The following is a 1,016,369-nucleotide window of genomic DNA, read 5'->3' as shown; positions in this document are numbered from 1 at the left end:
CATTCATCAAAATACTCACGCTCCAATAAACTCTGTTCTTCTGAATGAAAATCAAACATGATTCAAAAAAAAACTTTTTTTTTTTTACAAAAATGCCCTCAATTGTTCTCTATCAAGCATCTATTCTGCATGTATCTTTGTTTGGATTCCCTCCAAAGAAAAGTCAGGGGAAAAATCTTGAGTACAAGTAGCTTACTTAAGAAGTGATTCCAGGAAGCAGAGTATAGCTCAAGGGATGTGAGCCAAGGAAGAGGGAAAAGCCAGATGCTTGAAGGAGAAAGCCTTCAGTGTGGTCAGGAATCACCAACCACAGTTGGGTAAGGGATGTTGACGGGGCTCCAACTATGGTGACCGCCGTGGCAGATGCCTGAATTCCACCAGATGCTCAGCTGTGCACATAGTAGGCAATTGTGCTTCCCGAGTGAACATTAAAATTCTCTCCCTTTTATGCTCTCATGAAATTATGACCCTTATTTGTATCCTTTCCCAAGGTCGACCTTTAACCCAATCATTCATATACACATCTTTTCACCTGTACGAAAAGCTTCCTGTCTCCACTTTGCAAACACTTGTTTTGAACCCAATTATCTCAGTGCACTTCTCTCTCTTATGCACTGTCAAGGCAATTTACCTCAAATGAGCAAATAGCTCCAGCTCATGGCCCTTGCTTTCGAATCTTGAAAAAGAAACTAGGATATCTTTTTCAACCAGAGGGATACATCAAGAGTTTTTTCACAAGTTTTAAAAAATGTTTAAATTTTCAGATTCACAGTGTTATTTTATACATCTTTATTTACATAAGTAAAAATGAAACATGTCCCTTTGTATATTAGCCTCTTTTCCAATCAGCAAATTTGAGGGCAAGAAATTTTATCACAGAAAATTCTGTTGATTTTATATCTAGAGTACAATTGGCACTTTGCGAAAGAGAATAAAAGCCATATAGAAACAGAAAGAATCAAGCATTATCCCAAAATGTGAACCATCATCTTAAAACTCATTTTTATCTTTCATATTAGACAATATCTATCAAATATTCTTCTTTCCACCACATCATCTCCTTCTTATAACCAAGGATGGTTTATTAACCCCAATTTTGGGCAACTGTACCAATGTATTGATACCCAAAAGATTTTTCCACCGAATGGTGACTTTGTCAATTAACTGTCATTACCAAGAATGTTGAGGTGTAGACATGTGCTAGGGATTCGGAGACATCATTTCTCACCTTCTGTCATGGCCGAAGTGCCACATTTTCTAAAATGGAATCAACAGCCTTAAGTCTTCTGATGTGGACGTACAATATTGTCTCCTGTCTGATTCACATTTGTAATGAACCTGCTTTGGGACTGCTGGCAATAAAAGGGACATAATCCTTAAGTAGGTTTCAGAGAAGCTTGACTAATTTATGTGACAGGACTCAATCTCATGCGAAGGTTTAATGAGAACCTCAAGTTGTATAAAGTGTGCCTGGCATCTGCTTATCCCTCTGTCAGGAAGAGCAGAGGGATACCTTATGTGAAGAACATATATCCAGATTTCTTTAACTGATATGGATGAACCTAATAGAGAATAAGGGGAAAGAGCAACAACCACCAAAAAGACTAGTGCAGCAAAAATTGATCCATTATACACTTGCTGGTTATTGTAATAACCTCTGAATGTTCCCCAAAAGGAAAGCATGACATGGATAATGTATGTGCCTACTGCAAGTCATCTTCCAAGCATGAATGGCTGAAGGATTATAATTTCTTTTCACCAGATCATCATAGGTATCCCAGAGGTCATACAAATAACCAGCATCCTTTCATCCTAAACACTACCAAGCCAAGGTTGAGATATAAGCCTATTAAAATCTGGTTTAAAAAAGAATTTTATTGTGCTGGTGATTTCATCCATTAATTGCAGACTGCCTTTTAAAGCCTTCTGGAAAGACAAAGAGACCTTCAAATCCTTTCTCTGAGAATTAAAGCTTTCATTTAAGGATTCCAGATGGGCTGTATTTTAAGTATAAAAGTTCAAATACTTTTAACCACCGACAGATGAAAGGAATTTTACCCAGTTATGTTGCACAATTGCCACCCAGTAGTTCTTCAATCCTGGCCAAATTGAGCATCAATTTAAATTAGATTTAATCGTGGGACCCTTGACAATCACAATCAACACAAGATATTAGGGAGTTTAGGAAATGGGTCTATTAAATGACAATTAAAGCTGTCAGCCTTCCAGAGCTTATTTTCAGTTAATTTGATCCCTAGTAGACAGCCGCATTCAACTGCTATAAACAAAGAGGTCTGTTTGAAAGTGCAAGCTGAGATGGGAACTGGTTCCATAGAACCTTGGTTGATGGCGTGCTTCACTTCCAGGTTCGGGTGGCTCCATCTGTTACTCAGAATAAGTGACTTCAAAATAACTTCCTGTGCAACTACTGAAGTCCTCCTGAAAGTCCTGAGAGAGTGTGGGGAGTGGCTGGCTTTTCCTTTTTGTGTAAAGTCACATGGAAATTCTTTAGGGTCAGGTGCTCTCAGTCTGGCACAAATTAAATAGTGCTTTTACCTAGAATGTGCCCGAAATTGACTATGGAAAGTCTTAGATTATCCATACCCTTTAATGCAGTATTTTCACTTTCAGGGATTTATCCCAAAGAAACAGATATCTGCACAAAGAGTTATGAACAAGCGTGTTTGCTGCAGAATGAAATGAGGATAAAACATAGAGCAGGTTTAGTTTTGGCTGTTCCTATCACCCTATTCCCCTTAACCCTTCCAATAGGCCAGACCATGTTTCTCTACCTTGAAACCTTCTTCAGCGTCACTTCCTCCCAAGCATTTGCATGGAGAACCAGCCAAAAATTCCCAAGTCCTGGGCTTTTCTCCATCAAAATATGTCTCCTACCCCCTTAGGTTCATGCCCTCTGCAGTCTGCCCAGGCCAGAAAATTAGGTACATTTTTCTTTCTGAGATGTTAATGGATTTATATTACCTTCTAGAAGCAACATGTTGTATTTTAAAATGAGATCCTCCTGAAGACAATGCTGTCAACTCAAAGTGGGATTATAATGGGAATTTCAGTCTCCAAATAAACCCAGTAGTTTGTATGATTTAAAAGTCCTTTTCAAATACATTTTCAGGACATGTACATGTGTATATGTGTCTTACTCATTTTGCTTTCTTATGAAAAGGCATTCATGTTTATTATATTAATAGAGAATGTGGGAAACAAGAAAAAGTAAAAGGAAGATGAAAATCATCAATATTCCCTACCACACAGAAATGACATTTTTAACATTCTATTGTGCTTCTTCCCAGTCATAGTCATAGGCACTAATTTATTTGCTGGAGGCATGATTACAGCATATGTACAATTTTTGCATTCTTTTTTTCACTTTGCTATTTATTTGACAATTGTCAAAATAGCTTTATTCCAAAGACATTGTCAATGGGGCCATGCTACATGCTAGGTCACTTCAGTCGTGTCCAGCTCTTTGTGACCATATGGACTGTAGCCTGCCAGGCTCCTCTGTCCATGGGATTTTCCAGGTAAGAATACTGGAGTGGGTTGCCACGTCTTCTCTAGGGAATCTTCCCAACCCAGGGATTGAACCCATGTCTCTTATGTCTCCTGTATTGGCAGGTGGGTTCTTTACCTCTAGCACCACCTGGGAAGCCATACTTCATAGTAATTCACCCTTTTCTTCAGTCATTATTTTTCCTGCCAAGAATACTTTAAACATGTGGCTATTCTTTCTGGACTTCTTATCTATTACAACCACCACATTACCATATTTAACTGGTAAGTCAATTTCCCAAGATAAAAGCACTCAAATTCAGTTCTGGAACAGGAAAGGACTGAAATGAGTTAAAGCAACATGGATGCAGCCCATGCAGGACACTGGCAGGAAGTCAAGGTCACAGTCTGTCATCGGGGTGAGAGCCTCCAATGGCCACAGCAAAATATCTTCTTTTTTTCCCTCACCCCTCTCATCACTCAACTCAGCCATACCCACTTCCTTGTCTCCCATTTTAAAGGTGCAGGAAGACTTGGAGACTCATAGTTGCCTGTGATCTGGGTAGCACATTCACATTACTACCTGGGCTGTTTTTTTCCTAGTGTTGCCCCTGACCAAGTGACAAATGCTATGTAATCCTACTTGGTAACTGATAATCATTCTTATTACAGCTTCAGATTAAATAGAAAAAGTATAGCCTTTTTTTTTTTTTAAGGAAACAAGGTGGGGAAATCTAGCTTTGTTTTGAGTCAGACCAATTAGGCATGTTTTTCAAATAATGTTCAAAGAGGACATTAAAAGAAGAAAGGGATAGAAAGGGTGTGGAGAATTTTTTAGACCACAGTTGATTTGAGTGTTTTATTTGTAAATAGCATGTTATTTTACTAATGGAGTTGAATTACATTTAACCACTCTATAAACGTTGGTTTGTATTCCATTTAAACATTTTATAAAGAGCTTTTAGCTATTTTTGAGCAAGCAAGACTGCCCTGCCTATTAATAAACACTTAGGTGGAGTATCAGATTTCCAATAACTAACAATATGATTATCTACCCAGCGACTTGGAAAGAACTATATTCACATTGTCTTATGATTGGCAAGTTTGCTGCCTTTGACATGGAATACTAAGCACACAGCATGCTGAAACACTGGGGGAAGGGGCTCCTTTTATCTACCAGTAACTGCTAACCTGCCTGGCAACACGTGGGGTGCCCTGAACTGCCTTGTGAAACAGAACCTGCTTCTCAAAGGGGATGCAGGGAAATGGGGACATGGGATTCACCAGAAGTCAGAGCTTTTTCTGAAGTCTTGGCAGTTATGTGACTGTTGTCATTATTCTTATTGATTGCCACACCAGATCTGTTCGGCCTTGTAATAAAAACAGATAAAGGGGGTGACCAAATCAGAATAAAAATGAAGAGGGAGCCTAAATGGTTGAGAATATGCATTATTATCCTCATAAATGACCTGACAGATACACAGCCCAGTAGAATGAAATGAATGGTATGTTTCTTTTTACCATTGTCTTACATCAGGAAAAGTCTGAAGTGGTATAGAATCTCCATTTTTTAAACAAATAATCACCAATCTATTCTATGTTTAACAGACATCATGATTTATTTTTTCATGTTCTGTATTTCTCCATGAAGAGATACCTGTTAGAAATGTTACCATACATATACCCGCTAAAAGTATTATTCTTGTGCTTTCATTAATCATCTTATAGTGCTCTTGGAATGGAACTCATACATATTAGGGAACTTACTTATTGTGAAGTTCTTACCAAAATCTATAACTTGAACTTGATATGAGGAAAACACAGCCTCAAATTGATGGACTTTTTACAAAATAACTGAATGATATTCTTCAAAAGTCAGGAAAAATAAAGACTGAGAAACTGTCCCAGATTGGAGACTAAGAAATCAGGAAAACTAAATATAATGTGTAAACCTGGACTGGATCCTAGATCAGAAAAAGAATACTAGTGGTACAATTAGAAAAGTTTTTGTAAGGTCTATAGATTAGTTAAGAGTATCCTATGTTAGTTTCCTGGTTTCAATCATTAAACTAAGATTACATAAGATGTTAACATTGGGGGAAGTGAGGTGAAGGGTATATCGAAATTCTTTGTACTATATTGCTACATATTTTGTAAGTTCAGAATCCTTTCAAAGGAACAGTTAAATTTTTTTTAATTAAAAATAAATCTGAAAATCTAGGTAATTGGATTTCAGTGCATATCTGCAAGGAGTTGATGCATTTCTGAGAAAAAGAAAATGGAGATTTCAAGTTGCTTGCATTTACTTAAGATCAGTGAATAGCTTGAGCATCCTGGCATTTTAATTAAAGAGAGAATGAGACCCACGAAGGCAGAAAGACACACAGTGAAAGGCATCCTACAATGGTGGTCGGCACTGACAAAGCATTTCAGGACTTCCTCTTGGAGTCATACCAAGGAGGTGATCCCTGGCCTTGTCACAGCCATGTCTGTGCTGCAGAATCAAAGGCAGGCTTTTCTCTGATTGGTTGGGTCAGGCTGCTAATGAGGCAAAGGTCGTGGGTTGGATCCGCTCTCAGGGCCTGTGAGTGTCACTCTGCCTCCTGACATTTCTCTGATCACAGAGAGCCAGGTGTGACAGCTCTACAGCACCAGCACAAGGCTGGCTCTGCTGTGGAGAAATAATGAAGACCCACATCCTCCCTAAGGTCACCTTTAAACATAATAGGCATACTTGAATAGAATCCCTGTCATCTAAATGTTTCTAAAAATAACTGCACCAGGAAAGGGATCCCTTATTAGATTCACTTTCCCATATTTAACCTATAATTAGGAGACCTGGAAGGGTGAAGCTGATTGGCCTCCAATGCAATTCATAGACACAGAGAAATTCTTGAAAGCCACATTACCTCCTTAGCAGAAGCATGAGCTAGCTTTAAAGGTATGAGCTCTGATTTAATATCACTTGGGCAGCCACCAAAGAACATAAAGAATGAGGCTGGCTGACCTTGTTCCTGATGGACATTTTCGGTTTTCATGTTCCAAAAATTATTAAGAAGGGGCTTCTATCAACATGACTTTTCCTGAGTCTCTTGTGTTTACGAGGAGAACTTTCCTGATGTACTCACAATTTCTAACTGGAAGGTAAGCATGAAGATGGAAAAGTCTTCGTTTCAAGTATCAGTATGTTTTAGAGACAAAAGCAGCTAAGAAATTAGAACAGATTTAAGCATACGAATTGATCTCATTATCATGAGCAAATACAGTAATTAGAAAGAAAATTTACTTGTGTGTTAATTTTTAAGTTAAAAAAAAAATCATTTAGTGGGCTTTAGTCTCTTCTACCTACAGTTAGAAGAGCTGAATCTATACTAAGTAAAGTTATCCCTTTGAAATTCTTTTTTAATTTTTTATTGGAGTATAGTTGCTTCCCAGGGTCTTCTGTGCTGGCTCAACAGGTAAAGAATCCACCTTCAGTGCAAGAGACACAGGTTCGATTCCTGGGGTAGGAAGATCCCCTGGAGGAGGAAATGGCAACCCACTCCAGTATTTTTGCCTGGAGAATCTCATGGACTGAAGAGCCTGGTGGGCTACATACAGTCCATGGGTTTGCACAGAGTTGGACACAACTGATGTGACTTAGCACACACGCAGGTATAGTTGCTTTCCAGGTGGCACTAGTAGTAAGAAACTTGCCTGACAATGCAGAAGACATAAGAGACATGGGTTTGATCCCCTGGAGGAGAGCATGGCAACCCACTTCAGTATTCTTGCCTGGAAAATCCCAAGGACAGAGGAGCCTGATGGGCTATAGTCCTAAGGTGGCAAAGAGTCGGACAAGACTGAACAAACACATCCACATTCATAGTTAATTTACAGTCTTGTGTTAGTTTCAGTTTGTAAACATAAAATGGCTGGGTGACAGGGAAGTGCCTTTGAATGGCAGCGTTCCCGACTCCAGTGCTTTCTCCAGTAATAGGTGGATCTTCAGGTCCTCCCAGTATTTACTGGACAAGACGAGGTTTGGAAATGAGCAACACATACCAGCCCCCAAAAATCTTTTAAATCTCTCTTGCTGCTGCTACTAAGTCACTTCAGTCATGTCCGACTCTGTGCAACCCCATAGACAGCCTCCCAGCAGGCTCCTCCGTCCCTGGGATTCTCCAGGCAAGAACACTGGAGTTGGTTGTCATTTCCTTCTCCAATGCATGAAAGCGAAAAGTGAAAGTGAAGTCGCTCAGTCGTGTCTGACTCTTAGTGACCCCATGGACTGCAGCCCACCAGGCTCCTCCGTCCATGGGATTTTCCAGGCAAGATTACCAGAGTGGGGTGCCATTGCCTCTCCTAATATCAGCGTACTCAATAGATGGCAGGAAAATGAGCTGTTTCCCTAGGTTGAGACTTGTCCAAAGTGCCTCATGATAACAGAAATAAAATGAAAACTAGGAACGTATTCTCCATCTAAAATTTGTGAAACCATAGTGCACCTGGGCTGAGTAGAGCTGAAGACAGCTACAGAAATCAATGGTAGCAAAACCAACACCTGTGGAATAGAAGGGAGATAAAATCCCTCAAGACTCTGGAACCACTTGGTTGTAAATATTCTTAAACCAAGGCTTATAAGACAAAGACGCTAGCCCATATTATACTAAAATGGTTGTCATTTTTAAATGAAGCGATTCACATTCGGCCATTCCCTCTTGATTTGTTTTCCCACAGGCAGACCTGAATAGGCATATCCCTGTGTTCCTTTTTTATAGATTTTTACTGTCCCAAGAATAGACTAGTTTCACATTTCTATTGTCTGGGTCCTTTACCAGTACACCAAACATAAGGAAAAATAGTCCAAATTATATTCCTCTCTGGAAATAGTTATAAAAGTTTATGTCACTCCACATATACATTCTGCTAGGAGAGCTGGGAGAAAAAATTACCTACAACAAATTGGTCCATGAAATAAGATACAACATTGTCCCAGAGAAAACCAGAGAATATGTTAAAGAAAAAAAGCTGGTATGACACTTGCTAAAGAATGGTATGGGCAACTTTATACAGGACCACGGCAGTAGGTGTGGGGTCACTGCAGTGGGATTTTGCAGGAGGAGAGAGTGATCTGGCTCAAGTCAGAACACAACAAGAAGTAGGGGTTTTACAGCCAAGGAGTGAGGTGGGAGTGGTGGTCAGTAAATGGAAAATTACTACGAGGGAGGGCAATTATTGCTAAACTAGCCTACCAGGACTCTTGCTCAAGGCAAGCAATAGTGATCAGATGTCACCTGGGGGATGGTGGGGGTGAGGAACCCAATCAGATATCAAGGATGATCAGATATCGGGGATGGGGTATTCTGGCTAAATCAACTTAGCAGGACTCTTGCTAAAATCAGGCAATGTAAAGACAAACACAGAAGCCCCAAAGTTGAGGCTTAGTTAGGGAGAAGATTCAGAGGAGGCTGACTGAAGTTTGGTCAAGGAGAGACTTTGTCAATAATGGGAAGTTACCTCCTAATGAGGACCCAGCTTCCAGTACTACAGGGTGAGCCATGAGGACACAGGAGTCATGACTGCTCTTGGAAAGACAGTAAGAAGCAGTGAGGACCCCTATTCAGGGCTGAACAAACCCCTCCAAATAACTCGCTCAACATCTTTTCTGCCCATGCTTGTATTGGGAAATCATGAAGAATTTCTTTTCATAGTTTATTCTGCACATTTTCACACATTATCTCATTCAAAACAAATCATTTTACAAGTGAGATAGTTGACATTCAGAAGCCAAGGTGAGACTCAAGAGGCCAGGGTGGAGACACGCCCCAGCTTGCAGAGCTGTTCCTCCTCTCCCCATCTCCCGCGGGAGGAGTCTGTTTCCGACCGGCATCCTCATGAGGACAGGCCTGCACCCTCTGCGCATGCAGGCGCCTTAGATCACCTCTCTTTTTCTCTCAAAATTCACAGAATGAACATTTGGCCAAAGGGCCCCTATCAATCCTACCAAAATATCACCTCAAACTGAATGCAAAGCATCCACAGCTTCCTAAATGATCCTCTTAATAATTATAATGGCCCTGCTGGAGACAGAAGTAGTTTTGCAATCTTACTTTTAACCATGGTGACCTATCACCTAAAAGTTCACGTTCAGACATGAGCACATGCCAGGGGCCAGCATGAGGAACTCTGCCCATGGCAAAGGTCATGAGGAAGGAGGCTTGGCATACGCAAAGGCGTGATCAAGCCTCAGGAAACCCCCTGTTCCCGAGCATCTACCCCAAAACCAGAGTCTGTTTTATGCTCTCCCCCATAACCGCTTCTCTCGGAGGAGTAAACGTGCAGCTCCAAGGCAATAAAAATTCCTGGGCGTGACAAGAGTGTTTCAGCTTACAGACTCCTCTGAAGGTTATCTAGCCCATCTGTATAGGTTCATCCGGCCACATGTGATTGTTTACAGCCTCCCAACCTGAGAGGCACGAGATGTTTTAGACTTACTAAAGGTAAATTCTTTTGGGGAGTTAGAAATTATTAGTATAGTGGGTTGGTTAGGAATTATATTGGTAAAGGGTTTTTCATTTGTTGTGTCAATAATTGCTGCTAATTCCCTGCCCTGGGTGGGACAAGGATGTCTCAGGTCAAACCTCTCTGCTGACAGACTAGCTTGTATGACAGGATTATCCATACTGCTGCCACTACGCACATGATTGTTTACTACCTCTTAACCATAAACAGCACAGAGAGCTTTGGAGTATTTTGAGAGTCTTAATTAGCATAGGGCTTTTTCTTCTTGTTGAGTCAATGATTGCCGCCAGGCCTCCATATCCTTAGACACCTGGGAATATATTAATCAATGTATTTGGAATATAGAAAAGGAAATACAGTAGTTTTTAAGGTTAGCAATATTAGACTTTTTGAGTTAATGAATTTTCTCTTTTGTAATAGATCACTGTATTTTGTTATAAATCACTGTGTCCTTGCTATGTAAAAATGTAACTTTATCGCTATCTTGAGACTAAATAGATCTTAAGGGGAACATTGCTGAAAGGATTTTCATTTGTTGGGCTGATGTTTGCTGCTAAATCTCCATATTCCCTGCCCTTATAATGAATATAACTAGCATATAGGAGACATAAGTATTAACCTTTAAGCATATAGGAGAAATAAGTATTAACCTTTAAGATTAATCATGTTAACCTTGGGTTAAATAAATTCCTTTCTTGATTGTAACTCACTACACCCTCACCCTATAGGAATGTAACTTTATTTGGAGGGTGGTGCCTGGTTTAAGAAAAAACACCCTTGGAAAAAATAAGTTTTTTGGTTATCAGAAAGAAAGGATCATAAAATGTCAGCAGGTCTCACTCATGGCTAGAAGATGATGTAATATCCCTAAGACCTTTTTTTTTTAATACATTTATGTGAAGCACCTGATTTTGATAAAGGTCAGGACTGCTGACACCCACGTGACTCTGTATTCATCCCTATGTGTAACAAAAGGTATATAAGCAAACCCAAAAATAAAGAAATCGGATCAGTTTCCAGAAAGACTGATTCCCCCATGTCGTTCTTTCTTGCTCCTCGTTTTTCTGGCTGAATTCCCATCTGGAGCATGGATGCTATTCCACGTAATCCAAGTTATTCAGCCTCTTTTTCTCCACTAATCTTCCTACTACACTATCCGTTTCTAATCTCTCTATATATCTGTAATTAAATATGTATTTTTTCCAAGGACGCCGACTTCATCCCCACCTTCGAATCACCCTGGATCCACCGGGGCTGGACCCCGGCAAGCACATGCATTACATTCAAGCTTTGAGAAATCTCGAGAAGCATCAGGACTCCCTGATCAAGTTTTAGTCCAAGTGGAAAAACTCCACAACATTCAAAACTCTGAGAACCACTACAGTCCATCTGAGATTGGTTAAATCCGTGGATGCAGAACCCGCGGTTACAGAGGGACAGCCATACTTCAAAATGAAAACACCTGAACAAACAGCAGCTGAAAAAAGTTTATCTAAACTTTGTTTTAACAGAGCTTTCTGAGAATTCAGCTGCCAGAGAGAGAGAGAGAGAGAAGACTTACCCTCAGCACCTAGAGAATGTGAGAATCCACTGCCACAAATCCCCATCCAGGGACCTTCCAGCCAGGCAGGAGAGTGACCATTTGCACCAGCACCTGGATGAGAATTGTGAAAATATGTCACAAACCTTATCAGAACCTCCCACACTTTCCCACAGAAGCTCTGACCACTAACATGCCCTTATTATGCTGATAGCATATAAACCTTTACCCATGGCTGTTCAAAGAGATTCTCTTTCTAGAATGCTGCTGCATGAGTGTGCAATAACAGTTTCTCCTGTTACTCTGAAGAAAACTCCAGATTGTCAATTAATTCACAGGCCCCAACCACCACCATTCAGACCTCACTTGGTCAAGGATAAGTTTTCCTGCCAGGTCTCCAAAATCAACAAGCCACTGAAATGACCCTGCTCCCCCTCACCTCCACGATTCCTGCCATGAGAGAATAAACCCCAGTTTGTTTAAGCCACTATTGGTTGGATTTTCTGCAACTTGAAGCAGAAAGAAGAGCCAGTAGTTCACCCTGTTCATTCTTTTTGAGCCAAGACACAAGTGCTCACTCTCCATTCCCCAAAATGATGGGAAAACTCATAGTTCAGACTTGGACCCCAGAACAATCACAAAAGAAAGTGGAACCTTGTCTGGTCAGATCTATGTTCCAACTTCTATATATTGCTAATGTAGATCAGCTTCCCACACTTTTTCTGTGCACTGCTGCTGCTGCTGAGTCACTTCAGTCGTGTCCGACTCTGTGCGACCCCATAGAAGGCAGCCCACCGGGCTCCCCTGTCCCCGGGATTCTCCAGGCAAGAACACTGGAGTGGGTTGCCATTTCCTTCTCCAATGCATGAAAGTGAAAAGTCAAAGTGAAGTCACTCAGCCGTGTCCGACTCCTAGCGACCCCATGGACTGCAGCCCACCAGGCTCCTCCATCCATGGGATTTTCCAGACAAGAGTACTGGAGCGGGGTGCCATTGCCTTCTCCACAACCTATATCAACTCTGGATCAATCTGGTAAAATGAATAAGGCATTTTTAAAACACTGCCATGGCTTTCAAAAACCCCTTTATTGTTCAGAAAATGTTTAGTTTGGGGAAAAAAAGCAACTATGTGTTTTCATAATTAAGTGACACTCTTTTCCCTGAAGTCCTCAGTTTGTTGAGGGACATTTGGAGCTAGGTGATGAATGGTAGACAGAGAAAGGCTGAAAAGGCAGATCACCCAGAAAAGTTTCTCAAGAGGATCCCCCAGCCAAAGTCCTCCCCACATCTGCAGCATTTTTCAGTGTCTGGGGTTTCTAGTGGTCCAGCCTGACTCTTTGCAGCAAGTGTCAGTCACAGAGACACACAACGTGGCACCCACCGGCAGCCATTCCCTAACTTTTCGGGTCCCCACACATCCTCCCTTCTCCGTGGAGAAATTAGAGTCCTTGAACTGAATGTGTGTTTCTTCCAGAGTTAGCAGTAGAGGAGGAGGCAGAGGTGGGAGTGAGCTGAGTTCTAGGCAAGCGGGCTGAAAGAAGCAGGATGGAAGGATGGGAAGTAATGAGCGCCACACCCAGACCTGTGTCCCAGTGGGAAACATTCAGAAACTTTGAGAAACTGAACGGGAACTTGACTACAAAGCCCAAACCTTTAAATTAACCTGGCAGTTGGCAAGACTCTAATAGAATATTTTCACATTTTAAAAGCTCCATGAAAACTATTTGAATCTCAGTATCTTCATTCACAAAATAAAAGTATGGGAATAAGTGGGTCCTGAGATTCTCGAGGCTCTGAGACCTTATAATTGTATAATTGTCTTCATGAGAGGATTTTGGCCATAGCTTTTTCAAGTTAAATCCATATCTCTTTCAACAGCCTGAAGAAAGAAAGCTCATGAGCTTGAAAAAGAAATTCTCATATTACCGCCCCCCTCCTCCAATGGAATAGCTAGTGCATTTACTTCCAGCCAACAATTGAATCTCATAAATTAGCAGGTTCAGTAAATCTTTCTGTAAATTTTTTTAAAAAACACCCACCATGTATCAGAGACATGGACTGCATTCAGGATTCAAAGAAAGATAAGATACAGCATCTGCTTTCCTTGCTTAGCTTACACCAACAATTTTTCAAATATTTGTTCCAAATATTATTGATTAAATTAATGAAAAATTATTGTGACCCTGTAATAATTATTCTAAGGGGAAGAATCTTCCTTTTCGTTAGCACCACCTGACATTGTTAACATAAAAGAGAATTTTCTTATTCCTCTGGCTATTTTCAGCCTAGCACCCAATAGCCCATAATGAGGGTGTGGACTGCTGTCAGATGAACAGCAGAGCAGGGCATTCCTACCCATTCTGAATGCTTTCTTGCACAAACATGAGTAAATATGTTATGAAGGGTTAGGTATTTCTTTGTTGAAGTGTTCAGGTAATTTTTCCAAAAGCTGACAGAGGAGAGAAATGAGGGTGAAGGATGGGATCAATTACTATGCCAGTGAGCACTCTACTCTCTCCAACCTCAAAAGGAAGAGGCTCTTCTTTCAAAGGTGCCCCGCATGGATGGTCCAGTTTCTTCTCTTATTCTATTCTTCTTTCTGTCTCCCCCTTTAAGTTTCATCCTCACCTATGACCTAACATCACAGTCTCCTTCCTTATCTCAGGATATCCCAAATCCTCTAGCAAATAATTATTTGTTAGAATTACTGACTCTAGTCAGTTTGTTAGAAACTCGAGTCAATTTGTTAGAAACTGACTCTAGTCAGTTTCTGCTTCTAGGAAATTTCACAATTTTAGGCACCTAGTACATAGCAAAGCTTTCTCCCAGACACAATTTCTGTTGGTACTGAAAAGAGGGTTCCCTAGCCCCACTTAGGAAATGAGGAGCTCACAATCCTTGGATTTAGGTTGATGGTGAAAGGAGAGAAACAGTAGAGCTTTCTCTTGGGATTGAGGTGACTTTTATTCAAATATAGCAGCAATGCCCCCATCCTGAAAAGAAACATAAGTGGACTAACTTCCTTCCACTGCCCATGTGTACTTGTCCTAGTAGTATTACTTTAAGAGTGAGGGTTTACATTTATCCATCAGGCTGAGAATAAAGAGATATGCAAGCAGATATTGATAAACAGACAGGAAAAGGAGTGACTCCATTTAATGAGCGTGAGAAAGGCTTCACAATGTGATATTTAACTTCGCATATGAAGGCAGTTCACCAGGCACAGAGGTGGTATAAGGATGGAAATTCTGAGGTCATATTTTAGGCAAGGGAAAATATGAGCAGGGCACAGAGGCATGAATATGTCTGGTGTGTTAAAGACATTATTAAAAGGTAGTCATTCTAAGAGTATTTTGGGAATCGTAGACCTGTAGCTTCCTTCCTAGTTGCTACTCAATGAAAAGACTTTTGAAGGCTCAAACAACTTTTGAGAAATAACAATGGGAGACTCTGAGATGGTCCCCAGCTAATTTCATAAACATCCTTCTGATGTTAAATGAAGCTGTCTAGAGGATAACGGAAGCAGAGTCAAATAGGGAAGAACAAAGCCATGTGCACTGCTATTTGTACAGACTATGTCTCCAATAAAATATAAACTTCAGTTCTATCTGTCATTCCATGGCTTCTTAAAGTGAGTAATTCAATCTGACCCTTATTTTCCACAAACCAATTTAAGCAAAAAAAAAAAAAAAACCAACAGAAGTTACCATGGGGTTACTCCACAGGAAGCATGAGAGCCTGCAAGAATAAAGTAATTATAATAGAACAGGATAGCATGATAGAAAAGATCACTGATCAAGAAGAAAGACTGTGAAAAGTGCCAACAGAAAGGTATAATCCAAGAAATGAGAGGTGATGTCTAAATAGAGGCATCAGTGAAGGCTTCCTGAGGGAAACGGTAAGCTAGGTCATGAAGACCGGGTAGGAGTTTGACAGGTAAACATGTAGAAGGAAGGCAGTTCAAGGAGGAGCACCATGAGGTGGGAAAACCATAGCATGTGTAGAGTGTCCAGTGAAACTTCTGGAGATGATGAAAATACTCCATGTTTACACCACCCAGTACAATAGTTACAAGTTACATGGGGCTACTGAGCACTTTAAATTTAGTTAGTGCAACTGAGGAACTAAATTTGTCATTTAATATAATTTTAATTAACTTAACTAGCCACTGTGGAAATAAACAAAGACCAACCAAATGAGAACAGGCTAAGTCTTTACACAGAGTTCACTCTAACAAGGGAGTCAGACACTGTCAGTCTACACTCTGCATTTTATAGAGGCTCAAAGGCAGGCAGGGGAGCAGGAGAGCTTTATGGTGGAAAAAAGGGAAGGAAGGCCTCAGGTGCACCCTGACTGAAGGCTGTCAGCCTGGGGAAGGTTCAGGCATTAAGAAGTGGTGCAACCTATGTGGTTGGTTAGGGGTACACAGTTGGCTTTCTCTGATTTGTCCTATGCTGGAAATGGAGACAAAAAAGAGATAAACTGTCAGTTATGAGTCAAGCCCTGGTTTGGGGGCACTACTGTTGCAGGGGTTACTGTTCAGCTTCCTGGAGTGTTGCTGGAGATGGAGATCCAACTTTCTATAGCTCTGACATATAGACAACCAGCTGGTTACAGCAGATCATGGGCTGGTGTTCTGGGTTATCTGCTGCAGATGGTGTGTCAGAGTTCTATTTCCATATGTGGTCTTCACATCTGTATATGCGTTCTCTCACCACTAAAGGCTAGTGGCTGCAGCGTCAGATGGTGCAGTCCTGTAGCAACAAGAGATTGGCTTTGGTGGAATATAGGATGTTTTTCCAGAAATGGTAGAACATAAGGCTGAGAAGAGAGAGAGAGAAGACCAGAATGTGGAAACCAGGGTGCCAGTCCAAAGAATTTGTTTTGTTACATCAATAAAGTATCATGGGAAATTTAACAGCAGGAAGCTACATGATCACAGCTTTGTTTTATATGGATTAATCTAATTTTAACATGTAAAATGGAACTGAAAAAGAAGTTGCTGGAAATAGATCAACATACTTTCATAGTCCAAGCAAGAGGAAGTGAGGCTGCAGGATGCTAGAAACGTGAATGAAAAGAAGTGAGCAGGGGCAAAAACAATTTGGATGCACTACCTGGAGTTCTTGAAATCTGATTGGATATAATGAATTAAAACTCAAGAGGCTTCCCAATGACTTTTGATTCCAGAGTAGGTAGAAGATCATAGATCTTTTAAGGACTAAGAAAGTAAAGAAATAGCAAGGTTGGAGAATAGTGCAAAGAGAGGGAAAATGATGAGTTTGGGTTTCAGACTAGTCAGCCTCAAAAGACTGAAAAAAAATAAAAATTAGGAAAAATAAATCAGAAGAAACCAAAAGAAAATATACATTCAAACAAGAGAAAGAACCCCTGAAAGATTAATAAATAGATATGCCAATCAAAAATTACATTATTTAATGGGGAAGATCCCCTAGAGAAGGAAATGGCATTCCAGTATTCTTCCCTGGGAAATGCCATGGACAGAAAAGCCTGGTGGGCTACAGTCCATGGGGTTGCAAAAGAGTTGGATATGACTTAGCGAATTAACAACAAACAACAACATTCAATAAACAATTATGTTCAGTTCAGTTCAGTTCAGTCGCTCAGTCATGTCTGACTCTGCGACCTCACGGACTGCAGCACACCAGGCCTCCCTGTCCATCACCAAATCCCGGAGCTTACTCAAACTCATGTCCATTGAGTCAGTGGTGCCATCCAACCATCTCATCCTCTGTCATCCCCTTCTCCTGCCTTCAATCTTTCCCAGCATCAGGGTCTTTTCAAATGAGTCAGCTCTTCACATCAGGCGGCCAAAGTACTGGAGTTTCAGCTTCAGCATCAGTCCTTCCAATGAATATTCAGGACTGATTTCCTTTAGGATGGACTGGTTGGATCTCCTTGCAGTCCAAAGGACTCTCAAGAGTCTTCTCCATATCACAGTTCAAAAGCATCAATTCTTCATAATTCAGCTTTCAGTGTTCAGTGTTCAGCTTTCTTTCTAGTCCAACTCTCACATCCATACATGACCACTGGAAAATCCATAGACTTGACTAGACGGACCTTTGTTGGCAATTATGTATTCTACTTCAATCCACAGATTATGCTTAAGACACAGTTTTCAGATGGTCTCAATTAAATTAAGAGTCTGTTCAACATGAACAGTAATATCGGGAATTGTTTTGTTTTGTTTTGTTTTCAGATAAAAGACCTGATTTGGCTCTCTGTTCTGCTTAAGTTTTCTTAGTTGATTAAAACAAACAAATCTAAACAAATGTTCTTAGTAACATGCTCTGCTACTAATTAATACAATCTTTGTAAGAGGACTCCCACACTTTTCAAGAGATTGTAATCAAGGAAATACTAGTTTCACGGAAGAGACTGAGTGTTCATCAAGGCTTTGGTGTCAACTAGTATCTCCTCTTCCTGGTTAATCAGTTTCTTTTGGTTTATAGAAACATTTTTAAAAATTTTCATCCGATTGTATCACTTTTCTTGGTGCTTCTGTGGCAAAGGTAATTCTAATTCAAGCACACCAGCTCCCTGAGTAGGTGATACTCAACAACCAGGACCCTTCCTACTAGCCAGTTTCCTACAGCTGTCATCTTTCCAACCTCTCACATGGAAACTGATCAGTGAGGGGTCAGCTAGTTCAAAGGCAGTTGACAAGCCTGACAAAGATGCCCTCCTCCCAAATGACCACCACTGTGTGAGATCTCAGAAGCCAGAGAGTCTTCTTCAGTTCAATGCCACCTTTGATGTCCCTCATAAAAAGGGGTCATCCCTCAAATCACTTTTGCTGAATGAATCACTAAAACAAAAAAAAAGTGGGGGGGAGTCTGAAAAGCAAGGTGAAAAACTTGACGTACACTACATCCTCAAGGATCATTACATCCTTCATTTAAGTACTTGCTGAGTGCAAACTACAGGTCAGACAGCAGTAGCCCACTGCCTGATATACAGAGAGAAATACTATACAGACCCTGTCTTCCAAAAATACATTAAGTTAAAATCTTTCTTATCTGTGTTTTCATGTAAAGTTGACAACTTATCATGCTTAATTCCTATGCCATTTAATATGCAGCACTGCACTGCACTTATGCTCAAATTCTGTATTAAAAAAAAAAAACAGTGTTAAAGGATATCACTGTCACTTTTCAGGAATGCCAGGTCCTTTCTGTTTGTCAGCTCTTTCACTTTAGTGGTTTAAACAAGATGTGATTGAAAAGTAAAAACACAACTCAGCTATTTCATACTGAGGAAGTAAACGTGCTAAAGAACATTTTTTCTAGTCTCATAACAAAATCCAAACAAGCTAAAAATCAAATGCAAGTTCTTTGTTTCAATAATCCCCCTTAAAAAAGTGAATCTTTATAGACCAGACTATATAAGTTAACTAACATGAAACTTTCCAACTCAATTTATTCTTTAAAAAAATTTTCTATTGGAGGATAGTTGCTTCACAATGTGCTAGTTTCCGCTGTACAGTGAAGCGAATCAGCCACCTGTACACGTTCATCCCCTCTTCCATGGATATTCCTCTCATTTAGCATAATTCTCTGTGTTAACCAGTCAGTTCTCATTAGTTATCTATTTTATAGATAGTACGGTATATATGCCAATCCCAATGTCCCAATCCATCCCACCTCCTTCCCCCACTGGTATCCACACATTTGTTCTCCTAACTTCATCTTACCTTAAATCAAGATTCTTTCCAATATCAAACCAAAAAAAAAAAAAAAAAACAAAAAACTGGATATGTAATCAACTGTTTTCGAAAATACATAAAGGAAAGTAATTAAGATACACTGATGATAACAAATGCATAATAAAATTGCGGTCACTTATTTTCAGTTGCCTTTTCTTTTCACATCCTGAATATTTCACAGATAAAAAGGCAGTCATAAACAGGATTTGGTTTGAATCTATGACTATACATTTTTAGAGCAATTTTACTTATCACTCATGTAATATATGCAAATCTGGAGTTGAATACAGCCTCAGGTGTTAAAAGTCTTATTCTCAGCCTTAAGGAAAGTATTAATGAACCACAGTTCTGATTCCCAAAGCCAAAGTAAAATATCTCACTGCTGTAGTGATCTAGAAACCAGTAGTTCTATTTGAGTATTTTCAAAATTCCAAAGGAGCCTGTAAAAATGGATATCATTCTGAAAGCAATGATCCAGCACCATCCTCAGTGGTAAATTTTTCTCCCTGGGATTTTTGCCAACCTGGAAAAAGATCAATACCACATTCAGATAGATTTATTTCCAATAGATAAATAACCCACATATGGGAAAGTCACCTAATGCTACACCGAGCTCTCAGACTCCTCCTCATCACTCCACTCCCTCAGATCGCATTTATTGGAAGCAGAACAAGACTCAAGGAAGTCTCAAAGCCGTTGCGTGCCCCTTCTGCACACTGCTCTGTCCTTCACAGTCTCTGCTTCCTTACAGTCCATTCATATGAATAAATGCTTATCAAGCTTCCTAAAGAAACAGGTCAGCACTTTCAGGAAGCAGCATGCCTGATGAGGCCAAGAACAGTGGACACTGGGCTCATTCTTATTTCAAACAGACTATCTATCTGAAGGGTTCTGGCAAGCGTAATCATCCAACTCAGGCCAATGTAGTCAGAAAGGAGATTTCATCAAGACACACCACGGAGCTCACAGAATAGAATTAGGAAGATCATAAAACCAACCTGGAGGATATACACATGGAAAAGAGGCCCTCTTGCACAAGAAGGAGCTGTCATGAAAACAGTAACAAGGGGACTGGAGAAACAGCCCAGCACCCCCACCCCCTGAGACTGACTGGCCAGCTCACGTGGACCCTGATTCCTCTCAGCTGCATTAACTGTGAGCCCAAGCCAGGGTGGCTCTGATATCTGTACCAATCCCAGAAGAGAAGTACAGTGACAATATAAATACCCAGGACTTAAAATGAAAACTGACATAATGACCAGGCTCAGAACTGAAGCTGTCCAAGGCACAGAGAAGTCCAAGGCAAAATTAACAAAGGCTGATGATTCATAAACTTGCAGTAAAGAAACCCAGCTCTGCCCTTATCCTTGATTCAGTAGGGGTCCAGGGTTGTAGGTTCTATGGAAGTTAAAAGAGCAAATACTGAGAGGATGTCTGATTGGCAAGCGTTCTGTTGAGGTGGGATTTTTAGAGGTGGGAGATTTTCTAACTGGTCTTCAGGTACATGTGACAGTCCCTCGTTGGCTACAACGGAGAGGGTGGGGGGGCAAATGTTCAATTTTGAGGACATTTCAAAAGAGAAAGAATTGTTCAATGTCAGGGGCAGTGGGATTTCTATTCTGCCCATTATGTAGAACAAGACAGGATAGAAGGGATGGAGGGGTGCTTTTTTACAGCAATGGTCCTTGTGGCAAGCTGACTCCCAGGACAGGCATTTTCTCAAAGTTTAGGAGAGAAACTGGGTCAGGAACCAAGGGAGGCCCCGTGTGGCACAGATACAAACCAGAGAAAGCGGGTGCAGGGTAGCACTGACAATTGTTTTCCAGCAGTTTTCTGCCATCTCAGCTGAATTTTACTAGTCCAGCCGTAGAAACAGCAGCTATCCACAGAAGAGTCTGGGTTTTCAGATCTCCCAAACACAATATTTCCATCACTGGGATTGTGAGCTTCTGGTCATCAGAACTGCAGATTGCCTTTGCACTGGGTTTCCTCTATGCAATCGGACATTAAGAACTCTCTGACATGAAAATAAGGATGCTACACAGAACATGTGCTATGGACTAAATGTTTGTGTCCCTGCCCAAATTCGTATTTTGCAACCCTAATCACTTAATGGGATGGTTATTGGGAGGTGGGGCTTTGGGAGTTAAGCAGGATTAAATGATGTCATGAGGGTGGAGCCCTCTCAAAAGAAAGGTATTAATGCTCTTAATGGAGAAGGAAATGGCAACCCACTCCAGTATTCTTGCCTGGAGAATCCCATGGACGATTCATGAGAGACTGAATTGTGAATTCATGATTCATGAATAAATGATTCAACAGTCTTGAGAGAGACTGCTTCTCTCTGCTTTCTACCACTAGAGGACACAGCTGGAAGTCTGCAACCCAGAAGAGGGCTCTGAACAGAACTTGACCATGCTGGTGCCCTGGTCTTTGGCTTCCAGGCTTCAGAACTGTGATAAATAAATATCTATTGTTTAAAAATCAGTCAGTCCATGGTACTTCTTTTACAGCAACCATGACTATGTCACTAACATATCGGTAAGGCTACCATTAAAAGGCACTGGGCAGCCAATGAACCTGATCCAACAATACAAAATTATAAAATTGTTCTGCAAATTGACCCTACAGCACTGTGTCTTTCAAGTTAATAGCCTGCCCTCTATCATTTCTTCCTATACCACTGTAAGTGTATATGTGTGTTGTGTATGTGGGTGCACACTAGATTGATGATCCGGGTTGGAATGAATAAAAAGAAAAGAAAAAGAAAAACTGAGAAGTTCAGAAAACATCTGGGAAAAAGTCTGTGCTTTCTACATAGCCTGATGTAAATTTTATGTAAATACATATACTTTGCACCTTAATTTAGCTTTCAGTAAAAACTAAGTGATGACCATTACTTTTAACATTTCATTAGCTTTTCACCGTGTTCCTTATGAAATTACCTAGTCAACATTCTCATGCAAAATTTATCTTAAATACTTAGTACCAATCTCTTTGATTAAGTGCCTCCTAACAAAAGCAAAGAAGAGAAAAAAACATTGTTCACTCTGTCCACTTGTTTAAATTAAAATCAAACTTCTGGAGGAAAGAAGTATCTTTAATAAGATACTTATCACACTGAGAGCTTTAAACATCAAATACCACTGTGTATGAAATACCCACATCTTTGAAAAAAAGGACCAACAAAACCTTACCATGAATTCATCAGGAGTTAATACATAGTTTGAATGGTATTTGTATATTTTTTCTGATATTTTCTGGAAATGCAGAAGTGAATGTTAATTTTTCCAAATACATTTTATTTTGCTTATCAACAAAAGCTAGTTTGAACAAAGCAGCTTTTTGTTTTTTTCTTTATTAAACTCATACCTGTACACAAATTGCCCTTCTCATTTGTAGTTTTGGTGTTCTGATTACTGTTGTTTTTTCCTTCTTGTTTTGCAAGTCCATAATTTGATGGTTGCCTTGGTAATAGAAAAGTGGATTCAAACCTTCTCAAATGATAACCATCTCTATGCCACATTATATACTGGATTTCATTCAGGTGTATTCTCCTTTCTATTTTTCCCTTTGTGAAACTGAAATTTACTCCTTCCTTTGTCATCCTGATTTCCATTTCCTAAATACTTTTCTAACAGCCAGTATGTCTTTATTCTATTCAAATGAAAATTGAGTCCATGATTTTATATGCATTTGAAAAATACACATTTGCACTTGCTTTTTAACCAGTACTGTGACTGGGCACCACCTGCACAGACAATCACTCACACCTACTATGTCTGATAGCTACCCTGAGCAGGGATTTCAGGAGGACTAAGATCTGGGGTGTAGGGCAGTCAGGAACCACGGGGCTGGGGAGCACCTGGTGAACTCCATTGAGCCATTAGGCAGCACTATTCCTTAGGTTAGCAGTTTCTGCTGCAGTGGCTGGTCCAATCTCTCCCTCTTCTGTGGGTGATTGTGGAAAGGAGCTATATCTTATATGTAAAGCGTAAAGTCTCACAAATATAAAGAGACACCAGGTGTGGACTTGTAGTAAGGGCTGAGTACTTAAGAGTGGAAACTGTCCAGAGTCAGCGCTATAAATGACTCAGATTGTCAGCATACTAGATTGATGGAGTTACATAATTTTAATGCAGGAACTTCGGGTAATTTTACTCAGGAGTTTTTTTTCTTAATCTATAAGAAACCTATAGGAGATCCCTATATTTCAATAGATAAACTGTAGTGGGATCAAGCACTACTCAAATTATATGAAAATTTTAGGCTGCAAGTGTGTGTGTTTCTCAAAAAAAACCAACCTTTTTTTAAACACATTCTTATAGAGGCCTATGACAAACATATCTTCTCACAGCTTGCATTTAGTTTAGGTGATAAATTATACGGTTTTCCTACTTTTGACCAACAAAAGGATAAAAACGACTGATTCGGTCCAACCTTCCATTTCCACACAAAAGCTATCATGCTATTTATTATTTTATAGCAGAAACTGTCAAGACATAAAAATTTATGAGAAATTTATTTGAAAAAGTAAGTTGTAGTTAATAACACAGATCTGAAAACAAAGCAAAATTCTTTAGGCACCACTAAGATAAATATTTTAATTATCAATATCAGCACTGTTGCAAAGTTAAAACATATTCCTAATCATAAGAAACAACTTGCTTGTGGCAGTGGTTCTGGGATTAATTAAAAAATGAGGGAAGTCCACTTTGTCATTGCAGTTCAGAAATGTTATTCTTTCAAATATCTTTTTAGTTCAAGTTAACAGATACCAATTGAGCTTTGACCATATACCAGACACAGTACTAGGTTCTATGGGAAGACAAGGATGAACAAGGCCATAGGTAAGCCTTCAAAGATATTAGAGTCTAACAGGGAAGAAAAAAAAATACAAATAATGGACAAAATGCAATCATTCAAAGCACAAGTATTTATAAAGGAGTAGGTTCAATTGAAATGGGAAGAAAATTCACAATAACAAAGGCTTACTTAACAAGATTAAATTTTCTTTAAAACATTCTTAAATTTTTGCTCTTTACAAAAATATGAAATAGGCAGTTCAAAAACTAGAGGGTTTTCTGCAGAGTCAAGGGCCCAGACTTTCAATTGTTGATCCATCATTTACAGCCTCTGTTGCCAATGTTATCATAGACCTGGATGGCTGCTCCAGCTCTAGCCATCTCATCTGCATTCATGCCAGGAGAAAGGAAGGAAGAGAAGGAAAAACATACACATCCCCCCTTAAGGATTATTGTCAGAAGATACACATCTCACTTCCCCTTATATCCTATCAACTAGACCTAGCTCACATGGCCATACCTGGCTACAAGAAAGTTGGAACTGTGGCCTTTATTCTTAACATACATGTGCCTGGGTAACACTCATGTATTCTATTACTATGGAAGGAAAAATAAAGCTACTGGAAGACAATTAGTTGTCTCTGCAACATCTATAGTGATACAACTGGAAAGGAGAAGGTAAATCCTTCTCTGCTGACAAGAAAGGTGTCCAATAAATATTTCCAAGTGAAAAGTGACATTATGGAGTCATATGTCTATTAGCATCCATTCAATATTTTTTAAAATGATATATGTTTATCAGTGTCTGGAAAAAGTTCTGAAAGTAACACTTGCCATTGGTTTACTCTAGGGAATAAATGGGATTGAGGAAGGAAGAGAAGAGGAAATATATATACTTCTTCGATTTTTGAATTTTTTGTTAGACTGCCTTGAGACCTTGTATTCTGCTGTCATTTTAAAAACCAAGGGGTTAAAAAGAACAGGATACAAGGAAGAATGCAATAAGAGCTTTCAGAGTAAAATAGCAAATAACAGATGAAAGCCAACTAGGGATGGCTTTTGACTTAGGGTGGTTTTGAGTTTGCCTTTTAAAATAACAAGCTTTAAACTGGTACAAATTTGAGAAGAAGATAATCCTGTCATAGAGTAAAGCATGAGTTGATTCAGATAGTAAGGGATTATAACTGGTGTCCACTGCCCTGAATGCAGTTGCAATGGATTATCATGAGCAGGAAAACTGGAAAATGTATTGAAACAAGATTACAGAGTGCCTTGAAGGATTTGCTGAAGTTTTGGTTTCTACTCTGAAGCTGAAGGAACTTCAAAGATTTCCAAGCAAAGTAGTATCAATGACTATATTTGAAAAGATGATCTGGGCAGTAAATGGAAGGATATTCTGACCAAATGAAATATTGAATTTGGAAAGGCTAGTTAGGAGGCCTGACACCTCAGGTCCTGGATGGTGAGGTTCCATATTTGGTTAGAAGCCCTAGGAACTGGAAGGACTGGACAAATTCAAAGTATATTGGTTTTTATTTCCAGTATTGGGAAGATAGAGCAACAGTCTCGTTATCCACTTTGCTTTAGGAAGTGAAAGAGGAAGGTTGAGAAAAACACTCTGAGTAATTCAGAGAAATCTTGACGTTATTAACACAAAAGAAGAAACAGATTTATTTTTAAGGAGAGGTTTAATTCCACTTCGCATCTTTTCAGAACACAGGTTTGTCCTCAGGATGAAAGTAAGGACTAGAAATGCAGCTTACGATAATCTGTGGTAATACATTGATAATATGTACATTCAGAGGAGAGAACAGTGGAAGAGAAGTGGACCCAGAATCTTAAGAAGGAAGAGGGGAAGGGAAGGAAAATGAGCACAAACTTAGTCAGAAAAAGAAAATATTTCATTATGTTTATGAAAGCATTGATTCCACTAATTCTCACCTTTCTATGAGCTAGCAAAAACTATGCCACTTATGTTACAGGGAAGAAAATAAGGAGTAGGTCTTCATTCATTTAATAACCATTTATTAAGCCCTTATTAGACATGAGCATGAAGCTAGGCTCTGAGAATTCAGTGTGAGCAAGTTAGTCCAAGCTTCTGTTTTCATAATACTTATATTCTTGTGCAGTAAACAGTCAACAAAAAAAAGAAATAATGAGTTAGACAATCATAGTTTGAGTGCAATAAAGGAAACATGCAGAGTGATTCAATAGAGTACCTGGGGGAGGCTGCTTCAGAGAAACAACTAAGAGAAGTCCTCCTTGCAGAGGTGAACTTTGCCTTGAGATTTGAAAAATAAGGATGAAAAGAAGTGGCAAAAGTCATTTCACCCACAAGGTGAAAATAAGAGCTCATAACAGAAAAGGACCTGATGTGTTTAAGAAACATGAAGAACCTACTGTGTTGCTGCTTACTGAATAAATAGCAGAGCCTGGTGGTCTACAGTCCATGGGGTCACGAAGAGTGGGACACGACTGCATGTAGCAGAGTAAAATGAGATGGGATTGGAAAGATGAGATGAGCAGAACCTTGTAAATCATGGTGAATAGCCAGGGCTTCATTATCTGAAGGAAGAAGGAGCCAAGTGAAGGGTCTTAAGCAGGGAAGGGACATAATCCAATTCACATATTAGAAAAGGTCCAGGGTGGAAGATTCAGACATAAGATATAATGGGAGTCTGATTCAAGGTAGTGAACTAGGGACGGAGAGAAAAATAATTTGAGACACACTGAAGGTGAAAATTACAGGACTTACTATTGGAGAGAACAGAGGGAAGATAAAGAATCAAGGATAACTCCTATTTTTGAGGCTTGGCAACTAAGTGGATGATGGTACTATATACGGAGAAGGGAAAGACTGGGAAGGGGGTTACTTTGGGCACAAGGATGAGGGGGTGTAGGAATGGGTTGAGGAGATAGCTATCAAAATCTGCATTTTAGAAATATTTAATATTAATATTGGAATGACTATTAGACATTCAAATAAAATTGTCAAGTTGGCAGTTGACTACATATACAACTACAAATTTGAAATATGTTGGAATATAGAGGGATTTAAAATCTTAGGACTGGATAAGTTTATAGACCAGGAAGAGAAAATCGATAGAAAAGAAAATCTGACCAATAACTGAGTCCCAAAGTTGGAAACTCACTCTGGCCCCTTCTAAGAACCAGAGTCGACCTTAGCAATTATTTTACCTAGTCAAGTATATTGGGATGGATAAGGCCATTTTTTGGAACTTGGCTAAAGGGAGGTAGAATTATGAATATATTTAGTAGATTCAGTAAGCCATATTTCTGTGATTCATAGCCTCTTTATTGTATAGTTAATTTACGTTTTACCATCCCTATATAGGAAATTTTTACCATCTTTATATAGGAACAGCTTACAGGAACACTCTAATCATCCTCTTACTTAGAGATTCTATGTTGGTTGTTACAAGTACAGGTCAGTTGGCAATTATCATGCCCTACTTTTATCAGGGAAAAATTCCATGGCAATTCTTAACTTTTTCACCATCAGAAGGCATGTGAAACATAAAATGCTTCTGGAGTTCACAAAGTGTAACAAATTCTGGTCAGTTTTAACCTGACATTGAGCTACACAGTTCATGGGTGGTCATATGACAAGGCAACTATATAAAACATATGACAATGCAACTATATAAAAAGTAAGGACAAAGGGCTGCAACACACTTTAAGAACTTTAATAAGTATTTATAATACATACCTTGCACAGTTTATTCCCTTAATTGTTCTAGAGAAAAAGCTGCTGCCACATCACCTAATACTATTGGACTACTCAGTAGGTTGAAACAGTTATGAATACCTCATTTTGACTGTTAAGAATTTAAATGTAACAAGACAATGTCTCCATTGCAAAGTTGTTCAAGCCCTACAACCTAGATACATTGATAGTTTAAAGACCATTTTAATGTTGTGGAAGAGTTGAAAGAGAAACTTGAACATAAACAAGAAGCAAAAAAGTTTATTCAAAAAGTTACTTAAATGGATACATGTATATGTATACTTGAGACTCTCTGCTGTCCACCTGAAACAATCACAACCTTATTAATTGGCTACACTTCAATATAAAATAAAAAGTTTTTTTTTAAGTTACTAATATTCCAACACAGCATTTTAACTACAATTCTGAATGAAAGACATTTGTATCATCTTAAGAGAAATAACTGAGAAACTACACATTGAATTGAGCTTCATATGAAGAGTTCCTTCTTTTGTTGTCTTTAAATTTATTTAATTATAGAATTAAAAGGTAAGTCCAAGTAAAATTATTAATGGGCTGTGAAACAAAAACAATAAAGATGAGAGATGAAATCAATACAAATTATTCTAAAAAAGCAAATGGTAAAAAAATATATGTATATATCATACTAAGAGCAGTTACTTATTAGGAGGAAAAGATAAAGTTAGAATAGCAAAGAATAGGATTTATGTTGTTTGTTAATCTTATTAAGGACAAGAAGTGAATCTCAGTAGCACATTGGAAAGGAATTAAAGCTCTTGCTGATGTGAGGAAAAATACTAAGAATGTACAAGATAATATAAATCTCATTCTACCTCACCATGAGGAGGACACTGATGACAAATGGTTAATGAATGTTGTCATTTCACAGTAATTATAATTAATCACTCTACAAGAAGACTTGAAGTGTCATAAAATCTTACAGCTTAAATATGAAAGAAACTTGATTGAAGTTATGCAAGTTAGCCATCCTAAAACTTTATATGGTATTATCAATAATGATACAGAGCTGAAAAAAAAGTCACTAAGCTACACATAATATCAAACAATTTCTGTTCAACCAAAAGAAACAACTGCATTATTTTTCTAGTCACTGTCATATGAAGTGATGACCAAAAAATATCCAGGCAAAATTGTAGAGGGGAAAAAGTACTATGAAGGCATGTCTGAAAGCTAATTAATTAAAAATATGCTTTCTAAGAATTTTAAGATGTTTTTGGTTTATAAACATTTAAAAATTGTTGCAATTTCTCTTTCTGAATAGATACTTTCATAGTTAATTATGTATTTATAAATTTGTATCTTTTTACTTAAGACTGCCTCTACATTAGATAAGCACCATGCCACACACACCTGGCTAGACCTCTGTCTGAGGCATTTGAGAACTCAGATTTTGGATAGAGAAAGAGAAACTATGCCAAAAGGTAGGCACCTGTGCAAAATGCTCCTGGAAGTCAAGATAAAGGAAGAGATGTGTTCTTTGCATTCAGCAACTTGAGCATGTTGGTGACCTTGACAAGACCTGATTTCCTGGCATATGGGAGATGAAGTCATATTGGAGAAGGCTGAAGAGCAAATTGGCCACGTGTAATATTCAATTATACTGTGCTGGTTATTTTCTGGTTTTCTCTCTAGATCAATTTTCCACCCTTCCCTGCCTGGCTTAGTCTTGGGAGGCTGACTTTTATCAATAGTTTCACCAGCCCTGCCTGCTGGTGTCCCCTTGGGTGGACTAGTTAAAGGCCCTGGCAGAAAACTGAGGTGATAGACAGATTAACTAACATAATTATAGCAGTCATTTTGCAGTATATGCATATATCAAATGATTATATTGCATACCTTAAGCCTACACAATGTTGTACGTCAATTATATCTTACTAAACCTAGGAAAAATTGATTAAATCTGAGAAATAATTATTTCAATATAGAGAGTGTACTCTGAATGAAATTTCCGTGCTGATGTAGAAAGTCGCTTCAGTACAGCTATTAACACAGAAAAAGAAAATCTCACTGATCCATCTTTGATGTTTCCTAGCACTTTCTCTCTCAAGAAGATTACTAGAAAATGCCTATCTGATCATGTCACTCCCGTGCTTTAAATCTTTCACTGTTCTCCAGAGTGTTGGGAGTCAAGTTCAAATTTGCTGGTTGAATACACAGGCCTTTCATTCCCTGAATTCAGCCTACCTCTTCATCTTCACTTCTTGCTATTCCTGACCCAAGCTCTTGGGAGCAGCCTTTGCCACTACCTGTCTATTTCCTGAGCACACTGCGCTCTGCAGGCCTCTTTTGTTGACACACGTGTCAACAAAACACGTAGCTGATTCCTCAGCTACTCGGAATGCCCTTCCTCTTCTTCTTCCTTCAGTATTTATCTCAAGCATTCTCTCTTAGGGAGAACTATTTTTTACACTCCAGCGAATGTAAAAAGTACTTCCTTTTGATATTCGTATAGTCTCTCTCACATGAAGTCGTCATGCTTAACATTATAGCACTTACTCATCTGTTGATTATTAGCCTCTAATGATTTCTGGAGAAATTGTTCATTTTGATATTTCCAGCATCCAAGACAGACTCTGACATGTAGTGGCATTTAAATTTATGTACATATTGACTAAATAGATTAGAGGAATGAGGGAAAACTGCGGCGAGGAAAAGCTATGAGAAAAGACAAGACATGAAATGAAAATATTGGGAATATTTGTACTAGGAAAGACAGGATATAAGATAGCCCATTTTCACATATGTAACACATTATCACAATTATAAGTAGGCATATTAAAGGAAATGTGCTAGAATTGTGTCAAAGAGTATATTTAAACATGAAGAAACACTTTCATCATAACTGGGGCATATATAAAGTCTTCCTTTATACTTTTAAAAAATGCTATCCTTGGACTGGGATTGACATGTATACAACATTATATTTAAAATAGATAATTAATAAGGACCTACTGTATAGCACAGGGAACTCTGCTTAATATTAATAATAATTAAAAAAAGGATACATGCATATATATAATTGAATCACTATGCTATATACCTGAAATTAACAACATTATTAATCTACTTTGTACCAATATAAAATAATTCTAATGGTCTCCCTAGAAATAGTAAAAAAAAATAAGATGGAAAACCATCTTGCTTAATGGTTTGGGTAGGCATTTGCCTGGAGGAAAAATGGAAATATAGTCTCACATCGATTTAGAGTTGCACATATCAGCTAGTCCACCTGAGTCAGGATAGCACAGTGGTGGAGTATAGACCTGAGCACAGTTCTCATCCTCACTTCATGTGACTTACTATTAACTTATTACTACCTTACTACTTGCTAACTATGTCACTTTTATCATCACCAACACTATTGTTTCACATAGAAGGAAGTTATGATCCAGGAAGGTGCAATTACACCCAAGGTTCCACCTCAAACCAGCTATTCAGATATGCTTCCCACTACACTTTCTGTGACAGAAGGACTAGGAACCGAATACACTGAATGCTGCTTGGCTTTCACACAGTACTGAATACATAGTGAAAAACTGCATTAAGAATTCAAAACTGGAATCATGTAACCTTTATTAATAAAATATTTAAAGCTCTATTTTCATTAGGCTTATTTTTTTTTTTAACTGGAAAACACTTTTCTGATGATGGGTTATTTAAAGACTTCCTTTCAAAACCAAAAGGTTTAAACATTACTTCCTTATTTGAAGCTAGAATTTTTTGAAGGTAATTGAAAGTTAAATTGACATCAAGACCTCCACAATAGAACTAAAAAAGAATGTTGGCCATAGGGCTTCCCCAGTGGCTCAGAAGTAAAGAACCAACTTGCCAAGCAGGAGACATGCGTTCGATCCTTAGGTCAGAAAGATCCCCTGGAGGAGGAAATGGCAACCCTACCCAGTATTCTTGCCTGAATAATGCCAAGGACAGAGGAACCTGGCAGACTACAATCCACAGGGTTGCCAAGAGTCAGACACAACTGAGTAAATGAGCACACATGCACATACAAAATTTGTTACCTATGAGAAGCTTCATAGTTATTATTTAGAAAAAGCTGAGTGATGAAATGGAGGGTTTCTGCTTACACTTGGATGGCTGAGGTATGTGCTTGTTAGACAACTGTAGGCCCACAAATAGGCAATTTACTGTGTGTGTGTGTGTATATATATATATATATATATATATATATATATATATATATATATCTTTTTTGTTGAATACATTTGGAAATTGGTCCTTAGCTATCTTTTTAAATATCACTTTTACTTTAATCTTTTTTTCAAGGACAAAATGTAGGTAGAAGATGAAAGTTTAAAGGATTATAAATAAAAATCATAAGGATTCATGAAATCATCAATCCATTCATATTTATAGAGTTTGCATGCCTCTCATAGTTTTAAGATGATTATTTCACAGTCAGGGTTGTGCTTTCCTCTTAGTAATCTCTGCCCTCTAAAAATTCAATTCACAGTAATCTTTTTCTTCCTACATTGCATGAATTAAGTCTTCTCCTCCAGTGTGATAGATTTTTTAAAAACCTAATGACTAGGTGATTGCAAATCTTTTTGCAGCTATTATAAATAACAATGTCTCATTTCTGGGTGAATATGAAGAATTTGCACTGTGCTTGCTGTTTAAAATATCTTTTAAATGTCCACAATTGAATTAAAGCCTTATGTTCAATCATGAACCATGAAATTAGTTGGTATTACCAGTGTTCTGCAACTCAGCCCTTGAAAAAAATTAAATAAAAAGACTGCAATGCAAAATCACTGAGTCTCAACTAAAACTGGGTATTTGTAAATTGATACTTTATAAATGTATTGATTGCATCACTACCAAAGGACAAAAAACAAAAGAACCTCACCTTGACTGCATAATTCTTTATTTTAACCCCACCCACCCCCAATAAACCAGGTAAAGTTGATTTTTGTGGCAGAGACTATCACAAGATTATTTCTTTGTTTCAGTTTTTTTAATGAGAGCTAATATTATGTTTACATATAGTGTCTGTTTAAATTTTGGATGACTTTCTGACCCATTTAATCAAGTACTCATCATTTCACCCAAAGGATAAGATATTATATAGTGATCAAAATAATAGCCAAATAGTCAAACAGACTATACTGCAAGATCTGATCTGAACTGAAGCCAGCCCATTACTGTTGCACCAAGTCTTTACCAAATTTTGACTTAAAACAACAAGAGACACTACTTTTACCAGCAAAATGGATTTATTAGGGATTAACAAGGGCTAGAAAATGCAATTTATGGCAAATCACAGACAACTCTGGAGAAAAAAGGACTCTTTCTTTTATAATGGGTAAGGGGATTTGGGAGAGGCTTAGTATTATGAACAAAAAGCCCATTGGAGGAAACTGGGAGTTCAAAGTGTAATAGCTTTTCATTGGTTGAGTTGTGACAGGCTCTCATTGGCTTGGCTGTTGCTGGGCAAGGAGGAATTTTTCTTTTTCTCCTGCTGAGTGGTAATAGCAGTAACCTCATTCCAACTGGAGATGAAGATATTCTTCTTTTCCTGAAGGGTCTTAAATTGTTCCCTTAGTTTATGAGAGCTTCCCCTTCTGGCTTCCCAACTCCATTTTAAATGGGGTTTCTGATTATTAATTTTCACACCAAGGACAATTTCACTGTGTCAAGGGAAGTTGCCATGGTTTGGCTCTTTGCTACTCAAAGAGGTCTGCAGAATGCAGTGTTGACATCACCTTGGAGTGTGTTAGAAATGCAGAATTTCAGGCCCTTCCTCAGACTTCCTGAAGCACAATCTACATTTTAACAAGATCCCAGGTAAATCAAATGCAAGCTAAGGTTTGAGAAGCACTGATTTAGCTGATTAGCCTAAAGGTTTAAGTTTCTTCCCTAATTGCTTAAAATAATACCTAGGAAGAAAACTGAGCAATCGTTTTGGGAGAGAAATGCTATGGCACCTACCATCTGCAGTTTCAGATTTTACCTCATTTAATCTTCTCTGAAAACCCTGCACTTCAGTTCAGTTCAGTCGCTCAGTCGTGTCCGACTTTTTGCGACCACATGAATCAAAGCACGCCAGGCCTCCCTGTCCATCACCAACTCCCAGAGTTCACTCAGACTCACGTCCATTGAGTCCCTGATGCCATCCAGCCATCTCATCCTCTGTCGTCCCCTTCTCCTCCTGTCCCCAATCCCTCCCAGCATCAGAGTCTTTTCCAATGAGTCAACTCTTTGCATGAGGGGGCCAAAGTACTGGAGTTTCAGCTTTAGCATCATTCCTTCCAAAGAAATCCCAGGGCTGATCTCCTTCAGAATGGACTGGTTGGATCTCCTTGCAGTCCAAGGGACTCTCAAGAGTCTTCTCCAACACCACAGTTCAAAAGCATCAGTAGGTTTACTTCCATTTTTACAGTGAAGGAACTAAGTACCTTGTCAAAAATTACACAGCTAATAAATGTTGGAGCCAAGACTGGCTCCAACGAACCCCATGTCTTTTCCATTATAAAGCACACTACCCTTTACCTTATTCATTTTTAAATATTACTTAGAGTCATTAAATGTTTCCAATATAACCCTTAGATTGAACTTTATCATCAAAATCCATTTATTAAGCTCACTTGGTTAGTCACTTACAGTTTTGCATTCAGTGTCCAAGGCTCCCCTGTATTGGTCACATCTTCAGTATAGCAAGCTGAGTTGTTCATCCAGTCACCTAAAGTCCTTTATGGCATATATTTTCCCCTGGACCTCAGAAATTATCTTTTTTGGAATTTTATAGATACATATATTTTTCAAGGTTTATTACAGGTAAAATGATCTCTAATCTTATTTTCAAACATGGTGGTTAAAAAATTACATAGGAATCCAGCAAATGGTGCCCCACTAACTATGTAAGGTAAGAATTACTATTTTCTTTTTGTTTGGTAGGGGAAGTAAAAGAAAGTGAAAGTCATCCAGCCGTGTCCGACTCTCTGTGACCCCACGAACTATACAGTCCATGGAATTCTCCAGGTCAGACTATTGGAGTGGGTAGACTTTCCCTTATCCAGGGGATCTTCCAATCCAGGGACCAAACCCAGGTCTCCCTCACTGCAGGAGGATTATTTACCAGCTGAGCCACAAGGGAAGCCCTTGGTGGGAAGTGTGTGCCACTTAAGATAGTCCACTAGGGTCACTGTCATGCCACTGCCCATCATCACCTACAGATAAATTGTAATTCTGTCACCCATTGAATTAGTCTCTGGATCTGATGTTCAGAAATATGTGACACATAAGATAAGGTTTACATTTTAGAGACTTCCTCACCACATTTTCTAAGTTCTTTTCCTCTAGTAGCACTTTCTAGTACTAATTTCTATATCATTTCAGCTTAACTAAAAAGCACAACTGCTCGTAAATTATGTTAAACCAAAACCATTTTAAGAGAAGGGAACGGCAAACCACTTCAGTATTCTTGCCTTGAGAACCCCATGAACAGTATGAAAAGGCAAAAAGACAGGGCACTGAAAAATGCACTCCCCAGGTTGGTAGGTGCCCAGTATGCTACAGGAGATCAGTGGAGAAATAACTCCAGAAAGATTGAAGAGATGGAGCCAAAGCAAAATCAACACCCAGTTGTGGATGTGACTGGTAATGGAAGTGAAGTTCGATGCTATAAAGAGCAATATTGCATAGGAACCTGGAATGTTAGGTCCATGAATCAAGGCAAATTGGAAGTGGTCAAACAGGAGATGGCAAGAGTGAACATCAACATTTTAGGAATCAGCTAAAAGGACTGGAATGGGTGAATTTAACTCAGATGACCATTATATCTGCAACTGTGGGCAAGAATCCCTTAGAAGAAATGGAGTAGCAGTCAGAGTCAACAGAAGAGTCTGAAATGCTGTAACTGCATGCAATCTCAAAGAAACAGAATGATCTCTGTTCATTTCCAAGGCAAACCATTCAATATTAGGGTGATCCAAGTCTGTGCCCCAACCAGTATGCTGAAGAAGCTGAAGTTGAACAGTTCTATGAAGACCTACAAGACCTTCTAGAACTAACACCCAGAAGATATGTCCTTTTCATCATAGGGGACTGGAATGCAAAAGAAGGAAGTCAAGAAATACCTGGAGTAACAGGCAAATTTGACCGAGGAGTAGAGAATGAAGGATGGCAAAGGGTAAAAGAGTTTCACCAAGAGGACACACTGGTCATAGGAAACACCCTCTTCCAACAACACAAGAGAAGACACTATACAGGGACATCACCAGATGTCCGAATCAATACCAAAATCAGATTGATATCTTCTTTGCAGCCAAAGATGGAGAAGCTCTATACAGACAGCAAAAACAAGCCCAGGAGCTGACTGTGGCTCATACCATGAGCTGCTTATTGCCAAATTCAGAATTAAATTGAAGAAAGCAGGGAAAACCACTAGACCATTCAGGTATGACCTAAATCAAATCCCTTAGGATTATATAGCATAAGTGACAAATAGATTCAAGGGATTAGATCTGACACACAGAGTGCCTGAAGAACTATGGACAGAGGTTCACAACACTGTACAGGAGGCAGGGATCAAGACCATCCCCAGGGAAAAGAAATGCAAAAAGGCAAAATGGTTGTCTGAGGAGGCCTTACAAATAGCTGTGAAAAGAAGAGAAGTGAAAGGCGAGGAAGAAAAGGAAAGATATACCCGTTTGAATGCAGTCACAAAGAATAGTAAGGAAACATAAGAATGCCTTCCTTAGTGACCAATGCAAAGAAATAGAGGAAAATAATAGAATGGGAAAGACTAGAGAGCTCTTAAAGAAAACTAGAGATACCAAGAGAAAATTTCATGCAAAGATGGGCATAAAAAAGGACACAAGTGGTATGGACCTAACAGAAGCAGAAGATATTAAGAAGAGGTGGCAAGAATACACGGAAGAACTATACAAAAAAGATCTTCATGACACAGATAACCATGACGGTGTGATCACTCACCTAGAGCCAGACATCCTGGAATGTGAAGTCAAGTGGGCCTTAGGAAGCATTGATACAAACAAACTAGTGGAGGTGACGGTATTCCAGTTGAGATATTTCAACTCTTAAAAGATGATGCTGTGAAAATGCTACACTCAATATGCCAGCAAACTTGGAAAACTCAGCAGTGGCCACAATACTGGAAAAGGTCAGTTTTCATTCCAATCCCAAACAAAGACAATGCCAAAGAATGCTTAAACTATTGCACAACTGCACTCATCTCATACACTAGCAAAGTAATGCTCAAAATTCTCCAAGCCAGGCTTCAACAGGATGTGAACTGTGAACTTCCAGATGTTCAAGCTGGATTTTGAAAAGGCAGAGGAACCAGAGGTCAAATTGCCAACATTCACTGAATCATGGAAAAAGCAAGAGAGTTCCAGAAAAACACCTACTTCTGCTTTATTGACTATGCCAAAGTCTTTGACTGTGTGGATCACAACAAACTCTGGAAAATTCTTAAGGGAAGGGAATACCAGACCACCTGACCTGCCTCCTGAGAAATCTGTATGCAGGTCAAGATCAACAGTTAGAACCGGACATGGAAAAACAGACTGGTTCTAAATGGGGAAAGGATTATGTCAACACTGTATATTGTCACCTGCTTATTTAACTTCTGTGCAGAGTACATCATGAGAAATGTTGGGCTGGATGAAGCACAAGCTGGAATCAAGTTTGCTGGAGAAATATCAATAACCTCAGATATGCAGATGACACCACTCTTAGTGGCAGAAAGCAAAGAACTAAAGAGCCTCTTGATGAAAGTGAAAGAGGAGAATGAAAAAGTTGGCTTAAAGCTCAACATTCAGAAAACTAAGATCATGGCATCTGGTCCCATCAGTTCATGGCAAATGGGGAAACAATGGAAACACAGAGAGATTTTATTTTGGGGGGGGAGGTCCAAAATCACTGCAGATGGTGACTGTGGCCACAAAATTAAAAGATGCCTCCTCCTTGGAAGAAAAGTTATGAACAACCTAGACATCATATTAAAAAGCAGAGACATTACTTTGCCAACAAATGTCCTAGTCAAAGCTATGGTTTTTCCAGTAGTCATGTATGGATGTGAGAGTTGGATTATAAAGAAAGCTGAGCACTGAAGAATTGATGCTTTGAACTGTGGTGTTGGCGAAAACTCCCTTTGACTCAAGGAGCTCAAACCAGTCCATCCTAAAGGAAATCAGTCCCGAATATTCACTGGAAGGACTAATGCCAAAGGTGAAACTCCAATAGTTTGCCCACCTGATGTAAAGAAATGACTCATTTGAAAAGACCCTGATTCTGGGAAAGAGTGAAGGCAGGAGGAGAAAGGGATGAGAGAGGATGAGATGGTTGGATGGCATCACTGACTCAATGGACATGAGTTGGAGTAAGTTCCAGGAATTGTTGATGGACTAGGAAGCCTGTTGTGCTGCAGTCCACAGGGTCTCAAAGAGTCAGACACAACTGAGTAACTGAACTGAAACTAAAATGCTTATTGCGGGAGTAGGACTCACTCAGCTGTGAAAATTCATATTCTAGGAAGGCTGATGCCTCTGCACCTAAAGTTAGCTCAAAGTTCCTTTAGGCCAGCCAATCTAGATGTCAGAAAAGAAAGTTGGCTATGGATGAGAGCAAAGACAAGTAGAACCTATGGGAATAGTCAAATTGACTTGGAAAACTAGAGGCCATGTCTCTCACCAACTCCCACTTCAATGCTGTGGGTGACCTGCAAGGGAAGCCACTGTCTTTTCCCATAAAGAGGTATACACAGTTGGCTCATCTCTCAGGATCTGAAAGAATCACCAGATGTTGCTCCATTCCAACAAGATGAGCAGATAAATGACCTTGAACATTGGCCAAGGTGGATTGGCCCTTAATGGGTATTCAAAAAATTAAAAATGTAGTTTCTCTTTCACATCCACTTTCCAAATCTTGTGCTTAATGACTTTATAGACAATGTCAACCCAGGACCATACTGGAAAGGAAATTTCTGAGAAATGTCATTCCATATTAGGTGAATTGAAGCTGTAGAAGCCACTATCAAAAATCATTAACTAACTTTTTTCCATAAATCATCAAGATGTTTCACATACATTAATACAATAAAACTTTATATAGGTTTTCCCACAATGTATATTTTAGAAATTCTGGATCTGCAGGAAACTTTGTTGGGGGAAAATTAGGATTACTCAAAATACTTAATTAAATTCCATCACCCTCTCTAGATGTACAAAAATACACATTATTTTATGAAAGGTTCTGAGAAGTCTTGAGTCCTATTTACCATGTTTTCACCCAAAGTCACCCAAATTCATTTGTCCATAGAATCCTTTTTCACCCATAGTAACTTTTAACATCCTATACAAATAATCTTTCATAAAATAAATGTTAGAAAACACTGCCTTAGAGAGTTACCTAAAACAAAACAAAAAAACTTTTATCTCATATGCCAAATCTAACCCATTTGCAAGGTTCTTGAAGCAGGGAGGTTAGAAGATTTAGAAGTCTGAATGTAGGCTCCATGAGAATAAAAAAGACCATGATCATTTAGAAATGTCTATTCTAGCCATGGGCTTCCCACATGGCTCAGTGGTAAAGAATCCACCAGCAGCGCAGGAGATATGGGTTCAACCCCTGGGCTGGGAAGATCCCCTGGAGAATGAAATGGCAACTCACTGCAGTATTCTTGCCTGCTAAATCTCATGACAAAGAAGCCTGCTGGGCTACAGTTCACAGGGCCAAAAAGCCTCAGACATGACTTAGCGACTTGAGCACACATCCATGCTCTAGATATGAGAACTGAGAAAAATGCCAGGAGTGCATTTGCTAACATTGACCTCTGTGGTAGTAATTTACCTCAACCAGCAGTGAAACAGCAGTCTCAAGTTTACAACCAAGGAGGAAAACAGAATTCACATCAAACTCACAATGTATAGGTCATTCTTCTAAACTGGATTCTTATTCTGTTTCTTCTTTTGCTTATTGAGCTAACTCACATGGCTAGACAGACATTATTCTTGGATAACCTTTCATACCTGCTCTCATGAGACCATGTTTTGATTAAACCTATTTAAAGTTTCTCTGTTTAGTTATATCCATTAATAGAATAAATGTGTGTATCTCAAGTATTGATTTTGGACTGGTTTATTCTGAGCTATATTTTCACCAACCATTTCATTCTTAGCAACTCTTAAGTCAAATTGTTTCATTTATTAAATGAAATAGGCATAAATTATCTTCAACTATAATCAATGTCTGGAGATTAATTTTTGTGGTAATATTAATAATTAAAATTTGTATAGAACAGTACTATTTATAAAGCAATTTCATATGCTTTAACAGTTTTAGAGGTTACTTCAGATGTTTCAGACACTTAGAAATGCAGGTAAGCCTATCAAGAAATGTTTTCCACTTCAGTTCCCACATTTCAGAAATCTGAATAAGTCTAAGAAGATAAAAATATAGAGCAACTCTAGCTGAATGCTTACTTGTGCACAGGACAGTCTCCTTAATAAATGGATATTGCTTCAGAAGACTGAAGTGCTACAGTTGCCTTGTTTATTCACAGCAACACAACATTCTATTTTCGGTCTCATTCAAAGTGAACTCAGAAATTCCTATAGAGACTTGCACAATCAAAAGTGCTTCCTGTTGTCTACTACAGAAGTTGAGTTCATGATGAAAGCTGCTAGGTCAAGTCTCACACCAAGTAGAAATCTAACAATTTCACAAATATCTAGTTTAGCCACCCGTACAACAGATTCCAGTAAATTTTAATGTTCCATATTTAGCTCTGGATATCTAAGAGCCATTAAAAATTTAGAATTTTTAAATTCTAAATGAATTAAAATCACTAAATGAATTAAAATCACCATCATGAATTTAGGATCATGTTAAGTTTACTTAACAACTCATGGACAAGACGATCAAATATATCATCATTTATCTGTCTATGTATCACGTCAAAAAGCTGAATATTAATCAACTAAATGCTGAATAATTTCAACTCTCTCCATAATAACAAGAAAGGCTCATCTCAAGATAGCAAAAGTATTGAAGTAAAGAAATGTGTGGCAAAATGGCAGCCAAAAGTCTCCAGGGCCATGTATGATGCTATGAGAGGAAAATGATGGAAATTTTGCTGGTGTCATTCTGAGAAATATTCCTACACAGATGCTGTTGGTGCCCATATGTATGTGATTCTCTGGGTAAAGAACCTGCCTGAAAATGCAGGAGACACAAGGGACATGGGTTGGGTCCCTGAGTCAAGAAGATCCCCTGGAGGAGGAAATGGCAACCCACTCCAGTGTTCTTCCCTGGAAATCCCATGGACAGAGGAGCCTGGCAGGTTACAGTCCATAGGGTTGCAAAGAGTCAGACATAACTGAGCATGCATGCACACACAGTAGACCTAACATTAAAGTTAAAACTATAAAATACTTAAAAGAAATGTATGAAAGTTTTATCTCAAAAAAAAAGATTATCAAAAATAATAAACAGTAGTAGAAGAAAGAAGCAAAAATGAAAATAAGAATAACAAAATGGTGAGAGCTTTTGAACTAGGTGATGCAGGGGAAGGTTCATAAAACTATTCTGTTCATAAATAAATGCACATTTAAATACATTAACCCATACATGGTGAGTTGATTATCAACAAAGGTGCCAAAGGGAATGAATAATCTTTTCAATATATGGTAGTGGAACAACTAGATACATATATTTTAAAAAGAAGAACAATGCTTACTCACAGCACACAAGAATTATTTCTAAATGGTTCTAGACAGAAACATAAATTCCCAAACTATAAAGCTTCTAGAGAATACAGGAGAAAATTCATGCAACTTTTTCATCACAGAACTTCTTTGGACACAAAAAATATAAAGCACAAAATACTTCGGTAAATTGGATCTTATCAAAATTAAAAACTTCTAACCTTCAAAAGACATTGGTAACAAAGTGACAAGGAGGCACAAGACCAGAAAAAAATATCCTCAGTACATATTTCCAACAAAGGCTACACATATAGACTATTTAACAAATCCCATAATACAAACCTAGACAGCATATTAAAAAGCAGAGACATTACTCTGTCAACAAAGGCCCATATAGTCAAAGCTATGGTTTCACTAGTAGTTATATATGAACATGAGAGTTGAATCATAAAGAAGGCTGAGCGCCGAAGAACTGATGCTTTTGAATTGTCGTGTTGAAGACTCTTGAGAGTCCCTTGGACTGCAAGATCAACCCAGTCAATCCTAAAGGAAATCAGTCCTGAATATTATTGGAATGACTGATGCTGAAGCTGAAGCTCCAATACTTTGACCACCTGATGCAAAGAGCCAACTCACTGGCCAAGACTCTGATGCTGCAAAAGATAGAAGGCAGGAGGAGAAGCAGATGACAGAGGACGAGAAACTTTGATGGCATCATTGACTCAATGGACAGGAGTCTGAGCAAACTCCGGGAGATAGTGAAGGACAGGGAAGCCTGGCATGCTGAAGTCCACAAGGTCACAAAGAGTTGGATACAACTGAGCAACTGAACAACAACAATAATACAAAGGCCAAATATTCAAGATAAAGGGAAAAAGATCAGAATAATTACAAAAAGGACAAACAAATGACCAAAAGGTACATGAAAAGATATTCAAGAACATCATCATCAGAGAGTTGCAAATTAAACCATGAAATATCAATACAGTCACCAGAATGGCTAATACTGAAAATGTCTGACAACTGCAAGCATTGTTGAGGATATAGAGCAACTGGAACTTTCATGCACTGCTGATGAGACTATGAGGCAGTTTAACCACTTCAGAAAAGACTGTATAGTCTTTTCTTCTTAAATGCAAAACTCAAAATTCCACACTAGAAAAATGAAAATACATTATCAAAATGAAAAATTTTACATGACTGATTACCATAATTTTACTCATAACAGCCGAACTGAAGTAGTTCAAGTATCCATCAAACGGTAACTGGATAAACAAACTGGAGTATAGCTCTCAATGGGGAACTAGGGTAAGGCATAGATGGAACAATCGTAGAAAGCTGATAGCCATTGATGCTGGATGCTTGATGCATAGAGGTTCATTATCCTGTCCCATTTACTTTTCATATATTTGAAATTTTTCCATAATAAGTATTTTTAAAGTAACGTGGCAACCATTTTTCAGTTATAAAAATGATCTATTCTTTGATCTAGTTATTCCACTTTTGAAAAAGTTATCCTAGAAAATAATCAGAAAGAAGAAATAAACGAAATGCATGAAAATAATCATCCAGTCTGATTTACAATGTTGGAAAAATTGGGAAGACCCTAGATATACAAAAGCAAAGAAATGTTCAAGAAACAGTACTTTGAGAATATTATGCAGACTTACAATTCATTAAATTGAAAAAACAACCAACATTTATTGTGCACTTTTCATGTTCTAGGCCCTATTCTGAGCACTTTAATGGACTTAACTCATTTATTATGAATCATATGGAGGAAAAATAGTTTATTTAACAAATATTATCCACTATGTGCACCAGGGATGTCTGAGGCCCTATGAACTTAAGAGTGACCAAGGAAAAGTTTCTTTGGTCTCATGAAACTCTGATAGTCTATTAGAGAAAACTGAGAAGCAAATAAATGACTACAATAGAATGTAATAAGCATACTGATGAGGAAAACAAAACACATCTTTTGATTTAAGCAGCAAAATGAATATGTATGTGTAGTTCGCATATGATGACATCTATATAAGGGAATCAGGAGTAAAGAAAAAGGCTTGACTTCTTCACTTCAGTTCATTTCAGTCTCTCAGTTGTATCTGACTTTTTGCAACTCCATGGACTACAGCACACCAGGCCTCCTTGGTCATAACCAAATCTTGGAGCTTACTCAAACTCATGTCCATTGAGTCGGTGAAGCCATCCAACCATCTCATCCTCTGTCATCCTCTTCTCCTCCCACCTTCAATCTTTTCCATCAGGTGGCCAAAGTATTGGAGTTTCAGCTTCAGCATCTGTCCTTCCAATGAATATTCAGCACCAATTAGGATGGACTGGTTAGATCTCCTTGCAGTCCAAGGGACTCTCAAGAGTCTTCTCCAACACCACAGTTCAAAAGCATCAATTCTTCAGTGCTCAGCTTTCTTTATAGTCCAACTCACAAATACATACGTGAGTATTGGAAAAACCATAGCTTTGACTAGATGAACTTTGTTGGCAAAGTAATGTCTCTGCTTTTAATATGTTATCTAGGTTGGTCACAACTTTTCTTCCAAGGAGCAAGTGTCTTTTAACTTCATGGTGGCAGTCATCATCTGCAGTGATTTTGCAGCCCAGAAAAATAGTCTGTCACTGTCTCCATTGTTTCCCCATCTATTTGCCATGAAGTGATGGGACTGGATGCCATGATCTTGATTTTTGGAATGTTGAGTTTTAAGCCAACTTTTTCATTCTCCTCTTTCACTTTCATTAAGAGTTTCTTTAGTTACTCTTCACTTTCTGCCATAAGGGTGGTGTCATCTGCATATCTGAGGCTATTGATATTTCTTCGGTAAATCTTCATTTCAGCTTATGCTTCATCCAGCCCAGAATTTCTCATGATGTACTCTGCATAAAAGTTAAATAAGCAAGTGACAATATACAGTGTTGACGTACTCCTTTCCCCATTTGGAACCAGTCTGTTTTTCCATGTCCAGTTCTAACTGTTGATTCTTGACCTGCATACAGATTTCTCAGGAAGCAGGTCAGGTGGTATGGTATTTCCATCTCTTTAAGAATTTTCCAGAGTTTGTTGTGATCCACACAAAGGCTTTGGCATAGTCAATAAAACAGAAGTAGGTATTTTTATGGAACTCTCTTGCTTTTTCGATGCTTCAGTGGATGTTGGCAATTTGATCTCTGCTTCCTCTGCCTTTTCAGATTCCAGCTTGAACATCTGGAAGTTCATGGTCACGTATTGCTGAAGCCTGGCTTGGAGAATTTTGAGCATTACTTTGCTAGTGTATGAGATGAGTGCAGTTGTGTAATAGTTTAAGCATTCTTTGGGATTGGAATGAAAACTGACCTTTTCCAGTCCTATGGCCACTGCTGAGTTTTCCAAGTTTGCTGGCATACTGAGTGCAGCATTTTCACAGCATCATCTTTCAGGATTTGAAATAGTTCAACTGGAATACCATCACTTCCACCAGCTTTGTTCATAGTGATGCTTCCTAAGGCCCACTTGACTTCACATTCCAGCATGTCTGATTCTAGGTGAGTGATCACACCATCATGGTTATCTGTGTCATGAAGATCTTTTTTGTATAGTTCTTCTGTGTATTCTTGCCACCTCTTCTTAATATCTTCTGCTTCTGTTAAGTCCATACCACTTGTGTCCTTTATTGTGCCCATGGTACATGAAATGTTCTGTTGGTATCTCTAGTTTTCTTTAAGAGCTCTCTAGTCTTTCCCATTCTATTATTTTCCTCTATTTCTTTGCACTGATCACTAAGGAGGGCTTTCTTACATTTCCTTACTATTCTTTGTGACTGCATTCAAACGGGTATATCTTTCCTTTTCTTCCTCGCCTTTCACTTCTCTTCTTTTCACAGCTATTTGTAAGGCCTCCTCAGACAACCATTTTGCCTTTTTGCATTTCTTTTTCTTGGGGATGGTCTTGATCCCTGCCTCCTGTACAGTGTTGTGAACCTCTGTCCATAGTTCTTCAGGCACTCTGTGTGTCAGATCTACTCCCTTGAATCTATTTGTCACTTATGCTATATAATCCTAAGGGATTTGATTTAGGTCATACCTGAATGGTCTAGTGGTTTTCCCTGCTTTCTTCAATTTAATTCTGAATTTGGCAATAAGGAGTTCATGATCTGAGCCACTGTCCGCTCCCGGTCTTGACTTGCTGACCATATTGAGCTTCTTCATCTTTGGCTGCAAAGAATATAATCAGTCTGATTTTGGTACTGACTTTTTCAGGTGATATAATTATAACATGATTTAAGTTTTTATTTTTAATTCCTTTAATTTTGCTACACTCTTTTAAGTATAACAAAATGAAATCACATACATCAGATAATCAGTTTAGGAGTGTGAGAAGTTTATTACATAGTAATTTTAATGGAATTAAAAAAATATAATTAGCAAATCTTTCTCAGACTTCTCCTATTAATCAGGCTAACAGAAAATGTATTTATTTGCTCTGGTCCTCTATATACTGAATGTCTGATCTAGTTACTCTTCTAAAGTAGTTCTCAACCTGGCTCTGTATCAGAATCCCCATGGGAATTTTAAAAACCTAATGATGCCTGGCCTTTACCCAAGCCAATTAAATTCAAAACTCTGAAGAAGGACTTGCTGATCCAGGGGAAGAGCCACGGATCACTTCAAAAATTTTACTCAGGTTATTACTGAGTTCTTTCCATTCAGGATGTTTGATATCCATAAGCACTATAATTTGGACTGGGAAGATAGTTAAATTTACTAATGTAGACACTTCAAAAAGTGACTAAACAAAATATAAGCCTTCAATTCATTTTTCTGTATTCTAAATGTGTTTGCTCTGAGGAGTGTGAATTTCTGATGACTCACCACATACAAGGCAACAATGGATGCCACACAAAATTAAAAAAAGCAAAGTTACTTATTCCCTCCAAAAAGTATTTTCATCATTCCCCAATACACAGAATAGATACCACAAAGAAAGAGAATAGAGAATGCATGCTACCGGAAGTAAACATCAGAGCTCAGCAGGAGAGACAAGAGGCTAAAATGTGGATAATCCTGCTGCAGATGAAATGACAGCAGTAACAGTTCTCTCGGTCCACGTCCTTCCGAACAGCCAGTGTACCAACTTAGGCTCCCACACAAAGAACTGAGATGACTCAAAGTGGAGCTGACTCAAAGAGATGAACAGTGTCAATATTTCCTCAGTTTTTATGAGGTACGTTCTCTTCACACCTTGACTCTCCCTCCATAGGCTACAATGGAAAGGGCCTGTATAGCTGCTTATACTCTCCTGCACTTTGGTAGGTTGCCCTGGTAAATCTTCAGCAAGGACCATGTGGAAGGCAGGGATAATAGCTATTTAACTTGCTTGATACAGTACTTAGGACAGTAACACATGCATGTGGATACCTAATAAGCCATGGAGTAAAATTAGCGTAATTCTGCTCAGATTCCTGGTTTCATCAGCCTTTGGGGAGACAATGATAATTAGCTGAAATAGCTGGAGAATAACACTTAATCATAGAAAACCAATGCAGGAAAATTACCAAAAACAAGTTGTCTTTGCCTAAGGTACATTTGTATCTGGAAAAAAAAAAAAAGCTAAATTAAGCAACCGTGAAGTCCTCTAAGCCTTGTATCCTAAAATGTTGGGATTTTTTTCCCCTCCTTCTTTTAATATAATCACTGTAGGCAGATATTTGACTCCAATTTTCACCTGGGTTAAGATTTCCTCAACCTTATCAAATAATTAATGTGAGATTTGTACAGAAACCTTCACAGTTTATTTTACTAATTAATGTAAAATATAATTAAATGCACAGCAATTCTTTCAAAATGCTCAATTATTTCAAGTTTAGAGATAATCACTTTGTCTCATATACAGAGACCAATAATGTTTTTGATACACTAACTTGCATAATGTTCAACAAGGTAATTAAAAACAAAAGAAAAGAGAGCAAACTTTATCTAAAATAATGAAACCGTTTCAGCTGCTTGAGTTCAAATTAAGCACCTTTCAGAAAAAGAAAAGTATGATTAAATAAAGTGTATGGTTATAAAGTGTGGGTGGTTAGATACCCAGATTTGCAGAATAGTTACAAGCTGTGCTTTCTCCACCCTGAACAGCCCTTTAAGGCTTCTCTAATACTATTAAGGTGTCAATTAAAGGATAATTAGCTTCGTAGCAAAACTGATACTCAAAATAGAGAAACTTTTCCATGCATTTCAAAATATAACAATACTAAAACACAAACCCAAAGAATATTGGCTGCAATACATTTTAAATAGTTTTTCTTTTTTTAATTTGCATGCTGTCATTTTGTAACAATGACAATTTCCAAGGGCTGCAGCTCACCGTCCCCCACAGCGTAGGTGTGAGACTTCAGGGCTGTTTCTGCCTGCATGCTCCCTCCATCGCCAGGGTTGCATCTCCCTTTCTAAACAGAATGAGGGCTGGAGGTCCTGAATTGTTCTCATATTTCCTTTTACTTTTGGAAAATATTTAAGCAAGATTCATGTCTGCTTTAGCATAGTGGCTATGCCAAATTATGACTTCGATTCTGCCTCCCATTTGCCTTTTTTATACAATCTTTAATAAAGTCATATATTGCAAAGACTAAGCCAAGAAAGAAAAACAGACTGCTTGGGAGCACCTGTTAGTGCACTCCTCTGGGGTGAGAAAAGCAGAAATAGGAGGCACACTCACAGGGCTGCTAATGCTAGTGAACGGGTATGTAGAAAGTAAAATGGATTTCAGTAAGCCATCTGCCTTTGACAGAGAACCTGCGACCATGTCAGCAGTGAAAATCATCTGAGAGGTACAGGCTGAAAATCAGCTCTGTCCCCTCAAGAGCAAAGATCAGCACCGCTTTCTCTGCTACAGGTGGTTTAACTTAACCTCGCCCCCCCACCCCCACCCCAGGTAATGTTTTCAGAGTCCTATCCTCTTTTTCTTCGCCTTCACACATCCTTTTGCCTTTGAGGAATGAAATAGGCTGGACTACCTGAAGCCTGACTTTTAAAAGGAACGGATCTGAAGCGCCCTCTCTTTCTCTGTGTGTGTCTCTACTGTGTGTTGAAGTTCAAAAACACACACACTTTGTTGTTGAGGGATGGCTGTGGGGTGTTGTATTTGGTATATAAGGTATTGATTTATGAATGAGCAATACCTTGAACTAGGCTTGACAGATATCAGTCAAGGTGGAGCTGAAACCTAAAGCCTGAAGTAGCGGGACTGGTTCTGCAGAGCTTGCTCAGTATCTGACAGAGCAGCTGTGCAGAAAAAGTTCGGCAAGAACAAATGAATGAGCAAGTCAATGGATGAACAAACGAATCTACGCGGACCAACAAGTTAAATGAGGCGTCCATCACCACTTATCATTCCCACACGCCTACAGCTTTTATATACCTGTTTCTGCCCAGCTTTTCTTTTCCCTCTATAACTTCATCATAGACCCCTAGACTCCGCTTTTTAGCCTCATGGTTTCTCCCCAACTTTTCCTAAAACTATTCACCCACTTCCCCTAGGACCTCAAGGCTTTATGCCCCAGTCCACCTCACATACTGCCTCCAGAGAGACCATGTAAAGAGCTGATAAACCCCTGGCTTATTGGACTCAAATCACCTAAAATTATTAAGCCAAATAATAAATCATGGTCCTTGTGTCAAATTTCATCATAACAATTAATTTCCTCTCATATTACCCCATTTTAACTAGTCTAGGTTGCTTTATGAAATAATTTATTATTTTAGTATTTAAATAATGGTGGCTCTTATCTCCATAATCTGTATTCTATGTGGCCACCATTACTATATTTGAAATGCCAGTGTCCATCTGTTTCCTGGGAGATGATTCCAGTTCAGAGGGTGTCTGTATGTGGGGCTTCACAAAGCGTTCAGAAAACAGGATCACTCAAGTATTCAGTGGTGGGACATACACATGACAAGACAACTGTGAAAAGATGTACCTGACCTGTCTTGTAAGTAATGCATTGAATAAAAACCTTTACCTTGATTGAACAACTGTGCTTTGAGAAAGAATTTTTTTTTTTAATGTCAACCATCAAAGTCTTCAAACAATTCCACACCTCCCTGGTTCTCATTGTAATTTTCATCAGAAATCAAACAGGATAATCTACTTCGAGGCAATACCTTTTGCCTCAACAAATGTGATCAAAAAATGATATCCAACAATGATATTATTCATGTTTTGGGGTTAGTTAAGATTACTCAGAGGTGAGCTTAAGATGAGGAAAAAAAAAAAAAAAAAGAACCAGCTTCCTAGCTTGAGAATATACACTGCTTGTTCAGATAACTCAGAATTTTCTATTCTAAGCTTAGCTTTCACCTTGACCCCCATTTTCTAGCTGCTCCTTTTGCTGATAGCAGGAAGTGTCCCAGCCCAAGCACAAACATGATTCAGGCATGTATCAGCAAGCGTGGAGTTAGAGGGAAGCGTCCAGGGATTACTTGCAGGAATCTTTGAAGAGACACCAGCTGGAAACAAGTGGTGGCAACAATTAATTTTTAGGGAAAGTGGAAAGGAAGTGGGAGGGGTTAAAAGTTTATTCAAAGGTAGAGGCCAGTCATTGGACTAAAGGGAAGTACAGTGTCCATTATTCTCATAGTCCACGGGCCCAACTCACCAGAGATTCAGTCAAAGGACTATGAGAGGTGTTAAGTAGAAACAAGAGCTCTGAGTTTTTTTTCTTACAATTTTAATGGGCATGGAGAGGGCAATATTATCCTCCGTATCTGTGCCAGAAGCTACTAGTTGTATTTCTGGGTCAGGAATTGACTCAGAATCTTCAATAAAATAGGAATGACAAGAAAAACATTATTTTGCTGCACTTATTTGGCTCTAGGCACTGTGCTAAGTACTTTATGTACATTGTGTTATCTAAGAAGCATCAACAACCTCAACTTCAAGAATCCTCAGCTTCAGCCCAGGCACCTAGCACAGCTCTGATGTATAGAGCTCTGGTCAATATGGGAAGTCTCAATGGAAAGACATAGTCAGTGAACATCTGTGGCATAGATGCTGATTTGGGTATCTGTAAGAGTCATCCTCCAAGGTACCCCTCCAAAGTTCTCTCTCTCTCCTAGTACCCATACCCTTGTATAATCTCTCCCATGTAGAATGAATATAATTGATCTGTGAAACAAGTTGAATATTGGCTTTTCTACAATATTCAACTGGTTTCACAGATCATAAAAGACACTGCAGCTCTAATATTTTTTTCTTCTTTCTTGAATCATTTGCTCTGTTTGTAAGTCAGCTGCCATGAACACTCAAACAGCCCTATGGATAGGATATGTGATAAGGAACTCAGAGCTCCTGTCAAAAAGCCAGTGACAGATTGAGGCTTTCTGCCAACAGCCCTGTAAGTGAGCCATCTTGGAAGCAAATCTTCCGCCCCAGTCAAGCCTTCAGTTGACTTCATCTCAAGCCAAAACTTTAACCTTAGCCTCATTAGTGATCTGAAGCCAAAATTACCCAAACTAGCTGGATTCTTGACCATAAAAATGGTGAAAAGATAAATGTTTACTAGTTTAAGTAACCAAGTTTTGGAGTAATTTATTACATAGCAATAGATAATATTATTGATTGTGTTACTCTGGTACTTGGAAGTGGAGCATCAGAGTAACAAATAACTAAAAATATGGAAATGGTTTTGGAAAAGGCAGTGGACAGAAGCAGCAAAGACTCCAGAGAGAGTATTAGTGTGAGCCTCATGCGTGGTGAACAGACTACAAGTAAAAGTCAGAATGCCTTTGAGGAAGGTATGAGTCAAGGCTGAAAGGAGATGTACAAAAAATCACTGGAAACTGGAGGAAAAGGGATACTGTTATACAGCATCAGCAGTTTAGTGACACTACTTCCTGTGGTTATATAGGAAGCAGAAAATGTACCATGTAAAATGGGATGACCTAACCAATATCAATGAAGGTGTTCCTTGCCACTTATAGTGAAATGTAAGCAGAGAGAGAGAGAGATGCTAAAGGAAAGACAAACAAAAAGGAAAAAGGACCTTCTGGCTTTAGAAATCCCTAGTCTCTCCAGGTAACTGACAATGCTATAATTAAGAAATGGCTTCCAGGCGACGGTGAAGTCCAAGACATTTCCAGGAAAATATCATCTTATAGATTTGATGTGGTGCCTCAAAGAACTGTTCAGTCACACAGTAGAGCTTCTAAGAAACTTTAGGGTGGACTTCCTCAGCGATTTCAGCAGAAATCCAAGTTAGAGATGGACTTATCTCAAAAAAGATTTGCAGACATGCTTCCTGTCTAATAAGGAACATACAAAATTTTTAGAACAATTATTTTGGCAGAAACACCACTACCCTGGACTGAATGGGGCAGAAACAGCACAAAATGAAAAAGAAAAAAGGGTTTGGTCTTTCAAAATTCAAGTTGCAGGGATCAGGCTTGAAAGCTACACAGCTGCAAACCTGAGTTACCTCTCATGGAAAGTGATGAGTGACTCGGAGGGCAGAAACTAGAGCCTGGAGGGCAGATCCATGAACCACAGAGAGGTACAACCACATTCTAATCTAGTAGTTTCCAATACGTGCCAGGTTAGGTTTCAGGCCACTGGCACTTGTGTGCCCCCTGTTTTCTACCTTTTTAAACAGCAGTTTCTCTAGCAGTTACCTTATGTATCTCTCACCATTGTCTGGTCGGTGTGCTAGAGGGGAAAAAAAAAAAACAACTTGCCTCTTTAGGTTCATAAATGTTTAGATAAAGCACAATTGTACTCAAGGAGTTGTACTTGAAAAACTATACCTGAGGAAGTGCATCTATATCTGGGCATGACTTAGGTGATGGGATTCTGGACTTCAATCTGAAATTGTAGCTGGTTGAGATTGTAGGGGTTGCTGGGAGGCATGTGAGTGCATTTTGCATATGGAAGAGACATGAATCATCGGGGGCTAAAAGGCAGACTAGCTGTTGGCCTCCAAAGTGGTCCCCAATGTTCCCTGACTCATATATTTTATTTATGTGTATATGTATATGTGTGTTTGTGTGTGTGTGTGTGTGTGTGCACTTAGTCACTTAGTTGTGTCTGACTCTTTACAACCTCATGGACTGTAGCCCACCAGGCTCCTCTGTCCATGGGGAGTCTCCAGGTAAGAATACTAGAGTGGGTCACCATGCCCTCTTTCAGGGGATCTTCCCAACCCAGGGATTGAACCCAGGTCTCCTACATTGCAGGCGGATTGTTTACTGCCTATATACTGTCAATACCATATATATAGTACATATATATATCAATACCATATATAATATATATATCTCAATACCACATACATAATATATATATCTCAATACCATATATATATATATATATGGGCTTCCCAGGTGATGCTAGTGGTAAAGAATCCACCTGCCAATGCAGGAGATGCAAGATTCACAAGTTCAGTTCCTGAGTTGGGAAGATCCCCTAGAGTAGGAAGTGGCAATCCATTCCAGTATTCTTGCCTGGAAACATCCACGGACAGAGGAGCCTGGCAGGCTACAGTACATGAAGCTATAAAGAGTCGGATACAATGGAGCACACGTACACACACACACAGACACACACACAGACACACATAATTTAACCATTATAAAGGATGTACAGGGCACAAATTATACTTTCTAAAGTCTAAACAATCAATAATACAATAAATCAGGTTTTGATTTGTAGTGCTTGCTGATATCTACATATAAATGCTTCCACCATGACTGATTTCAAGCAACCAACATAATGTCACTGAATTCAGAGATAGGATGAGACTGATATATGCTATAGGTCACAGCAATATATTATTTCCACCATAAAGATGTAAAAGACCTAAAGAACCCCGAGGGCATCAATAAAGGAAAAATGGAGTAAGTGAGTACTTTTGAGGATTTATTATCTTAACTTTTAGTACATTTGTCAAAAATACATTTTACAAAGTTTAATTTTTAATAATGGTGTTTTTTAACAATTGGCTTGCAAAATTCTTAAATGTTAACAATTAGTTTTTAAAAGCAATAATGAGCCAGCTTCAGCTCACCACTGAACTGAGGTTCCTGTCAGCAGCCCTGCACATGAACCATCTTGGAAGCAGACCCTTCAGCCCCACTCAAGCCTTTGGATGATTGAAGCCCTACCTAATATCTCCATTGCAACCTCATGAAGAACCTTGAGCCAGAAGCATTCAGCTGAGCCACCTCTGAATGCCTGACCTATGTACTCTGTGAGATACTAAATGTTTACTATTTAGTCCACAAAATGTTGAGGCAATTTGTCACTCAATAACAGATAATAATATATCAGCAGCTGCTGCAGCCATGAGAGACATTGCCTCCTTGAAACAAAGGATTAAAGGAGGGAAATGGGGAGTCCCAGATAAGTAAGAGTAACATTTCATGGGGTACCCGTGGCACTTCTGTAAGTAACCCAAAACTATTTGAGATAAATTTATGAGGAATTGGAGTTTTTCCTGGATTGCATTTTAGTCTCATATTACCAATGAAGTAGCTGAGGCTCAGAGAAACTAGCAGATCTAAAAGCACATAGCCAATAAGCCAGTAAAAGGTTAAACCAGGATTTAAACCTAAATCTAAGTCTACGCTCTCACAGGGAGACCTTAAGAAGGCCACTAGTGTTTAGAACACTTTATTGTTTATGAATAATTCGATGCCCACCTAATCTGATGAGGGAAGGGATTATTATTTCTACTTTAAATTTTTCAAAATTGAGATTTGTATAACTATTTCAGAGCTGAAATGAGAAAATCTGTAAACCTCTAGTATAGCATTCCCAAAAGTTCATTTGAATATAAAATATGATCATGTGCAAAATTAAGTATTTAAATTAGGAAGTATAGAAAAACTGGAGAAGAAAATAGCAACCCACTCCAGTATTCTTGCCTAGAGAATCCCAGGGACAGAGGAGCCTGGTGGGCTGCCATCTATGGGGTCGCACAGAGTCAGACACGACTGAAGCAACTTAGCAGCAGCAGTATAGAAAAATAAAATTCAGAATTCAGGAGCCTTGTTATATTTTACTAGTCTTTGTAATTTACAGTTAGAGGCAAGGACACATAACTAAAGCAAGCCTCTATGGTCAATAAATGTAGACATTATTTTTTAAGATTTATTAAAATTTGTATTTGTTCAAAATCAAATTTCTTTTGGGCCTTATCCAATTTGACCCAGTACCTATAGGCTTCTACTAATTTGCATGATTGCCTCATACAATATTAAAATACTTCCAAGCTCTTTAAATTATTCCCTTTAATAGCTTTCTATACACAGTTAAAATGAACAGTAATATGGCTTTGTTTTCCAGATGTCATTTCATGTGCCTGAATAATTCTACCAGACTTTAGTGATTACATCAATACATGATAGCAAAGAACAAACACCAAATTTAACTTGGAACAATTTTAACAAATCCCATATCTGCTTTTCCTATTAAGCATTTACTGTTGGGTTTCCCAGGTGGCACAGTGGTTAAAAAAATCCACCTGCCAATGCAGGAGACACAAGAGATGTCACCTCAACCCCTGGGTCAGAAAGATCCCCTGGTGAAGGAAGCAGCAATCCACTCAAGCATTCTTGCCTGGCAAATTCGATCCCTAGGTCAGGATGATCCCCTGAAGAAGGGAATGGCAACCCACCTCAGTCTTCTTGCTGGAGAATCCCATGGACAGAGGAGCCTGATGGGCCACAGTCCACAGGGTCACAAAGAGTCAGACCTGACTGAGCACACATGTGCAGGCACAGCAGGTAGAGTGGTGGAAGCTCCATTAAAAAGACCTGGGAGTTGAAAGACTGGGATGTTCTCTGGGATTAAGTTTGAGGAACATAAACCAAATGGCCAGCCCTGAGAGGTGGATTGGAAATGTGATGATTAGAGCAACAGGATGAACTCAGAATCCATTCAGGAATACCAGAATGTGGCTGCAGTTCAATTAACATGAAGCGGGCAGAGTTTCAGGAAGGCATAAAAATGACTGCGGTCAGAGGAAATAACATCTAATCAACTATACTATAATTTGTAGGAGAGGAAGGTTTCAACAGAACAGTACAAGTCTTATCTTCGTAAGAATCTGGGGAAAGGGAAGTAAAGATTCAGTGATGCAGGAAAGTATGTAGGCATCAAATACATCCAGACAAAAGCTAGAGAATGGAACCCATTCCAGAAATAAAATTGTCCCCTCTTGGATTAAACATTCCAGACAGTTTGGTCTCAGTACCCCTTATAACTTTCAAAATTATTGAGGACCTCAAAGAGCTTTTTAATCTGAGTTATATCTATTGATATTTACTGTAATAGAAATTAAAGCTGAGAAAAATGTTTAAATGCAAAATACTTAATTGTAAATTCTTATTAACTGTCATAATGATATCATCATCATATATCATGCAGACTCTGGAAAATGCCACTATACACTCATGATGGAGAGTGAAAAAAGCAAATAATCTCTTAATATTGTTATAAAAATGTTTTGACTTCAGAGATGCCTTAAAGGGTCTCAAGGACTTGGAGGACACCCTGTGGAGTCCTGTCCTTGATGATAACAGTTAAACAATTGTCTGAGGGCACGATGACTTTCCATGTGAAACTTACTACAGGAGAGAAAGGAATGTTCCTTCTCCAGTCTACTTACCAGCCTTTTCCTCACCAGCATTCTGATTTATATGCCAGATTGGGGTTGACTAGCTTAGGGAAAGGGGTTTTTCTCAGAGTCTCCTCAACTACAATAAAACCATATCTTGATTTTTCAAAGTTGATAACGAACCTTTCCCTTTGTAAAGCTCAAATTCAATCTCCTCCTGAAACCTCACTGCTCAGGAATGTCAGAAATGCATTAGGCCACACATTCATAGTTAGGGAGCCACTGAAGAAGTTAAACGCACAAGCAAGGAGCAGTGGCTGCGTGGGGGCAGGAGGGCCGAGAGGGGCTACTCCATGTTCAATGTCAGGAGGGGTGGCGGTGAGGAGATAACCCTCATCCAAGGTAAGGAGCAGCGGCTGCACTTTGCTGGAGCAGCCGTGAAGAGATACCCCATGTCCAAGGTAAGAGAAACCCAAGTAAGATGGTAGGTGTTGCGAGAGGGCATCAGAGGGCAGACACACTGAAACCATACTCACAGAAAACTAGTCAATCTAAAACACTAGGACCACAGCCTTGTCTAACTCAATGAAACTAAGCCATGCCCTCTGGGCCACCCAAGACGGGAGGGTCATGGTGGAGAGGTCTGACAGACTGTGGTCCACTGGAGAAGGGAATGGCAAACCACTTCAGTATTCTTGACTTGAGAACCCCATGAACAGTATGAAAAGGCAAAATGATAGGATACCAAAAAAGAACTCCCCAGGTCAGTAGGTGCCCAATATGCTACTGGAGATCAGTGGAGAAATAACTCCAGAAAGAATGAAGGGATGGAGCCAAAGCCAAACCAATACCCAGTTGTGGATGCAACCGGTGATAGAAGCAAAGTCTGATGCTGTAAAGAGCAATATTGCATAGGAACCTGGAATGTCAGGTCCATGAATCAAGGCAAATTGGAAGTGGTCAAACAGAAGATGGCAAGAGTGAACGTCGACATTCTAGAAATCAGGGAACTAAAATGGACTGGAATGGGTGAATTTAACTCAGATGACCATTATATCTACTACTGCAGGCAGAAATCCCTTAGAAGAAATGGAGTAGCCATCATGGTCAACAAAGAAATCTGAAATGCAGTACTTGGATGCAATCTCAAAAACGACTGAATGATCTCTGTTCATTTCCAAGGCAAACCATTCAGTATCACAGTAATCCAAATCTATGCCCAAACCAGTTACGCTGAAGAAGCTGAAGCTGAACGGTTTTATGAAGACCTACAAGACCTTTTAGAACTAACACCCCCAAAAGATGTCCTTTTCATTATAGGGGACTGGAATGCAAAAGGAGGAATTCAAGAAACACCTGGAGTAATGGGCAAATTTGGCCTTGGAATGTGGAATGAAGCAGGGCAAAGACTAATAGAGTTTTATCAAGAGAATGCACTGGTCATAGCAAACACCCTCTTCCAACAACACAAGAGAAGACTCTACACATGGACATCACCAGAGGGTCAACACTGAAATCAGACTGATTATATTCTTTGCAGCCAAAGATGAAGAAGCTCTATACAGTCAACAAAAACAAGACCGGGAGCTGACTGTGGCTCAGCTCATGAACTCCTTATTACCAAATTCAGACTTAAATTGAAGAAAGTGGGGAAAACCACTAGACCACTCAGGTATGACCTAAATCAAATCCCTAATGATTATACAGTAGAAGTGAGAAATAGATTTAAGGAACTAGATCTGATAGAGTGCCTAATGAACTATGGATGGAGGTTCAGGACATTGTACAGGAGACAGGGATCAAGACCATCCCCATGGAAAAGAAATGCAAAAAAGCAAAAATGGCTGTCTGGGGAGGCCTTGCAAATAGCTCTGAAAAGAAGAGAAACAAAAAGCAAAGCAGAAAAAGAAACATATAAGCATCTGAATGCAGAGTTTCAAAGAATAGCAAGGAGAGATAAAAGCCTTCCTCAGCGACCAATGCAAAGAAATAGAGGAAAAGAACAGAACGGGAAAGACTAGAGATCTCTTTAAGAAAATCAGAGATACCAAGGGAACATTTCATGCAAAGATGGGCACAATAAAGGACAGAAATGGTATGGACCTAACAGAATCAGAAGATATTAAGAAGAGGTGGCAAGAACACACAGAAGAACTGTACAAAAAAGATCTTCATGACCCAGATAATCACGAGGGTGTGATCACTCACCTAGGGCCAGACATCCTGGAATGTGAAGTCAAGTGGGCCTTAGAAAGCATCACTACGAACAAAGCTAGTGGAGGTGATGGAATTCCAGTGGAGCTATTTCAAATTCTGAAAGATGATGCTGAGCAAGTGCTGCACTCAATATGCGAGCAAATTTGGAAAACTCAGCAGTGGCCATAAGACTGGAAAAGGTCAGTTTTCATTCCAATCCCAAAAAAGGAAATGCTAAAGAATGCTCAACTTCAATTCAGTTCAGTCGCTCGGTCGTGTCCGACTCTTTGCGACCCCATGAATTGCAGCACGCCAGGCCTCCCTGTCCATCACCATCTCCCGGGGTTCACTCAGACTCACGCCCACTGAGTCTGTGATGCCATCCAGCCATCTCATCCTCGGTCGTCCCCTTCTCCTCCTGCCCCCAATCCCTCCCAGCATCAGAGTCTTTTCCAATGAGTCAACTCTTCGCATGAGGTGGCCAAAGTACTGGAGCTTCAGCTTTAGCATCATTCCTTCCAAAGAAATCCCAGGGTTGATCTCCTTCAGAATGGACTGGTTGGATCTCCTTGCAGTCCAAGGGACTCTCAAGAGTCTTCTCCAACACCACAGTTCAAAAGCATCAATTCTTCGGCGCTCAGCTTTCTTCACAGTCCAAATCTCACATCCATACATGACCACTGGAAAAACCATAGCCTTGACTAGACGGACCTTAGTCAGCAAAGTAAAGTCTGTGCTTTTGAATATACTATCTAGGTTGCTCATAACTTTTCTTCCAAGGAGTAAGCGTCTTTTAATTTCATGGCTGCTGTCACCATCTGCAGTGATTTTGGAGCCCCCCAAAATAAAGTCTGACACTGTTTCCACTGTTTCCCCATCTATTTCCCATGAAGTGATGGGACCGGATGCCATGATCTTCGTTTTCTGAATGTTGAGCTTTAAGCCAACTTTTTCGCTCTCCTCTTTCACTTTCATCAAGAGGCTTTTTAGTTCCTCTTCACTTTCTGCCATAAGGGTGGTGTCATCTGCATATCTGAGGTTATTGATATTTCTCCCGGCAATCTTGATTCCAGCTTGTGTTTCTTCCAGTCCAGCATTTCTCATGATGTACTCTGCATATAAGTTAAATAAGCAGGGTGACAATATACAGCCTTGACGTACTCCTTGTCCTCTTTGGAATCAGTCTGTTGTTCCATGTCCAATTCTAAGTGTTGCTTCCTGACCTGCATACAGATTTCTCAAGAAGCAGGTTAGGTGGTCTGGTATTCCCATCTCTTTCAGAATTTTCCATTTCCACAGTTTATTGTGATCCACACAGTCAAATGCTTGGCATAGTCAATAAAGCAGAAATAGATGTTTTTCTGGAACTCTCTTGCTTTTTCCAAGAACCAGCAGATGTTGGCAATTTGATCTCTGGTTCCTCTGCCTTTTCTAAAACCAGCCTGAACATCAGGGAGTTCACGGTTCACGGATTGCTGAAGCCTGGCTTGGAGAATTTTGAGCATTACTTTACCAGCATATGAAATGAGTGCAACTGTGCGATAGTGTGAGCATTCTTTGGCATTGCCTTTCTTTGGGACTGGAATGAAAACTGACCTTTTACAGTCCTGTGGCCACTGCTGAGTTTTCCAAATTGGCTGGTATATTGAGTGCAGCACTTTTACAGCATCATCTTTCAGGATTTGAAATAGCTCCACTGAAATTCCATCACCTCCACTAGCTTTGTTCGTAGTGATGCTTTCTAAGGCCCACTTGACCTCACATTCCAAGATGTCTGGCTCTAGATTAGTGATCACATCATCATGATTTTCTGGGTCATGAAGATCTTTTTTGTACAGTTCTTCTGTGTATTCCTGCCACCTCTTCTTAATATCTTCTGCTTCTGTTAGGTCCATACCATTTCTGTCCTTTATCATGCCCATCTTTGCATGAAATGTTCCCTTGTTATCTCTAATTTTCTTGAAGAGATCTCTAGTCTTTCCCATTCTGTTGTTTTCCTCTATTTCTTTGCATTGATCACTGAAGAAGGCTTTCTTATCTCTTCTTGCTATTGTTTGGAACTCTGCATTCAGATGCTTATATCCTTCCTTTTCTCCTTTGCTTTTCACCTCTCTTCTTTTCACAGCTATTTGTAAGGCCTCCCCAGAGAGCCATTTTCCTTTTTTGCATTTCTTTTCCATGGGGATGGTCTTGATCCCTGTCTCCTGTACAATGTCATGAACCTTATACCATAGTTCATCAGGCACTCTATCTATCAGATCTAGGCCCTTAGATCTATTTCTCACTTCCACTGTATAATCATAAGGGATTTGATTTAGGTCATACCTGAATGGTCTAGCAGTTTTCCCTACTTTCTTCAATTTGAGTCTGAATTTGGTAATAAGGAGTTCATGAGCTGAGCCATAGTCAGCTCCCGGTCTTGTTTTTGTTGACTGTATAGAGCTTCTCCATCTTTGGCTGCAAAGGATATAATCAATCTGATTTCGGTGTTGACCCTCTGGTGATGTCCATGTGTAGAGTCTTCTCTTGTGTTGTTGGAAGAGGGTCTTTGCTATGACCAGTGCATTTTCTTGGCAAAACTCTATTAGTCTTTGCCCTGCTTCATTCCACATTCCAAGGCCAAATTTGCCTGTTACTCCAGGTGTTTCTTGAATTCCTACTTTTGCATTCCAGTCCCCTATAATGAAAAGGACATCTTTTGGGGGTTTTAGTTCAAAGGTCTTGTAGGTCTTCATAAAACCGTTCAGCTTCAGCTTCTTCAGCGTAACTGGTTGGGGCATAGACTTGGATAACTGTGATATTGAATGGTTTGCCTTGGAGACAAACAGAGATCATTCAGTCGTTTTTGAGATTGCATCCAAGTACTGCATTTCAGATTTCTTTGTTGACCATGATGGCTACTCCATTTCTTCTGAGGGATTCCTGCCTGCAGTAGTAGATATAATGGTCATCTGAGTTAAATTCACCCATTCCAGTCCATTTTAGTTCCCTGATTCCTAGAATGTCGACGTTCACTCTTGCCATCTTCTGTTTGACCACTTCCAATTTGCCTTGATTCATGGACCTGACATTCCAGGTTCCTATGCAATATTGCTCTTTACAGCATCAGACTTTGCTTCTATCACCGGTTGCATCCACAACTGGGTATTGGTTTGGCTTTGGCTCCATCCCTTCATTCTTTCTGGAGTTATTTCTCCACTGATCTCCAGTAGCATATTGGGCACCTACTGACCTGGGGAGTTTCTCTTTCCGTATCCTATCATTTTGCCTTTTCATACTGTTCATGGGGCTCTCAAGGCAAGAATACTGAAGTGGTTCGCCATTCCCTTCTCCAGTGGACCACAGTCTGTCAGACCTCTCCACCATGACCCACCTGTCTTGGGTTGTCCCGCAGGCATGGCTTGGTTTCACTTAGTTAGACAAGGCTGTGGTCCTAGTGTTTTAGATTGACTAGTTTTCTGTGAGTATGGTTTCAGTGTGTCTGCCCTCTGATGCCCTCTTGCAACACCTACCATCTTACTTGGGTTTCTCTTACCTTGGACATGGGGTATCTCTTCACGGCTGCTCCAGCAAAGTGCAGCCGCTGCTCCTTACCTTGGACGAGGGGTATCTCCTTACTGCTGCCGTTCCTGACCTTCAATGTGGGATAGCTCCTCTAGGCACTCCTGTGCCTGCGCAGCCACCGCTCCTCGGGTTGCTCTTCCAGGCCGCCGGCCCTGGCCTCAGGCTTGGGGTGGCTCCTCAGGGTCACCGCCCCTGGCCTCGGGCATGAGGTGGCTTCTCCCGGCTGCCCCTGACCTCGGACGCGGGGTGTCTCCTCCCGGCCACCACTGGCCTCAGACGCGGGTAGCTCCTCCAGGCCGCCACTGACCTGGGAGGCGGGGTGTCTCCTCCCGGCCGCTGCCCCTGACCTCATACGCGGGGTAGCTCCTCCCAGCCGCCACTGACCTTGGACGCAGGGTAGCTCCTCTCAGCCGTTCCTGCGCTAGCAGGAACGTAGCCTGGCACTCTGGGCCGCTGCCCCTGACCTCAGACGTGGGGTAGCTCCTCTCAGCTGCGAGCTGCCTGCGCTTAGTGTGCCGGCTCGCAGCCGCCTGCGCTTAGTGACTATCCACACAATTGTACTCATCTCACACGCTAGTGAAGTAATGCTCAAAATTCTCCAAGCCAGGCTTCAGCAATACATGAACCGTGAACTTCCAGATGTTCAAGGTGGATTTAGAAAATGCAGAGGAACCAGAGATCAAATTGCCAATATTCGCTGGATCATGGAAAAAGCAAGAGAGTTCCATAAAAACATCTACTTCTGTTTTATTGACTATACCAAAGCATTTGACTGTGTGTATCACAATAAACTGTGGAAAATTCTGAAATAGATGGGAATACCACATCACCTGACCTGCCTCTTTAGAAACCTATTTGCAAGTCAGGAAGCAACAGTTAGAACTGGACATGGAACAACAGCCTGGTTCCAAAGAGGACAAGGAGTACGTCAAGGCTGTATATTGTCACCCTGCTTATTTAACTTCTATGCAGAGTACATCATGAGAAACGCTGGGCTGGAAGAAGCACAAGCTGGAATCAAGAGTGCCAGGAGAAATATCAATAACCTCAGATATGCAGATGACACCACCCTTATGGCAGAAAGTGAAGAGGAACTAAAAAGCCTCTTGATGAAAGTGAAAGAGGAGAGTGAAAAAGTTGGCTTAAAGCTCAACATTCAGAAAACTAAGATCATAGCATCTGGTCCCATCACTTCATGGGAAATAGATGGGGAAACAGTGGAAACAGTGTCAGACTTTATTTTGGGGGGCTCCAAAATCACTGCAGATGGTGACTGCAGCCATGAAATTAAAAGACTCTTGCTCCTTGGAAGGAAAGTTATGACCAACCTAGATAGCATTTTCAAAAGCAGAGACATTACATTGCCAACAAAGGTCCATCTAGTCAAGGCAATGCTTTTTCCAGTAGTCATGTATAGATGTGAGAGTTGGACTGTGAAGAAAGCTGAGTACCAAAGAACTGATGCTTTTGAACTGTGGTGTTGGAGAAGACTTTTGAGAGTCCCTTGGACTGCAAGGAGATCCAACCAGTCCATCCTAAAGGAGATCAGTCCTGGGTGTTCTTTGGAAGGACTGATGCTAAAGCTGAAACTCCAGTACTTTGGCCACGTCTTGCAAGAGTTGACTCATTGGAAAAGACTCTGATGCTGGGAGGGATTGGGGGTTGGAGGAGAAGGAGACGACAGAAGATGAGATGGCTGGATGGCATCATTGACTCCATGAACGTGAGTTTGAGTGAACTCCAGGAGTTGGTGATGGACAGGGAGGCCTGGCGTGCTGTGATTCATGGGGTAGCAAAGAGTCGGACACAACTGAGCAACTGAACTGAACTGAAGCACTTATATACTCCAAGTTCTGTGTTCTCTGCTCTGTATTTTCTATAATATTAATTCCCACCCTGTGAAACAGGTCTTATAATCTTCATTTTAGAGATGGACAAACCAAAGGGTTAAGACATTACAAAAGATCATATTGGTATGTGATGAAGCTGGAGTGTGAAAGTGTTAATAATAACAATTACAATAATAAATAGCAACTGACTACATTCTGAGTGTGTTGAAACATTGCTCTTAATACTTTGTGTGTGAAGTAATTCTATAAGACAAATACTATGATTAATTTACCATTTATATTTGAGGAGACTAATACACAAGCAGATTAAATGAAATATGCAAGATCATACAGCACATAATTGGAAGAGCTGGAATTTGGCTGAAACCAGACAGTCTGACTCCAGGGCCCATGCTCTTAAACCCTACATTCCATTCCTCTTAGCAGTCTTGTTTAATCCCAAACCTATGCTCTTCTTAGCCTCTTATGCACTGTGTATGTTAGTCACTCAGTCATGTCTGACTCTGCAACCCCATGGACTGTAGCCCACCCGGCTCCTCTGTCCATGGGATTCCCCAGGCAAGAATACTGGAGTAGGTTGCCATTTCCTTGTCCAGGGGAGTTTGCTGACCTGGTGATCAAACCAAGGTCTCCTGCCTTACAGGCAGATTCTTTGCCATCTGAGCTATAGGGAAGTCCCAATGCACTGCCTCTCCAAAAATCTTCCAAGGAGAGACCTCACTAAAAGGTTCCCTCTCCTGGCTGCAGAGTATGTACTAAGGTTAATCAGTTACAATAAGATCCTCATCATAACATGAAGGTATATAAACAGTGTAGCTGTAAGTATTTAGAAAAAAATGCACTAAATATCTGTATGTTCTCAGGAACAAACTTGATAGAAAAATTAGGAGCCATTTTTATGGAAGTATTAAAAAATAAAAAATAACTACAGAATAAGAGAATCCTTGGTATGCCAAAACCAATACAGTATTGTAAAGTAAAATAAAGTAAAAAAAAAAAAAAGAGAGAGAATCCTCGAATCTCAGAATCATAAAGGTTGACTATGAATAGAGAGAATATTTAAATCTATGTAGTGCTTCAACTCTAGATTACTAAACAGGAATATATGGACTTTGGCCAATAGGAATAGTTTCAAGCACTCTTACCCTCCCTGGCCCAGGATATAAGTGAGCCCATTGGTCACCACTTTTAAACACCCATTTATTTCCTATGTGCTCTAATTCTGAATATCTGTAAAGTGGCTTAACTTTCTATTTAAGAGGGGAAAAAGCACATCACTGTTAAGAAAGAATTAAAAACTGGTTCTTAGGTAGTGAATTTTATGGATACAGAATATTTTTAAGAGTATGATTAAAATTGATTTTTTTAAAGATATATTTAACATATCACACCCTGTTTTCATCTATATGGGTATTTATTTACCCTACTGGCAACTTTGATGATGACTTAGCACTCTGAATTCCTGCTGACTAAAAATCCATTTCCATTAGCAATAGTTTAAGATTTTTTTACAGACATTTGGAGAGAAAGATGAACTTAGAAGCAATTCCTTTGATATTCTTTGAAAATTTCAAAAAGGAGGGAATTTGGAATCTGTTTTCAACTGGCAAATAAGTGCCAGTCAGAACCAGTTTAACCCTTCCCAACCTTGTGTGGCATTTAAGTACTCTTCTTCCAACCTAACTTACTTTGTCCTAGCTAGATAGACACTGGATTTTAGTGTTGATAAAGGGAGTTCAAGCTCCACTGTATGGATTGTAGTGCTATTCACATGTAGTCATAAAATCTCTCTCTCTCTCTCTTACTTCCCTTCAATATTTCATTCCTTCCCTTGCTCCCTTGAAGTTCTGGACAAATGATCAACTTGCCTACTGGTTATAAATCATTCTCCTATTTAGGAGGAGAAAGCTATCTTGGATTCAATTAAACCTAATTGCTCCAAGAGTTTCCTTATTATAAGCCATATTATCAAAAATTATTTAATAATGCTTTTAAATTACTTTACTAAAACACTGAAAAATATGTATGACACTCTATGGGACTTCCCTGGTGGTCCAATGGTACAGAATACACCTAACAATGCAGGTGAAACAGGTTTGATCCCTGGTCTGGGAAGATCCCACATGCTGCAGGACAACTAAGCCCCTATGCCACAACTACTGAGTTCACACTCTGCAACTACTGAAGCCCCTTGCTCCGCAACAAAAGAAACCACCGCGAGAAAGAGTAGCCCCACTTGCTGCAACTAGACAATGCCTGAGCGCTACGCAGACCCAGCAGAGCCAAATAAAAAAATAAAACAAAATAAAAACATGTATGTCGTTCTAGGCCACATTTTTTTATTGGTTCTATTTTTGGTTGAAATAGGTATGGCTGGGGGTAGGGAAACATTAAAAAATAGATTTTAGAAAAGAGAAGGACTATAGTGAAAGGACAACCTAAATGAAGTTTTAAAAACTAATTGGTACTTTATGTGTATTTGTGTGTCTGTGTGTGTGTGTGTGTGTGTGTGTCTTAGGCAATCAGTTCAGTTCAGTTCAGTTACTCAGTCATGTCCGACTCTTTGCGACCCCATGAATCACAGCACACCAGGCCTCCCTGTCCATCACCAACTCCCAGAGTTCACTCAGATTCACATCCATCGAGTCCGTGATGCCATCCAGCCATCTCATCCTCTGTCGTCCCCTTCTCCTCCTGCCCCCAATCCCTCCCAGCATCAGGGTCTTTCCCAATGAGTCAACACTTCGCATGAGGTGGCCAAAGTACTGGAGTTTCAGCTTTAGCATCATTCCTTCCAAAGAAATCCCAGGGTTGATCTCCTTCAGAATGGACTGCTTGGATCTCCTTGCAGTCCAAGGGAATCTCAAGAGTCTTCTCCAACACCACAGTTCAAAAGCATCAATTCTTCGGCACTCAGCTTTCTTCACAGTCCAACTCTCACATCCATACACGACTACTGGAAAAACCATAGCCTTGACTAGGTGGACCTTAGTCAGCAAAGTAATGTCTCTGCTTTTCAATATGCTATCTAGGTTGGTCATAACTTTTCTTTCAAGCAGTAAGTGTCTTTTAATTTCATGGCTTCAGTCACCATCTGCAGTGATTTTGGAGCCCAAAAAATAAAGTCTTAGGCAATGAGTGGCATCTAAAACACTGGACAGCATGATCAAGAGGATTCAATATGCAGATCATATAGACAATGAACATTTCAAAATTTTTAACTGAATTGGGTTGTGTAATTAATTATCCCAACAGCAGCAGCTGATAGACTCAGAAAAGAGTTCAAAAGAACCAGGATAAACATGCAAGAATTTATAAATAACATCCATCTGTTAATAGTTATATCTCATAGATGCAGAATATCAACACATGTTCCTCATACCAATTACTGTTTATCCTAAAATATCTCTCTTGCCAAAGCACCTTGATGAACAGGGATAGGAGACAAAGAGAGAGTTGGGAGGGAAGACACTTCAATTTTTTAGTTTGCAACATTTCTATAAGATGGTGTGTTTTCTTTTCTTCCTCCTTTTGCAACACGTTTGAGAGATTATCTTTATCTGAAATCATAGGGCCAATACCAAAGAATGAAGCAATGGAAGTCATGGGTCAGAGCCAAGCATTGTTCAATCTGTGATGTGACTCTGCTGAGAGTATCAGGGCTGCAGAACCCAGAGTACTCAGTGCAGGTTAATGACAGCAGTGCCTGAGAAAGAACCAGCAGCAGAAAAGGACAACGTGGGACCTCCAGAGAGCTCAGGGAAGCAAAAGATTTGAAACATGTTGACTTGATACATTCTTTCCTAAATCAGGGCTTAGACATCAGCTTCTGTTAAGTTTTAGGCCCATGGTCAAATAATTATCTTTAACTTGTCCCATTCATATTAGAACAGCATTAGTAGTGCCCGTTTTCTCCTACTGACCTCACAGGCACTGTTCAGAATAGCTGGTACCTGTGAAAAAGTTTAAGCAGGTAGATAAAAAAATACTTTTCTATCTTTCTCTCTTGAGTTGAATAGATAAATGTGAGCACCATGAGGAATCAGAAAGCTGGAATCCTTCTTCAAGGAGCTTATAGTCTAGCTGGGGAGATAAAATATTTAGTCATCTAAGGCTACATAACAAATTACCCCCAAATAAGTAGATCAACATTCATTATCTCACAGTTGCTGTAGGACAAGGAGCTGAGAGCAGTTTGGCCAGGTCAATCTGACTCAAAGTATCTGAGAAGGTTGCAGAGAAGACACCCACTAGGGCTGCAGACTAATCCACGAAGGGACTGACCGCTTCCAATCTCAACCACATAGTTGTCAGGCCTCCGGTTTTTGCCTGCTTGTTTGCCAGAGACTTCAGTTACCACAGGGCTCTATCCACAGATGGTCTGAGTAGTCTCAGGACATGGTAGTTGGCTTTCCTTGAGGAGTAGAATCTGAAAGAGAAGGCATCCAAGGTGGAAGCTACATTCAAATATCAGAAGTGACATACCATCACTCCTGCCATGGACTGTAGTCATACAGACCAGCTCTGATGAAATGTGGAAGGGGACCACACAAGTGTGTGAAAACCAGGAGGTGGGGATCGCTGGGGCCCACCTTGGAAGCTAACACGCATACATCCTTACAGAAGCACATGTGCAAGTTCAATGAATGATAATTCTGAGGGAGTGATTCTGAAAATAAATGCTGTGCAAGAACATTGCAGGAGGTTAGGCTAATCAGGAAGGGGTCATGGTGCTGACAGGGCTTCTAATAAGTCTTAAAGGATTGGTTTAGCATTTAAACAAGCAAACAGAAGCTGGGAAAACATTCCTGTCTCCAGGAAGATTACCTACAAGACAAACAGTGGAGGAACTAGGAAAGCCAGCCAAGTGTTGCTCTAGCAGCCTTCCACTTTGGGGGCCAAACAAGTTTTTTAAGAGAAAGTAATATTGACTTTTCTTGCCTAGACTTCTGATTTGTAACTCTTTGATGCTAGAAACTGTGACCCACTGAATCTTTTGAAAAATCATGTTTAGAGTAAAAAATGTAGAAGGAAATTTACATGGCATCAACTCCATGGCATCAACACATGGAGTACCTGTAACACCAAACAGGGAAAACTCTATGTAAGGTGTCTAATGCTCCCCACAGGTTTTGTATACTGCATCCAAGTGTTACCAGATGCTGAAAGAGAGGATTGTTTTTCAAATCAAAAATATCGCATCAAAAATGGGATTAATAAAACATTAATGGATTCTGATGAGCTGTTTTCACAGTGTGTATTATCTAGTGATTAATACTCTATCAATGAAATATTTCTCATATCATTTAGCCTCTTAATTTATGTAGATGTGAAATAAACAAAGGCAAATGATATATTTATGTTGGAGTATTTTTTTGTCTTTGAGGTTGATGTTTAATAGTGAGATAAGCACTCAACTCAGAAGCCCCTGCATTGTTCCCTCTCTTTTAGGGTGTGTGGGCCGTCTGTAATGAGCACCTGGATGCAACAGATGATGAAGGTAAGTCATATTAATAAGTCTCCTTTGAACTCTCATGGCCTGTACTCTGGTGATTGAGAGGAAGTGACTTGTTCCAGCTCCAGAGTATTTAGTATATTTCAAATGTGGTTCATTTTGCCCTGCACTATCTTTGTGGGTGTGGGTTGTGGCACTAGTGGTAAAGAACTCACCTACCAATGCAGGAGACATAAGAGATGTGGGTTTGATCTCTGGATCAGGAAGGTCCCCTGGAGGAGGGCATGGCAACCCACTCCAGTATTCTTGCCTAGAGAATCCCATGGACAGAGAAGCCTGGCAGGCTATGGTCCACAGGGTCACAACAGTCATACACAACTGAAGCAACTTAGCACTCATGCATACACAAAATACACATACCATAAAATTCACCATGTGAACCATCTTTAAGTGTAGAGTTCAGTAACATTAATCACATTACTGTGTAATAATTAACACAAACCAATTCCAGAACGCTTCATCAATTGAAAGTCTATACATATTACATAAAAACTCTCCAGTTACCCCCTCTCAAGCCCCTGGCAAACACTATTCTACTTTCTATCTATATTGAATTTGACTATTACAGGCGCTTCATATAAGTGCATTAGTTGACTTTTTGTGTCTGGCAAAATCACATAGCAGAATGTCTTCAAATTTTGTCATATGTCTTAAACATACTTTGACCAAGAAGAAAGTCAGAGTCCCTCTTGAGCATATGGCATTTGTTTTTATCTTTATGTGAGACTATATGTAGTTTCATCTCCTGTCAACGTGCAGCATGCACGTTATCTTAGGAGGGCTAAGGGCTGTATACTTTTACCCCTGAAACAGGAGAAGAGAAACAGAAATAGTTCAGCTGACATTGCTTCTTGAGGATGTGGGCAAGAACCTATGGGATCAGGATTAGTGAGAAGCAGGAGTTGGAGGTGAGGGGTTATGGGTATTTCCCCTGACCCTTCTGACTTCTACCTTTTTAACAGGCCCCTGAATGATCCTTTTGTTGTTGTTGTCATTAATTTTTTTTTTCTGGAGTGTCTATCTTATTACTACCATATGGCATGAACTGCTTCTAGTCTTACACATTTCCCTTCATTCATGCAATGATATAAAAGATTTTTTAAATGTTCAACCTTCATTACACTTCACTGCTTATGAAGATTTATGGATTTTGTTGCTATTAAATGGAACCAGAAGTTGTTTAAAATCTCAGTGTGTCCAGGCAGAAATGTTACTGAATCATTTCAAGACCTATGTGTGATATATTTCACAATATCAAATATATACAGATAGATAAATCACATCACACTAAGATCATTAATTGACTCATGTGTGTCTGTATGAGTGTGGGTATATGTGCATGTGTGTGACATAAATAACAATGGGATTTCTAGATGAATATGACAGACAGTGAGGAGAGAAAATGTCTCCTTGAACACCTGATGAGCTATAATCAGCAAACTGACCAATCTGATACTGTCCCTGTCTCAGACATCAAAAAAGCAGTCAGAGAGGTGTGATCTTTACAGTGGATGTCACCTCATGGTCCACAGCTGTGAAATACATAAAAATATGAGGAGAGGAAGGAAGCTTTTCAACTGTGTTTGAAGACATAATCTGGATTCTTTTCAATGTTCTTTAAGAGATTCAAGTAAAGCATAAAAACTCCTTTTAAAATAATTTTGGCTGTTGGACTACAATTTACATGTAATTCTATGCAGAGATGAGACCATGTGTAGCCCTAGCTAGTATCACAGTTACAAGCTACAGTTTCACTTTTTTCTTTCCATCAATAGAAACATCATTACATGGTCTTAACTGGGCACATTTTCAGTTCACCATTGCAAAGGAAAAAAGGCAAAATTCAACTAGTGGGATTACATCAAACTGAAAAGTTTATGCAAAGCAAAGGAAGCAATCAAAACAAAAAAGGCTACCTAATGAATGGGAGAAAATAGTCGCTAATCATATATCTGATAAAGGGCTAATATCCAAATATAAAAGGAACTCTCTTAACAACTCAACAGCAAAAAATAAAAACCCAATTTTAAAATGGGAAAAGAACCTGAATAGACATGCTCCCAAATAAGATATACAAATGACCAACAGGTATATGAAAAGATGCTCGCTCAAACACAATAGGATACTACATCACACCTATTAGGATGGTTATCATCAAAAGGACAAAATAATACTTGTGTGTGTCAATGTATGTATCAAACCATCACAATGTACACTTTAAATATATTACAATTGTATTTGCCAACATCAATAAAGCTGGGGTGGGGGAAGACTTCTCTGATCCCATGGCACTCTTTCCTTCCTCATTATAGCATTTACCTCATAGATAGTCTTCATTTAATAAACATCTCCTGAGCACCAATTATACATCAGTCAGTATTGAAAGTATGGAAGTACATCATTAAAGCAGACGAAATTGTTTAAATTGTCTAGTACTTGTTTGTGATTTTTCACAGGACTTGAAGTTCCAGGATGGTAGAAATATAATCTTTCCCGCTGGTATCTCAAATCTCAATGCTTAGCACTGGATTTGACGCATAGTAAATAGGCTCTTAAAATTAGTTTTTGTTTCATGAATATTACTGAATGACAAAAGCATGTCACTTTAGCATATAACAGAAACCTCCCATACTCAATATGCCGTCTTTTAGTTAAATTCTGCTAGCATTACAAATAAGCCAGTGACCACCAAAGACACATAAGTTTTCGCTTATAAGAAAAATTCAAACATGCTTGGTGTTGAATGGACTTGGGTGTGACATCAAAGGGGAAAAATGGATGAGGAATATCTTTAGAGAAAATGCACTTTATACCTTCTCTTCTTCCTCCCTTCTGAGGAATAAGCTTTGCAACAGCCAGCACACACATATAAAAGGACACCAAAATAAAACAAAAACAACCCCAAAACTTTCTTTGCATACAAATTGCATGACATCACATGGCATACATTTCTATACCCAAGTCCATATGACACCAAAGGCAAGTGTTAACATAGAAGATAGGCTTTGAAGGGACTTCTCTGGTGGCGGTCCAGTGGTTAAGAATCCACCTGCCAGTACATGGGACATGGGTTCAATCTCTGATCTAGAAGATCCCACATGATGCAGAGCAAAAGAGTAGCTCCTACTTGCTGCCAACTAGAGAAAACCTGCACACAGCAATGAAGACCCAGCACAGCCAAAAATAAATAAATAAATAAACAAATTTAAGAATAGCAACAACAAAAAGAAAATATGCTTTGGGCCTTGGGTGATTAATCCATCAGGTAAATTTTAGGTTCTAATTTCCCTGCAGTTGCTTCTCCCAGAGATGAAGATAAAAACTCCCCAAAGCCACCCATCCAGAGAGCCCTGCAATGGAGAGAGACAGGAAGCATTCCTTCCTGGCAACAAGCATCTACTTACCACTCACCAGTAAAAGTCTTTCCTTTTGGGAGCCTAGTTTTATTCCACATGACAATGATAGCACAGAAACCATGTTACATCCATGTCAGCTAGGCATACAATGGCTTACCCACACCCTTTTCATTTTTCATTTTAGTTTTCCTTTTCTTTTTTTTTAACTTCTCTTCTACCACCTTTGTTTAATGGACCCCCTGTGAGCTATTCATGAAAATTCTTTAAACTAGGAGGAAAACTGATTACTAAGATTTATGAGGTTGTGATGATTTATTCACCTCTTACGGAAAGAGGCAATCCATCACACTTTGAAAGGCTAGACAATCAAGTTCTGCCTGTATTTATATGATATCATAAAGCTGTTTTCTGGAAGTACAACTAAGCCACCAACTTAAAGATGATGCTGATTTGCTGTAGGCAGATATTTTGGACAAGAATATTTCAGAGGCCAGTGTATTTGCTTGCCATTGAGGATATTTTCAATGGAAAACAAGCCCAATAGTGGAATTACTTTGACTCAATATTGCCTGGCATTTAAATAAATTCATTTGGAAAAATGTTTGGTAGGCATCTATCAATACAATGGGACTAAGTGCTATGCTAGATGTAACAGGTTTCCTACCAACCACGGGCTCACAAGAATTCACAGTATAATAGGAAAGTGAAGTGAAGAAGTGAAGTGAAGTCGCTCAGTCATGTCTGACTCTTTGCGACCCCATGGACTGTAGCCCACCAGGCTCTTCCGTCCATGGGATTCTTCAGGCAAGAATACTGGAGTGGGTTGCCATTTCCTTCTCTAGGAGATCTTCCCAACCCAGGGATTGAACCCAGGTCTCCCACATTAATAATAGGGAAACAGATAGCTAGATAAAAAATTATAATAACACTAATTGCTAAAAACACAAAGCCAAAACTTGCCAAAATTGGAAAGTTCATTATTGTCTATATGAACCCGAAACCATGAGTAATGTCCATTTTTGACTGTTGGCATTAAAGGATTTTCAATCTTTTACAGAAGAAAAAATGATATTATAGGAAACCCCAAATATGAAAAAAAAGATCTACTTTTAATACATAAAAAGAAACAAGAGTGTACCCTTGCTTGTTTCTTTTTATGTATTGAAAGTAGATTTTTTTTTCATATTTTGGATTTCCTATCAAATTGCCAACATCCGCTGGATCATCAAAAAAGCAAGAGAGTTCCAGAAAAACATCTACTTTTGCTTTATGGACTATGCCAAAGCCTTTGACTGTGTGGATCACAATAAACTGTGAAAAATTCTGAAACAGATGCGAATACCAGACCACCTGACCTGCCTCTTGAGAAACCTATAAGTATGTCAGGAAGCAACAGTTAGAACAGGACATGGAACAACAGATTGGTTCCAAAGAGGACAAGGAGTACGTCAAGGCTGTATATTGTCACCCTGCTTATTTAACTTATATGCAGAGTACATCATGAGAAACGCTGGGCTGGAAGAAGCTCAACCTGGAATTAAGAGTGCTGGGAGAAATATCAATAACCTCAGATATGCAGATGACACCACCCTTATGGCAGAAAGTGAAGAGGAACTAAAAAGCCTCTTGATGAAAGTGAAAGAGGAGAGCGAAAAAGTTGGCTTCAAGCTCAACATTCAGAAAACGAAGATCATGGCATCTGGTCCCATCACTTCATGGGAAATAGATGGGGAAACAGTGGAAACAGTGTCAGACTTTATTTTTTTGGGCTCCAAAATCACTGCAGATGGTAACTGCAGCCATGAAATTAAAAGACTCTTGCTCCATGGAAGGAAAGTTATGACCAACCTAGATAGCATATTCAAAAGCAGAGACATTACATTGCCAATAAAGGTCCATTTAGTCAAGGCGATGCTTTTTCCATTGGTCATGTATGGATGTGAAAGTAGGACTGTGAAGAAAGCTGAGTGCCAAAGAATTGATGCTTTTGAACTGTGGTGTTGGAGAAGACTCTTGAGAGTCCCTTGGACTGCAAGGAGATCCAACCAGTCCATTCTAAAGGAGATCAGTCCTGGGTGTTCTTTGGAAGGACTGTTGCTAAAGCTGAAACTCCAATACTTTGGCCACTTCATGCGAAGAGTTGACTCATTGGAAAAGACTTTGATGCTGGGAGGGATTGGGGGCAGGAGGAGAAGGGGACGACAGAGGATGAGATGGCATCACCAACTCTATGGACATGAGTTTGGGTGGACACTGGGAGTTGATTATGGACAGGGAGGCCTGGCGTGCTGCAATTCATGGGGTCGCAAAGAGTCGGACATGACTGAGTGACTGAACTGAACAGGATAGGTATAAATGTGAGACTACTGGTAAAATTTCCCACCCCCCTCTTTTTTTTTACAGTGGCTCCTTGCTGGTTATCTATTTTAAATATAGCAATGTATACATGTCAATCCTAAATTCCCTAATGATCTCGTCCCCCGACACCTTTCCCCTCTGGTAACAATAAAGTCATTCTCTAAGTCGGTGAGTCTGTTTCTATTTTGTAAATAAGTTCATGTGTGCTCCTTTCAGAATTTTCCAGTTGTATGTACTATTCCATCTCAGACAACTCTTATGTTGGAAAAAAATCTGATAAATGAATTTTAACCGAGATGCTAATGGCTTGTAGTCTAAGATATCATCATACTGGAAATTTTTACACTAATAGAAATAAAATTTTACACTCTTAGAACTAAAAGCTTTAACTTACTATTATGAATTACTGGAGTATCAGCATTGCATGAGTTTCATCTCCAAATCTGAATACTCTGCCCTGATCTGTTCAAATTAAAATACTCTGACATTCACCAACTCCAAAAATCAAACACTGTTCTAAATCACATGCATGCAGAAATAAATAATTTAGTAGACTACTGCTTTTTATCTAATTATGTGTGATATAGAATACACAATAACAAAAAAAAAATAATACACAATAACAAAACCAAAATGAAAAATTTATATAAAACTATTACCATCAGAATTATGGTAATGACGGGAAAATGACTCAAGTTGTATTTTTTTAAAGGCCTGGATCATATTTTGCTTTTTATTTTTCCCTTTCACAAGAAAACTCAGAACTACAATAAAGTAATTTTTAAAGAAATAATATATTCACATCCTTAACTAAGCATATACTCAAACACCTCACCTGTGTATAACCACTGCAGGTCATGAGATTTCACTCTTTAAGCAGCCACATCCCAGATCAACAGCAAGCAGGCAGTCTGTAATTCCTGCAACTTCTGCTAAGGGAAAAAAAAATTAATAAATAAGAAGAAACTAATGGAGGAAACAGTGTCTTTTGATTTACTGAGCAGTCTTCCAAGTGCCATTCAGATCAGAATTTATACTAGCAGGGGTTTTAAATCACCCCAGGCCAGAGGTTATCTGGAAATCCCATTTTAGAATAAGGCAGAGAGAAGCTCTCTAATTTTACTGCTGGAATATACCAACTCTGGCCATCATACCTGGGTCAGGATTCTGGGAGGTGAGCCCACGGGTGAGGGAGGTGGGTCTGAGTCAAGATAACAACTTATAGGAGACCAAGACAACTTTCTAGCAAAATCAGAATTTTATAAGTGTAAATCAAGCGTCAGATTAAAGGCTTGGTCACAGAGGTGAAAACTGTACAAGATGTTGGGATGGCCCTCCAACCAGTAAGATGGGAGCGGGCCAGACATGTTGGGGGAAAACCTGAGGCCCCCTGACCTGCCTCATCATAATGTCCACTACTTGACTGTATGGGGTGAAGAAAGCAAGGACAGAGCAGATATAAACAGAGGAAATGCTTCCGAGCAGAAGATGTACAGCACGCACTTTTAAGAAAAAAGTATTTCTGAATTAAGATATGGAGTAGGCACTAGTGGGCGAAGGTTAGGATGCCCCAAGAGATAAAGAGTGAATGCTAAATTCCTCTCAACTTTGTTCAACAGATTTCAGTTCCCAAAGTGCCAAATTATTTTGGTTTCACTAAACTTAATCCCAAATGCAAAGCTTCAGTTCATTAAAATAGCAACACCTAACATTCTCTGCAGCTAATTCAGTTGGTTTCAAAACTTCAGCAGAGCCCTTTTAATAGTTTCAAGCAAATTACACATCAAAACTTCTATTGGGGCTGCCTAGCAACAAAGCTAATTGCATAACATAAACTCACTGCAAATTCTTAGTAAAACAGATTTTTATTCAAATATTAAAGTCTTTCTCCACAGAAATATTTTTAAAGGTATAATGTAGAAATAACATATAAAATATTCTATTAGACTATCATATACATGAAAAACATATGAAAAACTTATATATGTACAAAATCAGTTTACCTCTGTAAACTGCATATTTATCACAATTAATGCATTAATAAATCTGTTTACTTTCTTCCACCCTCTGAGTGGAAGCATTAGTTGCTCAGTCATGTCTAACTCTTTGGACCCCATGAACTGTAGCCTTCCAGGCTCCTCTGTCCATGGAATTCTCCAGGCAAGAATACTGGAGCCAGTTGCCATTCCCTTCTCCAGGGGATCTTCCCAACCTAGGGATTGAATCTGAGTCTCCTGCACTGTAGGCAGGTTTTTTACCAACTGAGCTACCATGGAAGCCTCAACCACCCCTTGCATGTTGTAATGTGTTTCCTCATTTATGAACTAGAGATGATTTCTTCTGAACCCATGAAGATGTCTTTATGGCATCATCCACGGAAGTAACCGTCCTGCTGGTTAGCACTACCGTCCTATTCATGGCACTGAGTTTGACAGAAGCCTTAAAATTAGCCATGCCAGACTTTCCTCTGTCTGACTTGTTCTTTTAGGGATGAAGAACATAGTCTGAGTTATTTTGGAAAAGCATTTGTTTACATGCTAAAAAAATCTACAACAGAAATCAAGAAGAATATTCATAGCCAATGTCACTGGACTATTTTTTACACAAGAACTAGGTAAATCCTACAATCTCATTAATCTTACAATCACTAATATTAATAGATAATCCTGTGGTACTGATTATGTCTCCATAAATATCAAATATATTTTAATGGCACGTTCATCATGAAAACATTAAAGTAAAAACCAAAATTTTATTATAGATTTCTATAGGAATGGTTCAACTGTGACTAGTTCTTGTAAGGAAACATTAAGGACTAGGTGTTTTTTCCTCTAACCTACAACATTTTCCCTCTAACCTACAATCATCCTTCCAATCCACAAGTTTTTGAAATTTGATGATAAATGACTAATGCCCTATTAAGTTACTGTGCTGAACATTCATTAGTGTTCAATAAATACTGATTATAGTTCTTTTCCTCCTCAGCATGCATCAATATCTAGCATTTTTATTTCATTTCTTACCATTCCCTTGAAAAATAATGATTGCAAATTATTTTATTCCACAGAGCTTCAAATACTTAAAAAACACGTTAGTAGAAAATCTGATTTTTTTTTTTTAAGTAAGCTTTAGAATGTAATGTATTGGTTTTCCTGTATACTTCATAATGACCTGTGGATTTGTTCATTCTGCCTATAATCATTTAATTATTTGTTTAGGCCAGTATGAAAGCTGCTCACTATGGTGTTTTAATTTATTGCCTCAATCTGTAGTAAAGATTTACAAGATAACCTCATCCTTTCAACCTGTCATGACTGATAAAAGCTTTAAATAATCTATTAGAGAAAGGCAATGCCACACACCTGAGTAATGCTTCACATTTTAGAGCCAATTTTTATATGCAGAATTCTGAAGACAAGGTGTTAATCATCCTTGTGACATTTCAGAAATCCCCAATGACTGACAACGTTTGGTGCTTAGTAAACTAAACAAGGCATTACTAAGACAATCATCAAAAATTTGCCTCAACTGTGAAGGACCAATCTGATCAAGAAGAGATACACCAGTTCTGGTGAAAATTCTAAGGAACCATTTTCAACCATAATAGTGGGGGTAATAACTGGGCTTAGGGATAAAATTGGAACTGGCTTAATATTTCAGAGCCATACCATTCAGTAGTGCTTAGAGAAACACAGCTACGGTGTTCAAAAGCTATAGAACTGAAAACTGAAAAGACAAAAAGTGTCTCTACCATTCTCTAAAGTTGAAACTAAACAAAATATGCAACACAAAGTCAAAACAGATATAAGCCTGCACAAATGGAACAAAAAATTGACTTTGTTAATTCCTTGAAGAATAATGAAAAAGGAGATCTTTGTAATCAAGAGAGAATTATTTTGTCTTTTGTTTCTTTTGTTTTTTGTTTTTGGTCACTGGCATGTTTTTTCCTGCAAACACTGCGGTGTTTCTTCCTAGGTGCATATGATTTAAGGACACTGAATGAGAGGAAGCAAGGTATTAAAACAGTTATTATAACAGTTACCCTAGAGAGGGTTCTAGGGTAAGAGCCTTCTTACTTTAGATTTGGTTTTAAAACCTGGTTCCATCATTTCTTTCCATAAGATTTTTAGGCAAGTGTATGCTTAAGAATTCTTCTGTAGAATAGGAATAAATAACAGCACTGTATCATAATCTTGCTAGAAAAACTGAGAGAAGGTACATAAAATTTTTAACATGGTAGCTGCTCCATCACTGATGCTCAGAAATAAATGGTAGCTATTATAATTAATAGCACTTTGAACATGTACATGCTCAGCAGAGGCTGATCGGATGGATAGATGGATGCATTGCTGAAATAAGAGAGTTGGAGACAGTAAGCAAACAGCTCAGTAGGTATAGACATAAACCCTTTGTTTACCGGCATTTTACTCTCTGGAAAGACTGAATACCAGAAACGCTGAACTAGAAAATCACCAGTCCAGCAAATCAATGCAAGAGAATTGGGATAACCAAGCACGTCAGTCCTTTCAGTTCTGGGTTATTGGTTAAAACTTTCAATTCACACAATGTTTTGAAATGTCATTTCATAGAAATCCCTCCACTCCTAGGAGTTTCCTCTTAGCCTCTTAATGTTGGAAATTTTAAATCTAAAAATCTATGAGACTGATAATGATATTTGTTTCATGTTCATTACAAAGCACTGACATTATTATTATCTCTATTTCTTAAGAAATTTAGAGTCAGAACTTTTGATAACTTGTCCCAACCCCATATCTAGCAAATGGTAGAGCCAGGACTCAAACCTGGGTTTTAAATCACATTTTAGTGCAATTGTATTCAATCCCTACTATATGTGTGGTGCTGTTTAGATATTATGGATACAAAGGTAAACAATATGCCACAGCTCCCCTCAAATGGTTTATGAATTAATATTTTTTTTTAAAAAGAGAGAAATACACTCAAAACCACACTAAGTAGCTTATGAAAACTGGATTCTGGGTCACACCCAGAGTTCTGATTCAGCAAGAATGGGATACAGGCCAGGAATCTGCACTTGTAAGAGGTCTTCCTAGGGTCATTCTCTCAGACCACACCTTGTTGTTGTTCAGTCACCAAGTCACGTCTGACTCTTCATGCTCCTATGGACTGCAGCAAGCACCCCCTGTCCCTCACCATCTCCCAGAGTTTGCCCAAGTTCACAGTTCAAAAGCACCAATTCTTTGATGCTCTGCCTTCTTTATGGTCCAACTCTCAGAACAGTACATGACTACTGGAAAAACCATAGCCGTGACTATATGGACCTAGAGACCACACCTAGACAAAGTTTATAATAGAGACAAGTCTAGGAACAGAAAGGGACACTTCTTGGGATGATGGCTCCTAAACTGAGGGTTGAAGAACCAGTGGAAGTTATCTAAACACAGAGTAGGGAAGAAGAGTGAAGCATTTAGACAGAAAAACAGAATTTATCAAGGTTTTGAGAGATGAAACTCAACACTGGGAAAATACGGCAGATAAAGTAAGTGAAGCTGTTCAGTCATATCTGATTCTTTGTGACCCCATGGACTATAGCCCACCAGGCTCCTCCGTCCATGGGATTCTCCAGGCAAGAATACTGGAGTGCGGTTGCCATTTCCTTCTCCAGGGGATCTTCCTGACCCAGGGATCAAACTGTATGCAGACTCCCACACTGCAAGAAGACTCTTCACCATCTGAGCCACCAGGGAAGCTCCATGGCAGTAAGTGTAACTAAATTAAAAGGGGGTAAAGGGGAAAGGATTTAGAGAAAATGAATGCAAATACCTAGGGATCAAGGTCCCATGGGAGTAAAATCCAGAGTTAGAGAATGTGCAGAAGGCCAGGGCTGCCCCAGGTGGACCTGAAACAAATGAGCAAGAGACGTAAGTTGCTTCCTCCCAAACTTCTGTGAATCTCAAATTGTGCTATAGTGAGAGTTGTACTAGTTATTCCTGAAAAATAATATTTCCCTTGGAATGACCTGTTTCAGTTAAAATGTGTCTCTAAGGAGGATCTGAGCCAAGTTAGTAGCAGGTTTCTATATACAAAACACATATTTCAAGATGAAACAGTGAATCTTCCCATTACACTTAAGTCAATACAAGTTACAAAGCCAATGAAAGTGCAGTAGAGGTGAGACCCAGTAGCTCTTAATCTTCTGTGCTTTGCTTTACCAAATTTGAAGTCTTTCCTCTCAGGTATGCAGAGCAGATGTAAAATCATTATGCCAGGCCTTGTCCTGCTTAGAGGCCTCCTACATCTAAACCATTATCAATATTCCCTGGGTTCTGTGTAGTAAGAGTTGGCCTTTTAGACCGAATCTTCTCCATTTCACCCATGGGGAATGACACTTGTTCTCCACAGTCTTTGGTTTGAAGAAAGTGGGTATAATAGGATGAACATAACCAGATGGATAAGAAAAATGACACAAAAACATGCAAGCTTGTAATGGGGCATAGTTATTGATCGTTGGAGAAAGACATCTGTCCGACCCAGAAAGTCAGAGATAAGTGTGGCTCAATTCCAGCAATCTGGGAGACAAAGAAGCAGCACATTTCATCAGCAGCCAAGGTTAGATTGCTCTGTCAGCCATGAGGGTGTTTCCATTATGTCCTACTCATGCAGGAAAGGGCTAGGATAGGAGAAGCCAGGAAGCAGAAGAAATCACTTCATGGCTAGTTGTTCCTATTTCTCATGGTATTTCCCAGAGGGACATCACTGGCTTTTACTTTATCCTGGACAATTCTTTCATTTGCAAGCTTTTCTCATTTATTCAAACATATTTGTTATCCCTGGCCCCTGCCTACTAAATGCCAAAAGTGACCCCAAAACTCTCCCTAGTGAGGATGAAATTCCCGTTAGGAGAACCACTAAGCAGATCTTTGAACCCTTGGAGAGGATCTTTGAGGTCATCAAGGTTCCACATTTCTATTTTGTAGATAAAGAAAGTGAACTCCATTCCAGATTTTATTAAGTAGGGACAAGCCTAGAACCTGATTTTCATGACTCTCAGGTAAACACTTATCCCCTCTATCTTGGTGCTGCCAGATTTTGAAATGGTTCCCTACCTTCCCACTGACATCTCTTATTTACACCATCTAAAACCTCTCTCTTGACCACAAGGAAAATGCAGATTTCTGACAACTTCTCTCTGTGGCAACATGTGCTGGCCTACTTTATTTCTTGAACTTAAAGTACTGGCTAGAACTGAAACTGATAGGCAAAAACTAGGCTTAGAGCTATGGGAAAAGCCAGACATCTTTAGATGGAAAGTGTAGGCAAGATTAATGGATCTTATCCTCATGAAATTTCAGGGTAAAGATAAAAAAAAAGAACTGAAAAGTTTCCCAAGAAAAAGGTGAAAGACAAATTTCTTTAAAGAAATAATAATCAGATTTACACCATAATTTTTATCAGAAATATTGGATCCTAGTAATAATAGCCAGTAAGCATTGCTATCAAGTAGGTAAGAAACAAAATCTTCAAATTGAAGGGAGGAGGGTGGCAGTGTTAATTTTTGAAACTAGAATTCTGTATCATTCAAAACAGGAGATAAAATGCATGCATATATGAATATATATTCAGGCATATATGCAATAAAATGTTCATCTGACATACAAAACAATTACCTCAGTTTTTTCCCCCCAAAAATGAGAAGTCTAAGAAAGACATTCAGCTCAGTTCACTGGCTCAGTTGTGTCCGACTCTTTGTGACCCCATGGACTGCAGAATGCCAGGCTTCCCTATCATCACCAACTCCCAGAGTTTACTCAAACTCATGTCCACTGAGTCAGTGATGCCATCCAACCATTTCACCCTCTGTTGTTCCCTTCTCCTCCTTCTGCCTTCAATCTTTCCGGGCATTAGAGTCTCCCTGGTGGCTCAGATGGTAAAGCATCTGTCTACAATGTGAGAGACCTCGGTTCGATCCTTGGGTTGGGAAGATTCCCTGGAGAAGGAAATGGCAACCCACTCCAGTACTCTTGCCTTGAAAATCCCATGGACGGAGGAGCTTGGTGCAGGCTACTATCCACAGGGTCGAAAAGAGTCGGACACGACTGAGCGACTTCACTTTCACTTTCACTTTCAGGATCTTTTCCAATGAGTCAGTTCTTCACATTAGGTGGCCAAAGTACTGGAGTTTCAACTTCAGCATCAGTCCTTCCAATGAATATTCAGGACTGATTTCCTTTAGGATGGACGGGTTGGATCTCCTTGCAGTTCAAGGGACTCTCAAGAGTCTTTTCCAACACCACAAAAGCATCAAATCTTTGGCGCTCAGCTTTCTTTCTAGTCCAGCTCTCACATCCATACATGCCACTACTAGAAAAACCATAGCCTTGACTAGATGGACCTTTGTTGGCAAAGTAATGTCTCTGCTTTTTAATATTCTATCTAGGTTGGTCATAACTTTCCTTCCAAGGAGCAAGAGTCTTTTAATTTCATGGCTGGAATTACCATCTGCAGTGATTTTGGAGCCCAAAAGAATAAAGTCTGTCACTGTTTCCATTGTTCCCACATCTATTTGCCATGAAGTGATAGGACCAGATGCCATGATCTTCGTTTTCTGAATGTTGAGTTTTAAGCCAACATTTTCACTCTCCTCTTTCACTTTCATCAAGAGGCTTTTTAGTTCTTCTTTGCTTCCTGCCATAAGGGTGGTGTTATCTGCATATCTGAGGTTATTGATATTTCTCCCAGCAATCCTGATTCCAGCTTGTGGTTCATCCAGCCCAGCATTTCTCATGATGTACTCTGGATGTAAGTTAAAAAGCAGGGTGACAATATCCAGCCTTGACGTGCTCCTTTTGCACTTTGGAACCAGTCTCTTGTTCTATGTCCAGTTCTAACTCTTGCTTCCTGACCTGCATACAGATTTCTCAAGAGGCAGGTCAGGTGGTCTAGTATTTTCATCAACAAAAGAGTTCAAAATGCAGTACTTGGATGTAATCTCAAAAATGACAGAATGATCTCTGTTAGTTTCCAAAGCAAACCATTCAATATTACAGTAATCCAAGTTTATGCCCCAACCAGTAATGCTGAAGAAGCTGAAGTTGAATGGTTCTATGAAGACCTACAAGATCGTCTAGAAGTAACACTCAAAAAAGATGTCCTTTTCTTTATAGCAAAAGTGAAAGTGAAATCTCTGAGTCGTGTCTGACTCTTTGCAACCCCATGGACTATACCCCAGCAGGCTCCTCCATCCATGGGATTTTCCAGGCAAGAATACTGGAGTGGGTTACCATTTCCTTCTCCATCATTATAGGGAACTGGAATGCAAAAGTAGGAAATCAAGAAATACCCAGAGTAACAGGCAAATTTGGCCTTGGACTGCAGAATGAAGCAGGGCAAAGGCTATTAGAATTTTGCCAAGAGAATGCACTGATCATAGCAAACACCTTCTTCCAAACAAACAAGGGAAGACTCTACACATGGACATCACCAGATGGTCAACACCAAAATCAGACTGATTATATTCTTTGCAGCCAAAGATGGAGAAGCTCTATACAGTCAGCAAAAACAAGACCAGGAGCTGACTGTAGCTCAGATCATGAACTCCTTATTGCCAAAGTCAGAATTAAATTGAAGAAAGTGGGGAAAACCACTAGACCATTCAGGTATGACCTAAATCAAATCCCTTATGACTATATAGTAGAAGTGACAAACAGATTCAAGGGATTAGATCTGATAGACAGAGTGCCTGAAGAACTATGAAGAGTAGAGGAGGCAGGGATCAATACCATCCCCAAGAAAAAGAAATGCAAAAAGGAAAAAGTGTTTCCTGAGGAGGCCTTACAAATAGTTCTGAAAAGAAGAAAAGTGAAAGGCAAAGTAGAAAAGGAAAGATACACCCATTTGAATGCACAGTTCCAAAGAATAGCAAGGAGAGATAAGAAAGCCTTCCTCAGGGATCAATGCAAAGACATAGATGAAAACAAAAGAATGGGAAAGACTGGAGATCTCTTCAAGAAAATTAAAGATACCAAGAGAACGTTTCATGCAAAGATGGGCACAATAAAGGACAGAAATAGTATGGATCTAACAGAAGCAGAAGATATTAAGAAGATGTGGCAAGAATACACAGAAGAACTATACAAAAAAAGACCATCAAGGCCCAGAGAAGCACGATGGTGTGATCACTCACCTAGAGCCAGACATCCTGGAATGCAAAGTCAATTGGGCCTTCGGAAGTATCACTACAAACAAAGCTAGAGGAGGTGATGGAGTTCCTGTTGAGCTATTTCTAATGCTAGAAGATGTTGCTGTGAAAGTGCTGCACTCAATATGCCAGCAAGTTTGGAAAACTCAGCAGTGGCCACAGGACTGGAAAAGGTCAGTTTTCATTTCAATCCCAAAGAAAGGCAATGCCAAAGAATGCTCAAACTATGGCAAAATTGCACTCATCTCACACACTAGTAGAGTAATGCTCAAAATTCTCCGAGCCAGGCTTCTAAAGGACGTGAACCGTGAACTTCCAGATGTTCATGCCGGATTTCGAAAAGGCGGAGGAACCAGAGATTAAATTGCCAACATTCATTGGATCATCAAAAAAGCAAGAGAGTTCCAGAAGAACATCTACTTCTGCTCTGTTGACTACTTCAAAGCCTTTGACTGTGTGGATCACAACAAACTGTGGAAAAGAAAGACATTAGTTTTTTTAATATAATGAAACTAACTCAATTTAAAACAACGTAATTCCTGGTGTGCCAGCTGCAGCACACACAGAATCCACTAGGCATGTGCATGAAAGATGTAAGAGAGCTCAGTGCAGGGAGACCACACAGGGTGAGCAGACGGGGTGACCTCTGAGTTTGTTCATTCACAAATGGCACCCCAGTCTACCTCTAAAGCAGGTTATGGATACAGTCACAGAGACGCACAAGTGAGGTTTAATTCTTGAAATTTTTGATGGTTTGAACTTCCTTCCCAGAAAACTTAAATGACAGTGGCCTAAATAATATAGGGATTCATTTTTTCCTCATAAAATAAGAATCCAGCATGAATGGAACTTAAGGTCATTGAATTAAGTGAAATAAATCAGAGAAAGATGAATACTGTAAGATCTCACTTGCATATGGAATCTAAAAAAGTCAAACACTAGAGACAGGTACTAGAAATGGGGGAAATTTTGGTTACAAGATGAGTAAGTTCTGGGGATCTAACATACAGCATGGTGAATATAGTTTACAATACTGTTTTATATGCTTGAAAGTTGCTAAGAGAGATCTTAAATGTTCTCACTATTTTAAAAAAAAGGTCATCATGCGGTTTTTGACTGAAGCATTAACTAATGGTACTATGGTAACCATTTCACAGTATATATGCATCAAATCAACAGATTTTACACCTTAAACTCATTATTTTATATGTCAATTATATGTGGGGGGAGAACATTCAAGCCCAAGGAATGACATAAGCAACAGGAGTCAGGTAAGCAGACTGGACAGACAAAGAGCAGGAATCAGAACAGCAGTTCTCAGCCTGTGGGCCTGGGACCTGGGGCTAAGCAGCTCTTACAAGAGGGCTGTAAGTCAAGGTATCAGACTCCTGGCAGACAGACTGAGTAGTACCCTTACACATAAATACTACTACAGTCACTCAAATGTATTAGGTTCCCTTGTGATTAGATAAATTCGTATGAATTTAAAAGAACTAGTAAATTCATTTTCAGTATCTAATCTTACACTTTCTCAACTAGTAAGTATTAAAATACAAATTCTCCATATCAAGAAGTATATAGGTTTTTTTTTATGGTTAAAGTGAGAATTTCATACTTTAAATGTTTGGAACTATTGTGTTAATAAATATTGGAGGTTTCATTCTCTGACAATGGAGATGGGAGAGGCAGTGTATATGAAGCAGCCCAGACACCACCGGCAGTTGAAGACATTTTTTTCTAACTAATATTTGGATTAAAGAGAAAATCAAATACAACATTTTGTAAAAATGTATTAAAAGGTTACATGTTAAAACCGGTAAACTTTGAAGCTTTTTCCAGGAAATACAAAGTATTAAAGTCGATGTAAAAAGAAAGGGACAACAGAGGATGAGATGGTGGGATGGCATCACTGACTGAATGGACATGAGTTTGACTAAGCTCTAGGAGATGGTGATGGACAGGGAAGCCTGGCATGCTGCCATCTGTGCAGTCACAAAGAGCTGGACATGACTTAGTGACTGAACAACAAAAACAATGTTGTCTTTAAATATAGACAACAAAATAAATAAATAAAAATAAATAAATATAGACAACACTGGAAAAGTTGATAAGTAGTTGTATGCTAGAAGGAATCTCTCTCAAAGAATAGATAATTATTGTCATATTTAAACTATTCCAGGAAATTGGAAAATATTTTTTCAAGACTAACATAAGCCAGATACCCAAACTGAACAAGAACAAAGTAAAGCATAATCTAATTATGACTCAAGAATACAGGATAAATATACAGTACTCTAAGCATTAATATATTAAATTCAGCCGTCTATTAAATATTAATTCACAACGATTAAGCTGGGCTTATTTCAGGATGTTTTAGTATTAGGAAAGTCTACATGAACAGATTAAACAAGAAAAACTCATAGATCATTCTGAAATATGACAAAAAACTTTTAGTAAATTTCACCTCACTTTCATGATGGAGGAATTACTAATTGATTGGGAAAATACAGGATAAGACACCATAAATGAATTAAATAACACTTTCAAATGAATTTGACTTTCCTTAATTATAGTAGTTAATGTGATAATAGGTGACTGGCAGAAGCCTTCAGGAAACTACACAGTGAAACATTAGAAAGGTTGCTATTAGTTTCTAGAGTAAAATAAAATGTTGTGTGCATCCAAAGTTGTGCTGGAGTTAAAAAAAAAATCCCCAATCTTAGTTCCTTACAACTACGTAGTTCTACTTTTCACACTTCAGGACAATCCCTTGTCAATTCCGACTTTGTCCCACATGGTATACGCGACTTCAAAACTCCACGTCTTTGTTATTTGTCAGAGAGATATTCCACACATGCACAAAGATATTTGTATAGATATGTTCACTGAAAACCCAAAACCCATCACTAGCAGAATAGTTTTCAAAATTATGGTAAATCCCTACTATGAATCAATAAAACTTATCTTCAGGAATTGAAAAGTTCTATGAATGATTAAGGAAAAGTTATACAAAGATACATAGAAAATACTAGAGGTCATCTCTGGGCAGATTGTAGAATAAGGGAATTATAATTGAGATGTTCTCTTTTCTTATTTTATACTTCTATGTTGTTTGAACATACTGTATAATAATCATATACTATTAATATATACTTATATTTCCTTTTTTTCTTAATTTCAAATATACTTCAAGTATACTACTGTATACTCACTACGATGGCTTTATCAAGTTCTTGTGTTTCTGGGACATTGTATTTTGGGGTTTTATTTTTATTTGTGGGGGTTTTTTGGTTTATTATTTGTCATATAAAAGTTTAAGACAAAGATAATACCTTTGTAGTTTATATTCTTTATTATTACATTATAACCCTCTATACCCCAATTAATTCCTTGAGATTTGGATTCCACATTCCAGAAAATTGTAGTATCATTCCTGTTTTCATCTTGTTTGCATTTGGTGAGTGTGTTTTGCCTCTTGTTTCCTTTGTACTCTTTTTTAGTTATTGTGGTGTGCTTCTTCCAGATCTTACAGAGCCTTGACTTTAAAAGTATAACTGAAGCCAGAAAGTTCATGGATTCAATGAAACTCTGAAACAATGAAATATGGTTCAAACAAGTTCTTTGAAAAGCTACATGCTTAGCTGGCCATAATGTCTTATTGGACAGATAAAGTAAGCCATCAGTGAAATTTTACATACTTGTTCTCTTTAATTGAAAGTAAATGTATACCCATTATTTAACTTGCCATTTTAAAGTTGAATTTATGTGTCAGCCTGTTTTCTAAGGAAGGAGAAGAGCTTTCCTAATATTTAAGGATTTGTTTTAAGAGTTTGAAGAATTGTTGATTTGTAAAGTTGACACAAAACTTCTTTCTATAGGAAACTATTTAAACTGTTTATGGTATAAGATTGTGTGTGTTCTATGATGTGGTACACCACAGCTGTCATAGGAGATTAACCTTAACCACCAATTATATCTCACTGTGATCTCAACAACTAGAGCTAATTAATTCTACTTCTTTAAGGGACTGTGCAGGTTACCTAAACACAAAACATAAAAATATTTTCTTCTTATATAAACTACCTTTAATAAAATACAAATGACTCTAACAGATTAAAAGATAAGAAAAAATATCTCAATTTGCCATGTCAGTAAGACTAGTATGATTCAACAAAAATGTAACATGTGTATCTTATGGGTTATTTTCAAAGAAACTGCAAAAGATGAAGACTGACAATCAGGAAAAAAAATTCCACAGATAGATCTAAACCTCTTTCACCTTGAGACTCACATCTGTTGCCAGGATAACTGAGCTGGAAGAAGTTCAAAAACTGTCTACCATACTTAGCAAAAATCTTTATCCCCATAGAAACTGAGACTTGTTACACTGAGTATGTCTCCAAGAGCAAGATAAAATGGTGAGCTAAGTCTCTCTCATAGTCCAAGCACCAGGAAAGACCTTAGAATATAGCAGTGACATGTGTAAACACTGCCCTCCTGAACTTACAGTTTAATATTGTTGTTTAATCGCTAAGTCCTGTCTGACTCTTTTGCGACCCCATGGACTGAAGACTGCCAGGCTCCTCTATCCATGGGCTTCTCCAGGCAAGAATACTAGAGTGGGCAGCCATTTCCTTCTCAGGGTGTCTTCCTGACCCAGCGATCGAATCCATATCTCCTGCATTTTCAGGCAGATGCTTTACCGCTGAGCTACCAACGAAGCCTTACAGATTAATATATTAATACTTGCCTGTTACCCTGCTTTTGCTGCCCAATTTGGTACCATTAGCTACACATAGATATTTAAAGTTAAATTTAATAAAGTTTAAAATCAGTCATGCTAGCCATATTTCAAGTGCTAATGGACAACATGATGACTATAGTTAATACTAATATGCCTCCTGGCTCAGAGGTTAAAGCATCTGCCTGCAATGCGGGAGACCTGGGTTCAATCCCTGGGTTGGGAAGATCCCCTGGAGAAGGAAGTTGTTGACAGAGTAGATCCTAAGAGTTCTTGTTACAAAAGAAAGAGATTTTTTTCTTTTTTTTTTTTCTAGTCATTTTATTTATTTATTTATTTTTACTTTACAATATTGTATTGGTTTTGCCATACATCAACATGAATCCGCCACGGGTATACACATGTTTCCCATCCTGAACCCCTCTCCCACCTGAGATGATGGATGTAACTAAACTTATTTGGGTAACTATTTCACAATATATATCTTAAACTTACTTACACAGTACTGTGTGTCAATTATATCTCAATAAAACTAGAGAAAAACAAATTTAGGACTTAACTAGAGGTAAGTCCTATCTATGAGGTGAAAAGAAAGGAAAGGGAAAAATCTATGAGGTATGAAGTAAAAAGAAAGGAACAGGAAAATCCAATTCTTTGCTATCTCTTTGTAAATTCTGAGACATTTAATACTGAAACACATCATGTAACTCTTGCTCAGCATCACCATCCCATGGTTATGGAGGAGGCCACAGTACATCTATACCCTTGCTAGAGCTATGAAAGAATTTCAGTATATTTAAAAGCGCAATACCTTGCATACAAGAATTGCATAATAAATATTTGGACAGTCCCTGAGAGGTGCCTATATACCTGAATTAGTGCAAGCTTCCAGTAATGTTTTTCTTTCTGAGCCTAGGTGATCTAGCCAGCATTTTACTCTACAAGCATCTGTCCATCCAAGACCACAGCTGCTCTTCATCTTTTTTTTATTACTATACCAGGCCATGCAAAATGAGCACAAGCAATCTCTCCTCTGTGTTACACTTAGGTAAGGTGGGAGGACCAACACAGCAGGGTTGCTGGGTCCTCTCCCCTAACCCATATGCCTTGTCACTGAGTCCGAGTCTGGTTATACTACCAGAACTCACAGGAGAGTTACCCTAGCAGGGCAGGGCCTTTGCCATTGCATCTTGCAACGTGACCTCTACTGCTCGACTCCCATCTTCATCTCCCAGCTCCCATTCTTAGACCCACCCAATCTGTCTGACATGAATGTGGGTCAAGTTTTACTTCTCCTCAGGAGGTTCCTCACCCAGTGTAAGTCTGACATTGATTGTATCCTATAATAGCTGCTGGTCAATTGTAATGTAGCTGTGTCCGTATAAACTTGGTCAGAATTGTTCATGTTGTGGTCCCTTGTGCTAAGTGATACATATTGATCAATAACTACGATGAGTTGAATTTCCATGTAAAATATCTTTAGGAAGTTCATACTATGATTCAGCTTTGACATGAAAAGCTGCTATATATGAAGGAAGGAATGGAAACAACAATGGAACACAAGTGTGAGCTTAGTAAAGCCAAACTTTGTCATTGGAAGAATGACTGAAGTTCTATATTTTATTGCAAAAAAACAATAATCAAGTGCTTTGTAGGAACTAAAAAAGAAAGACACCCACAACTAAATGAATCTGTGTTACATTCTGTTACTGCTGCTGCTGCTAAGTCGCTTCAGTCGTGTCAGACTGTGTGCAACCCCACAGACGGCAGCTCACCAGGCTCCCCCATCCTGAGATTCTCCAGGCAAGAACACTGGAGTGGGTTGCCATTTCCTTCTCCGATGCATGAAAGTGAAAAGTCAAAGTGAAGTCGCTCAATCGTGTCTGACTCTTAGCGACCCCATGGACTGCAGCCTACCAGGCTCCTCCATCCATGGGATTTTCCAGGCAAGAGTACTGGAGTACGGTGCCATTGCCTTATCTGTCTGTTACTGAGATAATGGAGAACTGACAATCACACCTAAGCAACATATGTGAAGGGAGAGGAAACTGCTCAGACCATCAGATGGGTGAAGGAAAATTCAAAGCAATGAGAGGTTGATGTGATTGGTTTGTGCATGCAATGGGACTAGCATTAAGGGACCCAACACTATTTTGTCTTCTAATTTTGAACAAGAACCACTTAACTTCCAATAAAAGTGATTTAATTGATAAAAACATGAAATTTAACTTAGACAAGTATAGAAAACCCTAGAGAAACTCCAGTATTCTTTCACATGCTTAGAAATTATATTATGAATATAATGAAATCAAGAAATCAAAATCATGAGTTTGAGTAACAAAGAGTGGTTTATTACTGTGTTGCTATGCTAAATTGCCAATGGCCAAAAGTTTGGTTCCACACTTAAAGAGTGTAAAGCAAAAAAAAAAAAACAAAAAAAATCTAGAGTAAGAAATCACCCCCCAAATAAACATCACTTCCCCCCCAAATAATTATTTGTGGCAGCTGAGTGATTAAATCCCATCAAAGAAACTCCAAAGAACCTAAGTAACCCATCAAGCATGTTAGTTCTGGATGCTTTCGAGATGTGTCTAGACAGTTCTAGCAAGAACAACAAAATGATAGCACTAAAACTGTTGGTGGATTGGAGAAAAATTCCAAAGAAAACAACGGAGTATTTCTTTCAAGAACTGTTGCATCAGCAAGGTTTCTGACATATGCATTTATGGATGTGATTCAAAAGTCATTTAGAAGAGTCAGACCATGAATGGGAAGTATTTCAGGAATGCTTTAACCAATCAGCTTCATTTATATTTCCCTTTTAAAAGGAACGAGTGACAAATTATTTTTTAAACTATGCTAAATAAGTCTAAAAGAGCTCTTCAATATACAAAATGTTGTTTAATTGGAAAGATGCACTGTGCCATGGTTTAATTTGAATTGTTTTCTCTAAGTAGTATATAAGATAATGGTGCACCTTACAATAGGTAGGACCTTTAATTCGATGAAATTCTATACACTTTTCTGCTCATTGCTTTTCTAGCTGGCTGTAACAGTTTAGACAGCCATAAGGACATACAATAAAGATGACCATTTCAGTGGTGAAAATTAAACCCCAGGCTCTTAATCCTGACTTTGTTGAGACCATTGCACTTCTCAGGGAATCTCCAGTGCATACTCTAAAGAAGGCTCATTCTCCTTCAGCACCAAAACACGATGTCTCTATTGAGCTCTCCTTAGGAATCAAGAAGAATGGAAATCTTTGATGACAAAGCAATGTAACGGCCCTTCACATATGCCACAAATACACCCAAGTGGCTGACATTTTTCCTACATTCAACAAGCTTTTTGGAGCATATTTACTATTGTCTAGATATTACAGTAGCCAGATCTCATTTTAAGGAAATTTAGTTTTGAAGTGATCTTGATGTTTTTGCCCCAATTGACCGTTTGTCAAAATATTAAGCCTTGAGATGTTTAATTAGAAAAGCATGTTTTCATAGTTTTATAATCTGTGTAATAAATATAACCATGTAAAGGCATAGCAAAACGTAGTCTTTCTTTCACTGAATGTCACTGTAGCCACAGAAGCAGCCTGCTGACAAGCCTGATAAGGCTATTTTTAGCATATCACCTTTTTAGAACATTTGTGATTGTTAATTATGACCATTTGGAGCTCACAGATGGTATATGAAATTGTAGTGTTCTGTTTTAGATAATGAGGGTGGTGATATAACAAATAAATCATTGTGAAACAAAAGGACAAAGTTGGTGCACAGCATGGTGTATTGGTTATTTATTACACACAGTACCTTGCCTGTTAACAGTGCTTTCTAGTTGATTTCTAGCCACTGTTCCATCTGCCACTCTGGTCTTCTCTTTACACAACTTGCTACCTCTCTACTTGTAACCTCTGGTCTCTCCTTTTTTGCAGCTCCTGAGTTCCTCAGCTTACATTTCAATGCTAAAGAATTAGACACAACCCTGCCAATTGAAATGATTTTCCACAGCCTCCAACAAGCAGTTTTCCTTCAGTTAGTACATTCTTCACCCCGGTTCTCTATGCCTTCTGGTCATTGCCAGTTACACTCCCACCAACAATTTCTCTACGTATAGTGATTATTTTCCTTTCTTCTGCCTATCAAAACTCTGCCAATCCTTCAAGATACACCTTAGATCCAAAGCTCTCTGCACAGCATGCACTGACTTCACAAACTGTTATCATTTTCTTCCTTGAATTCCAAGTGCAAACACAGTAAGTGCCACATAATTTTATATGAAATTTTCCCTGATTGTGTCTTATTCCCATGGAGGTCTTAGTTCAACCAGTTGACAAAGTTACGAACAACAGAAAGCCTAGATGCTCTTCTGTGGCTTCCTCCACCACACCAAATAAAGATACAAGTGAGACAAGGAAGAATCGGTGGTTAATAAACACCTGTTGAGTCTCTAATACAGAAATAATTTCCAACTGAATATTCAGAAGATAACACTTTCAGGTCCATTTTCTTAAGGTAGAAGAAGCTGAATCTAACAGCTGGTGTAGAATGTTGACTCTGATGATGTGATAAATAATCCCTCAGAAATTTACAATTCTGTAAACTGTCAAGGACCCCTCCAAGGTGTGCATCACAGGATCCTGAATTTCCAGGGCTCAAATCACTAATTTAATAGTTGGAGCTTTACAAGACCAAGGAGACTGAGCAACAGAAGGAAGGAATCTATTTGGGGGTTACCACTAGCAATTTGTTACAATATTCAGTGCCCTGTTCTGTATTGATTTGGGCATTTGGCATAGTGTTTCAGTTATATATTATTCACTTGGCATTTTGATATTTCTACTGCTGAGATAAAAGCCTCAGGAAAATGGTATACAAATTCGTATAATGAGATATAAAAAGTTACTTGATAGAAAATTATTAGGAGGTTTGATCAGTATATTATTTACATTTGGGATACTTAAATTCAGAAAAACAAGGTTTGCTATGAACTAATGTACATTTTAAAGGGAGGGAGGGAGAGAGAGAGAAGATAAAGGATCCATGTTAAAGAAGACAGGAAATCCAATCAATGAGAAGGAAAATAGCTTACAAATTAACTATTGCGTCCCTCTGTCACACTGTCTTGATATGTTATCTGTCTCAATGGCTCTGATTTTGATGGTAAAGGAAAGAACTGGAGCCTCATACTCCTCCTTGGGTGTCTGCATCCCTTTTGTGACAGTCTTTTATTTTGAACCTGAAGTTACAATGTGTACAAAATACTACGATGATAAAGGAGATGAAACTTCACTGGAAAGTTTAAATTAGATAGCCAAAGTGGCAAGTAAAGTCAGCATGGCTTCTGACCCAACAACTCTACTGTCCTAATGATTTCTGATACTTCATATTAGATCAGTGTTGCCAGGGACCTGACTTTCTAGAAAAGCCGTTGGTAAGAGAAGGTAGGGCTATCCAAAAAAGCGCCCTTTATACCCTCTTTTCCTTCTCTTGTTTTCTACTTTGACCTGTGTTGCTCCTATTTTTCTAAGTAGTGTGGGCACCTCAAAATAGAAACCGTTTTTTTATGTCTGTGAACGGATCTTACAATGTCTGTATTATGCTAAGCAAACTGAAATGCAAAATGCATACTTGGTGGTTGACTACTAGTTTGAGAGAAGTTAATAAATTATATGTATAAGAAAAAGAAGAAAGAATAATCTGACTATTATAAATCTAGTTACTTATGAACAATTCTCACCCAGAATTCATCCTAAGACACTTATTTGAAAACTCTTTGAGATTTTCCACCTCAGGGACTTTAGATAATTATGGAGATACATTAAATTTTAAGGTAGGTAGAATAAATTTTATTTATTTTGTTAATCCCCTGCCTCTTCTTTTTTCCTCATGTTAATTCTCTAACTACTCATACACATTTTTTTTACTCTTTTCAACATTCATACTTTCATTCAGCTTTCCAGAGACACTAGATGAACATCTAAGTTCTGAGCCCTCTGAATGCCACCAAGGATATAAACAAATAAGGCATGTTTCAGGCTACCCAGGTGGTGCAGGGGTAAAGAATCTGCTTGCCAGTGCAGAGATCCAAGAGACTCAGGCTCCATCCCTGGGTTGGGAAGATCCTCTGGAATTGGAAATGGCAACTGCTTCGGTACACTTGCCTGGAAAATTCAGAGGAGCCTGATGGGTTACAGTCCACAGGGTCACAAAGCATCAGACACAAATGACCACACAAACACAGAGTTTCTTAGTAACTATCAAGTAGCACATGAGAGAGTTTTTGTGCAACTGAATAAGGTTAGGACTGCTATTACAGGAAACTAATTTTGTGCAGAAGCGTTTGATAAGTCACGATCAACTAGAATACTACAATTTCCCATTTTATTCTTGCTGAATATATACTGTCACTCCAGTCATTCTTTAGAGGACAACATGCATGCATGCTCAGTCTCTTTATCATGTCTGACTCTTTGCGAATCACACAGACTATAACCCACCAGGTTCTTCTGTCCATGGAATTTTCCAGGCAAGAATACTGGAGCAGGTTGCCATTTCCTACTCCAGATGATCTTCCTGACCTAGGGATCAAACCCATTTCTTGCACCTCCTGCATTGGCAGGTAGATTCTTTACCACTGAGCCACCAGAGAAACTTTTTAGAGGACAAAGGATTCTATAAATGGAACAACAGGTGTGTGAATGTCATGTGTAATTATGTCCTATTAATAGAGGTTTCCTTTTCTATAAGATTTCTCATGATTGAGTGCTTGGTACATGGTTTGTTTTCTAATTATAATTAATCATTTTTTACTTGAAGGCATTCTGGTAACACATTTCTGCCACTATTTTTAGATCTATGACAAATCATATATTCTGTACTAACTCAGAAATGTTTTTCATTGAATAGCTCTCATCAAACACTGCTTGAGAGAAGATACAAATAGTCTCATGTGATCCCAAGGGTTGGCTTCACTTCAAAGAGAGGAAATTTAAGCCCATTATACCAACTAACCCATCAATGAGGGCTGCAGGGAGGGCAATCTTAGGTCTGTTGTAAAGAAGACATTTGCTGTTGTTTGGAATGGACTCTGACCCCAAAATGTCTCCTTATAGAGTCATTTATTGTTGATTTTCCTTCAATAAAAGATGATCTTTTATTTCTGAATTCCTTCCTGTTAAAATGTAAACAATACCGAAGAGATCCAAATTCACACCAAAGTAAAAATAATATCAACTGATGTCAGCTCTTACCTGAGAAAAAATTGTGTGATTCAACTGACTTTAAGAACCTGGAAGAATTTATCCTGAAAGGAGGAAAGGACAAACATTTGTGAGATGCTGAGGACACATTTCTCTTTATTTGCAATTTGCCAAGGATTGAGGCAGACTAGAAAGTTGGCAGAATTTTCACCAACGTTTTCAGTCTTAAAGTCCATCCTTCCACCTGCCAATGTCCTGACTTCTGGGGAGGGAGGCTTGCCACTGACACCCAAGCCACGCACATAGTCAAGTCCTTACAGGAACCACAGTTCACTGTATGTCTGCTTATGTTTAAGTCAAGGGTTTAGCGGAGTTTCTAAAGTTCAATCCATTATGCAAACTCAACTGTTCTCAGTCCAGTTACCTTTCTGATAACCCGGGAAAGAGAAACCACATCTCCTCAGATCTTTCCTGAATTCCACTAACACGTTCTGGGCTCTTCAATCTACAGAAGCACTAGAATATTTATTAAATGGGTGAATAAGTGAAAGAACAAAGAAACAAAAGAAGGCAAAATATGGTGGAAGCAACCTGGTAAGCAAATGGTTTGGGAAGCAGACAATCTGATTTAAATATAATCACTCTCTGTGACTGCTCAATAGCTATAAGCTTTAAATATCACTAAAGATTCTTCCTCTTTCAGATCCCTTCACTTGGTAGGACATACCACAACACTAGGAATGCCTCAGAGTAGTGAGGACAGTTGCATTAAAAAGTGTTGATTCTCACTCTACTTTCACAAAATGGTTTGGGTATAACTGTAGCATGACTGCCTGGAGGTTCCTAGCCTTCCTGCTTATCTCATTGAGAAGAGGATTATGTGGTGGTGTAAGGCATTATCTATACAACACTCCCGCTTCATTGTGTGTGCTTTTACCAGCTTGTGAAAAGTGAAAGCATTGCCATTATGTGGTGTTCTACGGGAAAACCTCTCTTTTCACAGAATACAGGTGTGTGGGTTTGGAACAAAGTAGTTTCTGCTGCACAAGTGGTGACTACTCCAAATGCCTTACGCTTGGATTTATCACACAAAGAACCAAGGTTACACTCTCCATAAAATAAAAAGCCTTTTTTGCCAGCTAAAGTTCATTCTATGCAAGCAGAGTAAGAGGGAATTTGATAGAATCATAGCCAGAACATTCAAGCAAAACAATTACTCTTGCCTGAATTATTCAGGATAAGGTATTTCTCCCATTAAATAATGGCTTTACCAGAGTAATTTAAATAGCCCTATCAGAATCTCTAAGTGAGAACTTATTTGATGAATAGAGATAAAAGACTTAAGAAAAGAAGTCTAATTTTTCAATTACTAAGGAAACATATAGTTAACTAAAAATAAATAAGATGTTGAAGCTCCCTTGAAAGCGGGGCGGGCGGGGGGGAACTAACAAAAGATACGGATCTTTCAGTATCAAGCAATACAGAATTGTTTATGGTCTTAATTTACCTGAAGAATCTTTTGCCTTCACTTAGAAGACTTTCATGTAGTTAAAATCAATCTCTTACACTCCCTTGGACCATTTTGGTGATTTTTGACATCCTACATATGCAAAATCATTTACTCAAAGTGACTAGAAAAGCGGAAAAATTAGAGTTTCATGGTTTACGAATTGGAATTTATACAGATTTTACAGCTTTGCTTTTAAAGAAAGGAAAATGTTTTCTGCAGTTAAAAAATCACTTCAACAGATGGACCTATCTCCTCTATTTTTATTTCTAGTTGGCTTACGGGTGAATTACCCTGGACATAGTTATAAATTTGAAATTATAGGAACTGCTGAGGGGTGATTTTTTTCTGGCTATAAAATACAATGAGGACACAGCTGCAGCATCTAGAAAGTAAGGGAAGCTAAAACCATAAAAATAATACTGTTTCTTCTTTGTTTTGGATGCAAGAGTAAGCTTCTCTGGTTTCCCATTATTTATAATGATTAATCTAAGGCCACATTCCCAGAAGAGTAATTAGCCAGTCAATTGCTTCAGTGTGAATCCAGCATTTCTGATTAAGTGTAACTTTACAATTAGAAGTGGCCAAACATTCAATAAAGCATAGTACAGTGTATCTTTTTATATTGAGGGAGAGAGGCTATGGGAGGAGGCAGAAAATATGATAGGAATAAGTGACTGATGTAACTCCATTGAAAAGAGGTATTAGGACAATTGTGAATCATCTACTGAATAGAAGTCAACACTGAAATTCTATCTATTTATCTTTCTATATATGTGCTTCTATATATGTCTGGTTTTTACATGTATTTGACCTGCTACTGCTGCTATATTTGGCCTACTACGTGCTCAATCTCTAACTATCTACTTCATACTTTATCTTTGGCAAATTTTTTTTTCATTAAGAGCTAACTCTTCTGACATTTGATATATTTCCCAACTTTCCTCACTATCTCCTAATCAACTCCTGTATATTGGTGTCAGTAGCAATGCTCTGAATAGGCATTTTCAAAACATATTAATCCTCTGATAAAATTCTTTAAGAACATATTCCCCAGTAGCCACAATATCTAGCTACAGTTCTTTCATATGAGGCTCTTCTTGGATTGGATTTTGCCTACCCTTCCAGTTTAATCTTGCTCCCTTTTTATGCCTTATGCTCTAGCGATACTAACAGAAATGGTAGTATTAGAAATATCTGTAGCAATAACAGTGACCATTTATGGAGCATCAATTACATGAGAGATAAAATATTAAATAGTTTATCTCATTTAATAATGTTTATAATATCACCACAGGGCAGGTATTATTATTCCCATTCTACAGTTGGAAGAAGTGGGGCTCTGAGACATTAAGTAACTTGTTCAAGTACCCACAGGTAGTAAGTAGCAGACCTAAAGTTCTTCTCTTACTCTCTTTGTTTTAACTTGAATAGGCCACAGTGCTTCATGTCCTTAGAGTTTTTCACATTTTCTTTTATCTTACTATGGTACCATTCCCTGCCTTGTTCACCTTGTTCACTTTAGAAACTCCTGCTCATTTTTTTAAGACTGTCTCTATGAAGATCTTCTTTGATCTGCCACCCTGGAAAAGGTAGTCTTCCTCCTTGTCTTCCATAGTTCTATCCCAGACATATGCACATATACACCCATTACTATACTCTTCACTATGCTTTATAATATTTATATACATATGGAAATAGCTATCTCTTTATTAAGCTGTGACAAGCCTTCATTAATCTTGAAACAACAAAAAAAAGCACTCAATAAATTTCCATTAAATTCATAGAGAAATGTATGTATTTCAGAGCAATCGATGCACTGTGTTGGTAGTCAGGCCATGGATCATCAGAAGAGTTTGTAAAGGAGAAGAGCACTCCAGCAGCTTTGTAGGCTGTGATCAGAATCATATGTGATTTCTGATATCTCTTGCTCTCTTCACAGGTTCATAGCAAGTCTGACTGCAATTTTTTTGCCAGCTCTAGGTTCTTGCATTATCTCATGCTTTTATTTAGATTTTCTAACACTGAATGGAAACAGTGACAGACATTATTTTGGGGGGCTCCCAAATCACTGCAGATGGTGACTGCAGCCATGAAATTAAAAGACGCTTGCTCCTTGGAAGAAAAGTTATAACCAACCTAAACAGCATGTTAAAATGCAGAGACATTACTTTGCTGACAAGAATCCATCTAGTCAAAGCTATGGTTTTTCCAGTAGTCAAGTATGGATGTGAGAGTTGGACTATAAAGAAAGTTGAACGCCAAAGAATTGATGCCTTTGAACTGTGGTGTTGGAGAAAACTCTTGAGAGTCCCTTGGACAGTCCATCCAAAAGGAAATCAGCCCTGAATATTCATTGGAAGGACTGATGCTAAAGTGGAAACTCATACTTTGGCCACCTGATGTGAAGAACTGACTCATTGGAAAAGACCCTGATGCTGGGAAGGATTGAAGGCAGGAGAAGGGGATGACAGAGGAAGAGATGGTTGGATGGCATTACCAACTCAATGGATGTGAGTTTGAGTAAGCTCCAGGAGTTGGTGATGGACAGGGAAGCCTGGTGTGCTACAGTCCATGGGGTTGCAAAGAGTTGGATACGACTGAGCAACTGAACTGAAGTGAACACTAAATACCTAAGAAATGTGCACCTGTTGGCTGGCTTCCCTCTCATTTTACTGTACTTGGATCAGGTGATCTCAATTCTAAGAATATTTTTTTAATCTGTCAGTAAACAAATATTTTTCACCTAATATTAGCTAGGGACAGCTAGATAAACAGAAACAGACAGAAGTCTTTGGTTTTTATGAAGCATATGGTAGTCTAGTAGAAAAAACAAATAAAAAAGACATTCTACAATTCCAGGTGCACTTTCCTACTTCTTTACTATATCTCCTTCTCCAGGAAGAGCTATGACTACACTTGGAAAATACAAAGCAGTTTAAATTTTGGCTAATTCTACACAAATATATCTATACTGGTGTTTTATTCTACACCATTATCAGCTTCCTGGGAAAAAAAAAGAAAGTAAGAAATAGGGAAGTGAAAAACAAATAGTAATATAACAGATCTGGTGGTGGTGGTTTAGTCACTAAGTCATGTCCGACTCCTGTGACCTTGTGGACTGTAGCTTGCGAAGATAACTTTTGTCCATCAGGTTTCCCAAGCAGGAACACTGGAATGTTGCCATTTCCTTCTCCAGGGGATCTTCCCGACCCAGGAATCAAACTCAGGTCTCCTGCATTGCTGGTGGATTCTTCACCAATTGAGATAACAGATCTAAACCTAATTATATCAATAATCACATTAAATGTAAAATGCCTAAACTCCCCCAGTTAAAAGGCAAGGATTATGTATGTTGCCAATACGAAATGTACTTTAAACATGAAGATACAAATAGGCGAGTAAAAAACAAAAAAAGAAATAGCATGCCAATTCTAACCAAAAAGAAAGCCAGAGTGACTCTGGTAATATCATTTATTACTCTCTTTCTCAGAGAAAACAGTGGTTTTCAGGGATAAATAAGGTCAGTTTACAATGTTAAAGCAATAAATCTCCAGGAGGACAGAAAAATTCAAACAAACTTCAAGATATATGTAGAAAAGCTGGTAAAAAAAAAATGCAAGGAGTAATTTAAAAATTCACAATTAAAAGCAGAGATTTCAATATCCTCTGACAATAACCAGGAACAAGGAGATTGAAAATATATCACCAACCAGCTGGCCTAATTGACACATTTAGAATATACCACTTAAAAACAATAGTATACACATTCTTTTCAAGTGTATAAAGAAATCTTACCAAAATATACCATAATCTGACTGTTAAAACAAGTATCAGTAAATTCAGATTATCCAAGTCACACAAAGTATGTTCTGTGTAAAATGGAATAAAAATAGAAATCAATAACAGAAATTTCTCTAGAATATTCCAAATATTTGTGAACTAAACAACATTTCTAAATAACCAAATGGATAAAGAATACATCAAATGGAATACAGAAAGTATTTTTTTGACCTGAATGGAAAGGAAAACACAGGATATGAAAATTTGTAGGTTGCCAATGAAAGAAAAATGTATAGTACTAGAACTGTGTATTAGAAATGTAGGAAGATCTTAACTCAATGACCTCAATGTCTATCTTAATAAACTAGAGGAATAAAGGAGCAAATGGAGTCAAAGTAAACAGAAGAATGGAAATAATAAAAATCAGAATGGAAACCAATGAAACAGAAAACAAAGAAAAAACATATTTTTGAGATCAATAAAATGAAAAAAAATATCTAGACAAATTAGGAAAGAAGTGATAAGACAAACATTACCATTGTCAAGAATAGGGGAGGTGATATCACTACTGATTTCACAATGCTAAAAGGAAAATATCATAAATTTAACAACTCAGATAAAATGGACAAAGTATTTGAAAAATACAATACCAAAGTTCATTCAAGAAGAAATAAACTGCATATTTATAGGGTTCTTTTCTTTTTCAATTTTTTACTGTGGTAAAATACACATTATCGTAAAATTTACTATCTTAATCCTTTTTAAGTATACAGTTGAGTGGAATTCAACTCTTTCATCTTTCATAATGTTGTACAATCACCACCATTCTTCTCCAGAATGCTTTCATCTTGCAAAACTGAACTCTGTACCCATGCAATAATAATTGACCATATCTCTTTTCCCTTACTCCCTGGCAACCATCATTATACTTTCCATCTCTATGATTTGGACTGCGCTAAGTGGAATCATACAGTATTTGTGTTTTTGTGACTGGCTTATTTCACTTAGCATAATGTCTCTAAGTTTCCTCCATTTTGTAGCATATGTCAGAGCTTTGTTCCTTTTAAAGGTACATTTATTGTATATACTGTATTTTACTTACTCATTTATCCATAAATAAACATTTAGGTTGCTTCCATATTTTGCTGATGGAAACAATGTTTCAATGAACACGAGTGTGCAAATATCTCTTCAAGATCCTGCTTTCAATTTTTAAGGGTATATACTTAGAAGCAGAATTACTAGGTCAGATGATAATTCTATTTTTAATTTTTTGAGGAACCACTATACTGTTTTCAACAACAGCTGCACCATTTTCAACTCCCATCAATAGTGCACAAAAGTTTCCATTTTTCTATATCATCACCAATACTTTTTATTTTCTGTTTTTTTAAAATAGTACCCATACTAATGGTTGTTGAGTTTTAGGAGTTCTTTATACATTCCAGATATTAATCCTGTATCTTAAGTATAATTTGTAAATATTTTCTCCCTTTATGTAATTGCTTTGTTGCTCAGTTGATAGGGTCTTTTGATGTACAACTATTTTTAATTTTCACAAAGTCTAATTTGTCTTTTGCTGCTTGTGACTGTTCTCTCCCAACAACTGGGCATGCACTATACTAGTTATCTGTCACTGTGTAATAAATTAATCCAAAATTTAGCAGCTAAAAACAACAAATATTTATCATCTCATGGTTCTGAGGGTCAGGAATCTGGGAATAGCTTAAGTATTGTAGTTCAGATTCAGGTTCTCCTTAAGGCTACAGCTAAGTTTTTGACCAAAGATTCTGTCATTTCAAGGCTCAAAAGGGGAGGACTCACTCCCAAACTTGCTCACTTGGGCCCTTTTACAGGACTGCCCCATGACACAGTAGCCAGTTGGCTTCCTCTAGAGGAAGTGATGCAACAAAGATTTATAGAGAACCTAAGATGTAAACCACAGTTTTTGTGTGTGTGTGTGTGTGTGTGTGTTTTTAATAAACTATCCTCAGAAGTGTATTTTATTCATGCTATATCCTATTTATGAAAAGTGACTCAGTAACTCCAATTCATATTCAAAGGGAAATGATTACCCAAGATCACAAATATTAAAAGGTTAGAGTCACTGCAGTTTACCTTGAAGGCTGCCTACCATACACACATAGAAGTCCTCAAATTTCACTTTTAAAAGGTCAAGATTTAAATAATAATTTCGACATTTGATTTTTCTAACTTAAAAGCACATCAGATGCCATTATTGCATTTAATACTGTGAATCCCCAAAATACTTTTTTAATTTTCTGAGCACTGGGAAAATCTGACACTAGATTTCCTAGCACACCTAAAATTTTAGAGCAAGTATTTAATTTAGGGCTGATCAGAGCAGACAATGTGATTTAAAGACATCAAGTAATTCTGTTGACAAAAACTGTGTATCTCTTATGATAACTTTTACAATTATATCCTCATTTTATTTGATCTGAAAGTCCTACTTTCAAGTCATCTGTTTCATAAATTAGTAATATTTAAGTATCTACCAGTAGCTAAGTTTAAAGCATTATGAGTTTAAAACATTATCATCTTAAAAAAAAAAATTTATCATCTTTGCCTTTAAAAACTTAAATTTAGTTAATAAAATATAAGCAGCAAAATAATGAAATGTAAGTAACATAGTAAAATAGTGGTGAAATATAAGTAACACCAAGAGGGAGGAGGGCTCCCTAAATGATCTTCAGCAGAGCAGTTCCTTTCTGCTTAAGAAAATAAATGACTAGAAGTTAATAAAAAATAATTGAAAAATAACTCTACCATATCTTTACTCTCCCTAGAATCACACTTAATTGGATCATGGAAATGGAAAAAAAATTTAACTAAAATAGAATACCCTTTCAGCAGGAGCAGTAGGCTGCCCACTACCACCAGGTTCATGAGTCCACGTGAGTTAACTCATGACTGTTCTACCACTGTGATGCTCAGTTACATAGAATGCCAGGAGAGCCAGCAACATCACTAGGATAAACATGCAAAAAAAGAGTCTATATTAATGTCTGTCAGTGTAAAACCAAAAGAGATGCATGTTACATTTCTTATGGATAAATGTGACTCTGTCCCTCCATTAGTATGAAACCTTTATTCTTCAGATCAACTAATCTAGTCATCATGGAAATACCATGTGGATATATGTCAACATCCTCTAAAAAACATAGCTAGTATATAGTAACTACAAGAAAAGATCCTGTGGCAACTAAGATTCATGATCTCTAATGCAAGTTCCACGTCAATGGATGGAGTCTTGGGCTGCAAGGACAGAGGAGCACAGTAAATGGAAAGAGTGAGGCAGGAGAGACGGAGGTTACCATCACTAAAAGTGACTTCTTTTACACACACACACACACACACACACACAATACCCTTCTAAAATTCAAAAAAGTTAAGAATAATCAACTATATTTCCCTGAACATAAATGATTTTATTTCTCATAACATGATAAATTTAAAGGGATTCAGAAATGCCCTTGAAAGGACTATTCTGCTTATCTCTATTTATTAAAGAGGTATAGAATCATTAAAATCCTGATCGACAAAGCAGATGTTGAGAACCATTCTCACTCCCATACCACTATACAAGACTGACCAATAGAGCCCAAGCAAGCACCTATTTCATAACACAACTCATACAAGTACCTCCTCTTAAACTGAACTGTAGTATTCTCACCTCAGCAGAGTACAGTATACTTAAGATTTTCTTTTTATATTTTGAAAGAATTTATCTTACACATCTTGACAGAGTGAACCCTTTTCTTGCGAGAGAGTAAAATAGGGAAAGTAAACTCATTATCTTTGTAATTACAGCTAAATTAAAACAACTTTATGTCAATTATCTGACCAGGATAATAACCTTCACTCTCTACTTCACTTCTACTTGCATGTGTAGCATGTCTGTTTTCCAAGATATAAAATTAAAAATTAATAAGTATTTAAAAACAGCTATCTCACAGGAGTCTATGAAAATGGGTGGAATTTAAGATAGAAACAATGCAATTAGCTGGCCTTGAATTTGGCTAGTACAGCTATGTTAACACCATAGCTTTTTCAAAACTGTGCCATGAGGCCTGTAAGCTTAGAGAGTACAATGCCCGTGACCCCGAACACATGTCACCTCAAGAAAAGGTCCTTTCAAGTCAGAGGCAATCCCTTCACTGCACATGACCAGTCACCAGTTACAGGTCGGCGGAAATAACAGTCTTCTGTCATTTACCAAAAATTCCTTCTATAATAAATCAGAAAAAATACCGAATGCCTGGAAAGCCTGATCAACTGAGCTGGAGGGTCTGTTCACATGGGGTTGTTAAACTCAGTGTTATAATGAATCCTGCTGTAAAAGCCTAACCTTAAGCAACATGTGCAGAAACTCTGTATCCCTTAATATTTAGATCAATCAGAAGTCCTAAACACCTCTGTTCCCTCCAACAGCTTGTCCTACAAATTAGCACTTTCTCTTAACCTACATACTACAGCAAAAAAAAAAAAAAAAAACACCTAGTAATATTTTTGAAATCATCCTTGGTTGGATTTGGTTGGATTAGTAAAAGCATTCCTAAGACTCTCTGAAGGCTGTCTTTACACCTCAAGCTTAGAAATCTTTTCATGCACCTATTAAGTTTAAGGCTGAATTGGGTGCTGGCCTCAACTCTGCATTAGAGAAGTATGCCTTTGACTCTATAACCAGGGATTTTTTTACCCTGGGGTTTTACAGGTATTCATTAACCCTTGACATTTTAAGCAAAACTTGGGATGTTTTCTGTGAAGAAAGTTGTTTTATAATAAAGAATTTGTTTGTTCTTTGTTCTAGGTTTCTGGCATGGAGCTTCTGAAACGGAATTTCCTGAGTGATGGCATTATCTTTGTTATTTATGAGCTCCTAGATCACCCCTTAGTTTACACTAATGAGATGACTCGGGATGAGAGTTGCTCACCAGAACAAATAGCCATATGACTGGGGCTTTAACCCAGCCTGACCTCTGAAGATGGAGGTAGGGCTAGAGAGCGAGTTTAGCCCTATGACAAGTGCTTCAATCAATCAAATTCATGTACAGAAGCACCAGTGAAAACTCTGGACATGGAGACTTAGGCAAGTTTCCTGGTTGTTGGTTGTTGAACACACTGATACATCAACATCCAGGAAGTGATGCATTCTCATTTTATTGGAAGAGGACAGTGGAAACTGTGTTTGAAACCATCTCAGCCTTGTCCCATGAGTCTCTTCAGTTGACAGGTCCTCACTTGTGTCTTTTATGATAAACTGGTTTAAGTGTTAACACTTTCCTGAATTCCATGAACATTTCTGAATTTGTGGCCAGTTGGTTAAAAGTACAGTTGCCTGGGAACCCCAAACTTGCAATGGACATACAAAGTGAGGACAGCCTTGTGGGGACTTGTGCCCTTAAACTTGTGGAGTCTGACGTTAACTCTGAATGGTTAACATTAGAACTGACCAGCAGTAAACTGGGCATCCATAAACTGTTGTCTGATTCCCAGAGGGCTATTTGGCCCAAACACTAGCATTATAAACCACTTCTATAGAGAGTCCTAAGAAAAGAGTTTTTCAAATGAAGGTAAAGTTCTTAAAGAGAGAACTAAGAAAGCTACACTAGCTATGAAGAACAGTCAGATGATTTCCACAAACTTGTAAAAGACTGGAAAAATGCTCCAGATGCTTAAAAGTCAGAATAAATTGTAAATCTTAAGCTTTCAAAACTGAGAAACAAAAATTTTAAAACTAGCCAACAAGTTTTCCCAAGGCAGAAAGTTCAATACCTAACTCCTAACTTCTATACCCAGCCCAAACTTTCCACCTTTATTCCTTTATCACCACTTCATCACCTGTTTCCTTCCATCTTCTCATTCTCAGCAAATAAGAACACTAGTTATTCAGGCATCAGTTCTGGAGTCTTCCTTGCCTCCTCTATTTTTCTCATGCCCCACAACTAAAATACCATCAAATCTTGAAAATGTATTCAATAGCAGACCATACCTCACCTTCCACTGCAGTCCCCAAGAACCTTACAGGGAAAGGGACAGTCCAACAAAGTAAGCCTATCACTTCAAGGGAAAAAAATTACAAAATACTCAAATATCTGACTTCTTCACTGTGTTGTTGCTTGCAGAGATGGTACCAAAAAAACAATGGCAAAGAAAACTGTTCTTAACACAAATCCAACCAATGGCACAAAACTGCACTATTGATCTGTATTTCTCACTGGCACACACTCATGGTGGGAGGGAGTAAGGGAGAGGGAGCCAGTTTTCACTTAAGAATGCCCTTAATGAATCACTATCGATTTTTAATTTTAATGTTATTAAATATCAACCTTTGAGTTCATGTTTTTGTAAGACTCAAGATGATAAAAGAGAAAACATAAATAAAATACTTTGTTAAATGCTGAAATACACGTGTGCAATTGTTTGTGTTGTAAGCTCACTAACCACTTTTTCCATGGAAGACCATTTTAACTTAAAAGAATAATTGATAGACAAACTATCATCATTGGTATTGGCTATTTGCAGGTATTTTCCTGAAAAATGAACAATGAGTTTGTCACTTTTCAAGGAAAAGGAACCACAGAAATTTGATGCCAATGATAAAATTGAAGATTATTTGGGGAAATCAGAATTTTTGAAAAGGCGTATCTGCCACTGGGGCTTGAGAGCTTCTGAATAGTTGAAAACTTTTTGATAAGACTGGTGGCAATATGAGTGAATGTGCTTTTTATATTATACAATAAAATGCATCATACTATTTTGGAAATCTGCATAACTCAATATTCAGTATTTTCCAAAGGACCACTTCATGATGTTGTCAAATTAGGCATGAATAAAGATGTATTCACAATATGGAACAGATCAATGAGTATTAATAAAACAGAGTACAAAAAGTTTGTTGATATAGTTTCAATAAAATTATATTGCTCAAATATATTTTGAATTGATAATTGAAAATAACATTGAAGAACTATTAACTTTTTAAAAATTTTGACCACATTCTGTGGCATATGGGACCTTAGTTCCCTGACCAGGGATCGAACTCCTGCCCCCTGCACTGGAAGAAGGAATCAGCCTCTGGATCACGGGGTAAGTCCCAAAGAATTATTACTTATAAACACTGGTAGAATATCAAAGAAGAATATCCACTATAATCTGAAAACACTTCCCTTTTCCAAGAACATATCTCTGCAAGAATAGATTTTCTTCATATACTTCAACCAAAACAACAAACAACAGCAGATTGAATGCAGTAGGAAATATGAGAATCTAACTGTCTTCTATGAAGCCAAATATTAAGGAGATTTGCAAAACTGTAGCTAAAGCAGTACTAATACTACTATCAATACGTATTCTACCAATTTTTTTTTCAGTTGTCTGCTTCTCTCTACTAAAGGAGAAGTTCTTTTCAAGCAGGAATTTTGCTAATTTTCTGCTGTATCCCCTGGTGCATATTAGGCACTCAATGTATACTTGCTGAATGAATGAATGAAATGAGACAGCATGAATATAAAGAAAAATGCCTCCAAATATTCTAAAAAACTCTAGCCTAACTTTGGCCACCTGATGTGAAGAAACTGATTCATTGGAAAAGACCCTGATGCTTGGAGAGATTGAAGGCAAAAGGAGAAGGGGTCGACAGAGGATGAGATAGTTGGATGGCATCACAGACTCAATGGACAGGAGTTTGAGCAAGCTCTGGGAAGCCTGGCGTGCTACAGTCCCTGGGGTTGCAAAGTCAGACATGACTGAGCGACTGAACTGAACTGACTGAATCAAAGAGATTCTTTGATGGTTAAACTTTAAATGTAATTTTAATTAATTTAAATTTCAATGCCCACATTTCTCGAGTGATTGCTGTACTAGACAGTGTAGCACAAGAATTATAGACCAGCCTCACTGGTAAGGGGCTTCCCAGGTGGCATACTTGGTAAAGAATCTGCCTGCCAATGCAGAAGACGCAAGAGACATGGGTTGGATCCCTGGGTCAGGAAAATCCTCTGGCATAGAAAATGGCAACCCATTTCAATATTCTTGGTTAGTGGCTACTGTATTGGGCAGTGTAGCACTAGAATTATAGACCAGGTTGCTCAGATGGTAAAGAGTCTGCCTGCAATGCAGGAGACCCAGGTTCAATCCCGAGGTCAGGAAGATCCCCCGGAGAAGGAAATGGCAACCCACTCCAGTAATTTCGCCTGGAGAATTCCATGGACAGAGGAGCCTGGTGGGCTATAGGCCATTGGGTTGTAAAGACTTGGTTACACCTGACTGACTAACACTTCACTCTTAAGATCCTTCAGAATTTCTAGTCTAGGACCACTGAGGTCATCCTCTATCTGCCTAAGTCACCTAAGGAGTTCATTTACAATGCAAACTCTATTTGCATTTTGATAGTGGCCTCTTAAAAATATTAACTGATTCAGGGGCATAGGAAACAGGAAATTTACACTGAACAAACCAAAAAAGTGGACTATTTCCAAATAAACATGAAGCTAGAATTATCATTAGGAAATAGAAACTTTTAATTCCACCACAATCTCTTTTCTCTCTGAATTCGTATTTACATCAATTTATTGATCACTATTTGAGCGAGAAAAAGTTTCTGGTTTATTATTTCTTCTAAATCACCCTTGCCTTTTAAAAAAAAAAAAAAACAACTGATCCTTTCTCTCTAATATTGACGCTTTAATGGATGAATTATTACTACTTCTCCAAAGTTAAAATTGATCCAAACATTTAAAATGTAAAAATCTATATATACAGTCATTGGACTGGAGACATGAAAACTTCTATACAAATGAAATAATTAAAAATAAATTTACCGGAGGTTATCTAAAACCTTATTTGGATATTCAGAGTAAGACCTAGGGCAAATCTTTACAAAGAATGTAAATCACATTCCAAAAAGTTGTAGTTTGTCCTTATAAAATATGTACATACATATATAGGTAAATGGATAAATCCAAATAGAGAAAATTTTAAATCCTTTATGCAAATGGTAGAAATATACCTAAAAATCATAAGATGAGAAGACCTGGATATCTTAAACACACAAGCAAAAACACACAATACTAAAGTTGCTTGCTGCTGCTGCTGCTAAGTGTCCGACTCTGTGCGACCCCATAGACGGCAGCCCACCAGGCTCCCCCGTCCCTGGGATTCTCCAGGCAAGAACACTGGAGTGGATTGCCATTGCCTTCTTCGCTAAAGTTGCTTACATAAACAGAAATAGTGACATAATAAAATAGCATACTGTCTTAACCCATTGTTTGTTGAATACACGGGTGGTTCCTACATGCCAAATTAGCGGGTGATCTGTTAGCCACTCAGTAGTCTATCCCATTGCTTCCCTGGAGGTTTACTGCTGCTATGGCTACTACTACCGCCTCTCCCACTGGGAGCTCCCTTCTGACTCCCACAGTCTATTATCCTAATCTCCCCTGAATCTACAACTTTGGAGTCAATTTGTCAGCCTGCATGCTCTCTGAAAGCAATAACTGGAGACAAGGAAGTATATTGGGAAGGAATATAAGGCCAACAAGCATTTTCAGTTGAGCTGAGGCCACATAGGGCATTGCTGGCTGCCAGAGGACTTTGAGATGTTTGACATGTTTCTGCAGAAAGAAAGTCCTCATGCAGGGACTTTCCTGGTGGCCCAGTTGTTGAGGCTGAGCCTTTTAGTGCAGGGGTAGTGAGTTCAGTCCCTGGTCTGGGAACTGGGGTCCTGCAGGCCTCAGGGCCAAAGGGCCAAGATGTAAAGTGGGAGCAATATTGTAATGAATTCAGTTGGGACTTTGAAGATTGTCCGTATCAAGAAAAATCTTTAAAAAAAAGAAAGAAAGAAAGCCCTCATGCATACCAATCAGATTGTGTATTCATATTTCTATATCATTTGTCCAGCAGTGTCACTATTTTTTCATTGAGCACTCTGATTAAAAATAAAAAAGTCTTTACCCCCTAATGTCTGTTGATCCTCACAGACCCAAGGAAATAGTAATGGTTATCCCATTTTACAGAAATATATGGAGTCTAAGAACCATGGCTGAAGACCCCAAGCTAGTAAAGGGTGAAGTTAGTTCACAAGAGCAAGTTGGAGACCTGGAAATGTCTTTCCTCCTCTACGCAGATTATCTCATCACACAGATAAAGTGCGTGGAGGTCATTAGAGGTCATCTAAATATTGTGCTTCATTCCCTCCTGCCTCATAGTCTGCCTACATGAAGAGAAGGAACAGCTGGGTTAATTCCTAGGCAGCAACACCCAGGAGAGCTTTCGACAGAAGTCTAATTTTATATGAAAATGCTACAAGATCACTTACAGCAGAGACATCCTCCAGATGAATCCTAATCTTAAAGTGAACAGATCAGCAAATTATATTCATATTTAAGGAAAGAGGTCCTGTAAAGACACGCCCTAAAATATGCCATTACATTTCTCTGGAATGTGTTCAGGAGGTGAAAATAACTAAAAAAATCGGCTAGCTTTCCTTATCACACAATATTCCCAACCATCTGCTGCATGTGCTTATGAAGACAGAGCTCAGTGCTTAAAATTCTCATCAAAGAAAATGTGAATAACCAGTTTACAACCTGTGAGGAAAAGGGAAAAGAATGCCTCCTTCCCACTGCCACAAGTTCAGATTCACAGTTAACACGTGTAGTTGTGGGTGGCTGTGCTTGTTTCTTAAAAGAAGATAATTGCACACACCACCAAATAACAAAACAAAAGGAGAAAATGTGTGTGGGAGGTGGGAGTGAGTTGTTAGAATAATTTAATTACTGTCAGGTGGTTTTCAAGCTGCACTAGGGGGAAAAAAAAGCCTAAACAAGATCTATTACCCAGAAAACAACTTGAGCTACCATCTCTGCTCATTTTTATCAAACGATCCCAAAGGTTTTCAAGAATTTGACAAACTTTAGGTAGATATATGAACCAGTTGCTACTTGCTTTGAATGCAAAGATAGGTTTAATTAAGGCCTTAAAGGCCAATAATGTGCAATCTATTCTATGACTATTAACAGTGTTTTACACACTGGTGAACACTGGGACCATTACTGATAAAAAACAACCTTCTGGCTTCCTCTGAACAGTATGTGTGACTCAGGCTCATATAGAAAGTGAAAGTGAAGTTGCTCAGTAGTATCTGACTCTGTGGCCCCATGGGCTGGAACCCACCAGGCTCCAGGAATTTTCCAGGCAAGAGTACTGGAATAGATTGCCATTTCCTTCATATAGAGACTCTGGAAATTTATTACCTATTTGTGTAAGGTCCCAAGCTTTGGGAAGGGGGGAAACTCACCTTATAGGGATGATAGGGAAAGTGAAAGTGGCCACTACAATAGGAAAGAGAGGCTTTAAAAAAAGAGAGAAAAGACATGTCTCCTGCAGCCTAGCTCAGACCCATGGCTTCTGCCCTGCTTTAATGGCCTTAAGCTTTGAGGATGGCACTGAAATGTGCCACAGGTAAAACATAGGCAGGTATGGTCTGATTCCTGCCCTGAAGGGGTACTTCATGAGGCGCGTCATGCTTTGAGAGTTCAGAGGCCAGAAGAGGAGGAACACTGGGAAGAGAGGTACCCATGTGCCAGAGACATACACAGCTATGAGCCCCTGTAACAACAGTATTCCACGCTCTGGCAGTGGCCTAGAGCAGGTATCAGTGTGGACATGATAGAAGATTCTCTAGGACAGTGACGAAGATTGCAACAATGCTTTGGCGAACTCAGCAATGGACAGTCGTGGAATAGACAAGACCTGACATGGAGAGAGGTAACTGCATCATTCAGGACAGGCTTCATATAAGGAAGCATGGTAGGTTGATCCAAATAATCTTTGGAATGACAGTCATACAGGTCAGATGAAAGAGTCCTGAACCTGGGAGTACTGGCTTGATGGACTGCCCAACTCTCCCCACACCCTCTCCTCTGCTAGCTCCAATCACACACTCCACCTTTGCCTCAGAACTTTAAATCTGTTGAGGATTAAAACAAATACTCTGTGAAATATAATAAGCATACCTATCACTGTTAGCTGTCAACAGGATCACAAATGTTGACACTGACCATCAGAGTATTGAATGAATATATCCTTGAAAATAACACAACTGGTTATAAGGAGGTCTGTGAGCAACTCTGAGTGAACAGAAAATTACTACTGTCATCTTGACACACTACAGGGTTAATTACATACTATAAAAGTCAATAATTGTACCATTACAGTTACTAAAATTCAAATGGCGTCATTTTGTTTGTGAATCATTGGATTAAAGATATTAGGGCCAGTGAATTAATCTTTGCATTCCTTCCTTTAGACATAGCACAGCCAAGTGCTTGTTTACTTGGCATGCTCCGTGTTACTCCAAGAGAAGCACTTGGGCTGAACTGAGTCCCCTGGTTACAAGTACGTCATCAACCACACTTAAACCAGGAAATACAGGGCTCTCAGGAAGTGCACTTGATAATGAAGCATAGAGAGCCCAAATTAGCCAATAATCAGCATTACTCTTCATCCTGAAATGATGCAATCGTATTTTACAAGGCGGGCTAGCATTGGAGATCAGTTTGGTGAACATATAGGAACTCTTTCCTAGGTTTGTCACCAGTTTGTATGGTTTTAAATAACCAGGTTTAAATGACTTCCCAGTGTATCAAACTTTTCTTTTTCAAAATCTCAGAAACAGCCCATCAGTAGCAGAACTCATAGTTCATATGGGTGGCAAATTTAACTAGGCTGTAAGATCTTTAATGCTAGGAACAATGTTTTATCCTTTCTTATATGTAGTAAGCACAACACTTGGTACTGAAAATATTTAATTAATGTTTGCTAAATTATTAACAGTGAGAATACTAAATGATGAATGAGCTCTATTAGTCACTGGCTGATTGGACAGGACTTCTTATTGTCATCTGGCACTACTGAGCACAGGGATGATGGGAATGACTAGCCTAAGATAGTTTACAGAATCACAAAAGCCCATGTGGCTTCCTAGAGCCCATCTAAACAGGACTAACTCAGTAACACACACTCTTCCTACCAACATGGAGAAAAATAGCTTTGTTAGATTCTAGGATTTTAAGGCCCACTTATTTCAGGTTACTTGCTTTCGGCAGGTATTGCATAAATACCAAAGAAACAGTGCTAAAAGTAAAGAGATTTTCTATTTTAATTCCTAGAAAACTCATAGATAGTATTATGTCTTGTAGTGGATGAGTACAGCTGGATTCTCTTTATACTGAAAAGTGCACAGCAGACGAAGGTACTGAGGAATCATTCCCAGAGAATGACAGAAACCTGTTTTTTTCCCTGATTTACAGTCTGACACCTGAGTGACTCTTTAAAGAAAAAGCATCTAGACTTACCTTTAGCAAACTGTTAATTAGCATGTAGGCTTGCACAGGCACTGGAATGAAAAGAACTGGGTTTTAGATTTCCCACTTACTGGCTATACGACCTTGGGCAAATCACTTGACCTCTCTGAACCTTGGTTATTATAACTATTCCCATTTCTCAGCCTTCTTTTAAGATCCAGCTGAAGCCAGGTATGTTCCTAGAGACTCCAAAGCCATAAAGAAATAAAAAATGTTATTCACTATTGTTTTCATAGATGTCTCTTTCTGTACATATAGAAGGCAAAGATCTATACTATAGGAAAATACCCAATTTAAAAGCAGTGATTCAGAGAGATATAATTGCAAATTGGAAGTGAATTCCAGTGTGATGGAGTGACTGAAAATCAAATCGTGGATTCATCCAGGTGTCCAGAGACATCACTGCACACCAGGAAGGTAATAATGTCTTTCTACACAAGTCTGTTTAAAAGACAAAAGAATTTGTCTCTAAGTTCTGGTGCCTCCAATATCACAGTGATTCTGATACCCTGAAATTAAAAGTGGCATTCACTCAATGTCTACCATATGTATTTAATTTTTTAATTTAAACTTTAACACATATCTATCACATAGGCAATTACAGCTTTTTATTCAGGTTTTAACATCTACTTTTAAAACTTTCCAGATATACTTGTGTAAGAAATATTACTGTTGGTAGAAACAAATATTAATAAAAGGGCTCGAATGTCCAAAGTGTAAGACACTGCCCAATAACAGAATTCCAGTGATTTTATGCTTTCCTATAAACCCGTGTGCCTTCTCTATAAAATAAGCAATTTTTCTGACATTCTTTAATGGCCCAGTTCCTCTAGTCATTAAGGGACACATTTTTTTAATGAATTTTAGTACTTTTGTATTTATAACAATGGTGTATTTTACGGTGGTATACACAGTTAGCTTTTCTTTTTTTTTTTTTCCGAGTTTCTAGTTAACCTTTCCCCTGCACAGTTGAGTTGCTGCTGTAAATTTGTCAGAGAATCCTTAATTTTCTTTTCTCCCTCATCTTCTTTTCCTCCTTGCGTCCTTCCGAAAATCATCATGACTCTCCTGACACTGATGCGGGGGAAACAGATGGCGCCCTAGCTCTCCTCTCAGGGCTTTATCGAGCTGCGTCTCAGAATCCACACAGAGGGAGGAATTTAGGTCCCAAACACATTTATGCTCCTCTAAAGATGAGGTAACGTCTCTCTTCTGCACCGAGATCAGACCGAGGCTTATCCACTGAGGGGGTCCGGTGAGGTAGAGGGTTGGATGCTGTGTTGGGCTCCTCCCTGTGAGCAGTCGGTCTCCATGGAGACAGACGCTCAACAGAAGAATCACGACGGGGCCAGGTGGGGACCAGAAGCAGCAAAGGGAAACGCCAAGAGTCAACAGATTGGGAAAAACAAGTAACTGAAATGAGAGACTCAGTCGTTTGGGTGGGAGGATTTACCTTCTAGCTGATTTTTTAAATATTTCGTCTCAAAAAAATAAAATAGACTAGGTGAGTAAAACTAAACTTTTAGTTGTTAATTACAAATAATTTCCTCAGGGTCAGAATGTTTTTTATCATTTCAGTGTTTATCATTGTAGATCTGCTCAACTTTCATTAAGCAGAATTAGTGAAAAAGTAGTTGATCATGAAAACTGTTGCTTCCACTTGGCAAATAATCACATTCCCATTTAAAACCCTCATCAAATTGCACACACGATATGATCTATTAAGCTCTTGGCTTTCTCTAGCATCTCATTAATTTCAGAGAGTGATTTCTAATGATCACATTTCAGAAATTGTCAAAAACGTTTTTCTCCTTTTGTTGCCTGTCACCGAGTGAGAACAATCTTGGAATGACACCACACGTTTCAACATGCCTTTTCATAATGAGTCTTTAGGGGGAAATTCAACTTATGAGAATTAAGAAAACAGTCTGCTACTTCCCATAACATCAAAACCATAGGAACATAGCTTTGCATGCATAATACCACATGACTATAATGCCACCGATGGGGGTGGTTGTATTCTACATAGATTATGAGCCTTTGCTGCTAGTCAGTTTAAATGCAGTATTAATTGCGCTTGCCAATATACACAAAGTCACTGACTACCATATAATTTGTCACTATTTCTAAGAACTAAGGAATAAAAGGGAAAGGTGAAAGGTGAAAACAAATTCTCAGCTTTGCCTCTCGACAATTGTATGCTATGGATCACAAAAAGCTAATGTACTCAATCTTACAACTTCTAAAAAGCAGGAATACATTCATTTTATTACTTTCTGCCACCACTCAGGACTAACCTTAGTTATTAGTATTGTTTTCAAAATAAAACAGTGAATTATAATCACTGCAGGAGAAACAGACTAGTCAAATATGTGCATTTATCTAAAATCCTTTGTCCTTAGAGACCAAAAATGACTCACAACTTGGGACTTGAACAGCAGATGTGACAGCCAGTGTCACAGGAGCCAAAAGTGAAGTGAGAGCAATGGTCTCAATCTCATTCCCTAGGGGATGCTTTTTAAAGAAATGTCCTTTGAGTTTATGCCAGTCACACAACACCTTTTTATGATACTGCAATGTTGTTCTGTTACATTGTCAAAAATCCTTGGAAACAGAACAAACCTGTGATATTTCAAAGATATTTCAGAAAGACCTAATAACTCATTTTACTTATGAAATACTTGAACAACCAGGGCAAGAAAAAAAAAAACAAAAACGTGTTCAATGTTACAGTTTAACTCATGATTATCAAAGTCAGTTCTTCTGTAAGATCTGAATCAAGTGAAAAAATCCACATACCCCAAATATAAGGCTTTTGCCCACCTGAAGTTGCATTTGAGTCAACATAGATTCTGACTTCCCTCGTAACTCAGATGGTAAAGTCTGCAATGCAGGAGACCTGGGTTCAATCCCTGGGTCGGGAAGATTCCCTGGAGAAGGGAATGGCAACCCACTCCAGTATTCTTGCCTGGAGAATTCCATGGGCAGAGAAGCCTGGCAGGCTACAGTCCCTGGGGTCCCAAAGATTTGGACATGACTGAGTGACTAACACACAGATTCTGACATTATTTCCAGAAGAACCCTATTAAACCTACAATTCTATCATCAAAAATTAAAGAATTAAATTATACTAGTAAAAAAAATGCTTAGCTAAATGAAGTTCCTTGAGGAAATATGATGAGGACAGATACAATAGGTAAAGAAATATTGAGACTGAGAGAGAAAGATCAATCTGGCATTTTTTAAATACATATTATGTCCCTGCATTCTATTTTTGAATCCTCACAATAAATTATTATTGCTCCCATATTACAAGTCGATCACACAGACAGTGAGGAGCAGAGCCTGAATTCTAAGTACACTGATGAGTGAGTAGAGATGGTGGATGAGTGGAGAGGAGTGTCTGGAGATAGTTCACTGTACGAGGAGATCCTAGGACAGTTGGGAGAGTAGTAGGTGTCAGAGGACAAAGTTCCAAAGGCAAAGTTCACCAAAGAAGTGGTTCAAATGGACATAACAGAATCCTAACACTGGCTCTACTTTATTTCATAATCAAGTTTAAAACATTTGAAGGATTTGGGGAGAATGATTCATACAGAGGAAACTATAAGCGCCCTTTAATGGTCACATTCTTCAAAAATAGTAGTAAAATGCTGTTGCGGAGTTATTGCAAAAATTAAGTGGGCTAGTGCTAAGTGTGGTGAGGGTGTATATATAAGTGTGGTACATATGAGTGTGTAGGCATGCACATGGCAGTGTAGTATGTATGTGAATAAGTGTGGTGTGGGGGGTGCGTGTCTGTGTGTGCTGTGTCTGGATCTGTGTATGTGTGATGAAGCACATTTAACACATTATTACTGATACTTTATGATCCTTTATTTACTCACCTGCGAAAACAACTGACTACTTGAACCCTCTATCGACTGGGAGCCCTGCCCTTCAGAAAATGAGCACAGTGTTGCTGACTGGGCTCCTCTTGAATTCAAAAGGGGTACCAAAAAATGCCCAGTAAATCTAATGTTTCCTATAAGCAAATTTTCCACATTCTCCAAGAAGCCCATTTAATACTTTCTCATCTGTTTTCTGACCTCCAATATTCCCAACTCACTCTTTTAACTGTTGACTTCAACTTGTATTTCTCTGAGAAGCTAGATATAACCACATAGGAATTCTCTCACATTTCCAGCATCACCACCTACCCCTGCTGCTACCTAAATGCTCTACCTTTCTTCCTGTTTGTTATATTACTCATTCTTTCGCAGTTCCTTTGCTGGTCACACCTTAGTATGAATAAAAACAAAAATACAATATACCAAGATGGATGGGATGCAGAGGAAGTAGTACTCAGAGGGAAATTTATAGCTGTAAACACATATATTGTTTAAAAGATCTCAAATCAATAACCTAACATTATAGAAAAAAATATTATTAACATATACTAGGAAAAAATGTATGTCAACAGTTAGATAACTTGGATATATTAAAAACAACTGAATTGAATATTTTAAGTGAGTAAGTTTTCTGGTATGTGAATTATATCTTAATAAAGATGTTAAAAAATAAGTGTGAAAGAGTCCCTGCACAGGGCTGAAGTGAAAGAGTTGTTCAATATCTGATAAGTTATTAAATGCAATTCCTTGCCACGCCCTCCCCCTCATCTTACACTTCTGCCACACCAAACAACCAAAAGGCCATATTGTACCCCCATTACTTTATCTTTCTTTCAACTTGAATTCTTTGTCCCACCCTTTCCACTTCATGAACCCCCAAAGCCTCACAGCCGGGTTCCAACCATCTCCTCTGTCGACACTTGGGCAAAACTCCCTGCTTTTGCAGTAACTGGCTGTGTAGTCCAGAAGTGATTTGTTCATTTATTTATCTTGCATATTAGACGGTGAATTTCTGAGGGCTACAACTTTGACTTTTCCAACATAAGTTTCCATGGCATCTAACTCATAGTACATGCTCATTAAATATTTACTAAATAAATGTACCACTAAAACAGCCACATGGACTGCTTGTAAGTCATTGTTTATATGAAAAGAGTCACATGGACTGTTTGTAAGTCACTGTTTATCTGTTGAGAAAGGTTTTTTTGTTGGGCCAACTTGGAAGCAAAAAAGTAAAAGTAGATACCATGCATCCAGGGAAGGTGTTCAAATGATGAGCAGGCATTCCAGATTTACCTGAGCGTGGTTTCAGTATGCAGGAGAATCCTGTCCTCTCTGTGTCTGAATATACAATGCTGTCAAACTGTGGAATATGAGGTAAGCTCAAGGATTGGCTCCATCAGAATGAATTATGTTCTGTCTTTTGGTTATACTCATGAAGTTTCATTGCTTTCAAGTACTTCTTCAAAATTATTTTTAGTATATTTTGATCTATCAAAATTTCTTTTGGTCTATTGTACTAGACTAATTTTCTCTGTCATATGAAAGTGTCATCATTTTTGGAACTTAGAGGACTCAAAGTTTTAATGGGAAGATTTAGTCCATCTTTTAAAATATGTTTTTTAAAAGTATACTTTCTTAGATACACACTGTAGTTAGATTTTCTTGCTCTATAATTGACTTCTCTGTCTTGAACTTATTTTTGCTGATGGTTTTTTTTTTCTGTCCTTGAAACAATATGATACTATAACTTCACCTGCCTGTTTATAAGGGTTTTCAGGTGCAGCAGCACACCTGCTGAGAAAAACTGTTAGCACATAAGGAAAAGTGAAGTGGACAGCCTTGCCTGAGAGAATACAAGCAATTTTGAATGCATGAAAAGATCTGAATAAAATGAGAAGCAACATAACCTGATAGACCCATGGTCCAAAATACACTAAAACAAATTTAAAAATCACTATTATAAATTACTCTGGAAAATATTCTACAAAAGTCAGTACTTTGAATCTCACATAAAGGCACCTTACTGAAGCAGGAAATGCCCAGGTATTAAAAGAACAGCAGCAGCATTCTTTATAGACTAAAATGAGGATGTACTAGAAAGCAATCTTCAAATCCTACTTTTCACAAAGTCAAATCCATTTTGCAAAATTTGAAAGTTTCTAGAAGCAACCAAACATTAGAGCAAGGATTGCTTAGGGTACCAATTCTTTTACATAAAAAAACAATGAAATATGTTGGTTCTTGCCTACATATGCAAGAAATAGAAACTTGAAAAATTAAAGTTCTGATATGATCAGTCTTATCTAATTAGTGCTATAATTATTCCTGATTTTTAAATATTCTTGTCACTTACTGATTTCATCTTGGCAAAAGGAGAGCACTAGTGTGGTAGAGTAGGGTTCAGAAACCTAGCTTCAATGCTGGCAATATCTAGTTGTGTTCCCATGGATAAGTCCTTTCATCTTTTTGAGTTTCAGTTTTTTCTATTTAAAAAATTAAGAAGTTGAATAAAATTATTCCAATTCTGGTTGTGTGACTAAAATTAATTATATAAAATGAAATATAAAGCATAGTCTGGAAATAAAAGCAAGATGAAAATTAAACAAAATTTAAGGGAGGAAGATTTGACTTAAAAAGACGAATAACAACATTTCATTTATTTATTGTCACACCACTGTCTATAGATAAGATTGGTGTCAAAGATACAAAGTAAGAAGAATGTTGTAACTTTAAGCAAGAAGAACAAATAAACTGCTGATGGAATGCCATCTCTACCTGATTGGAACAGAATACAGAGGAGCCCAAGGCCAAGTCTAAGTTCAGTGGGAAAGAATGCTAAGATTTATTAGTAATGTCTATCATAGACTCAGTAAAAGAAGTAGCATATGCAAGATAGTTGCCATTACATAAGCTGTAAAATGATATTTTAACCAAGTATAGTACATACCTGTTATTTGTGTTTCAAAAAATGCCTGAAGACTTTAGGACAGTCTCTATCCTCAAATAACACAACAGCATATAATCTGTCACATGAATTACAGTAAAATATAACTTTAAAATGTAAGTATCTCCTCTCAGGCCCTAAACTGTTCTATAAGAGTTAAGCAGAAAAGCTAGTTGCAGCTACATGCCCTCCCCATTGTTATTCATCTTTTCTGTAGTAGTAAGAGTTCTGGAAATTTATTTGGGAAATTTACCCTACCACTCTAGTGCTCTCCTTTTGCCAAATAAATGCTCTGTTTCTCAGCCTTTCTTGCAGTTTTAGATGGGGCTGTTTGGCTAAGTGCTGACTAGTGAGATCTGAGCAGAAGTGATGTGACCAACTTCCGGGCTGTACCCTTACCTTTCCTTCCAAAGGCAGACTGGGTGATGGTGAGCCATGGATGGGGATGAAGATAAGGTGACACCCTGAATCACTATATCAGCTAGCTATACACTTCTAGGGAAAGTTACTCATGACAGAAATAATCCTCTATCTTGCTTAAAGCCACTATAATTTCAGATCTCTCTTAGAGCAGCCAAATTCATAACTTAACTATAAAATAGTTATAAAATAGTAACTTTGGGATAAGAAATGTGTCTCATTGTGGGAAATGTGATTCAGGAGAAACCATACCCATTATGTGCTTATTTTCAAGAAGTATCCAAGAAGGTGAAAGTTGCAGTGCAGCTACCCAACATATTCTTACACGGGTTACATGGGTCAAATACAGCCAAGCACCTGCTTGTAAATAAAGTTTTATTGGAACACAGCCATGTTCATTTGTAATTGCCTATGGCTGCCATCTGAACTACAATAGCAGAGTTGATTCATTCTGACAGACACCATATGGTCCACAAAGATACTTACTATCTGGACTTATACAGAAAAAGTTTGATGGCCCCTGTCTTGAAAGACGTTAGCCACACGAACTCTAAACTAATTTCAGATACCACTTCTTCTTATTTCCATATGGCAGTTTGTCACATATACGTATTAATATTCAACATCTTTGTTTCAGTTTATCCAGATACAGTATTTTCTGTCAAAGAACTATTTCCCCTCTTTCCTCTCCCTAGTAATTATACTTCAGTGCCACTTATCCCCAGGACCATTTTTCATGAAGAGATGTTATTGCTTCACAAGAATTAGTGCATCACAAAGGTGAGTAAGGAAAACCAGTGGGATAAGGCACAATCTTCTGGTTGTTGGCTCTATTCACTTCCAAATTTAGTGACTGATGCCCACAGTCTGGTCTCACTACGTGTAAGTTCAAGTTCACTCTCTGATCTCAAAGACACTTAGAAACAGTGACTTTTTTTCACTGTTAAAGAAAATATATCTAAAATATTAAAAAAAAACAAGACTGTTTACATTAAATCTAATAATGATATGGGTCTATTTTAGCAGAAGTTTTAGAGATGAGCCAGTGTGAGTTTTCAAAGGTGAATCTGACTTAAACAGAATTTCAGATGGAAAAAGAAAGTGAGGCCAATGAAGTAGCATATGCTGCATTTATCTCAACAGCAGTCAAATAATCAAAAAGAAAGAACATGATTGCATTTCTAACTGCAAATTAAAAACCACACCTGTCAAATTAGGCATCCAACTAACAGTGAAAAGTTTGTAATGCTGGCTCTAAAAATGCTTGGTTCTTGAATTCATTCTTTCAATATATTTTTAATAAGAAAAATTGAGTCAAACTTCAGGCCATTGAAATATAATGAAGACTTTGTAAAAAAGGATCTATAGATCAAAATTAATAAAAGAAATTCATTTGGTGTATGTGTATAAATCCACATATAAAAAATACATCATACCTATATTTTAAAAATATATTTTAAAATTAAATTTATTTTATATACCCATCATCTATAACATGCCTGTCTTAGTACCTATGAGATTTCAAAATCTAATTTGTAAAAATTTATTTTAAGAAAACCCAAGGTTGTGGGAAGTATAAAATGTTTTAAAATTATAGTTACACATATATTTAGAACATGTACTAATTTTATTACCCTTATTATCTCTGAGTGTGTCTAATATAGTAGCCACTAACCACATGTGGTTCCAAGTGTTACTGTACACTTGAAATGTGGCTAGTTCAAATTTAGATGGTATAAAATACATACTGAATATTGAAAACTTGGTATAATAAAAAATATAAAATATAGTGTCTCCATTTTTACATTTTGATTATATATGGAAATAATGTTAGATACATTGAATTCAATACATTGAAAATTAATGTATTTTTTAAATATTTTTAATGTAACTACTGGAAGAAAATTATATACATTTTACTGTATCTCTATGGATCTTGAGTATCTCAGAGTACTTTCTTCCTCAAAGAAAATTATCAGCTTTGGGTTTCTGAGAAACCTACTACCATAACGCTGGCAATCAGTAAATGTAAATTGTGTACTGGATATTTCAATGAGATTAAACAATAATTTTGTCTAACTGTGAAATATGGATTTTACTTTAAGGAATCTATTAAGAAATACAGAAATAAAATGTCCAAATTCTATTGTTCTCCTTGCTTTTTTTCATTTTAATTTTATTAATTCCAGAGACAAGACTATGTTTGCAGGTAGAGTTAAGATGTGGTGTTAGTTATAAGTTGGGAAGGAAACAGATGACTAAAAAATTATTTGAATCAATGAGAAAATGATGCCCAGGTGAGATACAATAACTAAACTTAGGATGAAATTTGACCTAAATAATCTCATTCAAAGAACAAAAATTTAGCACCTAACATAATTAATTTTTCTATTTATTGATTGATTGCACTTTCACAATCAATCTAGGATACTAGCTTGGTACAGATGGAGAAAAGGCTTGTATGCAAAAACATATGAGATTCTTAACTGATATGCCCTCCACGGACAATCAAGTAATACTATATAGGACATGAATTCTAAAACATATTGCAAAGTACTTTTTTACTGTAACAGCTCTAAAATGCTGACTCACTTTCCTGATCATCTAATTTTATCTTAATGAACTTTATTCTTTATTCAATGAATCACTATTCTTGTAAGGTCTTCTGCATAACAGAACAGAATGTGACAGCTAACAGCATGTACGAGTGACAGTGCCCACTGCCTCTAGCCCTGTTGTGTTGAGTGATTTTCTCAGGATAGAGATACTTGACCCTGCAGAAACACAGTCCTTTGAATTTTCTTCTAAGGCCCACTTGAAAGCTATCTCCCACTGCTCTTTCGATGTCAAGTCTTGCCAAGAATAAAAGTGCTGTGTCACACAATCCATCAGTTCTTTGTCTCCAAACAGATGAAAAGTCCTTGTTTTCCCTTCTAAGATGTCAGGGAATGAAAAGAGAGAAAAGTAATTTCAGTGCCCAGAAGTAGACATGCCTGTGTGATCATTTCCGAACAACACCAGTTGCTCCTAAAGTCAACAGGGGGACATGAAGTGCAATTCTTCTGTTTTTAATTCTCTGGTGAATTAAAAAACTTCACTTCTCTTGAAAAAAATCCATACTTTATTTTTAATTCAGTGAGAGAACAAAGACAAAAGAAACTGTGGTAAATGTTTAGAACATGTATCGTTCATTAACAGGGATCGTGATTACAGGAAAAACAACCCTCCCTCCTTAAACTTCCAACTTAACCAACCTACAGCAGGATCTTCCTACCATGCCTGACATGAGGGCTTTTCATATTTGCTCTTTCGGAGGTGAGAAGAGTGTTTGCAGGAGCCCTGGGGAAAAGTACAGTTGGAAAAGACACAACAAATAGAGAGGACAAGATAGCCTAAACCAGACTTACGGACTAGGTCTAACCTTTCTCAGAAAGGGATGAAAATGTTTTTTTGATGAAGAAACTTATGAGACGCTGGATATAAATTTGAGTTTATATTGTTAACAAGGGAGAGAATATGACTCCAACAGAGTTCATGATATGACCAGGTGCTAAGACGTGGTGAAGCCAGCCAGGGCGGGTGGTGTGTTGTTTGGTAAGATTATCATCAGTGATAGCTGAGAAAGTGAGCACGCATATGAAAAGTACCACATTTACCTATTTCCTCTATCTATATCACAGTCTTGTCTTCACTTTCTTCCTCATTTTCCTGCCATCACAATCTTAACTGCAATGTCAACATAATGCCTTTTTAAAATCTGTTCATACAAACACTTTTGGTGCGCATGATGGGTGTGCATTACTGTTTCTGTCACAACCTTTGTGCAGCAATGAAGCTATAGGATAAGGATGAACAGCAGCCAGAAAGTGCCCACCACCCCAGCACAGCAAATGGGTTGCCAGATGCAGCCACTGTAGTCAGCAGCTTCCCTCAGCTAAACTGCTGGGGTACCTAGACAGGGAGAAGATTCGAAGTCTTGATCAAGGCCACTAGTGAGACAAAGCTCAGGAAACTCTGAGGAGGGACTGGGGTCACCAACATGTTCATGCGGCCTCCTCATTCACACACAGAGCTTGGAGAAGTCAACACACATTCAGATCACATGCAACTTTTCTCCCAGAGAATGACAGGAGTCAACAGAGCAGGAAGTAAGAATCTCTGATCCCAGAAGTGATGTTACTACTACATCTTTGTAACAGGAAGGAAGGACAGAAAATAAAACTGGTTCCAAAATTTAGATTAGGATTTTTTTATTTGCATACTTCTTCAATATTTATCTCATATTACTCAGTAGATGCACTCATGAACTTAATAGATTTTTTTTTGAAACTGAATTATATTTTAAATTCTCCAGGGAATATCATATTGAAAGGAATCTGCAATAACATCCCTTAGCAGCTCAGACCCTAAGGAATCTGCTTGCCATGTGGGAAACTCAGGTTCAATCCTTGGGTCAGGAAGATCTCCTGGAGAAGGGAATGGCTACCCACTTCAATATTCTTGCCTGGAGAATTCCATGGACAGAGAACCTGGTGCACTACAGTCCATAGGGTCACAGAGAGTAGGACACAACCGAGTGACTAACACTTACTAAAACACCACCTACTAAATGCATCTGCTTTGTACAATTGTACTTTTACATCCTGTTTTCTTGAAAAAAAAAATTTCTAGCAAATTCACAATATTTTCATTCAGTTCAGTTCAGTCGCTCAGTCATGCCTGACTCTTTGCGACCCCATAACTGCAGCATGCCAGGCTTCCCTGTCCATCACCAACTCCTGGAGCCTACCCAAACTCATACCCATTGAGTCGGTGATGCCATCCAGCCATCTCATCCTCTGTCATCCCCTTCTCCTTCTGCCCTCAATCTTTCCCAGTATCAGGGTCTTTTCAAATGAGTCAGCTCTTTGCATCAGGTGGCCAAAGTACTGGAGTCTCAGCTTCAACATCAGTCCTTCCAATGAACACCCAGGACTGATCTCCTTTAGGATGGACAGGGTGGATCTCCTTGAAGTCCAAGGGATTCTCAAGAGTCTTCTCCAACACCATAGTTCAAAAGCATCAATTCTTCGGCGCTCAGCTTTTTTCACAGTTCAACTCTCACATCCATACATGACCACTGGAAACACCATAGCCTTAACTAGATGGACCTTTGTTGACAAACTAATGTCTCTGCTTTTTAATATGCTGTCTAGGTTGGTCATAACTTTCCTTCCAAGGAGTAAGTGTCTTTTAATTTCATGGCTGCAATCACCATCTGCAGTGATTTTGGAGACCCCAAAATAAAGTCTGACACTGTTCTCATGGTTCCCCCATATATTTGCCATGAAATGATAGGCCTGGATGCCATGATTTTAGTTTTCTGAATGTTGAGCTTTAAGCCAACTTATTCACTCTCCTCTTTCACTCTCATCAAGATACTCTTTAGCTCCTCTTCACTTTCTCCCATAAGGGTGGTGTCATCTGCATATCTGAGGTTATTGATATTTCTCCTGGCACTCTTGATTCCAGCTTGTGCTTCCTCCAGCCAGTGTTTCTCATGATGTACTCTGCATAGAAGTTCAATAAGCAGGGTGACAATATACAGACTTGACGTACTCCTTTTCCTATTTGGAACCAGTCTGTTCCATGTCCAGTTCTAACTGTTGCTTCCTAACCTGCATACAGGTTTCTCAAGAGGCAGGTCAGGTGGTCTGGGATTCCCATCTCTCTCAGAATTTTCCACAGTTTATTGTGCTCCACACAGCCAATGGCTTTGGCATAGTCAATAAAGCAGAAATAGATGTTTTTCTGGAACTCTCTTGCTTTTTCAATGATCCATTGGATGTTGGCAATTTGATCTCTGGTTCCTCTGCCAGAGGAACCTAAAACCAGCTTGAACATCTGGAAGTTCATGGTTCATGTATTGCTAAGGCCTTGGGGACTTAATATGTGCCAAGCTTTGAGCTACATCCTCTGATTTCCAAAGTGAATAAAACACAGTCCTTGTTCTCAAAGATGTTATGGATTCTCAGAGAAGATAGTTATGATGCCATGTGGGAAAAACTCAGCACTAAGGAAGAAGTGATTAATTCAGCAACAGCAGGGTGAAGTGTGGAAAGCTGTATGACTTTGAAGCCAGGTATTAAAAGAAGGATGGTCAAAATTTTAATATGTCAATCAGTTAAGGGAAGAAGTGATATCCCAAACATAGAAAAAACATGTACCTGGGGCAAAATGGATGAAGCATACATAAATAAGACCTATGTCAGTTATCCAACTTCCTGTGAATTTACAATTATTTTAATTTTTTTACTGTTTTATATGCTAATACTCATATGTATGAATATGCATGGTATTTAGGAAAAATTGCAAGTAATACTGGGGGAGGGATTGAGATGGGAGAAGGTGGGACAGGTAGCTAGGAATCAGCTTGTATTGCAGAAAAGTAAAGCTGTGAGCAAGTTGAAAAGCCTTGGAACATCAGAAATAGAAGATAAAAGAGATAATTTTAGGATAAAAGCAAAATTCTTTGTTGATTCTGGTAAAGAGAGAGAAGACGTAAAGAGAATTCTAAGACTAAGGTGAGAATTCATGTCAACAATCACTGTAGAATATTCAAGGAAGCATTTATAGTGAAAGATGATGAGTCCAATTTGGAACTATTGAACTTGAGTCTCAAAACCCATCACAAAATGAGATTGGAATTCAAGAACAAAGTCTCAAAATGTGCATTTCCCATGTTGTTGGAGAATATTCAGTTGTACTATAGAAGATAAGGAAACAAATGGGAGAGTCTGAACTCATAAGAATTGTTAAATATAGTTCATATAAATTACAAAAAAAATAGGTAAAGCTTATAGGATATGTTATATATACATAATAGGCAAGCAAGTAATAAGTAAGCAAGTTGCTCATGAGAGATAGGTAGAACTCATGTGCTATGTTAAAATACATGGCAAGTTAGCAACCTGTAAGACATGCCAACAATTGATTAATAAAATAAAAACCATGATAGAATAAACAAGATTGTTGTTTGGAGGTGGAAAGGAACAAAAAGACCAAATCATGCCAACTCTAGGATGAATACTATGTCAGCCTCAAATTCGGTCATCCATTGGTGACATCTAGTATGTCATTCCGGCCCCATTTGTACTCTACCCCAGATGACTTGAGTACTCTACACCTATTTAGCAGGCTGACAATTCACTGTGATGTCCAAATGTCATTGGTCTTGAGTGTCTCCAATAAAACAAGTATATATCATGGCCCAGGATTACTACCTGTGAAGTTCCACCTCAATCATCAACTCTGGTCCTCATAAGCACACTATGAGCAGGGAGGACAGCAATGGCAAAGAGAGACAGAGAGGAAAAGAGGATACGTGAGCCTTGTGAACTCCAGGTCTTAGATACGATGGTCCTTCCATCTGCTTGTACCCTAATCTAAGAACGTTTACTTACTCTATCTCTTTACCCTTGATATTATTGTGTGTGTTGTTTATTTAATAAATCCTGTGGCCTGTGATCCTTTCTGCTCTATGACTTCTAAGATACCATGCTTCAGGCAATTCCCTGGGGGTCTAGTTGTTAGAAATGGTTGCTTTAACTGCCAGGGCCTGGTTTGATACTTGGTCAGGGATCCCACAAACAACCCGGCACAGCACAAAAAGAGAGACAGAGAGACAAATAAGATAGCATGCTTCATAGTGTACTTGTAACATTCAAGGTCACTACCCATAGGTTAGGTCTGAGCTAGAGTGTTATAGTGGAAAAGGCAATGGCACCCCACTCCAGTACTCTTGCCTGGAAAATCCCATGGACGGAGGAGCCTGGTAAGCTGCAGTCCATGGGGTCGCAGAGTCAGACACGACTGAGCGACTTCACTTTCACTTTTCACTTTCACGCATTAGAGAAGTAAATGGCAACCCACTCCAGTGTTCTTGCCTGGAGAATCCCAGGGACGGGGGAGCCTGGTGGGCTGCCGTCTATGGGGTCACACAGAGTCGGACACGACTGAAGCGACTTAGCAGCAGCAGCAGCAGCAGCAGAGGGTTATAGTCATTGAGGTGGTTGAAATAATCCAACTAGACCCCAGTTACCTTGTTTTAACACAGTTTTTTGATGTATGAAAGCTTTCAATACATGGAAAATAGCATGATGCAAAATCAAGCCTCCAGCATTGAAAATACATTGTCTCTTTTTATATCTATTTCTGAAACCTAATGTAAGCCCTTTGAGGGCAAAAACCATACTCCATATATCTTTGTTTCTCCATGCATGGGTGTGTGCTAAGTTGCTTCAGTCTTGTCTGACTCTTTGAGACCGTACAGACTGTAGCCCACGAGGCTCCTCTGTCCATGGGATTCTCCAGGCATGAATTCTTCCCTTCTCCAGTAGATCTTCCCCACCCAGGGACTGAACACACATCTCTTAGGTCTTCTGCACTGGCAGGCGGGTTCTTTACCATTAGCACCACCTAAGAGGCCTTTGCACCTCCATACCTAGCCTATTACCAGTAACACTGCAGATACTTAATATGTTTTGCTTAACTGAAGAATAGGTTACAGTGCCTTTTCATAACTTGAGCATTCACTTACTGATATTTATATGTTGACTCTGACAAAGTTCATCAGTACAACAAAAAGCAATTTTATTAACAACTGTATGGATTAGATCATTTATCCAGACAGAGACTGTCATGGGAAAATACTGAATTCCTCTTGGGCAGGACTGACAGAATGAAAATGACTTCAATGACACAATGGCTCAAGACTCCTGGACTGATGAATCTCAACATTGTTTTCAACAGATTATCACAAAGATCCCAAATCCTCGATTCATTGTCAAAGTAAGCTTGCAAACAGAATTTGAGATTGTGGGAATGTGGAAAAGTAAACTACATGTCATATAAATTGTTTGCTGAGGCATAGTACAGCAGAGGGGTGATGCAAGTGTCAGGACAAGCCAAGCCTCAACACATGAAAAAGTAAGAAAGAGAAAGAAAAAAATATGAAAGTCTCCTTGTTCATTTATCTGAGGTGATTGTTAAACTGAAGACACATTAGATAAATTATGGTTCTTTCATACAAGAGAATATTTTGTAGCTGTTGAAAAAGAGACAAAAACCAATTTACAAGACAATATAGAACAATCTATCAGATAACTGGTTAAACAAAAGAATCAAGGTAAGGGTAAGTTTGTATTGCATGTTAATAGTTTGTGTTTAAAGAAAACAATGTGGATAGACACTTGTATATGCATAAAATTTTGTTAAATGATAGACCATTTATTATAGTCATTGACTCTAGAAGGGGAGCTGATAATTTTGAAATGTAGCAGAAAGGCTTGTTTTTTGTTTTTCTGTATTTTTAAATTTTGGTAATTTTACATGTACATTTTAAAGAAAACAAAAATAGAGAAATATAATTAAAAATAAATATTTTTAATGACAGAATGTATGGCAAAACCAATACAATATTGTAAAGTAATTACCCTCCAAAAAATAAATGTTTTTTTTTTAAAAAAGGGGAAAAGAAAATGCTTTTCCATCAAAAATACCTGGAGGGTGTTGTGCTTAGTGAAATAAGTCAGACAGAGAAAGACAAATACTCTACATGATCACTTATATGTAGAATCTAAAAAATAAAATGAACGAATGTAACAAAACAGAAATAGACTCAGAGAGAGAACAAACTAGTGGTAGGGAATTAAGAGGGACAAACTATCATGTACAAAATAAATAAGCTACAAGAATAAACTGCACAGCACAGGGAACATACCCCACATTTTATAATGATTTGAAATGGAGTATAACCTTGAAAAATGTTGAATCACTATATTGTACACCTGAAACTAATATTTCAACTATGCCTCAAATAAATAAAGCCTTAAAATATGTAAAACTCAATACAGTAAATAAATATATTTCTATCCATATTTATATCTACAGCAAACAGTATTTCACTGTGCAGTGGAAGGTTCTTCATTTAGGATTTTCTAAAACTCCCCAAACTGGATAAAACACTAATTTCTAATTATGTTGTATATTTTGAGTACTTTTCTTTCAAGTTCATATGTCACAAGAAGCCATTAACTCACTAAGCCCTATTCAACACTTCAAGGTTCCAGTTTAATTGATTTCAGAAATTTCACAAATTTTAATCTATGAATTGAATTCTTTAGAATTAATTTATTTCTTTAGAAAACCTTTCTTCACAATAGGAGGTAGACAGTCCCATTAAATTCAAATTGTGAGTCTGACTCTTCAGAAACAAGATAGAGAAGAAAATAACAGATAAGCACCTTGGTTTCTTCTCTATAAAATAGAAAAAATAAAAGTAGCCTGAAAATACCTATAAAATCCACAATGGATAATAGTTGTGACTAACACAGCTTAAGGCCAAATGAAGATATGCTGGTTCTATATAAATTTATGTCAGAAAACATGATTTTATTGTCTTAGTTAAGTAAAAATGATGCTTGGTGATGGGTACTATCCTTGTATCATGGCTTGGCAAACATCTCTCCCAAATATTATGATTACCTGTCTGAATTGGAAATGGCTCATTTCCCAGTGTATTCACAATTAACTGTTTCCATCTGCTTTGGTAAACAAAATAACAAAATTGTTGTTCAAATTACTTACATAGTTTTAAATTTTAATTCATTTAAAATGGATTTCTAAAATGTAGGTTTGTTTAAAAAAAAGAAAAGAAAAAGATACATACTATATATTTACCTTCCTGTGATGAAAAACTTGAATTAGGATTATAAAGATATTAAGATATATTTGGGAGAGGAAGAATTAAATCTATCTTCCTAAGGACTGATATAAAACTAATTTTAAAACAATTCATCACCGTTTTCAGTGAGAGAGAGAGATTTAAGACACCGGCCCACAAAGCACAGGGAACTTCACCCCATCTCACTAACCAGGTTAGTGACCCCTTGCTTTGAGGACTGGGAAAGTTCAAGTTTAAGCTACATCCTCAATCCAATCCTGAGAAGGTGGACATGTTGGTGAAAGTCCCTATTTAACAAAAGCAACAGAAGGAGGTGAAGAAAAGTGTTTCTCTTCATGAGCCCTAATACTAATTACATAGGTTCCTCATGCCTCTTATCAATCTTCCACAAACCTGCAGGCCTTCCCTAAAACGTGTTAGGCACTGTCACACCTTAGGGTGAAGACATTCATACTGTTTCCTTTCCCTGAATTCATTCTCCTCATTCCTATCCATCTTCTCTTCCCCTATTGTTGCTATCTTATGTATCTTTGAGGTCATCTAGAATATTCTCTCCTTTTAATATCTTTCCCCAACTCTCCACTCCCACAGGAAAGTAAATTTCCTGGCACTATCAGTTGCTCTGTGACCTTGGGTAATTGAGTCTCACTGTCCTCATCTATAAAACAGGAAAGTTGTTGTGCAGTTGCTAAGTCATGTCCAACTCTCTGTGACCCCATGGACTGCAGCACGCCAGACTTCCCTGTCCTTCACTACTTCCCAGAGTTCGCTCAAACTCATGTCCATTGAGTGAGTGATGCCATCCAACTATCTCAACCTCTGTTGCCCCCTTCTCTTCCTGCCCTCAAGCTTTCCTAGCATCAGGGTTATTTGCAATGAGTCAACTAATAATACTACTTAACTCTTCAGGGCTAGAGTGAAGATTAAAGCATGCAGTATTACCTGGTTAATAAGTGATATTTAATAAATGTTACTTTCTTTCTCGACTCTGAGACTGAAATTGAATTAATTTACTGTGTCTTTGTTAAATAATCCTGGAACCAAGAATATTTTCCTTTGCCTATGTTAAAAAATATTCAGAAGCAAAAATAACTTTGCTCTTTCCTCCAGGAAATATTTGTTCCTATAAGATAAAACTATGAGTCAATTCAAGTAGTTTACATATCAAGACAGAGTGCTCATCAAGACTCACTCAATATCCTCAATTCACTGTGTGCTTACCAACCTGAAACTATTTTATCAAAAACTCTGGACACTGGTAGTTTGGCTATGTTTAATAAACTCATTTGATCTGGGTTTGATCCCTGGGCTGGGAAGATCCCCTGGAGAAGGGAAAGGCTACTCACTCCAGTATTCTGGCCTGGAGAATTCCATGGACTGTATAGTCTATGGGGTCACAAAGAGTTGAACACAACTGAGCGACTTTCACTTTCACCAAACTAAACTTTGCTTAGTCAACAGGTCTTTTTGGAGAACTGACAGTTGACACCTCTTTTTAATTGTGATTCAGTTGCACTTTGCTTAAACTTCTGCTGTAAGCACTATGTTGTAACTTCATTGTTGGTTAATTGTCTGATGATCTGCCTTTCTTTATAAAATGGTAAGCGTTAAGAAAGCAAGGTTGTGTCTTTGTAATGCCAGTGCTCATCATCAGTGCACCAAAAGGTAAGTAGGAAAAAAACAAAACAAAACAAAAGACAGACATATTTCCTCAAATGAATGGATGAATGAAGGAACAGCCATCCTTGAAGTCACATATCCACTTTTAATCCATTAACCTAGTTGTTTCACCCAAGGCTTTAATCTGGCTTCCAGTTAGACCCAGCCAAGGGGAAGCACCAATTAAGGGTCAGAACATGCTAGCAGAACAGGGACCAGGTACTTATTTCCCCAGCTCCCTGCTCCCACGTCACAGTTGCCAGAGGTTGCTCTACTAAGACCAGAGCTCCTCCTCAGGTACTTTTCTTTTAGCTATATTGCTCCAGGTTCTAACAGTCACTTCCTTCCCTTTGCCCCCACAGGCCATGGCACAAGTAAATACCCCTCCTATTGATTGCCTTCACCATCCTTCATGGATTTCCTAATCCTAGTTACACCCTGGAAATGAGACCCTTCGTTAAATCTTCCTCAGTTACCCTATATGGGTGTGCTGTCAGTATTACAAGAAATCCTGACTGATGCATCTTCTAGGGATAGGGATCACACAGAAAGAGGTACCACCATCGAGCTGATACCTCTCGTAACATAAGAAGTAGTAAGTCTGAGTCTACCTAAGTAACAATGCCAGGACTCCTTAGAATGGAGACTTGTGGTTCTGGAAAAGCTGTTTTCATTTATGTCTTCTGGGAACTAACCTGGCCCCTAAACACTGAAATCAAAGAGTGCCTCTTAAAGTTGTTTCTGGGGGAAAAAAACTTCCCCTCTGAACCTTGGTGAAGTGGTTTTAGGGCAGTAAAGGCCATTATACTTAAGCAAAAACAACTGCATCAAGCTATAACATTTGTGCTGAGTGGTGAAAACCATTCCAGTAGCCTCTATAGCATACCTGAATTATGAAAAGAAAAGCTAAGAAATAAGAGGTTTGATCTCTTCCCCTCAATTCAAAAATTACTGAAATCTGTAATCCTATTAGGAAAAAATCAACAGAATAAGCAGACTTCTCTCACATGCAGAAAGAACCTGAGATTTACTCTGATTTTTAGTTGAATTTGATATGTACTACAGTACATAGCAAAGCCCTTCTGTAAACTAATACTCAGGAAAAGAGAAGATATTTGAAATTGGAAAAAAATATCGTATGTTTTCACTGGTATATCGAACTACAAGTCCAGGTATAAATCTTTTCAGCGCTGTCAGGCCTAGAAAGGGGGGAATTATATAATGGAATATGCAAGAGGAGGGCTTAAGGTCCTTATACAGATGCAAGTTGATTAAAATTAGCACTTCATGAAATTGCTTTTTTTCCCCTACTAGATGAAAAGTGATTCTAAGTGGGACAGAGCTATAAAAGTAAAAAAGTCCTCATTTTTCAATCTACACTAAAGTTTCTTTCCATGTGTGACCTTATTTGGCACTTTAACCTAAGACTGTAATACATGAAGAATTTTAAACATTTGCATTTGCTTATTATGGTTCTTATGAAAAACTGCCAAGATTATCTGAGGGCAGAGAAACTAGCACAGTAGAAAGAAAATTCAAACCCCAAGCTTAGGACTTACACAAAGCCACATAGTGTGTTTAAGATTTAGTCCTAAAGTTGCTGAGAGGATCAGATAAGAGTACATCTACATAGCACTTCTAACAGTGTCTGGTGCTGTGCACATGGCAACTCAGTAGCAGTTACCGTCATGATCAGTGTCCATGAGTGGCATAAGATTCAGAGGCAGTGCTGTCATTCAAGTCTGAAAACTTCGGCAGTACACCTATGAGGCAGTAGGTGCCTGCAAAGAGTTTCTAACTGTGTACATATACAAATAACTTGACTCAACTTGATTTGAAAAGAGAAGAAGTTACAGTCTAGCAGGAATTTTAACCAAAATTGAAATTCCCCTTGGATTGCTGATTCAGATCTGTTACTACCAAAATACTGCAGAGCCTGTGACATGGTAGTGCTGAAAAAAATCATCCTTAATGACATAAAGGGCCTGTTTTAAGACTACTTGGTTCCATTAGATTTCCAAGGTAATACAGTCTTCTGGGTGTCTTCATATTATCAAGTTAACTGGTGCACCATCCTACTAGGGTTGCCAATCACCCCTGAGTACCTTTTATCACATGCTTGGGTTGTTTCTATTTAAGCGCTCTCTGTTCTGCTGACTCACCATCCTCAGAAGTGCATGCTGCCTATTACTGACATTTCTGAGAGATACACAAATTAGACTGAAGCACTGGCAATTAATATTTCTACTCTTCTCTGCATGACATATACAATATTATAAGTGGTACTTTTCTTTTGTAGAAATGAAATTAAGTTACAGAAAAAAGATAGAGTTTTTCAGATCAAAATCAATGACAGGCACACTTTCCAGACAGGCTTATAACGGAGAAGAAAAGACTAAAACATAATGTAGCACTTTTTTTTTTTTCTCTCTCCCCAAAGAGCTTAAAGCAGGAGGTGGAATAGCATCTATGACATTGTATTATTTTTTAAAATCCCTAAAGGAATATAATAATTATTTTATCACTTAAATGTCTTTATTATTTAAAATTAAACAACATAATTTATGATTCAAAAACTGTGTTATTAGGAGCCCCAAATTTATTGGCCATGGTAAAGGCCAAACTTTTAGAACCATACAATGGTTATTATGCATGGTTATTGCACAGCATTTGACCACCCAATGGTTACATGCAATAATGCCAAAGTTCTGAAATGGCATCTAAGCCCATACCTGTTAGAAGCTTCCCTCTTCACACCCTTCTCTCCAAGGGAGACAATACAAACTCCATCATCTCCCTGTGCCCAACCTTGACACCAGTCCTCTTCGCTACCTTTATATCCACTCAAGTGTCACTTCTATAAGTGTTTCCTAAAAGTGGTAACACTCCTCTTTCCCACTTCTTGCTTGATTCTTAGCACTTTCCATCATTTGACACTGTCACACATCTCAACACCCAACAGTCTCCACCTAGCATGTAGACACCTGTTGCTTATAATCTATCTCCTTCTACTGCCCTCCTCTAGGGGATCTTCCCAACCCAAGGATCAAACCCATGTCTCCCTCATTGCAGGTGGATTTTTTTTTTTTAACTGTCTGAGCCACCAGGGAAACTACTAGAATGTAAGGACCATCAGATATTTTGCAATGATTTGCTTATTGCTATACTCTTGGGCCCAGTACAGTGTCTAGCACAAAATACATGTCAAATACTTTTGTTGAATGAATGAGAGAGACCTTCCCTTCCTGAGAGTAGAAATTTACATTTCTGTGTAAGTTCCCTGGGGCCAACTACAGGAGAAAATCATACTCATAAAGTTAAAAAATTACAAAATGAGGAAAAAGGAAGGTTGCTTGTCCTGTTTCACTGTTATACTGAATCATTGTTTCTGATAGATCCATGCAGGGAATATTTAATTTTCCATGGGACTGTACCTCTGTCATATCATTTACTGTTAATTAGGGTTCAGATGCTACAAAGTTAAACTGTGACTATCAGATTTTTATCTTATAGAAATTAAATGATTTCTGTGCAGAAGAAAATAACTCCAAAGATTATACCTTTATTGCACTTTATAAAACAATTTTTTATCTACCTGGAAATCTTTTTTTTTTTCTTTTTTTCATTGGCTTTAAATGCACTGTGCCTAAAATGCATTTTGAACCAGCTTTACCACTTGTCTGGTTCCCTTACCAATGAATTAAATAAATCTTTTACATGCACTTAGTCCATATCTGTATGAGAGTAATATTTTAAAATTTTAAAGATAACATTTTGGGAGTTTGTGTGTGTGTGTGTGTGTGTGTGTGTGTGTGTGTGCCGGGGGGGTGGGGGGTGGGGGGGTGGCAGTTGTCCTATCACAAGATTCCCAAACATATAATAGAGATCAGGAAAAAAGCAATAAATCTGGTTTGCTGGCATATTCATTTCTTTGTCAAGTTGTTTGCAAGCTCAAATCAGTTTTTTAAAGTATCCACTTGTGTTTGTGATTTTTAAATTTAATTCTGACCTATGGCTGATGTTGCAGAACTGGAGAGTCAAGCTATTTGTCCAGCTGTTTGTCATTGAGAACATCTTTCCCTCTTGTTTGGCTTCCCTGGTGGCTCAGATGGTAAAGCGTCTGCCTGCAATGCAGGAGACCCAGGTTCGATCCCTGGGTTGGGAAGATCCCCTGGAGAAGGAAATGACAATCCACTCCAGTATTCTTACCTGGAAAATCCCATGGATGGAGGAGCCTGGTAGGCTACAGTCCATGTGGTAGCAACTTCACTGAGCGACTTCACTTTTCTTTCCGTCTTGTTTGGAGAAGGAAATGGCAACCACTCCAGTATTCTTGCTTGGAAAATCCCATGGACGGAGGAGCCTGGTAGGCTACAGTCCATGGGGCTGCAAAGAGTTGGACACGACTGAGCAACTTCACTTTCACTTCCCTCTTGTTGCCTGAGACTCAAATATGTAACTACACTTGGCAAGTATTAACAAAATAGATTATAAAACCTCACAAAGGAGCTCTGTTCTGATTGTGTTATAAATAATAATAAACCTGTACAAAAATCTAACATTACCAGAATTCCCAGAAAGTAAACTAAGCTTCTATACTTTAAATATGTTATCATTCATTTCTTAAATCCACAAACCAACAAATAGCTAACAGGAAAACTGCTTGCTTGGTAAAAACCCAAGTTTATGTAACCAAAGAGAATCCTTGGACATATTAGACTTGTTTGACCATTTCAGTTTAAAAGCAGCTATATATCTTCTCCCTGACTTTATCTATGTAGACTATAATACAAGAAAACATTTCACAATAGATTTCTATTTTTTTTCACATGAATAAATAATTTCATCTGAAGTCCTCAAAACTCCTATGTGTTTACTGATCAGAAAGACAACATATTTGACATAAAATTTGGGGTTATAAAAACATAAAATTATTTAATTTAAACAAGTTCTGGTAACAAATTAAATTATAATTCTGATAATTAAATCTGTTTAATGTCATCAGTGATTGTGTTCTGTAATATACCAATTTACACATAATATTCAAGATCTTTAGTTAACATTAAGAACATAAGATAACATTAAATTTACTTAATTCATAAATAATCTTTGGGTATCTGGATAATTTTTAAAATTTTGTTGAAAGTGATCGTGAAGTCACTCAGTTGTGCCCGACTCTTTGCAATCACATGGACTGTAGCCTACCAGGCTCCTCCATCCATGGGATTTTCCAGGCAAGAATACTGAGTGGATTGCCATTTCCTTCTCCAGGGCATCTTCCCAACCCAGGGATCGAACCTGGGTCTCCCACATTGCAGGCAGACACTTTACCATCTGAGCCACCAGGGAAGCCAAATTTCGTTGAAGTCCAGCTGATTTAAAATGTGCTAATTTCTACTCTACAGCAAAATGATTTAGTTACACATGGATAATTCTTTTCTGGGGGTAATTTCTAATAAGATAAAATATTATAACATTTGTCAGAAAGCATAGTTTTATATGTATACATGTGTATATATTGTATGAGAAACACTGAATAATACAACTTTAAGGAAAAGCCCACTGCAATATAAGCAGAAGCAAAGATTACATATATGTGTGTGTGTATATATGCAACTCAAGTTTGGGACATATATGTACTCATACGTATGTCTGTGTGCATGCATGCTTAGTCCTATCCAACTCTTTGCAATCCCATGGACTGTAGCCTGCCAGGCTCCTCTGTCCATGAGATTTCCCAGGCAAGAATACTGGAGTGGGTTGACATTTCCTCCTCCAAAGACCTTGTCGACCCAGAAATTAAACCCGGTCTCCTGTATCTGCTGCACTGGCAGCAGAATTCTTTACCCCTGAGACACTTCAGAAGCTACTCTGTTAATGAGGGACCAAATTTCCCCAGACTTTAAAATGGGGAGAAAATTCAAAGTGTTTTTTACACTTAAACTGACTTTGGTGTTTTCCAGAGGGTCCTGGGATTTCCCAGGTGGTACAGTGGTAAAGAATCTGCCTTTGAGCCATAGGGTTCAATCCCTGGGTCAGGAAGTTCCTCTGGAGAAGTAAATGGCAACCCACTCCAGTATTCTTGCCTGAGAAATCCCATGGACAGAGGAGACTGACAGGCTATAGTCCACAGGGTTGCAAAGAGTTGGACACAACTAAGCACGCATGCACACTTGGAAAATCACAAAGATCTGTTTTGCTTTAACTCATGTATTTGCTATTGTCACTGTAACAAGTCACCACCACTTGTCTTAAAACAACACAAATACAACCCCCCTTACATTTCTGGGAGATCAGAAATACAAAGCAAGGTTCAATCAACTAAAATTAAGATGTTGGCAGGGATGGTTCCTTCTAGAGGTTCTGAGGGGAGACTACATTTCCCTTCTTTTTTTCAGCTTCTAGTGCCCACCCATATTCCTTGGCTTATGGTCCCTTCCTCCATATCCAAAGCATATCACTCCAATCTCTGTCTCCATTATCACACCACATACTCTTCTCTTTTATATAATCCTTATGATAATACTGGTCTAACTCAGATAATGCAAAACAATCTTCCATTTCAAAAACCTTAATTTAATTATGTCTGGAAAGACATGTCTTTTATGGTAACATATTTTACATTAGATATAAAGATCTCTGGGAACCCATTATTCAGTCTAGCATACCTTGTAAAAAGAGAACCAGAAATAATTAGGTAATCTACTTGAAGACCATGAGCCTGTAGGCCCCAGACCTAGTGGAGCCTGAGGATTGATAATGTTAACCCTTCTGGCAATGCCCTGTTACCTCACCATCAACCAAGCAGAGAACTGTTAAGGAACTGATCACACACCTAAGACTCTTCTCCCTCACCTTGTCTTTTAAAATGCTTCTCTGAAACTCTTTGGGGAATTCAGGTAATTTGGGCATCAGCTTCCCTGCTCTTCTTGTGTGGCCCTTGCAAAAAAACCTTTCTGCACTCCAAACTCTGACTTTTTGGTTTGCTTGGCCTTGCTGTGTATTGGGTATGTGATCTTGGGTTCACAATATCAAGAAGGAGAACCCTTGATGTTCTGACATATCTCTGCCCTGAGACACTTTCTTTTGTTCTCTGTGAGATAGTCTATCTTTTTTAAGCTCTGAAGGCAAGGCTTGCCGACAACTGAAGTCATCTTAGATTCCTTAAAGGCATCACTGAGAGGTATGCAAATATATGCAAATAGAGTACACAACAGAGTAATTAAAATAAAATCTAGTAGCCTTAAATAGATACCAAATAATAGTCCTAGGAGAGGCAATTAATTCTATTGTTTACAACCACTCCCTTTGTTAGCTGATCTTTTTTTTTTTTCCCCAAATGAAGAGATAAATCACTTTCTTTGCTTCTGTGAAAGAAAAACAAAAAACATTTCATTTATATTCTGCTTCATTTTTGTCTAGAAAAGCATAGCCAAACAATGCCTATTAATAAGAGGAAAAATAACTCAGAAATGGACAATGGCTTGGAAAGCTTTCAGAGTCTGGCCACTGCTCACATTTTAGCCTCATCTTATTCCCCACCCCCTTCTCTCAACTCTCAGCTCCTTCTACATGGAAATCCTGGCAATTCCACCATCCCACATGCAACCAGTCCCCAACCAAAGGTTATTCCTCCATCAGAAGACAGACTACATCCCTGCCTTCAGATGCATACCACCCAGTCAGGGAAAGATACTAAAAAAGCAGGTAATTATATCATCCAGGATGCTAAATGCAATCAATGCTGGAGATGCAGAGTGTGGTGGAGGTGTGAACTGGAGCACCTAAAAGAGGAGGAAGGACCGGTCAGTGAAGAGCCTGAAAGATGTTACACTTGAGCTGACTAAAGGAGGTATAGGAAGCAAGTCCTAGTAGAGCAGAGACCTAGAATACAGGATCTAAAAATCTGTATTTGGAACAACTACTCAGAGTTACGGGGGTGAAACATCAAGTGTGAGGCCAGGAGAGACAGGAGAATGAGGCTCCAAAGGCAGAGCAGCCAGAGTTTGAGGCCTGGGTTTGCCACTACTAAAAGATGAACTCTGGTGCGTTCAAAGTTCAAAGCTTATTTAAGCAAGGGCTTCCCTGGTGGTCCAGCAGCTAAGACTGCCTGCTTCAAATCCATGGAGCCTAGGTTTGATCCCTGGTGAAGGACTGGGAAGCCTGGCATACTGCAATCCATGAGGTCACGAAGAGTCAGACATGACTAAGCAACTGAACAACAACAACAGGGAACTAAATCCACGTGCCAAGGACTAAAAGATTCTGCATGTAGTGAGGAAAACTTAAGATTCAGCATGCCACAACTAAGATCTGGGGCAGCCAAAAAATTATTTTTTGAAAAAGTTTATTTGAGCAACAATAAATTCCGACCCAGCAGCACCAAACCAGAAGTGGTTAGGAATGTTCTACCAACAGGGACTGGGCAGAGACTTTTATAGAGAAAAGGCAGAGTAAGGAAGTTATTGACTCTCTACAGCTTATGGGAGTAACTATCCATCTAGAGTGGAGACCACCTGTGTACACCTTCACAGAAGAAAGGAGGGGCCAAGACTAAAGGGGCCGGTCTCTAGTTCAGAGGCTGCTACTGTAAAACCCAGGTGGCTTCAGTGAAATAAGCGTCAGTGGACAAGAGAGGGGGGCACATTTTAAAGATATTAAGGATGGAGAGAATTAACTGAATTGATCATAGATAGAGAGTTGGGATGAGAAAATAGTCAATGTCACTTCCCAGTTGTCAATGGCAAAGCCCTTTGCTATGCTATGCTAAGTCACTTCAGTCGTGTCTGACTCTGTGCGACCCCATAGACGGCAGCCCACCAGGCTCCCCAGTCCCTGGGATTCTCCAGGCAAGAACCCTGGAGTGGGTTGCCATTTCCTTCTCCAATGCAAGAAAGTGAAAAGTCAAAGTGAAGTCGCTCAGTCGTGTCCGACCCTCAGCGACCCCATGGACTGCAGCCTACCAGGCTCCTCCATCCATGGGATTTTCCAGGCAAGAGTACTGGACTGGGGTGCCATTGCCTTCTCCAGGCAAAGCCCTTTAACGAATCCCAAATAATAAAAATAGGTTTCGGGTAATAAAGTCAAGTCTAACCGTTACCCCCACCCCACTCCTCCGCCACCCCTTTTCCTTTATGCTTAGTTCCACTGGCTCATAAGGTGGCAGTGCAGAGGCTGAACACCTGGAGCTTCAGACCCAAGTTCCTGGTATGAGCCGCCTGGGCTGCACATCACCTCGGGGCATGTGCTGCTGCTGCTGCTAAGTCGCTCAGCTGTGTCCGACTCTTAGCGACCCCATGGATTGCAGCCCACCAGGCTTCTCCGTCCATGGGATTTTCCAGGCAAGCGTACTAGAGTGGGCTGCCATTGCCTTCTCCTCAGGGCGTGTACAAGTGCCTAAAACAGCCCTCAGGCAAGATGGCGGCAGGCCACGCGCAGAGAGGCTGCGCAATCCTGGAAGAGAGGCGGGAACCACACAGCGGGGCGCGGCCCAAACCCCACACCTCTTCGCTGACTAGACCCCCGAAAAGCCGCCCTGCCCACCACCTGATGCCACGGCAAGAGCGCGTTTATGCTCACACCTCTCTATTCTCTGATAAAGACTGCTTCTGAACTGAACTGAGTCTCATTCTGTGGGTGGGCTCGAGTGACACCAGACAGGCTGACTCGTGCAAGGCCTGACTTGGAAGAACTGCTAACATAATTTTCATGCTTGGCAACTCTGTAGGTACTGGTGTCCACAATGAAACGGGAGCATGGGAATAGGATTTGGGGTTGGAGAGATGCTGAGTAGCATATTAAATGCACTGAGGAAAAAAAATGCTTGATGAGCAGAAGGCAGGTAGGTTCTGGCACATGGATGGTCACATGGAGTATTAGTGTAAGGGGATATGGCAGTAGGGGAAAAAGACCCCAGAAGAGGCTAGCTGGCAGCTGGGCAGGGGGAAGAAAAAAGTGATGGCTGAAGTAGGACAGTGACAGCATGGATTCAAGTGACAGATTCAAGATATATTTAGGAAGTAAATTGATTTTGTCCCCTTCATTCTTCAACCATTCAAACATTATTCATGAGCCCAAGACTATGTTAATTGCTTTTATGGAATGAGTAATCACAAGCTAGAAAAATTTGGATGCTGAAGACTTTGGCATGTATTGTTAGGGTCTTTTTTTCCACTCTGATGTCTAGAACCTTCTTAATGTTCATGCTAGAAATACCCAAAAAGAGTATTCCAGTCTCTTTATTTTCTGGGAGTAATGGAGGTGATTTACCCAAGTCACTTAGCTAATTGACAGAGTAGAATTAAAATCCTTCTGGTTTCTAATACGGTACTGATCTCTCAACTTGGTGTGTACTTATAAATATTTAAAACAGCCTTCTAAAGATACACAGAATGTCAGAGAAGCTACACTTTAAACAATCCATCCTTATGCCCAAAGGTACATTAGAACTAGAATCATGAAATTAATAGCTATTGATACTTACTCACCCAAAATCAATACATTTCTTGGTTAAGATGAGTGGTTGTTTTTGGGTATAACATAAAGAGATCGGGGAAAGCCCAGTGCACCTGAGTGCTGCTGACAGATGGAGACAGCATGCTGGGAAGGCAGGGGAGCCTGCAGCTGGACACCGGGGCTGGGGCCAGCTTCAGCCAGGCCAGAGCTTACGACTCACGTTATGACCAGCCCTGGGCAGGGGTGGAGATATGAAATTAGTAACTGAGTCCATGAATTTAAGAACCTCAAATTTGGAAACCTTCAGGACATCCAGGTTCCTAATCCAGGTCCCCATATTCTAAGTGTTCTGTGACTTTGGACCAACATAATTTTTTTAAAATTTTTCAAAATTGTTGTTGGGGTGTAGTTGCTTTACAATATTGTGTTACTTTCTACCGTATAGCAAAGTGAATCAGCAATATGTGTACATATATTCCCTCTTTTTTGGGTTTCCTTCCCATTTAGGTTACTGCAGAGCATCGAGTAGAGTTCCCTGTGCTATACAGTAGGTTCTCATTAGTTATGTTTTAAACAGTAGTAGTGTATATATGTCAATGCCAATATCCAAATTCATCCCACCCCACTGTTCCCCCTTGGTATCCACACATTTGTGCTCTATGTCTGTGTCTCTATTTCTATAAAAAAGATTGTCTATACCAATTTTTTCAGATTCCACATATATGCTTTAATATATGATATTTGTTTTGCTCTTTCTGATTTACTTTACACTGTAAAATTGATTAGCCATATGTGAATGTTGCACAAGTAGAATTGTGCCGCAGAATGTGATACTCTAAAGAAAACCTATGACCAAAATGGTGCTCTGGCCCTAGACTGGAAGTAAAAATACATGATGTATATAGGTTATAAGAACCCCTAAAACAGGTCATGTTTATTCAAATTATTTTATTGTGAAATGAAAAAAAAAACAAGCCGACTTACTAATATAATGAATCTAAATTGAAATGCCACATTCTTTATGAGCCACTGCTACTTTCAAACAGTGTTAAGAACAAGTGTTCACTAAATGCATTCCTTTTAGAAGCTGTCTTAATGTGGAAGTGAAATACCATATACACTCACCATTTCCATGGTAACTATTTTCTTACTAAATGGAACTAGCATAATCAGCATTTAAGACCTTCTATTTCCTGAAATGTTCATCTTATGTGAATGTCTTTATATTCAAGTTACATGCAGTATCTTCCTGTTTTATTTTCTTCTTTTAATTAAACCTAATTTTGTTCAATGTGGTGGCTCTCTAGAGGAAAAATAATGTGGTGTATTTGTTGCTCTATTGTTTATAAGAGATTCCTTTAATATTTTAGTGTTTTCTAATAAAAACTGACATATTTCTTTTTTTCATAATGTTGAAAATTCAGAGCTTCTTTAAAAATAATTCAGTCAATATATGTCCTGGATGTGGTGGTTAAACACCACAAGAAATGTTTTGTCTGTGTTAAAAGATTATTTTCAGAAAACATAGAATCATGTTTCTTATAAACATATGAAAATAAATATGTGTTTAAAATGTTTATTTTACTCATTATGTGAATCTCTCTCCATGACATCTGAGTCTTATTTTCTACTAGGTCTCAACCTTTAGTCCTTGATGAACCTGCATAGCCCAGTTTTACCAAGAATCCATTTAGAATCTCCATCCTTGATATCTGATAACCCTGGCCTGCCTTCAAGAATAATCTTGTTAAGTTGGTTTAGAAAGAATCCCTCTACCCTTGAAATCCACTCTTAGTAAATTTTCATTGTTCATCTGCTCACTCAGCTGTTTGGCTATAAATTCCCAGCTGTTTTTGCTGTATTTGGACTTTCCTGGGAGCTCAGATGGTAAAGAATCTGCCTGCAATGCAGGAGACCCCGGTTGGGTTCCTGGATCAGGAGGATGCACTGGAGAAGGGATAGGCTACCCACTCTAGTATTCTTGAGCTTCCCTGGTGGCTCAGCTGGTAAAGAATCCACCTGCAATGTGGGAAACCTGGGTTTGATCCCTAGGTTGGGAAGATCCCCTGGAGAAGGGAAAGGCTACTCACTCCAGTATTCTGTACAGTCCATGGGGTTGCAAAGAGTCAGACATGACTGAGCAACTTTCACTCATTTGCTGTATTTGGAGTTGAGCCCAGTATCTCAATAGTCTTCACATTTATCACAATAGTCCTGAAAAAAGTCTTCCTTACCATTTGAACAAGTATAAGCATAATTTTTTTTCTTTAACTCAGACATGTTATAACCAGTTCAAAGGAAAAATAAAAAGCACAAACTTAAGGAAATAAAGGAATAAAATTGTAAATGGTGACAAAACTGGTTTCTTTCAAGGGGCAAGGAAGTCTCATAGACAAGACAGAGTTTACATATCTGCCAATTACCTACAGTTTACAAACCCTGTAAAATAGTTCAAAGACAACATTCTAGAATTTGTTGCAGAGCAACAGGAAGATAGCCAGGAAGACCGAGAGAACTTAATTTTCCACCAAAGTATAATTTTTATTTCTGGCGTTGTGTGGTGACCATAGACAGCACAAGTCACACTGTAAATTTCTTTCACCATCAGTTTTGTAATCATACTTTTCCAGAACCCTAAGCGTGGCTTCTCACAATTTGAGCTGAAAAACAATTAACTGTGACAAAGTAAGAAAAAAGTAGATATTTAACTCTTACAGGTCATCTATGAAGTGCAATCTATACACTTTTGAGAAGAATCCAGTCTATTGATAATCCTTATTTAAAAGCCCATAAATAATCACTCAGTATGGCCAATAAATGTATAACATAGATTAATATTCTCATTAGTAAATACATCTTTTGAATTTTAAGAAAAATACATTAGAAGGAAAATAGAAACTAGCTAGATAGAAAAGAAAGTGCTAGAGAGATTAAAGAGTTCTTAATTCGTTGAAATAATTATATAGCTTTCATGGCAGTTTTTCATACTGTCTTATTTAAACTGTTTTAAAACATATTTTGACCCTACTCCATTCAGTACAGTGGTGGTGCATGCTCAGCCACTATCATGTCTGACTCTTTTGCAACCCCATGGAATGTAGCCCACCAGTCTCCTGTACATGAGACTTTTCATGTAAGTATAGTGGAGTGGGTTGGCATTTCCTCCTCCAGGTGATCTTCCCAACCCAGGGACAGAACCCACATCTCCTAGGTCTCTTGCAATGGCAGGTAGATTCCATCGAGCTACCTGGGAAGCCCCTGTCCAGCACAGGGACTGTGTCTATCACCATGGTCTCCTCCACAGATCTTAGTGCCTTGGACATATTATATGTTGACTGTGGGACTGAGCTGAATGCAACTCAATGAAGGCTTCTTTGTGTATGTAAAGTGCCATTTCCCAGGCTTTCTACAGCCCTAATTTAATTTTTAAAATAATTTTAGATAATACTACTATCATTTATTGAGCACTGATCATGTGCCAGGCTGTGTGCTAAGAGTTTTTACACTTATTATTTCATTTAATCTCTGAAACAACTATATGAAGTTATTATCCTCCTTTTACCAGAGATATAATGGTATTAGGTTTTATTGTTGTGCAGACCTACCCAAATATACACATGCATTTTGTCCTCTGCACCATCATCATCTTTCTGGGATTAAAGCCAGTTTTCTTACCCCCATTTCTAACCTCTGTGTTCTGGGCCATTAAAAAGTGCGGGTGTGCACATAGGCAATTTGAATGGGGCTCCACAAAGTGTTAGGCTTCCCAGGTGGTTCAGTGGTAAAGAATCCACCTGCCAATGCAGGAGACTTGGGTTCGATTAATGGGCCAGAAAGAACCCCTGGAGAAGGAAATGGCAACACACTCAATCCAATGGACAGAGGAGCCTGGTGGCTACAGTGAATGGAGTCACAAAGAGTCAGTCATGACTTAGTGATTAAGCAATGACAACCACTAAATCTTGGGGTGTATATTCTGCTGAGTTATCTACAGGCAATTATAGACACCTGTGGAAGAAGACCCTCACACCCAACTGAGGAACAGCTCACCATATGCCTCAGCTCAGACACTGTGAAGTTGTCATCTCAAATGTAGGCAGATTGCAGGCACTGGTCCATCTTTCTGAAAGCAGAGGTCACCAGGTTCTCCTCCTTCTAGGCTCACTAACCTCCTCTAAAGACAGAACACACACCCAACTCAGGCACAACCCAACATTCTTCTGATCTACCTGGGCCATAGCAAAATGAGTCTTCATCCTTTTTCTAATTAATTGTTATGGTACCAACATCTCTCTTGATTTTTTTTCTAATTTTTATTTTTACTTTATTTTGCTTTATAATACTGTATTGGTTTTGCCATACATTGACATGAATTAGCCACGGGTGTACATGAGTTCCCAATCCTGAACCCCACCTCTCTTGATTTTTAAGAAGCATTTATTTTTCACTCTCAAACCAGCTAAGTTCTTGAGAAGGAAAAACCTTAATTTTAGAAATGCACTCTTCTGATGTAGGCTTCAGAGGTTGTTTTAGAATTCAAAAACTGAATAGGCTTCTTGTGCCTTCATAAAAGAAGCAACCATTTGGAGGCCTCTGACTGAGTCTCAGGGGTAGGGAAGCATTTTCTGTTAAAGGCCAGATAGTAAATATTTCAGATTTTGTGGGCCACAGAGAGTCTGTGTCACATAATCAGCATTTTTTTGCATAACCTTTTCAAAGTATAAAACAATTCTTAGCTCCATTGCTTCTGTAAGTTCAAGGGATTCACTTTCGTGATCTGAATTGTAAGAAGAGATGTGTTCAAGACAATTTGTTTGTCTATTTTTCTCTTTTGAGCTCAAATCAGTTAAGAATGTCATGCCCATTGGGAAGTGAATATCTGAACTTGTGAGTTTTGTATTTCTATATGTATGTTTGACCCATGGCTGAAATTTTAAAACTCAAGCTATAATAAGCTCTTTTTCAAACATACAAATATTATATATCTTTTCTGAATCTTTATACATCTATAATTTACAATGACCTTTAAGTGTTGAGTGAGTGTGCAAGATTCATAAATTAGATAACAAAGTCTCTCCAATTAAAGGTACTCTATTGTAATTGACTTATAGGGATAAATGGTATTTATATAAATGAATATTACTAAAATTCTGAGAAATCAAAGAAACTTATCTTTTAATAATTTCAGTGAGCTAAAAAAGGCATTCTTAATGAAATTAACTGAAATAATTTAAGAATTCAAGTTCACATAATTTGGATAAGTTTTTGCAAATGAAACTAATTTAATATTGGTTTGGTAAAAGAGTTATATCTTCTCTGGGATATCATCATTTAAGAATCATACAAGATTACATCTTTAGTTTACTTGGGTATGTTCTTCTTACATTCATACAGGCTTACTTATGGAATCAGCTGCTGCTGCTGCTGCTGCTGCTACCGCTAAGTCGCTTCAGTCATGTCCGACTCTGTGTGACCCCACAGACAGCAGCCCACCAGGCTCCCCTGTCCCTGGGATTCTCCAGGCAAGAACACTGGAGTGGGCTGCCATTTCCTTCTCCAATGCATGAAAGTGAAAAGTGAAAGTGAAGTCGCTCAGTCGTGTCCAACTGTTCGATACCCCATGGACTGCAGCCTACCAGGCTCCTCTGTCCATGGGATTTTCCAGGCAAGAGTACTTGAGTAGGGTGCCATTGCCTTCTCCATGGAATAAGCTAGCACTACTTAAATAAGCTAGCATTACTTCTGAGGAAATATCAATAGCCTTAGATATGCAGATGACACCACCCTTATGGCAGAAAGTGAAGAGGAACTAAAGAGCCTCTTGATGAAAGAAGAGAGTGAAATAGTTGGCTTAAAACTCAATATCCTGAAAACTAAGATCATGGCATCTGGTCCCATCACTTTATGGCAAATAGATGGGGAAACAATGGAAACAGTGACAGACTATATTCTGGAGGGCTCCAAAATCACTGCAGATGGTGAGTGGAGCCATGAAATTAAAATAAGAAAAGCTATGACAAACCTAGACAGCATATTCAAAAGCAGAGACATTACTTTACCAACAAAGGTCCATCTAGTCAAAGCTATGGTTTTTCCTGTAGTCATGTATGGATGTGAGAGTTGACTATGAAGAAAGTTAAGCGCTAAAGAAGTGATGCTTTTGAACTGTGGTACTGGAGAAGACTCTTGAGAGTCCCTTGGACTGCAAGGAGATCCAACCTGTCAATCATAAAGGAAATCAGTCCTGAATATTCACTGGAAGGACTGATGCTGAAGCTGAAGTTCTAATACTTTGGCCACCTGATACAAAGAACCAACTCATTTGAAAAGACCCTGATGCTGGAAAAGATTGAAGGTGGGAAGAGAAGGGGACGACAGAGGATGAGATGTGACGACATGATGTGATGACATGTCACTGATGTGATGACATGAGTTTGAGTAGGCTCTGGGAGTTGGTGATGGAGAGGGAAGCCTGGCGTGCTGAATTTGCAAAGAGTCAGATAGGACTGAGAGACTGAACTGAACTGAGCATTATTTCTACTAACTGTTTAAGGTTTTGAATAGTGTGAATTTGTGTTTAATCAAATTAAATCACTGTTCTAATAACTATTTCAACATTAATTATATTTTATAATATGTCAGCTAAATGATAGCTTCCAAGATTTTTAGATAATTTAAAATCTTGCACTGATATTAAATTGAATAAATTAATGGATATTCATTAAATACCAGATCATTTCTAGGTAAGATGGAATACTGACTGAAGCATTAATTACTAAATGTAACTATAAGTTTATATGCTTTTATCTCTTATTTTTTGATGGTATGGAGAATCTATATTTGGGGTGTTTTATGAATGTTTTCATATTTTTCCACTTTGAAAACCTGTACTTAAAGACTATATAGGAAATAGGAAGTTACAGAGGTTCAGTAAATGGGAATTTTACTCATCCTGGTCAGAGATGGGCATAGTTTGATAGTTTTGTTTATAAAATTTTCAAAAAGTTTTATATCAAATATTATAATAATATAAAACTAGACTTTAGTTTTCTGTTAAAATGAAAAAATTTGTCTTGGATTATTGACTAGGTCTTGATAAATAGTCATTAAAGTTTATTTTTATCTTCTGTCTAGATAGAAAAAATTCTGTAATACAGACTCATTTTCACAGATTATGTTTATTATTTCCTTGATTATTCAGGAAAACAAATGTTTCTCATTTAGGAGAAAGTTAAGGTTCTTTCCAATCAAGTTACCTTCCAGGCTTACTTTTAAAATATTTTATAGTCACTTTGGTATTTAAGCATCCCATGATCTTAGATAGCCAAGTATCCCATAATCCTGGTTCAAAAAAAAGTGAAAGTGTTAGTCACTTAGTTGTGTCCAACTTTTTCTGACCCCATGGACTGTAGCCTACCAGGCTCCTCTGTCCATGGAATTTTCCAGGCAAGAATAGTGGAGTGGGTTCCCATTTCCTCCTCCAGGGGATCTTCCTGCACGAGGGATTGAACCAGGGTCTCCCACATTGAAGGTGGATTCTTTACCGTCTGAGCCACCTGGGAAGCCCATTCTGGCTCAACCAAGCATTCAAATCTAACAACTTTTCATATCTTGCCTTTCCAAAATTGAAACCTAAAATATATCTTTTTAATATATATATTTCATTGTGGATAAAGAAGATGTGGTTAAAGAAGATTCTTTACCCACTTATCTGTGGATAGTCACTTAGGTTGCATTTATATACATAAGGTCTTCCCAGGTGGTGTTAGTGGTAAAGAACCTTCCTGCCAATGCAGGCAATGTAAGAGATTCAATCCCTGGGTAGCAAAGATACCCTGGAGGAGTGTATGGCAACCCACTCCAGTATTCTTGCCTGGAGAATCCCACGGACAGAGGAGCCTGGCAGGTTACAGGCCATAGGGTCACAAAGAATTGGATATGACTGAAGCAACTTAGCATAGCACACAAGGGAATATTATTCAGCCATGAAAATAAATCTTGCCATTTTCTACAGCATGGATGGACTTAGAGATATTATGCTAAGTGAAATAATTCAGACAGAGGAAGACAATTTCCAGTCCTCTTCTTCTGGCAGGCTGGGAAGATCCAATCATCTAATTACATGTTTAGTTTCTCTGGAAACCAGGTCCCATCCTTCAAGAATCACTTCATTAGCACAAGGAGGAGAAGGGGACGACAGAGGATGAGATGGCTGGATGGCATCACTGGCTCGATGGACGTGAATCTGAGTGAACTTCAGGAGTTGGTGATGGACAGGAAGGCCTGGCGTGCTGCGATTCATGGGGTCGCAAAGAGTCAGACACGACTGAGCTACTGAACTGAACTGAACTGAAGATGTGGTTGAAAGGGGCTTATTGTGAATAACAGAACATTCTCTTCTCAGCCTTATCTCTAAAGAAATTACAAGTGTTTGGAAGTTTTGTGCCGGGAACCAGGGACAAGATCAAATATATGTCTCTTGTATGTAACAATATCACAAGGTGTGAGACAAAACTTTAGCTGAAACAGTTCTAAAAGGTACAATGAAAATATATGCCAGAGGCCACTTCAAGTAAGGACAGTTGATATACTTAATTACTCATACATAAATGACACTGCTCTTCAAATCTTTTCTAAAAGAATAATACGTATAAATAAATAGTATTAGGAGCAGGAGCAATCTTCAATTAGTCCATCATTTTTAATGATATAATAGTTTAAAGAAATGGTAATGGTAATAGTTTAAAGAAAAAAACAAAGAAAGAAATACCCCAGAGCTATGCATTATTTAGTTAACAAAACTTACTATGACAAAATATGTCTCTTTGACTTGATGATTATTCGGGGCTGGTTGTTTTTAAGAAACAAAAGCATCTCCTCCCATTAACTGCCTGAAATAATTCATATAAAAGGCCTGTTCCAGAAAGAACTATCAGCGCAAAGTACTGAAACATAATATGAACTAGGTGTGGCACTGTAGGAGAAACTAAGCATTTTGTTTGCTCAAAGTGTTATATCTGCCCATTGTCTCTGTGTGGCCTGGAAATCATTTGTTTGCCAAACATTTGCGTCTTTCATTGCCAACTAAGAAGTATCACTTGTCATCAGGCTCTTCAAGAATAGAGTGCTTAGCCACTGCAGTTGCTGACCTTCAACACACTCTGAAAGGTGTTCAGGGAAGAGGTCAGAATGAAGCACTCTGTAGTCTGGGAGAACAGGCCTTCAGGTAGATATTTTCAGATTTATAAGCCCAATATCTTAGATCTTCTCATATCCAGAAAAGCAGGAAAATCATGAAAGGAGATATCTGCTCTTCATGACTAGCAGTAACATTCTTGTGACTAGCCTCAGCCTTCTGCCTAAATGTGTGCTTAACTACATGTACACGCCCTTTACTAAAATCATGTACATAGAGACCTCCCCCAAGATCTCCTCTGAGCAGTTCCTCAGAGCTATCTGACAGGCTTTCTTCCATGCTTTTTTCCTCAACTTGCCCCGAATAAAACTATATTCACAACTCTTACATTGTGCATGTTTTTTTTTAATAGACATCATCTTCCTATAAATTGTCTCCCTTCCCTTTGAAGTCCCAAACCCCTACCTGCTTCTCTTTCTCTCAGATGGCATAGAAGCTTCAGTTGCCTGGCCTGCCTTAGACTCATATTCTTATGGAGCCTCCAAACATAAATAATTAATTTTATTTTCTCCTGTTGATCTCTCTCACACTCACTTAATTCTGACCAGCCAGATAACCTAGAAGGATAGAGAAAAGTTTTTTCCCTTCCCCACAGTGAGCACTTTTGAAATATAGTGGATAGTAAAATAATGGGAAAGTGAAAGTAAAGTCGCTCAGTCATGTCCGACTCTTTGAGACCCCAAGGACTGTAGCCCACCAGGCTTCTTAGTCCATGGAATTTTCCAGGCAAGAGTACTGGAGTGGGTTGCCATAAAATAATGGGAGGGGAACACTAGAACAGCAGAATGGTTTTCCCAGGACTCTGGAAAGGCCATAGGGCTTATTAGGAAGTACAGTCTACAAGTGAGTAAAAGGTAATGGAGTGAATTACCAAAGGTAGCAAATTATCAAAGGAGACAACAATTCTACGGTAATGCTCTCCATTTCACGCCTTGAACTAAAACCCAGCCAGCAAATGAAATAAAGTGAGCAGGAAGATCCTAGGAATTGACATTCAAATAAGCACTCCAGGCAACCCACACTGAATTCTGCCAGGGGAAGAATGTTTGGGGTGCTTATTTGCATGTTGGTTACCAGACAGTTCTTTCAGTTCATAGCCATTTTAAGACACTCATTGTCAGAGCCTGGGAACACACTGAAGTATCTGAACAAAGGGGAACTGGCAATGAGTTCTCTTATGTAACCCATAGTAGTTTGCTGTTGTTGTTTAGTTGCTAAGTCCTGTCTGACTCTTTGCAACCCCAAGGACTGTAGTCTGCCAGGCTTCTCTGTCTATAAGATTTCCCAGACAGGAATACTGGAGTGGGTTGCTATTTCCTTCTCCAAGGGATCTTCCCAACCCAGGGACTGAACCCAAGTCTCTGGTGTCTCCTGCACTGGTAGGCGGATTCATTAACACTGAACCACCTGGGAAGTCCATAGGAGATAATATGTCTACATGTTTATCACGCAAATGGAGCAGCGCCTATGACCACTGGACTCCTGTTAAAGAAAAGAGCTCTGACCACATTGACTTCTGTTTCCGCCTTAATCTCTGTATTCTGATGCTGTGGAGCCTCTGAGTTCCCTTTCTCAAAAAGAGTAATATCTCAACTCTGCTGTTATTGCATCCGCTTTCTATTTATAAAGGGTGCACTTTAAGAAAAGCAATGCTTCTTTCTTTAATCCACAGCAATATTTATTGCGTCAGGGGAATTCCAGTTTTGTCCTTTGGTAAGTTCACAGCTATCAATTTAAACAGGCAAAGCAAATGCATTTTCTCTCCTTCATGTGAAAAAGGCTGTTGTTAACAGGATTCTGTCACTGGCAACTATAATCATTTTAATTATTTTAAAATAAATAAACAAATAAAAGTAAACACTAGAAGATAATCTTAAAGTCAAGAGACCACTCTAGACATTTCTCTCTCCAGGCATCTTTGCAATCAGCACCATTCAGCTTCCATCATCACTGTTTTTTAAGTGCCTACTAAGTACTAGTTGTGGTTAGAGTGCCCACCTCTGCCCTTTAGTCACCAGTACTCACCAGAATAAACACACAAACAGGTCTGTACAATAATTACACTCAATAGTTTCTAAATCGCGTAAGTCAATACAGTATTCTCTTTAAGGAAAGAGTACCAGGAAGACTATAGGTTGCATGATGATGAAGAGAGATGCAATCCAGGATGATGTGCTTATAAGCAGGATAGAAGAGCAACAAAGATAACATCTCTTTCCTTTGGACTAAGGGGATGCTTTATAATGATGGCCAGATTTTTGCAATGAATGCAAATGAATTTGGACAGTCCCCAGCTGTTTCTATCCCTTTGGTATGTATAAGGTGAGTTCTTCTGAAATGTGGTCTTAAGAGTAGAATAATTATTTTAGGTATGCTGGTATAATGGACTTCATTAGTCTCATACTCAAAGCTCATTTCAACATTGATCTATTATAATACCAGCTATACTCAGAGGATCCTCTGAAGTTAAATTCCAGTCACTTTTACTAGTGATACTCAAAAGACAACAATGGTGTGTCCTCTCGACCTCATAATCAAGGACTGTGAAGAGAAAATACATAAAATTAGCTCAACAGATCATATGATGATTTTTTTTATGCACAGTGACTGCAAATAGCTCTTTGCTAAGGGAATCCCTAGCTATGTGTATGTACTGCTTTTAATCCTACCTACTTCCTTTTAGTATGTTAGTTGCGCTTCACGCAGGAGAAATGCAAACATTTTTTTTAGCATGCAAACAACAGTAAATCACCTCTTTTCTCAGTTTTATAGCTCGATGCAAATATTTAACATTTATCTCATGTTTCTTATTATCAAAGCACCTGCTATCATGTGAGAGAAATAGATTTTCATTTTAGTCACTATATAGAGGAATAAATCAAGATAAAAAGAGAAAAATAATGTTGAATATACATAAGGTCTATGATGGGCTTCCCAGGTGGCTCAGTAATGAAGAATTTGCCTGCAGATGCAGGAGTCTTGGGTTCACTCCCTTAGTCAAGAAGATACCCTGGAGAAGGAAATGGCAACCCACTCCAGTATTCTTGCCTGGAAAATCCCATTGACAGAGGAGCCTGGTGGGGCTATAGTCCATAGGGTCACAAAAGACTTAGTGACTAAGCAGCAACAAGGTCTACGACACAACTGAAATCTGAATTCAGAATTTCTAATGTAGATTCTTCTCATAAATGTAGGTATAGCACACAGAATTTTTGACCAATGAAAGCCACAGAATGAGGACCAACTACTTAGTGGAAAGTGTATATCTTGTAAATGTTTTATCAGTGTCTTTTCCCAGAAATAATTTGCTTCTATATTCCTCACAAAATGGCCTGAATAGAATAACTAATAACATAATTACTTAAGACCTTTGAAATAGTTGAAGAGAATCTGAGGAATGTATTAAAAACTCTGTCCTTTTTATGAGTATCATTACTATAATTTGATTATATATGGAGTTTTATTGAGCATTATTAATCTTTATTAAATGCTAAGACAGGAGATTTAGATATTTTTAAAAGTTATCTTAATGTTTGCCAGGCCACAAAAACTACTGAAATGTCAGGGTTTTTAAAATGTTGATGGTAATTAGAATGAGTATGTGTTTAAATCAAAAGAAACAAAATTTCTACAAAGCTAATATCTTTAAATACTTACTAAATATCAACATATTGAGCAATATTAAATCATTTCTTGGAGGTGAGTTGTTTATTGAGGAAAAAATCTAATCTAAGATACTAACCATTTAATTGTGGTATCAAATCAACTCCTTTTTTAAGGCAAAGTCCTGCCCAAAGTCACTGTAATTTAAAATTCTAGAGAGAAATCTATCTTGACTGAAAACTACACTGTTCCACACATCTTATTTTGTAGAAAATACATCTTAAATTTTATAGGTTGACTGGAAAGCAACATGTTCATGAAATACCTGGAGATAAATGACTAGAACAAAAATATGGGTTTTACTATCATATATCAAATAAGTAGTGGGCTTTGACCGCCTTTTTTTCTGATTCAAAATTTTAGATACATTTCAATTCAACTTTTATTGAAATAATCATTTTCTCTGCTTTATTTTGGTTGCTTATCATTGCCAATATTTCTTCAGATGACAGAAATAGGACTTTATAGACAAATTTCAAAAGTACTGGAGAAATGAGATGGTTGTGGATCTCAGAGAAAGCATCAGAATTGAACAGCATGAAGGGATTGGGTTGGGAAAGAAACAAGGAAAACTGAACAAAGGGACATGTCTTAATCAGAGCACATTTAGAAATGTGAATTTACTAAAAGTAGCTTAAATAAAGAGGGATCCCACAGGTTCCAGAGAATGAAATCTAAGTTCACACAGGGCTGGGAGTCTGAATGAAGATGAAGACCAAGATGGCTCTGCATCTCTCAAAGACACATGGCTTCCCTCCATTCTGCTTCTCTGCTCTGGCCTCTAGTTTTCTAGCTTTGTCTTCAAAACTATTGATTATTCTTTCTTCAATCATTGACAGGCAGGTAGTTCTGGTTCTCCATGGTGCAGATTCTTACCCTGGTTCTACAAGACAAATTATTTCAATAACTGATCTTCCTTCGATTCTGATTGCTTCAGTTCCTGAGCCTCCACCTCTTGCAGTCAGCTCTGGTCATGGGGCCAGAATCAAACGGTGATAAGGTTGCCCCATCTGGAACCTGTCTGAAGCAATATTTCTAAAATGAGCGTTAGGAAGGTATGAAATGGCCAGCGTCTGTATGCTATGGAATAGAAAAAATCTTGGGCATTTGTAGAGAAATCGTCACTTGTTTATCAGGCTATATTGTTGTCTTGGAAGGCTGAATTTGAGACCAGGCAGTGAAAAGTGGAAATGATGGGATCAGTGTTACAAAGTAACAAAATAAATTCTGCATGAAATCAAAAGCAGGAGTCTTTAGAGAATGTCCATAGCAATATAGAATAGAACATTATCCATAAGTTTGTCTTTTATGTAGTGTAGAAATGGAAAGGAATGTCAACAATTATGTCTTGAAAATTTTAAATCCTTATATACTGTGTTAAGAAATTACTATTTATAAAATACCATAAATACAATAAATAATAGTATTTCTATTTATAAATGATTAAATGTGGGTCAGAGAGAAGGCATTCATGATGAATATTCATAGATCCCAAACCAATCTGTTGTCAGGTATAAAAAAAGAACTTAAAGTCTGAATCTCTGATCTCTCCAGGTTACTATATTTAATATACTTATGAAAATGAGTCAATCTCTCACATATTTGATACACAATTCCTTAAATGTAAAAAGAAATAAAACTCTTTCTAAATAACAAAATTAATAAGCCTTTAGAGTTTGGAACACCTTTACTTAGTATATGAAATAATCTACTTATCAAACCAAGAGTATGTTTACTTCCCTGTTTTACCCAGCATTCATTCAGAGCTAAAATGTTTGATTAACTCTTCATCCCAATAGTTTCAGTAATAAGAAATTAATCTGGGATAGGTATGTTAATGGAAGATCTGACTGAAGGGGGCTTTATCTAGAACCCTTTTCTCCAGATCTATGGCTTTAAAATTTCTTTGATGTTTTATGTATTGATCTAGTATATATACATATAAATAAGTTTATATAATATATATATACAGTTTGCATGTTACAAATATGCATGTACAATAGAATGTACAGTTGGCCCTCCATATCCACAGGTTCTGCACCTGCAGAGAACCATCTGTGAGGGGCTTGAGCATCTGCTTAGTTTGGTATCCAAGAGATCCTGTGGCCAATCCCCTGTGGATACCAAGGGACAAATGTGTATAAAATATGTATATACATATGAAATAAAAATGGGATTATTTTGGCTGCACAGTGTGGCATGCAAGTTCCCTGGCCAGGGATCGAACCCACACCCCCTGCATTATGAGCAGAGTCCTAAACACTGGACAGCCAAGGAAGTCCCTGAAAAGGAAATTTTACAAAGTATTACTTATTCTGTCTATAGGCAATATTCTCTGCTATTTCCATTATTTTTCTTATTCTGTTTTCTCTTTTAAAAAACACTGGTCACAACCCACTAAATTGTTTTCACAAGCCATTAATGAGTTTCAATCTAGTTTGGAAAACATTTCTCTAGACCAATTAAATATTGTACTTTATTTCAGGCTTCTTCAATTAATTTGATACATCTAGAGATAACTGTGTCATTTACGAAGGTGATAGCCAAGACCAATATATGACACATTGGTCTACCAACCCATAAATGTTCTACCTAGTAATCCATGCAGCCTTTCTCTTAGCATGGTGGTGGCACTGCACATTGCAAGGCATTTCCTTTATCTGGAGAAAATATCTATTTTTAAATGTAAGAAAGAATCCCCATGAAAAAAAAATCTAAATCACACAATACATCTAACAGAAAGTGATTAATGGGATTGGTTGTTAGCATAGTCCAGCTTACTTCCCTCAAAAAGTGTGAGTAGGACCTCGAATTCATCTTCATTAATATGTTATCACTTAGCAAGGTGTTCTAGAGATGCACTTGCTAGTTAGTAATTAATCAGAAAAGCCTCTAGTGATAATGGCAGAACGCAGAATGAATGGGTAGATTCGCCCTGAATAGAGAAAGATTTCCAACAATGATACCATAGCCTTAAAGACATAAGAACAAAGGCTTTTATGAAATCTGGATGAAATGATGGATTTTTAAAGACACACCCCTCCTCAGAAACAGGTTTAGTCTCATTACACCAATAATGCCCACTGTTCCATATCACCTCCCGCTCTGGCTCATATATCCCTAAACTTTCCCTGTCACATAATATACTGGTTTATCCTTCAAAATGTTCATCCTGACTACAATTAATTATTCTAGCCTTATTTGCTTTATGTCTGCCCTTCCCTCCAGACTAGCTAAGTCAAGATGGAATTCACAATGCCTAGCTGGGGTGGGTACCACATCAACAGAACTCAACAAATACTTAGTGAATAAATGAATGAACAGATGAATGAAAGTAAGTGAATATTTTATAACATTGATTATCACATTTTTTCTGCCTTGAAATAAGGAAGAGACTAACAGTACTAGGACATGTGTTTGTGCATTTAATAAAAAGCCCATTCCCTTCCTCTTATTCACCCAAGCCAAGAACTCTTCAGTTCTGTTCATCTTTTCTCCCTTGTATTTCATTCAGCTAATGTTTACTGAGTTCCTGCCGTGGGCCAGCAACTATAATATCTCTCTAATCCATCTGTTCCTCTCCATTCTGTGTGCCACAGTCTTACCATATCTCCCCTGCATTATTGCAGTAGTGTCTTAAATCTTCCCTGCATTCTGTCTTAATAGTGATCTCTCCAAACCTATTCTACACATGGCTGCCCAAGTCATCTTCCTGAAACATATGCTATTCCCTAGCTCAAAATCCTCAAATCCAAACTTCTAAGTCTAACATACAAAGCCCTACCTTTTTCCCCTAGGTTTATCTCCCTGACATCAATTCTATACTGATAGAACAACATTTCTGTAATACTTTGCTGAATGCCCCATCCAGTGTCATCACTCCATAACTTTGAACATTCTATTCCTTCATCTTGAAATAACTTTCCATTTTCTTCACCTGACATATTCATTCTTAAAGATCTAATGCTAAGTTTCCTATTAAATCTTCCTCAGTCCAACAACCCTTCACAGCCAATTGCACTTCTAGGGCACTGTTCTTTTTTGTTGTTGTTCTTCTCACTCATTTAAAGCCCACAACAACATCTATTAAATTTTACTGTTATTTTATCACTAATTATCTGGGAAATGCAAATCAAAACCATGATGAGATATAACTCACATCTGTCAGAATCAGTTCAGTTCACTTAGTCATGTCCGACTCTGCAACCCCATGGTCTGCAACATGACAGGCTTCCTTGTCCATCACCAACTCCCAGAGTTTACGCAAACTCATGTCCATTGAGTCGAAGATGCCATCCAACCATCTCATCTTCTGTCATCCCTTTCTCCCTCCTTCAATCTTTCCCAGCATCAGGGTCTTTTCAAATGAGTCAGTTCTTCCATCAGGTGGCCAAAGGATTGGAGCTTCAGCATCAGTCCTTCCAATGAATATTCAGGACTGATTTCCTTTAGGATGGACTGGTTGGATCTCCTTGCAGTCCAAGGGACTCACAAGAGTCTTCTCCAACACCACAGTTCAAAAGCATCAAGTCTTAGGCACTCAGCCTTCTTTATAGCCCAACTTTCACATCCATATATGACTACTGGAAAAACCGTAGCTTTGACTAGATGGATCTTTGTTGGTGAAGTAATGTCTCTGCTTTTTAATATGTTGTCTAGGTTTGTCATAGCTTTTCTTCCAAGAAGCAAGCGTCTTTTAATTTCATGGCTCTAGTCAGCATCTATAGTGATTTTGGAGCCGTAAAAAATAAAGTCTGTCACTGTTTCCATCATTTCCCCATCTATTTGCCATGAAGTGATGGGACCAGATGCCATGATCTTCGTTTTCTGAATGTTGAGTTTTAAGCAACTTTTTCACTCTCCTCTTTCTCTTTCATCAAGAGGCTCTTTAGTTCCTCTTTACTTTCTGGCATAAGTGTGTGGTCATCTGCATATCTGAGTTTATTGATATTTCTCCCAGCAATCTTGATTCCAGCTTGTGCTTCATCCATCTTGGCATTTCACTGATGTAATCTGTATATAAGTTAAATAAGCAAGGTGACAATATATAGTCCTGACGTACTCCTTTCCCAATTTGGAACCAGTCTGTTGTTCCACGTTCATTTCTAACTGTTGCTTTTTGACCTGCATACAGATTTCTCAAGAAGCAGGTCAGGTGGTCTGGTATTCCCATCTCTTGAAGAATTTTCCACAGTTTGTTGGGATCAACACAGTCAAAGGCTTTGACCTAGTCAATGAAGCAGAAGTAGATGTTCTTCTGGAATTCTCTTGCTTTTTCTCTGATCCAACAGATGTTGGCAATTTGATCTCCGGTTCCTCTGCCTTTTCTAAATCCAGCTTGAACATCTGGAAGTTCTCGGTTCACATACTGTTGAAGCCTGGCTTGTAGAATTTTGAGCATTACTTTGCTAGTGTGTGAAATGAGTGCAATTATGTGGTAGTCTGAACATTCAAATTCAGCAGTGGCCACAGAACTGGAAAAGGTAAATTTTCATTCTAATCCCAAAAAAGACAGTGGCAAAGAATGTTAAAACCTGTCAGAATGGCTGTCACCAAAAGAACACTAACAAATGTTGGTGAGGATGTGGAGAAAAGGAACTCTTATACACTGTTTTTGGGTATGCAAAATGGTGTAACTACTGTGTAAGACAGTATGGAAGTTTCTCAAAAAATTTAAAATAGAACTACCATATGATGCAGCAACATATACACACACAATGGACTACTACTCAATCATAAATAGGGGTAAAATTTTGCCATTTGCAGCAATATGGATGGACTCTAAGGGCAGTATGTACATGAAATAAGTCAGACAAAAGACAAATACTGTATGATATCACTTATATATGGAATCTAAAACTACAACAAACTTGTGAGTATAACAAAAAAGAAGCAAACTCATAGATGCAGACAATGAACAAGTGGTTACCAGTAGGTAGAGGTAATGTAGGGATGAGGGACAGGAGGCATAAACTGTTGGATATAATGTAGGCTTAAGGAGGTGTGGTACTACATTGAGAATGTAGCGAATATTTTGTAATAACAAATGAGAAGCAACTTTTAAGATGTAGTTTAAAACATTTTTAAAAAGTAAAATAATAAGTACATTTTTGCTGTTATTTACATGCCTATTTTTGCCTCATCCACAAGACTTTAGAGTGCTCCAGGAGGAATATTGGTGAGTATGAAGATCTGGGTATAAACCCACTTTTCTACGTTTAGTACCTATCACAGATGTTGTCCATCAGATTCCACAGTTGCTCGACACTGTATCCAATTAAGCTGGTTATGCAAAAAAGAAGCTATTATAAGGTGCAAGGCAGATAACATGCTAAAAGGGGATTAAAGTAGGTGATGAGTGAACAACTTTGCAGTTCCTCTCCCATAAATGCCTAATAAATGATAAGGAGGAATGAACAGATAGAAGGAAAAAATAAAAGGGCTATAATGGTGGCAAGTGTAAAGAATCCACCTGCCATTGCAGGAGATGCAGGAGAGGCAGGTTTGACCCCTGGGTTGGGAAGATCCCTTGGAGTAGAAAATGGCTTCCCACTCCAGTATTCTTGCCTGGAGAATCCCATGGACAAACGAGTCTGACAGGCTACAGTCCCTGGGGTCACAAAGACTTGGACACAACAGGGCAGCTGAGCATGCTGGCACACAATTATTATCTTAACTCCTCCATATTGCTCTGTTTAAGCAATTCAAATTTAGCTTTTAATTAACAAAATATAAGATTGTTTCTTCAAAAATATTATTTACTTTCTTCTTTTCAGGCGGTTGTTTTGTTCTGTTTTTAGTACATCATGATTTCTAAATTTTTCTACTATTACATATGTTTCTTCTAGTTTAGCTTGTGATTGGAACATACTGCATTCTTTTTCATTTGTACAGGAACATGCACCCTGTGATTATAACAACACATACTGACTCTGACTAACAATAATAACAATAAAAATCTTTCGTGTGAAACCATAATTCCAAATTATTTCTATCAGAAAAAATTGAACATAATTTTGATTTCTTTCTGAATTTGAAATCTTTATAGCACATTGATGACAGCAATTAAGCTACCTATTTTAGGCATATTAAATATAGAACTCTTTTGTAAAAACTCACCAGTCTAAACATTCTTTTTTTTTAAACCTGTATTTAAGTTTTTGTTTTCCAAAGATCAACCCCCAAATAAGCAATCTTGTAGTGAGTTTCCAACGCGTGGCTTTTATACACCCAGATTGAGTTTCTAAAGATGAAAGTATGTTTAGTGATAGAACTTACTGTATCCCAATTCAGTCGTTGACTCACTGCATAATACAAGTCTTTCCTGTTGGCTCAGATGGTAAAGACTCTGCCTGTGTTGTGGGAGACCTGCCTGGGTTTGATCCCTGGCTCAGGAAGATCTCCTGGAGAAGGAAATGGCAATCCACTCCTGTATTCTTTCCTAGAGTATTCCATGGACAGAGGACCCTGGTGGGCTATAGTCCATGAGGTCACATATAGTCGGACGTGACTGAGCGACTAACACTATGTCCTATGTAAGATATAGTACTCTGTTTAAGTACAGCAAGTGAACTACAGGAAGTGTTAGAGGTTACGAGGATAAAACTCTGGTAGATGAGAGCTGGGTGAATTCTTTTTTATTACAGCAATAATAATGTGAAATCATTTCTAAACAGTACTTTGTAATTTGTAAAACAGTGCTTCTGTTATTAAACAATGCTCACATTTCTGGGAAACAATCAGGTATTTCCATTTTGAAGATGTGGGAACCGAACTGAATAAGTAAAACACAATTTGTATGTTGAGCACATACTACATGCCAGATGCTGTGTTAGGAATGATGCTCAGCACAGCACAGTTACAGTATCTGCAGATAGTGCAGAGGCAGCGTAGTGAATGTAATAAATACCATGATAGGAAAGTACAGAGTAGAATAGAGTGGTGTAGGGTAGGGTAGAAGCATTAAAGTAGAAAAGATGCACAAAATCAGCTCTTAGCCCAGACTTCCAGTGAAAGTGAGAGTAACTCGAAACCAGTGGTTCTCATCCAGTGGCGGTTTTATTTGCATCCCCACCTGTGGGACATTTCCTAATGTATCAGGATATATTCGATCATCTCAAATTTTTGAAAGGTGGGAAGTACTACTGGTTTCTAGTGGCTAGAAGTCTACCTGCAGTCCTGTGGAAAAGATTATTCAATCCAAAATGTCAATAGTGCTGTAGCTAAGAAACCTCGACCAAGGCTGAGCTGATATACAACTAGGAGTTGACAAGTGGAGGCAGAAGGGGAGGAAATGCCAGGAGTGGAGAAACGACAGAGAATATGTTCCAAGGGTGAGAAACACTTGTGTGAAGGACCTCCACACTGGCTTGTTCACCATTTTTAAAAAACTGTCATAAAATACTCATAATGTAAAAGTTACCAAACCACTTTTAAGTGTACAGTTGAGTGACATTAAGTACTTTCACACTGTTGTGCCATGATCACTACCATTCATCTCCAGAACCTTTCATCATCCAAATTATAATTCTGCACACAGTAAACAACAACTCCCCATTATCCCTTCCCACAGCTCTGGCAACCACATTCCACTCTTTGTTTTTATGGATTTGACTGCTCTAGGTATCTCATATAAGTGGAATCAGACAGTAGTTGTTCTTTTGTGTCTGGCTTACTTCACTTAGTACACTGTACTCAAGGTGCATCCAGGTAGCATGTGTCAGATTTTCCTTCCTTTTTAGGACTGAATAATATTTATGAATAGATCACATTTTGTTTATCCACTCATCCGTTCAGGAATACGTGAGTTGCTTTCATCTTTTAGGTATTGGAAATAATGCTGCTATGAACATATGTGTACAAGTATCGGTTTGAATCCCCACATTCAATTTTCCTTTGAGTATATACCTAGAAGTAATTCACTAATTGTTTTTATGTACCAATTAATTGTTTTAGGACTTAGTATATGGTAAAAAATACCAATGACTTCTCTTATCATGAAACCAATTCTAGTGAAGGAAAGCAAACACATGAACAAGGTCATTTCAAAGAGTCTTATCCAGGAAAGAAAAGGAGACGATGTGGAGTCGAATATGACTGGAACTTAGCGTGTTAGAACCTACGAAGGGAGTGGTAAGAAGGAAAGGTGGTAGAAACGTTACAATGCAGGTAACCCAGGTAAGGATTCTCTATTTCATTTTATGTGCAGTAAAAAGTTCAGAGAAGTTAAATGAATTGCCCAAAGTCTTATAGCTAATAAATTCTACATGCCTAACCTTACAGCAGCCTTACTATACAGATTTCCTATGAAGCTGCAGAATTGGATGAGGGTACATGTTTGTCAAACACCCCCTGGAGAAGGAAATGGCAACCCACTCCAGTATTTCTGCCTGGAAAATTCCATGGACAGAGGAGCCTGGCAGGCACAGTCCATGGGGTTGCAAAGAGTCAGGTACAACTGAGCAACACTTATCAAACACAGCACCCACACCCTGCCAACCAGACGTCTGATCTTCTCCATCTGCTTTCATGACTTTCTCCAGAATCAAGGCCATGAATGGTCAGAGGACATTTTAATGTCCTACTTACCCACATTCATTCTGTATCCAGCTTTGCTGCTGGTAGTCCTCTTTGCTTTTATAAAGAGATATTCTACAAGTATAAGATAAAATAGAACTGATTCTAAAAAGAAATGCCATACTTTCCTACAGCCTAGCTTTGAAATAAACAACCATTATTCAGTTCAAAAAAATCTGCATATGACCTGAGTAAGTAATATTTGACAAAATAAAGAAGCATTCTGTTGAACAATAAGAACACTGTTTCTTCTAACCCTTGCTTTCATTTAAGGTCATGTGCAGATTACATAAATATTACATGAAACCTGTTTTGCAAGGAATCACTGTCTATGTTGATTTATAGAGACAAAAGTCCATTGGCAGAGTCTACCTTTTCGAATACCACAAGCTTTTATTTTCTAACAAGAGGAAAACGCGACTCTTATTGGGTAAATGGAGCTATTCTTTCATGTAGGATTAAAACTTTAACAGTTTATGTGTACAGTTAACATTTATCAAAAGTTTTCTTGTGTCAGGTGACAAGATGTGTTGCAATTTGGTTTTTAATCCAGATCTCATTGAGATCTGGAAGAGCAAAATAATTTATGACACAAAGTTTGTATCAGGAAAAGAGAGCATATTTTCTTTTTCATTCTCATTTAATCTTTTGCTGTAATGTGAGCTATTATGGAATTAAATAGTGAGTAGATACGTTTAGCCTTAAAAGTGTTTTACAAAAAGAGGCCAATTTTGCTGAATATATTGCTCTGTCAACAAACGGTTGCTGAACAACTATTATGTATAAAACACTTTAATAGGTGTCATTTTTAAGAAAAACACTTTCCTACATATATCAGCTGATTGGTCTGGTTAAGGGAAAACCAAACACCCTGTGTGAAAAGATTTAACATGCTTTAGAGAAGTTTTGGAGAAGGAAATGGGAACCCACTCTAGTGTTCTTGCCTGGAGAATCCCAGGGACAGCGGAGCCTGGTGAGCTGCCATCTATGGAGTTGCACAGTCGGACACGACGGAAGTGACTTAGCAGCAGCAGCAGCAGCAGAGAAGTTTTACTTTATTATTTTAAAATCCCATAATTACTGCCAGGGGACCTCTTATTTTTATCATTTACAATTGACCTCAGATAAAGTATTTTGTAAATACGTTACTTAATATAATACCACAAGAAGTAATAAGGTTCTTCATTGTCTTGCTTTTCACATAATCTCTTTCTGCCTCTCTGGTAAATTCCTTAGCTCTTGTTTGCTTATTCAATATTCAACACATTTTTATTGTATCAGGCACTGTGCTTGACATTGAGGATACAAAAGTAAAGAAAGAACACGGTTGCTCTTTTGTGAAGTTGACAGTCTGTTTGGGGAGACAAGTAAATAACATGACAGGTCAAGTAGAGGTTACCATTGGGACACGGTAGGAGCATCACAACCAACACAGGGTGGAGAGATTGAAAAGTAGAAATGGCAGGGAAAACATCCCAGAGGAAGAGACATTCATCTCATCCATAAAGAATTCTCCACAGCCTCATCACTGCTAGAGAAAGAATGGTTTTTAATGCAGGTTTCAAACCCAGTTTTATGTGACTCCTTAAATCATTCCACTAGGTACCCATTATCCCCAACTGATTCATTCTTGAATTGGTCTTGCTTCCTTAATTTCATTACTTGATGAGTTTGAAGGGGCCCTAGCAATTGTGCCTCCCAAGCTGTAATGTTATTAATTTTCTGTTGCCTTTGTTTTAGGAGTGAATTTCATTTTCCAGTGAAACTGAAGCACTCTCCTGAACTCCAAGTGGTTTATTTAGTACCTGAATCCTCTTCCTGAAAAAGTGAAAGTTGCTCAGTCGTGTCCGACTTTTTGTGACCCCATGGACTATACAGCCCATGGAATTCTCCAGGCCAGAGTACTGAAATGGGTACCCTTTCCCTTTTCTAGGAGATCTCCCAACCCAGGGATCACACCTAGGTCTCTTGCATTGTAGGCAGATTCTTTACCAGCTGAGCCACAAGGGAAGCCCAAGAATACTGCAGTGGGTAGCCTATCCCTTCTCCAAAGGATCTTCCTGACCCAGGAACCAAATCGGGGTCTCCTGCATTGTGGGAGGATATTTTTACCAACTGAGCTCTCAGGGAAGCCTCTTCATAGCTCTTGCCAGGTTCTCCCACACTCATTCCCACTCTCCTCAAATATCAAAGTGCCTATTTCTGGGTTACTTCCATTATAGGATGGGCCCATTCTCCAATTCAGACAGAAGTCATAAAAACTGTATCTAGTTTCACATATCAAATTGGACCCCAGAAAACAAACACCATTTCATGAGGAAGGCAGCCAGCCACACCCCCATGAACATTGTGATCCAGAGGCACTGCAAGCTGTCCCCTCATTTGGGTTGAGGATTTGTATCAGTAAGTGTTGTTTAGTTGCAAGCGACACAAATTATTTCAGCATCTTTAATTAAAGAAAAGAGAAAACACATTGGAAAGAAGCTGAGTAGCTCACAGAGCAAAAGGAAATTCTAAAGAACCAAAGTTCAGAAAGGCCAGAAACCAGAGCTGTTCTGAGCATCTGATGCAGCAGGAATGAAAAGACAATCTCTCCAGGTGGGCATCACTGGAATGAATTTACTCTGAACACATTCTGCAAGACTTCAAGCCTAGAGAAAAGGCATCAGGTTGGCTAAGCTTGGAACATGTGCCCACCCATTGACCACAGGAAGACAACCATCACTATTAACTACATGCAATAGAAGAGGGGATTTGATTTAGGTCATTCCTGAATGGTCTAGTGGTTTCCCCTACATTCTTCAATTTAAGTCTGAATTTGTATATAAGGAGTTCATGATCTGAGCCAGAGTGCTTAGATCTGATAGACAGAGTGCCTGAAGAACTATGGATGGAGGTTTGCGACATTGCACAGGAGACAGTAATCAAGACCATCCCCAAGAAAAAGAAATTTAAAAAGGCAAAATGGTGTCTGAGGAGGTCTTACAACTAGCTGAGAAAAGAAGAGAAGCTAAGGGCAAAGGAGAAAAGGAAAATCATACGCAACTGAATGTGGAGTTCCAAAGAACAGCAAGGAGAGATAAGAAAGCCTTCCTCAGTGATCAATGCAAAGACATAGAGGAAAACAACAGACTGGGAAAGACTAGAGACCTCTTCAAGAAAATTAGAGATACTAAGGGATGGCATCTGGTCCCATCACTTCATGGGATATAGATGGGGAAACAGTGGAAACAGTGTCAGACTTTATTTTCTGGGGCTCCAAAATCACTGCAGATGGTGACTGCAGCCATGAAATTAAAAGACGCTTACTCCTTGGAAGAAAAGTTATGACCAACCTAGATAGCATATTCAAAAGCAGGGACATTACTTTGCCAACTAAGGTCCGTCTAGCCAAGGCTATGGTTTTTCCTGTGGTCATGTATGAATGTGAGAGTTGGACTGTGAAGAAGGCTGAGCGACGAAGAATTGATGCTTTTGAACTGTGGTGTTGGAGAAGACTCTTGGGAATCCCTTGGACTGCAAAGAGATCCAACCAGTCCATTTTGAAGGAGATCAGCCCTGGGATTTCTTTGGAGGGAATGATGCTGAAGCTGAAACTCCAGTACTTTGGCCACCTCATGTGAAGAGTTGACTCATTGCAAAAGACCCTGATGCTGGGAGGGATTGGGGGCAGGAGGAGAAGGGAACGACTGAGGATGGGATGGCTGGATGGCATCACGGACTCAATGGACATGAGTCTGAGTGAACTCCGGGAGATGGTGATGGACAGGGAGGCCTGGCATGCTGCGATTCATGGGGTCGCAAAGAGTCGGACACAACTGAGCGACTGAACTGAACTGAAGGGAACATGTCATGAAAAGATGGGCACAACAAAGGATAGAAATGCTATGGACTTAACAGAAGCAGAGGATATTAAGAAGAGGTGGCAAGAATACACAGAAGAACTATACAAAAAATATCTTCATGACCCAGATAACTTTGATCGTGTGATCACTCACCTAGAGCCAGACATCCTGGAATGCAAAGTCAAGTGGGCCTTAGGAAGCATCACTATGAACAAAGCTAGTGGAGGTGATGGAATTCCAGTTGAGCTATTTCAAATTCTAAAAGATGATGCTGTGAAAGTGCTGCACTCAATATGCCAGCAAATTTTGAAAACTCAGCAGAGCCCACAGGACTGGGAAAGGTCAGTTTTCATTCCAATCCCAAAGAAAGGCAATGCCAAAGAATGCTCAAACTACCACAAATGGCACCCATCTCACATGCTAGCAAAGTAATGCTCAAAATTCTCCAAGCCAGGCTTCAACAGTACATGAACAGTGAACTTTCAGATGTTCAAGCTGGTTTTAGAAAAGGCAGAGGAACCACAGATCAAATTGCCAACAACCATTGGATCATCGAAAAGGCAAGAGTTCCAGAAAAACAGTTATCTACTTCTGGTTCATTGACTACACAAAGCCTTTGTGTGGATCACAACAAACTGTAGAAAATTCTTAAAGAGATGGGAATACCAGACCACATGACCTACCTCCTGAGAAATCTATATGCAGGTCAAGAAGCCACAGTTAGAACCTGACAAGGAATAACAGACTGGCTTATTTAACTTACATGCAGAGTGCATCATGTGAAATGCCCAGCTGGATGAAGCACAAGCTGGAATCAAGATTGCCGGGAGAAATATCAATAACCTCAGATACACAGATGACACCACACTTATGGCAGAAAGCAAAGAGGAACTAAAGAGCCTCTTGATGAAAGTGAAAGAGGAGAGTGAAACAGTTGCTTCAAATTCAACATTCCCAAAACTAAGATCATGGCATCTGGTCCCATCACTTCATGGCAAATAGATGGGGAACAGTGGAAACAGTGACAGACTTTATTTTGGGGGGCTCCAAAATCACTGCAGATGGTGACTGCAGTCGTGAAATTAAAAGATGCTTACTCCTTAGAAGAAAAGTTATGACCAACCTAGACAGCATATTAAAAAGCAGAAACATTGCTTTACCAATGAAGGTCCATCTAATCAAATCTATGGTTTTTCCAGTAGTCATGTATAGATGTGAGAGTTGGACTACAAAGAAAGTTGAGCACCCAAGAATTGATGCTTTTGAACTGTGGTGTTGGAGAAGACTCTTGGGAATCCCTTGGACTGCAAGGAGATCTAACCAGTCAATCCTAATGGAAATCAGTCCTGAATATTCACTGGAAGGACTGATGCTGAAGCTGAAACTCCAATACTCTGGCCACCTGATGCGAAGAACTGACTCATTTAAAAAGACCCTGATTCTGGGAAAAACTGAAGGCAGGAGACAAAGGGGATGACAGAGGATGAGATGGTTGGATGGCATCACCGACTTGATGGACAAGAGTTTGAGGAAACTCTGGAAGTTGGTTATGGACAGAGAAACGTGGTGTGCTGCAGTACATGCAGCATCACAACTGTGCTTTGAAGAATCATCCTCTTCTATTCAGTTCAGTTCAGTCACTCAATCATGTCTGACTTTTTGCGACCCAGCAATGGAAAGAGGGATTAGCTAACATGTCAATTAACTACTGAGAGTTGGTATAAATATAGGGCATGACTTTTCAAGGTTGCTCTAAAAGATAAGAACACACAGAATTCTTTCCATATAACAAAAGGATTTGTTAGTGCCTTTTGACTTTATAAGTCATGCCCTATATTTATACCAACTCTCAATAGTTAATTGACATGTTAACTAATCCCTCTTTCCATTGCTGGGTCACAAAGAGTCAGACACGATTAAGTGACTGAACTGAACTGAATAGAAGAGGAGTGATTCTTCAAAGCATAGCTGTGATGTTGTTACCACCAGGAGGGATAATAGACACTGAGCTGTAAAAAATAAAAATTTACACTATAGGAATCATCTTGTTGCTGGGTGAATTCTCAGAGCACCAGTCTTGTGGGTTCCTAATCTAAACACTTCTCTCCACTGTATGAAGTTTTGGCATTCCTTCTAACCCATTCCACATGGGTTCCAAAGCTTTCAACATATGAGCATCAGGAGTCTTCAAAGAAATAAACCTCAAATAAAAATTAGAAATTAGCCTTCAATTAGAATAAATAAATTTAAATTTAAAAAAATTAACAATGGAAATAAAACCATCTTTTTCCAGAAAAGTCATTTTTTAGTATTAATCATGTAAATAACAAAAAGAGCACACTAACATATCCTTTTGTTATATGGGAAAAAAAAAAGAATTCTGTGTGTTCTTATCTTTTAGAGTAACCTTGAAAAGTCATGCCCTATATTTATACCAACTCTCAATAGTTAATTGACATGTTAACTAATCCCTCTTTCCATTGAGCTAAGGATTTTTTTGAGCTATTTTCCTACTTGCACTTTTGAGATTCCTCCATAAACTGTCACATGGCAACACTTTAAATTACACTGTTTCACTGGGCTCTCCCCATTAACCACCATGTGAGCATAGACATCTTGCGGTGTCAGCTCATTCTGTCTTCCTATCTTTTTTTTACAAAAAGGCAGAAAATATTAAGAGCTCATTTCTCATCTTGATCATCTCTGAGTACCTAAATGTTGGTCTTGATGACAATCTTCGGAGTGGAATTTTTCAAGACTTGATATGGAAGGCCTGATACATATCACTATGACAAAGTTCAATGTGGATGATTCTGAAGAAGATGACAGTAATAGCAATACTAACAGATGATATGATGAGCCTTTATTGTTCACAGGCTCTGCCCTGAGTACTTCACATGCATTATGCTTCCACACTGGTGGGAATGAGCTGGGAGAGAGAGAGAAGCACAGGAGAGAAAACAGATTACTGCTGGAGCCAAGTCCCTGCATAGATGGAGAAGGGAAGGAAAAGAGGATCCAGAGTTCAAGTGGAAAAGCTTCCTCAAAAGGAACAGGGGTGTCCATCCATTATAACTAAGAGACTGGTTGATTTGGTTTTAGAAAGATGAAGCAGTTGTCTTATGATACCTTCTAGCTTCTCAGAGAAATGAGGAAAATGGTAGAAGAGAGAAAGGTGGGTAGTTACTGGAGGTCTTAGGGAAATGGCAGGCAACAGAGCTGCTACTATTAACTTTAGCAGAAATAAAAGACTGTCACAATAATCTGGAGAAGAGGGGGAAAACTGTAAATTCTAGGTGGAACAGCAGAAGATACTCCTGAGGTCATGCTTAATTTTTAGAAGATGATTCTGAGTTCTCACAAAACAGGCTGGAGCAGGGCAAATAGAAACAATCTTCTGTGAATAGTTCAGCCCTACTTCTACAACCACTGTAATAGATGGACCTTGAAAGAAAAGGATTCCATGTGTTTTTTACTCAATCCCACTAAATCCAACAGTTAAAGAAGCAACACCATACACTTCTTAAGATAAGGTGCACCTATCTTGTTCACTGCTCTATCTCCAGTGGTAGGCAAAATGCCTGAAATGGAAGAGGAGCTTGATAAATATTTTATCAATGAGTTGATGACCACATAGATGGATGAATGAATAAGGAATTTATGACATTTTATTGATCACAGTCTGGTCGTGGCAAAGGGGCTTGCTTAACTCAATGAAGATATGAGCCATGCTGTGCAGGGCCACCCAACACAGAGGGGTCATGGTGAACATTTCTGACAAAACATGGTCCATTGGAGGAGGGAATGGCAAAACATTCAGGTATTCTTGCTGCGAGAACCCCATGAACAGTATGAAAAGGCAAAAAGATATGACACCAGAAGATGAGCCCCTCAGGTTGGAAAGTGTCCGATATGCTACTGGGGAAGAGCAGAGGGCGATTACTAATAGTTCTGAAATGGTGAGGTAGCATCACCAACTCAATGTATATGAATCTGAGCAAACTCTGGGAGATAACTGAAGGACAAGGGAGCCTGGAAAGCTGAAGTCCACAGGGTTGCAAAGAGTTGGACACAACTTGGTGACTGAACAACAACAACAAATTGATAGTCCACATTCATAGCTTTCCTACATAAAATTCTATTGCATGTCCATAGCAGCGTCATGCTTGGGTTTTTCCCAAGCTGCTACTCAGAAACCAGAGGAAGTCCTAGTAGGATTTTTTTTTAACAAGAACTAAAAATGAAATAAAAATTATATATTATCTGTAGATATTTATAACCACCTAATATTCCCCAATGTACTGGAATAAGTGTCCCTCTTTATCACTTGCTGGTTTAATAGGAGAAATATTTTAGTACTAAGCTCTCCCATGAGTCAGAAGTCTGCTGGAGTTGTCACTCCATGTATATTCTGCTCTCTCAAAGAAATTATTCCAGTTGAAGTGGGAATTCCAGTCACATAACTACTCATAATGTTCTCTGCTTACTTGATTCAACATCTTCAACTGGAGTTCTCTTTTGTACCATGAGAGTACCTAATGTTCCCCTTGGATCGCTCAAAAGAGTCCAGAATTCCCTTCTAATATGCCTAAAATTCTATCTATACAACCAGAGGCCACAGGTGTTGCTGCTGCTGCTGCTGCTAAGTCACTTCAGTAGTGTCTGACTCCAGGTGTTGCTACAAGATTTCAAATAGGTGTCCTCTTTTAACATCCTTACCTCCCCTTTCCATATAATGTTTGCAATGGCAGAAACTCATCCTCAGAGTATGAGCCTGTGTCTTATTTGATACCGTCAGCACTTAGCATGGAATCTGTTGAAGGAATAAACACATGATTGACTAATGACTGAATACTGAATTATTCTGAGTGACCTACCCCAGTCACTGGAATTCGATCTGTCCTCCACGCTGCAGGAGAGGCAACAACACTGAATGCTTATCTCAATGCCTGTTCTACCTTCACAATATAGAATTAAACATCTTTCCCTTAAGAATTAGCAAAGTAGTACAGTTGTCCTCTTAGTCCTATTTACTCTCACTAAGCAGAAAAATCTAATCCCTCAGGGAATTCAGAGTCTAGCATTGACTGTTTGCTTTCAACTAACAGAGAGTAAATACATTCACTGTTTCTCTCAAACTCTACTACCTCTAAAGCCTACTTTCAATTTTCTTGGAGCTATTCCTTACCAATAACTTTATGGCATCTCCTGTACACAATTCCTCTTTCCAGCATTTTCTTCTATAGATTACATTAAGTTTGAAATGCTTTTAACTGAATTCCCGGGGATGTGTGTAAGTACAAAACTTGGCAATTGTGTCTAGCACTACTCCTTTGTAATAGTTTCAGATATTCTTCACTTTTACTAATATTAAAATTAAAAATAAGTATTATCTAGCCCCAAATTATAAAATCATTAAAATGATCTTATTTGCTGTTTAGTTCAAACATGGGCCAAATTCAAGACTCTTCCTATAGAAGTAAAGTCCCAGAGGACCAGATTATAAACCAGTGAAGGCTGACTCTGTTCTAATATTCAATTTGCTTTGATTTGGGGAAAAGCATGTAACTTTCCTCTCATCTTTTTTTCTATATTGAAAATAATGCATTTTCTTACTAACTGATAAAGATGTGTTTTGATTGGTGAGATGATAGCTCTTAATCATATTAAGTATCAGATTACTTAACCAGTAATGGCTTCTTGGCATCTCCGACACACAGTTCTTTTCTCAAACATTTCCTTCTAGGGAGCCTACATTAAGGATGAAAAGCTTTTAACTAGGTGTGCAGAGAAGAGAGGCAGGCTTTTAAATCATTTATAGAAAGGGATTAATAACAAACATTTTTAAAACATCCATAATTAAAACAATTCAAGCTCTAGGAAAAAAAATAATAACACTCCATTAGGGAGAGAGAGAAGCAATAAGCCAGTTCTGAGCCAGTGTCTACAAGCCAGGCCTTCTCCAAGGGTTCTGTCCACTGCTTTTTTCATTTGAATTCTCACAACAGCCTATTAACAGTGTTAGTAGCCCCACAATCATAATGAGTACCACACAATTGTACTCATATCATATGCTAGCAAAGTAAAGCTCAAAATTCTCCAAGCCAGGCTTCAACAGTACATGAACTGTGAACCTCCAGATGTTCAAGCTGGATTTAGGAAAGGCAGAACCAGAGATCTGTTGCCAACATCTGTTCGATCACTGAAAAAAGCAAAAGAGTTCCAGAAAAACATCTACTTCTGCTTTATTGACTATGCCAAAGGCTTTGACTGTGTGGATCACAACAAACTGTGGAAAATTCTTAAAGAGATGGGAATACCAGACCACCTGACCTGCGTCCTGAGAAATGTGTATGCAGGTCAAGAAACAACAGTTAGAACTGGACATGGAACAACAGACTAGTCCCAAATCAGGAAAGGAGTATGTCAAGGCTGTATATTGTCACCCCGCTTGTTTAACTTATGTGCAGGGTACATCATGAGAAATGTCAGGCTGGATGAAGCACACACTGGAATCAAGATTGCCAGGAGAAATATCAATAACCTCAGATATGCAGATGACACCACACTTATGGCAGAGCGAAGAGGAACTAAAGAGCCTCTTGATGAAAGGGAAAGAGGAGAGTGAAAAAGTTGCCTAATACTCAACATTCCAAAAACTAAGATCATGGCATCTGGTCCCATCACTTCATGGCAAATAGATGGGGAAACAGTGGAAACAGTGACAGACTTTATTTTTAGGGCTCCAAAATCACTACAAATGGTGACTTCATCCATGAAATTAAAAGACACTTGCTCCTTGGAAGAAAATCTATGACCAACCTAGACAGCATATTAAAAAGCAGAGACAGTACTTTGCCAACAAAGGTCCATCTGTTTAGTCAAAGCTATGGTTTTTCCAGTAGTCATGTATGAATGTGAGAGTTGGACTATAAAGAAAGCTGAGCACTGAAGAATTGATGCTTTTGAACTGTGGTGTTGGAGAAGATTCTTGAGAGTCCCTTGGACTGCAAGGAGATCCAACCAGTCCATCCTAAAGGAAATCAGTCCTGAATATTCATTGGAAGGACTGATGCTAAAATCCTTTGGCCACCTGATGGAAGAACTGACTCATTTGAAAAGACCCTGATGCTGGGAAAGATTGAAGGTAGGAGGAGAAGGGGATGACAGAGGATGAGATGGTTGGATGGCATCACCGATGCAATGGACACGAGTTTGAGTAAACTCCAGCATTTGGTGATGGACAGAGAGGCTGGGCGTGCTGCCATCCACGGGGTCACAGAGTCAGACACGGCTGAGAGAATGAACTGAACTGAACTCAGTAGCCCCACCTTATATAGGGTATAGGCTAAATCTTTAAGACACCTAGCATACTATTTTAATAAAAACACAACTAAAAATCTAAACCTATTGTTTGCATACATAATGTTGGTAAGATTTTTGTATCTCCTATCATCAGAAATTGCTTCCTAAATTCTACTACTGTGGCCCAAAGCCAGGTGGCCCACAGGAAAGAAGGAGATATGATATAGGGAAAGCCACTATCAGAAAAGGACAGGAAACTCAAGGGGTGTGTGGAAAGGGGAAGAAAGACATGGAAAGGGAGGAAAGCAGTTACACAACCGACAGGAGTTTCCTCAACTTTTTGCTCCTGTCTCCCCACACCCTAGTCCGAGTCAACATGCCAGTGAGATCCCAAGGGCAAAGCCAAAAGCAGAGAGACTATTTTCCCCATGCTACATTTGTAGCCTTAGGTAAGTGACTACCCTGGGACCTCCCTGTCAGTCCAGTGTCTAAAACTTTGCCTTCAAATGCAGGCGGTGCAGGTTCAATTCCTGGTTGGGGAGCTAAGATCCCACATGCCTTGTAGCCAAAAACTAAAACATAAAAATAGAAGCAATATTGCAATAAATTCAATAAAAACTTTTTTTTAAATGGCCCATATCAAAAATACCTTTAAAGGAAAGAAAAGGGACTACCTCTTCAGTGCCCTCAGCACCCCTCTTCTGGGGAAAGCCCCAGGAGCTGGCAGTGGCCACTTCGCAGAGTTAAGCTCAAAGTCCGAGTTAATGCCTCTGGGTTGTGTTTGGCTTCCACATAGTATGGGAAAGACTCAGAAGTGCCTGCAAAGTAGCAGAGAATTGGACCAGGAAACTTCCTGGAGGGAGTTGCTACAACAAGGACAAAGTGATCTCATCACCAGAAAGACCCAGGAGTTTGGAAACTCAGCTGGGATCCCCCAGCAGAAGGGGACCACTGAGTCCAGGGAAAAGGTCAGCAGCAGAGACCACTAGTGGAAGTGTGGCCAGTGAAACAAGGGACAGCATCAAGGCACAGGTGATTAGGGAGCCAGGAGGTAACAGAAGGACGTCCACAGAGCCACGAAAAGGACAGTCACACAGAGGGAAGAAGTCTAAACATTTATCTACAAGCAACAGCCTTTTCAATCACTTATAGAAAGGAATTCATAACAATTTTTTTTAAATCCACAATTAAAATAACTCATGCTCCACACGCAAAGGTGGCTCAGTGGTTAAGAATCCACCTGCAAATGCAAGAGCTGCAGATCTATGTCTGATTCCTAGGTCTAAAGAGCCCCTAGAGTAGGCACCCCACTCCAATATTCTTGCCTCGAGAATCACATGGACAAAGGAGACTGGCAGGCTACAGTCCGCGGGGTCACAAAGAGTTGGCCACAGCTGAGCACACATGCAATGCCAATGCCACAGAGACACCACACCAAACAAAATATGGAGTTAAACCAGAAGCCACAGAGAACTCACTCCTGGCAGTTTAAGACTTTCTCTGCAGCACAAAAGGGTTCATGACACTGATTAGATCTGTTTCAGGAAGTAAAGTGTTGAGGAACCAAATTACTTTTTCTTTGCACATTTCAGTCATGGTATGAGTAAACACACAGGCCAACTACAACATGATTACAAAGACACAATGCTCAGGGCACTGTGCTTTAAGTGTGTGTGTGCAGTCGTTTCCAACTCTCCGTTACCCCATAGACTGTAGCCTGCCAGGCTCCCCGTCCATGAAATTTTCTAGGCAAGAATACTGGAGTAGGTTGCCATTCCCTCCACCAGGGGATCTTCCAAACCCAGGGATCAAACTTGTGTCTCTTGCATCTCCTGCATTGGCTGGCAGATTGTTTATCATGGCACCTCCTGGGAAGCCCTGCAGAGGGCACGACTGTCCATAAAACAAGGAGACCCCCCCCCCCTGGGATTTTCCTTCTATCCGCTGATATCATGTCTTCAGACACTTAAGTCAAAGCCAAAAAATAAATACATCCTCGCCATTTTCCTATAGTGTCAGTTTCAGTTAGAAAAATTTATTCTCAGTTCTGTGGTCTTAACATACCTGGAAGTGAGACTTTACCATAGAAAATATTTTCTTTGAGATAACATTCTAGAGAGCCAGTCCTTCACTTGTATGCCACCAAATTTGATTATTATGTAAACTTTATTTTTGTTTCTAGTCTAAGTGCTTTATATAAAATAAAATGTTGAGTTAAAGGGATTATGATGCAACAGACAGGACTTCAAGGAAAAATATTTGGAATGGAATAGTTACCATTCAGTCATGACTAGAGGAAGAGTGTGTGTTTGCTAAGATAAGTGAAAATTTTGCAATGAATATACCTGGGACAGGATATTGTTTTATTCAAATTGTGACATAGAGTTAAAGGTTAAACAGGTACAAAGAAAGAAATTGTAAATATTTTTTATACAGCCATTTGCAGTAGCAACAAAAATATAATGGATTTAGGAATAAAATTTTAAAACTTTATTGAAAGAAATTAAAAACCTGAATAAATCAGAAGATAAACCATGTCCATGTGTAGAAAGAGTCAGTTTTGTCAAGATGCCCATTTTTCCCCATATTAATTGGATACTTCAATGCTATTCCAATCAAATTCTCAATAGTGTTTCTCATGGAATATCACAAGCTGATTTTAAACTTCTATGGATATGCAAAAATCAAGAAGAGTCAAGGCAGTTTTGAAGAAAAACAGATGACAAGACTCATAAAACCATAATAATTTTTAAAAGGTGTGATAATGGTGCTAGAACAGACAAATAGATCAATAAAACAGAATAAAGATCTCATAAACATATCCAAATATATGGATACTTGATATACGGCATTCTGATCAGCAAGGAAAGAACAGACTACTCAACATACAATACTGGGTTGTTATTCGAATAGGAAAAAATGAATTGAATTGTTATGTAACAATACACAAAAATCAATTCCAGATACACTGAAACCCTAAATGTGAAAGGCACATTTTAAATCCTCTGGAATAAATTGTGAGAATATATTTATGATGTCAAGATAGAGTAGAATTTCTGGAATTAGACATACCAAAAGAAAGGGGAGAGACAAAGACGAGCTAAAAGAAAAAGATTGAAATATTTGATCACATTAAAATTGTATATTTCTGTGATTCAAAAGTTACTGTAAAAAAGTGAAAAGACATGTCACAGCCTGGAATAATATATTTGCAATGAATATAACTGACAAAACATTTATAGTCATAATATATAAAAGAATTCCAATGTTGATAAGACAAACAACCTAGTAGAAAAATGGACAAATGTATTATTAATAAATAGATATGTCAAAAAAGGACACTCATAGTGCCAGTAAATATATAAGATATGCTCTATCTCACTAGCAATCAGGGAAAAGCATATTAAAACCATACTAAGGTACTTTTTGGGCTTTCCAAGTGGTGCTAGTGGTAAAGAACCTGCCTACCAATGAAGAAGACATAAGAGACACGGGTTTAATCCCTGGGTTGGGAAGATCCCCCATAGGAGGGCATGGCAGCATACTCCAGTATTCTTGCCCAGAGCATCCCATGGACAGAGGAGCCTGGTAGGCTACAATCCGTAGGGTCACAAAGAGTCAGACACTAAGTGACTTAGCACACATGCAAGATACTTTTCGTCCATTATATTACCAAAACCAAAAAATCTGACAAATCAATAGATGACAAGAATGTAGAGAACCACGATGTCTCATTTTCTGCTAGTAAGAGTACAAACTGAAACGACAGCTTTGGAGATCAATTTGACAACACCTTGTCAAATCAAAGATGCACATACACTATGACTCAGCATTTAACTCCTGTATATCACAGAGAAGCTATAGGAGTATACAATGGAGACAGATAAAAGAGTCTTCATTACAATATTACAAGAGCAATAATTTGGAATCAATATAGATATGCATTAACAGGTTAATGAATGAGTAAATTATAATATATTTACATAATATATTAATACAGCAGTAAAAATGAATTATCAGCTATATAACATAGATAAATCTTAAACAAATATCATTGTGAAAAAAGCAAGCTGTAAAAGCTATGTACAAAGCTTAATAACCTAAAACAATAATATATAAGTATACTTTAAATGGGTGAATTGGATGGGATGTGAATTGTATCTCTCAATAAAACGGCTTTTAAGAAAGTATGTGTGTGTGTGTGTATATATATATATATATATATATATGACAGAAAGACAAACAGACATGAAAATAATGAACACCAAAAATCAGGATAGTGTCTGTGGTACTTTGGTATTTCAAGATAGGACTAGATGTCAAAAACCTTTTAGGGAAAATGGCTGTGAAGGATGAAGGAGAAGAAGCAGGAGTATCAGGAAAACCCTCCCACTCCAAAGCAAGATTGGTACCTGCGAAAGGAGACAGGAAATGAAGAAGGATCAGGTGAGAGAGATTCACCTGCACCAGGGATGTTAAGAATGTCGTGGCAAGGCCGATAAGGAGTCCTTAAGCCAGTCACCTTTTATGGAAATTTTGCAACAAAGAGAAACAAGCCTGAATCTGTGTCCCCACCATGTACAGTCATTACTGGGAGCACCCCGGGGGAATTAATACAGCAGTAAATTCAGAAGAAAATCATCTAAGACCATTATCAACTATGTTTCCTGCAGTAGAGGAAATGAGTATCCCAGTTATCCTGGTGCCACATGAGCTACCTCTGGGTTCAGGGGTGGGAACTGTGATCCAGAAGAGAGAAAAGAAAAGCTCTAAGTGTGTTTGTAACATTTTACTACTAAAGCTGAGCAGTAGGGGTGTAGATGTTCACTATACTGGTCTCTTTAATTTGAGGGGCAGGGATGACGTAGGAAAAATAGGAGGTTAAGAAGCTGAACTCTCACATCCATACATGACCACTGGAAAAACCATAGCCTTGACTAGATGGACCTTTGTTGGCAAAGAAATATCTCTGCTTTTTAATATGCTATCTCGGTTGGTCATAACTTTCCTTCCAAGGACTAAGTGTCTTTTAATTTCATGGCTGCAATCACCATCTGCAGTGATTTTGGAGCCCCCAAAAATAAAGTCTGACACTGCTTCCACTGTTTCCCCATCTATTTCCCATGAAGTGATGGGACCAGGTGCCATGATCTTCATTTTCTGAATGTTGAGCTTTAAGCCAACTTTTTCACTCTCCTCTTTCACTTTCCTCAAAAGGATTTTTAGTTTCTCCTCACTTTCTGCCATAAGGGTGGTGTCATCTGCCTATCTGAGGTGATTGATGTTTCCCCCGGCAATCTTGATTCCAGCTTGTGCTTCTTCCAGGCCAGTGTTTCTCATGATGTACTCTACATAGAAGTTAAATAAGCAGGGTGACAATATACAGCCTTGACGTACTCCTTTTCCTATTTGGAACCAGTCTGTTGTTCCACGTACAATTCTAACTATTGCTTCTTGACCTGAATATAGGTTTCTCCAGAGGCAGGTCAGTGTGAAGAAAGCTGAGCACCGAAGAATTGATGCTTTTGAACTGTGGTGTTGGAGAAGACTCTTGAGAGTCCCTTGGACTGCAAGGAGATCTAACCAGTCCATTCTAAAGGAGATCAGTCCTAGGTGTTCATTGGAAGGACTGATCCTGAAGCTGAAACTCCAATACTTTGGCCACCTCATGTGAAGAGCTGACTCATTGGAAAAGACCCTGATGCTGGGAGGGACTGGGGGCAGGAGGAGAAGGGGACAACAGAGGATGAGTTGGCTGGATGGCATCACCGACTCGATGGACGTGAGTTTGGGTAAACTCCGGGAGTTGGTGATGGACAGGGAGGCCTGCTGTGCTGCGATTCATGGGATCGCAAAGAGTCAGACACAACTGAGCGACTGAACTGAAGTGAAGAAGCTGATAGACTGGATTTACACAAGGCCTTCTCTAGAAATTTGCTATAGTGTGAATTAACAGACCAACAGGACTAATGGATAAAAATATTACAGTCTTCTTGATGCTAATCCAACTTATAGGGAAATTTGGAAGATTAAAAATAAAACAGGGAAAGTTGCAGGGGAAAATGTCCCTATGTGCTGACTGGGCCGAAAGGGAGGAGTTAGCTTTACCTAGGAGCACAATAAGTTTATTCACCCTTGAAAAGGAAAGACTGAATTTATGGGAAAGCTGAAAGTAGAAGAACAGATTCTGTGGTGGGTAGGCAAGGAAATTCTTAATGACTGCTTTCATTTTCTCAGTAAAATGAGAAGTGAGCTGATCAGTTGTGAGTGAGGAAGAGGAAAGTGGTTTAGGAGGTTTGAGGACACTGAAATTGCCAAGGAGTCCCGAGGGCTCACTTGAGGTTTGTGGTAAGAGATTCAAAATGATACCAGTCAGCAGAGCTGTGTGCTTTCTATCAGCCATAAACTGTTGCTCATGCAGTTGGCTGAGAGAACGGAATGTTAGATTTAACTAAAGCAAGGTTTTGCCAGTAAAGTACAATGAACAGACATAAGGTGGAGGACTTTGAAGCTGCAGGGAAAAACACTGTTATATGATGGACTACAGGGAGTGTGGATACAGTATCATTTTACTCCTGTTTCCTTTCCTTTGTATTTTCTATAAACTGGAAGTTAGAGCTAAAAGCTTGATTAGTTTCAGTTGAGCATTTTTGGCAAGAATACTTTGTAGGTGATGCTGTGAATTTCATATTGCATATCAGAAGGCACATAATATCTGGTTGTCCTACTATTTTTGATGCTAAGATTGAGCTCTGTGAGAACAATAAATAACTAAGGTAACACCTTGCAAATATCCCATTTTGAATATGTAAATCTCTTAACTGTGCCTGAGAAAAAGTCTAGTTATCAAAAGTATGAAGCAAGCACAAAAGTTTGGAGAACTGCTGTTTGAGAAGGTTACAGAATTTTTGACATTGAAGGACTCACAAGGCAGGGTTTTATAGTCATTGTTAGAAGCACAAGACCTCAGTGTGGAGAAAATTGTGGACAGGAAGAAGTTATGCATTACTTTATCCCCTTCCATTACTCTAAGCCTGAAACTAAATGACAGCTAGACTATAGATCGTTCCCCCCAAAATATCCCTGGATAGTCTAAGTATAATTTTGTAACACTACTGCATGCTGGCAAACAAACTAGTTTTTGGATTGCATCTGAAAAACAACATCAGATGTTGTAGAGGTTCCTGCTGTTTTTTGTAAAAAGCCTGAGAGGGCAAAGACCAAAGAAAGAAACATAATTAAAATGCATTTTTATATAGCATGTCAAGAAACTCACTGAGAAGTAGCAATGGTTCCTTCAATAGAGAAACCTGTCAGCATTCATTTGGCTAGCATAGATAGCAAATACTAACTTGTGACACATATTTCCTGATTTTAGAATTTTGCCATTGAGCAAGAAAAATTAATTTAATCAATATGGTATAGAGGTTTTCTACCTGCTAACAGTGATTATCTGAAACTGAAGTAGTCTTTTCTGACCTTAAGGGCTGCCTGATCCTATTGGTATAGGTACCTTGTCAACTGTCAGGCCAAAGACACCCAGAGTCCCTCTTCAACCAAAGGCCGTATTCAGGGATTGTCAAGATTACTCACATATAAGTAATTTTGAGTACAATTCAAGCCGGTGCTGTTTTTGTTCTATATTCACTGTATCATATAACACTAACACAGGTTGCATCTGAGCCTAGAGGAATCATTTCTAAACCCAACTGCATTTCTGAATCACCAGGGAGCTTACAAAAATCACAAATTCCAAAACCTCATCTGAATCTGATCATACTGAAAAATATATGAAGGTGGAAGCCCAGAGCAGAATCTTCTCTTTTAGTGGAACACACTGACAACGAAGGTTTTCACAAAAATGAGATAGTTTAACTCTTCTTTGCTTTTCTCACCTGTAGGAACTCTGGCTAATTATCAGTTCAGTTCATGTACCCTTTGATCAGATCGTTTAGAATTCCCAAGGAAGATTTAGTACTCAGAATTCCTCTTCAAATGGAAACTGCTCAGGTGTCTTGAACAGCTAAAGGGAATTCTGTTAAGCTCAAACCTTTGGTGCACTGAAAGGCAAGGGATATTATATATGTTTTTAAAAATGAGATTTTAGATTTGACTTTTCTTGGTCACTTTGACTTAGGCAGATTCTTTAAAAACAACATATACCTGGATTTATTGTTCCATCCCAACTTATTGCTCTCTGTCTCTTGATAGGTAAATTCAGTTTGTTCAGACTTATCTTGAAAAGTAATATAGTTCATTTTACCTTCTATCTTCTTTATGTTTTTACTTTTATCCTGTGTGATTTTCTTTCATTCACTGTTACATTTATGGTCTGCTTCAGTTATTTTTATCCCCCCCCCACCTACTAACATTAATTTGTAAATTCTCCTATGCTTTAGAAAGGCAGTGCCAAAGAATGCTCAAACTACTGCACAATTGTACTCATCTCACATAGAGTAAAGTAATGCTCAAAATTCTCCAAGCCAGGGTTCAGCATTATGTGAACCGTGAACTTCCTGAAGTGCAAGCTGGTTTTAGAAAAGGCAGAGGAACCAGAGATCAAATTGCCAACATCCGCTGGATCATGGAAAAAGCAAGAGAGTTCCAGAAAAACATCTATTTCTGCTTTATTGACTATACCAATGCCTTTGACTGTGTGGATCACAATACACTGTGGAAAATTCTGAAAGAGATGGGAATACCAGACCACCTGACTTGCTTCTTGAGAAATCTGTATGCAGGCCAGGAAGCAACAGTTAGAACTGGACATGGAACAACAGACTGGTTCCAAATAGGAAAAGGAGTATGTCAAGGCTGTATATTGTCACCCTGCTTATTTAACTTCTATGCAGAGTACATCATGAGAAACACTGGGCTGGAAGAAGCACAAGCTGGAATCAAGAGTGCCGGGAGAAATAACAATAACCTCAGATATGCAGATGACACCACCCTTATGGCAAAAAGTGAAGAGGAACTAAAAAGCCTCTTGATGAAAGTGAAAGAGGAGAGTGAAAAAGTTGGCTTAAAGCTCAACATTCAGAAAATGAAGATCATGGCATCCAGTCCCATCACTCCATGGGAAATAGATGGGGAAACAGTGGAAGCAATGTCAGACTTTATTTTTGGGGCTCCAAAATCACTGCAGATGGTGATTGCAGCCATGAAATTAAAAGACGCTTACTCCTTGGAAGAAAAGTTATGAGCAACCTAGATAGCATATTCAAAAGCAGAGACATTACTTTGCCGACTAAGGTCTGTCTAGTCAAGGCTATGGTTTTTCCAGTAGTCATGTATGGATGTGAGAGTTGGACTGTGAAGAAAGCTGAGCGATGAAGAATTGATGCTTTTGAACTGTGGTGTTGGAGAAGACTCTTGAGAGTCCCTTGGACTGCAAGGAGATCCAACCAGTCCATTCTAAAGGAGATCAACCCGGGGATTTCTTTGGAAGGAATGATGCTAAAGCTGAAACTCCAGTACTTTGGCCACTTCATGCGAAGAGTTGACTCATTGGAGAAGACTTTGATGCTGGGAGGGATTGGGGGCAGGAGGAGAAGGGGACGACAGAGGATGAGATGGCTGGATGGTATCACTGACTCGATGGATGTGACTCTGAGTGAACTCCGGGAGTTGGTGATGGACAGGGAGGCCTAGTGTGCTGTGATTCATGGGGTCGCAAAGAGTCGGGCACAACTGAGTGACTGTACTGAACTAAACTGAACTGATGACATAAAAATGCAACAACTATTACTTCCATCAAAGTGTTTACCAACATTCTCCCAACTCTGGAAATAAAACTTGAGATTGCCTTTACCTCCCACCTCCTTAGCCCTGCACTCAACATCTTTCTGGATTTTGCCAAAATAGTTCAGAATCTCAGCTGAAGGCTGTCATTTAGTCTTCTATTACATGTACATGTATTTTCCATTTTAAAGTTTACTTAGCACTTGCATTGTCATTTTTCAGTAATATGATCAGTATCCATTGATGTAGGTAGATAACCATTGAGGTAGACGGATAGATAGGTAGACAGTCAATTGACTTTATTTTATTCTTGTTAAAAGAAATATTTATATTCATCATAATTACTAATATCTTCCAATTTTTCTTCATTACATAATCTATTGATTGAAATCAACCTGAAAATTCATTGGAAGGACTGATGCCAAAGCTGAAGCTCAATACTATGGCCACCTGATGTGAAGAGCTGACTCACTGGTAAAGACCCTGAAGCTGGGAAAGACTGAAGGCGAAAGGTGAAGAGGGTGGTGGAGGATGAGATGGTTAGATAGCATCACTGACTCAATGGACAGGAATTTGGATGAATTCTAGGAGATGGTGAAGGACTCGTGTACTTGGCATCCTGCAATTCATGAAGTTGCAGAGAATCAGGCACAACTTAGTGACTGAACAACAACTGAGTGAAATTCATTCTATTTTCCTTGTTGGCAGTTTTCTTTCCTAAGAGTTTTCTTCAGATAGTGTTCATGTCCTTTAGTGGCTCTGTAAGATGAGCAATATCTTATCAATATATTTAAAGCTTAGATCACAGTCTAATTCTCCCAAAAGATTATCTTTCAGGTTTCACTGTAGCAAATGGAAATCTGATGCTAACTGCCCTTTCTCTGTGAGTAATTTTCCTTGAATCTAGAACTAAAAGATTTTCTCATGACTCCTGAAATTCAGAAACTTCATTAGAATAAGTCTTGGTGTGCCCAGGTCTTGTAAATCCTTTCAATATATGATGTCAAGCCTTTTTTCCACCTTTTTATAATCTTAAGGAAATTTTTCTGTACAAATTAATTTTTTGCTCTGCCTTTCAATCTAGATATTTTCCACCATTTGGGCTTCATTCACAAGTTAAGCTTCCTGAACCTATCTTTCAAATCTATCCTAATTTTTATTTTATTTTTCTCTGCAGAGTAAGATAGTTCCTTTGTTTATCTTCTATGTATCTCTCAGCAGCAAATTATTTTTTTTCAGTTCGTTATTTTTTGTCCCTCTCCCTTCAGTTCATTTTTAGTTTTGGAAAAATTACAGAGTTTTTTTTTTTTAATGCCCATAAATGTCCTTCCTATGATCTTATTGCCTCTCTGTGAAGATTTTCATTACTTTTTGATAAAAGTTTTTCTCATTGTTCTATTGGTTCATGTCATCTGGTAACTGAGCTTGGACTTCTTCTATCAGGTCACTGTAGCCGTTAAAGAAGGGTATGATTTTTCTTTGCCTTCTCTACCTCCAAAACATACTCTAATAAGTCACTTCCCACTATCCCCACTGCTAACACCCTAGTCCCACTCATCATCATGTCTTCCCTGGATTTCAGCAACAGCTCTGAACTGTTTTCAGCCCTGCCATCCCCATAGCAGCCATCATGATCCTTTTAAATGTGAAGTCAGATCATGTAACTTCTTTGCTCTTTTTTCTGCAAGGGCTTTCTATTTCATTCAGAGTAAAAGCCTATAAGGCCTTACAAGGGCTGGACTGGGTTATTTCCCTCCTCTCCTATTAGTCTGCCTCAGTCCTTTGCTGCACCCAGAAGTGAAGCATCCTTGCTTATCTGAAAGGATACTAGATGAACTCCTGTGTTAGGGTCTTTGCACTGATTGTCCCCTCCTCCTAAAAAGCTCTGGAATCTTGGCTGATTCTCTTACCAGTTTCAATTCTTTGCTCAAATGGCATCTTCCCAATAATGCCTGCTCTAACTACTCTATTTAAAATCACAACTCACTCTGCCCCATCACAATACTTTTATCCCTTTTACACTATTTTATGTGTTCTATTTGCATCTTTACCATCTTACATGCATTACATATTCCTTTTGTTTATTATTTATTTTTAATAAATGAAATCATACATAAATTATCCTGCTAGAATGTAAGCTCCATGAAGTCTAGATCTTTGTTTAATTCACTGATATGCCCAAGTGCCTATAACAGTTTCTGGAACACACTGGATTTTTAGGAAACATTTGTTAAATGATTATCAAGTAAATTATTTTTAAAATTATTTGCTGTCCAAAATTCATCAGTTTCTTTTTAGGCCACTTGTTTTTGCTGCTGCTTCTTGTGCTATTTATTTACCCAAATATCTGACAGTCCTGAGACATCTATTCATATTTATGAATGAAGGTAGCTGGAATGGCATATCCCTGCAAGTACAAAGGTCTGTTTCCTTTAATGGGAGGCTGGCTGCAAGCAAGTCTTTCATGGAGGTGCTTGAAGATAGAACAGACACTTATACTTGGACCACACCCAACCCCCAACCTCTCTGATCAAGCTAAAATGGTAAGGGCTACATCCTTTGTGCCAAAACCAACCCTACACCTCAACAGAGCTATTAATGTCTTTGATGTACAGGTCTTGGAATTTAGTCTGAGGATAAACATGAGATCAGGAACTCTGCATATTGATGATGGAGGAAAGTAGGAAGGATGGAAGAGGGAAGACTAGCACACCTGTTTTGAAGATGTCCTTTCCACTCGTCATTTCAGTGGGTCCTTCCTGGCACCTTTCATTCTGTCTGCATGCTTGTTTCCAAGACTCTCAGTGAGGAACCATTCTTCCTTACAAGGGATAACTCTCCACTGATGACCTCAGTGCACGTGTGAGATGAAATGCCCTCCTGTCCAATTTATTCCTCAGAATAATCCCATCATTTTCACTCTTTCAGAAATCCTCTGCCAAATTGCTTAGTATTTTGATGACCCAGCCTACATCACCTTCTTCACAGCTAATCATTACTCTATTCCCTTTTATGTATTTTAATTAGCACTCTGTGCAATTTACTTAGAGATGTGAATAAAGGAATATTTAGACCTGGATATATCTTGATTTAGACCAGGAATATCTTGAACCAGAGGCCAGATGAAACTTTGAGGAAACAGTACAACTTCTTAGGAAGAAGAGAAAACATTTATCTAAAGTAGAGAAAATCCTTAAGTTTTGCTTCTGGTTCTTTTTCTTTTTTTTAATTCAGATAAAATTACATTTAATATATTGAAAGTTAATGCTTTTAAATATCCAAGAAGAAACTCCCCATGTGCACACTGGAGAATGCAGTCACTATGATTCCTAAATCATTCCTACACAATAGATGATGGTCATAGTCCATTTCATTTTCAGAAAGATGGATGGAAAGATATGGGAGGTGACTAAGGACTTAGAGCAATCCTACCAATCATCTACATACTCCATAGACACGTATCTAATGTTTGTGTCATACAAATTCACAAATCTGGTTTATCTTAGAATTCTATAAGGACTATATAAATCTTTGACTTTAATACAGTCTTTGTATTTGCAATACCCAAAAGACAATGACAAAATTGATTTCTATAACAAAATCAGCCATTTAAAATTAGGATGTATTTTATCCTTGGCGATAACTACAAAATGATAAACTGACAGCTTTTTAAATGTATGTCAAATTTCTTTTGTGATCACCCAACTGAAAAATATTTCTAAATGCATTCCCTGGTGATAACTGACAATGACTTTAGTATTCTCAAATCTTTGATTCAAATACATCAGAATTCTAAAGAAGTACATTTCAGAATAAATTTCTTAAGATAAAAAATTCTTATAGGCTTAATTCATTCCAATAGTTCAACTGCTCTTTGTTTCCCCAGGTTAATTGTAAAGCAGAATAAATACAAGCTGGATTACATTACAACAAAAGTGATACAGCAGCCTATGATGTTATACATGAATAGTTACTGCAGGCACAGTCTCTCTAGAAAAAGCACACTTGTTACAGTGAAGATAGAGTCTGCTCTTGAAAGAGAATGAGAGGCTCTCCAAGTGATAATTTTACAGTGTTTCTTCAAGGCATTGATCTAAATTATACTTACCTTAAACCAATAAAATGAAATGGCAATGTTCATTAACAAAGTAGGTGACTGCCTACATGGTTTAATTTGAAGGTTGCTCTGAGCTCTCTCTATTAATGGGATGTTATAGTGCTTGGAATCCACAAAAATCTGACCTATTCTTTGAGATTTTCAGAAGGATCCTAGAAAATGCTGAAAAAGTTTCTTGGGAGAAAATAAGGAGCTTTGAGATAGGAGAATCTGAAAGGTCATGCAGGCCTGATTTTAGATCCAATTATTAGGCAGATAGGGCTTTCCTGATGGCTCAGATGGTAAAGCATCTGCCTACAATGCGGGAGACCTGGGTTCAGTCCTTGGGTTGGGAAGATCCCCTGGAGAAGGAAATGGCAACCCACTCCAGTACTCTTACCTGGAAAATCCCATGGACAGAGGAACCTGGGAGGCTACAGTCCATGGGATCGCAAAGAGTCAGACATGACTGAGTGACTTCACTTCATTAGGCGGATAATCTCCAGCAATAAACTTTCTCTTCCACTTAACACTATTACAAATAAAAAAAATCATTCCATCTATCTTAAGAAAGGAAGAGAATTTATTTTAAATTCAGTGAAGTATCATAGGAAACCAAGAAAACACACCCAACCAGAGGCCAGAAGACGGGCTGACTCCAAGGTAACTTTCTTTGTTGCTGTTGTTGTTGTTTTTTTTCATTTTTATTTACTTATTATGTGGGTGCGCCAGGTCTTAGTTGTGGCAGCAGGATCTTTGATCTTCATTGCAACATGCAGGATCTTTAGTTGCCTTGCATGCGAACTCTTAGTTGCAGCATGTGGGAATCTAGTTCCCTGACCAGGGATTGAACTGGGACCCTGCAATGGGAGCACAAGTCTTAGCCTTTGGACCACCACCAAAGTCCCAGCAGTCACTTTTTTTATCTTCATTTCTCTCACCATTTCTGTGCATCTTAGAACACCTCTGTCATTCTCCTTCGTATTGTTCAGCTTCTCTATCCATCTTAAACACAATCATAATGGACAGCTTCCTCTTTAAGCCTATAGATCCTTAAGTTAGTGACTCTCTGCTGGATTTGCTGGTTACCTGCCCAAAGAATATCAGATGGTCGCAGCTCATCTTTTCAGGCCAGACCATCCACTCATGTCTCTGGTCATTGGCAAGCAATAAGTGGACCAATCTTGAGCCAGGGGTTCACCTTGACCCAATACCTGCAGCCAGGGGGAGCATGGTCACACAGACAGTAGGTCCATCCAAAGGGGCCAGGTGGCGGGAGATGAAAGGCTGGTATACATTCTGCATCTTATTTTTTTTTCTTCTGTAAAAGATGGGCAAGTAAACTGTTCCATAAATTTCCCTTGGGATTGAGGTACTTCAGACATTTTTGTTGTTCAGTCACTAAGTCAACTCTTTGTGGTTCCATGGACTGCAGCACACCAGGCTCCTCTAATCCTTCATTATTATCCAGAGTTTGCTCAAATTCATGTCCATTGATTTGGTGATGCCATCCAACCATCTCACTCTCTGCTGCCCCCTTCTCCTTTTGCCTTTTTACTTAAACAAATAATAGCATGTTGAGAATAGCACATTGTCCTTCAGAGCTTCTCAGCAAATGCCACTAGCTTAATTCACTTAATATAGTTATCACTGATGGTGACTGTCTTCAAATTTGATCTTCACTGCAGTGTCAACATGTATAAGCAATGGGTCCAGAAGATATAGACAGTACCTGAACTCTGAGGACAACTTCTTGAGATCGATTTATGTAAAGCCTCATATTTGCAGAACATTTTATAGTTTACAAAGTGCTCTCTCATAGATGCCATCATTTCATGCAGATTCCCTTCCAAGGCCTATGTAACTATTTCTGCTGCATCTCCTTTGCTCTGAGGCCAGAGTTCTGCTCACCAGCTCTGCTGGTGCTACTCCTTAAGACAGAAGGCTGCCAGGCATGTGATTCATGATTTGATTTTGATTATTCAAATGATAAAAGAAATTCCATAGGTGGTACCAATGTTAATGGAAGAAACACTCAGGATGGGCATGTTATGGGAAGTTAGGAGGGTGGAGAAGTAGTGGCCCAATCCTCCAGTAAAAGAGAAAACTAAAGAGATTAATATAGTTCAGAAACTATCTTGTAGTTTTTTGATGATCCAAAGCTCAAGGGGTTACCTCTTACCCTTCCTTATTTCAGACTTCTCAGTATGTTTCATTGATGAAAGTGAAATAGGAGAGTGAAAGAGTTGGCTTAAAACTCAACATTTGAAAAACTAAGATAATGGCATTTGGTCCCATCACTTCATGGCAAGTAGATGGGGAAACAGTGGAAACAGTGACAGACTTTACTTTTCAGGGCTCCAAAATCACTGCAGATGGTGACTGCAGCCATGAAATTAAGAGATGCTTGCTCCTTGGAAGAAAAGTTATGACCAACTTAGCATATGAAAAAGCAGAAACATTACTTTGCCAATAAAGATCTGTCTAGTCAAGGCTATGGTTTTTCCAGCGGTCACGTATGGATGTGAGAGTTGGACTGAATATTCATTGGAAGGACTGATGCTGAAGCTGAAACTCCAATTCTTTGGCCACCTGATGCGAAGAACTGACTCATTTGAAAAGACTCTGATGCTGGGAAAGATTGAAGGTGGGAAGAGAAGAGGATGACAGAGGATGGTTGGATGGCATCACTGACTTGATAGACATGAGTTTGAATAAATTCCGGGAATTGGTGATGGACAGGGAGGCCTGGTGTGCTGCAGTCCATGGGGTCGCCATGGGTTGGTCACGACTGAGCGACTGAACTGAACTGAACTGAAAAATCTTGGATAATTATTATTATATTTGCATCACTTCAGAGGTTTAAAATACAGCCTGATACAATGGGGAAAAGATACTTTCTTCAGCAAGTGACGCTGGGAAATTTGAACAGCCCCATGTAAATCAATGAAGTTAGAACACACCATCACAGCATACACAAAATAAATTCAAAATGGCTTAAAGACTTAAATATAAGACAGGACACCATAAAATTCCTATTAGAGAACATAGGCAAAACACTCTGACATAAATTATAGCAACATTTTCTTAAGTCAGTCTCCCAAGGCAACAGAAATAAAAGCAAAAATAAACAAATGGGATCCAATCAGACGTACAAGCTTCTGTACAGCAAAGGAAGCCATAAACAAAACAAAAAGACAGTCTATAGGCTGGGAGAAAGTATTTGCAAATGATGTGACAGAAAAGGGCTTAATTTCCAAAATATACAAACAGCTCATAGAACTCAATAACAACAACAAAACAAACAACCCAATCAAAAAATGGGCAGAACAGCTAAATAGACATTCTCCAAAGGAGACATACAGATGGCAAGCAGACACATGAAAAGATGTTTATCATAGCTAATTATTACAAACATGCAAATCAAAACTACACTGAAGTACCACCTCACACCACTCAGAACAGCCATCATTAAAATGCCTACAAATAACAAATGCTGGAGAGGGTGTGGAGAAAAGGGAACACTCTAACACTATTGGTGGGAATGAGAGTTGATGCAGCCACTATGCAGAACAGTATGGCATTTCCTTAAAATGCTAAAAATAGAGTTACCATATGATCCAGTAACCACACTCCTGGGCATATACCCACAGAAAATAATAGTTCAAAAATTACATGCACACCTGTGTTCATAGCAACACTATTTACAATAGTCATGACATGGAAACAAACTAAATGTTCATCAACAGATGGACAGATAAAGAAGATATGGTACCTATATATTGAAATACTACTCAGCCACAAAAAGAATGAAATAATGCCACTTGCAGCAACATGGATGGACCTAGAGATTATTATAATAAATGAAGTTAGGGAAAAACAAATACCATATGATATCACTTATATGTGGAATCTAAAATACGACATATCTATGAAACAGAAACAGACTCACAGACATAGAGAATAGATTTGTGGTTGCCAAGGGGAAAGAGGGGTTAGGGGAGGGAAGGACAGGAAGCTTGGGATTAGCTAATGCAAACTAGTATACATAGGATGGGTAAACAACAAGGTCCAAGGTCTACTGTATAACACAGGGAACTATATTCAATATCTTGTGATAAACCACAATGGAAGATAATATGAAAAAAATGTGTGTTTGTGTGTGTGTTTAACTGAGTCACTTTGCTATACAGCAGAAATTAAAACAACATTTTAAATCAACTAAACTTCAATAGAATTTTTTTTAAAGAAAAAATAGCCTGCAATCTGTCTTACAGCTATCTTTAAAGAAACAGGTGCCCTGCAAACGGTACCTGCTTTGAAGACTCATCACAAATTAGTCCTTTCCTCCTCTGTGGGTTCTTCCTATTTAGAAAGAATCACATATAATTGGTCAGTCAATTGTATCTAGGATTCACCTTTAAATATGAATTTTAGGGAAACAGTATAAAAGCAATCTAATAGCAACTTGTGTTGTATGCTTCTTATCAGATTCTCAGTTTCCAGACTCATCAAATATTAAAGTTCTTGGAGCAAAACCCAACCCTCCAGAACCTGAAATATTTACCTGGAATTATACTCGGAATACAAAGAGCTAAGACAGGAAAGAAAAACAAAATACAATCACAACAGTCTGTTTCTCCCAGAATGTGTGTTCTGAAAGAGGAATGTCAAGGGGCAGTCAGATGGAACCTGCTTAGCCTATCTCTTGTTCTCCAGCCCCTTGGACTATCCCTGCCCTTGTGCAATGGTAGCAACTGTTAAATTACCACCCACTACAGGAAACCCTTCTCTGTGCGATCATGACTAAGGAGAACACGATCTAGTACTGCCTTTGCCCTTAGAGAACCAGGTGACTTGCATTTCTTATTTAACCTCTTGATCTGCTTGTCTTAAAATGAGGTCAGACAGTCATAGCTGATCTGCTTACTTCAGTAGGCTGTTTAAAGTATAAAATAGGATCATATATGAAACGCTATTTTGAAAAGATAAGAATTGCTAGCAAAATGAGAAATGCAGTGAAGGTGGGCTATTTTTGCTCAGAACCCAAACAGTAACATTATTTTTGATCTTATCCACTGAAAAGCAGCCTCAATCTAAGTAATTTTCTTTTCTTGGATTTAAGCAGTTTGGGAAAGAATGTGATGTGAACATTCTGCCACCATCATCCCACCTGACCTCTTTAGGCATCTGCTGACACTTTTCTCAACACACTGGTGGATCCTATTGACATTTTCCTCAAAGCCCTTTTGGCTTCTGACCACAACCAAGTCCCAAAGTCAATGCCACACGTTTCATGGTTTTCTTACAGATAGCCATCTCCTATATCTATTTATAGGGAGTCAAATCATAATATGTGTAAGCCATTACACACAAACACATACCACATACACCTGCTGAAAAACTGTCCTTTCATATTTTCAATTCTGCTGCCTACATTTCCTAATACTAAAGGTTCTGAATCCCTGACTCTGTTCTTCATACTTCAGTGGCCCAGTAGCAAGGGACCAAATTCAAATTTTAAATATATCTGCCAGATTATAGTGTTCTTCTATGACTACACATATACTGATAGGCTAGAAAAAAGTGTCTTAATCAAAAGCAACTGCCTTAACTGCTTGGAAGAGACACCGTTGTTGTTTATATTTTGAAAAACCAATGCTTCTTTCAATATAAAAAGGCAAACAAAAGCCAGACAAGCAAATCCAAACCCTGATACCAGATCTTTATTCACAGAATGGCATATAAGTGTCCAATGCCACTGTAACTTCATTGCAACAAGATGATGTTCAAATTATTAATAAATTTCCAAACACAGAAATTAAGGATTAGAATTAACTGCAAATGCAAGTTTATAGAAAAAAAAGTCTATAAATCTTAATGGAATTCTCCAAAAAGGTCATTTAAATGATAAAGTTTAGGGTTTCCCTGTGGCTCATGGTAAATGCAGAAGACAGAGGTTCAATCCCTGGTCTGGGAAGATCCCACATGCCATGGAGCAACTAAGCTCATGGGCCACAACTATCAGGCCTGTACGCTAGCGCTCAGGAGCCTTGACTACTGAAGCTCGTGTGCCCTACAGCCCGTGGTCCACAAGAAAAGTCACTGCAATGAGAACCTCGCACAATGAAACAAAGAGTAACCCCTGCTGGCCCCAACTAGAGAAAAGCATGAGCAGCAACGAAAACTTAGCACAGTCAAAAACGAAAAAGACAATTAAAAATTTTTTTTAAAATTTAGAGCTGCTGCCCTTTTAACAGAATAAACACTGAAGCCTAACTAACTACACCATCTGCAGAAGTTAGAGCCTCTACAAAGATGTGTCATCTATAAGTCAGACACCCAATAATTACAGAATCCTAGAGGTCGAATGAATTGAAAAATCCCTTAAAAGTATTGAGACAGACAGTACAGGTGAAATGTATATACTATAAGAACCAAACACACAACCTGGCAAGTTTAAGCACTGTAAATATTTCAACTGAATCTATTTCAGTTGTTACTGAAGGGAAGCCCAGGTGGGTAAGAGGTAAAGAAACTACCTGCAATGAAGGAGACAAGGGTTTGTCTGGGTCGGGAAGATCCCCTAGAGTAGGAAATGGCAACCCACTCCAGTATTCTTGCCTGGAGAATCCCGTGGACAGAAGAGCCTGGCAGGCTATACCCCATGGGTTCGCAAAGAGTCAGACACAACTGAGAGACTGAACACACACACACAGTTTTTACTGATTGAAAGTAAATATTTCAGATAAAATCCTGCAACAAGAAACACTCCCCAATAATTTAGAGTATGCAGATTAGCAAGCACATACATTAAACACACAGTAACAGCATCATAGAAGTAGGTAGTAGCACTGAACTTTAAGAAAAACTAAGTTCAAATCCCAGCTCAACCCCCTACCAGCTGTCTGACACTGGAAACTTCATTTAACTTGTCCAAATATCCAACTTCTTACTTGGATAGAATGGGAATAATAGCATCTCATCACATATTATGTAGGGTTATTATAAGCATGAAATCAAGTGAGATAATTTTCTGGAAAGAAAAACATAAATCCAAGATATCACTGTCATTGTTATTACTGTACCAGTATAATTTTACTCTTCAAGTATTCTGAAGAGTAGGTTTGGAAAATGACAGATTCAGCTGCAATATTAAAGGGAATTTCAACAGAGATAAGGACATTCATACATTCTTGTAAAATAGTTTCCCAGAGGTATAGTATTGTAATGTATCAGTCAGTTCAGTTCAGTCACTCAGTCATGTATGACTCTTTGCAACCCCATGAACTGCAGCACACCAGGCCTCCCTGTCCATCACCAACTCCCGGAGTTCACTCAGACTCACATCCATCAAGTTGGTGATGCCATCCAGCCATCTCATCCTCTGTCATCCCTTTCTCCTCCTGCCCACAATCCTCCCAGCATCAGGGTCTTTTCCAATGAGTCAACTCTTCGCATGAGGTGGCCAAAGGTACTGGAGTTTCAGCTTTAGCATCATTCCTTCCAATGAACACCCAGGACTGATCTCCTTCAGAATGGACTGGTTGGATCTCCTTGCAGTCCAAGGGACTCTCAAGAGTCTTCTCCAACACCACAGTTCAAAAGCATCAATTCTTCGGCACTCAGCTTTCTTCACAGTCCAACTCTCACATCCATACATGACCACTGGAAAAACCATAGCCTTGACTAGACAGAACTTTGTTGGTCAAGTAATATCTCTGCTTTTTAATACGCTATCTAGGTTGGTCATAACTTTCCTTCCAAGGAGTAAGCATCTTTTAATTTCATGGCTGAAATATACATTGCAATTTATATTGTGATGCAATTTATGCATCACTATAAATCAGATGAAAGAAAGTGAAAGTGCTAGTTGTTCAGTAGTGTCTGACTCTTTGCCACTCTATGAACTTTAGCCCGCCAAGCTCCTCTGTCCATGGGATTCTCCAAGCAAGAATACTGGAGTGGATTTCCATTTCCTACTCCAGGGGATCTTCCCAACTCAGGGATCGAACACACATCTCATGTCTCCTGCACTGGCACTGGCAGGTTCTTTACCACTAGCGCCACCTATGAGTGACTTAGATAAATCAGATAGAACAGATACATTTTGCACTTAACACAGTAAAACTTTCAGAGTCCATGCAGTTTTCATTGAAGAATTTTGCTTAGGACTTATAGGCAAAAAACTCCATAGTAACCAAGTAGAGAGATTTATAACAATGACTTTAAAACCATCCAGTGACTCACTAGAAAATTTCCTCAATTCTGGAACAGTTTTGCAAATATTTTTTAATAACCAATAAACTGCCTAAGCTGTAAAATATAAATCAGCTTAAAAGAGGCAGATATAAATAATTTTGAAAAAAATTAAATATGTGTCACCCAATTCACCATAAAATAACTTTCTGAAAAACATGTAGAGGTTTTAAATATAAAAGGCTAAATCACACATCAAGATACCTTTGCAATAATTAGACATTTTATTTTTCTTTTTTTTTTTTTTTTTAACTATAATAGCTTTTATTACTTTAACTATCAATACTTATAGACTCCGAGGAAGTTGCAGAAATAGTACAGAGAGGTCCTGTTTACCCTTTACCCAGCTTCCTTCAATAGTAACATCTTACAAAATTATATAGTATACCATCTAAACTTAGTTCTAAATTTTTTTTTAAATACAACTGTTCTTAAAATATAAATGTATAATAAACTCAATACAATGCATCATATCTCACAAATAAAACCTGGAAAGTTTAAAAAGACAATACATTTAAAATATCCTTTAAACTCAAAAAAATTTCAATATAAAATCCCCCCAAACTCCCTTTAAAGTGTTCTCAACTCACTATAAAACTTAAAACAACCTATCATTTTTGTAGATGTATAGAAAAATGTTCAGTTAGATACCAAAAGGTTCAGGATATTGGGAGAGACACACAACGCCCCCAACACACAAACACAACTCTGCAAAGTTTAAACACACAGAGTATTGTTTCAAACTAAAAGCTTATAATAAACCAACTGAATAGAGTCCTCCTTGCTCTGTTGAGAGGCAATTCTGGAGTCTCAAGATTACCGAATTAAGTAAGGTTATAATTTGAATATGTGCTGATCGTAAGCATACTGGCAATAGTAGAGACAGTGCACAATTTTTAAGCACATGGTAATAAATAATATGAAATTACTGAGCATTATTTGTTAGGATGTCTGCTTATATGTGCATGTATTTTTGCATGCCTTACATAAGTTTCTCTTATCATTTTCTGTCCTTTCAAACACAAAGCCAAGTTGACAAATACTTAAAATCTTCATTCATAAAAAAAAATTAGCAAAGAAAAGAACTGTATTTATTTATATTTTACATTGCTTAAGTTGAATAATTACACGTTATATGTTTATGTTTCAAAAATTGTTTTAAATTGAAAAATTTTACACAATAGGAAAGCTACATCCTGTGCACTAGGAAGGTAAGACACTGTACCAAATTAAGGAGTCTTTAAATACTTGAAGTCATGGTTAATTTTTTTTTCCTTAAAAACATATACCATCATAGTCATGTGTAGGAATAATGCAAAAAATAAATTTTACTTACTGCTTCTGTATGTATTGGGTGCACTGCAAAAAGTAAAGAGGCAATCATACTACTCTGGTTATTCAGAAAAAGTCTGCAGACTTTAAGAAATATCACACTAACCACAGCATGAAAAATCATATTTAGGAGATGATATGACATTGGTGTTAGTTCACTGAACAGATAATTTAAGCGAAATGTCAATACTGTTAAAGGACGGTAAGACTTGTGGCTTCTCTCCTCAAATGTTTTTCTCTTTCTGGCCTAATTCCTGTACATCCTTCAGATTTCACTTCAGACATAGGGGTCCCCCAGAAATCATTCTGAAATAAAGTTTTTAAAGGTGTAGATGGATGCAGGTCTTTATTATCCAGTATTGCTGAAACATCGTCAAAAACAAAACCACAAAACAGGCTGTTCCAATAGCAAACAGCAACCACACCAACTATTAAGGTTACTTCTTTGAGGTTAATATCAGCCATCTTTTCCATAAGCACCTGTGGACAGGATCTCACGCCTTCACTTCGTCCATAACACACAGTGCAGGGAACTCGCGCGGGAATCTAGACATTTTATTTTTCATAATAAAATGCTAAACTATGAAGCATGGTTTCCTAGTAACAACAGTAATACTAGGTAAATAAAATAGAATTCAGCTTCCAGCAATCAGCAACCATTCAGCTTCCAATGAGAGGTTGAAATCACATGGATGCCTGCTTTTTCATTTTCATTATCATAAAAATAAAAAAAAAGTAATTGACTTTCTAGTTGTAGAATTATTCTTTCAAAATTTGTAGGAGACATCAAAGAGGTGCCCAGTGTTCCCTGGACAATCTTGATCCTTCCTGGTCAGTGTGTAACTACACTCAACAAGGTCATCCTTACCCAATATGTGAAGGAAGAAGCTTCCAACATGGCATAAATTTTGAAGGACCAAGACTGATCTCATCTCTACTCACTGAAGTCTGAATTTCCACACTTGGAAGGAATCTGTTTTTGCTTGACTGGAGCTCTTTGCTTTGCTTTTTTTGTTTTTTTCTTTTTCTACCTTTTCTGAAAGATGTCTCTTTTTTTATTTTATTGCAAATATTCCCATATGCACCCTGGTGTCTCAAGTATAAATCTTTGACCAAATCAAAGGCTAGACATGTGAAAGAACTGCGCAGAAACAGACAGAAACTGATAACATCTTCCTTCCTGGAAGATCCCTGTTTTTGGTTTGTGTCATTTGTCTATCCCACTTCCTTATAGTCAAGTGCTTATGAAGTATAATCTAATTCCTAGCTAAGGAGTAAATGCTGAGTACTCTAGGCTAATTATGGTAAAAACCCTTGCTAGTGACTACCTTAGAAATGGGTATGTGGTATAATCTGATCAATGAAACATTAGATAGAAGTCTACTCTGTAGATCTCTTCACTGATATATAAAACAAAAAGACACAGAAAAAGATATGCTTTTATAGTAGAGAGTGTTTTGCCCAGGTGCAATGCCTGGAACTTCTGCAGGTATCCTGTGACCAAGAGGAACAATATCCTAAAGATAAGCCAGCATAATGAAGATGGTAGGACATAAAGAGGAAAAGAACTCAGATCCTTTTATGTCAATGAACTGCTGAATTAACCAACTCTAGTGAGTGAGTGAGTGAGTGAGTGAGTGAAGTCGCTCAGTCGTGTCCGACTCTGAGACCCCATGGACTGTGGCCTACCAGGCTTTCCGTGGGATTCTCCAGGCAAGAGTACCGGAGTGAGTTGCCATTTTCCTTCTCCAGGGAACCAACCCTAAAGCTGCTTCAAATCTGGGTTTCTTAAGATAATACATATCTTTACCATTCAAGTCAATGGAATAGTATGCAAATTTTCTATTATTTGCAGTCTAAGAGCAAATGCAAAGTTGCATTCTAACTACTGTAGAACTTCTGTCAGAGCAAGACAGATGAGAAGTCTCTTACAATATCCTTGTGGATTTGATGGAGAAATGTGGATTGGAGGACAATTTTATTCAATTGACTGAATTTAAAAAACCACTTATTTGAAACTGAAGGACAAGAATAAAAGAAACAAAATTGAAAAGTTAATGGAAACTATTGAAGACCAGAAAAAATCTGAGTCCAGCCCCAATAAGACAAATTATTAAGAAACATTTTAGGAGGTTGTTTTGTCTCCTAAATGAGCCTTTTTCTCCTTCATTTATAACTTGTTCATATATGTGTGTTCACATGCACAAATGCACAACCTAGTGTTATAGATGGCCGGAATATTTCACACTCTTCAAGACTTTCTTTGCAAGAACACAAACTAGCTTTAAACAATAATCACTGTATATTCAGTTACTGTAGAAATCACCAATAGCCCAGACAGAGCAACTCTGTACTTTAGCTTCTCTGAAAAGTCCTGTGCCATGATGATGGCAATGCATAATAAAATACTTGGAATTAAAACCTAATCTCTATATAATTTTCTTGTCCTTCAATAGTCTGTTTATTTTACTTTCCAATGCCTTCTCCAATTCCACCCCATGTTCCCTTTTACTAGTCATGCTCATAAATTTGTTAAAGCATGAGATGTAAGATTTATGCTAATTCTTAACTGTACAGAGCTAAATATATATTACATGTTTTCTAGAAAGCTTAACAATTCAAAGCAATCATATGTGTTCAGAATAAAAGTGATATATTCACTTTGTTTGAGAGTGAGATAGAGATGTACTGACTTCAGAATACAGAGAAGAAACCAAAATTATGACCTACCAAATCATACTTCAAACTCAAAGACCCATTCACTGAAAGTGAAAAACTGGCCAATAAAACCATTGACTAAACAATAAAATTCATAATACTTGAGCTTTATTTTGATATCACAACAAGGCTTCAGGTTAATTCCTCCACATGAATGAGCTCTTGGTAAATATTCTCTAACCTTCTCAGTTAGAGCTAGTTGTAAAATCAAACTGAGAATCAATGTGAAAACTGAAAATTCATGTATGAGCCTTAGAGAAGACAAATTTAAATATTAATTTAGAATTTTGAAAATGTGACTATGAGCACGTGAGTAGTTTTTTCATCTAAGCTTAAATGATCCAGTCAAGAGGTCACCAGTTTCTACTCTCTGACTCTAGTGACTCTAGTGACCACTTCCTTGTGTAGCTCTAAGAGAAAATTATTTATAAGAAATACGGTGTTCAGAGTATCCAAGATAATAGCCTCTCTATGTCATGTCTTCTATGATTTACAGGAAATTTTCGTGTTGGTACCATGTGTTATGTACAGGAAAAGGAAGAATGAACATTGTATCAAATCATATGTATATATGTAATGGATTATAGGAAAGTTTCAAGTACTAAAATTTAAAATTCTATTCAATAATAACTCACTAAGCACACATTCTATGTAATGTTATATATTTTATGCTATGCATTGATTTTTTTAAAGTCACATTTATCAGAGTCCTGCACTCAAAATAATCTTGTAACATCCTCGTAAGGGAAGTATAATTGAATGGCTAAGAAAAGTGAAATAAGCTAGTCACAGAAAGATCGATACTGTATAATTCCACTTACATGAGGTATCTAAAGTAGCCAACTCTAAGAAAATAGAATGGTGCTTGCCAGGGGCTGGGGGATTGGGAAATGAAGAGTCACTGTTCAATGGTTCATGAAGTTTCAGTCATTCAACCTGAACAAAATCTAGAGACCTGCTGTGATATGGTGCATGTAAGTGGCAATACTATAAACTTACAAGTTTGTCAAGAAGACAGATAACACATTATATGTTTCTAAACCACAAGAAAAGCAAACATTATGGAAACATGAAATTTCTTTTTTATAGAAATAAGAAATTTGGATAGCCACAAAAAAGAAACTTTTAATTCACTCTGATTTTAAAAACACACCACTCACAAACTTCAATACTTTAGTGATTAAGCATTAATGAGATGCTACACAGTGTACAAATGATTGCAAAATGTCACTGATTACTCTCCACACCTAGGAGCATCTCTGGTTCAAGAGGATGGGCTCTGGAATCAGTAGAGATGGCGCTGAATCTCACCTCTGCCACTTGCATCTTAACACAATAGCTGATGAGCGAGGACAGGGGACCTACGGAGTTTGTGAATCTGGGTTTTAATCCCAGGTATACCACCTTGCAGCTCTGCATGACCTGAAAAAAGATACTTAATCTTTGTCCCTCCATCCTAGACTGGCCTGACAATATTTCTATGATGACTAAATGAGATAATGCCCTTAAAACAGTGTCTGGCACTGAGAAGTCACTCTGTGCATACCATTTGTAATGCCACATGTTCTTAGAAAGGCTTTTTACAACTCTGCAAATTAGAGCTTCAGGATATTAGAAGTAGGATAACAATATCCAACTCATTAAGGTGATTGTTAGGATTAAATAACAGACAAACAATGGCTCAAAAAAAATGGCAGCTTAATATACCTTGTTGTTCAGTTACTAAGTCATGTCCGACTATTTGCAACCTCATGGACTGCAGCTTGACAGGCTTCCTTGTCTTTCACTATCTCCTGGAGTTTGCTCAAATTCATGTCCATTGAGTCAGTGATGCTATCTAACAATGTCATCCTCTGCCGCCCTCTTCTTATTTTGCCTTCAATCTTTCCTAGCATCAGTTTTTTTTCCAATGAGTCAGCTCTTGGATCAGGTGGCCAAAGTACTGGAGCTTCAGTTTTAGCATCAGTCCTTCCAGTGAATATTCAGGGTTGATTTCCTTTAAGACTGACTGCTTTAATCTTCTTGTAGTCCAAGGGACTCTGAAGAGTCTTTTCCAGCACAGCAATTCGAAAGCATCATTTCTTCAGTGCTCAGCCTTCTTTATGGTCCAACTCTCATATCCAAACACAACTACTGGAAAAACCACAGCTTTGAGTATATTGAGTTTTGTCGGTAAACTCATGTCTTTCTTTTTAATACGCTGTTTAGGTTTGTCACAGCTTTCCTTAAAAGGAACAAATGTCTTTTAATTCCATGGCCACAGTAACTGTCCACAGTGATTTTGGAGTCTAAGAAAATAAAATTTGTCACTGTTTCCATGCTTCCCCCTTCTATTTGACATGAAGAGATGTGACTGGCTTGCCGTGTTCTTCGTTTTTTGAATGTTGAGCTTTAAGCCAGTTTTTTCACTCTTGTCATTCACCCTAATTAAGAGTCTCTTTAGTTCCTCTTCACTTTCTGCCATTAGAGTGTTAATAATCTGCATATCTGAGGTTGTTGATATTTCTTCCAGCAATCTTGATTCCAGCTTGTGATTCATACAGTCCAGCATTTCACATGATATACTCTGCATATAAGTTAAATAAGCAAGGTGACAATATGCAGCCTTGTTGTACTCCTTTCACAATTTTGAACCAATCATTTGTTCCATATCCAGTTCTAACTGTTGTTTCTTGACCCACATATAGGTTTTTCAGGAGATAGGTAAGGTAGTTTGTGATCACTAATATCTGCCCTAGGCATGAAAGCAGTCATACACATGCACCGTGTCTACAATTCCTAGTAGTACATGTGGTATGGTCACAAGCATTTACCAGCATATATAGGTACTATGTGTGTGTGTGTGTGTGTGTGTGTGTGCGCACACGCGCAAAATCACTTCACTGTGACCCCATGGTGATCTTCAGATTGTGATCCTAGGGTGATTTGGTTTGGATTTTAAAATATTTGGGTATTTATCACATTTTCTACATTAAGCATATATTGGTTCTATATTAATTTCTTTTTGAGATCTTCAAATTGTTCAAGTAACTTTTTTTTAACAGGATGTTACATTCGCTCTAGGGAAAGGGGCAGGAGGTAGGGAATAAAAACACAGGCCAATAAATTTTAGGTGCTTTCATTTCTTTTCCCAGGAGGTACATGTATTAGGAGAGTTATGAATATCTCAGTGCCGGTGAATTCTAAATCTCTTCAAGTTTGGTTATAAATAAGAATATGACCTTTTGTCTCCTATGGAAATCCAAGAACTTGAATGAAGATTTCTGTGAATGACTTTTTAAAAAAGAATCAATTTTTGTCAGTATAAATAGCAAAGGGCCTGGAAATAATGACTACATTTGAAAGTGCCAGTCTTATGGTGAGTTTTTAAATTTTTGAAACAGTTAATGACATTTTTCTTTTTTTACCAGTTTATATACTGCTGAGTCATGCCCACTCTTGGAGCTGGTTTTGATATTTTTAAAGCTACTATGTCTTTACAAAAAGTAATTACCAGGTGAAGCATCTGAACATGGCTTCATGGCTGAATTTCTTGTTCCTGGAGGCTTAGTCTCAGAACTGGAAACCTTAAGCTTCAGAGAGTCAGGGACAAGATGTTGGCCCAGATGCCGCTCTCCATTTAGTGAGCTCTGTGACATGAGACAACTCATTTTCTCTGTTCCTTTTAAGAATTTCCACATTTGTGATATGAAAGTATTCCACTACTGTCCTCCTGGGCATGATATGTGAGGATAAACTGAGTACAAGATGCAAAATGTATAACCTGACAGGCGGCCATCCTTCTACTGGGTCTCTCTCCCAGAGGATAGTGTACAAATTCCTCTGAAGGTGTTAACTGATAATTAGGATGTTAACAAGCAGCTAGGGAGTCAGTGATACTTGAGTTTCTAAAACTAAATTAAGTGGTGGTGGTGGTTTAGTCGCTAAGTCGTGTCTGACTCTTGCAACCCCATGGACTGTAGCCGACCAGGCTCCTTGGTCCATGGGATTTCCTAGGCAAGAATAGTGGAGTGGGTTGCCATTTCCTTCTCAAAGGGATCTTCCTGATTCAGAGATAGAAAACACATCTGTGTTGAAGGCAGTGACCAGCATTGCATCTGTATCTGGCTACAGTTTCCCATAGCCTCACTCAATGGTATCCAAACTAAAATTCATCAAGACAATCACATTGCCTTTCACTAATTAGCGTTCAACCACAGCTGAGTGAATTTTTCACCTTGCTTATAGCTGATGTTTGTGTTAACTTTCTCCATCGGGATCTGAAAGAAACAGGTAGGCCCCTACCTGCTTGCTGGTACCCTCTAGATCTGTAGTTTAGGGAGCTCATTCTGGATGTAGAATGGAAAATGAATTGGAGAGAAACAAAAGTAGTAAGCAGGCAAAGGTTGCCTGGACTGGATGGTGGCTACAATGATGAAAAGAAAAAAACAGACCTGTCAGATATTGGTCAGGATTCTGGGGGATGATTTAAAGTGGGTGATGAGGGACAGAAAACAAAAAACAAACAAAAAAAAACTTCCAAGCTTTTCATCTAAGGAGTTGGGTCTGTAAACAGTTCTGTTTACAAGGAGACATAGGATGTTTAATTGTAGACCTTGTGAAGTTGAGACACCCAAGAGGCCACTAAGTAGATATGTCCAGTAGTTTGGACATTCGTGTTTGGAGGTCCAAACTAAAATCTGGAGTGGATAAAATGATCCCAGTATCATCAGCATATTGCTTTCTATTCTACAATCTCTCTGAGAGAATAAGTTGAGCACAAATAACCAGAATCCAGAGGGAGGGCTGTATTTAAAAATATTAGAGAAGAAAAGGAGCCTTTGGAAAAGGCAGGGAAATTCTACTGGAGAAGGAGGGAGGAGACAAACCAGGAGAGTAAAATTCCTAGAAATCTGTTGGAGAGGGAGAGTGTTGTTAGTGCTATAAAGTAGTGCTGAAAAGTGAAGTAAGATAATTACTGAAGTGTTCATTAGTTTAAAGGACACGGAGGCTACTAATGACCCTGCAGAAAGCAGTTTCAATGGATAGAAAATAAATGACATACAGTGCTTTGTGGAGAAAGAGCGAAAGAAAGAAGGGAGAGAACAAGTATAGAAATGTTATTCACTAAGTTTTCCAGTGTAGGAGAGGTGGGAGACAGAAATGAAATGAAGATAGGGCATGACTGAGAATATGTGACGTAATGACATTAATTAGAGAGAAGTTCTAAGGCAGCCGTGTATACAAATGTCAACAAATGTGCATCAGCCCAGCCACAGCAGGGCAAGCCGAAATCAGAGTGAGGGAGCTTCTGTCCTGGGCTCCAGTGACAGCAAAACAAGTACCAACATGTCGTGGGAGTCAGGAGAAGAGAGTTAAAACTCTCACTCTGGCACTGACTAAGGTTTTCTCATCTGTTAAATGGGAACAATCCTTACTTTTTTGAGACAATCTGTACAAGAGTACTTGCTATCTAGCAAAAAGTTACCACACATTAGTTTTTCTTTCTTTCTTTCTTTTCAAGTTAAAACAAAGGAGCAAGAAGACTTTAATAGTAAAATGTAGATCCATAAAATATAGAAACCTCACATAGCAAAGAATTTTGCATTTTCCCATTTAAAATGCACTCAGCCAATGTTCTATGATAACATCAACACTGTATATTTTATACCACTTTAAATTTGTTCCATTGTTTTGCTTTAGTCTCACAACAACTCTGTGAGGGAAGTAGAACAAGTATTATTATCCCTTGTTAAAGATAAAGAAACTGGGGCATGCTGAGGTCAGGGAACTGCCCATCCTCGATGGTCAGCAGTGAAGGCTGGACTGGAGATGGTTCCTGGAATCAGTGCTTTGTTTAGGAGCTTGTAATATACAGATAAAAACTATCACAACTGCAGTCACAATGGCACATCGAGAATAATATTTAAGTGGGAAATTATTTGGTACTTACTCCTGAATTTTTAGAAATGAATACATTAAGTTTTATTCAGCTGAATTTCATATCATCCTTACAACTAATTCCTTGGGATTGAATCCTCTTTGCCTCTGAGACAGACCAGGTGTTTGCCTTTAAACCCAAAGGGACTTAGGAGGAGAGAGATTTAGTCCCCATAACCCAGCTGCAAGGCAAAGAAAACAAGAAACCTATCCAAGAGAGCCACAACAACCCAGGAGAAGAAGTTTGGTTAAAACACCAACCCCTGGCAGTCTAGTCGTTAAGAATCCATCTTGCAATGCAAGGGCACTGGTTCAGACCCTGGTCTGGGAAGATCCCAAATGCCACGGAGCAACTAAGCCTGTGCACCATACCTACCGAGCCCACATTCTAGGGCCCATGAGCCAAAACTGCTGAAGCCCACGTGCCTAGAGGCCGTGCTCCTCAACAAGAGAAGACACTGCGATAAGAAGCCCATGCACTGCAACTAGAGAACAGGCCCTGCTCTCCGCAACTAGAGAAAGCCTGCATTAGCAGAAACAGGCCCATCACAGCCAATAAATAAATAAATCTTTAAAAATCCAGGAGAGAATTTCTAGCAAAATGGAACTGTAAAAGAAGACAGATCTCAATCCAAACCAAAATACTATTGTTACTTCTGCTGCTACTACCATTACCACCACCACCACCTGTCATTACAACAACAGTAACAGCAGTACATGAAGGAAATTTAATCTCATCACATATTCCCCCAAAAAGGACATTTGCAAAAGAAAATCTCTGATTCTCCCACTTAAAAGATAAAAAAGAGTAATCTAGAACATCAAGTGGGACCAAAAAAGGGAAAAAAAATTACAAAGGACTAGATATTATGAGGGAAAACATAAGGTTAGATAGACAGATTCAGGGGACATAATTCCAGGAATTCCAGGAGAAAAATGTTACAGATTCAGAAGAGGAAGTAATTATGCACATAAAAGAAAAATAATGTCCCCGAGTTGATGGAAAAGAATAGATGTAAAGGGCTAAGTTCCCAGCAGGACATACATTTGGCATATGCAGGTAAAATTCCTGAACTTATGAAAAACTCTTACAAGAGTTTTATGAAAGAAAGATTAAGTTCAAAACAAATCATCAGAAAAGCTTGGCTTCTCAGCTACACACAACAGAGGGACCCAGAAAATGACAGACCACTTTCAACTGACGGAGAGTAAAGGACAGAACTCAAGAATCCTAAAGCCATCCAAGGTGCCATATACCAACCAGATCAAAGGAAAAATATTTGCCCAAAAGCAGAAATTCAGAGAACTTCCAATAAGAAGCATACTGGAGATAAATCTACAACCAGACAGTAAATTAACAAGAAAGACTGCAGGAAAAGGAAAGATGAAGATGAAAGGAACAGCAATAAAAGTTTACCTAGCAACATGCATATTTAAATTTAAGTAGATAATAACTGGGAATGGGGCAAAATATATGCTAAATAAAGATTCTTGATATAAAAAAGTTATGCTTAAAAGGAAAAGCTAATAACAGTTTGGAAAGTAAAATCGAGTATGCACACAAAAGGACCTTTATCTTCCAAAGAACTGAGAGAACTACAAATAAAGTAACTAACAATCACTAAATTAATAATAACTTGAAAAGTTGATGATATCTATTGCTGTTAGGGATGTTATAAAAAAGCATTTCCAACCAAATTGGTGAAAATACAAATGCTAGCATGCGGGGGGCAATTTGTATGTACATTATTTTTTTACTGAGGTATAGTTGACTTGCCTGGAAAATCCCGTGGATGGAGGAGCCTGGTGGGCCACAGTCCATGGGGTCGCTAAGAGTCCGACACAACTGAGCAACTTCACTTTCACTTTTCACTTTCATGCACTGGAGAAGGAAATGGCAATCCACTCCAATGCTCTTGCCTGGAGAATCCCAGGGACGGGGGACCCTGGTGGACTGCCATCTATGGGGTCGCACAGAGTCGGACACGACTGAAGCAACTTAGCAGCAGCAGCAGCCGCAGTGTATATAATGGCAACCCACTCCAGTGCTCTTGCCTGGAAAACCCCATGGCCGGAGGAGCCTGCAGGGCTACAGTCCATAGGGTCACTAAGAGTCGGACATGACTGAGCAACTTCACTTTCACTTTTCACTTTCATGCACTGGAGAAGGAAATGGCAACCCACTCCAGTGTTCTTGCTTGGAGAATCCCAGGGACGGGAGAGCCTGGTGGACTGCCATCCATGGGGTTGCACAGAGTCAGATACGACTGAAGTGACTTAGCAGCAGCAGCAGCAGCATAGTTGACATATGGGGCTTCCTCAATAGCTCAGCGGTAAAGAAACTGCCTGCAGGGCAAGAGACTCAGGAGATGCAGGTTCCAACCCTAGGTTGGGAAGATCCCCTGGAGATGGAAATGGCAACCCACTCCAGTATTCCTGCTTGAAAAATCCCAGGAACAGAGGAGCCTTGTGGGCTACAGTCCAAAGGGTCTCAGAGTTGGACACGACAGACCGAATGAGCACACAGTTGACGTATATGGCTTCCTAGCTGGCTCAGCGGTAAGGAATTCATCTGCAATGCAGGAGACTTGGGTTTGATCCCTGGGTCAGGAAGATCTCCTAGGGAAGGAAACAGCAAACCACTCCAGTATTCTTGCCTAGGAAATCCCATGGACAGAGGAGCCTGGCGGACTACCATCGATGGGGTCCCAAAGAGTGGGACATGACTTAGCAACTAAACAACAACAAAATGTTGACATATAACATTATGCTAATTTCAGGTGTACAACATAATTCAGTATTTTTATATATTGTGAAATGATTACCACAGTAAATGCATCATTCATTTCTTTTTATGAGAAACTTTAAGATTTACACTCATAGCAACTTTCAAATATGCGATACTAACTATGGTCAGTACTATAGTAGCATTGGCATTTCAACAATATTAATTCTTTCAACTCATGAGCACAGAATATCTTTCTATTTATTTGTGTCTTCAATTTCTTTCATTAACATCTTACATGTTTTCATGTCTGACTCTTTGTGACCCGATGAACTGTAGCTCACCAGGCTCCTCTATCCGTGGGATTTCCCAGGCAAGAATATCGGAGTGGGTTGCAATTTCCTTCTCCGGGGGATCTTCCTGACCCAGGGATCAAACCCACGTCTCCTGTTTGGCAGGCAGATTCTTTACTTCACCACCTGAAATTTACATTATTCTTTTTATGCAATGTAAATGCCATTGTTTTCTTAATTATTCTGAGAGTTCATTATGCCTGTATAGAAATGCAACAGATTTTTGTATACTGATTTTGTATCATGCAACTTTAATGAATTCACTTACTGGTTCTAACAGTTCTTTTGGTGAAATTTTTAGGGTTTTCTACATCTAATATCATGTCATCTGCAAACAGTGATAGTTTTACTTCTTCCTTCCCAATTTAGATATCTTTTATTTCTTTTCTTTGTCTAATCACTCTGGCTAGGCTAGGGCTTCCAGTACTATACTAAACAAAACTGGGAAGAGTGAGCATCCTTGTCTTGTTCCTGATCTTACAGGACAAGCTTTCAGCTTTTCACTATTGTCTGGTTTTTAATTACATGCATCTTATGTCCAGCAACAACACTCCTAGGAAACAAAAATTTCCAGTACATATAAGAATATGATGTTTACACAATATTCTTTTAGTGACAAAAGATGGAATCAAAGAAAGACCCACCCATTTGTGAAGAGTTGAATAAACTGCAGCATATCCACAACATGGAATAGTAAACAGTCATTAAAAGTATGCATTTGAATTAGATCTTTACCAATTGATTAGGATTGATTTTCATGATGCATAATAAATGAGAAAAGCATAACAACATAACAAAGCTACACATAATGGGTATCTTTTTCTAAAATAAAAGTGTCTCCTGAAACCCTGATTACTATATGACATGTGTGTGTACGTGTGTTTCCTTTCAGTTCCTCTACTCCTCTTCACACGACTCTGTGCCTGAAATATTTATCATTCCAGTTTTCTCCTTTTATAAAGTCCTTGTTCCTCTTCCTAGGCCAACCTTTACTCCACTTTTTCAGGAAGACTTCCCTAGTCCCCTAGCTGAAGGTAAGTCTGCTCCTTATTTGCTTCCTTAAAGTTTTTCTCTCTTTTACAGCTTTCATGAATATTATAATAATTATTTTAATAGTTTATCTTTCCCACTAAGGTAACCAGGGACTGTGCAAACCAGGGACTGTCTATCTCATTCACCCCCACTTTCTTGCATGGCTCCTGGTATATTCTAGGAACTCAAAGCTCAATCAATATTGACTGAATGAATGATTCCCTCGTAAGGTTCTCAAGGACACAGTCAGTTTGTAACTTCTACATCTAGAGAGTAGAGTCTAGACTCTATTGCCTAGGCAGGAACTACCAATACTTATTAAGTTAATATATGAATCAGTTCAGTTCAGTTCAGTCGCTCAGTCGTGTCCGACTCTTTGCGACCCCGTGAATTGCAGCACACTGAATAGATGAGAGGAAAAGTCATAGTTATGATACATGAAAGATCTACATCCTAGAGTAGACTTGAATAATATTCAAGATACTAGACCACTTATGGCTTTTAAGGGAATTCAGGTCAGGTCAGTCACTCAGTCATGTCTGACTCTTTGCGACCCCATGAATCGCGGCACGCCAGGCCTCCCTGTCCATCACCAACTCCCGGAGTTCACTCAGACTCATGTCCATAGAGTCAGTGATGCCATCCAGCCATCTCATCCTCTGTTGTCCCCTTCTCCTCCTGCCCCCAATCCCTCCCAGCATCAGGGTCTTTTCCAGTGAGTCAACTCTTCACATGAGGTGGCCAAAGTATTGGAGTTTCAGCCTCAGCATCAGTCCTTCCAATGAACACCCAGGACTGATCTCCTTTAGGATGGACTGGTTGCATCTCCTTGCAGTCCAAGGGACTCGCAAGAGTCTTCTCTGGCACCACAGTTCAAAAGCATCAGTTCTTTGGCGCTTAGCTTTCTTCACAGTCCAACTCTCATATCCATACATGACCACAGGAAAAACCATAGCCTTGACTAGATGGACATTTGTTGGCAAAGTAATGTCTCTGCTTTTCAATATGCTATCTAGGTTGGTAGACACTTTCCCAAGGAGTAAGTGTCTTTTAATTACATGGATGCAATCACCACCTGCAGTGATTTGGGAGCCCAGAAAAATAAAGTCTGACATTGTTTCCACTGTTTCCCCATCTATTTCCCATGAAATGATGGGACCAGATGCCACGATCTTCATTTTCTGAATGTTGAGCTTTAAGCCAACTTTTTCACTCTCCTCTTTTACTTTCATCAAGAGGCTTTTTAGTTCCTCTTCACTTTCTGCCATAAGGGTGGTGTCATCTACATATCTGAGGTTATTGATATATCTCCCGGCAATCTTGATTCCAGCTTGTGTTTCTTCCAGGCCAGCATTTCTCATGATGTACTCTGCATAGAAGTTCAATAAGCAGGGTGACAATATACAGCTTTGACGTACTCCTTTTCCTATCTGGAACCAGTCTGTTGTTCCACGTCCAGGTCTAACTGTTACTTCCTAACCTACATATAGGTTTCTCAAGAGGCAGGTCAGGTGGTCTGGTATTCCTATATCTTTCAGAATTTTCCACAGTTTCTTGTGATCCACACAGTCAAAGGCATTGGTATAGTCAATAAAGCAGAAATAGATGTTTTTCTGGAACTCTCTTGCTTTTTCGATGATCCAGCAGATCTCTGGTTCTCTGCCTTTCCTAAAACCAGCTTGAGCATCTAGAATTTCACAGTTCACATATTTCTGAAGCCTGGCTTGGTGAATTTTGAGCATTAATTTATTAGCGTGTGAGATGAGTGCAATTGTGCAGTAGTTTGAGCATTGTTTGGCATTGCCTTTTTTGGGGATTGGAATCAAAACTGACCTTTTGGGAGCTAGTAAATAAGACTTGTGTGGATATGTTTCATTTACTAAAATCTGATTTGAGACAAATTGATTATATCACTTTCCCTCTATAGATCACTTGAGGGATGAATGTAGTTACAACTAGAGTCCTTGCTGAAGAGATGGGTTATGCAGCCCTACATAGTTTGTGACAACATATCCCCACCCCCACCTGCAGTTCCTTACATAAAGCATGGACAATGACCCAAATGTTTCTTATTCTCCTCCTTAAATTTACAGTTGAGAAACTGAGAGACTCTAGAGCCAAAAGAACAGGCAAAATCAGGGCCAAATTACTGAGATAGCAGAGCAAAGCCAATGATAAGTATATGTGAGAGAACAAAGACACCAATGTATAGCAGGGAGAGCATATAAATGGAGCAGATGTACACGAATGATGGGTTATCTAGCACCATGAGAGACAAAGTGAGCAACCTCATTTATTTATCCACTCATCCAAATATTTGCTAAACCTACTAGGATCCCTACATTACCATAGATTCTAGGGATTCAACAGCAGATGGGACAATAAAAGCCCACGCCTTCATAGGCTTGATTCTCAAAAAGGACTGAGAGGAACTGATTATGATAAATGCCACAAATGTTATGATAGGGAAAGTTCAGGATACTATGAGAACATAAAAGTGGGAAACCCAACCCCACTTAGCTGTAGGGGAGACTTTGCAGTTCCAATCTCTTTGTGGCCCTGTTGTATCTCATTTCCTGTTTCTAACCCTATGAGATTCCTCAAGGTCTTTTTTTTTTTTTTTTTCACTTGAACCAGAGTACTAGATGTCAGACAACTTTTGTCTTTCCATCACCCTTTTGGATGCTCTTGTTTTAGGAACTGTCCCTTCTCTTCCTAGTGGTGAAGGGGGAGGCTGTTGAACAAAACCCATCCTCGGTGATTTACAATCCCTTTCTGGAGACTGATAAGAGAATTGAGAGTCTCTGCCCTTCTGAGATCTCAAGCACAAAGGGACTTCACAAGGTTGGGAATTGTTGAGGCCATTCTCACCACCATTTGGGGGTGGCTTGCCTGAGCATGAAGATACCACAGAGGACAACAGAGCCAAGAAATGCTGAAAAAGATGAAGATTCCTCATGACATCTTTTCCAGCATCTCTAAGGCTTTCTAGTTGCATGAACCAATGAATTCCTTTTTTTTTTTTCCTTTAAGATTAATGAATTGTCACAACTGAAAAGTATCCTCATTGTTCAATATCAGCTGTTCTGGATAACTGTCTGTTTGAGGCACAAATAATCCTTGACCAAGATGGTTTAGTGGGATGGGTGGTGGGGAGGACAAAATTGACTTGCTTTGTTTTTCCCTTACTCTTTTCCAGGTTATAAAACTCATTGGCATAATATAGTTCCTCACATAGCTTCCTGTGCTCCTCCTGCAATTTCTGTGAAGCGGCTGTTACTATACCCATTTTACAGTGGTGTTCTAAGGTTGATCAGCTACAAAGTGATTGATTTGGTACTTGGAATGTCGTTCTGACAACGATGCACACTTCTGATTCCTGCTCTCCCTGAATCCAGACCCCTCATGCCAATGACACTATAATCAGTAGTAGCCCCTTAAGATGCCAACTGAAAAATGCCCAGTGGGAAACCATGAACCTGTGTAACTATCTTTTTTGAAGAATTAAAATCATAGCATAAATTTTATTATCCAGCTAGAGTTTAATTTTCATATGCAAATTTTTGATAAGTTAATAGTATAATCAGACTTTTTAAGAACCTTAAATCATTTTTAATGCAGTAGATAAATGCATATTTTTTGGAAACTTGGCAAAAATATCTGGAAATGGTTAGGGCAATAATCACACATAGGTATTCATCAGACGATGGACAGAAAGATCTCTTTTATCCATATTCCTTCTTCTCATAAATACATAGGAGTCCAGAGCCAAAATAAAATACATAAAACTGCCACTATTTTTTAATAATATATTCTCTGTACTGCTATGAAATTGGTCCTTAAAGCTGTAGGATTTGGGAAACAGAATTCATTTTTTGCTCAATTACCCTAAAACATTCCAAAGAAATATTAGTTCGGATTGAAACATTTAAAATACTATTTATTTTAAACTTTCACTGATGATTAAGTTTATGTTAAAATAAATTACTTCACTTTAATTTCTTGACAATTTAATAAAATTAAACTCTCTCTTTCAAACTTAGTTATATTTTTAGTACACTAGAATTTCACTTGGATACTGTCTTGTATTTGTGCTGGGGTTTGAAGAATGACACCCACAATTATACCTTTGCAAGCCCTCCACTAAGTTACCTGCTAAAAATAAGCCAGAGGCCATCAGCACTCAATACAGTTTTATTTTGATGAGCTATTAGGTAGAGTTTTATTTTAAAATTTAAATCTTACCATTTGCTACACATGAGGCAGTCTATAACCACATATTACAGACACTGAAACACAATGTCTTCATTAAAATATTACCCTAATTTGTACATGAAGCAAAAATTTTTAAAAAGCCTAAAATTCTTTTCCAAGCCCATTCTGAAATCCCTTCTTGGTTATTATAAGATAAATCTAGTTAAGAATTTTGAGGGGGCTTCCCTAGGGGTTCAGTGGTAAAGAATCTGCCTGTCAATACAGGAGACATGGGTTCGATTCCTGATTTGGGAAGATCTCACACGCCTGGTGGGCTGCCATCTATGGGGTTGCACAGAGTCGAACATGACTGAAGCAACTTAGCAGCAGCTGCAGCACATGCCACAGAGCAACTAAGCCTGTACATCACAACTACTGAGCCTGTGCTCCAGAGCCCAGGAACCACAACTACTGAGCACAAGTGCCACAAGTACTGAAACCCTCGCACCCTAGAGCCCGTGCTCCACAACAAGAGAGGCCACTGCAATAAGAAGCCCACAAACTACAACTAGAGGGTAGCCTCCACTTGTGGCAACTAGAGAAAAGCCCGCAAAGCAATGAAGACCCAGCATAGCCAAAAATAAATGAATAAAAATTTAAAAATTAAAAAGAAAATTTTTTTCTGAACTTATTTTCATCTCACCCATACAATAGTCAACCATGAAAAAGACACGGCAGATTTAGTTCTAAGACACTCTACACAATAGGATTTTGAAGATTTCTCATCTCTCAAAATTGAAGTCACTTAATACTTTTTAAAAGCAGACACCTTTGTACCTCCTTGAAGAGTCATTGTCAACTGCTCATACCTGCCATAGATAAATCAGATTTCCTATTAGAATGAAATGCTAAAAGAATGGAGTAGAGAATTAATGAATTTTGGGGGGAGTAGGAGGGAGGGAAAAAGACATGTACAGAAAGACTGCATGGAGCTTTGAGCAGGCAGGGAGCATCAGAAAAGCCCTGAGTCACTAGACTCCCAGGACTAGGGAAGGGACTCAATAAAATGTAGGACATGTTAAGGGATCTAAAGAGAAACCCACAAGAAATTCCCCCGAGTTCTCATTTTTGACGACACTAACGGTATTTAGTAATATTTTCAAACTGCAGCATCAGGATCTTGACATTGAAAACAGACTCTGGAACTAAAGGGAAAAATTATTCCATTAATTAAGCTCACGGAGACAGTCAGCTGACTTTGGTGATGAAACTTAATTTATTCTTTTCTTCTTTCTCTCATATGCACACTCTGCTACACCTTACTGAACAAGTTGAAAATTCAATAAATAAATGCACTCATTAATGATTTAGTATAACCCAAAAGGAAAGGAAAGCTGTCAGAGCCACTCCACAGGTCTTCCACTTTGCCAAAAACAATTACAACGATGCAGAATTGATGGTGTGAATCTGAACATGAGGGGTGGGGGGCCAGGGACATTGGGATGCCCCTGCTCTTCAGCTGCTGCAGTTAGAGCAACACTGAAGTAGCCATGTCTCTGGCCCTAGAATTTGCACACCCACTGTGATTGGGAAGCTGCTGCTGCTGCTGCTAAGTTGCTTCAGTCGTGTCTGACTCTGTGTGACCCCATAGACGGCAGCCCACCAGGCTCCCCCATCCCTGGAATTCTCCAGGCAAAAATACTGGAGTAGGTTGCCATTTCCTTCTCCAATGCATGAAAGTGAAAAGTCAAAGCGAAGTCGCTCAATCGTGTCTGACTCTTAGCGACCCCATGGACTGCAGCCCACCAGGCTCCTCCATCCATGGGATTTTCCAGGCAAGAGTACTGGAGTGGGTTGCCATTGCCTTCTCCGGACTGGGAAGAGAGGAATTTAAATATATTCATGTTAAGGGTTCTTCCTTCTTTCCCTTCATTTTGCACCAAGAGATGTTCTAGTAAAACTCAAGACATCAACTTAGAATATGTTAATGCTTATAAATTAAATTGCTCACAGAAGGTGATCAATTTTTAATGTTTACACTCAAGATGTTCTTTTTAATTAACACTTAGCTACATTTGTACTCTCTGTTTGCTGCAGAAAATGTCTGAACTTGCAGAGAACTACAATAAGTTGTAAGACATCAAACTGCAGTCATTTTCAAAGCTGCACCCTTCAACTAAAGAAAAAGGACTTAGCTTCAGAGGGCTGACATCATAAAGAGACCTAACTTACTCTTAGGAGGTGGTGGGAAGCTACTCTGGGTATGTAGATATTTTTGGAAAGTTACCACATTCCTCATATGGAGGTGGAAATTACTCATTCATAAATGCCTGTGATGCATCCTGAGGCATATATGAAAAAATGAAAAGTGATTTCCAAATTTAATGAGCAAGAGCTCATTAAATAAGAATCCACTGATTTATAATTAATGTTAATTGATCACTTGTTAGTTACATCGGACTATAAAAAACAGATTGTTTACCAGCTTATGACCTTGAAAATCCACCTACTCATCAGTAAAAATGGAAACGATACCTGTATGATGATTTCTTATGACAATTAAATAACATATGTGAAATGCTTATCAAGGCTTTGCATATATTAGATACTAAATAAATAAAAGTTTCTTTCCTGTGTTATCACTGTGCTTTTTTACACTGTGCTTCTTAGTACTTTTTCTCTAAAATTGGGAATAAGAGTATTAAAAAAATTTATATATATATATATATATATGCATATACATATATGTACACACCACACACACACACACACACATTCCCAGGTGGTTCACTGGTAAAGAATCTGCTGCCAATACAGGAGACACAGGTTTGATCCATGGATCTGGAAAACCCCTGGGGAAGGAAACTGCAATCTACTTCAGTATTCTTGCCTGAAAAATCCTATGGATGGAGGAGCCTGGCGGGTTACAGTCCATGGGGTCATAAAGAGCTGGACACGACTGAGCAACTGAACATATGCACAGTATGTGTATGTATACACACACACACACACACACACACACACAAGAGAATGTTATTCTCTCACTGTGGAGAACGTTACTTCTGATACAGTCTGAGGTTCTGCTGTAAGAAGGGAAGCAGACCCAGGATTTTGCAGTCTTCTGCAAAGAAAAATGCATGCATCATTTAAAGAGAAACTAGTCTCAGTAGAAAACAGATATTCTCGGATGAGGATGAACAGATTGGTTTTCATGGTGGCATTGCCAATTCCACAGAAAGTAAGAACAGAAGAGTATAAAGAACATGATTTTAAAAAAAAATAAGATGGATTCTTCTCATCATTACAATCTATCAGAATTTCGTTAAGGATCTGTAAGAATATCTCTAGCCAAAAGATTTCCAAGTTTTCCTAGTTTGATGGGAGAGGAAATTTCAGGCTTTGAGAAGACAGTAGTGAAGAAGAACACAGTAGTGAAGAAGAACTGGCACCAAACAGGGTGGGTGTGGCCAAGACAGATATTTCAGACTCATGAAGTGTGATTTGGCAAAATGGATGGAAATTTTCATCTCCACATATGCTTGAACTAGTTGCTAGGCTGGTAAAAATTAAATTATAAATGTATAATTTTTACTATTGGTGCACTAACCTGTCTAGGAAATTCTCAAGATACATCTTTGGAATAAGCATCTTAAAGTGTGATTTTCTCCATCTATAAATAACTTCTGCCTTTGCATAATTCCGAAGTCTTACTTTCAGATGTCTATGAAAAAATTTGGAATATGCCTTATCAAAATTACTACTTAAACTCAGAAAAAGTCAGTGGTGCACTAAACAGGACAACGAGTGTATATATCCTTAGAACCAGAGCTGTGAAAGAGCTTCCTGAGCCACTATTCCTGGGATACCCATTATAATTTGCCACATGTTGAACTAGAAAAAAATTGTCTTTATCTAGCCAAAACTAAATTCTCTTGTATTCTACCAAATTTTTCAAGTACTTTTTAAGTAGTATTTCAATGCGAACAAGATTTCTAACTGCAAGACAGAATATAGCTATATCAGGATTTATTTTCTGAAGTATGATTCAAGAGTGTTAAGAAAGTAAGGCACATACACAAAAAATAGACTTAAATAACTTTTTTGTTAGTCTGACTATTAGTTTTGAATCTGGAGATTTGTGGCTGCTTTACAAATAAGAAAATTGGATCAGCAAAAATTCTTTCGGCTTGGGCCTTTAAAATGGCTCAGTCTGAATTAGTACCAGACATTCCCGGAAATTTTTATATTCCATTTTGTTAAGCTATTTCAGATTTACTTTCTATCATATTTGAACCACTGTAAGTCAAACAGGCTAGTTATACCATCTAACCTCTGTAAGAGCAAAAAGCTAAAATATAAAATAATAACCTTGATCAATGCTTTGTAACCTTATAGCATATCAGATTCAGCTGAGCAGCTTTCAAAAATATGTATACCTCACATGGGTCATATCCCAGTATTATTAGTTTTAACAACTCTACTCAGTTAATTTTAATATGCAGACAGAATTAAAAACCACTACTTGGGCTACACTGCTTGTGCTACCATTTTTACGTAGGAAAGAGCCCATCAAAGGGTTACGTCCATTCCAGTTCCCTGAATATGGAAAGCAGTTAATAAGCATTAGCTCCTTAACCATTTGAATTCATCAGGGGTTGGCAAACTTTTTCTGTAGTAGGTCAGATAGCAAATATCTCAGGTTTTGCAGGCTATAAGGTCTCCACTGCAGCTACTCAACTCTGCTGGTCTCCACTGCAACTACTGGATCCTGTTATCCTGGTGCAAAAATAGCTATAGGCCAATGGCTGTGTTCCAATAAAATTTTATTTATAAAAACAGATGGGACTTCCCTGGTGGTCCAGAGGTTAAGACTCCATGCTTCCACTGCAGGGGGCACAGGTTTGATCCCTGATTAGGGAGCCCACATGCTGCCTGGCACAGCCAACAAATAAAAACAAAAAACAGGTGGCAGATTGAATTTGGCCCACTAGCCATTGGCCATAGTTGGCTAACCCTCACCTCTCAATTTAACTCTTACAGACTTTTGCAATTTTATCATTGTAACTTTATTTTATAGTTTAAAAATATTGTTTATTGCAAAAAATATTGCCATGGATTAAATAACTAAATAACCATTATACATAATTGTTAAAGAAAGTGCATAAATAAGAATGACCAAGATAATAGCCTTTACACTTTAGATGAGGTTACTATCTCTAATGATGTCGGTTATCAGTGAATCTTATTAAGCTCTATCTAGGCTAGCTAATATAACTTTATAAACTATGCCTACTGGGTACAAAGTGATTAAACAGAAATCCCCTAGTGTTGCTACTATTAGAGGAAAGGAGCTGTTTAATTGTTTTCAGAGAAAGTACCATGACCAACGGTAGGAAATACAATGGAAAGTGTACCAAGCACCTCTTTCCTCTCCAGGAAAGACATCGTCAATCAGTTATAGCTGAATCTGGATGTGGCTTTGCAATATTTCTTAATATTACTCCAGGCAGTCACCACAAATCAGAATTATCAGACAAGATGAAATCTATGTGATGTTCTTGGCACAAGAAGAGATCTTTTTCCAGCTCAGACAACAAACAGGAAACTACTCTTCTCTCCAAGAGCATAAATGCCCTTCCCAACACTGAACTGAAAAGTGTGCTGATCTTGCGGAGGGAACACAGAATTGCCTGTTCATGTTAGCACAGCAGAAAACTTCAGGAAGCCACCCATTCAAAGCAGATTTCCCAAATAAATCAATCAATTAAAATTTTTCTTATTAAAGTTTTATAATTTGAGCTCATGCAAAGGAAAACAGTAAAATCTTGCTTATCATTTATATAAAACAAAGCTTGAAGCAGAGATTTGGGGGCAGCTGGTATGAGACTAGAGAACGTAGGGCACAAAGAAGAAGACCAAGATGGCACCAGAACTTTTCACTTTGCCACCCTGACGTGACTCTGGCTATCATGGGCTATCACCTGGGCAACCATGGTTCTCCTCCACACGGCCTCTCACCCTCCAGCATATAGATCAGTTTCCTCACATGGTGGTCTTAGGGAACATTCCGAGATAGCAAAGATGAAAGCTGAAAGGCTTTGGAGTCCTAAGATCCAGAACTTAAACAACACCACTTTGCACAAATTGAAGCAAGATTCAAGGGGTGAGAAAAAAGACTCTCAACAGGCAGTACTACAAAATATCGGGGCTACCTTTCCCAATCTTCTGCTCATGGTGGAGCTATAGTCTTATTAACACATTCTTTGGTTTCTTCATAAAAGCCTGAGTTAGGCTTTTTTAATTTCTAAGTATGAACAGCAGGACCTGATGGCCTCTCTCACACTGCCTTAAGATTCTGATGCCCAAGGACTTCCTTAGTGGTCCAGCGGCCAAGACTCTGAGCTCCTAATGCAGGTTCCACACCTGGCCAGGGAACTAGATCCCACATGCCTCAACTTAAAATTCACATGTACCACAGTGAAGAGAGAAGATATGGCTCCCGCCATAACTAAGACCTAGCACAGCCAAACAAACAAAAAAATTCTGATGGCCAGAGTGTTCAAAATGGATGAGGTTGGTCTAATGGAATTCTTTGATTTTGGACTTCGATGCTCCAGAACAGTGAGACAATAAATCTCCATAGTTTTAAGCTACCTGGTCTACAGTACTTTGCTACAGCAGCCCTAGCTAACTAACACACTATATAACTTGCTTTGTCCAGCGATGCAGGGCTGGAATAACAGTATGCCAGCCTACAGCCTAGGCCTTAAGAAACTTCATGCTCACTTTTTCACCTGTCCTCTTATACCTACCTCTTCCATTGTTATGAGAAAAATATTCTCTAACAGCATCCTGCTGATCTAAGGAGCCTGAAAGACATTTAAATCAGAGACACTCCTGAGCCAAGACTAACCTCCTGCAGATACAACAACAGTATGTGGTTTCCGTTAAGCCACTGAGTTTTGGCCTAGACTGCAATATACTCAGGGGTAATTGATTCAAAGTTAAGTTTAAGATTAGATAAATTCTGAAAATAGGGCTGCTGTGCTCAGTTGCTTCAGTCATGTTTGACTCTGCAACCCTGTGGACTGTAGCCCTCCAGGCTCCTCTGTCCATGGGATTTTTCAGATAAGAATACTAGAGTGGGTAGCCATGCCCTCCTCCAGGGGATCTTCCTGACCCAGGGATCAAACCCACATCTCCTGAGTAACATCTAATTAAGGACTACGACTTTATTTTTTCTTGCATGTGCTTTGCTTATTCCACTAAAAAAAAGTCAACTATTGAAAACGCTGTTCTCTACTTCCACCCCCACACCCAGTTCTTTTTCCCTCTAGTGAAAATAATAATGAATGAGTACTTGAATGGATTAAAAACCCACTAGCCGGTTTTCTTTTAACTCAGGCCAGAAAAACTGATACATAGTTCCATTCCTCAACTGCAGCTGCAAAAATCTGCACTGCTTTCAGGAGCTTAATATTATCAGCCAGGCTATGTCTCCCTTCCCCAAATGTACTGATATATAATTGACAAAATTTTTATATATTTAAGGTATATAACATGATTTGATAAAGACTACTTACGAAACCTTGAGTTTTATCTATAAAAATATACTTTGTTGATGTTGTTGCTAACTAAATAATGTGATCCATTTCAAACACACAGAATTACAGCATATTTTTTGAACAGATACACAGTAGATCTCTTCGGTACTCTCAGTCTTCAGTAAGCTGACTAACCTCTTAATTTTTGATCAGTTGAATGAAATCAGACTAGTCAGTGCATTAGGTTTCTAATGTTGTCGTAACATAGCACCACAAGTTGGGTGGCTTAAAATAACAAAAATGTATTGTCTCACAGTACAGAGTGTTAGAAGTGCAAAATCCAAGTATCAGCGGGGCCACACTCCCTCTGAAACTTAGAGAGGGGAAGCCTTCCTGGCTGCTTCTGGCTTCTGGTGTTTCCCAGGATTCCTCAGTGCTCCTTGGTTTGCAGCTGCTCCTGTCCCAGCCTCCGTCTTCACATGACTGCCTTCTCCCTGAGCATCTTTCTTCTCTTCTTACAAGGACACCAGTCAGGTTAGATTAAGGTCCCACTCCATACTGCCTACTGAAGTATGACCTCATCTTGATTTTAATTATAACTGCAACAGCCCTATTTCCAAAAAAGGTCACTTTCTGAAGCACTGGAGGTTCAGATTCAATATAATGTCTTTGAGAGGCACAATTAAATCTGTAACAATTGGTTTTCAGTTCTGTTTTGCATTTTTAAACCCAAGTACCTTTTCTTCAGATGAGCTTTTACCCAGAAATATAAATCAGGAAAATAGTTTGAAACACAGCTGCTCTGGTTGAAAGAACAGCAGGCACTCAAAAGCATGTCCATTCACCCAACAAGGCCCGTTTTCAAAACTCCCGAATCCAGTGGTGACTCAGGAACCTTGAATCATAATCTTTAAAACCACTGGTCTATTTAAACTCTGGCTTTGAATGATTTTTCTTACAAATATAAAATATTCTGAAAGATTATATTTTCTCTCAATTATTGTGTTGAGTAACACTTTCTATTGGAAAATAAAATTTTATGTCCCAAATCAGTTACTCTATAAGTGATTAAAATTTCTCTAAGAAGCTACATTTTAGGTGGCCAATTCTATTTCAATTCATTTCTGCATATACCTATTAGATTTATCTTAACTGTGCATAATGGCCTTTGACCAGCTACTGGGAGATATCCTCTAGACTCTTGAAATATCTTGCCTGATAAGAGTGTTTATATACTTGTAGCTTTGGGACTTGCCAGATAGTTGATCAATGTGATTTATAGTGGGAGTCTGGGCTATGCTGAATCAGTATGACCTCTGAGGGGAGCTAGAGATGAAATAACTAAAGTCAGTCATATGCACGAGTCCTATCCAACTCTTTGGGACCTCACAGACTGCAGCATGTCAGGCTTCCCTGTCCTTCACCGTCTTTCGAAGTTTGCTCAAATTCAGGTTCATGGAGTCAGTGATACTATCTAACCATCTTATCCTCTGCTGCCCCCTCCTTTTGCCTTCAATCTTTCCCAGGACCAGTGTCTTTTCCAATGAGTTGGCTCTTCACATCAGGTGGCCAAAGTACTGCAGCTTCAGCTTCAGCATCAGTCTTTCCAATGAATATACAAGGTTGATTTCCTTTAAGATTGACTGATTTGACCAACCTGCAATAGCAACTCTAGACATTAATGCTTGAGTGAGTTTCCTGATAGGCAAAGCACTGTGTATCTGTCCTGTCATTGCTGAGAGAATTAAGCTCTGCCAAGTGACTCCACTGGGAAAGGACAACTAGAAATTGATTCTGGTCTCTCCTCTCCAATTTGTGACCATTCTGCCTTTGCTGATTTTAATCTGTATCCTTTGGCTGCAATAAACAATTACTATGAATATAACAGTTTTTCTGAGTTCTGTGAGCCCTTTTAGCAAATCACTGAAACTGAGTGATCTTGAAGACCCCTACACATCGAACTATCTGTGCTAATATACCTGAATGGAAAATGCAAGAGTGTGATATAACTTTTGTATTGAGTATATGTGTGATAATTATATAGTGTTCTGCTATACATTACATTCATTTAGGTTTTATGTATGTGGAAGGTTCCTAAACCTATGTGTAAGTAGTCAAGTCATTGAAACCAGTGGGATCCTGAGTCAGGACCTGTCCACCCATTTTGTTAAAAGGGTATCAGCATTACCATTGGCTAATCCAGTCTTTACAGGGAATGGATTTGACCTTAACCAGTCCCACAAAAAACTTGCCCTCCAGGCTCTTACAAGACCAGGATTCACAATGTCAGCTGAACCAGTTTCTAGTTATGAGGCTCTGAGCAAATTCTATAAACTCTGGGAAACTTTGTTTCCTGCATGTAAACAGAAAAACAATACATGTCATACTGCATCATTATAAAGTTTAACAAAGATAATGTATGTGTGACTGAATAAAACTTAATAACAGAGGCTGGCTCTTAACCACTAACCTTGCTAAGGATCCTGTCTATCTACTCCCCCTTCCTTGCCTTCCAAGGAGGATTCTGCCTTTGTCAGGTTCATTATTTGTTATTCAATGGTGCAAAATTAGAAAAGAGGTACAGAGGGTAAGACCGGAAAACAAGGTTTTCGGAAAGAACTCTGAGAGAAATAGGTCTGACAGCTCTGCAGTAGGAGGGAAAGTATATGGGAGATAAATAGTGGAATTTGAACAAGGGTGGAAACTGAACAAGTGTGGAATCCTCTTCATAATATTTAGGGATCACAGGTACATATCTGAGTAACCTCAAACAGTTTGCTGCCCAACTTACACCAAAACCCTAGCTGAGAGAGCAAAAATGGAATAATGTTTAAAGAATAGTCCATTTTTCTGTCGATTAGGCCAGATCAGATCACACAAAACTTCATATGCTTGTATCTGTCTTAGTCCCCAGAAATATTCTTTCACTAAGTTCCACTTGAGCTCTCTGTCCTTAACTTATATTGAGGGGACTGTAGACTCAAAAATCTACTGTATTGGGGGACATTTTTCAGTATGATGTCACACTCCAGAAATGTCACTCAGAACCTAATGCCACACAAAGTTGTTTCCCTAAAGATCTAATACATTCCTCCCTCTATATACTGATAAACACATATGTTTGGCTATAAGTAAGATCAGAAGAAAGCTGAGCACCAAAGAATTGATGCTTTTGAACTGTGGTGTTGGAGAAGACTCTTGAGAGTCCCTTGGACTGCAAGGAAATCCAACAAGTCCATCCTAAAGGAGATCAGTCCTGGGTGTTCATTGGAAGGACTGACGCTGAAGCTGAAACTCCCAATACTTCAGCCACCTCATGTGAGGAGTTGACTCACTGGAAAAGACCTTGATGCTGGGAGGGATTGGGGGCAGGAGGAGAAAGGGATGACAGAGGATGAGATGGCTGGATGGCATCACCGACTCGATGGACATGAATTTGAGTAAACTCTGGGAGTTGCTGATGGACAGGGAGGCCTGGCGTGCTGCGATTCATGGGGTCGCAAAGAATCGGACACGACTGACTGACTGAACTGACTGACAGAAGATCAGTCAAATTTCTAGTCCAATGTCTGTAATGATCTAAACCCTGACTTTTATCTATTTGCATTTGAACTGCCTTCTTCATCCTTTCATGATGACCAGATGAGGCCACTGGGAGTGGAGGAAGATAATACCAAAAGAGCAGGGATTTTTGAGGTTGTTGGAAAGGACAAGGAGGTTAACAGGCTTCCTTCATGTGTGTGTGTGGAAGAGAATATCAGTGGGGGTAACCTTAAAACAAGCAAGCATTAAACCAACACAAATTTAGGAGCTCCGGGAAGCCAGCGAGAATGGGGCATTTTGATGGAGCTTTAAGAGTCAAGGCTAAATGAAAAAAGCTTCTTATAAAACTTGACCCAGCTTAAAAGATCTGAGTGATAAAAACAAGTATGGTGTTTTGGTTTTAGGATCTATGCAAAGAATTCAATTCATGATCAGTGGCTGCCAAGTGTTCAGTTTTGATTTTTAAATACCAGAAGATTAATTCTTACATGCGTTCCCAAACAAAAAAAATATAAAAAAAAATTTTTTTAAAAATAAAAATAAAAAAAAATAAATACCAGAAGACTGAACCTCGGAGCCCCACCAGAAAGGATTGAGAGAGGTTTACCCAGCTGGGGGTGAAAGAGTTTGCAACGGAATAATCTAAATGGTTATTTTAAGTACTGTGTCATGCAGAGAACCCATAATTTACTTCTATGATTATTTGAAAAGAATATTCTTGAACCATTACTGACTCTAGAAGGCAATATGAAGAGCCTTCTTTTTGAGGATCTTTTTATTCGTCTCATGAAGAAAATCCAGCCTGTCCACATCAGTTTTTCTTAACATGGTCATTATTCAAGTTTAGTCAAATGAACTAAAGATAAGACCCTCAGAACTGCATCCAAGAAGAATCTGATAAATCATCGAGCCCTACTCCTCCATTTTATAAGTTTAAGATGAAAATTCTCAAAGATCAGAATCAAATGGCTCCACTAACAGCAAAGAGCTGAGGTCTTTGGATCCCAGGACAAGCTCCCTGTTCTGTGAGAAAAGCATCAATCTTGTTGAGGTGCTAAGTCGTGTCCAACTTTCCAACCCCATAGACTGCAGAAGGCCAGGCTTCCCTGTCCTTTACTACCTCCCAAAGTCTGCTCAAACTCATATCCACTGAGTTGGTGATGTCATCCAAGCATTCTCTGTCAACCCCTTTTCCTCTAGCCCTCAATCCTTCCCAGCATCAGGGTCTTTTCTAATGAGTTGGCTCTTTGCATCAGGTGACCAAAGTATTGCCTCAGTTCTTCAGCGCTGAGCATCAGTCTACTCTACCCCAAATGCAACGGATGCAAGCCATACAATGTGTTTGAAGCTGTTTCTGGTGCAAGAACAAAGAAACCCATCTCTACTATTCCTTGTGTATCAAAGAGCAGTTCACATTTGCCTTTTTTCTTATAATTATTTCAACTTTTTTAGCTTTAAAATTCCACTGTAATTTGCATTTTCTATAAAATTCCCAGGCGACTTTATTGAGCATATGTGTTGATGGTACAGACAAATTTCATCTTATGATTTGTTACTACATGTCTTTCTTTATGACTCTCCTCAATGTTCTTTTATGACTCAAAATTTCCTTTTAAATCTCTTTGGACCAATATTTCTACATTTTGCTAAGGTTTGCTTAGCACTTTCAAACTCAAACACATAATCTATAACCATGAATCTTTTCCTCAGCAGGATAAGCATGCTTTTGTAGTTCTTGGAAACTAAGTTTTTCCCTTCAACTCCTTTCATGCCAGGATATCTGCAGAAAGTTTCATTTGTCCTAATTTTCAGTCCATAAGTATCTCTTCTACCCACAGAGCATCCTCATTCCAAGTTGAAGGACAGATACAAAACAGAATCAAAGTTGTATTAAAATACAGCAGATGCACTTTTAAGACCATTACAGATTTTTGCTTTGTTTAGAAATTTTGTGCACTATTTATTTTTTCAATAACACAATATCTATATCATTTTAAGAACATACTGTCTATGTTTCCTATTGTAATAGAGCCAATTATTTCTTCTTATTTAAGAAAATGGTACTCTTGCTGTTCAGTTCAGTTCAGTTCAGTCGCCCAGTCGTGTCCGACTCTTTGCGACCCCATGAATCGCAGCACGCCAGGCCTCCCTGTCCATCACCATCTCCCGGAGTTCACTCAGACTCATGTCCATAGAGTCAGTGATGCCATCCAGCCATCTCATCCTCGGTCGTTCCCTTCTCCTCCTGCCCACAATCCCTCCCAGCGTCAGAGTCTTTTATCCTGTGTAATTGACAGAAGTAAACTCACAAAGAATGAAAAATTATTTTTGCAATGAAGAGTTAGTCAAAACAGGCAGCTATTTCCTCAAACTTTAAAACTATGGGAAAGTTTCTGTAAGAATTAAATTCACAAAGTCTTCAGTTCAGTTCAGTTGCTCAGTCGTGTCCGACTCTTTGCGACCCCATGAATCGCAGCACGCCAGGCCTCCCTGTCCATCACCATCTCCCGGAGTTCACTCAAACTCATGTCCATCGAATTGGTGATGCCATCCAGCCATCTCATCCTCTGTCGTCCCCTTCTCCTCCTGCCTCCAATCCCTCCAAGCATCAGAGTCTTTTCCAATGAGTCAACTCTTCGCATGAGGTGGCCAAAGTACTGGAGTTTCAGCTTTTTAGCATCAGTCCTTCCAAAGAACACGCACGACTGATCTCCTTTAGAATGGACTGGTTGGATTAGATGAGCTCAAATCTGGAAACAGCACATATAGTCAATATATCTGAAGCAGCAGATAAAGTAATTCCTCAGAATGGCTCTATCTTTTCCATTTTTCATGTACCCTTCTTGAAATTTATTATCATAAATTATTAGATTCTATTTGGTTTTTTCAATTCCCTTCTCTCCAAATTTGTCACCATTTAGAATTCACCTCAAGCTAATATTTGAATTATTGCTTTATCACTAAAAACTTTCTAAGTCTGATGAAAAAGTGAAAGTAAAGTTTCTCAGTCGGTCCAACTCTTTGAGACCCTATGGACTGTAGCCTGCCAGGCTGCTTCATCCATAGAATTTTCCAGACAAGAGTACTGGAGTGGGTTGCCATTCCCTTCCCCAGGGGATCTTTCCCGGCCCAGGGATAGAACCTGGGTCTCCTGCATTGCAGGCAGACACTTTACCAGCTAAGCCACCTGGAAGCCCTTTAAGTCTGCTACTGCCTGTAAAATTCCTTCAGGAGCAGGTTCTCTTTGAAAAGATCAAATTTGTAATTAGGATGAATTTCAAGGCTATGATTTTAAACCATCTCCAGTTTTTCCCAGAGCATTTCAGGGACACTCGCCTCAAGGAAACGTGTTCTGGAGTCAAGCCAGCATGGCCAGAGCCCAACTGTAGTGGAATTATTTTAGTGCCCTGTGATATTTTCATCTCAATTCTTTGTCCTCCTTTTCTGTAGTATCACTTTCAGGATTATACCTCATACATAAAAAAAGGAATAGAAAAGTGCCAAGGAAAAATAAATATTAGTAGAGCAGAATTTAAAATGTGGTTAAAGGGTTATTTACTTATTTTTCTAATCAGAAAATATCTTTCTCTGTGTGTATATATCAATTTAGTTCAGTCACTCAGTCGTGTCCCATGAATCCCAGTCTTTGCGATCCCATGAATCGCAGCACGCCAAGCCTCCCTGTCCATCACCAAATACCGGAGTTTACTCAAACTCATGTCCACCGAGTCCGTGATGCCATCCAGCCATCTCATCCTCTGTCATCCCCTTCTCCTCCTGCCCCCAATCCCTTCCAGCATCAGGGTCTTTTTCAATGAGTCAACTCTTCACACAAGGCGGCCAAAGTATTGGAGTTTCAGCTTCAACATCAGTCCTTCCAATGAACAACCAGGACTGATCTTCTTTAGGATGGACTGGTTGGATCTACCTGCAGTCCAAGGGACTCTCAAGAGTCTTCTCCAACACCACAGATCAAAAGCATCAATTCTTCAGCACTCAGCCTTCTTCACAGTCCAACTCTCACATCCATACATGACCACAGGAAAAACCATAGCCTTGACTAGATGGACCTTTGTGGGCAAAGTAATGTCTCTGCTTTTCAATATGCTGTCTAAGTTGGTCATAACTTTCCTTCCAAGGAGTAAGTGTCTTTTAATTTCATGGATGCAATCACCATCTGCAGTGATTTGGGAGCCCAGAAAAATAAAGTCTGACACTGTTTCCACTGTTTCTCCATCTATTTGCCATGAAGTGATGGGACCAGATGCCATGATCTTCGTTTTCTGAATGTTGAGCTTTAAGCTAACTTTTTCACTCTCCTCTTTCACTTTCATCAAGAGGCTTTTTAGTTCCTCTTCACTTTCTGCCATAAGGGTGGTGTTACCTGCATATCTGAGGTTATTGGTATTTCTCCCGGCAATCTTGCTTCCAGCTTGTGCTTCTTCCAGTCCAGCGTTTCTCATGATGTACTCTGCATAGAAGTTAAATAAGCAGGGTGACAATATACAGCCTTGACGTACTCCATTTCCTATTTGGAACCAGTCTGTTGTTCTATGTCCAGTTCTAACTGTTGCTTCCTGACCTGCATATAGGTTTCTAAAGAGGTAGGTCAGATGGTCTGGTATTCCCATCTCTTTCAGAATTTTCCACAGTTTGTTGTGATCCACACAGCCAAAGACTTTGGCATAGTCAATAAGCAGAAATAGATGTTTTTCTGGGACTCTCTTGCTTTTTCGATGATCCAGCGGATGTTGGCAATTTGGTATGTGTATATATATACACACACATGCGTATACATATGTTTACCTATACACACCTCTCTATAAAGATATACACACATGTGAATTTAAAAGTTATATGTAATTAAGCTACATTTTCATATTGCTTCTGAATATCATTGACCTACATGTGCACAAACTTTTAAAATCATGAATCTTATTTAACTTACTTTGCCAATTCAATTATAACTTAAAATTTAATTTACATATGAATAGTTACCAAAACATATGTTTTTAATGACCATTTACTGCTTATTTTTTCTTGTGTAAAAACAAGTATTCGTAGACTTTTTTGGCTCCATGTCTTTCACACACAACTCATTTCCTGTCAACATTGTCTTTCACCGCATACTGTGATTTTCAAAGTGCAGGAAATAATGTTTCGTGAATATTTTGTAGAAGCTTTTGCTGTAAACTTTCCCTCTCCTCCAATTTTGAGTTTTTCTGTCTTCCTACACACAAAAAGGGAGTATGACATTACTCTTTGGACAATTATGATTCTAAAGCCTTTTTCCGCACTTGACAATTTCTCACATGAACCCTTAAGTATTCATGTGTGCTTAGTCACTCAGTTATGTCCAGCTCTTTACAACCCCCATGGACTGTAGCACACCAGGCTCCTCTGTCCATGGGGATTCTCCAGGCAAGAATACTAGAGTGGGTTGCCATGCCCTCCTCTAGGGGATCTTCTCAACCCAGGGATCAAACCCAGGTCTCCTGCACTGCAGGTGCATTCTTTACCATCTGAGTACCCATAACTTCACATATAAAATTGAAGTATTTTTAAGTAACAAGTTTGTATCAGTTATCTAAACCACATTTTAAGTTTCAGTCTTATCTTAATGCTTTTTAATGTTTCAGTTAATACAGCCAAAAACATTTTTATTGTCTTTGATGGTATTTTTAAAAGGTCCAGTTCAAGAAAAAAATTTAATTATTCCTCAAATGAGACTTCCTACATCATTGAATTTTCAGCTACCTATGCTACTGCTAAGTCACTTCAGTCTTGTCCGACTCTGTGCAACACCATAGACAGCAGCCCACCAGGCTTCCCGTCCCTGGGATTCTCCAGGCAAGAACACTGGAGTGGGTTGCCATTTCCTTCTCCAATGCATGAAAGTGAAAAGTGAAAGTGAAGTCGCTCAGTCTTGCCCGACCCTCAGGGACCCCACGGACTGCAGCCTTCCAGGCTCCTATGTCCATGGGATTTTCCAGGCAAGGGTACTGCAGTGGGGTGCCATTGCCTTCTCTGACAGCTACCTATATTTGTATACTAAATTTCCTTAACCTATTTTCTAGGGCTGTCATTTTCTCTTGTACTATAATTAGTTTATATGTTTTATCCCTGATGGGAGACATTTTGATACATTGTTGCTTTATTACTGCTCTTCACAGCCTCCAGAAATATTTTTAGTTCATTAATAGTGTTAACTGGTTTAGATTTTTTTTTTTCATTGTCATAGTTAATCTTTTTCTACAATCTTTGTTTTCTCCTTAATTACTTCTTAAAAAGAGTATGTGTCAGTTCATTTACACATACAGGTCAGCCTTCTTTACTTATTTCAGGCATCACAGGTTTCTTTTCCAGGTAAATCTGTTTTCCCCTTTGGAGCTGCAATATTTGTTCATCAGGCACAGAGTTTTGAAAAGGCTTCATTGTTGTTGGAACTTATATTATTGGATTTTGTTATTTTCCCTTTGCAACACTTTTTTTTTTTTTTACTATATGCAGAAATAAGGGATAATCTGATGCCATAGTGGTACTTCTCCCACTGTACCATCTTTTTAGAATGTCATAGACTGGCACCACTGAATACAGTAATTTTTTTCTATAGTCATGCTTGATTTTTTTCTTATTAACCTCTTAAGATGATCACTGCACAGTGTATTAAAATAGATGGACACATCGCTTCCAAAGTATCTTTCAGTCTTCCAACAGACTCTGCCTGGTGCTCCAGGTTTGGACACTAAATGATAACCATTTAGAATATAAAATAATTCATGTTCATAGACTTCTCCAAGTAGGATTAATGAGTAAATTTAGAGGCAATTTTCTTCAACCTAGCAACCTTTTTTACCTAGAGCACAGCACAGCTGTCATTCCTTCCTTGCTGTGATGCTGGGAGCCTCAGTTACTGAGTCAAGCCCATTCTTAAACAAGCCAAGAGCACTGTCACTTGCCTTACCAAGGTGCAGCTTCAAGCCCCAGCTACATCATCACCTACACAGAAGGGTTGTTTTGTTTTGTTGCTGACTGGTTTTCCTTTCTGTTAAAACTACGGAAAAAGTTGGGGTAAGTATAAAATATAAGCCCTGCTTTAGAGTTTAATATGGGCCACTCCTATGTTGATTTGTTTTATAATGTTCTATTTTGTCTCCACAAAAAAGACCTCCAGTCTCTTTCTCCTTCAAGCAGACCAAGTGGTACCTCTGCCTTGAATCACTGTGCCCTTTTATTCTCATCCCCAAAGCACTGTAAGCTCCTCTGACCCACATCTGGACTCCAAGACTTTTATTTATCTTTGCATAACTTAAAGATGTCTATCTCTATCATATAAAAACAGTTTGCCTGGAAGCTGCTTGGAGCATCTATCTCCCACCAAAGGAAAACTTTTTGCAGTTTTTAAATAATGAAATTTGAGAGGCTGGGGAGTTACACTCTGTCATCCCTGCTCTAGTTTTCTTTGAAGTTTGTGGAACCTGGGAAATCTGATAAAACTTCTCATAATTTGTGAGACTGGCATTACTGCATCCAAGCAATTTTCACAGCATTCTGCAAATGTTTACTGAGTGTTTATGATGTACCCGACTCTGTCCGGGATGTTATCAGCGAACAAGGAAGACAGAAGTTTCTCCACTTATCTAGCTGGTGGAAAGAACTAACCTTAAATGAAAAGAGAAACCATAAAAATAAATACATATTACATCTAATATATATATTATGTATATATATGTATATATGCATAAATATATTTATAATATATATAATGTTATAGATAATCTATATAATCTATATTATATATTGTATTGCATTATATATTGTGTCTATACATATATATGTATATATATTATGTATATATAATGTATTATATATTATGTATGTACAGTAGATGTATTAGATGTAATGTATATCAGATCTTATATACAACTATAGGCACTAGCAAGAAAAATTAAGAAGGAAAGGGAGGTGGGAATGTTATTGTGGCATGATGAGAGCTTTGAGACATCATGCAAAGCCCTAAAAGAAGAAAGAGTTGCAGGTAAAGGAGCCCTTGAAGAAACCAGAAACCATAGCTCTCAGACCTCTCAGGACTAAAGTTTCCTCAAATCGAGAAAAATGTGATATAAAATTAAAGTATGCATGTGCTCAGTCACTCAGTTGTGTCCGATTCTTTGTGACCCCATGGATTGTAACCCACCACTCTTCTTTGTCCATGAGATACTCGAGGCAAGAACACTGGAGTGGGTTGCCATTTTCTCCTCCAGAGGATCTTTCTGACTCAGGGATTCAACCCATGTCTTGAACCCATGTCTCCTGCTTGTGTCTCCTGCACTGCAGACTGATTTGTTACCTCTGAGTCATCAGGGAAGATTTCTCTTTATCTTAAGCTTTCTCGACCCTTATTGCATCTGAGATCCTTGAGCTGTCTTAAGAACTCCTTATGTTTAGATCTTTAATACATTTTGAGTTTATTATTGTGTATGGTGTTAGAAAGTGACTAGTTTCATTCTTTTACAAGTGGTTGAACAGTTTTCCCAGCACCACTTGTTAAAGAGATTGTCTTTAATCCATTGTATATTCTTGCCTCATTTGTCAAAGATAAGGTCTCCATAGGTGCGTGGATTTACCTCTGGGCTTTCTATTCTGTTCCATTGATCTATATTTCTGTCTTTGTGCCAGTACCCTACTGTCTTGATGACTGTGGCTTTGTAGTAGAGCCTGAAGTTAGGCAGGTTGATTCCTCCAGTTCCATTCTTCTTTCTCAAGGTTGCTTTGACTATTCGAGGTTTTTTGTATTTCCATACAAATTGTGAAATTATTTGCTCTAGCTCTGTGAAAAATACAGTTGGTAGCTTGATAGGGATTGCATTGACTCTATAGATTGCTTTGGGTAGTATACTCATTTTCACTATACTGATTCTTCTGATCCATGAACACGGTATATTTCTCCATCTATTAGTGTCCTCTTTGATGTCTTTCACCAGTGTTTTATATTTTTCTATATACAGGTCTTTTGTTTCTTTAGGTAGATATATTCCTAAGTATTTTATTCTTTTCATTGCAATCGTGAAAGGACTTGTTTCCTTAATTTCTTTTTCTACTTTCTCATTATTAGTGTATAGGAATGCAAGGGATTTCTGTGTGTTGATTTTATATCCTGTAACCTTACTATATTCATTGATTAGCTCTAGTAATTTTCTGGTGGAGTCTTTAGGGTTTTCTATGTAGAGGATCATGTCATCTGCAAACAGTGAGAGTTTTACTTCTTCTTTTCCAATTTGGATTCCTTTTATTTCTTTTTCTGCTCTGATTGCTGTGGCCAAAACTTCCAAAACTATGTTGAACAGTAGTGGTGAAAGTGGGCACCCTTGTCTTGTTCCTGACTTTAGGGGAAATGCTTTGAGTCAGTTCTAATGAGGTGGATGAAACTGGAGCCTATTATACAGAGTGAAGTAAGCCAGAAAGAAAAACACCAATACAGTATACTAATGCATACATATGGAATTTAGAAAGATGGTAATGATAACCCTGTATGAGAGACAGCAAAAGAGACACAGATGTATAGAACAGTCTTTTGGACTCTGTGGGAGAGGGCAAGGGTGGGATGATTTGGGAGAATGGCATTGAAACATGTATAATATCATATGTGAAACAAATCACCAGTCCAGGTTCGATGCATGATACAGGATGCTCAGGGCTGGTGCACTGGGATGACCCAGAGGGATGGTATGGGGAGGGATGTGGGAGGGGGGGTTCAGGATAGGGAACACGTGTACACCCATGGAAGATTCATGTTGACGTATGGCAAAAGCAATACAATATTGTAAAGTAATTAGCCTCCAATTAAAATAAATAAATTTATATTAAAAAAAAAAAGAACTCCTTAGCAAACAGAGAGTTTTAGAACCTGCCTTCAACTTTTTCTGCAGCTTAGGCCAGTTTACTTTAAAAGCAATCATTTCATATCTATTTCTCCTAAATATATAGACCATAATTAAACATTTTTTTGGATCTATTTTGGTTTTTCTTACCCACAGCCACCCCCTGCTGTGTTCCTAATTGCTTAGAGGTGACATCTCATTGAGAGCTGTAAGGTGACAGACCTCATGCCAATCTCACCAAAATGAAATGATTCAGTACCTGAGGGGATCCTGGCCTTCTGGACTCTGGCTCTGGCTGAGAAATCCGTGTCCTACTTTGATGGCCTGAACCACAGGGGAAGAAGGTAATTTACAGAAGTTCCTATTGCTCTCATTCCTCACCTCCAAAGCCGCCTTAATGTGAAACAGGGCTTCTAGATCCTGCGCCTGTGCTTTCTAGACTGAAAATTCTGGGAGATCTGAGTGAAGAGCAATAGGCACTTAAGAGTCACAGTAGAACAAGGAAGGACAGTCAAAGTTTATCATGTAAAAAAGCCAAGTTGGATGAGAGGGGCCTGGGACAAAGTTGAGAGCTTCCAATGTTGAGGGGAGAGCCAATTCTCACATCTAGCCAGTGGCTGCAAGATTGCAATAAAAGTCAAGCATTGCCAAATCTGTCTTTTAAAGGAAAGAGAAATCTGAGTATTTGTAAGACATTTCTTGATGTTTTACTGTTGGGAACCAGTAAATCAAAAAAACAAACAAAAGTGCTGTTGAATTAGGCCAGACCAAATTTGTTTGCAGCCTGGGTTCTGCCTAAGGGCTCACATTCTACATCCCATCAGTCATTGCCTATTTCATGGTGTTCATCGGAGACTGAAATTCAAAATCAAGAGACAGAGCAAGGATGGCAAATAATTTTTAAATTGCATGCCAACTCTGATTTAAGTGGCTGCCCTGAGCATTGTGTTTAGGATGCTGAGGTTATTTCTGGGTCAGCAGAAAAAGTATTGTGTGAATTATCAATGTTGAATGGTGGTCCATAAGACATGTATTTGCCACGCCTCACCCACATTATCCACTTGTTGAGGGTGGCAGAATAAATGTTTTCAGCTGCCCCTATTTCCTTAGCTTGCCATTTTATGTTCATTTCTCTCACATTCCCAGAACCTGGGAAAATAGGTGCTGACTTTCAAAGAATGGGTCGGTGGGGGGTGGTTGCGGGAGGCAGGCGGGGGCCTGTCAAGACCAGCTGACTTTGCAGGTGTGTAATTCATGACACACAAACCACATTAACACTATCATTTTAAAGGAGGAGGGCAATCTCTCTGATCTATCAGCCACACACCTAAGGCATAATTTATTCAGTTTTTGTGATGTAAAAATATCACAGCAAAGTACTACTATAGATCAATGAGGTTTCACATCATCAAATATTTTTATCTTTTTGAGTTGATTTTAATTTACCAAGATGAGTTCCATCAGTATTAGAATGCATTTTAATACAAGATTCAAGCATTTTATCTTAAAGAGAACAATAAAAAGCAACACTGGAAAGCAGGCTAAAAGATTGTTATTTTCGGAGTTTTAATTCTTGCTCAGGAGACCAAAACCAAGAAAATAATTGAAAATGTTATCATCCACAAGAATATCTTATAGGTAAAGGTATTTGGGTGTTTAGAAAAATATTTTTAAATATACATACAATTATGTTGAAATTCAGAGGGAATTTCTTTACAGGAAAATAGAGACAAAAACACAAAACTTATCAGATACATTATTATCTGTTAATTCACTCTGTTTTCCATATAATAAATCCCCTACTCTGTTCAAAATAAGAGAAGGTTCAACGAACTCCCAGTTTCAAATAACTGCTAACTTGGTATTAAAATAAACTTTTGAGTAAATGGAGAAGACAGTAGAGGGTCTATATGTGATTTTATACCCTACAAAATGAAAGTGTTTGATATGAGAAAGCTTCTTCCCACAACTGTAAAGTTGCTTTCCCACCAACTTGCTGTTGATGCCTGAATTTTGAGAGAAAATGGTGCATTATCGATAGCATGCTCTCCCACTTACTTGATTCTGATTCTATGGGAGAATTTTTTCCCCCAAAATGTGTAATGTGGAGGGTGCTGACAGCACTGTAAAATGATTCTTGTTTGTAGGCACACAGGTGAACTGGGATCAACTCTCTAACCTATGAAAAAACAGTTTTCTCTCCATTGGTACATTCATTTCTGTTGTCCTGATCTAGAAATGTACTTGTTCTTTTTTGATCTTTCTTTGAACCACTTGCAGCATCTGCCTGGTTCTGTCACTGATCAATGAATTAACAGATTTTTAACACAGATAGTGTTTTACACCTGTCTGAGAATCATGATATTCCCCCTTTGAAAATTCTCTCTTAACAGTATTTACCTCTTGACCAATGTAAGTGCAATTTGTAATAAGTAATAGGTTCAGATGATAAAGAATCTGCTTGCAATGAAGGGGACTAAGGTTCAATCCCTGGGTCAGGAAGATCCCCTGGAGACCTGAGAATGGCAATCCACTTCAGTATTCTTGCCTGGAGAATTCCATGGACAGAGGAGCCTGGCGGGCTAGAGTCCATGGGGTCAAAAAGAGTAGGACATGACTGAGTGACTAACACACACATATACAATATCAAAATTTATCCACAGTTTCAAAAATTTTTAAAACTTCCAAAAAAACCATAAATCAACTATATTCCAACTAAAAAGGAAAAATATCTACTGGCCTGATTAATTTTTTGTGTGACTTATTTTATTCTATCAAAACTTTCATTGAGAAATTTGTTTACAAAGAATATATTTCACAGCTAAGCAGACTTCCACTTTGTATTTCACTTAATATCCTATTCATTCCAATGGTTTAAAAAAAAAGTAAAGAATATAAATAACATGAAAAAAAGTTTCAAGGAATACCTAATGAGCACTTGCTCTGTTCTACCCTTGTTCTTTGTTAGAGAATGGATTATGTTTCCCCGGCTCCAAATTCATATGTTGAAGTCCCAATCCTCAGTACCTCAGAATGTAGCCATATTTGGAGTTAAAGAAGTGATTCATTTAAATAAGGCAATTAGGGTGAGGCCCTAATCTAATATGACTGATGTCATAGAAGAAGAAACACCACAGCTCACATGCACAGAGGGACAACCATGTGAAGAGGCAGAAAGACAAGGACCATTCACAAACCATGGAGAGAGGCCTGGAACAGATTCTTTATTTATGGCCCTCAGAGGAAACTAACCCTAACCTTTCTCTTGAACCTCCAGCCTCCAGGACTATGAAAAATACATTTCTATTGTTTTAATCCATGCAGTCTGTGGTATCTTATTATGACCATTCTAGCAAACTACACATTCGTATGTTAGACTGAGGGATCCAGAATGTGTCTCCCGTTTGGAGAGCCCCTTTAAAGGCCACCCAAGAAATTCACCTTGCCAGTATCCACTACCCCAAGCAAAAGCCGGTCAAAGCACATGCCACAAGTCCTCAAAGAGCTGCTCCAATATAACATCCACTGTTAACAGGATGACTGAGCCAATTCCCCAGGCTGCCACGCCCTATGCTACCTTTGATAAGCCTGTCTTCCAATTCAGCTTAACCATTGGTTCAGTCAACCTCAACCTTGCTACCAAGACAAACTCTCACTCGGCCTAGTCCTGCCTTCCAGTAAAAAGAGCAGTTCCAGATGATGGAGAGAGTCTATAGCCTGGGAAGGAAGGATGTGGGGAAAAGTAAGATGGCAGTAAATTTGGAGGTGAAGACTTTCCATTCACTAGTCTTTCCATTTCCAATAGTCACAAGGCTGTTGAAGTCCCTCAGAATAAAGCAGGGGTAGAACCAGAGAGGAAGATCTATAGCCAGAGGTGAGAACATCCCCATGAATATGGAAGAATAACAACAAGGCTGAGGCAGGTAACAGAATAGAGTGGAATCATCTGGAACAAGCAAGAAGACAGCATTACTCTCCTGCCCTAAAGGTATTAAGTCAGGAGACGGAGACATATCAGCAAACGGGTAATTAAAATACACTCTGATGTGTACATGATCAAGGCATGCTAAGGGAGCCCATGAGAGGTAGACGATCCCAGTTTGGGTCAGAGTGTTAAGAAGCGAAGGTTAAGGGAGAATTTGGCCCAATCCAGAGAGGAATTGTTGAGACCTGCCTCTTGAGAAACCTGTATGCAGGTCAGGAAACCAGTTAGAACTGGACATGGCACAACAGATTGGTTCCAAATAGGAAAAGGAGTACGTCAAAGATGTATATTGTCACCCTGCTTATTGAACCTCTATGCAGAGTACATCATGAGAAACGCTGTGCTCGAAGAAGCACAAGCTGGAATCAAGAGCGCCAGGAGAAATATCAATAACCTCAGATATGCAGATGACACCACCCTTATGGCAGAAAGTGAAGAGGAACTAAAAAGCCTCTTGATGAAAGTGAAAGAGGAGAGTAAAAAAGTTGGTTTAAAGCTCAACATTCAGAAAACGAAGATCATGACATCTGGTCCCATCACTTCATGGCAAATAGATGGGGAAACAGTGGAAACAGTGGCTGACTTTATTTTTTGGGGATCCAAAATCAATGCAGATGGTGACTGCAGACATGAAATTAAAAGACACTTACTCCTTGGAAGAAGAGTAATGACCAACGTAGACAGCATATTAAAAAGCAGAGACATTACTTTGTCAACAAAGGTTCGTCTAGTCAAGGCTATGGTTTTTCAGTGGTCATGTATAGATGTGAGAGTTGGACTATAAAGAAAGCTAAGCACCGAAGAATTGATGCTTTTAAACTGTGGTGTTGGAGAAGACTCTTGAGAGTCCCTTAGACTTCAAGGAGATCCGACCAGTCCATCCTAAAGGAGATCAGTCCTGGGTGTTCATTGGAAGGACTGATGTTGAAGCTGAAATGCCAATACTTTGGCCACCTGATGCGAAGAGCTGACTCACTGGAAAAGATCCCAATGCTGGGAAAGATCGAGGGCAAGAGGAGAAAGGGACGACAGAGGATGAGATGGTTGGATGGCATCACCAACTCAATGGACATGAGTTTGGGTGAACTCTGGCAGTTGGTGATGGAGAGAGAGGCCTGGTGTGCGATGTGCGATTCATGGGGTCACAAGTCAGACACAACTGAGCAACTGAACTGAACTGAACTGAGAGAGGAATACCAAATGTGGCCAAGATGAGCTAGAAACTTATGAGAAAAACAAACCTGTGCATGAAGTAGAGGTGACTGACTAGACCCTGGCCACAGAGAGACCCAACAACCTGAAAGGGAGACTTTTAGTGTTCTCCTTTTTTATTGCTTTGTTCAGTGGCTAAGTTGTGTTCAACTCTTTGTGATCCCATGGACTGTAGCATGACAGGCTTCTCTTTCTTTTACTGTCTCGCAGAATTTGCTCAAACTCATGTCCTCCTGGCAGCACCCTAACCCACTCTATAAGCTCTTCTGCAACTTTAAACAGTGGGTGTGGTGAGTATGGCCTGGACGTCACCCATTAGTTTGGTGGAAACACAAAGCCCATTCTATTTTTATGATGACCTCATCTTTCCTTTGACAAGCCCCATTACTTCTCAATAGCAGAAAAACTAAATTTGGTCTAACAGAAAATTTAGTCTAGACCAATAAAATTTCCAAATGCTTCTGACTTAAAATTGAGCATTTCTCTGGCAAATATACAATCTAATGCAGGTATTATTATTACCTGTCACTGTCCAGCTGAGTATTCCCTCTGCCCACAATTCTCCTCCTCTGCAATGGATCAAATGTTTGTGTCCCCCCACCCCAATTCATATGCTGAAATCCTAATCCCCAATGTGATGTTATTAGAAGGTGGGGCCTTTGGTAGGTAAATAGCTCACCAGGGCAGAGCCCCTGCGTGGAATTAGCTGCCTTACAGAAGAGACTTTAGAAGCCCTTTACCCACCTATGACACAATGTAGTCCACTGGAGAAGAGAATGGCAAACCACTTCAGTGTTCTTGCCTTGAGAACCCCATGAACAGTATGAAAAGGCAAAATGATAGGATAATGAAAGAAGAACTTCCCAGGTCAGTAGGTGCCCAATATGCTACTGGAGATCAGTGGAGAAATAACTCCAGAAAGAATGAAGGGATGGAGCCAAAGCAAAAACAATACCCAGTTGTATATGTGACTGGTGATAGAAGCAAGGTCCGATGCTGTAAAGAGCAAGATTGCATAGGAATCTGGAATGTCAGGTCCATGTATCAAAGCAAATGGGAAGTGGTCAAACGAGATGGCAAGAGTGAATGTCGACATCCCAGGAATCAGCGAATTAAAATGGACAGGAATGGGTGAATTTAACTCAGATGACCATTAATATCTACTACTGCAGGCAGAAATCCCTTAGAAGAAATGGAGTAGCCATCATGGTCAACAAAAGAGTCCAAAATGCAGTACTTGGATGCAATCTCAAAAACGACAGAATGATCTCTGTTTGTTTCCAAGGCAAACCATTCAATATCACGGTAATCCAAGTCTATGCACCAACGGTTGAAGGGTTCTATGCGGACCTACAAGACCTTTTAGAACTAATAGCCAAAAAAGAAGTCCTTTTCATTATAGGGGACTGGAATGAAAAAGTAGGAAGTCAAGAAACACCTGGAGTAACAGGCAAATTTGGCTTTGGAATATGGAATGAAGCAGGGCAAAGACTAATAGAGTTTTGCCAAGAGAACACACTCGTCATAGCAAACACCCTCTTCCAACAACACAAGAGAAGACTCTACATATGGACATCACCAGATGGTCAACACAGAAATTAGATTGATCATATTCGGTGCAGCCAAAAAAGGAGACGCTCTATACAGTCAACAAAAACAAGACCAGGAGCTGACTGTGATTCAGATCATGAACTCCTTATTGCCAAATTCAGACTTAAATTGAAGAAAGTAGGGAAAACCGCTAGAGCATTCAGGTATGACCTAAATCAAATCCCTTATGATTATACAGTGGAAGTGAGAAATAGATTTAAGGGACTAGATCTGATAGAGTGCCTGATGAACTATGGACAGAGGTTCATGACATTGTACAGGAGACAGGGATCAAGACCATCCCCAAGGAAAAGAAATGCAAAAATGCAAAATGGCTGTCTGAGGAGGCCTTACAAATAGCTGTGAAAAGAAGTGAAGCGAAAAGCAAAGGAGAAAAGGAAAGATATAAGCATCTGAATGCAGAGTTCCAAAGAATAGCAAGAAGAGATAAGAAAGCCTTCCTCAGCGATCAATGCAAAGAAATAGAGGAAAAGAACAGAATGGGAAAGACTAGAGATCTCTTCAAGAAAATCAGCGATACCAAGGAAACATTTCATGCAAAGATGGGCTCGATAAAGGACAGAAATGGTAAGGACCTAACAGAAGCAGAAGATATTAAGGAGAGGTGGCAAGAATACACAGAAGAACTATACAAAAAAGATCTTCACGACCAAGATAATCACGATGGTATGATCACTCACCTAGAGCCAGACATCCTGGAATGTGAAGTCAAGTGGGCCTTAGAAAACATCACTATGAACAAAGCTAGTGGAGGTGATGGAATTCCAGTGGAGCTGTTTCAAATTCTGAAAGATGATGCTGTGAAAGTGCTGCACTCAATATGCCAGCAAATTTGGAAAACTCAGCAGTGGCCACAGGACTGGAAAAGGTCAGTTTTCATTCCAATCCCAAAGAAAGGCAATGCCAAACAATGCTCAAACTACTGCACAATTGCATTCATATCACACTCTAGTAAAGTAATGCTCAAAATTCTCGAAGCCAGGCTTCAGCAATACGTGAACCGTGAACTTCCTGATGTTCAAGCTGGTTTTAGAAAAGGCAGAGGAATCAGAGATCAAATTGCCAACATCTGCTGGATCATCAAAAAAGCAAGCGAGTCCCAGAAAAACATCTATTCTGCTTTATGGACTATGCCAAAGCCTTTGACTGTGTGGATCACAATACACTGTGGAAAATTCTGAAAGAGATGGGACCTGCCTCTTGAGAAACCTGTATGCAGGTCAGGAAGCAACAGTTAGAACTGGACATGGAACAACAGACTGGTTCCAAATAGGAAAAGGAGTACATCAAAGCTGTATATTGTCACCCTGCTTATTTAACTTCTATGCAGAGTACATCATGAGAAACACTGGACTGGAAGAAGCACAAGCTGGAATCAAGATTGCCGGGAGAAATATCAATAACCTCAGATATGCAGATGACACCACCCTTATGGCAGAAAGTGAAGAGGAACTAAAAAGCCTCTTGATGAAAGTGAAAGAGGAGAGTGAAAAAGTTGGCTTAAAGCTCAACATTCAGAAAATGAAGATCATAGCATCTGGTCCCATCACTTCATGGCAAATAGATGGAGAAACAGTGGAAACAGTGTCAGACTTTATTTTTTGGGCTCCCAAATCACTGCAGATGGTGATTGCAGCCATGAAATTAAAAGACGCTTAATCCTTGGAAGGAAATTTATGACCAACCTAGATAGCATATTGAAAAGCAGAGACATTACTTTTCCCACAAAGGTCCATCTAGTCAAGGCTATGGTTTTTTCAGTGGTCATGTATGGATGTGAGAGTTGGACCGTGAAGAAAGCTGAGCGCTGAAGAATTGATGCTTTTGAACTGTGGTGTTGAAGAAGACTCTTGAGAATCCCTTGGACTGCAAGGAGATCCAACCAGTCCATTCTGAAGGAGATCAGCCCTGGGATTTCTTTGGAGGGAACGATGCTGAAGCTGAAACTCCAGTACTTTGGCCGCCTCATGCAAAGAATTGACTCATTGGAAAAGACTCTGATGCTGGGAGGGATTAGGGGCAGGAGGAAAAGGGGATGACAGAGGATGAGATGGGTGAATGGCATCACTGACTCAATGGACGTGAGTGTGAGTGAACTCCAGGAGTTGCTGATGGACAGAGAGGCCTGGCGTCCTGTGATTCATGGGGTCTCAAAGAGTCGGACACGATTGAGCAACTGAACTGTATTGACCCACCTTCTACGATGTGAGGGCACAGTGAAAAGATGGCCATCTTTGAACCAAGAATCATCTTCTCAATAGACATCAAATGCTCCAGTACTTTGATCTTGAGATTCCCAGCTTCCAGAATTGTCAGAAGTAAATTTCTGTTGTTTATAAGGCACTCAGTGTATAAGAAAGACTCTGTCAGAAAGGGCGGACACTGGTTCTCCTTAAGGGCCAGTCACCCTCTCTTTTTTCTTTAATAAATTTCCCTTTTCTTGCCTAACTCCCCAGCTCTCTCTCTTTTTCTCTGCACTCACCCTTACATTCTGGAGCTGAAACCCCAGAGGGAAGATCCACCGCAACTGGGTTGTCCCCTCCCTTGGACCCTGCCGAGAAACAGAGACAAGCTCCGGGATGGGATTTTCCACTTGCCTTGCTGGACTGACATCCCCACATCCACCCACATTTCATCCATTGGTTTCAATGGTAAGTGAAATCTCATTCCCTCGGATCCTCTCTCTCTCGCCAGGTTTCCAAGTCTTAGCACTAGGCAGGAAGATCCACACTGCCCTCAGGCCCTTGGCCTTGTGTCCCGTCTGACTTTGAAACAGGGTACACTCATTTCAAAGCAGATTATTATTACTCTCTGAGAAAGTCCTGAGAATGGGGACGCCTTTTCTCTCAGACCTTTCTCCTCGTTTTATCTCACCCTTGTCTACACTTCCTATTCAGCTGCAATGGGAAATTCTTAGTCCCAGCCCTCAAATTCTACTCCTCTAGGATGCCTTCTCCGAAACCCGAAAGCCTTGACCTTCCAAGGGGAGATAAGACCAAAAACACTTATTTACTATTTTAACAGTGTTTGGCTGCAATATAAACTTGATAAAAGGTCCCAATTGCCAGAAAACGGAACTCTCGATTATAATACTCTACAGGACCTCAATAACTTCTGCTGCTGCAACGGCAAGTGGTTAGAAATCCCTTATGTTCAGGTTTTCTTCGCTCTCTGCTCTCGACCCTCTCTCTGTGAATCCTGTTCTACTTCTCAAATACTCTTAGCTTTACTCTGGGCCACATCCTTCTAATATAATGTCTCCCGGATCCCTGTTCAGACTTTTGTTCTTCCTTCGACTCTTCTGACCACAGCCCAGCCCCCCTCTAGTACTCCCAATCACTTGCAGGTGCTCCAGATCCAGTTCCACAACCTCCACCTTACGTCCCCTCTTCCCTCCCTCCTGATAAGCTCAGGCCTCCACCACCAACCACCACTGCAGCTCCCAAACCCCTTCCCCAGCCTGTGCCTGAGATTAGCTCTGAGACCTCAGCCCCACCCTCTACCCTGAGGGTCCCAAGGCTTTACCTCCGACCTCCCTAGGTCCCCTCCCCATGCCTAGTCCGAACAACTTTAAAACAGGAAATTTCACTGCAGGACCCTGCTCCTTCCCCTGCTCCACTCCTCCCTTTAAGGGAAGTAGCTGGAGCAGAAGGCATTGTTGGAGTTCATGTTCCATTCTCAAATCTCTCCAGTTTTCCTTTGAACACAGTCCTACTCTTGACCTTGTGACACTCATCCCTAATTCTTCTGAGCCAGCCATTCATACCTGCAAAAAGGCAGAAGAAGGCCCTCAAACCCCTCAACAAGACCTTTTAAGTTTAGACTTTAAGATTTTCAATAACCAGGAAGAACAGGCAAAGCTAGAGAAGACCCAATGAGATCAGGCCAAATACCACCTTTTATCCACTGCCCTGCTCCAAGCCTCCATCAACCAACAAAGAAATGAAGCCACCTGGGCCCTGGGCCTGCTCATGCCTCAAGCCAAGGCCCCCTCCAGGTCCATGTCCCACTGTGGCATAAAGGGACATTGGAAGGTGGACATAACAACCTTCTTATCAGTGAGACATGTGGACCCTATCAGTTATATCAGCCTGGTTGGGCAGGTCCTGTAAGGAGAATCCTTTGCACATGGTCTACCCCCATTGATTTAGTATGTGAGGCCTTGTCTCAACTGGAAGAGTGTTTGGCAATGCGACCAAGATCTCAGCTATCTTCCCTAGCTGACCCCAAGCGCACAGCAGCCTGTGAATTTCCCCAGGCTGAGCTTGGTTCCAGGGGAAGCTGAAGGTGATCTCTGCCTTCTCCTGATTCATGCTGTTATTTCATCAGGGCCCTTCATGCTCCAAAGGCAACAGAGGGCTTTGCAGAGCCTGTTGTTTTAGCAAACTCTTGAAATGGCACATCCCTTTCTTACTTATTTGCTCATAGCTGCAAAACTAAAAATGAAGGTTTAGAATATGTTTCCCATGTTTAGACACATGGTCAGAATAAATCTCTCCACGCAAATGCTCTCTTTTTCTTCCCCTGTCCTGACCTTCTTTCTCTTCACAGTCATGTTGCACAGTAAGAGTTTCTGTGCTCACTTTCTTCACTCCCTCTCCTCATATTTACTCTTTGTTGCAATCTGACTCCATTCCCTGAAAGTCCTCTCAGTAGTCATCATTTATCTTCACATTGTTAAATTCAACAACAGTTTACATGCTAGCCTCGTTTGACCTCACTGTGGCATTTGATACTACTCTCCTCTCCCTTCTTAAAACTCGCCTTTAGTGTTAGTAACACCATGCATGCCTAGCTGTTCACCTCCTTCTCTGATCATTTTTCAGTTTCTTGAAAAGCAGGCTCTTCCAATGATTGCCTCAGTGATGCTGCCACCACAGCTTTAGGGTGTGATTTTCAGTCCTATGCTCCTCTGTCCACATATGTTCTCATTGGTCACCATGTTTAAGTCTCTGCTCTCTTTCAGTGACAGCTTAAGACCCAGTGTCTCCATCTCCTTATACTCAGCTGAGACATCACTGCTGGGCTCTGGACCCACAGCATCCGCTCTGTGTTTGACAGTTCTAACTAAACGTTGTCTACTCACTTCCTGTACAATATGAATTAAAACCTCTTACTCCCTCTGCATTCCCCTCACTGAAGGCCCAATCATTTCCCTAATGACCTAGTAAACCCAGTCATTCTATCTGTCCCTTCTATATTCATCTCCTAAGAGTTGGGTTTTGCTTCCTAAATATACGTCAGGGCTCTTTTTCCTGCTTGCCAATCACACTGCATGATCTTAGGCCCTCACTACTACTTTTTGCCTGGAGTACTGCTCTCTCTAGGCTATACCTATCCTTTCCTCTGCCCAGTCTCCACAGTGATTTTTCTAGAGCTATAAATCTGTTTGTGTCAGGTCACTTTCCTGTTTCAAATCCTTTAGGCTCCCATCACTTTCAGAATAGGGGTCAAACTCCTCAGACTGGTACACAAGGCCCATCAAGATCCAATGGTGAGTTCACACTCAGCATCACACTTACTAGCAGTGGAAATGTAGACAATAACTTAACCTTTCCATACCTTGGTTTCCTCCATCTGAAAACATACATGATATCACTTATGAGATAAGATTGCTGGAAGGATTGAATGAGGAGATATGTAAAGCAGCTATGGTAGTGCCTAGCACATCCCAAGCAACTACTGTCTGATAGTAGCTGACATTTTTTAGCTGACTGAGGGTGTTAGTCTAGTTGCTCAGTCATGTCTGACTCTTTGTGACCCCATGGACTACAGCCGACCAGGCTCCTCTGTCCATGAAATTCTCCAGGCAAGAATACTGGAATGGGTAGTCATTCCCTTCTCCAGGGGATCTTCCTGACCCACGGATCAAACCTGGGTCTCCTACATTGCAGGTGGATATCATCTGAGCCACCCAGGAAGCCTGTCTTTATGACCATCCTTCTAATCCTTCTCTTTCCCTTTGATCATATTGTTCTACTTCACATTTCTGAAAACAGCCTGTGGTTTCATTCTTCTGAGCTTTATTTTTACCTTGTTGTTTCCTTCATCTGTAATGCCTTTCTCCCATTATCCATCTAGCTAACACACACTTTAAAAATCTCCTCTCATGTCACTTTCAGGAAATCTTCCTTACCTTTCCACTTCAATCTGATTTAGCTTCTCCTAGTCTTCAAGAGATGGGAATACCAGACCACCTGACCTGCCTCTTGAGAAACCTATATGCAAGTCAGGAAGCAACAGTTAGAACTGGACATGGAACAACAGACTGGTTCCAAATAGGAAAAGGAGTACGTCAAGGCTGTATATTGTCACCCTGCTTATTTAACTTCTATGCAGAGTACATCATGAGAGACACTGGGCTGGAAGAAACACAAGCTGGAATCAAGATTGCCGGGAGAAATATCAATAACCTCAGATATGCAGATGACACCACCCTTATGGCAGAAAGTGAAGAGGAACTAAAAAGCCTCTTGATGAAAGTGAAAGAGGAGAGTGAAAAAGTTGGCTTAACGCTCAACATTCAGGAAACGAAGATCATGGCATCTGGTCCCATCACTTCATGGCATTAGATGGGGAAACAGTGTCAGACTTTATTTTTTGGGCTCCAAAATCACTGCAGATGGTGATTGCAGCCATGAAATTAAAAGATGCTTACTCCTTGGAAGAAAAGTTATGACCAACCTAGATAGCATATTCAAAAGCAGAGACATTACTTTGCCCACAAAGGTCCATCTAGTCAAGGTTATGGTTTTTCCAGTGGTCATGTACGGATGTGAAATTTGGACTGTGAAGAAAGCTGAGCGCTGAAGAATTGATGCTTTTGATCTGTGGTGTTGGAGAAGACTCTTAAGAGTCCCTTGGACTGCAAGGAGATCCAACTAGTCCATTCTAAAGGAGATCAGCCCTGGGTGTTCTTTGTAAGGAATGATGCTGAAGCTGAAACTCCAGTACTTTGGCCACCTCATGTGAAGAGTTGATTCATTGAAAAAGACTCTGATGATGGGAGGGATTGGGGGCAGGAGGAGAAGGGGATGACAGAGGATGAGATGGCTGGATGGCATCATGGATTCGATGGACGTGAGTTTGAGTGAACTCTGGGAGTTGGTGATAGACAGGGAGGCCTGGCGTGCTGCAATTCATGAGGTTGCAAAGAGTCGGACATGACTGAGCGATTCAACTGAACTGGGGCTTTTGTAGCTCTTTTTAAAATTAAGAAAATAATTTTTTTATTTTTGGTTGTGCTGGGTCTTCATTGATGTGTGCAGGTTTTCTCTAGTTGTGGCGAGTGGGGGCTACTCTTCATTGCAGTGTGCAGATTTCTCATTGTGGTGGCTTTTCTTGTTGCAGAGCACAGGCTCTAGGCACACAGGCTTCAGTAGTTGAAGCAGGTGGGCTTCAGCCGTTGTGGCATATGGACTTAGCTGCTCAGCAGCATGTAGAATCTTCATGGACCAGAGATCGAACCCATGTTGCCTGGATTGGCAGGTGGATTCTTATCCACTGTACCACCGGGGAAGTCCTTTAGTTCTTTTTAGAAACATTTATTCCAGCACTCAATACTCTGCATTAGACTTGGTTATATGTCTGCCTCCTGTACAAAACTGTGGTTGCTTAAAATAAGATAAAACTCTAAGTCCTCGGTTCTAAGAGTAAGGCTTGACACCATTCAAGCAGGGGGTCAATAAATGACTGTTGGGTGAATTAAGATACTAATCATTTCCTTTCATCAGATGCTCAGAGATTCTGGACCACTTTTGCTTCAGAAAAGCACCTTACTCCAAAATTATTTTTATCTTATTCCTTCCTCTACTAAAAAAATAACAACTTTTAAGCAGCACTATTAGCTTACTGTCAGTGGAGAAAATGAGCTAATCAACTGATAATTAATTACAGTTCAATAGACTTCTAAAGGATATCTGTATTTTCAAAGTAGTTAATTAAGACAACAGGAAGGTTTTTAGTGATGGTATTTAAAGAAGTATAGAATAAGTCAGGGAGTATATGATAAGGTGGGGAAGATAAATTTTACAGGGGAATTGCTTAGCGTTCTTTAAATAATATCAAATGAGTGTTCAGCCTCTATAGGTAGGTAAGGCTTAGGGTTACTGTATGGGGGGTTTGGCTAGGAAAGCATGAAGAAACTTTTCATAATGAAGCTAATTGCTGAGACACTTGAGTGACATCAGTAATGAAATAGCAGTATGACCATGTGTGTGTGTGCATGCTCAGCTGCTTCAGTTGTTTCCGACTCTGAGACCCTATGGACTGTATGTAGCCGACCAGGCTCTTCTTTCCATGGGATTCTCCCGGTAAGAATACTGGAGTGGGTCACCATGCCCTCCTCCAGGGGATCTTCCTAACCCAAGGATAGAACCTGGGGCTCCTGCATTGCAGGTGGATTGCTTACCCACTGAGCCACCTGCAAAGCCGAAGTATGACCATATAAAGGAATAAAATCTTGAAAGATGCTAGAAGAAGCTAAGTGAAAAAAAGAAAAAAGATGTAAAATGCCGTACATACATTATTTAATTCTATTTATATGAAATGTTCTGAATAGGCAAATCCATAGAGACAGAAAATAGATTAGTGGTTGCCAGGGGTTGTAGGAATGGGCAGTGACTTCTAATGAAGTCACAGTTTCTTGGGGGGACTGATAAAAGTGTTCTGAAATAGTGGTGATGGGGGTAAAAGGTTGTGACTACACTAAAAGCTGGGTCAATTTTATGGCATGTGAATTCTATTTCAGTAAAATATATATAAGAAAACAAACAATATACCAGAAAAATTATCAATAGAAAAAGCAGCATTAGTTATTTATCATTAGTATTAGAAGGTCCAGAAATAAAATTGCAGTTTCTAAATATAAAGGATCATGTAGCTAGCCATTTTAGTAGCTTATATAAAGAATTTTTACATTTATTTTCACCAGTCCTATAAATTTTCTGCTATATTTTAACCATTCATTTATAGACTCTAAAAACTACAATTGTCAGTTATTTGGTGTTTATTTCTACTTTAATCTTTCAATTAAAAAATATTTCTGTTTATACTGCTCTCAACTTAGATCTTTAACAAAAATAAAAACCTATCTTAAGTTAAATTTAAATGTTCCTTTCAAACATTAGTTCCATTTTCAAGATGGGCATTTTAAACTATTTATTCTATGCCAAATATATGCTGCAATTAATAACATTTTATGCTTCTTTTTTATTTTTCATAGTGATGTAATTTTTTACTATAGCTTTGTTTTCTTCATCACACATATTGCCACTTGTTATATTTATTCACCTGTTATCTGCTTCCCATATATATATCCATGAGAGCAGAGAAATCCTAGGGCTTATGCACTAGGCTAGACCCTTAGTGCCTGGAACGAGTAGGCTTTCAGTATTGACTGACTGAATAAATGAAGTAGGTCATTGCCAGGTACAGGGAAGATGCTGCAATGAACATTTGCAAAAAACTTTCTGATTTACTCTAATTTGGCTTTGCACACTGAGAAATACAGGCTGATGTGGTGACTTACCTTCTCACTTAAGTGAATCCTGAGGCTAAAACTCAAGAACCCTGCTTTCCTTTATTTCCACAGCTGACATTCTCTGATTATAACTTCAGTGATGATAGAATGAATTTTGTGTAGGATCTTAAGATATTGTCTTATTTACTGTTGCCCACGAATATTAACAAAATATAGGCATGCCATTACCTCAGGTTCAAGAATCATCTCTACAGTAATAGGAAAACAGAACATCTGAAAGAACCATATGCACGACAATTGTTGCTGCCTCCCAGAAAGATGTGACCAAGGCTCTGTAACACCCTAACAGCACAGTTTGTAAATTGCCTAGTTAAGTCTGGACTCAAACTGTGTTACCCACTTTTAAACTGTTGTTAAATTCCTTAATACTTTAGAGTTGCTAGGGTGAACCCATTTACTGTGACAAAAGGATTACCTTTAAGTTGGTCTTTTACTTTAAGTAAGTGATATTTCTTCTTTAATGATTCTAACAAAAGAGGGCTATAGTTTACTACCTATGAATGAGAAAACAGATGATCAGAGGCATACTGGATTCTCACAGGAGATGGTAAGCACATGTATACTGTATCCCACAACAGATATTGGGAAGCTGTATAAAGAAATCATTTGGATGATGGGCCCTTAGACACCAATCTCAGATTATGAATACATATTCATAAGTAGATCCAAGCACTTAATAAAATTAAATTTGATAATTTGAAAATGTTCTCTCCTAATTTACATATGTAAATGTTTACCTTTTAAAAATAATAATAATAATTTTGAAATCAGCACTTGTCAAAGGTTTGGCAATCAGGCAGTAGCTATGAAAGACTGATTTTTTTTTTTAAATACCAAAAGGATATTTTTTCAAATTGCATTCATTTATTTGTTTCCATATTTTTAAAAGATCCTTCTTCAACTTTTTAAACTATTCCTTTTGGTAACAAAAAGTGCTAATGTTCTCCTGTTTTTGGTTTCTTTGTATAATATCCCATTACTGTATTCTTTAGGAAGTTCAGGTCTATGCCAGCATTCTCTCGTCTCCATCTTTCACATTTCATTCTTCAGAGATCTCTTGAGATTTTTGGCATCTATGCTCCACTTAGTTTTGCTTTAGAATTTTTAACTGGTTGTCCAGTCCCAAAAGACCCATCACATATCTTTACTGACAAATAGACAGTGGATTTCTCATTGATTTCACTGAGAAATCAATCCCTAAAGGCAGCACATTACTTTCACTGAAAAAGGCACAGTTAAGTGGTATGCAAAAGGCATTTCTGAATTATAAGATGAGTCCTAAAATTGACACTGAGTCAGTACTATTTGTAGAAAATATTTTACTTTATTTTCAAAGTGAAATTATTCTATTCCCTACAGTGACATCAGAGATAGGTTTGCTGTTATTGACACAGAGTTTCCTGCCTTGAGTCAAAACAGTTAATTCCTTCCTGCAGTAAGGCTTCTAGGAAATTAACTTATTCTGTACTCTGTGGACAGAGAATAGGATATCTTTGGAGGCACTGTAATTACTCCCTTGGAGGCCCTTTGGTTATATCTCCCTAAAAACTATCAGGGAACATACAGGCAACTGCAAAATAATCTTGCCTTTTTGGAAACATCTCCACTCTCTTATCTCCATACCTCTCTGTGCCTTACTTCTGAACCAAACTTTCTTCCCTCTCCAACTTTTCCACTGTGACTTCCAGAAACATTATAGGATATTCATTTCATTTCTTTGCTTTAATTAAAAGTTCCTTTCCTCTGTGGAGGCATTGCTTCTCTTGAAATGTATTCAAGTGGAAGTTGGCTATTTTCCCAAAGACTAAGTTGTCACAGGATTTAAAAGTGGGTTTGCTTTCAGCTCCATGTTTCCTATTCTGAATCATTGTTGCTTACCCTAATATAAAACCTTCCTATCCAGGCATATCATCTGTTTTAAAAAAAAAACAAACACTTGTTTAGTTATTTGGCTGCACTATGTCTTAGTTGCAGCACATTGGATCTTTGGTCTTCAGTTGCGATATGTGGGATCTAGTTCCCTGAGCAGGGATCGAACTCAGGCCCCCTGCACTGGGAGTGTGGAGCCTTTGTGAGTGGACCAGGGAAGTCCCTCAGCTTCTAACAACAACTACCATATTAATTTCCAGAATCTCCTCTCTATCCAAGTCCCAGCCTAGTTAACTCTTTGAGCTCCAGATCTGATGTAGATAACTGCCTATCTTCAGCTCCACTTGGATATTCCACAGTCACTTCCAACTTAGCAAAATGTGAAAATTATCAAACCTCTAAATATGAACTACCATAGAAGCTGCTCAGATTCTATTTCTTGGATATGCTATGGTTATGAAAGACACTATTAGTTCAATCAAGAATCCCGTGAGTGACCTTGAATCCTCCCCCTCCTTTATTTCTTCACCACCTCATCCATCCTTATTCAATAAGCCATCAAGTCTTGTTAATTCTACCACAACATATGTACATTTTCATTTAAGTCTCCATAAACAAGATCACACAGTCTTTCTACTCTTCCTAATATCGCATTAGACCTGTTCATAGTCTCCTAACTGATCTGTCTACTTCTAGGCTTGCATTTTCCAATTCATCTCCTTACTGCTGTCAAACTGATTTTCTAAAATGCATATTTGAGAATGCTTATTCCATGAGTGGCGAGGAAGTCAATGGCTCTCAACTGAAATCAGGAATAAAATTCACATACTTCAACAAGATATAGAGGCTCTTCATAGCCTCAGTTCTTCATCCGTCTTCAGCTTCATCTCTTAAGCGTCTCTCAGACACCTTCTTCTCAGTTTGTTATAGCTACATGTAGGCCATCACACATGCCATATCCTCCCAAAACAATTATTTTCTATGCATGTTCTGCAGTGGCCAACTCTTTGCAGCCCCATGGACTGCAGTGACTTTGTCCAAGTTCTTTCATCACATGGATGATATCTACTCTTTCTTTAAGACTCAGTTCAGTTATTTTTTCCTTTAAGAAGACTTCCTACCTTTCTTCACCTTGGTCTGACTAGGTCTGTTTATTTATGTTCCCTTCATACTACTTCTTGTCATTGTTTTATAATTATTAATATTCTGTCTCCTCCATCAGACATGAGCTCCTTGATTCAAGGAGCCAAGTTATTTACCTTTGAATCTTTAACTCCTAGCATGCTGCCCTGTATATTCTGCATGCTCAATAAACATAAAAGAATCAATTTTGAACAATACTATTGACCACTGCTTATAAACCAGTATTACTACATAAGAAGTTTAGACAGATCCATAAGAAATCAAGAAAAGCCAGAAGCAATTTGAAATGTTACAATGTTCATCAATTTTACCTCATAGAGGGCAATTCCTCCTATTATAAATCTTGGCTTTACTCCCAGAAAAACAACACAATAGATGACACACAAAAAAGCTATTCTTACATTTTGAGTTCCTCATTCCTTAATTTACATTAGATTAAGGCCTGGAATGTTGTCTTTATTTTATCAAATTCAGTAACATAAATATGTATGTACACACATAATTTCAATAGCATAGATATTTTTTTGAAGTGCATTTATAAAGTTGGAAGTAAATGATTCTGTGCTCTTTTTCAATTTTCTAGTCTTACCTCAAGTCTAGAATAATACTTTCTCCAAAAAAAAAAAAAAAAAAAAGGAAACTTATGAGAATCCTGTTTAGTGATAGCCTTTCTAGTGAATTCTGTCACTTTTACTACAATCCTTAATTAAACCTGTCAGATAAACTAAAAGCTATGACTAATGTTGTAAATGTCTAATCTAATGGTAAGTTCATAAGATGGAAGTTTATTTCTTTTACACTTAACAGTCCAAGCTGGTATTGTTTCATGAACAACGGAAGTAGTTCTGTTTCACGAAGTCATCAGAGGATCAGGCTTCTTATTGTTTCTCTCTGACTAGCATGTCACCTTGCCTTCATCTGCATGTCTTAAGACAGCTTGCTAACAGACCCACTAACCACTGGAAAGGGGAGAGGGGACATACCATTAAAGGCATGTCTTAGAAGTTAAACACCTCACTTCTGCTCACATTTAATTGACTCATGGTCTCTTGGCATAGTAATTGCAAAGAAGCTAAGAAGTACAACCTTTAGTGCAGGAACCCAGGAATCTACCTAAAAATTTAACTTCCATTAATAAAAAGAGAGATTGACATAATACTAGAACATAAACTCTTTGAGAATTGAGATTGTGCATTTTTGCATTTGTAGATGCTTTGTGTTTCTTCTGTTATTTTAATGACCTTTTATATACTTAAGAAAAGAACTTGGGTGCATTCTATCTCATCTTCCATTTTCCTCAAGGCATGTATCAGATAAGGGATAATGGGACTCTATCAGGAGAAAGGAACTCAGATCAGGAAGTTCAACACTTCACAGCCTGTCTTGGCTCTGCACTCAAATGTTCTAGAACTAAAGATGAGGTTTTCTGACTATTTTTAACTCCTAGAACTGGACAGCAGGAACTTCAAGGAAACAAAAAAAAGAAAAGAAAAGAAAAGAAGAGGCTTTCTTTTAACTTCCTACAAGGTTTATAATAGGAATGTAATGGATATTTTCAGAAAACAGAATAGAAGAATCTTACTGAAAAAATCATGACAGGTAATTTCATAAAAATTGTGCTCCTAAACCCATGCTCTTACTATATATACTTATATATCAGGCTATTCTGAGAACCTGCTATTCATTTTTCAAATAATTCAAATAGTAATGTGTTTCCATAGGTAATTTACATAAAATTATTTTTAGAAATCATGATCAATTGCAATCTGTCATCTGATTATCTATGGTTTAATTCCTCTGGAAGCAATTAAGTCTGTCTGGACTCTAACTATGATGATCTCTAATTCTGTAGAGCTCTTAGTTGTTCTTTTAGAATGACCTTCTGTGTCTTTTCATCTGTGGGGATTTTCTAAGGTTAAACGGTTTGAATTCAAAAGCTCACAGATACATAGTGCTTGAATGTCTATCAAACATGTAAGAGGAAGGAAGGATATAAGTTGATGCAAGAAACATTAACAAGAAGTGTTCTCAGACAGTTTACCAAGGTTGCTTTCTTTGACTTTTACTTTCATATCTCATGATTCAAAACCTTGGGGAGCTGTCCCTGGAACACTTTTTTCTCTTAATCATAGAGAGCTAGACCCAACACATCAGACAGTATTAGATGTTTTAAAAAATAAAACAATAAGTAGTCTCAGAGAAACAGCAGCATCACATATTTGAAGATATATACATATGTTCTTCTTTTCTATTCTAAACTCAATTCAGTTCAGTCGCTCAGTCATGTCCGACTCTTTGCGACGCCATGAATCGCAGCATGCCAGGCCTCCCTGTCCATCAACAACTCCCGGAGTTCACTCAGATTCATGTCCATTGAGTCAATGATGCCATCGAGCCATCTCATTCTCTGTCATCCCCTTCTCCTCCTACCCCCAATCCCTCCCAGCATCAGAGTCTTTTCCAACGAGTCAACTCTTCACATGAGGTGGCCAAAGTACTGGAGTTTCAGCTTCAGCATTTCTTCCAAAGAAATCCCAGGGCTGATGTCCTTTAGAATGGACTGGTTGGATCTCCTTGCAGTCCAAGGGACTCTCAAGAGTCTTCTCCAACACCACAGATCAAAAGCATCAATTCTTTGGCGCTCAGCCTTCTTCACAGTCCAACTCTCACATCCATACATGACCACAGGAAAAACCATAGCCTTGACTAGATGGACCTTAGTCAGCAAAGTAATGTCTCTGCTTTTTAATATGCTATCTAGATTGGTCATAACTTTTCTTCCAAGGAGTAAGTGTCTTTTAATTTCATGGCTACAGTCATCTGCAGTGATTTTGGAGCCCAGAAAAATAAAGTCTGACACTGTTTCTACTGTTTCCCCATCTATTTCCCAGGAAGTGATGGGACCGGATGCCATGATCTTCGTTTTCTGAATGTTGAGCTTTAAGCCAACTTTTTCACTCTCCTCTTTCACTTTCATCAAGAGGCTTTTTAGTTCCTCTTCACTTTCTGCCATAAGGGTGGTGTCATCTGCATATCTCAAGTTATTAATATTTCTCCTGGCAATCTTGATTCCAGCTTGTGCTTCTTCCAGTCCAGCGTTTCTCATGATGTACTCTGCATAGAAGTTCAATAAGCAGGGTGACAATATACAGCCTTGACGTACTCCTTTTCCTATTTGGAACCAGTCTGTTGTTCCATGTCCAGTTCTAACTGTTGCTTCCTGACCTGCATACAGGTTTCTCAAGAGGCAGGTCAAGTGGTCTGGTATTCCCATCTCTTTCAGAATCTTCCACAGTTTATTGTGATCCACACAGTCAAAGGCTTTGGCATAGTCAATAAAGCAGAAATAGATGTTTTTCTGGAACTCTCTTGCTTTTGCCATGATCCAGCAGATGTTGGCAATTTGATCTCTGGTTCCTCTGCCTTTTCTAAAACCAGCTTGAACATCACGAAGTTCACGGTTCATGTATTGCTGTAGCCTGGCTTGGAGGATTCTGAGCATTACTTTACTAGCATGTGAGATGAGTGCAATTCTAAGATCATGAGACTATTAACTGATTTTTTAAAAATCACATAATCTTTTAATGTTATACTGGTCTGAGATCAGTATGTGTTTTTTATATAAAATTTAAGACACTCAAAGAGATCACAGTCACAGTTTTTATTAGAAGGAAAAAGTTATAGATACTATATGAGGAAGAGAGTTTCTCTTCTTTGCCTATTGTTATTTCTTAAGCATACTAATTTTCAAGCCACAACATGAACAAAAGAACTCATGTAATCATGTCACTAGGTATTGAACATTCCATTGTTCATTTGCTCATTTCACGTTTCACTAGTGCCTGCCAGAGCCACCAATGAAAGGGGAAGTGGCTCACAGGCAAGTGAGGACACGAACAACCAACACGCAGGTTTATTAGGGCTGCAGTGGAAGAGGGTACTGAAGAAACTAATGAACTCTTGCTATTAATATGCTCTAGTCATTGTGGGAGATGCACCTCATAAACTTAATTCACTTATCCCTTATAGAAACTCCCTGAGTAAACATTATTAATCCCCAAAGAAACTAACATTCAGAGGGCTGAAGTGACTTTCCTAAAGTCAGAAAACCAATACGAAATGGAGCCATGAATCCAAATCAGGCCTGTCTCACATTACAATTGTATTCTGTCCACTAAACTCCTGAAGTCTCCCTGAGCTTTGCAAGGTGCCACGGGTGCCAAGACTTTAACCCTATCTGGGAAGATAGCAACTTTTTTTTTAATATAAATTTATTTTTAATTGGAGGCTAATTACTTTACAATATGGTATTGGTTTTGCCATACATCAACATGAATCTGCCACGGGTGTACACGTGTTCCCCATCCTGAACCCCCCTCCCACCTCCCTCCCGGTACTATCCCTCTGGGTCATCCCAGTGCTTCAGCCCCAAGCATCCTGCACTAAGAAAGGACAGCTGGAGTCAAGTCTTGAAGAATAAGCATTGGTCCTATAGGCAGATAACAGTTGGGGAAGGCTTTCCAGACAACGGAAAGACCATGTGAAAGACACAGAGGCTTGTCAGAAATGTCAAGGTTAGGAACTCCAAGTTTAGCAAAAGAAAGCCATTGTAGACACTAGAGGTAGGCTGCCTGGATTCAAGTCCCAGCTGCTCTACTTCTTAGATGTATATATCAGTAAGAGAAGACTTTAACTTCTCTTTCCTTACCTATAAAGTATGGATAATAATAGGACCTACTTAATAAAGTTCTTGAGGATTAACTGACATAATATAAGTAAATTATTTTACATAGTGGCTGGGACCCAGGGAATGAATATTGTGGATTATTATTTTGAAATATTAATAGCTGGGATATAAGGTACAAGGGAAACAGTGACAGGATACAAGTCTGGGTTGAAAGGTCAGGGGTTGATCATAAAATGCCTCTTATTTTACATAATTAGGAACATCACTGAGGGATTTCAAGTGTGTGTTTATGTGTGTATGTGTTTTTCATAAAATTAGTTTCAGTTCATTTAAAAATATCTTTGTGATGTCAGTGCAAAGAACAGATCAGAAGTGAGATTTGAGTCAAGGAGACTGACTCTGATTACTGCAATAATCAAGGGAAGGTACCAGAAGGATATGAACTTGAAGTTAAGTAAGTAGTGATAAGAGGAAGGACAAGCCTAAAAAATACTCAGGAATTAGTATTTGTAGGACCTGCTAAACAGTTACATGCCAGAGGTAAACTAGAGGAGTTGGAGGTGCCAACTGCAGCGATAAGGAATATAGAAGTATTCTCTGAAAAAGATGCTTATATAGTAAAGTCAAGTCTTGCTAAAACAGTAAAAGAAATCAACTCATTCAGGCACAAAATACAGGAACTATTGTGGTTGAAAAGAGTGACCCTGAAACTCTTGCTTGAAGTTTAAAGTTAAAAATAAGGAAATATATTGTTACTAACAAAGTTATTCATAGGAAAAAAAAAACCCACAACATTTTGTAGGATAAAACTAATAACTAGTTTAATGTCATTCACATTCAACTTTTATATACTATCCCCCAACACACACAAACACAGTATTTTCAGGTCAGGTATAATTTCACAAAAAGAGAGAACACACACAAAGTTTAGATTACATTTATGATTTTATTAGTAATGAAGGCAAAATTGGTTGGCCACATCAAGCAGAGGCAGATGCTGCTTTCCCAGCACAGACTTCTTTGATTCCTAAAGTCCCCAAGTGGGCACGTAAATGCAGGTGACATAGTCAGAACAAAGCAGGGCCAATGTATTTACTCTGGGCTTACCTGTCTAAGAAGAACTTGTACCAACATTTTACCTACTTCTATTTACAGGAACATATAAAAGCATAGCTGTCCCCAGATTTGTTACCCAGACTCAGGATTAACAAAGCAATTCTCTTGGAGAAAGCCCATTTTGCCATAATTCTAAGTTATTTTCAGTGTTGAATAAGCACTAACTACCTGCAATCAAGTGGGCTGTAATACAGTTAGGGAATTTGATTGCATGTATTTATTTCTAAAACAAATCCTTTAATTTTGACACATTAAATCAAAATGCTAGTTGACATGAACAAAGTCAAGCCTTTGGTGGGTATTAATATGTTTTGATATCTGGAACATTCACTGATTTCTCAATGTCCTAGGTACTAACTTTTTTTTGAACTACTAATTATCCTCTGGAAAAAAAATTTCCAAAGATAAAATAGCCAGAATAAACAGAATATATTGATTTGAAAATTATTGATCAAGACATTAACATAGATGAAATTTAATACTTCCTTCTAGATATGAACATTTATCTAGTTCATAACTTCAATGAAAGGGTACATCTAAAGGAACTGTTTCATTCTTCAACCACTAGGACTACACAAAGCAGTTTCAGCACCAGGGATAGAAATCTTCCCTGATAATAGTGAATGCCATAATACAGAGGAGTAAACACTAGGTTTACATGACTAAGTATAAGCGCAGGCACAAGGGAAGCATTCTATAAATGTGTTGTTGTTGTTCTTGCTATTATTCTTGCTATATGTGAAGCTGATGCAGTAAAAATAGTTATATTTCTCCTCAGTCACAGAAACCCATAATATGTGGAAAATTGATCACCCTAATTAAATATTTCTTGTTTTATATGCATTAATTTAAAATCTAGCACAACAGTGAACCACCATTTCTCAATATGAGCAAAATACATGAAAGAAAAACAATAAAATCATGAATTAAAGTTCTTTAATCAAATTAAACTTTACTGTAAAAGTTAAAAAGAAAAAAAATACAAAGTTTTAAAGAAAAATTATCTTTGCAAACATAGTCATAGGATTCTTTTGCATTATCATTTTTCATAGAAATTTTAACCAGTATATTTTTACTACATGTTTTGAAGAATAAAACAATTAGTGAACTGTTGATGACCAACTGTAATATATTATTTCATATTATGTGCATTTCCAAATAAGCTGAAAAAAAATCACATTAAAATCTCTAGGAAGTCAAAATATATTTAGCAATTTATAGAAATAACCAAAAAGTGTTAATGTCTACTCCAAGAATGACTGCAAATTCATGCATTAAAAAGCCATATTTGAACTAACATATAATCTTCATTAGAAGCTAGGTAATCTGGGTTCTGCATAATTTTGGATATGGACATTTATTTGTTTATATACAAACAACAAATATAAACATATTTTGATGTTACCAATACCCAATATATTTCCAGTGGATAGATCAATCTCTGTGTTACATATATGGTTATTAGACCAAGTTACATTTTAACAGGCATCTAAGTGTGATGCTGGACCAAGACTACCTAGGTTTTTTTATTCTCTAGTATTTCCTGCCTCAACTGTTTGCCCAACTCTGGATTGCTTTCTGCCTCTATTCTTGAGGATTCATGGTTGCCTCCACTTTCCTTTTCAAGTTTGCCCCCACTGTGGCTTTTTATTCCTGACCATTTAATTCTGACTATTTACTAGCTCTTGGCATTGAACTTCCTTCTCCTCAAAGAAAACCAGTTTCCTGCTGCATATACACTCATGACTCACTACTGCCTGTATTCCCAGAACTCAGAAAGTAGTCCTTATTTCGGATGTCTGTCAGAATTCATGCTATTGTTTTCACTGTAATACTCTGTACTTTTCAAAGCAGGATCACAATTTATATCATTTGTGAGTCTACAATAATCTCATTACATAACAAGCATTGTTCATTCCCATTTCATTGGTAAGGAAAGTGAGACTCAAAGAGGTTGAAGAGTTTACTAAACAGTGACAATTCAATAACTTGAACACTAGTTTTAAGGAACTTAACCTCCTCAAAATTCATGTTTTAAATAATTTAAGAATATTTTAGAGGAATGATTTTACTCATATTTTAAAAGTCTATTCATTTCTTCAATAGTTGAGCCAATTAAATCTTGAATATATTCACATTGTTGAATATACTGAATTATTAAAATCTGTTTTTAATTTCTTTCCTCCTCCTTTTATTTATCCAAACATTTATTAAGTACTTACCATGTATCAGTCAATGATCACAATATACTGCTGAAGGTTTTATTTGTAAGAATGATATAGTCCTTGACTTCAAGTAGTTGCTGATCTAGTGAGAAAAAAAACAAATGAACATATAATGAATGGCTACACCACCATACTTTTTTGCATAAAAGTAATTATAATGTAAAAGCACACTTTCTTAAATCATATTATTTATATAAATTTTACTAATCTATTGACAGTGTCTGTTGTAGAATATGAATAACATGAAGATAGGGACTTTGGCTTACTCATTGCTCTATTTTCTGTGGGTTTGAACTATCTACACTTTGTACAACATACTCAACAGTTACATGCAGTAAGGAAGATTATGTTTATTTTCTTCTAGGCTTTTAAAAAATTATACTGTGTGTTTAGCAAATGAAGATGATCTATTAGATACATAAATTCAATGCATTTCTCCCAAACTTCTGGCTAATTTAAACTTTTTGAGAAAAGTTTTCTACCTTATCAAACAGACATCTATATCTGTTATCCATCAGATATACCATCTATTAAGTATAGAATTTCTTTCAGTTATTCAACAATAAATATACACTGTTAGAAGTAGATAATGTCTCTCTAAAGTTGTCCTGTTGTATAGTTTCATTATTTGAGACTTTTTAGTATGTTTTCTGAAGTATCTAATGAATATTAGAGAGTTTCTACTTGTTTATGTAATAACATCGGAGGAATAAGTTCCTATTAATTTATTAGTCTACATGAAATTTCATTTTCAGTTAATGCATATTGAATAGTACATGGTCACAAAGCTCAAAGGATTGATGTTTCAATTATACTATTTCATGTTTATAGTTGCTAAGTTCTAAGTTTCACTGCACCTCTTCTCTTGGTCTAAACTGTGTCATATATGACTATATTTCCTTTGGCATTTTCCTTATTAAAAAATCAAATAGATTATATCTTACAGTTCTAGAGTGCTGAGAACATATCTCTCTGGTTTGCTTTCAAAACAATTAACAGTATTGTTTACATGTGAAAAGTTAATATATGTTTTACAGTGATTCAATATAAGATATTTTCAGTTTAGACATTAGTAAAGGTATCAAGGCAATGAAAAAGACATTATAAATTCTATAAACATTCCAGGTTAGGACAATCCAAAGAACTAGCAAATAGGAAAAGAAAGTAGAGATACAAAAATATCCAATGTCAACACACATTTCAATAACTGGAAGCTATGTGGGCAAGCTTAGGAATTGCTGAGAAGTTTATGGCATATGAATGATGTCATTAGTGTTGTGGGTTCCTGCCAATCAATGTCAAAATTAAACAAACATAACTAAGAAATAATTTGAAAAAATTAATTACATGAAATCCCATTGTCTCTTCAAAAAAGAAAGGGAAAATATCTTTGTCTTGGTATGAATTCAAAATACTAAACTTTATTTACAAAGAAAGCAATAACCAAACATTTAGTGAAAATGACAAGTAGAGAATCAGATACTGAAACAACAGGACAAAATTTGGGTTTAAACCTTCTGATATATTTTGGTAGACATTTTACTTGTGTGGGTTAGTAAACCATGAAGGATCATTTTAGTATTATTTGCTCATTCTTTTGGCTATTTTATCTTTGCAAAGTCTCAGAGAAAAATCCCTAGTTCATAATATGCCTTCTCTCTCCATGGCTAGTGAAAAAAGAGAAAAAATACATCGCTTATTAGGTTTTAAGTACTTAAAAGCGATATTTATTTAACAAAACTAAAAAAGAAAATGCTGTTCTATTTGCTCTCTGAAGAAGGGAAAATCAGATCAATGAATAAAGACAAAGTAAGTGGATATTAGTGTACTCCATTACATAATTTGAAAATTCAAAATTCTGCTGTCTTTTTGTGTTAGTGTATAGTTGCAATTTCTACCATCTATTGAGTACCTATTATAGGCAATGTTCTAAATGCTATATATCTTCAATCTAGTACAATGTAGTACATGCTTGGAGTATTTAAAAACTCCATACATGTGAGGTAGTTATATTTTATAGGTGTAGAATGAGGTTCAAGGTCAATTTGTTTGCATATGAACCCTATCTATCTGATTTCAAAACCCTTCTTTTAGCCACTCTACCCTACTTCAAAGGACTATTTGGGATTAGGATGCAAATGGTAGAACAAAAAATATTGAAATGTTTATAAAATGAGATGTCTTATTTTATAAGGTAACTATGTGAGTTTTCTGTTATGCATATGAAAGAAAACACCATGGTGTTAATTATGGGGGTGAATCATGTAGCCATCATCTTTCTATGCTTCACTGAATGCAAACAGCCCCGAAACATGCTCTTTTATGTCTTTTGCCACTGCAAAAGAAATCATGCTGAGTTTGTTTTAACAGAAACAAAGAAACCCATGACAAAGCTGTGGCCAACATAGAACATTCCATCTACTTCTCACAGACTTAAGATTAGCCAAACAGAAATAAAGTTTGATATACACATTTATGTTGCTTTAACAGATACCCAAACATACTGAATGTGATGAAGCATCTTGACTCTTAAGATACCTGTTAACCTTAAGATTATCTGTGCTACTTAAGATTCATTTTCACATTAACAACAAAGAGGCTGTATATAACAAATTCCCCAAAATGTGTAAGATTCAACTCCCAAGGAAAAGCTACAGTCCTGGTAATCTGTTCCACTTTTCCTCTCCATTTCCTTTCTCATCCTGATTCTTGTGTCTGTTAAGAGAGATGTACTATAGCTACAGAGTATTAAAACATAAACCTCAGATTGTTTCCATGTACTATCTGTTAACTGATTAATGAGGTAGTTATTTCAAGACATTCTTCCACTGGTTAATCTGTGGCTGCCGGCACCATTAGAGGAAGGTTCTAATCTAAAGTTTTATGTACCAGGCTCAGACTGAATCTATGCACTGCTTCTCAACTGGGCTAAAGTTGGTAAAGATCCCTCTCATACTGTGCAGAGATCCTATTAATGAGATAACTATTCTAAAGAACTCTTGGACACTTCCTCATAGCATGCTTTCCCTCTTTCTAGGCAAAGTATGTGCTTTTTTTTTTTTTTAAATTATGATTATATAGACATACAATGACAATACTTTCAACAGGGACTAGGAGATTAATGGTTAGTTAGACATACAGCAAAATCTTCGCCAGAAAAGCATAATAAGGAGTGATATATTAATGGAACCATGCAATTAAATTTTGGTTAACCTTAATGAACATAATTAAAAACAATTTATTTATTCCAAGTAATTTTTGTCTAGAATTAAAGTGATTCCCAGGAAACAAAAAGGCTAATAGAGTTTTCTGAACCTTTATAGGCACAAAGACAATACAATCAGATTGACTCTAAAGATGATCTCTTGGGACTAGCATGCTGGTCCAGTGGTTAAGAATCTGCCTTCCAGTGTAGGGGATATGGGTTTAATCCCTGGTCTGAGAACTAAGATTCCACATGCTCTGGGGAAACTAAGCCCATGTGACAACTAAGCCAAGACATGGACACTATTAAGCCTGTGCCCTTTAGAGCCTGCGTGCCACAACTAGACAGCTTTGTGCACACCACAACAAACAGCCCAGGCAGCAAATAAACTCAAACAAACAAACAAAAGATCACCTCTTGGTGGGGTGCTTTCACCAAAACATGTAAAACCATGATGACTTTGTGGTTTTTTCCATGAACTTACCCAGTCTCCTTATCTTTTGTCTGGTAAATTTGGTAAAAATAAAATGACCTCATTCTAGGTCCCAATGTGGCCTTGCAGAATAGTGAATAAACCTGAGGAATTGGCCAGCCATAAGTGGGATGGAATCCTAATTTTGTCACTTCCTAAACTATGATTTGCACAACTGATACCTTCTCTTCACACTAGTTTCCTCATTTGAAAAATGCGGACAATAAAACCTTACTTAAAGAACTGAAGTCAGAGTTAGAAATCATACATGTAAAAATGCATGGTAGACAGGAGATGAACAGGATATGACAGCTTTAATTATTAAAAATAATCAACTATGACCTCACTCTTTAACATACTTGTCTTCCTATAGCACATGCAAACCAAAGACAACAATGATGACAACGCACTGGCTGCCGCTGTATAAAAACAAAGAGAAACTTATGGTCATGTTGTTAGTATGGAAATAATTATTCATGTACATTTAAAAAATTTTCAGTGAAGACTGTTTAGGTGACTACATATATTGTTATGTGAATTCCTCACTCTTGGCAAATGAGGGTGAGAGGATGGAAACTATTAATTTATTTAAGCAAAAATGTGCCAACCTATGCTACCTGGGGGAAAAAAGGCAGAATCTTTTTTTTTTTTTTCTAATGCTGGGAATGGTAAAAAGTTTCAGATCATTTTTCTCTAGGTTGTATTCTGAATGTATTCATGAAAGTGGTATTTCAGCTGGTAAGAATTTCAGTAGGGGAGATAAGGAGAACAGTGCTATGGATAGATGGACAAATACTAAAACACTGAAATATAAAAGCACAATGTATTAACTGGGGACAAAGTAATTCGGGGTTGGCTAAAGCATTTTTCCCCAACCCAGGGACTTGAGAATTATTGAAAATGATCCACAAATATTTACATAGTAGGCATTGTTTGTGGACAGAATAAGTATCAAACATATTTATGTTGTATGTAGGAATACTAGTTTCCTAGGGTTGCTGTGGCAAAATATCATAAAATATGTGGCTTAAAACAACTGAAATTTATTCCCTCCCAGTTCTGGAGTTTAGAAGTAGCAAGGTATCAGAAGGGTCACGCTTTTTCTGAAGGCTCTAAGGATGAATCTTTCCTAGTTATAATGAGGTTATAACTCCAGTATAACTTCCTCTGAACTTGATTACATTTGCAATGGCCTTATTTTCAAACAAGGTCACATTCCCAGGTACTGAGGGTAGGACTTAAACATATCTTTTTGAGAGACACAATGCAACCCACAATTGTGTGTTTCAATTATATGTAGATGTTATGATTTTTTAAATGCAAACATTTTTAAGTAGCATATTAAATTATTAATACTTTTACCATACTTTTCTCAATCAATGGATATTAAAAGGATAAGTCTCAGGCAGGAGTTTGCTGCTGCCGCTGCTAAGTCATTCAGTCGTGTCTGACTCTGTGAGACCCCAGAGACGGCAGCCCACCAGGATCCCCCGGCCCTGTGATTCTCCAGGCAAGAACATGCCAAGGAAGAATGTGTAGAGGTATGGCTAATCTGGTGTTGAGTGTGTATGTGTGTGTGTGCATCTATATGTAGATTTATGTGGATGTTTAAGGGCGTATATGAACAATAGGGTATTTGCAAGTCTAGTTCTTTGGAAATTCAAGAGTACTTATTATTTCTGTTTGATATTTTTAATATGTTGACTTGCTGATTAACTTTCCACGCATAAATACAGAATTTCTCTAAATGGGAAATTTGAAAATATCCATCTCGTTTACTTTTTTTGCACACAATGGGCGCTCAGATATTTGTTGGCTGGTAAGCATCATTTTAGCCATCCCCAAACTAGGTCAGACTTATTAACACGTATTGAATTTCTATGTGTCTGTTTTCTGTTTAAGATTAAAAGTAATGGAGTGAAAGGTAGAACTAATAATAGCTAGAAGTTTAAGTTTGGTGAAGAAACTGTAAATAGGAATCCAGCTAGTCTAAATGGATTCAAGTCCCTAAGGCAGGACAAATTATATCCATTGATCCTAAAAGATCTGAAAACTAGATCACTGAGCAACTCTCAAATATCTTTGAGGAGTTGTAGAAAATGAGATGTGCCAGAGGATTAAAGGGAGACGGAGGGGATAAATTCTTGAAAATCCATAGCAAGTAGTTTAATACTACCTGTAGGTGAGATTATGGAATGACTCATTCACTAGAAAGAGAGCAGTAAGTCCCATTATCAAATCAGAAACATTTTCTTATTTGTGAAATAGATGTTGGAAAAATTGATAATAATTCTATAATTGTAGATAATAAATCATGTATTTTCACTTTAATTTTGCTCAGAGAAACAGAGTGCATCCAGACTTCAATGAACTAGTTGTCAAGGACCCTTATGATATTCTGTTGGACAAGTTAGAGAAATATGGCCTGTTTTTCAGCACAGGATGGTAGCTATTTAATAATTGAAGGATTATGCCAAACAGGTGTTTATATATAACTTAAATCAGTGTTTTTCAAGCTTCTTGACAATGACTTGCAGTCAGAAATAGATTTTTCATATTATCCAGTAAGCATACATGTATGTAGTATGTGCACGTGCATAATTTAAAAAATGGATGTACTGTCATGTTTTTCAGTCTATATTTTCCTATTATATTTCATTAAGAAAACTGCTGGTTATAACTTAATAAATCTGTTTCGTGACTCACTACTGGCTTGGGAGGCACAGTTTGAAAAATGTGATTTCAATCAGAATGTTTCTAGGAACTACAGAACTGTTTTTATCCTGTTTGATAAAATATTTGGATGAAGACATAGAAGGACTGTTCTCAGATTTGCAGATAATAAGATAATAAAAAGAAGAAGACAATTTTTTTGCATGATGTAATCAGGATTAAGAAATTCCTAGCATATTAAATTTAAATAGAAAATTAAATAGAAAATTTAAATAAAATTAAATTAAATCTAAAATAGATATGTACAGTTCTGCAGTTGATATCTTCAAATCTACTTGCAAAGCTACTACTGGCTATGTGCTGCTGCCTAGAAGCAGAATGGCTAGAAACAAAACAAAACAACAATAAAACAGAACTCTGCTGTTTCAGTTCACAGTAATTTTAAGATAAGAAGGGAATGGAACCAAAATTGTTTGAGAACCTACTACACATCAAGTATGAATCACTATGCATTACATGAACTACTGGTGTTATATTGCTGGAAAACCCAGAACCAAACCAAACCAAAGCAAAGCAAATTAATTCAACTTTGGGATACATTAACAGAAAATCTGTTTCTAAAGATGGAGGTTCAGGGTAAGAGCTTCCCTCTGTTTTATACTGTCTAAATTCATCTAGGATTTGGAGTACTTTGTTCAGATAAAACTTAGAGGAAAGCAAGAAATTTGCTTTTTAAATGACATCTGAAGGGAATGGGAACATTTAGCCTAGCCAACTGCTGTTTTCGTTCTTTTTTTCTGGTCACATATAAGGTGCAGGAGACACACAAATAATTACAGTGTAGTCTTTTCCCACAGCCAGAGAAAGGAAACATTATTTATTGACACTTGCTACTATGTTAAATACCTTAAATGTATTAGCTCCTTTCATCCTTTAATCCTATCAATCTCTACTTTGGGTTGGGTAAAATGCGGCTTTGAAGAGAAGTCATTTGCCCAAGATCACATGGATAAGCGGGTAGTGAAACTGGAATCCAAACCCTGGTTCCACCGAGTCTGGAGCCCGTGTTCACAACCACTACACAGTATTGCCTTTTGAAACTCAGAGCTTCATGGGCTTATCTTTGAAGGACTGTCCTTTGGAAGTATGGGTATGCATCTATTAAAGCATGAATGCATACACAATTGACATTTACTACATAAAATATTTTTAATCTGGAGACTTTAAAATGAACATTATAGGTAATCTCTTTTATATTTCAAAATACTGTTAATGCAAATGCTAAGTTATTTGTGTCTTTGTTAGAAAGAGGCTTTGTTGACTATAAGGAAACAGACCTGCTTGAATTTTCTAAACTTTATGTTTCAGAGGGCAGTACTGAAACTACAGCACATGTAACTGCAATTATAAAGACTTGCATGTGGTTATAATTGTTCTTACTAGTGTTTATAGGTAATTCAACACAGATTGTTCCTATACACCAAGTGTACAAGGACATATTTACTATATGCTGGCTGCTGAGTTGAAATTATTTCATTGAATTCTCACTCCCTGTGGAATAGATAATCTCATCCCTATTAGTGAATAGAAGACTGAGTTCAATAACTTGAGGAGACAGGTGGTTAGTTGTGAGTGTGGTTCAAAGGCCTGTGTAGTTTCCACCATTCCCACCCACTTCAAGGAGCTGCCAGGGAACTGGTGAACACTCTAAAAGTAGCAAGAAGTAGAACCTGCTGTCATATTGAACAGCGGGGTAAAAAGAAGCTAGTGTGATGACCTTTCAATCTGGATTCACAGATATAAGATAGATATATCATTTTAACTTGCACATGAAAAAAGTGCTTACAAAAGTAGATGCTGTTCACTTGGGACATATAAAAGGTAATTGGTGGATATACGTCACAGGATTTTTCTTTCTTTCTTTTTCTTTTTTTTATTTTATTTTACTTTACAATACTGTATTGGTTTTGCCATACATCAACATGAATCACACTATTAAGATCTAGAGGTCACTTTTAATCTTTCTAACATTTTATAATTCACTTGCTATTTAATTTATATGGACATACCAACCACCATTTCTTTCAGAAATTTTTGCTGAGCTATTTTAATAATTCAATTACTTCAGGAAAAGTTTAAACAGAAGCACACAATCAAGGACTAATCCAAGCACCGGTCTTGAGGAATTTTGGTATACATAACTGATGGCACTTTAGAATTTTAATGCATCCCAACATCCCAGGAGTTAATTTGACTAGCCAATCCAATTAAACATGAGCACTAACAAATCAGATTATGACAGATTTATATATTGACTATTTTCAATTGAGATGACAGTTAAAATGATTTGAATATACCTCAAGATACCTAATAGCTAAAATGATTTGAATATACCTCAAGATACCTAAGTTCTGGTATCTGACAATATATTTCTATTGAAAAGGGTATAAATCATGAAATATTAAAAAAAATACATCCTTCATTTCGAGATAAACACTAGTCCTGCCTATTTAGTTTTAATTCGACACGAGCGGCAAGACTGTTGTGTACATTTTAATTTTCAAAAGTAAAACTATTTTTTGTTTTCATTCTCTATACGTGAAGACACAGAAATCTATTACTTTAACCACAAATTAAGGCTAGCAGAGAATTACTTATATTTTAAGATAATTCTCAAATCCTCTCAACTGTACATGCCTGACAAAAAGGGGCACATCATTAGTTGGCATCATACCTGAGGATCGTTAAGGATTTTTTAAATGTGGGATTTGTCGCTCCCACCACCTACTACCCCACAGTGTCACACGGTGCAGCCTTTTTAGTCTGGGAGGTGAGTTCAAGAACTGTGTGTTGTTCAGAGCTCCATCCAGAGAGGATCACTGTTTGACAAGTTCTATTTTAAGTCGTGCCTGTGTGTGCAGGTGTCAGCCTCTTTGATGGCTGTAGAAAAAGACCCATTATACTCCATCTGTATCCTTCCCCCGACAATGCAGGATTATTCCCCACAGTGCGTTCGTTTCTGCTTTGCCAGCCACTTTTTTTTCACTGGGCAATTCCAAGGCGGGCAGGCGGACAGGACTCAGGGAAGGGCCTGAGGGGGCAGAAAGAGGTCGTCTGCCACTCCCCTACCTTACAAGGCACGTGGCACTGGCTGTAGCAGCTGCTGGATGCGACGACGAAGATGACGAACCTCCTTCCTAGCAAGAGGATAGCGAGGGAATAAGGAGGTGGCAGCGAAGGCGAGACACACACTCGGGTGTCCTTCCCCACAGGGAGAGTCCACCCTCAAGGGAAAAACTCTGTGGAAACCACCACCCGCCCCGCCTCTGCCAGCTCGCCCCAGTGTCTGGCAGCGGTCCCCATGCACCTGCTCACCTGTCTATCCGTTCAGGGCGTTTGGGGGAGGGACGAGGGGTGTCGGGCTGGGTGGGTGGAAGGGGAAGGAGGGCAGGGCGAAAGAGGGGGTGCACGAGGGCTCCGCCCCCCGGAGGCTCTGCGCAGGCGCAGTGGCCGCTACCGCAGGCAGGGGGCGGCAACATGGCGGAGTGAGCGGCGGCGTCGGGGCTTCACAACAACAGTGGCGCCTGTAGCAGCGGCGGCAGCGGCGTCAGTCACAGCTCTGAGCTTCAGCGCCGGCCAGCGCCGCGGGCAGTTGCTCGCGCCCCAGGGTTATTCCGAACGGCGGCAGCATCTCCGCGGGGGGCGGGCCGGGCCGGACCGACTGGGAGGGGGAGCGTGAGGAGGCAGCGGCGGCGGCAGCGGCACAGCTGCTGGGCGGGCACTGCCGCTCGCCGGGCAGCGGTTAGCGGCGCCGCCACCGCCGGGAATAAGCCTGAGAATAACCCACCGCCTCCGCCGGGGAGGGCGTCGGAGCGGGCCGGGTCGAGGCGCAGGCGGGGAGCGGGCCCGGCGCCGCGGCGCTGGTGGATGCTGGGGCTCCGAGGCGACGGCCGGGGGGCGGGGGCCGAGGCAGGTATAACGGTACCGGCGGCGGCGGCGCCTCGGCTCTTCCCTTCTCGTCAGGAGGGGGGCAAATGGCGAGCGAGAAACCGGGCCCGGGCCCGGGGCTCGAGCCTCAGCCCGTGGGGCTCATCGCCGTCGGGGCCAGCGGCGGCGGAGGCGGCGGGGGCAGCGGCGGCGGTGGCAGCGGGGGCAGCGGGATGGGAGAGTTGAGGGGGGCGTCCGGCTCCGGCTCGGTGGTGCTGCCCGCGGGGATGATTAACCCTTCGGTGCCGATCCGCAACATCCGGATGAAATTCGCAGTGTTGATTGGACTCATACAGGTCGGAGAGGTCAGCAACAGGGACATCGTGGAGACGGTGCTCAACCTGGTAAGGGGAAAGGCGTGCTCGCCATCTGCCTCCCAGCCCCCCCACGGCCTGCCCCCCTCCCCCGGCGCTGGCTTCCACCCCTGCAACCCCCTCCCCGGGTCCCACAAGCAGCGCGTCCCCGCGAGCACAGATCGTCCAGCGGGTATCGCCCAGCGGGTGAGCTGCCTGCGCGCTGCCAGAGCCACGCCACCTCGCCGTTCTCTCCTCCGGCCCTCTCCTGCCACCTGAGCGCAGTGCCCAACTTAGCACCGCCTAGGATCACTTCTCATGACTGCGAGTCGTCAGTCGGTCCCTGGCCTTGCAGGGTTTGGGTCTTCTTGAGAGTTTATGGTCACGGGGAGAGGAAGGCCTCCTTTTCTCTGGGGTCCTTCCTACCACACTCATAATTGTCGGTGCGGTGGCTCTCGGAGGATGGAAGCCTTGCCCCTGGAGCCTAAATTCCCCGGTGCTCCTGAAACGTGAGAAGCACGTTAGCTCCAACTTGAGCAGCTGGGTTGTGATGTTTTCGAACGAGGAGGAAAATGATGCAGTTTTGCATCTGCCTTTAAATATATTCCCAGACTGTGCTGGAGAGTGTTGTGGCTGTTTCTCCTCCCCAGCCCCCCCCCCCCCGTCCCCCCCGCCCGCATCTCTTTTTAGGTAGCCTTTCTTTCTTTGTAATACGGCCCTGAATACACTGACCTCGTAGTCATTTTTTTGTGCACGGGAGGTGTTAAAATGTGGGGACACCTAATCATACAGGTTGGTTTCTATGGTTGCCTTCAGAGAGCGTGGCATGTGCCTAAAGACGAGAGGAAAGGTGTTAAATTCAGTCCTAGGCTTTGGTTCCTTACATGATAAGAAAGAGTTACTGCAGAACTGTGTATGACTTAATGTTTGGCGATATCTATCTACGGAGAGGCTAAGAATCTAAAAGATGTCAGGGAAAGACACGGGGAAGAACTAAAGAGAGGAGAATCATAGATTTCGGATAATAAGACTAGTTCATTTAAGATTAGTTTTTTTTTAATGCCTTTTAAATGCAGTTTTTGCTGCAGCACAGCTTTTTAAACAGTTTCCTTTGCAATATTTAGCCTTTGACAAAATGTCAGGTTGGGTTTTGGAAGGCAAGGCTTAAATCAGGAGCAATCAGTTGACTATTGTATTTGATGTGGAGTCACAGGGATATAAAAATATGCTTGTAAGGAGATTTGATAACACCCATGCAGTCAGGATTTTCAGCTAAGCAATTATTTTTATTTGCTCTATTGGGAAACTGAAAGATAGCTGCAGCAGCGGTGCCCTGAGACAGGGATTAGATAATGTTTATGGTATATGTACCTCTTAAATGTACAGAAAAGTTAAAGCTGTTGGTTTTGGTTTTTTTTTTTTGGTTTTGTTTTTTTTTTTTTCTTTTTGTTTTTTTCTTGCTTGGGTGTCAAGTGAAAGATAGGAAAATATCTGACTTTTCTTTGTTGTATTTATTACTGTTTAAGTACCAAACATTTCTTTGTACTTCTGTGTACCCTTCAAACAAATCACAAAAAAGTCAGTATAAGTTTGGGGGACTGTCACTTCCTTGGTATAACCAAATTCTTTTCAAAACACTAATAGAAATACTGTTTTCTTGGACATTTTAATTTTAACCAGCAGCCAATAGGAGGTTAGTACTTGCCTTTTTCAAAGAGATGAAGTCTCAAAATATGTTAGTAGGTTAGCAGATACTGTTCTTCTGTAAATTTAAAAGAAAACATTTAAAGTTTTTTGTTTTTTTTTAAACAGTTTTCTAATACCATTTTTACCTTAGGTGATGTGATTTTAGGTTATTTTAAGAAGTATTTATATGCTTACCTAATACATTTTTCTGTGAGAAGAGGCAATAGAGACTGTTAAAAGCTGGAAACTGATTTGAATGTGTAACCAGTTTGGACTCTGCAGCAGTACCAATCTATGCTGGATCAGTTCTTAACAGATGGGGTTCTATAGATATATAGTAGGTTAAGAAAGGAAGTGAAATATATCTATTGAGGTGAAAAAGAATTTTCGCTATCTTCAGTGCACTGAAAATCTGGCATGAAGTCTTCGTATGCAGACATTATTAAAGATTAACTTTACTGGTAAGCTTAATTAGAGTAACCAGAAATAAGGTAATACTGACATGGTACATCCCCAAATCCACTTAAGATGTAACTGCATTGGTTTTTGGCATTAAAAATCAGGTTTAAAATTTCTTTGTACGTACTTAAAGAGTACAGTTGATGGAAACTTTTGAGGAAAAGAATGACAAAAGCATCTATTTACTATTAAGTTGTTAAGTATATTGATTGTGGAATGCACATTAGTCATTTGCAGTGTAATATTTCTTGAGTGGAAGGTTTAGTGCTTTATCTTTCCCATATACTCATGATGAAAGTGTCATGTGAAAATTTGTTGATTGAGAAAATATTTGGAGATTAATATGTTTAAAAATAATCATCAAACTTAATTCTGTTTACTTAATGAGTATATCAGTAAAATCAATTTAGGGCTCTCTGTGACCTGCTAAAGGTTGGAAGCTTCTAATGTCTCTTAAAATGAGTTTTTTGTTTTTGATCTTAATTTAGAACATTAAATTAAAATGTAGTCGGGAATAATGGAATATGTATCACAATGCTTTTCATGACAGAAAAGAAAGAAAGAAGAACTAATGAAACTTCAAAACAATTCCTGCCTTAAAACCCTGTCTCAGCCACCTTTGTCAAAATATTTTTTTTCCTGTATATTCTTTTTTTTATATGATGAAACTACTAATACTTGGTTTTTAGGTTTCTCACATACCTTACCCAAAGAATTAAAAGTTTTACAGAGCAAAGTTGAAGTATACACTAAAATATAAGACTAGTTTAATACAGCCATGGTTGTAAGTTTGGGTTGTTTTTTGGCCAGAGGTAGAGATCCATTTCCACTGTTAGGTGGATTATGGGAATTTGTTGAAGAATCACCAATGGAATGAGAAATAAAATGAGTAATTTCCACTGTAGATGAATGTATTTGTATGATGATATTATAGTTCACTTGAAACATTCAAATATGAGATGGATAGGATCAGGGATATGAGTAAGTATAATTTGTACATAAATTACAATGAGAATATATTGTGAAGGATTTTGCATTACAGCTTTACCAATGGAAAAAACTGATCATCAGCAAAGTTTGGCTTTGGGAGGTATTATTTAATCTGGCAGAATAAGAGCATTTAGCTATAGAAAAGGAATTTTGTTGGTTGTTTCAATTATAAAACAGGCATACTAGGCATACTACTTAATCCATTGCTTACTTTGTAAACACTATATATGTGGGTGTGTGTGTATATATATATATATATATGGTTTTTACTTTCTTGAAGTAAATTTTGTGTATACATAACATGTTCTTTGTTTATAACATAAAAGTATCTTATCATAGATTTTAATATAAACATTTTTAGAGCAGATAAAATACAACATTAATGTTTACTTAATTCACAATAGGTTTATTTTTGGGAATTGCTGTCTTAGGTAGTATAAATCTATAGCATTTGATTTTTTCACAAATCATGCAATATACTAGTGTATCTTTAATGGTAGAAAACATTTCCTTTGATAATTTTTTTACATTCTAAGTGATATACTGTATATTGTAATAAAAGTATAACAAGATACTTTGAGGGGATTTTATGTGCTAAGTTCCTCTCTAGTCTTGATATATGAATTGTGGTATTATTGTTAAAAAGAAATTTAAAAGATTTTCCCTTCTGTACTTGAATGTGACAGTGACTTTTCTTCCTTAGAATTTTTTTCATCTGCAGCTTCATAATCAGAATAATTTATATTTTAAAGATATTTATAATTTCATGAACAAAAGATGTGTTCTGCTTTTGAACTAAATTTCTTTTAAAGATATGTAGTTAGATTGTTGAGTCATGGAAGCCGTTAATATCAACAGAACCACATTTATTTATATTAAAATAGAATTTTCTTCATTTTATGTTCATATGTAAGTCCTTTCACATTAATTTGAATTATATTTTATTCTCATTATTAGGTATAGAAAACTAAATTGAGTGTGTATGTAAATATTGGGAATTTCAATATCCTGAGGAGTTCTGAGGTTTTCTTTTAAAGTGTTAGTTTTGTTGTATTAATACAACTAACCACTAAGTAGCATGTGTTCTATGTGTTTGTGATCAAGTTATAGTAATTTTAAATAAGTATTCTTTATATTGCTAGTCAGTTTTTGGCAAATACTTTGTGGTTAATTAAATGTATCTCAAGGTTCTCATCTTTTGCTCTACAGTCTCCAAATACAGTGTCAAATTTATTGATTCCAGTAAACTCAGCTTCCATTTTGGATCACTGATGTGGCAGTATTGTAAAATTCAGTTGTCCACATTTTTTATTATTTACTTTAATAGTAGTTTGCATCAGTTTCATAGGTTTTTTTCATTCATTGCCTCTAATTGTGATATTTTGTCCAGTGTCAGCATATCTCCTTATTATACAAAGATATAACCATCATTTTCTAGTTTTGTGTGTGGTGTTTAGTCTCTAGTATTATACATGTTTCATTGCCTATGCTGTGAACTCTGTGAGGGCAGAAGGCTATGTTATGTATACTTTAATTAATTTATTTATTTTGTATTTCTGGCTCTTGGATAAGTTAACTGAATTTTGAGAATGTACAGGACACCATTATTAGGCAGTAGAGGGCAAGTTTCTGAAATTCTGTTTAGCAGTAGGGTCCAGAAACGAGATCTTGAAATAAATGACTCATATAAAATTAATGTATTTCCTGTTCTTGCAATTAGAAATATTTGTTGACTACATATGAATGTTTTCTATGTAGGGTATTACTATATAAGTAAATATTATTTTGAACTGATGTCTTGGAATAAATAAGAATCTGTTAATTGTTTTTCGGTATATATTGTCAGATATATACACTCATAACTAAGAACACGTTATTTTAAGCAAATTGTGTGTGTATATATGGCATTGAATAGAAATTAAAAATATTGTTACTATTTGTCAGGAATAGTGGACATTTCTTTTTTGTCTATCTTGCATACATTTCTCCTTTTAAATAATAGTACCCCACTTTCCTTAAAGTTATTTCCTTAGTTGCAGCTTCCAGGATCTTTGTTTCTCTCTAGTGGTGACCTGCAGGCTCAGTGGTTGCAGGGCCCTGGGCTTAGATACCCCAAGGCATGTAGGATCTTAGTTCGCCTGCCAGGGGTCAGACCTTTGTCCCCTGCATTGGAAGGTGGATTCTTAACCACTGGAGCACCAGTGAGGTCCCCAGAGACCTATATCTTGATGCTGCTTGAGCACCTGGAGTTCTTTGTCTATGGTGATCATCTTCTAACCATTGACGTCTCTCTTGTAAAGTTTATTATTTTTTATTGTTATTACTTTCAAGTCAGCTTAAATTGCATTTTTGTCACTTGGAAAAATTTCCTTGCTAGCGTAGACATTAGTAACTGGAAGTGGGACAATGTGGGAACAGGTCCTGAATGTTGAAATGGAGTGCAAGGCAGTGAGGACTGCTTTCCCCCAGTAATTCCTTTTAAGGAATTATGAAACAGCTCTTTCGATTGTTACCTGGGTTGTCTTTGGCCATAGAGCTACTGAGGCTGGAACTTTAGGGATTCTCAAGTGTTTTGGCCAGTTTTTGCCTCATAAGAAAGGAATTTTCTCTGGTCCAAGCTGGCGTGCTTGGAAGAAGAGAGGGAAGACCAGATTGTCTTTCCAAGTAAGGAGGCCTTTTCTGCTTGTAGCTGCCGTCTAAGAGAATCAGAAAACCAAGAATCTTGAAGGTTGGAAATTCTGATTTTTTATTTTAACCTTGTGCTAAAAGTAGTAAGAGGAAAGATGGGAGTTTAAATTAAACTCAGGCAAAGTTCTGGTTTACAGCTTTTCTCAAGCACCTCATCCATTATAGTCCCAGTCTGCTGACCAAAGTAACAGTCCAGTAACTAAAGAGTTTTGAAAGAGAATCTAACCAGGGAACAAATGATAGGGTAGCTGTGCCTCCTCTTCCAGCATATTATTTCACATTGCTTCAAGGAAAATCATTAAACAGAGGGTTTTAATGGGCGAGTAATGGGAAGGCTTATTGCTGTGAGATTCAGTATTGCTATGAAACTTAAAAGGTAGTTTGGTATCTTGACAAGATCTCTGGCTTTGGTTGCTAGTTCAACCAGTTGACTGAAGTACATTGACCAAAAGTTTATTGAGCTTTTAGGGGCACTATTTCCAGGGTAACTTCAAGCCTGGTAAACAAAGTCTTGTATTCTTTTTACTTCTAAGGCAATTCTCAGCCTCAATAAGAGGAAGCGGGCTACTAAAACAGCACAGCTGCTAGAAGGAAGATCTGAGGCCATAGAGGATAAGGGACAAGTGAGGTCTTCTGAGGGGGTGGTGCATCCCCATCATGATGATGGTGGTGCATCCAGATTGGTTGACCAAGAGACTCCATTGCTACGACAGGCAGTTCTTGCTACTCTGACCAGTAGTATATGGTCTGTTGGTTTGAATTAATAACCATGATATATTTACTGTTGGTTTGTGAACTGATCCATATTGCACAGAGGGCAAGGAGATATCAAAGAAAAGAGGGAGACCACTCCAGATTGGTCACTGGCAGGTTTATTAAGCAGGAGAATGTGTAAGGCTTGTCTTTGGCAGCGACAAGATGAACAGTCTCCACACCTGCCTACCAGAATCTTTAAACTACAGAGGCCTTAACTGAGTTCACTCATTTGTACCATCCAGATGGTTTCCATACCACCTTGCTCTCAAGGCTGTTTCCCATTGTGGGGAGAGTAGACAGAATGTACATTCAAAGGACAGGGGAGGGGGTGAGGAGCCGGATTGCCCAGATCCAGCTCATGGGTCAGCTGACGGTCATGTCCTCTTGATTATCTTCTCCATATTTACATTTTCCACTCTTCTAAGTGGGCATTATGATTATTCATTTTTTCGTTTACCATTGTGTATTAATTACATGGGGGATAGTTACATTTATTATATAGATATACATTTGTTATATAGATATATATTGTGAGATTGTGAGGTACCACCAAAAAAATTCATGTTTGGGCCTGCTCTAGAATAACATTCATAATACGAACATTTCAGACTTGTTGAATCCAGTAACTTGGCATTGTCTTTGTCTTCCATCCTGCCTTCCCACCCATGATGAAGTAACGGGTACATTTTCTGTTATGGTTAAGATAGTAATATTGTTAAACATGGATATTTAAGAAGTTATATATATATGGAAAGAAATGAATGTATAGGTGGTTGGAGATCCAAGGGATAGAATGTTACAGATTTCTATTGATTTTAACTTCCTAGCATCCATTCCTTCTAAATTTTTGATACTACTTTGAGAAGTCTTCTCTTCTTGATGTTTGGTTTGCATGCTTTGAGCTTTCCCTGGACTCCTTTCTGCTTTCCTGGACTAGAAAGAGAGACTATACTTGGCCCATCAATAACATTATGGTTAAATATCTACTTGCACATCTGTGAAGGCTTTGTAACTCCTTTCCTTATGCTGGAGAAAGAAGATGCTCATTACTGGAGTTGCTAAGATGTTAGAATGTAAGTCTAGACTTGACTGGCATGCTGCTACAATGAAGGCAGAGGATGCTTGAGGATGGGGCTATTATACAGGCTCCAAGAACCAAGAGAGAGATTACTAATGATATCTTTGGAGCCTTTCGAGTCTCTTATATTACCAAGCTTTTCAGTGCATTAGACTAATATATTTCTTGTTTTGCTTAAGCTATTTTGAATCAGGTTTCTCTTTGCTGCATCCCAGTGATTTCTAACTAATACTTAGAATTAAAATTAAAAAACTTTAGGTATTAGGTATCATCAGGCAAATCTTAAGAGAAATATTAACTTGGCAGAGGGCTTGATAAATTTCAAGAAAAAGACATTGCAAATTATTTTAATAATTCACTAAATAAGAACATAAGGTAAAACTGAGATACCATGAAAAAGGAATGATTAAAAAAAAAACTACCAGTGTTCATCAGCATGCTAAAATAATCTTAAATGATGTTATAGGGTCTGTAAAATGTTACAGCTGTTCTTAATGAAATTTTTCTGATATGCATCAAGAAATTTAAGAAGTTCTTTTTATTAATCTTCATTCTTTTTAAATTAATTTATTTTTTAATTGAAGGATAATTGTATTATGGAATTTTGTTGTTTTCTGTCAAACCTCAACATGAATCAGTCATAGGTATACATATATCCCCTCCCTCTTGAACCTCCCTCCCATCTCCCTCCCCATCCCACCCATCTATGTTGATACAGAGCCCCTGTTTGGGTTTCCTGAGAAGTACAGCAAATTCCCATTGGCTATCTATTTTACATATGGTGATATAAGTTTCCATGTTACTCTTTCCGTACATCTCACCCTCTCTTCCCCTCTCCCCGTGTCCATAAATCTGTTCTCTTAAGTCTGTTTCTCCATTGCTAGCCTGCAGATAAATTCTGCAGTACCATTTTTTCTAGATTCCATATATATGCATTAGTATACAATATTTATCTTTCTCTTTCTGACTCACTTCACTCTGTATAATAGGTTCTAGGTTCATCCATCTCACTAGAACTGACTCAAATGCTTTCCATTTTATGGCTGAATAATATTCCATCATGTATATGTACCATAATTTCTTTATCCATTCATCTGTCAATGGACATTTAAGTTGCTTCCATGTTGTAGCTATTGTATATAGTGCTGCAGTGAACAGTAGGATACATGTCTCTTTTTCAGTTTTGGTTTCCTCAGAGTACATGCCTGGGAGTGGAATGCTGGGTCATATGGTGGTTTTATTCCTAGTTTTTAAAGGAATCTCCATACTGTCTTCCATAGCGGCTGTATCAATTTACATTCCCACCAACAGTGCAAGAGCATTCCCTTTTCTCCATACCCCTCCAGCATTTATTGTTTGTAGACTTTTTGATGATGGCCATTCTGACCAGTGTGAGGTGATATCTCATTGTAGTTTTGATATGCATTTCTCTAATAATGAGCATTGTTGAGCATCTTTTCATGTGTTTGTTAGCCATCTGTATGTCTTCTTTGGAGAAATGTCTGTTTAGGTCTTTACCCCACTTTTTGATTGGGTTGTTTGTTTTTCTGATATTGAGTTATATGAGCTGCTTGTATATTTTGGAAATTAATCCTTTGTGAGTTGTTTCATTTGTTGTTATTTTCTCCCGTTCTGAGGGTTGTCTTTTCACCTTGCTTATAGTTTCCTTTCCTGTGCAAAAGCTAAGTTTAATCAAGTCCCACTTGTGTACTTTTGTTTTTATTTACATTACTCTAGGAGGTGGATCATAGAGGATCTTGCTTTGATTTATGTCATCAAGTGTTCTGCCTATGTTTTCCTCTAAGAGTTTTATAGTTTCTGGTCTTACATTTAGGTCTTTAATCCATTTTGAGTTTATCTTTGTGTATGGTGTTAGGAAGTGTTCTAATTTCATTCTTTTACATGTAGCTGGCCAGTTTTCCCAGCACCATATATTTAAAAGGCTGTCTTTGTCCCATTGTACATTCTTGTCTCTTTTGCCAAAAATAAGGTACCCATAGGTGCATGGGTTTATTTCTGGGCTTTCTATCTTGTTCCATTGGTCTATATTTCTGTTTTTGTGCCAGTACCATACTGTCTTGATGACTGTAGCTTTGTAGTATAATCTGAAGTCAGGAAGGTAGATTCCTCCAGCTGCATTCTTCTTTCTCAGGAATGCCTTGGTTATTCGGTGTCTTCTGTGTTTCCCATATGAATTGTGAAATCTTTTGTTCTTGTTCTGTGAAAAATGCCATTGGTAAATTTGATAGGGATCACATTGAATCTGTAGATTGCATTTGGTAGTGTAGTCATTTTTACAATATTGATTCTTCCTTCCCAGGAACATGGAATATCTCTCCATCTGTTTATGTCATCTTTGATTTCTTTCATCAGTGTCTTATAATTTTCTGTATACAGTTCTTTTGTCTCCTCAATCATTCATTCTTTAGGTTAAGGAAAAATTACCTGTTGAGAAGTATGAGGGTTAAATGAAATTTAATGATATGAAAAGAAATCTGCAGTAAGTATATGGTCAACAGTGGGAAAAGGTTAAGTAATTTTAAGTCTGTGTTGTGAAATATACTGCCATTAAAAGTTTACTTACTTCAGTTTCCTTATGTATAAAGGGGTTATCTCAAAAGATTGTTGCACAGATTAAATGAATTAATATGTGTAATGTGCTTGGTACAAAGTTAACTTTGTGTAGTACTTACTATTGTTATTTTTATTATCCTGAGTTTGATCATCATCTGATTATAGAAAGAAAATAATGATCTAACTAAAACTGAGTTCTGTTTTAACTTAAAGTACCTGAGCTGGTGAACCTGTCAGAGAAGGGATCTCAAGTGTCCACAGATCATGATCTCCTAATGAAACATAGAGGAGTTTATCCTGAATCCTGCATAGTCTTTAACAGTGTCTGGGGTTTTTATCATAATGAAAAACTGGGGAACAAATAGGATAAAGAAACACAGACAGCTTCCTTTGCCTAGAATCCCTGCTATCTCTTCCTTTCTTGACAGCTGAATGTCACTTGTGGATGTGTACTAGGACATGAAAGGTGATCTTGGGTAAATAATACCTCCCTCTTGGAGTATTAGCTTAAATATTTAGAAAAATTTTTCAGTAATAAACCTTGAGGCAAGGTGGGGGACTAGAAAATATTTTGTGATCGGTTGTTTTAGAAAATAATATTAGTGTAAGTATATCTTTTAATATCTCTTAACTGATTACCGGGTACTTACAGAATTGTGCTGTGTTAACTCATCCTCAGAGGCACTTCCTTTTCAGGTGCAATTTCTTCTCTACAAATGTGGAAACTAATACTGCAGGAAATATGAAATATTAGTCAGTTGTCCAGGTATTAGTTTCCATAGCTCAGACTCAGGCCTTCAGATTCAAAGACTATCGTCTTCTGCATTATTTGAACAAAACATAGCTACTTAGAAATTATCCCAAAGCACTGCATTACATGAAGAGATGGTGCTGAAAGGTGAGGGACCAGCCAGCTTTAGTGAGGTGATTCTGTGGTAAAAAATGCTGCCCGTAGAGGACTCAGTCCACAGAAAATAAAATGAATGCAGGACAATTTGATGGATATGTACAGAAAATGATCTAATGACTTACATTGTGAACTTTTAATTTTTGAGTTTGGGGGAACTGATTATACAGTATTATTAATGTTAACTAGCTTTCATTTGTACAACTTTTCACTAGGCAAAGTGTGGATATTTTAGATACTACTATGAAAAAGAAATAATGTATGCATTGATATTTTTATACGGAAAAAGTAAATGTGTTATGTTTTAGTGTTAATCAGATGAACCACCGTATAAATCATGTTTGCTTGGATAAAACAGATGAATGAATTATAGAAGGAGTTATAATAGAGTCTAGGTGATACCGTTTCCAATAATTATGATTCTCTTTTTTCAGTTCACTGATTAATAGAAAATTTTATGGAAGGGTAAATGTCTAGATATTTTCCTCTTTAGCAACCACTTCCATTTTCCAAGAGAAATAAGCTACAGCTGATTTAAAAATGGCACATAAGTATTTTTAGTGTTATTTTAAAACTTCTCACGTGTGGGAAAGGGAATTGGCATTTATAAAATTGGGTTTGATTTCATACCTCATGCTTTTAAAATCCTCTAACAAGCCCTTTGAAATAAAGCCCTTTCATATAAATATATTTGAATAACTATACTTTAATATAATAACTGCTGCTGCTGCTCCGACTCTGTGTGACCCCATAGACGGCAGCCCACCGGGCTCCCCCTTCCCTGGGATTCTCCAGGCAAGAGTACTGGAGTGGGGTGCCATCACCATCTCCAATATAATAACTAAACTATGACAAAAATTAAGGGGCTTGTTCAAGGTTGCAGATCTGTTTAGTTGCAGAAATTAGACTCAAAGCTAGAGGTTCTAAGTTGTGCTTTAATAATGATGATGACAGTGATAAATGATACTTATTGAATCTTTACATGCCAAGTACTATATTTAGCATATAATATGCATTATCTTATTATCTTGACATGGAATATATAAACTCTTCAGTGAAATAAAAATAGTCATTGTCTTTCAGGGTTAAACTAAGTCTGGTATTTTAAAAGAGGAGAAGTACTTGCAACTTTAATTATATCAGCAGTATTTTATTATAAAATGTCATAGAATTATTTTACTTGACTTGTAATGATTTTTTATAGCTTGATTACCCTTTAAAAGTCCTTGAATTTAAATTAAATATTTAAATTACTTTTAAAGCTTATGAAATATGAGTCATCAGGGAAGAATGTTTATTTTGTTATACTGTCTTGACTATTACTTGGTAAACAATCACTGCATTTCTCAAGTCATCCTGTCTTCTTTTTTTTTTTGGTCTAAAGAACTCCTGCTCATGTTTCAAGAATTAACTCTATCCCCCTCTTAAGTAATGCCTTCTTTGATCTCCCCCTAAAAGCACTTCTCCCATCCTGTGCTCTCCCATCACACTTTGTACATAATTCAGATTTAAAGTAATTCAGATTGCCTGATCTATTTTAATTGTTTGTTTTCGCTTGTTGGAGTGCCATAGAGACTCTGAATCCCTTGAGATCAGAGCATTGTCACCTTGGTATCCTGAGTACTTAACATAAAATCTAGAAGTTTTGTTCTGCTTAGTGAACTTTCTCTGAATGAGGATTTTTTTTCACATTTGATACAGTTTGCTTGTTTTTGTCACTTCTGGCTTGGATATGAATCTTTTCTTTCCAGGCTATTCTGGTTTTCTAAATTTCTGTGTTTACTTCTTGCTTTAACATACCAGTTTTTATTTTTTTTATTTTTTGAAGAGAAGGGAGGATGGATGTGTGTATGTGTATACACACATACACATGCGTGGAGTCGTAGAGTCTTCAAATCTGGTGAATAACCTGACACACACACTCGCATATGTGGAGTCATAGGGGAGGATGGATGTGTGTATGTGTGTATATACACACACAGAGTCATAGAGTCTTCAGATCTGGTAAATAGTCTGACTCTGTCACTTGTATAGGTGAAGAAAGAATATGGGTCAGATCCCATAGCTTTTCACCAAATTTGAATTATCACCTAGATTCTCAATCCACTGTTTGTTTGTTTAATTTTATCTTTGTGCCTGTAGTTCCACTTTGCCTCAGCCCATTTTGAGGTTACAACTCTCATCAAGGCACATACTTTAAAAAAAAATACTCCTACACACTCAGAACATTTGAAATGATGATTAAATAAATTACTGAGTAATCCTAACCTAGCATTCTTTTGCCAGAGTCAAGATACTCATTGGGAATATAACAAGGAATTATAGTCTCTGCTTTCAGTAACTCAACACTCAAGTACAGGAAAAGGAAGGAAAAGACACACAGATTCCATTGGCAAAAAGTGATACTATAGAGATTTTAACAAAATGCTCTGGAAATATTAATGGTTCCACTGCCTTTGCCTGGAGGAGTCTGGAAAGTTATCATTGGTTGGATCACTTTGGATTGCATCTTGAGAGACGAGTAACTGTTTCCCAGGATAAAAAGGGCAGGAGTGGAAAAGCTTTCCACACAGAGGGAATGAGGGAGTCCTTCCATGGTTGTATCCCCTAATGTTAACTACAAATTACAGTCAGATAAGCTTTATTTCTTCATGTAGAAATCCGCCCTGCATCTTTTTTTTTTTTAATTTCATGAGTGTTTATTGGCTTAATGTTTTTTAAAGCCCTTTCAAGCTTGCCCAGGGGAAATGGTAAAATTTATTAGAGTCCAATTAAGTGAGTTATTTCAGGAGTTCTGTTTATGTGGGCATTTTTGGTTCATCAGTAAGAGAAAAGGTGAAGAGATGAACAGAACTGAGGGTGTTGAAAGTTATTTTTAATTTTTTTAGTCTTATAAAATCAGAATTCTTAACATTTTATCAAAGTACAGTTAATGGTTTTCTAAAATCTAGAAGAAAATTCAAGTGCTCCTGATACAGTTCAGTATCAGGATCACCATGAATAAGCTGTTTTGCTTAACTGGTCTAGTATTAGTACTGTTTTGTTAAACTTCTTCCTGTGTAAGGAAATCCTGTTCCCTTCCACCCCATTAAGGACAGTGGTTTTTCCCTTCTGCAAATCAAATTATAGTTTTTCCATTACCAACATTACAAAATTGAAAGAACGTTCAAGAAAAAATTGTCAGACACTAAGTCCAGTAATGTTATATATAATAATACTCCAACTATTTATAAAGTTGTATATTTTCATGATTTTTAAGAGTTGAGATTTAATGATAAATGTTTATCAAAGTGTGACTTTCACATTTTCGTTTCTTTGGAGTGTCTGAGCCTGTTAATAAAATATGCTAAGGTGTCAATTTTATGTTTTCCTTTATTTTTGCGTGTTAATCTGTTAATCTGCTTGTTTCTTTGCTGTTATCCATATGGCAGACAGCAGACCTTAATTGGGTGGGACTGTAGGTGCAGTCTTTTAACCACTGACTATATACTAAGTTTAGATTCAAATGGAAATGTAACCCATTATTTTGGTCTCATTAGTACCACCTAGGGACTGACTACATTAATTGGTCACAGTTCAACAAGATAGCCTGAGTGGTCTTGTTTTGAACCTTTAGCATTTTTTCATCCTGGGCTTTAGGATCAAAAATACTCATTTTTTAGGATGACTGCCTTATTTTAGGGGTGGGTGGTGTAGCTACGAAGAAGCATTTTTCTATGTGAACATACTCATTTAGATACTTTGATAGGAAGTATGTTGAGCAAATAGGTTTTAGTCAGATTTACTGTTTTTTTCATTATCCTGGGCTTTTTTATTCTAAAATAATGTTTAAACTTATTAGTGATCTACACACTGAAAGGTAAACTAATGTATTTTAGTTACTGCATGACAAACTGTCATTCAGAATGACAGCTGCACCCAATTACATTGAAAAATTATGCTGCCATACTCTGAAATAAATTGAAGATGCCCTGCTTAGAAAATATGGGAAATAGACATTTACAAGATAGATTTTTCTGGTGAAATAGTGCTTGGGGTTTTAGATCACTGTTATAATGCATTCTGTAACTTAGAGCTCAAATTTATTATCTTTGTATATAAAAGAAATAATGTATTTTCATTTTAATGCCATACCTGACCACATAACTAACCACTTTATTTCACAGATACTTTTTGAATACTTACACCATGTGTGTTTCTAAGCTCTGAGGATATAGTGATCATGACCACAGTCCCCAACCTGGAATTTATAGCACTGTAGGGAGTGAAAAATGCAGGCAATGAAATGTGTAAATTCTGTGATAGAAGTAAGTTAGTGAATAGGTGGTGACACTGAAGGGAGAAATGTGCCAAGGGAATCAAGGGAGGACTTCATGAAAGTGATGATGTTTGAGTTGAGTTTTGGAAGAAGACCTGATCTGTGCAGAGCTGTTCAGTCATATGGTAGCTGCCAGTCACATGTGGCTAAGTGAGCACTTGCAATGTTCCATAAGCATAAAATGTGCTCTTGATTTTGAAGAGCTGGTATAGAAAATGTAAAATCTGTCATTAATAATTTAAAAATATTTATTACATGCTGAAATCATACTTTAGATACATTGTGTTAAATAAAATAAAAATTAATTTTGCCTATTTTCTATTTTTCTTTTAATGTAGCTAATAGAAAATTTTAAATTACATGGCTTGCTTTATATTTTTATTGGCACTGAGTTACAGCATTGATTTGTAGGGGACATCTCAAAAGTTGATGAACTGTTGGGAGTATAGGAAGAAACTACTAGATGCTCTAGCATGCTCTCTCTTTTAAGAGAAATATGTATGCCTATGCATGTGTGTGTAGTGTGTATATACTATGTATTCATATACTGAATATACTTAGACATACAGACCTATACATAATATTTATATTGTCTGAGACACTCATATTGTGGGTTTTCCTGTTACATGTCAGTAAACCTCAGCCTAACTAATGCATTGACTTAATAGCAACAATTTAAAAACCACAAGTCACTAGGGAAAAACTTGTTCTCCCTGCCCTGGTAAAAGTTGCCTAAATAATTCATGGAAATCAATATTGCAACAAATTAAAATGCATTTTATTGTCAGCAAATACTTTGGAAGGCAAGTTGTAGATACTGCTACAGAGTTGAAGAAGCAGAATAAAATGTAGTTGCTTTAAAAGAGTTGGACGAAGTTATTTCTAACATGTTTTGCTTATAAAATTTGCTGGATAGTTTCTTAATGAATTAAACAACTGGTTTTTGTAAGTTAACTATTAAAAATTTATATGAAAATATACTTTCTTGAAATGCATGTATGCCTTGTTTACCAAAACCATAAATCCAGAAGTAACCTTACCTTTCTTTGGAGAGCAGATTATACACACACACACACACACACACACACACATACACACACACACGCACACATACTTCATGGAGGTTTATTTATCACGATAAGAGTTCTCTGTTGTATTTAGGTTGCTAATTTCACTATTAATTATCAGGAATACCATATTTTAAACAAGACATAACTGAATACTAAAATATTAAAGTTCTGTAATGCTAGTGCTTATCTTGCTAAGATTTCAAAGATTATCTTGATTTCAGATATGGAAACCTAGGCACAGAGGAGTTACAATGTTTTCCTTTTGCAGTGCCCATATTCTCTTACTTTGAATCATTTTATCCCTATCCTTTCTTCAGCTTTTCCCCTCTGTCTCCCTCGTATTTTTATTCTCTTTGGCCTTCATCTGTGCATTCAAAGGCATTGCATGTGTACTGGTGTCACCCCTAGTCCAAACAGTGGACTAAAATAATTAACTCTTTCCTTTAGTTAATTATAATTTTATATCTGCTGCAGTGTTTGTAGAAGATTGAGATATTTACTTTAATAATAGCAATAATAATCATACTTGATGGAGATGAGAGGGACATTAATTTAAACATACTTTTATTTCTAGTTACTTAGGGATACTATAATCAAACCTAGGGACAGAGTGAGATTGGAAAGATGATTTTTTTCTTTAAGGACTTCAAATTCTAGAAAAAAGGACCACTGTATAAATAAGAAAAAGAAAACAAAACAACTGTGTGATCAGACCTTTGTGGTGTAGCTAATCTGAATTCAGATTCTGGCTCTGCTTTTGTTTTTCTCTTGTGACCTTGAGTAGAAGTATGTATTAGAATACAGTATCAGAGAGGAGGAAGTGATGAACTATTTGCAGGAGTCAGGAAAGACTTCAAGTGGAGGATTCTCTTGAAATTGGCTTCAAGGGGAGCAGGCATTTGCTGAGTAAACAGAGTGGAGTTAAGGACATTCCAGATCTGGAAATTTAAATCGGCACATAGTAAAGTAGTTAACATCTTTCTAGGAGTACTTTTTTTCTGGCAGATTTCTGCCTGTCTTTTTGGACTTAGCTTAGGCTTTTATCTCTACTGCAGATCCTTCTCTAACTTTTGAGGCAGTTAAGCAATTCCATTTTTGTGTTCCATTAGTGCCTTCTATATACATCAATCTCCCAACACCCTTAGGAGTCACATTCTTGAAATGTAATATCATTTGCAAAACTGCATGGCAAAACTTCAATTGGCAAAGTCAAGGTCAAGGTCAACAAAGGGTAGGGAGAAGAAAAAACAATGCATTAAACGTGTATATTTGTATATAAGTATGTAAAGAAAAGTTCTATAATGTAGCTGTTTCCAAAACAAACCAGGTTCATCTGGTGCTTGTTTGTACAAGTATAATAAAAATAATAGAGTAGCCTGGTGGGCTACAGTCTATGGGTTGCAAAGAGTTGGACATGAGTTGGGGACTAAAAACCATTTTTGTTAGCTATGCTGCTAGATTGTTGACTGATTTAATAACACGTCTTGATGGGGAATGAAGAAACACAGCTACGTTAAATGTATGTATCAGTTATGAGTTATATGTTGATTTCAGAAATGTTAAAATGTGAAAAATATTCCTTAGAATAAAAGAAATACAGTGTTCTCCTTTAGTATAAGAACTCGATGACATAGGCGTTCCTGTCACCATTTAGGACTTGGGAAAAGTGAAACTGTATTTGTAGCTGAGAACTTTGGGCAATGTGGAGCAAGACGTTTTGGCAATAGAGACACGAGCAAAGCAATATGTTCATTCCATGTAAGTTGATCTGATTAGATAGACCAGTGTTATCTTACTCTTTGAACAACAGGATTGGTCAGAGAGGACAGCTTGTTCAGTGGTCAAGTGTGCTATTTGTGGATGCTGCTTCTTGCTCCATCTTGTACCTGCTTCTTTTAGGACTTTTATAACTAAACTACTATATCTGACTCTCTGTGTTTAGATTTGTAAATTACTGTGTAAATACTATTTGAGTCAAACCAGTCTTGGTATCCTGCTGCTGCTGCTAAATTGCTTCAGTCGTGTCCGACTCTGTGCGACCCCATAGATGGCAGCCCACCAGGCTCCCCCATCCCTGGGATTCTCCAGGCAAGAACACTGGAGTGGGTTGCCATTTCCTTCTCCAATGCATGAAAGTGAAAAGTGAAAGTGAAGTCACTCAGTCGTGTCTGACTCTTAGCGACCCCATGGAGTACAGCCTACCAGGCTCCTCCGTCCATGGATTTTCCAGGCAAGAGTACTGGAGTGGGGTGCCATTGCCTTCTCCACTTGGTATCCTGGTTTTCTGTAAAGAGCTTGACTTTTGGGATAAGACTGATCTGAATTCAAATTCTGGCTCTGCCTTGGCTTTGTGACCTTGAAGCAAGTATTTCAGCTCTCTGACCCTCTGTTTCTCTTTCTTGTTCTTTGAGTCTATGTGTCTATCAATGTCTAGGTCTATATATCCCACTGTATGTACTTTATATATGTATATTCGTATATAATATATCTGAAAAGATTTTTTTTGAAAAGATGTTCTTTTCTCTTGTATTCTTTCTGTGTGGGAACTATGGATGTGAATTATATATATGACAGATCATTGTATTATTAAATTTCTCCTACTGTACAGTATGTTCATTTAGCACATGGTATTCAAAGTGTGGTGGTCTCCCTGGTGGTTCAGTGGTAAACAATCTCCCTGCCACTGCAGAAGACTCAGATTCTATCCCAGGAAGATCCCCTGAAGAAGGAAATGGCAACTCACTCCAGTGTTCTTGCCTGGAAAATCCCATAGACAGAGGAGCCTGGTAGACTACAGGCCATGGGGTAGCAGAGTTGGACACATTAAACAAAAACAATTCAAAATGTGGGCCACAGATCAGGTTTACATATTTGTGAAAATGTCTGTGGTCTAAAATGAGATACAGAGCTTGTGACAGAATAGACATGATTTTGTCAGTAAGCACACTGCTTATTTGAAATGCTTCCCTTCCCCCCCATAATAACTTTTTAATTGTTTTTTTAAAGACTTTCTTGATGAGGGAAGCAGTGTGTAAATGCATTTTTGATTCAGTTGACTTCTCATTGGCTGGTACTCTGAATAGCTTGAATTAAAGGTACTTTTCCAGTGAACAAAACTTAGTTTTGTGTTATTTTTTGTTTGTGGTGTTAGAAAGGTTCACTGCTGTTAATGAAAAGGTACTGATTTTGGACTTGGATCCTAATCTTGTCTTTGTTACTAATTAGTTGGGAACGTTGTTTACGTGTCATAGACCTTACTTTGCTTGACTGAAAATGAGGATTAGGTTAGATAATAACATGTGGGCCTTTCAAGGTTTAACATGCTATTACTCTGTGATTTTAAATAGTACTTATTTTCTTTTTCTTTTTTTTTAGAGCCAGAACATAGAATTGTTTATTACAGTTGAAGATAAGATGCACTAGGATAGAAACATACTGTAAGAAGCTTGTTTTTGAAATAGATATTTTTATTAAACTTTAGTCAACCATATGCCAGGAAGTTGGTTCTAAAGGTAGAATGGTTAATGAAACTGGTTTTTGTTTATAAGTAGTGATCTCCAAGGGGAGATAGGTAAACAGAACAAGGTTGACCCTTGAACAGTGTGAGGATTAGGGGTGTACAAGCGCCAAGCACTCAAAACTTGCATATAACTTTACAGTTAGTCCTCCATGCCCATAGTTCCACATCTGGAGATTCAGCCAACTACAGATCCTGTAGTTCTGTATAGTATTTATTGAAAAATACCCACATAGAATTAGACCTGCATAGTTTAAACTCATGCAGTTCAAGAATCAACTGTATATATACATGTAAATATACAAATGGAGTAGGTGATGTGTTAGTGATATGGACCAAAAATGTTGAAAGAGGAGGTCATGAGAAACCATCTAGGAGTAGGTAAGCTTTTTCTATAAAGATGCAAGTATGTTAGGCTTTGTAGGCCATATGGTGTCTATCACAACTACTCAGTTCTGTAGTTGTAATGGGAGTGCAGTCATAACCAGTATTTAAATGAAAATACATAATTTTCCAACACTAATTTTCTGGCAGACTTTAGTGCAGTTCTGACACAACCTGGAGTTAACACAAACCCCAAGTTAAGGGCTTAGTCCCATAAGAATGCCTCCATTTCAGATGCCAGCTGCAAATGGGGTTACCTGAATTTGGCCTGGCTGACAGTAGTCCCTTAGGGTCACTAATTTGCTAGATTGACTTACAGAACCCAGGAGAGCACCATACTGGCAGTTTTACTGTAAAGGATACAAATCAGAAACAGCCAGATAGAAGAGATTTAGGACAAGGTATTGGAGTGGGCACACAGAGCTTCCATGTCCTCTCTGTACCCAGAAACACATCAGTGCATTGACTAACCCCGAAAGCCCCCGAACCTCATTGTTCAGGAGTTTGTATGGAGTCTTTATTATGTAGGATGGTTGATTTAATGATGGCCACATGACAGAATTCGGTCTCCAACCCTCTAATCACATGCTTGGTCTTTCATTGGACATCCCCTCTCTTGAAACTATCTAAAGGCCCACCTCGAGTCACTTGTTAGCATAACTTTAGGTATGATCAAAAGAAGCTAATCATGAATAGAAAAATAAATTCCTATCACTCATGAAATTTCAAGGATTTTCAAAGCTTTGTGAGGGCAAAGATCAAATATATAAGTTTTAAGTTATGCTATAGGCAGGTTTAACCAATATGTAAATGAATGGGCATGACCTTTCCTATAAAACCTTATTTACAGTAAGGCAGCAAGCTGAAATTGACGTTTAGGGGTAGTTTGAAGACCCTTGCTCTAGAAAAACAGGAAAGGCTTCTCCAAGAAGATGACATTTAAACTGTGTCTTTTATTTCTTTACAAGTTTTTATTGGTGTTATACTATTTTATAGAATTTTAAAATGATATGTTACAACCCTAGTGATGTAATTTTAGGGAAAATTTGTATAATTCTGTGGCACTACCTATAGAGAGACCTTTTTAAGGTGCTTGGTGAGTGAACAAGGAGATTTTCCACTTATGTACATTGATTACTAATATGTTTTAATAATTGAGAAAATTCTCTCAGATGTTTAATTCCTTTTAGCTACTATGAGTAAGTAGGCTTGAATATTATCTGCTGGGTAACAGCTGATAGGTGTTGTTCTGTTGATTAACCATGATTTTTATTGGATTCCTTGATTAGTGATATTTTGTATAGTCTTTTGCTATTGGAATGCTGTTTTCTTCCTGTTGTTTTTATTTTGAATCCCACCCTTTTGGTTTTTTTTTTTTTTTTTTTAGTGAAAGGAACTAGAGCCTTGAGTTTGAGTTTTATACCTTTGACTAAAGGAGCCTATGCAAGTTCCACATTATGATAGCTGTCTAGTGAGACAATAGAAGTCACATTTATTACTGTGTATTGCAGATCAAGGCATCGACTTTTGTATTGAAGACTTTTGGTTTCTCCCTTCTTTTTTATTCCTGTTTGCCAGAGTATGAATTGTTTCCTCTCCTTTCACAATGGAATGAATAATCATGCTGTTAACAGTTTTTCAACTTCTCTTCTTAATTATTTTGTTTATGTCTTAGCATATATGAAGTTTCAAATTTTCATGTAGATGAACATTTGGAAAGGCCTCTAACGAAGGAAAATTGGGTGAAAACCAGAGCTATTATAATAGGGATGCTATGGTTTCATTTGGCTTTCATTCATGTGTTTAGGTGATACAACTATTAGCTTAGGGTAAGGAGTGGAAAGAATTACCTTCATGAAGCCATGCAGAAATGTTGATGAAAATGAAGGTGATGAAAATTTATGTAATATTTTAGGACTAAAATAAAAGCAAAATTCAGAAGAATCAGAGGGAAGCTCATTTGTTTTTTTTTTTTTGTCAATAGCCACAGAAGAGTTAGTAGCATCATTGTTAAACATAAAAGGGCATAAAAAGTTACTTATGTTTATGTTACATAAACATAAAAAGTTACTTAAAAGTATTTGTATCTATGGGTTTCCTTGGTGACTCAGTGGTAAAGAATCTGCCTGCCAATGCAGGAGACGCAGGTTCCATCACTTGGTTTGAAAGGTCCCCTGGAAAAGGAAATGGCAACCCACTCCAGTATTCTTGCCTGGGAAATCCCATGGAGAGAGAGGCCTGGGAGGCTGCAGTCCATGGGGTCCCAAAAGAGTTGGACACGACTTAGCGATTAAACAACAACAATTTATATGTATGGGTCAACAGCAATATTCCGTCAATCAGTAACACAGGAATAGCTTATTCACCTGCTGCTTCAGTAAAGTATTTTTTTAAGTTGACTTACCTATTAAATATTGTTGGTACCGAAGTAGGCTCATATGGAGAAAATGATAGAATAATGATAATTTTTACCCAGTGGTCTGTGCAGGAGGCTAAACTTAATAATCTTCACAGTACATTGTGAGACAAAGTCCTGTTGTCTACAGTCCACATGTGAGAAAATAAGATTCTGCAGGTAAAGTTGATTGCCTGATGCTCAATCCTTTTAAAAGTCTGTTTCTTCCTAGTAGACACAAATTTCCTTAGTTTTATAAGAGAAACTAAAAAATCATAAACTTTCTGAGACAAGGTAAATGTTTGAGGCTTGTTTGAGGAGTGAGCCTCAGGGAAAGTGGTGTAAAGAAGAGACATGCGAGATGATGTGAACATTAAAGCGAGACCTGAGCTTGGAAGACATTGAATATTAGGTCACAACATGGAGAGTGACCTGAGTCATAAAGCTAATCTTTTTATTCATTGAGGCCTGTTGCAAACTATCCCATGCTGCTTTCTCTTCTGGAAAATAAAATTCAGGTTTCTGAGGCTTTGTGTTTGTGGTGTTTTCCTCTAGAGGTCTTATCTGGTACCACTCTGCTGCTTTACTCGTCCTCCACTTGTTTGCATGCTTGTGCTTGTGGATTAAGTGTGTATATAAGTGAATCTAGATTGTACGACATTATCTTTAACAGAATAGATGCTATCATTAATCAGTACTTTAAACAATTGTAATCTGTCTTGAAGATTGAAGTCATTTTCCTTTCTAGATTAAGGTTCACAAGGTTCGGGATTTTTTGATTCATATTTCCTGTGCTTGTTAAAAACTAGAGATTTAGTCACTGTGGAAGGAGAGAGGGAAGTAGAAGGATACACATATAATGTAAAGTTGTTCTTTAGTCAGTGTTCTTATCTGTGCTTGGGCATATTCTAAGCAATGCTGATCAAAAAGTAAGTAACAATAGGTTAGAGAAATATTTAGAAAGACTGTGGATTGGTCGTATTTGTTAATGATAAGATTTATTGCTGGTTCATAGCCTCTGATAATCAGTCTTTACTGATGGAATTGGAAACTTTTTACAGTGAACACACATATACCCAGCATATCGATTGTACATTTAACATTTTACTAAACTTCTTAAATATGTGTTTTCAGGAAAATGGAGAGGGAAGATAGATGGACTGTGTTTTCAGAGACCACTTTTAATGTAAAGATAAAAGAGTGATGTGAAACATAGAGCCAGGTCTGGTTGGAAATCTTAAAATCATCCTTAACTTCTCCTATCCTTCCTTCTTCTATTATGTCTGAGATTTCCTCAACTTTGATAATTGGGTTACTGACCTCTGATGTGCTGGTTTATAGAATTCCAGTATGAATTGGCCAGTTTCCTCTGTGTTCTACAAACACTTCAGATTAGCACTGTAATGACCCAGAAACTGGGAGGAGTGAGAGCTAGAACATAAATGTGATAATTGCTCAGTCGTGTCTGACTCTTTGAGACCCATGGACTATAACCTCCCAGGCTCCTCTGTCCATGGAATTCTGATGCTGGTCCTGAAATCTGTCAGCTTTTCAAACAGCTGGGACGGCAGATAAAGATTGTAACCCATAGATCACAGTGATAAGCTTCCAGTAAGAATTAATTTTTGTTTGTGAATTGATCAGTCAACAGTGTTAAGGTCTGTGATCAGATAGTTTATTTTAATGCAACTGTTTGCATCAGGGATTGTTTTATTTGTACATAACTTTCAGCGGAGGCTTGCTAGTACCTTTTACTTTTGCTGACAGTTCTCAGTTCATCTAAAGGGGTAGACTAACTGTCTGTGTTAGCAGTTGTTGGGCTCCTCAGGAAATTGTCACTGAGAGCTGAGGAAATTGTAATCTTCCATTTGGGGAAAGTTGACTCAATTTTGTAATCCCGAGTCCCTTAATGAGAAGAAAAGGAGCTAAATGAAATAAATCTTTAAGTGTTAACCTTTTGACTTGATAAAGAGGTATTTGAAAGAGGAATAGTATCCTTCAGTGCTTACCCATTGCACTTAAAGCTGGAAATTCTTAGTATGACTGAAGCTCTGACATGGTCCTATAACCCCTCAGTATCATCTCCTCCTCCTCTTCCATTCTTTACTCCTTCCTCATTGTCCTTGCTTTCTGCATGCCAGCCACACTGGTCATCTTTTGTTAGAGGTTCTTCCTATTCTAAGACTTTGATAAATCCTAATATCTCTGCCTGAGATTCTTTTCCTCATTTCTTTCATCTTCCCATCCTTACTTTCTCTACTACCAATGATCTCAGCTAAATTTTTAAAGTTAATTCATAGTCTACCAGATAAACTTACAGGCAGTAATCTGCTTCAGGTCCAGAATTTAAGCTCTCTGGCAACAAGAGTTTTTTATGTTCGTTACTGTGTTTTGAGCATCTAATATAACCCCTTACATATAGCCCCTTGCTCAATTAAACATGTGAATGAATGATGGTGAATAAATAAATCCAAGGATGAATTATCTTCCCTGGTGGCTCAGAGGTTAAAGTGTCTGCCTCCAATGCGGGAGACCCGGGTTCGATCCCTGGGTCGGGAAGATACCTTGGAGAAGGAAATGGTAACCCACTCCAGTACTCTTGCCTGGAAGATCCCATGGACAGAGAAGCCTGGTAGACTACAGTCCATAGGGTCGCAAAGAGTCGGATATGACTGAGCGACTTCACTTACTCACTTCATTTACTTACTTAAGGATGAATTGATTATTTGGAATTCCACCTAGCTGATTTTCAAGGAGAAGTAAATTTTTGAAGATTAGGGTGAAAAACTTATTCCTGCCTGTTTTATTATAAGAGTGAGGAGGTAAATCTCTGAAACTAAATAACCAAGATATATGAGAACTGCTTTTAGAGATTTATTGTCATATTGCTTGAGTATGATCCCTAGTTACAATATTGTGAGTAGTGCCTATCAATAACAATAGAATGGGAAAGACTAAAGATTTCTTCAACAAAATTAGAGATACCAAGGAAACATTTCATGCAAAGATGGGCTCAATAAAGGACAGAAATGGTATGGACCTAACAGAAGCAGAAGATATTAAGAAGAGGTGGAAAGAATACACAGAAGAACTATACAAAAAAGATCTTCACAACCCAGATAATCACGATGGTGTGATCACTCATCTAGAGCCAGACATCGTGGAATGTGAAGTCAAGTGGGCCTTAGGAAGCATCACTACGAACAAAGCTAGTGGAGGTGATGGAATCCCGGTTGAGCTGTTTCAAATCCTGAAAGAATGATGCTGTGAAAGTGCTGCACTCAATATGTCAGCAAATGTGGAAAACTCAGCAGTGGCCACAGGACTGGAAAAGGTCAGCTTTCATTCCAATCCCAAAGAAAGGCAATGCCAAAGAATGCTCAAACTCTGCACAGTTGCACTCATCTCACACGCTAGTAAAGTAATATTCAAAATTCTCCAAGCTAGGCTTCAACAGTAGGTGAACCGTGAACTTCCTGATGTTCAAGCTGGTTTTAGAAAAGGCAGAGGAACCAGAGATCAAATTGCCAGCATCCACTGGATCATCGAAAAAGCAAGAGAGTTCCAGAAAAACATCTATTTCTGCTTTATTGTCTATGCCTTTGACTGTGTGGATCACAAGAAACTTTGGAAAATTCTGAAAGAGATGGGAATACCACATCACCTGACCTTCCTGCTGAGAAATCTGAATGCAGGTCAGGAAGCAACAGTTAGAACTGGACATGGAAGAACAGACTGGTTCCAAATAGGAAAAGGAGTATGTCAAGGCTGTATATTGTCACCCTGCTTATTTAACTTCGATGCAGAGTACATGATGAGAAATGCTGGACTGGATGAAGTACAAGCTGGAATCAAGATTGCTGGGGAAAATATCAATAACCTCAGATATGCAGACGACACCACCCTTATGGCAGAAAGTGAAGAACTAAAGAGCTGCTTGATGAAAGTGGATGAAAGTGATGAAAGAGGAGATTGAAAAAGCTGGCTTAAAGCTCAAGATTCAGAAAATTAAGATAACTTCATGGCAAATAGATTGGGGAACAGTAGAAACAATGCCTGACTTTATTTTCTGGGGCTCCAAAATCACTGCAGATGGTGACTGCAGCCATGAAATTAAAAGACGCTTACTCCTTGGAAGAAAAGTTATGACCAACCTAGACAGCATATTAAAAAGCAAGAGACACTACTTTGCCAACAAAGGTCTGTCTTGTCAAGGGTATGGTTTTTCCATGGAGAGTTGGAAAGACACTCTATGTAAGAGTTGGACTGTATAGAAAGCTGAGTGCCAAAGGATTGATGCTTTTCAACTGTGGTGTTGGAGAAGACTCTCGAGCATTCCTTGGACTGCAAGGACATCCAACCAGTCCATCCTAAAGGAGATCAGTCATGAGTGTTCATTGGAAGGACTGATATTGAAGCTGAAACTCCAATACTTTGGCCACCTGATACAAAGAGCTGACTCATTTGAAAAGATCCTGATGCTAGGAAAGATTGAAGGCGAGAGGAGAAGGGGACGACAGAGGATGAGATGGTTGGCTGGCATCACCGACTCAATGGACATGAGTCTGGGTAAACTCCGGGAGTTGGTGATGGACAGGGAGGCCTGTCGTGCTGCAGTTCATGGGGTGGCAAAGAGTCGGACATGACTGAGCAACTGAACTGAACTGAACTGAAGTGCTGATCAAGCTCTTGTTCTTATTATGTAGATGGTGTCCAGTACACACTTGGAAGTACAGTGAATAACATTATGTCTGACTTTCACTCAGTTTTTAAAAAGATGTTTGTAAATAAGGGATATGGTAACTTTTTCTATACTCTTTGTTAGTTATATTAAAAAAAATAAGCTGTTTTAATTGTTTTTAGCTGTTTGAACCCAGTTTTGATAATGATTTTTTTTTTAATTTATGTAGAAACAAGCATAGGTCACATAGTTATGAAAATAGGTTGAATGTTGGATGGCTTATGTTAAATAATTGAGAGGATGCCTATATTAAATTTCAGTGACATGAAAGGGATTTGTACCAATCACTTATCTACTTTAGTAAAGGGATGAGAAAAAATTACATCTTTCAACAGGGAAAATTTATTTCAGATGAAGCACATTTTGATGATTAAGGGTGAAATCAGCATAGAAGGAATATTCTAGGAAGTTAGGCTGTTGACAATCCATTTTTGAAGATCTTTTAAAAAGAAAGTAGGAAAATATTAGTTTAAAACATTTCATTGAATAAAGACAGCTGGCTTGGGTAAGACCTCTTAGCTGTTTACAGTTATGATTGCGTAGTTTTATTTAAAGCGCTTGCTAGTTTCAGTGGGTCATACAGAATTAGTTGTTCAGTCACTAAGTCATGTCCGATTCTTTGTGACCTCATGGACTGCTCATGCTGGACTTTCTGTTCCTTCACTGTCTCCCAGGATTTGCTCACATTTATGTCCATTGAGTCAGTTATGTCATCTAACCATATCTATAAATATACATAAAGGTCCCCGAGAGCAAATGTGTGCGTGTATCGGCAGTGGCAGCCCACTTGGGTACTCTGGCTGGAAACTCCCATGGACGGAGGAGCCTGGTGGGCTGCAGGCCATGGGGTCACTGTGAGTCGGACATGACTGAGCAACTTAGTGGCAATAGCAGCAGTCTGTCTGCAGTGCATGAGTGTTGCACTTTTTCTTTCCCTCTCTCTTTTTTTTTTTTTTTAATGGTGCCTTACATAATGGACTAACTTAAAAAAAATTGGAGTATATTTGCTCTACAATATTGTATTAGTTTCTGTTATACAGCATAGTGAGTCAGCTATATGTATACATATCTCTCCTCTTTATGGATTTCTTTCCCATTTAGGTAACCACAGAGGATTGAGCAGAATTCTCTGTGCTATATAGTAGAATCTCATCAGTTATCTGCTTTATATATGGTAGTGTGTATATGTTAGTCATAATGGACTTCTAAAAATGAGATACACTTTTCAAAAGAACTCTTGTTGATCTTGCTTGAAATTTGAGATAAAACATCTCATGTTGTCTGAACTGTTCATGACTATGTCCATGGTTCATATTCTGTCTAGAAAATCATAGTAGCAGAGAGGAACCAATGCCTGTGAAACTTTTGTCCCAAAGAGGAGACTTTTACCAGGTTTTGTAATTAGGAATGGTTTGGGGTCAGAGACCAATGAAGTTTCAATATTTTTTAATTAAACATTTTGTAATTTAAAAAAAGTTCCCTCAGTGAAAATTTCAAGGTATTAGGAAGTAACAGCCATCCACAATGTCGTTGAGAGTCAGTATTTATAATTAGCAGTAGTTCTTTCTAGGTTTTTGTGTTTTTGTTTGCTTGTTTTTTCTTTTTCTGTGTTGGATATGCATTGTTGTTGTACAGTTGCTCATTCGTGCCCAACTCTTTGCGACCCCAGGGTTCCCTGTCCTTAATTATCTCCTGGAGTTTGCTCAAACTCATGTCCATTCAGTCAGTATGCCATCCAGCCATCTCATCCTCTCTCATCCCTTTCTCCTCAGACAGAGAACATCAGAGTTTTTTCCTGTGAGTTGGCTCTTCTCATCAGGTGGCCAAAGTATCGGAGCTTCAGCTTCAGCATCAGTCCTTCCAGTGAATATTCAGGGTTGGTTTTCTTTAGGATTGACTGAATAAAATCACCATATTCCCTTTGCCCCAAATATAATTTCTAGATGAGACACTGCAATGGCAACAACAAAATAAAAATTATGAATTCACCCTCTCTAATGGATAGGCATTAGACAGAATAAAAGGCAGCCTCTACCGTGTCGGTACACATTTGGAGTGTTGCAGCGAAGATGTGGTGCTGTGAGTTAAACACTACTCACCTACCCCCTCAAAGGCTGTGTATCTTCACCCTGCTTATATAACTTATATGCAGAGTACATCATGTGAAATGCCGGACTGGATAAAGCACCAGCTGGAATCAAGATTGCCAGGAGAAATATAAAAAACCTCAGATATGCAGATGACACTACCCTTATGGCAGAAAGCGAAGAAGAACTAGAGAACTTCTTGATGAAGGTGAAAGAGGAGAGTGAAAAAGATGGCTTAAAACTCAACATTCAGAAAACGAAGATCATGGCATCCTGTCCCATCACTTCATGGCAAATAGATGGGGAAACAGTGAGAGACTTTTTTTTCCTGGGCTCTAAAATCACTGCAGATGGTGACTGCAGCCATAAAATTAAAAGACGCTTGCTCCTTGGAAGAAAGGTATGACCAACCTAGACACCATATTAAAAAGCAGAGACATTACTCTGTGGACAAAGGTCCATCTAGTCAAAGCTATGGTTTTTCCAGTAGTCATGTATGGATGTGAGAGTTGGACCATAAAGAAAGCTGAGTGCTGAAGAATTGATGCTTTTGAACTGTGGTGTTGGAGAAGTCTCTTGAGAGTCCCTTGGGCTGCAAGGAGATAAAACCAGGTAATCCTAAGGAAGTCAGTCTTGAATATTCATTGGAAGGACTGATGCTGAAGCCGAAACTCTAATATTTTGGCCACCTGATATGAAGAGCTGACTCATTGAAAAAAACCCTGATGCTGGGCAAGTTTGAAGGCAGGAGGAGAAGGGGACGACAGAGGATGAGATGGTCAGATGGCATCACCAACTTGATGGGCATAAGTTTGAGCAAGCTCTGGGAGTTGGTGATGGACAGGGAAGCCTGGCGTGCTGCAGTCTGTAGGGTTGCAAAGAGTCGGACTTGACTGAGCCACTGAACTGAACCCCCTCAAAAAAAAAAAAAGGCTGGGAATCTTAATCTTAGCCATATGGCCTTATTTAGATAGAGAATCAAGTTAAAATGCCATCATTAGGGTGGACCCTAGTCCTACATAATTGATGTCCTTATAAAAAGGGGAAATTTGAACTCAGAGACAGATATGCATAGAGGGAAGATGATATGAAGAGACACAAGGAAGATAATATGAAGATGGTCATCTGTATGCCATGGCCTGGAACAAATATTTCCTTCACAGACTGCAGAAGGAAACAGTTCTGCTTACACCTTGGTCTTGGACTCCTAGCCTATGGACTGTGAGAGGATAGATGTGTTATTTAAGGCACCTAGTTTGTGTTACTTTGTTAACACAGCCTTAGCAAACTAATACAACATGGTATCAAACTGCATTAAAGCAACTTTGTAATTACTTTATGTTTTGATGTTTAAAGTTTTCTTAGATTTGTTTTATGCCTGTGCTATGTATACCCAAGTAAATTGTAAAATTTATGAGATCTGACTTATACTTTCCTGTCTTTTCCTTCCTTATAGGGATGTAAAAGATGTTTGTAAGATGCAAATAGGCATGCTGTTGATGAAAAGAATTCACATTATGCGAAAATAATACTATGTACAATATAGAAATAGGGAGAAGCTATTCAATTTTAGATGATTTTCTTTTAGCTGAATGGTTATTTTATATTCTTGAAGTCTATATATATTTGTATGTGTGTTTATATATAGACTCCCAAGAATATATCCGCACATGAAATTTGTGTATTTTGATTATATCATGAGAATTTTTATTTTAAAGTCAGTGTAACAGTTTACAGGGAAATTGGATAAATAGGAAACAAGATGGCTCATTGTTCTATCCCTGAAATACTACAACTGCTAAAGTTTTTGTTGTTTTTCTTTTAGATTTTAACCTAATACAGAGAACATGTTTATTTGTATAGTTATAATAGTGTGTTTGTGTATATAAAGTTAAATCTTTTTTAGCTAACATTATGAATATTTATTTCTTATATAGTCTGTCAAATTTAGAATGGATGTGTAATATTTAACTGTACATATAATACATATACATGACTTTTCTATTTTGTGGTATTTAAAATTGTTTCCACTTGTTGAGTATGAAAGCTGTGCTACAGAGAACATTTTTGTGCATGAATATGTTTCCGTCATTAGGATTATTTTTTTGAAACTTGACTTCTTGGTCAAAGTAATGGAATAATTTTTTTTAAGTAATGGAATTTTTTTTTTTTTTAACTCTAGATACATACTGAAATTGGCTTTACAAAAGGGTTGTACAGTTTTCAAAGGAATTATTTCTTATATATTCTAATTTGGAGCCAAACTTGCAATACTTATTGAAATTTATTTTTATATGTATAATTTTTAATTATTATTTTCAGCTACATTTCCCATTTTTTTCCCTTAATTTTTTCATCTCTTGATTTTGGAGAAAATCCTTCCTTTACTGGTTTAGATGAGAAAAAGAGTTTCATTATAATTATTCCTCTAAGTCTTGATCACCAGATATCATGTAGATGAGTTGGCATAGTGAGAGACCTTGTGCAACAGGGAATTCAGCTAAAATGTGTGAAATGATAAGTTTGCTTCTTGGCACATTCCTGGAAGTTCACATTACCATATCTGAGGTTTTGGTGCATTTAAGTAGATTTTTAGATTGGCTCTGTTACCCAGAGTTTCTGACATGGTGGGTAGTATGCACAAGTGATGTTTTTATTTGAGTAGTTAGTAGTTTAATGGTTACAAAGAAGAATCATTACACTTTGAAACAGAATTTCAGTCAGTGGCTAGAGATAAATGCACAGACCTAGAGATAGGGACTTTTGAGAGCTTGTTAGGTGTTAGGGACCCCAGCTTTATGTTTTCTTTGCCCCTGATCTTCTGGCAAGGAGAGTATAATTAAGTGAGGAAACCAAAGCAGAATCTCTTTTTCTAGAACTAGTTAAACCCAAAGAGGATTAGAAGTTAAAAGTTTACCTTCTCTCCCCTTCGAATATCTGAATTAGAACACAAAAAAGAAAGATAATCTTACCTGCCTGTGGGACCTGGGTCCTGCTACCCTGCTAGGTGTGACTGATTTAGCTCTACACCTGAGCTTTTGTTACCTGTACTGTTGGAGTTTAGAAAAGCAGGGATTCAACCAAAGATAAATTGAGTTGCCCAAGATCACATTATTAACTTGAGACGATGTGAGAACTGAGATCCACATCTTATGTGCACTGCTAACTGTATAGTGCTTTGGCTGTATAACATTGTCTGAAATGTTAAAATGAAGTGCAAACTCATAGTTAATTTACAAAGTGTGATTATTGCTAGAGGACCTAAAATATAACTTGCCACTTAGAGAAATATTCTTGAATATTTAGATTAATCTTGACTTTATATAAATATAAACTTATATAAAATTAAAATTGATATGGCTTTTATTCTTTTATTTTGATTTTCATCCCAGGTTATTCACTTGCCGCACTATGTTGAAGTTTTAGCAATATTGCATACTCAGTGGCTCAGTTGTGCCTGTTTGCGACCCCGTGGACTGTAGCCGCCTTTGTCCATGGAATTTTTCAGGCAAGAATACTTGGGCGGGTTGTCCTCCTCCAGGGGATCTTCCTGACCCAGGGATCGAATTTGCATCTCCTGCATCTCCTGCATTGGCTGGCTGATTCTTTACCCCTGTGCGTCCAGGGAAGCCCTTATCAATATTAGACTTTGATAAATATTTGTGAAATGAATACTGATACCTGAAATAGTAGTCAGAGGAGTTGGGCCTTTAAAAGAGTTATATGTATATGTAATCTTGCTCATGAGGGGGTTTATACTGAACTGAAAATTAACTTGGTTTTAGAAGTGATCTGTTAAAGAATTCTTTTGCTTTTGCTCTTTTGAGTTGTCACAACAAAAGTAGTTAAACATAAAACTGTTGTCTTTAATTTATAAATAAGAAAATCTGATCAAGAAATTATGCGAATGGAAGATAGGGCACATTGGAAAATCATGCTTTTGGACATGACTTGTGTGTTTAACAGATTTGGTTTTGGGAAAGGTCACTCTTAAGTGTGTATTTTTGTATTTTCTGATTATAATAGTGTATATTTTCATTGTAGATCATTTTGAAAATATATGTGAAGAAGAAATTAAAAATTAATGGGGAGAATGGTTGCATGTATATGTATGGCTGAGTCCCTTTGCTCTCTACCTGAAACTATCACATCATGGTTATTCAGCTATACTCCAATATAAAATAAAAAGTTAAAATATTAAACAAAAGATAAAATAAAACAAGTGAAAAATTCCTACTGCCAAGAAATCCTTTGGATCTTTGACTATACTATAATAAACTGGGTCTGAAAAGTTAAAAAAAAAGAAAGAAAGAAAAATTAATCTCATTGCTCCATAGTAATTGCTGTAAACACTTTGGTATTCATTAATGCCATTATTTACATTCTATATTTAAAGAGGTGTGGAAGCAAGAACACTGTTTCTGCAAGGTAGGAAACCTGGATGTTCTACTTAGCTATTCCTGCAGTTGTTGATTCCTATTGTAGGAATTTCATAAACTTTTTTTTTTTTAATCATGAAGGATTCCTTTTTTTTTAAATCACAAAGGATTCCTTTTCTTACCCTCCCATCTGTCACATTTTTAATATATTATTTTATTAAATAAATATTAAAATCTGATTTCCTGTGAGGTAAATAGTGTAACAACACTGCATTTATCTGTACCCAATGAAGAACAAAGAAAGATGATGTTTAGGTTAGCAGATATAATTTTAATTATGGGGGAATATGGTATGTTCGATTTTTTTGAAGTATTTGAAGTAGGTTGAACATTGCCCATTTGACTGTGTAAAGGCCTATGGTCTCCATCAAGGGAGCCACTGGAGCAGAGAGTCTGTAATAAAATACTTTTCAGGTTTAAAATGCTGATGCTCTGACTTCATTGCACATTGGTGTGAAAGTGAAAGTGAAGTCGCTCACTCGTGTCCGACTCTTTGCGACCCCGTGGACTGTAGCCCACCAGGCTTCTCTGTCCGTGGGATTCTCCAGGCAAGAATATTGGAGTGGGTTGCCATTTCCTTCTCCAGGGGATCTTCCTGACCCAGGGATCGAACCCAGGTCTCCTGCATTGCAGGCAGACGCTTTAACCTCTGAGCCACCAGGGAAGCCCTGCACATTGGTGTATGAACTTGATTTTATTGTTATTTCCAAAGTGGTAATTATTATATTTTGCTTTCCAAACCAAGCTAATATACCCAAAATCTTTACCTGTGAATATAGTTATTTTAATATATTTGTGCTGTATAATACAAATTGTGAGTTACAGATATGATATCCCTCAAACTTACCATACTCTTTTGTCTAATAATCTATTTAATGAAAAACTAAAGTTTATTTTTTTACTTCACCTGAAATCTAAGTGCTTTTTCATTCTTTTCAGTCCAGTGTACCACAAGATGAGCAAAGAACTTGGCATTCTGTAGATATTTTGCTTCCAGATCCCCTTTTCATCACCTTCTTTCAATAATCTCTTCTCACCTTGAAATCTGTGCTATACCTGCTTTATCATAGTTGCCTCTATACTTACTGCCATTATCTATTAGCCTATGGGTATCCCTCTAGGACTCTTGTTTCATGGCTCATCGTTTTCCTTTGTAGCCTATCTCTTTCCTGAGCATCATCACAGGGAAATGTCTCCTGTGTAGCAGGCCTCTGATGCTATTCCATCAGCTTGTATTTTCATGCCACTTTAGCATCTGGCATATATGGCCAGACATCAGACCTTGGAATCACCAGAATGGTTGTTTTAAAAATGTTAATGTTGGGACTTCCCTGGTGTGTGGCTAAAACTCCACACTCTCAATGCAGAGGGCCAGGTTCCATCCCTGGTCAAGGAGCTATTGATAGATCCCACGTGCTGCACGACTAAAAGATCCCACCTGTGGCAACTAAGACCTCATGTAGCCAAATAAATAAAACAAAAAAATAGTAAAAATCTTAATGTTATAATTACCTATTCTGATACCAACATACCTTTCCATGTTCCATTTCCAGTAACCTGGCTTTTGTGTTCATTGAGACACTTGGTGTCTTAACTTTCTTTACTTCATTCTTGTTTATACCAAATTCAGATCTGATCAAAGGCTGACTCAGTTAGGTACATATGTGAGAATCTTTGGTGTATTTGATCTTGGCACTCTTATTTTTTGATAATCCCATAAGACCTTTATCTGTATGATTTTTGTATTAGCTGTAAGTATGCCTGGCATTGCTGGGCAGAGGGAAGGATAAGGTGGAAGCACATATTCATCTTCATTAGGGTATTAGAAATGCATGGTCTACAATCTTATCTGCTATCTTAATGTCTCTAAATTTTTAAATGTTTTTAATTTGGCTTGTATATGCCCCAAAACTTTTTCTAATGCATAAGAAGACTTGTGGTCAGATGTACTGTTTGTATATTATACATTTGGTAATTACCTTCTATTCTTCATCCACATATCATTCTCAATAATACTAATAAAATAATGAACCCACCCTCCAACTTAAGATCTAGAATAATTTCCATATTCTTTTTTTTTAGTTTTTTGAATGTTGGGTTTTATTTATTTATTTAAATATAAATTTATTTATTTTAATTTGAGGTTAATTACTTTATAATATTGTATTGGTTTTGCCATATATCAACATGAATCTGCCACAGGTATACATGTGTTACCCATCCTGAATCTCCCTCTCGGTAATGATAACCCTGTATGCTAGACAGCAAAAGAGACACAGATGTATAGAACAGTCTTTTGGACTCTGTGGGAGAGGGAGAGGGTGGGATGATTGGGAGAATGGCATTGAAACATGTATAATATCAGATATCAATATTCTTGAAGCTCCCCTTCCCTTGTGTTACTTCCCAGTCCCACTTTCCTGTGTAACTAATTTTGTGATTATTCTGTTTATCATGCTATTTTACATGGTTTTATATATATACACACACACACACACACACACACACACACACACGCACTTCAGCCATTTACTGTTCAGTTTTGATTTCTTAAATATGCTTTCTAAAAATGGAAGCTAAGTGCAGTGAATTTTTCTTATTTTTAAAAAATTCTGTATCATGGCCTTGAGTTCCTTCATTTGACTATCTTCCAAAAACCTTACAATGAAACTATGAATTAGACTGTTATTATCCACATGTTACAGTTGTGGAAGCTGAGCACAATATATAAGTAACTTGCCTAAAGTTATCCATCCAGTTAGTGTCAGTGTCTAAATTTTAACCCAGATAATCTATCTCAAATTCCAAACTCTTAACATTATACAGTACTCACATTCACTAGTTATCAGGACAATGCATGTTAAACTGTGATGCCCACCATCCATGGATATATCTGTATCTATTTTCTTTTTGTCTTTACATTTACATGTATTTAAAATATCAACAGGTTATCTGCAGATGACTCAGACTAAGATGGAAGGACAGCAGATTTCTTATCAGCAACATTGTTATTCCAGAAGACAGTGCACTGATAAAAGGGGTTGGGGAAATGACTTTGAATCTAAAACTATTTTAGCCAGACAAATTAACATTTTAGAATAGGATAGAAATAAAGACAGTTTCCGTCATTCGGGAACTTAGAAACTATCCTGTCCGTTCATCATTGCTGAAAGACTTAATAATGATGTACTCTAGCATGAGGAGCAGTGAACTGAGATAAAATAGTTGGATACAGGATGTAGTGATGCACAAAGAAAGCAGTAAAACATGTTGTTAAACCTAAATATGATTGGAAAAATCACATGGGGGTTGGAAGAGAAGCAAGTGTAGAGGAGAACAAAGTAGTAAGCTATGATTCTGGTCCTGTTTGGGAGAAAGGTGGATAAACTTGCTAACATTAGATTTGGCTAGGAAAAAAATTACTACTGCTACTACTACAACTTACTACAATTTAGACACTTTGTAAACATTTTACAGGTATTATAAGAGAATATATATGTGTGTGTGTGTGTGTGTGTGTATATATATATATATTTATGTTGATTTTATATATACACATATATATCTTGGGGCTTCCCAGCTGGCACAGTGGTAAAAGAATTTTCCTGTTGATGCAAGAGACAAGGGTTTGATCCCTGGGTCAGAAAGATCCCCTGGAGAAGGAAATGGCAACCTACTCCAGCCTTCTTGCCTGAGAAATCCCATGGACAGAGGAGCCTGGCAGGGTCCCTGGCAGTTGTCCGTGGTTGGACAAGACTGAGCACACACATACATAAGTATGAATGTGAGCACACACTCGTGAAGGTGTGTAAGCAAGCCCTTCTTCATGCCTTTATTTCCTCCATTTTATACAATCTGTGTTTTAATTGTGTACTAATTACACGGGTCCAGGGGGCCACTTTGAGTGAGTACAGGGGGAGACCTGTTTGTTTTCAGTCACCCTGTGCATCTAGAAGAGAGTTTTTTTGGTGGGCGTCAATGTGTTCCTCTAATGTACCCGTCAAATTCCTGTAGTGATTTCCTTAGGGCTGTGGCCCATATGGGCATCGCTCAAATAGGTCAGATTTCCATTGCCCTCCTGCCTGACCATAGGGCCAAGGATATTGGCTACTACCCATGTGTCAGTAAAAACCCAAACATAGGGGCTTTTTACTTCTGTTCACTTTTTCCATCACTGCTAGGCAAACAGTATGCAATTCAGCACAACAGACTGATCTGTTTATATCATCTTTGGTCAGAGTGGTGGCCATCCAGATAGGATGTTGTCCATTCACCTTGGAACTGCCAAGCAGCTCTTTGTTGGTCAGTTAAGAACTGTTCATGGGGAACTGCCACAGTGACGGTGGAATCCAGCAACTCCTCATACAGTTGCAGAATCAGTCCTAGGGAAAAAAGGCTCCCTACTCCTGAGAATCTCCTCCTTGCATTCCCCAGGCAGCATGGTCTTAGATAAACCATGTCCAGTTTGTTACTTTACTCTTTTGGATACACCTTCCCCATTAGAGTGTTTCTCAGACATCCTAGACATTATGGCTATTTCACGATTCAAGATCATTTTATGTCCTTCAGTCATAGGGGTAGCTTCAGTTAATAATGTCCAATGGCAAGATAGTAAATGCCCCTCAGTTGGAAATTCTCCCGTCTGAAATCCCAGTAGTCATTGCTGAGAGGTGCTCACAGACATTTGCCCTAAGCCCCAGTTTGCTGCATATACTGCTGTTACACAGAGAACCTGTCCCTTCTAGCACTCTTAGCTTCTGTTCCACACCGCGAACACTCAAGCAGTTTTACTAGTTCCCATTTAGCATATTCCATTAATCTTACTTGAAACATGGATTTACATGTCTAAGGGGAGTGTTTCCCAATCAGATACAGTGTTCATCCCTGTAATAAAGTCCAGTGAAACAGTGCAGCCACTTTAAATAAAGCTTGTTCAAATGTACCAGGTCTCCTGTAAATTTTTAGAGATCTCTTAAAGAAAATTAGAGATACCAAGGGAACATCTCATGCAAAGATAGACACAGTAAAGGACAGAAATGATATGGACCTAACAGAAGCAGAAGATATTAAGAAGAGGTAGCAAGGATATACAAAACTGTTATACAAAAAAGATCTTAATAACCCAGATAAGCATGATGATGTGATCACCCAGCTAGAGCCAGAAATTCTGGAGTGCGAAGTCAAGTGGACCTTAGGAAGCATCACTATGAACAAAGCTAGTGGAGGTGATAGAATTCCAGGTGAGTTATTTCAAATCCTAAAAGCTGATGCTGTTAAAGTACTGCACTCAATAATGCCAGCAAATATGGAAAACTCAGCAGTAGCTACAAATCTCGAAAAGGTCAATTTTCATTCCAATCTCAAAGAAAGGCAATGCCAAAGAATGCTCAGACTACTGCACATTTGCATTCATCTCACATACTAGCAAAGTAATGTTCAAAATTCTCCAAGTGAGGCTTCAGCAGTATGTGAACTGAGAACTTCCAGATGTTCAAGCTGGATTTAGAAAAGGCAGAGGAACCAGAGATCAAATTGCCAACATCCGTTGAATCATAGAAAAACCAAGATAATTCCATAAAAACATCTGCTTCATTGACTGTGCTAACACTTTTGACTGTATCAAGCTGTGGAAAATTCTTCAAGAGATGGGAATACCAGTCCACCTTACCTGCCTCCTGAGAAACCTGTATGCTGGTCAAGAAACAACAGTTAGAACTGGACATGGAACAACAGATGGGTTCCAAATTGGGAAAGGAGTGCATCAAGGCTGTATATTGTCACCCTGGTTATTTAACTTATATGCAATGTACATCATGTGAAATGCCAGGCTGGATGAAGCACAAGCTGGAATCAAGATTGCCGGGAAAATATCAATAACCTCAGGTAGACAGATGATACCACCCATATGGCAGAAAGTGAAAAGAAATTAAATACCTTCTTGATGGAGGTGAAAGAGGAGAGTGAAAAAGATGACTTAAAATATTCATAATGGGTATATTCAGCAGGTGAGTATCCCTATAGGCCAGTCCAACATGGCTTGCCTGAAAAGTATATCAGCTGTTTCACCTGGGGTGTTCTGCTTGACATTTATAGATGGTGATGGACAATTCCCCTTACTCAGGGAAATCAGACCTTACAGTGGCTTTCTAAAAAATCTAGTCTTCCATACTGGCCGTTTTCTCAGGAATAATCTCCTATGTGTCTGGATCACAAACCTGTGAATGTTCTGTAGTGATGCTCTTTTACTCTTCATCATTCACAACCAGAGAGACTCCTCCTAAATTAGTCACTCTCATAATCCATTTCAGTAAAGTTTCCTTAGGAACCTGATGATACTGATCTACAAAATTAAACAAATCCTTCACACTCTACCACCTCTTCTTTGTGGTGACCAGGGTTCTTAGGGATGCTTTCTGTTGTCCTGCATAATTTTTCCTTTGGACAGCAGATTTGAGGCCTGTGCCCAGGTGGAAAAATCTAAACTTGGTCTGTCAGTGTCCAACTTGGCACTCCTAATTTTGTTTTAGCTGTTATAGATAATGATAACCAAGAAATTATACATTTCATCTTTTTCTTATTAGTTTATATTTCCTTGTGCATCCCATGAACCAGCTCCTAGGGAGTTGGATCTGTCTCTCAATTCCTTTGGTAACTTTTTCCTTTAGTAATTGCAGAACAGCTTCTGCTCCATATCATGGCTGACCGTGTGGCTACCCAAGAATCATAGATTGTTCATCAGAATCACTTTCATCCTTTCTCTTCCTAAGCCATATTTCCCTGAGCTAGGCCATTCTAGCAAATCCCACTTCTGTCATGAGCTTGCATTCTGACACCAATTCACTTTCTAATACCAATTCTGATGTAGTTTCCCCTCCCCCAACCCATACCATCAAGCACTTAATTCTGATTGTTTACTTGAGATAATACTATCAGGTCCCATAGGTTAAAGGCTCAGTTTTACAAGACTGCTGTCCTTCCCACCTTATGCTACTTGTTAGACCACGTGTCTCTTGTATCTGATCAGCTGGCTGTAAGATTAGAGGTTCTAACAAACTCCTTCCTTAGGTTTGCTTAGTTTGCTAGAGAAGCTTGCTTATACAAGTCAGAGAAGCATTTTACATACTATATTACTGGTTTATTAGAGAAGCTCAGAAACTCCTAGATTGAAGAGATGTGTAGGGCAAGGTTTGGAGAAAGTGATGTGCAATTTCTGTGCTCTTTTCACTACTCCCCTGAATTGCCAGGTGTTTATCAACTCAGAAATTCTTCAAACCCCATTATTTTGTTTTTTATGGACCCTTTATTACAGAGGCATGATTGATGAAATCTTTAGCCATTGGTGATTGAATTTAACCTCCACACTTCTCCCCAGAGAGTGGGAGGATGGGAGGGCTGGACTCCCAGTTCCAGCCTTCTGATCTGTGGATGGTTCCCCTGGCAACCAGTCCCCCACCTTAGGTTACCTAAAGGCTTTCCCCACATCACTTTAACATGACAAAGTATATTTATTGCTCTCTTCTTTTAGAAAATGTCAAGTTTTAGGAGCTCCCTATTGGGAAGAAAGCAGTTGACCCTTGAACTACATGATTTGAGTTACATGGATCCACTTAGACGTCAATTTTTTTTCAATAGGAAAGAGTATAATAATAGTACACTGTGTGATTAGTTGAAGCTCAAAATACAGAACCTTGGTTAGAGAGGATCCAGGGATACAGTGGACTGACAAATTATATGTGGATTTTCAACTGCATGACGCATTGGCTCTCATAACCATTGTGTTGTTAAAGGGTCAAGTATATAAATTTCTTATTATAAATCACAGAGTTATCTCACATCAGCTGTCAGCAGAAGCTACAATATGTTTGGGCTTCCCAGGTGGTGCTAGTGGTAAAGAATCTGCCTCCCAGTATGGGAGATGCAAGAGACACTGTTGTGATCCCTGGGTTGGGAAGATCCCCTGTAAAATAGCACCCTACTCCAAGTATTCTTGCCTGGAAAATTCCATGCTCAGAGGAGCCTGGTGGGCTGCAGTCCATGGGGCTGCAAAGAGTCAGATATGACTGAGCACGTGCAGACGCACACACAATATGTTCAGGGAGAAAGAGACATATTAATAATCAGAGACTTTAACACTTCCCTCTTACCATTTCCCTCTTCATCCAAGATAGTCATATTCATGAAAAATAAGCAAGTATGTAGACTACCTTAAGATATGATCAAGAGTGGATCTTGATTATAGCAAATTCTAAGCCCTGACATTAAGGTACTATATTTTCTTTATAAGCACATACAGAATGTTAATGAATTTTGAACAGGTCAGAGACCAACAAAATTACTCTGATTTACAAAGAATGGAGATAATAAAAAGAGCATTTTCTGATCATAATGCAGTGTATTAAGACTGAACAGCTCAGTCCAAAAACAGCAAGAAAGGAGAAAAATGATTCATAGAAAACCTTGGATAGATAGTATCAAATGATGAAATTAAAACAACTTTCTAATGGGTTTATTGTTCTTTATTGAAAAGAAAGCAGTGCATGGGTTGAGAAAGTAAGTTCAGAGGCCTCACAGCTGTGGAACTCTCCAGAGGGATTTGGACCAGAGGGATTTTTATAGAGCACTGGGAGCTGCAGTGTAGAAACAAAGCATGATTGCTGGGGATGCATATCTATCATTATTTAGAAAGACTGAGGAACGAGGAAAGAAGTATAGAATCCAGCCTTGACTTTGCATTTGAGGTTCAACCAACTGAGTATATTGCTATTTTGGGCAAGGGAAGCACCTATAGGAACACCAGAGTTTGGTTTGCTGATGTGGCAGTGGGCAGAAACTACTCCATCCTGGACCTAGAAACTTATTCAACAATAGAAAACACAGAGATGATAGGAAAAAATTGAGGTGTTGATAAGTCATAGTGGAGTGTGTGTAATAGTACATGACTGAGGACTTAACCTGGCAGCCCAGTGGTTAAGGCTTCTATGTCCACTACAGGGGACACAGGTTGCATCCCTGGGTGGGGAACTCTGGCATGCCATGTGATACATGCCAGCTCCTCCCTGCACAGCGCCCCCCCCCCCCAAAAGAAAAACTAGCCATATATGACTGAGATTATACTTTGGGGAAGAAAAGGAAATTCCGGTGTATGCTTTTTACAACAGGTATATAATTGGCAAAAAGAAGATGAACCAGGTGATTAGCACTCCTCTTTACCACCTCTTACCAAAAGTTAAGCAACTTTCTTAAAGAGTACACAAATTTGATTTCAAGATAAAGAGGATAAAGAGGGTCACTAAATGATATGTTTGGGTTCATAATCTGTAAATGATTTTGATTCCACCAAGTTTGTGATTGTGTGTTCCCATATGGTTCAGGAATATGACATCCTAAAATTGTCATCCATGTACATTTTATTTCTTAAGTTGAATTTTGGTCTGATTTAGACTTAGGAGCATGCTTTATCTTCTATTCTAGATCACAAGTCTAGTCAAATCTTCTGTGAGTTGCAGGATATTTGAAATACTTTGCTGAGATGAAAAAGAAAATAAAAGCACACAGACACAAACAAAACGCTGCAATTAAAGAGTATGCAACTGAACTTGGATAGGTCACTACCATGCTTTGTTGTTTCCTCTTGAATTATTTATTTTTTTGTTAATGCCTTTTAGGTCCATAATGTCCCGTTTGGGAAGCAATTCTTGTGTGTTAGGGATATCTCTTTATTTTTGCCTCTGCAGAAATTATCAGTGCATTTCTTTGATTTGCACTTAAGCTTATTTATTTCAGCAAGTCTTATTATTGAAAAAAATGATTACGACATTCCAAGTGAGTACATAACATCATAAAGGTATTATCTGGTTGAAGATTGAAAATAAATAGAAATTAGAATAACCAGTGCTTGCCTAGAAATTGCTCATCTGAAGAGAGAGTAATAGAACAAACAGTGTGACTTTGCAGTTGACATAATGCACTTATACACATGGTAGAATCAAAATATAGCTAATGTCTTTATTTTAAGAAAGCTTGAGAATTCAAAATGATTTAATGTTTTATCATGACAGTTAATATTTTTCCCAGTTTTTCATTGCTTCACTTATTATATATCTGTCATGCATTCTGCTACTACTGATTACCATTTATGTGTCAAGCAATTAATTACTGTACATAAAATAGTGAACTATATTTTGGAAGACAGTTCTCCATTTGGGGGGGCATATTTTGTTTTTTTTTATATATAAATTAATTTTAATTGGAGGTTAGTTACTTTACAATATTGTATTGGTTTTGCCATACATCAACATGAATCCACCACAGGTATACATGTGTTCCCCATCCTGAACCCGCCTCTCTCCTCACTCCCCGTACCATCCCTCTGGGTCATCCCAGTGCACCAGCCCCAAGCATCCAGTATCATACATTGAACCTGGACTGGCAATTCGTTTCATATATGATATTATACATGTTTCAGTGGCATTCTCCCAAACATCCCACCCTCGCCCTCTCCCACAGAGTCCAAAAGACTGTTCTATACATCTGTGTCTCTTTTGCTGTCTCGCATACAGAGTTATCGTTACCATCTTTCTAAATTCCATATATATGTGTTAATATACTGTATTGGTGTTTTTCTTTCTGGCTTACTTCACTCTGTATAATCGGCTCCAGTTTCATCCACCTCATTAGAACTGATTCAAATGTATTCTTTTTAACGGCTGAGTAATACTCCATTGTGTATATGTACCCACAGCTTTCTTATCCATTCATCTGCTGATGGACATCTAGGTTGTTTCCATGTCCTGGCTATTATAAACAGTGCTGCGATGAACATTGTGGTACACGTGTCTCTTTCAATTCTGGTTTCCTCGGTGTGTATGCCCAGCAGTGGGATTGCTGGGTCATAAGGCAGTTCTATTTGCAATTTTTTAAGGAATCTCCACACTGTTCTCCATAGTGGCTGTACTAGTTTGCATTCCCACCAACAGTGCAAGAGGGTTCCCTTTTCTCCACACCCTCTCCAGCATTTATTGCTTGTAGACTTTTGGATCGCAGACATTCTGACTGGCATGAAATGGTACCTCACTGTGGTTTAGATTGCATTTATCTGATAATGAGTGATGTTGAGCATCTTTTCATGTGTTTGTTAGCCATCTGTATGTCTTCTTTGGAGAAATGTCTATTTAGTTCTTTGGTGCATTTTTTGATTGGGTCATTTGTTTTTCTGGAATTGAGCTCTAGGAGTTGCTTGTATATTTTTGAGATTAGTTGTTTGTCAGTTACTTCATTTGCTATTATTTTCTCCCATTCCGAAGGCTGTCTTTTCACCTTGCTTATAGTTTCCTTTGTTGTGCAGAAGCTTTTAATTTTAATTAGGTCCCTTTTTTTTTTTTTTTGCTTTTATTTCTAATATTCTGGGAGGTGGGTCATAGAGGAACCTTCTGTGATGTATGTTAGAGAATGTTTTGCCTATGTTCTCCTCTAGGAGTTTCATAGTTTCTGGTCTTACGTTTAGATCTTTAATCCATTTTGAGTTTATTTTTGTGTATGGTGTTAGAAAGTGACCAGTTTCATTCTTTTACAAGTGGTTGACCAGTTTTCCTAGCACCACTTGTTAAAGAGATTGTCTTTAATCCATTGTATATTCTTGCCTCCTTTGTCAAAGATAAGGTCTCCATAGGTGCGTGGATTTACCTCTGGGCTTTCTATTCTGTTCCATTGATCTGTATTTCTGTCTTTGTGTCAGTACCATACTGTCTTGATGACTGTGGCTTTGTAGTGGAGCCTGAAGTCAGGCAGGTTGATTCCTCCAGTTCCATTCTTCTTTCTCAAGATTGCTTTGGCTATTCGAGGTTTTTTGTATTTCCATACAAATTGTGAAAATTTTTGTTCTAGCTCTGAAAAATACCATTGGTAGCTAGATAGGGATTGCATTGAATCTGTAGATTGCTTTGGGTAGTATACTCATTTTCATTATATTGATTCTTCTGATCCATGAACACGGTATATTTCTCCATCTATTAGTGTCCTCTTTGATGTCTTTCACCAGTGTTTTATAGTTTTCTATATATAGGTCTTTAGTTTCTTTAGGTAGATACATTCCTAAGTATTTTATTCTTTTCGTTGCAGTGGTGAATGGACTTGTTTCCTTAATTTCTATTTTCTCATTATTAATGAATAGGAATGCAAGGGATTTCTGTGTATTGATTTTATATCCTGCAACTTTACTATATTCATTGATTAGCTCTAGTAATTTTCTGGTGGAGTCTTTAGGGTTTTCTAGGTAGAGGATAATGTCATCTGCAAACAGTGAGAGTTTTACTTCTTCTTTTCTAATTTGTATTCCTTTTATTTCTTTTTCTGCTCTGATTGCTGTGGCCAAAACTTCCAAAACTATGTTGAACAGTAGTGGTGAAAGTGGGCACCCTTGTCTTGTTCCTGACTTTAGGGGAAATACTTTCAATTTTTCACCATTGAGGATAATGTTTGCTGTGGGTTTGTCATATATAGCTTTTATTATGTTGAGATATGTTCCTTCTATTCCTGCTTTCTGGAGAGTTTTTACCATAAATGGATGTTGAATTTTGTCAAAGGCCTTCTCTGCATCTATTGAGATAATCATATGGTTTTTATTTTTCAATTTGTTAATGTGGTGAATTATATTGATTGATTTGTGGATATTGAAGAATCCTTGCACCCCTGGGATAAAGCCCACTTGGTCATGGTGTATGATCTTTTTAATGTGTTGCTGGATTCTGATTGTTGGAATTTTGTTAAGGATTTTTACATCTATGTTCATCAGTGATATTGGCCTGTAGTTTTCTTTTTTTGTGGCATCTTTGTCAGGTTTTGGTATTAGGGTGATGGTGGCCTCATAGAATGAGTTTGTAAGTTTACCTTCCTCTGCAGTTTTCTGGAAGAGTTTGAGTAGGATAGGTGCTAGCTCTTCTCTAAATTTTTGGTAGAATTCAGCTGTGAAGCCGTCTGGACCTGGGCTTTTGTTTGCTGGAAGATTTCTGATGACAGTTTCAATTTCCGTGCTTGTGATGGGTCTGTTAAGATTTTCTATTTCTCCTGGTTCAGTTTTGGAAAGTTGTACTTTTCTAAGAATTTGTCCATTTCTTCCACGTTGTCCATTTTATTGGCATATAATTGCTGATGGTAGTCTCTTATGATCCTTTATATTTCTGTGTTGTCTGTTGTGATCTCTCCATTTTCATTTCTAATTTTATTGATTTGATTTTTCTCCCTTTGTTTCTTGATGAGTCTGGCTAATGGTTTGTCAATTTTATTTATCCTTTCAAAGAACCAGCTTTTGGCTTTGTTGATTTTTGCTATGGTCTCTTTTGTTTCTTTTGCATTTATTTCTGCCCTAATTTTTAAGATTTCTTTCCTTCTAGTAACCCCAGGGTTCTTAATTTCTTCCTTTTTCTAGTTGCTTTAGGTGTAGAGTTAGGTTATTTATTTGACTTTTTTCTTGTTTCTTGAGGTATGCCTGTAGTGCTATGAACTTTCCCCTTAGCACTGCTTTTATAGTGTCCCACAGGTTTTGGGTTGTTGTGTTTTCATTTTCATTCATTTCTATCCATATTTTGATTTCTTTTTTGATTTCTTCTGTGATTTCTTGGTTATTCAGAAGCGTGGTGTTCAGCCTCCACATGTTGGAATTTTTAATAGTTGTTCTCCTATAATTGAGATCTAATCTTACTGCATTGTGGTCAGAAAAAATGCTTGGAATGATTTCTTTTTTTTTTTTTTAATTTACCAAGGCTAGATTTATGGCCCAGGATGTGATCTGTCCTGGAGAAGGTTCCATGTGTGCTTGAGAAAAAGGTGAAATTCATTGTTTTTGGGGTGAAATGTCCTATAGATATCAATTAGGTCTAACTGGTTTGTTGTGACATTTAAAGTTTGTGTTTCCTTGTTAATTTTCTGTTTAGTTGATCTGTCCGTAGGTGTGAGTGAGGTATTAAAGTCTCCCACTATTATTGTGTTATTGTTAATTTCCCCTTTCATACTTGTTAGCATTTGTCTTACATATTGCAGTCCTCCTATGTTGGGTGCATATATATCTATAATTGTTACATCTTCTTGGATTGATCCTTTGATTATTATGTAGTGTCCTTCTTTGTCTCTTTTCACAGCCTTTGTTTTAAAGTCTATTTTATCTGATATGAGTATTGTTACTCCTGCTTTCTTTTGGTCTCTATTTGCATGGAATATCTTTTTCCAGCCCTTCACTTTCAGTCTGTATGTGTCCCTTGTTTTGAGGTGGGTCTCTTGTAGACACCATATATAGGGGTCTTGTTTTTGTATCCATTCAGCCAGTCTTTGTCTTTTGGTTGGGGCATTCAACCCATTTACATTTAAGGTAATTATTGATAAATATGATCCCATTGCCATTTACTTTATTGTTTTGGGTTTGAGTTTATACACCCTTTTTGTGTTTCCTGTCTGGAGAATATCCTTTAGCATTTGTTGGCGAGCTGGTTTGGTGGTGATGAATTCTCTCAGCTTTCGCTTGTCTGTAAAGCTTTTGATTTCTCCTTCATATTTGAATGAGATCCTTGCTGGGTACAGTAATCTGGACTGTAGGTTATTTTCTTTCATCACTTTAAGTATGTCTTGCCATTCCCTCCTGGCCTGAAGAGTTTCTATTGAAAGATCAGCTGTTATCCTTATGGGAATCCCCTTGTGTGTTATTTGTTGTTTTTCCCTTGCTGCTTTTACTATTTGTTCTTTGTGTTTGATCTCTGTTAATTTGATTAATATGTGTCTTGGGGTGTTTCACTTTGAGTTTATCCTGTTTCGGACTCTCTGTGTTTCTTGGACTTGGGTGATTATTTCTGTCCCCATTTTAGGGAAGTTTTCAACTATTGTCTCCTCAAATATTTTCTCATAGTCTTTCTTTTTGTCTTCTTCTTCTGGGACTCCTATGATTCGAATGTTGGGGCATTTAACACTGTCCTGGAGGTCTCTGAGATTGTCATTTCTTTTCATTCATTTTTCTTTTTTCCTGTCTGATTCATTTATTTCTACCATTCTATCTTTTAATTCACTAATCCTATCTTCTGCCTCTGTCATTCTACTATTTGTTGCCTCCAGAGTGTTTTTGATCTCATTTATTGCATTATTCATTATATATTGACTCTTATTTATTTCTTCTAGGTCCTTGTTAAACCTTTTTTGCATCTTTTCAATCCTTGTCTCCAGGCTATTTATCTGTGATTCCATTTTGATTTCAAGATTTTGGATCATTTTCACTATCATTATTCGGAATTCTTTATCAGGTAGATTCCCTATCTCTTCCTCTTTTGTTTGGTTTGGTGGGCATTTATCCTGTTCCTTTACCTGCTGGGTATTCCTCTGTCTCTTCATCTTGTTTATATTGCTGAGTTTGGGGTGGCCTTTCTGTATTCTGGCAGTTTGTGGAGTTCTCTTTATTGTGGAGTTTCCTTGCTGTGGGTGGGTTTTTACAGGTGGCTTGTCAAGGTTTCTTGGTTAGGGAAGCTTGTGTCAGTGTTCTGGTGGGTGGAGCTGGATTTCTACTCTCTGGAGTGCAGTGAAGTGTCTAGTAATGAGTTATGAGATGTCAGTGGTTTTGAGGTAACTTTGGGCAGCCTGTATATTGGAGCTCAGGGCTGTGTTCCTGTGTTGTTGGAGAATTTGCATGGTATGTCTTGCTCTGGAACGTGTTGGCCCTTGGATGGTGCTTGGTTTTAGTGTAGGTATGGAGGCATATGATGAGCTCCTGTCAATTAATGTTCCCTGGAGTCAGGAGTTCTCTGGTGTTCTCAGGATTTGGACTTAAGCCACCTGCCTCTGGTTTTCAGTCTTATTTTTATAGTAGTCTCAAGACTTTCCATCTATACAGCACTGTTGATAAAACTTCTAGGTTAAAGATGAAAAGTTTCTCCACAGTGAGGGACACCCAGAGAGATTCATAGAATTACATGGAGAAGAGAAGATGGAGGAGGGAGTTAGAGGTGACCCGAATGAGATGAGGTAGAATCAGTAGAGGAGAGAGCAAGCTAGCCAGTAATCACTTCCTTATGTGCACTCCACAAATGGACTGCTCAGAGCTGTTGACAGAATTATACAGAGAAGAGAAGAGGGAGGAAGGAGACAGAGGTGGCCAGGAGAATAAAAGGGGGGAATCAAAAAGGGAGCGATCCAGCTGGTAATCAGTTTCCTAAGTGTTCTCCACCGTCTGGAACACACAGAGATTCACAGAGTTGGGTAGAGAAGAGAGGGGTAGGGTGGAGACAGAGATGACCTGGTGGAGAAAAAGGAGAGTCCAAAGGGGAAGAGAGCAGTCAAGCCAGCAGTCTTGCTCCCAAGTAAAAATGAGTACTGAAGATTGGGTTCTTAAAGGTACAAAATTGATAACAAATACCAAAAAGCAAAGATTAAAAGTCTAGAGTAGAGTTTGGAATTTCAAAAATACAATATTAAAGAAAAGAAGGAAAAAACCAAAAAAACAAAGTCACAAAAATTATAAAATATATATATATTTATGAAGTTTGCTTTAAAAATTAGGGTCTTTTTTTTTTTGCAAAGTAATAGGTTATAAAAGTGAAAAAGGAGTGGTAAAGGACTTAAAATTTTTTAAAAAAAATTAAAAAAAAAAGAATGATCATAAAAATAGTAAAAATATATGTAGGACTTTCTCCGGTGGTGTTGTGGGCAGTGTAGGGTCAGTTCATTTTCGGATAGTTCCTTGGTCCGGCTTGTATTTCTCAAGATCTGTAGGCCCCTTCCTATGCAGTCGGTACTAACGACAGGGTTTTAATCTATTGCACCTGTCACTTCCAAGGTTGTTCTCTCTGTTTTAGCTTCTTCTGTTTGCTGGTCTCTTCAGCGTCTGATTTCCGTCCTGACACAAAGAGGGTGGTGGTGGACACTTTTTTTAGGCCCACTTGTTCAGTTGTGCTGTGGGGAGGGAGGGACGCTGCAAACAAATAACACTGGCATGTGCTCTCAGTGCCTCAGCCACCCTGGGCCTGCCCCCGCTCATGGTGCGTGTGCCCTCCCTGCCCACTCTGCTTAGGCTCTAGGTTGCTCCTCCGGGAACCATCCGAGGCTGGCCCTGGGCTGCATGCACCTCCCAGGTCTAAGCCGCTCAGGTTCAGGCACTCGGGTAGTCCTCAGAGGCACAGACTCGGTTGGGCCTGCGTTTTGGGCCCTTCCCAGGTCCGAGCAGCTCAGGTGATGAAGTGTTTGGTGAGCACGGTCGCTGTGACTTATCGCCTTCCCCATCCCTGGCGCTTGGTTTTCTGGGTGTACAACTGGCGCACCTTCTCAGGTGGATGTTGACCATCAAGAACTCCAAGTAGTCTTAGTTAGCAAAGAAGCTTGCTTGCAGTTTGGTAGATAATGTCTCTCTGGGGCTATGATTGCCCCATCCGGCTCTGGCTGCCTGTCTCCAGAGGGGGGATGGTCTGCAGCCAGCTAGTTCTGTTCAGTCCTTTGTTCTGTGCCCGGGCCTGGCAGTGTCTTAGGGCTTTTCACATGGTAGCTATCCCACATTCTGGTTTTCTAGCCCAAGTTAGTTCACTCAGATTGCCCTCGGGGCATTCAGGCCAGATCCTTACTCTAAGCAATGTAGCCGGCGCCTCCCTGCCCAGCCCCCACTTGCTAGTGGTGGATGCAGGTGTCTGCGCTGCTTCTCCGCTGGGGGAGTTACCGTTGGGCTCATAATCTGTGGGTTTTAATTATTTATTTATTGTTCCTCTCTGTTATGTTGTCCTCTGTGCTTCCAAGGCTCACCACAGACTTGGCAGTGAGAGTGTTTCCTGGAAACTTCTCTCTTTTTAAGACTCCCTTCCCGGGACGGAGCTCCATCCCTACCTCTTTTGTCTCTTTTTTTGTCTTTTGTATTTTTTCCTACCTCCTTTCAAAGACAATGGGCTGCTTTTCTAGGTGCCTGATGTCCTCTGCCGGGATTCAGAAGTTGTTTTGTGGAATTTACTCAGTGTTTAAATGTTCTTTTGATGAATTTGTGGGGGAGAAAGTGGTCTCCCTGTCCTATTCCTCCGCCATCTTCTATATTTTGTATCATTGGTTTTTTTCAATAATTTTTGAATCTTTGAATCTTTTCATTCTTTTCATGGGTTTTTGTGTAGAAAGTCTACTTGATGGAGATATTTAGGACACAAGGCAGATTCTTTTCCTAACCATAATAATAAAGATGTCTCCCTCTAAGGCAAAGGTTAGTCAGGCTTGCTAGCAACCCCTGGGAAAGATTGGAGTTTCTGTGTGTGCAGCAACTGCTTGGACTTCTCTCTGCATCAGCTTTATGGGACTTTGGAGGGCAGAGCAAACCAATGCAGACCTGAAGCTCATACAGCCTGCTGTGCTTGAGTAATAGAATTCCCTGTCTCTGACCCAGTAGCCTCCGGCTTTTGCCAGCATTTATGAAATGTGTAGGCTAATTTGTTAGCTTGTAAGTAGGGCAAAATCTCAGACCTTTCATAGTTCTTGACCCAGTAGATTCTGGGTTCTTGATCTTACAGAATTTGTTTTCTAGTGGAAGAGACAGACTATGAAACAGTCTACACTGTGATAATTGTTGTGATGGATAATTACAGTTAGTTTTGAAGTACCTACCAGGAACACTTAACTCAGCTAACCTCGTTAAAGATAATCAAGGAAAATTTTCTGAGGGAATTGACATGATAAAAACTAGAGAAGTTAGTCAGGGAAACAACAGGAATGCAAAAGAGTTATACTTCTTAAAATGTGTGTACATGATTGTCTTACATTTTGTTTTGTGTTTATGAGTTATCTTGTTCACATTTTAAACTTCTGGAATACAGGCACCATTTCATATCTCCCATAGGTTCTATTCTGTGCTGTTGCTCATGATTAAGATATATTTTTTCATTTCTTGTAAGCTGCACCTAGTTGAGTGTTTTGTTCTTAAAAATATATCCAGTTTGACAATCCTTGTCTTTAGATTGGAGTGTTTAATCTCTCTACATGTAATGTAACTACTGATGTATTTGGCTTTAGTCATATCACATTACTCTTAGCTTTCTATTTTTCTTGCCTGTTTAGCATGTTTTCCTCATGCTTACTGACTTTTATATTTACTTTTTAAAATTATTTTCCCCCCCTCTATTAAGTTTTAGAAGTATATTATTTTGCTTTCAGTGGTTATACTAGAAATTATAATGTATATCTTTGATTTATTAAAGGGTGAAATAAACTCCCTTCTTTTTATCTCTCTCCCAGCTTTAGAGCTTTTGTTTTTATTTATTTTAATCTTTTTTATCTTTTAAGCCTTTTTTGCCTTTGTTGTTACTGAGAGATACATATAAAATAAATATTTATTTAGATTTACCTATATTTTTACCCTTTTTGTAAGTTGTAATTCTTTTGTCGCCTATGTGTATATGAAACTGTTTTAGTTTCCTTTCATTTTTGAAGAATGTATTTCTTGTTATTCAGTTGTTCAGTCATGTCTGACTCTGCAACCCTATGGACTGGCTTCCCAGTCCTTTACTATCTCCCAGACTTTGCCCAGACTCATATTCATTCAGTTGATGGTGCAATGCAACCATATAAAAGATATTTCTTTGTATATTTTTGGCACCTTTTCTCTGATGTGCACAGGTGTGATTTTTGTAGTGAACTGAATGATAGAAGTGATTCTTAAACCTATGGCTTAATTTCTTTAAAAAGCCTTGAAAATTCCTCTACCTTTGTGTGTTTAAATAGTGCCACCTGTCTGACTGGAGATCTAATTATCCATGTAATAAATGTATTAATTGCATTTCATATCCTTCCCCCACCACCTGATCTATTTTAATCCTTATTTTACTCAGTTCATATGTCTGCATTTTTTGCAAGCATGTTCCAGTTCACTAATTCTTCAGCTGTTTGTAGTCAGGTATAAGACTCACTGTTAAGTTATTAAATTCAGTTATTTTATTTTTCAGTTCTAGAAAGTACATGTTATAGTCTTATAGTTTCCAGTTAACTGCTGAAATCCTAAACCCTGTTGCTTATTTCCTTGAACACATTAGTTAAAACTGGTTTAAATTATGAGTCTCATAACTCCATGTATTTGCTTCCTAGGTGGCTCAGTGGTAAAGAATCCATCTGCAATACAGGAGACGTGGGTTAGATCCCTGGGTTGGGAAGTTTTTCTGGAGAAGAAAATGGCAACCCACTGCAGTATTCTTTCCTGGGAAATCCCAGGGACAGAGAAGCCTGGTGGGCTAGAGTCCATGGTATCGCAAGAAAGTTGGACATGGTTTAGGCACTAAAAACAAAAATATATTTGCTTCATATATGTCTCTTATTTTTCGTGACTTTCATTCCCGTCTTCTCTTATGACAGGCTATTTTTGTGTAAGGTCTGAATAAAGTACACAAAAAGTTGTGGAGCTAATTTGAGGCTTTGTTTGCTGTTCTCATCCTCCAGGGGTTATTTTTGCTTTAGGCAAGCACCCAAGCTTGAGACCCTAGCAGTCTCAGATTGTCATAATCCACTCAGGAGTTGAAATGGTTTGAATTTCTGTTTCATCTCTGCAAGGGCTTTTCTGTTTCTTTCTTTTTAAAATTGGTATAAAACTCACATTAAGCAATTCACCATAACCATTTTAAAGGATACAATTCAGTGACTTTTAGTATATTTACAGTGCTGTATGACTGTTACCACTGTCTAATCCCAGAATATTTCTATCACCCCAAAAAGAGACTGTTTACTTCCCAGTCTCCCATCTCTCCATCTTTGACAACCACCGATCTACTGTTTGTCCCTGTGGATTTGCCTTTTTAAAGTGTAATCATACAATAGGTGGTCTTTTATGACTGACTTCTTTTACTTGGTATGTGTGGGCTATAGTTTTTCCGCCTTACCCCTGGTTAGTAGCTCTTCATGGTAGCAAGCAAGAGGTCCTTGTTTGTAAAGATTCTTCCCTTGTAAGATTCTGAACCATAGTTTTTGTCTCACTGTTTCCAGAGTGAGAAAACATAAATAAATGTTCAGGTTCTCAGCCTTTCACTTATTTCTTTTGTAGTGGCCATTTGGCTTCAGGGGAAAAATAGCTTTAATACTGAGATTATTTACTTCTCTGAGCTTTCTTCCTCTCTAAATCTGGCTTGGGAATTCTTCATTGTCTTCAGAGATCCTGATGTCTTCAAATATTGTTTTTATATTTTCTAGTTTTCAGGGGGAGGACAGTGGGAGTGGGCTCCATAAATTTTCCTGAACAGCTGAATTCATTTATTCAGCAAGTATCTATTGAATGACATATGGGTGCCAGGTGCTAGCGTATAGCTGTGTACAAAGCAGAGAGAAGTCTATGGTCTCATAGTGGTGACATTCTAGGGACAGGTAGTACGAAATAAACATATACTAAATTGGACCATACAGAAAGCTGAGCACCGAAGAATTGATGCTTTTGAAATGTGGTGTTGGACGTCAGGATGGGGAACACATGTACACCCATGGCTGATTCATGTGAATGTGTGGCAAAAACCACCACAATATTGTAAAGTAACTAGCCTCCAATTAAAATAAATTTAAAAAAAAGAAAAAAAAATGAAATGTGGTGTTGGAGACATCTCTTGAGAGTCCTTTGGACTGCCAGGAGCTCCAATCAGTCCATCCTAAAGGAAATCAGTACTGAATATTCATTGCAAGGATTGATGCTGAAGCTGGAACTTCAATACTTTGGCCACCTGATGCAAAGAGCCAACTCATTTGAAAAGACCCTGATGCTGGGAAAGATTGAAGGCAGGAGGAGAAGGGGATGACAGAGGATGAGATGGTTGGATGGCGTCACTGACTCAGTGGACATTAGTTTGAGCAAGCTCTGGGAGTTGGGGGTGGACAGGGAAGCCTGGCCTGCTGCAATCCATGGGGTCACAAAGATTCAGACATGACTGAGTGGCTGAACTGAACTAAAAATACATAGTATGTAGAATTCTAACTTTCTGTGGAGAAAATAATGTGAGAAATAAGGATAGAGGGGGTTCTGGGATGCTAACTCTTCTAAGTAAAGTAGTTTATGAAAGCCCTGTTTTATAAAGTGATGTCTGAAGAGAGACCTGAAGGGAAAGAGCCATATGGATATATGGGGAAGAACTTGGCAGGCAGAGGGAACAGCAGATAGTCATGAATATGTGGAGATTGTCAAGACGATAGTATGGTTGGAACAGAAATGAGTGTGGTGGATTTGACCTGAGAGGTGGAGGATGGGGCAGATTATGTAGAATGGCATACGAGTTTGAACTGTATTGGAACGGAGTTGGGAAGCCATTTGAGTGTTTGAGCTTAGAGATATAATATGCTTAGCACTCACATTAGAACCAGTGTTGAGAATAAGTTCCAGGTTGTGAGGATGAATAAAGAGAAACCCTTGAGGGGGAAGTTCTTTCAGTAACCTTGAGAAGAGCTAGATACTGTTCAGATCATGGTGATAGCAATATATACAACAAGAATTGATCGGATTCTAGATATATTGTGAGGGCACGGCTGATTTTGTTTGCTGGAAATTTGGATGTGAGCATGTGACAAAGAGGAAAAGTCAGGGATAACTCTGGAACTTTTGGTTTTACTAAGTGGAAGAAGAGAGAGTTGCCAGTGATTGAGACTGGGAACTTCGCTAGAGAATCTAATAAGCAGGTGCAGTGGGGAGAAGATTGGGAGTTTGATCTTGGTCCCCTTAAATTTTAGATGTTTATTATCTATCAGAGAGGAGATGTCAGGAAATCAGTTGGATATATGAAGGTACAGATGGTCTTAGCTGAAGCTATACATTTGTGAGCCAGTAGTATCTACTTATGCAAGCAAATTTGGAAAACTCAGCAGTGGCCACAGGACTGAAAAAGATCAGTTTTCATTCCAATCCCAAAGAAAGGCAATGCCAAATACAGTTCAAACTACTGCACAATTGCACTCATCTCACACGCTAGCAAAGTAATGCTCAAAATTCTCCAAGCCAGGTTTCAACAGTATGTGAACCGAGAACTTCCAGATGTTCAAGATGAACCAGAGATCAAATTGCCGGCATCCACTGGATCATGGAAAAAGGAAGAGAATTCCAGAGAAACATCTACTTCTGCTTTACTGACCACACTAACCCTTTGACTATGTGGATCACAACAAACTGTGGAAAATTCTTCAAGAGATGAGAATACCAGACCACCTTACCTGCCTCCTGAGAAATCTGTACGCAGGTCAGGAAGCAACAGTTAGAACTGGACATGGAACAACAGACTGGTTCCAAGTTGGAAAAGGACTATGTCAAAGCTCTGTATTGTCACTCTGCTTATTTAATTTATATGCAGAATATGTCATGGAAAATGCCAGGCTGGATGAAGCACAAGTTGGAATCAAGATTGCTGGGGTAAATATCAATAATAACTTCAGATATGCACTTGACATCAACCTCATGGCACAAAGTGAAGAGGAACTAAAGAGCCTCTTGATGAAAGTGAAAGAGAAGAGTGAAAAAGCTGGCTTAAAACCCAACATTCCAAAAATGAAGATCGTGGTGTCTCGTCCCATTTCTTCATGGCAAATAGATGGGGAAACAATGGAAATAGTGACACTTTCTTTTCTTGGGCTCCAAAATCACTGCAGATGGTGACTGCAGCCATGAAATTAAAGGATACTTGCTCCTTGGAAGAAAAGCCATGAGCAGCCTAGATAGCTATTGAAAAAGAGAGACATTTGCTGACATAGGTCCATCCAGTCAAAGCTGTGATCTTTCCAGTAGTCATGTATGGATGTGAGAGTTGGACCATAAAGAAGGCTGAGCACCAAAGAACTGGTGATTTTGAGCTGAGGTGTTGGAGAAGACCCTTGAGAGCCTTGGACTCTTTGGACTGCTAGGAGACCAAGCCAATCAGTCCTTAAGGAAATCAGTCCTGAATATTCATTGGAAGGACTGATGCTGAAGCTAAAGCTCCAATACTTTGGCCACCTGATGCGAAAAACTGACTCATTGGGAAAGACCCTGATGCTGGGAAAGACTGAAGGCAGGAGGTGAAGGGGAGGACAGAGGATGAGATGGTTGGATGGCATCACTGACTCAGCGGACATGAGTTTGAGCAACCTCCTGGTGTTGGTGATAGACAGGAAAGCCTGGCATGCTACAGTCCTTGAAGTTGCAAAGAATTGAACATGACTGAGCTACTGAACTGAACTGAGTACCTAGTTGGTATTATAAGCTGTGAGTTTGAATGTCTACTTAGAATGGACAGAGAAGAGTCACAAATATTGGGACTAGGGACAGTTCAACTTTTTAAGTCCTGGGGATGAGGAGGATTCAAAAATAAGAGTAGAGAAATAGGCCAGTGGCTGAAAAGTGAGGTAGAGTCTGATTTTTATTTTGTTAAGAGGTAGTTTTTAGTGTGTTATTCCCTAGACACACTTTCAGGTAGTATCTATTGTGTTTTTAGTGTGTTTGTTTAGTGCTGATAGGGATAACCCAGTAGAGGGAATGATCTACAGGGACACCTATGGTTGAGAACAATTCACAGAAAAAAAGTGACATCCAAAGAGCTAATATACCCTTTTTAACAAAGGAAAGAGGGCATGGACTCCAAGGAATGCTTTATGGGGAAGTGACTAGGACATATATGGGATAATAATGGAAGATAAGGGTTATTTTAGTATAGTTTAGGGTATGCAGACTCATCCTGGGGCTGCTCTCCATCTTCAGTGACAAGGGTTGCTCTCTCATGGTAGAACTGAAGAGGTGGAATATTTATGGCACTTTCACAGTGGGAAATTTATGCCCAACTTCCAGGCAGATACGGGGAAAGTGGAGAACTCTGTTGACTATTAATTGCCTTCAGGTTTAAATAACCCTTATGCCAAAATGGCATTTTTGGGGATGGCATATGCTGATTCCTTTCAATGTCAATCAGTGATTGACTACCACACACTGAAACTACATGGATTATTTCTCTTGATTTAATTTTCAAAGAGTAAAAACAACTGAAGTCTAAATACCCATATGTATTACATTAATTGATGGACATATGATATAAAATACAAACTGTATTTCAAGTAAAAATCATTTTGATAGTGACTTCTGTACGTAAACTTTTGATCAAGGAAAACTACGGCAGTTATCCATAGTTGGGAATTCCTGTAAGAACTAAATGCTGCTCTTAGTACTCCTTAGGATTTCTAAGAAGTATTTATGGAAGCTGAGTTTAGGTATGTATCTTCATTTTAAGGATTATTCATTGAAGGCTAGATGATGTTTTACTTATTTAATCCTTCACAATTATGCTATTGTATTTACAAGGGAAATTATTAGTTTTTATGCCCATGTATACAGGGCTTCTCTTGTGGCTCAGACAGTAAAGCGTCTGCCTACACTGCAGGAGACCCAGGTTAGAGCCCTGGGTCGGGAAGATCCTCTGGAGAAGGAAATGGCAACCCACTCCAGTACTCCTGCCTGGAAAATCCCATGTACGGAGGAGCCTGGTAGGCTTCAGTCCATGGGGTCACAAAGAGTCGGACACAACTGAGTGACTTCACTTCACTTCACTTCATGCCTGTATATGAAATGTGTGTTTGTATTTTCTAAAAAGCAAAACTAACACTTCCTATATTTTACTATCTCTTAAAGTTTTTGGTAGTTTTGTTTTTTAAAATAATATTGCAGTTTTATCCGGTAATAGTATTAATCACTTGTCATTTAGATCTGTTGATTAGCACATGATGCTAATGAAGTTAATGTCATGAGTGTTATTCCCATGTAAACTGGTAAGTTTCCTTTTCCTTCCTTATTTTTTTCTGGCTGCCCATCTCATCCTGGAAAAATACGGGAAATAAGTGTTTTTTGTGTACCTGTTCTAAGCTGGTTACTGTTGGGTACTTACATGGAATAGCCTCTTTAATCATCCAGTGTATCTGTGAGGTAGGTGGTGTTATATCAAGAATTTACTTGCCAAGCCATGAATTCAGTGAGCTGCAGAGTCAGGCTTTGGTCCCAAGTTGGCCCAACTGCAAGAATTTGTGTCATGATCAACTGTGGGTCAGTGAAAACCACTTTTTACATAAAACAGAACAGTGGATTTTTAGCCTTGTGTTAGTGAATTGTTCCTTTTCTTCTTGGTTAAGTGGCATCCTTAATCAGTATCTCCTTGGACTACATCACCTTCCTTTAATTAGCTTTTATTTTATATTCTGATTAGAATTTGATAAATCGCCATGTTAGGGGATGAAGAGAAATTGTATAAGGAAGGGACTGCTTAGAATATTATGGTGACTTCCCTGGTGGCTCAGGTGGTAAAGCATCTGCCTACAATGCAGGAAACATGGGTTTGATCCCTGGGTCAGGAAGATGCCCTGGAGAAGGAAATAGCAACCTACTCTAGTACTCTTGCCTGGAAAAAATCCCATGGACAGAGGAGCCTGGTAGGCTACAGTCCATGGGGTTGCAAAGAGTCTGACATGACTGAGTGGCTTAGGATATTACAGAGTGGAACTGGAGGTGGAAAGTTGAATGGCATTAGGGTTGCTTCTGATTCTGTATGTAAAGGATACCTCATTTTCATGGGAGAATTGGGAGGAATTCTTTGATCAAAAAGGCCAAAAAACTATAAAGTTGAAAATTCTAAAAATGTAAATATTATTTTATATCTCATTTTAAATATACTAATATCACAGAACTATATTAAATGGTTGTTTAGTAGGTACATAATAGTTTCAGTATTATAGTGCATACTGTATAGGTGCTGCTTCTGGTTTGGTTAATAAGACAAATGTGAACCCTGTTTTCAGGGAGCTTATGGTCTAGTATTTATATACAAATCCTGATGATTACAGTTGCTACAGCCCTCTCCTCAGCTTATATTTTTCTTCTGATTGTAAAAATAAAAGATTTTCTTATTAGAAAATTTATAGAATCAAAAATATATAAAGATGAAAAGATTGCCTACAAGTCAGTTACAGTTTTAGAAACATTTTTATTCCTTTTCTCTCCATGTAAATTTATTAACACAGCTGGAACATTTGTCTCTTGAGAAAAAGGAAAAAGTTTACTGTTTTAATGTAGCTCTCTTTTAAATTTTAATTTTCAGAGTCTATTCTCTTTTTGTTTGAGGATTGTATATTACTATATTACTCATTTTCTTCTATGAATCATATTATGGATTTATCTACGAGATCTATAATATTTCTGTTTTCAAACCCATGAAAGAAAGAAATGGCAAACCACTTCAGTATTCTTGCCTTGAGAACCCCATAAGCAGTATGAAAAGGCAAAAAAGACAGGACAGTGAAAAATGAACTCCCTAGGTCAGTAGGTGCCCAATATGCTACTGGAGATTGGTGGAGAAATAACTCCAGAAGAATGAGGAGATGGAGCCAAAGTAAAAACAATATCCAGTTGTGGATGTGACTGGTGATGGAAGTAAAGTCCCGATGCTGTAAAGAGCAGTATTGCATAGGAACCTGGAATGTCAGGTCCGTGAATCAAGGTACTTAATTGGAAGTGGTCAAACAGGAGATAGCAAGAGTGAACATCAACATTTTAGGAATCAGTGAGCTAAAATGGACTCGAATGGGTGAATGTAACTCAGATGACCATTATATCTGCAATTGTAGGCAAGAATCCCTTAGAAGAAATGCAGTAGCCGTCATAGTCAACAGAAGAGTCTGAAATGCTGTAATTGCATGCAATCTCAAAGATGACAGAATGATCTCTGTTCTTTTCCAAGGCAAACCATTCAGTATCACAGTGATCCCAGTCTGTACCCCAACCAGTATGCTGAAGAAGCTGAAGTTGAAGGGTTCTGTGAAGACCTACAAGACCTTCTAGAACTAACACCCAAAAGAGATGTCCTTTTCATCAAGGGGACTGGAATGCAAAAGTAAGAAGTCAAGAGATACCTGCAGTACCAGGCAAATTTGGCCTTAGAGTGCAAAACAAAGCAGGGCAAAGGCTAACAGAGTTTTGCCAAGAGAAGGTGATGGTCAGAGCAAACACCCTCTTCCAACAACACAAGAGAAGACTCTACACATGGACATCACCAGATGGTCAGTACCGAAATCAGATTGATTATATTCTTTGCAGCCAAGGATGGAGAAGCTCTGCAGTCAGCAAAAACAAGACCGGGAGCTGACTGTGGCTCAGATCATGAACTCCTTATTGCCAAATTCAGACTTAAATGGAAGGAAGTGGGGAAAACCACTAGACAATTCAGGTATGAGCTAAAGCAAATTCCTTATAATTATACAGTAGAACTGACAAATAGATTCAAGGAATTAGATCTAATAGACAGAGTGCCTGAGAACTAAGGACGAAGGTTCATGACCTTGTTCAGGAGGCGGCGATCAAGACCATCCCCAAGAAAAATAAATGCAGATAAGGCTAAATGGTTGTCTGAGGAGGCCTTACAAATAGCTGAGAAAAGAAGAGGTGCTCAAGGCAAAGGAGAAAAGGAGAAAGATACCCATTTGAATGCAGAGTTCCAGAGAACAGTAAGGAGAGATAAGAAAGCCTTCCTCAGTGATCAATGCAAAAAGATAGAGGAAAGCAATAGAATAGGAAAGACTAGAGATCTCTTCAAGAAAATTAGAGATGCCAATGGAACATTCCATGCAAAGATGGGCACAATAAAGGACAGAAATGGTATGGACTTAACAGAATCAGAAGATATTAAGAAGAGGTGGCAAGAATACACAGAAGACCTATGCAAAAAAGATCTTCGTGATCCAGATAACCACGATGGTGTGATCACTCACCTAGAGCCAGACATCCTGGAATGCGAAGTCGAAGTGCCTTTGGAAGCATCACTACAAATAAAGCTAGTGGAGGTGATGGAATTCCTGTTGAGCTATTTCAAATCCTAAAAGATGATGCAGTGAAAGTGCTGCACTCAGTGTGCCATCAAATTTGGAAAACTCAGGAGTGGGCACAGTACTGAGAAGGTCAGTTTTCATTCCAATCCCAAAGAAAGGCAATACCAAAGAATGTTCAAACTACTGCACAATTACACTTCATATCACACGCTAGCAAAGTAATGCTCAAAATTCTTCAAGCCAGGCTTCAACAGTATGTGAACCGTGAACTTCCATATGTTCAAGCTGGATTTAGAAAAGGCAGAGGGACCAGAGATTAAATTGCCAACATCCGTTGGATCGTTGAAAAGGCAGGAGAGTTCCAGAAATACATCTACTTCTGGTTTATTGACTATGCCAAAGCCTTTGTGTGGATCCCAGCAAACTGTGGAAAATTGTTAAAGAGATGAGAATACCAGACCACCTGACCTGCCTCCTGAGAAATGTGTATGCATGTCAAGAAGCAACATTTAGAACTGGACAGGGAACAACAGACTGTTCTAAATCATGAGAGGAGTATGTAAAGCCTGCATATTGTCACACTGTTTATTTAACTTATATGCAGAGTACATAATGAGAAATGCCAGGCTGGATGAAGCACAAGCTGGAATCAGGATTGATGGGAGAAATATCAGTAACCTCAGATATGCAGATGACACCACCCTTATGGCAGAAAGTGAAGAGGAACTAAAGAGTCTCTTGATGAAAGTGAAAGAGGAGGGTGAGGAAGTTGGCTTGAAACTCAGCATTCAGAAAACTAAGATCATGGCATCTGGTCCCATCACTTCATGGCAAATAGATGGGAAAACAATGGAAACAATGATTGAGTTTATTTTGGGGGGCTCCAAAATCACTGCAGATGGTGACTGCAGCCATGAAATTAAAAGACACTTACTCCTTGGAAGGAAAGTTATGACCAACCTAGACAGCATATTCAAAAGCAGACATTACTTTGCCAACAAAGGTCTGTCTAGTCAAGGCTATGGTTTTTCCAGTAGTCAGGTGTGGATGTGAAAGTTGGAGTATAAAGAAAGCTGAGTGCCAAAGAATTGATGCATTTGAATTGTGGTATTGGAGAAGACTCGTGAGAGTCCCTTGGACTACAGGGAGATCCAACCAGTCCATCCTAAAGGAAATAAGTCCTGAATATTCATCAGAAGGACTGATGCTGAAGCTGAAACTCCAATACTTTGGCCCCCTGATCCATAGAACTGACTCACTAGAAAAGACCTTGATGCTTGGAAAGATAGAGGGAGAGAGGAAAAGGGGATGACAGAGGAAGAGATGGTTGGATGGCATCACTGACTTGATGGACATGAGTTTGAGTAAGCTCCAGGAGTTTGTGATGAACAGGGAAGTCTGACAAGCTGCAGTCTATGGAGTTGCGAAGGTCAGACACAACTGACCGACTGAACTGAACTGAACCCATGAAATGAGTTCTTCTCTACCATTTATTTGTTGCTTTTTTTGAAAGCCTTTTAAAGGAGGTATTCATTCTTTTAGGATATAAACAGCCCTTTGGGAAGTCACATTCCTGTCTTGGTTATTACTGGTGAAAAACTTTTTATTTCATGTGACTTCTGTGAATTGTAGGAATCAAAGTTTAATATTTATTACTCTAATGACATTTTTTATATCTTTCAAAGATAAATTTTGAGTTAATGAATCATCTCTTTAGCTTTTACCTCATCAGTCAACCTTTGGAATTCATTCATTGCTTTACTTGCAGTCTTTAAAAATGACTTTACCCACTTTGGTCTTTAGATTATAAATTCCTTCCTTGTTTTATGATATATACCGTAGCTGTTGCGTATATCACAGTGGTCTTCTCAATTAGAGGTTGTAGTTCATTGTATCATAGAACTAGAAGATCTAGAAATCGTATAATTTTGGCGTATTCCCTTATATATAAAGAAGTGTAAACTGAGGTTTGGAAGAGAAATAACCCTGATGTACCCACTGTAATAAATGAAATATACTTTTGCCCATAGGTTTTAGCAGAACTTTGCTTTAAAAGCAGGGCTCTAGCTCTTTTCCATTTTACCAGTTTGTTCCTGATCAGTACTTGTGTGAGAAGAGTTTCTGCTAATAAATTTAGATAATTCAGATAACTTAGATATTCAAATATTAGAGAAACAACTCATTTAGTAAAAAAGTTGTTGAGACACTGATTATTAAGATCTAAGGGCTGTTGTAGAAAGATTAATTTGGCGGTGGTGACTTGAAGTAGGAAGATATTGTAAGAAGGCAAAAAAGTGATTTTGAAAATACCTTATGTGAGAGCTAGGGAAAATTAAGGAGGTCTGAGTCAGGTATGAATAAGGGGGAAATACTAGGGCTTGACATGAAAAAAGCAGAGCAGTCAAAGGTAATGTGAAGGCATCAAGGGTTTATGACTGAGCTACAAGAGTAGTTAATTTCATTTTAGGGAGATAGTTTTTAGGTTTTTTTTTTTTCAATTCATGATGCGTTGCAGAATGGATGATCGTCTTTTTCCAAGAAGTTGAAGTTCTGAGGGATGTGTTTTATGTTATATAAATGTATTCTGTTTCAGCTGAACGTCAGCTCTTAGGTTTAGTTAATTTTTTTCTTCATTGTTTTAATTTGTCATACATTATAGAGATTCTGTGCTAGTTCCTTGGGAAAGAAATTGGCAAGAGAGAGGTTGAAACCTTGAGGAGTTCAAGGTTGTGTTACTTAGAGTATTCTAAGTAGTAGCTGAATACTGATAACCCATGACTTGAAGTAATACACTGTAGTGATGTTTTTTGTTTGTTTGTTTTACTTTGTTTTTGTAAAATGAACCCAATAGTATATGTAATTAATGAATTTTAGGAAGTTCTAGAATTCCGAGAAAATTTAAAGATGTAAGAAAAGTGATAATGGAACACAATAAAAGTGATTGTTTCCTTTTTATTCAAATGTTTTTATTTTTCTTCTACAAATTGAAGTTTTATTGCATTCATCTTATAGGTACAAAGTTACTTTAAAATGTTGGTGTTTATTTTTGTAATATGATTTCAGTTGTTTATTTGTTGGTTCCTTTATTTGATGCTAGAAATCCTTAAAAAATAAATACCCAAAGTAAACAAACAGTATTTATAAGTACTTTTTACTCTTTTTCAGTATTAGTTTTTAGATTTCTTTTATGTGAAATAAAGCATTATACTACTCTGTAACAACTAATGTCATATTAAATGATATAATTGTTGTTGTTGTTGTTGTTAAGCCATGTCTGGCTCTTTTTAACCCCATGAACTGCAGCACACCAGGCTTCTTGTCCTTCACCATCTCCTGGGAGTTTGCTCAAACTCATGTCCATTGATCTAGGGATGCTAACTAAACATCTTATTCTCTTTTGCTCTTCTCCTGTCTTCAGTCCTTCCCAGGATCAGGTTCTTTTCCAGTGAGTTGACTCTTCACATCAGGTGGCCAAAATATTTGAACTCTTCAGCATCAGTCCTTCTAGTGATCATTCAGGGTCTATTTCCTTTAGGATTGACTGGCTGGATCTTCTTCCTGTCTAAAGGACTCTCAAGAGTCTTCTCCAGTATCATAGTTTGAAAGCATCAGTTCTTTGTTGCTCTGCCTTCTTTATGGTTCAACTCTCACATCTGTACATGACTACAGTAATGACCATAGCTTTGAGTATACAGACAACATTTTTCAGAATTAAGATTAGAATAATTATAATTGCAAAAATATTTTAGAATTTAAATTTAACATTTAAAGATTTTCTATATATAGAAGAGTATATACAATAAAAATCCATTTATTATAGAAGTCCTTCTCTGTGCTGTTTTAGAGAACTTACAAAATAACCTTACTTGACCAGCAAAATACATAATGATTTATGTGTGCAGGTTTTATGTGTATTTTCACAAAGTACTGGTATATTTATGACTAAAAATTGAAATTCAGATAAAATAATGAAATTTGGATATTTTTTCTTCTTGTATAATCTCTGGTGACCTTTTATTCATCCATTCAAAAGACATCATTCATTATATAGTTACATTCAGTTCAGTTTAGTCACTCAGTCGTGTCTGACTCTTTGCAACCCCATAAATCACAGCACACCAGGCCTCCCTGTCCATCACCAACTCCCAGAGTTCACTTAGACTCACGTCCATCGAGTCCATGATGCCATCCAGCCATCTCATCCTCTGTCGTCCCCTTCTCATCCTGCCCCCAATCCCTCCCAGCATCAGAGTCTTTTCCAGTGAGTCAACTCTTTGCATGAGGTGGCCAAAGTACTGGAGTTTCAGCTTCAGCATCATTCCTTCCAAAGAAATCCCAGGGCTGATCTCCTTCAGAATGGACTGGTTGGATCTCCTGTGGCCACTGCTGAGTTTTCCAAATTTGCTGGCATATTGAGTACAGCACTTTCATAGCATCATCTTTCAGGATTTGAAATAGCTCCACTGGGATTCCATCACCTCCACTAGCTTTGTCCATAATGATGCTTACATTAAGTTGAGGCAAATAGTTAGAATTATATTTTTATATCAAAGTCATCACCTCTTAAAACCCTCAAATATTCAAGCATTATTATATTTAGAATTTTAGAAGTTGGAAGTGAAATTCATTATGCTGTCATATAATTTTTGTGAGTTAGTCTTGGATGTGGCTGATTCCACATAATTTCTTTGTCAACAGACACTGCCATATGTGTTTGTGTGCATGTGTACACACACGTAAAATATATAATGAAAATTATATATTTATATACACACAAAACATATATAATGAAAATTATTTGTGAAGGGATTTTTAAGTTTTATGGTGAGTAATGGAGTAGTACTGTGTCTAATTGAAAAATATACTTTGTAGTAATTGATTCATCAGCTACTTGAATTTCTAGGGCCTCTTTAGTGAAAGTTACCTTATGTACCAGACACTGAGGTAGGCACTAGGATATATAATGGAAAGCAAGACTAGGCCTCTGTCCTTCAGTCACTTACATTTTTTATGAGATACAGATAAAATACATATAAATCAAGTGTAGGTCTTAATTAGTTCTATGAATGAAATAATGTGTTTCAGTATAGAATGATGGAGACTTAACATTAGGTAGAGTAACCAGTAAATGCCTCTTTGAAGAGATGGCAGCTCAAACTGAGAATTGAAAGGTAAGAAAGAGTTGGTCATGCAAAGAACTAGTGAAAGAGCACTGTAAACAGAGCAAACAGTGAGCAAAACATCTGTGAATTGGAGGAAACAAGGTCTTTTGAGGAACTGATCAAAATCTGGGTGATTGGAGCCTATAGAGACCAAATGGAAGAACAGTGTGAAATGAAGCCCATAAGGTAGACATTGAGATTTGTTAAGGTTTTACAAACTGGGGGACAGAGCTTATATTGTGTTACAGGAGCAGTGGGAAGCCATTGAAAGGCTAAAGGAGTGACACTGATGTTTTAATAAGATCTTTCTGCTGTGGTGGAAAGAGGCAGGGGCAAAGGAAGTGGAGATCTGGTATAGTGTTTTGTTCACGTTAGCTACACAGGAATTTATTAAATTAATGAAACTAAAATTAAGCAGCGGAGCCTTGTTTCTAGCTGTTTCCAATGAGGTTGTTTCCATTTGGTGACTATTAGTAAAATGCATGGTCATATTTTGATTTCCCATGGGTAAATATCTAACAGTAGAATTACTGGAAGATATGGGTAAATGTGTGTTTAAGATTATTAGAAACTTGATCAATTGTTTTCCAAAGGTGGCTATGACATTTTGTATCCTCACAAGAAACAATGGAGTTCTAAATGTTCCATATTCTCTTCAACTCTTTGTATAGTCAGTCTTTTTGATTTGAATCCAGTGTATTCATAGTGGTTACTTACTGTGGGTTTAATTTGCATTTTCTTAATGACAAATGAGGTTGAACATCATTTTTTGTGCTTATAGGACAGTTTTATAACTACTTAAAAATATGTTTAGATCTTTTGCTTACTGAAAAAATGAGTTTTTATTATCATGAGAGAGCTGTTTATAAATTCTGGTATCGGTCCTTTTATCAGATAAATGATTTCCTGTTCTCTAAACAGTAAATTAATTTTGCAGAATTCTGAGTTAGCAATATATCTTATGTAGCTTGTCCTTTTGTTTCCTGTTTAAAAATATCTGCCTCAGTTCAGTTCAGTTGCTCAGTCGTGTCTGACTCTGTGACCCCATGAATTGCAGCATGCCAGGCCTCCCTGTCCATCACCAACTCCCAGAGTTCACTCAAACTCATGTCTGTCGAGTCAGTGATGCCATCCAGCCATCTCATCCTCTATCATCCCCTCTCCACTTGCCCCCAATCCCTCCCAGCATCAGAGTCTTTTCCAATGAGTGAACACTTCACATGAGGTGGCCAAAGTACTGGAGTTTCAGCTTCAGCATCATTCCGTCCAAAGAAATCCCAGGGCTGATCTCCTTCAGAATGGACTGGTTGGATCTCCTTGCAGTCCAAGGGACTCTCAAGAGTCTTCTCCAACACCACAGTTCAAAAGCATCAATTCTTCGGCGTTCAGCTTTCTTCACAGTCCAACTCTCACATCCATACATGACCACTGGAAAAACCATAACCTTGACTAGACAGACCTTTGTTGGCAAAGTAATGTGTCTGCTTTTGAATATGCTATCTAATTTGGTCATAACTTTTCTTCCAAGGAGTAAGTATCTTTTAATTTCATGGCTGTAGTCACCATCAGCAATGATTTTGGAGCCCTCCAAAATAAAGTCTGTCACTGTTTCCACTGTTTCCCCATCTATTTTCCATGAAGTGATGGGACCGGATGCCATGATCTTCGTTTTCTGAATGTTGAGCTTTAACCCAACTTTTTCATTCTAATGCCAGGGTATCTACCTAATTTAAAGGCAATGCCAAAGAATGTTCAACCTACTGCATAATAGCTTTCATCTCACATGCTGTCAAAGTAATGCTCAAAATTCTGCAAGTGAGGCTTCAATAGTATGTGAACCAAAAACTTCCAGGTGTTCAAGATAGATTTAGAAAAGGCAGAGGAACCAGAGATCAAACTACCAACATCTGGTGAAAAATAGAGAAAGCAAGAGAGTTCCAGAAATAACATCTGCTTTATTGACTACTCCAAAGCCTTTAACTGTATGGATCCCAACAAACTGGAAAATTCTTCAAGAGATGGGAATACCAAACCACCTTACCTGCCTCCTGAGAAATCTGTATGTTCATCAAGAAGCAACATTTAGAACTGGACATGGAAGAACAGACTGGTTCCAAGTTGGGAAGGGAGTACTTCAGGGCTGTGTGTTGTCACCCTGGTTATTTAACTTATATGCTGAGTACATCATGAGAAATGGTGGGTTAGATGAAACACAAGCTGGAGTCAAGATTGAAGGGAGAACCATCTATAACTTCATATATGCAGATGACACCACCCTTATGGCAAAAAGTTAAGAGGAATTGAAGAACCTCTTGATGAAAGTAAAAGAGGACAATGAAGAAGCTGGCTTAAAACTCAACATTCAAAAAACGAAGATCATGGAATCTGGTCCCATCACTTCATGGCAAATAGATGCGGAAGCAGTGGCAGACTTTATTTTCATGGGCTGCAAAATCACTGCAAATGGTGAAATCACTGCAGCCATGAAATTGAAAGACACTTGCTCCTTGGAAGAAAAGCTATAACCAACCTAGACAGCATATTGAAAAACAGAGAAATTACTTTGCCAACAACAGTCTGTCTAGTCAAAGCTACAGTTTTTCCAGTAGTTGGGTATGGATGTGAGAGTTGGACTATAAAGAAAGCTGAGTGCCGAAGAATTGATGCTGTTGAATTTTGGTGTTGGCGAAGACTCTTGAGAGTCCCTTGGACTGCAAGGAGATCCCACCAGTTCATCCTAAAGGAAATTAGTCCTGAATATTCCTTGGAAGGACTGATGCTGAAACTGAAGCTCTGATATTTGGCCACCTGATGTGAAGAACTGAGGCACTGGAAAATACCCTGATGCTGGGAAAGACTGAAGGCTGGAGATGAAGGGATTGACAGAGGATGAGATAGTTGGATGGCATCACCGACTCAATGGACATGAATTTAAGCAAGCTCTGGGACTTGGTGATGGGCAGGGAAGCCTGGCGTGCTTGGGGTCACAAAGAATTGGACACAACTGAGCAACTTAACTGAACTGAATCTAAAGTAGTAAAAGAGAGATTTTTCTAGATGTTTTATAGACCTAACTCATATCATTGTGAATAGTGTAAAGTATAAGTCAAGGTTCATTTATTGGCATATGGATGTCCAGTTTTTCCTGTTAATAAATAGTGACCATCTATCATCATTTATCTTGTTTTTTTTTGTCAACTGATCATCCACTGATATGATTTGTGTGTGTCTATTTCTGGACTTCGTGTAATGTTTTATGAATTCAGATGTTAATTCTTGTGGCAATACCATGTTGTCTTCCTTTTTGTTACTTTGTCATAAAATTTAGTAGTTTAGGACCTCTCAAGTTCATTCTGTGTTGGATTTATTTGGTCTGTTAAGCATGTGTGCTAAGTTGCTTCAGTTGTGTCTGATTTTTTGTGATCCTAGGGACTGTAGACCGCCAGGCTTCTCTGTCCATGGGATTCTTCAGGCAATAATACTGGAGTGGGTTGCCTCCTCCAAGGGATCTTCCCAACCTAAGGATTGAACCATGGGCCCTTAAGTCTCCTGTGTTGGCAGACAGGTTGCTTACCACAGGGGCCACCTGGGAAGCCCTTAGGCTATTATAATCCCCTTTAATTTCCATGTGCATTCTAGTATCAGCTTGTGAATTTCTGACAAAAAGCCACAATTTTGATTTGGAGTATGTAAAAACTGGGGTGGGATTAACAAATGATGCATTTCTATGTCTGTTTAGGTTTTAGTTCTCTCTTTTGATAAAAATCTTAGGAATGTTTTCTAGTTTTATATATGTAGACTTTGCAAATATTTAGATAAATTTATGAGTATTTTATGTTTTATGCTATTTGTAAAAATTATTTTTTTCTTAATTTAAAAAATTAATTATATATTTCTCAAATGTGTATATCTCTCCTTTCCTCCTTTTCCTTTAGCTTCTCTTGTTTTTTCAACTATCTGTAAGGCCTCCTCATACAACCATTTTGCCTTTTTGCATTTCTTTCTTTTGAGTTTCATCTTGATCACTGCCTACTATACAGTGTCATGAACCTCCATCCATAGTTCATCAGGCACTCTTGTCTATCAGATCTAATCCCTTGAATCTGTTTGTCACTTTTGCTGTATAATCATATAGGATTTGCTTTAGGTCATGCTTGAATGGTCTAGTGGTTTTCCTTACTTCCTTCAATTTAATTCTGAATTTGGCATAAGGAGTTCATGATCTGAGCCACATTCAGCTCCTGGTCTTGTTTTTACTGACCATATAGAGCGTCTCCTTCTTTGGCTGCAAAGAATATAATCAGTCTGATTTCGGTATTGACCATCTGGTGATGTCCATGTGTGGAGTCTTCTCTTGTGTTGTTAGAAGAGGGTGTTTGCTCTGACCATCACCTTCTCTTGGCAAAACTCTGTTAGCCTTTGCCTTGCTTTATTTTGTACTCCAAGGCCAAATTTGCCTGTTACTGCAGGTATCTCTTGACTTCCTACTTTTGCATTCCAGTCCCCTATGATGAAAAGGACATCTCTTTTGGGTGTTAGTTCTAGAAGGTCTTGTAGGTCTTCATAGAACCATTCAGCATCAACTTTTTCATCATTGTTAGTTGGGGCGTAGACTTGGATCACTGTAATATTGAATGGTTTGCCTTGGAAACAAACAGAGATCATTCTGTTGTTTTTGAGATTGCCTCCAAATACTACATTTCTGACTCTTTTGTTGACTGTGACAGCTATTCCATTTCTTCTAAAGGATTCTTGCCCACAGTAATAGATATAATGGTCATCTGAGTTACATTCACCCATTCGAGTCCGTTTTAGCTCACTGATTCCTAAAATGTTGATGTTCACTCTTGCCATCTCCTGTTTAACCACTTCCAATTTACCCTGATTCATGGACCTAACATTCCAGGTTCCTCTGCAATATTCTTTACAGCGTCGCACTTTACTTCCATCACCAGTCACATCCACAACTGGGTGTTGTTTTTCCTTTAACAGTGTCTCTTCATTCTTTCTGGAGTTCTTTCTCCTCTTTTCTCCAGTAGCATATTCGGCACCTACTGACCTGAGGAGTTCATCTTTCAGTGTCATATCTTTTTGCCTTTTCATACGGTTCATAGGGTTCTCAAGGCAAGAACACTAAAGTGGCTTGCCATTCGCTTCTCCAGTGGACCATGTTTTGTCAGACCTCTCCATCATGATCTGTCCATCTTGGCTGGCCCTACATGACATGGCTCACAGTTTCATTAAGTTAGACAAGGCTGTGGTCCATGTGATCAGTTTGGTTAGTTTTCTGTGATTTTTGGTTTTTATTCTGTCTGCCCTCTGATGGATAAGGATACAGAGCCTATGGAAGTTTCCTGATAGGAGAAACTGAGGGGAAAACTGGGTCTTGTTCTGATGGGCAGGGCCATGCTCAGTAAATCTTTAATCGAATTTTCTGTTCATGGTCGGGGCTGTGTTCCCTCCCTGTTGTTTTACCTGAGGCCAAACTGTGGTGGAGGTAATGAAGATAATGGTAACCTCCTTCAAAAGGTCCCATGCAAGGACTGCTTTTCTTAGTGCCTAGGTCGCTGCTGCAAGCCGCTGCCAACCCACACTCCTGGACGCTCTTGGGCAAGTCTGGGTCAATCTCTTGTGGTGTCACTGCTCATTTCTCCTGGGTCCTGGTAGGCACAAGGTTTTCTTTGTGCCCTCCAAGATTCTGTTTCCCAGTCCTGTGTAAGCTCTGGTGGCTCTATGGTGGGGTTAAGGGTGACCTCCTCCAAGAGGGCTTATGCCATACCTGGGTCTGCTGCACCCAAAACCCCTGCCCCTGCAGCAGACCACCACTGACCCATATGTATGCAGGAGACACTCAAACACTCAAAGGTAGGCCTGGTCAGTCTGTGGGGTCTCCTGGTATGCACAAGGTTTTGTTTGAGCCCTCCGAGCATCTCTGGCGGTTATGGGATTTAATTTTAAACATGACTTCACCCCTCCTACCATCCTCCTGGGGCTTCTCATTTGCCCTTGGATGTGGGATATCTTGTTTTGGTGGGATCCAACGTTCTCCTATTGATGGTTGTTCAGCAGAAAGTTTTAATTTTGGCATTCTCACAGGAGAAGATGAGTGCAGGTCCTTCTACTCCACCATCTATATATCCATTTCAATGCAGAGTTCCAGACAATTGCAAGGAGAGATGAGAAAGCTTTCCTCAGTGATTAATAGAAAGAAATAGAGGGAAACAATACAATGGGAAAGATTAGAGATCTCTTCAAGACAATTAGAGATACGAAGGGAACATTTCATGCAAAGATGGGCACAGTAAAGGACGGAAATGGTAAGGCCCTAACAGAAGCAGAAGATACTATACAGAGGTAGCAAGAATACACAGAACTATACAGAAAAGATCTTCATGACCAAGACAACCATGCTGGAGTGATCACTCACATAGAGCCAGACATCTTGGAATGCAAAGTCAAGTGGGCCTTCGGAAGGATCACTACAAACAAAGCTAGTGGAGGTGATGGGATTCTTGTTGAGCTATATCAAATCCTAAAAGATGATGCTGTGAAAATGCTGCACTCAATATGCCAGCAAATTTGGAAAACTCAGCAGTGGCCACAGTACTGGGAAGGTAAGTTTTCATTCCAATCCCAAAGAAAGGCAATGCCAAAGAATGTTCAAACTACCCCACAATTGTATTCATCTCACATACTAGTAAAGTAATGCTTGAAATTCTCCAAGCCAGGCTTGAACAGTATGTGAACTGAGAAATTCCAGATGTTCAAGCTGGTTTTAGAAAAGGCAGAGGAACCAGAGATCAAATTGCTAGCATCTGTTGGATCATTGAAAAAGCAAGCGAATTCCAGAAATACATATACTTCTTGTTTATTGGCTATGCCAAAGCCTTTGACTATGTGTATCACAACAAACTGGATAGTTCTTAAAGAGCTGGGAATACCAGACCACCTTACCTGCCTCTTGAGAAATCTGTATGCAGGTCAGGAAGCAACAGTTAGAACTGGACATGGAACAATAGACTGGTTCCAAAACGTTTTGGAAAGGCATATGTCAAGGCTTTATATTGTCATGCTGCTTATTTAGCGTTTGTGCAGAGTACATCATGAGAAATGCTTTACTGGATGAAGCTCACATTGGAATCAAGACTGCCGGGAGAAATATCAATCACCTCAGATGTGCAGATGACACTACCCTTACGGCAGAAAGCGAACAACTGAAGAGCTTCTTAATGAAAGTGAAAGAGGAAAGTGAAAATTTTGGCTTAAAAACCAACATTTAGAAAACTAAGATCATGGCGTCTGGTCCCATCACTTCATGACAAATAGAAGGGAAAACAATGGAAAGAGTGCAAGACTCTTTTTGGGGGCTCCCAAATCACTATATTAAAAAGCAGAGACATTACTTTGCCAGCAAAGGTCTGTGTAGTCAAGGCTATGTTTTTTCCAGTAGTCAGTTATAGATGTGAGAGTTGGACTATAAAGAAAACTGAGTGCTGAAGAATTGCTGCTTTTGAATTTTGGTGTTGGAGAAGACTTGAGAGTCCCTTGGACTGCAGGGAGATTCAACCAGTCCACCCTAAAGGAAATTAGTCCTGAATATTCATCTGTAGGACTGATGCTGAGGTTGAAACTCCCAATACTTTGGCCACCTGATGCAAAGAACTGACTCCTTAGTAAAGACCCTGATGCTAGGAAAGATTGAAGGCGGGAGGAGAAGGGGATGACAAAGCTTGAGATGGTTGGATGGCATCACTGACTAGATAGACATGAGTTTTGAGTAAGCTCTGGGAGTTGGTGATGGATAGGGAAACTTCACATGCTGCAGTCCATGGGATCACAAAAAGGCGGACATGACTGAGCGATTGAACTAAACTGAACTGAACTGAATTATATATTTTCAGCGGCTCTGGGTTTTCATTTCTCTATTTGAGGCAAGCAGGGGCTGCTCTCTATTTGTGACCCTTGGTCTTCTCATTGCTGTGGCTTCTCTTGTTGTGGAGCACAGACCATTGATGCGCAGGCTTCAGTCTTTGTGGTGCTTAGAGCTGGTTGCTCCAAAGCATGTAGTATCCTCCTAAACCAGAGATCGAACCAGTGTTCCTTGCATTGCAAGGCAGATTCCTAACCACTAGATCACAAGGGAAACCCCTGCTTTATGCTTTTTCAAGTGGTCTTCCTTTCGAATTTAAATTATTGTTCTAATTATTCTCTGCCTATATAAAAATGTAAAGATTTTTTTGTATATTGATTTTAAATCTTGAGAATTTAGTAAAAGTTTTATTAATTTGAAAGTTTTGGAATAGATTCCTTAGAATTTTCCATGGAGACTGGTACACGATTTGTATATGTGTTTTTTCTTTTACAATTTATATGTCTGTTACTATCTGTTTTTCTTATTATTTTACATTGGCTTGGGCATCCAGTATAATGCTGAACTGAAGTGTTTTGAGAGGAAATCTTGCCTTATTCTTAAAAAGTGCATATTCATTCACCGTTAAGTGTGATGTTTACTGTAGATGTGTCATAGATGCCTTCTATCAGTTTAAGTTCCTTTATACTCCTATTGCTAGAAGTTTTTTTAATGAATAGTTTTGGATGTTGTCAAATGATTTTCCTATGATGATAATGGGACTTTTGTTCTTCATCTGTGAATCTGTTGAATTACAGTCTTTCATTTTTTCATTGGTAAAACCTACTTCCTTTCCTGGGATAAAATGTACGAGGACATGATTTTTTTTTCATTTTTGTAACGTGCTGCTGGATTTGACTTGCTGTGTTTTGTTAAGATTTTTTTGCATGTCTATGTTCATAAGGGTTATTTCGCTATAGTTTTTTGTTGTTCTTCCTGACATGGTTTTCTATTTTTATTGTCATGATATTGTTGGCCCATAAAGTGAGTTTGGAATTGTTCCTTTTTTAAAAAATTTGACTCTTTGCGACCCCATGGACTATAGCCCACCAGGCTCCTCTGTCCATGGGATTCTCCAGGCATGAATATACTGGAGTGCGTTGCCATTTCCTTCTCCATTAAAATTTGAGGAAACTATTGTGCAAAAATGATGCTAATTCTATGTAATTGATAGAACTCATCTGTGAAATGTAAATCTCTGTGTTACTCTCTCCATACACCTCACCCTCTCCCCCCTCCCCTACCCCCATGTCCATAAGTCTTTTCTCTAGGTCTGTTTTTCCATTACTGCCCTGGAATTAAATTCATCAGTACCATCTTTTTAGATTTCATATATATGTGTCCATATGCAATATTTATATTTCTCTTTTTGACTTACTTCAGTCTGTATAATAGGCTCTAGGTTCTTCCACCTCTTTAGAATTGACTCAAATGTGTTCCTTTTTATGGCTGAGTAGTAGTCTGTTTTATATATATACCACAGCTTCTTTCAGAGAAGGCAACGGCACCCCACTCCAGTACTCTTGCCTGGAAAATCCCATGGGCAGAGGAGCCTGGTAGGCTGTAGTCCATGGGGTCGCTAAGAGTCGGACACGACTGAGTGACTTCACTTTCACTTTTCACTTTCATGCATCGGAGAAGGAAATGGCAACCCACTCCAGTGTTCTTGCCTGGAGAATCCCAGGGACAGTGGAGCCTGATGGGCTGCCGTCTATGGGGTCACACAGAGTCGGACACGACTGAAGTGACTTAGCAGCAACAGCTTCTTTATCCAGTCATCTGTTGATGGACATCTAGGTTGCTTTCATGTTCTAGTTATTGTACACAGTACTGCAATGAACATTGGGGGTGAATGTGTCTTTTTCAATTGTGTTTTTCTAATTTTTTAATGTAGAAGCAGAAGTGATTAATTTGAAATCTCACACCAACAGTAAAGAATCTGCCTGCAGTGTGGGTGACCTGGGTTTGATCCCTGAATTGGGACGATCCCCTAGAGGAGGGCATGGCAACACACTCCAGTGTTCTTGTCTAGAGAACCCCATGGACAGAGAAGTCTGGCAAGGTATAGTCTACAGGGTTGCAAAGAGTCAGACATCATTGCACACACAGACGTGGAATCAAATACAGTTTCCCCTTCCTCCTTAGTAATATAAGCATTTAATGCTATATATTTCCCGAAAGTACTCTTTGAAGAAAGCTGAGTGCCAAAGAATTGATGGTTTTGAACTGTGGTGTTGGAGAAGACTCTTGAGAGTCCCTTGGACTGCAAGGAGATCCAACCAGTCCACCCTAAAGGAGATCAGTCCTGGTTGTTCTTTGGAAGGACTGATGCTGAATCTGAAACTCCAATACTTTGGCCACCTCATGCGAAGAGTTGACTCACTGGAAAAGACCCTGATGCTGGGAGGGATTGGGGGCAGGAGGAGAAGGGGATGACAGAGGATGAGATAGCTGGGTGGCATCACCGACTTGATGGACATGAGTTTGAGTGAACTCCGGGAGTTGCTGATGGACAGGGAGGCCTGGCAGTCTGTGATTCATGGGGTCGCAGAGTCAGACACGACTGAGCAACTGAACTGAACTGAAAGCACTCTTTTACTGTATCCCATAAGTTTTGATATGTTATGTTTTCCTATTTATAGAGATAAAAAGTAATTTTCCCTGTGACTCCTTTGACCCACAGTTTATTTAGAATAGGGACTTCCCTGGTGGCTCAGATGGTAAAGCATCTGTCTACAGTGCGGGAGACCCGGGTTCAATCCCTGGGTTGGGAAGATCCCCTGGAGAAAGAAATGGCAATCCACTCCAGTACTATTGCCTGGAAAATCCCATGGACAGAGAATCCTTGTAGGCTACAGCCCATGGGTTCGCAAAGAGTCAGACATGACTGAGCGACTTCACTTTCACTTTTACTTAGAATAACGTTCCAGATATTTTGTTAATTTTTTCCTCTTATGTATTTTTATTGTTTTTTTGCTTAATTCCACTGTTTTCTAAATTTTCAACTTTATTGAGAATTCATTTATAGCCCATGATATTCTCATTCTGATGAATATTTGATGTGTTTTTGCAATGTGTTGCTTGATAGAGTGATTTATTTGCCTCTGTAACAATTAGATTGTGCTTAGTCACTCAGTTGTGTCTGACTCTTTGAGACCCCATGGACTATAGCCCATCATGCTCCTCTGTCCATGGGATTCTCCAGGCAAGAATACTGGAGTGGGTTGCCATGCTCCCCTCCAGGGGATCTTCCCAACCCAGGGACTGAACCCAGGTCTCCCACATTGAAGGTGAACTCTTTGCCATCTGAACCAGCAGGGAAGCCCAACAGTTAAATTAAGTTGGTTGATAATGAGGAATTGATTTTGTATACCAAAATTTGAGGATGCTCAAGTCACATAGTTGGCTCTCTGTATCCAGGGCACCTGCTTTTAAGGATTCAACCAATTGACAGGATCTTGTAGTACTGTAGTATTTATTGGGGGGAAAAATCCATGTCTTCCTTCAGGGAGTGGCTGTTAAGGTTCTAGTATTTATTTTCTTTTCACATTTAATGTTTTCTCTAGAGTTTACAATATGCATTCTTAACTCATCACTCTGTACCTTGAAATAATATACTACTTCAAGTGTAGGGTATGAGTATCTTTTAAAAGTGTACTTACATTTCTCCTTTCTTGTCATTTGTAATCTTTCTGTCATTGGTTTTATTTTCATGGGTTATAAATTCCTTAATGCATGATTATTTTTTGCTTTAGATAGTTTTCTTTTAAAGAGTTTTCAAAATGAGAAAAAAGAATGTTTTGTATTTAACAACAGTCTTAACAATTCTGCCTCTCTTTGGTTTTTCTGTGACATTTCAAATTTCCATTTGGTATTGTTTTCCTTCGGTTGAAAGAACTTACCTTAACATTTTTTATAGTAAAAGTCTGTGGGCAACAGACTCTCTCAGCTTTTATTTGTCTGCAGAAGTCTTTACTTTGTTTTTTATTTATGAAATACGGTAGTGTTTTCAGTGTTTGGCTGAGAATTAGAATTTAAAAGCATATTGTAGTTTGGCAGTTAACAGATTTAGTTTTCCTTCAAAGATCAACTGGCTCCTTACTAGCTCAATGTATTTATTATCTTTGCTTGTGTAGTCTTATAAAACAGTTATAAAGTAATGGTTGTACTGCTTTTAATAAAGTGCATTTTGTTTAATGTATACTTTATAGAAGGCACTTACTATGTGATAGTCATTCCCCTTGTTTTTTTCCTCCCTTCCCTAGAGTTTTTATGGATGGTATTTGCAGCAGCAATTGTTGTATTCTTGGGTATAGTTATTTCTATACCACAGAAAGATCGTCAATATAAACTACTTCTAGAGAGGCCTGGTGGGAAAGAAACAGGAGAAAAACATTTTTTTTCTATTTTTCTTGCCTTGGTTTGTTGAGTATAGGATCATTAATTTTTATTGTGTTCGTGTCCAAATTATAAAGTGCTTTTCTGTTATTTACTGAACATTTTCCTAAAAGTCATTTATTATACATGTTAATGTGTAGCACCATATCTGGAAGGGTAGATGACTGGTGGAAATACATATTTATGTCTTGTGGATGATCTGTCTGGTAATGATACACTGCTTAATTCTTTATGGTATTGAAAAGAGAATTCTGATGCTGACACTGGCTTAGGGACCTTGGGAAGCTTACTTAACTTATGCTCACCTCAGTTTCCTTGTTTAAGGTTCTAATCTTAGAGTTATTAGAATAAATGAGGCTATATGCTTTAATTACTCAAGACATAACATGTTCACAAAATGGTGGTTCTTCATTATCTTGTTTTTTACTTTTTTGTTTCTTTGTGAAATTACAGACATGTATGAGGCTTCCCAGGTAGCTCAGTGGTAAATAATTCACCTTCCTATGCAGGAGATGCAGGTTCAATCCCTGAACCTGCATGGAAAGATCCCTTGCAGGAGTAAATGGCAGCCCACTCTAGTGTTCTTGATTGGGAAATCTCATGGACAGAAGGAGCCTGGTGGGCTACAGACCATGAGGTCACAAAGAGTCAAACGTGACTGAAGCAACTGAGCATAGCTTTATACTGAAGATCAATTCTTTAGAAAACATTAATTCAAGAGCATTATGATTTCTAAAAGTAATTTGATTGGCTAAGAGTAGAAGACGTCTGAATACTAATAGAAAATAAAACATAAGCTGAAAGACAGAATAGAGGATGGAGATAAGACAAAAGTAGTTATCAGATTTTGAAGAGAAAATTATTTTTTTCTTTTGATAGGCCATTCTTTCCTGTCACTTCGTGTGTCTCATAAATTTTCTTTGAAAATTGGACATTTTGAATATTGTTAAGTGGAAACTGAAAATTGAATTCTTTTCCTTACTCTCTCGTGTTTGTAGTTAATATTGTGGGTTGTTAGTGCTATTAAGAAAAAGACAGTTATCTTCCTTTTATTTTGCTCTGTGCTGGAGATTTCTTCAATACTTAGGCTGTTTACATCTCTGCCATAGCTTTTACTTCTACTAGTGTAGAACCTAAAGGTCAGCTACAGATGAAATCTTAAAGTCTTTGTAAGCCTTTTCTGAATGTGTGACCTGCTCTGGGCATGCATGTGGCTTTCTGGATTACCCGTATACACCGTATACCCGCAATTGCCTTCTTTCCCCATATCTTCCTTCCCAGGCTTCTAGATCTGTCTATTGCTTGTGTTGTTTTGCTCCAGACTGCTGCAGGTAATATGTGTGACTTTAAATGCTTTTAGCAAAAGTGTCCTAACTCTTGAGATGTTATGATTCGTTAAAGCAAAGAGAATCCTTTGGATCTATCCTTGAGGGAGCTGCCAGTCAGGTTTAGACTCACAGTTCTTTGAGAATAAGGTCCTTAGTGCTCCCTTTGGAACTAGCAACCCTTACCATGGTGCAGGCTGGAGTCCTTGTAACTGCGGAAGTCTGGGCTGTGGAGGATTGAAGGTGGGATAGTGCTTTTCACAACAAAACAACAACTTCTTTTTAACCAAGTCTTCCTTGGGTTATTGTACAATTTTTACTTTATTTCAGAAATTTTCAGAAGTTAATGTGCCAGTTTTTCCAGATCATTAGTATGTTTGTTTCTTTCTGTCTCTCTCTCTTTCTTTTTTAGGAGGATATACTGCCCAGTCTGCTGTTTTTTGGTGACATCATTTCCAACATTCTTTTTCAAAGGAAGATGTTGTAACTGATTTCACTTGAAAATAGAATCTGGAAGGGAAAACATATTTAAGCCTGATTTTAATAACTAAAAATTGTGTGTTGAATACTTAGCCTCTTACTTAGACAGTTTTGCCTGAATTTTGCCTGTGAAACCTTACATATTTTCTAAGTGATAAAAAAAGAAAAAGTAAGGCAACCAAGGGGTATAAACAAGAAGGAGGAAACATTTTCTTTGACTTTGTGATCATCTCTGGAATATTAAAAGTTATACAGCATTAAGAGCAATTCATTGCCCAAAGAGAAAAGTGGATTATGGTAGTAGAAAGTCTGACTTACAACCTGATGATGGACCATGAATTTGTGAAGTCCTGCTGCCAGCCTGCTTCCTTCCCTCTTCCTCTCATCTGGCCATCTTTTCATTCCATGTTAAATATTGAGTAATTTGCATAGGTTTGTCAGTGTGCCAGTAATCTGGATAAGGTTGATAGGTAAGAAATAATCTTTACCCTTACAAAGCTTACTGTAACGTGAGGGTTAGAAAGAAATTTGTAAACATCTGGGATATACTGAAATGATTATGGTGATGTAGATAGGTTGTAATGAGAATTCAGGGAAAGGCTCTGTTTGTAGTTAGTAGGAGGACTTTCTGTGTTAAGTTGTATTTAAACTGATACTTGGAGGCTTCAGTTCTGTTCAGTTCAGTCGCTCAGTCATGTCCGACTCTTTGCGGCCCCATGGACCACAGCACGCCAGGCTTCCCTGTCTATCACCAACTCTTGGAGCTTACTCAAGCTCATGTCCATCGAGTCGGTGATGCTATCCAACCACCTGTCTTATCCTCTTTCGTCCCCTTCTCCTTCTGCCTTCAATCTTTTCCAACATCAGGGTCTTTTCTAAGGAGTTAGTTCTTCACATCAGGTGGCCAAAGTATTGGAGTTTCAGTATTTCAGTTTCAACATCAGTCCTTCCAATGAATATTCAGGACTGATTTCCTTTAGGATTGACTCCAACACTCACATCTGTACATGACTACTGGAAAAACCATAGCTTAGACTAGACAGACCTTTGTTGGCAAAGTAATGTCTCTGCTTTTTAATATGCTCTCTAGGTTGGTCATTTGGAGGCTTAATGGAAGTTAAAATTAGAAGTTGGGAGAGAGCCCTATCTCATGCACAGGGAATAACATTATACAGAGTTTTAAAGGACTTCCCTGGTGGTCCAGTGTTTAAGAATCAGCGTTGTAATGCAGGGGACATGGTTTCTTTCAATCCCTGATTGGGGAACTAAGATACCACATGCAGTGGGGCAGCTAAGCCCCCCTGCCACAACTGGAGCACCCATGTGCTGCAACTAAGACCAGATACAAGCCAAATAGATAAATATTTGTTTTAAAAAGAGTTTTAGGTGAAATGAGAAATGGCATTACAGAAATGTTCTTTATGACAGTAGCTAGGGACTGGGAAGTAGAGGAAGCTGAATGTGGGATGCTGAATTGGCACTTTATAAGCAACAGGACTGGAAAAGGTCAGTTTTCATTCCAATCCCAAAGAAAGGCAATGCCAAAGAATGCTCAAACTACCGCACAGTTGCACTCATCTCACACGCTACTCAAAATTCTCCAAGCCAGGCTTCAGCAATACGTGAACCGTGAACTTCCAGATGTTCAAGCTGGTTTTAGAAAAGGCAGAGGAACCAGAGATCAAATTGCCAACATCCGCTGGATCATCGAAAAAGCAAGAGAGTTCCAGAAAACATCTATTTCTGCTTTATTGACTATGCCAAAGCCTTTGACTGTGTGGATTAAAATAAACTGTGGAAAATTCTGAAAGAGATGGGAATACCAGACCACTTGACCTGCCTCTTGAGAAACCTGTATGCAGGTCATGAAGCAACAGTTAGAACTGGACATGGAACAACAGACTGGTTCCAAATAGGAAAAGGAGTACGTCAAGGCTGCATATTGTCACCCTGCTTATTGAACTTCTATGCAGAGTACATCATGAGAAACACTGGACTGGAAGAAGCACAATCTGGAATCAAGAGTGCCGGGAGAAATATCAATAACCTCAGATATGCAGATGACACCACCCTTATGGCAGAAAGTGAAGAGGAACTAAAGAGCCTCTTGATGAAAGTGAAAGAGCAGAGTGAAGAAGTTGGCTTAAAGCTGACCATTCAGAAAACTAAGACCATGGTATCCAGTCCCATCACTTCATGGCAAATAGATGGGGAAACAGTGGCTGACTATATTTTGGGGGGCTCCAAAATCACTGCAGATGGTGATTGAAGCCGTGAAATTAAAAGATGCTTACTCCTTGGAAGGAAAGTTATGACCAACCTAGACAGCATATTAAAAAGCAGAGACATTACTTTGTCAACAAAGGTCCGTCTAGTCAGGGCTATGGTTTTTCCAGTGGTCATGTATGGATGTGAGAGTTGGAGTATAAAGAAAGCTGAGCACCGAAGAATTGATGCTTTTGAACTGTGGTGTTAGAGAAGACTCTTGAGAGTCCCTTGGACTGCAAGGAGATCCAACCCGTCCATCCTAAAGGAGATCAGTCCTGAGTGTTCACTGAAAGGACTAATGTTGAAGCTGAAACTCTAATACTTTGGCCACCTGATGTGAAGAACTGACTCCTTAGAAATGACCCTGATGCTGGGAAAGATTGAGGGCAGGAGGGGAAGGGGACAACAGAGGATGAGATGGTTGGATGGCATCACCAACACAATGGACATGAGTTTGGGTAGACTCCAGGAGTTGGTGATGGTCTGAAGACTCCATCTGGTGATGGTCAGGGAGGCCTGGCGTGCCACGGGGTCACAAAGAGTTGGGCATGACTGAATGACTGAACTGAAGCAATGTTATCTAGCTTAGAGTTTATGCACAGAGTTGCAAAGAAATCCAACAGGTTAATGATTATCCAATTTGATCTAATTAATGTAAACTGAATTATTCTTTATGATCCTAACTAATAATCTTTCTAAATAAAGATATTTAAAACTCGATACTTAAAAAATAAAAGATACTTGAATCACTAGTAATTATAAACCATAGAACTTTCAGAAGATAGTACATTTGCAGGCCAGGATTTTATATTCTAAATTTTTATACAATAATTTTTATGCTTTAATGTAAATACAATTTAGTTAACTAAAAAAGAATATTTTTATTTATTTTCTTTTTCTTTTTTTTATTGCCAGTTTTTGTGTAATTGGGCCTTCAGTTTTCTTTACTGTGATTTGCCATCTCTGAATGTTTCGTTTCTTACCCACAGAAATCATTTTGTCTTTCCTCATTTTACCCATACTTTGTTCTTAAGGCACTGATTTTTTTTCATAGAGCTACTATGACATGTCCCAGCTCGATGTTTTAAGTTTATACCCTTGACTTCATAACAAGGCATTTCATTACATTTTTTAGTCTAGATTAGAAGTTTGGATCTGCCACTTAACTCATGTGTGACTTTGGTTATATTGCTTACCCTCATTTATCTCCATTTTCCTTTTCTGAAGGCAACTATGTCTTTTCCTCATAGTGTTGTTAAAGAATTGTTTAAATAATGAAGACTGATTGTTTCTACTTTTTCTTGTATGCTTTGCTTGATAAATACTGAACTATTCATTACAAGGGAAGAGTAAATATCTCCCTAATGATGGAATGATAGTTATAAGCAATTAGCCTCCTTAATACTAATATGTTAACAACTAATGTGTTAAAAATTAATAGGGTTAGAAAGACCATCTGAAAACATAGGTCCGTTCTGTTATAACACATATAATAAATATTGTTACAGTTTCTGGCAGTGAAATCAAGGAGCTGTAACTATGTTTTTTTGGTTTTTTGTTTGTAATTAAGTGATGTATAGAAAGGGGCATTTTTTTTTTAATTGTGAAAGATGGAAACTTAGGCTTCACATAATAGCCTGATTGTTAGAATTAAACATTATAATTGTTCATTCCTTTAAAAACAGAGTGTTTTTTCTTTTTTACTGCTGAGCCCATTTCTGCTATTTATACATTTGATAATGTTTCTTAATTATACTAGATTCTATTTAAGCATTTACAACTAATTAAGGAGATCAGTCTGAAGAATTTGTGAGTGTTCTTCCATTTTAGTGTATGCTAATTTTACATAGATTTATTCTGAGGCTTACAGAATTAAACATTGGAATCTACTTTTTTTAGTTCAGTCAGTAAGTTGTCCACGTCATTCTTTTTCAACCTACTTTATTTCTCTGTATGGTTTGATTCTAGAGAACCTCTTCTGAGTTACTAATCATAGGTCCAAAAGTTGACAGTAGTGACCCAATTCAGTTGGATATATAAATATGAATAAATAAGCAGTTCTTGGTTTGAACATGGCATAGTTAAACTGTTGCTTAAGTTGGTTTTGCTAGATTGACAAGTAATATCTAAAGGAGTACACAGTCCATAATAATTTATCATTTACCAGAAGCATGAAGGTTACCCTGGCTGTTTCTTTGTACTTTAGATGTGTGTGATCAGATGACTACGTTTTTTACCTCAAAGTTGGGGTTAGAGAACAAGTAATATCTAATTTTAACTCCTTGATTGAATGCTCCTGACTTTCTTACTATGTGCTTATAACCCAGCTACTTTATTTATTTAATCTTCACAACAGCATATTAGCTAGGAACTTTTATTCCCATATGTAGCATCATTAAGGGTCACATAGCAAATGAGTAGTACAGCAAAAATCAGCATACAGGAAATCTGAATTCAGAGCCAATCTCTTAACCTTCCTCATTGCTATTTTTGTTAATAAACCAGAAATAGGAGGAGTTGAAATTGTTTGCCATGTAGAAATAAAACCAAGGTTTAATCAGAGAAAATATTTAGTTCAGTAAAAGGTCAGAAGTCAGCATAAGGGTTATAGTCTCTTATAAAATTGAATTTTGGAGCTGTTACAAAGAAAATATGTATACAGAGTATAATATTTCACAATTTGAGAATACTTTGTTTTTAACTCTTAAATTTTAGAAGACTTTTAAAATGTTCTTAGGTGAGATTTTATTGCTTTTGTGAAGTTTTATAAAGAAAGACTTAGTGGATTTTGATCCTGGGTTCTCTATCTACTAGTTTTGTTAAATTTTTTCATGTTGCTTGAACTTTCTGTACCTGTGATTCCTTACCTGTAAAATGAAGATAATAATAGGTTTCTTTGTTAAGCACTTAGAATAAGTACTAAACGACATATGAAGTTCAGTTCAGTTCAATCACTCAGTTGTGTCCAACTCTTTGCAACCCCCTGAACTGCAGCATGCCAGGCTTCCCTGTCCATCACCAGCTCCCAGAGCTTACTCAAATTCATGTGCATTGAGTCAGTGATGCCACCCAACCATCTCATCCTCTGCTGTCACCTTCTCCTGCTTTCAGTCTTTCCCAGCATGAGGGTCTTTTCCAGTGAGTCAGTTCTTTACAATCAGCTTCTACATCAGTCCTTCCAATGAATATTCAGGACTGATTTCCTTCAGGATGGACTGGTTGGATCTCCTTGCAGTCCAGGGAACTCTTAAGAGTTCTCCAACATCACAGTTCAAAAGCATAATTCTTTGGTGCTCAGCTTTCTTTATGGTCCAACTCTCCCATCCATACGATACACGGCTAAATGAACCTTTGTCGGCAAAGTAATGTCTCTGCTTTTTAATATGCTGTCTAGGTTGGTCATAGCTTTTCTTCCAAGGAGCAAACATCTTATAATTTCATGGCTGCAGTCACCATCTACAGTGATTTTGGAGCCCAAGAAAATAAAGTCTGTCACTATTTCCATTGTTTCCCCATCTATTTGCCCTGAAGTGATGGGACTGGATGCCATGATCTTCATTTTTTGAATGAGTTTTAAGCCAGCTTTTTCATTCTCCTCTTTCACTTTCATCAAGAGGCTCTTTAGTTTCTAGCACAAGGGTGATGTCATTGGCGTATCTGAGGTTATTGATATTTCTCCTGGCAATCTTGATTCCAGCTTGTGCTTCATCCAGTCCAGCATTTCTCATCATGTACTCTTCATATAAGTTAAATAAGGTTAAGTAGTGTTGTTATTATTGCAGTTATTTTCCCATCTATATTATATTATGTGCTCATCCATCTGTATTAATGAAAATCTTTCATGATGGAAAATTAATTCCACTTCTTGAGTCTAATCTCTAGTCCCTAATCTTATCTTCCTTTATTTCCTCTTTCTCAGCTACTCACTCTTTATGTCTTCTTTTATACTTTATATAATTTGTAAGCCAACTTCAACCTTTTTTGAAATAAAAATAGATTATATGTCAGTACAAATATACATTTTTATTTCTAGAATTTAGCACTGTTAGTGCATGGGCTTTTTGTATCCACAGATATACTTCTGTTTCTTAGAACAGGAAGTTCTAGTCTTTAATAAATATAGTATCTATTGAATAAGGAAATGAATGACTTCAAATTTGTCACATATTTTGTATATGCCTATTATCTTCTGCCTAAATTTCCCATTCTCTAGATCAAAAAGATACCCAAGTTGTTAATGTTTTTCTTAAAAATGGTACTGATTACTGAATAAACTAATTCATATGTGATTTGACTAGTATAGAATTAAGAGGATCATCATATCTTTTATTCCATGTGTATTTGTCTGTCATGGTACTTAAAGTAGCATTTAGGAGGGATAGCAGTACTTATGACTCACTTGGCATAATGTCACAAGTCAAACACGTTGCCACCTTTCCCAGTTTACATGTTTTTTTTTTTTTTTAAGTACCACTGGATATTAGGTATTTCTCTTTTAAACAATTTTACCATTAATTCTTTCAACATTTATTATACGTTTGCTAATATAGTTTCTTATTTCTTCATATTCTATACATGGATATTAGACCCAGTTATTCTTTTTTTTTGTTACATCTGTTTTGTCAGTCTAGTAATATAAAAAAAAATGAATTTCCATGCCTTGACATTCAGCTTTAGTGATCTGCATCTTCTAGTATTTATCCCTTTTCAGAGTCAGTGCCTTTTTAAGATTTGTCCCAGAACTTGCCTCTTAGTCATTTGTTCTACTTTGCTCTATTCTTTGAGATTTGAAATTGCCTTTTCCCATTTGAAAGAAAAAAAAAATTCTCTTAGACAGTTTTATTTCTTACAGTGCCTTTCACTTATCTGTAGTGACTTTTTTTTTAATCAAAATTAGTTTTCGACTAGAAGACTTGAAATTTTTTAGACTCTTAATATGTTTATGCTAGCTAAATATTTGTTTTGTTGTATATATAACCTCTCATATTATCATCAGTGATTTTTTTCTGTTTCTTTTCAGCTGGTTGGTGGAGAATTTGACTTGGAGATGAACTTTATTATCCAAGATGCCGAGAGCATAACGTGCATGACAGAGCTTTTGGAACACTGTGATGTCACATGTCAAGCAGAAATATGGAGCATGTTTACAGCCATCCTACGAAAAAGTGTTCGGAATTTACAGACTAGTACAGAAGTTGGGCTCATTGAGCAAGTATTGCTGAAAATGAGTGCTGTAGATGACATGATAGCAGGTATGGGATTATCTGATAGGAAAGTATAATTTAAATATTCATATACTTCTCTTATTCTCTAGTTTAATATAGGTTTGTTGAAGCTACCTTGTTTTAAAATAGATAAGTCAAGATGTATTGGAAATGTGCTGTTTATATTAAGGGAAAACCTGAAGAATGAAAGATGATTTCTGTATCAGACAGATACAATTACTATTCTGGTTTTCCGGGTTTCAGAAAATCTGAGTAATGTGGAATAAGTGCTCTGAGATCTGTCAGAAAAAGGAACAGTACCTTTCGATGTAGAACTTAAACTTTTACATAATTAAAATACTACAATACATATTATAATTCTATAAAATTGGTACTTTATTAAAAGTTCTCTGAACTCCATCTTCTTCAGTCTGACATTTATGGAACAGGAAATGCTAAAAGCCTTAGGACAAGCATGTTGTGATTTTTGAAAGTGTCACTCTTACTCTGCCATTTTTTGGAGGAACTTTTGTATTAAATGCAGACATTGTGGATTAGACTATACAATTTGCATGAAGTTTCAAGATAAAAGTTTTAATAATTTTGTGTTGTTATATGTTATTTGAAATAATGATTTTGATATGTGTAGTTCTTCATCATCAGTCCTTTACTCACATGCAAATCCATTTCCCTCTGTGGGTAGATGCACTTAAGTAAAAATATTTTGAAGGATGGTCCCAGAGCACCAGCTATTTCCAGAAAATAGGGAGTTTGTGATGATTCTCTTAAGCCATGAGTCTTTAGCCTAACTTTCTTCTGACATGAAAAGGTTTCATAATTCTAAAAGTGCTAGTATAATTCCTCTCAATATCTGATCATATCTGATCCTTAAAAATAATTCAAACACCAGAAAATCCTTATAATGTTTTGCTTTATGGATAATTAGTTTTAATATCAGTAGAACAAAATATTAAACAGGAAAGAAGGAATGAAGAATAAAGATCAATGCTTTTTAAAATTTAAACAATATTTCACAATTTTGTTTTTCTTATAGAATATATTAAAATCATTTGTAATTGCTTTCAAGATGGCATGTATCTCTATTTAGAATAATTTAGCATTCTCTGTCTTGGTTACTCATGGTTAACTTGAAAAATAAGAATCAAAATTAAAAGGTATTTTTGATGGAGACATGGTACCATTTTGCTAAATTTTAGCATTAGCAGGAATTTATTTGTATAAGCTTACAAGTACAAATGTTGTATAGAACATCATTTGATCTTTAAATCCTCATATCTGAGTTTAAACCCTTAAAATTCTTTCCCTTTTCTTTCTTTTTTGTAAATAAAGTGCACTTTATAGAGTACACTTTAGAAAGTGAGCCACAATTACTAACATACTGTACATAATTCATGAGTACTGAAGTAAGGTGATAGTAAGCTTGATATTACCAGGAAGCTCCTATCTTCACATTTTCTGTTATATAAAGCCTCTTAGTTCCCCTATCCCTTATTCTCATTAATAATATGGATAACACAAAATTTTCACTTTTTGTTATTTAAACATTAAAAAAGTGTTAGAAAATTTTCTCTACCTTACTTTTCAGTAGAGAAAATAAAATGTAGATAACATACTAATGAAGCCCCAGTAACCACCAAAAGGCTACTAAGTTTTCATTCTGAGTATTTTGTAACATGCTACATTAAAAGAGATTCTTTTCATGTAATAATGTTGACGGTATCACTAGAAGGTGTTTAAACATCTATTGTAAATTGATAGTATATTTTCATAGTATTTTATCTCCTTTAAAAATCTTGTATGAGAAAAGAGTTTTTATAGTGAAATTAAAACTTGAGGTGCTTGTTTATGTTATCTGTATAATAAATAAGAAATTTTAATAATTATGTAATTAAATGCAAATTTAGATTTTTTTTTTGTGACATATGTAGGAGATGAGATAAAGGTTTGGAAATACAATTCTTTTACTGTAGTATGTGTAGACATACCTGAACGAAATCTTCTATGAAGATTTTGCCATTTCAGCTAGTTGCTTTAAAATGCTTAATATTAACTTTTTATCACAGAGATTGCTTACTTACAATGGTGTTATGAGTAAGTCAGCTTATTGATGATTTAACCATATTACATTTCTATTTTCAAATATATACATAATAAATATTTTTAAAGTCTCAAAGTTCAGCTATTAATCTGTGATATTAAATAATGTATATATCAATAACTAATTATTTCAGTTTATCCTAACATAAACTATTAATTGATGATAAGCTTCTTATAATGTTTATATGTATTTATTATAACTTGTGTAGTATCTGAGGTCTTAGTAAGTGCTTTAAAAATTGAGATATGTAGATTTAAATATTTAATATCTTGCAAAGAATGACTCATAGAGGTACTATGACTCACACTGTCTAGAGATGAGAAAGTAATCAGAGACAAGAGAGTAAATGTATTTTTTTTTCTTATTATCTAGTGGGCCGGTATATCTCTTATATGCACATAAATACATTGTCATAATGGATATAACTAGTCAGGGGTTGAAATGGTTCTTCCATTTAGAGACTAGTGGGTAAAAATAAGAGCTCTGAAGACATATTGCCTAGGTTTGAATTTTAACTGTACCTCTTACTAGAGTATGTGCTTTGGCAATGGAATTAAGTTACCTGTGCCTCACTTCCTCATTTTTAGAAGAGGTTAATGATAATACTTAAGCTTGTTACAGGGATTTGTGAAGTTAATGCTTGTAAACCACTTGGAATGATGCCAGGCAAGGAGTGAGTACTCAGAATTGTTGCTGATGGGCCAGGGGATATTTCAAGAACATATGTTATTAAGAGTAGATAATTCTAAAACAAAATGTGGTCAAACATCAGTTTTCATTTGAAAATAACAAATTTACAATGTTAAATCATTGTAGCTTTGCATATTTTTGCCTGTCTTTCCCTGCATATAGCAGATTTATGTGCATGTATGTATATTCTGGGAATTTATAAAATCAAATTTTTATGACTTTGCAAAGAGAACTTAATTGAAATCATAGTTCCGGGTGGGAAAAAAGTCTTTAAAGTATTTTTTTCTTATATGATGATTGATAATTGTTAATTCGAATGGCTATTCATGAGGTCATTTGGCTATAATGGATACCAATATATATGTAGAAATGATGAGATAACTTTTGCTCTTTCTAAAAGTGTATTACCTTGACAGATGACAGCTTATGACTAGAGTTCAGAATAACTTTATTTTCCTTTGAAGATCTTCTAGTTGATATGTTGGGGGTTCTTGCCAGCTACAGCATCACTGTCAAGGAATTGAAGCTTTTGTTCAGCATGCTTCGAGGAGAAAGTGGAATCTGGGTAAGCTGTGGTCAAAGGGAAAAGTATTCAATATCAGTGCATTAATACTTAATGTTCAACAATTTGTCTCTAGAGAGCTATAAACTTGAATTGGTAATAGAAATTATTCCTCCTAAATAGTTCAGTAAATGATTTAAAAATAATTTTCTCTCTAGTTAGAAAACAGTCTGATGGTAAAGGTGATATATTAGATATTTTTGTTAAATTTGTACAGTGACATTTCTCTTTTTTGTTTCCTTAGCCAAGACATGCAGTAAAATTATTATCCGTTCTTAATCAGATGCCACAAAGACATGGTCCTGATACTTTTTTCAATTTCCCTGGTTGTAGTGCTGCGGTAAGTTTTAAATACTTGTTTGTTTTTATTTACTTTAAGTCAATTCTGTTATGGCATAATTTACCCACAGTCAATTCAGCAGTTTAAAAAGTACAGTTTGATGAATTTTGAATAATCCCTTCACTGTTACCACAGTCATGATTTAGAACAATTCCATCACTCCCCAAAATTTCCTTGTCTCTTTGAAGCCAGTTCCCTCTCCCTGGTCCTCTCCTTTGCAACCTTTGGTTTATTTTGTGTTTGTATAATTTTACCTTTTTAAAAATTTCATGTAAATCAAATCAAATAGTATCTAAGGCTTTTTCTGTCAGCCTTCTTTTACTTAGCTTAATGCTTTTGAGATTATCCACTTTATAATAGATTATCAGGAGTTTATTCTATTCCTTTTATTCTGAGTAGTATTACATTTTATGGATATATACTATAGCTTACTATTCACTAGTTGCTGGACTTTGGGGTTTTCAGTTTTTTGTTATAAGTAAAACTATTAGGTCTCGAGTGTAGATCTTCTGCAGGTATGTTTTCTTATCTCTTGAGTAAGGACATAAGAGTGGGATTGCTGGGTTTCTTATAAAGTGCATATTTCATTTCATAAACAAGCAAATAGCTTTCTGCAGTGAAAAATTTTGCATTCTCATAAGCAGTATATGAAAATCCCAGTTGATCTGCATCCTGGACATTCATTTCATTCAGTTCAGTCCTGTCTCTTTATTTTGAGACTTGTAAACAGTAGTGTAAAGGTAACTCATTGTAGTTGTAATTTTGTGTTGCCCTTATGGGTGATATTGAGCATTTTTCTTGTGTTTATTGGCCATTCTTTAATCTTTTGTGATGTTTGTGTTCAAATCTTCTGTTCACTTTAAAAAATGTGATTATTTGTCTTGTTATCTCAAGAGTTCACTATACATCTGGGATATAAGTTAATTTGGAAATGCATTTGTCAAATATTTTCTCCCAATCTGATGCTTGTCTTTTTATTTTCTTAATATTTCTTGAAGTGCAAAAGATTTTAATTTTGATAAAGTTCAATTAAAATTTTCTTCCTTTTATTGCATATGCTTTCTGTAGTCTAAGAATTGGTATAAACCAAGGTTATAGGGTTTTTTCTCTTCTGCATTCTACTGAAAGTTGGTTATATTAGCTCTTCTGTTTAGGTCTTATGTTAGGATCACACAAAGATCCCTTTTGTGTGAATTTTTTAAAATATGGTGTGAAAGAAGATTGGAGGTTAAGTTTTGTTTGTTTTAACATGTGACTATTAATTATTTCATAACCATTTGTTGAAGCAACAGTTCTTTACACTTTGGATTGTGTTGATACCTTTCTTGAAAACTGTCTGGCCATTTTTGTGTGAATCTAGTTCTGAATATTCCAACTCATGAAACACAATATATTTCTCCCTTTGTTTCATTTTCTTTTGATTTTTCAGCGTTTTGTAGTTTTTAGCATGCAAGTATTAAACATTTTTGCTTACATTCATTCAGAAATAGTCCATATTGTTTTATGTTAATATATAAAAATGCAAAATTTTATTATTGTTGACCTTATATCGTTAGAACTTAATAAACTCACTGACTTGTCCTAGCAAGTTTTAGTAGATACCTTTTAATTGCATTTCGTACCTTATTACACTGGCTAGGACCTACAGTTAGTAATCATACCAGTTTTGACTTAGTCTTAGGAAAAACATTAAATGTTTCACCATTATATATGCTATTAGCACTACGTTTTAAGGTAATGTCCTTTATCAGGTTGAGGAAATTCACTTCTATTCATATTTGCTGGGCATTTTTTTTTTCACAATCAGTATGTTAATGTCATTGTTAAATTTCATAAAATACTTTTTCTGATTTTATTGAAATGATCATATACTTTTTCTTCTTAATCTTATTAATGTGGTGAATTACAGTGACTGATATTTCAGTGTTAAATCACCTTTGCATTCCTAGGAAAAAATCTATTTGATCACAGTATAACAACCTTTTCATACAATACTGGATTTGATTTGCTAATACATTACTAAGAAATTTTACAGTTATTTTTATGATTGATTTGAGGATACATTTTTCTTTCCCTGTAAAATCTTTCTCCAGTTGCGATCTTAAGAATCATAAACTTATTTCCTCGTAAAATGAGTTGGGAAGTATTCATTTCTCTCTATTGAAGAGTTTGTGTAGAATTGATAATACTTACTCTTGAATGTGGGCTTCCCAAGTGGTGCTAGTGGTGCAGAATCTGTCTGCCAGTGCAGGAGACCTAAGAGATGCACCTTTGATCCCTGGATCAGGAGGATGCCCTGGAAGAGGGCATGGCAACACACTCCAGTATTCTTGCCTGGAGAATCCCATGGACATAGGAGCCTGGTGGGCTACAGTCCATAGGCTGGCAAAGAGTCAGACACTACTGAAGTGACTTAACACACACACACACACACACACACACACACACACACACACTCTTTAATGTATGCTAGAATTCACTATTGAAGCCATCTGGGTCTGGGATTTTGTTTGTGAGAAGGTTTTAAATTACAAACTTCATTTCTGTAGTAGATATAGGAAAGTTTTTTGTTTGTTTTGAGTGAACATTGGTAGTTTTGTGTCTTTCAAGTAATTTTTTTGGTTGATTTCAGTTATCAAATATATTGGCATAAAATTTTCATCCTATCCTCTTATTATCCTTTTAATGTCTATAGGATGTGTAGTGATGCCTCCTCTTCCATTGTTACTATAATTTCCCTCAGTCTGTTGTACTGGAAAGTGAAAGTCACACAGTCTTGTCTGACTCTGCGATCCCATGGACTGTAACCTGCCCAGCTCCTTTGTTCATGGAATTCTCCAAGCAAGGGAGTATTGGAATGGGTTGCCATTTCCTTCTGCAGAGGATTTTCCTGACCCAGGCATAGAACCCAGGTCTAGCTGGAGGTGTTTCCATTCTGTTGCTCTTTTCAAAGAAATAGCTCTTTCAATCTTCTTGATTTAATCATCTCAATCTGTATGGTAATATTGTAGAGCATATGTGGAATTTTTGGCTAGAAAAACAAGTTTTGATTTTAGAATCCTCTAGTTCATTACTGTAGAGGACTAATCTTTAATGTTTCTTGGCTTTCATGTAAAATATTAGTACTTTCATAATGGAATAGGGGTGGTGGGCCTATAATAAAATAATGTACTGTTTAAGCACTGTAAAGTTGTAAAACATCATGTAAATATTTATTGCTCTTTGGTTATTTTAAGTACTTCAGTGTTCTTGCAATCTCCCATTTTTTTCAGCCATTCTCCTAATTTTATATTTTTTCCTGAATATTTTGCTACTAATCTTTTTTTTTTTAAGCTACAGTTTCACCAACTATGAACAAAACATAGGAACATTAAAAAAAAATACAGGATGGAAGTCAATCATTTTATGTATCTGTTTGTTAGAGTGGAACTATATAGTCTGCAGAGAAAACACTGTCACTGTCCCTAAGTAGGTGAGGGTTCTCTTAGATGTAATAGTTCTGTTCACACACATACATATTTCTAACACATTTTACAGAACTGTTGTTGATCTGATGTCTGACAGGTTTCAGTCTAAGGTATGGGAAAGAAGAGCAAAGTGTTTTGAATGAAATATAAGCAAGTTCCTGTTTTATATATAGAATTAACAAAGTTTAGCTAAAGCTAATGAATTACTCTGGTTTAATAAATTCCCTGAATTGCCTCAGTATGGTTGCAGTTCATCCTGTTTTTAGCTATTTGGCCATCAATTACCTATCAATATGCAATACGTTTTACATATACATAACATGTACAGAGATCATTTTAATATCATTAGTAGTATATGTTTGAATTGTTTTTGCTCATGGGATATTAGTAGACTTATACTATCTATTCCCGTTTTCCTGGTTTTCCCTGCATCACTCATTTTCTTTTTTTTTTTTAAATTTTTATTTTTACTTTATTTTACTTTACAATACTGTATTGATTTTGCCGTACATTGACATGAATACACCACGGGTGTACATGAGTTCCCAAACATGAACCCCCCTCCCACCTCCCACCCCATATCATCTCTCTGGATCATCCCCGTGCACCAGCCCCAAGCATCCTGTATCCTGCATCAACATAGACTGGTGATTCGTTTCTTACATGATAGTATACATGTTTCAATGCCATTCTCCCAAATCACCCCACCCTCTCCCTCTCCCTCACAGTCCAAAAGTCCGCTCTAACATCTGTGTCTCTTTTGTTGTCTCGCATACAGGGTCATCATTACCATCTTTCTAAATTCCATATATATGTGTTAGTATACTGTATTGGTGTTTTTCTTTCTGGCTTACTTCACTCTGTATAATCGGCTCCAGTTTCATCCACCTCATTAGAACTGATTCAAATGTATTCTTTTTAATGGCTGAGTAATATTCCATTGTGTGTATGAACCACAGCTTTCTTATCCATTCATGTGCTGATGGACATCTAGGTTGTTTCCATGTCCTGGCTATTATAAACAGTGCTGCGATGAACATTGGGGTACACGTGTCTCTTTCAATTCTCGTTTCCTTGGTGTGTATGCCCAGCAGTGGGATTGCTGGGTCATAAGGCAGTTCTATTTGCAATTTTTTAAGGAATCTCCACACTGTTCTCCATAGTGGCTGTACTAGTTTGCATTCCCACCAACAGTGCAAGAGGGTTCCCTTTTCTCCACACCCTCTCCAGCATTTATTGCTTGTAGATTTTTGGATCACAGCCATTCTGACTGGCATGAAATGGTACCTCATTGTGGTCTTGATTTGCATTTCTCTAATAATGAGTGCATCACTCATTTTCATAAAGAGTAATTTGGATCAAGGGTATAGTCTGTGTAAAGGAGGAAGTAGGGAAGAAACAGGAACTTTTATAACTATTATTTCGTTTGAGTCATACAGTCTGTACAAGATAAGTGACATTACTTCTGTTGTCAGTTGAAGAAACTAAGTAATAAGCCTCCTCAGTGTAAACATTGTTCATAGCCTTAAAGTAGAGTCACAACCTTAAGAATTTGCCTGATCTTAAATTCAGTATTTCACTTAACAACAAATTGGCTAATTATCAAGCATGTTACTTCTGCTGTTGAACTGCTGAAAAATTTAGATAGGAGCTGATTTTAAACCCTTCCTATCACAGTGTTTTGATGATCTGCTTCTGAATGAGCATGAACCAGTGGCATTTTAGTAATAAAAAAATACATAGTGTTTGGACCGCTGCTCACATTGGTGCCTTTGGATGATTAAAATCATGATACCATTTACTTTCCCTCCAAAATGACCAAAATAACATATTAGGCCTTCTGAATTGTATTTCACATTGTGGAGATACTTTCTATGAGTTTTATTGCCTCCATATGAGCAATTTGGTAATATTTACAGAGAGTTAATTGAATTTTTCAGTGATTTGTGTGAAGGTAAATGATAAATATAAGATTACATTTTATATGCCCTGTTACCTTTATGAATATATTGTTTAGATTTGTTTTTCATGATTATTATCTATTTCATGAATTTGCTTAATTTAAGAAATAGTATACTTCTATATTCATTGAAATAGTTAACTGAATGCATCCTATCTGAACATCAGAATCTTCTCCATTTGTATTTTTGCAAAATGAGACAGAAATGTAAATTTTGGAGTCAACTAGTCTAGGAGGCAGTGAGGGATACAGATTTCAGAGTTCTGTGGACTCACTAGACACAATGAGGGACCCTATTTATGGATACCAAAATATTGTAGAAGGAAGTATGGAAGAAATGTGAAGGCAGCTTAAACCCATAATCACAGACATAGTCCAAAGGACATGCCATTATCACCATGGGATAATGGGTATTTAGGCCTGAATGATTTGGGAGTAAATGAACCTGAGTTCTACATTAGGCAGTCCTCTCACAAAAGTTAGCTTTTTAGGCACTGATTAAGGAAGCATATATGCATTAAAGAGTTGGAAAAAACTAGGGATACAAAGTGTACTGTATGAAAGACTTTGGTTGGTACATAAGTAAGAACAGGAAGTTAAGTCATACCCTTTAGAAATGGGACATTTTAGGTCCCCAAAGCATTTTTTCTAGCTGTTACTTATTAAATTTAAGACTATACTTCGGTAAAAGATAATTTTAGAATATATATGTAATAAAAAATAAATTTAAGAGAATGTCCTTGAGTAGAGTTAACTATCTTGTTGAAGAGATTGGCCATAAATAAAGATTATTATTTATCTATAGAATTGTTGTTCAGTCGCTAAGTCATGTCCAACTCTTTGTGACCCCGGGAACTGTAGCCTGCCAGGCTCCTCTGTCCGTGGATTTTACAGGCAAGAATACTGGAATAGGTTGCCATTTCCTACTCCAGGGGATCTTTCTGACTCAGGGACTGAACCTGTGTCTCTCGCATCTCCTGAATTGGCGGGTGGATTCTTTACACTAGTGCTACCTGGGAAGCCCCAAAGAATGTAATTATATCATTATAATATGGGAAGCAAGACCAAAGACTATTGTCATATCATTATCACTGAAGCTTATTATATTTGTCTTTAGTGAGATTTTTCTTTTTTGTGTTGTATTTAGTTCACTGGTGTTTGCAGCTGAATGTGATTTAGGACTCTTTCCGTCTTACCATTTGGATAATAACAAATGAGTACCACATGTCTTTTCCATGGTGGAAGAATAGTTCTGGAAAACTTGAAGAGCAGTTCAATTCAATTTCTTTACTGCATCTCTTAGTTCAATGCATTGTCTAAGTTCTGATGTAGAGCTCAGTAGACCATATGATGAGACTGATGATGTATTAATAGAAATTGCTGGAGCCGTTGGCTGGAAGTAAGAGATTGCTTGGATATGTGGAGTAATGGGGGAAAAGAGAAAGAGTGAGCTGCCCTCCTGAATGCTTATTAATACTGCAGTGGCAGTGTTGTCATGAATTGCTGTTGCTGATACGGAAGTGCACTTGGGCATGCTGACCATGGCAAGAGTTTGGAAACCATGAGTCTAACCCTGTGCCAGTTGTGTTCCACAGGCATTATGAACAAATGAATACATTTAAGTTATTTTTATAATTCTGTAGAATCACTATTCAATGTCCTCAATAAAACTTCTCCTGTTTACGTTGGTACTCTAAAGCAGCTATAGTAGGTGATGTCTGGTTTAGTGAAACTTATAGAGGTATAATCCAGCAGTAAACTTGGCAAGAATTACATTTTACTAACAAGCAAACAAAAAGATTAAGTAAAACATTTTCCTTTTTAAAAAAGTTAGAAAAGCTATATTGACAATTAAACTGGACTAATTGCTTAGTATTAAAATCTGAAAGGACATGACATGTATTGTATAGGAAAACTTGCATTTCATTTTTAAGGTTTCAGTCTTCATTTCAAATGGTATGTTTCAATTTATGTGTTTGTATGTGTGTTTTCCTTTTTTTTTTTAATGCAGTAGACATTTTGCTACTTTGAGATTTTTCAGTGATCGCATATTGAATGTTTTCTATGTCTTAAGTCACAATGATGGGAGTATAAACTGTTTTTCTAACTCTTTAGGAACTCATTGGTAGACATAAAAGCACCTTGTTATAGCAAGCTACTAAATGCTATATGCTAGGGACTAACTCCTATGGGAAAACAATGAAACAAGAAACTAGGCTATGGTGAAGTTCAGGAGAGCTTCACAAGAGAGAGATGAATTAGCCTGAAATTGAGGGGTAATTGGGATCTTATTGGAGGCTGTGTTTTGGGCAGAAGTAGCATCATGTACAAATTGAGGAACAGGTAACAGAGCAGAACATGTAACTGTTGGAACAGCTTGTATGTTCAGATATACTTTGGGATGTAAGGTAAGGCACTAGAAGAGAATAAGATTGAAAGGATTTGTTGGAGCCAGTGTATAAAGAGCCTTGTGTAACCTTAAGAAACTTAGAATTTATTTTATATGTAGAGGATACTTAATATGGAAGCTATGTGTTATATTTGAGTAAGTTCATTAGCAGCAATATGAAGGATCTGCTTGGAGGAACAGATCAGTAATAAAATCATTAAGGGTACTTATCTTTTATGTGAAGGAATTTAGATATCTCATAGGAAGATAAGTGAATCCACTTAGTACTTCTTGACTTCAGGTCAAGTAATATATTGCTTTCTCATTTCTTTTTCCGAGAATGGCTAGGTTTTTTTTTTTTAATTACTATTATCAACTGAATACTGTATTAATTTCTTTCCTACTTATAAGTGTGTCTGAGTCCTTTTTGATCATAAATTTCAATGGTTTAGTTTCTAAATGATAAACCTCATGTTCCCCTTCTTTGTTTCACTATTAGTGTTATTTCTTAATACTTCTGTTTCTTCAATATTGATTCCATTAACATTTCTAACACAATTGTTTTTTGATTGAAAATTCAGCTTCCTTTATCAAGTAAAATATTACTGAAAACCTAACATAAGCTGAAAACTGAAAATTTTGCAGCATATGTGTAAGGGACTGTATATTGGTGAAATTGAAGGAGGTGTTATTGGAGTACAGTTTGAACCATACTATATAACTTAGAGTTGAATCTTGATTTATTGAGTATTTGAAAGTGTAATGCTTCTATAGTCAACAAATAATATTAATAATTACTTTAATAAGATAATTTCTATTTTTATATTTGTCTATGATTCTTTGATACTTATTCCTTCATTGTGTTTTAATCTGTGAAAGCCATACTTGACCTTAGTTACTGTCACATTTTCTTTAACTGATACTTTCCTATTTTTTATCATTACCTTGTAGGCAATTGCATTGCCTCCTATTGCAAAGTGGCCTTATCAGAATGGCTTCACCCTAAATACTTGGTTTCGTATGGATCCATTAAATAACATTAATGTTGATAAGGATAAACCTTATCTTTATTGGTAAGTTATATAATTTTAGTACTTTTGTCTTAAGCATTTCAATTTTTAAAAATAAGTAACATAGTGTCAAGGCAACATAGTACGTAAAATAAGTAAATAAAAATGTTAAACCTATAAAGATACAGTTATGTCAGTTTATTTTATTCATTTTTTGCTGTTGATTCTAGGCTATCTGCCCTACTATTTTTTTCCCCTTAATTCCATTTTAAGAATCAAGTGTTACAGACCTTCTGTTTCGACTCTGCACATATCAGTTGTATGTTCTGAGTGAAGATGCTGATCAAGAAGAGAAAATGAAAAACAAACTACTATGAGATTTCTTTCACTTTGCCTTTTGACTTACCTAATTCTGTGAGCATAATTAAGATATGCTTTGAAATACTGATTTTGGTAACTATGTGCTGCTGCTGCTACTGCTGCTGCTAAGTCACTTCAGTCGTGTCCAACTCTGTGCGACTGTGTAGACAGCAGCCCACCAGACTCCTCTGTTCCTGGGATTCTCCAGACAAGAACACTGGAGTAGGTTACCATGTCCTTCTCCAATGCATGAAAGTGAAAAGTGAAAGTGAAGCTACTCAGTCGTGTCCGACTCTTAGCTACCCTATAGACAGCAGCCCACCAGGCTCTGCTGTCCACGGGATACTCTAAGCAAGAATACTGGAGTGGGTTGCCATTTCCTTCTCTGGATAACCATGTGAGAAGTTATAATTAGATAAGATTGACTATTTAGTAGATAACTAACAGAATGGATGGATCATCCCAACAGTGTAAGACTCAGAACTTGGTCATTTTAGATCACCAATAATGCCAAGTTACAAGAACATCACACTTTCATTTATTACCTAACTATGTATTAGCCATCATAAGTGCTTACTTGTATTACATCATGTAATACTTACAGTGCTCTGAAATAGGATTGCCTGAGTTTAAGTCCTGCCTTTACCACTCACTGTTTGTCTTATACTTTGGTGTCTTCAGCTGTAAAATGAGGATAATAATAGTACCTATCATGTAGGATTTAGTGGTAGCATAATATTTTATGTGCTTTTTATATATGACTAGTTCAGAAATGTGAGTGTTGAAAAATGTGAGCTTTTGATAGGTTGTAGACTCTACTACAGAAAGATTACATATGGATAGTATGTATGGATAGTCTGAGAGAGAGTTTTAACGGACATCTGAACTTCCAAACATAAATGAGGTTGAACTTCCAAAAGATCATTTGGGAAGATCATACTTTTATTGCAGTAATACTATCATTTGTCAGAACATTTACAGGTTTTTATGTGTGATTAAATTCACAGCTGGAGGAGTATTTCTCTGAAAGAAAATAACTCTATTTCTTAGTCACATTTTTTTTCTTTTTTTCTGTTTTTGACAGTACATATACTCCTTTGCTTGATTTTGCTTGATTACCTACCTTTCTTTCCAAACTTGGCTCTCACTTTTTCTGTAAATTTGTAAACTGTTTTCAGAGATATAGTAGAATTAAAGAGGAAGTTGTTTTTGGAAACATTAACTGTGTATATGATTTCTGTACATGCTAATCCAGGTGATCATTGAAAGTTTATGAAATATACTTTGTAGCCTTTTATTGACCATTAATTTGTTTTTATGTATTTGTGTTACTTTATGTATTTGTGAAATTGAAATGTTAAAAGATTCTATGTCTTCTATTTTCCCAACTTAAATTTCTTCTTTTACTTCTAAAGTTTTCCTGTTTTAGTCTTTATTGGTACCTCTACTACACTTTCTACTCTGTAGGTATACAAGTTCTATTTTTATAATTGTGTTTTTTATTGTTTATATAATAGTAATCTTCAGGTATATTGTTCTTTGTAGCAGAGGATATTATACTACTTTGTTTTCTTTGCAGTTTTCGTACTAGCAAAGGAGTTGGTTACTCTGCTCATTTTGTTGGCAATTGTTTGATCGTTACATCACTGAAGTCCAAAGGAAAAGGTTTTCAGCACTGTGTGAAATATGATTTTCAACCACGCAAGGTATGTATAAGTAAATCATCTATTGAAAGTAATGCAATTCACCATTCCTACTGTCTTAAAACTTACCTATTTTGACTTCCATAATATTCTCTTTTATTGGTTTTCTCATGACTCCTATCTCTTATCTCTGCCTCCATTTTCTTTCTACTTTTATGTCTGACTTTTGACATAAAACAGTTTCCTGACCTCTTGCAGTGTCTGTTTCTCTCATTCACTCTCTCATTCTCTCTCTTGCTGTGATATATTCTATGACATTCTTTCAGTGAGCACTCAGTGCATATTTACTGAGTGCCAGACACTGTTGTAGGCACAGGAGAGATGACAGTGAACAAAACAAACAACATCTTTGCTTTTGTGGAGCTTCTTCTTCCTTTTTTTTTTTTTTCAGGGATTTTTATTCAGTTTCAGGACATATTCTACCCCATATCCACAGGAACCCATCCTAACAGATTTGGAACTCATGTAAGGTGGAGGAACTGCTTCATTTCTTTTCCTTTTTTGTTATCCCATGTGTATTGTGCCACATACTGAAGAAAATACTATTTTGAATGGGGTTCTCAAATATATACCTTTATTTTTTACATGAGTCTAATAAAAAGTTTTCCCTTATGTGAGGGATAATTTAATTGTTATTTCTATTAAACAATGGCAATTTAGCAATAATTCATTAATATATTAGGAAATAGCTTAAAAGCAATGATTTTAAATAAATTTATACATTAGAAGGAGATTTCTTTTTTTCTTGATATAAATCCCACTTATTTTCATATAATTCTCATTGCCTCTCCTCTAAAAATTCTGAGAAATTCTGATTTATTAGATTTGGGATGAGACCTAGGCAGTATCTGTCAAATGTGCCAAATTGTTTTGAATTTTAATGGGAATTTGTTAGAAATACTGATCCTCGGACTTATTTTCATGGCAGGAATATGAGTTTTTAACAAATGCTCTATATGATTTTTCTCATCAGACAGGTTTGAGAAACAGTGCTTCAAATAGTAGAAATAAGAAAACTTAAGAATCAAATAAAATTACCATTAATTAATAAAAAGCAGTTTAACCTGATTGTTCTCTCTCTCTGTCTTTTCTCTCTTTCTTTGTCTTTACATTGTGACCTTTTGAGAAATACATTCCCATTTGTAACAAGTCTGTCTGTCTCTCTCTCTCTAAATATATATGTATATATATGTGTGTGTGGGTATGTTTGTGTACATATATCTTGGTAGGATCAGGGAGTGAAGTGGGTCTTGAAAGGCCTTCTGTAAAGATTTTTATAAAATCTTGAAAATCATAAGTATTTGATTTTCTGTTAAGTTGCTTCAGTCGTGTACAACTATTTGCAGCCCTATGAAGTGTAGCCTACCAGGCTCCTCCATCCATGTGATTCTCCAGGCAAGAATACTGGAGTGGGTTGCCATGACCTTCTCCAGGGGATCTTCCTGACTTAGGTATCAAACCCATTGTTCTTACATTTCCAGCTTTGGCAGGCTGGTTCTTATTGTTACATCAGTCAAGATAACTCTACTCTTATTTTTTCCCTTTGTTTAGTTTTCTTCAGGTGATACCCTAGCTAAGTTGTTATCCTTCCTCCTAAGAAGTTTAATTAGACTATCAAGATGTGTTTTCCTAGTGCTATCACTTAACCAGATGTTTGACTTTGTGGAAATGAATGTAAATGATTAGTATATTACCTCATATGTAGTAAGTGCTCAATGCATATTAACTACTATTGATATTTGTATAAATATCATGTTATATTTTTCTACTGAATTCTTAATATATGCCTTTTTATTATTCCTGTTAGTATCTTTCTTCTATACTGCTATTTTTGAGTTTCAAACTAAATGCAGACCTCAATGTACATTTATAGTATCAATATACATACACAACTCTCAAGTCAAAACTTGGGCTTTTTTGGTTCAAAAAGTCACTTGTCTGTCATCTGTAGAGTACATCTTGATTTTCCTAAGGAAAGAAGATAGAAAAATTTATTTCTAAATAAATATTATTCATTTTGAGATCATTCATTAAACTGTATATTCATTTATTCACCCATTTAATCTTATATGCTGATGTTATGACCAAAGGCAAATTCCAAACTTCATTATCTGGCTAATAATTGGCTAACTTTATTAATTAATTAAGTTGGTTACCACTGTCCATTTAAGTGAAAAATTGGAAACCTTTTTAGATTCCCTTTTTAAAATTAGTACCTCCAGTCAGTTTTGTTAGCTAGTTCCTGTCCCCCACTTTTAGAATTACCGATGTCTTTATCTTAATGGCATCACTCACTCGATGGACATGAGTTTGAGCACACTCAGGGAGATAATAATAGACAGGGGAGCCTGGCGTGCTGCAGTCTGTGGGGTAGCAAAGAGCTGGACACAACTGAGCATCTGAACAGCAACAGCTCTTAGTCCTAACAGTCTCACTTCCTCACTGCTGTATGTTCCTAAGCTATGGAGATTATCATTTCACTTTCCTGCTTAAAATTCTTTAGTGATACTGCACTTCAGTTCAGTCGCTCAGTTGTGTCCGAGTCTGCGATCGCATGGACTGCAGCACGCCAGGCTTCTCTGTCCATCACCGACTCCCAGAGCCTGCTCAAACTGCTGTCCATTGAGTTAGTGATGCCAACCAAACATCTCATCCTCTGTCGTCCCCTAATCTTCCTGCCTTCAATCTTTCCCAGCATCAGGATCTTTTCCAGTGAGTTCACATCAGGTGGCCAGTGTATTGGAGCCTGAGCTTCATCATCAGTCCTTCCAGTGAATATTCAGGACTGATTTCCTTTAGGATAGACTGGTTGGAGTCTCCTTGCAGTCCAAGTGACACTCAAGAGTCTTCTCTAACACCATAGTTCAAAAGCATCAATTCTTGGACACTCAGCTTTCTTTATAGTCCAATTCTCAATCCATACATAACTACTGGAAAAACAATAGCTTTGACTAGACAGACCTTTGTTGGCAAAGTAATGTCTCTGCTTTGTAATATGCTGTCTAGTTTGGTCATAACTTTTCTTCCAAGGAGCAAGTATCTTTTAATTTCATGGCTGCAATCACCATCTACAGTAATTTTGGAGCCCCCCAAAATAAAGCACTGTTTCCATTCTTTCCCCATCTATTTGCCATGAAGGATGGGACCAGATGCCATGATGTTAGTTTCCTGAATGTTGAGTTTTAAGCTAATTTTTTCACTCTCCTCTTTCACTAAAGAGCAATAGGCTCTTTAGTTCTTCTCTTTCTGCCATAAGTGTGGTATCATCTGCATATCTGAGGTGATTGATCTTTCTCCTGGCAATCTTGATTCCAACTTGTGCTTCATCCAGTCCAGCATTTCTCATGATGTACTTTGCATACAAGTTAAATAAGCAGGGTGACGATATACAGCCTTGACATACTCCTTTCCTGATTTGGAACCAGTCGGTTGTTCCATGTCTAGTTCTTAATGTTGCTTCTTCACCTGCATACAGATTTCTCAGGAGGCAAGTCAGGTGGTCTGGTAGTCCCATCTCTCTAAGAATTATCCACAATTTTTTTGTGATCCGCATAGTCAGAGGCTTTGGCATAGTCAATAAAGCAGAAGTAGATGTTTTTCTGGAACTCTCTTGCTTTTTCAATGAGCCAACGGATGTTGGCAATTTGATCTCTGGTTCCTCTGCCTTTTCTAAAACCAGCTTGAACATCTGGAAGTTCACGGTTCATGTACCGTTGAAGCCTGGTTGGAGGATTTTGAGCATCACTTTGCTAGCCTGTGAGATGAGTGCAATTGTGTGGTAGTTTGAGCATTCTTTGGTATTGGCTTTCTTTGGGATTGGAATGAAAACGGACCTTTTCCAAGTTGACCTGACATTTTTTTGTAACTGAGGAAGAATGTCATTTTGTGTTACTTTACTTTGTGAATTTTTTAGTGCACTATTTTATTTTGTAAATCAAAAGGAGGAAAATTAATTTTTGTTCAAAGTATTTCAGGTACCTTGAAATAAATAATATTTTAGTGGTTGAGAATTATTATTATGGCTTTATAAATATCATGCAAAATAATAAATAATTTTGTATCAAATAATTGAATAATGTTTTTAAGTAATCTGCAGAACGAAGTTTGTGTTTTATATTTTTATGTTTGGAGGGGAAATGAGTCTAAATCCCTCCTTACTGGTGAAAGCATAATTGTTCAAATATCTGTAAATCATGTATTTTTCTGTTGTTTAGAAATAATGTTTACATATTATCTGTAATACACTATTATCTGAAGCGGACTTTTATCTGAATTAGACTAAGGATTAGATTCACAAATTGTTAGAGAACTTAAACCATCTCATGTCAGAATGCTTTTTGTTGACATTAGTAACTATAAAATTAGAGCTCAGTATAAACTTATTCCTTGATTCTTAATTTATAGTCATATGCTCTTAAGTTAGAAAATATAATTACTCCTAGATTTAATAATTCTACATTGTGAAATTGAAATTATCTCAATCTTATTATAGCTATTAAAATGGTATTCCTTTGACAGGTTTTGCCTGACTATGCAATCCAAAGTAGAATCCTACTTTATTCTTTCTCAGTTTACAATGTCCTTTTCCACACACAATCATCATCGTGGTTTTATAATTCTGTATTTGTTTACTTGTCTAATGTATGGGTCCTTCCACTGCTCCCTAAATTCCAGGGAATCTTGAATAAATAAATCTTGATCTATGATCTGAAACTGTCAGTGTGCCTGACACACTGCAAATATTATTAAATGAATGACAACAAATATAATTGTGTTTCCACAATTTTTGGATCTTGGTATAGTGAAAGGAATATCAGTCTAGGGCTCCAAAGGTTCTCACTCTATTTCTATCACACATTTATTCTCTATAAATCATTTCTTTCATCTGTAAAATGAGAAATGGGAGAGGGAATTTGAAGTATTCATAGTGGATTATCATTAATATTCCTTCAAGTAATTTTTTGTAGTGTGAGATAAATGTTATGATTGCCTTTAATCAGTAATAACCAAACATTACATATTGATTTCCTAATTTTTTTTTCATTTAAGTGGTACATGATCAGCATTGTCCACATTTACAATCGTTGGAGAAACAGTGAAATTCGGTGTTATGTTAATGGACAGCTGGTATCCTATGGTGATATGGCTTGGCATGTTAACACAAATGATGTAAGTTTTTATTTATCTGTACTTTAATGTATTTGAGTGTTTGATATATCACTGCTTATAACATGAATTGAATAATATAACTGTTTGGTAGAAACTAGCTTTATTTTGAAGTTTTCTTCTATTAAGTGAATTTTGCCTTAATTTAGAATAATTATATTGCTAAAAGACACAACTAGTGATACAAAGAAAGAAAATCGGTTGGGCAGATTATTAAGTTTTAGGTCGAAATTTAAATGCAATATTCTGTTCTTTTCAGGATCTTAAGCATTAAAAGATGTGTCTTATACTTTATTTTGATGTGAAAGGAGTACCTTAAATAGAATAAATATGTATAGTATGTTAATATTGTTTATTAGATAAATGATGGTAAATACTGTGGAGAAAGGTTAAGTGGGAACAAATGTGGAAAGTGTAGGTGTAGGTGTATGGAAGGGAGAAGCCAGATCATCCAGAGATGGCCTCAGTGATGAGACTAGAGAAAGCCATGTGGATATTTGCAAGAAATATCCCATTCAGTGGAATCATGAATGCAAAGGCTTTGGGGCAGAAGTAAAAAGTTCATCTTGGTTTTTATATTTCTTAAAAAAAAATTTTTTTCTTTAAAGACTCAACAAAACAAAAAATCAAAGAAGAATCCGTGACCGAAGCAAGCTGTAGATTGCAAAGTTTGAAAATATTTACTATCTGTTCCTTTATAGGAATAGTGCTTGTTCTGTCCTAGAAACTTATAGTTGGGTCATAGTCAATACATATTTATGAGAATAGTTTTTTCTAGAATTAGAATATTCAGTGAAATTCTGCTTCATATTTGTCTTCCAGAGGGGACTGTCTTTTTATTATAGAGTGATCTTGTTGACTGCCATTGACTCTATAGTCATATTTTAAAAAAGAAAGGAAACAAAGACTGACTTTTTAATTATTTGCAATAATATTCCAAGAAATGGAGAGGCCTGGAGAATAACACACACACCCATACACACATACATTATGTAGTCAGATCTTTTAATTAACGATTAAGTATTCTATGAGGAGTTTCTTCTTTGGATCTCATTCACAATTTTTTAGTTATTTTATTGAGGCATCAAAGGGATGCCATATATATAATGTCTTGCTCGTAGAATAACCTGTGAGGCTGGGTAGTGAATAGTGACTACTTTCGCTGGTCTGGATGGATGGGGCCACGTGTTAGGTGAGATGTAAGAATTAGAGGTCAGAAGGATCTTGTTAAATGTGGTTTTTTAGGTGCTAAACTCCCTAGATGGAGAGCATTGTATAATACCATCTGATTTTGTCAGTAGATTTTAGTAATTATTGTTTATTTGATTCTGCATTATACCAATTCATCTAAGAGAAGAAGTGATTTTTCTTTGTGTCTTTAACCTAGGGTAGAGAAATAGAGAAATATATCCATAATGGAGAAATTAAGTAGAATTAAAAAATTTTGGTTCAGTGTGTTTATGGTTAAATTTGAGAGTCATTCTTTTGATTCAAGTAACTATCTATGGACAATTACAAATCAGTATAGTTTAAAAAGTAAGTTATACTTTGGTAAATAAATAGTTTTTAGCTCTTTTGCTTTTAACTGTAGAATTTGGAAAGTTGGTCAAGTGATTATAGAATAATCATTGTTTGTTTGCTTGCCCATAAGTATGAAACATTTGACTGATGAACTTTCCCCAAAAAATTTTTAGTTTTTTTTTATTATTTAAATAATCCAGAGTCTTAATTGTTGGTTTCTCCTGTTATTATTATTATGCTTTATGGTATTACTGACAATGAAGGCAGATATCCTTAAATATTTTGTCATTGCAAAATAAAACATTGGGTTTTTTTATGACTTTTTAAAAATAGAGCTATGACAAGTGCTTTCTCGGATCTTCAGAAACTGCTGATGCAAACAGGGTATTCTGTGGTCAGCTTGGTGCCGTGTATGTGTTCAGTGAAGCCCTCAACCCTGCACAGATATTTGCAATTCATCAGTTAGGACCTGGATATAAGGTAGGAAGATCATCTTATTATAAATTCTGTGGAAAGTTATAGGTGTGAAATGTGAAATACTATACACAATATATAATGATAGGTTTTCTTAAATGCGGTCTAAGTCATCTCAGTATTTTGGAACTGAGTCATTATTTTGTTTCATTTTGTTTCAAAGGTGTTGTTTTCTCTTTTTAACTATTTCCCCTTTCCCTTCCTGAACATTTTTTTATTCTTTAGAATGTTTTCTAATGATGAAGCCATAGCTTTTGTTGACGTAATTCTTAAATAACGTTTGTAAAACCATATTGCTTAACATGATATTTGAAATCTCAAATTATAAAATATATGAATTATGTTATGAACAAATGAAGTGTTAGAGATAACCCGAATAGTTAATGATTTTGGAGGAAAACGATGTAAAATATTACATGTAGCTGAAACTATTGAGTGTTAGCTTCTGTTTTTTTGTTTGTTGTTTGCTGTTGCAGGAAAGTGGGCAGAGTAGTGCATATTGTAATTTTGCAACACTAATTATTTAGTGTGATTTGCCATATTTTCTTTTTTTTGAGTTTAAAAACAGAGATTTATTTAAGCAAGATATTGCATTCACATATATGAATTCATTGTTAATGGGCAGTACACCTGGCTGGGGAAATATATCAGTTTTGTGTAAGTCACATTTGGAATTGTGATATCCCAAACTATGGAGTTGAGAGAGAATACTACAGTGTAATTCAAAGCGTTTATAATTCTGGTGATCTTTCATGGAAGAATTATTTTTCCTTTTAAAAATTAGTGTTTAAATAATCATTGTGAAGATTGTGCTATGGGAAAGGGAGTACTAAACATTAAAAATATTTTTCCTTTTGCCTTTGCATTTTTGCATTAATATTTCTGTTTAAAACTTTATGTTCTATATTGAACATGTAAGTGACAGTTTGAATTTACCCTTATGAAAAGATATTTCTGTTCCCAGTGATTTTAATAACCATAATAATATTGAATGACGATAGTGCTGTCTTTTCTATGTCAAGGTGACAGTACTTGCTGCCATCTTTTGTCCATTTTATTTGTTGCTATCCATAGAAATGAATTTGTGCTTGTTACAGCCACTTTTTCTTTCATGAGTACTCTTGTTGGATTTGAGCCCTAGTTATGCCGTGTGTTGAGTTTGCATGGAAATGTTTCTATAATTCAAATTTTTGAGTTAATATGCAACTTGCCTTCCTTTCATACTTCGTTTCCTTATTCCATATAAATATTTGAAGTTGGTTTCTTCAGGCACTAACAGAATGATATTAAGTCAGGTGACAAACCAGTGAAATACAAATAAAGTAGAAAATAAAATACAGCTATGAAAGCCATAAATCCAGTGTGATTGCTACAGTGAAACTTCAGAATTAGTGGGAGCTTATTAGCAGCAAAGGAAAAAAAAAGATTAAACATCAGCAGGTGTTAATTCTCTCTTTCAGCAAGGAGCAAATATTGTTCTGAACTACTTTACAAACTTAGCAGTTTGTCATATGGCTCTTTCTTATCACATTATTTTATACCAATGGTGAAAATAAATAGTAACTCTTTGTCACTTTGTTCTATATGCAAGTACTCATGTGATAAAGAATATATTCCTTGAACCTTAACATAACAATAGAGTATATGTCATCATCTGTGTCAGAGTCAGAACCTTTTAAAGAGAATGCTTCTCAGGATATCCCTGGTGGTCCAATGGTTAAGACCTAATGCTTCCACTTCCAGGTAGCACAGGTTCAATCCCTGGTCGGGGAATTAAGATCCCACGTGCTGTGCGGCATGCCCCCCCCCAAAAAAAAAAAATTCCCAGAATTAAAGTAATACATTAAGAAAAAGAGAGAGAAAATGCCTTTTGGGCATTTCATGAAAAAAAAAATTTAAGGTTTGAAAGTTCCCAGTCCCTAGGCTTAGTCTGTGTGTTTCCTTATTGTTAATGGAGGTTGACTCTTAAGTTCATGGGTGTGTGTACTTCCTCAACTTGTGAATTTAAAAAGTACAGTACCATCAGGGCAGGCACCTGCAAAAATTTTGACATTGAAACTTTATTTTTGGAAATTTAGAAAATTAAGAAAGGGTACAGAGGATGCAAATGAAGATCAGATTGTGTTATGACAGGGGACAAAGCTGAGGTGGCTCATACATTATAGTCTCAGTTTCCTTGGTAAGTAGGAGGCAAAGTCACTTCCTGTGAGAGAAGGGGTAATGTGTTGCAGTGGAAATTTTAAGATATGTCAGTCAGTCAGTTCAGTCACTCAATTGTGTCCGACTCTTTGTGACCACATGGACTGCAGCATGCCAGCGCTTCCCTGTCCATCACCAACTGCCGGAGCTTGCTCAAACTTAATGTCCATTGAGTCAGTAATGACATCTAACCATCTCATCCTCTGTTATCCCCTTCTCCTCCTGCCTTCGGTCTTTCCCAGCATCAGTCTCTTCTAAGGAGTCAGTTCTTCACATCAGGTGGCCAGAGTATTAGAGTTTTCATCTTCAGCTTCAGGATATTCAGGACTGATTTCCTTTAGGACTGACTGATTTGATCTCCTGGCCGACCAAGGGACTCTCAAGAGTCTTCTCTAGCACCACAGTTCAAAAGCATCAATTCTTTGGTGCTCAGCCTTCTTTATGGTCCAATTCTCACATCCATACGTGATGACTGGAAAAACCATAGCTTTGTCTGGACCGATCTTTGTCGGCAAAGTAATGTCTCTGCTTTCTAATATGCTGTCTAGGTTGGTCATAGCTTTTCTTTCAAGGAGCAAGCATCTTTTAATTTCATAGCTGCAGTCACCATCTGCTGTGATTTTGGAGCCCAAGAATATAAAGCCAGTCGTTGTTTCCCCATCTATTTGCCATTAAGTGATGGGACCAGATGCCATGGTCTTAATTTTCTAAATGTTGAGTTTTAAGCCAGCTTTTTCACCGTTTTACTTTCCTTTTTTCCTTTTCCTTTTGCTCTCTTCTTTGCTCAGCTATTTGTAAGGCTTCCTCAGACAAAAATTTTTCCTTTCTTTTTCTTGCAGATGATTTTGATCACTGCCTCCTGTACAATGGCACGAACCTCTGTCCATAGTTCTTCAGGCACTCTTTCAGATCAAATCCCTTGAATCTTTTTGTCACTTCCACTATATAACCGTAAGGGATTTGATTTACGTCATAACTTGTATGGTCTAGTGGTTTTCTCTACTTTCTTCAATTTAAGTCTGCAGTGTACAGTAAGGAGTTCATGATCTGAGCCACAGTCAGCTCCCAGTCTTGTTTTTGCTGACTGTATAGAGCTTCTCCACCTTTGGCTGCAAAGAGTATAATCAATCAGATTTTGGTAGGGTATATTAATTAGTTGGCATTTGGTTTAAATTAAAAATGAAGTTTATATCATTAGTTGTTACATAATAACAAAATTTGTATTTTTTGCCTCAAAATGTCTTCAGAAAAGAGACACCACAGAAAGCATTATAATGGTCAAACCATATTGTCTGTGATTTGGAGCTTAATGTAGATAGCATGTCAACATCTGGGCTTTGAAATAAATAAGTTAATTGTCTCCACAAATAATGTCTTCACACCATCTATACCATGAAACTTGTCTCAAGTGATTTTCATCTGTAGATCAGAAGCATGCTAGGTAATTTTCTTTATCTGAAATGCCTGATTTTAAGCACTTGTCAGTGAATATTTTGTACCTGGTTATCTTTGGTAAACAGTAAATGAGGTAGGATATCACTGACTAATTAAATAAATCATTGTTTGTGAGTAATTCATGGAATACAGAATTTCTCACTGTAACTTTCTCAAGTTTAGTAAAGTTGTAGCTCATCTGGCAAAGAATCTGCCTGCAGTGCAGGAGACCCCAGTTCAGTTCTTGGGTTTGGGAAGATCCTCTGGAGAAGGGATAGGCTACAGACTCTAGTATACATGTGCTTCCCTGGTAAAGAATCTGCCTGCAATTTGGGAGACCTGTGTTCAATCCCTGGGTTGGGAAGATACCCTAGAAAAGGGAAAGGCTACCCACTCCAGGATTTTGGCCTGGAGAATTCTAAGAGTCAGACACGACTAAGCAACTTTCAGTTTTCACTCTGAGTTAGATTGATTTTGGAGCTCCATTTGATTGTGGTTATTGAATTGTTTGCAAGGTTATGGAGTCATCTATAATATAAGATGGTATTTTGACATAAACTTGCAAAACAGATGTTTACAAAGTTTAGATATTTTAAAATCATTACTGGAGATTTCCTAATTGTGAAATAAACATGTGGCAAACAATCTTTATTTGCTGTATATTTCAGTATTTAGTTTTGTGTTCTGTCTTTCATTCAAGAAAATGGTAGCATCATGATTTTTAACAGTTTATTATATTAAGATGAAGATCTAACTAATAGGGGAAAATGTATAAGACAACCATCAGAATTAAAAGTCACTTTGGAGATTTTTCAGTACTTGTATGGAAGAGAAAGTTCCTAAGAAACTGATGTTCACACAGATAGCCATATGAAAAGTCTGGACATAATGCAGAAGACATCAGAGCCTTGGAGACTGAATATAAAGCAGGCAAGTTTTAGAGGAGAGTCAAAACATGGAACCAGGTAGTCAGCATGGGCTGAGTGCCTCATTTTTTATCTTGATAGACAAACTTCCTGGCCAGAAAAAATAAGGTAATAAGCATTGGGGTAACCAGGAATACAGAATGAATAATGGGCCCCTAGAAAAGAGGCAGTCATAAAAGGGTATGAATTCTGTGTTAACAACAACTAAAAGAAAACAGTTGGAAGTGTGTGGCTTACCCATGAAACCGTGTATGATCATGATAAATGGATACTAGATTGTAAATAACAGTTCAAGAAATGAACTGACATCTTAGATGCCACACAGAGAAGAAATGACAGGCTGTAATCATATCTAAAAGAGGAAATGATCCCCTGAAACAAAAGCATCAGGGTATTTCAGAATATAGTCTCCACAGGATAATATCCAAAATGTCCAGCATATCATCACAAATTATTCATCCTATGAAAAGTCAGGAAAGTGTGACTTATTTTCAAGGGAAGCGAAAATTAGCCCATACCAACTGCAGGATAACCTAGAATTGTTTAATTATCACATGAGGATTTTGGGGGACTTTTTGTAACTAATAGGGTAAAAAAAATGCTTGTAATGAATTAATAGGTGGAAATTATCAACTGCAACATACAAATATCAATGGAAATTTTGGAACTGAAAAATATATCTAAGGTAAAAAAGAAATCCACTCTTTGCCTATTGGCAGAAGTGAACATGAACATGAAAGAGAGATGAATGAACTTGGATATAGATTGATAGCAATGTTAGAAGAGAGGTAGAAAAGATGGAGGGATCGAGAACCAAAGAGTTGTATGGGTGCAACCTTGAAATCTAGTGTGCAAAATGATGAATGAAAAATTCATGTTTGAAGGTAAGACAAGAAAAATTTAAACATAAGATTTTTCTCTGCTCTCTGAACGCCTTTCTCCCTTTTAGTATGATTGTGCATCTGCATTATGGATTAACCAGACCTTGCCCATGGTAGAAATACCTGCTCAACCCTAAAGATCAGTTTTTCTTCTGTTGCCAGCTATGTAATTCCTTAGAATCCACAAGGAGCCACAGGAATCTACTATAATATCTCTCTACTCCATTTCCATCTTTTTTCCTTTTGAGGAACTGTTTATATGTAGTTTTTTTTCCTGATCTTATTTCCTTTTGCTGTCTTACACATATATTTATGTCCAATACATTTGTAAATTTTTTTATCGAAATAACCTCTTGAGTAATTGGTATATAATGTGCCTATGAAGTAGGCTTATATAAATTCACTATGTAAAACAGAGAAACTATTTTTAAACTACAATATTTTAAATGATTTTCCTTTTTAGCCAGTTTCTTTTGGAAGGTATATGCATATTCAAAATATGCTACCATTTTTCAAGTTAATTGCATTTCTTTTTTGAAATTGCCTGCAGGGTCAGTTTTTAAGTGACACAAGGAAACAGTTCTCATTACTTTAGAGATAAACTGTATTTTTGATGAAAGATGGTTTTATGATGGCTTCAGGTCTTTTATTTTATTCTTTTTCCCAAAATTAAATCAATCCCTTGAGGATGACAGTTTGCCTTCAGAAATATAATTTAAAATGCTATAAAATTCAGTTGGTAGTGGGAGTGCAAAGCCAACTCCAGAAAGCCCCGAGTCGCATCATTATCTCCCCAAGAACCTCAGCTGCCTCAGCTGGCCTGTCATTATTGCAACTATGAACATCCAGGCCCCGGCACAACCCAGCCGTACCACAAGGAGCAGTGTCCCTGGTCACCTTATATCTTCAATAACTGCGCACAGAAGCAAGAATCTCATCACAAGAAGAAATGAATACAACATTTCAGCAACAAGAAATGAATGAGAGTGGTTCAGACCTCAAGTACTTGCTTTTCACCCCTTGTTTGTTGTTGTTTAGTTGGCTAAGTTGTATAACTCTCTTATGTGTATAACTCTCTTATGACCCCATGGACTGTAGTTCACCAGTCTCCTCTGTCCATGGGATTTTCCAGGCAAGAATACTGGAATGGGTTGCCATCTTTTACCCCTTAACCAGATAGTAGAACTATTACGTGGACTACATTACCCGAGCAGACTCAAGTTTTTATTATCTTTACCTAAAGACTTTTCTATGATGCCAGACACATTTGTTTGTTGTTGTTGTTGTTTGTTTTTTTAAAGCTTGTTTTTTAAATACACCTTTAAAAGTTTTTGTTTCATATCCATTCAAGTTGAGATTTTTAAGAACCTCATTTTCAATTTGTAATAAAAGTTTACAGTGTGATTTTTTTTCCAAAAATGTCAACAAATTACAAGCACCTATTAATAAAGGTCTTTTAAAAACTCTTTAGATTCTGCAAATATTTTTAAAACCCCAGATATAAGGAATATTTTGAGTATTGGAATATATGTATAAGTAGTTCTGAGAGGACTCTTTTGCAAAATACATCACTCATTTGATCATGTTTGTTAAGGTATATTTGCTTTAAAATACCAGTCATATTACTTTATAGCTATAGTATATTTAGAATGCTAGAATTTCCATGAATGGAAAGAAAACTGTTCTGTATGTTCTTCCAAAGTTCTAGTTTTATTCCTTCAATGCAATGCCTTCAGCAGAATCTTATTTCCCATAGTCAAATAATTGTTACCCATTGGTCATAAAATGGTTAATTCCTACCAGATTTTTATCTAGGTAATGTATTAACAGCTTTCTCTTCTGCCAACTCTGATTAATAAAGCTACCAAATGTTCTCTCAGGGGAAATAATATAATCTAATGTCATTCCTCATTGTTCAGAGATGTCCAGTTACTATTTTTAAAGTGTCATTATAAGCTTAGAGATTTAAGTGTATTTGAGGTGTTTCAACCAGTTGTAGTTACTGTGTTTTTCTTTAAGAAGTTCAGATTGCTCCAAATCTGGGCAATTCACATCCCTTATAGTTGGTCCCTTAGTCCTCTTGACGTGACTCTGTAGTCTTTCATAACATCCTTACTATTTCCTATGATGGTATGTCTGGCTCATCCTGAACATTTTATTGTTTCAGCCCTAGAGTCAATCATTATTCCAGGAATCCCTAGTTTTTATTAATGGGAAATGTAAAATTTGTCTTGACCTCCTCTTAGTTAAATATGTATCTCTTTTCTTCCACTTTGAGAGTTCTTATTGGAAAGCACACATATTGTTATAGAATTAGAAAAGCCCATAATTACACAAGTAACAGTCTGGAATAGTAGTGCCAACACTATCCTACTGATAACTGAAAACACTTAAGCTTGTTTTGCATATACTCTCTCTATTCTTGCCATTTTTATTTTTTATTTTTTTATTCTTGCCATTTTTAAATTTTGAGGTATATTATGGGCTGACTTGTGGTTCCCCCAAAATTCATATGTTTAAATTCCAACTCCCAGTATCAGAATGTGTCTATATTTGGAGATAGGGTCTTTAAAGACATAAAGTTTAGTGCAGTCATTAGGGTGGGTCCTGATACAGTATGAATATTGTGCTTATAAGCAAAGGAACTTAGGATACAGACACTCATAGAATACCACGTTAAAGCACAGGGAGGAAAGTGGGCCATTTACAAGCCAAGGAGAGAGGCTTGGGAGAGGGTTCAGAAGAAACCAACCCTGCTGACACCTTGAACTTGGATGTCTAGCCTCCAGAAGTGTGAGAAAATAAGTTTTTGTTGTTTAGGCTACTCAGACTTTGGTATTTTGTTATCACAGTCCTAGAAAACTAAATATAAGAGATTAGCTACATTGTGAGTCACATAGTTATTATATATTGTTGTTGTTGTCCAGTTGCTCAGTTGTGTCCAACTCTTTGCAACCCAATGGACTGCAACACACCAGGCTTCCCTGTCCTTCACCATCTCCCAGAGGTGCTCAAACTCATACCATTGAGTCAGTGATGCCATCCTACCATCTCATCCTCTGTCGTCTCCTTCTGCCTTCTATCTTTCCCAGCATTGGACTTTTCTGATGAGTCAGCTCTTCGCATCAGGTGGCCAAAGTATTGGAATTTCAGCTTCAACATCAGTCCTTCCAGTGAATATTCAGGACTGATTTCATTTAGGATTGACTGGTTTGAACTCCTTATAGTCCAAGGGACTCTTAAGAGTCTTCTCCAACACCACAGTTCAAAAGCATCAATTCTCCAGTGCTCAGCTTTCTTTATAATAGACCAACTCTCACATCCATGAATGACTATTGGAAAAACCATAGCCTTGACTAGACGGACCTTTGTTGGCAAAGTAATGTCTCTGCTTTTTAATATGCTCTCTAAGTTGGTCATAGCTTTTCTTCCAAGGAGTAGAATTCATGGCTGCAGTCACCATCTGCAGTGATTTTGGAGCCCAAGAAAAGTCTGTCACTGTTTCCATGGTTTCCCCATCTATTTGCTATGAAATGATGGGACCGTATGCCATGATCTTCATTTTTGGAATGTTGAGTTTCAAGCCAGCTTTTTCACCCTCCTCTTTCACTTTCATCAGAAGACTCTTTAGTTCTACTTTGCTTTCTGCCATAATGGTGGTGTCATCTGTGTATCTGAGGTTATTGCTATTTCTCCCAGCAGAGTTGATTCCAGCTTGTGCTTCCTCCAGCTTTTGCATCATCATTTCGCATGATGTCCTCTGCATATATGTTAAATAAGCAGGGTGACAATATACAGCCTTGACGTATTGCATATTATTCTCCTTTTTTTAAAATTCTTAGTCATAGTTTTATAAGTATATATTTGATATTCATCACAGTCCTTACATTGATCTGTCTTGCCTGTACTGTGCTGTATTTCTCAGTCGTGTCCAGCTCTTTGTGACCCCACGGACTGTAGCTCTCCAGGCTCCTCTGTCCCTGGGGATTCTCCAGGCAACAGTAATGGAGTGGGTTGCCATGCCCTCCTCCAGGTGTCCTTCCCAACCCAGGCATCAAATCCTGGTCTCCTGCACTGCAGGTGAATTCTGTACTGTCTGAGCCACCAGGGGAGCCCATTCTGTTTACCTATCTGAAGCTAATTATATAGTCCTCAGGAGGGACTCATGAGAATAATATTTTTGAGAGCTATATTACCATATTAGTTTATCAAGAGCCATTATGTTTGACAGCCATTTGCTTGGCTATATCTAGACTGACATTTCTTTGTACCACTCAAACATGTTACTGATTTTCTTCTGGCTTAAAGTGTTCTGTTCAAAGGACTATTTTTTTTTAACGTTTTTCTTTGAATTCAGCAATTTTGCTGGATATGTCTTGGTTATCCTGAGTTGACTTCTCAGTTAAGTGATACGCACTTTCAGTATGCAGTTTTGCATGTTTTTGTATTACAAGAAATTTTTGATACTGTTTACTGTTTGTTCTGTTTCATTGCTTTTGTTTTCTTCAGAGACTTGACTATACTTGTTTGGTTTACTTTGCTTATCTTTAATATTTGTTACTATCTCTTGAATTTGCATTCTTTTTTCTTTCTCATTCTTAAATTTAAAAACAAAGTGAAACTTACAGAAAAATTACAAGCATAGTAGTAAGATAAATTTCTCCACTGAACCATTAAAGAGTATTGCTGACATAATGCCCTGTCTTCCCTGACTATCATGTTTATACAAACAAGAACATTCTTTTAAAGAATTTCTAACATCAGTGTGTTACTACCATTTAATTCTCAGACCCTGTTAAAATTTTGCTAATTGACCCATGATGCCCTTCATAGGAAAATTATCTAGTTCACAGCAGTTATATTATAATGTATCTTTTGTCTGCTCAATAAAACAGTTTCTTAATCTTTGTCTCCCATATCTGGATAACTCTGTTGGGTGAACACCCTCCTCACCTCTGTAGGACTTTGACACCATGATGCTTCCTTGTGTGGTTATGCTCCTGACTTTGCTCAGGGCTCTGCTATGCTTCTGGCCACTGCAACTCCTCATCTTTCCTCCTAGTGGCTACTCCTACCTTGTTTAGCCCTTCCTGTTAGCTTTATGAATTTTCAGGAAGGCAGGGAAAATAGCAAGAGAAAAAGAGCTTCATTTAAAAAATTTTATTTTTATTTTTTTGAACACCAAAAACATTTTATGTTGGGGTATATCCAATTAAAAATTTTGTGAGTTACACATGAATAGTGAAGGGACTCAGCCATACATATACCTGTATCTATTCTCCTCCAAAACCACCTCCCATACAGTCTTGAACATTATATTGAGCAGAATTGCATGTGCTATACAATAGGTTTTTGTTGGTTACACATTTAAAATACGACAGTGTACACATGACCTTCCCAAAGTCTTTAACTATCCCTTCCCCCGGCAACCATGAGTTTGTTTTTATTTGTGTAACAGCTTTACTGAGGTATAAATTACATATATGCAATTCACTCGCTTAAAAAATGAATTATCCAGTGGTTTTAGTAATGCAACTATCAACATAGGGGGTTTTAGAGCATTTTAAGGGAGTTGGTGATGGACAGGGAGGCCTGGCGTGCTGCGATTCATGAGGTCGCAAAGAGTTGGCCACGACTGAGCGACTGAACTGAGCTGAACTGAACCATCTCAGAAAGAAACGTTGTACCCTTTAGCTCTCACCTTTTTATTGTCTCAGTCTACCTCATTCCTAAGGAGTCACTAATCTTATTTCTCTTTCTATAGATTTGCCTATTCTGGGCATTTCATGTAAATTTTGAAGTTGGGATATGCTGGATCTCTGTCATTTCCACATGAATTTTAGGATCAGCTTGTCAATTTCTGGAGTAAAAAATAACAAAACAGTAACAGCAAAACCCAGTTGGGATTTTGTGGAGATAGTATTGAATCTTCAGATCAATTAGGCGACATTTACTAAATACACAATAGTAAGTCTTTCACTCCTTGAACATGGATGGCTTTAGATTTATTTGTGTCTTCATAATTTCTTTCAAAGATGTTTTGTACTTATTCAATTCCGTCAGTTCAGTTCAGTCACTCAGTCATGTCTGCCTCTTTGCGACCCCATTGACTGCAGCACGCCAGGCCTCCCTGTCCATCACCAACTCCCAGAGTTTACCTAGACTCATGTCCATTGAGTCGGTGATGCCATCCAACCATCTCATCCTCTGTTGTTCCCTTCTCCTCCCACCTTCAATCTTTCCCAGCATCACGATCTTTTCAAATGAGTCAGCTCTTCACATCAGGTGGCCAAAGTATTGGAGTTTCAGCTTCAACTTCAGTCCTTCCAGTGAACACTCAGGACTGATCTCCTTTAGGATGGACTGGTTGGATCTCCTTGCAGTCCAAGGGACTCTCAAGAGTCTTCTCCAACACCACAGTTCAAAAGTGTCAATTCTTCAGCACTCAGCTTTCTTTATAGTCCACCTCTCACATCCATCCATGACCACTGGAAAAACTGTAGCCTTGACTAGATGGACCTTTGTTGGCAAAGTAACGTCTCTGCTTTTTAATATGCTGTCAAGGTTGATCATAACTTTTCTTCCAGGGAGCAAGTGTCTTTTAATTTCATGGCTGCAGTCACCATCTGCAGGGATTTTGGAGCCCGAAAAAGTAAAGTCTGCCACTGTTTCCACTGTTTCCCCATCTATTAGCCATGAAGTGATGGGGTCTGATGCCATGATCTTTGTTTTGTGACTGTTGAGCTTTAAGTCAACTTTTTCACTTTCCTCTTTCACTTTCATCAAGAGGGTCTTTAGTACTTTTTGCCATAAGTCAAATGCCAGAATTCTTGGACTTCTTTTGTTAAATGTATTCCCTAGTATTTTTTTATTTTGGTGCTGTTGTAAGACAGAGTTGTTTTTAAATATGTTTGGATTTTCTTTGCTAAAATATACTGTAGATTTTTGTATTTCAACTCTATGTTGCAATCTTGGTGAATTTATTCACACTAATTGTGTGTGTGTGTGTATTCTTTAGGATTTTCTATGTACAAAGCTATGTCATCTGCAGATAGAGATACATTTACTTCTTACTTTCTGAGTGCTTTTTCTTACCTATCTAGAATATCCAGTATAAGATTGAACATTAGCACAGTTATCTTTGTCTTGCTACTGATATTAGTGGGAAAACTTTCAGATTTTAGCATTAAATGTGTTGTTATCTGTGAAGTTTCTGTTGATGCTTTTTATCAGAATGGGATAACTTCATTCTGTTCCTGTTTTGCTGAGCAGTTTAAAATAAAAGGGTACTGGATTTTGTCAAATACTTCTGTGTTTATTAAGATGATCACCTCTTGAGATGATATTAACATAATGATTAGTCTAGGTACAGGTTTGTCACTTTTGATCTTTACAAAGAATCAGCTTTTTTGGTTTTGTTGCATTTTTCTCTGCTGTTTGTTTTTCTTATTCTCTATTTATTAATTTTTCCTGTAATTCTTAGTCTTAATATTTTTGTTCAAGTCTTCTCTTTCTTTGTTGACTTCTGCCTAGTTGTTCTCTCCACTATTCAAGTTGGGAATTGAACTTTTTGTCTGTTACTATCAACTTTTCTATTTCTTTCTTCTTACCTGTCAAGTTCTTCATGTATTTTGGTGTGTGGTTGTTAGGTCCGCATATATTATCATTTTCCTGATGGTTTGACTCTTTCATTATTATTAAATGTTTCTCTATATCTGGTGATATGTTTTGTTTTGAAGTGTTTCTCTCTGACATTAGCACAGTCATTGGAGCTTGTGATTTATTGATACAGTTTCCCTTTCTTTTTATTTTGAATCCATTTTCAACTTTGATTCTGAAGTATGTGTCCTATAGGCAACACATTGTAGGTCTTGTTTTATTATCCTGTCTAATAATATTCTCTTTTGAGCATATTGTTTTTCCATTCACGTTTTATTTTACTGATATAGTTGAATTTACATTCATCATTATATTTGTTACCTATGCATTATGTTCTTTTGATTCCTTTATTCCTTCTTTATTGCTTTATTTTGAATTAAATGAATATTTTTTTTACTGTAGCATTTTCATTTGTTTTTCTACTTTTTTTTTGGCCTTATTTATTTAATGTTTGCTATAGTACTTGCCACTTAAATTTTAACTTAGAATTAGCTTCAGGTTTATACCAACTTAATTCCTGTAGATATAGAAATGTTACTTTTATAGGTCTATTGTGTTTTTTGCTTTTTGTGTTCAATTGTTATACGTAGTACATACTACAATGTTGGTTACAAACCCAACATTACATTAGTTTAATTATTATATTATATACTTATATGTCTTCCAAGGAAGTCAAGAGAGGAAGAGTAACTGGTTTATAGATTTTGTTATATTAAGCTCATTTTTTATTTATGATTCCCTCGTTTGTTCATTTACCACCTAAACTTACTTCATTAGCTCAGTATGGCTTTTCCACCCTCCTCCTTTGTGTTGTTATTAGCAAATGTATTACATTTTTATGTTATAGGCAAAAGCATACATAATGTATATATATTTTATAAAATTGCTTTCAAATCAATTAAGAGGGAATAAAGGAGAATAAATATGCATTTTTACCATGTTTTATAACTACATGACTACTTGATGCTCATTGTTTTTCATGTCTGTTCAAATTGCTGCCTGAGCCCTTTACTTTTAGCTGGAAAGACTTTTTTTGTTATTTCTTGTGTTTATGAAATTCATGAAATTAAAGGATGCTTGCTCCTTGGAAGAAAAGCTATGACCAACTTAGCATATTAAAAGCAGAGACATTATTTTGACAACAAAAGTCTGTCTAGTCAAAGCTATGGTTTTCCAGTAGTCATGTATGGATGTGAAAATTGAACTATAAAGAAAGCTGAGTGCTGAAGAATTGACGCTTTTGAACTGTGGTGTTGGAGAAGACTCTTGAGAGAGTCCCTTGGACTGCAAGGAGATCCAACCAGTCCATTCTAAAGGAAATCAGTCCTGAATATTCATTGGAAAGACTGATGTTGAAGCTGAAACTCCAGTAATTTGGCCATCTGATGCGAAGAACTGACTCATGGGAAAAGACCCTGATGCTGGGAAAGATTGAAGGTAGGAGGAGAAGGGGATGACAGAGCATGAGATGGTTGGATGGCATCACCGACTCAGCAGACATGAGTTTGAGCAAGCTCCAGTGGGGTTGGTGACGGACAGGGAAGCCTGGCGTGCTATAGTCCATGTGGTCGCAAAGAGTCTGACATGACTGAGAGACTGAACTGAACTGAGATCAGCTAATAGCACATTATATCAGTTTTTATTTACTTGGCCATGTAGCTTGTTTTCCTTTTAGATTGCTGGATATAAATTTTTGGTTGATTTTTTTTTCCATTGAATACTTTGAATGTTTTATTCTTCTGTGTTCTGGCCTCCGTTTTTTCAGATGAGAAGTTTGCTGTTGATGTTACTATTGTTCTCTTTTAAGTAAATAGTCATTTTTCTCTTGCTGCTTTTAAGATTTTCTCCTTGTGTTTCAGCATTACTATGTACGATTTTTCTGTTAGCAGATTTGTTTGCTTTAATTCTTCTTCAAGTTCATGGGCTTGCCGAATGGGTAATACGATGCTTTTCAATAAATTGGTAACTTCTATCCATTAAGGTTTTGAATATTTGCCTCTCTTTTCTCTTTCTTGTCTACCTCTGATATTCTCAGTCTTCATATGTTCATATACTTGTTTCCTCCATTTTTCTGAGACTTTGATCATTCTTCAGTATTTTTCATCTCTGATTTTTGGATTGTATAATCAGTATTTATTTTATATTTGCTAATTCTTACTTCTGATTTTTCACATCTACTGTTCACACCCTCTGTAGAATTTTTCAATTCAGTTATACTTTTCAACTTCAGAATTTCCATTTGGATTGTTTTTATAGTATTTTTCTCTCTTTTAAGAAATAATGTGAAATTTTAATTGTATTACTATTTTAAAATATAAATTTTACTGTTATTTTAATAAAATACTAATTTTATTCATTTTTTCCAGTTTTATTTAGAAGTATCTGGCATACATCACTGAGTAAGTTTAAGGCATACATCATGGTGATTTGATTAAATAGATTATGAAATTACTATCATAATAGATTCAGCTAATATCCATCTTCTGATACAGATATGATATAGAAAAAAATTAAAAAGGCAAAAAATTTCCTGTGATTAGAACCCTTAAAATTTATTCGCTTCACTTTCCTATATATCAGTGTCTCTCTCTTAATTGATACTGTCTGTTAATGTGACCTTGTCATAACTGTGTTTACTTCTCTGATTGAGGTTTCCTTTATTTCTTTGAACATATTTTTAATGCCTTCTTTGAAATCTTTTTCTGTTAAATCTGACGTCGGGCTGCTCTCACTAGCCCTTTCTGTTGCCTGCTTCTTTTTTCCATATATGTGTCATAGTTTCCAGTTACTTTCTTTCTCGATGTTTGGTTGGAAAGCAGACATTTTTAGGTAGTACATTGTTGCATGTCTGGGTACTACTGCCTTGTTCACATATTGTGGTTTGTTTGTTTATTGACTACATGGCTTACTTTAGTGTCATTTTCAGTTTTCCTTTTTTAATTTTCTCTTCAGTATCTATAAGAACTCACCATTGAAGTTCTAGCCTACAGTGTTCTCTATATAGAAATTAAAACTTATAAATACAGATTTTTAAACAAATGTCAGAGAATTCATATTTTATATTTCTTGGAATGCTTTTTAATTTTACTTTTCAAGGAATATATACATTTCATTCATATGATTTTAGTCTTTGGAAATTTGCTGAAGTTTATGAACCCAGATGTGTTCTTTTTGCTAGTCATTCCATGTGTCCTTGAAAAGAATGTATATTGTCCTCTTTTTACATGTAATGTTTCATATTGAAATATTATACTGAAGTGTTCCATATTTAAGAAAGCTGCATCGTATCTCACTCCTTTGAGAATGAAAGTGAAAGTGCAAGTTGCTTAGTCGTGTCTGACTCTTTGCGATCCCGTAGACTATACAGTCCATGGAATTCTCCAGGCCAGAATACTGGAGTGAATAGCCTTTCCCTTCTCCAGGGGCTCTTCCCAACCCAGGGATCAAACCCAGCTCTCCCACATTGCAGGCGGATTCTTTACCAGCTGAGCCACAAGGGAATCCCCCTTTGAAAAGAATTAGTGCAAAATGTTCTTGAATGTTTTTTTGTTAACATATGTAGCAGTTTTATTGAAGTATAATTTGCAGTCTCTCATCTTAAATATACAGATTATTTTATGTACGTTCATAGAGTTGTGCAAACATCACCACAATCCAATTTTAGAACATTACCACCACCCTAGAAAGATCTGACATGCCTATTCACAGTCATTCCTTGTTCTCATCCCCATCCTACTCATACCATTTATATAATACTCTTTTAAAAAATGCTTCTTAAAGTAATAATGCAATAAATATTTATATTTATGCATAGATCAGCTTATTGTTTGACTAGTTGGTAGTGATCTGAACCCAACTGAGCGACTGAACTGAACAAGAGAATTACATTTACATGATTGATTATATGTTTACAGTCATTTAAATTGGATCGTATTTTAAAAATATGATGCAATTAATTGTGATATGAAATTGTTTTGCTGCTGTAAGCCAAACTACAAAATAATGATCTTTGGATAACAAACTGAAAAAATTAAGACCATTTTTTTCCCAAGTAAGGCTAGGTTTTATTAGACATCTTACAGTATATTTCCCCTCCCAAAATTTTATAACTTTCATGAGACTATATTAAACATTTCTGATTACTTTGAAAGCTCTGTGAACAAAATGGAAGTAAAGGTTTATTATCTGATAATGGAATGTTCATATATTTCAGCAATGTTAAAATGCAGACATGGAGAAGCTATTTATACATTTGCAGTATTTTATTTCAGTCATTATTTTTAGAAACCATATGGTCTGAGTTCATAAGCATCACAGTTATAATGATACCTATGATACATAGGTATGATACATAATTATACTCCCCCCAAAAAACAAGCGAAAAAGTGTAAGAAGTATCACCAAACTGCTTCACAAAAATTGGTTTTTAAAAGTAGTGATTATGAACCAGAGTGGTATCTTTAGTGTTTTGCATAACTTTTTACTTAAATTTACTTAAATTCATTAAATATTCAGTGCATAACTTTTGAATAACTTTTTACTTAAATTTAATTAAATTCATTAAAAGTTCAGTGTAGGACAAAGGACATGAGTGATTTCATATCTATACTTAATGATTCTTACTTGGCACTTATGCTAATTTCATATTTTGTCATAATTTTAGGATTTGATTGGTTGGGTCATTTTCAGCTATGTTGAAGTACTGTCTTCACTTCATTCATTGAAATATTCTATGCTAATCCATTTGCCCTTTTTGTTGGCACAGTTGTGACTATATAATCTTTTATTTTCTCTACATTCTTGTTTATCAGGGACTGGTAATCATGATTGTAGGGCATGTGATGGGCTTCCCAGCTGGCGCTAGTAGTAAAGAACCTGCCTGCCAATGCAGGAGACATAAGAGACGTTGGTTCGATTCCTGGGTGGGAAGATCCCCAGGAGGAGGAAATGGCAACCCACTCCAGTATTCTTGCCTGGAGAACGCCATGGATGAAGGAGCCTGGCAGACTACATACAGTCCACAGGGTCGCGAAGAGTCGGACATGACTAAGGCGACTTAGCGTGCATGCGTGCAGGGCATGTAGTTGAGTAAAATTAAACCATATATTAAATAATTGTTTTATTCAATGAACCGTTCTAAGCTTTGGGGATTAAAAATGAGTAAGCTTCTACTTTATTTATGAGAATAATTGCACATGTAAACATTTGTAATTAAAAGTTGTATGTATATACCACAAAGAAAGTATAATGCAGATACTATTAACATTTCGTAGAATGATGATTAATTCCAGCTACAGAAGATTTAGGGACTCTTCATAGAGAAATATATTTTTTAGGATTCTTGAAAAAAGTAAATTTAAGAGGCAGAGCAGGACAGTGGGCATGAATGAAGAGATAGAAGCAAGGGATATGTTTATGGATTGTTCCATAATCAGGTGTGACTGCAAAGCAGAATAGAGAGTAGATAGAGTGATTTGTGGTAGAATGTGAGAGTGATTACCGTAAGCTGAAACCAAGTTGATGAGGCTTTGAATATCAACATAATTTCCTTTCATGTGGAATTATCAAAAAATTGCTAGCAGGAAATGGTTTAATCCTATTTATTTGCCTTGAGAAGTTTGGAGATATTAGAGTTTGGATGCTAATTTTTTAATGAATTCAGATGGACTATTTATTCATTTTGAAGAGAAAATCATTGTACATTATACAAGTAGAAATATTCTCTTAATTATACATCAGGAAAAATGATTCCTTGAATATTGGAATGTCATTACTATGTTAATATCAGCAACATTTGTCACATAATGAGTCTGGGGAAAGGAATAGATTTTGTCATATGTATGTTATCCTAACATAAATTCAACGAAAAATGACTATATTTTTGATGCTTGTGAAGGTTTCAGAGATTAGTGTTAGAAAATAACATGCCTCTGCTCATAATAATTAGATAAACAGTTTTCTTGCATTCAGCAGTGTTGTGACACATTTTTTCATATTCGTGTTAAGTAATTCCAGTTTGATTGATTAAGGTTCTACTCAGTGAAATTTTGCTTAATTAGCAGCTATGTCAGTTACCTGAATTCCACTGTCATCCATACATTATGCCATTACCATAAAGTTTATGGTGAATGTTTTATGAGTAATGTTTAAGAAAAATTAACATAGAAGACGTATAATATTAAGTAGAAAAGGATATAGTGATAATAGCAGCTACCATTTGGCTTTAAAAGTACCAGGTATTGTTTATAGTGCTTTATTTATAATATTTTGTGTGTTGGGTGTGTAGCAGATGAAAGGCAAATAACTTGTGGGTGGTCATACAACTATAGGTGATAGAGATTCAGATGCAAGCCTAACTGGTTTTTGAAGCTACAGCTTTTAACTCCATTGTACTGTACAGACAATATGATATTCTTTTTTAATTTTTAAAGTTTTTTGTCAAGTTTTATTGAAATGTAATTGATACATAACTTTTCTTAGTTTGGGTTTCCCTGGTGGCACAGTGGTAGAGAATCCACCTGCCAAGCAGAAGGTGTAGGTTCAATCCCTGAGTTGGAAAGATCCCTTGGAGAAGGAAACAGCAACCCACTGTAGTATTCTTGCCTGGACAATCCCATGGATGGACAACAGAGCCTGGTGGGCTACAGTCCATGGGGTTGCAAAGAGTGAGACATGACTTAGTGACTAGACAATAACAACAAATTTCTTAGTTTAACGTGTAGAGCATAATGATTTGATACATGTATATTATTGCAAGATTTATCACAGTAAGGATAATTAACAAATCTATCACCTTTCATAGTTATAATTTTTGTGTGTATTGAGAACTTTTAAAATCTACTCTCAGGAACTTTCAAATATACTGTTATTAACTATAATCAACATTCTATATATTGTATACCCAGAACTTATTTATCTTGTAACTAAAAGTTTGTACTCTTTGACTACCTTCATCCACTTTCCCCATCCCTTACACTTACCTCTGGCAATCACTAGTTGGTTCTCTGAACGTAGGCCTCAATTTTTGATTCTCCGTGTGAGTAATGTTTGTCTTTCTCTGATTTATTTCACTTGACTTAATACTCTAAGGGGCTTTCCTGGTGTCTCGGATTGTACAGAATCTGCCTGCAGTGCAGGAGACCTTGATTTGATCTCTGGGTCAGGAAGATCCCCTGGAGAAGGGAATGGCAACCCACTCCAGAATTCTTGCCTTGAGATTTCCATGAACAGAGGAACCTGCTGGGCTACAGTGCATAGGGTCACAAGGAGTAGCAAAAGTCGGATATGACTGAGCATGGATACACTTTCACTTTCAATCCCCTAAAGATCCATCCATGTTGTATATAGCAAGATTTCCTTCTTTTTTATAGTTGAATAATTCAGTTCATTTCAGTTGCTCAGTCGTGTCTGACTCTGTGACCCCATGAAATAATTAATACCATCTTATCTTTATTCATTCATCTTTCAATGAATACTTCGTTTGCTTCCATGTATTGGTTAAAGTAAATAATATTGCAGTGAATGTGGGGCTGTGTATATCTTTTCTAGTTAGTGTTCTTGTTTTCTTTGGATAAATATCCAGAAGTGGAGTTGCTAGCCCACATGGAAGTTTTGGCTTTAATTTTTGGAGAAAACTCCATACCAGTTTCCGAAGTGGCTGCAATAACTCACTCAACTTTTAGTGGAGCTTTCTAAGAAAACAAAGATCGCTATTGTAGTCTTTACCAAGATGGGCTATTTTACAGATAAAATAAGTACAATGTCAGAAGTTTAACAGTATGTATTAATAGATTATAGTTAATTGAATATTTGTAAGCTGTTCTTGAAGCTTGAATTTCCACTGGAAATTCTAGGTGGAATAGCATGGTAAACTTAAAACTGTCTTAACTTTGGCATCAATAAAGTGTGGGTTTTCCAACATGAATTCCGGTTACATGCTGAGACTTTGGTTTATCTTGCTCTTTGAAAAGAATTTCAGGTTCAAATTCTACAAAATTTTCGATACAGCAGTGTGTGTGCTCTAAAAACAATTTTTGCCTACTCTTTCCTCCTGAGTTTTACTATCTGTTTTACTTACCTCCTCTCTCCTCCAAAGGGTCACACACTCATGTCATTCTGCATTAAGAACAGTGAATATGAATATGACAGCTCATCAGAATTAGGAAGTTGTGTATATATCTTCACACTTTGACATGTTAAGAGACAATTTGAGGATTGTATAACATTTAACATTTTTACATGCTGCCTTTTTAGAGAATTTTTGAAGTACATTTATTTATACTTATAATTTCTATTTTCTAGATATTTCAAGACTAATAATTATTTTTGTTCCATAAACATAGAATTTTATTTAGGAAAATAAATTTTTAAAATATGAATTTATGTTGAAAGCTCATAAAAAGAGAGTTAACAAATTTGCCTTGTTTTTGCTGGTGTTGGATGTATTTTAAGATACATTTTTAAATTAAAATGCTTGATTATGAGTGAACACTAGGTAGCATGAGTGAACACTAGTTAATGCATTCTACTATTTTGGCAAACACTTATGAATAAACATTATTTATATTAATTCACATTGGAAGAATGAATATCTGTTGGAGCTGAAGAAAAAAATGAGTCTATTAGCAATATTGTATATGAAGGATTCTAATGAAACCTCAGTCCATAGTTCATCAGGCACTCTATTTATCAGATCTAGTCCCTTAAATCTATTTCTCACTTCCACTGTATAATCATAAGGGATTTGATTTAGGTCGTACCAGAATGGTCTAGTGGTTTTCCCTACTTTATTCAATTTAAGTCTGAATTTGGCAATAAGGAGTTCATGATCTGAGGCACAGTCAGCTCCTGGTCTTGTTTTTGCTGACTGCATAGAGCTTCTCCATCTTTGGTTGCAAAGAATATAATCCGTCTGATTTCTGTGTTGACCATCTGGTGATGTCCATGTGTAGAGTCTTCTCTTGTGTTGTTGGAAGAGGGTGTTTGCTATGACGAGTGTGTTCTCTTGGCAAAATTCTATTAGCCTTTGCCCTGCTTCATTCTGTATTCCAAGGCCAAATTTGTCTGGTACTCCAGGTGTTTCTTGACTTCCTACTTTTGCATTCCAGTCCCGTATAGTGAAGAGGACCTCTTTTTTGGGTGTTAGTTCTAAAAGGTCTTGTAGGTCTTCATAAAACCATTCAACTTCAGCTTCATCAGCATTACTGGTTGGGGCATAGACTTGGATTATTGTGATATTGAATGGTTTGCCTTGGAAATGAACAGAGATCATTCTGTCATTTTTGAGACTGCATCCAAGTACTGCATTTCAGACTCTTTTGTTCACCATGATGGCTACTCCATTTCTTCCAAGGGATTCCTGCCCACAGTAGTAGATATAATGCCAAAGAATGCTCAAACTACCACGCAGTTGCACTCATCTCACACGGTAGTAAAGTAATGCTCAAAATTCTCCAAGCCAGGCTTCAGCAATACGTGAACCGTGAACTTCCAGATTTTCAAGCTGGTTTTAGAAAAGGCAGAGGAACCAGAGATCAAATTGCTGACATCTGCTGGATCATGGAAAAAGCAAGAGAGTGCCAGAAAAACATCTATTTCTGCTTTATTGACTATACCAATGCCTTTGAATGTGTGGATCACAATACACTGTGGAAAATTCTGAAAGAGATGGAAATACCACACCACCTGACCTGCCTCTTGAGAAACCTATATGCAGGTCAGGAAGCAACAGTTAGAACTGGACATGGAACAACAGACTGGTTCCAAATAGGAAAATGAGTATGTCAAAGCTGTATTGTCACCCTGCTTATTTAACGTATATGCAGAGTACATCATGAGAAACACTGGGCTGGAAGAAGCACAAGCTGGAATCAAGATTGCCACGAGAAATATCAATAACCTCAGATATGCAGATGACACCACCCTTATGGCAGAAAGTAAAGAGGAACTAAAAAGCCTCTTGATGAAAGTGAAAAAGGAGAGTGAAAAAGCTGGCTTAAAGCTCAACATTCAGAAAACTAAGATCATGGCATCTGGTCCCATCACTTCATGGGAAATAGATGGGGCAACAGTGGAAACAGTGTCAGACTTTGTCTTTTTGGGCTCCAAAATCACTGCAGATGGTGACTGCAGCCATGAAATTAAAAGACACTTACTCCTTTGAAGAAAAGTTATGACCAACCTAGATAGCATGTTAAAAAGCAGAGACATTACTTTGCCAACAAAGTTCCGTTTAGTAAAGGCTGTGGTTTTTCAGTGGTCATGTATGAATGCAAGAGTTGGATTGTGAAGAAAGCTGAGCGCCGAAGAATTTATGCCTTTGAACTGTGGTGTTGGAGAAGACTCTTGAGAGTCCCTTGGACTGAAAGGAGATCCAACCAGTCCATTCTGAAGGAGATCAGCCCTGGGATTTCTTTGGAAGGAATGATGCTAAAGCTGAAACTTCAGTACTATGGCCACCTCATGAGAAGAGTTGACTCATTGGAAAAGACCCTGATGCTGGGAGGGATTGGGGGCAGGAGGAAAAGGGGATGACAGAGGATGAGATGGCTGGATGACATCACTGACTCGATGGACATGAGTCTGAGTGAACTCCGGGAGATGGTGATGGACAGCGAGGCCTGGCATGCTGCGATTCATGGGGTCGCAAAGAGTCGGACACAACTGAGTGACTAAACTGAACTGAACTGAATGAAACTAGCAGAAAATCATCTAATGGGCCTATTTGTATTTGATTTACTGGCTAAAGAAGAGTTTTTATATAGATTTGTCAGAATTGCCCATATTTTATATTTAAAAAGCACTAATAAGCAAAGTCTGTGATTAGGAAGCAAAATCTCCTCTAGGAAGCTGTGCTTAAAAGAAAACAAAGCAAATATGAAAAACTAGAACATCAGAATAATCCCCTCATTGGGTACATGCTTCCTAGGTAAAATGTTTTATAAGATATTTGGGAAAAGAGTTAAGATAGACCTACCTTATATTGACTAATGCTTCATAATGAACAATAATTCTGGTGACGCTTTTAGATATTTCCCACTGGTTCTGGCTACAACAGAACAATTGAAAAATCAGCAGTTACCGATGATACTCAAGATAGCCGAAATATGCACGCCCAGTACATAAGTTTTTGTGCAGAAGAATCTTAATTCTACTCATGATCTCGTCTTTTGTTTGCTGTATAAATCTCTACAAAACTTTTTTTCCCTTTTTTTAACTTAGAAAAATTAACATACAACTGAAATATGTTAGTTTCAGGTGTACAACATGATTGTATATTTTGAGTATATTGCAACATGATCACCACAATAAGTTCTAGTTAACATCCATCATCATAGTTACAAATTTTGTGTGTGTGTAATGAAAACTTTTAAAATCTTTTCTTTTAGCAACTTTAAAATATACCATATACTGTCACCCTGCTGTATATTACATTCCTATTTTATAACTGGAAGTTTATTCCTTTTCACTGTTCTCAGCAATTTAGCCACCCCCCAAATTCATGAAACTCAAAGTTAAAGAAAAACACTAAGATCATGGTGTCCAGTCCCATCACTTCATGGCAAGTAGAAGGGGAAACAATGAAAGCAGTGACAGATTTTATTTTGTTGGGCTCCAAAATCGCTGTAGACCATGACTTGCAGCCAGGACATTAAAAGATGATTGCTCCTTGAAAGGAAAGGTATGACAAACCTAGAAAGCATATTAAAAGCAAACATCACTCTGTTGACAAAGATCCATATAGACAGGGCTCCAGTTTTTCCATTTATCATGTAAGGATGTGAGAGTTGGACCATAAAAAGGGCTGTGCTTAATTGCTTCAGTCATGTCTGACTCTTGGCAACACTGTGAACTGTAGTCCTCCAGGCTCCTCTGTCCATGGGATTTTCCACGCAAGAATATGGGAGTGGGTTGCCATTTCCTCCTCTAGGGTGTCTTCCCAACTCAGGGATCGAACCTGTGTGTCTTACATCTCCTGCATTGGCAGGCAGATTCTTTACCACTAGCGCCACCTGGGAAGCCCTAAAAAAGGCTGAGCACTGAAAAATTGCTTTCGAATTGTGGTGTTGGAGAAGACTCTTACTTGAGAAGTCCCTTGGACAGCAAGATCAAACCAGTCAATCCTAAAGGAAAATCAACTCTGAATATTCATTGCTGAAGCTGAAACTCCTCAATACTTTGGCTGCTTGAAGGGAAGAGCTGACTCATTGGAAAATACCCTGATACTGGGAAGGATTGAAGGCAAAAGGAAACAGGGATGGCAGAGGATGGGATGTTTAGATAGCATCACTGACCCAATGGAAATGAATTTGAGCAAATTCCGGGAGATAGTATAGGACAGAGGAGCCTGGTGTACTGCAGCCCATGGGGTCACAAAGCGTCAGACATGACTTAGTGACTGAACAGCAACACCACCTCCTTTATCTCTGGCAAACCATCTATCTATTCTCTGTATCTGTGAGCTTTTTGTTTGTTTTTGTTTTTTTTTTCTTTTAGATACCACACACAAGTGAGATCATATAATATTTAACTTTTTCCTATCTGACTTATTTTACTTTTTATAATGCTCTTAAGGCCGATGCACATTGTTGTAAATGGCAAGATACCATACTTTGTTTATGACTAACATTCCAATGTACATATATCCCACTTTTTCTTTGTTCATTTATTTATCTTTGGATGTGAACATCCTTGTTATTCTCTGCCTTTCTATACACCCTCACCAACATTTATTATCTCTTGTTTTTCTGATAATACTCTTCATTGTGGTTTTGATTTGTGTTTCTCTGATGGTTAGTGACTTTGAGTACCTTTTCATGTACCTTTGGGCTATCTATTTTACATCTTACTCAGAAAAAATATATGTGTTCACATCTTCTGCCTGTGTTTTAAATGAATTGTTTCTTTGCTGTTGAGTTGTGTGAGTTACTTTTATATTTTATATATTAACCCCTTATTAGACATGATTTGTAGATATTCTCTCCTAGTTTACTTCCCTGGTAGCTTAGACGGTAAAGCGTCTGCCTACAATGCGGGAGACCTGGGTTCAATCCCTGGGTTGGGAAGATCTCCTGGAGAAGGAAGTGGCAACCCACTCCAGTACTCTTGCCTAGAAAATCCCATGGATGGAGAAGCCTGTTAGGCTACAGTCCATGGGGTCGCAAAGAGTCGTACACGACTGAGAGACTTCACTTTCACTTTCACTTTCTCCTAGTTTGGTAGGTTTCCTTTTCATTTTTTTTTGGTCGTTTCCATTGTTGCTGTGCAGAAGCTTTGTAGTTTGATGTAGTCCCACTTGTTAATATTTGCTTTTGTTGTTAATATTTGCTTTTGTCAAATTTTTTAAAAAATCATAAGGTAACCTCTACTAAGAGCATATGTTGGTCTTTTTCCAGTTGCTATTTCCATCCTTTACATATTGCTTTTCTTGGTATATTATTATCATCATAAGGAGACATCACTTCTCTACGTGATTGTCCTACAGTTTGCCTTTCTCTTATCCAGCTCCTTTAGTCTTTACTTATTTGGTCAGCTTCCCCAGTGTCTCAGTGTTCTGTGTACTCTTCTCCCAGATTCCGTCAATTAAATAATTTTATTTCTATAAGTTGCTGCTGCTGCTAAGTCACTTCCATTGTGTCCGACTCTGTGCGACCCCATAGACGGCAGCCCACCAGGATTCTCCAGCCAAGAACACTGGAGCAGGTTGCCATTTCCTTCTCCAGTGCATGAAAGTGAAAAGTGAAAGTGAAGTCGCTCAGTCGAATCCGACTCTCCGCGACCCCATGGACTGCAGCCTACTAGGCTCCTCTGTCCATGGGATTTTCCAGGCAAGAGTACTGGAGTGGGGTGCCATCACCTTCTCCTTTCTACAAGTTAGCTCTTTTGTTATACTCTAAAATAATTAATAGTGCTTTTGATCTCTGGTTCACAAAATAGGTCAAAATTCTAACATATTTGTTAAATCTTACTCTAAAAAGGTGTTAAAAACACAAATGTTGAGATTGATATATACACTTTGCTATATATAAAATAGATAACTAATAAGGACCTACTGTATAGCACAGGAACTCTTCTCAATGCTCCATAATGACGTATATAGGAAGAATGTATTTAAAAAAGTGGACGTGTAGCAGAAACTAATACAACATTTTAAAACAACTATACTCCAATAATTTTTTTAAATAGCATCTTAAAAATGTTCAGGTGTTAAACATTTTGACCATTTATGATTTTATTAACATTCATATTAAAGTATTTATTTTATAACACTAAGGCAATCAGTGAAGGAGGCAATTACATGTATTTTATATTGCCAGTAGTAGCTCAAATATGTATTAAAATACTTTTTAAAGAATTTTTTGTTTCAATTTCCTGTTATAATTATCACCTATTCTTTAGTACATTAGGAATTGAAGTAGAGTCTTTGATTCAGATATATTTTAATTTACCTGTTACCTCTATCTTGTATGAATCTGTGAGTTATAAAAGCGATTAAATTAGGAAACATTGAGATGAGAGATAATGTTCTACATCCCATTTAATTGAGAAGATAGCGAAAGATCTGATCCAAAATAGTGACATTTTCTTACCTTATGTCTAATATTCAAATATATAGACATGCATACATTTAAAAAGTAAGGGTACCATCTATAGTGACGTACACATAGTTTTCATTTTTCATGCTGCTCCTGTCTTCTGGAATGCTAATAATGAATGATTTGCATCCAGGTTCAAGTTAGTAAGACTCTTTCAGTAGTAGTTCAGAAAACTGTAGATAATTGGCTAAATTTGTCCTGACATGTTTGATCTGCATGCAGTTCAGTTCAGTCGCTCAGTTGTGTCTAACTCTTTGTGATCCCATGGATTGAAGCACTCCAGGCCTTCCTGTCCATCACCAACTCTAGGAGCTTACTCAGACTCATGACCATTGAGTCGGTGATGCCATCCAACCATCTCATCCTCTGTCGTCCCCTTCTCCTCCTACCTTCAATCTTTCCCAGCATCAGGGTTTTTTCCAATGAGTCAGTTCTTTGCATCATGTGGCCAAAGTATTGGAGTTTCAGTTTCAACATCAATCCTTCCAATGAACATTCAGGACTGATTTCCTTTAGAATTGACTGGTTTGGTATCCTCACAGTCCAAGGGACTCTCAAGAGTCTTCTCCAGCACCACATTTCAAAAGCATTGATTCTTCGGTACTCAGACTTCTTTATGGTCCAACTCTCACATGCAAACATAACTACTGGAAAAACCATAACTTTGACTAGACGGACCTCTGTTGGCAAAGTAATGTCTCTGCTTTTTAATACACTGTCCAGGTTTGTCATAGCTTTTCTTCCAAGGAGCAAGTGTCTTAATTTCATGGCTGCAGTCACCATCTGCAGTGATTTTGGAGCCCATGAAAAGGAAATCTGTCACTGTTTCCATTATTTCCACATCTATTTGCCATGAAGTGATGGGATACTATTATGTGATTTTTGCAAAGGTTAAATGTATTTATCATTGTCAGTTTCATACACCTGCAGAGAAATTTTAACTGTTTCTAACTGTACTTTTCTTATTGTAGTCCTTTATTTCTTGTCCTTCATTTAAAGTGATAATATGAACTTTTCTTCTGGGTTTTGACATGGCTATTGTGATTTTTTGTGGAGTGTGGAGTAGCATTGATATCACTATCTTGATATACTTTTTGTAATAAAAACATTTTTATGAATAAATATTTTTTAGTCTCAACCGATAGCCTTGTTTCTATATTAATAGTTCATGTGCCAGGCACTGTTTACTTCTATACATGCTTTTGAAAGTGTTAACAAGAAAAATTTGTTTATGTTATGAATTATTGAAGTAAGAGCCTATTTACATTTAATACCATCTGACCTTGGTAGGCTGCAGTCCATGGGGTTGCTAAGAGTTGGACATGACTGAGTGACTTCACTTTCACTTTTCACTTTCATGCATTGGAGAAGGAAATGGCAACCCACTCCAGTGTTCTTGCCTGGAGAATCCCAGGGATGGGGGAGCCTGGTGGGCTGCCGTCTAGGGGTCACACAGAGTCAGACACGACTGAAGCGACTTAGCAGCAGCAGCAGCAGACCTTATAATATCTTAATAAAATTATTTTATATATGATCAAAATTTTAGTAAAAATGATAACATGAAGATTTGAGTGTGTTTATTAGCATAATAAACTGTAACTCATAGAACTGAGGTGAGAATAACAAAATAATGCCACTGACAAGTACCCAACACATGGAAATATCACAACAAATTGTTTATCTTAGTTTATCTTAAGTTTTTCTCTGCTTTAAAACTTGAGATTTTTAGTATGTTTCATTTAAAGAGTGTTTAACTTAAGTTTTATTTTTTCAGAGCACCTTCAAGTTTAAGTCTGAAAGTGATATTCATTTAGCAGAACATCATAAACAGGTTCTGTATGATGGGAAGCTTGCAAGTAGTATTGCATTTACATATAATGCTAAAGCCACTGATGCTCAACTATGCCTGGAATCATCACCAAAGGAAAACGCATCGATCTTTGTGCATTCCCCACATGCTTTAATGCTCCAGGTAGGTGAATAGTAGCTTAGTCTTAATGTTCTCATCAACACTGTGTCTTTATTTTTCATTTTATACATTGCTTACCTGTAAATCTCCAGTTGCTCTTTGTTTTTCTTTTTTGGTCTTCTAGTACTTTGAACAGTGTTTTTGCCTTCTGTATTTTATTTGGCAATATAGTTTACCTTGGATTTGTTTCAGAAATCTGTCTTTTCTGTTGTATTTTCTGTTTCTTACCCTTTGAAATAAAATCAGTGAATTAATAAATAGATAATTGTAAATATAAAAATACTTTCCTATAAGTATTTTTTCCCCTAACATAAAAATTGAGTGCTTTTGTATCTATTAATAGCATCTTTTTTAAAATATATTTTGATTTAGACACTCATATTTTCAGTGTAAAAATCTCTCAACTTAAGCTTTAAATTTAAGTGATTATCAAAATATTTCAAATTTTTATTTTAAATTTGTATAATATTATATAATTTTGATTTAAAAATTTAAAAACAGATTTAAAAATATCTATTTTATTTAATTTTCTTACAAAGTTATTTGAAACAAGGAAATAGTGATAACATGCTTTAGAAAATTTAATACACATTTTTGTTTTTGAACATAGGATGTAAAAGCTATAGTTACACATTCAATTCATAGTGCAATTCATTCAATTGGAGGGATTCAAGTGCTTTTCCCACTTTTTGCACAACTAGACAACCGGCAGCTCAATGACAGTCAAGTGGAAACCACTGTCTGGTAAGTTTTCTTTCAATATGTAACTTATGGTATTTTTTAATTGTTTAGATTATGCATGGTGCCCTTGGTGCTATGTAAATATATTATAATACTGGTTTTTATCCTTATAATGCTAATAAAGTTTCTTTAGGATTAAGGCAGATATATTTACACTAAGTAAAAAAGTTGACAAATTTTATAACCACAAAGGAGTGACTTCCTTGATAAAAATATTCTTACTAGGTATAGCATAGTGATTATAATATGAAGTAGGAAAAGTGTCAGTCCTGGCCTTTCACTTTGCAAATGAATGCTCATTGTTTGAATTGTTGGTGAAATCCTGTCAAATTAAACAAAATTACTAGGGTAAAGTTTATTCTCAAGAATAGTATTTAATAACAGTTATATAATTTATATCCTAAATATTAGTGTTATTGTATAATGCTAGTATCATAATACTAGAGCAATATTAATTGAAATTAGCTTTTTTTCTATGTTTGAGAACCTAAACCTAACCACTGGCATATCCATGTTTTATATATCCAGAATTTTCTAATTAGATTTATTTCATGTGCAATTTTTATAACTTCTTTTTTTTAAATTAAATACCTCATGTATTAAACTCCAGCTTAACTTTATTTCGTAGAATCATTTATGGCATAAGTTAAATGTGAATTACACAGATAGTTTAACTATTTCTGTATATGTTTAGAGAATTTAAAGGGAAAGTTATATAAGTAAACATTAATTTAGTTTACTAAACAGTAATATAGAAATGCTTCATTAATATATACATATATACATGAGATTCTTTATGGATCATCCAATTTTGAATTGATAGAAAAAATAGTAAATGAAATTAAGATGGGGAAAAATTTATAGAGTTCTTGAAATGTAACATGATTTTTCATATTAATTATTTAAATTAGCTATTAATTATTTAAATTAGCTATTAACAAACTTCTCTCTTAATATTGCTCATAATATTGTCCCTGTATTGGGACCATCTTTATGTAAAGTATAAATCTAAATATAAATCTGACCTGTACATTTACAAAACTCAGCTCTCATCCATGGGTCATGCTTTTATTCTTTCTTTTTTTTTAAATCAGTATAATGTATTGGTTAGCATTTTGATGTGAAAATGAATCTGGAGGCCATGTCCTGCTGAGATACTACTTTGCTATGAGATCTTCAGTCATTTTATTGAGAAATAGATCAGCTTAGCTGAAAAATGAAACTTTAAATCCCAGTCCTAATTTAAATGCAAATGTTTTGTTCTTTATCATCTAAGTGAACTAGGACGCATTATGATCAGTAATTTAAAACCTAGTAAGTGCTATGAAAAGAAGTTAGAGGTGAAATAGCAATTAGAAAACTTCATGTGTAATTTAAATATTTCTTATGAATTAATATTAAGTCCATAATTATTTTAACCTGAAATATAGTGATTTACTTCATGCAGAAAAATTAGAAAGATTATGCAGTTTGAATGTTATACTTAAAATTATTATAATAATTTATATTATTGAATAGTTATAAAATCTCAGTGCTAAAACTATATTTAACAGATATCTGGTCCATTCATCTAAGGACCGGGACCAAGTACATGATTATTTGTCATATCCTGTTTTCAAAACTCGTTTTAGTGTTTGTATTATATTTCGATATTTAAATTGTATTTATTTTATAACAGATAAAAGGTAGTATAAAGGATCAGCTTTCTGATTTTCATTTGGATTTGTTTTTAGTTCTTTTATATCATTCATGTTAATTTTTCCATGCCATAGCTTTAATTTTTTCAGTGATATATATGTTCTTAGTTTATGGCCAATAAAGTATAATAAGAAATGTATCACTTTCCGTTTCAGTAATAATACATACCTGTTTTGGGTATGTATTTCAGCCCTCCCGTGTGGTTCACTTATGTGCTATTTTGAATTCTTATCCAATAGCTTTTCATTAGTTACTTCAAAGCTCTTGATGTCTGAGGTTGGCTTTTTGATGTTTGTGTGTATCAGTAATGAAGTCTTTTGTTATATTTAAAGTTTGAAGGGCCACCATTTTGGTGGTAATACTGTCTTTCAGTTTTTAAAATGTTGAGAAAAATTTTTAAATGGAACATACCCCTCTACTTGAAGAACATAAATTGTTAGCTTTAGGGCAAGGATTGATAGAATTCCTTAATTTTGGGCTACATCTTAAATTCATGTATATGAGTGAGAATTTAAAATAGGATATGTTATCTTATTTTTAGTTAACTTTAAACTTCTAGCTGAATAGGGATGGCTTTCCATATGGTGCTAATGATAAAGAACCTGCCTGCCAGTGCGGGATAGTTAAAGAGATGTGGGTTCTGTCCTTAAGTTGGGAAGATCCCCCGGAGGAGGGCATGGCAACTCACTCCAGTATTCCTGCCTGGAGAATCCCATGGACAGAGGTTCCCAGCTAGCTACAGGCCGTAGCAGACATGACTGAAATGACTTAGCACACACGCAGGCACGCAGTGATGAATGAGAATCTATTTGAACTTTAAAAATCTTCAACAAAATTTTATATGTGCCCATTTTAGAAAATGTTTTTTATATAATAAATATATGCCCCAAATTGCAATATTGTCTTAATTCTTGACTGCCTTTTGGAGAAATTGAGAGAAACTCTGAAATAAGTTAATTCTTTGCCTTTTATGTTTCAAGCTAAAACATCTTAGTTTCATGCACTTTCCTCCACTCAGTAGCCTGATTTATGAAGCATTTTATTGTTTATATAAGGTTCACTTCTATTGACACTATAATTTATTATTGTTCTAATTTTTTGTTGAGTTTTACTGTATATATTGAAGTCTTAATATTAAAATAATTTATTGAAGAAATTATTTTCTAGAGCCTTTAAAAATAGACTTTGTATGTACAGGAGAAATTTTATGACTTTGTTTTATCATGAAGGCTACATATTATAGTTGTTAACTAGTGTGGATGTTCAAGTTAGAAAAACTTGAATTCAAACCCCAAGTTTATTTATTATTATTGCCATCTGACAAAAATGGTCCACTGGAAAGGGGCAAACCACTCGCGTATTCTTGCCTTAAGAACTCCATGATCAGTATGAAAGGGCAAAAATATGTGACATTGGATGATGAGCCCCCCGTGTTGATAGGTGTCCAGTATACTACTGGGGAAGAACAGAGAAATAGCTCCAAAAATAAGGAAGAGGCTGTGCAGAAGTAGAAATGATACTCAGTTGTGGCTGTGTCTGGTAGAGAAAGTAAGGTCCAATGCTGTAAAGAACAATATTTCATAGGAACCTGGACTGTTAGGTCCATGAATCAAGGTAAATTGAATCTGATCAAGGAGGAGACAGAGCAGCCTGGTGGGCTACAGTCTGTAGGGTTGCAAAGGGTTGGACACGACTGAAGCAACTGAGCATACAGCATACAAGTAGGAGATGGAAAGAGCGAACATGTTAGAAATCAGTGAACTAAAATGGAAAATGGACAAATTGAATTCAGATGACCATTATATCTACTACTGTGAGCAAGAATCCCTTAGAAGAAATGGAGTAGCCCTCATGTCAACAAACAGTCCAAAATGCAGTACTTGGGTGCAGTCTCAAAAATGACAAATGCTCTTAGTTCTCTCAATTTGTTTCAAAGGCAAACTGTGCAGCATCACAGTAATCCAAGTCTCTGCCCCAACCACAGAGGCTGAAGGAGCTGAAGTTGAATAGTTCTACAAGACCTTCTAGAACTAACATCAAAAAAAGATGTCCATTTCATTATAGGGAGTTGGAATGCAAAAATATGAAATCGAAGAGATACTTGGAGTAACAGGCAGGGTTGGTCTTGGACTACAAAATGAAGCAGGGCAAAGACTAACAAGAGTTTTGCCAAGAGAACACACTGGTCATAGCAAACACCCTGTTCCAATAGCAGAAGAGATGATTCTACACATGGACATCACCAGATAGTCAATACTGAAGTCAGATTATGTTCTTTGCAGCCAAAAATGGAGAAGCTCTATACAGTCAGCAAAACAAGACCTGGAAGTGACTTTGGCTCAGATAATCAGCTCCTTATTGCAAAATTCAGGCTTAAATTGAAGAAAGTAGGGAAAACCTCCAGTGTATGACCTAAATCAAATCACTTATGATTATACAGTGGAGGTGACAAGTACATTCAAGGGGTTAGATCTGGCAGACAGAGTGCCTGAAAAACTATGGACAGAGATTCATAGCATTGTATAGAAGGTGGTGACCTAAACCATCCCCCCAAAAAGAAATGCAGGAAGGCAAAATGGTTGTCTGAGGAGCCCTTACAAATAGAAAGAAGAGAAGCGAAAGGCAAAGGAAAAAGGGAAAGATATACCCAACTGAAGAGACTTCTAGAGAACAGCAAGGAAAGAGAAGAAAGCCTTCTTAAGTGAACAATGTAAAGAAATAGAGGAAAACAATAGAATGGGAGAGACTAGATATCTCTTCAAGAAAATTGGAGATACTGAGGGGATACTTCATGCAAAGATGGGCACAATAAAGAACAGAAACAGCAAAGACCTAACAGGAGCAGAAGAGATTAAGAAGAGGTGGAAAGAATACTCAGAACTAGACAAAAAGGTCTTATTGGATAGCCAAGACAGTGTGGTCACTCACCCAGAGACAGCCATCCTAGAGTGTGAAGTCAAATGGGCCTTAGGAAACATTACTTGAACAAAGCTAGTGAAACTGATGGAATTCCAGCTGGGCTATTTCAAAGCCTAAAAGATGATGCTGTTAAAGTGCTGGGCTCAATATGCCAGCAAATCTGGAAAACTCAGCAGTGACCACAGGACTGGAGAAGATCAGTTTTCATTCCAATCCAAAAGAAAGGCAGTGCCAAAGAATTAAAACTATTGTACAGTTGTGCTCGTTTCACATGTTTGCAAAGTGATGCTCAAAATCCTTCAAGCTAGGCTTCAACAGTATGTGAACCAAGATCTTCCAGATGTAAAAGCTTAATTTACAAAAGGCAGAGGAACCAAAGATCAAATTGCCACTATCTGTTGAATCATAGAAAAGGCAAGGGAATTCCAGAAAAACATCTACTTCTGCTTCACTGACTACAGTAAAGCCTTCGACTGTGTGGATCACAACACACTGTGGAAAATTCTTATATAGATGGTAATACCAGACTACCTTACCTGCCTCCTGAGAAACCTGTATGCAGGTAAACAAGCAACAGTTAGAACTGGACATGGAACAGCAGACTGGTTCCAAATTGGGAAAGGCTGTATATTGTCATTCTGCTTATATAACTTATATGCAGAGTACATCATGCAAAATGCCAGGTTGGATGAAAGCACAGACTGGAATCAAGATTGCTGGGAGAAATACCAACAACCTCAGATATGCAGATGATACCACTTTAATGGCAGAAAGCTAAGAGGAACTAAAAAGCCTCTTGATGAGGGTAAAGAGGAGAGTAAAAAGGCTGACTTAATACTCAGCTTTCAAATATTAAGATCATGGCATCCCGTCCCATCACTTCATGGGAATAGATAGGAGGAAAAGTAGAAACAGTGTCAAATTTTATTTTCTTTGGCTCAAAGAGCACTGCACATGGTGACTGCAGCCATGAAATTAAAAGATACTTGCTCCTTGAAAGGAAAGCTGTGACAAACCTAAACCTAGACAGAGTATTAAAAAGCAAAGACACAATTTGCCAACAACGTTCTGTATATTTAAAGCTAATTTTTCCAGTTGTCATATATGGATGTGAGAGCTGGACCATAAAGGAGGTGAGTGCAGAAGAATTGATGCTTTTGAGCGGGGTGCTGAAGAAGTCTCTTGAGAGTCCCTTGGACAGCGAGGAAATCCAACCAGTCAATCCTAAAGGAAATCAGTCCTGAATATTCATTGGAAGGACTGATGCTGAAGCTGCAGTACTTTGGCCACCTGATGTGAAGAGCCAACTTATTGGAAAAGACCCTGATGCTGGGAAAGATTGAGGGCAGTAGGACAAAGCGGCCCCAGAGGGTGAGATGGTTGGATGGCATCACTGAGTTTGATCAAAGGACAGGGAAGCCTGGGGTGCTGTAATCCATAGAGTCTAAAGGTGTCAGACGTGACTCAGGGACTGAAGAAAAACAACAACAGCAACAATGATTTATTAAAAAGTGTTTATTGGAGTATAATTGCTTAGAAGTGGTGTGTTACATTGCATTTATTATTAATACAACTTTGAGTGTGTTATCTATTTTGTTCTTTAGTTTCTACCATTATATAATTAGAATGATAATAGCTCACTAGATTATTAAATTAAATGCCATAAAATACGTAGATTGATACAGTAGGCACTGAATATATGCTGGGTTTGTTATTCGGATGACAGTAGGTTATTTAAGATTATCCTAATACTATGGTTTTATATTTAAAATATATTTCACCAAGCATAGAGGTTCATTGTTATGGTAGGAGCCATATTATTTTCTGTTTGAACCATATTGTTTTCTCTTTGATGTTTACAAGATCATTGTAAATGATGTTATTTACAATGGAAAATTACTTATTTAAGTGATGAAGTAGGACTCATACTTCGAATTTCAGTTGTAGTGATTAAAACTGATTGTGAACTGTTTATCCATTTTCTAGGTATAGTGGTTTAAAAGTGAGGAATGTGTTAACCCATGTTTGGAAGCCAATATCGAGTTATAAAATAGCTGCAAGGATTTGAGATGGTGTTCTTTAGCTGGTTTTTAGATTTCGTAGCTACCCCACTAGCATCCCCATTAAATATCCAGTTGTAAGATTTTTCACTGCTCTTTCTTTTGACATGTAGTTTAGCCTTTATCATGAAACAAAAAGTGAACCAAAAATGTAATAAATGATAGCTTTTGAAAACACATACAGTATTTTTAATGTGATTTTTTTGACTAAGTCATCTAGGCAGAGTTGTTATAGTGATTCCATCCTATTCATAATGATTCTCAATCACCATCATCACCTTGAATAATTCTGCCAGTGATGAAAGCTGTTTGGAAGTTTTTTATTTTCTCATAGATTAAAAATGTTTGTATTGGACTTTTCAATCCCATTCTGTCAAGCGGTCATTGAGAGCAATAATTAAACAAATTGCCTTTCACTAAACGTTTAGTAAATACTTATATAATGAGTAAATAATGAACAAATGTTTAATAAAAGATTTCAAGAAATATAACTCCAATCTTGAAATAATTATGGCTTCGGTATTTTGTGTGTAACGAAGAGTCTGTATATTAGAAATACCATATTCCTTTGATTTTATTGATCATATATCAAGACATTAACTATTAATGTCCTGTCTTCTCCATCTTAGCCCCCAACCTCTTTTTTTGAGTACATGTTACTGAATTCTATAGATGATAGAAAGCAAAACAAATCTTCCCCATGTGTTTGACTTGGGAATAATGTGTTCTGAAAAAATACCTGTTTACTGGCACAAGATATAAGAATTTTGTATATCAAAGGATTAAAAATACACTGAGTAGTTCTTTTTAAGGACAGTGTTATGCATCTTTTGTTGTTAGGGCAGACTAAGGCTCAAACTTGTATTCTGTTTTGAACTATCTGTTCTTAGGTGCTGGGGCTATCTGAGGGTGTGTAGTACTAACACAAGACATTTACTGAGTGCTTATTGTATGCCATTAGCTGTTTATATTATCTCATTTAATCCTTTCTGCTGATAAGGGAAAGAAAAATTTCATGCCTGTTAAAGGTCACAGAGATTAAGTGGCAGAAGGCAATGGCACCCCACTCCAGTACTCTTGCCTTGGAAAATCCCACGGACAGAGAAGCCTGGTGGGTTGCAGTCCATGGGGTCGCTAAGAGTCGGACACGACTGAGCGACTTCACTTTCACTTTTCACTTTCATGCACTGGAGAAGGAAATGGCAACCCACTCCAGTGTTCTTTCCTGGAGAATCCCAGGGGCGGGGGAGCCTGGTGGGCTGCCGTCTATGGGGTCGCACAGAGTTGGACACGACTGAAGCGACTTAGCAGCAGTAGCAGTAGGACCAGAGTTACAATTCTGAAAGCCTGATTCCAGAACTGTCACTCTGAACTGCCATGATTAACTCTTTAAGAATTACCTTTGCAAGGTGTGGAGTGATTTTAGTAATGCAGTCTTTATCTGATAGTAATATGAATTAAAGTAAGATAGAATATATAAAATACCTATCACAAGGAGCCTCTGGTACATGTAAGCATTATTGAGTTTTATTTCCTCAGAAAATAGTAGGTAGTCTATTTGATGTGATGCAATTTTGTATTACTAAAATGTATTTTAATGCTATTTTTAACTGACAAATTTTATAAACTAAAACCAACCACAAGTGATCATGTAAATGAATTCTTGTAATTATATAAATGTTTTTATCAGAAAAGTGTTCTTTCTGTTTCTAGTTATAATACAGATTGTTTAATAGACTGTTTGATCAAATATAAGCTATAAAAAATTTAGCAAATCCCATAAAACATTTGTGTCAATGATCTTATAATTAAGAATACTCTTGTAAGGTGAGTATTTATGACTTATTTGTTCAATGGGTATAAATCGATTTTTTTCCCTAAAAACTATCTTGCTAGCCAAAGATATTCCAGCAATTTTTTTGAATTTCATAGCCCCTTTAATAATTAAATTTTCATTTTGAAGTCCTGATTAACATCATTGTCATATATAAACTAACAAAATTACCTGAAAAACTAAGCATTTCAATGTGTTAACAACCTAAATTTCCACTTACACTTCAAAGTGATATAAAAATTCTTTGACCATGTTTTCTGGTTTTTTAGTTCAAGGAAAAGTGCCTGTTATATATATAATATCAAATATCTCTACATATGTTTCACTGGAACTGATTTAAAAAAATGAAATGTGCATGCTTTCTATAGACTAAAGAAGTGAAATCAGTTCTTGTGTGTAATGATTCTGTCCCTTATGGAGGTTGTTGTTTGTATATGTAGAATATAATTATAATTTTGGTTTCCAGAAGTATTTAAACATTTAAGGCTCTGTATATGTAAAATTATTTTCTATATATTTTTTAGGAATATATATATCTTTCACTTCTTTATATGCATATTTGCTTTTTTGGCTTTTTCTTTTTTAAGTTTATAAAATTGGTAATGAAAGTGTTCTTTGAAGCAAAACAGACTCAGAAAATATATTTGATGTAGGTATACCACTACTGGGGCTTCCCATGTGGCTCAGTAGTAAAGAACGTACCTGACAGTGCAGAAGACTGGAGTTCAATCCCTGGGTTGGGAAGATCCTCCTGAGAAGGAAATGGCACCCACTCTGGTATTCTTGCCTGGGAAATCCCATGATCAGAGGAGCCTGGTGGGCTATAGTCCACGAGGTTGCAAAAGAGTTGGACATGACTTAGTGACTAAACAATAGCAACAACACACACCCCTCTATTACTATTAAAGGAGGAAAACCAAATAATAATTTGTTTAGTGAGATTTAAGTAGAGTAAAATGGAATTTACATTTAATTTATTGTAGAAATTAATCTGTAAATAAAAATTAAAATGCATTATTCTGCCTGAAACATAGGGAAAATATAGTGTAATCTTCAAATAGCCTTTTCTTCTTTGTCAGCAAAGTATTTTTTACTCAGTGGATCCTTTACAGAAGATATTTGGTAATACAGTTTGTAGTACATCTAACAGTTTGGGTTTATCAGCTATCAACAAGAAAGGACATTTTGTTTCTTTCAGACTTATGATGTCTGATTACATTGACTTTTCAAATAAACTAGTTTCCTACAGTTCATTTTAAAGTGTTTTCCATAAATGGTCACTTTTCTACAATAATTCCTTCATAAAAGTTTCCTTTACATTTACTGAAACTTGTTTTTAGTGCTATGTTACTTTGTGCTGTTTTAATTTACAACAAATAATTTTGCTTTGTGAATTTTTCCTGCCATAAAGAAAGGCTTCTGCTTTATATTTGACCAAAAGCAAACAAAGAAAGGCATTGTTTTGGCAAAGGAGTGAAATACAAATTATTAATTTGGAGTTTTGGCAACCAGTCACATCTTTATGCATTTGTTGCCTCAATTTTCCCCTAGTTTGCATATCCACATTCTCTATCCTTCAGTATTTTAATACTATTTTGTAATTGAAGATGTTATTTTATGCATAGAATAGCATTTATTTCTTTTAGTTTTTCTATGTCTTTACGTTCCTTCTGAAATAAGGTAAATTGTTTCATTCATTTTGATATTATGATATTCATACAGTCTAAAACTAACATAAGTATTACTAGCTTTTCTGAGAAAAATTACCATATGCCATACCAGCTCATACTCAGAAGCACAGAATATTTTTGGTGGAAACTGTGTGTAAAACTCCCAAGTGTTTCTGCTGTCTTCCTGTTCCCTCCTGCGGATATGATGACCTTAGGTGCAATAAGTGGAATCTTTAATAAAATAATTAATAAGGTATCATTCTAATTAGTATTATAATTTTATTGACTTTTATTTTATTTTGTTTCTGGATTCATAATCTTATTACCTGGATGGAAAACACCCAGGGTTTTTCTCTAGCATCCTTATATTTAGGCTCTTATACCCCAAACCATGAGGAAATTATCTGAAACTGAGCCTCCTCCAAATAAAAGCTCATAACCTGTTCTTCATTTTCTGTTACTTTTGACATTTTTTTTAAGTTGATTTTTATTTTTGTTATTTTTTAGAGAAATTTAATTTATAATAAAATTAAAAGGAAGTAGCAGAAATGATTTTTTATATACTCCTTTTCTTCACAAATACATACCCTCCCCTATTATTGGTGTCAGTCACCAAAATCTTAACATCTTTTTTTAAAAGGATGAATATATTTTGATAGATCATAATCACTTAAACTCCATATTTAAGACCTCGTCTTGGTGTCATACATGTTACAGGTTTGAAAAAAGTATAATGCCATATGGCCATCATTATAATATCATAACAAGTATGTTTACTTCCCTAAATGTATTTTTTGTTTTACCCTTTTGACTGTCCCCAGGCAACTACTGATCTTTTTATGGTCTTCATAATTTTGCCTTTTCCAGAATGTCATATAATTGAAATCATACAGTGTGCAACAACTGTTTCAGATTATCCTGTTTCACTTAGTAATATGCAGTTAAAGTTCCTCCATGTCTTCTCATGGTTTGATAGCTCATTTCTTTTTAGCACTGAATATATATCCTTTGCCTAAATGTATCACAGTTTATTTTTCCATTCATCTGTTGAAGGCCATCTTTGTTGCTTCTGAGTCTTTGCAATTAAAAATAAAGCTTCTATAAATATCCGTGTGCATGTTTTTGTGTATATATATGTTTTCAACACCTTTTCAGTTCAGTTCAGTTCAGTCGCTTCGTCGTGTCAGACTCTTTGCGACCCCATGAACTGTAGCATGCCAGGCCTCCCTGTCCATCACCAACTCCTGGCGTTCACCCAAACTCATGTCCATTGAGTCGGTGATGCCATCCAGCCATCTCATCCTCTGTTGTCCCCTTCTTCTCCTGCCCTCACTCCCTCCCAGCATCAGTCTTTTCCAATGAGTCAGCTCTTTGGAGGAGGCGGTCAAGGTATTGGAGTTTAAGCTTTAGCATCAGTCCTTCCAAAGAACACCCAGGACTGATCTCCTTTACAATGGACTGGTTGGATCTCCTTGCAGTCCAAGGGACTCTCAAGACCTTTGGGTAGATACAAAGAATCATGATTGCTAGATTATGTTTACTCCCATAAAAAAACCTCCAAACTCTTCCAAAATGTCTATACCATTTTCATTCCCACTAGCAATGAATGAACTAATAGATTATTAGTTCCTGTAGTGTTTTTTTTTAATCAGTTATTTCAAACTTTTAAAATAGGTAATCATGCTGTTTGTAAACAAAAACAGTTTTGTGTTTTCTTTCCCAATTTGTATGTTTTATTTCCTTTTCTTGTCTTATCACATTAGCAGAGACTTCCAGTGTAGTGTTGATAAGAAATGGTGAGAGTGGACATCCTTACTTTCTTTTTGATCTTGAAAAAGTGGGAAAGTTGAATTTTTCATCATTAAATATGACATTACCTGTAGGTTTTTTATAGTCTTTATCAAGTTGAGAGCCTTTCCCTTTATTCCTAGTTCCCTGAGAGTTTTTATCATGTTGGCTGTTGGATTGGGTCCAGTGCTTTCCCTACATCTATAGATATGAACTTGAGAATTTTTTTTAGCATATTGCTGTGATGGGTAATTGTTGTTGGTGTTGTTTAATCACTAAGTCGTGTCTGACTTTTTTGTGACCCTGTGGACTGTAGCACACCAGGCTCCTCTGTCATGGGATTTCCCTTGCAAAGACACTGGAATAAGTTGCATTTTCTTCTCCAGAGGATCTTCCCAACCCAGGTATCTAAGTTGAGTTTACTGCATTGGCGAGCATATTCTTTACCACTGAGCCACCAGAGACGCTTTGTAATGGGTGTTGGATAACATAAAATGATTTTTTAATCTTGAGCCAGTCGTGCATACTTTGAATAAATCTCATTTGATTATGGTATATAATTCTTTTATCTTGCTTAAATTCAATTTGGTCAGGTTTTGTTGAGAATTTTCTGTTCTTAATAGATATTGGTCTGTAATGTACTTACTGTGACTGTCTAGTTTTGATTTGAGTGATAGTTTTTCCTAACTCATTCTAGTTTTTCATATAATGAGTTAGGAAAATAGTTCCTCTGCTTCCATGCTCTGAAAAATCTGTAGAGAACTGGTACAGTTTCTTCCTTAAGTGTTAGGTAGAATTCACCAATGAACCCATCTGGGATTGGTGATTTCTGCTTATTAATTGTTGATTCAGTTTTAAAATGTATATTTCTTCTTGTGTGACTTTTGGCAGAATGGTTCTGAATTTCATTTAGGTTTTCAAATCTGTCAGCATAGAATTGCTCACACTTTCTTTTGTTATTATTTTATTTTCCTGAGGTGTGTGGCTATGTTTCTTCTTTTATTTCTAATACTAATATTCCTGTCTTGTTCTTTTTTTTTTTTTTTTTCCTGTTTGGCCAGAGGCTTATCAATTTTATTGATCTTTTTTAAAGAATCAGCTTTTGCTTTAATTGATTTCCTATTTTCAATTTATTTGATTTATACTCTGATTCTTATTATTTATTTTTACTGCTTTGGATTGAATTTACTCACTTTTTTTTGTAGCTTATTAAATTAGAAATTTATATTATTGATTTTAGGGTTTTTTTTTTAATATGTTAAAAAAAATTACCTCATTACAGAGATCTGAACACCTCTGTTTCAACAGGCAAAAGTGTGGTTTTCCTTCCATACCACCAAGAAATTCCCTGTGACACCAGCTGAGTATTGTATAATTTAACTCAGTTCTGACACTGAAGTCTGGCATAGCATCAGATCCCACAGGTTAAGGGCTCAGTCTCATAGGACTTGCTATCTTCACTGTAGTTGCCAGTTGCAAGTCCAGATTATCACCTGTGCTTCTCACCACCTGACTATAGATAGTAGGTTCTGATAGCCTCCTCCTTGAACTTCAGATGCTAATTGCAGGTCCAAGTCGTTACTGGTACTTCTGACTGACTGGCTATAAACTGGAAGTTCAGCCATCCCATCCTTGGATTCTGTTACTTTGCTCGATTGGTTCATAGAGCTTAGGGAAGCATTTTATTTACTGGACTAAGGTGATGGCACCCCACTCCAGCACTCTTGCCTGGAAAATGACAGAGGAGCCTGGTAGGCTGCAGTCCATGGGGTCACGAAGAGTTGGACATGACTGAGCGACTTCCCTTTCACTTTCACTTTCATGCATTAGAGAAGGAAATGGCAACCCACTCCAGTGTTCTTGCCTGGAGAATCCCAGGGATGGGGGAGCCTGGTGGGCTGCTGTCTATGGGGTCACACAGAGTCGGACACGACTGAAGCGACTTAGCAGTATATTATAAAAGGATGATAAAGGATACAGATGGACATCCAAATGGAAGAGATGCACAGGGCAAGCTATGCGGAAAGGACACAGAGCAGTCATTCCCTCTCCAGATGTGCCAGACCTTTTAGCACCTTCTTTTATTCACATACCTAGAATCTCTCCCAGCCTTATTCTTTTTTTTTTTTTTAATGGTGGCTTCATTGTATAGACATCACTGATTAAATCATTGACTGTTGGTGATTGAACTCACTCTCCAGCTCTTCTCCCATCCCTAGAGGTAAATAGGTGGGAGGTGGGAGGGACTGGACTGTTCCTGGAACTTCCCAGAGGAAGTTCCAATCCTCTGATTATATGGTTGGCTATGTTGTCAACTCGGAGAAGGCAATGGCACCCCACTCCAGTACTCTTGCCTGGAAAATCCCTTGGATGGAGGAGCCTGGTAGGCTGCAGTCCATGAGATTGCTAAGAGTCGAACACGACTGAGCAACTTCACTTTCACTTTTCAGTTTCATGCACTGGAGAAGGAAATGGCAACCCACTCCAGTGTTCTTGCCTGGAGAATCCCAGGGACAGGGGAGCTTGGTGGGAGGCTGCCTATGGGGTCACACAGAGTTGGACATGACTGAAGCAGCACAGCAGCAGCAGCAGCATGTTGGCAACTAGCTTTCATCCTTAAATAAATTCTAAAGGTCACTTCACTAACATGACAAGACACCTTTATTGCTCCCCTCCCTTAAGAAATTTAAAGGGAGCTTTGTGTCAGAGCTCTGTGCCAGAAATATGGGCCAAGAACAAATAGATATTTCTTATTAAAATCACAGTATCACAGCATTCAATGCTATAAATTTCCCAGGAATCATTGCTTTCATTTTATTCCACAAATTTTGATAAGTTGTATTTTCATTTTCATTTCTTCATTCAAAATAGTTTTTAATCTCTCTCAAGGTTTCTTCTTTGACTCATGTTTTATTTAGAAGTGTATTGTTTAATGTACACATTATGGGATTTTCCATTTGTCTTTCTGTTTAAAGTCTTTCTGGTTCTAGTTAATTTCATTGTGATCTGAGAGTAGACTGTGTAATTTCCATTATTTTTAATTTATTAGATGTGTTTTGTTTCCCAGAATGCAGTTTATCTTAGTGAGTGTTCTATGTGAGCTTGAGAGAAATGTTTATTCTGCTGTGGTTGAATGAAGTAGTATATAGTTGTCAGTTATCTCCAGCTGTTTGGTTATTGTTGTGTTCAACTAAGTCATAACTGGTTTTCTGATAACTAGTTGTCCATTTCTGAGATAGGGGTTTTGAAATCTCCAACTATGATAATGATTTCATCTATTTCTCCTTATTATATCAGTTTTTGTTTCACGTAGTTTTAGACTCTGTTGTTAGGTATTTGCACTTTAGGTGTTGTCTTCTTAGAAAATTGACTCTGTTATCACTGGGTAATGCTGTTCGTAATCTTTGATACTTTCCTTCCCCTGAAGTCTTTTCTGTCTAAGACTAAAATAGATACTCTTAACTTTGTTTGTTTGGTTTTTATCAAAGGTGCAAAATCTATGTATAGGAGAAAGGATGGTTGTATGCTAAAAATGAATCTTGACTACAACCTCACACCTTAATAAAAACTAACTCAAATATCAACTGTAAATGTAAAATATAAAACTGTAGGACTTTTTGAGAAAACATAGGAGAAAGCCTCTGTGATCTAGGCTAGGCAAAGTCATTTTAGACATGACCCAAAAGTGCGATATATACAAGAGAAAGATTGGCAGATTTGACACTGGCTTCATTAAAGTTAAAATATTCTACAAAAGAAACAATCAGAAGACATTTTACAGATTGGAGGAAGATGATAGAAAATCACTTATTTGACGAAGGATGTATATTAAGACTACCTTTATAACTCTTGAACACTGTTAGTAAGAAAGCATAAAATCCAGTTTTGAAAAATGGGCGAAAGATTTGAGTAGATATTTCACCAAAGAAAATATAAGGATGTCAAAATAGCACATGAAAAAATGCTTAACATTCTTATCAGATATATTTAAAATGAACATTTTTAGAAGGGCTAAAAAAAATGAAACATGCATTATGCCAAGTGCTAGCAAGGATGAAGAGCAACTGGAACATATTACTGGTGGGATTGGCAAATGGTACAGCCATTCTGACAACTGGCAGTTTGTTATAAAGTTAAACATGTACTTATATAAAAACTTTCACTCCTGGATTTGTATTTGTGAGAAAATGAGTAAAAAGTGTTCACACAAAAACCTTTATATGAATGTTTATAGTAGTCCAACTGTTCATAATTGCCATAATCTTGGTACAATTCTGGCTTCCCCTGTGGCACTAGTGGTAAAGAACCCACCTGCAAATTCAGGGGACATAAAAGACATGGGTTTGATCCCTGGGTTGTGTCAGGAAGTTCCCCTGGAGGAGGGCCTGGCAAGCCACTCCATTATTCTTGCCTGGAGAATCTCATGGACAGAGAAGTATGGTCCGTATGATCGGAAAGAGTCAGACACAGATTAAGCGACTTAGCATGCACAGGTACAATTCAGATGTGCCCTTTAGGTAGTCTGTTCATTCAAGGGAATACTCTTCATCAATTAAAAGTTTTGTTTTTTTTTTTAAAGAGAGACTTCTGATATATGCAACTATTTGGATGATTCTCAGACAATATATTTTGGTCAAGAAGTACATATTAAGATTATATACTGTATGATTCTATATATATAACATTTCTTGAAAAGTCAGAACTATACCACTATCAGGGACAAGTAGCTATCCAAGGTTGTTTTGGCTGTTGGGAGAATGTGACTATAAAGGTCTAAGGATAAATGAGTTTTGTGTATGTGATCAAACTTGTTTTTATCTTGATTGTGGTGGAGTTACAGTAATATGCTATATATACACACAAACAGAAAAGATGTAAAGGAGTTGATTTTACTAAGATCATTTAAGAATGAAATAAATTATGAAAAGGATAGAAAATTCCTGAACGTATGTGAAGCCTAACTATGAAATAATTATTTCACCTTTCTGTGTAGCTAGCTGTTTTAATATTTATTTTATTTTATGGCAGTTTCAGCACTTACAAGGTATGTTTTTAATCCTACCTCTGTAAAACAGGCTGGGGCTTGGCTGAAAGTAGAGCCAGCATCAGGAGAAGAACCAGGCTATTTGGCCTCCCTGCTTTGCATGTTTTACTCTTGAAAGGCGTTAGCATATGAATATATAGTTAAGATCACCTGTTTGTCATTATAATTTATCTCTGTTTTTCCTTTGAAGCTTTGAAGTTGTTAGGTATGAGGGAGTTACATCATTAAATTTCTAAATTTCACATGTATTACACATACTGTGGTGGTGCCACTTGTAACATGTCCAGAAAGCTTTTGTAAAGATTCTAGGAAATTTAGAGCATTGTGAACATCCTTTGGCTGAAATTAAATTACAAATAGGCTTTCAGCATTATCTTTTTTTACATTGGAACCTTTTAATAAATACCTATTGCTTATTTATAGAGAACTGTGAACAGAGATGATCAAAAGGCTATTTGGTTGTCATACTATGTAAATTCTGGTAAATGCTATAAACTTACACATAATGATGCCATAAGAGGTTTGGAATTTATTCCTTTACATGTACAAATTTTAAAATTTCATTTTCTTCATAAGACAAACTTTGAAAGATTTCAGTTACAATTTTACAAATGTCAATTTTTTTTCTCTAATATATCTTGTCAGAAACAAAATAGGCTGATGAAACATAAAATTAAAATCTGTTACCAGAGCAAGAAAGATAAAAACGGGTAATAGCCTGACTAATATTTAGTAGGGCCTTTAAATAATGTTCCTTGACAGCCAAGACAGTGATAGCAGTTCAGTCCTGAAGCTGAAAGAAAAGGTAGAAATTACTGAGGAGAGATTCCATGGCTTAGGGCCTAAGGATTTCATGTGCTCCCCAGTGTATTTCATCTGTCCTCACATTTTGCTGTGCCACATTTCACTGTTTTCCTTATTTGACTCTGAAGATAAATGTATTTTACTTATTTCGGCATGTATCTCCATTTGATGTCTGAATTGATGAATGTGACAATTTGTGTATCAAGGTTGATTGCCTAAGTAGCCAGTTAGGAGGTGGGCTTTTGAGAAAGCATCTTCAGGAACATTTGGTCCAAAAATGACTGCTAAAAATACCTGGAGTTAGAAACTTTTGGTTTAGACCTTTCTAATTTTGCACTGTGAATGGATTTAACTCCTCTAACTTGTGGGATGATTTTTGTATGTATTACTGGAAATTAATTATGTTGAGTATGAAATTATTTTGGGTATGGACTTGAGGTGAATTCTTTTACGGTTTTATTCCTACTAGGATCGCTTTCATCTTAGAAGAGTTTTGTAGTGAAAGAAATGGCATAGAAACTATGTTTTAGATAATTTATATATTCATTCATCTTTTGCAAGATTTCAGTGTTTCTCAGTAGTAGATTGGGCTACCCAAAAGATGAAAACATATGAAAAAGTCAAAAGATTTTCCTCTGCTACGGGTACCTTAAATCTTGTTAGAATTTAATGTATTTCTGAATTTATTCTGACAGTTATTTTGCCTGTTAGGTTTCTTAAGAGATTAAAAACACCCTTATGTAAGTGTAGAGGGTGTTGAGTTTCAGAGGGAACCTTCAGATTTTTACATTATTAATTCCATTCTTCTTAAAGCATTTAAAAAGCCCATCTGGCTGAGGTAATTTGATTGTTTCAGTACAAAGTAAATTGAGAAGCCAGTTTCCTGTACCCGAAGAACTGTCTTTGAATTGAACTTAGGTTATATATTCAGTCTTATTCATTTCAGATATTTTAGGTCTATCTTTATGATATATTGTATATTTAAGTAGTAAAATTCCTTCAAGATAGTAAGACTTGAGATCACATTACATGGATTATCTACATTAGTTATTTTTTAAAAAATAATGAAGAAATTGAAATGGATTAAGTTATATTAAAATAAAGTCAAGATCTATATTGACATAAATTTTAATGACTCCTAAAGGTAGTACATATTTTTTCATTAGTAACAAAAATAAGTCATGTTTATACATAGTTATTATCAGTTATTTATGGGCCAAGACTATTGTGGTTATTCTTAATAATGTGAACCAGTAAAGAGATTATTAATATGCTAAGTCATAAAGGTATTATTATATTACCTCCTTGATTTTTGCTTAAGGTCTAGCCCTTTATTAGTATATTTGAAATAAATATTTCTTAATTTAATTAAAATTCTTTAAGAATCCAAAGATGATAATTATTTTGAAGAAATAATCCTGTAGGTTATTAGTGTCATTTTCCTTAAAAGAAGATAGTATTAAAAACCCTTAACCATTCCTGAAGTAGAATCACTACTTACAGAACATGTTATAGTACTGTCTGTTGAAAAGTTTAGCAATTTGACTTTCTGAGGTAAAAATCAGTTTACTTTTTCTCTATCAAATAAAATATTCCTGTGAAATCTGTTCCTGGGTATTGCTATACTTTTCAAAAGAATGTTCTGTGTTGTGTATACTAGTTTTGGCTGACACAGATTTGGTTTATCCTAAGTATTTAGATCCTCTGCAGATGAACTGATGTGTCTAGACAGGAAGTGGTATGTAGGAGATATAGGAATGGGCTGAAGTATCCTTTATATTTGCCTTTGTATCTAGGGGAGTTGGAAATAGGCAAGAATGGAGAGAAATTTTGTATGGCAGTACACAGAATTTTGCAAGTTTATTGTGAGCCCTGAAGCAATCCGATGCATTTTAGTTACTGGTAAGTTTGTTAAATTATGTTTGAAAATGTACCTCTTCGAAGATGGCCATCTATTTACTATTAAGTCCACCATGTCAAATATACCTAATTTAAAGATACTTTTGAAAAGATGTAGTATTGCTATTACATTGGGTTTTAGGTATAAATTAAAAATACTTTTGTTAGTGAATGCATTTTACTTTTCAATTGTTGTCATAGTTAAAATCGAAGTAAAATTAACATTATATGGCTAGTCTTTGTTAATATTTTGGAATAATAAAATTAATATTTCTGATTTTATAAGGGAACTTCACCTTGTTTAGAAGTCTTAATTAATTCATTAGTTGTTTGAGAAAGAGTGTTCCTTTTGACATAAAAGAATAAACGTCTACGGCATCTTTGTCATTTTGTGTAGTTCCGTATAGGAGGGTGATTTATTGTAAGAAATACTTACTTTACATTTTATTTCATGGACCATAGGAACCATGGTGAGGCATTTCTAGTCTTTCTTTTCGGCAGTGCTGATGTTTAGGAATCTTAGTCGGTCTTTCCCACTAAATCTCTATGCAATAGTTTTCTTTAGTTTGTTTGTTTGTTTTTCCAGACACTTAGGCAGACCTATTATGTGTGCTAATGCTTAAGCAATTATTTGTGAAGTGGCTTTGACTATTGATAAAATTCATGTAAAATGGACTAGATTGCACAGAAACATTTAAAAAATAAATAAATAAAATCCCAGGGGATTCCTTGCTATTTGTGTTCTTATGAATATCTATCTTTGACTTTAGGACAAAGTACAAGAGTATCAGTGATTTGCAATACTAGTTTACTATTTTCTTTTATGTGGTTTAAAGGCAGAGGGCCAGTAATGTAATTGAATTTTAATTTCTTGTAACAAAGTATTTTATTTAAAATATTTAATATATACTATCTAGCTTATATCAGGCTTTCCATTAAACTGTCAATTTTATAGTGATAATAATGATGCTAATTTTCCATTGACTCTTTTTATTAGACTATTTCTGATTTGAACAAAAATAGCCGCATTATCAGAGAAATGTAGTGTTAATCCTATAGAAACCTGAAGAACTAGAGTAACTTCAGAAAATAGAATAACTTTAGTTCCTTTTGAGCCTTCAAATTTTCCTCATTACCAAATTTTCTTCATTTCATGTAGAAATGAGTAATTGTGAATCTAAAATATATTTAGAAATGTATATATATGGAAATATACAATTTGGGGTATATTATAAACCAATGTAAGTGGATATTATTTTAATTATTGATAAAGTTTGGCTTGGAGTTATTTATTGTTACAAACTACAACAAAGATATATTATGAAGAGTATATATTGTCTTGATTAGGAATGCTGCCATGTATCACTGCTGCTGATTTGAAAATTGTTTGTGTAATTTTGTGAAGTAATACATTAACAAAGCTTAATGTAATGCAGTCATTTATTTTTCTTTTGTTTCTTCCTTCATTTCACAGACATACCAAGTACATTATCTTTGTCTGGCACATATCTTTTTGTGCTTTTATGTATTTGTGTATACATTGTGTAATCAGTTGTCACTTTTTATTTCAGTATGACATAAATCATCTTATTTTCTTTGCTGTCATGAATTTTCCTGAGGGCATATATGGGAAATAAGTAACATGTTGCATATTTCTCTGAATATTTTAATATATGTATATATATATATGTGTATATATATATATATATATGTTGTTTTTGAAAAATAGGTCTAAATGAAAAGTTTATTTTTTAAAAAAAAAGGTGACCAAAACAGTATTGTTAAAATATTTTAAATTTTCTAAGAGAGCATGGGCTTCAAAAGAATATTATGGTAGTCTTTATTATGGAGAAGTATATTTCTTATGTAAGATTTACTTCAGGGAATATATATGTATAAAGATAAACTTAGATATTTTACCTTGGAATATAAAATAACTTCATAGTTATGTTTCTATATAATGTTTAATTTTAAAGATAAAAAGCCTTATTTTTTTCATGCTTGTGAGAAATATTCTTACCTAAGATAACAGCAAAATAGATTAAAATTGAATATGATTGTTACACTTTAGATTAATAAAATGGTGTTGATGATCAATATTTGATAGTGACATAATGGAATTTTCTGTACTTTACATGCAGTGCTACTCTTTTGGCATTCCTGGTTGAACTACTTAAAAGTTCAGTAGCCATGCAAGAACAGATGCTGGGTGGAAAAGGCTTTTTAGTCATTGGCTACTTACTTGAAAAGGTAAGTGAAATGTATTGATGGTTTTATACAGATGGACCACTGACAATCACTAATTATACTTTTTTTCTGTAGTCTCCCCTTTCTTTACATTGACTGCAGAGGTCACATATTTGGTTAATTCACAAATATTTTTAAGTTATGTACTTGAATGTATGTATAGGCACTAAATTGGGTGTTAGAAATCTACATAATAAAGAAATTTTGAATAAAAATAGAAACTAAAGAAAAGTTGTTTCATCTACTTTTCTTCAAATTTAGAAATATTTCTCTTAATTATTTTTCTAATTGATTCTTTGCTGTCTTTTATGTTCAAACCAAGTTTCTTACACATTTTATCAATTTTAGTTTAAGTGGATTTACTTTTTTTCTTTTTGCTTTCTTTCTCAGTTTTAAGGTAATAAACAAAAACCTATATTTGGTAGCAACAGAAACATTAGTTATTGCTTTGTCCCTGATTTTAATATATTTGAATGTTTAAAGTAGCATTTTTAATACATAGTGTAAACAGTGCAAACTAGATCACTTTAATTCTTCCTATGTGTGTCATTTATGCCCTGCTTTTTTAATGACCTTTGCTTTAGTTACAACTGTACTATGATGGCAATGAGTGCTGAGTTTCTGATAATGGTCTCACAAGAGTTTGAGTGTATCATGTGATTTCCTTCAAACAGTAAAGTGATATTTCATAAATAAGTTTTTTTCTTTCCTTAAGAAATATCTACCACCATCATTAGTGCTTCCAAACCTCTTCTTATGAGTTAATCATTAACATTCATATGACATTGAGATGCTTTGTAAATGGAACTATCCAAGAAAATAATAGAGGTGAGACCTGAACTAAGAAAAATAAACTTATTTTTCTCTTGAGAAATAAAATTTAGAGGTCTTTCGGAAATACTTTTTTAACATCAGATTGATGATCTACATTTAAAATTCTTCTATCTTTTCTTTGAAACAAGTACTTTTCTTTCTTGAAGGGTAGAGGAATAATAACTTATAAAAGAGATCATAGGCAGCATTTTTTAGTCAGATAATTTTTTCAGTAAATTTATTAAAGTTTTCATTAAGACTGTTTAGTTATATTTAATCATAGAATACTCTTTTCCTATGTCTGAAGTATTAAGAGCTGTTTATAAGACTTGTGTTAAATTATATTTTACATGAGTTGCTGCTGCTGCTAAGTTGCTTTAGTTGCGTCCAACTCTCTGTGGCCCCATAGACGGCAGCCCACCAGGCTCCCCTGTCCCTGGAATTCTCCAGGCAAGAACACTGGAGTGGGTTGCCATTTCCCTCTCCAGTGCATGAAAGTGAAAAGTGAAAGTGAATTCACTGAGTCATGTCCAACTCCCAGCGACCCCATGGACTGCAGCCTACCAGGCTCTGCCGTCCATGGGATTTTCCAGGCAAGAGTTCTAGAGTGGGGTGCCACTGATGAGTTAGATATTATGAAATACCTTTGTGACACTGCTGTATATGACATAATTGCTATCAGGAACTGCCTCTTAAATATACTTAATCTATTTACTGAGGGTTTATTAGCATAATTTTAAAGTGAGCATTCACTTGTACACTTAAAATTTAGCTTAAAATTAGAAATATGAAAAGTCTTCAAATCAAATAAAAAGAACATTAGACTAATAATAGTAGCTCCGTCATTTTACAGTCCTTCAGCAGTGTATGAGGTTTCTAGTCTTTTCACAGCCTTGGAAGCCTCTGTTATTATCTGATTTTTTTTAGTATTCTAGCCATCATAGTGAATGTTAAATATTTTATCACTTTTGTATTTGCATTTCTGTGATGTCTAAATGATGAGCATTTGTGTGTTTTTTAAGAAATATTTATTACAAAGACCATTTTTAAAAACTGTGGTATTTCTTTTTATTACTGAATTACAGGAACTTTTTATTCGATATGCTAATCCTTTATTAGATATATGATTTGCAAAGATAGTCTTCTATTCTGTGGATCACTTTATGTCTTAATATGCATTTCCTTAATTACAAATTAAATTGAGCATTTTCACGTTTGTTGTCCTTTAAGTTATGCTCTTTTGCTAAATACCTATTCAGAGTATTTCTGCTTTGTCATTTGAATTGTTGCTCATTTTCTTATTGATTCATGGGAATTCTGTATATATCTTGGATATGAGTCCTTATTGGATATGCATCAATAATATCTCTTCCTCTGTGACTTGCCTTTTCACACTGTTAATCATCAAATGCTTTCTCTGCATTCAGTTTAGTCCAGTTCAGTCACTCAGTCGTGTCCAACTCTTTGCGACCCCATGAATCACAGCACACCAGGCCTCTCTGTCCATCACCAACTCCCAGAGTTCACTCAAACTCATGTGCATCGAGTCAGTGATGCCATCCAGCCATCTCATCCTCTGTCGTCCCCTTCTCCTCCTGCCCCCAGTCCCTCCCAGCATCAGGGTCTTTTCCAATGAGTCAACTCTTCGCATGAGGTGGCCAAAGTATTGGAGTTTCAGCTTTAGCATCAGTCCTTCTCTGCATTATTTGAGATAATTATGATTTTTCTACATTTTTTTATTAGTTTACTGAGTTACATTAGTTGATTTTCAAAATTAAATATTTTTATATTCCTGGAATCCTATGTAGTCATAGATCCATTCCCATTCTAATCCTTATGCTTCTCTTAAAATGACTTATATCAGTGTCAAGTCTTTGTCTTATTTGACTTAATGATATTTTAGTTTAACATTCTTTCCTTCTTGAACTGCTTTGTTCAATTGCATTTCGTAATAACATTATTTCTTTGCTTTCTTCTTACCTCCTTGGCCTCCTTGAATTCTCTCCTAGTCCTTCTTCTTCCTAAGCTTTAAAGCCTGTGGTGTCCTTGTGCTTAATCCTAGAAATCTTGTCACTTTTCTGTTTATACTTTACTCTAATTGACCTCAGGGTTCCTTAGCTTTCCTTATATTGCAGATACTTATACTCAAATGTGTATCCCCAACTACCAGCCTCTCCCTTGAGTACGAGATTCCACTTACATGCTTAATAAGCTTCACAGATTTAAATTATCCAAACTGTTACCTTTGATTTTCCTTTCAAATCTTTTGTCCTTTACTCTTCTCTTTCTCAGTTAGCAGTATTGCCCTTCAACAAGTAGTTCAGATAAAAAATGGTAATTCTTTTTTACTGTTTTTCATACAGAAAATTCCTTCTGTCAGCATACTGTGTTGTTTTAGTATCAAAACATATCCAGAACCAGTGACTACTTGCTACTTATTAATACTACTCTGCTTGTTTCTATGCCTATTTTTATTCACACTGTCATCATCGTTCACCACACAGTCCATTTTTTGCTTGCAGTCAGATTAGTCTTTTGAAAATGTGCCAGGTCATTCTAGTCCATCCTTCTCAAAGTAAATTCATGTCTCTTACCTCGGACATATCCCTGCCACTCATTCTTTCTTTCTCTGTTGCAGCCACACTGACCTACAAAAGCCTCTTTGCAGATCTTTCTCTTAAAAACTAAAATAGTAAGCATAAGCTCTTCATAGGACTTTTGCATTTTCTTTTCACATTGCTTTGGTAATTCAGTAAATATCCACATGGCTTGATTCTACACTTCATTTAGGATTTTGCTTATGACACTTTATCAGAGAAATCTTCCCTGATAACTCTGAATAGAATAGTACTCCTTTGCTAACCATCAGTGATTATTTCCATGCTTAATTTTTATAGCACCAGTCTGGCATTTTGTTTGTTTGTTTGTTTGTTTGTTTTTTCTTCCTTCTCTGCTCTAGTGTATGCCTCAGCTTCATGAAAACAGGGACAACATTTTTCTTACCTAATTGCTGTATCTTCTACCTAAAAGTATGTCTCCTTTTATACATTTTTGTTGAATTAAATAAATGAAAAGGGCTTATGTATTTATCTGATTACATAAAATAATTGTTGTCATTGTTCAGTCACTAAGTTGTGTCCAACTCTTTGTGACCCCATAGACTGCAGCACTGCAGGCTTCCCTGTCCTTTACTGTCTCCCAGAGTTTGCTCAAATTCATATCCATTGAGTCAGTGACGCTATCTAACCTTCTTATCCTCTGCCACCCTCTTCTCCTTTTGTGGATGTGTAGCCCAGCATCAGGGCAAAAGAATAAATAACTTTTTTTTTCTTATATTAATGTTCACCTGTTTTATTTTTAAATAATCATCTGTTAGGTGAGTAGTGTAGATAATAAAGTCCCATTTTTATTTATCAACTAATAACAAGTTAATGGTTAACTGTCACTTAGCTTTATCCTTGTTTTGGAAGATGCAAGTTAATTATTAAAGAAAATAGTCTAATGAGAGGCCGTCTTATTCATTATGTTTAGACTATTTCATGAAAAACTTTTAACGTATTTTTGTTTTGTTTTATTTGCCAAAATAATTTGAAAAAAAAAAACTTAGAGGCAATTTGATGTGTTCAGTATTTTTATTGTGGTTAATAAGAATTTGATTAATTATCTTAAACATTAAGGGAATATGCTTGCTAGTGTAGCTAGAATTCTAGTGATAGGTGGCTTATCAGTAGTCTTGTTAGGAAACAGATGCTGTGCTCAAACTTGATGGTTGAAAGTGTTCAATACAAGGCTCTTTAAAAGATTTCTGAGCATTGTTAAAGGAAATCATCAAAATTTGAAGAGATGAAAGGAATGTATGTTTCAAACACAACTCAGAAAGATATTTTAAGTATAGGAGAAGTATACCTGACTAGAGTGTGGCCTTTAATAAAGGAATATAATGTATTGACCTGTAGGGGTGAAGCCAGGGAGATGAATGTCCCAGACTTCATTTCCTTCCTATCCTTTAATTTCCTTCTGGAATCTTCAACTAGCCAAACCCATTGGAAGCACAGAAATAGGATGGGGAAGGTTGGAAAATAGACCATTACAGCCAGCAAAACATATCCAGTAAGTTGGACTTCAGGGTTAGCTTGTCTTAAGTCTCAATTATGTATGTCATCAGAGACCAGGTTTTTCTCTATCTCTCTACTACTACCTACAGTTATGCTTTTGTTCTGTAGCTATTATTCTTTGTGGTCATAGAGTTGCTGGGCCGACTTGGCGCTATAAGCCTTCATATCCAAGAGGAGAGAGCTCTTTTCTCCCAATTACTGAAGAAGATCCTTCCCTCCAGTTTGACTAATCAGCTTAGGTCTCAGTCTCCTTTGAACTCAATGTTGTGAAAATTTTGATGCTCTCTCTCTGACAACAACAATAATACACATGATTGATAGATCTTGGTGTGCAGAAGGAGCTAAATGGGTAATGAAGATTGACTACTTTATGATACACCTCAAGTAATTAAAGTAATTTCCCACAACTTATAGTTTGCTTGATATATGATGCATGTTATATCTATCTTATCTATCTATCTATCTATCTATCGAGAGAGAGAGATAGAAGAGGTTCTTTAAAAACATTTTTAGCAATCCATTTCATTGTGGGCTGCTCTAAGGGTGGGGAAGACCTCTTTTTACTGCATAGCAATTTCTCTCTGTAACATTCATCACTCACTCTTATTTGGCTTAATAACTTTTGGAGTAGATATTATAATAAAATAGTTTTTTCTAGCTTTCCAGATTATGCTTCCAAATGTGTTTATTCACCCCTTATATAGCACTTCTTGGAAACTATGTATTCAGTTGCCACACTCAAGTAACATCATATAGTTTAAATTTCAGAGCTTGCATTTTACAGATTTATAACTATAAATTGTCTTGGAGTAGGAAATGGCAACCCACTTCGTATTCTTGCCTTGGAAATTCCATGGACAGAGGATCCTGGTGGGATACAGTCCATGGGGTCTCAAAGTGTCAGACATGACTGAGTGACTAAGGAACTAACTATAAATTATTCAAGAACAAATCTCTTTTTAAAATAGCTTTCCTTGACAAAATGAAAGCAAATATCATAGTTTAAAAATATTTTCAATCAACCTATCTTAATTAAAACATTAAAACAAAATTGGATATCCTTCTATCCTCTTCTGATCAGTGTTTTGTCTTATCTGTTTTATTCTTACTCTGTTCTTGAATTTGACGTGAATTCAGTTAAACATTTAGTGAAGAATTATGGCAGGTTCCAGACAGTTAAAAGATGAATAAAATAGTATCCTTTTTTAATATCAGGAAAGAAAGGTATGTAAATAACAGTTATCCAAGGTAGAAGGAATACGTACTGCATACTTACAGGGAAAGGTCACATCCTGTTGAAGAGAGCTTTCCTGCTGTTGAAGAGAGCTTTCATTTTATGCCTGGTAGGATTTTGTGTGGCCAATAAAACACAATTGTAGAAAAATGTGTCCTAAAGATAAAGTTTAGAATTAAAAAAAGCTACCAACAGTATTAATTGCTATGAAGAACAAAGTAAGTTTTTTTTAAATTAATGTTAAAGGCTCCACCTGATGCTTCTAAGCATATCTTTTAATTAGGTGGAGAAGTTAAAAGCTTATTTCCAGATTATGAATTAGTTCTTCAAATGAATATGTTCATAATGGTCAATCTGATTTTATATCACCTAAGTGTTTTTATAAACACATGACAACTTTTAAGGCTAAAATCTGATCTCTTAAGACAGGTTCTAACTATTGGTCTGTTATTTTAAGTTTATTCCCCTCAGTTCAGTTCAGTCACTCAGTCGTGTCCAACTCTTTGTGATCCCATGAATCGCAGCACGCCAGGCCTCCCTGTCCATCACCAACTCCCGAAGTTCACACAGACTCACATACATTGAGTCAGTGATGCCATCCAGCCATCTCATCCTCTGTCGTTCCCTTCTCCTCCTGCCCCCAATCCCTCCCAGCATCAGAGCATGAGGTGGCCAAAGTACTAGAGTTTCAGCTTCAGCATCATTCCCTCCAAAGAACACCCAGGGCTGATCTCCCTCCGAATGGACTGGTTGGATCTCCTTGCAGTCCAAGGGACTCTCAAGAGTCTTCTCCAACACCACAGTTGAAAAGCCCAACACCACAGTTGAAAAGCATCAATTCTTCGGCACTCAGCTTTCTTCACAGTCCAACTCTCACATCCATACATGACCACTGAGAAAACCATAGCCTTATTCCCCTATCCATGATTAAAATAGTTTAGAATTTTAAAGTAGTAATTTTTTTGTATTAAAGTTCCTTTAAAATGAATGACCAATCTGCTTTTTTGTAACTCAGATATTTATTTATCTTTGTCTCCCTCCCCCTTGCAATAACAGTTATTTTTTTAGGATCATTTCTTCCATCTTACGAAGTTTTCATCTAAAGTTATATTCTAAGGCTTGGTTTGACTTTTGTCAGACTGTTGCTGATCTCAGTGTTGGTGTTTTGTCACACAGCTTACTAATGCAAATCATTGCTAGCCTGCTAGCCTTATACTTCAAATTAGTTAAATGCTACCTTCTCAGTAAAATCTCTCTAAACCACCCTTCCACACATTTTCCATTCACTTCATGTTCTTTTTTCACACTTTTCGTACACTTGTTATATTTATTATGTTACATGTTTTACCTTTTTAAGTTTATTGGATGTCCTTGTCTTCTCTTTTATTAGAATGTGAGTTTTTTTATTTTTATTTTTTCCAGTTTTGTGTTTTGTTAACTAGTCTTTCCTCAGTGCCAAGAAGCATACCTGGCAAACATGAATATTTCCTGAATACTAAATGAAAAGCATGAGCTTGAATTTCTACTTTCTTTCTTTAGTCATCAAGAGTTCATATAACTAGAGCTGTCTTGGAGCAGTTTTTATCATTTGCAAAATACCTTGATGGTTTATCTCACGGAGCACCTTTGCTGAAGCAGCTTTGTGATCACATTTTATTCAACCCAGCCATCTGGATACATACACCTGCAAAGGTATACTATTTAACTTCAGTTACTTTATTTTAATATTGTAAATTATAAATATATAGTTATTGGATCTAAACTATTAAGTAGAAAATGTTGAAATTTTTCAGTTTATGTTATAGTCAGTCTGAAGCAGTCATATTAGGCAGTATTAAAATAAAAAAGGTAAATACTCAAATATTAAAATAAGTGGAACTATAGTTAAAAATTACATATTTTTTAATGGAGCGATGAGAAAGTTCTGGAACTAGATAGTGGTGATGGTTGCTAAAAAAATATGAAAGCTGTATTTCTTAACCTATTAAAGGTGAAACCCACTTAGATTTAAGACCAAAATTTGAGAGGTAAAACTATAAAGCTTATAGGAGAAATTGTTGAAAGATATCTTTACAGTTTGATGATCGTCAAAAGGTTCTTAATTAAGACCTTCCAAACCTCTCTTTTTAGGGGGTTAAGTAATGCATTTGATAATATCAAAATTAAGGATTTTGTTAAATGATCTCCATAGATGATGTTAATAAATAAATAATAGATTAGGGGGTATTTTACAATGTCAAACTATTGGGATAAGAGGGAAACATTAAATATGAGCCTCGATTCAGATATTAGTATTGCGTAAATGTTAAATTTACTGAGTGGAGGAATTATATTATGTTCTGTGTAGGAGAATGGCCTTATTCTTAGGAGATTCACATTGAAATATTTGGTGGTGAAGTGTCTGAATGCCAGCAACCTCCTGTCAAACATTTCACCGAAAAAACAGTTTTATCAAAATATATTTATATATCTATATATATAATATAATAGGAATAAAGGAAACAGATGTGGAATAATATTAACAGTAGGTAAATCTTTTATGATAATTACATAATGGAGAAAATAGTGATTAAAAACATTCGGAATATAAAAGGAACTCTTGACAAATCAGTGCTAAAAATATTAAAATATTAGGCTTGATTTAATAAATGCATCCTGAAGTCATTAGATAATAACTTATAACCTTTCAAAGAAAGAAAATCTGGTACAATGATTGTTAAGATTAGGAAAAGAAAAAAATACTAGATAACTAATTATATCATAATAATTGTCATCGTTGTGGCTGGAAAATTCCTTCTGTTTGAACATAGATTTTTTTTTTATCATGATAGCATGATATGTAAAAATGTTTGTTTTAAAAGAAATTTATTCATAATTTTTTAGATATCAGCATAACATTTTTATTATTTTACATACCTGAATTTAGCTCTCTTTTATTCTAGTAGAAATCAAGGGACCTTTTGAGGTGCCTTTTATAATTTTCAGGTCTCCCACATAACTTCAAAGTTCTATTTTTTTTATGGTTTGTCATTTTAATTATTGTGGTAAAAGTCAAACCTGGTGTTTGTTCATTCTTTAAACAGGGTGGTTAAACTTGTCTTTATACTTACATGTTAGATTCTGATACTGTGGCAATAGGTTAAGAAAATTTGAAATTACATGAACTTTTAGGGTCTATGACAACAATGTATAATTTTTCTAAATATGATATAGCTGACTGATATTCAATTCCTTTCAACTGCTACATTGTACTTTGATTAAGGGCTTTAGCTGGCTTTTTAAATAATTTGATTTTCCTATCAGGTGTAATTTCAGTAGAATTATTTAGTTAATTAAAATTATTTTATTTTTAAGAGCTATTATATTACCTTTAGTAAAATAAATTGTATTAGAATGTGTTGATTGCAGATTATCTTTATAATATAAATAACACTTAATAAATAATTATTTTTAATCTCATAATAGATGATTCTTTCTCAGCCTTTATATAGATTTACATTTAAATTAGAATAGAATGTATATTTTTAATGTATACACTTGAGGCATTTTAAATTTATTTTAAATTTTTGTTAATATCCTGTACTAGGTTCAGCTTTCCCTATACACTTATTTGTCTGCTGAATTTATTGGAACTGCTACCATTTACACCACCATACGCAGAGTAGGAACAGTACTACAGCTTATGCATACACTAAAATATTACTACTGGGTCATTAATCCTGCTGACAGTAGTGGCATTACACCCAAAGGTTTAGGTAAGTACAGTATTTACCTATGTAAGTTGTGCATGGTGATGAAATTGGGAAAGAAATTGGATGAAGAAATATTGGGAAAACTTTGATTTGAGGGGTTAAAGGGAATTTATTAAGTTAATAAAAGTAGGGAACTGTATCCATGTAAGACAGATGTTATAATTTATCAGTGAATAGTAATATAATTTAAAAAAATAATTTTTCCCCCAAATCTGACATTAGTAAGCAATTTGAAATCTCTAAAATCTGAAACTTTATATTCTCTATTGTTGAAAATGTACAGAATTACTACTAATTTATATTATAATTGCAATGTATATAATATCACATACATAATTCATAATATCACAACATAATTTCATTAAGCTTATTATTAAATAATAATAATGAGTGAGGGTTTTTTTTTTTTTTTTAATTTCTGTTTTATCCTAGATGGTCCCCGGCCATCACAAAAAGAAATTATATCACTGCGGGCATTTATGTTACTTTTCCTGAAACAGCTTATACTAAAGGTAAAACAGTTTTACATAATTCATAATTGCAGTATATTAAGTGAAAAGAATTTTTGCCAGAGTTTAAATCAATATTGTAAAATCAGCAATAACTACCTTCAATTCATGAATTGCTTTCAATATTCTGTAAATCTTAGTATTAACTCTTGTCGAACTTCACTTTGCATTAAACTTTGTGTTAAATATTCTCTGAAAGTCTCCATACTGAGGGGTGTAGCCAAAATGGACAAGGAACATGTGCATGAAAATTGAGCGTGAAGATTTTATTCTAGAAAATCATCTGTGTTTCTGTTTTAGAAGTCATATGTTATATATTTCATCACAGTAGGATTTTTTAAAGATTATGATATATAGAAAATAAAGGTAAAATACACAGTAATTGATATTGTAAAGTCTTATTATAATTTGCATCATTTTAAGAAAAGAATATGAGATTAGAAAATAGTGATTGAATATACTTAGATGGAGAAAATATAATTTTGGATAGTGAATTCAATGAAATATCAATTTTAGATGAATAAATATACTTTTCTAAGTATTTACTTATTTAACTTGATTTGATATATCCCATGGGTTATGAAGTGTCTGAGTTTTATAATTAAAGTATCATTACTTTTAAGTAGTTTATATTTTATTTTAAAATGATTAATTTGATGTATGTCTTTAATTAAAGTTTTAATTTTAGATTTAAATTAAATATATATATATTTTAAATTAGGATCGAGGGGTCAAGGAAGATGAACTTCAGAGTATATTAAATTATCTGCTTACAATGCATGAGGTAGGATATGATCTGGATCTTCCATTTTAACAATTTTATTGAATGCATTAGAAAACATTTATTATTGAATAAATATTGATAATCCTTATTATGCAGGATGAAAATATTCATGATGTGTTACAGTTACTAGTGGCTTTAATGTCAGAACACCCAGCATCAATGATACCAGCCTTTGATCAAAGAAATGGAATAAGGTATGAATGTAATATAAGTATCATTAGTAGAGTTTAATTTAGTATAGGTATGCTTCCCAGAATAATCCTATTCAATTAACTTTTGAGTATATATAGAAAAATCTTACACATAAGAAGGGAATAGATGGAGAAAGCTGTCATTAATCCTCCTAATACTCAGGAAACTGATGAAATGTATAGACAATGAGTCTCAAGTCTCAAAAAAGAGTAATTATATTGTTACTATATTAAAGACATTTCAAGAAGTTGAAAGAGCAGATATTTTGACAAAAAGATGAGAGGGCATGCTAAAGAGAGCTCTAGAAAATTCTATGAGCTTAGGCTCAAGAGTTAGAGAGTGGCCAGTTTGAAAGATCCATTTAATGGTAAGAACTTTAAATTTTTTCTGTTGGTGATGAAAACTAAAGAATTTTGAATATAGAAATGAATTGCTGATTTCTATTTTTCCAAGGAGCAATGTGTAAAATGAGTTGGAAAGGGATAAAACTAATGTAGCAAGACCAGTAGAGAAATTATTTTATTCATAAGTATTAAGGATAATGAACTAGGACAATGGCAGTGTGATGGGAAGATGGGAATGAAATGTTTTTGAATAAGAATCCAAAACCGAAGAATTTGAAAACTTTAGTTATGTTGATTGTAAAGTAATTGTGTAGATATGAGTAAAACAGTTTCTTGGTTAGTATTCTTAAGTACTTTAAACCTATAACCTAGCCTCTTAGGGATTCTCTCATTTTTTCTGAAATCTGAGTTATTTATATAAATAAGAAATCTAGGTTATGCCACATTAATTCATGGAGCTTTCACAGGTTATAAAAAGAGTTTGGAAATAATATATTAATAATTGTCAAGAGACTGTATTATTAGTGCTTCTTTTACTTGGTCATTTATATCAGCAAATAACAACTTTATAATCTTGAAGGATTTCCTTTTCAAATTAGAGAAGCCATCACTTTATTTATATGTGGATATCCATCTTGTGACATCACTCTTATCATTGAGTTTACAACCCATGGGGTTACTAATCTATTTGAATAATAGCATTATACATTTCATTAGTAACAACTACAAGTATATTTTACTGTGAGGTTGAACTCTATGAAATTGCAGAAACTTAGTGATTTACCAAATAATAGCAATTTCATGTGGTACAATCATGTTTCTCATAGTTGATACCAGCTGAACATGTCACATTGTTTCTTACCAGTATGTTAAAAACAGTCACAAAGATGAAAAATTTGCTACTTTAGATGTTCATTTCAAAAAGAATGTAGAGAATGTAGGTTCTGATTTAAAATATGGAAAAAATAGACATATTAGGTATACAATTTTAAATTCTGTACCCTAGAAAATAGGAACTAAAGGGTAACAGTTATGTGTGGGGAAATTTTTGATTAATTATAATTCATACATACTAAGAAGTAAACACAAAGATTGCACTTAATTTAATACTGATAATATTAAACTGGGTTTAAAGAAAACCTTGTGGTAATATACAACACTGAACTGAGCATCAAAAAATGTAATATTTTTGCATCTCAAAATCTTCAAAGAAAAGAATACATAGTTTCTTTTTTACATCATTTTCTGGCCGAATATAGTAGGCTAGAGCAAATTAACTAGAATTCAGCTAACAATCTTATTATATTTTAAGTACTTCCCCGGTGGCTCAGACGGTAAAGCGTCTGCCTACAATGCGGGAGACCCCGGTTCAATCCCTGGGTTGGGAAGATCTCCTGGAGAAGGAAATGGCAACCCACTCCAGTATTCTTGCCTGGAAAATTCCATGGACAGAGAAGCCTGGTAGTCTGCAGTCCACGGAGTCGCAAAGAGTTGAACACGACTGAGCAGCTTCACTTTCACTTTCATAAACAGTCATTAACTGAATCATTGGTAAATTTCCTATTCATTCTTCATATTATTTTTTAAATACTTGGTTATAAAAAAAATCTTATGTAGCATAGATGTTTGATGGCCTTAGATCTTTCGTGTTTCAAATGTTAAATCATAATTTCTGTTGATCTCAGATGTATTTATACCTTTTTATCCCTTAAACTCAAAGTTATTCCTAGAGAATAGGAATTCTGTGGAGTTTCTGATGACATATTTTGAGTAGAGTCACATTTTTATGCTGTGAGGTTTTACTTTTGTTTTCAAGATTATTTTTGCTATTGAATGTTCTTTTTATGATTCCCTGAATATTTCTTTTTTTTTTTTTTTTTTGACATGTATAACTTTTCTATGGGCTTCCCAGTTGACTCAGTGGTAAAGAATCCACCTGCCAGTGCATCTGAGGCAGGTTCGATCCCTGGGTCAGAAAGATCCCCTGAAGTAGGAAGTGGCAACTCACTCCAGTGTTCTTTTCTGGGAAATCTCATGGACAGAGGAACCTGGCAGGCTACATACAGTCCATGGGGTCGCAAAAGAATTGGACACGACTCAGTGACTAAAACATCAATGATAAAATAATAACTTTTCTGTTCTCATAATTGTCTTTTTTTTCCATTACTGATATTGGTGCTTAATAATTCTGAAAGTATATTTCAATGTAAATTTACATTCATTTAAGAACTTGAATGGCAAGAACTGGAGTGGTAACCCACTCCAGTATTATTGCCTGAATCCTGTGGACAGAGGAACCTGGCAGGCTACAATCTGTGGGGTCGCAAAGAGTCGGACGCGACCGAGTGATTAATGCTAATAACTTGAGGCTTTTCTAAAAAACTATCTTCTGAAGGAAGTAATCACTCTTCTCATCATCTGTTCTTCAGTAGAGTAATAAGACAGTATTATCAATAATATTTTGTTTCTAATAGTATAAGCTACTGTTAAACATAAGATAGAGCTATTAACTTTCAGTTATTTGTTTTTCTCTGTTACTGTCCCTGAAATGATAGGAAAATTATACTTTGCCAACAGTCAGGTTGGACAGAACTGAGCAACTAAGTATGCACACGCTATACAGGAAAAAAAAAATTTTGGAAAACAATGAGATAAAATTTCTGAAGTAAATATAAATATTATTTGAAGGGATTGTAAGTTAGTTCATGTGTTACTTTGTTGTACAACACGTTTGCGTAGGAACCAAGAATTGAAACTCTTTGAGGAAACAAGTTTGCTTTTTCTGCTACTTCCTGTATAGCTGCTTTATTCCTCTGTATACAGACTCACCTTTGTGAACAGAGCAAGGCTGTCCTACAGTTTCTGTTCTAAATCATTTCCTAATTCAAGAGCCCAACAAAGGTTAGCTGTTGTTTCTCAGAATTTATTCCAAATTTTCAGAAAAGAAAAATTGAGCAGGTATGTACTCCTGTGGTCCAATTAGCCATAACCAGGAAAAAGGGTCATTAAGTACAAATGTTAGGGGAAATTCTAATAGAAGAAATGTGGTTTAACTGAGCATGCATCTTAACATTGAAAATTATATTCAGTGTGCTGGGAGGCATTACCTACGAACAACCAGTTGCTTTGTCCTTTTGAGTATGTATTTGAAGTTCAAATATAAAGAAAACTAATATGCGAGTTTTCAACTTTTTTCAAATAATTTAAAATTCTGAGATATTTTATGTTTTATACACTTATAATTTCCTTGTAAAGTATACAGTGCTTATATTTTTAATATTCAGATGTTCTCAAAAGATCATTTATTTCTATATATTTTAGGGTAATCTACAAATTATTGGCCTCTAAAAGTGAAAGTATTTGGGTTCAAGCTCTGAAGGTTCTGGGATATTTTCTGAAGCATTTAGGTCACAAGTAAGTTGATGTTTTCCATAATGAATTATAGAAATATCTACTGAAATTTTGTTTTTACTGATTTAATAACACATAAATTTGATTGGAATGATGTTACAATGAAAAGTAATAACTTCTTGTGCTAAAAAGAAAAACATTTTATAAAAGAATGTTTAACAGTTTATCACACTTAAGTAATTTACTGTATTCCTGTTGCATGCTGGAAAGAAAATATTGTTCTTTTAAAGATAATGAAACATATTTCATCAAATAAAGGACATGGGGATATGATTTCAATGAAGCTTTCTTGACACAGGCAAATATGTATATTGAGGTTTTGCTGACAGCTAAGTCAATATTTAATATCTGTTTGTATTAGTTTCTAATTTTGAGGCTTATTGTGATTTGAAGATCCTACAGTATTCCTTTTCCCCCCAAAGTCCAGAGTTTAGACACCTTTAAAAATTATTTACTGAGAAAAAAATTTTTTAAAAAATCACTTGCTGATATAATGAGTGTTTTTCATACTATGTTGTCCTGTGCCTGAATAGTGTTATATAAATCCATTTTATATACATTTTATATACAAAAACAAATCCGTTTATATACAAATACTGCCACTTAGTAAGGATGGATAGGGTTCCTCTCAGAATTTTTGAATTGCTAATTTTTTTTGGTATTTTGAATTGTGGAGAGTGATCAATAACACTAATGAAAATTTCACACCATTCAGATAAACATGTCTAACATGCTAAATAGTCTAGGAAAGTAAATATTATTTTCATTTTGGTACCAAATCAGTAGTTAAGAGAGAGTAGTGATATTACAGATCTAGAGAGTAGTTCAACAAAGCCAGGATTGTAGAAAAGAGTAATGCGTACTTGAGGAACTGTAAGTTTATGAGGTGATAGAATACCAGGAGTGAGAGCATATTCAGTTTTAACTTAAAGAGATATGGCTCTTAACTTTGATTAAGAATAGGAAATTGATTGGGAATAATTAATAAAGGCTTCTTCCCTATATGCAACCTCTTAAAAATTGTCAAGAAACACACATTTTAAAACATAGAAATGTGGAAAAGATAAGCAGAACTAACCAGTACATGAAGAATAGTCACTGGAAAATATTGCCATGAAGTACACAATAAATATAGTTAAAATTTTTACTGTAAGTTTAAAAAGTAAGAAAGAATTTCTTGTGAGAAAAGGAAGCTCCAAAGCAGAATTTTACGAAGTTAGGAGAAATGATGGAATAACTTTGAAATGTTGAATCATGAGCTAATAAAATTTTGAAACAAATTGGAAGGAAAAACTCTCACACAAAAATGAAATTGGAAGATGCTCAAGGAAGAGCAACTCTGTGGATAGCACAGTATGATACATGGAAGATAAAAATGAAAACAAAGCAAATAATGTGCCTGGGTGTATATAAAAGAGTTCAGAAGGATTAAAGAGGAAATGATTGATCCAGAAGACATAGAAATTCCAAAACATTAATGGCATAAATAGAGTTTCCAAATAAGAAAAGCAGAACAATGTTAACTAAATAAGTTTTTTTTTAAATCTATAATTCAGTGAGCTTCTAATATAGATCTTGCCATCCACGTTAAAGGGTATATGCTGTGTACCAGGAAAAGTTTTCTTGAAATAGTCTGTAGGAAAGTATACTATTGGATTTAAATATAAATATTTTTTTAAAGTCCTTTTTTCAACATTCACAAGTTAAAGGAAAAAAAATAGTTACTCTGGGCTTAGGCTTCTCTATGATAACCATCAGTAGAAAATGGAAAGCAGTAACCATAAAGTACTCAAGAAAATAGAAGCCAGAGTATCCTTTACATAAAAGTATGCTGCCAAACAATTTTTAACCGTGTAAGGAACTGTTTTTCTGAATAATTCTTGAGAAAATTACTTGGGGTTAAGTTCAGCCAATTAGGACTGACTGGACAGAGTACAGCCAAGTACTATTGATGAACACTGAATTAATTTAATAGTAAAACTAAGACTAAAACAAATAACAAACCGGTATTTCCTTTTTGTATGCCCTAATAAGGTAGAAATTCTATTGTTATAATGAACTGAGAAAGGACTAGGGAAAGGAGGAAACTAGACAAAGTTCAAAGAGTCAAAGGATATCCATGTAAGCTGACAATAAAAGTGTAGGCCTGTTGAATAAAATTTGATGCTTTAGGAGAGAGGAAAATTTGAGTAAATATGGAGATTTTATCATCGCTCATCATTGGGAAATACATGAACTGCCTAAACACATAAAGGACTTCTTATTCCTGTATAACAACAAAGATGAGCAGTTAAAACTGTAATGCTCATCAAGACTTCCCTGGTAGTCCAGTGGTTGAGACCCTGTGCTTCCAATGCAGGGGGCACAGGTTTGAGCCCTGGTTGGGAAACAGATCCCAAATGCCATGCAGCCATGAAAAAGAAAGGAAAAAAAAGAAAACTGTAATGTTGTCTATATATTAAAAAATACTGTATAAATAAAACTGAGAACAATGCATATAATGGATGATTTTTTTTAAATCTATAACATTTAAGAAGCATAAAATGTGGCATATGCATGCTAAGTCCTTTCAGTCGTGTCCGACTCTTTGTGACCCCATGGACCATAGCCCACCAGGCTCCTCTGACCATGAGAGTCTCTAGGCAAGAATTAAGGTGTGGGTTGCCATGCCATCTTCCAGGGGATCTTCCTATCTAGGAATCAAATCCACATATCTTAAAGTCTCTTGCATTGGTGGCATGTTCTTTACCACTAGTACCACCTGGGAAACCCAAAACTGTAATACAAAAATACAAATGAAAAAAATCAGGAATCATGGTCTTATTATTGGACAAGTTAGAATTCAAGCCCAAAAGCAATAAACAATATAAACAAAGATAGTTTATAATATTAAAGGTTGAAACTTTCATGAAACAGAAATTACAGGAGAAATAATCACTAATAATTTAAAACATCGAAACAAACTCTTAATTCACCCCAGTCCATAAAAAGGCAAAAGGGAGAGTAATGTAAATAATAACGTAAATCTAATTAATATAGCTTGAAGTCAGTAGGTACCATATTAATAAAGACTGTAACTCCAAGTGCTCATAGAACATGAATGAAAATTTGACTTGGTGTGAAAGTGAAAGTATTAGTCTCTCGGTCATGTCCAACTCTTTGCCACCCCATCGACTGTAGTCGGCCAGGCTCCTCTGTCCATGCAATTCTCCAGGCAAGAATACTGGAGTGGGTTTCCTATCCCTTTTCCAGGCATCTTCCCAACCCAAGGATCAAACCCAGGTCTCCTGCATTGCAGGCAGATTCTTTACCATCTGAGCCTCTAGGGAGGCTGGACATGGTAGGGTGTAGCAGGGATCAAAGAAAAAATCCAAAACAGAGAGACAAAACAGTCAAGATTTTCTTGTTAAAATGCAACAAAATTGAAAATAGGAATAAAATAAAAAAGATAAAGTTTCTTCTTCCTAGACATTTAAAATTTATTAACTTTTGTGTCAAAGATAAAGTACACTGAAATTGCAGAATTTTTAGAAAACAACTTCAAAACCCCATTGAATACAGCTAAAGAAGTGCTTGGGAGAAGGAACTGGCAACCCACTCCTCTTGCCTGGAGAATCCTGTGGACAGAGTAGCCTGGAGGGCTGCTGTCCATAGGATCATACAGAGTTGGACATGACTGAAGCGACTTAGCATGTGTGCATGCATTGGAGAAGGAAATGGCAGCCCACTCCAGTATTCTTGCCTGGAGAATCCTAGGGTCAGAGGAGCCTGGTGGGCCGCCATCTGTGGGATCGCAGAGTTGGACACAACTGAAGCAACTTAGCAGCAGCAGCAAAGAAGTACTTAGAGGAATATCATAGCTATGGAACAATAGAAAAGAAATACAGAATAAAATAATTAAAGCATAAATGTTAGGTAAGGAATTACAATAAATGGAAATAATAAATTAGAAAGTAGGAATTAAAGATTTAAAAGACATAATCATTTAAGATCTGATTTTAAAAAATTGTAATAAAAATGGCTAGCTAACCACTCAGCAACTGAAGAAAGGGCAAACATAATGAATGTACAAAATCAGTGATAATTTTCTTAATTAGTATAGAAACTGAGGAAGTTAAAAGAATCTTACATGATGAGCTTTCTCTAGAAATTGATAAGACAACCCAGTAGAAAAATAGGCAAGGGTATATGTAAGGAACAGTTTATAGAGGCAAACGCGTGTGGCACATCAGTATTTAAAGGAGGTAAATTCTGCCTTTAGTAGAATATGTATGTATGTAATGTAATTCTACCTGTTGGGGCTTCCCTGGTGGCTCAATTCTACCTGTAGTAAGGGAAATACAATCTAAAATTAAGCACATTGTTCATGTATTAGATGGATAGAAATCTCAAAATTCAGAATCCTTCTCTGTTAGCAAGGCACATGCGAAGAGCAAGCATCTCACACATTGCTAACGAGAGCATAGCTAGTATAACCCCATATAGAGTGCAGTTTATTTTCGTTGATATCTGTCAAAATTACAAATACATGTGCTTTTTAACCTAACAATTCATCAGTTGCAGGCATGTGAAATGATAGCTATTCAGAGTTATTCATTTTTTCTTTGTTTATAATAGTAAATGTTAGGAGAAATAATAAATTTCTAGTAATGGGGGAATTTGTTAACAAATAAGTTATAGTTCATTTATTAAATGGAATACTATGTAGTTATAAGACAATGAGATAAGTCTCTACATACAGATATAACAACTATATTGTTAAAAATTAAAAATAAATAGTAAAGATAGATATGTATTATTAATAGATGCTATTTTTGTTTAAAGAAGAGAACATAGTACTTATTATATTTGCAGTGAGAAAGTCTAGTCGAATTCATAGGAAATAAATCAAGAGCAGTGGTTTCTAATGGGGAGTTGGTAGAAATGAAGGTATATATAGATTATGTTAATATTTTAATCATATTGATGTTAGTTATAGAAACAATTTTTCAGGAATAAATTGTTTAAAAAACTGCAAACATTGAATGTAAAAAGTGCCTTTAAAATCTTGAAAGGAATTACATTATAAATGGAATTACTTAAGTACAATCAATGACTGATTAGTTAAAATGAGTTATCTGTTGGAGAATGATGAAGCAGGACTAGGCTTAAATACTTACCTACACAATTTAAGAATTGATGCTTTTGAACTGTGGTGTTAGAGAAGACTCTTGAGAGTCCCTTGGACTGCAAGGAGATCCAACTAGTCCATTCTAAAAGAGATCAGCCCTGGGTGTTCTTTGGAAGGAATGATGCTAAAGCTGAAACTCCAGTACTTTGGCTACCTCATGTGAAGAGGTGACTCATTGGAAAAGACTCTGATACTGGGAGGGATTGGGGGCAGGAGGAGAAGGGGACGGCCGACGATGAGATGGCTGGATGGCATCACTGACTCGATGGACGTGAGTCTGAGTGAATTCCGGGAGATGGTGATGGACAGGGAAGCCTGATGTGCTGCGATTCATGGGGCTGCAAAGAGTCATACACGACTGAGCGACTGAACTGAACTGAACTGAGCACAGTTTAAATAATTCATATCAGTGTTACTATGAAATTAAATTTAGTAGTAAAAAGAAAAAAAAAAACTTAAGTGTTTTAAAGCATATACAGCTTGATGGTTAATAGATATAATTGATTAATAATATACATGTAGTTCATTGGCTCTCAAGTTGGACTGCCTAGGTTTGGATCTTACCTTAGCCGTGTGTTTTCTGAGCGGTTTCAGAAACATCTTTGAATCTCAGTTTTTATCCCTATAAATGAATAAAATTATACTGCTTCCCTCATTGACCTTTATCATTAAAATATATACTATATAATAAATATAATTATTTATAGAATATTGCTACATTCTAATTTGAATAGTTAACAAAAAGGTTAATTATTTAAAGTGCAGTTTTGATAAAAGAATATTTCTTCCTTATGATATCTTACATACCTGACACCAAATATAAATATGAAACACTGCTGCTGCTGCTAAGTCACTTCAGTCGTCTCCAATTCTGTGCGACCCCATAGACGGCAGCTCACCAGGCTCCCCCGTCCCTGGGATTCTCCAGGCAAGAGTACTGGACTGAGGTGCCATTGCCTTCTCCGTATGAAACACTAGTGGTATTCAAATAGAAATGAGATGTTTCTATTATAATCTAATCATTACTAGTATTTCAGGATTTGAAACAAAACACTATTAATAGCAGGAAATAGGTGCCATAATTAATATACCTACAATCCTAAGAGAGACATCTTTAAAACTGTTAAAAAATAAGATATCACCCAAAATCAGCATCTCATTTGTGTATGGGGGAATCATTCTATAGTGAAGCGAAATTGTGTCTGTGGGTGAAACTAAACTGAAGTCTAGATGGGGTCGTCTCTACTGAGTTTTCGATTTCTCTTAGTACCTAGGACACAGCTTGGGAGATAATCCATATACTTTGTGAGCTGAACTAGAGATAGGTTTGGCATCTCTCGTAAAAATTGAGAAGTCTGTTCCAAATAATAAATGTAATTACTCCCACTGCTTGACGATGGAACTTAAACCCCCTCTCCTTGAGTGAGGGATGGGCCTACTAGCTAACTTCCAAAAATAGTGAAATCTGATTGAGTTTTCACTATTGAATAAGATTAACATCACCAGTCATATGTCATTTTAATAGCATGTTCCCTGATGCGATATGATGAGAAGGGCACTTCATCTCTGTGGTATTCTTCTAAGAAACAAATAACCTCAGTCTAATTATGAGAAAGCATCATATGCCTCCCAGTTGAGTGACATTCTTTAGAATACTTGACTGGTACTCTTCAAAACTGTTAAAAGACATGAAACACAATGGATGGGAACCTGCTAAAGACCAGAAAGGTTTAAATGTACAGTGGTATTCTGGATTGGATACTGAACAGAGGGAAAAAAAAAAAAGTCATGATGAAATCTAAATAAAGTCTGTAGTTAATAATATTATACCTGTGTTCAGTCTTAGTTTTGACATATGTACCATGATTAGGTATGTTAACATATGGGAAAGCTGGTTAAGTAATACAAGGGACCTCTCTGTACTATCCTTTCAACTTTTCTGTAAATCTTAAGAATTTTCAAAATAAAAAGACATAGAAAATTGAGTAACCTTCTCTTTGATATGTGCTTGAATAGAAAGCCAATCTGGCCCTTCATGAAGATGGCTTAATTACAGTTACTCTCAGGACAGAATTCTGACAAATGTTTCAACTAGATGATCAAAATGCCCAATATTGTACCATAGTGAAACGACGATTTCAGCTTAAAATTTTTTAAGTACATGTTACTGAATATTTATTGTGGAAATAAACGTTTCTCAACCAAGTATGTTTGTCTTATGTCTTAAACTTCAAACACTGTTGCTTTTGGATGAATTCTAAAAGATAATTTCACTCAAAAGTATATTATTGGTAGTTAAATGAATCAAAATGCTGTCTGTTAGTTGTTCATTCTAGCAATTGCCTGTTACGTGTTGATAGTTGTTTAACCTAGTAGCTTGTTTCTTTTTTGGACTAGTTGAAATTAGTCCAGTTTATTGTCTGTTAGTAAAAAGTACTGATGCAGATTCTGGGGATACAGCAGTTAAAAGAATGAAAAAAAAAAAAAAAGGGCTGTCTTCTCATCTACTCTAAAATCCAAGCTTGGCTCTCTTCGACCAAAATGTTGGCTTTTGTAGGTACTTGGGTAGGTATAAATGAGTCTTGATGTTCTCTTGGGGTACTAGTAGAGTAAAAATGGCAATCTGTGAGGGTTTTTTCTCTCCCATGGTACTGACAAACGGCTAATGAAGTATGTTAGTAGCCTAACTTAAAGACTAAAATGCAGCAATTCTTGATCTCAGCCTTCCATTCTCTCTCCTCTCCTCTGTCTTCTCCTTCCAAGGCATATTAACTTTGACTTCTCTGTAAGTTACCATCAGAATGGCAAGAGGTTCCTGAAATGATGGGATGAATTTTCCTTGTCCTTGAACTTGTAAAATTAAAAGGATATTGGAAGTAAAAGGATATTGGAGTGCTAGGATGCTGGCTTCAGGACCTACACCACGATAAGTTAAATACTTCAGATCAGTGTGCTTAGAGGGTTTTTGCCTTACAACAACCTCAGGGAGGGACTTCATATAAATTTTACACCAAGGGGATCTGAGTGCAACATTGTGAAAACAGGAGATAACAACTCATGTGAAGGGGCATAAAAGAGAGAGACGAGAGAATCAAGTTATGTAGTCAATGAAATAGAACTAGTGTGGAAGCTTTGATGGAATCTCTCAACTTTATTTTTTGGAAGTGCACCTGAAATTCAAGTAGACTACCAAAGGTGACATTCTGCCTCTTTAAATTATTATTTTTCTGTATTCATCCAAATTAGTAAACCGAAGATCTCAAAGAATGGACCAAAAACATAAAATGAGAGAAAATATAAAGGCATAGAAGACTTACCAGGACTGTTAAGGATAATTGGAGAAGAAACAAGATGGGTAAAAAAGATATCATGAAACACTTTGTACCACTAAAATCTTAAAGATGTTGAGGAAAATATAACAAAATTCCTTTCAGATGTGTAGCTCAGTACACAAAAGTAAGGAACATTTTCTCATATGCCAAAAATGACTATCAAACAAAATAGGAGTTATAATTCTTAAGAGACAAGATCATATTGAAACAAGCTATTTAGCTTTTAAACAAATAACAAATAACTTCTGGAAATGAAAAGGTACTAACTTAACAACTCCATGGACATGTTAAACAGATTATGTAACTTAAGAAAGAATTGGTGAGCTAGAAGAAATATGTATAAGGAACACCTAGAAACAAAGATGACAAATAGGAAAGGAGGTTAAGTATGTATAGAAAGAATGAAAGATTTCATAGAATAAAATACCTAGGAATAAGTTTAACCAAGGAAGTTGAAAGATCTGTATACTGAAAACTATGACATTGATGAAGAAAAAAAAAGTGAAGACACAGACAAAGGTAAAGATATACCATGCTCATGGTTTGGAAGAATCAATTTTGTTAAAATGCCCATACTACCCAAAGTGATCTACAGATTGAATGCAATTGCTATCAAAGTGAAAATGGCATTTGCTTACAGAAATTGACAGACAGTTCTAAAATGTTTATGGAACCACAGAAGACACTGAATAACCAAAGCAGTCTTGAGAATGAGCAAAGCTGAAGGCATCACATTTCCTGATTTTAGATTATAATCCAAATTTACAGTTTTTAAAACCATATACTCTTGGCATAAAACAGACACATAAATAAGTCAGTGGAACAAAATAGTCCAGAAGTACAGCTGAAATACATGACCAGTACTTCTTGACAAAGGAGCCAAGACATAAGAACAAGGGAAAAATAATCTCTTCAGTAAATGATGGGAATACTGGACCAAGTTCAGTTCAGTTCAGTCGCTCAGTTGTGACTGACTCTTTGCAACCCCATGGACTGAAGCATGCTAGGCCTCCCTGTCCATCACTAATTCCTGAGCTTACTCAAACCCATGTCCATTGAGTTGGTGATGCCATCCAAGCATCTCATTCTCTGTCGTCCCCTTCTCCTCCTGCCTTCCTTCCATCTTTCCCAGCCTCAGAGTCTTTTCAAATAAGTCAACTCTTTCCATCAAGTGGCCAAAGTATTGGAGTTTCAGCTTCAACATCAGTTCTTCCAATGAATATTCAGGACTGATTTCCTTTAGGATTGACTGGTTTTATCTCTTTGCAGTCCAAGGGACTCTCAAGAGTCTTCTCCAACACCACAGTTCCAAAGCATCAATTCTTCAGTGCTCAGCTTTCTTCACAGTCCAACTCTCACATCTATACATGACTCCTGGAAAAACCATAGCCTTGACTAGATGGACCTTTGTTGACAAAGTAATGTCTCTGTTTTTAATATGCTGTCTAGGTTGGTCATAACTTACCTCCCAGGGAGTAAATGTCTTTTAATTCCATGGCTTCAGTCACCATCTGTGGTGATTTTGGAGCCCAAAAGTAAAGTCAGACACTGTTTCCACTGTTCCCCCATCTATTTGCCATGAAGTGATGAGACCGGATGCCATGATCTTAGTTTTCTGAATGTTGAGCTTTAAGCCAACTTTTTCATTCTCCTCTTTCACTTTCATTAAGAGGCTCTTTAGTTCTTCTTCACTTTCTGCCATAAGGGTGGTATCATCTGCATATCTGAGGTTATTGATATTTTTCCTGACAATCTTGATTCCAGCTTGTGCTTCCTCCACCCCAGCATTGCTCATGATGTACTACGTATATAAGTTAAATAAGAAAGGTGACAATATACAGCCTTGACATACTCCTTTTCCTATTTGGAACCATTCTGTTGTTCCATGTCCAGTTCTAACTGTTGCTTCTTGACCTGCATACAGATTTCTCAAGAGGCAGGCCAGGTGGTATGGTATTCCCATCTCTTTCAGAATTTTCCAAAGTTTATTGTGATCCACACAGTCAAAGGCTTTGGCATAGTCAATAAAGCAGAAATAGATGTTTTTCTGGAACTCTCTTGCTTTTTCCATGATCCAGCGGATGTTGGCAATTTGATCTCTGGTTCCTCTGCCTTTTCTGAAACCATCTTGAACATCAGGAAGTTCACAGTTCACGTATTGCTGAAGCCCGCCTTGAAGAAATTTGAGCATTACTTTACTAGCCTGTGAGATGAGTGCAATTATGTGGTAGTTTGAGCATTCTTTGGCATTGCCTTTCTTTGAGATTGGAATGAAGACTGACCTTTTCCAGTCGTGTGGCCACTGCTGAGTTTTCCAAATTTGCTGGCATATTGAGTGCAGCACTTTCACAGCATCATCTTTTAGTATTTGAAATAGCTCAACTGGAACTCCATCACCTCCACTTGCTTTGTTCATAGCAATGCTTCTTAAGGCCCACTTGACTTCTCATTCCAGGATGTCTGGCTCTAGGTGAGTGATCACACCATCATGATTATCTTGGTCATAAAGGTCTTTTTTGTACAGTTCTTCTGTGTATTCTTGCCACCTCTTCTTTATATCTTCTGCTTCTGTTAGGTCCATACCATTTCTGTCCTTTATCAAGCCCATCTTTGCATGAAATGTTCCCTTGGTGTCTCTAATTTTCTTGAAGAGATCTCTAGTCTTTCCCATTCTGTTGTTTTCCTCTATGTCTTTGCATTGATTGCTGAGGAAGGCTTTCTTATCTCTCCTTGCTATTCTTTGGAACTCTGCATTCAGATGCTTATATCTTTCCTTTTCTCCTTTGCTTTTCACTTCCCTTCTTTTCACAGCTATTTGTAAGGTCTCCTCAGACAGCCATTTTGCTTTTTTGAATTTCTTTTTCTTGGGGTTGGTCTTGATCAACACCCTCTTCCAGCAACACAAGACTCTACACATGGACATCACCAAATGGCCAACACTGAAATCAGATTGATTATATTCTTTGCAGCCCGAAATGGAGAAGCTCTATACAGTCAACAAAAACAAGACCAGAACCTGACTATGGCTCAGATCATGAATTCTTTATTGCCAAATTCAGACTTAAATTGAAGAAAGTAGGGAAAACTACTAGCCCATTCAGTTATGACCTAAATCAAATCCCTTATGATTATACAGTGAAAGTGAGAAATAGTTGTAAGGGACTAGATCTGATAGAGTCCCTGATGAACTATGGGTGAAGGTTCATAAAAACTGGACAACCAAATGCCAAAGGATGAAACTAGAATTCTGCCTTACACATTAGATAAAAATTAACTCAAAATGAAAAAGAAAAAATAACTCAAAATGGATTAAAGACTTGAGCATTACACCAGAAAACATAGCTCCTTGATGTCAGTCTTGGCAGTGGTTTTATGAATTTTACAACAAAAGCAAAAATAATCAATTATGTCAGTCTAAAAAATTTCTGTCCAGCAAAGGAAAATCAACAATATGAAAAAGAAACCTACTGAATGGGAAAAACATTTGCAAATCATATCACTGATAAGATATTAATATATAAAATTATAAAGACTTAATAAACTTAGGAGCAAACAACCCAATTTAGAAATAGAAGATGTGAGTAGACATTTTCCCAAGGAAGACCTACAACAGGTACATGAAAATGTGCTCAGTATCCCTAGTGCAAATCTAAGCCATACCTGTTAGAATGACTGTTATCAAAAGGGTAAGAGACACAAAGAAAACAGTCCATGTGCACTGTTAATGTGAATATAAGTCAGTGCATCCACTATGGAAAACATAATGGAGATTCTTCAAAAAAATTAAAAATAGAACTACCATATGGTCCAATGATGTCACTTCTGGGAATCTGTATACAGTGGGATTAAAATCAGAATCTCAAAGAGATTTCTGTACCCTATATTCATTACAGCATTATTTGCAAATAGCCAGGACATAGAAACAGCCTAAATGTTCATCTGTGGATGAATAGATAAGGAAAACGTGGATAGTTAGGCTGTAGATTTCCCTGTTTTTTTAATTTATAAAGTGGAATATTACCCAGTCATAAAAATAAAGCTGTCCTGTCATATGGCACAACTTGGATGGATCTTGAGGGCTCTATACTAAGTGAAATAAGTCAGACAGAAAAGACAAATACTCTGCCATCTCATTCATAGAGAACAAATGGGGCGCTTCCCACAGCCTGCAGGGTAGAGACTAGGAGAAATGAGTGGATGAGGTTAAAAGGTACAAGCTTCCAGTTGTAAGATAAATGAGGTCTGGGGATGAAGTGTACAGTATGGTCATTATATTAACAATACTTTATTGTATATTTGAAAGTTTCTAAGAGAATAGATTTCACCACAAGAAAATGTTTTCATCACAAGGTTTGTGAAATTGCTAGAGGAAGTAAATACCACACTTGTAGATAACTCCTGTGTATAAAAAGAAATCACAATGAAAAATAGAAGATAATTTGGTTTGAATAAAAGCAGAACCACAATGCAGTCCTCATGCATTGCTGATGAACTGAATGCATAGAGTTGGGTCTTTCCTTAGAAGTCCTATGTGAAACAAAATCATGTGATTTATAGAGCCGGTGTACCCGCTTTATGCATGAAATGATGAACGCCATTTTTGGCTTTATCTTGACTGCCGTGCAGCAGCGTTTATTGGTGAGCATTGTTTTAAAGGAAACTGCAAGAGGAAGCTGCCTCATCTCTTCCCTGGTGTAAACACAATATTCTTCAAGTCCCCCGAAGAATTGAAATTAAGCTCCTGAATAAGCATTTACACTGTAGAAGATAATCAAGAAAGCATGCATTTCTTTAGTTGAAATTGTAGTGTCACAGTTAAGAGATTGCCCTAAATTTCAGATAGCCTAATTTAACCAGTTCTGTGTATCAAAAAGATATATCAAGGGAAATATATTGGCATTTGTGTTTTCCTGACCAGATACAAATGAAAGTGCCTGACTTCCTTTCCTTAGGTGTGGCTTGAGTTGGAAGAGACCAAAGTCTCCCCCTTGGTAATCCTGTAATATCCATCTGTCGTGACATACACACAACTATTTGACTTCCCAGTCTTATTTGTTTTGCAAACACCCGTTAGACACTTGCCCTAGCTGCTGTTTCCCCTTCTGGGCTGAGGAGGATTGAGTTGAGGGTATCAGCTGTCCTACCTCTTTTGTGTTGTGTATTGTAGAGTTAGAAGGCTAATGGAAGAGGATTTCCTGGTGACTGGTGTCCAGATAAATTGTTCATTATTTGATTTCTATATTAAGATGGCAAAAGCTCCTGTTACAGACAGTGAAGTTTTAGTAACTTACCACACTAGTAGTTTCCTTTTTATTCGCTTAAGAGCCAAGTAGGTATCCTCAGTAGGTGATTTCTGCAAGTGATGCTCCTTTCATCTGGTACCTCTTCATCCTTATCTTAAAGCTTCTGTGTTGCTTCTGTGGGGAAGAGTTTTTTCTGTGGTCTAGACCTAAAATTGACCCACAAACTTTCTGCTCAAATTCCATTGACTAGAATTCAGTTTAGAGGCCACACCTAGCTGCAATAGAGACTAGAATTACAGTACAGCTATGGGCTCAGGAAAAAAAGAATGAAAGTTTGGTGATTATCTAGTCAGTTTATGTCATAGTTGCCAAATCCAAAGAACAAGGAAAATCAGTATAAGAAATGAAATACTAAGGGTTGAGAACCAAGAAGATCCAGATCCAGACCTGTAAGAAAGTGATGTGAATGAGAGGTGAGTAGTAATTCCCTGGGCTCAAGCCAAGTGTTCCAGGAGGTCTCTAATAGAGGTGTGCTACAGTCCATGAGGTTGCAGAGTTGGACACGACTTACCAACTGAGCAACAGCAAAAATTCTAGGTATGGATTTGTTGGAGGAGCAGTTAAATGAGCCACAAATACAAGCAGTAATGAGTTTCCTTTACTTCTGCCAGATTGCTTTGTATTCATTTTTAACCATAATTTGAAATTTTTGTTATTAAAGTTTTACATAGATTATTTCATAGAATTTGGACAGAAAGGCTTTGAAAACTTTGTGCTCTATGTGTTAAGGGAAACCAATAATTTAGCATAATAAAATAACTCCTAAATAGTTATTAGAAATTTGAAAATTACGGCTGTCAACATTTATATAATATTTTGTAATTTGTATACCTAACATTTCAGTTTGTGCAGATGTTTTGAGAAGTGTTTAAGTAGTAGTCCTGGTAATTTAGAAGGCAGCTATGCTATAAACTGTCATTTATTTTAGAAGATGAAAGTTAGTAAACATAACCACTTCTGTAATTCTGTATCTGCTTATAGATTTTACTACTTACCCTGAAAGCCATATGGTTAGAAAATCCAGTGTGTTTAATAGTATTATGTTTTTCCCCCTTTTTCTTCAGAAGAAAAGTTGAAATCATGCATACCCACAGCCTTTTCACTCTTCTTGGAGAAAGGCTGATGTTGCACACAAACACTGTGACTGTGACCACATACAACACACTTTATGAGGTAAAATTTTTTAAATGTGTGATGAGACTTTTAAACGTATGCAGTGGAAGCTCTCTATGTGATTGAAATAGTAGTTCGTCATTTAATCTAAAAAGGTAGCAATTCTTAAAAAATAATGAACGCATAGTTACATTTTTAAAACTTTGTTTTAAAACATATCCTTGTACAATTATTTAGCAGTCTTCCTATGTTGTGCCTAGGCCTTTTCTTTGAGTATTTATACAACAAAGTGTTTGTTTCAATAAAAGTATGGGAGTGAAGACAAGGATGCTTGTGCCCTATATTTATTATTTTAATAATAGTAGGTTATTTTTAATTTTCAGTCAGTACCTTTTCGATACACATTTATAGTATACTTAAGTAAATGTCTTATCTTCTTAATGCCACTGCTGGATGCCATGATCTTTTTCTGATTTGAAAGGGCCATCCATCCCTGTCTCTTGATTATTTTACCCTCCATCCTCAACTTTTATAAGTAGCTATGTATAACTAAGCTCTCAAGTAACTTGTATAGTTTCCTCAAAATTTTCTATATGACTTTAAGTTGAACTATTTAAAAAGTTTCATTCAAAACTCTGTGTGTTAACCTAAATCATGAAATTAAGTCATAATATAAAGTGATATCATTATTAAATATAATTTCATTGGGTTTTTTAATATATGCAAGAAAAAAGGTAGACACAGGGTATAGCCTAAAATACAGTGAAAAATCATATATGCATAATTTATATATGATTATTCATTCTTTACTGTGACAGATGTTTATTGACTATGGGCAGTGTGTTAGGCACTTTGCTAATTGCTAGGAATGTAGCAGTGAAAAGGATGTATAGGAATCCTGCACTCATAGAGCTTGGGTACTAGTAGAAAAGTCAGTAAATGTTTTAGAATTCTGTCTTTCCTTTATATGGTCAGCTTTGGTAATTTCTTGTTACTTAAAAGAAGTTTAACAAAAAAAACTCATTGGGGGACTTCCCTGGTGGTCCAGTGGTTAAGAATTGCCTTACAGTGCCAGGGACATGGGTTTGATCCCTGGTCCTAGAAGATCTAAGCCCATGCCCCACAGGTCCTGAGCCTACATTCTAGGGCCCATGGGCTACAACTCCTGAAGTCTGGGCACCTAGAACCTATGCTCTGTAACAAAAGAAGCACCGGAATAAGCCCACGCACCACAACGAAGAGTAGCCCCTGCTTACCCCAACTAGAGAAAGCCCACGTGCAGCAACAAACACCCAGTGCAGCCAAAGATAAATAAATTAATTAAAACTTAAAAAAAACAAACACCTCATTGGTTAATGACAATGAGCCACATTTTTTATAAAGATTGTTTTCTTTATCATTCTTCATTTGAAGTGGCAATCCAGGCTCAGTCATTATTTTCTTATTTACTAATTTTCTAAGTTTTTTTTTTTAATGACAAAATAACAGTCAAATGTTTACAGTCCCCAATTTAAATGTTTTAAAGATGTGCGCTGAAAAGTGATTTCAAACAGAATTCGTTCTTGGAATTTCTAATGAATCTTTCCTTCTATAGATACTGGCTTTACTTTTGTCTGTATCTGTAACAAGCAAAATTTGAAGACTGTAGAGTTAAAAGAGTTTAGAAGTATGTGGAATTTACTGGAAGACCCTTTAAAAGATATATTTCTTTTGATTTGAACAAATAGACATTTTTTGCAGATTTTTTGTATATCTATAATTTGCAATTATGAATTTATTTTCTAAATGAAATTCAAATTCTGTCTTTCAGATTTTGACAGAGCAAGTATGTACTCAAGTTGTACACAAACCGCATCCAGAGCCAGATTCTACAGTGAAAATTCAGAATCCAAGTGAGCAAAGAGCAATTCTTTAATGCAGTAGTAACATGGTAACATGTGAAACTAAATCAAAACTTTTCCCAACCACCGGAGTCGGTATGGCATTTATAGTTTAACTTATGACATTTACAACTCGCCTACCATCATGCTAAGCATTTAGTTGAAAATCAGTAAATACTGTTTGAGCAGAAAATATGATGCAATTATAAGTCTTTACTGTAACTTTTATTTGTTTTCAGTGATTCTTAAAGTGGTGGCAACTTTGTTGAAAAATTCTACACCAAGTGCAGAACTCATGGAAGTTCGTCGTTTATTTTTATCTGATATGATAAAACTTTTCAGTAACAGCCGAGAAAATAGAAGGTGAGTAGTTTGAATACAATTACAAAGCTGTATCCCATAACTAATCTTATTTTCTCTCCATTATTTTCAGTCTCTTGCAAAGAAAAAATTTACATATCCTATATTGCTAATGCTTGCAATCATTAGAAAAGGCATTTATGTCTCTGATATAGTTTGCATACTTTTATTTATTTTTATATAATTTTATTTAACTTTATGGGTAATACATTTTAATTATATATAGGAATATACATACCCCAAACCCCTTATTTAAAATGTACAATTCCTTTTCCTGGTCATTGTCTACCACCAACAATACTTTAAGTGAAATTATGTTGGATTTGCTCAGATCATCTATGTTTTTCTTAAGGTGGTCTAATAACTGATTATTGTCATGTATTTTTAAATTGGTTGGCTAGGACATGGGGTACAGTTTGGAACCACGGTTCCTGCATGAGTTAAATTTATCAAATATTGATTGAATGTCTGCCATATGTAAAGCACTATGCTGCACAGGTTATCTTGGTGTACATTGTATTTGGCACAGTTTAGTGGGAAAGATAACAGTGAAATGATGATTAATTTATCATATGTTAAGTGCATTGTGAGTACTACATGTGATAAGGGAGTAGGGAAACAATAACTAATCTAACTGGAAGTGTCAGGAAAGCAGTTTTAAATTATAATATGGATTTATCTATGTAGAAAAATGGAGAAAGTCATTCCAGGTTAGAATATTAAATGTACAGAATAACTGTATACTTTGATTTACCTAAGTCAGATCATATTTTTGCTATTTATCTCAAATAGTAAATTCTAATGTAATCTAAAAATTTTTAATGAGTTTCTATCCCCCCCCCCGCCGCCACCCCCAACAAGATGCTTATTGCAGTGTTCAGTGTGGCAAGATTGGATGTTTTCTCTTGGCTATATCAATCCTAAAAATTCTGAGGAACAGAAGATCACAGAGATGGTCTACAATATCTTCCGGATTCTTTTGTATCATGCCATAAAATATGAATGGGGAGGCTGGAGAGTCTGGGTGGATACACTCTCAATAGCTCATTCCAAGGTAACAAGGGATTTAACATTTTACATCACCAGGGTTTCAGCTGTGTATTAAATGTCTGTAAACACTCTCTTGGCGCCATCTTGTGGGCATCTTGCATTATGGCTGATTCCTTTATCACAATTTTCTTTCTGTTGTTTCTGTTTTTCTATTTTAGGGGTCCTGTTATAATTAAATTTTACACTCTAGATGCGACCCCCACATATGTTTTATAGGATATCTGGGAACTTATGTCTTAGTCTTTTAACTCTAACATCTGTACTGGGTCTTATAAGAATGTTTCATAAAACAGAGTCTGATATATACTTTTTAAGCCTTTCTAAATTGGAAACTTTTTAAGTGAATAATAAATACATTTAAAGTACTGAAGTTTAGTGTTGTTCTTAATTGAATTATCTTTATTTTTAATCCTAAGAATCAATGTTTGTTTATATTTTAAATATTGTCTGATTTTGGGGAAAAGGAAGTAGTGAATTAAAATTTAGAATATGTACATATTAGAGTACAGAAGTTCATTTAAGATTTCTCATCATGTGGTGGTGTCATAGGAAAAGCATAGGTGTCAGAAGTTGGCTTTTGATCCAGTCTCTGCCACAGTTCAATTTTGTGGCATTAGGAAACTCATTTCATCCCTTTGCACAATGGTTATTAGGCTTTATTGGCTGTGCATCCTCTAATGCAACTACTCAGCTCTGTCATGCATTGTGAAAATAACCATAGACAGTATGTAAAGTTTGAACATGGCTGTATTCTAAACAGGAAATAAGCAGATTTGATCCATGGGCCATAGTTTGCTAAGCCCTACTTTGGAGACTTGATTTTTTTTCCTGTAAAAAAAGGGGTTTTATATTAAGATAATCCTCAAAGCAAGATCTCAACCTTAAATTCTATTATACTGTCATTTGAAATATAAATTAACATCATATGTGTCTACAGGATTTTAAACATTAAAAATTTTAAAGACCTTTATTTCTGTTATAAAGTTATATTTTATAATATATCAGCACCTCATTTTCATCATTGCATTAATAAGTTTGATAATAGTATTTTATGGGGAAACACATTGCAAGTCTTTGTGTGAGAAATATATATTATTTCTAGCTACACTGTGTACTGATTATTCCTAAACAAGACTATATAAAGTATCAAAGTAGTCTATATAAAGATGCAGTGTTTTAACATTTTATAACTATATATTTATAAATATGTGTTATTTTTTTTACCTTACTTGTTGCAATAGACACACCTCTTTTTCTTTTTTAAAGTAATATATAGTAATAGTAGTAATAGTACTTTGGGGCTTCCCTGATGGCTCAGACAGTAAAGAATCTGCCTGCAGTGAAGGAGACCTGGGTTCGATCCCTGGGTGGGAAAGATCCCCTGGAGAAGGAAATGGCAACCCACTCCAGTGTTCTTGCCTGGGAAATCCCATGGACAGAGGAACCTGGCTGGCTGCAGTCCATGGGGCTGCAAAGAGTTGGACATGACTGAGTGGCTAAAACACACACACTCTCACATATACACACACACCATGGTACTTTGGATATTGTGTATTATTAGCCAATTCTGTTTTAGCTCAAATAAATGAAATATGTAGGAGTTCAGCTGGCATATTAACTGGGGTAACATTAAAATACTTCACTTAAAGATATCATTTTATTTAAATCTTTAATGCTAGTTTACCTGCGTGTTGACAAATCATGTAATAAGTCATATATGACTATTTTGATGATATTCTAATTACCTGATGAAGTTAAGCATTTGTCTTAGGGTTATTAATATATATTTGATACCTTAAAATTACTGATACCATTTTTGCTATTATAATTTTATATCATTTTTTAAATTTTAACATGTACAAAAGTGCCTTTAAGTGTTTTCTTTACCCATTTCTAAGGTCACTTATGAAGCACATAAGGAATACCTAGCCAAAATGTATGAAGAATATCAGAGACAAGAGGAGGAGAACATTAAAAAGGGAAAGAAGGGAAATGTGAGCACCATCTCTGGTCTCTCATCACAGACAACAGGAGCAAAAGGTGGAATGGAAATTCGAGAGATAGAGGATCTCTCACAAAGCCAGAGCCCAGAAAGTGAGACAGATTACCCTGTCAGCACAGACACGAGAGACTTGCTCATGTCAACAAAAGTGCCCGATGATATTCTTGGAAATTCAGATAGACCAGGAAGTGGTGTGCATGTGGAAGTACATGATCTTTTAGTTGATATAAAAGCAGAGAAAGTGGAAGCAACAGAAGTGAAGCTTGATGATATGGATTTATCACCAGAGACTTTAGTAGGTGGAGAGAATGGTGCTCTTGTGGAGGTTGAGTCTTTGTTGGATAATGTGTATAGTGCTGCTGTTGAGAAACTCCAGAACAATGTACATGGAAGTGTTGGTATTATTAAAAAAAATGAAGAAAAGGATAATGGTCCATTGATAACATTAGCAGATGAGAAGGATGAACTTCCCAACAGTAGCACATCATTTCTCTTTGATAAAATACCCAAGCAGGAGGAGAAACTCCTTCCTGAACTTTCTAGCAATCACATTATTCCAAATATTCAGGACACTCAAGTACATCTTGGTGATGATCTTGGATTGCTTGCCCACATGACTGGTAGTGTTGACTTGACTTGTACATCAAGTATAATAGAAGAAAAAGAGTTCAAAATTCATACAACTTCAGATGGAATGAGCGGTATTTCTGACAGAGACTTAACATCATCATCTAAAGGGTTAGAATATGCTGAAATGACCGCTACGACGCTGGAAACGGAATCTTCTGGTAGCAAAATTGTACCAAATGTTGATGCAGGAAGTATAATCTCAGACACTGAGAGATCTGACGACGGCAAAGAGTCAGGAAAGGAAATCCGTAAAATCCAGACCACCACCACGACGCAAGTAAGTTACCCTACATGTGCTCAAAATTCATTGAAGACATATGGAGTTGTTAGTACCAAAGTAGAGTAATTTCTTACCAGTCACACCATGTTTATATTTAATTATGGTAGAATAATAATTTATAGAATTTAGTGATGTGGTTTACATTATAAAATAAATTCAAAATATCTGAATCATATATCCACCTCTACCACGTTCTGTGTGTGTAACTTTGCTCAATCTCTCTGGGCCTGAATTTTCTCATACGGTACAAGAGCTTGTGCCAGATTGAAATAAGACCTTTAAGGTCTCTACAACTATATTTACACATTTGTACTCAAGATTTTCATTCTGAATACTTGATTAATTTTAACCTTTTAAGCTTCAAGTTCAACCCTGTTCTATGAATTATAAAGAGGACTTGGAGTCCATATTAAACTGATTAATGAACAGAAAAGGGAAAAGGGAACTGTTATTTATCAAGTGCTTACTATGTTCTGGGCTTCCCTTGTGGCTTAGCAGGTAAAGAATTAGCCTGCATTGCGGGAGACCTGGTTTGAATCCTGGGTTGGGAAGATCCCCTGGAGAAGGGAAAGGCTACCCACTCTAGTATTGTGGCCTGGAGAATTCCATGGACTACAGTCCATGGGGTCACAAAGAGTCGTCAGACACTACTGAGCGACTTTCACCTGTGTTCCAGGCACTGAGCCATATGTTTTCAGATTTAATCCTCACAGCAGCCCTGTGAGGTAGACAACATGGCTGAGAAAATTTGCAGTTACTAGCAGTGAGAGTTTTCCTTATAGCCACATGTATGGGGATTTGTATGAGAAAATTAGACACTCGGGCTTGGTAGTAAGGAAATGTTAGTGCTGCAGTTGGGCCTCACCATACTAAAGCTAGAAACAGATGATGTTTTCTGATGTGAATTTTAATTGTTGAGCTTTGAGTACATATTTGCCACTAAATAATACCTTATGTTTAAGAGTTGAAGAAGCTTTTACCCTTAGTGACTTGGTTTTTGTTGCTGTTGCCTGGGTTTTCCGTTTACCTTTTAATATCATCAAAGAATAATTTAGCATGTGTCCATTAGCATTACGGTAGAGAGAGTACACTGTACCTCACTAGTGTCTTTGTATTCAAATAAGAATCTTTGAAAATATATTCTGTATGTGGAAAAGGTATTTTTATTTATTTTCTGTTAAATACTGCCAGTTTCTATTTTTGTGGCAGTTGTGCTACTGTGATAATTAGCAGAGGAATGAAAATGCTAAATTAAGCCCAAGTTTAAAATAAAGGAAACCATGGTACATTGTTTACTGAGCCTAATAATACTAGGTTTGCCTGGTTTTCATTCTGAGTTCACAGACCTTTGTCTGGTTTTCTAAATTATAAAAGGCATTTGTTTTTCTCAGTTGAAATATTGTAAGTGAAATACACTTTGAAGTTAACTTGAATCTGTTCAAGTAATATTTCTTTTAATCTTGTATTTCTTATTATAATTAGTTGATGATATATATCCAGTATTTTTCACTCTGAGTATTTGCTCACTTTCATAAAGAAGGAATGTGGTCTAATGTAAAGACTCAAAGAGGGCTAAAGAGGACCTAATTTTCAGCATGAACTTTGATGTTAAACTTAAGTATTGGATTGCCTTGCCGAGTTTCTGAAACATAATAGAATAAAAATAATAATAGTATCCTTTTCTTGTCAGAAAAGCTCCTGTGCAAGCAATTACCAGGTGATTGATAAAAGCAGATATACTAACCTATTGAAGTCATATGCAAAAGCTTGGCTCACTTAACTGTACTTAACTGTTTTCATTTCTTTTGCACTATACAAAAGTCCATCTTTTCCATCTCTAGGCTGTTCAGGGTCGGTCTATCACACAACAAGACAGAGATCTCCGAGTTGATTTAGGATTTCGAGGAATGCCGATGACGGAGGAACAGAGGCGCCAGTTCAGCCCAGGTCCACGCACTACAATGTTTCGTATTCCTGAGTTTAAATGGTCTCCAATGCACCAGCGACTTCTCACCGATTTGCTATTTGCATTAGAAACAGATGTACATGTTTGGAGGAGGTAGAAATGTTTCTTTTCTGTAAATAAGACTACTTTCAGTGGGAAAGAAAATGACTAGATTAGTGGAATCACCTGATTATTAAGTAAATTATATCATTAAAAATCTCACAAATGTATTAAAAAGAATATTGAAGTTTCTGTTGAAACATAAATATTTTCATAAGAGTTATGACCTGGGGTGGCTCACATTAAAAACTAATCAAGAATTTAGGCTTAATTAAAAAGCAAAACTTTAAAATCTGGCATCGCCTATTCTATATACAAAAGAGAATAAAACAAAAAAGGTTCAATATTGGTTCAGATAAATTTCTACATTTTTATCTTTTAATTTTAAAATTAATGTCATATACTACATTTATTCTTGGTAATAAGATTTAACACATAGTGCTAAAATTTTAAAATCACTTATGACATCATTTTTAGAGCTTGTACTGTTTAAGTGGTAAGTGGACATTGTTTCAGATATAATCACTGAAAGAAAATAACATAAAAAAGTTGAATTGTTTTATGTTTTTCAGTTTAAATAAATTGAATAAATTCTAAAATAGAAAACAAAGCCTGCATGAATGTTAAAATTATCTTGCCTCACTTCCAGTTTTATTTTGTAATAGCATATATGCAACAAATTAATCAGTTTTGAAATGTCATATGTTCATGCAGATAAATTAGGAAGCGGATGGCTATACATAGCAATACCGTACCATCAGCGATTCAAAAAATCAGTGGCACAATATTCTCAGCACGCAATAACTTCCTTTGCTTTTCTTGGTTATCCTTCGAAGATTCAAGGTGGTTGCTTCAGCTCCCAGGATCAGTTCATCCTAGGAAACTTCCCTCAACTAGAAGGCAGGACTCTTCTACTGCGGCTCTCACCCCATTCTTCCTTCCTCTTCCTTCCATTCTCTCTCCTTTTTCTTCTCCTCCACTTCCTCCTTTTCTGTTCATCTACTTTTTCTAAGTGAATCCCCTCATGAAATTCCCTATTGATATCTCATATGTCAGCTGGATCATATGCTTTCTCTAAGTCAGTTACTAGCAGACAGGAATGGGATTATAATGATTAGCCTCCACAAACACAGTAGCTGTGTTTTTAGCTGCTCACAAACACAGTAGCTGTGGTGAAACCAATCTTTCTTGTACCTGATGTAGCTCAGCAATAGAACAAAATCTAGATCACATTAGCAGGGAAAAAGAAATAACTTTACAGAAGTAATCAGTGTCTGCCATAGACAGTTTTTAGTTCTGATTTTATTTGGTTAATTTGTCTTTAGTCTACTTATGCTATGGTAAATAAGGAGGCTGGCATACCATGAAATACATTACTGTTAACATGAGTATCAGTGTGTGGAGAGACATTGTATAATTTACTACCTGTTATATTTTAGTAGCCGCTGAGTGAGTGATACTCAACTTTCCTTCTCTTAACATACTGTGTGTGTTTTTCAGTGCTTTATTTCATGAACTCTCATAAAATTCCCCAGACATAATTTTGTGTAATTTAACAAAATTTTTTAAAAGTTTAAAAGATAGATAGCACTTTAGTTTTTAGGACAGGAGAAAACATCCTGAGATCTAAGATAGAATAGATGATGTTTTGCAATTCTGAAAAGGTTAGAATCATTGACTTAAATTTGATCATGGAGCAAAATTTTTTCTGTTAGAGAATAGTTCATATTCTTGACTTGACAATCAAACTGAAGCAGTGTGTGTATTTTTCTGGGAATCTGTATTGTATGTTTTGTATGGCAAAGCTGCACTGCTGACTTTTGAGGTCTTTTCCATTTTTTATTAAGTACTTGAATTTTTACTGACTCATTTATACTACCCTATCATGTAACTTCTGTGACTAGCAGTATATGTTTTCAATATGTCTGGGTCAAAGCTGGAGCTGCGGTCTGGTGATAAAACAGTTTGTCAGCTAACTATCCACTTCCTCTGCTTTTCAATACCAAACAACTAGCTTTTGGCAAAAATAAATGTTTCAGCCAAATTCATTGACCTAGTCATGTGTCTTTGAATCGAGTTAGGACACTGTAGTGTTTTAAGCAGAAACAAAATATAAAGTTAATATGCTTGGACTCACAAAAAATCCATGATGAGATGAATGCTGGTTTTGGTAATATGACATCTCAATTGTTGTAAATTATTTTCTTTTTTAATGACTCCATTTTAAATTTGCCTAGCTCTTATTTTTCACTTTAAAAAGGACATTAAAAATAAGTTGTAAACTTTTTATTCTTAAACCAAAGAAATGTTTGTTTGTTTTTGTTTTTCTGCTATTTTAGCCATTCCACAAAGTCTGTGATGGATTTTGTCAATAGCAATGAAAATATTATTTTTGTACATAACACAATTCACCTCATTTCCCAAATGGTAGACAACATCATCATTGCTTGTGGAGGAATTCTACCTTTGCTCTCTGCTGCTACATCACCAACTGTAAGTACTTTGACTCCATCTAGTGGTTATGTTTTATAATTACATTATCAGAGCATGTCAGTGGCGTTCTATCCTATAAATATGGATTTTAACAAGTCTTGTTCACCTGAGAAAAGTTTTTAACCATATAATTTGAAATTACGTACATTTATATTCTCACTTCTTTTAATTGTCAGTGTTGGGTTTCAGCTGTGTGTACTTATGAAAATATTTATCTGATAATTCTGATGAATGTAACTTAGGAAGAGCTATAACCATAAATGGTTTAACTTTATTTTCTCATAGTTTATCTCTTCAAATCTACATTAAAATAAACTGTTACAATTCTTGTTCTGTAAATCTTGGATTTTGGAGTGCAAGTATGTATTTATCATGTAATAGAGTCATGCATCTAAAATAGGAAAAAGTCATCTTTAAATATTCAGTCTCATATGATTAGCTTTAAATGTGATTTTAAGCTATAGATAGTAGTTTTATATTTCTATTCTTTGAGATTTAATCTCGAAGCCAGTAGTTTGCTTCAAAAAGAGAATCAGATGAATTCTTAGAGTGTTTCTTACTTAAAATTTAGGTACCTCAAATAGAAAAACTATAAATGTCATAACATTTTCTGTACTTGAAAAATATGGTAATTCTTAAAAATCTCAAAGAACTTTATGTTAGTCATATGACATCTTTTAGAATTTTTATCTGACACGATTTTGTGGTTCAGCATTTATTTTTTAAAAATATAGACTTTTTCTTTGTAAGACATCAAAATCTATTAACATAAGTTGAAAGATATTCAATGTTATTTATATGTCGTTTAACATATAATAGATAAATAATTCAGTGTTTTAGTTGTCATTTAAAAATATATCTCTAATTCGTATTTTGAAAAACAAGCTCCATAGCTAATTGATCAGATGGGCGAGAATATACTTCTCATATTAATATCTGTGTTCTTCCTGCCATATTGGAAGTTCATCCTTAAGCCCAAAACAGATCACTTTTCCAGAGAGAAACTTGCCATTTTACTAGGATGTCTTTTACTTGTTGAGGCAGTGTTTCCAAACTGATCTCTGGTTTTATTCCATCATTAACAAGCTTTTTCTACGTGACTCTTTTTCTCACTCTCCCTTTGTCATCGTCCCTGAAGCAGCACCGAAACCTGAATATTAGCAGCGAAAGAGTGTATACAGCCTCAGCACACTTCTGCCTCACACATACATTTCTCTTTCATCCATGAATTTATTCAAGAGTCTCCAAAGGCAAGAAGGCTAGTTCAGGAGGGAGTGCAACAGAACAGATCCTAATTAGGGCCTTCATGAAACTAGCAGCTGACGAAGGAAACAGAATCAGGAAGGAAAATAGCTGATGGTGTGTGAAGGGTGCACGTATCCTGTAACATACCATCCCTTCTCTTTCATCTCTGATTTCCTCTCGTGACTTATACCAAATTCTGGTAAATTAAGAGTTGCATGTGATGTTAAGAATACATGCTCATATTGAGACAGGAAGAGGTTTTTGTCTCTTCTATCCATTGAAGATTTACTTAATGTTTCATCCTGGGATTTTTCTCCATCATATACTTTTTTATGTTTATATATTATCATTGTTATCAGGAAATTTTTAAAAGTTATATTGAAATTTGCTTTAAAGTATAATATTGTTTTAAAATTTCTGTAGAACAGAAGTGATCTTTATATAAAATTAGCAGTAGAGAAGAAAAGTTTTATAGATTTGAAATATTTATGAGTTTTCTAAACTAGAAGATCTCCATCAAGATAGAGAAAATAATGAATAAAGTGTTAATAAACATTATGAATTAAATAATATACTACCCAAATTTTCTCATTTTTTATTTTATAATGAATGTATAATAAAGATACTGATATTTTGACTTCCAAAATTATTACCTGTACAGTTATAACTACCATAGTTCAGGAGTTAAAACTACAGTACTTATTTCTTTAGACTGTCTTCAGTAGATTTTGGAATTCATTCAGTTGTAGAAACTTTTCTTCATTGTCTCTGTCTCTGTATTTCTGCTATTTTGGCTGATTAACTGATTGCACCTGTGCCTGCTTCTATGGGCTTCCCTGATGGCTCCCACTGGAAAGCATCTGCCCGCAATGCGGGAGACCCAGGTTCGATTCCTGGGTCGGGAAAGTCCCCTGGAGAAGGAAAGGGCAATCCACTCCAGCACTCTTGCTTGGAAAATCCCACAGACGGAGGAGCCTGATAGGCTACAGTCCATGGGGTCACAAAGAGTCGGACACGACTGAGCGACTTCACTTCACTTCGCTTCACTGCTTCTACACCATAGCTAACTTTATATTCTTTGAATGAATTGCTTCCTTAAAAGAAATATCAAGAACCTTTTCTCCCACTTCCTCCTGGGAGAAAACATGGTTGGTGCCAATTTTGAGTAATGTTTTCTGTTCCTTGATTGCCTAATTCTCTTGCTAAAAATTTTAATGTAATAGTGGAAAAAAGTAAGCAAGGAGGAGGTTGAATAAAGGAAGTAATTAAAACTAAAGACATGGAGCTTTTTAACGTAGATTTTTAAAGAAATCTTTATTGGAGTGTAGTTGATTTACAATGTGTTAACTTTCTTTAAATTTGAATTAAAATATTAATATATAAAGCTGAAAGATAATTCTGGATGGAATAAGTCAAAAAGGAAACATTGTCAATATGCAGGTTACCAAAGGGAGAAGCATTGTCATGGATACCCTAGAATTTCAATACTAGATATATGAGAGAGATAGAGACATTTGAAACTAATGTTTGAATGATCTGTAACATTGTTTAGGTTTGTGGAGTTTTTAGAAATACTCATGTATTATATACAGATATGTATCTAAGGAATAAGTATGAGTAATATTGGTATGCAGTGGTTGATAAATGATCAAGTAATAAATATTTTTGGTTTTGGGGCTATGTATTATCTGTCTGACTACTTAAATCTGCTGTTTGCAAAAGCAGACATATGTCATAACACAGAGGAGTAAATGTGAATGCATTTCAATAAAACTTTATTTATATTTGATTTGTGGGTCCTAGGTTGCTGACCACTGACTTACAGCACCATTTTGACCTAAAATACAAATCCATAGTATAATGTTTCGGTGTAAAGCATTAAATTAAAAATTCATTAAAATTTAGTAGTTAGAGTGTAAGATAAATCCAGGTTTCCTATTAAAGAAGAGCTTGCATTTGACTTAATGAGCATTTATCAAAGTTAATTTCAACAAATTCACTGAATATTGTGGTCATTATGTTTTGTTAGAAGATACGTAACTTTTTCACATGCAACCAACTAAATTTTTTTAGCATTTTACACGTCTAATATTGAAATTGTATGCAATTTTGAATGGATAAGTAGAATGCTAAGTATTCTTTATAAATCGCTATTAAAAGCTCAACCCAGGAAGATACCTTTTCTATTTCTCAGTATAAGTGTGTATCTCAAATAATTTACTCCTTTTCATCATAAACAAGCTTGTTTTCCAATAATCAATGAGATTCATACATGATTTTCTTTTCAGTTAGGATATAACTGAAGGCATTTGTATTCTAGCATAAGATAAATCTGTATTTTAACCTGGCTTCTACCACTTACTAGATATGATGTCAGCCTTAATTTCTTCATTTTAACAGTGCTAATTTTACTTACCCTACAGGAACTTGTGACACTTAAGTTAGGTAGTGTCACTAGATGGAGAAGGCTCTTCTTAAATGTTTCCCTCTTTTACTTCCTTTTGGAGCTTTTTATTCAGAATTGTATCATGATAGAATGATCTTCCTGTTTACAAAACAAGCCTGTCAAATGTAGAATTCTGAAGTTTAAAATAGGATATTTGAGCCATGTTACTTATTATGGGTGATCCACTTTTGACAGCAAAAAGTAAAAAATGGTGTAATCTTTTCGTCTGCTGTCTCCATGGCATTGGTATAGACGTGGTCTATTTTCTGCCCGGAGACCTTATATGAATACCATAACTCATACTAAGGATAGCATTTGTGTATTGCTGTTGTAGTGTCATCACATGAAAAAATTTCAGCTGCTTAATCTTACTTCTAGAGAAGTACTTCAGTGGAAACTTTAAGGAAAAAAAGTATAGATATACATTATTTGTCTTATACTGACACCTTGAACTTGACGAATATTGGAGTTTCAGTTTTACCTAGATTATGTAAAATGTTACGTAGCACAGAAAGTAAGTTACAAAAATAGTTGCAAGTCTTCAAATTAGAACAATAGTTGAACTTAAATAGTCAGCTAAAAAATTTAAAACTCTTAGTATGTAGCTTGACTAGTCTGGTTTTGGGAAAGAGCATTTTTTTTGTTTGGGCTTCCCAGGTGGCTCTAGTAGCAAAGAACCTGCCAGCCAATGTAGGAGACGTAAGAGACACAGGTTCAGTCCCTGGGTTGGGAAGATCCACCGGAGGAGGAAATGGCAACCCACTCCAGTATTCTTGCCTAGAGAGTTCATCCCAGGGACAGAGGGAGGAGCCTGGTGGGCCACAGTCCATAGGGTTGCAAAGAGTTGGACACAACTGAATCAACTTACCCTGCATTATTTTGTTAACTGTTCTTGAGGTCTTGAAGTTAATGTTTCTATCACTAGTCAGTTGAATCCTCTCACTTATTTTCTACACTTTGTTCCAAGTTGGTCATGAATGAAAGCAAGGAATTGGAGGGAAAAATTGAAGATAAAGAGCATAAATCAGCTACAAATTGCATATCACTTCATGGTTGTGGTCTACCATTTTGGTCAACCGTACTGAATGTTTAGAATTTCATTCAGTTTGTCTCTGTTACAGGAAAATAATAAAGACTGATATTTCTGCCTTTCCTAATAGTTTTATAATCATAAGAATGAAAAGCAACCATTTCTGGCAAAAAATAAGGATAAGGACTTAGTTTCAGTTTTACCTTTTCTTACCATTATTAGAAAATGTAGCTAATAAATTTGGAAAAACCACTAATAATTTTTTTTGTTTTGTTTATCTCATAACACTATACTTCAGTATTCTCAGAATGCTTTTAAATGTTCTCCTGTACTCAGATGGCAAAGAATCCACCTGCAGTGCAAGAGACCTGATTCCATCCCAGAGTCAGGAAGAGTGCCTGGAGAAAGGAATAGCTACCCATTCCAGTATTCTTGCCTGGAGAATCCCATGGACAGAGTAGCCAGGCTGGCTACAGTCCATGTGATAGCAAAGAGTTGGAATTGACTGAGTGACTAAGCATAGCACAGCACCCACTCTTTGAAAATAATGTTTAGAAATTTATGCCTACATATAATGTCAAAAATCAAAGATTAAGAACAGTTTGTTGACTTTATCATGAAACTTAATTCTATCCAGTTTTTTTTAAATATCCTGAATATAATTCTTAGTAATACTGTGAAACTTGGTACAAAGTCTCTGTGACTATCTCAGTTCACATACAGTTTTGTTTAGTGTATCAGTAAGTTCTTTTCTAGCAAAGGAGAGTAGTTTTTAAGTTAGAATTACTCAAATATTTTACTATCTTACTAATTCCTGGAGATTTTGTTCTATAAGAAGGGCTCCAAATATTTTAGGAAACGAAATAGCATGATTCCTTAATGAAAATTTTAGAAGGTATTGGTATAGTTTATTTTTCTAAGTCATTTCTGCTTAAACTAATAGTAAGTTAGGGCTTTTACAGAGACATTATGTTAGTTTGTTTATTGAAATGTTTCCTTGGTCATTTTTTAGGAAAAGATATTTATTTTGTAAAATAGAATTTGGATATTTATAATATATGAACTTTATTTACATATGTATTATTTGGGAAGTTACTCTAATGGAAAAAATAAATAGAAGTCTATTTGATCTTAATCATATGTAATTTATAAAATGAATATCTCTTCTGAGTATTTTTGCTTTTAATAAAATAATCAAATATTATTTTTAATATATTATTTTGTGTTTTCAATTTTACATTGTATTTTCATTTAATTTTAATGATTTTCTTTTCTTGTACTTTTTTTGGTCTGTTGTCTGTTTTGTCTAATGCATGTCCAGGGTTCTAAGGTTAGTATTACTTTAGTAATTTTTCAGGTTTTCAGTTTTAAATTTTATTTTTGCTTATTTATGAAATTTTTGACTTGATTATATTTTGAGTTTCCATACCATCTTTAACATTAGGCATATTTTTGGTATATTTGAAAGATTCACTGGAGGGTTATTTTCTCAATGCACTGATGAATTACTGTTTTATTATTCACACTAATCTTTAGACTAAACTGGCATAGTATAATGAAAACAATAATATTTCAGTCATATGTACCATCAGATTTTAACTGGTGCCACTGAAAGAAAATTGGATAGAATATATATTAAGATTTAATAATAATCATATGTGGATATTCTTTATTTTTAGATCTATATTATGATGTTTATTGGAATTAATGGGAACTTCCTTTTAGGTTATTAGTTGTGTTAAGAATACTTATTATTTTAAAATTTTATTTTGTTTAGTCAAAAATAGCAGTTTGACAAATTTCATGGATGGTTAATAATGCTTTTATAATGTCTCTACATAATTTATTAACTTAATATTGAATATTTTGATGTTTATAATTTATAGACTCTAAAAGACTTCAAAATAAAATCATTAATTAATAAAATAAGTTAGATTTCCCATAATTTCCTAATTCAAAATGATAAATTTCTTTGAGAATCCATGTATATAGATATCCTAAAATTCTAATATTTTGAAAGTTTTCAGAATGCTTAATAGGCCTAAGCAATGGCCAGATCTTCCATTCCATTATGTTGATAACTGAGATTTTAAAAGGAAGTTTTATATAAAATTTCATTTTTTGCCTTTATTGTATTATGATAACAGATTTTTAATTCATGCTATGAAATGATGCTGTATATCAGTGTAGTGCTAGCAAACAATGAATCTTTATTTTTAAAAACATCCTAGTAATGAAACTAATCATTTCTTTAGGCCATAAAAGCTGAATTGGCATAATGTTACAAATCAGTAGTTGAAAAAAAATTGTCTATTTCCAAGCTACTCTTAGAGGGAATGTTTTAACAATATTTTGATGTTAAATGGAAGGGATAAAGGTTGTTCTTTTTATACCCCATTTATAATTGTTTAGTTATATAAGTGCTTGCTCTAGTTAGCTATCATTTTTCTTACCCATGTTTTAAACAAGAAGTGTTGAAGATGTTGTTTTTTAATGTGTTTCCTGCTGATATTTCCCTGTTAATGTGAGTGAGTGTATGTCTGTGTAGAATGATGGGTGTGAATAATGTCAAATGGAGCATTAAATAGGAGCAGATACCTATAATACATGCTTACTTTGTAGTTGAATTTATCATTGGTGAAAAAGTAAAGTTAATCAGTATGGCTAGCTTGCCCATTTTCAGATGATTTAAACAGTAGTATTTTTTATTTCTAAAGTATTCCTTACTTTTCTCTGCTTTTGAGGCACTGAGAAAATGAGGCCTAGTGATAATGAACCAGGAGAAGGCAATGGCAACCCACTCCAGTACTCTTGCCTGGAAAATCCCATGGCTGTAGAAGCCTGGTAGGCTGCAGTCCATGGGGTTGCTAAGAGTCAGACATGACTGAGTAGCTTCACTTTCACTTTTCACTTTCATGCATTGGAGAAGGAAATGGCAACCCACTCCAGTGTTCTTGCCTGGAGAATCCCAGGGACAGCGGAGCCTGGTGGGCTGCTGTCTCTGAGGTCACGCAGAGTCAGACACAACTAAAGTGACTTAGCAGCAGCAGCATCATAATGAACCAAAATAATTAAAATCTTATACAACATACAATGAAAAATAAGAAATACTGCTATTGCTTGTAAGATGCAAAGTTATATATCTTACAAAACAGTATACCTTGTACCAGTTCCTTCCAAAGCAGAAAATTATATTTTAGCATAGACAATATTTTAGTGAAAGTACAGCTTTGCCAGTCTAAAATGCTACTGATTCTTCTCATTGCTAGTGTCGCTGATTAATAGTGGTAGAGGAATTCATGATCTTGAGTATTTTTACCCTAGATTTTGTTACTCATACAAGGTACCTAGTGGTTTCTTACTCATTTATTCTGAAATGGATAAGAAATTATTATATATTCTAATTGGACCGTTGACAGTTGTCTCCCTTTGATATCAAATGAAAGTGCCATATATCTTTCCTATTATCATACATTCATAGGAAAGAAAAATTAGCATATTTTTACAAATAATGAGGATTTTAGGAAAGAAATATGAGTTGTATGTCTTTGTTAACAAACTTAAAATAGAACAAAACTAGTATAAATATTTACATTGTTTCTAAGTGTCTTTATAAAATGATCTTAAGTTTGGAATGTAGTGTTTACAGGTAATGATATTTAAATCTAACATTGATTTTAAAAATAAATTTTTTCTTTATTTGAAGTTAATTCATAGCTAAGCTAATAAACTTAATCAACTCTTATACTACATGGAATTACTTTATGATTTATAACTTATTTTGTTTACAAAATATAAATATACTAAACTACTATTAAGCTGCAGCATGTATGTGCATGTATTATATTTCCAAATTTTAAACAAGATTTATATCTACTTTTTTAAAGACGGAATTGGAAAATATTGAAGTGACACAAGGCATGTCAGCTGAAACAGCAGTAACTTTCCTCAGCCGATTGATGGCTATGGTTGATGTACTTGTATTTGCCAGCTCTCTAAATTTTAGTGAGATTGAAGCTGAAAAAAACATGTCTTCTGGAGGTTTAATGCGACAGTGCCTAAGGCTAGGTAAGTCTGTTAAGAATAATGGTGCATGTTAAATAATTACCTACAGATTATTTTTTGATATTCTGTGATACATAAAGTATCAGTGATACAATTTGATTATGTAATATAGAATTACTAAATTAAAAAAATATAATATCATCACATTGGAGATTTCATGGAATAAATCTTTAATGGATTCTAATTTGAAGCTGAAGTTCTAGCTCTTTGGCCACCTGATATGAAGAGCTGACTCATTGAAAAAGACCATGATGCTGGGAAAGATTGAAGACAAAAGGAGAAGGGGGCTGCAGAGGATTGAGATGGTTCGATAGTATCCTGACTTAATGGACTGTGAATTTGAGCACACTGGGAGAGAGTAAAGGATGGGAAAGTCTGGCATGCTACCGTCGGTGGGGTTGCAGAGTTGGACACAACTTAGTGACTGAACAACAATGAAATTTGAAATAAAGTCGATGTCGAATATATTTTGAGCTCTTTCAAAATCAGTAGGACAGTAGCATCTTTAATTGGAGTGATTTTAATGTAAATCCATTTATGAATTCTTTTTTTTTTTTCTGTAAATGAATACACAGGCCAGTTATCCTGGGCCCACAAATAAAATACATCAGAAAACCAATAGTGTAGTTTTATAAACAATGCTAAAGGATAAAATTAACTATGCCAGTCTCACTGTTTTTCAGAATGAATATTTAATACTAGTAGATATTACTATACCTTTGATTTTTTTGTTGCTATCTTTTGTTATAAATGAAATTTAGCCCTCAAAACTCTTGGTAAATTTGACCAATTCCTTAGGCAGTATTCATTCTTACATCTTTTACCTTTTATAAAGGCAAAATTTAATTTTACTGTTTAGTCTTAACAGGGGACCAGACAACTACTGTTTTCAGACAAAAATGGCTACTGTTTTCATACTTGCCTTAGAGTGGGAACAGGGAGGATATGAAAAAGTAAGGCATTTGATAGGATGTTCTTGACATGTATTCTTTTCACCCATTATTTAAAAAGTTAGGTAAAAATCTTCAGGGTACAAGTTTCTGAGCCAAGAAAGGAATAAGTGCTTGATTTAAGAATGGTGGGATAAATCTACTTTTTACTGCTATTTTGTATTTCCTGTGACAAATCATTTCATATCCTATTAGGGAAAGATTGATCTTATGGATAACTTCAGCCAAGAGGTGTAGGATTATTTACTGTGGGGCATATGGACATTTCCATTGGTATTTAATAATAGCTGACAGATTGAGCTTTGTGAGAAAGAGAAATATTTTTAATGCCTGAATATCTTAAAAACAGCATTTATTTGGTTATTTAGAACTTTTATTTCTGAATATATTCCTAAGTTTTACTGCTGATTTCATTTTTAAAATGATAATTTTTAGCAGATTTGGTTTTTATCATTCACAGGGAATTTTTATAAGTGAGTAATAATGAGGCAAACAGTTATGTATCAATATGTATTGTTTACTCTTCTAAGCACTTTGCATATATCTATCCAGCTAATCCTCAGGGTAGTCCTCAAAGGAAGTCACTGTGCTTATACTCATTTTAGACATGAGGAGACTGAGGCACAGGTAATTGAAGCAGCTAGCCGAAGATCACATAGCTCATAAGTGGCAAAGCCAGATTCAAGTTTATGTGGACTGATTCCAAAATCTATACTATTTATTACTATGCTTTGCTGCTTACAATAATTAAGTAAATAGAAAGTGAGTATGTAATTATTGAATGCTGCTTGATGAAGGTGACTTTCCCACCATGAAAACAAGTTGATATTGGGACTTGTGAGACTTGGCTGTGTGGAGTACCTCGTTATTATTGCCTAAAATGGGTGCTGTGCTCTGTATAGTCACTAAGATGGTCAAATTACAGGCAGATAATTATTATTTTAAAAATTCATCAAATATGAATATATTTTTAATTAATTTTAATTAATCCATAAATTTAAGAATTTTGAAGGATGGAAGGGGATAGAATAAGGAAGGATATATTGGGAGCCTCAAATATCCCAGTAGTGTTGTGTTTCTTGAGTTGGTTGATAGTTTATGGTAATTTGTTTTCGCTTTTTTAATTACATGGTTTTTTTTGTGTGCTTTTCATTACTGTATTTTCTAATTAAAAATATTTATTGATCTGGTTGATTTTAAGAACAATAGTGGGATGGTGAAAGTTGAAAGAAAGAAAAAATAGAACCAAGCAACTTTTAAAAACAACATCAGAGTCAACAATTTATATTAATAATATGCTTTCATTTTTTTAAATAGTTTGCTGTGTTGCTGTGAGAAACTGTTTAGAATGTCGGCAGAGACAGAGAGACAGAGGGAACAAATCTTCCCATGGAAGCAGTAAACCTCAAGAAGCTCCCCAAGGTGTGACTGCCACAGCAGCTTCCAAGGTAATTCAACATTTTCTAAGTTAAATATAATTTACTTTTTTTTTTTTTAAGTTTGTGAGCACAAAGTGAAAAGGAGTCTCCAGTGCTGGCTTCTCTTCTTCCAAATTGTTAGGGTTCCTTGGTGGCTCAGACACTGAAGAATTGCCCTGAAATGCACAGACCTCTGGGTTCAGTCTCTGGATCGGGAAGATCCCTTGGAGAAGGGAATGGCTATCCACTCCAGTAGTCTTGCCTGGAGAATTCCATGGACAGAGGAGCCTGATGGGCTCCAGTCCATTGAGTCACAAAGAGTCAGACACATCTGAGCAACTAACACTTTCATTTTTCAAAGGAAGTGTCTAGTAATTTCTAATTCATAGGATTCTTATAAAGATTATATCAGTTCATAGCACTGAAAAGTTCTTAACTATTACTAGCTTCGGTAGTTAAATTTTCACCGAGTTCAGTGTATGAATAATGCACTTTTTAAATGGTTACGCTTTGGGGGATAGAATTCCCATGGCATTCAACAAAAATTATTGAATGCCCATGAAATGAATATATGGTATGCAGTATTTCAGAATGCAGCAGTGATTGTCATTCTAAATTAGCTCTATTTAACATATGTTTATTGGAGAAGGAAATGGCAACCCACTCCAGTGTTCTTACCTGGAGAATCCCAGGGACGAGGGAGCCTTCTGGGCTGCCATCTGTGGGGTCGCACAGAGTCGGACACAACTGAAGTGACTTAGCAGTAGCAGCAGCAGCAGCAGCAACATGTGTTTATATTTGATTATGACCATTTGCATCACTTCCAAAGTTTCAGTAATAATTTTTAGGTCCTGTATGTTTGTTGCTTACTTCAGCTACAGCTTGGAATCTCTTACCCTTGCTTTTACTATTTTATTTATATATTACTATTTTATTTTAGTCACACTTGTAGACTTCATGCAGTTCATCAGAAGAATTTTTTTAACCTTTTAACTTTTACATAGCTTTGTTTTTCTTCAAGTTCCCATCCTTATTTTTCACCCCAGTAAATATGTTCCACTTTTGGTGTTACCTTAAGTTCAACTTTGAGTAAAATGTTTTCTAATACCTTCACTGCCAACTCAGTCTAGAGGAGGTTCCTTTGTTTGATATTTCTGTAAAACCCAGTCTGTCTCTTACCACTCACGGTACTTGTAATTAGATGTTTGACACTGACTAGTGAAGGTTCGATAAGTGAAGGAATAAAGTAAGAGTTTAATTCATTTAAAAAAATTTTGTCGCTTCAAACTTTTGCAGTTTTCAGTCAGAACAACCACACATTTAGCATATCTGTATTATAGCCTCTTTCTTTTTCACCACTGTTAGAGACACATTCCTAGAATAATTAAACTATATATTTTACTATTGACAAGTCTCCACAAAGCCCTCCATTGCTTAGAAAATTAAATGCAAACACATTAGCAGTGTTACTTCTAGTTATTTGTGTAGGCACAGGAGATTGTACGTTACTTGAGTGTGTTCGTATCTTTTACATCTTTTCAATTGCAAATTGTGTATAGCATTGTGAATACTTTACAAAAGAGCCCAAAGTCTAGAATCAAACAGTTCTGAGTTTGTATCTTGGCTCTACCACTTACTGGTTTTATGAAATGAAAGCAAATTTCTTAGTCTCTTGTTCCTCAGTTTTCCAGTCTTTAAAGTGGACATATATCTTAATTTGTATGGTGTTTGTATGAATTAAATAAAAAACAGTAATATGTTAAAGTACTTAGTAATTTGAGAAATGAAGTGAGGACTTAATTAATGCTAATTCCTTTCCTGTCTCTAGGAGTTAACCAATCAATATTTATGTCATGAAATAAATAAGTCAGTATTTTTGAGTGCTTAGATCTTAAAGGTGACTATAGTTAATTCAGTGTCTAATCGGGAACTTTTCAGGCCCGTCAAACCAAGTATTAAGTTGGTGCAAAAATAATTGTTCAGCAAATCAATGAGCTGTACCAAAAACCACAACGCCTGCAGCCAGTGTTGGTCAATAAAAAGTGCCCAGTTTTTCTCCACAACAACACCTGACTACACGTTGCACAACCAACACTTCAAAAGTTGAATGGGTTGAACTTCAAAGTTTTGCCTCAGCTGCCTTATTCACCTGACTTCTCACCAATTGCCTACCACTTCTTCAAGCCTCTTGACAACTTTTTGCAGGGAAAACCGGTTCCACAACCAGCAAGAAGCAGAAAGCTTTTCCAAGAGTTCATCGAATCCTAAAACAGATTTTTATGCTACAGGAATAAGCAAAACTTATTTCTTGCTGGCAAAATGTGTTGATTGTAATGGTTCCTGTATTGAATAATAAAGATGTGTTTGAGCCTAGTTATAATGATTTAAAATTCATGGTCTCAAACCACAATTACTTGTATACCAACCTAATAGTACACTGATGATAGAATATGGACAGAAAAGCTCAATGAGCAGGAAATTCATGGTAATTGAGCTAGTCTGTCCTTTTAGCAAGAATCTTAGCAATGAAAATTAGATTATAAATTATGGATATAGAGGAAAAGTTGACTTGGTAAGAAAACGTATTTCAAAACAGAGAATCAGTAAACCCAGTTTGTGAGAGTTGTTTCCCCATTTTTATGCATTTTTAATGTGGCACTTGAGTAAGTAAACCATAGTTACAATAATTTCAATGTGTTATGAACCTGAGTGGACTTGCATTAGCCACACATTTTCTTTGGGCCTCATTTTTTTGTCTTTTCTAAAAAGGAGGTATTAAATAAGATTTTCCTACAAAACACATCTCTAATTAGATTATGGACATAGAAGTACTTTGTAAACTGTAAAGTAGTATGTAAATTAAAATATATGTATTTTTTTCAGCTATATTGTAAATAGTATTTCTTTAATCATCCTTTGATAAAGATCATTAGCCTATTATTTAAATATTAAAGCTAAGCTCATCTAAGCTAATATAGCTGGTAAGTTTTGGAATTGTAATGGAAGTAAAGTAACTGTCAACCTTCAAATACTGTACTCTTTTGTGCTGCAAGAGAATCAAATAGTTTAAGAGGGGAATAGTATAATTGAGGTTTATAGAAAATAGAAGAAGGAGGCCTGTTATTGAATAGAGTTACTTTTATATGCAGGAGTTCTATTTGATACTTTGCATATATTATCTAATTTAATTCACACAATTCTTATGTTTTGTAAGTGAAAAAGTGCTTGACTGAGTTTCAGGGATCTTGACTGTTTTACGAGTTTACTATGTGACATGTTACCTGAAATTTGTGGATTTTTGTGTCTTCAAATATAAAAAGGATTTTAGTGGTAATGATCTTTAATGTCTTTCAGCTTTAATATTAAGGCCATGAGTAAAACATTTTTTGCTTACCTTTTCTGACTTTTTGTGGATCATGGAATGCTTCCACAGATGAAATCTCATATAATAATGTAATATAATAATCTCATACATTATGAAAACATGACTGATAAATGAACCTGATGACTTAAAGAGGCTTGATAACTAGAGGTAGGGAATGTAAAGCTTAGAAAAAGTTAGTAACAAGCTTGAGGTTGCACAGGAGAGATTTGAGCCCAGAGTAAAAGTTTAGTCTTTTTTTCTGCCACAGTCCTCCAGCCTTTCTTTATCTATAGCGGTACCTACGCAGATGAAGAACAAGAACACTAGTAAGTGAAACTATGGTAAAAGTAGAAGAGAACAGTCAATAAATACTGTTCAGTGATGAGAGACGGTAAAGTGTGTGGCCAGTTTAATTACAAAATTGAAGGTATTATTAATAGAAATTAATATAAATGTCTGTATTATACTATTTTTTCACAATTCTCTCTCTCTTTTTTAAGACTCCACTAGAGAATGTTCCAGGTAACCTTTCTCCAATTAAGGATCCCGATAGGCTTCTTCAGGATGTTGATATCAATCGCCTTCGTGCAGTTGTCTTTCGGGATGTGGTGAGTTATGCCTGCTTGATTTCCCAGAGAAAAAAGAAAACTTTTCACTGTAATTTGTGTAAAATAATTTAAATTTCATAGGAAACTTGCATTTTAAAACTAAATGTCCTAGTGTCAGGGATTGTAGGTTTATAATGCGCTCTGTTTGTAAAATGATTGAGCTTAGCTTTCTCTGAAAGCTTATTCATTTTATTTTTTAACGATGTGACAATTATAGTTAATTTGTATGTATACTAAGAATTAAGATAACTTTGAAGATTATAACTGATTTTATCTTGAATAACAATTCCTGTCTTTTAGTATTCCTTGCTCCATCTCTAGGTTCTGAATATTTTGTTATTACCAATATTCCTTATATTATTGGTAAAAGAGATTAATTCATAAAGATGTTCTTGGGAATTACTTTTGGGGGCAGTTACTTTTGAGAGAAGAGTCTGCATTTAGAAATAGAGACACCAATGGGAATTTGAGTTAGAAAGGTTGCTTAATAAAGCTTATTGAAAATATAGCTTAAGGATACAATTTCATAGACCCCTCCAATTATATGATCACTTATTTAAAGTAAGTAAAAATAAGATTGGCCCTTCCACAAATTATGTAGAAGCATCCATAGCATTTCACAGCAGACTGAATGTTGGTAGTACTTCTTACTATAGTTGCTATTTATCAGCAATTTTGGATTCTATTTTTCTTTTTTAATTGATGTTTTATGAAACATAGACATTTATATTTTAAATTTGCATTTAATAATACCTTGGATAGAGTACTTTGTACTTGAGAAAGTGGTTAAAATATTTAATACATACTAACAAGGTAGAAATATATAAGAGAAAATTTTACATTGTTTTTAATGTATATCAGTTCTTATAAATCATTAAGAAAATTGCAATCATACCAACAGAAAAATAGGCAGATATGAAATATGAAAATAAGGTGATAAACATATGATTTAAAAGTCAGTATAACTAGTAGTCAAAGAGATACAAATTAAAACAAGAGTAAGATATTTTTACCAAAAACTAAAAATTTAAAATAATAGTATCTGTCATGACAAAGGTATACTGAAAGTGCTCTATCATTTATCACTGGTAGGAGTACAAATTGGATAAACTCTATAAATAGCTTTTTACATTGTGCTAAAGCTCTTATAAATTTGATGCCTATGACCCTTTGGTTCTACTCATGTGCTTATCAGAGCTGTCCTCAGGAAAATTGGCAACATCATAAATATCCAACGCAGAGCATAATAAATCACAGTATATTCATTTAGCAAAAAGTTATGTAACTATTAAAATCATATTTTTGAGGGAAACTTTGTGACATGTGAAACACCCATGATATATAGTAAGGGAAAGAAGCACTATACAAAAGTACTTAGACTACACAAATACTGCATTTTTGTGTGTCGAGTATACGTACACACACATATTCACCTTTATTTTAAAAAAGGCACCCAAATGCTGCCAGTTATTATCTCTAGGTAAACACTTTTTATTTTGTACTTTTTTAAATTTTCAATTTTTTAATAATAAACTATATTGCTTTCATAATTAATAAAAGTAAAGTAGTCTTTAAAATGGGAGATAAAACGCATTAATAGTGTAAAAATCTTGATGTAAGGATCTGCATAATCTGGACTTAAAAAAAAATTCTTACAAATAGTTTAACCATTCAGAAATGGGAATTATTTATCCGGAAAAAAAATTTGTTGTGGAAGAATTTTTTTTTAATGATAGATGATTTAAACACAGATCATGTTTTCATCTCCAAGAGACTCACTCAGACCTAACATAGAAGGAATTTATGTTGTGTGACATTGCATTTAAATTGTTAGTAAGTTCTGTATCAGGTTGTTATGGTGGATTGTATACTTTTTCTAATATCTATAGATGTTTTGTAACTATTGTATATTGGATAATCCTGCAGTGGTTCTTATTAGCTTTCTTCCTGAAGGAAGGGAATTAATGTTCAGGTGTTCCTTCCAAACATCATTGAGGTAACATAACTTGTGTGTTCATTCAATTTACACTGTGTATCAGACACATATATATTACCCTCAGCTTTCAGTAAAAGGTTAAGAGAAAGCTAAGACTGAAAAACATTAAGATGACACAGCTAGTATGAAGTAGAGTCAGAATCCCAAATTAGGCCTTTCCAAAGCATTCTCTCTCTTTTACCACCATATTTCATAAACTCCAAGGAACGCTTTTTTCCTTTTAAATAATCTCCAGAATTTGAAAGTATTTTTGAATTGTTATATTTTAAAGTCAGTTGTAGGTATTATAAGATTTCTACTTAACCTTTGAATTGTTCAAGTTACTTTATGTTGCCTTAAGTTCAGAAACATATGAGATTTTAAAATTTAGTTATTTAAGGAAAAGTAATGTATTTAAAAGCTGTCTGTTACCCACAGAGTATGAAACACTTAATTCACAATATTCCAAAACAAATGTAATCTATTTTGGTCATTTTCTCCATTACCTATACTAATTCTATTTCAGAGTATTAAGTCATCTGTAAATATTTCTTGTTTGCTTTTTTTTTTTTTTCTGACAAATGCACATGAATTTTGAGTCTTGTTCACCTAGTGCTTAAATGAAGTAATAAATGTAAAGTGACTGTTTATGGAGTTAATAGACTTTAATGCATGTTTGTTTTCCTTATTTCTGTTTTATCTATGGGCCATGGTAATTACTTGCAGTTTTGGTGTGAAGCATCACTTTTACCTAACTTAGAAAAAAGGCTTAATAACCGTATATTTATGATTCCTTAAATATAGTCCAATCTGAGAATAGTTTTAGAGGTCATTTAACATTTTTATCCCTATAGGATACATACCTAGGCTTTTTCAATAGAGCTTTCAAGTTATATGCAGTCCTGCTTCAAAGAAATAAATAACTATTATCTCTTTATCCTAACATGGTCAATCTTTTTCAGATCTTTTACCATTTCACTGCTATCCTCTGGAATAACTTCATTTTGTCATTGAGCTTTTGAAATTCAGAGCCTCAAATATTGGCTCCCAATTCTGCACTGGAAAAATGAGGTTATTTTTCCAGTACAGAATAGTGGGGCTGTTATTTATTTTTATCTGTTCATGTGTCAAACATTGCATTAGCTTTTTCTGAAGCCGCCATATTGAACTTGTATAAACTCCATGCTTTATGCTCCCTGACTTTTATATCTTCCTTATTTTACTCATATTTCCTGCTCAGGTAGTGATATGTTAGAATTGTATGTGTAGTCCAATAGTAACTTTATTCTGTTATTATTTTTCAGTTATAGTATTTGCAACTCTTGACTTTTTTAGCCAGACATTAAATTATTCTTTTCAAGCTTGTCCTATCTGCATATCTTATAAATATGCATTCTCTGATGTTATAGAAGTAATAGATACTAGTGAAGAGGACAAATAATAAACTTTGTGGCATATTCAGCAAAATTTTAACATTCTCATTTTTTTAAATTATATTTCAACCTGTAAATCAGATGATATTTTTCTGGAGTTTTTTTTTTTTAATATATACTTAGATAATACTAACAGTATATGCTTAGCAAGTTTTAGCAAAAGTTAAGTGTCGTATGTTTTCCTCCATAAAGAAAATAAAACAGGAATAGTTTCTTATACTCTGAGAACTTATACTTAAAATTTTTTGAGTGTCAAAACTACCTTTTCATTTTATGCAGGATGATAGCAAGCAGGCACAATTCTTAGCTCTAGCTGTTGTTTACTTCATTTCGGTTCTGATGGTTTCCAAGTATCGTGACATTTTAGAACCCCAGCGAGAGACTGCAAGAACTGGAAGCCAACCAGGTAGAAACATCAGACAAGAAATAAATTCACCAACAAGTACAGGTACTTAATATTTGTCTAATTATTTGAATTTTCATCATCATTTATCTCCTTTTTATTTAATTTTTACATCTAGATTTAAACTGGTTGTATTCATAATCATCTCAAGTATTTATAAGTAGGCAGTATATAAATGCCAATTTAATCTTGTTTAATTACACAAAAATGTAGAATATTTGCTATATTCTCATTTTATCAGGGTTTTGGGTTTAGTTTTTCTGTTTATTAGCATAAAACATTTATACAACTACTTGATATACAAAAACCCATATATTTTAAATGTATTGTTTTTAACTTTTATAAACATATGATAGTAGGAGGTCCTTATAGAGTAGTTCAAAACCAACAGTAAGCCAAACTATAAGTCTTTGTAGCCAAGTTCAGTAGCATCTTTCTTTCTTTCTGTCTGTCTGCCTTTCTTTCTTTCCATATGTGTAGTTATTTCAGTATCTTTAAGTACTCAGCCAGAGATTTATAATAAACAAACATACATTCTGAATTTTATACCAAAGTTGCATCAACTAAAGTCAGAAATTTCTAGACAGCAGTGAACCGTTTTGGGTCATGTTGTCTTTCTCATCTATAGAACATGCTTATGTTGTAGGAGTTCATGTATTATCAGCTTTGTTTACTCTTCTTAGAAATGATAAATACATTTTTTGGCAACTAATATTTTAATATCACAGGATGCCTTTTGTCTATAGCATTTTCTGCCAGGTGTTTACCTCAAGGTTGTTTCTCTATTGTTTGCAGTGTTGCCTTAGCACCCCAGTGATTATTTCATGTACCACTAGATTAGTTTGTAATGGAAATTGTCCTTCCTAAATAAATGCATATGATATATACATTAATTGAATATTTTAAAAAATGAGTAGAAATTAGTGGTCAAATCTCTGCATTCTGTTTTCCATAGTCATATCATATCTCATTTACTTTTTGTTTCTGTGTGGAAATACAGATTATGTTTAACCTTAATTCTTTATTGTTGCATGCTATATTTATTTTGAGTACATAAACGTGGTATTTCTTTATAGTAAAATCTTACTTTTAACTTTTTACTCGACAAATTAAATGTTATCCTAACATTCCAGTTTCTGTGTTTCAACCATTTAAAACACATTTAAAACTATATGTTAATCAACTCTCATTTTTAACGCATTCAGTCATGTATGTATAAAGCAAGCAATATTTTAGTGAAACCTTCCAGTTCTGATTTTCTTGTGTGTTTGTATGTCTCTGTGTTTGTTGCTAAAATGACTCTACTTAACAAGTGTGTTATTTCCTTTCCCTTAATACATAACTTCTTTCCTTCCTCCAGAAACACGGTCTTTATTGCTAGTACTGTTTGCATGTTGCAGTGATATAGAATTGTCTTGGATCTTCAGTGGACCATGTTGCAGGTTGTTACATGCTGGCTCAAATTTGATTCCATGATTTTCTCCACAGTTGTGGTCATACCATCTATCCCTCATCCAAGTTTGAACCATGGATTCCTTGCCAAGTTAATTCCTGAGCAGAGCTTTGCCCACTCATTTTACAAAGGTAATATTGACCTCATCTCCTGACCTGTTTGGATATTCTTAAATTTCATCATTGTTATACAATAACATTCATTAATGTAGTTGTTTATAAACACCTCAGCATACGGCTCAGGTTTCATGGAGATATAATATGTTGTATTTGTACCTGGCTAAATATTTGTACCTGGCTCTCTATATTGAGAGCAAAATATAGTTTTTATATTTGTATTCCCTTGTATTTCTTTAAGTATCATCTTCAAATTAAGGCTGCCTAGTTATATGGATAATAAGATGCATGGTGGTGGCATGCAGAAGTGATCACAGTAAAGTCCTGCCTTGTTAGTGGGACTGAATTAGCTCTAAAATGAAGGCTACTGTAGAATGACAAGTAAAAAGATTTTAAACAAGCCTCAAAAGGATCATAGTGATCTATAATTATTTTGGATAAAAGTTGTAAAATAGATACATGTTCTGAGCTCTCGGAATTCTCATTCTGTCAACATACCTCTGTAAAACAGCTTTCTCCATTCTGCGTGTTATTAAAACAAAACAAAAACAGACAAGCTATATGTTATTTCCATGAGTACTAATATTGCCATTTCTTCTTAGATAAGTTCATAAGCAAAAGTTCATCACACTATAAACTTTAAGTACTTATATTCCCAATATTTGTTCAAAATGTTTATAGAGACATTTCTTTGGGGAAATCACTCTTTGCTTAAAACTTTTTGTTTATTTATTATGTATACTGAAAAAAATACAAGTATAATGACTTTTGTCTAGATTGATCACTTATGCACACACTCTCAGTGAACAACATGGATAATTTTTGTATTTTTTCCCAAAGTTACCTTCATTCTGATTCTCTTTATTGAAATTTAAATTTATGTCTGTGGAGTCAAATAATACAAGCTATTGTGCTCTATTTTCTGTTTTGAGAAGACTAATCTGGACTATTCTTCAGCTCTTTCACATTTCACTCCCTTTTTTTTCCTCACAGTTAAGCCCTTTAGAAAATTCTGAACTAGCTCTTTGGCCTCTCTCTTCTTCATCTTTGATAGTTCTTCAGTTCAAAGCCTTAGCCCTTCTTTGAGAATTGTATAGTTTCTTCATTGGACTTGTGTCTAGTGTGTTACTGATGACAAAATTTTAAGTAACACTAGTATATAAAATAATAATGTAATGAAATATTCATATTTAATATATTATATTAATATATATTTTCTAATAGAGCCAATATAATAATTTTTCTTTCTAAAAATTTCCAATAAATTCCTGTAGTTTTGTGAACAAAGTTAAAATATCTTAATTGTGGCAAGAGTACTCTGGTTCTGACTTTCCTGGATTACTACAATCATCTCTTAAGTGATTTTCTCACCTCTTGTCTTGTTAATCTTTGTTCTTTTTTTTATAGTTTTGCTGAAGTTCATTTTAAAATATAAATGAGGTTATGTCTCTTTTTAACAAAAAACAATTCTCATAACATTTAGAATAAAATATCACAATCTTCCTAACTTCATGTCATGTGATTCTTGCCACAATCAAACTAACTTAGTTCTTTAATTATGCCAAGCACTTTCCTGTCTTGTGATCTTTGTTTGTTGTTCTAAGTTTTGGCTCTCTTACCTATATTTCATATGACTGGAGAGTACTCATTCTTCAGGTGTCTGGTTAAAGGTCATCGCTTCCTCACAGAAGCTTTCCCTGCTACCATAGCGAAGTAGCTTCCACCCACAGTAACCTTATTTTCTATCATAGCATCCTCTTTATTTCCTTTCTTGAATTTAAACAGTTTATTTATTTGTTTAATTGTCTATTAGAATGTGTGCTTGAAGAAAGTAATCCCTAATCCTAGCATGACACTTTGAAGTTAATACAGTAAATATTTAAGTAAATGACTAAGCCGGTGAGAATGCTAAACACTTTTTTTAAGTTGAATACTGATGGTAGACATAAAATGTATTTAATTAATAAACACTAAAAACAAAAAATAAATTTTTATTGATGACATGTCCTAGTTGTGATTGAAGTTTTATGGTAATTATTTCACATTAGGTTTGAAACAACATTAATATTTAAGTGAACTTAAACATAAATACATTGTATACTTTTCCTCTAATGATTTATTATCAGGGAAAAGAAGTATTTTTAATAATTAGGGTATTGTGCTAAATAATTAATAATTATGGTATTGTGCTAAATAATTCTTTTTAATAATTAGGGTATCATGCTACTTGTATAAGAATAGACGTATGGCATAAACAGTTGATAAACAGGCTGGAATTTGTATGAGTATCTCATATATGATAAGTATAACTTTTCTAACCAAATTTAAGGAGAAGTATTTGGCAAGTGGTAAGATTAGCAAATGAGGTAGCTAATTGAAAAAAATTTAATTTATATCCTTATTTCATGTATCATGTTAAATGAATTCTGCATGTATTAAAGTTTAAAGCTAAAAAGGAAACTGAACATCATTCAAGAAAATTAAAATTAATATTTTAAATAAGAAAATGTTTTAAATCATAATGTCAAAATATGAAGGTGTAAAAATATGGCTAAAAAGTTTTCTCTCTCTGTATCTCTAAATGAAATTAAAATTATTAACAAAATTAAAAGAAAAAATGCAAACAGGAAAAAATTTATATTTATTGATAAAAGTTAATAAATAAAAGCCTTAGTAAATAAAGAGCTCCTGCAGATCAATTAAAAGAATGTATCATAGTGATGAAAAAATATAAAAAAGAAAACTGAACACTTAACAGAAAGGCAATGTAAGTGCAAATAAGGAAGATTTATGTAAATCTACTAATAATCATTACAGCATTGTTAATCAGCTATACTCCTATATAAAATAAAGGATTCAAAAAAAGTAAAAAGTCTACTAATAATCAATACCTTTATGTTGAAGCAAAACTATACCATAATTTTCAAATTGGGTAAAACTTTGAAGGGTAAGAATGCAAATCTGTGCATTTCATATAGCATAAAAATATTCATAATCCTTAACCTACTAATTTTACTCTTAGAATTGTATACAAAGGAAACAATGAAGGATATGCCAACAGTTTATATACAAATAGTTTTACCACTGAGGTTTTATTTAATTAATACCTTGAAATAAAACTCATATTTTTAAAGAAATAGTTACATTCAAGTTCTAATTACATGTTGATGTCAGATACACTATATATTTTATATTACTTAGAGGTCAAAATCATGTAATTTTCAGTTACTCCTAGCAAATATTTTTCTAAAACTTCTACTCTTAATTGCCAACATCCATTGGATCATAGAAAAAGCAAGAGAGTTCCAAAGAAACGTCTACTTCTGCTTCATCGACTATGCTAAAGCCTTTGACTTTAGCCTTTGTGTGGATTACAACAAACTGTGGAAAATTCTTCAAGAGATGGGAATACCAAGCCATCTTACCTGCCTCCTGAGAAATCTGTATGCAGGTCAAGAAGCAACAGTTAGAACTGAACATGCAACAACAGACTGGTTCCAAATCAGGAAGAGTACATCAAGGCTGTTACATGCAGAGTATACATCATAAGACATGCTGGGCTGGATGAAGCACAAGCTGGAATCAAGATTGCCAAGAAAAACATTAATAACCTGATTAATAACTGGTTCTTACTGAACTAAAACCAAGGTGTTTTCAGAATGGTATTCCTTTGGAATGCTTTAAGGGAGAATCTGTTTCCTTCTCTTTCCTAGCTTTTAGAGGCTGCCTATATTTTGATTCCAAAATCACTGCAGATGGTGACTGCAGCCATGAATTAAAAGATGCTTGCTACTTTGAAGAAAAGCTATGACCAACCTAGACAGCATATTAAAAAGCAGAGACATTACTTTGCTAACAAGGGTCCATCTAGTCAAAGCTATGGTTTTTCCAGTAGTCATGTATGGATTTGAGAGTTGGATGATAAAGAAAGCTGAGCGCTTAAGAATTGATGCTTTTGAACTGTGGTGTAAGAGAAGACTGTTGAGAATCCCTTGGACTGCAAGGAGATGCAACCAGTCCATCCTGAAGGAAATCAATCCTGAATATTCATTGGAAAGACTGATGATGAAGCTGAAGCTCCAACCCTCTGGCCACATGATATGAAGAATTGATTCAGTGGAAAAGACCCTGATGCTGGGAAAGATTGAAGGTGGGAGGAGAAGAGGGTGACAGAGGATGAGATGGTTGGATGGCATCACTGACTCAATGGACATGAGTTTGAGCAAGCTCCAGGAGTTGGTGATGGACAGGGAAGCCTGGCGTGCTGCAGTCCATAGGGTCGCAAAGAGTTGAACATGACTGAGCAATTGAACTGACTGAATTTAAGGTTCGAAAAAAGCCTCCTGGAAGTAATATTAAGCTTTGAAACAAAGGATGAATATGTGGCTGCGTTTTCTGAGAAATTCCTTGGCATATTTTGGGAATATATGTGAATGGAACATAAGAATGAAGGGAAAGAGAAGCATTCCATGAATTTATATAGATAGGCAAGAACTAAAACATGTAGGGCTTGCAGGATTGTGGTTTTTACACTAAGATTGTGGTTTTTAAACTAAGCAGAGGATTGTTGCACTAGTTTTCTATTGCTGCCATAACAAATTACCACAGACTGACCTGAAACAACACAAATTTATTATTTTACATTACTGTATATAAGAAGTCTAACATGGACTTCTAACTGGACTAAAATCACGATGTCCTCAAGACTACATTCCTTTCTGGAGGCTCTCAAGGAGATCCATTTTCTTTGTCTTTTCCAGCTTCCCAAGGCTACTCATATTCTTTGGTTTATGGCCTTCTTCCTTCTCCCTGCATCTTTGAAACCAAGAACAGGGCATTTTTCAGACTGTTCTGGAGGCACATCATCTGAGCACGGCCAGGAAAGACTTTCTGCTTTGGGGTTTGATTGAGTCGACCTGGGTAATCCAGGATGGTCTCTTCAAAGCCCTCACATTGAATGTAAGGTAATATTCACAGGTTGTGGAGAGTAGAATGTGGATATCATTGGAAGGGAGGGAGCATTGTTCTGCCTACTACAAGTATCATATAGTTTTACAAAGTACTTTGAATACAGTGAGGGAATAGATTAGAAGAGCAGGGAAGGAAACTGACAAAACCAATTGGAGGCTGTTGCTTTCTAGGTAAGAAATGCTGTGGCTTAGAATTAGGGTGGTGGCAGTAGAGATTAAACAGGAAGGTAAATAACAGACATATTTTGGAAGTAAAATTTGACAGAATATGGTAACAGATTGGATGTGGCACATTAGGGTATGTGATGTTCTCAAAGAGAACACCTGGCTGTTTGGGAGATACTGATCTGCATATAAAGGGGCCAAAGCTAGGGAAACTGAAGATTAAAAGAGAATAACTCTTAGAGTGGTTGGGCTCTATATTTTCTTTTCTCTTTAGCATTCTGGTTAATTTTTATGCAGTTTGCCTCAGTTCAGTTCAGCTCAGTCGTGTCCCACTCTTTGCGACCCCATGAAATGCAGTACGCCAGGCTTCCCTGTCCATCACCAACTCCCGGAGTTTACACAGACTCATGTCCATTGAGTTGATGATGCCATCTGACCATCTCATCCTTTTCATCCCCTTCTCCTGCCTTCAGTCTTTCCCAGCATCAGGGTCTTTTCCAGTGAGTCAGTTCTTTGCATCAGGTGGCCAAAGTATTGGAGTTTCAGCATCAGTCCTTCCAATGAATATTCAGGACTGATTTCCTTTACGATAGACTGGTTGGATCTCCTTGCAGTCTAAGGGACTCTCAAGTTTTCTCCAGCACCGTAGTTCAAAAGCATCAGTTCTTTGGTGCTCAGCCTTCTTTATAGTCAAACTTTCACATCCATATATAACTACTGGAAAAACCATAGCTTTGACTAGTCAGACCTTTGCTGACAGAGTAATGTCTCTGCTTTTTAATATGCTGTTCAGATTTGTCATGGCTTTTCTTCCAAGGAACAGGTGTCTTCTAATTTCATGGCTGCAGTCACCATCTGCAGTGATTTTGGAGCCCCCCCCAAAAAAAAAGTCTCTTACTGTTTCCATTGTTTCCCATCTATTTTCCAAGAATTGATGGAACCAGATGTCATGATAATAGTTTTCAAAATGTTGAGTTTTAAGCCAATTTTTTCACTCTCTTTCACTTTCACCAAGAGGCTCTTTAGTTCTTCTTCGCTTTCTGTCATAAGGGTGGTGTCATCTGTGTATCTGAAGTTATTGATATTTCTCCCGGCAGTCTTGATTCTAGCTTGTGCTTTATCAGGCCGGAATTTCACTTGATGTACTCTGCATATAAGTTAAATGAGCAGGGTGACAATGTACAGCTTTGACATACTCCTTTCCTGATTTGCAACCAGTCTTTTGTTCCACATCCTGTTCTAACTGTTGCTGCTTGACCTGCATACAGATTTCTCAGGAGGCAAGTCAGGTGGTCGGGTATTCCCATCTCTTGAAAAATTTTCCATAGTTTGTTGTGGTCCACACAGTCAAAGGCTTGGCATAGTCAATAAACCAGAAGTAGATGTTTTTTTGGAACTCTCTTGCTTTGCAATGATCCAACGGATGTTGGCAATTTGATCTCAGGTTGCTCTGCCTTTTCTAAAACCAGCTTGAACATCTGGAAGTTCACCGTTCATATATTGTTGGAGCCTGGCTTAGAGAATTTTGAGCCTTACTTTGCTGGTGTGTGAGATGAGTGCAGTTGTTCGGTAGTTTGAACATTCTTTGGCATCGCCTTTCTTTGTAAATGGAATGAAAATTGACCTTTTTCAGTTCTGTGGCCCCTGCTGATTTTTCCAAATTTGCTGGCATATTGAGTGCAGCACTTTCACAGCATCATCTTTAAGGATTTGATATGGAATTCAAATCACCTGGAATTCAAATCACCTCAACTGGAATTCCCTCACCTGGGCTAGTGTTGTTCGTAGTTATGCTTCCTAAGGCCGACTTGACTTTGCATTCCAGGATGTCTGGCTCTAGGTGAATGATCACACCATCATGATTATCTGGATCATGAAGATCTTTTTTGTTGAGTTCTTCTGTGTATTCTTACCACCTCTTCTTAATATCTTCTGCTTCTGTTAGGTCCATACCGTTTCTGTCCTTTATTGTGTCCATCTTTGCATGAAATGTTCCCTTGGTGGCTCTCATTTTCTTGAAGAGATCTCTAGTCTTCCCATTCTATTGTTTTCCTCTGTTTCTTTGCATTGATCGATGAGGAAGGCTTTCTTATCTTTCTTTGCTATTCTTTGGAGCTCTGCATTTAAATTGGTGTATCTTTCCTTTTCCCCTTTGCATTTACAGTCTCTTATTTTCTCAGCTGTTTGTAAGGCCTCCTCAGACGACCATTTTGCCTTTTTGCATTTTTTTTTCCTTTGGGGATGGTCTTGATCCCTGCCTCCTGTACAGTGTCATGAACCTCCTTCCATAGTTCTTCAGGTACTCTGTCTATCAGATCTAATCCCTTGAATCTATTTGTCATTTCTACTGTATAATTTGTAAGGGATTTGTTTTAGGAGCAGTGACCCCACAAGAGACTGATCCACACTTGCCTGTGAGTGTCCAGGAGTCCCTTGTGGAGGCATGGGTTGGCGGTAGGTGCTGCAGGGTTGGGGCCACTGAGGGTGGCAGTGTGTTCATGGGACCTTTTGAAGGAGGTTGTCATTATCTTCATTACCTCCACCATAGTTTGGTCTCAGGTCAGACAACAGGGAGGGAACATAGTCCAGCCCATCAACAGAAAATTGAATAAAAGATTTACTGAGCGTGGCCCCACCCATCAGAACAAGACCCAGTTTCCCCCACAGTCAGTCTCTCCCATCAGGAAACTTCTTAAGCCTCTTATCCTTATCCCTCAGAGGACAGACAGATTGAAAACCACAATCACAGAAAATTAATCAAACTGTTCACATGGACCACAGCCTTGTCTAGCTCGATGAAATTATGAACCATGCCCTGTACAGCCACACTCAAGACAGATGCATCATGGAGGAGAGTTCTAACAAAATGTGGTCCACTAAAGAAGGGAATGACAAACCACTTCAGTATTCTTGTCTTGAGAATCCCATGAACCATATGAATGGCAAAAAGATATGACACTGAAAGATGAGCTCCCCAGCTCGGTAGGTGCCCAATATGCTCCTGGATAAGAGTGGAGAAATAACTTCAGAAAGAATGAAGAGACAGAGACAAAGCAAAAACAACACCCAGTTGTGGATGTGACTGGTGATGGAAGTAAAGGAATCAGTGAACTACAATAGACTGGAATGAGCGAATTTAACTCAGGTGACTATTTTATCTACTACTGTGGACAAGAATCCTTTAGAAACAATGGAGTAGCCCTCACAGACAACAGAAGAGTCTGACATGCAGTTCTTGGGTGCAAGTTCGAAAACAACAGAATGGTCTCTGTTTCCAAGGCAAACCATTCAGTATCACACTAGTCCAAGTCTATGCCCCAACCAGTCATGCTGAAAGAAGCTGAAGTTGAACAGTTCTATGAAGACCCAAAAGACTTTCTAGAACTAACAACCAAAAAAGATGTCCTTTTCATTATAGGGGACTGGAATGCAAAAGTAGAAAGTCAAGAGATACCTGGAGTGACAGGCAAATTTGTCCTTGGAGTACAAAATGAAGCAGGGCAAGGGTAACAGTTTTGTCAAGAGAACACACTGGTCATAGCAAACACCCTCATCGAACAACACAAGAGAAGACTCTACACATGGACATCACCAGGTGGTCAGTACCGAAATCAGATTGATTATATTCTTTGGAGCCAAAGATGGAGCAGCTCTATACAGTCAGCAAAAACAAGACCAGGAGCTGACTGTAGCTCAGATCATGAACTCCTTATTGCAAAATTCAGACTTAAATTGAAGAAAGTAGGGAAAACCGCTGGACTGTTTATGTATGACCTAGATCATATCCCTTACAATTACACAATGGAAGCAGTTTACCTAATTTGCATTTAATATAGTAAAAGATCCAAGTTAGTTACATACAGAGTTTTAATTCATTTTAAATTACTCGAATGTGAATAGTTTACTTCATATTGCTATATGAAAAGCAAACAATTAACGTAATTTTTAGTGCTGTACTAGCAAGAAGCTGTATGTTCGTTTCATGTTATTACTTTTAAGATTGTTTGGAAAATAGCAACTTGAGTAACTGAAAAGGTAAGAAACATTGAAACACTTCATAAATCACTGTAAAACAAGAAATTTTTTTGGAGGAAGGAATGTGACAAATGAGGTCACCACGTAGAAAGTATGTCATTTTGCTGAACTTAACCCCATATTTTCCAAAATGCATTAGATGAACTCACTAGGTTCAATGGAAATCAATGAAAGACAATTTGAAAAGGAAGCATCTGGCACGTAACTGCTTTTTCTGACAAGGTTAAGATCACTTAGGCTGGGAATGTTTCTCCTTTGTGTACTGACATGGCCTATTGCTATAGAAACTGTTGAGAACTACTGAAAAATTACAAGTCTCCTGTCAGTAATACAACTTGCACAGGTGCAATCATTTATACTTTGTGTGCTGCTCAAGTGTGGCTTCTATTGAAATCACTTGGGTTAAATTCTCAACGTACCATAGTGTGGAAAGAATCATTTTGGAAACATGGATTTTAAGCTGAAGTTTATGCTATCTTCTGAGAGCATGTTCTGTAAAAGGTTAATGAATAACGAGAAATTAAGGTAGATTTTCTGAATACTGACCTGTGGGTGGCACTAGTGATAAAGAACCAGCTTGTTAATGCAGGAGAGTAGAGAAACACGGGTTCAGTCCCTGAATCAGGAAGATCCCCTGAGAAGGGAATGCAGCCCACTCCAGAATCCCATGGACAGAAGGGCCCGGCTGGCTTTAGTCCATGAGGTCACAAAGAGTCAGACACGATTGAAGTGACTTAGCATGCATGCCTGACCTGTTTTCTATTTGCAGTTATTATTATAAAAGTTTTCACTATTGTTTATTTTCATTTCTACATGAATATCATCACAAAGTATGCTTTACAAAACTTATGTATTTGAATAGAACTTATGAAATATCTAAATTACTGCATCTTTTTGAAATAATTTTTTTATCATTTACAGTAAAAATAAAATTAAGATTTTTATCATTGTGTAAATATTTTGATATGGTATGGACCTAACAGAAGCAGAAGATATTAAGAAGAGGTGGCAAGAGTACACAGAAGAACTGTACAAAAAAGTCTTGGTCCAGATAACCACGATGGTGTGATCACTCACCTAGAACCAGACATCCTGGAATTCAAAGTCAAGTGGGCCGTAGGAAGCATAACTACGAACAACACTAGTACAGGTGATGGAACTCCAGTTGAGCTATATCAAATCCTTAAAGATGATGCTGTGAAAGTGCTGCACTCAATATACCAGCAAATTTGGAAAACTCAGCAGTGACCACAGGACTGCAAAATGTCAATTTCATTCCAGTCCCAAAGAAGGGCAGTGCCAAGAAATGTTCAAATACTGCACAATTGCACTCATTTCACATGCTGACAAAGTAATGCTCAAAATTCTCCAAGCTAGGCTTCAATAGTACATGACCCTAGAACTTACAGATGTTCAAGCTGGATTTAGAAAAGGCAGAGAAACCAGATATCAAATCCCCAGCATCTGTTGGATAATAGAAAAAGCAAGAGAATATCAGAGAAGCATCTACTTCTGCTTCATTGACTATGCTAAAGCCTTTGACTGTAGGATCACAGCAAACTATAGACAATTCTTAAAGAGATGAGAATGTAAGACCACCTTACTTACCTCCTGAGAAATCTGCATGCAGGTCAAGAAGCAACAGTTAGAACTGGACATGGAACAATGGACTGGTCCCAAATTGGGAAAGGAGTCCGTCAAGGCTGTATACTGTCACCCCACTTATTTAACTTATATGCAGAGTACATCATGCCAGATGCCAGGCTGGATGAAGCACAAGGTGGAATCAAGATTGCCGGGAGGGATGCCAATAACCTCAGACATGCAGATGACACAACTCTTATGGCAGAAAGTGAAAAGGGACTAAAGCTCTTGATGAAAGTGAAAGAGGAGAGTGAAAAACCTGGCTTAAAATTCAACATTCAAAAAACTAAGATCACGGAATCTGGTCCCATTTCTTCATGGCAAATAGGTAGGGAAACAATGGAAACAGTGAGAAACTTTCTTTTCTTGGGCTCCAATATCACTGTATATGGTGACGGCAGCCATGAAATTAAAAGACTGCTCGCTCCTTGGAAGAAAAGCTTTGACCAACTTATACAGCACATTAAAAAGCAGAGACATTACTTTGCCAACAAAGGTCCATCTAGTCAAGGCTATGGTTTTTCCAGTAGTCATGTATGGTTGTTAGAGTTGGACTATAAAGAAAGCTGAACGCCAAAGAATTGATGCTTTTGAACTGTGGTGTTGGAGAAGACTCTTGAGAGTCCCTTGGACTGCAAGGAAATCAAACAGTCCATCCTAAAGGAAATCAATCCTGAATATTCATCGGAAGGACTGATGTTGAAACTGAAACTCCAATACTTTGGCCATCTGATGCCAAGAACTGACTCATTGGAAAAGACCCTGATGCTGGGAAAGATTGAAGGCAGGAGGAGAAGGGGATGACAGAGGATGAGATGGTTGGATGGCATCACCAACTCAATGGTCTGGGTAAACTCCAGAAGTTGGTGATAGACAGGGAGGCCTGGTGTGCTGCATTCCATGGGGTAGCAAAGAGTTGGACATGACTGAGTGACTGGACAACAATAATATTTTGATGCATCATCTGAAAATATTTTAATATTCAAATTTAATAAATTTTAATTGTTTTATAATCAGGAAGTCAAGATTTACATTGAAGGTCTATGTATCAAGCTACTGAGTTATTAATTTTAATTGCCTAGTGAGAGAGTCTATTGAACAGAAAAGCAAAAAGCTCTATAGAAAGCAGAAAAAATCTTTTTATATGATACTTTATGAACTCAAATCAAAGATTTTATGTTCTTAGATATTTTATATGCTAACAGAATGCTTATATTTTAGCCTGAGTTGAAAAGTTTACTTTTTTGTCTAGCTCTTAATGTGAAACATATCATAAGATTCTGAAACATGTTTAGGGTAAAACCAAACCTGTAGACCAAATCTATAAATGAGCTAAATTTAGACCTAAGTTCTATCCTTGACTGAATGCCTTGTAGCAGCTGAGCTCTGTAAGAAAATCTAGCCCAGGCTAGTAGCTGTTCCGCTGTGATATTTTGTTGTTAGAGTTCTGTGTTGTTTCTGTGTTTACATTCTCTGTTTTACTAGTATAGGAATGTCACTGCTGCTGCTGCTGCTAAGTCGCTTCAGTCGTGTCCGACTCTGTGCGACCCCATAGACGGCAGCCAACCAGGCTCCCCCGTCCCTGGGACTCTCCAGGCAAGAACACTGGAGTGGGTTGCCATTTCCTTCTCCAAGGAATGTCACTACTGCTATTTAATTCCATCCTGATTTTTTTACTGTAACTGTTTTCTCTACATGAATGTATAGTCTATAGATTAAACATAAATTTAGTAAATTCAATAGTTTCTGTAAGAGTGGAAATAACTGGCTTAACCACCTTCTCATTCTATATTCCTAGGTAATTTCAACAGTTTTCAAAGTTTCAGTTACCACCTCTGGTGGAATGATCCCCAAATACGTGGCAATAGTTTTCTTGACTTCCAGATATAAATGTCCCAGAGATTCTGCAGACTCAATTCATTCAAAATTTAATTCATTATCTTCCTGAACAACTTGCTTCTTTTTCATTTGCCTTTTTGGTTAGTGAGATACCCCTATTTTTTTTTTTTTTTAGCTCGATACTCCAGAAGCATCTTTATTCTTTATTGTCCTTCTTATTCCTAATGTAGTTTTTCTACTTTGTCTTAATCTTCTGTTGCAAGGTTTTATTTAAAAATGTGAAATTGTTATGTTTACCTCTTACCTTTTTCCTTCTCTACTGCTTTGCCAAAAATAATACTGAAATTTTCTGACTTCTTAAAAATACTTTATACAGTTAAGTTTTAACCTTGAGAACAGCTAAGAACAACCTGTCTTTCATGTTGTTCATCCAGTGTTTTAATACTATCATATTCTACAAAGTTGTATTAAAGCCCTTGCCTAAGCAAACAAGCAAAACTAAAAGCTATTTTATAAATATGAGGAAAATTACAGTATATCATGGACTTGTAAGAGATGTGTATTTTTAAGTTCTTTGTCCAATAAAATTCTAAACAAATAAGAGCAGCAAAACACCTAAGGTTAGTTTTATAGAACTTACAAATGTTAATTTCAAAGAGATCATCAAAATAGTTTAGTTTGCCCTTCTTGTTTTATAAAGAATAACTGTTAGTTATTAAAGTAATACAAATAGCTGCCATTTACTAAATATCTATTTTATGCATGAACTGCAAGTAATCTACATATGTATCTTATTTTCTGCTTCAGCATGACTTTATTAAGTTAAATACTGTTACTATTTCCATGATACTTTTTAAAAAATATTTATTTGACTGTGTGTGCATGCTCAGGTGTATCCAACTGTCTGGCCCCATGGACTATATAGCCCGCCAGGCTCCTCTGTCCATCGGATTCTCCAGACAAGAATACTGGAGTGGATTGCCAGTCCGCCTCCAGGGGATCTTCCTGATCCTGGGATTGAGCCCATGTCTCCTGCATAGGCAGGCAGATTCTTTAACACTGAGCCACCTGGGAAGCTGTTATTTGATGGCGCTGGATCTCAGTTGCCACCCCAGGTCTCTTCAGTCTTCGTGTCGTGCAGGATCTTTAGTTGTGGCACTCAGGATCCTTTTTTTTCTCGCAGGATGTGGGATCTATATAGTTCCCTGACCAAGTATTGTTCCCAGGTCCCCAGGATTGGGAGTGTAGAATCTTAGCCACTAGACCACCAGGAAATTCCGGCCATTATACTAGATTAGATAAATTTTTCAAGGTCATCATTTAGAATTTGGTCATATTTTATTATAGTGGCCTTTGTATAATGAGATTTGATAAGGATTTAACATTTTAAAAGATTTTTTTAATCTATTTTAATTGGTAATACTATATATGTTTTCATACATATATATTTGTGATTCAATTTCCACATATTGAAATTTATGTTTATTCATAGAGAATCATCATGAATATTCCAAAATAATTGTTCTTAAAGGCACATATAGGTTAAATTCTCAAGGCTCACTATTCTATTATTAAAGCATTTATCTTTTTGAACTAATCATTTGACATGCTTTTTGCAACTAACTCTTTAGAATTTTATGTATTACACATAATTTTTAAAAATTACCTTTAGTTTAAAATTTTCAATTAGTTATTTCATTACTGGTTATTGAAATACCAAAAAAATGGCTTCATATTTTAAGGAAAATATTAAAGGAGTATAATTTATCTTGCATGATTGGTAGCTGACAAAGGATAAAAGGGAGCTTAATATAATTATTTATAAGCTGTTATAAGAAATTATAGTAGGAACTATTTCCCCATGTTTATAAAAGTATCACTTTTGACATGCCAGATGATTATAAAAGAAACAGGGCTCTGTTGATGCTTACTGAATAAAATAACAGGTGTATATAGGTGATACGTTTTAACCAAGTGTGTTGTTAACGCACACTCATTTAGCAGAGTTTTTGCTTCTTACAGGTTTTCTTTTCTCTTCTGTGAGTATATTTTATTAATAACAGTGGGTTTTCATTTGTGAAGCATTTTGTTTAAACTGATTTCTATCATTATAGAAACACCTGCTGCATTCCCGGACACTGTAAAGGAAAAAGAAACACCAACCCCTGGTGAGGATATTCATCTAGAAAGTTCCATTCCTCATACTGATTCAGGAATTGGAGAGGAGCAAGTGGCTAACATCCTGAATGGGGCAGAATTAGAGACTAGCACAGGCCCTGATGCTATGAGTGAACTGTTATCCACTTTGTCAAATGAAGTGAAAAAGTCACAGGAAAGCCTGACCGAGAACCCCAGTGAAATATTGAAGTCTGCACCATCCATATCTAGCATTAGTCAAACCAAAGGCATCAATGTCAAGGAAATACTGAAAAGTCTTGTGGCCGCCCCAGTCGAAATTGCAGAATGTGGCCCTGAGCCTATCCCATACCCAGACCCAGCATTGAAGAGAGAAGCGCAAGCTATTCTTCCTATGCAGTTTCATTCCTTTGACAGGTAGGTACTGAACTTACTATTCACAGTGCTCTGTGTACAAAGGGAAAATTAGTGTCTGTTTAGTTTAAAAATATTAGGCAGATCTTGAAAACATGTTTATTACTGTAGATTCTTACCACAAAGACTATCAAAGTGATAGGCCAACCTACTGTCTGATCTCATAGTCAGACATTTTAATTATATGTTTCAAAAAAGGGGCTTCAGTATAAAATGGGGGATGACACATTGAGTTGGAAATAGGGTAACACAGATTCTGATTATGACCTATCGTCAAGTGACTACTGTACATTGGAGAAGTCACTTTATATGTATGTGTGTGTTTATATTATGTACATATATATAAATATGTGTGCATGTATGTATATAGCTATATACATAGATGTGAGGTAATTGACAAGTAATTGTTTTTTGTTTTAAAGAGAAAAAATTAAGTAAATCAGATATTTCTTAAACTGTAATGTCAAAATAAATATACAGTCAGAATACAGTTTCTATTCCATATTATTTTCTCTAAAATAGACAAACTGCTTTGTCCAAGTTAGAGCCAGTACTTTTTGAGTTTAGGGGTTGAGGTGTGGCAATAAGGCATTTTCAGTTAGGGTGCATTATATTTTTTATACATAAATAGGATTTAAAAATTGCCTATAAACATTTTAACCATTGTCCTATAGATACTTTTTGAAAATCTATTGTGAAATATAAATGACATTAGTCATCATGTCAGATATAAAGAGATAGAATCAGTTTTGTTTTCTGTGAACTTACAGTAGTTAAAGGAGATAAAATGTTTGCAAATATGTGTCATATAAGATAAAATGTGTTAAGTGTCAGACATTTTTTAACAACTAATAAAGCAGGGGTATACGAAATTATTTCTTTTTTTAACAGTTTGAAAGTTTGTTCATATAGTTCCTTGGATATTCCCTACGCCATTTCATGTTTAGTTTGCATTCCTAAGAGATATGTGTATGTGTGTTTATGAATTTATATAAGCATAGCACATGAGTATTTTTAATTGTATATATGTATAAATCTATCTGTAAATAACTGTTATAATAGTTTAATTTGGGATCATAAGTTTTATGTTCCATTTAAAGTTCTGTATCTAAATTTTGTTAACATATAAGCAATAGAAAAAGAGAAATATTGTGATTTATATAAGAGAATCCAATGAAATAAAGATTAGGTAAAATATTTCTTTCCTAATTTCGATTATTGTTAGGACAATTTTTTTCATTAAAACTTAACAAAGCTGTCACCTGAGTGCCAATATTCTTAGCCACTCAAAATTTATTACACTTTTGAGGATATTGCTTTACAAAAAATAGAACTTTCCATTTGTTCTTAGTAGCATTTGTGCAAAATGCAATGGGAGTGCAATCATTATTCAACATTGCATAAGTAGAAATGAAATCATGGAGCACAAAGCGTATTCCAATTCTTTTTAGGAGAAGGGTCTCCAGTGTAGTTAATATATGCAGTAGCTCAAGTACTATCAAATGTAAATGATGAGGTGATACTGATGAAAGGAGGGGATTGAGGTCTCAGGGGGCGCTGATGACGGATTGAACAGAAGCGGCCTTGCACTGCACGTAACTCAAGTCTGTCGTCTTCACTGCTCAAAGCCATAATGGGAGGTGGCAGTCTGAAATGAGTTGCCACGGCAAAGAGTATTATTTTTGAAATGCTTTCACACAAATCACTAGGCCCTGCATACAACTTAGTTTCATGCTTTAATGTCATCAGGAGGCACAAATTGGTGTGTCTAATTGTTTGCCACCTGCCAGCAAAATGAGCTGCCAGCCAGCCAGACGGGTTTGATTGTCTGTCAGCCATTCAATAGATTGAGAGTGACAACATCAAAAATTTAACTTCAAACTCTGGAGCTTTGAGCAGCTTTTCAGAGACATCATCCTCACAAGTGCTTCTGGACAACTGCATTTTTCAATTATATTTGTGATATATTGCTACCATTTGCCTTAAAGTGTTATCTGTCTTAAGGTAGCTATAATTACATTATGAAGTATATAAACATATTTCTGAAGCACTAAAATCTGAAATTCAAGTTATGACATGTCTTTTAGCATCAGGTTGAGTTCCTTGAAAATAGGATCCAAGAAGACAGACTTTAGATGCAAAATCCTGAATGCTTTTAGTTTCAAACACAGAAATATCTTGGGTCTTCTCTACCAATAATGTATTTTTCATTTTTATCTTTGGTTGAAAATAGCTATAAACTCAGTTGCTCATTTCTTTGTAACTAAATCATACATAATAATATTATACAATCTCAGTGGAAATCACCTAGGATTATTCTTGATTTAGCCAATATCTTATTGGTTCTTTGGAAAACATGCTAGCGAAGCATTCTTTATATTTTCTCTAGATTGTAAGTTTGGGAATAACTTCCCAAAACAACTGATGTCATATATGAGTCATACATTCAATTACATTTTTCATAAGGAGTTTCTCTTCACTTAGGATGACATTTTGACAAATTTCAGTATTTTGAAGTTTGTAATATCATTTTTATTAGGTAAATTGTAACATCAAAATTTAGAAACATTTAGACTTAACTAAAATAAACCTTTTTCCTTTAGTATTAGATCTTCCATCAGGTTGTATTATGAAACATCATATAAATATCCTCATCTGCATATATGGAAAGCACTGATTCTGTTTCTTTTATTTTCTCCAGACATAATCTGTGCAGATTGAAGTATATGTCTTTGATTTCACTGAGTGACCCTAACAAATTTATATTTATGACTGTAAAGCACTGAAACTGCTAGACATCCACTAGTACTATTCTGTAGAGGGAACACCGTAGGTATAGAGGAAGTGTGATAACGAAATGATAAGAACTTTCCTACTGTTCTATTACTATGAAGCAAAAGTAAATACTTAACGGTTTTTTTTTCTAAGAGAACAGTTTAATAATCTCATAATAGAACTTCTAGTTGCAAAGTTCCTCAACAGTTTTATTTCTTCTGATAGATTTCTGTATAGATGTATGGTTTATAAAATAGTCTAGCTGAGCTGTGTGGTTTTTTTTTTTTAATGTATTAGTAACTGTAACTTTTAGATTGAGAGAATGGTTTTCTCTAAAACCATCCATTACGTTTTACCACATCTTTTAAACTAAAATTTAATCCTGCATATCCAAATGCTTTTCATCTTCTGAGAATTTGGTGTATATATCTGTGATTTAGCTCAGTCTTAATTCCCCAGGGATTCTTGAGACACCCCCTTAGTTTGGACAAAAGACCCAAAAAAAAGGCAGAGGACAATATGTTTGTCTCCATACATTTTAACTGTCATTATATTTCAAAAAATTGTTTTTCATCTTGGTTATCATCAAAAGCTTGCAATTGTGTTGCTTCTCTGACTAACAGACAATGATCTTATGGTGTATACTTCATCCCTTTCGATTTTAAAGACCTGCTTATGTTTGAATTACTGGGTTTGATATGATCAAGTGAAGTAGTTTGTATTTTTCCCCTCAAACATTTAGTATCCTTGCTTTCCAGTGTTTTATTCTCTGAAAAAGAAAATCTCTTGAGGAAAAAAAGTATTTTGTAAATACTATTTGACTAAAAAGCAGTATAGATAGCCTTCATATTACTAAACTTCAAGTATAGGCTTTGTCTAAGTATTTTCCCTGTAGTTCTTTTTTAACATCAGTGCTTTAAATATTAGTGCTAAGAATGATAGTTTAGGATAAATTTTAAAAAATTTGTAGAAATGATGGAATCCTACATTGATTTCTTCAAGCTTAGAATTATGTAAGAATACAAAAACTTATAATTACTACTGAGTACTTCAGTTTCTGTGTTTATAGTTTTCTAATGTTTTGTTAAGAAAGTATTTTGATCATATCACTTAAAAGGATGAGCAGGTAAATGTAATCTAGACTGATTAATACTCTGCCAACCATTACAATTCAAAGTTTCAAGGTTACCGAGCTACTGAAATCCCACCTTTTATTATGTTCCAAGTGCCCTGGTTATAGTAGTTAAGGCCAGCTGCCAGATGATGCAGTTTTGACCCAGCCTGGTTGTATTCTAATTTTCCCAATATTGTTGCCTTTTTCTGTCCTGACATTTCCACAGACAGTTCAATGAGTTGAAAAAGGCATCTCTCTTTAAAGGGTGAATTAATGAAATAGTTGTTTTTCATATATCCTATTTTTCTATTGGTATTCTAAATATTTTACAAAGTAGCAATTAATAAATCATTAAAATGATAGACTTGCAATTTCTAATGAGCTTCAGTAAATTGTAATATCACCTTAAAATCAGAAATAATTATTTTTTCTACACAGTTTTTTTTTCAAATTTTTTTTTCTTTCAAGATAAATGTCTAGTGTCAGTAAAACTTGTTAGAAAAAGAGTAATAATATAGAAATTAGGAGAAATGGCTCTTAGTAGTGGATCTCTTTATAATTAGCTGTGTGACCCTTATCTATTCTCTTTGGTTCTCTGGGACTCAGTTTCCCAGCATGGAAACTAATACATTGTTTCCAGAAAGTCCCATAAAGGAAGAAAATCCTGGAATAAATGAGATAGCTTTATAATTAGTTTTAAAAAGTAGTAGATGACTATTAACTTGGTTAAAAGACCTGAACCCCAGAAAAGATTTGGCAGGCCTTTTTTCAAAGCTATTACCTCACTTTAGGCTCTTGGCATCGCTGAAGTGTGTTCCTTCTGTTATCTTCCAGCTGGCCTCACTGTTTTCCAGGTGTTGGCCCACCAAATGGACCTTCCACATTTATGCTAGAAATGTTTTTCTTAAATGTAAATCACATGAAGATTTCTAAATAATATCTTGTTATTATTCAAGAAAAGATGAACTTCTTAGTTTGAAATGAAAGTCCTCACCTTTCACCAGCTATAATGATCTATTTACAGTTCTTCAATCTTTTATGATTTTTCAGATATCTTTGCCTTAAGAAGTTTTTGCTATTGAACTTTTCTCTTCTTAGCTGAATCCCACTGATCCTTTTTGATTCAGCTTACTCTCCCCTGATAATGTTCATCCTTTATGTTTCTGAAGGCTCCTGTGCCCAACTCTAATCAGAGTGGTTACTGAAATATGTTGAACAGTTGATTTATTTGTCTCTTGTATTTTTTTTTCAAGTATCTCTAAGGCATGGGTTCTGTCTTAACTTGTCTTATGTATCCCCTGACTTGGCAGTGTAGTTGTATTCCCTTAACCTTTTGCTGTTCAATAAGTGTTACAGAAAAGAGGGAGCAAGTGGAAAGAAGAAAGTTGTATTAAAATCCATGAGCAATTATAAAACCCACTTGTCTTATTAAATCACTATATAAAAGCCATTTCTTATCTTCAGTATCTCAGTTTACACTTGACAGTTCTTGAGTTGTGTGTATAAAATAGTGTCCTTTTTACAAAATTCACATAACTAGTTAATGGCGATCTTTAAGATTTTTTTAAAGATCTTTAAGACTTTTTACTATAGTTATCTAGACTCTCAGTCTTTCTTGACCGACACAACCTGTGTTCTAGATCTACTGTCATTCTAACTATTCTTTTATAAACATGATGGTTTTGTTGTTATTCTTGAAATATGGTGTCTAAAACTGCACATAGGATTTTATGAGGTCTAACAGACACAGAATATATCAGGATCATTGCTTCTTTCACTCTGGAAACTGTTGCTGTGGTAGACCCAGACTGCATCAGCACTTTTGAGAGCCATCAGTTCAGTTCAGTTCAGTAGCTCAGTCGTGTCCAACTCTTTACGACCCCATAGACTGCAGCCCACCAGGCTTCCCTGTCCATCACCAACTCCCAGAGTTGACTCAAACTCACATCCATCGAGTCAGTGATGATATCCAACCATCTCATCCTCTGTCATTCCTTTCTCTTCCCGCCTTCAATCTTTCCCAGCATCAGGGTCTTTTCAAATGAGTCAGTTCTTCGCATTAGGTTGCCAAAGTATTGGAGTTTCAGCTTCAGCATCAGTCCTTCCAGTGAATATTCAGGATTGATTTCCTTTAGGATGGACTGGTTGCATCTCCTTGCTGTCCAGCGGACTCTCAAGAGTCTTCTTCAATACCACAGTTCAAAAGCATCAGTTCTTCAGCACTCAGCTTTCTTAATAGTCTCTCACATCCATACACGATTACTGGGAAAACTATAGTTTTGACTAGATGGACCTTTGTTGGCAAAGTAATGCCTCTGCTTTGTAATATGCTGTCTAGGTTTTCTTCCCAAGGAGCAAGTATCTTTTAATTTCATGGCTGCAGTCACCATCTGCAGTGATTCTGGAGCCCAGAAAAATAAAGTCTCTCACTGTTTCCATTGTTTCCCCACCTATTTGCCATGAAGTGATGGGACCAGATGCCATGATCTTAGCTTTCTTAATGTTATGTTTTAAGCCAACTTTTTCACTCTCCTCTTTACTTTCATCAAGAGGCTCTTTAGTTCTTCTTCACTTCTTCCCATAAGGGTGGTGTCCTTTGAGAGCCATAGCAGTACTAATGATAGCTAAGTTTTTTGGACCACTTATAGTGTTCCAGGTAAAATGCTAAACATTTGATATGTATTAATAGTATATAATTTTATCTTTGTAACAATCTTACGAGGTACAAACTATTATGAGTCTCATTTTAAAGGTATGGAGAATGGGGCTTAAAGAATTTACTTGCTTGATACCTTAGAGGTAGAATTCTAACTCAGATCTGTCTGAGATTAAAAACCAGGCTTCTAGTCACTGTGTACTCTATTTATATCCCATGTTGTAGTAACTGCTATACTGCTGAGTTTGCTGTCAGTGAAGTGTCTGGAGGCTTTAATGTCAGCTAATATTAAATCAGATATTTTCAGAAGTTTTCTTTTAGTAGGAAGACATTTAATGTTGTTTGCATTTATTTATAAGCCATCAGTACAAGTTGTTAAGATGAAATTCTTTTCCCGTATTCATATAACTCATTTTTCTTAATACACATCTCAGAGCTTCAGTTCTTGACAAGATGCCTTGTTACAGAGAGTTTGTATGAAGTTAGTAATGATTAGTTAATCAGGAAACTTTGGCTATATATATACATATTTTGTACCATTTACAAATACACCTCATTGCACTATCAATCAATTTGCGTTTCTTTATGTTATCCATAGAAATTTTAATGAAAGATTTATGGGAAAAAATGAATGATAGTTTTACTTCTTTTCAAATCAAGAATTGATAATTTTGTTTTCTTGCTAGCTAGTCAATGAAATAGTTTATAAGTTTAGGGAAGAGTTTTGATGATAAATCCAAAATATTAGTTCGGTTTTTTTTCTGTTGATCTTTATATATATCATTGTAAATAAATACCTTATCTTATAGGCAGAGAATTATTTCAGTTTAGAAAGTGATAACAATTATTAACATTTATAAGGCATCTTTTTTTATTATTATTATTTTTTTTACTTTACAATGTTGTATTGGTTCTGCCACACATCAACATGAATCCGCCACAGGCATACGCGTGTTCCCCATCCTGAATCCCCCTCCCACCTCCCTCCCCGTACCATCCCTCCGGGTCATCCCAGTGCACCAACCCCAAGCATCCTGTATCGAACCTGGACTGGTGATTCGTTTCTTATATGATATTATACATTTTTCAGTGCCATTCCCCCAAATCGTCCCACCCTCTCCCTCTCCCACAGAGTCCAAAAGAATGTTCTATACATCTGTGTCTCTTTTGCTGTCTCACATACAGGGTTATCGTTACCATCTTTCTAAATTCCATATATATGTGTTAATATACTGTATTGGTATTTTTCTTTCTGGCTTACTTCTTTCTGTATAATAGGCTCCAGTTTCATCCACCTTGTTAGAACTGATTCAACTGTATTCTTTTTAATGGCTGCGTAATACTCCATTGTGTATATGTACCACAGCTTTCTTATCCATTCATCTGCTGATGGACATCTCTTAACTTGACACGGTTCTTTTAAATACAGTCTCATTTAATTTATCCAGGTATACGTGAAATAAGTCATATTTGCCTTGCCATTTTTACTGAAAAACTGAAATTTAATATCACATATCTTGAAGTGATTTAGTTGTTAAGCCTTAATCTTCTAACTCCACATCCTATACACTCTCCATAATGTCACACAACCTCTCAGTGAAATAAATTAAAGTGTTCAATCAGGAATAGTCAGTGAAGGGATTGAAAGCATAGTGTGTGCTTTTGGAAATTTAATAAGATAGTTGAAAGTACAGGTTGAGTCTGATGAATTGACTCTGTCCATTAAGGATAAAAGAAAAAAGTATCTAGAAAGAGCTAATAGAAGAATTTGGGAGGGCAGAGGTTAAAATTATCTAACATTATAATTACTATTGTCACAAAAATATTTTAAAAGCCCCTGAAATTGAAAATAATAATCCTTATAAATTTAAATTTTTTTACATTGATGAAGTCATTTTTGTTTTAAAAATTGTTGGTATTAAAGAAGTTTAAACCGTAGACTTGTCAGTGAGCCATTGATACAGTTTCCTTTAAATAGAGCTTTTTAATGAGAAAATTAAATTTGTCTTTACAATCTAAAAGACCTAGTTTAAAAGGTCTATTTTAGGGACTTCCCTGATGGTCCAGTGGTTAAGACTCCATGCTTGCATTGTGGAGACCTGGGTTTAATCCTTTGTCAGAGAACTAGACCACAACTCATGCCACAACTGACAGCCCTCATGCCTCAATTAAAGGCCTGGTACAGCCAAAAAACTAAAATAAAACAACATCTCAGAGATAGTACTTTTAAAAGACGTAATTTAAATTGGATATATTTTTGCTGACATTCACTTGTTTTCAGGCATTATATTTGAACTTAAAATACCTCATTACATCTACTTTCAAGATAAATAAGTGAGTAATGCTTGAAAGTGTTTATTAATATCAAAAACCTCAGATATGCAGATGACACCACCCTTATGGCAGAAAGTGAAGAGGAGCTAAAAAGCCTCTTGATGAAAGTGAAAGAGGAGAGCGAAAAAGTTGGCGTAAAGCTCAACATTCAGAAAACAAAGATCATGGCATCTGGTCCCATCACTTCATGGGAAATAGATGGGGAAACAGTAGAAACAGTGTCAGACTTTTATTTTGGGGGGGCTCCAAAATCACTGCAGATGGTGACTGCAGCCATGAAATTAAAAGACGCTTATTCCTTGGAAGAAAAGTTATGACCAACCTAGATAGTATATTCAAAAGCAGAGACATTACTTTGCCGACTAAGGCCCATCTAGTCAAGGCTATGGTTTTTCCTGTGGTCATGTATGGATGTGAGAGTTGGACTGTGAAGAAGGCTGAGCGCCGAAGAATTGATACTTTTGAACTGTGGTGTTGGAGAAGACTCTTGAGAGTCCTTTGGACTGCAAGGAGATCCAACCAGTCCATTCTGAAGGAGATCAACCCTGGGATTTCTTTGGAAGGAATGATGCTAAAGTGAAGCTCCAGTACTTTGGCCACCTCATGTGAGGAGTTGACCCATTGGAAAAGACTGATGCTGGGAGGGATTGGGGGCAGGAGGAGAAGGGGACGTCAGAGGATGAGATGATTGGGGGCAGGAGGAGAAGGGGATGACCGAGGATGAGATGGCTGGATGACATCACGGACTCAATGGACGTGAGTCTGAGTGAACTCTGGGAGATGGTGATGGACAGGGAGGCCTGGCGTGCTGCAGTTCATGGGGTCGCAAAGAGTTGGACACGACTGAGCGACTGAACTGAACTGTGAACTTTGAGAAAGATGAAGCTTTACTGAAAGAAAGTAAAAATATTTATTATTTTAAAGAAATAGTTTCTTTATCTTTGAAGTTGACTGTTCACATCTATTTATTATTTAAGGTTAACACAAATGTTAAGTTCAGAATTTTTAATGAAATTCATTTAAGTATGCTAAAGAAATGAGAATATTTTCAACTCCTAAGCTCACAAAGTCAGTGTTTGAAAGCTAAAGAGATCTTTTACCGAATGTCCAGTGTATACTCTCATTTCTCTTTCATTTCTCTTTCATTATTCCCTATTATGAAAAACAACTCAATTTTATTCAGGGAAATAAAGTTTAATTTTATTGTTTGTTGTTGTTGATTCTCTTAAGTCGTGTCTGCCTCTTTTGCGACCTCATGAACTGTAACCCTACAATCTCCTCTGTCCACGGGGTTTCTCAGGCAAAATACTGGAGTATTTTTCCTTCTCTAGGGGATCTTCCCAACTCAGGGATCAAACCCATGTCTCCTGGATTGCAAGCAGACTCCTTACCACTGAACCACTTTGTTATTCTGTATTCCTTGCCTTAATATTTAGCTTTACTATGAAGAAGTTCAGAATTTGGCTTTCAAATGTTTTTATGACTATTTTCCACATTTAGAATGTAATAGAGATACAATGGACACTTTATATATGTATATTTACAAAAAAATCCCTATGTGCATATATGAAAAATATTCTAACTAGAGCACACCTTTTTCACATTTTCCTAGGGTCATGATTATAGACCACATGTCATCTTTTAAAAAAGTGTCCAAATTCTAGAGTCTACGTAAATATTTGCCAAATAAATGATAATAGTTAACACTTTACAGTATATCCTTAATGTCTATATTCTTTTCACCAACGAAGTTGCAGTCAGAAAAAGGAAAAAGAAAGAGGAGAAAATGTGATGATAGGACTTCCCTGGTGGTCCAGTGATTGAGACTTCACTTTCAAATGCAGGGGGTGCAGGTTCAATCCCTGTTCAGGTTCAATCCCTGTTCAGGGAGCTAAGATCTCATAAACCATAATGTAAAAGAGAAGCAATATTGTAACAAATTCAGTAAAGACTTAAAAAATGGTCCACATCTTTGTTTTAGAAAACAATGTTTTCTAAAAGATAATTTGATATTGATTACATGTATCTGCCAATGCAAGATTAGAATTCATCTTAGACATTATGTTATTTTCCATCATTTCTTTGCAGGAGTGTTGTGGTCCCTGTTAAGAAGCCACCTCCAGGTAGTTTAGCTGTAACCACTGTAGGAGCCACTGCTGCTGGAAGTGGACTGCCAACAGGCAGTACCTCTAATATATTTGCTGCTACTGGAGCTACACCAAAAAGTATGATTAATACAACAGGTATTGTCCTTATCTATTTTTGTGATACTTCATCTTTTTCTTTCTGTTTCCTGTATCTTCATTTTTTCTGCTTATTTGATCTTAAAATACTGTAATCATTTTAAGATTATCCTAATCTTTAAGAAGATTATTCTTTATGTTTTCAGATTTTGTAATTCTAGGGTAAACTTTTTAGGCACTTTTGAGAACACTATGGGTTTTGTTTTGAGTCTTCTCAAAACAAGATGCTGTTTACTTTCATAGTGAACTCAGATTCCTGAAGGATATTTGGGGAGCAAAGCCAAAATACAATTTGAACACTGACATTTGATATGCAAAAATTAGTAAACTGTATGAAGAATATCAAAGTATACTATATATATTAGTGACAGCAAATGGATTTAGTAACATTTTCTGGTTGAAACCAAATATATAGTTTTCACAAAGCTCCCCTAAGAACCTTGACGATATGCAAGAGCCTCAACTTAACAAAAAGTGCATGTGAATAAGAACCATTGTTTGACATTGTATTAATTTATATACTTAGATTTCAATTTTATCCATTCACTGTCCAACATTTTCCTAAAAATTCTAGAAACAGAAAAATTCCAAATCACTACAAATTTTAAAAGCCTGCCTAAAATAACTTTTTTCTTTTTTTGTAAATTTCCAGAACTGTTCCTGTTGATTATTAGCGAAATAAATCCTTACCCAAATCTTTGTGATTCCATTTTAGGTATTTACACAACGCAAGATGATCCCTGACTTTCCTTCCCTGACTATAGTAGCCTTCTCTTCTCCAAACTGTATAGCCTTGAACTTTTCCATCTATTATCATTACTTAGATTATTCCCATTTTTATTAATTTCATAGCTCTTTGTGCTTTCTGTATTTATCTTGTTTATCATACCACCTGAGTCCTGACACATCATGAACAGCACATTTATGGGGTTGTAGTAAGTAGAATGTACTCTATGAAGCATATTTATGTTAGCAAATAAACATCATTAATGGCATTGTGTTAAAGAACAAAACATCTTTGATTTATACATATTAAAACAAGTATTTATTTCTAACTTGTTTGAAGACTTATATAAAGTTGTTTTTTTTTTCTATCTAGTTTATAGCCTTACTCTTTATATTCATTCTGCTTTCTAGAGGAAGGAATAAAAATGTTTTCCTTTTAGCAAAATGTAAACTCAGAAAAGTGTTAAGAACTTTAAAATCTGCCAGTGTAGTAGGGAAAAAAATCTGTATTTGGTGTTTATGGACTAAATCCTTACTTCTATGAGTAAAAAGCAAATAATTTCTTTTTTATATTTATTTGAAACAAGGTATGATATTTTCCTTGAATTTCTATCCTATGAATTAATAATAGATTTAGAAAGTGATGGTAGCCAGAGGTCTAGTGATAGTATAAAACATATATTACAATAAAAATGTAGGCAATGAATATCCTCCTTAGAAATACATATATACAGATACACACACACACAAGTAACCTGAGGGTCAGCATCTAAACTGGACCCAGAACTAGTTTAGATTTTGGCACAAACGTGCTGTGTAAGTGTTGTTGTGAAATCCAAGTTTTAAGGGTATTAGTGTAAGATAATATAAAGATAACAATTAGGAACACTAGATGTCCCTCAACTCCATGGCTGCTTAATATACGTATATGGTGTAATATAGGAAAATCTGTTCTAAAATGGCATCTTCATATCGTTGAGGAAACTCATTATTTTAAAATTGGGTACAAATATACTTATTACAGTCCTTCTTAAGCTATCATATTATTAAAATAAGCATTGATGCTGCAGGGCCAAATTTATGTTGAGACGGTTTGTTGCTAATTATTTCTTAAATGATAAAAACTAAAAGTATAACAACATAGCAATAAAAAAGCAGATAATATTTTCCCATCTAAATTTGCTTTGTTTTATCAACCTCATTTTATCTAAAATTGTTTTCATTTGTTGATGTCTTTTATTTATGCCCCATTTGTAATCTGTAGTTTTGTTAGCATAATATAAGTAAATAAACTGTTTCAATGCATTAGCTATTTTTTAATAATTATAGTTATTAATGTACTGTTGGCCAAGTGATGTTTTTAATGGCCTAATTCTGTTTTGAAATTCAGATGAATTTTTTTTTCAAACTCAGTAATGATGTAATGAAAATTATTTTGTTCAAAAGTTTGTATTTAAGGCTAAAAACTATTATTTTGGGAACAGGTGCCGTGGATTCGGGGTCTTCGTCTTCTTCCTCGTCTTCTAGTTTTGTGAATGGTGCTACCAGCAAAAACCTTCCAGCGGTACAAACTGTTGCTCCAATGCCAGAAGATTCGGCTGAAAACATGAGGTATACATAACTAATTGTTTTTTCACTCATTTTACTCCCTTCCTTCCACCTCAAAAAGAGTGAAACAGTAGTCATTAAGTTTAAAGATACAGTTAAGAATTCTTAAGAATGTTTATGTATTTCATTGTTTTGATATTTTAGATAATTATTCATTATGTAAAAATTATTTATTATATTTCAGAGTCTAAACTGAGAAGTCTTGAATGGTTTTCAAGATGTTTCCTGAATTTATAATCCACTGTCATATAGCACATGTTACAGTTCCATGTACGGTAGAAACATGCACATGTGGCACCATGATAAAATTGGACATCTTTGGTGGGGTGATGAGTTTAAAATATAGACTTTCAGAATAGAGTTATATGTAACATATATATTTGGAGGTAGAATCACCAAACATTATCATTTGTATCTTGATACATAGATAAAAATGATTTGTAGTAACATATCAAACAACATGGGCTTCCCTGGTGGCTCAGTGGTAAAGAATCAATGTGGCTCTTGCAATTCAGAAGCCACAGGAGACTCAGGTTTGATCCCTGGGTGGGGAAGATCCCCTGGAGGAGGAAATGGCAATCCACCCCAGTATTCTGGCCTGGAGAATCCCATGGACAGAGGAGCCTGGTGGGTTACAGTCCGTGGGGTTGCAAAGAGTCGGACACGACTGAAGCAATTTAGCATGCATACATCAAAGAATATTCCTAGAAGAGATTGGCCCACATGCTTGATGTTAAATTTCACATACACACGCACATTTATTTGTTCTTAATTCAAGTATCACACAAATACAGACTATAAAAGCTCAATGAAAGAATGATGTTGTGTCACCACCACTCAAGACAAAAAACAGAGTATTGCAAGTACCTCAAAGCCCCCATCTTGTGTGCCTTTTTTGACTCTATTCTTGTTCTTCAAATCTACCACTCTGACTTGAAACTGGATTAGTTTTGTCTTTTTTGTATTTTCTATGAATGGAATTGCACAGTATGGGTGCTTTTTGTCTCTGGCTTCTTCTGTTCAACATTATGTTTCTGAGATTTTACCTGTATTGAATGTAGCAATAGTTTTGTTCATGTTTATTTCTTAGTGCTGTATACTAAAATTTATTAATCTGTTTTACTGATGATGGGTATTTGAAAGTTTCCAGGTTTGCACTATTACGAGTAATGCTACTTTTTTACATAACAATGCTGTTTATACATTACTCTTAGGTATATTACACATTTGTATGCATATACGTTGGGTAAATAACTGAGTGGGATTACTGATTCATATCTGTATGTTCAGTTTTACTGGATAATGCCAAATGTATTCCAAAGTGGTTGATGCAAGTTTACTAAACTCAATTAGCACCTTACAAGAGTGCCTAATTCATTAAATCTGTAACAATACTTACTTATTGTCACTCTTCCATTTTTGCCATTTTGGTGGAAGTATAGTGGTGGTGATTGTTGTTCAATCAGTAAGTTGTGTCTGACTCTGCCACCTCTTAGACTGCAGTTCACCAGGCTCCTTTCTCTTCTACTGTCTCCTGGAGTTTGTTCAAATTCATGTCCCTTGAGTCAGTGGCATTCCATTGTATTTTCTGTTTGTATTTTTCTGGTACTTAATGAGGTCGAGCATCTTTATATTGTAATAGCTTATGTAATATCATATATTATAATATCTTATGTAATATCTTAACTATCTTAGATAGTTATAAATGCCTCAAATGGACTTTTTGGCATGGACAAAGGGACCAATATTTATTGGTCCTTTGGTTTTCCTCTTTCGTGATTTCTCTGTTGAAATCTCTTACTCATTTTATTTATTTATTTATTTATTTGTTTGTTTGTTTATTTTTTTTTTAGTTTTTTATTTTTTAAATTTTAAAATCTTTAATTCTTACATGCGTTCCCAAACATGAACCCCCCTCCCACCTCCCTCCCCACAACATCTCTCTGGGTCATCCCCATGCACCAGCCCCAAGCATGCTGCACCCTGCGTCAGACATAGACTAGCGATTCAATTCTTACATGATAGTATACATGTTAGAATGCCATTCTCCCAAATCATCCCACCCTCTCCCTCTCCCTCTGAGTCCAAAAGTCCGTTATACACATCTGTGTCTTTTTTCCTGTCTTGCAACTCATTTTAAAACATTGAGTTGTCTTCTCCTTAATTTGTAAAGGCTTTTCTCCTTATGCATTTTGAAAATGAATCCTTTGATGGTTATATGTTTTATGTATATATCTTCTCCCATTCTGGGGCTTTTCTTATCATCTGTGGAATCTGTTTTCATCAAAAGAGGCTGTAAATTTTAATGAAACTCAATTTATCAAGTTTTGGAGGTTTTCATGCTTTTAATTTTCCCCAACTCATCCTCTGGCTGCTTTATTTTTGCTTTTTATGTTGAGGTGCATAGTTCATCTGGAACTGAGTTTTGTGAATTTTATGAAGCAGAAGTGATATGGATGTCAAGATGACCCAGTACCATTTATTTGAGAAACTCTCCTATCTCTACTTTTGTCATAAATCGTGTTCCTATGTAACACGACTCTGCTTTGGCACTCCATTCTACCCAGTTTGTCCGTCCTTAAGACATACTGTCATATTTAGCTTTAGGTTTAAGAAAGCTAAGTATCTGGGTAAATACTGTTTTCCCATCCTGTCCATTTTATTCCAAGGAATGCTAAACTATTGTTGACGCTGTGCATTTCCATTTAAATTTTAGAATCAGTATATCAATATCACTTCATGGCAAATAGATAGGGAAACAGTGGAAACAGTGTCAGACTTTATTTTTCTGGGCTCCAGAATCACTGCAGATGGTGATTGCAGCCATGAAAATAAAAGATGCTTACTCCTTGGAAGGAAAGTTATGACCAACCTAGACAGCATATTAAAAAGCAGAGACATTACTTTGCCAACAAAGGTCCGTCTAATCAAGACTATGGTTTTTCCATTGGTCATGTATGGATGTGAGAGTTGGATTATAAAGAAAGCTGAGCACAGAAAAATTGATGCTTTTAAACTGTGGTGTTGGAGAAGACTCTTGAGAGTCCCTTGGACTATAAGGAAATCCAACCAGTCCATCCTAAAGGAGATCAATCCTGAATATTCATTGGAGGGACTGATGCTGAAGCTGAAACTCCAAACTTTGGCCACCTGATGACAAGAGCTGACTCATCGGAAAAGACCCTGATGCTGGGAAAGATTGAGGGCAGGAGAAGGGGACGACAAAGGATGAGATGGTTGGATGGCATCACCGACTCAATGGACATGGGTTTGGGTGCACTCTGGGAGTTAGTGATGGACAGGGAGGCCTGGTGTGCTGGGGTACATGGGGTCGCAAAGAGTCAGACACAACTGAGCAACTGAACTGAACTGATATCAATATCCATATTAAAACCAACTTCCTGGAATTTTAATAAGGAATGGAATTTATAGATCTATGGCTGCTAAGTCGTGTCCGACTCTGTGCAACCCCATAGATGGCAGCCCACCAGGCTCCCCCATCCCTGGGATTTTACAGGCAAGAACACTGGAATGGGTTGCCATTTCCTTCTCCATTGCATGAAAGTGAAAAGTGAAAGTGAAGTCGCTCAGTCGTGTCCTACCCTCCATGACCCCATGGACTGCAGCCTACCAGGCTCCTCTGTCCGTGGGATTTTCCAGGCAGGAGAACTGGAGTGGAATGCCATTGCCTTCTCCAGATCTATGGCAACAAGGGTTATATATCACCTGGCAAGCCACTCCAGTACTCCTGCCTAGAAAACCCCATGGACAGAGGAGCCTGGTAGGCTGCAGTCCATGGGGTCGCTACGAGTCAGACACGACTGGGCTACTTCACTTTCACTTTTCACTTTCATGCATTGGAGGAGGAAATGGCAGCCCACTCCAGTGTTCTTGCCTGGAAAATCCCAGGGATGGGGGAGCCTGGTGGGCTGCCGTCTGTGGGGTCGCACAGAGTCGGACGCGACTAAAGCGACTTAGCAGCAGCATAGATCTCTTTTAGTGTTATTTCCAAATTATAACTAGCTTCTTTACCTTCCAATTCTTTAGTTTAAATGAACAGATTTCCAATTGACTAGATGGAACTTTGTTGGCAAAGTAATGTCTCTGCTTTGTAATATGCTGTCTAGGTTGGTCATAGCTTTTCTTTCAAGGGGCAAGCGTCTTTTAATTTCATGGCTACAGTCACCATCTGCAGTGATTTTGGAGCCCAAGAGAATAAAGTCTCTCACTGTTTCCATTGTTTCCCCATCTATTTGCCATGAAGTGATGGGACCAGATGCCATTATCTTCCTTTTTTGAATGTTGAGCTTTAAGCCAACTTTTTCATTCTCCTCTTTCACTTTCATCAAGAGGCTCTTTAGTTCTTCTTTGCTTTCTGCCATAATGTTTGTGTCATCTGCATATCTGAGGTTATTGATATTTCTCCCAGCAATCTTGATTCTAGCTTGTGCTTCAGCCAGCCTGGCATTTCACATGATGTACTATGCATTTAAGTTAAATAAGCAGGGTGAAAATACACAGCTTTGACGAACTCCCCTGGTGGCTCAGAGGTTAAAACCTCTGCCTGCAATGCGGGAGACCTGGGTTCAATCCCTGGGTTGGGAAGATCCCCTGGAGAAGGAAATGGCACCCCACTCCAGTGTTCTTGCCTGGCGAATCCCATGGACGGAGGAGCCTGGTGGGCTACAGTCCACGGGGTCGCAAAGAGTCAGACAGACTGAGCGACTTCACTTTCACTTTCACTTTCCCTATTTGGAACCAGCCCATTGTTCCATGTCTGGTTCTAACTGTTGCTTCCTGCCGTGCATACAGATTTCTCAGGAGGCAGGTAAGGTGGTCTTGTATTCCCATCTCTTTAAGAATTTTCCAGTTTGTTGTGACCCACACAGTCAAAGGCTTTAGCATAGTCGATAAAGCAGAAGTAGATATTTTTCTGAAATTCTCTAGCTTTTTCTCTGATCCAGTGGATGTTGGCAATTTGATCTCTGGTTCCTCTGCCTTTTCTAAATCCAGCTTGAACATCTGGAAGTTCTTGGTTCACATCCTGTTGGAGAATTTTGAGCATTACTTTGTTGGCGTGTGTGATGAGCGCAATTGTGGGGTAGTTTGAGCATTCTTGGGATTGGAATGAAAACTGACCTTTTCCAGTCCTGTGGCCACTGCTGAGTTTCTGTCCTTTATTGTGCTCATCTTTGCATGAAATGTTCCCTTGGTATCTCTAATTTTCTTGGCGATCACTAGTCTTTCCCATCCTATTGTTTTCCTCTCTTTGCATTGATCACTTCAGAAGGCTTTCTTAGCTCTCCTTGCTATCCTTTGGAACTCTGCATTCAGATCGACCATCTTGTCTTCGCAACTGCTTGTAGCTTTAGTGTTATTTATTCTTAGATGTTTGAGATTTCACCAGTGAAGCAATCTCTGGATTTTTTTTTTTTAACTGAGGATGTTTTACAGATTAAATTCTTTCAGTGGGTAGATGACTATTCAGATTTTCAGTTTTCTTTTTGCATCAGTTTTGGTCATTTGTGACCAAAATTCAGCCACTATCTACTTGATTAGATTTATTATCATAAAGTTTTTCATAATTTTATTATTTTAAAATACTTGTAGGAACTCTCTAATGATGTTTCCTCTTTCATCTTTGAATTTGTTATTAATATTTTATGCTTTTTCTTATTTTAGCATTAGCAGAGTACCATTGATTTTTCAATACTGTAATTTCCCTCCAGAAAGTAGGTATTTGATTCATTACTTCTTTTTTCTGTTTCAATTACATCAAATTCTACTTTTAAAAAATTTCCTTTTAGTTATTTCACGTTTGCTTAATTTTCTTTTTCTAGAGTCTTAAGGTGGATAGTAGATCGGGAGTCTATAAACTACCACCCAGGGCCCAAATCTGCCTGTCATCATATACTTTATACACTTTTATTGGAATACAGTAACATCATTTGTTTATGTATTGCCTGTGACTGCTTTCACAGTACAATGGCAGAGTTAAGTAGTTGCAACAGAGATAACATTGCCTAATATCTTAAAATATTTTGTATCTTACCCTCTGTAGAAAATACTTGGCAAGCACTTGCTTAATTCTTTGGTTTTAGATTTCTTCTTTTCTATTATGAGGATTTAAAGCCATAACACTTCCACTAGGCATTATTTTAACTATATTTCACAATTTTAATGTTTTAATTTTCATTCAGTATTTTTTCTAAGCTTGTCTATGATTTCTTCTTTGACTCGTAAGTGTTTCAGAAGTGAATTTGAAGATTGACCTTTTTCAGTGTAATGTCATGCGAACCATCCAAGTGTCATTGTGTTTTAATGGGTTGTTTCTTTTGAATTTCTGAGTACTATTTCATGATATGGATGTATGACAGTTTGTTTAACCATTCATCCTCTAAAGAACATTCAGGTTTTTTTCGAGTTTTTGGCTAGTACCCAAAAAAAAAAAGGCTACAATAAACCTTTTTATTTTTATGTGGACATATGTTTTCATTTCTCTGGGATTAGTGCCCAAGGGTGAGATTACTGGGCTAATATGGTAAGTACCTATTCAGGTTTATTAAAAAACTCCCACAAGCATCGTATGAATAGTCCAGTTTCTCCTCATTTTTATCAGCATTTGGTTTTATCTTTTTTTTTTTTTTGTAGGCCATTTTGGTAGGTATATAAGGATATCTCATTGTGGTCTTAATTTGAATTTTCCTAATGGATGATTCTGAACATATTTTTGTGTGCTTATTTGCTATTAGTATGTCCTCTTCAGTGAAATGTCTGGTTATGTCTTTTGCCCATTTTATAATTAGAGTGCTTTTTCACTTTTGAGTCTTGTGCATTCAGTATTCTTAGTACAATTCCATTTTCAGAAATGTTGTTTCCAAGTATTTGCTCTCAGACTATAGCTTATTGTTATGTTCTTTGTAGCAGAGGAAAACTGAATTTTTGTTATAGTCTAGTTTATCATGGTGTCTTGTCTAAGAAATCTTCACCTCACCCGAAGTCCCAAAGATTTTTTTCCTGTGTATTCTATAAAGTTCTGTGGGTTCAGTAACAGTTTTAGTCTAAAGTCAGGATCCCATTTTGAGCTGATTTTTATGTAAGAGGTGAGATCTATGTCCAGGTTTATATTTTTGATTATGAAAGTCCAGTTTGTGTTGCACCATTTGTTCAAAAAACTGTTCTTCCAGATCTAGAATGGCCTTTATTCTTGGACTAATTTTCCCATGCTTAGAAAGTATGCTGGATTTCTCCAAAATGCTCAGTGTGTCTACAGAAGTCTCTAGGCCCTGTGTGGGATGCAGATGTCTGTTATGACTCTTCCATAATTGTTCTTTCTAAGTTGTTCTCTTCTAACGTTGAGAGCTTTCACACATCACATACAGAGATTGTTATTCACCCAAAGGTTACTGTTCTCTCCATGACACCTTCCTCATAGGTGCTAAGTCCTACATATTCTGTTCTTCTTGAACTACAGCTTTAGTCTTGTTGAAATACTTCCATGTAGGAAATCTGAGTGATGGTGGGACTCATGTTGTTTGTTTCTTTTTCTTCAGGATTTATGGTCTCATACCCTGCATTTCATATGAAAATAGTTGTTCTCTGAATTTGTAAAATTTTCTAGTTGTTAGCATGGGAGGTAATTGTAGACTCTTTTAACCCCTTTAAGGTGAAAAGTGGAATTTGATATTTTTAATGTAGATTTGTTTATTGTATAAATTTCATTTTAACTGTTTTCCAGTATATATAATTTGTTTCAATATATTGGGCTAATATCATGAAACCTTTATTTTTTTTCTAATTTATCCATTATTATCGCTAAATAAGCATATATGTACACAGTCATTTGATCTTTGAATATTGACAGTTTTATTCCCCATTACATCCTTACACTTTTTTGTTTCTTTTTCTTTATTTTTAGTATCACCTAGTACCTCCAGGACAGTTTTCTATAGACATGACTGGAAAACAGTCATTCTCTTATTCACCTCAAATGAAAAGTTATGAATATGTCATCATTAATAATGATGTTTCCTATTTACTAAAGATACTTTTTATCAAATATAATACTTCTCTTGTGTTTATAATTAACTGAGTTACTATCACTATGAGTGTTAAATTTTATCTCTTTTTGGAGGGGAGTAATAGAGATGACCATGTGATTTTTTTCTCCTTTTTCTGTTAATGTGGTCTGTAATAATGACTTTTAATTAAAAAAATGTTAAACAAACCTTTACTTCCTAAAAGAAATCCAATCTTTTTATGATGTTATATATAGCTGTTTCATCTTTTGAAGAGGTTGCATATGATTTTTTATTAATTTGTCTTGTTTTATTTGTTTTTTTATTCCTAAAATATTTGGTAGTGTTTACAAACAAAGATGTCTGATTCTAGATTTCCTTTTGAGGAGAAGTTTATAAATTAAATTTTTACAGTTATCCCCAGATTTTCTATTTTTGTCTTGTGTGACTTTTGGTAGATTCTATTGTTATAGTTCACAATATTCTGTTATTATTATTTTAACATTCATGTAGTCTGTAGGAAAGTCCTTCCTTTTTATTCTTAATATTTATTATGAGTTTGCTTTCTGCTTTCCTTCCTTCCAAGTCTTGGCAGTGATTAATCAGTTTTATTCATATTGCCATTAAGAAATATTCACTATAGAGAAATAACAAGAAACTGTAGGTTGAGTTTATACCTTATTTCTTTTGCTTAGTGCAATGGATCTTAAGCATCAGTAGGCAACAGAGTTAAATAGGAGGCTTATTAAAACACATTGCTGAGCCAATATGTAATTCTAATTCAAGTCTAAAGGCCTGATAGTATAAGTTCCAGTCTGAAAGCTGAGAGGCTCAAAACCCCAGAAGAGTTGATGTTTCAGTTGAGTCTGAAGGCCAGCAAAGACCAACTATCAGGTAGAAGGAATTCCCTCTTATCAAACCTTTTTTTCTATTTACATTTTCAATTGAATGGATGAGGCACAGGCACATAAGGGAGGACAATCTGTTTTACTCAGTCTACCCATTCAAATTGTCATCTAATCCAGAAATACTCTAACAGACCTTACCCAGAATAATATTTAATCAAATATCTGGCCACCCTGTTGTCCAGTCAAGGTGACACATAAAATTAACCATTACACTAAGCGATCTTGGTACTGCTGAGAATACACTTTGAGAAACAGTGTTTTAAATGATCATCCTCCAGATCGGAACATTAATTCTTGATTATCTAAGTTCTCTTCCCAGGCAATGCATGGATCTCAGTATAGCTTAACTTCATTTAGTCCAAATTTTGTAACCACATTTATACATGTATATGCCTATGTTTGTGCATGTTAAATTTTAAATGCCTCAAGAGAATACAATTACTGTCTTACTGGTCAACATGTATTTATATTTACCCAAATGTTTATCATTTATTTTTGCTCATCATTTTTTTGAATGTCTGACTTCTATGTGCTATCATTTTCTTTCTTCCTGAAGAATACTCCTTTTGTTTTCATTTAGAGTAGGCCTGCCACTCATGAATTCTTTCAGGTTTTTTTTTTTTAACTAGAAATATTTGAAATTCACCTCTCTTTTTTGAAAGATATTTGAACCAGAATAGATTCTTTTTTGGCAACTGTTTTCTTTTAATGCTTTGAAGATAATATTCAGTATCTTTCATTTCTTTCTGTGCTTTTTTTCCTTTCTTTTTTTTTAAAGAAAGATGACTTTCATTCATAGTGATGTTTCTACAATACACTAAATAAAGATTGGGAAATTGAGAACCCTTGCCCTAATGTAGGTATTTGCTCCTAGAGTAACAGAGTAGGGGCAAATACTGAAAGCTCTTTATCTTTAGCAAGTTTGCAAAGCCCCACCATTTCCCTTTTTCTTGCCTAAAAATGTTCTCCCAGGATATTCTCTTTAAGTTATTAAATCTGAGTTCTTGTTTCTCTAAAGCTGTTGACCCATATAAAAGAAGGCAAAGTTAAATTGCAGTACTAATGGTGAGGCTTTGTGTACAAAAAGAGAGAGTTCAGATCATGCTAATTCCAAGTTAGGAAAAAAAGCATCCTTTATTATATAATTCTATATTATCCCATATTATATAGGATACTATTATTATTATATAGGGTATTATTATTATTATATAGGATATTATTATATATTACTCCGTAATTCCTCTTTATTCACTTAAAAAAATAAAATAGTTTCATTTTAAATGCTAATCATATGCTACACATTTTTTTGTGATTTTTTGTCATTTATGGTTTCCTTATATATAGCAAAAATATTACCTAGCACTGTGGAAGAACTCTTATTATTGTGAAGTATTGTTTAATTCCTTACTGTACATGTCATCCATGTAGAAGAGTGTGTGCTTATCTAAGGTTACTATAATGATTTTGTTTTGGTTCAAATATATGAGTCACATTTTGTATGAGTAAGTATAGGTGTGTTTTGTTCAAAGTAACAGTTACAAGAGCTATCATTGTTGACCTCTCATTGTATGTCGGGTTCTTTTCTGTGCACTTCACATGCCTTAGCTCATTAACTCTCATTGGGGAAGTAGACTTATCATCTTCATTTTGCAGATGTAGAAAGTTTGATGTCCCAAGGTCACCTGGGTAGCATACATTGGAGTCAACCTTCCAATCCAAGCATTCTTACTCTAAAGCACTTACTTCTAAGAGAGATATTTAGATATAACCAAATTATTTATTTGAGCAGAATTATTGAGCAGAATTTATTTTTCAGCAGCATTATTTTCTTCATCCATGTTTTTATTTTTACATATCCTACTCGAGGTACTTTCAAGAATATCAGAGAGTGCTTATGTAAGGCCATGTAACTTGAAATTTAATATTAAACAATATAAATAATGATATAATGATTGGTAAATAAAAAGTGAGTGGGCTTATGATATAGAAAATGCCTGCTTTGGCAAAGCAATTCAGCTCCATCATACTGAATTCCAGTTATTCCCTTATTTGTCCAGCTTTTCAGGGAACTCTTGAGAACAAGAGTTTATTCTTTGTAACTTTCACAGTGACTCATATAGTAGGTATTCAAAACAGTTTTTCTTTGGTGAACAGGAGGATAGACAAGACATACAGCAGCTTCTTTTCTTGAAACTCCTAGAGTTATGGCCAGTATCTGTGGCTCTTGTAGGTGACAGGACCCTGTTTCCTTTTTGCAGTATAATCATTCTGATTTAGCTGTGGCCTTTCGAGTAGCTTTGTGACTAATGTGAAACTCTACATTGTGCGTTCTACATAAAGCTGTTACTATTTAGTGGGTTAGAATTGGACTTTTGTGACTTTTTTAAAAGTTTTAATTTAGAAGTAAAGTTTATTTGACATTTTATATTGAACCATATTTACTAGTCTTTATGTCTTAATTTCAACAGCATCACTGCAAAACTTGAAAGAGCTTTAGAAAAAGTTGCTCCTCTTCTTCGTGAAATTTTTGTAGACTTTGCCCCATTCCTATCTCGTACACTTCTTGGCAGTCATGGACAAGAGCTATTGATAGAAGGTATGATTTCTCTCTATATTCTGATTATTTTAGTTTCCTGTAATGTATCTATTAATCATGGCGTAACTTGTATTACTAAAGGAATATTTATTGCCAGAAGAATAAGAAGACATTGCTTCCACAAATTTTAGTAAGATATTCATGTATGCTTTCTCCTTATTTATTAAAAAAACAGAGTATTTTCATAATCAGTGCTCATAACAGAAGGAAAAACTTTGAAAAATTGTTGGGAAGGGAAACTCTGGCCCTTATAATCTCAATCTGTTAGGGCTGCTGTATATCCTTTTTTAGGTTGCGTGTTTGCTAAGCAATGATGTTTAAAATCTCCTTCTAACTATAAGATTGATACTTCTTTAAGTGACTTTGCTTAGTCACAAATAGCATGTAATATGACAGTCCTTAACTGAGAAAATATAAAGAAATACTTAACTGGGAATTGATGAAGCTGTTATCTTCTACTCAGTAGCAGCTTAAATGAAGTGAGAAGGCAAAGAAGATCAATTAACTGTTGGGAAGATTTAATACATACACCTGTATTAGGAGATTTGAAAAGTATGGTTGTCTGAAGCCTTGTTTCTTTAAAAAGAAGTTTTGACTTATAAATATTCATGAGCTTCAGAAAGGCGTAATCAAAATCTAGTTGATATAAGTAAATGATGGCTTTAGGTGCTATTCCTTGGATTTAGCAGATATATAATAAGCAAATATATTTATATATATATATATATTTGCTTTTCACTTCCTATTTACTGTAGACATTTTTTTGTACCTGTTCTATTATTGTCTTAATTGCTTTTGCACAATCTGTCTCTATTAGTGGAGACAGTAATAGTTAATAACCTGAATTTAAATCCTTGTTTCACTACTTTCTTAGCTATATGACTTTTGTGAGTTACTTAACCCATTTTGTAGCTTAGTTTCTTTCTGTAAGATGTAGTCAGTGATAATACTTCCACATAGAGGACTTGTGAGAATTAAATTTTAAATAATGCATATAAAGCTCTTAGAATAGTGTCATATGGTTGTCTTCTTGCTCTAGACCAAGTGCTGTTAGATACTTGGAATATATTAGTAAATAATAAAGATCCCTGCCTTGTGGACTTTATATTCTATCAAAGAGAAAACACAAATAAACACTAAACAAAATAAATAATTAAATGAGATAGCACATTAGAAGGTGGTACAAGTCCTGTGTAAAATGATAAGTACTAATACATCATAGGGAATTGGGATTATAGCAGTGTCAGGGTTAGGATGCAGTTTTAAAGAAGGATGATTAATTTTAAATTATTCAATAGAAAAAGTTACATCTCAGCAAAGACTTAAAGGAGATAAGCCATGCAGTTTACTAGAAGAGTGTCCTAGGTCAGAAGAATGGTTAGTGCAGTGACCCTGTAACACATGTTATAATTATAATAAGAAAAAAATTCAATAAGCATTATTGAAAAATAAATCTCAAATGTTTCCTTGTTACCCAAAATATTTTTTTCTATTATATATGTATATATTTTCCAGAAATTATTACAAATTTACCAAAGAAAATCATAAATAGTGAACAAAGACATGCTAAACTAAACATGGAATAAAGTTAGTAATGTAGTAATGTTACTGATGGATCCTATACTGTTACTAAAATTAGGACACAAATTCAGCACTGTTTTTCAGTAGCCAAAGCAAAGAAGGAATGAATTATTTGAAGTTTTGAGGCTTACATTATTGGTTTCTAAGTGATAATTTGTGACAATTTTAAATTACTATCAGATGACCTTTAACAGCTCTACGTTGATCAGTCAGAACCCCACATATGTAGCCAGCCCCCTTTTCCAGAATTTTGCATGGTCAGACATCTAGTCTGTTTCTTATTTCTTCCCAGCACTGCAGAGAAGATTGGAGAAATACCCTGGTAATTACGAGTTTTTTTTTCATGGGCTTCCCTAAGTTTACCTCAAAAACTCTGAATTGACTTGAAAGAGCATTAGGAATATTCCTATTGCATTTTTTAAAAGGTAACTATGCTAAAAATGAAGCATTAGAACAGGTTATATATTCAAAGTTCACTTTGTGTTTACTTAGCAGAATATAATTTTATTCCTTCACTTTTCTACATCTAATAAATTTTAATATATCCAATTTTTAAATTATGTTGATTTAATGTTCCTCCTTTTTCATTAAAATTATTTTTCTTAATAAAATTATGGTAGCAAATGGGAGATGTTGATTTAATGTTCCTCTTTTTCCATTAAAATTATTTTTCTTAATAAAATGAGATTATTCAGTTTTAAGTTTTGTTTTGTAAATGCCATTCCTTGACAAAATAGAAAGTTGACCATGTTAAGGTACAGTCCTCCAAATTTCTGCTAGGCTGAACAATCAAAAAGATCTAGAATTCTCTGCTGTATTCCAGAACAACATTTAGTATCCCTCACAATTTAGTCATAACCTTCCTTTTCAGACTCAACTAGTCTCTGTCTTTTTGCTAGAAGACATTCCTTGAACATTCAGTGAGTCACACATGTCCCATCTCTTTGTTTTTGTACAACTCTTTCTTCTGCACTGGATCTTTTTATGGTTTTCTTTCCTCAAAATTACTCTCTTCCATTGAGTCCTGCTTCAGATTTCTTATGCCAAATTAATGCCTTCTCGTCTGTTCTTCTCTGCTGTTTTATTTATACAGTATTAATAAAATTATTTTCATTTGTAAATAGGAAGTATTTTATTGGTTTTATTAACATTGCCTAGCTTAGATTCTTGTATGTAATATTGAGTATCTTTTTCTCTTGTACTTGAATAGAACATTATTTTTGTTACTGATAATGTTTAGTAGAGGTAAGTTTTGAAAATAAAATAAGGGGAGATAGATAAAATTTGTGTTCTGTGGTGAGAATTCCCAATATTGATCAATCATCTACACCCATAAGATGACTCCTTTATGTGCGCAAAATCTGCTTTTGCTCTCTACCCCAGCCTATGGAAGTTACGTATCCTGTCATGTTCTCATTCTTGAACGTGTATTCTTGATCATTCTTTCTTTTGCCCTCTGCTCCATTTCCCCTCTTTCCATAGTTTGGTACATTATTTCTCTCCTCTGAGAAGAAAAACTGTCAAACTGTCCTGAAGAGCAGGAGAGTTACATGATAATATCTTGCCTGTAGCTGTTGAATATTTCTGTTCAAAAATAATCCTTCTAATGAATAAATCTCAATACTTTTGATTTCATCATGTGTACATGGTAGGAACAAAACTGGATTTAAGTAACTGAGGATACTTTAGCATCATATGAAAAGAGAAAGCAATTACTCCTAATTTCAAATAATCATAAAATATATTTGAATTGCATCTTTTTTGTTTTTTTATTTTCAGTTTTTCTTAATTCAAATGTATCCCATTTAAGTTTTTCTCATAGAATAATTATCAGTAGTTTATACTGTCTGTGTCCTTTAAAACACATGTCAAAATAATATCCTTTTATTTTCTTAATTTGTCTATTACTTTTATTAGTTGACCTGTGTTAAATTTATTATTGTATGTTTCTAGAGTAATCACCGTTGTTCACATCTTTTAAGTTCATTTATTAACATTTACTGCTTTTGCATAGCTTTTGATGTGTGTGTGTGTGTTCCTCTTGGCAATAATTAAGAATTTTTTTACTATGAACTTAGGAGCTTGGTGAACTTTCTCTAAGAAAAGTAATAGCCTTTCAATTTTTAAACTAATATGTAAAAATTAGGGTAGATATGTATGCAAGTATCAAAATATACCAGCCCAAGATGACAGAACAACCTTTGATCCAAAATTGTTTTATTTATTTGGCTTAAGGAACAGTGGAGGATCCACTTCAGAGGAACCATGAGCCTTTTCTTAAAGGGTTGAGAACAGCCTATAAGTGAAGCTTAACCTTGAGTTAAGATTTAAGGAAGAAAGTCCAGTTGTAGTTTGAGTGCTGATATTAGATCTTTATAATTTTTATTCAGGAGGTCTTAGAACTACCATGAGTCTAGAGTTGCCATAGTAATAAAGAAGCAGTAATCACCCAAGTTAATTAGAAAGGAGGATGTTTCAGTGTGGGCATGTGTGTGTGTTTATGTGTGTTAGCCTAGTGCTCTTTACTCTGTCTTATTCCACAACAGCACAGAGTGGCTCTGAATATCACTGTTATATTCCGTGAGCATTATTTATATTTGGTTGAGAACTCACAAGATCATTACATATAATTTAATTATGATGGGGATACAGCAGTTAGTCTCATAAGCATCCAGAAACAGGAAATGAAATACAGATAGACTTGAGGCAGCCTAGAAATGGGAACAGGGAGTCAGTAACCAAGGCTATTCCCTTTACCTCTAAAGGCAGCTTCATATCCTCCTATCTTTGCTTGTCTCTGTTTATCAACTCAAATTTTTCACTTCAGACTAGCTTCGTTTTCTTAGTCATCAGGATGTGGCCCAGCATGGCACCCCATACTTGACTGTCAATGTGCCTGAATATAAACTTCTTTTACCATCTGACTATAGTTACTTCCTATCATGAGAGAATCTGAATGGCTCAACCTTGGGTTAGGTGTCTATCCCTGTCATAGTTAAGACTGGGGTCGGGGGGAGGAGCAATACTAGACATAATACACAACCCACCTTAGAAGCAGAGTTTAAGTTGAAACATCTTAGGAAGGGATAATAATCGTGCAGGAAATATCACTAAAGTATCTACTATACTTTTAGTAACACTGATAAATATTATTAAAATTATATAATACTCAAGAATATTTATAGTTTAAATTAAGAACATCACTGAAATGTTATGAAAGGAATGAGCCTACTAAAAGAACTTATATCACCTTTGAATTATTCACAGTAACAATATGCCCACATAATTAGAAAAACTTGAGTATGTTTAATTCAAAACTTACAAATTAAAATAGTTTCAGTAGTTATCCACTTTTAAAATTGCAATAATACAAAAAAGTACATGACAAATTATAGATGGTGATGGGAGCTTACTTTTTAAATATCCCTGAATTCCTCCATGAGCAGAACAGTGGATAGTAAAACAATAACCACAACAACACGTATACCTTTACATTAAAACCAGGTGACGGTGTATCCTACTGAACCCTAAAGTAGCCTGGGGGACAATCCAGCTATAACTAGGAGATATGCACACTATCAGCAGATGAATTGAATAGGATTGTGGGAAGCAAAAGAACATCTGAAGAATATGGTGTTGTACAACTACTAACTGGAAAACCCAGAAGGCTAATTTGAAAACAGCAGATAAAACAGGAAGATGAATCCAGGGGTTCCCTGGTATGTTTAGAAGGGGTGAGAGCATCTAAACACCATGAAAACTTAACCCAACCAGAGTTCTCTTCCAGGACAGAGTCCCACATTGAGGAGAAACTGCTACGAATAGAATCCAAATTGAGCAACAGAGAACAAAAGAGACAGAACATCCCCATAAAACTGGGGAAGACAGACAGAGCTAACAGAGCTCAGAAAGTAGACTCATACTTAAAAAAAACAAAAACAAAAACATAAAAACAAACAAGAGAGATCTCTAGAATCTGAAGAGCAAAAGAAAAGCTATCTAAAAATGATCTAAAAATTCAGATAACCCAACTTCACAAAAAATAGTAGTAAAAAGGATCAAAATACCATATTTTAGGAAAAGAAAAATGAGAGGAAGTAGAAAATACCTCTAAAGCCATAAATACCAGGGAAAAAACATGAAAAATTTTAATAAACATTAGGAAATAATATAGGATAAGAAGTAATTTATATCAGAATGTAGAGAAACCCACAGATATACTGATAGGAATTAAGAAAGAACTGGAAATAAAGGGAAACATAATTTTAGAAATTAAAATTAAATTAGAAGATATAAAAAAGTAAATAAGTTCACCAGATAAGGCTATAAGAAAAATATAAGGTAAAAAGAGAAACTATAAATATCAAAAAAAGTGACTTAAAGGGATGAGAAAAGATGAGAGTGAAAGAGGCAAATGTAGAATATTCAACATTCATACGAGTCTCCAAAATAGATAAAAAAGCAAAGAACAGAAAAATACAAGATAATAGGATCAGTAATTCACAGAAACTCTTAGCATTAAAAAAAGTTTTAAAATATATATATTTAAAAGGCACAGTGAATATCTGAGAAAATTACCTAAATAACCAACCTTGAGATACATTCTAGTAAAATTAATGGACTTTAGAGAAAACAAAACAAAACAAAAAAAACCACTCTGAGCATCTAGATAAAAACATCAATTAACTTAAATTGAAAGAAAATCAGATTATCATACTTATAACATCTTCAAAAAAGAGTTTTTCATAGGAATCAACAAGGATTCCACCTTGTTGCCTGTTGGATTAGCTGTATCACTTGACTCAACATTGACAGACAGATTGCCTTCATATATTATAATCTAACATGACCTTAGAATATCTTTGAGTATCTGTTACACAGTATATAGTGTATATGTTTAAGAATTTTACTTTAAATGCATAAAATCCTATTTTGCTTTGCTGTACTAGTTTCAGAAATGTGAAGAACAAATTAAAACACATGAAATAACACTTTAGTCAAGATTAACATTTCTTTAGTAATCTAAGTTGAATATGCATGCTAAGTCATTACAGTCCTGTCCAACTCTTTGTAACCTTATGGACTGTTGTCCCCAATGTCCTCTGTCCATGGGATTCTCCTTACAAGAATACCGGAGTGAGTTGCTATGCTCTCCTCCCTGAGATCTTCCCGATCTAGGTATTAAACCCACACCTCTCATGGCTCCCAAATTGGCAGACAGGCTCTTTACCGCTGTTACCACCTGGTATAGTGTCCTATAAGAGCTATTTGCAGGACTTCCCTAGCAGCTTAGAAGGTAAAGAGTTTGTCTGCAATGCAAGAGACCTGGGTTCGATCTCTGAGTCTGGAAGATCTCCCAGAGAAGGGATGCCTACCCACTCCAGTATTCTTGCCTGGAGAATTCCATAGACAAAGGAGCCTGGCGGGCTACAGTCAGTGGGACCGCAGAGTCAAACAGGACTGAGCAACTAACACTTCTTACTTATAAGCTGTTGACAGGAAGAAAGATGCAGTAGTGTAATATTTTGAAGAAAAATTCTAAAAGAGTTAGTGTGATCTTGACTTTGTTATGATAGAATCATAGGAAGTAGACTTGCCCTCCCAGTGTAACTAACCTGGAAAATTCATTTGATGGATTTAATGGCTTATTATACACTAAGACAATAATACTGAATTAGAAGTATAGGATTGTATCTTTAAAAACTGAAGTAGGAAAAAAGGACTAAATAAATAGGGAACAGAGCCATAGAAGCCTATGAGATAAACCAAGCAGTTTAACATACATAAAATTGGAGTCCAAGAAAAAAGAAGTTAAGATGATATGGGTGTATGTGTATTTTTTTTTTGAAAACATAACAGCCAAATAATTGGAAAGCTACAAATCCTAAGATCCAAGAAATTCAACTAACCTCGGTCAGGATGAACACAAAGGAAAGAACAAACCAAAACAAAATCCATGGAACAACATAATTAAACTCTTCAAAACCAGGTTTCAAGAGAAAATTTCAAAAGTAGTCATCAATATTAAGCAAACCAACTAATTTAAAAATGGCTTGAACAGATACTTGAGGAAAAATCACAGTAGGATGTGAAATAAGCTCATAAAAGATGGTCGATTTTATCAGAAAGTAAACGCAAATTAAAACCAGGTTGGCTGAGCACTACAAACATATAGAAGAATGACTAAAGTAAAAAATAAAATAAAATAATAATTCCGAGTGCTGGGGAGAAGTTGAAACAACTGACACTGTCATCCATGACTTTGAGACTGCATGATGGCAGTCACTGAGGAAGATAGTTTGGGAGTATTACTGAGTTAAACATTCAGTTATATGACCCTGTGATCCTATTCCTTGAAATTAAGGAAATAAAAACTTACTTTCATGCAAAAACCTTTACATGAATATTCATGGAATAGCCAAAACTGAAGAAAATGGTTTTCAGAGAGTTTTTTTGTTTTTTGTTTTTTAAAAAAAGGACTGTGGTGGATTCAGACAGCAGAAGAAAGGGACAAACTGTTGGTAAACCTTACTGCTTGGTTGAATCTCATTGGCATTATTGTGTGAAACAAATGCTCATCTCAGGGGTTCTGTATGTTATGTTTCCTTTTATTTTTTGGACATTCTCAAAACAGATCAGTGTTGACCAGGGTTTATAGATGGGAAAGGGTGTCATTGTAAAGGAATATTACAAAGGGTTCTTTGGGATGATTGTGATACATGGATCAATATATATGTTATATCTCACAGAAAGTTACCCACAAAGACAGTCAATTTTAACCTATAATTAAAATTAAAATTTTGAGATCACTGTCAGGAAAAACCATGATTTCAAAATAAAATTATCATCAACCTTTAGTCAGAAATTATGTGAATCAGAAAATAATGGAACATCTTTTAAGTTTTGCTAGACTTCCAAACTTGAAATTCTTTGTCCAGTGACAATACTCTTCAAAAAAGAAGGGAAAATAGAGACTTTTACAGACAGTTAAAAATAATGAAATTCATTGCTAGCACAGCAGCAAATACATTTGTGAAACAGGGTTGGAACTAGATACACACAAAGGAGAGTGTGGGAAATAGCTAATATATGCATATATATGAAATATATATGTTAACAAATATTTTTCCATCATAGGCAACTTCTAACAGGAAAACAGTATCCTCTAAAAGAAGAAATTATACTCTCATCATAAGTAAAAAGTTTCAAACTGCAAAGTTTTGTATTACAATATGGGAATCTCATTTTAGCTGATAAAGATGATTAAAGTAAAGAAGACATGATTTGTCAAGGAGAATGGTTTTACTAAAGCCTTCAAACTAGTATTATTTTTTCATTCACTAGAATTTTTATGACTCTCACCATATACTCATTGACTAGCTAAACTGGAAATGTATTCCAACAACCTGGTATAAAGTTCAGAGGAGGCAATGGCAACCCACTCCAGTACTCTTGCCTGGAAAATCCCATGGACGGAGGAGCCTGGTGGGCTGCCGTCTATGGGGTTGTACAGAGTCGGACACAACTGAAGTGACTTAGCAGCAGCAGCAGCAGTATAAAGTTAAAGACTGATGAAAATTCAGAGAAACCTTATTTACCAAAAGGATTTGCTGAATATGATACATATAGTACATCAAATATAGTGGTATGTATAAGATACTACATGAAGTATTTTGTAGTATACTATAGGCTGTGTGGGCGCAGGAGGGCCTAGAGGAGCTATCCCACGTTGAAGGTCAGGAAGGGTGGCAGTAAGGAGATACCCCTCGTGCAAGGTAAGGAGCAGCGGCTGTGCTTTGCTGGAGCAGCCGTGAAGAGATACCCCACGCCCAAGGTAAGAGAAACCCAAGTAAGATGGTAGGTGTTGCAAGAGGACATCAGAGGGCAGACACACTGAAACCATACTCACAGAAAACTAGTCAATCTAAACACACTAGGACCACAGCCTTGTCTAACTCAGTGAAACCAAGCCATGCCCACGGGGCAACCCAAGATGGGCGGGTCATGGTGGAGAGGTCTGACAGAATGTGCTCCACTGGAGAAGGGAATGGCAGACCACTTCAGTATTCTTGCCTTGAGAACCCCATGAACAGTATGAAAAGGTAAAATGATAGGATACTGAAAGAGGAATTCCCCAGGTCAGTATGTGCCCAATACGCTCCTGGAGACCAGTGGAGACATAACTCCAGAAACAATGAAGGGATGGAGCCAAAGCAAAAACGATACCCAGTTGTGGATGTGACTGGTGATAGAGCAAGGTCCGATGTTGTAAAGAGCAATATTGCATAGGAACCTAGAATGTCAGATCCATGAATCAAGACAAATTGGAAGTGGTCAAACAAGAGATGGCAAGAGTGAACGTCGGCATTCTAGGACTCAGCGAAGTAAAATGGATTGGAATGGGTGAATTTAACTCAGATGACCATTATATCTACTACTGAGGGCAGGCATCCCTCAGAAGAAATGGAGTAGCCATCATGGTCAACAAAAGAGTGCGAAATGCAGTACTTGGATGCAATCTCAAAAATGACAGAATGATCTCTGTTTGTCTCCAAGGCAAACCATTCAATATCACAGTTATCCAAGTCTGTGCCCCAACCAGTAATGCTGAATAAGCTGAAGTTGAACGGTTTTATGAAGACCTACAAGACCTTTTAGAACTAACACCCAAAAAAGATGTCCTTTTCATTATAGGGGACTGGAATGCAAAAGTAGGAAGTCAAGAAACACCTGGAGTAACAGGCAAATTTGGCCTTGGAATGCAGAATGAAGCAGGGCAAAGACTAATATAGTTTTGCCAAGAAAATGCACTGGTCATAGCAAACACCCTCTTCCAACAACACAAGAGAAGACTCTACACATGGACATCACCAGATGGTCAACACCAAAATGAGATTGATTATATTTTTTGCAGCCAAAGATGAAGAAGCTCTATACAGTCAACAAAAACAAGACCAGGAGCTGACTATGGCTCAGATCATGAACTTCTTATTACCAAATTCAGACTCAAATTGAAGAAAGTAGGGAAAACCGCTAGACCATTCAGGTATGACCTAAATCAAATCCCTTATGATTATACAGTGGAAGTGAGAAATAGATTTAAGGGCCTAGATCTGATAGATAGAGTGCCTGATGAACTGTGGAATGAGGTTGGTGACATTGTACAGGAGACAGGGATCAAGACCATCCCCATGGAAAAGAAATGCAAAAGAGCAAAATGGCTCTCTGGGGAGGCCTTACAAATAGCTGTGAAAAGAAGAGAGGCGAAAAGCAAAGGAGAAAAGGAAAGATATAAGCATCTGAATGCAGAGTTCCAGAGAATAGCAAGAAGAGATAAGAAAGCCTTCTTCAGCAATCAATGCAAAGAAATAGAAGAAAAGAACAGAATGGGAAAGACTAGAGATCTCGTCAAGAAAATTAGAGATACCAAGGGAACATTTCATGCAAAGATGGGCTCAATAAAGGACAGAAATTGTCTGGACCTAACAGAAGCAGAAGATATTAAAGAGAGGTGGCAAGAATACACAGAAGAACTGCACAAGATCTTCATGACCCGGATAATCATGATGGTGTGATCACTAATCTAGAGCCAGACATCCTGGAATGTGAAGTCAAGTGGGCCTTGGAAAGCATCTCTACGAACAAAGCTACTGGAGATGATGGAATTCCAGTTGAGCTGTTTCAAATCCTGAAAGATAATGCTGTGAAAGTGCTGCACTCAATATGCCAGCAAATTTGGAAAACTCAGCAGTGGCCACAGGACTGGAAAAGGTCACTTTTCATTCCAATCCCAAAGAAAGGCAATGTCAAAGAATGCTCAAACTACCGCACAATTGCACTCATCTCACATGGTAGTAAAGTAATGCTGAAAATTCTCCAAGCCAGCCTTCAGCAATAAATGAACCGTGAACTTCCAGATGTTCAAGCTGGTTTTAGAAAAGGCAGAGGAACCAGAGTTCAAATTGCCAACATCCATTGGGTCATCGAAAAAGCAAGAGAGTCCCAGAAGAACATCTATTTCTGCTTTATTGACTATGCCAAAGCCTTTGACTGTGTGGATCACAAGAAACTGTGGGAAATTCTGAAAGAGATGGGAATACCAGACCACCTGACCTGCCTCTTGAGAAATCTTTATGGAGGTCAGGAAGCAACAGTTAGAACTGGACGTGGAACAATAGACTGTTTCCAAATAGGAAGAAGGAGTACGTCAAGGCTGTATATTGTCACCCTGCTTATTTAAGTTCTATGCAGAGTACATGATGAGAAACACTGGGCTGGAAGAAGCACAATCTGGAATCAAGATTGCTGGGAGAAATATCAATAACATCAGATATGCAGATGACACCACCCTTATGGCAGAAAGTGAAGAGGAACTAAAAAGCCTCTTGATGAAAGTGAAAGAGGAGAGTGAAAAAGTTGGCTTAAAGCTCAACATTCAGAAAACAAAGATCATGGCATCTGGTCCCATCACTTCATGGGAAATAGATGTGGAAACAGTGTCAGACTTTATTTTTCTGGGCCCCAAAATCACTGCAGATGGTGACTGCAGCCATGAAATTAAAAGACACTTACTCCTTGGAAGAAAAGTTATGAGCAACCTAGATAGCATATTCAAAAGCAGACATTACTTTGCCGACTAAGGTCCGTCTAGTCAAGGCTTTGGTTTTTCCAGTGGTCATGTATGGATATGAGAGTTGGACTGTGAAGAAGGCTGAGCCCGAAGAATTGATGCTTTTGAACTATGGTGTTGGAGAAGACTCTTGAGAGTCCCTTGGACTGCAAGGAGATCCAACCAGTCCATTCGGAGGGAGATCAGCCCTGGGATATCTTTGGAAGGAATGATGCTAAAGCTGAAACTCCAGTACTTTGGCCACCTCATTGGAAGAGCTGACTCATTGGAAAAGACTCTGATGCTGGGAGGGATTGGGGGCAGGAGGAGAAGGGGACGACCGAGGATGAGATGGGTGGATGGCATCACGGACTCGATGGACGTGAGTCTGAGTGAACTCCGGGAGTTGGTGATGGACAGGGAGGCCTGGTGTGCTGTGATTGATTGAGTCGCAAAGAGTCAGACACGACTGAGCGACTGAACTGAACTGATAGGGATACAGTCAGAGGTAATATTGTTTCCTAGTCTCCCTGGAGAGAAATTAGGAGTAAAAGAATATTGAAATGCATCTTTTCCACAGAGATAGGAAATATGAAAGCAGCATACAAATCAAGAGTAGACCTTGAAAGGAAGGGAAAGAAAAGTGAAGTCACTCAGTCATGTCCAATTCTTTGCGACCCCATGGACTGTAGCCCCCGAGGCTCCTCAGTCCTTGGGATTTTCCAGGCATGAATACTGGAGTGGGTTGCTATTTTCTTTTCTAGGGGATCTTCCTGACCCAGGGATCGAACCCAGGTCTCCCACATTGTAGTCAGACGCTTTACCATCTGAGCTACTGGGGAAGTAGACCTTGAAATGGAGTATTATTTGCCAAATAATATAGCTTGAATTTAAACATAGGGAATTTTTTTTTAATATGGAGGAGGACATTTTGGGGGAGAAAAACAGGAAGTTTTAACGTAAAAGAAAGCTGCAAACTGTTGTAGGTCAAAGGATACTAATAAGATATGACGACTAAATGTTTAGTGCAGGAGATAGTGGAGGACAGAAGAGCATGGCAGGCTACAGTCCATGGGGTCACAATGAATTGGATGTGACTGAGTGTGGATGTGCGTGAGCACACACACACACAAGAAATGGATCATATTCCTTGATATGGGGTCCTTCCCAGGTAGTATAGTGGTAAAGAATCTGCCTACCAGTGCAGGAGACTCAAGAGAGATTCAGTCCTTGGCTTGGGAAGATCCCCTGGAGGAGGAAATGGCAACCCAGTCCGGTATTCGTGCCTAGAAAATTCCATGGACAGAGGAGCCTGGTGGGCCACAGTTCATGGGGTTCCAAAGAGTTGGAAGTGACTGAGCACTACAACAATAACCTTAATATGGTGTTTGGAAAGTATTTTTGTATTAAGAAATAATAGATTGTAGCTACCTATATCATATATTCCATAATAATATAATTTAAAAAGAAAATAGCTTTGTCTTATGTCCTAATAAAATTATTCATACAAATTTTCATGCAAACAGAACATTTTTAAAAGAGAAAAAGTGAATATTTAAAATTACACTCTTGCAGGCATCAGCTTGGATTATCTTGGCAAATCAGTACATACGGATGCTCTAAATCAATTAACAATGAGAAGAAATGGTCTATGTATTCCATGAAATATGTTACATCAAATAACAAGTCTGTTTTTGTAGGCTACACATGTAGTTTTTACTGAGGCATAAAAATAATTTGTTTTTATATTGTGAAAATTGCCTACATACTGATTTAGATACAGTGTTTATATATATGGTAAACTACATGGAACGCTCCATAAACGAAGCTTGGAATCACTGCAGGCTTTCATCATTTCATCCTTTCTCTGATGTTTATGCACATTGAAGAAATAAATAATTGGGAAAGAAAAAGTAAATTAGAAAATTTAAAAGAGGAGATATACTGTTGAGCACTTACAGTGGTTATATTTTTCAGCCACTTCATATTCTTATTATGGACATAATATAGTTATAATATGTAATTAGTTTACAGTGTTTATCCTGAGTTTATTTAGTAGCTTGATGGCTCTCTGTATGCTTCAGTTGCTCTAAGGTAAATCCACCTCTTTTTTAAAATTGAATTCTGATTGTTTTGGATTATCAAATATATTCTTTAAGTTTATGATATTATATCATTACTTAAAAGCTTGAGAATATTACTTTTTCTTTCTGTTGTAGTAGGTTCATGGAAAGCTTTCACTAGCTTCTGTAGCCCAAGGTTTCAGGGAGGATGATGGCAAACACCTGTATGTAAAATTCAGTTAATTATGGACAAAATTCCTACAGAATAACAATTGACTACCATTGTAAATTATGGAACATCAGCATCTGGCAATGGGACTAGTGGATTTCCCATATATAAGTATACTGCATGCCAGTTGCTAGAGGGATTGATCTAGGTAATGAAACAGGATAATTTGTTTTTTTATATTTATTTATATATTTACATATTATAAATATATATAATCTAAATAATTTGATTATTTAGATAATCTTTTAATTTCAGTTAATTATAAAGCCAACAAATATAAAACCTTATATACATTTCAGTAATACTTTGTATGTGTGTGTTTGTGTGTGTGTATATATATATATAATATAAATTAATTTTTCCCATGGTGATTTATATGTTTTATACATTATAGCTAGGGAATTCAACTAAATCAATATATTTCTGACTTTTAAAGAATATGAGGGCTTTGGAAAAGTCTTTCCAGATTTGAATTCTTTTGTAGTGATCATGGAATGCTTTCCATTTACCTGTATTTGCCTGGCTGACCCTTCTACATTCTTGTATCATAAACTTTTTGCCTTTTCATACTGTTCATGGGGATCTCGTGGTAAGAATACTAGAGTGGTTTGCCATTCCTTCCTCCAGTAGACCATGTTTTGTCAGAATTCCACTGCTACTTGTTCGTCTTGGGTGGCCCTGCACAGCATGGCTCATAGCTTCATTGAGTTAAGCAAGCCCTTTCGCCATGACAAGGCTGTGATTCATTTCACATGCTAGTAAGATTGTGCTCAAAATCCTTCAAGCTAGGCTTCAGCAGTATGTGAACTGAGAACTTCAGATGTACAAGCTGAATGTAGAAAATGCAGAGAAACCAGAGATCAAATTGCCAACATTCTTTGGATCAGAGAGAAAGCAAGGGAGTTCCAGAAAAACACCTACTTCTATTTCATTGACTGTGCGAAAGCCTTTGACTGTGTGCATCACAACAAAACTCAAATTTCTTAAAGAGATGGGAATACCAGACCACCTTACCTGTCTCCTGATAAACTTATGTGTGAATCAAGAAGCAACAGTTAGAACCTTTCATGGAACAACTGACTGTTTCAAAATTGGGAAAGGAGTACTACAAGGCTGTATATTGTGACCGTGTTTATTGAACTTATATGCAGAGTGTGCATGCCTATTAAGTCACTTCAGTCATATCCAACTCTGTGCAATCCTATGGACTATGACCTGCCTGGCTCCTCTGTCCATGGGATTCTTCAGGCAAGAATACTGGATTGTGTTGCCCTGCCTTCCTCTGGGGATCTTCCCAACCCAAGGATCGAACCCACATCTCTTAAGACTCTTGCATTGGCAGACGGGTTCTTTACCACTAGCACCACCTGGGAAGCCCATATGCAGAGTACATCATGTAAAATGCTGGGCTGGATGAATCACAAGCATGAATCAAGATCACCAGGAGAAATATCAACAACATTAGTTATGCAGATGATACCGCTCTAAACATAGGAAGTGAAGAGGAAATAAAGAGCCTCTTGATGAGGGTGAAAGAAGAGAATGAAAAAGCTTACTTAAAACTCAATATTCACAAAACTTAAGATCATAGTATCCAGTCCTATCACTTCATTGCAAATGGAAGGGGAAAAGTTGGAAGCAGTGACAGATTTTATTTTCTTGGGCTTCATAGCTCAGTTGATAAAGAATCTGACTGCAATGTCCTGGATTAGATTCCTGGGTTGGGAAGATCCCCTGGAGAAGGAAATGGCAACCCACTCCAGTATTCTTGCCTAGAAAATTCCATGGACAGAGGAGCCTGGCAGGCTACAGTCCATTGGATCGCAAGAGTCGGACACGACTTAGTGACTGCACCACCACCACCACCACCACCAAAATCACTGCAGATGGTGACTGCAGCCATAAAATTAAAAGACGCTTGCTGATTGGGAGAAAAGCAGTGACAGACCTAGACAGCATATTAAGAAGCAAAGACATGAAATGCCGACAGAGATCTGTATAGTCAAAGCTGTAGATTTTCCAGTAATCACATACAAATGTGAGTTGGACCATAAAGAAGGCTGAGTGCTGAAGAATTATTGTAGTAAAAAAAGTTTCAAAATCACTAATCTGTTGTTTACCAGCAAAGAACTTTAGTATCAGTAAAGGCAGATATCTTAGCTCAAGAATATACAGCTGTTTAGTTTGTATTCTAAAGCCATGTCTTCAGATTTTCAATTTAGATCTTCTTGAGTTAATTAAAAACTAGATCCAGATTAAAGAATTCTATAATGCTAATAAAATTGCCTAGTTCTGAGAGCTCAGGATACGTTCTAATATTAACAAACCAATTAGTTCTTACTAACATTCGAATAATTTAAAATATCTACCTACATCGTATTTTAAACACCACTAAAGAGAATGTACCTCTTGGTCCATGATCTCTGCTGTCCAGATATGTTGCTCTGTGTTTCTAGTTTCAGAGATCGAGGTCAGCTCCAGGGCATTGTCACCCTTGACCATCAGTCTCCAGTCTGTCCTTCTCAGGTATCAAAACACAGTTTCCACATTACAGATGACCTTCAGTTATGTAGAGTTGCCTCGATTTAGGTGGGCCCTGGGTGACAAGAGAAGTAAGCCCTTTCTGCAGTAACTCTTTCCCCAGAAATCTTCCCATCTGCCAAGTGAGAATCTTTGGCTTCTTGTAACTGTTTTTTAGAACTCACATTGTACCATCCTATTTTTCTCACAAACAGACTTTATTTCATTACATCCCTCAGAAATTGTAGTACTATAAACTATTTTTTGTCCCATTATTGCAAAGGTCAGTGGAATATTGATTTCATCTTTAATTTTTCTATTGTATAATAATGAAAACCAAAATTGTATAATTTTTATACATGGTGAGATTTTGATTGTGTGATAATATTTTTTTCTGTTTCAGCTCTGCTTAAGCCAGTATGTAAAATAGTTACCTTTGTGGAGTTTTACCAGAGGTCTAAGCTTTTTCCCCCTTATGTTTCCTTTAAAGTTTATTTTCCTGGGTAACTTGTTTACCTTTCTTTTGTATATACATTCCCTTTGCATATAGAATCAATCCTTTAAATCTATCTATCCATCCAGAATTAACTTTCTTGTATATAAAGCAAATATAAACTTTATTGTGCATAATAGAATCCATGAAAGCTACAATTTAGACTTGTTAAAATCTGTATGCAGGTCAGGAAGCAACAGTTAGAACTGGACATGGAACAACAGACTGGTTCCAAATAGGAAAAGGAGTGCATCAAGGCTGTATATTGTCACCCTGCTTATTTAACTTATATGCACAGTACATCATGAGAAACTGGACTGGAAGAAACACAAGCTGGAATCAAGATTGCCGGGAGAAATATCAATAACATCAGATACGCAGATGACACCACCCTTATGGCAGAAAGTGAAGAGGAACTAAAAAGCCTATTGATGAAAGTAAAAGAGGAGAGTGAAAAAACTGGCTTAAAGCTCAACATTCAGAAAACAAAGATCATGGCATCCGACCCCTCACTTCATGGGAAATGGATGGGGAAACAGTGGAAACAGTGTCAGACTTTATTTTTGTGGGCTCCAAAATCACTGCAGATGGTAACTGCAGCCATGAAATTAAAAGACGCTTACTCCTTGGAAGAAAAGTTATGAGCAACCTAGATAGCATATTCAAAAGCAGAGACATTACTTTGCCGACTAAGGTCCATCTAGTCAAGGCTATGGTTTTTCCAGTGGTCATGTATGGATATGAGAGTTGGACTGTGAAGAAGGCTGAGCCCCGAAGAATTGATGCGCTTGAACTGTGGTGTTGGAGAAGACTCTTGAGAGTCCCTTGGACTACAAGGAGATCCAACCAGTCCATTCTGAAGGAGATCAGCCCTGGGATTTCTTTGGAAGGAATGATACTAAAGCTGAAGCTCCAGTACTTTGGCCACCTCATGTGAAGAGTTGATTCATTGGAAAAGACTCTGATGCTGGGAGGGATTGGAGGCAGGAGGAGAAGGGGACGACAGAGGATGAGATGGCTGGATGGCATCACTGACTCAATGGACGTGAATCTGAGTGAACTCCGGGAGTTGGTGATGGACAGGGAGGCCTGGCGTGCTGCGATTCATGGGGTCACAAAGAGTCAGACATGACTGAGCGACTGAACTGAACTGATATCAGTTTTAACTGCTGGAGGATTATTTTCTCCTCCTTCATATGGAAATATGACCTGTGATTCATGATAAACATGTTATTATCTACGGCTAAAATGTTCTCTCTGTCCGCAATAGGGTTATTCCAGTTACATTAAGCCCAACCAAAGATAATCTTCTAATCAAGGATATTATTTAAACTTGAAAACTGATTATGTAAAAAGTTATACAGATTATTTCAGTAGCTGTACTTTGCAACATATAATCTAGCAAATATTCTCACTTTAGTTCTGCTTTCTATTAATGTATTTGTTTTGATACATGGAGAAATCTTTTGGTTTGATACTCTGTTAATGGGTGTTTTTATAGATCAGATTAAACAAATTCTGTTTTACAAGTCAAAATATTTCTGATTTTTTTATCTTAGAGTTATCTCTAAGTCAGTTTTTCCAAAGAAATTAATAATTGCACACTGTGTGTGTGTGTCTGTGTTTGCTAGTTGCTCAGTTGTGTCTGACCGTTTGTGACACCATGGACTGTAGTGAGCCAGGGTCGTCTGTCCATGGTATTCTCTCGGCAGGAATACTGGAGCAGGTTTAGGTTAAATATTTCCCCTTATTAAATTTCACCCTTTTCCTATATCACAAAAGAATTACTTTAATGACATTGTTTATGTTGTTTACCAAGTCAGCATCCTATAATGGTTCTGAGATAACGGTTCTCTTCACATTGAACTGATCAGTTTATCTGCTGTGTTCTCCATTAGAATGCAGGATTCTCTAGCACATGCAACATATCTGTTTCATATCTGTGCCCTGCATATAGTAAATATGCAATGTTGTTTTTACAACTGAATCATGAAATGTCTTTAATTCTTGGGAATGACCAGCTCCTTTTTGTCAGATATTTTTTATTACCATTTATTATATCTCACTTCATAGATTTTCCAATTCATACAATTTCATAAAGCAACTGTTATTTGTGGTAGTTCTATTACTACAAGAATTAGAAAAAATAAAAACACCATTTACTTTTATAAATGGGTATAATATTTTATGTTGAATTTTTATTTATTTTAAATACAGTGCATTTCACACATTGACTTCTCTATTATTAACAGATTGTATTCTGGTACTTACAGAAATGTATAATTTGACTCTGAGTTGCGGATAGGTATGAATCAGATAGGCTTCCCAGGTGGCACTAGTGGTAAAGAACCACCTGCCGGTGCAGGAGACATAGGAGACTCCGGTTCAATCCCTCGACCTGGAAGATCCCCTGGAGGAGAGCAGGACAACCCACTGCGGTATTCTTGCCTGGAGAATCTCCACTGGCCGAGGAGCCTGGAGGGCTGCAGTCCATAGGGTTGCAAAGAGTTGGACATGACTAAAGTGACTTAGCATGCACACATGAGTTGAATATAGAGTTTTCTGGTATAGGTAAAATAATCTGGTTAGTTTAGTGATCTATTCTTTTTTGATTATATAATTTTTGACATATAATCTCACTAAATTATTACTTAGGCAGAATATATACTTAGAATAATTTCTGTGACTTTTGGCAGTATTTTTTAAAAAATTCAATTTTAAAATTGAAGGAATTTTCAAGTTCTTCCGTATTATAAAAACTTTATTTTATTCTTAAGAATGAATAAAACTGGACTGATTACTCATCGCTATTTGATATTTTGTTTGAAATGAAGGATTTAGTAAAGAAGATTCTGCTTGGATCAAATTTGAGAATTTTTTGCTTTGAGCACAAATGAGTTTTCTGAAGGTCTAGCTTGTTTTTTCTCAAGAGTGCTTCGACAGTTTAAGCCTATAATAATTGGATAGAGTTAATGTACTCTTGAAAATATGCAAGGTTCATCTGACTGACCTCTACTTGAACCTACCTTAAACTATAGCCTCTCTTTCCTTGTTTATGCCTTAACTATAATATTTATCAAATAATTTTCTTTTACTAATTATGGTTCTTAGTTTTTATCTTTGACTTTGTGAATCCGTTATTAAGAAAAGGGACTCATGGTATTTTTGTTGTATATTACATAAATATTTAAAAGAAAATGAACCAGTGTTTTTCTGAATACAAAAATAAAGAACTTAAAGGTGTATTTTATTAAAAAGCAATTTTAAACTTAAATTTATTTAAACTTGAGAACTTAAAATTATTAAATATATTTATTTAAGAATATAAATAAATGAAAGTCAGAATTTGGATAGTTTGGAACTGTTAGTATACACATTATTCACTCATACATACTGTGTTTAAAAGGAGGAGCCCATAGTTTGTAGAATATAAATTACTGTTTCATTTTTCATAACTAGTCATTGGTATAGCCATTTTTATTCAACTCTGTTCATATGATTTAATTGTATAAGTGTCTTGCTTTTTTCTCTTTTGATTATTAATATTTCTTGAAATGAATTACATGGTTAAATATATATGTATTATTCTTAATAATTATTCAGGATCTGAGTCTCTAAGGTAATGTCAAAATTTGAACCAGACATAGTTTAGTAGTTTTAAAATTTAATTGAGGCTTTTGGAATTTGAAGGAGCACAGGGAGAAAAGAAGAAAGCTGTTGCAGAGGAGTGATATAGGACTAACAATTGGTTCTATAATTAAATTTAACCCAAAGAGAATTGCAGGATCCAGATGATTTATGATAGTGAAAATGTCCCTTATTTCCCTTATTTCACTCTTATTCATTGCTGTTGTGATTAAATCAGGAAGTTAAAGAAAAGGGCAAGACACTCAGGTCAATTACTTCTGTAGTGAAAACTTGAGTCTAATACTGTAGGTAACAGTATTTAATGAAGACCTCTATTTAAAACAATAGTTGTTTTAAGTTATTTGGAGTCACAGTACTGTATAATTTTTTCTGTATAATATTCTCTGTGGACACATATATATACATATATTTATGTGCCTTATTTTTGTAACTGGGATTTCATTTCTTGAGGTCAAAGATAGCGTCATCTCTGTGGCTTACTTATAATTCCTAAAATAAATAGTTTAAATGAGAATATCTCAAGAGACAGCCAACTCAAAACTTAATTAATCCCAAGTGATTTGGAAATTAGAATCTATTGTTTGGCATGTGTAAATGTAAAATAGTATTTCTGTGGGATGTACAAAGAGAAGTGAAAGTCAGGTGGAGACAAAAAAAAGTGACATTGAATACCAAGAATTTTCCAAGGTATTTCCCTTGATGCAACATTTTTGATAGGCTAGCACAAATATGGTTTCTAAAGCATAAGTAAAAAAGAGTAAATTTACATCAGTGTTTCATGTTTTATAGGTGTTAATAATAGTACCATAAGAATATTCTCTTCAGCTTAGCTCATTCATAGTCAAAGCAGGAAGAAATATCTATGTAGGTTCATTTTTTCTTTTAATTGTAATCTGTCATTCCATGGAAGAGTTATCTATGAAAGAATATTAGGAACTTCAACTTTATCACTATGCAAAAATTCTTAGCAGGAGCAAAACTATATTAAAAAAACATATTCACAGTCAATAAATTCCTAGGCTATATAAATACAATGACCAAAACCAAAAATAAACAAATGAAAAACAATTTCAAGTTTATTTCAACAAGTCAGTCAAAATGACAGGGGATTATGTAGCTACAGTTACAGTTAATCTTGTCTCTCAGCAATCTAAACATTCTAAATTTATGATTTAAAAGCACTTAGCCAACTATTCTCATATGGAAATAGATTTTTAGTTCTGAACATACAGAATTTTCATGGGAAAAAATGCAATATCAAATTACTTTGAGATGGCAATTAAAATTAATATTAATTTCTTTATGAATCATTCAAAATATTTCATGTGAGAGTACCACTGATTTCTGACTTAAAAAACAGTCACATCTCTTATATTTTAATAGCTTAGAGCCTGATGTATTCTGTAATTCAGACATTTTAGAATTAAAAGAAGAGTAATAGGTGCTTGTACATGTATTTCATAGGATCTTCAGGGGACCCTGGGTTAACTTGTTACTTAAGCACATTAATATATCTACAGCAACATGTAGAGAAAGTCACACTATTAATCACACTAAGTAGAATAAAGTTTGTAACTAGTTATCATATTAATTGGCTGATGATTAAGGTTATGACAATCATGCAAGAAATTTTTCAGAGCTTTTTTGGATTTTGAAATTATAAAATGTCATAGATAAACATCTAAAATATTTTCCCCTGTAGTTTTAAAAATTTGAAGATGTATATATAAGTTTGTGTGCATATGTATGTGTTCTCTGTCTCTGTCTGTCTCTCTCTCACATGAACAAACCTTGGAATGAGGAAATAGTTTTATTGGAAGACAGCCGAGCTCATTTGATTATGTGTTGTCCGTGGCTGCTTTTGAACTACAATGGCAGAGTTGAGAAGTTGTAGCAGAAATTTATTATTGTCACCTGACCCCATACCCTAAGCCTAATATATTTTATCTGAGCCTTTACAGAAAATGTGTGCTAGCCCTAATAACTCCAGAATTCAGTTATGTTCCTCTTTTAAAGCGAGTAAGACTGCCATAAATTTGTGTTAGCTTAATATTTATGTAAACTAAAGTAAATCACTGAATGGATGAACTTTCATTGTCTGTGTAGTATTTTGAAAATTTTAATTTTCAATTAAAATTTATAGTCTAAATATAAAAATAAGCTGTAATTGTTTAATTACATTTTAAAAAGGGAAATGAACTTAATGTTATTTTTGTTTCTTGAAGGTAATATTATGCATTTTTCTGGTTGTACAGTTTTAAATTCCCTGAAACATATAGGCAAATCTTGAAGTGTCCAATTAAAATAGTATATAATACTACATAGACATATATTAATATTAATTGTAGCAATAATAATACAAATTCAGACCATTATTGGTATTTCAAAAGATGCTTAATATTAATTTTTTGTTTAATTTTGATTTTTTAGTTTTAAGTTATAAAGGCACACTAATTTCTCAGTTTGATAATTGATAAATTTTTGACCTTATTAAGTTTTGTGCTGGTGCTCAGTGACTAAATCATGTCAGCGTTTCTGCGACCCCATGGACTGTAACCCACTAGGTTCCTCTGTCCATGCAATTTTTCAGTCAAGAATACTGGAGTGGGTTGCCATTTTCTTCTCCAGGGAATCTTCCCAACTCAAGAATCGAACCCGTGTCTTCTGCATTGGCAGGTGAATCCTTTACCACTGAGTGACCTGGGAAGCCACAATTTGGGCACTTCTAAAAGTTAAAATCATTAGAAAGTTATTTAAAAACTAAATTGGATGACTTTCCCCCTTTTTTTACTTATAGGATTAGCATCATGCAACTCAGAGGTCACAGTCCCTATGAATTCTCCTCGGCAGAGCTGCTCACTACCCTTTCTGTGTGTCTTACCCTCTGTTGTCCCTGTGTATCTCCTAAGAGTCTACGTCATGATTATTTGTTTATATAAACTGTCCCGCTTTCCTCACTTATTTTTAAACTCAGCACCTGGCCTGGTATCTGGCACATAAGACACAATGCTCAATAAATGCTTTTTCAATATATTAGGCTCTTGTTCTTAAAAGAATACTCTCACTTTTCCTTAAAATCTTTTTTCTCCAACATTTATATAAATATACATCAACTATTTATTTATTCAATAAATGGTGGTTTTTCTTAAAATTTAAAAAAATCTTTTAAAATCTTTTAAATCTTTTAATCTTTAAAATCTTTTAAAATTAAAAGATTTATTCTTTTAATTAAAGTTTAATTAAAGAATGTACTCAGAGCACTGCCCCAGCCATAGACATGTATGCTCTTCTCTCTTGGGAGAGGGCCCTTGCTGAAAGAAAACAGTGTTCCTTAGAAGATGAGTCCCACCTCCAAGTATGATTCCTTGTTTGTCACCGCAACACCTTGTACTCCTCACCACCTGCCATAAGGGGGCATCCTGTTAGACATGGAATTTTTCCAGGCTATCTTAAAGCATGTAAACTTGATCTTGTAATTCTGCATATACATGAAGTCAGACTCACACATTGAACTAAAGTGTCAGTATTTCTTGTATTAAAGAAAGATGGTTGTATCCCAAAAGGCAAACTTTTAACATTCATTTTACAGTTTAGTGGGATTTGGTGGGGGTTTAGTTCTTACTGTTGATAGGTTGTTTTTGTTTTTGTTTTTTCCTTTTGGCAAGGGAGTGTAGTTCTAAAAGTTGAAGCTGATTTCTCACCCCCAGTAAATGGAAACCCAGAAAACTGCCAGTGACTTGAACGGTCCTTTACTCATCTGGACCCAGCAAATTTTTGCTGCATGGGTCTGGACCACCTCAAATTTGTCCACCTAATTCATCTTCTCAGATACATGTATCTTGGCCAGTCAGCTAGCCAACATTATCTTTCAACAACATAGTTCGTAATGTAGTCAAAAGCTTGAACTATACAGTTACCTCACCATTAGAGTACCTCCTACATATTTAAGTTTCTTTCTCTTACATGTTGATTATCTACACTCCTTGAATTCACTTTATACTGGTAAGCTACTATGATCTACAGTTCAGTTCAGTCAGTCAATCATGTCTGAGCCTTTGTGACCCCATGAATCACAGCACGCCAGGCCTCCCTATCCATCACCAATTCCCAGAGTTCACCCAAACTCATGTCCATCGATTCGGTGATGCCATCCAGCCATCTCATCCTCGGTCGTCCCCTTCTCCTCCTGCCTCTAATCCCTCCCAGAGTCTTTTCCAATGAGTCAACTCTTTGCATGAGGTGGCCAAAGTATTGGAATTTCAGCTTTAGCATCAGTCCTTCCAAAGAACACCTGGGACTGATTTCCTTTAAAGTGGACTAGTTGGAACTCCTTGCAGTCCAAGGGACTCTCAAGAGTCTTCTCCAACAACACAGTTCAAAACCGTCACTTCTTTGGCGCTCAGCTTTCTTCATAGTCCAACTCTCAAATCCATACATGACCACTGGAAAAACCATAGCCTTGACTAGATGGACCTTTGTGGGCAAAGTAATGTCTGCTTTTCAATATGCTATCTATGTTGGTCGTAACTTTCCTTCCAAGGAGTAAACATCTTCTAATTTCACAGCTGCAATCACCATCTGCAGTGATTTTGGAGCCCCCAAAAATAAAATCTGACACTGTTTCCACTGTTTCCCCATACATTTCCCATGAAGTATTGGACCAGATGCCATGATCTTCGTTTTCTGAATATTGAGCTTTAAGCCAACTTTTTCATTCTCCTCTTTCACGTTCATCAAGAGGCTTTTTAGTTCCTCTTCACTTTCTGCCATAAAGGTGGTGTCGTCTGCATATCTGAGGATATTGATATTTCTCCCGGCAATCTTGATTTCCACTTGTGCTTCATCCAGCCCAGCGTTTCTCATGATGTACTGTGCATATAAGTTAAATAAGCAAGGTGACAATATACAGCCTTGACGTACTCCTTTTCCTATTTGGAACCAGTCCGTTGTTCCATATCCAGTTCTAACTGTTGCTTCCTGACCTGCATACAGGTTTCTCAAGAGGCAGATCAGGTGGTCTGGTATTCCCATCTCTTTCAGAATTTTCCACAGTTTCTTGTGATCCACACAGTCAAAGGCTTTGGCATGGTCAATAAAACAAAAGTAGATGTTTTTCTAGAACTCTGTTGCTTTTTCCATGATCCAGCAGATGTTGGCAATTTGATCTCTGGTTCCTCTGCCTTTTCTAAAATTAGCTTGAACATCAGGAAGTTCACGGTTCACGTATTGCTGAAGCCTGGCTTGGAGAATTCTGAGCATTACTTTACTAGTATGTGCTGCTGCTAAGTCACTTCAGTCATTTCTGACTCTCTGCGACCCCATAGACGGCAGCTCACCAGGCTCCCCCATCCCTGGGATTCTCCAGACAAGAATACTGGAGTGGGTTGCCATGGTGCAATTGTGCAGTAGTTTGAGCATTCTTTGGCATTGCCTTTCTTTGGGATTGGAATGAAAACTGACCTTTTCCAGTCCTGTGGCCACTGCTGAGTTTTCCAAATTTGCTGGCATATTGAGTGCAACACTTTCACAGCATCATCTTTCAGGATTTGAAATAGCTCAACTGGAATTCCATCACCTCCACTAGCTTTGTTCGTACTGATGCTTTCTAAGGCCCACTTGACTTCACATTCCAGGACGTCTGGCTCTAGGTGAGTGATCACACCATCGTGATTATCTTGGTCATGAAGATCTTTTTTGTATAATTCTTCTGTGTATTCTTACCACCTCTTCTTAATATCTTCTGCCTCCGTTAGGTCCATACCATTTCTGTCCTTTATCAAGCCCATCTTTGCATGAAGTATTACCTTGGTATCTCTAATTTTCTTGAAGAGATCTCTAGTCTTTCCCATTCTGTTGTTTTCCTTTATTTCTTTGCATTGATCGCTGAGGCTTTCTTATCTCTCCTTGCTATTTTTTGGAATTCTGCATTCAGATGCTTATATCTTTCCTTTTCTCCTTTGCTTTTCTCTTCTCTTCTTTTCACAGCTATTTGTAAGGGCTCCCCAGACGGCCATTTTGCTGTTTTGAATTTCTTTTCCATGACGATGGTCTTGATCCCTGTCTCCTGTACAGTGTCACAAACCTCTATCCATAGTTCATATACAGTATTCCATCATTATTTCTAGTCAGAATATTTATTCTGGTGAGCATATATCTGTGGGTAAAGGTGGCTTTTTGTTTTATTTGTTCGAGGAGCACATATGTTTAACTCCCTTGGGGTCTACTTCTTAATTGACAAGGTGAGAAAAGTCATCATGGAATAGGAATAACTGATCCTAAGTATCATTTCCCATTGTATCCCATTCTCTATATTCTTCTTAACTTTCAAAAATGTGTAATTTTATTTCTTTCAGTTGGAGATAGATAATCTTTGAATTTTATTTTAACCCTCCAGTCCCACTTTCTCACACTGCCTATATTTTGATCAGCCAGTCGCCCAAGCTACTGTATAGGTCTTCTCAGTATTTATTGGTCCTCTGCCCCCTTTGTACTTTTTGTTAAGCTTTTTGATCCCACATCTGACCAACATATATGTTATCTTCTCCAAGAAAACTGTCAAAATCACCCAAGATGGAATTAACCATTATGATCTTTCTCATTGTCACGTGTTGTCATCCTGTTAGTGTCAAATTGTTTAAGCAGCTCTGCAGCAGATGAGAAACGGGCTTTTGAGTTAGATGACTTGAATTCAGGTCCCAGTGCCACCACTTACTGAATAAAACACCTTGGGCTAGTCACTGAATCCCTTCATTTTTTAACCTATCACATGAGGTAATAATAACTAGTTCAAATAGTTGTTAAGAGAATCCAATAAAACAGCATGTATAAATTCAACCTGTAAATGATAAAGTTCTTTGTAAGTGTTAGATAATCTTAAGATATGAATTGAAAGATGGAGCCCTTAGGAAGATGTAGATACTGTCTTATTACTTATACTCCTGAATGCTAACACTGTCCTATACTCATACCAGGAGTTTTCAAAAGAGTTGATTTGATTATTAATTTCTTGCCAGATACAAAAAGGAAAACAAAATCACATCTCATTTGAGACATATGCTTGTAAAGTACTTCCTTTATGCATATATAGCCTGAGTTATTTGTAGCATTGCTAGATAAATTTGGCTTTCTTAAGCTTATGGCTTAAGTTGTACAAAATCACATTTATTGCTTTCACCTTAAAATTTGAAAAATAAGTGCTTTTTTATTTAGAGAATGTGCAAGGATAATGTCAGACAGTGTTTGTATTTTCAATAGCTCTATTAAATGTCTCAACATCTCTAGATATCTTCAGTGTGTATCTCTAATAAAAAATCCATTTGTCTTAGTAATACTTTTGTTGACACTTAGAAATAGTGCCAACCAAAATGATTATAAAGTTTTTGAAAGGCGATAAGTCTTCCAAAATTGTCTGCTTGTGTTCTCATGGCAAAATCAGGTTTTAGTTTTTGTTTCTTCTTTTTTTTTTTTTATTTGAGGAGGGTCCATTATCATTCTGTTCATTCTAATTACATCTCATTAGTAAAGGTGCAAAGATATAGTGACCTGAAATCACAATGGCCATTTTCAAAGTTCCCAGAATACTTTTTTTTCAAATTGCAGTTTCACTATCCTGTCATTTTGTTATCACTTCCTTGAACAAAAGCATTGATGGAGCATTTGTATCTATTTTTCTTATTTTCTTATGATAGTATATACTTGGGAAAAAATATGAATCTTCTTGTTACATGCAGTTCTTTAGAAGTTCATTTAAAATTAGTCTGTGAGAAATGAATATAATTGCATATTTTTTTCTGATTTGTAAAAACTGTATGTATTTCAAAACTCTAGTACACAGAATATATGGTGAATAATTCTTTGTATAACCAATCATTATATAGCCTCATAACCTAATACTTCATTATATAGCGTTACAATCTAAAATCTAAATTGATATGGAGTACAGATTTTAATTTTGATTTTTCTACTATGCATAGCTCTTTGGCCTTCTACTTAGTTTTTTTGTCTGAATTTCAAATAGTTGAGTAGCCAACAGGTGATAAACATCCCATTAATCTTTCTGACTCTAGCTCCTGAGTATTAGAATCGCTGATCAATTACAACAATTGTCTCTTAAATGAGCTTTTCACATCTGCCTCTTATTTCATTAGTTAGCTGTCTGCCCAAAGATCTGATAAAATGGAATACTAGTGCCTTTTTACAACTTGTTCTGTAGGTCTGCACATTAAGGGTAGAGTTGTTAGCAGAATGGGCACAAAAAGGTATTTATCCACTCCCTACAATAAATATACATGCTAGTGTCTGGAAGACATTTGAGACTCTTTACTGAAATCACCTTAAGAAGAAAAAAATAACTGGCCCACTTTAGCTAGCTATTTAGCAACAGCTAATGTAAGATCGGGCTTCCCTGGTAGCATGGCATTTCTTATTATGTAGTGCTTTTACTGATTATATTTGTCTTCATATAAAAAGAAAAATGAGTCTATTAATTTAGTTAATTTTAGCAACAGTTAAAAACTTTAAAAAATATATTTGAAATTAGCAAACATCATGATTAACATACTCTCCTCCAGAGATTGTTATTAATCCTTGGTTACATTTTTCTCTATATGTTAAAAATACTACCCAATCATGACCTGCCTTCTCTTCTTATACAGCAGTCATCCTTTTAATGGAAAAAAAGTCAATGAATAATATATATAATCAACATTTAGACTTTTTAAGAAGAGTATTTTCTTACCTGTAGAATGGTAATAATAATCGTATGTCTTAAACTGGAGCCTATTATACAGAGTGAAGTAAGTCAGAAAGAAAAACACCAATACAGTATAATAACGCATATATATGGAATTTAGAAAGATGGTAATGATAACCCTGTATGCTAGACAGCAAAAGAGACACAAATGTATAGAACAGTCTTTCAGACTCTCTGGGAGAGGGAGGGAGTGGGATGATTTGGGAGAATGGCATTGAAACATGTATAGTATCATATATGAAATGAATCTCCAGTCCAGGTTCGATGCATGATACTGGATGCTTGGGGCTGGTGCACTGGGACGACCCAGAGGGATGGTACAGGGAGGGAGGAGGGAGGGGTCTTCAGGATGGGGAACACGTGTATATCCCCAGGAAACAGGTGTGGCGGATTCATGTTGGTGTATGGCAAAACCAATACAATATTGTAAAGTAATTAACCTCCAATTAAAATAAATAAATTCATATATATATATAAAATAATACTATGTCATAAAATATAATGAGAACTAAATGAGTTATTTGTACATAAGGCACTTAACACAGTACCCAGCACATAGCATGTGATCAATGAGTAGTAGCCATTATTACATTGAATTCTTTTTACTTCAGACTTCTATTCAGAGACTTTGGAAGCAGAACATGGAATATTTTATTTTATAAGTATTGTGTAACGTGGTAATTGTATAAGAAATTCATTTTATAATATTTCAAAATTCATTTAATCATTGACAACCTATGGGTCGTTACCTATAACAAAGTAAAAATTATTTTATTGTCTTTTGGAAGAAAATTTAGATAGTTCTTCAGTGATCATTGTTCTGTGTTTCTGGAGACAATCACATCGTAAATGTCATTGTAATAAAAGGAGCTCTAACTGGCTTATCAGTTTTGAAAGCTACCCATGCCTTGTTTAAATAGAAGAAATACCTTGACCAAATAAATAACCCAAATCTGAGGTCAATTTTTATGTATTTTTCATATCTTCTTGAAATATCTGTATATTTTGAAATTAATGCTATAAGAATCTGTTACTGATTATCTCTATTTTATTTTAGGAATTCTATTTTTTAATGTTTTATAAGTTAAAACTACATAATAAATTAACTTAGAATGATGATTTCTACCACTGTTATTTCATCTTATTTTAACCTTTCTTTTTTGTAGGCCTCGTTTGTATGAAGTCCAGCACATCTGTAGTTGAGCTTGTTATGCTGCTTTGTTCTCAGGTATGAAATCTTAATCACGTGATTACATTAAATTACATGAGGATTGCTTTATGTCATTAAACAGGAGAATGGATGTAAATATATATGTATATGTTTATGTATTTGAAAATATTTATTATCTCATAGATGAAGAAAATAGAGATACGTAGTTATGTAAATGATCTTACCATGCAAATATTGATTGAATCTCCCTCCTTCTCCCATCCTTTTAGCTATCTTATTATTTTCCATCTTACCTAGCCTTCTATTGTTCCTTATTTTTTATTTTCTGCAAATATATATATATATAATTTGTTATAGCTATTTTGATACCCTTCTTTACATCCATCATTTTTAAATGATAGAGTAGTCTTTATAATTTTAATGTTCATTGTTAATTGTATGGTTTCTTTTTCACTATTAGAGATAACGCAAACTGCAGGTTGTTTTTTTAATGCAGTTGCCAGAGTATAAAACACTGCTGATCAGCGAGGGGTTTTTGATACGATAATTGCTGCTTTCCCTTTTTAAATGTAATTTATATATTTCAGTATAAAATCTAAAAATCTACTTATACTATTTATCTTTAATAATCAGAATTAAAAATAGAATTATAATTTCTGGCTATTGTTTTTTTTAAGCAGTTAGAAGAAAATAGTATGTAACATTTTTCTGATAACCAAAATAGGGACCTAATGGTCTTTCTTCTCGCCAGCTCTGCCAAGTCTCCTGGTGGTCCTGATTTTCACATAAGTATTAAATATTTTGTAATATGAGAATGAAAAAAGAACTTATGTATGTTTGTAATAAGTAGTTTTTACATCCTAATTTCCGCAGTAGAAAGGAAAATTTATATATACTGTTTCTAGTTACTGACCTGAGGTCTGACTAAAACCACAACTAACTTCCAAATAAACAGCAATAGGGCTTCAACCAATCCTTTAAAACATCAACAAAAGTAAAACCACCAAAACTTACCTATTTTTCAGTCTTCAGGTTTACTTTCTTCAAGAATATATTAATAGGGAAATCATTAGATCCATTTTCCACTTTTTATCCAGATATGTAATTAAGGAACATGTTAAAGGAAACAGCATCCCTGGCAGGAGTTCATCTGCAGGACATTTGAGAATTGTTACCCAAAGCCAGAGTCCTGAGTTCTAGAGACATTCTGTGAAATCTGTCTGGACCTCATAGGTTCTTGATGATGCCCGGTTGAAAGAAATGGTTTCATGGAGGAAAATAATGTAAAATTCCTTCTTCCTTAGCTCCTGGTTTCACTGCAGTTCAGAGAAATGAAGAATGTAGCATTAGGATCTAGTGTCTTTGATGGCCTCATCATCTAATCATAGGTTTAACATTACTCATTTGCTGGCTCCAGGAATTCCTGCCATTAAGGGCCCTAGAGATGAAACTTTGCCTCAGTTATTGATTGAAAGGAAGAGTGAGAAATTTAAGCTCTCTATGCAGTGCATTTTCTTTCAGTGTTTCAGCAAAGCTGTATTATAAACATGTCTCTCAACTTGATCTTTAGGTTGAACGTCTAAAATAATTCAGTGCATTTTAAATATTTAAGTGGTTAATGATTTAAAATACCTTGTTTAAATGGTTTAAAAATGTCTTTATTTTTTAAAAAAAACAAGCTGCAGTTGTTTCATTTTCTATTAAACTGAAAAACTTTACTTTCCACAAAATATTTTTAAAGAAATAACTGATAAACAAATCAGTAATCTTCCTTTGATGCAATTCAGGTGGGAAGCATTCACTGTTCTACTTTAAAATTAGCTTATAAAAACATCTTTTGCAGATCATTCATTGTTGGACAGATATATAAAACCTTGGCTTTGAGGACACAAAAAATGGACATGTCTTCAGAATTTCTTAAAATAATCCGCCATTTTCTCCACTACTCAGATTCATGATGATTTATATCCTGTTTTCATCCATTAGCCAGACAACATAGCAGTAGCAGACTTCTGATAAAGAAAGATAAATATAGTTGTGGGTACTGTGGAGATTGCTTAGCAAGCAGCTCTCTCCAATGCTGAGTTCTCTCCTTCAGACCTTAATGCATTTCTTTGACGATGGAGCTGATCCCTATAGAATTAGGATGGTTCTGTAGGCTTTTTTTTTTTTTTTTGGTGCCAAGGCAGAGGCAATCCTGAGGAATCGTTAAAACAGCAGAGTTTTGAGTTGTTTTTCTTCTGTTTTACAGTTAGCCCTTTCCAAATGTTGATATAACTCCATGTTATTATGATCAGCAGTTATTAGTACTAATAAAATAGCTGGAAATCTGAATGAGTAACTATCTTGATAGACTGCATGAATAAGTTTTTCCCACAATGGGAAACACAACAAAGATATTATCCACACTGTGGTTTAATTATTGGCTAAAATAAGTTTTTAATGCAAAAGAAATTTTCTGGTTTATTTATTTGTTTAGAATGTGTTTTGTTTCTCTAAATTTGGATAAAACATGGAAAGATAACATTTTGTTTGGAGAAAACAGGTAGTGAAGAATGGAAAAAGGAAAGGAAAAAGCAGCATTTCTCACAGCATTTGTTTTTCTTTCATTAGATGCCTTTATTTTGATGCTTTTGATTTCGGAAACTTCATGTTAACTACCACATATTATTAAGTCTATCAGCTTTTCTTTCCTTTTTATCTTGAGCTCTTGAATAAACTTACTATTGCCAGTGGTTTGTGTGCAAAATATGGTCTAAATTTACATGCGATCATATTACAAGTGTCTGAAGGTACTTGTCAAGGATAATTCAGTTCATATGGACAGTCTTTTAAACTCTAAGGGACATACATGCCAGTGGAATTTTAGGTCTCTTGAAAAACATATTTTAAGTTCTAAGATGCTATTAGCATTATCATTATATTACATTAATTGTTCCACAGATACTCAAAAACATTTTTTTTTACTGTATATGGAGTTTTCTTCTTCCTATAAATCTCATGACATAAAAGTAAATTTCAAGATTTACCTATTCTTCTTTTCTTTCAATTTGTTTTTAAAATGTACTTAGCAGTATCTTTTCAAAAAATTAAGAGTAAAATGAACTGGAGTAAAATAAAACAAAGTATCTTGAAAAGTCAGTGCTTAATAATGAATACAGTATTTCCTCCAGAGTTCTTCAGTATCTCACAGGTCTGCTATTGTCTTCTGTCAACTTCTTTAAGTTTCACAATCAGATGTGGTTGAGATGCTTTTCATTATTCTGTATATGTACCTTATTTTTCCATTACATTATTCTGAATGTATTATGTTCTTTGATGAAGAGCAGATTTAGTTTTCAAGTAAACTTTTTAAGGTACTATAATAGTTTCTAATTATTTCCAGATTTTTTTTTAGGAAGTCTCCATCAGAGGTACTCCAGGAAAAATTGAGTGATGTTATCCCATAGGATTTCTTTAAGTTTTCATAAGTAAAGCTTAGCAGATGTCACTTGCATTTTTCTGTGCCTTATCTGTCAATAAAAAATGTTTTATAAATTGAGAGACTTTTATGTAAAAAAAAATGCCTCTCGGTATTTAAGTACTTTCTGACTAGAAACACTGATTAAGCAAATGTATGCTTAATAAATCATTTTTATTCTCATTAGAAACCCCAAAATATATAAGTAACATAAAGTAGAAGTCAGCCTTGCAAGTCTCTTTAAGATCTGTGTATGAAGTTACTAGCATGAAATATTTTGTGGTCTTGTTTGCCTTTATTCTTTTTTAAATACATCATATACTTAAAGAAAAAAGAATTCTAGTGACTTCACTGATGTGATCAAGGCCATAACCCATGACTTCTAAACATAGCACTTACAAAAGGAACCACAACTAAAGAACTGTCTTCCTGTTTTTAAATGATTTAGCCTTTGAACTTTTAGTTTTTTTAATTTTTTCTCCAGTCTGATACAGTTTAATCAGATGGTACAGAGGAAAAGACATACTTTCCTTCTTCTAAGTATAATAAACCTAAGACTGAGGTGCAGAGACGTAGATAAGATGAATATAGAGGCCTACAAAAGAATATTTCTTCATAAGTACTCAATATTTAAAGATTTTTTTTGGTGTTTAAAATAAGATGATAAATTTAAGAAAAATATACATGAACTACATTTTTTCAAGCATCTTTGAAAATATGAAATCTTACTAATTATCATGGTGAAATTATGTCACATTGAATTATTTAGTTACAACTTTTTCTATTTTAGCTTTGTAATCTTTATTAAACATCTGTTGATATATTTTTCTATTTCTTAAAATCTAGTGTTCTCCATGAAACTTGCCTGTTAGTCTAGCTGAATTTGAAATGAAGGAAGAATAAAATGTAATGGCTTGATATTTTAAATTGAATGTCATCAAGTGATAACTATATCACTGGTACAGAAAATTGATCCTGTGAACTATAAAAATAAGATTTTCATGAATGACTTTAATAAGATGGACTAAAGATGCACCTCTTGAAGTTAATAGACTTTCTGCACAACCTAAGCAGGCAAGGAGATTCAGTCTAAATAAAGGTCTGAAGAGAAATGAAATGAACCTGTATGTGCTCAGACCAGTGACTAGCCTCATTTTGGAGTCTATCAGAAATTAAGTAGGAGACATGTGATTATTTGGGTTTATTTGTAATACAGGCAGTTACCCATTTCCATGCAGTACATCTCAAAAGAGTAGTTTCTCATATAAAAGATTATAGTATGTTAATAGCCTAGAGTTGAGATTGATAAGAAACATCTCACTTGTAAATAGTTTCAGTAGTCCGTGTTGTTTCCTGTTACCATTTCTGCCTGTGTTTTTTAAAGGAATAAAGCCACTGTTTTATTCCTGAATATCTAAGAAATTCCTACCTTTTTCTCTGGACCATGCCTAACCTAACCCCAGCTTTTATCTGTGGTATAATGTCATCTCAAAGTTAAAGGAGCAAATCAGGCATTTAAAGATTTTTGAAATTAATATGGTTGTATCATCTTTATTGCCAGAAACTTTTAATATACCCTAAGTATAAATAAAAGTTAAGCAGGAAATTGAAAATGTAACATATATAGAGCATTCTCAATATGGGTCATAATAATCACTTTCAGTTATTAGAAAATAGGAAATGGCAGCCCACTCTAGTGTTCTTGCCTGGAGAATCCCAGGGATGGGGGAGCCTCGTGGGCTGCCGTCTATGGGGTCGCACAGAGTCAGACACGACTGAAGTTATTTAGCAGCAGCAGCAGCAGCAGCAGGGAGAAAATTATACAGTGAAATGTATACATTCTAAAGAAAAAAGCTTTTAGTAAGTATTACTACTAAAGTATTACTAAGTATTTGTAATCAGAAAATGTGTTTTTAATGTGTCTTGGGGAGAATGCTACTGAAAAATCACAGCAATAATTGTCTTACCCAATTATTTACACCATCTTCTATGAAAATTTAATCAAAGATTTAAAGAGCATGGAATTCAAATTACTTTTGATCACTTCCATGAGGTCTTAATGGACATGATTTTGAGCAAACTCCAGGAGATAGTTAAGGACAGGGAAGCCTGGTGTGCTACAGTCCATGGGGTCGCAAAGAATCAGGCAGGATTTAGGGACTGAACCGCAACAGCAGTAGCATGGGGTCTTTTATTGTTGATTTCTTTTATTTCAACTCTAGAGAAATTGGCAGGTGTATTTTGAATTGATCACTTTTCTGTTATAAAATATTTTTAAGCTACCTTAATAGTGTATGATACTTGTACATGATACAGCACTTCAATCCTTGATAATGATTAGTTCATATCCAACCTGAATTATAAACACAGAAGGAAAATGATGGCTAAACTTCAGTGCTGGGCTCATCTGTGTGAAAATGGTACTAATATAAGAGAAACAACAGTTATTTTCTTACGTATGAATTCTCATCAATTTTTGCCAAAATTGGGACAAAAAGAAATTGGTAAGCCTTGGCCTCCTGCAGGATAGTCTTTTAAGAGTGCTACAGTGTCTGTGACACAGAAGGAATGTAGTATATTCTGAGGTACACAGATTTCCCTGGATACTGATAGACAACTTCCCTGAACTAAAACTCCTTTCCACACTTGGCTACAGTGTCCACCCCTTTCCTGTCTTACCTGTTGGGTTTGTTTGTTTTCTTCTAATTTTTATTTTTCTAGATTTACATTATATAAATTCTTCAGGGGCATTACAACAATTTGAAAAATAGTGAAAACAGCGGTATATATTTCATTGTCCTTCCATTTTGTATATTCTCTTGCTCTTTGGTGGATTTTTTCCGTTCAATCCTCTGTACTTCAACATACTTTATTTTATAATAAGTTATATAAAATACTTTATAGTAGGTAATTTTATTTGTCCTCTTTTTCTTCACTTGTACATTTCTTCATGATCATTTTTTTTCTGTGGTTTTGTTGTTGTTGTTTAAATAATTATAGACTCGTAGGAAGTTGCAAAAATAGTACACAGAATCCAGCGTACCCTTTCCCCAGCCTTCTCCAATAGCACCATCTTATATAAATATAATACAGTGTCAATAGAAGGAAATCAATATTGGTATAATACTTTTAACTAGATTACAGACATTTTTCAGCTTTCACTATCCTTTCCATGCATTCATTTGTGTGTGTGCTATTTCATTCCTATCAGTGCTATTTTATTCCTTATATTGATGTAACCACTACCACTATCAAAATATAAAATTCAGAATTATTGCTATTACTTCATATCTTCCCAGCTATTTCAAACTCTCTTCTTTCATGAAACTTTTCAGGTTTATTGTTATATGGTTTTAATCAATCCATCCTTCCCTTTTACATTTGAAATACATATATCTAGACAGGAAATATAGGTCCCTGTTTACATGTTTTAATTAGATGTTCTTATAGGTGAAAAAGGCATGATATTCTTTATCTATTACATTGGAGTTTTCTTTAGAGTAAGCATCATGCCAACCATTCTTCATTATTGGAAGCATTTCATTCAGCCAGTGGAGAAAATAAGTTTTGTATAGTTTCATCAGTATATTTATTTCACATTAATTGAGATCTCTTTGAATTGTAGAATTTTTTAAAACTATGCAAAAAGAAAGGCTAAACTTATGGATGACAAACCCTTAGAGTCTTTCAAGGTTGCATTATGAATGTTATCAATTTTAATTATGCTATACATTTACACCATAAAAAAGCATTTTATTTTTATGTTGCCAGTGATGTTTTTTGTTTCGCTCCTCACCATGCCATCCACACCTTGCAGTGTCCAGCACTTAGTATAGATATTTATTAATTACTTACAGAGTTTATTCTTTGAATATTGTGAATAATGCTGCTATTAACATAGACCTACAAGTTATCTGAGTCTCTGTTGTCACTTCTTTTAGGCTTATACCTTTAGGTATCAGATGTATAATTGAGTAGAATTGTTGAGTCATTTGGTAATTCTGGGTTTAGTTTTTTGAGGAACTGCAAATTTTCCACAAAGTCTGTATCATTTTATATTTCTATGAGGAATAAACCAGGGTTCCAATTTTCTGCATGTCCTCTCCAACACTTATTATTTTCTCTCTCTCTCCCTCTTTATTTTAGGTTTGTTTATTTGTTGTTTTTTAAATTATAGCCCTTCCTGATGAATATGAAGTAGTATCTCATTGTGATTTTTATTTATGTTTTCTTGATAACTAGTGTTGTTGACATCTTTTCATATGCATATTCAAATCCTTTCTCATTTTTAATTGTCTGTTGTTGAGTTGAAAGTGTTATTCTGGACATTAAATCCTTATCAAGTATATGATTTGCAAAGATGTTCTTGGATTCTGTAGGTTATTTATTTCCATTCTCTTGATAGTGTCCTTTGATGCACAAAAGTTTCTAATTTAATGATGTCCAGTTTATCAACTTTTGTTATTGTTACCTATGCTTTTGATATTATGTTTTTGAACCTATGGCCAAGTTCACACTCATGGAGATTTCCCGCTTTATTCTCTTCTAATAGTTTTTGTTATTTTAGGGCCTCAGTTTAGATCTTTGATTCATTTTGAGTTATTTTTTATATCCAGTATGTATAGGGATCCAAATTTATCCTTTTGCAAATGATTATCCATTTTTCTAGCACCATTTGCTAAAGAGACTATCCTTTCCCCATCAACAGATCTTGGTACTCTTGTTGAAAATCAGTTGAGCATAGATGCCCATGATGATTTTTAATGAAAAAATAGTCCCTGAAAATTAAGCACAATTTAAAAATAAGTATTAGAGGTTTGAATAAAATTTCCTATTACCTCATATCATTTAATATATATCCTTTCAAATTATATTTCTACACATAATACAAAATTGTTACTAGTATAAGCAAAAATTGCTGTTGTAACAGCAATAGCTTACAAATTACTTTTCCCAGTTGATAATCTAGAGTAGTGCTGTCCAATCAAAATATGATGTGAGCCACATATGACTTTAAATTTTCTAAAACTATATTTTAAAAAGTGAAAAAGAGTAGATGAGATTAATTTTAATAGTATATTTCATATAACCTAAATATACTTTCAGCATACATGTAATCAATATAAAAGTATTTAAAATGAGATATTTTACATTCCTTCTTTCCTTAGCCTTTCAAATCAGGCATATGTTTAATACTTAGAATGTTTATCAGGTCACACTAACCACATTGCAGGTGCTTATAATAGCTGCATGTGATGTAGATTCTGTATTGGTCAGTACAGCTCTTTCTTCATATATGGACATCTGTGCTTCACTTTTTAAAATGTTACTGTAGTCTAAAAATGGAGCTAGGTATCCCAGAAGTCCAGAATATTGTAGGTCTTCAAGCAAAGATCAGATAATTGTGTCAAAGATTCTTGCTCTGGGTAAAAAGGATAGACAATACATCAGTTTCTGTGCAACACTAAAATTCTAATGGCTTATCCACCTATAATTGCATTGTTATTCATAAATAAATATAAAATATTCTACTGTAACTGTACATAACTCTGCTTCATGGTAATAAAGCACAAACAGGGATTTAACATTTCAGGTTTAATACTAGAACTTCCTTCTGTTTTTAAATGGTAGCATAGATAATGGCTATGGGGTATTTAGTGGTATAATTTGTATATAATTAAGTTATATATGTATATAAATAAATGGGGTAATTTATTATTTTGCCAAGGTGTGAATTGAGATAGTGTGCGCTCTATGGGAGTGAATAAGCCAAGCAGACAAAGAAGCATCAACAGCTCAATCCTGAATGGTTGCTTCCCTATTTGTTGTTGAAAATAAGGAAATTTTCACAATGGTTTCTTGCTTCTATATAAGTATAGAAGGTAGCCACAAAGTACATCTTGAGAAACATTGAATGTCTATTTTATCTTTGGTTTATCTGTGAACATATTTGACAAGCTAAACCTGCATCATAGTTTAATAATACCCAGCACTTTTATGATAGTCCCATATAGTCTAGAGCTCTTAATTCTAAAGGTATAATTTCTCTTAATTCATATTTTAATTTATCTTACGTTTTCCCTTTTTTCTGGCCAACTATCTCAAGTTATCAAGTTTGCAGGATCACTCTGCTGATACACCTATTCTTAGCTCTAGAAAAACATAACATTCAAATATGATCATCGAGTGGCCTGAAAAGCATTACATAGTTTAAGATAAAATAGTATATCAGCCAAGACTTCACTCTTAAGTGTTCTGTTAAATGTAAATTATCTTTTTTATCATAAATCATTGATATTAGAGAAAGACATTCCTTGTTGTTTCATTGACTATAGACCAGTAGGATTTTGTTTTATTGGTTTTAAGTTTTAAAAGTTCTTTTTCTTCAAAACTACATTCTAAAACCCTATTCTATCTTTTACTCTTTTCCTACCTATGTAAATCTTAAAATATGAAACATTTTCTTATTTAATAAAGTTGGCATTTCCTTTATTTCTTCTGATCATTTCTGGTAGCAGGTAGTAAAGAAGGAGTATCCTCTCAAGTTTAGCTGAATAGAAATTTGCTTGTATGTTGTATATGTTCATAGATATAGAAAATGCTGTTTAAAAATATATATTGTAAACCAAACTGGATTATTTTTCATTATGAATACAAACATAAGTATGTATATATATATATTCATAAGATTATTTATTATTAAAAGTTGTATTAATTTTACTACACAATTCAGCAATCTACTGAGGTCCTCCGTAACCTCATTATCTTTGTACAATACACCAACTGTTCTTTTAGTGATCAACTAGATATATTTCCATGTTGCCTACTGATTTTTCTATTATTGACCTTCATATCAATAATCTCTTTGTACTAATCATTGATTATTCATTTCTTACTTTCAGGTTTTCCTACAATGCTTTCTGTAAACTGTTCATAAAAATAAGCAATGAAAAATTTTTTAACAATCTATACTTTGAGTACTTACTTATTTTTCCATTAATTATTTTGCATACATTGAAAACATTACTCATCTCTGTTTTTCTCTCTGCATAGTATTTTTTTTTACTTCAGTCCTTGTACTTAACAACTTTTCTTATTGAACAGAATTTATCAGCCTACCAGTTATAATGAACATTTGTTATAAAGTTGTTTTGAGGAACATACCTATTTCTTTTATTGGCAACTAATGATAAATAGGCATTAAAGATCTAGGAAGTAAAAACTGATTCTAGAGTTCCAAAAGACAAGATCTCAGTTTAACCTCCCATTTTTACCTTGAAATATTTCCCTCATTTTCAAATAATTTGAAATGAATTAAGTCTCTAAGGACATTAACTTGGTTAACTTAATTATATACAAAACAGAAGGCAATGGAAAATGTGCACTGAATTGATACAGAGGATAAAACACTGGGAGGGGAAGAATTATGTGCAGGGTCCAATATTTCTACTGTGTTATCTAACACAGCCATAAAGTGATTGTGAAGAGAACATGGGGATTTCATTGTCATCCTTCTGGAACCTATTTGTCTTCAAAGTGTTTAGTTTCAAAGGATCCTTAACTTGATATCCAAATCTCTGAAAAAGTCCTTCATCTTGAGGAAATGTTATGCGTCCATGGAGAAGAGTTAAAAAATTGTGACAAACCTGTCTATACTTGACAGCTCTCAACACGCGTTCAAACCCAGTTTAGTATGTTTCCCCCACGAGGATAAAAATTTGATGCCTACGTTTAATTTGCACCTTTTCTTATGGCTGCTCGTTTTCTTCAGTAGTGGAGCAAGTGAGTTGAGTGTATGTTTTCTCAAATGGCAGAAGACTTTGGAATGATTTGTGGCTAAGATTTTTGAGTATACTTTTTTCTGTCATTGCCAAGAAATCGACTTTGTTGAGATGACAGTGAATTATTATTATTATCCTTTTGTATACATTTTCATGTATTCATTTATTTTGTTTTGGGACAGTCATTAAAGTGTCCTTTCCTTGCCCAGCTATATCCTGTTTCTTAACTCTCAGGGTACTTTATATGTTGTGTACTTTGCTTGTCACAAAGCTTTTGATATCTCCCTGTTGTGTACTTTGCTTGTCACAAAGCTTTTGATATCTCCCCTTTCAGTATTTTACTTAATTTTTATTTTTTAATTTTGGCTGTGCAAGGTGGCCTGTGGGATCTTTGTTCCCTGACCAGGGATCAAACCCCCTTAACCTATATTGAAAGCATGGAATATTAACCATGGGACCACCAGGGAGGTCCTCCCTAATAATTCTTTTGAAACGTGTAGAATCCGTTACACGGTAATGCATTTAAGAAATATGCTTTAAAATGCAGGAACAAATGTGTATCAGTGTAAAGGAGTAGAATCACTGCATAACCTCATTCATTACTCATTTTTTTACATGTTCATTATAAGGTAACACTTTCAGTCTTACACAAATACCATATTATGGGAATGAAGTACTGTCTGAGAGCTAAAAAGGGCTATAGTAATAAGGGATGTAGACACTTCAATAGTTATGATGTAATTATGATGCAATAATATACTACTTTACAAATAAGTAGAAGGAATTTAAATAATTGAACAATTTGAAAGGAAATATACACATCACTTTATAATAACTAAATCACTCCATGTTGGTGAGTCAGGAACTTTGAGGTTTGTGTGTATGTAGTCTTGTTGAGAGGGAAGAATGACTTTAGTCAGTAGTTCTCAGCACTGAATTCACATCACAGTCACTTGGGAAGCTTTAAAATATAATAACAGTGATGCCTGGGCATATCTTCAGAGACTATTCTGATATGACTGGTGATTTTTAGCGACAGTCCTGTTGATTTTTTGTTTGTTTGTTTGTTCAGTCAGAATTGAGAACTCATAGATTTGTGATACCATAGATTTTAGAGAAATAAATTCAACAACAGAAATACATTGAGTATGTATAGTATGGCAGTCACTTGCTACTTACTATATATGCATAGTTGGATAAAATAAGATCTTTCTTTTTATAAATGAGTTTATGATTTAGAAGGGATACATGTGTGTGAGATATCACTACAAATTATAGATAATTATATTTCAGAGGGGATGTTCCATGAGTTATAAAAGTAATATTAAATGTTGAGAAAATGATGATGTAGGCTTGATCCATTTCTCATTTCCAAAGTTTTAAAATTATTATTTCTCTACACACTTTGATATTTGCTTTGCCAACATAAATTATTGTTATAGTATTGCGCTTTTTCATAGGAGTAAAATCTAAAGACTCATTTACAGGATAGAGAATATGCTGTTTGTTACACTTTTCCTATGGGTTACTTTTTACTTCACATTTCATTTTTTTTTTCTTTTCACTTATACATTCTTGTTTACCACCAAATACTGTATACCATATTTTGCCAACAATTCAAGGAGTTTAGAGTTTTCAACTAAAGATGCCCTCGAAATTGATTACTTGTTGTGGCTCAGCTGGTAAAGAATCCACCTGCAATGCAGGAGACCCAGGTTTGATCCCTGGGTCAGAAAGATCCACCCTCTGAAGAAGGGAAAGGCTACCCACTCCAGTATTCTGGCCTGGAGAATTCCATGGACTGTACAGTTCATGGGCTTGCAAAGAATCAGACACGACTAAGCAACTTTCACTTCACTACTAGCACAACTGTCACTTCAGAAGTCATTAAACAAGCTTAAAACCTGCATTCAAGGGACTTCCCTGGTGGTCCAGTGGCTAAGACTCCACGCTCCCAATGCAGAAGGCCTGGGTTGATCTCTGGTCAGGGAACTAGATCCCACATGCTGGAACTAAATATCTCACATGCTGTAACTAAAGACCTGTATGCTGCAACGAAGATCGAAGATCCTCCGTGCCGCAGCTAAGATCCAATACAGCCAAATAAATTTACAAACAGACAGATAAACCATATTCAATCTTGACATTTTCTGAGAGAATATACTTTGTGAGGAATATTTTGTTTTTCCTTTTTCTCTCTCTCATTTACTGTTTTTTAAAGTGAAGAAATATCCACATTCCCTTATGAGGTATATTTAAAATTCACTGTAACAATAGAGATTAAAATAAATGTCTCATGCAAAATTCCAGAAAACAATTATTTTAAACTCTTAAAAACTTACATTTAAAATATCTAGTTTTATTGTTACTTTTACGTCTTGTTACTTCTCTAAGCCTACTATTGAAGCAGCACCCCGAGGTGCAGTGGATAAAGGGGTGATACAAGCTATAACCTATGCCATCCACCATAACATGAGCATTCTATGCTCTTATGTTTTCAAATCTGTATTTACTATATTTTCTTATATTACTTACAATTTTAAATTATATGGCTTTGTTTTTTCCTCTCAGACATCAGATAAATGAATATGTATGTCCTGGACTTAGTATGTCTCCTGTCTGGGACTTTGATCTCATACTGCAATTTGAAAAACAAAAAAACTCACTTTCTTAAGGAAAGACAACTGGTAACATTTTTTTAGCCTTATAAATATTAATTAATGTAGTTAAAAGAAATTGACTTAATAAATCGAAATTATCCAAATTGATTATTGTAGTTGATGTGAAATTTTGAAAATCTTCACACGAGGTGAATTCTGCTTTGGTCCTTACTTAAGACAAGGCCTGGAAAAGTACTCTTGTACCCCAAGCTATATAACCTTAAAGTGTAACCAGTAGGCTTCTGTGGAAGAAAAGAAAATATTCATGTTTGGCGAGCAAATAACTACTAGAACTAGAAAAAAGATACTGGGAAATGTATGTTTATAATGTTTTATACATAGTAATGTTAATTTTATATGTAAGATCTTTTTTCTGTGTTTCCCATCCAACATCACTAAACTTCAAAATTAAACTCTTGTTGCCTTAATGCTGTATATAGTCATTGTGCAGTTTGAATCTTCTATTTTTTCTGTTTCCGTGGTTACCACAGATGAATAAAATATGGTTCTTCCTGCAATGATTCAGTATCTAAAATTTAATCATATAATATGCATATAAACATACAAAAGTGAAGCTGCAGAGACATATGGAAACTACCATTATGTTATCAAGTTTTAAACTGTGTGTTAGAAAATTGGCGTTTTAGCTTTTGTCATCTTAAAATCCTATGTCACAGAAGTGTTTGATATGCAATGGCACCCCACTCCAGCACTCTTGCCTGGAAAATCCCACGGACAGAGGAGCCTGGTGGGCTGCAGTCCATGGGATTGCGAAGAGTCAGACACGACTGAGCGACTTCACTTTTCACTTTCATGCATTGGAGAAGGAAATGGCAACCTACTTCAGTGTTCTTGCCTGGAGAATCCCAGGGACAGGGGAGCCTGGTGGGCTGCCGTCTATGGGGTCACACAGAGTCAGACACGACTGAAGTGACTTAGCAGCAGCAGCAGCATGTCTGAGAAAGGATGACCAGGACAGTTAGAGGTGGCAAAAGAGCAAGACAGACTAAACCCATAATTTTTGTTGTTGTTGTTGGGCTCAGAGCACATAAAATAGTTTCCCTTCCTATGGATGGGAAAAAATGGAGAGAAATAGAGATCCTTTCTTTTTGTGTTCTCTCTTAGAACCAGCTATGTAACTGGAGCCAGCTCCAGAGATAGAGGTAGTTCCATCATTAGCTGTCAACTCCATCAGCAGCTACACAGCTATAGCAAATACTAGAACCAGTCCCAGCAGCACCTCTGAGCTAGAACCAGTGCCTGCACTAGCACTGGGATAAAGGTAGGTCCATCTGTAGATCTAGAGCCAGCTAGCTTACCAGCTCCTTTTTATTGCCAGCTCTGGCTTCAGCTCTAGAGTTGACATCAGCTCTAGATCCATAGTTGTCTAGAGTCATTTCTCTCAGCAATTCTCACACCAGGCCTGGCACCAGTGCCAGAATTAGAATCAGTCCCAGAACTGGAGCCAGTTCACAGCCAGTTCTAGCACTGCTGTCTGAGCTAGAGTTAGTTTGGCACCAAATCCAGAGACAGAACTAGAGTCAACAGCACACCTAGTGCCAATCTCAGCACTGTACCCAGCACCAGCACCAGAGATGGAGTCTCTCCACAGCTAGAGCCAGCTCAGGCACCAGCTCCTGGGCCCATTCTTCAGCCTGAGTTGGCACCAGCTCTCAGGCCATCCTCTGGCTCTGATGCGACTCCACCACCAGAGCTTCCCTTACCCTCCTCTGGAGTGGCGTCTTTTTTCTTTTTGTAGTTTCACTTTTGTGTTTCATGTATTTTGTGGTTTGCTGTATTTTAATTTTTTAGTTTATATACAATAATATTTTTAACTTATTAAAAAATGCTGTTAGTAATTAAAGGGTCTTGTATTTTTCTATTTTCCTGACCCAATGTATGTACATGGATGTTTTCTAATATTTTGCAGCTGTCCTTAAATTTTGCTAGATCTTTTCTTGTCCTTTTCAACTGCTCTTTTTCTAATCTGAAAGATGTGAATGGTTCCCAAGAATCATCCTAGGTCTTCCTGTTTATTCTTCTTTGGAGACTTTCACTTAATGCTGTGCCTCAACTCAAAATATATGAGGATAGCAATAAGTCATTTTGTTAAAATGTAGAGAAAAGTGTTTCCTATAATTGTTTTCAACAAAAATTATTTGGAAGGTTTAATAAGTTCAATACAGTGCAACAAAGATCTTTTCATTTTGATAAAGGTTATGGCAGCTAAAATACAATGTGCTCAGTCACGTCTGACTCTTTGCAACCCCATGGGCTGTAACCCACCAGGCTCCTCTGTCCATAGGATTTTCCAGGCAAGAATACTGGAGTGGGTTGCCATTTCCTTCTTCAGGGTATCTTCCTGACTTGAATTGAACCTGAGTTTCCTGCATTGACAGGTGGTTTCTTTACCACTAGTGTTACCTGGGAAGCGTTTAAACGCAATGGCTTTGCTGAAAATAGGGTCATTTAGGCTTTTATTAGGTCATTCCTGTCCCCAGACTATCACCTCCCTGTTTCCAAGTTGTTGATTCTGTCTCCTGGGGAAATATAGATTTGTTCATGATTTGTTTTATTTCTTCACAGATCTACTTAGAACAGAGAATATTTACAAAGTAATTACCTACTTTGGGGGACCACATTTATTCCCAGCATGTGTTCACAGCTTTAAAAGGGAACAAGATCAGGAACAGAGTGAAGGAGTGACATGGAGACTGTGTTTCCAAAAGCCGTATTCATGGCCAACACTTAATTAGTATAAAATCATGGAGGAAAACTCTATAGATGGTCGCATGACTGATCAATAAGGATTTTTAATAAAAATTTATTAGACAAATATTTATTTGTATCATTGAAAGAGGTGTAATCTTTAATATAAAAAGCTAAATTTTCCAGCTGTATTAAAAAGACCAAGAAATTTGAAGTCCCTGGAATAAATTAATAAGCAAAAAGCTCTTTAAAACATATTCTAAATATTCCATAGAAAAAGTGTAAAATAAGCAACATTTTACAGTCACAGTGAGGATCTGTTCTTGTGACCTCACTTTCTATCTCAGTCTGTATCACTGGGAATTCAAAAGCACCTTTTAACTAAGCAATAAAGGATTGCTTTTAAAATTTTCATTTCTCAGAAAATAGCATTTGTTAACAATCTTTTAGAAAGATTTAGAAATATCACGTGGAGGTTATTAGCATCAACATGATCCTTAAACCAGATGTTAACTTTCATTTACGTGCTCATTTTTCTTACACGTGGTCTGCTCTCTCCTTTTAGGAATGGCAAAATTCTATTCAGAAGAATGCAGGACTTGCATTTATTGAGCTCATCAATGAAGGAAGGTAATTAATTGTACAGTATTTAGACAACTAGTCAGTGTACATTTTATTCCACTGGGTGACTGCTCTTTCCTGCCATCTGTTCCAAAAATATGTAGCAAAATATATCTTAGTTGAATGATTTATCACACAGGTACTTATACCTTAAAGGAACAAAGTTTAAAATGTTTAGCAATTTTCATTTGGGAGAGGGGAAGCAGGTATGAAATAAAGGGACAAAGTCTATAAGATTTTTGTGAGTTCTGAGCCATGTCTTACCAGATAGTAAAGTTGTTTTACACAGATCAAGTGAACCCAGTCTGCAGTCCCATCTGCTGCTCCATCTGTTTTCAAAGCCACGTTCAGTGTTTACTCCCTCAGCCCGTCTCAGTTCATGTGAAGTAGTTTCATTCGACCGTGTCATGCTCTCTGCTATCCCAGTAAAAATGTGAGAGAAGTTAAATGTAGGAACCTCAATGGTCTGGCTAGGAACATGTTTATTCCATTGTAAAATGATGTTATGGTAAGATTTATGTTTGAGCTCATTATTGCATTTATCACTTTTATGATAAACTGTCGTTCATTATGATTTTTCCTATACTTTATTGGCAATAAATACAGTAAGACAGATGTAACAGACAACATTCTGACATGTACAGCTTCTGTTAGCCAAAGACTTGCATCCCTTACAACTTGAGTTTCATCTATGACAGAGTGCATTCTTTGGAAAATAATGCCTGAAGATTAGGCACAGTCTGTGTCTTATTTGAAACCATATTTAATTACATTAATAAGGAAATAATTTTACTGTATATAAAACTTATCTTTATCAAAAGAGGTGTCATGAAAGAATATTTTATAGGGTAGTCTTTGAAACCTATTGTATATGCTATAACTATTTTGAAAAAAGTTAAATACAACTTAGTATTTTTTTATCAATGTTTTATATTCTGAGAAATAGCCTCTGTTTTTACAATAATTCATCTTACTGTGCATTTCTCACTTAGATATTTTATGATTGAATTATTTTTAGTCATAATATTACAACTCTAAATATTAAAATGAAATTTGCCCTACTGCCAAGCAAAAGATACAAGAGAATATTAGTTTTCTTTTATAGCATAATCATTTTAAACATAGTAATATACTCTACTTCTTATAAAACTTTATTGTGAAAATAATTGATAATAATTATTATCCATGTTCAGGCAGTGAAAAATTATTTGTTCAGGCAGTTCATTGTCATATGAGTTATAAAATCTCTCATTTCACATAATGCTAGTTTTGCTAACTCATTTCAGCTGTGAAGTAAAAAACAAAAATTATGCTGTTATCAGTAATTCTGAAGAGTTAATGAATTGAACCTCTAGTTTGTAGAATTAAGATTATAGTTATTTCTTGGAAAAGAAGAAGAGTGAAAATTTTGCTAATAGAGATTTTTAGCTTTTGAAACTTTTTTGTTATTCATTGGTAGTGTTTGGCATTTATTTTGATTTAGGGAAGGAGTTGGAATTATAGAAAGTAGTTGTAATTTTTTTTTATTTAATCCAGGAAAACCTCTAAATGCTCATCATAATATTCTTTGCGCCATTTTAAATTTGTTTTTCCGTTTTTATACCAATAGTTTCTCTAGTAAAAATGATTTTGGAACAAATAGTGAAATACAGCTAACTATAAATATATAATCACATCTCATATATATATTAACATAGCAAATGTCTATTTAGCACCAACTATATGTGGCTCAGATGGTAAAGCATCTGCCTACAATGTGGGAGACCTGCGTTCAATCCCTGGGTCAGGAAGATCTCCTGGAGAAGGAAATAGCAACCCAGTTCAGTATTCTTCCCTGGAAAATCCCATGGACAGAGGAGCCTGGTAGGCTACAGTCCACGGGATCACGGAGTCGGACCCGACTGAGTGACTTCACTTTCATATACTAAACACGAATATGGGCACTGGGAATAGATAAGTGAATGAGTCAAACATGTTTCTAAATTTTGGAGGAAAGACAGACTAGCACATACAGTAACACAAGGGTGCTGTGATAGGGTCACATGTTATAGGTACTAATCTGAGAAGAAGGCAGAGCACTTAACCTAGTCTGGAGGAGTGCATTCTCCAGTTGGTGGTGGTTATGATAGGATTTTCAGAAAGTGCACCCAAGCAAAGCCAAGACCATGAAACAAAAATAATGTTTCCAACAAATGATGCTGGAACAACTGGACATCCAAAAATAAATGCAGACACAGACTTTATACTCTTCACAAAACTTAGCTCAGTGTGGATCACAGACTTAAATGTAAAATGAAAAATTATGAAACTCCTAGAAGACACAAAGGAGAAAATCTAGATAACATGTTTGGTGATAAGTTTTTAGCTCTAAAACTAAAGGCATAATCCATGAAGGAAGGAACTGATGAGCTGGACTTCATTAAAATGAAGAACTTCTGCTCTGCAAAAGACAGTATCAAGAGAATGAGAATACAGCCACAGACTGAGAGAAAATACTTACAAAAGATGCATCTAATAAAAGGCTGTTATCTAAAGTATACAAAGACCTCTTAAGACTCAGCAATAAGAAAACTAGTTAGAAAATGAGCCAAAGACCTTAACAATTTCCTAAGCAAAAGATGTACAGATGGAAAATAAGAATAGGGACAGATGTTCCACATCATAGGTCATCAGAAAAATGGAAATTAAAACAACAGTAAGATACTACTACACACCTAGAAGAGCCAAAACCCAGAACCCTGGCGACCCCAAGTGCTGCTCAGGCTGTGGAGTGACAGGAACTCTAATTCTTCACTGGTGGAAATGCAGAATGGTACAACCACTTTGGAAGACAGGTTGGTATTTTTAATAAAATTAAACTTAGTCTTCCCATACAATACAGTAGCCATACTCCTTGGTACTACCCAAAGGAATTAGAAACTTACATTCACACAAAAACCTGCATGTGGATGTTTATAATCATTTTATTCACAATTTCTAAAACTTGTAAATAGCCAAGATGTACTTTAGTAGGTGAATAGATAAATAACTACCCATTCATTTATCTGATGTATCAAGACAATGGAGTATTTATTAATAAGTGCTAAACAGAAATGAGCTATCAAGCCATGAAAAGACATAAAGGAACTTTAATTGCATATTTCAGGATGAAAGAATCCAATATATGAAAAAGCTACTGTATAATTCTAACTATATGACATTATGAGAAAGGCAAAACTATGGACACAGTGAAAAGATCCATGGTTGCCAGGGCTTAAAGGGAAGCAGAGATGAATAGGCAAAGCACAGAGGATTTTTAGGACATGAATCTACCCTGTATGATACTGTAATACTGGATACATATCATTTTGCATTTTTCCATACCTTTATAATATGCAACACAAAGCGTGAATCGTCACATAAACTGTAGACTTTCGGTGATAATGCAGTCTATGAATGTAGGTTCATAATTTGTAACAAATGTAACCACTCTGATGGGAATTAGTGATAATGAGGGAGAGTACAATAAGTTGGGGAGGACATCTGGAATATCTCTATAACTTCTGTTCAAGTTTGCTGTGAACCTTAAACTGTTCTTAAAATTAGTCTATAAAAGGAGTGAAAGTAGGAGGCCCAGTTGCCAAAAAAGAATGGCAACTCACTCCAGTATTCTTGGCTAGAGAATCCCGTGGACAGAGGAGCCTGGCAGGGTCCATAGGGTCGCAAAAAGTCAGACACGACTGAGCGCTCATTGGTTGATATACTACAGTAAACAGAGCACCATGTTATTTGAGAACTGAGAAGTGATTAGGACATGGCTAGATGAAAGAAAAAAAAAAAAAGTAGGAATAAAATTCTGGACTGAGGGAATAGTATAGTGCAAAAGCCTATTGGTGAGAGCCAGCAAGACGTGTTGCTGGAGAGCTCTTCTCAGTCACGCGAACAGCTGTTTCAGCACATATTGTGTGCCAGCCATAGAGAGGCCAGGGTCAACCCTTTATGGCAAGAGTCCTACCACAAAGGGGTTTGTAAGTAGTACTAAGGGTGCGGGAGTGTAAAGGATGGAAGAAGTTTGGCATAATCTGCAGAGTGACAAATCGATTTCTGGGGCTGGAGACTGGAAGTGAGATAGCTGTCTGAAATTTCAGAATCTCGTTGAAGAGAATAGTGTCATAAACCAACTAAGAGTGGCTATGAGAATGGAGGAAGTGGGCAAATTTGAAGTAGCTGGTGGCTCAGGTGGTAGAGAATCCACTTACAGTGGGGGAGACCTGGTTTTAATCCCTGGATTGGGAAGATCCCCTGGAGGAGGGCCTAGCAACCCACTCCAGTATTCTTGCCTGGAGAATCCATCTCATGGACAGAGAAGCCTGGTGGGCTACAGTCCATGGGGTCACAAAGGGTTGGACAGACTGAGCGACTCAACACACAACAGAACACTTAGAAATTAAATCTATAGAACTGCTGATAGATTGAATGGTAGAGAGGACAGAAGGAATCATGAGTACTTTGCCTTCTTGTTTAAGAGCTGGATAATTTACAATAAGTGTAGTTTACTTAGAATGATACAGAAGGAGAGACATAGGTTGAGTAAGAGATGTTTTTATTTTTGGTTACACTGAGTTCATAGGACTTCCCAGGTGGCATTAATAGTAAAAATCAATAAATAAGTAAATAAATCCGTTGGGGCTTCCCTTGTAGCTAAGTGGATAAAGAATCTGCCTGCAATGCAGGAGGACTGGGTTCGATCCCTGGGTTGGTAAGATCCTCTGGAGAAGGAAATGGCAACCCACTCCAGTATTCTTGCCTGGAGAATCCCATGGACAGAGGAGCCTGGCAGTCTGCAGTCCATGGTGTCATGGAGTTGGACACGACTTAGCATCTAAACCACCAACCACTGCCAATGCAGGACAAAGCTTTGATCCCTGGGTCAGGAAGATCTCCTGGAGTAAGAAATGTCAACCCACTCCAGTATTCTTGCCTGGAATGAGGAGAGGAGCCAGAAGGCTACAGTCCATGAGGCCGCAGAGTCAGACACGACTGAACATGCAGTCACATGCTCTGAATTCGTAGCACCTGTGAAAGTTCCAAGTAGAAATGTTAGATTGATGTCTTAGATTTTGGGTGTCAGGCTTCAAAGAGACAGCTCTTGTTGTTTAGTCACTTGAGTTGTGTCTGCCTCTTTTCTGACCCCATGGACTGTAGCCCACCAGGCTCTCTTTCCATGGATTTCCCAGGCAAGAACACTGGAGTGGGTTGACATTTCATCCTCCAAGCGATCTTCCTGACCCAGGGATCGAACCCATGTTGCCTGCGCTGGAGGTGAGTTCTTTGCCACTGAGGCACTTTGGAAGCCCAAAGAGACAGTTCATGTAGAGATTTAGATTCAGGAGTTCTCAGCTTGCATGTGGTCAGTGGGGGATAAGGATGCAAATGTGGTGCTCAGGGAGAGTGTGTGGAGTGGAAAACCTGGGGCCAGGCTCTTCCTGCTGTTTCTGCTGGGAGTCTTCCTTCCCCACATCTTCACATGATTGATTCCTCCCATCACTGAGAATCCGCTTAAATGTCACACTCTCAGAGAGGCTCCTCTGACCATCTTATTGAGTTATTGATTCAGTAGCATTGTCTCAAAATACTTTCTTTGTACAAGGTTCAAATACCAGTTCTTCTATTGATAAACACGTTTCAGTTCAGTTCAGTCGCTCAGTCGTGTCCGACTCTTTGCGACCCCATGAATCGCAGCACGCCAGGCCTCCCTGTCCATCACCAACTCCCGGAGTTCACTCAGATTCACGTCCATCGAGTCAGTGATGCCATCCAGCCATCTCATCCTCTGTCATCCCCTTCTCCTCCTGCCCCCAATCCCTCCCAGCATCAGAGTCTTTTCCAGTGAGTCAACTCTTCGCATGAGGTGGCCAAAGTACTGGAGTTTCAACTTTAGCATCATTCCTTCCAAAGAAATCCCAGGGCTGATCTCCTTCAGAATGAACTAGTTGGATCTCCTTGTAGTCCAAGGGACTCTCAAGAGTCTTCTCCAACACCACAGTTCAAAAGCATCAATTCTTCAGCTCTCAGCCTTCTTCACAGTCCAACTCTCACATCCATACACGACCACTGGAAAAACCATAGCCTTGACTAGACGGACCTTAGTCGGCAAAGTAATGTCTCTGCTTTTGAATATGCTATCTAGGTCGGTCATAACTTTTCTTCCAAGGAGTAAGCGTCTTTTAATTTCATGGCTGCAGTCACCATCTGCGGTGATTTTGGAGCCCCCCAAAATAAAGTCTGACACTGTTTCCACTGTTTCCCCATCTACTTCCCATGAAGTGATGGGACCAGATGCCATGATCTTCGTTTTCTGAATGTTGAGCTTTAAGCCAACTTTTTCACTCTCCACTTTCACTTTCATCAAGAGGCTTTTTAGTTCTTCTTCACTTTCTGCCATAAGGATGGCGTCATCTGCATATCTGAGGTTATTGATCTTTCTCCTGGCAATCTTGATTCCAGCTTGTGTTTCTTCCAGTCCAGCATTTCTCATGATGTACTCTGCATATAAGTTAAATAAGCAGGGTGACAATATACAGCCTTGATATACTCCTTTTCCTATTTGGAACCAGGCTGTTGTTCCATATCCAGTTCTAACTGCTGCTTCCTGACCTGCATACAGGTTTCTCAAGAGGCAGGTCAGGTGGTCTGGTATTCCCATCTCTTTCAGAATTTTCCACAGTTTCTTGTGATCCTCATAGTCAAAGGCTTTGGCACAGTCAATAAAGCAGAAATAAATGTTTTTCTGGAACTCTCTTGCTTTTTCCATGATCCAGCGGATGTTGGCAATTTGATCTCTGGTTCCTCTGCCTTTTCTAAAACCAGCTTGAACATCAGGAAGTTCGCAGTTCACGTATTGCTGAAGGCTGGCTTGGAGAATTTTGAGCATTACTTTACTAGCATGTGAGATGAGTGCAGTTGTGCGGTAGTTTGAGCATTCTTTCGCATTGTCTTTGTTTGGGATTGGAATGAAAACTGACCTTTTCCAGTCGTGTGGCCACTGCTGAGTTTTCCAAATTTGCTGGCATATTGAGTGCAGCACTTTCACAGCATCATCTTTCAGAATTTGAAATAGCTCAACTGAAATTCCATCACCTCCACTACCTTTCTTTGTAGAGATGCTTTCTAAGGCCCACTTGACTTCACATTCCAGGATGTCTGGCTCTAGATGAGTGATCACACCATTGTGATTATCCAGGTCGTGAAGATCTTTTTTGTACAGTTCTTCTGTCTATTCTTGCCACCTCTTCTTAATATCTTCTGCTTTTGTTAGGTCCATACCATTTCTGTCCTTTATTGAGCCCATCTTTGCATGAAATGTTTCCTTGGTATCTCTAATTTTCTTGAAGAGATATCTAGTCTTTCCCATTCTGTTCTTGTCCTCTATTTCTTTTCATTGACCGCTGAAGAAGGCTTTCTTATCTCTTCTTGCTGTTCTTTGGAACTCTGCATTCAGATGCTTATATCTTTCCTTTTATAATCTCCCTCTGACATTGTTTCACATCTTGCCTAGTTTCTCTGAAAGTTGGAAGTAATATATGACATTTTTTTTTACAAACAAGTAATATTGGCACTTTAAAAATGGAAGTTTTTTTTAATAATTTTTTATTATGGCATATAATATTTTGCTGATTCCTATCTTTAGTTTGGCCCTTTCCTTTTCAATTTAGACTCTTCTCTTTCATAAATTTGAACTGGGAGTTCCAATCAAAAAAATATCATATTTAAATAGTTGGGATGTAGTTAAAGACACATTGCTTTGTTTATCTGGCCTATATTTGTTGATACCCACTATATGCTAGGCACACATTAGATTCTTTGCATACACTTTTAGCACATTCGCATGGAAATACAACATTTTTCATAACATTTGCTAATACTGTAAAATGAAACATACACATAATGTTTTCTCTTGGTTGTTAAATATCAGTCTTTAATTTGTCCTTGTGGGAATGAAGATAAAAATCTTTAAGTGGAAATTGTTATAAATGTTTATCCTACTTAACAGCTACACTCGTGAATAAAATTCATCAATCATAGGTGGAGAAAGCAATTGTGCAGTTGTCTACAATTAACAGGACAAAAACAGTTGATGAATGTGCAGCTGAATTAAAATACTCCCTAGGACAGGCTGAATTATAAACTGGATCATTTAAAGGAATCTAACAAAGGATCTTTATAATTAAAACAAAGCAAGGTTAATGGGATGTAAAATTGCCTATAATATCTTGGCAATAATAATTGGATTTTAAATTATTAAAATATGAATTGAACTATAAAGCAAAGAAAGACTTTTAAATTATAGAACTTTAGTAATCTTTTGAAATAAATTAATCATTTGCCTAAAATAAACCTTTATCATTCTTTTGGAAATGTATAGGATGCAATTAATGAATATTCATGACAAGTCAGAATGTATTCTTGTTTAGCACTGAATTTGACCGATGATTCATGAAATTCCAATTTATCGGTTTGTTCTTTAAAATCAGGAAAATATATCCCTTACATTTCTTACATTTTGAAGAAGAGAAGCATATTGCATTCAAGTATAATTTTTTATTGATAATATAAGTGAAGTCGCTCAGTCGTGCCCGACTCTTTGCGACCCCATGGACAGTAGCCTGCACCAAGCTCCTCCGTCCATGGTATTTTCTAGGCAAGAGTACTGGAGTGGGTTGCCGTTTTCTTCTCCAGGGAATCTTCCCTACCCAGGGATCGAACCGAGGTCTTCCACATTGTAGACAGACATTTTACCATCTGAGCCACCATAACCTAAACTTTAATGTCCTCTTTAATTTAACAAATGCTATTTAATAATTGAACCAATAAGCTTTAGTTTACTTGAGTTTGTTTTGTGTCCTTGATTTGGCAAAAACCATGTTTTAAAAAGGGGCTTCCCAGGTAGCTCAGCTATAAAGAATCTTCCTGCAGTGCAGGAGATAGGGTTCGATTGCCGAATGGAGAAGCTCCCCTGGAGAAGAGATAGGCTACCCACTCCAGTATTCTTGGGCTTCCCTGGTGGTTCAGCTAGTAGAGAATGTGCCTACAATGCGGGAGATCTGCATTTGATCCCTGGGTTGGGAAGAACCCCTAGAGGAGGGCATGGCAACCCACTCCATTATTCTTGCCTGGGGAATCTCCATAGACACAGGAGCCTTGCAGGCTATAGTCCATGGGGTCGCAACGAGTTGGACACAACTGAACAACTAAGCACAGCAAAACACATGTTTTAAAAACCAGCACCTTCAGACTCTATAAGAAACTTTTTTCTTAGAGTTGAGATTCTGATTTTGAACCAAGAAACCATAGAACTGCCTGGAAAACAAAGTTCCCTCTATATTTTTTCATGTAATAACTTATTTATATTTTTTCTTACTACTCAGTTATTCATTTTACATATTAGTAGATTATCAAACATACGAGATTCATAAATGAGGTAAAAAAAAGTCTGTCCTTTTACAAAATGAATAGATCTTAAACAGTATTGCTAACTTACTGACTTAAGTTTAGATATTGACAATAATATATTTACTGAAAACTAAGATAAATAGCTCCCATTGATTAATGGCTAAATTTCAAGTAAAAAGGAAATTATTTCAAGATTAGTAATCATAAATTTTATCTGAATTACATTTAGAACCATGTTTTTAAAATATATGCATATATATATATATATATATATATATATATATATATGTATTTAGTGTTTTTTTAGTCCCTCTGAGAATGACTTCAAATGGAATTTCCTTCTAGGCACCATTATTTTAGCTTCGGTGAGAGGTCAGTAGTCTGACAGAATGTGGTCCACTGGAGAAGGGAATGGCAAACCACTTCAATATTCTTTCCTTGAGAACCCCAAGAACAGTATGAAAAGGCAAAATGATAGGATATTGAAAGGGGAACGCCCCGGGTTGGTAGGTGGCCAAATATGCTGGAGATCAGTGGAGAAACAACTCCAGAAAGAATGAAGGGATGGAGCCAAAGCAAAAACAATACCCAGTTGTGGATGTGTCTGGTGATAGAAGCAAGGTCCAATGCTGTAAAGAGCAATATTGCATAGCAACCTGGAATGTTAGGTCCCTGAATCAAGGCAAATTGGAAGTGGTCAAACAGGAGATGGCAAGAGTGAACATCAACATTCTAGGAATCAGCAAACTAAAATGGATTGGAATGGGTGAATTTAACTCAGATGACCATTATATCTACTACTGTGGGCAGGAATCCCTTAGAAGAAATGCAGCAGCCATCATGGTCAACAAAAGAGTCCCAAATGCAGTACTTGGATGCAATCTCAAAAACGACAGAATGATCTCTGTTCATTTCCAAGGCAAAACATTCAATATCACAGTAATCCCAGTCTATGCCCCAACCAGTAATGCTGAAGAAGCTGAAGTTAAACTGTTCTATGAAGACCTACAAGACCTTTTAGAACTAACACCCAAAAAAGATGTCCTTTTCATTATAAGGGACTGGAATGCAAAAGTAGGAAGTCAAGAAACACCTTGAATAACAGGCAAATTTGGCCTTGGAATACGGAATGAAGCAGGACAAAGGTGAATACGGTTTTGCCAAGAGAACGCACTGGTCATAGTAAAACCCTCTTCCAACAGCACAAGAGAAGACTCTACACATGGACATCACCAGATGGTCAACACCAAAATCAGATTGATTATATTCTTTGCAGCCAAAGATGGAGAAGCTCTATACAGTCAACAAAAACAAGACTGGGATGACTGTGGTTCAGATCATGAACTCCTTGTTGCCAAATTCAGACTTAAATTGAAGAAAGTAGGGAAAACCACTGCACCATTCAGGTATGACCTAAATCAAATTCCTTATGATTATACAGTGGAAATGAGAAATAGATTTAAGGGACTAGATCTGATAGAGTGTCTGATGAACTATGGTCGGAGGTTAGTGACACTGTACAGGAAACAGGGATCAAGACCATCCCCATAGAAAAGAAATGCAAAAAAGCAAAATGGCTGTCTGGGGAGGCCTTACAAATAGCTATGAAAACAAGAGAAGTGAAAAGCAAAGGAGAAAAGGAAAGATATAAGCATCTGAATGCAGAGTTCCAAAGAATAGCAAGTAGAGATAAGAAAGCCTTCGTCAGTGATCAGTGCGAAGAAATAGAGGAAAACAACAGAATGGGAAAGACTAGAGATCTCTTCAAGAAAATTAGAGATACCAAGGAAACATTTCATGCAAAGACGGATTCGATAAGGGACAGAAATGGTATGGACCTAGCAGAAGATATTAAGAAGAGGTGGCAAAAATACACAGAAGAATTGTACAAAAATGATCTTCATGACCAAGATAATCACGATGATGTGATCACTCACCTAGAGCCAGACATCCTCAAATATGAAGTCAAGTGAGCCTTGGAAAGCATCACTATGAACAAAGCTAGTGGAGGTGATGGAATTCCAGTTGAGCTACTTCAAATCTTGAAAGATGATGCTGTGAAAGTGCTGTGCTCAATATGCCAGCAAATTTGGAAAACTCTGCAGTGGCCATAGGACTGGAAAAGGTCAGTTTTCATTCTAGTCCCAAACAAAGACAATGCCAAGGAATGCTCAAACTACCACACAATTGCACTTATCTCACATGCTAGTAAAGTAATGCTCAAAATTCTCCAAGCCAGCCTTCAGCAATACGTGAACTGCGAACTTCCTGATGTTCAAGCTGGTTTTAGAAAAGACAGAGGAACCAGAGATCAAATTGCCAACATCTGCTGGATCATGGAAAAAGCAAGAGAGTTCCAGAAAAACATCTATTTCTGCTTTATTGACTGTGCCAAAGCCTTTGACTGTGTGGATCACAAGAAACTGTGGAAAATTCTGAAAGAGATGGGAATACCAGACCACCTGACCTGCCTCTTGAGACACCTGTATGCAGGTCAGGAAGCAACAGTTAGAACTGGACATGGAACAACAGACTGGTTCCAAATAGGAAAAGGAGTATGCCAAGGATGTATATTGTCACCCTGCTTATTTAGCTTATATGCAGTGTACATCATGAAAAACACTGGGCTGGAAGATACACAAGCTGGAATCAAGGTTCCCAGGAGAGAAATATCAATAACCTCAGATATGCAGATGACGCCACCCTTATGGCAGAAAGTAAAAAGGAACTAAAAAGCCTCTTGATGAAAGTAAAAGAGGAGAGTGAAAAAGTTGGCCTAAAGCTCAACATTCAGAAAACTAAGATCATGGCATCTGATCCCATCGCTTCTTAGGAAATAGATGGGGAAGCAGTGGAAACAGTGTGAGACTTTATTTTTTTGGGCTCCAAAATCACTGCAGATGGTGATTGCAGCCATGAAATTAAAAGACGCTTGGTGGCTCAGAGGTTAAAGCGTCTGCCTCCAATGCAGGAGACCTGGGTTCTATCCCTGGGTCGGGAAGATCCTCTGGAGAAGGAAAGGCAACCCACTCCAGTATTCTTGCCTGGAGAATCCCATGGACGGGGGAGCCTAGTAGGCTACAATCCATGGGGTCGCAAAGAGTCGGACACGACTGAGCGAACTCACCTTACCTTACCTTACCTTACTCCTTGGAAGAAAAGTTATGACCAACCTAGACTGCATATTCAAAAGCAGAGACATTACTTTGCTAAAAAAGGTCCATCTAGTCAAGGCTGTGGTTTTTCTAGTGGTCATGTATGGATGTGAGAGTTGGACTGTGAAGAAAGCTGAGCGCCAAAGAATTGATGCTTTTGATCTGTGGTGTTGGAGAAGACTCTTGAGAGTCCCTTGGACTGCAAGGAGATCCAACCAGTCCATTCTAAAGGAGTTCAGTCCTGAGTATTCTTTGGAAGGAGTGATGCTAAAGCTGAAACTCCAGTACTTTGGACACCTCATGAGAAGAGTTAACTCATTAGAAAATACTCTGATGCTGGGAGGGATTGTGGGCAGGAGGAGAAGGGGACAACAGAGGATGAGATGGCTAGATGGCATCACCAACTCAATGGTCCTGAGTTTGATTGAACTCCGGGTGTTGGTGATGGTTAGGGAAGCCTGGCGTGCAGCAATTCTTGGGGTCACAGAGAGTCAGACACAACTGAGCAACTGAACTGAACTGAACTGAAGTAGTTTATTTCATAAGACACAAATGGTTTTTTATATTTAAAACAAAAGGGAACGGTGCCCTATTTTTCGTAGAATCATTTCCGTGCCATATTTCTTTCTGTTCCTTATTTCCTAGAGACATAATTTTTTTGTTGTTGTTTTTATTGTTCTTACTTACTGCAAGCAAATGCCAGCTGAGATTCAAAAAACCAGTCGTGGCATTGTTTCCCAAGTGGCTCAGTAGTAAAGAATCTGCCTACCAGTGTGAGAGTTGCAGGAGACGTGAGCTCAATCCTGGGTCAGGAAGACCCCCTGGGAGAGGAAATGGCAACCCACTCCAGAATTCTTGCCTGTATAGATAGTTCCATGGACAGAAGAGCCTCGTGGTCTACATTCTATGCGGTTGCAAAGAATCAGACGTGACTGAGGAACTGAGCACGCGTGCACATAGTCATGGCCTGGCCATTAATTTAGTCTAGGAACTCTCCCCAAGGTATCTGGGTAATGGCTTCAATGCATTGATTATAGGCTGTTTAGTTCCCATATTCATAAAGTGAGAACACAGATGATTTATATCTCTCAGTTGCTCTCTGCAAAACAATGTGTGGAAAAACAGAATACTTATTTTATAGCATGACTGTTATAAAGAGTCACAGTCCAAGCTGAAAGGATTAGTTATTTTCTAATTACCAAAAATAGTGTAATAGCTTTACAGGTATTTCTGACATTCTTAATGTCTGTATAATTACCATACATACAGCAAAAAAACTGAATAAATGCTTATAAAATACTTGTTAAATAGTTTTAGCAGTGATATAAATACATTTTACATCTGGTCTTCATCTAAAAGTATTTTGTAATTGAGAAGTTAGAGTTTACATGGACAAAATATTAAACAGTTCAAAATGTCACAGGCATTATAAATAAGTCGTGCAAAAATAATGTTATAAAAACTGCATTGACTGTAGAAGAAGGATATGTTCCGGTAGACAGTAATGATTGGGGAAGGCTTATTTTAGGGCCTAAACAGATGTAGGCACACTATGTAGGATTAAAAAAAGAAAAAAAATCAACTCTAGCTTTTTTTGTGAAAATAAGATTTAAAACAATTAAAAAATACCTTTATGTTTTTATTATCTGATAAAGCAAATATGAACATAATTTTATTTTAAGAATTATAATCTCTTTTGAACTTTATATTATTTAAATTGAAAAATGAAAATCATATTTTTTCCCAGATTTTTTAATAGTCTTTAAAAAAATCACAGGAAGAAATTAAACTTTTCTTATTCAGTCAAACTTTTCCTTACAGTGTCACCAGAAACTTTATGCCTTTCTTTTTAAATTCTGAGGCCAGAAAAATTAACACAGAGGTATTACATCTGCTCCTACACCATGTGGCCACGTCACTTCTGATAAGGACCTGTCTTCATGACTAAATCAGGATCTAAAAATCTAATCATATTACAGCTTGAGCATGCACTATTTCTTCTAGTGTTTAGGATATGTGAGACAGTACACACCCATTTTCTAATCAGAAGACTAAAACTTAAGACACATAGAAAATTATTTGTCCAAATTTATAACATTAATAAAAAGCAGAATTTAAATATAAACTAGTTCTTCCTTCTGTTCTCCCATTCATCTATAAAGGATGAAAGACTTATTTGTCTAATTTCTAATATTGCCTTTTCTATTGACATTTTTTCTTTCAATAAAACAACAGAAACTATTTATATTTGAAATTCAGGATTTCAGGGCTTCTGATCAATGAAAAACAATTTAAATTATAACAAATTGCATAGAACTAGAGACTTCCTAGTAAACAGAACTTGCCATAATGATATGTATTCCATTTGTAAGAGAATGCTTTGTTTTGTTCCCTGATTGCTTTCCTGTATCTATGACAGCTCCATTCTAGAAGAAGAATGAATGGGATTCAACAAATTGTTTTCTTTTTCTAGTCCCTTTGAAAAATAAACTTAGAATAGAAGATGAAGACCAGTTCATTTACTTCCTGTGTTGTACAGTTACTCTGAGGAAGAAAATATTCCATAATTACCAAGTTATATGATATTTTTATTTACCCGTTTTTTATGTGCTAAATATATAATAGAATTTTATAGTGTTAAACTAACATCATTAAAATTATATTTCTTCTTTTACCCTCCTTCCTACATAACCTGCTCAGGAATTCACTCAGTCATTTTTTCCATTTAGTCATGTGTTATTGTCGAGTCCATGTTTCTCAACAGCTACCATGCAAATCATGTTGGATACAGAGATGAATGGGATTGTACTTCATTTAATGAACTTCACAGTCTTAAGAGAGACTTGTTAAAAGGAAAAAAGAGGGGGAAAAGTCCATAAGACAGTGTGATAAATATAATTCCCAGAACATCTGAGAAATTGGGAGAAGGCCTCTTAGTTGTGTGGAGAGGAGTGAGTGGTAGGAGTTCCACAAAGAAGTGGCACATACAGAAATCCTGAAGTTGCATGAATCACTAAAGAACTATGTTCTCTGAAACACAGAAAACATATACTGAAAAGGCGGTAGATAAAGTTAGAAAAGTAGACCGATGTCTATGTATAATGTTTAACTATTATCTTGTCAATAAAAGTAGCCAAGAAGTGTAAATAACACTAGTGGCAGAGCGAAAAATGTAACAGAGGAACTGAAGATTTGAGGGAGTCAGAGAAATCGGGATGTTGTAATTGGATGACAGATGATTAGGCTTGAATTAAAACAATGTTTAAGTAATAAAGAAGCAGATTAAAAATAAATAAAATTAACAAGACTAGTGATTAGTGTAGGATGATCTTAAAGTCAGATTTCAACAGATTGAAGAGTGAATAAAGCTGAATGGGTCACTGAGGATTATCTTCTGCTATAGAGCATTCACATCCTACCCCTAGGAGCAACCCCTGAGCAACCAGGAAAGCCTTAAATTCTGTCACCTCTCAATTTTTCAAAGCTTCCCATGGTCTCTTTTTATTCATTCGATTTTGTACTATTTCCTGAATTTCATAATTCTAACCTTGATAGTCCTTGGGGGATGTATATATATATTTTTTTAATGTATATATACGTATATATATATATATACATGTATATATATTATTTTTTTAAGGTTTTCCTGGTGGCTCAGACAGTAAAGAGTCTGCCTGCAATGTAGGAGACCTGGGTTTGATCCCTGTGTCAGGAAGGTCTGCTGGAGAAGGGAATGGCAACCCACTCCACTAACTTTTGCCTGAAGAATCCCATGGACAGAGGTCCATGAGATCATAAAGAGTCAGACATTACTGAGTGACTAACAGTTCATAGATTTTAAAAATACAATTTGGAAAAACTCTGTATATTAATGATTCATCAGATTATACAAAGATGAAGGGAATTATACTGACTTGAAAAATAGATTTTGAGATTTTTATCCAAAATGCAGAAAGAGAAAGAAATGAAAAATGAAAGTGATATTAAGAGGTGTGGGGGTAGAATAAGAAAGTTTAATTTGTAAATCATCAGAATTGAAAAAGGAAAATAAATACAGAGTAGGTGAAATGAAATATTTTAAAAGATAATGTTTGTGAATTTTTTAAAGCTGATTGAAAATAAAAATATAGTAATATGAAAATCACAGTGTACCTCAAGTAGGATAAATAAAAAGAAACCCAGGCTAGACACATGGTACTGAAACTGGGCAAAGCCAAAAATAAAGAGGTAAAAGCACCCAGAAAGAAGGAACTGATCACTTAGAAAAAGGGGAAAGTAGAATGACAGCAACAAAGAAAGCTAGAAGATAAGGACATAATACTTTCAATGTTTGAAGAAAAAAGTCTCAATAATTGTATATACAACAAAAATGTTTTCAAAAACTATTAGGGGGTGTGATGGTGCAGTAATTTTGTGACATTTTAACTTAACTCCAGTGCCAACCTTTGCTTTCCAGTTCAAAGGAAACAATTTAAAAAGCACACATTATAAGCCACTGTGCCAGAGGGAAATAGACATCATTAGCAAAGAATTTTAATCACTTACTTTTGATCTGTCTAGTGACTCCCTGGGAGAATAGGTTAAAAGATTCATTTTGCCTAACTTGGAACTGGCCTAGTGTGAAAAGAAAGCTGCTTTACTGAGGGCATTTGTTGAAGGCATTTATAGGCCAGTATCTTAGGTTGCCATTGCCTGAGGTGATAGAGAACAGTTGAGGCCAATGGTAGACAAACCAAAAAGCTTGAGAGGAACAGCAAGGGAGTAAAATGTACACAAGACTGAAAAGCTCGGACATATTTCTGAAATTCTAAAGGGCCCTGCACATGCTTAGTTTTCATGCTCTGGAAAGAGGAGAAAGTTCCAAACTCTCACCTATGGATGCTGAGATTCTGTGGCAGCAGAAAGTAAACACAAAGGTAGGGTTCAAACCTGCCTGGTTGAGTATTCAAGGGCTGTCAACACATACACGCAGCTCCTTGAGAAAGTCTGGGAGATTTTTTGGATTCAGGCATTTAAAGACATTTTTTCTAATCATTAACTTTCACTAACGTAATAAAAACAGAAACTTAAATAACCACACATGGCGAGGAATACAGCCTTAACAAAATTAGCTTAGAAAAGTCAACTTAAGTTTTCTCAGAGGTCCAGATGTAGGACTGAGAAGGGATACCCCCATCTCTACCTAGTGTTAACGTATTTCCTAAGCAGCTATAGCACAGATCATGGATTGAGTGAAGGTGTTGCAAGAGGATGCTTAAAATGTGGAATCATGGGATCCAAGTTAGTGAAAAAGGAAATAAATCGAGCAGTGGATGAAGGACTAAGAGAAAACAGAGGGATCACAGAAGTGGAAGTTGGAAGTCTTTTTTTTTTTTTAATTGGCCTGGAACCAGGGAGAGACAGTGAAGGGAAGAGAGAAAGTTTAGGATTCTTATCTGTGACTGTGACACAGAGTAGATTATTTGAGCTTAAAAATTTAATATATGAAGCTGATTATGGCCAATAGAGTCACTTCCTGAAGTGAGATAGAATTGAAGATTCTAAAGGAATCTTAGATTTTGGGATTTTTAGCTCCCCTTTAAAAGAGTCAGATAAGTAGAGGCATGGAAATAAAACATCACAGGTGCCTCTCAATGGCCCCACCCAAGCAGCTGCCTGTGACCTGCCTGGGCTCAGGGAATGGAAAGCTGGGAAGTGCAAGTTCAGTTCAGGTCGCCATGGGACTATTTGGAAAAACTCAGGAGAAGCTGCCCAAAGAGCTGGCCAACGAATGGTCACTAAAGATAAGAAATGAGAGTTGTTGACGGGCAGATATGAGATATCCATAGAGAAGAAGAAAAAGTGAAACAGTCTATGAATCATGCTGCCAGAAAGGGTCAGAAGGATGTCTGCATGGTTCTGGCCAAGATGATTCAGGTCAAGGAAGGCCATGAGCAAGCTCTGTGCATCCAAAGTACACATGAACTCCGTGCTCACAGGGCTGAAGAACCAGCCGGCAGTTGTGTGAGTGGCTGGTTCTCTTGCAGAAGAACACAGAAGTGATGAAGGCCATGCAGCATCTTGTGAAGATCTTGGAAATCCAGGCCACCATGTGGGACCTGTCCAAAGAGACGATAAAGGCTGGGATCATAGAAAAGATGTTAGAGGACACTTTTGAAAGCATGGGCAATCAAGAAGAAATGAAAGAAGCAGCAGCAATAGAAATTGACAGAATTCTGTTTGACATCACCATAGGGGCTTTAGGCAAAGCACGTAGTAAGGTGAGAGATGCCCTCCCGGAGCCTAAATCTCCAGGAGCCATGGCTGCATGAGAAGATGAGGAGGAATAAGAGGCCCTGGAAGCCATTCAGTATTGTCTGGCCCCCAGCAGGGCCCCCAGGCTCTCCTCACAGCCCCATTATTGGGTACACACTCCTTGAAGCCATTTCTGTGTCTCTTGCACTACCCATCTGGGTGTGGCACTGTGTTGTGGAGAAGGTTCTCTGCTAATCTCTGTTCACCCTCTGCAGAGGTTTTGGGATTAGTGGGATTGTTCTTGAGAGGTGGTGTAATAAATTCATCATTTTTAGGAGTATAAACAGAAGTATCTTTTTAGGGGATGAGGTCAAAGAAGTCTGTCTTCTTAAAATGCACTTCTGAGAATAGTGTTGATTGCCTGAATGTTGAGGATTCTGTGTGTGTAAAACACTATATAAATGGATCTTAATAAATTTCTGCTTAAAAAAAATACACACACAAACATATCATGCATTAGTTGATGTATAACTTCTCAGTGAAAAACTAGGAGGACAGACAACCGATACAATTTCTCTGGTGTATCTGAGGCATGAATCTCTCCTACCCCATCCCCTGCTCTGCCGCCATGCCTCTTTGCTTCGGTCATCCACTGTTTTGTTCCTAAGAATGGTATCATACCTATTAACCAGCCAGACCCTGAGTCCCTTCCTCCTGTCTTCTGTTAATCTATTTAAATGTTGTAATCTGCACTAATTCACACATGTTAGATTTCTTCCTGGCTTTCTTCAGCCTTCATGCACTAGATAAAGCCATTGAACCAAAGACTCCAACCTCTTCTCTTTTGAAGATTATCTATAAAATATAAACCAATAAGGTCATCAAAACTTACTAGTTGGAAAGTTTAGTCTTTAACTTCTTTTATTTTCCCAGCTTCCTCAGTGATTAAATTTAAGACTATCTGTACGATTGTTTGCCCTCCAATATTATTTACAGAAGTGTTTGAGCCACTTTCCCCCAAGTATTGTGCTTTCTAGTAGATTTCCCCTTACTCTTGTGTTCTTTGAGTAACTTAAGTTGTTAACATCCATCCTGAAAACTAGACATATTCCCTTTGGAATGTGCCTGCGTTCCTCTTATGTGAGGCCTCCGTCATATGGCCAGGAAGTTCCTGCTGTTTCTAGAGTGACAATTTAACCCAAATCTCACCATGGGATAACAAAGTTTATGTCAGAACAGACATAGATTTTTGTAAGATTTCTAGTGAGACACTATCTTGAATTCACTGCTCCTCAGAATTTATTTAAGGAAGGTTCCATCTTAGAATTAAGGATCTGAGCATGTAAGTGAATTTTAGATGTAATTTAGTCCTAGTGTCTATATATTAATTAAAGTCAAGAATACAGTCTAGATTTTCTAACGAACGATTATCCAGGTTTTTTGTAAAAATTTACTTTCATGACACTGAATTCTGTTGCTTTAACCATTTTAAAAGTGTCCAAAATCCTTGTTTTTCTTGCCTTTAATACCTTTATTAAATTAACTGAATCATTTGTTCACAAGACACACTGTATTTAAGAGGCATTGCTGTAACAGTTTAATAGCATATTTTGTAATTGTATGATTTAGACTTATCTAAAATCTATGCATAGTTAATATTTACAATACTGAAATTTGATTACTGAAAAAAATTGAGTTGCACAAAGTTATTATATTAATTCCAAAGGTATTTCTCTTTTCAGATTGCTATGCCATGCTATGAAGGACCATATAGTTCGTGTTGCAAATGAAGCTGAGTTTATTTTGAACAGACAGAGAGCTGAGGATGTACATAAACATGCAGAGTTTGAGGTAAGGTTTTGGGAGTGAATTAAATTCTGCTTTTTTGTTTCAAGTCAGTTGTCACCAATGGTAACCTTACGTAAGTTTTTTTTTTTTAAGATGAAAATTTCAATGAAGGCATTTCAGTTGTTTTTAAAAGCTTTAGTAAATGTCAGACAGGGCACTTATTACCTCATTTACAATATGAAAAGACCACTCTAGCATTATGCCTAACCACTTGATAGACTGAGGTTTTTCTAACTTATTCTTAAAGGCACATATAGTTTTACAGTGCAATTCCTTTAGTAATTTTTAAGCATAGTTTACACACCGTTAGATATGGGTGTAATAGTGGTTATGTGAAGAAACAGTTTTGCTCTTCAGCAATTTATTATTTAATAATGTATTCATCTCTATTTAGAGTGGCCAAAGATCATTTTAGTTCATATTTTATTTTTATAATTTATACTTGATTAACGAATGAAGCAACATACTATATATGATGTATATGTAGATCTGTATGTATATATGGAAACATAACAGTTTAAAATCTTCATAAGCACAAATTATCATTTGCATAAAGAACAAACTATCATTTCTATTTTATATTCAAAAATTTAAGGTATTCCAAGTAGTACATAGTAATACTAATAGTTTTTTAAATAAATATTATTCTTATATTTCTAGCATGTCAGTAATTATTTGACATATTACCCTGATTCAATAAACTTATTCTCAGAAATATTTAGGTGACCTGGTATTTGACTTAGGTTGGCCTTGAAAATAATACTTAAGTCCAGCAATTTATGGTCATGATAAAACATGAACAAGTGTGGTGCAGCTGGAAGCCAGAACCCATATTTCCAGTTTTGAGGTTTTTATCTCAGTAAAGCAGTTCTGTTAGTGATGCAGGTTGATGTCCTAGGCCTAGAGATCTCTGACCTACCTCACTGAAAAGAATAAGGCAGAAATAACTGTTTTGTTCTAATAACCATAATATCCACTTCATTTGTCAAATGAGACAGCACATACCTGTCATATGGGATTGTAGCAGTCTTATTAGAAAAAAAAATATAAATTCTGATAAAAGTACATCAACAGTTAAGTGTTTGTCAGAATGAAGTTTTGTATCTTTCCAACCATAAATAACTTCAAATCTTTACAAATCAGGTATCATACTCTAATCTGGATGATGAGAAAAGATTAAGTTATCTGCTTTGAATAATATGTTTAGGTATAAGATATGTCAGAACTGTAGACAAAATAGCAATGTTCAGTTGACTTTCAACCTCTGTTAGTAATAACATTTAGGATATTAACTGAATTCCCTGCAGAATCAGTTTTGAGTTGATCATATTTCTACTCAGAAAAGCAAATTATTTTGTGGGGATATAAGTAGATCAATATTTGACATGTGAAAGCATTTAGGATACATTTTCAAGCCATCAGATATTAATTACAAGCTCTAACATACATTTAACCAAGGTGATATTAAGCTAAGAGTGGTGTTTTTCAACCTTTTAATATTATTGTCCCCTCTAAGGAAAATTTTTAAATAGTTGTCACCCTAATCAGCCCCTACCATGATTTATTATAATTATCACCAATATGCTATTTATTTGTTTATGTACTGTGTATGCGTGCTTTGTACATTTAAAGAGTAAGATTGTTTTCACACACCCTTAATAAAATTTTCACCATCTTGGTGAAAATGAGATCTGTTTGATTGAGGACACACAGCTAATAGAGGTATAGATGCTGTGAAGGGAATGTGAACAACTCAGTGTTTTTACGTTGTGTACACAAAAAAATAATGATGTAAACCAAATTTTGAGAGTATTATCATTGTTAATTAATGAACGTGCATTGTTTTTTTTAACTCAGATTTTCTATTTATTCCTTTTAGGTTAAAGCTGTATTAATAAAACTCACTGATGTGTGTGTATCTGTATGCATATGTAGTTTCCCAAACCTATTCCACTTTTATATTGTAAGAGATTTTATAAAAGCCATAACATTTTATGCTAGGACTTTTTGAAGAATTTCTGTATCTCCCATATAAGCCTGTAATTAAGAAAAAAACTATATTTAATTTGAGATGGGCACTTAACAGTTAAGTTTTTTTGGCTAACCACTGTAATTGTTAAGGAAGAAAAATGAAAATTTAATTTTACTCTCCAATGAGCTAATGAAATATTAACCTCATTATGGAGGCAGATCATTGTACTAATTGGTGATTCCCTGTACAAAAAGATAAATTGGAAAATGAATTAATCCTTCTTAGGTTACAGAAGGATTATTTCTCTGGAAGACATGACTTGTGGTAGTCTGAATCAAGAGATAGTTGAAAGGATTATGCTCAGATACCTTCCATGAAGGATTTTTACTTTGTAATAATGAATGTGAACTCATTATATGTACATTTTAGATGTATGAAAGTTTTTTATAATTATATGACTCATATTAATACTTGATACTATTAAAATTTGCAGTCACTCTATACATAAATCATTATACAAAAAAGACATGATTAAAGAGATGTTTCATCTTCATGTTCATGTTTGTATTGAACCTTTTTGATACACAGGATTGCCTGTGTTTCTAATACCAATGAACTTGAATACAGATAGCTGACAGGACAACTGATTACTAGGTAGAGAAGATTAAGAGAGTAGTTATCATTCAAAGACACTTTGAATACACTAAATTTGAAAGCTAAGATACTCTGTAGAGAAAATATTGTTTTAGCCCTTTATTTTATGAATATAAAACTGATTACAGAGAAAAAAGAATTTACATAAAGTGTGAAATTGAATGAAAGTCAAAATTCCTAAACTATCTTCTATACCACATTGCCATTTATGAGATGGAACACTATTAAATGGCACCGTTTTGATTTATATGTAATTATCAGGAACATAACATTTTTAAGTAAGACATTTCATTCCAATCCCAAAGAAAGGCAATGCCAAAGAATGCTCAAACTACCACACAATTGCACTCATCTCACACGCTAGTAAAGTCATGCTTAAAATTCTCCAAGCCAGGCTTCAGCATTATGTGAACCGTGCACTTCCAGATGTTCAACCTGGTTTTAGAAAAGGCAGAGGAACCAGAGACCAAATTGCCAACATCCGCTGGATCATGGAAAAAGCAAGAGAATTCCAAAAAACATCTATTTCTGCTTTATTGACTATGCCAAAGCCTTTGACTGTGGATCACAAGAAACTGTGGAAAATTCTGAAAGAGATGGGAATACCAGACCACCTGACCTGCCTTTTGAGAAACCTATATGCAGGTCAGGAAGCAACAGTTAGAACTGGACATGGAATAACAGACTGGTTCCAAATAGGAAAAGGAGTACGTCAAGGCTGTATATTGTCACCCTGCTTATTTAACTTATGTGCAGAGTACATCATGAGAAACGCTGGGCTGGAAGAAGCACAAGCTGGAATCAAGATTGCCGAGAGAAATATCAATCACCTCAGATATGCAGATGACACCACCCTTATGGCAGAAAGTGAAGAAGAACTAAAGAGCCTGAGAGAGGGGAGTAAAAAAGTTGGCTTAAAGCTCAACATTCAGAAAACGAAGATCATGGCATCTGGTCCCATCACTTTATGGAAAATGGATAGGGAAACAGTGGAAACAGTGTCAGACTTTTTTTTTTTTCTGGGCTCCAAAATCACTGCAATTGGTGACTGCAGCCATGAAATTAAAAGACGCTTACTCCTTGGAAGGAAAGTTATGACCAACCTAGACAGCATATTAAAAAGCAGAGACATTACTTTGCCAACAAAGGTCCATCTAGTCAAGGCTACAGTTTTTCCAGTGGTCATGTATGGATGTGAGAGTTGAACTATAAAGAAAGCTGAGCACCGAAGAATTGATGCTTTGAACTGTTGTGTTGGAGAAGACTCTTGAGAGTCCCTTGGACTTCAAGGAGATCCAACCAGTCCATCCTAAAGGAGATCAGTCCTGGGTGTTCATTGGAAGGACTGATGTTGAAGCTGAAACTCCAATACTGTGTCCACCTGATGCGAAGAGCTGACTCATTTGAAAAGACCCTGATGCTGGGAAAGATTGAAGGCAGGAGAATGGGCCGACAGAGGATAAGATGGTTGGGTGGCATCACCGACTCAATGACATGGATTTGGGTGGACTGCGGGTGTTGGTGATGGACAGGGAGGCCTGGTGTGCTGCAGTTCATGGGTTTGCAAGGAGTTGGACATGACTGAGCAACTGAACTGAGCTGATACTATATTGGGCTTCCCTGGTGGCTCAGATGGTAAAAAAAAAAAAAAAAAAAAATCTTCTTGCATTTCAGGAAACCTGCATTCAATCCCTGGGTCGGGAAGATCCCCTGGAGAAGGGAATGGCTACCCACTCCAGTAATCTTGCCTGGAGAATTCCGTGGATAAAAGAACCTGGCAGGCTACAGTCCATGGTGTGACAAAGAGTTGGACATGACTGAACAATGAACACTTATATACTATATTAGGGCCTTCCCTGGTAGCTCAGCAGTAAAGAATTCCCCTGCCAATGCAGGAGACCTGGGTTCAGTCCCTCGGTTGGGATGATCTCCTGGAAATGGAAATGGCAAACCACTCGAGAGTTCTTGAGGGGAAATCCCATCTGTAGAGCAGCCTGGCAGGCTACAGTCCATGGGGTCACAAAAGTCAGACACTATGTAGCAACTAAACAGCAACAACAACATTGTATTGGTAAAATAATAAGTAGATTTGAATTTTTGATAAACTATTTTGTTTCTAAAATGCTCACTTTTAGAGTATGTTAAAATCAGAATTTCAGAATTGGAAGGTAAATTAAAAGTCATAAATTATCTGATAATATTACTTAATGAGCTTTCCTTGTGACTCAGATGGTAAAGAATCTGCCTGCAATGCGGGAGACCCAGGTTATTAACATTCAAATTGCTTTCCATGTACTTTATGTATAAACACATAGAAAGAACACAGTTTTACCAGTTTGCAAAGTGACCATATATATATGCACATATATATACACACATACATATATACTAGAATAACTTTCAAAATATTATCTGAGTTTTAAAAATTGAATTGATAATTACCCTTTAACTCAAGGCTAGATATCATTTCTCTCCTATGTAGATAGAGATGTATTATCATGGACTGTTGGTATTTCTTTTAGTCACAGTGTGCCCAATATGCTGCTGATAGAAGAGAGGAAGAGAAGATGTGTGACCACCTCATAAGTGCCGCAAAGCATCGGGACCACGTGACTGCAAATCAGTTGAAACAGAAAATCTTGAACATTCTCACAAATAAGCATGGTGCATGGGGAGCAGTTTCTCATAGGTGAGTTGTAAGAAAAAATACTAGAAGTAAATAGTAACTCATAGGTTAATTTTAAGAGTTATAAATAAAACGTAACTATAAACTTAAAATTTACTCATATACTGTTATTTTAAAGTATTATAAATTGCTTAATTTTTTTCCTGAAATCTTTTTAATGACTCTTTAGAATGGCTTTAAAAGAAAATCTAAACTTTTACAAGTAATCTAATGGAAGTTATTTCTAATTTATAATTATGTATAACAATACAAAATTTGTTTAGACAAGTATTTTAGAATATCATTTCTCGTATATAGTAAGGGTGTAGAAATGGTTTGTTTTTAATCTTTTAGAGTCAACTCTTCAAATTATTAGATTTATATCATTCTTAATTTTTCTTACATATAAGTAGTAATAATATAAGCATGTATTATGGAAAAGTAATACATTGTTTAAAAATATTTTATTTCATATTTCTCTATTCACTTTCTCTTAGGAAAGGTTTTCGTCTCAAATTAGGCTATTTTTGAGACTATAATAAAAAGTGTTTTTCTACTAAAAATTTGTGGACATAAATTTGTTTTGCTTTCTTCTGCACAATGTTTTCTAGAAAAATAGTAGTGAGTCAGGTCACTATATTTAGATTGCTAATGTCCTTCATTTATATATATTAGTATTATCTTATCTCATTGAATGTTTTTATCCAGTCTCTGTCTGGCAGAATTTAGGAATGGGTTAATTGTAGAAAGGACACTAAGAAAAATTCTGGTAGAAGTGATTCTGTTAGCTAGAAAGAACGTCTGGAATATGGCCAGGATAGTAGTTGATCAACTGTCCTGGGATCTCAAGTATAAGATAAATTTAAGAAAACTTTATTATTTGAATTTAAAGTACTATTAGAACATAAACATCTTTAAAAATAGCTAACTCTAGATATTTGTTTCTTATAATAATAACAATACCACCACATCTAACATTAATTAAATATTTATTGTTTGCCCAGCACTATACTAAGAATGTTAAATGAGATTTTTTTTTAACATTCATAAAATCTCCATTAAAGTTGATACTGAATATTTTTTCATATTACAATAAAGAAATTGAAGATTTCAGAGTTTAAGTGAAACCTGTATAGTATCACACAGTTTTACAAGTAGAAGCAGACTGTATCAGTCAGGCTTCACCAGACAAACAGAAAAGATCCAACAGAATATAGGTAAAATACAGATATAGATTTGGGTATGGATATGAATATAGATATATAGATATCAATTTATTTCAAAGAATTGGCTCACATGCTTATGGGACCTGGCAAATCTGAAATCTGTAGGCTAGGCTGGCAGTCTGGAAGCACAGACAGGATTTCTGTCTTGAGGCAGAATTCCTTCTTCTCCAGGAAACCTAGGTCTTTTCTCTTAAGACCTTCAGCTGATTAGCTGAGTCCCACCCACATTACTGGGCATAATATCCTTTCAGTTCAGTTCAGTCGCTCAGTCGTGTCCGACTCTGCGACCCCATGAATTGCAGCACGCCAGGCCTCCCTGTCCATCACCAACTCCCGGAGTTCACTCAGACTCACGTCCATTGAGTCAGTGATGCCATCCAGCCATCTCATCCTCTGTCGTCCCCTTCTCCTCCTGCCCCCAATCCCTCCCAGCATCAGAGTTTTCTCCAATGAGTCAACTCTTCACATGAGGTGGCCAAAGTACTGGAGTTTCAGCTTTAGCATCATTCCTTCCAAAGAACACCCAGGGCTGATCTCCTTCAGAATGGACTGGTTGGATCTCCTTGCAGTCCCAGGGACTCTCAAGAGTCTTCTTCAACACCACAGTTCAAGCGCATCAATTCTTTGGTGCTCAGCCTTCTTCACAGTCCAACTCTCACATCCATACATGACCACTGGAAAACCATAGCCTTGACTAGACGGACCTTAGTCGGCAAAGTAATGTCTCTGCTTTTAAATAGGCTATCTAGGTTGATCATAACTTTCCTTCCAAGGAGTAAGCATCTTTTAATTACATGGCTGCACTCACCATCTGCAGTGATTTTGGAGCCCAAAAGAATAAAGTCTGACACTGTTTCCACTGTTTCCCCATCTATATTTCCCATGAAGTGATACTTATAGTCAACTGATTATACATGTTATCACACGTACAAAATACCTTCACAGCAACATCTAAACTAGTATTTGATGAAACAGCTGAGCACCAAAGCCTGGCCTGCCCTCACATAATTAAATTATAGTCTGGTAGAAGGGGCTCATATTAAATAATTATAGAAATAAAGCATTAATAACAAAATTCAGCAAACATTAGGAAAGAAAAATATAGGGTACTCTGAAAGAAAGAGTATAACAGAGGATCTTTATTTTAGATTGGAGATTCAGGGAAGACTTTTTCAAAGAAGGTCAGTTTAGGCCAAGTTTTGAGGGATGAGAAGGGAATCATCAGCAAAGGGTGGAATATAGAACATTAGAAGAGAAACATTACAAAGACTCAGAGCATAGAAATAATAAAATGAACAGAAAGGGGAGTTTAATGTCTACAGCTCAGTGAGTGGTGGGATTGGTGTCTTGAGATGAGGCTGGAGAGGAACATATGAGCCTGATGATTTAAAGTCCTGTAAATCACAAGGATTCGTGACTTTATCCTAAGTGGCATGAAAAACAGTGAAGGGTTTTGAGCAGAAGGGTAACATGATCTGATTTATGTTTAAAAAGATTAGTCTGGCTGCTTTATGAAGACATATACTAGAAAAAATAGGAAAGTATGGTCACCCTGTTATAGCTGAGGTCACATGTCACCCTTTCTATAGAGTTTCCTGGTTTCTCTATCTTTTATAAACCTGATTCCTCATAGTTTGTGGTAATTATCTGTATTGCAGCTATCTGTGGTATATCACTTAATGTTTTATAGCAACGTAGATGTGCCTGTCTCTTCCAATAGCCTTCTAGTTTCCTCAGTGGAGAGGTTGAATACCACTTACAGATATATTCTTGTTATTAAATATATGTTAAATCTGGAGGAATTTCATCTCTATAATCTTCTACTTCCTGTTTTATAAAAAAATGTTTAATTTTAACATATAATTCCTTTTAACTTTTATCTTTTGACTCAATTATGCTGCTTGCTGGCTCTAACATATTTTAACTTTTGAATTCATATAATGTTATTGATCTTGATTTCTTCCCTTTGGAAAAACTAGAATTTGAAAGCTTTTTTAAAATATAAATTAACAAGTTGTTTTGACAAGTATATTGGTATTGGTAGCACTAAGTAGAAGAAACAATCTATTAATATTAATTGTGATCTTGTTAACACTGTGAAATCTAAGATGACCAAAAAATTAACCTGCTTAGAAATAAAAAATATTTGTATCATAGCTCATTCTCACTTAATGGCTATGAAACTTCATAGAATAGCATGCCATAGCTTCTAAAAAGTTATATAAATAAATGTAACAGGTTGAAATGAGAGGATGGACATAGTTATTGGATTTCAGTCTGATAGTCTGCACTTCTAAAACAAGACTTCATCTGTATCAAGAGTTCTCTCACTCTATCAAGAATTTGAAGTCAAAGTAATGAAATAACTCAAAATCAGCATTATAAGCACAAAATATTAACTTAAAGTAATGTAAATTAAACACTAAAACATAAAGCAAGGAGTGAGCAGGCAGTATTTGAAGTGAAAATCATATGCGTTTGAAACAAAGTCTAGATTTGGAATATTCTGAAACAGTCCTATTAACTTTCACTTCCTGGCTCCATTTCTCTGTCCTTTGTCTTAAAACGTTTACTGATGCCATTTATAACGGGTATGAACTACAACCACTGTACTCAGATTTTATTTAAACCTGAATTAATTTGCCCTGAGTCCCCTCCATGAGAGGTGGAAAACTCAGTCTTATTTATTAATAGGGCCCCACACACTCAAGGATTATGCTGAGATTCTGCTAATCTTATTAATGTAAAGCTCTAGATCTTCATTTTACTCTGGGCTCTAGAGATATGCTTATTCTTGAAAGCAGGTCTGTTTCTGGACAAAATTAGACTTCAGTTTCTGCATTAATGCAAGGAGCTGTGGTACCTGGGAAACAGCTGCACATGTTCCTGCCCTTTCATTGGAAGTAAATGTACCATCTCACTTTTAGGACCCTCTTCTTACATCATCTTCTTAGTCTTACAGTAAACTACCCAAACCCCAGATACCTCAGTCTCTTTTCCCCTCAAGACTCATTGTCCAGCATGTCTTCTGGGATAGTTCAGCTGCCTTTTAAAAGGAGTATCTCATATCTGCTAAGAAGGTAAAAATAGCCTCAGATTTCTAGATTCAAAACCCTGCTTATTTTGGAGAAGTTGGCATAGAGTGTAGTGGAGATTTTGCTTAATTTTCTGATCCATTTTATTCCCTGGCTAGGACTTTTTTGCAACCATCTGTCTGAGCTATAGGTTCTGTAACTATGAAACAGATTTTCATTTTCCTTGGGTACTTGAATCTTTAACATTCAACTCATTGGGTTCTATTTAATTTAGGTCACTGATGCTAGCCACTTTAATAGAAAACATACATCTAAAATTATGTAACGTCATTGTGACTTGATGATTAAATGGTTAGTAAAGAATCAAGAATGTTGTCCAGGTGGCTGTCATCACTCACCGGGTAATGGTGGTGCCATTCTTAGAACTCAGAAACACTGAAAGAAGTGGTGTAGATGGGAAGATGATTATTGAGTTTCCCTTGCCCAGATCATATTTTAATGGAAAAGTCTACCATGAAAGAAAATAGAGCTCCATATGACAGTAGGTCACTGTTCATGTATGTGATAAACTTCTTAGACACGGCCAAATATATATTTCCAATCCCCAACAAATCTCACCTCTCTTATTCCTTGATTTACTTCTTTCTTTCATCTCCCACTCCCCATACGACACACGTACATACATTGTCCCTCAACAGATTGTGTCAGCAATATATCTATATGTTTTCTTCTTCCAACCACCGAAAATTGTTAGAATATGGATTCTTGTAGGGTAGTGGGATTTTATTCTGAGCTAATTATACTATATTTTGAATTATTTTCCCAACTAATCTGAATGTATCACATGATGTTTTCTCTGATACAGCAAAACATTTTATTACAATAGATTACAAGGTTTGTACTCCATTTCCTTCCAAATAAAAGGAAGGCGCCTAATTGTAAATTTTTAAAATATGTAAGAAACTGCTTATATTCTGTCAACAGCCAAAAAGAGAAAGAGCCGTACCTGTGACTATTAAGCTGTATCTGTAAATAGGTTAAAAAACACATTGTCTTTAATTCATCACTTCTAGGGTTGTTTATTGCTGGATAGTTTCATCAAGGCAAAGGAATAAACATATAAAGTTACAAATAAGAAAGTGATTGAAGTGATAGAGTGATAAGTGATAATCTAAAATAGTTAAGGAAGGAAGCAAAGTAAAGAAAGCAGGGGACTGATAGACAGAAAATAATGGAGTCAAGAAAATAAGAGTCAGTGAACTGAACTATGGGAATCTCTCAGATGTTTGATTTTAAGATTTCAGAAATATATCAGAACAGGTTAACACATCCAGAATGTGGTCATAAAAATCCAATAATTAAGTGGAGTCAAGTTGAAAATCATAATAATGAGATCAAGAAACTGAAAGGATGGAATCTTGCATTGGCACTTAATTTGAATTGTTACTGTTTAGTCGCTAAGTCATGTCTGACTCTTTGTGAACGCATGGACTACAGCACACCAGGCTTCTGTGTCCTTCCGTGCCTCCCAGAGTTTACTCAAATTCATCTCCACTGAGTTAGTGATGCTATGTAACCATCTTATTCTCTGCGGCCTTCTTCTACTTTTGGCTTCAATCTCTCCCAGCATCAGGGTCTTTTTAAGTGAGTCGGCTCTTTGCATAAGGTAGCCAAAGTATAGAAGCTTCAGCTTCAGCATCAATCCTTCCAGTGAATATTGAGGGTTGACGTCCTTTAGGATTGACTGGTTTGATCTCCGTGCAGTCCAAGGGACTCTAAAGAGTCTTATCTAGCACCACAATTCAAAAACATCGATTCTTTGGCATTCAGCCTTCTTTATGGTCAAGCTCTCACGTCCATACACAACTACTAGAAAAACCATAGCTCTGACCATACAGAATTCTGTTGGCAAAGTGATCTGTCTGCTCTTTAGTGTCCTATCTAGATTTGTCACACTTTCCTTCCAAGTAGCAAGCATCATTGAATTTCGTAGCTGCAGTCACCGTTTGCAGTGATTTTGGAGCCCAAAGATAGAAAATCTGTCACTGCTTTGACATTTTCCCCTTCTCTTTACCATGAAGTAGAGGGACTGGATGTCATGATCTTAGTTTTTTGAATGTTGAGTTTTAAGCTGACTTTTTCTCACTCCTGTTTCACCCTCATCAAGAGGCTCTTAAGATCCACTTTACTTTTCTGTAGAGTAGCGTCATCTGATATCTGAGGTATTGATATTTCTCCCGACAATCTTGATTCGATCTCGTGATTCATCCAGCTTGGTATTTTGCATGATGTATACAACCTTGACGTATAATTACAGTATTGGGGATAGAAAGGAAAATTGTGAGCAACTTCTGAGTCTTCAGTAAATAAAACGAAAAGCCTGGGAAACTGGGAGAATATTACAAGTGGGGAAAAGACCAAAGTGGTATTACCAGATTCAGCAAATACCTTAAAGGAGTATCAAACTTCATCTTCCCTTAGAGAGAGAGAGAAAACTTTAACAGCCTGTCAGTCTCTCCAAAGTAAAATAATTTATAAAATGCTTCACATAGCATTCAGTTCAGTTCAGTTGCTCAGTTATGTCCGACTCTTTGTGACCACATGAGTTGCAGTACGCCAGGCCTCCTTGTCTGTCGCCAACTCCTGGAGTTCACTCAAACTCACGTCCATCGAGTTGGTGATGCCATCCAGCTATCTCACCCTCTGTCATTCCCTTCTCCTTCTGCCCCCAATCCCTCCCAGGATCAGAGTTTTTTCCAGTGAGTTAACTCTTCTCATGAGGTGGCCAAAATACTGGAGATTCAGCTTTAGCATCATTCCTTCCAAAGAACACCCAGGACTGATCTCCTTTAGGATGGACTGGTAGGATCTCCTTGCATTCCAAGGGACTCTCAAGAGTCTTCTCCAACACCACAGTTCAAAAGCATCAATTCTTCAGCGCTCAGTTTTCTTCACAATCCAATTCTCACATCCGTACATGACCACTTAAAACACCATAGCCTTGGCTAGATGGACCATTGGCAAAGTAATGTCTCTGCTTTTGAATATGCTATCTAGGTTGGTCATAACTTTCCTTCCTAGGAGTAAGTGTCTTTTAATTACATGGCTGCAGTCACCATCTGCAGTGATTTTGGAGCCCCAAAATATAAGGTCTGACACTGTTTCCACTGTTTCCCCATCTATTTCCCATGAAGTGATGGGACAAGATGCCATGATCTTAGTTTTCTGAATGTTGAACTTTAGGCCAACTTTTTCACTCTCCTCTTTCACTTTCATCAAGAGGCTTTTTAGTTCCTCTTCATTTTCTGCCATAAGGGTGGTGTCATCTGCATATCTGAGGTTATTGATATTTCTCCCGGCAATCTTGATTTCAGCTTGTGTTTCTTCCAGCCCAGCGTTTCTCATGATGTTCTCTGCATAGAAATTCAATAAGCAGGGTGACATTACACAGCCCTGACATATTCCTTTTCCTATTTGGAACCAGTCTGTTGTTCCATGTCCAAGTTCTTACTGTTGCTTCCTGACCTGCATATGGTTTCTCAAGAGGCAGGTCAGCTGGCCTGGTATTCCCATCTCTTTCAGAATTTTCCACAGTTTCTTGTGATCCACACAGTCAAAGGCTTTGGCATAGTCAATAAAGCAGAAATAGATGTTTTTCTGGAACTCTCTTGCTTTTTCCATGATCCAGCAGATGTTGGCAATTTGTTCTCTGGTTCCTCTGCCTTTTCTAAAACCAGCTTGAACATCAGGAAGTTCACGGTTCACGTATTGCTAAAGGCTGGCTCGGAGAATTTTGAGCATTACTCTACCAGCGTGTGACATGAGTGCAATAGTGTGGTAGTTTGAGCATTCTTTGGCATTGCCTTTCTTTGGGATTGGAATGAAAAGTGACCTTTTCCCAGTCCTATGGCCACTGCTGAGTTTTCCAAATTTGCTGGCATATTGAGTGCAGCACTTTCACAGCATCATCTTTCAGGATTTGAAATAGCTCAACTGGAATTCCATCACCTCCACTAGCTTTGTTCATAGTGATGCTTTCTAAGGCCCACTTGACTTCACATTCCAGAGTCTGGCTCTAGGTGAGTGATCACACCATCGTGATTATCTTGGTTGTGAAGATTTTTTTGTACAGTTCTTCTGTGTATTCTTGCCACCTTTTCTTAATATCTTCTGCTTCTGTTAGGTCCATACCATTTATGTCCTTTATCGAGCCCATCTTTGCATGAAATATTGCCTTGTATCTCTAATTTTCTTGAAGAGATCTCTAGTCTTTCCCATTCTGTTGTTTTCCTCTATTTCTTTGCATTGATCGCTGAGGAAGGCTTTCTTATCTTTTCTTGCTATTCTTTGGAACTCTGCATTCAGATGCTTATATCATTCCTTTTATCCTTTGCTTTTCCTTCTCCTTCTCTTCTTTTCACAGCTATTTGTAAGGCCTCCCCAGACAGCCATTTTGCTTTTTTGCATTTTGTTTCCATGGGGATGGTCTTGATCCCTGTCTCCTGTACAGAGTCACAAACTTCTGTCCATTGTTCATCAGGCACTCTATCTATCAGATCTAGTCCCTTAAATGTGTTTCTCACTTCTGCTGTATAATCATAAGGGATTTGATTTAGGTCATAGCTGAGAGTCCTTGGACTGCAATGAGATCCAACCAGTCCATCGTAAAGGAGATCAGTCCTGGGTGTTCACTGAAAGGACTGATGCTAAAGCTGAAACTCAAATACTTTGGCCACCTCATTCGAAGAGTTGACTCATTGGAAAAGACTCTGATGCTAGGAGGGATTGAGGGTAGGAGGAGAAGGGGGCGACAGAGGATGAGATGGCGGATGGCATCACCGACTCTGCGGACATGAGTTTGGGTGAACTCCGGGAGTTGGTGATGGACAGGGAGGCCTGGCGTGCTGCAATTCATGGGGTTGCAAAGAGTCGAACATGACTGAGCATCTGAACTGAACTTAACTGAATGGTCTAGTGGTTTTCCCTACTTTCTTCAATTTAAGTCTGAATTTGGCAATAAGGAGTTCATGATCTGAGCCACAGTCATCCCGGTCTTGTTTTTGTTGACTGTATAGAGCTTCTCCATCTTTGGCTGCAAAGAATATAATCAGTCTCATTTTGGTGTTGACCATCTGGTGATGTCCATGTGTAGAGTCTTCTCTTGTGCTGTTGGAAGAGGGTGTTTGCTATGACCAATGCGTTCTCTTGGCAAAACTCTGTTCACCTTTGCCCTACTTGATTCCGTATTCCAAGGCCAAATTTGCCTGTTACTCCAGGTGTTTCTTGACTTCCTACTTTTGCATTCCAGTCCCTTATAATGAAAAGGACATCTTTTTTGGGTGTTAGTTTTAAAAGGTCTTGTATGTCTTCATAGATCCATTCAACTTCAGCTTCTTCAGCGTTACTGGTTGGGGCATAGACTGGGATTACTGTGATATTGAATGGTTTGCCTTGGAAACGAACAGAGATCATTCTGTCGTTTTTGAGATTGCATCCAAGTACTGCATTTGGGACTCCTTGTTGATCATGATGGCTACTCCATTTCTTCTGAGGGATTCCTGCCCACAGTAGTAGATACAATGGTCATGTGAGTTAAATTCACCCATTCTAGCCCATTTTAGTTTGCTGATTCCTAGAATGTCGACGTTCACTCTTGCCATCTCTTGTTTGACCACTTCCAATTTGCCTTGATTCATGGACCTAACGTTCCAGGTTGCTATGCAATATTGCTCTTTACAGCATTGGACCTTGCTTCTATCACCAGACACATCCACAACTGGGTATTGTTTTTGCTTTGGCTCCATCCCTTCATTCTTTCTGGAGTTGTTTCTCCACTGATCTCCAGTAGCATATTGTGCACCTCCTGACCTGGGGAGTTCCTCTTTCAGTATCCTATCATTTTACCTTTTCATACTGTTCATGGGGTTCTCAAGGCAAGAAGTGGTTTGCCATTCCCTTCTCTAGTGGACCACATTCTGTCATATAGCATTAGAATGATATAATCTACACAAATGAAAATAATCAAGAAAATCAATAAACAAATATAAAATAATAAAACTCACAAAAATTAGACACTTTCTCAGGCGTTGAAATCATTAGTTTTAAAATAAAAATTAAAGTTTTGGATCTCCACAGCAACAAAACTTATCCTTGACTTTCAAATAGGATAAAGTTAAAATTTTTTGACCATTTGAAATACGTGCCTAGAGGTAAATTAAGTTTATCACAGCTCCTCAGTCCTTTATTTGGCTGCTAATTAAAATATTCATATACCAAACTATAGAAAATATTTTTCAGACAGTAGCATCTATTATCTTGGCAGCTGACAGTTTTGTAGAACTCATTGGAGATAGTACATTATTAGACTGTTGAGAAAACTCTCTGGATGCCTTTGAGGTAATTGTTTTTATAAGCTTGCTTTTTTAAATATTTTTAAAGATAATTTTGATATTTTTACTTAAATATCACTACACTCCCTAAAATAATGTGTTAAACTCATTGACTTTTTGGAACTCATGAAATGACATGAAAACATTCTTATAAACATTTAAGAATTTGAATTTGAACAATATTTTCCTCAGCAAATACCCTTTTTATAACTATATCTTTTTTGCTTTTATAAATGAGTAGTTTACAGTGATACTGCTCTATATGCAGACTAAAATTTTATGGATTAAAATGTGAAATTGCTTTTAATATTTGTGTTTACAAGTAGTTTAGTGTCTTTTGTCAACAATAAGGGTTGCCTGTTTAGTTGGTAAGTGCCATTGCCCTAGAGTGCTGTATTTTGAAGTCATCTGTCACAAATACAATGTAGAGGGAGAAGACTATTTATGTTTATGGCATTTTAAGTAACTGAGTTAAACCCTTTGGAATATAGAGAAATGGTTTATTTACTGTCATCACTGTTCACTTAATCTTGTGACCCTGACATGATAGCATTCCCATAAATCTCCCATGTGGTAGTTCAATAAAACAGATGAACATCAAAATGTAATGATTGTTTCGGCTTTAGGAATTAACTGTGTGATGGAATAAATGTGGCCCAGATAGTGATACTACAGATGCATTTTACCACTCCCTTTTTCTAACAAGCAATGCTAGAAAATAATTATCTATTATAATTTATTCTCTATTTTCAGATAGTATTTTCAGTATCTAATACTCATTAAGAAAAAAAGGAAATAAATGCAAATAATCTGCGTATTGTGACTTTTTTTAAAGTTTAATTCTTTGGCATTTTAAGGTTATTAATATAATAAGGTTGGTTTTTACAAGTATGTTTTAATATAGCTTTGTCTTATACTGTGTTTTCATTATATCACATCCCTGTGTTAGTTTTTTTCTATATGCACTTTTTAAAATGTTTGATATTATATGGTTTCTCAAACATAAAGTCTTAATGTCTGTTTATCTGTTTGTTTATCCCACTTTTTTGTAAACAACTAGTGAAGCATTCTGCAAAACAACAAAAACAAAAATTGAGGGTATTGAGTCATTCAAGAAGGAAAAAAAAAGTGTGGCACTAGGATAATTAGTGGAAGAAACTAGAACAATCTAACATGTCTTAATGTACTGCATACCCGAGACCATCTCCACAACCAGAAGAAAATCCAACTTCTGTTCAACATTTTGTAAAAGTAAATGTTACTAATATTTTACTGCTTAGATAACAGATCAAATAAAATGATCTTCAGCAGTTTACATTTGTCTCCTACCAACTTCATATGTAAAAAAAGTTTTTGTCAGTTTTGTTTGGCATAGTAAAACCTTTAATCCTCTTTTCAAATAGGATTTGATACTTTGGCTACTATTAATCCAATTTGCATGGTAATGATAAATTCTAAACATGAAATGTGTGCTATATAATGTAAAATCTGTGGGGAGAATTCTTCTATGGAGGTAGTATGGTACTTATATTTTTACAATATTATTTTAGAAATATAAAAAAATCTGTAAAACAAGCCCATAAGCATTTTAGTAGCAATTCAGGAAGGAAACAAAATGAAGCCCTGAAGTCTGTCAGGAAAGACCAATTACCGATATGATACAAGTCCCCAGAAAAATAAGATGAATCATGTATCTTTACTAATCGAATCTTGGGCCATTAGCATCACGTTGGAAACAATCTTCCATGAAGAAAAGGCTGATGGGTATCATTAAAGATATAATCAGCTCCTTTACTTTTAGGTATAGACAACTGAGCCCTAAGAAGAACTGTTTTAATAGCTTTTCAAGCTAATGTAAAAACTGGATTCATATGATTTTTGTAGAAGCTACAAATTGTAATATCTCTTTGTAGACAGTAAGACAGAAACTGTTTTCTTTCAAGTGGAATTCTTTTGTGTTACCATTATTCAGTAAATAGTTACCAAATTGCAGTCAAACACTCTTCAGATGAAGATGCAATTCAGAGCCAGGGAATGGGGTATTCCATAAAGAGGGTTTTTATGCCTTTTGAGTCTTAACATAAATTTTAAAACTGAGTTCAGCTGGCTTTTGTGTGAAGAAAGACATTTGAGGGCTAGACAATAAAATATGCCAAATATAAACCATCACACAGGCATTTTTAAAGCTTTAGATTTATCAGCTGAGAAGCTGAGTGTGTTTTAATGCACTTTAAGGTACATTGTTAAGCAGTAAGTTAACATATGAAAAAGATAAATAGCAAAATACTTTGTTAACTTCTTTAGGAGCTGTCGTTACAAATATAATAATTGAGTGATAATTACAATTTTCACCTTACAGTAGATTTGATACTGTCGTGGTCAGAGTTATGTGAGCATTGGTTTCAAGTATGGCTAGTTCAGAGACACTAACTTGACGTTCAAGGGTACTGTTCCCTTAAGGAATAGTTGCTACTTACTTTAAAGTAAAACTGGTAAATCAGTTTATTTTTTATGTGATTCTGTGTCACATATAGGTCTTTTAAATCTATATCAGAAGTAAAGTTTTCTTCCCTGGTTTAACCTAATTACTGCTTATTTACCATCTCCCAGATCGTTTTGATGAAACCTCAACTTTGGTCAACTCATTCGATCTATAAAATGGGAGTCATCTTATAATACAACCTAACATATGCTCCACAAAGTACCTTTGTGACTACTCTCTGCTTTTGGCATATATAATTCAGGACCTAGAGAAATAAAATACTTCACATTTGTCATTTTGTGTTTCTTGAGTTTCTTCAATATCTATTCTGTCCAACTTGAAGCCCTGCCATTTTAATAATGCTTTTCACTTTGAAATTACAGTTTCATCCATCTTCCTGCAACCCACGATTATTTGTTTTTATTTGGAGTACATATTATAAATCCCTTTACATTAGTATTCTTTGTTTCATCTTTCGAAACATTCTGAACTCCAGATATTTTAAAGTTACCTCTCCGATCTATTTTTCACATTTAAAATTTACATTATTATTGATACAGCCAGCTCTTAAGTAGGTTGTGATGATTAAAAACAGTAAGTACAAATATTAGTTATTTTAATTCTTATGATAATTTCACTCCTTACCCCCATATTTCCCCAAAGGATAACTTCTTAAATATTTAAAAATCCAAAACTACTTAAATTACACCTAAAAAGTAGTATATCAGCTCAGTTCAGTGTGTTTGGGGTTTCAGATGCTAGGGCTAGAAAATATTGTTAAGAAGGGTTTGCTATTCCAGCCTCTGCCTAAAATCAAACACTCAAACCATCCCAGCACGTGTTTGTTCTCCACAGACTGACTTGTTGAAATGCCACCTGGTCAGATTAGAATTTCCAACTATTTACTTAACGTCTGTGAGACCTTAAAGTGGAGAAGACTGAACTTAAGTGTTACATTTTTGGTTTAGTTCCTTCCTCCTCGCTTCTTTAACACATTTTTGCTTGGTTTATATCCCTGCCATACATGTATATTTATCTTTTTACTTTACTTGGGGTTTACTACCCAAACCCCAAGTTCCTCAGGAGCCAGAGTTCTTTGTATGTATCAGAGTACCTGACATGTAAGAGGCGGTCTGTAAATAAATATTGCTGAGTAAGTGAGGAGGTAATTGAATGAAAGAATGAATGAATACAGAAGTTCAGTGTACCTATAACTGGTCCCAAAGGATTCTGAAATGTTACCAAATGTACTCAGTAAAGAATAATAATATTACTTAGGTTTCTTTGCTAATGTTTCAGAAATTATTAAGTTTGGATAAAGAACGAAATAAGGACTTTACTTCAGCCTCCACCTCTGACTTTCTTTGTTTACATTGCAATATAGAAAGAATGAGCAATACTATAATTCAGAATATTTTGAATATATTAACTACAATATTTTATGTGTTTAACAATTCTAATTTTCATTACATCATTTGGTAAACTTTGAACATAAGAAAAATAAACTAAATTGATAAATGTAAAATTTAAGTTCACTACATTATTGCTTTGTGAGTATTAATTGAATAATTATATAGATAGTATTATGTTCGAGGTTTGGACTCAGACTTGAATTCAAATTTATCTCCAGAGCTGAAGATTTGTATAACTTTAGTAAATTTCCTAAATTCTCCAAGCTTCAATACTTTTCATTTATAAAATACAACACAATGATTTCATAGAATTGTGGAATATAAATTAGATAAATTAGAAAACAATATCCTACTGCATCTGCCTGCCAGTACAGGAGACACAAGAGACATGGATTTGATCCCTGGGTCCGGAAGGTCCCCTGGAGTAGGCAATGACAAGCCACTCCAGTATTATTGCCTGGAGAATCTCATGGACAGAGGAGCATGGTGGGCTACAGTCCATGGAGTTGCAAAGAGTTGGACATGACTGAACACATGCACACTATTCCTGTTCTACACTATCCTGCAACATTTTATCCAGTGTTCATTAAAGAAATTAATATTTTAAGCAATATTAACAATATTAATAGACACTTAAACATATCTTTACCAGTCTAATTTCTAATAATTTAACTTACGGTTTTCTTTTATACTTCTCACTGTCATGTAAACGCAAGCATTTAGTAATTGGCATTACCATTTTTACAAATATATAGAAATACATGATGGTATGCATATTTTTATACATATAGAATATTTAGTAGAAATAACCTTCCTAAATAAACTTTTGGAGAGTATTGTTCATTAGTAAAGTTTTTCTAAGAAAAAAATATCACCAACTATGCTGTAAAGTCAGAAATTCAGCCTTTGGTTTTAAAATTTTGAGGCAGCTTTTTATTTTTTTTATTTTTTTTTTCAGTTTTTTATTTTTTAAATTTTAAAATCTTTAATTCTTACATGCGTTCCCAAACATGAACCCCCCTCCTACCTACCTCCCCATAACATCTCTCTGGGTCATCCCCATGCACCAGCCCCAAGCATGCTGCATCCTGCGTCAGACATAGACTGGCGATTCAATTCACATGATAGTATACATGTTAGAATGTCATTCTCCCAAATCATCCCACCCTCTCCCTCTCCCTCTGAGTCCAAAAGTCCATTATACACATCTGTGCTTTTTAAAAATTACTAAAGTTAACATATTTAGGCCTAATGTTTAGGAAAAATGTTAGGCATGTTTCCTAATTTTTTAATTTGTAGTTTAATATGAATGATATTTTTGTTGTTTTCAGTTACTTAATAAATTGTTGATTCTTGAATATTTGAAAGACAACACCTCTTTGTTAAATATTTTTTATCTTTAAAGTGTTTTGAGGGGAAACCTAACTGGCATATGATTTGTCAGGGACTCACTGGGTAATATAAGTCATAAATCTTTGATGTTGTTACTTTAAAAAATTTTTCTTTTTATTTTTTGAACTGTTGTTTTTGGTCAACAATGGGGGGGGGGGGCGGGAATGGCCCATTATTTCCACAATCTAGAGGTTTTACTGCAGCAGCTGAGCAGCTCACTTTTATTCAGTGCTACATTAACTTTTCCATTACAGGTATTGCTGTAAAGCACAGAGCCCTTAAGCATTATGAAGTTGTTGTCTGGCATTTGTTCATTGATATGGCTGCTATATTTGAATGTTGCAATCATTCCAGAGAAACCTTCATCACTTTTTAAAAATGTTGTTCCTCTCATTTTAAATTTAGTTAAATTTCATTTCCCTACTGTGTTTCAAGTGTCTGTAAACATTTTTATAAGCCTAAATTTTTTCCTTATTTAGAACTTCTGTCACGTTAATGACAATATAATGTTACTGTTATTCATAAAACGCAGATTTGCACAAGGCAACTCTTATTTTAGAGTAAAAGCAAGTCTTTTGCTGTCACACATGTCCTTTGGTTCATTGTTCTTTTTTTCCCCCTACTTTTCATTCATTCTGTAAATTATCCCAGTTGTCTAGAATTATGCAAGAACTGAGGAATGGTCTCCAGGAGGTAAAAGTCTTGAGGGGAGACTGATGACAGAAGGAATGAGGTGTTCCTCCCTTCCAGATGGTAAAACTGTTGAAGGAGAGGAAGATTAAGAGTAGTGGAATAGTTAGGAAAAAGGGTTGTGAAGTTGTGGCCACATGCTCCAATAAAGGGAGATAAGTTGTGATAAGCCTGCTTAGGTTTAACGGTGGTGTTCCCAACTGAACAGCCTGGAGATCTCCTGTCTTGAGGCCCCTGTCTAACATTTCATCCTAGTTAATGTTTAGGTGCCCTTGCTTCCCAGTGAGAGGATAAATTCTGTGGGAGTGAAAAGGCTATGACTATCAGATACCCTTTGTTTCATATTTCCTTAAAGAGTTAATCAATAGGGAAAGCACTGATAAGAACTGAGTATCTGCTGTGAGATGTTTTGTTTGTTGGCAGGTTGGGGTTGAGCTGTTTGGTATGGTTTTGGATGTTTTTTGGCAGGGAGAGGGTTATATTTTAACTCAACATAGATTAAGAGAAGAGACAGATTTTCCTACCCCTATGGAAATGATCTACAGTGGTGGTAGGACTGTTGATGTTGATCAAAAGGAGTATCAGCTAATGAGCAGTATGGACCAGTAGCAGAGATGGTGAAATGCTAGGCAGAGGAGGAAGCTTCTTAAGTAATGATCTGTGATTGTGGAGGAAGACAAATGGAAAAATCCAATCCCCTGCCAGTGAAGAACTAAAAGGTCCATTTAGGTTAAACTGATGAGGCTGGTAATAAGAAGAAACTGTCCTATGGGGATTAGGGTTTGACAGGATATTCTTTTCTTCTACAGTGGTAATCTCTATTCCCTATAATTTTGATGGTTAATTTCCCCCAGTGCAAATGCTTCCAAGCTTTTACATCTGAACTGTCATGAAGCAGCAAGGTGCCATCTCTCATTTCATAACCTTGTTAAAATTTACCTCTTCCAATGAATAAGCCTCGAGCTCAGAGCCCAGTGATGATTACTTATCCATCCCAGATATTTAACCTTCCAGTTGTCTCAGACTGATTTTAAATTGCTTTCTTGGCCCAGTGCTTGGAAAGCGTTTGCCTTCTACCTTCACAGTTCAGTTCAGTTCAGTTGCTCACTTGTGTCCGACTCTCTGCGACCCCATGAATCGCTGCACGCCAGGCCTCCCTGTCCATCACCAACCCGGAGTTCACTCAAACTCATGTCCATCGAGTCCGTGATGCCATCCAGCCATCTCATCCTCTGTCATCCCCTTATCCTCCTGCCCCCAATTCCTCCCAACATCAGGGTCTTTTCCAGTGAGTCAACTCTTCTCATGAGGTGGCCAAAGTATTGGAGTTTCAGTTTCAACATCAGTCCTTTCAATGAATACCCAGGACTGATCTCTTTTAGAATGGACTGGTTGGATCTCCTCGTAGTCTAAGGGACTTTCAAGAGTCTTCTCCAACACCACAGTTCAAAAGCATCAATTCTTCGGCACTCAGCTTTCTTCACAGTCCAAATCTCACATCCATACATGACCACTGGAAAAACCATAGCCTTGACTAGATGGACCTTTGTTGGCAAAGTAATGTCTCTCCTTTTGAATATGCTATCTAGGTTGGTCATAACTTTCCTTCCAAGGAGTAAGTGTCTTTTAATTTCATGGCTACAATCACCATCTGCAGTGATTTTGGAGCCCAAAAAAGTCTGACACTGTTTCCACTGTTTCTCTGTCTATTTGCCATGAAGTAATGGGAACAGATGCCATGATCTTCGTTTTCTGAATGTTGAGCTTTAGGCCAACTTTTTCACTCTCCTCTTTCACTTTCATCAAGAGGCTTTTTAGTTTCTCTTCACTTTCTCCCATAAGGTTGGTATCATCTGCATATCTGAGGTTATTGATATTTCTCCCGGCAATCTTGATTCCAGCTTGTGCTTCTTCCAGCCTAACATTTCTCCTGATGTACTGTGCATATAAGTTAAATAAGCAGGGTGACAATATACAGCCTTGACGTACTCCTTTTCCTACTTGGAACCAGTCTGTTGTAACTTCACTTAAATTCTTATGCTTTTCAGTGCAGTTCTACTTTTATGACCTCTGTGATACCTTTCATTTATCCAATCAAAACAGCAGGAAAAAACAAACAGAAAACATATACACAAATATACAATTTCATTCCCTGTCAAAAATAAAACACAGATTTGGGTCTTTTCATTGAAATCTTTTATTCTTAACTCTGGTTTTTACCAAGCTTTTTACTAATCACTTTATGATAGTGGCTTAGAGAAGTTAGTGCTATATCAAGATACCTTTCTAAAAAACCATCATAGTGTAGCTTTAGGATTAGAAGAACAAAATTGAATTGATATATTGATAGCATGTCAATAATAATGACAATTTTGATGGTTTATATCACAATTGAATTGATGTATCATTAAATCTTACTGTCTTGGGGAAAGGGAATTTAGATATACAGAATGAGGAATGTGCTTGTGTGTATGTATCTGTGTGTCTAGGGGTAGACCTATACAAATTCAAGTAAAGCTAGTTTTATTTCTTCCCACCTTGTATTCTGGAGTTCCCTGCTGTTTGAAGACTCTGTGACCCAGGTTACTGGCATGGCCTCTGGAAAACAAACCTTAAAAAAACTCTCTCCTTCATAGGCATAAGTCTGTTTTGCCAGTTGAAACTAAAAGACAGAAACCTGTTCATAACTAACAAGAATGAATGTCTGTGGTCGAATTCTAGGAAATGGGATTGGTCATTCTATGTATGTTTTTGAGATTCCCTGATATGTTTAAACTATACCGTGGCATTGGCTGGACATTTAACATCCTCTGCTTATAAAATTGTATTTGTAATTTTTGCTTGTGTGTTGGTAAGATTGCAAATAAGGTCAGGGTTTTAGCATTTTAATTTATAGGTAAATCAAATTGATAGATTTAAATTTCAAGGAAGCAGTGAAATGAACCACTGATTCTGTTCAGTTCAGTCACTCAGTCATGTCTGACCTTGGCGACCCCATGGACTGCAGCACACCAGGCTTCCTTGTCCATCACCAACTCCCAGAGCTTACTCGAACTCATGTCCATCGAATTGGTGATGCCATCCAATCATCTCATCCTCTGTCATCCCTTTCTCCTGCCTTCAATCTTTCCCAGCATCAGGGTCTTTTCCAATGAATCAGTTCTTCTCATCAGGTGGCCAAAGTATTGGAGTTTTAGCTTCAGCATCAGTCCTTCCAAAGAATGTTCAGGACTGATTTCTTTTAGGATTGACTGGTTTCATCTCCTTGCTGTCCAAGGGACTCTCAAGAATCTTCTCCAGCACCACAGTTCAAAAGCATCAATTCTTCTGCGCTCAGCTTTCTTTATAGTCCAACTCTCACATCCATACATGACCACTGGAAAAACCATAGCTTTGACTAGATGGACCTTTGTTGCCAAAGTAATGTCTCTACTTTTTATATGCTGTCTAGATTGGTCATAGCTTTTCTTCCAAGGAGCAAGATGTTTTAATTTCATGGCTGCAGTCATCTTCTGCAGTGATTTTTGAGCCCAAGAAAATAAAGTCTGTCACTGTTTCCATTGTTTCCCCACCTGTTTGCCATGAAAGTAATGGGACTGATTTCCATGGTCTTAGTTTTCTGAATGTTGAGTTTTAAGCCAACTTTTTTGTTCTACTCTTTCACTTTGCTCAAGAGGCTCTTTAGTTCTTTGCTTTCTGCCATAAAGGCGGTGTCATCTGCATATCTAAGGTTATTGATATATCTCCTGGCAGTTTTGATCCCAGCTTGTGCTTCATCCAGCCCGGCCTTTCGCATGATGTACTCTGCATTGTAAGTTAAATAGGCAGGTTGACAGTATACAGCCTTGACATATGCTTTTCCTGATTTGGAAGCAGTCTGTTGTTCTATGTCCAGTTCTAACTGTTGCTTCTTGATCTGCATACAGATTCCCAGGAGGCAGATCAAGTGGTCTGGTATTCCCATCTCTTTAAGAATTTTCTACAGTTTGTTATGATGTACACAGTCAAAGTCTTTGGCTTAGTCAATAAAGCAGAGGTAGATGTTTTCTGGAACTCTCATGCTGTTTTGATGATCCAACGGATGTCTGGCAATTTGATCTCTGGTTCCTCTGCCTTTTTTAAATCCAGCTTGAACATCTTGAAGTTCATAGTTCACATACTGTTGAAGCCTGGTTTGGAAAATTTTGAGCATTACTTTTCTAGTGTGTGAAATGAATGCAGTTGTGCAGTAGTTTGAGCATTCTTTGGCATTGCCTCTCTTGGGGTTTGGAATGAAAACTGACCTTTTCCAGTTTGTGGCCACTGCTGAGTTTTCCAAATTTGCTGGCATATTGAGCACAGCACTATCACAGCATCATCTTTTAGGATTTGAAATAGCACAACTGCAATTCCATCACCTCCACTAGCTTTGTTCGTAGTGATGCTTCCTAAGGCTCACTTGACTTCGCATTCCAGGATGTCTGACTCTAGGGGAGTGATCACACCATCATGGTTATCTGGGTCATGAAGATCTTTTTGTATATTTATTCTGTGTATTCTTACCATCTCTTCTTTATGTCTTCTGTTTTTGCTAGATCCATACCATTTCTGTCATTTATGGTGCCCATCTTTGCATGAAAAGAAGATCTATACAGTCAGCAAACACAAGACTGGGAGCTGACTGTGGCTCAGATCATGAACTCCTTATTGCAGATTTCAGACTTAAATTGAAGAAAGTAGGGAAAACCAATAGACCATTCAAGTATGATCTAAATCAGATCCCTTCCTATTTTACAGTGGAAGTGACAAATAGATTTCAGGAACTAGATCTGATAGACAGAGTCCCTGAAGAACTGTGGACAGAGAGAGGTTCATGACATTATACAGGAGGCAGTGATCAAGACTATCCCCAAGTAAAAAAAAAATGCAAAAAGGCTAAATAATTGTCTGAGGAGGCATTATAAATATCTGAGAAAACAAGAGAAGCTAAAGGCAAAAGAGAAAAGGAAAGATATAAGCATCTGAATGCAGAGTTCCAAAGGATAGCAGGGAGAGATAAGAAAGCCTTCCTCAGTGATCAGTGCAAAGAAATAGAGGAAAACAATAGAATGAGAAAGATTAGAGATCTCTTCGAGAAAATTAGAGCTACCAAGGGAACATTTCATGCAAAGATGGGCATAATAAAGGACATAAATGGTATGGACCACAGATTACTGTAGCAGAAAAGAAGAAAGCAAACAAAAGGCATTAAAATAATTAGCAATTTTTTTAATCTTTAAAATATAACATGGTGAAAGTACATATATTTTAATGAAAAATATCAATGAATTTTAAAAACTAAGGCTGTCTACGTAATTAAACTGGAAAACCAAGAAAGACCTACTGTATTCAGTTCAGTTCAGTCGCTCAGTCATGTCCAACTCTTTGCGACTCTATGAATTGTAGCACGCCAGGCTCTTGCCTGGAAAGTCTCATGGATGGAGGAGCCTGGTAGGCTGCAGTCCATGGGTCTCAAGGGGTCAGACATGACTGAGCGACTTCACTTTCACTTTTCACTTTCATGCATTGGAGAAGGAAATGGCAACCCATTCCAGTATTCTTGCCTGGAGAATCCCAGGCACGGGGGAGCCTGGTGGGCTGCCGTCTATGGGGTCGCAAAGAGTCAGACACGACTGACGCAACTCAGCAGCAGTAGGCTTCCCTGTCCATCGCCAGCTCCCGGAGTTCACTCAGACTCATGTCCATCGAGTCAGTGATGCCATCCGCCATCTCATCCTCTGTCGTCCCCTTCTCCTCCTGCCCCCAATCCCTCCCAGCATCCAGTGAGTTTTCCAATGAGTCAACTAGCACAGGGAATTATGCTTAATATAACAATCTAACAGGGAGAAGAATTTGAAAAACAATAGATACATTTGCGTGTATGATTGGTTATTCTCATTGCTGCATAGTAGTCTGTCCATTTGTGAATATACCTGAACTTATTTATGAATTACACAGATGGTGACTGTTATGTATAGTGTTGCTATGAACATTTTCATATGTTTGTTTCTGATTCCATTATTTGTTGATAAACAAATAAATATATTTCTGGTAGGCATGTACCTGGAATTGGAATTGCCACGTGATAATACTGGCTTGGCTTCCCCAGTGGCTTAGCGGTAAAGAATCTGCCTGCAAAGCATGAATCACAGGTTCAGTCCCTGGGTCTGGAAGATCCCATAGAATAGGAAATGGCAGCCTACTGCAGTATTCTTGCTTGGGAAATCCCATGGGCAGAGGAGCCTGATTGGCTACAGTCCATGGGGCCGAAAAAGAGTTGGATATGACTTAGAGACTAAACAAGAAGTATAGTCTTATGTTTAGCTTTACTGCTTAACAGTTTGCCAGAGTTTTCAGTTGTTCTGCATTCTCTCCAACAGTTGGCATTTTCTGTCTTTTTCATTTTGGACATCAAGTAGAAGTAAAATGTACTGAATTATAGTCTTGGTCTGCATTTTCTCAAATTCATACCTTTCAGTTTGTTTTACTTTATTACAGTGCCTAGGAACTCCAGTACGTGTTGAATGAATTGAAGTGTGATAGTGGACATACTTGTCTTGTTCTTAATGGCACGGGAAAGGCTTTAAATATTTTGCCATAATCGTAATATTTGCCATAGGGTGTGTTGTTTGCTTTTTTGTAGATATTCTTTATCAATTAAAAGGAACTTCTTTTCCCTTCCCTTCCCTTCCCATACTGGTTTGTTAAAAACTTTTTATCCTAATAGGTAAATAATTTTGTCAGTGTTTTTTCCTGATTTATCATAGTGCCCATATGATTTTTCTTCTTTTTTTCTGTTAATGTAGTGATTCACTTGATTGGTGTTATAATGTTAAGCTGATATACCAAAGGGTGATTGTTAAGCTGGTTAATGACTTTTCAGACTAGCAACTTCTCAAAAGTTTAAGTGCCTGGCAGAGTGCTAGTACATAGATCGGTGTTTTGTTAACTAACTGGTAGTTCAATTAATATGTCATTTTGGAGAATATATACATTCTTCCATCCAAATTAATGAATGTTAAACAACTATGCAATGATATGACACACAGCAGGCCACTGTGCTATGTACTATGTGGAATACAAAGATATGTAAGACTGAGTCTCAGCTCCAAGGAGCTGTAGTCTAGCTTGTGAGATCATACTGTTTCTTAGGTAATTGTAATGTTAACATAAAGCAATATTTAATAACAGTTAAGTGAAGCATTGATTAGATTGTATATTTTATAAAGAAATGGATGAATGTTCATCTGTGCAGTCCCAAGAAATAGCACAGAATTGAAAAAGCCAGGCTTGTTTCATTACATTAAATGATCCAGAATAAAGTACAAGACTGTTATTAGTTAAAGATAAGACTCCAAGAGAGTTCAGATTCAATCAAGGAAGATCTTTAATGCCCAGTGAAAGATTAGACCTGGATGTGAAGGCAACTCAATTTTACCAGATAAGAAAATAAGTCTTGAGAGGTCATGACCTACCTGTGGTGATACAACATCAGAACTGGAGTTCATGAGAAAAAAAAATGTAATCGTCTTCATCCTTAATGAAATTTTCCACCCCTTCCAAACTAGTTTATTTGACTAATTATTACAGTAGTGTTACTTTATATTCATAAGAATAGTTTGTTTCTTGTCTTTCTTAATTGTATTCTTCTATGTCTAATTATATATAATGCCATATATAAAGCTCAGTTGTAAAATCAAATTGATGAGAAGTGGGAGGGGGAAAGCAATTATTCTTTAGCCATGACAGATATAGTAGGCATTCGTGTCATATGATACTGAATGTTAAAACGAGGTCACAGGGCACTAGAGAAAAGGAAACAAGCAATATAGTACCTCTGGGTGATGAATGTGATGGGAAACATCTTATGGGTACTGGCCAGGATATTTGTCATTTAGTACTGAAACTCTGGTGACATGATAACAGGGTTTTTCTATAGTGGTCATGATACCAGAAGCCCATAGACTCTCATCATGATGACTTCTTTATCCCATTAACTCAAAGCTTTCTTAAAAAGAGGTCAAGGACCACAGGTTTTATTAGGGATGATGAAAATGTTGTTGCATATTCCCTTTCTTGTACTGTCTTTTTTAATCTTAATATTCAAAGCAAATCATGTAATTATATTTTCTTGGGTTATCCCTTATTTAGAGTCAGAAGTACAGGAAACATTAAAGGAGGAAAAAGTACTAACTGGATATTGGAGTGAATAATTTTGTTGTTATTTTTATGTAGCATACTATCTTTTGGGAGGTAAATTATATATTTCAGAAGACATTACTACATATAAAAATGGTCAATGATATGTATAATGAATGAATTAATGGAGAAAATAACTGAATTGTTATTATCACTCTTTCATAAACCTGGAAGTAAGGCATTCTTCCTTTCTCATTCACTCTCTATTTATCTCAATTTTGTAATAGGCTTACATTTTCAAAAGTGTTATGCTGCCACTGCTGCTGCTGCTAAGTTGCATCAGTCGTTTCCTACTCTGTGACCCTGTAGATGGAAGCCCACGAGGCTCCTCTGTCCCTGGGATTCTCCAGGCAAGAATACTGGAGTGGGTTGCCATTATAGTTATTAATAATACCCACTCTAATAATAAATCTCAATTTTTAATATGAACTAAAAATTCATAAGTTAAAGTAAATTGAAAATGAAAATGCTTAACTTTGGCAACAAAGGAAATTTGGTTCAGCCCCTAGTTTGACTTTTATGAGTTGTATTTCAGGTTTGAACTTGTACTAGAAACGAATGAATAATGGGTCTAGTATGAACAATGTACCTTAGCACATGATTCTCTTGTGTCATCTGCCTTTCTGTAATCTGGGGACCAGCAGATACTGATGCATAATGTAGCTGCTTTGCCCTATGTCCTTAAACACATTAATCCCGGCAGGATGTACACCTCCTTGTAAGTGATTGTACATAGCAGTACCTTACAGATTGAGAGAGATTTGAATTTCTAAGAGCATTCAGTAGAAGAGAAGTTTAGACATAGCTTATAGAAGCAATAAGTAAGCATTGATCAAAACTGCCCACCTAGGAAGACTGCCTGCATTAGATGGATTGCTGCTGCTGCTGCTAAGTCGCTTCAGTCGTGCCCGACTCTTCGCAACCCCATCGACTGCAGCCTACCAGGCTCCTCCATCCATGGGATTTTCCAGGCAAGAGTACTGGAGTGGGTTGCCATTGCCTTCTCCAGTTAGGTGGATTAGGTGGCCTTAAAATGAGAGTGTTTAGATGACTAGTAGAATTTTTAAGATCTGTCACAGTTGTGAATCAAAGAAACTGTGATATATTGTCTAAAGTCAGAAATTAAAGTAATGTCAGTCAAAAGCAAGCTATGTCTAATCAGTGTATAAACTTTAAATAGCTTTACTTAGAGGGGTTGAGGAAATAGAACAGAAGTGAAAGTGAAAGTCGCTCAGTCGTGTCTGACTCTTTGCGACCCCATAGACTGCATAGTCCATAGAATTCTCCAGGCCGCAATACTGGAGTGGGTAGCCTTTCCCTTCTCCAGGGGATTCTACCAATCCAGGTATCGAACCCAGGTCTCCTGCATTGCAGGCAGATTCTTTACTTGCTGAGCCACAGAGAGAACAGAGGTCGTTTCTTAAAGTGGAAGTAAGAATTGAGTCTTATTTCAGAGAATTGCAGGCCTCCACATGACTTCCTTCATAGCTCAGTTGGTAAAGAATCCTCCTGCAATGCAGAAGACCCCAGTTTGATTCCTGGGTTGGGAAGATCTGCCAGAGAAGGGATAGGCTACCCATTCCAGTATGCTTGGGCTTCTCTTATGGCTCAGCTGGTAAAGAATCTGCCTGCAATGCAGGAGACCTGTTTTGGAAAGATCCTCTGGAGAAGGGAAAGGCTACCCACTCCAGTATTCTGGCCTGGAGAATTCCATGGACTGTATAGTCCATGGTATCGCAAAGAATTGGACATGACTGAGCAGCTTTCACTTCACTTCACTTCACATGCTCAAAGGAATCATCAGTGTGTCTTTGGAAAAAAATGCTTTTTAGTGAACTTCCAGGCTGAGTGGAAAGGACAGAGAAGAAGGCCACTGAGAGACCATTGTGGTGAGTAGGTCAGGCGTGGCTAGATGTGACTTGTCCTAGTGTGGGCATTCTCCTTGCCCATCAACAGCTTGTAGTAAACAGGACATACTTTGTGTTTCTCTGCTGCTGGGAGAAACATGGAAAGAGATAGTAAATATATAAAAGTTGGGAAAGTTGAAAATTATTAAAAATATTCATAAAATTTGACCTTAATGACAAAAATAATGTTGACAACATTTCTACTAGTGTTTTAAAAAAATAAATAGGGAAAATAATTTCAGGAAAAGATACAGACGTGTGTGTGTTCTTGTTTAAACATATTCTTTTATGTTGGAGATAAACGGGTATTTTCTTTCATGTTTGGGGCTGTGGTGAAACAGCCAGTCAGATTGGTACTGGCCTGTGATATGATGGGCTGGCCATATGAGAGCCCCATTTGGAAAGGTAAATCTAGCACAGAGGCCCAGGTGGTTTCTAGAAGTGACTAAGATAAAGATTGAAAAGAAAGGAGACTCTAAAACCCAAACCCAGTCACAAACATACTGATTGGCAGAGCACACCATGGCTTAGTGAGTAACACAGCAATCAAATGCCAGAAAATAGAAAAACCATGAACATAATTAATATCGATTTTAAATGCAGTGCTATGGACTGTAGCCCGCAAGGCTCCTCTGTCAGTGGGATTCTTGAAGCAAGAACACTGGAGTGAGTTGCCATGTCCTCCTCCTGAGGATCTTCCTGACACAGGGATCGAATCCGTGTCTCTTATGTCTCCTGCATTGGCAGGCTGGTTCTTCACTGCTAGCACCACCTGGATTAGCACTTTATTATTGAGTCCTTTGTCATGTTCTAAAGTCCTTTATCATGTCATGTCATTTACTTATCCTCAATTTTTATACCTAAATAAATTCTTCCTAATTTAACTGGTAAGTTACATCTCTAAGGCATTAAGTAGTATCCTTGAGATATGTAAGAGTAATATATCTCCAGAAGTATCTGATACATAATCAGAGGAGTACTTTAATCACTCAGAAGGTTACAGACTATTTTTGTCATTACTCAAATTTATTTATGCTTTTTTTCTAAATCAGAGTATTTTAGCACCTACAACCCTAGAATTGTAAGACATTCTTAAATTACTTCTTTTCAACCATGTCCATTTTGCAAATGGATACCTTTTCTAGAGAGATAAGAACATAATATTGTACCATTCCCAAAGTTAATTATGAGGCTTAAGGATCACCAGACAAAATTCAGTTTAAAGATTTCATCCAGTTTTTTTTTTTTCCTTTTCCTCTCAAAAATATATTTCTGTCACTGTTGGCTTAGATACTCTAGGTCTGAAACCTGCATTGATTGAAGTACATTTTCTTCTTCAAGCATTATTTTTGTTCTTCAGGTAAACCTCTCTGAGTCTTTGCTGTATTAAAATTTTTAGTAAGTTCTGTGGAAGTTCAGTTTTATTAATTTAAACTTTGGTAAATGAAGGTTGGCATGAGTATATTTATATATTATCTACAGAGTACTTCTTTTTTTATTATATATGGTATAAATTTAAAATATTCTTGTTTTAACTTTACAGTTGTTTTTATAAGAACCAATTTTTGTCTTCCTTTTCTTTTGTTTAACCGTTTATTTCTACCTGATTGAAAAATACAAGTCATGTGTTTCTGGGTTTGCAACTTTAAGAAATTAATATTTTCTTTTATTTAACATGTTAGTTGGAAATGTCTTATCTGTGGTATGTGTCTAATACAATAAAATCTCTTTTGATGTTATCTGTTTCATACTGAGTAGGCAGGGACTGAATCCATTTATCTGAAGACTCACCACAATGATATGCACATGTGGAAAGGGAATCTTAATAAATAACAGTTAACATGTATGATTTACATCATTTCCCACTCTTTTCCATTTCTCATTGTTTTATATAGCTTTCTATAGAGATCCACAGTAAATGCAGTGGTATTTCAGGTATGCATAAAAAATTATGTAAATGTGATAAGCTTTTAATATGAGTATATATTTTCTAAATATATAACTTGAATGTTTTTATTGTGGAAAAATTTTTAAAGGCAGGATTTTTCCATAATAATATTTCCTTCTGCTCATTTCCTCTAGATACTTAAATAGCACTTACAATAAAATACTAATAGTGTGTGACAACAAATACTGACACTTTGTTTACAAAATGTATTGACTTTTACTTTTTCTGCTTTAAATCTTCCAGAACACAACGGATGACTTTGAGCAAAATTCTCATTTTACTAGCAGAATTTTCATTTACATAGTTGTGAATTCAGAAATATTTAAGACTTATGTGCCCCATATTTCTACTACACATTCTGAAATTCTTTGTCACTTGGCTGTCACTCTCAGCTGTTGATTAGCAAGTAAACGTATTTCTGTAGTAAATAATAATTCACTGTTTAATTTTTATCTGTTTAATTGTAAGTATTTAGAAATAACTTGTGATAGAATAACTCTAGGATAAGGTTAAGTAAGACTAAATTAACTAAGAAACCTAGGCAACAATACTGGACTAGTTAAAATTGAGAACAAAGTGAAAGTAATAGTTATTTCCTAAAAAATTAAAAAAAAAAAACCTCATTATCTTGATTAGCTAAACAATATTTGGTAGTAATGATTAACCAGTAAGGCAAATAAACTTGAATTTCATTTGATCTTTTTATTTTCTGAACCTTTGTTTAAAAATGTATACAGTTTTTTTATGATTGTTGATAAATGTGGCTGTACTAAGCTTATGCAGAAGATCAATGTTTTAAAAATTGAAACAGTATAGGTTTGTATTGATTAATGTGGCTAAATCAAAACGAGAGGTTTTGTAACGGCTTTCTTAGACACAGTACTCCCCAGTAATGGCAACCTATCAATTTTAGCTTTCCACTGATAAATCAGCTTGAAAATTGGATGTCAAAATTTTTTTCACTGAAAGAGTGATTTTTCCATGCCCTTTAACCTTTTCTGATATATTAGATTGGTTTATAAGACTAAGCCCTATCTTACAGAAAGCAGTTGTCAAATTGACATTTGGATAGATTTTCAAATGATTGTAACACCTATTTTTATCCATGTGTGTAAATAAGCATATATATATAAGCATCTTAAGATTTGCCTCCCTAATTGTAACGATTGTTTATCTTGAGAAAAATTGTGTTGCGCATTTTGAAATTGTAGATTGTTCTCCTTAAGGAGCTCAGAAGTTCGAAGAAGGTCAGAACCTCAATTCAAGATTAAGAAACATGCTTCCAGTGAGGTACTTTAGTTTTTACTGAGTAGGGACATTGATTGTTTTTTCCATGTGAATTGATTTTTTTATTTATTTATTTTTTTAATTTCCTTGAAAAATACTAACGGGTTAATTAATGGCAACTTTCCTATATTGTTATGTGATCGATAGTAACTTGGTATGCTGTAGTAACAAAACACAGAAACAAAACCTGACACCTTATTTCTAAGGAACCAGTATTGAGGAGTTGAAATAACACTAGGAATGATTTGATTAACAGCACAGAAAAACAGTCTTAATTTGGATTTAATGGGGTAGACTTTAGTGACAGCTGACACTGCCATACCTTCATGCCTTTATAGCCGATTTTAAGTTAGCCTGAGAAGGTATTGATTGTGAAGTTTCTGTTGTATAATTACTTTTTGCTAGGGGGAAAAAAAGCATGGTGTATTGATCTCAATGGGAGCATTTGAGTAGCAGTTTCCCTTGGCTAACAGTGAGTGTCATCTTTCAGCCATGATAAATGGTAACGTTCCAGCTCACCATAATTGCTTTGTGGTGAAATGAACCTCCTATACCCTTCTCCTTTTCCCATCAAGGAGATATAGTAATCATCTTTATCTCAAAGCCATGATTTACTGAACTAATCATCCTCTTAATAGAGGAAATTCTACCCCCACACGCAGAGCATGTCCAGTTTTGCTAACTGAAACAGAAATGCATTATGAAGCCTTGAAATTGTTTCATATTTTGGGGTTCACAAGTATACACATTTCTAATCAACTATTGGTTATTCCTGACCTATTTTACTTATCCTTAGGCCATTACCAGTCTACTAGGTAGCCTTTGATCTGCCATTAAATGTAAATTAAAAAGAGAAAAGATAGAGGTGGTCAGATCTTATACACTTATGACAATAAGAGAAATCATTAAATAAATATTAGCTTTCTGAAATTTAATGTATTTAGCAAGTATGAAAATTTAGTTTATTTAGTAGCCTTCTCTGGGTATATGGCTTATATTTTACAATTGTAAGTATTATTAATCTATTTTTAGATTCTTTTTCTATGATGCTTATCTTCATTAAGAGGCAAGTAAAATGCTTTCTGTGTGAAAAACATATATTCCCTACCAAATTCTGAAAAACTCAGATAATTTGTTTTATTCATTAGCTTTCTGACAAAGATGTTTAATGTGTTGTCAATTTTTCATTAAGCCTATGTTATATTTTGCCAAAAATAGATCTGTATTTACTTTCCAGTACTTTAATATTGCCCCTGGGTAATGACTTTTAGTTAAGTAATATTATTTAAAGAATATCTGGCAGTCATTTTAGATCGTTTAAGGACTGCTGTGAAGGGTTTGGATAAAGGTCATTTTCAATGATTGTGCTTAGTTAAATAGATGTGAAAGGTTTCACAAAGGGAATCTTGCTTTTCAGTGTGCTGTCATAAATTTCCTCTTACCACAACTGGGAATACCAAGTAAAATGTAGTGTTTCTGCCTTGAAGGCAATATATTTTATATTTTCCTTCTCTTTGTTTATTTTCTCCTCATAATTCTGTTTATTCCCACAACTGGGCACAAAGGTTTCATTTTGTCACAAATTAGATTCACCACTCTTGACAGTTTGTGGAAATCCCTATATATATTTCTCCAAACGTTTAAAACAACTCATTTTTTGTGGGGGTTTTTTGGCTAAGACTTATTAAAAAGTCTTACTTTTAATTTTTTTAAACTATTCCCCCTCTAGTGTATCCCTGGTTCACAGTTTGCTCCCACTCTGACCACAGCTGGCCTCTTGCTGTTCACAGCTGAAAAGTGAAATCAATGCTTGGCCTAACAAAATGCAGATGAAAGCCATTCTGATCATGCATAGTCATTTCCCGTAACTTTATCAGCCTTCAGTTACTTCTGTGCTCTCTGGAAATCATTGTTTATTCAAGTAAATAGAGCCCCAACTTCTGTGTTGAGAGGTGCTGTCTTCTAGGAAAATAATACTTCTTTAAAGCCATAAGCATTGTGAACTGCTCATCATTCCAGTTTTCTAAAGTAACTATTGCTTTTGTTCCCCTGCAAAGGAAACAAATCTAATCAAATCATTTTCTCATTTAAATTCTGGAAACTTAAACTCTAAACAAAGAAACCCTTTTATTCTTGATGTTAACACGGTTTGAAATTTTGAAACAAAAAATGCGGAAATACCTCAGTCCAAATTATCATTGATCTAGTATTTTCTTAAATATTTATTTGAACAAAACTGGATAGAAAGCTGTATTGTAGCTGGATACTTCGCAGGTCACAGAACTACAATGAGTTTGATGGAAAACAGCCTTTCTCCTTCATATTTTAAATGGTTCCTTCTTTGATTACAAGCATTTGTTATAATTATCAAGAGATTAGGCTGTTGTTATAGAATCCTTGTAATGGAACCATTTAGAAGGAGTATAATGGCAGTTTATTGGATTCTGCAAAAGAAAAGAGCACAGATAAAGTGGTCCTTTTTGGTAAATGGTTCAATGCTAGCTATACTAATTTTATTATTCTGTCTTAGTTCATTTGCTTTAGTAATTTTTGTGACTAAGGGTGCAATTTTTTCTAATAAATAACCTGTCTTCTAGTCTTTATGGTTGTGTCTTTTGTAGGGTTTCTGTGTGTATGTGTGTTTTCTGAAAGACAGGAGGTTCAGAAATAAGTAGCACTCAGTACTATTGATATGTAGTCTTTGTTGTAGAATTTACATTCGTACAGTATCTTTCCTTAGATGGCTTTTTATTATAGTTTATTTTTTATTTTTAAAATTATTGGTATATAAGATGAGTCTGTTAACTGAATCACTTCTAGTTACCTTGTAATTTTTCTTCCAATTGCAGTAAAAACAGTCTTAAAGAAATAAATACCCACGGGTTGTCAGATTTAAGACCTATTCTGTGCTAATATCTTTTCTATAAAAATCAATACCGTTAGAGCTCAGAGTAGATGTATTTTTTTTTAATCTTTCCTAATTCCTCAGAGGCAAAGATACAGAATTTAAAAACATTCTTTCTTTTGAGATGTTTGTCCATCTGAAGCCAGGTACAAGAAAATGCAGGATGCAGTATTTTGAAAGATGCTAGAATTCAGTCAAATGAATTTTCCTGTTATTTTCCAGGCTAGCAACTAGTAGTACTACAGTGTTTGCTAAAATACTAGAGTAAGCAAACAGTTAGGGAATCTTTGTTTGCAGAGAGTGAAGCACTCAATGAAGTGTCAGGGTAGGTAGAAGGCAAAGTTCAGGAAAAGAAAAAAACTGGCTCTTCTGAAGTAGGGGACTAGGCTAAGAGATATCAATGTCATTTCAGAGATTTTAAACTTTCTGAAAGCAAAGATCACCTGGCAAGTACTGTGCATGGATAGGTATCTTAAACAAGTCTTCAAAAATATTTTTTAGAAAAAAAATTTTTTATCAAAGCAGCAAAGGAAGCATCACTTTTTAATTTTAGATTTTATATTTATTTGAAGAATTTCAATCATATCATCTCTAATTTTTATATGCCATGTTAACAATATTCATAGTTATTTTGTTAATACCATTGCTATGCAAAGTACCTAATTAAACTAGGAAGTATTTTTATTCCTACAACTTACCTGAAAAATCTTAAATCACTTATTATATACCATAAAATTTTTTGCGTTTTGTTTAAAGGTTTCTAGAAATAGTAACTTAGTATAAGGATATGCCTAGCCTTCTTTTCTTCATTACTGTTCTGAGTTTCGTGTATATTATATGAGTGGGAGTATTTGAAATTGCACTTATATGCCAGTTAACATAAGATATTAGGGAAGTGATATAAAGAGAATAGACATGATTTAGAAAGAAATTGTTAATAACAAGGATGGTTTAAAATATACAAAATCATTATAAATTCTATAGGTTTACTCTATTTTTTTTAATTTAATTCCTTGTTAATTTAATACCAAGCTTTTTAAAAGAATATTATATGTTTGTATATGTTTGTATGCTGACACTTTACATAGATTTATATTGATAAACAAGAATTATAGATGCATGGGGTATATATAGATAAGTAAATTAGAAGTGTGGAAATGTGGAACATAAAGGAATTCCAAGAGGGAAGTTGCTGTTCTCTCCATAATTTTTATAAGGATTAGAATTCAATATTCAGAAAAGTGAAATAGAGAAATATACACAAATCAGTTGAAGATTTTATCTCTGTCATTAATTGTCAAACCAGGCCATCATGAAGTTATTTCTTAGTTATTACTAAATCTTCTTCAAGTATAATTATGTATGTCAGCTTTGCAAATTAATTTTCTATATGACTGAATTGAATTTTCCCTCAGATCTCAGATGTATCCATATCACTTTTGATGCCATTTTCATTCATCTGACTCTAATCTTTGTTGGTGCTAGAATCTGTTTATAGAAGAGACCTCAGAATAACAGCAGTCAGTTTGATAGTAGTGGTCACAAGCCCGCGGTTGCCCTTGGATGTTTTATACCAAATCAATAAAAATAAACTTTTCTGCAAATGCCATTACTCATACATTATATCCAGAATTTTTATTAATCTTATTTAGAGGGACTCTGGTAGACTAATAAGATTATTATTTCATCATTTATGAAATAAAACACACAAAAAATAAGGTTTGCATATACTTGCTAGGACTATAACATGGCAATTGAGTAATATTATTGAAAAGTAAAATAAATTACAGATACTCTGCATTTGCTTAAATTTGTGACAAATGAGAATAGGATTTTTCCTTCTAGGATTTAACACAGGTCTTAATCACCGTAATCCAAGTCAGTGCCCCAACCACTAACGCTGAAGAAGCTGAAGTTGAACGATTCTATGAAGACCTACAAGACCTCCTAGAACTATTACCAAAAAAGATGTCCTTTTCATAATAGGGAACTGGAACGCAAAAGTAGGAAGTAAGGAAATACCTAGGCAAGTTTGGCCTAGGAGTATGAAGTGAAGCAAGGCAAAGGCTAATAAGAGTTATGCCAAGAGAACACACTGGTCATAGCAAACACCCTCTTCCAACAACACAAGAAATGACTCTACACATGGACATTGCAGATGGTCAATACCGAAATCAGATTGATTATATTCTTCGCAGCTGGAGATATAGAAGCTCTACACAGTCAGCAAAAACAAGACCTGGAGCTGCTGTGCCTCAGATCATCACCTCCTTATTGCAAAATTTAGGCTCAAATTGAAGAAAGTAGGGAAAACCAGTGAGCCATTCAGTTATGAATAAATCCCTAAATAAATCCCTTATGATTATACAGTGGAGGTGACAAATAAATTCAAAAGACTAAATCTTGTAGATAGAATGCCTGAAGAGCTATGGACAGAGGTTCATAACATTGTACAGGAGGTGGTGACCAAAGCCGTCTCCAAGAAAAAGAAATGCAATAAGGCAAAGTGGTTGTCTGATGAGACTTTAAACATAACTCAGAAAAGGAGAGAAGCGAAAGACAAAGGAGAAAGAGAAAGATACACCCTACTGAATTCAGAGTACCAGAGAATAGCACAGAGAAAAAAGAAAGCCGTCTTACATGAACAATGCAAAGAACTAGAGGAAAACAATATATTGGGAACAACTAGAAATTTCTTTTAAAAAAATTAGAAATAACAAGGAAATGTTTCATACAAAGATGGGCATGATATAGAACAGAAACAGCAAGGACCTAACAGAAGCAGAAGAGATTAAGAAGAAGTAGAAAGAATAAACTGAAGAACTGTACAAAAAAGATCGTAATCACCTAGATTACCATAATGGTGGATAACCATAAGGGGCAGACATTCTGTGTGAAGTTAATTGGGCCTTCCTAATGTAGGAAGCATTACTACAAACAAAGCTAGTGGAGGTAATAGAATTCCAGCTGCGCTATTTCAAATCCTAAAAGATGATGCTGTGACAGTGCTGCACTCAATATGCCAGCAAATATGGAAAACTCAGCAGTGGATACAGGACTGAAAAAGATCAGTTTTCATTCCAATCCCAAAGAAGAGCAGTGTCAAAGAATGTTCAAACTACCACACAATTGTGCTGATTTCACGTGCTACAGACGTAATGCTCAAAATCCTTCAAGCTAAACTTCACCAGTTTAGGAACAGAGAACTTCCAGATGTACACGCTGGATTTAGAAAAGGCAGAGGAACCAAGGATCAAATTGCCAACATCTGTTGGATCGTAGAAAAAGCAAGGGAATCTTTTTTTTAAATCCACTTCTGCTTCACTGACTATGCTAAAGCCTTTAACTGTTTAGATCACAACAAACTGGGAAGAGTTCTTGAAGAGATGGGAATACCAAACCACCTTACCTGTCTCCTGAGAAACCTGTATGCAGGACAAGAAGCAACAGTTAGAACTGGAAGTGAAACAACAGACTGGTTCAAAACTGGGAAAGGACGTTGTCAGGGCTGTATATGGTCACCCTGCTTATTTAACTTCTGTGCAGAGTACATCATGTGAAATGCCAGACTGGATGACTCACAAGCTGGAATCAAGATTGCTGGGAGAAATAACAACCTAAGATACACATATTATACCACTCTAATGGCAGCAAGCAAAGACAAACTAAAGAGCCTCTTAATGAGGGTGAATGATGAGAGTGAAAAAGCTGGTCTAAAACTCAGATTCAATAAACTAAGAAGATCATGGCATCTGGTTCCATCACTTCATGGAAAATAGATAGGGAAACATTGGAAACAGTGACAGATTTTATTTTCTTGGGCTCCAGAATCAGTGTAGACAGTAACTGCAGCCATGAAATTAAAAGACACTTGCTTCTTGAAAGAAAAGCAGTGACAAAACTAGACAGCATATTAAAATGCAGAGACATCACTTTGCTGACAAAAGTCCATATAATCAAAGCTATGGCTTTTCCAGTAATTATGTATGGATATGAAAGTTTATCTTTTTGGGCTTCAAAACCACTGCAGATGGTGACTGCAGCCATGAAATTAAAAGACACTTACTCCTTGGAAGAAAAGTTATGACCAACCTAGATAGCATATTCAAAAGCAGAGACATTACTTTGCCATCAAAGGTCCGTTTAGTCAAGGCTATGGTTTTTCCAGTGGTCATGTAGGGATGCGAGAGTTGATTGTGAAGAAAGCTGAGCGCCGAAGAATTGATGCTTTTGAACTGTGGTGTTGGAGAAGACTCCTGAGAGTCCCTTGGACTGCAAGGAGATCCAACCAGTCCATTGTAAAGGAGATCAGCCCTGGGTGTTCTTTGAAAGGAATGATGCTAAAGCTGAAACTCCAGTACTTTGGCCACCTCATGCGAAGAGTTGACTCATTGGAAAAGACCCTGATGCTGGGAGGGATTGGGGGCAGAAGGAAAAGGGGACCACAGGGGATAAGATGGCTGGATGGCATCACCAACACGATGGACGTGAGTTTGAGCAAACTCCAGGAGTTGGTGATGGACAGGGAGGCCTGGCGTGCTGCGATTCATGGAATCGCAAGAGTTGGACACAAGTGAGCAACTGAACTGAACTGAACTGATGAGAGTTGAACCGTGAAGAAGGCTAAGCACTGAAGAATTGAAGCTTTTGAACTGTGGTACTGGAGAAGACTCTTTAGAGTCCCTTGGACAGGAAGGAGATCAAACCAGTCAATCCTAAAGAAAATCAACCCTGAATATTCATTGAAAGTACTGATGCTGAAGCTGAAGCTCCAATACTTTGGCCATCTGATTCAAAGAGCTACTCACTGGAAAAGACCCTGATGCTGGGAAAGATTGAGGACAGGTGGAGAAGGGGGCGACAGGGGATGAGATGGTTGCATGGCATCACTGACTGAATGGACATGAGTTTGAGCAGACTCCAGGAGATAGTGAAGGACAGGGAAGCCTGGTGTGCTGCAGTTCATGGGGTTCGAAGGAGTCAGACACGACTTAGCAACTGAACACCACCAACTAGGTTAGACTCAAACAGTGAAAAGTGTATCACATTTACAGTGGGTTGTGGCTCAGATCTTAGTTCATGCTACTTTTTTCTGTCTTATGGTTCATGATCCAGCAAAAGACTTGAACAGGATTTAAACATATAGAATTTGACGTTCTCCTTCTCAGGCACTCTCTTCTTCATAGTTCCCACCTCACTCTCCAACATTCTACCTCAAGCTCCTTGTTATACCTATTGCTAGGAGCAAGCTTTCTATCAGAGTTTCAGTCACCCTGCATAGATCCCATGACTGTAGCTGCCCTGGAGACAAACCCTCAAAAATGAAGACCTCACCTCATATTGACCAGTTTCTTTAGTTTTAACACTTTCCCAAAGTCACACTCTTTTTCTGTACTCTCCACAGCTCTCAGGTTGTTGTTTCTAGTTTGCTGTGATCTTAATGATTGTTATCTCTGAAAGATTCAGTTTGTTGTTGGGAACTTACACCTCCAACTAGGAGTGAGTTTTCATTCTTCTCTTTCCCTCACCACTCAGTGCCCTTCCTCTGCCTCTGTATTATGCTAGCAAGTCCTATTGGCTCTGTCTGCAAAATATATCCCAAATCTGATGTCTTCTCTCAAGTTCCAATGCTGCCTACCACAACTATTTCCATCTCAGCTCTTCCACCACCCCCCTAAACTACTTTTCAGCTTCCACACTAGCTTAGGATCATTTTTTTCTTCACACAGCTGCCATGGTGACATAAAGGGTAAATCAGATCTTATCACTGCCCCTTTCTTAAAGTCTTCCAGAGACTCCTTCAAGACACTACATAATCCTGCACCTGCCTAATTTCAGGACACAGTGTAAGTCACACTAACATCCTTTCTGTGCTGAAACATGCAAGCTCATAACCAATGTGATGCTTTCTAAGCTAGTTCTCTCTACTGTTTAGAATGCTATTATCTTTTATCTTTGGGTGACAGGATTCTTCTCATCACTGAGATACCTGCTCATATATTACCTTCCCATAGAGCACTTCCCTAAATATACTGTGTGTAATAGTCACTCTAAACCCCATAACTAAGTTTGTTTTCATCATAACTCTTATTATTAATTTGTGCATACTTAATTATCTGTTTCCTATATGAAAATGTAAATTCCATAAGGACAGAGACCTTTTCAGTATTAATCATTACTGTATCCCTACCTCCTAGAAATAGTGCCTATTCTAGAATAGTCATTAAACTAAATGTGTGTTTATTGAATACTGAATCTAGTTGGGCTTGTGTGAGTTCTTGACCCTCCCTCTCCTTATCTGTGAACTTTGGGATTAATATTTATACAACTGTTGTAAGGATTAAATGATATGTTTACAGAATATAATATGATGCCTGATTCATATTTGCTACTCAGAAAACATTAGCTCAAAGAGTGTCACAAAAAAGAAAAGAGAGACATCTAGCATGCTATGTTTTCTTCAGAGCGAGAAAAATGATATAATTTTAAAGCATCATAGCACAATCTTGGGAAAGACAATGAGGGGGAAAAAAACTTCAGAATACTGAAGATGATTAAACTGCATGCAGGCCTAGATGCTATCTGTAATCTGGCTCAGTCCTTCTGCTTCTGCTTCAAAATCACAGTATCACTTTCTTTTCCATGTATCACCACTTCCAATCTGGAGCTTATAGACTGGAAAGTTCCCTGGGAAGATTTGGGTGGGATTCAAACTATGGAATGCTTGACATAAACACAAGTCTCACTGAACCAAAATTCACTTATCCATTCATTTATTTATGAAGCACTCCAGTGTTAGAAGAAAGGGAGAAAATCACTAAGAAATCAGTTATTAGAGTTAGAGACCTTAGGGTTATTTCGTGTGACTGCAGCACAGGATCTATACCTCCTCTTTCCTTGCTCACCTGGTCCATCCTTCTTTATTGTTTAAAGGCTTATTGCTAGCGTCATCTCTCCCTGACCTCTCCAGGCAAATTCATAAGTCTTTCTCATTTGCCCTCAAAACACTTCATTCAAACATCACTCACCACATTATATTGTAATCGTTTATACCTTTGTCCTCTTTTACACAAGGCTGTAAGTTTCTCAAGTAGAAAATACTCTTTACTAACCTTTGTTAGCCTAACTGTTAACACAGTTACTAGAGGATGCTGGTCACTGAAAACAGGCACTGTAACAGGTTATTTCTAAGGACTGAGGATATAGCAATGATCAACACAGAAAAGTCTCTGTCCTCATGAGCAAGTGGGAGGTTTCATGAGTGAGCTAACATACTGATCAGTCCCTGGCTTATAGCACCTAGTGGTTTTAAATGAAAAATCACTATGTTTCTACAACATATTCCTAAGTATGACCCAAGGGCTGTCAAGAAGTGTTCCTTGAGTAAAGTATTACATGGGCAAATGAGTTCGGGATGTTGAGTTGGGATGTTTAATGCAGCTTTCCACTTACATAGAAAACTCTTCACTAGAACCTCTAAACATTTTGTTAATTGAGTTTTTTCTATATGAAACAGTATTCTAAAACATTTGCCAATAGTCTCTGCCTCAATCCTGAGGCAATTGTAGGAGAAAAATGTTTCAATATTTTACAAAGGGTTGTTGCCATCTTTAAGTAGTTCATTAATCAATCATATCTGTCTATTTTAGAAAGAATATGGTTTTAGGGAAGACAGAAGTCATTTGTTATCAACTAAACTCTACATCATTTTATCCTCATTATTTATACTTATATTCAAAATAACCTCCAATGAAGGTCAAATCAATAGATATGGATTAGTGAATTATGAGCTATGTGCTGTTTTTCTAGTCATGATATTATGTTATTGTTTTAAGCATATAAACTACCTTTATATAAAAGAGGAAATATGAAATTTATTAAATACTGAGTAATAACTGTCCATCCATAACTAAAGGATGTGTAGAACAAATTTTTATTAGTGTGTCCTAATAAATTTACATAAGCCATTTATATTTTGAAAATTGAGTCAAAATAAACAAAAAGTAAAATTTAGCTCAAGAAACTTATCCAAATTGGTGAAATAGTTTATAGCCACTCAAAAAAAAAAAGTAAGAAAATTTTTGAATATTATATTTTAATGGAAATTTTAAATATAATTCTAATAACTGAATGATGAACACTGAGGTAAACATTAAAATATACTTAAATTATAGAAACACAAATGTTATGCTACACTTTGGAAAAACATTTTATCTGAACACTAAAATTGAATTCAAACTTAAATGTTATTCTTAAATAGTAGCTTTAAAATAGTGATGTAATTATTCCTCTATTGTGAATACAGTTTTAAAATATTTATTAATATCTGTATTAATGAGAATTAAGGATAAATATATCATGAAAGGTTTACTGTATTTTTATGCAACTAGTAGGTGCTTTCTTCTCCGTTGTGTGACAAATATAAATCAGGGAAGGAAGATCACTTGGAAAAATCGTTTCATATTTTTAAGGACTGATATTTATAGGGGAAAAAAATAGAGGGGATGTAGTGTTGGTTTTTTTCTGAACAGGCAAAATTGAGTGTCAACAGAATTAAGACCTTTTGTAAATAAAAAGTTAATTGTGAAACAAGTAACCGTACTTTTTCAATTAATTTAAAATATATGTGTTAGATAACTGTTTTTGGAGAGAACATTTTTCTTGGCATGCCTCACAAATAACGGAATGAATCAAATACAAATGGACCAGCTTGTGTTTGATTACTGAAATGATCATAAGCCATAAAACAAATTTCACAAAGGTCACTAATTTGTCACCATGTTTTAAATTTGCTGTTCTGTTTTTCTATTTGGATTAAATATGTCACTGGCAAATCATTCCTCTACTAAGCATGATAAGCCTCTAAGAGATTTTGATAACTTCTTCCACCCCACTTAGTGTGTATTGGTGTAAAAGACAAAAAGCCATGTATGGTTTTGTGAAAATTTATTAGCATGTTTAATAATTGGTAATGGCACCCCACTCTAGTACTCTTGCCTGGAAAATCCCATGGACGGAGGAGCCTGGTAGGCTGCAGTCCATGGGGTCGGTATGAGTCAGACACGACTGAGCAACTTCACTTTCACTTTTCACTTTCATGCATTGGAGAAGGAAATGGCAACCCACTCCAGTGTTCTTGCCTGGAGAATCCCAGGGACAGGGGAGCCTGATGGGCTGCCGTCTATGGGTCGCACAGAGTTGGACACGACTGAAGCGACTTAGCAGCAAGAGCAGCAGCTTTGCTCTGTTTTTCAAGACTTGTCGCTGTTATAATTTTGTTTTAAAGGTTAAATCTAAGGACTTTCCTGGTGGTCCACTGGTTAAGACTCAATACTTCCAATGAAGAAGGCATGGGTTCGTTCCCTGGTTGGGGAGCTAAGATCCCACATGCCGTGCAGACACGACCAAACAATAAATAAGTAAATAAAGATTAAGAAAAATTAAGTTAAATCTAATTTTATTACATGAAAACACCATGAGGGAACAATCAAGCATTATTTCTTACCTATTACTTGCAAACTCTTCTAAAGTACTGTAGACTTACGAAGCTGTGTAAATCAGAAACTCTGGTGTCTTGTTGTTTACAGTCTAGTAAGAGAGTTGAGGTATAAACATATGATGAAATGGAAAGCTGAGATCTGCCAGAATATAATCAAATATTTAATTGCCAAATTTACAAGCAAGACTGTTCTGGAGAATAATGGCATATGACACAAAACAATCTGAAACATTTGGATGAGCATGTACATTTAAATGAAAGGAATAGCGTATGACTAGGAATGAACAGCACAGGTTTGGGGGACACTCTTAGGGAAACCAAGATTCTAAATAATGCAGTAGGGGTGATGATATTGGAAAGAGGAACACTCCAGGGACCCTGCAGAGGATGATAAAAGGTTTTTTACTTCTGCATAACTGTCACTACAGTTAGGTGTTGGATTAAAAAATGCTAGACCTTTCAAAAATACATCTGAATTTCTGGCAAACTTGTTTAATAGAAATACATAACTGTATCCAATTTGTATAAGAACTGATATAATTATTATTTATTGGTGGACTTGTAGCAAGCACTGAACAAACCACTTTAATGAGAACTATTACTCCCACATAGATAAGAAACTAATACTCAAGACAAGCTGTCATTTACCTAAGTGAGAGGCAAGGCTGGATTTGAAATTATTTCTAACTATTCTGCCTCCTGCTACTGCTGCTTACTTCTCTGTACCATGCACAGGGCCGAACACTAAATGCCTTCCTTGCAACAATTCTATAAAGTAGGTTTATTTATCCCCATTTTATAAATGAACCAAGATTTAGAAAATGTAACAGTGAAATCATAAACTTCATTTTAAATAATACCAGGCATGTAAGTGTTATGTAACATATATCTTTTATATGAAATTTTTTATGTTATTGAAAACATTTACTTTGCAGTAATAGATATAATTTTAAAGATAATTGAAAATTGTACAGTTTAGCATAAAGTTAAGCAAATTCTTTCCTGTGTAATTTCTTATAGTGATCAATTTCTGAAGTCTTATGGGAAATAGTTTTTAATTATTTCTAAAATTATTTAAGCCTATCCACCACAGCAGTAATTATTAAGATGAAAAAATATCTCCTTTCTTCAAGTGGAATAATTGCTTTATAGAATTAAATGTTTCATAAGTAACTTTACAGTTTGCCTGATTAAGATAAAAGTAATTATTTCTGCCCTAAGATTTCTTTAAATTGAGACTAGCTCTACTGGAAAAGGAAGAAAATTCATAAAGGAGTGGAAAGATGCACCAAAAAGCTTATATGCTGTTGCCCCCAAAAAAGTAATAAATACAAAATGAGTCAGGAAAAAAGTTGGTTAAAGAAGCAAAGACAAAGAGTGAAATCGCAGTTCACCCTATTTGCTAATCATGTAGGTCCCAGAGAGCTCATTGAATAAAGTTCTTTTTTGCTTTCTTTCTTTTCGGAACTGATTTCTCTACTCTCCAGCCCTGCCTCATTTAATTGTTCATGATGTTGGAACCACTATTTTTTAGCAAATGTGAATAAAGTGAAAAGGTATAGAAAGTAAAAGCTATAAAAGTGAAGATGTCCTTTAAACTATTTTATCATAAAAGCTTTCCACTTACTTGCTGGAACCACACATCTTCTGTTGACTATGATGGCTACTCCATTTCTTCTAAGGGATTCTTGCCTACAGTAATAGATATAATGGTCATCTGAGTTAAATTCACCCATTCCAGTCCATTTTAGTTCACTGATTCCTAAAATGTCAATGTTCACTCTTGCCATCTCCTATTTGACCACTTGCAGTTTGCCTTGGTTCATGGACCAGACATTCCAGGTTCCTATGCAATATTGTTCTTTACAGCATCGAACTTTACTTCCATCATCCATGACATCCACAACTGGGTGTTGTTTTTGCTTTGGCTCCATCTCTTCATTCTTTCTGGAATTACCTCTCTACTCCTCCAGTAGTGTATTGGGCATCTGCTGACCTGGGGAGTTCCTCTTTCAGTATCATACCTTTTTGCCCTTTCATACTGTTCATGGGGTTCTCAAGGCAAGAATACTGAAGTGGTTTGCCATTCCCTTCTTCAGTTGACCACGTTTTGTCAGAACTCTCCAAAATGACCTGTTTGTCTTGGGTGGCCCTACACAGCATGGCTCATAGTTTCATTGAGTTAGACAAGGCTGTGGTCCATGTGATCAGTTTGGGTAGTTTCCTGTGTTTGTGGTTTTCATTCTGTCTGCCCTCTGATGGGTAAGGATGAGAGGCTTATGGAAGCTTCCTGATGGGATAGACTGACTAAGGGGGAAACTGGGTCTTGTTCTGATGGGTGGGGCCATGTTCAGTAAATCATTAATCCAATTTTCTGGTTATGGGTGGGGTTGTGTTCCCCCCTTCGCTGTTGCTTGACCTGAGACCAAACTATGGTGGAGATAATGAAGATAATCGAACTTCACTGGTAGCTCAGAGAGTAAACCAGTAAAGTGTCTGCCTACAGTGCGGGAGACCTGGGTTCCATCCCTGGGTCAGGAAGATCCTCTGGAGAAGGAAATGGCAACCCACTCCAGTACTCTTGCCTGGAAAATCCCGTGGACGGAGGAACATAGTAGGCCATGACTGAGCGACTTCACTTCAATGAAGATTTAAGATAATGGTGACCTCCTTCAAAAGGTCCCATGCAGGCACTGCTGCGCTCAGTGACTCTGACCCTCAGTCAGGCCACCGCTGACCCACGCCTCTGCCAGAGACTCCTGGACTCTCATGGCATGTCTGGGTCAGTTTCTTGTGAGGTCACTGCTCCTTTCTCTTGGGTCCTGGTTCCCCCAAGGTTTTGTTTGTGCCCTCCAAGAGTCTGTTTCCACAGTCCTCTGTAAGTTCTGATGGTTCTTTGGAGGGGTTAGTCACAACCTCCTCCAAGAGGGCTTATGCCATACCCAGGTCTGCTGCACCCAGAGCCCCTGTGGCAGGCCACTGCTGACCCATACCTCCACAGGAGACACTCAGACACAGTTCTGGCTCAGTCTCTGTGGGTTGGGCATGCATTTTGTGCCCTTCCCTGGACTGAGCAGCTCAGAAGACCAAATGTTTGGTGAGCACACTGTCCCAAGTGTACCATGCATTTTAATCACTTCCCCAGACCCACCCACTTACTTTCCAGGGCGTGCCGAGTATCTCCTCTGGATAGCTGATCTCAGGCTGTGACCCTCCTGGCGGATGTCAGTCATCCAGGATCTCAGGAAGCTGTGGTTAGCAGTTGGGAGCCTGCTCACAGTTTAGTGGAAGATGCTGGCTCTGGGGCTGAGATTGTAACAAACCCTTGCCTTCCAGCTCTGACTGTCTCAAGCCTGCCTCTCTGCCTCTGGGCTCAGATCATGAACTCCTTATTGCCAAATTCAAACATGAAGAAAGTAGGGAAAACCACTAGACCATTCAGGTATGACCTAAATCAAATCCCGTATGATTTTACAGTAGAAGTGACAAATAGATTCAAGAGATCAGATCTGATAGAGTGCCTGAAGCACTATGGATGGAGGTTCATGACATTGTACAGGAGGCAGTGATCAAGAACATCCCCAAGAAAATAAATGCAAAAAGGCAAAATGGTTGTCTGAGGAGGCCTTACAAATAGCTGAGAAAAGAAGAGAAGGTAAAGGCAAAGAGGAAAGGAAAGATATAAGCATCTAAAAGTAGAGTTCCAGAGAATAACAAGGAGAGATAAGAAAGCCTTCCTCAGTCATCAACGCAAAGAAATAGAGGAAAACAATAGAATGGAAAAGACTAGAGATCTCTTCAAGAAAATTAGAGCCACCAAAGGAACATTTCATGCAAAGATGGACACAATAAAGGACAGAAATGGTATGGACCTAACAGAAGCAGAAGATGTTAAGAAGAGGTGGCAAGAATACACAGAAAGAGCTTCATGACCCAGATAACCATGATGGTGTGATCACTCACCTAGAGCCAGACATCCTGGAGTACGAAGTCAAGTGGACCTTTGGAAGCATCACTATGAACAAAGCTAGTGAAGGTGATGGTATTCCAGTTGAGCTATTTCAAATCCTAAAAGATGATGCTGTAAAAGTGCTGCACTCAATATGCCAGCAAATGTGGAAAACTTCAGCAGTGACCACAGGACTGGAAAAGGTCAGTTTTCATTCCAGTCCCAAAGAAGGGCAATGCCAAAGATTATTCAAACTCCCGCACAATTGCACTTATCTCACACACTAGCAAAGTAATGCTCAAAATTCTCCAAGCCAGGCTTCAACAGTACATGAACCATGAACTTCCAGATGTTCAAGCTGGATTTAGAAAAGACGGAGGAACCAGAGATCAAACTGCCAACATCTGTTGGATCATCGAAAAAGCAAGAGAGTTCCAAAAAACATCTACTTTTACTTTATTGACTACATCAGAGCCTTTGACTGTGTGGATCATAGCAAACTGTGGAAAATTCTTAAAGAGATGGGAATACCAGACCACCTTACCTTCCTCCTGTAAAATCTGTATGCAGGTTAAGAAGCAACAGTTAGAACTGGACATGGAACAAGAGACTGGTTCCAAATCAGGAAAGGAGTATGCCAAGGCTGTATATTGTCACCCTGCTTATTTAATTTATATGCAGAATACACCATGCAAAATGCCAGGCTGAATGAAGCACAAGCTGAAATCAAGATTGCCGGGAGAAATATCAATAACCTCGGATATGCAGATGACACCACCCTTATGGCAGAAAATGAAGAAGAACTAAAGAGCCTCTTAATGAAAGTTAAAGAGAAGAGTGAAAAAGTTGACTTAAAACTCAACATTCAGAAAACTAAGATCATGGCATCTGGTCCCATCACTTCATGGCAACTAGATGGGGAAACAATGGAAACAGTGAGAGACTCTATTTTCTCGGGCTCCAAAATCACTGCAGATGGTGACTGCAGCCATGAAATTAAAAGACACTTTCTCCTTAGAAGAAAAACTATGACCAACCTAGACAACATATTAAAAAACAGAGACATTACTTTACCAACAAAGATCCGCCTAGTCAAAGGTATGGTTTTTCCAGTAGTCATGTATGGATGTGAGAGTTGGAGTATAAAGAAAGCTGAGTGCTGAAGAATTGATGCTTTTGAACTGTGGTGTTGGAGAAGACTCTTGAGAGTCCCTTGGGCTGAAAGGGATCAAAGCAGTTCATCTTAAAGGAAATCAGTCCTGAATATTAATTGGAAGGACTGATTGCTGAAGCTGAAACTCCAATACTTTGGCTACCTGATGTAAAGGACTGACTCATTGGAAAAGACCCTGATGCTGGGAAAGATTGAAGGTGGGAGGAGAAGTGGACAACAGAAGATGAGATGGGTGGATGGCATCAGCGACGCAATGGAGATGAATTTGAGTAGGCTCTGGGAGTTGATGATTCACAAAGAAGCCTGGCGTGCTATAGTCCATGGGGTCACAAAGAGTCAGACACAACTGCACGACTGAACTGAATGCCTCTTCTGATCTCACTGGGCGACCTCATTGGTAAAAGTAACCCTTAAAAGAAAGAGTTAATAAGACTCCAACGGGGAGACCCTTCCTCTTCAGCTTTTGGTTACAGAAAGCTCAAGAACCAGCTCTATCTCTCTGCTAGATACTCGACGACTATATTTGTTCCTCTTCCTTTAGTGGAGATTCAAAATTTACGAGCATTGTAAATAAGTATTTTGTAAGGATTGAGCCGTTTCTTGGACACCACACCTAAAGTAGCTGCTCTTGTGTCTTCCAAAAGCATAGAGAACCTGACCAGATGCTTACAGGCTTATTTTTGTCATCTCATTTTCACATGAAAAACTATCCCTTAAAGACTCAAAACCACTGTATTCCTTACAATACCAAAAAAACAGGCTCATAAGGAGCGTTGGTGCACCCGAAAAGCAAAAGAATAACATTTTTGTCCTCAAAAAAACTGCTTTCCCTGAAGAAAGCAAAATGCAAATTAGAGAATCAAATAAAACATACAGTACTCGATTAGGAGACTTTTCACTCAACAATAATGAATAAAAAGGAAATATAAGCCATCAGATATGATTAATTACTCTTAAGGACAGAGTGATATTTTCTTGAATGATTTGTTCTGCCCTTTATCAAATAGACATCTGTCTACCTTCAAATTTATAGTATAAATATATCTCTTTAAAATTACTGGGCGACATCACTTTGGCTTTTCAAAGGTCACCTTGAATAAGGGTTTTCTTGTGCAGTGTATTTTATAGGTTTTACTTTTCATGCACTAGGATTAAGATTATACTGTAATACTATAACCAACTGATACTACCTTTTTCTCTTTTTTTGATTAAAAAATGTAAATTAGGAGCAAACAAGATGAAAAGTTCAACAGATTGTCACTGCAGTAAACAATACAAGGGAAATGGAAGGGAGAGGGTAGCATAAGCTACCCATGGAACCATCCTGAAGAGTAGCACCATTAAGAGAAAGTTAGACTTAACTCTGATTAAAGTAAGAAACCTGGAATGGAAACAAAATTTTAAGCAAAAAGTTTACTTTCCTACCCACTTTCTTCTTCATGCCTTTAAGGTGTTTGATTTGGCTGCTAACAAAGCTTTTCTCGTTATGAAGTATGGCTTGTGCAGTCTACATGTGTGTGCCTGCTCAGCTGCACAGTTGTGTCTGGCTCTTTGTGACCCCATGGACTGTAGCCCACCAGGCTCCTCTGTCCATGAAATTTTCCAGGCAAGAAGACTGAAGCAAGTTGCCATTTCCTACTCCAGGTAATCTTCCCGACCAGGTTAATAATATTCACTTTTTTTTTTTCATTTAAAGCTTCATTAAATTTAATTGGAAGCCTAGTTTAATTCATATACATTCATCAATCACTGTCTCCCTCTCTGTAAATCCAAAATGTTTCAGAGAGTGTCTCAAAAATCATCATTCACAGTAACTACTCCCCACTGGTATGCTTGGGAACAAATGACATGGACAGACGTTGGAATGCATCCCCAGTGTTGTATTTGGAATAGTATATTTCTTTTCAGGTTCAGTAATGCAGGGAGAGGGAACAAACTAGCCTGACTTGAAAACCCTGGACCAAAGTCTAGAATTTGGCTTTGTAAACTGACTTTACAGTGTCAGAATGTGAGGGTACACTTTTCAAAGACAGGAAGGATGCATTTTTCAGAAGTATCACCAATCACTTTGTCATTTAAGTCACCAAATATAATACAGCCTCAGGTCAGAGAGGATGTAAAAGTGTCAGAGAAATGAAACTTTGGTAGAAGTGCTTAGTAATACATAGGAGGGTCAGAACAGTACTAACAGCTAGACATATGTCAAATTTATCTATGTTGATTTACACTTTAGAGTGAATGTGTGTACATACACATAACATTGATGTCATATAGATCACTAGGAATTGACTCAGTAGCACACCAGACATGTTAAGTAAAAGGTTGATGATTTTTCTTAACAGAGGAGGACTAAGTGCCAATAAATACAGAATTTGTTTTTCCAACATTCTTTGTAATCATGTTTCATTGGCATAGTCATGCTTGTGTACTGGCACATCTATTTATATGGTAAATTGTTTCCCCCATTTTTATTAAAGAGAATTTGTCTCATCTCTTTCCTTTTTAACACTGACCAAAAAAGCTATAAATTTATTTACATTATGAAATGGACTGAAAGCTGCACAAAGATAGAAATCATGTCTTTATATTCATCTATGGAGAAAGAAATGGCAACCCATTCCAGTATTCTTGCCTAGAGAATCCCATGGACAGAGGAGCCTGGTGAGCTACAGTCCATGGGGTCACACAGAGTCAGACACGACTGAAGTCGGACATTACTTTCAGAGTAATATCCTCAGGTTTGTTCATTTCATGGTTGCTCTCTCTACTTACTGTTAGAGGCAGTGTGGTGTGAGCTAGGAAGTCAGCTGGAGTGAGGACAGATACTTCTGCCACCTACTGGTTGCTTAATCTTGGGCACTCCATTCACCTTCCTGCACCTCCATTTCTTCACTTGTAAAATGAGTTCACTTATCTCAAACGGAATTTTATGGAGAGTAAATGACTTAATACATACACAATACTTAGAAAAGTACCTGGGATACCATAATCTCTCAGTAAATACTGGCCCTTCTGTAAGTATTATTATTTTAGGAACTTATTCCATTCTGGAGTTAGATTACACTACAGTGACAGGACCTTCAAATCTCAATTCAACACAAGTAAGGTTTATTTCTCCTTCATGCTACATGTTCAGTCTGGGACAATAGGGAAGCTATGCACATTGAAGTCACTCAGGATGGAAAATGATGGAGACTCCACATCAGTGCTTGTTTTCTTGCTGGCTACAACAAAGGGAGGGGAACACAATAAATTTTCACTGACTCTTAAAACTTTTGTCTGGAAGTGACTTACATCTGACATTTTATTTCCAAACAGATGGAGGAATGCCATCTACAGTGTGTTTGGAGGAGGAGAGGGTAACAATTTTTAACTATTAGTCTGTTAGCATTTATGTTTTTGGTCGATCTTGACAGAATTAGGTCATTCCCAGAAACCTTGAGCTCAAGTGATCACCACCGGTTCTCTAGCCAAGCCAAAATTCAGTTCTGATTGTATTTTGTGTGTATGTTTAGCAAAATATTCTTTTGTTCCTTTTACTCTTTTGTCTGCTCCACTGGATAGTTTTTGTTATCAGATATCAAGTAACCAATTAACTGTTCAATTATGCCTTACCAGGTAAATTCATTTTTCCTTCTAGCTTATGAAGGTGATTGATTCCTGGCTGGGGTGAGGGGGTGGGAAGGGGGGGATATCCTTTTTAAGAAAATTGAGTGCATTCTAATAAGTCTAAAATGCAACTATCAGAAATTTCCTGGAAAAAAATGATGATTCCTGAACCCTATTTGTGCTAAAATAACACCAAATTCCAATTAGTGAACACTGTTACATTGATAGTGACCTTAATTATCATAATACAACCTAACTGGGAATCTTCCCTTCATTAATTACTGGCTCTTTACCTCCTCTTTTCTGGCAATTATGTACTATACTTGTAAAATCATAATCATGAATAAAATGTATATATAATGCTCAGTGTTTCTACAAGTCAGTCTTGAAAGGCAAAACAAAGCTATAAGCACCAAAATAAATAAATATTGGGAAACAGTACGTATGATAGCACATTCATCCTCCCAGCTGACATCATTAGAGATATCACATGTGAGATCATAGCTGCTATAAACTTGCACATACAAGTGAAATTTCAGTGCAGGATGACTACCTGTACAACCATGAGAGTGATGGCACAGTGGGTCCTCTGTGTGTCCACCTGACTGCTCTTCAAGTGCAGGAAATCTAAATGAGCTCTCCTTCAAGAAAAGACGTGCTCGTTGACCTTATGTAAAGTATTAAAACAATCTCTTAGAGTGCTCAAAACTTAGTGACCTAAATAGGTACATCCCAGAGTAAAAATTTTTGATGTTGCTTGCAAATTATTAATCACATCTAGGGTTAAAACTTATTGAAAACTTAGAGTAGTTTTAAAATTTTTTTAATTAATTATGTTTTAATTAAAAATCAAAAATTTGAATTAAAAATTTAAAAATTAGAGTAGTCTCTATTATCTTTTTTCCTGGAATAGTTCACATGTTACAGAAGAATATAGCTAAACGCATCTGTTGAAATATTAAATAAGAGGTGTGGTAGAGGAGTGATTTAGTTAAAGGGTCAATAATACATATTCAATTTCAGTGGGAAAGCAGGGTAAATAACGTGTGAGTTAGAATAAAAGGAAAGGAATATATCTTATGCATATTAATCTGCTATAATATATCTTCAACACCAAGAACATTGCCTAATACAGGATAAGTACTCAGTAAATATATTTTTGAATAAAAACATTGAAGAAAGGAGAGAACGAAATAAGTGAATATTGATTTTAGTGGGTGATACTGTTTGCTCAGAGTTGAAAGCACAACTCTGAATACCTATCTTGTACTCACACTATCTTTAAATTGTAAACAGGAAAACAAGCATGATTCAAAAGAAACAAAACTTTGGGGTTTTTTAAAGAGTTTATATCTATTCAAATATTGAAAATCCTTCAAATGATCAAAGACTGGACTCTCAGTAATATCAAGATAATTTCCACATAGAAAATAGGGACAATACCAGAAGAACAAATCAGAGAACAAATATCTAAATTTTCTCAATTCCCACTTCCCTCAAAAAAAAAAAAAAAAGATAATAGATTTTAGATTTTAGAAACTACAGGTAAAAACGTTTTTATTATTGTGGTCTATTCAGATCCTCTGCCAGTTTTTCAATCAGGTTGTTTGGTGTTTTTGTTGTTGTTTTGTGTTTTACAAGTTCATGATACATTTTGGATATTAGCCTCTCATCAGATATAAGATTCCCTAGTATTTTTTTTTCTGATTTGGTAGACTGCCTTTTCATTTTATTGATTTTTTTCTATGCAGAAACTTTTTAGTTTGATTTAGTTCCACTTGTTTGTTTTTATTATTGCCTTTGCTTTCGATGTGTGCTAAGTCACTTCAGTCGTATCCAACTCTTTCTGACCCTATGAACTGCAGCCCTCCAGCTTCCCCTGTCTGTGACAATTCTCTAGGCAGGAATACTGGAGTGGGTTGCCTTGTCTTTCTCCAAGGGATCTCCCTGACCCAAGGATCAAACCCATGTCTCTTATGTCCCCTACACTGGCAGGCAAGTTCTTTACTACTAGTGCCACCAGGGGATCTTTTGATACCAAATTCAAAAACTCACTGCCAAGACAGATGTCAAGGAGCTCACTGCCAAGACATATGTCAAGGAGCTCACTGCCTGTGTTTCCTTCTAAGAGTTTTGTGGTTTCAGGTCTTACATTTTAAAGCCTTTGACTCATTTTTAGTTAATTTTTACGTATCATGTAAGATTGGTCTAGTTTTATTCTTTTGCATGTGGCTGTTCGGTTTTCCCAACACCATTTTTCGAAGAGACTGTCCTTTCTCCATTGTGTATTCTTGGCTCCTTGGCCATAAGAGATAGATAAATATGTTGATATATTTATGGGCTCTCTATTCTGTTTCATTAAGTTGTGTGTCTGTTTTTATGTCAATATCATACTGGCTTGGTTCGTATAGGTTTGTAATATAGTTTGAAGTCAGGAAGCATGATGCTTCCAGCCTCTGTCAGGATTGCTTTGTCTGTTTGGGCCATTTGTGGTTCCATACAAATCTTAGGATTCTATGTTCTATTTCTGTGAAAAATACAATTGTAATTTTGATGGAGATTGCATTGAATCTGTAGATTGCTTTGGAAAATATGAACATTTCAACAGAATCAATTCTTTCAATCTGTGAGCATGGAATATAATTCTTTTTTTTTTTTTTGTCTCTACTTCAATTTCTTTCTTCAGTATCTTTATCATATAGGTCTTTCACCTCTTTGATTAATTTTATTCCTAGGTATTATTTTTGACATAGTTGTGAATGGGGTTTTTCTTAATTTCTCTTTCTGATAGTTCATTAACTATAGTCATTTTTAACATATGTCTTTGTATAGCTTTTTAGTGTTGCACTAATTAGGTTGCTCAGTAATTCAGTTCAGTTTAGTTGGTCTCTCAGTTGTGTCTGACTCTTTGCGACCCCATGGACCACAGCATGCCACGCCTCCCTGTTCATCACCAACGCCTGGAGTCTACTCAAACTCATCTCCATTGAGTCAGTGATGCCATACAATCATCTCATCTTCTGCTGTCCCTTTCTCCTCCAGCCTTCAATCTTTCCCAAAATCAGGGTCTTTTCAAATGAGTCAACTCTTCATATCAGGTTGCCAAAATATTAGAGGTTCAGCTTCAACATCAGTCCTTCCAATGAACACTCAGGACTGATCTCCTTTAGGATGGACTTGTTGGATCTCTTTACACCACAGTTCCAAAGCATCAATCTTTCAGTGCTCAGCTTTCTTTATAGTCCAACTCTCACATCCATACATGACTACAGGAAAAACCATAGCCTTGATGAGACGGGCCTCTGTTGGTAAAGTAATGTCTCTGCTTTTTAATATGCTGTCTAGATTGGTCATAACTTTCCTTCCAAGGAGTAAGCATCTTTTAATTTTATGACTGCAGTCACCATCTGTAGTGATTTTGGAGCCCAGAAAAATAAGGTCTGTCACTGTTTCCATTGTTTCCCCATCTGTTTGCCATGAAGTGGTGGGACCAGATGCTGTGATCTTAGTTTTTTGAATGTTGAGCTTTAAGCCAACTTTTTCACTTTCATCAAGAGGCTCTTTAGTTCTTCACTTTCTGCCATAAGGGTGGTGTCATCTGTGTATCTGAGGTTATTGATATTTCTCCCGGAAGTCTTGATTCCAGCTTGTGCTTCCTCCAGCCCAGCGTTTCTCATGATGGACTCTGCATAGAAGTTAAATAAGCAGGGTGACAATATACAGCCTTGACGTACTCCTTTTCCTAATTGGAACCAGTCATTGTTCCGTGTCCAGTTCTAACTGTTGCTTCTTGACCTGTGTACAGATTTCTCAAGAGGCAGGTCAGGTGGTCTGGTATTCCCAACTCTTTCAGAATTTTCCACAGTTTCTTGTGATCCACATAGTCAAAGGCTTTGGCATAGTCAATAAAACAGAAATAAATATTTTTCTGGAACTCTCTTGCTTTTTTGATGATCCAGCAGGTATTAGCAATTTGATTTCTGATTCCTCTGTCTTTTCTAAAACCAGTCTGAACATCTGGAAGTTCATGGTTCACGTATTGTTGAAGCTTGGCTTGGAGAATTTTGAGCATTACTTTACTAGCGTGTGAGATGAGTGCAATTGTGCAGTAGTCTGAACATTCTTTGGCATTGCCTTTCTTTGGGAATGGAATGAAAGCTGACTTTTTCCAGTCCTGTGGCCACTGCTGTTTTCTCCACACTTGCTGGCATATTGAGTGCAGCACTTTCACAGCATCATCTTCCAGGATTTGAGGTAGCTCAACTGGAATTCCATCACCTCCACTAGCTTTGTTTGTAGTGATGCTTCCTAAGGCCCCCTTGACTTCACATTCCAGGATGTCTGGCTCTAGGTGAGTGATCACACCATCGTGATTATCTGGGTCATGAAGATCTTTTTTGTACTGTTCTTCCGTGTATTCTTGCCACCTCTTCTTAATATCTTCTGCATCTGTTAGGTCCATACCCTTTCCCTCCTTTATTGAGCCCATCTTTGCATGAAATGTTCCCTTGGTAACTCTAATTTTCTTGAGAAGATCTCTAGTCTTTCCCATTCTATTGTTTTCCTCTATTTCTTTGCATTGATCGCTGAGGAAGGCTTTCTTATCTCTCCTTGCTATTCTTTGGAACTCTGCATTCAGATGGATATATCTTTCCTTTTCTCCTTTGCTTTTCACTTCTGTTCTTTTCACAGCTATTTGTAAGGCCTCCTCAGACAGCCATTTTGCTTTTTTGCATTTCATTTTATTGGGGATGGTCTTAATCCCTGCCTCCTGTATAATATCCTGAACCTCCATCCATAGCTCAATAATTAGGTTGCTCTAATTGTTACATTATATCTACATAGCTCATCACAGTCTACTGGTGCTGTCATTTTACAAGTCCAAGTGAAGTATAGAAATTTTTACCTCAGTGTGTGTGTGTGTGCACCCAGTTGTATCAGACTCTTTGCCACCCCATGATCTGTAGCTCACCAGGCTCCTCTGTCCGTGAAATTCTCCAATCAAGAATATGGAGTTGGTTGCCATTTCCTTCAGGAGATCTTCATGATTCCGGGGTGAAACTCATATTCTTTGTGTCTCCTGCTTTGGGAGGCAGGTTCTTTACCAGCTGAGCCATCGGTAAAACCCTTATATCACTTTACCCTCCCTCATTTATATTTCTTTTAAACATTACCTCTGTACACAATTCAGGCACAACTGCCACATCAGGCAGTGTTGTAATTTTTGCTTCAACAGCAAAATTGTGTTGTCAATTCTGAGAACACTTGAGGAAAAGTAAAGCCTGTTCTTGCTTCCCTTGTGTTTATGATTGCCATTAGCCATTCTTTTAGACTAGTCCTGAGGCTGGCAAATTCTTTTTCATTTTCTGAAAATATTTTCATTTCTTCTTTATTCCTAAAGCGTGTTTGTAGGATTCTGGGTTGATGTTTCTTTTAGCACATAGCAAAAACTTTACACTTCCCCATACTTGACCACCATAGCTTTGAATGTGAAATATGCTGTCATTCTAATTGCTTACCTCTATAGATGAGATGTCATTTTTCTCTGGCTGCCTTTTACATTTTCCTATGTCCTTATTTTTCAGAACTTTAATTACAGTATGTCTTAGCATATATTTCTTTGGGTTTACTATGTTTCTGTGGGTTTATTATATTCACTCAGCTTCCTAAATCTATATACATTTATGTTGTGTTTTTCTTTTTTTCAAATTTGGGACGTATTCAGCCATTATTTCTTCAGACTCTATTTTAGTCCTGCTTTCTTTCTCTTCTCCTTCCAGGACTCCAATAACACAAATGTTAGATGTTGTAATCCATAATCTCTGAGGCTCTGTTCAATTTTTTTCAGTCTCTACTTACTCTCTACTGTTCAGATTGGTTAATTTCTATTGTTCTGTCTTCTGGTTAACTAAATTTTTTTTTTCTTCTGTCCCCTTCATTCTTCTGTTAAACCCATCTACTAAGGTTTTTATTTTTTTTTTTCACTATATTTAATCGTTCTTAAATTTCCATTTGGTACCTCTTTACATCATCTGTTTTATTTATTTATTTATTTATTTATTTATTTATTTATTTTGCTGGAACTGTTTGCTGAGTCTTTCTCTATTTTTTTCTTTCAAGTATGTTCCTAATTACTCACTGAAGCCTAGCCTTTTTCATCATGGCTGGTTTAAAATCCTTGTCAGGAAATTCTAATATCCTTGTCATCTCAGCATTGGCATCTATTGATGATCTTTTTACATTCCATTTGAGATCTTCCAGATTCATGGTATAACAAGTAATCTGAAATTGAAACAAGATGTTTTAAATTATTATTTTCTGAGATATTTTTATCTTATTTAAGTCTTCTATTTTAGTTGACTTTCTCTTACATTGCTCCACCAGGGCAGGTGGGGAGAACAGCCTCTTCACTACCAGGTGGAGATAGCAATCTAGGTTCCCCACTTCCCTTCCATTGACATCTAGGGAGTGGGCAACTCTTTATTACTGCTTGCCAGCAGTGGGAGTTCCAGCTCCCCACATGGTGTCCACTATTGGGGGGTGGCCTCATTGCTTTCCGTTAGTAGTAGAAGTCCTGACTCTACTGTGCCTCCTTCCAATATCATCCCATAGGAAAGAGAGAAGGATGCCTCATTCTGTCCATAGGGGAAGGAAATGCAGGCTCTCTACATGTTCTCCACTGACTCCTTGAGGGTGGGGCACCTGGTCAGCAACCAGCAGAGATGAGAGTCCTGGCTCCTTATTTCATTTTCTCTGATATCACCACCCCAGTGCGGATGTGAGGGTGCCCCATTATACCATCATGAGGTTTCAGATCTACACTCCCCACTCATCCTTTGCTAGTGTGTAGGTCTCTAGGGGACATAGCTTCTCTGTGGTGTTTGGTTGGAGTACAGTGATTGTCATCAAGTTTCCTGTCTTCCTAGGATGCCCTTTTCTTCATCTTTCTCCTAGAGAAACATGCTTTTATGGGGCTTTTCCTTTTTTTTTTTTTTTTTGTCTGTAGCTGTTGTCCTGTCTGGATTGCTAGCTTCTTTGCCTCCAAATCTAGGGTATCTAAGACAAAAACCAGGGAGGAACTCACCACTTTGTTGTTCTCAGGCCCTGTGGTCCTTAACCTGTCTGCGTTCCATGCTCCATTCAGAATTTTGTTATGTTTGTTTTGTATATATGTATCATCCAATTTATTTTTAAGTTATATTTAATTGGAGGAATAAAGTATATCTGTGGTTAGAAATTGGCGAAAAGATCAGATATCAGGTTTCTGCATATGAAATTGGTTACTTAAATTTAACATACTTTTAAGGAAAATCATTATAGCAAGTGGTCTTCCTCAAACTATTAGAATTAATTTGCATTTGTAGGGATAGAAATTAGCCTATTTTAAATTAATGACAGAGGTACACTATTTGTAATAATTAATCAACAGGTAATCCTTATTTTGACAAAATAATATATGCTTAAAAACAAGTATATTAAGATAGAATTTAAATGATTATAATTTAAATGTTTTTATGTATCCCTTATATTGATATGTCCTTTTACAATTAAGTTACAGAAAAAATCAAATAGCTATAAAATGTAAAATTTTTGTTTTCAATGACTATAATTTTCTGCAGATTTTCAAAGTAACAAAAATTGTCTTAAATTAATTCATTGAGTGCTTATTAAAAACGTAATATGTGCCAGACATTGTGCTAGAGAGATAATGATGAGCAAATTTGTATAGTTTCTGCCTTAATCAAGCACAGTGTTCTCGTATAATAAAATATCAAAATAAAAACTGAAATTGAACCTTCTGTGAAAGCATTTTATATGTTTTTATAAATGGTGATGCTCAGGAAAGTCAGAATGTTGGTATTATCTTTTGAGTATATGTCACCAAGAATTATACAGAGAGAAACAGACTTTTCAAGCAGCAGCATTCATCACTGTTTACAAAACTAAATTGAACTTAAAAGTGATATTGTAAAATGTTCCATCAATATGCAACAAATATATTTCAGTTGTTTTCTCTAATATCACGTAGATTTTTAATATTGGTTTAAAGTGTAACATAGTTTAGACAGTGTTACCCAATGATGGCCATGATTGTTAATGGTTTATGTTAGCTGAAAGCTGTAAAATCATCCAAGGATTCTGTGAGCATTAGAATAATAATTTACCAAGACGATTACCACATACTGAAATTTTTTGTAGCTCTAATTCAGTATTATTAATAATGGATAAAATTGCACTTTTCTCAGGTTGCTGTGGGCAGTAGGGAATTATTTCAATGAATATTTCAGCACATTATTTTAATCATTGTTCTACCAAATCCAAGTGGGCAATATTTTATGGTTCTTAATTCAGTTACTAAGAAACCATGGTCATTAAATTGCAAACTATTTGTAGTGAGGTCTATCCTGTGATTTACAAGCCTTGTTAAAAACAGTGTAAAAGAATGCAAACTGTGCCATTAATACTTGTAATTTGATGCTGCATTTGTTCTAAACTCCCAGTGATTAATGTTTTTAGTGAAAGAAGGAACATTGTAAGGAAAGCAGACCTGAATGTTATAATGCCTAAAATATGAGAATGTTACTATTTTAAGTTTGTTCGTTTGCAGAGAAAACATAAGTATACAAATGCAGTTATAAAACAGACATATCTCAAAAGTTACCTTAATTTTCCAATGAGACTAAAGAAATAAAGATGTAATTGTATTTGTTATTAAGCATTAGATTTACCATAATATATAGTGCCATTCACATTCTTGATGGGTTGAATGTGTGAAAGTCGCTCAGTCATGTCCGACTCATAGCAGCCCCATGGACTATAAAGTCCATGGAACTCTCCAGGCCAGAATACTGGTGTGGATAACCTTTTGCTTCTCCAGGGGATCTTCCCAACCCCGAGATTGAACCCAGGTCTCCAGATAATATTTAATCCTAATAAAAAGAAAGTGTGCAAAGCTTTTAAATTTTATTGTGTAAACAGTCTGTTAATTCATATAACTTGAAAAAGTACATTTCCAGTTATACAAAATTATTAATAATCATTCTTGTTTTTCATATTCCCATTCTTAGCCAATTGCATGATTTCTGGCGTTTGGATTACTGGGAAGATGATCTTCGTCGAAGGAGACGGTTTGTCCGTAATGCATTTGGCTCCACTCATGCTGAAGCATTGCTCAAAGCTGCGATCGAGTACGGTGAGTATCGGTGCCTCTTACACAGGAATGCTCCTCGATGTGAGGTGACTGTGATTGATAGTTCTTTTTCCTTTCAGTACCTTTTCAGGTTCTCCATGTCATAAGTCAAAAATGTTACATTCTACTTTATTGTGAAGCATCATTTAGGTTACACTTAATTAACCCAGTATTTCTCCCTTTTGATGTATGTTAGGCTTTTCAGCTTCTTTGTAATAGATTAGGAAGACTTTACATAATTGGTTATTACCCACCATCTTCTCCCACAGCCTAAAACAAGAGTAAAGTCATTTTCCTTTTCAACATGTTTCAAACTTTGGCCTTTCAGATTTTTTTCACTTAAAAAAATTTACTATTGTAACTGTGTATTCAAATTTATATATTTTTATGTGTAATTTGTGTGGGTATGTGTACATACATACACTGTGTGAGTATACATGAAATATATATACAAACATGTGGACCGTTATGTATATACACATATACCTGCACATGCTTGAGTATTTAACTGAAATAAATATCTTATTAATAATCTCACTACATGGCATTCTCTATTTTAACCCTATTCTATTCTATCATTTTCAGTCTAATAAAATAAATAATGCCTCTGTATGCCCATGTAAGTTCACAATCCTCCAACTGCAAATAAAGTTTGAAAAATACCATCCTATATTAAAGATAGCATGAGCTATCACACTACAGTAGAATTGCATCCTAAATTGTCCTTTATAAAATGTGCAATAAATAGTAAATATCAAAATATTTTTTGTAATTTAATAAAAATGCTGCTACTTTAGATTTCTGTCCACCAAACAGTGTACATAGGGCTATTCTGTCTGTGCACCTAATTTTAAATAGCCTAAGAAATTTAAGTTTGATTGATCGTGTCACAATTTTCTAAACCACATACCCTCAGAAAATACCATAATTGAATACTGTCCATATATTTTTTTATTAACTACTTTTATTCTCACAGTCACTTGATTTTTTTTTATTTGAGAGTAATAAGTGAGCCATGGGGCTTCCCAGGTGGCTCAGTGGTAAAAACGAGGATTCTATCCCTGGTTCAGAAGATCCTCTGGAATGGGAGATGGCAACTCTCTCCAGTATTCTTGCCTGGAAAATCCCATGGCCAGAGAAGCCTGATGGGCTACAGTCTGTGGGGCCACAAAAGAGTTGAACATTACTTAGTGACAAAACAGCACCAATACACACTAGTGAGCCATGTGTTTTAAAATTTACCAGAATAATATGTAGCAGAGGATGCCACTCATGTTCTGATAGATTAGAGAAAATATGTAACCTTAATAGAAAGAAAATGTACACAGCTTTGAAAATTTACTATATAAATAGTTTATGAATTGATACAGTTTACTGAGGATCAAAACAAAAATAAATATGTGAGGATTCCAGGCTCCTCTGTCCATGGAGTTCTCCAGGCAAGAATACTGGAGTGGGTAGCCATTCCCTTCTCCAGGGGACCTTTCTGACCCAGAGATTGAACCCCAGTCTCCTGCACTGCAGGTAGATTCTTTACAGTCTGAGCCACCAGGGAAGTCCCAAAACTATTACACCTAAAATAATACTATACAGTAAAAGTAACTACAGGAGAGACAGTGCTAAAAAAAAAATAATACATATATATATATAATATTTGACTTGTACTGTAGGTGATTTCTTTTAATCAACTCAAAAAAAAAATCGCCTAAGGATTCTGATACCTAAGGAATTAACACCAACTTAAAATGAGTTGTTACCTTTATGTCCTACAAAAGAAATTCTTTAAAATATCTACTTAAAATGCATGCTTTATAATATGAACTTAAAATTTTTTAAACTTCATTTTATATATATATCCATTTAGGCATTTTCATCAATTCATGTTGAATTCAGCTCATTTAAAATTAGAAACTTCTGAACACAATATATAATAGAAGTTGGGCTGGTGTAATACTATTAGTGACACTGAGTTGCCAATACCACATTTGTTTGGATTCACATTATACCACATTTGTCATTCCACAGGTTGCTTGTAGGAAAGGTTTGTTAGAAAAATATTTATTTTGCTTCTCTATAAAAATGGATGCCTTATTGTGTATGTTCAATTTGTAAAATGTCTCTTTTGCTAAACCAATGTCAAACCTTATCAGAAATAAACTTATTTTTTTTATTAACACCTTTTTAAGATTGACTGTCATGTATTTTAGTAATATAGTAACCACTATTAATGTATCTAAACTAAAATATAAAATTCTGATTTTTAAATAGATGAATGATATAAATGATAGTAAACATCTGTGTAATATAAATGTGTCTTAAAATATATAGTGATTGAAGAGGGCTTCCCAGGTGGCGCTAGTGGTAAAGAACCTCCTGGCCAATGTAGGAGACATAAGAGACGAAGGTTTGATCCCTGGGACAGGAAATCTCCTGGAGGAGGGCCTGGCAACCTACTCCAGTGTTGTTGCCTGGAGAATCCCATGGACAGAGGAGCATGGTGAGCTACACAGTCCATGGGGTCGCAGAGAGTCAGACGCAACTGAAGCGACTTAGCACAGCATGACACAGTTGTTTATGAATTTTGAATAGTAGATCATTGGAAATAATTAGAACCTATTATCCCTCCTGAGTTGGATTCTTTGATAAAAGGAAGGTAGGGTATGTTTTTAAGTTATGCATCCACATGTATGCCATGAAGCATTCAAGACATCTACATGGTGCCCATGCCAGGTTTACTTTGTAGTCACTCCTGGAGGTAAGGTAGAGTGTGCTATGCTGTGGTCAGTCGCCTCAGTCGTGTCCAACTCTTTGTGATCCCATGGACTGTAGCCCGCCAGGCTCTCTGTCCATGGGTTTCTCCAGGCATTGAACCTGTGGGATCTTCCCAACCCAGGGATTGAACCCATGGTTCCTGCATCTCCTGCATTGCAGGCAGACTCTTTTACCACTGAGCCACCTGGGAAGCCCCTAGGATGGGTAGTAGAAGACAAAAAAGAACTCAAACAATTCTACTTCCAGAAACAGTTCTAGAACACTCATCTTCAACTTCACATCGGAGGACTTTAGGAAGTGGGTAGAGGGTAGGGAGTAAGATGAAGTATGGAGGTTGTGAAGAGGTGAGTGAAAAGTTCTCCCTGGAGTGATCTGTACCTAGAAGTAGAAAGAGGAATTACATATGGCCAGGAACATAGTCCTATATCTTCTCCCAAATACTTTTGTGCCTTCTAACCTATGTATAAAGTATTTCTTCAGAAGAAATAGGAAGTGTCAGTAATTATTACAAAGCACTTCATTCAATGAAAATAGATGTTGAAAGACTTAATTGAAAACATATTTTGTATATTTTAGAGAAAGCTTTTGTATTCACATTTCCCCAGAACATTCATAAAAGCTAACAAAACTCAGACCATCATCTGGCCACTCTGCCTGCCATTAAACATTTAAATGTGTTTTAAGTACCTTAAAGTCTGGCAGTGTGTAGACTAACATCCAAATGATTTAATGTTTTGGTTTGTATAGATGTAGATGAAGGGTATAAATATAGCACAAACCTACAAATTTTGAGAGAGCTTTTAGAACAAATTGAAATTCAGTTATTTCTTTTTCTGTGTTAAATAATTGCAGTATTTCAGTTCTGTCTTGAAAGTTAAACATTAAATGCACAGAGAAACTCTGCTGTAATCTATAGTCAGTTTTTTTTTTTTTCTGTTCATCTACATTGTGGCAACAAAGTTGTTTTAGGAACAACAGAATATTTTATGACTGGAATGTTAAGTGTGGCTAGAAGTATTTGAATCAGTGATCTAAGTTTTCAGAATGTTAACCAAGTTGTATAAGCTGAAAGAATAACCTAAAACTATTTAAATAAAAAATATTTACATGGCCATCAAAGCAGTCCCTGAGATTGATCACTGGTCATGTCTCTCTGTTCATGTGGTACACTATGTTTCAAGAATGTGAGCCTATGTTAATATAATAGAAGTGAAACTGAATTTGCGGAGTTAATGTTTTAATAAATATGTTTTGAATCACTATACTTTTTCTTCAATTCAAACATTTCAGATTAAATTATAGTTACACTTTCATGTGCTGGGCAGAAACAGCTGCAATTTAAATTACATGACATTTTTAGGTAATTTATTTGGAGCCACAAAACGAATACATTAGCAATACTTTCTTTTAAATGAACAAATAATCAGAATTGGATATATTTTCAAAGAGAATTATTTCATATTTACTTTGAAAAGTGTTCTCTTCCATTTCATTATTGAAACTTTTGGTTGACCTTTTTCAGTTGGAAAACATCCTTAGCACTGATGGAGTTTTTCATGCTTCTTAGTAATACTAATAAGTTGAATAATTTATGAGGTTGTCATGTGCAAAAGATTTGGTGTGATTTGATATACTTTCAGCCTCTGGTGTTGGAATGTGATTAATAAAAACCTAGAGGCATGTAATTTTTTTCCTGATGTTTAATGTTCTAATTTCATATGTACTCAATGTGCTATTTCAGTATTTTCTAATACTAAAAATCTCATTCAAGTGCAAATTTAATTGATTACCAGGAATTTTGCAGACCATAGCAATGGAAGAATATAAGGAAAATATTTTAAACTATAAATTCATCTTTTGATCTGCTGGACTTTCTTCTTCAGGGCATATTAGCTAATAAGCAAATGATTGAAATAGGAGTGTTCTATGTATTGCTTGTATATTAAAACCTAAACTAGACAGATTCTGGCACTGAAAGATTATGCTGTCAAAAAAATAGTTAAAGTCTTAATAAGTTTGGTTGTCTTGTTGACTGTCAATTATCATTTTGGACTCTCTTTCCCTTCCATGAAATTATAGTGGAACAATGTTTCATCAAAGCTTAAGATCTCAGACTCCCCCATGTCTGTGATCAAAGACGTCATCCTAAATAGGTCTGATCAGGCATCGCAGAGGAGGGCAGGCTGGTTTAGCCAAAGGAAAAAAAAAAAACTTGGAGCAAAGATGACAAAGTTAATCAGTCATTTCTTTGGCAATAAATAATAAGATATGCTGAGAACTGCAAATGAGAACATCCTTAGGTTCCTCAGAGATGTGTCTGCTTAGCACCTGGTTTATCCAAGCTTGTGAAGCCATCATGATATGACCTTGATGAAGAAAAAGCAGCACTGTGATAAATCTGGAATTAAATTAGTTTTGATGGTATATGCATGACTACTGTAGAATGCTACATGCAGTATTCAAGAAACAAGAAAAGCACTGAGAATTTTAAAAATACTAATGCAGCTACACATGGTTGTTGAGACAGGAACTTCACATTATCTGACTTCATTTTTTTTTTTTTACTTCAATTTTTTGAAGAGTTTACACTTAGAATAGTTGGAAAATAGAATTATTTGAGTTTTTAACCTATTGGTCTCGATTGTTTATACCATATTGTCTCTAGCAGACTTCTTATAATTGTTCATTGATAAGTTCATTTTAGTTGGTATATTATTAATTAAATCTTCATACCTGAATGAAACAGATGATCTGGTTATTGTAAAAATAATTTATTGAAAAATTAATGATGTAACTTTTGTATGAGTGAGAGAAAGACATACATGGAATCATCTTTTAGCTCTTTTTGATGCCAGTGGATATTTTAAAATAATCTCATCTTTACCTCATGGTTTTGCAGTCTCTTAAAAGAACTAAAATGGATTATTTAAATGCTGACTTATAAAATGTTTATAAAATGCATTTTAAAGTTTTCGTATAAGAACAACCAAGGTTTTAACAACTCCCCTGTTTTTATGTTGAAGCTTTAGATGGAAGGCTTTAAACTGACTCAAGAGGAAACAAGTAGCTTCATTCATTTGAAAGCATTTATCAGGTATCTTCCACATGCCATGCATGCACAAAGTACAGGTTCAGAGGCTGAGACACAGTTTCTGCCTCCCCACAGCACTTAGTTTAGTGTAGTGATGGAAGGGATGGAAGTCAGCCCATGTTCCTGGTGTCTAAAGGGTAGAAACTAAGAAGGCTGCTGAAATACCCAACCATTCACCAGACAGTTTATCAAAAGGACAACAAAATCCAGCTGAAAACATCAGTAGTACCAAGGTTGAAAAATCCTGGTCTAGTGGAAAGAAATAAGCTGTTCTCATAGAGGGAAGTGGTACTTCATAAGGAACAGAAGGAAGATGGATGACTCTGGGGATAGTGGGTTGGAATCAGCTTCACTGAAATAATTACTTATGAACTGACTTAAGAGAAGGTTAGGAATTAATCAGAAGCGGCAGAGTTAATAACAGGAATTTCCAAGACATGGAGGCATAAAAATGCCTAATTTACTTCTTTGAAAGGGATCAATATTTTGACTTGGTAGTAGCTCACCTTATGAAGTTATCACAAAGTATTTTGATTTTAGGTATTTTATATTCTGAGATAAAAAAAGTTGAGGGCAGGAATCATATCTTTCAACCATTTCATTTAAAGCATTCATATTAATATAAGTTCATGTACTTAATTGCTGCTGTTTACTTGGCAATTCATTCATTTCAAGGTATCAGTTCAGTTCAGTCACTCACTTGTGTCCGAATCTTTGTGACCCCATGCATGGCAGCACACCAGATCTCCCTGTCCATCACCAACTCCCGGAGTCTACCCAAACCCATGTCCATTGAGTCGGTGATGCCATCCAATCATCTCATCCTCTGTTGCCACCTTCTCCTCCTGCCCTCAGTCTTTCCCAGCATCAGGGTCTTTTCAAGTGAGTCAGCTCTTTACATCAGTTGGCTGAAGTATTGGAGTTTCAGCTTCAACATCACTCCTTCCAGTGAACACCCAGGACTGATCTTTTGGATGGACTGATTGGATCTCCTTGCCATCCAAGGGACTCTCAAGGCTTCTCCAACACCACAGTTCAAAAGCATCAATTCTTCGGCACTCAGCTTTCTTTATAGTCCAACTCTCACATCCATACATGGCTACTGGAATAGTCAGCCAAAGCCTTGACTAGACGGACCTTTTTTCACAGACCTTTTTGACAGAGTCTCTGCTTTTTAATATGCTGTCTAGGTTGGTCATAACTTTCCTTCCAAGGAGTAAGTGTCTTAATTTCATGGCTGCAGTCACCATCTGAAGTGATTTTGGAGTCCAAGAAAATAAAGTCTGTCACTGTTTCCACTTTTCCCCCATCTATTTGCCATGAAGTGATGGTACCAGATGCCATGGTCTTAGTTTTCTGAATGTTGAGTTTTAAGCCAACTTTTTCACTCTCCACTTTCACTTTCATCAAGAGGCTCTTTAGTTCTTATTTACTTTCTGCCATAAGGGCGGTATCTTCTGCATATCTGAGGTTATTGATATTTCTCCTGGCAATCTTGATTCCGCTTGTGCTTCTTCCAGCCCAGCGTTTCTCATGATGTACTCTGCATAGAAGTTAAATAAGCAGGGTGACAATATACAGCCTTGACGTACTCCTTTTCCTATTTGGAACTGGTCTGTTGTTCCATATCCAGTTCTAACTGTTGCTTCCTGACCTGCATATAGGTTTCTCAAGAGGCAGGTTAGGTGGTCTGGTATACCCATCTCCTTCAGAATTGTCCACAGTTTATTGTGATCCACACAGTCAAAGGCTTTGGCATAGTCAATAAAACAGAAATAGATGTTTTTCTGGAACTCTCTTGCTTTTTCCATGACCCAGCAGATGTTGGCAATTTGATCTCTGGTTCCTCTGCCTTTTCTAAAACCAGCTTAAACATCAGGAAGTTCACAGTTCACGTATTGCTGAAGCCTGGCTTGGAGAATTTTGAGCATTACTTTACTAGCGTGTGAGATGAGTGCAGTTGTGTGGTAGTTTGAGCATTCTTTGACATTGCCTTTCTTTGAGATTGGAATGAAAACTGACCTTTTCCAGTCGTGTGGCCACTGCTGAGTTTTCCACATTTCCTGACATATTGAGTGCAGCACTTTCACAGCATCATCTTCCAGGATTTGAAGTAGCTCAACTGGAATTCCATCACCTCCACTAGCTTTGTTTGTAGTGATGCTTCCTAAGGGCCACTTGACTTCACATTCCAGGATGTCTGGCTCTAAGTGAGTGTAAGTGATCACACCATCGTGATTATCTGGGTCATGAAGATCTTTTTTGTACAGTTCTTCTGTATATTCTTGCCACCTCCTCTTAACATCTTCTGCTTCTGTTAGGTCCATGCTATTTCTGTCCTTTATTGAGCCCATCTTTGCATGAAATGTTCCCTTGGTATCTCTAATTTTCTTGAGATCTCTAGTCTTTCCCATTCTATTGTTTTCCTCTATTTCTTTGCATTGATTACTGAGGAAGGCTTTCTTATCTTTCCTTGCTATTTCAAGATATACATACAGCATTTTAACACATATATTCATCCTTTTCAGTAACCACATTGAAGAATGACAGTGTATGGAATAGGTCTATAAATACGGTATTTTCAAATTCTGAAATTGTTTTTTTTTTTTTTAATCTGTACTTTATTTCCACCTAGTGAGTCAAAAGCCACCAAAGATAAGGAACTGACAAAATTATATCGATAGATCTATTGCTGAGTGGCATGGAACTCCTCATATTCATGCCCATATTTGTAGACTAATTTTTATAAAATGCACCCAAAGTTAACATTTGTAAATAATTAAAATAGAGTATGATAAATGTTTTCATCAAAGTATATTAAAAATGTTACACAAACTCAGTGAATAAGGCTGTCTGATTGAATAAATAAATTTTAGTTAGACTTGAAAGAATGAATGGAAATCTTCCCAAGCCAGTAAGTGGAATGCTGGCAAGATGGACAAAGGGACCACACAACACAACATGAATTGTTTGGGGAACAAAAAGATAGTGTGGGGAGATAAGGAAAAGGCTGTTTGGAGCTATCCTGTGAAAGACTTTGTCAGCAGAGCATAAGAGGATTTTTATTTGGGAAAATGACAAAGCATAGAAATTAAGTGTCATGCTAACTAATAAATGCTTGTTATTGTTTAGTTGCTAAATTGATCCAACTCTTTTACAGCCCTATGGATTGTAGCCCACCAGGCTTTCCTGTCCATGAGATTTCCCAGGCAGGAATACTGGAGCAAGTTGCCATTTCCTTCTCCAGGGGATCTTCTGACCCAGGGATCAAACCTGCATCTCCTGCATTGGCAGGCAGATTATTTGCCACTGACCCACCCATGAAGGCTTTAACTAATAAATTTTATATAGTGCAAAATCTCAATCTAAACACCATTCTTTTCCTAGACAGTGTGTTGCTGTAGATACATTTGAAATTTTTCCAAGTGCAAGAGTCTCATTGAACATTTCTGCTCTCTAAAGTTAACCTGCTGAATTTTGGCCCACTGGTCTAATCTGTCATCCACAGAGGTTTCTCAGTACAGATGAACTGACAGTCATTCACAGACTGTGCATTCAATGTCATTTATAAAAACATTATTTAAAATATCTTTGGTGTTTTTGAAGTGTTTTAAACAACCTATACCAACACCATCTGTTAACTATCCTGTTTTTTAAAATGAAAGAATCCATCTGCTGTGCATTCAGTTCCTGGGTCAGGAAGATCCTCTGGAGAAGGGAATGGCCACCAACTCCAGCATTCTTCCCTGGAGAATTTCATGGACAGAGGAACCTTGAGGAGGGCTCCAGTCCCTGGGGTTACAAAGAGTCGGACATGACTGAAGCGACTAACACTCCCATGTCGCCGAGCCAGTTTCTTATTTATCCAAAACATCTCCTACTCCATTTCTCATATTTTTAAAGTAAAATATCCACACTGAATTTTATGTAAGGCTTAAGAAAGAAAAGACCCTGATGCTGGGAAAAATTGAAGGCTTGAGGAGAAGGGGGTGACACAGGATGAGATGGTTGGATGGCATCACCGACTCAATGGATGTGAGTCTGAGTGAACTCTGGGAGTTGGTGATGGACAGGGAGGCCTGGCATGCTGTGGTCCATGGGATCGCAAAGAGCTGGACATGACTGAGCGACTGATCTGAAGAAAGAAACACGAAGCTTCGTTCCCCAGGTTAATTCCATTCACTGCCAGAGGAAGTCTCGCCACCCTCTCAGCCCCTGTTCAAGTTGTCCAGTTCATCTTTTCTTTCATTCCAAGAGTTGCAAACCTTTCCATTCTGCCATTCATCTGCCATCTACCCCTCTAGACTCATAGTGAGAAATGTCGTTTGTGTGTTTTCCCCTCCCTTTCATCTTCCCTTCCTTCCTTCCTGAAAATAAACATGATCATTGTAGAAAATCTAGATAATGCTCAAAAAATTTAAAGAAGGGAGGAAAAGGGCACTCATGTGAAGATAGCTGCCTTTACCATTTTGGTATACTTATTTCTTGCTGACCTTTTTCTAAGCATACTTTTTAACATAGGGACCAAACACTATGCTATTTATTCAAGAAGTCACAAAGGTGAATAATCCATTATTTCTCTTCGTTATGCTATTTAGAGGGTTCCAAACTGGCCTAAATTTTCTATATGTTTTAGCTTTTTTTTTCCACAAGTGTGCCATGTGATTTTTAATGTAATGAAATCCTATTTAAAATATTCTGAAATCACCCTACCTTAATGATTAATCAGAATCCTACCACATAATATTCAGTCTAAAACAGAGATTCTACATTTATCATCATGTATAGTCTTAAAGTATGGCTTATCAAATTTCCTTTAAAAAGCATAGAGCAGTTTTCTGTGTTCACTCCATTAAGAAGATTGTTAAGTTAGCATGCTGCACTTAAATTCAACAATATTTTCTCAAACCTTTTTAATTGCATTTTTTATGTTAAAAAATGCTGTTTATGAATATCCCCTTTGTTGGTCTGCTCTAAGAAATACTGCTTACATATGAATATTTTGAATTAGGAATAAATGAAATTCTGTTTTGCTATCAGAACCAAATTGTAAAAATGCACTGCTTGTCTTTGAAAATCAGTATACTCTATTAGCAGGCCCTGTCAATATAAAAAGTGCATTCCATTTCCACCTCTTGCTCTAATAACCTTTTCTGTGTTACTCTGAGGCAGTTCACATAATCAGAGTATATTGTCAGCTTACTGGAGTTGGGGAAGCATGAAATGAAAATCACGTTAATATTGATCCAATTCTTTTACGTGCAAGTGTCCTTGATGTCCTTTTCCACAGAGCAATAACTGTTGATGTTAGGTAGCCATTTTCTTTTATTTCTTGTAGTCTAGCAAATCGTTTACAAGCATAACTAATGTGAATAAGAACTTACCACTTAGAAGACTAATCTGTCAACATTCCATCTTAATTAATGCCCATATTGCTAATTCTGCATATTTATCCTCCCACTGAAATATTTTCGGGGTGCTTCTCAGAGAACAGCCTACTGACAGATATAAGGTCTGTGTCTCGTTTAAAACAATCAAAAGTCTGCAAAAGTTACTCATTTCATTAGTAAAATCACAAAGGATGCTGCACTCTAATTTTATGTGATCCAATGATATGCTAGATGGATCATAAATAGTAGCATCAGTTATTAGTTCAGGGAAGGATTACCATTTCTGAATCAAATTCGTTATAAATTTGAAACTAGTATCTTGGTAGTTTTATGGTGATATAGGTAGTATCTATTTTGGATTGTAAAATATGTTCTCTGTCAACAAAAACGAACTGAAGTAAGAACCATGATTAAATCCAGTGCATTCAGACTAAAATACCGACAACTGAGGAAGGAGTCTAAACTGTCCAGATTTTTTATCTATATTTATTAAATGTGGTCAGTAACTTCAGATTTTTTATTTAAAGTCTGTTTGAAACAACAGATGGGAATTGTCTATTTGAATAGAAACAGTCTGTTTCACTTATGAAAGTACATGCTTTCATAAAATAATTTTGTATTGATAAAGCAAGGCTCCTGACTCAGCATCAAATATAAAGGAGAAAAAAAAGATCCTGAGATTTCCAGTCATTCTTTCCAATAGTGTTTTTATTCAGTGTCACTTTAACAGTCTTCACCATTAGGATTTTTCTGTTACAAAGACTGTTTTTCCTTCAATCCTATTCTGTACAGAAGAGTATTTTTTTAGTCCTTGGTCTTTAGCAGATCTTTATTTCTCTGTCATCATCATTCATGCTTCTTAAGAAAGGAAATGCTGTTTGTACTATAAAGTCAAAGGCAGAATTTAATTTTGAATTTAAATTGTTTATGGAGAGAATTATTTATCTTTTAGTAAATGATTGTTACAGTAAAGTTTGTTCTATATATGTATCTGCTGCTTTTATCTCCATTAAGATTGGCATAAAATATTTTTGAGTGGTAGACTTCTCAATACAACAAAAAGCATTTTTTCATCTTTTTTGAAATGTTCAAAATTGTAAACCTCTCGGTAATACATTAATTCATATGTAGTATTACATGAGATATTATCACCATATCTCATGTAATCAGCAGAGAGGTATATTTATCTTAAAATCTTTTTCTCTTAAAGTGGAAATTAAATAATATCATTTGGAGTTATTAAAAGCACTATTCTGTGAAGGTATTTCTTGCTCTGATTTCAACTTTAATGAGAAAAACCAACCTCTATTTTAAAATTTGCCAAAGTATCATATGTCATTAATAGTCCTAGTCCATTTTGTCAAAACACATTTTCCAAGCTAAAAATGTTGTGAAATGCTATATATTGAAAAGAATTTCTTCCCCAAAAATGAATGCCATCTTAAACTGATTTCAAGATGTTTAGAAACGTTAGAATTTCCTAGTAATATATTTACATAAAATTAAAATGAGATGAAATTTCCATTCTTTCCATCTCCTTCCAATGATAGAAGAAAATTACGTACTATATGGATCATTTATATAATTCTATAAAACAAATTATCAACAAATTATCAAACAAATGTCAACTTTGTTGAGAAAGCAGTATTTTCCCTTATGTAAGATACTACAAATATTTATATTCTTAAGATGCCTCTATTCAAAATCAAAAACAAATTTCAAATATATTGATCCTTATATCATTTTATTTAATAATACCTTTAAGTGAATGATATGATTATTGAGGGAAAACAATTTTTAATGTAAGCTATTTACACTCTCTTCAACTTTACAAACACTTCTTGGTACCTGCCTACATGCTGTCCTTTCTGTCTTGAGGAAGCATCTGATTTAATGGAGGCATGGAAGGCTCATATTGCCTTGTAATGAATATAAACAGAGTATCACAACACCATGGTGACAGGAAGATTAATCCCAACTGAAGGAAGGAAAACCATTATTGAATAATCAGTATCTGCTGGGTATTGTGCTCATAAAACCTAAGATGCATTTGGTAGCTTATTTGAGTTTTTTGATCCTCACATCAGCCTGCATTTTTCCCTCTTTGCATAAACCTTAGGCAGCAGTGTTATAATCAGTAAAGAATTGGTTGTATTCTTGTTCAGTTTTAAGTTAAGGACTTAGTAAACTCTTTGTAATACTCTTGTTAGTTTATTTTCTCAACATTTTAACAAAATATTTTAAGAGCTTATTATGGGAGATGTGATAGATGTGGGTTTGATCCCTGGGTCAGAAAGATTCCCTAGAGAAGGAAATGGCAACCCACTCCAGTATTCTTGCATGGACAGAGGAGCCTGGTGGGCTACAGTCCGTAGGGTCACAAAGAGTTGGACACGACTGAGCGACTAACACTGTATAAATAATATTCACGCATTTCAAAGTATTTCAGCATCCATTGTCTCATTTTAACACTGCGATAATCCTTTAAGGGTTCACTTAGTAAATACTTAGTCCTCTTCCAACAGCCTAGGAAACTGAAGTTAGGAAATTGGTCTGGATTTTTTTTTTTTTAGTATGTTCTTAATGGATACTTATAGGAAAAAAGAAGGAAAGAATTGCAAATCACATAGTCCACCTTCCTCATGTATGATGAAATTGTAAAGGATGTGAAGAGAAGAGTAACTTAAGTGCTGTACTTTTTCACACTCTTCATGGGGTGCTCAAGGCAAGAATACTGAGTGGTCTGCCATCCCCTTCTCCAGTGGACCACATTTCGTTAGAACTCTCCATCACCAGCTCAGATGGACATGAGTTTGAGCAAGCTCTGGGAGTTGGTGATGTATACGGAAGCCTGCGTGCTGCAGTCCGTGGAGTCGCAATGAGTCGGACGTGACTGAGCGACTGAACTGAACTAAACTGAAGTTCTGTACATATAAAATGATTAAAATACTGATTATATATTTATTTTCATGTGCTCACTCAACAAATATTTATTGATTGCCACTTTTTTGACACTTGTTGCACTGGAAATAAAAATATAATTAGTACACCTAAATGAAAAACTTAAGAAAAAATATCAAAAATAAAAGTATATTGGGACTATATATAAGATACAAAATGTATGCAGTGAAGAGAGTAATCAAACTGAATCTTGAAGAACAGGGCAGGTGAGCAAATTCCATGTAAGAGAAACTCCACATGTCATACTTAAAGGTTTGAAACAGTGTGGCATGTTTGGTAACAAAAGCTTTCAGCTCTTGGGGATCACAAGGTGTGAAGAGGTCAAATTGGTAAATTAGTGAGATTAAATAGGCAGGGAGAGGATCATGAGTTATAGACCATATACTTAAATTGTACAGATCAAATAACATTGAGAAGAGATTCTCACAGAGTAAATATACATAATATAGGTAAATACACAGGTAGGTAGGTAGGTAGATACATACATATATACATCCATGTATTATTTGTAATAAATGAAAAGGACATTTCCAAACATTTCTAAGAATAAGTAATAACTAATATACAACTGATAAATATGCCACACTAAAATTGGCTTGCTATGGGTTTATATCTTTTCTTTGTGCATTAGCAAAACAGACATGATATTTTGCTTACCTATTATTATAAATTACTTTTTTCCTTATTGATATAGATATTTAATTTATTTGTTGTTTACCTATTATTATAAATTAAATTTTTTCCTTATTAGTATAGATATTTTAGAGTTGACTATAGAATAATTCCTTAAACAGAAATAAACTACTGAATAGTACTTTTCTGTATACTGACTGCTTGTGTTTATCAGTAGAAAAAGATATGATGGGCAAATGAAATAATTTATTTGCCTTAATTGTCCAGACTTTCCAGTTAGACATATTCTCTTAATATTATCAAGATAAGCTAATATGTCTGATTTCTGTATTTTAACATATACTTGTTTAAAATAACAATAAAATTTTTAAGTGATAATTATTATAATAGTAATGCTAGAGTATAGTAACAGTACTAAAACTAGAAACATCTTAGTTTTCTTGTTAACTTCACTTTTAATATATATTTTGTTTCATATAGATCCTTATTATTAAGAGAAATATGAGAGGAGCTTTATTTAGGTTCATGTAATGCCATGTACTGTATTAGATAACATTTTCACATACAGAGCTTTAAGCATATTTACATACTAAGAAATCTAACGTGTATAGGATAGTTTCCTGGATTTGTTATTTGTAATATGATGTGGAAAATACTTGAAGTGTAATTTTGGATTTGACTTCTTGAATCTATAATTTGATGGGATTTTTTTATTCTGAAACCATTCAAATGTTATGGCATTTTAATGTTTTCCTGGAAAGTAAGCATATATGTCTATCCTGTGCAGGTTTACACATAATTCACATTTTCGAATCTAAGGCTTTCTGGTGGTTTGTGGTACCCGCTCGTTAATTTCTTGATGAATGGCTAAAGAGGCCAAGAGGTGCTCTCAGTCCAACATGTCTTCTGAAGATAGATGATCTCAGATAAATTCCCTTCCCAATCAGATTTTGATTTGTTGGGTGTTAAACCAATTCTTCCTAAGGACAGTGTTTATAAGCCTTGTAATGAGACAGCCCTTTGAGACCTTACCTCTTTTTGCCTGTAATTTTGATAAATGAAAGTCTAATTCATAAAGGATATTGTGATTGAAAAGCACCTTTGGATCTCATACACATTAATTTAGATAAATGTTTGGTGCAGTACCATAAAATTAGGAAGTTTACCGAGCTGCAAACTGATAATACTTCAACAGGGATGGTAAGTTCTGGTGTGTTGGTAGGAATTCATTTACTATATATCTTTTAAACACACAGTTGTTTTGCTGCTTTAAAACTAGAGGGGGTAACACTGAAAGCTTAATATACGTTTGAGAGCTCACATTCCTTTAACTGCAATTTGTTTATTGGTAAATTTTAATTTTAATAACACAAGGGTAATGTAAAGCCTTTTTTTTTAAGACAAAGCAGAATACAGACTGTTGTGATATGAGCAAAAACTTACTTTATCAAGCTGACTCATGCATGGGTAAAGGAGGTTATTGACTATTTCTTGTTAAGAACCAAGTTCCCTTTTGTGTTAATACATAAGATTCTTCAACTATCTCTCAAACTGAAGGCAGTTCACCAAGAATCTCTGAGACATCCTGGGATTTTCAGGTTAAGAGATATCCAGAAGTAACTTTTATTCATTTATTCAGTATTTATGAGAACTTGCTCTGTCCTAGGCAGTGTGCTGAGAACTGGGCATACCAAGACAGAAGGATGTTTCTAGTCATCAAGGAAGGAGCTTCCAGGCTCTGTGGAGATAACAAGCACACACCAATTATAATACATGTAACTACTGTAGTAGCAGGACTTATGAGATATGATGGATGTATAGGGAAAGAGCACACAGACCTACCTAAAGAATTCAGAGAGGGGAACTCGGGATGTGTAGACTTGAACTTCAGTTCAGCAAGTGTTTGTGGCACACGTGCTTATTACCAGGTACTGATGCTGCAGAATGAAGCTACAGCCCAGAGGAGAAGACATACTTGTAATGGAGAGCACCCACTCAGTATGGTTGAGTTCTATGTAGACTGCGAAAGTATGGGTTGTTTAGGAAAGGCACCCAAAAGAGGTGAGTTTTGAAGGCCAAGTTGGAATTAGCCAAACAAAGGAGGAAGGGGAGAACATACCTTATTGAGGGAATGCTTTTAACACAGATAAAGAGATCCAAGAAAGCATGACATATTCTGGAAGCTATAAATGGTTCAGTATTGCTCGTGGGAGAGTAAGAAAAGGTTAAACAAAACTGGTAATGAGAGGATAAAAGGCCTTAATCAGTCATACTAAGGAGCTTAGATTTTATCTTAGGGTATAAGCCTTGCGTTGAGTGTTGTTGATTGGAGGAGTTAATAAATAATATTAAGCAGGAAAATATTTTCAAGTTGTTAGTATTGAAATAAAATAATACTTTGACAGAAATATGAAGGATGGTGTGAATAAGGGAGCTCTCAAGGCCTTCTAAACCAAAATGATGATGGCTTGAATTACAGCTGAGACCATCACCTTACAGGGTGAATCATGTGTCTGTGGCTTAATGAAGTATATTGATCAAAATAGGAGGAGGTGAAGGAACAAGAGATAATTCGTTCATTTAGGGAAATGTGGTAGAGAAGGAAATGGCAACCTACTCCAGTGTTCTTACCTGGAGAATCCCAGGGGTGGGCTGCCGTCTTTGGGGTCGCATGGAGTCGGACACAACTGAAGCAATGCAGCAGCAGGGAAATGTGGAATTAGGAATATCTAGCTGAATATGTCTAGTAGACATATGGCTATAAAGGCCTCAGGAGAGAGTTCTTGGTTGTTAATCTTTGGATTTGCCTCTTTGTTCCAAAAGGTGCAAGCTTCGAATTTCTCAAATTAAGATACTAAGCAAGCAACAAACAGCATATAGATAGCTGCCCCCAGAAGATCACTGTTGGGCTGGCTTTATATCACCAAGACTCCAAATGAAATAAAGATAAGGTTCTGGAGCATTCAGTAATCAGTCCTCAATCTTTTATTCCAGAAATGAGAATCATCTGTGGGCCAATGAAAGAAGACTACACATATAAGCCATTTAAGTCTCCTCACATTCCAAGCAGCATTGATCTCTAATAGTACTGCTTGTTTTCTTAAGTGTTTATTGAAAGATATACTTAACAATCCATTACTTTATACTGTTAAGTTGTATTTAAACTGGGCTCTCTAAATGCTATTATGCAGTAAAAGCTAGAATGACAGAGTATACCTCTCAGCCAATGACACAGTGCCACTGTGACATGACTGTGTACCTCAACATGTATTTTTTACTCCTCTATGGACTACCTTTGAGTCAGTTTGTTAATGTTTTAGCAAACAGAATTGGCTCTGAATCACTAACAAAAAAGAATTGTGAATGCTGCAAAGAAAGAAGCTAACAGTTTGGTTTACAGTGCAAGTTTTACCACAGCTAGATGCTTAACCAAGAAATGGTTGAGCAAATATCAGTAGACAGGAAGGACTGTTGGAAATCTCTATATTGGGCCTAGGAGAATTAACCAAAAGTATTCATTGTTCACTGGATTTTTGGCCAAAGGCATGACAAGATTTGGAAAGTAATTACATGTATACACAAAACCATAGCATCCCCTGAAACTATGATACAAAAATACTGTATAGCAATGATTTGTTATGCCTCCATTTCAGAAATGGACTTCTCTGGTAGTTCAGCTGATAAAGAATCCACCTGCAATGCAGGAGACCCTATTTCGATTCCCGGGTCAGGAAGATCCCCTGGAGAAGGGGTAGGCTACCCACTCCAGTATTCTTGGGCTTCCCTGGTGGCTCAGGCGGTAATGAATCTGCCTGCAGTGTGGGAGACCTGGGTTTGATCCCTGAGTTGGGAAGATATCCTTGAGAAGGGAAAGGTTACACACTCCAGTGTTCTTGCCTGGAGAATGCCATGGACAGAGGAGCCTGGCAGGCTACAGTCCATGGTATCGCAAAGAGTCGGACCCAACCGAGCAACTTTCACTTTTATTTCAGGAATATATACAGCACGCCAAATGAAATGTGAAGATACTTTTCTAGTTAATGCTGCTCTTTGAACCTTACACCCTAATACTAAAGTTGGAACACAGTAAATTAAACCATATTCCTCCATGTTGAATTCCAACTTCAGGTGACATGAAATACAGGTATTTCTTAGCTATATATATATATATATATATATATATAAAATTTACTTGTAGCTCCGATAATTTCACATTCATTATCACCTGCCAAAGCAGATGTCTAAATGTAAATATTGAAATATTTGTTAAGGAGTCAAATCCATGAGACATTTAAATGCATTATAATTTCTGACATTCACATGGATTAACATGTTAATGCTAGGCCAACTAATTTTTCTCAGTTACTTTTTGTGTGTTTGAATTTTAGCCATTTGTACCACTTTCATTGTTGTTTAGTCGCTAAGTTTTGCCCAACTCTTTTGCTACCCTATGAACTGGAGCCCGCCAGGCTTCTCTGCCCATGGGATTTCCCAGGCAAGAATATTGGAGTGGGTTGCCATTCTGTTCTCCAGGGCAGGGGATCTTCCCGACTCGGAAATACTGAACCCGCATCTCTTGCATTGACAGGCAGATTATTTACCCTTGAGCCACCAGGGAAGCCCTTGTGCTACCTTATATATATCAAAATAAGGATATCATGGCTAATTCAGTTCAGCCAATTGCTCAGTTATGTCTGACTCTGAGACCCCATGGACTGCAGCACACCAGGCTTCCCTGTCTATCACCAGCTCCTGGAGCTTACTCAGACTCATGTCCATCAAGTTGGTGATGCCATCCAACCATCTCATCCACTGTCATCCCCTTCTCCTCATTGCTAAGGAAATAGCTGTTTTGAAGTATTTATACTTTATGCCTACATCTTTCCTTACTCTTTCTGTGGCTTTCCAATAGCAGCCATTTCTCCCTTCAGGTGTGAATGCTTTCTTGTTTTCTTCATACTTATCTACTTTTGTGAATGATCTGATCAGTTGATTATCTGATTCACACTAAAGTGTAATTGTGTAAGTGTGTGTAACATTTATGGATCAGAAAACCTAGTTTGTGGTGAAGTACAGATTTTTTTTTTGTAGAAAGTACAGTGATCTTAGAATGCCAAGTTCTAGGTTCCCCAACCATGCATGTGGCTTTCTCCGCCTGTTTCCTCACCTGTAACATTAACACCCCTTGCCTTTCTCACAGAGTTATTTAAACCAAACTAAATACAAAAGGTACATTTTTTTCTATAGTTGAAAGTAATATGTAAATACAGTATATATCTATAAGAAAGTAATAGCTTTTTCTCTAACACTTACTGAAAGTAAAACAATCACAGTGACCTAATTTACTATATTTTGGTTGTGATTAGGGACTGAAGAAGATGTGGTAAAGTCAAAGAAAACATTCAGAAGTCAAGCGATAGTGAATCAGAATGCAGAGACAGAGCTTATGCTGGAAGGAGATGACGATGCGGTCAGTCTACTCCAAGAGAAAGAAATTGACAATCTTGCAGGTAAATTGTTATTTTTTTATTTGTTGTAAGTAATAAGTGCACACGATATTTGTGAATTTGAAGTCAATCTCCAGTGAATAAGCTTGTGCCAGTGGTTGGAACAGTGCTCAGTCATCTTAATGTTAATAATTTATCTAATTTCTAATATTGAAAAGAGGAAACTACACATCAGGCTAATGGTAAATAAATAGCATCTACTGTCTGTGTAATGAAGAGCAACTTTTAATGTAGAAAAAATAATGGAGAGCACAAATTGTTCTCACTAACTGCCTAAATGATTGGGGGTGAGGGTGGCAAGGGGAACACGATGGTAATGTAACCTGTGACTAACATGCTAACAGCTATGAAAAATAGTTACTTCAACCAGGTGACTGTGGAATTAGCCATTTCCTCCCTGCTGTCACTCTTGGGAATTCTTTCCCCATTTCTGTTTTTTCTCTGTTCCCACAGCTCTAATCCCCATTACTACAAAACATTCACTGCATGCCCACTCTGTTTTCACTCTGTTCTGGTGCTCATCTAAGGTCAATTCAGAGCAGCAAATCAATGGCCCGATGGGTTATAGATGTCTTAGTGTTGGCCCATAACCATTTTGGGGTTTTAAACCACTTTGAGAATTCGATGAAAGTAGATTGTTTCATGAAGATACCCATACAGTCCTGTACAGAGAGCTCACTGACCCCTGGAAACCAATCTGTGGAATCATATCCTAGATCTCAGACTAAAAACTCCTGCTTTAGAGCCTCAAAAGAGGCTGAGTCTTAACCTTTATTCTGCATTTTCACCCCATACAACTTCGGAGTGGCGGATGGCAACAGAGAAGTGGACTTATAATCATTCTTCTGTTTACAAAATAGTGCTCCTTTTTCTAGAAGTGTGCCAAAAATTACCTGGCATGTTTTAGGAATGTCTCCAACCATATTTCTGCCAGTTAGAAATCTCTCATTTTACCAAAGAGAAGTTATTGTTGATTGTAAACTGGAGACAGCACATTATTGTCCCTCTCCTAGAAAATGTTTAATAAGGCTGTTCTAATACCAGCTCTTGGATGTCCCTATGTTATTAGCAATTCTGTATCATGAAAATGATTTGTCCTTTTCAAAACTAATCTTAAGTCTATAAACCAATGCTTGCCTCAGATTCCTAAGTAAATGTTCAAGTTTTGATTCTGTTGTTTTTGTATTTGTTAAAAATACTTCAGAGATTTTTATCTGAGGCCATTTGGCAATTTAAGCAAATGAAGTCATTATTTCTTTTTGCCACAATTTTTTGTTTTGTTTTGTTTTTCTGGTCTTACTCTTGATCCTAATGAACTGGAGAATATTCACAAACATGATTCCCGATATTTTTAGATAATGTGTTGTCTTTCCTCATTCCCATATCCTCGCAGATATGTTCAGTAATTATACAGTTATTTAGTTGAGCATCTCTGGACTTTAGTTTCCACTAAAGGTAATTAATTAATACAAATTTGGTTATTGCCAAAGTTTGAAGTTTATTATGATAAGATCTGCCCAGTAATACCAGAGGCAAAATCTGATAAAGGTTAATAACTCCTTTGTATTTCTCTCTTTTAAGAGTAGACAGAGTAATTATTAATATTAATTTATGCTTATAAGCAAAATTCTCAAAATAACCTTAAGTTAAAATACTTGAAGAACAAAGAAAGTAGACTTGAATTAAATTGTTTAAAAATCCAATTGTGCAACCCTTAACCAATTCACTCTCTCAGTACTCCTCCCACTTCTGTCTTTTAAACAGATTTTTCTTTGAGCAAATTTGCTCCTTTCCCTTTCCACCTGGTCCTAACTCATAGCCTCTGTAGAATCCTTGTGTCTGAAAAACCTTGCAAAGTGTCCTAAAACACTGATCTTCTACCAGATCTTCAGTGTTCATGTTTAAATCAGCAGTGCACAGATGCGATCCTGATCTCTGAATGCGGGAGGCAAGAAGTAGGGTATGGATGTTTTGTGAAGCGAGAAGCAAGGGTCACAGAAAGCATCTGTATAGTTTGTAGGTGTCTCATAGATTCATTTTGTAAATACTAAAGCCTGTTTACTAATCTGGACTGCTGTGATAGTGACAGTGTTACAGAAAAATAATTTGGAAAGTTGGTTACAAACCAGTATTTTTACGTTCAAAAAATCAGCTGCTAATAAGTTTTAAACCATATATATATATATATAATTTATTGTTCTAACGAATTCTGGTCCAAATACTTATCTCTGTCTCAGAAATTAAAATTTGTTAATTAATAATGCCTTTCTTAGGGTCAGTTTCTGTTTATAGGGGAAAAAAACAGTAAGAATAGCTAGCATGTCTTGCTAGAAACCAGTGTTTGAAGAGCTTCATGTGTAATAACCTATATTACCTGAATTTTACAAATCAGGATATAGAGGCCACGACAAATCTAAGTAGCTTGCATAAGGTTAAGAAGTATATAAATAATATACTTCCTTAGAAATTCATAGTATATGGCATGAACTAAAATGAACCAAGTAGTGTATTTAAATAAATATGTATATATATTTAAATACTCTTCTGAAATGATGTAGAATAAGACCCTTGGTTTATAACTCAATTTTTATAGACTCCCAGTATACTGTACGTAAAAGTTTATGAATAGGCCTGGTAATTAATTTTACCTTTATATATGGGTTCCCCCAAATCATCTTGTAAGTTAAAATCTGACAGAGCATTTTTGGCACAATTGGATTTAAATATGGACCCTTTCTCATGTTTTCTCCATTTTCTTTTAGTTTTAATAAAGATAAAATGTCAACAAAGTTCTACAGTTTTAAATGTCATACAGTTTTCTGTTTCACTTTTAGTTCCTTTTCTTCCCAAGCTGTTCATCTCAAGAGGCAAGTTAAATAAATGTGTGATTATTAATTGCTCAATTTATTATGTATTTTGCAAATGGCTAATATGATTATAATATAGAACTATGTCAATCAATTCAGTAATTATTACAATAACACCTAACTTAATTTATTTAAATTGCTGTTTTAGTTTGTAGTGATTGACCAATGTGAATTAGTACCTAAGATACCCTATGTAACTAAAATTTTCAATTTACTAATTATATTTCTACTTAAAACATTGAAATTACTTTAATTCAACTGATTTTAGTCTAAAATCTCATTTATTTTCATCTGAAATTTAATTTGGCAAGTTATTTCTTCAAACAGTTGTTGGGTAAAATTTAAAATTAACTCAAATTTATGTGAATTGACAAGTGAATGATTTAATTGATTGAAAGACTTTTCTCCCACTGATAAAATGTATTTCATTTCTTTTTAGAGTAGTAATTCTGTCACATATCTGGAAAACAATAGAAATATTTTACATAATAGAATTATAATGCATATGGATTCCGTTATTATTACTTCCAAATGTTAGTAATTTTGCTAATTTAGGGAATTCTGAGTTAATGACAATGGTCCTTTATGCTTTATCAGCTCTGTAAGTGGTAGAAAAATGTTTTGTGTGTATGTAAGCTATTATTACCAACAATCCACCCATATACTTAATGTCAAATAACTGAAAAGATTTTCTGTAAGCCCACATCACCAATGTTCAGACTTCTCTTTCCACCCAAAATGTCCTTGATACATCTCTGCAGTACACCATCCCTTATCTCCTGCTATCAAAATCTCTACCCTTTTTAATACCTACTTAAATACAATACTTTATGAAATACTCGCTAGCCAATCTTAGCTTCCCATAACAGTTTTTGGCAGCAACTTTTCTGTTGCCATACAATTGACTCATTTAAAGTGCACAATGATTTTAATGATTTTTGTATATTTACAGTTATGTAACCATCACCACCATTTAAGAACATTTCATCACCCCAAGAAGAAATCTCGTACTCTTTAGCTATTCCTCCCAAAATTCTCATCTTCCCTCCACAGCCCTAGAGGATCATTAACCTGCTTTCTGTCTCCATACATTTGCTTATTCTGCACATTTCATATCAATGGAATCATATGATATGGAGTCTTTTGTGACTAGTATCTTTTAGTTATCATAATGTTTTAAAGCTCATCCATGTTGTAACGTGTATGTCTTTTTTTTACTGTGAATAATATTCCATTGTTGGACTGTATCACATTTTATTTTTCCATCCTTCATTGTTTATCAAATGTTTATGGACAGTGGGTTTGTTTTCATCTTTTGGCTATTACAATGCTGCTGTGAATATTCATTTACAACATTTTATGCAAACATATGCTTTTATTTCTCTTGGGTGTATACCTAGACATGGAATTGTTGGGTCAAATAATTATTTTTAACTTTTTGAGGAACTGCTAGACTGCTTTCCAAAGTGGCAGCATTATTTTATATTCCTGTCAGCAGTATGCAAGGGTCCAATTTCTCCACATTTTTCCCAGTGCTGGTTATTATCTATCTTCTTATTATAGCTAACCCATAAAATTTTGATTATATTATTCTCAAGATACTTTATTACTGAAGCCTTGTTTTGCAGATGCTTTTCTGTATGTTTTGTCCCTCCTTTTAGACTGTAACACTAGCAACTGTGTCTCTTGTACTTTTGAACCATGAGGAAATTGTCTAAAAAAATTACTTGCCCTTAAAATGTTCCCATTGAAAAAGTTCGTTATAGGTAAACTGGAGAGCTGAGATAATTACTGGATAATTTATACCAAAATCAAGAGACAAAATAAAACTTTTTTTAAGCTGTTGAAATTAAGTGTTTGGGGCTTGAATTATCAGATCATATATTCATACTGATTTAGTCACTCAAATAATTACTTGACTTTTCCTGAGTAAGAATACCTACAGTCAAGCTAATCTTGGTTCCATCCCAATTTCCAGGAATTATGTCACTTTAGCTAAATGTTTCTTGAGGTTCCACCATTTTTAACATCAAGATACCACTGTGAACTCTTAATCAAAAAATTGTTTTTCTCTACCACATGGAAAACATGTCCTGTAACCAATGGACTATAGTGTTGCTTTGAATATTTTTAAAAGAGTAATTATAATTAGTACAGGGAACTAGCATTAGGAGGAAGAAGTGTTAGAATGTAAGGAGTTGGATTTTTCTATGGGGGAAGGTTTTCAAAGTGGTGAGGTGGTAGATTTACAATCACACAGGTGCACACATACACACACACTTTCTAACCAAAGTCAAGAATCTGAAATTTATAAGAAATGCATTATGTGAATTTAAGACTGAGAAAAAATATAGACATAAGTAGGAGACCTAAGAGAAATAGAATGTTGTCAATGGGAGGTTCTCCTACATGACAGTTGCCTTCCTCACATGACTCACCGTTGATGTTCATAACAGTTCCCAGTGCAATTTCACTGATGTTTATTGGGCAGTAGTTGTTCAGACTGCTTTTCTCATTGTTAACTGGTAAAATTGTTTGCATTTCTTTCAATCTTTGTTCTACCAATTCAAAATGAATGCAATTATCAAATAATGTGAATAGGGGAGAAACTTGCTTAGAGTTTTTTTAATTATGCAATTTTCAGGTATTCAGCATTATAATTCAACATCTGTATACATATAAAGTGCTCACCTTCACAATTTTAATTATCTTCCATCACTGTACAGTTGACTCCCTACACCAATTTTTTAGAAATTTTTTTAAGTTTGACCATTCCTACCTCCCTAAATCTACTTGACTGCATTTTATGTACTCATTCACTTACTTATTAACACCTTTTGAGTACTTAGTGACTATGTAGAACTCTGGGGTTCAGAAACTGATAGGGAAGAAAGTCATCAGGAGAATTAGTTCTACTTCCACTCTTCACTAAATCAAGTAACCAGGAAATTATGGTATAGAGTATATCTACCCAGGTAAGTGAAAGTAGACAGTTAAGATGATCAGAGAGATAATTAGGCCTTTAAATGTTCTAACTTGGAATGTTCAGCACCGAGACAAAGTTGTTTATATAGCAAGTGAAGGGTACCTAAAAACTGAGCTAAGAAAGGAAGGTAAAGCAAAATATAGGGCAAACAAGAAGGAAGAACTCAAGATTCTAGACAGTTATAATAATGAAATGAAAGGAACAACAGAATTCTAAACCTAAGACTTTTTTTTCAAGGAAATGTTATTTAAATAAGAAAAAAAGAGTATGAGCTGAAATCACAGGAAAAAAAATATTGTAATTGTCTAATGGAATAAGAGAATAGTACTGTACATGAATACAAGGTCAGTGTTTCATAGATTGAGATAAACTCTGACTCAGATCTTGTCTGTTTGAGTTAGGCCTAACTATTCCACACAACTCAAATCAAAAAGAATTAATGAAGATTCTTTTCCTGACAAAACTAATTTTTTTTTTAAATCTCTGGCATTTGTAATTAAGTAGTTTTAATTACAAAGTCTAACTAGACTGGAGTCAATACAAATACAACCTGATATTTGTATTTAGAGGATAATAGTTTTTAAACATGCTAGATTCTCTGAAAAGCATTATTTTTTGCTCAGGATTCTTTCCTTAATTTTTAAACCCATGTGTATTTTGAGGGAAATTTAATCCATATGTCCTTGACTCAGTCACACTTAACTCATCAAAATGTTGTTTAGTAAAAGCTATTTGATGTTGAAAAAGCCTTATGAGTCTTTGTAAGTCTTTTTTTCTCTCTTTGAATTAGAAAGTTGCTTTGCAGTCATAAATAGTATACCCAAAGGGTTCATGTTCAGTTTCAAACACAGAATTCACAAAGATCTTAGAGACAGTGTTAACATATGCTTATTTCTTACCAAAGCTAAAATATTTTAACTTCTAAGTTAATTTTTAAATTCAGTTGAAAAGTTGTGAAAATCAGTGAAAGCTTCACCTTGAATATCTATCCTTCTTAGCCTTTCTTCATTATTTTTAGTGTCTCCATGGCCATTTTAGAGCCTGCAAACATTATGCTATATCCATCTTTCTTTATCTGCCAAAGTATCTTGTCTCCTCCAACCATGGATTCTGTAGTCTATAAAAGCACTTTTAAGGTACTTTTAACTGTAATGACATCCCATCAATCAAATTCTGTAAATTTAAAATATAAAAGGACATAATTCAACTATGTTTATTACACATAAACCATGATTCCGATCATATATAATTTTCTCGCTTTTTTTTTAAATTTTAAGAATAAGCATTTCATTGTTATGTTGCAGATCTTTCAAGACCACAGTGATGATGTCTCTTTCTTTCTAATAAAGCATTTTAGATGAGACCTATTTTTATTTTTTACTGTTTGTGCTGTATGGAGAGTATCCCACAAAGTAATCTCTTTCAGATTTATAGTTAAACTATAAACTATAGTTAAACTATACCACTAACATGCAAAATAGGGGTAGCTTGCAACTCAACTCAAGTACCAGTCAACCATCTCTCTCCTAAGAAGCTAATGTTTCATATGCCATGATTTAAAAAAAAAAAAAAAAGTATACAAATGAGTGAATTTTATTCACTTCTTGAAAATGTATGGGTCACCACGTTTGTTACACTTGGAGAAAAACAGTATAAGATAACAAAACTGAGACTGTGGATTTTAGTTAATTGAAGAAGAGGAAGGGGTGAGGTTTCATTATGGTGTCACTGCCTCATTCCAGAGTGTTCTGTGCTCCCTCTGAAAGAATTTGGCACTAATTCACAATTTGGTGAAAAACTGATTTTGCCCCCACATTTACAACAGTGCCATACAAAAAGTCTTTCTGCATACTGAAAATATTTAATTGATTTAATTATTTTACTTCAGTGACTTAGTGCTTCGGAGCCAGAGTCACAGCCTGCAGAAGGATCTCCAACATAAATAGCACTAAGAATAAGTTTTTACATGGAAATCCATTTATATGTAGTTATTCCAGTAGAATCTGCTCCATCAGTTTAGGCATCAGTCCAATAAAATATAAATCTAGAACTTTTTATCAGCAAAAAAGAAGAGAAAGTCGGACAGAATTTGCTGGCTCAGTTCAGTTCAGTTCAGTGGCTCAGTCGTGTCCGACTCTTTGCGACCCCATGAACTGCAGCACGCCAGGCCTCCCTCTACATCACCAACTCCCGGAGTTCACTCAGACCCACGTCCATCAAGTCAGTGATGCCATCCAGCCATCTCATCCTCTGTCGTCCCCTTCTCCTCCTACCTCCAATCCCTCCCAGCATCAGAGTCTTTTCCAATGAGTCAAATCTTCGCATGAGGTGGCCAAAGTACTGGAGTTTCAGCTTTAGCATCATTCCTTCCAAAGTAATCCCAGGGCTGATCTCCTTCAGAATGGACTGGTTGGATCTCCTTGCAGTCCAAGGGACTCTCAAGAGGCTTCTCCAACACCACAGTTCAAAAGCATCAATTATTTGGCACTCAGCCTTCTTCACAGTCCAACTCTCACATCCATACATGACCACAGGAAAAACCATAGCCTTGATTAGACGGATCTTAGTCAGCAAAGTAATGTCTCTGCTTTTGAATATGCTATCTAGGTTGGTCATAACTTTCCTTCCAAGGAGTAAGCGTCTTTTAATTTCATGGCTGCAGTCACCATCTCCAGTGATTTTGGAGTCCAGAAAAATAAAGTCTGACACTGTTTCCACTGTTTCCCCATCTATTTCCTATGAAGTGATGGGACCTGATGCCATAATTTTAGTTTTCTGAATGTTGAGCTTTAAGCCAACTTTTTCACTCTCCTCTTTCACTTTCATCAAGAGGCTTTTTAGCTCCTCTTCACTTTCTGCCATAAGGGTGGTGTCATCTGCATATCTGAGGTGATTGATATTTCTCCTGGCAATCTTGATTCCAGCTTGTGTTTCTTCCAGCCCAGCATTTCTCATGATGTACTCTGCATAGAAGTTAAATAAGCAGGGTGACAGTATACAGCCTTGACGTACTCCTTTTCCTATTTGGAACCAGTCTGTTGTTCCATGTCCAGTTCTAACTGTTGCTTCCTGACCTGCATACAGATTTCTCAAGAAGCAGGTCAGGTGGTCTGGTATTCCCATCTCTTTCAGAATTTTCCACAGTTTCTTGTGATCCACACAGTCAAAGACTTTGGCATAGTCAATAAAGCAGAAATAGATGTTTTTCTGGAACTCTCTTGCTTTTTCAGTGATCCAGCAGATGTTGGCAATTTGATATCTGGCTCTTCTGCCTTTTCTAAAACCAGCTTGAACATCTGGAAGTTCACGGTTCATGTATTGCTAAAGCCTGGCTTGGAGAATTTTGAGCATTACTTTACTAGCGTGTGAGATGAGTGCAATTGTTTGGTAGTTTGAGCATTCTTTGGCATTACCTTTCTTTGGGATTGAAATGAAAACTGACCTTTTCCAGTCCTGTGGCCACTGCTGAGTTTTCCAAATTTGCTGGCATATTGAGTGCAACACTTTCACAGCATCATCTTTCAGGATTTGAAGTAGCTCAACTGGAATTCCATCACCTCCACTAGCTTTGTTCGTAGTGATGCTTTCTAAGGCCCACTTGACTTCACATTCCAGGATGTCTGGGTCTAGGTGAGTGATCACACCATCGTGATTATCTGGGTCATGAAGATCTTTTTGTACAATTCTTCTGTGTATTCTTGCCACCTCCTCTTAATATCTTCTGCTTCTGTTAGGTCCATACCATTTCTGTCCTTTATCGAGCCCATCTCTGCATGAAATGTTCCCTTGGTATCTCTAATTTTCTTGAAGAGATCTCTAGGCTTTCCCATTCTGTTCTTGTCCTCTGTTTCTTTGCATTGATCGCTGAAGAAGGCTTTCTTATCTCTTCTTGCTGTTCTTTGAAACTCTGCATTCAGATGCTTATATCTTTCCTTTTCTCCTTTGCTTTTTGCTTCTCTTCTTTTCACAGCTATTTGTAAGGCCTCCCCAAAGAGCCATTTTGCTTTTTTGCGTTTCTTTTCTATGGGGATGGTCTTGATCCCACTCAGATCTAGGCCCTTAAATCTATTTCTCAGTTCCACTGTATAATCATAAGGGATTTGATTTAGGTCATACCTAAACGGTCTAGCAGTTTTCCCTACTTTCTTCAACAAGTCTGAATTTGGCAATAAGAAGTTCATGATCTGAACCACAGTCAGCTCCCAGTCTTATTTTTGCTGACTGTATGGAGTTTCTCCATCTTTGGCTGCAAAAAATATATCAATCTAATTTCTGTGTTGACCATCTGGTGATGTCCATGTGGAGTCTTAAATATCTTCTTTCCAGACAAAATGTTTAGGCAGTTTTATTGATCAAAAGAGGATTGATAGTAATGTTTTATGTGTTTTTTTGTTGAAAAGTTCTGTTGAATTTTCCCTTCATTTTTAGAAGATGAAACAGCTAAATTTATTTTTAGCAGATGAAGCAGCTAAATATGTTCAATTTGTATCTAAAATAGGAACCTTAAGAACCAAATATCAGGAAAACTTTCTTAAAAAGTATGGCTGAGTCCCTTCACTTTTCACCTGAAACTATCATGACATTGTTAATCAGCTATACCCTAGTACAAAATAAGAAGTGTAAAAAAATAAAATCTTTCTCTCTCTCTCTCTCTCTCTCTCTCTCACACACATACACACATACACACACACACACTTACACACACAAATAAATCTTGCATCTAAGAATGGATTGTGTGGATAAGTCTGTATTCACTAGGCAGTTTTCAGGGCATGGGGAGAGGTTGAGCTAGTTAAGCAGTAAAGAGTAAGTGCAGATGGGCAAATGATGCCAGGAGATAGAATTTGCATTTATTGAGAGAAAACAGCCCTACAGGCTGAAAACTTCACAACTCTATGAATTAGGTATTACAGTTCATTCTAAGATGTGTAAACTTAGGGTCAGACTTTGGGGTGTTTATTTATGATCACATTACAAATAAGTGGGCCAAGAAGTGAACCCATTCTTCTTTCACCAAAAGCCCTTGTTCATCTACTACATCACTGTTTTCTTTTTTTAATCCTAAGTTATAACCTATTGACGGGTTAGCAAATCAATTACTTGAACTATTACCAGTGTTATTTGTAAATGAAATAGAAAAGATTCAAATAGAGAGTGTCAAAATTCATCGCACACAATAAAGATAAGAGCTGGAAGGACCTATTTGAGTCCTTATTCTCTGTTGTCAGATCCTGTCTTGACTCAGGTTGGATGTGGTTATCCAACCAAAACAAATATAAAATATTCAACATATACTGTGTGTAAGACATTGTGGTGGGTATTTGGGGTAAAAAGACACATGATTAAAGTTCCTGTTTTCAAAGAGTTTACAGTGTAGTGGGAGAACAGATAATGGAATAAAAATTTTTTTAAGTCCTAGATATACAAAGAAAGCCATGATAACACAAAACAGGGCCCTTGACCACCATGTGTATTCTGGAAAGCCTTCCTAGAATGGATGTTTCCTGTTTTGAGTCTGGAATCATAAGTAAAAATTTGGAGTTTTTATAGACAACGTGTAAACATCATATGCTAAAATATCACCTTCTCTGTGAAACTACCCTAGTTCTCAGTTATTCAGGTCGAAGTATGAGACAGAAATCTCTGAAGCTGAGATTGACAGGGTTACAGGTGGTGTATTTTGTGCCATGAGGACCCTATATTTTACCCTAAAGGCTACAGTGAGATAATAATGATTTTTAAGCATAGCAATGGAAAGAACTAATTAATTTTTTAAAAATTACTCAGGCCACTGTGCTGATTATGATTTTAGGATGTCTAGACTTGAGGTAAGAGGCTCTTGTTGCCCACATCAGAGGTATTGAAAGCTTGAACTCAATTGGTGGTAGAAGGAAGAGAAGGGGGCAGCTTCAGACAACACTGAGGAGGTCAGATGTGAGGGACCATGATAATTAATCAGTTGTGAGGAGTAGGAATGTTGGGAATCTGGCCTGGGAGAAGAAATTATCTAGAAGCTATTAAATGTGTTTGGGAATGTAAAGATGCAGGGCTTTAGGGGAAAGGGAAATGAAAATGACTGGTCATCCTGGTCTGTTGGATATCTGAGTTTTTCTAATATATATGAAGGTTTGAAATTTGAAAGCCAAGTTCAGCATAGAGTTCATAATTTAAACCTCTGAGATCACCCAAGGAAAGTAAGAATATATAAAGAGAAGAGCAGCAGCCTAAAGTCAGATCCCCTGTGGAACAATAAGGTTTAATTGGCCAAAAAAGGACAGCATCTCAGGGATACCAAGAAGGAGGTCAGGCAGAAGGAGAACAGGAGAGAGTACAGGCACGCCTGGGAGATGTGTAGGTTCCGTTCCACAAAGCGAGTATTGGAGTAGATAAGTCACATGATTTTTTGTTTTCCTAGTGCATAGAAGTTATGTTTAATGTTTAAATTATACTATAGTCTGTTAAGTGTTCAATAGCATTGTGTCTAAAAAAGTGAAAATATCTTAATTTCTAAATATTATATTTTTAAAAAACGTCAGCCATCATCATCTGAGCCTTCAGCTAGTCATAATCTTTTTGCTGGTGGAGGGTCTTGCCTCTATGTGATGGCTGCTGACTGATTGAGGTGGTGGTTGCTGAAAGCAGGAGTGTCTGTGGTAATTTCTTAACATAAGACCACAGTGAAGTCTGCCACATGGATTGACTCTTCCTTTCACAAATGATTTCTCTGTAGCATGCAATGCTATTTGATCACATCTGCCCACAACAGAATCTTTTAAAACTGAGCTTTGTCCTCTCAAACCCCACCACTGCTTTATCAGCTAAGTTTATGTACCATTCTTTTTTTTTTATGTATGTATGTATTTATTTACTTGGCTGGGCCGAGTCTTAGTTGTGGCATGTGGGATCTAGTTCTCTGACCAGGGACTGAACTGGGCTCTCTGCACTAGGAACGTGGAGTCTCAGCCACTGGATCACCAAGGAAGTCCCTGTGTGCTCTTAGTCCTTTGTTGTCGTTTCCACAGTCTTCACAGCAACTTCACAGGCAGTAGATTCCATCTCAAGAAACCAGTTTCTTTGCTTATTATCTATATGAAACAATTCCTCAACTGTTCAAGTTTTATCATGAGATGGCAGCACTGCAGTCACATCTTCAGGCTCCACTTCTCCTTCTAGTTCTCTTGCTGTATTTACCACATCTACAATTATTTTCTCCAGTGAAGTCTTGAACACCTCAAAGTCATCCATGAGGGTTGGAATCAACTTCTTCCAAACACCTGTTGACATTTTTATCTGTTCCCATGAATCACAAACCTTAATAGCATCTAGAATGGTGAATCTTTTCCAGAAAGTTTTCAAATTACCTTGCCCAAATCCATAAGAGGAATCACTATTATGTCAGCTGTAGTCTTATGAAATGTACTTCTTACAAAGACTTGAAAGTCAAAACAGCTCCCTGATCCATGGGCTGCAGAATAGACATTACGTTAGAAGGCTTGAAAACAGCATCAGTCTCCTTGAACATCTCCTTCAGAGCTCTTGGGTAACCAGGTAGACTGTCAAGGAGCAGAAATAATTTGAAAGGAATTTTTTTGCTGAGCAGTATGTCTCAACAGTGGGCTTAAAATATTCAGCAAACCAGGTTGTCAACAGATGTGCTGTCATCCAGGCTTCATTAGTTCATTTTACGGATCACAGACAGAATAGTTTCAGCATAATTCTTAACGGCCCTAGGATTTTCAGAATGGCAAATTCGCATTGGTTTCAACCTAAAGTCATCAGCTGCTTTAGACCCTAACAAGAGTCAACCTGTTCTTCGAAGCTTAAGGTATTGACTTCTCTGGCTTTGAAAGTCCTAGAAGGATGGCATCCTCTTCCAATAGAAGGTCATTTTTCATCTATATTAAAAAAAAATCTGTTGTTCAAGATACTGAATTAAATATCTTGGCTAGATCTTCTAGAAAACTTGATGCAACTTCTACATTAGCACTTGCTGCTTCACTTTTTACTTGTATATTATAGAGATAGCTTCTTTCCTTAAACCTCATGATTCAGCCACTACTAGCTTCAGACTTTTCTGGAAAAGTTCCTCACCTCCTCTCTCAGCCTTCATAGAATTAAAGAGAATTAGCATCTTTGGGTTAGACTTTGGCTTAAGGGAAAGTTGTAGTTGGTTTGATCTTCTATCCAGATCACTCAAACTTTCTCCAATCAGCAATAAAGATGTTTCCTTTTTTATCATTCATGTGTTCACTGATGTAGCACTTTTAATTTCCTTCAAGAACTTTTCCTTTGCATTCACAACTTGGCTAACTCTTTGGCACAAGAGGAATAGCTTTTGACCTATCTCTGCTTTCAGCATGTCTTCCTCACTAAGCTTAATCATTTCTAGCATTTGATTTTAAGTTAGAGACCTATGACTGATTCTTTCACTTGAACACTTCAAGGCCAATGTAGGGTTGTTAATTGGCCTAATTTCAATATTGTTGTGTCTCAGAGAACAGAGAGACCCAGAGAATGCACTGGTCAATGGAACAGTGAGAAGAAACACAACATTTGTCACTTAGGTTCACAATCTTGGTGGGGTTCATGGTGGCCAAAAGCAATTACAGTAGTAATATCAAGGATCACTGGTCATACATCACTGTAACAAATATAATGATAATTAAAAAGGTTGAAATATTATGAGAATTACCAAAAGATGACACTCAGACTTGAAGTGCACAAATGCTGTTGGAAAAATTGGTGCTGATAAGAGTTTCTGTATGCAAGATTGCCACAAACTTCAATTTGTTTTTTTTTTTTTTTAAAACTCTCTATAAAGTGCAATAGCATGAGTTTTGTTTGTAATATACTTCAGAAATCAAGGAACTCTGACTCAGTAATTTTTAAACTGATATTCCTTGGAACACAGTTATTTTGAAATATGCTAAAGAGAAAATATATAGTTAATATATTTGGGAAATTCTGGGTTTAAAAATAAAATGTTACACAGATGGTGTTTTCTTTTTTATTTTTTTTTAATGAATGGAAGGACTTTTCCAAGTCTTTAGCATTTTAATTAACATGTAGGTCCCTAACACCTTGGCCTAAGTAGAGGATGAGAGTGAAGCCAAAAGGAGTAAATGGGAGTGATGAACCAAGAGGTAAAAACTGGTGTCTAGAAGCTTAACTACAGAGAGGAAACCAAGATAAGAGAGAAGCAGAAGTGGGGGAGGGTAGGACCGATAGCCAGGTGGAGAGAGTACCTGACTTGAACAGTATGAAAGTTCAAGTTGAGGATGAGAAGTTTTTTTCTGAAGAAAAAATACAGAGGCAGAAAGATCTTTAGATAGAGGAGGACATCAAGATAAATAACCAAATTTTATTTTCTCCAAAATATGAGTACTTCACTTTTATGCAGTGAGGATGGATGAATGTTCATATGTGGATTTTTCTAGGAAGGGACCAAATATTTAATCATCTTCAAGAGATGCGTGAGCTCAGAAAAGGACAGACACCACTGCTCCACACTGTGATACCTGAGCTTTGGATCCTTAACCTAAAAAATATGACATTCAAGGCTACATATATTTTTTCAGTCTCATCAGGCACTGTTCCCCTTCACATCTATTAATTGCTGTCCCATCTGATTTTCTCCTGTGCGTATTCTGCCCTATTTGTTCAAATTCTTCCTGCTTACACACTCTTCCCTGTACATCCACCTGTCTGAATCCTACCCATCCATCCATCACAACTCACTTCAGTTCACTGCCTCACCTGGCCCCTACCATATCCTCCCCAAGAGACTGGAAATCTTACAGTTCGATGACTGTCTATAGGATTTTTATTATTTTTATGTTCTGCTCTTAGTGGGAGGCTGTATGCCTTGCTGTGCCATGCTAAGTCGCTTCAGTCAGTCCGACTCTCTGCAGCCCTATGGACTGTAGCCCACCAGGCTCTTCTGTCCATTGGGATTCTCCAGGCAGGAATACTGGAATGGGTTGCTGTGCTCTCCTCCAGGGGATCTTCCCCACCCAGGGATCAAACGCAGGTCTCCCTGCATTGCAGGAGGATTCTTTACTGTCTGAGCCACCAGGGAAGCCCAAGAATACTGGAGTGCTTTGCCTATCCCTTCTCCAGGGGATCTTCCCAACCCAGGAAATGAACTGGGGTCCCCTGCATTGTAGGTGGATTCTTTACCAGCTGAACTATCAGGGAAGCCCGGGAGCCAGTATACTTACCGGTAAATACCCTGGAGTCAGGTCACCAGGTTTGAATCATGTCTCTGCCCTTTCCAAGTTGAGTGACCTTCCCTAAGTTGCTTCAGCTCCCAGTCTCATTTTCTCTCTGTAAAATGGAAATCATAGCTATACCTATCTGCTGGTGTGTTACAGGAACAAATGAGATTCATACACGTCAAGTGCTTTAACAATGCTTAGGTTAACTCTTTCTCCCTTATTCCATACTTATTCCTATATATTTCTTATCTTTGCTATGTATTTTAAGCAGTTTGTGGGTAAGAGCTATACCTTATACATTACTGCATTCTCTCAGTGCTTGAAACAGTGAATATTTGAATAATTTTTGTTAGCTACATGAATGAATGAATTAAATGAGTTCAACATTTGTCTCAGTATTTAATTTACAAAGAGAAAACAACTTACATACTGGGGAAAATGTGGCAGTTATAAAATTATGTCATTTAAAAATAATAGAATGCATGTTATATATATATAGCTGGAATGACCGGCTGCATTTTAACTCCTATTTGAGCATATGTTAAAATTGATCTCTTCTATAAAATGCAAAGTCTAGCATATTTTTAAAGGACAACTTGAAATCAATTCCAGAAAAATATAAAAGATGTAATATTATTTTAATTGACCATTTTACTATGATATATAAATGCAACAAAGATGTATATCATTTTCTGTATTCAGTTGAGAGAAAGTAATTCCCTTGTCTTCAAGTAGCTTATGCCAAATGGGAGAAACAGCCTTCTAAATGCAGACATTTGATGCATTATAAGTGCTGCAATAAAGATGTGCCCAGGAAACCGTGAAAAAGTAAAAACAAGTCAGTCCTCCAACCAAGGGGTGCGAAGACTTAGTCCTCCTGGTCCAGTAGATTTAAATCATGTCCCCCAGTTTATTCACTCATCCAATCTAGTAGGAAGTTAACTCTTCTTGATCATTAAATGATATCCTAGTACCATAAAAGAGTCAGTACCCTTCCAGAAACTGAAGAATGGATTCCATATGTTGTACTGAATGTGATATAACTAGAATCACAGTTCTCAGCTGGCTCACCTTGTGAATCAAAAGGGAGAGCAAATTATCACCCACAAACACTGAAATTATCACTGCTTTTTAGTATACGTTTATGCTGGGAAATAATTCAGGAATATTTTACATACTTAGAGTATGTATGCTTTGTAAGCTGTTTCTTCTGTAGAGTTGTCTTTGCCAAAAATGCACTGGTTTTTGTTGGTTTCATTTTAACTTAAAGAATTATCTGCTCTACAAAAGAATCACAAACATAAATGATAGGTTAACTAAAGTTAAGGCCTATCAGATTATCTCTTAGGACTTATAAAATTATTTATTATAAACACATTAAATGGGATTTTAGATAGATGTTCTACCATGGTGAGTAGATATTTTGTTAAAATGCAGTCTTCAGTTTATCTTATATAGAGGGCTCCATTGTTTCTGTTTCTGCTTCAGACTCTGGTAAGCTGAGTTTTACCAGAAGTAGGTTTGCTCACGTCTGAAAAGATTCATGTGTAATCTGAAGCATCTGTCTCGTTTTATATAGTAACAATCTAAGGAAGACACTGCACAGCGGGATGTTTGGTTATTGTTCATCTCAATTTTTGGATAGATTATGTTCAAAATTTAAGGATAGATTAGGTTTGCTTCCCTGGTGGCTCATCTGGTAAAGAATCCGCCCGCAATGTGGGAGACCTAGGTTCAGTCCCTGGGTTAGAAAGATCCTCTGGAGAAGAAAACAGCTACCCATGCCAGTATTCTGGCCTGGAGAATTCCATGGACTGTAAAGTCCATAGGGTCACAAAGAGTCGGACACAACTGAGTGACTTTCACTTATGTTCAAAAAGTCACCAAAGAGTACAAAGAGGCCATTTCTTGGGTACAGTGAGTTTTGTATAAAATTTGGATTTATAGAGTGTTCATAATTGGTAGTGTGGGGAGTGTGTGTGTGTGTGTTAAGGAAGGAGGTGATAATGCTGGAATGCAACTTATTACTCTTGGGTTATGTATGCTATGAGTTGCCCAAGTTATATTTTCCTGATTTAAGCAAAAATACTCTGGAATTCTTTTCACTGCAAGAAAAGTTTTTGAGAAATCTCAGAGCATCATTACTCTGGTAATATATTTGGACCACTATCAATATTTTCTGCATAGAAAGAAAAGCGTCACTGGTAGACATTTTGTTGCTTTCCTTTTTTTTCTGCAGCATTTCAAATGCTTGAAACCCAGGAAGCTACTCTGGGTAGTAGGAAACTCAGATCTTCTGCAGCATTCACCCCTAATTGCCCTCGCCCTTAGGCACATACACAAACACCTCCATTTTCTTAATGGTTAAAGTTTTCCTAGGATTCCGAAACAAAGTTCCAGCTTTCTCATATTCTCATAGTCTTCAGTTGCTTTGAGATTAAACATTTCATTCATGTAATCCTATGGTGTAACATTCCTTTACATTGGTAGTGCCCTACTTAAAAATTAGTTCAAAGCAGCAATAAATATTTTAGATATGCTCGGTCACTCCTGCCGTGAGTTATTTTCCTACAAATTCTATTCTCACTATAGAAGTGTTTGTAAAATTTTATATACCATATTTTTGTGCTAAACTTTTCTGGAATGATATCCTTTTCCACTAAACATAAAGAATCTCACATTAGTTTTACTTCTTCTAAATAATGCAGGACTGTAAGTTTAATAATTTTTCAAAGATTAGTCAATGCTTATTATCCCCAAATAATGGTCTTTTACGTGTTCCAACAGCAAATTGAACATGTGGTTTCAGAGTAATTGAGGTTGGAGTAAATCCATATAGCTAATAAAACATTTATTGATATTAAACTGTTTAGAAAATATTCAAGTGACTCTAAAATACATCATAATTTCATGTACACTAAGTATATTTTTTGCCAACTAAAAGTCATCAAGTAATTGTAACAATGCCAATTTTAATTGAATTTCAACTCCTTGTCCCTATTATATATATATATGTATATATATTCTTTGTCTTGCTTTATATTGAAGCTTGTAAGAATTTTAGCAGTTTGAGAATTTAATCACCATAATTGACTTTTAATAGCTAGAATGCTGTTGACTCTCTCCCTTAAAAAAATGATTAATTCCTAAATCCGAGGAAGAGAAGAGCCTCTGACCTCAGGAAACTGGCCTGACCCTTACAAGGAGGCCTCAGGATCACTGGGAGCTGGCCTGGGGCTCACAGCTCCGTCATGGTGTTCTCCTGTTGGACATAAACAACCTCACAGAACACCAGCATCAGACAAGTCCACATGATGATATGAGGCAAAAAAACACTATAATTTTGTCTAAGCACAGACAAAAGCAAGATTACTCTATACAACTTACCTGAACATTAACATCCTCTTTTCCTCCTTATAGGAGTGACTGCTACTTCTCTATCAATTACAGTTTAGCCTAGGTCTAGTCGCTAATTTGTGTCCGACTCTTTGTGAACCCATGGACTGTAGCCCACCAGGCTCCTCTGTCCATGGAATTCTCCAGGTAAGAATTATGTAGTGGGTTGCCATTTCCCTCTCAAAGGGATCTTCCTGACCCGGGGATAGAAACCCAGTCTCCTACACTGCAAAGTTTTTACCATCTGAGCCACCAGGGAAGGTCTAGTCCTAGATAAGATTTATTAAGCTATCCAATCACAGAATTATTGCCAATCCGTGACAGAGCCTAATCCAGAGCAAAGCTCTGCTTCTTTGAACCCTTCCCCAAATCACTTAACCAGAGCTCTGATCCTACAGCAAGTCCTTTCTGACACCCCCTCACCTAGTCATCTCATGGGTCCTTCCTGTCTCCCTCACAGCAGAGAGCAGTTAGCACCGCCTTCTCAACTCCAGTTCTATTCTGGTGGTTTTTGGCAGGAGGGTATTGATACATCCATAGCTCCCAAATTGTGACTGTTGAACTGCTGCTGCCGCTAAGTGGCTTCAGTCGTGTCCGACTCTGTGCGACCCCATAGATGGCAGCCCACCAGCCCCCCCCCGCCCCTCCCCCCTCCCACCACCCCCTTCCCTGGGATTCTCCAGGCAAGAACACGAGTGGGTTGCCATTTCCTTCTCCAATACATGAAAGTGAAAAGTGAAAGTGAAGTCGCTCAGTCATGTCCGACTCTTTGTGACCCCATGGACTGCAGCCCACCAGGCTCCTCTGTCCATGGGATTTGCCAGGCAAGAGTACTGGAGTGGGTTGCCATTGCCTTCTCCAGACTGTTGAACTAGTAGTTAAGTAAAAATGTAAAAGATCTGTGTAAACAGTAAAGTTTTGTTTAAAAGTTGATGTATCATGACTTCTAGGCTTAGAATTTTGTTCTCAGTAAAATCCTCCAAACCCACAAGTGGTTTTTAATATTCTACTTTTAAATATATATTTGATGAATAGTTCCCTTCCTAAATATAAAACATATGTATTTTCTACTCTACTCTAACCCCTCCACTGAATAAAGATCCCATGGCTCTAAAGAGAAGTTAATTCTTCTGAAGAGTTTCCATTATGCTTGGGTAATCTTTGTTCTAGTTCAGATTTTAAATTAGCATCTAAATTAATGGCAAGTCATATCCCTGTCCTCTCAAATAGTAATGGATCAATACTTCTTAGACATTAGTGCCAATTCTAAAAGGTAAGTAACATTTATTTTTCCTTTAGTTAGCACTTTCGATGGTAGAATTTTAAACCACAGGGTATAGCAACACAAAGGGGGGTGGTTTGGTTCCACCCGTTTGTTTCACTGTCTTTTAATCTCCATCACTTTACTTGTGTGTGTGCCTGAGGACCTTGGTATAACGGATCCTTTTATTGCCACAGTACTGATTAGCATGAATAGATCTACATCCAGTCCCCAGTTCCCTACACCTAACAGAAGATTAAATATGTATCTAGTGATCTTCTAGAACAGAATCTGCCACATCACTCTGTCTCTGACGTCTAGACATGTTGCCCTTTCTAAACTATTTTTATTTGGAAAGGAATCCAAGGTTTCCAAATAACCAGATCTTCCACTTGGAAGATGCTGGGTGCTGGTTTGTGACCGTGCCTTATGTAAACATTTTAATATCGGATCCCTAAAATCCAGAGGCTCCCCCAAAAGGGATTAAAACATAATCCCCTCTCTGTTATCGCTGTAGTGGATTAACTCTGTTCTCTCTGCGGCTGGTTTGCTCCCTGAAGGCTACAACAAAAAGACTCAGCGCTCCTTAAACATGCTATGGAATTGGAAGTTGTAATTGGAGATTTCCAAAGGACAGGGGTAAAAATGACACACTATTAAGGCTGAATATTTCATGAGTGCCTTTCTTAAAGAAGGACCAGTTCGAAGCCCTTTTATAACCGCCCCCCCCCGCCCCCAGAAAAAAAATTACAATTTAGTAGAACGCATTTGGAGTAAAATCAAAAGGAAATGCAGTCGCCTTTCAGAAAGGCAGAGAAACAGGTAGCGGAAATGTGTTCCCCGTTAAAAGTTCACAGAATTGTGTACTTAAAATTCATAATACCGTGTATTTCGGTCAATCAGTTTCTGTGGTTTTAATAACGGGTATCATGATTTTTACCTTTTTTCCAATTTGTTTGGATATGTTAAACTGTTTTTTAAGAGAACGAAGCAGTTCGCCATTTTTAATGTTTTTGACCATTCATCGTCTCCAAACACCAGACTATTCTATGAAACCAGAGATCAGTAGCTTTCCGTGTTTAGAATGAGGACTTTGCTGAGGGTTCATCAAGGCCCAAGGATGCGTAGGAAGACACTGTGTCCGATGTGAATCAGGTCACCTTTCTCATCTCGCCCCAGTCAAGAGTAAACCTCCCAGATTTCTACCGAAGAGAAGTACGAAGAGTGGCCGCCAAACGAGCGACACGGCGGCTTAAGGGTTAAGGGAGCGGTTCGAACCGGCCAGAGCGCGGGGGGCTTCTGAGGAGCGCGCGCGCAGACCCTCCAATAAACACAAAGGAGGGCCTGGGGAATAGAAACCCAAATCCACTTGTAATCGTACAAGAGATTCGGGCATAATTACTTGAGCAACCTAGATTAAGATTGATGAGCCTTTAAAGTGGCGCTTCAGATCGACCGCCTCGCCCTTTGGAAAGAAAAACCTTATGGAGCCAAGGCGGACCCCCGACTCCGCTCGGCCCCAGCGGAAGCTGCCCGCCCGAGACCCGCGCCGGGAGTCGGCGCGCCTCGGGGCCGGGCAGGCTCCCCGGCTGCGGGCTCGAAGGGGCTGGGAAGCAGCAGAGTGAAAGCAGGGGCTCCTCGTGAGCCCGCCCCGGGCGGGCGGTCCCGACCGGGATGCAGGCTGACACCCAGTTTGCCCCACAGTCACCCCCCCACCCAACCCCCCCGCCCTATAAGCGCGACAGCCGGCCGATTCCTCCCTGGTCCTCCTGTAGCAGAAATGCCCGGCTTTGTGCAGGACGGTCGTGAACTCGGCGTGTACCGCTCCCTGGAATCGTGGGCTCCACCGCGGTCCCCGCGCTCGGACAGGGACCAGGCCCGGCCTGCTCGCCGCTGTTCCGGCGGTGCGAACGGGTCTCCCCGCGAGGAGCCGCCGCTCGCGAGGGGCCCGGGCCTGAGCGGCCGCAGGGGACCTACCTTTTCATTCCTTTCCCCTACTGTTACTGTGACTTCTCTAAGTGTGTACTGGAGAGGGCGGGTTGGGGGTGAGGGGTTGCGGGGGTATAAAGGAATATAATGAGCCCTGGCTACAGAATAACGAAAAATACATTTTTTTTTCTAAGTGTATATTTTAAGTACAGACTTGAGGGGAGCGAAGAATGTCCCCGCTCTACGGGGAATCTTAAAGGGGCAGTTAAGTAACCCCCTCCCTCTTTGAATTAATATTCTAATACGTGAGATTTTTAATTTTCGATTTTAACTCAGATGGAAGGAATTGGAAGTAAGCACCTTGTAGGCACACTTTCTAAAAATCTCTTTACTGAAGCTTAGTTTCTCTAGTCCCCAAAGTTGAGAAAGGGCACTTTGCAGACGCTCTTCTGAGAATCGTTTTGTTCAGTCGTTTTACAGTTTCATAATGTTTGGCTTATTCCAGGTGAGAAAAAAAAATAACTGCTACAATTTTCCTGCTTTTCTGCATAAACAATGTATTTAATGTCCGCATTTTGCGAGTATATCGATGTGCTCTGCGCGTGGGGATACCTTCCTGCAAGATGCAAACCCGTTAGTGCAGTGGGATTTACATATTACACCCTGTACCTCTTCACATCCTCCCGCCCATCCTGGGGGGCCGCTGCTGCCCAGTGGACGGGATTTACACGTTGGCTGGTCTTTGGGGACTGTGCTGACTGCCCAGAGCGTCTCTTCCGAACGGAAAGCCTGTGCGTGCTCAATGGAGAATCAGGGCCTTAGAGAGTCATTCTGCACCTTTAAGTTGGTTAATGTCAGCGCCCCACTAATTATGTAGGATTTCTAGGCAGAGGTTGCAGACTTGCTTGCTGAGGGTCACTTATTCGATTTTGTGACCTCTTGGGTTTTTGTAGAATTATTTATCTCCAGTCTGGTTATTATAAGGTAATGTGTAACAACTAAGCAGACCTATCTCACATGAAAGGAGCTTACCGCATAATATAGACACTTTTTTTCAGTGCATGTTTAAAAACCTGAGGTGCCCTTCCGGGAGGGAGCAGACAAGGGGCAAAGAGGCACAACCTGACTCCTCTGGTGCCTTCTTCTTTCAGGTCCAGTGGTTCTCAGCACTCCTGCCCAGCTCATCGCTCCTGTGGTAGTGGCCAAGGGAACTCTCTCCATCACCACGACCGAAATCTACTTCGAGGTAGATGAGGATGATCCTGCCTTCAAGAAGATCGACACAAAAGTGAGTTAAAATGATTCCGTGTGCTGTACTGGTGGCTTTGTGGCAGGCAGGAAGTGGTTTTCAATTTTGCTTGGTTTTAAATGACAGTGGGGGAGGGGAGCACATTCCCATCCTCATAGAAAATGAAATGAATGAAATAACACTTGCTCTATTTTATGGGATTGGAGAATATAGTAACCATCTTAAATCCTGTTATTACATTTTAACAGTCTCTGTGTGCTAGTGCCTTTGTGTGCATTTGGGCAAATTTGGTAGTGAAGCCAGTTGCTCCCAAGTCCCTGGGGTACAGCATCTCAGATTCTCTGGGAAGACTGGGAAAGGGCTCATGAAATTTCTTACTAAGGTCACTTTTAATTTCCAAAAGTATACATTGAAGTATGAATCACTGTTTATTAAAAGATTGTAGAGAAAACTGTGGAGGGGCATTTAGATATAAATTCATCTCCATTATTACATCCAGTTTTCATCTACTGAAATAAGAATGAGTTTTATATGTGAATTTAAGAAGAGAAATTGATTCTCTGAGAAGCATTGCTTTAAAATCTGTGTACATAGTATGTATTGTGCTCAGATGTTTAAAGATGAGGTCTTCTGTGGTTGTAGTGCTGGACAACATATATTTGGATGATTTGAAATACATAAGTATTTGTTTATTATATTTTATTTTGTAAAACTTAAAACCTGAGTATTCAGCAGCTCTATACCTCTGAAGTTTCTTCTGAAATCAATTTCATTGTTGTTTTAACTTTATGTTACTCTGCCATTTGTAAACTTTTTTTTCCTGAGGCTATCAATTCAAGAACATAAGCCATGCTAGATAAACAAGCATCATTTTACAAAAATCTGCCTTTTAAAGTATTTTTCAGAGGCAATTGTTCTCAAATAGCAAAAAACAAATGCTCCCAAAGATCCAAAACTTTATTATTTGTGTTTAATTTATATATAGAAGTAAAACATTATAAAATGCTATTTGTGGAATAGCAATTAAAAGTCTCAAATTTACCTCCACCTGAATTAACTAACCAAGGCCCATAGGTGATTAGCCCCTCCCAGACTTGCTGACTCTTAAAATACTCTGGATGATAATCACAGGACTTCTTTTATTTCTAGCTCCAAAACAATATAATTTTGAAAATGAGTTTGAATGTAGTGCATTTGATTTTAAATCATTTAAAGTTTGTCTTTATGCTTTTATCATTGGCTTACTCTATGAAGTAAATGGTAATTTTGGATTTCTGATTAATTTATCCTGCCAGTGGAACCCTTACTGCATAAAATAAGGTTTGACATATATTAGGTCAGAAATTACCTTCATTTTATTAGCAAAGTTTTCATATACAAATTTCAAAAGTTTTATTAGGACTTTGTTCATTTTTCTCAGAGTTTGTCTGATTTTTAACTCAGCAACCATGACTGTCATGACATAGTTCATCCTTATAGTGTCAAAAATTCTACATAAATAATTAACCCAAAAGAGCACGCTTTCAAAGGTAGATTTAAATTATTTCTGTTGTCAAATGCAATAGTCTTATAAGTAAGTCAGAAGCTAACACTAGATCATTATATTGTGTAACTATACAAAAAGAGCTTTTTGCCAGTTTTAAGGTTTTATTTTTAATTATTTCATTAGCATATTTCTCAAAATGTTTAAAATATTCAAGTGGTTCAGTTTTCAAATTGAAGCATTACATCTTTTGACAGGAAAACAATTTAAAGTGAGACACAAGTTTTATTTTACTTCATTTATTAGCTTCTAATTAAATAAAAACCAGCAACAGAAATTAAAATCTAAATCACAAAAGTAATTATCCAGTGTATTTCAAGTGCATTTTTCAAATATATAATTCAGATATTCAAGCGTTATTATATAAGCTGAATTCAAATTTCTTTGAATATATTTAAATAACATTTCAAGTATATTTATGGAATGTTAGAAATAGAACAAGCAATATATTTGAAACAAAATGTAAACTTTTTAAAGTTCAGACACTTTTAAAGACAGATAAAAGTACCAGGAGGAAATCTACCTTTAAATTATATCTTTGTTAGTGGAAAATGTCTGGAAGTATCCAAAATGCCAATTTGACTTTTGTTCACCAAATCACAAAACACCAACATCCACACTTTCAAAGACAATGTGAGATCACAATATTTGTTACAAATCAAAATATACATTACACTTTCCTTCAGATGGCATATCCAAATCATGTTTACTCACAGCCAAGATTGCTATAATCCTCTGATAGGCAGCGTTCACTGCGGTCTTGCGTTAGAGCCAGGCTGTTTTCCGGGTGTTCCTGTGTACTTTTCAAGGGCGATAGGAAATCCTTTGTAAAGAAGTCTTCTAATACTTGTGGGTTTGGGGTGTTCTCTATCTGCTCTCCCTACCTTTTCTCCCCTTGGAGGGGTGGGTGAGATGATGCCTTAAGCGGTTGCCTTAGCACTCCTTTTGAAGGAAGAGATTGTTTGCACTGCCGAGTGGAATATTAGATAGGAATCGAACAGGAAGTTTACACTGCATGAGAACTTTTAAGAATGAATAGTATAATCACATTTCGGCTCTCGATTAAAATTGTCCTCTAAAGTTTCTCCAAACTTTTCGGGTTGGTCAGGATCTCCCTCGCCAGTCGCCACGTTTGTTTGGCAGCGTTCTCTAGAGCCGAGTGAGGTTTGCCTTGAAACAGATCTAAGTTCGGTAGGAAGTAGTGAGGACACCGCCGGCACTGCAGGCAGGAGATGAGTTGCAGCAAAATCCCGTTCAGCCTATCGCCCAGGCAGGACTCGTCCCAGTCCGACTCCCGGGGATGCTTCTCGCACTCGTAGGAAACCAGAGTCTTCATGTGGTAGTTGTTGAGGGGCTGGCCCGGCAGTTCCAGGTGACGATCCCGCAAGGTTTTGAGGATGGAGAGGCATTTCTTCCTGCAGCCCCCCATCTGCAGTCTGTTCTCCGCTTCCGCGAACTGCAGCACCCAGGCGTCGCTCTCGGCCGAGCTCTGCTTGCCGGCCAGGGAGTGGCACTCCTTGGACAAGAGATTGAACCCTTCCGCTTTGACCTCCGCCACCCGGTTGGGTCCTGGCCAGGGGATGTGGGGAAGTGGCCAATGGGCAGCACTCCTGGGCCAGATCCCGGTGCACTTAAAAGCCGGGGTGATCTGCACCACGTACCTGTCTCGGATCCTCAGTTTCACTTCGCTGGTGTCCGCCACCATCTTTACCACATCCCTGTAGCTACACTTGTCTACCGCCTGAGCCACCAGCGTCTGAAACCTGGACCGGATTTTGCGCGCAGAGAGGTAGCCGGAGGCAGTAATGAATTCCACCCAGAGGGACATGCTCCTCTTGCGGCCGTCGCTCAACTTGAGCACGGCGCAGCCGGGCAGCGAGCCGTCGTCCACAAAGTTGAACACCCCCATCTGGTTAAGGTAAAGCACCACTTCGAATTCGGTGGGGGAGATGACCTCGAGGCCCTCGTAGCGATTGTCCATCTCGTTGAGAGAGCTGATGAACCGGGGCTCCTGCACCTCCACCTCCTTCAGGACGTCGGAAACTACTTTGCAGACTTCCCGGATAGTTTTGGCAATGGCAGCTTTCCTGGCTTGGCATTTTTCGTTGTAGTATTTATTCAGATGGTAAACCAGCTTGGCCTGGGCCGCTATCATGTTGGGGCAGAGATCCGGGTTGTACACCGGAGTCTCGCAGTAAGCTGTGGGATCCAACGCGGCTGCTAGAGCTGGAGCCAACTTCGGTGGAGAAACGGGCCGCGGCGCTCGGAACTGTACCAGAAGCGTCTCTCCGAAGTGCGGCGGCGGCCGGGGAATCCCTCGCGCTGTTCTCCCCTGCCTTTTATCTTTGAGCCCAGCCGGTCTTAAAGTGAAAGGTTGTTCTCCCCCCACCCCTTCACTCTCTCTCTCTCCGTCTCTCTTCCTCTTTTAAAGAATCCTTCCTTGTGTGAGAGAAACGCGTGCAGAGATCACCTCAGTTATAAAAACAAAAGTTGCGGCGAGACCCAGCAAAGCTCTTCCAGTAGTCAAAATAATCAACCCTTTCCGTATTTATTTACGCTTGCCCGTGATCATGGTGTGTGCCGGGCTGTGAATCGGATGGAGGAAAAGTGTGCTGAGTGTGCGTCGGGGGTGAGTGTGCGTCTGTGTATATGTCAGAAGAAGCTGCTGTTGGTTTGTCTTAAGAGCCCAGATGCACTCGTGTGGAAATTATAAAGGCAGGGCCAGGCAGGCTGGCGGCCAATCGCCACTGGGCTCGTCACGACAGCCTCCGTCAGCTCCAGCCCGGCTAATTAATCCCCCCTCTTGGATATAGGCACACAAACTAAAGGTAGGAGGCTGCTGCTGGGCAGAAAACCACCCAGGCCACCTAGACAGTTTTGGAAATCAGGAGGAATCTCTCCGCTTTGGTATTAATTGAAGCATATTGACGTTTTGAAAAGACTTGGCAAAGTGGTTCTCTTCTGTGCTGAAAAACCCTGCTTGTCTTTTTAACCGACGAAATGCAAATACAGGTGTACTAACGGTCATCCATCAATTGGTGAATTAGATGGGGTTTTCTAAAACAAAAGTCACTAACTTGCATTTAGAGTGAGATAATTAACGGCTGTTAATCCTGGAGGTCTTTTTGAATGCAGGTTGGGAGTTTGCTCTTCAGTGTATATGCAGGCTGATTTTGGATGGACTGATACCAGTGTGATTTTCTGGATGTTCCCATACTAGAATGATTTTTTTTAATATTATGCAGTGTTTTACCTATGTTTTTCTCATTTGCAGTTGTTGAAAGGAATCTGAAAATGATTGCTGTTAGATGTTGTCTACTCCAGTTTAAGCTGGAATGTTTAAAAAATGTTTAGTACACCCCTCCCCCCATCTGCAGTCCTCTTTGTACTTTGGTAGACTTGCCCACCATTATAACCAAGACACTAACTTTTTGTATGCACTGGCAGACATATCTGTGAAATAAAACTCTCTCTGAGATTGAGAGATTATCTTAATGTGAGTTCATAATGAGCTGTGTTTGACTACATGACAGTTCAGGAGAGGTCATGGAGATGAGACCTAGGGGCAGATACCTATCCTGAAAATTTGCATGTTCAGGCTTTCTGTCTTATTTACAGATGTATTAATTTAGGGTATATGTTCTCTCCTAAGGATCTTACTGTCAGTGGTCATCTGACAGTAGACTTCTTTTTTATAATATTGCATTGACTTGATTAAGGGAAATGGTTAAGATTTTTAAAGAAAATTAATTTGCAGTCACCTGGGATTTTAAAATTTACATATCATTTTTTAAAAACTTTGAAAGAAATCAATATTTTTAAATTTGGGAATCTAAAAAAGGAGGGCAAAATGGATTTATGTAGAGCTTTTTTTTTTTCCCCTGCTGGTACCAGCTGTGTGCTTGATGTACAGGAAGTGGAAGAAATACTACTTAGGGGTTCTGTAGTTGTTTTTAAACCTAGGCAGATTTTTAACACCCTACCTTGAATTTAGATGCTGTCTCTTTCAAATTAACACTATTTCCAGCAAAATGCTATAATTCCTGGAACAGGTTTGTAGGCACTTTCTTTCAGAGCCACTTGTAACAAGATCTTGTTCAGGGCTCCCACTTTCTACTCAAGCGTTTGAATTTTTTTTTCCCCCTTTCTTCTTTGCACAGGTACAGCATCATAATTTTTTGTTATCCAAGGGTGGTAGATTCCGATTTAGCTTAAAATAGTGTATTAGGTTCGGGGCCCAAGGCATCCACCTACTCTATTCCCCAAGAACCTTGCACCCCCTTAGGAGCAGGGATTGGGCGTAACCGCCAGCCCCTCCCTACTTTGGCAGCGATGCGGGTGAACGCACTGCTACCTTTTGGCAGTTGGAAGAGGAGGCAAGTCACCGCCGGGGAACTTGCGGCCACGACGACGAAGATGTGCCGGTGGTCCCTGGTGGAAGCCACCTCTGTCCCCACCCAGTGCAGGTCCCGCGTGCTCCCTGCCGGTCCCGCGGCCCTATGCTCCCTGACTATCCTTCTTTCCTCTATCTGCTCCATGTCTCATAGATTTTTTGTGTGCGCGCTAATGTGGTATGTGAAAACCTTACTAAGGGTCCTGGGTTTCTCCACGTCTGCTGTAGGCCAAGTGTTCTGCCCACGCGGCCCGCCGCCCCCCGGGCGCACGTGTGGTCGCGGCCGAGCCCGCGCTTTCTGGTTCCGGGGCCCTTGCGCCCAGCGCGCTCTCCCTTGGGTTCAGGTCAGAGTGTCCCTTGTTTTCTTGGACCACCTGCAAATGCCCCAGTTGTCGAAGACGTCAGGCAGCCTGGGATGCGGAGGCCCCAAGGCCGTTCGGGGGACCGCTGCGGCGGCCGTCCGGGTGGGTCGGACTCGAAGGACTCGAGGCGCGCCAGGCGGTAGCGCTGGAGCCAGGCGCGCAGGTGGCGCATCTTCGGGGCTCACTGTGCGGCTTAATTGGGTTAAAGCGGAGCTAAACGCCAAAGCACTTTGTGCAAACTAATTGGTGTAAGCAAGGCCTTTTCACTAACGATTTGCACTTTGAAGAAGAAAAATGGATGGTGAGAAAAGGACTAAGAAACTCGTTAGTCCTAGAGTGTTCCCGGGAAGTGAAGTCTTTGGGCTTCAAGGACGCTGGGACCGTGTTTTCTGAGCTGCTTCCTTCAGCACCCTTCACGCTGGGAGCTGACAGTGATTTACATAACATAGGATTCACCCACCCGCTCTCATCACCGCGGGTGAATTGGGCGTCCTAGAATAATACTCCCGCGCAAGTATTGCTTGTTGCTGCAACACCGTGATTTTCTGTTACACTGAACACGTGAAATGAATTGCCTTCTGTAGCTGATCTTTCCAGTGATCTCAAACACCTCTCATTGTTGAAGGGAAAATTAAACTATTCTGAGGAGTGTGCTTTCTATCCCCCCCCCACTTTTTTTTTTAATTGAAATGACCTATGGAGAGGAACTTAAAATATATAGTACGCTTCTGTGTAATTCTGCTGATTTTCAGCTGGGCTTTGGAGATGTCTGATTTGTGAGAGCGATGTATTTAACAATTTTAAAGTAATTTTTATAAAATATTATTTGACCTATGAAATTGGTTATTTTCTGTGGTTGTGTAATGCACGGAAATAGCTTAAAATCAATTTTATTTACTTGTGAAAAGTTCATAAAACAGCTCTAATGACACCAGTCTTGTATAATTTTTTTTTTACTATAAACATAATCATAGCAGTTAGTATTAGAATGAAAGCTTGTGTGTGTCCAGTGCTTCAGGATATAAATGCTTAATTGTTTTCATTGATATGCCGTGCAGACATCTTTGACAAGAGCTAATAATAGAATGATAATTGAAGAAAACTGACCTAATTGAAGAAAAGAACCCAAGAATCTCAGGATTTAATGATTGTTTGAGATGCTCATATTTGAATGGTATTTGGGATTTTAAGGTCTAACCAACTTGACTTTTCCATTTCCATGCACCTAGTTCACTAGGTGGCTTTGATTTAGAATGTTCTATCATTTTTAAAAAATGGAGAAAATCACAAGCACACCATTATCAAAAATTGTCAGACTGTTAATGAATATAAAATGATTAAATATTGTGATCCTTACCACTTCCAAGCATTCAAAAAACAGTGGTGAAATAACTTTTTTCTGAAGTGGTATTTCCTAAGTAACTTATTCTCCCTTCTGTAAACCTACATAACTTATATAGGACACACAAAATAATGGGCAAAGAGACACCCCAGTAGATTAAAGAAAAACTCTATTATGTTGAGAAATGTAGGAATGCAGGGTTTCTGTGTTTTTTTTTAATCCTAATTTAAATATGAATTACATGTTCATAAATTTAAGCAATTGTGACCTTTCATCTGGAAAAATGTATCTGTTAGAGGTTATGCACACACATGTTAAAGATACTGTTCTGTTTTTTCATTATCTGCTGGCTGCTATTCTACTCACAAGTATTCACGAATATAAAGTTCTATTTTTTTAATATGTGCTTATTACACTGGGGAGATAAAAAGAATATGAAGTTGAGTTTATTAAATTATTTATCCCTACTGCTGAAGTGGTTTTGAAAGCTCATTGTACACATCTGATGTCTTCCCCTGCCCCCACCACCCCACCCCGGAACCCACCTCCTCTTTTTTTAAAATGCACCCAGGCTATTTCATCTGTTTCATTCTGCCAGACACAATATATTTCTTTTTTTACACTGGAGAAATTAAAGAGAGATATTTGTGCGGGGTTTTCTTTATATGTCACATTAAATAAAAATAGAGAGAGTTTTTCTGGTGATGTAATTTGATGGTGCATCTATACCTTTCTTTGTATTGTGACTCCTTTTATAAGAATACTTGAAACAAAATAGCTTGAAAGCTTCAAAAGTTTCAGTGAGTTCTTAAAATAATTATTTCATATTTTAATATCGTCTATGGCAAAGGAGAGCAGAGAATTGAGATCATTGTTGGCACAATTTAGACCCTATTTTTCTTTAACCAGAGTATCTTGATAATTGTGATTACATTTAAAAATTATTTTTTTAATTCTTCACTTGAATATTCTAGACTGTTGCCTCAGTTTTCTTCATCCCCCTAGTACATGATGATACAGTCACAATGGTAGCATGGAGTACTTTTTTTTTTTTTTTTTGCTACTTTGTTGCTTAGAAATTTTGTTATTGGTCTTAATAAATGTTGAAAGTAATTTTGAGATTAAAAATAGAAATTGGAAGTGTACTTTACCAGAATCATCACCACTGCTAGATTTGCAGATTTGAGTGATTCTGGATAACTGTGGCCAAACCTTTCTTTTGGTAGAAAAAATAAATTTAAGCCTTGGTTATTCAGATCATTGTCTCAGTTTCCTCACTTATTTTGAATGTAGACACAGAGATGCAGGATATTTTAAGTTGTATCTGTAAACTGACAAATTTAAGGGGTAGGGTTATCAACCAAAAGATTTTCTTATGGTTCACAATGAATTGTGATCTCTGTTTGCAAACATTTAAGGGTAGTGAGGTTAATCAGTCATTTATTGATGAGTATTATGGAGTATTCCATCATTCCAGTTCCGCATTGACCCTTTAGAAAGTCACCATTATCTTTATAAACTGTAAAATTTAAATTCATTTTGCTAGATTTCAACTTATGTTTTTAATTTGGATATTGTAAACATATTGTGACATTGGTGGACTCCTGTGATTCTTCTCCATATGAATATACGAAAATTAGGTATTCCTTAGACCATCACTAACATGGATCTATAGACATTTGTGCATATGACTGTATCCTTAGTACCCTTAGTACAGTACAGTTTTATTGCACTTTGAGAAAACAATGGAATCAGATGTGATTAGCGTCTGTTAATCTGTCCATCTGTAGTGGGTCATCCAGGATTGCATAGCTCTCATTACTGTCCCAGACTGTATGTGATTAGCCACTGAAAACATTCTACGTAACCTTGAGACTAGAATACAGGATGTAGATAATCAACTTATAGTGACTGCCTGTCTGAAGTAACATTTTCTATTATTAATTTACAATTTTGGAGCTTATTTCTTAATTAGCAAAGCAGTTCTTCTAAACTAGGATTTTTTTTTAAATGATCAGTAACTGGAGTAATAATTTAAAGGAATAATTATATTAATAAAACCTATTACCTTTTGTCACATATATCCAATAAAATAAATACTTTATAGCAAAAACAGGAAATCAGTTTATGAATAGCAATTCTTGGATAACTTTACATACTAATACAGATTATAACCATTTTCTGAGAGTAGAACACCTAAATAATGTTTAATTTCCACTTCTGTATAATTGCTTTCATGATACTAGTAATGTACATTTTAGTGTACCTATCTGTACTATTACTATTATTTAGTACTCTGAGTACTATTTTCATGAAAGCACAATTTTTCCATGTGATTTGTCAAAAATGTCAAGTCAAAGGTACTGATAAGTTGTTACTACTTTTTAATCTCAATGTTTGTTTTATTTAAACATCTAGATCAAACAAAAACATGAAGAGCATAAAGAACTTGTAAGACATCGTGTCTCTGATAAAAACTTGTGAATCTGCTGCAAAAAGTTATAGCATTATTATTTTATTTTTGTGGGAAATCATTTTTATTATGAAAGTCAGGTTTATTATGTATATTTTGCATATGTACTGTTCTAGTCTATGCTTTTTCAATATGAATGTTCCAGTCTATGAGTTCTGACAAATGTATAGAGTTGTATAACATCTGGCACGTAGAACATTTCCATGGACACAAGAAGTTGCCTCATGCCCTTAATTTTTTTTTATTTGTAAATTTTATGATTCATTTATAAGTATCTGGGTGTTTTAGTTTTATATCAAAAAACTTTAGACTATAAACACCTTTAGTTATTCCCCTAGAACTTATTATCTTAATCATGATTCTATTTTAAGACCAGTTTTAATCAGAAAGCCCCAAAATAGACTCAAAATATAAAATGCTATTTCAGATATACAGGCAATAAGTTAACAGTTTTTATTTTACATGAAAGTTGTTTAATTTTACAATGTGACATTAAATAGTTAGTAAAGGATTCATTTTCAGAGGTACTGGTAATATTTGTTATGCTCACAAAGAATATATATATTAGATTTAGGAGTATAGTTTACAGTTTATACATCAAAATGCATATTAAGTTCCTTATATAAGTTAGCAATATTTGTAACATTACTAGCTTTATGTCTTTGGAGAAATAAATCTCTCAACATTTGCATTGTGTATTACCTTACATTTTCAGTAAATTAATCCTCCCTTGATGGTGGGGGATGATGCCAAAGAATTTATTAGAGCTAATATTCATTAATATATACATATTCTTGGAACATACGCTTTGAATCCTAATTTTGTGTAAATATACATTGTCATTTAAATTTAAATAGTTATAAATATTCCAAACAAAGAATTCTTAAATTGTAATAGTACCAACATCTTCATTGATGTTGCCCCCTCAACATCAATACTTGCCCTCTCAAGTATTTTGCTCTTTTACAACTTGGAATAGTACAACTAGTCTTCTCTTTCTACCCCCAAGATATAAAATTATTTAAATGGTTTCTGTTTTCTATTTTAATTTGGCAATTACAATAGGAATTTTAATGTTATGCATGCTTACAGGCCTATTAAGAAAGAAGTTATTGCTTTCTTAATAATCTTAAACCATTTTTAGGAAGTACGCTCTTTTTATGGTTTGCAAAATAGCCTGTGCATGCAGGCTGTATGTACACACACGTGCACACACACACACACAGTGTTTCAGATAGTAAAAGGTTGAATTGCCTTCTATACATTTTTATGTTAACCTGTTAAAAGGAAACAACCTCTAAATATAGGATTCTTATCGCCACCAGGATTTAATATCACATCCACAAGATTATTCTGTAATAACCCTTATAGTTTTCAATAATACCTTAGGAGATTGCAGCTAAATGGATTTTTAAAGTAATAATAACTAAAGGGTCTAACCAGTATATATGACTGGTATTTATCCAGTCATATATACTGTGGCAGTTTTGAATGTCATACACTTTTAATTGTGAAATTGAGAAGTTTAAACATTACTAGTCATCCTTTCCATATAAATAAAAATATATTGCTCAGTCCCTCCCATACAGTCCCTCACATACATCATCTGCATGTGTATACAGAAAAACGCCTTCACTTACTTAAAACTGTTTTCACTTTTTTGCAACAGACCAAGGTTACTTTTTTTTTTTTTTTTGCAACATGAACCTGTATTTGATAAACAAATAACTCACTGGGAGGAAAAATGTGGAATTTTTGATTTGGGGGTTTGGGTTTTTTGTTGTTGTTGTTGTTTTTGTTGTTGGTTTGTCTCCCCCTTTTACTAGCAAATTCAGTTTTTCATTTGTTTTGCTTTCCACGCTGCATTACCACAGTTTTCCCCTGTGTGCATCTGCCAGTGTACAATTTAGCCACGGGCATCTGTAGACCTTGTGGTGATCAGTATTGCAGGCAAAAGCCATATGTGTTTAAATAAAAAAAAATCTCTTTATTTCATTTGCTGTTTTAACTGGATGGATAACTTTTGTGCCTCAAGACAGAAGAAGAAAAAATACAGAAATAATTAATTGCCTCTATTCTTGAGGCAGTTTCATTTCCCCCTCCAATATGGAATGCTTGTCAGCTTTCCTGATAAATGACTGCATGTATTTGCATAGATTTTACATTAACACAAAAATTAGTTTTATTTGTAGAAAACTAGTTTACATAATAATATAAAACCTAGTGTTATTGATTATGTTTGCAAGCATTGATGATTTTTTAAAGGGATTGTAGCCTTCTTATTTTTCAAAGATCTGATCAACCTATTTCTTAATATAAACTTGCTTTTGCTTTATATGTTTTGCACTGTATGAAGCAAACATGCTTATAAACTGTTAAAATTTGAAAACTATTTTATAGGTATATTAACCACAACTGTTTCAGACCCGTGGCTAGTAGCACTCATTTGGTAAAAAGATTCTGGCTTTAAACTTTTGCCGAGGAATATTTTAAAATATGTTTTATCAACTGTACATACCTCCAACAGTTGGAGGATTTCATCTGTGCAAATGATTTTAGTTTTCATATTCATATTATCAAAAGGTTGGGTAGTATATTGAGTGTGTATACTTGAGCTCACTCCTAAGACATTATGCATTGTTTACAACCAAATTTAAAACATGTCTGAGAAGTATCCTTTCTATCTTCAGTCTGTTTCCTTAAATATACTTAATCAATTGATCACCTTAATGTAGCCTTAAAAAAAAAAAAAAACCACTCTGCTGGAGCTACTTGGGTGCTGAAACAATTCTCCCCCTCTAAGTGGCAGGCAGTAAATGTTTATTCATCCTGTAGTCTGGCATCTTGTTGTCTAGAGGCAACCTGCTAATTATATGCTATCATTGTATTATCCATGTTATGGAAAATCCAAATATGTTCACTGTTGTTAGTTACATCACAGAGCTTTTCATAAAATATACTTGATCCTCAAGAAACCTGCTACACTTAATGGCAACCTAAACCAAGAGTGTCTCTGCCACCCCTTGATTCTGGGACACCCTGGGTGCCAGCTGTCACAGCTCAGCTAATGATGACAAATGCCCCTCTCTATGCAGATTGCAGAGCTTGCAGGCTGCCGTGAAAGGCAACCAGATTACCTTTCTTCAGAGAGTAACTTAACCTTTTAAACTCATGTCAGAATGAAATTATCAGCTGGGATAGTTTCAATATCTGTATCTTTAAAACTAAAAAGTCAGAGCATTATCAAATCACACGAGCTTACTTTTTAAGAAAATGTTCCAATTTTTAAATCATTTATGTTGCTTTACCCTTGAATGGCTCTGATATTCTTAAATCAGAAAGTCTAGGAAAGATATACTTCACAACCACACTAGAGGGTAAACCCTGAATATAACTCAAGTAGTGTGAATTATTGACAAAATTATCCAGATTGTTTGGACTAGAAAATAGGCTAGTGAAATTTTGGGGGAAAATTTTTGTTTTCCTTTTCTTCACCTGCATGGTAAAGCCTCTGTTCTGCTGTTATATGTACAGGCCCAGCCCATTGCAGATAATGATATATTATTTTTCTAAAATTCTATGGATTATTACAAAATGACATAGAGAATATTTGTTACTGATGATTATTTTCTCTGTTTTCAAAACCTGATCTTTTCTTCTAAGTTGCCGATTTGTGCTACAGAAATTTGTTATCATATTACGATGCATCTACTACATGCTGAAAACATTAATGAATACCATTAACCATAATGTAGTGCAGGGGGGAAGTTGCCTGTTAAATGCAATAATACTTTACAGTTGCAACATTCTTTTCAATTTATAAAAGACTTTTATATGCATTTATTCATCTGATACTTAAAATAATTCAGTGATTTGAGAGATGGGTGATAAGGACCAGGGACTACTACTTAATGAATGTTTAATTTCCTTTAATCTTCACAACAAGTATTAGTTCCCATTTACAAATAAAGCGACTGAGGTTTAGAAAGATTACGTGTCTTACCAAGGGTCATAAAAGTAATTGCAGAACTAGGTCTGTCTGATTGTGACTGCTCTTGGCACTACAGTATCTAGACTGTATATTGTGTATGTGTGTGTGTGTGTATATATATATCCTTCCCAGGTGGCATTAGGGGTAAAGAATCCATCTGCCAGTGCAGGAGGCTCGAGACATGGGTTCAATCCCTGGGTTGGGAAGATCCCCTGGAGTAGGAAATGGCAACCCATTCTAGTATTCTTGCCTGGGTAATCCCATGGACAGAGGAGCCTGGCAGGCTACAGTAGGGTTGCACAGAGTCGGACACAACTGAAGCAACTTAGCACTTAGCATATATATGTGCGTGTATATATATATATATATATATTTATATATGTATATATGTAACTATGTATGCACAAATACATACATCTATGTCCTGTCTATACCCAGAGATAATGTTAGCATCCTAAGGGAGATCAGTCCTGAGTGTTCATTGGAAGGACTGATGTTGAAGCTGAAACTCCAGTACTTTGGCCACCTGCTGCAAAGAGCTGACTCATTTGAAAAGACCTTGATTACTTTGCCAACAAAGGTCCATCTAGTCAAGGCTATGGTTTTTCCAGTGGTCATGTATGGATGTGAGAGTTGGACTGTGAAGAAAGCTGAGCGCCGAAGAATTGTTGCCTTTGAACTGTGGTGTTGGAGAAGGCTCTTGAGAGTCCCTTGGACTGCAAGGAAATCCAACCAATCCATTCTAAAGGAGATCAGTCCTGGGTGTTCATTGGAAGGACTGATGCTAAAGCTAAAACTCCAATACTTTGGCCACCTAATGCGAAGAATTGACTCATTGGAAAAGACCCTGATGCTGGGAGGGATTGGGGGCTGGAGGAGAAGGGGACAAACGAAGATGAGGTGGTTGGATGGCATCACCAACTTGATGGACATGAGTTTGAGCAAACTCTGGGAGATGGTGATAGACAGGGAGGCCTGGCGTGCTGCAATTCATGGGGTTGCAAAGAGTCAGACACAACTGAGCAACTGAACTGAACTGAACTAGAATAGCATCACCGACTTAATGGATGTGAACTTGAGCAAATTCCAGGAAATGGTAGAAGACAGAGGAACCTGGGGTGGTGCTGTCCATGGGGTCGCAAAAATGTCAGACATGATTTAGTGACTGAACAACAACAATAAGGATGTAAGGGGCTTCCCAGGTGGCTCAGTTGTAAAGAATCCTCCTGCCAATGCAGGAAATGCAGGTTCAGTCCCAGGGTCAGGAAGATCCCCTGGAGAAGGAAATGGCAACCCACTCCAGTATTCTTTCTGGGAAATCCAATGGACAGAGGAGCATGGTGGGCTACAGTCCACGGGGTCACAAGAGTTGGACTCAACTTAGGACTAAACAACAACTAGGGTATAAGTGTTATTCTGAAGAGAAACTGCAGATTTACGTTTATATTAAGAATATAATTGATGAATTTTATTAAAGATTGCATTCTTTTTAGGAGGTTTTTAATTAAGTTAATATTGAGACACTTTTTATGTTATAGATTTTCATTTTATGATATTACATCAATCTATTCCATAGGGAGAAACTACTTAGGAAGTATACATAGACCATCTAATAGATATGAAATTAGACTAATTCACCTAAGAACCACTTCATTGTCCAACCTAAGTTTAATGGGATATACCTTTATGAAAATGACGAGGAGAAATAAGTCTTTCACAATTAAGTAAAGTATATGTATACTATTTTTTACATATGGTTTTACTCTGTGACATCAATGAGTTATATAAGCCACAATATTGTATATCTTTCAGTTCAAGACACACTGGAAACTCCTTTTATCATGAATTCAAATGCAGTCATTTCAAGAAAGCTGTCTGAATACAGACTGTTTTTATTCCTCAATAAAAGATTTTCTTTAGTACAGATACTACAGGATTTTTATCAGTGATATATCTAATGTTATAAATGGTCTATCTATATTTTAGTTATAGAATTACTTATAATTAGTAGTCAATATTAATGCTTAATATGTTATAAGTATTCCACTGTATATAAGAACTATATACACTAGTATATAGGAAATTTTAAATTTTACAGTGATGATTTTATTAAAATGTACCAAGCAACAACAACTAAGATTTAAGGTGCTTGCATGGTGGCTCAGACATGGCATTGCAGTAAAGAATCTGTCTGCAGTGCAGGAGACCTGAGTTCAGTCCCTGGGTTGGGAAGATCCCCTGGAGAAGGGAATGACAATCCACTCCAGAACAGAATCCTGGAGAATTCTATGGGCAAAGGAGCCTGGCGGCTACATGGGATCACAAAGAGTCAGACACGACTGAGCAACTAACACACACATAGACACACCAACCAGTTAGAGCTGCTGCTGCTGCTAAGTCGCTTCAGTCATGTCTGACTGTGCGACCCCATAGACGGCAGCCCACGAGGCTCCCCCGTCCCTGGGATTCTCCAGGCAAGAACGCTGGAGTGGGTTGCCATTTCCTTCTCCAATGCATGAAAGTGAAAAGTGAAAGTGAAGTCACTCAGTCGTGTCCAACTCTTCAAGACCCCATGGACTGCAGCCTACTAGGCTCCTTTGTCCCTGGAATTTTCCAGGCAAGAGTACTGGAATGGGTTGCCATTGCCTTCTCTGAGTTAGAGCTAGGAGTTAGAAACTAATTCCACCTCATAAGGAGGCATTTTATATGAGAGCAGGAGAGAACATTAGAGGAGAATATAATACAAGCCTCCTCATTAAGTGTCTGGATCTTCTCTATGACATTCCTACAAAATGCTCTGTTTTTACCTGTTGATGAGAAATTCGTTATCTACTCAGTTACATACAGTTCTGATTGTTAGAATGCTCTTCCTAATATTGAACCAAAAGTGTCTGACACTTTTACCTTTTGATGCCTTCTGTATGGTCTTGCCCCTTTAATGGAAATAAGTCTATTAAACTCAGAATTTAGGATATCAAATTGAATACACTCTGGCCTTTCAGACATCACACCTACAGCATCTCATCACTCAGAAGCAATTCTTGTACATGAAGTGTGGAGCCTAGAATTCATTACACTGGAGTGGACTGGTGAATGCAGGGTAGAGAAAGACCTCTGTCAAGTGAAACAAGGCCGTTATACCCTTTTCTGGGGAACCTCCATAACTCTGTTACAGTTGCCAAGATGTGTGTCAACAAATATCTCATTTGTTTAAGCTCAAGATGGGGTCCTAAGTTCATGACTTCTTTTTATTTATCCAGCTCATTTTATCTCACTATTTTTAGCTCTTTTCCTCATGGCTTGACTTACAATAAATTTGTTATTATTTTAAATATGAATTAACAAGCATAACAGTTCTTTCCTAAAATGTGTCCTAGGCTACATATAGAACATTCATAGCAAAACAGAATTTAGTTATAATGAACATACTGTTTTTGCTCAGCCTAGGTATACTAAGATGCTTATCTACTTAATAAGATTTGTAAATAGATTACATTAATAGATTACACAGTCCACAACCTTTTGATAGTTTTTATTTGTTTACTTTTGCCAGACATTTGAAATTCTAATACTTGTTTTTCATGGCCTTGTCAAAATATATGGCCAATAACCCCCATTTATGTAAAATGTGCACTTTATATATTTTGACATATTTATCAATTTTACTTTGTCAACAAACCTTTTGTCTGAAAGTTTCCCATGTGTCTTTACTGTGAACTGTAAAAAATATATATATATTAACTTTTTTGGTGACTGTGTTAAACTCTTGAATTTCTCTTAGTGTAGGCAGAGATTTTTGTTTGCCAACTTTTTGTTTTCTAAATGAGAATATTTTATTAATACTTTACTTATTATTGCTGTGACATCTAGACAATAAAACACAAAGCAAGCGTGCCTCAGATTTAGCTTTCTTGCAGTTTGTGTCTCAAATGGAGAATAGGGAAGTCCCATGCTTTTACAAAAGAGACATTCTAAAGTGCAGAGCTGCCCCATCTGTTTCATCTGGTGGCTTATGCAATAAGAGGTGTTATCACATGAATCTAAATGCACAAGCAGTTGTTTTATGAACTCTTTCATGCTTTGAGGAGTTTATAAGTTGCCTACTCTATTGTGTGTCAGTCCCAGCTGACCCAAGTGCATTCTGCCGAGCATATTTGGGGGATAATTAGAACTAATGAAGCCCGGAACACAGCTAATTCTCTACGTGATTTATTCTCAGGCTCTTATCTGATTCCAAAAAAATTCTCCAAGTCATAACCTATACCGCTCATTTTTTCCTAGCATTATGTTGATACAGCTACTCTATTTTTGTTTATTTGATGTGTGTTAAAAATAAATCAGGTATTTTGAATGCTAAGAAACATGTTTCAGAGTAAAAGTTTATATTGTTAGTCCCCAGTCTTGAGTGGAATGCCATCTCTTGGCTCTTTTGTTTGTTTGCATCTCAATATATTTATGGTGCCTGTGAGTAGATAATAGGACTGAAAACATCGAGTGATAAGAGCCTCTTAATAAAATGTACCACTGGGAAATATAACCCACAAGTAAAATAATGGAAAGTCATTAATGGAAGATTCCTCTGTCTGGATTAAATTTCACAAGGAAATCAGAAGATTGTAAAAAATCCTTATGAATAGCCTTCATGTTTCAAAACTGTTTCATTAATATGGCTTCACTGTATCAGCATTGTTGAGAATGACATTTCTCTACATGCCCTCACCAAGTAGTCAGTGATTCAGTGGCCTGTAACACTTTAAATCCCATCAACTTGCTTTCCTTTCCTGTTATAACTGTTTCAATGAGTGGCACTTTCGTTGTGCAGGTTAAGTTCTGGTAGCTTACTGAGGGCATACTAGAATGAGGACAGACACAGTTGCCAACACAGGAAAGCTACAACTTTATTAAAGCCTTACATTCAGTAAATACGACACTGAAGTCTCTTCAGGTAGGTCATTTCTGTAGCTTATGTCCTATTCATTCTCCTGTTTTCTAGAAACAGTAGAACAGGATTTGCTGTTAAGAATTATTAGTTTTATCTATTGATCTCACTATTTAGTATTCACTGTATGTAGAGCTCAGATAATAAATACCTTTAAGGCAAGTACCACTTGATTAGATGCACTGAAATACCTAAAATACCCACTCTACTACCTAAGTATTGACCTAGGAACCAGTTGCAGAGTCCCTGAATCTCATTACAAGATATTTAGTGCTGCCATTTATAAATGCTAGTCTTAACTGTATGCCTTGACCTTGGGCATTAGGCTTCCTCATTTCTAACCGTCTGCCAAAAAGTGAGTTAAATATTCAAACAGCATGTTTTAGAACTTTGAAAGACAAAGTTGGAGATCATTGTTACTTATTGGGCTTCGAGAACATCTTTTTTTTTTTTTTCCCAAGTACTTAAAAAGAGACAAAGTAAGAATTCCCTGGTGTCCAGTGATTAGGACTCAGCGCTTTCACTGGGACCAGCTTTGATCCCTGGTCAGGAAACTAAGATCCCACAAGTCACATGTCATGGCCAAAAATAAATAAATAAAACAGATAAAGAATGAGTTGATAAACTTAGTTACTATTGAGTTTTTATTATACTTGAGTACTTATTATACTAAGACTGTGCTAAGTTCTGCCTAGATCCTACTTTCTTAGTCATCCTTTTAACCCTTTAAACTTACCCTAAACTAGTTCTCTCACTGGTAATAGGGATAATGATATCTATATTATAGATTTGGGGCATAGATTAAAATAATTGATGCATATAAAAAGCTTATAATATTTTTACCCAAGTCCAAATAGTAACTGTAGCAGTAGGGTTCAAACCCAACTCATTTTGTCTCTAGATCCCTGAGCTTATCTAGAATACTGCTTGGGTGAATATTTGTTAAATGAATTATTAAATGAATATCATCTGTCTTGTACTTCTGATGGAGGAATTGGTTGATTTCTATTTTTGTTCTGATAGCATACAGCACATACTCCATCATAGCTGAATGAGTGGATGACTCAGTTCAGTTCAGTCACTCAGTCGTATCCAACTTTTTGTGACCCCATTGACTGCAGTACTCCAGGCTTCCCTGCTGCTGCTGCTGCTAAGTCACTTCAGTCGTGTCCGACTCTGTGCGACCCCATAGATGGCAGCCCACCAGGCTCCCCCGTCCCTGGGATTCTCCAGGCAAGAACACTAGAGTGCGTTGCTGTTTCCTTCTCCAATGCAGGAAAGTGAAAAATCAAAGTGAAGTCGCTCAGTCGTGTCTGACCCTCAGCGACCCCATGGACTGCAGCCTACCAGGCTTCTCCATCCATGGGATTTTCCAGGCAAGAGTACTGGAGTTGGGGGCCATTGCCTTCTCCCCAGGCTTCCCTGTCCATCACCAGTTCCTGGAGTTTACTCAAACTCATGTCCATCAAGTCAGTGATGCCATCCAATCACCTCGTCCTCTCTCGTCCTCTTCTCCTCCCGCCTTCAATCTTTCCCAGCATCAGGGTCTTTTCAAATAAGTCAGTTCTTCGCATCAGGTGGCCAAAGTATTGGAGTTTCAGTTTCAGCATCAGTGCTTCCAATGAATATTCAGGACTGATTTCCTTTAGGATGGACTGGTTGGATCTCCACAGTTCAAAAGAATCGATTATTCAGTGCTCAGCTTTGTTTATGGTCCAGCTCTCACTTCCATGCTTCCCTGGTGGCTTCTAAACTGTAGTGTTGGAGAAGACTCTTGAGAGTCCCTTGGAATGCAAGGAGATCCAACCAGTCCATCCTAAAGGAAATCAGTCCTGAATATTCATTGGAAGGACTGATGCTGAAGCTCCAATACTTTGACCACCTGATTCAAAGAACTGACTCATTGGAAAAGACCCTGATGCTGGGAAAGGTTGAAGGCAGAAGAACGAGATGACAGAGGTCATGAGATGGTTGGATAGCATCACTGACTCAATGGATGTTTGTTTGAAAAGGCTCTTGGAGTTAGTAATGGACAGGGAAGCCTGGCATGCTGCAGTCCATGGGGTCGCAAAGAGTTGGACACAATTGAGCGACTAAACTCATATCCACACATGACTATTGGCAAAAGCATAGCTTTGTCTAGACAGACTTTTGTTGGCAAAGTAATGTCTCTGCTTTTTATTACACTCTTCAGGTTTGTCACAGCTTTTCTTCCAAGGAAAAGTTACCTGGGTCATGAAGATCTTTTTTATATAGTTATTCTGTATATTCTTGCCGCCTTTTCTTGATACCTTCTGCTTCTGTTAGGTCCATAACATTTCTGTCCTTTATTGTACCCATCTTTGCATGAAATGTCCCCTTGGTATCTTTAATTATCTTGAAGGGATCTCTAGTCTTTCCCATTCTATTGTTTTCCTCTATTTCTTTGCATTGAACTTTTAGGAAGGCTTTCTTATCTCTCCATGCTATTCTTTGGAACTCTGCATTCATATGGATAGATCTTTCCTTTTCTCCTTTGCCTTTCGCTTCTGTTCTTTTCTCAGCTATTTGTAAGGCTTCCTCAGACAACCATTTTGCCTTTTTGCATTTCTTCTCCTTGGGGATGGTTTTTATCACCACCTCCTGTACAATGTTATGAACCTCTGTCCATAGTTCTTCAGGTACTCTATCATGTCTAATCCCTTGAATCTGTTTGTCACTTCTCCACTGTATAATTCTAAGGGATTTAGGTCATACCTGAATGGTCTAGCAGTTTTTCTTACTTTCTTCAATTTAAGTCTGAATTTCTCAATAAGGAGTTCATGATCTGAGCCACTGTCTGCTCCTGGTCTGGTTTTGCTGACTGTATAGAGCTTCTCCATCTTTGGCTGCAAAGAATATAATCAGTTTGATTTTGGTATTGACCATCTGGTGATGTCCATGTGTAGAGACATTTCTTGTGTTGTTGGAAGAGGGTGTTTGCTATGATCAGTGCATTCGCTTGGCAAAACTCTTAGCCTTTGCCCTACTTCATTTTGTACTCCAAGGCCAAACTTCCCTGTTACTCCAGGTATCTCTTGAGTTTCTATTTTTGCATTCCAGTCCCCTGTGATGAAAAGGACATCTTTTTTAGGTGTTAGTTGTAGAAGGTCTTGTACATCTTCATAGAACCATTCCCTAGTGGCTTCCCATTTTAGAGTAAAAGGCAACATCCTTAAAATGACCTGCCAGTCCTTCAGTCAGCTCCTTCCCACTCTGTTTCACCGACCTCTCTTTCTGATGTTATCACCTGCTAATGTCACCAAGCACCATGGCAGCCACTCACATGGGGGCCAGGCATGTGCCGGCTCCTCTGTGGAATTTGTCTCCCAGGATCTACATGCCTTTTTCCCTCAGGCCATTCAGATATTTAACCTAAAATGGCAGCATTCTCCCCCCACAGACTCTCTGTTCCCTTCTAGGCCTTCTTCCTACTGCTTACCACTAACATACGCTTTTAGTTATTTATCTTGATTAATGTCTCCCTCACCCTGATTTAAATCTAAGCTCTAATGAGGGTAAGGATTTTGTCTCTTCGTTGCTACCATACCCAGAATCTAAAACAGCGGCCGTTTTAGCGCTCTAATTTAGCACTCTAATAATGAGTGCTCAATAAATATCTTCTTAAATAAAGGAAGGGAAGAAGGAAAGAAGGGCTCAATCAAGGGGGAAAATATGGAAAGAGGGATAGAATCATCAAAGATGATCATTTAATTCTGCTGAATATTACGTTTTAATAATGCTAAGGGGAAAAAATGTATCTCAACCTGTTAATTCACAAATCTGACCGACTTCTTGACACCGTTGACCTCCTCCTCCTTTTGGAAATTTTATTCTCTTGGCAAAAAGAATAATGTCAGCTATTGAATGCTTATTCTGTGCAAGTCCCTGCTAAAAACTTGTGTGCAGCACATGGTTGAGTAGAATTTCTCCTGTGGCTCCAAGAAGCATGTCTTACCTTCTAAAGAGCTGAAAACAATCAAGACTGCACAATGGAGCTTGCAGTTCTAGTGGGGAGACACCAAGTTAACAAACCCATAAGCAAGGAAACAAATCTGTAACGTGTCAGATGGTAATAAATGCTCTGAGGGGTAGGTACTGCAGTCTTATTTTGAAGATAAGAAAAGTAAAGCTTAAAATAGTTATTTGAGGTCCTCTGGCTGAAGCTAGGTCATAAAACCATTCCTTGTGACTTCAGTATCCATGCATATAACTGTTCTGCTCTGTCCACTACCTGCATTCATATCCTGTCTTGTTTCTTATCCCACTGATTTTTCACCATTGACTCCCATCTGTCTTTCTTCTCTAACTTCCTAAATATGAGTATATGATTTAGCTGCTTCTCCTATCAAGGTTATGTTGCCAAATACAAGCACAGTTCACCCTTGAACAACACAGATTTGAGGTATGTTGGTCCAATTACACATGGATTTTTTTCCACTTAATAAATTTAAATACTATAAGTTGTTTTATCTTCCTTATGATTTTCTTAATAACAATTTCTTTTATCTTAAGAATATAATATATAAAACATAGGTTATACAGAATATGTGTTAATTGGCCCTTTATGTTACTAGTAAGGCTTCTGGACAGCAGCAGGCTATTAGTTGTTAAGTTTGTAGAGAGCCGAAACATGGCTATTTGACTGTGCTGGGGGTTGGCACACCTAACATCCACATTGCTCAGGGGTCAGTTGTATGCTGTTTCAGTTCATCTCACTTTATGATTATAGAGCTTGAACCATCATCTCTGTGAAGATGCATCACAAATCTGTACCTCCAGTCCTGACTTCTGTTAATTCATCATTGTCATTTTCTACATCCTGGGAGGTATTTTCCAAATTGATGCCCCTGTCCTCCCCATGTTATTGAACCATCTTCCTCTCAAGTTGAAATCAAAAGCTTTTTTTGAGGATTACTATCTCTCATTTCTTCCTTTGTTTCTGTCATTGACTTGAGTCACATATAATTTCAAGGACTTGACATCCTAGTGGCTGCCTCTTCTCTTGCCCTTTGTTTCTTCTCTAACATATTGATGCTGTCTTAATCACTGAGTCTTATGGATTCTCATCCCCACCTAGAATCTTTCACATGTCTTCTTGTCATCCACACCACCATCACTCTAGTTCAAGGTCTTTATCACTTGGTCACTGGACTGTGTATCCCTCTTTCTGTCTGTCCCTTCTCTAGGCCATCATGAAGAATGCTGCTGGGTTGACTTTCTTACAGACCAACTTCTATCATATTACATCCCTGTCCAAAAACCTTAGATTGACTCCCAGTCCTCATGAAGGGAAGAGAGGGTGGAAGTGAGGGAGCAAAGGAAAAATGCCTCTCTGATCTTCAAGGTGCTTCACTGTCGGACCACAGCAGTGTTCTAATATTAACTTCCTGATACCTATCCTTGCCTTCTCTACTATATACTATTTTCTAAACGTAGTTCTTCCATTTTTTCCTCTTCCTTTTTACCTCTTTCTCTTCAACCTTTCAGAATTTCATTCCTTCTTTCCTTAAAACAAAATGTATCCTTTCTGTGATTTTCCTAAGTAAAAATGGTCTTTTCTGTCTCAGTAGTCTTGTATATCAACTTTTCTACCATCGGCAGTATAAAATGTGTCCAACTCTTTCCAACCTCCGTGGACTGTAACCTGCCAAGCTCCTCTGCCCATGGGATTTTCCACACAACAATACGGCAGTGGGTTGCCATTTCCTTCTCCAGGGTATCTTTCCAACCCAGGGATCAATCCTGGGTCTCCTGAATTGCAGGCAGATTCTTTACTGTCTGAGCCACAAGGGACACCCTTTGGTATAGTATAGATGAGTGTTATTTTAAAAAGTAATTTAAATTTGTAGATGTCTTTTGTCCCCAAAATGGATTCAGAATTCCTGGATGACAAGCAAAAATTCACCCTTCTTCTTACCTTCACCTCACAATGCCTAGAAAAGGACTGTTGCATAGTAGATGATCAGTATATATTGTTGAGTGATAAAATGTTTCTTAATCTTAAGGTATAAAAATTATAAGAAGAAATAAGATTAGGGCAGGTTTAGTGATTATAAGCAAGACTGATGATAGTGATCTTAGTAGCCATTTCATCGATAGACTGATTACAAGTAAACTGGACAAACTTTCACACTTTGCATTTTATCCATGATGTATGTAACAAACATATTTGGCGTATTGAACAAAGAGGCTGGCTTCTGTTTTCTTTCCTGATAATTATTAAAACCCAAAATTTGGTTAGTAGGTTGCTACTCTGCATAGCCATCTCATTCAACCACTGTTACCTTGGTGTCATAAGACAACAAGGAAGCAATTCCTGGGTTTCTTTCTTTTTTTAATCATTAGTCTTTCCTGAAGACAGTCATTCCAACTAAGTATCTTCATTCAGGAGGATTTAGAGAGATTTGAAATAAATATCTTCAGTATTCATGAATCATCATATCTCTAGTATTAAACACATGTATAAGCAGATTTGAAAATTTTAAAATTTATCATCTGGCTGCTGAATGCAAGGGAGGAAAATGCAGTTGTAATGCTTTCTAAGCATTAGATCAGGAATGTGGAAAACATTCTTTTGAAATTGCCTGCAGAAGACTCATGCAAAGAACTTCTTAAGTCATTCGACCATCAGATATTTATTATCTTCTGAACCCTCTACTGTGCCCTGGTGATACTATTCTTGCCTTCACAGAGCTTTCAGGCCAGAGGAGATTATAAAAAACTGAGCACATGGTAACAATTCAGAGGGAAATACTAGGTGATTAGAAGAGGAGCAATTACTAGGGATCATAAAGGAGGGTCATGGAAACACAAGCTAAGAAAGCTTTCTGTGGGAAAACTGAAGGATGGAATTGATCCTGTCAGCAAACATTTATTGAGCATAATTTTTTTCTCTTTCTATCCTGTTCTCAAGCATCGTGCTAACTAATGTAGTGGATATGTAGCTCATCTCTCCACTTTGAAAAGCATTTACATGAGGAAGGCAGAGAAATCATGAAAGAGTATTTGAGTACACCTGAGATAATTCTCAAGTTCCTGCCTTCAGTGACTAGAGTACAGAAACCCTACCAACTGAGATACAGAAATACGGAGCAAAAAGCAGGTTTTCTGGGAAGATCGTGAGTTCAGGTTTAACCATGGATCTGTGGGTTTATCCAGGTGGAAGAGTCAAGAGGGCAGATTTTATATACACACACACATAAACTTTCTCTAAAGCATATGAGAAAGGTCTGGGATTCATTATACTATTTTTTGTAGTTAGAATCATATTTTTTGTACTTAGAGACATGCTTGCTTAAAAGTGTCCAGGAGACAGTATAGAGTGAGCTCAGCCCAAGGACATTATCCTGAGCATCACCAATGGAAGAAGATGCCCCAGGAGAGGTGAATGAGAAGTGATGTTCAGAGAAGTAAAGAAGAAGACAAAGAGATAGGACTGTCCTAAAAGCTAAAAACAAGGGAGTTTTAATAAAAAGGATGTAGACAACAGTTAAACTACCATATAGAGGTCAAGTAAAAAGAAAAGTTTTGGGTCTGTCCACATCACTTTCAGCAGAATCACAGAGACAGAAGGCAGATTACAGTGGGGTTGAAGAGTAAATTGGAGTAAGTGAAGTGTAAAATACGCTTTCAAGGGGACTGGATATACATGAAATGTAAGAGATATGGTGGCAATTATGGAGTGATGCAGAATAAAATTTAACAGAGACCTGCACATATTTATGGCTTAGAGAGAGGAGCAATAGAAGAGAAGTTAAAATTTGAAAACAAGGGGTCTCATCCTTGGAGACCTATCTCTAAAACCAGAGAAGTAAATGGTATCATTCTCTTGAGCCTACAATTGTGAGATGGCTCAGTTTTTCTTGAAGGTAAACTCCACACAGTTGTTAGTTATTGCATTTCATTTCCTGCATGCCATATGTATTGATAACAATAGAGAATGAGGACCTTGGCTTGAAACAGACAGGTAAGGTCTAGCAATATATGAGGAGGAGCCTGCTGCATTATGGTACGGATAGAGATAAGCTTATAGATAGTGGTTTAGACAGTTGATGGAGTATATAAACAAGGCCTCAATTTTGTCTTGGCGACAGAAAACATTGGGCCTTACGTAATGGTTAAGGAGGGACTTGAATGTTTAAATCATCACTAAGAAGAATGGAGGTAATACACTGTTCAAGAAGTAAAAGATCGAGGAGGAAGAGGAAAGAACCACCATGATAGAAATCATAAATTTGTAATGGTGTCAGTTTGCACAAAGTCAAAATGATCCATATCACTCAGCCATACAGAAGGGAAAGAGGGGAGAAACTAAATAACAGAATATATCTTGAATAAGAATTTGGGGAGAGCTTATGGCTGAAGGATACGGATGTGAAAAAATTTAAGATAGACTACTGGTTCTAAACTAGAGGGGAAAAAAGTATAGTCAGATTGATAAATTGAAAGAAAATGGGGTGATGAAGAAACTGGACATCTTATGGGGTTTAACACGTGGAAGTGCAGGACTCCCCACTTCTTTCCATCTTTACCCAAAATCTTAACATATGAAAATACAGCATTTCCAGTTAAATGTATTTTTTAGAACATTTCATTGTTTATCTGAACAAGCATCCTGTACTTTATCTGGCAGCCCCAGATGAGAGTGAGGAGAAGATGAAGTAATATTCCTGAATAGATGAGTTAATGAAATAATTTAAAGGTAGGACGCAGAGTAGAACTTGAAACAGAATATGGCCATAGAAGGAGACAGACAGAATTCAAAGAAATCAAATAATTTCAAGATTAAACTTGGAATAGATTGAATATTGAAAATAATGAATCTTGAATTCTTGAAAAGTGATGACAAGATTTTGGACAGAGAGAGAAAGAAAAACCTTTGGGGAAGAAAACCCACAAGGGATAGAATGAGAGAATAGAGAGGAAAACAGGCTGAGTCCCCACAAGTTGCACAAAAGGAAACAAATGAGTTTGAGAGGGGTTGCTGAAATATCAGAAGCCAAAGACAACCTCACAGAATCATTTTTAGTTTGATGCTTTGAATATTTTTAACATTTTCAATTTAAAAATTTTTATCATTAATAATTGAGATACTAGAGTATATTTAAATATATTCATATAGCTAGGGAATTCATAAGTTTTAGAAGATCTTGATATATGAAAATCTATTTAAGAGTCAGTTCAGTTCAGTTGCTCAGTCATGTCCAACTCTTTGCAACCTCATGGACTGCAACACGCCAGGCTTTCCCATCTATCACCCACTCCCGGAGCCTACTCAAACTCATGTCCATCGAGTCAGTGATGCCATCCAACCATCTCATCCTCTGTTGTCCCCCTTCTCCTCCTGCCTTCAATCTTTCTCAGAATCAGGGTCTTTTCAAATGAGTTGGTTCTTCACATAAGGGGGCCAAAGTATTGGAGTTTCAGCTTCACCATTAGTCCTTTCAATGAATATTCCTTTAGGATGGACTGGTTGGATCTCCCTGCAGTCCAGGGGACTATTGAGAGTCTTCTCCAACACCACAATTCAAAAGCATCAATTCTTTGGCACTCAGTTTTCCTTACAGTCCAACTCTTACATCCATACAAAACTACTGGAAAAACTACTACTACTACCATATCTTTGACTAGACAGACCTTTGTTGGCAAAGTAATGTCTCTGCTGTAATGTAATATGTAATATGTAATGTAATATGCTGTCTAGGTTGGTCATAGCTTTTCTTCCAAGGAGCAAGCGTCTTTTAATTTCATGATTGCAGTCACTATCTGCAGTGATTTTTGAGCCCCCCCAAAATAAATTCTGTCACTATTTACATTGTGTTCCCATCTGTTTGCCATGAAGTGATGGGACTGGATGCCATGATCTTAGTTTTCTGAATATTGACTTGTAAGCCAACTTCTTCATTCTCCTCTTTCACTTTCATCAAGAGGCTTGTTAGTTTTTCACTTTCTGCCATAAGGGTGGTGTCATCTGCATATCTGAGGTTCTTGATATTTCTCCCAGCAATCTTGATTCCAGCTTGTGCTTCATCCAGCCCAGTGTTTCTCATGATGTACTCTGCGTAAAAGTTAAATAAGCAAAGTGACAATATATAGCCTTGATGTGCTTCTTTCCCGATTTGGAACCAGTCTGTTGTTCCATGTCCAGTTCTAACAGTTGCTTCTTGACCTGCATAGAGGTTTCTCAGGAGGCAGGTCAGGTGGTCTGGTATTTCCCATCTCTTTCAGAATTTTCCACCATTTGCTGTGATCCACATAGTCAAAGGCTTTGGCATAGTCAACAAAGCAAAAGTAGATGTTTTTCTGGACCTCTCTTGCTCTTTTGATGATCCAGCAGATGTTGGCAATTTGATCTCTGGTTCCTCTGCCTTTTCTAAATCCAGCTTGAACAACTGGAAGTTCATGGTTCACATACTGTTGAAGCCTGGCTTGGAGAATTTTAAGCATTCCTTTGCTAAAATGTGAGATGAGTGCAATCATACAGTAATTTGAACATTATTTGGCATTGCCTTTGTTTGGGATTGGAATGAAAACTGACCTTTTCCAGTCCTGTGGCCACTGCTGAGTTTTCCAAATTTGCTGGCATATTGAGTGCAGCACTTTCACAGCATCAGCTTTTAGAATTTGAAATAGCTCAAATGTAATTCCAACACCTCCACTAGCTTTGTTCGTAGTGATGCTTCCTAAGGCCCATTTGACTTCACATTACAGAATGTCTGGTTCTAAGTGAGTGATCACTCCATCGTGGTTATCTGTGTCGTGAAAATCTTTTTGTGTAGTTCTTCTGTGTATTCTTGCCACCTCTTCTTAATATCTTCTGCTTCTGATAGGTCTGTACCATTTCTGTCCTTTATTGTGTTCATCTTTGCATGAAATATTTCCCTGGTGGCTCTTATTTTCTTGAAGAGATCTCTAGTCTTTCCCATTCTGTTGTTTTCCTCTATTTCTTTGCACTGATCACTGAGGAAGGCTTTCTTATCTCTTCTTTGGAACTCTGCATTCAAATGGGTATATCTTTCCTCTTCTCCTTTGCCTTTAGCTTTTCTTCTTTTCACAGCTATTTGCAAGGCCTCGTCAGACAACCATTTTGCCTTTCTTTTTCTTGGGGATGGTCTTGATCCCTACCTCCTGTACAGTGTAACAAACCTCCTTCCATGGTTCTTCAGGCACTCTGTCTATCAGATCTAATCCCTTGGTTCTATTTGTCATTTCCACTGTATAATCATAAGTGATTTGATTTAAGTCATACCTGAATGGTCTGGTGGTTTTCCCTATTTTCTTCCATTTAAGTCTGAATTTGGCAATAAGGAGTTCATGAGCTGAGCCACAGTCAGCTCCCAGTCTTATTTTTGCTGACTGTATACAGCTTCCCCATCTCTGGCTGCAAATAATATAATCAGTCTGATTTCGGTATTGACCATCTGGTGATGTCCATGTGTAGAAGATTTTCTTGTGTTGTTGGACGAGGTTGTTTGCTATGACCATTGCATTCTCTTGGCAAAACTGTGTTAGCCTTTGACCTGCTTCATTTTGTACTCCAAGGCCAAACTTCCCTGTTACTCCAGGTAGCTCTTGACTTCCTACTTTTGTATTCCAGTCCCCTATAACGAAGAGGACATCTTTTTTGTCTTAAGCCAGTAGTTTTATCTGTATCTGATGCTGCCAAAGTGTGTCTCAGGATTTTTCTGTATAAACCAATTATATCTGGTTCATTTTAGGTTTGTAAAACTGCCCCAAATATTTTTCCTTCAAGTCTTTGTTTATAAAATACATATCTTCCTTTACAGTAGAGTAAGTAAAGACCTTGACTAGGAAGTACACTCAGGTTCCAGGGGTTGATCTTTTACAAATGAACTATCTGACCTTTATTAATGGCTTTCATTAATCTCTGTGTCGAGTTTCTTGGCCTATATGATGAGAACATTAAAATAGATCTTTAAAGCTTCTTATACCCATCCACATCTGAAGTCATTCAGTTCTCTGTACTTTGTTCAATTTTTGAGGTCAGCACAAAACATCAGCAGATTTATCTTTGAAGGTATAGTTTATCATATGCAACATATATGTATTCCTGAAAATTTAACAGTAAATTATATTTTCATCATTCAGATTATAGTCAAATCTATTTGAGTTTATTCTTCCAAGGATGCTTATAATAATTCTTTTTTAAAAAAATTTTTTTATTTTGTACTGGTGTATAGTCAATTAACAAGCAATGCTGTGACAGTATCAGGTGGACAGCAAAGTGACTCAGCCATACCTATCCATGTATCCATTCTCCCCTAACCTCCTCTCCCATCCAGGCTGCCGTGTAACATTGAGCAGTTCCCTGTGCTATACAGTAGGTCTGTTTTAGATACAGCAGTGTGTACATGTCCATCCCAAACTCCCTAACTATCCCTTCCCCCATAATAATTCTTTTAGAAACAATCTGTTTTATAGTTTTAAAGATTTCTTCATGATATATCATTTTAAAAATAAACCTTTGGCTATTAAATATTTTTCAACACAACTCTGTGTATTTAGCTTTATATCTTTAGGAGGAATATAATGAATACAATTAAGAGTAAAAACAAAATTGATGCTAAATAATAAAAGTATAAGAAAGTAATGATCACTTGAAATGAATTCATGATTTCAGGGTACTAAAAGAACTTGTACATTTGGCTGAAAAACCAGTCATTGTTGAGAAATTATGGAAAATGTGAGATGTGTCAGAAGAGCAGATAAGAGCAAAATATTAGGAAATGTTGTACTTTGCAGTTTCTTATTCAACATTGTTAACAGAGAAGTGTTAAACACTTAGGGAGAAAACTTAAAAGTGCCTCAAATTCTTCTGGTAAGCAAGTAGCATCTAAATTTTTTTAAAAATAAATTTGTAAGTTAAGATGTATATTGTAAGATCTAAAGCTCTCAAATATATATAGTTTTAAAAATCATTAAAGCAATTACAGTGTTGATCTAGAAACTGTTTACTTAATGTGAGTAAAGGCAGTAAAGGAGAAACATGAAGAAACAGACATGAGCCATAGAGAAGACAGTTGCAAACCCAGTTATGTCAACCATAACATTACATGTGAATGGATTAATCAGTCCAATCAGAAATAAACTATTAGACTGATTTTTTTCTAAAGCAACAGGATCCAACTATGTGCTGTCTGCATACAACTATATGCTATCAACTATATGCTTTGTCCCAGTCTAGACTCAAAGGTACAGATAGGATGAAAATTTTTTTAAAAGGTGAAAAAAAGATATACTATGCAAACAGCAACCATAAAAGAGTTGGAATGACTGTACTGATATCAGAAGAAATAGACTTTTAACTAAAAAAATATTACTAGGGATAAAGAGAAAGATTTTATAAAGATAAAAGTTAGTGCCTCAAGAAGGTGTAACAACCATAAATATTTCTGTGCCTAACACAAAGCCGTAAGTACATGAAGCAAAAGCTTACAGCACTGAAGGGAGAGACAGACAGTTCTCCAATCATAGTTGGAGACTTCAGTATTCCACTGTTAATAGCAAGTCGACTAACTAGACAGTAGATTAACAAGCACATAGAAGACTTGAGTAACACTATGAACTTGAGTAACACCAGACCTAATGGTTTTCTGTAGAACATTCCATCCAACAACAGAACTGTTTTCCAGTGTTCCAGTGTAAGATTCTCCAGGCTAAACCATATGTTAGGCCATAAGAATAGACTCAGTTTAGAAGGATAGAAATAATACAGAGAATCTTCTCTGACATAGTGAAATTAAATTTAAATACAATCTACAAGTGACACAAACCTGATTTAACAAATGCTTTGACAGAAAAATTCATAAATGATTAGGAAATCATGTCATGTGACTTAAAAGAACTAAGGCTAGTTTAGCCTATCTAAGAAACTAACTTGTATGGTAAACAGAGGACCAAAGTAGTTTTCTCTACAAAGTCTGTCTTTTATAACAGAGACTATAATTATATTTGATCTTCAGACGATACAAGTAAAACCAGTGGATGGAAGTTATAGCACAGAGTAAGGAAGACTATTCTAATAGTACTTTCCAGTAAGATATAGGCAGTCTTGTACTTCCATATAGTGTGTCCTTTCAAATATGTTTTTAGAATCCTGTATCAGAAAATTAAGTAATAATCTATAACAATGCTTTTAAAAAGGTTCCATTCCCAGAAAGGTTAAAAGATTTATATGGTTCTTAAAAAGCATCTTTTCTAAAAAAAAATCAAGAAAAATCCCTAGGAATTTTTCTTGCCCCACCCATGGTCAGGTCTAGAGCTTAGACCCCCAACGCAGTCTACTGAACTTCTCAAAATAATGTCCCCCCGAAAATAAATTTAACTAATTTAAAAATAAAGTCTTATGTACTTTCCTTACATTTGGGATCTTTTCCTTACCTTTATCAAGCCCAGTCCTTAATTGTCTGAATTTCTAGAGAGAATCTATGTTCTAATCATTCGAACTGTGAACTACATAAATAACAATTGACTTGTTTAGGTGTGTCCATGTAAAATCTTCAAAAATTCTGACTGTACAGAAATTAACAGTATGAAAGACCACAGTCGCTTCCAGTAGATTTTCTTGTAAGTAGTGAACTTTATTTCTCAGAGTTATTCAGTCAGGATTTGTGGGGGAATTGAGGAATGCCCCTGCTGAGCATGCATGTGTGGACACATACATGTGAATGGACTGAAAAATGTAAATCAGTTTTGCAATTCTTAACTTCTATATTTCTCTTCATTAAGACATTGAGAGTAGAATTTTCCAAAATATTTTAATAATAAAAATTATTTCACTTACAACATTCACCTAGAACATAAGTTACACTACTAGCATAAAGTTAGGCATATTCTCTTATACTATGGGGTTCCTTCAGCACTGTATTCTTCCCATGAACGACTTAATGTCCTTTGAGTGCTGAAGAAGTTAGCTCCCAAATTGTCTGGTGTACCCATGAGGTTAATTTACATTTCAGGAAGATTGGTGTAAGTGTGGGTACAGCATCTTTTAGTCATTTCTCTTCTCTAACTGTTGACCCATCAATTTAGATAGCACCCTGAACCTCATAAATGAAGAATATAGTGGCTTATAGTCTCTTTTAATGATGGGAGATGAGAAATCTCAAGTCTTAAGTATATCTCGGAGACTTCAGATTACCTATGGTCTTATCTGGTATTACATAAATAAGTATACTTAGGCTTTTCCATTAATTTTCTACCAAATATTTAAAGAGAAGTCTATTTAAAATAAAATTCACTCAAAATGAACATTTGTTTATGGCTTACTAAACCTTTGTAAGAGTGGCTCTTACTTTTTACCTTGAATATATTGTTTTATTTACTTGTACTTCTTTTCCTGCACACGGTTGTTATTTCAGGAGCCGCTTTATTTAATGATAGATTTATAACATTGTAGATACTGGCATTTTTTGTTTTGTGCAAAAGCTCTGTTCTTTAAGTGTCGTATAAATAAAAGTTCATGTAGGAAATTCATTGGGGATATTAAGCAGACATTTTCCTGATTTTAAGAATTACTTGTTTATTTGGATATTTACTGTTGAGGTAGTGGGTAGATGCTTGTAACACCTCATCCTTCCTGGGTTGAAAACCTTTCATTGCGCATCTTGTCTTTTATGTATTCAGTAAGAATTACCAAAATATCTTCCATGAGGTGTGGCAAATAATGGCTAATCAGTATTCAGTTTATTCCTCCCTGGGGCAAGTTGGTTCCTACCTAATACCCAGAGCAGTGGGGCCAAAGCAGGAGTCTCTGTTGCCGATGCTTGGTAAAATAAGCCACATTGACACATCACTACTGCCACGTGAAGACATCATGGTTCATTTATCTTAGAGATGGTTGTAACAATGTCAGATGATGAAATACTTTTCTTAAAGCGCTGGGAGAGACAGAATTACTTGGCATTTTTTTTTAATGTCCTTCCAGATAATTTGAAGAAAAGAAGTTCAAAAACAAAGTGCTCCCGTCTCTTTAATAAATTATATTTCTCCTTGACTATTTACCTTTTCCAAATGTACCCTGAAAGTATTTTTGCATCGAATCTGAATTTTCCTAAGAATATTTATATAAAAATACTAGAAATATATTTGTCAATAAGCTACATTAAATGTTTAATTTCTATTGTCGTTTAAATGATAATCTGTCTTCACTAATGGACACATAGCATAGCAAATGGTCCATTGATGTTTTTCCTCTAGTATATTATGGTCAACCGTGCCTGGTACAAGAGGCATATAGATAGACTTTTCTGATACTACGAATCACTTGTTCATGACCTTGTAGTTGAGACTCATGTGCTGTTTTGTTGTTAAAGATAGTGTTTAGTAGAACTGATGTGACCACACCAAGCAGTTTAAGATGAGGTATTATCTCTGGTTTGAATCTGTATCCCAAATTAATCACTTGTTAAAAAAAAAAAAATAGCCTTGCCATAAGCAATTTTGTTTTGGTTTTGTTTTTTTCCCAAATGAGAGAAAATTGCTATAATGCTCTTTACACTGCTCTTTACAGAAGAAGCATAAGATCTTTTTACCTGGTTGAAATTCGAATTGTTTTATTATGGTGTCAATTCTGGGGTTTTGGCAGCACTTCTAAAGTGTCTGTTCACAAAAAGACAACCATCGTGAATGAATGCTAGTGTTGACACCACCTAACAAGCGGGGATTATGTGTTTACAGAAGAAGTAATATGATAGGTCAAGTATAAGAGGCACTTCTCAAGAGCACTTCAGCACATAATGAGTGACTGACGAGAGAGCACGAAGCTGCCACTCTCTGGCTCGAGTCCGTGGTGATGCCTGCCTCTTTCCTCCAAAGCGCTCTTGATCACGTTCAGCTGCTCTGTTCTCATGTGGGGAATAATAGTAGAGTAAAGCTGCTTTTCTGTCTCATTTTTCTTGCTAATTTACACATTCAAGCCATTTTTTGTTTGCTACCCTTATTTGCTATTCCCTTTTGTCAAGGCACTGTTCTCTTTTTTGCCTCAGGCCTAAGAACTAATTTGAGCTTCTATAATTACTTCATGTTTTACACCTGTCTGCATATCCTGCGCCCCCTTGTCTCTGTACTTAAGCTGTATATTTCCTAGCAGAAAAGTGAGGTTTCATATACAAGGACGCCTAAGTTTCTTCCCCCAGACTTCCCCCAGAAGAAACACAATCAAACTGTTGAGATACCTCGGCCAGGCGGCTGACCTCGGGGGTGCAGGGAGGACAAATGAAGCCTGTCTGCTCAGACAGTTTGTGTTAAGACGTTGTGAGCAGAGAGCCCGAGCTTTGTTCCTCATGAATGAAGCAATGGTTGTAGTCATTTTAAAATCATTAAGGCTCTGAATGCACAGTATCACTCGACAGTGTTTGCGCTACAGCTGCTCTTCTGCTGTAATAGCAGCTTATTAAATTTGGGTCAAGCGTCCTCTGAAGAGTATCACAATGAAGAAACTGTTCCAAAAGTTACCTGTTAAAAAAAAAAGGCAATTGATTAGATTTTAAGTTAAGTGACAGCTGCAGTTCATTGCCTATTCTTTGTGATGTCCTGCAGCCAGAGCAGCCTTTTGTAATTTGGGCTTCATTTGGTAAGAGTTTCCCTGAATAATCCAGGGTTGCTTTCCACCCAGAGCCTGCTTCAATCCAATTAGGAGTTTAACAAGGGTCAAATTAAGGAGACTTTACACTTCATGTTTGCATCATTAGCCAAGACTGTTGTGTGAGGGCATGGCTGTGTGTCAGAGTGGAGCAGAAAAGGCTGCAGTGGGGCAGATGCAGCACCCTCACCCCACCCTGGGCTGCACCCAAGGAAAAGAGACAGAGTGAGTGAGCAGAGACATTTCCAGTTGTCTTTTGGGGTTGTCACCTTGTCAGGTCCACTGGTCGATAGCTGTTTGGCCGTTACAGGTGCTGGCTGGGGCTGATGGAGAAGACGGTTTCCTCAGCTGCTAATCTCTCTTCGGTAGCCTGCTGTGATTGGACCAATGGCTGGGAGACAGGAAGTTGCAGCCTCTTGAGCGTTCATTATTTTTGATGGGATGACAACTATCTAGGTTCATGTTCTCACTCCTCAAAGCTGTTTCCTACTTTTTCTTTTGAAAACATAATTGTTCATTTTGTAAAGTACTATCAGAGAGGGTGGAAACTCCTTTTTTTAAGGGAGTTGTTTGTTAGAGTCTTAGTCAAACAAAAAAAGAGTCCTGAGGGTCTCCTCAGATTGAAATACTTAGAATAATGTTTTGTTTGGGTTTGTCCATACCAAGTTATGTGTATATTAGTTAATGTGCTACCTCTAATGCATCGATGTAAAGAAAGTGACCTATTTCTAAAAAGAAAAGGCAACAGAATTCCACTAATCAGCGTCTCCATGCATGGGATATTGCTAGAGAACTATTGCTGAGCCCTTCTGCAAAGCTTTGTGCTGCTACACAAAAAGTAAAGATTTATCTAAAAATAACACTTTCATTGTTCCTTTCTTACCTCCTCAACCCATTAATAGGTACTTTAGTATCATGAGAGTTTTCATAGTTTAATCCCCTTTCAAAAGCTTTTCAGAATAAAAGCCCTAAATGGTCCTCAGTATTAATTTGATGTGACTTCTGTACAATATGGTTTAAAACTCTCAGAAGCACATTTTTACCGCTTACCCTTTTTCAATGGACCACTGTGTGGAAAATACCAGCTAAATGTTTAGTGGAGGATCTAATATAAAACATTTTGCTGCTTTCTAATGGTATAGTTTTCCAACTTAAAAAAAAATTGGCAGGGTGATATAATTCTTAATCCTCCAGAATATTATTTTGGGTTCTCTCTTAATTTTTTGTACATGCTTTGTCTCTGACTTGCTAAGAATTAAGAGCCAGCCTGGCAAATAGCAATCAGGCTAGATTATATGCAGTCTATTACATCTTTGTTTGCTTGGACCACAGTGGCCGCAAACACAGATCTTCCAGTACTAATGACCCACTTTACCATTTGTGTGTGTTTTGTGGCTTTTGAATACACATCTCCCTTTCTTGAAAAGTAGTAGATGGTGGATATAATTCTTGCTCTCCACAAATCATTTAATTCTGAACCCATGTACTCCATGTCAAGTTCCATTTCCTCAACTTCTTGTTCATCACCAGAGCCTCCAACATAAGAAAGGAAACCTGTTAATTCCTTTAAATTTCAGATTCCTTCACCGAATTTTAATGTTCACATTTCCGAAGTGCTCTGTGTATCCATGTGTATATACTCACACATACGAGTGTATGCCTGTAAAGATTGATCTTAAAATAACACTTTCATAAAAATTTCACACCGTTAAAAACTTATTTATGTATTTAATTTAAATTATTTTGGATGCTCTGCTGGTGCAGAGACTGGGCTGGTTAATAGTAGAGAGAGCTAAAACAATGCCAGCCTGCTCTTTGGAGCTTTACTGCAATGGGAAGATAGGAATAAATCAAATAAGCACCCAAATATATGTAAATTTATGACCATTGAATGTACACTTGTTGGGGAATGTGATCCGGTCAGCAAGTTCAGGGAAGATTTTCCTAAGAAAGTGACTTTGAGTTGACTTGAAGACACCTTGCTATACAGAAATCATTTTTATTTACTTTCATTCCAAAGACCTGAAATTTGCACATACACTTTCAATTCAGCATTTACAACCATAATGAAACTTTCTATTGATACTACGTTAAATGAGAGGACATGTAGAAAAAAGTATCTGAAAAGGGTTATAAATAATTATAATATCAAAGGGAAGTGTTAGGGTACTTTTAGGCTGTGTTCACAGACGGGAAAAGAGCAAGTGACTTCTGAAGTGTGTCTTTCTTGGTTACATATTCTCTGGTATTTTGTTTGTTTGTTTCTTCTTTCCATGAGGTTTACTTCGTGATTTATTTTCTAACCATGGAGAAACAGATTGGAAATCTCCAGTGTGAAACCAGCCACGTGCTGGAGGCAAGTGCTATACACTTACGAGTCACATGTGCTCTTTTTTTTCCGAGCTACATAGCCAGTGACCACACCTGAGGGGCTTGAAATCCACGGTGGTGGAATGGCATGCCCTGAAGATGAACCTTGCCACCCGCTGGTCATATCTGCACCCTCTTGATCATATCTGATACTGTACATTGGGTCTGGGCCTACTGATAGACTTGGGAAGGGTCCATAAATTCTCACAGCTTCCCTGTGAGGAAATGTAAACTAGAAAATATAAAGTCAAGTTTTGGGTTATTTTAAGTTTTATGAGCATATAAAACTTACAGTTAACAAAATTCCATTTCTCAGTGTATAAAAGTTTAGCTAATGATATTGTTTAACTTCCAAGGAAACAATCGATAACAGCTCTTCCCCGTGGATTCAGTGATGATTCCCTTTTTAAAATAATTATTTTCTTCATGTAAATGTTTCCTAGTTCCCAGTGTAATCGCAGACTGCATAAATTTAAAGGTATATTGTTAGCCTACAGACTGCATTTATTGCTTTTAATGCACATAATATAATAATACTTGCTAAATGTTAAAATGTAAGTAATATAGAAAAGCATAAAAATAAAATTAACAGTGCCCATAATCTAACAGACCAGAGATAAAACCTGGCATTTATAATACCATACTTTTTCAGGATATATATTCACATATACATCTATATACATCTGGACGTATTTTGACAAATGATAGTATACAAATAGTTTTGTGACTTATTCATGAAGCAGTATCATATGGACACATTTCAATTAATATAAATCTTCATCATTCCTTTTAGGAGAAATATAGTTGATATTCATTGTATAAATATGATGTAATAAACACTTAAAAATAAACATTTTAATTTTTCTCTATTTTAAGTAATGAATAATTTTGTAATACCCCCTTGTACACTTGTTCATTTATTTCTTTAGGATAAGTACCTAGAAGTAGACTTGCTGGTATTGAGAATTTGTCTTGCCTTTGTTTTTTGAAGCTTTCATATGTATTGTTTTCAAACCTCAGCTCCAGAAAGTTTATACTAACATATAAAATACCATATACAACAGCCAGGTCATTGATCCCCTGTCAACATCAGATATTATCATTTTTACTTAATGTTTGTTAACCTGGTTGATTGTCAAAATAGTTTTAATGCTGTACTTTAAAATCTTTCAAATTTCTCAATTTATAGATTTAACCTTGAAATTGTCCAGTAGAATATTAACGCCTTGCCCAATTATAGTTATTCCTTCAGAGAAAGGAACAAGACCAATTTGGAATGTGAAAATTTGAAGTAAAGAAGTAAGACTACTTTCGGTTAAAAAGCAGGCAAGATGTATATTATAATTATACTATGTAGAAGGAAAGCAGCAGATATGAATATTCAGTTGGATATTGGGATATGTCACATTCTTTATATACAATCCTGAATGAGTATTTGCTTTAGAGGAAATATTTTGGATTAAAATTAAACTGTGGAACATCTCAGCTGTAGAATGTTGCTAGCTAATTGAAGGCAAAATCAACAAAACAACCAAAAGTACTGTGCAAGCCAAGCAAAACATATCTGTAGCAAAATTTGACCAACAAACCGCCAATTTACAAACTGCCAAAGGTTCTATGGCCCTCTTCCCTGAAAAGTAGTATGCAAACCAGTTCTTAACTGAAACTGTTTTCTCATTATTTTACCCTAAACTTTATAAAGCTTCAGATACATACATACACACACACACACACACACACACACACACACATTTTTTCCCCCAAAATATAACCATTATCCCCCACAATGCTGGAACTGAATAGTACCTACCTCCGTTACCCTGGGTTTACCCAATGTGGAGACTGATGCAGTTCAGAACCCTCTCTCAGGTGTCACTCGATGACTTGACTTGCAATTTATATTTTTAAGTGTAAAAATAAAATATAGAAATTCTTTTATTGCTATTTTTTTTTCCTAAATGAAATGTTGCATATTTTTCCCATACTGAATACAAATCAGTTCAGTTCAGTCACTCAGTCGTGTCTGACTCTTTGCATGAATTGCAGCACGCCAGGCCTCCCTGTCCATCACCAACTCCCGGAGTTCACTCAGACTCACGTCCATTGAGTCAGTGATGCCATCCAGCCATCTCGTCCTGTGTCGTCTCCTTCTCCTCCTGCCCCCAATCCCTCCCAGCATCAGAGTCTTTTCCAATGAGTTAACTCTTCTCACGAGGAGGCCAAAGTACTGGAGCTTCAGCTTTAGCATCATTCCTTCCAAAGAAATCCCAGGGCTGCTTTCCTTCAGAATGGACTGGTTGGATCTCCTTGTAGTCCAAGGGACTCTCGAGAGTCTTCTCCAACACCACAGTTCAAAAGCATCAATTCTTCAGCGCTCAGCCTTCTTCACAGTCCAACTCTCACATCCATACATGACCACAGGAAAAACCATAGCCTTGACTAGATGGACCTAGTCGGCAAAGTAATGTCTCTGCTTTTGAATATGCTATCTAGGTCGGTCATAACTTTTCTTCCAAGGAGTAAGCGTCTTTTAATTTCATGGCTGCAGTCACCATCTGCAGTGATTTTGGAGCCCCCTAAAATAGTCTGACACTGTTTCCACTGTTTCTATTTGCCATGAAGTGATGGGACCATATGCCATGATCTTCATTTTCTGAATGTTGAGCTTTAAGCCAACTTTTTTACTCTCCTCTTTCACGTTCATCAAGAGGCTTTTTAGTTTCTCTTCACTTTCTGCCATAAGGGTGGTGTCATCTGCATATCTGAGGTTATTGATATTTCTCCCAGCAATCTTGATTCCAGCTTGTGCTTCTTCCAAATATTACTATTCAAAACATCATTGTTATCTCAGTAAATTACTGACTTGCATTAATTGAGGTTTTCTTTTTATATTTACAAATACATATATTTAACAAAGAGCTCATATCCTTGGAATAAAAGCAACTTACAAATTAGTAAGGAAATGATGGGCAACCCAATTAAAAATGTGCACAGATTAAACATGCATTTGACAAAAGAGGATATCCAAATGGCCAGTTAACAATAGATAAGTAAACTGTAGAATTTAATTGACTTTTAATAGTAAATACATAAATAGGTAGGTATATTATTGTAAAGAATATGAATGGGAAAAAAACAGAATTTAAAATAACATTTCTAAAAGTTACTTTTGCAATGAGACTATTCTATTACTGTGCATATCAAAATATATATGTAAATAATATATATATATTCTTATTTGGAATCATAATAAATTCACATGGAATCCAAACATTTGGGTGAAAACTGAATTTTTACAAGATTTAGTATGTAAAGATACATAGTGTTTTAATTTAGGCTTAGAAATAGCAAACTGTTATTTCAGGGATAGATATTTGGTCTTTGACATTTGTTGCTTTAAGAGTAACTCACTGTGCTCTGTGGTTCCTCTAAAATTTTAGACAGTTCATCTGGAATTTGAGAATTAGGAGTGAAAAATGGAAGTAGGAGTTCTGAACTAAAAGTATAATCACTTAGTTTTTATTGTTTAAATAATCTATTTTTAATTAATAGCTTTTCAACTCCTCATTTATATTTAATGCTAGTGTTACTTGCTCAGTCGTGTCGGACTCTTTGCAATCACATGGAATATCGTCCACCTGGCTGCTCAGTCCTTGAGATTCTCTAGGCAAGAATACTGGAGTGGGTTGTCATTCCCTTTTCCAGGTATCTTCCTGACCCAGGGATTGAACCCAGGTTTCCTGCACTTCAGGCAGATTTTTTTGCTCTCTGATCTACCAGGGTTTATATAGTGTGCATGAAAAAAAAATCTTGTTTTATCAGGAATACATCTAGACCTAAACTGGAGTTGAAGCTATATTCTGAATTTGTGATTACATCTTAGAAGGGATAGCCAAAGTACAAGAGGGAAGAAATAGAATGTTGTTAAAAATATGTGGCTTTCAATTTCTATGACCTCTTGGGGAAATTTCCTTAATAAATACATCTTCCTCATCTAAGAGATAATATAATAAAATAAATAATCTTAGCAATATTAGTGAGTTTTAGTATCTGGGAGATCTTTTGTGCATGAGAGAACTTTAAAAATTATGTTTTATTATTATTCAATTAATTGAATTTAAATGAATTAGTTTTAATGATAGAAAACTTTCTACTTGATTCAAGTCTGATTTACAGATTTTATTTTATTCATAAATGTTTTAATATGTGTATATAAATAATATTTACTTTAAGTTGATCTTTAATTCAAATTTAAATAACTGGTAAGTTGAGAAAGTAAATTCCTATAATCATTTAAACCAGGTTCATATTAATTCTTTAGAATATCTTAGATATTTCCAGTTTTATTTATTAAATGTGTCTGATTTATTATTATTTATGGCAGTTTTAAAATGTTTAGAAAGATTTATGGGCTTCCCAAGTAACTCAGTTGGTGAAGAATCTGCCCACAATGCAGGAGACCCCAGTTCGATTCCAGGGTCGGGAAGATCCGCTGGAGAAAGGGATAGGCTACTCACTCCTATCCTAGAAAGATTTATAGGTCTGTCTTATTAGGTTTTGGAAGTATTTGAGAAATGATATATATTAATTTAGCAGTACTAATTTGAAATACTTCACAGAATTGTGACATCAAGATGTTATGTTTAAAACAACTCAGGATGTATAATTAGCCTAAGTTGGATATAAAACCTCTTAACTTTTCTTGTCTTTAGTTTCCTCATCCAAAAATTGGAACCATTAAGATCTGCCTCATAAGATCCTGGGAAGGTATGAATAGGGTGTAAGGACTAGCAAACACTCAACCCATTAGTGTTCAGGTACTCTCTCACTTATCCCCTGCAACATAGTAAAAACATAAATTCTTAGTACATTACCTCTTAAATGTTTAGAGTTAGAATTTGCAATGTATTATTTCATTATTCCAATTTTTTGGTACAAATAAAGCCCCCAAATAACTTGTTGATGATCATACAGCTAGTTAGAAGGACTAGAACAGTCCATTCTTTTGATTCCTAGTTAAAAGTACTTAACTTCAAACCATTTTTCAGTTATAGAACTATTACCACAGAGGTAAAAAGGACTTTTAAGTCATCTGGTCTAAATTCACATTGCAGGACACTTTCTTACTATCCACCCACCATCTTGGATGTATATAGCAATACAGATCTCTTTTTTTTTGTCTTCTAGCTACTAAACACTTTCTTCCTGTAAAATGTTCCCAGTGATTTCTTCCTTTCTCTTTTAAATCCACTCAAAGAAGAGTTTCGCTTTCACCACTGTACTGAGCGTTCTTTTGTCGTGGTCACCAGTGATCTCCATTTTGCCAAATCTGGAGACCAGCGTCAGTTCTGTTCAACATAATTTATCCCATTCTCACCCTTGACTCATTCTCATCCTTATTTTGGCTTCCAGAAACCCTGGTTATCCTCCTTCCTCACCCATTTCTCCTTTTCAGCCTCCTTTGTTAAATCTTCTTTTCTCCTTACCCACCCTACCTTAGAGATCCCCAGTGCTTAGTTCTTGGACTTCTTTTTCATTTTACAATTACTCCCTTGGTAATCTCATTCGGTCATATGACTTTAAATATCATTAATATTCTGAAAAATCCACAATGTATATTTGTGTCCTGGATCTCTGTGTCGCCCTCCAGGCTGTTATACTCAGCTGTCTACTAGGCATTTCTACTTGGATGTCTGTTTTAGTAGATAAATCGAGCTTGCCTTATCTAGTTCTGAGCTCCTGTTTTCCTTTCCTTCTACACCTGATCCAAAAAAAATTGTTTTACCTACAGTCTTTCTCATCTAACCTTTTTGTAACCTTAGCAATCCAGTTGTTCAAGCCATAGCCTTGAAGTTATGCTTGACTCTTGTCTCTCTCTCTCATGTCTCACATATACAATCTCAGCAAATAATTATCACTACCTCAAAATACTTTATCACTTCTCACCACCTGCACAGCTGCCACATGGGCCAACCTCTCCTGGGCATTCTTTAATTTTAAGTGTACTTCTTATAGTACAATACTCAAAAATGGCCTGAGTGAACATGTTGCAGTTATATCCCTTTCCATCATAATAATTTATTCTAGGTTTGCAAAGACCATTTTAGTACTTCTGTTACAGTATTGACTGTAATATAATCAAAATTCCCTGATGTTTGACCCAAACTCACTGATGTTGATATTAACTGCTAATAGATTGGTGCCCTGATCTAAAGTAATTACAGTGACTATCATTTGTTGCATATTTACCTACACAACTTTATCCCCATAGTCTCTTACAGATAGATACTATAATCCAAATTGGCAGATGAGGGAATAGAGATTCAGAAAAGCGAAGCGATTTGCCCAAAATCACAGAGCTAAACATTAGTAGAACTGGCAATAGAATTGAGATCTGTGTGACTTCCACGCTCATTCTTGGACCACTACATATGAAGGCCTGGAGATGAAACAGAACATGGTGCACTCAAGGATTTGAAAGAAGCTGTATAGTGGGAGACTATAAGGGATAGGATGCTGGCAAGAATTAGACTAGAAAGGATTGTGCCAAATTTTGAGGGAGAATATAGACCATATTGAGAAGTTTACACTTCACTATCAAATGTTGGGAAAGGAAAGCTGGTAAAATATTTTAAGCAGATTTACTTTTCTCAATAATTACTCTAACTTTAGTATGAGAGTGAATTGAAAGAATTTTTGATCGTCTAACCTGGAATGTGAGTGAAAGTCTCTCAGTTATGTCCAAATCTTTGTGACCCCATGGACTATAAAGTCCATGGAATTTTCCAAGCCAGAATACTGAAGTGAGTAGCCATTCCCTTCTCCAGGGGATCTTCCCAACCCAGGGATTGAACCCAGGTTTCCCACACTGCAGGCAGGTTCTTTTCCAGCTGAGCCACCAGGGAAGCCCAAGCATACTGGAGTGGGTAGTATTGGTAGTGAAAATGAATTACTCAAAGAGTAGTGTCTGTGAATCGCTGCTACAGTCAAGTAACTAAAAAGCAATGTATGAAATTGCACTGACTTTGGAGACCTTTGCTGAAAAGTGACCTTAATGCCCAACATAAACATTTTTTTTTAATCTCTGCCTCTAATTTATTACTTGTCTGAAGCAAACAGTTTTATGACTATTAGTTGTGGAGCTTCCCTGGCATTTCAGTGGTAAAGACTCCACCTGCCAAAGAGGAGATGCAGGTTTGATCCCTGGGTTAGGAAGATCCTCTGGAGAAGGAAATGGCAACCCACTGCAGTGTTCTTGCCTGAGAAATCCCATGGACAGAGAAGCCTGGTGGGCTACAGTCCATGGGGTCCTGAAAGAGTTGGACGCGACTTAGCAACTATACAACAACAAAAATTTGAGGATGAGATTTTTCTCTATTCCTTGAGGGATCTCAGACTTCTTTCCTCAAATATGTCTTAGCCCAAGCTCCTGGTTACCCATAGCAGAAATGGCATGGTCTTCAATTCAGGCAGGCATTTAAAAAAAGAAAGAAAGAAACACTAGATTTCCAAGGGAGCTTGTCAGACTTACCCGTGTCTTGCACTTTCAGTGAAAGCATATGGTGTTGCTTTCAATTTCTATAGGTACATGGCGGGAAGCAAAATCTTCACACACCGCCAAACATCAGTTAAAATTTTGACTGAGTGAAAGAGCATTTATAGAAGCTTGCTTGAATGTTAAGAAATTTGTGTGCATGCATGCTCAGTCACTCCAGTTGTGTCCAACTCTTTGTGACCCCATGGCCTGTAGCCTGTCAGGCTCCTCTATCCACGGGATTCTCCAGGCAAGAATACTGGAGGGGGTTGCCATGCTCTCCTCCAGGAATCAAACCCTAGTCTCCTGCTTCTCCTGCATTGCAGGCGGATTCTTTACCCACTAACCCAGCTGGGAAGCCCGTTGAGGAGTCTGTTCATTACTAAATATTCTGTACTCCTGGTGAAACCTGGTTAGCAGAAATTACTTGGCTCATTGTGTCGACCTCTTTTTTGGTTAGATCCTTTGGTTGCGTGGACTAGACTTTGTTCCAAGTTACCTCCAGAAACAGGAACTTTATTGTAAAGATATATGTTTTTTATAGTCTGGAATATTAAAAGTCAAGAAGTAAGTCAGCTCCAGGGACTGCTCTGTCTATTCTCTTTCCTAAACCACTTGGTCTGCTCATCTCTAGACATCCTCGTTTCTCCTTCAATACGTAAGCTTCCTGTACTTGGTCACAGCTTTGGTTCAGTTGAATTTTAGACTTGCCCCTGTCCCATCTTGGCTCCCCTGTCCTCTCACTACATCATGACACATTTCGGCTGCAGTTCCTCCTGCCAGTTATACAGTGCATTCTACGTTTCCTGTTTCCAGTTCTCTACAGGAATCTGATTCCCTGCGCTCATACTCATGAGTCAGGCCAAACCACAGAGTATTGGCAAACACATGGATTAGCTGCCATTGATTCTGCCTGGAGGAGGCACCTCCTGGCCCTTGTAAATCAGCCCCTTGCACAGAAACTCTGGATGAGCCCCTTTCTCTCAGAAGGCAACAGTGGCTCTGTCCTCCTAGCTCTCTGTAGGATTCATTTTTCTAAGTTGTGCTTTGGGAAATGCTAAAAGCCTTAAAATTCAGTGTGTTGATATTGTTCAAACATTATTTTTATACTAAACAGTGCCCTTTTTTGTGAAAACCCTTGCTTAAATTTATTTTGAGCTTTAGGATTAGAAATAATTGTGCAATTATTCCTGAACTGGTTTTTGTCTTATTAACTTTATGGTGAATTTATTACCTCTTTTGTTTTCCCTTGGTTTTGGGGAGTTCATGAATTTGTGGCCCAAACAATGAAAGCTTAAATGACTCTGCCGTGCTTTTTCATTTTTATTATTAATCCTACATCTAGATTAATTTTCTATTTTTGACCTTGTTTTTCATATATTTCCAATTCAAATACCTTATATATTCCCATAAGTCTCTTTATATCTTTCAGAAGCAAAAATTATAAACATAAATTATATAAATGTTAACACTCAGGGACATGTTAAAGTTCCTAGCTAGTTTTGAGTTAAACGTGACTTAATTTTAAAGAAATGGACAAATAATTTAAAAATATTAACATCTTACCTTTCCCTACATTTATTTATGTAATTATTAAATTATCCAGCCACATTTTTAAAATGTAAAAATCCCTTTGGAATAAAAATATCTTTCAGATAAAATTAGGGATAGAAAAGATTTTATTACACACTCGTCTTTTTTTGGCATTCATCATTATTTGTTACATAGTCTTGTTACGGGGAACATAGATGTGTAATAAGATCAATGTCCACTTTAATTTTTTTTTGCATAAACCCTGTTTCAAAACAACAGCCTCTATGCCTCCAACAATAACATACTCTCCATATTACTTATTTTTTCTCCCAGATTTTACTTCCTGGCTACTCCTTTTTCAAAACGAAAAAAGAAAACTGACATCAAATTTATATAAAAGAAGCCCATGAGGTGGAAAGTTGGGGAAGGCTGCAGGAGTTTCGAGCAGACAAATGTCGCTTACATTTTGCTGCTCCATCGTTTGATTTACTCATTTGCTGATGTGAAATGACGAGGGCTTACAAAACAGGGTTTTGTTTTTTAGCTGCCTGTAGACCTAGTGGGGCCTAACAGAACCCAGTCAGCAGGTCATTAACTCTGGAGAAAACAGCTTGCATTAATATGCTCTAATCCGGTATAATTAGTCAAATTACTGCACGCCGACCAGCTTGTCATGTGTTGTCAGACTTGGCACACACACTGGATTGCCTGGGTCCCTCTGGAATGCCACCCTCAACCAGGGAAAACTGCTCATTTGTAGTGGTCTTGAACTCTGGATAGAAAACACCATTTGCGGAGGAACTTTTATAAATTCTTTTGGTTAAAATATTTTTTTTCATCAAAAATAGTTGAGTACTAGGGATTGAAATGGAATCTTTTCATTTCTACTATTTTCCATAACATATCTATATAATATTCCAAGTGAAATGAACACAAATATGAAAAAAAGATTGAAAATCAATAACTACCCATTGACCAGCTATCTTTCCGGTACATGGGAGTGTGAGTCCGCATGTGTTTGTGTATGTGTAAGTCTTTTTCTAGTAGGGTAAGAGGTTATTAAACTCTAAAAGGACCATATTAGCATAAATTTACAAGAGCTCTTGTTCTGGAGGCAGGATAAAAACCCATGTTACCTTTGCATTAACGCTGAATTGCTTGTTGTGCTTTTGGCAATGACAGATAAGTCAGTGTAATTCCCCATTGCAACGGAAATGATGCTCCAGATTCCAAACGCATCCTGAAGATGTCACTGACAATAATCTTCAAAGAACGGCCAGTGAAAGTGGGCTGTATGTTTGTAGGATGATATACTGCAAATGACAGGAAGAATTATGTGAGTGAAGACGAATCTGTAACATATTATTAAGCAATTTCACGAGAATAACAGGGATAAAAGGATAATGGATGAGGGTGTCATTATTACCTTCATGTAGAGGGAAAGCAAAAGCAAAGGTAGAGAGACAAGATTAATTGAGGAAGGGTGAAGCATTCATTGCTCATCAGCTCCTTTGTACTCTTTGCTTCTGAAATTCCAGACTGAGGAGGAAAAAAGGTGCTCAGAGCTGCATTTTAATGCAGCTGGCAAGGAATGGAAAACTGACAAGGCATTTTTTTAGTCACCTCCCTTATCAAAAACCACATAATCACTATTGTCTTTTGGACATTCTGAAGACACAACAAAAAGCAACCAGGATATTTATTGTTTTATTTTGTAGCAACTTTTGTTATTGGCCATACCTTTAAAAAACAAATTTATAAAATTTTGAAATGCAGTTTTCCATTCATTGCCCCCAAAATTGCTCCTTTAAATTTAGAGATTCAGTCAGTGATGGAACACTTCAAAACCCATTAGATTATTATCTTAATCGTCCTGAGAACAATAGGTTAAGGAAACAGTATATTTTATAATCAATTTTGACTGTTACTTTCATTTTCTAAGCACATTTCCCATTCACATAATACATGTCTTTCTTAAATAATAGTAAATACATTCCTTTTATCAAATGATGGTATGAGTAATCGAAACTTCAAAACACTTCAGTCTTTGTTTTCTTCTTTTACCTGTTTCCTATAACTTTGCATTTGGTCAATTATTCCAAGGGATACATTATATCACGCACAGTAAGATGCAATTATAATGTAAAAACCACTATCCTGTTTGTAACACAGGTGTTTTGCTGGAATCTAAGAAATCTTTTGGGGCATTGAATTCCCTTCTGATTGTAATTTACTCCTGCCATGGAGTTAATCTTAAATGCTCCAGAAATGTTAAAAATAGTCCCTTGGACTGCAAGGAGATCCAACCAGTCCATTCTGAAGGAGATCAGCCCTGGGATTTCTTTGGAAGGAATGATGCTAAAGCTGAAACTCCAGTACTTTGGCCACCTCATGCGAAGAGTTGACTCATTGGAAAAGACTCTGATGCTGGGAGGGATTGGGGGCAGGAGGAGAAGGGGACGACAGAGGATGAGATGGCTGGATGGCATCACTGACTCAATGGACGCGAGTCTGAGTGAACTCTGGGAGTTGGTGATGGACAGGGAGGCCTGGTGTGCTGCGATTCATGGGGTCACAAAGAGTCGGACATGACTGAGCGACTGAACTGAACTGAGCCTACAGGAAAGTCAGATGACCAAATTACAAGCTTAAATTTATACTCAATGGAGATACTCAAAAGTTGGAGATTAATTTATGAACCTGAACCTAAAACCTAAATTTCATCCTTGTCTACATAGTGGGTTTATATATTCAGGAAAAGTAACAAATGGTTGGGATTCAGATGTCAGAGAGAAGTGAGAATCATTCAAGGTTAATATCCAGCTAGCAACTGACAGTTTAATGTGTGCACGCACATGCGGACATGGATAGCCGTAATGCTATCAAATGCTAGATGTGTATACCTTCCAGTAATTCTTTTTTATTGTGTAATAGTTTGTAAACTGTTTTCTTATACATCTTATATTTGATCCCCAAAATAGTCATTTTTGTTCAGCGGAACTAGAATTCTATTTCAGTTCTATAAATGGGGAAGCTGAGTACTGAGTAGAAGCTTAAGTGAGTTTATCAAAGAATTCCATGGTAAATGATGTTTCTGGGAATAAAACCAACATCTTCAGACACCTGGTTCAGTGTTTTTCGCTTTTTGATTTCTACTTTTTTAATGTTTATTTTTATTTACTTATTTGGCTGTCAGGTCTTAGTTGCAGCACGCAGGATCTTTTTAGTTGCAGCATGAAAACTCTTTAGTTGTGGAGTCTAGTTCCCTGACGAGGGATTGAACCTGGGCCCTCTGCTTTGGTAGCACAAAATCTTAGCCAATGGACCCCTGGGAAGTCCTGATTTGATTTTTAAATGTATTATTCATGCCACACCCTGATTCTTGCTGTTTTACTGCTTTTCACATCTGTCTTTCTGATTATCTTAAATGTCCGTTCAATGAAGGATTATCCTTTGCCTGATATTCTCCATGGAGCAAGTGAAAAGGAACTAACATTCATTAGTTTCAAGCACATAATATGACCAGACACTGTACTAGGCACTTTACATACAATATCCAAATTTAATATTCACAACAACTAAGGAAGTTAGACATCATTATCACCACTTTGCAGAAGAAAAACCTTGACATTAAAGATGTCACAACTTTGAAACGTCAGAGATTCACACCCAGTTTTCCTGGCTCCGAACCTCATATTTGTTCAAACACTATATAGCCCTTTTCCTTTGTCTTTACTGTATCTTATATGGGCTTCCCAGGTGGCCCTAGTGGTAAAGAACGTGCCTGCCAACACAGGAGTTGTGACAGACCCAGGTTTGATCCCTGAGTCGGGAAGTTCCCCTGGAGGAGAGCATGGCAACCTACTCCAGTATTCTTGCCTGGAGAATCCCATGGACAGAGGTACCTGGTAGGCTACAGTCCATGGGGTCACAGAGAGTTTGACACAACTGAAGCAACACATATCTTATATATATATATTCAGTCAAAATCCTGTTGCCTTTTTACGCCTATCCTGTATTTTAGATCCATCAGGGTCTAAATTCAGTGGCTTTTTTTGTTTTAGTAGTCTCCAGTTTCTATACAGCATTTCACACTGAGCGTCCCAAATCCTCAAGCACTTTTTTACTAACTCACTGGCCCTTAAGTCTTTTTCACTGGCTGCTCTTCTTTCTGCTGTGACCCTAATATAGACTGTCTCATCCCCAAAGGTGCATCCTTTCAGTCCCCTTCGTTCTTTAGCCTAGAGACCTAATCCCTTTCCGTGCTTTAAGCTCTTTTTGTGTAGATAATGCCGAACATCTCCTCATCTTGTCTTCTTGCTGTTACTCCATAGTCTTAGCTGCCTGCTCTCCTAGGGAGTCCTCTCAGGATGCCTTGCTTACCCCAAACCAAATGCATCATTTTCTTTTTCTTCCTAAATTTTCTTTTCACTTCCTGATCTTAAAAGAAACTGTTCTTCTAATCACCAAGGCATTGTTGCCAATTTTAATTAGTTTGATGTTTTCCAACCTAACATTAGAAGCCTCTCCTACCTTTATAAGCTGCTGAATTCCATCCTCCATCCCTTTTCCACATTTTAAAGACTAGGCATCCTTCAAAGCCCATATCAAATATCATCTTTAGTAAGAAGTTTTCCCCAAAACCATTAAATTTATCTCTTTCTCTCTGAAATCTCCACACACTTAATTTGTACCCAAGTTTTCCTGGCTCCAGAACAGATGAAATCTAGCAAGAATCCAAATAAATATTTGTTGAATTTGAATAAAATAAAATTCTCAAACCATCACAATCAAGTACTTTTATTTATTTATTTAGGCCACACTGCACAGCTTGAGGGACTTTAGTTCCCTGACCAGGAATTGGACCTGGGCCACAGCAGTGAAAGTACTGAGTCCTAACCACTGGACCACCAGAGAAATCCTTGAGTACTTTTATGCTATTTATACTGTTATACTTTTTATTATACCATATCATAATATGATTATATTATAATTATATTACATATATAATTATATAAAATATTGTATATATATAATTATATATTGTATGTGTAATACCTATATTATTATATATAATAGTAATATATATACAATAATATATATAATAATATAGATTATTAATTATATATATAATATTTTATATATACATATATATATACACATGGGAGACTGTTGTCACTGCCTTTGGGGCTCAGAAGGACGGCGAGTCCCAGGAGCCTAGGGAGCCGTGGTGCTGGGAGTCTCTGCCAGCTGGACAGCAGGCGTCCGTCAAGCGGCCACTGAGTGAGTAGCTGTTCCAGGCCACGCTTCTCAAGCTTCTTGCAGCGCTTGCCTACGTGCCAGGAAGCAGATGTTTGTTGGCTACTGATGGGTGTGAGCAAGTTAGATATTCTATACTGGAGACTGATGGGGAAGGCCAGAGGATCTCAAAAGACTCTTTGAATTCAGAAAGATTATTAGAAATCGAGAAAGATGTCAGAATCTGGTTTCAAGTGATTATCCAGTGTACATCGATAAGACTGAAAAGCAATCAGATTGTAAGATCCTAGATGGATCCTTTTTTCCCCCATGGCCCATTATGTGCCTGATATCATGCCAATTGAATCTGTTATTGCTAGGTTCCAATTTATTGTGCCTAAAGAGTGGAACAGCAAATACAGACCTGTATGCATTCATCTTGCTGGAACAGGAGATCGTCATTACCAGAGATGACGAACACTAATGGCTTGTCCTATGATTAAAGAAGCCCGAATGGCCTCTTTGCTGTTAGAAAACCCTTATTATGGCTGCAGGAAACCCAAGGACCAGATAAGGTCCAGCTTAAAAAACATGTCTGACCTTTTTGTGATGGGAGGAGCTCTTGTTTTAGAATCTGCAGTGCTCTTGCACTGGCTAGAGAGGGAGGGTTATGGACCTCTAGGAATGACCGGAATATCCATGGGAGGACACATGGCTTCCTTAGCAGTATCCAACTGGCCTAAGCCCATGCCATTGATTCCATGTCTGTCTTGGTCCACAGCATCTGGGGTCTTCACTACAGGCGTGCTAAGTAAATCAATTAATTGGAGGGAACTAGAAAAGCAGTGTTATACACAGTTTATGAAGAATAAATTATTCACATGCTTGAATAGTGTGGAATAGATTCTTTCAGAATGGGGCAAGAGTTTGTGAAATGCTTCCCTAGCAGTGCAGACAAGCTAACTAACCTTAATCTGGTTTGTAGAACTTTAAATTTAGATATGACGGACCAAGTTGTGTCCCAAAAACCTGTTGAGTGCCATAAATCTGGTAAAACATCTATCAGTGCCACATCAGAAGGACTCTTGTTACAAGATACCTCCAAGATGGACTGCTTCAGTCAAACACTTTCAACCAACAAAAGTAGTTACACAAGTCGCAGTCCTCAGTCATGCCACCTACCCAGTAAAGAACAAAGAAGAAACAATCTTCAGAAAGAATCTTTAATATTTATGAAAGGAGTTATGGATGAATGTACCCATGTAGCAAACTTCTCAGTTCCAGTTGACCCAAGCCTCATCATAGTGGTTCAAGCCAAAGAAGATGCCTATATTCCATGAACAGGAGTTCGAAGTCTACAAGAAATTTGGCCTGGTGGTGAAATCCGATATCTAGAAGGGGGTCATATTAGTGCTTATCTTTTTAAACAAGGGCTCTTCAGGCAAGCCATCTATGATGCATTTGAATGCTTCCTCCATAAATATGCCAACTAATGGGATCACTGTATATAGCCAGTGGAGCCATCATGTTTCTTACAAAAGGAGCTTCATCCTTTGATGATGTGAAGAACAAGTAGACAGCACTATATACTCTACCTGTTGTCAGTTGAGCCTGGAATTCAGTATTACAAATCAGTCAACTGTTATCTTTAAATACGTTTGAATACGAACACGACTGAGAGACTTCACTTTCACTTTTCACTTTCATGCATTGGAGAAGGAAATGGCAACCCACTCCAGTGTTCTTGCCTGGAGAATCCCAGGGACAGGGGAGCCTGGTGGGCTGCCATCTATGGCGTCTCATAGAGTCAGACACGACTGAAGCGACTTAGCAGCTTAGCAGCATTGTATATGTATATATTACATTATACTATTTTTCCTTATACATGACTGAGCTTTGACTTTCTCATGTTGAAATTTAATACTAACCTTTTGATTATTTAACATTTAACATTAACATTGGAATGCTGATTTGTACATCCCACTTTATTATCAAGGAGTTACCTTTATTCAGTCCTGAGTGTAAAGAACCTGCCTTCATGAAGTGGCCTGCATGGTTGGGAAGATAGTACTCTTTTCATGTGGCATTTGAATCAAATTTATTAAACACAACACCATTCCCTTACAGTTATATTGATGGTACATGGAGATAAGGAAAGAGTGAAATATAGGGCACTTTATTATATTTATTTCTTTCTTATACACTCCTAAAATATCAGTACTTTTTATCCCTATTTTATAAATGTGGAAATAGACCCTGAGAGTCCAAATTACTTTCTGCAAAGCACAAAAGCAGTGAAATGACAGAATCACAAGTGGAACTGAAGTTTATTTAATGCCCGAGTCCATGCTTTTCCACCGTACCACTAGGCTCTATGTGTCCTTGTCTTAGTGAGAGAGATGCTATATGACAGGCATTCTTAACTCTGACTCCTGTGTTGATCCAGTTGCCTCAATTTAGGGAAGGCAGGAAACATTAGTCATGATTATGTCAGATGATGGGTAGAATGGTTATTACTTATTAAATGTAGAGAAAAACACATCCCTGCAGCTTTATGAGAAGCATAAAAAACAGCATACTATTTTTCATGTATAGATGCCCAGTCGGTGTGAGTACACATGGTTTCCCTGCCAGTTAGCACTAGTCACATGATTCCAGTTATTGATAGAGTTTGGGTCAGGAAGAATGTCGCCTGCTGCTGCTGCTGCTGCTGCTAAGTCGCTTCAGTCGTGTCCGACTCTGTGCAACCCCAGAGACAGCAGCCCACAGGCTCCCCGTCCCTGGGATTCTCCAGGCAAGAACACTGGAGTGGGTTGCCATTTCCTTCTCCAATGCATGAAAATGAAAAGTGAAAGTGAAGTCGCTCAGTCGTGTCCAAATGTTCATGACCCCATGGACTGCAGCCTGCCAGGCTCCCCTGTCCATGGGATTTCCCAGGCAAGAGTACTGGAGTGGGGTGCCATCGCCTTCTCCGAGAATGTCGCCTGGAACCTGCCATTTGGGAGAGGAGTTTTGTGAGCTAGTTCATGGAGCCTGACCCTTTCCACTGTACATGCTGCCCCTTAGATGACTGTAAGAGACAAACCATTGGCCCAAATCAAGCATAGAAGATGGCAAAAGAAGTAGACTTAGTTCCTCTCTCACCCTTAGCACATTTTGATGTTCAGTTATGGAGACAAGAAGTAAACATCTGCAAATTACCAGGACACCTCTACTTAGCCTTTCAAATTGCCTGCCAAATTGTTATGCCTAAATTTCTTTTTCTTTCTTTCTTTTAGAATTCAAACTTCCCTTATTAATTAAGGCCTCTTTTTTCCTTCTCTTATAAACTGTTTCTGAATCCTGTCTTTTGGGGTGGGAAATGTAGACCTTTTCTCATGGTCTCACATTACCCAAATTTCAAAATTTTAGACTGCTTCCTAGTGCACAAAATGACGCTCCTTAATGTCAGATAAGTTAGGACTTTAGTTGCAGTCAATTCTTTGCACCCATGAGTTCATTCTATTTTTATATTTCAACTGATAGTCTTTTAAAGGTAAGATCATTCAAGTCTCTAATTGGCTTTATATAGTGCTTATTACATTGGCATCCCCAAATAGTTATAAAGAAATGCTTTTGACAATATCTCATTTACCTTTTGATTTCCTAGGCATCCATGAATAAGATATTAGTTTCATTTATTTGTAAAGATAATGTGAGCAAAAGTCTGAAAATAGCACTCAGTATAATATAGACAAGAGTCAGTATACTTTAGGAAGCCTAATGTAATCTGATGATTTGTTTAGTTAAGAAGGCAAGCCTAGAGTGCCTCATGGTGATACAGTTGCCATGTATAACTATGCTTCAGTGATAAAATCGCCAAGTGAACCAATGCTCCAGTGGTGAGAATGCATCAGGCACCATGTCTCTCCCTGTACTGAACAGATTGAAATGTCTCTTCCGCTTAACTCGGGTGGCACTGAGGACAGGGGCATTGAATAGAATAAGGGCCCAAGAGGAGGGGGTCTGCTAGTGGTGGCAGTACTGAGGAGCAGGTGAGACTATCTGGAGCTACAGGCAGATAAACCGGGGATATCCTGACCACCGGACTCCAAGGGACACCACCCCAGTGACCACCATCCTTTTCCCCAGTAGCTCCAGGAATTGGTCTCTCCCTTTTCCACTATGGGTGTATGTTATTTTCATCCTGACCATCTTTCCTTCTTCACCCTCCTGGGAAAAATAACAGTCATCACACTTCTCACAAGTCTCCTCTCTCTTAAACCAGAATAAAGTCCATTGGAGGTTTCAGCGTGTTTTTATTGCCTCAGTTGGAGAGGTTGCTCTTGAAACTCACGATTTATTTATGATATGCCATAGCCGAACTTTTTCTGTCTGGACAATTTTTACTGCTAAGACTTCTGTTGAGAGGAGATTCTTTTATTTCCTCACATCTCTGCTTTGTCCATGCAGAAGAAACTACTGCTTGGTTTTGTTCCCATAGGAAAGAAATTTCTACTCTGACTTTCCAGAATTCACAGTATTTAATGACCCATAAAAATTCACTACTGGTAGGGTCAGTATAATGTTAAATTGTCAGGGCTCCCATGAGGTAAACACATCTGGACAGAACTGATCCCTCAAGATAGGCTACCCAGCCTGCTTTCTTCTACCTTGTTCTGTAGAATCATCAAGTTGAGATAGGTCTCTTTTGAAGCCCAGCCATTTTTTCCCACAGAGCTATCCAGATCTCTATACCTCCAAATTTCTTTTTTTTTTTTTTTATACCTCCAAATTTCTTTTCATGCTAGGTGACAGAAGCCTTGCTTTGGATTCAGATCCACAGTAAATTCTTCAATCCAACTCTTGCCAGAATAGCCTTGCAGTGACAGAGGATAGTTTCAGCTATTGATTATTTTAAAGTTCTTAGCTTTGCTGCTGCTGCTGCTGCTGCTGCTGCTAAGTCGCTTCAGTCGTGTCCAACTCTGTGCAACCCCATAGACGGCAGCCAATCAGGCTCCCCCATCCCTGGGATTCTCCAGGCAAGAACACTGGAGTGGGTTCTTAGCTTTGCACCTGATTATTATTAATTTTGTGTGTTTTCTTACTCAAGAACCCTACAGGAGAAAATAGTATCTGATAGGATGTAAGCAGCCAAGTGCCAGATGCAAGTTCTAATCCTAATTCTGTTATTATCACAAGTATAAACTTTCAGGAATCGTTTGACTGCAGGAAATAGAACTCAAACCAGCTTAAACTAAAAGAGCACTTATTTTAAGCAGTTAGGGGTGATTTATTACATCCAATGACAAGTACAGCTGGAGCTTGATGGGAGACTGGAACTGAGAGTTGGAAAACCTAAATTTCTAGATTTGGAGAGTCTAGATTTCTCCCTTTTTTGGCCATGTGGTTTCTTGTCTCTGCTTCTGCTCTGTTGTTATTTCTCTCCACTGATTAGATTTCCCTAAATCTCCCTGCTCAAAACCACAAAGTAGCCTCACTGGCTCCCTACAATGTATTTCTGCTCCAATACAAATTAAAATTCCAGTTTCACTTTTCAAGGAGAGGGAATCTGATTGTCCAGTGTCTGAAACAGGTGTTCACCCTGGTCTCAATCAGCTATGACTGGGGAGAAGTGAGTGCACCATACACATAATTTACAGGGTATACCATGGATCAAAGCAGGTTACAGATCCGGTTAAGAGACTTGCTGTAGGCCAAGTGAGGGCTTTAGACCTGGAAATGGAGAGGAAAGGGCAGATTTGTGAACTATTTTGGAGGGCTTCCCTGGTGGCTCAGATAGTAAAGAATCCACCTGCAATGTGGGAGACCTGGGTTCAATCCATGGGTTGGGAAGATCCCCTTGAGAAGGGAATGGCTACCCACTCCAGTATTCTTGCCTGGAGAATTCCACAGAAAGAGGAGCCTGGCAGGCTACAGTCCATGGGGTGGCAAAGAGTCTGACACGACTGAGCGACTTTCACTTAGAGCTAGAATCAACATTGTTTAGTCATCAGTTGGAGATAGGGATTAAAATAACATTTACAGATTAATTCCAGATTTTCAGCTTTGATTATTTAATGAATAATAGTGCCATCCATTAAGATAATAACGGGAACTTTACTACTTAGTAGTTACCACTTTTTCTGAGCAGTTATGCCACACATTCATTGTTTTATTTATTCGTCATAATGTCTCTGTGAATTTCTATCTTATTTTCACTATTTGATAGATCAGAAATATAAGTCTTCAAGAATTTAGGTACTTTGAATGTAATCACTTAACTCATAAAGTACAAAGTTCATTTTCACAGAATTTCATTCTTGACTTCAGAATGATCAATCATTTAAGCTTACTTTTCTTAAGAAAGATGAGCAAGTTTTAGGGAAAATAGGTTTCTCTGGTGGCTCAGGCGGTAAAGAATCTGCCTGCAGTGCAGGAGACCCAGGCTTGATCCCTGGGTTGAGAAGATCCCCTGCAGAAAGGAAATAGCAACCCACTCCAATATTCTTACCTGGGCAATCCCATGGACAAAGAAGCCTGGCAGGCTACAGTCCATGGGGTCGCAAAGAGCCGAACGCAGCTGAGTGACTAACACCTTCAGTTTTCACTGAGTTTCATATGGGATGTATTGCACTGAGTTTCCTGTGAGACATTCAGCTGAAGGGGACAGTGAGTGATGGCTCTGTGCCTCGGGGGAGGTCTGGGCTGGACCCTCAGGTCTGAGAGACAGTCACTTGAGGTGGAAACTCACAGTGGAAGAAACCCCTCCAGATGTGGACACCCAGTTAGTTACTATCCAAGCAATATTTACCTCTTCTGGGAGTTGTTCAACATTGTAAAATAGAAATTATTTTAAAATATAGTTTTTCAGAGTATTCATTTTCAATTGTAAGCATCTTTCTATATCCATTGTTACAACCCTACTTGTTAGATTTGTGTACTCTTTTCTCCCTCTATTTTAAAGATACTTACCAAGTGCTGTGTCTTTTCACTTTTTTTTTCAAAGAACCATTTTTAGACTTTCAAGATTTTTACCTCTTTAACTTTATATTGATTTTATTTTTATTTTAACTTTATTTATTTCTGTTTTTTTTCCTTTGTTCTTTCTTTGAAATTAAAATGAATGCTTGATTCATGTGTTTTCTTTTTCTGTTAGATGAAAACATTTAAAACTAAGAACTTACATTGCCAGCCTCTTTTCATCACATTCCATGGTAATGTTTTAATATTCATTGTTTCCTCATTACTCTTTTGCTGTATTGATTCCTAAAAGATTGATAATCACCCCAGTGAAGCTAATTGGTAGGATGTCTTTAATGAGAGCTCTTTCCTTGAGGCATGGCAGAGAGGAGACTCTGGCGCTTCACGCGCTCCCTGTAGGTCTACACCACAGTTGGAGCTGACTCAGGGTCCATCAGGAAGAACTGTGCTAGAAGTTAAAAAAGAGAAGGATCCTTCTCTTCCCTCCTTCCATCTCCTTTGACTCACTTCTCCCACTCCCACAAGTGCCTATCAGTGTTTCCTAAGAGCTCCATTTACAGGACCATCCTCAACACATTCATAGATTATTTATTCCAGTTAGAGTAAATTCTGTAGTAAAGTCTATGTCATTGAACCATATTGTCATTTTTAAATTCCTTAATTTCAACATTGAGTTTGTCTTTCTCAGCAAACCCAATTAAGCCGAACATTTTCCAAGGAAAGCATAAATGCCGTAGTACATCACTTGGATTTTATCTCACATTATCAAACATAGCATTAATTAGAGTATATAATGTGAATTTTATAATTGAACATATTGGTTTATATATCATGGAAAAGTGGAAAACAACCATCTTCCCAATAAAGGCTTGTTTACACAATGTTGAAGAGTTACAACTGCAAGCACTTATATGGATGTTCCTGATCAGCAGGCAAGGTACTGTTATGAGAACAGACCACCTGGATGAATGATTAGAAGGCTTTTATTCAGACAGCAGTATAAAGGTAGGGCACAATGTATTCTGATCCTTGACATGGATCCACTTTTAAATTTTTATGTATAGAACTAAAATTGGTGTGATTTATTTGATATTATGCTGAATCACAGCATTTATTACTTTCTTTTTGGTGTCCTACCATGTTTCAGAAAAAAATTTAAGACAAATTAATGCTTATCAGTGAGTTACTATCGAAGTCTATTAAATTTTATTGCTTTTAATATAGTTGCTTTGCTTTAGTGCCTTGTATAGCATATCATTGAACATTTACTAAGATATACATTAAATGATTATAGAAATCATTGAAAATATTATTAATGAAATACATTTGAGAAAACCTGCCCATATTTTTGGGAGAACGTGCTCTATATGGAAACTGAGGCTATAGTCTCAGCTGCAGCAGCATTCAGGCCTTTGTGCCCTTGATGGAAGTAGGCGAACATCATTAAGTCTTTTCCGTCTCACTGATAAAATGAAGTAGAAATTTTGTCCCTACACATCACACAGTGATTTTATGATGACTAAATAAAGTTGAACATGTGAAAATGTTTGGCACATCTTTAGAGAGATAGATATAAGAGCATACACTTAATAGTTTTCATTTTATTAATATTTTAAATTATCTTACTGTGAAATACATCAACAGAAAAAAGAGTAATATAATGAATGCCATGTATCTGATGTCTGCCTTTAACATACTGTAAAATTCTGCCATATTTGCTTTTGATAATTTTTATGAAACAAAACATTACAGATACGAGTTGTACTCCACCATGGTTCTGTTCTCTTCCTTTTTTTCCTAGGAATTCCACATTGTTTTGTGGTGCATTATAGTAATTTGATGATGTTCAATTTAGACTTCCTATCGAATTTTCAGTATTTCATATATCCAGTAATTTTACTCCAAGAATAAGTGCATCCATTATGATGGCTTTTAACAGAAGGGCAGGCCAAAGATTTCCAGAAAGAGTGTATCTAGTCATTATCAAGAAAACCTATAATCATATTCTGTTTGCCTTGTTTTGCTCTCTTTCTTGATGTAAGTTGATGCCAAACAAAAATAAAGAAGGCATTTTTAAGTGCATTTACATGGTAGTAAAGATAATTCATTGAAAATATTTATTTTTCATCTTTTCTTTGGGATAGGTAAAGTAAGAGCAGGAGCAATATTTTATAACTTGATAAAGTTGCAATTGTAAACAAACCTGGATGACAAATATGAGTATTTACTATAATGGGAATAAGGTTAATATTTTAAAACAAGGTTGACAGGAGAAAAATTGTCTTAGTTTGCAAAACGGAAATATGTTTCTTTAAGTGAAAATTGAGGTCATTAGGCCATAGCTCTCCTTACTCCTGCATGACTGAAATGAATTAAATAATGCACCAGGAACGCAGTACTGAGCAAACTAATGACAAATTATACACAAAAGTTTGAGTGAAGTTATATGTTAGACACATGTATATTGTATAAGAAAATGTGACATTTTAAATGCATGCCCACTTTACCTCAGTTATCTTAGAACAGAGTAGCTTAGTCCTATTCTCTTGTATTCATTGAGATTCTCATGGTTACTTGCGGGGAGTAAGGGTGATAACCATAGTTTAGGCATATTCCTGTCTCAGTTGCTGCATTCTGTTTACTTAGTGTGATTTCAGTGTAGTTGGGCTTCCCTGGTAGCTCAGATGGTAAAGAATCTGCCTGCAGTGCAGGAGACATGGGTTCAATCCCTGGGTCAGGAAGATCCCCTGGAGAAGGAAATGGCAACCCACTCCAGTATTCTTGTCTGGGAAATCCCATGAACAGAGGAGCCTAGTGAGCTACTGTCCACAGGGATGCAAAGAGTCAAACATGACTGAGCAACTAACACTTAGGGTGGTAACCATAGTTTAGGCATATTCCTGTCTCAGTTGCTCCATTCTGTTTACTTACTGTGATTTCAGTGTGATTGGGCTATTATGAAAGACTTGTCTTTTACACAGTAGAATCAATATCCAGCCCCATATTTGCTCTCCATAGGGAGTATTATTTTTAGACAGTAAAACCTAATTTTGTATTGTTTGCTCTTTGGATTCTCTTAAGTAAAATGCAGTAGCAACTTTGTTAGTCATGCACTGTATTCTAGGCATTATGCTAGATACACTCTGCACACTGTCTAATCCACAACAATCCCATGAGGCAGACACTATTTTCACCATTTTATAGATGAGGAAATTGGCTCACAGAGGTCACTTAAGTTGACTGAATCAGCCAAACTAGTACATGGCAGTTATTAGATTCTAACTTTGTATTTTCAATAGTGACATTTTCAGTAACATGTCTCAAACATATTAATATTTAATGTAATATTATGACCATTAAATTGAGTGTTGTGACTCATGACTTCAAAAATAAGTGAGAGTGTACTATTAGCAATCAGAATGAATAGCACTTTCAGCCTGTTCTGTGCATTTATAGACCCACAGATATACACAGAGCCTTTTTTGTTTTGGTGCAAATGCTTGCAGTTACCCTATGGGAAATGTGACTGAAAAACACTACCGAGTGTAAAGTATATTTTATTATATAATCATTTATTTATATGTGGTCATATCATGAACCAAGGGTTGACCCATACATATTACATGTAACTCTACTTTCAATAGTTATGTGTAAAATGAACATACTTATCTGATGCTAAAACGACCATCTGATTCACAGAAATTAATTAGACTGTGATTTTTACAACTCTTTTAGTCCCTTGTGTCAAGTTGTGCAATATAAACACAAGCCAAGTCATACTGTCCTCGTGTTTATTCATAATGACACTTTCAACATCGCAAATGCAGTAAATGTGCCATTGGAAAATAGTTTTATCCTGTTACTCTCTTCATACATTGGGCTTCCCTGGTGGCTCAGTTGATAAAGAATCTGCCTGCAGTGCAGGAGACCCAGGTTCATACATACAGGTTTTCAAAACACAAGAAATAAAATCAACACCACTGCTTCCCAGTGATCTCTACAAGAAAACTCTTTGAAGATAACTGATTATGATATCAATAAACCAAGTTGAAAACAATGTTAAATTTCTGATACAATATAGCCTAGGTATGGCAAGAGATGGAGGTGCTCTCCCTTTCTTTTTCTGTGTCCATATTAGCAAAGTACCTTTATATCCATTTCTAATAATGACATTTGCACTTTGTTGCATTAATGCAAAGTAACATGGATTGTGTGTGTTAGTAAATTTCCTTTTAATTACTGCGTAAAAATGATATGTAATTGAAACAAAAAGCATTGTTTCCAGCCCTATTTTTTTTTTTCCTCGAGTCCATCCTGTCAGGCTGAAAGCGTGAAAGTTATTTTCTGGTGGTGTGATTAGATTGGGGCTGAACTCTCCAGCTGGCAGGCCTGTCTATGACTGGCGGCGGCCTGTCCCCAGTGCTTGTCATTTCCTGACATGCCTGACAGGATGGGGACAGCCGCCCCAGACAGGTTCATTAGATGGTGTTTTCTACAGCTGGGCTAAAAATAAATAAATAAATAAATAAATAAAAAGTCTGTGCTTTGTCAAGGCCCAAGCTGTAGGGGCCCTCCTTGTTGGTTTAAACCAGGGCCTTGTTTTGACAAATTTTGATCTGTGCGGTTTTTAGATTTTCTGACACATTTTTGTTTCCTTCCCTCTTGGCCTGCTCTTTGTGCACTCTGCCTTGTTGCTGCTTCAAAATCCTAACAGAGTCTTCCCAAGAGAAAAAGAACCCCAGGTATTGAGATCTTAAAAGAAAAATACAAAACACAGTACTCTAAAATCGCAATAGTCAGTTTATTTCCATGGTGATCCTCACAGTGACTGGAAAACAACCTTGGGACTTGCGATAAGCCAATTACAAGAAAGGTTAAGAGTTTTCCTAGTGCCAGAGACATGCCATCTACATGAGAACATAGTGTCATTAGTAGCAGCCTACACTCTCAAATACACTGCTCTTTAGAACTGCCAGACATTTAAGCTATCTTCATTCTTGGGCTTTGAGGGAGCTGACAGAATTTTCCACCCATGTTGATAAACTCTGATGCCAGGAAGAGAAATTATAGAAGATTGTAGAATACCTGCTAATTAAAACCAGAAATAAGTTACAGAATCAAATTTGGAAATTTTTTTTGTCAGTATTGGGACCCCTTTTAAAGTTAACTGGATTTGCTAAAAATTGGTATACGTTGGAAACATGCATGCAGGCAGGTCATGCTTTATCATTTTCAACCCCGAATTTAAACTTTTACAACTGTGTTGTTGTAAGGAAAACAGATCTTTAGCCAAGAAATAATTCTTGTGGATTTTACCTGCACCTAAGAAGTAGATATTGACATCTTTATAGGCTTGATAGCCGTAGTCTCTTCACTCTCACAGTATCTGATAGCTGCCTTCCACTGGGAAAAACAGTTGATTTTAATTTTTAGTAAAAGCAGAACACGCCCAAATAGAAAACACTTGGCTATGTATGTTGACATAATCTTAGTGCTACCATTAGTTATCATTCCATTCACATGCAAGACACAAAATGGAATACTGTTTGTGTCTCTTGTACTTTGTCATTGGTCTAATAAACAGTGTTGCTGAAAAAAAGCAAGCTCCTCATTCACAGAAATCTTAGCCCTTACCTTTCCTTTGTGTTGTTAGTTTCTGCTGCTTTAGTTCCCCGTCTCTATGACAACTGTTTAAATTGGGATGGGCAACTGTCATCTGGAGTATTACTGAGAGAAAAGTGTTAGTGAGCACACAGTTCCCATAGATAGAGCATTTCAATATAATCCAATTTTAATTGAGCTCCTGAGACTTTGATGTGCTGCAGAAGGTTGGGAGAGAGCTATTCCAGGGAGAAATTAAAGCAGCCCAGCAAGGCTTCACCACTCCAGACTGTCACCATTTTAAGTAAGCATTAGCATCAGACTTAACCTGCCCCTACGGAACATCTCACTTCTTTTTTCAGCTTTTCACCGATTTATTTTGCCATATGTAAAAGCAAAGCACTTTCATCTTTTTATATATCTTTTTATACCCATTTGATTAGGCTTAAAAAGCTTGTACTGGACCTGAGATTCATCTTCTGCTGTCTATTGGGACTTTGCTTCAGCGGTTCAGAAAAGAAAAAGCAAGTAGAGTTAGGGATTAGTTTGAAATTGTCAGCTGTCATATATTAAACTTTCTTTTTAATATTACTTTGTAAAACCTTACCTTGGAGCTAAAAAGTTTGAGGAAATGTAATTTTTGTTTAGCTTTGATTTACCATTGAATTTCATTTTAATGCCTAGATGCCTAGGCCTTTATTAGAGGTTAGAGTTTTTATTTCAAAATGCATTAAAATATCTTTTCCTCATCACATGAGAAATGCTTTTCAGGCAAAGCTAGTTTAAAGCAACTGAACACAGGCATATCAGTCTTTGAGCAAGAAAGCATTGGTCTTTTTTTTTTTTTTTAATTGGCAGGAAAATAGTATTTTTCCATGATTATCCAATATCTTTTAAATACTTTGAAATATAATGTTGAACATGCATTAGGTATTTTACTATTAATAAAAATGACATAAAAACCCAATGTTAATTAAAATTACATAAGCTTAATATTGTGCTTAATATTAATACTAAATATATTGCTTGTGATGTCAAAAAGATTTGTTACAGATATGGTAAACTTAAGGAAGTTATTACCTGTTTAAGGCATACCTGACAGTTCTAATCGACATTGGCACATTTTAAAAAATAAATTAAAATGTATATTGAGAAATTAAGTAAGCTTATGGCAGCTAGAAATTTTTTTGAGTGTATGCATCATTGAGACACCTAGATTTGCTTGTAGATTTCCTGTAATCTGCAAGCTAATGAAGCTTTTACATCAGGCCCCCTTACTCCACAGGGCCTTATGAGAGATCAGAGTTACCAAGGATTGTATTGTGATCTCACTCTACTCAACTGCCTTAAGACGCCTCAGGGAAAAGAAATAAACAAAAACCTACATTTCTAAGCCTCCAGTATATGTTGTAATTGTTCTATTCTCATTCTAAATAATTATTCACTTACATAGCTAATTTTTATTTGTAACTTTGTATTTTTTTCTTTAAAAAGGCATTTCAAATAATGTAATCTTATTTGACACTGTTTAAAAATTTTTATTTAATGTATATATTTTTATTTAGTGTTCTCCTCCTTCCCACCCATGTTCACTTCTTTCCATTGTTTTTTAATTATAACAATTCTGCAATGTAAAATCTGGTGCATGCTTCATCTTGCTTTCTTGAGTGTATATCCACAGGATAAATCCCTAGAAATGAAACTGCTTCATTAAAGGGCATATGTATTTTACATTTTTGATAGGCAATGACAGAATGTTCTTAATATGTTATACTAACTTGGACTTGCCCCAGCAATATGATTGCCTGTTTTCCTCACAATCAAAGTTTTAGATTTATGCCATTCTTATAGATAAAAATAGTATCTGCATATTGTTTCAGCTGTACTCTGGGGGAGGTTAATCACGTTTTTAATCAAGAAAAAGCAAGTTGTGCTATTTTCTGGGGGTTTTTTTAAGCAGAATTTTACTGTATCTCAGTGTTTATAGAAGGAGATTATTGGTAAATAATATAGTTTGTCTCATGTATCTGTTTCTGTGTATTAGACATCATATAGAAATATATCATTAAAATTCTATACATATGTGTATATAAACATGTCTTTTTCTCCCTACTTCTCATCTAGATTAATTTGTATTCCTCTATGGAATACCCCCACTCAAATCTTAATGGCATTAGTTATGAGGATAAGGATCTTTTTAATCTACCTACTTACCCAGTAAGAGTGTTTCCCCTCTGACCAAAAAAAAAAAAAAATTGCTAACTGCGTGACATAATTTATAATTAGCTAAATATATTAACACTCTTTATGAATTAGTTTATGTGGACATCTCTAGTCTACATTTTTATTTGTTTACTAAAGCACGAGTATTGGAGAAACATGCAGTGGAGCTTCATGCAGCTGCCCCCACTCCTGTGTGCCAGACACCATGGCGAGCACTAGGGGAAGCAGCGTTAAGAAGGGGTTAGGACTGCGACCTGTAAATAACCTCCATATCTGGAGGAAATAACAGCGTTTGGTTTATTTATATTATTACTGGAGAGCAAAACCTTAATAGCAAATTAAATGGGACACAGACTCCTCTGTCCATGAAATTTTCCAAGCAAGAATACTGGAGTAGGTTGCCATTTCCTTCTCCAGGGGATCTTCCTGACCCAGGAATCAAACTCTGGTCTCCTGAATTGTGGGCAGATTCTTTACCATCTGAGCCAGCAGGGAAGTCCCATAGTAAAGTACAAATGGGAATGTCTCACCAAGCCTTATGCAAAACTGAAATTCCATCTGAGTTCCAGTGCCCGGGTCTTTTAAATGTCCCTTCAATCCCAGCCATCCATTAACACTAAGGAGCCAATTGTTTATATTTTTGCTACTACAGACTGCCTGACTTTAAATACACCTAAAATTTAATCATTGAGCAGAGTACTTAACTGAGTTTCTACAGTGTGCCAGGCACTGTGCTAAGCAATAGGAGAGAGAGTAGTTAGAGAAGCAAATGATTAAGGTGGAGGAGGGCAGGCAATTATATTAATAAATTACATAATAGATTTGCGAAATGACACTTTGAAGAGAATGTCTCTCACATGTGGTGCTATGAGAGTGTGTGATAGGGTGATTTTACCCAGCAGGAGAGATCAGTTGAGAAGAGAAGAAGTCAAGAGAGCTCAAGGGTGAGTAGAACTAAAGTAGGCAGATACGGGCGGGGGCTATTTCCAGAGAGGGGAGAGTATGTGCATTGGCCCTGTGACAGGAAGCCACATGGTATGGACCCAGGACTGGGAAGAACTCAATGGGACTGGAGCCAGCAGAGCAAAGTGGCCCCAGATGTGTCTGGAGCAGGAGATGGTTGCATCCACCACTAGGCTCATCTCTTTATGTCTTGGCTTCTGCTTCTTCAGAATTCCTGCTGCCTTATGATTTCTGATGACTGCCTTCTCCATCTTTTGGCTTCTTCCTACCCTCCTGCTAGAGTTATCCCTGAATATCTCACATTGAAATCATTAAAAAAGATTATCTGATGAGGTCAGCCAGCCAGCATTCATAATAGCATGGCTATGATGGACAGGGTTCTCACTGCCACTATTTGTGCCTGTTCTAGTTAGATAACTACTTACTCTTTTTAATATTTATTTATTTGGCTGTGCTGGGTCTTCCCAGGTGGTGCAAATGGTAAAGAACCCACCTGCCAATGCAGGAGGCGTAAGAGACATGGCTTCAATCCCTGGGCTGGGAAGATCCCCTGGAGGAGGGCATGGCAACCCACTCCAGTATCCTGGCCTGGAGAATCCCATGGACAGAGGAGCCTGTCTGACTACAGTCCGTAGCATCACAGAGTCGGAGATGACTGAAACTACTTAGCATCCGTGCACACTGGGTCTTAGTCGCCACACACAGGATCTTTGATCTTGGTTGCAGGATGCAGGTACTTTAGTTGCAGTGTGAAGTATCTAGTTCCCTGACCAGCAATCAAACCCAGGCCCCCTGCATTGGGAGCTAAGAGTTTTAGCCACAGGACCATCAGGGAAGTCATGGTATCTACTTTAATATTAGGTGAGCCAGAGAGGTAGGGTCAGGTAATCAACATGGTGAAAAGGGACTTATTAGGAGGGGATACCTTTCATGCTCTGTCTGGTACATAATAAATTGGGAATCAACTCTGGACTATCTTAATGTGATAGCTTTTAATTAATATAGGCCAAATAAATTAATAACTTTTCTGTGTATGAGTATTACTAAATATAGGTCAATAAAGGCATTCATAATTAAGCAGTACTATTAAGTGAGTGCTCCGTGCTGAGCCTTGTGCTACATGTGAAAAGCACAGAGATGCATTGAGAATTCCAGCCATCAGCAGGTTCACAGGTTTGCAAGAGACACCAGCGAGTAAACCAACCATGATAATGATGGTTTGGTGAGTGTCAGAGTTGGGTAGAGGGCTCTCAGAGGGAACAGCAGGCTCTTCGAGCTTAGGTATCAATAGGAGTTCATCAGAAGAACAGACTAGGGAGGGATCTGCCAGGCAGAAGAAACATCGTGTGCAACAGTGCAGAAGCGTGACAGAAGATGGCACATTTGGGAGCAGAAAGTGATTAAGGGTTAGAATGTAAGAGCTCGGTGTAATGCCCCTTGTAGCTTAATATGGGATTTTATACCACTATTAGTACAGGCAGTTACCACTTCTTAAATACCTCCTTATGTACCATACATGCATACACTTTTTTTTTTCCCATATGCACGTATGCTTTTTAAACTGTTAGGATTTTCATGATGTGCTGGGATCCAGATTTCTTTTCCAGTGTTTGAAGCTCTCATGGTATGAACTGAAAAGTGCACAACTATCTGTATTGCATGCAGTTTTGTTTTGTTTTCAGGATAACATAAATAAACATCAACTAGAGAAAAAAGAATGGTTTTATCTTTAAACTTTAAAAAAAACACCTCTTTTCACTATGCATTTCTCACTAAATGAGAAATATATAATGAAATTTTTGTTTTAAATGTGTAAAATAAAAAGTGGAAAATAAAAAATGTTAAAATGTTTTCAAATATTTCTCTATACCCTGATTAGATCTTTTGTTAAAAGCAGTTTCTCCTTTATGTCTGCTCGTTGCAGACGTAATTATGTCTATAACAATAATTACTGCAGCTCACCCATCTAATCTTGTATCATTTCTGACTATATCTAAAAACTTTAATAAGAAATATTTCCAAAAAGAGAAAAACAGTTTGTGTTGACAGTTTATAGTATCTACAAAATCATACCCTGTTAACAGTTTGATTCAAAGGAAACCCACTAACCCAGAAACCCAAATAACCCAATAGGATTATTTGGAGTTATATAAGCATGAACACTTTAAAAATTGTCACTATGCAGAGTAACACTAGGCAAGTTAATATGCTCAGTGTAGAAATGAAAGTGAGTGCTAGAAACTAGAAACTCATTTCCTTCTAATACTGTAGAGTTCTCCATCTCCTGGCCCTTCCCTTTGTAAAATTACAGCAGAGGGACAAATACGAGATTTCCGAGTTTGCCAAATTTGAGAAAATAAAACACAGCTAGATATATAATACTTACATGTGGGGGCATTCATGAGTAGGGCAAAAATGAAGCAACCTTGCCAATATAATTTTTTTTTTAATTTTGAGAGTTTTACCCTAATTTTGAGAGTTACATGCCTTTGAAGATGAAGGAGGCACAGAGGATTCCAACTGCAAACCAAAGTTTGTTTGTAAATTAAATTTTGCAATATTTTATTCAACAAAATTGACTGAGTTCCTTTCATGTACTGATTCTATAAGAAATACAACCTAGTTTCTACTCTTATGAACTCTGCAGTTGTGGGGATGTATGTTATAGAACAGATCATTTTAAAAGCACTTCCCATACTGTGAGGCAGATTATTGGAGTGGTACAAATCCTACCTTTTGAAAAGAATTTGTTGTTTTCTACTAATGAGTATAAAATAATGTTTGCATAGTTTATTAGAATAGCATTGTCCTTCACGAGTCAAAACAGCCTCTAAACTCTAGTCACAGCAGTGATTTCTAAAGTTTAAATTTAATCATCTCCCCATAACAAAGGGGGCTCATCATTGCTCTCAGATCAGAAGTCCAAACTCTTTAACATGAGTTACTTGATCTAGACTCCACATCCTGGTTCCCTACTCACCTTTCATCATTCTTAGGTTATTTTTCACTTCTCTCCTCTTGACAATATGTATTTCAGACTGCCTGAACCCATTCCCCAAGGCACTGTATTTACATGTTCCTTATGCTTGAGACCTCTCCACCATGACCCGCCCATCTTGGATGGCCTCATGGGCATGGCTTAGTTTTGTTGAGTTAGACAAGGCTAGGGTCCTAGTGTGATTAGATTGACTAGTTTTCTGTGAATATGGTTTCAGTGTGTCTGCCCTCTGATGCCCTCTTGCAACACCTACCATCTTACTTGGGTTTCTCTTACCTTGGGCGTGGGGTATCTCTTCACGGCTGCTCGAGCAAAGCACAGCCGCTGCTTCTTACCTGGGACGAGGGGTATCTCCTCACTGCCGCCGCTCCTGACCTTGAACATGGACTAGCTCCTCTAGGCCCTCCTGCACCCACGCAGGCACCACTCCTTGGACGTGGGGTTGCCCCTCCCGGCTGCCACCCCTGGTCTTGGACATAGGGTAACTCTTCCCGGCCACTGCCCCTGACCTCGGACGTGGGGTTGCTCCTCTTGGCCACCGCCCCTAACCTCAGACACAGAGTAGCTCCTGCCGGCTGCCGCCCCTGACCTCGGACGGAGGTAGCTCCTCTTGGCCACTCTCTGTGCGCCAGTCGCAGCCGCCCTCGCTAAGTTCGATGTTCACAGTAATCCAAGTCTATGCCCCAACCAGTAACGCTGAAGAGGCTGAAGTTGAACGGTTCTATGAAGACCTACAAGACCTTATAGAACTAACAGCCAAAAAAGGTGTCCTTTTCATTATAGGGGACTGGAATGCAAGAGTAGGAAGTCAGGAAACACCTGGAGTAACGGACAAATTTTGCCTTGGAATGCGGAATGAAGCAGGGCAAAGACTAATAGAGTTTTGCCAAGAGAGCACACTGGTCATAGCAAACACCCTCTTCGAACAACACAAAAGAAGACTCTACACATGGACATCACCAGATGGTCAACACTGAAATCAGATTGATTATATTCTTTGCAGCCAAAGATGGAGAAGCTCTATACAGTCAACAAAAACAAGAGCAGGAGCTGACTGTGGCTCAAATCATGAGCTCCTTATTGTCAAATTCAGACTTTAATTGAAGAAAGTAGGGAAAACCACTACACCATTCAGGTATGACCTAAATCAAATCCCTTATGATTATACAGTGGAAGTGAGAAATAGATTTAAGGGCCTAGATCTGATAGATAGAGTGCCTGATGAACCATGGAATGAGGTTCGTGACACTGTACAGGAGACAGGGATCAAGACCATCCCCATGGAAAAGAAATGCAAAAAAGCAAAATGGCTGTCTGGGGAGGCCTTACAAATAACTGTGAAAAGAAGAGAAGTGAAAAGCAAAGGAGAAAAGGAAAGATACAAGCATCTGAATGCAGAGTTCCAAAGAATAGCAAGGAGAGATAAGAAAGCCTTCTTCAGCAATCAATGCAAAGAAATAGAGGAAAACAACAGAATGGGAAAGACTAGAAATCTCTTCAAGAAAATTAGAGATAACAAGGGAGCATTTCATGCAAAGATGGGCTCGATAAAGGACAGAAATGGTATGGACCTAACAGAGGCAGAAGATATTAAGAAGAGGTGGAAAGAATACACAGAAGAACTGTACAAAAAAGAGCTTCACGACCTAGATAATCACGATGATGTGATCACTTACACTCACCTAGAGTCAGACATCCTGGAATGTGAAGTCAAGTGGGCCTTAGAAAGGATCACTATGAACAAAGCTAGTGGAGGTGATGGCATTCCAGTTGAGCTGTTTCAAATCCTGAAAGATGATGCTGTGAAAGTGCTGCACTCAGTATGCCAGCAAATTTGGAAAACTCAGCAGTGGCCACAGGACTGGAAAAGGTCAGTTTTCATTCTAATCCTGAAGAAAGGCAATGCCAAAGAATGCTCAAACTACCAAACAATTGCACTCATCTCACACGCTAGTAAAGTAATGCTCAAAAGCCTCCAATCCAGGCTTCAGCAATACGTGAATCGCGAACTTACTAATGTTCAAGCTGGTTTTAGAAAAGGCAGAGGAACCAGAGATCAAATTGCCAACATCCGCTGGATCATGGATAAAGCAAGAGAGTTCCAGAAAAACATCTATTTCTGCTTTATTGACTATGCCAAAGCCTTTGACTGTGTGGATCACAAGAAACTGTGGAAAATTCTGAAAGAGATGGGAATACCAGACCACCTGACCTGCCTCTTGAGAAACCTATATGCAGGTCAGGAAGCAATAGTTAGAACTGGACATGGAACAACAGACTGGTTCCAAATAGGAAAAGGAGTACATCAAGGCTGCATATTGTCACCCTGCTTATTTAACTTCTATGCAGAATACATCATGAGAAACGCTGGGCTGGGCTGGAGGAAGCACAAGCTGGAATCAAGATTTCCGGTAGAAATATCAATAACCTCAGGTATGCAGATGACACTACCTTTATGGCAGAAAGTAAAAAACTAATGAGCCTCTTGATGAAAGTGAAAGAGGAGAGTGAAAAAGTTGGCTTAACGCTCAACGTTCAGAAAATGAAGATCATGGCATCTGGTCCCATCACTTCATGGCACATAGTTGGGGAAACAATGGAAACAGTGGCTAACTTTATTTTTCTGGGCTCCAAAATCACAGCAGATGGTGACTGCAGCCATGAAATTAAAAGACACTCCTTGGAAGAAAAGTTATGACCAACCTAGACAGCATATTCAAAAGCAGAGACATTACTTTGCCCACAAAGGTCTGTCTAGTCAAGGCTATGGCTTTTCCTATGGTCATGTATGGATGTGGGAGTTGGACTGTGAAGAAGGCTAAGTGCCGAAGAATTGATGCTTTTGAACTGTGGTGTTGGAGAAGACTCTTGAGAGTCCCTTGGACTGCAAGGAGATCCAACCAGTCCATTCTGAAGGAGATCAGTCCTGGGATTTCTTTGGAAGGAATGATGCTAAAGCTGAAACTCCAGTACTTTGGCCACCTCATGGGAAGAGTTGATTCATTGGAAAAGACTCTGATGCTGGGAGGGATTGGGGGCGGGAGGAGAAGGGGACGACAGAGGATGAGATGGCTGGATGGCATCACTGACTCGATGGACGTGAGTCTGAATGAACTCCAGGAGTTGGTGATGGACAGGGAGGCCTGGCATGCTGCGATTCATGGGGTCGCAGAGTCGGACACGACTGAGAGACTGAACTAAACTGAGCTGAACTATGCTTGAGACCCTCTTCCTTCCCTGCTTCCGCTCATACCTTCCGCATTGTTGGAGAGTCCTCATGCACCTATGACCTCTTTGAACAGGGACTCTGCCTCTCATTCACTATCAGCTGGTGAAGGTCAATCAATAAATATTTGTTAAATAAGAGTCACTAAAAAATCAATTGATAAATCATGAAAAGAGCAAGAGCTAGCCTAATTAGAGAAGACACTATAGCTCTGTTGGTAAGGAATCCGCCTGCAATGTGGGAGACCCTGGTTTGTTTCCTGGGTCGGGAAGATTCCCTGGAGGAGGGATAGGCTACCCACTCCAGTGTTCTTGGGTTTCCCTTGTGGCTGAGCTGGTAAAGAATCCCCCTGCAATGTGGAAGACCTGGGTTCAATCCCTGGGTTGGGAAGATCCCCTGGAGAAGGGAAAGGCTACTCACTCCAGTATCCTGCCCTGGAGAATTCCATGGACAGTCCATGGGGTCGCAAAGAGTCAGGCATTTCTGAGCAACTTTCACTTTCACTTCCTAGAGTTATCACTGCTAACAATGGATGTGGTAGCTGAGGTCTCAAATAGTTGTGATTTTGGAAAACTTCTAGAATGCAAACTGCCACTAAGGAAACAATAGTTATGGCTGTTAGTTTTAAAGGTCATATGCTGTGGTCCAGGTTTTCTGTTCTCTCACTGGCAGTGTCATTTTTGAAGGTTAAAACCAGAGATGTGCTCAGTGCATGTATATGTGTATGTCTGTACATGTGCACATGAGAAAGGCATTAGAGTAGAAGGCTAACATTTGTTAGGCACTTCCTGTGTGCTCATGGGGACTCTCCAACAATGGGGAAGGTATGAGCGGAAGCAGGGAACTGTACTAAGCATTGTTTAAAAGAACTCATTCAGAACTCATTCAGCTACCCAATGAGTTTAAGTATTGTCATTTCCTCCATCTTATGATATAGAAGCTAAATAATTAGAAATGAACTAACTTCCCTGAGGTCTTACAGCTTATTAGAGAGATGGACCCTAGGAAGGCTTTAAATGTAGGAGAGGCAGGTACATAAAGTGATGACTTCGAGCAAAATGCTGAATAAAAAGCCCTCTAGCGATTTCCCTGCCTTCCAGTGGTCCAGCGGTTGGGACTGTGCTTCCACTGCGGGGGGCACGGGTTCCATCCCTGGCTGGGGAACTAGGATCCTGCATACCACACTGCATAGCCAAATAAAATAAAACTAAAGGAAAAACTCTGTAGATGAGCTGCCTAAATGTTTCTCAGTTATACGATATTTTGACCCTGTAATTTTAATTCATTTAGTGATAATGACTGTGTTTATGAATATTTAACCTCAGATGTATAACAATATAGTATATATTATAAATTTTTCATTGAAAATGTATTTCCTAGAAACTGTCTTTTTGCTAGCCTAATTTCTTGATCATTTTCATTGACTTCACAGTTAAACCATTTTCAGCTTTTTCCATTTTCAATTGTATAGTACATGAATTATTTATTTTCATTGGGACTAATTATTTTCCATCTAAATTTTAATGAAAGGATTTGACTCAGTGATCATTTTTTGGTCTGTATTAGATTTTACTGATTACAGTGCCTACCCCTGACAGTTTTATTTTGATGACTTTATTCATTATTAATTGGATAAAAAGGATTAGTGAGACTTTCCCATGAGAAATTTGAGGTTTTCTTTATTGTATAGTGTGGGTCCTTTGTAATTGTCCTCTAACATTTTTTTAACCCCCCCCCCCCGTAAAAGACTTTTATACCACGTTACACATGTATAAAACAATTTACATATTACACATGTTAATGTTTAATACTTTTCATAAGTTTAACCTTTTTTAAAGATGTGAAATCCAGAATGTTCTACATATTGATATTTTAAAATAAAATTCTTAAAAAAATCACTTTTCAGATATACCCAATAGAATCAAATATATCCAAAGGAATAATGATTTGGCTGTCATCAACATCCACTTTAAAATGTACAAATAATATTTTTTCAAGTGGACATTTTATGTAATTCCTCTTTCTTACTCAACAAATATTTCCATTTGATCCCTCCTCTAAACAGCTATTCTAAAACTATTTTGTGCTTGAAAGTCATATACTGATCATTATATTCTAATAATCTACAGAAAGCATATACACTAATGAATTAAAGTTTTAATATTTTAAATACCTAAGACCATAAAATTTTAAGTGTTTAACATTTTTATTCTGAAACAAATTGTTTTTATAAATATTATCAGCTTATAACCATACAGCATAAATATATTGTGAGCTTTGAAAAATAATTACAAAACATATAAAGTTAAAATGCTATGGGAAATTCATCTCAATGAGATGGTTAGTATATCTACATAAGAATATTATTTATTGCTAAAACAATACAGGGATCAATATTAAAGCTATCCCTAACTTTTTAAAAATTGAAATATAGTTGATTTATAATATTATGGTAGTTTCAGGTATATAGCAAAGTGATTCAGATGTATATTGTTTCTCAGACTCTTTTCCATTATAGCTTATTACAAGATATTGAGTATAGTTCCCTGTGCTATACAGTAGGTCCTTGTTGGTTATCTCTTTTATATATAGCAGTGTACAGTGTTCATCCTAAACTCCTAATTTATCCCTTCCCACCCTTTCCCCTTTGGTAATCATGTTTGTTTTCTATGTCTGAGTCTATTTCTGTTTGAAAAATGAGTTCATTTTTATCATTTTTTAATTAGATTCCACATACTATGTCATCTGATATTTGTTTTTCTCTGGTTTACTTCACTTAGTATGATTATCTATTGTTGCTATAAATGGCATGATTTCATTCTTTTTTGTGGCTGAGTAATATTTCATTATGTATTTATGCCACATCTTCTTTATCCAGTCATCTGTTGATGGACATTTAGGTTGCTTCCCTGTCTTGGCTATTATAAATGGTGCTGTAGGCGATGGCACCCCACTCCAGTACTCTTGCCTGGAAAATCCCATGGACGGAGGAGCCTGGTAGGCTGCAGTCCATGGGGTCGCGAAGAGTCGGACACGGCTGAGCGACTTCACTTTCACTTTTCACTTTAATGCATTGGAGAAGGAAATGGCAACCCACTCCAGTGTCCTTGCCTGGAGAATCCCAGGGAAGGGGGAGCCTGGTGGACTGCCGTCTCTGGGGTCGCACAGAGTTGGACACGACTAAAGCGACGCAGCAGCAGCAGAGATACTGGGATGCATGTATCTTTTTGAGTTATAGTTTTCTCCAGATATATGCCCAGAAATAGAATCGCTAGATCATATGGTAACCGTTTGTAGCTTTTACACCACCATACTGCTTTCCATAACAGCTATAGCAATTTATATTACCACCAACAGTGGAGGAAGATTCCTTTTTCTCTGTACCCTCTGCACCATGTATTATTTATAGACTTTCTGATGGTAGGCATTCTGACCAGTGTGAATAATAACTCTTATAGTTTTTAACTTTCTTTTTTGTAGTTCTGTTGAAAAATCCTGTTCACAATTTTAAACTATAAGTAAATAGAAGGATATTGACATTTTATTCCAGCAACATTTATATAGGTTTTTGTGCTACTTCTAAGTTGTATGCTAAAAATCACCTAGTGGATCTATCATCAAAAATTATCTTTAATTATCTTCCAACTGTCAACCCAATTAGATCCAACTTCGGCTCTTTGAAAGTAGAGAATTAGGAAACCATTTAACTTAAAGATTTTTCAAATCCAGTCATTGAGGGCATACACTTTCTAATAAATTGTCCCTTATTTGAGGCTCCTACCCCCTCAACAGATTTTGTACCCTAGATGATACATCACAGAGAGCCCCCCTCCCATTTTGTAATTGGAGAATGGCAATGGGAAAAGAGAGATGGGAAAAACAATGTGTATTTCTCTCACATATTCATCCTCAGACAAACAGATTTTAAGAAGGTAAGGATCTGAAAACTTACTTTTAACTTGTGCATACGTATGTAACTGACCTCTTGGAAAATCATTCATTGCCCAATTAGAAGAGAAGAGTCCATTGTGTTTCTATTCCCTTTTTTCCATACACTTCTAATTAGTTACTTCTTGCATCTTATTCTCTCTATGCCTTTGGTGAAGAACTGGTATCACCACAAAATGCAGTGAGAATTGGAAGAAGGCAGTTCCAAACATTTGGCCATTTTTTCTGCTTCCTACTTCCTCATCTCATGTTCCATGACCTCGACTGCCAGTCAGAGATGATCTTCCACAACACAGTCGATGTAGAACCCGAGCTTCTTCTGCTCTGTGGTTCTGGTTTTCTTCTGGGCCTTAGAATCCTCTTTATTCATCTGGCAAAAGGGAAAAGACCGTGCATGAATGCAAACCTAAAACCACTCTTGCACTCTTCCATCCTGAATATATTTGCTGCATCCAGAATCATTGGTAATTTGTACAGAATTATCAAAGTAATGGGGGTTACAGTTTCCCATTGCACTAACAGCCCTTTAATTAAACTGTTCAAGCTGCAAGTGTCTGTTGGATATGATGACCTGATGAACACTGAACAGGGCATGTCTAGCCAGCCCTTTGCATCATTCTCATCAATTCTTAACAGAAATACAGCTTGAAGCAAAATTTAGTTTTTTCATATCCAAATACTTGTTCTGATATATGCAGTCAGATGATTAGAGATCACCAAAGCTATCACAAAACAAGTACTTTTTAGGTCACACAATATTAACTGTCTTTAACAGAAAAAAAGATGAAATTGATTTGACCGCCGTACCCATGTTTCTGACAAACATGCATGTCTGATACACATGAGTGCACAGCAGCCCTATTTTTCTGCAACACAGTCATCAGATATGTGTTAAGCACACATTTGGGTGAAGTGGTTTACCAGGGGTCTCTACTACATTTGTTTTAGATTGCATCCTGTGTGCTTCAGTTCGTGAGTGGGGCAGACCTCAGGGTATAAAGCCAGTGTAATCTCTCTCTCCCTTCACTGTTTCTGGATATTAAGCCCTTAGTTCAAAGCAGATCAGTGGTCACTTAAGAAAATCACAGAAGTTTCATAAAATTTGTGATCAAAATGCTTTAATTTTCCTGTTTATGATCTATGCGTGTGGTGCTAAGTTGTGTCCAACTCTTTGCGACCCCTAGGTCTAACCCACCAGGCTCCATATGATGTAATAAAACTTCTTCATTCAACTTTTCAGAAAATGAAACTGAGTAGACTAGTTCAGCATTTGCTGATTGGTTTCATAGTATATTAAGAAATTTGGACAGCCTGGGAAGCACAAATCAGGTAATATGGAAAGGTTGACTTAAGAAAGAAAGCAAAACCACAAACCTCAAGTCTAGATGAAAGTACTTCTATGGTTTATAAAAATATCTTGGACTAAATGATAAAGTAACTTAAAGCATTATTATTTTATAGAAGAGCCTGAAATTTATAGAACACTATGTAACTAGTGGAGATATAAATAAAATACAGGCAATTTTATAGGATCATCAGACCTAGGCTTGATGCCCAGAATTTTATAGAAACATACCATAAACTCAGTATTTAATCAACTATAAATGATATTCTTTGCCCTTTTGAAGCATATACAAATTGATTAAACTCATCACATGCCCCAAGTAGCATCCTTACGAGTCTCTCTGCCTCCAGTGTCACAGCGTTCTACTTTGGCCTCCATGAGCCCCCTGAGTGTGTGTCAGTAAACTCTCTCTAGTTACCCTCATGCTCTGTTTCAGGGCTTTCTCTCGCTATCTGAGCAGAGGAGAGGAAACGGGACTGGGTATAGTCCCAGGCAATCATGGCGATCAGTGAAATTATTTGAATGCTAGTGGTTTATCTCAACAGTCCATCATTTCTTTAAATATTTTATTTTCCATCCTTTCTGCAGTAATTTCACTACCAAAAAAAATGTCTAATTACTTAACAGAAATGAAACCGATGTTTAAAAGGGGTGTCAAATGATATTCTGTGACACACCTCAGTATATATTTTCTTAAATGAGAGGCATTAAGTCTATCAGCTAAAATGCCTTAGCCTAAAAGACCTTCCATAGCCCCTCTAGAATGAAGGAATCCTTTTTATGGAGACAGACCTTTCAGGATATGGTATAACCCAGTCTACCTTAGTGACTTAATGATAAAGAATCTGCCTGCCAGTGCAGGAGATGCAGATTCCATCCCTGGGTCAGGAAGATCCTCTGGAGGAGGACATGACAGTCCTCTCCAGTATTCTTGTCTGGGAAATCCCATGGACCGAGGAGCCCAGTGGGCTACAAGTCTACTGCATTACAAAGAGTCAGACATGCCTTAATGACTGAGCACAGCACAGCATATAACCCAATCTAGAGTTCCTTGTGAGTGCAAATTAACCTACTAGAAAATATAAAAGTTATTCTATTTAGATCACTTTGTTTAGATCTTGATTAAATCTCAAGTCAGGAGAGACTTCTGGCAGGCTCCAGCCTTAGGATAATAAACATGAGAAGTCTGAAGGTGAAACTGGAAAGCTCTTTCCAGTTCAGCAAAGGAGTCAAAGATACGTATACTTTGTAAGATCTCTTTGTAACCCTCCCCATATGTATTATCTGTCCGTTTCTCTTGGTGATTTAGTCAGTAAACAAATGTATATGGAGCACATATGTGCGAGGCATTGTTTTAGCCTCTGTGTATTGAGCAGTAAATAAGATGACTGAGGACCTTGTTGTCATGGAACTTTCACATCACAGGGAGGGGACTGAGAAAAAGCAAACAAATAAATATGTTCCATGCACAGAACTGACACAAAATGATGTCATAGAAGAGTTACTGGAGGTTAGTACATGATAACTCTTAAGCTGAAAACCAGGTAAGGCAGTTCACAGGAAAGGATACTTAAAAGAGAAGTTTTAATTAAATTAGGAGAGTTTCGTTCCATAATCAATCTGAAAAGAAATGCGAAAGTAGGAGGTGGCATGCTTTAAAAAAAAGAAAAGGACTGTTGGCTCTCTTGAGTTTTCTGGCACGAAATTATGAACGCCTCAAAGCACTGTCTTATCAGTCCCTTTTAAGGATTTCAAAAGCTTAACTATAACGTCAGTGACTGTAAAGGAAAATTTTCTTTTCCTTGGCTTCTCTGAATGGGGGCTGTACCGCTTATTCAGATGATGCTGTCCTTGTTCAAAACAGCTTGGAACTTTGGATCTATCTTCTGGAATTTGCCTCCTGAGCTGTTTATGGTTGTTGATGTTAATTTAGTTGCTCAGTCATATCCGACTCTTTTGTGACCCCGTGGACTGTAGCCTGCCAGTCTCCTCTGTCCACGGAATTTTCCAGGGAAGAATACTAGAGTGGGTGCCATTTCCTTCTCCAGGGGATCTTCCCAACCCAGGGATCGAACCCACGACTGCTACACTGGTAGGCACATTCTTTTCCACTGAGCATCCATGGAAGCCTAAGCTGTTTATTCAGTTCAGTTCAGTCGCTCAGTCGTGTCCGACGCTTTGCAACCCCATGAATTGCAGCACGCCAGGCCTCCCTGTCCATCACCAACTCCTGGAGTTCACTCAGACTCACGTCCATGGAGTCGGTGATGCCATCCAGCCATCTCATCCTCTGTCGTCCCCTTCTCCTCCTGCCCCCGAACAGTATGAAAAGCTGTTTATTACTTGCTAGCAAAATAATTTAATTTTATTCTGTCTCCTTTTACTCTTCACCTCCAGACTTTACTGAGTTCCTCTGATTATCTCAGTTCCCTTTTTCTTGTTCCCAAGGGTCCCTGAGGGCCCCTGAGGACTGCTGTGGTCCCAGCCTGGAGGAAGATTGATTGAGTTCCTATATCAGTTTGTAACCAATCAAGAGAAAGAAGCCACATAGCAATTTGAACAGGGAAAGTGTTATAATTTATAAACACTATAACATAGAAATAATTATAATATGAATTCTAGTAGAATTCTGGAGAAACAAGTTAATAAGAAATAACAAGAACTCTGAGGAACATAGGAACAGAATACATGAGGACCAGCCACTGTATTTTGAGCTGATATTGAACCCAAGCAGGGGCCCTTGACTTAGGTAGGGAGGGCATGGATTTTAGCGCCCTTCATGGTACAAAGTCACTCTGGTGCCCTGCTGGGGGAGCTTGGTGCTCTGTCTTTTGGAACTTTACAGAAAACCACCCTCTAGGGATTGGTGAAGCTCCTTACAGGAGGGTTCTCATCAGAGCACCTTGCTATAAAAGTGCCTGGGGCACTGAAGTACTGGAGAAATCTTCTCATCACCGGGTACTGTACACCCTCACATACTGCAGGAGCTGAGCCCCGGAGAAGCCCGCGCTCTGCAGAGACCTGCTAGGTGAGCATACGGAATGGGGAAGAAAAACCGCTTGCCTCAGCATCGTCTCTTCAGAGTCCTTCCCTGATGGACCTCAACATACTCCTGGCTACCAAAGGAAAAATTAAGGGCACAGATTCATTTTCACGTGATAAGCAATTAAGGGTGACTCCAGAGCCGAGACACAATCATTGAATAACTGGCACAGTTGGTAAGAAAGTTTTACATGAAGCACTTAGAGTCAAACCAACTTCTATGGGTGTGAGCCACCTGCCTGCTAAAGGTATTCAATAAAATAAACTGATAATATGATTAATGGAGAAGAATACAGGGTCAAATATCCATTAAATCATAGTTCTCAACGAGAAAAATAAAAATATTAATGTGTGTATGTATATCAGTTCAGTTCAGTTCAGTTGCTCAGTCGTGTCCGACTCTTTGCGACCCCATGAATCGCAGCACGCCAGGCCTCCCTGTCCATCACCAACTGCCGGAGTTCACTCAGACTCATGTCCATCAAGTCAGTGACGCCATCCAGCCATCTTATCCTCTGTTGTCCCCTTCTCCTTCTGCCCCCAATCCCTCCCAGCATCAGAGTCTTTTCCAATGAGTCAACTCTTCCCATGAGGTGGCCAAAGTACTGGAGTTTCAGCTTTAGCATCATTCCTTCCAAAGAAATCCCAGGACTGATCTCCTTCAGAATGGACTGGTTGGATCTCCTTGCAGTCCAAGGGACTCTCAAGAGTCTTCTCCAACACCACAGTTCAAAAGCATCAATTCTTTGGCGCTCAGCCTTCTTCACAGTCCAACTCCCACATCCATACAGGACCACAGGAAAAGCCATAGCCTTGACTAGACGGACCTTTGTTGGCAAAGTAATGTCTCTGCTTTTGAATATGCTATCTAGGTTGGTCATAACTTTCCTTCCAAGGAGTAAGCGTCTTTTAATTTCATGGCTGCAGTCACCATCTGCTGTGATTTTGGAGCCCAGAAAAATAAAGTTAGCCACTGTTTCCACTGTTTCCCCAACTATGTGCCATGAAGTGATGGGACCAGATGCCATGATCTTCGTTTTCTGAATGTTGAGCTTTAAGCCAACTTTTTCACTCTCCTCTTTCACTTTCATCAAGAGGCTCATTAGTTTTTCACTTTCTGCCATAAGAGTGGTGTCATCTGCATGTCTGAGGTTATTGATATTTCTACGGGAAATCTTGATTCCAGATCATGCTTCTTCCAGCCCAGTGTTTCTCATGATGTACTCTGCATAGAAGTTAAATAAGAAGGGTGACAATATATAGTCTTGACGTACTCCTTGTCCTCTTTGGAACTAGTCTGTTGTTCCATGTCCAGTTCTAAATGTTGCTTCCTGACCTGCCTATAGGTTTCTCAAGAGGCAGGTCAGGTGGTCTGGTATTCCCATCTCTTTCAGAATTTTCCACAGTTTCTTGTGATCCACACAGTCAAAGGCTTTGGCATAGTCAATAAAGCAGAAATAGATGTTTTTCTGGAACTCTCTTGCTTTATCCATGATCCAGCGGATGTTGGCAATTTGATCTCTGGTTCCTCTGCCTTTTCTAAAACCAGCTTGAACATTAGTAAGTTCGCGATTCACGTATTGCTGAAGCCTGGATTGGAGGCTTTTGAGCATTACTTTACTAGCGTGTGAGATGAGTGCAATTGTTTGGTAGTTTGAGCATTCTTTGGCATTGCCTTTCTTCAGGATTAGAATGAAAACTGACCTTTTCCAGTCCTGTGGCCACTGCTGAGTTTTCCAAATTTGCTGGCATACTGAGTGCAGCACTTTCACAGCATCATCTTTCAGGATTTGAAACAGCTCAACTGGAATGCCATCACCTCCACTAGCTTTGTTCGTAGTGATGCTTTCTAAGGCCCACTTGACTTCACATTCCAGGATGTCTGACTCTAGGTGAGTGTAAGTGATCACATCATCGTGATTATCTAGGTCGTGAAGCTCTTTTTTGTACAGTTCTTCTGTGTATTCTTTCCACCTCTTCTTAATATCTTCTGCCTCTGTTAGGTCCATATCATTTCTGTCCTTTATCGAGCCCATCTTTGCATGAAATGTTCCCTTGGTATCTAATTTTCTTGAAAAGATTTCTAGTCTTTCCCATTCTGTTCTTTTCTTCTATTTCTTTGCATTGATTGCTGAAGAAGGCTTTCTTATCTCTCCTTGCTATTCTTTGGAACTCTGCATTCAGATGCTTGTATCTTTCCTTTTCTCCTTTGCTTTTCACTTCTCTTCTTCTCACAGCTATTCGTAAGGCCTCCTCAGACAGCTATTTTGCTTTTTTGCATTTCTTTTCCATGGGGATGGTCTTGATCCCTGTCTCCTGTACAATGTCACGAACCTCATTCCATGGTTCATCAGGCACTCTTATCTATCAGATCTAGTCCCTTAAATCTATTTCTCACTTCCACTGTATAATCATAAGGGATTTGATTTAGGTCATACCTGAATGGTGTAGTGGTTTTCCCTACTTTCTTCAATTAAAGTCTGAATTTGACAATAAGGAGCTCATGATTTGAGCCACAGTCAGCTCCTGCTCTTGTTTTTGTTGACTGTATAGAGCTTCTCCATCTTTGGCTGCAAAGAATATAATCAATCTAATTTCAATGTTGACTGTCTGGTGATGTCCATGTGTAGAGTCTTCTCTTGTGTTGTTGAAAGAGGGTGTTTGCTATGACCAGTGTGTTCTCTTGGTAAAACTCTGTTTGCCTTTGCCCTGCTTCATTCCATATTCCAAGGCCAAATTTGCCTGTTACTCCAGGTGTTTCTTGACTTCCTACTCTTGCATTCCAGTCCCCTATAATGAAAAGGACATCTTTTTTGGCTGTTAGTTCTATAAGGTCTTGTAGGTCTTCCTAGAACTGTTCAACTTCAGCCTCTTCAGCGTTACTGGTTGGGGCATAGACTTGGATTACTGCGATATTGAATGGTTTGCCTTGGAAACGAACAGAGATCATTCTTAGATTGCATCCAATTACTGCATTTCGGATTTTTTTGTTGACCATGATGGCTACTCCATTTCTTCTTCTAAGGGAATCCTGCCCATAGTAGTAGATAAAATGGTCATCTGAGTTACATTCACCCATTCCAGTCCATTTTAGTTTGCTGATTCCTAGAATGTCGACATTCACTCTTGCCATCTCCTGTTTGACCACTTCCAATTTGCCTTGATTCATGGACCTAACATTCCAGGTTCCTATGCAATATTGCTCGTTACAACATCGGGCCTTTCTTCTATCACCGGTCACATCCACAACTGGGTATTGTTTTTGCCTTGGCTCCATCCCTTCATTATTTCTGGACTTATTTCTCCACTGATCTCCAGTAGCATATTGGGCACCTACTGACCTGGGGAGTTCCTCTTTCAGTATCTTATCATTTTGCCTTTTCATACTGTTCATGGGGTTCTCAAGGCAAGAATACTGAAGTGGTTTGCCATTCCCTTCTCCAGTGGACCACATTCTGTCAGACCTCTCCACCATGACCCGCCCATCTTGGTGTATTAGTGTATGTATATACACACACTGATATATATATATTATATATATATATATATATATATAAAGTAATATATAATATATGCAGACATAAAATCACCCATCCTCCTGGCATACCACTTTTAGTATAAAGGTGCCATCATAACTTTCATGGAAAGATCTCTTCTTGTTTCTGAGATTATACCCATTTTGTTGTTATTCAGTCACTAAGTTGTATCTGACTCTCTGTGAGCCCATGGACTGCAGAATGCCAGACTTTCCTGTCCTTCTCTGTCTCTGTTAGCTCCAAAAATGCATTTATTGCAGATTTGACTGCAGCAGAATAATCAAATGTGAACTTATCTGTATCATGAAATAAGAAGTCCACATATGGATAATTGCTAAGAATGTTTCAGCAACTTAGTATTAGGGTCAAACTCGCGGGGATTACCTTGGCCTTCCTCTAATTGCTACACAGTTGCTTCTACAGTTTCTGCCATTACATCTCCATTCAAGTAAGGAGGAGATAGAAATGTGCCAGCTACATATGACTCCTTTTATCAGCTTTTCTGGAGTATCCCCAAATGACTGGTTTCATTCTCATTAGCCGGTTCTGGGTCACATGTCCTTACTTATAGTTGCAAGGGAATTCAGAGAAAGCAAAGAATGAGTTTATCATCACTATCTTCGATCAAAGTCAGACAAATTCTGTCCTCGGGAACAAATTCAGGCCATTGTTGCAAATAAAGTTTTATTGGAACAGAGTCATGCCCATCTACTTACACATTATCTGGGACTGCTCATACCACAATGGCAAAGTTGAATAGCTGTGAGAAGGACAGGTGGCCTGCAAGTCCTAAAAATTTTTGCTGTTTCACCTTTTCCAGAAATGTTCATTGACCTCAGGCTTAGACCAATCATGAACCCTTGCTTGGGGTTGACCACTTTGAGGGCTAAATGGTCTTCCATTAAGCAAGGAAGAAGGAGGAAAAATGACATTGGAAAAGTACCAACCATATATATCCAGCCATCTGGTCTAACCAATCATATATAAGACCACCAAGGCATAACACATTTTCTGTTTTGTCACAGGGTCACCTTGAACTTACAAATTTTCTGTTCCTTTGTTCCTTCATTTCTACATGAGCCAGGTACAAAAATTTAGAAAGGTAGAAATTTTGTAAATATACAGAATCAAATGGTTGACAGTATTGTAATACATCATGAATTCAGGAAGATAACCCCTAATTTACTGACTTTTATACAGCACTAAAGTATCAGACTAAGTCTGAGACACATATTCCACTGACTGACACTTCCCTTCAAACTGTTTATTTTAGGTCCTTGCATACACTGAGGGACTTCATGGAAAATGGATGTTCAGCGAGATACGAGCTGTATTTTCAAGACGTTATCTTCTACAAAATACTGCTTTGGAAGTATTTATGGCAAACCGAAGTAAGTCTCCTTAAATATTTTGAAAAAAAAATGTGCTGCTCATATTTGAATGTTAATGATTGACATGATATCATACTGACTTGATTTTTTGCATTGTATTTCTTTCTTTTATATGCTGCTGCTAATGCAAAAATAAAAATTAAAAAAAGAATGTATTTGTTTGAAAATGTTAATCCTAGGATAAACTTATAAGGAAATCTAATTTCTATGAAGATTCATTACCTTTACAAATAAATCATGAAAGGCACTTGAAAAATAATTTTGAAATTGATGGTTAGCTCTCCTGTGGTTTTCTAAATCATGTTTTTTCTTTTTGCCACAGCTTCAGTTATGTTTAATTTCCCTGATCAAGCAACAGTAAAAAAAGTCGTCTATAGCTTACCTCGGGTTGGAGTAGGGACCAGCTATGGTTTGCCACAAGCCAGGTAATTATATCATATTACACATTATCTATGGTTGGCTAACATATTTCCATCTAAATACAACAAAAATCTGAGTAGAGTTATGCCCTTGTAATTATTTTGAAAACCTAGGAATTGTCTTCCTCTGCAGGTCATTTGTAGGGAAAGAGGTTATGAAAACAGTTATTTTAAGAATGGCAGAATGGGGCATAATTTTATTTAAATGACAAAGTAAGAAAGTTGATTGCGTCTTATAATAAGCATGTTAAGACATTTTTGCTGAAGATCTTACCAAAAGCCTCATGATGTTTGTGGTTAATTGTGTAATAACATATAGTTTTTTATAAATGTTGTGTAAAAAGACTTCTTCGTTACAGTAATAAAACTCTTAGGGTTTATTGAGATTAATAGTCATTCATTATGGTGTGGTTATAATCATTTCCTGAATCTTTCATCTTTGTATTTTAAATGTATTATTTTGAATTCTTACTTAGTCAAAGATACTACTCTGTATAGAAAACATGGTCAGTAATTATGTGTGTCACTCATATCAATTAGTTGGTTTTGGCTGCAAGTAACTGAAGAACTGACTAAAAGTGGTTTAACCAATAGGGTTTTGGTTGTGGGCGGTTTGTTTTATGAAAGAGGTGGAATTAAAAAGAAGTTGCCAGGGGATCCCCTGGTGGCTCAGTGGTAAAGAATCCACCTGCCAGTGTAGAAGGCACAGATTCGATCCCTGATCCAGGAAGACCCCACAGGCCATGGAGCAACTAACCCCGTGCACGACGACTGCTGAGCCTGTGCTCTGGAGCCTGTGAGCCGTACCTGCTGAGCCTGTGTGCTGCAACTGCTAAAGTCTGCGTGCCTAGAGCCTGTGCTCTGCACCAAGAGAAGGCAACACAGTGAGAAGCCCACAAACCACATCTGGAGAGCAGTCCCCACACACAACTAGAGAAAAGCAACAGGGAAGACCCGGTACAGCCAAAAATAAATATATATGTAAATAAAAATGTAGAACATAAGAAAAGGAGTTGCCAGTATTGGCTCAGAGGTTCAGTAATGTCAGGACTCGAAGTTGGCTTCGTGTTCACAAAATAACCACTACTGCTCCGAATAACACATCTTCATACAACTGCATTCAAGTACGAGAAGGACGCAAAGGACTTCTTGAAATTCTATGTTTTAGAATGGACTATATTTAGAAGTCCCTTTGGCCAGAATGGAGTCACCTTCCTGCCCCTAAAACAATCACTGAACACTGAATGTGAAGCCAAATCATCCCCTACAAGTCAAGGAAAAATATACCTCTGAACTCCCTGCCACTTCCTATCTGAAAAAAATACACTTTCTGTTGTTAAGGAAGAAAGAGAATAATCGGCTTTGGGCAGACAAGCAACAGTGTCTTCCGTGTAGATCATTAAGTGCCTGGGAGTTATTCCAGAGCACTGCATGCATGGAAAGGAAAACCAATCTTTGTCTATCTTCCCCTTAAATAGGCTACAGACATTTAAAAGATAGGAACTGTGTCTTATTTATCTTTTAATCTACAATACATAGCACACTACCTAATTGCAAAGGTGCTTTTAAGTGCTACTCAACTAGAGTTACCCTACGTTACAAAGTCTCAATTCTCATATTAAGCTTATAGTGTAAAACCAGTTCACAGACATGTATGCACATGCTCAGGATATTTGCTATTTTGAACAACAAAATTCACTTAAGACATTCGTAGACGATGAAGTACTTATATAAAATACAGGTCAAAAGACAAATGCTTTTAATCTAGCAAAAAAAAATGAAATTAGTTTTGCAAGGCTTATTCTTACTGAATCTAAGCTGACTCTTAGTAATCATTACTTCCTTTCACAAGTACCTACAAATTGTTTAATCATCAAGTCAAGGATTTTCCCAGGAATTGACATTAAGAACTCACAAATAGGCCTAACCCTTTCCTTTTAAAGAATAATCATCTGCCTCCTGACATATTTCTCAATGACCATGATTCTTCAAAGATTACCAGTAGAGTTTTCTGATTTCTTTTGGTATTCTTCTACTTGTCAGGACCTGAAATCATTTAAAACAACCAGAAACTCTTTTACTATATTCCTTATTTCTTATGAGTGTAATTTTCCTTTCAACCACATTTAGTCTCAGATTTATGGAATGCTATTCTTCTTGATGGAAAAACTGGAAACAAAACATGTTTAGTAACTTTGGAAATTCTATCTTAAGACACTTTTTTGTTGCCCCCTTTGTGTTCCCCCCAAAGACTCAACTCATTAAGTTTCCCAATAAAATACTCATAAGTTCAATTTTCTTTATTTCCTGTGATATTTAGCCTTGGAGGTTGCAGATTGAGGTTGGCAGAACATTGAATTTAGGCTCAGACCTGCCGCTTACTGGCTAGGTAACAAGGATAGGGTCTGATCTGATTGTAGGAACTCAGTACATATATGTTGAAAGAATGAATAACATTAAACAAGAAGACTGAAGTTCTCATCTGCTATAAACTAGGCATAGTATTTTGTGAAAGACATTTCAACAATTGTCCTGAGACCATAAAATGAATGCACTTTGTGGACTGTGAACACACATATACACTATACACATGCATATGGGCATGCACACATAGATATAGATGGTAGGTAGGTGAGGAGGTGGGTAGCTGGGTGTATATAGATATACACACAGACACCTACGAAGAGTGTATGATATGTAAGATCCTATTACATTTAGAAAATTGTCAAAGGGAAGGGATGATGTCTGACCCCTACAAATAGAAGTCTTCCAGCTGAGAGTATCTTGGTAAAATCACCAAGGGATCCATTCTTTACTTTGTTTCTTTGACATCAGGTTTTGTCAGTTTAAAGCAGAGTTTATCAAACGCTTCACGGGCTTCCCTGGTGGCTCAGATGGTAAAGCGTCTGACTGCAACACAGGCGACCCAGGTTCAATCCCTGGGTCAGGAAGCCCCTGGAGAAGGAAATGGCAACCCACTCCCGTACTCTTGCCTAGAAAATTCCATGGACTGAGGAGCCTGGTAGGCTACAGTCCATGGGATCGCAAAAGAGCTGGACACGACTGAGTGACTTCACTTTCACTTATCAAACGCTAGGGAATATACCCTAAACTAAGCCCAAAGGAGACTGCTTTAGAAGTAAACAGACAAAAATGATCAAACTCAAAGCAGGTATACTGCCAGAAAATCAACTTCATGTATCACTTAGGCCACTTCTTGGGCAAGCCCACCAAAGAGATCACATTGCAAAGATTTAGAACAAAAGGAATGTTTCCATAAAGCTAGCAGAAAAGACCATGATTCTGGGAAAGATTGAAGGCAGGAGGAGAAAGGGACGACAGAGGATGAGAGGGTTGGATGGCTTCACTGACTCTATGGACATGAGTTTAAGCAAGCTCCAGGAGTTGGTGATGGACAGGGAGGCCTGGCATGCTGCAGTCCATGGGTCACAAAGAGTTGGATATGACTGAACTGAACTGAGCAGAGCCTAATGAACACCCTTTTAGTTTACATGCATGTCTCATTTGCTGAGCACTTTCCAACTCCCAGGGACTATACTTTGTGTTCAAGTTTATAAGCATTAGTTTTTAGCTTATAAACAGCAGACATTTATTTCTGCCGGTTCTGGAGGATAGAAAGTCCAGGATCACTAGCAGATTTGGTGTCTGCTGATCGCCCAACTCCAGGTTCATAGATGATCATCCTGTCCACATGTCCTCACTTGGCAGAGGGGCACTCAGCCCTTAATTCTTAAAACCATGTGGATTCTTAATGGATTTTTTTTTAACTTTTTTCTTTCTTTCTTTTTTTTTTTTTTTGCCATACCTGTGGCATGAGGGATATTAAGTTCCTCCACCAGTGACCAAATGGTTGCCCCTTGACGCAGCAGCATGGAGCCTTAACCACCAGATGGACAAGGAAGTTCCTTCATGGAGTTCTTATCCATGTTACAGATATGAAGTTTTCGGTTTAGATAAGTTACTTATTTTGCCCAAGGTCATAGCCACTCTCTTAATTTCTATTTGGTGTCATCTATCAAAGTGGTCCACATTGGTCAAAAGAGCAATACCCTTACCCCATGCGTAATGATAGAAAAATACTGACAAAGAATTTGTCCGTTTTCTAGACTCCATACTGATTGTCATTGTTTGGTTAATGTATTGCTATTTTCTATTCAGACGGTTATTATAATCAATAAATTTTGAGTGTAGTTAGATTCTTTACTGATTAAGAATCTACCACATTGCATATATAGTTAATGATTTTAAATGGTCACCATTTGTTATAATACTTAGTATTTTTTTCCAGAAGGCAATTTTATCTTCTTCTTATTCCCCAGTTGTAAAAGGATTTTTTGTAGCCCAATATGTACCAACTATACTCATTCAAATGTCTAAATGTTTATAGGATATTTTTAATAGCCCTATTGATTTACTGTTTATCATTTTGCTGCTTCTTATGATTGAACTTATATATTTATTTTTTGAATTTCATCTCTCTTTAGCCATTATGTTTTTGAGGGATAGAAATCCAATAACCGAAGTCATTTGGTTTATACTTTATTTAGATCCCACTCTAGTTCAAGTATTGTTAAATGCTAAGGACATAACAGTATGTATAACATAGTTCCTGCTCTCAGCGAGTTTATAGTAGAAAAGAGAGAGCAGTAAACAGGAAAAACTGGTCCTTTCCATGAACTTGCTAATAATAATCTGATTTTCTAAATTCATTTTGTATGCCTGTATTTTTCTTCACAACTACATGCTCTAAGAATGACATGATAACCTTCTCCCACGAGTCTCATTATTTATCCTTATCACAATTTGTTTGGTCATGGTTTTTGAGTGTTTTTGGTGCTCAGGATTATTTCCATATCAGCAGCTTTCTTCTTAAATTTTCTAGGTTTAAAATGTCAACAAATAAATTTACAACTTTATTCTATGCTTTGCTTTTAGCAGACTAAGCATGCTGCTGGTAAGAATTTTAGTCAGATTAGCAAGAATATGATTACAATAGTAATCCAGTGAAAGCTGGACTAAGCACATAATTATAATAGTGACAAATACAAATTGGGTCAATATAGTTTATTAATTGATAATTCAGAAAATATTTTAGCATGTTGCTATGATAAATCCAGAATCAAGGCTAAAATTTATAACATAAATAATTGTGTCAGTGAGAGTATCTGGCCTGGAAAATTTTTGAATAGTGGTGCTAGAATGGCTTAAAATCTGGAAGCCCTTTTAGTAGCCCTGTGAAAATCATATTGCCAGTTAATTGAAAAGTGTACTAAGATATAGTATTTAAGTATGCAATATATATTCCCCTGACCATTGCAATTAGAATTATATAGTTCTTATGGAATCCTTAGGATCTATTATCTCAGGTATATATAACTAGGAAAGCTCCAAAAATGTTAACATGTGACCAAGCTGCTGCAAAATATTAACATTTTAAGCATTGAGTTAGACATAATTATTTTTTAAATTCTTAATTCAAATTTTAATTTGACACACCGAGTTTATTCCCATTCTTCCTTCTTCCTTACTTTTCTTCAACCCCTGTATCTTGGGTTTCTCTGGTGGCTCAGTGGTAAGAAATCCGCCTGCCAATGCAGGAGACACAGGTTCAGTCCCTGGGTTGGGAAGATCCCCTGGAGAAGGAAATGGCAACACACTCCAGTATTCTTGCCTGGGAAATCCCATGAACAGAACTTGGCTGACTACAGTCCATGGGGTCGAAAAAGATTGGACATGACTTAGCAACCAAGAGGCTTAGCTCTTGGCATGGTTATTAAGATCTCATGTGAGTGTAAACATGACAATAAAACATGGAAGATAAAAATAGTCTTAGGTCCACAGCTCCCACCATGGAGCCCTAAGATATCACAGTGAACTCTCAGGCCTACTGCAGGGCATTTTATGTTTTTTTAGGGAAATACAGCAACATCTATCAAATGCTGCATGAACTCAGCTCAACTTAGTTCTAATCTTCAACATTTGATGGCACTGCATTCTTGTATTCTTTTTGATGACATCTTAGCTTTGTGAAACTAATTTTCAGGGGTTGCTGTGGTTTAAAAAAGGAACAGGCACTTCATGAAAATTCATGTGGGATAGGAAATGAAAATGGTAGTGTCAGGTATGATTCCCAGGTTTAAGAAGCTGTACAGTGCCCAACAGGTGTGCACTGCACCCCTTTAGTAAGTAATTGGGTTATTTAAGAAGGAAATAAAATACTATTTTTCTTTCAGTTTTTGAATATTGTATTCTCAGATAGCTACTAAGTTGTTATGGCTCAAGTGTTAAGTTATTTAGACCTAACTACTCAATAAAGAGAACTGTTAGATGTTTCTCTTGAGACACTGAAGGTGGCACAAATTCAAAACGTTTGGGCACTTCTTTGTTAAGTGGTGATTGTTTTAGAAACTCAGCCTTATCATGCTTTCACAAAATCAGTCAGCTTTTAGAGAAACACATGCCTTCAAAGGTTCATAATTTACACACATTCTCCTGACTTACTCTCTTAAGATATTCCTAAGTTCCTTCTTCTATTCCTATATTTTCAAAGATATTCCTATATTTTCAAAATTCTCAGTTGTTTGCTTTTGACCTTCTAGAGGATTATGTGTCATGTGGTTAGAGGCTGTGCTCATGTGCACACGCTGTGGGGAGACAGGCTTAAAAAGTTCAGTGGGGTCATTATTATATAAGGTTTGAGTCAAATGCTTATAAGCTGCTACCTGACCATCTACCTAGCATCTTAGCATGGGGTAGGTTTGCTGTGTTGTTTAAAAGCTACTTTGACTGATTTTGAGTACAGTTTCGCCTTTTTTGTTCTTGTTGACTTGTAAAATATCCATTTGGAGCAATGTTATACAAATAGGTGCTTTCATATTGATTTATTCTAAGTAAATATGTGTATCTTCTCTGTAATAGATTTTTTCAAATATTGCTAATTCTACAACTAAAACTTTTTTGTAATTTATCTAAGAAGGATAAACCATACGTCAAATTATATCCAATCCATATATTAGTTATCATTTGACTTTTAAAGGTTATGAGTTTAAAGAAACTGTTATAATTTGCTTAATTGCTAGGAGGATATCACTGGCCACTCCTCGACAGCTTTATAAATCTTCCAACATGACTCAGCGCTGGCAAAGAAGGGAAATTTCAAACTTCGAATATTTGATGTTTCTTAATACTATAGCAGGTAAGACATCTCATTCTTTAATCTCACAATATGTTTATGTTCATCAAAATCCTCGATAATGTGACTTGATGGAATACATTGTTCTCCTTGGAATTCAAATACAGCGTCAGAATAAATATTGAAGCACTCATATTAAATTGCTATCAGAAACTATACAAGCTAGCACTAAGGTTTAGTTGCATTTTATTGTTGAAGGAGCTTTTCCTTACTCTCCTTCAGCCATTTCCTTTGCTGACAGCTTTGTCTGAAGGTTTATTAGAGTCAACAAACCATTGCCAGAGAGTGTCTGGAAATAATAATGGGAAAATGTAATTTCACTACTTTGTCATTCTCATCAGTAGCAGCTAGACAGGAGAATAACAACAGGATTCTGCCTAGTACAGATGTCACCTGGATTGTGGCATGGTTGGGTTACAACATGTTTTATTCCTTAAAATCTTCAAATGAGAATATAAAATCAGATCGCATTTCTGAATGATGAGTAACTGCCATCAACTTTAGCAATACCATGCTTGTAAATTAAGAGAGGGTAGTGCTGAATCAGTGGTCATCAGTGGCTGAGTATGTCTATGAGATTTAAGTACCTCTTTCTTTTTTTTAAGTTAGGCTCCAAAACCCTTATTCAAGGCCTTTGAATTACAAAGAGTTTGCTTCTGTAAATCAGGCTCTACAAAAACTTTTATTTTATAATAAGATAAATTTATGTAACTATGCAGTGCATATGTATATGATTATTCTTTTTTATGAATGAATGCTCAGAACTATGGATTTAGAGCCCTGTTCTCTGAATCACTGCTTAAAAGGATAACTGTGTAGTATAGCGCTTTTATAATCTATTATATATGTATGAATATGAACACTATAGTCTTATATTAAATATGGATGATATAGATATGTATTAAATAGACAAAATAACTCAATTTGTTGACATAAAGTGATAAAAAGTTGTTTAAAATGGTTTTGTATTTTAATCATTTACTACATATTATGGTATTAATGCCTTTGCAAAATAGGATGTTAGAGGTACAACCAAAGAATGGTTGTATTACATATATTAATTTTTATTGTATACTTTATACACACATATCCATTATATAGGTATATCTTCGTTACATATTTATATATACTCACATAATAGTCTATACAATGTATATATCTTTAAAAAACCTATTTACTTACTCCAAAATAAAGGAAATATGTTTACTATTTAATTAATACATACTATATACATACAGATAGTATAATGAACTTAAACATCTGAAATGTAAAGAACCTAATTTCATTAGTATATTTAGGTAAACAGCATGATGTAACATAAGTATCATTGCCAAAGTGAAAAAGGATAGAATATCAAATCTTCCAACCTCCTGTCTTAGACCATAGGTGAAATTTCAAGTTTTAACTTTATCTTGGACTTTAAATCTTTTGGTAGGCATGTTTGATATTTCTTTGCATATGTTTTAACAACTGATATGTTTAGTCATATATCATCTTGTCTTATACTATTGCTTGTAATATTTTCTTGCTTTCCCCACTGTTTTTTCTTTGACCACTTAAATGAATTTCTGCCTATTTTTTTAGAGATTTATAACATAAGCTTTTTAAATCAGTCCTATGCAAAATAAGAACTTTCACTCAATGTGCTTCTTATTCATTGCTTATCTTTGTCAATATAATTTGCTACCAGAATCCATATTATTATGAAACACTTGTTTTTGGAGTCCATATATTTTTGCATATTAAGAATGGTTTGACTTTTTATTAAAATCTTCTCATTATTACAGTATATTGTTTTCAGCTACATGGATCTTTGGGGCTTCCCTGGTAAAGAATCCTCCTGCAATGCAGGAGACCCAGGTTTGATCCCTGAGTCAGGAAGATCCCCTAGAGAAGTAAATGGCAATCCGCTCCAGTACTCTTGCCAGGAGAATTCCATGGACGGAGGACCCTGTTGGACTACAGTCCATGGTGTCACAAAGAGTCAGACACAACTGAGCAACTTTCACTTTTCACATGGATCTTTACCTGATTTTTCAGGATAAAGTTCTTTTTTTTTTCCCTCTGCAGTATTCTTCCATATTCCCTGTGTTTGGTTTCTGTATTATCTATCCTTCAAAGATCTGTCAAAACTCGTGATCTGTCATGTGTCATAGATAAGCATATGACTTTTCCCCCTTGATTCTGGTACCTTATTGGAGCTTTTGGAATTAAAACTGGAAGACGTGGTGGTATGCCTCACTCCTAGTTCAGTTTCCAGTGGAGCTGGCATTTTTCCTAGAAGGTTTTGCTGTTCTAAAATGGAATTCTCTCTGCCTGTCCTCTGGATGGAGTGTTATCTAGTTGGTTATGTTAAAGGACACATCTAGTCTCCATCCCTTCTCACTGCCTTTTACTTATGTCAGCTACATTTCCCAAAGTGTGGTGCACAGTTCCACCTGTAACCACTACCTACTTCATGCCTGTTGCTTTCTGGCAGTTTCTCTAACTCTAGAAGAATTGCAGTCTTGATAGAGATAACATCATGATCTGGTCTAAAAGCTTCCCTGCCCAGTATGAAGTGAAAGTGTTAGTCGCTCAGTGGTCTCCAACTCTTTGTGACCCCATGGACTCTAGCCCTCCAGGCACCTCTGTCTGTGGAATTTCCCAGACAAGAATACTGGGGTGGGTTGCCATTGCCTTCTCCAAGGAATCTTCCCAACCCATGGATCAAACTCAGGCCTCCTGCACTGCAGGCAGACTCTTTACTGTCTGAGCCACCAGGGAAGCCCACCCTGAGCAGTATAGACAGAGGTCTTCTTTCTGGTTGGGACAGTCTTTGGGTTTCTGAGCCAGGACACACAGATAGTAAGGGGAATTGGAGTGTCTTCTTAACTTCTTTTGAATAATTGGGGTCTGTTTTATTTGGTGACATTAAAAATGTATAGACCACAGTGTTAGTCAGTGTTAGTCACTCAGTTGTGCCCGGCTCTTCGCGATCCCATGAACTGCAGCCCACCAGGCTCCTCTGTCCATGGGATTTTCCAGGCAAGGATACTGGAATGGGTTGCCATTTCCTTCTGCAGGGGGTCTTCCCAACCCAGGGATTGAACCCGGGTCTCCTGCACTACAGGCAGATTCTTTACTGACTGAGCTACAAGGGAAGCCTCAGGTGTTTTTTGAAAGAACGTATTGGATATTTTCCTTAATATGATTATAACTAAACATTAAAGTCTGTCTATTGTAGACAATAGAGTAAAAAGAAGTATAAAGCGGGTGAAGAGTCTCCCTGCAATATGGGAGACCCAGGTTCAATCTCTGGGTTGGGAAGGTCCCCTTGCAAAGGAAATGGCTACCCACTCCAGTATTTTTGCCTGGAGGATCCCCATGGACAGAGGAGCCTAGTAGACTATAGTCTATGGGGTCGTGACGAGTTGGACACAACTGAGCAACTTCATATTTACATTTAGGAATCAGAGCATTGCAACTAGTCAGGTGAATGAAATATACATAAGGGAGCATTTTAAGACAGCTGATGGTTAAGTGTTGAATAAGTGCTGTAAATAGTGAATGGTGCAAGAGCTAAGCAGACCAGGTGAATTTTAAGGATGTGTTTGGGGAGGAAAAAAAAAAAGAAAGAACAGAGCTTTACAAATTTCTGCCAGTTGAATATGTGATATGTGTTCAGTAGACATGAGTATCACAGCTTGGCTACTACTGGAGCTATTGGTTATCAGCCAGACTATAAAGAGCCTAAAACTAGGAGTCAGTATAGTTTCATAGTAGAAGGCAATGCAATATGAAATTTTAGAAAAATTAAACTGATAGCTATATTTCACATGAATCAGGAATCAGATTCCTTAACATTAGGAAGAGCTATTAGGAGAGGCTTTAGGACTCTAGATATGAAATCGACTTGTTCATCATTTTAACAGTTACTGAACACTTCTACTATGTGGCATGTACTGTGTTTGGTACTAACACTTCAGAGGAGAGCACTGCATGGTTTCTGCCTTTGAAGGGGTCATGGTATGCTCAGGAAAACAGATATGAATACCAGCAATTCCAGCAAAAAGTAATACTTATTATAATGAGAAAATATACAAAGCTATTGGTCTTTCCTGGTAGCTCAGCTGGTAAAGAACCCACCTGCAATGCAGGAGACCCCGGTTTGATTCCTGGGTCAGGAAGATCCGCTGGAGAAGGGATAGGCTACCCACTCCAGCATTATCAGGCTTCCCTTATGGCTCAACTGGTAAAGAATTCGCCTGCATTGTGGGGGACCTGGGTTCGATCCCTGGATTGGGAAGATACCCTGGAGAAGGGAACGGCTACCCACTCCAGTATTCTGGTTGCAAAGTCGGATGCGACTTTCACTTTCATTTGAAGTCTTAAATCCAGAAGGCAATATACTTACAGGAAAAGTTTCTTGTAGTCTTTTCATAGGCTTCTCTCATAGGCAACATTTAAGTTAAAAATTGAAATAGAAATAAGAATTCACTAGAAAGTAAAGCAGAAGTCATTCCAAGAAAAAAGAAAATGTGGGCTCAAAAATTGGATTACAGTTGTTGTAACAAGTATGGCAGGGAAAAAAAGTAAATAATTTAATGCACAGTGTCATTATACAGAAAGTAGAAGTCACTGTAATATACTCTAGTTTGCTGCTGCTGCTGCTGCTGCTAAGTCGCTTCAGTCGTGTCCGACTCTGTGCGACCCCATAGACAGCAGCCTACCAGGCTCCCCCGTCCCTGGGATTCTCCAGGCAAGAACACTGGAGTGGGTTGCCATTTCCTTCTCCAATGCACGAAAGTGAAAAGTGGAAGTGAAGTCACTCAGTTGTGTCCGACCCTCAGTGACCCCATGGACTGCAGCCTTCCAGGCTCCTCCACCCATGGGATTTTCCAGGCAAGAGTACTGGAGTGGGGTGCCATTGCCTTCTCCGTACTCTAGTTTACTTGTTTACAAAGTAGGTCCCCGCCCAGCAGTATTAATATCACCTGGGAACTTAGAGACGCAAAGTTTCAGATTCCTTCTCAAACAAACTGAGTCAGAAACTTGAAGTGAGGCCCAGCACTCTGCATTGCAGGGAGCCTTCTAGGTGGTTCTTATGCTTAAAGTTTGACCATGATTGGTCTAACCGTTTAAGATCTAATTATCAAAATAAGATTTACATATGAAAGCATATAGAACATACAAGAAAGCATGCAGTCAAGTGTCATTAACTGTAATAAAAATTTAGAGAAGTGAGAGATTAATATGACCTAGTCTAATCAAGGGAAGCCTCATAGAAAAGATGGGCTTTGAATGTATTCTAAGGATTTTGTCATACATAGACAATTAGGTGGATAAAATGAACCTTCATATAAGAGTAGAATGACAACCTGAAAAAGTTATAAAATACATGCAGAGGTACTCACCCTGCATGTATTCCTGCAAATTCTTCCTTTGCAAAACTTCGTCTTGAAGTTCTAAGTAGAGGAGCCAGTTTATATTGAGCACCAGCATTAGTTAAGCCGAAGAACTGATGCTTTTGAACTGTGGTGTTGGAGAAGACTCTTGATAGTCCTTTGGACTGCAAGGAGATCAAACCTAAAGGATCAAATCCTAAAGGAAATGAGTCCTGAATATTCATCAGTCCTGAAAGGACAGATGCTGAAGCTGAAACTCCAATACTTTGGCCATCTGATGCGAAGAACTGACTTCTTGGAAAAGACCCTGATGCTGGGAAAGATTGAAGGCAGGAGAAGGGGACAACAGAGGATGAGATGGTTGGATGGCATCACTGACTCGATGGACATAAGTTTGAGCAAACTCCAGGATTTGGTGATGGACAGGGAGGCCTGGCATGCTGCAGTCCATGGGGTCACAAAGAGTTGGACGTGACTGAACTGAACTGAACCAGCATTAAAGAGTTGGGTGATGCTTTTATAAAGAAGCTTCACCAAAGCCACTATTGAGTACTTGATTAGGAAGCAGCTAGAATTACCTATTTTCCTGAATTGTGAAGAATATCATATATATCCATTCATCTCTTCTTTTTTTAAATTTTTTTTTAATTTTTATTTTTACTTTATTTTACTTTACAATACTGTATTGGTTTTGCCATACATTGACATGAATCCACCACGGGTGTACATCATCTGTTAATGGAACACTTTTCACAGTTCTTTAAAGGCAGGACTCTAAAGGATCCTAGAATAAAGGGAACTATAAAGATGTTAAACTGTACCAGGACCACTTTTACTAACACAGTTCTACTAAATAATCATGTTGTTTCATTGCACAGTTTTAGGGATATAGTTATTGTTCAATAAATACTTAAGTCAATTGATTGAAACTTTAGATTTATCAGTGTTCTTACTGACACATTATATTTAATTTCCTGGGTAACCCAAAGGCAACAAATGGTTGGCTTATATTTTATCATAGTCTTCTTTAAACATTTCTTTAATTACTCTTAATATTAAGATTCAGGAAAAATATTTTTATTATTTCTTTGTTAAGTCTTATTATTTCTTTTTTAAACACTTCTTTAATATTAAAAGCAGCATTCAGAAAAAAATGGTAAAAGTTAATGTTTATTGAGACATTTATAATGTTGCAAACACTGTTTCCTTCTAAGTGTTTTCCATTAAGTGTTTTCCTTAGTGTTTCCACTAAGTGGTTCTAAGTGTTTTAGGTGTATTTACTCATTTAGTCCTAACAATAGCCCTGGTCCTTAACCCCATTTCACCAATGAGGAGATGAGGTACAGAGAAGTAAATAACTTGTCCACGTCACAGAACTAATTAGTGAAGTCGGGATTCTAATATAGGTGGTTTAGCTGTAGAGCATCATTCAACTTCTGTACCACACTGTCTCAGGATATTCATGGTGCTGTGCAATTTTTACCTCATCAGCCTTAATCCATAGCTACTTTTAAGACTGAAAAAAAATTAATGATTCTTCAGTTCAGTTCAGTCGCTCAGTCGTGTCCGACTCTCTGCGACCCCACGAATCACAGCATGCCAGGCCTCCCTGTCCATCACTTTTAATTCGTATTTCATCAAAAGAACGTCTGACATTTATTTACCATCATGACTTTTGTCCATAGGGATATGCTAGCAATAGATCTGGGCCTTGAATTATTATCTCTAATGTAGACCCTGGTTCATGTTCAGTTGGGTCTCAGATCCAGAGAAACAAACTCTGAGACAGAAATGTGCAGGAAGTTTATTGGAGAGTATCCTTGGGATCAGTGTCTGTAGGGGAGTGAGGAAAGTAGAACAGAGCAGGAGAACTTGAGCCCCAGAGTAACTGCAGGAAAGGCCTCAGCAGGTCCCACAGGAAACCAGAAGCTGGGATACCTTTCAGAGATGTCTTGCTCTGAGGCAAGGTGGCCAGGCCTTTGTTACCTACAGTTAGCAGTCAGTGGATGGAGACTCCCGGGAAGGACATAGAACCTTGGGTGAGAGGGCTTTCTTCTGATGATAATGACTCCCGGGGAATGCCGCCAGCCACGACATGACAGGAGCCACACAGTCACCAACCCCACATCCAGGATGGAGTGGTTCTCAGAGTCACCTGGAGGGCTTGCTGAAACACAGGTTTTGATTCAGTAGGTTTAGGGTGGGGCTTAAAAGTTTGTATTTCTAATAAGTCCCCAGGTGATCCTGATGCCACTGCTCCAGTGTCCACATTTAAAGAACCGCCATGTTACACCTATATTCTTACAATATACCTTACAATATACCTTACAATAATTGTCTTAATCTCCTGTAGCATTCACACCTTCTCTGGCACTATCTGTCCTATGAATGTTGGCACTTCAAGTAATGTGCCCTTAACATTTTATGTCTGTATCACTTCTTTCCAATAAGATTATGAAGTCAAAGTTTTGCTCTATAAACTCTCATCAAATTGAGCTGATTTAATGTTCATACCCTGTGTTTGCATGATTTTATAATCTATTATGTGAATGCACTAGAATCGCTGGATGAGGGATTCTTTAATTTCCTGGATCAGACAGAAGAGTTACAGAATAGAAACCGAGTGAGAAGATGAAACAACTCTTTCTGGCTTCAAGTTTTTTAAATTATGGGTCAATGTGACTTAATAAATCCACATGTTCTGTAAGAAATATTCTAGTAATTCTCCTATAATCTCAGATTTACCATTTATCTCCATAACGTTAACATGAAATGTGAATTACATTTTATGACTCATTTCTTGCTGTCCGTTTCTTGAGGTCTCTCATACTTGGACAATTTGTCTTTTCTCCTTCGTAGATTCTTTTAAAGATAAGACTAAAGCAGACAGAAGCAGTGTCCTAGTATTAATACAGTATGTAGATTGTTAGACCCTCATGTGACATATGTGTATATATATATATATATATATATACAATTGCATATAAATAGTTTATATATGTGCATTTTGTAAAAATACTTCACATAGTAAAAGAAGCTTATCAAATATTCAAAAAACATACTGTTTTGAAAAGTCACCTAGAGGCCTGCAAATGTTTTCATGGCCTTTATTTTGTTATATTTATAAATTTAACAAATACACTATAGAAAAATGGAAATATAGAAAATTATAATTTAAAATATAATTTTAAAATTTAATAATAAACTTAATTTAAAATTTTTAACATTTAATTTAAATAATTTAAAAATTTTATCAGTCCTAAGTCTAGCCATAAATATCATATTTAAGATTTTGGTGATTTTTCTGTGTGTGGTAATCTTTAGGAATCTGCTACACCTAAAGGTTTACATTCTATTCTTCCCATCTCATTAAATAGTATTTGAAAGCATAATCTTTAAAACTACATGAAAGTCTAGCATAGAACTGTTCTAAAATTTAACTATTTTGAAACAACAGGGTTTTTTTAATTTTTAAAGAACATTAATTTCCAAAGAAATTTAAAGAAATTAATTTTTAAAGAACAAAGCTAGTGGAGGTGATGAAATACCAGTTGAGCTATTTCAAATCCTGAAAGATGATGCTATGAAAGTGCTGCACTCAATATGCCAGCAAATTTGGAAAACTCAGCAGTGGCCACAGGACTGGAAAAGGTCAGTTTTCATCCCAATCCCAAAGAAAGGCAATGCCAAAGAATGCTCAAACTACCGAACAATTGCACTCAACTCACACGCTAGTAAAGTAATGCTCAAAATTCTCCAAGCCAGGCTTCAGCAATACATGAACTGTGAACTTCCTGATGTTCAAGCTGATTTTAGAAAAGGCAGAGGAACCAGAGATCAAATTGCCAACATCCGCTGGATCATGGGAAAAGCAAGAGAGTTCCAGAAAAACATCTATTTCTGCTTTATTGACTATGCCAAAGCCTTTGACTGTGTGGATCACAAGAAACTGTGGAAAATTCTGAAAGAGATGGGAATACCAGACCACCCGGCCTGCCTCTTGAGAAACCCGTATGCAGGTCAGGAAGCAACAGTTAGAACTGGACATGGAATAACAGACTGGTTCCAAATAGGAAAAGGAGTATGCCAAGGCTGTATATTGTCACCCTGCTTATCTAACTTATACGCAGAGTACATCATAAGAAACGCTGGGCTGGAAGAAGCACAAGCTGGAATCAAGATTGCTGGGAGAAATATCAGTGACCTCGGATATCCAAATGACACCACCCTTATGGCAGAAAGTGAAGAAGAACTAAAGAGCCTCTTGATGAAAGTGAAAGAGGAGAGTGAAAAAGTTAGCTTAACGCTCAACATTCAGAAAACTAAGATCATGGCATCCAGTCCCATCACTTCATGGGAAATAGATGGGGGAAGAGTGGAAACAGTGGCTGACTTGATTTTTCTGGGCTCCAAAATCACTGCAGATGGTGACTGCAGCCATGAAACTAAAAGACGCTTACTCCTTGGAAAGAAAGTTATGACCAACCTAGATAGCATATTCAAAAGCAGAGACATTACTTTGCCAACAAAAGTCCATCTAGTCAAGGCTATGGTTTTTCTAGCGGTCATGTATGGATGTGAGAGTTGGAATATAAAGAAAGCTGAGCACCGAAGAATTGATGCTTTTAAACTTTGATGTTGGGGAAGACTCTTGAGAGTTCCTTGGACTGCAAGGAGATCAGCCAGTCCATCCTAGAGATCAGTCCTGGGTATTTATTTGTAGGACTGATGCTGAAGCTGAAACTCCAGTCCTTTGGCCACCTGATGTGAAGAGCTGACTTATTTGAAAAAACCCTGATGCTGGGAAAGATTGAGGGCAGGAGGATAAAGGGACAACCGAGGATGAGATGGTTGGATGGCATCACCTACTCGATGGACATGGGTTTGGGTGGACTCCGGGAGTTGGTGATGGACAGAGAGGCCTGGTGTACTGCGATTCATGGGGTTGCAATAAGTCGGACACGACTGAGCAACTGAACTGAAAGAACATTAAGTTTTGGAAGAGTTTCAGTGATGCTTAGAGTTTGACTAAAAATGTGAGTTCAACCTCTAACTTCCAGAGTTGACCTAAGTTCTCTTTATTGTGCTTCAAAAGATACAGCCTGTGCCTCATTTTGTACTTTATTAGATAAGACTATGAACAAGGAGTTAAAATCTGGCATTGAAAAAAAAAATAGAATAACTGCTAACATAGCTTCATGTGAATGATCCCGTTAGGTTTGGAAGGTTTCTTAAAAAGCTTTCTGAGTTGTTTTTTATATGATCAGCTAATGAATTCAGCACAACTTCCTCAACCCCAACCTTTTTCTCCTGTTTAGCATTTTCCACTTTTTTACTCTGCGATGTACAAGCCCTCCCTGGTTAATTATGTATATATTTAGCTACTGCATGTGTTAGGCTTATTATTGTCATCTAATTAGATGTAACTTGAACTGCTTGCTTCTAGAAAAATCATTAAAAATTCTTTCCTAATGACCTAGAGATGACAAAATGTCTGTAAAGTGTGAAGAAGCAGACAAGCACAGGAACATCGCTCTTAAAGAGTGTTAATCCAGATGCTGCAATCATCTAATTAAACAATATTTTGCTGTCATTAACATTTTCACCAAGGAATTGCAGTTATAATTTCTTTGTCAGCTGTCTCTAGATCACTTTACCTTCAAAACTAAAGTGCCATATAAAAACATTAAATTGGATGGTTTAATTAAAAGTTTTTTTTTTAAGTGAAGAAATGTATCTAGTGTTTCTGAGATCTCATTTACTGTGCTTCACTTTTATTGTTTGAGTAGATTAGTATCATAAGCTTATGATATTTAATATTCGTCTTCCAAGATAAGTCTTTATAAGCATAGTTAGTACAAAAAAAAAAAAGCTTTTCACTTATTACTACTGGGAAAAGAAAGGAACCCTACCAATTACAGCACAAGGTTATTTACTAAATTCCAATTATCCAAAAAAATTCATAAATACCTATGTTTACCAGAACCTAACAGGTATTACTTTGAAAATATTTCACTTTTATGGTTAATTTTGTAAACAGCAGTTGTTGTTTTGTTCCATTTCACAAAGATGTCTAGTAAAATAATTAAAAATAATAATGCTAATTTGTGGCTAAAACTTATAAATGGAAAATACCAGAGTACCAACTTCATCCATGAGGGTTTTAAATACATGAGTTTTTAATTAAAATCAAGAATACGTATTTACTGTCTATGTTGCAAAGCTTTTATGTGGAGATTTTTATATAAAAAGATTTGAATGTAACTGTCAGAACAGCTATTTATATTGTTTATTGTATTTATTAGATTTAAAATGGCTTTAGTAATTTAAAACTTACCAAAGCATTTATTTTTAAAGAATCTTCCAAAGATTATTAAAAGTGAATTACAAAAAATGCAGGACAGGTTAAGTATGGTGAGTTGTGACTGTTGGCAGCCATCAATTTGTGTGTGTGTGGTAAAGAGTATACTTTCTTTTTAAAAATTTTTCTCTAAAAATAGCATTATGTCTTTTATTAGAAAATCATTTCTAGAAAAAGCCAGTGTCTTCAAGTATGGTCTCTATTTTTATGCTGTTTGTGCTTAAACAATACATTTAAGTACTGAGTTAATGTAAATTGGCATTTTATTTATTTTATTTTGACAGTTTTTCCTTCTTATGAAATGTCATCAGAAATTTTTAAAAAATATAACTTTCAGCTGTTCATTTATTTATATAAGTAATATGTTACATAAATAACATCAAATTAATCTCGGAAAATACACATATATTGGAAGACCTCGCTTTCATTAAAATCTATAGATTTTTAAGGAGAATGGTAACTGAAAGAATGGCAGAGCACTAAATATGCCAGGGAGAGATAGCTCTGCCCAGCCAGGCTAGATGCCCTGTGTATGTACAAGCGTAGAAAACACCCCTGGGAGTCATCAGGGGTCCTAGGTTAACATGAACGTGAACTCTCAGTAATAATATTAAATTTTAGAATTTCACACTGTGTATCTTAAAGTGACTGCTTTAGAAGAATGTCTCCATATTCTGCTAAAGAAAAACTTTAATTAAAAGGTTCCAAATTCTTGTTTACTCTCATCACTGTTATTCATCACAATAGAGTTGCAAAGCATGAAGTAAGCACATTCATTGGCTGCCAGTATGCCCTTCTAGTGGTTTAACATGCATGCTCATGAGGCCATTCTCTCTCTTGTGCACTTCTGTGCCTTTACACAGTCCTTATCCTGCAGTTTCCATTCTTTATTTGGCTTATGTTTGTTCATCTTTTAAAATCTAGCTCACTTTATCCCATTTTTATCACATATATATTCATTCCTTCAACAGATATCCATCAGACAAACAGAATATTCAACACACAGAGTTTTGCTTTTTATTTTTAAAGTTCAAACCCTACATTTTGGAGTTTACAGGACTAGTGGAGAAGCAGACAAATATTAGCTGTAATACATCTGCAGCAGTGCTATGGCAGAGAACAAAGAGGAAGTCCCAACATTACTCTCATCTCGTTTCAGGAAATGCAAAGTAGGAGTGACATTCTGCCTTCTTTCAATTGCCTTCATATATGATAAACACCTACATTAATTTATGCATTTAAAACAATAGGTATTTTTGTTGTAAGATGCAGAGATTCGCATAAGAACAGATAAAACAATCACCCAATAAAATGTTTACTCAGTAAATTAATTAATTTGATTTCATGCTTATAATTGTTAACAGATTTAGTTCTTCCTCAGATTATGTGGTTTTTTTTTTCTATTTCACGATCAATGACCAATTGCTACAAGAGTAGGTATCATTTCATGTCAGTTCTCGAAGACAGATAGGAAAATGTATGTATATGTATGCTACTGTTTTACTAATATGGTGTGTGCAACAAGGTGTACAAGATGAAATCCTTATCACTAATATCAGGGAAATGGATGTTTTTTATGGGTTTGAATGGAAATCTAGAAAGTCATATGTTCAATTCATATCATATTTTTATAAGAAACAATCTTGTCCAACAAAAGTTGTCTTTGGACCCTGTTTCCTTAATCATGTTTCTCTTAATTTCGTCTGATCATTTGTAATTTCAGCATCAGTTTATCAGGGTGAGCCTGTGCTGTGCTCTCCCTAAGTTTTCCACAGCCCCACAGGCTTCAGTATCCTACCCCCGAAAAATTATTATGTCTAAAACTAAAAAACAAACAGGAAAAAATATCCAGCTAGCATTCAGCAGCTCTTGCTAAACTGAAACAACATAATAGGAAAAGAAAATTTGTGAGCTTAAGGAAGTGAAAAAAAACGTGCTTGACATCTGCCCCATTGCTTTTCCATACTGACTTCAGTGCCCTTCCATTAACTTGAAAATTCTCTACTTTGATTGTCAAGAGAAGCACAATGTAGTATTCAGTGTGCTGGCAATAGAATTTTGAGAGATATACTCGGTATAATAGAATACCATCACATGATCTGCAAATAGGCAGGCCAGCTGGTGACCTCCTCCACGATCACTTTCAGGGAACTTGGCCTACAAGGCTCTGCTTCCAAGGTGACAGTAGCATCTTCATCATTTACAGCTGGAAAGAGATGGAACATGGAGCATCCAAGTGCCAAGTTGCAATGCACCAAGCCTGGAGGTGCTGATATCAATTGTGTCACATTCTGTTGATTAGAACTTAAGCCCCATAGCCATAGCTACTCATAAGGGAGCCTAAGAAACATGGTCTAGCCTAGGAAGAAGAGAGATGGATTATGACGGATAGCTAGCAATCACTTCAAGTTATCTTACAAAAAAGTAATTCTCGTTAGTTACTTCTAAATTAATTATTATTGAGTGACTTCACTTGAAACACATCATTATAAGTGCTTTTGATTAAATAAAGACATAGTTCAATAAACAAAAGAGTTACTTTTCTTCTGCAATGCAATACTTGCCTCATTGATTATAAAGACAGTCAACACTTTCCTAAGCAGTTAGTGTATACAGATTTTCATGTCTCTCTTTCTTTACTAGGACGGACATACAATGATCTGAACCAATACCCCGTGTTTCCATGGGTATTAACAAACTATGAATCAGAAGAGCTGGATTTGACTCTTCCGGGAAACTTCAGGGATCTATCAAAGGTAACTTTTAAATACATAGAAGTCAATTTTCTTCGTAAGGCTATATTCTAAAAACATTTCTACCAGAGTATGTATGTTCAATTAGTGTTGTAAGAAAGGTAAAGTTGAATATCTCCTCTTTTTGTACTCAGCATCTAAATTTCATCAATCCTTAGCATAGGAGTTAAGCTATAAGAAGTTAAATTAGTACTAGTATAGACAAAATGAAATGGCTATTTGAGAAATAGCATATGTAAGGAGAGGTTGTTCTGATATTCTAGGTTTTAATGGTTCAGGCCAGAGACTTCAAATTAGTACAAAATATGACCAATAATTTATGTGATATATTTCTTAGATGATAAGACATGTTATCTTAACTGTAGTACATACATACATTGGAGAGTAGCTTTATAAGGATAAAGAAAGTAGGACACAATAATTTATCAAGGATCTGTTAAGATAAAAGAGAGAAGATTTGTCCCAAAAATAGCAAGAAAAAATACATAATGGATGATAAGAATAAAAAGCCAATTTTTGGTTCGTTCACCTCATTTGCTGAGACGAAACTTAATGTGGGATATGAAACTCTTTGAAATTCAGTGAAGAACTAGGTACTCAGCCCCAAAAGCTTCTCTCTAGCCTCAGCTAGTGTCAGAGCCAGGCCATAGAGTTTAGATAGTTTAGCTATTTTAAGCCTCAGCTCATCCACTCTGGATTTTCTGTCTTCCTTAGTTGTCTAGTTTAGTATTCCACAACAGCATGAAAGGCGTATGTGCATATGTGTATACTTTTGGTTTTGGCAGGGAGAGGGTTAAGGAGCTCATGAAAAAGTGTAGCATAAGCCCTGCAAGGCAGGAAAGTGAGCAGTATAACCAATTTAAGTTTAATCTCGCAGTTTTTAACTGAGCACACCTTCTCTTGCCTTTTTTTCTTGCCTTTGAAAATTAGATCCACATAAGTTGAAGTTCTCTATGTCACTGCTTACAGTTGTGGGAGCTGAAGCCATTCTCTTTGCCTCCGTAGCTCCATTTGTAATATGAGAATAAGTCCTACTTCATACAGTTGTGAAGGTCAAATGACATGTGCATTTAAAGAATGTAACATAGTACTTGGATCATAGAAGCACTTCATGAATATGAGCTATTATTACATATGGAATGTTTCTTAGCCTGTGGCTGAAGGCTGTGTACTAATTTTTCCATGTTATCTGCCCTTCACTCTCTAGTTCTTATATTTTATAGGATTTCCTATCAAACTTGCTAGCTCATTGCTGATTTTAGCTGTGCTGTTATAGGTACTCCAGAGACCTAAGGGATCAGTTAGCCAGCATCTTATTGAGAGTCACATAGCTGGCAGAAAAGTGCTAGCAATTGAATTTCAATATGGCTACAGATGTAATAATTTTTCCATTGTGATTGCACTGAACAAAAATCTTTAATCACTTACTGTGTGCAAATAAGTATTCAGACTCAGGCAGAATTCATAAGGCCTGCCCTTCAGAAGCAAATCTGATTATTGATTATCTGAATGATAAAATCATTTTCTGTAAAATTAAATAAGAATGTACTGTATTTTATAGGGAAATACATGAGAGGCAGTAAATAGAGGTTAGGAACAAGAACTCTGTAGCTAGACTGCCTGGCAGATACTAATTCTGCCACTTACTGGCTTTGAGGCTTTAGACAACTATTTCACTTCTCTTTTCCTCAGTTTCCTCACTTGTATAATGAGGCAGTAATAATAGGGTTGTTGTTGAATTGATAAGTGTAAAAATACTGAGAGCACCTGGGGTATAAATATAATATAGTAAATCATTGATATATACTTTGAGTTATCTTTCAAGTTTCAAATAAGGATGATAAATATACACTGTTACATCCTTATTGGAATTAGGATGTTTGAATGGTATGCATTTTTGACATGAATTTCTAATATTGAGGTATAATCTTTAGATGTAAAACAAGACCAAACTAACTTATAAATGTGGAGGTGGAAACTGTTAAATTAGTTCTTTAACAAAATCTTACTAACATGTGTTTTATTTAACATTAATTCAATAGTCGTTATGTATTAGACACTATGTGTGTGTATATATATGTACACACACAGTAAAATGTATAGTGTAGATTCTCATATAGCATCTTACATGAGAATTCCTCTCATGTAGTTTCCTATATAATATAGTTCATTCTTATTTAATTTTACAGAAAATGATTTTATCATTCAGATAGTCATATAGCATATTACATAGTGTTGTAACCTTATGAGTTAACTACTACTATAGGTATTTTAGATTATTTTTAGCAAAGGGAAGAAAACCCTTTTTTTTTTTTTTAATCAACTGGGATATTATGATGAAAGGAGGCTTACAGACCAAAGTTCCTCTCTTTCCTCCATTTACATGTCCATTCTTTCAGTCATTAATTCAAGAAACACCACACACACTTACTGTATTATGTTAAGCCCTGTCCTAGGTGAAGGAGTGTACAGGAGTCAGTAAAGACGTATCTTAGCCATCTTGGAGAGACTCCAGTCCAGAGCTGAGAGGAAGACTCAGACAGTTACCAGAAATCTGGGAATCCAGCATTATGGCAGTAGGTATAGTATGGGCTGGAACAGACTGAAAAAGGCAAGCTCAAGTATACTAAGACATTTGGACTCAAAGGTTCTTGAAACATTATCCCAACCAAAGAAAATATAGCCTTCATCTTGATTAATATGGATGAGATAAGGTATATGGTAAAATATTTGCTGGTAATTATAGATTTTTAGTTTATTCTTATAGAAAAGATAAGTTAAATGAGAAAATCACAATTTCTAAAGTAACTAGAATATGTAAACATTCTTCAAGTTTTTAAAGATGATTTATTTAACCTGTATGCCTTTTTCCAGAACTTTTCCTTTTGTGACCCACATGTGCTCTCCTAATTTTATTTAGTGTTAGATAAATAAAAGAGGTAAACAGACAGCCTAAACAAATTAGGCGACATGAACACTGACTGCTTTTGCAAACATAGAGTCCTTCATATTGTGAAGTTTTGAACCCATGGTTCTTAAAAGATAGATCACTTTTTCTTCAAATTCTACTATGTTCCATTCTTTAGCAGTTTGTTCTTTACATTCTGTCAAAATAACATGATAGGAAAATGGTAGCAAATTAAAACCTTGATCTGTTAATAAATTATTCTTACATTCTTTCCCATGCTTAATTGAATTTCTTAATAGGAACTTCTTACAAATGGGCTAGAAACTGAAAACCATCCTGTATAAAAATCATTAATAAATAAGATTTTAGTGTATGAAAATATATCATATTATATGCCTAATGGGAAAATGATATTTGAAGTATAATATAACTGGAAAGAAAAACTTCAAATGATGCAATATTATTACAGTGAAGAGATTACCATTGAGAAGTGCATGAAATTCTTGTAGTTATAACCAGTACTATGAATGAAATTTTTAATAAAAAGTCTGTTAATCTTCAGGAATTCAAGGAATATTTGGAATATTTGAACAGTAGTATTAACCAGAAACATTCTAAAAGCTCTCCAATAACAAAAGTTTTTCCTACACAAAATTTAGGACCCAAGTCATAATTCCTATCAGTGAATAAACTGTAGAATTTGTTTTACTAAACAACATTTAGAGCCTCAACTAATTTTTACTTCTTTGCTGCATAAAAGTTAAGACATTAAGAAATGGACAGTCCTTTAAAAAGTCACAGATAATTTCTTTTCTATCTTTATACCTCTGCATTGCATTGGTTTCATAAATACTAGTTGTGTCAGGACTTCTGATGAATGTTTCAGATAGCCCAGCTTAAGCAGTTGGCTTGAGCAGTAAATCAACATTATTGGTTCTCACAACTGAAAAATTCAGAGGAGGAAGGTTTGGTTTTCAGTCAAGCTTTTTTTTCTCCGGTGATGCAAATAATGCCACCAAGCACCGAGCTCTTTGTTCCGTTCTGCTCTGCCTTCCCCTCTGTGGGCTTCGTACTCACACTCTGCTGGATGGCCTCCAGTAGCTCCAGGAAATCCCCTTTTAGGAGCAAAATGACCATGACAGTTCCAGACTCATATCGAACTGTCCAAAGAAAGCATCTCACCAAGTTCCTCATGTGAAAGACAAAAGAAACTTTGCTTTCCCGGAAATCCCAGAAAATATCTTCTCACGTGCAAGGCTAAGAGTTGACAAGAGGAATGTTGAATTCCTATACCCTAAAGAAAGGGAGCTTAAACTAACTCACTATTATAAAATATCAAATATACTGTATCTGAAAGTTTCTTCTTTATAGTTTCTGTAATCTATACAATAGCAAATGAACTACAGGTTTGTATACACAGAGCTACTGTGTAAAAGGAACTTTCCAAGGTGCTAAGAGAATTTTAAGATATAGACCTGACTCTCAAGGAATGTTCATTGGTTGTGAAGGAGAAAAAACTAATTGGCAGTAGGTTGCCTATTACATATACAATCTGAACGGGTTACAAGCTGGAATCAAGATTGTGAAGAGAAATATCAACAACCTCAGATATGTAGTCAGTTCAGTTCAATTCAGTCGCTCAGTCGTGTCCAACTCTTTGCAACCCCATGAATCGCAGCATGCCAGGCTCCCTCTCCATCACCAACTCCTGGAGTTCATTCACCCAGACTCATGTGCATGGAGTCGGTGATGCCATCCAGCCATCTCATCCTCTGTTGTCCCCTTCTCCTCCTGCCCCCAATCCCTCCCAGCATCAGAGTCTTTTCCAATGAGTCAACTCTTTGCATGAGGTGGCCAAAATACTGGAGCTTCAGCCTCAGCATCAGTCCTTCCAATGAATACCCACTCTAATGGCAGAAAGCAAAGAGGACTTAAAGAACCTCTTGATGAGGGTGAAAGAGGAGAGTGGAAAAGCTGTGCTTAAAACTAAATGTTAAAGAACTAAGATCATGGCATCTGGCCCCATCACTTCATGGCAAATAGAAGGAGAAAAGGTGAAGCATGACAGATTTCCTCTTCTGGGGTCCTAAAATCACTGAGGATGGTGACTGCAGCCATAAAATTAGAAGACAGTTGCCTCTTGTTAGGAAAGCTATGAAAAACCTAGAGAGTGTGTTAAAAAGCAAAGACATCACTTTGCCAACAGAGATCCATATAGTCAAGGCTGTCATCTTTCCTGTAGTCATGTATGATTGTAAGAACTGGACCGTAAAGAAGGCAGAGTGCCAAAGAATTGATGTTTTTGAACTGTGGTGCTGAAGATGACTCGTGAGAGTCCCGTGGATAGCAAGGAGATCAAACCAGTCAATATTAAGGGAAATCAACTTTGAATACTTACTGGAAGAATTGATGCTGAAGCTGAAGCACCAATACTTTGGCCACCTGATGCAAAGAGCCAACACATTGGGAAAAAACCCTAATGCTGGGAGAGGTTGAAGGCAGAAGGAGAAGAGGGTGACAGAGGATGAGATGGTTGGATGACACCACCAGTGCAATGGACATGAACTTGGGCAAACTCCGGGAGATGGTAAGGAACAGGGAGGCCTGGCATGCTGCAGCCCATGGGGTCATGAAGAGTTGGATACAATGTGGCAGCTGAACAACAATAATTATAATATATGAACCTCCGTGGTGGCTCAGTCGTAAAGAATCCACCTGCCAGTACAGGAGACATGGGTTTGATCCCTGGGTTGGAAAGAGTTCCTGGAGAAGGAAATGGCCAGTATTCTTACCTGGGAAATCCCATAAACATAGGAGCCTGGCAGGCTACAGTCCATTGGGTCACAAAAGAGTTGAGTGTGACTTAGTGACTAAACAACACAATGGTTGTGATATATGATATTAAGTGGAGTCAGAAATAAATTTATCATAATTAATTTAAGCTAGTGAAGCTTAAACTTCAAAGCCCATCAAGTTTCAGGGGCCTCTTCTTATCACTTGCCCCTAATTGTATGTCTATAGCTTTATGCTCCTTTTCTTAAAGAGACCCTCTCCTACAAATTGCTTGTATCATAAAATCCAGATCTACTCTCAGTACAAAGAAGGATCTCTCTCTCAAGGAATCCTGGATGCTTCACTGAAGCAAATGAGAGGGGTATGAAAGGGTGTAAAACATCTATGTACACCTGGGTCTGTTTCTTCCCATAACTGATCTAAGTGCATAATTCAGCTGTTACATGCGTTTCTTACACACTTCCCCAAAATGTTCTGACAATATTAACAAAGCAATGGCCATTTCATTTTTAAGCAGCATCTAATACTTAACAAGAATTCCCTGGTAGCTCAGTTGGTAAAGAATCTGCCTGCAGTGCACGAGACCCAGATTCAACCCCTGGGTCGGGAAGATCCCTTGGAGAAGGAAATTGGCAACCTACTCCAGTATTCTTGCCTGGAAAATCCCATGGACAGAGGAGCCTGGTGGGCTGTAGTCCATGGGGTCTCAAGAATCGCACACGACTTAGCAACTAAACTACCACCAATACTGAACAAAATCACATTGGAAAAATTAGTAATGATATTTTTATAGGATCCAGACAAGAACCAAAAATGAGAAAATAAATAAAAATAATTGCTCTGCCCCAGACATACTTTCCCTGGGGCTTTGGTGCCGTGGGCAGGATAGCGATATGAGTTGGAGATGGCTTTCTTACTCTTCACAAAGTCGGCCTCAGCAGTTATAGAGAGAGGGGAATACTGGAGGTTTCTGTTCTCTGTACTGGCTGCTGGGAAAGGCTAGCTCCAGAATCATCGCACCTTTTCAGTTTTCCTTTATGTGTATCGGTATTAAAATTGAGAGGAGAAAAAGGAGAGGTTGTCAACAGAACATGGAAAGAATATAAGTTATATTCAAATGTAGCTGTCTCACCTGCTGTGCAGACTTAGGCTTGTTTCCTAAGCTCTCTGAACTTCTGTTTGCTCTTCTTTAAAATGAACACAATAGTATTCACATGGAGTTGTGAATTAAGTGCAAAAATGTAGGTAAGGCATCTATCATAATGCCCAACACACAGTGAAATTCAGTGACTAGGGGTCAATAAAGCAAAATTTTCTAATTCTCATTTGAGAGTTTGTGATTGAAAACAATCCAGTGACGAAGATTGGTTTAATTTTATTTTAATAAAATCAAAAGCAACAGTTTTTAATAAAATATGAAATATTTTTCATGCAATAAATAACTGTTTTTTCATCTGTGTAGATTTCCAGGTTAACGAAAGCCTTAAACATCAAATTGCTGGTTAAATGTTTACTTAAATTTGAGATACACATTTATTTAAATGAAATATTTTATTGCATTTATAATATTCTTACTCTTGCTTCACCCACTTAACTGAACAGTTGAAGAGCACAGGAGCAATGAAAGTTCCTCATCAGTAAAATATATTAGACCCCTCTTCAGATTAGACATCACAAGTTTGAGTTTTATTCATTACATGTGCAGGTTAGAGGTCATATGTATTGTTTGACATGATGGACAGCTAATGACACAACCCATCATTGACATATCTTTTCCGTACTCAACCAACACTGAGTGTAGAGATTTTTCTCCAAATTTATACAGGTTTTCTTCATGGAGATGTGACTTTGTGGCAAAATCTATCTTAAAGCATGATGTATGCCACTGCTTCAGTTATCTACATACACCCATGAATTTTACTCTGCAATTACAGTGGTTATGTGGCTTTGACATGAAGCACAGCCCCTTGCTCACTAAAGTGTAAATGGAATTTTCCTATTTCCCAGTCAAGCCCTCTGATAAATGAAATAGTTTCATCACAAGAGCCAAATCTTACTAATATTGACATGAGCATAGGACATCACACACACACACCCATTCATTGTGTGGAAAAAATATGTTTTGTTAACACAGCAGTTGTTTGATTGACAGATGATGATAAGCATTACCATTATTTCCCAAATTATTATGCCACTTTAAAAAGGAAGTGATAATGCCTCGAGGTTTAGAAATGTGATAATGCAAATGGATGCACTGAAGTGTGAATACTCTCAACTGTCCACCCTTGATATTGCCGAACACCTACATACCACATAGAAAAGGGTTTATTTACCTTGTTAGCGTAGGGAGTGCTCAACTAGGCAATGTGGTGCAAGTTTCTACCATCATTTTATCTTTCTTGCTCATTATAAATCAACAATATCTAAAATGAAGTTAGTTTTATTTGCTTTAGCATGTAATTTACCTAATGCTCAAGCTTTAACAACAAAACAAGAAAAATGGGTAAAACTAAGTGTATTGGTAGCTGACTATGATGATATAAAACTGGTTAGAATATGAAAATGTGAATGTGTAAATTTAATTATATACCATCTGCCAAAAAAAGCTACTGCCAAATAAGAAATTTTTTCTAAATGTATGTTGAAGGTCGCCTTAACATAGTTAGACTGGCTTCTATCGCAAAACTCATGGATAAGTACTATTTTAAGACAAGGTTCATGTTGAGTCCAGTTGCTCAGTCATGTCCGACTCTTTGCAGCCCCATAAACTGCAGCACACCAGGCCTCCCTGTCCATCACCAACTCCTGGAGTCCACCCAAACACATGTCCATTGAGTCAGTGATGCCATCCAACCATCTCATCCTCTGTCGTCCCCTTATCCTCCTGCCCTCACCTCAGTCTTTCCCAGCATCAGAGTCTTTTCCAGTGAGTCAGCTCATCGCATCAGGTGGCCAAAAGATTGGAGTTTCAGCTTCAACATCAGTCACCCAGGACTGATGTTCAACACCTAGGACTGATCTCCTTTAGGATGGACTGGTTGGATCTTCTTGCAATCCAAGGGACTATCAAGAGTCTTCTCCAACACCACACAGTTCAAAAGCATCAATTCTTCGGCACCCAGCTTTCTTTATAGTCCAACTCTCACATCCATACATGACCACTGGAAAAACCATAGCCTTGACTAGACAGACCTATGTGGGCAAAGTTATGTCTCTGCTTTTGAATATGCTGTCTAGGTTGGTCATAACTTTCCTTCTAAGGAATAAGCGTCTTTTAATTTCATAGCTGCGATCACCATCTGCAGTGATTTTGGAACCCAGAAAAATCAAGTCAGCCACTGTTTCCACTCTTCCCCCATCTCTTTTCCATGAAGCGATGGGACCAGATGCCATAATCTTCATTTTCTGAATGTTGAGCTTTAAGCCAACTTTTTCACTCTCCTCTTTGACTTTCATCAAGAGGCCTTTTAGTTCCTCTTCACTTTCTGCCATAAGGGTGGTGTCATCTGCATATCTGAGGTTATTGGTATTTCTCCCGGCAATCTTGATTCCAGCTTGTGCTTCTTCCAGCAAAGCATTTTTCATGATGTACTCTGCATAGAAGTTAAATAGCAGGGTGACAATATACAGCCTTGATGTCCTCCTTTTCCTATTTGGAACCAGTCTGTTGTTCCATGTCCAGTTCTAACTGTTGCTTCTTGACCTGCATATAGGTTTCTCAAGAGGCAGGTCAGGTGCTCTGGTATTCCCATCTCTTTCAGAATTTTCCACAGTTTCTTGTGATCCACACAGTCAAAGGCTTTGGCATAGTCAATAAAGCAGAAATAGATGTTTTTCTGGAACTCTCTTGCTTTTCCCATGATCCAGCGGATGTTGGCAATTTGATCTCTGGTTCCTCTGCCTTTTCTAAAACCAGCTTGAATATCTGGAATTTCACAGTTCACGTATTGCTGAAGCCTGGCTTGGAGGCTTTTGAGCATTACTTTACTAGCGTGCAAGATGAGTGCAATTGTTCGGTAGTTTGAGCATTCTTTGGCATTGCCTTTCTTTGGGACTGGAATGAAAACTGACCTTTTCCAGTCCTGTGGCCACTGCTGAGTTTTCCAAATTTGCTGGCATACTGAGTGCAGCACTTTCACAGCATCATCTTTCAGGATTTGAAATAGCTTCACTGGAATTCCATCACCTCCACTAGCTTTGTTCATAGTGATGCTTCCTAAGGCCCACTTGACTTCACATTCCAAGATGCCTAGCTCTAGCTGAGTGATCACACCATCGTGATTATCTGGATGATGAAGATCTTTTTTGTATAGTTCTCCTGTGTATTCTTGCCACCTCTTCTTAATATCTTCTGCCTTTGTTAGGTCCATACCATTTCTGTCCTTTATCGAGCCCATCTTTGCATGAAATGTTTGTTCCCTTGGTATCTCTAATTTTCTTCTAGTCTTTCCCATTCTATTGTTTTCCTCTATTTTTTTTTTTTTTTTGCATTGATCTCTGAGGAAGGCTTTCTTCTCTCTCCTTGCTATTCTTTGGAACTCTGCATTCAAATGGGTGTATCTTTCCTTTTCTCCTTTGCTTAAGACAGGGTATGTATTGGCAAAATCTGGATACTGTTTTGGGGTTCCCAGGTGGTGCTAGTGGTAAAGAACCCACCTGCCAGTGTATGAAGGGTTTGGGTTCAATACCTGCATCTGGAAGATCCAGGCAGAAGGAGTACATGGCAACCCACTCCAGTATTCTTGTCTGGAGAATCCTGTGGGCAGAGGATACTGTTTCAAACTCATGGAATAATCCAAACTGAAGGTAATAATTTGCAAGGGGTACTCTGAAAAAGGGTACCAGTTTCAAATTAATAATTTTATTCGTTCACGTATTCTTTCATTGCATAAGCATTTATTGCACATCTACTCTGTGCCAGGCAGTGGAAAGAAAAAGACAGTTAAGAACTGGCCCATACCCTGAATAGCTGACAGACATTTTTAGTTCACCTGGTTGTGTATTATGCTTCTTTCCTTCTAATTGGAAGGAAGAAAAACCACGAAAAGTGCAGACAAAGAAACAAGTTGATTCACATTCACTATAGTACCCAGGACTTCCCTGTAGCTCAAACAGTAAAGAATCTGCCTGTACTGTTTATAATAGCCAGGACATGGAAGCGACCTAGATGTCCATCAGCAGATGAATGGATAAGAAAGCTGTGGTACATGTACATAATGGAATATTACTCAGCCATTAAAAAGAATACATTTGAATCAGTTCTAATGAGGTGGATGAAACTGGAGCCTATTATACAGAGTGAAGTAAGCCAGAAAGAAAACCACCAATACAGTATACTAACACATATATATGGAATTTAGAAAGATGGTAACGATAACCCTGTATGTGAAACAGCAAAAGAGATACAGATGTATAGAACAGTCTTTTGGACTTTGTGGGATGATTTGGGAGAATGGCATTGAAACATGTCTAATATCATATAAGAAACGAATCACCAGCCCAGGTTCAGTGCATGATACTGGATGCTTGGGGCTGGTGCACTGAGACGACCCAGAGGGATGGTACGGGGAGGGAGGAGGGAGGGTGGTTCAGGATGGGGAACACGTGTATACCTGTGGCAGATTCATGTTGATGTACGGCAAAACCAATACAATATTGTAAAGTAATTAAATAAATTTATATTAAAAAAAAGAAAAAGAATCTGCCTGCAATGTAGGAAACCAGAGTTCATTCCCAGGAGTGGGAAGATCCTCTGCAGAAGGGAATGGCAAGCCATTCTCTTGTCTGGAGAATCCCATGGACAGAAGAGCCTGGCACGCTACAGCCTGTGGGGTTGCAAAGAGCTGGACCCAACTGAGTGACTAACACAGAAACATGATACCCAGAAGGGCTTCCCAGGTGGCGCTAGTGATAAAGAACCCTCCTGCTAATGCAGGAGACAGAAGAGAGGCAGGTTCGATGCTAGGGTCAGGCCCCTGGGGTAGGAAATGGCTCCATTATTCTTGCCTGGAGACTCCCGTGGACAGAGGCACCTGGCAGGCTACAGTCTACATTTAGGGTGTCAAAGAGTTGGACACGACTAAAGCGACTTAGTATGCACACACACACCCAAAAATAGCGATACATTTCTGGTTTGTTTTCTTCTTCACTGTTGTTTGTTGGGGACACATAGAGGGTGACAGGGAGCTTTAAGGATTTACACAGAAGTCCCCACCCAGTCCTGCTTTGTCTGCTTATGCTAAAGTCCGCTTAGCCTCTTTTCTCGTGCCTTCCCATTTAGCTAAGTGTCCTATCCTTTCAGAAAGGGAGATAGAGAGGTGAAAATACTGCAGCCTGTCCTACTTTTAAAAATGTAAGCTGGTAAAAAAAGGAACTGGGAACAACTGGAGCACTTTTCCTGTGTACGCTATATGTGCTTTTATTTCACCCGCCATGTGTCATGTCTAAAATATAGCATCATTGTGGCAAAATTAGGCCAGAGTCGGTCTCTGAACCTTGCTTCCCAGCTGAAATGGAGTATTCAGTAGTGATGATCTTGAAACTTACAGACTCATCATCACCCCACTATTTAGCACTTTGACATCTTTTAGAACTGACACGTGAAGATTTAAGGTATTTTATTTTTACTTCTATTGTTTTTTATGTAAAATTGAGTACTTTTCACTAAGATATTTTAAATTAACTTTGTTAGGAATTATTCCGGGATAATGATAACAGCCCACATTTGACACATACTATTATGTGCCAGGCATAGTGCTAAAGCAGTGTACATAGATTTTCTCATTTTATCCCCACAGTTCTACAAGAAATTGCACTAGGTAACACAGGTTGTATTTCCTTCTCATTTCTTACCTATAATTTCTCCACAATAGTCAGGTAGAATGTACTTTTTTTTTTTTTAATTTAATGCTTATAGACGACGTTATCTCCTAGATGCACTCCACCCTTCCTAAACGCTGGGACAGCCATGTCAAATAGAAGCAGAGGAGGCAACAGCAATGCCTGGAGTCAGCCACTCTCCCTCTGCAGAGGCTTCAGTCCCATGTGGAACTGACCCATGTACTAACATGCTCATGAACTTTGCTAATCAAATTGAAACTTTGGCTCAAAGTTTGTCTTTTTTCATAATATAATTAATTTTGTTTATTCACCGTGTGAAAAAGTATTAAAAGAAATATACTTGGTTAAAGCCAACAAAATATAATTCCTAACAGTTCTTTTATTAATACTTCATTACTTCAAGCTCCATTTCTTAAGAATGTAAGTGGGAATTGTGTTGTGATTAGCTGAATTTCACCTGATGATGAAAGGCCATATTAAGCAAGTTAATAGTGTGCATAAAACTGCAAACGGGAGATTTAATCTATTTAAGAGATGAAAATTTTCACACATTTTGCAAACACAAATTTCCAATTTAAAAACATTCTTATCAATAAGAACAACTTAAAACATAAGTGGGAGAAGGCAATGGCACCCCACTCCAATACTCTTGCCTGGAAAATCCCATGGACGGAGGAGCCTGGTAGGCTGCAGTCCATGGGGTCGCTAAGAGTTGGACACGACTGAGAGACTTCACTTTCACTTTTCACTTTCATGCATTGGAGAAGGAAATGGCAACCCACTCCAGAATTCTTGCCTGGAGAATCCCAGGGACAGGGGAGCCTGACGGGCTGCTGTCTATGGGGGCACTCAGAGTCGGACACGACTGAAGTGACTTAGCAGCAAAACATAAGCACTTTTGGTTAGAACTTGAAAGAAATCTTTTGGTTTTTACATTCCATTTTTATTTTATTTTGACTTTTTATTATAAAAGTTTTCAATAGAAAAGCACCAACAGTTATTAATACCCACTTACCCAATACCTAGGTGTTAGTTATTAACATTTTAGCTTTTTTTTTGTTTCACTGAAGTGCTTTAAGGTAAATTAAAGATATTATACTTTATCCCTAAATACTTTAGTATGAAAAATACATTTTCCTCCATTACCAGAATACTATCTTCACACCTAACAAAACTTAATGGAATTTCCCTAGTATTATCTAACACTGTGACCACAGTCAGGTTTTTCTAGTTACCTACTGTATGTCTTTAAAAATTGGTTTGTTCAAGGTAGTATTCAGTCAAGGACCACACAGTAATTTTTTTTTAATGAGCAATTTATTCTTTCTTATCCCTTTTTTAATATAAGTGTAGTTGATATACAATATTATATTAGTAACAGAGGTACAAAACAGTGGTTCAGAATTTTTATAGGTTATATTCCATTTAAAGTTATTATAAATACTGGCTATATTCTCTTTGCTGTACAATATATCCTGGTAACTTATTTATTTTTACAATGTGGTGTGTACCTCTTAACCCCCTCCTCTTAACTTGTCCCTCCCCACCTTCCCTTTCCTGACTGGTAACTACTAATTTGTTCTTTATTTCTACAAGTATGTTTCTATTTTGTTATAACCATGCATTTGTTTTATTTTTTTAGATTTCACATATAAGTGATAACTATACAGTATTTGTCTTTTTTCTGTCTGACTTATTTCACTAAGCATAATACTCTCCAGGTTCATCCATGTTGTTGCAAATGACAAAATTTTCATTATTTTTATGGCTGAGTAGTATTCTACAGTGTGTGTATATGTGTGTGTGACATTCTCTTTATCCATTCATCTGTTGATAGACACTTTGGTCCCTTCTGTATCTTGGCTGTTGTAATGTTGCTGTGAACATTGGGATGCATGTATCTTTTTGAATTAGTGTTTTCATTTTCTTCAAATACATACCCAAGAGTAGAATTGCTAGATCATATATTAGTTCTGGGGCTTCCCAGATGGCACTAGTGGTAAAGAACCCACCTGTCAATGCAAGAGACATAGGTACAATCCCTGGCTTGGGAAGATCCCCTGGAGAAGGGAATGGCACCCGACTCCAGCATTCTTGCCTGGAGAATCCCACGGACTCAGTGTAGGTGGCCACAGTCCATAGAGTTGCAAAGAGTCAGACACAACTGAAGCGACTTAGCATGAACGCAATGCTAATTCTATATTTAGTTTTTTGAGGAATCTTCATTGTATTTTCCATAGTGGCTGCACCAATTTACATTCCCACCAGCTTTGTATAAAGGTTCTCTTTTCTGCACATTCTCACGAACTTTTATTATGTGTGGTCTTTCTGATGATAGCCTTTTTGACAGCTGTGTACTGATATCTCATTTTAGTTTCAATTTGTTTTTCTCTTTCATCTTTTCATGTGACTGTTGGCCACCTCTATGTGCTTTTGGGGAAATGTCTATGCCGGTCCATTGCCCAATTTTTAAATTGATCTGCTTATTTGTTTTAATTTGAATTGTATGGACTTTTTTTATAAGTTGGATATTAACCCCTTGTCAGTCATATAGTATGCAAATAATTTCTCCTATTCAGTAGGTTATCTTTTCATTTTGTCAGTGGTTTCCTTTGCTGCACAAAAGCTTTAAGTCCCATGGACTTAATTAAGTCCCATAACCACATAGTATGTTTGATTCTTAGGTCTCTTACATGTTTTCTAGGTCAGAATAGTTCCTCACCACTACCTTTTCTTTTTCATGATAGTGACTTATTAAGAAACCATGCCATCTTTCCTATAGAATATCTCACCCTTTGCCTTTGTCTCTTCTATCTCATGTTGTCACTTAACTTGTTTTAACTAGAAAAGTTCCGATATAAGGTGATTCAAATATTGGTAAATATTGATAGCAGGAATTTATATTTTATGCTAGCTAAAATATAAAGTTGCTATAATTTATTAAAATTTATGAACATTAAAATGTTCCAATTTGAAAGATATTCCTGGATCATCTAACTTATTTTTTATTGAAGTATAATTGCTTAACAATTTCTTGTTAGTTCCTAGTGTACAGCAAAGTAAATCAACTATGTATATCTATATCCCCTTCGTTTTGAAACTCGCTCCCACCTGACTGCCATCCCAACCCTCGAGGTCATCACAGAGACTGTGCTGCGCTCCATGTGCCCTTACAGTAGCTTCAGTATAGCTCATGGAGCTCAGCACAGTGCCAAGTTGCTTCGGTCGTGTCTGACTCTTTGTGACCCTATGGACTGCACCCCTCCAGGCTCCTCTGTCCATGAGATTCTCCAGGCAAGAATACTGGAGTGTGGCCTTGTCCTCCTCGAGGGGATCTCCCTGACTCAGGGATCAAATCCAGGTCTCTTATGTCTCCTGCATTGGGCAGGAGGGATCTTTACCACTAGTGCCACGTCAGAAGCCCTACAGGAGTTTCCCAGTAGCTGCTTATTTTACACATGAAACCTATTTCCAGGTCAGGAGTAGAGACGCAGATGTAATGAACAGACATATGGGCACAGCAGGAGGAGGAGAGTGGGACAAATTGGGAGAGTAGCATTGACATATACACACTACTGTAGTCATATAATTTAACAAGCCATCTAAAATTCTGTACATGGGTTAAACCAAAGTTACAATCAAATAGCAAAAACAGAATGATGGAAAACTAAAAATTACCACTATTCTTACTTCCCAGAGGCAACTATTGTTACAGTTTCGTGTATATCCTTTGAAAATTTTTCTTGGAATATTTAAGCAAGAATACTTTAAGCATGTATACTGTAGGATTTTTAGGGAAACATTGATTATGCTAAATGATGCTGTTCTTACAACTGGCTATTTTTCAATTCTGTTAGTAGTCCTGATAATTTAATATTATCTCTGATCCATTCTCCACAGAGCCATTGGAGTTACCTTTCTAAAGCTTAACTCAGCTCTTGTTTCTCTCATGCTTAAAACCACTGAGTGGCTTTCCACGACACTTTCCACCCATAAAATGTGCTTCATCACTCTGGTCTCCAAAGCCATATGCCATGCCTCTGCTGACTTTAACTCTTCTCATAAACGCTTCCTCTCGTTTATTTTGCTTTAGTCACACTGCTTTTCTTTCAGTTCCTTGAACGTGTCATCAGGGCCCCCTTTGAGCCTTTGCACTAGCTCTTCCTGTCTTGAATTCCCTCACTCCAGAATTTCTTATGATTGGCTTCTCCTGGTCATTCGTGTCTCTGCTCCAAATTATTTAGAGATGCCTTTCCTATCCACACAGTTTTAACTGTCAACAGAGCACTGATCGCTGATAGTTTCTCATTTACCAAATTGTTTATTTACATTTTGTCTGTATCTGTCTCTACAGGCAGACAGGAACACATATATACATATACATACATTCTCTTAAATGCACAGATATATACCTACATTTAAATACAAACCTCATGAGAACAGTGACCTTGTTTATCTTATTTTAGGGTCTAGCATAATTTCTGACATATAGTAGGTACTCAGTATTTATTCGATTAATTTATTTTGGAATTTTTTCTCTTCAGCCTTTTTGATTTCCTGCACAGTACACAGCAATGGGGGTGTATCATTATTTAACTAATCCTTTATTGGAAATTTAGACTACTTATAGTTTTTATTTGTTTTTTGCCATTTCAGGCAATTCTGTTAAAAAATGCCCTTGCATCTTATTCTTCCCATATTATAAATTCCTCAGAGTGGAATTACTAGATTCAAAACATGTGCGTAGTTTTTAAAATATTACTTTTGCCCCACAATAAATTTATACCAGTTATATTTCTACCAACTGTACAATGAGATATCACGTTTTGTCACACCCTGGCCAACAGTGAGTATTATGAAACTTAATAATGTTTGACAATCTAATGAATAAAGATAATTTTTATTTGACATTTTAAGAATTGCCAGTGTACTTTAGATTTTGGGTTACAAGTAACAGAAAAGCAACTTAAATCAGTTTTAAAATACAAAGATGTGTGGATCATATAACTGAGAGGTACAGAAATGGGTCAGTTCAGGTAAGCTGGACCCAAGGGCTCCTCAGTGTCATAAGATGCTGTGTCTCTTATAGTTTTCTACATTGGCATCATTCACAGTCAAGCTTCTCTATGTTATAGCAGTGATGCCTTTGTAACCCTACCAGGAACAGAAAATGCTTCTTTCTCAAGTAGTTTCAGCAAAGTTTCATTGAAATAACTTGAATTGTGTACTCATTTCTGTACCAATCTTACTGACCATATAGCTAGAATATGCAGATTCACAGATCTGGATCACAAGACTACCCAACAGGTCTGGTAATAGAGTCAGCCTCCTGAACCAGGTAGACCAAGAGTGGGAAAGGAGTGGTTCATAGAAGAGGAAGGAATAATGAATGCTGAATAGCAAAAGGATAGGTATCATTATATCATATGACCTAGTGATATTTTTCCTACCTATAGTCCATTGATTTTTCTGTGAATTGCCTGTTCATCTCATTTGCTCGTATACTTAATTGGATCCTTCCTTGGTATTTTTATTGATTTGTATGAGTTTTTGTCTTTGTTTTTTATTTTTTTAAAGAAAACTAACATCTCATCATATGTGCTATAAATATTTTTCACTATGTATTGTCTTTGGTGTCACCGACTTGATGGCATCACCAACTCAGTGGTATCACCAACTTGATGGACATGAGTTTGAGCAAGTTCTGGGAGTTGGTGATAGACAGGGAAGCCTGGCATGCTCCAGTCCATGGGGTTGCAAAGAGTCAGACATGACTGCACAACTGAACTGACTAACTGATGTATTGTCTTTAGATTTTTGCCTAAAAATTTCATCTAAAATTTCTATGTGGAAATCTAAAATATTGTCCAGTCAGATCAGTTAGTCTTCATTCATTCAGGATTTATGGTGCATCTGAAAAGAACCAGGTACTGTATTAGACTGCCAAAGAAAAGCAATGCCAAAGAATGCTCAAACTACCACACAATTGCACTCATCTCACATGCTAGTAAAGTGATGCTCAAAATTCTCCAAGCCAGGCTTCAACAATACATGAACCATGAACTTCCAGATGTTTAAGCTGGTTTTAGAAAAGGCAGAGGAACCAGAGATCAAATTGCCAACATCTGCTGGAGCATCGAAAAAGTAAGAGAGTTCCAGAAAAACATCTATTTCTGTTTTATTGACTATGCCAAAGCCTTTGACTGTGTGGATCACAAGAAACTGTGGAAAATTCTGAAAGAGATGGGAATACCAGACCACCTGACCTGCCTCCTGAGAAACCTATATGCAGGTCAGAAAGCAACATTTAGAACTGGATATGGAACAACAAACTGCTTCCAAATAAGGAATACGTCAAGGCTGTATATTGTCACCCTGCTTATTTAACTTATATGCAGAGTACATCATGAAAAACGCTGGGCTGGAGGAAGCATAAGCTGGAATCAAGACTGCCGAGAGAAATATCAATAACCTCAGATATGCAGATGATACCACTCTTATGGCAGAAAGTGAAGAGGAACTAAAAAGCCTCTTGATGAGAGTGAAGGAGAAGAGTGAAAAAGTTGGCTTAAAGCTCAACATTGAGAAAACTTAAGATCATGGCATCTGGTCCCATCACTTCATGGGAGATAGATGGGGGAAGAGTGGAAACAGTGTCAGACTTTATTTTTCTGGGCTCCAAAATCACAGCAGATGGTGACTGCAGCCATGAAATTAAAGGACGCTTACTCCTTGGAAGAAAAGTTATGACCAACCTAGATAGCATATTCAAAAGCAGAGATATTACTTCACCAACAAAAGTCCGTCTAGTCAAGGCTATGGTTTTTCCAGTGGTCATATATGGGTATGAGAGTTGGACTGTGATGAAAGCTGAGAGCCGAAGAATTGATGCTTTTGAACTGTGGTGTTGGAGAAGACTCTTGAGAGTCCCTTGGACTGCAAGGAGATCCAACCAGTCCATCCTAAAGGAGGTCAGTCCTGGGTGTTCATTGGAAGGACCGATGCTGAGGCTGAAACTCCAATACTTTGGCCACCTGATGCAAAGAACTGACTCATTGGAAAAGACCCTGATGCTGGGAGGGATTGAGGGCACGAGGAGAAGGGGACAACAGAGGATGAGATGGCTGGATGGTATCACTGACTCGATGCACATGAGTTTGAGTGAACTGCAGGAGTTGGTGATGGACAGGGAGGCCTGGTGTGCTGCAGCTCATGGGGTCGCAAAGAGTCGGACACGACTTAGCTACTGAACTGACTGACTATTAGATACCTGGCTCAGAGGATACAGAGACAAATTAAACATAGGACATTCCCTTGAAGGGCTTATCTGCTGTTGGGGGGGGCGGGCGGGGGAAAAAGTTATGAACTTTCCTCACTATTACCAGATGAGCTGCTACAAACATGTAACGATTCCAGTTCAGTTCTGTTCCATTGCTCAGTCGTGCCCGACTCTTTGCGACACCATGAATTGCAGCACTCCAGGCCTCCCTGTCCTTCACCAACTCCTGGAGTTCACTCAAACTCTACAAATAAAATTTTAGCTGCTTCCAGAAGAATGGTTTGAAATTCCCTGGTCAGATAAGAGTAGAGTCAGGGAATTTACTTGAGCACAGAATTGTCTATACGTGTGATTTCTATTTTGTCATAACTGAGAGTTTTAAGAATGATGATAAAACAAGAGGCAGGAATTCTTGAAGCTTCTTCTAAGGGTTTCCAAACCCTCAGTTACTATAATGAGAGATAACAAGATAAACTAGATATGTTAGAAGCTCAGTTGTGTTGAATGTTGAGCTAATAACTCAAAAAAAATACTTAGAAGCCAATTTGTCAGCTCTACCCAGCTTTAAGCTGTATCCAGCACACAGTTTCAGCTCATTCTGTAAAATGTACATATCACCCAGCAATGTGATCTTGATTTGACTTTTCTTCATTATCTTCATCTATAACATTAAGGAATTGAATTACTAGGCCTGTAAGGTTCATTCCATTTCTGAGGATCCATGATGGACAAGGAATCTTATAGGCAGTTTTAGAAAAAAAAAAAAAATGACATCAGGATCAGAACTTCATATTTAGCAATGAAAAAGCAGTGCAGTGTTGTGAAAAGTGTAGAGGCCTAGGCACCAGTTTCCATGTCATGAAATTAGGTTATTAACAAATACCATGTCCACCTCAGAGACTTTTGAAAATCAGTCTTATACATAATATTATATTAGCAGTTGTAGCAACAATAGTGGGCTCTTAAACATTTTTATATATAAATAGAATCCTAATTCCGTGAATATAAGTATTTTCAAGTCATTTAGATATGCTAGAATTCAATGTTATTAATTTAATTGGACCTCTCATTTTCCCTTGAAAGTCCTTTTTATTCTTATTTTGTTGTATTTTTAAGCTATTTTAATGGTATTGACCATACCACATCGATCCATATTATTTAAAGATATTGAAATCAACTCTATGCTCAGACTTCTATAATCTCTGAGTCCTTTTAGTGTCTGATATAGTAACATTCACTCAATAAGTATTTTTAATTTAGATCATTTTTGTTCTTCATTACTACCTATTTTATTTATGTATCTGCTCTGTATAAAAGACTTCATAAAACTTATAAGGTTTCATAAATTAGGGAAACATTGATAAAGCCTAAGAGAAGAGACCATTCAAGTATGACCTAAATCAAATCCCTTATGATTATACAGTGGAAGTGAGAACTAGATTTAAGGGACTAGATCTGATAGACAGAGTGCCTGATGAACTATGGACAGAGGTTTGTGACATTGTAAAGAAGACAGGGATCAAGACCATCCCCATGGAAAAGAAATGCAAAAAAGCAAAATAGCTGTCTGAGGAGGCCTTACAAATAGCTATGAAAAGAAGAGAAGCGAAAAGTAAAGGAGAAAAGGAAAGACATTCCCATCTGAAAGCAGAGTTCCAAAGATAGCAAGGAGAGATAAAAAAGCCTTCCTCAGAGATCAATGCAAAGAAATAGAGGAAAACAACAGAATGGGAAAGACTAGAGATCTCTTCAAGAAAATTAGAGATACCAAGGGAACATTTCATGCAAAGATGGGCTCGATAAAGGACAGAAATGGTATGGACCTAACAAAGGCAGAAGATATTAAGAAGAGGTGGCAAGAATACACAGAAGAACTGTACAAAAAAGAGCTTCACGATCCAGATAATCATTATGGTGTGATCACTCATCTAGAGCCAGACATCCTGGAATGTGAAGTCAAGTGGGCCTTAGAAAGCATCACTATGAACAAAGCAAGTGGAGGTGATGGAATTCCAGTTGAGCTATTTCAAATCCTATGAAAAGATGATGCTGTGAAATTGTTGCACTCAATATTCCAGCAAATTTGGGAAACTCAGCAGTGGCCACAGGACTGGAAAAGGTCAGTTTTCATTCCAATCCCAAAGAAAGGCAATGCCAAAGAATGCTCAAACTACTGCACAATTGCATTCATCTCACACTCTAGTAAAGTAATGCTCAAAATTCTCCAAGCCAGGCTTCAGCAATGTTCAAGCTGGTTTTAGAAAAGGCAGAGGAACCAGAGATCAAATTGCCAACATCTGCTGGAGCATCGAAAAAGCAAGAGAGTTCCAGAAAAACATCTATTTCTGCTTTATTGACTATGCCAAAGCCTTTGACTGTGTGGATTACAAGAAACTGTGGAAAATTCTGAAAGAGATGGGAATACCAGACCATCTGATCTGTCTCTTGAGAAACCTGTATGCAGGTCAGGAAGCAACAGTTAGAACTGGACATGGAACAACAGACTGGATCCAAATAGGAAAAGGAGTACATCAAGGCTGTATTTTGTCACCCTGCTTATTTAACTTCTATGCAGAGTACATCATGAGAAATGCTGGGCTGGAAGAAGCACAAGCTGGAATCAAGATTGCTGAGAGAAATATCAATCACCTCATATATGCAGATGATACCACCGTTATGGCAGAAAGTGAAGAGGAACTAAAAAGCCTGTTGATGAGAGTGAAAGAAGAGAGTGAAAAAGTTGGCTTAAAGTTCAACATTCAGAAAACTAAGATCATGTAAATCTCCATAAGCATCTGTCAGGAATTTTGTCCCATACAATAAAAATCACAGTTTATCAGAAAACAAAGCTTTTTATGATACTATTGCTGAAACAAATCTCTCTCTCAGTATTCAAAACAGGTAAATTAAGTGATAGAGCAGAGAAAATCCTGCTCTAGGATTAGACATGATAATGTTATGCATATAATTTCCATCAATTTTATATTGAAAATAGTGCTTTTTGCAAGCTATACAGGCTTTATAGAAGTGTTAGAGTTTGAATTATTATAATAAAGAGCGTAGAGGTAAAATTATTTTTAAATTTTCATTGTTATTATCATAATTTTCTGCAATATGTTAAGCATCAACTTGTGATGTACAAACTCACAAGGACAAAATAACAAATCTAGTAGCAAGCTGTAAACTTTCAGTTATAAATTTTATGTGTGAATTCCTAAAGAGCACAGAGGTGGCTATACCTAAATGCGTACTGTTTGAGAGAAAATAAAACTGATTGTTGCTATGGTAGTTATGATGAAAATTGAAAAAGATTGCAAAATAATGTGTAAATTTCATTAAGTGTAGTTTTAGGTGTTTTTTTTTAACTCATAATTCTATCTTATTTATTTACTAAATCCAACTGGTATTAACATTGCATTAGTTGCTCACATTTTAGAAGGGTAACAAATTTACAGCCTTATCACTGTATACATGGGTTAAGTAGGTGGTAAATGGGCTTCCCAGGTGGTGCAGTGGTAAAGAATCCACCTGCCGATGTAGGAGACACTGGGGATGTAGGTTCAATCCCTGGGTCGGGCTCCTGGAGGAGGAAATGGCAACCTGCTCCAGTATTCTTGCCTGGAAATTTCCATGGAAAGAGGAGATTTGCGGGCTACAGTCTGTGCGGTCACAGAGAGTCAGACAAGTGAGTGACTGAGTAGGTAGTTACAGGGAGATGAATAATTGATTGATGATAGGTAGGTAAGTAAGTAGGTAGATAGTTTGGTACGTAGGCCAAATAGATGGATAGAGATAGATAGATAGATAGATCTATTTGGATCTCATAAGAAGATATGTCATCTGTGATGAAACTCTCATTTCCTGAACAGATATTTTGAAGCATTTTCCCTTTAAATAAAGTATTGTTTCTTGATTGAAGAAAAATAATAAGTACAAGCCAAACTATTTATACTTGTTTTATAAAATGTATTTCTAAATGCATCAGATGAAAATTCAACAGTAGACATGTATTTTAAGAAATTACTCATGGAGGCATATATAAGCTTTAATACAGGGCAGCTGTTTCCTACAACATAGTATTCTGTAAAACACTCCAATAAAATGACTTTGATGGAACCTGAATAAAATAAAAAGAGTACAGATTTATTTTTTTCTACTTTCAAGTAGTTGAGGGAAGCCTGGAAAAGATTAGAAGAAGGGCCATGAGGCCCTTTTGGGGGTTTTGGTTTTGTGAGGCCTTGTAGAACAGTGTCAGGTAAGGTCAATCCTGAGAGATTGTATAGACATTTTACGCATATGAAAGATCTATAAGCCTATTCAAGAAAGAATAAAGTACTCAGCATTTAAATACTCTGAAAAAAGTAATATTATAATTTATAATATTGAGTTAGAAAAACTTATCTGTACATCTAAAAAGTATAAAATATGTGCATGCATGCTCAGTCATATCCAATTCTTTGCTACCCCATGGACTGTGGCCTGCCAGGCTCCTCTGTCCGTGGAATTTTTCAGGCAAAATACTGGAGTTGTTTCCCATTTCCCCCTCCAGGGGATCATCCCGATCTGAGAGTTGAGCCCGTGTCTCCTGCTTTGGCAAGCAGATTCTTTAGCACTGTGCCACCTGAGAATACCATAAAATATATAGGCAAAAAAAAAAAATATATATATATAGGCCAGTTTAAATGAACAACTTACTATTTTAATTTGTAATAGAACTCAACATTAATTTTATTGTAGTAATTACCCTTTTACCAAAAAATTATATATTTATGTTAAATATTAATATTTTGCTGAAATTTAATGAAATTACGTTGCTTTCTGTATGCAAGTGAAAATTTTTGAGAGACAGTAACATTTAGCAGAGAATAAGGTTTAAGCCTTAGAATATTTGAAAAATATATTTAAGACAAAGTTTTGAAAACATTAAATTATTTAGTCTTTGTTAAGTCATAATGAAGTTTAAGGGAAAAGAACATAATTTATAAATTGTTTTAATATTCAGGATAAGAATCCTTGCAAATAAGAGTTTATTATGAAAATTCTAAAAGACTTTTTAAATGCTGACATCATTGTATTGTTTGAATTAGTCCCCTGGGACCCAAAGAAAAAGCTTACAAGCAATTTATCTTTCTCTCTTGTGTAACATTATTTGTCTTCCATTGAAACACTAATTTTCTACTACTTCTCTTGTTAAAATTAAGCCCTGGGGGGGAACTTCATAGCTAACTAGTAAGATTACATTTTGAAATAAAGGAATTATATATTTTACATATTATTCATCTTTTGCTTTCTAGAGAAGCTTTTGTTTCTTACAGTATGCAACCTAAACCAAAGCAGTGTAGCTATTAGGTTTTATATGAATGGATTCCATTTTCCATTAAGTCAAAATCAGACAAAAACCTAAGCTAAGGCAGTTTGCTATTTGAAATCGTGAGTAATATATGTTAGAAAATCTTGATAAATGGTGTCCTGGGAAGTTTGAGACAATGATCCAACTAACATATACTTTGTTGAAGAAATATATATGTATATACACACGTATATAGTATCCTGAGCATTTTACGATGTGTTCCACTGTAGGGATTAATTTCGTAATCAGTAGTGTAGTAGTGTTGCTAGGACAAGACTTAATGGCCTTAACACAGTGCTTTCCAGGGAATCTGAATTGTCTGGATTATTTCCATCAGCCTCAGATTTCCAGTTGAATTTAATAAAAAGAATACTTGCTACATCTGTATAATAACAACGGGGCTAAAATTCCAACAGAGTTTCCATATGTGTGACTACTGTCTTTCACACTCTGGGTAACTGGCTATTAAGACAAGATTTCTCTAATGTGATGGTCACATGGTCAACTGCCTCTTCACTTTCTCACTAGATTTCCTGTGATCAAGCTAAATATTCGTTATGGCTGTGGTTAGGTAGGCAAAATAACACCAAAATACTGGTTTTGCCTTAACAGGTTAAACTGGCTCATCTCTGACAATCTAGTTTATGGAAACTTTCAATAAAACCTAGAAACCCTGCATACATAAATCATTTCTTGAGTGAATTTTAGCAAATGTAGTGATTATCAAAATCAAATGTCAATATCAAAATCAAATTTGGTAAAAATATAATGCAAAATAACACATAGTCTATCGTTAAAATGAATTCACAGTAAATACTTTCAAGTAAAGAGTTATAATGTTGAATATCTAATATAACTGTATTAAACACAGTGCTTCTTTTTCCCTTTTTACAGCCGATCGGTGCTTTGAACCCAAAGAGAGCTGTGTTTTATGCAGAGCGCTACGAGACCTGGGAAGATGATCAGAGTCCTCCCTACCATTACAACACACATTATTCTACGGCAACATCCACCTTATCCTGGCTCGTTCGAATTGTGAGTGCCTTCATTAAGTTACAGTTTGCCTTTAATATCTTAGAGTATTTAATATAAGAAAATTAAATAAAAATCAAATATACTTATTAGTTTTAAGCAGAGATTAGAGACCACTGAAGTAGAAATGAAAGATGCCAAACTCTAGCAAAACCTGATTCCTTTTTGTTAATGAGTGGCCTTATTTGCAAAATTGGGTTAGAAAGATAGATTGAGCTTCTTAAACCTAAACCATTTACAAAAGGAACCAGACTCCTAGATTGTGTCCTTAATATCCAGTGTTTCCTTTTTCACTGATTGTCACCAGCTGGCGTTCTTCCCAGCCCTCCCAGTCTTGCTTCTGAAGTTGTATATTTTAAAAACAGTTTTCTTAATGTTTTTGAAGACTACTTTCTGTTACTTTGTCTTTCTCCTAAGACATAAATAAATTCAAATCTCTCCAATTTTTTAAATGCATACTTACACATGACTCAGCAGGCTAAGAATCTGCCTGCAATGCAGGAGACACAGGAGACAGGAGTTCGATACCTGGGTCAGGAAAATCCCCTGTGGTAGGAAATGGCAACCCACTCCAGTATTCTTGCCTGGAGAATCCCATGGACAGAGGAGCCTGGCGGGCTACAGTCCATGGGGTCATAAAAGAGTTGGACACAACTGAGCAACTAAGCACGCAGTTTACATGTACACATACTTTCATACTTACGCACATACATACATGCCTCCTCCCAGCCCCCACCCACTCTTTAGTGACTTCCCATGTCTCCCCCTGCATAGTCAAAGGTGCTAGAGGCACAGCCTCTACTCTCTGGCTCTGCACTGTGCTGGTCTCTACCACCACATTCAGTCTTTATCCTGCTTGATGCAGGTTCCATCCCCACTGCTTTACTGAATTGTCTCTGTGAAGGTCACCAGGGCAGAGCTCCATGGTGTATCTGAAGCATGTGGCACCATTGCTCACCTCCTCCTACTTGAAGTTTCTCCATCTCATGGCTCCTCTGACAATATCCTCTGCTGATTTCCCTCCTGTCATTCTAACTGTCCTGCCATGTCTCATGCTCAGTTTTCTTTTTCTCAGTATTTCTGTTCCCCAGGATTTTCCTAGGTATGTTATCTGGACTATATCATTCAGTTCTAAACTAATGACTGCCAGCTTCTCTCTTCATTGCAGACGTTTCTCTTGGGCTCCTAACCTGTATTTCTAAGATATTAATATATTTGCTTATTTCTGTGTCTTTCTGTATTTTTCTACCTGAACACCTCATAGTACTATAAATAGCATTTCCAAAAATAAACTTCTCATCTCCCTCATAAATGTGCAGGGGTGTTTCCTACTGATTACTTATCTAAATAATCTGCATTTATCACACCCAGTTACCTAACCTAGATATTTTTTCCATTTTATCAGCCCCTTACATCCAGTCTGACATCATATGTGATAGGTTCTATCATCCACAGTCTATCTCCGTTCTCTATTAACTCTGGCACTTCCTTAGTTCAGGTTCCTGTTCTTTCTCATCTATATTATTGCAAAAGATCTTAACAAAATTTCTTTGCCTTGGTTTTGACCTCTCCAATCTAGTCTAGTTGAGAGCAATTACTGGAGTCAGATGGCCAGATATTTTTAAAACTATACATGACTGTGGAGTAAATCTCTGAATCAATACAATCAATAATGCTATCTCCTCTTAGCAAAATATGCTTCAGACTGCTCTGTTGCATGATGCTGATTTGCCTCAGAAACACATTGACAAAGTAGGGAATGCATCTCCAACTGACAAGGGTTTTTTCCCCACTGCCTGAAAAAACAGTTTGGTTTGGAGAGTTTCCTCAAGCAAATTGAACTCATCACAAACATGTAGTATGTGTGTTTTAGGTAACTTGTAAATTAATGGTAGGTAATGTACTATAAATAATTACTGTTATGAAAAAAGTTTGTCAGAATTATGATTCAGTTTAACTGGATGCCTGTTTTATATTTTTCATAATCCTAAACCAACATAAGAAATTAAAGTTTAGCTTAGTCTTTAAGGAAACAAACTCAAATCTTATTTTAAAAAACAAAGTCTGTAATTATAAACTAAAGGAAAAGACATAAAACTTCTTTAGACCAAAGTTGTTTGTCTGATTTGTTCAAAAATTCACCTTAACTGTGTAAATTTGGATCCTTTTATAAAAATATTTCTGAGCTAGCCATTTATGAATTTTTTTAACTCTAAGACTTTTAGAGTTCTATTTTTAAAAAACTTTCTGTTAATTTGGAGGGAATATTAGATTTATACATGTCTGTTTACCTATAAACCAATCAGAACAAAACACCTTTAGTTTATGGGTTGTAATAACTTATTAATTCTCTCCAGGTGTAAGAAAATACTAGATGCTCATATAAAGAGTTAAAGGCTTTTCTGAATTACAGTCACGCATATAGAGAGAACTATAGCAGTAGTCTCAGCCACAGGTCAAAACTAAACACAGAAACCCAAAAATTCACCAGTCAAGATGTCAGACATCTGGTGTCCTTTATAATAAATGTAAAATATTTTATCTGAGCTCAAAAATAGACCAACAAGAAAACAAAAAGCAAGAAACAGTTATTGCTTTAGTGAGCCATCACCCTGGGGGGCATAAGACACCTTTTTAGGGCATCTTGGGATTAAAAACAAGTCAGGAACCATTTCTGAAAAAAACCATTATCAAGTCGGTTGGTTTAAGAATTATATGACAGTATATTATACATATTATAGTATTTTGAGATATATAAAATGATATTCAATGGCTTTTGTATAATCAAGTCTAAAATTGGTTTTCTAAGAATTTAAGTATGAATTTATAAAAATACTTATTATCAACAGCTTGATTTAAATTAACACTTTGCTATCCCTGATAAACTAAACATTTTATCAAATAATAAATTATAATTCACCCCTAAATTTATTTCTTATTCTAGAGAAATGGAGTACAAATTTGACTCTCTGCAGGGGTACAGCAGAAATGCTATCCTTGTTTATCCTACACATGCCCTTTTAGAATTGTCTATAGCTGTGCTGAACAGCAGAAATGCAATGCAAGCTGCCTATGTATATAATTTAAATTTTCTGGTAGCCACATTTAAGAGTAAAAAGAAACAAGAAGTAAGAAGAGTAAGAGTAAAAAGGTGAGATTAGTTTAATAAATATATTTGTTAGCCCAGTAGATCCAAAATGTTGTAATTTCAACATGTAACCAATATAAAAATTGTAAATAAGATATTTCACTTTTTTTGGTATTCTTTGAAATCCAGATGTATTTTCTACTTATAGCATATTCAGCTTGAACTCACCATGTTTTAAGTACTCAGTAGTCACATGTGACCTCTGGCTACTACACTGAAAGAAGAAATCTATAGGGTTGCTTTTATGGGAACTCATTTAGCCACTGCATCTCAAGTTGTACTGTTATTAATAGAAGTATCACAGTCTAATAGCTTACTAAGTGTTTAACCTAATGGCCCGAGGAATTGTGATTTCCTCACTCCCATCTCAAGGAGTTTATGAAGTAGAAAATACATTAAAATTTGTGTCATTGAAAATTTGTTCACAAAAATAAAATATAGATTAAAATAAATATCTGTTCTTTATCTTTCAAGCCTTCTAGACCCAAAGTCATTGAACTCATTATTAGTTTCAGTCAATATATTTAGTATGACATTAATAATAATTGCTTTAAAATGCAAATTAGCTACATACCTCATTACTTGAAATTTAAAAGTATTATTTTAGACACACCACCAGTAAAGTCACTTGTCTAAATTGCAAGTTTCTAAAAAAGCTGTTTCTCTGCTTCCTGCTGTTGGGCAAATGATGAATAAACTGTTACAGAATTTTTGAGTTTGTTCAGATATTAAATAGTATAAAAGGACACATTTTACTTGGAATATTTTTGCTTTAAATCTACCCTGAATGTAAAATATATTCAATGAAGTAATTAAATTGGACTCATATCCTTTAGTAACCTATTCAAGTTCCAAATTCAGTATATTCAACCTACCTGTTCAAAACTCCATTGTCAAACATTTAATCATAATTTTTAGGAGGTTAAATAGGTTGTACAACAAGTTAATTGATAAATAAATTGTTTAGAACTTGGGACATACTTCGTAAATTATGAGTTGCCTTGAAAGCCTACTCAAAAGCCTATTTAAACTGTAATATATCTTCAGCAGTATATATTTGTAGTGGGAAAAAAAAAATAGTAAAAGCACTTAATGCAAGCATTGTAATTAAGACCAAAATGTAGTGCTACTGAATAGGCTATTGCCGTCCTGTTTCTCTTGATTGCTGATGCCTACGGACAATGTATGTTTACTTTGAGAAAGATGAGGATTCTTAAACAAGAGCCTGGTGTATGGGAAACACAAAGGTTTCTGAAGATTCTAAAAGATACTTCTGATTACTTTTGCAAACAAACTTTTGCAAATAAACTTCTGAAGTTAGACACAGCACAGTGTAAACAGTGATTCCTCTATTTCGGAGAGTGTGATCTTTCTCAGATGTAAAACGGAGATAATTATACCCACTTAAATATGCAGATGACACCACCCTTATGGCAGAAAGTGAAGAGGAAAAGCCTCTTGGTGAAAGTGAAAGTAGAGAGTGAAAAAGTTGGCTTAAAGCTCAACATTCAGAAAACGAAGATCATGGCATCTGGTCCCATCACTTCCTGGGAGATAGATGAGGAAACAGTGGAAACAGTGTCAGACTTTATTTTTTTGTGCTCCAAAATCACTGAAGATGGTGACTGCAGCCATGAAATTAAAAGACTCTTTTTTTTTTTTAATTTTAAAATCTTTAATTCTTACATGCGTTCCCAAACATGACCCCCCCTCCCACCTCCCTCCCCACAACATCTCTCTGGGTCATCCCCATGCACCAGCCCCAAGCATGCTGCACCCTATGTCAGACATGGACTGGCGATTCAATTCTTACATGATAGTATACCTGTTAGAATTCCCATTCTCCCAAATCATCCCACCCTCTCCCTCTCCCTCTGAGTCCAAAAGTCCGTTATACACATCTGTGTCTTTTTTCCTGTCTTGCATACAGGGTCGTCATTGCCATCTTCCTAAATTCCATATATATGTGTTAGTATACTGTATTGGTGTTTTTCTTTCTGGCTTACTTCACTCTGTATAATTGGCTCCAGTTTCATCCATCTCATCAGAACTGATTCAAATGAATTCTTTTTAATGGCTGAGTAGTACTCCATTGTGTATATGTACCACAGCTTTCTTATCCATTCATCTGCTGATGGACATCTAGGTTGTTTCCATGTCCTGGCTATTATAAACAGTGCTGCGATGAACACTGGGGTACATGTGTCTCTTTCAATTCTGGTTTCCTCGGTGTGTATGCCCAGCAGTGGGAGATCCCTAGGATAGGGGATTCTCTTCAAGAAGCTGAGATAGATACCAAGAAGGCAGCAGGACTGATTAGTCGTAGGTAGTGTGGCAGAAAAAGGGGTGAAGAGAGAATGCCCTCCACAGTTTTGGCTTGGAACGATCTGTGTGTAGTACTATCAACTGAACTAAGAAATGTTTTATGAACAAATGGGCCTGTGAATAAATGGTAAAGTGACTAATTTTTTTTTTTGGCACGTTGGCAACATATTTGAACCAAGAATTGTATATAAACATATAAGTGATATTTTCTTTGAAATTTCAGAGAATTATATCAGGAATTACAGATTTTATATAACTAAAAAGAACTTCATATTAATTTAAAAAATAAATTTAATGTTCAAGTGTTTAAAAAATAATAATAAAAATAAAAGACTCTTACTCCTTGGAAGAAAAGTTATGACCAACCTAGATAGCATGTTGAAAAGCAGAGACATTACTTTGCCAACAAAGGTCCGTCTAGTCAAGGCTATGGTTTTTCCAGTGGTCATGTATGGATGTGAGGATTGGACTGTGAAGAAAGCTAAGCGCCGAAGAAGTGATGCTTTTGAACTGTGGTGTTGGAGAAGACTCTTGAGAGTCCCTTGGACTGCAAGGAGATCCAACCAGTCCATTCTGAAGGAGATCAGCCCTGGGATTTCTTTGGAAGGAATGATGCTAAAGCTGAAACTCCAGTACTTTGGCCACCTCATGCGAAGAGCTGATTCATTGGAAAAGACTCTGATGCTGGGAGGGATTGGGGGCAGGAGGAGAAGGGGATGACCGAGGATGAGATGGTTGGATGGCATCACAGACTCGATGGACATGAGTCTGAGTGAACTCCGGGAGATGGTGATGGACAGGGAGGCCTGGTGTGCTGCGATTCATGGGGTCACAAAGAGTCGGACACGACTGAGTGACTGGACTGAACTGAACTGAACTGAAAGGATAATAGGGATGATTTGGTTGGTTAACTGAGATAATACAGTGCCATGCACAAAAAGTGCTCATAACTTTAGTTCCCTTCCCTTTGGTCTTTATTATGCTTTATATAAGAGAAGGCAATGGCACCCCACTCCAGTACTCTTGCCTGGAAAATCCCGTGGATGGAGGAGCCTGGTGGGCTGCAGTCCATGGAGTCACTAAAAGTCGGACATGACTTAGCAATGTAGGTATATATATCTTTTCTTTGATAAAATTATGTTCCGACACTATTACCAAGGAATGAGGTTTGTTTCAAATGAAACAAAGGGAAAGAAGAGGGGAGAGGGGTATAAAAAAGACTCTTCTGGATGACTGAGCAGAAGTCATGTAAGACAGAAAAATAAAGGAACTGTCTAAAGAGCAGAGGGGAAGAGTGACAGAGTTGGATGGCCCAGGAAGGGTGAGTTGTCTGCGATCAGATCATGGGAGGGCTTCTCTGGTGGCTCAGATGGTAAAGAATCTGCCTGCAATGCAGGAGATATAGGTTCATTCCCTCGTCGGGAAGATCCCTAGAGAAGGGGATGGCAACCCACTCCAGTATCCTTGCCTAGAGAATTCCAAGGACAGAGGAACCTGGCGGGCTATAGGCCATCAGGTCGCAGAGTCACACACGACTGAGTGAGTAACACTTCCACTTTCTTTTCACATCATTGAAAGGCAGGACAGGTTGTTAGTGTCCTTGCAGGCACTGAAGGTTATGACATAATTCAGTAGGGCTCGTACTTCCCATGTAGGACAGGCTAGTTTGACTTTCTGCCCCAGAGGAAGAGTTGGAAGGTTAGGGTAGATGTAATCAGGAGAAAGAAGTCTGCCATCAGCCATTTATACTGCAGGACAGAACCTGAAGTTTTTAAAGCACAACAAGTCCAAGTATTTTAATTTCTGAAATTTCTGTTTAACATATATTTATTTGTCCACCTTATCTCCAAAGCCAAAAATTTTCCAGGAGAATGATAAAATATCTAATATGGTGATATACACATAGAAAGAAAGGAACATGGGTTCAATCTCAGGGTCGGGAAGATCCCCTGGAGGAGGAAGTGGCAACCCACTCCAGTATTCTTGCCTGGAGAATCCCATGGACAGAGGAGACTGGTGGGCTACAGTCCATGGGGTCACAAAGAGTCAGACACAACTGAGTGACTGAGCACACACACATTGAAAATGTTTGATCACCGTGTGTCAGGGGAATAAATATTAAAGTTTCTTAAGCTTAATATAGAGCTTGATCCTCTGTGTTAGTCAAGCATGAATCAAATGAAACAGAAAGTCCTTGGACTGTGCCTTGAAGGTAATATGGAAACACATAGAAAAAGGTAATCTCTGCAGTGAGCAGGGCTTCAAAGATCATTGCCCACTTATAAACAAATAGGTTATCCCTTTCTGTTAGTACTCTACCACTGTAGCAGCTGGAGGCCTTCAGAAATAATGAGAATATATATCAGTATTTAGTATGTGACCCTCAAACAGTTGTTACAGATCTTTTAAAAGGCTATATGGAACAGCAAAAAATGTGGAATTCTTCAATATTCTGTGTTTTGGGTGCAACCAGATTCATAAACTTCATGACCAGGAGTAATAATTCTTCAATTTCAGGTTTATTTTCACTGTGCCCATCTGCACTTATTCTTGGCAAGACTTCACTAAGGGTTCAAAACTACGGAAGGGTTTGATAATTTAGGCTAGGGTAGAGATCAGCTTTTGGTGGTTGATGATAAGAAGTAAGACTCTTCATGTATAAATGAGTCTTCACTCATATCTATAATAGGTTAAAAATCATGAAGATAACTCAGATCCCTCTAAATTATTCTCTGACTACTACCTACAAAGAAAACGTAAATGCCCTTACATTAGCATCCTAGAATAACGAAAAAGTAGATTCTGAAGATACAACTTTTTGGTCAAACTAGTAGTTAAAAACTGACTAGAAAAACTATGTCTTACTCTCATCCAACCATACCCCTTCTCCTAGCAGTACCTTGTGTGTTTATGTATGTTCAAAAACATTAATTAAGCACTAACTGTGAACCAAGCACCATGCTTGGCTCTAAGGATAGAGGAATGAATAAGACCTAAGGAACTGTCAGTCCTGCTGGAGCCCAACGTGGGTACTTGACAGCAGGCGTGAAGCTGGTAGTCATCGTCACCACTCTGTATCATCTCTGATGCTACAGCCTTTCTCAATATTATTTAATCTGAATTACCCACCAGGTATTGTTATTCCCAGTGAACACAGATGAAGGAACTGAGATACGGTTACTTCATATTGCTACCTACTTGAGATTAAGTAACTTGCTTAAGAGAGGTGAATGGTTCCACCAAGATTCAAACTTAGACCTGTCATATTTCATTCAGTTTGCTGTTGCTATTTCTAGAATTTCTCTATCCCCACTTTAATTTAGTGATAAGATATGCTGTGTTGACTACCTTATATTTAATAGGGAGTCTAAAATTTACAAAGCAAATTAGTGAAAGACATCCCTAAATTTTTTTTTCCTAACTTATTTTTGGTGGCATCTATTTGTCTGTCAAATCAGTTAAAATCTTAAACAACAATATAGACCTACTGGATGCATATTTGATTTTGAGGTAAATCAGTAATACCCTCTTTACCTATATGGTATTATATCATTCTTCATCTTATCTCTTCACCATACTTTTCTGTCATTCAGTATTAGACATGAAAATTGGTGGCACATTACAAAGTTATAAAATTGATGACATCCAGCCATACTAAATTTCAGGAAGATACTGAAGAATATAAATATTTCTAGCTGTTGCTGGACAACTGGACTTTATGACGAGTGGCAAAAAGAGGAGTTTAAAGAGACAGAGTATGTTTTACGGATATAAAAGAGTGAACAGAGATTATATATTAAGAAAAATAAGACAAATATGTAGGAAAGATTTCTTAACGTTATTGAACCTAGGAGTAACATGTCATTTATCCTAGACTTAAGAGAGAGGGACTGAACCATAGGAAAGTAAATATATACTCATCTTTGTTATGATGAGTAACATAAGAAAAAAGCAGTAAATTTAAATGCGTTAGGACCTTGTGATAATGTTATTCCTAGGTTTCCTGCTAAGGGAATATGTACTTAATGACGGACACCGTGTTGCAGTAAGGTAATAGTCACAGAATACTAGAAGCACTAGAGTTGATCTAGCCTATCTGATTTGTTTTAGTGTCATTTCATTCGTTCCTTCAACAGATTATATTAATACACTGAGCAGCTTGGGTATACCAGGAGTTCTTCTAAGTGGTGGAGATAAAACAGTGAATCTGGTAGCTGTTGTTGCTCAGTCATGTTTGACTCTTTGCGACCCCGTGGACTGTGGCATGCCAGGCTTCCTTCACCATCTCCCAGAGTTTGCTCAAACTCGTGTCCATTGAGTTGGTGATGCCATCCAACCATCTCATCCTCTGTTGTCCCCTTCTTCTCTTGCCTTCAGTCTTTCTCAGCATCAGGGTCTTTTCCAATGAGTCAGATCTTTGCAAGTGGCGGCCAAAGTATTGGAGCTTCTGCTTCAGCGTCAGTCCTTCCAATGAATATTCAGGGGTTATTTTCTTTAGGCTTGACTGATTTGATCTCCTTGCTGTCCAAGGGACTTTCAGGAGTCTTCTCCAGCACCACAGTTCGAAAGCATCAATTCTTCAGTGTTCAGCCTCCTTTATGGTCCAGCTCTCACATCCATACGTGACTGCTGGAAAAGCCATAGCTTTGGCTATATGAACCTTTGTTGGCAAAGTAATGCCTCTGCTTTTTAATACGCTATCTAGGTTTGTCATAGCTTTTCTTCCAAGGAGCACTGGAACCTATTCATATAGTGGGGAAGATGGACAAGAAAAAGAAAAACAAATATCATATATTAACACATGTATATGGGATCTAAAAAATGGTACTGGTGTACCTATTTGCAGGGCAGGAGCAGAAATGCCGACATAGAGAACAGAAAGGTGGACTTGAGGGAAAGGGGGGTGAATTGAGAGATTGGGATTGACGTATGTCCTGTGCAAAACAGCTAGTGGGAAGCTGCTGTTTAGCACAGGGAGCTCAATTCAGTGCCCTATGATGACCTAGATGGGTGGGATGGAGGGGTGGGACGGGATAGAGTGATGGGGTGGGAGGGAGGGGATATATGTATACACAGAGCTGATTCACTTTGTTGTACAGCTGAAATTAACACAGCATTATAAAGCAACTATACCCCAGTAAAAAATGTTTAAAAATCAGTTTCAAAAAACAGTCACAAATTCTTCAGGGATGTTTGAGGAAATATATGTTGCCATTTGAACATACCAGAGAGCTTAGCCAATCAAGGGAGGTCTTTCAGAAGGAAACAACATCTTGGGCTGAGACTTAAAGGATAAGAAGAGCTTAACCAAGTCAGGATGATGAGGTAGAGGGTTAAGTTTGTAGCAGGAAGAGGGAATATCCCATACAGAGGATGATAAATGAAACCAGCATGGCAAGACCTTAGGATGTGAATAAGGGAAAGGCAAGAGATAAAGAGTTAAGCAGGTTCCATATCACTCAGGCTCCCTTAAGACAAATCAAATAGTTTCTGCTTTTTCCTAAGAGCTCTGTAAAGCTGTGGCAGGATTTCAGTCAAGGAGATTTGCATTTTAAAAACATCAGGTCATAATATAGCAGGTTTAGGAGACTTTCAGGTAGTCTAAGATGGACATCCCCTATGCAATTTTCACACCATAGTGTCAGAGAGATTTTCTTATTGCAGTGATACTGTGTGTGGCCTTAGTTATGAGAAAGAAGATCTGAGTTATATGTTGACAGCAATGCACAGTCATTCGTCATAAAATCACAGAGTGCTAGAACTCCATCATTTTATAAATCAGAAGACTGAAGACCAAGAAGCAACATAAGCTGCCAAGGTTGCAGAGTGATAGGTGATTCAGCGACCCAGAGTGACTCAGACCAGCCCCTCCAGACAGGATCCTGCCTGAAAAGACAGGATCAAAAGGGTCTCAAATGGGTTTCAAAATGGTTTCCACCTCAAAAGGGTTTCCAAAAGTCATGTTTTACAAAGAAAGAGAACAGTTGTGTTCAGAAGGGTCAAATTATTGATTTTCTTTTTCTTTCTTTCTTTCTTTTTTTTTTTTTTTTTGCTTAGGAACCTTTCACAACCTTCTTCCTCAATGCAAATGATGGAAAATTTGACCATCCTAATCGAACATTCTCGTCCGTCGCAAGGTCTTGGAGAACTAGTCAGAGAGATACTTCTGATGTAAAGGTAAGCTCTTTTATTTGTTGATATTAATTTCAAACTGTGTTGAAATTTTAAATTGTTTAAGTGCGTGTATAAGATACTTTATTCTGCAGCTTTGTTCCATCATATTTTAAAATTATGTGGTATACCTAAGAGGAACTTGAAAATAATTTTGAGTGTCACAGAAAATGACTCACGATTCTTTTATATTATTCAGTTAAGGTGTTTTTGTTATTTTAAAAAATTCCCATCTAATTTAAATCGAATAATCGGTAGATGGAAAGAAAAGCCTATAAATTGCCTTTCCTGCTGTTAACTCAATATTTGGCCCATTCCAGAAAACACAGCAGGAATTGGATTTGACCTTAATGTGTCATATTGTTATAGCTTGCCCAGCTTTGGGTTTACGTAGCCTGGGGCAATTAATAAAGCATTAATGACAAGACCCATTTAAAATGTAGGCTTTTCTGTACAGCCTTAGCTTTTACTTGACTGTGCCTGGGGATACTACGCAACAATACACATTAGATTAAACCAACACACACACACTATCCTGGGCCAGCCGGAGAGCAGAGTTATTTTACAGTTGCTACTGGCTTACCTATTGGTAAATATAAAGATGGATTCCTTTATTTGGACTTTCATTTTTTAAAAAATAGTCTTATTCAAAACATTAAAATACATCTGTTCTTCAATTTTTTCCTCATTTTTTTCTGATAAGATTATATGATCTGGTTATTACAGAGGTATACATTTCTTATTTTAACCCCTTTTTCTTCAGACTTTTCTCATCACTTCCACTCATGCTGCTGAATATACAGATATTATAGTATCATTCCATTTAGTGTTTTAATCCAACAAAAGGTAGTGAATTAAAGTAAAAATTGTTATTTACATATTTATGCTTATCTATTGCATTTTTAAAAGGCAGTTACAGTGTTACTGAACTATAAGAAAGTGGATGAGTACAACTTTTATTCAGTTTCTTTCAAAGCAGAAAACAAAAGGAATGGATCAAGTAATCTGTAGCATCTTTATGTGTCTTATTTGTTGCTGTCAGAGTTTGCATAAATGAATATTAGTTTATATGTACAATGTATTCACATTTGGAAAGAAGATAATTTAACGTGCGTTCTTACTGTATGAAACTCTGAAGGCCCATATTTTCCTCCTATCAAACTTTTGATTTCACTAAGGAATTCAACTTTGAAAGATCCGTAAACCATCATTTAAACTGATTTACAAAGAATGATATCAAGAAGAGAATCCATTTCTTATTTAATAATGCTTTGAGAATTAACATAAAATGGGGAGTCAGTAGGCTTCTAGAATTAACACAGTATCTTTAAAAAGCATTCAATAGCTATTTTAAATGTGAATTAAATATTCTTATCTACATTTTAAGGCTTTCTATCATATGTAAGATTATTAATTATCTTAATTCAGAGCTGTGTCCATATTATATCAAACTTTCAAGTGAAAATGCTTGTTTTCTTGACACCATTTTCTTGACTCTTGACATCATCAGGAAATAGAAACTTGATTTTTCGACCTAATTCAAATGTTCACCCTCACAAGCCCACACATGAGTCAGTCATCCTAATTTATGTATGTAGATAGAGTTTTAGGCTTTACCTTCCATCCTAAGAATTTTATTGATTCTTCTGATCACCAGATATCTCCCCTAGTTACATGTCAGTCTCGGGACCAGTGTTTTTATATTTCTAAAGAAAAATGCCTCTGCAGTATCTCCTAATGTAGATTTAAGGTCTTGTATAAAAGAGAACTAGGACAAAGGGAATGGTTTTCTTCCTTCTTTGTTAGCGTCGGTCTTGTCCTGCAGTAATGAGTGCAAGCTGGGCAGAGAAGGAGCCGTGGTGAAGTGACCTCTCTGAAAAGGGTCTTACAAGTTAAGTCAGACCAGTTCATTTTTACTTTTTTTTTTTTAATTTCTCTCTTCTAGCATAGTCTTGGTAACAGTGACATTCAACTTACTGAAGTTCTTATACTAATTTTTCCTTAATGCCTTCAAAAGTTGTTATATTACTTTTTAAATAGCTATGCAGATGTCAGAAAAGGGAGCTGTGACAAAATGTCATTAAGGTGACATAGTGTAAATTAATACAGTTAATGGAGGTGCTCACCACTGACTCATTGACCCATTATGAGCTCTTGTGGAATTAACGAATGCCAGGGCATCAATCTTTGGAAAAAAGGAAGAAAAGAGATGGCAGCTTTAAAACCTTGCAGTGAATTATATTAGAAAAGTGAAAACGTCTGGGTTGGATTTGATTTCACTAGGAAGCCATAAAATGGTATGCTCTCTCAGCAAAATATATTAAACTGGAATGTCAGATTTGATGCAATAGGTATACAATTATGATAGTGTTAATAGTGGTCTTCTATCATTCTAAGACATACTTTCAAGTCCAATTTCTCAGCAGCTTGAACTTGTCATAAGCTTGTAAATTAGAAATTCTGTTTGAGGATATTTTCTTATGTATAATACTATTAACTGTACCATGGGGTTTTAGTATAGCTGTTAAAACATACTAGAAATCACATTTTCAGACACAAAATGCCTGTTTTAATATTCATCTTGCCATTTCTTTAATAATATTTGGTGTCTTTCTGCACTATTTTTCGTTTAGGAAATTTTAAACTACTTGGCCTCTTTCCTTCTTTTCTTTAAAAGCTGATTAACAGAAATCTATCAATGGGAAGAGAGTAAACAGAAGAGCTGTTATTTTAAGTAGGCAAGCTGGTGCCTTAAGTGACTGTAGGAGTGCACTTACCAGTTGTAATAGGGGAGTTCATTCTTCTCGAGTAATTCTCAACAGTTTTCAAACAGGCTGTTTTCTTGGTTATTTGATACAGTCCTCAAAACAATAGCATAAGATAGAGATCATTATCCCTATTCCATAAGTAGGTTCACAGATATTCAGTGACTCGCCTAAGTTCACACAGCAGTAAAGAGGGAGCCAGAATGAGCACTGAAGGCCATTCGGTTTTCCCCACTGCATTATCCATTGGATGGTCTGCTGCTTTTGTTTTTCTGCATGATCTCACAATCATATCCAGCCATACCGGCTGGTGCTGTCTCTTCAGTCATGTCCAACTCTGCGACCCTATGGACTGTAGTTTGCCAGGCTCCTCTGTCCATGGGATTCTCCAGGCGAGGATACTAGAATGGGTTGTCATGCCCTCCTCCAGGGGATCTTCCTGACCCAGAGATCAAACCAACGTCTCTGATGTCTCCTGCATTGGCAGGTGGGTTCTTTACCACTAGCACCACCTAAGAAGCCCAGCCACATTGACTAGTTTGGAGTAATTGACTGATCAAGTCATACTGTAATCATTAATTGCTGTGTATAAAACATCCCTCAAAACTAGTGGCTTAAAAACAAATTTTTTTATAAATGCAACCATTTATTTTCTCAGAGTTCTGCAATCAGAATAAGGTTCATCAGGTACAGCTTGTTCTTGATCCACGTGGGGTCAAATGGGTTGGCTCCTCTGGGTCTGAAAAGTTCAAGACAACTTCCTTCACGTGCCTGGTGCCTTAGCAAGGATGGCTGGAACTGATGGGGACTGGCTGGTCCTCTCTCTCTTTGTATAGTCTGTCTGGGAAGACCATCACAATTTTTTTCATGGTGTCTCCCTACCAAGAAAATAAAAACAGAAGCTGCAAAACCCACTTATTGCCTGGGCTTGGAAGTCACATAGTGTTACCTCCACTGCATTGGTTATGGTCAGGGCAAGTCACAGGGCCAGCCCAAGTCAAGGGACAGGATAAATGGGCTCTCTTCCCCATAAAATGAGCAGCAAAGTCACATCGCAGAAGTACATGGAGGTTGGTGGGATTGTTGTGGTCAACTTTGAAAAAAGTGTGCTTGAGTCCTCTTTCCAGTCACAATTCACATTCCTCCTACAAACAAAATATACTCAGCTTATCCCCCGCAGTCTCATCCCATTATTGGGTCAGGCTCAAAATCTAGTAGCTGATGATCTCTATCAGGCCCAGATACAGATGAGGTACAGAAATTCCTAATTTGGAGATCTGGAAGATAAAAAGACAAGTTATCCGTCCCATGTACTTTCAGCCCCCAGAGGTGAGACAGGAACAGGTAAACCTCAACAGACACTCTGTTCAGAAAGGGGGAAGTGTGGAAGGTACACAGCAACTCCTGGTCACAGAAAGTTGGGGCCAAACCCTCTTTTGCCCAAGTTGGTGCAGCAACTTTAAAAACTTGTGAATTTTTTCTGTGTATCAAATTATAGTTCACTATCAGGAAAAAAAAAAAAAAACTGTTGCTCACCAGTTCTTTCAAGAAGGATCCTCCCTACTCCAGGCTGTGAATAGGATGCCCTTGGTCATGCTCATAAGATTCTTGGAATCCCTTTGTGTGTCCCAGTGGGCCTGCAAACCACTATCTTAAATTTTCCTGAACAATTACAAAGGGTTTTACAGGTATCCTTTTACCTGTGGCTATATTTTACTCACAGCACCTTAGAATATCCTTGTCTGACCTTTTTTCTTTAATTTTGAAAATCTGACAAGATTGTCCTAGGCCCCTGTGTTTGTCTAAGTACTGCTTTAAATCTGAGCAGATTCTTCCGTAGCTCATAATACTTCATCCATGTACTAGTAAAGGAGCTTCCCTGGTGGCTCAGCGGTAAAGAATTCACCTGCAGTGCAAGAGACAGGAGTTTAGTCCCTGGGTCGGGAAGATCCCCTGGAGTAGGAAATGGCAACCCACTCCAGTATTCCTGTCTGAGAAATCCTATGGACAGAGGAGCCTGGCGGGCTTCAGTCCATCAGGTCGAAAAAGAGTCGAACACATCTGAGCAACTAAACAACAACAGCAACAAATACTATTACAAGAAACCAGTGGTCACTTTTGACGTTCTGCTTCAGTTCAGTTCAGTTCAGTTCAGTCGCTCAGTCGTGTCCGACTCTTTGCGACCCCATGAATCGCAGCACGCCAGGCCTTCCTGTCCATCACCAACTCCCGGAATTCACTCAGACTCACGTCCATCGAGTCAGTGATGCCATCCAGCCATCTCATCCTCTGTCGTCCCCTTCTCCTCCTGCCCCCAATCCCTCCCAGCATCAAAGTCTTTTCCAATGGGTCAACTCTTCGCATGAGGTGGCCAAAGTACTGGAGTTTCAGCTTTCGCATCATTCCTTCCAAAGAAATCCCAGGGCTGATCTCCTTCAGAATGGACTGGTTGGATCTCTTTGTAGTCCAAGGGAATCTCAAGAGTCTTCTCCAACACCACAGTTCAAAAGCATCAATTCTTCAGCACTCAGCCTTCTTCACAGTCCAACTCTCACATCCATACAGAAATACCTTAACCAGAAGCATGAGTTCCTTAGATCTTTTCTGTCTTTGAAGTGATTGAAGGCATGTTTCAAGTTAGTTTTTCCCATGCTGCAAACCATGCATTGACTTTCTCCTGCTTCCAGTAGCAGCTTCCTGTCTGACCCGCCTCCAACAGTCTCCTCACCTCCTTAGCTCCATCCTTCCAGCCTCTACCTCCTGCCTGTCCCAAGGCCAGTGCCACGTGTTTTTATTACTTCAGGACTCCACTCCCAGGCATTAATTTCTGTTTCAGTTACCTACCACTGTGTAACAAAACAACATCAACTATTATTTACTGACCATCATGAAATTGGAGTTAAGGCTCAGCAGAAACCACTCAGGTCTGTGCTTCAGTGAGAGCTGGAGAGGCTTGGCTGGGCCAAAATGGCTTTATTCTCATGTTTTGTGCCTCATCTGAGCTGATGAAGTGGTCAGGGACTGTCCAGGCCTGTCTGTCTGTCCATACAATCTTTCCAGTCATATGGCAGCCACACGGTTTTATATGATAGTTGGCTTCTCAGGAAACAAATGAGGAGGCTGCCAAGCCTCTTAAGTCTTAGGCATCTGTGTAAGCCCTGGGGTGTCATTCTGTCCCATTCTCTGTGTTGAATTCCCCAATCCCTCCCAGCATCAGAGTCTTTTCCAATGAGTCAGCTCTTCACATGAGGTGGCCAAAGTACTGGAGCTTCAGCTTTCGCATCATTCCTTCCAAAGAAATCCCAGGGCTGATCTCCTTCAGAATGGACTGGTTGGGTCTCCTTGCAGTCCAAGGGACTCTCGAGAGTCTTCTCCAACACCACAGTTCAAAAGCATCCATTCTTTGGCTCTCAGCCTTCTTCACAGTCCAACTCTCACATCCATACATGACCACTGGGAAAACCATAGCCTTGACTAGACGGACCTTTGTTGGCAAAGTAATGTCTCTGCTTTTCAACATGCTGTCTGAGTTGGTCATAACTTTCCTTCCAAGGAATAAGCGTCTTTTAATTTCATGGCTGCAATCACCATCTGCAGTGATTTTGGAGCCCCAAAAAATAAAGCCTGACACTGTTTCCACTGTTTCCCCATCTATTTCCCATGACGTGATGCAACCGGATGCCATGATCTTCGTTTTCTGAATGTTAAGCTTTAAGCCAACTTTTTCACTCTCCACTTTCACTTTCATCAAGAGGCTTTTTAGTTCCTTTTCACTTTCTGCCATAAGGGTGGTGTTATCTGCATATCTGAGGTTGTTGATATTTTTCCCGGCAATCTTGATTCCAGCTTGTGTTTCTTCCAGCCCAGCATTTCTCATGATGTACTCTGCATATAAGTTAAATAAGCAGGGTGACAGATACAGCCTTGACGTACTCCTTTTCCTATTTGGAACCAGTCTGTTGTTCCATGTCCAGTTCAAACTGTTGCCTCCTGACCTGCGATTTATACCATTCTGTTGAATCTGATTGTGCGTTTGGACAAAACCAACATCTGAAGTGCAAGTAACTGTTATGTATGTGTATGTGTGTGTATGTATATATATATATATATATATATATATATATATATATGTGTATATATGTATGTGTGTGTATATATATATATATATCTGCTTAGCTTAGGTAACATATAAGTTAGTCTAAATATTTGATGAAAACATTTAAATCATCTGAAATGTCTACATAGATATCCATTCAAACATATATATCCAAAGTGACAGAGCTTTAAAAAAAAAAAAAAACCCTGATTACAGGATATACTTTGATACTGGATAAACTCTATCAACTGAGTGAATAGCTTCAAAAATGTGTTCTGCATAAAGCTATGGAATGTGTTGTTGCACACATGCTGCCCCCATTTAATCCTCACATCCAAACTGTGACTTAGTTGCTGTCACCATCACAATTTTGTATATCAAGAACTGTTTTTTTCTTAAAGCTTAAGAAATTTGCCCAGGCTGGCAAAAAGTCTGGATCTCAACTCAGAATGATTTGATCCCAATGCACAGAAAGTTGCACTTCCCCACTGGAAGGGACAGTCCCCCAACTGCCAGCCTGCCAGCCTTCCCTTTCACTACAACTGACTAGTAGCTCTGAGGTAACTGCTTTAACTAACACAGTTTGAAAACCACAGCTTTCAAAATTTTTTACCACTATTTCGTGGCAAAAATTGAGGATTTAATGAACATATCACAATGATCTATTCATTTTTCATTCCACATATATGTATTGAGTACCATTTTTATATGTCAGGCACCATTCCTACAAGTCAGTGGTGAACAGGTGAGCAAGAGAGACAAGATCCATGTCTATGGAATTTCCATCACAGTAGGACTCGGGAGCATAAGTAAATTAAAAAAAAAAAAAAAAGAAAGAAAGAAAAGGAGACTTGCTGCACAGAAAATTAAAACAGAATAAAGTCATACAGAGTTGTTACTGCTTTAAAAGGAAAAACAGAATGTAAGCACAGGGACCTGGATCTAAAGTGTTTGGGCTTGGCTTCTGTCTTTATCACCTATTTGCAGTATAGTTATTAGCAAATCACTTAACCTCAGTGTTCATTTCTACGAAGTGGGAAGAATGAAGATACTTGTCTTAGGAAGATTTTGTGAAGATTAAGAGCAAGATGTGAAGTTCTTAGAACAGTGCCTGACACAGTAAGATACAAATGATAATTCCTGCTGTTTCAAGATTGAATGACCAGATGTGACATTTCAGCTCTTTGCTGATCTTGGAGCCCAGACGTAGTGATTATTATCTTCTTGGACCTAACATTTGAATCTCAGTGATGAAACTCTTATTCAGGAAATTTTAAAAAATAAACAAACATTTTAAGCAATATAAATGTGAACATAAATTATGTATGAATGCCTTGTATTTATGTATTAAATTTAAAATCAAAATGCCGTTTGAAACAAGATTTTAAAACAATAAAATCGTGGCATAAAAACTTGCACCCACTCAGCTACTTTGGCAATTTCTCCCTAGACTTTTTGTGGTTTACTCTCTCTTTCTTCCCCTTCAGGGAAAAAAGGAAAAAAAAAATTCCCCAGCTCTGCAACTTTGGTCTTTTGGAGCTTCAAGGTTTTGCAAATACGCTGTGCCTCTGGAATTTTTCATATTTCTTTAAAGTATCTCTGTGTTTTGTATTTTGACTTTTTTTTAATCTGCATCCTAAAAATCCGAAAGTAACTGAGAGTGATTCAGGGAGAGTTTCTTCATCCTGTCAAATGTCAAGCCACTAAGAGCTTACACCAACATCTTAGTTAACACCCTGATTTATGACCGTGGTCTGGTCAGCCAGATGAGGACCAGAGTGGAGAAAATGTCTCACTTAAGGATCATCCCGAAGGCCCTGATGGTCCTACTTTTTCAAGATTGGCCACAATTCAAGCCTTCCCGAGTGTTCCTGTTGAACCCTCCCTAAATAACCGTCAGGGTGGAGGTTCCTCAGCCTCACTTTGTTCTCTTTGGTGTCAGCCAGCTTCCAGCCCATTTTTTCTGGAGTGCTCACATTAAAATGAAAAGGACCTGGTCTTCCACATCTTCAGATTTGCTACAACTTTTCTAGCATTGTTAAAACCAACTTTTCATAAATTTAAATTGGACTCTTTTTCACTTCTGAACCTTTCAGCATAACTAAAATAAACAAGATAACATTTTTTAAGCTCCAAAAGTTTCCTGTCAGGAGATGCAAATTTTATTTCTAGGTGCATCCTTTTTTCTTTTGTTTAATTGAGTACTCCATTGGCTCTTTTCCTATCTTGAAGCAGTCTTCCAACCATTTGCATATTCCCCAGAGGATTTCTAGTGATATTAAAATAACTTTGTCTAGCATCTTCAGTAGTTTAATATTTAATGAGCACCTGCTGTGTACATAGTATAGCACCACAAGCTGTGGGGGATTCAACAAAATATAAACCTCACAACATTAGGCTCAAAATCTGCTTTGCCCAAATTGTTATTAATATAAAATCCTAGGCTTCTTATGCCTTTGCAAATATAATTGAATGACATTCAGTGAAATATTAAATAGTGTTACAGAGGCATGTAGGTTAATGATAACCATATATTTTATATGACCCTATTCCACAGGAAAAAATGGGAAATAATATGTATGAAAAACAGGAGAGCACCGAGACAGCTGAAGATAAACTGAAACTCTTTGGGCGGTCTAAATAAAAAAATAAATTGTGTTGCCGTATCCATGTGGATGTACAGCATATCCCTCTTGGTCCTTAAGAAAGCTTATGTGGTATAGCTCTGGACACAGAACATGAACACAAACATCCAACAAAAGACAGAAGGGAAATTCCTGACTTATGTGAGCCTCTTATATATAAATCACCCTCTACATGGAGCAACTGTGTGAGCTTTCATTCCTCTCCCCATTTGGGACCATTTGGGAGGCTCCTTCTACTCTGTATCATATATAAAACGGGTAACGTTCAAATAGCATGTTCTGCGTCTTGAACTAATTTCCCATGTTTTCTCAAACAGTGAAAGCGTTAGCCGCTCAGTCGTGTCCAACTCTTTGTGACCCCATGGATTGTAGCCACCAGGCTTCTCTGTCCATGGAATTCTCCAGGCGAGAATAGTGGAATGAGTAGCCATTCCCTTCTCCAGGGGATCTTCCCGACCCAGGGATTGAACCCTGGTCTCCTGCACTGCAGGCAGACTCTTTACTGTCTGAGCCATCCTTTTTATATACCTTTTCATATGTCTGAGCTCCCTCCTCTCCACCTTTATTCTTTACTTTGACTCTTAGTGTCTTGCCTTAGAACAGATGTAAACATGGCAATAGCTCTTCCTTAAAATTATTGCAGTCCAAAATCCAAACAGCTTAGGTGGACATGAACTTCTTTAATCATCTGACTCCGTATGCCTCATCCTCCTATCTTGATCTGTCCCCTAATACCCTACACTCTACCCATACTCAGTTCCCACCACTCCTTGGCAGTACTCTCTGCTGGTTCCCTCATCTTTATCAAACTCAATGTCCGACCTCCAGTGTAATCTTTTCTGACTTGCCCAGAGTTGCCTGCTCTATCCTTCCTGCTCCCTTGTGCCTTGTTATTGTACTTCTTTCATTATTATTGTGTATTGTAACCACCAGTTCATACATCTGCCCCAGAGGCCGGAATATGAATCACTCAAAGGTAAGGCCATGTCTGTTCATTATTTGTTTTCTTAGTACCCATCACAATGTCTGGTATTCAAACTTTACTACGTGAATAAATAAATATTGGGGATTATGTAATGGATTTTGGAGATTTCTGTTTAAATGGTTTAAATGGAAGAAATGGATTCTTAAAAAGCTAAGCTCTGCTGATACAGAAAATTCATTTATGTGAATCTGTTCAAACTCTGATAATGCTGGAGAAATAAACATTATTATGTATTTCTTATGGTTCACATTTATCATCATAAGAATGGATAAGGATCAGTTTCTCACAGAGGATTTGCTCACATGAAAACTCTCTTATGCTATAGCAGATAAATGTTGGTTTTAGTATGAGAACCCATAGAGAGAATGCTTGTGTGTATGCATTTCTTGGGCTGAAGAATCCAATTTATTTGAAGACCTCAGAGTCTGTTCTGTTTTGTTTGTTTGTTTGCTTGCTTGCTTTGTTTTGTGGGGTTTTTATTTTCCTCTCTGTGGCTTGGGGGAGTTTGTTTGTTTGTTTTTTTTAATGTTTTTATTCATCCCTGTGTATCCATAGTGAGATTCTAATTTTGGTTACTATGCTATCCATGTTGGACATGTTACTCAAATAAATGTTCTTATAATTTTCACAGTATGAAGTTAATTTAACCCTCATCTTGATATTTGTAAAGATTAGTATTTCTCGTGTTTTTGATGGTATACATAAAAACTGTAGTTTTTTGTTTTCATTTCCTGCAGTTGTTTTTTAAAAGAAAGGACAACAAAAATTTTTAAGGTTGAAATCAGTTTCTGTGGCATATTTATTCTAAATTTACGCAAACCACATACTAGGTATTGTGCATCAAACACAAGTTTGCCTTGAACCCAATCGTTAATGTCGTATGTACACACACTAAGTAACACAAGTTGTCTTTGCATTCAGTTTAAGAATTTACTATTCAAGTGGCATGTACTGAATATTTAAAACTTATTATGTTACATTATCTCTTAATTTTCTTTAGTGGTAGGTATAAAAATAACTTATTTTGCCAAATTATAAAATGGAACTCTCTCTTCATGAAAGTCATGTATTGTAATTGCCAGTGGAGTTAAAAAGAAAAGTAGAAGATGCTGCATGATTTTAGCAATATTTTAAACTTTTGGTATTTTAATAGTGTTCTGAAAAGTTTGTTGAACAGCATAGACTTGTATATATGGCATTATCTACTTGTTTACTAATACTGTTGGGAACTATTGTTGATTCTGTAACCCATTTCTCTTAAGTAATCTGTGGCAAGATAAGATTGAAAATCTTATAAATTGTCAAGCATATATTTGAAGAAAAATATCTTCTTAGGCTCTTATCTGAAGAAAATTAATAATAGAATCAAGTAATAAAATATTGGATTTAAGTGAAAAAATTAATTCTGTTATATAGTTTTTATAAATTAGTACTTCTGTTCAACTGATTTTTAAAGTAGTTTAATATGCTACATTTTTTATTCCTGGCAGGAACTAATTCCAGAATTCTATTACCTTCCGGAGATGTTTGTCAACAGTAATGGATATAATCTTGGAGTAAGAGAAGATGAAGTAGTGGTAAATGATGTTGATCTTCCCCCTTGGGCAAAAAAACCCGAAGACTTTGTACGAATCAACAGGATGGTAAGAGCAATTTTGTTTTTTCTTGAGCAGTCACAAGGAAGTAAAAAATATTCTGTAGTTTTTTTCTGTTTTTAGCTATTAACAAATTTTCATTTAACATCTATAAATACAAGGTTAATTTTTTGAGAAAAAAGAAAGGATTTTACAGTTGTCTTTTGACAATGTTCTTTATTGTAAAGTGGATTTTCCTTCATGAGGACTAATAAAAGAATGGTAATTCAGTTATTTTTGCTCCCTTAGGAGAAGACAATCAGATGAGCATCTGTTGACTAATGCAACATATTCTAAAATGCTTGACATTAATGCCCATTCCTTATTTTTGTCTGCTGGCTATATCTGTTCTCTTTCTTCACTCATAAAATATTCAAAACAAAATAGTGTACATTTAGAACATATTTGTCTGTAAGAAATTGTAAGCTGTGAAACATACCTTGCTGCTGCTAAGTCTCTTCAGTCGTTCCCTACTCTGTGCGACCCCATAGACATCAGCCCACCAGGCTCCCCTGCCCCTGGGATTCTCCAGGCAAGAACACTGGAGTGGGTGAAACATCCTTAAAGTATCATATACTTGACTTTAAGAGAACACTCATACTGTAAACGTTCTTAGACAGAAAATGCCATTGCTTTTTAAATCTGTATGAGAGATGTCTGGTGTAAAAGAATGTGTAGATATTGATAGTATGTTTGCATGTGGTTATTTTATAGATTTTAATATATTTATCCATATTTAAGAAGATTTTAGTCTCAGTGTGGTTTTGGTATATGGAATTAATTGATTTACCAAACAACCTCTCTAGTGTTCTTGTTCTGGTTCTTGGCCAGTTGAAGAATTAGATCAATAAACTCAATGACCTAAAATATATGTTTAACCCTGTTTCACTCTCAGTTTTTTCCAGCTATCCCATAAATATGTTTTATTTTGTTTTGACAGTATATTTATTTGCATTAGAATCCAAATAATGCCCACATATTACAGTGGCTCTCACATATCCCCAAGTCCCTTCTTTTGTAAGAGCTGTGTAACATTCACATGTATCACACAGATATAATTCACATGCCATGCAAGTCGACCATTCAAAGTAAAAAAAAAATGGGTTTTAGTCTATTCATAGAGTTCTACAACCATCACCACAGTCAATTATGAACATTTTTATTATCCTGTAAAGAAACCCAATTCCCTTTAGCATCCTCACAATTTCCCCCATTCTTCCAACCAGCCCTCGGCAACCATGAATCTACTTTCTGTCTCTATAAAGATTTGCCTTTTCCAGATATTTTGCATAAACAGGATCAGAAAGTATATGATCCCTTCCTCTACCCTACCCCTGATTTTGTGTCTCCTTTTGTCAGTTAGTCACATGCTGCCTTCAATTTTAGAGCTATCTTTTCTGTCTCCAAGAAATATTTTAGTTTCAATATACTTATTCTAGAAAGTTGGTACTGAGGCAGTAGACTCAGTTTAAAGACTCATTTAACCTATCTTTAAAGTTACTGAATAGATCATCTGTAATCTAGTCTCATCCTGAGGTAATATCTTGTACACACGCGTGTGTGCTCAGTTGTGTCTGACTGCTTGTAACCCCATGGACTGTAGCCCACTGTAGCCCTCCTATAGCCCACGGTAGCCCTCCTCTGTCCATGGGATTTTCCAGGCAAGAATCCTAGAGTAGGTTGCCATTTCCTTCTCTAGGGAATCTTCCTGACCCAGGGATGGAACCTGTGTCCCCTGCATTGACAGGCAGTTTCTTCACCATTGACCCAGTGAATGGTGAAGAAGTGAGGTGATATCATGTAGTACCAGGATTTCTCTCACTTCTCAATCTATAAATTGGTACTTTTGGATATATGTTGTAATTTTATACTATCTTCTTGAGCAATAGATTTATCTCTTTAATTAATCTTTTAATGTGAAGGATTTATACTTTAGTGATGCATGTTTCTAAGAATCTTTGCTTATTTTTAGCACAGATAGTCCATTGTTACCACAGTACCCTTACATACTTGAATTTGTTATTGTTATCATTTAGTTGCTAAGTGTCTGACTCTTTTGTGATCCCCGTGGACTGTAGCCACCAGGCTCCTCTGTCCATAGGATTTCCCAGGCAGGAATACTGGAGTGGGTTGTCATTTCCTTTTACAAGGGATCTTTCCGATTCAGGGATCAAAATCATATCTCCTGCATTTCAGGTGGATTCTTTACCTCTGAGCCACCAGGGAAGCCCCATATACTTGAATACTGACTATGATATCAGTGTAAAGATACTACATCTACAAATTCAACCCTAGAACCCACTATGTACTGAGTGGTTTCCGAGTTGAGTGGTTCTCAGTTTCTCAGTCATATCTGCCCTGGTGCCTACAGTAGTATTTAGTTACCAAATATTTGCTGAGCAAATCACATAGGGGTAGTAAGGATTTTAGCATGCTGTCTAGTCAGGTCCAAACTAGTGAAATAAAACAAATCTTTCACTCAGGCAAGCAAAGTAGCAAAAATTGTTGGACGAACTTTTCTCTTGCTCATGCTGTTGATTGAACTGATTGAACACAGGTTTTCATGTGGGCACTGATAATTAATAACTGCCAGTTCAGTTCAGTTTAGTCACTCAGTCGTATCCGACTCTTTGTGACCCCATAAATTGCAGCATGCCAGGCCTCCCTGTCCATCACCAGCTCCTGGAGTTCATCCAAACTCATGTGCATCGAGTCGGTGATGCCATTCAGCCATCTCATCCTCTGTTGTCCCCTTCTCCTCCTGCCCCCAATCCCTCCCAGCATCAGGGTTTTTTCCAGTGAGTCAACTCTTTGCATGAGGTAGCCAAAGTATTGGAGTTTCAGCTTTAGCATCATTCCTTCCAATGAACACCCAGGGCTGATCTCCTTCAGAATGGACTGGTTGGGTCTCCTTGCAGTCCAAGGGACTCTCAAGAGTCTTCTCCAACACCACAGTTCAAAGCATCAATTCTTCAGTGCTCAGCTTTTTTCACAGTCCAACTCTCACATCCATACATGACCACTGGAAAAACCATATCCTTGACTAGACGAACCTTTGTTGGCAAAGTAATATCTCTGCTTTTCAACATGCTATCTAGGTTGGTCATAACTTTCCTTCCAAGGAGTAAGCATAATAAGTGCCAGGTGTTTATATTAGAGAGAGATTGACTTGGGGTTTGAAAGTTCCCTGGCTGTGGAATTTAAGCTCTCCCATTTACTAGCTTCATTGCCCTGAGCAAATTATGAGATATCTTTTGTCCTCGTATGTCTCATCTGTAAGGTGGGAATACCTTATATATGGGATTTTTTTAATAAAAAATTATTTATCATAAAATACACTTGTACAATTTAATGATTTTTAATATATTTACAGAGTTGTGTGACCATCATCAAAATCTAATTTTAGAACATTGCTGTTACCCCAGAAAGAGCCTGTGCCCACCCCCAACCCCAGACAGCCATTAATCTTTTTTCAATTTCCTTGGTTTGCCTCTTCTGGATATTTTACTTAAATAGACCCATGTAATATGTACTCTTTTGTGTTTGACATCTTTCACTTAGCATAGTTTTTTAAGTCCATCCATGTTGTAGTATATATCAATTCTTTGTTCCTCTTTTTCATAACAATGCTCCAAATTTTGTTTATCTGTTCATCAACTGATGAACTTTTGGGTTCTTTCCACTTTTGGGCTGTTAGGAACAATGCTGTTATGAGCATTCCAATGGACATCTCTATATGGACAAGTTTTTTTCCTTGCTTTGGGGTTTATACCCAGCAATAGAATTGCTCAGTTCAGCTCAGTCACTCAGTCATGTCCAACTATTGGCGACCCAATGGACTGCAGCATGCCGGGCCTCCGTGTCCATCACCAACTCCTGGAGCTTGCTCAAACTCATGTCCCTCACGTCGGTGAGGCCATCCAGCCGTCTCATCCTCTGTCATCCCCTTCTCCTCCTTCCTTCAATCTCTCCCAGCATCAGGGTCCTTTCCAGTGAGTCAGTTCTTCACATCAGGTGGCCAAAGTATTGGAGTTTCAGCTTCAGCATGAATCCTTCCAATGAACATTCAGGGATGATTTCCTATAGGATTGACTGGTTGGATCTCCTCGTAGTCCAAGGAACCCTCAAGAGTCTTCTCCAACACCACAGTTCAAAGCATCAATTCTTTGGCATTCAGCTTTCTTTATAGTCCAGCTCTCACATCCATACCTGACTACTGGAAAAACCATAGCTTTGATTAGATGGACCTTTGTTGGCAAAGTAATATCTCTGCTTTTCATATGCTGTCTAGGTTGATCATAGCTTTTCTTCCAAGGAGCAAGTGTCTTTTCATTTCATGGCTGCAGTCACCATCGGCAGTGATTTTGGAGCCCATTATATCTACTACTGTGGGCAAGAATCCCTTAGAAGAAATGGAGTAGCACATAGTCAACAAAAGAATATGAAATGCAGTACTTGGGTGCAATCTCAAAAATGACAGAATGATCTCTGTTTGTTTCCAAGACAAACCATTAAATATCACAGTAATCCAAGTCATATGCCCCAACCAGTAATGCTGAAGTTGAACAGTTCTGTGAAGACCTACAAGACCTTATAGAACTAACACCCAAAAAAGATGTCATTTTCATTATAGGGGGCTGGAATGCAAAAGTAGGAAGTCAGGAGATAACTGGAATAACAGGCAAATTTGGTCTTAGAGTACAAAATGAAGCAGGGCAAAGGCTAATAGAGTTTTGCCAAGAGAACACACTGGTCGTAGCAAACACCCTCTTCCAACAACACAAGAGAAGACTCTACACATGGACATCACCGGATGGTCAATACAAAAATCAGATTGATTATATTCTTTATAGCCAAAGATAGAGAAGCTCTATACAGTCAGCAAAAACAAGACCAGGAGCTGACTGTGGCTCAGATCATGAACTCATTGCAAAATTCAGACTTAAAATTCAGAATTGCTGAGTCATGTGGTAAATTTATGTTTAGCTTTTTAAGAAATTAGCTGTTTGCAAACTGACTGTGTATCTTACATTCCTACTAGCAATGTATGACTGTTCTAGTCCCTCCATATCCTCTTCAACACTTGTTATTTTCAGAATACAGTGCTTCTTCTAAATAAATCTATATAATATCACTGTAAACACATTATCAACCTTCATGTTCAGTGTACTAGGAACTAGAAGGATTGTGTATAATATGGTGAAGTATTGTTTCTCAAACGTTTGCTTTCTCTCTCCAAAATAATGTTTTATAACTAAAATATGAGAAATAAATACATGCACATTTCTGAAAATGGCATAAAGCATTTTTATTATAAGTAATAAGTTCCAGTTCATAGGTGGCTCAGTGGTAAAGAATCTGCCTGCTAACGCAGGACATGAAAGAGACTCAGGTTCAGTCACTGGGTTGGAAAGATCCCCTGGAGGAGGAAATGGCAACCCACTCCAGTATTCTTGCCTGGAAAATTCCTTGGACAGAGAAGCCTGCCGGGCTACAGTTCATAGTATCACAAAGAAGCAAATACAACTGAGCACATAACAAGTTCCAACTTGGTTTCTTGAAGAAATGAAAGAAGCAAAGCACCATATTTTGTCTCTGTTTAAAAACAATTCTTGATATCTTTTAAGCGTTAATGAATTTCATAAAGCTTGTGAACTAAACCTATTCTGCATAGAATGAAAGACTTTACACAAAATTCTGCTTATTTGGGAAAGTCAAACTGCCTGCATCTTGGTTCTATGAGGCACAAGGAGGCAGTGCCAGGTTGAATCAGTCCTTTATAGGAAGTGGCTAGCCAGCACATAATAGGTGGCTTGGGGACGGGTTATTCTCTGGGTCTTCTTTACGTGGGTTTTCCTTGAAGGGACTCTATAGGTTAGAAAGGGAAAGCTACCACACGCATCAGCAAGATTCTGTGTCTATAGCTGCCATTCTTGGTATATCAGAATTGAGCCAAAGGCCAGACCCAAGCTGCTGCCTCTGGGAAGGTTCTTAATGCATCAGAGCTATCCAGACACCTTTCAAGTGTAGCTGGTGTGTCTAACAACTGCTCTCCTGTCTCAGGGTCTCCTGTACTGCTTTTCTTTAAATTGAAGTTTTTCTTCATAGCATTCTGTTCATAGTTTCCTTTGCTCCAACTTCTGGTCCATTTTCCCATCATACTGATGGGAAATGATCATACTGATGTTATGAAGAAATAGTCATCTGTGTTAAAACTGGAAAATGTAACCAGCTGTCCACCTCTCTTATTTTTTGCTGAAGAAATATTTGCTTGATGAATCTTTCTATAATATATAAAGCCTGGGTGGTAATATAAAATATAGAAGTATTTAAATTTTCATGAGTTTTCCATGAATTCTATGAATACAACATCCATTTTTTAATATTATTTTATAATATTAAAAGTTTCTATCTTTATACTGGCTCTGAAGTTCATACAGGATTTAGTACTTATGAAATGGGTTTAGAGAAAACGTGCTTTAGTATATTTATAACTTGGACTGGGATTATCTTAAGTGATCTGAAGGAGTTCTTTGTAATGAGCCTAAGGTAAAAAAATGAAAATGTCATATAGCCCAAAGAAATGACACTCACATTACCACAAAAGGCCTTTAGCTCTCGTGTGGATTAGTATTCTGCATCCATACAAAGGAATATTCCCTCCTTCTTTTATCAAGCTATTGTTAACAACTTCAAGGCAAAGTAGACAAAAATAATGTTGTAAAAAGAGATATCATTGATTATAAATGATCAGTTTCATTATCCTATGCCAACAATTAAAAAGGCATTTGATGCAGTTGTAGAAGTCTTTACATCCTGACAGCTTCATTTCCTTTTATTTTTTTTAAATGAAGCAGTACTTGGATTTTTTAATGATAAATTTCTTTTAGTCCTTTTTTTTAGTTGTAATTGATTGCAGTTGTTTGTATTTTGTAAATACAGTGACAAGCTTTGTGTTTCACTGAAGAACTGTGACATTCAAAATTTGGTTTCATTAGCAAATCTGGAAAAGTGATAGAGACACTTTGAGTAGGCATTTCAATAAATTCTCAGTGCATTGAATTCATACATCAAGAATCGGTTTAATTTATCCACATGAAGCTAGGCTGATTGCAACCGACGCACTCATGAAACATTAATAAAGCACTGTGTTCAGTTCTAACATGATTATAATCTGACCTCCTCACAAAGGGCAGAAATAGAAAGTATCTCTGATAACATTACCCTAATGCTGGGTTCATCAATCATAATCTGCCCTTTCTTAAAATTTGTTTTAGAAGAAGGGCTTCCACGGATGTGCACTGCTAATCTCCCCAGCCCTCCGCTCAGTGTGTTCCTGGTTGTCTGCAGAGCAGGTGCGGTGCACTGAGGCAGAGAGCGCAATGCCGTGGCGTTTTTCTTTGAATGTATTACATCCTTTATAAAGTGTCTTTTGTAATAGGTGAAAATCAGCATTTAGGGTATATTGTACCTTGTTCAAAGATGAAGTTCAGCAAATAGCGTAACATAACAATTACTGGCAGTCTTGAAAAATAGATAGGGCTTCCGTAGTGGCTCAGTCAGTTAAGAATCTGCCTGCAATGCAGAACACCCAGGCTCCACCCCTGGGTCAGAAAGATCCCCTGGAGAAAGGAATGGTAACCCACTCCAGTATTCTTGCCTGGGAAACCCCATGAACGGAGGAACCTGGTGGAACCTACAGTCCATGGGTTGCAAAGAGTCGAACATGATTTAGTGACTAAACCAGCACCATTGTGATAGGCACATTATGTGTGAGTGCCCGCCCTGCCACCTGTTAGCCAGGACTCTCTGGACGAATAGGATATCCTTATCCCTCGGAGCTCAGAGCATCCTTATCTCTGAAACTGGGGGTTTGCAGGTCATGTAACCTTTGTTGAGAGCCAGCTCTGAACAAGGATGGAAAACACAGAGAAGATGTGGTCATGAATCGTTCTCTAAATCAAGCTAGAGTAAAGCCTGATTTAGGGATCCCTTCATTTACCCCAGTCTTCACACTGCCCTGGGCTCTGGAGACATAAGCGTGAGCAGCAGAGCCAGTGGCCGTTCAGAAGCTCACCTTCTAGCTAGGAACCCACACGAGTAAACACACAGGCTCAGTCAATGCTCAGTCAGCAGGTAACCACTGAGAGCTCCTGGTGCTATTTTGCGTGTTTGGGGTATAGTCAGTTACCAATGAACAGAGAGAGATCCGTGCCCTCATAGAGCTTATTCTCGATCAAAGAGAGATGGACAATAAACAGAAATTAATAAGTAAGGTATCTGATGTTTTAGCAGGTGATCAGTACTGTGGAAAAAAAGAAGTAGTGCAAGGCAAAGGGATCAGAAATATGGAAGTGGATGTCAGATTTTACCTGTGTTCTGAGAGGATCTCTTAGGCTGCAGTTCTGGGAATGAACTGTTGAGGCCCAGGGTAGCATCAGGCACATCTGTTGGAGGTACTGGGAGGGGGACGGTGACTTGGGCCAGCGTGGGAGCCGCGAAGGTAGTAAGAAACTGATCAGCTCTGGGGAATTTTTAAGTTGGAGCCAGCAGTTTCCCTCTGCAACTTCCTTGCAGTGGCCATTTTCCTTCAGATTTCTCTAGTCCCACAGAGTCAGATACAGAACGGCTGGGGGCCAGGTGTACAGAGCCATAATGGCTAGAGCAGCAAAGAGAGAGCCACTGCATTTTGGTGCTTTTTTCTAGGATGGGGGGAAGGGGAGAATGGACCGGGGGATGGGGGTGGCGGGGTTAGTACCTGTCAGTTTTAACAGAAATTTGAGCATCAGGAAAAGCCCAAGTCAACATGTTTATCTTCTACCAAATTGTGATCTTTTTTAAGTACATGCCTTACTTATCCATCTGTATATCCTCCAAGGCTGGTGCCTGACATGCAGTAGGTGGGCTGTAGGTTGGGACATGGCTTACTTTGATTATTTGCATTTCAGTGGGATGTGCTGGAGGTCAGAGATCTTGCCTTGTTTGTCAAAGTCTCCCTGGGGAGACTTCCTGGTACATAAGAGGTACTCATTATGGAATGAATAAATGATGAATGAATGAATGGTCCCCCCGTTTGAGATCTTCTTCCTTCAGATGCCCTTACAGTTCACTTCCTCCTTGTAGTCCTTAATTGTCACAAACTCAAGGACACTTTCTATGACCACCTGCTCTAAATCAGAAATCCGCTTCCCATCCATACGTATCTGTTGACTTTCTTTTTCCCTTAACATTTATCACCTCTCGACATACGCTCCATCTCACTAATAATCTTGGGCTTAGTTAGTCTCTCTCTCTCTGATAAGGATTTTGGTTCTAAACCTAAGATCTGCAGTAGTGTCTGGCACATCGCAGATCATCAATCAGTATTTGTTGAATGAATGAATGAATTTCTTTCCCACTCACCCTCACTTCCTGACATTCCTTCCTTCTTTTGGTGACCAACACATCTTTCCCATAGTTCAAATAATCACCCGATAAATATTTATTATTTAATGCTGAGTTAGGAGCTACAGGAAATGGAATAGAAGCATTAGGTACAGTCTCTACATTCCAAATGCTTAGATTCTAATTGAGGATGTAGTGCATGTGGCCTGTTTGAAACAATTAAGTGTTAATCAGTAATAACCCCATTCCTTTGTCTAGCACTTTACGATTTATATGCAAATTGATTTTCACAAGTAAATTTGTATACATTATTTACTACATTAAACAAGAGGGTACTCATGATAAGTGTCATAAAAATTCATAAAAGACTTCATAGACTGAGGTGGAGAACTCAGAAAACAAACATTGGACTTGAGTGAGGATGTCTCAGACTTGAAAAAAAAGCAGCAGGATGAAATGCTTTCATGTTAAGGGGAAAGGATCAACAGAGGTTCAGAGGTCATACCAGCTGCTATGTGCCCAGGGCTGTAAATTATGCTGCTGGAGCCAAGGATTTGTATCTAGAAGCCTAAAGAAATAGTGGGAGAGGGTGAGATCAAGGTTTGAAAGGTCTTAGGGGTCAGGTAAAGTTTACACTGAATGTGTTTTGCTAGGAGGAGCCTTGGAAGATTTGAAATCAAGGATGACAGTAAGAGCTGATGGTTTCAGAAATCTGTTCCACCAGCAGGGTGCAGGACCTGGAGTGGAGGAGGAGGTCAAAGGCTGACAGTAGCCCATGTGGAGAGTGCTCAGACTAGGACGATGCTAGCAGGAATGGAAAATAATGCAGTGCATTATACACCCAGAAAGCAATCAAGTAAGAGAATAATTTAAGCCCTCCAAAATAAACATTTAAAACAAACTCATCACTTCAGGGCAAATGGAAGGAAGAAAAGTGGTAACAGTGGCAAAGTTTATTTTCTTGGGCTTCAAAATCACTGCTGATGGTGCCTGCAGCCATAAAACTAAAAAACAGTTGCTCCTTGGAAGGAGATCTATGACATACCTAGACAGCATATTAAAAAGCAGAGACATCACTTTGCCGACAGAGGTCCATATCATCGAAGCTATGGTTTTTCCATAGTAGTCATCTACAGATGTGAAAGTTGGATCATAAAGAAGGCTGAAGAGTTGATGCTTTCAAATTGTGGTGTAGGAGAAGACTCAAGAGTCCCTTGGACAGCATGGAGATCAAACCAGTCAATCCTAAAGAATATTAATCCTGAATATTCACTGGAAGGACTGATGCTGAAGTTCCAATATTTTGGTCACCTGATGCAAAGACCCGACTCATTGGAAAAGACCCTGATGCTAGGAAAGATTGAAGGCAAAAGGAGAAGGGGGCGGCAGAGGATGAGATTGTTAGATAGCATCACCGACTCAATGGACATGAATTTGAGCAAACTCAGAGATAATGGACAGGGAAGCCTAGAGTGCTGCAGTCCATGGAGTCACAAAGACTTGGACATGATTTAGCAGTTGAACAACAGATGTTATGTTTATTTAAAATAATTACAGTCCCTGGTTTCAGAACTACGATCCTGCAAGCTGCATGGTGCAGCCAAAAAATAAATAAATAAATAAGTCTTTCACTACATCATTACTATAGCTTCGATTTAATCATGAAGAGAAGCCAGCATAGACACTTACAGAAGAAGTAGCAATGTGAATTTGTTGTTGTCCACTAGTATATATGCAACTCTATTTGGTTAACTTTTCCAGCATCAGAAGCAGGTTTCTGAGGCAATACGAGAAAGGACTTGGAAATGTTCCCCTTCTAGAATAGAAGAAGAAATAGAAATTCGATATTCTTAAATAGAAGAATTCTGAAGAAAATAAATTCTCTCCTCACAGTTAATTCCACTAGCCTCGTTTCCTTTTTCATAAGTTTCTGAGCTGCTTTGTCCTAAACCTGCCAGAGAAAGAATTCTCTGCAATCTAATATCCACAGGACAATATGGAAATTAGAATTAGGTAACTATTATTCATCTAAGAGATATCCTCTCTGGTTCAAATCTCACTCTTTATTTCCTTCCTCTCAGATCCCCAGGGTAGAATTATGGATTAGGAATTGGTTTATCTGGGCTTAAAGCAATTGCTTCTGCTTTTAGATATGCAAGGAGAGAGTAAAACAAGCTATTAAGACCATTATAACCCTAATAGCTTAGTAATCAAGTATTTCTTTCTGTTTTTCAATTGTATTTGCAATAAAATCTTGTTTCAAAGTCCAAAACAGGTTCATGCATGAAAACACAGTTCTAAAGAGAACAAATAAGTAGATATAGCATATATTTACTAGCAGATTAATACTGTTCAAAGTACAGTTTATCTCAGTGTCAGGCTTCAACTTTAGATAGGTCTTTATGCTTTAATTATGTGATATCTAAAATTCATTTCTTAGATATGCATTTGATTTACAACCAGACTTAGCTTTTAAGTGTTTTGACTGGATTTTCTTTTCTTTTTCCTGCAGTGATTAGCAAGACAATCTATAAGACTGTCTGTTTAATCTGTTACCTGATTATTCCTTTGTCATTTAATTTTATAACCCCCTGAAAAAAAAACCTGAGGCAAAATTAGTTTTTATTGTTTGTTTATTAATTCACTCAACTGTCTAATGTATAGAATAGGGTAAGTACAAGCATAGAATTTTTTAATGTAATTAAAGATTTTTGTAGAGAGCCTTGAGTTTGAAAACTGAGATGAAATGGATAAATATAAGGAAAAATATCAAATGTCAAAATTGGCACCAGAAGACCTTACAAACCTTAAAGAAATTTAAATAGTAAATCTTTCCAGCCCCCAGAATATCCAAGGCCATATTATTTTATAGGTGAATTCTACCAAATTTTTAAGAGATAAAGAATTCCTTTCTTAGGCAGATTATTCTGTTGCAGGAAAGGGGGACCCTTTCCAGGGCCCGAAGCTGGGCTCTTGTCTAACACTCAGAAATGAATTGTCCGAGGAGACACATGTGCTGACAAAGCAAGAGATTTTATGGGGAAAGGCGACCCGTGTGGAGAGCAGTAGGGTAAGGGAACCCAGGAGAACTGCTCTGCTGTGTGGCTTGCAGTCTCAGGTTTTATGGTGATGGGATTAGTTTCCGGGTGGTCTTTGGCCAATAATTCTAATTCAGAGTCTTTTCTGGTGGCTCACGCATGGTTCAGCCTAGATGGATGCTAGCGAGAGGGATTCTGGGAAGTGGACGGACTCACAGTGTCTCCTTCCGACCTTTCCCAAACTCTTCCGGTTGGTGGTGGCTTATTAGTTCCGTATTCCTTACCAGGATCTCCTGTCATAAAACAACTCATGCGAATTGTTACTAAAGGGCCTGGCCAGGGTGGGTGGTTTCAGTCAGTGTTCTTCCCCTAACAATTCTAAAAAACATAGCAAGCCATTCAGCTCATTTTATGAGACTACTGTGATCTTGATTCCAAAGTAGTTAAAGGGAAGGAAAGGAAAAAGTTAATAGGGCTGATTCAGGTATGGATATAAGTATGAAAACTATGGGTAATAATATCACTCTAAGTAATAATAATCTAATAGCCCAGTAATTCTAAATCTATATTAAATGTGTGTGTGTGCATTGACCCTTTTAAGATCAGAGAAAAGACTGATATCCCATGTCACCACTGTTGTTTAATATAGTTCTCAAAGTTGAAAACAATTCTATAAGAAAAAATAAAGACATTAACTAGTAAGAGTCAACAGGAACATGATCAACTTATAAACATCAATATCATTTTACTACGTCATCTATAACTGAGTTTAAAATATCATTTTTAAAATATTACGGTGGTATCAAAATTTACAAACTTCCTGGGAATTAACTTAACCAGGGTTACCCATGACCTTTATGTCGTGGTCCATGCACGGGTTGGAAAAGAATTTCCAGACATGAAACAGAATGAGAGGGAAATAAAGTTTATTAAAGTGGGAGATGCTATTACAACAGCCAGCTAGCTCAGGGGAGAGCCAACATTGAACAGGTGTCCTTAGTCTATTTTTAGAGCGAGGGTACAAGGAGCAGGATAGGGGTCTTGAGGATCATTTGCTGATTGTATGAGGCACGTATACTGGGTGGGGGAAGAATAAGGTAAATACCTTCTCCCTGTGGGGTAGGATGATGGACAGGGAGGTCTGGCGTGCTGCAGTTCATGGGGTCACAAAGAGTTGGACACAACTGAGCGACTGAACTGAACTGAACTGATGGGATAGGAGGGGAGACAGGTTATACTGCTCAGGAGAACTTGAAATTCATTAATAGTTAACAAGATGGGGAGGGAAGGATGATAGGGTCTGGTTTTTTCCATTCCTGCATTCCAAGGCCCTCCTTGGTGTTTGGGGTTTTTTTTCCTGTTTTTTTGTCCTTGGGACACCACACTTTATAGAGAAAATACTAACTTCTTTTTTTTTTTAATTTTTACTTTATTTTACTTTACAATACTGTATTGGTTTTGCCATACATTGACATGAATCCACCATGGGTGTACATGCGTTCCCAAACGTGAACCCCCCTCCCACCTCCCTCCCCATAACATCTCTCTGGGTCATCACCATGCACCAGCCCCAAGCATGCTGTATCCTGCGTTGGACATAGACTGGTGATTCGATTCTTACATGATAGTATACATGTTACAATGCCATTCTCCCAAATCATCCCACCCTCTCCCTCTCCCTCTGAGTCCAAAAGTCCGTTATACACATCTGTGTCTTTCACAGTGAGGTACCACTTCACACCAGTCAGAATGTCTGCGATCCAAAAATCTGCAAGCAATAAATGCTGGAGAGGGTGTGGAGAAAAGGGAACCCTCCTACACTGTTGGTGGGAATGCAAACTAGTACAGCCACTTTGGAGAACAGTGTGGAGATTCCTTAAAAAGTTGCAAATAGAACTACCTTATGACCCAGCAATCCCACTGCTGGGCATACACACCGAGGAAGCCAGAATTGAAAGAGACACATGTACCCCAATGTTCATCACAGCACTGTTTATAATAGCCAGGACATGGAAACAACCTAGATGTCCATCAGCAGATGAATGGATAAGAAAGCTGCGGTACATATACACAATGGAGTATTACTCAGCCGTTAAAAAGAATACATTTGAATTAGTTCTGATGAGATGGATGAAACTGGAGCCGATTATACAGAGTGAAGTAAGCCAGAAAGAAAAACACCAATACAGTATACTAACACATATATATGGAATTTAGAAAGATGGCAATGACGACCCTGTATGCAAGACAGCAAAAATACTAACTTCTGTATGTAACAAAGTACTTAGAAAATGATCTGTTTAAATAAAGAAACATTCTGAGACCATGAATGGGAAAAACTATTATCGATTTTCTCAGATTAACCTATAAATTTATCATAATCCCAATCAAAATTATTTTGATGTATCTATACACTTACTGTCAGAGAAGGCAATGGCACCCCACTCCAGTACTCTAGCCTGGAAAATCCCATGGATGGAGGAGCCTGGTGGGATGCAGTCCATGGGATTGCTAAGAGTCAGACACGACTGAGCGACTTCACTTTCACTTTCCACTTTCATGCATTGGAGAAGGAAATGGCAACCCACTCCAGTGCTGTTGCCTGGAGAATCCTAGGGACGGGGGAGCCTGGTGGGCTGCCGTCTCTGGGGTTGCACAGAGTCGGACATGACTGAAGCGACTTAGCAGCAGCAGCAGCATACACTTACTGTGAAAGTTACAGGAAAGAATTGTTGTTGCTTAGTCACTAAGTCATGTCTGACTCTTTTGTTACCCTATGGAAGTAGCCCTCCAGGCTCCTTCTGTCCATAGGGTTTCCCAGGTGAGAATAATGAAGTGGATCACCATTTCCTTCTCCAGGGGATCTTCCCAACCAGGGATTGAACCCAAGTCTCCTGCATTGGCAGGTGTATTCTTTACCACTGAGCCACCAGGAAAGCCCACAGGGAGGAATAAAGGTCCACAAATAGCTGAGTTGGCTCTTAAAAGAATGAATCTATCAGATATACAGATATCTAAGAAATAAAGATAAATTAAGATAACAGTCGAACTAAAAGGTTCAAAGAGCTAGAGACACACATGTCTAGACAGATAAATGACAGGGTAGGAACATAGGTAGGGAGATGATAGATAGAAGAGGGAAAAAGCAAAAGGGAAGAAGGGTTGTATTGCTTTTTCTATTAATAGGAAGAATATTATATTAACTGTAAACAATAGAAGTTTTATATCTTTGTTTCAAATATACAAGCACTAAAGATGACAGCACACATTGCTTAAGAAAAATGTGTTTGTTTAATAGATGGTATTGGAAAATCTGACTTACTATAGTAACAAAAATTATACTGGATCTCTTCAGCATATTAAAAAGCAGAGACATTACTTTGCCAACAAAGGTCTGTCTAGTCTAAAGCTATGGTTTTTCCAGTTTTCATGTTTTCCAGTTTTATGGTTTTTCATGTATGGATGTGAGAATTGGACTATAAAGAAAGCTGAGTGCCAAAGAACTGATGCTTTTGAACTGTGATGTTGGAGAAGACTCTTGAGAGTCCCTTGGACTGCAAGGAGATCCAACCAGTCCATCCTAAAGGAAATCAGTCCTGAATATTCATTGGAAGGACTGATGCTGAGGCTGAAACTCCAATACTTTGGCCTCCAGATGCAAAAAACTGACTTGTTGGGAAAGACCCTGATGCTGGGAAAGATTGAAGAAAGGAAGAGAAGGGGACAGCAGAGGATGAGATGGTTGGATGACATCACCGACTCGATGGACATGAGTTTGAGCAAGCTCCGGGAGTTGGCGATGGACAGGGAAGCCTGGCGTGCTTCAGTCTACAGGGTCACAAAGAGTTGGACACCGCTGAGCAGCTGAACTGAACTGATCTTATGCCACATATAGTGAAATTGGACTCTAGATAGATTAAAGGCCAGTATGTGAAAAGTAGGGCTTCCCAGGTGACTCTAGTGGTAAAGAACCCACTTACCAATTCAGGTAGATGTAAGAGACACAGGTTCAGTCCCTGGGTGCCCTGAAGGAGGGCACGTCTACCCACTCCAATATTCTTGCCTGGAGAATTTCATGTACAGAGGAGCCTGGCAGGCTGCAGTCCATAGTGTTGCAGAGTTGGACATGACTGAAGCAACTTAGCGTGCATGCATGCATATGAAAAGTAAAACCATAAATATAACACAGCTGACACATCAGAATATACAAAGTTATCTTCATTACTATAAAACAAAATCCCAAGATCATAAATGTAAAGAAAAAAATTTTGTTGTTTCAAAATTAAGAATTTCTATTCAACAAAGAACAACATGGATAACGTTAATAGACATGTGACCTTTGGGAGAATTCATTGCAAAATTTGATGCCAACAAACTACTACCTGAAATATATAAAGAATTTCTGGGGAAAAAAAGTAAAGACAGGAATTTTCATAAGAGAATGGGCAAAAAGCATGAACAGAAAATGTACTGAAGAGGAAACACAAATGGCCAACAGCATATTAAAAACATGTCAAACCCCTCAGTAATCAGAGGAAAACAAATTGTAACAGCAGTGAGATACCATCTTGTATCTGTAACACAGGCCTTAAGCGCCTTCGCAATACCAGTTGTCAGTGGGGATGTGGCCATGTGGACACACCTTCATGCACTGCTTGAGGGGGTGGAGACAGAAGCAGCCAGTCTACACTAATGACTCCGACTCAGTTTATGCACATCTAGCGCAGGGAGAAGGCAGTGGCAGCCCACTCCAGTACTCTTGCCTGGAGAATCCCATGGGCAGAGGAGCCTGGTGGGCTGCAGTCCATGGGGTCACTAGGAGTCGGACACGACTGAGCGACTTCACTGTCACTTTCCACTTTCATACATTGGAGAGGGAAATGGCAACCCACTCCAGTGTTCTTGCCTGGAGAATCCCAGGGACGGGGGAGCCTGGTGGGCTGCCATCTATGGGGTCGCGACAGAGTCAGACACCACTGAAGCGACTTAGCAGCAGTGCAGGGATATATCAGTCCTACTCCAGGTTATGAGTCCCAAAGAAATTCTCATAAAGAGTCAGACAGAGATGCAGGAGTGGACATTCGTCACAGAGCATTGTGTCACGGCACATAGGAGGCAGTCTAGTGCTCACTGCTGGGGAAGTTCTGAGCAGCCCCTGAAAGCAGTGGATTAGCTATGCCTAGCCACACAGCTAGATCCTAAAAAACAAGGCTAAATGAAAAGAGTAAGAAACAATGAAATCTGTAACCCTACTCCATTTTTGTGAGTCAAAAATACACAACAAAAAGATGTGTGTGTGTAAAAAAATATGTAAAAAAAATTACGTGAGTAAAACACATGCAAACAAAAGGAGAAACATTAAACACTTTATAGTATTGCCCATGGCAGAGGAAAATGAAAGTAGCAGTTGGAGATGCTAAATAAATGTTTTAAAACTCAAATTAGGAAACAGTGATCATTGCTTTCACCCCTCATAGTTGCATGAGGCATTTAGTTCAATAATTTTTTTATTCAAATGCAATAAATTTCATTGACCCTTTCTTCCAAATATGTCTGGTAGTCTCTACAAGATTGATTTGAAATGGTTACTGCTGAGCTAATTATGTAATTATGTTGGTAAGATCTTCCTTTAAAGAATTTCACTACTGTTTGACTTCCAGTGAACAGATTTGTGCAATAGCTACTCTATAATGAACTTCCATTTATTCTTTTTTTTATCCTTTCATTTATTGCACATGCACTGAATAATGACTGACTTCTCATTTATACAAATTGACCAAACCAATATGATAGACATAATCATTATGGGATTTTAACCAATATATCTTTTGTATTTTCATCCCTTTTCTTGTTCTCTAGTCCGAACTGTTTTGTCCAATGAGATACAGAGAATAGAAACTCAATGTAGTTTTAATATGAAAGCTATCCATTTAAAATATCTGTTTATATTTCTGAATGAGAAACATTCATAATCACTGGTGTAAACAAAATACCAAAATTTTTGAAATAAATGAAAAGGGAGTTTGATGGGAATAAGTTACTAGTTAAATGTGATCAAGGATCCACCTGCCAGTGCAAGAGACACAGGTTTGATCCCTGATCCAAGACGATCCCAGATGCCACAGAACAACTAAGCCCGTGCACCACAACTGCTGAACCTGTGCTCTCGGGCCCGGGAGCCGGGACTGCTGAAGCCCACATACCCTAGAGGCTGTGCTTGGCAACAAGAGAAGCCACCACAATGAGAAGTCCACTCATCATAGCTAGAGAGTAGCACCCCCTTACCGCAACCGGAGAGGAGCCTACACAGCAACAAAGACCCAGCACAGCCAAAAATAAATAAATAAATAAAACTATTTTTTTTAATGTGATCACAGGAAAAGTTGAAAAGTATCATTCAGATATTTTTTAGATTAAAAAATGAAATATAATTATCAAAGGGCTAATTTAAGAAACCATTTATTAATTGAATTCCAAGCTGGTTTCAACACCTTCCAAATCAGGGGTCATACAGCCAAAGAATGACTTCACTCGCATATTTAGTTACAGCTGTAATTGCAGAAATTGTTTCCTATGGCTCTGCATAGTTGAAATTTAAGAAGGTAGTGCTACAGCTTTTTCCTCATGTTGCTGGAATCGGTGTGCCCTTCAAATCAGTAAGAAGTTGATGGTGAGTGAGGGTAGGAGGTGAGAGGCATAGTGAGCCGCACGGATGGCCACTGCTCTACTGCAGCTGGCAGGGCTGCATGCCTACCTGCCAGGGTACCTCTGTGATGCTTTTGATGGCTTCTCAGGAAATGCAAAGGCCTCTTTTTTTTTTTTTTTTCCTGACTCTTTCTGGAAGTTTCTTATAGTCCCTAACTCTCAGTAATTTGCATTCATTTCTCACTGACTACCAAATACCTAAAATTACCCAGCGGTTCCTAAACAGTATAATAGCAGAGTTAACTCATATCAGGTCATTCCCTTTTAGTAGTGTTAGACGTAAATTGGAAGACTTTGGGCAGGAAAGTATATATCAAAGTTTCTAATGAAATTGTTTACTTTGAAACTAATGTTTAAAAATTAAAAATGAAATTATTGTGAATGGCATTAAAACAGGCATTTCAAATTCCTTTTAAACATGAATGTGTCTTTTTAAAGAAAACTATTTAATGTTAAAATTTATATCACATATTCAATTAAGTCAAAAGTACATTTAATAGTTAAAAAGAAAATTTTCTTTTAGGTCTGTGTTTTATTAGAGGTTGTACTTTGTCATTTCTAAGAATAGGTCTGACACATACAAGTGAAATACAAGAGGGCAAAGAATGAATTCTACTTATTTATATAGAATATTTCAAGCTAAGAATGGAGATTTACTAAATTTTCATGGTCTCTATCTCTTTCTTGACTGATTTCAGGCCCTGGAAAGTGAATTTGTTTCTTGCCAACTCCATCAGTGGATTGACCTTGTATTTGGATACAAACAGAGAGGACCCGAAGCAGTCCGGGCTCTGAATGTTTTTCACTACCTAACCTATGAAGGCTCTGTGAACCTGGACAGTATCACTGACCCTGTGCTGAGGGAGGTAGGTAATAAGTTGAATATTATCCTGAAAATTTCTGCCATCCCTTCAACACAAACTTGGCCCTCCATCTCCTTCTGCATAAATCTTCTTCCAGTGTAAATTTTAGAAAAACATAGATTTCAAGTTCTTGACAAATGTGAAAAAGTGAGTGTTGTATATCAAAAACAAGTAATGAGGCTATCATGTAGTTCCTTTCTGAAATGCAGACATATACAGTGCACTTTAGTATCCCTCTTGTACTTGTTTTATTTCAGCATCTTCATTGAAATGCTTAATGCCTTATGTGTTATAAATTAATGAAACTTCATTGAATATTTAAATATGAATAGTTCACATTAAAATAACCTGCCAGTACCTATTTTTTTAATACAAGCAGAACTACAGCCTGCTAGACAGAATACTCAAAAAATGCATCAGTAAAGTAGATGAGATTATAGTATGTTATCCCTGCACATTCTCACCCTGAAATTTTATAGCTGACAGTTGGGAATTATATGCTATAGTTTGTGTATAAGTATATTTTATGAAAATATTCATAAAATATATTATTTAAATCACTTGCACGTTGCACAGAATTATTTCAGATAGGTGAAAAGAGTGAAGGTGCAACAGCTGCTAGATGAGTCTTGCTTCAAGGAAGCTGTATCTCAGTCTTCCATTCTGCCAGATATCTGCCATCTGCTCTATGCAAAACAAGCAATCATTTCTACATTTCCAGTCACTAGGATGCTTTTTTATTTTTTTTATTTTTTAATTTTAGAGGTGGAAAACTCATAGATTTGGGAAATAAAGCTCTAAAAGAAAAATTTGCATCTATAAAGTTATTTCTTACAGACTTCTATAAAGACAAAATGACTCTATTTGTATGGCTTCAAGCAGAGAAGAGGAAAGGGAAGGGAAGAGCCTCATGCTCCTTGATCATTGAGCCCTTGGGGCTGAATATTTGGAGAACACGTTGCAAGCATATTATTAGGTGTAGTATTCTACCATGTTGTATGCACAAGGAAATGGGATTATTGCCTGAAGCTGGAAGAAGGAGATAGGGACAGAGAAGGGATGAGTTAGAAAAGAACCAGATACTTAAACATTTGTTGGTGAAATAAGGGATTTTGTCTACAAAATAATCTGATTAGTTTGTTCACACCTGGGAATTCTAATTCTGAGCTTTATTATTCTCTTAACAATGTACCCTTAACATATACTCAGTGCTATAAATGCCTTACCACTATATTCTCTTTCAGAACCAGTACCTTTAGAATCAGAAAAAAAGACAAAAGAATTGCAGTAGCTTATCCTTTTATGGCAAGACCAACTCCTGATTGTTTATTGACTTTTAAATATCATAAACATTTCTGTTCCTGGATATCTTAGTGTACATTTCCACCCATTATAATATGCTGTCCTTAAGTTGCAAGTTGATCATCTTGAGCAAAATAAAAATATTTTAAGCATATTGTGCATAATGAAAGAACATAGCAGCATTAAAATTGACTGAAAATAGCAGATCTTTCCAACTTAAATTGAAGAAGGAAATGGCAAATCTCTCCAGTATTCTCACTGGGAAAATCCCACGGACAGAGGAGCCTAGCAGGCCCCAGTCCATAGGGTGGAAAAGAGAGACAACTGAGTGACTGAGCATATTTAAATGAGAACAAAGAGATAAAGGAGAGAATGAAAAGGAAATGGAATTAGGATTTAGACTTTAAATGTGGATATAGTGTTTATTACTTGAATTCTAGAAAAATACCTGCTACTGTAAGGTAACACACCATTGCTTTGGACAGTAAAAAAACAACAACAAAAACTGTATAGAATTGTCAAACTGTAGAAAATCTCCATGAAACATTATATGAAAGAGAGTAATAAAAAAAAAAATACGGTTGGGAAGAGGTTCCAGCTTTCCCAATCTGAGGGCATAGTTGCTGAACACTGAGGTTCCATTAGAGAAGCTCCCAGAGTCACTCAGTGCGTGTATGTCCTCCCTACCTAAGCCCCTCGCCCACCTCTCTCACCCAAAAACTCTTCTGTCAGTTCTCAAAACACTAGGTGAGAGAGCATGTACTTGGAACACTGTTACCTTACTTCCGCCAGGCGGCATGGGCTCACACACACACTAGCAGAGCATTGGCCCTGACCCACCCAATGTTTTGTGGTTTAGATGCTAAGTCATGTCCAACTCTTTTGAGACCCCATGGACTGTAGCCCACCAGGCTTCTCTGCCCATGGGATTTTCCAGACAAGATTACTGGAGTGGGTTGCCATGCTCTCCTTCAGGGTATCCTCCTGACTCAGGGCTCAAACCCATGTTTCCTATGTCTCCGGCATTGGCAGGCAGATTGTTTACTCACTAATCCACCTGGGAAGCCCGTCCTACCCAGAGGCCCTGTGTCAACTCAAGATAGCTTTATCTCTTTAAGACCACTAGGGAAGCACTTAGTATGTTGTAGATACGACAGGTGAAATGACCTTGCAAGGAATGGGAGTTAATTGCCCCTTTCCACATTCCCCATGCTCACCTCCTTTACTCCACAACTAACATATTTCCACAAAATAAATTTTGTATTAATATTTAAGAAACTGCAAAGTTGAGAACCTGCCTGAATCCTGTGAGCTTTCTAATGTGGCCAAGTCATTTAGTGTCCCTCCACTTCCATTGCTTTCTCCATAAAGAAGGGATAATACCAAACATATGTTTGCCAGCATAAAAGCATCTAGCATCTATTGTCACAAGAAAGAACCCTGTGGATAAATGGAACAGAGTATAGTATAGTCATTATTTGGTGGTCATTTTTGCCCCTGTGCAGTGAGGAGGCTCTGCAAGGCACACTGCCTTCCATCAAAACATCAGCATTGAGTTCCAGGAGGTCTGCTCTGTGGTCCTTTGATTTGAGAGAGTTGCTTTATACCTAAATGATCAGACAGAGACTTTTGGGGAAAGTAGCGTTCAAAACGTTGAGCCTTTTATTGAGTTCAGTGCATTCCTTTAATTTGATAAAGTTTATCTTGAAGTGAAATGAAGTCGCTCAGTCATGTCCAACTCTTTGCGACCCCATGGACTGCTCCTCTGTCCATGGAATTTTCCAGGCAGGAGTACTGGACTGGGTTGCCATTTCCTTCTCCAGGGGATCTTCCTGACCCAGGGATCAAACCTGGATCTCCCACATTGAAGGCAGATGCTTTACTGTCTGAGCCACCAGGGAAGCCCCAAAGTTTATCTTAGTTTTTTTTAATGTGAAATCACTCTATTTCACAAAGATAAAACCAAAGGAAGGCGGCAGTTATCTTATACTAAGCTCCAACTAGCCTAAAGAAGATAATTTTTAATGCCTTAACAAATGCTGATTTAAAGGAGAAATTTAATATACAAAAATCTACATATGTCCCTTTTGTAAAAGAGAATAGAAAATACACACATACACACACACACACACACACAGAGAGATATGTACATCTACAGTCTACCTAGAACTTTGAAGTTAGGGCTAAAATTCGAAAAATGTCTTAAGGTTATTGATTCATTCTTCCTTGACAGGTGAAATCATGAAGCAGCACTAACCACAGCAATTATAGCATTAAAATGTCAAGAAATTAGAGGTCAGAATAACAGATAATTTTCTTCTCTATGTCAGATTTAAAATTGACATTCTTTGACAGCTTAGGATCTCTGGCTGAGAAAAATATGACAGCTTAACTTATTTTATACTTGTAAAGCAGTAATTGATAATAAACTTTATCATGACAGCCTCTGGGCAGAAACATGACAGAACAGTTTTGGTATCAAGCTCTTCATAAGATGTAAACACCAGATCTGTGGGATATTAGGTATTATTTAAATTGTCTTAAGCCTGAGCTTTTATCATAGTCTTCTAGACACTTTTTTTTTCGTAGATGAGCTCATCTGACTATTTAAGCAGTATTTGTCAAGCATGATACTGAGTTTTTCATATTTATTTTTTCATGTTAATACAATTATGTGATTTGCTTTATGTTTTTACTCCCCAAATGATGGCCAAGAAACTTAATCCTATGACCTACACAAGAAACAGGCTATTCTGGTTTGTATCTGGTCCCATGGTTTTCTAACTCCTTACTACTCGAATATGGTCCTTAGACCAACAGTATCAGTGTCAGCATCACCTGGGAACTTGTCAGAACTTCATACTCTACTCTCAGCAATGCCCCCACAGAGCCTAGTAAATCAGAATGCTAGGAAATGCCCTGGTGACTTGTTTGAGGCATTACAGTGTAAGGAGCACTGTGCTACTGTTGGTCAGTCGCTAAGTCACGTCCGACTCCTTGCGACCCCATGGACTGAGGCACGCCAGGCTTCCCTGCCCTCCGCTGTCTTCTAGCTCCAGCCACTCTCCATCCTCTTTGCCTCCATCCCAAGGGTATCTCAGAACATCCAGGAAGAGGGCTCAAGCAAGTTTATTTTGAAAAAAAAAAAAAATTCTCTAGGAATTTTAAAATAACAGAATATTTACTTAGGGTTTTGTTTTGTTTTGCTGTGCCACTGCAGCATGTGTGATCCTAGTTGCCAGACCAGGGATTGAACCTGTGCCGCCCGCATGGAAGCATTGAGTCTTAATCATTAGCCGACCAGGGAAGTCCCTTACTTATTTTTAGAGATGATATTCTTCTTACTCCCAAAATGATTTTTTAAAATGTAAAAGGCTTTTTAATGGGCATTTCCATTTTAAACTGTAAGATTTTCTATTTTGTTTATGCTTTTAAATTTATTAGAACTTTTAACTCAGTAAAACTTTAGTAACTGTAGAGAAGATTTTAAGGTAACTTTAAGAAATCTTTATCAGCCATTTTTTTTTCTTATTTGTCCTTTACTCTTATAATGAGTGAAAAATATTCTAAAATTGTTTCTTAAAATTATCCCTGTTATAATTAGGAGTATAATTAGTCAAGCTTGTCTACCTCAAAGTATGATTGTTTGATCCCTAGCAGTCAATGAAAGATGATGGAAAGGTGAACATCAGATAACAGACTATATCACAGCCCCAGCATCATTGTTTGAGTGACATAAGGGAGTCACTTTAATGTACTTTTATTTAACCACCTAAAATATGATAATTGAAATGATATCTAACTCATAGGACTGTACTTGAGGATTGTATGTGAAAAGATATATGAAAATACTTTGTAAACTGTGAAGCACTACTGGACATTGATTACTCCTACCCCCAAACATAATTAAAGGAAGTATCGTGGAAGAACTTATGTTTTAATGATTTATTTCTCTGTATCATCATATCTGTAGTCAACACTGCCAAACTGAAAAATGATTTAAATGACTTCTCTTTGACTGTGAGAGAGATATACACAGAAGTCTACCATAAAAGGCTTGTTTTGCTGGCAAATTATTAGAACATATGGACCATGCAGCATTTATTTATACATATAATACTCATTTATGTTTATTCTGGGGATAGCAAAACATTAAATACATTTTGATATTACCAGTAGTCATAAAAATGTGGTTATTTTAGTCTGATTTTCTGTTAACAGTATTTCTTAGTCTTAGACTATATATTCTTAGACTATTTATTTCTTTCTTCAATCTGATAGGGATAACAAAACATTCCTTTGGATCTACTATGGTGAAAATATCCCCATAGGAAGTAGAGTAGATCTCTTCAGTTTTCACTTTATTTTCTTGCTGAAGCATTCCTTGCTACTGCAGAGAACTGACATGATAGGGCTGTCAAGAACCAGCAAGACAAATGTGTCTTTAACCAAAATAGCTGCAATGCTGACTTTCCTAGAAAAGGAACTCATAAAATTTATAAGGAAAAAAAAATGAACCCACTTTTCATCTTGGTCATGTAAATGAAGGTATTTATCGTAACAGCGGTGATGGCCTCTATAATAATTGCCTATTCTTTCTGAGAATCGGTTATTCCTAGTCTTTTCCTTCCCTCATTTCTGACTTCTCTCTTTGATCTGACAAGGGATATTAACTTCCGCCCCTCCTGGATCGCTTGAGTGGGTTGTAGAACAATATTGTCTGTTTACTGGTGCCGTGACGCCTAATTGTCTTCAGATGAGGGATGTTCAGGGTTCTTCTAGGCGACTATTCTGAGGCATGATAACAAATGATCAACAAAAGGGCAGATAAATATTTCTTAAAACCATTTCATTCCCCCCTATAATTACTAGAAATTTTACAGAGCTGAAAAATCTTAACAAACTCAAAAGCCAAATTAAAATAGAAAGAAAAGCCATGCATTTTAAATTGTTGGAGTAGAAATACACATTGGGTCTTTTTTACATTCAAAGAATAATTTTGGGAACAAGAAGAATATTATGATTCCTAAATCTAGTAAGAGTATAGGTTCAAATGTATCTGTTAATGTGCTTCTCATCTGTAGCAATAAAGCATGCATTGAGATAATTCAAGAATACAGTTTCTATATAGAAATTAGTATCAAGAAAATTAATGATACACATTTAATTTTGATTGGTGAATAAATCTTTTAATTTAGTTTTATCTTTTCTCCTTCTAATTACTGCAGTCCTTAGCTAGTCCATAGTCATCAATTACCCATAGAAAAGCGTAAATAATGCACTTGGTCAAAGTGAGATGTATGTCATTTATGTGAGATATGCTTTTTCTCTCTCTTTGTGTTATTTTTATTGTGTGGTGCTGAGAAGTGCTAATTATTGATTTTCAGAAATTAACAGCAAATGCTTTTACAAGCATCTAAAGTCATATTTTACACAAGGAAGAAGGGTGAAAATTGCAGCCTGCTGTTTGTAATAGGAATAGCTGAAAGAGACTTCCTTATCTTCAGTTAACATAGATTTCAGTTATATTACACAGTTGTTACCTTAGCATAAATTAACAATTAGTCAAAACATACTGCATGCTTCAGTTTCTTGAAGTGGGTATTACTCAAGCTAAGTACCCAACCATTTTAGTTAGATGTTTAGGACTCATTTTTAAATGTTTTAAACATATTGATAATGAGTCTATTTATAGCCATTTGATCTCAGTATAGTATGTCTAAATTATTGTTTCCCATTTATGTCAAAGAAGAGCATTTTGTTTTGCCAAATATATGCAGTACTATTTTTAATTTGAATTTAATTTAGTGAAAGGGTATGATTTCATTTTGTAATATTTATACCCACACCTGGTGAACCTTAGTCATCATATCTTTCTACGTACCAAGCAAATCCATTTCAGCTTTATTATTTTCATTATTGTCTTTCCATGATCAGACACTCCAAGTGAATTTATTTTGTGTAGTGAAGAAGGTCACCACCGATACTACTCTCCCTTCTCCCCACCGCCTTCTCCTCAACCTCCTTCCTCCTCCACTTCCTGAATCAGCCAGCATAGAGTTTGCTTTATGTGAATTTATTCATCAAGGGAGAATTTGGCATGGATATTGTACTGTTGTTACCTCTCACATATCATTAAGTATTTCTGGACTGAGTCTTCTACTATGTACTATTGAATGATCAAACCCAAAGTGGGCAAAGAACCACAAAACTGGGGGCATCCTTAAGAACTCATCTGCTAAAACTCTTGCTTGCAGGTCAATCTGAAAATTATCCAGAACAGAATGTTTTAGTTCTTTTTTTGAGGGTTAACAAGCATAGATTGAAAAAGACTTCATGGCCTCCCCCAAGAAGCTTATAACAGTGTTTATCCCTCAATATTCTAAATCTTCAATAAAAATCTTACTTGGATGTAATCACCTTTTGGTCAGTCCTACTTGGAAATGAAGCAAAAGCTAGCCAGCATTTTTTCTTATTTATTAGACCTGAATACTAATCCTTGTTATGTCCATCAATGTGCTGTATGTATCTCAGCACATTGCCCTTTCAAAGGGATAATGAAGACTCCGAAAAATGATATCCAAATGGTCAAAAAGAACAAGGAAAGAGTCTAAACATCACTAACCATTATGCAAATGCAAAACAAAACCACAGTGAGGTGCCACTCCATACCCACTAGGTTGGATACAGTCAAACAAACAAACAGAAAATAGCAATTTTGGCAAGGATGTGGAGAAACTGGAATCCTTGAGAGTACTATGAGAATGTAAAACGGTACAGCCTCTCTGGAAAACAATATGGAGGTTCCCCAAAAAATTAAAGAGAGACTTACCATATGATCTAGCAGTTTCACTACTGGTTATATATCCAAAATTAAAACCAAGATTTCAAAGAAATATATTGCATATCCATGTTCATAGCAGCATTATTCACAACAGTCAAAGTGTAGAAGCAATCCCAAGGGTCCATCAGCAGGTGAACAGATGAAAAAAGTATGCCATTTAGATATAATGGGATATTATTTGGCCTTAAAAAGAAAGGAAATTCTGAGGCATGCTGTAACAGGAATGAACCTTGAGGACATTATGCTAAGTGAAATAAGCCTGTCACAACAAGACAAATTGCTATTTGATTCCAGGTGCTTAGAATAGTCAAAATCAGAGAGAGGAAAAGTAGAAGGGTAGTTTCCAGGAGCTGTAAGCCGCTCAGTCCTGTCTGACTCTTTGCGACCCCATGGACTTCTCCAGGCCAGAATACTGGACTGGGTAGCTTTTCCCTTTTCCAGGGGATCTTCCCAACCCAGGGATCGAACCCAGGTCTCCAGCACTGCAGGTGGATTCTTTACCAACTGAGCCACAAGGGAAGCCCAAGAATTCTGGAATGGGTGGCCCATCCCTTCCCCAGCGGACCTTCCCGACCCAGGAATCGAACCAGGGTCTCCTGCATTGCAGGTGAATTCTTTACCAACTGAACTATCAGGGAAGCCCTTGATATCAGGGAAACCCTTCCAGGAGCTGGGGGAAGGTGAAATGAGCAGTTGTCTGATGGGTACAGAGTTTCATTTTGTCAAGCTAGAGAGTTCTAGAGAATATGCACAATAATATGAATGTGTTTAACACTGCTGAACTGTACACTTAAAAATTGTTAGGATGGTAAATTTTACACTGTGAAATTTTATGTGGTAAATCTTACCACAGTTTTAACAAATTTTAAAGGGATAATCAAGAGTTTAAAAATAGTCCTATTTACAAAAATGTGGGGCAGATTAAAGTAGATAATCAAGGGAAGGTGAAGCCCCCTGGGGTTAACATCTGCTTGCCGGGCCTAGGCTTGAGGGTGTAAGGGGAGGCAGCTTGTTGCCAGAACCTGGCAGGAGAAGTAGCCCTGGGAATTGGTCACCCAGCAGAACCTGTGGCCTTAGGTAGAGAACTGCAACACAGCCAGTGCCCAACTGTGACCTGACAATGAGGGGAAGACGCACAATAAATGCTTTGCGTTCTATCCTCCGTCCCAACCAATCAGAGGCCAACCCAGTACCAGGGATGCAGTCCTTGGAGACCATCGCCCAGGGGCAAGGATGCCGATCCAGCTCACTTCTCTGTGCCCTGAGTGAGCCACCACTCTGGAGCAAACTTATTTAAGGCATTCAGGGTAGGACAGCCACTGCCTTCTCATTAAAATACATGGATTTTTCTACCTGATTTGACTTATTTTTCAGCAGAAAAACTGAGTGAGCCTGCCACCTGGCACTGACCTAATATATTTTTTTAGATGTTCCAGACAGAGCTTTTTTATCTAGAGGATATGGTGTTTTTCACATTAATTTGTTAAGTCAGTTATGTAATATCGTTATAATTTATCATTCCAAGGAGGAAGTATAGGAATCAGCAGGAAGAGAAATCTCCAGTATATATGTGCATATGTGTATATATATGTATTAGCTTTATACCAAAAGAATATATATACATACATATGTGTATATAAAAATTGGCTGATATATATATATATCAGCTTTATACCAAAAAAATAAAAGCAAGCACTGAGGCAAGTAAATGAGCAAATTGGAACCCCTTCCTCAGATATTTTCTAACACAGTCTGATAGTTAAAGCAAATATGGTCCTTTTTTGTTTGAGTTATCAAATATTTGCTTAAATACTCTTAATACTTTTGCGAGTGTAGGTGGCCTACCGTCCATGGGGTTGCAGAATCCTGCAGGACTTGTGACTAAGCACACATGCACACATAGGTTTAGCCTTAATGCAGTTGATTGTTAAAACAAAGGAAGCATCTTGGTTCTCCTGTTTTGCAGTCTCCGTGAAAAACTAGAAGCAGTCTAATATAAAATAACATTTTAATTTTTTATATAGTTAAATGTTTATAAGGCAAGAAATAATAAAGCACAGATATTATTTGCTTGATTTATTTTGCTATTTTTCCAGCACTAAAAAGTAATGCTTTATATGATCTTGTTTTATTGCAACAATAAACCAGAAGCAAAGGCTTATCAGTTAAAATACATTCTGCCATTAAGTAATCTTTCTTTTTATCATTTCAGGCTTTCAGAATTCCATACTTTTCCTATTTAATAGAGAATTGGTAGAATTGGAGGTAGAACAGAGTGATAAAAATCACATGTATATTTTTAATTGTATTATATGTTGAAGTTGTATTTTCTGGTCAAAGGGAAAAAAAAGAATATCCACTCTCAAGCATTAAAATAAAATCATTCTAAATAAGAGCTGTATACTAGGATAAGCACAACATTAAGTAAATTTTTTAAAAATCTTTTTCTGTATTCCCAAGCTTTTACTTTTTTTCTGAAATTTGCTGAAATTTGCTGATAATTGGTAATTTGAATATAATCTGATATTTTGCATTATGGATAGCATAGCCTATAGTACTTTACGAAATGCTGATTATTTTTTAAAACCATTTAAAAGATTTTACAAACCAAGGAAAATGGATATAAAACAGGTCATTTGACAGCCTACCTTATTAGCTTCCTCCTACTATCTCTCTCATGGCACTTAGACCTGATGGCATTTCATCTGAAAGACAATACTAAATTAACATTTGCAAAAAAAAAAGACTGGAACTTGTAAAGATTCTATCAGAGGAAAATATATGTGGGCTAAATTCATCTGCACTGAGGAAAAGAGGAGATTAATCAAAGTGTTTATCTGATGCATACCAGGGAAAGCGTAAGTAGATAACCAGACTACACAGAGGGAAGGAGAAAGCACATTTGTTCACCTAACTTTTGTCTTTTAGAGTATTTTGAATTTACCATTAATTTGAACATCATTCTGAACTTTGACTTAACTGTCACCACGTTTCCTTGTACCTTGGTTGTGAAGTTTCTTGTATTAATGGGCAGACATGCAGCACACATGCACCACAGCATGTTCACTTTCTTTTCTGAGGATTTAATCCCAAACTTGGGCTTCCCTGGTGGCTCAGAGGGGAAAGCACCTGCCTGCAATGCAGGAGACCTGGGTTCGTTCCCTGGGTCAGAAAGATCCCCTGGAGATGGAAATGGCAACCCACTCCAGTACTCTTGCCTGGAAAATTCCATGGACAGAAGAGCCTGGTAGGCTACAGTCCATGGGATTGCAAAGAGTCAGACACGACTGAGCGACTTCACTTTCTTTTCTTTCTTTCTAATCCCAAACTTGTATCTTTGTTCATATAGGAGGTAGAACTTTCTTGGAAGGAAAGGCAAGAAGGAAAAACAAAACAATTAAGCAAGAGATATAGCAGGTCAGAGGAATAAGGCTTGTGTCACAGCTATTGCAAGCACATAGGGGGATGACAGAGGATGAGATGGTTGGATGGCATCACTGACTCAATGGACATGAGTTTAAGTAAACTCCGGGAGTTGGTGATAGACAGGGAGGCCTGGCGTGCTGCAGTCCATGGGGTCGCAAAGAGTCAGACACGACTGAGTGACTGAACTGTACTGTAGGACCTCTTTATGCAAATTTAAAGAGTCACCCTCTTCAGGAGGTTGAATTACAAAAAGGGCTCCTTTCTTTTGTCGATTCTATCACTCATTTAACCCCCCACTGGGCACGTTGGTACGTGGCATCATCGATGACACCCGCCATACACAGTGCCCTGACCTGTGGGGAAGTTGAAAGACTAGAGAGAGCTTGTTGAGAATAAGTGGGCAAAGGGAGGGCTGGATGGGGCTTCCCAGGTGGCTCGGCAGTAGAGAATCTGCAGGAGCCACGGGAGACTGGAGCTCGATCCCTGGGTGGGGAAGATCCCCTGGAGGAGGAAATAGCAACCCACGCCAGTATTCTTGCCAGGACAGTCCAGTGAATAGAGGAGCCTGGTGGGCTACAGTCCGTGGGGGTTACTAAGAGTCGGACACGACTGAGCAATGAGCACACGCACACAGGAGAGCTGCTTAAAGGGAGGGGTAATTTTGTAATTTGACAGGTGGGTCCTGGAGTATTTTACAAAGAGAGCCTAACAAAACTAAGGAGAGGAACAATCAGAAAGTAGGGAGGACAAGAGGGAAACAATGTGCATGGGAACTTCCCCTGGTAGGAGCTTTATATTCCACGCAAGCAGGTAAACTGAGTTGTGTGTCATGTGTGTATGAAAATCAGATGTACTTATATTGTCCTCCTAAGCATAATTTGGTTCACGTTTTCCTTTCCTTCTCTGCCTTTCCCTGCAGAATTCCTGTTTTAGAACTTCCCCCAAGGTGTTAAAAGCAGTCTTTTTACCTTCTAATTTTAGAACATACCTATTTCTTTTTTTAATTATTGAAGTATAGTTGATTTTTGCGGTGTTTCAAGTGTACAACACCTGTGTGTGTCATACATATTACACAACTCATGTTGTCTCATATACAATGTTAATTTATCCTTTCTTCACTGAAAAGGGCAATAGAAAATATACATAATGCAATAGACTTTTTGTAACATAAACTAAAGTTTTGGCATTCGATTTTAAAAGGATTCACAAATGCTGATGTCTATAAGTGGTCAGGCAGGGGATAAACTATTGAAGCTGGGCGAGGTGGCAGTTTATGCGCGGGTCACATGAGCGATGGGCCTTAAATAGGAGTCTCTGTGCTCCAGCCGAGTGTTACCACACAGGAATGATGATGCGGTCATGCAGGAGCTTCTGATTCTTCAGAGAGAAGCCAAAAAAACCCAGTTTACTATTTCCCAACCTGTACATGTTGACTCAAATAGAAACCGTGCCTGTGAGCTGAATGTAGCCCATGGGATGCCAGTATGTGACATCTGGCTGAACGTAAGCCCCTATGACATCCTGGCTAGAATGTAACCTTCACAAGAGTAGTCATCTGTATCTGTTTTTGTTTTTTTTTTTTTTTTGGTGAGTATCAGAGATCTCTAGAATGGTAGGTGCAAAATAAATAAATATGTGTCTTAATGAATAACATTATCTTTCTGACCCATGCAGAGCAATATATAGAGAAATAGAAATATGTTGAATTTTTTAAGATTCCCATTTCTGATAATATAGAAAGAATCCAAGTTATAATTAACTTTTAGTAGTTGTTTGGATGTTTTTTACTTGATGTCTTTGGGAAAATTCCATTAAATGGCAAAAAAAAAGTCCACATAGCAAAAACTCTTTTCTATGATGTTGACCAGCTAATTTCTACTTAACCTTCAAACCTCAGCTCTTGTTCTTTTTCTGGAAGTCCCTGTCCTTACAGCCCTTCTCCCCCTCCCCCATCCTCCACCTGAGTCTGATTGTCACTCCTTGGGGCTCCCTGGCCCTCTGGGCTTGCCTCATCCATGATCCTCCCTAACATGCACCTTGATGTCCTCATCTCACGTCCTCATGGGCTGAAAACTTCTGGGGGACAGTCTGCTGTCTGAGTTTGTATGCCTTGGCGTAGAGTAAACATTCAAAAGATGTTCGTTAAGTTATTTCTGTGGTATTGAGTTGTAAGAATCAAGAGCTCTGAAGTTTTCCTTGCTACTGTGCTTTTCTCTTTTCAGGCTACCTTTTGGTTTTGCCCAAATGCCCTACCATTTCCACACTTCTGTATTCAGACATTTTTGGAAGGGCTAAATCACAGCCTTAACCTGCAGAGAGTCACAGGCTGAGCAAACAGACACACATAAAGAATTCTGTGTTGAGTTCCATGATAAACAGGGGAAGATATGCTGTGAGAATATGGAGGACATTGATTATGATTTAGGACATCTGGGAAGGATTTAAAACCCTGCCCAAGGTTAGCATGAAGGGAGGTGTTTTCTTCTCCATCAGAACAACTATTCAATCTTTATGCCTCATAAGTTGCAGTATGGACTGTGTATATCCCCAGGCATGTGCCCATAGAAAGTACCTCCCTCCCCTTTTTATTTTTAAAAGACTTAATATATTTAAAGAAATGAAATAGGCAGTCAAAAATATGAGCTAGTAACAGAGAAATGAAACCATGAAAATTCATCAGTCCCCTACCCCTTTCTGCTCTAGTTTTATTTGTATCTCTGTTCAAAGCCCAACCTGACCATGGAAAGGTTTTCTCCTCAGCATCACTTTTAAAAAATATCAAAATCTTTGAACATATGAAAGTGGAGAGAATGATATAAAAATAATAATATAACAGATTTCCACTTGCCCAATAACGATATTCAGCAGTAGTACCTCCTATCTTGGTGAAAAAGAAGACTTTGATTACTTTCTAAATGTGGGGGAACCAGTCAAGAAAATCAGTAGGTGCTCACGTACCATTCAAACATTTTAATAGACTTAGGAGAGACAACATGCTTTTTCAAGATCAGAAAGGTCTGATCAATTTAAACTCAAAGGGTAAGAAATTATTGGAGGGCAGGGTTACATGATAGCTAAAAGATAAATATTGAACTAGGAACCTTTAGGTCATGAAAGCATTTGATGTAGATCATAGGGAAGAGCAATTCAGTTTAGTCTCAAAAGAAATAAATGTTGAATGTTGGGAACAGATTGTCTTATTGAAAAGGTAAGATTGAGTACAACTTAAACTTCACCCTGATGCCATTTGAATCATTCAAGATACATATATATGTGCATGTGTATTCTGCCTCAATCCAAAAGGGTCAGTGGCAGAACCCAGTAAAGCGAACTGTACAGATGATTTCTAGAAATAAAGTCAGTTTTGTAACATTTTCTCATATAATTTTAATAGTTCCCCTTCAGGAAAAAAATTAAAGTCAAGCAAAGCATGTTTATTGATTCACTCCTTTTTTGAACAGCTACCTACTCAAATGCAGGGCGCTGATCTAGGAATCTAAATATGTTTGATTTTACTTCTGTCTCCTTCCTCACTCCCTGGTCCTCTATCTGGAGGAGTAAAAACACAAGTAATAGTAGATACCATTATATTTAGTTTGTGATGCATTAAGCTAGATATTGGACATTTTCTAACCAGGGCAGCTTTTAACAATACAATTCTTACTTTTTTTTTTTTTTTCAAATAATTCCCAGAATTTATTGTTAATAATGTGAACCTAACCAGAAATAGTCTCTCCCCTTTCTAATCATAAATCTTGCTTTGGGGAGATGAAGTATGATGGTATCTATGTTAGCACAATTTAGTCAGTAGTCACAGTTCTCATGGAGAAGGCAGTGGCACCCCACTCCAGTACTCTTGCCTGGAAAATCCCATGGATGGAGGAGCCTGGTAGGCTGCAGTCCATGGGGTCGCACAGAGTCGGACATGACTGAAGTGACTTCAGATAAATGTATACATTAAACTTGGACAATACTTAAAGAGATTTAGTAATTCATCCTGTTGCCTTTGCAAATAAAGAGCCAAAGCCCCATTTATGCCCTTGCTAAAGTATGGCAGATAATGATGCATTCATGTTTAATATTGCTAATAAATTTGAAAATTCACAGTTTTATTGATAAACATTTTCTGAAAATGCAGTCCAGGAGGACAGATTGTTAAATTTAAAGACTTTATAAATGAGAATTGAAGATAGTGATACGATTAGTGGAAGGGCTGTGGCAAGAGTCATCTACCAACTTACCTGACTCCCAAGCATTCAGCAGTGACTTTCGTATTTCACTTTTATGTGCCACCAAACTGCACACAATTTTAGGGGGAAAATTTACATCGTAACAGAGTAATAATCATAGTAAATATTGTGCTTCTCCTTATTGACTTAAATTACATACTTATTTCAGAAAAATACTTCTGTTAGTCTGGTTTAATATATTGCAGTTTTCGGCTATAAAATTTATGTATAGAAGAAATACTTAAATCTCTTTTAAGATTTTCTCTTTGACATACACACTAAAAAGACATATTATACACTTCATACAGTTTGAGATCTAGAAATATTCATTGGAAATGACAAAGTCTCATTAATATTTCCATCTGCATAGGGTTTAATGACATATTGCATAGGTCAGGATGCACCAAGAATTATTTCCTCTTTGGGTTAGTTCTCTGTAAAATTTCAGAAGATTTTTGAGAGGAATGAATTCACAGCTTATAAATAATATTTCAGAATATATCTTAGAATAGCATAGCACACTAAACTGTATTTTTTGTAGTGAAAGTTTTGCTATATCTGATGACTATACAGAAGTCTTAAGGTTCTTTCTACTTATTACTCTCTGAATTGATTAGAACACATGCTTATTTGAATTTTATCTTGTATCCTTAGTGGACTTTATGTTTCATTCTTTTTTTTTTTCCCATTAAGATCCCAGAAGCTTATTTCATTAGAGATCCCCATACGTTTCTTCTTACAAAGGACTTTATTAAGGTATTTGTGTTGTATTTAGTGTTCAGAGTGTTCTCTGGTCTCTAGCTGCTTGCATGTACTCACAGGATAACATTTCCACATTTAACCCCAGCTTCTAAATGAGAATAGTGACTTAACGGAAGCATGTTTGGAAGGAGAAGCAGAGCTTGTCTACAAAATACTAACACTTGGATGATTCTGCACCCTGGGAGAAGAGCACCCGGTGAATTTTCTGGACTTTTTTCATGGCTGACTTGGGATACACTTTGCGTTGTCAGAGTGTGTTGATCTCTCTCGTTGATGCATACTGATTGTGACAATCACTCTCCTTCCCCTTCAGGCCATGGAGGCACAGATACAGAACTTTGGACAAACGCCATCTCAGTTGCTTATTGAGCCACATCCGCCTCGGAGCTCTGCCATGCACCTGGTAAGACATAGCAGCTTGCGGAACATTTCTGTCTTTCTTTGTACCTGAGTAGAGTTCAAATAACATAATGATTTTTTTAGCAGTGTTTTAAAGCTTCTCGATGTATTGGCTTAACTCTTCAGCCTCAGGATATACTGATTACCTAGAAAGAAACAGAGAAAGAAGTATAGTTTTTACCTCTAAGTTCGGCTTCAGCTAGCCCAATTTTGGACTCACAAAAATCGCCTCCCTCTCTATTAGAAGTTGGCTCATATACATAAACTCCTTCATACACATACAGGCTTATAGACATAACAGGCACCAAAATTAGGTTACACTTATAAATTAGAATGAAAAATATAAAATAAATACAATCTAAAGGTAACTGGTTTGATCTTTGGGGGCAAAGTATGGTAGGGGAAGTAGTTCATTTTAAGAAAAGGAAAGAAATATAAAGATAATGTACAGCCTCTTCATGGCAGCAGTCAAGAAAATAGATTAAAAATAAGGACCTCAGAGCCAGATTTGGGTCAAGCACCGTGTCTGCCACGAACTAATGAATGAATTGGGGGAGGTATTTAAGCTCTTTGTTTATGTTTCAGCCTGTGTAGCCTGAGGGTAACAAATCACACCAGCCCTTAAAATGCAATGACTCAGTACTGTATGTAGCACTTAGACCAGCTCCTGGTGTACAAGTACTCAGTAAATGTTAGCTGGCGTTATATTCTCAGTTTGTAAGGGAAGAAGTAATATTATTTTCATTTAAATCTGAATCTTTTAAGATCCATTTTCCTAAGAATACAACCTCTTTTCAGTTTCTAGCAAACAGTTAACATTTCTCTATTTAATTTGAAGGTAAAAATTTTTCTAAGAAACTACTTTAGAACTTACTTTTTCACTGTGATTTTCCACTAAGTTTTTACTGAGGGAAAAAAAATGCTTGATGGCAAAAATGTATTTGCAGAATGAATTACAGTTCATCAACTTTTCTAGATAATTGTCAAGGGGCCAGATATCCTCATACTGGAGTAAAATGCCCTGGAACATGGTCCCATAATATATGTGTAAGCAAATGTACAAGTTGTTATTGTGTGATAGAAGTATTGTTCATACCTTTCATTTGTCCTGTCAACTACTTTACACATTTGAATCGCGCCCCTTCTGTGTGCCAGGCATGGCACTAAGCATTGGCAGTACAGAGGCGAGGCATCCTCTACACTGTCAAAGGGTTGGTAGTCCCTCACCTACTGAAGCATAAATAAATGTGTGTGTTTGAAAGCATTTCTTTTCCTCTACAATAACTCAGCTGAGCAATTTCACTGTTTAGTCACTAATGAACTCTGCTGCCTGAGGTGGGTCCTCACATGCAGCCAGAGAGGCTTTCACCACGTGTACTGTCCCCATCCCCACACCCAAGCACAGCGTTGACGTGGAGCCTGCAGACCTGAGAGGAAGCATTTTTAACAAACTGTCCAAGAGAATCTCTCTCACACTTTATTCTATGAAATGCTTTGGCAGAAGAATTTTATCCCCATGTTGGTTTTCTCTGTTTAATAATAATAGTAGTAAAAAATATTTACCCTGGAGAAATGCCCAGTCAGAACTCATTACTTTCCTAAGGGAAATTGTTAGAGGCTAAATTGGCATGGAACTGTTTATAAAGAAAATCAGCTTTTTAAGTTTATATAGCAGAGAATTCATACACACATACATACACACACACACACACACACACACACACACGCCGATATAAAATAGTGAACAATTAGAAAACATGCATGAAAGCTAAATAGTGGTTATTTCCAGCATTCTTATCTGTCTTTTATGTAATAATGTGTATAGTATTTTGCAACCCATGCCAGTATTCTTGCCTGGGAAATCCCATGGACAGAGGAGCCTTACAGACTACATTCCACGGGTTGGCAAAGAGTCAGATATGTCTTAGCGACTAAACCACCACCGCCATACTACTTACTAGTAGTACTAATAGTGTCTCCTTTCTGTCAAGTCATATACTAGATGTTTGAGAAACAAAGATTAAAAAAGCAAAGAGAGTGTTGTCTCTCATGAAGTTCACCATCGAGCAGGGGAAGGAGCCTAAACCACGGTCATCAGAGACACAGCAGAAACGTGTCCATGGAGCACGGACAAGGGAGGCTGTGAAATGTTAATTATTTACACTGTAGCCATGGCCCCACATCAGCCAGGTAAAAAATGAAAGAATCAGTTCACTTCGTGTTTCACATAAACACTGTTGGGAACTGGCCTGACTGATCTTTCCACCACAGTGACATGGTAGCTGCACTGAAAAATTACACTGCAGCATGTGGACATATCTCTAAGCTAACCTCTTAAATCATCTGGAAGCGTGTTAGTCACTCAGTTGTGTCCGACTCTGCGACCCTATGAACTGTAGCCTGCCAGGCTCCTCTGTCCATGGGATTCTCCAGGCTAGAATACTGGAGTGGGTTGCCATGTCCTTCTCCAAGGGATCTTCCTGACCCAGGGATTGAACCTGGGTCTCCTGCATTGCAGGCAGAGTCTTTACCATCCAAGCCACCAGGGAAGCCCTCTTCCATTGTCGGGCAGCACCTAAATTGCAGCTGGTTATTAATAATTGGGGGCCCTCTTTCAGCAACTGTGCAGAGTGCCTGCTCATTTGGCTGTGCCTTCCTCACAGACCAGAGCGCCGACTGCTCTGCTGTCTGCTTGTGCTCATGCTAGCCTGTTTTAATCTCACTCTCCCCCACGCCATCACTAACTGTGTTATTCTTTTTGTTTTCTTTGTTCTCCTCCCTTTCTATTCAACAGTGTTTCCTTCCACAGAGTCCACTCATGTTTAAAGATCAGATGCAGCAGGATGTGATCATGGTGCTGAAGTTTCCATCAAACTCTCCAGTGACGCACGTGGCGGCCAACACGCTCCCCCACCTGACCATCCCTGCGGTGGTGACGGTGACCTGCAGCAGGCTGTTTGCCGTGAACCGATGGCACAACACAGTAGGTACGTGGGCCTTAAGGGAGTCACTTACTAGCAGGGTCTTAAAAGCTGTGGTTCAGGTAAGTGCATGGAGGGCTAGCGAGTGTGCCAAATGAGCTACTGAAGGCAGCAGAATAAATAATTGCCAGACTTCACTAAATAACTCATCTGTCTTCTTCATTGCTGCTGTTATAGTGCCGTACGCGGTGTAGTCACTCAGTCATGTCCAACTCTTGTGACCCCATAGATGGTAATCCACCAGGCTCCTCTATCCATGGGATTTCCCAGGCAAGAACACTGGAATAGGTTACCATTTCCTCCTCCAGGGGATCTTCCCGACCCAGGGATTGAACCCTTGTGTCTGCATGGACAGGCAGATTCTTTCCCACTGAGCCACAGGGACGCTCACAGAATGCTTGGCTAAAGGTTCAGTATCTAATAAGTATTTGATAAATTGAAGCAGTTCTACAAATAATTCAGGTCCTCCCACCCTTTTCCGGTAAGGGGAAGGAAAAAAAAAATTTAGCTCATACTAAACACAAACAAGTTTGAATCTAGGTGGTTTCAAATCCTTTTTCTCCCACTTGATTAAACTCATTTAGGAAATATCCGAATGACCACTTTGTGTCATGTGGTCCTGGGCACTGGGAGTGCAGCAGTTGACAAGGCAAATAGCATCCCTCTCTTTGTGCAGCTTTGAGTCCGAGAGAAGACAAAATCTAAATTGTTTAGCTATTTCATATGTGTTTTCTCCAAACTCATTCCTGAAGGTTCCAGCCAGTACATCTTGAAGTGATATAATCTGTCATGAAAATTCGGCAAATTGATATTTATCCAGCCAGGACAGCAGTGGATGTGACTAAATGATTTAGTTGGCCCAGTTCATTACTTATATGATCTCCCTAGAGGCCTCAAGATCCCCACTGTCTCTAAGTCTGAATGGCTGAGCCACACCAAGTTCACCTGAATCTTAATTCTACTGACTTCTACATCACTCTGGAAAACCAGATTACTTTTAGCTTAATCTCCTAAGAATTTCTGAATACCCCTGTTTTATGGTTATTGGTAATACTTTCAACATGAAGTTGAGTGACTTCCATTCACTCAGAAATATGGAGAAAACATCTCTTAAAAATATCTGGGGTTGGCTAAAAGGTTTGTTCAGGTTTTTCCATAATACTTTACAGAAAAACCTGAATGAACTTTCAGACCAACCCAAATATGACTTTATTATTCACAGGAGTCTTAGCCTCTTGAAATACTTTGCACTGAGAGAAAGCTATAAAGATTTGATTTTTGTTTTCTTTAGAGTTGTTCTAAAGTTTATATGTTACCCCATGTAAGAAATTATGACTAAAGAACTCAATCAAGCTCTAAATATTAATCCTCTGAAAGTAGCTTTTAGGTTAAGATTTTAGGTGTGGCTCAACTGTATACCTTCAGTTGATTTGTCATCTTTTGAAAGAAGCTGGAAGGGATGGGAGTCCCATCTTCCTCTCTGCCTTGGCCCAGGTCGGCCCATGCTTACACCCATTCCTACATGTAGACATAACCTTTTCTTAGATTTCAGCTCTCTGATGGATTCCAGAAATGTTATAGTCTTCTATTTTATCCAGCTTTTTCTGTTGTTAGGATAACAATACTCTTCCCAGCTTTCTCCATCTTAAGTGGAAACCAACAGTCCCTGTTGTAATGCTTTTTTTAAGATTTGTCTTCAAAAACATGTAGTGTGACTGAATGATTCTTACAGTAATTTACCAAATAGTTTTTAAGAAAATATATATTTTGTATAATTGTTATAAAATACTGCTTATTAGGAAATTCCTCCATTCTGAGAACTTTATGGTCATTTTCTCTTTTAATTAATCTTTAGGCCTCAGAGGAGCTCCAGGTTACTCCTTGGACCAAGCCCATCATCTTCCCATTGAAATGGATCCACTAATTGGTATGTTAACAACAAAAAATCCATTTTCATAAATGCTGCCTATCCACAGATTCCTATGTGGTTATTTATCACAAATGACAGTTGAATGATACTTTTTCTGTCACAAATTAATGTACAAATAATGTCAAATTGCCATCAAGGAGCTGTGCAAATCATAATATGTCATCTAAGAATTTTTTGTTATTACAATAATGATTTGTGGTATTTTCTTGGTATTTCCAGAGGTCATTTAGGTTGGTTCTAAACAAGGCATATAATTCCAAACTGTGCTTTCTTTCAGCCACAACTCTTCTTTAACAACTTTATATTATTTCAAATATATAAGGACTCAAAGCCATTATTAAGAAAGTTGATACTAAAGAATAACTTTTCTGGAAATCTCCATTCAATAGAGCTAAGCATTTTTTTTTTTTAATTTAAGATTTCATATGAATTGCAAACTCAGGAGCTGTAACTGTTTGCAGCAGTATTCAAAGTATTTTTAAATAATCACATACACATTTATTAGCTGTGTGATACAGAACAAGTGCCTTAATCTTTACGGGCCTCAGTTTCATATCTGTAAGATGGTTCCTAATAATGTTCATTCTGCCTGTTCTCATGGGATCATGTGAGAGCTAAATAAGAAAAAAATCGAATGTGGTTTGAAAAATTATAAAGCCATAAACAGTTAATGGTATTTTTTCCTTAGATTAATTCACCATCTTTGAACCCAGAAATAAGATGCAAGGCAGCCATTTAGGTTAGTTACCTATACTCCTACACAGAATAGCACTTGCATGTCTCTCAGAGAATATATGCTTAGGACAAGGAATATTTTTCAAGTGGAGTCCAGCTTCTAGCTTTTTCTCTGCTAAAAAAATAGCAACAGTTTCACGTACAGCTAGAGTGTAACCGTGGAAGATTAATAGCTGTATTCTAATTAATCAAGCACCAACTACATAGTTTTCAAGGGACTCAGACCTTTGATTTTCTTTTCCTTTGCTGTTTTTTTGTTTTTTTTTTTACTTTTTGCCTTCTCTAGTAATTATTATCATAGTGTTAGTCGATGTCCACAAATAGTAACACTTAAATTTAATTGGTGTTAGGAAGTGACGGTGCTCTTCTACATCTGCATTTTCTGTTTAAGAATTCAGCCCAGGGATTTGGCCTGAAAGGACGGTGTGGAGTAAAGGACAGGCTGGCATGCAGACAGGCACTAGGGAAATCACAGGGCGTCTCTGGGTTCCTGACTTTATTCAGATTCAGTCCCAGTGCTGCCCATGACTCTCTGTCTGTCTCTTTCTTCCCCAGCCCCTCTCCCATCTTTCTCATTCCCCTCCTCCCCGCCAGCCCATTCTGGAAAGGCTTCTGTTTGTTGACAATCCAGGTCTTTAAAGCTGCTGACCTAAAGCTCCCTGAGGGGCCACCTACATAACAACACCCCTCGCACAAATCCCTACTTTCTTCTTTTCCCATGAATTATAAAGGCCATCAGAAAATGACAGATGGGGGCAAATATGAAGACATTTTTTCCTTATGTAACATACTTCATACAATATTTATTCCTTATTATTATTGAACTTGTTGGACAATAATGAACTTGTGCAGGGTGAATATCTATTGAATTAAGTGCATATAAATATTTTTATTATGTTGTAAATTCCATCTTGAATTCCTCATATCAGTGGAAGAACTACTTAAATTTCCAACAATTTTTTAAATATATAATATGGTTCATAAATAATCATTGCTGCTAAACAGTTTATATTCCTCATGAGGAAATGCTAAAATCTTAATCATATAGCATTAGAACCCATTTCTAGATAAATGAAGCATAAAAGTATTCCTTCTGTAAGTGTTTGGTGAAACTCTTCATAGAATCTCTCTTTAAATTCCTATATCTGTATTATGTTTAGCCAATAACTCTGGTGTGAATAAACGGCAGATCACAGACCTCGTTGACCAGAGCATACAAATCAACGCACATTGTTTTGTGGTCACGGCAGATAATCGCTATATTCTTATCTGTGGATTCTGGGATAAGAGCTTCAGAGTTTATTCTACAGAAACAGGTAAACTGAACTATGAAATACCTTATCCTCATCAGAATGCCTGTTGTTTCACCTAAAGCTTCATATGAAGTCATACTTCTTAATGTAGGCGGAATCTTGATGCCAAGATTCCAATTAAATGTCCAGATTGTAAGTAATTGACTGCTTCTAATTTCATCCATTCTGAACTTTAGCGTGAGTTGAGCCCTGAGTTCATGGGACAAAAGGGACTACTGTCCCCCTCCCTCAAATCAAATCCAGTAAAAGGCCTTAAAGCTCCCCTTAGTCTAGCCTAGCCCGGGAGGGAAAAAATCATGATTGTGTTATAAGTTCTTTCCTTAAAAAAAACCAAAGTGATGTTCTTGTATCATTTTTTTCAGAAGGGATTCAAGAACCTAAATCTGTAGCTAGATTTGAATTACCTTGTAAGTTTGCAGGTCTGTAGAGTCACTTTCCACAAATCTAGTAAAATAAAGTTAAGCTTACTACCATTTAAAGAAAAATAGCCATTGGATTCGATCTGCCATTTCTGTGTTGCAGGGAAGCTAACTCAGATTGTATTTGGCCACTGGGACGTGGTGACGTGCTTGGCCAGGTCTGAGTCGTACATTGGTGGGGACTGCTACATTGTGTCTGGGTCTCGCGATGCCACCCTTCTGCTCTGGTACTGGAGCGGGCGACACCACATCATAGGGGACAACCCGAACAGCAGTAAGTATTGGTCTGGAATTGTCCCATCAGACTGTAAATTCCTTTAATTTCCCCAATGACTTTTGCTGGGGTTGTAAGGATCTTAAAATATGAAAGCTTAAATGGCATTGGAATATAGCTGTATTCTTTTTGGAAAAGAATAAGTGTAAAAAGTGAGCAACCATTGTAACCTTCAGCCTGAGGAAACTCCCAGATCCCCTCACATTGACCATCTGCCCAGCTGCCCTTCCCCATCCTTTCAGAATTTCCTTCCATGTCACCTGGTCCTTTCAACTTTCTGTGATTTCTCTCAGCTGAATCTATTCTCTCTCTTCTCTGAAATTCCATACACTTTATTTGTGCCTCCTGAGGACACTTACTGCTTTCTACCAGGGGTATAGTAAGTATCTCTGTTTATTTATTTGACAATGATTGAGTACCCCCTCAGGTTAGGCATGGGGGGAGCAAAAGCTGAATAAGATGATTTCTTTGTTTAGGTTGATTCCTGAGTGTTTTTTATACAACAGTGCTCCCAAAAATATCCCATCGGAAAAAAAATGAGGCACTCCAGAGTAAAACAAATTTTAGAAAACACAGCATATATACTCTTATTCTCTATGTAAGCTCTGAAAGCGTCACACAAATACATCTGTTGATGTTTGCATAAACCAGAGTTTCTCAAGGGCTTCCCAGCTGGTGCAGTGGTAAAGAATCCAACGCAGGAGACACAGGTTTGATCTCTGAGTTGGGAAGATTCCCCTGGAGAAGGAAATAGCAACCCCACTCCAGTATTCTTGCCTGGAGAATCCCATGGACAGAGGAGCCTGGTGGGCTACAGTCCGTGGGGTCGCGAAGAGTCTCACACGACTGAGCACACACACGTGCACATGGTTTCTCAAACATGTTTTCCGAGGAACCTTTTGCTCATGAAAGAGCAGTTATTATTCCTGCGAACTGTTGTTCTGAGGAAGCTCTGAAGCGCACCATGAGACCTCTCTTTGCATCTGAAGGTTCTGATTCCGGGCATAGTTGCACACATTATAGGTTTTCAATAAATACTGTTAAATGACTGAGGAACTACATAACAGATTTCCTAGTAATAATTACTGCTTTTAACTACCAAGCTTGTATCTCCCGTAAAATAGAGAATGATTTCTGTAAACTGTTAATAATGGCGAGTACCTAAACTAGGGTTATTCCAATTATAATTCACACATTGGTCACAATTTTAACAGTACTCTGAAAACATGAGTTTGGAAATATTTATGATGAAACAGAGCTAAGAATTTCCCAGGAATACTATGTACCTGCCACTGAAATACTATAGCGAAAAAAGAAATGTACAGGAGACCAAGGTCTAACTGTGAGAGAGTGGGGCATGGAAATCTTCATATGTATATGAAGGTAATGAGAGAATGAATGGCCAGGTGATTTAGATGATCCGGTGATTTATTCTTGTCACCCATAGCTAGAGGTGAAGAAAAGTAGATGAAGCAACTAAAAGTGTATTATGAAGCTGTGTCTCTGAGTGTAGGTACTAACTAAGAGAAAGTATGTGTAATTATACATTTTAGCCTCTGCTCCAAGTTGTGAGATATTGGTTTGAGGAAAACATATTCAGTGTTACTTGATTTCCAACCAGCGCCACTAATCAGCCACCAATTCTACAGTATACAGAACATCATACTCTAACTGCTAATAAGTTATTTACTCTTTTTAAAACTGTATCCCTAAAAAAAAAAAAAAAAGCTTTGTTTTTAACAGGATTCTTGTGGTATGTGTCTGTGTGTAAAATATATTTGACCTACTTTATTATTATACTTTATTATGCTTAATCATGGTACATTATCACATGTATTTTGTCTAAATGTATTTTTACATATTTCCAAACTTCCTTTTTTGAGACTAGTGTAGCATTCATTACAAGAGAAGTTGAATTGAGCACCAGAGCTGTGTGGTATCTTCCATCTATTACTGACACAAATTAGAAGTTATTAGATAGAAAAAACTTTATAAAGAAGCAAAATAGTATTCTAAATCCAATTAATTAACATCTTCAAAATGAAGCTCAGAAATGATGAAAATGATGTTTCCAAAAAAGAACATTTCTTAAAAACTACCATCTGGTAGTAGAGAAGATAATATAATGTCCTGCTATGAGATTAAAAATGTTAAATTATAGTAATTATCTGTTAACTACTTTATTTTCTAATTCTAAACGAAATGATGGTTGACGATTGTATCTTTGCTCCATCACGTAGCAAGAAGAGTGAAATGTACTATTATTTAGAGTATTCAAAGTTCCTGTGGTAGGAGCTGTGTAATAGGAGTGTTTATGTTAATTCTTAAGAACAAAACTGTGACTGATAGATTTGTTAAAATGTAGCATTTTATTTAAGCTTTAAATAAAGACAGGATTATCCCTAAGAAATTATTGCATAATATTACGTATACAGTATTATCTCCATTTGTGGGGATATTTTTTTTATTATTAAAAACTGTCATCATCATTATAAACCTAAAGGACTTTCATAAAACCCACCCTGCCAGGACTTTCCTAGACATTTAATGTGAGCATATATAGCATGGTTCCACTGTATTTGTTATCCTTAACATAAAAGGGAAGAAATGCTCTTCTAGATTAAACAGGATGAGTTGCTAAAGTATTAGCCAAGCAGCAAGCATGTACTGATGTACTGAACATGTGCTGTGTCCTGGTACTGTCTTAGCAGCTGGGAGGGCTGGGCAGTCAAAGTCTCTGACTTTCTGGGGTTCACCCAAAAGTCTGTATTATAATCTATATAGACTGTATGAGTCACAAAACTGCTTCTCCTGCTTGGAATTATCAAGTGTATTGAGTACTGCATGAATCATGAATTCCTATCAGATAATATTTAGTTTCCTAAGTACTTGTATCTACAAAATGTTTAATGTTGTATCGTGGGCACAGATGCATGATTATATAAAAACTGATTTCAGCATTTTGCCACATGGATAGTAAAAATCATGATAGTAAAAAAAATAATCATTTTTAGTAGTTGATTGACTTGACTGATTTGTGACTGACTTAATCTGTTAGAAAAGGCAACCTCGCAGCTCATGTAGGCATGCCTAGAGAGACCATATATGTTGGTCAATTCACCTTTTGCAGAGGCAATCAAAGCACACACTGAATTGACTGTCACATCAGGGATCAGCCATGGGTATTTGCCATCAGAAAACTCACAATACGAAAGGAAAAAAGCTTTTCTTTTTCCAGTTTCAGTTTAATCTGTTCTAGCTACCAATTCACAGGTCAGAGAATCAGGCTATATGTGCTTTCTATCTCATAATGCATTGCTACACAAGACCAAAAAGCTAGTTACGTCTAAATTCATATCAAAGTGTGGGACACAATGCCCTTAGGTTTCAAGGACTGTATATATTAACCTAGACTTGAAGAGGGAAGTCCTGGCATGAAATGTAATATCCCAGTAGCTGTTAGAATTCAGGACTTGGTCTTGCTGTGGACATTAAATTCACTTTGTATGTCAGAGGCTGAATCATATTTATCCAGCACACCACCATAATGTGATAGGATTCATTTACTCACCTTATGTGCACATCACTAAAACTTCTTCAAGATAAACTCAAGCACTTTAATAGATGTATGCTTCTTTTACATTGTCATTATTATTTTTAATGGATAGCTCCATTGATGTCACAGAGGAAAAAAAATAATGTTTCTGCATTTTTTTAGGTAAGTTTGAAAGAGTTAATGGCTTCATTGTATCAAATACATATATTGTTATGACTAACTTGGATATCTCATAAATAAATCTTTTTCTAATTATCTTTACAGTTTTTATGAATTTGCCACAAAGACAATGAAAACGTGTAAGCAGATGATTACAGAGTTTCAAACCATAAAAGAAACACGCAAAGGCTACCTGGCCTAGGTTCCAGTTGAATTAATTATACTGGTTTTATTAATATATTGCAGGCTAATATATTCACTGCTACTCTTTCAAACTTGCGACTCCGAACATAGACAATTTTCCTGTAGATGTAAATAGGTGCCTGACGAGATAACAGAATTTCAGAGATGTGAAGGACACACGCTTTGATCTGAAGCAGACTCTTACACAAATTGTGAAACTAATTTGGAAGTGATAAAAATTAATTTGCACACTTTAATTGGAAGCAGGCGACCGCCTGAAAGGAAGGCGAGCAGAGCAGGCAATCTGTGCTCAAAGCTGATTGAATTTTTTGTCAGGCAGGTATCTTGGACTTGGCCGCTTATCCTCCTGAGCCCTTCTCTACAATATATTACAGCCCATCTCTGACTGGTGTTCTTTAAAAGGATCAATGCTATTCCTGTTGAATCCCTGGAGCCCCAAATTTCATTGATCTTGGGACTTGACATTTCTCATTACGTGCTGTAGCTTCCAACAAGATAGTCACAAGAGGGGCAAGTCAACATTGTCTCTTCAGCAGACACTTAAAACACATCAGGACCTCGGCTCCAAATCCAGTCTGCTTGTAAAGTATGTGATTTTAATGTCTATACCAGATACAAGGTGCTGGATAGAGAGCTGGTTGACATTTTTTTTTGAAATCATAGCAACAGGAAACTTTGAAAGAGAATTTACTGTTCATCTTTACAAATCAAATCTATGAATACACTTTGAGTCATATGTGTAAGAGCTTGTTATTGTGTTTTTCAGTTTCACTTTTGAAAAACAAGGCTTTAGCTCACATTTGAGCTTTATGCAAAACAATGAACCGAGAAGCCCATTGAAAAGGAGACTCCAGCTGTGCACACATCTTTTCCCTGGGCTCCCATTGTGTAAGCCTCAGCTCTGGACACTGACACCCCTGCCAGCTCCAACCCATCACTAAACATCTGCCAGATCACATCCCTTGCTTTGTCTGCATCTAGCCTTCTTTTCAAATGACCATCCTGGTGCCCAGCTCCACAGCCACCACTAACCAGTGGTGCTATAGGGGATGAAGAAAGCTTGGACAAAAAATGACCTACAGATATTATATATTATATATATATATAATGTATATAATTATATATTTTGAGAGGAGGTGTAGTTACGCATGTAATAACTTTGAGAGGAGGTGTAGTTATGTGTGTAATAATTCTTACCTTGTAGGGCTTTCTGGGGGCCAAAAGACAAGGTCCATAATGCAGCGTCCCTAGTACAGGGCCCATTCTGCAGGAGACCTCCTCCCGTGCCCTCAGCCCAACATTAGGAGACTTTATAGGGTTCTTGACTAAGAAGGGGACTGCTTGCCACTCAGCTTCTGCTTTTCCTTACCCCTTTAAAGAACTGAGACTGCAAGAGTCTTTGTCTTGAGCCAGAAGCAATCTAAGAAACAGAAGTGACTAATGTGTTTTCGTGATCCAGGTGTCTCGGATCTATACCAGCGGGATCTCTGGGCGTCTTGCAGAATCGCACCTCCTAGGGAAAGGCAGGCAGATGATACTGTAGATTATTTGGGGAAGAGGATGGTAGCACAGTTGTGTACAGTGACCTAGATCCTAGTCTTGAAGGCTCAGGACTTCAAGGACAGACATCTGCCCTGAAACAGCAATGCTCAGGGGAAAATGTGGTCAGTGCCCTCTCTGAAGAAGAAAAAGAATAAGTTAGACTTAATGACTAGATAGGTTTATATCTATCGTCTGTTTTTTTCAAGTACTCCATGAGTGCGTGATAAAATGAAACCACATCATGGGACTTTTTCCACTCATGAAATGTTTTTATGTGGGTTACCTTGTGACTTGTGGAAAATGCAGGCCCAGGTGTTTCTAGTACTTGGGCCACAAACCTCTGCAGCAGGCCCTCAGGTTGCCGAGGACACAGTATCTCAAGAAGGGACTCCTCATGACTAAAATGATGTCTAGCATGATTTTTTTTTCCAAAATAAATCTTGAAATCAGACAGCCCTGATGAAAGTACTGCACCCTTTGAAATCTCTTATTCTCGGAACTCAGGTTAAAAATCCATCATTTTTATATAGGTATAAACATGACTGAAAATACTTTCTGCAGTGATTCTGCAATGACCCCACAAAGGCCAGGGATAAAATCTGAATGTCATTTATCATCAGGAGGTTCATTTTCTGACTCCAGCAGAACCACACTGAGGATCACAGAAAATCTCTGCTGTTTTTATTTCGCTCTAATTTAGAAGAACCCAAGCTTCTGCATATTAGTAGTCCTGTAAATGAGGTTTAAAATAATAAGGACCATGAGTAAACTTTACTTTGATCACTTCTCTGAAAGCCACAGCCTATCACGCTGAAAGGCTCTCTTGTCAGTTCTGTGTGGATAGCAGCATCAAATACCTTTGTACTTTTTTCATCATCCATTTAAAAAATATTGAAATGACTTGTGATAAAAATGAGGTGGAATCTGTTTATTGTAAGCCTGGTATATTTGCTCTTTCCAAATACGTGCCTATGAGGAATCTCAAAATCGGACTCTTTTTTTTTCATTCATCGTAATTCCATCACACAGAAAGGTCTTCTCCTGAGAAAGTGACTCTGGAAGGAGGGCAGTGGTGTTCTGGTCCTCAGAGGAGAGGTCTCACCTGCACCTCCCTCTGTGCGGCGCCCTTTGACCCTCAGCTACATCCATCAATTGTGATGTGACACTGACGGAATATTTCTAGGATTGTGAATGATTGTCCGGGTGGGTGACATCTGTCCCTGGCAGTGAAATGAAATATAGGGAATATGTTTACCCCCCGACTCCCGCTGCCGCTGCAGATTCCCCAACTCAAAACCCCAGAATAACATGTTATTTACACTTCTCAGGAGCCCTACAAGATCTTCTAATAGTTAAGTTTCACAGTTTACTCAAATGACCTGGGAAAATTGTAATGAAAAATAAAACATTTAAAAATTTTTAAATCAGAGGTAAGCCTTGGAAAATGTTACTTCCTCATAGAAAATATATTACATACTTAAGGAATATGTTTACTATTTTTATATACTTTCTACATTTCCTGCAGTAGAACTAGATTGCTTTTTACTTTTTCTGTGGCATATAGGGGAAAGGTTTATAAAACTGTATACATTTTATTAAATATATAATTGTAAGATGTTTAATTCATCAGTCTCTCCAAGATAAAATAATCACTTAGAAAAATTAAGTATGATATTACACATAAAATCTTGTTAGTAATTAATCCTCATTTTGCCAGGGAACTTAGGGCATCTTTGAAGCATAAATTTAGAATCAAATGACAGACTAACATGGGCTTTTAGCTTCCCCTCCCACTCACCGTCTAGGTAAGAAATGTCTCAAACACAGAATGGAAGCTGATGGATGTGAGGAAACTCACAGAAAAGAGTGAGCAGTTCCTGGGGAGACAGACCAGTGGGTCTGAAGGAGGAGATATTGGCAGATGGAAAGAGTATTGAGTACCTTGCTGGGTAGGGTGCTTTCATTATGCACTTTCTTCACAGAATTCTCCATGCATGGCCTCTTGAAGCCTTCCCTCCTGCCATGTGGGGCAGGAATCAGAGTGCTGCCCAGGGCTGGATCATTGCCAGGGGAGTGGCTGACCCAGGAGGCGGGCACAAGCTCCAGCCCTCAGACATTCACTTCCTCCACTGCCCCTTCACAGTGAGGGGATCGCCGCAGCCCAGGAAGCATAGGGCGCCTCTCTGAGAGACGAGATGGAGGAGGGGGTTCAGGCGAGTTCACAGAAAAACAGGCTAGCACACAGGATCCCAGGCGGCATAAAGGAAAGATCACAGACCCAACAACCAGATGAAGCAGAGTGAACAGGAGAGAAACACAGAACTTTCTCAAAAGTCTTAATATTTTCTAAGGTATGAGAAAGGGCACATTAAAGCCACTGGTAATGGTCTATATTTTTAAGTTGGGGGTGAGAAGGGGTGAGTACAAGGTAATTCATTTTATTCTCTTAACCTTTATATATATATATACATATATATATATATGCTCTAAATATTTAATATATAATTAATGTTTTTAATCTAAAAGCAAATGAAAATACACATAGTTTTGTGGAAGCTGCCAAATTGAATTTTTTAATTATCAATAAAAAATAGTCTACAATAATATTCCTCAAACTTAACTAATACACTTTAAAAAGTACAAAATTATTACTAACCCCCCAAAAATCTCTGACTCTAAGGAATGTGTTCTTGGACCCCTTGAATCTAGTTTGAGAAACATTGACTTAATTAGCTCATCTTAATCTTTAAGTGCATTTCAACTTTTAATTGCCACAGTATAGATTTTTGATGCTGCAGAGAGATTTCATCTTTACAACTGGTTAAAATTTTAGAGTATCATTAAAATTTAAATCTGAAATTTAAGATTTTTCATAGAACTTTTCAGTCTCAAGAAAATAGCCACAGATCCCAGGATACACAGACCATAATTTGATAAATACCAAGAATTCTGGAAGAGTTGCAGTCACAAGGCCAAGTTACAACATGACTTCTCAAGCATAAAAAGTAATGGTCAAGTGATACTGACAACTTAACATGAAATAATGATATTTTTATATATGTACAAAGGCTTATTTATGTATAATACTTGCTCTTTGCTGAAATTATATTGTAGAATCAACTGAACAATACATCCAAAATGAATAACAAAATCATACAAGTCTGCTGGAACCATTTAATAATTAAAGAGGCAAAATAAGGCATTAATAAGTGTGACGTTGTTAGTGAAAAGTGGAAATAGTTGGATATTACAAGGCATATTTGTTGGATCTGACATGAATAGGCAGATGTTAATTGTTAATAAGCATTTCATGTCTCTCTTCCTGATCATCCTGCCTTCAACAAAGTTTCACTTCAGAGTCTGTTGGGTCCTCATATCCTATCCTGTACAGTTGACTCTGGCTTTCTTTTCCCATGTACCAAAACAGCCACTCCAAACTGTACCCAGGGTCGCAGCATACCCGATACAACTTCCAAAATTCCTCTCTGAATTTCTGTTGTTTCCTTTTCCTCAACACTTTTGCACCAAGACTGTAGCAATCCCTCATTTCCATCTCAAAAGTGGCTTCTGCGAATGACTTTCCCAGCAAGACATCGCTGGGCAAGAAGCCCTCTCAGTTTTGCTGGTCCTTCTCACAGTCTTTCATGCATGCAGTTTATTCACCAGTATTCTGCTTTTCTCTCCATTCATTTGTGGATTTTTTTCTTTCTTTTTTCTTTTTTTTAAATCCCATCTCACTCTGTGCACCCGCGTTTGTTCTTCACACTTACCACTGTTGAGTGCCTCCAGTGGCCAGCCTGTGGAAGATGTGCCATGGTTGTTTGATGTGTTCCAAGCAATTCCAGGTTATAACTTATGTCTTTTTTATACTCCCAACTCCTAACCCGCTGAGAAGACCTGTCACTTAGAAGGCGTGCACTCAGTACAGAGGGCAAAGCACTTGGCAGTCAGAATGCTGATGCAGACAATTCAGCTGCACTTTCTTGGCTAGGATCGTACCAGTAAAGTCAGATGGAGAATGAAGATGATCATCTGATTGTCTCTTCTTTCCTTTACTACTTTCCATTCCCATCTCCAAAAAAATCAAAGCACCACAGCCTGTTTTGTTGAAGATCTTAAGGAACATTTTTAAAGGGGTAAGAGCAAGGGTTGCAAAATTACCTAGCTCTGGGTTCAGTTCCAACACTTGCTCCTATATGAACTTGTGTAAGCTGAACAACCTTTCAAAGTTTTGGAGTTCTATAAAATAGAAACAATAATTGTACCTACCTCCTGTGTTTTGGCAAGCTTGATTTCTATTTCTTCACATTAATCAGGAAGAAAAAAAAAGTATTTCTCACCACTATCATGATGTTATATCACATTTGTTGACTTAGCCATCATCTAAACATCCTGAGTCAAAGCTATGGTTTTTCCAGTAGTTGTGTATGGATGTGAGAGCTGAGCCATAAAGAAGAATTAATGCTTTCAAACTCTGGTGCTGGAGAAGACTCTTGAGAGTCCCTTGGACTGCAAGGAGATCCAACCAGTCTATCCTAAAAGAAATCAGCCCTGAATATTCATTGGAAGGACTGATGCTGAAGCTGAAGCTCCAGTACTTTGGCTACAATGTGTAGAGCCAACTCATTGGAAAAGACCCTAATGCTGGGAAAGACTGACGGCAGGAGAAGGGGGCAACAGAGGATGAGATGGTTGGATGGCATCATCAACTCAATGGACATGAGTTTGAGCACGCTCTGGGAGACAGTGAAGGACAGGGAAGCCTGGTGTGCTGCAGTCCATGGGGTCACAAAGAGTTGGACACAACTGAGTAACTGAACAATAGCAAAAGCTTCCTGTGTAGTAGGCACAGTAGGTTTCCCCATTTTGCAGATGAGGAAAAAGCAGATTAAGTAACTGCCTCGTGGTCACATAGCTATTAATAGTAAATGCCCTTACTAAACATTAATGATTGTTATTTTTAAGTGTTCGATTTAATGATAGAGCCCTTCATTCCTGCTATTGGTCCGTAGACACTCACTGCCGTTGTTCCCTTCCAGGTGACTATCCTGCTCCAAGAGCTGTCCTCACGGGCCATGACCATGAAGTTGTCTGCGTTTCTGTCTGTGCAGAACTTGGACTTGTTATCAGTGGTGCTAAAGGTCAGAAGACATTTCTTTCTTTTTAGGTCTTTAAAAACTGTACTGTTTTCACAAGTTAACATGATTTATGATTTATTTCCTTGAGGAGGCTCTCCGTAGACAAATGCAATCCCTAGGTTCTTTGCAGCTGTTTAGTTTTATTAATATTTGCTAGTACTAATATAAGATAGATGTAAAATTTTATGAAGTACTTTGTGGTCACCAGCATTCTAGCCAGAACACTGGTAAATCAAACTGCAGCACACGCATCTGATGCAGTCATTACAAATCACATTCAGAAGCCAAGGGGGAGAGAGCCATGATCAAGGGGATCACGGGGGCTCAGGTGGTTCACCAGACATAGCCCTGGGTCCACCCCCCTCCGCTAGTCCTTTCTTCTCAAGGTTGGGTAGGTGGGAGAGGAAATATGATGACTTAGTTCTTTTGGCTTTTTATGGAAGAAGTACTGCTTCGGGAGAAGTCAGGAAACTTCGATTCTAATTCTGGCTCAGATACTAATTCTCCATGGAAGGCTCTGGGGCAGGAAGGAGCCTAATGCTTAAGAGAAACTGAAAGAAAACCAGAGGGGCTGAGTGTGGTGAGGACACCACGGAGGTAAGGAGACAAGGCTGAAGAGGCGGGAGACCCGAGGCACAAGGATTTGCAATTTGTGTTTGTTTTGAACATAGTAGAAACCATTGAAGGTTTTTAGCAAGATGATGAGATGATCAGATTTTGTTTCTAGGACCTTATTCTGACTGCTTTATACATAGAGGATATGATGTCTGAACATAGGGACACTTTGCTTTTGTATTTAAGAGTAAATTACCCAGGGAGGAATACAAAAGGTATTTTCAATAAGTGTCTTTTAATGTCTGTTTTAGTAATAATATGTATAATATCATTCTATTCTACAAAGCAAAAAAAAAAAAGAAAAGGAAAGGAAAACACAAGCCACATAATACACATAGGGAAAAAACAGTAACTTTCTATAGATGATGGTTGATATTAGAAGTGATATCACTTGTAATACACTCATAATATCACTTGTTTTAAAAAATATGTATCTACTGAAATCAATTGATTGAAAAATAGGAATAAAATTCATACACAGTTTTATGGAGTATTTCTAAAGGATATGGGGGGTGGGTAATACCAAACCATATTAACCAATTATTATTATGAACTTGGCAAGTGAATATTTTATCTCAGTGCTGTTTCTGCCTGAGGCGGGGGAGAGAAACAGTTGAAGCAAAATAAATTATTCCCCATACTACTTTTACATTCTCCCCTCATTCTTCATTTATTTGAAATAATGTTCCTACAGTCTGAATTACTTGATTAATTTTCTCAATTTTGCCTTTTGCATTTTATATATAGACTATAGAAAAGGTACATTGATAGTAATGTATCTTCATGTGACACAATGTTAAAATTTTGATGATACTAAAGAAATTTAGCAACTGTTTTGATAATTCTCCCAAAGTTTCTAAAGAAAAATTTTCTAAACACATGAGAACACTTGTGGGACATACAGTCTCTTTTATTCTCATGTAATGTATGGACTGTATCCTGTTTTAATGAATATTATCCAGTGAAGGAAAAGAGCAAGTATTTACCTAGATGAGAAGTTTGGAAGACACGTGTGTGTCGCATAACAGTTGTCTGTTGATATCTAACGTCAGTGCTTGGCTCTTGCCAGCATAGTTTCTTTTCTGCCTCTTCCCACAAACCTGAGTGTATAGTCAGGTGCCAGTTGCGGGTTTGTGAGAGTAATATGAGTGGCCGTTGCTGTTCCCTACTCTGCAGAGGGCCCTTGCCTCGTCCACACAATCACTGGAGATTTGCTCAGAGCCCTCGAAGGACCAGAAAACTGCTTGTTTCCACGCTTGATTTCTGTTTCCAGTGAAGGCCACTGTATCATCTACTATGAACGAGGGCGATTCAGCAATTTCAGCATCAACGGAAAACTTTTGGCTCAAATGGAGATCAATGATTCAACACGGGTAAATCTGTATGTTGAGTCTAACTAGGGACTGAGGCAAGAGGTTAAAGATTGGCTCTTTTGCATTCAGTGACTCAGAGTAGAAATTCTCGGGTATCCAGGTAAATGTGTACTGGTTTATAAAAGCATATAAATCCATATTGATGATGCTTTGAACAAAGCCAGGGTTCATTTAATCTCAAGTAGTTAACTCAGTGAATTAGACTTTGAAGGTGACAGCTGTTGTTTGATTAGACGTAAGACCCTTAAGCTGGGGGGCGGGGGGTGCTTCCCTGATAGCTCAGTTGGTAAAGAATCTGCTGGCAATGCAGGAGACCCCAGTTCAATTCCTAGGTTGGGAAGATCCACTGGAGAAAGGGTAGACCCACTCCAATATTCTTGGGCTTCCCATGTGGCTCAGCTGGGAAAGAATCCACCTGTAATGAAGGAGACCTGGGTTCGATCCCTGAGTTGGGAAGATCCCCTGGAGAAGGGAAAGACTACCCACTCCAGTATTCTGGCCTGAAGAATTTCAGGGACAGTATAGTCCATGGGATCGCAAAGAGTTGACAGGACTGAGAGACTTCCACTCACTCCCTCACTAGACCCTTAAGGAGATTTTTCTTAAACTCCCCTGACAAAAAGCTATATCTACACTGCACTCTCCTGACCTTAAAAGTGAGTTTATTGTCATAGAAACGTATGTTTTGAACCCTGTAACAAAATTACATACTGAATTGCCCATCACTCAGAAATGAATTAGAATTTCTGGTTTATCATTATTAAAAACAGTTTTGAAATTTGTTCTAAAAAGTCTTGACATTGTTAATATTCAGAACTTAACAAACATCATGTTACTTAATTCTCAAGTTCTTTCTGGACTAGATTGGTAATATTCTTTTTGGAACTTCTGTTACTTTGTAACCTAAATTGGTTTTAAAGGATCCTTTAAGTAAGACTTACTTTGATGAATTCCACATTGGGAAGTCTATGGGTTAGACTTTAGAAAACTTGGACAAATGGCTAAAAGTAGATAATAATAACAAGGGACCTGTGTAAGTACCTTTCAGGAGTGGTCATTTGGGAAACACTGAAAGAAATGGTTGCTTTTCTACCTTGTCTGAAGGCCATTCTCCTGAGTAGTGATGGGCAGAACCTGGTGACCGGAGGGGACAATGGTGTGGTGGAGGTCTGGCAGGCCTGTGACTTCAAGCAGCTGTACATTTACCCTGGCTGTGATGCTGGCATTAGAGCAATGGATTTATCCCATGACCAGAGGTGAGCCATGTCGGGGAGAAATGTAATCACTCAAGAGTTGTCATTGAGAGTTCTTTAGATTTTACCAAGGGTGAAACGTGCAATGAAAAATACTCCAGCATCCAGATGGAAAAAAGAGTATTGTTGAAAAGGGCAGATTGAGGAGAGGAGTAAGTACTTTAGGAAAGGATTCTGGTAAGAAGGAAACAGGAAGAGAATAAGGGGAAAAAAGAAAGAAATGAGTCTGGAGAAAAACAGATTCATCTAGATACTTCCCAAGACGTAGAGTTATCCCCACCAACTTCTCTGTTCTCAGATCTTTACCTGGTCTCAGACAGGCCTGCCTGGCTTCCATAATGTGAAAGACACACATTTTTTTAGCAGAGTCTTGGCTTGAGGCGTAGGTCTAGCTAAATGCAGCCAAATGCAAAGTGCAGACTACAGCTGGCCTCTGTTTTACAAATACACGGCACTGGTTACTTGGAACAGTCTCTGCCTCCCATTTGCTTATTCATACATTTCTCATTTATGTTATTTTGTGGTATTTTATATATTGCCCTAAGATACTATAATCTTTATTTGGGAAGAATCAATAAGAATGTTAACAAAGTAATATAGTTTTCTGTTATTCCTCAGTTTGCAACAGGACTTTGTTATTTCCTAAAATTTGCCTTTGCATTTATTATAAAGTGAAATGAATATTTGGAATGTAAAGCCTAAATTTTCTAAATTTAAAAAATAAAACTATATAATCTTAATATGGTAAATAATTTCTCATTTTTGCTATATATCTAACAGAAATAAGAAAAGTTTATTAAGCAACTCATTCCAACTATGTATATATATATTCTTTATGAGTATTGGTTTTAAAATAGTATGAATATTAAGATTTACATGGTAAAGTATCTTCACACTATCGTAAAATGATACTGAAGTCATCAAGAAAAGCAATAAAATTTAAGTTAGTTTGGGGATATTTGATCTGCAGCTCAACCTCTTTTTTAAGAAAATTTAAGCAGAATCCATATTCATGAAAAATGGGAGTGGTTTACTGTGTATAATTATTTGTATATAGATTCATGTTTCTAAAGTATTTTAAATAATTTGTGTTGTTAAGTATTTCAAGATCCCCTCTGGTATTCTTATCCATTCATGTATTCATGTTGCAAACATTTGCTGCCACCATCATACATTAAGGACTGTGTACAGTCTGGAGGATATAAAACAAGACCACTAATCCCAAAGAGCTCCAATAATCATAATAAATACATATGAGGGAGGCAGGAGCACAGGAACAGGAAAAGGAAGTGATTCGCTCTTCTCGAGGGGTGCGGAGGGCAGGAAAGGCTTTGTGAGATACTCATCCTCTCATATACTGTCTAGTAGATGAGAGCACACAGACAAAGCTGCATTCATGTTAGCATCTCCCAGGAGGAGTGAGCAAAGATACTAATCAAGTTTCTATTTTTTCTTCAAGCTCATCCTGAATTTGTTATTCTTAATGTTTTATAATGCCCCTGATATGTTCAAACAGTAGTACATGCACATGAGTTACAAACTGACAGATAAACATACAGTGAAGATGCTGTCCTCAAAAAGGTGTTTATCTGATGAGCTGTGGGATCAAGTTGATAACACTTGGTCCAGCAGTCCAGGTGTTTGTTGGATTGAGTCAACTTCTCTCAGGAGAACCAAGAATAAATTTTAATCCTGTCTCAGGGCACACAAAACAAAAACTTGGTGAACTTTGAGATTATGCTATTGTTTCGTGTAAAGTAGAACCATGTCAGTGATTTTGTGTCTTTCTTAACTACTGTCTCTGCTTTTCCAGGACTCTGATCACTGGCATGGCTTCTGGTAGCATTGTAGCTTTTAATATAGATTTTAATCGGTGGCATTATGAGCATCAGAACAGATATTGAAGACAAGTGAAGAACCAACAGCCAAGTTAAAGCTGAGAGCACAAGTGCTGCATGGAAAGGCAATATCTCTGGTGGAAAAAAAACTCGTCTGCATCGACCTCCGTTTGTACATTCCATCCCACCCAGCAATAGCTGTACATTGTAGTCAGCAGCCATTTTACTTTGTGTGTTTTTTCACGACTGAACACCAGCTGCTACCAGGCAAGCTTATATCATGTAAATTATATGAATTAGGAGATGTTTTGGTAATTATTTCATATATTGTTGTTTATTGAGAAAAGGTGGTAGGACGTGTCACAAGAGACTTTTGACAATTCTGAGGAACCTTGTGTCCAGTTGTTACAAAGTTTAAGCTTTGAACCTAACCTGCATCCCATTTCCAGCCTCTTTTCAAGCTGAGAAGAAAAAAAAAAAAAAAACACATTTGATACTTTGTACATCAGATGCATCTTATTTAAAGGGATACTTTTGTAAAAGTAAAACCTTGTATAAAGAACAAAACGTTTCTTAATTTTACTGTGGAGTTACAACTTGCATGTTCTTTAATCCCTATGTCTTGATGGAACAGGCACACTGACAGTAGGGAATAGTAAGATCTGTCCAAGGACACAGTTTGTATGAAAAGATTGAATTTGGGCTCAATCGATAATTTTTCACATTTTCACCAAAATATAGTTTGCACTTTTTAATCTGAATTCCATCCCTCTAGGTGAAATTTGCTCATAAAGCATTTGGATACTAAGCCATTATTTGCCATTTTTTGGTACTTTATACAAAGAAAATTCAGCCCTACCCTTCATAATTTGAAGACACAGCAGAAAGGGGGCTTAGGGATGAGGTCCTGGTTTTACTGTATAAATAGGAATCCCGATTGTTAGTTCCTTAGTGATGACTTCCCAACTCCTGGACAACTCTTCCAGACTCATCCTGCTGGCTTAGCGTGTGTACATTAGGGGAGGAGATCTGATGCTAACTTTTTTTTTTTTTTTTTGGCTGTTTTTTTTAAAATTTTTCTCTCTCTTTGGTTCTTGAATAGCTTAGTTTCTTTAATAAATAAGTCAGACTTTATTATAACAATAACTGAAGTTATTCTTTTAGGTTCTTGTGAAATTCTCACCTAAAGCCACATTCTTAGCCTAAGGCACTTCATCTTTTATGATATAAAATGACGCTATCAAATGATTTTCCATACACTGTACTGATCAAGTTATACACCCAGGGGTATATACACTTTATTCATGTTTCTTCTTTGTATATTTGGTGACCGTATCGTCATAGATGTACATATTGTGTCGGTAGGGCTATGAGGCATGTTACAGGAATGTAATTTTCTCAGAACTTACACTCACTTGCAGTCATTTATTTAAAAAGATAAAACAAGATAATGGGTTCTTTGTATTGGCACTTTGCACCAGAAACATATCATTATTTATTGACGTGATTACTTATTTGTTATCCACCTTGTACTAGTAAGTTTTAGCACTGAATTCCTTCTTCACTGTTGTTTGTATTTATGAGATTCTGAAATTCTGGGGAATCGGCGTAATGATTAAGTTATTCATCACCAGGCTGTAAGCAATATCTTGAGTTTGTAGCTTAGAATTGGGAGGATAATGAACATCTGGAAGACAAGTTCATTTCATCTTGAGATCATGGTGAAATATTTTGGATATATAAATTCCTTAAGCTATTGTAACCATGTTTTATTGCAAAGATGTAAAATATGCCAGATGTGTGTGAGTTGGAAATCAAAAAAAGAAAAATAAAATATGCAAAGAATTCACTGATTGTTCCACATTTCATTGGACACTTCACTTACATGCATTCATTATATTGTCGTACACGTTTAAGAAGTCAGTGTCACCTCATGTAAAGGCCTAGAGCATCTACGAACATGAAATAGAGTCCTAATGATAGTCCATAATTCGCTGAAACTTGAGCTGCTTGGCTTGACCATCTGGCAGGGGTTTGGGGCACCAGCAACCCGAAGGAACCAGTTCTTGTTGTTTCTTCTGCACAATCATCACTGACAGGGACGGTTCCAGGTATTTTTGCCACAAGTTTCTTTGCTAAGCATCTTTTCCACGAACATTTTTGCCGTAACTAATTGTCTATAAGGTAATTTTGCTGTAAAAGATAAAATAATGGAAAATAGAAGAGGGGCATTAAGAAGGACATAATGAAACATGGACAATGAGTAACAAAATTTTTTTAAAAAGTAATGGCAAAATACAAACACTTGAATACATTTAAAATGTGTGTAGATTCATGGTGAGTGAAGTGAAGTGAAGTCGCTCAGTCATATCTGACTCTTTGCTACCCCCTGGACTGTAGCCCACCAGGCTCCTCCCTCCGTGGGATTCTCCAGGCAAGAATACTGGAGTGGGTTGCCATTTCCTTCTCCAGGGGATCTTCCCAACCCAGAGATCGAACCCGGGTCTCCCGGATTCTAGGCAGACGCTGTTACCTCTGAGCCACCTGTTCAAATAACTGATTTTACTTTGGAGGCTGTACCTAAACACTTGTCTCCTAAGTCTTACGTTCATAGTATTTTGTACTTTTTTTTTTTTTTTGCTTGTTGATTTATTTCCTCATTCAGCATTGCACTTTTTCCATAAAGTGTCTTGCTTCATTAAAAGGTCCTGATGATCACTTTCAAATTCTAGGATGCATATTTGTCACTGAGCTCTGTACTGGGTAGTGAAAGCCTTCTACACTGCTGTGTGTTCTACTGGTATGTTGTCACAGGTCCACTGATAGAAGTTCCAGAGTTCTGTGGGAGACGTGAGTCCCAGCCTGCACCTTCCTTCCAGGCCCTTGGCCTCCTTCTCCTCCAACGTAATGTGTTTGAAAAGAAGAAATTTAACACTTGGGGCAAATCATCATCGACTGTCATGATTCGTTTTCTGTGTATCAGACGGTCAGGTAGGCATCTTTTACGACACAATCGCCTTACGCCAGTTAATTATGCGGCATAATTATTGCTGCAAAGACTTGACGGCAAAAAACGCCGGAGGCGGCCACAGCCGGGGGCCTATCCCGTGAAGGTACCGGCAATTTCCAAATGCTGGCAGTGCCCGAGGCTTTAGAAGAAGGACTATTCAAAGCCTTAAATTTCTACTCTCTGCCCACCTTCATCCCGTCGGAAGAAGCGATGCCACAGGGTTTTAAGAGCTCATATTCTGGGCATTTTCAACCAACGAAGGGCTGGGGTCGCATCACTCGACTGCTCACTCTTGGAAGTAAGTTTTTTGTTCTCTCGTCAGTTAAAATGGGGCTAATTGTCTCTACGTTGGGGTGTTTTAAAGCCTAAGTCGAGCTTTGGCGAGGTGGCCATCGCCTTCCACAGTCTAGGGGGCTCCTTTCATTTCACCTGTTTGGCGTCGCTTTCCCTGTTTATCTGCTGTGGATTTTCTGGGGGTACCTCCTCCTCCCCTGCTTATCATGTGACTCTTTAAAACTGGCACTCAACCCCTGGGACCTCATGGATCCATCCTGGTCCCACCACGTCACCCCCTTTTCTGTTGACCCCAGTGCTTGGTCAGGGGTAGGTTTACCAGTGACCTTCCCCATAATGTGTTTTGGTTTTTTTTTATTTTATTTGTTTGGTTTTGGCTGTGCTGGGTCTATGGTTGCTGCGTGGGCTTGTCTCTAGTCGCCGGGAACAGGAGGCTCCTCCCTAGTTGCGGGCTTCTCGTGCTGGGGCTTCTCCGGTTGCCAGCAGGGCCTCCAGGGCCGGCGGGCCTCCGGAGCCGTGGCAGGTGGGTTTAGAGATTGCGGCTCCAGAGCACAGGCTCGATAGCTGTGGTGCACGGGATGTGAGATTCTTCCCGGCTCAGGGATGGAACCCGTGTCTCCTGCCATCGACAGGCGGGATCTTTATCACTGAGTCAACAGGGAAGCCCCTCACCAATTTTTTTTTCTTTTGTATTCTGAAGCTAGGGGGAGAGACGCCTTCCCTTTCTTACAGTGTCACTGGACTGTCACCTACTAACCTGTCGCTGAGAAACCAGGGACTGCCAGCAGCCAGTTCTCCACTGTGTAGAGAAAGCCCATGTGCAGTAGGGAATAAAGCTGTGAAAGGATTCCAGAGCTGGAACACTTGTCTGCCAGCCACGAGTCCCTGGGCACCCAAATTGCCCTCATTCTTAGAGGCGTCCCAATTCTGGACCTCTGCTTTAGTCAATAGACAATGAATACTCCCCCCACCCCACCCCAAGTTGATCAAAGCTGTATTTTTTGGTGCTTGAGAACAAATCAAAGCGTCCTTAATTAATACAATTCCCTGCCCCTGGCTCTGCTTAGAAAAACGTGACAAATCCAAATTTGGTGGTAAAGCTGCATCTATTCTTAGCCTATGTATGACCCCACGATCTCATGTTTAGGTAAAGATCCAAAAGAAACCCCTACTTCCATCCATCAACAAGACATGGAAAAGAATGCTCTTGGCAGCTTTGTTCCTGGTAATCAAACATAGATGTTGACTTAAAAATCCCATCACAAGAGAGCGCAGACTCCATGTTATATAAAATACAAAGACTGATGAAACTGATACGTGCTTTCAGAAATCAGCATTGTGATTACTGGATGGGAGGTCGTGACTAATTAAGGGCCATGCAGGGGTTTCTGGGCTCTGGGGGTATGTTGTAGAGTGCTGGACTCTTTCTCAGCCACGTGTTTCCTGCAGCTACATTCACTTTGTAAGCATTCACTGAGTGGTCCAGTAAAAATTTGTTTCTTTTTATGATAAAAAAAGAAAAAAAAAGTATACTTTTAAAAGTTAAAAATGGAGACTTTTCCTGGTGGTCCAGGGGTTGAGATTTTGCCTTCCAGTGCAGGGGGTACAGGTTCAACCTCTGGTTGGGGGTCTAAGATCCCCCATGCCTGGCGGCCAACAGGCAAAACATAAAACAGGAGCAATATTGTAAAAAAAAAAAAAAAAAAAATTAAGACTATAAAAATGGTCCACATCAAAATAAAAAATCTTAATAAATAAAAATGCATCCTGGCTCACACTGGCTCCTATGACCGCTTTGAATTTGTCAGCCCTGAGCCAGTCCTGTCCTTAGCCAGCATCCACGATCTTCACCTGCCCCTTTCTCCTGTGATTTTTAGGTCCGCTGTCTTGACTGTCCCATCTTGATGAGCACTTTTTTTCTTCTGACAATGGCCTTGGCACCATGCCACCTCTTCCAGGAAGCCCCCATCCCCACGTAGCTGGTACCCATCTCTGTTCACAGGGCTGTTTGCACACACCTCTCCTTTTGCACCATCTCCCTGTATTCTCACTGACACACATCTCCCTTCCACTACCTGACAACTCATCTGCCAAGATTTTTCCTTTTGGTGTTGCAGGCATTCAGCACACAGCCACATTGTCACTGTCATTTATGTGTCTGTCTTCCCCACCAGACTGAACCGACATGCTAAGCCCTTGAAAATGTTGACTGAATGAATGAATAAACCAATGAATAAGTAAATGCATGGGTCATGTGGAGGAAAAAAAATGAAGACTTGGGTCTGAGCCCTAACTCTCCTGCTTGCTGACCTTGGGCAGGTAATGGAGACTCTCTGAGGCTCGGCTCTTCAGCTGTGCTGCATTCTTCCCAAATCATAACGGGCTGCCTCTCCGTGAAGCATTCCCCCGGAGCAACGAAGCCCTCAGGCACCAGGTGGAGGGTGTTTATGACGTGGCCAAAACTCACGGGAGCAGTTGCGTTGCGTGTGTTCTTGGATGGAATCTATGCTCTCTGTGGGAGAGGCTGAGCCGGCAGCTTCCCGCCACCACCTGCAGACGTAAATCTGGATTCAGGTCTGTTCAGCACCTAGTAGGAAAGGAAGGATGCCCTTTGACTGAGTTCTGTTCTGCAATGCCCCTTCCTGATCACACAGAAACAGCTGCTGGGAAAGCCAGCTCCTTATTCTTATTCTTCCCTGAGTGATCATTCTTTTGGATGGTAAACTGTTTTCCCTGTTGGTGATTAGAGCCAAAACCCTGGCAGGGACACCTGTGGTTAGAAACTGATGTCTCTATACAGACTTCCCTCCCCTCTGATGGCAAGAGGTTCCCACAGAGATTATTCTGAAAGCAGAAGAGCCCTAGGCTATGCCTGGGACAGGGGTGGAGTGGGGCTGGGGGTACCCCAGGGGAGCATCCCTTAGGTGTGTTGTTGAGGGGCTTCAGAGGTCATCCAACCCACTCATCTGTTTTGTCCTACTAGGCTGCTGATGGCCAGAGGTCAGGACCTCTGCCTCCGCCAGCCACACAGGCAGTTAAGTCAGGAAGTGAGGGTAGGACTTGCCCATGGGGCCAGGATTTGGGACACTTGTACCTCCTCTCCTTGGGCTCTGCAAGCCCTTCCCCTGCCTCTCAGGAACAGATGGGGAAAGGTGAACAGGGGGCCCTCCAGGAGCAGCAGGGGGTTTCTGATGGAACCCGTGTTCTCTGTGGGGGAGGCTGAGCCAGTGGCTTCCGCCGCCTCTAGTGGACCTAGTGCTGTTTAACCGCCTGGTCATCCTCCCCCACCCTCCATCCAGCACCCAGGGGTGCAGAGTTTGGGATGAGGGAGGGAGGCCCTGAGCACCCACTGCCAGAGCCAGCAGCTGCAGCCGACCATGGTCTGTTCCCCCCATGGGGCAGAGGAGGGGCCCGCCCTCGTATTCCCCTGTGTAATTAGGCCAGCACTTCCCAAGCCTGATCTGAAAGCCCAGGACGAAGATGGCCTTGGTCTGAAGAGAAATCAAAGGCCAGAGATTGAGTTTCTCCTCAAACTAAACTTGCTCAACTATTATTTTGAGATGATGCCTTTTATGTGTGCTGACATTTCCTTTCAAATGAAAGTGTGGAAATTGTAGACAGTCATTTTTCATGTCTTTCTTGGTCAGATAAAGTGAAAGTGAGAGTTGCTCAGTCGTGTCCGACTCTTTGCGACCCCTTGGGCTATACAGTCCATGGAATTCTCTAGGCCAGAATACTGGAGTGGGTAGCCTTTCCCTTCTCCACGATATCTTCCTAACCCAGGAATCGAACCCAAGTCTCCTGCATTGCACGTGGATTCTTTACCAGCAGAGCCACAAGGGAAGCCCAAGATTACTGGAGTGGGTAGCCTGTCCCTTCTCCAGGGGATCTTCCCAACCCAGGAATCAAACCAGGGTCTCCTGCATTGCAGGTGGATTCTTTACCAACTGAGCTATGAGGGAAGTGGAAGCCCTAGTCAGATAAAGGTAATGCCCTAAATGTGTTTGGAATGTTCTTTCCTGAAATCCTGAAACCCACCTCTGGTTCAGCCTGGCACCTCTCCTCAGGAGTAGAGCAGGCCTGAAAGTCTGGGAAAAGGCATCACAAGCCAGGGGTGCCAGCTTCTGCCCCGGATGAAACCAAGCTAACTTCCTCTCTGACCAGGTGGTTAAACAGCACTAGATCCGGAGGCCGTGGAGGCCACTGGCTCAGCCTCCCCCACAGAGAACCCAGGCTCCATCAGAAACCCCTGCTGCTCCTGGAGGGCCCCTGTTCACCTTCCTCCATCCAGTCCTGCGAGGCAGAGGGAGGGGTTGCAGAGCCCAGATAGAGGGGGTGCAAGTGGACCACATTGTGGCCCCACCGGCACGTCCTGCCCTCTCTTCTGTCCCAAGGTCACCAGAAGGAGAGGGAGCCCCGAGGGTATTGGAGCAGGGGCTTCCCCTCCATCACCCAGGTTTCTTACACACAGAGAAAACCAGTTCTGACTGATTGAAATAGAGGAGTGATTTGTTGGTGAGGTAGCAGAAAGCACCTCCATTTCAGGCCAAGTGGTGGACCATACTTCCTGAATGCCCTTCCCAAATGGAAAGACTAGGATATTGGATCAAATATTATACTAAAACCATCGTGTGAATACACTGCTGAACTGGTGCAAAAGACCCACTGCTAGAGGCTAAGCCCCGGGGGAAGTGGAAGCCTGGGTCGCCAGAAGCAGATAGGACAGCAGTGCCCCTGGCCCGGGAATGGCCCCGAGGCACCCAGGTGCTCAGCACGTGCTAGTTCTCCCCGAGGCCATCGTGGGTCTTAAAGTGTTTTGTTTCTGTGCTGGTGTGTCTTTTTCTCTGTATGAGAAAATGGGAGACCTTTGGCTTCCTAATGAAGATGGAATAGTTGAAATGGCAGGCTGAGTGTGAGGATAATAACAGTCGCAAGAAAGCATGTCCATACACTGGGATTTAAAGACAGACAGCAGTTGAGCTTCCCTGGTGGTCCAGTGGTTAAGACCCCGCACTTCCGCTGCAGGGGTCGCAGGCTTAATCCCAGGTCAGGAAGTTCTGCGTGCTGCAGCCAAAAATATATCTATAAATAGCAAAAATTTTTAAAATAGACAACAGTAAGAAGTCTGTCTAGTCAGAGCTATGGTATTTCCAGTGGTCATGTATGGATGTGAGAGTTGGACTATAAAGAAAGCTGAGCATCAAAGAATTGATGCTTTTGAACTGTGGTGTTGGAGAAGACTCTGAGGGTCCCCTGGACTGCAAGGAGATCCAACCTGTCCGTCCTAAAGATCAGTCCTGAGTATTCATTGGAAGGACTGAGGCTGAAGCTGAAACTCCCATACTCTGGCCACCTGATGCGAAGAACTGACTCATTTGAAAAGACCCTGATGCTGGGAAAGATTGAAGGCAGGAGGAGAAGGGGACGACAGAGGATGAGATGGCTGGATGGCATCACCGACTCAATGGACATGGGTTTGAGTGAACTCCAGGAGATGGTGATGGACAGGGAGGCCTGGCGAGCTGTGATTCATGGGGTCGCAAAGAGTCGGACACGACTGAGTGACTGAACTGAAGAAGTAAGCAACTATACTAGCCAAAACAATAATCATGGCTGCTGTGGCTGAACTTCAGATTTCTGTGGTTTCAAAAACAGAAGAGGGAAGCAGAGCACCTCCAGTTACAGGTGGTTGTGAGCCCTGTGCACGCTTCCTGTGACAGAAACGCACTGTTTCTCACCTCAAAACAGCCATATCAGGCGGCGTCTCCATTCCTATTGTCCACAGGAGAGGCCTGAAGGGGAAGCGATCTTGTCGAGGGCCACACACAACGCTCTCCTCACAATTAGCTCTGAAAATAATTCCTCTCTGTATGTGGGACACCCAAAAATAAAAGGAGCAGTGGTTTTATAGCACAGGCAGATGCAAGGGTTTTTGTGGGGGTTTTTTGTAAGTTTATTCAATTTTTATTGGAATATAATTGCTTTACAGTATTGTGTTAGTATCTTCTGAGGGGATCAGTTCAGTCGCTCAGTCGTGTCCGACTCTTTGCGACCCCATGAATCGCAGCACACCAGCCCTCCCTGTCCATCACCAACTCCCGGAGTTCATTCAGACTCACGTCCATCAAGTCAGTGATGCCATCCAGCCATCTCATCGTAGGTCGTCCCCTTCTCCTCCTGCCCCCAATCCCTCCCAGCATCAGAGTCTTTTCCAATGAGTCAACTCTTCCCATGAGGTGGCCAAAGTACTGGAGTTTCTTTCAGCTTTAGCATCATTCCTTCCAAAGAAATTCCAGGGCTGATCTCCTTGCAATCCAAGGGACTCTCAAGAGTCTTCTCCAACACCACAGTTCAAAAGCATCAATTCTTCGGTGCTCAGCCTTCTTCACAGTCCAACTCTCACATCCATACATGACCACAGGAAAAACCATAGCCTTGACTAGACGGACCTTTGTTGGCAAAGTAATGTCTCTGCTTTTGAATATGCTGTCTAGGTTGGTCATAACTTTTCTTCCAAGGAGTAAGCGTCTTTTAATTTCATGGCTGCAGTCACCATCTGCAGTGATTTTGGAGCCCCCAAAAATAAAGTCTGACACTGTTTGCACTGGTTCCCCATCTATTTCCCATGAAGTGATGGGACTGGATGTCATAATCTTTGTTTTCTGAATGTTGAGCTTTAAGCCAACTTTTTCACTCTCCTCTTTCATCAAGAGGCTTTTTAGTTCTTCTTCACTTTCTGCCATAATGGTGGTGTCATCTGCATATCTGAGGTTATTGATATTTCTCCCAGCAATCTTGATTCCAGCTTGTGCTTCCTCCAGCCCAGCGTTTCTCATGATGTACTCTGCATAGAAGTTAAATAAGCAGGGTGACAATATACAGCCTTGACATACTCCTTTTCCTATTTGGAACCAGTGTGTTGTTCCATGTCCAATTCTAACTGTTGTTTCCTGACCTGCATACAGATTTCTCAAGAAGCAGGTCAGGTGGTCTGGTATTCCCATCTCTTTCAGAATTTTCCAGTTTCTTGTGATCCACACAGTCAAAGGCTTTGGCATAGTCAATAAAGCAGAAATAGATGTTTTTCTGGAACTCTCTTGCTTTTTCCATGATCCAGCAGATGTTGGCAATTTGATCTCTGGTTCCTCTGCCTTTTCTAAAACCAGCTTGAACATCTGGAAGTTCAAGGTTCACGTATTGCTGAAGCCTGGCTTGGAGAATTTTGAGCATTACTTTACTAGCATGTGAGATGAGTGCAATTGTGTGGTAGTTTGAGCATTCTTTGGCATTGCCTTTCTTTGGGATTGGAGTGAAAACTGATGTTTTCCAGTCCTGTGGCCACTGCTGAGTTTTCCAAATTTGCTGGCATATTGAGTACAGCACTTTCACAGCATCATCTTTCAGGCCGCTATTGTGTCTTTTTCTGCAGTAGCCAAGGTCTGTGCGAGGCCCTGGCTTTGGAGCAGGGGTGGCAGCACCGTGGGAGACTCGGGGCTCACTCCCCACTCCAGTCCCCGGCATGACTGCTGTGAGGAGTGCGGGGAATGACAGTCCAGGTCTCCAATTCCATAGTGTTGTAGCAGGAATCCTGAAAGTGCTGGCTGCCGCTGGTATGTATAAGCTGTATCCGAGCTGTTGCACATACAGTTAAATAACTCTTTCCAAGCTGTTCCCCAGGGCTCTTTTCTCGCTAAGAGAGGTGTGAGGCCACGCCTGGGGCTCCTCCGTCCTTTCAGCTACTTTCTTCATGTAGGACGATCAGGGAAGACGGTCCAGGCTAAAGTGAATTGTCTGGGGCAGGAGCGATCAGGCTGTCTCCGGGACTGACCAGTTCAGAAGGAAAACAGGCAGGGATGGAGTGGAGAGGGGAAGAGAGGGGAGAAGAGCAATGTTTGGCTCCAGGTGAAGGCTGGGAACTGGGTCTGGGAAGTTCCCCTCTTCGCTCCCCTTTCTCTCCCCCACTTCCACCTCTTCTCTCCCCCCATCACCCCGCATCCTCTCTCCTGATCCACTCACAACACCTTCCTCCTGTTTGCTTAAAGGTGTCCTTCCACCCCACCCTCATTCTAGAATATTCTCTAGCCTATTGAAGTAGATTAGAACCCCAAATTGCTTTGAGGAGACATGAAAACACTAAAAAGAAGGGAATGGAAGGGAGATATTGTGGGAAGGGTTCAAAACCAAGAAGGGAGGCGATCAGAGCACTTTCTCAACAGCTGTAGTTTTGTTCACTGTGAGACGTAAAGACAGTATGTCTCTATTTTATGCAAGTACATATCAAGGTATAAAGATGACTTCCGATTGAATTCTGAAAAGTTACTCTTATACCAACAGAAGTACGGGCAACCCTGTTCTTCAGTAACACATGGAAGGCCAGAATCCCGGAAGCCAGCTGGTCTTGCCATTGCTGCTGCTGCTGAGTCGCTTCAGTCGTGTCCGACTCTGTGCGACCCCATAGACGGCAGCCCACCAGGCTCCCCCGTCCCTGGGATTTTCCAGGCAAGAATGCTGGAGTGGGTTGCCATTTCCTTCTCCAATGCATGAAAGTGAAAAGTGAAATTGAAGGCACTCAGTTGTGTCCCACTCTTAGCGACCCCATGGACTGCAGCCTACCAGGCTCCTCTGTCCATGGGATTTTCCAGGCAAGAGTACTGGAGTGGGGTGCCATCGCCTTCTCCAATACGTGAAAGTGAAGTTGCTCAGTCGTGTCCGACTCTTCACGACCCCATGGACTGCAGCCTACCAGGCTCCTCCATCCATGGGACTTTCCAAGCAAGAGCACTGGAGTGGGGTGCCATTGCCCTCTCTGACTTGCCACTGCTGCTTCAGTACAGTTGTGGGCAGAGAGCAGCAAGCAGGGGGGGACCCCTGTCTGGGTTTGGGGCCAGGGTAGGCTGCCTGGAGGAGGTGGCGAGGGGATCTGAGATCTGAAAGATGGGGGTTTTAGCTGAGACAAGGATGTGAGGAAGGAGAGGCAGTGACCTCCCACTCTTGGGGAATCGCTTCTCCTTCGTTGTCACTCTTCACTTGGGGAGTGTGCAGGCAAAGCCAGGGGCTCCTCAGGAAACATGTGGGTTCTTAGAAGGAGCACAGACAGAAAAGGACTCCAGTTGGATGGTTCTGAAAGCAGCTATTATAGCGTGCCCAGCTCAGCCTCTCAGACTTCAGGAGCCTCCCAAGGCACACCTGATTGAGGCAGCAGAGTCTCTGCTGTGTCCCCCAAATCTGAACATGTAGATTTTCTTTGGGGACTGATTTGAAATGATTTTTGGAGGGTGCGGCTGCCTTTGTTGGTTTCCTCTTAAGTTTCACTGATACATTGTAATGAAGATGGAAACAAGCCCTGTCTTTCTGGTGATGAAAGTTCATTTTCTTCCTTGTCACCTGTATGGACTTCATGAGCCTCCCGCAAGTGCCTCCTATCTGGTCCTGTGAGGGGGGTGGTGGGCTCAGAGCTTCCCCAGGGAGCTTACCCTGTGGTTGGACTGATCTGAAATGTTTTGCTCCTCTTATTATAAAAAATCTGCTTGAAACCTACAATGTTATCCCTGGCTCTGCCTCTGGAAGCAGAAGGGAAAAAAAAAACACAAAAAAACAAAAAACTAGAGCTGAATAAAATGAACAATTCCACTGCTACCAGGAGCCCCAGTTTTCCTTGGAGAGTATCTGTTTCTTATGGGAGGGACCTCGACATCAAAACCTTCACAATTCATTATTATAGGAATAACATCTTCCTACTTTATTTGACAAAGGGGCCTCTGATAAGTTCATCCAAATGTGAGACCAAATCATTTATTTATAAACTGAAAATGAGGGGAAAAAATCTTTTTCTCAGAACCTCAAACATCTATCTACAAAGTAAGAGCATCCTGAGTCTCCATTGATTTTTATAAGTAGAATGCAGATTTTATAAGGGCATTAATGTTTGATCCATATACAGGCCAAAAAGAAATCCAGACAGTTGTTGCATTGTCCTTGCCAGCTTTTCTACAGCAGGTAAAAGGTAGTGTGGAAGTGCTGTGTGTCTGGGAATGAGATCCAGTTGTTCCTTATATACTGTGATGAGAAATCCAGACCTGAAGTTCCAAGGAGAAAACTGGCACAAGTTGAGCGGGAAAATTTGTCGAAGTAAATGAAAAGGAATGGGGGATGCTGGCACAGGGATGCTGGAGTAACCCTTGGAGAAGACTGGGTAAAAGATCACCTTCTGAGCTTATAAGGAAAGGCACATAATTGAAGGAGTAAACACAGGTAAAAATTTTGGCAAAAATCAGAGCAAAACACTGTGACTTTTTTTTTTTTTTTTCAATATGGAGGTTTAGCTATTCAAAAACCATCCCACTACAAAGCATCTTAAAATGCTGGGATTGGCAAAAAGGAAAAAAACTAAAGGAGGTCAAAACTGAGTCATGAGTCCAGAGAGGTAAATTTTATGAAAACATACTATTACCCAAAGGTCAGTTGCCAATCCTAATTTCAAAAAAAAAAAAATAATAATAATAGAGAGTGAGCCAGTAAGTAGTATAAATACAGAAGTTCTTTTCTTGGACTTTGTTCAATTTTGGGTGGCTGGTCAGATGGGGCAAGGTGACCAGGCCTCAGGCTGGACAGTTGTCCTGGATCAGCCAGCCTTGAGGACTGTTTGCAGGGGCTATCTCCTTCCACAGCCGCCATTACTAAAACTGCCCTGCAGCCCGATGCGTCCCTGATCCATCTTGTTTATTAGCTGAAGAAACTCAAACTCCAGGTTTCCCTTTGCCATCTGTTGTACATTGTAAGTTTCGCTTAGGCAAAAACCGAAACTGAAAATTAGACGAAGTAACCTCAGGGGAACCTTGTCGGGTGTTGTATTTGATCTGTTACCTTCAACCTGCTTGGGCTTATTTTTGTTTCTGATTGTTACCAAACCAAGAACTGGAGGACGGAGACCCATGTTCACAGAGGGAAGACCTTGTAAGACCAGGGAAAGGAAAGTGCTCAGTGGCTAAGCAGCAGTAGCCTTGACTTCTATTTTCCACAGCTGTTTGGAAAGCAGTCAGGATTGAGAAGGAGCAGCTATTGCTCTGGGCTTCATCAGGGAGTAGCCCGTGCAAGAGCAGGCACATGACGGCTTAAAACAGCACCCCCGAATGTGGGGGGTGGGGATGAGAAATGACGTCACACAGGGAGGGCTTTGCCTCAAACAGGGGATCTGTTTTCTGGTGGACCCCAATCAGGGATCGCTCTCGTGCGGAAGAGCTGGTGACGCAGAGCAGACTATCAGCAGGTCTGAAGAGAGAATCATCTGGCTGCCTAAGAAGGAAATAAGGAAGAGCCAGTTTTAAATGTTTAGCAGAAAGTATAGCAAGGAGGAAATCTCTTTTAAAATAACATTTATCGGATAGCCTTCTAAATATGAACTCTAGCAATTACACAGCTACGGACCGAATTCTCCTGCAAGAAAACGCACATGACAGGTAAACCTCCCATTGCGCTGTGGACCTGCAGGAGGGTGGAGGCGGCACAGCCTCCGTCTCATCAAAGCGACACCCTGGGTCACACCTGCTGAAGGTGATTTTTTTAAAATCAAGCAAGAAATAGAAGCTAATTTTATAACCCCACTGTTATATTAGTAGTATTTTTTACATTATTTGATTATGGTTTTCATTTCCAAGTGTGGGTCCAGCTATCTAAGTTTTCATTTCTTACCCAAAGTCTTAAATTCAAGAAATTCTCCACATTTTGTCACAGAGGCCTCTGTTCACAAATTTATGGCCCCATTAAGGACAAGCATCTGGTTTCTTCAATGGAGTAAAAGTAGGGATGTAGCCCTTAGCCAGGAGTCTCCGACAGAACTGAGTTAATCAGCTCATGCTGCACAACACCACCACAGGCGGAGGAGCTTAAACGACAGACATTTACTTTTCTCACAGCTCTGGAGGTCTACGATCAAGGTGCCATCGGGGCTGTTGTCTTTCTTCCTGGCTTTCAGACGCCTGCCCTCCCACTGTAGCCTCGTGTGGCCTTTTCTCTCTACATGCTCGGGGGAGGGGGCTGGACGTCTCCCTCTTCCTGTGACACCAGTTCTGTTGGATGAGGGCCCCAGTTAAAAGACCCATCTCCAGATACAGTCACACTGGGGTTAGGGCTTCAGCACATGAATTTGGGGAGGATACAGTGCAGTCGAAAGAAAAATACTGCTTTATGGAGGGTCATTTGTGACATTTGAGACTATGACAAAATCCCAGACTGGTGTATACCTCCCAGCTGAGAGGAAAAGCCTTCCCTTTGCCTCCTAAGACATGGCTTTGAATCTTCTACTGCTTCTCTACTGCAGTCATCTTGGGCAAGCTCCTAAAGAGGGTCACATAAGATCTATGTGAAAATGTATAGTCCTGAGCCCTGCAGGTGAAAGAAAGCTAACACACTGTAGTTCAGCAGGACTTTTTGATCGCTCTGTATGCTCACAAACAAAAGTGCGACAGGGAACGTAACATGACTACAGTATGGGTCATTTTAGGAAAAGGCAACTTGAGTTGATTTCCGGTTTTTCAGGGTTAATTTTCTCATTTTGGCTCTCTTGATTTCTAAAGAGATTTCCTCCTTGCTATATTTTCTGCTAAATGTTTAAAACTGGCTCTTCCTTATTTCCTTGTTGAACAGCTCTATTTTCAAAAATTATGTCCTTTTCCCTATTTCCCAAACTGCCTTCCTCTTTCTTCCAAAAGTGAAAAAGGATTAGGATTAACAGTTAGACCAACTAGTCTATATGTGTGTTTCATGGAGAGAAAGCAGAATTCACTTACTCAGTCATTTTTCTAACATTCAAACACTCTGTCCCAAAGCCCTTTAAACTGATATTGTGTTGAATGATGTCACTAATGTTAAGTGACAGTTTGTTGGAAACTGTCTCTTAAAAAATTCTCAATTTCTGTTCAAGACCTGTTAATGTTGTTACAGAATTCAAAATCAAGGAGGAGCTTCCAGAAGGGAGAAGTGTGTATGTGTGTTCGCATGCATATGTTTTGGCTTTTATACCAGGAAGGTCATTTGCAAGAAAGACCAAAAAAAAAAAAAAAAGAAGAAACAAGTAGAAATGAAATTAGACCCGTGTTTATACAGTTCTCCACATTGGCCCAGGACTTATTTTTGAAAGTTTGTAAACTAGCCTTCCAGTTTAAATTGAATAAGTAGGTACAGCTGAGTAAATGGGGAGACGCGGGTCTGCGGCCATGTGTTTTCACTTTAAAATTACATTGAAGAGGAACAGAGGGGGTTAGAAACAAAAATAAGAAAGAGAGATATAAGACAGGCTGTGTTTAAAGGGAAAATGTGAGAAAACGAAGAGTCAAAACAGAAGTCCTCTTGGCTTGGCCAGAGGGACCCTAGGCCGCTCCACTCTGATAGCAAAGAACGACCTTCTCAGAGCCCAGAGCCATCCCTCCAACCTGGGGATGGATGCAGGAGCTTGCCATGCAGAGCAGCCCACACACCAAAAGGTAGGGTGCTGGGACAGGACTTAAAAAGTCAGGAGACATTCTGGGGTGGCCTGGATTAAAGGCAGGTCCATCCGGGAATCTCCCCCTGACTCCTCAGGGCAGGGATTGGAGGCAGCCATCCATCCTATCTTAAAGACCAACCTAAAACCATCGCCCTGTTCCTCAACGAGTCATGACACCGACTTCCTCTATAGCTGCTCGTTACAGGCTGATTTGTGTCCACCACCCACCCCCCAGCCCAGAGTCATATGTTGAAGAACCAACCCCCAGTTTTGAGATTGTAACCATATTTGGACATAAGGTTTTTAAAAGGGACTAAGTTAAAAAGAGGCTGTTAGTGCGGGTCCTGACTCAATGGTACTGGTGTCCTTATAGAAATAGAGCCAGGGGTGTGTGCCGGACGAAAGACCACGTGCAGACACAGATAGGAGAGAGCTATCTGCAAGCAGAGCAGAGAGGGGTCAGGAGAAGCCAACCCTGTTGGCACCTTGATCCTGGACTACCAGCCTGCAGAACTACGAGAAAATGCACCTCTGTTGTTTAAGTCACCCAGTGTGGAGTATTTTGTTAGAGCATCCTCACAAACTAATTGAGTACTGGAGGAAACCATGCCCACATCACCCATTAAAGATGGGTTGTTTTCTTGCAAGCCCCCAAATGGAAAGAATCATATGGTTTCTCACTCTAATACAGGGGAATTGCTTAGTTTCTGCCCCCTTCACTGCCCAGGACATATTGTAAAAACCATCTGGACACTGTAATTATTCATGGACTTCTGGGTAATTCTGAAAGGCTTCCTTCAATTTATCCCAATAATCAACAGCATCCCTGTTAAGAATTAAATTGTTCATCCCCCCCTTAAAAAAGATCTGTTGGAGTCCTAACCCCCAGTACCTCAGCAAGTGACTTTACTTGGAAATAAGGTTTATAAAGAGGTAGTCAAGTTAAGATGAGATCATTAGGGTGGGCCCTAATCCAATATGACTGGTGTCTTAGAAAAAGGGGAAATTGGGACACAGACGCAGACAGGCGGAACACCATGTGAAGATGCAGGCGGAGATCAGGGCGATGCTTCCAGAAGCCAAGGAGTGGCAGTGACTGCAGGCAGTGAGCAGAGCCTGGGGGAGAGGCAGGGGACCGTCTCCCTCACAGGAGAACCAGCCCGGCTGCCATCGCTTTGACCGCAGGCTCCCAGCCTCCAGAACTGGGAGACGATGCATTTCCACTGTTTACGCCTTGAAGTGCGCAGTACTTTGTTACCGCGGCCTCAGGAAACAAATGCAGTTCCAACCCAAAGTCTTCCTCCTTCTCATCTCTAGAAATGTTGGGGCGGGGTCAGTGGGGGGGTTGATAATTCCTCATGTTTGGTCTACGCGGGTTCTGGTTGCCCAAGACAGAGCCTAAGACGGCAGCCACAGTCTATTTGGGGTTTTTAGCCTTGTGGGAGGGGGTATAATTGACAGAACTGTACATATTTAAGGTGTACAACTTACTGTTTCGATACATTTATGCACTGTGAAATGATCACTGCAGTCAGGCTAAAGAACACTACCTCACACATTTCCCTTTTCGGGGTTGGGGGGCAAGAACACTCAAGATCTACCCTGTTAGCAAATTTCAAGCGTGCAATATAGTCCTGTCAGCTGTCATCACTGAGTTGTAAGTTCGCTCTCCAAAATGTGTTCGCCTCGCCCGACTGCAGCTTCCTGCCTCCCCATTCCCCACCCCTGCGTGGCAACCACCATTCCACTCTGAGCTGCAGACGCTTCTAACCTCATCTTGGAAGTGATATGGTGGCTCAGTGAAGAATCTTCCTGCAGTGCAGACCTGGGTTCGATCCCTGGGTCAGGAAGATCCCCTGGAGAAGGGGTTGGCAACCCACTCCAGTATTCTTGCCTGGAGAACCCCATGTACAGAAGAGCCTGGAGGCTACAGTCCACGGGGTCACAAAGAGACACGACTGAGCGACTAATACTTTCACTTTGGAAGCAATATAAAGTCACTTCTCCTGTTTCTGTGAATACAGTACGGGAGGGAATTACTCCCAGGAGGGAGGATCTGGTGGGCCGTCTTGGGAGCTGCCTACCCCTGACCTTCCCAGCCCTTCCGCGGACTGTCTCGGGGAAGGGCTGTGACCTTTATGGGACTCCCTAGTTATTTTTGTCTGCATAATGACAGATGATGATTGCAAGGTGATGGCCTACTCAGGTGGTTTCCTGTGCTGTCTCATGCAATTGGTACAACAGTCGCCAGAGGCAGGGATTCTGTTTCCATCTTCACGACGGGGAAACCGCCGGCTAAATATTCAGGAGGTCTTGAACTCAGGGCGACTCTTTCCTGAGCTGCCATGTTTTTGACGCATGAATGGAGAGTACTGGACTCCAGAGTTCCTCCCAGCTGGTCTGTCTCCAAGAAGCCTTGGGCTCCAGGGCAGGCCTTTCACCCCGATGCTGGGGGGCACAGATTCTGGAGCCACTGCTCTTCCTGCGGCTGGGAGCAGCCCCACTTCCCCCGACCCATGGTGTCCTCAGGCCGTGCCCACGCGGTCATCCTTCCGGGAGATTGCGTCTCGGGACAGAGGCGGTGTCTGTGGGTGAGACCACAGGGATCACCCCGACCCGGCCACGGGGGGCCCTGGTGCTGCTGTAACACATGCAAAGCCTGGTCGTGAGCTGTCACTCAATTCACCTTTATTCCCAGACACTTAATTCTGTTATCTTGTGGAGAAGGTTCTAGACCACACAAGCCCGTGGCTTGTGGCCATGTATTGTGGGTGTGGGCCACCCCTGACCCCAGCAGGCAGTCAGCAGAGGTCACCGTCACCTGGAGGCCCTGAGCTGCCACCCTGAGGGCCTCATTTCTCGGTCTCTCAGTGACTGCATTTCATGGCTCTCCTGAAGTCTTCAAAACCTCCCCTGCCCCTGGTCTGTTCCTTGGTGATCAGGGTAGGCAGGGGCTCAAGCTGGCCTGCAGGGCCGGCTTGCATGACCAGCCTTCCTGGGGCCTGCCCTGCTCCCCTCTCTCCCCTGGCAACCGTGGAGCCGCGTCGACATGCCTTCTGAGCAGTTTAGATGTTCAGCTGTTTGTTTTGACATGACTGCTGCCTTCCCTCCCTCCTCTTCCTCGTCTGTCTTTCTCTCCTGACCCTGCTTCTTGTGATCGGGAGAAATCAGTAGGCCCACGTTTAAGCTTCAGAGGCAAGTGGGAGACTCCTAAGAGGCCTGGGCTTTGAGAGAGCTCTCTCAACCCCTCTCCCTGCTGTCATGGGGAGCCCCAGTGCAGAACACCTCTCTCTCTGACCCTGTGCTCAAGGACAAGCTGAAGTCTAGCCTGTGACCCATGTGATGGATTCTGGGTTGTGGGGCCAGCAGGGCTGTCTCTCGTGTCCCTGCCTCTGTAGGAGATGAGGACGGGCTTTGGGAGGGCTTGGGGCTGAGTTCCTGTATGAGGGTGCCACACCCCTGATGAGGGGACACAAAGGGGACAGGCAGGTGGAAAGGCCACAGGGCCTGAGGCTTTTCACTCCACATGTGTGTTCAAATGTAGGCAAAGCAGCTGATCATCAGCCAGTGTGAAATGGCGGAAATGTCACAATGCAGGCGGGCCTCAAGCCGTGGGGCCTCGCTGAGCTGATCACCAGTGGGCACCGAATCACTGTCCCCCCACCTTTTATCCAGTGAATTAGGGAGCCCCTAGGACTGGCCTCATTAAGCCTTCCCCGCAGTAACTGGAAGGCACACTTCCCGCTCCCCAAATGAGTCCTAATTGCATTGTTTTCATTCCTGCCCTTCGAGCACATTCACTTGGTCTTTGCTTCCCCATGTTTAATAGCGTGTAGGCTGTGGGGGGAAATAGTTGTGGCCTTTATCCTCTGATACTAAATGGACCTTCCAACCACCACTTCACATACCAAGGCCACCTGGCGGCAAGTCAGTGCATCAAAGCCAAGAAGAGCTTGAGTCTGGTAACAGATATGCCCCCTCCACCGCCAGCTGTGGCACTTGGAAAACGGCCCACAGAAATGTTTAAACTTTCTGCTTGCCTCTAAAATGGGGACAGTCACCTCTAGTTTGGGCTTCGCTGTTGGCTCAGTGGTAAAGGATCCGCCAGCCAATGCAGGAGACACAGGTTTGATCCTTGGGTCAGGAAGATTTCCTGGAGAAGGAAATGGCTGCACACTCCAGTATTCTTGCCTGTGAAATCCCAGGGACAGAGGAGCCTGGCGGCTATAGTCCATGGGGCGGCAAAAGAGTTGAACACAACTTAGCAAGTAAACAACAATAGCTGTCTCTGCTTTTCAGACTTACGGCGATGGTACGAAGGCCATGTGTGTAAAACGGGTAACATGTTATCATGTAGTAAATGTTAGCTTGAACAGTTTTCTCTTTCCTCTTTCCCCTTGACCCCATCCACCCAGGTGGGGTGAGGGAGGCTGGCAGCCCAGAGGTCACGTGAGAGATGACAAGTGTAGACATCCGTGCAACTCCTGTCCCCGTGCTCCTGCTGCGTCTGGATTCCACAGTCCTGGCCCGCACCCTGGGAGGCTCAGGGAACCCTAGAGCGAGCTTCTCTGAAAAATAAAGTTGCCACTCGCCTGCTACCCCAGGTTACACTGGATCACCACATAATGAAATGATTTTCCTTCCCCCTTTTATTTCCTCTCTTTCTTTCATTCTGAGACAAATGGAAAAATAATTTGATCCCCTTGAATCTTTTCACCCTGGGTATTCCCCCCTTCACACCCCAGCACCGCCCCTGGATAAACGGGAACACATGTGCTGAAAGGCCGGCCTTCACCCTCCTGACTCAGGGCCCGCCTCCTCTCGGGACACGGGTTTCCTTTCAGACCTCAGAATAAATTCATCACAGCAGGAAGAACATTGTTTTTCTTCAAAACTTGGAGGGGGAGAAAAAAAAGCAAATCCCATATCACAATTATTCCATTTCAGAGGGAAAATGTTGCCCTTTAATCTCAAAGTTTCTTCTCTCCAGCTCTGAAAGCTGTGGCTGAGGTGACTCGAAGACTCAATACAGCTGCTTTTTTTTTTTTTTTTGCAGAGCCTGCACTGATTCATTGCTTGGGGAGCCAAGGGGTGACACATACATATTTTGAATGTGACCCTGGGTGTAGATCTGCATAGCGCTTGACTGAAAGCACTTCTCCTTCTTGAGGTGTTCACACGTGGCTGCTTTCAGTGGAACTTTTACTTAAAAAAAGAAGACAATCTTCAATACAATTCTTTCATTTGCAAGTTGAACTTTCTGAAAAATTATACAGTGAACCCTAGTATGTTTTGTTTTTATTTTCTTACTGTGGTTCCTCCAGCATCCTGGCCCCTCAGAAAACAAACCCCTTTCTCTTTAATGAAAACACACAATGACAACCACTCGGTACCATGGAAATTAAGCTCTTCGGTCTGACCATCTTCTGTAGCAGGCATCAGAGAAGCAGGATGTCTTCCTGAACTGAAATGTTGGCTCAAGAATTCCCATAAACTGCCTTACACTTCATGTTAAGAAAAACTCCCTGACACTGAGCATACTCTCCCTTGCTGCCAGGTGTCTTTCTGTTTATGTAGACTTTGTTTACACGTGCCCCCTGTTAATAAAAATCTATATTTAACAGATGCACTCAAGCACCTTGGAAACTAGTTTTTCTTTCAGACTCAAAGCCCTTTCTGGGAAGGAGTGAAAGGAGTTGAGCCCTGGGTTGGCCGCCCTCCATCGCATGACCATTTGTTGTCAAGGAATGTAGCAGAAGACGGCTCCTGCTATTTCCTTTTGATTTCGGTGTGTAAATCTGCTCTCACCTACAAGCTTGACCACATGATGGTGCAGACACACATTAAACTGATTATTTCTGTCTGAGCTGTGCGTAGAATGTGCACTCTAAATTGCACATAAAAATGTTCCCCAAAATAGTACCACCTGCCTGCAGAAGTATCATTTTCTTTCACAAAGACAGACTCGAATGTGTTTCTGGGATCCCGCAGCCTCTAGCTGATGAGGGTTCCCACCCTGTCCCTGTTGGGCGCCAGCCCGGCCTGGGCCTTCCTTCCCTCTGAAGGCAGGGACGCCGGTGGTCTCCCTGGCATGTCTTGGACAGAAGACATTCTCAGATATTTAGGGAGCAGCTCCTCCTGAATCAAAGCGATAAGAAGGACAAGTGGGGTGGGGTTGGGGAGCAGGAATAAAGAGAGTGGGGAGCAAAGCAGAAGGTAGAAGTATAACACAAGTCATCACAGCCCAAGACAGGGCTCTCCCAGAACAGGAGGGCTAAGCAAACCCAGGAAGAAGAAAGAGAAAGGGACGCAAAGCGGAGAAAGCGAGACTTGCTTCAGTTTTTAAAAGGCACGATGAAAACTAATCCCAGAGAGGCAAGATCAAATTATTGTGGTCTCTCCTGATTAACGAGAGATGTTGAATATCCTGTTTGCTTTCAAACATCTGCTACGCCCTCAACATTCAAAGGTGCTTAGAAAGAGAAAGAAAGGTGTTTTGCCCATATGGGGGCACACAGAGAGCTTTTATTCTCGAGAGAACTCTTCCCTGACTGACTGACTTCCTGCCCAGAGAAAGGGGCATCTTTCTGGCTGCCCACCCAGCACATCTCGTCCCATCTCTGGGGCCCATGGTTGCAAACACTCTTGTTTCCTAATTATCTGGTGTTGCATGCCCAGAGGGAACCGCCCAAAGACCTGAACATCCTCAGAATTTTCTTGGTCATTTTATGCTCTCTTTATAGAGCTTTAAGACTGTACACATGGAAGATAGAATGTCTTAGCAGTAAGGGTGGAAGCACTCAGGACCATAACTTGTCCATCTATGTCTTTGTCAGCTTGAAAGGCTGAGATTCCGGCTGCCTTCTCACAGACTTGGATGTTGTCTCCATTCCTAACAGCCTGGGACCGTTCATCCTTATCCTAAGTGAAGTGAAGTGAAAGTTGCTCAGTCGTGTCCAACTCTTTGCGGCCCCATGGACTATACAGTCCATAGAATTCTCCAGGCCAGAATACTGGAGTGGGTAGCCTGTCCCTTCTCCAGGGGCTCTTCCCAACCCAGGGATCGAACCCAGGTCTCCCCACATTGCAGGCAGATTCTTTACCAGTTGAACCACAAGGGAAGGATAATTTTTTATTGAAGGGTAATTGCTTTGTAGAATTTTGTTGTTTTCTGTCAAGCCTCAACATGAATCAGCCATAGGTGTACATATATCCCCTCCTTTTTGAAACTCCCTCCCATCTCCCTCCTCATACAGAGCCCCTGTTTGAGTTTCCTGAGCCGTACAGCAAATCCCCATTGGCTATCTATTTTACATATGGTAATGTAAGCTTCCATGTTACTCTTTCCATGCATCTCACCCTCTACTCCCCTTCTCCCCATGTCTGTAAGTCTGTTCTCTATGTCTGTTTCTCAATTGCTGCCCTGCAAATAAATTCTTCAGTACCATTTTTCTAGATTATATATATGTTAGAATATGATATTTATCTTTCCCTTTTTGACTTACTTCACTCTGTATAATAGGTTCTAGGTTCATCCACCTCATCAGAACTGATTCAGATGTGTTCCTTTTTATGGCTGAGTAATATTCCATTGCACCACAATTTCTTGATCCCTTCATCTGTCGATGGACATCCAGGTTGCCTCCATGTTCTAGCTATTGTGACTAGTGCTGCAGTGAAGCCCATCCTTATCCTAACTGTGCTCCTATTTTCACGTTAGCTAAGTTCCTCAAAAATAGTCTATGTTCGTGTCTCCATGGCCTCACCTCGTGTTCCCATACAGACCTCTGTTAGTGAGCTTTCCTGCCCCACACCCTGCTATTCTCCCCCTGCCCTGGCAGCTTATCCATGGCCTCTAAGCGCCAAAAGCAGTGGGTTCTTTTTGGTCCATCTCTCACCCTCTCTGTGGTGCCTGATGGTGCTGACCTCTTCCTTCTAGAATCTCCTTCCACTCTGAGCTTCCCCACACCCTGTCTCCCCTCTGCCTTCTGTGACTGCTAATTCTCCCTGTCCTGTGCATACTCTTATCCTTCGCCCATCCTCGGGGGCTGGTATCTTCCCTCCTACATCAACCTCAAGTCTCAGATGAGCCGTCCAGCCCAGGCCCCAGCCATCTGTCAGCCCTCTGCATTCTGCTGCTGTACCCCCCAGCTGCTGCAGGGAAATATTCTTGCCAAGCGGTAGGCTGAGTGTTAGTCTCCAAAGATACGCCCATCCTAATCTCTGGAAGCCATGATGTCACCTCACAGGGCAAAAGAGACTTTGCAGGTGTGATTAAGTTAAGGATCCTGGGGTGGGGAGCTTATCCTGGATTATCTATGTGGGCCCTAAATATCACCACAAGCATCCTCATAAGAGCAAGGCAGAGGGAAGTTGGATCCAAAAGAGGGAAAGTCAGTGTGACAATGTAAGCCAAGACCACAATGACCAGTGTCTCCACTCCCCACCCCCAGAGACTTTTCCCTGAGAGCCCCCAGAGGACCCAGCCCTGCTGGTACCCTGACTTTACCCCACAGAGAGTCATTTCAGACCTCCGGCTTCCAGAACTTTAAGAAAATAAATGTGTATTGTTTTAAGGCACCAAGTTCATGGGATTTTATTATGCCAGCTACAGAAAACTGAACAGTCTCCAAGAGCTCCTCACTGACAGATCTGTTGGGCATCTCTCAGTCACTGTGTCTCCTGGCGGAAGTCCATCATTCCGTTGGTCACTCGCTCTGGAATCTCCTCTGCCTTCGACTCTCACTTATCCAGTTCTCCACAGCCAGTCCAGCGTTCAGGTTCCAGGGAGTCTGCCCAGCAAGCAGATTCGGCCTCAGTTCAGGCTCTCACAGTCTCTTACCTGCATCCTCTGTGTCCTACCCAGGCCATTTCTAGTCTCATATTAACATCCAGTTTCCCTGACAACTCAATGCCACTGGCTTGTCAATTTCATATGGTTCAACCCAGTGGATATAGTTGAAATATAGGGGAAAAAAATTCCTGGACATAAACATTTTAAAATACAGCAAAATGTATGTGAGCTTGTTTCAACATTTTCTCCAGGAGTCTCTGGACCTCCAGGGATCTGGCTGAAGAGGGGACACCCCCTCGCTTTTCGTTCTCTACCCTGCCCTTCCCATTACCGGCCATGATTCCTTTTAGCTCCTGGGTTCTCTGCTCACACTGTTTTCCGCAGAGTCAGGGCAGCGCATGCTCAGTTTGCCTTAGCTCTTATCTGACAGATATTTCCTCAAGTCTCTTCTAGAGGCCAGCACGAGACTCCTCCATCCCCAGTAAAAGGACTTTCAGCTCCTAAAAACTGGATCTTCAGACCCTTAGATTCAATCTCATTAGCATGGTGAAGAAATTCCCCACCTCAGCCCTTTCTGCAGTAACACATTTAAAGCCCACATTTCAACTCTTGCCCCTCAAGCAAACGGCTCAGTCCTCTTGAGATTGAATCGGGGGTTGAACATTGCTATTGTTCTAGATACAAAACATGAGCCTTTTATTTTCCTTTCCAGTATTAGATTTTTTTAAAAATCTACAATAAAATTCTAAAAGGAGACTATAACATCCCTGGGCAGAATTTCTCTTTGCAAGTTCTTGGCCAATCTTTGTAACTTTCCCCATTTGTATCACTACCTCTCCCAGGTCTCCCCCTGGGCTCCTTGCACGCTCCCCACGGCCTTCAGGGTGTGCTCATTTCTAGTGGTCTCATCCACTTCCCCACACTTTCTGTTCCAGAAACACTCAGCACTTGCTGTTGCCAGAAATACTGAACTCCAGCCTTGATTTTCATGCTTCCCTGGCTCTCAAACACATTCTTTCCTTCATTGAACCAAGGATACCACATACACATATACTTACGTTTTTAAAAATAATTTTTAACTCATTTTGTAATAATTTCAGACATCAAAAAGTTGGTGACAATGATACAAAGAATTCCCCAAATGTTAACATCCTCCCTAAATAGTGTAATTATCAAAATCAGAAACATAGCACTGATTCCATGTTATTATCTAATCTACTTCAAATTTTAGTAATTGCCCCACTGATGTCATTCTTGTGTTACAGTCCCCAGTCTGCTATTATGCTTTGCTTTCAGCTGTCATATCAGCCTAGTCTACTGTGGGCCAGTTTTTCCTGGCTTCCTTTATCTTTCATGACCTTCACACTTTTGAAGAACACTGGCAAGTTGTCTTATACAATTGTTCTCAATTTGGGTATGTCTGATGTTACCTCATCATTGAGTGAGTTATGCATTTTTGGCAAAAATGCCACAGAATTACCCTAATTCCAAAACCAGCCAAAGACATTACAAGTTAAAAAAAAAATTCAGACCAATATTCCTTATAAATACAGATACAAAAATCCTAACAAAGTACTAATCAACCAAGTCCAGCAATATATATAATTATACACCATAGCCAAGTGGGGCTTATTCTGAGACTGCGAGGTTGGCTCAACATATAAAAAGCAATTTATGTAATAAACCATAGAATAAAGAACAGAAACCACATAATCATTTCAGTGGACACAGACAAAACATTTAACAAAATCCGAAACTCTTACATCATAAAAAGACTCAATATACAAAAACCAGCTGTGTTTCTATATGCCAGCAATGGACGATCTGAAAATGAAATTAAGAAAACAATTTCACTTACAATAGCACACTTAGGTATACATTTAATGAGATGATACAATACATATACACTGAAAACTGCAATACATTGTTGAAAAAATTAAAGGATATTTGGATAAATGGAGGGTATATTTATGGATTAGGAGGCTTGACATTATTAAGATAGTAATACTCTCTAAATTGATGTACAGCTGCAGTGCAATATCTACCAAATCCCTCATGACTTTTTTTTTTAGAGAAGTTTTTTTATTTTTTAGAGAAGTTTTAGATTCATAGCAAAATCAAAGTGAAGGTACAGAAAATTTCTGTATATTCTCTGCCCTGCCCCCATACATAGCCTCCTACATTGCCAACATTCCTCCCCAGAGCAGTTCCTTTGTTATAACTGATGCCCCTACATTGACACATTGTAATCCTCAGACTACAGTTTCTATTATAGTGTAGTCCTGGTGTTATACATTCTGTGGATTTGTACAAATGTATAATGTCATATATCCACCATTATGATATTGTACAGAGTATTTCCACAGCCCTAAAAATCCTCTGTGCTCCACCTTTTTCATGCCTTCACAGCCTCATTCCTCCAACCCCTGGCAATCACTGATCTTTTCTTGTCTGCAGAGTTTTGCCTTTTCCATAAAGTCGTGTAGTATGAAGACTTTTCACATTGTTCCTTTCACGTAGTAATGTGCATTTAAGGTTCCTCTGAATGTTTTTATGCTTGACAGCTCATTTCTTTTTAGCACCGGATAACATTGTATTGTCTGAATGTTTGACAACTTATATGTTGGTTCACCTGCTGAAAGGACACTTTGGTTGCTCCTAGGGTTTAGCCTTTGTAATAAAGCTGTCATAAATATCCTCATGAAGGTTTTTGTGTAGATACAGGTTTTTACTCCTTTGGGTGCATTTCAAGGAGTACATTTGCTGGATCATATGGTAAGAATATGTATAGTTTCGTAAGAAACTGCCAAACTGTCTTCCAGAGTGGTTGCACCCTTTTTTGTTCACACTAGCAATCAATGAGAGTTCCTGTTGCTCCACATTCTTGCCAGCATTTGGTGTTGCCAGTGTTCTGGTTCATGGTCGTTCTTACAGCTGTGTAGTAGTATCTCACTGTTGTTTTAACTTGCATTTTCCTGTTGACATAGAAAGTGAAGCATCTTTTCCTGTGCTTTTTTGCCATCTGTACATCATTGGTGAGGTGTCCATTAATGTCTTTGGCTCATTTTTCAATCAGGTTATTTGTTCTGTTGTTGAGTTTTGATAGTCCTTTGGATGTTTTGGATAAAAGTCCTTTGTCAGATGTCTTTTGCAAATATTTTCCCCCAGTTTGTGCTTGTCTTCTCATTGTCTTGACATTCGTTTTTAGCAAAGCAGAAGTGTTTAATTTTAATGAAGTCTAAGCTAATCAATTATTTATTTCATGGATCATGCCTTTGGTATTGTACCTAGGAAGCCATTAAAATATTCAAGGTCAGGTAGGTTTTCTCCTATATCATCTTCTAGGACCTGCTAGCCACTTTGCTGAAAGTGACAAGCTGATCCTAAAATTCATATGAAAATTCAAGCCATCCAGAACAGGGAAAACAACCATGAAAAATAACAAAAGCCTTGTAGGACTCATGCTTCCCAACTTTAAAATTGAATACAGAGATAAAGTAATCAAGACTGAGTAATCAAGATCAATGGAATATAATTGTTAGTCCAAATACAGATCCACACACAGACATATAGTCTACTAATTTTCACTGAAGGTGCTGAGGCAGTTCAAGTGCGGGAAAGGATGAAGTTGGACCTCCCTTATCCTTTACAATAAAGAAAATGATGTGTGCTTCTTGGTGATACAGTAGTTAAGAATTCACCTTCCGATTTAGGGGACATGGGTTCAGTCCCTAGTTGGGGAACCAAGATCCCTCATGCTGTGGGGAGGTTGACCTTGTGCACACAGCTACAAAGCCCACGCACTCTGGAGCCTGAGGGCTGCCACATAGATTCCAAGTATTTATTGCAACTCAGACCCAACACAGCCAAATATATATATATATATATATATATATATATATATATATATATATATATGAAAATCACAGACTTTAAAGGCAACTAAAACACTTAAAGCAATGAATGAAGTAAAGGTTCATGACCTTGAATTAGGCAGTGATTTCTGAGATACATCAAAAGCACATGTGACAATAGTAAGTGAATAACTTGGACTGTGTCAATACTCAAAACTTTCGTGCTGAAAATAATAAAATGAAGAGAGTAAAAAGACAGCCCACAGAATGGGAGACAGTATTTGTAAACCATATATCTGACAAGGAACTTGTATGCAGAATATAAAGATAACTGTTACAACTCGAACATAGAAAGATAAATAAGCCAATTAAAATGGACTTCCCCAGTGGCCCAGTGGTGAAGGAATGTGCCTGCATTGCAGGAGATGCAGGAAACACGGGTTTGATCCCTGAGTGGGGAAGATCCCCTGGAGAAGGAAATGGCAACCCATTCCAGTTTTCTTGCCTGGAAAATCCCAGGGACAGAGGAGCCTGACAGGCTACAGTTCATGGGGTCGCAGAGTCCAACGCAACTGAGCATGCACACATGTACGCAAGCCAATTAAATAATTGAGAGAGCATTTTGATAGACCTTTTCTAAAGAAAATGCACAAATGGCGTCATCCTTGTGTGCAGGGATATCCTTGTATCCTTTTCTTGTCTGTATCTGTTGAGCACCTTTGCGCTTGTCCACACGACAGTTACCACGTTTCCAGGGCTCTCTGCTCTTGGCTGGGAGGACTCTGAGACCATCCCACACTGAGCACAGTGCCAGCTGTGGAAGATGCTCAGCTGGCTGGTGGCTGGACGAACACGTGAGGGAAAGGATGAAGGGGTGAACAAACACTGCAATGAATGCTCAGATGTAGTCATAGTATAAGAATATTGCTTGAGAAACTCCAGGTATCATCTTGTGTGGCCTCAGGTGGTGGCCCGCAGTCTGGTGTATTAGTTTTCTGTCCAGACAAGATATAAAGAGGGAGGAATCAAGTACACTTCCGAGGCTTCTGGTTATGAGCCCATTAGTAGAAGGTGGTGTGGACGTTAAGCCGGGGGACCTACTTGAAGAAGATCTGTGCGTTGAGGCCGCGCTGGGTTAAGGAACTGCCCTCCACCCGGGATGCTGAAGCAGGGAGTCTCAGAGGCAGCTGGGTGTCTGGGCTGGAGCTCCCAGGAGAGAACCGGCTGGATGACACTTTGCGAGTCAAGGGCCTGCTTGGAAAGGATTCTGCCCTGGGAAAATGAGCAGGAGCTGAGAGAGGAGGGGAGAAGATGGAGCAGAGAACCCTTGACAATGCAGAGGGTCAGTCACCGGTGGGAAACCCGTGGAAGAGCAGCCTGAGAAGAGTCTCAGGGGAGACCCAAAAATAGAACCAAGAACTGGAGCAAGCGAGACCAGTAAGATGGAGACGGAAACGGCCCAGGGTTTAGACATCACTGGGAAGGCATGGCGGCAGCAGGAGGCATATTTCTGGGATGTGAACTGTGGACGGAAGACATGGGCCCTTGAAGTGTCGCTTACTCTTGTAGGAAATTTGAAAACCAGTAGAGGACGGAGACCCAGTAGCACTTCTTAGAAGTTTAAGGCCCATCAATCATGTTTTAAAGCCATGGAGGGTCTTGAGTATGTCTGTACATCAGAAAAGGCACACAGGGCCAGCAGAAAGGAAGAGGTCTGGTGAGACGGGGAATCATTAGCAGGAGACTGAAAGTGTGGAGGAGAGGATTTGGAGCCCAGATGGAAGGCAGCACGTCACAGGGAGGGCCCCCCGAGACAAGAGGGAGGAGATGAGGCTGGCCAGGTGTGGGGGAGTTGGGGGAGCGTGGCAGGAGGCTGAGGTGTCTCCTTCAGGGGCCCCCTTGTTTCCTCTGAGGCACCCGGGGGGCGGGGGTGGCCGGGCAGCAGGGATCAAATAAGGTCTTGAAGGAGTGAGGGAGCTTCTCAGAGAGGCCTGGGGAGGGGCCTTGGGAGGCAGCCGACCCCGGGGCTCTGACTCTACAGGGAGATGGGGTGGGGGAGCATTCTCCTGCAGCCCCAGCAGCCTGGGGAGAGGGGATGAGACCAAGGGGTGCGGGCTGAGTGGGCGGGATGGGAGGAAATGGGTGAGGAGGCTGAGGTGAGAGCAAGACGGCAGCGATGAGTTGTGATCTAGGGAGGGACCCCAGGCCAGCAGGCTGAGAACACAGGCTGAGGGGGTGAAGACAGGGGGAGAATGGAAATCAGAGCTTGTGACCGGACCGCCGGACCGCCGGGTGGGTTGACGGAGGAGCGTCTCTGAGGAGCAGCTCGGTGATGACAAGACCTGGGTGCGGCTGTGGGTGTAGCGCCGAATCTGTGGAGCCAGCGGTGCTGGAGGAAGTGAAGCGGGGCATCCCAGGACACCAGAGGAGGAAGCCCCACCTCGGAGCCCTTAGCCAGAGCCGAGCCAAAATCGTGTCCAGCGTGTTAGAAGACAGATCCTGCCCGGGGACGGAGGAGCCAGCGAGAGGCAAGGAAGTGAGTGGGCCGCAGGGCTGACCCAGGAGGAGGGAGGAGAGGCGAGCAGAGGAGGGGCGCTGGCAGGGGTAGAGGCCGGGCTTCCAGAGAGAAGCAGTGCCCCGGGATAGCCCACTCTGGTTTCCGGCCTGGCTTCTGGATGTGGGCTTGGCACACACCTCTGTCACAGGCAGAGGACTCTGCTGGAGCCCCAGGGTTCAATGTGAAGAGGTATCAAACTCCGTACAAACACTTTAGCCTTACCGTTCTCAACCAAGATAAACCACCGTCTCATACACATTTTATTCCCCTGATGCGACTGATAAGGGTGTTAGGCTGAAAGAAAATCATTGTTTTTGTCATAAATGCAGTGCAGTTTCTTTTCACTTTGGCTTCTTGCCCTCTATCCTCATGACAATTTGAATTCTCCTGCCGCTCGTTGCTGTTTGATCTACGTCAGCCCTTTGTGGGATGTGTTCCAAAAGCACCTGGTTTCCACTTACTGGAGATGAAATATACATACATAGAAGTGCTGGGCACTCCCAGCTCGCAGCTGAACCTCTCAGGTGCAGATTTTCTCTTGTAGAAGAGCCCAGCCTTGCCCAGGGCCACACCTCCTTCTGAGATCAGCCTACAGCCAGAGACTGGTCCACTGGTCCGTTTGGGAGAATGAAGCAGCAGCCAGGTCCCCTCAGTGTAGGGCAATTCTCAAGGACTATCCCAGCTTCAGAGCTCCCTGGCGAGCTGGCCGAGGTCTTTTGTTGTGACTGCCTCGCAGCTGAACTTTTTTCTCTACCCAGTTCTGTGGGCTTCACTCCCGCCATGGGTGTCCATCCTGAGAATAACCACCCCCAGACGTCCCGTATCCAAGTCTCCTTTTCAGTCTGCTTCTTAGTACAGCAGCCAGATTTATTAATAGCAAATAAGACTATAGGATGCCCAGGTAAATTTGTACTTCAGATAAACAGTGCATAATTTTTTTTCAGTGTGTCTCCAGTATCACCTGGGACATACTTATGCTAAAAACCAATTTATTGTTTGTCTGAAATTTTCAGATTTATCCAGGCATCCTATATTTTATCTCTCAACGCTGCTGCTTTGGAAGCCCAGCCTGGCCTCCAGAGTGAAGGTCACGGCCCTCATAGGTTGCGGAAGAGGAGCCCAGTGTTTTCTGTGCTGCGAAATAACTCAGCAGCTACAGAACGCACAAGAGCCAGGGGCATTTCAAGGTCAGTTGGATGCCCCATCTGGAGAACGGATGGGGAACAGTTCCTGTTGGTGAGGCTGAACAATTCTCGGGGGTGGAGGTGAAACCGAAGAGTTCTCCAGGAAGAACCCCCACAGTACCGATGTGGAGGTAACCACCTCAGGGGAGGCCACCACAGAGCAGACAGAACCAGGCTGAGCCACGTGAGGCCAGGGGCACAGCCCGTGACAGTCACCAGCACAGACCCTACCCTTCTCCTGCTCCCGAAGTGGGGGCGAGGGCTCTAACTGGACAGGAGGAATTTCAGAGTCACATCACACCCCCCCTCCACTCACAGCAGTGATGCCCCCAGTTCAAGAATGCAGACATTTTAAACGATAAAGACTGAATCTTAAATGCCAAATTTAAACTATTTTAGTTACCAGGAATGATGGAGATGTATGCAATCTGGTCAGAGTCATGAAAGGAAGGGACCTGGCCCTTGATGAGAAAGGAGGATCCAACATGGACCTTCTCAAGGAGGAGTTACTAGGAGGAGTGAAACCATTTCCTGCTTGTATCCAGTATCTGTAATAAAGCAGATAATTATTTTTATCACACCAAAGGGCTGTTAAGCCAGAGAAACTAAGCTTTCCAATATCCTTACCAGAGAAGGAGGAGGAGGGGTTATAGTTTGGGAAAGGACCCCAAGCCCTACCCTATTACTTATCCAACCCACACCATCCTGCTGGCTCGTGGGATGCACTCTGTGCACTCTGTGCACTCTGGGGAGGAGGCTCTTTCTTCCCAGAAATACATCCAAGTCTTCCTAAAGAGCAGCATTCAGTCCTGCCCACTTCTTCAGGTTCTTCTTCTTTCCCCTGTGGCCCCCACAACTCTGCACATCATGGTGGTATGGTGCAGTCAGTGGGGCTTTCTTGGGGGACATTGATGACTTGGTTGGTCCATGCACTTGTTTACTGGTCTGGATCCTCACTGACCTCTTGACAGCACCCGAAGCAGCTGTCTGTGGACTTTTCCTCCAGAGTCCTTCCTCTCTTGGAATACAAAGGACCTCCTACCTCTGAATACTTCTATCTCTGTTGGTAACTCCACTTCCTCTTTCTGCCTTAAAGACAGGTACTCATTTTCAGTTCTCAGTGTCTCAGCATCCTTGCCAACACTTGCTATTGTCTGTCTCTCTTCTTTCAATCATCCTAGTGTATATGAAAGGGTTTCCCAGGTGGTGCTAGTGGTAAAGAACCTGCCTGCCAATGCAGGAAACGCAAGAGATGCAGGTTCGATCCCTGGATTGGGAAGATCCCCTGGAGGAGGAAATGGCAACCCACTCCAGTACACTTGCCTGGAGAATCTCTTGGATGGAGGACCCTGGTGGGCTACAATCCATGGGGTCACAAAGAGTTGGACACGACTGAAGCACCTTAGCACAGTGTATATGAAAGAGTATTTCATTGTGGTTTTGATTTCATTTCCTAATGACTAATGATGTTGGCCATCCTTTTATGTGTTTATTGGCATTGTGTATCTTCTTTGGAGAAATGTCTACTAGGATTATTTGCCCACTTTTTCACTAGGTTATATGTCTTTATTTTTGAGTCATGAGACTTGAATGGATATTTTGGATACAAGTTTCTTATCAGATATATGACTTGCAAATATGTAGCCTTTTGTGACTGGCTTACTTAGTTTTTGAATGATTTTGAGCTTCATCCCTGTTGTTTTGTACAGAGCAGTTATTCCCCTTCATTGCTGAGTAAGGCTCCAGTATACAGATGGACCTGGTCCATATGTCTGTTCACTACCTGATAGATAATTGAGTTGTTTCTGGTTTTAGCTACTATGAAAAAAGATGTTACAAATATTAGCACAGGAATCTTTCTATGGCTTTATGTTCTTATTTCTCATGGGTCAGTACTTCCCTTTTGGATTTTGAACCCCTGACTAGCTATGAGCCAAGCTAAAACTCAAGGATTCTCCTATAAAGAGAGAACAGAATAGAAACAGGACAACTAGCAGACTCTGCAGTAATAAGTTGAACACAAAGCCCTGTCTTTTGTCGCACCAGTCAGGATTCAACCAGGCAAGCAGAAAGAAACAATAGGACACACACACCCACACCCACACCCACACACACCCACGCACTCAACCCACACACACACACACACACCCACCCACACCCACACACACACACACACACACCTCACCCACCCACACCCACCCACACCCACACACCCACACACACACACACACACACACCACCCACCCACACACCCACACACACACCCACACACACACCCAACCCACACACACACCCAAACACCCACACACCCAACCCACACACACATACCCACACACACACACCCAACCCACACACACACATACACACACACCCCCCACCCACCCACACCCACCCACACCTACACACACATCCACACCCACACACCCCACACACACCCACACACACCCCCCACCCACCCACACCCACCCACCCACACACACACACACCCAACACACACACACACCCACACATACCCCACCCACCCACACCCACACACACCCAACCCACACACACACACACACACACACCCACCCACCCACACCCACCCACACACCCACCCACACACACACCCACACACCCAACCCACACACACACACCCACATACCCCACCCACCCACACCCACACACACACACAACCCGCACACACACCCACACACACCCCCCCACACACACACCCAACCCACACACACACCCACACACACACCCACATACCCCACCCACCCACACCCACACACACACCCAACCCGCACACACACCCACACACACACCCCCACACACCCAACCCACACACACACACCCACATACCCCACCCACCCACACACACACCCAACCCCCACACACACCCACACCCACACACACCCCACCCACCCACACCCACCCACACCTACACACACATCCACACCCACACACCCCACACACACACACACACCCACCCACACACACACACACATACCCCACCCACCCACACCCACACACACACCCAACCCACACACACACCCACACACATCCCCACACACACCCAACCCACACACACACACACACACACACACACACACACATACCCCACCCACCCACACCCACCCACACACACACACACCCACACACACCCAACCCACACACACACACACCCACATACCCCACCCACCCACACCCACACCCACACCCAACCCACACACACACCCACACACATCCCCACACACACCCAACCCACACACACACACACACACACACCCACACACACACATACCCCACCCACCCACACCCACCCCCACACACACACACCCACACACACCCAACCCACACACACACACACCCACATACCCCACCCACCCACACCCACACACACACCCAACCCACACACACACCCACACACACCCCCACACACACCCAACCTGCACACACACCCACACACACACCCCCACACACCCAACCCACACACACACACCCCCACATACCCCACCCACCCACACCCACACACACACCCAACCCACACATACACCCACACACACCCACACACACACACACCCAACCCATCCACACACACCCACACACCCCATACACCCATACCCACATACCCACACCCACACACACCCACACACCCCCCACACACCCATACACACACACACACCCATACACACACACATACACACACACCCCTACACACCCACACCCCTTCAGATTTATCATAAGGAATTGGCTGGCTAAGCCCGTACAGGGCACTTCCTTGGTTGGTAAAGAATCTGCCCAGGATGCAGGAGGCCACCTGCAATGCAGGGACTGGGATTTGACCCCTGGGTCGGGAAGACCCCCTGGAGAAGGAAATGGCAACCGACTCCAGGACTCTTGCCTGGATAATTGCGTGGACACAGGAGCCTAGTGGGTTCATAAAGAGCGGCCTTTAGAAAGGGAAAATCAGAAGTAGGCTGGACCTACAGGCAAGGATGGAAGCTGTTTTCCAGGGCAGATTTAAGCTTGCTTTTCTCTGACTGATAGGTTAGGCCAACCCAAGATAATCTCCCTAACCTAAAGTCAACTGATCAAGGACTTTAAGTCCAAAGGGAAAATCCCCTTCACAGCAACACCCATGTTAGTGTTTGATCGAACGACTGGGAGAAGTGGTGTATATGGCAGCTGCTTCCCTCCTGTCCTCATGCTCCGAAAAGAATATCCCTTGTAGCCCACCCTGTCTGAAAACGTACTGGAGAGGGAATTCTGGGAAATGTTGTGTAGGACAGTAGTCCACCATAAAGCTGTCACACCCGTGCTTGCAAATTCACAAGTCCCAGGAAAAGTCTCTAACTGGCCCAGCACAGGTCACAAGGCCACACCAAGCCCAACCTCTGCCACCAGGGGAGGTGAGGTGAAGTCGCTCAGTCGTGTCCGACTCTTTGCGACCCCGTGGACTGTAACCTACTAGGCTTCTCCGTCCATGGGATTCTCCAGGCAAGAATACTGGAGTGGATTGCCATTTCCTTCTCCAGGGGATCTTCCCGACCCAGGGATCGAACCCGGGTCTTCCGCATTGGAGGCAGACGCTTTAACCTCTGAGCCACCAGGGGAAGGGGCAGAATATTCAGGCCTGAACGTCATGACCATCTTTTGACTAGGAGGGTATGAAACTGTGATGCATAACCCCACAGCACTGCATGATTGGGGTGGAGGAGGAACGGGTGCCCAAACAACTGGGATGCTGAAAACTGCGGGCCCCATGGCTACATCTTGGATCCCTCACAGGGCTGCTTGCAGTTTGCCTGCCACGTCAAAGGCAGTCATAGGCACAGCTGAAAGCCAGGTAAGAACTGGAGCAGGGCATCCAGGTGGCATGAACTCTACTGCTTGTCCAGTCACTGCCTTAGACCAAGAGAAGCGCAGATCTGTCAGTCCCTGTGACTCCTCCACGTGGGAACTGGCTTCTCAGCACAGTGCCTTTCCAGTTTTCTGAAACAGTTGTTATTTTCCAAGACATATTACATATCTGCACTGCAGCGCTTGCTTGTTCTTACTGTTTCCTCTGGAAGTCTCTGGCAAATGCCAGCTGGCTGCAGGGAGGGGACTGATTTGTGTTGCCTCCTCCTCCAGGGGCTTTAACCTCTCCATAGGGACCCCAAGGAGAAGGCCCTCCATGTTTGTGGATCCCATTTACCCAAAACAGCATGTTGGTGCCATCAGTCCCTACGGCATCATCCTGTTGTTAAACCTAGGCCAGCGGAAACAGTGCTCAGCTGCCTCTCTTGTGGACTCATCAAAGTTTCATGATCCTTTTCATCAGAGCAGTTCCAGCAGGAAGAGGAGCTGTCGCTGTATATTCATCCTGGTCTCATCCCCTGCGAGGCTGTAAACTCCCCAGCAGGAGAAGTGATGTCTGATTCCTGTCTAGATGCATCCTCAGTTTGCTGATGATTAATGAATGAAGGAGACCAGGAAGGGCTGGTCTTTGGTTCCTCCTATGCAGGGTCCATAACTGAGATGAATTAGAAGCTGGAAAGGGCTGCACACTCCACCCCCTTGCTTTCACTGTGCTCATTAGAGTTTGTGCCTAAATATAGCACACACCTTTCGTTGTGCCTGCCTCTCCTTAAGTTTCATGAGAATGGGGACTCTGCCCGTTGGTCTCACCTGGCACTCAACAGGCACTCTGTGAATATGAGTTACATGAATAAATGTCTTGCCACATCATCTGGTGAGCATATTTCATTCAAAATATCAGAATTTTTGAGGAAGACAAATGATCTCTGTGCCAATCTTTCAGTTTAAAGGCTAGTTCTCATCCCCCCCCCAGACCTTAAACAGGCAGTGTTTATTGAGTACCCCCTATGTGCCAGGCATTTTCTGTGGTCTTACATGCACACTTCTCTAAATGCTCACAGCACATCTATGTAGGCTGATGCTCATTTTACAGTGGAGGAAGCAAAAGCATGGTGAGCTTAAGTACTTGCCCATTGCTAAACTGGGCGGGGAGCCACCAGATAATGGAAGTTATCTGCCCCAGCCTTCGTGCCTAGACCTTTAAGGCAGTAAACTGACTAACCTCCAGACGTTGGAAGGTGGGATGGAGCCCAGAGCTGAGCTGACTTATCTTAAAATTCATCACCTTAGTATTTTACTCCTTGGATGAACTACCCAATGGCATTCTTAAACTCCCCTCTTCTTCAAAAAGTAGTCCTACGTATTACTTGACGAATGCCAGGCAACCCCACTCTGAGTTGCTTATCCAAATTAAATGAAAACATTTGATTTCACAAAGACCTATAAACAAAATATCCATAGCAGCTTGATCCTCAATAGAGAAGAACTAGAAACAACGTAAATATTCGTCTGCGGGGAATGGATATACAGACGCAGAGCATCCGCAGAAAGGAATACCACTCAGCAGTAAAAGGAGTGCGCTGCTGGTACCGGCGGCAACGCGGAGGAATCTGAACGGCATTGTGCTCCTGAAATAAAACAGGAACAAAAGACCAGTACAGTGCATGATTCCATTTATGCGACAGTCTGCTGCTGCTGCTGCTAAGTCGCTTCAGTCAGGTACGACTCTGTGCAACCCCATAGACGGCAGCCCACCAGGCTCCCCCGTCCCTGGGATTCTCCAGGCAAGAACACTGGAGTGGGTTGCCATTTCCTTCTCCAATGCAGGAAAGTGAAAGTGAGAGTGAAGTCGCTCAGTCGTGTCCGACTCCTAGCTACCCCATGGACTGCAGCCCACCAGGCTCCTCCATCCATGGGATTTTCCAGGCAAGAGTACTGGAGTGGGGTGCCGTTGCCTTCTCCAATATGACAGTCTAGAAAAGGTAAAACTAAAAGGACAGAAAACGAATCAGTGGCTGGGCGTCCTGGAGGTGTGGGGGGAGGAGTTCACTGCAAGGGGACACAGGACACCTTTGGGTGGGAAGGAGTGGAAGCTTGACTGTGGTGATTACACAGCTGTCTGTATCTTTGTTGAGGCTTCCCAGGTGGCTCAGTGGTAAAGAACCCGCCTGCCAATGCAGGAGACACAGGCTCGATCCCTGGGTTGGGAAGATCCCCTGGAGAAGGAACTGGTACCCCACTCCAGTGTTCTTGCCTGGAGAATCCCATGGACAGAGGAGCCTGGTGGGCTGCAGTCCATGGGGTCACAAAGAGTCGGACACAGTTGAGTGACTCAGCACACCACATCACCCAGTCCGCTAAAGAGGGTGGAATTCATTGAATGTAAATTATACCTCTGTAAACCAGATTAAAATTTCTTTTTTCTTTTACTCCAATGTAATAAAACTTTTTTCTATACATTTTTTAAAATTCAAATGATAACATCACTCTTAAAGTACATATAATTAAAAAATAACAGTAGGAAAACCTAACTTGAAATGTGGGTTAACACATTCCCACTGAGCGAGCTAAGCATAGCTGCTTCCTGCTCACCAGCTAGAACGGCTCCTCTGTCCACAGGGCAGGGGCAGCTGGGAAAGCATCTAATCCAGGGGTGTGCTTCTGCGGCTTGGTGTTAATCAGATTCCATATGACTGCATTGACCTTTGTTCTCCTTCTGGTGGAATTGCCAACGCTCAGGGAAAACCTGTTTACTTTTAGCAAGTGCCACAGGGTGCAAGGTAAACGGTATTCACCCCAGGATTCAGACACGCCTGAGAAAAATCAGAGGGAAGAGTGTAGGACTGAAGCAGAAAAGGCGGGTTGGTGTCAGAACCTAAGCAACAGAAAGCGTGATGTCCCCCTGAGCCCGGGCCTCCCCTCTCAGGGACTGATGTCATGGCCCCAGGCCTTAGAGGCAGCAACACAAATAAATAGAAGAGCTGTTTCATTAAAATCTCTGTGAGACGTGGTGAGCTCTGGGCGGTCTTCCGTGACCCCTGGAACAGAGGAGGCCGCGTGTTAAAGACAAGATTGCCCCCGAGGCCCGTCTCTGGAGTGAGACAGGGACAGGGCAGCTGAGGGTCAGCCAGGGCGGCCTCCAGCTGCAGGGCGACGTCAGGCCCCAGCAGCATCAGCAGCTCTGCAGGTTCAGAGACTGGAGAGGCGGTGGGAGACCTGGGGCAGGAGGAAGCTGGTGTGAACTTCGGTGACAAGTCTCCTGGAGCCCCAGGGGAGATGCGGAGGACGAAGGCGGGCTAGGGTTCCTGCGAAGAGGGTAGGTCCAGAGTTACAGGAAAATTACTCTCTCGCTGTTATAATTACTCCCAGTATCCGTCCCCAAGCCCTCCAGCTGGCGGATAGCACAGTCCATGGACATCGCTCTTGAAGTAGCTGGATTCTGTGCTAGCATGGTTGTGCAATCACATTCCTCCTCTTCAAAAATTCCCACCTGCATTATCTATAAATCCCCTTAAAGGTTCTGCCTCTACGTGCATCTCCTGGGAGCTGTGGTCCATAGCAACTAAATTAGCATGCAGGCCTGCTTAATTAATAAAACGAGCCAGCGTACATTTGCAATCCTCTGTGCAATTATGGCATTGCTCCCATTCGTACATGGAATTCAGCCTGTTAGCAGGAGAGGAAAAAAAAAAAACAAAACAGTGCACCAGACAGTTATTTTGCCCTTTAAAACATTTTTAAAAATTCAACTTGTTATGTCTGAGACCTTGTGGTCATTTCCCCCCCCCCCCCCCCCTGAATTGTGCTTGCTCTTGTTGGTAGCTGAGAAAACCCTGGCTTGGCACATAGCAAGGCCTAAAATTTGGTGAAATTAATTGTGACCTCAGATCTGTTGTATGATCTCTCTCCTTGAGCCTTAATTTTGCCATCTTTAAATGAAGATAATGATACCACTTCTGCAGGATCGAGGTGAGGATTACGTATACTGTATGTAACACGTGCACGTGTTGCTAAGTCGCTTCAGTCTTGTCTGACTCTTTATGACCCTGTAGACTGTAGCCCACGAGGCTCGTCTGTCCATAGGATTCTCCAGGCAAGAATACTGGAGTGGGTTGCCATGCCTCCTCCAGGGGATCTTCCCAATCCAAGGATCGAACCCATGTCTCTGTGTCTTGTACATTGGCAAGCAGGTTCTTTACCACTAGCACCACCTGGGAATTCCCAGAACTTGCAATATAAAATATGTATTATGCTGATGCTGCAGCTGAAACTCCAATACTTTGGCCCCCTGATGCGAAGAACTGACTCATTGGAAAAGACCCTGATGCTGGGAAAGATTGAAGGCAGGAGGAGAAGGGGACAACAGAGGATGAGGTGGTTAGATAGCATTACCAACTCGATGGACCCGAGTTTGAGCAAGCTCCAGGAGTTGTTGATGGACAGGGAAGCTTGGCGTGCTGCAGTCCATGGGGTTGCAAAGGGTCAGACACGACTGATCAACTGAACTGAATTGAATAACATATATATATATATATATATGTATATATATATATATATATATGTTAAATATAAAGGAGATATAGCATTTTATACATCATGTAAATGCTAGGAAAGAATAAAGACCTGTCTTTGAATCCCAAAGGGAAAGTGAAGTCGCTCAGTCATGTCTGAGTCTTTGCGACCCTGTGGACTGTAGCCCACCAGGCTTCTCCGTCCATGGGATTCTCCAGGCAAGAATACTGGAGTGGGTTACCGTTTCCTTCTCCAGGGGATCTTCTCGACCCAGGGATCGAACCTGGGTCTCCCACATTGGAGGCAGACGCTTTAACCTCTGAGCCACCAGTGAAGCCCTTGAATCCCAAACATATCACTGAATTGTTGACTGACCTTCAGGAAAATCCTTTAACCTCTTTCCCTGTTTTGCAGAGATACTAATACTGGTGCCTGCAGGATTTTTGCAAACATTAAATGAGATGATATAGACAAAAGCAGGTTAAAAAGTAGGACTGGTTATTTCATTTCTGTAGCTTTGTGATCATTGTGCTTCCTTCAGAGTTAACCAAACTTTCCTTTCCCCGGGAACTAACCCCTCCCTGGCTGTGGAATCAATGTGTGTTTCTGTAAGAGCTCACCTTGCACAGTTCACAGAGCAGTGCAGCTCATCTATGTACATTTCTGGTATAGCTCCTCTGTGTATATTTCAAGTATAGCTCATCTGTGTACATTTCAGGTATAGCTGCCAATCCATGTACATTTCAAGTATAGCTCATCCATGCACATTTCAGGTATAGCTGCTCATCCATGTACATTTCAGGTATAGCTCATCCATGTACCTTTCAGATATAGCTCATCTCTGTATATTTCAAGTGTGACTCATCTGTACACTCATCTCAACCTGAGTTTGGCAGGAGCATCCCAAGCCCAGGTGGGATCTCACATCACACCTGAGAAAAAGAAACATGCCATGTCCATAAGTAAACACTGTCCTCTTCCCCACCCGCACCCCAGCATTGCTGTGCAAGCTCCCCTTCCTGCACCTCAATCTGTCGGGATCAGCATGGCATCTAGCTGTTTATTTTGCTCGTCCGTGCTCATTGGAGGCGGTCTTCACTCTCCTCATCTTTCGGTCACCCTTTGTAGATTGTTCTTATTAAGCATTAACTTGGTGAATGGATGCGCGTCACTTGGGAACAGCTCTGGAATATTGCAAAACATAAAGCAGTCAGTGCAAACATCTGCAAAACTTGGCAATTACTGTGGTTTCAGTGAGCTCAGGGCCAAGTCCTTGACAGGCCTTGAGGTCCTCAGAGAACGCTGCGCACGGAAGATTTATTTGGGGAAAGGATGAGAAATGTCACTTTGCCCTTCAGGTAGGAGGTAGACTCGGTCAGCATTTGTAAGCATGAGTCATCGTCTGATCTTAGCCCTCTCGGTGTTGTCTAAGCTGCCCTCTCCCTCATTCCAAGTCCTCATGGTGATTTTCAAAGAAGCTTAAAACCCAGGGCCATCCTTTGCGATGCTGGGGGAGCAGGCAGTCCTCCAGGCTGGGTCCTAGATGTCTGGGTTTCACTGACCGCCCTGTCCTTCCCACCGCCTCTGGGACCAGCATTTGGAGGGGCCTGCATTCCATTCTCCAATCCTCTGGTATGCTCTGGGTTTCAGCTTTGGCACCTCCTCTGAGGCCCCCCAGTATTCTCAGGGAGGCCCTGGTTGGTAACAAGAGCCTGTCTCCCTTGCCAGCAGCTGTCATGGACTAGGGGGCCTGCCTGCCGCCCCCATCGACAGGCATTGAGGTTTTAGCAGGTGAGATGGTGCAACCTCCCTTCTGGATTCTCCAGCAGAGAGCATGGGTTACTCATTCATTTCCAAAGTGTGGCTTTTGCTTTTTATGCTTTGCATGCTCAGTAGGCCTGGGAAACAGATCAGGCTGCTTTCTTAGCAACTGATTCATTCTGATTCTAGGGATCAGAGTGATACTGCTGGGGTCCATGGAAGGAATGCTGGTATTAGATCTTCTTTCCCTGGTATAATAAAGGCAAAGTTTCATGGTTCTAAAATCATTTCCCCCTCACATTTGGATCTTGAGATGTGGAATCCCTTCTTGAGATCGTCAATAAAACATTATCACAAGTTCCAGAGTATTCACTTCAAGTCAAGCACAGCTCTCTGTAGCCTATAAAATCCAGGGTGCATCGAATGATTGGGATTGGGCCATTATGGCAGAGTCAAGTGAGGACTGTTGTGGCACTTTAACTTTCCTTGGCTCTTTCCTCTATGAAAATGACTAAATACATGTTGTTTATGCCTCTGTTGGCATAAGATAAATATAATCCAAGCTAGGTTCATTATTACTGCTTTTTATTCTTTTCTGATTTTAAAAGAAAAGTAGAAGTAGCTTTGGGGCCCCAGAAAGTGTCATGGGTCCTAGGCACTCTTCCTGCTGTGCTCAGTGGGGAAGTCAGGTGTGTACTGAATCTGACGGAGGCTCCCACGGGTCTCAGTGGCTTTGCAACCTGGCCTGGCGTCCAGAAGTTTCTCAGTCCTTGCACAAGGGCACAAACTGGGTCTGGTGGTTTTCTATTCCTCTTTCTCTCTCCTCCCCACACATAAATCAGAATGATCCCAAGACAAGAGATTATGTCTTGTTTATCTTTGCATCACAGTCTCATTTCCACCTTCTTTAGATGTTCAGCAACATTTTGTGGAATTAAATTGAAGTTCTAAGGTAACATTTCACAGTGAGGGTGAAGAAGGAGGCTTAAGCAGTCATCCAGTTGATGACACCGACTAGAGGCCACATCTGCACTGTGCTCTGAGATATTCCATGAAGCACAGGTTGGCACTTGCCCCCCCAGGTTGTTCACAACAGAACAGTGGGGACACAGGAGTAACAACGCTGTCACCTGGGCAAGCCGTGTGGCACCCTGGTTAGGAGCTCGGACTTGAAACCCTTCAGCCTGACCTTGAGCCCTAGCCTCTCAACCAACTTCAAGGCCCTGGAGATATTCTTGAAATTGTGTAAGGTTTTCTCACATTGACTTTGGGTAATAATGATATCTACAACCTCATTCAAAGCGATGACGTATGTGAAGATACCAGGGCTGGGACATACATGGACAGCATTATATGAGTTAGTTCTTTGTGGTGGTGGCTTGACCCACATCACTGTTAAATCATCACCATCTCTTAAAGGTTTCAGCCTCAGCTGCAGAAACTTCTGCCAGTCACACATTACATTTTCAAAGCTCCTTTTCTTACCTTGAATCTCACGTTTTGTTCCCTTTCCTCATGTGGCTGAAGCTCCTTGAGGGCAGGCCTGCCTGTGCCTTTCATCTTTGGTGTTCCGGAGTCTAATAAATCCCCTTCGCAGGAGGTATGAGCGAGTTACCCAGTGATGTTCCCCAGGGGAAGCAACCTGAGAGGTATGGGGTGGTTGATTGACCCAGAGACGCGTGGTGGAGTTGAGGCTGGTAAAGGATCAGCTGAGCACAGCTTCTGTGGTTTTCCCAACAAGCTACATCATATCCACCTCATCGCTGCCTTGGAGAATGGCTGAGATTTTCCGTTAGGGACTGAGGGATGGGGTCAGAGGAGCAGCAGTAAAGCTGGGAGCAAACCTTTGGCAGAGCGGGCAGTGGAGCCACCCAGGGGCAGTAAATGAAGCCAGAAGATAAAAGACAGTTCTTAAAGTGAACTTGGAACTTTGTTTAGGGATAAGAACACCTCAGTGTAGTGCATGCATGCTAAGTCTGGAGAAGGTGATGGCACCCCACTCCAGTATTCTTGCCTGGAAAATCCCATAGACAGAGGAGCCTGGTGGGCTGCAGTCCATGGGGTCACTAAGAGTCAGACATGACTGAATGACTTCACTTTCACTTTTCACTTTCATGCATTGGAGAAGGAAATGGCAACCCACTCCAGTGTTCTTGCCTGGGGAATCCCAGGGACAGGGGAGCCTGGTGGGCTGCCGTCTATGGGGTCGCACAGAGTCGGACACGACTGAAGCGACTTCAGCAGCAGCAGCAGCATGCTAAGTCGCTTCAGTTGTGTCCGACTCTGTGCAACCCTATGCTCTATAGCCTGCCAGGCTCCTCTGTCCAGGGAATTCTCCAGGCAAGAATACTGGAGTGGGTTCCAGTGCCCTTCCCCAGGGGATCTTCCTGACCCAGGGATCAAACCTGTCTCTCTTATGTCTCCTGCGTTGGCAGGTGGGTTCTTTAGCACTAGCGCCACCTGGGAAGCTCATCAATGTGGTAGAGTAACATTTTTGAGATATTAACTCATCTCTCTCCTGGTGATCCTTCTCAGACCTTGTCTTCCCTTACTCTGTGTGGCCTGGGGTACAGGTGGCAGCCTGGAAAAATGCAGAAATGTAGAAGACACCTTGCCTTCCTTCCCAGAGAGGAAGCCACACAGCGTAGTCCTGGGTTCCCATGGTAACTTAAAGAGAAACTTTCATGGTGTCAGGAGCCCTTGATGCCAATTTAGGAGAAAGATGTCCTCAAATTTCTCACAGCAGGAACCCACCCAAGTGGCACTGACCTTGACTTCTGAATGGAAGGGTGCATCTACAGAGAAGCAACGGCTCCCATTAATACCCTGTGGACCTGGGAGAAGCTTCTGCTGGAGCTTGCACGACTGTCGCCTTTACAGACCTGGCTGATGTCAGCGCCACATGCTCCAGGAAAACGGGCCAGCAAGCTGATCTGATCCCAGCAGGCTTCTGGGAGCCACCGCTTCTGGTGGGTTCCTGACCCCAGGGACTGCCCAACGGCCTCTCCCAGGGGCTCTTCCATTAACCAGCCCCGTCATCCCGCGAAGCACAGCCTCGGCCCTGGGCCATGTGGACACTGCCATCCGTGCCACCACAAAGGAGCGCCCTCAGCACGTCTGATGTGGTGAACGCTGCCCGGGAAGCTAAGCACACCGCGTGGACACCATGGAGGTCACGGCTCACCTCTGCTTCTGCCGAGCTCCCAAGGAGGCTGAAAAGGCAGAGCAGGTTGCTGCTGGAAGGGCTGTGACCGAGGAGGGGTGTCAGAGTGAACGGAATCTGCCCCACCTCCCGACTGTATTGCTGCTCGGTCTGAGGTCGCAGACAGGGCCACAGGCCCAGAGCCTCCTATGCTGGCTCGGTGGTTTCCTAGCAAGGACCAGAGCGCTCAGCCGGCGGATGAAGGTGGGACTGCAGCTCCCGCCGCTCAGACCACTGAATGGGGGGAGCCACCACAGATGGGTCTTAGCTGTTCTTCCTTAGACTCTTAAACAAAAAAAAATGGAAATAAGGTTGATGAAAATTAACACTTTCTTTTTTTTTAAAAAAAGGTGTGGAAGACAGAAAGAAGAGCTGCCTCATCTCAGTTTCCCAAAGCCTGAACCCACGAAGAATACATTCAGTTCAGTCGATTCTGTCCAACTCTTTGCCACTCTTTGCAGCACGCCTGGGTTCCCCGTCCATCAGAAACTCCCGGAGCTCGCTCAAACGCAAGTCCCTCGAGTCGGTGATGCCATCCAACCGTCTCAGTATGTGCCTCCAAAGCTAACCTGAAGGTACAGGGAGTTCCTTGAAAGAAAAATCCTCAAAGGTAAAAATGGTTTTCCCTCTCCGCTGCTGCTGCTGCTTAAGTCGCTTCAGTCGTGCCCGACTCTGTGCAACCCCGTAGACGGCAGCCCACCAGGCTCCCCCGTCCCTGGGATTCTCCAGGCAAGAACACTGGAGTGGGTTGCCATTTCCTTCTCCGATGCATGAAAGTGAAAAGTGAAAAGGAAGGTGCTCAGTCGTGTCCGACTCTTAGTGACCCCATGGACTGCAGCCCACCAGGCTCCTCCGTCTATGGGATTTTCCAGGCAAGAGTACTGGAGTGGGGTGCCATTGCTTTCTCCGTTTCCCTCTCTAGTGTCTTTAAAAAGCATTCCCCAGGACTGGAAGTAGAGTCCCAGGATGGCTGCCCTGACCATTTTTCTGGACAGAGTCAGCCCTAGAAGTTGAGACCCTGGAGAGGGTCTGCAGGCTGGGCTGGGCTGCAGCAGAGGGAACTCACTGCTATGTCTCTGCTCAGCAAAGACAGCCTTGAACCTGAGGGGCTCTGTGGGCAGGCTGAGTATACACCTCAGAGGGGACCTTCACTGACTCATGACTCAAGGACTGAATTTCCTCCAGCCTCTCTCAACACTTGTCAGATTCAACCAGTGGAGTTACAATACCACCCTGGAAATAAGGGGAGAGGAATCAGAATAAATGGAAAATATGTTTCTGACCATCAGGTGGAAATTAAAAGTTATAGAAAAAATATTTAAATTATATTTTTTAGACCACTGCATTTGTGGACGAGACTAAGCCTGGTGACAGTAGCCCGAACCCATGTCAAAGATGCCAGCCTGGAAGCTTCCCTTGTGGTCCAGTGGTTGAAACTCTAGTCTCCCAGTGCACAGGACTTGGGTTTGATCCCTGGTCAGGGAACTAGATCCCATGTGCAATTAAAGATCTCGCATGCCACAATTTAAAAAAGTTGCAATGCCACATGCTGCAACAAAGACCCAGCACGGTCAAATAAATAAAAGTAAGTATTTTTTAAAAAAAGATGCCAGCCCAGCAGAGTGTCCTCTAGGATAGCTATTGGCTGGACCCAGAGAGGAAGAATAGGAGAATCGAGCAAAGGAAAAACAACTCTGCTGAAAACAGAGTCATTTTGATCAAACTGGCTGAGGCTCCTTTGTGAGGAGGGATGGGGATGTGGAAGACACTCTAGTAAATGATGTACTGTCTTTGCTTCCCATTCCAAAACGTGGGTCAGTTGTTTCAAGCAAATCTTAGCAGCTTAATAAAAGACACGAGTTCAGCAAAGAGGTCTTCCAGGGTTGCTGTCTCGTACCCAGAACCAGGTGGATTCTGCTTGACTAACTGGAGTCATGATCCCGGTGTCTACCGCGGGTGCCGTGAGCCTCGCTGTGTGGTGAGGCATGCCGCCCCAGCCTGGACTGGAGTCATGATCCCGGTGTCCACCGTGGGTGCCACAGGGCGGGGAGCCTCGCTGTGTGGTGAGGCATGCCGCCCCAGCCTGGTTTACCGGGACTCACTTTGTTGCTTGGCACATTGCAGGTGCTCCATCCGTGTTAATGACTAGATGAATGTCAGAGCTTCTGTGGAGTTTCTGCCTGCCCCTGGTCGCTCCAGGGGAATAGAATTGCCCTTCTGCAGCCAGGCCCTCAGGCACAGAGATGCTGGGGATGGTTCTAGCCCAGATGCCTAAGGGACTGTCCAGTGACTCATCCCCCAGGGCTGAAGCAGACGAGATGGCACCCTATTCTGAAAGCCTTTCTCCCCCAGCTCTTGCCCAGGCACCCTGTTTTATAGGCCTATGGACGTTCTTCCCTCACTAATCCGTAATCACTAAAGTATGGCAATTGTATCCCCAGCACAGGGCCTGGCAAATGTTTGAGGAATTAAATGATAACATGCTAAGATCAGGCCAGATGAGCCTGGCCCATCAAGGCCAGGCAGCGCTACCCAGCCTGAGCTCAGCACCATCAAGTGGCAGTGAATTGATCATCTCTGAACTGTGCTACTTTTCGCGAGGTGCTTGCACTGCCAGTAATCTCCACTGCTGAAGTCTTTGAATTTTCAGTAGGAAACATCTTTGTCAAGTGGGCCAAACCTGGCTGACATTCCCAGATGCTCAGGCCAGAGCAGAGGCTCTTTGCAGTCCTTCTCTACCAAGCACTATGGTGCCGTAAGTGGGAAGAGAAAGAGAGGGGAAGTGAGGATCTCATAATTGTCCTCCAGGGACGCCTGTGGCTGAGAGAGAACCATGGAGCCCAACAGACTGCAGCAGAACAGATGCTGCCTCTTGAAGCTCGTCTGGAGCCTGGAACAGGGATCTTCCCGGTCCCTGGGCCAGTCCCTGGGGAATGGGATGATGCGCAGGTGCCCCCTGGTGGTCTTTCTACAAATTGCAAGGCTCCGAAAGCAGGGTCGTCTCCAGTGGAGAATGGTGTGTCCACACCCAGAGGAACAGCATCACCTGTTAGGGAAAGAAAAGAATCAATCGGGGGCTGCGGAGCCGCGGTGCCTTAATTAAGTGCCTGACATCGAGGGATGTCTTCTTAGTGAGTCTATGCCCAGTTAGTCTATGTGGATTGATTTTGTGATTACATCTTGAAGCCCGGCCGCCAGAAGGCTTGATAAAATCTTTACATCTACATTAATCAGGGAATCCAGGTAAGAACCACTGACCGCTTGCCAGATGCGCCCAGTAGATGAAGGCCTCCACTGAGGAGGTCAGTGTTTCCAGGGTCAACATTAATTGTCAGGTTCGGTAGCCAAAACGGGCTGAGCAGTGAGAATGGGGAGGGAGGGAGGTGTGGCCTTGCCTGGAGTACTTATGGAGAAGCCATCAAAGCCAGGTGCCTGGGAGGAGCCAGGGTCTCCACTCCTGTGCTCTCAGCAGCAGGAAGACCCCCTACCGCAGCAGTGGGGGGAGGGGCTCCAGACCAGGCAGGCCAGTTGGCTCTGAAAGAGCTGCAGGACTTTCCCAAAGACACCGGGATCGGTTCACAGATTAGGACCCGTCCTAAGGGGTAACCCGAAGTTCTTTTCAGTCCCATACATAGATGAATCATCCTGCTAAGTTCTAAATCTTTTTACAGTTCATGCACCAGGTAGTTAAGTATTAAGGTGATGAGTTTAACCAAAGGGGTTTTAGAATCCAAAGACATTTCACAGTCCAAAGGTAGACAAGACGTGTGGGAAGCTTTTTCTTACCATTAAACAAATGGATTTTAAAACTAAGGACTTCCTACCTCGAGCTCTGTTCAAGAACCTGGAGGGACCAAACTGAGTCCAGAGCCCAAACAATCATGTAGTTTGAACTGTTTCATCTCAGAATTACAGCTTGTGCTTCCACAGTTCTTTTGCTTATGCCTCTAAAAGTTTCCAACAGGGCTGTTTATACAGTGTAGCTAAGAGTTTTGCTTTTTGGAAAAGCACGCTCTTGTTAACCAAAGTTTTTAAAACATAAGCTAAATGTGCTCCATTTATTATCATAGTCACACACCCATTTAATGGATGATTATGTTGAGGATCTTGCTGGATGGTTCATGAAATGGGGTTAGAACAAAGAGAACCTGGCTTTCCTCCATCAGTTTACATGGAAGATGCACGTTTCATCACGTGTGTGCCTTACCCAGGGCCCTTGAATTCAGGGCTGCAGCAAATGTCCTTTCTTCTGGCTTCTTGGAAAAGGCAGGCCTTGAGAAGTGATTTCTGAGAAAAGCAATACCCCTCAATGAAAAACTGGCCATAAAACATGAAAGAGAAATTCCCCTCCTTTCCCCAACAGCAATGCGTCTTCTACCGTATCCTGCCTTCTAAAGGCTTCAAACAGTGAAAGAGCCGAATTTGAAACATTCACCGCATTAAGGCACAATTGAGCTTAGCCAGGATCTTTATGGGTCTTATAAATATTTATACTTAATAACATCTGGGCCGAGCCTTAGCTTGGAAGCTCATGTTTGCAGAACGAGTCTTTTTTCTTTTTTTTTTTTTAATGAGAAATGAGGTTGAGGAGGACACCTTTACTTTGGTATTTTACAGTTTTCATATTCGTTTCTCTTAGCATAGCTCACAAGAGCCAAGCCAGGGTCTGTTTGATTTATTCATTTTATTACTAATCAAGAGGCAGAAAGTGAAGCCGGGAGAAAGAGGCGAGTGGAAGGTGGGAGCTCTCCTAGGACCGGCTCACACAGCTGAGGGTTGCACAATTATCTGCAAATGTCAGGGCCCCAAATCCACTTTTGCCTGAATTATATGATTGACTGTCCCAAAGGCCCCGAATTTCCTCTAAATAATTGCACAATATTCTTACTTCGTTGTAGCTGAGGAGGCGTAGTCATGGGATTAGAGAAATGTTGACCTCTTCAGGTTCTCCAAAAGCTTTTCAAGGAGTGATTTATCATTTTTGGACAGGTCAGCATCAGCCATGTTTCATAGGCAGAGAGAAAGTACGGCTTTCAAATTCAAGGACCAGAAATGAGTGGATGCAAATGAAGTCCCCCTCAGTTTTCTGCACCAAGAGAAAGCGTTTTAAAACTCGCTGGTGTTTGGATTGGAAATGGGTTTGTGCTCTTAATCAGATCCAGTGCTTGAAAGTGTCGTGGACATTTCACTTCCCACAAAGCAAGGAATCTTGCTCTGAAGACTGATTTAGAAGGAGCTAGAAAGAGATTTCCTTTCCCATATCATCTCTTGTTTATACCTCAATAAAACCTGGGGTTTGGGATGGAGAGAGGCAGAGCTTTCTTGCTGGCCCTGAAATGTTTACCATACTGCCCTTTCAAATGTCCCTGGAGCAAAAATGGCAATGCAATTTATGTTGCAAGGGGCTCTCCAGCCAGGATGGATGCTGCAGAAAAAGCAAGTGAAAACTAGAAGGGATCGACATGTCAGTAAAGTAAGGAATTGAAATGTTAGTGTTTCTTGCTGAAAGGGGTAGCTGTCAACTTGGAAAATAATTAAATGCTAAGTGCTGTCAATGGATTTGAAAGATTTGCCTCAGGTAAACCAAAATGCAAATAACTGATACATACACACAACAAATACACAAAGAGAGAGTTGAAGGAAGAGGATATTTTGATGTGGAGCGGTAAAGTGACTTTCTCAAGGTCACTAAGGCATTCCACTCTCCAGATTTGCTCCATAAAGCGACTCCATGACTGCGGTCCTCTGATCATCAATATGGACATGGCATTGCCTTGAATTAGTTCCATAGGCATTTTTTCTTATTTTCTGCTCGGATATGAGTGCAAGTGCAAAACTTTTAACAATTCCATTCTGGGTGCTGGCCTTTTCAAACGCTCAGCTCCCTCTGGGTTCACATCATCTCCTTTGAAAGAAGAGATAAGCCTCTACTCTATTATTAGAAGCAAATGGTTTGAGAGAGTGATTTTTCCCCCCACCCTCCTCTTGTCATCCAAAATGTGGTAGAAAGTGAGAGTGAAACAAAAGATAAGAATCCCACTCCCTGACTTAGATGTTGGTTTTTGTCCAGACGTAGAAGACGCCTTCAGAACGAGATAGCAGGTAGAATTACACTTTGTTTTCCTAATGATACAGGCACCATAATAACCTTAGAAAAGTAATCCTCAACATGATACCCATAGGAATATTTCTAATAAGTAACTCGGAATCATATAATATTCCTGCTGTGGTGTGGCCCAAGGGAACCGTGAGAAGATTAGATTTATTTTCTCATGTTCTTCTAAATGAGGCCGAGAGGCAGGAAGAGGGGCATCGCCTACTTAATACTAATACTCTGACATTGTGTGACTATGTTCTTAGGCCCTCATCCAAATGGTCCTTGGACTGAGAGAAACCGAAGCTGAAAGCTGAGAACCATCAATCTCTGACGCGGAACTTTTTCAGATGCTTTCTGAAAACTGAATAGGCACACACTGACAAGTGCGTCCTGGGATTTCTACAGGCTGGGGACTCCCGGAACCCTGGGGGGAGTCCACAAAATCTAGCTCTTGAAACAGAGACTCAAGTTCCAGAAATAACACAAATTATTTTGCTTAGAACAGTTAAAAGAAAGCTAATGTTACTTTAATTTGGGGATTCTACAAAATTCAGTATGCAACAGAGAAAAAAGGATAGAAAAGACTTCAATCAAGAATTTTTACTATCATGAAAAGGTAATATTGGTAAAATAGTAGCACACAGCATCTGGCTGAGGCAAGAGAGATTAATATTTTAATTTTAAATTATTTATCTTTGACTGTGCTAAGTCTTTGTTGCTGTGCGGGCTTTCCTCTCATCGTAGCCAGCGGGTCTTCCCTTTGTCGCAGTGTGCGGGCTTCTCATTGCAGTGGCTTCTCTTGTTGCAAAGCATGGGCTGCTCGGGCGCTCGAGCTTCCGTAGCTGCAGCGCGTGCAGTCAGTAGCTGTGGCTCCCAGGCTCCAGAGCACAGGCTCAGTGGTTGTGTTGCACGTGGTGCTGCGCAACATGTGGGATCCTCCTGGATCTGGGATTGAACTCATGCCTCCTGCATTGGCAGGTGGATTCTTTACCACCGAGCCCCCAGGGAAGCCCTAACATTTTCCTCTAAATGGAACAGGAACCCTTTTACATCTTGACTCTTCTGTTGGACACACCCCCTTAGTGACAGCCACGGTTGATTGGGTACTTACTAGATATCAGGCACTGAAGTAGGTGCTTACAAGCATTACCTTGGTTAATCCACATAAAGGAGGAGTTATTTTTCCCATTTTCCAAATAGGGAAGTTGAGGTTCAGAGAGGCCCCAAATCATACAGTTGATGAATGAAGAAGCCAGGATCCAAACACAGGCCTGTGATCCTATCACAATGCATCATTTTAGTAATTCAAGGCCCCTCCTGTACCAGAAACAGAACTAGCACAGAAGTCATCCAGGGAAAAGTCAGTCTTTCTCTGGGAAAACCTCAGGTGATCAGCCACCTGGAAACCCCGCTCTAATCTAGAACTGACCTTGAAATGTTTACCAGAACACATATTTCCAAGGTATTGTCAGAATTTGATAAGGAAGAGTGACAAAGCATGTGATCATCCTGAATTGTGCCCAGAACGTGAACCTGAAGGCCAAGGGAAGGCTGTTCTCACCAGATTGAGCTCAGGCTGAAAAAGCAACAGAAGAGAGGTCTGTGATTAGGAGCAACTAGTTCACTGAGAGAAAGCAGAGGGGAGCCTTCCTGACAAGCCTGGATGCCAAGACCAACAGTATCTTATATTAAGAAATAATTGAGGCTGATACAAGGCTTTTGCAGATCCAAATTCACTGTGACCAGAAGAACTGGGGAGGGCGAGTAGGGGTGGGGAACAGAGGACCACCACCCCTTTTCAGTAGCCTGGGGAAGGAGGAGACAGAAGCGAGTGAAATTCAATATTCCAGAAGTTAAAGCCCTGTGCTTGTCAGGGACAAAAGAAAACACACCTAATGGGGTAGAATAACAAAGAGAGCGCTCTGCATTCAGAGTATTCAAAGATCTTTGCAAATGGTCCGGGGCTCCATGGCGGTACACCTGTGAGGCGTCGTTTGTGCCGGCTGCTCTGCGGAGTGGAGCTGGTCCTGACAATGGTGAGAAAGCACCAACACAATGGTCGCATTCCGCCCTCGGAGGGATTAGGCCCCAAAGCCACCTGGGAAGAGAACAACGCAGGCCTGGCAGGCGGCCCCGCAGCCTGGGTGCTCTTTTGGCCAGTGGGTGGGGCATTTTCCTGTGGTCTCCTGGTTTCCCTCTGTACTCACTGGTTGCAGAGTAACCAAGGGTAGGTGGGTATGGTTGACTGAATATTTTTTTTTTTAATAGAGGACCAGTTTTCAGAGAATGAGAATATCCTAAAGCAATGACCCGTGAACTTTTTGGCTTACATTCCTTTTAAAATAATTTTGAGAAACTTTGTAACCCCACCCATATTGTGCAGTTGACCTCTGAGTTCCTCATCGTAAGTTTTTCATCATAAGTAATTGCAAAGTAATTGCAAAGGATGTAACTTCTGGCATATTGTACAATCTGACAATTCAAAATATAGCTCTTAGTAACTCTCTTGAATGTGTCCAACTGAATGATTTAGTGTCCACCAGCGTTCATTTTAAACTACAAGTACTGGCACTTCTCTTCAACTTTGCATTTCCATTCTGCTTCTCTTTAAGAACTATCCAAGTTAATTATATTTTTGTGCTTGTGTTTTACAACAGCTCTTTCACATATTTCTGTGATAAATATATATAAGTATGTGTGTATATATGTATATTTTTAAGTTTATAGGTTTCAACATTTTCTTCTGAATTGAGGTATTATTATAATCGTTAATAAATAATTAACCACAACAATATGGGGCTGCCTAGGTTGCTCAGTGGTCAAGAATGCGCCTGCCAATGCAGGTGCCGAAGGAGACTCAGGTTCAATCCCTGGGTTGGGAAGATCTCCTGTAGGAGAAAATGGCAACCCACTTCAGTATGCTTGCCTGGAGAATCCCATGGACAGAGCAGCATGGTGGACTGTAGTCCGTGGGGTCGCAAAGAGTCAGACACAACTGACCACATATGCACAGCAATATAAAGATTTGCAAATTTTGAAAAATAATGATAAGCATAAAGCTCTAGAAGTTTACTGAATTTATGTGTTAATAGGATGGGAGGGCATTTCTGTGTCTTTCATTGTTTCTTTGTTTGGTGCCCCCGAGGTTTTTATACCTGGATAAATACAGCATAGTAAATTTTGGGGGTTGTGGATTGATTTTTATTTTATTTTTATTTTATAAAATAGAGGAAGGCATATGGTGGCAGTGGAAATGGCAAAGGACAAAAGCAAAGACTTGTGCTCAGGCCAGTCCGTTTTCAGGAGAGAACTCATGGAAGCGGAGGAGCTGGAAATTGGAATCACACACAGGCGGGTAGCAGAAGGAGAGACCGTGGTCGAGGGTCAGACTGGGCCCTGCGCTTCACTTTGAAGACGGCTGTCTCCAGTGGCGCTCTGTGCACTGTCGTCTCCTCTTTCTGGGGGGCAGAATCAGGGAAGCCATCCGAAACCTTGGGGTCCCAGGTGAGAGTGGAGATGTCGCAGGCTCCGGCTCCACCCCTGGTTAGCTGTGTGACTGTGCTGAGGAAGGACCCTCTCTGGCCCTCAGCCCCTCTTCTTTACAGCGAATGCGCAGGAGCTGCTCCTCCCACAGGGCTGCTGGAAGGCTCATGTGGCTCAAACAGGCACAGCAGATGTTGAAAGTGGCTGCTCGGGGCTTATCAGTTTCCTTTCGTGCGACAGAAATAATGATGCGTTAGATCTAGCTGTGTGGACATGTGATATAGTCTCTGTAATTCTTACGGACGAAACACGTCAAGACAGTCTTCAGCCACAGTGAACTCAGAGTCAGGACTGCGGGGAAAGAGAGCCGGCGCTTTGCGCGTCTTCATTCCTCGCTCTGCCCCTTCTCTCCGGGGTTCTCCTTCCTCTTCCCCCTGTGCCTTCTCTGTCCTTAGGAAGACCCTACCCCAGGCTGCAGAGGGACCTTGTTGGGCAGACGCCGCGCAGTACGGTCAGACTTGCAGTATGGTCTTCGTGGCAGCCCAACTATTTGGGTCTCAAGTTCAGCTGGAAAGGCATTTGGAGCCCTGCAGCCCTGTCTGCATTTGGAGGGTTGGAGGAGCTCCCCTTCGGCTGAGAGGAAGCTTAGCTTTGGCAGCCTGGCGAGGATAGCTTAAGACTGCAGACTAAGACTGACGCAGTTCCAAATCCTAGCTCCCTCACTTACTAGCTAACTAGTCACTTACTACCTGGGGACTCTTGGTAGGCCATTTAGCCCTTCTCAGGCCAAGTTAACATGTTGATAAAATGTGGTTGGTAATGACACTTACTTATGTGTTTAGAGACTTTAATGAAATAGCGCACATTAAACATTTACGGTGCCTCCCATGAGGAAGTGTTCAATATGTACTGGAAGTTCTAGCTGGGGAAGTGAGACAGGAAAATTATCTAAAAGGCACCCAGAATGGAAAGAAAGAAGTAAAATTATCTATATTTGCAGATAGTATGATTGCCTAAGAACATTCCCATGAATTCTGGTTAACTTTACCTTTAAATTAATAATTCTTTCAGATAAATTCTAGAGTGGAATTGGCACAATGCTTAAACCATAGGGACTCTCTGTCCTTTTTTTTTTTTTTTTAGTTTTTCACGTAACTAGTAAGTAAATCAAGTGGGCAAACCCTTGTCCTGAGTCTGTACTGACTGAGACAGAGGTGGGCCCTGCAGAGTTTGTGAGTGGCACCAGGTGTGTCTGCCCCGCTCCCTGGCACCAGCAAGCCGGCAGGAAGCAGGAAGGAAGCGTGGGCCAGTCACCGACATCCAGCCCAGGGTTCATCTGAGCACTGCTAGTGGGGAATGGAGCCTTTAATGAAGTGAGGGTCCCTACTGAGGGGTGTCCCGCGGGCTTCCTGAGACTGGGGACTTGGCACCTCAAGTCAGCAGGTGCCGAGAAACTGTCCCACTATCGAGGTCCTATCAGGTCCTGTCACCATATACCCCAAGGGGAAGTCCGTTCCCGACCACTCCCCATTGTCCTGCCTGGGGGAAAGTGCTAGAATGTGAGGCCCCTGAGGACGAGGACTTGTTTGCTCATCACAGTATCCCCAGAGCCTGGAACAGCACTGTCCAAGAGGAATACAACTCGAGTCACGCATGTAATTTAAAATATTCTAGTAGCTGCATTTTAAAAGTGTAGAGAAGCAAGTGGAATTAGCCTAATTTATCAGTTCAGTTCAGTCGCTCAGTCAGGTCCAACTCTTTGCCACCCCATGGACTGCAGCACACCAGGCCTCCCTGTCCATTTCCAACTCCTGAAGTTTACTTAAACTCATGTCCATTGAGTCAGTGATGCCATCCAACCACCTCATCCTCTGTCGTCCCCTTCTCCTCCTGCCTTCAGTCTTTCCCAGCATCAGGGTCTTTTCCAATGAGTCAGCTCTTCACATCATGTGGCCAAAGTATTGGAGCTTCAGCTTCAGCATCAGTCCTCCCAGTGAATATTCAGGACTGATTTCCTTTAGGATGGACTGGTTTACATAAGCAGATATATCTGTTGTCGTTAATCCAATATACCCCAAATGTTATTTCAGCATGTGATCAATATAAAAATTATTAATGAGGCCTTCTACGTTTTGTGCTCAGTCTTTGAAATCCATGACGTCTTATACTTGTAGACCAGCTCAGTCTGCACCGGCCACCTGCCAAGCGCTCAGTGGCCATGTGTGGCTGCACCGTAGCCCTCACAGACCTAGAACACTTGCTGGCACATGGCAGGTGCCTGCACAGAATTAAGAAATACAGCTAAATCAGAGTCTCTGTGTTTCCTGGGACTGCAGTAACCAATCACCAGAATTTTGGTGGCTTAAAGCATTAGAAACATATCCTCTCCTGGTTCCGGAGGCTAGAAGTTCAAGATCAAGGTGTCCACGGGGTTGGTTCCTTTCAGAGGCTCACAGGGATAATCCCCCCGTGCCTTTCTCCCAGCTTTTCCCCAGCTCCTTGGGATTTCTTGGCTTGTAGACCCATCAGTACAATCTCTGCTTCTGCCTTCTGTGTCTCTCTGGGTCCTTTTCTGTCTCTCATAAGGGCTCGGGGTCTCCTCTACTCTGGGATGATCTCGCCTTGATCCTTACCATCATTACATCTGCAGAGATCCTTCTCCAAACAAGTTCACTTTCTGAGCTCCTAAGTAGACATAAATTTTGGAGGGGCATTACTGAGTCCACTATGGGAGCCTAGACATTTATATTTTTAACAGCTCCCAGCTGATTGCTCTATGCACTGTGGCTTAAGGAAGCCCACAATATAACCTCACTGAATTCTTAACAGCCTTGCAGGGTTGAATTACCATCTTACTTTTACCCAAGAGAAATCTAAAGTTGTGAATTTAAGTAATTTGCCCAAGTTCTCAAAGCTGGTAAATAGCAGAGCTCAAGCTCAAACTCCAGTCTATATGACTCTAAAGTCCATAGTCTTAAAACGTATTCAACCCAATCTCATGTGTTCAACGTCTGTGGATTTCTGTTAGCTTCCCTAAATGAAAGTCCTTTGTAAAAATACTTCCTTTCATATTTCTAGTCTTTGAGTCAGTGGCTTGACATCACTGTGCATTTTTCATATTTGATCAGAATAATGTATTCTGTATGAGAACCATCTTTAAGATTGTGCAAAAGACATTTCCATGCTTAGAAATGGCTAAGAAAAGGATTTGCTTTCATTTTAAGGCTGAGGAGACTATGAAGGAAGCAGGGACTAAGTTCAGTAATGCATGTGGCATTAGAAAATCATCGTCAGATCTGGGAGCAAAATCTCAGTGTGTGTCCAGAGGTTGAAACAGCTCCTGGAAAGAGCTTATGAAGAACTGTGTGGGAGAGGCACCCCGTACTCCCAGGAAGAAACTCAGGATTACTCCAAAAGGAGCTTTTCTTTATACAAAGGAATGATCCTCCCCTCCAAAGTGCGTGTTCTCTATTTAATAGCAGAGACTCAGAGGACAACTAGGAAAGTGATTCCAGGCACTTCTGTTTGCAGGAGGGTGACCTGGCAAAAAATGCTCAGTGGGGAGATGGGAATGTCTCATTTTTCACGTACATGTGAGAGTAAACACAGCTCTCTTCATCTTTTCTGTCCAGGTCTTTGTTTTCCAAAATAAGTAGACCCGCCTAGCTTCCTGTACTGGTATCTGGAGTCCCCACTGCAATGGGAAGGACAGGGCCAAGGGTCAGGTCAGGTTTGTCTCTTGGTGAACTGGAAGCCTGTCACCAGCCCTCTGCCAAGTGGCTTTAGCTGAGCTCAGTGGCATCACAGTGTCCATTGTCTCTGGCCCTTCCTGGGTGTCACCCACTGGGACCTGGGTGTCACTGACCTGGAGACACAGTTCCCAGCTGTGAAGAAATCCCTTTGCTGAAATTGGAAGAATCTGTTTCACTGAGACTTTCCAGGCCTGGACCTGGTGTCTAAAGACTTGGCATTCGCTTCAAATTTGGTGGAAAGGCCTGGAGAAGATGTTGATTCTCTGCCTCTACTGTGGCAGTGCAGAAGGCCCTGGGCCCACCTCATGCATGCTTGCCATGGAAAAAAAAAGCCCCAAAGCAAAAAACCCCAAACCAAAAAACAGCAGCAACAAAAAACTCAGACCCAAATCTGAGCAAAACCCAGCTTGTTACACTACTGCCTGGGTAAACCAAAACTACAGGATTGTGGCTGCACTGGAAACCATCCCTCTTGTGGTCTAGAATGTGGATTCTTGTTTGCTTTTCTAACAGCCCCTTGCTCTGAGCCATACAAGTTCTGCACGCCTGCCTCATGGACTGAATGTGCGCTTTTCCTCCAAACCTTAAATGTTGAAAGCTTAACCTCAGTGTGGCTGAGTTTAGAGACGGGACTTCTAAGGAAGTAATTGGATTCAATGAGGTCATAGAGTGGGGCTTGGAGCCAACAGGATTAGTGTCCTTATAACAAGAGATGCCACACTGCGCATTCTCCCTCATTCTTTCTGTCTCCCTGCACATGCACTGGGGAGCAGTCACAGTGAAGTGAGCACACAGGAGGTAGCCATGTGTAGCCCAAGGGGAGCACCCTCACCAGACATCAACCCTTCCTGTTGTTCAGTTGCTAAGTGACGTCCAACTCTCTGTGACCCCATGGACTGCAGCACACCAGGCTTCCCATCCTTCACTATCTCCCAGAGCTTGCTCATACTCATGTCCATTGATGAGTGATGCCATCCAACCATTTCATCCTCTGTCGTCCCCTTCTTCTCCCGCCTTCAGTCTTTCCCACCATCAGGGTCTTTTCAAATGAGTCAGCTCTTCGCATCAGCTGGCCAAAGTATTGGAGTTTCAGCTTCAGCATCAGTCCTTCCAGTGAATATTCAGAATTGATTTTCTTTAGGATTGACTAGTTTGATTTTCTTGCTGTCCAAGGGGCTCTCAAGAGTCTTCTCCAGCACCATGATTCGAAAGCATCACTTCTTAGGCACTCAGTCTTCTTTATGGTCCAACTCTCACATCTGTACATGACTACTGGGAAAACCATAGCTTTGACTATACAGACCTTTGCTGGCAAAGTGATATCTCTGCTTTTTAATACACTGCCTAGGTTTGTCATAGCATTTCTTCCAAGGAGCAAGCGTCTTTTAATTTCATGGCTGCAGTCACCATCTGCAGTGATTTTGGAGCCCAGGAAAATAAAATCTGCCACTGTTTCCACTCTGCCCCCTTCTATTTGTAATGAAGCAATGGGACTGGATGCTGTGATCTTAATTTTTGCAATGTTGAGTTTTAAAGCAGCTTTGTCTCTCTCCTCTTTCACCCTCATTAAGAGGCTGTTTTTTCCCTCTTTACTTTTGACCATAAGAATGGTATCATCTGCGTATCTAAGGTTGTTGATATTTCTCCTGGCAATCTTGATTCCAGGATTGTGCTTCATCCAGTCTGGCATTTTGTGTGATGTACTCTGCATAGAAGTTGAATAAGCTGGATGACAATATACAGCCTTTATGTACTCCTTTTCCAATTTTGAACCGGTGTGTTGTTCCCTGTCTGTTTCTAACAGTTGCTTCTTGACCACCAAGTCCAAGAAAATACATTTCTGAGAAATAGATGTATTTATTTTTATTTTGAAAACAATTAATTTCTGTTGTAAAGCTCCCCTTTCAACTGTGTGGATCACAACATACTGTGGGAAATTCTTAAGGAGATGGGAATATCGGACCACCCTACCTGCCTCCTGGGAAACCTGTAAGACTGAATGCCAAAAAATTGATGGCCTTCGAACTGCAGTGCTAGAGAAGACTGTTGAGAGTTCCTTGAATAGCAAGGAGATCAAACCAGTCCATCCTAAAGGAAATCAACCCTGAATATTCATTTGAAGGACTGATGCTGAAGTTGAAGCTCCAGTACTTTGGCCACCTGATGTGAAGAGCTGACTCACTGGAAAAGACCCTGATGCTGGGAAATATTGAAGGCAGGAGGAGAAGGAGACGACAGAGGATGAGATGGTTGGATGGCATCACCGACTCGATGGACTTGAGTTTGAGCAAGCTCCAGGAGTTGGTGATGGACAGGGAGGCCTGGCGTGCTGCAGTCCATGGGGTTACAAAGAGTCAGACGTGACTGAGCAACTGAACCGAACTGAACTGAGGGAACTTGTGAGAAGGGCCAGGCCAAGAGTGGGAGCCCAGAGACAGGGAACTGGATCTCAGAGCATCCCTGGGGCACCCTGAGGGACTCTGGGAAAGTGAAGGACAGGGAAGCCTGGTGTGCTGCAGTCCATGGGGTCACAAAGAATCAGACCTGACTTAGTGACTGAACAGCAGCAGCAGCAGCCAAGCTCCCTGGTCCATGGAACTGCAGAGGAGTCCGCTCAGAAACAAGGCCGACAGCGGGCGGGGCGCAGAGCAGGCAGGCTTTCACTGCTCCTTCCCGAGCTGCTTCAGCCTGTTTCCTTCTAGGTGAAACAGTGTTTGCAAGGCTGCCAATGTGACCCCCAAACAAGCGAGACTCCCACGGTGGGGGGCCCCTTTGGGATGAGGCTTTCTTCCTCAGAAACTTAATCCCTCTTTGACTCTGCTCAGTGAGAGGGGAGACGTGGATCTTGACTTTCCATTCGAATTCTGAAACCCTGAGAAGATGGCTTCTCTTGTGAGGCTGCAATGATTTTAGTTCTCTATAGACTTACGTGTCAGTTAAGGGTATAAAATGTTCTCTCAGGTCCTTTCCAGCTCTAAACCCAGCTTTTCACTGTCACTGTTTCTTCTTCTTATTCGTCTTTATAAGATATATAATTTTTTAAGGAAAAACAACAACAAATCCAAAACCAGCCACAGAAGAATAGAGCTTTCCTGTGTTATGAAGGAAATATGTGCATATGGGTGTGTAGAATGGTTCAGAATGGTTCATTCTGTTTAACAGAATGAACATGGCCTGCTGGGTATAGGGAATACAAAGACAGTGAGAGGGTCCCTACTTTCAAAGGTTTAGAATACACTGGAAAACATTCAAGTAATTGGTCTTCCTTTTTATTTTAAGCTCAAAACGAAAAAGAACAAAATACAGCAATGACCTGTTCTCCTACCATTCCCTGCCTCGTTTATAGAGCATGCTTCATGTTTTAAACCTCTGGGAAATAATAGCAACAGACGCCAAGTGTGTTTTAACAGAGCCAAGTATCTGGCTCAGGTTCTAAGCACAGACAGGGTACGCTTGTATTAAGTTAACACACATTAATATATGAGCTCATCTGATGCACGCGGTGAAGGGTCAAGATGGCAAATAGCTCTTACAGCTGCTAAACTCAGCAAAAGCGAATTGCCCTTTGGAACTGGACAAGGGTGGTGGTTGTAGGACATTGTGAAGGTACTTAATGCCACAGAATTATGTACTTGAAAGTGGTTAATTTTTATGCAAATGTCACGTCAATTTTTAAAAAAAGCTGATTGTCACTTGGGCCTCTTGCTGGACTAAGATGCACTTCCATACCCGAGATTCAAGGTCTTCTGAGAATGACCTTGAATCAAGGCCGCAGGGTCACGTTTCCTATGAGAACGCACAGTAGAGGTGAAAGCCATAGGCGTGAGCAGACGATTAGACCCAGAACCACGTTCTTAGCCCAGCAGGACCCTGACCTGTGCTCCTCACTGACACGTCTGACGAGGTGAATAGGATTCCATAACTTTCTTTGCTATGGCTGTCTGCCTCCTCAGAGTTACTCTTTATTTAACTTTTACCATATAATAGCGTATTTCACTCTTGCCTCATCACCCCTCCACCTACTCCGCAATGTTTCCTACGTCTGAAATGCCTGGCAGTGTTCAGCATGACATTGGTCTTACTATGCTGTGTTTGCCCTTTGAGGGCCTCCTGAAAATGTCTGTGAGTGGAATGCCTTCTTTTCACACATAGGGACACACCTCCTTCTTCCTCTTGGATTCCTCCCGGCTGGGGGTTCAACCTTAGTAATTTAATCACCCAGCCTTCTTGGCTTGGTTTCCGTGGCCTTGGTTACATCATAATTTCCTTTCACCGCACAGTGTATATTTTCTGGCCAACTGTCTTGTTTCTCCTCTTCTGTACAATTGTGGGACAACGATGGAAGGGCATGACTTCAAGCTCTTGTTTCTTTTCTTTGCGGGCATGTTCAGGCTCTCTTCTCAGCTCCCTGAGCCACTGATTTCTTTCCACAGCACTTGCATATCAGCGCTCGCAGGGTGAGCCGTTCTCCTCTCTCTTGACTCCAGCTTTACTGTTCACACTCTGATGGTCTGCATGTTGGTTGGTTCCCACCCTCAGGAATAATGGGGCTCTTTTTGTAAATCTGCATGTTTGTTTCTTTAATCTTTGTTCTTGTCGGCCCGCACAGGTGCCCTGTGGCTTTCAGTGGGCCCAAATGCATCGAGGTTGTCGCTGCCCTTCAGTGCACAAGCCATTGGACCTAGGATTCATATCCTGACATGGTCACTTTCTACTTTGGATTCTGGGCTCAGTTCTTAATAATTGTTTAGCAGTTTTCGGAATACAATAAAGTTGTGCCTAGGGCAAGACACATAGAACACACATCCAGGGCATAGTAGGTATGCCATAAGGGTTTGTTGGATTTAGAGCAAAATTATTTTCATCTCAGGAAATATTTTCTCTAATCTGAATCTCTGACTATAAAGACCTATTTAAGGGATTAAGAAAACAGTCATTCATTGTGGTGGGAACATAAATTGATACAACTTTTCCAGAGAGTGATTTGACCACATGTATATTAAAAATAGATAAGCTCTCTGTCCCAGCAATTCCAATTGGAGGTATTTATACTAAGGAAATAGTTGATCTACCCAAAGATTTTACTGTTCACTTGAAACCATGTTTGTATTCATAATTTATTGAAAATATCTAAATGTTCCTCAGTAGGTGATAATTAAAAAGATCATAGTGTATCCATAAAAGGAGTGGTATACAGCTGTTTTTAAAAGGTGTTGCAGAAGAATACTGAACGACAAGCACAATATGCATGACATTTTTAAAAAATTATTTATCTTTGGCTATGCTGGGCTCCATTGCTTTGTGCGGCTCTCTCTAGTTGTGGCGAGTGGGGCCCACTCTCCAGTTTTGGGGCTTGAACTTCTCATTGCAGTGGCTTCTCTTATTGCAAAGCGTGGGCCCCAGGGAGTGTGGGCTTCCGTAGCTGCAGCTCATGAGCTCAGTAGTTGCGACTCGGGGACTCTAGAGCTCAGGCTCAGTATTGTGGTGCACGGGCTGAGCAGCATGTGAGATCCTCCCAGGCCAGGGATCAAACTCGTGTCCCCTGCATTGGCAGGCAAATTCTTATCCACTGTGCCACCAGGGAAGTCCCTGCATGACATTTTAATTGAGAAATCAAGGTTAAAACACACTTGGATATTTAATAGATAAAAAAATCAATCCTGTCAATTTAAGAAGTAGAAAGACTCTCTCTACCCACTTGCCGAATATGCTCTACCGGTGGCTACTGCCACAGCAAACAGAAGTTCTGTCCTTCCCGTCGCTCAGGACAGAACTTCAATGTCCTTTTTTTATTGTCACAGCCAGTCTAAGTTATCACGATGTCCTTTGACCCTCTACTTTCAAGATCTACCCAGAATCTCAGCCTCACAGGAGCCATGGCTACCATCCTAGGGCAGGCCACTGCCATCTCTCAGCTGAATCGGTGCAACATCTTCTCGCTCCTCTTCTTGGTATTACGCCTCACGGGTTATTTCCGACAGCAGTGGAGGGAACCTGTTAGGCATTAAAACTCTTCATGGAGTGCCTCTGCTCACTGCTTCCTGTCTCACTCAGAGTCAAAGACACAGGAGATGGCCTGCACAGCCCCCCACGCCCTCTCCATTAGCTTTCGGACTGCGTCTCTTACCCCTTTGCCCCTTGTTCTCCCCTCCCCAGCCACACTTCCTGTTTCTTGAGCACACCAGGCAAACTCTTACTTCAGGCTTTTCTGCTGGATGTTCACAGATATACCTGCATAGCGCCTTCCTCACCTACTGCCAGTTTTTGCTCAAACCTCAGCAGAGTCTCCTTTGACTGCTTTATTTAACCTTTCATCATGTGTCCCTACTGCTGGCACGCTTCATCACCTTTACTAGTTTTATATTCTTCCCATTGTCTTATGGCTTTCTATCATCTTTCATTTATTTGTGATGCATATTTTTTTCTACAGTTAAACATCTATGAAATTGAGATGCAACTGGCAATCACATATGTCTTCCAATGAGTTGGCAGCTGTTATCTTTCATAGTGGTGGATGAGCTGATGGTGGACCTTACCATCAACAATGAGGAATTGCTTGCAAAAAATGATTGCAATTGGTTTCTTCCTTGTATCCATGCTTTTTGATGTGACTTTATAGCTCCTCTATTTTCCTACACCCTGAAAGTTACCCAGTCCTGTGGACTGCTTTGATTAACATATTGTTGCAGAAATGAGGGGCCAGTTCTGAGCCTGGTTCTGTGGAGGTCTGGTGTATATCCCGTCTCTCCTTTGGAATTCTGGGTCCAGTCCTATAAGCTGGCCTGCTGGGTGATGAGAAACAATCTGCCCAGTTGCCTCCCCTGCCCCAACGGACAGCCAGGAGGGCTCCCTTGCTGATAGGAAGCTGACTATGGGTGTAGAAGTCATCTCAGAAGAGACCAGAAGTACCATCAGCTGAATCCAGACAAAATTATTGATCTCCGGAATGACCTAAAGAATGACCTTTCCTTTGATGTGTTTTATTATGCAGACAGAGGTGATTGATACTGCTGGTGTCTGAGAGTAAGTGAAAAACAATGAATGATTTTCTTATTATGTTTATACTTATATGTATATTTCCCTCTAAGTAAAATACAAGTTTCAGGAGAGAGGGCTTTTCCACCCCTTCGTTTTAATTATGTGACCGTCTCCTCTGCCTAAAGAGCTCAATAAATATTAGCTGAATGTCTTACATGTAGGTAAGTGCAGGATAATCCTGTTTATATGAAAGACCAGCGGACACATGTTGAGGTCTTCATCAGGGTGGAATTTTTCCCCCTTCTTTTGCTTTGCTTATGATGTCCAAAATTCAGCAATAAACAAGCCTTCCTTTTATTTAAAAATCATTTTTGATGTATTAATACTTAATCTTTGCAAGCAATAAAATTGTAACCCAACTAAGCCACTACCCTTAGGGGTGACACCCCCTCAGTGGCTTGGTGGGGTCTTATTTTTATGTTTCTGGCTTCAGGGGTTTCTAGTGTTAATAATGGGCTTCCCTGATGGCTCACAGGTAAAGAATCCCCCTGCAACGCAGGAGACATAGGAGTTCAATCCCTGGATCGGGAAGATCCCCTGGAGGAGGAAATGGCAACCCCCTCCAGTATTCTTGCCTGAAAAAGCCATGGACAGAATAACCTGGTGGGCTACAGTCCATGGGGTTGCAAAGAGTTGAACATGACTGAGCACGCAAACAAAACAAAAAAATGGTGCTAATAATACAGCTGTTTTAACTGCAAGAGAAAAGTATCAACCCTGAGTAATTCCTCGTTTAGGGCTTGAGTCTTTTGAAATTGTTATCCAAAGATTATCCTAATTGACTATTTCAGTTCCAGATATGCTAACATTTAGTTAACATCTCTTCTTACCTGATCAGTACAATTCTTATCTGCAGCTATTACTACATCAAAATGGCATCAAAATGTTAGAGAATCAAGACACTGCCTATGTTGACTTCTCTGTACTCAGGGTAAAATTTTCTTGCTAAACATCCTTTCTACAAAACTTACTAAAAGTCAGATTTATGCTAACTAAATAAACAACCCCTTAAGTTGAAGAAGGTTGTAGGGTAACACTCCCACTATCTGTTTGTTCATTACTGATGAATACTCATCACTGGCAAACTTTTAGCCAATGTATAGACACAGTAATTGTTGTTTCTTAATTTCAATGTAGAAAACTGGACTACTTTATAACAATCTGAAAGCTTTCTCTTCTTCACTGACACCCCAGTTGCTTCCTGAGGCATTCTTCCTCTCTGTCAGTCCATCCTTTTGCCCTAAAATATCTGTTAAGCATCTCTTCTTTTTAGGCGCAGTGCTAAGTGATGCATAGAAAAACATGGGTGAGAGCTTCTCCCAAGAAGCTCCAGTGTGGCGAGACAGGCCTGCAAACATATAATCGTCCTCTAGTGAGATGAGTGTTAATGATAAGTAGTAGTAAATAAATAGTGGTGCCCAAAGCAGAGGTGACCCAGTTTAGTCACTGGGGAGGTGAGTGAGGTTGGCACAGTCTTCAGCAAGACTGAGATGCACTCATGGGGTCTTATGGGATGAGTAGAAATGGAGGAGAAGGTGTCGAGGAAGGGGAGTGTCACAAGCAGCAGGTGAGGCAGAAAAGAAAAGGGTCATAAAAAGTCTTAATTAAAAAAAAACAACAACATTACCAAGATACGGTTGTTTTCGCTGAGAGCACTGGCATTTTGGTGTCCCTTGTCAGCCCAGGGGCCCAGGTGTCACGGCCTTGGAGGACCAGTTACCAGCTGTGCAAAAGCCCCCTCACTTTGCAGGATTAGGAAGATCTGTCTCACTTCACATCTCACAGAATTTCTTCTTTTTAATGTTCGTTTATTTTGTTTTATTTTATTTGGCTGTGTCGGGTCTTAGTTGCGGCACACGGCTGCTTTGTTGCATCACGCAGGATCTTCTGTTGTGGCTCACGGACCCTCTAGTTGTATCGCAAGGGGTTAGCTGCTCCACGGCATGTGGAGTCTTAGTTCCCCAACCAGGGATCAGACCTGAGTCCCCTGCATTGAAAAGCAGATTCTCTTCAATGCACACCTAGGAGTGGAATTGCTCGGTTCCACAGTAACTTGTCCATAGACACCTAGGAGTGGAATTGCTAGCCTTTCTTGGCTACCCTTGGTATCATGCAGGGATTCTTTTCCATTCTGCCGTGACAGAGGGTTGAGAAATACTGCTGAGGATCCCTAATAACCTCTGCATTGCTAAATTCTACCAACATTAAAAATAAAGATCTTTAATTTACTCTCTACCCTTGGCTTTCACAACACAGCCCTCTCCTGGGTCTTGTCTGCTTCTCCAGCTGCTTCTCTGTCTCTTCTCTTATACATATTCTCCTCTATCCAACCACTGTAGGTTGAAGCTCTTGAGTGCTCAGTCCTGGACCCTCTCCTCCTACTCCACACTTGTCTCAGGCATTCTCATCCGTCAGTGGGTTCCCACGTAGGGATGCCTGAAGATTTATGTTTCCTCTGGGCTCCAGGCTAGTATATCCTATAGCACACTCGAGGTCTTTTGGACGTCAGAGTCACCTCAAAAAGAACATGTCTACAATTAGGTTCAGCATCTACCTCCGCTCCTTCAAGCTGGCTCTCTTCCAGAGTTTCCTAACTCAAGGAATCAGAGGGACCATTATCCCTTCTGTAAGCCAGAAAGTGGAAATTACCCCTAACAACTCTTGCTTAAACCCCTCATGGTCAAGTCCTGTTAAGAATCCCACTGCTGGGCATACACACCGAGGAAACCAGAATTGAAAGAGACACATGTACCCCAGTGTTCATCGCAGCACTGTTTATAATAGCCAGGACATGGAAGCAACCTAGATGTCCATCAGCAGACGAATGGATAAGAAAGCTGTGGTACATATACACAATGGAGTATTACTTAGCCATTAAAAAGAATACATTTGAATCAGTTCTAATGAGGTGGATGAAACTGGAGCCAATTATACAGTGAAGTAAGCCAGAAAGAAAAACACCAATACAGTATACTAATGTATATATATGGAATTTAGAAAGATGATAACGATAACCCTGTATGCAAGACAGCAAAAGAGATACAGATGTGTAGAACAGTCTTTTGGACTCTGTGGGAGAGGGAGAGGGTGGGATGATTTGGGAGAATGGCATTGAAACATGTATAATATCACGTAAGAAACGAATCGCCAGTCTAGGTTCGATGCAGGATACAGGATGCTTGGGGCTGGTGCACTGGGATGACCCAGAGAGATGGTATGGGGAGAGAGGTGGAAGGGGGGTTCAGGATTGGGAGCACGTGTACACCTGTGGTGGATTCATGTTGATGTATGGCAAAATGAATACAGTATTGTAAATTAAAATAAAGTAAAAAAAAAAAAAAAAAAGAATAGCTCCTGAATACCCAAGTCCCTGTCTCCACACTCACTACCAGCGTGAGTTTATCTGTACTGCCTTCCACCTGTCTTCTCAGCCCCACCTTCTTAAAGCTTGTACTGCTGCCAGAGTAATCTCTTTGAAATGAACATTTGATTCCATCACCACCTCCACCTCTTACTTAAAAACCCGTCAGTTTCTCTGAGGAGAAAGATAAACCACCATTCTCCCTACAGGACCCACCACGCCTGTCTGTCTCTCAGGTGCCTCACACCTTTCTTCCTCCACACTGTCCCTTGGGTTAGCATGCTCACTGCCACCACTGAGGCTTTGCATAAACTCGTCTCAAAATGCTCTTCACCCTCTTCTTTGCTACTTAACTCTAACCCAGCCTTCTAATCTCACCTCACGACACCCTCCCTGACCTCCTGTCTCCATCAAATTTCCCTCTCAGATTCTCTCATTGTACCCCTATATAATACTCGTCACAGCTGAAACGCTACTTGTGCAGTTATTTGATTAATGTTTATCCACCACTAGACTGTGAACTTCAAGAACCAGGGGGTTGATTTATTTGGTTTCCTATTATTACTTGGTTTCCTATTATTACTCAGTACCCCACACAATGGCTGGTGCATCGTAGATGCTTACGAACTGTTTGTGGAGAGAATGAATGAGTGCCGTCCTAAGAAGCTGGCTGTTTATCCTGTGGGCATCATTGAAAGAATGCAAGCAGAAAAATAAGGTGATTTGAATTTTAAAAAGAAAACTCAGCAGTTTTAAGATAGGACAGACAGGGGTTTAAAAGACCAGTTTGAAACCTGCCACAATAGTACAACTGAAAATTAATGAGATCGTAAACCAAAGAGGTGCCGTGGGATTGAAGAGCAGGAGATGGGCATGATGGTGCTTAGAAGGTTGAATCAATAGAACTTCGTGATTCAATGACATGGATGCCTGGTTGGAGGGGAGTGCCCACTAATCCACGGTGCTCAGGGCATGAAACTTGTTTGCAGCAAGAGAGAAAGTGAGCTCAGTTTTGGATCTGATGAAATTAGAGGTCCATATGAGTCTTGCATGAGATATGAGATATCTACCAGGCGATCTGATATTTTCAGCCCTCTTCATGGTGGCTTCTTCTCATCCTGTTAACAAGGTCCCAGTTCATTCTTTTAAAAATTGAATGCGCTTGGAGCCTTATCACCCTTTCATTACTCCTGCTCTTAACAGAATATCCCTGAAAGGGCAGGGGACGCATGCTCTGTCTCCATGTGCTTACCTCCTGTTTGTCCCTGTACTCTCTGCTCTCTTGGCATTTCTGAAACTGCTTTCAGTAAGGCTCCCAGAAGCTAAATCTGCACCCCTGGAGACTGAATATA

At 37.8% G+C, this 1,016,369-nt stretch overlaps 2 protein-coding genes, 2 non-coding genes and 2 pseudogenes across 8 annotated transcripts; 4 read left to right on the top strand and 2 right to left on the bottom strand.

Moving 5' to 3' along the window:
- The first annotated feature begins 139,509 nt into the window (after positions 1–139,509).
- Positions 139,510–139,581, top strand: TRNAC-GCA (transfer RNA cysteine (anticodon GCA)). Its single transcript has one exon. It is a non-coding gene; the product is annotated as a tRNA-Cys (tRNA).
- A 136,878-nt stretch (positions 139,582–276,459) lies between these two features.
- On the top strand, positions 276,460–945,642 carry NBEA (neurobeachin). Of its 5 annotated transcripts, none has more exons than XM_069601566.1 (58): positions 276,460–278,863; positions 368,234–368,465; positions 371,691–371,791; positions 372,033–372,128; positions 380,896–381,017; positions 382,894–383,020; positions 388,067–388,186; positions 390,038–390,184; positions 419,646–419,843; positions 420,451–420,584; positions 442,439–442,547; positions 450,246–450,398; positions 452,293–452,461; positions 452,891–452,970; positions 453,689–453,751; positions 453,848–453,945; positions 457,609–457,701; positions 472,568–472,676; positions 474,427–474,508; positions 474,736–474,859; positions 475,718–475,910; positions 477,805–478,815; positions 480,660–480,877; positions 483,163–483,316; positions 491,925–492,105; positions 494,370–494,500; positions 498,335–498,442; positions 502,130–502,298; positions 503,742–503,837; positions 518,590–519,028; positions 529,993–530,129; positions 532,358–532,484; positions 543,876–544,003; positions 575,065–575,126; positions 592,245–592,309; positions 612,864–612,972; positions 618,118–618,284; positions 678,450–678,574; positions 698,785–698,928; positions 722,733–722,869; positions 811,290–811,407; positions 811,730–811,832; positions 818,927–819,042; positions 833,431–833,543; positions 859,605–859,745; positions 871,273–871,392; positions 883,368–883,520; positions 903,337–903,504; positions 919,996–920,058; positions 920,378–920,467; positions 923,258–923,450; positions 925,300–925,371; positions 927,270–927,425; positions 927,945–928,115; positions 938,616–938,717; positions 940,506–940,702; positions 941,807–941,958; positions 943,769–945,642. In XM_069601566.1, the coding sequence occupies exons 1-58, from the start codon at positions 278,567–278,569 to the stop codon at positions 943,857–943,859; spliced, it is 8,874 nt and encodes a 2,957-aa protein (XP_069457667.1). In that variant the 5' UTR covers positions 276,460–278,566; the 3' UTR covers positions 943,860–945,642. The 5 variants fall into 5 exon arrangements, with proteins under 5 accessions (XP_069457667.1, XP_069457665.1, XP_069457664.1 ...); XM_069601564.1 differs by having other exon boundaries at positions 529,993–530,147; positions 923,273–923,450; XM_069601563.1 differs by having other exon boundaries at positions 529,993–530,147.
- On the top strand, positions 610,605–611,306 carry LOC138446971 (charged multivesicular body protein 3 pseudogene; annotated as a pseudogene).
- On the bottom strand, positions 724,597–727,051 carry MAB21L1 (mab-21 like 1). The gene has a single exon (XM_069601569.1). It carries the CDS (start codon positions 726,526–726,528, stop codon positions 725,449–725,451), a length of 1,080 nt encoding a protein of 359 aa, XP_069457670.1. The 5' UTR covers positions 726,529–727,051; the 3' UTR covers positions 724,597–725,448.
- Positions 775,779–775,850, bottom strand: TRNAE-UUC (transfer RNA glutamic acid (anticodon UUC)). The gene has a single exon. It is a non-coding gene; the product is annotated as a tRNA-Glu (tRNA).
- Positions 776,301–777,664, top strand: LOC138446763 (protein ABHD18 pseudogene; annotated as a pseudogene).
- Positions 945,643–1,016,369: the final 70,727 nt, after the last annotated feature.

This window comes from Ovis canadensis, chromosome 10, assembly GCF_042477335.2.
Source record: "Ovis canadensis isolate MfBH-ARS-UI-01 breed Bighorn chromosome 10, ARS-UI_OviCan_v2, whole genome shotgun sequence".
NCBI lineage: Eukaryota > Metazoa > Chordata > Mammalia > Artiodactyla > Bovidae > Ovis > Ovis canadensis.
The sequence above is the reverse complement of the archived record's forward strand: the minus strand, read 5'-3'. Positions and strand labels throughout refer to the sequence as shown.

What these genes read in the sequence shown, in the direction of transcription:
- NBEA (XM_069601563.1), top strand. Translation starts at nt 278,567, where the DNA reads ATGGCGAGCGAGAAACCGGGCCCGGGCCCGGGGCTCGAGCCTCAGCCC. An exon ending in ATGATTTTCAACCACGCAAG is followed by an intron (nt 383,021 to 388,066) that starts GTATGTATAAGT and finishes TTTTCATTTAAG; the next exon opens with TGGTACATGATCAGCATTGT. An exon ending in CATACAACACACTTTATGAG is followed by an intron (nt 472,677 to 474,426) that starts GTAAAATTTTTT and finishes TCTGTCTTTCAG; the next exon opens with ATTTTGACAGAGCAAGTATG.
- MAB21L1 (XM_069601569.1), bottom strand. Translation starts at nt 726,528, where the DNA reads ATGATAGCGGCCCAGGCCAAGCTGGTTTACCATCTGAATAAATACTAC.